The 1,059,952-nt window shown below is 47.5% G+C and overlaps 8 protein-coding genes and 6 long non-coding RNA genes across 34 annotated transcripts; 9 read left to right on the top strand and 5 right to left on the bottom strand.

The window, feature by feature from the left end:
• Positions 1 to 22,416: 22,416 nt before the first annotated feature.
• LOC309519169 lies at positions 22,417 to 37,519 on the top strand. 3 transcript variants are annotated; one of them, XR_014213711.1, is made up of 5 exons: positions 22,417 to 22,926; positions 23,754 to 23,983; positions 25,470 to 25,530; positions 37,101 to 37,229; positions 37,412 to 37,519. It is a non-coding gene; the product is annotated as an uncharacterized lncRNA (long non-coding RNA). The 3 variants fall into 3 exon arrangements; XR_014213712.1 differs by lacking the exon at positions 22,417 to 22,926 and having other exon boundaries at positions 23,319 to 23,983; XR_014213713.1 differs by lacking the exons at positions 22,417 to 22,926; positions 23,754 to 23,983; positions 25,470 to 25,530 and adding an exon at positions 34,591 to 35,236.
• Positions 37,520 to 37,623: 104 nt separating this feature from the next.
• ELFN1 (extracellular leucine rich repeat and fibronectin type III domain containing 1) lies at positions 37,624 to 291,171 on the bottom strand. Of its 7 annotated transcripts, XM_082199719.1 has the most exons (5): positions 271,912 to 272,455; positions 221,986 to 222,131; positions 216,659 to 216,778; positions 139,281 to 139,446; positions 37,624 to 41,008 (listed from the first exon to the last, which is right to left on the bottom strand). In XM_082199719.1, exon 5 carries the CDS (start codon positions 40,537 to 40,539, stop codon positions 38,146 to 38,148), a length of 2,394 nt encoding a protein of 797 aa, XP_082055845.1. In that variant the 5' UTR covers positions 40,540 to 41,008; positions 139,281 to 139,446; positions 216,659 to 216,778; positions 221,986 to 222,131; positions 271,912 to 272,455; the 3' UTR covers positions 37,624 to 38,145. The 7 variants fall into 7 exon arrangements, with proteins under 7 accessions (XP_082055845.1, XP_082055843.1, XP_082055841.1 ...); XM_082199717.1 differs by lacking the exons at positions 221,986 to 222,131; positions 271,912 to 272,455 and adding an exon at positions 290,898 to 291,171; XM_082199715.1 differs by lacking the exons at positions 221,986 to 222,131; positions 271,912 to 272,455 and adding an exon at positions 290,902 to 291,171.
• On the top strand, positions 41,390 to 62,878 carry LOC309519171. Of its 2 annotated transcripts, XR_014213716.1 has the most exons (5): positions 41,390 to 41,935; positions 43,540 to 44,390; positions 52,160 to 52,300; positions 53,686 to 53,793; positions 62,727 to 62,878. It is a non-coding gene; the product is annotated as an uncharacterized lncRNA (long non-coding RNA). The 2 variants fall into 2 exon arrangements; XR_014213717.1 differs by lacking the exon at positions 41,390 to 41,935 and having other exon boundaries at positions 42,880 to 44,390.
• Positions 291,172 to 397,905: 106,734 nt separating the features above from the next.
• On the bottom strand, positions 397,906 to 424,320 carry LOC309519195. Its single transcript, XR_014213743.1, has 3 exons — positions 424,122 to 424,320; positions 411,694 to 411,861; positions 397,906 to 398,480 (listed from the first exon to the last, which is right to left on the bottom strand). It is a non-coding gene; the product is annotated as an uncharacterized lncRNA (long non-coding RNA).
• A 10,364-nt stretch (positions 424,321 to 434,684) lies between these two features.
• PSMG3 (proteasome assembly chaperone 3) lies at positions 434,685 to 439,888 on the top strand. Of its 2 annotated transcripts, none has more exons than XM_082199967.1 (3): positions 434,685 to 434,949; positions 437,283 to 437,513; positions 439,471 to 439,888. In XM_082199967.1, the coding sequence occupies exons 2-3, from the start codon at positions 437,298 to 437,300 to the stop codon at positions 439,621 to 439,623; spliced, it is 369 nt and encodes a 122-aa protein (XP_082056093.1). In that variant the 5' UTR covers positions 434,685 to 434,949; positions 437,283 to 437,297; the 3' UTR covers positions 439,624 to 439,888. The 2 variants fall into 2 exon arrangements, with proteins under 2 accessions (XP_082056093.1, XP_082056094.1); XM_082199968.1 differs by lacking the exon at positions 434,685 to 434,949 and adding an exon at positions 435,662 to 435,765.
• An 8,541-nt stretch (positions 439,889 to 448,429) lies between these two features.
• TMEM184A (transmembrane protein 184A) lies at positions 448,430 to 488,884 on the top strand. Of its 2 annotated transcripts, XM_082199829.1 has the most exons (10): positions 448,430 to 448,526; positions 465,213 to 465,434; positions 476,033 to 476,275; positions 478,765 to 478,930; positions 480,207 to 480,297; positions 480,427 to 480,502; positions 482,000 to 482,091; positions 482,781 to 482,950; positions 485,335 to 485,532; positions 486,517 to 488,884. In XM_082199829.1, exons 3-10 carry the CDS (start codon positions 476,033 to 476,035, stop codon positions 486,759 to 486,761), a joined length of 1,281 nt encoding a protein of 426 aa, XP_082055955.1. In that variant the 5' UTR covers positions 448,430 to 448,526; positions 465,213 to 465,434; the 3' UTR covers positions 486,762 to 488,884. The 2 variants fall into 2 exon arrangements, with proteins under 2 accessions (XP_082055955.1, XP_082055956.1); XM_082199830.1 differs by lacking the exon at positions 448,430 to 448,526 and having other exon boundaries at positions 465,145 to 465,434.
• An 8,414-nt stretch (positions 488,885 to 497,298) lies between these two features.
• On the bottom strand, positions 497,299 to 524,509 carry MAFK (MAF bZIP transcription factor K). Of its 5 annotated transcripts, none has more exons than XM_082199944.1 (3): positions 524,401 to 524,509; positions 502,742 to 502,821; positions 497,299 to 498,964 (listed from the first exon to the last, which is right to left on the bottom strand). In XM_082199944.1, the coding sequence occupies exons 2-3, from the start codon at positions 502,775 to 502,777 to the stop codon at positions 498,530 to 498,532; spliced, it is 471 nt and encodes a 156-aa protein (XP_082056070.1). In that variant the 5' UTR covers positions 502,778 to 502,821; positions 524,401 to 524,509; the 3' UTR covers positions 497,299 to 498,529. The 5 variants fall into 5 exon arrangements, with proteins under 5 accessions (XP_082056070.1, XP_082056073.1, XP_082056069.1 ...); XM_082199947.1 differs by lacking the exon at positions 524,401 to 524,509 and adding an exon at positions 510,704 to 510,758; XM_082199943.1 differs by lacking the exon at positions 524,401 to 524,509 and adding an exon at positions 508,079 to 508,436.
• On the top strand, positions 516,199 to 556,405 carry LOC309518987 (lysosomal alpha-glucosidase-like). Of its 4 annotated transcripts, none has more exons than XM_082199676.1 (20): positions 516,199 to 516,310; positions 528,239 to 528,770; positions 530,947 to 531,092; positions 531,373 to 531,538; positions 533,575 to 533,671; positions 535,484 to 535,603; positions 536,836 to 536,954; positions 538,035 to 538,166; positions 538,818 to 538,928; positions 539,242 to 539,355; positions 541,228 to 541,312; positions 541,532 to 541,649; positions 541,824 to 541,957; positions 543,972 to 544,123; positions 545,054 to 545,202; positions 547,384 to 547,525; positions 549,251 to 549,349; positions 550,664 to 550,828; positions 552,028 to 552,174; positions 554,082 to 556,405. In XM_082199676.1, exons 2-20 carry the CDS (start codon positions 528,249 to 528,251, stop codon positions 554,142 to 554,144), a joined length of 2,781 nt encoding a protein of 926 aa, XP_082055802.1. In that variant the 5' UTR covers positions 516,199 to 516,310; positions 528,239 to 528,248; the 3' UTR covers positions 554,145 to 556,405. The 4 variants fall into 4 exon arrangements, with proteins under 4 accessions (XP_082055802.1, XP_082055805.1, XP_082055804.1 ...); XM_082199679.1 differs by lacking the exon at positions 516,199 to 516,310 and adding an exon at positions 524,252 to 524,370; XM_082199678.1 differs by lacking the exon at positions 516,199 to 516,310 and adding an exon at positions 524,263 to 524,374.
• Positions 551,488 to 557,403, bottom strand: LOC309519157. 2 transcript variants are annotated; one of them, XR_014213697.1, is made up of 4 exons: positions 557,289 to 557,403; positions 556,910 to 557,019; positions 556,474 to 556,571; positions 551,488 to 551,923 (listed from the first exon to the last, which is right to left on the bottom strand). It is a non-coding gene; the product is annotated as an uncharacterized lncRNA (long non-coding RNA). The 2 variants fall into 2 exon arrangements; XR_014213698.1 differs by lacking the exon at positions 557,289 to 557,403 and having other exon boundaries at positions 556,910 to 557,176.
• A 207-nt stretch (positions 557,404 to 557,610) lies between these two features.
• INTS1 (integrator complex subunit 1) lies at positions 557,611 to 644,727 on the top strand. Its single transcript, XM_082199599.1, has 47 exons — positions 557,611 to 557,738; positions 559,804 to 560,067; positions 561,815 to 562,011; positions 562,751 to 562,888; positions 563,643 to 563,802; positions 566,480 to 566,585; positions 569,051 to 569,237; positions 570,308 to 570,453; positions 574,153 to 574,294; positions 574,391 to 574,567; positions 575,966 to 576,074; positions 577,286 to 577,406; positions 581,555 to 581,632; positions 582,270 to 582,427; positions 585,019 to 585,115; positions 585,305 to 585,396; positions 587,216 to 587,276; positions 587,712 to 587,909; positions 590,409 to 590,538; positions 591,443 to 591,622; positions 593,473 to 593,622; positions 594,600 to 594,779; positions 596,706 to 596,810; positions 599,561 to 599,728; positions 600,952 to 601,063; positions 602,489 to 602,650; positions 603,274 to 603,420; positions 605,434 to 605,532; positions 606,352 to 606,476; positions 608,612 to 608,866; positions 611,409 to 611,568; positions 612,766 to 612,906; positions 618,995 to 619,175; positions 619,293 to 619,416; positions 620,715 to 620,845; positions 623,100 to 623,187; positions 624,738 to 624,964; positions 626,760 to 626,883; positions 627,425 to 627,558; positions 630,519 to 630,711; positions 632,681 to 632,808; positions 632,929 to 633,041; positions 634,861 to 634,977; positions 637,559 to 637,629; positions 639,148 to 639,239; positions 640,047 to 640,156; positions 644,037 to 644,727. Exons 1-47 carry the CDS (start codon positions 557,681 to 557,683, stop codon positions 644,150 to 644,152), a joined length of 6,552 nt encoding a protein of 2,183 aa, XP_082055725.1. The 5' UTR covers positions 557,611 to 557,680; the 3' UTR covers positions 644,153 to 644,727.
• LOC309519167 lies at positions 560,367 to 561,203 on the top strand. The gene is made up of 3 exons (XR_014213709.1): positions 560,367 to 560,712; positions 560,754 to 560,774; positions 560,837 to 561,203. It is a non-coding gene; the product is annotated as an uncharacterized lncRNA (long non-coding RNA).
• A 23,810-nt stretch (positions 644,728 to 668,537) lies between the features above and the next one.
• MICALL2 (MICAL like 2) lies at positions 668,538 to 717,541 on the top strand. Of its 2 annotated transcripts, none has more exons than XM_082199710.1 (17): positions 668,538 to 669,285; positions 682,020 to 682,068; positions 692,856 to 692,997; positions 694,727 to 694,905; positions 695,499 to 695,620; positions 698,447 to 699,100; positions 701,230 to 701,498; positions 702,927 to 703,005; positions 703,912 to 704,051; positions 705,830 to 705,982; positions 707,874 to 707,938; positions 709,750 to 709,873; positions 711,100 to 711,190; positions 712,313 to 712,386; positions 713,549 to 713,663; positions 715,950 to 715,996; positions 717,404 to 717,541. In XM_082199710.1, the coding sequence occupies exons 1-17, from the start codon at positions 669,143 to 669,145 to the stop codon at positions 717,481 to 717,483; spliced, it is 2,526 nt and encodes an 841-aa protein (XP_082055836.1). In that variant the 5' UTR covers positions 668,538 to 669,142; the 3' UTR covers positions 717,484 to 717,541. The 2 variants fall into 2 exon arrangements, with proteins under 2 accessions (XP_082055836.1, XP_082055835.1); XM_082199709.1 differs by having other exon boundaries at positions 701,227 to 701,498.
• Positions 717,542 to 718,181: 640 nt separating this feature from the next.
• On the bottom strand, positions 718,182 to 1,031,910 carry LOC309519152. Its single transcript, XR_014213692.1, has 3 exons — positions 1,031,886 to 1,031,910; positions 718,912 to 719,549; positions 718,182 to 718,316 (listed from the first exon to the last, which is right to left on the bottom strand). It is a non-coding gene; the product is annotated as an uncharacterized lncRNA (long non-coding RNA).
• Positions 742,696 to 745,280, top strand: LOC309518661 (tigger transposable element-derived protein 1-like). The gene is made up of 2 exons (XM_082198989.1): positions 742,696 to 742,806; positions 743,315 to 745,280. Exon 2 carries the CDS (start codon positions 743,546 to 743,548, stop codon positions 745,244 to 745,246), a length of 1,701 nt encoding a protein of 566 aa, XP_082055115.1. The 5' UTR covers positions 742,696 to 742,806; positions 743,315 to 743,545; the 3' UTR covers positions 745,247 to 745,280.
• Positions 1,031,911 to 1,059,952: the final 28,042 nt, after the last annotated feature.

The raw sequence follows: 1,059,952 nt of genomic DNA, 5'->3' as shown, positions 1-1,059,952 counted from the left end.
TGATGCTCTTTTGTTTATTTTTAAAATTTACAAATGAGAAGGAAGGAAGGGCAGAGATTTACCATCAAAGGAGGCAATGGATTTACCAGATGCTCTTGCAACTCAGCTTCCTCGGACATGTGAGCCTGGCCTCCTTTAATGGAGTCTCTCTTGAGGCCTCACCAGGCCAAAATCAAAACTTCCTTCTGCTGTGCAGGCCAGTGTAGCAAGAGCTGGATTTTTTTAGGGGGCTTTGTAACCCACGGGTGCTCTACACGCCTTCATTTCCAGGGTGCAGCTGCTGCTTCTCTTCTGCGGCATCACGGCTCTCGCTGTGATAAAGGATGATGGATGGCGGTGCTCAGGCTGATATTACCACACAAAGAGAAGGGCGCCTTGCTCACCAGCACACAGCAAGCCCATCATTTTTCTAGAGGCATCTTATTAGGGTCAGTTATGAAGCCAGCTCGTCCTGTTAACCTGCCAAGGTCTCTCCTGCCTGTCCTATTTGAAAATTCAGAGCAAAACAAAACAAAACATGGCCATCGGCAAAATAATTGGAAGGTTGGCAATAGTTTGTTTACTTAAACATTTCTTCAATATTTTTCTAAAGATTATAATTCTGGTGTTGTTTGCAGTAGCCTATAAAGCAGCAGTAATAAAACACAGTGGATGACAGTGAAAAGTAGCGCTGAAAACAACTGCAGTCGGCAAAGGTAATACATCAAGTTAGTGGCTCCTATTGCATTCTGTCACAGCCAGGCCAAGGCTGTGGGTGGCCATCCCCGTTGCCTAGAGTGGTACATGTGTTTTCTTTCTTTTTAGCTACTGTGGATGTTAATCGGAATATTTTTAAATATCTGCTTTTTAACACTTTTTATCAATAATTTCTGTGTTTTGTATTTTTAGAGGTTTCCTTACAATCAAGCGATATCGGAATTGTTAACATAAGGTTGGAGGCTTCATTCTTCAGCCCAATGCCCCCTGTGCTATGGAACTATGGAAGGCTTGAGCTGGAAGCTGTGGAAGCTGAACCGAGTGTGTTGCAGACAGAAAAATTCTGCTTTCAGGCAAAGGCATGCCAGGATCCTAGTATCCATCCCAAGCCTGGCTGATCAGGGGCAGTTCACAGTCCTGCCAGCACAGACACTTCCTACTGCCTGCCAACCAGAGAGCTGGTGTTGCATGGTGTCATTCCCTCCTGTGGATTGGGCCCTGAAGCCTGATCATCCACAGCCCCAGGTAGCTTAGCTTAGCATCCTGAGACCACAAGGTTCCTGGTTCACCTGCCGTGGCCTATTCTACTTGATGATACGTTAGCTCCGAGCAAATTCATTTGTATTGCAAACCGGTGCTACAATCCTTTGTTTCCAATAAGGGAATCTGGGAAACTTAAGTTGGAGCTACCATTGCTGCTCTACCGTCCTCTTCTGAGATTGGCATGAAGAGCAGTTGCCATCGCAAGCACCACAGCATCGCCTGGAGCGTGGCTCTGGGGAGCCAGTGTAGCAATTTGTTTGGAACAATCGCCAACAGCAAAAGTTTCCTCCCCTCTCTCTCCCTCTTGGCCGCTCTGAGTGGCAGTGTGAAGATGGATTGCCTGGCATTCTGTGCCAGGGGAACACTTCCTGATTCGTATGCACAACGTGGCATCGAGAGCCGCCTTCATCAGTCATGGGGAAAATGAATTGTGACGTCAGCCACGCGCAGCTCCTCGGCCGACACAATGGCAGAGCCTCAGCTGCCTCTAGAAAAATCATTCCGCAGGCTTCTTACTGGAGAAATGAAGTAATTAATAAATTGACAATAAACCCACTATCTTGGCTAAACAGAGGTGGGGGGCAGGCAGGCAAAAAGCTGCCTTGGAAATTGACTGGGCGTGGGGGGAGCCTGCCCATCAGAGAGCAGATTCCCAAAATGTGCATTGATAATAAACCGAATTCAATAAATATAGAAATAGACCTTTTCCAGCTTTATGAGGAAAGCTGCTTGGGGGGGGGCACATCAGTCTATATATATGAATCACGTCCGAACGTTTTATCTAAAGACAAGGTGAGACTTTGAATGGAGGGGGCTCAAAAGGGGGACTCTCCCCGCACACTCCCCACTTCAGATTACTGCCTAGAATCTTGACCAGGATCACTCCATGCTGTAACATTTTGTTGCACACCCTTTTCTTAAAAAGCCATCTTTATCTAGGTGGCGCCGCCACCCCATCCCGCTCTGTTGCGGCTTACGTGTCGCAGAGAAGAAGGTGGGAAGGTACCAGTTATTGCCAGGTTTAAATCTGCTCAGCTCGGTAAGGCAAGTTGAGCCTCACTTCCTGCAGCATCCTCTGTCAGCAAGCAGCAAGAACCTGTGGGGAGGAGGTAACCACAAATTGATCATTTAGGACTGTCACATGTCTATTAGTCGCTTCCATCTCCAGAGGCATCAATTGCTGTAGAGAGTCGATTCAGTTTCTGCTCTGATGTGGTACCTACAGGTAGAGGCACCCTTATTTCTGCTTCCTTCTTGATCCCTTGCTCTGGGTATTTGAAAGACAGTGTCACATTTTGTGTTCCTTCTTAGAATGATCCTCTCCACGAAGGGGGTGGCAAGGGCTGGAAAGCCGTAGCTTCATCGCCAGACAACTAAAGCCTTCTTTTTATTCACCCTTGCATATTTTTTCTATAACGAGAGGAGAGGGGATAGGGAGTAGGATGGGGGACAGATTGCAGAAAGCCTTTAATTCCAGCTTGTTTTGTACTTTTCATCTCTTCTTGGGGTCAGCACTGGGAGCAAATTTAATCCGGCAAAACGGCCAACCTCCTCCCCCCCCCCCATGTTTAGGAAGAAGCTTCCTTTTGTAGCTTCTCTGCTGTGCCTGGACGAGTTTAAGAGCCAGGTTTTTGGCTACAGAAGTACACTCTGCTTATGGAGCTTAATGCCCATTTGCAGAGTCAGGCCACAACATGATTTTGTAGACAGAGAAGCCACCCAAAGTGCTGGCTGATCTGCAAGTTGGGAGCCAGGGCCACAGATTAATTTAAGCCTCAGTTGCTTCCTGGAATCCGTTTGGTGAAAGAGGAGGATAAGGGTCCACAGGAGCAAAGCTGAGCTCCAGAAAAAGCTGCCAGCTCAAATTAAATCCCTGACATGGGCTGCAGCACAGAGAGCAGAAGGTGGCAGATTCCAGGGATCTTTCTGAGTCTTCAAGCTGGAGTGAGTAGGTTTGGAAATAATGAGTTTTTAAGGAGCTGGTCCATTTGAATCTTGGCTTGACTCATAGATCAGTCTGGCCCCTTCCAAACTGCTCAGTCCCTTTCCCAAAGTCGGCAGTCTTTCCTAATGTTGTTTTAAATTGTTCTACACACCCTGTTTGACTAAGTGGCTTCTAGGTTCTTCTGAATAAAGATATAACATACAATACATCTTGCTTCCATTGCTGGACTCCGTTAGAGCTGCTAGAGTCAGCACAAGACATTTTGCTGCCTGAGGCAGGATCGCAAATGAGCCCCGCCCCCCAGACAGAAAATCCTATGTCTGGGTTTCCCAGGGAGTAAAAATATAACAAAGAACTCACAGTTGGCTGTCCTTCTGTGACACTCTGAACCAGCTGCCTTAAGGCAGCTGCCTTCCTTTGCCTAATGACCTGACCGGCCACGACAATCGTATGGCTTGGGCCCAGAATACCTGACCGGGTGCTAAGATCCTCAGGTGAGCTCCTCTCAGTCCCTTCAACATCAGAAGCACAGTTGCTGGTGACATGAGAGGGACCCTTTTCTGTGTTAAAACCGTGTTTATGGAAGACAATCTTACTTGGCTAGGAGTGATCGCCAAAGAAGAATTGTGGAATTCCCTCCCAAGAGAGGTTAGAGACGAACTAAGACCTTCCTCTTCAGACAGGTCTTTGGAAAGTAAGGTGCAGGTGGTGCTGATCGCGGGGCTACTCTCAGAGCAAACTGCATTTTGAATGCTGGTTCTAAATGTACTCTGATGTGTTTTATATAGTGTTTTTAACTAGTTTGCATTTTATAATGTTTTTACAACAGGGGCCAAATGCCCTCGATGGAAAATTTGTATCATTTTCCTGACTTATAATAAAAGAGGATAGGAATGATCCACAAAACTATCAGCCGCTCAGCTTGTTAGACATCTCCTCAAAGTTATAAGCACGGCATCTCCTTCAAAATCTATCAGACTAGTTGCAAAGTAACAACATTATCCACGAGGAACAAGCAGGATTCAGAGGAGGACACAGTTCCATTGATCAGTATTTTGCTCTGAAAAAAAAATATACTAAGAACATTAAGGATAATTCTTATGTGGCCTTTATTGATCGTTCAGCTGCTTTCGACTGTTAATTGGAATAGACTGTGGGAGACATTTCAAATTGCCAGCATTGACCGTAAACCTCTGCTGTTGATCCAAGAACCATACAGCAACACAGAAATAAGAGTCAGAGTAGGTTTAAATGGTGGTATGACTGATGCTTTAAAATGCCACAAGGAGCGAAGCAAGGTTGCATTCTGGCTCCCACTCTCTTTAACTTTTATATTAACGATTTGGTGTCATATTTTGCCAATGCAAACTCCCCCTCTGCAGCAATTAGGAGCAGAAATATCTCAATCTCTATGTAAGCAAACGATTCAGTGCTCCTCTCTCTCTCTCAATTGGGCCGCAAAAATCTGTTGGAGGTATTACTACCTACTATAAACAGAAAAGCCTATCTATAAATTACTCTTAAGAACAAGACGGTGATTTTCAGCGGACACAGTCCTAGGATGGTGTTTGAATCAGCAGGCTGCTGAACAAACTTGCTCATTCAGATACCTGGCTGTACTCTTTAATGAAACCCTCTCTTGGAAGTGTCAAATGGAGGTGGTGAAACAGAAAACCATAGGGGCATTGATGAAGTTCTATTAAGATAAGGAAGGGCAGCTAATAAACCTGGCCTAAAGATATTTGGTAGCAAAGTGCTTACTCAAATGCTCTGCAGCGTTGAAATCTGGAACTCAGATTCAAACTCCATTAAAGTTTTGGAAACTGATCAGATTATTATTTTTCTGGAAGCTCTAACATCAGAAATATCAGCAGCTCCTCTTCGTACAGAATCCGGATGGCCAACAATTAAGGCAAGAGTGGACTGCGCTCAGTTAAAGTATATTTTAAAAAAATGCTACTATGCCTATTGAAAGTTTTCCTGCTCTCTGCTATATGGAATTGGATGATAGTCAACTCTGGAAAGCAGCTTGTCAATATGTTTTAGACTCTTACTCCTCGTATTTTCTAGAACTGAGTTCTGCTTTAACCTTGAATAAGTGTCAGCTAAGGGATTGGCTCTTCTGGCAGAATCCAGAAGGGACCTGCAACTAATTAGAAACACCAGATTTCTCCCTTGGTATCTACTCTTGAGAACAGAGCATTTTAGAGCTAGTTATCTGACCAAGCTTTCACCAGCTTCCTTAAGAAATGCCTTTATTGAATTGTACTTCTTTTTAAATAAGATTTAATTAAAGTTTTTTCATAATAGAAGAAAAGAAACTAATCCAAATAAAAAACTAAAAGGAGAGAAAAAGAAAAGGAAAACCAACGGAAAAATAAAGAAGAAGAGATAAAAATACTTCTAATTTTATGTCTGTCAGTTACTTAAAAGAAATTATTCAAAATATTCACTCTAGAATGATACTCAACTGACCTACTTTCTGTTAGGCAATATTTCCCCAATCTTTTGATCAAAATAGATTAATTCATTTTCCTTTTTACACAAAAAGTCCAAAAGGGGTTCTTCTATTATTATTATTATTATTATTATTATTATTATTATTATTATTACAGCAATAGTTTTTTTCCCAAATGTATCAACTTTGTCTCCAATATCTTCAACAACCATTTTTCCATACTAAACAATAATAAGTCTTTCCATCTTTGTCCACATAAGAGTATCTTTGCTGTGACCGTATATCAAAATAATATTCCATAGTTCCTTACTTACTACGTATTCATTAATTTGCATCCAGTTCCATATCTTCCATTTCCATTTCCTGTTGTATTTGCCATGGTTTTCCATCTTGATTTTGAAAAAAATAATCTCTCCCATTGCGCTTCTTCCATTCTTTTTCCAGGAAAAGTGCCAGAGGTTTGATAGCTTTTTCCTCTAAAGCCACTCCAAATTATACACAGAATCCTTTCTATTGAGTTGCATTTCCAAGTGATGCCTACTGCAGTTTTGGATGACTCCTACAACAAGGTCCTGTACACAGACAGACTTCGTATCTGTGGCAACCTCAGGTGGAAAACATTGTTCATTATCTGTTAGCCTGCCCGGTATATGGAGACCCAAGACATTGCTTTCTAAAACGTTCGTTCACACAAGCAAACAGGCACACCCCAGCAGAAATGGTCCCATTTCTTTTGAGTGACAGTAATAGCTTCATAACATACAGAGTGGTCCTCTATGCACTGCCAAAAATAATAATCATAAAAAGGAGTTAGATAAAATCACTCTAAATTGCTGCAATGATTTGGAGGTTTGATTTGAAATCAAGCTGGATTTGAGTTCATTGGTGTCTTTGTGTCAGGGAGTGGCTGGACAAAGAGGAGTGGTGGGAGGAACCAGTCTGCGAATCCCCAAGAGAAACCCCAGAGGTGGAAGGCTCAGAGGCAGGGGATTGGTGGTGGGACACTGAAGCAAGGTCAGAGAGAGAAGAGTGAAAGGAAGTCCTGGATGCTGAAGGGGCAACAGGACTGAGTGAGCAGGGAGAGCCTGTGACATGGAGCAGTGCAGACTCAGAGACAGAAGCAGAGGAGCTGGATCAAGAGACTGCTGAAGAATCCAGGAAGTTGCCCTCTCTTGCTGTGACAAGCTCCCCTCCTACCTGGTCTCCAAGAATGTGCAGAATAATGAGAAGTTCAGAGGTCAAAGGCACAGTTTGAGATAGCTAGATTGGAGGACCCTTAGAAAGGGTGAAAGGCAGGAACCTTCAGCCCTGGCAACTGCTCCATAGAGGCAATGTGGGAATGTTCAGGGTGGCAGGAGAGGATATATTGCTTATTAATAGCCTTCCTAACTTGCGTTTGCAAGTTCCTTTACTTAGCGGAGTGCATTCCGCTTTTAAACAGCAGAAAACTAGTTGCAAACTTGTGTGAGTTTCTGAAGACAATACGCAATTCAATCTGGCTTGTCCACAGTCTTATTCATAAGCAATAAAAAGAAAGTTTACTCACAATCAGGCAGAGCACAGTGTGATTCATGAAGGCAGGCTTTAGGCTTAAAGTTACAAACGTATAAAAACAGGTTTACCCCATAAGGGAGGTGACCTGAGGGACTGCTTGGCTAGCAGCCAGCAGTTCATTCCAGGAAGTTCGCAGGACAAAAGGAAGATGGAAAAGAGAGGGGGGGCTGCATGGCTTGTCCCTTTACATGCCCACCCACTAGTCACATGCAAGGAAGAATGCTCCAGGCCAGGAGGAACAGGAAGTTTCAACTGGCTGGACCAAACATTCCCTTGCATGTCCACTCTAGGAAAACAAGGAATGCTGTACTTGACTGCTCTCAGTGGATTACATCCCACAGGCAAGACCTACTGGGAAGTGTGCCAAGACCACTAGTTGTATGTTTGTTTCCTTAACTAAAGTGTTAACTTCACTGACAACAGAGATCTGCTTCTTTCCTTGCTGACCTGCATCTGAATCAAGCCCTGACACTCTGGTAACACCTCTCTCCCATCAGGGTTATGGGATCATATTATGGACGTATGATATGTATGCTTTCAGGTGTTACTGTTGCTGCAGGTTTCTCGTGGCTTTGGGCTAGAACAAGAAACTTATATTGATTTATGTTGTTTTTAAGTATTGTAAGCCCCTTTGAATCTCAACTTGGAAGAAAGGCAGAATACTACTACTACTACTAATAATAATAATAATAATAAAGCAACTCCCAGACTTAGAATCATAGAGTTGGAAGAGACCACAAGGGCCATCGAGTCCAACCCCCTGCCAAGCAGGAAACACCATCAGAGCACTCCTGACATATGGTTGTCAAGCCTCTGCTTAAAGACCTCCAAAGAAGGAGACTCCACCACACTCCTTGGCAGCAAATTCCACTGTCAAACAGCTCTTACTGTCAGGAAGTTCTTCCTAATGTTTAGGTGGAATCTTCTTTCTTGTAGTTTGGATCCATTGCTCCGTGTCCGCTTCTCTGGAGCAGCAGAAAACAACCTTTCTCCCTCCTCTATGTGACATCCTTTTACAGTGGTACCCCGCAAGACGAACGCCTCGCGAGACGAAAAACTCGCAAAACGAAAGGTTTTTTCGTTTTCGAGTTGCCTCGCAAGACGAATTTCCCTATGGGCTTGCTTCGCAAAACGAAGCTTGCCCCGGGGACAGCGGGTCTTCTCTTTTGAAGCAAGGGGCTGCGGGGAGATAGCAATCTCCCTGCAGCCCCTTGCTGCAAAAGACGTCCGGGGGAAGGGGGGAAGCGAAGCGCTTCGCTTCCCGCTTCCCCCGGACCTCTTCTGAAGCAAGGGGCTGGGGGGAGATAGCGATCTCCCTGCAGCCCCTTGCTGCAAAAGACGTCGGGGGAAGCGGGGAAGCGAAGCGCTTCGCTTCCCGCTTCCCCCGGACCTCTTCTGAAGCAAGGGGCTGGGGGGAGATAGCGATCTCCCTGCAGCCCCTTGCTGCAAAAGACGTCGGGGGAAGCGGGGAAGCGAAGCGCTTCGCTTCCCCGCTTCCCCCGACGTCTTTTGCAGCAAGGGGCTGCGGGGAGATGGCTTCTCCCGGTGCTCCGAAGCCGGGTGGGGGGGCAGGGGACACCTCCCGTCGCAGCGGGGACACCTTTTGAAGGCAGGCGGGGGGGGAGCAAAGACTTTGGCCCCCCGCCCGCCTTCAGAAGAGGTCCAGGACCTCTTCTGAAGGCTGGCGGGGGGCAAAAGTCTTTGTCCCCCCTGCCTGCCTTCCCAGGGGCTTTTAAATCGCCCCGGACAGCGGAGAAGTCCTCCGCTGTCCGGGGCGATTTTAAAATGCCGCCCGCCAGCATTTTAAGATTGCCCGGACAGCGGAGAAGTCCTCCGCTGTCCCGGGGTTTTTTTAAATGCTGGGGGTGGAAAGAAAAGCCCTTGTCCCCCCCCCAGCCTTCAGAAGAGGTCCGGGGACAGACTGTCCCCGGACCTGGTCTGAAGGCGGTTTCCCTAGGAACGCATTAATTGATTTTCAATGCATTCCTATGGGAAACCGTGCATCGCAAGACGAAAAAACCGCAAGACGAAGAGACTTGCGGAACGAATTAATTTCGTCTTGCGAGGCACCACTGTATATATTTGAACATGGCTATCATATCACCCCTTAACCTCCTCTTCTCCAGGCTAAACATGCCCAGCTCCCTTAGCCGTTCCTCATAAGGCATCGTTTCCAGGCCTTTGACCATTTTGGTTGCCCTCCTCTGGACACGTTCCAGTTTGTCAGTGTCCTTCTTGAATTGTGGTGCCCAGAACTGGACACAGTACTCCAGGTGAGGTCTGACCAGAGCAGAATACAGTGGCACTATTACTTCCCTTGATCTAGATGCTATACTCCTATTGATGCAGCCCAGAATTGCATTGGCTTTTTTAGCTGCCGCGCCACACTGTTGGCTCTTCCCTGTAGTTTTGCTCCTGCAAAATGGAAACCTTTCTTGGTTCCAAGGCAAGCAGGTGAGCTGGCTGCAATTAGCTGGAAAGAAATGGTGGCAACTTGCCTCGCTTTGGTTCTAGGCAAACTGGCCTTTGGTGGGAGATTAGGATTTAATTGAAACAGTACTTAAAAATGCCCAATATTTATATGCAGCTAAAGGCTCCTGGAACAAATTTGTGAGAGGGGCTTTTTTTCTTTCTGATATATATATTAGGAACCCCCCTCCCCAAAAGAAAGCCATCTTAAGTTACTATGTGGATTATGTTGAGCTTGTCATAGCACAAGTATCTAAAAATATACTATGAATATCTTATTTCTCCCTTCTTGAGCAACAGCCTTCTGGGCTAATACAGAGTCAGCTTGAAGTTCCTTCTGTTTTTTTAATGGGGCAGCAGAAGCTTGTTGCAAAATTTATGGAAATCTGCAATTGAGCTCAGTGGCTTTTATGCCATTTTTACATCTTTGTCTGCGGAGATTCCTTCCTGTTAACTCTACTTGCCCAAAGGGAGAGGGTGGGGAATGACGCAACAGCAGCTTCTAGAGGGAGTTTTAAGCCTGAAACAGACTTGTGAACTGAACCAGAATCACCATTAAGCAAAGTGATGTGGTGCCATTTTGTGTGCTGTGAGAAAGAACTGGCACACGGGAGGCAGGATTCATCTGGAAGTTGTGAGCCCCAAGGAAGCCATCGTGTTTGTTCTGTATCTCCTATTGGTTTCAGGGCTTATCCACACCTCCGTTTGCCCGGCCCAGGAAAACCCAATCTTTAGCACTGCATCGGAACAAAGGGCAATAGGCTTTTCTGCAGATTGCTGTTTTTTCTGATCTGTCACCAAAGAGCAAGTTTCTGGGGGGAAACCACAGGGACAAATTCAAAAACCTTTGCACCCATGCCTAGAAAGTGCAGGATGAGCAGAAACCCAATTGGACCCATGCTGTCTAGGCACGGGACAAACAGAAGTGTGGAAGAGCCATTAATTGGGCTTGCTTGGGGAAACTTAAGAGCCTGACTACTGGATCAGACCAAAGACCTATCCGGGCCACAGTCATAGCTTCCCCCAAATGAGGGAGCTGAGAGTTGTTAGGTGGTCCCTCTTTCCCTGATAGAGCTTCAATTCTCAGAGTTCCCCAGGAAGAGGGATTGATGGTTAAACAGCTCTGGAAGTATAGCTCCCAGAATCCTTTGGGAAAGCCAAGACTGTTTGAAGTGGTATCATAGTTCTCTCAATGCATGGTGTGAATCTGGCCATAGGCCTAGCATTCTGTTTTCCACAGTGGCCAAGCAGATCTGGCTTTACAAGCAGGAGGTCCCAGGTTCAGCAGCCAGCACTTCTGAGTAGGTCAGGGAAAGACTCCTGTCTCAAACTCTTGAGTGCTGCTGCCCCAGCTAGATGGACCAAGAACCTGGAAGCTGCCTTATGTGGGTCAATGTCCCTCTGTTCCTGACCCACAAAGGACTGAGGTCCCACCTTAGTTTTCTGCCTCACTTCTTCATTGCCCGGGTGGAGTTTATTAACATCGCTATTTATTCTTGCTATTGTTCCAACCTTTCTTTTTGAGGTTTCTGGCTGATGGATGGATTGAGTCCTCATTAATCTCGCTCTTCATGTTGGTTTTGATTTGCTCTTTCTTCCTTTTCTCCCCTTCTGCCTCTCGTTTGCGTTTGGGGATCCTTCCCGCAGCACCTCCACCCACTACTTCCAGTGTGGTCTAGTGGTTAAGAGCGGTAGATTTGTAATCTGGGGGACCGGGTTCGCGTCTCCGCTCCTCCACCTGCAGCTGCTGGGTGACCTTGGGCCAGTCACACTTCTCTGAAGTCTCTCAGCCCCACTCACCTCACAGAGTGTTTGTTGTGGGGGAGGAAGGGAAAGGAGAATGTTAGCCGCTTTGAGACTCCTTCGGGTAGTGATAAAGCGGGATATCAAATCCAAACTCTCCTCCTCCTCCTCCTCCTCCTCCTCCTTCTTCTTCTTCTTTGCTCCGAGGTCCCACAAACTCCTCCTCTGTACTTCTCCACTGCTGGCGTGCTGCCAAAGCCCACTCGGAGGTCATCTTGATGCAGATGGTAGCTGGGTTTAAATAAGGACTGGGTAATTTTATGACCATTAGCGGCGTTTGCTGCAACGCAGGCTTGGAATAATAAGGGCAATTGCTTCTCATGCTTCAAGGAGCAAGCTGATTGCCTGCAGGGACTGCGAAGGCGACTCCACGCCACCACTCCCCGCTCCCTTCCCCAACTTTGATCAGTTAGCTCAGTTGGATTGGCTGCCAGCATCTCCTGAAGCATCAGCACGCCAGCTGTGCAGAGACCTCTTTCGTTCCAGTGAGGTGCTGCATGCAGGAGACCCCAGAGCTTGCGTCGCATGGAGCAAGTTGGCCCGCTTGTCATGGTGGCTGCTGGTCACGGTGGCCATGTGTTACACCCAGGTCTCTGAATACCAATTGCTGGAGGTCACAATTGGGAGAGGGGCTGTTGTGCTCATGCTCAGCTTTTGGCCTTCCCAGAGGCATCTGGCTGACCGCTATGAACAGACTGCTGAGCAAGATTTTTTAAATTTTTTTTATAAGATATTTATTGAAGTTTCACAAATTATACAGACAAACACAACAATACACACAAACACAAACAAAAAAAGAACAAGTATAATTTCAAACCCTTATTTTCTTATAACTTACTTCTCCGACCTCCTCATACCTCCCCTTTCTGCATTCCAATTTCAATTTTAATTCAGCAAATCCTCACCCTTAAATTTATCTAATTTTTAACCTTTCTTTTCTTTTAACTTAATCCTTACAGCTGTAATCCACTTAATTTCTAAACCAGCGTCATTCTAACATTCATTAATTTTGCAATATTTCTTAAGATAGTTCTTAAATTTCTTCCAATCTTCTTCCGCCGTCTCTTTTCCCTGGTCTCGGATTCTGCCGGTCATTTCTGCCAGCAGACTGCTGAGCAAGATAGTCCTTGCGACTGATCCAGTGGCCAGACTCTTCTGACACTCTTCTCCCATGACCTGTGATTTGCACTAGATCACCACAGGTTTCTGATGTCCCGCACCAAATGCAATTGCAGGTGTATTATTATTATTATTAAGCAACTGCAATTGCATTTGCTGCCATGACTTAGTTGCTAAGCAGTCATGCCACTTCTGTAAAATTCAAGTATTAATTGGTCGCCTTTGACCCGGTTTTTCTGCAGCTCTGCTGGACAGCTTTTGTCCAGTATAGTATAGATCCCTGATTTATACTAGTACAGTGGTACCTCGGGTTACAGACGCTTCAGGTTACAGATGCTTCAGGTTACAGACTCCGCTAACCCAGAAATAGTACCTTGGGTTAAGAACTTTGCTTCAGGATAAGAACAGAAATCGTGCGGCGGCAGCGTGGCAGCAGCGGGAGGCCCCATTAGCTAAAGTGGTGCTTCAGGTTAAGAACAGTTTCAGGTTGAGAACAGACCTCCAGAATGAATTAAGTTCTTAACCCAAGGTACCACTGTAGCTCAGTTGTAGATTTATGTTTGCCTAGGCAGCAGGATGCAATTGCTGATTGGCTCCACCCACTGCACCACCATTCTGCATTACTATTTTGCACCACACATTTAAAACACACGACTTCCACAAAGAATCCTGGGAACTGTAGTGCTGGGAATTATATCTCTCTGGTTGGTAGACTATGTTTCCCAGGATTCTTTAGCCTTACACTTCATGCAGTATTGGATGGGACCCTGGGGGTCATTTAGCCAACCCCCTGCAAAGCAGGACTATGCAGTTGTCCCAAAGGGGGATCGAACCTGCAGCCTTGGTGATACATTATCAGCACCACACTCTCCAGGCTGATATGTTCTTTAACATAGTTGCCTTCGACTGTTGTACTTTTAAATGACAGCTCCACTTTCTGGAATGATTGGGACTTCTTTGTCTCAGAAAGATGGGAAGGGAAGGGGGGGCAGGAAGAAAATAAAATAAAATTTTATTGTCAGATACTTGGGAGCAAGCGGGGTTGATAAATGATCCCCAGATAACATCTTTCTCTGTCTCTCCTGTGTGGATTTAATATAAACCCGCACTTATATTTATGTCATATCCACTCCATTCCAGCTGCCAGGTGGGGATTGAAATAAAATAATTCATTGTGGAGCCAAGTGTCACCATCGTGGGATAAGCTGTGACCTGATCTAAATGCCAGGGGCGCCAGAGCAGCCACTGCCCAGCCTGTGCCCTCCCAGGCATCCGGTTTACAGATTCCTTCTCCCATTAAGCCTCCTGGCTTTGCCGTTTGGCTCTTGGAGGGCAGAGTATCGAGCTGCCACTGTTTGTTAGTTAACAACCCTGAGGTGGTGTTTGGAGAGGATTATAGCTCTAACAAATCACTCGTTAACTACGCTAACTCATTAGAATATGCCACTTACAAAATAGTTCTTAAGCGTGCTAATGACCGATTTTAAGGGATTATTGCCGTGGTAAACCATAATTAAAAGTTTATAACGGTGCTTCCTATTTAATTATACTCCAGCCATGCTGCAGGGAAGGCTGGGCAGGGGTTAGCGCAGGCTCAGCGCCCTCAGCCCAGGTGCCTGCGTTGGGGTGGGCGGCCAGCCAGCCTGCGGCAAGTGATCTGTGCAGGTGAGGATGGCTCTGCCAGCAACGGGGATAGACCAACTGAAATGTCAAATGCAGCATTTTTCACCTGTTGTTGTTTAATTTTAGTTATTGAAAATCAAGCTAGTGCATACCAACCCCCCCAGATCTATAGATTCAGCCCAACACAATCTCACACTCTATACGGCTTGCCTTTGGAAAGATAAAAAGAAAAGGGAAATCAAAATAAAATAAAATGCCGAAAAAGGCAACGGAGGGCTCACAAACAAGGCTTACTGATATACTAAGTAGGTTCAAGTTCGAATTTCAGATTGTCATAAAAGAAATGCCAATCCATGCCAGTTTTCCATTTTGGTGGTATTATTTGTTATAAATAACGATAGAAGAAGAAGAAGAGGAGGAGGAGTTTGGATTTGACATCCCGCCTTTCACTCCCTTTAAGGAGTCTCAAAGCGGCTAACAATCTCCTTTCCCTTCCTCCCCCACAACAAACACTCTGTGGGGTGAGTGGGGCTGAGAGACTTCAGAGAAGTGTGACTGGCCCAAGGTCACCCAGCAGCTGCAGGTGGAGGAGCGGAGACGCGAACCCAGTTCCCCAGATTACGAGACTACCGCTCTTAACCACTACACCACACTGGCTCTCAGTGTAGGATATAAAAGTCATGTAGCTCTGTACTCTTACATGCTTAAAAATGTGTATATTTGTGTGCATTGCAGGGGGCTACTGGTTAGAAGGTGAAACAACTACGGTAGGCTTCAGCTCACTGGTTTTGAAAAGTTAAGAAAGTATTTGCTTTTTGAACCCGTATATAGTGGAGTGTCAGGGCTAGTTCAGCTGCAGAAACGAGCAGTAAAGTTGATTCTTTATTCAAGGAAACAGATTACAAACAGAGAAGCCTACAGGCAAGTCTGGCCCCCCAGTAAAGCAATTGCCAGAACTGACAATCTGTGCCTCCTACTTCCCTCTAAGTCTCCTCCCCAGCCAGTTGTTTTCTCAGTGGTCTTAAACTCTGAGAGGGAGCCCTTGTGCCCTCTGTGTTCCTTGTTCTGCTACATGCAAGACCCTCCAGGCACTTGCAGACAAGGGAGGAGGGGAGCTGAATACCGTAGGACCAGCAGGCTTCTGCGAATCCATTGCAGCCTCAGTCCCCACCTCCTCCTCAGCTGCCTGTCCTGCATCTGCAGTGCTTTCTGCCTCTTCCTCTCTGTCACTCAAGCCTGTTGCTTCTTCAGCATCCCACCACTCTGTCTCTCCTTCCTCCTCTGACCTTTCTTCTGTGCCCCACCACCAGTCCCCTGGCACTGAGCCTTCCTCTTCCGAGGCTTCTCTAGGGGGTTCTCCAGCTGGAGCCCCCCCCATCATCCAGCCATTCCTTGACATGGAGTTATATCTTAACCTTCTTATTTAAGTTAGCCCTTGTTCCTTTCCCCCTGTGGGCAGTCTTGTCAGATTGTCAGCATTTTTCACTTGTGATTTAAGAATGGGACGGGAGGCCTACGGAGACTAGCTCCCTGTAGTCTGACCGAAGAGGCTGGGAACCAAACTGTAGACTTCCTACAAGCCATGCATGCACTCTGCCACCTAAGGTACCCTTTCCCATGACAGGGGAAGCTGCTGCCAGAGGTGGATTTAAGGCAGCGTGGCTGGTTCTGCCACACTGGTTGCCAAGCCTAGAGGGCATCGCTAGGCACTGTGACTATGACAGGGCACTGCTGAAATCTGAAAGACCGAAGTTTGCCCTGCTGCTGGCTGATACTGAGCAGGGGGGGTTGGGCTTGATGCTCACCCCATTCCCACCCCCAATTCTGTGGGGCCTTTGTCTATCTCGCCCAGCCCCATTTCACCTGCAGAACTTCCTGAAGCAATTAAATCTTTAAATACCAATAAATCCCCAGGCCCAGACAGGTTTGCTAGTAATTTTCACAAACAATACAAAGGCATTCTGATTCCAATAGTGTGTGGATTATTTAATGATATATTAGGCAGACCTCCCCCATACCCAGTACTTGGAGACATTCAAAAATTACAAGCTTTCCTAAGCCACCCAGAAACCCAACAGAAGTGGGAAATTATAGACCCATTTTGTTTCTTAACCAGGTCTATAAGCTCTTTTCTTTAGGCCTGGTTAACAGGCCGAAATTGCATGTCCGTGAATATTCCCAACCTCATTGCCACCTGCATTCCTTTAGCTGAAGAGGCTGATTAATGAGGGTCACCAATGAGGGTCACCAGTGAGCGATGACCGCTTGCGCAAAGAGCAAAGGTCAGAGCTGGATTATCCTAGCACAAGTCTGCACAGCCTGCTGCCCACCAAGCCAACTGCTTCTCACCGGTTGTACGTTTTGTTCTGCCATTGCCCCTGCTCCTACAGACAAGGCAGCGGAGAATAAGAAGGGGGCACATTGAGCCAGCCTTCAATGCCTTGGTTGGGTTGGTGGGTCATGAGAGGCGGCCAGGGGGGCAATGGAGGAGCCATGGCCTCTTGCTCGTTGGCTCTCTACCTGGCAAGCAAGCAGGTGGCATCAAGGACAACGCATGAGGAGGAAGAGGCACAGATGGCAGTGGGTGCATTGAACAGGGTAAGATCACTTGTATGAGGCTCATTGAGGATGTCTTATTTATTACTTATCTACTGCATCTTTTCTTTTTTTTGTAAGTATCTTTTCCCAATATCATTCCAATAACAGCCTCATTATAACAATGCCAATTTTACCCAATTAATACAGTTATTAAAACCAATCATTTACAGTGGTGCCCTCGCAAGACAAAAAGAATCCGTTCTGTGATTCTCTTCGTCTAGCGGTTTTTTCGTCTTGCGAAGCAAGCCCATTGAAGGATTAGCGGATTAGTGCTATTAGCGGCTTTTAGCGGCTTTTATTGGGTTATCTGCTGATCGGATGAGCTGACAAGCAGCTTAGAAAAGGGGGGGAGGGAAAAAAAACCAGCAGGAACTCGCAAGACATTGTCGTCTTGCGAAGCAAGCCCATAGGAAATTCGTTTTGCGAAGCACCTCCAAAACGGAAAACTCTTTCGTCTAGCGAGTTTTCTGTCTTGCGAGGCATTCGTCTTGCAGGGCACTACTGTATATGCATAACGTATCTACTGCATTTTTGGTCCCACCTTTCTTCCAAGGAGCTAGATCTCCTCCCCATTTAATCCCCACAACAACCCTGTGAGGTGGGTTAGGCTGAGAGTGAGTGACTGACCCAGGGTCATCCCAGCAAGCTTTAGCAATGGCTGAGTGGAGATTTGAATCCTGGTCTCCCAGGTCGTAGTCAGACACTCCCAACACTACGCCCAAGCCCCCCCCCAAAAAAAACACCCTGGATCAGTGCTGATGTCACCGAATGCCAGTTATTGAGGAGTGAAACTGCAGGAAAAGGTCATTTCCTTTTAAAAATCTTAAAAATCTAAACCACGCTTATTGCGTATTTGCTCAACACCTTGACATATCACCAGTATACTCCGAAAGAGCTTCCAGGGCCTTCCTTGTGACCTTTTGATATGGAGCTCGCTGATTCCAATATGGCATTAATTTCCCTTCTTGTTCCACTGATTCCTTTTTTTGGCATGCACTCTTCCTAAAGACTTTTGCACCAGTATTCATTGTTATGCATCCACTTTCATACTCTCTAAGAGATGGAAGGTCCCCCCTCCCTAGTTTCCCCATTTATAATCCCCACCATGTTTTAAACACTGAGCTGAAATCAAGCCATTCAGTCTACCAAGTTAGCAATTCGTGTCTTTTGGCTTTTCCTGTTTCCACCCACCTTAATTTTCTGGCATTCACAACAAATATGCAGAATCTTGTGAACATTTTTGTATTGTCTTCATGCCCTTGCCAGGGGGGACGGACGAGATCTGTGGGGAGCATGGGGCTGGACTCGAGGAATCTTTAGTCTTATTCCACCAGGAATCTTATGTTCCATTAGAGGGTGATCTTTCTCCCTGGTCCCATTTGATGGGAGGTGGGGTAGAATTTGAGGGAGTGGAGGCCTGAGGGCAGCAGGGAGACCTTTTTCGATTGTTTGTTTAAATGGAAGTTAAGTTGCTCAGACATTTCTGAAGAAAGTTAGAGCAAAGAAACCAGAGGCAGCTCTGGAGCTTTGGTACTCAGCAAGTAGCGCCATTGCTAGGGATGCTTAATCACTGTTGCTAAGCAACCAGAGGAAGGAATGTTGTCACCCCCACTTCAAAGGGGGGGGGGGCTCCCAGAGCAGCTCATCCCTGGCATTTGACCCACAGTCCTTTCTGAAATGCCGAGACTGTTCTGACGCAACAGTGATGGGACCAAATACTGCAGGATCTCCAGCTTTGCACAGGCCTAGGTTATGTTGTCTTGAATCCCAGATAAAAAACAGTTCTGAGAACTGGAAGGCGGTTGTGCTGCTCAGTTATTTGGACCACAAATCCAGAATGGGGATCCCAGCCCCTGAGGGGGATGTGCCGTTGTCTAATTTCCTGACTCCAGACAGACACAAATCCTAGCCTTTGGCTCCCTCGCTGGCATTCAGCATTAATGAATGATCTGTCCTCCTTGTTTCTCTCCTCTTCCACTGTAACACTGTAATTAACTTAATTACCAACAGATTCTCTTTTTTTATGGAACTTAAAATGGAAATTAAATTTTGCACCTAGGTTTACAGACTGCTAACTAGACTCAAACAATCAAGCTAGGCGCCGGGTCCTTGAGAATGTATGATTTGCATATTCATGATGTTAATAGGGTTCAGAAGGTATATTTGCAACTGATGAAAAGGATAAATTAAATCTCATTTGCATATGGAGAGTTGTTTTTAACTGTTCGCATCCCAGCAGTTCTGGCAACATTGATAGGCAAGGCTGATTGGCAGGCAACCCTCTTTCTCCTGCTCAGGAAAAAATGGAGGTTGCGAACATGCTATGCATTCTACTCTACCCTTTCCCAAAGTGAAGTTCCAGGGGTGAATTACAGCCTCAGTTTTCTTCATCTTCTTATGTGCCTAACTAGCTAGAGCAGGGATGGGGAACTGCTTGCAGCCCAGGGGCCAAATTCGCTCACGGGGGAGCTGCTGGGGTCCACATGACAGTGGTGGGTGCTGCCCTCCAGCCGCATAAAAACCAGTGGCTTCTACATAGGCACACAAATCTCTCCACCAGTGTGGTGTAGTGGTTAAGAGCGGTAGACTCGTAATCTGGTGAACCGGGTTCGCGTCTCTGCTCCTCCACCTGCAGCTGCTGGGTGACCTTGGGCCAGTCACACTTCTCTGAAGTCTCCCAGCCCCACTCACCCCATAGAGTGTTTGTTGTGGGGGAGGAAGGGAAAGGAGATTGTGAGCCACTTTTGAGACTCCTTAAAGGTAAAGGGACCCCTGACCATTAGGTCCAGTCGTGGCCGACTCTGGGGTTGCAGCGCTCATCTCGCTTTATTGGCCAAGGGAGCCGGCGTACAGCTTCCGGGTCATATGGCCAGCATGACTAAGCCGCTTCTGGTGAAGCAGAGCAGCGCACACAAACACCAGAGGGCAGGACTTGAACCAACAGACTCAAGAAAGGAGGTACCGCCTAAACATCCAGTGTGATGTAGTGGTTAAGAGTGGTAGACTCGTAATCTGGGGAACCGGGTTCGCGTCTCCGCTCCTCCACATGCAGCTGCTGGGTGACCTTGGGCCAGTCACACTTCTCTGAAGTCTCTCAGCCCCACTCACCTCACAGAGTGTTTGTTGTGGGGGAGGAAGGGAAAGGAGAATGTTAGCCGCTTTGAGACTCCTTAAAGGGAGTGAAAGGCCGGATATCAAATCCAAACTCTTCTTCTTCTCTCTGTCCCCCTCCAAGCAAATGTCACAGACTGGCTGGACACAGAGGAATGGTGGGAGGCACCAGCTAGGGAACCCACCAAGGGATGAAAGCTCGCTGTTTCCCTCGGGCTGAAGCTCATCGGACGAGCTTCATTCATCACACTGATATGATAACATAGCAGCCATTGCAATGCTCTGTGTGGGTCTGCCCTTGCAGTTAACTCGGGGGCTGCAGTTAGTGCAGAATGCTGCAGCACGATTGCTGACAATGAACAAGCCCCCTGTCAGCTTCTGGATCAATTACAAGGGAAGCCCCGCACAGAGCATTGCAGTAACTCTGCCTTTGAAGTTAATAGTGCTTGGACTGCTGCTGTGGTTAAGCTGTATTGATCCAGAAGCAGCCACAGCTATCATGGCAGCTGATGCTGGTAAAAGGTGCTCCAAAGCTGGAATTTCCTCCTCTGAAGCCCCAGTTTGGGTCCAGGCAGCTTTGAGAGGTGAATGTCATTCTAATGCCTCCCTCGCAATTAACACCACCCATGCAAAATGCAACATAAAATCCTTACCTGGCCAGGAACAGTGGAGTTGAAGAGAGCTTGTACAGGTGGCCCTGAAGTAGACAGCTTTTGTAGGGAGGGGCAAATCCTGTTAGGTTTGCTGAAAGCACTTCAAGATGTATACAAATGGACATCTTCCTTAATGTTGTGATTACCCTTTGCAGCCAATCTGTTGGTGCTGATGGGAGATGGTTTTCCTAGTACCTATCACAGTGCAAGGGGCAATTTTCATTGGGGTTGCAGCTGGAGAGAGGAAGGTTAAATATCCCCACCCAACATGCTGTTGCCCCAGTGATGCCTACCCCACAGCAAACTTTTAAAAACCCAAACATGGCTACCAGACATTCCATTGTTCCAGTTTGTGTCCAGACATTGCTTTTGTATCCAGTGTCTGTTTTGGCTTTTGGTGTAGCCACTTGGACGCCATGCAACATGGCGTGGTGCTGATAACACCGAGGCTGCAAGTTTGATCCCTGTATGGGACACCTGCATATTGCATGGGGTTGAAGTAGATCAGGGGTCAGCAAACTTTTTCAGCAGGGGGCCGGTCCACTGTCCCTCAGACCTTGTGGGGGGTCGGACAATATTTTGAAAAGGAAAAAAAAATGAACAAATTCCTATGCCCCACAAATAACCCAGAGTTGCATTTTAAATAAAAGGGCACATGTAAAAACACACTGATTCCTGGACTGTCCGCGGGCCGGATTTAGAAGGCGATTGGGCTGGATCCGACCCCCGGGCCTTAGGTTCTGTGTGAGCGAATTTACTTGCATGGCCCTGCATCAGATAAAGAGGCACATGGACAGACAGAGAGAGAGATACAGAGAGGGGAAAGAGAAGTTTAACCTCTGCAGACCTGGATTAGGAGAGCTGGTGAACTCCGAAGAATGACAAATCACACAACTCAGAGTAACAAACAGTTAAGAAAGCCAAACTAGGAGAAAGTAATTTACCAGGGATTGCTCCCAGAAAATAGGGACTATTGCTGCTAATTAAGGGCAGCTGAAGAGTCTGCATCTCACTGCTTATTGTTAATGGAGAGGGTGGGCTGTTAGTGATTTTGGGGACTGGGAATTGCAGCAAGCAAAGACTCGGGTTTATTAAAGCGACGTGGCTTTGATGTGGCACTTGGAATTAAAGCCGGCATATATAAACAGAATTTTTGTGCCCTGGAGAGGCTAGACCTAAATGTTGCAGGGGGTGGAGGTGGGGGTGGAAGGTGAGTGCATTTATATATTTGTAGAGTTGGAAGGGACCCCATAGGTCATCTAGACCAACCCCTTGCAATTGCAGGAACCACATTTGAAGAATCCCTGACAGATGGCCACACATAACCTCTGCTTTAAAAACTCCAGTGGAGGAGAGACCACCGTCTTCCAAGGGAGCCTATTCCACTATTGAATAGCTCTTACCGTAGGAAAGTTCTCCTTAATGTTTTAGTCAGAATCTCATTTCTTGTAATTTGAGTCCATTGTTTTGGATCCAGCTAGAACTCTGGAACAGCCAATGAAGTTGGAAGATTTAGGGCAGACAAAAGGCGCTCCTTCACATAGCACATTGTTAAAACTATGTGGGAATATGGTCCCACAAGACGTAGTGATGGCCACCAACTTGGGTGGTTTTAAAAGAGGACTAGATAAATTCATGGAAGGTAAGGCTAGCCATGAGGGATACTGTTAGAGATAACTGTGCCTCTAAATACTGCCTGCTGTGAATGGCAGGTGGGGAGAGAGCTATAGCAGACATGTCTTGCCTGTAAGGACAAAATACAGTGGTACCTCTGGCTACATACTTAATTCATTCCGGAGGTCCATTCTTAACCTGTAACTGTTCTTAACCTTAGCTTTAGCTAATGGGGCCTCCCGCTGCCGCCGCCGCACAATTTCTGTTTTCATCCTGAAGCAAAGTTCTTAACCCAAGGTACTATTTATGGGTTAGCGGAGTCTGTAACCTGAAGCGTATGTAACCTGAAGCGTATGTAACCCGAGGTACCACTGTATGTGCTCTATCATGGAGTTATTCCCCCCACCACACCATTTTCCACCACTGATTAAAAACCAATATAGTGCATGCTCTATTGGTTGAAGATGTACTAGAAAAACATAATCACCCTACAGTATGTTATGTAGTTGAAAATGTATCTCGGCAGTTCACACAGATTATCCAGCAGTCTCCAACATTATGCTTTCCCTTTCTTTTCATTTTTTAAAAACCAAACCCACTTCATCATGTGCTGTTCGCTGCATCCATTTAGTCTGAAATGGCCCTCTCCAGCTTCAATTTAAAAGCAAAGAGGGTGATTTGTTGAAGAAACACCGTTGTCCAAGAATGTGTAATCAGCAATTCAACATGAAACTCACAAGGTACGGTCTGTTGTTACATTGCAAACTGAGTGTTCCTGCGCTCATGTCCTGCTTTCTGGGCTTCCCATTTATTTATTTAAAATACTTAATTACCACTATGTCATAGATCGGTAGATAGACAGATAGACAGACAGACAGACAGACAGACAGACAGACAGATATAGATAGATAGATAGATAGATAGATAGATAGATGATAGATGATAGATAGATAGATAGATAGATAGATAGATAGATAGATAGATAGATAGATAGATAAGGTTAATAAAACTTAAGACTGTACAATACAGGCCATATTAAAAAAAGTTAGCATCAGCAAACCATTGTAGAAGGAGTTACAGGTAGGTAGCCATATTGGTCTGCCATGGTCAAACAAAATAAAAAAAATCCTTCCAGTAGCACCTTACTGGGAATGGGTGATTGGCTGATAGGTGTGGTAAACCTGTTGATGACTGTTAACGACTCCAGTTGGTCTTACAGGAAAAAGCTTTCCATGGAGAGACCTGGACTGAATAGAGACACTGGATTCTTATCTCATTATACATGATAAAGCTATTTTTAGCCATCTCACCCCTTGCTTTTCCCTGTAAGACCAATTGTAGTCATACCAATAACAAATAACAAACCTAGTTGGTCTCTAAGGTGCTAGTGGAAGGATTTTTTTTTTTTACATTGTAGAAGGATGCATTCTTAATTGCCTGCATAGGCCTGGTGGAATAGAATGGTTTTCAGCAGGTGTTTAAAAGTTATGTGAATCTCTGCTGGCAGAGAGCTGCAGGGATCGTCTGATGTTCGTCTTAAACAGGGATATTCCATTTGGCTTTGCAGGCTGATCGTTGCTCATCAACTTGTTCCCTTGGTCAAAGAGGCCTGGAACTTTTTAAAAAGCTCTATAAACCACTGGTCCTTCCTGCAACTTAAGGCGATGAAATGCCATCGTGATGACATCCCTGTACAGAGTGATTTGCAAAGAATGTGTGAGAAGATCCCTGCCCCAAGATGCTTCCAATCCAGTAAGAGACACAGGGAGGCAACCAAGGAAGGAGTCTGGAATGGCAGTGAGTAGATTGTTGTGACACATTATCAGACTTAAAATCGCTGTTTACTTTGTTTTTTGTTTTAACTACAGTGGTACCTCAGGTTACAGACGCTTCAGGTTACAGACTCCGCTAACCCAGAAATAGTACCTCGGGTACTATTGCTTCAGGATGAGAACGGAAATTGCGCAGTGGCGGCACGACAGCAGCGGGAGGCCCTATTAGCTAAAGTGGTACCTCAAATTAAGAACGGTTTCAGATTAAGAACGGACCTCCAGAACAAATTAAATTCTTAACCTGAGGTACCACTGTATCTGTATTCTGCTAGCTGAAATTGATTTGCACTGTGTGTGTTTTACACATGCTTTTATTGCTTATTAGCATCCTGATGTTATTTTAATGCAGAGGTAGGGATCCTGTAGACCTACAGACGCTGTTGGACTACAACTCCCATCATTCCTGGCCAGCCCAAGTAATTAACAAAGGAACTAGTTGGACCAGTTCGCCAGGTGGTGACTTATCCATTCTACCTTCACATACACAGGATCACAGGTCTTACAAACTGACCCCCACCCCCAATCTATAACAATATATATCAGGCTTTGGGTTTTTAAACATTCCAATATGTGGGAGTTTGATTTGTATGACAAACTGAGAATGGATGCATCTCATCTGTTGGAAAGGCACATGTTGAAGGAGAGAGCTCTACAGTTATTTGGGCACAGAAGCCAGAAACTAGCCTCATGGGCAGTGGCGTAGCGTGGGGGGTGCCAGGGGTGCCGGCCGCACCGGGCGCAACATCTGGGGGGGGCGCGCTCGCTGCCTCCGGAGTCGCCGAAGAGCCTCGGGCGCAGGCTGTAGCGGAGCTGCATGTCTCGCGGAACCGACGAGCTGTGCGCGCGCCCGGGCTGAAGGCGCCCGGCAGGCAGCGGCTCTCAGCGCTCGCCGCGGAGGACGCGCCAGGCAGCCCCTCCTCACAGCCCCGCCTCCGCCGGTGCTGCTGCAGCTGCTGGGCCGTTGCATTTTCCTAGCCTCTCTGCCCCCCTCCTCCTCCGGGCAAGCGGCGTCGTTTGGGCGGCAGCGCCAGCGGCAACTCGCAGGTTAGGGGTTAGGGGGGGGCGCAAGTTACTTGTCTTGCCCCGGGTTAGGGGGTGCAAATTACTTGCGTTGCCCCGGGTGCTGACAACTCACGCTACGCCGCTGCTCATGGGGAAAGGTTTGATTTTCTGCCCTCTGCCTACCTAGGTACCATCCATCCTTGCATTAACAAGCATGGCTAATTGGATGAAATGGAGATGTCTCAGGTGGGAACCCTATTCAGTTGGAGTTTTGCTTGATGGGGTTGTGTGGCCAGGGGAAAGGATGTTGAACCACAGTGAGGCATTGTGCATATGTGCCTCACCCAGCCCTGTGGCCGAACTCTGTTTCCATTGCCAGGAACGGACGTAGCCAATGACTCAGCCTCCAATGCTCCAGATTGATTAAGGAGTCCTGTTCCCTTCCCCAGCTTGGCAGCGGCTGAAGCTGGGAGGTCCTGGGCACCCATTCAAGCGGCAATAAAAATTGAGGTATTTTGTGTTTGTTTTACTTACAAAATAAACAATTCCCCACATTTGATGAGCAAGCAATTTCATAAATGCCGCAGAGCAAACAGGCCACTGGAGTTTCACCTCGCATGTTTCTGGCTAGTTTCTCTCAGCTGCTGCTTGGGAAGGAAAGGGAACGGCTGATGCAAGATAGCCGGGAGCAGGAAAGGTGCAGAAGCTACAAGAGGGGAAGCAGGTTTGACTCAGGCTTTTGTTTCATGAAGCTATCAATGCACCTGAAGTTGGCTGTTTATTTTGCTCCAAAGACCAGATTGGGCAAATCCCACAATTAGGGTTTCCAGGCCAGGAGCATCTTGGATGTTGAGATTTCAGGGCCGAAATCTGAGGCTGAGGAGTGAGCCCTGGAGATGGAGCTTAATTGGGAGAGGGGAAGAGGGCAGACCTCCTGTCTGCAGAGTCGACACAGTGATTTGCAACTGGCTCCTGCCAGGCTGAAGGTTGCAAACTACGCACGTCTTCTTCTTATTGTGCAGGGCAACGTGGGGGTTATGCTCCAGGAATAGCACGTAAACATATTGGGTGCAATGGCAGGTGTGGCCACCTGTGCATCACTCAGTATGTGGAGAATGCAGGACACTGCCCGCCTCAAAGCTGTGATCCAGCCCATGAGCTCTGCCTCCCCACTTTCTCCCTGCTTTCCACGTTGCAAATGTTAAGTCTCTTGTGCTCACTAGCACAACCCTCTTAAGTTCAGCTGAGGGGAAGCTTTGGTCCCCTTTGGCCTCATCCAAAGAATAGTTAATAAATGGCCAAAGGGGAGAGGTGGATCTCCCACCTGCTAGAAGTTGTTGTTTAGTCGTTTAGTCGTGTCCGACTCTTCGTGGCCCCATGGGCCAGAGCACGCCAGGCACTCCTGTCTTCCACTGCCTCTTGGTCACACTCATGTTGGTAGCTTTGAGAACACTGTCCCACCATCTCGTCCTCTGTCGTCCCCTTCTCCTTGTGCCCTCCATCTTTCCCAACATCAGGGTCTTTTCCAGGGAGTCTTCTCTTCTCATGAGGTGGCCAAAGTATTGGAGCCTCAGCTTCAGGATCTGTCCTTCCAGTGAGCACTCAGGGCTGATTTCCTTCAGAATGGAGAGGTTTGATCTTCTTGCAGTCCATGGGACTCTCAAGAGTCTCCTCCAGCACCATAATCCAAAAGCATCAATTCTTCGGCGATCAGCCTTCTTTATGGTCCAGCTCTCACTTCCATACATCACTACTGGGAAAACCATAGCTTTAACTATACGGGCCTTTGTTGGCAAGGTGATGTCTGCTTTTTTAAGCAGAGACATTTTTTAAGCAGAGACATTGCTAGAAGTGCAACGCTTTATTTCCTCTGCACGTTTTAATGTGTGTCCTCGCCGCCCCCACCGCTGCCCAGTCTTCTGAGCCTTTAATTTTCCCCTCGCCTACCGACTGCATTAACAGCTTCCATAAATGCTCCTTCGATTAAATGCAGTTTCCTTTAACCAAGTGCATTTCACCAAACAGGGCCCCTAAACATTATCATTCCTTTGCCGGCCTTTTGGGGTGAACCGCTGCCCGTCTTCTGCTTGGCCGTCTCCAAGCAGTGCTCTCTCTCTCTCCCCCACCATCTTTCTCCTTAAAATAAAAGCCCATCTGGGCCTGCTCTTGGCAGGAACAAGATGTACCTTGACCTAAAGGGTCCCATCTTTCCCCTGGCATCTGCATGCTTGTTTTTGTGGCTTAACAAGGGAATCTTTAACAGGGCTTTGCTTTTTTTCTTTTTCCTTCCCTTTGAGCTAAATTGGTTCCCTCCTTTCAGCAGTTTCCTCCCCCTCCCCTGCCTCCCTTCCCCGGCTTCCTGCCATTCTGCCCTTAAGGCCGGGTGTTTGTTCCGATCTCCTCTCTTCTGAAAAGGGCAACAGTGTCAGGCGCCGAAAGGGCAGCTCTGCAGTCATGTCTCTTCCCCCTGAGAGAACCTTTCGCACCTTGGGAATGTGAGAAAATATCTCCTGGGAGGGCAGCATCTGGCCTCTAGGTGGTACCCCCAGGTGGACTACCAACTCTTTTTAATGGACCAGCCCGCTGGCCACATGCTAGGGATGCAGAGGCCCAGTTGTTGTTGGGCTTACCCCTGCCCAGCCACCATGGCCAGCAGTCAAGAAGCACTATGGGCTCCACTGAAGCAAACAGTCTAATTGGTCAACGTCTAAAAGCTATTGAGCATCAGAACAACCTGGCCACTATAAGGAAATTCTGCCCTTGGTATGTTCAGTTCCCACCTCTCCATTTTGATTCTCTGGTCCCATATCTGCACAAACTTATTATCCCAAAATACAGACGTGCTTTTACACATGCAAGATTGGATGTTTTGCCATCTGTGGTACTTGAGGGTCGATTCCAAAAGATCCCGCGTGAGAAACGTCTTTGCGCCCTGTGGAGATGGTAGCACCGAAACAGCGGCACACGTCCTCCTGTCTTGCACTCTCTACAAAGACCTGAGGAACAGGATCATCACCCCACTCGTACTAACCATCCCAGGGCGCTCAACCACTGCCACAATGTCCTTTCTTCTATCAGATCAAAATGAGCAGATAACAGCAAAGGTTGCTAGGTTCATAGCAGGGGCAGTCAGAACAAGGGCCACTAACTGACTGCTGATTCAGGACTTTAAATTGTGCTTTTATATCAAATTTCCTTTTCTGTAATGTTTTAGTTGCTATGGCCATTGGCTAATGCAAATAAAGTTTTATCTCTCTCTCAAGGAGGACTGGAGTTGGAGAGCAGCAATATCTGTAAGGCTGAAGGTTCCCCTTTCCTTGCCACAGGCAACCAGGAATCCCATGCCTATGAATGAGTAGGCAGGCCATGAAAGAACAGTAAGCTCCGCATTGCGTGACCGCTCTCATCCAAAGTCCTCCTTCACACAGTGCGTAGCTGAACTGTGGAACTCCCTCCCACAGGAAACAGTGATAGCCACCAACTTGAGTGGCTTTAAAAGAGGAATAGACAAAATCGTGGAGGATAGGTCTCCCCGTGGCTAGCAGCTTTGATGGCTGTGCTCTGCCTCCACGGTTGGGAATTGCAGGAGGGGAGCGCTCTCTTGTGCAGGATGCTGAAGAAGATGGGGCATTGGCCTGATCCTGCAGGGTCTTATTTTGTTCTTAAGCTGCCTGAGAGTTGTTGGGCGGCCCCTTAGTCCCCACACACCCCAGGAGTACAATTTTCAGAGTGGTTTAACAACCCCACTTCCCAGGGAGCTCTTGAAATTGTAGCTCTGGGGGCCTCCTAACATCTCTCTTGGCACCCTTAACAAACTCCACCTCCCATAATTCTTTGGGGGAAGCCATGACAGTTTAAAGTGGTGCCACGGTGCTTTGAAGCTGTGGCGTGAAGTGCTGGGTTGTTCGGAATAACAACAGGATGCCACCCAGGTGTGTGTGGAAATGATGGGCTTGTTTCCCCTGCTCTTATCGGTCCTCCCTCTGGTGAGCTCTCAGAAATGTTAATAGATTCTGAGTTGGGATTCCAAACTGCTGCTGTGCTATAAATAGACCAGCGCACTGCGCCCGGTTTTAAAGGACTCTCATTGATCCATCTTCTCCTGGTCCTGGGCCAGATACCTTCCCTGGGCGAGTCCTTCCACATCCTCCTGGATATTCCTTCTTTTTCCCTTGCCAGTTCCTTGTTCTGGTTCCTAGCCTGGCTTCCTTTTCCCATGGGAATGAGTGAGCCCCTGAAAAGGTATTTAAGCAGCATCGTTTTCACTGACAATTTAGAAATGTGACATCTTGCTCCTCAATCGCAGTCCTGCAAGGACCTCAGACCAGGAACAGTGTGAAGTCCTCTCTCTTAGCCTGATTAAAAGGCCAGGATGCAGCTAGACGGGAAGGCCTTAATCCTTAAACAGGCCTAGAATCTTGGTCCTGGCTTCTGTAAAGGAATATCTCAACTCTAGTTTCCTATGGACTGGCAGCACTGATTGCCCTCGCCTCCTTTTGCATACATTTAGGGACTTTAGGAGTGTGACTGTGGTGTTGACTGGGTCCTGCCCACCTGCAAACACTTTGTAACCTAATGTTAAAGCAATGTACTGTCTTTTCCTTGTAATAAGTCACTTTTCTGAGCGTTTCTTGGTGTGAAGAGTTCTTCATCAGGTAGAAAGGCAAGAGTTTACATGCATTTAAAGAAAGCATGACTGTCTCCATCCTATATTTTGTTTCTCTCATAGAAAGTACACGTTTGGGCCATAAGTGCACTGGATATACATGTGGATTCAGACATAACACACCTGGGGCTCAGAGGCAGATTGCCTCTGAAGATGAATACCATTCTCCACTTTCCTAGAACACAGCCCTTGTTAGACCTGCCTTCTGCTCTGAATGTGCCAATTGCTGTTTTTAACAGCCACCACCACTCCTTGTAGCAGTGAGTTCCATAGGTGCTGCTTCTGTGATGAAGGACAAGGACTGCTGCGCTCTGCTGCCCAGGAGGACTCTCCTGTGTGAGTGTTTGAGGGCCCTGCTCCTTCCTGCCACTTACCACCTGGCCCGGGGCGGGGCCTGAAGCCTCACAAGGACTGCTGCGCTCTGCTGCCCAGGAGGACCACCTGGACGGTGGCGGATAACTCATTCCGAATCTGACCGGACACAGGTTAGAGCTCAACGTCGAGCCTTCCAAGTGGCGATAGCGATGGCGAAGAAGACTTTCTTCGCCGCCTCTATTGCATCTGCAGAAAACAGCAGCAGGAGATTTTTTCAGGTGGTTCACAATTTAGCGGAACCACCTGCGACATCTGGGCCCAGTACGGGCCACATGATCTCCTGCAATGATTTTGCAATGTTTTTTGCAGATAAAATCGCTCAGATTTGGGAAGAAGTAGACTCCACCGTGGGAGCAGGGCCAGGGCGGGAGAGTGCTAGAGTCCTGTCTAGTCAAGTTGCGTGGGATCAATTCCAACCTGTTACCTCTGAGGATGTGGAAAGGCTGCTTGGACGAGTGAAGCCAACCACCTGTCTCCTGGATCCTTGCCCATCCTGGCTTATAAAAGCTAGCCGGGAAGGACTGGGCGATGGGCTTCGTGGGGTGGTGAATGCTTCCCTCCGTGTGGGAGCCTTCCCAGACCCGCTGAAAGAGGCGGTTATTAAACCGCTTCTTAAAAAACCATCTTTAGATGCGGCCACGATGGCCAATTATCGCCCAGTCTCAAATCTTCCATTCTTGGGCAAGGTGATTGAGCGAGTAGTTGCTGAACAACTCCAGGCACGCCTGGAAGAAGCAGACCATTTGGATCCCTTCCAGTCGGGATTTTCCAGTCCTCATCATGGGACTGAAACTGCCTTGGTCGCACTGGTTGATGATCTCCGTCGGGCTAGGGACAAAGGTGAGAGCTGTTTCCTAGTTCTGCTGGATCTCTCAGCGGCGTTTGATACCATCGACCATAACATCCTTCTGGACTGTCTTGAGGGGCTGGGAGCTGGGGGCACTGTCATACAGTGGTTCCGCTCCTTCCTCCTGGGCCGTGTTCAGAACGTGGTGGTGGGGGATGAGTATTCAGACCCCTGGGCTCTCACTTGTGGGGTGCCTCCGGGTTCTGTACTCTCCCCCATGCTTTTCAACATTTACATGCAGCCACTGGGAGAAATCATCAGGGGGTTTGGGCTGGTTGTTCATCAGTATGTGGATGATACCCAGCTCTACCTTTCTTTCAAATCAGAACCAGTGAAGGCGGTGACAGTCCTGTGTGAGTGTCTGGAGGCGGTTGGAGGATGGATGGCGGCTAACAGATTGAGGTTGAATCCTGACAAGACAGAAGTACTGTTTTGGGGGGACAGGAGGTGGGCAGGTGTGGAGAATTCCCTGGTCCTGAATGGTGTAACTGTGCCCCTGAAGGACCAGGTGCGCAGCATGGGAGTCATTTTGGACTCACAGCTGTCCATGGAGGCACAGGTTAAATCTGTATCCAGGGCAGCTGTTTACCAGCTCCATCTGGTACATGGGCTGAGACCCTATCTGCCTGAGGACTGTCTCGCCAGAGTGGTGCATGCTCTGGTTATCTCCCGCTTGGACTACTGCAATGCGCTCTACGTGGGGCTACCTTTGAAGGTGGCCCAGAAACTACAACTAATCCAGAATGCGGCAGCTAGACTGGTGACTGGGAGCGGCCGCCAAGACCATATAATACCGGTCTTGAAAGACCTACATTGGCTCCCAGTATGTTTCCGAGCACAATTCAAAGTGTTGGTGCTGACCTTTAAAGCCCTAAATGGCCTCGGTCCAGTATATCTGAAGGAGCGTCTCTACCCCCATCGTTCTGCCCGGACACTGAGGTCCAGCTCCGAGGGCCTTCTGGCAGTTCCCTCACTGCGAGAGGCCAAGTTACAGGGAACCAGGCAGAGGGCCTTCTCGGTGGTGGCGCCCGCCCTGTGGAACACCCTCCCACCAGATGTCAAAGCGATAAACAACTACCTGACATTCAGAAGACATCTGAAGGCAGCCCTGTTCAGGGAAGTTTTTAATATGTGACATTTTAGTGTATTTTTCATCTTTGTTGGAAGCCGCCCAGAGTGGCTGGGGAAACCCAGCCAGATGGGCGGGGTACAAATAATAAATTATTATTATTATTATTATTATTATTATTATTATTATTATTTATTATCTTGCATATCCTTTTCTCTTTGGGGTGGGGTGGGGGGCACAGGTGAGGCCAGTAGGCACCATTGCATAACTGAGTTGCAGAATGATGAAAGGAGGAGAAGAATTTCGCTATGCCCGTGCCCTTCGCCATTTTAATTTGCCCTACATTGCTTAACTTACATTTCCCCCACCCTCTAAACCAAGAAGCCTCAGACAATTTTATTTAGCCTCTGGTAGTGGTGGGGAGTTTCTGCCATGCGCCCTTTATCTTCAAGTGTTAATCCAGGAAACAAGTTGGCCTGTTATTGACAGTGTGGTGTAGAGCAGGGGGAGGCAACCTAAGGCCCGGGGGCCGGATGCGGCCCAATCGCCTTCTTAATCCGGCCCACGGACAGTCTGGGAATCAGCTTGTTTTTACATGAGTAGAATGTGTGCTTTTATTTAAAATGCATCTCTGGGTTATTTCTGGGGCATAGGAATTCATTGATCCCCCCCCCAGTATAGTCTGACCCACCACATGGTCTGAGGGACGGTGGACCGGCCCAGGGCTGAAAAAGGTTGCTGACCCCTGGTGTGGAGAGATTCCTTGGATTGCTGTTTTCTCTGTGGCACCTAGAGCCACAAATAATTCAAGTGCACAAAAACTTCCCCACTATTATGTACCAGAAGCTGCATTTCCCAGGAAACATGAGCATGCTTTGACCTCCCGTGCCTCTTTTTTTCTTAGAAGACCTGAAGATTGACCCTTCTGTCAACCGGCACTTCATTCCTGAAGCAGGCTGTGTCTGCATCGTGTTTTCAATATTGCCCAGGATTGGTGTCTTGCTCCTAAAACTCAGGATATGAAAGCATGGCTGTCTGTTTGACTTCCATCTGCTTTGCTGTTTCCAGCAATCACAGCCTTCTGTACTTTCCTGCCTTCGTAATTCAACTGAGAATATTCTTTATGAGGCTGGTTTTTAGGTTTTGTGGCGGTGGTGATGACTGCCGTTGCCGAACAAAGAAAGATGGCAAGGGATAACTAGGGTAATTCATAACGACACCTGACCATTTATGTTTTGTTTTAGAGTGAGCCAAGGGTTTCACATACTTTTCTCAGATTTCAGCTACCCTGTAATGTAGGCTAGAACAACTATTGTGTGGAAGTGGAGAGATTGCGGCCAACCGGAGTGTGTGTGTGTCCCCCTACACCCTCGCTGGGGTGGCCCGTCTTGTTTCGCCGCCTGAAGCAAAAGGGGGAGGTGTTGCCAGGTGTGTCACCCCCTCCTGCCACAGCCTCGCTGAATGGTGTCTTGGGAAGGTCTCATGAGATTTCGCAGGGCTTGTCCTATGTCTATCCAGAACCCAGAAGCTGCTGCAGCTGCTTCTCTTTGCTCTTCCACCTGGGGACACACATGTGGTGATGCCCCTTGGAGTCTACCGCCCGAGGCAGCTGCCTCAGTCTGCCTCATGGATGGGCTGGCCCCGCTCCGCTGGTGACCTTGGCACAAGAGCCAAAGCCCAGCTGCCTTTCATGCTTTGATCCAGGCCTCAGTTCTGAGGTAACTGTTAAAGCCGGGGTTTCCAATGTGGGACCCCCCCCACAGGGGAGCAATTTGATTTTTAAGGGGGGGCAATTCGAGAATGAGTTGTTAACAGTGATTTTTTTGCAACTGTCCTTTTGTTCTTTTGCTTTTCTCTTTCATGGATGCCATGTTCTTTGGAAGTTTGTTTAGACCAAGTTAATGAATGGCCTTTCCATGTGAGTAGGAGTTCACTTCACGAATAATAAAAATTATATGTCATGGGGTGGGCATCTTTCGGTGAGCGCCTTTCCCCTTTACTTTACAGTGGTACCTCGGGTTACATACTCTTCAGGTTACATAACGCTTCAGGTTACAGACTCCAGAAATAGGACCTTGGGTTAAGAACTTTGCTTCAGGTTGAGAACAGAAATCGTGCTCCAGCAGCGTGGCGGCAGTGGGAGGCCCCATTAGCTAAAGTGGTGCTTCAGGTTAAGATCAGTTTCAGGTTAAGAACAGACCTCCAGAACAAATTAAGTTCTTAACCTGAGGTACCACTGTATTTCGGAATTTTCCTCTCTATAACTGGAATTGCCTATAAAAAAAGCTCAACAACTTTCGCCTGAACCCCCCAAAAAGGGGTAGCTCACTGCCAGTTTTTTATTCTGTGAGTAGATTGCATTCTCTTGGGAGCTGGCTGTCCCTGGGCTAGACAGACAGTGAGGTAGAACTGAGACTTTGACTAAGAGAGGCTGGGTTCAGCTTCTGGCTTAACCGTGAAGCTCACTGTGTGGCCACCAGCCAGCGACTCACTGAGCCTCACACTTGGGTACACACCAGACATTTACGGCGCATTCTCCCCCCTCCCCTCCCCTCCCCAAGGAATCCTGGGAACTGTAGTTTACCCCCCCCCCTCAAGAGCTGCAGTTCTCAGTGCTCTTAAGAGATTGCAGTTGCCACGATTCTTGGAGATGGAGGAAATGTGCCTTAAATGGTGTGTAGGCAGCCGCTGTTTCACAAGGTGGTTGTGAGGCCACATAGGCTGCCACCAATTTCCTCAGAGAAAGAGCAGATAATAAATACAAAGGAAAGAGAAAGACAGAGGTTAGATGGAGAAGGACGTCTTGACAGCTTTCTAATACCTGAGAGGACGCCAGGAATAAGAGGGAGAGCTATTTCTTGCGTTGCCCTCTGGCAGGCAGCAATGGCCTTGAAAAAGAGTACCCCACTTTGGGCCTGCCAGATGTTGGACTACAAGTCCCATAATCTCCCGCCAACTTTTCTTTTCTTTTCTTTTTAATTGGTGTGTGCCACTTTTGGATAGTTGTCTGAAAAGTGGGATGAAAATACAGTAAATAAACATTTTTTTAAAAAATTAAAAAGCTATATACGCTTCCCACTTATTATAAATGGTGTCCTCTTCTGTGGTGGCCCCTAAACTGTGGCTCTCCTTCCCCACAGAAGTGCGCCTGGCACCTTCATTATGCAGTTTCCGAAGGATGCTGAAGAGGCCGCTCTTTACCCTGGCTTTTGACACACGAGATGCATATTTTCAGGACCCAACTTATTTTTTTGTGATTGTAAGTTGCTTTAAACTCTCTCTCTCTCTCTCTCTCTCTCTCTCTCTCTCTCTCTCGGGGTAACCTGCCCTGGGACCTTAGGAGGAAAGGTGGGTAATTAATAAACAAACAAATAAAAAACCACCCTCCTTCCACACTGGCCATGCTGACAGGAGCTGCAGTCCAATAACACTCAAGGACACCATTTTGCAAGAGTGGGAAGTACACCTGGATTATAGGAGCTGAGCTTTATGACATTCCAAAGCAATAAATGGTGAATGGGATTTACATGAGGAGGAGTCTGACCTTCCATTTGTTTTTAAGAGAAAATGCTGATGGTGGAACAGAAAAAGACTCTTCCAGGTTCTGTGTACTCCATGTGTTGAGTTTGAGGACGTGCTGGAAGGCCTGAGTGGCACATTCAGGAAAATACATGGTACCACACAGTTTGGGAACACACCGTTTGAGAATACCAGGAGGGCTTCTGTGTTTGAATGCTCTCCCTCGTGGCAAAACCTTTCGCCCCGTGGAAAGCTGGCATGATAGCAAAAAGGCGCCTCTCTTTTCTGTGAACAAAGTGTTGGGTTGTTGTTGTGTTTAACGTGGAGGAGCATAAAAGTATATTTCACCCAAACTCTGAATTGGTGCATTCCCTAGAAGACGTGAACTGTGTGTTGTTGCCCAATGGATTGATCAGTTGGTCTTTGGGATTCAACATAGGGTTGGTCACATTTTAGAATACAGTATTCTTCTCAATTTATAAGCATATCTGTGGAGTAGTCAGGAATTCAGGCACACTCTAAGCACCACCAGTCCTGGGCTGTCCCACAACATGCTGTTGAGGTTGCTGGTGGCTATTTTGGAATCAGGGACTCTTGTGCCTCAGGCAAATTGTAGCTGTGACACTGGGGATGTTTGTGCATAGATGCGGCTACCTCACCCCCTTGCAATGAAACAGATAGATATTTACTGCCAGCGCTCCTCTGAATTGGTTCTGTCACGCAGGGTGGCCTTTAGCCATCATTTGGCAACTGGCGTGCCTCACCGTATATAGACGGATCCTATTTTATTGCCAATTTTCCCTGTTGCAAACTGAGCAAGAAACAGTCCGTAAGAAAAAGAATAGGGGCTGCGAACATAATATTGAGATAAGAATCTCAAGTGGGTTCTGCTTTCCATCCCTGGGAAGCAAATCATTGCTAAGGCTGGTGCATTCATTTGGCACACAGAGAGGAATTTGGGTCTTAGCAGTGAGAAAACATTCCCACCTTTGGTGTGCCCCAATTTTCAGAAGCTGGTGTCTATGTGGATAGTGCTGTTAAATGGTTTAGACACTAGGGGGCGCTGGACCCAACTTAGTGGAATCAAGGGATTTCTTGACATTCCCAGAAGCTGATACTATCTACCCAAGCAGGGGGAGAGAAGGTGCTCTCAGGTCCTGCTTGCAGGATTCCCATATGCATCTAGTTTTCCACTATGAGGACAAGATGCAGAAACTGTTGACCTGATCTAGCAATAGGATATTATTATTCTAGTCGCTAGGGAACACTGGACTCAGTTGTACCTGGGTGGGTTTTTCTGTGTGGGTCATGTCATTCTATAGTTTAGTCAGCAGGTGGTGTGGGACTTAGTTTTATCTGGGTGTAGCCAAGAGTTATATTTTGGAGAGAGAGCAGAATCCTTGACCAGCTCCTTTGCTAGTGGACGACCTCTCAGTCTTCTGCGACATGGTGACAGAAGTCACATTTTTAAATCCATCGAATCCTTATTAGACAAGGAAACTGGGCAGATCTGCCTGACCTAGAAGCCTCCTGCTTTAAGAATCATGCAGCCCGGCCTAAGTGGAGGAGGAAGATTTGCTTAGGCATGTCTTGGTGACCCTCAGAAATGAGAGGAGCGCTGCCATTTTCTCAGCACATTTGGATTTGACCAGAACTGAAGTCAGCAAACATCCATGGAACGCAAGACACACCCCACCCTCCCAACAGAGCACCAGAAAAAAAGGCAAGCCAAGGTAGGGTGTTTTTTTTTTCTTTTTTCTAAAATCCATGATTAAAACCTGGTACAAACAGGTGAATATATAGATATATTTCTTTTAGTAGATGTAATATTTTTTTCCCTTTCTCTTTCTCTCTCTCTCATTATACAGCAAACATTTGCAAATATAGAATTTCTTTCTCTCTCTCTGTACAATAGAGCGGTGTCGGTTTTTACAAGGCGACACACAGTACCTTTTCACGAAAGAAATGCACAAATGGGACTTCAGGCGGTTCGTAGTCTAAACTGGAAGACTCCATTTGCAAAAGGCCCAAAAAGAATGATCTTTTTCATGTTTATTTTTTTAATAAAAAAAAACACACCTTCTGCTAACTTTTTCTGATTTACCTTTGTGTGTGTGTGTGTGTGTGTGTGTGTGTGTGTTTCGTTTTTTACTTTTTGGTTACTGAAAGGAAGAAGAAGACAAAACTGTACACAGAGTCCACAAGAAACCACAGATTCATGAGTCATGCGATGCAGTCGTGGTTACTCCAGTATTCCTTTCATTTTGTGCCTCTCTCTCTCTTTCCCTGTTGTTTTTCACTCAATTTTTCTGCTTTTTTTCTGCAAATTCAATTTTTCTGCTTTTTTTATAAAAAGAAAACATTTCTCCCCACTCCACCATTTACCTATTAGTTTTTCAACATTGTAGGTGTTTCCCTCCCTTTCTCTTTTCAGATTTGGTGTGGATCTCACGAATGCGAGACAATATTTTAATACCTCTCTCTCTCTCTTTCTCTGTTACATTATATAGAATAATTATAGATAAGTTATTTATTTTTGTGTGTGTATGTGTGTTTTTAAAGACAAGTCTGGATTAAAAATAGCTGCTGCTGATTTCGTTTGTTTTGTTTTGGTCCAGTATGAAGTCACGAGTTACAGGTTTTGAGGACTCAGGACTTGTGCTGGGCTGACACCCCTTTCCAGTAGTCTAAGATGTCGTGCAGGTCCTCGTCTTTGGCAAACTGGACCTTTTTGCGTAGGGCGTGGCCAGCCGCCATGTACTCCTCCTCGTCTTTGTGGCGCTTGCGGTTCAGTTTGAAGCGCTCCCAGATGCTGTGGGAAGGCTTGCACGTGTACTCTGGGCTGGAGGTGTAGCTCAGGTTGTGGTACTGGGGGGAGAGCTGAGAGTAAGCCAAGTCCCTGGGCCGGGGCCTGGTCAAAGGTTCCAAGATGGAAGGCTTGCGCACGCCCATACTCTCGTGCTGCTGCTCCCCCTGGTGGGACCCTGGGTACGAGTGCCGGTGCTCGCTGTACTGGCGGATCTTCTCGGCCTCGGCCCGCAAGATGGCGGCCGCCGGCGTCACAGTGAGGATGGTGTCTGTGGTTGGAGACGTCTTCTCGATATATTTGGCTTCGGATTTGTGGGCGGAGCCCTCGGAGCGGAAGGATCGGGGGCTCCGGATGGAGCCGCTGGAAGAGGTGCTGGAGCGCTTTGGGGGGCCCTCCATGCTGTGGTGCCTCTGCAGAGGGTGGTTGTAGCTCTCCTTGTAGACCGGGGCCAGGAAGCTGTGTTTGCTGGGGATCTGTTCGGACAGGAGCACCAGCTGAGGCTCGGCCATGGACACCGCCCCCGACTTCACCCCCTGGAAGGAGGTGGACTCCGATTTCAAGGCATCGATGCAGTTGTTGATGATCTGGTTGACCTTGTCCACCTCCTTCGTGATGGTGGAGATCTCCGCCACCGAGCTCTGGCTGTCAGGCTGCAGGGGCAGCTCGCAGTCCCTCCTCTCGGTCTGCTCGCCCGTCCGCACCTCCATGTAGTTGCCCTTCGTGGCCTTGGGGGTCTCGCTCTTGTCGATCAGCTTGTACTGCTCGACTTCCCCCACGGAAGGGAGGTAGGGGATGCGGGTCATCGTCTCGCCGCCCAGCATCTGCCCTTGGGAGAGCTGGGAGATGCTAGTCGCCTCCATCTCCGGCCCATACTTCAGCTCGATGATGGTCTTCTTCATGTTGATGGCAGCCTTCTTGTGCTTCTCCTCCTGCTGGCGCCTCTTCCGGAGGCAGTAGTACACCACCCCAAGGACAATCACCATCCCAAACAGGCAGCCCAGGATCGTCATGATGTAGTGAGTGGCCGTTGAAGGGCTCGGCACGGGCTCTTCCCGGTTATGCTTGTTGAGGTTGATGGTGAGGCAGGTGTAGTTGTACCTGGAGACGCGGTTGGAGGACATCACGCAGTAGGTGTAGTCTTCGTTGGGGCCCAGGTCCGTCAGCGTGATGTCCTCCTTCTTCTTCAGCAGCTTGGTGAGGACGTTGTAGCGGCCGTTCTCGAACTGCGCCAGGGTGTACATCTTGCTGAAGGGCACCGGGATCTGCACGCTCAGGATGGCCGAGTTGTGGGTCAGCTGCTTCACTTTCATGGTGGGGAACAGGCCCGGGTCGATCACGGGGGTGTGCAGCGAGGCCTGGGGCGTGGTGCCGTCCCCAGAGAAGCACTCCTCCTCGGGGCACGGGCTCTCGGGCGGAGCAGTGGTCACCGGGTTCTTCAGCGGGATCAAGTAAGGCGGCATGGTGTAGGGGCCCCCGGTGCAGAGGGAGGACAGCATGCCCAGGGCATTGCGGTACCCGCTCCGGCCTTGGCCCAGAAGGTAGTAGCCAGAGTAGTCTGGCGGCGAGTCACACTGCATGCGGTCGTAGGTGCGGGTCATGTTGGTGAAGCCCTCGAGCCACTGGAGGAAGCCCAAGAGCTCGCAGGAGCAGTAGAAGGGGTTGCTGTAGAGTTCGCAGACAGACAGCTTGGCCAGGCCTCGGAAGGTGCTGCTGTCCAGCCTCTGGATTCTGTTCATCGACAGGTCGATGTTCACGATGTTGAGGCACTCCCCGAAGGCGTTGGGGGTGACGGTCTCGATGAGGTTGGCCTGGAGGTAGAGGTACTCCAGCTTCCCCAGGCCCCGCAGGATCCCCTCCGTCAGGTTCCTCAGGCGGTTGTAGCCCAGCTGCAGCACTTGCAAGTTGTACTGCCCGGAGAAGGCACCGTCCTCGACGTAGGAGATCTCGTTCTTGGTCAGGTTGAGGTATGTGAGATTACTGAAGCGGCTGAGGGAGGAGAACTGCACGCTCTTGATCTTGTTGTCGTTCAGCCTCAGGTCCAGGATGGTGCTGTTGATCTGCTGCGGGATGGACTCGTAGGGCGGCTGGTTCTGGCTGCAGATGGCGAGCCACACAAAGCCCTTCTCGCCCTCGATCAGCCAGCAGTCCGCCTGTGCCTTCCCCACGTACAGGAGGGAGACAGCCGCCACGCAGGTGCACAGGGCTGACGTCGCGGCCCACCGGCGGCCTGCCATTTGGGAGGGCTGGGCGGGGACGAGGGGCCTGCAAGGGGAAAGGGGCGACAGTCTGCCTCACAGCACAAAACCCCGCCTTGCGTTAGTGTTCGCCATTCTCTCCTTGCGCTCCATGGTTTCGGACCATGAAGGGAACATCCAGTCGGAGGAGGTGGGAAGGGGAGTCCTCGTCCGGCGCTGATCTTTCCCAGGGTGCCCCCTTGGGCAAAAAGCTCTAGCAAAGGGCTTTCTGGCAAGCTGTCTCTCCTGCCATCCTATTGGGCTTCCTTGGGGGGGGGGGCAAGGAGGGACCTGGGCGGAAGAGGGGTGGTCCGGCTCAGGCACACACTTCTCTCTCCCTCTCGGCAGGGCGTTTCCCAGTGCTCGTCTTGCCGCCGGCTTCTGCTTTGAGGCTCGGCTCCTTCTCCATCACCCTTCCTTGTCGCAACTGCCTCTGGTAATGCTGCTTCTGCTGGGTTACTTGGGTCTCCTGCCGACAAAGAAGCAGAGAGGGGGGAAGGCAATTAGTGGGATTTGTCAAAGTGAAATGCAACCCCTGTAAAACAGCACACTTCCCCCGCCGGGTAGGAATAATATAGGGACACTGGAAACTGCCTTTGTCAAGCAGTCTAGCTTACTGTTGTCGGCACTGGCTGGCAGCAGCTGTGCAGGGTTTTCCTAGCCTCACCTGGAGATTCTGAGCACTGAACCGCAGGGACCTTTTGTGTGCTAAGCAGACGCCTTACCACCAGACTATATCCCCTTCTCTGGATTTATTTCAGTTGTTCGAAATTATTTCACAAGTGTCCTTTATATATTGGGATGTTGTTGTTTACAACAAGCTGGTGTGAGGCTGAGTGGGGGCTGGTAGCCCTTTGTCCCCAAACACAGTTTTGATCCAGTCCAAGGCCCGCATGTCAGCTCTTCTCAATGAGAAGAAAGGGCCCATTGATGTCAATGGGAGTTTTATAGCCCTCTTCCCTTGCCCCACATAACACTCCCAACCCAGCTCCTATTGGAGACAACAATCACCAAGCCCAAAATTACATCAATCACACCACACCTAGTTTGGCCCTCCATCTCCAGCGTTAATGCAGGACGTCCCCTTTCTCTGTTGATCTGCACATAATTGGTTATTCACTCCAGACCACCTGTCCTCAAAGGCCAAGAATCACGGGCAAAGCTTTCATTTCGTAGTTCAGTGTAACCCACTAGGATTTCAGCGATCTGAAGGAGCTGTGTTTGTGGGGATGAGCTGGCTCTCTGCGTTACAGACAGATGTAAAGTTGGCTTTCCTCTGCTTGCATTTATCTTCCTACCTAGACATTTGTGCCTCCCCCTCTACCTGCACCCAAGTCCATCTCCTGCCTCCCTCTTTGTCAGCTCCTTTTCAGGATCCTCTTTCCCTGTTGCGCAGGTCAGTTTATCAATAAATGAAGGAGCTGCTTGTTACCAAAAGAGAGTAATGACATAGCAGGCCGCGATCCATTACAAATGATAAATGTTTAATCATGCAAAGAGATGAGAGAGGTGGGGGCGCTTTTATTTTTATTATTTGGCTTGCAGGCACCAAATGTTAGAATGAGCCAGAGCTATTCATTATGTGTAAAATAATCAGAGGAGACATCTCTAAGATGGTATAGCAAACATTTATTAATGGTGAAGCCTCCGCTAAATGGCTGGATGTCCATTTCGTATACGTCAGGTGTGGGAAGGAGGCTCTCAGGCCCAGGCTGCTGTCTGGGTTCATTTTCTCTCCCTCTCTCTCTCCCCCCTTCTCTCGCCCTTGTGCATATTCCCAGATCAGCCTCCACACACTTGCATGGCGAACTTGGTTTGAATTGCAGCAGAGTTGGATAATGAGGGGGCCTTTGATTCCAAACCTGAATTTCCAGTCGCTTAGTTCCTCTTACCGGGGTTGGGTGCTCAGAGAGGGGGGCACGCAGAAGGTAGATTGGGATCGGGATGCACTGTGATCCACAAACTCGCAGAGTTTTGTAGAGTGAGGTAATATAAGCCAACTGCAGCCAACTTCTAGCATTCCTCTCTCTCTCTCTCCTAGCTGTTGTTCATTAAATGAGGGGAACTCAACAAAAGCAGGGAGAATATTGAGAGAGAAATGGCGGGCAGCGAAAGCATAAAAAGCTCTCCAGATATACCAAAGAAGTTTCTAGATCTGGGGTGTGGGGAAAGTGAGGTGCAAAGTGGCCAGGAGGCATCAAAGGGTGATGCAAACCTAGGCCAGAGCCCAAGGCTGTGTCCACACCATATATTTAAAGCACATGACTTCCCCCAAAGGAATCCTGGGCTTGTTAAGGTTCTGGGAATTGCAGTTCCCAGCCTTTTGGGGGGAAGTTCTGTACTTTTCACATAATTTAGATGTGCAGTGTGGATGCAGTCCAAGCCAGAGCGATAGCTGTGCCCAGGGATTCTGCCCCGGGCAAAGCCTCCAGAGGGGCGCCATTACCCAGTCTCCCAGCATGACGGAAAGAGTGAATGGCATCTGCCAGCTCAGTCCTTCAGCTTTGTGGGGAAAGGGGAAGAAGGCTCATTTAGAACGAGATGCATGGAGAGTTGGAAAATCTGGAGAGGCTGTGTGGCTGTCCCCAGTGAAGCAGAAGATGGGATCCCCTGTGGGTTTGCAACTGTGTGAGAAAGAAATTCTGGAGGGACAGAGGGAGGGATGAGTAGCTGAGGAAGAGAATCAGTTGGACTAGATGATCCTTGAGGTCCCTTCCAACTCTTTTGATTCTATGGTCCCTTCAGAACCTTGAATGTGTTTAAATAGCTAAGGCTGAGTCATTTTACAGACCACACATGATCTACGCACAGGAAAGTCAGGGAGGTGTGAGCATTCTTCCTGCCAGAGGCAAACTCTGCTCAGCTCGGCTGCATTGAATTGAAGGGGATTTTCTACTTCAGACTCACAAAAAGCATTTCTTCACCCTACATGGAACCGAAAATGGACTACAAAATTATCATTTCCTAAAATGAGTAATCAAACATTTTCCCCCCTGAAAGGAATCTTATTGAAGTCTACTCAGGAGCAAATTTACACATCAAAACTCATTGAAAGGGGTTTGCACAGAACAAAGAAGAGGGGTGAGTGGCAAAAAGCCTCAAGCTGGGGGACACACCAGAAGGTCTTGGCTGATCTTATGGAAATGCAGTCTTTTAATGATCCTGTGACCAAATAAATCCAATTCAAAACCTGACCTCAGATAGACAATTGCTGCACATGGAAGTTCTACTTTTGACAAACCGTTTGCTCTCACTAGAAGAGACGCTCATTTCCCCTTTGGTCATACAGTCATCACACCTCGTAGGACTCCTTTGTAGTCAGATTATATATTGCCTACTTTTTTATGCCCTTGTGTGTGTTGGCGGCAGCAACAAGAGGAGCAGCTAGGATGCTCCAAAGCGTGGCAGTGTCTCACCTGCTGGAGGTACCACCTAAGCAGGTGCCTGATGCCACTAGCCCAGGGCTATGCCTGCCCCAGTCCAGCCTTCTCACCCAAGACAGGGCTAGTCTTGTCAAAGGAGCCGTGCTACATTTATGCCTCTCATGAGCGCGCTTGTCGTTGCTCTCATCTGAACGAAGCTGATCTCTACTGATGTGTGCCATCTTGTGCCGTTTAGCTCATAAAGATCTAACAGGATCACAACCCACAGGTAGCCTAGCTGAAGGCCACTGAGGATAATTACACGTAGCATCTGCTTAAGAGGCAAAGGATCATTAGCTCCCTGGGTGATCCCCCCTGCTGGCTCCCTCCGCCTCAACTTCGGCCTTTTGAAATATCAGAATCCGAGCGAGATGGAATGCCACAGGAGACTCGTTCATGCCCTGCGACACTTTCCCCATTCTGATCAAGGTAGGCAATGTGAGTCATTACGATCTTCTGCTTTTACATTAAACATGCTTGATATGCATACCATTACAGTCATACCTCATGTTACGTCCGCTTCATGTTACGTCCCGTGGCGACCCGGAAGTAGCGGAAAGGGTTACTTCCAGGTTTCACTGCTTACGCATGCGCAGAAGCGCAAAATGACGTCACGTGCATGCACAGAAGCGCCAAATTGCAACCCGCGCATGCGCAGACACGCCGCTGCAGGTTGCACTCCTTTCATGTTGCGAACGGGCCTCTGGAATGGATCCCGTTTGCAACCAGAGGTACCACTGTATTTTATTATTTATTAAATTTGTATGCCGCCCTTCATCCGAAGACCGCAGGGCGGTTCACTACATAAAAATGCAAAATGAGAACGCAAAATACTCAATAAAAACAAGAGCAAAAACAAACCAATCGCCCCCCGCCCACAAACACATTTAGAAGGACACAGAACGTTAATCGGCCAAAGGCCTGGTTGAAGAAGAGCATTTTTGCTTGGCAGCTAAAGAGATGCAATGAAGGCACCAGGCGAGCAGCTCTGGGGAGAGCGTTCCACAAATGGGGAACCGCCCCAGAAAATGTCACTACCCTCCGGACCTCTTGCAGCAGACGCATATACAAAGGGCCTCTGATGATTGCAGGGTCCAGGTTGGTTCATATGTAGAGACGCAGTCCTTGAAGTATTATGGTCCTGAGCTGTTTAAGGCTTTATAGGTCAAAAGCAGCACTTCGAATTGGGCCTGGAAACTAGTTGGCAGTCAGTGCGGCCGGGCCAAGATTGATGTAATATACTCAAACCACCTTGCCCCATTGAACAACCTGCCTCCTTCAAGCAGGCAGAGACCATCCTTTCTCCCAAGGAGGCATTCCTCACCTCCCTGGCCCAGCTACCTGTTCTGCTAGTTTTTTTTTTAACCAAAAGGAACAAGGGTCCAGCACCTTGTCCACATCCTTAAGCCTAACTTAACTGAAACTTGTCCCATGTAACAGGACTAGACAGTGCTCTGGGTACCTCTTGAGAGTCAGCTGCTGTAGCAGTGGAGTCAAGGTCCTGGTAGATGCAAGCAACTTTCTCCTCAAAATGCTTTGCAAACAAGTCACAGCAAACACCCCCGGTTCTACCATCTCTTTTGGGCCAGACTTTATTGATGGCATTTATTTAGCTTATGCCTGGCACGAAGGAGCCGCCACCAATGGCAGGCCTCCATAGAGTTCTTTTGAAATTTGGGGAGGGGGGTCTTGCAGCCCCCAACTCTTTGTGTCAGGGATGTTTTTATTTGGCTCAAGACCCCAATACCTCAAGGATCGCCTCTCCCTATTTGAACTGACCGAGAGCCTGCAATTGCCAGAGCAGCTGCAAACATCTGGAGGGCAACATTTTGGCAAAGGCCGGTCCACACTTTGCAAAAAGAAAAGCCATCTCCAACCAAACTCCTGACACGGATTCTCTCTGGAGGAATTGAGTTTTATCGTTAATAACCTGCCGCTAAAAGGGTAACATCTGTTTTGGGCAAACTGTAATGAGATTTAAACCCCAGGTGGAAGGAGAACTCTGCAGTAATAAATGGCGCTGTATGTCTAAATAGTTTTAATTTTTTCGCTGGCAGAGATGGCTGCGTGTTGTTGTTGCTTTTACCTCAAGGCCCACTTCGCCAGCTTTCTCCTCGCGCCCCCTTTTGTTGTTGTTGCTGCTGCTCCTTAATGATTGCCATTAATTTCCGGCGTGGCAGATGGAGTCTAAATCTAACCTAGTGGCATTTGAAATGAGAACCGTGGTGTGTCGAACGTATGCAAGAGGGTGCGCTGCTGTCTCGGAGCAAGTCTGCTCTGACAAAACCCTTTTAGCTTTCCGAGCGAGATTCCCCTTTGAGGTTTGCGCTTGCCTCTTCCTCTTTGGAAGCAACACTAACAACGCAAGCCCCATACGTGTCTGCTCACAAATATGAATCGAGGAGACATCCATTCCAGGTTGCGACACTTCTCGAAGCAATGCATGGAGCAGAAACGCAGGTCACCTTTGAGATCTGTGGCGCAGTCGGCCCATCAAAAAATGGGCAGTTAGCAAAAAATGCACACTCACGTATGCAGATTAGTGAAAATAACATGCAATTCTGTTAGGGGTAAATTTGAACTGCTGACCTCCTGATCGACAAACCCAAGAAGCTCAGTGATTTAGACCACAGTGCCACTTGCATTCCACATTCGAATCTCCACAACAGGGTGAGCTCCCGTTGCTCTGTCCCAGCTCCTGCCAACCTAGCAGTTCAAAAGCACGCCAGTGCAAGTAGATAAATAGGTACCGCTCTGGCGGGAAGGTAAACAGTGTTTCCGTGCGCTCTGGTTTCCGTCACGGTGTTCCGTTGCACCAGAAGCAGTTTAGTCCTGCTGGCCACATGACCCGGAAAGCTGACTGTGGACAAACGCCTGCTCCCTTGGCCTAAAAGTGAGATGAGCACTGCAACCCCATACTCGCCTTTGACTGGACTTAACCATCCAGGGGTCCTTTACCTTTACCTTTACCTAGGGGTAAAATGCTTGCCAAAATGTGTGTACTAAGCCAAGCTATGTAGAACAATACCTATTTGGGGAGCTATGTGCATGAAAATGCAGGTCAATTTTCTTATAGACAATTGCAAACATGTGGAAATAAGATGAACCAAATTAAGATTGGGAAAATGAGGAACGGAGCTAGACACTTCTAGCCGTCCCCACTTACAAGCCCCATTGAGTCCAACGGGGACTTCTCCCAGGTTAGTGATATGGAATTACAACCCAAAATGACTTTGAGTTATGCATTGGTGTGGGGAAGCTTAGGGCTAAGCAACAAGACCCCCATAGGTGCCAATTCCCTGGGACCCTGGGTGCCCCAGCACCCACAAAATTCCCTAAGAAGGGACCAGAGACACCCACAAATGTTGGTGCCAGGGTCATGCACGCTGCGTGGCACCCACGGCCCTGGGCACTCATGGTCATGGTGCCGAGTTGGCACTCCTGCCCCCCAATTGGTTAGCCCCACTTGTAGGCCATGAAAGCTGGGGACCATTTTCATTACTGGGTGCAGAATATTTTTTGAGAGATGTTTACCAGAGCTCCCTTGTCACTCTGTTAGATTGGAGGCTGCCATCACCCCCAGAAATGCCACTGAGCAAGAAGTGTGTTGGGTTAAAATGTTTGCTGCAGGCGAGACCACCTTTATTTTGGTGGCAGCTGCCCGGTGTCAAGATGCATTTTGGGAAAAAGATGGTGGCTTCCAGCCAAAGAGACCTCTAGCAAGTTTCAACCCATTTGCACCTGAAATTCACAGCCCCCCCCCCCCCAGCTAAAAAGCAAAAGAGAAGAGAACATTTTAACACAAATATGTTGAGGCTGAACTTCCAAAAGTTTAGTCCGGTCCTCATCAAAGACAGTTATTCACATATGCCAGGCACAAGATTTTGTTATGTCTAACTGCTGGAATATGCAGAAAGAGCTCAAAACTGGCATGAGATCAACGCTGAATGTGCGCCCTGTCTGGATGATGCTCTGCTCTGCTCTTATCTCTGCCCAACGAACCTACACTTGCAGGTGGGTGTTTGGGATGCTGCTCTGCAGTAGAGCGTAATTGGCTCACCCAGTTACTTGCAGTGCAAAGGTAGAGGAGCATGATTGCCCTCAGAGGAGGCTTTCCGGTGCTTCTCTGTGCGACCCACTGGACTGGACTTCCCTCCTTCCACGCAGGGAGCTTAGTTGGAATATTTCCTCACTCTGGAACCATAGGGGGCTGGCCTCGGTTGAAGAGAGGTCATTCTGACTCCTAGCCACTCTAAATGAAAAACATCTCAAGTAGAAGAACAAATCGTGCCTCCAATTTAGGGCAGGGGGAACAACAACACCGCTGGGTCAAGGTGACCATGTGCAGAGGGATGGGGCAGCAGGAATCCTGCACATTTCATGGCTGAGACAAAGAGGAAATTTTTGCAGGCTTGTTACAGAAGTGATGAAACCGCCCCCCCCCTTGCAAAAGGAGACGCAGTCCTAGAGTTCTGCCCCCCCCCCCATATTCATGGAGGGGTCCTACGGGCTCTCTCTGTCCCCATTTTTGCCACATGTGGGTGCCCATTCCCATGTGGTTGTTGAGCTGCTAGCAGAGTTACTCTCTAGGATTCAGCTGTTTCCTCAGTATGTTGGCAGATCCACACCAGAGATTTAACCCCCATTTAAAGCATGTGACTTCCCCACAAGAATTTTGGGAACTATAGCTTGCTTAGGGTGCTGGGAATTGTAGCTCCATGAGGGGGAAGCTATCGTTCCCAAGTTTCTTTGGGGGGAGGGATGTGCATGGGTTTTCTTTCGATAGAAACCTCTTGTGCATGAAAACACAGGCATGTGAAATGTCAGTTAGCTTGTAACCTACCATTAAACCTGCTGCACCCGATAAAGTCCATTTCCTGGTGGTGGCAATGCATCAACCCTACAGCAATAAAAACGCGGACATGCTTGGAGCACGCCTAATCTCACTGCTAAGATTGCTGTGCCCTTAAGCAGGGCATCCAGGTTGGCTGGAGGTCCCTTGGGAGAAGAGGTGAGGAGTGAGAAGGTTGGGGGGGGGAGAAATTCAATCCAGTTCATGTTTAAAAGGGAGACCCCCAAATTCTGAGTCAGTTTGCAGGCTGAAACACTGCTATCTTTTTAAATATGTAATGCAGTTTTCTTGCCAAGCAATGCGTAGAAAAACGCATAAACTGGGGGAAAATGTACATAAAAAATCATATCATACAAGAAGGCACTATATTCCCAGCAGGATTGATTGTTAAACCACGCCAACGAATGAAGAATGGCAAGTCAAGCTTATGGAATATGCAGAAATGGTGAAACGGACAGAAAGAATTAGAGACAATGATAATGAAGAATTTAAAAAAGACTGGGAACCCTTTATGTTGTATTTACAGAAATACTGTAAAAATATGGACTCACAAGTAGGGTTTCTTACACTTACAGGTAAGAAAATAAGATCAACTGTTAAGTAAGGACAACATCGAATGAAATTGACTGCAAGATGTAATCATGAAGGAAAATTTGGTATAAAACTGATAAGAAAATAAGAGTATTAAAGTATAAGATTATAAAAATAAGATAATAATTAAGCAGAAGTAGTAAATATTTAAAGAACCAGAAGGGGAAGTTAAGGGAAGTCAAGGGGAGGGTTTTTTTCTTTTTCTTTTATATGACAAATGTCATATTTTGTTGTTTGATTGAATATAAAATTGTAAAAATCCAATAAAATCTTCTTCTTTTTTGAAGAACTCTCAGGATCCTTAACAAACTCCAGCTGCCAGAATTCCATGGGGGAAGCCGTGACTGTTCAAAGTGGTCTCATGGTACTTTAACTGTATTGTGTGAATGGGACTGTAAAAAGGTAAAGGGACCCCTGACCATTAGGTCCAGTCGCGGACGACTCTGGGGTTGCGGTGCTCATCTCGCTTTACTGGCCGAGGGAGCCGGCGTACAGCTTCCGGGTCATGTGGCCAGCATGACTAAGCCGCTTCTGGCGAACCAGAGCAGCGCACGGAAATGCCATTTACCTTCCCACCAGAGTGGTACCTATTTATCTACTTGCACTTTGGCGTGCTTTTGAACTGTTAGGTTGGCAGGAGCAGGGACTGAGCAATGGGAGCTCACCCCGTCACAGGGATTCGAACCACCAACCTTCTGATCAGCAAGTCCTAGGCTCTGTGGTTTAACCCACAGCGCCACCCGCGTCCCTTCTGAATGGGACTGTAGTTGCCCCTATATTGCAGAAGACCAACAAAAGTTTTGCTGGGATAGGAATGCCGCCTAATCCAGAAGCTCTGGGGAGTCTCCTAATGACTCTCAGCACCCTTAATGAACTACAGCTCCCAGAATAATTATTTTGGGTTGGAGGGGAAGCCGTGTCTGTTTAAAGTGTCACCATAAGAGCTTCAAATGTTTGGTGTGGGTGTGGCTGGTGTTTGGTGAAAGACAGGTGCCAAAAAGAACCACACTGTGCTGTGTTGTGCTGCAGGATGTTATCCACAACAAAAAGGAGGCCTCTGCAGTTGCAGCACAACTCCCCATTCAGCTCCCCATTCAAGCCCTTGGCCTGTAGTGGAAAGCAGAACAACTCCTTGAGCCATTCATATCAGCATCTAAACAAAGAATCCCTAAGAGGGACACAAAATTGGTAGCAGTTCATGAGGGGCTGATGAGATATGCAACAATCGTGAAACCTGCAACACAATGTTGCAGCGCGGAGTGGTGATGTTCACCATTCCAGAGCCTCTATTCCAATCTACTAGCTAGTCAGCATTCAGTAGCCACTAAGCATCTTCCATCCTCTTCAGGCTGTTTCTCACATGCACACAAAATCACCCCACCCCCCAAACAACCACACCCCAGCCCAAGAGTCTGGTAACTTTGGGGTTTTCCCCAGGCCTGCATAGATGTCCCTCATATGTATGGGTGGTGCTGTTTTGGCTGTGTAAACATCAGCACTCACAGCCTTAACATAAGAGACAGAATTACGACTAGGCTAATACTGCAGGAAGATCGCTTTTCCCCAGCATAACCAAAAAGTAGAGAAGTCCTGTGAGAGATGAGAGCCAATGTCCATCTTGTCCTGCATTTTGTTCTCACAGTGGCTTGCCAGATTCCTCAAGGAAGCCTACAAGAGGGCAAGCGACCGCAATCTCCCTGGCTTGCCCTCTTCGCTTTGACACCAGGGCACTCTCAAGGGCCTTTTCAGAGAGAAAGAGATCATCCAGGCTCAGCGATCGCTGGGCAAAAACCTCCCTGCGTTCCCAGCCCTTGCTAGCAGTCCCTTTTATAAACGGAGGACTCAAAGACCATGTTGTGCTGTGGGCAGGCTTTGATCCAGCCTGATCTGGGGCTCTTTCCCCATGCGCAGCAACAGGAAAGGGGGGGCAGGGGCTTTGGGGGAAGACCCAGGAGAGGAAAGTGGCACAGAGGTTTCCTCCATCTGCAGGGAGCAGGAAAACCCAGCGCAGGCGAGCTGATGGCCAGAGGAGGGAGAGGGAGGGAGAAAGGAAGAAAAAAAAGGCAACATCTCAGGTGATGTAGATAATCACTTTTAATCTCCTGCTCAAAATAGCCCAAAGTCAAGTAAAGGAGGGATTACAGGGTTTAAGCCACTGGTATTGTCAGTGTGTAACAGACTTAGTCTTCCCCTGAAAGGAGGAGAGAAGCTGCAGCAGACTTGCTCTTAAGAAGGCCCCTTGGCCTCTGAGGTGAAGGCTGCCCTCCCACTTGCTGGAACTAGGGTGGTAAAACAACACATAATTTTGCCACATCTCCAAGTCTCCAGATTTGCCTGGCCTGCTCCACGCAGCAGAGGGCGGGCTTGAATCTCCCGGTGGGAGAGAGTGTCTATACACACACACACACACACACACACACACACACACACACACGTGTGCAGCTTGCAAGTGTCAACCCAGGAGGAGCTGACTGCAAATTATTGCATAGAATCTTTTGGGGAGGGCGTGGGTCTGCCCTCCTTTCCTTTCCCAATTAACCTCCATCTCCAAGATTCAGTCGTGCTTAAGGACATCACTGGGACCCAGATCCTGTGAGATCAATGGGGCCCTCCCCAGCCTCCCTCCCCCCTGGCTATCAGGTTTGGGCCCTGAAATCTTGGGGTCTGGGATGCTCCTGACCTAGCAGTAGTAGTCCATCTGTCTAGTCCTGTCTATTTTGATTGACAGTGGCTGAGGTCTCATCTTTCCTGGCAGGCTGCAGATTTGGTGGGCTACGACAGATCCCAGCAATGCCAGAGTCGGGGTGATGGGAGCTGGAGACCAGCCAAGTTTGGGAAATATAGCCTCGAACAAGAAAACGAACCTCATCCATATTCCACACTGAAGCATGCACAGGTACACGCATCTGCTGTAGTGAGCCTTCACCACCACAAGGGGCGCTGCTGATCCAGCTTTTTCTGCCTCATTGGATAAAGTTCAGGGGAACCGAATCTGATGAAAGGGGAAGCATCAATACACTACAGTTTTAAATGGGTTTCCCTGTTATTCCCTCTCCCTAGGGAACCCTGGGAAATGCAGGTTTGACAAAAAGGTCGAAGATCGCTAAGAACTTCCATTCCCATGCTTCTTAGAGCAGAACCATCGGCTCTCCGGGTCTAGAACTACAACTCCCAGCAGCACCAGCAAGCATGGCCAATGGTCAGGGAAGGTGGGAGTTGTAGTTCATCCCCATCTGGAAGCCCAGAGGTCGCCCCCCCCCCCGATTTAAAGGAAGCCTAACAGTACAACTGGAATAAAATACGATTTGTAGAGTAAATGTCTCCAGAGTAAGTCAAACATGTGAATGTTTTATTTCCTTTACCTTTACTTTCTACATAATGTTGCAGCGTGGGTCGCTGCTGTTTAGGATTCCAGCCACGCCATTCCATCCCCATCCCACTCCACTGGACAGTCAGCCAGCATTCTATGCCCCCTGAGCATGCTCAGTCTTCGTTGACCTGTTTTGGCAGTTTTCTCAAGGTTTTTGTACTTCTGCAAACCTAGGGGTGGTTCGCCAAGCCTGCTGACACCCATCGCTCTTTGTTCATGGATGGCACCATTCTGGCTGCGTAAGCAAAGGGGGGGGGGAGTAGTCCAAAACATCTGAGGGGGCCCCAGCTTGGGCAAAGGGTGCCTTGCGGGGTTTAAAAGGAGGTGATTGGCAGGACTGTTTTGTACAGGGGGCAAAGCGAATGTCCTCTTCACCACAGTGCCAGGAAGTTTGCTCATACCAAAAAATAATGGGGGAGATTTCCCCCTCTCTGTAAGATCCCTCCTACTCCTTATCTGTGTGAGTGGTGTTAGAGAGAGAGAGAGAGAGAGAGAGAGAGAGAGAGAGAGAGAGAGAGATTGGCATTAGACTGGGAAATGGAGCGCAAATGTTAACTTGCTGCCCACAGGCCACTGAGACGCCACCAGCTGGGAACATTTCTCGGCTCTGCAGGAGGAGGCTGGTGATTGATGCACCTCTAAAAATCAAGCCTGTTGCCTCAACCTTTCCTAGGAAGGAAAGGAACACTCAGCTGTGCAAATCCTTCTGCTGGCAGACATGGTCACCTTCCCAGTGTTTTTTTGGCGGGGAAAGGAGAGGGGTTGCCTGCACCTTGTCCTCCTTTGCCCCTGTGCCAAACCGTGTCCCAGATGCATGCCACTGGCTTGTTCCAGTCACCTTCCCAGTAAAATTTGTCCTCTACTTATTTCAACCCCCCCCCCGCCCCCAGTTATGCTTTCTCGTTCCCCAGGTCCCATTGCTTTCGAAAGATAAGCAGATGCAGCCCAGCTGATGCCAGGCAGAGAGCACTGACACTCGCTGTCAGAAAAGACAAAGCTTCGTGGAAACTTGTGATGCGGTGAGTTTGGAGCTGGGGGAGTTTGGAATATGAACGTGGCATGCCCCCGCTTTAATATGAAACCAGCTCCGATCCTTCTGGATTTGGGCCTGGGCTCATATATCCTACATGATTATGGTTTACAACATTAAAACAGAATATTAAAAACAGTGTAACGCATCTTACAACCACAAGAATAAGGTGGGTCTTAAAAATATACGTCTTGTGGATCAATGAAGGTTGCAGATGCACCTTTGTGGGTAGGGAGTTCCACAACTTAGGGGGTACAGTCATACCTCAGGTTACAGCCGCTTCAGGTTGCATTTTTTTGGGTTACGGACCGCCGAAACCTGGAAGTACCAGAACAGGTTACTTCTGGGTTTTGCCAGTCGTGCATGCGCAGAAGCGCCAAATTGCAACCTGCGCGTGTGCAGAGACCTAGATGCGGGTTGCGAATGCTGCGGGTTGCGAACATGCATCCCTCACGGATCACGTTTGCAACCCGAGCATCCATTGTATTGGTGTTTGTTCCACTCTCCTGCTGCTTCCCAGTCCCCCCCCCCATCTCCCCAGAATTGCTCCCCTTATTCTAAACTTAAACGGTGGCAGGATAATGACAGCAAGGTCATTTGTCCCGCCATTTCTTGGGTTCCTAGGCTAACATAACTGCACTGGGCCATGCACACTGAGCACTGGTGAATGAAGTTCTCCGGGGCTCCTGTGAGTCAGGAGCCCTGGAGAACGATGCTTCCCAAGACCCCTGCGCATGGGGCACTGGTGTTATAGCATTCCATGGCGTCACAGAATCCGAAGGGACGTGAGGCTTTGCTTCTACAGCTGGCCTTCAGGTGAGACTGGGAGAAGGGAGAGGTGGCCTCAGGGAGGTTCACAGAGAGTGGGAGCTGGAGCAAGTGGTTTTAATTTTGATGCACTGCTGATGACATCGCTCCTAATAGGATGTGGTTCCTAAACTTGGATCTGGCCTCAGGAAATAGACCACTCAGCTATCTTCCAACTTTGAAGCAAAACCTGCTGGTTTTCTAAGCAGACATTTGAATCAAGTCCAGGGGAATCCGCTCGCTGATAGTGAAAACCACACAAGCTTGGGCAGGAGCAGAACTGTACTATGAAATTCCAGTGGGAAAGGTGAAACACAGGGATTTACGTGTGTAAAAATAAACATTAGATGTATGTCTACTGCATCCTGCATCAGGACAGTTTCGATCCTTGGAGGTTTTTAATCGGAGGTTGGATAGCCATCTGTCATGGCTCTTCTAGTTGAGATTCTTCCATTGCCAGGGGGTTGGACTAGATGACCCTCAGGTTCCCTTCCAACTGCAATGCTATGATTATTCTTAACTTGTACCGGTTCAGCAGATATGCACATATTTGCCTAGGCCTCTCTAGTCATGGGGACAGGCAAACAGCTTGGTAGGATGCTGAAATAATCAGAATGTAAGCAGCAGTCCTGCTAGATAGACCACACCAAGGTGGACCCAGCACACTGTCTTGCAACAGAGGGCAGCCAGAGGGCAGTCCATATGCAGGATGCCCCACTCTTTGACCCTGGCACTCCGAGGTCTGCTACTTCTGCTGATGGGTGTTCCATTTTCCTCTCGCACATTGAGATTTGAGCACAGAGTGTTTGGGGAGCCTATTTTAAGACCTGAGTTTCTGCTCCATGCAAAACCACTGGTGCGAAATGTCCAAGATCCGCTGGAAGTCCATTTCCAAAGAGAGTGCTCTCCTCCTCCTCTTGCAGGGGGAAGGCTGACTCACTCTTTTTAGCAAGAACGACTTTTGTTTTAGAAGCTTTAACTCCTCACCTTGGTTCACAGATTCTCAATCACCAGCTGGGCGAAGGCCCTGCGCACTCTTGCTTTCTGTGAAAAGTAATTCATTTCGAGCTCAGGAACTGTTTCTTACTCAGCTCTTACACATGGTTGTGGTTTTTTTTGGGGGGGGGGACACAAAATAGCAGGGCATCCCACCCAGCAGCGCAGCACCTGCCCACTGCCATTCTGTATGGATGTGCAGTGCTTATAGCTTTTAATGGAATGTTTCCTGTGGGTATACATGTCAGCTGTTGCTCCTGCGTAAAAGCAGTAATGGATGGCTTCTAGACCGGTTGTCTGGCTTCAAGGGTTTTTTGGGGTTTTTTAACTTTTAAAATGTGTGTGTGGGGGGGAGTTGTTTCTAATAGGCTATACCAGAGCACCACTTATTTTTTTAACACTTGGAAGGTTAAACAGTCCTTTCCGGAAGCCATTAACACCCGTTCCCTAAATTCCCAGCTAAAGCTTGAATGTCGACGTTTAATTTGGCCAATCCATTAGATCGGAGGGGAAGGGGGGGGGAGTTTTTCAGCCTGTTGTTCCCTATGAGACCCAGCCAGATCCATTATCCCAAGTTAGACCTTTTAGCTATCTACCTTTGGTATTGCCTGGTCCAAGGTGGGTCACAACAAGAGCGCTATCAGGCAGGAGATTAAGAAAAGCATCGCCACATGCATGTTTGGGTTAAAAGGGGGCCCAGCGTCTGAAAAGTCTGAGGACTGCTGCTCAGTGTGTGAGTAGCTCATCGGGATTTCGTACAGAGGTCTTGGCTAGCCCTGCTTGGAGGATCAGTGCTGGAGATTGAACCTGGACCTCCGGCGTCCAAGTGAGGGCTCTGCCACTAACCTACACTCCTCTCCTGGTTCTGGGAGGGTGGTTCAGTTTCTGCCATAGCTCTCCGCCCCTCCCCATAAACGCCGTCAGTATCAAAACTGGAATAAATTATGCAAACAGAGAGAGAGGGAGGGAGGGATGGAGGGAGAGAAGAATAATGATGCAAAAGAAAATAAATCACTGCCATCTGTATAATTTATGGAGGTTGCTGAATTTTAATGTTTTTAAAGCTCAGAGTATTCACAGCTCTGGAAGCAACGGCATGTTTCATGCATGACAGGGCTACCCAAACTTTTCTCCACAGTGACCCACAAGTCCAAATTTACTCAATACAGTGACCCATTGATTTATTGCTTGTTTTGTAACCGTTACTTAGAATCATAGATTCATAGAGTGTTAGAGTTGGAAGGGACCCTGGGGGCAGTGGCGTAGCGTGGGGGGTGCAGGGGGGGCCGGCCGCACCATCTGGGGGTTAGGGTTAGGGGGCGCAAATCCATGGGTTAAGGGCGCAAATCCACGGGTTAGGGGGCGCAAATTACTTGCCTTGCCCCGGGTGCTGACAACCCACGCTACGCCACTGCCTGGGGGTCATCTAGTCCAGTCCCCTGCAATGCAGGAATTGCAACTAAAGATTCCCTGACAGATGCCCATCTGACCTCTGTTTAGGAACCTGCAATGAAGGAGAGTCCTCCACCTTCTGAGGTTGTCTGTTCCACTGTCAAAGAGCTCTTACCATCATCAGAAAGTTCTTCCTACTGTTTTGTCAAAATTGCCTGCCTTGTAATTTGAATCCATTGATTCGGCTCCTTCCCTTGGGAGCCGAAATCCAGAAGTAACCTGTTCCAGTAATTCTGGGTTTCGGCGGTCTGCAACCTGAAAAAACACAACCTGAAGCATCTATAACGCGAGGTATGACTATACTATGATCTGGACCAGGGGTCAGCAACCTTTTGCAGCTGTGGGCGGGTCCACCGTCCCTCAGACCATGTGGTGGGCCGGACTGTATTTTCAAAAAAATAATGAACAAATTCCTATGCCCCACAAATAACCCAGAGATGCATTTTAAATAAAAGGACATATTCCCGTCATGTAAAAACACGCTGATTCCCAGACAGTCCGTGGGCCGGACTGAGAAGGCGATTGGGCCGCATCCGGCCCCCAGGCCTTAGGTTGCCTAGCCCTGATCTAGACACTGTTTCTGTTGATGCTGCCTATAACAGCATTAACTCCCCCCCCTTTCCTTTTCTTGCTGCTGCACCACATTGTTGACGCATGTTAATCTTGTGGTCCACTAAGACCCAGAGATCCGCTTTGCATGCATTGCTGTCAAGCCAGGTGTTCCCCGTTCTGTATAATGAGGGTCATGCAAGCAAAATTGACTTTACATCCCTATTATTGCAAAATTATTGTTATTATTTTACACAAAATGGTAGATTTTGTTGAAATATTTGTAGCATTTACAAAGTTATAGTTACCTGCAGCCCCTCCAACAATTCTGTGATAAGGTTGCGATGTTGTGTGGACAATTCGCACTGGTGTGCGGTGCTTTTTGTGTAGGAGTTTCGTAGAAAACTCCCTCACTTGAAGCAAGAAATCTTGGGGAAAGACTCCCATTGCCTCCAGTGGAATACCTTTTCTGGAGTTCCATTGCTGCGCTGGGGGGGGGGGCGGTCATCACAGCTGGAGAGTGACCCCTTCGTTTCCACTGTGCTGCCCCACTGCACAGCAATTAGGCTTGAAAGAAGCCTCTCATTGGTTCTAATTGCTGCGGATGGGGGTTGGTTCTGATCTTCATGGAGATTGCAGGTGGAGGAGGCAGTATTAACCTTCGCCTCTCTGTGATCTTCACTCCCCCTCTAGCAATTAGACTCAAGAAAGGCTCCAGTGCTGTTTAATTGCTGCAGTTTCTGCATGTGTGTGTCTGAGAGAGGGGAAATGCGTGTGTTCTGTGTGCAAATGGGTGTACAGTGGTACCTTGGTTCTCAAACTTAATCCGTTCCGGAAGTCCTTTCCAAAACCAAAGCGTTCCAAAACCAAGGTGCACTTTCCCATAGAAAGTAATGCAAAACGGATAAATCCGTTCTAGACTTTTAAAAACAACCCCTAAAACAGCAATTTAACATGAATTTTACTATCTAACAAGACCATTGATCCATAAAAGGAAAGCAGTAATCAATGTACTGTACTATAAAATAAATAAAACAGTATTGTAGATGATAAAAATTAAAATTAAAAAAAATTCTTACTTGATAGTCATAGTTTGGATGGGGGGCTTTTATCCATTTCCACAGTCACAGTCAAACAATCAGTAACTGAACTGGGTTCCACATAGTCACAAAAACAAATTAACCGAAAAAGCCTCAAAAACAAAAACGCAAAATAAATAGCAAAAACAAAAGTGCCAAACTTAATCGGTTCTGGAAGTCTGTTTGACTCCCGAAATGTTTGAAAACCAAGGTGCAGCTTCTGATTGGTGCAGGTGCCCTGGAAACAATAGCCGACAGTCACATTGGACGTTCGGCTTCCAAAAAACATTCAAAAATCGGAACACTTACTTCTGGGTTTTTGGCATTTGAGAACTAAGGCGTTTGAGAACTAAGGTACCACTGTATTGGGATGTACAAGGCTCTGAATGAAGACATGTGGATGAGCAAGAATATGAGCCCCCTCCTCCAGAAGGCCAGGAAATGTGTCCCACTGAAAAAAGATTCCCCAGCCCTCCTATAGAACTGTTCTGTTTGCAGGATTTACTGTTAGACAAGGCCTTGCAGAAGCACCTCCTTCATTGCAATGATCTCTTTAGAATTGCCCATCTGTCAAGTTCCTCTCCTTAATCAAGGAACAGCAGGCAGAGGCGTCACAAGGTTTCTGCAGCTGTATGTCTGTGTGAGAGAGATCAAGTCGAGAGCTGGTGCTCCGAAGTTGAGCCACGTGTGATTTCAAGACCAGTGTGGCCAGCGGTTAGAGCAGGCATAGCCAACGTAATGCCTTCCAGACACTGATGAACTACAACTCCCATCATCCTGGATCACTGAGCATTCTGACAGGGGCTGAAACGGGTCGGGAGTCCAACAACGGAGAGCTCCAAGAAGGCCAATCTTGAGTTAACGTGTTGGGCCAGAACTTGGGAGACCAGGGCTTTACTCTCCACTCAGCCCTAAACATAAGAGGAGCCTGGTGGATCAGGCCCATCCAGTCCAGAATTCTGTTCCCACAGTGGCCAACCAGATGGGAAACCAGCAAACAGGACTTGAACATAAGAGAACCTTGCTCTCCCTTGGTTTCCACCAACTGGTATTCAAAAGCATCGCTGCCTCCAGCCATGGATGTAGAGCAATATTCATTGTGGCCACCATGCAGCCCATGGGGTGACCTTGGGCCAGAATTTAGTGGATCTGCTCACCAAGCGGAAACAAAAGCAAAGCGAGTCTGCCTTGTTCAGAATGCAGGAGCCATACAGCTAAGATGAAGGAATAGCTGTAACATAAGACTTCTAGAGAAGGTCTAAGGGCTCTCAGAGGTCACCCAAGGAGGAGAACTCTGCCCTGTCTTCTGGGAATGTCAATCTACTGCAAGAAGAAAGCAGAATTTAATGGGAAGAGCAGGTGCTGTTTAGTTTTGAGATACTCTGGCTCCACGGACAGCTCTTTGTTCTCTGAAACCATAACATCACTGGTTCGGGGTATTTTTTTAAAAAAAAATCACACACACCCCCTGAATTTGAGCCTAGTGGGTCCTGACAGCTCATCAGTCTTCTGAACTTTGGAAAGAACAATGATTTAATGGCTGGAAGCTAAAGTTAGACACAGCCAGCCTTGAAATCAGGCGCAACCGCATCACGGCGGAGGTAATTAAAATGTTGAAACTCTTTGAAAGCAGAGGCGGGCGACTCGCTGATAGGTTGACACCTCCAAGTCAGGATCAATCATTCTTTGAGTTGATTGGCTTTGGGATAAATCCAGTGGATTGTCAGCACTGAGGAGCTGCTCAAGTAATCCTCTTCTAAAAATTCAGCGAGACAAAAGCCCACTTGGGAGGCCAGTGGAAAGAGCGTTGAGCAGATATTACGTAGTAATATTTGTCTGGAGACGCGCAGATCATTTCTGAGAAATGCCCTTGATCTTTTCGAGGGTTGGTCTCAGGACTGATGAGAGAAAGAACTTCTTCACACAGTGAATAGTTAAACTATGGAACTCATTCCCCCAGGAGGCAGTGATGGCCACCAAGTTGGATGGCTTTAAAATAGGATTGGAGAACTTCGTGGAGAAGGAGAAGGCGACTGATGGCTACCAGCTCTGCTTCCATAGTTGGAGGAAGCATGCTTCTGAAGATCAGTTGCTGAAAGCCAAAGGAGGGGAGAGTTGCTTTTGGGCTCATGTTTCCCACAGTCCTCTCTGGTTGACCACTGTGGGAACAGGGTGCTAGGCTAGGTGGGCCATTGGCCTGATCCAGCAGGCTCTTAGGTCCTTATGGTCTGAAGGCAAATGAGACTAAGCTGGCTGAATACCTGGAAGGCTGACTGGGAACCAATCACCGGGATGTTGCCCTGGGCTCTGTTAATGGAATGGGCTCTGAAATGGTATAGCATCTAGATCAAGGGAAGTAATAGTGCCACTGTATTCTGCTCTGGTCAGACCTCACCTGGAGTACTGTGTCCAGTTCTGGGCACCACAATTCAAGAAGGACACTGACAAACTGGAACGTGTCCAGAGGAGGGCAACCAAAATGGTCAAAGGCCTGGAAACGATGCCTTATGAGGAACGGCTAAGGGAGCTGGGCATGTTTAGCCTGGAGAAGAGGAGGTTAAGGGGTGATATGATAGCCATGTTCAAATATATAAAAGGATGTCACATAGAGGAGGGAGAAAGGTTGTTTTCTGCTGCTCCAGAGAAGCGGACACGGAGCAATGGATCCAAACTACAAGAAAGAAGATTCCACCTAAACATTAGGAAGAACTTCCTGACAGTAAGAGCTGTTTGACAGTGGAATTTGCTGCCAAGGAGTGTGGTGGAGTCTCTGACTTTGGAGGTCTTTAAGCAGAGGCTTGACAACCATATGTCAGGAGTGCTCTGATGGTGTTTCCTGCTTGGCAGGGGGTTGGACTCGATGGCCCTTGTGGTCTCTTCCAACTCTATGGTTCTAAGAAAGGCAGGATAGAAATGTAAGAAGACGAATACATTAGAGCCAGTGAGGTGCAGTGGTTAGAATACTGGACTTGGACCTTGGAGACTGGGATCTGAATCCTCACTTGGCCATGAAGCTCTTGGAGTGACTTTGGGGCAGTCACTGCTGCTCAGCCTAACTTACCTCGCAGGATTGTTGTGGGCATTAAATGAGGAAGGGGAGAACCATGTACACCACCTAGAACTCACTGAAGAAAAAGGTGGGATATAAGTGCAATAAATAAAAATAAAATATCCAACCTCCCATTTCACTTGAGCCAAAATCTAGTGATGCCAACATTAGAATCATTAGCTTATGTTTTGGGAAATTTCCATATCCCTTGAAATTTCCGAGATGTCTAAATCAATGACAAAATGCCCCAAATATGCTTTAAATTCAAGTTGGCCCTGCTGAGATTCCCCCTTCTCTGGTCTGTCACTAAGGTAGATTAGGATGGTAGGGATCAGGGCCTTTTTGGTGGCGGCTCCAGGGTTGTGGGATTTCTTCCCACAATTAGTCCACGTGGGCCTTTCTCTTGTGGCCTTTCAGTGGTCAGAAAGCCCTTAAGTTCCACCAAGATTTGTACTGATTTCACAGCTGGCCCTTCTATATATCAGGGAAGGGCCATAACTTCTACTGAGCACTTATTTGGCATGCAAAAGGTCCCCAGTTCAGGATCCACCATCTCCAGATAGGACTGGGAGTGCTGAAGCGCTGGGGAGCTGCTGCCCGTCAGTATTGACAATACTGAGCTGTATGGCTCAATAGTCTGCACTGGTATAAGTCAACTATATATGCTCCTACCCAATGCTGCTTTATGGCATGCATGTTTTCTATTGCTGTGTTGCTTTTAATATTCTTATGCTAAGCTTCCTTGTGGAGGGTTTGCCCTGAGAGGCGGGGAAGAAATCAAATCCAGTACAAAAAGATAAACAAGCATTTGCCCGATAGCAGGAAGATTCAGTTCTTCTCTGCAAGGCTTCCCAGCTGCTCCCCAGAAATCTGAACCTCCCCAGTTTTCTTTCTTGTTGGCTGACTCAGGCACTGTCTGCTTGGCACTCAAGATGCTGCAGACCCACAACTTTAACGCCTGCTCCCCATTCGTTTTGCCTTCCTCTTCAGCTTTGCCTGGGTCTCCTGCTAGATCTGCCTGACAGAATTTCCTCTATTGCTGATGTTCGGGCTCTGAGTGCTGCTGTCTTATAAACCGCACCAGGAAGGAGGGAGGCAGGAGAACCTGCCAAAATACAATATTGCAGAAACACAAAACATTTTTTGGGGAAACCTGCCTCTATGCACAAGCAGCCCAATGTGGACTAAGTATGCTCAGTAGCTTCATAAAGTTGACAGAGGAGATATAGAAAACTGGGTGGGAGGAATGGAGTGAAGAGGCTAGGACCCTGAACTGCAACATTCAGTGCTGCAACATTCAGCGCTGCAACATTGCCAGTGGGGCTCGAATCTCCATTCTTCTCGGGTTGCTCCAGTCTCTTCACTGATGTTAGTTTTGCTACCTAACTTTGAAAGCTTCTCTGTCTTCCTAATACAGCCATTCTGGAACTCTTGTTAGAAGGAAATCACCAATCTTGTTAATTTATAAAGGAACTGTTTGGATAAGCACTGGAATGAGCTCACTTTGTCACATTAACTCTCCCACTCGCGCTGATGTTAATGAAATAAAGAAATATATGGCAGTTCCTGACTTTTAAACTTCTCCCCCCACTGGATTTGCATAATGGGCCCGGCTGCCCAGGAAAAGGAACGGATCTGTCTGGGGAAATGGTTTCGCTCCTCGATCATCTGGCTTGGGGTGGGAATCGTCGTCAATTGGACGGTGCAGCCTGCTTTGGGTGTTGTTCTTGGTTTTGCTGACGTGACAGCATTTCACCAAATGCTGAATGTTTTGGGTGGGGGTTTTAAAAAAGAAATGTTTAAATTAAGATGCAATCCAGTCTTGTTGGGGAGTGTGTGATGGGGGGGGGGGGAACGGGACAAATTTGTAGGAAAGTTTATGGATCAATAGTGGTTAATGGGAGTATATTTTACCGAGAGAGCACATTTACTGTTCACATTGAAAGCACCAACCTTTGCTGTTTTTTTATGGAGCAAAATTGTGTGCCTCGGAAAATTACAAAAACAGGATTAAGGAAGTGTTTGGGTGTCCACAGCAGGGCAGGTGTACTGGGAGACCCCTGGCTTAAAGCAGAGGGGGACAAGCCTGTGACTCTCCAGGTGTTGCTGAACTCAAGTTCTGATCATTCTTTTGTATCAATGGTGAAACTCTGGCCTCCAGGACAATGTGGTGCAGTGGTTAGAGTGCCGGGAAGACCAGTGTTCAAATCCTCACTTGGTCGCAAACCTCCCTGGGTGACCTTGGGCCAGTCACTGCCGCTTGCTTAACCTACCCTACCACACAAGGTCGTTGTGGGGATTAAATGAGGAGCGCGAGACTCATGTGCACCACCTTGAGCTTCCTTGGAGAAAAGGTGGGATATAAATGCAAGAAATAAATAAATAGATGATAATATTGGTCTCATTCACATTCAGATCCTGCATACCATTTACACACCACTAGGGTTTTTTTTTGCAAGGGGGAGAAATGATTGCTTTCTTTATTTTCCCAGTGAAGGCAATACCCTCTATACCTGGCAATACCCTAAAACAGAGGTTTTTAATCTTTTTGAGTTCATGGCTCCCTAGACCAACTACATTCTTTTTGCGGCCTTTCCTGTTTGGCTCAGGAGCCCAGCCGTGTCACCCCTTGCCTGCAGAGCCAGCAGCCCCTCACCATTTTTTGAACACTCTCCCTTGGGGAGTAGCCTCCTCTCCCCTCCCCTCTCCTTGGGAGTCCTCCAGGCAGCCACAGCTGCTGCCCCTGGTCTCTGAGCTGCCCCCCTCTGACCCAAGGAGAGGTGCCTCCTCACACTGCCCCACAGGGGTCTGGGAGGACCCCCTGGCCAGCCCCCGGGGCATCATTCACCTGCGGAGCTTGCAGCCAGGGCTACTGCAACAAACAGGTGTGCAAGCCTTTGGGAGGCAGATACAGAAGAGGGTATCATAGGAGGGAGGGAAAGAAAGTGGGGCAGAGGCCAGTGTTGCCCACAGCACCCTGACCACCCTTCAACGCACCCCATGGCACACTGGTTGAAAACCACTGCCCTAAAAGGTATTTAGAAGGCGGTCCTGGCAGTATCCTGATACCCTGTCAACGCTGTTTGCCATTTCTAAGGGGAATAATTTTGCGTGGGGTTAAAAGTGGGTCCTAGCCATACCGTCACACCCTGTAGCCTGTAATTTCTGGAAGCACCAGAACAGCAGCTAGGATATAGGAAGTGCATTGGTGTTGAGGAAAAAAGGCAGCTGCATCCACTGGTGGAAAGGTATCTATTAATTTTGCCTGCTGGTGGTGGAGAAGCTGAATCCCGCTTTTATAAGGGGAAAGGGATTAATCCAATAATGGATACTGTGGCAGCAGAGTGGTGATTCATGAGCTTAAGTGTTTTGCTGAATTGTGGCCAAGACGACTGTCCTGGACAGCGATTCCTTACAGATAGCAAGCAGAACTTCTGTGCGACACAGAGATCTGCGTTTCTGGTATCACGTGTGTGTGTGTGTGTGTGTGTGTGTGTGTGTGTGGCTGCCAAGGGCTCTGAAGTGTGATGGGCAACTCAGGAAAGCACCAAGGAGTACGAGTGTGATCTGCAACAAAATGCCGCAGGGCAGCGCTCCTCTTCCGGGCTCCAGATTTACTGCAATAGGAAGGAGCCTTGCAGTCCTGCTAAGAATGCAGGTAAAGTTCCCTGGACAGCTAAGGCCAGTCAAACGCGACTATGGGGTTGCGGTGCTCATCTCGATTTCAGAGCTTTCTGACTGTAACAGCCTTTCAACAGTGGAACAAGCTCCCTCAGGAAGTGGTGGGCTCTCCTTTCCTGGAGGTTTTTAAGCAGTGGTTGGATGGCCATCTGTCATGGATGCTTTAGTTGAGATTCCTCAACTAAAGGTCCCTTCCAACTCTACAATTCTGTGGTTCTTTGGTGGGAGGAATAGATGGGTTTATAATATCTGGTGTGTACGTAGCCTTATTCTCCACAAGCTAGATACAGTGGTACCTCTAGTTACGGACTCAATCCGTTCTGGGGTACCGTTTGCACCCCAGAAAGTCCGCAATTAGAGCGCCACTTCTGCGCACCCACGTGGTGTGATAGAGTGCTTCTGCACATGTGCAAAGCGTGCAGGACGCTTCTGCACACACGCGGCAAAACCCGGAAATATACACTTCTGGGTTTGCCACGTTTGCAAGCTGAAAAGATGCAACATGAACCTAACACAACACGAGTTATGACTATCATTGCTGGAGGCTGCCCAGTCGTATGAATGGGGAAGGAGGCCAAAGATACCTTCCCCCCTCCCTCTACTATGCTGTACAATACCAGAGAACTATCTGCCCCAAACCTGAGTCTTAGAGGGGATGAGGTTGCACAGTTTCAGAAGTGGCAAAGGCGTATCTTCGTAGCATCTTCTCTTTTAAGCTATCAGGGACTTGAACAAGTCAGCTCCCTCTTTTTCTCAGCCCTGCTCCCTGCAGCTTACACATGAACTGGCTCAACACATTTTGCTGCCCGAGGCAAAGGACAAGATGGTGGCAAAAGCCAATCAGACCAGCAACTGAATCTTATTTTGACCCTGGGAAAGGGACACACATCCCCCAGTGCATCTGAGGGAGAGAAGGCTCACTTAGCAGGTCCAGGCCAGACGGCATGGCACATACGCTTGCTTATTCCCCAGGGACAGTTCAAAATATTTTGCTGCCTGAGGCTGATGAGCAAATGGCACTCCACGCAGGGTGAATTGTTCTGAGAGCTGAGGCAGGAAATCCTGCAAGCAGCTCTCCCTTGGGGCAAAAACTCTATAGCAATACATTAAATAGCGATCTGTTGCCCATTTATGATCACCGAAATCGGCCGCCCAAGGTAGCTGCCTCACACCGCCCAATGATAGGGCCAGTCCTGCCAAAATGGAAATTAAAAAACCAAATGCAGGGAACATAAGAACATATAATAAGAGCCCGCTGGATCAGGCCAGTGACCTGATCCTGTTCGCACACTGGCCAACCAGATGCCTGTGGGAAACCAGCAAGCAGGATTGGAGCACAAGAGTTTTCACTGACTGATATTCGGATGCAATTGCTGCCTCCAACTGTCCTTTCCTCCATCAATTTGTCTAACCCTCTTTTAAAGCAACAGACCTGCATGTGATATTTTGGAAGGCTTCCTACTATGGGCCGTAATACGGTGTACTTAGCATAATAGCTAATCTGGCCTTGGCATCTATAGATGATCACCATGCCTGAATTCAAGAAGCCATCCTTTATTTAAAACTGTCTTGCTCACTTTGCATTTATCTATAGGCTCTTGGCTGAGGCTCCTGAAGAGAGAGAGAGAGAGAGAGAGAACGAGAACCGCAGTTCCTTCTGAAGGCCAAGTTTCTAAGCCGGCTGACTCAGCAGAGTCATGCCTGATTGAACCTGTGCCAGGGCAGAGGCTGCACATCAGCCCTGGGCAGAGATGAAACGGACAAGGCAAAACAAGGGATGGCCACCAGACCCCAAATGCGGATGCTGGCCCCGACCTCTGATAAGCAGGCAGCAAGCAAACCTCTGTGCTACCACCTGCGATAGACTTCAGGTGAAAATAGGGGGGAGGGGGGCTTTGAGGAGGGTCAAGGGGAAGGGGAGGGAGGCGGATGGAGGGGAGAAGTTGGTCCTGCCTTGCTGCGTTCTCTCTCTACTGCCTTGATTTAAAGTTCAGGGGAACTATGATGAATAATTAAGAAACAACAACCATCCCCGTAAGCAATGCAATTTCAGCTTCGTTGCTCAGCTCCGGAGGTTGGAGAGGGGAGAAGAGGCTGCAGAAAATGAGCTTGTTAAAAGCCCATCCGGCCTGTCCTCCAGGATATTCCTAGATGAGGCCTCTAGCAAAAGCTCTGTGGTTTGGGGGAAAGGAAGCCATGGCACTGGAGCGGCGCTTGTGGGCAGGCATCATAAATCAGTGTGACACAGCAAAACTCCCTCTAAATACAAGGAGCTTAATATGCCTCGGATTATTATTCAAGATACTAAATCAGTTTGGTAATATTAAAAAAGGCACTTTAATACGGTCATTTTTTAAAAAAACAACAGCACCACCAGACTAACTGCTTCTCAGTTCAATGTCGCCAGAGTCACACAGTACATTGAAAGTGCAGTGAAAGCACTTTAAGCAGCCATGCCTTCCCCCAAAGAATTCTGGGAGCTGTGGTTTGTTAAGGGTGCTGGGAGTGGTTAGGTAAAGGTAAAGGTACCCCTGCCCATACGGGCCAGTCTTGCCAGACTCTAGGGTTGTGCGCTCATCTCACTCAAGAGGCCGGGAGCCAGCGCTGTCCGCAGACACTTCCGGGTCACGTGGCCAGCGTGACAAGCTGCATCTGGCGAGCCAGCGCAGCACACGGAACGCCGTTTACCTTCCCGCTGGTAAGCGGTCCCTATTTATCTACTTGCACCCGGAGGTGCTTTCGAACTGCTAGGTTGGCAGGTGCTGGGACCGAACGACAGGAGCGCACCCCGCCGCGGGGATTCGAACCGCCAACCATGCGATTGGCAAGTCCTAGGCACTGAGGTTTTACCCAGCGCACCACCCGCGTCCTTTGGTGGTTAGGAGTGGTTAGGAGGCCTCTATTCCCCTCCCAGAACTGCAATTCCCAGAGTGGTTTAACAGTCAGTGCGTCCCTATTCACAGGAAACCCCATCGCCAGTAGGGTTGCCAGGTCAGCAGCATCGCAGTCCCTGAGATCAAAATCTAGGGGTGACCCCTGGTGATGTCATGGGGGGAGCCCCTAGTGATATCATGGGGAGATTCCACAGCCATGTCACAGGCTGGGTCCTGGAGATGGAGGTTAATTGGGAGAGGGGAGTAGAGGAGGGCAGGCAGGTGCCCCAGGTGGTCTACTATAATTTGCAGCCAGCTCTTGTCAGGTTGAAAATTGTCAGCTGTGTGCATATATATATATATATATATATATATATATATATATATATATTCATAAGATGACTAGTGTTCTCCCTGTCCAGTTCATTTGCAGGAGTGATGGTGGGGTGGAGCCCATAAGGAAAGGGTGTGCGTCATAATGAGACTCTCCCATTCTTTTTTCTTCCTCCAAATTGCAAAGACGGTGGTGCAAAATGAGATCTTCTCCCATTGCAGGGAGGAGTGGGAGAGGGAGAGATGATTCCTTGGCATTCAGCTTGGCGGGTGAGATAACAGGCACACGCTATCTCAGCAACAATTGCTTTGCTAGTCATAGAGCATTAAGATGATAGATGCTGGTCGTTTACATTCGATAAGGAAGTTATATTCCTGCAAAGAAGTTAGAGGCCCTCGTGGCTTAGTGCTGGGAGGCTGAGTGGAAAGCTGTTAGAAGACCCGCCTGGTCCCCTCACAGAGCTACAATTCCCAGAGCGATTTAAGAGTCAACCCCTCTTCCGTGGAAACTCTGGAGACTGAATGTTCAGTGAGGGGAACTCTTAACAGATTACAGCTCCCAGAATTGTTGGGGGAAACCATGGTTGGTCAAAGTGGTGTTATAGCACTTTAAAAGTAGTGTGTGGATGTGGCTTTGATGAGGTGGTCAATGTGTGCTTGGGACACGGCACTTGGGATCGAAGGGAGCTGGCTTCAGGCATCAGGCCCTTTGGCAGACCAACTCTACATTACAAAGATGTCTGAAAACGTGACATGAAGGCTGTTTAGGGAAGCTTTCAATGTTTAATAGACAATTGTATTTTAATATTCTGTTGGAAGCTGCCCAGAGTGGCTGGGGGAAACCCAGCCACGTGGGCGTGGTATAAATAATAAATTATTATATTATTATTATCAACCCTGCCACCTGGGAATCCCTTGCAGACTATTGCAGTGCCTGGAGACAGACAGTCAAGTCGTGCATGCACAGCAGTGACCATAGCTGTCAACTTTTCCCTTTTCTTGTGAGGAATCCTATTCGGAATAAGGGAATTTCCCTTTAAAAAAGGGAAACGTTGACAGCTATGGCAGTGACCAGAGGAGAAAGGACCACTGGGAGGACTGCAGAGAGAAGAAAGGTGCATCTGCACCAGCATAACCGGATGGCTTCATCTGCCCCAGCTGCAACAAAACATGTCTCTCTCGCATCGGTCTTTGCAGCCGCAACAGGCGCTGCAATCTTCCAACAGCTTGACCTCACGCCCAAAGACTCACTCCTCCATTTTCTGCCAAGACAGACGGGTGCCAACCATGCAACGCCCCCTTCACATCAAGGATCTCCCCGACATCCTGATTTTCTATGCACAGGGAATTTTTGCTCCTCCCTCCCTCCCTCTCCCTCCATCCCTTTCTTCCTTGGAGCGTTCAGTCCCGTCAGCCCCCCCCCCGCCATCTTGCAGCCCAGGCAACCCCAAGGCTCACTTTACTACCGAAAAGAGCATTCGTGAAGCCACCATCTCTCTTGGCTTCAGCCCACTCCAATCTGCAACATAAGGAATAACATGAACATACTGTGCAGGAGCGTCAAGATCTGCATACTCTAAATTGCTAAATATTTATATGTGCTTATCATCAGCACAGAGTTCTGGTGGGAGAGTTTGGACTCTGAATTTTATAAAAAATATGTCACTTCTCTTCCCGAAAAGCTCGTGCGTTGCTTGCAAAAGGCTCCAGGCTCACTCCCAGACAGATCCAGTGAAAAGGATCAGGTAGCAAGTGATGGCGAAGACCCTTCTCTGACCTAGACCTAAGTAGGTAACACTGCGCTCAGTGGGTAACTGGGCTAAAGCCGGCATGAGGCAACATCCTATGGCAGGGGGCAGCAAACTTTTTCAGCAGGGGGCCAGTCCACTGTCCCTCAGACCTTGTGGGGGGCCGGACTATATTTTGCAAAAAAATACTGAATGAATTCCTATGCCCCACAAATACCCCAGAGATGCATTTTAAATAAAAAGGCACATTCTACTTATGTAAAAACACGCTGAGTCCCAGACCATCCGCGGGCCAGATTGAGAAGGCGATTGGGCCGGATCCGGCCCACGGGCCTTAGGCTGCCTACTCATGTCCTATGGTAAGCTCTTTGTTAATACGGAGAGAAGCCTTGTTCTTCAAAGCAAGAGTTTTTAATACTTAGGGGTGGGAAGTGATAATGTATCCCTTGCAAATTCTGTTCTTCGTTGGGGCGACTCAGAAAGGCTGACACTGAGTCCTGGGAAGTCTTCCACTCAAGCACTGAGCAACTGTGACCTGCTTAGCTTCAGCAACACAGGATAGTACAACAGATCCTTTCACCATCTACTAGAATGGGGCTTTCAGGAAAAAATATTTCCAGATTTGGAAACCAGTGTTGGTGGAGTGGGAATCAGAAACACATGTTATTAGCATGGGAGTGGGGCATGATATACCTTCCTATGGCCCATTACCCAAAGGTCCTTTATTATTATTATTAATTGGGGGCAAACCTCACCTCCCTTCTGAAATATGGGGAGGACTTGGCCCCTGTTTTTCTCTAATACTATTCTAGGCTGCACAAACCAAAGTATAGTGTCCCAATCAAGGGAAGTAATGGGACCACTTTATTCCGCCTTGTTCAGATCAGTGTCCTGTGTCCAGTTCTGGGTGCCACAATTTAAGAAGGGTATTGAGCAGCTAGAATGTATGCAGATGAGGGTAACCAAGGTGATAAAGGACCTGGAAGCCAAGCCTGATGAGGAACAGTTGAGGGAGTTAGGTATGTTTAGCCTGGAAAAGAGGAGAGAAAGAGGAGATATGATGGCCATCTTCAAATATCTCAAGGGCTGTCACATGGAAGAGGGAGCAAGCTTGTTTTCTCCTCCTCTGGAGGGTAGGACTCGAACCTGTGGCTTCCAGTTACAAGAAAGGAGATTCCGACTAAACATCAGGAAGAGGTTTTTAAGCGCAGGTTGGCTAGCCATCTGCTTTAGTTGATATTCCTTTCTTGCCAATGAAAAGATGTGCAGAAAGGGAGCACCTAAGAAAGCGGGCAGCAGCCATGGGGCTAGCAATGGATGGTCTGATGAATAATAGAATTGTACAGTTTGAAGGGACCCCGAGGGTCATCTAGTCCAACCCCCTGCAATGCAAAACTCTTTTGCTCAATGCAGGGATCGAACCCACAACCCTGAGATTAAGAGCCTCATGTCCTACCAACTGAGATATCCCACCTTTTACACCCCAGCTTCTTTCTCCGAGGACCTTGAAGTGACAGACGTGGTATTCCTCCTCCCCATTTTATCATCGCAACAACCCTGCAGTACGTGGGTAGCTTAGTACTTCGCAACTCGCTTCCATAAGCACCTTTGGCTTAAATCAGAGGTACTCTCGACTTGCAGGTAGGAGGAGGGAACGGGAAGAGAGATTGTGTACAACACAGCGACTGCCTAAATGGCGAGCAAAAAGCATTTTCACTCCCCAAAATCAGCGACTAAATGCAACGCCTTTTGATGCAAAACATCCCCTGCAGGCATTTAACCAAGTGTTTGTTCAGAAAGCATTTTGTTTTTGTTCAAAAAGCATTTTGGAACCCGGCGAGGCGAGGGTTGTCCAGCGTGCCGCTGGAACCTTTTGTGCGCTCCGCGTCGTGGAAGCTTGTCTAATTATTTCCCCCCTTCGTTTAGGAGTTTTTAATTGAAAAATGTTTAACATCTGTGGCTGCTTCGCAACACCTGTGCTTGACAAGGCTTGCTTTTCATGCACCTGATTGTCTTGGTTTTTCTGCTTAGAGAATGGCAAGATGGGGGCTTTGGAGGTCTTTGACTGCACCACTCGAGCGGCGCATGAATCACGATACTCAGAGGGCATGTAATTAACAGAAAACACAAAAGGAGATGCAAGATTCTTTTAAAAAACTTTTTTTTAAAAAAGGCGGTGTTAGTGGCAATGGCTTGTAGGAAGAAGAGCCCAAAGGCAATTGGAAAATGATGCAAAGACATTTCTCCCTTAAATGCATTAGAGCAACAAACAATTACAAATGGTGCCAGCAAATAATCTGTGTTGGGCTGACAGAGATGGGAGGTGAGGAAAGATCACATATTTGGAAGATGAGTAGCTTGGGCTGCCAGGCCTTATTCTGCAGGAAAGTCTGGGCAGGGTGGAGGGGAAAGAATGTGAGAACTTTTAATTTTTGGGGGGTTTTAATATAAAAAAACCAATGTTACTAGTCCTCATGACTGCGGCATAAGGTAAAAAGGTAAAGGGACCCCTAACCATTAGGTCCAGTCGTGGCCGACTCTGGGGTTGCGGCGCTCATCTCGCTTTATTGGCCGAGGGAGCCGGCATACAGCTTCCGGGTCATGCGGCCAGCATGACTAAGCCGCTTCTGGCGAACCAGAGCAGCGCACGGAAACACCGTTTACCTTCCCACCAGAGCGGTACCTATTGATCTACTTGCACTTTGACGTGCTTTTGAACTGCTAGGTGGGCAGGAGCAGGGACCGAGCAACGGGAGCTCACCCCGTCGCGGGGATTCGAACCGCCGACGTTCTGATCAGCAAGTCCTATGCTCTGTGGTTTAACCCACAGCGCCACCCGCATCCCTTGTGGCATAAGGTAGTTGGTGCCTAAAGCTCAGAGGCCAGAACATGGAGGGAATAATTTTTTTTAGCTGTTAGGAAAGGGACAGGATTTCAGTGTCTCTGCCCCTCCCAAGATGACCACCTGATCAGAAGAACCGTGGCAAACTAGGAAAGCAGCGGTGAAGTCTGGGGAAAATCTGGAAGGCTCTGGCATGAAGGCATGAGCAGACTAGTAAAGGGGCATGGGGTTCAATTCAGTTCGCCCTTAACAGCAATCCTGCTTAGTTTGCGCTTTCTGAAACAATGTGGGGGACTATGGAACTCACTCCCACTGGATGCAATGATAGCCACCAACTTGGGTGGCTTTAAAAGAGGATTAGACAAATTCACGGAGGAGAGGGCTGCCCATGGCTGTTAGCCATGATGTACAACCAGGGGCATTAATGCTTCTGAATCTCAGTTGCTGGAAACTGCAGGCAGGGAGAGGGCCTTTGTGCATGGATCCTGCTTGCTGGATTCCCATTAGGGTATCTGGCTGGCTGCTGCGAGGACAGGATGCTGGACTAAATGGGCCATTGGCCTGATCCAGCGGCAGGCTCTTCTTATGCTCTTATGAAACACAATCTTTCTTTGAAGTCTGCACTTTTGCAATGCGGTTCTCCAGTCAAGGAATGCATAAAAGATATCCATGCATATACCTGATATACTTGGGTAAAGTGTGCATACATTGGAGAAAAGTAACACACACAAATGCATGGCCTTTAGGGGAAATCCCAGAAATGGGATTTGTTAAGAGGAAAGTGCAAAATACAAAAATTCCTTATGTAAGAAACTCACACTAAAATGCTGGACTTAAAATAATAACAATTAATTAACGAACTGATGGCGGAAATGTGGAGAACCAGAGCTGATGCTGTTGTTGTTTTTCAGATTGGGAAAATGAGAAATGGGTAGAGTGTCATCCCCAGAGCAGACAGAAGGGAGGACTGGTTTGGACAGGCTTACCGAAAAGGGGCTTCCTGGAAAGGATTTTCAGTGAGTGGCCACTTCCAGGAAAATGGTTTGCTCCTCACTCAGTTGGCAAAGGGCACCTCGGCTGCCAGGGGCTCCTCTTCTGGCACTTCACAATATCCGTTGCTGTCCACCTCCCCTTCCCAGGTCCAGTCTATAAATTCCTCTCATCTTTCAGAGTACATAAAAAAAGAAATCAATGTAATTATACAGCAAACATTAATTATAGCCGAAAGAGCACTGGAAGGGAATTGATCTGGAGAAGAGCGCTAATCCCCAGTTAGTGGCAAGAAAAAAATCGACAGGAGAGGCAAGAAAGTGAAGTCAGGGCTGCAAGCGTGAGGAGGCACAGGGAGGGCGCAGGTCTGGTGAGGGGGATAAGATGCTTGCAAACATGTGGCCGGCACACCTTTGACTCCATTGCTGATAAAAGTTAGGTGTGGGTGGGTGCATGGCTGGGTGGGTTCAGGGAAACACAGCCAGGTCAGGAGCATCCCAGACTCTCATATTTAAGGGTGGCCCCTATTGATGTCATTAGGCATGGCTGAGCCCTGGAGACGGAGGTTAATTGGGGGAGTTTGGATTTGATATCCTGCTTTATCACTGCCTGAAGGAGTCTCAAAGCGGCTAACAATCTCCTTTCCCTTCCTCCCCCACAACAAACACTCTGTGAGGTGAGTGGGGCTGAGAGACTTCACAGAAGTGTGACTGGCCCAAGGTCACCCAGCAGCTGCATGTGGAGGAGCGGAGACGCGAACCCGGTTCACCAGATTACGAGTCCACTGCTCTTAACCACTACATCACATTGGCTCTGGAAGCATGGAAGACACCATCCAACCATCTTAGGGACTCTACTCCAGATTTGTGTGGGTTTACTCCTGAGCCTTTTCTTCTCCTGAAGGCATCCCACAAACAACGGCCGGGGCAGATGGGACCTGGAATCCAGAACCATCTGGAGGGGATCCTGTTGGCTGCCTCTATGTCTTTGCCATCCTTCAGCAGCTGGGCTGCTGGGCTTGTCCCTCCCTCCTGCTGCCAATCAGCCCCTGTACCTGCTTGACCCCATCCTCTTGCACTCAGGAAGCAACATTGCAGGACACTATCCAACTGTCTTAGAGACTCCACTCTGGATTTGTATAGGCCTTTTTAAAGCCTTTTTCTTCTGGCGGAAATGACTGGCAGAATCCGAGACCAGGGAGAAGAGTTGGTGGAAGAAGATTGGAGGAAATTTAAAACTTATTTACAGAAATATTGTAAAATTTTCGAATGCTGATGACATTGAAATGAATTGAAGGGGTTCTAGCAACAAGGTAAAATGTAAGATGGGAATTGATAATAGATAAACTAACAGGACATGAATTTGCTGAACCAATTTTTAAAAGGGATACAAAAAAGGGAGACGCGAGGAAGTCAGGAAAATAAGTTAACTAAAGATGAGAAATAAAGAAAGAGGGAGTTTTTGTTTTCTTTTATATGTGTTTTTTCTTCTTTTTTGTGTTTAATGTTTGTATTTTTTGTATTTTGTATTTTGTAATTTTGTATTTTTCTGTTTTTGTATTTTTCTGAACTTTTCTATTGATAAAACCTAATAAAATATTATAAAAAAGCCTTTTTCTTCTCCTGAAAATATCCCAAAGGTAGTGAAGGTTTAGGTTCTCCTAGATGGGCTCCCTTCCCAGGTGGGCGAGCCCCATCTGCTCCTCACTTCCCTCTCCAGCAGAGGGACCGCCTTCTTAACCATTGGAACCACTGTTCGTCTCATCTACTCAATCTGCCAGAGTCTGCCTTCACATGAAGGGAAGTCCTTAACTCATGGAAGGTTTGAGACCTATCGGCAACCCTAACCTGGTTTAGCCAGCCAGTCAAAGGTGTTCCCAGGTTGTGGCGGCTGTTTCATGCTGACAGCTTCTAGGAGCCACAGGTGAGAGCTGAGTGGGAACCAAAGGTGGACAGACTACCCCAGAACGAGCATGACATGTCCCCCCACCAGAGGTCCTACCCCTCTCCTAGCATGCAAAAGAAGAGAGCTTGCAGGATTCAGAATGAATGGGCAGCACTTTTAATAACCAGTTGCCGGGCAGCACTTAAGCACGTTTTTAGGAGAGTGTCTGGTTTGCTGTGGATGAGGGGATGAGGGCCATTGAAGCTTTACCTGCCTGTTGATTTGTTCTGTGTGAGAGCTTGCCTGCCTAATATTCTTTGCATCTCGTCTCCGGAGAGTTGATTGCTTTGCATTGGCAACCGCCCGTCTCTAATCATCCTCTCCCCAGACTTCTCAACTCACCAAGCTCACAGGGATATGAGAGTCACGGAGGGCTTTTCTAATTGTCTTCTCCAGAGCTCATCAAACTCTCCAGTCTTTTGAGAGGAGGCCCAGAGCTGGGATTGGCTTCTTGCGGCTGGGAAATTGAGGAGCGCTCCAAGAAGCAAGACCTTTTTTTGAGGGCACAGGAGATTCCATGGATGCATACCTAATTACTGTGCCGAGAGTGAATTTTAGTTATGGGATTTATATCCCACCTTCTCTAAGGAGCTCAAGGCGGCATATATGGCTCTTGCCCCCCTCCTCATTTAATCCCCAGAACAACCCTGGGAGTATGTTAAGCTGAGAGGCGGCGACTGGTCCCCAAGGTCACCCAGTGAGTTTCATGGCAGGGTGGGGATTCAAACTCTGGCCTCCCAGCCCAACACTCTAACTTCCACACCACACTTATCATCCAAATAGTCTTGTTCCCGTCCTCCAATTTTCTAACGTGCTTCATTCAAGAGTGGACATCCACACCTCCTTTGCACGGGACCTTACATTCTGCCACCTTACAGGACTGGCCCACCGTGCAGTTACTCCCAGCAATCCCTTCAGTAGACCCTTTAAAGGAAGTCAGTGATTTTATGCCCATTTTGCAGATGGCATGCCTGAGCCTGAGAGAAGAGTGGCTTGGCAACATTCTGCCTGTCAACAGGACCACTGGGAGGTATGGCCTGGGTGAGAGAGATGAGATATGAGAGAGAGTCTTGGAGGGGAGTGGCGTTCTCTACCTGTGACCTACACCCCTGTAGTCCTATTGGGTGTGACAGGATGACATCAGTGTTTCCGTGCGCTGCTCTGGTTCGCCACATGACCTGGCCACATGACCTGGAAGCTGTCCGCCGGCTCCCTCGGCCAATAAAGCGAGATGAGTGCGGCAACTCCAGAGTTGGCCACAACTGGACTAAATGATCAGGGGTCCCTTTATGGAGGGCTCAAGGGCTGCCCGCAAATTTCCCTCTACCTTCTGCTTTCTGTTCTTCGTACCATTTTTGGCAGGCTCTTAGCTCAGAAAACAGGTGATCCCCCCCATTCAGCATGAGAACTCTGCTGCAGCTGCTGCGGCGGCATCCTAGTGATACACTACTTGGAAATGTGGTGTAACAGCACTGGGGACACTGCAGGGTGTTCTCGCAGTGATACCCCAGGATCCATAGGAAATGTTGTTTCCCAGGGCTCCTGGCGCCTGCATTTGTATTCTTGGGCATAACAGAGGCCTCACCACCATTCTGTTCTTCCTTTCCTTATAGTGATAATAAAGCTGTTTATGGAGAACATAAAAAGATATGGGGGAATATAAACTGACAATGCCTCTTGGTGATGTAGATGTTGTCTCTGGCTGCCTCATAATTGGATGAAGAAAAACTGACTAAGAACTGCCAGGATTTCCTAGACTGTGGACCACAAAGTAAAGACAGTGTTTGGAGAGGGTGTTGGGCTTTGCATATGAAACGTAAAAGAAGCCCTCCTGTTTTGGAGCAAAGCTCTGTCTATTCCACCTTCCTGTTTCATAAAGACACCAATGAAAGGCTTCTGGGAAGCCCGCAAGCGGGCCGTAAAAGCAGCAGCCCTTTTGCCCAGCAAGGAATCTTCCGTGGTAGGCTGCTCCTGAATGTGGGAGTTCTCTGAAAAGAGTGGTGGTTTGTTAAACCGCTCTGGGAACTGGAGCTCTGGGAGGAGGGAACAACTCCCAGCAGCGACTGTCCCATGTAAATCGGGAATGGTGGCAGTGTACGGATGCAAAGATATCTAGCCATCTGCTGAGTCCATTAGCAACTTGTGGAAGAGCAGAAAAGGGTGTCCGCAGAATATTTTGCCTGCGTAGCCACCAGACCAGGAACTCGTAACATCAGAGGGAAAGGAAGCTGAGAGTGTGAGCGAGATGATAATGGGTCCCAGTAGGACTGGAGCATGATTGCTTGCTGTGATACTCCGGTCGGGCCAGTGTAACTCAAGGCTTTTAGTAAATTAAAGACTTCGCTCCCTGGCGAGAGCTGCGATATGGATCTACAAGTCCAAGTCTGCCTGTAGACGGCTTCACCCTGTGCAAAGCAAGTTGCGTTTAATCCTCCCCTTTCGTTCTGGCTGCAGTGATAAAGGGCAACCGTGGTCATTTGAGGCACCAGACAGCACCCAGGAGTGGCAAGGAGAAAGTGGCCACCAGGAGTGGCGACTGGCAATCGGGCGGCTCTTGACACAGTAATCAAGAAGGGCATGTTATGCTGCTAGCTAACGGAAGGGGCCCAAGGATCGCAAGTCACACATCATACAATTGTAGAATTGTAGAATTGGAAGAGACCCTGTGGATTCTAGTACAACCCCCAGCAATGCAGGAATATGCAGCTGCCCTATATGGGAATCGAACCTGCAACCTTGGCATTATCAACACCATTCTCTAACCAGCTGAGCTATCTGGTAACTCCCAGATTGCAGGTGGGAAGAAGCCAGCCCACTTAAGGAAGGGAGATGATGGAAGTCAGTAAGCAAACTGGATCAACGTCAGAATGGCTTGTCTTTGAGGGGCAATATTCTTGATTTAAACATTTGTAAGCTGCTTTCCTGGAGTACGATGGTCAAGAAAGACAAGAGTGATGTATGCTTGGCATACAGAATGCCCCACGTTCAATCCCTGGCGTCTCCAGTTAGGGCTGGGAGAGACGCCGTGCCTGAAACCCTGGACAGCTGTTGCCAACCTTCCCCAACCTGGTGCCCTTTGGACAACAGGCACCATCAGTCTCAGCCACCAAGGGTCGGCTCTTTTGGAAACGAGAGCTTTGAAGCAGGCACTCTAAAACCCCCAGCCGGGTTTTTCTTCTTAGCTTGGCGAGGCTCTGGGATTCTCCCTTCCCAGCACAAAGCCACTGCCGCAAAACTCTCCAGCTGCTAACAGGGGTGTTTGGGGCAGAGCTGGATACTGGGATCCACCTTGTTGTGGAGAGGGGAACATTGCACAATCGGTGTTGTCTGGGGGGGTGAGGTGAGGGAGAGCCGCCCTGCTGCACCATCACATTGCAGCTCTGTGCAACTAGGAAATGCATGTGCGTGTGTGCACACACCAATTTTTCTACCTAATGACAGCTGTCCAGAAAAACGACCTCTCTCCCCACTCCTCCAGTTCTTATCCACCGTGGAACTGACGCTGCTACCGGTGTCGCGTAATACCCATCCCACATTTGTAAGAAATGAATCTTTTAATGTGTCAGCGGCACCAGAACTTTGGAACTCCTTGCCTAGTGACATCAGGCAGGCACCTTCAAGTGCACTCTTTTCGGCTCCTGGTGCAAACATTTTTTGGCTAGGCAAGCCTGCCCAGACACGTCGAATGTCAACGTGTGTTTTAGCTTATTGTTGGTTTTTGATTATTTTAGGAATGTTTTAAGCAGCCGTTCGTAACCATTTCTATTGACTGCAGTATTGCCTTTTGTAAACCGCTTTTACGTTTCTTTTCTTAAACACTTTGAATTGTGCTTTACAATTAGGTAAAGGGTCTCTGACAATTAACAAGCAGGTGGTGGGTGGGGGCCTGGGTGCAGCAGAGACCTTCAGAAGGCCTCTTCCTGCCAGAGCTCTTTGTGGAAGAAGGCATAAACTGCTGGATTACGCCTCTCTTTGCCTCTTCTGTGGTCCAAGAATTTATCTGGAGTGATTTGCTGGGGAAACAAGTCCTTACCCCCTCCAACATTTCTCTGATGAAAATAGGGACGTCCCATTCCATAATGAAAATTATGCTATTTATACCCCACACATCTTCCTGGGTTGCCCCACCCACTCTGGTGGCTTCTAACATATATAGAAAAATAAGACAACATTAAACATTTTTTTTAAAAAAACTTCCCTATACAGGATTGCCTTCGGACGGCTCGGGGGTTGGATAACTCCATACCCTCCAACATTTCTCCCATGAAAATAGGGACATCCTAAGGAATAGAGCGAGATTCCAGGGATCAAATCAGAAACAGGGATGGCTTCTGTAAATCAGGGACGTCCCTGGAAAATAGAGACACTTGGAGGGTCTGCTAGCACTCTTTAATTCTGTGAAATTTAAATTCCAATTCTGCATGCATCCAGACATGTAAATTGACATGCAGATTTTATTCCTGCCTTGCAGGGGGTGGACTAGATGACTCCTGGGGTCCCTTCTAACTCTACAATTCTCTGATTCTGTGATGCTTATGGGCTTTAGACCATGAACCTCAACAGCATCCAGCAATGTCCCTAGGCTTGCTTAAAACACCATACAGTGCAGTTCTAAGCTTCTCTATGCAGAAAGTTCTGATGGGTTCAATGGGGTTAACCACCTGCAAGGTATATGTTGATACAGGATGAGGGCCTTGGTGGATCCATGCCTGATTCAGAGAGATTTTGCCCAGCGCTTTCCACACAGTCCCAAAGCAGACATAAAAACAATACATTCACGGTGCCGACTTTAAAACCTAAGTCGTTCATGAATAAATAACTATCTCTTAGTCCCAGAGCTATAATCTATATTTAATTAAGAAAATGACTAAACAGATGAAGTTTTTAAAAAAGACAAAAAGAAACCAAGAGGAAGAAGCTGTGTATAAGTGGGTAGGGGTAGGGGGGGAAACTAGAATTAACTTTACAAAAAGGAACGCTCAGTTCTCATTATTGCTGAGATTCCAGATCTCTTGCAGCAGAAAAGCCTCAGTGACTCACTTAAGAGCACGTAGGAGGGAAGGCAGGGATCTGCCTTGGACTGAGTCAGCCCATCTCGCTCAGGGTTTTCCACACGGACTGGCAGCAGCATTCTAGGGCTTCAGGCAGGGACATTGCCAGCCCTACCTGCAGATGCCAAGGACTGAACCAGGACATCCCCGCTGCTTTCTGAAACCTAAGAACCGAAGAAAAGCCTGTTAGATCAGCTCAGTGGCCCATCCTGCACCATCCTGGTCTCACAGTGGCCAAGCAGGTGGGAAACTGGCAAGCAGGACAATATCCCTCTCCCCTCCAGCCGTTACCAGGAAATGGTACTTGGAAGCATTGCTGTTTGCAATTGTGTTGGCTGAGTGCACGCCCTCCAGCGTTTCTCCAAGGAAAACAGGGGCATCCTATTCCATCATCATCATCATCATCATCATCATCATCATCATCATCATTATTTCTATCCTGCAGATGTAAAGGAGAAATAGAGTTGAGTGTCATCAGTGTACTGCTGACAACGTACTCCAAACATCCAGATAACCCCACCCAGTGGCTTGGGGGATGCAAAACTCCATACCCTCCAATGAAAACAGAGACGTTTTACCATACCCACAAGTGGTCTAAACCACTGAGCCTCTTGGGCTTGCCGATCAGAAGGTTGGCGGTTCGAATCTCCACGACGGGGTGAGCTCCCGCTGCTCGGTCCCTGCTCCTGCCAACCTAGCAGTTTGAAAGCATGTCAAAGTGCAAGTAGATAAATAGGTACCACTCCGGCGGGAAGGTAAACAGCGTTTCCGTGCGCTGGTCTGGTTCGCCAGAAGAGGCTTAGTCATGTTGGCCACACGACCCGGAAGCTGTATGCCGGCTCCCTCGGCCAATAAAGCGAGATGAGTGCCGCAACCCCAGAATCAGTCACGACTGGACCTAATGGTCAGGGGTCCCTTTACCTTTACCTTTTTACCACACCCACCAACATTTATAGGGGCACCCTAAGCAAAAGCAGGAAATTCTGGGATCAAATCTGAAACTGGGGCAGCTTTTGTAAATCTGGGGCTGTCCCTAGAAAATAGGGCCTGAGAGCAAAGCCATCTTGGCTTGTAGCCTTATCATACATGAATTTGTCCAATCCTTTCTTAAAGCCACTCAGGTTAGTGGCCAGCATTGCTCCTTACAGGAGAGAGTTTAAGTATGCCAGTAGTCCGTGCAATAATTTGCTGCTGGTTCCTGCCAGCTGTATGCACAGTCTTTTTAATACATATATTTTAAGTTAAAGGCACTCTCACTCATCTGAAAATGCAAGCCTTCCCTTTGTCACTTGGAGAGGGTCAGGCAAACCTGGAGACCTCAGCTCAGCTGTGGAGCTTTGGCAACCCTAGCAGTGAGTGCTTCTCTTTTATGGCTGCACGAGCAACGCGACGCCAGCACTTGAACACTGGAAATAGATGGGATTATCGGCAGCGTTTTCTCATCCCTGGAGGTTGACAGGAGGACTCAGCAAGACTGGCTGGGTAGGTGCAGACCCACCAAACCTGTAGACCTCCGGCAGCCTCTTCCCAAACTGGTCTGCGGGTTGGAACTGGCCAGAACAGAGAGCTAAGTGCCATTTCTTTGCAGAGAAAAGCACCTAGCAGCCTTCAACTCCCCTTCCCTCCAGGTATGAGCAGAGCGATTCAGCCACGTTAACACTGTTGAGGTGGAGTCACCGCCCGCACTTCAAATGCTTTCATGCTATAAATAGGCTTCCTTACTTTCTACAGCAAAACAAATGTGATCACAACTAAAAGAGGGGCGAACAATAGCTCTTGCGCCACCACTGAGATTCATTCATTTTTTTTACCCAAAGTAGCTCAGATATGTGTGCGTATACTCCCCCACCTGATTATTCCCAGGCTCCTCCAGCTTCCGGAGTCTCGTGGCTGCAAGTTAGTGATGGGATATTGCGTGGCATGAGTCCAGGAAGTGTGGGTGGACATCCCAGCTGGCCTTGGGCCCTGCTGTTAAGGGTGATTGAAGTGGCAGACGTAAGCACATATGTCTACGTGAGAGAGCTTTTTCCATCCCCACAAATAATCAAGGTGAATGACTACTCTATTTAGCCCTCCCCTTTATTTTTTTCAAAAAGTATTTTGTTGCAGAATATATATTCCAGAGCCTAGGACTTGCCGATCAGAAGGTCGGCGGTTCAAATCCCCGCGATGGGGTAAGCTCCCGTTGCTCGGTCCCAGCTCCTGTTGACCTAGCAGTTCGAAAGCACGTCAAGTGCAAGCAGATAAATAGGTACTGCTCCGGCGGGAAGGTAAATGGTGTTTCCATGCACTGCTCTGGTTCACCAGAAGCAGCTTAGTCATGCTGGCCACATGACCCGGAAGCTGTGCGCCGGCTCTCTTGGCCAATAAAGCGAGATGAGCGCCGCAACCCCAGAGTTGTCTGTGACTGGACCTAACAGTCAGGGGTCCCTTTACCTATATATTCCAGGGCTGTGTTAAATTGCTTTTGAGGACATTTCTGGAAGCATCAAAAGCACCCCACTTGGGGGCAATTTTTCAGCACATACAACATTCACTTAAATGTCCCTCACTTGCCCTTGCTTTCAATTGCCTTCACTTGTAGAGTCTTTCTTGTACTGCATTCTCCCCTGATGACAGCAGCCAACTTACGAGGGGTCTCAGAGCCCCCAAACCTCACCTGCCCTTCAGAGAGGTTGTGGCTCCCTCCATGGAGCTCTTTCTCCCTTCCCTCTTCCCTCAATACCTTTCCCCGGAAGATGTGCACTTTCCTGGCTCAGCAATGGGTTGTAGCCCATAAAAGTGAGAGCTTGAGAGCAGTACATGTGAAAAGGATCTAGGAGTCTTGGTTGACCACAAACTTGACATGAGCCAACAGTGTGACGCGGCAGCTAAAAAAGCCAATGCAATTCTGGGCTGCATCAATAGGAGTATAGCATCTAGATCAAGGGAAGTAATAGTGCCACTGTATTCTGCTCTGGTCAGACCACACCTGGAGTACTGTGTCCAGTTCTGGGCACCACAATTCAAGAAGGACACTGACAAACTAGAACGTGTCCAGAGGAGGGCAACCAAAATGGTCAAAGGCCTGGAAGCGATGCCTTATGAGGAACGGCTAAGGGAGCTGGGCATGTTTAGCCTGGAGAAGAGGAGGTTAAGGGGTGATATGATAGCCATGTTCAAATATATAAAAGGATGTCACATAGAGGAGGGAGAAAGGTTGTTTTCTGCTGCTCCAGAGAAGCGGACACGGAGCAATGGATCCAAACTACAAGAAAGAAGATTCCACCTAAACATTAGGAAGAACTTCCTGACAGTAAGAGCTGTTCGACAGTGGAATTTGCTGCCAAGGAGTGTGGTGGAGTCTCCTGCTTTGGAGGTCTTTAAGCAGAGGCTTGACAACCATATGTCAGGAGTGCTCTGATGGTGTTTCCTGCTTGGCAGGGGGTTGGACTCGATGGCCCTTGTGGTCTCTTCCAACTCTATGATTCTATGATTCTATGAAAAGTGTTCCCAGTTGCTTTCCACTGAAGCAATCCTTCACTTTCTCAGAACCTCTTCTTTCCAAATCTCTACTGGTCCTCTGACTGTTTTATCCTCCCTGTGGCAAGGGAAAAAGCTGCCTCCCACATAGTTGTAAAGCTTAGGGTTGCAAGGTGATGAGCACCACAGACCCTGAGATTTCAGGGCCCAAAGCTGAGACCTCGGGGTGCCCCTGGTGATGTCACAAGGGGCAGACCCCAGGTGATGTCATTAAGCATGACTCATCCTTGGAGATGGAAGTTAATTGGGAGAGGGGAGGAGGGAGCAGAGGAGATCAGGCTTCTCCCACCCCAGAGTCTGCAATAATTTGCAGGTGGTTCATACTGGGATGGAGCTTGGAAGCATAGTTGTTGTTGTTGTTGTTGTTAGGCACTCTTGCCCACCTGCAGGCAGCCAAACCTGGAGACTTCAGGTCAGCCCTAGAGGTCTAGCAACCCTCTGTAGAAATGAGGTTTAGCTGTTTCAAGCCCTTGACAATAATGTTAAGTCATTTATTCATTTCTATACTGTAAGCTCATGTAAAAATATATCCCTGTGGTATGCGAAAATCACAAGATTCTTTGGTGATCTCATTCACCTGTCCATTCCTCACTGAGTGGGCTCATGTGCCTGTGACTCATTCAGAAAGGTGGAAGAAGAAGCAACAACAGGACAAAAATAAGTGGATAGTCACACATTCTGACTCTGGTAGACTCAGCCTGAAAACTGAACATGTCTCTATCCACTGTACCATCTACGGTAATATATTTGTTCCTGGAACAGAAAGCTTTAATTCATTTAAGTAATAGATCAGTCAGCTGAAACTTTAGTTGATTTATCAACAAGGGCCAATTGAAAGTACACATGAAATCACAGAATATAGAGTTGGAAGAGTCACCCAATCCCCTGCAATACACATATTATTTAGTATAGCTATGTGTTAAGACACACACTTTTGTATATGTTGAAGCTGTTTTGGTTCTGATATGTAATTTTCCTAGAGAAGGCAAATAACCTGATAACTAAGAGTTCCTTAACTGAGTGACAACCTACCAGCTGTCCTAATCTGGTTTATCCAGTAGAGGCTGCTCCCTTAGGGTGGAATGGGGTTCCACCCCACTAAGCCAAGTCTGGCCTCAACCAGTGCCCCCTTCCTTCCTTCCTTCCTTCCTTCCTTCCTTCCTTCCTTCCTTCCTTCCTTCCTTCCATTGATTCTTCTCCATATAGTTGAAGGTGGCATACATGCTTCTTCTCACCACAACCCTGTGAGGTAGGTTAGGCTAAGAGGCTGTGACTGGCCCAAGGCATGAGCTTTATAGCTGAGTGAGAATTCGAACTCTGGTCTCCCAGTTCCTAGTCTGACACTTAAGCACGCACTATGCTGCTTTCTCACACTAACATCCAGTCCCTGCCAATCATTTTATTCCTCCTCCTCCTTACTCTCAGTGTTGCCTTTGCAGGGTTCAGCAGGGAGGAGGATGGAGCAAATCCATCATTCATTAGCTCCGCCTATCATTGGTTCTAACTCTGCCTGTCGTTGATTCGGGCTGCTCCTACTGTGGGTCTCACTGCCTTCTGCCCACCTGTCCCAGGGGGCAGCAGTTTCCACAGGGTTTAACCTCATGCCTACAGCAACTGTGACTAGGGATGCATGTTTGCAAACATGCTGGAACATGCCTTAGACGTGTGCCAGAGAGAAGTGACTGGTCACTAGCATCTCACTCTAGGACTGGGGTGCATTTCCAGGGGTGCATTTGGAATCTAAGAAACTGTTGTGGGCATCACGAAATATCCACTTCAGATAATAAAACTAACAGTGATGATTAGGAAGCACTGATTGGCTGGGAACCTGTAGTTAATTATATCAAACAAAGAGCTTGATTATATAATGTATGCACCTCTGAAAAAGTTATAAGACAATGCAGAAGATTATTACATTGGAAGCGTCTGTGATATGATTTTTTAAAATCAAGTATTTTGCTTTGGAATGAAAAGCTCTGTTTGTTGAACTGTTGTATTGTGATTGTTATGTGTGCATTCTTTTTTTATACATTTTTTATAAACTATTTACAACTGCTTTGTAATCATTAAAAACTCTTTGCTAGTTCTTTGTAATACCCATTTCAGAGAATAGAGATTGACAATACTCAGTGCCTCTGCGCCATGTTGGGGGCCTCAGTTAAAGCATGGCATGTAACTGCAGCAAACATAGATAGATAAAATTAGGGTTGCCAGGTCAGGAGCATTCTAAACCTGAGACCTGAGGGCGACCCCTGATTGTATTGCGGGGCAAGCCCTGGAGATGGAAGTCAATTGGGAAAGGGGATCACAGGGCAAGCCCTGGAGATGGAGGTCAATTGGGAGAGGGTATCACAAGGCAAGTCCTGGAGATGGAAGTCAATTGGGAAAGGGGATCACAGGGCAAGCCCTGGAGATGGAGGTCAATTGGGAGAGGGTATCACAAGGCAAGTCCTGGAGATGGAAGTCAATTGGGAAAGGGGATCACAGGGCAAGCCCTGGAGATGGAGGTCAATTGGGAGAGGGGATCACAAGGCAAGTCCTGGAGATGGAAGTCAATTGGGAAAGGGGATCACAGGGCAAGCCCTGGAGATGGAGGTCAATTGGGAGAGGGTATCACAAGGCAAGTCCTGGAGATGGAAGTCAATTGGGAAAGGGGATCACAGGGCAAGCCCTGGAAATGGAGGTCAATTGGGAGAGGGGATCACAAGGCAAGTCCTGGAGATGGAGCTCAATTGGGAGAGGGGATCACAGGGCAAGCCATGGAGATGGAGCTCAATTGGGAGAGGGAATCACAGGACAAGCCCTGGAGATGGAGCTCAATTGGGAGAGGGTATCATAAGGCAAGTCCTGGAGATGGAAGTCAATTGGGATAGGGGATCAAGGCAGGGCAGATCCCACATGCTATACTTTGTTGCCAGCTCCTGCAGGCTGAGGTTTGCAAGCTGCACCCCCAATCTTCTTAATAGCTATATTTTAAGGGCACTCTCTCTCACCTGGAGATTCAAACCCGCCGCCTGCCGCCTGGAGAGGTCCAGGCAGACCTGGAGACGTCAGGTCAGACCTGGAGGTCTGGCAACACTACACACACTTGCACTCATGCAGAGAGCATAAATCAGGCTTCTAATCCTGAAAGAGGCTTCTTTCTTCTCTGGAGCCTTCCGCGTGGCTTGTTGGGCTCGACAGATTTTTCCGCACACCATGCAAGTGTCAAAACAACAGCGGCCAAAGTAAATTTGGAAAGGGCAAGCTCTATTTTCCCCCTCAACGAACCTGATAAATTATAGGCTCCGAGGCATCTCTTTTAATTTCCTTTATTACCAGCGAAAATGAGTGGTAGTCTCCCCGAGAGCCAAAAACTCCCCCACCCGAGGCAGGCTAAATCTAATCTGTCACGGAATGGCACAGACACCCTGGAACCCAAAGAGGCTGCGATACGAGGCTGATCGCTTAAGCTGAACCAAACAGCTCGAACCGGTGGGATCCTGGGGCAGCAGTGGAGCTAATGTGGTTTTATTTTGCCCTCAGGCTAGGAGGATCAGTTTCTCAGCCACCGAGGAACCCAGCCCTCAACGAAACAGAGCTGAAGCGAGAGAAACTGAGGCAGCTGCATGATTTCTGGCACTTTAGTGACTGGTGACTTAAACTGACACGGCCATTACGGGAGAGCAGGTGTGCGGTCCTGGAATTCTGACTGACGGGGACAGATCGCTGCTGTGAAAAATCTCCTCACCCTCCTGGAGATCTGACTGACAACAACCCTGACAGGATGTGACTGTGAGGAACCTGGTACCCACACGCAATCCTGATGGATCTCGACGGGTGCTACTGTAGGGAATGCACCCTCTTGAGTGACACTTATGGCATGTGGCTCAGAGGGCAGTAGTTCAGAGGGCATTCAGTTCTGACAGAAAGGGTACCGTGAAGAGATTTGCCCTCGTGCCTCTTTCCTCCCGTAGAAGTCAAAGGAGAGTGTGTGATTGGAACTGACTCCACCTCTTTCTTAATAGCCCTGCCTTGGATTTGTTTGTGAACAAAGAGATGGAACCAACCCACTGGCTTTTGTATATTTGATTGACACAGCTGACACTTAGAACACACAGTGCAAACACAGGTAATGGTGCCATTCAACAAAGCTGATGGCCGGAGGATTCAAGATGGAGAAAAGGGAGCAATGTTGCTTCACAACATTGCTTAACCTCTGGAGCTTTCTGCTACTTGAAGTGTTGATGGCCACTCATTAGATGACTTTGAAGAGGGACCAGACCGTGGCAGAGGAGGCTGTCAGTGGCTACTAGGCATGATGGCTATTGTTGATCCCATTGGGGATCAACAGTAGGTGAGGGCTTTGGCATTTGTGATCTGTTTGCAGGGTTCCCACAGGCATCTGTCTAGCTCCAAATCACTGTTCTTCAGTCTGGGGTCCCCAGATGTGGGTGGACTACAACTCCCATCATCCTTTACCATTTGGCTAAGCTGGCTGTGGATGATGGGACTTGTAGTCCACCTACATCTTGGTCACAGGATCTGGATCAGGCCAAAGCCCCATCCAGCCCATCTCTTAGAGATGTCCCTTCTGGGAAGCCCTCCAGCAGGACATGAGCACAACAACACTCACCCCACTTGGTATTTGTGGCAACTGGTATTTGGAACCATACCATCTCCAACAATGCAAGTAAAATATAGCTTTCATGGCTAAGAGCACACTCTCCAAATGTCCTGATTTTCCAGGGACAATCCAGAAATTACAAAAGCCATCCCACTTTCTGATTTGATCCCGGAATGTCCCAAGTTTCTCTGTTTCCTACCCTCCATGTCTTGGAGGAGAATTAAAAGTGCTGAGGAGATCAGGAATTCCCCCTGTCCTTTTTGGAAACGGGAGCCTTTGCTCTCTCTGTGGGTGGGTGCAAAAACAGAGTCCTGTTCACACTGAAAATAAAATACCTGCATCAAATGAAGGAAATGGCATACACTGGCATACAAAGCCCATGCTATAATTTTGAAGGAAAATGTAACCAATTGACTTCAAATTCTTTCATTGCAATGCTTCAGCAGTCAGCCAATTTTTTTTTGGAAATGCGGGGAGCATATATTCCTTTATTGTAAATGGAGCCTTATACTGCCTACTCAGAAGTAAATCCCACTGTATTCCATGACGCTTACTCCCAGGTAACTGGGTGAATGCTGTGCAGTCTTACACTGCAATCCTAAGCATTTTTACTTGGAGATAAGTCCCACTAAGTTAATCCCTTCCCTCACTTTTTTTTTTACAACAATCCTGCGAGGTAGGTTCGGTGGAGAGGTTGTAATTGGCTAGAGGTGACCAGTGTAGGTATGCAGAAGAACATCCCTATTTCCACTGGAGAAATGTTGGAGAGTATGTGGTACAGTCGTACCTTGGAGCCCGAACGCCTTGGCTCCCGAACAAATCAGCTCCTTAACGATCGAAACCCAGAAGTGAGTGTTCTGGTTTTTGAACGATTTTTGGAAGCTGAACATTCGGTGTGGCTTCTGCAGCTTCTGACTGGCTGCAGGAGCTTCCTGCAGCCATTCAGAAGCTGTGCTTGGTTTTGGAAGTCAAACGGACTTCCGGAACAGATTCCATATGACTTCCAAGGTATGACTGTAGTCTCATTTCTTTCATTTATGACTCACTTCCTAGGAAACATCCTGAAGCCTTTAACAATGAAGCACATTGAACACATCAATAAAAGCATCAACTATAAAAATGTATATAAAAACAAGCTCAAATTCAATGCAGACTGGGATAAGAATCTCCACTTAATATGTCTAATCCTCTGTGGGTTGTCTAATGGAAAGAGGAAACCTAGAAATAGATCTGGATATAGAAAGAAGATGGAAATAAGAACCAACTAAGAGCGCCATTTTTTATATAATTATAATAATTATAATAATTATAATAATAATAGTAGAGACATCACCTTGCCAACAAAGGTCCGTATAGTTAAAGCTATGGTTTCCCCAGTAGTGATGTATGGAAGTGAGAGCTGGACCATAAAGAAGGCTGATCGCCGAAGAATTGATGCTTTTGAATTATGGTGCTGGAGGAGACTCTTGAGAGTCCCATTGACTGCAAGATCAAACCTATCCATTCTTAAGGAAATCAACCCTGAGTGCTCACTGGAAGGACAGATCCTGAAGCTGAGGCTCCAATACTCTGGCCACCTCATGAGAAGAGAAGACTCCCTGGCAAAGTCCCTGATGTTGGGAAAGATGGAGGGCACAAGGAGAAGGGGACGACAGAGGACGAGATGGTTGGACAGTGTTCTCGAAGCTACCAGCATGAGTTTGACCAAACTGCGGGAGGCAGTGGAAGACAGGAGTGCCTGGTGTGCTCTGGTCCAGGGGGTCACGAAGAGTTGGACATGACTAAACAACAACAAGAACAAAGAGCGCCATTGCATCAAACCAAAGAAGAGAAGACGTGCCTTCTGTATCAGGCCAGTGGCCCATTTAGTCCAGCATCCTGTTCTCACAGTGGCCAACCAGGTGCCTCTTTTGGGAAACCTGCAAACAGGACCAGAGCACAAGAGCAATTCTCTCCACCCTTGTACTTCCCAGCAGATGCCTTCAGAAGCATTAAAGAGCATGGAAGCAGAATATCGCCATCATGGCTAATAGCCATTGATAGCATTATCCTCCCTGACTTTGCTCATACCTTTTTTTTTAAAAACCATCCAAGTTGGTGGTCATCCCAACATATAATCATAGTTGGAAGGGACCCTGAGTGCCATCTAGTCCAACCCCCTGCAATGCAGGAATCTCAAGTAAAGCATCCATGACAGATGGCCATTCAACTTCTCAGCCAAGTCCATTCTGCCTTCGAACAGCTCTTAGTGCCAGAAAGTTCTTTGTGATGCTTAGTCAGACTCTCCTGTCTTATAACTTGAATCCATTGGTTTGGGTCCTGCCCTAGAGAGCTGGGGGAAACAAGCTTGCACCATCTTCCACATGACAGCCCTTCAGATATTTGAAGGTGGCTACCATATCTTCTCTCAATCTCCTGTTCTCCAGGCTAAACATACCCAGCTCCTTCAACCATCCCTGATAAGGCTTGGTTTCCAGAGCCCTGACCATCTTGGTTGCCCTCCTCTGCACATGTTACAGCTTGTCAACATCCTTCTTCAATTGTGGTGCCCAGAACTGGAGACAAGACTCCATATGTGGTCTGACCAAAGCAGAACATCTTGTGGTAGCAGATTCCATAGGTAAACTATGTAAAGGTAAAGGACTCCTAGATGGTTAAGTCCAGTCAAAGATGACCATGGGGTTGTGGCGCTTTCAGTCCAAGGGAGCCAATGTTTGTCCACAGAGAGCTTTTCGGGTCATGTGGCCAGCAGGACTAAACCACTTCTGGCACAACAGAAACCAGAGCACACAAAAACACCATTTATCTTCCCACCACAGTGGTACCTATTTATCTACTTGCACTGGCATGCTTTCAAACTGCTAGGTAGGCAGGAGCTGGGACAGAGCAATGGGAGCTCACCCCGTCGCGGGGATTCGAACTGCTGACCTACTGATGGGCAAGCCCAAGAGGCTCAGTGGTGTAGACCACAGCACCACTCACATCCAGTGAACTATGTGCTGAGTGAAGAAGTACTGAAGAAGAACGTAAGAAGAGCCTGTAGTTAGATCAGGCCAATGGCCCATCTAGTCTACCCCCCTGTGGCCAACCTGATGCCTCTGGGAAGCCCCACAAACATCACATGAATGACACAATGCTCTCCTACTTGCACCATCAGCAATCAGTATTCAGAGGCAGACTGCCATACACAGCAGAAGTAAGTGCATAGCCATCATTGCTTGCAGTGACTGATAGCCTGATCATCAATGTGTGTAAACCCCCTTCTAAAGCCATACAAGTTGAAGGCCATCACTACATCTTCTAGGAGCAAATTCCATAGTATAACGCAGAACTCTATGAAGAAGTCCTTCCTTTCATCTGTCTTGAATTTCCCAACATTTGGCTTCAGTCAATGGCCCCTGGTTCTAGTATTCATTGACAGCCAGTGTGGTGTATTGGTTGGAGTGTCGGACAAGGACCTGGGAGTGACCAGGGTTCAAATCCTCACTTGGCCATGAAGTTCACTGTGTGAACTTGCAAGCCAGCCATTGCCTCTCAGCCTAACCTACCTCACAGGGTTGTTATGTGGATTAAATGAGGAAGAAGAGAACCAGGTAAAGGTAAAGGGACCCCTGACCATTAGGTCCGGTCATGACCGACTCTGGGGTTGCGGCGCTCATCTCGCTTTACTGGCCAAGGGAGCCGGCTACAGCTTCTGGGTCATGTGGTCAGCATGACTAAGCCGCTTCTGGTGAACCAGAGCAGCGCATGGAAATGCCGTTTACCTTCCCGCCGGAGTGGTACCTATTTATCTACTTGCACTTAAGAGTGCTTTCAAACTGCTAGGTTGGCAGGAGCTGGGACCGAGCAACAGGAGCTCACTCCGTCGTGGGGATTCAAACCGCCGACCTTCTGATTGGCAAGTCCTAGGCTCTGTGGTTTAGCCCACAGCGCAACCCGTGTCCCATAGAGAACCATGTACAGAGAAATGGTGGGATATCAAGGAAACAAACAAACAAACAAACAAGAGGGAGGGAGGGAGGGAGGGAGAAGGGGGAAAAACATGACTCCATCCACTTTTTGCACAAGAAAGGTCAGACTCCAGCTGAGAATTAGGTGGGCGTAATCTTGCTGAAACCAACGGGTTTGGAAGTGCCTTGGATCATGGCCCAAGTGTGAATGAGGGAGAGAGGAGGCAGAACTGCGGTGAAAGGAGGAATAAAAAGGGAAATCAATTTTGTAGCGAATGTATTATGCAGGAGTACCATGCCTTTTGCCTCCTGGCATGGCTTAATATCCATAAATCAAAGAGGAAGGAACTCTTTTTAATGTAGGATATGGAGGCCGGTCCTTAGAAAATTGCTCAAGGGGTATTAATAAGGAGAACAAGCTCGGAACGGCTCCAAATGAATTGGCTCCCGGCACCAGGGGATTCTGTGAATGTTCCATTGTAAGCTAAAATACCCTTTGATTGCAAGGAAATTTACAGGGTAGGATGGATTTAATCCCAGGGAACCCAGGACTGAGAGACAAAGATCCTAGCTGAGGCTGGCTTCTGAACTTGTGAGTATGAATCCTCCTACTTCTCTGTAGACCCAAAGTCCTCTTGGCCTCATAACCAACTCCCCGGCTGCTTTGATCACCCTCCCTGAACATCTAAGTAGCACCACCTCAATCTCTCTCCCTCCCTTCATCCCTCCCTCCCTTCAAAGCTTCTTAAAAAAATTCATCCAAAGTGTAAGCACCCACTACAAAAAGTTGCAATGGGGAGTGCTTCTGGTCAGTTTTCCTGCCAGCCAGCCAGCTATCCCCCTTTTCAAGATACTCCATTCCCTTCCACCTCCCCTTTAATTTTCCATTCCCCCACTCACCCACCAACACATGTTCAGAATTCTGTGGCCACTGAGCATGCTTAGCCCTCATGGGGCTGTTTGCGTCCCCACACTTTAAATATTTTTCTACTTCTGCCAGCCTTGAGGTTTGCTCAAATGCACTGAGTTTTGCCCAAACAATTTCCCTCGTTTTTCCCCCTCACGACAATCCTGTGTGGCCGGTTACACTGAGAGAGAATGCCTGTCCCAAGATTGTCCAGTGAGGTGGGGATTTGAACCCAGGTCTCACAGGTTCTAGCCTAACAGCTCCACCATGCTGGGAGGTAGGTGCCCTCTGAGCCTGGCATTTTCCCAAGCCTGGTCCACCCCCCCCCGTCTCCCCTGAGTTGCCTTCCTCTAAGTCCACCCCTGCTCACGTTTCCCCATGCTGATATTTTGATCGCGTGCTGATTTATTTCAATTTGATTGATTAATCAATTAATCAGTTAAACAGATGATTAATCAACCGCAGGACCATTAATCACCAATTGACAGTGCTATTATAATTCTTTGTGGCTGCTATAGAAAAATGAAATATTTAAGATCGAATTATGCCAAAACGGCTTTTCAGTCCACTTCACTTTGAGAGTAGCTTAATGGGTAGAGTTTTCGTTCTAAAGTTTCTGGTTTAGCTTTTTGAAAATGTCAGAGATTTAATAATGTTGTCAGCCCTGGTTGGAGGATGTTCTGAAGTTTGTCAGGGCCTCAGATGCTCCTTCCAATCCTCCCAGCTGCACAGGGACGTAATTTTACATCACCCGGCTTCATCCATTAAAATCCTCCTGCATATTCAAGGAGGCAGAGCAGGCTTCTCTGCAGCTGTCTGACTCGGTTCAGGCGTGCTTTGGACCCCCTCCTCCCCAAATAAATGCGGCTTGAAAACAACCCTTTTTGGAAGCAGCCATTTAAAAACAACTTAGACCTTTGGGATCCCGTAAACATGGATTAGCTGGAAGGCTTCCAACAACCTCCCTCCCACTTCCCTGTTCTTTTCGTTCCCCCCAATATTTCAAGCTGAAATCTGAATTAGAGGATATTTCTGTACAGCTCTGTAGATTTACAATAGAATTTTAGCGAGTTCTGTGTTTTAGATCAAAGTAGCCAAGCCGGAGGCTGGCAAAAGGAGGACACAGATGGAAGGTGGCTTGATGGCTAGCAGGCTGAGTGCAATGAATAAGAAAGTCCTGGGTTCAAATCTCACGCTCCTTAGGCAAGGTGCAGTTCTCAGGGCCTCAGCTTCCCCCATCTGTGAAATGGGAATAAAAAGATGACTGACCGACCTTGCATGGATTAGAAGATGATGCATAGGACAAGCTCTGAGTCCAGATATGACAGTCCCTTCACCCTCATATCAGAGAAATATAATTCAATGGGTTTCTTCCAAGGAAGGCACTGAACTGCACAAAGCATTTAAAGCAGGGGTCAGCAAACTTTTTCAGCAGGAGGCCAGTCCACTGTCTCTCAGGCCTTGTGGGGGGCTGGACTATATATTTTTTGGGGGGGGGTGAACGAATTCCTATGCCCCACAAATAACCCAGAGATGCATTTTAAATAAAAGGACACATTCTACTCGTGTAAAAACACGTTGATTCCCGGACTGCCCGCAGGCCGGATTTAGGCAGCGATTGGGCCGGATCCAGCCCCCAGGCCTTAGTTAGCCTACGCATGATTTAAAGCTTGGCCACAGTACATTATGCATTCAACATTTTAAGACTGGATTACTGCAATGCGCTATTTGTGGGGCTTCACTTGCGCTTGATCTGGAAGCTGTGGTTAGTGCAGAATGCTGCAGCATAATTGCTGACGGCCGTGAGTCCTTCTCAGCAGATCTGCACTGATTGCTGATATGCTACGGAGCCCAGTTCAAGGCGTTACTGTATATAAAGCAATGAGCAAACAGACCAGTTTACCAATGAGATTGCCTTGCCCCAGATCCGCCCATTCGACCTCTGTGTTCTGTAGAACTGGCGTTGATACAGGGGCCACAAAATACCCATGTTGCATTTCAAAGAACTGAATACTTTAGTGTGGCAGGAAATAAACTTCAGAACTTCCTGCCTATTGAGATCAAACAGGTGCCTTCACTGTACTCTTTCTGGCACCTGCTAAAAACATTTTTGTTTCGACAAGCCAACCCAGGTATCTAGAATGTTGATGTGACTTCACAGAACCACAGAATTATAGTTGGAAGGGACCCCCAGGGGTCATCCAGCCCAGCCCCCTAGGCGTGCCATACGTCAGGAAAATCCCTGACATGTCCTGACATGGTGTCAGAGGGGAATTTCCCTGAACTGGCAAAATGTCAGGGAAAACACGGATGGAAAAAGCAGCAGGGGAAAAAGCTCAATTCTGGTGGTTTTCTTAAAAAAAGCGAAACAACTTTGCGGGTGTCAGGAATTTTACTTTTTGAAATATGGCAACCCTATGTAAACCACTTTTAGGGTTTGTAGTTTTGGCGATCAGGGAGTGTGCGAATTTTATGAAATATAGAAACTACAGACACACTTAAAAATAATAATAATAGCCATCACGGTTTTGTAAGCAGGTTGCTCCAGTGCCTTTGGGGCTGTGAGTTGTGCCTCACCGGGTGGATTTTGAGCAGGCAAGGAGATCAAGCAAACCCAGTGCCAAAGAGGGATTCCTGGCACTTAATGCACAGAGAGGAGGACAAATGACCTCCCTGCCCCGTCCCTCGCGAAAGTCTGAAATGATGAAATTATATGCCTTAACCTCAGCGCCAGGCCAAGAAGCAAGAGATTCACAGCACCAAGAGCTGGAAGGAAACGGATCCAACAATATTCTCTACTCAGATAGTTAATATCTTATCTTCCCTGCTTGTTACAGACCAGAATCCGATGTAACTGTCACAGGGAGAGGCACAATTTATTCTGCCTTTCCTTCGGAGAGTGTGTTATCGCCCCATGCTGATAGTTGACAGGCAATAGGAAATGGGCTTTTTCACTCCCCCATCCCTCTGCTTTGTGCAGCGAGATGGAAGTTGGCTAGCTGTGGCTCAAGGTCTAGATGTGAAGGTTGTTGTTAGATGGGGAATGGAGGCCTGGGCTCCGCAGGGGTGAAAGGAGGCTTTGAGGGAACAATCCCTTCTTCTCCGCTCTCCTTAGGTGCTCTCAGACATTATCAACTGGGAAGTATTAAGCCTTGATTAACATTGGTCCAAAATAGCAGTTTTGAAACTCACCCCCACCCCCTGGCGATAGCAGCTAACCTTGGAACTTAAAAAAATCATAATAATTCGGTAAAATGCTAAAGAAGCTCAAGGCTGGTGCAAATATTATTTAGTTGTTGCTTTTCCATCCCACATAGCTCAAGGTGGCAGGCAGAATTCTCCCTGTTCCTCACAACAATCCTGTGAGGTAGGTTGGGCTGAGAGGCAGTGACTGGTCACCGTCTTTTGGTGATCCATTCTCAGGAGGCAAAAGTAAGAGGGGGGAGAACTGGAGTGATTTGGGGAAGCAGGGAGGGAAATGGGGGTGACCATTCTACCAAAGATCTTCAGAAGGTATACATTGTGCCCCCCCCCAATTTATCACCACAACAACCCTGTGGTCAGGTGCAGAGAGGCTTGGTGGTGCAACAGGATGATGATGATGATGATGATGATGATGATGATGATAACAACAACAACAACAATAATAATGTATTATTTATACCCCGCCCACCCCGCTGAGCCACTGGGCGGCTTCCAACAAAATATTAAAACACAATAGTCTGTTAAACATTAAAAGTTTCCTTAAACAGGGCTGCCTTCAGATGTCTTCTAAAAGTCGTTTAGGGTGTGTCGTTTTAGCAGGTGAAACTGAATTTTCGCAAACTGCTTTGTGACTGGTCAGCATTTATCTTGGTAAGTCTATGTTTGTACATAAACTGCTTTTGGAAAACCAAATAATTTTAATTTTACCTTCTGAAAATGTCAGGTAATAATAATAATAATAATAATAATAATAATAATAATAATAATAATATAGTCCCAAGTAACTTGGCAATCATTTCCCATGATTTCTGTGCCATTTCACACACACTTCATTCCACCCAACAAAACTAAATTATATTAATTTAACCAAAATTAAATATTTTGAATTCCCATGTCGTTTTACAACTTTTCAGCACCCCTCCTTTCAACAATCAACCCTCTATCCCAGGGAACTCTGGGAAATGTGGCTGTGTGAGAGGAATAGAGCAGTGTTCCCCAACCTTGGGCCTCCAGCTGTTTTTGGACTACAACTCCCATCATCCCTCGCTAGCAAGACCAGTGGTCAAGGATGATGGGAATTGTAGTCCAAAAACAGCTGGAGGCCCAAGGTTGGGGAACACTGGAATAGAGGCCTCTGCACAACCTTAACAAGCTACACTTCCCAGAATTCCTTGGGGCAAGCCGTGGCTGTTTAATGCGGTATCATAGCACTTTAACTGTCTGCTGCGAATGTGGCCTCTGTCTGGTTCCTTTGTACAAAAAGGGCAATGAACCCTGGGATTTTCTTAATCGCATTTAGCTAATTTCTAATAAAATAAGGAGGGGGAGTAACGGAGAAGCCAGAAATCTCCCTGACCTCTTCCCTTCAGGATCATCTCCTCTCCAGCTCCCTTTCCACCGTCCTCCTGCCTTGCGCCGCTTCCTGCCAATCACCGCCCGGGTTCTCCGTCTTGCCGCTGCCTCTATTCCCTGGGCCGCCTCCCTCCGTACGCGCTGACCCACTTTAACTGTCAGATTTACAGCCGAGCAGTTCACTGGCGGGGAGAAGATGGATTCGCAGAATAAATTTTACAGAGCAAGGGGAGCCAGCCGTAGAGGAATGAGCTGAAACGGTGCGCACTTGTGTCTGAGAGAGAGAGGCACATATGCACACACACAGAGAGAGAGAGAGAAGGAGGATGACATCAGAAGAGAACAAGGAAGCAATAGAGGCTGGGAGACGAAGGGGACATGCAGCTGTCGAGATGCACGGGTAATGGGCAAAAGAGAGAAGGAAAGCGGAGTTGGAGTGCATCACTCCAGAGGCCAGAAAGAAGGAAGGCAGGGGAAAATCTTATCTGCACAGCGATGCCTGCAGCTTCAGGGGAGACATGCAATTGATGGAGGAATTGGTTTTCTCTTTCGGTAGAAACAGGAAGATACAGTGGTACCTCAGGTTAAGTACTTACCGTATTTTTCGCCCTATAGGATGCACTTTCCCCCCTCCAAAAATGAAGGGGAAATGTGTGTGCGTCCTATGGGGTGAATGCAGGCTTCAGGAAGCTATCCGCAAGCCTGGGGAGCCCCTGCTGAGCAGCGCACCCTGGGCTTTGGGCAGATATCCGCAAGCCTTTGGAGCCTGGTGGGAGCTCCCACCGAGCTCCCAAGGCTTGCGGACAGCAGCCTGCAGCCCGAAACCCGGGCAGCACACCCTGGGCTTCGGGCAGCTCTCCACAAGCCTTGGGAGCCCGGCGCGATTTCCCGCCAGGCTCCCAAGGCTTGCGGATAGCAACCTGTTCTGGGGGCTGGGGTCGGGGGAAGCTTGGGCTTCCCTCGCCCCAGCCCCGTGCCTGGGGGGGAAATAATTTTTTTTCTTTATTCCCCCCAAAAAAAACCCTAGGTGCGCCCTATGGGCCGGTGCGCCCCATGGGGCGAAAAATACGGTAATTCGTTCCGAAGGTCCGTACTTAACCTGAAACTGTTCTTAACCTGAAGCTCCACTTTAGCTAACGGGGCCTCCCACTGCCGCCGTGCCGCCGGAGAATGATTTCTGTTCTCATCCTGAAGCAAAGTTCTTAACCTGAAGCACTATTTCTGGGTTAGCGGAGTCTGTAACCTGAAGCGTATGTAACCTGAAGCATATGTAACCCGAGGTACCACTGTAGAAAGTTGGCCCATCTAGCTCAGCAGTGCCAACACTGACTGGCAGCAGCTCTCCAGGGTTTCAGACAGGGGTCTCTCCCAGCCCTAACACAGAAAAGCCGCTGGGGACTGGACAAGGGCCCTTCTGTCTGCAAAGCATATCCTCCACCACAAGGGATACCGGAAGGCATCCATTTCCATTCCAAACCACATTCATCGCATGGAGCGCTGCTTCCATTCTTCTGCAGTTTGGCTTATGACAAAACCTTATTCGTCCCGCCGTCCACTGTGGCAGAATGTCATGCAATCACTTATGCAATTAATGACACACTTGCAGGTACATTATTCCATGCCGTTCATTTTGATGCAAAGGAAACAGAATGGGGAAATAAAACCGTAATAAATTAAATGTTCCAGTTACAGATGGGTAGCCGTGTTGGTCTGCCATAGTCAAAATAAAAAAATTCCTTCCTGTAGCACCTTAAAGACCAACTAAGTTAGTTCTTGGTATAAGCTTTCGTGTGCATGCACACTTCTTCAGATACACTGGGACTTCCATTTCATGCGGCTCAATGTGGTGCCTTCCATGGTTCCAATTACAGATGGGTAGCCGTGTTGGTCTGCCATAGTCAAAATAAAAAAATTCCTTCCTGTAGCACCTTAAAGACCAACTAAGTTAGTTCTTGGTATAAGCTTTCGTGTGCATGCACACTTCTTCAGATACACTGGACCAGTGTATCTGAAGAAGTGTGCATGCACACGAAAGCTTATACCAAGAACTAACTTAGTTGGTCTTTAAATTAAATGTTGTTTGCGGACAGAAAGCAACGGTGAAGAATGATCATAGCATCTGGATTGATTTCCGTTCCAGACATGGGGTGAAGAAGCGAACACGTACAATGTCCACTCCCATTTCTATTGGAATTCTCCAGTATACCTATCTGCTGCTCACTCCCCTTGTGGGTTTTCTGAGCTCTTCTGAGTACGGATATAGCTCCTGGAAAGTTTGAGAGGCAGTATGGTATATTGGTCAGAGACCAGGACCTGGGAGACCGGAGTTCAAATTCCCACTCAGCCATGGAGCTCACTGGGTAACTCACTGTCTCTCAACTGGGTAATTCACTGCTTCTCAACCTGACCTACCTCACAGAGTTGTTGTGAGGATAACATGAGGAGCAGGAAAACAACAACAACAACAATAACAATAATAATTTATTATTTGTACCCCGCCCATCTGGCTGGGTTTCCCCAGCCACTCTGGGCGGCTTCCACAGAAACCAAAAATGCACTAAAATATCACACATTAAAAACTTCCCTGAACAGGGCTGCCTTAAGATGTCTTCTGAATGTCAGGTAGTTGTTTATCGCTATGACATCTGATAGGAGAGTGTTCCACAGGGCAGGCGCCACTACCGAGAAGGCCCTCTGCCTGGTTCCCTGTAGCCTTGCTTCTTGCAATGAGGGAACTGCCAGAAGGCCTTCGGCGCTGGACCTCAGCGTCCGGGCAGAACGATGGGGGTGGAGACGCTCCTTCAGGTATACTGGGCCGAGGCCGTTTAGGGCTTTAAAGGTCAACACCAGCACTTTGAATTGTGCTCGGAAACGTGCTGGGAGCCAATGTAGGTCTTTCAAGACCGGTGTTATGTGGTCTCGGCGGCCACCCCCAGTCACCAGTCTAGCTGCCGCATTTTTGTAGTTTCCGGGTCACCTTCAAAGGCAGCCCCACATAGAGCGCATTGCAGTAGTCCAAGCGGGAGATAACCAGAGCAGCACCACTCTGGTGAGACAGTCTGTGGGCAGGGAGGGTCTCAGCCTGTGTACCAGGTGGAGTTGGTAGACAGCTGCCCTGGACACAGATTTGACCTGTGCCTCCATGGACAGCTGTGAGTCCAAAATGACTCCCAGGCTGCGCACCTGGCCCTTCAGGGGCACAGTTACTCCATTCAGGACCAGGGAGTCCTCCACACCAGCCCACCCCCTGTCCCCCCAAAACAGTACTTCTGTCTTGTCAGGATTCAACCAGGGAGTCCATCCATCCTCCAACAGCCTCCAGGCACTCACACAGGACCTTCACTGCCTTTACTGGTTCTGATTTGAAAGAGAAGTAGAGCTGGGTATCATCTGCATATTGATGAACACCCAACCCAAACCCCTGATGATCTCTCCCAGCGGCTTCATATAGATGTTAAAAAGCATGGGGGAGAGGACGGAACCCTGAGGCACCCCACAAGTGAGGGCCCAGGGGTCTGAACACTCATCCCCCACCACCACTTTCTGAACACGGCCCAGGAGGAAGGAGAGGAACCACTGTATGACAGTGCCCCCAGCTCCCAGCCCCTCAAGATGGTCCAGAAGGATGTTATGGTCAATGGTATCAAAGGCCGCTGAGAGCTCCTTGGAGGAATGGTGGAAGGTAGATACATTAGTACCTTGGCTCCCGAACGCTGCAAACCTGGAAGTCCTTTTTCCGGTTTGCGAATGTTCTTTTGGAACCCGAATGTCTGGCGGGGCTTCCTCAGCTTCTGATTGGCTGCAGGAGCTTCCTGCTTCCTGCAGCCGATCAGAAGCCATGATTTGGTTTTTGAACATTTTGGATGTCGAACAGACTTCCAGAACGGATTCTATTTAACTTTCAAGGTTTGACTGTAAATAAATTGAAATGAGATGAAATATTCAAGCAGATCTACCATGCGTAATTCGCACAGGCTGCAGGAGTGAGATTCTCTTGGACCAGATTTTGGGTTGTACTGGCAAAACGTTTCCCTTTCCCTTTTATTGTGGAGTACCTAATCGCTCAGCCAAAGTGGGTGGGTGGGTGTGCCTGGCATGCTGCACAAAAAAGGCTTTTCATCTCATGTTCACATATCAATTGGTCATTGCTCAATCCACGGATCCAAGGTCAAGGCAACGGGGCTTGAGGTCTCTAAGCCAGGGGTCAGCAAACTGACCGTGCCTCAGGTGTCTCCAGCGCCAATAACATGGCGGGCTGGAGGGGAGGGGAGCGCGTGCACAAACGTTTGCACACACGCTATTTCAGGCGCACTTCTGGGTCGGAGGAGCACCGTAAATAGCTTGTGCGCATGTGCACAGGCCTCCTCCGACCCAGATGTGGACCGGAAATAATGCTTGTGCATGTGCACAATGCTTGCGCATGTGCGCAAGCAATTTCCGATGCTCCTCCGACATGGAAGTGGGCAGCTGCACAGCACAGCGCCGGTAAGAGTGGGCAGCAGCAGCGGGCGGCAGGGGTCGCCGCAAGCCGGATAAACGAGTCCCTTGGGCCTTATCTGGTCCGCGGGCCTTAGTTTGGGGACCCCTGCTCTAAGCCTTGCGAAGAGGCCAGCCAGCCAAGCCTCTCTCCCTGCCCTCTTCATTTCCCTTGGCAAAAAGCATCTGCCCAGTGTTTTGCTACCAACTTCACCAGAGTTTGCTCCTGTCCCTGTAACTGACAACAACAACAACAACAACACCAACGTCTCCTGGCCCCAGAAGGAGTCTCTTCTGCACTGGATGGAAGCTGCAAGATGTGCCTGGGGAACTTGTATTAGCTCAAGGGCTGGCTGCAATCTCCATAGCTGTCAACATTTCCCTTTTTTAAAGGGAAATTCCCTTATTCTGAATAGGATTCCTGCCTGTTTGCTTGCCTGCCTGTGGTGGGTGGGGCCAGAGGCAAAAATGGGTGGGGCAATGAATATCACCCCAAGTCTGTGTACATGGATATCATAGAACTGTAGCGTTGGAAGGGACCCTCAGGATCATCTAGTCCAACCCCCTGCAATCCAGGAATATGCAACTGTCCCAGACGGGAGATCAAACCTGCAACCTTGCTGTTATCAGCATCACGCTCTACCCAACTGAGCTATCCAGGCAGAGGGCTAAATTCCAGTCCCACAAAGTCAAGAGATTTCTACCTGCACACAGCACAGTCTCCAACCTCCATCCAGGCCAGAAAGAAGCATGATCACAGTTCACACAGACATATTTAAGCCCTGAGGCATGTTCAGAAGGAGGGGAGATGCATGGCCTGGGGAGACAGCTGGAGAGGGCCAGTTGGAGAGATCTGGAGGGCCGTATTCAGCCTGCAAGCTGGAGTTTCCTCATCCCTGCATAGTAGTGTAAGACAAGTCCAGAGTACTCCTATGCCAGGAATACTTAAGGCAGTGTTCTTCAACCTTGGATCCCCAGTTGTTCTTGGACTACAATGCCCATCATCCACAGCCAGATGAGCCAGATGTCAGGGATGATGGGTTTTGTAGTCCTACAACATAAGGGGACCCAGTAGCACTGATTTAAGGGATTCTGCCGCCCTAGGTCAGTGGGAAATCTAGTGCACCATCCTGCTCTCACAGTGGCCAAGTAGATAACTGTGAGAAACCCTTAAACAGGATCTGACCACAAGAGCAACTCTCCCTTCCTGTGGTTTCCAGCAACTGATATTCCGAAGCATTGCTGACCCCGAATATGGAGCCATTGATAGCTTTTCTTCCATGAGAATGAAATGCTGTTTCTTAAACATTGGTTTAGATGCTTAGTGCCTGAATGGTGTTCCAGGGAAGGCGCACACTGGGGAGAGAATCATAGGATTTTAAAGTTGGAAGGGACCACATGGATCATCTAGTCCAACCCCCAGCAATGCAGGGGTCTTTTTGCTACAGGTGGGGCTTGAACCCATGACCCTAAGATTAAGAGTCTTGTGCTCTACTGACTGAGCCGTCCCAGAGGCAGAAAATGCCAGGCGTTCAACCCCAGCTCTCCAACACGAGTTGCATGGGATGAACTGGGGGGGGGGGATCCATCCCGATGACGGATGCCTGGCCCTCCCTCGCAGGGCTGTTGTTGTGAGGCCAGGCTCTTTGGAAGAGGAGCGGAACTACGAGTGCAATAAACCCACTTCATCCACCAGCCGCTTTGCAAGTCTGGTCACATCAGCTTCGGCATGCAAATGGGGAATCGCGCTGGATGAGCCACAGTCAAAAACAAACCGAGGTTCTCAAAGGTGCCAAATATGAAAGAGATGAATGAGATGAGAGGATTTGAGAATGCAAATGCTCGCAGAGTGAAAACACCCCATTAGGATCTATGAACAGAGAGCAGAGGAGACTTTGCCAGTGATCTAATTTGCACAGCAAGTGTAGAGCGACACTATATTTAAATCTTAAAGATGAGCAGAGGGTGGTTTTCCCCACCCCCACCCCGCTTTAATTAAATGGATGTGAATTTAAATGGGTTTTGTTTGTAAGCGGCTAGGATGCAGGTCTCATCTGCTGGGTCAACGCCTGAGCTAAGGGGTGCAATTGCACCAAAACCATCTTATGGGCGGGGGGAGGAGAACAGGCAGGAGAGATCCGCTCAGAACCCGCTACTGTTTGTTTCAACATCACGTTAAAGCAATTTTAATGGCAGGCAGCTTGGGGGACCGTCTGCCACTGCATAGTCTGCAGCCAGCCCATCAAATAAAGTGCAGATTGAATTATAATAATATAGTAGGAGATCACTTTATTTGATGGGTTGAATCCGGACTAAGTAAGCGACGCTTCCGGAATCATGGTTGTAGTCCCACCGATTTCATTTTGAACTAAGTGCATCTAATGTAGTCTGGATTTATACCTGTTTATATTTTGCTACCTTGTAGATCAGGGGGTGGGAAATCTCAGCCCCAAGGGCTGAATGCAGTGCCGGATTTACGTATATAAGCTAAACAAGCTATAGTTTAGGGCTCCACTCTCTTGGGGCCCCCCAAAAAAATTTAAAGGGAAAAAATATAAGATAAAAAACAAATAAAATAAAACCTACATACAGTTAGAGCTTAATAATTATTTCACTGTTAATACACTTCTTAATTGTATTTCACTATTAATATACTTCTTAATTGTATTTCAGTTCAACAATTACTTTGATAAAATATTTTGTAATGTGCAAATGGCTTTAGATACCTATTAGGTCCATAAATTACCATATAGCATATATTCAACACAAAAAAAAAACAGTGACAATTTGTTGTTGACAAAGGACAGCTGGACATATATAGAGTCACATTACCTTCAGTAGCTTAAAAGGTAAAGGGACCCCTGACCATTAGGTCCAGTTGTGACCGACTATGGGGTTGTGGCGCTCATCTTGCTTTAATGGCCGAGGGAGCTGGCGTACAGCTTCCAGGTCATGTGGGCAGCATGACTAAGCCGCTTTTGGTGAACCAGAGAATGGAAACGCCGTTTATCTTCCCGCCAGAGCACTACCTATTTATCTACTTGCACTTTGACGTGCTTTTGAACTGCTAGGTTGGCAGGAGCAGGGACCGAGCAACGGGCCTCATCAAACCTAAATCTGACCCTGGCTGAATACAGCACCAAATGCCATGTTATCTGGCCCTCAGGACCCCACCCCCTGGCCCTCACCACCCTCAAATTTCTACCCCAGGCTGGAATGCCTCCTTGAACTGGAATCATGGCTCTTTTCCCTCCTGGAGGGATGAGAGAGTGCCCTGGTGCATGCGGAGAGTCCTCTGGCCTTTGCGCAGCTGAAATATCACCTACTGCAGTCATGCTTAGGGTTGCCAAGTTGACAGCATCCCAGACCCTGAGACTTCAGAGCTCAAACCTAAGACTTAGGGGTGGAGCCTGATGATGTAATGGGTGGACCCTGGTGATGTCATTAAGCACGACACGTTAAGCATTATCTGCGGTGGCTGAGAGCATGTCATTCAAATAAAAAAAACCCCCACAAACTCTGTGCATGTTGCTGGTTGGAAATCAAGATGGAAACCTTCGCTAAAGTGGGAGCTCTCGGGTGCAGTTGATGTGAGGAGACGATTCCTTCTCACCTGTTTAGGGAGCCTGGACAGGGAATATTCAGGATAGCCTACTGCAGCAGGTCTCAACCTGTGGGTCCCCAGATGTTGTTGGACTACAACTCCCATCATCCCTGAGCTCTGGCCTTGCTAGCTAGGGGTGATGGGAGTTGTAGTTCAACAACATCTGGGGACCCACAGGTTGAGAAAGGCTGGCCTACTGGCTTCAGAAGGGTTTCAGTGCTCTCTGGCCAAGCACCTCCTGAGCAGAGGCAGATTACGGGCTGGGCAACCGGTTCCTGCGCACTAGGCGCTGAGCCGAGGGGGGCACTGCAACTATGACACAGTGCATGTGCAGCATGAAAAACAGGGGTGCTGCTGAAATCTGAAAGACCAAAGTCTGCCCCTCTCATGAAAAATCTATTGTACAAAGAGGAGAGCTTAGGCTGGTGGTTTTCAATGAGGACCTCCCTGGAGAGTTTGTGCTATAATTTGCAGGCAGTTCCTGCCAGGCTGAAGCTTGCAGGCTGCATGCACAGTCTCTTTGATAAAATCTCTTTTATTAGAGGCACTCTCGCCCACCTGGAGATTCCAGCTCTCCCTCTGCCCCCCTGGAGGAAGTCAGGCAAACCCGGGGACTTCAGGTCAGCCCTGGAGGTCTGCCAATCCTAGCCTGGTGCACGAGCCGCAGCTTCCAGGCCAGCCACAAGGGAAGATGGACACAGAGGGCCCTGCACCGATCCTACTCTGGCACTGCCAACGGCGGTGGTCAAGCCACGCACTTTTACGAACCTTCGCAAAATTCATCTGTTGGGATTCCCAGCGTTGAGCACGTTGGGGATATTGGCTGCAAGGGGGCTGCTCTCCCTAGTGAGGTGTAAGGGAGCGTTTGCTGGTAGGTGGCAGGATTAAAGTGTTATTCCTTGTAAGCCGTAATCTAAAAGAGCTCACTCTGACTCTCTCGGGCAACCCAGGGTCAGGCGGCTGAGGATCGTGGGAGGAGAATCAGGTCACTAGATATTATGAGGCAGGAGCAAAGGAGTGCTGTTCCTGGCAGAGAGCAGAGGAGTTAGCAGCTAAATTGCAGGAAATGTGCAAATGTTTGCGAGTGTGTGTGTGTGTGTGTGTGTGTGTGTGTGTTCATTTTCTCTAATTAATTTCCATACTGCCCTCCTTAATGAATGGTAGCAGGGCAGCTGACTCATAGAAAACCGATATGAAATGTACAATGCTCCTAATACTTCTGTGCTTTTTTCCCTGATTCACGTTTGACTGACAGACTCTTGGTAGAGAAAACTGTTATTTTCATAAATACGTTGGAGGGTGAGATGCACTTTGTTTTGAAGGGCTTCCGCTCGGATTGTGATTCTCCCACCTGGAAGACTGAGCGGAAACAAGCCAACAAAAACCCCTTTGTTGAAATGTGGCTCTTATCTCGTGGAAAATGCTAAACAAATTAAAACCCTGCGCCCCGGCAATTCTATTTGAGAGCCACCAAAAACAAAAAGAGGATTTCTGACCCCAGCCGAAATCACGTTCATTTGCATAATTTATCCAGTTTGCATAATTTATTCTCCATTTTATTTTACAAGTTGCATAATTTATGATCAGTGGCGGAGCGGTAAATTCCGATTCCCCCTCTCCTCTCCCACGCAATCGGCTGCGATGTGCTCTAGGTGCCTTCCACAGACTTCTCTCTTAGGCATCTCCTGTTAATTTCTAGATTGTATTGATCAGTAGTGTTTTGATTTCAGATTTTATTCACACTCCGCATTTTCATTTTATTTGCATCCCAGCCTTGTGATTTTACGGCTCTTCCCTTTGCAAAACCACTTACAGATCACCCATAGTCCATAGGCAGATTCAATAAATGTTGATGCCCCCTAATTTTGAAGTCGGCGAGAGTCCTCTGATTTGTTAGGAACAGCATGACAGCAATCCTATGCAAATACATCTGGGAATAAAGCGCTATTTGATGCCAGAGGTGCTTGCTTCTGACTGCATTGGGTAAAACACATTGAGGTTTAACAAAGATCTTCGGCTGGCTGAAACCTTGAGCTTTTAATCAGAAATGCAAACAATACTGCAAAGAAGTGCTGCAGTTTAAATTCCTAGAGTGAACAAGGAAGCCCATCAAAGGAAATCGAGAGTTCGTCCATACTTCTGCTTGGCCTGTGCCTAGAAATTTAATTTAATTTAATTAATCATGATTATAATAGAAAGTATGGGTATAATGCTTTTTAGGCATGGGTCCGAGTGGTTTTTCATTTGTCCTGCCACTTTCCCCAAGAAAACTTGTTTATTGCTAAATCGGAACAAACATCAATCCGTAGGAACATCGATGGATGTTTGTTCTGATTCAGCAGTAAAGAGCGGGTTTTCCTGGGGGGAAATGGCAAGTGTGGGGTGTGATATGTAAGTAGCACTCAAGTACAACATTCCTTTTTTATTAAATATTAATTGGGTTTTATAACAAATAAAGATGCAAATCTCATTCATCAAGATATATACAAATGTTCTGCCTCTCGTCCTTCGGACTTCCCTCAACTCCCCCTCTACTGAGTTATTTGGTTTTGTTTATTGTATCCTGCTTTGTATCAAAGTAAATTACTTTATCATTCTCTAAAATGTCTGTTACTCAAGTACAACATTCCCTGTTTTCCTAGAATGGACATGCAAGGGGATGTTTGGTCCAGCCAGTCAAAATTTCCTTTTTCCTCCTGGGCTGGAGCATCCTTCCTTTGCATGTGACTAGAGGTGGGCGTGACCTTACCTGTCCAGGTAACAAAAGGGACAAGGCATGTAGCACTCTCTCTCTTTTTGACTTCCTCCGACGTTGGAGCAGCTTTTAGCTAGAGATGCTCTGCTGGCTTCTAGCCAACAGAGGACACTGGGATTATCCCCATATGGGATAGCTCCACATGTATATAATTTGTAACTAAGTCTGCCTTCAGGGATCCATCTGTGAACTGATGTGAGTAAACTACTTTTATATACTTTACACAAGATTGTGGTGTGCTAATTCTTTTAAGAGGGATATAAGGGAACTTACCAGGAACCTGATAGTGAGAGGCTTACACAAGCCTGCAAGCAGCTACCCGCTGTGTGTTTAAAAGGTGAATGTGAAGCTCTGCTAAGTAAAGGAACTTGCTAGTGCAAGTTAGGAAGGATATTAATAAACAATATATCCTCTCCTGCCTCCCTGAACATTCCCACAGCAAGACAAGCGGAAATGTGGAAGAGTGCTGAAAGGTCAGGAGTTGAACCCGGGATTTCACTCACAGACTACCTGGGCTTCATTCAGTACTGAGCTGTTGCCAGGGCTGATCTGTAAGAGACAAGTCAAGGAGTCCGAGCTGAGACAAGCACACCAGAGACTGGGAGGTTGTTGCTGCTCAACAAAGTCCCAGCCTTTCACAGCTGTGGACCTCCAAAGAAGCTGAATGACAGCAGATTCAGGGCACACTAAGTGCATCTTCACACAGTGCATAGTCGGACTATGGAACTCCTTGCCACAGTCATGGCCGCCAACTTGCCATTTAAAGATTACTGGAGGAGATGGCTAATCAGCGACTCCCAGGCATGGTGGCTACGTTCTTCTTCTGCTGTTAGAGGAGCGGTCTATGGATTCCACTGGATGGGAACCGGTGGGGAGAGTTGCTGTTGATCTCAGGTCCTGCATATGGGCTTCCCACAGGCAAGAACAGGATGGGCCACTGGCCTGATCCAACAGGGCTCATCTTACATTGTTTCTGTCCAGGAGGGCCCAGTGGTCAGCCAAGGTGGGCAAGGCCAGACCAGAGCATGGGAACGCATCACTGCCAGGAAGCTGCCCAACTGCGTTTAAAGGAGCTCATCACTCAGGGCAGCTGCACAAAGACGTTTCCCTGCTCTAACCCCTGGCAGTTTGGCCATGATGATCCTCCTCTGCCTGGCCTGCTGCCCTTACTAAGCCTCTAAGCAAGCTGATATCTGCCTTCCCATTAGTTCTCTTGGAAACATACCTAGTTATTTAAACAAGCAAAGAAAATACTGTACATCATAACAGCATAACCACAGCTGTTGCGTTATTGAGTGACTGTTTTGCAACCCTGCACTGGCTGCATTCACAGCTGGACTTGGGGAGGGTAGTTTAGAGACGTGGCTTCCTCTGTCTCTGTGAATGCTTTGAAAGGGATAACAGTCTAAGAACCCTGCAGGAATTGTTTGCTAATTAGACAACTTCGCTCCCCCAGTTCTGTTTATTTTTAGTCTCAAGTGCATTTCTGGGCAGGTCAGCGGCACTTCCATTGTTCCAGAAAAGCAGCAAGAGACAAACTTCTGGCTTACAATTTGCCTTCTGGGCCCAAAATATGTGAATACTTTTTATAGGGAGATGCAGGTTTGCTTGGCGTCAGGTGTGAACCAGAGATTTTTGGGTGTCAGCAAGGCTGGAAAACCCAAAGCGCTTGTCCCCTTCCCCATGCACACTGACCAACTCAATCTTCCCTGACCCTTCAGTGACCTTCAGATAATGTTGGACATCAGCTGCTATCAGTTCCAGCCAGCAAGGGCCAATGGTCAGGACTGATGCAGGTTGTGGTCCAAAACATTGACAAGTCGGGGAAGCCTGTCAATGGATTTGTCTTGGAGCACCTTCAGAAGTTCTTTCTTGGGTGAAACTGTGTGGGAAATTTCAAGGGTTTCCAATGAGACTCTGGGAATTTCTAACCGAGGTTCTGCGTGTCTCTGGCACAGGAAAAAAGGGGAATGGCAGCACGATTATCGCTTTGTCTTGTTACGTTTGCATGAAGCCGAGACGCAGGCAGAAATTAGGTGCATCCCAAAGGCGCGTTTTGACACACTGGTGCAACAGGGGAAATAAATGCATCCTCAACGCAACTCCCTGCTCTGTGCCTTTGCAGAATGCTGGTTCAGAATGGCAGCGAAGAAGCTGCCTTGCCATAAACTGTGAACGGGAAGCACAGATGTCACAAATCCCTTTTTGAAGAGGTACGGCTGCTCTCCATCTTATGCTGGAGTAGCTTTAAATCCAGTGTTGAGTAGAAAGTCATGTCTTCTTGATGTTATGATAAAAAAAAAAAGTTCCGATCTCTTTCATTATGAATTATTTGCCTTCTGGCTAACTAGTACATTAGGTCACATTTAATCCATCCATTTGCATATCGAGGTTGGCTAAAACAGGCATGGTTCCCACCCACCTCCTGGTCCACCTGTGCGGATTTTTCGGCCCATGGCTCATCAGCATCCCTCTGCCATGCAGTGAACTCCCTGCCATACCTGGCTGTGTCACCTGGGACCCAACCTGAGGCTCTTCTACCCACAAACCAAGGATGTTCGCCAGTGAGCCACGGCAACATCAGGGATCCTGGGGCTTCAAATTAAGACGATGGAGATGAGAGGCCAGGACTTAACTCAGTGGGCTATCTGGGACCGCATAATAGGCAATACGATTCAATCCCGGTCAAGCCCAGGCCAAATCTGGCTGTTTGGCAAGCCCTCTCTTCTCCCTCAGCCAGAATGCAAATCTCTTCACGTTGCCAAGTTAAATAGGCTGTGTACTGGGCTAATGGTCAGCATGCAACCTTCTGTTTCTCCCCGTCTCATGCTAAATAATGACAAGCTGTTCTCATCCAATTACTTCCCCGCCGCATCCAGATGATAGAGGAGCAAAGGTCCACTGAGAGCGTCAAGAGTACAGAGGCTCTTGACCAGCGTCCAGTTCTGGAGGCAGCGATTCCTCCGTGAATAAAGGTTGCAGAGCCTGGGATTTTTTTAGTTCAGAGAAAAGGCGCCGCAACAGAAAGTTACCAAATCATGCTTGGCACGGAAGAAGTGGGGAGCGAAAAGCCCTTCTTCGTCTGTCGTCACTCTAGAAATCGTGGCCGTCCAATGAAGCTGACGTTTGGGGATTCAAGAGGAAGGAACTCTTCATGCAATGCATGAACTATGGAACTCGCTGCCGCTGGAAGCCGTCATGGCCACCAACTTGGATGGTGTTATAAGAATTTTAAGGTCTTAGGTATGTAATAAATGTTCATAAATGTACCAAGCAAACACGTCCATAAATATATAAACCACATGTCTGAAGCAGAACAGGAAAACAGCCATGAAGCCATTTGGCTCCCAAGCTGACCAAATGTTTTCTCTGCAAAGTCAAAGGAAAATGGAAAGGCCTCCCCATTGTCTTTTCCTTCACAAATCCTGTCTTAAGGGCACATTTAAGATATGAATAGGGTGTGAGCCTGTGACCTGGCTCAGGAACATTACAAAAGACTGGCCAAGCTCCCCAGGCAATCCAATCAAGTAAGCATTAACAGGTAACCTGCCAGACAGGAGGTAAACAATGCACTCAGATTTCTGTTGTAGACCGCCCTTTCTGTGATGTAGGTATGATGTTTCTGGGGGTGGTCTTGGACTCCAGGGTGGGCAATTTAAAATGTCTATATAAGGGCGGGCACACCTGGGTTCTGGGTCCTCCTCCTTCTCCTGTGTGTGAAGGGGGCACCCTGTTGCAACAGTTCAATAAAGACCAGGCTTACTAGCTGCTTTGCTTCTCAATATTCTCTGTTATTTTTCTCCGAGCAATGGAGAACCTGCAAAGGACTCTACAAGGGCTCTTGTGCCCCCCATAAGGGAATAAGGGCAGATTTCCATTTATTACAATGGCTTTAGAAAAGGACTGGAAAACTTCATGGAGGAGAGAGCTATCAATGGCTACCAGCCAGGATGGCTCTGCTCTGCTTCCACAGTCAGAAGAGCCATTGGCCTGATCCAGAAGACTCGTCTTACGTCCTTGTGGTGGACAGAGGAGCATGGCAGAGAAAGAGGCATGCCCACTTCTCAGAGATAAACATGAGCAAAACAACCTTGTAATTACTGGTCTCTGCTTTCGGGCAAGAATAGTTCTGTGCATTTGGCCCTGGCGGAGCCTTAGCCCTCTCCTGCATGAAAGAGAAGTTCCTGCTGCAAGAACTGGTCAGAAATGGACCACAGCCTTTCCCCCCCACCAAGGATGAACCATATTGCATTAAGATCTGCTTTGGATATCATCTGTAGGTGCAGAACCCATGGCTGGCTTTTTCATGAGTTTCGGAAAACTGAAAGCAGGCACACACCCCGTGCGGATCAGGGCCACAGCTTTGGGTGAGGAGGGGATGAAACCTTTCCCCCAGAAGTGCTGTACAAAGCAGCTGTTTGCCCTATGGAGGAAATCTTTGCCAAGCTAGCTGAGCAGATTCCACACCTGACTTGCCTTCTCTTGCAATAACCTGGAAGAAAACTCAGTTTCTTGAGACTGGTTCCACTTTTGCCATCTTAAACTGAAAGGGACAATCTCTTTGCTGGAGCAAGAGTGAAAATGTAGGTGCACCTCTGATTTCTTTTCACACTTTACTTGTCTTGCTGCACTGGTAGAAACCGATCTTGCAAAGCAGACTCGCTTTAGACAGTTCCCTGTCTGCACAGTTGAATAACTGGTGCCGTTTGAAAACATAGCAGGCCATCCAGCTGCCTTGGAGAGCTCTCAGCAAAAAAATCCAGTTGGCACAGTTAACCAGCTATTTGTGCCCACTATGCTCCGGCCAATCCCATCTTGGGGAGCCAAAACCCAGACAATGCAGTGGCAGAGCAGCTGATGGCCTCTCTGTAAATTGACAAATATTGGTCGCACAATTTGATACCCAGAGGCTCTAGACGCAGATGGATTGACTCGCCCCAACCCTCACTCACATTTCCCAAGGCAAACAGAATATAGAATTTGGGAATTAGCCATGTAAGCCGGGGGGAGGGGGGAGGGATAGAATCATAGAATTGTAGAGTTGGAAAGGACCCCAGGGGTCATCTAGACCAACCCCCTGCAATGTAGGAGTCCCAGCTAAATGCCAGGTGGGAGTGGCACAGGGCACAGAAGGGCTGCAGCTCAGTGGCAGAGCATCTGTCCTGCAAGCAGATCCCAGATTCCTCTAGATTTCTTGCAGTGCCCTATGTTCCTATGTAAGCCAGCTGCCTGAGATAGACACTTTCATCATAAGAAGAGGGTCAAGTTTCTAGCCCTTATGGATTACGAAGCGATGCTTCAAAACTTATGTGCAATGCCTGGTGGGAAATCTCAGGAGTGTTGCTGAGTGCGATTCCCAGCATCTCGCTTCAGAGCCCTGCGCCTCTCCAAAAAGACCTGTAGCAAACAAAACATTAATTTATTGCGCCACGAGCTTCTGTGATTGAAGATGTTCTCGCCTTCGCTTCGCAAGAGCCTCGGCTGCACGCTAATAGTGAAAACGCTGCCATAAATCCTTTTCTTGGCTTTACAACCTCCAGGTTTGGGAATGGGCCAGGAAGATGAAATTCCAGCTGAGCGGTAAAATTCCGCCCGCCTGGCAGCCTCAACCTCATAGCAGAGACGGCAAAGCGACGCAAAGCTTGCAAACCACAAGCCCCTTGATGCCAAGCGAGGAGGAGGGTCGAGCCAAGCCAGTGTGGCCACATAATTCCGCATTTAGGGAACAGGCAGGCTTAAATCTCCTGCTCATTGTCTCAGCCCACCCCCAGTGCTGTGGAGCAGCCCACCTTCCACTGCCCGACTATTTAAGCCTTGAGCTGCAATGCACACAGGGAATTTGTGTCTGCACAGCAAATTCATCGCTGTCCATATCTGAGTCATTGCCGCAAAACGGAAAGTGGGGGTGGGGTGGGGGAGAGACCCTGTGAAAAGCAGGATTAACACCCCGCCATCAGGGCCGCAGCCACATGCGAGCATACACAAATCAGTTTTAATTGCCAGAGCAGAGTGGCTATTAGGAGATAAAAAATGTGCAAAGTGGCTTCCTCTTTTGGAGGAAAAGAGACAGTATCACGGAAGGCTTTAATGGGCTCTGTTTCTTAGAGATGTGAGAGAGATGAGAATCTGTTGGTGACCCATCAAGCTGAATGCAGATTACTTGTCTGCTGGCAGAAGGCCTGGGCACCCGGGAAATGTTTCTGGCAGATAGCAGGGGCAAAAGTGTCACTGATCCAGGTGGGCCACCAAAGTTAGCTGGTCCAATGTGCTCAGGACTCTCTCTCTCTCTCTCTCTCTCTCTCCCCCCCATCTCCCCTTTCTCTCTTATTTCCTGTCACCCCTTTTCTCCCTCCAGAGCTGGATTAAGACTTTTAGAGGCCCAAAGTACTTAAAAGATGTTGGTGAACTGAAGATATTTTAATTCAAAATATAAACAATAATAAACAGTAAAAGAACATTATATTTTTCAAGACGAAACAAACCCTACGGTAAAATGGAAAAAAATGTTTATTTCTTTACACTTCCTGTTTTTTAAAAAAAATCTCCTGCTTTTTTGAATTGCAATGTCTTTGATTAGATTCTCAGAACTAATCTTATGCCTCTATACTTAGCAGAGATAAGGCATTCAGCCTGCCTCGTTCCATAGTGGTTCTGTGGGGATTTTTTTTAATATACTTCGAATGAGAAAATGAATGCTCAGCTGAGAAATTTGTGATCATTAATGTTAAAAATCCAGCAATGGAAAATTTCTTCGGTGCCTCCCCTTCGCTTGATGCCTGAAGCATGGGCTTATTTCGCTTAATGTTTGACCCAGCCCCCCCCCCGCCACTTCCCCCTCTCTCTCTGCCTATACCCACTCATCCACCCCAGAATTGCCTCTCTCGGAAACTGGGCTCAGACTGCCCTGGGAAGGAGCTGCCTCTGATAGCTCAGTCTGGAGAGCATGACACTCTTAATCTCAGGGTTGGGGGTTCGAGCCCCACTTTGGGCAAAATAATTCCTGCATTGCAGGGGGTTGGACTAGATGACCCCCATGGCCCCTTCCAACCCTACAATTCTATGATTCTGTGAGCTCAGCCTAAGGCAGCTGCCTTGGTTCCTATTAAACAGCTCTTCATTCAGAATCGTGAAGACTAGCTTCTTACTTTATCTATAGGAGAAGGGCGTGCACTCAGCAGGGGAGCATCTGCCTTGCATACGGAACGTGCCAAGTTCAATCCCCGGCCTCTCCAGGCAAGGCTGGGAGAGACCCCTGTCTGAAACCCTGGAGAGCTGCTGCCAGTCAGACCAGCAGGAAGGACCAATGGTCTGACTCAGTATGCAACTTCCAATATTCCTAAAGTAGCCTGGAAGGAAAGAGTCCCACTCATTGCCCCGCCCACTTCCACCTCTGGCCCGCCCACCATGAGGCCTCCATCATCATCATCACCATAATCACCAATATCATTTATTTATATCCTGCCCATCTGGCTAGGTTCCCCCAGCCACTCTGGGCGGCTCCCAACAAAATTATTATTATTAATACAGTCATATCTCAGGTTACAGACACTTCGGGTTGCTTTTTTTGGGTTACGGACTGCTGAAACCCAGAAGTACCAGAACGGGTTACTTCCGGGTTTTGGCAGCCACACATGCACGGAAGTGCTAAATCATGTTTTGCGCATGCACAGAAGTGCCGAATCACAACCTGTGCATGCGCAGATGCGCCGCTGCGGGTTGCGAACATGCATACCTCACAGATCACGTTTGCAAACCAAGCATCCACTGTAATAATAAAGCAATCAAACATTAAAAACTTCCCTAAACAGAGCTGCCTTCAGATGTCTTCTCAATGTGAGATAGTTGTTTATTTCTTTGACATCTGATGGGAGGGCGTTCCACTGGGCGGGCGCCACCACCAAGAAGGCCCTCTGCCTGGTTCCCTGTAACCTCACTTCTCGCAGTGAGGGAGCCGCCTGAAGGCCCTCGAAGTTGGACCTCAGTGTCCGGGCTGAACGATGAGGGTGGAGACGCTCCTTCAGGTATACTGGGCTGAGGCTGTTTAGGGCTTTAAAGGACAGCAACAACACTTTGAATTGTGCTTGGAAACATACTGGGAAGCTCCTCCACCTCAGTCAATAGAGCACGAGCCCCACATTGGGGAAATATTCTGCATTGCAGGGGGTTGGACTAGATGGCCCTTGTGGTCCCTTCCAACTCTACAATTAGCTAATTCTGATTCTATGAATGGTGGCCCCTAGGAAGGTCCAGCGATGGTGAGTGCAGTTCCTGTACCTCCCTTGCCTGTGTGGGATGTAAACACAGGAGCAGTCAATGACAACATTCCTAGGGTGTACATGTTAGAACATGGGGAGGGATGTCTGTCCAGCAAGCAGGTAAACTTCCTGGGGACGGACTTCCTCCACATGTGACCAGAGGTGGGTGTGGCCTCACCTGTGCAGGTAATGACAAAAGCACAGGGCAGGCAGCCATCTTTCTCTCTCTGCCATTTTCCTTCGATGAGGAAACATCTAAAGATGCCCTCTTGGCTCCCAGCCAAGAGAGAAGATAAGGTCTATCTTGCAACAAGATAGATTCTAAGTGTATGTAACTCTTTTTAAGCCTGTCTGCCTTCTGGGATCATATTGTGAACAGATCGTGAGTAAACTCTTTTATACTTTTATAAAGACTGTGTCGTGTCTTGTATTTTAAGAGGGAACAAAAGGAGAAATTACCAGGGTAATTATTATAGAGGTTCTAGCGAACCTGTGCACACGTTACCGTTGCGAACTTAAAGGGGAATAAAAAAATTCCTTCCAGTAGCACCTTAAAGACCAACTAAGTTAGTTCTTGGTATGAGCTTTCGTGTGCATGCACACTTCTTCAGAAAGGGGAATGTTTATAAACTCTGCTGATATTTTGGGAACTTGTTAGCACAAGTTGGATAAGGATATAATTAGTCAATATATCCTCTCCTGCACCCCAGAACATTCCCACAGCCTGTGCTTCCCAAGAGAACTCAACAACAACCAGCCTGAAAGCCAGGATGGATGGAGCAAGCTGCCCTCCTTCCGACCCAGAAATCCTCAGCTCCCTTCCTCTGCTCGACTGTAGTCAAGCAACGAAGGCTCCGCAAAGAGACACGGCACACCGTCAACCAGAGCCGTTTCCTGCCACAAGCCTTCGTGCGGCAGGGCCTGGTTTGCATCCCTCACTCCTCATTTGGCTGGTGCTCCTGAGATGCGCGGAGGAGAGCAGGCCTGGCTGAGAGACGTCAAGAGGATGCCGCCGTCCCAATGATGCGTGCCACCTCCGCTGCATCCGCTATTGAACCTGACACGGCGACACGGCTTTCAGGGAGGAAGCGCAGGAGAGTTGGCGGGGAAAAGTGTCAGGATGTCATCCCTCTGTCACTCCGACACTGTCTCCCCTCCCTGCTCCACAGCTCTCTGCTTCCCCCCTCATTACAAGCCCCTCTTCTTGGCAAGCCAGTCAAGACCTGCACCGTGTTCATTCCCCCCATACAAGAGTGATAGAGAAGCCATCCTGACGGCAGCAGTACCGCAGCCATTACTGAGAATGGAGGATTAATGAGGCGTGCGCCCCCGACCTGCCGCTCCGAGTTTGGCTCTCCTCGCTGAGCATGCCCTGCTGGGGGCTTGCTCTTTAGTAACGGGGGCCCAGGGAGGCACGGAAGTGTTGCCTGCCGGCCTGATCTGATGGGCCTTCTTCCCTCTTTGCAAACAGCAGCGACTCAGAGCAAGCTGGGCTGTTGTAAAGTTATGCATATCCCAAGAAAAAAGCACAGCCAAGAACTCAGGCCAATGTAAGTTTCAGCAGTGGGTGTGGTCCCTACTTGCAAATCAATAGTCAATTGTAACAAAAACAAATCCATTCAAAAGTATGTATTCTGACAAGGATTACAAACTCAAATAGAGATTACAAACTCTAACAGAGATTACAAACTCTATTTCTTTTGAATGGGTCAGTTTTTGTTACAAGTGACTATTGATTTGCGAGTAGGGACCATTCCCACTACTGAAACTTACATTGGCCTGAGTTCTTGGTGTGCTTTTTTCTTGGTAAAATTATGCATGGCACACAGGAAGTTGATACAGAGAAGCCTGCCTCCCTCTCTCACGACACCATCAGTGAAGCTGAATGTTGGAAGATTCGGTACAGGCTAAAGCTGATCTTCACGTAGTGCATGGTTAGACGGCGGAACTCTCTGCCACAGGAGACAGTGAAGGCCACCAACTTGGATGGCTTTGAGTCTATAGCTGGTTAGAGTTTGGTGCTGAAAACGCCAAGGTTGCAGGTCTAATCCTGCATATTCCTGCATTGCAGGGGGTTGGACTAGATGATTGTCAGGGTCCCTTCCAATTCTATGATTCAATGAAAAGAAGACAAATTGATGGAGGAGAAGGCCGTGGATGGCTTGGCCCTTACTCCACATTCGTACTCCACAGCCAGGTTAAGCACGCAGACACAAATAAGGTCACGTGTAGCTTGGACCTAGGAGAGGGGCAGTTGCTCAGTGGTGGTATGGGAATGTTGTAGATACTACGGGAGGATATATTGATTTAATAGTATCCTTCCTGACTCATGCTTGTGAGTCAGCAGCAGAGTGACATCCCCCAATATATAGCAGGAAGCTGGTTGGTAGATTCGTTTGAATCTCTTTACTTAAGCAACCCAATCTGGCTTTGTTCGGATTGGGTTCTGTTCCTGGTAAGTCCCCTTTTATCCCTCCTAAAAAGAACAAAGACACACGAAGCTTCTTTAAAAAGTAACAAGAAGTTTACTCACATTCAGTTCACAGTTGGATCCCTGAAGGCAGGCCTTAGCTTAGAGTTACAGAAGAGGGTTTGAGTTCATCCCATATGGGAATGAGCCCGTGTGCTGCTGGCTGAGAGCCAGCAGACAGCAAAATACATCAAGAGGAAGAAGAGGGAGATGGCTGCATGACTGGCCCTTTTATGGGGTCTCCCACGCCCACCTACCTGGTCACACGCAGGGGGAGGAAGCTCCAGACCAGGAGTGACAGGAATCCTCCTGGCTGGAGTAACACCCTTCTGCATGCCCACTCTGGGCAAGCAGGAAGTGTTGTATTTGACTGCTTGTGTTACATCCCACAGGTCCCAGGTCCCGTCCTCAGCCTCTTCAAGCAGCTCCCTTACTCTTCCTCACTTACTGAGGCATTCGGATGGAACCAGAAGCGCCTGCATCTAACACACTTGCTCCCCCCCCTTTCTCTCTGCCCCTAGTGAATGCTCCTCTCCTCCTCATTTCCTCATATGTGTAAACACACAGAGGAATTACAGCGAAGAAACTAATGCCTTTAGCAAGGTTTATTGACCTCGTTCTCAAGTAGCGTACATTTATGGGGGGGAATAGTATCATTAAATGCAAACAGGCAATCATCGTCGCAATCTCAAAACGGTTAGCTTTTTAGGAACAAATGTGCTTAATGGAAAGTGTTTGGGGGGATTTGTTATTTATTTATTTATTTGCCGTGCCAAAACGTTTAGCGTTCATTTAGCACTGCCAAGCATCTTTAAAATAATGTAATGCAGATTTAGAAACGTTCTTGTTATAAGAAATACAAATTACCTCGGCGTCGCGAGGAAGACTTATCAGGAGGTGACCTGTACCTGCTTTCCAAATATCAACCACCAATGAGAGCTTTCAAGGCCCTCTGGGTCTCCCTTCTTCTGGTTTTGTGGCTTTGAAGCAAACTTTGGCCACATCCACACCATATATTTAAAGCACTGGGATACCACTTTGAGCAGCCATGGCTTCCCCCAGAGAATTCTGGGAGCTGTGGTTCATTGAGGATGCTGAGAGCCGTTATGAGACCTCTTTGTTCTCCTCTCCGAACTTCAATTCATAGAATCATAGAATCATAGAGTTGGAAGAGACCACAAGGGCCATCGAGTCCAACCCCCTGCCAAGCAGGAAACACCATCAGAGCACTCCTGACATATGGTTGTCAAGCCTCTGCTTAAAGACCTCCAAAGAAGGAGACTCCACCACACTCCTCGGCAGCAAATTCCACTGTCAAACAGCTCTTACATGTCATGGACTACCAGAGTGAAGCTTGCGGACCACAGTTTGGGAACTTCTGGTAGGATGTTTGGCATCAGCTACAAAGCAGAGAAGTCACCACTACTTCTCCAGTGTGCTCAGCAATCAAAATATGCTGCATTCTTCCGACATTGATTATAGTTCATCAGTTCATTAGGTTACTTTCTTAAATTTGGAGCATTTTGCTCACATCATCAACAGCATTAACTGAGTAACCTTTCCCACAGCACAAGTGTGGGGCAGTTTTGTACTTTTTAGGGGATAAGCAAACTTTTCCCAGAGTGGTTTAACTACCAAGCTTTCTTCACAAGGAATTCTGGGAATTGTAGCTGTGGGAGGGGGACTAGAAGTCCACTAACAAACTCAGCTCCCAGAATTCTTTGGGGGAAGCCATGGCTGTTCAAAGTGGTATTGTGGTGCTTTCAACGTATGGTGAGGATGTGACTTTGGACTGGACAGCTCTTCAGAAAGAAAAAAGAAAAAGGTAAAGGACCCCTGACAGTTAAGTCCAGTTGCAGACAACTCTGGGGTTGCGGTGCTCATCTTGCTTTACAGGCCAAGAGAGCTGGTGTTTGTCTGCAGACAATTTTTCTGGGTCATGTGGTCGGCATGACTAAGCCGCTTCTGGTGAAACCAGAGCAGCGCACGGAAACGACATCTACCTTCCCGCCGGAGCAGTACCTCTTTATCTACTTGCACTTTTGGGTGTGCTTTCAAACTGCTAGGTTGGCAGGAGCAGGGACCAAGCAACAGGAGCTCATCCGGTCACGGGGATTCGAACCGCCGACCTGATCGGCAAGCCCTAGGCTCTGTGGTTTAACCCACAGCGCCACCTGCGTCCCTTATTTGGCTGTGATAGACAGAGCTAATAGGAATCTGCATATGTTTGGATACTCTTCCACATTAAAGGCACCAGCTAATTCTTCAGAGTGGCCTATATGGAACCTTTCTCTGCAGTATGCTAATTTTCCACATGCAGAGAGGTTGTGTGTCCCCTTTAAAGTGGTTTTTATTTATTTAGAAAAAGTCCATTTCCCCCCACCTCCATCTACTGTCTCTTTCAGCAAGGCGGGAAACCAAGGGGTGTGGCTGTCAAATTTACGACCCATCAGAGGGGAGACTTTGGGTCCCCGTTGCTACTTGATTATCAGGCGGCGCGTGAAGCCGTAAATAAATAAATATTGTCGCCTGCCTTCATCTCGAGGTGCCTTTTAATCTTCCTGCTATATTTTACACAATGCGCCCGACTCCCAGCTGGCTTGCACAATATCTCATTTTAGCATCTGATACAAGGGACTGGATTAAACCCAAGGCCATTGTGCTGGATGTTAATCATCCCAGTCAGGAGGAAAAGAAAAAGATGAACCGCCATCAACTCAGTGCTGCTGCTGCTGCTGCTGCTGCTCAAGACTCAGGCCCCAATCCTCCCCTGCTGGCACTACGCAAAGCTGACTCACCTCTTGGTCTAAGGTGGGCCTTTTCCGGCTCCTTATAGAATCACGGAATTGTAGAGTTGGAAGGGAGACCACTAGGGCCATTTAGTCCAACCTGCTGCGATGCAGGAATCTTTTGCCCAATGTGGGGCTCAAACCCACAACCTTGAGATTACAAGTCTCATGCTCTACAGAGCTGACATGGCATCTCCTCAACCAATACCTGTAGACTAGGGCAGAGGGGACACCCATCCAGGAGCTTCTTTCAGAGGGTGGCATTGCCAATCACCCAGTACCTACCTGTGTAAGGGACGTGGGTGGTGCTGTGGTCTAAACCACTGAGCCTCTTGGGCTTGCTGATTAGAAGGTCAGCGGTTTGAATCCCCACGACGGGGTGAGCTCCCATTGCTCTGTCCCTGCTCTTGCCAACCTAGCAGTTCAAAAGCATGCCAGTGCAAGTAGATAAATAGGTACTGTTGTGGCAGGAAGGTAAACAGTGTTTCTGTGAGCTCTGGTTTCCATCACGGTATTCCATTGTGCCAGTGGCGGTTTAGTCATGCTGGCCACATGACCCAGAAAGCTGTCTGTGGACAAACGCTAGCTCCATTGGCCTGAAAGCAAGATGAGCACTGCAACCCCATAGTCACTTTGGACTAGACTTAACTGTCCAGGGGTCCTTTACCTTTACCTGCCTGCCTATGTGTTACAGGTTCACTTCTGAAGGCTTAAACAAGTCCCTCCATCCTGAGATGTACGGTGGGTAGGCCTAACAGACAGAGCTTTTTCATTGGTGGCACCCAGAACTGGGACGTGGGTGGCACTGTGGATTAAACCACAGAGCCTAGGACTTGCCAATCAGAAGGTCGGCAGTTCGAATCCCCATGATGAGGTGAGCTCCCGTTGCTCGGTCCTTGCTCCTGCCAACCTAGCAGTTTGAAAGCACGTCAAAGTGAAGTAGATAAATAGATACCACTCTGGCGGGAAGGTAAACGGTGTTTCCGTGCGCTGCTCTGGTTCTCCAGAAGCGGCTTAGTCATGCTGGCCACATGACCCGGAAGCTGTACGCCGGCTCCCTGGCCAATAAAGCGAGATGAGCGTGCAACCCCAGAGTCAGCCACGACTGGACCTAATGGTCAGGGGTCCCTTTACCTTTTAAAAGGGGACTGCCTTTCCTGTTAGTCACCTTGGTTATAGGTGACTAGAACTCATGGACATCCAATTAAGCTCTTATCTTCTTATGCTGAAGGCGGGCATAAATAGAAGAATGGATAATATTTTACTACTTCAGCAGTCAAAACGGAGGCCCTGAAAAACGTCTGAAAAATATGTTTGGTTTTTCCAACACTCTGCCAGTGTTTCACCTTCCTGGCCTGCCAAACGTTCCCCCTGGCTTCTCCCAAATCTGCCAGGAGCACATTCAAGAGAGGTCCAAAGCTTTGTGAGCGAAGTTGCTGTATCTATCCGTTACATGGCTGCTGTTCCTGGCATGGGCCCTGACCAGCTCCACATTGTCACTGAGCTGGCAGGAGGGCACTGAGATGATGCCGCTCCCATGCCAACTGCAGCCTTCCCAGCTAATACTATTCCTGGCCACAAGCGCTGCCAACAAGCCTAGATTTTAGCTGCCTCGAGGCAAGAAAGCATAACAAGGCAAGGCCCAACATGGTTCCAAATCAATAGCTTCTGATATGGCAAATGAACGGCCAATGCTTTTTGACAACTTCTTTGGCAGTGGGTGTAAGAAGATCAGAAGAGCGTGCTGGGTCAGGCCTGCTTTCTATCTTCACGAGTGATCAACAGGTTCTCCCACGGCGTGGAGAGATTACTGGCCTGATAACCACTTTAATGCATCAAAAGAGTTCTGCTGGCCAGTGGTCTCTCTTTGTGGGATGTAATCCACTGGGAGCAGTCAAGTACAACATTCCTTGTTTTGCTAGAGTGGTCATGCAGGGGATGTTGGTCCAGCCAGTCGAACTTCCTGTTACACCTGGTCTGGAGCATCCTTCCTTTGCATGTGACTAGTAGGTGGGCGTAAACTTTCCAGACTTGGTAAAAGGCCAAGTCACGTAGCCACCTCCCTTCTTTTTCTTACTGCCTACTTCCTGCTTCACCTGGACTGCACTGCTGGCTACCAGCCAGCAGTCCCTAGGTTATCTCCCATATGGGGTAAACCTGTTTGTACATATTTGTAACTTAAAGCCTTAAGCCTGCCTTCAGAGATCACACTGTGCTCTGCCTGATCACGAGTACAGTGGTACCTCGGGTTACATACGCTTCAGGTTACAGACTCCGCTAACCCAGAAATAGTGCTTCAGGTTAAGAACTTTGCTTCAGGATGAGAACAGAAATCGTGTTCCAGCAGCGCGGCGGCAGCGTGAAGCCCCATTAGCTAAAGTGGTGCTTCAGGTTAAGAACAGTTTCAGGTTAAGTATGGACCTCCGGAGCGAATTAAGTACTTAACCCAAGGTACCACTGTAAAACTACTTTTTGTTACTTATGAATAAGACTGTTGTGTCTTTATTCTTTTAGGAGGGATCAAAGGGGGTCTTACCAGGAATAATAGAACACATCTCAATCTGGGCAAACCAGATTGAATTGCTTATTATCTTCAGAGACTCACACGAGTCTGCAACCAGCTTTCTGCTGTGTAAAGGGAGAATGCACTCTGCTAAGTGCAGATACTTGCTAATGCAAGTTAGGAAGGATAATATTACTCAATATATCCTCTCCTGTTACTCACAACATTTCCACACTCTTGTCCATCATCCTGCCCTCACAGTGACCAACCAAACATCCCAAGGGAAAACCCACAAGTAAAACCCAGGCACTAGAGCAACTCTCTCTTCCCAGGTGTCAACAAAGGTTGTTTATGTACGCCACTACGGTGGCCCATGTTTTGTTAGCCCCAAAATGGAAAACGAGCGAGGTCCCAATCTAAGAAGAATGTCAGCTTAAACTGTTGGAATATGCACAGCTTGTGGACCTAACTCATAGAATAAGAGAACAAGAAGAACATTCATTTAAAGAAGACTGGAAAATGTTTATTGCCTATATGGGGGATAATTGTGTACACTTGAAAACGTCGGCAGCATTAAGATAAATTCAACAGTGTAAATAAGTTTTGACAGAAGAAATAATGGAATACTGAATGGTTTAGTTTATGTAAAATATGCAGGGATTTATGCTATGCAAAATGAACCATGGAAAGAGAAGAATGGAAGTCATGGATATTTTAAGGTTGTCTAAATGAATATTCTAATTTGTACAACAGAAAATTTAATAAAAATTATATATATGCAAGAGAGCAACTCTCCCCTGCTGCGGTTCCCAGGAACTGGTATCCAGTAGCATTATAGCCCCTAGTTATGGATGCAGAGAATAGTCATCATGGCTAGTAGCCATTGATAGCCCTCTCTCCCCATGGATTTTCACTTTTTGAAATATGACAATCCCTATTGGTAGTGGCCATTACTGCCTCCTGTGGGAGTGAGTTCTGTAGTTTAGCTACGTGCTGCAATGCCTCTATAGGCATTGCAAAAGTCCCGGGCCCTAAGGAAGTCATATTATCCTCCACCAGGGCCAGGGCCTTCTCAGTGATGGCTCCAACCTGGTGGAATGCTCTGTCCCATGAGACCAGGGCCCTGCAGGATTTAACTTCCTTCTGCAGGGCCTGTAAGACAGAGCTATTCCGCCTGGCCTTTAATTTGAATTCGGCCTGATCTTTTATTCCCCTTCCTTCCCTCCCTTTCCCCTTTTTATGAAAACTACCCGCTCTGGGATCCCACAACTAATTGTCCCCGGTTTCCTTGCTGGCCCAAATAGGACTAATTTAGCCAGCTACCCCTGGTGATCATCTAATGTTTATTGGATGGATTTCCCCCCTAAATTGATTTTTTTAATTCTGAATTTATTGTTATTCATGTTTTATACGGTATTTTATGCTGTTTTTTGTTGCCTCAATTAAGTGTTTTAAACTTGTTGTTAGCCGCCTTGAGCCCGGTTTTCTGAACCGGGAAGGGCAGGGTATAAATAAATTATTATTATTATTATTATTATTATTATTATTATTATATCACAGAAGCAAAGAATTGCAGAGTTGGAAGGGACCCAAAGGGTTGTCTAGTCTGAGCGCCTGCAATGAAGGAATCCCATCTAAGTGGTGTCAGGGGTAGCTATTGTGGTACGCTTCGGATGTTGTTGGACTACAGTTCCCATCAGCCACAGACAGAAAGGTCAGGGATGATGGGAGTTGTAGTCCAGCAACATCTGGAGGGTCTCACACTGGCTGCGTCATAACTCTGAATGTTCTCCGGTTCTTATAAAACATCCCTCAGTGTGATGCATGTCTACTCGGAAGTGAGCCCTGCCAAGTTCAGCAGGACTTACACTCAAGTACCGTATTTTTTGCTCTATAAGACTCACTTTTTCCCTCCTAAAAAGTAAGGGGAAATGTGTGTGCGTCTTATGGAGCGAATGCAGGCTGCAAAGCTATCCCAGAAACCAGAACAGCAAGAGGGATTGCTGCTTTCACTGCGCAGTGATCACTCTTGCTGTTCTGGCTTCTGAGATTCAGAATATTTTTTCCTTGTTTTTTTTCCCCCCAAAAAAACTAGGTGCGTCTTGTGGTCTGGTGCGTCTTATAGAGCTAAAAAATATGGTAGGTGTTTTTAGGATTGCAGACTCAAGTTAAAGCAGGCAACTTTTGAAATTTCATTCATTATGCCATTTACATTTCTTTATACACCAAAGGGTTCCTAAAGTGGCTAACAAGTAAAACAGCTGAAACAAAAAAGAAGAAAAGAAATCCAATCGTTGCATTAAAACTGTTATAACACCTGACCACAAACAGCAGTAGGTGTTAAAATGATAACCAGAACCGGCAAAACGAAAGGAATAAGGTATCAAAATACCACATCAAGTGCCTTGGAAAATAGAGAGATCTTCTCCTGGCATCAAAAAGAGAAATATTTCCTCACCAGAGGAGCCTACCCTTGGAGGGTCTTTCAGAGCTGGGGTGCCACCACCTCTCAGGTCACACACACCCACCTCCAACATTGGTGAAGAGGTATTTCTATATAAACACATAGAACAAAATATGAGCCTGGTCAATCAGGCCAATGTTCCATCTAGACCAGCATCCTGCTCTCATGGTAATCAACCAGAGGCTTGTAGGAAACATGCCGACGGCCTTGGTCCTGTATACCTGAAGGAGCGTCTCCACCCCCATCGTTCAGCCCGGACACTGAGGTCCAGCTTCAAGGGCCTTCTGGCGGTTCCCTCATTGCAAGAAGTAAGGTTAAAGGGAACCAGGCAGAGGGCCTTCTCGGTGGTGGCACCCGCCCTGTGGAACGCCCTCCCTTCAGATGTGAAGGAAATAAGCAGCTATCTTATCTTTAAAAGACATCTGAAGGCAGCCATTAAGAGCCTCATCGCCCATGAATTTGTCCAATACTATTATAAAGCCACCCAGATTGGCGGCCATCACTGTCTCCTGTAATGTCCAATACAACGTAACACGTGTCCAATATAATAAATCCGGCACAACACATATCCAACACACGTTCTCCATCACCTCCCACTCTTGGGGTATTTTGGGAGCTACAGTCCCTTCTCTTTCACTTGTACTCCCATGCAAAGGGTTTATCTCAGCTCAAGGAATTCTAAATGACTCCATCTGCCAGCAGCAGCAGGCATCCTTGACAGCCTTGCAGGTTATGTTCCACAAGCGAAACATGCAACAAAATGTTGCAGCGTAGGGTGCCCACATTCAGAGTTCCAGGGAGCTATTTACTTTTTTTATTTAAAAACCCATTTCTATACTGCTTAACATATATTAAATACAGTGGTACCTCTGGTTGCGAATGGGATCCGTTCCGGAGCCCCATTCGCAACATGAGCAGAACGCAACCTGCGTCTGCATGTCTGTGTGTGCCATGATTCTGTGCTTCTGCGCATGCACGTGACATCATTTTGAGTGTCTGCGCATGCATGAGCAGCGAAACCCAGAAGTAACCCTTTTCGGTACTTCCAGGTTGCCGTGGGACGCAGCCTGAAAAGATTTAACCTAAAGCAAATGCAGCAAGAAGTATAGCTGTATATCTAAGCTGTATACAGAAAACTTGAGCAACAACAATGTAACGAACAGCAAGTATTATAAAACTACAGTTAACATAAAAACATATTGCATTAATATGCTAATGCCTTCTTCCAGGAAATTGCATTCCATTCCCCCTCCATTCCTGTTAAAAGCCCCTTTTTGCCATCTCCCTCTGGCCCTGGGCTCTGAGAAAGTGCCAAGCGATGGGGGGCGGGGCGGGTGTCCTTCTTCTCAAGGTGGGCAGGAGAATTCCTGCTCTACGGACACCGTTTGCCAGGGTGGCTAGCAATGCTTTTTAAACCCACCCACCTACCCACACCTTTAAAAATGCAAAGGCCTCTCTAGCTGCTCAGGCAAACCCTAGTGCTGGTGCAAGCGGTACGTAGCCACCTCCTGCGCAATGCCTGTCTTTGAGAAGAAGGACCCCGCTAGCCCCCCCGACAACTGGAGAAAGGGGCGCAGGAACTGTAGCCGATGGAGGAACCTAGCTCTAATTGATATCTTATAGCCTTCATTGGCGTTTACTTCATTGACCATCGAGTGGATTTCCTTCTGTTTGCTCGTTCGACCTCAAACGGCGTCAGGGACTCTTGCTCTGAATGATTTCCACCTTCCTTTTCTACTGAAGAAGAGTTTGGATTTGATATCCCGCTTTATCACTACCCTAAGGAGTCTCAAAGCAGCTTACATTCTCCTTTCCCTTCCTCCCTTCCCTTCCCAAACACTCTGTGAGGTGAGTGGGGCTGAGAGACTTCAGAGAAGTGTGACTGGCCCAAGGTCACCCAGCAGCTGCAGGTGGAGGAGCGGGGAAGCGAACCCGGTTCCCCAGATTACGAGACTACCGCTCTTAACCACTACACCACACTGGCTCTCACTAATACTGCAAAAACACACCTCCTTAACATGCACACGCTCCACAGAAATGGGTACACAAATTGCTTTGCAATGTATATATTTGCATATTCATTGATGTGTATTGCTGAGGATGAACCTCTTCACCCTAGCTCTGCAAACTTGAGGTGCATATTTTTAGGACGCACCCTATGTTTGTAATCTTGAGTTGTTTTATGCTGTTTTTTTTAATAATTGTGTCTTAATATTAATGATTTTTTTTAAATTGCTGCAACCAGCTCTGGGAGCTTAGGGTGAATTCTAATAATGATGATGATAATAGTAATAATAATTGCTGCTCTCCTAACCGGTGCCTCACTGGTTCTCATTTTTCTGAAGGGCTTTTCGTTGACTTGGTTATTCATTGCTAGAGGAAGGCTCTATGCACTAGGGCTACAACTCTAACCCAAGTTTTCTCAGAAGTAAATCCTCCTGGATTCAATAAGGCTTACTCCCAAGTAAATGGAGTTGGGACTGCAGTCTCATGCCTCTTCTGACAGTAAATAAAACAAAAAGAAAAAACAGTGAAATTTGTACTGTTCGTTTCACAAGGAAATTAGAGCATTATGTTTCAGCAGAAACATGCATACAATCATTTTCTGGGGGGAAATGTGCATTTATGAAATAACGTGTTGAAATGGCATATGGTGGGAGTATTTCATACCGTCCAGGACACAAAGAATAAGATATCGTCAGGATGCTAAATTGCCCCTCCCTAGTGCCTGTGTGAGGGCAAAGAGACAGGATGACAAGTTTATACCAAACTGTGAAATCAAACTACCTTTATAAACTGAAGTCCTAACCACATTCACATGAGAGCAAGTCCCACTAAATTACCGTATTTTTTGCTCTATAAGACTCACTTTTTCCCTCCTAAAAAGTAAAGGGAAATGTGTGTGCGTCTTATGGAGTGAATGCAGGCTACGCAGCTATCCCAGAAGCCAGAACAGCAAGAGGGATTGCTGCTTTCACTGCACAGCGATCCCTCTTGCTGTTCTGGCTTCTGAGATTCAGAATATTTTTTTTCTTGTTTTCCTCCTCCAAAAACTAGGTGAGTCTTGTGGTCTGGTGCATCTTATAGAGCGAAAAATACGGTAAATGGGACCTACTTCTAAGCAGACATGGTTAGAATTGCAGCAGTGCATAAGCTTTGTGATGGGCCATCAGGCACCTCCTTAAGGGTGCCAGTGTGGTGTAGTGGTTAAGAGTGGTAGTCTCGTAATCTGGGGAACCGGGTTCGCGTTCCCGCTCCTCCACATGCAGCTGCTGGGTGACCTTGGGCTAGTCACACTTCTTTGAAGTCTCTCAGCCCCACTCACCTCACAGAGTGTTTGTTGTGGGGGAGGAAGGGAAAGGAGAATGTTAGCCGCTTTGAGACTCCTTAAAGGGAGCGAAAGGCGGGATATCAAATCCAAACTCATAATGTGCCACAAAACTGTGCTGTTTTTGCTGCTGCAGACTAGCAGGGCATTCAACAGCTTTGAAAGGGAACCTGCAGAAAAGACAACTGATTTATGAATATCTGTTGATGGCTGAGACTGCACATGAGTTGTGCACTGTGAGATACGTATTTGTTAGAAATACATCTATTTCTGCATTTGCAGACAATGAAACAGGGGGAAAGATTTGTGCAAAATAAACCAATTGCAGCAGAATGAAAAGCACCAGATGAAAGTGCAAAGGAATGTTGGAACAGATTGAGGCATGTTCATCCATCCTTAATTGACATACAACCAAACTGACACAAAAAAGGGCTAATGGAGGAAGAGATTTGGCTCCGTTCATGTTTTTTGATGAACCCTTTGACGCAGCTGGGTTGAATGTGCAGGGTGACAGGAAACGAGAGAGCTTCCCATTTCTCATCAAATGCAACCAATTTAATCTTCAGCTCACAACAGTTTGCTGGTGTGACATGTCAACTCACCAAGTGTGTGTTTCGTCTGTCCAACAAAAACTTACAAGGCTTTTTCTTCTGCCACCATCCGTCATTCCAAATTAAGTTGCACGCTTTGCAGCCTGCAAAATTAATGTCATCAACAAGGGCTTGGATCTTCTCAATGGGCACACTTTACTCAATCAGCAGAACTTTGGGTTTTGTGGTTGTGGAATTAGGAGGGGAAGTTGCACAACGGCAAGGCATGCTTGGTCCATGTGGGACGCAGCTTTACGCCTCTCGTTACATGTTGCCAAATATGCAAATGCTGCACCTGGCATGGATTAATTCCTTCCTGATGCTCACGAGGAATCATCAGCTTATGGCCGGCAGCTCTGATTATTCTTATCTGAGCCTGCATAACAGTAACTACACCTTGGGCACCAAATCCCGTGCAGGCCTCTTTACAGTCAAGCTATAGTTAGCCAGCTCTCTGCATCAGTGGAGTCCATATACTGGTTGGGCTGACAGTTACAGGGTTGCCGGGTCAAGAAATCCCCAGATCTTGGGATTTCAGGGACCAAACCTCAGATCTAGGGACAGCTCCTGTTGATGTCATGGGGTGGACCCCAGGAATATCACAGGAGTTGGGCCCTGGAATTTCTATGCAATAATTTGCAGAGATGGAGGTTAATTGGGAGAGGGAAAGAAGGAGAGGAGGAGGGCAGACTGCTCCCCCACTGGATGATCTATGTAATAATTTTCAGGGACGGAGGTTAATTGGGAGGGAGCAGAGGAAGGCACACCCCTCCAGAAAGTCTATGTGATAATTTGAACCTGGGTACTGCTGGGCTGAAGCTTTCAAGCTGCACACATAGTCTTCTTAACTTATATTTTAAAGGTGTTCTCTCACCCACCTAGAGATTCAAGAGCTCCTACTCCCTGGGGGGCACCAGGCAAACACCGAGACTTCAGGCCAGCCCTACGTAGCTTCTGCAACGTGGAAGCCTCCTGTTCCTTCAGACCACCCCCAGGGACCATATTAAGTTTGAGAGGGGTGAGTCTGAATCACTACCAAATCCTGAGCCCCTTCCAAACCTGTGATGCTGTGAGATTAGAATCTATAATAGGAAAGCTGCCAGACCAGTTTCTTAAGGCAACGGCCTTAGCTCACCAATTGGGTGCTGCCATTTACATCAGTAAGAGATTGCCCCGTTCCCAAGGAGACGAATGTGGTAACCCCACCCCCACCTTATCAGAAGCAGTATCACCTTGTAAGGGAGAAGAACAACAGCCAGAGTTTTGGGTGCGAGTCATGGCTGATGCCAGAAGCTAGAGAGATAGAGGCTTGTCTTGCTCTGTGCTAGACCCAAGAGCTGTGATTCAGTGCCTCCCTGGAAACTTAATGGGGAAGCAAAATCTTTTGGGGTGTTCGTGCCGTGAGCCCCTCCATCCTGTGCTCAGGGGCGGTGGACCGCCCCGGGTGTCACCACTGAGGGGGTGACAAAATGCCAGGCAGCACTCACCGCGGGGCCTGCAACGTGCCTAAGCCACACGTCTCTCCTGGGAGTGATGTGGTGGCGTGGATGCCCGCTGGTCCACCTGCTGCCTTCCCCTCAGCTGTAGGGCAGCTGAGTGGGAGGAGGCAGGCAGACTCCTCAGAGGCCCCGCGGAGCATCGTGCCCCAACTGGCCCCACCCCACAGGCGGCTGGCCCCGTCCCTAGGCGCCCGATCTGCCACTGCCTGTGCTCAGGTTGTATATATGTGTAAATAAAACCATATATCCTAAACACACCACCGTCTCCATTGACCTTCATGCCAAGGAAACCAAACTCTGTGTAAAGTGCAGGGACTCTGGAGTCTCTCACTGCTCAGAGATTGGGATATGTTGGAAGCCGCCCTGGGAGAGTTTGAGCATCAAAGGCACACTGCAAATACAGTGGAACCTCAGTTTTTGAACATGATCCGTTCCAGAAGTCCGTTCGAGTTCTGAAACGTTTGAAAAACCAAAAACTGAAAGCGGAAGCCTCAAAACAGAAGCTTCAATACGGAAAACTCAAAACAGAAGCCGTGTTTGAATTCTGAAGTGTGTTTGAAAACCAAGGCACTTACTTCCGGGTTTTCAGTGTTCGAATTCCGAAACGTTCAACTACGACTATGCAGGCGTTTGAAAACTGAGGTACCAATGAATATTTTGAACAAATAAACGGGGGGTGCGGTGGTGCTGTTCTTTTTCCTCAAAGGGAGATGTTGTGAGCAGCTAGCCACTCTTGATTTCTTGGCCCAGCAGGACTGACTGTTTCCTGGCAGAAAAGAGGAGGAGGAGGAGGAGAAGGAGGAGGAGGAGGTGGATGGTGGAGGAAACAGATGAGCCTGGTGCCATTCATCATAATTAACAATTGTGCTATGAGTGAAATGAATCCATTTCTTCTCTTTGCACATGCCTGTCCAAAAAGACAGATCCCAAAACTGCTCCGCTTAATAATTGTCAAAACACACGCCGCCCCCCCACCCCACCCCCGGCACCATTCGTCATGCGGAGACACAGCTCGGATCTCCTGGTTGTCACAAGATCTATTTTACATCCACTGGTAACTCAATGATAGACTCTTGCAGCACTCAATTGAAGGAGCCCTGTGGGAATCTTTCATCTCAATGTCGGTGAGATGCAGGAACATAAACGCAGATAACAAAACTGTCTTTTGTCCTTTCCATCCTGGACTGGCTTGTCTTGACGCTGAAGCCTACAATTCGCCGTCAGGTCCCGCCTTCATCTATAGAAGACGACAGACTTTCTCTGCCGTCTCTTGTCAGTCTGAAGGTGCTACGAAGGAAGCGACTCCTGGGGCCCTGTGAGGTGGGCTGACTGCCCTGCCTTGATAATAGGCCACAAAGTTTCTGCCTCAAAACCCAGTTGAGGAAGCCAATTGATTGCATGAATTTTAATCAATTGATTAAGCCATCACATTTGCATATATTTGCACGAGAGTGAAAACAGCCGTCCTGAAGGGAAAAAACAGGCTTAAGATCAGAGGCAGAGAAGCCATTCTCAGCCCAAGAATTGCATCCTTCCAAGAGCAAACTTGTGGGAGCAGCGTGCTGGTGGGGGAAGGGGCCAGAGGCAAAATTAACATAGCAACAGATGTGACTCTTGCCTTGGTATGGAAGGCTATGTTCCAACCACGCAGAAGTCCGTGGTTTCTACACATTAAACACACACACACCCCTTTGTTGAAGCAAGCAAGAGAGGATCACAGCTCAAGGCCACAGTAAAAAGGTAAAGGGACTCCTGACCATTAGATCCAGTCACAGATGACTCTGGGGTTGCGGTGCTCATCTCGCTTTATTGGCCAAGGGAGCCGGCGTACAGCTTCCAGGTCATGTGGCCAGCATGACTAAGCCGCTTCTGGCGAACCAGAGCAGCACACGGAAACGCTGTTTACTTTCCTGCCGGAGTGGTACCTATTTATCTACTTGCACTTAGATGTGCTTTGACGTGCAGGGACAGAGCAACAGGAGCTCACCCCGTCGCGGGGATTCGAACCACCAACCTTCTGATCGGCAAGTCCTAGGCTCTGTGGTTTAACCCACAGCGCACAGAGGCGTAGCAAGGTGGGGGCAGTGGAGGCGGCTCACCTCGGGTGCCATCCCTGAGGGGGGTGACATCGCCATGGGTGGTGCCCCCCTGGGACGCTCCCTGCCACTGGCACACCCCCTTGGGATACGCACTGACACCGACATACCCCCCTGGGATGCACGCTGGCACACACCCCAGGATATACGCTGCCGCTAGCTCCTCCTCTGCCCATTCCTATGGGCGCCGCATGGTGCGCCCCATCCTTAGCCCCTATGGGTGCACCACCCCAGGTACCTGAGAGGCTTCCTTCGCCACTGCAGATAAATGCACTCAAGGAAGTTCAGGTCCCATGTAGGGCATTGCCTGGGAACAGCCTCAAGGTAGCTCCTTCTTGCACTATTCGCTTGTAGCGCTGGGCGAATCCTCTACATGTTAGTCACTATTTCATGCCCTAAACATCTCCCAAGATTCACTATGTTCTTCTGTATGTTCTGGTTTTATAGTTTATTAATAGTAATAAACAGCCGATGAGTCTCAAGCTCTCATTGAGTTAGGCACTTCCCCCACATATGAAGACAGGTTTCGTTAGAATTAGTGGACAAGACCAAAAGTGGGTCCAATGGTCAAGAAGGAGATTTCTGCATGTGCTGTAGAGGGAAGGGAGGGGCAGATGGGGCTCGTCCACCTGGGAAGATCACCCATCAGGGAGAAGGAGAACTCTGATCCTAACCATCCTCTGCCTTGCAGGGTATCTTTTGGAGAACAAAGGGGCCAAGGAGTAAACCCTACACGAATCCAGAGTGGAATCCCTAAGATGATTGGATGGCACATTGGGCGGCTCTTTCCAGCAACTCCTGCAGCCCAGCTGGTGCCAAGTGTTTTGCTCTGTTTTCCTTTGGACCAAATCAGTGAGGCTGGGGGGGGGGTTGTTGTCTGGGCAGCCCAGGACCTCCATGCACACTGCCCCGGCTTGTGCCCCAGGGAGGTCACTACAGAGCTGCTTACCCAGTAGTTTGACTTCACCCCTGGAAGCACACTCCATTGTCTCTCAAGAGAGATGGATGCCAGCAGCAGCAACAACAGCAACAACTATTATTATTATTATTATTATTATTATTATTATTATTATTATTATTATTACCTGCCCCTCAGCCAGGGCAGGATGCATTAAATACATACATAAAAAACAGTTTAAAGCAAATTAAAATCATAAAAGTTAGCTGGATCTTTAAAATATACACCTTCTGTGTCCAAAGCCAGGATAACAAAAATAAAATAAAATAAAACAAAATAAAATAAAATAATTATTTATACCCTGCCCATCTGGCTGAGTTTCCCCAGCCACTCTGGACGGCTTCCAATCGAGTGTTAAAAACAATACAGCATTAAATATTAAAAACTTCCCTAAACAGGGCTGCCTTCAGATGTCTTTTAAAGATAAGATAACTGCTTATTTCCTTCACATCTGAAGGGAGGGCGTTCCACAGTTTGGGTGCCACTACCAGGAAGGCCCTCTGTCTGGTTTCCTGTAACCTCACTTCTCGCAATGAGGGAACCACCAGAAGACCATCTGCGCTGGACTTCAGTGTCAGGGCTGAACAATGGGGGTGGAGACGCTCCTTCAGGTATACAGGGCCAAGGATAAAGAGGTGCGTCTTCAGCTTCCTCCAGAAGCTGCATAATGAAAGTGCCCAACACACCTCTGTAAGGAGGGAACTTCACATTTAGGGGCCACCACAGAGAATGCCCTCTCTCAGGCTGCCCACCCTGAGCCTCTGACGGAAGAGGAACCACCAAGAGGGCCCCTCTGGCAATCTCAGCACCCAAGAGGGTCTGTAGGGAAGAAGACCACACTTAAGAGATTTGGGGCCTGAGTCATCAGGGCTTTAAACACTAATGTGAGCACCTTGAATTGGGCCAGGAAATATGCAGACAACCAGTGCAGCTGTTTTGAAACAAGGGTTATACAAGCTCTAAATGGAACCCCAGCCAGAATGCTGGTGTTTTAACGATTTTACTGCACACCATCTTGATTGCTTGTATGAAGTGGCTGTTTATAAATGTTCTCATTAAAAAGTTAATACAAATTTGCTTTCTGTCCTTTTTTTCTAGGACAGAGGCAATGGAGATGACGAACAATTGCTTCGGGAACATGGTTGTGGTCTTTGAACCTAGTATTTCCCCCCTCAAAAGACACAGCCCTGAACAAAGCTTCATTGCAATTCAGCCGTTATCCTTCTAAAACCCAAAATGCTCTAGCAAAGCGAAAACTACTCCCTCCTTAAAAAAAAAAAGTACCATCCTTGCATTCCTGAGGAGTAATGGAAATAATCGCTTTATCCAGTGGTGCCACTGCCTAGAGGATTTTGTTTCCACTAAAATGGTCCTCTTTGTCCTTATGAAAAGCATATTTTGAATAACAACGGTACGAAAAAATTGCAGACTGCCAGAAAGAGACGCACTTGACTCTGTACATCCATTCAAAAGTTCTCTCCTTTTCTCTCCCCCCTCCCCCCCTGGCAAAATTCTTCTTTTCCTTTCCGACAGTGGAAGCATGAAACCCCGCACAATGGTCACGAGGAAAGGAGTCATCCCTAGGCCTTAAGACACAACACGTCGCTTTAGCAGGGAACTGCGCTAGAGTGTACGCCAGTCTTAGGGCGCAGAATTATCACGGGCAATATTGCATGGCCCAGAAAAGAGTGGCAAGCTGTTTCCAATGGAAGAGTCATGCATGAGCCTTGCAAGTCAAGCTGGGATTGAAGATTTCACAGCAAAGGTGCCCATGAACTACCACATTTCCTATCCAGTACTTCTCCGTGTATAGTGGTATCTCGGGTTACAAACACTTCAGGTTACAAACTCCGCTAACCCGGAAGTAGTACCTCGGGTTGCAAACTTTGCCCCAGGATGAAAACAGAAATCATGCACCGGCGGCGCGGCAGAAGTCGGAGGCCCCATCAGTGAGAATGGTTTTGGGTTAAGAACGGACCTCCGGAATGAATTAAGTTCGTAAACCGAGGTACCACAGTATAAGACTGGGGGGGGGGTGTTACTGAAAAATAATGTTTAAAACCTTGAGTCGTCTTATACAATGGGTAGTGCCCAGGGGTGACGTGGGATTGGTTGATGCTGCAAGCCAGAGATCAGGGGGCGTCTTATACATGGGGGTGTGTTATACACAGCAAAGTATGGTAAGTTGAAAGGACAACATTTAAAGGACTGCAGTCTCTAAGCCAAGGATGGCAGTGGCTGATGGGAATTGGAGCCCAATAATAATCTGGAAGCCCTAGAGGTTATGGGTTCAGATTTTATTTCAGGGCTATTTCACCCACACAGGTTGACCTCCTGACGCTGGCAAAAGCTAGGAATGACTTGCCTTGTGTGACAGAACTGCCACCTTGCCCTTGGGTTCGTTTAAGGAACATGTTGTACGTATTTTTGCCATTCAGAGCAACAGATCTTCCAGCGGAACACAGATTTCCCAGTACCAACAACAATAACAACAAACCCCAGATCATGCCTCGACGGCTGTCTATATCTCCAGACGTATGTTGAGACGCAAACTGCTGTTTCCATTCCGAACCATTGTCAAAGGCCATTTGTATTCCCCGTTTGGGAAGACAAAACAAACAGACCTCCCAGCGCTGTGTGCGGGTTCCTTTCAACGTGTGTTTTATCAGAAAAAGCTTCTCTCCCTCCCCAGCCTCAGAGCTTTGCGCCTCACGCCTCTCCCCATTGACTTGACTGAAAAGGTCACCTCTTACCTTGGTGCCGGAGACTCTGACATCTGAAAGCAGCCGCCAAATGGATGTTCCCCAGCGGAAGTCATGGATTTCGCCTTCTCATCATCTGTGTGTTGCTGCCAGGCACAATGGACTCAGGGTTTCTGAAGGTCTTGGAAGGACCGGGTCACCAAAGGTGGCCTTTGAACTGCAAAAAAGGAACAGGGACCAAAGAGAGAAGGTTAACATCTGGTCAAGGGAGGGAGGGGGAAAAAGACCTGTGGAAAGAGCAGACCTGACATTTCAAACAGACAGTCGATTCGAAGGACAATGGTCAAGAGTGTACTCCAATGCCAGCAACATCAAAGACCACGTGAATGGTTTTGTCTGGTCAGCTGAACCAGGTGGGGGTAGCTGATGGGTCTCAAACCCTTGGTGAGTTAGAGACTTCCCCCTACATGTGAAGACAGAATCTAGCGGATTAAGCAGATGAGACTAACAGTGGGTCCAATGGTAAAGAAGGCGGTTTCTGCACATGTTGTGTAGAGCAGTGGCGTAGCGTGGGTTGTCAGCACCCGGGGCAAGGCAAGTAATTTGCGCCCCCTAAACCGTGGATTTTAGCAGGGGGCAGAGAGCTGCGAGTGCGAGCGCCCCCCCAGATGTTGCGCCCGGTGCGGCCGGCCCCCCCTGCACCCCCCATGCTACACCACTGGTGTAGAGGGAGGTGAGGGGCAGATGGGGCTCATAAACTTGGGAAGGTAGCCCATCTAAGAGAAGGAAAACTCTGACCCTAAACCTCCACAGCCTTGCGGGGTATCTTGGGGAGAAGCAAAAGGCTAAGGGTAGGCAACCTAATGTCTGGGGGCCGGATGCGGCCCAATCGCCTTCTCAATCCGGCCTGCAGACAGTCTGGGAATCAGCGTGTTTTTACATGAGTAGAATGTGTCCTTTTATTGAAAATGCATCTCTGGGTTATTTGTGGGGCATAGGAATTCATTCATTCCCCCCCACCAAAAAAAGTCCAGCCCACCACATGGTCTAAGGGACGGTGGACAGCTGACCCCTGGAGTAAACCCTACACAAATCTGGAGCCGAGTCCCTAAGGAGGTTGGATGGCGCCTTGTACTCTTCCTACCGGCAACTCCTCCACCAGTCTGGTGCCAAACGTCTTGCTCTGCCTTCCTTTGGACCCCATCAGTGAGGCCAAGAGGGGGGTCTTGTCATCTGGGCAGCCCAGGATCTCCAGACACACTGCCCAGGCTGGCACCCCCGGAAGGTTACTTCGCTGCTGCTAACACAGTGGTTTGACTTCACCCTAGTAGACACACCCCATTGTCTTTCTAGACCAATGTTCCCCAAACAAGGTCTCCAGCTGTTTTTGGACTACGACTCCCATAATCCCTAGCTAGCAGGACCAGTGGTCAAGGGTAATGGGAACTGTAGTCCAAAAACAGCTGGAGATCCAAGTTTGGGAAACACTTCTCTAGACAGACATAAACCAACAACAACTAGGTATACATGTGTATATTAGGTATACATGTATACAGTGCACACAAGTTAGAGTGCACACTGAAACGCTAACGAAATTTTGTGAGGACTCTTGTGAAAAATGTGTGATCTTATGCAGAAGCGTCCACCCCTGGAGTCTACATGTCGATATCATTAGCATTTCCTTTGTTCTGCAATGACAAACTGGGAGGGGGGACCCAGCCCCCTCCTCAAATGCATTTCAAAAGGAAGATATAGCCATTTTGGTATGCAGGTGCCCTTCACATCTGGCGTACTCCGCATGAATTTTGCACTCAGATACCTCCATCTTGGCGTGGCCTTAACCCTCCTGCACATTAGGCAATTTTATTATCTTCAAAATCCATATCTACACATTTCAGATGTATTGGGCAAAAATCCTATTAAGGACAACAAGATTAGAAAAGGCCATTATGATCTAGTGCTGGATGGTTCCACAAAGAGAGCAATATGCAGCCCCCAAGGTGAATGCCAGAGAAGATGGAGAGACCAAAAGAATGGGGGTCAGCACATCAAAGGAGGCAGGTCGGGGGCTGGAGAGACGTTAATGAGTCCGCGAGCAAATATTAACAAAGAGAATGTCGGCTTGAGAACATCTCTCGGGCAGTTGGCAAGGTATCTGGAGGGAGAGTGGCTACAGCATAATCAATCAGATAGATGGGTTCCCCAAGGTTTCATGGGAAAGCAAGAGATGCTCAGGATGAGGTCTGACATCTGTGCTAGAAAGAGAAGGACACATGGCGGCGATTCCTTGGGGAAAACAAGCAGTTCCAATAAACGCCTCCCTTATCTGATGGCTTTTTCTAGAACTTTGTTTGCTTTTTATTTGCCTTGCCCTTGCTTGTCCTCACTGTCCATTCCTCTCGCTTGCCTCCAGTGACTTCTGATTGGCTATGCTGCATGTGATCCTTGATTGGGCTGGACCACCAATGGGGAAGCCCTGAGGGGAAATGGTACTGAAGCCAACTCCTAAATATTTTTGTCCCCTCAAGAGAACTACACCTGGGGGATTGGGGGTCTTGGAGGGAGAGTGTTTTTAGTGCCAGATTTAGGGTGGCGCTGTGGGTTAAACCACAGAGCTTAGGACTTGCCATTCAGAAGGTTGCGGTTCAAATCCCTGCGATGGGGTGAGCTCCCATTGCTCGGTCCCTGCTCGTGCCAACCTAGCAGTTCGAAAGCACAGCAGTGCAAGTAGATAAATAGGTACTGCTTCGGCGGGAAGGTAAATGGCATTTCTGTTCGCTGCTCTGGTTCGCCAGAAGTGGCTTAGTCATGCTGGCCACATGACCTGGAAGCTGTACGCTGGCTCCCTCGGCCAATAAAGCGAGATGAGCGCCACAACCCCAGAGTTGGCCACGACTGGACCTAATGGTCAGGGGTCCCTTTACCTTTACCTTTTTAGGCAGCTGATGGGCTGCAAAACTGGGAAGCTTCATAACTGAGAAGCTTCATTTGGGGGTGCCAATTTTTGGCTTCTCACAGGGTGCCATGTTTTGAAAGATTACCAAAGTACGCCCCTGGTGTTTGAGGTACAGGGGAGGGCTGGAAGAGTGGGAAGTCCAGAGTTCTTCTACGGCTCAGATTTTAACTTGAGCTGGGAAAGAATTCCCAAGGCAAGCTTTGCAAGCCTCCAGAGCCTGTAAAAACGAGCCCAAATTTGGAAAGCTTCACTGGTACCTCTATTAGACATATAAAACCCCTTAAATTGTCAATTAATTGCACGTAACCAACAGATTAGAGCTTAATGGGGCTAATGGGCAGGGAAGAAAAAAATGGAGGGGTCCTGGGATTTTTTAAAAAGCAGGGAGAAGACAAAATGACAGAAGAAACTATAGAGAAGTAATAAAAGACTGACAGGTTAGGTTCCTCTACCCTGAAATAGCATCATCCATAAGGTGGAGGAGAACCTCCAGCCAGTGGTCTTTGGGGTGATGATGGGGGAGCATTCCCCCCTGTTTTAAACTCTGAAATGTTGGAGGTGAATCAAAAACCTTTCATTGCCTAGACTATGCAGAATTAGATAAATAACAGGAAAGATTCGAAACCTGCGGGACCAGAGATTCTTAGAAGACTGGAGTAAATATTTGAACTATTTGAAAAGCAATTGCAATAAACAGATTACGCGAGTAGGACTGCAAGAAGTTCTGTAAGGAGGATTATGTGAAATATTGCAAGGAGAGCTATGATGAGAATTATTAGTTAATGATAATTAAAAGTAATAGAGAAATTAAGAAGTGCAGAATAAGTGATAAAGAACGGAAAATCTTCAGAGGTTGATGGAAGTCTAAAATATTGTATAAGATAAGGAGATATGTTAAATCATTGCTTGAAATGTTATGTTAAAAAATTAATAAAAATGTGTGTGTGTGTGTGTGTGTGTGTGTGTGTGTGTGTGTGTATATATATATATATATATATATATATATATATATATATATATTTCATTGCCAGGGAGCAGAGGAGTCTTTGCCCCGCTTTACTTTTCTGACCCTAAATGTGGCACTGTGTCCTATTTGACAGAGGGCAGTCCTGTGTTTGAAGGGCTGCTCAGCAGACAGAAATACCATCCAGCTCACCAGATTGGGGAAGACTGTGACCAGGTGAGCTGCGCACCTGCTCTCTCTCAATGGTACACCAAAGAAAACCCCCTGTGCTGCAAAACAGAGCCCTCTTTCAATTGTAGCAATCCCTTCTCAAGTGTGCCCCTAACTGCATATATCAGAATATGGGTCATGGGTTCAAGCCCCACATGGGGGGAAAGATTCATGGGTTCAAGCCCCACATGGGGTTGGACTAGATGAACCTTGTTGACCCCTTCCCACTCTACAATTCTATGATTCTATGTGTCTATGATTCATACAATTATATGATTCTTTTAACATTTCTTGGGCCAGTCCATTGGCATCGAACCTGTTTTTAGAAAGATACACAGGGAGCGTGATTTGAGTGTCTGGTCAGGGGTTGGGGATTGTGGATTTCTTAAAGTCTCCCCCCATTCTGTGATGCCTGCATTGCAGTGGATTGGACTAGATGACCCTTTGGCTCCCCTCTCTCTCTACAATGCTTTCTCCCACAATAATCCAAGCACCAGGTGTGAGCCAGACTCAATGCTTTTTTCCTGATGGGATGCAGGGGTACTCATACCCCTAAACATCTTGTGAATCTCTATACTTTTGTCCATTTACTGTACAGTGGTACCTCAGGTTAAGAACTTAATTCATTCTGGAGGTCTGTTCTTAACCAGAAACTGTTTTTAACCTGAAGCACCACTTTAGCTAATGGGGCCTCCTGCTGCTGCAGCGCAGCCGGAGCACAATTTCTGTTCTCATCCTGAAGCAAAGTTCTTAACCTGAGGTACTATTTCTGGGTTAGAGGAGTCTGTAACCTGAAGCGCCTGTAACCCGAGGTACCACTATATTTATTTTCCCCGATTTGAACTATAAAATGGTGATTTTCTTGAGTCAAAATGAGAGTACCCCTAAACTTTTTTTTAGAAAAAAAGCACTGCCCGGATTAATCTGAAAATGTAGTTCAAAAATGGTGTGGATAGAAGCAGAAGCATTTTGGGGAAGGGGTGCTTTAATGGGGTGATCTTTATCGATGGCTTGCCAGCCCTCGGCTAAAATTCATCTGGTGCACGACAGAGAATTTCTGGATTCATATGGCTTCTCTCTCAGCCCCGCCTGACAATAGCCTCAGCCTCATAAGTCTCGAACGGCGGTTGAGAGATGCGCCCGATAAAGATTTTGCTTCTGGAACGCAATTCCGCTGCAGAGGAGGCAGCCGGGATAGATCGCAGCACATTCATCCATCACCGCAGGAGCCCGTGCGGTAATAACAGATGTTAAAAGCTGCCAAACTTCTTTCTGTCACTAAACTAAAGAGACGTATAATCCCCGAAGCACAAAGGGAGCACATCTGATGAGCACAAAGTAATTTTTACATTCACTTTCCCTGAACTTAACCACACTTTGCTAAAAGGTATCACACTGCCGTCTGAACAATAGCGCCGAACCGGGCAATCAGCGCTGAATGAATAATTTGAAAACCAAAGCGCCGTTTTGGATTGAACCAGTTCCCTGACACATTCCGAACTGACTTTCTTCTTTTCTTTTTGGGTCGCTGCTGCTGCTGCTGTTACTAGCAAAGCATCTGCAATTTTTATCTCTTCCATCCTGACAGCTTATATGAAACACCATTTAAAAACACATACCGATAGCGGACTGTCAGGACTTATATCTCCAGTTCCTAACACTGTCATGTTCCCTCTTCAACATTCTGTGGAAGTCTAGATTGACTCAGGCCTGCTCCTATTTTCAGGAGGGGAAAAGGCTAAAGCAAGGGTCAGCAAACTTTTTCAGCAGGGGGCCGGTCTACCGTCCCTCAGACTTTGTGGGGGGCCGGACTATATTTTGAAAAAAAAAAATGAATGAATTCCTGTGTCCCACAAATAACCCAGAGATGCATTTTAAATAAAAGGACACATTCTACTCATGTAAAAACACGCTGATTCCTGGACTGTCTGCAGGCCAGATTTAGAAGGCAATTGGGCCGGATCCAGCCCCCAGGCCTTAGTTTGCCTACCCATGGGCTAAAGAGTCAACCCTACATTGCTACAATGGCCACTCGGATGCTACTAGCCCAGAGATGGAAGGAAGAGATAACCCCGGCCAGAGAAAAATGGCAAATCAAGTTGACAAAGGTAAAGGTACCCCTGCCCGTACGGGCCAGTCGTGACCGACTCTGGGGTTGCGTGCTCATCTTGCTTAAGAGGCCGGGGGCCAGCGCTGTCCGAAGACACTTCCGGGTCACGTGGCCAGCGTGACGAAGCTGCTCTGGCGAGCCAGCACCAGCACAGCACACGGAACGCCGTTTACCTTCCCGCTGGTAAGTGGTACCTATTTATCTACTTGCACTTAAGGGTGCCTTCGAACTGCTAGGTGGGCAGGAGCTGGGACCGAACGGCGGGAGCTCACCCCGCCACGGGGATTCGAACCGCCGACCATACGATCGGCAAGTCCTAGGCACTGAGGTTTTTTACCCACAGCGCCACCCGTGTCCTTCAATCAAGTTGATGGACTATACCAAAATGGCAAAACTAACTGGGAAGCTCAGGAACCAAGAAGACACGGAATTTTAAAAAGAATGGGAAATGTTTATAATGCATATACAAAATCATTGTGAACAGGTCAAAACATCAGCAGGATTTTAAACACACTTGTAATGTAGAGATGCTAGGGACACGGGTGGCGCTGTGGGTAAAACCACAGTGCCTAGGACTTGCCGATCGTATGGTCGGCGGTTCGAATCCCCGCAGCGGGGTGAGCTCCCGCCGTTCGGTCCCAGCTCCTGCCCACCTAGCAGTTCGAAAGCACCCTTAAAAGTGCAAGTAGATAAATAGGTACCGCTTTATAGCGGGAAGGTAAACGGCGTTCCGTGTGTTGCGCTGGTGCTGGCTCGCCAGATGCCGCTTAGTCACGCTGGCCACGTGACCCGGAAGTGTCTCCAGACAGCGCTGGCTCCCGGGCTCTTAAGTGAGATGAGCGCACAACCCTAGAGTCTGTCAAGACTGGCCCGTACGGGCAGGGGTACCTTTAATGTAGAGATAATCTAGGATATGCAGTTGAAATAGAATCGACAGGACCCATGGAAGCGGGGGGGGGGGGAGGTCAGGCAATTCAGAGTACTCTCAATAATTGTTTTTGGAAATGGTTTTGTTGTATGTTTATATTTTGGAAAATCAAATAAAAATTTATTTCAAAAGAAGAAGAAGAAGCAGAGTTTGGATTTGATACCCCACTTTATCACTACCCTAAGGAGTCTCAAAGCGGCCAACATTCTCCTTTCCCTTCCTCCCCCACAGCAAACACTCTGTGAGGTGAGTGGGGCTGAGAGACTTCAGAGAAGTGTGACTGGCCCAAGGTCACCCAGCAGCTGCATGTGGAGGAGCGGGGAAGCGAACCCGGTTCACCAGATTACGAGGCTACCGCTCTTAACCACTACACCACACTGGCTCTCGGTGAGTCAACCCTATTCAGATCCAGAGTGGAGTCCCTAAGGTGGTTGGATGACACCTTGTAGCCTCCTTCCTGCAACTCCTGCAGCTCAGCTGGTGCCAAATGTATTGCTCTGCTTTCCTTTGGACCACATCGGTGAGGCTGAGAAGGGAGTCCTTGTTGTCTGAGAAGCCCAAGTTCTTCTGGAGGAGAAGAGACTTCTCCAGACAGACAGATGCCAACAACAGTTCTATCATGTCTTGCCCCCAAGGAACTCAAGGTGATGCTCATGGTTCTCCCTCTCTCCATTTTATTCTTACAGCATCCACACTACCTAAGCTTTGGCCTGCAGCCTGACATGCTGCAGTCCCACCACAGGTGGTTCATCTCAGTGGGAACTAGACCAAGGATGAGGAACCTGTGGACCTCCAGAGGTCACTGGTCTCCAGTTCCCATCAGTCCCTGCATGGCCAGCGATCAGGGGTGATGAGAAGGATCTGGAGGGCCACAAGTTATCCATCTCTGCATAAGACTGTGATCCAAGGCTATGGAACTGCAGGCATGACCTCTCAGTAACAGACAGACTGGTTTTTCAAAGGCAGCAAGGTAGGTGATCCCAAGTATCCTCTGGCATGAAAAGTCTCCACATTGCTACAGTCACTACACTCTGCTTAGCAATAAATTCAGATGACCACCTTAGGTAATTCAGGTCCCCTTTCCCAGCTTGCAAATAGGGTTTCCACCTGTCCTGTATAATACAGGATTGTCACATATTTCAGTGTAAAATGCTATGTCCTGTACAGTGGTGCCTCGCAAGACGAAAAGAATCCATTCTGTGATTCTCTTCGTCTAGCGGTTTTTTCATCTTGCGAAGCAAGCCCATTGAAGGATTAGCGGATTAGCGCTATTAGCGGCTTTTAGCGGCTTATCTGCTGATAGGATCAGCTGATAAGCGGCTTAGCGGCTTAGAAAAAGGGGGGGGGAAGGAAAAAAAACCCAGCAGGAACTCGCAAGACATTGTCGTCTTGCGAAGCAAGCCCATAGGAAATTCGTTTTGCGAAGCACCTCCAAAACGGAAAACTCTTTCGTCTAGCGAGTTTTCCGTCTTGCGAGGCATTCGTCTTGCGGGGCACCACTGTATTTCAGGTTATCCTGCTTTCTCTCTTTCTCTGTCTCTCTCTGCCAAGTTAGGGGTCCTCTCCAAATGCAAGTGTTGGAAAGGGTGTGTGAAAGGTCATGCATTTAAGTTCTGGGAAGCCAGGCATGGACAGATTTACAAATTTGTGTGTATGTGTTTGTGTGCACATGTGTGACAAATCCCAGAGGGGCCATCCTGTTAGGCTGCAATAGATTGTACAGTCACACCTCGGGTTACAGATGCTTCAGGTTGCATTTTTTTTTGGGTAACGGACCACCAAAACCCAGACGTATGGGTTACTTCCGGGTTTTGGCAGTTGCGCATATGCAGAAGTGCTAAATCGCGCTTTGTGCATGCGCAGAAGCGCCGAATCAGAACCTGCGCATGTGCAGACACGGCACTGCGGGTTGTGAATGCTGCGGGCTGCAAATGTGCCTCCCACATGGATCACGTTTGCAACCCGAGCGTCCACTGTAATGGGTTGGTTTGAAGTCACGTCAAGAACAAATATGAAAAGAAATCGCTCCCCAACTGCCTTTGTCCTGCCCTGTCCTGTATTTTGCCAGAACAAAGGTGGCAACCCTACTTATAAAGCAGGAATAAACACCGGGACCTGGGAGCCCAGGATTTGAATTCCCACTGAGTGGATTTGGATCGGTCAACATCTCTCAGCCTAACTACTTCACAGGGTTGTTAGGGTAAAATGGAGTGGGAGGGAAGTCTGTATGCCTCCTTGAGGTTGGGTTGGAGATGGAACATAGATGTTGTAATAATAATAATAATAATAATAGTAGTAGTAGTAAATAAATAAAAATAGTCTTGAGATAGGGTTGCCAGACCTCCAAGTGTGACCTGAAGTCTCCAGGTTTGCCTGTCCCCCTGCAGGTGGCAGGTGCAGGGCTTGAATTTCCAGGTGGGAGAGTGTCTTTAATATATGGATGTCAGGGAACTGACATTGGAGGGGAAAGCGAAGGGGAGGCTCCCAGATGATGCTGGCGAAGGACCCAGGAGCAGGGGGAGAAACAGCTCAGTAGAGGGGGAAGCCAATCAGCGCAACACCGGGGATAAAGGGGGGCAGACGGGGGAAGTGGAGAGAGGGCTCCAGGACTCTTCACTGGACATCAGTGAGGAGAGCCCAGGTCCTCCGCTACCCACGCCTTCCCTGCGCAGAAGACTCCCGCGCAGTGAGAGGAGGAGGAGACTGGGTGTCAAACAACTTTTATGTTGGAAGAGGTTCAAGAAACGCCCACTGACGGATTCTGCCAGTGACTGAGGCAGCCACCATGAGAAGGGGCTGTGCAGTCAGAAAGGTTTAACAAGGCAAATTAACCGAGAAAGGCACCAGTTTACGCACGAGTAACTCATACCCATTACAATATATTAAGAAAACTTTTTTAAGTTCAATAAAGCAATGAAAAATGAAAAAAGAAAAGTGTGAATGCAGCTTCCAAGCTTCAGTTCAGCAGTTGCCTGCTGCCAATCATAGCATAGATACTTGTGCTGGGGGCTGCACTCCACGGCTGCCCTCTCCTAATTAACCCCCATCTCCAGGGCCTGACCTGTGTCATCACTTGGGGCCACTCTATGACATCATCAAGGGCTGCCCCTAGGTCTCAGGTTTGCGCCCTGAAATCTCAAGGTCTTGGGTGCTCCTGACCTGGTAACCCTACACTGAGCTGCAAATCTCTGAGTTGCACCGCGATATAGGTTGTTAATCTATCACGGGAGAAGTCAAAGGCTTCCAAGTCAGCCTTTCCCACCTCCCTGGCGGCGGAATTTCTCCCTTTCTCCTCCCCACCCCATGTTTCCTGTAACATCAGTCTACTTGGTCCAGAAAGACTGGTGCTTTTTTCTTTCAGCTGACAGAGGCACGGCCATGTGGGCTGAGAACTGCTAAAAATTAAAAACCCCTTGTCGCCGTTCTCCCTCTTGAAAAGGAGAGGCATTTATTCAATGCTCTGGAAATAAGCACTGCAAATAAGCGTCTTGGTGAACGACAGTTGGAATAATAGCCAAGCCCTGTACCACCCAGAGAACAGAGGAACGCGCTGGACTCCTGGGAGCACATTTCTATAATAAAGCCTTCTGTTTCTTCTGTCGCCAGCTTACAGTATCTTCCTTAATGTCTCAGCAAAGCTGAGCGGCTCTCCGGCCCCCTGCAGATAGATTAGCTATCATTACGCTTTAAGGGCATTGGAATTACAAACTTGCAAAGCAATAGATTGGTACTTATAAACCACAGCTGGACAGCTTCAGATTAAGCCTTTTTGGGGAGCGGGGGGAGGAATTAAATGTTGAGATTTCTGGATTGCATGCATGTTTTCAAACGCCAGGCTTGTGCTCCACAGCCAGCCCAGGCTGCTTGCACATACTTCAGTCTCTGTTCTCACAAATTGTTGTTATTGTTGTTGTATTATTTATTGACACCCCACCATTTCCCCAGACTGGGACTCAAGGCAGCTTACACCAATTAAAACGACGCAGATAAAATACAAAAAGCTAAAAAAAAAAAAAGTATAGCAGACAATTGTTTTAAAAGCAATTAAACTCTAATAGACTTAGAACGCATCTAGTAAAATTCAGATAATGAAAACAGCACAGCACTATTTAAAAGCCATTTCCTTTACAAAAGAAAAAGAAAACCAGTCAGTTCGTAAACCAGTCTTCAGCTGATGGTAGAGGAACAGCAAGGAGGGAGCCAGCCTGGCAGGACTGAGAGGAGAGGCGCCTTTGAAGATCTCAGAGCCCAGGCAGGTTATATGGGAGGATACAGTCTTTCTCATTAATGTATTGATGATCTGAATTTTGCTGTATTTATTATGTTCTAAGCCAGCTTGAGCATAGTTTGCTGTGGGAATGATTTAAAAACTGTGACATTTGATTGAATGTTAGATATTAGATATAGATTTTGTCCCAACTGTCCTAATATTAATTGCATGTAACCTTTTAGATAGAAAGCGTCAGTCTCGGTTTTTGTGTGCCTGCGTTTTGTAACTCTCATGCCATCCTCCTACACTGTGCAAACATTGCATGCCACTTCCAGCCTTATCTCACCCTAGAAAGGCAGGTGATGTTTTGTGAAAGAGGGGTGCGTTGAGTTAGCATCTGCTAGGAAATTTACAGATTGCTCTTTGCTGGAAGAAAACTACATGAAAATGATGTATAGATGGTATATAACACCAGTACAGATAGCAAGAATGTACAAAACTGGTTCAAATATATGTTGGAAATGTAAGGAAGAAGAAGGGACTTTTTATCATATGTGGTGGGATTGTAGTGAAATTTTAAAAATCTGGGAAATGATATACAATGAATTGAAGAAAATGCTTCAATTAACATTTGTAAAAAAGCCTGAAACACTTTTGTTAGGGATTGTAGGAAAAGACATGTCAAGGAAATTGAAGAACATATTCATGTATGCGACAACGGCGGCAAGAGTCTTAATAGCACAAGGATGGAATAACGAAGAAATCCTGACAAAAAAACTGTTGCAAGGGAAATTGATGGACTATGTGGAACTGGCAAAATTGACACACAAACTCTGTGATAAGGACAACTGTGACTTTAAAGAAGAATGAGAACCTTTTACAAAGTACTTAAAGAAACAACGAAATGAACTGGCAGGTTTTGAATAAAGAAACACAAATTTATTATTGGTAATATATAGACAGATAATTTAAGGATCTTTACAATTTTATAATATGCAGAGAATAAAATGTGCTGAAAAACCAGAGAGAGGAGCTGAGGGAAGTCCGGGTGGGGGTGGGAGGGGGGGGTTTCTTGGGGAGGGGGGAGGGAAAATTAGAGGGGGTGATGAGGATGATATGTCTTTGATAAATTGTTATGCTGAAATTCTTAATAAAAAATATTCTTAATAATAAAAAAAGAGTTGGCATCTGCTTCAGCTGAGATTCCTGCATTGCAGGGGGTTGGTGCTAGATGAAGCTCAGGACGACTTCCAACTCGACATTTCTATGAAGTGCAGCTTCTGGGTCAAGCGCAAGGGAAGCCCCACATCTTCTAGCTCCCCATGTCAAAGAGGAGGAGGAGCGGGGCTAGGGGGTGGGCCATTGGCAGATGCCCAACTATGCCAGCATCAACACAGCCCTGCCCATTTGCCTGCCCAGCGGGAAGCGCCGAAGCCACAGAGAGCAGGTGCCAAAGGCAACTCATGGAAAAGCCTTAGCAAAACTGAAGGAGGAGAAGTGAAAAAGAAGAAGGGAAGGCACAGTTAGTTCATTCTTAATTGGGCCTTCATTATGTCAGGCGAAAAGGAGCCGAATCTACAGCTCTTCCCTGTCCGTCAAAGCCAAAGCGAGAGAATATTCTGCGTGGATGAGAGATAAATAGCTGGTGGACTTTCTGACACACAGAAGCAGTCAATTAAACGGGAGTTTGCTTAGAAAGTAAACTCTCAACAAAGGCTGCTTCCTTTCCCCCAGACCTTCATCCATTGCACGAGCAAAACCAGGGAGGTCCTGGCAACATCCCTTTTTCTATAATAAAGATCACTACTGGAAGCCCTCTAATATTTATTATTTATTACATTTATTTGCCACTTCCTCTCCATGGGAACTCAAAGCATCTTTCATAAAACCCAATAAAAGTTGTTTGCTTGCTTTAAAAAAGAACATGACTCCCAATCAAATGATATGCTTGTCCAGCTTTTGCAATGCACCTAAAATGTGCATTTTAATGTTTTGAAAAATGCAAGTTTGGGGAAATGGCATACAATAATGCATACAGTTTAAATGCAAAATTTTCATGCATCTTTTTTTAAATGGGACAGAGTTTTTTGATTGAGTGCCAGCCAAAATAAAATGGGGTGGGCTTTGGTTGATGTGCCCATCCCTACCCTCACGCTTGAAGGTTTGTGGGCAAAAGAGAAAAAGCCTGACTGTTAGCTATGGAGGAGAAGAGGGAGGGAGGATAAGGCATGAAGCCAAGCCCAGCCTTCTTCAAACTGGATCCTTCCCAATGCTAATCTCCCATCACATTCCAGCGTTTTGTCACAATGCGAGAAGGAACAAACGGGGCCCTTCTTCCTTCCCTTCTGATCTCACATTCAGAGTCGAGGTTTGCTGGTACCGGACTCAAAGGCGAAGCGGAAATCGCTGCACAGTGACACATCTGTGCCGTTCCACTGTCCATTCTCTTTTCCTTCTCAAAGAGCTGCTGTGTGCATTAAGCAAACAGCTCTGCCTGAATCTCCGTTAGAGGAGAGGAACACTTGGGGGGGTGGCGGGTATGGGAGGGTCAAGAGCAAAAGGGCAAGAGGGAGGTGGGGAAGACGAGCTCAGGTTTGCCGAGTCCAATACTTTGACGAGGATGCTCTTCAAAAGAAAGTAAGGACAGGGCAAATGTACATCGGCCACATTTTGGGGTGCAATTATCTGTATCACCAGGGCAAAGCATCAATGGTCAGAACCACAGGGGATCAGATCAAAGGTCCACGTAGCTCAGCGCTGTGCTTTGGTCTGGCCAGAATTATGCTTCCAGGGAAACCCAGAGCCAGGGCAAAAACAATAGCAGCATCCTTCCATTTTTAGCCTCCACCCGCGGTCCTAATTAAGACAATGGACCAAAAAGCTATAAAACATTAAAGTAAATAATAAATACGCTTTTGCATGGACCCTAATCTCCGAGTGGTGAGAGACTCCAGAGTTGCTTGGGCTTTTCCAAGGTTCGGAAACGGAGACTGCGGCGTCTTTAGGATTTATGCTTTTATTTACACACATGCACAACCTGAGCATAGGGTGGAGGCGCTCACAACAGCAGATCTTGTTCCCTCATAAGGTTTCCAGGCAAGCTCCAAGTCAAAGCTTAGCGCCCAGCAAAAAGCAAATGTTTCTCTGTGTCTGCCCAGCTCCCAATATCAACCCAAACTCACATGCCCCATTCTCTCATGCACAGACCCCCTTGGCCTATTGTTCTCCATCCTAGGTTGATGGGCGAGGTGGGAAAAGGCTCGCACATTTGTCTCTATGGCAACAGAGCATCCTCTTTGGACATGGCAAATGGCAGCACTTCACTGGCCAGCCAAAGCCATTCCCTTAACAAAGGAACTGTTACGGCTTGTACCGTAGCCTCTTCTGATAGATTCTAAGTAGGCCTGGAAGGGGCCCAGGATATTATCCAGACTCATCTCCCTCTCCCTAAAACTCATATCACTACAGCGAAAAAATCAGGGTAAGAAAACACAGGACTCAGCTACATTAGTCAAGAAACAGCGTTTTGAATGCGTTATAAACATGCAGCACCAGTTGGCACCAGAGAGCAAAAAAACATTTCTAAGAGATTTTCCATAGTGTTTTTTTTGTTTTTTGTTATAACAATTTAATTTCTGACTTATTTATAGCATTTTTTCCCCTTGTGTGTAGATCCACCCACAGAGAACAGGACCCATTTAAAACATCAACTGCCAGAAATTAGAAGGCCAGGGCAGAGGTTCTGGGTTCAATTCCTGGCATCTCTAGGGAAGAGACCTCTGCCTCAAACCCAAAGTGCCACTGCCAGTCAGTGTAGACACTGGTCAGCTAGATGGACCAAAGACCTGACTCTTTCTATGTTCTCAGCTGCCCTTCTATAAAGCAGAAGAGCTACTGGTGGATTTCTCCAGGAGGCGAGTTCTACATGCTAGGCACCATCACAGAGAAGGCCTCACTGGCCAAACACCTCCCCCCCAAAAAACCCCCCACAGTGGGGTGCAGGGAAGGTTCTCTGGTGCTGATTTCAACACTCAGGGAGATTGATTCATACAAGAGAAAGCGGTGCTCAAATTGATGACTCCTATACCACATAAGGTGTTTTATTCATTCATCCATTTATCAGCTGCCCAACCGCAACAGCTCTCTGAGTGACGTACAAATAAAAATAGATTAAAAAATGTAATTACAATCCAACAAGACAACCGTGAAAGCAGCAAATCAAACTCTGCAAACAAAACCATTCTGAGGCAGGAGATCTAGCGAGTAAGATATTTCATGGAAACAATCAAAATAAAAGAATTCATTCCAGTAGCACCTTAGAGACCAACTAAGTTAGTTATTGGTATGAGCTTTCGTGTGCACGCATCTGAAGATGTGTGCATGCACACGAAAGCTCATACCAATAACTAACTTAGTTGGTCTCTAAGGTGCTACTGGAAGGAATTTTTTAATTTTGTTTCGACTGTGGCAGACCAACACAGCTACCTCCCTGTAAATGGAAACAATCAGTTTGGTTCATACGGCAGGCCAAAGGGATAACTGATCATGGAGTTAGAACAAAATTATACGTGGCTTGGAGAAAGTGGGTAGAGAAATGTTTTTCTCCTTCTTTCATAAAACTAGACACTCATGGACACCCAACGAGGCTAATAATAATAATAATAATAATTTCTTATTTATACCCTGCCCATCTGGCTGGGTTTCCCCAGCCACTCTGGGCAGCTTCCAACAAAAGATTAAAAATACATTTAGACACCAGTCATTAAAAACTTCCCTAAACAGAGCTGCCTTCAGATGTCTTCTAAACGTGAGATAGTTGTTTCTTTCTTTGACGTCTGACGGGAGGGCGTTCCACAGGGTGGGCGCCATTACTGAGAAGGCCCTCTGCCTGGTTCCCTGAAACTTCACTTCTCACAGTGAGGAAACCACCAGAAGGCCCTTGGAGCTGGACCTCAGTGTCTAGGCTGAATGATGGGGGTGGAGACGCTCCTTTAGGTCTACTGGGTTGAGGCCATTTAGGGCATGGGAAGGCAAACTAAGGCCCGGGGGCCAGATCTGACCCAATTGCCATGGATGGTCTGGGAATCAGCGTGTTTTTACATGAGTAGAATGTGCCTTTTTATTTAAAATGCATCTCTGGGTTATTTGTGGGGCATAGGAATTCGTTCATTTCGCCCCCCCCCAAAAAAAAATATAGTCTGAATGCTCACTGGAAGGACGGATCCTGAAGCTGAGGCTCCAATACTTTGGCCACCTCACGAGAAGAGAAGGCTCCCTGGAAAAGACCCTGGTGTTGGGAAAGATGGAGGGCACAAGGAGAAGGGGACGACAGAGGACGAGATGGTTGGACGGTGTTCTCAAAGCAACGAACATGAGTTTGACCAAACTGCGGGAAGCAGTGGAAGACAGGAGTGCCTGGCGTGCTCTGGTCCAGGGGGTCACGAAGCGTCGGACACGACTGAACAACTAAACATCAACAACAATAAATGTTCACTTCTTTCCTCACCAGAAAGTACACCTACTGCCATTTTGGGGCAGGACGCAAGGCACAGGAAGAAATTATAAGGCTCTTGAACAACCTCTGCCACCTTGGCCCCCATCCAGATGTTTTTGGGTGACAACACCCATCCGGCCCAAGCATCTGGTGGGTGCTGGGTTGGTGAAGGCTGCCCTATGAAGTCCTTTTGACATATGGAAGCTGGTTAAATGCTGCAATGTGTGATTAGCAGATCAGCTTGAAGGGTGGTAGAAGAGGGGGATAGGTTGTAATTTATAAATAGTTTCTGAAAGAGAAATCCTCTTTGCAGAGTTCCCGGCACCCATGTTTGGATCACAAAAGAGCTGCTGCCAAAGCCTCCTGCTGGTAAAATCACTTGAAGAATCCTGAGATAAGGAGAAGGTTTCTCTTTTTCTTTTATTCCCCCCAGAGGGCTGACTAACTATTGTGTAAAAACTATGCAAAGAAAAAGGAAAGGGAGAAATAATAATAACGCCACGTTGTTCACAAAGACCTCTCTGCCTCTTTAGTGAATTTGTTCATCTAACACGGGAGCTGGAAGGCAAGAGATTGATTGACCACATTCCTATGGCACCCCACGAGGCTCAAATTTATGCAAAAGGCCTGTTTCTCCAAAGAACAACCACTTCTTCCTTGTCCTTTTCCTTCATTAAGACCCAAGCCAGCTAGAGGTCCAGAACCTCTGCTGCATTAGGGAAGGGACATAGATCAGTGGTTAGATGATTAAGTTGGATACAGAAGATCCTGGGTTCAATCTTGAACATCTTCATGTAGGCCAGAGAGAGACCTCAGTCCGAAACCATCAATTGCCACAACCAGCATAGACAACACTCAAGTCAATGGACCAATGGTTTAACAATAGGGACAAATGCCAAGTTCTGCACATAGGCAGGAAGAATCAGATGCACAAATATAGGATGGGGAAAGCCTAGCTTGAAAACGAAAAGGATCTAGGCGTCTTAGTAGACCGCCAGCTTAACTTGAGTTAACAGTGTGACGCAGCAGCAAAAAACACAGATGCAATTCTAGGCTGCATCAACAGAAGTTTAGTTCTGGTCTGCCTAGGTCAGACCCCACCTGGAGTCCTATGTCCTGTTCAGCTTGTCCATATCCTTCTTAAGAGGAGGGCAACCAAGATGATCAAGGGCCTGGAAACCAAGCCTTATGAGGAACGGTTGAGAGATTTGGATAAATTTAGCTTGGAGAAGAGGAGACTGAGACGTGATATGGGAGCCAACTTCAAGTACCTGAAGGGCTGTCCCATGGAAGATGGAGCAAACTCCTCTTCTGCGGAGGTTCCTGCTAAACATTAGAAATAACTTTCTGGTGGTAAGCCAGGCATTGCAAACACAGCTCTGTCCCGAAGAGCTTGCCACCATTTCCCAGGCTTACAGCAGCTGCTGCATGAGCCTCAGGGTAGACTACTACTGAACATGGAGTCTTTGTATAGCCATCATGACTAGCAGCCATTGATACTCCTCCTCCTCTACTATTTAATGGCATTGACCAACCCCTGGTTAAATCCCTCTAGGTTAGTGGTACCCTCCCTTGCCACCACATACTGTGTCTGCAAGTTCCATAGAGACGTTCATTTTTAGGGGAGGACATCCTGGAATTAGTTGCAGTCAGGGCTGAGATTCAAAAGGAGAGAGCGAGAGGGGAAGAAGAAGGAACTAGCGCCAGGTAGGTGTTATGGCCAGGAGTTTTAAAAGAGGATTGTACAAATGCGAGGAGGAAAATTACCCCTCTCCAATTCCAGTAGTGTTAATGAGAATTCTCCTCTACAATAAGAAATATATAGCTTTCTACTGATGAATCTCTGGGCTTCTTGAGTTGAGGCTGCCCTTGAGATCTAGCAATCCAGCAGAACATCGGGTGAAACTGATGGGTTTCGACCCAGAAAAAGTCATCAAGCAAAAAAGTGGGATGGGCCAGAGAAACAAATTGGTTTCAGGATGGAACAGGAAGGATCAAGGGGGACCATAAGATATGCAAGTAATATCTCTCTTGGACTGTGGCTATAATTTGACAAAAAAACCCCTCAGTCTATAAAACTTAATATAGCTCCTATTATATTCCTTCCAGATTACGAACCTCGGTGCCACTGACTCATAAGCGGTGCTGAAGATGCCATCGCGTTGCAATCGAGCCTCAAACATGTAATTTGGTTCAGCGCTAGAAGCATAGACCAATTGGCAGAAAATAGTTGGTGTGTTACCAAAAGTATGATTGGAATCGAAAGCACAGAGGTCTCCCAACGAGACATGAAAGCTTAAAAGGAGACCACACGGAGGAAGCAGGGGGTGGAAGTGGGGTCACCCTGTTTTCTGGTCCAAGTCGCTTTTGCATGTGGTCACCCATAAACCCACTTTGTCCTTCTCCCTTCCTCCTTTACTAAATCTGCACAGAAATTCATGGTTGAAAATTTGCTTTTCTCGCACAACCTGTGTTTCTAAATGCATTTTTGAGCTGAGAAATGCATTGAAGAAGTGCAAAATCCAGTGGATAGCTGCCTTCTGATCCACTCATTAGTCTGTGAAGGGCAGATCACAACAAAATTAGTGGAAACTGAGTTCTTCCAGCATTCTTTAATGGAAAAGCAAGTGTGGGAGCTTAAGACCCGACAGTTGAGTGAGCGCTAACAGTCCTGCAGTCTTAGCTGTTGGTGGAGATGGAACCTGGAATAATTTTCATTGAAACATCTGCTCTATAGCCATTTCCCATTGACCTTGAATTTATCAGATATGCGTGAGCTATAGAGGTGTGGCGCTCAGCACCTCTCTTAGTGGGCTGCTGCCAAAATGAATATTATTTATTTATCAATCAATTTCATACAATTTATATGCTGCTTGTGGTTTTTTTTAAAAAAACAACAACCTTGAAGCGGTTGACTAAAAGAGCAGAACAATAAAATTAGTGCTAAAAGCAAATTGCACAACTATTTAAAACATCCCTAAAATTAAAACCAGCAGGCAACTAAAAACACACACATCAGCATCCTAGATATCTGGGTAAAAGGTAAAGGTAAAGGGACCCCTGACCATTAGGTCCATTTGTGGCCGACTCTGGGGTTGCAGCGCTCATCTCGCTTTATTGGCCGAGGGAGCCGGCGTACAGCTTCCGGGTCATGTGGCCAGCACGACTAAGCCCCTTCTGGTGAACCAGAGCAGCGCACGGAAACACCGTTTACCTTCCCGCCGGAGTGGTACCTATTTATCTACTTGTACTTTGACGTGCTTTCGAACTGCTAGGTTGGCAGGAGCAGGGACCGAGCAATGGGAGCTCACCCCATCACGGGGATTCGAACCGCCGACCTTCTGATCGGCAAGCCCTAGGCTCTGTGGTTTAACCCACAGCGCCACCCGCATCCCGTTAGATATCTGGGTGGGCTTGTCTAAACTATTTTTTTTTTTTTAGCAGGCTTGGGGGGAAAGGGCTGTGAAGGTGCCTGCCTAATGTCAACAGGCAGAGAGTTCCAAGGTGTAGCTGCTACCATGCTAGCAGATGGATCTCCTACCAATTTGGAGTGGGTGTTAAGTGGCATTGCTGGAGGTATTTGGAAGTATGCAAGTGGAACATGTATCTGCATGCTTGGCACATTGTTCGGGGTTGTTCAAATCCACAATTTAAATTCCTACAGTCTTCCCTAAGTACCCCATCCCCATTTTAACCTGTATAGAACATATTCATCTTTATGGGTGTGTAGGTCTCATTATTTTATTTATTTATAGATCACGGTGGCCTTTGACTATGGGGGGAATGCCAGTTTAAAGGCAAACGCTACAGACTTCTTAACCCTTACAGCTCATCTCCTCTACTGCTGTCAGGTATCTAGAAGTGGCTGTGTTTCCTTCGGTGTGAAATTTGTGAAAATGCTGCTCATGAACGAGGTCAAACACATCTTTGGAGACATGTACACCATACAGAAATATACACTAGAGAGATGGAGTTCCATATACACACAACAGCAGACCCAGATTTTGCTACTATGGGCTGCTCAAAGCATCCCTCTGGCTGTTAAGACTGAAGCAGGAGAAGAAATGCAGTGGAGAGGACAGGTTACTGACACGGTACCCTCCTGGAATTAATACAGACTCCGACAGTTTATATACTACTTATAGGGAAGAAGAAGAAGAAGAAGAGTTTGGATTTGATACCCCGCCTTTCACTCCCCTTCAGGAGTCTCAAAGCGGCTAACATTCTCCTTTCCCTTCCTCCCCCACAACAAACACTCTGTGAGGTGAGTGGGGCTGAGAGACTTCACAGAAGTGTGACTGGCCCAAGGTCACCCAGCAGCTGCATGTGGAGGAGCGGAGACACGAACCCGGTTTCCCAGATTACGTGACTACCCGCTCTTAACCACTACACCACACTGGCTCTGCCATGTGCCCTCTTTTTCCAGGACATGTCCTCTTTTTCTTTTCTTTTCTTTTCTTGAAGTTTTTTTATTAACATTTTCAACATAACAAAATATCAAAACATATCATATTCATTATTTCCCCCCTTTCCCCCCCACCTCGCCATCAAACCTCCCTTCCCCCGAGACTTCCCTCAGCTCCTCTCTCTGATTTCTCAACACATATTATTCTCTGCATACTGTAAAATTGTATAAATCCTTATATTATCAGTCTACTATGTTAACAATCAATACATTTGTGTAGGTTTATTCAAAACCTGCCAAGGAGTCCAATTCATTTTGTTGTCTTTTAGGACATGTTCTCTTTTTCAAGGGTAAAATTTGAGAAAAATTCCATTTACTATTTGCTTTGAATGGTCGTCATAGCGCTCTCTTTTTTGCGCTTCAAAATATGGCAACCTTAACATCATGGTTTCCAAGTGATGTATGATAAGAAAAAAGCAGTTAGAACTAACCAAATTAACCATGGAAATCTGAAAAGCTTACTTAGAATTCCCAGTGAAATAAAAGAAGAAGGAGGTATTCACCAAGCATCAGACATTCAACAGAGAGGAGCACGTCTAAACTCTGCCAGGAGGGAATTCACAGAATCACAGAATTGTAGAGTTGGAAGGGTCCCTGAGAGCTATCTAGTTCAAAACCCTGCAATTCAGGAACCACTACTAAAGCATCCGTAGCAGGTAGCCATCCAACCTCTGCTTAAAAATCTCCATGAATTCCAGGCTAAATATACCCAACTCCCTCAACCATTCCTCATAAGGCTTGGTTTCCAGACCCTTGAGAGCCAGGGTGGTGTAGTGGTTAAGAGCGGTAGTCTCGTAATCTGGGGAACCGGGTTTGAGTCTCCGCTCCTCCACATGCAGCTGCTGGGTGACCTTGGGCCAGTCACACTTCTCTGAAGTCTCTCAGCCCCACTCACCTCACAGAGTGTTTGTTGTGGGGGAGGAAGGGAAAGGAGAATGTTAGCCGCTTTGAGACTCCTGAAGGGGAGTGAAAGGCGGGATATCAAATCCAAACTCTTCTTCTTCTTCTTCTTCTTGATCAACTTGGATCAAGAATGAGCTCACAGTAGCATGGATATGAGCTACGCATCTGAGCCATGGCTTATCAGGAAGAATGTCTCCACCCAAGACCTCCCATTGTCGGGCAGTGATCTCAAGAACAGAGCCGTCTTTCCCATTGGTGTTAGTGGTTCGTTGCACCAGGGTGCTGGCCTCTCATAGAATCATAGAATCATAGAGTTGGAAGAGACCACAAGGGCCATCGAGTCCAACCCCCTGCCAAGCAGGAAACACCATCAGAGCACTCCTGACATATGGTTGTCAAGGCTCGGCTTAAAGACCTCCAAAGAAGGAGACTCCACCACACTCTTGGGGGTGCCCTAGCGAGTGGGGGAGCTGTGTGGCTTTGCCGGCAGCCTCCCCTTTCCCTGCACGCCTGCCAGCTGCACCCCACCAACTATATGGCGGGTGGGAGTGCAGCTTCCTTCCCAAGCCTCCGCAGGAGCAGATCAATCCTCTGCATCTGCTAAAGATGGTCCTGCTCCCGGTCGTTGTCCTCCTCCTGCTTCCTGGCAAAAGGCAGCGTGCAGCCTACCTGGGCTGCCTTCTCGGGTGCCCTGATGCTGGAGAGTATGTCTGCCAGCACATTTTCCTACTTGATCACCACTGCCACACTGGGGATCGGGGCAGTGGGGGAGACAGAGGACATTTTCCACCGCCCCCTCCCTTGTTTTAGAGTTGCCGGGGGGGGGCACCAGAGGGATCTTTGCACCACGGCGCCAGATATGCTTAAGACGGCCCTGGTCAAGTATCAGGCATTCCTGAATGTATCTTGGATCCAAGTTGTTAAGGGCTTTGTAAATTGATGCAAAGACCTTGAACCTGGCCTGGTAGCAAATGGGCAGCCAGTGCATGGTTGGATTCCAACTCCCATCAGCCCCAGCCAGCTTAGCCAATGGTGAGGGAAGGTGAAAGCTGTAGTCAGGGCACGGCAGTCTTCCCACGGTGTTCCTACTGTGCTGTGATTCCATCAGCGATGGAATCATTGAAGCAATGGTTCTTCAATATCCACTTTGTTGGACTGGTCATGTTGTGCGGATGCCTGATGATCGTTTTCCAAAGCAACTACTCTATTCCGAACTTAAAAATGGAAAGCGTAATGCTGGTGGTCAACAAAAGAGGTTTAAAGACTGTCTCAAGGCAAATATTTTAAAATGTAGTATAAACACCAACAACTGAGAAACACTGGCCTGCAAGCGCTCCAATTGGAGAACAGCCTTTACCAAAGGTGTCGTGGACTTTGAAGACTCTCAAACTCAGGATGCAAGGGAGAAACGTGCTAAGAGGAAGGCACACTTGGCAAATCCACACCGTGATCAACTTCTGCCCAGAAACCAATGTCCCCACTGTGGGGATCCAGAATTGGCCTCCACAGTCACTTATGGACTCATTGTTAAAACCATGTTTATGGAAGACAATCTTACTTGGCTGTGAAAGATCGCCAAAGAAGAAGAAGATGATTTCATCAGCCCTAGATGAACATCTAACACAGAAATCCAATGGAATTGGTGAATTCCGAAGAGCACAGAAGCCAGAATTTGGAGGGTATGTTGAAATTCAGAAAAAGGGAAGGGGGGGAACCCCCCATTTTCCATGCCTAAGTGAGGGAAGTTATGTAAATAAAGGGCAATGAGTGGCACATAATTACATAAAATTGTTACTTAGTAATGGATGTAAATAACCCAAAATATGTAAAGGGGGAAACCGGATGATGAATTAGAACTAATTACTTTAAGCTAATTAAAATAAGAATGGCCGGAATGGAAAATATGTTAATAGCCCTGAACCTGCCATTTCCAAGGGAATTTACATATAAGTAGGAGGAATGCAAATTCGGCTTCAGCGCTTGCCAAAGAGGAGCTGTGAGTTGGAGATTTAACACTCCTTGTTTTCCTAAGGGGGTTTGACTGCAGGAACAGATTAGCGCTGGTAGTGGAGGTGAAATTTCTCATTCTCTGACCAAGTTCCATTTGACAGGAAGTCTTGGATCACAGATGCGAAGTTCCAATAAAACAAACGAACGACAACTAGGCCAAGGGAAGAAAAGAAAAGCCCAAAGCTAGAGAGATTCCGTATGGCTTTCATCCCACGCCAACCTTTCTCAATGAGAGGGCCCTTTGGGTATTTTGGACCATGTGATTCACTGGCTGGGGCTGTTGGGAGTTGTAGTTCAAAGCACCTGTAGGCGCCAGGTTGGGGAAAAGGCTGGCCCAGGATGGTTCTGGCCCATTCAAAAGTTATCAAAGCAGTGTTGGGATACTGCCAGGGAGATAAAGTCCATCATGGCCCCAAGCCGTCTGCCCGACGTCCATCGATCTCCCGTAGTCACGCAGTATGAGCGATTAGCAACACGAGTTTCCTGAAAATACCTTGCCACATTCCAGGGCTCGTGCACACTCTTATCAGCAGATAATGCACAGCCAGAAGTCGCACTCAGGAGAGCATTATTTACAAGCTTTTATTCAGCGTTGATCAGAACAAAAAAAGACATGACTGCCTGTGACAGTGTCTCGGACAGAGAGAGAGAGCGAAACGGAAAGCAATAGCAAACATAAACATCCTGTGAACAGGAAATACGCAGGCTGTGACACAAACATCCTGCTCCCTTTTAAGGTGGAACGGAAATATCCTAACAAGCAGGTGTCGCTGTCACCCAAAACTCAGGCCGGGGACATCTTTTCTGGGCTGGGATGCTCTCCTAGCAATCCCAGATGGGATAGTGACTCTGTTCTGGTTGCGACATCTCAAGCAAGGAGCTGTGGAGCTGGAAAAGGTCTGAAACCAGCAAGAGGGAGGTTGCAGCATGCTTACTATATGGAAAGACTATAACGTTTGGGACTTCTTATTCAAGTGTGTGTGCATGCAGTAAAGGTAAAGGTAAAGGGACCCCTGACCATTAGGTCCAGCCGTGACCGACTCTGGGGTTGCGGCACTCATCTCACTTTATTGGCCGAGGGAGCCAGAGTACAGCTTCCGGGTCATGTGGTCAGCATGACTAAGCCGCTTCTGGCGAACCAGAGCAGTGCACAGAAACGCCGTTTACCTTCCCACCGGAGCGGTACCTATTGATCTACTTGCACTTTGATGTGCTTTTGAACTGCTAGGTTGGCAGGAGCAGGGACCGAGCAATGGGAGCTCACCCCGTCATGGGGATTCGAACTGCCGACCTTCTGATAGGCAAGCCCTAGGCTCTGTGGTTTAACCCACAGCGCCACCTGCATCCCTTGCTTCCAAAATACTAAGTGCATTAACAGGAGATTGAACGGAGGAACCCTTTTTATTGGGACAAGCAGAAGAAACTCATTAAGTTGCAAATAGCTGGAGTTAAGAAAATGCATGTCCTTGTAAACAGACCAGGAGGGGTTGGGGGTTGGAAGCCAATAAAAATGCCCCATGCTGGCATTTGCATTTCAAAAGCTTCTCCCAGCTCAACAAATACCAGGGAATGACACTATTTGCATATTTCCTTTAAATACATCAATTTAGGTTAGGTGAGAAGAACCTCTCTCTCTCTCTCTCTCTCTCTCTCTCTCTGTGTGTGTGTGTGTGTGTGTGTGACTGTAAGAAAAGGAACTGGTGTTGGAAAGGCCAAACACCTGTTTCCTCATTTCCCCAGAGCTCCTGCACGTGCTACTCAGAAAACTGGGGGCAATGGAAACTGGGGGACCCAAATTAGAAAACTGTACGGTGGGAAGGTGTGGTGGTGCATTATGGGACACATTTTCTGCCAGAACTCCAGATGCAACACTTTAGACCAGGCTTCCTCAAACTTGGCCCTCCAGATGTTTTGAGACTACAATTCCCATCATCCCTGACCACTGGTCCTGCTAGCTAGGGATCGTGGGAGTTGTAGGCCAAAAACATCTGGAGGGCTGAGTTTGAGGAAGCCTGCTTTAGACCCCCCCACTCCACCACACCGGCAACTGAAATGTATGCCAGGCACTTGTTTAGATCCAAGAAATTAAAAGAGATGTTTGCTACTGTTGAGAGTGGAGAGCTAGATATGTACCTCCCCTTAGTCTGGAGTAAGTGACTCCTTACATCTTTTCAGAGCCGCCTTTCCTATTGGGCTTACTGGTGCATTGCGCCAGGGCGCTGGCCTCTCAGGGGTGCCTCAGCGAGTGGGGGAGCTGTGCGGCTTTGCCGGCGGCCTCCCCTTTCCCTGCACGCTCGCCAGCTGTGCCCCGTCAACCATATGGTTGGCGGGCATGCAGCTTGCCACCCAAGCCTCCGCAGAGGAGAGCGATCCCCACATAGGCTTGGGAAAAGGTCAACAACTCTGGGAAATGGGGGGGGGTCTCGCCGGTGCTGGAGGGATCTTTGCACCACGGCGCCGGATATGCTTAAGACAGCCTTGCATCCTTTACAACTCTTATCTCCCAAAACAAGAAAGAGGTTTGTAAAACCTGGAGACTAACAGATGTATGATTATGGCACAAGATTTTGTAACTCCACCGTAGATTCTATTTCTTGGTCACACAGTGGTGATTGGCATAACTTAACAACTGACTTACATATATGGTTATTTGGTAGCTGCTATTTAAGACTTCTAAAGCGGGAAGCGAGGCCTTTCACTGGACCAAACAATACTCTCAAGGTTGCAAGGGCAAGCTTTCAAGCTAATTCTAGGCTTGGTCCAATGAAAGCAACAGCCTTGCTGTTTCCCTGCTCTTTCTGGTTCTCAAGGCAGGGACACTCCTGGTTATTTTTAAAATGTTGCCGCCTCTTCCACTTTGGGTGTCTAGCTTGCTCGCAGAACGTTCCTCTTGCTAGCTTGTGGTGGGCTGGAGGTCGCCTTGGCAATGTCAGAAATGCTGCTCTGTTGCAAAACTGGAATAAACTGTCACTCATATATATAAACAGAGGGCTCAAATGGAAAACCAGAGGGAGGGGGAAATAGAATGGAGCGTATTGGAAAGTGGTCGGAAACCATTGCTTGGGAACCAAACTGCATCTCGTTTTCCAGGTAGGACCGGACACACCTGTCAGAAACCCTGGATATTAGAACCTAATTCTGAAATATCAAATTTTGAAAAGGAATTGATAAGAACTCCATTGCATAAAGCATTATGGGAAGATTTTGCAAGCAGGGCATTGTTATTTTTTTAAAGGTAATGTGTTGAAAATATGGCATTGGTACAGAAGACTATGGAGCCTGGTGCCTTCTCCCCTAAAAACCAAGCTTAGATGATTTGAAAGTTGACAAAAGAAAATAGGTTTTAAAAAGGGGGGCAACCCTATTCTTTAGATAATTTTAGAAAACTGAGATAGGACAGCTGAATATTCTAATATTAGATAAGTTTGTCAGCTTAAAGGGTGGTTTTATTTGTGTTTGCTGCAAAAAAGAGCGGTGGGAATTCCTTGAACAAAAAAGAAGCAGCTCTGTCTTCGGACCAGAATACAGTGGTACCTCACAAGACGAACGCCTCGCAAGACGAAAAATCCGCTAGACGAAAGGGTTTTCCGTTTTGGAGGCGCTTCGCAAGACGAATTTCCCTATGGGCTTGCTTCGCAAGACGACAGCCCATAGGGAAATATCTGGGACAGCGGGGAAGCGCAGCGCGTCTTCCCCACTGTCCTCGGACCTCCTCCGAAGCCGGGCAGTGGGGCGGGAACGCCTCCTCCCGCCGCCGCCGGGCTTCGGAACGATGCTCCGAAGCCGGGCGGCGGGGCGGGAACACCTTCTGAAGGCGGGCGGGGGGCGAAAGTCTTTGCTCCCCCCTGCCTGCCTGTCCCGGAGGGCTTTTGAAGGCAGGCGGGGGGGAGCAAAGACTTTCGCCGCCCGCCTTCAGAAGAGGTCCAGGACCTCTTCTGAAGGCTGGCGGGGGGCAAAAGTCTTTGTCCCCCCCTGCCTGCCTTCCCAGGGGCTTTTAAATCGCCCCGGACAGTGGAGAAGTCCTCCGCTGTCCCGGGGCGATTTTAAAATGCCGCCCACCAGCATTTTAAGATCGCCTGGACAGCGGAGAAGTCCTCCGCTGTCCCAGGGTTTTTTAAAATGCTGGGGGTGGGAAGAAAAGCCCTTGTCCCCCCCCCAGCCTTCAGAAGAGGTCCGGGCACAGACTGTCCCCGGACCTGGTCTGAAGGCGGTTTCCCTAGGAACGCATTAATTGATTTTCAATGCATTCCTATGGGAAACCGTGCATCGCAAGACGAAAAACTCGCAAGACGAAGAGACTTGCGGAACGAATTAATTTCGTCTTGCGAGGCACCACTGTACTGGTCCTTAAAGAGTTCCTCTAGCATTCCATCAAAGGGAGTTTAGGAGATATGAGCTGGAAGCAGAGGCTCAAAAGACCCCAATTTACAGCAGCTCATTAAAAGTGTCTCGCTAGGAGCTCTCCATGGTGCTACATGGATCCCTGCAGGATCCTTTTCAGGACCAGAGCAGCCAGGACTCCAGACTGAGGATGGTGGAAAGTAGGCATGGTTGAAACTGCATATATATATGATGGGGGCATTTTTGGTGGTGGTGAAGGAGCTTCATTCCACTTACCAAATTTCCAAAAGAGAAATAACACACATTTCACACAAATGCTCCTGCTCTACATGTATTATCTTTGATGAGGTTACAGCCCTTTTAAAATTTCTGGTCCAATTATAATTTGTAGGTGAAAAGTGGTTTTCCTGTTTTATAAAATGTTTAAAGACTTAATTGTCCCATATGTGATTAAACTGTACAATGATATCTTAGCTGGAGACTCATTGCTGCCAACCTCGAAACCATCGAGAATTGTATTAATTCCCAAACCCTATAAAGACCCCTCATTAGCAGAATCATATCTCCCAATTTCTCTACTCAACCGATTACAAAATTTTCACAACAGCGATGGTTAATGGAATGAAAGCTTTTATCAGGAAATATATTCAGCTGGGTTAAGCTGGGTTTGTCCCAGGGTATAAAATAACAGACCCCATTAGGAAATTATTAAACATTAGCTCACCACTGGTGTCTTTATCATTAGATATATTTAAAGCATTCTACTGTGTGGAACCAAAGTGTTTAATCAGAGTGGTTTTTTAAAAAAGGAATTGGCCCTAAATTTGTCAGACTATTGGAAGCTGTTTATTATATCACACCTACTACAATTAGGATAAATAATACAGATTCACAAAAATGTCAACTTATCAGTGTGACAAAACAAGGTTTCCCATTATCACATTATTTGCTCTGATTATAGAATCCCTGGCAATGAGATTATGCAAAATTCTGACAGGAAAGGGTTAACTACCAATGGAAAGGCGTGTATTCTGGGACTTTATGCTGATGATATTGTTTTACGTACATGAGACCCAGTTAATGCTGGAAGGTTATTAACTATAGTATACAATTGGATACCCTCTTTAATGTTTCTGGACTTAAGGTAGGTTTTCAAAAATCAGAAGTAATGTATTTTCATGCTCTTCCTGCAACTTCAGGAAACTTCCTCCAAAATACTACAAATCCCAAAAGCTAGAAAAAGCTTAAGATAATTTAGGCATGCAGGTTACCCATAATTTAAACAAATTATATCAGACAAATTATAGCAAAGTATGGAAAACAATAAATATGGACATACGATGCTGGAAAAAAGGAAACTTTCTCTTATGGACCAACTGGCTGCAAGTAAAATGATGTTTGCTACAAAATAATAATTTTTATTTCAAATGTTAGCAGTTTGTATCCCGCCGGCCTATATTCACAATTCCAATCAGATAGGCCATTCATTAACAAATCTTTGCTATACCTCCGCCCAACAGTTGGAGGATGGGGACTCACAAATATAAACAGCTATTACAACAGATGTCAGCATTAGAAACCCCATAAACAAATGTCACATGACACAGCGAAACTAAGAGGCAGCCTTTAAAACAACTCCTGAAACAGTTAAGAGCAGAGTGAGGCAAAAGGAAATCCGAAATGCACCAAAGAGATTGTAATGTTGGTGTCGGAAGTGTCTCTTTGGGGAAGGAATTCCAGCATTAGGGGGTTATTGCAGAAAAGGACCTCTCTTTTGGGGACACGTAATGTACCTGTACCATAGAGGTTTCTTGCCCAAGATCCCCTGATAGAATATCTTAAGACCCAAGAAGGCTGGTGTGACCTGGGAAAAGAATATGGTGCTCAGTATACCTGAAGGAGCGTCTCCACCTCCATCATCCAGCCCAGACGCTGAGGTCCAGCGCCGAGGGCCTTCTGGTGGTTCCCTCACTGCGAGAAGCAAAGCTACAGGGAACCAGGCAGAGGGCCTTCTCGGTAGTGGCACCCGCCCTGTGGAATGCCCTCCCACCAGATGTCAAGAAAATAAACAACTTCCTGACATTTAGAAAACACCTGAAGGCAGCCCTGTTCAGGGAAGTTTTTAATGTGTGACATTTTAATGTATTTTTAATCGTTGTTGGAAGCTGCCCAGAGTGGCTGGGGAAACCCAGCCAGATGGGCGGGGTACAAATAATAGTTTATTATTATTACTATTATTATTATCTCTGTCATAGAATCATAGAACTGTCGAGTTGGAAGGGACCACAAGGGTCCCAATCCCCTCCAATGTAGGACTCTTTTGCCCAACGGGGGCTTGAACCCCAGAGGCGTAGCAAGGTCAGGTGGTAGCTGGTGCGGACATTTTTTTTGCCACCCCCACAGATTTCAATTTTTTATGAAGGGTCCCCCAAAGTTGTTCCCCTAAGAAGCAACTTCATTCACCTCAGCCACTGGCCATAGCAACAAGAAAACATTACACTATACACAGAACAAAATAAAAGTTGATTATAAAAACACAGTTTAGAGTCCTGAGCCAAAAGTCAAATAGTGGACCTTAAAAGGTAAAGGGACCCCTGACCATTAGGTCCAGTCGTGGCCGACTCTGGGGTTGTGGCACTCATCTCGCATTATTGGCCGAGGGAGCCAGCGTACAGCTTCCGGGTCATGTGGCCAGCATGACTAAGCCGCTTCTGGAGAACCAGAGCAGCGCACGGAAACGCCGTTTACCTTCCCGCCAGAGCGGTACCTATTTATCTACTTGTACTTTGACGTGCTTTCGAACTGCTAGGTGGGCAGGAGCTGGGACTGAGCAACAGGAGCTCACCCCGTCACAGGGATTCGAACCACCAACCTTCTGATCAGCAAGTCCTAGGCTCTGTGGTTTAACCCACAGCAAAAGTGGACCTTAGGATCCCCCAAAGTTATTAAGCTTTTTTGGGGCAGGGTCCCACCCAGCTGCTGAGCTATCTTTAGGGAGGCTTGCTGCACGGAACCGGATTTCCGTGGAACAGGAGTACACACGCAGGCTGATGGGGGTGCGCAAGCCGCCAGGCGGGTGAGTGCCACAGCACAGAACCGCCTGGTGGGTATTTTGACACCAACCCTGAGAGATGACACCAGGGCATGGTGCACAGCATGTGTGGGTGGTGGTGGTGCACATCCTGTGAGAGTGTGGGGCGCGCCGGGGTGGTGGTGGCCACAATGGCACCCTTTCCCAAAATGGTGCCCGGGGCGGTGCGCCCCCATCGCGCCCCTGTTGAACCCACGACCTGAGATTAAGAGTCGCATACTCTACTGACTGAGCTATCCCAGTCCTAGGAACACAGGAAGCTTTCTTACACAGAGTCTTCCACTGGTCCCTCTAGCTCAGTGTTGTCTACATTGGCTCTCTGGGGTTTCAGCCCAAAAGCAAGAGGGCGTGGTCTGGAGAGGGGGTGTGGCTTGGGAGAGTAATGATAGAGGTCTGGTGGCCACATTCAGCCGTTGGTCCTGAGTTTTCCACCCCCTGCTGGACATGGTCAGAACTTCAGGCAGGTGGATCAATGCAGGATACAACCTTTCCTTCTCAGCGGCACAGAATGCCCTGCAAATACTTTTTAATCCACAGAGCTTTTTACCCCCTTAACAGGATTTCTGTTCAGTTCTCCCTCTCCCTCTCCAGTGATACCTATTTCTTTCTCTGATTTTCTCCCCTTCTTGGTCCTCGATGGGCTTGAATTAAGTGAATGGCCAGTGAGCCTGCTTGCCTCTCCACCTGGGTTTTTTAAAGAAGTGGAACGGCGCCAGCACCAGTGAATCTTTTCACACCTGGCTGGAACCAGGTCAGGCAGATAATATGTTTCTCGAGCACAGCGGCTACTTGTTGGGACACACACAAACATGTACACACACTCACACACACACACACACACACACACACACACACTCACAGATCCTGCTCAGGTATTTAAGTGCTTCAGGCTGAGAGATCGAATGCCAACCAGAGGCATAGGTGGAGAGAGGCAGGAAAGGATACCACCCCCCTAAAAGTAATGTGAGTTTGGAAGGAGAGCTACTCCATGTCCAATGTGACGTCCTCTAGCATCTCTCAGGTGGGCAACATTGCCATTATAAGAGAACTATGGAGGTGTTCACGGTGAGTTCGTTTCCCAGAACAATAGCACTGTATACAACCTCAGTATAGGATGGAGGAGCTCATAGCATTAACCCCCAAACAGATCTTGTCTCATTAGATTTCCAGGGGACCACCAAGTCCCACACAAAGCAAGACATGTCTCTTTCTCTCCAGCTTCCAGCATCCACCCAAACTCTCTTTCACACACAACCGCCCTTTGTCTATGGTTCCCCATCCTACGATGACATGGGCATTCAGCCAGGTGAGGTTGCCTCTATGACAGCATAGTTCATTCTTTTGAGATGCTGATGAGAGCACTTCGCTGGCCAGCTCAGGCCACCACCTTAACAAACCAACTGTTTTGACTGGTTCACTAGGTTGCCTCTCTTACCTTACACCTTCACAGATACAGGATTGCAGGTGTGACCCCCAAACTTATAAGAGGAAAGGCTGAAGTTGTCCACATGTGTCTGGAACATTCAAAGGAAAGCTCCTGTAGCTCCTGTCTTATGCCAAAACAGTAATTACCATTGTGGAACATTTGAGTGTGGGGTCGGGGGATGGGAACAATCCCAGGAAGCTGCCAGCAAAGCTTCAGAACCTTCAGCGGATGAGATGTCAATTTCAAATTATTAGAGAATTAGTCAGCACTGGAGAACTTTCACTGAACCTAGGATCCTTCTCACCCTGACTCCACTAGGTTGGACAACACAATTAAGAGCTCCAGTTGGCCTGGTGAGAGGATGTAAACCAGTAGCTGAACTGAGGCTCTCAGACAGTCTCTGCCAACCTGGTGTCACTGTTCTGCAGTTCCCCGAACCAAACAAAGCAGCAAAGACCAGGATTGGGGGCATGAGGCCATTTTGGTATTGCTGGACTGTGGCTCCTCCCATCAGACTCTGCCAGAGTGGCCCATGGCCAGGGAGAATGGGAACTGTAGTCCAAAACAATTGGAGGGTACTGAGTTGGGAAAGCCTAGTAGGACAGAATTTGTTGCTATTATTTTATTATTATGGCAATTGATTTATTAATCACCTTTTAAACCACTGCCTCAAGGCAAATTACATATTAAGTGATTAAAAGCAGCTGAACACACACACACACACACACACACACACACACTTTAAACAAGACTAAAATCCGAGCAAAGTAGACACCCACAGCAAAGACCCTCTCATGCAGTTGGGAAAGCCTGTAGGAGCAAAAATGTCTTTTTTTTGTTGCCAGAAAGGACAGATATAGGGTGCTGGTTGCATCTTGAGAGCGATGCTATTCCTCAGAACAGGGGCATCCACACAAAAATCCCTGCTCTGAGTTCCTGCAGAGTGAGCTTCTGAGATCTTTGAAAGTTGGAGAAGAAACTCTCCCATAGACCGCAGCAATCCATTGCGTGTATAAGGGATGAGGAGATCTCTTAAGTGACCTGCTCCTGAGCTATATTGGGCCTTATATGTTAGTACCAACACCTTGAACTTGGGCTGTTAGCAAATTAAAAACCAGTGTGAATCTCACAAGCAAGGTATTGTATGCTGGTGGTAGCTTGCCCCCACAAGCAACAAAGCTGTTGTGATCTGCACCAGCTTCAGCCTCCGGACCAGCTCCAAGGGAGACCCCACACAGAGCACATTGCAGTAATCCAGCCATGAGACTACCAACACATGGACAACTGTGGTCACAACAAGGAGAACAGCAGAGTCCAAACCGGAATAGTAGCAAATCAGCACTACCAGCTGTGGGAGGATGGATGACATAAATGCTATCAGGACCAAGATTCTCTTTGTCCTGCTTTTAAAAGTCTGCTGAAGCACCATGTTGAAGCTGGCTCCTTGTCAGCCTCGTGCCTCGTGACAAGAGGGAGAATGGCAAAGTTCAGCCTGAGACATGCTTGATGGAGTGGGCTTTGTAGGACATCGCGGGGGGTGAATGGCAAAGCATAAAACCAAGGGCGGAGAGTGACTTCTCCAAGAATGCAGAAAGAGATGTAGAGGTGACCTTTGGGTTGGTTCTCTCCCCTTCCTCCACCATCGCTGCCAATTCTGCAGTGTTGGATACCTTACTCAGTGCTAGCAAATTACGTAGCTATCTCCACAGGGATCCGCAAGTTTCTATCAGCCAGGAGTCAATGTGGAATCAGAGCCAATCCTTCAGTAACTGAATGGACAATGCAGGGAATCTTGTCAGCATTACTACTGCCTGCTATAGAATTATATAATTTCACACTGATCATATATATTTGTCTGATCCTGGTGAATCAGAAGTCATGGGGGGACAGGCTGAATTCACCAAACAGGTGACCAGGAAACAGAGGGCAATTGATGTCCATAGGAATAGCCCATCCAGTGAGCAGGGAGATGTTTTCATGTCCTGCTTGCAGAGTTTCTGTCATCTGGCTGGCCGTTGGAAGAACAGGATGCCCGCAGGATGCAGGAACACCACTAAATGGTCTTATGGTCTAAATCTAGTAGGGTGCATCCTATGTTCTTAGAACAAGGATCAGAGTAAGATCTGCAAGCAGGAAGGACAAACGTCAGGACAAAGGACAGCTCCTAGGCAGCTGACAGCTTGCTCCTATGAATTCTGGAGCTAAACAAGGTCCTTCTTTCTCCACACTCTCCTGCATGTCACAAACCTTGTGCAAGACTTGAACAAGAAAACAAGGAGGTGGTAAATGAAGTTCAATCTGAGCAAGGCAAGCAAGCTGTTCTTTATGAGTTCTGCGTCCAACGTAGCCATCTAACTTACTAGAAGCCTTCCTAAACATTGCTTCCCAGTGAGCTAGCCAAGTCGCTCTCTAGGGAAAAAGTTCCACAGGGAGAATTCACATAAGACCCTGATCCCCACTGTGATCTCCATCAGCAGCTGCATGGGAGCAGAAACTCTTCTGAAATGCTGGACGTTCAGAGGAGCACATGCAAGATGGAGCTCACCTGGACCGAGGCCACTGAGAAAGGAGTTGAGGGAAGGGAGACCAAACAGCTAAGGGAGAGGAGACCTGAAAATGTACACAGAGACGAAGGCCCTGCAGGTCTTACGGAACTACAACAACCATCATCCCTGTTGGCCGTGGTGGCTGGCGCTGATAAGAGTTGGAGTCAATAGCATGTGCAGGGCCTCGTGTTCCCCACTGCTGACTTAGATAGTTGTGTAAATGAAAGCACTTCTTCATACACCACATAGTTAAACTATGGAACTCCCTCTCACAGAAGGTATGGATGGACATCAACTTGGATGGCTTGAAAAGAAGACTGGACCATTTCATGGAGGAGAGGGCTATTGACAGCTACTAGCCACGATGGCTTGGCTTTGCGTCCATGGTTGGAGGTAGTAATGTTCCTGAGTACCAGTTGCCGGAAACTGCCAGAGAGGAAGAATCCTCTTCTGCTTGGGTCCTTCTTGTGGGTTTTTCGCAGGCACCTGATTGGCCACTGTGAGAACAGGAAACTAGATGGGCCATTGGCCTGATCAGCATGCTCTTCTTGTGTTATTCTGTTCTACTGCTCCTGAAACAAGAGCACTTTCGCCCTATCCTGCCCTGCAATTGTCAAAACATGCCTTGGGGTCATAGAATCATGTAGTTGGAAGGGAGCCTGAGGATCATCTAGTCCAACCCCCTGCAGTGCAGGAATATACAGCTGTCCCATATGGGGATCAAACCTGCAACCTTGGCGTTATCAGCATCATGCTCTAACCAACTGAGCTATCCAGGCTCAGTTTGGGGGTAACTCTCTTTGAGGTCTCCTCTTCCTCCGCCTCTTGCGTTTCCTTCTCCATGTAAGAAGTGGGGCAGTGAGAAAAGGGTCTGTGCATCGGAAGAGTCCATTTTCCTACTGCAGACCAAAAGGCCCGCAGAGTGAGGTTGCAGGAAATGGCACAGAATGCAGAATATTAATTCTCTTCCCAAACCAATCTGTGGAAACGCCTCTCCCTGCCGAATTGTGCTTCTAAATAAATGCAGCTAATTAAGTAATTGCCCAGATTATTAGAACTATTTTTGCTAGTGAAGCTCTCATTGTTGCTAATTTCTTTGGTGTTCAGCTAAGAATCGGCAATGGAGGCTCCGTGATGATCTGAAAATGAGCATAATTGAATTTGAAGTAGGGAAAATGTGGGGGTGAGAAAAAGAGGGTTTTTTTGTTTTTTGAAGAAAGATTGCTTTTTTCAGCTTGGGGGATAGCTGGGGAAGTCTGAAATTAAAATCCTCAATTTTGTCTCAGACAGAGCTGATCTACACATGCAGGCAACTGATGGGATATGACCTTTCCTGGGCAGTAGCACACTGGAGGAAATCATAGGTTTAAACTGCGGTTGACTCTACAGAGTCCAGCTTCCTTCAGCCCCAGCCCACATGGCCAATGATCAGGGATGATGGGAGTTGTAGTCCAATAAGAATAGGAGGACCACAGGTTCCCCTCCCTACTTGGTAAGGATGCTCCTTCATGCTATAAAATCTCATTGTCTTTAGAAAACCAGCATATCAAGGAGAAAACCTGACATGTTCTGTGTGCAGGGAGCTTGTGGGCACAGCCTGGCAGAGTCGGAAGTTCACTGGCTTTCCAGAGAACAGCATTTGTAACCCAAACCATGCCTTTTTTCCTCTAGCAAAAACAGCATATGAACACAGACATCTTCCCTATGCTAGGCCAACAAAATAGATGTTCCTCTACCCCAGTATTGTTTACACGGACTGAGAGCCACTCTGTGGGATATCAGGCCAAGTAAGGTCTGCTTTAGTCTTGCAAATGGAGATGTCTGTGACTGGGCTTCGTATGTTCTTTAGGCAGACCTTATGCTCCACCACTGAGCTACGGTCTCTCCCCTAGCAAAACATCAGGTGTTTAGCAAGCGTATCCCTCTGACTTTCTGAAAACAGAAAATCTTAAATCAGAGACTAGCTGGAAGAAAAGGGGGGGGGGATATAAAGTAACAGAGAAGTCCCAGTGGAGTGTCTCTTCTAAGGCTCTCCTTCAACCGGCTGCTATCAAAGACAGAGACCTCAAAGGTACACACATGTTGTGCCTGTCCTCCCCATTCCCTGAAATCTGTTACGAGCTGCCTGCTCGGATCCACAGCAGAGCATGAACACTCCTGCAGCAGACCTCAAAAATAAACAGTTTACAAGCCTAGTTGCTTCCCCCCCCTGCTGCCTTGGGGAGTGGAAATAACTGCCAACTCAAGCCTTGCGTGGCCTGCTTCTGAAGCTACTCACTGGAATAACCGTCAGCGAAGGCTTTTGGAGCTGCAGAGAAAGTACGCAGACATAATAGCCCACATGAATGCACCGGCAATCCAAAGGCAACAGAATCCAGAGCCAAGGTTTAAGAATCGACATACAGCCTGGAAACTTGGGTACTCTCCAGCTTCTGAGCATTTCTGACAATGCTTGAAGAGACAAAGCAGCAAGCTTGAATTTGGGACATGAGAACTGTAACAGACAATCCACCTCACGACAAGCAAGTAGGCTTGCTAGGTCAGGAGCATACCAGGACCTGATATTTCAGGGTCCAAACCTGAGACCTGGGAGGCGGCCCCATGTGATATCATGAGGGCAGACCTTGGAGATGGAGGTTAATTGGGAGGCGAATGGAGAAAGGCAGCCCCCCCAACCAAGTGTCTATGCTAGAATTTGCAGTAAGCTCCTGATTAGCTGAAGCTTGCAAGCTGCACGCACAGTCTTCTTACTAGATATATATTTATTAAAGGCACTCTCACCCACTTGGAGAGTTAAGCCCTCCACCTGCCACCTGGAGGGAGAAAGGCAGACCTGGGGACTTCAAATCAACCTTGGAGGTCTGGCAACCCTATTCCATGGGAACCTTGCAAGCAGAACCTGGGTGCAACTGCAAGAGCCAGCTGCAAATTCTAAGGGCAGGGAAGTCCTGCCCTCCTCTGCTCCCTTCTCCCCTCTCCCAATTAACCTCCATCTCCAGGGCTCAGTCATGCTTAATGACAACACTGGGGTCCAGCCCTAGATTCCACTAGGCACTGAAATCTTAGCGTTTGGGCATCTGGCTGACCACTGTGAAAACATGATGCTAGACTAGATGAGCCTTTGGCCTGATCCACCAGATCTCTCTTGATGTTCTTAGGCCACTGATCCCTGCAGAATGGTGGTGGCAGCATGTCAGAGGGTTTTCCTGTGGCAGCACCCCATCTGTGTAATGCCATGCCCCAAGAGGTTAGTTCTCCTCTATTTGTGTCCTGTCCCTGTCTGCTTATTACTCAAGGCTTTGATAGTGTTGCTGCTAGATGTGATGAATTCATTGTTAGCTCTGTCTGGCTGTCATCTTCATAACCTTTTCTGGTTTTTTTGAGGCAGCATTAATATCATGACTGTTTTCCCCCTAACCGTTTTAGTGATAGGTTATATTTTTATTAATACCTTGTGGGCAACTTTGAGCAACTCCTTTTTGGAAGTGAAACACTCGATGTCCGGTTTTTCTACCAATACACACACACACAAATAATAATAAGGGACACCTGCCAATATAGCAGGGGTCAGCAACCTTTTTTAGCTGTGGGCAGGTCCACTGACCCTCAGACCATATGGTGGGCCGGACTATATTTTTTTTGGGGGGGGGAATGAACGAATTCCTATGCCCCACAAATAACCCAGAGATGCATTTTAAACAAAAGGACACATTCTACTCATGTAAAAACACGCTGATTCCCAGACCGTCTGCAGGCCAGATTGAGAAAGTGATTGGGCCGCATCCGGCCCACGGGCCTTAGGTTGCCCACCCCTGTTTTAAAGGCTAGCTAAGCTACAGGAATGAGGGGAGTTGCTTTGCAATTTGCCTGAAGTGCTGTGTGCCCACCAGCCCAAACAAGCCCCTCTTTAGAAAAAGTTTCCTGCTGCAAACAGCCACCTAGCGGCATTCGGCAGCAGCGGCCCAAGAGCCACCGTCCTCCTGCTCCTGCGATATGAGTCGCCCTTTAATTAGGGACCTCATTTCCATCACGGAGACTTTCCCCGCGGCGGCCTCACTGCAGGCTTCGCTGCAAGGTGATGGCAAAGTGGGGTTCAGAATCAATTTGCCGCGTGCCACTCTCCAGCATGGCTGCGAGTCAGATCCAATTTCCTGGAGCTGCCCTTCTGCATATTTCATTCACATGGAGATCGGCATAGCTTTAAATACAATGCAGATCCAAGTCAGGCCTTTCCCCCCCAAGTGTGAGCAATGCCTGATAGCAGGACAGGGCCTGGGCAGTAGGGCGCTCTTACTGCCCCATTTCCTGGGTTGTGGTGTTGTTGTTGTTGTTATTATAATAATTGTATTTAGTATATCCCACATTTACCTCCAAGGAGCTCAAGGGGGCATACAATAAAACTGGACTGAGATGCAATGACTGGTTTCCAAGGTCACCAGTGAGATTCATGGCTGAGTCCGGATTTGAACCCTGTTCTCCCAGGTCCTAGTCTGACACCCTAACCACTGTACCCCAGTGGCTCTCTCATGGATGAGGCTCTCAGTAGCTCACCCTTCTAGCTTCTCATTACAGCTGTTTCTCAATCTGCCTTCCCCACACACAGGCGCTGCTGCCGCCAAACAATATATTTTACCCACAGATGACAAAGAGCGTTACAGTAATTTAAAATTCAGACTTAAAAGCAGTTGGAACAAATTACAGTCACGGGGAAAAAGTGAGTCCTGAAAATACACCTCTCCGGTGTCAAAAGTCAGGGTAAAGAGGCACATCTGTGTCAGGGCTGGGTTCAGATGCAGGTCAGCATGAAGAAGATGTAAACTTTTATTCAAGGCAACAACATACATGCAGCAACACTTCCCCATAGGTATTGCTCCTATAGAGCAGCTGTCTGGACTGATGGTCCCTGCCTTCTATACTCCTAAGGCTCCTCCTCTGCCAGATGTTTCCCAAGCAGTCTCAGTCTGCATCTGGGCATCTCTGATCTTTGTTCTGCCCTACGCATCTCCCTGCACATCCTTGGAATCAAGGGGGAAGGGGAGCTTGTCACAGTAGGAGAGGGAGACTCCCTGGATTCTTCTGTATCCTTTTGCCTCTTCTGCTTCAGCCTCTGAGTCTGAGCTGCTGCCTGTCACAGGCTCTCCCTCCTCACTCAACCCTGTTGCCCATTCAGGATCCCACTCTTCTCCCTCTGGCCTCTCCTCAGTGTCCTACCACCAATCCCCGGGCTCTGAGCCATCCTCCCCTGGGGTTTCCCCTACTGGCGTCTCCCACCACTCCTTGTCATCCAGCCAGTCCCTGACAATCTTCAGCATTTGCCAAAAAGCTGTATAGCGAGGGTGCCAGACGCACCTCTGTGGGGAAGGAATTCCACAACTGAGGGGCTGCTGCAGAGAAGGCCCTCTCTTGGTTCACCACTACCCCTGAATTTCTGAAAGAAGTCTAAGTACCAAGAAGGCCCTCTCTTAACACCCAAGAGGGTCTGTAAGGAAGGAAGGGCTTCAAACACTAGCATGAGCACCATAAATTAAACCCGGAAGCAAACTGGAAGCCAATAACAGGGGTCTATGAAGGAGAAGAGGAGCTCATTGGCAGTAGGATGTGAAACTGTCAAGCACAGAAAACTGCCCTGACATCCTGATCTGGGAGTGAGGTCAGGGGCTTTAGCTCTCCATATGCCCCTGTCCTCACCAGAGCGGGCAAGCAATGGTGAGGAAGAGCAATTTGGTCCTCTCTGAGCCTGTTTACACTCCGGAGAGTTAAAACGAGGCAATTTGCTCACATTGGCCAAGCTGGCCGGGGCACTGAAGTCCGACAACATCTGGCTCACACAGCCAGGAGGTGAATTAGAGGAGGAAGTGAATCGATGGAGAGGTGACAGCCCCAGGCAAGATCAGAGACTCTTGGCTTACCTCTCTTTCACATCCCTAGACATCTGCAGTTCTATGATTCCATGACTTCTTGTAAAATAAGAAACAAGTGGAATGTAACATTTCATAGAGATGCATGGTGACTTGCGGATCGGCCAACAGAAATACCCCAGATGTCCTCATTCATGTGGAAAGGGATTGCTACCTTGGGATAACAACCCCGGAGGGTCTTCATCCAATATGTGCCTTCCTGCTTTGGCAGGTTGTGCAAGTGCAAGACACATGTGTAGTGCACAGACCATCTATTTCCAGTATACGATCCTTGAAAATTCACATTCATACAGGCGTTTGGGGGAAGAGGGTATTTTTGTTGTCTCAAAATATATATTTCTAAATGCATTTCTCTTGGAATACACGTTTTAACATGCATTGGGTTGTGGGTTTTGAGCTAGCAACTGGGTCTGAACATTTAGGGAAGGTTGCAATCAGTGGACAACATGGTCCTCCTAACCCACATATATTTCTGGGAGGAGAAGCTCAGAACAGTTTGTATCTGGATTTGTGAAGATCAAATTCTTTGAGCATCCTTAGTGCTGTGCATGAGGTATACTACAACTACTGAGGTCCAGTGCTGAGGGCCTTCTGGCGGTTCCCTCACTGTGAGAAGCCAAGTTACAGGGAACCAGGCAGAGGGCCTTCTCGGTAGTGGCACCCGCCCTGTGGAACGCCCACCCACCAGATGTCAACAAGAAAAACAACTACCAAACTTTTAGAAGACATCTGAAGGCAGCCCTGTTTAGGGAAGCTTTTAATGTTTAATAGGTTACTGTATTAGTGTTCTGTTGGAAGCCGCCCAGAGTGGCTGGGAAAACCCAACCAGATGCGCAGGGTATAAATATATTGTTGTTATTATTATTATTATTATTATTATTATTATTATTATTATTATTACTACTACTACTACTACAGTGATACCTCGGGTTACAGACGCTTCAGGCCACAAACTCCACTAACCCAGAAATAGTACCTCGGGTTAAGAACTTTGCTTCAGGACGAGAACAGAAATCGTGCTCCGGCGGTGCAGCAGCAGCGGGAGGCCCCATTAGCTAAAGTGGTACCTCAGGTTAAAAACAGTTTCAGGTTAAGAATGGACCTACAGAACGAATTCAGTTCTTAACCCGAGGTACCACTGTACTAATAAATCTTCGTGCTCATGGGAGCCCACAAGGCCTGCTGTTGCACTATCTTCCCTGACCACTTGCATCTGCCGTCTCCTCAGGAGTCAGAGTCATCCTGCTGCTGGGCTTGGCCCACCCCATGGTGCAGCCCAAACCCCATTTGATAACAGCCTCTCCTCCCAACTGAGAAAATAAAACCACTGGCAGTTTCTCTCTCTCTCACTTAAGTTTCACGGGAATACCCTGCTGGTTACAAAGAGGCCAAGACTCTGAAGCTGGCAGAGGCAGAGGCCTTGAAAACACACATTTTCTCTTTCTTTTTTCCCCCCTTTTTGACAAAAGACACACTACCTCAGATGACTTAAATTCCCTCCTGGATGTGCAAGGAAGCGGTGCATTTAGCGTACTTGTAAGAGCTGTAAAAATACAGCCACTTGTCGGAGGAATAAACGCCGCTTTTAGCAACCAAGAGCGGCCGAGGCAAGGCTGTGTGTAAGGAGCTCCTCACAGATGCATAGCGCTGGAAGGGAATATGGAGGTCCCCTAGTCAAACTCCTTCATTGGAGGTCCAATGCGGGATTGTAGCTACAGCAGGGGAGGAGGCCACATTCTCTCATGGGGAGCCTGCCAGGGGCCACTTGCCAGAAGTGAGTGGGGCCAGGAGCAGAAGTGGCCCGGCCAAAGGATGTGACTCTTACTGTTGTGCGGAAGGCTACGTTCCAGGCATGGAAAAGGCAGAGGATTCCACCTACCTCCACCTCCGCACAGGCACTGCAGGGGTTTGGACTAGATAACCATTTGGGTCCCTTTCAACTCTGCAATTCTGTGATTTTAAGGGAGAAGCACCATCACTGTTCAAGGACACAGTCCAGGCAGCAGAAGCTCTCAAGGAAGGCTAATGAGGGGTGTGGCGTGATGGTGTGGTGTGGCCTGGGGAAAGGAAAGACCAGAGGGATGAACAGCCAGTGTGGTGTAGTGGTTAAGAGCGGTAGTCACGTAATCTGGGTAACTGGGTTCGCGTCTCCGCTCCTCCACATGCAGCTGCTGGGTGACCTTGGGCCAGTCACACTTCTGTGAAGTCTCTCAGCCCCACTCACCTCACAGAGTGTTTGTTGTGGGGGAGGAAGGGAAAGGAGATTGTTAGCCGCTTTGAGACTCCTGAAGGGGAGTGAAAGGCGGGATATCAAATCCAAACTCTTCTTCTTCTTCTTCAATAGACCAGATTCCTGTCCTTGAACCACATCCACCCAATCCCAGTATTTGCATAAACTAGGGTTACCAGATGTCTCCGTTTCCCGGGGACAGTCCCCAGATTTGTGAACAAGTCCCCGGAAAAATTCCATCCCTGGAATGTCCCCGGATTTCATCTAATGTCCCCTGGAAATGCAGCAGCGGCAGTCTCAGCAGCCCAAAGCAGTTGGCTCTGGCTGGCTTCAGGAGCTGCTCGGAAGTCCCCATATGACGGTGGTGCAGGAGCTCTAAGATGCAGCTTCCGGGCTGCCTCCACCTTCCCTGACCCCAGCAACTAAGCTGCGAAGGGAGGCTTCATGCTGCCTATCGGAGCAGCCTCCCAACTCCTACTTGCGTGAAAGGAGGAGCAGGGATTTTTCAGCTGTGAAGGGAGGCTTCACGCTGCCTATCAGAGCTTGTGTGCAAGCAGGAGGGGGCAGAGATCTCTCTGTTAGGCCAGGGGAAGCCTCCCTTCCCAGCTGAGGGATCCCCACGCCCTCCTGCTTGCACGAAAGTAGGAATGGGATTGGGGCTGCTCCGATGGGAAGGGAGGCATTGCGCTGCTCAAGCCTCGATGCCACGACCGGTCTCAGCCCTCCTTCTCCGCCTTCCATGCCTGACCCACCACGCACCGCTTCCCCACCACCACCGAAGAACCAACAACTCAGGGGCTGCCCAGGCTCATGAAGAAAGGAGATAGAAGCCTCAGAGGAAGGGGAAACGTGGCGGTTGAGGTCAAGGCGGCGACTGCCCCTCTGCAACCACCATCACTGCAGCATCAACGTCCCGAACGTGTAGTATGTATGTATGTATGTATGTATGTATTTATTTACTTATTTAAAGTGTCCCCAGATTCATTGAAAAAAATCTGGCAACCTTAGCATAAACACCTCCAGCAAATGAGAGCTGGCTACCTCCCAAGGCCCCAAACTCCACTGTCAGACAGCTGTTGCCATTAGGAAGTTTCTCCAAATGTTCGGCTGAAATTTGCTTCCCTGTGATTTCCACCCAGCTAGTTCTAAGTCCTGCCCTCCGGAGATTGCGTCTGCCCCATCTTTTGCCTGCCAGCCCCCTTAGAGATCTGAAGGTGGCAGCTCCGTCTCTCCTTAATCTTAACTTCTTCGGGCTAAAACGCACCCAGCCTGAAACAAATCTACCATAACGAGGTAAGCAAGTTATAAGGCAGATCTGACTGCCCGCAAAAGGCATTTGGTTTTTAAAAGGGTCTCCAGCAGAATGACTGCATGTGGGCAGCCTTTTGGCAACAGAGGGTGGAGAGAGCAACAGCTACAAGCTGCAGCTACCCGATAGTAAGGAGGACGGCACCCGGGGCAAACAGAGAGGAGCAGAGCAGAAAGGAAAACAAAAGACCAGAGAGGGAGATGCCAGCAACAGGAGATGGGAAGCAGTTTAAGCCCCAGTGCCTCACACCCAGCTCTTATTAAGGCACCACATGGAAAGAAGCCTCTCAGTGACAGTAGTGGCTGTTGGACCCAATGCAGATACAGGCATCTTTTCCTCAACATCCCCTTTCCATCCCTCACCTTGCCTTTGGTTTGTTGATGGTAACAAAGGGCTCTTGGGCATGTTCTCAGCTGGCACAGGTCCAACAAAGGTGCCCCGCTGCCCCTAATTCCATCCAGGAACCAAGATGGCAATGCAGAACTTCAGGAGACCCCATCACCTGCCCAGTTTTGTGTTTGAACCTTCTAGAGCAGCAGTTCTCAACCTGTGGGTCCCCAGATGTTGTTGGACTACAACTCCCATCATCCCTGAGCTCTGGCCTTGCTAGCTAGGAGTGATGGGAGTTGTAGTTCAACAACATCTGGGGAACCACAGGTTGAGAAAGGCTGTTCTAGAGTGACCAAGTATGTCATAAATTAGATTTCAATCCTTGCATCCTCCCTCCACAAACTGGCAAATGATCCCAGTTGTCTAACAAGCAGCTCGGCTCTGGATGCTTCTTCCCAGGCAAGGCTGTCGATTCACTTCCTCTGGTTCTGCCACTCGCTTTTCTCCCACACATATAGCAGGACCGCGCGCCCCCCCTTCCCCGTCTGTGAATATCATTTATTTTTGCTTGATTCATTCATTCATTCCCTGAATAAAGACATCACGGCGATTATTATTCTTATTATTCCCTCCGTCATCCTGCTCATCACACTATTATATTATTTGCATCGCGAAGCTGGAGGAGGTTTCATGTTGAGGCAGGAAATTTGTGCAAGTTGTTATTACTGCAATCAGACAGAGTGAGAATTGGATTGGTGAGGGGTTGGCAGAGGGCACCTCTCCAAGCGGGACGCCAAGGCTCCGTCCAATCTCAGCAGGGCTGCAGTTACACCAAGCGGGGATCCAGCCCCAAGACATATCCTTCTGGAAAGCATAAGCAGCTGGGCACCTGCGTGAGTCGAGCACATTTTCTGCCTTGGCAAGGAAAAGGAAAGTATTTGCTTTGTTAACGTTTGACGTCCCACAGAAAATGTGCCTTTGCTTTTAATGGGAGGGTTGTTAGAGGGTGGCCGGTGGGGTCCCAATCCCAGTTACACGAGGCCCTGAATCCACTGCCCCTTCCCTCTTTTTCTTCCTTTTTAAACTTTGCTTACAGAGTAGCTGGGCACGCTGGTAAGTTCAGTGCCCAGGTGCTCTGGTAAGCACAGGGTTGGTGTGGATCCAGTGCTGTCCTAAGCATATCAGGCACAGTGGTGCAAAGATCCCTCAGGTGCCCCTCCTTTACCCAGAGTTGACCATTTTTTTAGGGCTGGAGGAGGCGGGCAGCGGCTGGAGGGCGGCTCCTCCGGTGGGGAAGTGGCGGAAGAAGAAGAAGAAGAAGAAGAAGAAGAAGAAGAAGAAGAAGAAGAAGAAGAAGAAGAAGAAGAGGAGTAGTAGTAGTAGTAGTAGTAGTAGTTTGGATTTGATATGCCGTTTTATCACTACCCAAAGGAGTCTCTTTTTTTAAAAAAAAATTTTTATTTAAGAGAAATACACAGATTACGTTCTATTGCAAATATATACATACAAAAAAGACTCCATCAAGAAGAAAAAATAGAAAAGAAAGAAAAAAGAAAAAAAAACAGAAAAGAGAAAAGACAAATAAAACATATACAGTTACATATAACAGGACTTCCGTCCAACTCGGTCTTGGATTTACCCAAAGGAGTCTCAAAGCGGCTAACAATCTCCTTTCCCTTCCTTCCCCACAACAAACACTCTGTGACATGAGTGAGGTTGATAGACTTCAGAGAAGTGTGACTAGCCCAAGGTCACCCAGCAGCTGCATGTGGAGGAGCAGGGAATCAAACCCGGTTCACCAGATTACGAGTCCACTGCTCTTAACCACTACACCACACTGGCTCTCCACGGTGGCCACGGCAGGCGGCACACTGAGCGAGCGGGCCTGCGCTGAGTGAGTGAGAGCGCGTGCGCCGCTCCCGCCAACTGTCAGCTCATTTTTTTTTCCTTTTAGCCTTCTGGCGCCCTGCAGAATCCGGCGCCTGCAGGCTAAAAGGGAAAAAACCAAGCCAATGCTCGTCGGGAGTGGCGCATGCACCCTAGCTCACTCAGTGCGCTAGTTTGGTGTTCCGCCTGGCGCCCTCCAGAACTTGGCACCCTGGTGCCCTGCACCACTAGCCTCAATGGGTAAGACGGGCCTGTGTGGATCCCAGCTATCCACCATCTTAACTTGCCCAGAAGCAAATTTGTGTGAGAAACCAGAGTGCTTTAAGTACCTCAGCAATGCTGCAGCCTTTTAAACACAAGAAGAAATCCTTCTGTCGCCCCTCCATGCCAGTTTAAATGAGCAGCTCTAGAACGCCCAGGGCTGCCAGGGAATGGAAGCTTATAACTATCGTGCCTTCCCCAGAACAATTCTCAGAGTACCGTATTTTTTGCTCTATAAGACTCACTTTTTCCCTCCTAAAAAGTAAGGGTAAATGTGTGCGCGTCTTAAGGAGCGAATGCAGGCTGCGCAGCTATCCCAGAAGCCAGAACCGCAAGAGGGGTCGCTGCTTTCACTGCGCAGCGATCCCTCTTGCTGTTCTGGCTTCTGAGATTCAGAATATTTTTTTTCTTGTTTTCCTCCTCCAAAAACTAGGTGCGTCTTGTGGTCTGGTGCGTCTTATAGAGCGAAAAATACTGTAGTTTAACTCTCAATCCCTCTCCCAAGGGAACTCTTGGAAGTGTAGCTCTGAGAGGGGAAATAGGTATCTCCTAACAACTCTCAGCACCCTTATAAACTCCAGCTCCCAGAATTCTTTGGGGGGAAGCCAGGACTGTTCAAAATGGTCTCATAGTGCTTTCAATGGATGGTGTGGATATAGCCTAATGCCAGCAAGCTAGCCGCTACACCATCCTTTGGTGATCCTTGTAGAACTCTGGCTCAGTGGTTGCCATTTGATTTTGGATTGATATTAGTATGCTGTGTTACTTTTACTGCTGTTAGCCGCTCTGAGCCCGGCTCCGGCTGGGGAGGGCGGGATATAAATAAAAAGTTGTTGTTGTTGTTGTTGTTGTTGTTGTTGTTGTTGTTGTTGTTGTTGTTATACTGCCTCTTAAGGGTGATACCAATGAAACAGGCTGAAACCCAAGAGGCTAATGGGTTTTCTAAAGAAGCTGGCCCACTTGGCTATTATTACAGAATCTCTCTGAGGAGTCCCTCAGCCCCAAAGTCGATTGAGATCATATTTGAATAGTTCCCATCAGCCCCAAGAAGCACGATCAACGCTGTGGGGTTATAGAAGCTGTGGCCCAGAACATCTGGGGAACCCCAGGTGGGCGGAGGCTGGTTTGGTGAAATAAAGTACAAAGAAAAGGGGGCGCGGTGGGAAAATATTTGTAAGTCTGCCTGCAATCGCCTTGGACCAGCAATGGCAATGGAGCAGCAAGCATAAAGGATGATCATCCCTTTAGATCTTCCATTTAGCAGCACTAAACCTCGCCAGAGGCTTATGACATGGAATCGTTTCATGCCTAGATACATCCTGACATTAAAGCCCTTAACGCTGTCATAGAAGCTATTACTACTAGACTCAAAAAATACTAATAAAAAAAATAATAACCCACATCAAGCAACAGTGATAAAATACCGGTTCCCTGCTGGAGCAACACCTGTTCCAGTCAAAGGATATAATGTCATGCTATCACCAAGCAAAATGGCAGCTCCAAATTGAAAGGGGTTGATTCGGACAACCCTGGCCTGTTGCATGAACTCTGGGGCCCCCTCCCTTTTCCATCACGCTCATCTTCAGTCGCTTGTCCTCCACACTCACTCTCCAGCTTGCGAAGAAGCAGCCAAACGAGCCTTTTAGAACAATAGAATCATAGAGTTGGAGGGGACCCAGAGAGTCATCTAGTCCAACCCCTCCCCAACCCCCTCCCCTCATATTTTGCCACAACAGGCATTGTTAGAACTGGGGAGGAAGAAGAAGAAGAAGAAGAAGAAGAAGAAGAAGAAGAAGAAGAAGAAGAAGAGGAGGAGGAGGAGGAGGAGGAGGAGTTTGGATTTGATATCCCGCCTTTCACTCCCCTTCAGGAGTCTCAAAGCGGCTAACAATCTCCTTTCCCTTCCTCCCCCACAACAAACACTCTGTGAGGTGAGTGGGGCTGAGAGACTTCACAGAAGTGTGACCAGCCCAAGGTCACCCAGCAGCTGCATGTGGAGGAGCGGAGACGCGAACCCGGTTTTCCAGATTACGTGACTACCGCTCTTAACCACTACACCACACTGGCACAGGAGAGAGAGAGAGAGAGAGAGAGAGAGAGAGAGAAAGAGAAGGTGATATATGACCAGTGATGGCGAGGAACTGTATATTGCACAAGAAGAAATCAGGATTGACGTTAACTGGCAAAAGAGTTTGGCTGAAATCCAGGGTTCACTCTAAAGGGTGGGTGTCAGAGGGAGCCCCCCTCTGTGCTGAATAGGAGAATCAATCCATTTCAGTTTGTCTCAGTGTCTTATTTTCCAATCATAAGTTCAACTCACCCCATTTCCACATCAGTCTTCAATATTCTTTTTTAAAGAAGTGCTCACAAAAATCCATATGCATTTTCATGCACTGTTCCCCCGATGCACGCACTCATGCGTGCAATTTTGTCTGATGTATGTACATCGCTTTGCAAGCTGTTTCCCATAATATCATTCTTTCCTTTGCATTTCACTTTCACTAATATACCCATGTTTGCACACACTTTCTCCAGAAACACACTTATACATGTGCATTTTTTTGGTCTCAGATTTTGCGTCGCAAACTTTGGAGGAGCGCGTGTTTTGAAGGATAGCTGTGTTTCATTTTGTGGGTTGGTTTTTTTGTGGGTCATTGAATGATTTTCTCTCCTTCCTTTAGTTCTGACCCTCTTCTCTGTTGTTTTTAGAAGGCTACTGAAGGGCCATGAGTTGGCTAAAATTGGGGAGAGTTGTGAATTCTCTAAAGGGACCCCTAGTTGTGCCTCTTCTCTGATCTGAGCATTGCACACACTTATTAAGGAGTAAGTGCCATTGGGCAGGATGGGACTTGTTTCTGGGCCAACAAGTGTGGGAGAGGACCACACATCACCTCTGGACTGTGAGATCAAAGAAGAAAGCCATGTGACTGGGCACATCCTTTGCATGCCCAATGGGTTACAAATCAGAGGGTGAGGTTCTTTTAAGAAATCGATCAGAGTTCCCAAACTGCAGTCTGCAGACCACCAGTGGTCTGTGAAATTCATTCAAGTGGTTCATGGTGTATCTGTGGATTTGTGGTTGAAGGGAGATGGCAGTACATTAATCGTATTAAATATTCATATTGATTTTGATTGTATTCATGCCATACATTTAAAGCACTATGAAAGAGTCATGGCTTCTGGGAGAGAGAGTTGTTAGAAGAGCACTATTCCCTTGCATAGCTGTCAACGTTTCCCTTTTTTAAAGGGAAATTTCCTTATTCTGAATAGGATTCCTCACAAGAAAAGGGAAAAGTTGACAGCTATGTTCTCTTGCCATAGCTGCAATTCCCAGAGTTTCCTGGGAAGAGAGATTTGATTGCCAAACCACTCTGAGAATTGTAGCTACGGGAGAGGAAGAGGGGTCTCGGCACCCTTTACAACCTGCAGTTCCCAGAATCCTGTAAATGACTGTTTAAAGGGGTATCATGCCGCTCGGAATGCGAATGCGGCCTTAATCGCTTCTTGTATTGTATTGTATCATTTTATATTGTGTTCTGTGGGATTCAAATTGTAATACATTAAAATGAAATCCACAAAAGAAGCAATAAAGGACAAGTAAAAAGGAAACAGAATCTAGCCCAGCACATCATGACGGCTACAACAGGCAGAGAAAAGCATTAAGTGGTTTGCCAAGACCCTTGCGGGCGAGGGGGGCAGGAGTTTGGGGACCACGAGATTAGATGTTGAAGGCATGCAGCCAGCTGAAGAGAGGGAGTGGGAGAGAAGAGGCTCAAAGGTCAACCAATGAGGAGCCACAGAGCAGTTTCCAACATTCAAATCTGCCAGGAACCCTAATTCTAGGAACAATCTGCCAGGTTCCATTCAATCTATATGGTCCACCCTGCTGCCCTCACAGTGGCCAACCAGATGCCCCTGTGAGAAACCCCGAGTCCAAGAGCCCTCTCCCTTCCTGTGGTTTCCAGCAACTGGTATTCAGAAGCATTTACTGCCTCTGACCACGGAGGCAGAGCACAGCCTGTGGGATGTGAAACACAAGAGCAGTCAAGTACAACATTCCTAGAGTGAACATGTTTACACATGGGGAGGAATGTTTATCCAGCCAGCAGGTAAACTTCCTGTTTCCTTCTGGGCTGGGACAGACTTCCTCTGCATGTGACTAGAGGTGGGTGTGGCCTCACCTGTGCAGGTACCAACAAAAGCACAGGGCAGGGCAGCCATCTCTCTCTCTTTTTGACTACATGCATCGAAGAAGCAACATCTGCTTAGCCAAAGATGCTCTCTTGGCCTCCAGCCAATCTCCTTGTGAGATAGTTTCCAGGTGTATGTTACTTTTCTAAGCTAAGTCTGCCTTCTGGGATCCAATTGTGAACAGAATGTAAGTGAGTAAACTCTTTTTATACTTTTATAGAAGACTGTGTCGTGTCTTATCTTTTATGAGGGAATAAGGGGGAAATACCAGAACAGTTATTATAGAGGCTTTAGCAAGCCTTAGCAAACGCATCCGCTGTGAGTTTAAAAAGGGGGGTGTTACTCTGCTAAATTGTGAACTTGTTAACACAAGTTGGAAAGGCTATAATCAAACAATATATCCTCTCCTGCATCCCCGAACATTCCCACACAGCCAACGTGGCAAGTAGCCTTCGACAGCCCTCTCCTCCATGAATGTGTCCAAGCCTCCGGCGTGCCAGCCCCTCTTGTCTCCTGAGGAAATACTTCCTTTTATCTGTCCTGACTCTTCCAGCTTTCAGCTTCCTTGGATGTCCACTCTCTGGTTGAGAGCCTCCTGCCCGACAAATCTGCCTGCCATTGGGCCTGAGCTCCTGCCAAATGGAAGACCGCGTCTCAATCACGGCTGCTTTGAAATCGAGAAGTTAAAAAGTCAGGTCACGGAGACGTCTTGTTTACGTGCTGCTGCCGCGTCTTATCCTGCGGCAAATGAGCTTGCCTCAATGGGAGGCCACAGGCTCCTGTGCAGACCACTGGCTTGCTGGTGACACTCCACAGATGCGGCGGCGCTATGAGTCGAAGTGCTTGCCAATGATTAAAAGGAAAGTTTCCCTGCTTTGATTGGGGCTTATAGGGCCTCTGTGAAGTCAGACACTCTCGGCTCTAATGATCTGCCAGCATCTCTCCTGCTGCAGCCACTCCCAGAGGGAAGCAGGGAAGCTCTGCGGAGAGGCGGCCAGATCAGACGGAGGAACACTTCACTGCCATGTTCGGCTGTGCATTTCACCCACAAAACGAGCCTTAACAAACAAGAGAGCGACGCTCCAGTGCAGGCTTGAATTGCCAGATCTCCAGGGCTCACCGGAAGGTTTGCCTGGCCCACTCCAGGCAGCAGAGGGAAGGCTGGGCTCTCCATGAAAGAACATTTTTTCAACTTTAAAATGATAGAGAGAGAGAGAGAGAGAGAGAGAGAGAGAGAGAGAGAGAAGACTGTGCATGAAGTTTGCAAGGTTCAGGCTCGCAGGAGACAGCTGTAACCTATTGCATAGATCATAAGTAGGCAAACTAAGGCCCAGGGTCCGGATCCGGCCCAATCGCCTTCTCAATCTGGCCCGCGGGCACTCCAGGAATCAGTGTGTTTTTACATGAGTAGAATGTGTCCTTTTATTTAAAATGCATCTCTGGGTTATTTGGGGGGCATAGGAATTCGTTCATATATATATATTTTCAAAATATAGTCCGGCCCCCCACGAGGTCTGAGGGACAGTGGACCGGCCCCCTATCAGCAAAAAAGTTTGCTGACCCCGGCATAGACTCTCTGGTGGAGTGGGGAGAGAGGTCTGTTCTCCTCCACTCCCTCCTTCCCTCTCCAAATTGATCTCTGCCTCCAGGTCTCAGCCATGCTTGTCAGTAGAGCATGAGACTCTTAATCTTGGGGACGTGGGTTCAAGCTCCAGGTTTGATGAAAGAATCCTGCATTGCAGGGGGTTGGGCTAGAGATGACCCACATGCTCCCATCCAACTCTACAATTCTATCATTTTACATCATTACCACGGAGCTGCCCTCTGTGACTTCATCAGGGTCTGTTCTGAGGTCTGAGGTTTGGGGCTCTGAAATCTCAGGGTCTGGGGTACCCCTGGCCTGGCCAGCCTTGTGGGGGGTAATGGTTAAAGCGTTGGACTGGGACATGGAAGAACAGGGTTCGAATCCCCACGAAGCCATGAAAATCACTGGGGGACCTTGGAAGCCAGTCACTCACTCGCAGCCTTACCTATCCCCCCAGAGGGTTGTTGTAAGGATAAAGGGGGGAGGAGGAAAGCCGTGCATGCCTCCTTGAGCTCACGGAAGGCTGGACTATAAATGCGAACAAACAAACATGTTCAATACTAATGGGAATGAGCAATGGGAGTTAATTTCCAGATGATTTTGGCTGCTGCCCACGGAGAGAAGGGAATTACATGGCATTCCTCAACTAGCAAGGTTTGTTGGAGGGTCAGAGAGACTTAGTGAGGTCAGACAATCTGCCACTAAGGGGACCATCTGGCATATAGGCATCTCATTTATTTTTTTAAAATACTTTTTATCCTCCTTCTCAGGCAAAAACAAGTCTTCCATAACAGCTTACAAATCATGCTTTTTAAAGTCCTCTGCCTTCAGGCTTACAATGGAAAAAGACACAACATAAAAGGAAAATGGATTTGGAGGGAGGAGGAAATAAGAAAACCCAAGTTCTTAGTTGCAAGTTGTTCTAGTGACCAGTTGGAATGGAAAAGTTGGAGGAGAGGAGGTTCAAAGGTTGCTTATTTCTTGGCTGCAGCCATAGAGTGGCCCTGAATCTGTTCTCGTCTCTGATGCAGCCTGATAGAATGGTTGCTGTCCCATAAGTGGTTTGATGATCAATTCCTCATCACAGGGAACCCTGGAAATTGTTATGTGCCACCTGCTTAGCACACCTTGTTTGAAGGATTTGCACTGGCTGCTGGTTTACTACTGGTGTTGGTGTTCATGGCATTGGTGCTAACATTTAAGTCCCTACACAGCTCAGGACCAGGTTACCTTAAACACCCAGTTTGTAGGAGAGTCTCTGCCGCAAGTTCTAAAGATCTCAGCACACTCTAAAGTACCTCAGAGCAAGGCCTTTAGTGTGGTGGCCCCTGTTCAGAAGAACAGCATCCCTGTCAAGATGCAACTGGCGCCCCCTATCTGCACTTTTTGGAAACAGTTGGAGACATTTTTGTTCCAATAGGTTTTCCCACCTGGGTCTCTACCATGAGTGTCCACTTGCTAGGATTTTAGTCTTGCTTTAAATGTATTTGCTGGTTTTGTGTTTTTAACTGTTTAACTGCTGGTTTACAAGGCAATTAATAAATCAATTGTAATAATAAGAAGAATGTGACTTATGGGCTGCACCTAAGCTGTGTAGGTCTGCATCTCTGCATGTTCTTTCTTTCTTTCTTTCTTTCTTTCTTTCTTTCTTTCTTTCTTTCTTTCTTTCTTTCTTTCTCCCACCCCAACATTTATCTTCATTGTTTTTCATACAATATTCTGTTGTCACTGGCAGCGCTGCAGATCCGCCCACTTGCTCACTAGGGTGAGATTTCGACTCCAGCAGTTACGATGCTCGATTTAAAAATAAAATTCACAGTTTCCTCATCGCCGGCAAGTTCCCGAGGATAATCTCAACACAAAGCCAAGCAGAGGGGCATGATCCCCTGGCGGCTGGCAGCTCCCTGACATGAAAGCCAGGAGGGCCAAGAGTTTGCTTTGACACAGCCAGAGAGAGCAGGGATGTCACAGACCCCTTCAACCTTCACAGGAGGAGAAAATCTGGCCACAGGGCCTGAGATGTCCTGCAGAGAATGACCCTCAGGGTGACATTGTTGGGTCTTACTTCTTAAGCCGACTTTGGAAGGATTTCAGCAGATCTGGTTTAATCGCCACAGTCCCTTCATCTCTCCACACGCCTTTTTGTGCTGCTGGTTTTCCTAAGCTGGCCTGCTGGCCATGTTTATGCAGACAGTCCACCTCCTCTTCGGATCCCGAGGACTCCAGCTTCAATTTTTAAAGTCCATAAATAAAGTCTGGTCCCCATGATTGCACAGGAAGTGGAAGCCCCTCTGGTTCCTCACCAGCTGCGTCCCCTGCAGTTTATTCCACTTCCCCAACAAGTTTCTCCGAACTGTTCATTACCACCTTACATTTGAGTTTTCACGCAATGGAAAAGCCATTTCCGGAAAACGAACAGAATTTAGCACCTCCTTAGTGCCCATTTCCGTGTTCTCGGATTCCAGAAAACACATATGTTTGCAGCCGCCTTTAACCTGGAGGCAGGGATAGGAACCAACTTAAAGGTAAAGGGACCCCTGACCATTAGGTCCAGTCGTGGCCGACTCTGGGGTTGCGGAGCTCATCTCGCTTTACTGGCCGAGGGAGCCAGCATACAGCTTCTGGGTCACATGGCCAGCATGACTAAGCCGCTTCTGGCGAACCAGAGCAGCGCACGGAAACACCGTTTACCTTCCCGCCAGAGTGGTACCTATTTATCTAATTGCACTCTGACGTGCTTTCGAACTTCTAGGTTGGCAGGAGCTGGGACTGAGCAACGGGAGCTCACCCGGTCACGGGGATTCGAACAACCGACCTTCTGATCGGCAAGTCCTAGGCTCTGTGGTTTAACCCATGGTGCCACCCACATCCCTTGGAACCAACTTAGATGGGTTCGAAAGAGATATAGAGAAATGCGAGGAGCAGGAGAAAGCTATGGAGGGCTACCAGCCTCAATGGCTCTGCCCTGCCTCCATGGTGAGAGGTAGCCATATTTCTGAAACCCAGTATCTGGAAGCCTCAGGAGGGAAGAGAGTTGCTCTTGTGCTCAGATCCTGTTTGTGGGTTTCCAACAGGCATCTAGGTTGACCACTGTGAGAACTAGGAGTCTTGGTTGACCACAAACTTGACATGAGCCAACAGTGTGACGCGGCAGCTAAAAAAGCCAATGCAATTCTGGGCTGCATCAATAGGAGTATAGCATCTAGATCAAGGGAAGTAATAGTGCCACTGTGTTCTGCTCTGGTCAGACCTCACCTGGAGTACTGTGTCCAGTTCTGGGCACCACAGTTCAAGAAGGACAGTGACAAACTGGAACGTGTCCAGAGGAGGGCAACCAAAATGGTCAAAGGCCTGGAAACGATGCCTTATGAGGAACGGCTAAGGGAGCTGGGCATGTTTAGCCTGGAGAAGAGGAGGTTAAGGGGTGATATGATAGCCATGTTCAAATATATAAAAGGATGTCACATAGAGGAGGGAGAAAGGTTGTTTTCTGCTGCTCCAGAGAAGCGGACACGGAGCAATGGATCCAAACAACAAGAAAGAAGATTCCACCTAAACATTAGGAAGAACTTCCTGACAGTAAGAGCTGTTCGACAGTGGAATTTGCTGCCAAGGAGTGTGGTGGAGTCTCCTACTTTGGAGGTCTTTAAGCAGAGGCTTGGCAACCCTATGTCAGGAGTGCTCTGATGGTGTTTCCTGCTTGGCAGGGGGTTGGACTCGATGGCCCTTGTGGTCTCTTCCAACTCTACGATTCTATGATTCTATGATTTAACAGGGTGCTGGAGTAGATGGGCAACCCGCCTGATCCAGCACACTCTTCCTAAGTTCTTATGGAAAAATGCAAGGCTAAAGTGATGAGATCTGGGGCGGGATATCAGTGCACTGCCGTTTCTGCAAGGGAACAGAAGCAAGCACCCATGCTCTGAAAGCGTGGGGAGATAGCGAAGTTGTCCAATGGCATCTGTTGCACACCACACTCCCTAGTGTGAATGAAAGTTAATGCAACCCGCTGGTATATTGGTCAAAAAGCCGCAGATCCACAACACTACCGGCAGTGCAGTGTGACTGTAACAGCTGAAAACAGGACAGAAGTGCTGGCATTGTAATCAGGAAAACAACTGCAGTCTTCCTCGTGTCTGAATGCCCCCTTAGTCATAGAACCACAGAAGGCATTGCATCTTCTGCTTTATGGCAGGTGTAAACAGAAGATGAGATGACAGAAGCTTCGGCTCCAGAGAGATGGGAGTCACATGGTCTGGCAGGATGAGGCGCCTGGGGGCTGAGGACAGTAGATGATGAGAAAGAACAAAGAAGGAATGGAGAAAGGAATGTAGGGTCTCATTAGGGAAGAAGAGGGATGGGATTAAATAAATAAAAAATTATTTATACCCCACCCTCCCCAGCCAGGGCCGGGCTCAGGGCAGCTAACACTAAATATGAATTACAATAAATGTAATAGGAATAAACAAAAACAAACCAACCAACAAACAAACTATTCCACTATTGAACAGCTCTCACCCTCAGAAAGTCCTTCCTCATGCTGGGCTGTAACCTGCTGTCTTCTCATTAAAGTCCATTGATTTGGGTCCTACCCTCTGGAGCAGCAGAAAAGAAGCTTACTCCATCTTCTACCTGGAAGCCCTTCAGTTATCTGAAGATTGTGATCATATCCCCTCATCATATCATCACAATACCTTTTTGTTTTAATGACCCTGAACAACTCGGTATCATCAGCAAACATGACCACCGCTTGCTATAATTCTATCCTTTCCTGGCAGAATCCGAGACCAGAGGAAAGAGACGGCGGAAGAAGATTGGAAGAAATTTAAAATCTATCTTAAGAGATATTGTGAAATTAATGAGTGTTAAAATGTTATGATTCTAGAAAGTAAGTGGATTACAGCTGTAAAGATTAGGTTAAAAGAAAAGAAAAGAATACAACTAGATAAAATTAAGGGTGAGGATTTGCTGAATTAAATTTGAAATTGGAATGCAGAAAGGGGAGATATGAGGAGGTCGGTGAAGTAAGTTTTAAGAAAATAAGGTTTTGAAATTATACTTGTTTGTTTTTGCGTTTGTTTGTTTGTAGTGAGTATGTTTATATAATCTGTGAAAATTCAATAAATATTATTATAAAAAATATATATAAAAAAATAATTCTATCCTTTCCACTTTAAAAAATAAATAAACAAGCTTTCGTGATACGAACCCATTCTGCTTGAGGATTCTTGGTGCAAGTTGTTATGTACCAAGCTTGGATCCTAGAACAATAGGCAGGTAGGATCCTAGAATGCAGCAACTGATTGGCCTGCAGGAGAAGACCAATCAGGCTCCAGGAGGGAAGCAGGAGAAGACCAATCAGACGGAACTCCTTGTGTAAATAATGTATATAAAAGTCTGAGGTTGGGGGGGGGAATTCAGTCACTGTTTTACAAGCTGCAATAAAGAGCATGAAATCACTGCAGGACTCCGAGTATATTTCACAACTCAAGGAATTAACTTTCCTCACTCCACCACCCCACCTTCCTAGAATTGCACTAGTTCCCTGAGACAGATGTTGCTGTTGCCCATATAGAGCCAATCTCCACTCCATATGGTCCTGTCTTGCTCAGTGTGCTGCTGCCGCTGCTTCCCAAGGAGATGGCCTTTCTGACAACAAATTGGATTTCCCAGGGTCCTTCAGAGAAGATGCTTAAAAAAAATACAGACATTTCATTTCCCCCAGTATCATCCTTTCTGGGCAACATCCTTCCTGTGCCTAGAGTGGCTGGGCCAAACCAGTCAGATAGGTGGGGTACAATAAATTATTATTATTATTATTATTATTATTATTATTATTATTATTATTATTTCACAGCTCTCAGGTGCCAGATCCAGGTTTGACCTAACAGAGAAAATGATATATGAGTTCTCAGTCATCTTGACTTGTGCAGAAGACTGCGGCAGCAAGAAGAGACATGCCCAGCTCACCAGAAATGAATGTTGCAGGCGCCATGGAGTTAATGATCTGTGATGAAAGGAGAGAAAGGGAAAGTTGCTGATCTCACACCAGGAATCCCTACTGATGGAGTTCCACTGGGTAGTCTCAGACAGGAAGTCTAATGAGGAGCCAGCCGCACACATCCAAACTGCGCACTTGACAAAAGGAGTTCCTGTACCCTTGAAATGACCTTGTGGGGTCCCGACCTTGTAAAATGATGCTCGGGAGGAGGCACAACAGTAGCTGCAGCAGCAAAAAAAGCACTACCTTTAGACTTCAGCTGCTCTCTTAAGTTGGCCAATGTGTGCTGATGTGGCAACTGACTGTTGCCAGCATCTCAGTCTTGGATGTCGGAGGCAATACCGTCAAAAAGAAAACACCATCCCACGGCTGGGAAGATGGGCAGAACTGGGGCATGGCAAGGAGCAACACAAGGATCAGAACTGGAAATGGCTGGTGGGCACCTTGCCCACCGCAAAAACCCAGCTGCACTACATTGGCATAAACCAAATGCCTGATGACATCGTAGTAAGCTTTGACAGGCAATTTATCACAGAATATACTAGTCCAAAGGGATGCGGGTGGCGCTGTGGGTTAAACCACAGAGTCTAGGACTTGCTGATCAGAAGGTCAGCAGTTCGAATCCCCGCAACAGGGTGAGCTCCCGTTGCTCAGTCCCTGCTCCTGCCAACCTAGCAGTTTGAAAGCACGTCAAAGTGCAAGTAGATAAATAGGTACTGCTCCGGCGGGAAGGTAAACGGCGTTTCCGTGCGCTGCTCTGGTTCGCCAGAAGCGGCTTAGTCATGCTGGCCACATGACCCGGAAGCTGTACGCCGGCTCCCTTGGCCAATAAAGTGAGATGAGCGCCGCAACCCCAGAGTTGGTCACGACTGGACCCAATGGTCAGGGGTCCCTTTACCTTTATACTAGTCCAAGTTCTCCACCATCTCTCTATGGGACTATGCATGCTTACAGCAAAATCCAAGGGCTTCAGGAAAACCATCTCTCCAGATGCTTAAGCAGTGATGGAGCTCTGGGCCCATCTCTGCTGTGATGTTGCCTATGAGTCCCTGCTCACAGTAGCATCCAGGGATACAGGGAACCACTGCAACTACATTTCCCATGGCTCCTATGATCCCTCAATGCTGCAGCAATTATACATAGGAGCATCTGATGGTCTGGGAACATATACCATATTTTTCTGTGTATAAGACTAGGGTTTTTTTTTACCAAAAAATTAGGTTTAAAATTGGGGCTCGTCTTATACACGGACAGTGCTGAGGGGTGTTTTCTTCATTTGGAGTCCCCCCCAAAAGGGGGCATCTTATACATGGGAGCATCTTATATAAGGAAAAATGTGGTATGTTTCTGTGTCTCCTCTAAGCTGGAATCCCCTAAGCTGAAGAGCTTAGCTGCGTAACTGAAGCAAGTCTTGTGTCTCCTTTCCTTAAATGGCACACGAGGAAGTGAATGACATGATATGGTTGCAGAACAATTCTGTAAGGCATCCGTAAAAGGCAATTTTCAAAATGCTCAGAACCAGCAAAACATAATCACATTTCTATGTGAATCGAACAACCGCATGGCTAACAACCTAGTCTTATTGTATGTTTTGTACAAAGTAAGTCCCAACGACATCAATGGGGCATCGTCCTGAGAAGGAGTAGAGGAATGGGTCTCCATGAAGGCACAATGGAAAGCTCTATCATTATGATTTTATTTAAATGATTTTTTTTATTAAGTTTTTGTTTAACATCTCAAAATAAACATTTACATAATACCATATATTCCATGACTTCCCTTCTTCCACTTCCCCGGTTCATTTTGTTTATCTATCATTCCTGCATTTTTACTATGTCAATTTTTGTCAGTACTCCAATTTTACATCATTCAATGATTAATTAAACTGCTGAATTTATCTTAATGCTGCCAACGTTTTCAAATGTGTACAGTTATTTTCCATATAATCAGCAATAGATATTCTTCTCGCTCTCTTAGTCTATTCGTTAAACTTGGTAGTTCCGCATATTCTATCAGCTTAAGTTGCCAGCCCTCCTTACTCGGAACCTCTCTCACTTTCCATTTGGGGGCTAACAGAACATGAGCTGTCATTGTTGCGTACCTGGAAACTTCTGACTGCACTATTCCTAACAAAAATGCCTCTGGTCTTTTTGGGAAGGTTGTTTTAGACATTTTTTTTCCATCTCATTATAAATCATTTCCCAGTATTCTGTAACCTTTTTACATGCCCACCACATATGAAAATAAGTTCATTTCTTTACATTTCCAGCACAAATCCAATTCTGCTTTATACATCTTAGCCAATCTACTTAGAGTTAGATGCCATCTATGAATCATTTTCATATGATTTTGTTTCAATGCATAACATGCAGAAATTTTCAAATCATTCACCCAAAGTTTCCCCAAAGATTTAGGCCTTTATTGTGCCCTAAGTCCATTGCCCAGTGTGTCATTGAAGCTTTGACCAGCTCATCCTTTCCCCCATTCCAATAATAATTTATACATTGTAGGCAATGATTTATCTTTATTCTGTATTAACTCTCTTTCATATTGTGAGTTTTGGTCTGAAAAACCATGTTTCTTATCTAATTCAAACATATCATGTAGCTGGTGGTAATGTAACCAATCTGTGACTTGGCTTCTTAAATCTTCCATTGGTTTTAGTCTGGGTTCACTCCCTGTAAAATCCAGCAAGTCTCTATAAATCACCCATTGTCTATCCATATTAATTCTCTTAATGGTAATTGCTTCAATGGGGGATAACAACAGAGGTGCTTTTCTTTCCAACAAATTTTTGTATTTCTCCCAGACTCTATACAAATTTCTCCTAATAATGTGGTTCTTAAACTTTTGTAGATTTTAGCTTTCCCATACCAAAGATATGTATTCCAGCCAAATTTTTTATCATGACCTTCCAAATAAAAAATGTGTGCATTTTCCAATACAATCCATTCCTTTAACCAACACAAACAGGCTGCCTCATAATATAATTGCAGGTCAGGAAGGGCAAAGTCTCTCCCCCCCCGCCAAACGAATTCAGAGATATCTCCCCCCCCCACACACACACACAATGGAAAGCTTTAAGTCACCTCCTACAAGATGTAAAGTGGAACAGTTTGGTGATCTTCTCCAGAGAGCCAGCTCTAGAATGGAAGCACCACAACAGTGAAGGTTGTGCTGATGAGACCATCTATAAATATGGGCCCCCCGAGTAAGACCTCCTTCCGTGAATGGTGTGGTCCAACTGTGACCCATGGCAGACCTCAAAACCAGGTCAAAGAGCATTTTGCTGAACCAGGAGCTCATATTGAACACCCACCAACCTGCATACTGCTTTGTAAAAGCTCAACATTTATTGCTGATCCACTCCACAGTGCTATTTACCCATTGAACTTTTCTGCTTTAGCCATGGAGTTTTACATCTCTCATTCATCACTTATATGGCTTAACAATCTAGTCTAGCCTTACCCTCGGTACAAAACAGATTGGCCTTTCTTTGATGATAAATTGTTTTTCTATTCAACCTAGAGCTCCCATGTCCCTTTGCCCACCATCTAAGCACCCATTAATAAATTTTAGTGGGGAAGACTCGTTACGCGTTGACTTGTTACGATAAATCCTCACACTGGCCTTTGATATTGAATAACTTGACCAGGCTGTTCTGCACTTAGACAGCAGGAACATAGAAATCTGCCTTTGCATAAGTCAGACCATTGCTCTATCTAGCTAATATAAACAGAGATACAGTCATACCTCATGTTACATCCGCTTCATGTTACATTCTTTCAGGTTACATCCTGCGGTGACCCGGAAGTACCGGAAAGGGTTACTTTCGGGTTCCGCCTCTTGCGCATGCGCAGAGGCACAAAATGACATCACACGCATGCACAGAAGTGGCGAATCGCAACCCACACGTGCGCAGACACACCGCTGCAGGTTGCACTCTTTTCATGTTGCGAATGGGCCTCCGGAACGGATCCCGTTCACAACCAGAGGTACCACTGTAAAAAACTTATTTTTGGTGGTGCACTAGGTAAGTTTTTTAAAAAGCCAGCAGAAGCCATTTGGGGGTAACTTTACCTAGCAGTTGGAGGAAATGCTCCCTCAGAGAATAAAGCCCTACCTTCTGGTGGCATAAGATCTGCTTTCAGAAACCAGAGGCCTTTCTCTTGGGCATTGTTGGCCAATTGGTGCAAAAGAAGGATAGAACTTTTTTCATGAATGCTACAGCAGCAGCAATAATACTCATCGCAAAGTATTGGAAAACACAAGATCTACCCACCTTGGAAGAATGGCAGATGAAAGTGATTGACTACATGGAATTGGCAGAAATGACTGGTAGAATTCGAGACCAGGGGGAAGAGATGGTGAAAGAAGATTAGAAGAAATTTAAAGACTATTTACAGAAATATTGCAAAATTAATGAATGTTAGAATGATGTCGGATTGAGGTTAAGTGGTTTCTAGCTGTAATGGTATAAAAGAATATGGAAAAAAATTGGATTTTTAACAGGTAAAAATTTAATGCTACAATATATCTAGATTAAAGATTAGGATAAAATAATGAGGGAAAGGAATTGCTGAACTAATAAACTGAACTGGAATACAAAAAAGGGAGGTATGAGGAGGTATGGGAAACAAATAAATGAAAGGTAAGCGACAAAAAGTTGGAATTGTTTTTAACTGCTTTTTATTTTGTATTTTTTCCTTTTTCCTTTTTCATTTTGTAATATTGTGAAAACTTTAATAAATATTTATTAAAAAACAAACATACATAAGATCTGCTTTCAGTTTAGAAACACAACGTCAGAAGATAAAAATTGGCATTCTCCAAGTCTGAGTTTGTAGGGCATCAGTTGAAGAAGGAGCAAAAAGGGTTTTCTTGTGTCTGTGTGTTTCTTGAAGGCTGATTAGCTGTTTTCCCTGTGTAAAGGTCAGAGGGGGCAGGGTTTCTGTTGAGGCAGGGGATTAGCTGTGGGAGGAGCCACCCATCTTTTAGATTTAGGGGAGCTAGTCTCAAACGTTTGTTGAGGGAGATCTAGGTGTTTTTTTGTGTGAGGGAAGTTATTTGTCCTGTCTTCAAGCTTTTTATGATGGAGGACCTCTGTAGCCAACCCCAACGACACGATCTCAAGATGGAAGGGGAGGGAACAGCTGCAGTCGCCTGCGATTCCTGCGCAATGTTTGCCATCTTGCCAAAGGTTGCAGGCAGCTTTACCTGCAGCAATTGCATGTTGATTGCCCTCTTAAAAGACAAAGTCCAGCAACTGGAGGAACGTGTAGCTACGCTCCAAAGAATTAGAGAGCTGGAGCTCTTCCTGGAAGCAACAGAGCACACCGTCTCCACCAAGGAGGAGACAGGGGACTCCCCTGAGAAGGAGTCTAGTTCACCAACACAGGAGCCAGATATATGGAGAAACATGACTCAAAGAAGTAGGAGGCCCAGGGTTCACTCTGATTGCTTAGAAATACACAATCGCTTTGAGGACCTCTCCCCTAGCATGGAAGACGAAGAGCAGACTCCATTTGAGGATCTCTCCCTCATTACAGTCGATCAGGTATATGAAGACGAGCAGCAAAGTCAGTCCTCAGGGAATGTGCAGGCGACCTTGGAACGGACAGCTCACGGAAGAACCCCGACCAAACCCAAGAGGAGGCGTGTAGTGGTGATAGGGGATTCCCTACTGAGGGGAACAGAAGCAGTGATCTGTGGGCCTGACAAGATGTCTCGGGAAGTGTGCTGTCTCCCCGGGGCTAAGATCCAAGATGTAACTGAACGACTGCAAGGAATCATAAAACCCACTGACAAATACCCCTTCCTCTTGGTTCATGTGGGAACCAACGACACTGCAAGCAATAGCCTCCAGAAGATCAAAAGAGACTACGAGGCTCTCGGCAGGAAATTGAAGCAACTAAATGCACAAATTGTCATCTCATCTGTCCTCCCAGTTGAACGACGTGGCCCAGGGAGAGAGGGGGAAATAGTGGAAGTGAACAGCTGGCTTCGCAAATGGTGTAAACAGGAACGGTTTGGATTCTTAGATCACGGACTGCAGTTTCTTGAAGATGGACTTCTGGCAAGTGATGGGCTGCATCTCACAACGGTTGGGAGAAATGTTTTTGCAAAAAATCTCAGAAACCTCATCAGGAGGGCTTTAAACTGACTAATGTGGGGGAGGGAGACAGTGCTCCTGAAGGTAGGAGTCTATCAATTAATGAAGATGATCATCCAAATGTCATAGACCAAATGGAGCAAACAGCACGCGGACCTAGTGGTGGGAGGAAAAAATCCTTAAATAAGAGACACGGGGGAATGATTAATGGACTTCAATGTCTGTACACTAATGCGCAAAGCATGGGAAATAAACAAGATGAGCTTGAGCTCTTGGTACAGCAAACTAAATATGACATAATAGGCATCACTGAAACCTGGTGGGATAAGTCCCACGATTGGAATGTAATAATGGGGGGATACAATCTATTTCAGAGAAACAGACCAGACAAGAAAGGAGGAGGAGTGGCGTTATATGTCAGGGATGTGTATACCTGTGAAGAGATCCAAGATTTAGATCCTCAAAGCCAAAGTGAGAGCATTTGGGTCAAAATTAAGGGAGAGAAGAATAACAGAGACCTCATTGTGGGAGTTTACTATAGATCCCCAAGCCAAACGGAGGACATAGATGATGCCTTCCTGGAACAGATGGCCAAGCATGCAAAAGGAAGGGAGATAGTAGTAATGGGGGACTTCAATTACCCAGATATTTGTTGGACGTCAAACTCAGCCAAGAGCATAAGGTCAAACAGATTCCTCACTGGCCTTGCAGACAACTTCATTGTCCAGAAAGTGGGAGAAGCAACAAGAGGAACAGCCATTTTAGATCTGGGCTTAACCAATGTTGATGACCTGGTTAGTGGGGTAGAAGTGGAAGGATCATTAGGCGCGAGTGATCATGCTCTTCTGAAGTTTACTATACAGCGGAAAGGAGTAGCCAAGCATACTAGGACTCAATTTCTTGACTTTAAGAAAGCCGACTTCATAAAACTTAGGGAAGTGCTGGGTGAGATCCCATGGACAACAATACTAAAAGGAAAGGGAGTTCATGATGGCTGGGAGTTTGTTAAGAGGGAGATACTAAAAGCACAACGTCAGGCAATACCAATGAGACGGAAACATGGAAGGTGCCTAAAGAAGCCAGGGTGGCTATCTAAAGAACTTTTAACTGAATTAAGATTAAAAAAGGATGTGTACAAAAAATGGAAAAGGGGGGAAACCACCAAAGAAGAATTCAAACAAATAGCCAGCACGTGTAGACACAAAGTCAGAAAAGCTAAAGCACAGAATGAACTCAGGCTTGCTAGAGAGGTTAAAAGCAACAAAAAAGGCTTTTATGGGTATGTTCGTAGCAAAAGGAAGAACAAAGAAACAATGGGGTCACTCAGAGGAGAAGATGGTGAAATGCAAACAGGGGACACAGAAAGGGCTGAACTACTCAATGCCTTCTTTGCCTCAGTCTTCTCCAATAAAGAAAACAATGCCCGACCTGAAGAATTTGGAGCAAATGATTCAGCAAAGGAAACACAGCCCAGAATAACTAAGGAGATAGTACAAGAATATTTGGCTAGTTTAGATGTATTCAAGTCTCCAGGGCCAGATGAACTGCATCCAAGAGTATTAAAAGAACTGGCAGATGTGATCTCAGAACCACTGGCAGTCATCTTTGAGAATTCCTGGAGAACAGGCGAAGTCCCGGCAGACTGGAGGAGGGCAAATGTTGTCCCTATTTTCAAAAAGGGGAAAAGAGAAGACCCAAATAATTACCGCCCAGTCAGTCTGACATCAATACCAGGGAAGATTCTGGAACAGATCATTAAGCAAACAGTCTGTGAGCACCTAGAAAGGAATGCTGTGATCACCAATAGTCAGCATGGATTTCTGAAAAATAAGTCATGTCAGACTAACCTGATCTCGTTTTTTGACAGAATTACAAGCCTGGTAGATGAAGGGAACGCAGTGGATGTAGCCTACCTTGATTTCAGCAAGGCATTTGACAAGGTGCCCCATGATATTCTTGTAAAGAAGCTGGTAAAATGCGGTCTTGACTATGCTACCACTCAGTGGATTTGTAACTGGCTGGCTGACCGAACCCAAAGGGTGCTCATCAATGGTTCCTCATCATCATGGAAAAGAGTGACTAGTGGGGTGCCACAGGGTTCTGTCTTGGGCCCGGTCTTATTCAACATCTTTATCAACGACTTGGATGATGGACTCAAGGGCATCCTGATCAAATTTGCAGATGACACCAAACTGGGAGGGGTGGCTAACACCCCAGAGGACAGGATCACACTTCAAAACGACCTTGACAGATTAGAGAACTGGGCAAAAATAAACAAGATGAATTTTAACAGGGAGAAATGTAAAGTATTGCACTTGGGCAAAAAAAATGAGCGGCACAAATACAAGATGGGGGACACCTGGCTTGAGAGCAGTACATGTGAAAAGGATCTAGGAGTCTTGGTTGACCACAAACTTGACATGAGCCAACAGTGTGACGCGGCAGCTAAAAAAGCCAATGCAATTCTGGGCTGCATCAATAGGAGTATAGCATCTAGATCAAGGGAAGTAATAGTGCCACTGTATTCTGCTCTGGTCAGACCACACCTGGAGTACTGTGTCCAGTTCTGGGCACCACAATTCAAGAAGGACACTGACAAACTGGAACGTGTCCAGAGGAGGGCAACCAAAATGGTCAAAGGCCTGGAAACGATGCCTTATGAGGAACGGCTAAGGGAGCTGGGCATGTTTAGCCTGGAGAAGAGGAGGTTAAGGGGTGATATGATAGCCATGTTCAAATATATAAAAGGATGTCACATAGAGGAGGGAGAAAGGTTGTTTTCTACTGCTCCAGAGAAGCGGACACGGAGCAATGGATCCAAACTACAAGAAAGAAGATTCCACCTAAACATTAGGAAGAACTTCCTGACAGTAAGAGCTGTTCGACAGTGGAATTTGCTGCCAAGGAGTGTGGTGGAGTCTCCTCCTTTGGAGGTCTTGAAGCAGAGGCTTGACAACCATATGTCAGGAGTGCTCTGATGGTGTTTCCTGCTTGGCAGGGGGTTGGACTTGATGGCCCTTGTGGTCTCTTCCAACTCTAGGATTCTATGATTCTATGATTCTATGATTCTAAGTCTCACAGATCATTGCACGTAGCGGGCGCACTTAAGCACATAAGAAGAACATGCTGGATCAGGCCAATGACCATCTAGTGCAGCATCCTGTTCTCACAGTGGCTGACCAGTTGCCATAATGGCAAGTCCCCAAGCAGGACCTGGCCACAAGAGCCCTCTCCTCGCCTGTGGTTTCCAGCAATAGGCGTTGAGAGGCAATCACCGCCTTGGAAGACCTACATTGGCTCCCATTACATTTCCGAGCACAATTCAAAGTGTTGGTGTTGACCTTTAAAGCCCTAAACGGCCTCGGCCCAGTAGACCTGAAGGAGCGTCTCCACCCCCATCGTTCAGCCCAGACACTGAGGTCCAGCTCCGAGGGCCTTCTGGCGGTTCCCTCATTGCGAGAAGCAAAGCTACAGGAAACCAGGCAGAGGGCCTTCTCGGTGGTGGCCCCCACCCTGTGGAACACCCTCCCATCAGATATCAAAGAGATAAACAACTACCTCACATTCAGAAGACATCTGAAGGCAGCCCTGTTCAGGGAAGTTTTTGATGTGTGACATTATTGTATTTTCAATCTTTGCTGGAAACTGCCCAGAGTGGCTGGGGAAACCCAGCAAGATGGGCGGGGTACAAATAATAAATTATTATATTATTATTATTGGATCATGTAGGCAGAGCATAGGCTTCATCATGGCTAGTAGCCATGAGTAGCCTTATGCTTCACAATTTGGTCCAATCCTCTTTTAAAGCTATCTAGGTTGGAGAGCATCACTGCCACCAGAAGCAAACTCCACAGTTTAACTTTTTACTGTATGAAGAAGGAAAACAAAGGATTTATTCCTGTATGCTACAACAGCAGCAAGAGTCTTGATAGCACAAGGATGGAAGAATGAGGAAACCCTGACAAAGGAACAGTGGAAAGAGAAATGGATGAGCTATGCAGAATTGGCTAAACTGACATACAAACTGCGATATAAGGACAACTGTGACTTTAAAGAAGAATGGGAACTTTTTACAAATTACTTAAAAAGACAACAAAATGAATTGGACTCCTTGGCAGGTTTTGAATAAACATACACAAATTTATTGATTGATAACATGGTAGATAGATAATAAAAGGATTTATACAATTTTATAATATGCAGAGAATAACATGTGTTGAGAAATCAGAGAGGAGCTGATGGAAGTTTCGGGGGGGAGGGAGGGTTTGATGGGGAGGTGGGGGAAAAGGGGGGAAATAATGAATATGATATGTTTTTGATATTTTGTTATGTTGAAATTGCTAATAAAAAGCTTTTAAAAAAGAAAGAAATGTTTCCCTTTCTCTGTCCTGAACTTCCCGCATTAAGCTTCACTGGATGTTCTAACAGTTCTAGTGTTTTGAGAGCGGGAGAAAAAAACTTTCCCCTCTCCGCTTTCTCTATGCCATCCTTAATTTCATAAACCTCTATCACGTTTCCCTCTTCTTTGCCTTTTCTCTAAAGGAGAAAGCGCCAAATGTGGCCAACCTTTCCTCCACAGGAATCACTCCGCCCTCTTTGGTTGCCCTCAGGGCCAGATTTAGGGTTGATGAGGCCCTGAGCTACCGAAGGTAGGGGGGGGGCTTTATGTATCCAGCTGTCCTTTGTCAACAACAAATTGTCGCTTTTTTGTGTTTAATATATGTAGGGGTGAGCAAACTTTTTCAGCAGGGGGCCAGTCCACTGTCCCTCAGACCTTGTGGGGGGCCGGACTACATTTTGGAAAAAATTAAAAAGGAACGAATTCCTATGCCCCACAAATAACCAGTGATGCATTTTAAATCACAGCACACATTCTACTCATGTAAAAACAGGCTGATTCCTGGACCGTCCGCGGGCTGGATTTAAAAGGCGATTGGGCCGGCCCCAGCCCCCGGGCCTTAGTTTGCCTAAAAGGCAAAGGACCCCTGACAGTTAAGTCCAGTCGCGAATGACTCTGGGGGTTGCGGCACTCATCTCACTTTACGGCCAAGGGAGCCAGTGTACAACTTCCGGGTCATGTGGCCAGCATGACGAAGCTGCTTCTGGCGAACCAAAGCACCAGAGCACCACACGGAAACGCCGTTTACCTTCCTGCCGGAGCAGTACCTATTTATCTACTTGCACTTTGTTGTGCTTTCAAACTGCTAGGTTGGCAGGAGCAGGGACCGAGCAACGGGAGCTCACCCCATTGGGGGATTCAAATCACCGACCTTCTTACTGGCAAGCCCTAGGCTCTGTGGCTTAGACCACAGCACCGCCCATGTCCCTTAGTTTGCCTACCCATGTGGTATATGGTAATTTATGGACCTAATAGGCAGTGGCGTAGCGTGGGGGGTGCAGGGGGGGGCGGGCGCACCGGGCGCAACATCTGGGGGGGCGCTCGCACTCGCAGCTCTCTGCCCCTACCTGCGCCCCCTACCCCCATGGGTTAGGGGGTGCAAATTACTTGCCTTGCCCCGGGTGCTGACAACCCACGCTATGCCACTGCTAATAGCTATCTAAAGCCATTTTCACATAACAAAATATGTATTTTATCGAAGTACACCCAGGTTTTCCCCCCTTTAATTTTTTTTTGGGGGGGGCTCCCCAAAAGAGAGGGGCCCTAAGCTATAGCTTGTTTAGCTTATACGTAAATCCGGCACTGGTTGTCCTCTGTTCTCTGCCTCTTCCAACCCTATGCTATCCTTTTCGAGGAGAGGCAGCCAGAACGGTACATGGTATCCCAAATGTGGTGGCAGCACCTCACGCCCTCCTAGTTCAAAGCAGAGTCATTGACTCCGAGTGAAACAGGGCATGGGAAATGCTCAGCTGTCTTTGCGGCTGCAGGGTTTTTGCTGAAAGAGGATTCCCTTTCAGCTCTCGGCGCCCACCGAGACCGTTTGCTGACAGCGTGCAGCTCAAATATCATTTGCTTAATTTCTGTCCTGTGTATACACAAGAGAGCTCCTCTTTCAACAAAAGGGCATCGGCGCCCGCAAAAGCCTGAAGAACTTCCAGCCACTAGCTTTGCACAGCGCATGAAATATTGAAGGCACTTGTCAAAATGCCCTAATGTTTTTTTTCTGGGGGGAGGGGGAAGGGGTCTTGTTGCTTCAGCTCCATTTCCCCCCAAGCCTGCCACTGGATCTTTTGAGGATTTCTCTCTGTTGAAGTCGCCTTAGACAACAGGAGCAAAAGGGGTGAGAAAATATGCTGTGTTTCCTGGCAATATCCTCCCCTCCCCGCCTGTTGTTCTTCGGAGAGCATACAGGCACTTGAAATATCATTTTTACTTCTACCTCTAGAATATAAAATAAAACAGATTGATGCCCGCAACTTGCCAACCTCTCTGCATTGCCGGCTAAAAGAATTACATAAATATCCACTGTGTCGGCTCCCACCTCGTACGTCTGGGATTCTGTCATTTTGGATGTCTCACTTAATTTGTGTTACTTGGTCACTAGATTGTATCCTTTCACTCCTGATTTGTTTTGAAGTGTGAAATGAAGAAGTGTTCTAATGTTATTTTCATGCTGACTGGGGATAGATAGATTGGTTCAGGATCCGTATTTTAAAAAGCAAACCAACTATCATGTCTAAGGCAACAGGCAAGAAAAGAATCACCTTGAATCTAGAGTTTCAAAAGACTTGGACGTATTTTGTAGACGCATTCCATAAAAAGGTAAGGAAGGGAGTAAAACCAGGGGCATATCTATGCTGCAAGGTGTACAGCACATCACATGCACAGTTCAGGTGAGACTCTCACATTTCATTGGCAAAAATAAAATCAAGTTTCTAGACCAGGCACCCCCAACCTCAGCCCTCCAGATGTTTTGAGACTACATTTCCCATTGTCCCTGACCACTGGTCCTGTTAGCTAGGGATGATGGGAGTTGTAGTCCCTAAACATCTGGAGGGCCAGGGTTGGGGGTGCCTGTTCTAGACCTTATAACTGAGGGTATTTGTATATAGATGACATCTGGTGAGATTAATTTCCAGTGGTGTGGAAATGAGCTTCAGTGCCTTGCGTAACACCTTGCAGAAGCAGAGTAACTTGTGCACAATATGACATAGTCAATTTTTAAAAAATGCAATCATAAAATGCATATGTTTGGCATTTAAGCCAGGTTGGGATCTATTCATGCAACAGAATGCTATGGTAGAATAGATTTCCAGTGCAATCCTAGGCAAGAATGGGCTGCAAACACCACCACCGCTGAAGTTTTATGTGTAAAAATCTCAAATCTGAAATTCAAACGGAGGGAGCTGAAATTTTACTTGGAAATGAGAAATTGAAATCCTTAGACCTGTTGGCATCTTTTGGTTATTGTGATGAGCATGAAATCTCATGTTGTCAAATACAACACTGCCCTTCCATGAATTCCTTACATTTTAGGGGTTTTCTAAGTTCTTGGGGGGAAATGCTCATTTATGCCTTTAAATTGCCATCACTCCACCTTGCTCACCATTGCTCTTTGGGACTTCAAGTCACCAAATCTGATTCTTCACCATTTTGCCTACTTGGGTCTTGTGATACAGTGATGTCAGGCGTAGCACTGTGACATCATCCTGTTCACCATGTGATCCCTGTCTGGGTGGAAGAGCCCAGGAGACTAATTCACAATCAGGAAGAAAAGGAGAAACATTGGTTGCATTTATTTTAACGTTGTTTCCCCTGCTTTTCTTCCATTAGGGGATCTCAGTGCAACTACTGGGATAGAGATACAATATCAAAAGAGCGCAGTGAAATAACAATTCAATCAGAAAAAAAAATGTAAATAAAGGAGCAATAGCCAGGAAGGCAATGGTGCTGAACAGCGTTGAAGAAAAGGGGGGTTATTTGTAGCATCTAGTTATTTTTAAGAGAAATTTCTACCGCTCTGAAATCAACAGTTTTGACCTGAAAATTGAAACCTCTTAAATATTTGCTGTAGACAGATGGGCAACTATCAGACCCTGTCCAATATTATTATATGCCAACGAGTAAACGATACAAAATGCCACTGCATGTCAGTGATCAAATATGCAACCGTGATTTCGCTCATCATCAGATGTCAAATGCTAGATAGAAAATATTCATTGGGTGTTCTGTGGCAAACGGCTAGTTAACCTGTGCCCCCTTTCAGATGTGCAATTCTCATCAGCCCCAGCGAAGTCGAGAATTTTCAGAGGAGAATTTGAAAGCAGACTCGCGCCAGACATCTAAAGCACATCCAGTACAAACAACGTCCCCTCAAAATCCCCAGAAACTGCTGTTCCTTCCTGACAAATTCCCAGCATCCTTAAACTATGGTTCCCAGGACTCTTTGGGTGGAACCATGTATTTTATTTTATTTTTTATTTTTTATTAAATTTTAGTAATACAGAAAAAGCAAAAGAAATGCACATAAAAAAATAAGGCTACTATTTACATACACATAAATCCTTCCCACCCCCATATCTTCCTACCACCACACCCTTTGACCCCCCCTCCACAACATCTCGACTTCCTTATCTTATAGATTCGATACTATCATTGCAATTTTTAAATTTCAAATTTTGATCTCATTATGACATTCCTCAGCATCTTAAAAAGCAGAGACATCACCTTGCCAACAAAGGTCCGTATAGTTAAAGCTATGGTTTTCCCAGTAGTGATGTAGGGAATTGAGAGCTGGACCATAAAGAAGGCTGATCACAAAGAATTGATGCTTATGAATTATGGTGCTGGAGGAGACTCTTGAGAGTCCCATGGACTGCAAGAAGATCAAACCTATCCATTCTTAAGGAAATCAGCCCTGAGTGCTCACTGGAAGGACAGATCCTGAAGCTGAGGCTCCAATACTTTGGCCACCTCATGAGAAGAGAAGACTCCATGGAAAAGACCCTGTTGTTGGGAAAGATTGAGGGCACAAGGAGAAGGGGTTGACAGAGGATGAGATGGTTGGACAGTGTTCTCAAAGCTACCAGCGTGAGTTTGACCAAACTGTGGGAGGCAGTGGAAGACAGGAGTGCCTGGCGTGCTCTGGTCCATGGGGTCACGAAGAGTCAGACATGACTAAACAAGTAAACGACTAAACATCATCATCAACAACAACAACAACAACAACATGACATTCCTAATTAATATTTTCTACTTTACTCCTTTAACCTAAGCATATCCGCCTATTTGTTCTTGAACAGTGTTCGTCCATGTATTCTTCAAAACATTGCCATTCTAGACTGAGTTTTTGGTTTGTCTGTCTTCTTAAGTATGCAGTTAGCCTTGCCATTTCTATAAATTGACTTAGTTAGTATAGCCAGTCTTCTTTTGTGGGTATTAGTTCGCTCTTCCATTTGCTGGCATATACTATCCTGGCGGCTTGCTCTAGCATATAAGAAAATTCCTTTCTTTTTCTGTGGTATGTCTTTTCCCAATAAGCCTAATAAATATGCCTCTGGTTTCTTTTGTAAAGATGTTTTTAACATTTTTTTTGAGTTCTTCATGAATCATACCCCAGTAGTGGGTGGATCCATGTATTTTAAATGTGTGTTGGATTTGCTTTGGTGTGAACCTGCCCTGGGATAGCAACTTTGACCAAAGCAGAGTAACAATTTTGCTTCCTGTCACAAGGAACACCCTACTAGAGTATTCTTCAAATCCATCTTTTCGGGGGGGAAACACCGACATGTAGAAACATATGCAAAGTTTAAACTTAATTTTCTTTGCGCATCCTTTTTAAAGGAATCGCCAGGGTCCTTCTATGCTGCTGTTGTTGCTTTATTAAAAGATTACGGATTGGCAATCAGCATTGTGGCCTCCCAGCCCCTTTACCTGGGCCTTGATCCTCAGGGAAAGCAGTAATCCCCTGTTGGTGACATCACGGGCCGTTGCCATGGAAACATCACAACCCCGGGCTTTATTAGTTTGCCACGAGATTATAGCAAGGAGGAAATGGGCATGCAAAGACTTGTTGAAAGACAAATATCTCAGGCAATTAGCAAAACCAGCAAGGAAAAATTATGATAATACAGGAGATAGGAACATTAATCCAATTTATAAGTATAATCTACCCCAAAGTACTCCCCAGCGAGAAGGTAGCTCTTTCACAGCCCCTTCATTCTTAAGTAAACTGAAGTTGGGGAATAGCATGCAACAGTGCAGTAATTTGCTTCATTAGACGTTTCATTGGGCAATTTGGAAGTTTATTATAAAACTACAGCTTGAAGGTTTAGGAACTTACAGTCCTGCTTGTCAACTTATATTCAATATTTTAATATTTTGTTGGAAGCCGCCCAGAGTGGCTGGGGAAACCCAGCCAGATGGGCAGGGTATAAATAATAAATTATTATATTATTATTATTAATTTGTGTCTGGAAATCAGAGATGAGGCACATCTCTCTTCCCATGTGTGGAAACTGGTTCCCAACGTTCCATCACACTCCTATGTGACCAAGAGAAAGAACCAAGGATGGTGCTATATACAAAAGTAGCTGGCTTGGAAATCAGTTCCAAGGCATACCTATCTCTTTCTACATGTATGTAAAAACAGGTAGCCAACACTCTGTCACATGCTAATGTGACCAAGAGACAGAAGCCAAGATGGTGCCATATACATATAGTAGCTGGCTTGATTCATCATCGCTGAGCATACCAGTTGGATATTGTGTTTAAAAGAGCAACACTCCTCTATCTCTTCCTACCCCATGCAAAGTATTACGGTAGATGTCTGTCACCAATGGCGATCCTGAGAGTTTGTGGACACCGTGTATTCTACGTGCACAGTGACAGTGTGACCCTCATCCTGGTGGTTTTGCAGAAATGAGAAGTCTTGATCATAGATGAACTGCTCAACCTGTCTGCTGGCACCTCTCTATACCTGCGGCCAGCACTCTTAGCAGGACTAAGGAAAGGAATCTAGTATGGAGCTCCAAAGAAAACTGGGTAGGGCTATGCAAAGTTACAGCAAAGTCCATTCTTGATGGCGCCCATCATTTGCTTCTATATAGGATATTCAGGTTGAGTGCCGCCCTATAAGAGTTTGGACTAGATTTGATATCCCGCTTTATCACTACCCTAAGGAGTCTCAAAGTGGCTAACATTCTCCTTTCCCTTCCTCCCTTCCCTTCCCAAACACTCTGTGAGGTGAGTGGGGCTGAGAGACTTCAGAGAAGTGTGACTGGCCCAAGGTCACCCAGCAGCTGCATGTGGAGGAGCAGAGACGCGAACCCGGTTCCCCAGATTACAAGACTACTGCTCTTAACCACTACACCACACTGGCTCTCCATTTTGGACCCCCCAAAATGGCCCAACGAGAAACCTGACTAATAAAGATTCAGACAGAAGGTGAAACTTGAAGCTCATGCACAGTGGTAGATAGACAGAGTGCAAAGTCAGCAATATACATCATAATGCCCAGTTTCTTAGGATCAGCAAGGCTGCATCCTATGCCTGGGGCTGCTGGGAGCAAGCTCCGTTGAAGTTCCTTCCAACAGCACAGGTTCAACTTCTAAAGCGCATCGGACAATAGCAAAAGATTTGCAATGAGCTGAAATGCAACCTTTCACTTTTAACTAGAAATGGAAAAAAGAACACCTCACAAAGAAATGTTGCTAGTGTGGACAAGGAACCCCGTGGAAAATAAATAAGGGTCCAACCTCTGCTCAATTATATTCCTCTACACTAATCCGTCACAAGTAAACTTGAAAGCCTTGTTATCACCTCATTCACTTGTCAGAGGAAGGAGAATCCCTCCGTTGTCTTGGAGACGGCACCATTGCTCCTGCTCAGAGAAAATCCTGGTGCTATGCTCTCCCCCCCCTCACTATACCACTGGCCATATGTCAGTTCATGCCACAATAAGCTGAACCTTTGACAAAACGTTGCCATACTGAAACCTCTTTCCTCTGCAAGGACTCCTTGCTTGCATTTGAAGGCAATTAGTAATGTGTACCTGGAGCTTCATCCTTCCTCGCAGAGCAAGCAGCGTTGTGGAACGTCTTGTTGACTTGCAGGGATGTTCTGACATTCTGGTGCCACCAAAGGATTTAGACACCGGTCACGGCTGGAAGTCCTGTGCCAAAGAACAGAGAAAAAGAGTTTTAACTAGAGGGGAAAAACCCACTCACACATATACATGTGCTGAAGAGGAACCAAAATGGCCCAGATCTGGAGATGGGGTTGATTTATAGATGTAGTAGAAAAGGTCGCAAAGTTCAAATGGACGTATGCAGGACATGTGGCAAGACACAACTCAGGCTGATGGAATAAAGCAGTATGGAGACCCTGCAATTTCAAAAGACCAAGTAAGTAATCACCTTTATGATGGGTGGGTGATCTAAAACAGGCACCCCCAAACTCGGCCCTCCAGATGTTTTGGGGCTACAATTCCCATCATCCCCGACCACTGGTCCTGTTAGCTAGGGATGATGGAAGTTGTAGTCCCAAGACAACTGGAGGGCCGAGTTTGGAGATGCCTGATCTAAAACTAGCAGCAGGGTTTATGTGGCTCCAAAGAAGCAACAATGAAGAGAACTTGAAGAGGAGTATGTCCAAGGCTGTGATTGGTTAATTTTTATTGAAAGTTTTCAACATAAAATACAATAAATGTCAAACCAATCAAAAGACAAAGAATAATGAAGAACCAAAATAAGAAAAATCAAGGATAGAGAGACAGAAAAGAAAAAGAATAGACAGCGGTGCCTCGGTTTATGAACTTAATCTGTTCTGGAAGTCCGTTCTTAAACCGAAACCGTTCTTAAACTGAGGCGTGCTTTCCCTAATGAGGGCACCCGCCGCTGCTGCCCTTCCACCATTCAGCTTCCGTTCTTAGACCACGGTAAAGTTCACAAACCGGGACGCTACTTCCGGTTTTGCGGAGTTTGTAAACCGAATTGTTCGTAAACAGGACTGTTCTTAAACTGAGGTACCACTGTATACAAAGGCGTTTCCTCACATTTATGGTAATATCATATCCTTTATCCATACACAGAAAGGTAGACCCTCCCAGCTCCTATTTCCTCCCCCAGTCTCCCACCCTGAGAGACCCTTTCTACCCTGCCTTTCATTCAGGAACCACCAGCTTCCAGCTGTATAGCCAAGAGGTGCCTATCTAAGGATGGATGTGAAATGCTATAGTGTAAAAGAAGAATCAAATAAGGAAAGCCAATCAGCCTCAGTTTTAAGGCAGCTGGTGACTGTTTGCTGGGCTGGGAGACAGTTGTATTTGTCCAACAGGGAAACTGAGGCTCTGAGGAGTCTGAAACACTTGTACTAGGAGCAAGGGCAGAGCTATGACAGCACATATAAAACCTGGTTGCACTGCTGGAGCAGAGAAGGGCTGTGTCAAATATTTTGCAAGCTGGTGCTGATTTCTCTGAATGCACAACATTTTCCTTGAGCAGTTATTGCGACCCTGATTTCCTGGGACAACTTATACCCTCCAAGAGCTTTAGCAGGAGAAGAACTGGATTCTGTGTCCACCCTTCTTATCTAAATCCAGTTGGTAAGGTGGGTTGACAACACCATCCCTGACTGGCTGGGCTCTCATAAATACAAGCAGGTGGGGGAATTGCAGAAAAGTACCCGCAAGCCTGGGACGCGGGTGGCGCTGTGGGTTAAACCACAGAGCCTAGGACTTGCCGATCAGAAGGTTGGCGGTTTGAATCCCCGTGACAGGGTGAGCTCCTGTTGCTCGGTGCCTGTTCCTGCCCACCTAGCAGTTCAAAAGCACGTCAAGTGCAAGTAGATAAATAGGTACCGCTCTGGCGGGAAGGTAAACAGTGTTTCCGTGCGCTGCTCTAGTTAGCCAGAAGCGGCTTAGTCATGCTGGCCACATGACCCAGAAGCTGTACGCCGGCTCCCTCGGCCTATAGAGATGAGCGCCACAACCCCAGAGTCGGACACGACTGGACCTAATGGTCAGGGGTCCCTGTACGCTTTACCTTACCAGCTAGCCTACAGGTAAAAACAAACACAAAACAGCCTTCAAAAGACCAAAAGGAAGGAAGTTTTCTTTTGTTTTAACTCTTCCGTAGCCTTCTGCACCAACGACTTCTGCACCAAGAACCAAATAGCGAACGCATTCAGCGCGGCACTCATTTCCATGCGCTGCGCCTCAGCACCTGCTGAGGTCATCTCCTCTCTCGCAGATTCTCGGAGGACCATTTGCCATCCTCTCCCTCACTCGCATTCCTAATTCTGGTCCCTTCCTTGACGGCAGTGCAGCTGACAGCCCACAGCATTGCATTCGCTGCACTGAATAGTCTATTGACGACTTTGTGCCTAATGCCTACAATGAGAAGCAGAGGAAACAAATCTACCGTAATTTTCCATGTTTAGTGCCTTATTACGGTGGCTGCCTCCACTGATTAGTTTGCATTTTTCCTGCGACGCCTTCCTGAGCGCTCCTTCTGCTCCGCATCCTTTATCTTCATCTTCAGCTATCAATGAGCTCCGGCTGGCTGTATCGGCAGACACAGCAGAAGCTTTTGAGAGGGGCTGTGGATAGAGACCGGGCCTTGAAGCTCCAAAGACTTCGCCTCTGCCATGGACTGAGCAGGGGGCTGGAGCTACCATGGCTCTGCCCATTTATCACATGAAAACAAAGAAGTGGAGCAATAGCGATGCAGCAATAAAACTGCCACCACATTTGCAAAGCTAAGCAGGGTCCGGTCTGGTTTCAAATTGGATGGGGGGCCACGTGTTGAGATTCCTGCTTTACAAGGGGTTGAGCTGGATGACCGTCAGGGTTCCTCCCAAAACTACAATTCTGTGATTCTCTGGTTTTATTTCAAGCTGGCCAATCTAAAACTCGAACTCGCAGCCCTGACTGGGAAGCACTGCCCGACCCACCTGCAAAGTGGGGCTCATACCTTGCAAGGTTGGTCTAAGGCAGGGCTCAAACCCACAGGGGCTGGATGTGCCCCCCAACTCTATCTGCTCACCCCCTCTCTAAGTTACACTGCCTTCTAGCCCTGGTTCAGACCTCCCTTGAGTGTTTTTGCCTGCCTGGAATATATCCTTGAACTCTGATGCTGCCCCTTGCTTCCTAGGACAGAGAGGGGAATGTGGGCATGTGTAGAAACTAGCCTGCTGTCCAGAGGCAAATTTTACATTCTTTGCCTGCCCCACCACTGGTATCTGGCCCCCGGACAGTTACTCAGAATGGAATGTGGCCCTTGGCCTGAGAAAAGTCTCATCCCTGCTGCAAGATCCCCCTTTGAATCCTCTGTCTCACCGTATCCCAACCCAGAGCATTCCAGATGTTGTCAAACTCCAACACCCATCATCCCTGACCATTGGGCATGCTAGCTGGTGATGACAGGAGCCGGAACTGAAGAGCCCCAGGATAGGGAAAGACTGCACTATTTGGGTGTATGGAGCATGTATACACTTCTCCCTTTCTAGCTGAGCTCACTGCCTCTCTGTATATTGACACTGTTTACAACTTGGTTTGGGAAAAGCAAGAAGCGGTTGCATTCTCAAATGTTTGGCCTCAGAAATAAATGGAGGAAATAAAATGGTGGCTAGCAGGGGAAACTGTACAACTGAGCTGGTTCGGAGGAGAAGGTAGTATGATTGCCTTAAGGCACACACACACACACCCTTACACCATCAGTTAATAAGTTTCATTTAAAGGCAGAGAAAGAGAAGGAGAGAAACTTCTGCTTACTGATTCGCTGCTTAATTGCAGACTCCACATCCGGGTGGAGGAGCAACTCCCCATCCAAAAGCAATATTGTATCTGGTTCCTGTGGGATCCATTCCACTGCCGACGGATCTCTCCAGGCCTCCTCATTGTCTTAACTTATTACCCAAGCAGAGAATGAATAAACAACTTAACTGAGATCGTTCTCCCTCTCCCCACCCCCCAAATAACATGACTCAGAAGATTGTATTTCTCATCACGAACCTGGTGCCTCCGCTCCCCTTCAAACGCTTTTGGAATTGTTTGCGGCTAATAAGTCCTTCCCCCAGGAAGTTATTGTTCTGTGCGGGGAAATCCTCTTGATGTTCTTTGAGATGTAACGGTACAAGTGTTCAGGCATCATCCCCATTGAAAGTGCATGTGATTGTGCTGGGTGAGTCCTAAGACTATAAGACGTTGCTGCTGGATTAGACCAGTAGCCCATCAAGCCCAGCATCCTGTTCTCCCAGTAGCCAGTGGAAAACCTGAAACAGGACCTGAGTACAAGAGTAATCTCCCCTCGTGTGGTTTCTTACAACCCGTATTCAGAAACATTGCTGTCTCCAACTGTGGAGGCAGACCTTAGCCATCATGGCTGCTAGCCTCAATAGCAAATTCTCCTCCATGAATTTGCTTAATCCTCTTTTAAAGACATCTGGGTTTTTGACCATCAATGCCTCCTGGAGGTGCGAGTTCCATAGTTATGCGCTGCGCAAAAAAGTTGCATCTTGTTCTCTATCATGAATCTCCCCATATTGAGCAGCATCATCATCAATTTTTATTTATACCCCGCCCTTCCTGGTACAAAAACCAGGCTCAGAGCGGCTAACAACAAATTTAAACCACTTTAAAACACTGAATTATAAAAGCATGAAATACAGTATAAAAACATGAACAATAAAAATCAAAAATCAATTAGATAATCCCCAGGGCTAGCTGGCTGAATTGGTCCTACTTGGGCCAGCGAGGAGGTCAGGGGAGAATTAGCTGTGGGGTCTCAGAGCGGGTGATCGTCATAAACAGGGAGGGGGAAGGAAGAGAAGGGAAATAAAAGTACAGGCTGAATTCAAATTAAAGGTCAGGCGGAATAGTTCTGTCTTACAGGCCTGATGGAAGGAGATAAAATCCTGCAGGGCCCTGGTCTCATGGGACAGAGCATTCCACCAGGTCAGAGCCATCACTGAAAAGGCCCTGGCCCTGGTGGAGGATAGTCTGACTTCCTTAGGGCCCGGGACCTCTAAACTATTCATGGACCTCAAGGTCCTCTGCGGGGCAGACCAGGAGAGGCGGTTCCATAGATACGAAGTGATATCAATGAGTTCTAGTGTTAGCAGAAAGGGAGAAATTTGTGGACATCCGATTCAGGCATCTGGTTGGCCACTGTGAGAACAGGATGCTGGACTAGATAGGCCCGTGGCCTGATCCTGCAGGCTGTTTTTGTGTCCCTAATGTTCGTAACAGAGAGAGAGGTGAAGTCTACAGGCAGCAAAATGCCTAGAGATGGCCCTTCACAATGCCACAGATGTCATGGCACCAAGCTTGCTTGCTGCCAAACAGGAGCCACACTCGAAAGACAGAGAAAAGAGACTCACGTAGAATGTGATCCAAGTTGGGTCATTGTCTCCCTCGTACACCCTCTGAAGAGTCAACATCTTCTGGTGCCAGGTATCTGTAATACCACCTCCTTCTGGGGTTGGGCATGGGCCTTGCTAGTTCCATCACCCTCAGAGACAGCAGCCTAGGAAAAGATAGTATTCTGTGGCAGCCCCTAGACTGCAGAATTCCCTTCCCACAAAGGTGTGTCTGGCACCTTTGCCTTCTAGTTTTCCTCAAACGCTGAAGAGCCAGCTCTTTCACACCTGAGTCAAATCATTTATTAGGACCTGCCCTCATTCCTGTAATCTGTTTCACCTGATGTGAATATTGCATTGCTGTAAACTGCCCTGAAGGCTCACAGTGAGGGGATAGGACTCAGCAAAGTGTGCCATCGCCTTTTAAAAAAGAAAAAAAAGGGCATCTTGCAGCTGCTCAAAAATACCCTCAGTTAAAGAGCTCAAAAACTGCCAACTTCCCCCAAGAGAGGCTTCATCTTCTGCTGCTGTTTGTGGTTTGCCTTATTATCATTGGTTTAACATACTGCGGGATGTCATTTCTGGTCCGCAGCTCAGTGACCTTTGCAAGTCTGCCTCCATCCATCAAGGAATTTTCGTAAGTAAATAGCCAAAAGATCCCACTCCACTTTACTCTAGATGTTCAACATTTGTGGAGTGCGGAGGACATATTTTTCCTCCCCTCTTTCTAAATCACACATATCAAAGCAGAAGGCAGCACCTTCTTCCTCTTTGCTTTGTATCTACTAAGGAATACCAAACTTCCTTTTGGGGGGGAATTAAGGTAAAAAGTTGCTAAACACAGCTTGTATCCTTTAATGCAGAGATAAGCAAATTTCTCGCTTGCTGGAGGTACTTATTGCAATCCCAATATCTACCAACCAGAGCTGAATGCAAAAGACATACAGTTCAAAAAGAGCACCTCTGAGCACATCCAGACTTCTTTTTCAGTAAGGGTAAAGGTAAAGGGACCCCTGACCATTAGGTCCAGTCGTGACTGACTCTGGGGTTGCAGTGCTCATCTTGCTTTACTGGCCAAGGGAGCCAGCGTACAGCTTCCGGGTCATGTGGCCAGCATGACTGAGCTGCTTCTGGTGAACCAGAGCAGCACATGGAAACCCCGTTTACCTTCCCACCGGAGAAGTACCTATTTATCTACTTGTACTTTGACATGCTTTCAAACTGCCACTTTTGCAGGAGCAGGGACCGAGCAATGGGAGCTCACCCCGTCGCGGGGATTCGAACCGCCGACCTTCTGATCAGCAAGTCCTAGGCTCTGTGGTTTAACCCACAGCACCACCCACGTCCTGCTCTCACACAAAAAGTCCATTCCGGGTTTTCAAGTGCTGTTGCAATCCACAGGGAAAAGCTTGGGATATGCCCAAACCACGTGTTGAAATCAGTGGGGCATAGAATAAGGGCTTCCTTCTGACTGGATCATGCCCAACACAGCAACCGAAAAATGAAGACTTAATGCCCCACCATCCCAAAACTTATTGAGCAATACAGAATCAAAGAGAGGAACTAACAGCTTGCCATCTTATATACTAATAGCAAATCTTATATACTAATAGCAAACTCATTCAACAGGTGTCAAAATGGCACCATCAACACATGAGAAGAAGGTATTGGGATTTGGGGGGAGGGGAAGAATATACAACAAACATGAATATACAAGAAAACACAACAAACACGGGGAAGAAAGCCTAAGGTTGGGGCAAGAGAGCCACTCAATAGCTCAGTGTGGGCATGAAATGCCTATTGTTTGTGATGGTGATGGGTTGGTGGCAAGGGGTGGAATGGAATGCCCTGGCAAAGGGCATGGCTGGCTAGCTGGCTTCCTGAACAGGAAGACTCTATGCCAGGGGTAGACTACCTAAGGCCCGGGGGCTGGATGCAGCCCAATCGCCTTCTCAATCCGGCCCGTGGACAGTCCAGGAATCAGAGTGTCTTTACATGAGTAGAATGTTTGCTTTTATTTCAAATGCATCTCTAGGTTATTTGTGGGGCATAGGAATTGGTTCATTTTTTTCTTCAAAATATAGTCCAGCCCACCACATGGTCTGAGGGACGTGGACCGGCCCATGGGCCAAAAAAAGGTTGCTGACCCCTGCTCTACACTGAAAGCTTTTCATAAATGGAGCAAAACCAAAACTGGCAGGTTTATCCATCCCTATCAAAAGCCAGGAGTTGTGCAAGTCCAAAGAGGACACAGAAGCACACCAGGGTCAGAAAGTCAGTTGTATATACAAAGGCCCATCTCAACAGGAAGTCCATTATAGTCCTTCCTGTCTTGAAGGACCCAGTGACCAGGCTAGGGGCAGGGGGAGATTCCAGAGTTTGCAGACGCTTCACTGCCAGGAAGACACTCCACATCTTGTGGTGAGCTTCCAGATTGCTGAAAGTTCCCAGTCCTAGCCCAACACCAGTCTGACCACAGATATAAAGTAGAATACTAGCTGAGTTAAGAAAGGTCTAAAATAGTTTTACAATGTTCTCATATATCCCTTAGGAACCCCAAACAGCAAGGGATTTATTGGGCTACTCTGAAGGGCTTGGGTTTCTTTAGAAGAGCTGGAGGACTATGGTGTCCTCAATATTTGCTTTATTTACAAATATCAAAGCTGAGCTGAGAGGATACAAAATGCTCTTAAAAGCAGAAGGCATTGCATCCAGGGCTGCTGTGCCCTGCTTTCTGCTAACACCAGCCAGACCAGCCTTTGTCAACCTGGTGCCTTGCAGAAGTTTGGGGCAGCTCTGTTCTTCTTCTTCATCATCATCACCACCACCACCAAGTAATCATCATCTCCTCTGCTGAACAGGCTCATTGAGGCAGAGTAGCGAGCCCAGGAAAAAATGCACAGAGGTTTGCTGCTCTCGACTATCCAGCATAAAATGCGGAAGATTAAAACAAATGCCGGGGGAAGAAATTATATGCTAAATTTCAGCTTGACGCGATTTGAAATGGCTGAGCCCTTAAGCCCTGGAAGTTAGGATTTTAAGAACACATAATGAGGGCGGGGAAAGGATACTGTAATAAAATGCAAAGTATAGCTTTACAGAGGTATTCTTTAAAATTAAAAAAAAAAGACGAAAGGAGCTGAGCCCGCTAGCGACCGATTTTCAAATATCGGTATCATTACCTTCTGATTACATCCTTCTTTTTATTAGAAATGCAAAATATTAAAAGCATTACAGTGGGAGAGGAACATGAATTTCCCTGCAATTGATGCCTCCCAGCTCATTCTCTTGTTCCTATCTCGTAAGACCAGCCACACAAAATTGAAAATATATGTTGCGGGGGGCAGGGGGCGGGGGGGCGGAGAGAACAGGATCACAGAACCATAGAATTGTGTTGGAAGGGGCCCAGAAGCGAATCTAGTCTAACCTCCTGCAATGCAGGAATCGCAGCTAAAGAATTTGGTAGACCAGCCCCATCCCAGCTTAATGTCAAGAAAGCCTACATTCATTCTGCAACCTGCCAGTATCTAGAGGCCACCCCTCTGGCTCCCCCACCATAGCGCACCCCTCAAAATTGATGGGCTGAGGATGCATCTCTTGGTGCTAAAGGCAGTACGGTGTGGTGGTTAGAGTGCTGAAAGGTGGCATATAAATGTAATAAATAAATAAATGAAAGATGATGATGATGATGATACCCCGCCCATCTGGCCGGGTTTCCCCAGCCACTCTGGGCAGCTTCCAACAAAATATTAAAACCACAATAAAACATGAAACATTAAAAACTTCCCTGAACAGGGCTGCCTTCAGATATCTTCCTAAAAGTCAGATACAGTGGTACCTCTGGTTAAGAACTTAATTCGTCCCGGAGGTCCGTTCTTAACCTGAAACTGTTCCTAACCTGAGGTACCACTTTATCTAATGGGGCCTCCTGCTGCCACCGCACGATTTCTGTTCTCATCCTGAAGCAAAGTTCTTAACCCGAGGTACTACTTCCTGGTTAGTGGAGTCTGTAGCCCTAAGCATCTGTAACTCAAGGTACCACTGTAGATGTTTATTTCCTTGACATCTGGTGGGAGGGAGTTCCACAGGGCAGGTGCCACTACCGAGAAGGCCCTCTGCCTGCTTCCCTGTAACTTTGCTTCTCATAGTGAGTGAACCGCCAGAAGGTCCTTTGAGCTAGACCTCAGTGTCTGGGCTGAACAATGGGGGTAGAGACATTCTTTCAGGTATACTGGGCTGAGGCCGTTTAGGGTTATTAAACCGCTTCTTAAAAAAAAACATCTTTAGATGGCCAATTATCGCCCAGTCTCAAATCTTCCATTCTTCGGCAAGGTGATTGATTGAGTGAGTGGTTGCTGAACAACTACATGCATGCCTGGAAGAAGCGGACCATTTGGATCCCTTCCAGTTGGGTTTCAGGCCTCATCATGGGACTGAAACTGCCTTGGGTCGCACTGGTTGATGATCTCCGGCGGGCTAGGGACAAAGGTGAGAGCTGTTTCCTAGTTCTGCTGGATCTCTCAGCAGCGTTTGATACCATCGACCATAACATCCTTCTGGACCATCTTGAGGGGCTGGGAGCTGGGGGCACTGTCATACAGTGGTTCCACTCCTTCCTCCTGGGCCGTGTTCAGAAAGTGGTGGTGGGGGATGAGTGTTCAGACCCCTGGGCTCTCACTTGTGGGGTGCCTCAGGGTTCTGTCCTCTCCCCCATGCTTTTCAACATTTACATGCAGCCACTGGGAGAGATCATCAGGAGGTTTGGGCTGGGTGTCCATCAATATGCGGATGATACCCAGCTCTACCTCTCTTTCAAATCAGAACCAGTGAAGGCGGTGAAGGTCCTGTGTGAGTGTCTGGAGGTGGTTGGAGGATGGATGGCGGCTAACAGATTGAGGTTGAATCCTGACAAGACAGAAGTACTGTTTTGGGGGGACAGGAGGCGGGCAGGTGGGGAGGATTCCCTGGTCCTGAATGGGGTAACTGTGCCCCTGAAGAGCCAGGTGCGCAGCCTGGGAGTCATTTTGGACTCACAGCTGTCCATGGAGGTGCAGGTCAAATCTGTGTCCAGGGCAGCTGTTTACCAGCTCCATCTGGTACGCAGGCTGAGACCCTATCTGCCTGCAGACTGTCTTGCCAGAGTGGTGCATGCTCTGGTTATCTCCCGCTTGGACTACTGCAATGCGCTCTACGTGGGGCTACCTTTGAAGGTGACCCAGAAACTACAACTAATCCAGAACGCGGCAGCTAGACTGGTGACTGGGAGCGGCTGCTGAGACCATATAACACCAGTCTTGAAAGACCTACATTGGCTCCCAGTACGTTTCCGAGCACAATTCAAAGTGTTGGTGCTGACCTTCAAAGCCCTAAACAGCCTTGGTCCAGTATATCTGAAGGAGCGTCTCCTCCCCCATCGTTCTGCCCGGACACTGAGGTCCAGCTCCGACGGCCTTCTGGTGGTTCCCTCACTGCGAGAGGCCAAGTTACAGGGAACCAGGCAGAGGGCCTTATCGGTAGTGGCGCCCGCCCTGTGGAACACCCTCCCATCAGATGTCAAAGCGATAAACAACTACCTGACATTCAGAAGACATCTGAAGGCAGCCCTGTTCAGGGAAGTTTTTAATATGTGACATTTTAATGTATTTTTCATCTTTGTTGGAAGCCGCCCAGAGTGGCTGGGGAAACCCAGCCAGATGGGCAGGGTACAAATAACAAATAACAAATTATTATTATTATTATTATTATTATTATTATTATTATTAGGTTTCAAAGTCAGCACCAACACATTGAATTGTGCTCGGAAACATACTGGGAGCCAATGTAGGTCTTTCAAGACCGGTGTTATGTGGTCTCTCTGGGAAGAGAACGCCACTAGAATCTTGCCTCTGACTTTCCAAATTGGGGTGGTGTCCTATCAGCATTTGTTAATAACCCCTAAAGCCTGGGGGGGGTGTCGCTTCCATTTGATCGATACAACATTGCGGGTCACGTGTCTGAGCTCACTTGGCTGCCACGGAACAGCGGCCGGCAAATACTGCCGTTTGACAGAATTGCAGATATTCATAATGAAAAAATATTGTTCTAACCAAGAGGGAATTAAAAAACAACAAGAATCCAATCTTGAAGAGCCGGGCAGGAAATGAAATAAACATCTTGGAGATTAGACGGGGGCTGTGCATGTGATGCACCTAATCTCTCTCCCTGCTATGGCAGCGATCTTCTCCATTGTACAATTTCCCTTATTGACTCGGTTCGTTTCCGTAGCATCGAGCGATGGCAATTTTAGTGTGTGCATGTCCCCCACAAACGGTGATGTAGCCTTACAGGGAAACCAGAATATTTTGGGTTCCTTCTCTCTCGGAGTGAGGTCACAGCAGCCAAGTGCAATCTACCTTGATGTTCTCCTGCGTAACGGCACTGCTGTTTTCTTGTGTCATTCCTTCTCAGTTCAGTAGGACACCTTTGGATTGTGGCCTTAATGGAAATCCCTCCACAAATTAATAAAGCACCACAGGGAGCTGTAGTAGTTCAGGGATGGCTGATACCTACAGGCAGCCTGCCAAGCAAAGAGACCTGCCATAGGTTACACAAAGAGTTGGTGGCACAGCCAAGTGCTTCTACCTGCTTCTGCCCCCCCTTATCTTCCTCCTCATACGATCTTTTTTCCACCATTTGGGCTCCTGCCATTATGCATTAGCCTTCCGCTTGCCGACATTTAGCTTGGCTTTCAATCCGTGCCGACGTGCTCCTCGCCCGAGCCAATCTTAAATTGATTTCTTTCCCCCACTCTGAGGGAAGATTTTCGTGAGATACAATATGAAACGCCTTTCTAAAAATAAAAATAAAAAAAATCCATAGACACGATGACAATCTCCCAGGTAAATAACAGCGTCGACAGCATGCTGCCACAATGTAGGACAAGCGCTCCTGATTTCTGATAACTCTGAAAAGATATCCGGGCCCTTGAAATGGGGTTACGCCAGGAGTGGCTGATGATCAAAGCCAAAATGAATTGAATCCTGTTGTTGAATAGTCTCTGGGTGCTCAAATATGTGATGAATCTTTGATTTCCCAGGATATTTCCAGGGCTGTGATGTTTATGATCAGTTAGGCTAAAAAAAAGAAGATGACTTTATTCGATTAAATTGGGTGGCAGATTCCACCCCCCAATAAAGAAATCATCATTTCTAATACAAATGCTTTTAAGAACTGCAGCTGACAAACGCCTTCTTCTCTTTCATAGGAGATGGTGCTAACTATAGCACAGGTGTGCCTAGTCTGAAAACAATGAGGGGATCCTTCTGGGTTTAGAATTATTGTTTGTTATCTCTCTCTCTCTCTCTCTCTCTCTCTCTGTGTGTGTGTGTGTGGTAAGGAAACAAGTGAGGAGAAGATTCTAACACACAAGTGGAGGAAAACTCATTGAATGCAATTGAACACTGACCTTGAGGACTCATCATTGAGTCTACCTAGTGGCCATGAAGGCAGCATAGAAGGCATACTTTGCTGCCTCCATTGTATCCTCATTGTGTTGTCCTGAGGAGCTTTTCTGCTTAGTGTGGGGCCTTTTGGGTCCAGAGGAGGTGACAGAACCAATGATAGTTCACTGTGACTTGTTCTCAAATTGCTTGCATCCACCAGGACCTTGACGCCACTGTTACAGCAGATGAATATCAAGAGGTGTCAAGTCTTGTTATGCTGAACGAGTTCAGTGGCCAGTAGCCATCAATAGCCCTCTCCTCCAGGAATTTGTCCAATCCTCTTTTAATACTGTCAAAACTGGTGGCCATCACAGTTTCCTGTGGGAGGGTGTTCCACAGTCTAACTCTACGCTGCATGAAGGAGGACTTTCTTTTTTCTGTCCTGAATTTTCTGACTTTCCATTTCATTGGATGCCCACAAGCTTCTCCCTCTCTTATAACACTAGTTGAAATGAATTGTTACTCAAACAGCTATTGGCATCAGCAGGTGGCCAGCATCTCAGAAACTGGAGTTCTTGATTAAACATCTTAGGCTTGAGTCCAGGTATCAGATTCCCATTGAATGCCCCAATTGCCATGCACATTCCTTTTATATAACAACAATTAGGAGTGTAGCAGGCTTTCTAGTTAGACTAATCAGAGATGTTGGGAATGCGCCGAAAATCGTTCAAGGAGGACTCCTAGGAATATGAAGTAATGCTAGCGAAACCTTGAAACAGAAGATACTCAGAAGAGGAGGAAATTCTTGCAGCAAGGAAACACACAAATGAGTACAGGGTAGGCATAAATGGGATCCTCACAGTTCCATTAGCAAGAAGCTATCTTACCCATCAATACCTCATTAGTCTGAGGATAGAGGAAACATCAGCACTTGACATATTTGGACAGCTCTATTTGCAGAAACATAACCCACACTTTCAAATGAATTTATTCCGTGTTACCCTGGAAGCAACTGCAAAGCAGCTACTGGATGGGCTTGGCGTGGGGGGTTATGTATTTGTTAAGAATGCTGCCCCACATTGTGATGGCTCCAAGCCTATAGGAAGCCAACCTTCGACCAAACCCTCAGGAGGGATGGTTGACGGGATGGGGGGTGGGTGGGTGTGGAGGACTCCCTGGTCCTGAACGGGGTAACTGTGCCCCTGAAGGACCAGGTACACAGCCTGGGAGTCATTTTGGACCCACAGCTGTCCATGGAGACGCAGGTCAATTCTGTGTCCAGAGCAGCTGTTTACCAGCTCCATCTGGTACGCAGGCTGAGACCCTACCTGCCCGAGGACTGTCTTGCAAGAGTTGTGCATGCTCTAGTTATCCCTCGCTTGGACTACTGGAATGTGCTCTACATGGGGCTACCTTTGAAGATGACCCGGAAACTACAACTAATCCAGAATGCGGCAACTAGACTGGTGACTGGGGGCAGTCGCCGAGACCACATAACACCAGTCTTAAAAGATCTACATTGGCTCCCAGTACGTTTCCGAGTACAATTCAAAGTGTTGGTGCTGACTTTTAAAACCCTAAATGGCCTCGGCCCAGTATACCTGAAGGAGCGTCTCCACCCCCATCGTTCAGCCCGGACACTGAGGTCCAGCGCTGAGGGCCTTCTTGTGGTTCCCTCGCTGCGAGAAGTGAGGTTACAGGGAACCAGGCAGAGGGCCTTATCGGTAGTGGCACCCACCCTGTAGAATGCCCTCCCACCAGATGTCAAGGAAATAAACATCTACTCTGATACCTTGAGTTATAGACACTAGAAGGTTACAGGGAACCAGGCAGAGGGCCTTCTCGGCAGTGGCACCTGCCCTGTGGAACGCCCTCCCATCAGATGGCAAAGCGAAAAACAACTACCAGACTTTTAGAAGACATCTGCAGGCAGCCCTGTTTAGGGAAGCTTTTAATGTTTAACAGACTACTGTGTTTTAATATTTTGTTGGAAGCTGCCCAGAGTGGCTGGGGAAGCCCAGCCAGATGAGTGGGGATATAAATAATAGATGATGATGATGATGATGATGATGATTAAAAGGGCTGGGGAAGTTGAGCCTGCAGAAGAAAAGATCAAGGGGAGATATGCTGGGCTGACCTCAAATAAATGAAGGGCTACCACAGAGAAGATGTATTGGCTTGTTCTATGTTGATCCAGACAGGAGTATAGTGAAAACTGCAGGGGAGAAGACTTCGGCTCAACCACAGGAGAAACTTCTTGATGGTGCAAGTGGTTTGATAGTGGAATAGGCTGCCTCAGGAGGAGATGGGCTCTCCCTCACTGGAGGTCTTGAAGCAGAAGTTGAATGCTAGGAGGGATGCTGTGTAGCACCCTATACTGCAGAACAGGAGATCAGGGGTAGACAATGTGGTTCCCTCCAGATGTTGTTGGACTACAATGCCACCCATGACTTTCAGCCAAGCTGGTTGCCACTCAGTAATATCCAGAAGACACCACATTGGACCAGATGGTCTCCAAGGTCCAGTTCAATTTTATTATCCCCTGCCCTGCCCCAAAGCACATAGTTATAGTGATGGCCACCAATTTAGGTGGTTCCAAAAGAGGACTGGGTAAATTCATGGCGCAATGGCTAGGCTGATTGTTTCCCTGATTTGCTCTGCCTTCCATCCTGCTTCTTCAAAATTCTGGTATAACATGAGGATTTTTCACAATTAGTTCTGGAACCAGAGCACAAGCAATTTGCTTTGGAGTTCAGTGACACCAGTTCATTTGCAGGTGTCACCTTCGCAGTACTGATGTGCCTTGATCAAACACCTGCAAACCAAAACCAAAAACCCCAACGAACAGAAAGTAACTTTGATGTGCTCCATATGTATGGTTGCATGAAAATTCTGTTTGAGGGGGTGGGGATGCTTTACAGATGTTCCTGTGTGTTCCTATTGTGAGGGGATAAAGTCACCCACACAAAAGAATCTGGATATAATTGTAAGTATGGATGGACACATCATGATTTCTTTTCTGCAATGTTTTCATCAGCACAGGGACATTAGTCATTTAGATATGGAGGGGGGAGAGGAGACATAAAGAGGTGAACTGCGGGAACTAAAACCTGCAGCAAAACTATGTCAACAGCACTGGGAACAAAATCTAAAATATGTATTCAGAAGTTGTTGTGTTGTTTTGGTTTTTTAATGCTTTTAAGCTCATATTCACCCTATATACAGAATTGGAACTATTGCAGACACTGCATAATATCCATTCTATATTTGCCAATTGATATTTTAGTGTAACAGCACCTGTTATTGTTTTTATCTTTTTGCAAACTACTTTGAGGATTTTTTAAACAATCAAGTGGTGTATACATTTTGCGAATTGAATAAATAAACACATACATAAAATAAAACCGTCAAGACTTGCTAATGCATCAGCTCCGTTTAGAGGGGGTGGGAATGTAATTCTGGACCATTTCAGAAGCATCTCTACTTTATTCTAGTTTAGAATAAGGAACACTCTTGCCCTCTGGGATCATCAACTCAGATCCATTTTACACAGTCTTAATTAACACCTTTGGTCTGGGAGAGAAAAGCTTTATTTTGCTTCACACCCCAAATTCCTCCTTGCGGTTTCCTAGTCTTCTCCCCCACCCTTTCCTCATCCAACACAATCAAGGAAAGACCTTTTCAGAGCCAGCTGGCCCACCCATTGAATGAATGGTGCATTTGTCCCAGACTTCATCCCCTCAACGAATGCAAAAAAAGCTCTTCTCTGCAGCCACACAGAAGAAGATTCTAATTTCCCTAATGTTCAGAGGCAAATCTCCGAGTACCAAATCCAAACGGTACTCCAGACCAACTCACAACCACTATTGTTATACTTAATGATTCACATCATTAATCCTAAAATGGCAGTTCGCAGAGCAGTATACCTTAGTTTTAACACCAACTGAAAAGCAGGGATTTTTACACTTAATCTTAGCTGAAAGGCTGAGAAGCTATTGAAAACCAACGATTTTTGCATGCCGGGAGAAGTCTAGAAAGCTATAATAAGAGGCTAAAAAGTGAATAGAGTGTCCCCGCACTATATAGAGCTCCTTCACTAGAAGCATAGATATAAGAGCTGGGGCACGTGGCTGGCCAGAAATAGGCATTTTATTGGGGGTAGGATGGCTCGTGCCTTTCTCCTACCATATTGCAGCACTTGTGGAAATTGATGAATGTCTCACCTAAAGAACGTGTCCTAGCCTAGACACCGCATGGAGTGATGACTGGAACTGATGAAAGTTGGAATCCAGGAACATCTGGGAGGCAGCAGGTTTGGTATGCCTGGTACATTGCTTTGGAAAATTTTTATGTGAAAAGGATCTTGGGGTCTTAGTGGACCACAAGCTAAACATGAGTCAACAGTGTGATGCAGCAGCATAGAAAGCTAATGCTATTTTAGGCTGCATCAACAGAAGCCTAGTGTCCAGATCAAGGGAAGTAATAGTACCACTCTATTCTGCCTTGGTCCGACCAAATCTGGAATATTGTGTTCAGTTCTGGGTGCCACAATTTAAGAAGGATGTTGATAAGCTGGAACGTGTTCAGAGGAGGGCAACCAAGATGATCAAGGGTCTGGAAACCAAGCTTCCTGAGGAACAGCTGAGGGAGCTGGGTATGTTTATCCTGAAAAAGAGGAGACTCAGAAGACATAGGATAGCCACCTTCAAATATCTCAAGGATTGTCACATGGAAGAAGGAGCAAGCTTGTTGTTTCCTGCTCTGGAAGATAGGACATGAACCAATGGAGTCAGGTTACAAGAAAGAAGATTCCAACCAAACATCAGGAAGAACTTTTTGGCAGAGCTGTTTGGTTCCCTTTGAACATGGTAGATTCTCCTTCCTTGGAAGTTTTTAAGTATGAGGTCGGATGGCCATCTGTCATGGATGCAATAGTTGAAGAAGAGGAAGAAGAGGAGGAGGAGGAGAGTTTGGATTTGATATCCCACTTTATCACTACCCAAAGGAGTCTCAAAGCAGCTAACATTCTCCTTTCCCTTCCTCCCCCACAACAAACACCAAACACTCTGTGAGGTTAGTGGGGCTGAGAGACTTCAGAGAAGTGTGACTGGCCCAAGGTCACCCAGCAGCTGCATGAGGAGGAGCGGGAAAGCGAACCCGGTTCACCAGATTACAAGTCCATTGCTCTTAACCACTACACCACACTGCATTGCAGAGGGTTGGACTAGATTACCCTTGGGATCCCTTTCAGGTGTACAGTTCTATGATTTTGTGATTCTATGTATATTGTTGACTATCTGGAGTCTACTTTGGAGAGAATTTAAGCTGGGAAGCAGAATTAAAAGAGAGGAGGAGGATCTCTGAGTCAGCGAGTCCATTTCACTCCACTGTGTGTGTTCTCCTACTTCATTTTGAGCCAACGTTTGTTCCAGCAACAAGTTCACTTTTTCCCCTTTCGCTCCTTTAACTCCCAAAAGCAAACAAAGCATGTGCCAATATCTTCAATTATGTGACAACTGGACACGCTGCAAAATCCATTGTCCCTGACCCCGCGGGTCACATTTCAAAAGTGGCTTTAGCGATCGTTCAGTAGCGGCGTTTTGCTTCGGATCACTTGCTGAAATGCCAACACCACTCTCAGACAATTTAACCAACGGGATAGTTAATCCTTTTCTTCATCATCTAATGTGGTCAAGTGATGCCTCCATGGATGTGCATCGTGTAGCTCTGCTGGGATTAAATATCACTTCAGTCGGTATTGATAGTCATCAGACAACACAGCTTGATTGTTTGACTAAGCAAGGCCCAAGTATTGTCTTACGGGTTAATCATTAGCAGTGCCTTGTGCAGCAGAGTATGATAACAAGGCAAGGGGACCGGTGTGAGGTTCACATTAATTCTAGCCAGGAATCTGACCTCTGAATACCAGTTCCTGGGAAACATACGCAGAGAGCTGTCGCTTGATTGTGTCTTGTTTGCGGGTTTCCCAATGGCATCTGGTCATAAGTGTAACTAGGCTCCATGGCATCCTTTGCAATGAACTGTATTGGTGCCCACATCCCTTGTGCCCTTCACTAGAGTCAGGAACTTCCTCTGCAGCCATCAGGGTCAGGTCTGCTCTGTTCAGCCTCCCCTCCTTCTCCATCAGTCTATCTGTCCGCCTTCCTGCCTCCCTCCCTTCTTTTTTCTTCCTCCTGCTACTCTCACCTGCTCTCCCCATTTTCCTTCCCTCTGAAATAAATAAATTAAGGTTTTATATATATATATATATATATATATATATATATATATATATATATTTGCTTTCGTAGATTTTCACGGGTACAGGAATGCAGGTTTTGGTGTCTTCGGGTGTCTTCCCGTGTAAGAGTCGGGGTGTCTGTGCGACGTTTCGACGAGGTCTCACTCGTCATCTTCAGGCTGGTGCTTTCGGCTTCTTGTTACTGGAACAGAGCAGAATCTGGTGTTTGAGTTCCTATAAATACTGTTGAGGGGTGTGGTGTATAGCCTCCAACGTTCTGGGCAGAGAGGAAGTTCCTAGATTAGTGCGCCTCTTCTTCTTTTGTTCCTTAATTACTTGAGGGATATCTTGAGTGATTTCATGAGTGATATTCTGAATACCACTGGGTGGGTCATTAAGTGTAGATTAGTTGCTAAAGCTTTTGTGTCTTGACCTCTTGAGCTTGTGAAGAGTTTTTCTGAGAAGATGGCTGTGCTGCATTTAGTTGTGCTCTGGCTTGGCTTCGTGTATAGGGGCGAGCTGTGGTTTTGTGCCTTGTGCCAGCCAGATCTGTGTAGGGATTGCAGGGGGGTGCAGCATCCGGAGGTGCCACTATAGTTTGGCTACTGGATGGAGCCCCTATACACGAAGCCAAGCCAGAGCACAACTAAATGCAGCACAGCCATCTTCTCAGAAAAACTCTTCACAAGCTCAAGAGGTCAAGACACAAAAGCTTTAGCAACTAATCTACACTTAATGACCCACCCAGTGGTATTCAGAATATCACTCATGAAATCACTCAAGATATCCCTCAAGTAATTAAGGAACAAAAGAAGAAGAGGCACACTAATCTAGGAACTTCCTCTCTGCCCAGAACGTTGGAGGCTATACACCACACCCCTCAACAGTATTTATAGGAACTCAAACACCAGATTCTGCTCTGTTCCAGTAACAAGAAGCCGAAAGCACCAGCCTGAAGATGACGAGTGAGACCTCGTCGAAACGTCGCACAGACACCCCGACTCTTACACGGGAAGACACCCGAAGACACCAAAACCTGCATATATATATATATATATATATATAAAACAAATGTTCATAAATGTACCAAGCAAACACATAAATATGTGAACCACATGTCTGAAGCAGGAGGGCAGTCCTAGAGCCATTTTGGCTCCCAAACTGACCAAATGTTTTCTCTGCAAAGTCAAAGGAAAATGGAAAAGCCTCCCCATTGTCTTTTCATTCGCAAAACCTGTCTTGAGGGTATATCTGTGTATGAATGGGGTGAGCCTGTGGCCTGGCTCAGGAACTGGGTATTTGTTACTACGAAAGACTGGCCAGGCTCCCCAGGGTAATCATTAACAGGTAACCTGCCAGGCGGGAGATAAACAAGGCACTCAGATTTCTGCTGTAGACCGCCCTTTCTGTGATGTAGGTATGATATGTCTGGGGGGTGGTCTTGAGCTACCCCCCTTCTGTGATGTATGTATGATGTTTCTGGGGGTGGTCTTGGACTCCAGGGCAGGCAATTTAAAATGTCTATATAAGGGCAGGCACACCTTTGTTCTGGGTCCTCCTCCTTCTCCTGCGGGTGAGGGGAGCACCCTGTTGCAACAGTTCAATAAGATCAGGCTTACGAGCTGCTTTGCTTCTCAGTATTCTCTGCTTGGCCTCTGTTATTTTCTCCGACTGGTGGAGAACCTGCAAAGGACTCTATAAGGGCTCTTGTGTCCCCCATAAGGGAATAAGGGCAGATTTTCGTTTATTACACCTCTAAGCCCCACTGGGCACTCTGTTCACACTTCTAATAGCCCCATCTGCTGACTGGCGAGGGGCTTCCACAGGCCTTCCACCCATGCCAGCAGCTGGATTCCACAGTCAAGACACCCAGAGGAGCCTGCATGTCTCACCTGGTCACCCAGAGTAGTAGAAGAGTGAGCAGGCTATTAGCCACTGAAAGCCAGAGTGAGGCGGTGCAATTTTTGGCAGGGGCTAACCTGCATCTGGTCAGCCACTGTCTGAACAGGATCATAGAATCACAGAACTGTAGAATTGGAAGGGATCCCAAGGTTCATCTTGTCCAACCCACTGCAATCTCAACATGTGGTCCCCCATCCAGTCTGAAACCACAGCAGACCCTGCTTAGCTTTGCAAATCTCAACTAAAGCTTCCATGCTAGATGGGCATCCAAAGCTCTGCTCAAAAACCCCCACCAAAGGACAGTCCAAGTATGCCCTGAGGGAGACCGTTCCACTGTCAAACAGCTCTTACCATAAGAAAGTTATTCCAGGTGTATAATGCTGGGTTTAGATGGGCTTCATCCATCAGGCTCCACTTATGTTCTTCATTGGACCATAAAATTCAGAGAAGTGCAAATTTCGAAGGAGAGCCGTGGTTTCATTTGCACACTTATTCGGAAACTACAAATTAGCCAGCCGAACTGAATTTCTTTCCCCGTCCATATTGACTCAGATAGCTCTTTCGCTGGTGGAATTTATCCAAGAGAAATCAAATTAAACATCCACCTTGAATACATTCTCCAGGAAACCCAAGGCATTCTGCACAGAATGGAAATGGAGGACGTATCACTTTCCTGCCTCTCCACATGTGGCGCTTCCCAAGTGTGAAATCCACATTTGGATTTGTTACGCAGGTTTCTGATTTTATAGTATTCGGTTCAGAGCCATATCTTGGCATTTGCAGCCGAAAATGCTTTTAACAAAATGCATTGAGCGGGAACAAAACTAGTCTTCAGCTGCTATTGATCTGGAAAAAAAATTCATGAATTTTTACTCCAGTGTAAGGATATAGGCAGAAGCCTTCACAGGCATTTCGGTGAAACAGAGTTCAGGTTGAGATAAGCTCAGAATTGCTTGGTGTCTTGAAACCTAAACTTCAGTAAGAACGAACAGAATTTGATTTTTAAAAAAATAAAATGTATCTTCGACCTTAACTAAATACTTTTGACTACTGAAGATTACAGAATGGCCTTTGAAAGATATCAGAGTGACTCTCTCCACAGCAGAAATGAGAAAAATAACTCCTGAATTTCAACCAAGTATTTCTCTATCCTTTACTTTGAGTATAAAGAAAAAGAAGCTTTGCAAGGTCTGTTTTATAAATGACTATAAAAAAAGGCCAGAAAATATAGATATAATAACTGCCAACGTCAAATTCACTTCCCATTTACATTAGAATTATCCCTAGAGTGTTAAACTGTAGTGCAGATTGCACCCCACTTAACTGGATTGCCAATATCCTTTCTGAATCCACGGCAGACGGCGTCATTTTTTAAAGTATGCCTTTACCATTTTGAATTCATAAGCTGTTGTAATCTGTAAGTCCCTCAAAATTATTTATGACACTCCAAAGGAATGCAAAGCACAACAAAGGAGATGTGGGCTCTGATCTGAGAAAGAGTCTCGTCCAAAAATGATATTGGACTCGGCCAACCTGCCTGATATGCAAGGCAAGAGACTTCCAAAGGGGAAATGCTATCATGCTAAAGGTCCAGTTTTGACTTCACAGGCAATGGCATAAACTAGTGGCATAGCGTGGGTTGCCAGTGCCTGGGACCATGCAGAGGGAGAGAAACGAACCCTGTACACCTGCACATTCAACTGCCTAAAAGCATATTCAACTGCCTAAAAGCACCCGCATCACCCAGGAGATTGCAGCCGCAGAGATAAGAAAACAAGAGTCATTCCATCATTCTGTTGTCTGGAGAGGTCACTTTATGGAAGCCGTTTTCCACGGAGCCCAGCAATGGAAGTGCGCGGCTGTATTGAGGCAGCACCAGGTGTTGAAATTTTGTGTCCCTAAAAAATTTGCACCTGGGGCAACTGCCCCAGAGCTCCCCACACACTACGTCACAACAATGGACCTCCTGATAAAACGGTATCTGCAGGATGCCCTCTCCTGCCAAATGCAGTGATTGGTTCAGTATACAAGGGACAAGGTGATCTTTTAGATATCTTGGGTCCAAGTCATACATGGCTTTGAACACCAATGGTAACACCACAAACCTAGTCTGGTAGTTGGTTGGCAACCCATGCAATTATTTTAGCCGCAGTGTAATATGATGGTGATATTCCATCCTAGTGAGCAGTCAAGCTACCACATTTTGCACCAGCTTCAGCTTCCAGAACAGGCTCAAGGACAGCCCCACATAGAGCACAGAGATGAGATAATTCCCCATAGGCTGGATTTAGTGCCTGATCTGATCCTAGAGACTTTGCTTACTCTAAAACAACAACTTAAGGCGTGGAAGTGGGGCATTTTCATGCCTGAAACAAAGCAAATGTATAACATCATTTCCTCATTATAACAAGCCACACTCCAGCACGGAGTAAGTCACACCATGCATGGGAGACAATTTCTGGGTCATTTATTTTTATTTATAATGCACGTTTTATGCCACCTTTGTACGGAAACTATCAAAACAGTTAAGAGCGTTCAAAGCTGAAATAAAAAGGCAGAACCAAAGCATAACCAGATAAAATTAAAGGGATGTTAGAAGCTTGGCAGAATAAAAATACCTCAACTGCTAACATAAAGGATAAGCAGAGAAGCAGCCGGTCTAAGCTCCCTCGGGGGTACCACTGAAAAGGTCCTGTCAGAGGCCTCACCAGTCACACCAAAGCCTTGTTCACACCATGCATTTAAAGCACTATGCTATCACTTTAAACCAGGGGTCAGCAAACTTTTTCAGCAGGGGGCCGGTCCACTGTCCCTCAGACCTTGTGGGGAGCCGGACCATATTTTGAAAAAATATATATGAATGAATTCCTATGCCCCACAAATAACCCAGAGATGTATTTTAAATAAACAGACACATTTTACAATCATACCTTGAGTTGAATGTGCTTCAGGTTGAGTGCTTTCGGGTTGCGCTCTGTGGCAACCCAGAAGTAACGGAATGCGTTACTTCCAGGTTTCACTGCTCGCACATGCGCAGATGCTCAAAATGGAATTGTGCGCATGCGCGGAAGCAGCAAAATGCAACCCGCAGATGTGCTGTCGCGTCTTACGTTCCATTCAGGATGTGAACAGGGCTCCGGAATGGATCCCGTTTGCATCCCGAGGTACCACTGTACTCATGTAAAAACACGCTGATTCCCGGACTATCCGCTGGCTGGATTTAGAAGGCGATGGGGCCGGATCCAGCCTGCGGGCCTTAGTTTGCCTACCCATGCTTTAAACAGTGATGGTTCCTCCCAGAGGATTCTGGAAGCTCTAGTTTGTTAATGGTGCTGACATCTGTTTGGAGGCCCCCACATTCCCCTCCCAGAATTACAAAAATTTCCAGAGTGCCTTGACAGTCCATCTCTCTTCAAAGGGAACTCTGGAAGTTGTGGCTCTTTGAGGGGAAAAGGGGGTCTTCCAGCAACCCTCAGCGCCCTTTAACAAACAACAGCTCTCAGAATTCTCTGGGGGAAGACATGACTGTTCAAAGGGTTATCATAGCACTTGAGACGTGTGGTGTGAATGTGGTCCAATTGTGGTGACAGAGCAGACTATGGGAGCACCACTCCCTCTTCACACACTTAGCTTGGACTAGGGGAGGGGAAGAATTGCCGTGGCCCCCACAAATGTTTTCATGCCCACATAACACAAGGTAGAGTTACTTCTATTTAAATGATGAAGGTCAGGCCTGTATGGCTGGCTGTGACTGCAGACTATTACTGTGTGTCCAGCCAGTAGCAAGGACCAAAGGACTAACCAGGAGTGGAATACTCTGCCAACAAAGATTCAACAGGCACCTTCCATGCCAACTTTTAAATGCCGGCTGAAAACTTTTCTACTCCCCACCCCCGAGTGTCAGGCTTCAGGGAATCCTATCCCTCCCACGGTGGCGGCCAAGGAGCACATAAACAAGAAGAGTTCTTACCAAGTAATTTATTCCATAATTCACAGAGAGAGATGAAGGAATGTAGTCCCCCTAAGATAATGGTGTGGCTCCAAGTAAAGTCCCACCCCCTACATTTCTCCTATTCTATGTCACCCCTGTGTCAGCTAATCTGAGCTTTCTGCCTCTGAGCTTTCTGTTCTCCTACCCTCAATGCACGCCGGGTCCTGTGAGAGTGTGTGGGGGGGGGTCAGGAATGCTTTCCAAGGACACTGAGTCTGTCAGCTGTCTCTCCCCTGTGCTTCTTCTTCCTGCTGTTCCTCTCCCAATATTTCCCAGCTTCTCCCCTCTGCAGCCTCTGAACTATGGCCTTCTGCAAACCACTGTTTTAAATCTATAATGTCCTTCTGTTCTTGGGAAGGTTCAGGAGATGGGGGGCAGCCCCCACCATTCCTCTTCAGTCTAGTCCCTGACACCCAGGCCTATGCAAGCCAAAACACACACACACACACACACACACACAAGGGTATTGAATTAGATGATTCTCCGGGTCCCTTCCAACTCTACAATTCTACAACTTTTTGATACTATGACATTCTTCCACAAGGGTTGACTGGTGTCTTTAAACAACTTTTTAGTGGTTTTATTGCATTGTTAAGGAATGCAGTTAATGGGTTAATTCTCCATGAGTCAGAGGTGCACTCCCCGGAATGTACCTGCGGGAATCTTGTGACTCTCTTGTCTGTTTCATCGGGCAGATTTGGCAAGTAAGTTTGTGTATAAGTGGGCTCAGGTCACAGCATACTGCGTGGTGGGAGATTTCAGGAACTGTTGAAGGCTATCTGGTGGGACTGGATTTGAGTGAAGACATTTTGAAGAGATCGTTTGAGGAAGCAGTTGGGAAATTGCCAGACTTCAGATCTCAGGGAACTCTTATCAGTTGCAGGAGCTTGCAGGCAACTGAAATAAGGACTTGGGTGTGGACTTTAGCACAGCAAGGACTTTGAAGCAAAGAACCCTCTCTGGGCTCAGAGAAAGAAGGCTACTTTTAACACTGCAAATAGTTTGTGTGCATGTGTAGTGGTGAATGATGTTGTTGGACTTGTACGGATAATTCTGATAAACAGCTGTTTTCTTTGGGGAGCTTAACCATTTGACTGAGCTCCTTGCAGTGCATACTGCAAAAAACAACAACAAAACTGCAAAACAACAACACAAAAATATGTTTTTGTTGCTATAAACAGCTTTGATGTATATTTTTATGATATAGCAGGATAAAAATACTTTTATATAAATAAACTGTGTCCTGTCATGCTTTTCTCAATTTAATTGCCACTGCTACTGTTCGTTCAGGGGTGTGTAAACGTGAAATGCGGTTTTATACTGGTTATTGTTGGTGTCTAGAGGGTCACTTTTGGGGGATCGAAAGGCGGGGTTATGGATATTTCAATCCCTCTGTTCTGTCACGGCCGCTTTGTTCCTTCCAAATGTATCTACCTCCCCACTTCCTCGCAGCCACTCTCGTGGGCCAGCCAGCAAGCTCTCCAACGCGGATGGAAGAGTGGCAGTGGGAGGGGGCAGAGAGGAAATACAACTTCAAAAGGCAAAAGCCAGGTGCTACAATGATGGGATAAGCAGCTTTTGCTGTTGAGAGTCAATTCTGGACGGATGCCCAGGCCAGACAACTGGGAAGCAGCCATTGTGAGACTGAAAAGGGCAACATCCTTATTAAGATGGGAGGCCAAAGTCTACTCTCTGGAGGTCCTTTGATGTTGTGCTCCCCAACTGTTCTTCGTTCCAATTGGCCTGTCCAAATCTCATAATGATGCTTGATGAATGCAAAAAATGAAAGAAAAAAAGAAAAAGGTAACTTGAATTCACTGGGTCTGTCTGAAGCTCAAGGGGCACGTCCAGATCTCCACTCTGCAAATTTCCTTTTGAGTCAATTTAGTGATGACTGTGTCCAAGTAAGCTGCATGTTCTCAGGGGCTGGCCACCTGCACACAGTCCATTTTTAAAGCACTATGAGGCCACTTTGAGCAGTCACGGCTTCCCCCCAAAGAATTCTGGGAGCTGGAGTTTGTTAAGGTGCTGAGAGTGGTTAGGAGACCTCCTTATTCCCCTCTCAGGGAGGGGCTTAACCCTCAGTCCCTCTACCTCACTGCATCTCTGCATGAGATATTGTTCATCCAAGGGCATGGCCAAAACTGTGGTTCACCCAGGGAGTGGACTCTTCGAAGAGTGGGCACCATATTATGCTCAAGAAAATAGCAACTGCAAAGGGTTCACACTTTAGAGTGAGGGAAAGGATACAGGGGAGGTGAAAAAGTTTGATGGCCCCTTAACACCAAAACCATCTCTCTGAACTGATTCGGCGTTCTTCTGAAGTTGCTTTTATTTTTAAGTTGGAGATCTGAACATAGATCACTGAGCATCTTCTCTCATTTGGTCCTAGACCCTTGACTCCAGATAGGTATGGACAAATCAATCAGTTTCCCTTTCTCTCATTTTCTCATTCCCCAATCTTAAATTCAGCTCTCCACCCTTCACCAGAATTTGTGATTTTCTTTTAAAACCACATGAAAATTACTCAGCATCTTGGTGCAAATGTCTCCCAATAAATGCATTTTTGCCTGCAGTACATAATTTTACAATTCCCCCTGATATATGCATTTTGGTACACATTGCATGGTTGGAGAACTGCACTGCAAATTTCAAGGAAGAACAAATTTTGAAAACTGGCCACTTTTTGGTACATGCCTCGGTTTGAGAAGTGTGAATCTGGTCGTTTCTCATTAAAATGCAACCGAAACCTAATCTCCCCCCCCCCCATCCCTTAAGCCTAGCCCAGGGATGGTGAACCTGAACTGCCTCCAAATACTGCTGGCTCCAACAGCAAGTGGATAGCTCAGCTGGTTAGAGCGTGGTGCTGATAATGTCAAGGTTGCAGGTTCGATCCCCGTATGGGACAGCTGAATATTCCTGCATTGCAGTGGGTTAGACTAGATGATCCTCAGGGTCCCTTCCATCGCTATGATTCTTTATCAGCTCCCTTCACTCCAGATGACTGCCTATGCTGACTGGGGCTGATGGGAGCTGGTGTCTAACCACATCTGGAGCGCCACAGGCTCCCTATCTTTGCATTAGCTACTGCACCATGCAAACACATCAATGGGACCAGTTTCCCCATTTGTAACACATGCAGTGAGAAACAAGCTGGGCTCCCTGGTGCCCACAGAGCTATTCTATGGATGACACATACCTATTGCAAGCAATACATGCTAGCTACAGCATGAATGATATTTCCGTATGAAAAACCATCCTTTACATTTAAGTGGCGTACGAGCAAGTTGAAAAGTGAGGGGTGAGTGTGTGTGAAAGACTCCATCGCCGAGACCGCAAATGCATCACATTTAGCTCTAATTCATCCCGAACTAATTAAAATGGAAAAAGTGTATTATACTGCTTCCCCCTAGCAAATTAGATTTATAATGTACCAGAGGGTGCGGTACCCAAAACAACTGGAGGGTACGCACACAGTTTATTATTCTGATGCCGTTTCCATTATTAAAGGAACGGGGGAAATGGTGCAGGATATCATTAATCTCTTTTTCAGAAGCGAAGGGAGTCAAAACGAGTTTGGAATAATGTGGTGGGGGCCAGAAGGTTGGAAGTGGCTAATGTGAGCAAAATTCGGGGGGGGGGGAGGAGAAGGATGTCAGTTTTGTATTTCCATGATTCTCATCCCTTGAGATCCTGTCCTATCTGGTGCAGAGGCTGAGTGGTGGGTGCAAAGGAGTGGAATTGTGATGTGTTGGGAATGGAATGGAATCCCAACAAGACAGAAGTACTGTTTTGGTTGTGGGGGACTCCCTGGTCCTGAATGGGGTAACTGTGCCCCTGAAGGACCAGGTGCGCAGCCTGGGAGTCATTTTGGACTCACAGTTGTCCATGGAGGTGCAGGTCCATTCTGTGTCCAGGGCAGCTGTCTACCAGCTCCATCTGGTGCACAGGCTGAGACCCCACCTGCCCACAGACTGTCTGGCCAGAGTGGTGCACGCTCCGGTTATCTCCCACTTGGACTACTGCGATGTGCTCTACATGGGGCTACCTTTGAAGGTGACTCGGAAACTACAACTAATCCAGAATGCGGCAGCTAGACTGGGGACTGGGAGTGGCTGCCAAAACCACATAACACCGGTCCTGAAATACCTACATTGGCTCCCAGTATGTTTCCGAGCACAATTCAAAGTGTTAGTGCTGACCTTTAAAGCCCTAAACGGCCTCGGCCCAGTAGACCTGAAGAAGCATCTCCACCCCCATCGTTCAGCCCGGACACTGAGGTCCAGCTCCAAGGGCCTTCTGGTGGTTCCCTCCCTGCGAGAAGTGAGGTTACAGGGAACCAGGCAGAGGGCCTTCTCGGTAGTGGCGCCTGCCCTGTGGAATGCCTTCCCACCAGATGTCAAGGAAATAAACAACTATCTGACTTTTAGAAGACAACTGAAGGCAGGCCTGTTTAGGGAAGTTTTTAATGTTTGATGAGTTATTGTATTATTAATATTTTGTTGGAAGCCACCCAGAGTGGCTGGGGAAACCCAGCCAGATGGGCAGGGTATAAATAAATTATTATTATTATTATTATTATTATTATTATTATTATTATTATTATTATTATTATGAAAGGCCCATAGCTCGGTGACAGAGCATCTGTTTGCATCTCCTGTTGGGGTTCTTATTGTCCCCTGCCTGAAACCCTCTAGAGCCACAGCCAGTCAGCCTAGGCAGGCAAGACTGAACTAGATAGACCATTATGTCCAACTTGGTATAAGGCAGCTTCTTATCTGCAGAGGGATAAGCTTTCCAGAGCCAATTATTGCTTATTTGAGGACAACCAAAGAAAGCCCCCCAAAGCAACTTTCAAGTGTCACTGAGAAGACAGCCCCTGCGCTTATTCTCTAAGAGACATGGCACAGAAGGGAAAGTGTCTGGGACGGAGGAAGAAAAAAGCAAGCTCAGATACGAATTGGTGGCTACAGAGACCTTGTAGAGAGCAACAGGAAGGGAAGGAAGTTGGAGAGGACCCAAAACTGGCTGTTCTTTCAGCAGAGCTGGTGGAGACGTCCTGCAACAACCCCCCCCCACACACACACAGACAGACAGACAAATATGAAGAATGAAGGCAATAGACTTGCTCCACTGTTGTTCCCAACTACTGGTATTCAGAGGCATGTTATCACCTCTGATCCTGGAGTTAGCATATAGCCAACATGACTAAGTCGTCATTGAAAGCCTTGCTCTCCACCCATTTCTCTAATCCCCTTTCAAAGCTGTCCAAGCTGGTGGTCATCATGCATCTTGTGCTGGGGAGTTCCACTGTTTCAACTGTGCTCTGTGTAAAGAGCTGTTTCCTTTCTATACCTAGATATTTTCTCTTGCATTTTCCTGGAGCGGAGAAACAGAGATATCTAAGCCACCTGCCTTGGTTCTTAATTTCATTCTGCTTGGTGTGTGTGTGTGTGTGTGTTTAATGCTTCCAGGATGTGTGGAAATTTAGCCTTCATGAAGTCCGGAGAGCATTTATACCAATGAGAAATGAAAGAAAACATCAATAAATCATCCCGTGCCGACAGTCTTCCCAATTTACAGAATAGCTCAGAGCAAAGAGCTAGGTTTGCAGAGCTGAATTATATTTAAAATGTGGGGCGGGGGAGTCTCAATCTGTTTGAAGCACAGTTATTAAAAGTTGCGAGGAAAACATACACTCTCAAGACAACAAGGTGCCTTGGAGGCTAAATGCTAGAGGTGTTCTTCTTAATGCGTAGAGTTTAGCTTTCGTAGGCTTTGTCTGAAAAAACGGCCATCTAACTTACTTGTATGGCTGAGAGACTCTTATCTGAAGGGTGACCTACAAACTCTCCAGGTTTATTTATTTTTAAAATCTGGTCATCATTTCAGAGGCCCGGCTGACAAAATTGTTTACTGCTTTTCTTTCTTCCAATTCAGTGCTAATCCTGTGCAGCAGTAGCGTATTGGACTTGGATGAAAAAACCTGGCTTCGGAGACTCACTCATGGCACAAGAAAAACCAATGATGAATGTGCAGAGGCTACAGAAACCCCCCCAGCAGCACATCACATTCCCTCAACCTCCGTAAAATCTAAACGAAGACCACCTTCCCAGTGGGAAGACCAAGTCTGCCCAGACACTGCAGTCACCGGAGGCCCTCCTTTCAGCAAAATGGGGTCCACTGGATTACAGTCATTCACTTCCTATCTCCTCCAACCGGTGCATCACCAGGCATTGCAACAACAACGGAGATGATGATGAGATATTTATCCCATGTCACTCTTCCGTTGTGATGACTTCATTTCGATGCTGATGCATGATTAATGGTTAAGGCGGCTGTCACGCTGTTTGATGGATTCTAGTAGCGGGGAGTGACATTTGTGTCTTGTATAGCTTCCCGAAAAGCTGAGTTCTTATTAGCATTGAGAGACACGGTTTGGTTTGGCTCTCCAGCTCATCAAAACCAGGATATTCAAGAAGGGAACACCTCAAGGCTCTGGGTATCTTTGGACTACAAAACATTTCATCCCTAACCACTAGCCAAGCAGGTAATAATAATAATAATAATAATAATAATAATAATAATAATAATAATTAATTTATACCCTGCCCATCTGGGTTCTGGGTCCTCCTCCTGCGTGTGAGGGGAGCAAGCTGTTGCAACAGTTCAATAAAGATCAGGCTTACTAGCTGCTTTGCTTCTCAATATTCTCTGGTTGGCCTCTGCTATTTTCTCCGACCGATGGAGAACCTGCAAAGGAATAAGGGCTCTTGTGTCCCCCATAAGGGAAGATTTTCCTTTATTATACTAGCAATAATGGCTCAGTGGGATCACTCTCCAAAAGCTGAGCAAAGCCCTGAAAGGGTGGGGCCTCCTTAATATACATAGCTGTTATCTGTTAAAGCAACACATATTCATTGAGCAAGTGAACAAAGAATTCTGTTACAGAATTACGGTAGCCGTGTTGGTCTGCCATAGTCAAAATAAAAAAATTCCTTCCAGTAGCACCTTAAAGACCAACTAAGTTAGTTCTTGGTATGAGCTTTCGTGTGCATGCACACTTCTTCAGATACACTGAAACAGAAGTTGCCAGATCCTTCTATATAGTGAGAAGGTGGGGAGGGGTATTACTCAGAAGGGTGGTGGGAATGGGAGATTGGCAGATAGCTGAGATGAGCCTGTTGACGACTCTTAACGACTGCAATAGGTCTTACAGGAAAAGGCAAGGGATGAGAAGGTGAAAAATGGCTTAGTCATGTATAATGAGATAAGAATCCAATGTCTTTGTTCAGACCAGGTCTCTCCATGGTTTTAAGTTTGGTAATGAGTTGCAATTCAGCAGCTTCTCTTTCCAGTCTATTTCTGAAATTCCTTTGTAGTAAAACAGCTACTTTGAGATCTTGTATAGAATGTCCTGGGAGATTGAAGTGTTCTCCTACTGGTTTCTCTGTTTTGTGATTCTTGAATTCTGTCTAAGCCTCGCCTTGCTGCACCTGATCTCTTTGCACTCCTTTCTACCTGAGGGGGTTAGGACATTTGAAGGTACATCTCAGAACAGCAAGGCATGTCTCCTTTTCAAATGTAGATGCTTAGGAATGTGTTTACAACCTTGGAAGTAAAGATAAGGCACAAGGCCTCTAGCCTGGCTAGTTAGCTGAGCTTATAGGTCTCTATGTGCATCATTAACATAATGCAGATGCTTTCAGGGATGATCATGGAGGGAGCAGGGTAAAAAATATGATTTAGAGAGTATTGGATATACATGCCAAAGAAGAAGGAAAGGGAGGGGGGCAAGTTAAAGGTGTTGGTGCCCTATATAAGGCCCCTATCTGGCTTAGGAGCAGCTCCCATTGCTCTGTCCCAGCTCCTGCCAACCTAGCAATTCGAAAGCACACCAGTGCAAGTAGATAAATAGGTACCACTGCGGCAGGAAGGTAAACAGCGTTCCCATGCACTCTGGTTTCCGTCACAGTGTACCGTTGCGCCAGAAGCTATTTAGTCATGCTGGCCACATGACCCGGAAAGCTGTCTGTGGACAAACACCGGCTCCCTCGGCCTGAAAAGCGAGATGAGCGCCGCAACCCCATAGTCACCTTTGACTGGGCTTAACCGTCCAGGGGTCCTTTACCTTACCTTACTAGAGAGAATTCCGTGTCCCTCATGCACCCCGTAGGTTTCTGCAATTTGCAGGAGAGCCTCATCTGCAGGTTCCAAGGATCTCAGAAGCCCTCCCTGCAGTTAAATCAGAGCAGGGCTTTTTGAGTGGTGGCCTCTATTCTGTAAATAGTATTCTTGACAAGACGTGACAGGCTCCGCCTCTCAGCACTTTCTGAGAACATTTGAAGGCAGCTTTTATCTGATAGCTTTTCCCAGCTGAATAAATGGGTCTTTACCAGAAGTGCCTATTTGTTAGAGTTTTAGCGTCATCTTAAATGCACATTTGTTGTGCATTTGGTGATTTTAAATATCTTACATGCAGATCACCTTGAGATAGTGGCTTTAAAGGCAACGGGTCTGTTTCTATGCTGCAGAAGGAACTGACAAAAGAAGCCACATGATTTCTTTTGTATATGCATGATAATACGAATATGTTAATACGGCTGGGGGAAGAGATTTCAGAGCACCCCATAAGCAGACATTTGTGGCTGTGTTTCTGGAAGGGTTCCTTCTGAAGCTCAGTGGGATTCGTCATGGGTAAGAAACTTCAGGCTCGCAGCCTCCATCTGTCTGCCTTCCCCCATTGGTAGAGCGAAGATAACAACCTCTCTCTCCCCAACAGAGGTGTCGCCAAGACTTTTTTAATTAATCAGCTAATTAATTAATGCAAAGTGGTTGGAGGCCTCTAGACAGAGCTGGCATTACTCTAAGGCAAGAAGCTCATAGCTTATACCCAATGTCATCATCCCCACACAGCTTACTTTCTGTACACTTTGCAACAACCGCCCTTCCTCCTCCTTAGAGACAGCCAGGAAATTGACCGCAATCACAGAAAATATATCTAAATGCTTCTGGATTTTGGATGAAGACGGGCAGCTATAGACTCTGGGCCAAATCTGGCCATCAAATGCTTCACACATACCCTCTTCTCTGATGAAAATAGGGACATCCTTTCGAATAATAATAATAATTTTATTATTTATACCCTGCCCATCTGACTGGGATGCCCCAGCCACTCTGGGCAGCTTCCAAAATATAAAAAAAACATAAGAAAACATTAAATATTTAAAAGCTTCCCTGTACAGGGCAGCCTTCAGGTGTCTTGTAAAGGTTGTATAGTTTAAGGTTACCAGATTTTTTTCAGTGAATCCGGGGACACTTTTCAACTTCAGTAGGAATGATAGGATTTTGTATGGGGACTCATTTGTAAATCCGGGGACTGTCCCCAGGAAACGGGGACATCTGGTAACCTTAGTATAGTTACTTAGCACCTTGGGCCAGGGGTGGGAAAACTCGTACCCTCCAAAATTTATCAGATAAAAATAGGGGCCTCCTATGCAAACGCGGGACATTCCGGGATCAGATCGGAAACTGGGACGGCTTCTCTAAATCTGGAAAATAGGGACACTTGGAGGGTCTGTCCATGTTTCACCCACTGCCACAGACCTGCTTTTTACCAGGTGAGAGGTAAAAGAGGTTTCAAATGTGCAGAGAAACACAATTTCCTCTCCACCCCCAACACTCATACATTTTTTTTCCTCTTTCACGCTATGCTTCTGCAAAAAAGGCCTTTCCTGAACATACGTGGTTTTCAAAGGTTCTTGCTGCTGGCACAGCCAGTCAGTCTGACACACCACCGCTAACTTCTAAAAGAAAGGGGGGGTGGAGAGAGGAATATTCATTATTTGAATGAATGGCCTCTCTCTCTCTCTCTCTCTCTCTCTCTCTCTCTCTCTCATATCACTGCAAGTTGGAGAGGGAGCCAGCAGCTAAAGAGGAGGAAGAGAAAAGAATAAGGGTGGGGAGGTGGAGACCAAGGAAACAAGAACAGTGATCAATCTGAGGCCAAACACAAGATAACATAGGGCAGGGGTTGGCAAGCTAAGGTCCGTGGGCTGGATGCGGCCCAATTGCCTTCTCAATCCAGTCCACGGACGGTCTGGGAATCAGCGTGTTTTTACATGAGTAGAATGCGTGCTTTTATTAAAATGCATCTCTGGGTTATTTGTGGGGCGTAGGAATTTGTTCATCCCCCCCCCCAAAAAAAATATAGTCCGGCCCACCACATGGTCTGAGGGACGGTGGACCGGCCCAGGGCTGGAAAAGGTTGCTGACTCCTGACATAGGGAGTGCACAGCCATGTGGGTCAAGATGGCAGAATGCTCTCTTCAGCCTCCCCCCCCCCCCCGAGAGAAGAGAGATAGTACAGTGGTGCCCCGCAAGACGAATGCCTCGCAAGATGGAAAACTCTCTAGACAAAAGAGTTTTCCGTTTTGGAGGTGCTTCGCAAAACGAATTTCCTATGGGCTTGCTTCGCAAGACGACAATGTCTTGTGAGTTCCTGCTGGGTTTTTTTTCCCTCCCCCCCTTTTTTCTAAGCCGCTAAGCCACTTATCAGCTGATCCGATCAGCAGATAAGCCGCTAAAAGCCTCTAATAGTGCTAATCCGCTAATCCGTCAATGGGCTTGCTTCGCAAGACGAGAAAAACCGCTAGACGAAGAGAATCACAGAACGGATTCTTTTCGTCTTGCGAGGCACCACTGTATAATAACAAAAAGGAGTGTGATGGCCTGGGATTCGGACTTGGAGGCTGAACCTGAGGAATCCCAGCCTGCACAGGAGTCCCCGCCTCCAGAACCAGCTGAGCCGGGGCTGGGGCCTGAGCCTGAAGGGTCCTCACCTGTGCTGGATCCTCAGGTGCAGGCATCAGCTGAGTCTGCTCTGGCTCCTGAGGTGATGGAGGACCCATTGCCTGCAGGAGCTCCACTCTCAGCTCCGTCAGAGGAAGCTGAAGTTGCCTCTGTTTCCGGTAACCCTCCAGCCTCTCCTGAGCTGCAGAGGCTCAGGGCAGAGAGGCGGAGGGAACTACCGTATTTTTCGCTCTATAACACGCACCCGACCATAACACGCACGTAGTTTTTAGAGGAGGAAAATCCGTAGGCATGCCACCTGTAGGCATTCCCTCCATAACACGCACAGACATTTCCCCTTACTTTTTAGGAGGAAAAAAGTGAGCGTTATGGTGCAAAAAAGACGGTAAGTTCCCACAGGAGGACTGCTCGCCTCCAGGCAAGGAGAGGCGAGTCACCAGCGGATCGGGGCCGCCCTATGCCTCGGGGCAGATAAAAGCCGGCCAGCCCCAGTCCCAAGTTGCGGGAGCAACATTGTTGGTTGCTAGTTCCTGCCTGAACCATGTCCTGCTTTCCTGCCTGATCTCCTGACCCACCCTGGCTCCCTGCTTGCATGCCTGTTCCTGACTTCACCCGACTCCCTGCCCTGCACCCAGCTTCAACTACTACGGAGTGCCTCCACGTTGCTCCTTTGACCATGGACCGGACTTAGACCTCGCTTCTCGGGTAACCCAGGGGACCAGCACAAGGAGGGATAAACCAACCCTCCAAAACCACCCTACACACCTCCAGAAGAAAAATGCTCCTCAGGTGGGTTTAAGTTTATCTCAGTTTCTCTGTATTATTTACAGAGTTTCTGAAAGGGACAGGGATCTCTGAAAGGGACATCCTACAGCCTCAGTTCAAACGCACAAGTAAAGGTGTTTCACAAGAGATTCCCAGCCACATCCAGATCTCCAACGCAGGGAATGTTCTTAACAAGCACCAGATGATTTTACAACAAGGTAGTCAACTAGGGCTGGGCCAGGACATTTGGCAGCTGCAGTCAAGCCGCAAAGTACCCGGAGCTAGCAAGTGTTATTTTAGCACCGCTTATGTTATTCTTTCATTTTCCCAGTTTGCATCAATTTGTGATTAAAAATAATAATACTAATAACTGTAACAATCAGGAATTTTCATCAGCCTTTAAGTGTGATGGAGGAGGCGCTGTCCCTTCCCAGGGTTGAAAATATTGACTCTCCGATTGGTCAGCTTTTCGGCCTTCCACCAAATGCAGCAAAGCATCATGGGCCAGCCCGGTTTCACACACCTGTTCCCTCCCCACCTAACCTTGCTGTGATGGGGGGGGGCTGTTGGGGGTTGCTGAGGAACATCCACCTTCTAAATGCAACCACAGAGGAAGCAAACGTCTCTTAAGCGCCACCATGATGGATTGGGCTCTTTCCCGCCTTCTAATTATTATTGGATTTGCTTCGCACAGCACAGCCTGCCAGCATTAAAAACATTCATAATACATAACTGAGATAATATCAAAGGAGCAGCGGCCCATGGTTTTTTTGAACATCACAGCTGTGCATTACGAGTTTGACTAAGCCGCAAGAAAAATCAAAACTGAAATCACCACGAAGCACGCCAAGCAATAAAAATAAAAGGCACGCCGGGTTGTTGTTGTTTTTTTTTTGTTATGTAAAAAAAAAATGCAGCAGAATTAAATTAATGGTGCCACTCTGATTTGAACAAACATCAATATCAAACAATGTGCAATTGAATTCATGGGTTATCTCACGCAGAGATAGAAAGAAAAATCCCCTACTCCCTTGCTTGATTAGACCAAAGAGATAATCAGTCTATTATCAGTGGCCAACCAGATGTCTATAGAAAGTCCACAAGGTGGACACAAGAGTGCAGCAGCTGTTGATGGACTACAACTCCCATCATCTCTGACTACTGACTGTGTTGACTGGGGCAGATGGGAGCGGAGGTTCAAGCAACTTCTCAAGGGCCACATGTTCCCGTCTCAGGTTTACACCAGTCTTCTTCAACCTCGGGTCCCCAGATGTTGGACTACAACTCCCATCATCTCCAGCCAGCCAAGTCCAATGGTCAGGGGTGATGGGAATTGTAGTCCAACAACATTTGGGGACCGAAGGTTGAAGAGCACTAGGGTAGACAATAAGGTGCTACATCAGGGATGGAGAACATTTGGTTGTCATTTGACTCCAATGCCCATCAACCCCAGTCAGGGATCATGGGAACTGTATTCCAGCAACATTTGGAGGACCACGAGTTCTCGCCCTGCTCCTGAGCTAGATGACTAAGGGTTTGACTCAGTCCAAAGGCAGCTCTCAGTGCTCATCATATCTGTTTAAGCACCTGCACTCACATAGTTGGAAATCCACCAAGATGATACCAAGCCTTGCCACGAGGCAATTGACCCACGTGGGTTGTGGCATGTAGGAATTAGGCCTTAGGAAACAGATATGGGTTCACTCTCAAAGCCCAGGGGATTACTGCTTGGGGTCAGGAATTAAGGGCCTTCAACCAGGTCAGATGCTAATGAGCCCAGGTGCTCTCTTCCCCATTGCGTGTGGTTAGGTGTGACCAGAAGCTTCTGGCTCTTCAGCTGTCTTTGCACTGGTACCTTTGCCAACTGCCTTGCTATTTGCAGATCACTGTAGTCTTGCTAAAATACAACATTGTTTTGTGTTTAGGGTTGTCCGGTCAGTAGTATCCCAGACCCTGAGATTTCAGGGCCCAAACGTGAATCCTAGGGGCAGTCCCTGGTGATGTCATGGGGGCAAGCCCTGGTGATTCTTCCTCTGCGCTCCCTCCCACCACAGAACACTGGAGATGGAAGTTAATTGGGAGAAGGGAGGAGGCAGCAGAGAAGGGCAAACCAGTGCACCCACCCGGCCCTGAGAGTCTATGCAATAATTTGCAGCCAGCTCCCTCTGGGCTGAAGCTTGCAAGCTGCACACATTATCTTCTTAATTAAAATAAATAAATACAGGCACTCTTAAACGTTAAAGACAACCTCTTAATTTGGGTCCTACCTAGACAACATCTAAAGCTCATGTTTCGTACACTCCAGCATCTCCAGACAAAATCGTCAGGTGCTGGGATCTCTGCCCAAGTCCCTGGAGAGTTACTCCCAACCAGAGTAGATAAGACTGGTCCAGTCTGACCCAATGTAAGACACCTTCCTATGTTCAGGTGCAGTGTATCTTTCAACAGGTGGATCAGTGAATGTATTGTGTGGTACCCAACTAAGGTTTGCTCAAAGCAGACCCACTGAAAGTAGTGAGCATGACTATGTAAGTTAGGCCCATTCATTTCAATAGGACTACTCTGAGTAGGGCTTAGTTGCATACAACCCAGTCACTCCTGCTATGGCAGGAAACATGAACTAATTAAGGGCTGATGTAGGAATGCTTTGGCCGTGCAGTGAACAGGAAGTAACTACTGTGTTTTTCGCTCTATAAGACGCAACAGACCACAAGACACACCTAGTTTTTGGAGGAGGAAAACAAGAAAAAAAATATTCTGAATCCCAGAAGCCAGAACAGCAAGAACACTGCGCAGCAAAAGCAGTGATCCCTCTTGCTGTTCTGGCTTCTGGGATAGCTGGGCAGCCTGCATTCGCTCCATAAGATGCACACACATTTCCCCTTACTTTTTAGGAGGGAAAAAGTGAGTCTTATAGAGCAAAAAATACGGTAATTAAAGGGCCAGAAGTGAAGAAGGAGAAGGTAGTTTAAAAGAAAGGAGCAAAAAAGGAAGCCACAAAAAACCCACTGAAATTATTTAACAAGGCTAAGGTAGGCCCATTAATTTCAATAGGTCTACGCTGAGTAAAACTCATCATTTCCTAGTTGACTGCACAAGTAAGGGAGAAAGGACATCGGCCAGAGGAACAACAGCAACTGGAAGCATGTACTGCCTTCCTTCTTCCTCCCAGGAAGAGCTTCTGAGCACAGGTAGGTCATCTTGATTGCAACCAGCAGGCTGCTCACACCAAAAAGAACCCCACTACAACCATCCTAGGATTGCAAAGGAAAGTCCAGCCTCAGATGGACAAATTGCACTTTCTCTGAATTTCTCTCTTTCCCCATCTTAAATGCAGTTTCCTGTGATTCTGCATCAGTTTGCAACTGTGTTTGTTTTCAAGCCCCACATGAAAACCCATCAGCACTTTTTCTCCTAATAGGTACATCCTTTTGCAAGCACCTTTCCCTAATACAATGCATTTGTGTATGCATTTTTTGCCAGTATGTACAATATTATACATGAATTCCTCCTGTGTATGCTTTCCTTTTGCACATCCTTTTTTGTGGGGGCGGAGAGGTGTTGAATTCCTAAGGACAGCTGCATTTCAGTTTGTATACAGTTTCCAGAAAGTGCAGATTAGGCAAATTCACATTAAAATATGACCCAAACTGAATTTATTGCTCATCCTCAGACTGGCCTCAGCTACCAGAGCACCACTGAGCTGAAATTCTTCCATCCAAGCCACCAAAAAGTGGAGATCTGCCTGGCTCCACCCAGATATAGAAGATTGTTTTGACTGCAACCCATCAACTCCATTCGGGCACCATACAAATGATCTTCCTTTGCTTCCCTTCCCATCCACTGCACTAGCCTTGAATATTTTCATTTTGCAAAGTTTGTAAGTCTGACAGCAAGCCCTGCCTCTCATTTCTAGTTGCCTCCAATACAGAACCGAATTTATGATTGGAGGGAGCCATTTTGGGAAGACGATGTCTGCCTGAGAAGTAGGATAAAACCATAATAGGTTTTTTTTAATAAAAAAAGTAAAGGACCACTGGACTGTTAAGTCCACTCAAAGACAACTATGCGGTTGCGGTGCTCATCTCACTTCAGGCTGAGGGAGCCGGCGTTTGTCCACAGACAGCTTTCTGGGTCATGTGGCCAGCAGGACTAAACCACTTCTGGCGCAACAGACACCATGACGGAAGCCAGAGTGCACGGAAACGCCGTTTACCTTCCCGCCAGAGCAGTACCTATTTATCTACTTGCACTGGCGTGCTTTCGAACTCCTAGGTTGGCAGGAGCTGGGACAGAACAATGGGGACTCATCACCGTTGCGGAGATTCGAACCGCCGACCACAGCACCACCCGCATCCCTAAACATGTGTCGTATAGCCCAATCCCTTACAATGCAGGATACACAGCTAATCCCTGACAGACAGCCATCCAACCTCTCTTTAGAAACCTCCAAGGAAGGAGAACCCACCACCTTCAGAGGGAGTCTGTTCCACTGTCAAACAGCTCTTGCCACCAGAAGGTCCTTCCTAATGGTTGGTCGGAATCTTCTGTTCATATTTAAGTCCTTGATTCCATTTTCCTGCCCCCTTTGACCGCACCGTCCAATTTCCAACCACAGGAAAATTTCCTGTCCTCGTTTAAACCAACTCTTACAAAGATTACTTGGGGAAACAGCACATCCTTGAGATCATGGATCTCCTTTTTTAAAAAAATAAAAATGTATTGCTATCTTTTCAGGAAATCCATCTGGAGCTTTTAGGGGGTCCATGGAGCTTTCTATGGTTGCTCCATCAGATTTTACTCTGTCCCTTCCTCTCCCTCTCTCTTTTGCCTACACTTCATGGGCTAAAATGATCTCATCTGCCCAAACTGCTTACAGCTGCTGCTTCCGTGGTGCTGATGATGACTCACCATCTCCCATTCGCACTGACATCTGCCTCCAACTGGGCACTTTGCTGAAGTGTGATCCATCACTAACTGAATGAAGCCTGGGTAGACTGAAGTCTGGTCTTTTACAAATTAAGTTCCTTCTGGCTCCCTTCCTTCTCTCTCTCTCTCTGACACTTTTAAGCACACCTCCATTTCCTCTGTCATTCAAAGGCAATCCAGGTGAGTTGGCTGGGAGGCATTCATGTCCAGGAGACGTCTCAATCCCCTGCTGTTTCACCCACCAAGAAGAAGAAAACAACCGTGAGCATTTCCCTCTGCCCAGAGAGCATAGCTATCAAGCGTCCCTTATTTGGCGGGACAGTCCCTTATCCCAGCGCCATGTCCCGCTGCTGTCCCTTATTGATGATGTCCCTTAAATAAGCTACTGAAGGTAATGGGGCCCTTTCTATGTCCAGCTGTCCTTTGTCAACAACAAATTGTTGCTGTTTTTTGTGCTGAATATATGCTATATGGTAATTTATGGACCTAATAGGTATCTAAAGCCATTTGCATGCAACAAAATATGTATTTTATCAAAGTAATTGTTGATCTCTTATTTTGGCTGCTGATCCCTTATTTTCGAGGCTGCTGGTCCCTTATTTTCAAATCTGTAAGTTGATAGCTATGCCAGAGAGCCAAAATGCTTACCATAGCTCACGGTATATCCTGCTTTGAACCACAAGAACTGCTCTGTAGGAATGTAGCACATGGTTTCATCATAGATTGCCAACTTTTTTGACTGGTTCTCCTCCTGACAGGCCAGTATTATTAGATAATGCTTTCCCTGGTATATTCTTTCTTTGATTCGGGAAACATGCCCGGTGCCGGATTTATGTATAAGCTAAACAACCTATAGGTTAGGGCCCCACTCTCTTGGGAACCCCCAAAAAATGTAAAGGAAAGGAAAAACAGGATGTACATTTCCAAAATATAAGATAAAAAAGAAATAAAATGAAACCTACATACAGCAACAGCGTTTTGTGTTGTGTAGGCGCCTGTTATGTGCAAATGGCTTTAGATACCCGTTAGGTCCATAAATTACCATATAGCATATATTCAACACAAAAGACAGCAACAATTTGTTGTTGACAAAGGACAGCTGGACATAAGACAGCTGGACACAAGAGACTAGGGCCCTGTGGGACTTGACATCTTTCCGCATGGCCTGCAAGACAGAGCTGTTCCACCAGGCCTTTGGCCGAGGCACAGTCTGACCCCCTCCTTCTGTAATCCTCATAGAACTCTAGCCCAATGGTTGCCATTAATTTGATTCTGAATTGATTTTAGAATGTATTTCAATTAATTGATTGTGATTTTATGTAAACTGTGTTACTTTTACTGTTGTTAGCCACTTCGGCTGGGGAGGACGGGCTATAAATAAAATTTTATTATTATTATTATTATTATTATTATTATTTATTATTATTATTATTATATAAAGGGCCCCATTACCTTCAGTAGCTGGGGGCCTCATCAAACCTAAATCCGGCCCTGAATCTGCCCACCATTTTAAAGGCATTAGGCTACTGTTAAAAAGCAGAGGGGTCAGAGCCACTGAAAAAGTTGGGGGATCTGCTTGGCTAAACTTACCGTACATCATTCCATTAGTGAGGCCAAGAGGGGGTTTTTGTCACCTGGGAAGCCCAGGACCTCCCTACAGAGTGGCGTAGCGTGGGTTGTCAGCACCCGGGGCAAGGCAAGTAATTTGTGCCCCCTAACCTGTGGATTTCCGCCCCCTAACCCTAACCCCCAGATGTTGTGCCCGGTGTGGCCGCCCCCCCTGCACCCCCCACGCTATGCCACTGTCCCTACACACTGCCCAGGCTTCCACCCTGGGGAGGAGACTGTGGTGTCGCTCACACTTTCCCCCCAGCGGCACACTCCATTGTCTCTCAAGACAGACGGAAGCCAGCAGCAAGCCAGAGAAGGAAGAAAATAAGACGCTGGTCTTTTTTCCCCTTTTCCTTTTTTGTACTAGGCACTAATTGGTAACACTTCCTTGGAAGATTTTTCTTGCATTTCTAATTAAAAGCTAAAGTCTGCATGTCAGCCGGCTGGAAATCTTACGTTAGAGTTCAAAGCCCATTTACAAGCTGAATTTATTTTACAATCCAACCTGCTGCCCTCCGTACATTTCGGATGGCATCATGTGCAAGTTGTAATCCAGAACGTTAAGAGAGTACCAGGTTTGGGAAGAGTGATCTTTTTCAATGATTTTGTGTGTGTGTGTGTGTGTGTGTGTGTTGGGTGTTATGCTATGTACTGCTACTGTTGGAGGGAAAGGGGAGAAATGATGGATGGATGGAGGGATGGATATGTATTGGATTGAGACGATGTTGCATTTTTGGACTTCCCTTGGGGGCATAGCTATGGGGGCCAACGTGATAAGAACATAAGTAAAGCCTGTTGGATCAGGCCCGTGGCCCATCTAGTGCAGTGCCCTGTACTCACAGTGGCCAGCCAGATACTTATAGGAAGCTAATAATAATAATAATAATAATAATAATAATAATAATAATAATAATTTATTTATATCCCACCCTCCCCAGCCGAAGCCGGGCTCAGAGCAGCTAACACAATTTACATCAATCACAATCAATTAACTGAAATACATTCTAAAATCAATTCATTCTAAAATCAATTCATTCTAAAATCAATTCAAGCAAGGGCACTCTCCCATACCCTCCAATATTTCTCCAATGAAAATAGTGACATCCTAAGGAAAAGTGGGACATTCCGGGATCAAATCAGAAACCAGGACAGCTTCTGTAAATCTGGGAAGTCTCCCTGGAAAATAGGGACACTTGGAGGGTCTGTTCTGTCTCACCCCAGTTCTCCTTTATAGCCATCACTGCCTCCTGATGGAGCAACTTCCATAGCTTAACTAGAGTCCTTCCTTTTATCTGTCCTGAAACTGTCCTGATGGGCTCCTGGCACTTTGAAATTTACCGCTGCACCACTGGTGTGCATAGGATTATAGCCTGATCCTATGTCTGTTTACTCCAAAGCAAGTCCTCCCATGTTCGGTGGGATGCAGCCTGCAGAAAGTATGGCTAGGATTACAGCGTCCGTTGTCTTACCAGCGTGATTCACGTCAAAGCTCCTTTCCAGAGTCCAAAATAAATAATTTGTACAAACAACTCCCCTCCTCCCGTGTGTTCACACAGAGAACAACTCCCTAAACCTGACCTTTCTGAGTTAATCTTTCCTTCAGGGGAGGCCTCAGATCTTGTTCCTCCTAATGATCAAACAGGATTTCTCTAACCAGACATGGGAGAACAAACCCTTATCTGAGGCCTGATCTCCATCCTCTCCAGGGCTCCCTGCCTTGTATTTCAAGGTTTTTCCTCCGCACTTCTCCCTCCCCCATCTCCTTGAAACCAGCCAAATCCACAGTCTAATCTGGAAGAGTCTCAAAGGCATAAAGTAAAGGGAGGGGGGCGGGAATTAAGAAGAGAGAAATAAATCCAACCCTTAATTCAGTCCTGCCTCTGAGTTGCAAAGGGAGAGGTTCAGTTCAGTTCAATTCAAAGAGAGACTTTGGCCACAATCACACCATACATAGAAAGCACTGTGGTACCACTTCAAACCATCACGACTTCCCTCAGAGAAGCCTGGGAGCCGTAGTTTGTTAAGAGTGCTGAGAGAATTGTTAGGAGATGCCCTAGACCAGGGGTCTGCAACCCGCGGCTCCGGAGCCGCATGTGGCTCTTTTACACCTTTGCCGCGGCTCCGGGGCGGATACTAGCGAGGGGAGGAGGTGATTTGTGTGCCCCGACACTCCCCACTGTGGCGGGCGCTGTACTGGCTGTGACGTCGCATGGGGGCGGTGCGTGCATCAGTCACGCACCGTCCCGACATCACCTTCCCACCCGCTGTCAGATCGGAGGGCAGCGGCATGCATGCAGATCTACAACTGCGAGGAGGAAGATGACGTCCCTGTTTTGGACCCCCGGTAGGCCAGCCACGGATAAAGGCATGTTATATTTGTTTTAAATGTCGCAATGATTTTGCGGCTCTCAGTTGTTGTTTTTCTTCAGAAGCGGGGCCAAGTGGCTCTTTTTGTCTTAAAGGTTGCAGACCCCTGCCCTAGACCCATCCCAGAACTACAATTTCCAGAGTAGTTTAGCAATCAATCCCTCTTCGCTGGGAACTCTAGGAATTGTAGCTCTGTGAGGGGAATAGGGGTCCCCTAAAACTCTCAGCACCTATTATTATTATTATTATTATTATTATTATTATTATTATTATTATTATTATTATTATTCCCCGCCCATCTGGCTGGGTTTCCCCAGTCACTCTGGGCAGTTTACAGCATATATAGGTAAAGGTAAAGGGACCCCGGACCATTAGGTCCAGTCATGGCCGACTCTGGGGTTGTGGCGCTCATCTCGCTTTATTGGCCGAGGGAGCCGGCGTATAGCTTCCGGGTCATGTGGCCAGCATGACTAAGCCGCTTTTGGCGAACCAGAGCAGCGCACGGAAATGCCGTTTACCTTCCCGCCAGACCTATTTATCTACTTGCACTTTGACATGCTTTCGAACTGCTAGGTGGGCAGGAGCTGGGACCGACCAACGGGAGCTCACCCTGATGCGGGGATTCGAACCACAGACGTTCCGATCAGCAAGCCCTAGGCTCTGTGGTTTAACCCACCGCACCACCAATACAGCATATATAAAACATAGTAAAATATCAAACATTAACAACTTCCCGATATGGGGTTGCCTTCAGATGTCTTCTAAAAGTTACAGTGTGGTTCTTTATCTCCTTGACATCTGAAGGGAGGGTTTGGAAAATAACAGAATTATTTGGGAGAAGCCATGACTGTTTATAGTGGAATCATAGTGCTACAAGAGTAAGTGTCAATGTGGCCTTCCTTGGACTGGGGAGGGAGAAGTGACTTGCCATAGCTTCTGGTAATAGCAGACCTCAGGAGTGAAAAGTTGCCGTCTGTCCTTTAATTAACCCCATCCTATGAAGGATGGGGAAGAAATCTTCTTGGTTCATATTTGAATGTGAATCCCTAATGCACACTTCTCAAACTGATGCATAACCTGAAATGCAGCAGCACTTCAAAAAATTGCTCTTCCCCAAATTCTGTGATGCTCTGAGCTCCCCTGCCAAAAATTGCATGCCAAAATGTATGAGTGTTAGTGGGAAATGTGCACACACACACACATAAATGCATTATATTTGGGGAAATGGCTTGCAATCGTATACTACTTAGGCAAAAATGCATCTAACGGGGAAATGTGCACTAAAATGTATTTTTAAAATTGTGAGTTTTTTGGCGGGTCAGTCTGGATGATATCCTGGGTCCCCTCCAGGCCTGCTAGAATTTAGCAGAAGAAATGTGATAAAGCAGCCAAACCGATTCCTTTGTTAAGGGAATGGTTTTGGCTGTTCCACCATTTATGTATGGAAGTGAGAGTCCCATGGACTGCAAGAAGATCAAACCTATCCATTCTGAAGGAAATCAGCCCTGAGTGCTCACTGGAAGGACAGATCTTGAAGCTGAGGCTCCAATACTTTGGCCACCTCATGAGAAGAGAAGACTCCCTGGAAAAGACCCTGATGTTGGGAAAGACGGAGGGCACAAGGAGAAGGGAACGACAGAGGACGAGATGGTTGGATGGTGTTCTTGAAGCTACTAGCATGAGTTTGATCAAACTGCGGGAGGCAGTGGAAGACAGGAGTGCCTGGCGTGCTCTGGTCCATGGGGTCACAAAGAGTCGGTTGGACACAACTAAACAACAACAAATTTACATTCCCAAGAAGGTTGTCATAGAAACAAGTGGGTGGGCCCTTTCCCACCTGGCTGCATGCCATGCCATTCTAGGATGGAGAACAATAGATGAAGGGCAGCTGTGTGTATAGAGAGCTCTCTATAGCAGGCGTCAGCAAACTTTTTCAGCAGGGGGCTGGTCCACTGTCCCTCAGGCCTTATGGGGGGGCTGGACTATATTTTTAGGGGTGGGGATGAACAAATTCCTATGCCCCACAAATAACCCAGAGATGCATTTTAAATCAAAGCACACATTCTAGTCATGTAAAAACACGCTGATTCCCGGACCGTCCACGGACCAGATTTAGAAAGTGATTGGGCCGGATCCGGTCCCTGGGCCTTAGTTTCCCTACCCATGTTCTACAGTGGTACCTCGGGTTAAGAACTTAATTCGTTCTTAGCCTGAAACTGTTCTTAACCTGAAGCACGACTTTAGCTAATGGGGCCTCCCGCTGCCACCACACCGCCACTGTGCAATTTCTGTTCTCATCCTGAAGCAAAGTTCTTAACCCGAGGTACTATTTCTGGGTTAGCGGAGTCTGTAACCTAAAGCGTCTGTAATCCGACGTACCACTGTATAGAGTAGGGGCACCCTGTTCGCTTTCCAGTCTGTTTCTATGGCTTTCCAGAATGCAAAATCGCTGGTTTTCAATCACTTCTTAGCCTTTCGGCGAAGATCAAGTGTTTAAAAATCACTGCTTTCCATTTGCTAGTAATGCTAAGGTATACCTCTCTGTGAATTGCCATTTTGGGATTAGTAATGGGAATTGCTAGCATTATTCAGTAAAAATCCAAAGGGGGGAATGTAAACATGGGTCCCATGTTGGTGGTTGTGAGTCAGAGGCAGGTCTGGACACAGGATTTTCCGGGCTTTTAAAGCAGGTGATGTAAACAACATCACCTCCTATATTGTAAGCCTGTTATTAAAGGTGTTCCCAGGTCTTCTGCAGCTTTTATATGCTCAGTCCCTTTAACAATAAAGAAACAGACTGGAGATGGAAGGGATTGAAGTTGGTATCCTCTGCACAGTGGCGTAGCGTGGTTTGTCAGCACCCGGGGCAAAGCAAGTAATTTGCGCCCCCTAACCCGTGGATTTGCACCCCCTAACCCCCAGATGTTGCGCCCGGTGCAGCCAGTCCCCCCTGCACCCCCCACGCTACGCCACTGCCTCTGCATACAAAGGGTAAACTACAATGGTACCTCGGGTTAAGAACTTACCGTATTTTTCGCTCTATACCACACACCCGACCATAACACGCACGTAGTTTTTAGAGGAGGAAAATCTGTAGGCATGCCACCCGTAGGCATTCCCTCCATAACACGCACAGACATTTCCCCTTACTTTTTAGGAGGAAAAAAGTGAGTGTTATGGTGCAAAAAATACGGTAATTTGTTCTGGAGGTCCGTTCTTAACCTGAAACTGTTCTTAACCCGAAGCACCACTTTAGCTAATGGGGCCTCCCGCTGCCGCCGCACTACCACCACGCGATTTCTGTTCTCATCCTGAAGCAAAGTTCTTAACCCGAGATACTATTTCTGGGTTAGCGGAGTCTGTAATCTGAAGCGTCTGTAACCCGAGGTACCACTGTATTGCTAAATTAAGGCCAACACACTGAGCAGCTGGAAATGTATTTCAAATCTTGGCTGTTTTCTGCTTCCTCTAATGCTGCCTCTTGCAGCAAACTTTCCCTCCTGACTTTTAGTGCGTGCATGTTTGTGTTTTATTTAAATTATTTTAAAACACTGTTTCATTTGTCAGCTGCCCAGGGAATATTTACTGATGAGTGGCTGTATACATTTAATAAATATAAGGAATGGAAAAGAGGAGCATTAGCAAACCATCCTTTCCCCAGTGGCTTGCTAAAACCAAGTTATATTTTGGACTTCTTGTGCTTTGGCGTTCTGTTGTGTGTTTTTTTAAAATGGATGAGTTATATATAAATAGGAATAGGCCGAACTTGGGACCAAGAACCTGGACAATTCTCTTTCTAACTAGATTACTGGGGACTAAATGCAGTTGGCCTTTTTAAAAATTGGGGGGAGAGCGAAACCTGAAGCCAAGAATTAATATGGCATCCTCAGAGCCCTTTTCTACTGCACACTTTCTACTGAGTAAACTCCACTGAACACAGCCGTGCTTACTCCAGAGCAAACCCATGCACAGGATTACACCGTTAAAATATCAAGTAGAAATGGAGACCAGAGGCATGAAAATCGGACCCTATAATCAAGAATCTGTTCCTGATAGCAACTCTTAGAGGTCCTTTGGTGGCCAAGCTGAATTGAAATTTGCAGAAGTTCAAAACGGAGCCTTCCCCCTTGTTCTTCTCAAATTCAGTCACTCAGCTTGTGGGTTCAATTAAAATTCACCAGATTTCAAAATCACCAGAGTTCAACATTCAAAGTCTGATGTGCAAATCCCAAATCTACTCATTTTTTTAACTGGAGGACGGAAGAACGTCAATTGATGGGGTTCTATTCTCAAGACATCTCTCAGGTAGTTTTTTTATAGATATTGCTACACAGCGGCAGGGAACATGTGAAAGATTGGCAAAGGCTAACCCTCCGCACTGTAAGGTGACTGTGGCTCAAAGGCCCAAAGACGTGGTCAAACATGGACAGCTTCGTGCCAGGGATTGCAAAATGGGGGCTGCATTGAGATACAGAAGAGACTTGAAGACACCCTCCAATGGCAAAAAGCTGCTTTGAACAAAACCCAGAACTTCTTTTAAATAAAAAAATGGTGGAGAATTCTTAATAGTAGTAGTTGTAGTAATAGGAAAACTGTATTTATATATAACCCTGTCTTCCCCCCCTGACAGGACTCAAGCAGGTTTGCAGATAAAAATAAGAACCACTAAAAACAGGGAGGTTCATTTTTTTATATTAAACATTGATAGAATTTAAACAGCTTAGTTCCCGAATGTTTTGGCTCCTGAACGTCGCAAACCCAGAAGTGACTGTTCACCATCCACATTCAGCTGAGGTGTGGACGGGGCCTTGTGTTTCCCTAAGAGAGACAGTGTGGTGTAGTGGTTAGAGTGTCGGACTGGGACCTGGGAGACCAGGGTTCAAATTCCCACCCAGTGGCGTAGCGTGGGGGGTGCAGGGGGGGCGGCCGCACCGGGCGCAACATCTGGGGGTTAGGGGGCGCAAATCCACGGGTTAGGGGGTGCAAATTACTTGCCTTGCCCCGGGTGCTGACAACCCACGCTACGCCACTGTTCCCACCACCACCACCAAGCTCACTGGGTAACCTTGGGTCGGTCACTGCCTTTCAGCCTAACCTGCCTCACAGGACTGTTGTGGGATTAGATGAGGAGAAGGAAAACCATCTACTCCACCTTGATCTCCTTGGAGAAATGATTGAAATATGCAATCAATATTATGCTGCCTGCATAAGAATATTGCAGAAGTGTTAACTTACTCTGCCTGGTCTGCTGACCTTATTAAACCTTTGAGCATTCACACACATACACACACCAGTCCCACCTACAATCTTCGGAAAGGGCTTAATTATTCCATGCAGAAAACATCACAGCCTTGAATATTTATTTTGACGACTGGTAATAGATTTCCTCGCTGCTGTTTTCCCTTTTTGCAGCCCAGCACCCTCGTCATGCTGTTCCTTTAAGATTTCTTGTTTTATTTAAATAAACAAGCAGGCATTGAAAGGGGGGGGGACTGAGAGAAAAGGGGGTCCACATGTTTTTACTGACTAACCATAAACCATTCTGACAGTGAGGAGGGGAAGATAGCTCTCGGGAATGTTCAGGGGGAGCTACGAAATCCAGATTAAGGGGTTTGATAGAGTCAATCTTTGGATGACACAGTCTTCTGGGGCAATACTTTTCTCCACTTTCCAATTCCAGCTGTGCAACCAGGACTTAGGGGGCAGAAGCCCCAGGTCCCACTGAGTGTGTGCAAACACATCGGAGACATCAGAGACTATACATTTAAACCACATTCCTCCCCACTCCCCAAGAATTTTGAGAACTGTAGTTTGTCCTCGGAACCGTAGTCCTCTTAGAGGTGAACTACAGTTCCCAAGGTTCTTTTAGGGGAAGCCAGGCTCCTTTAAATGTATGGCGTAGGTGCGACCCACGAAATCCAAAGCGACCTGACCGGCCGGCTGCCCAGGACCAATGGATTCGAATCAACCCCGAGTCGTGTAAACGCGCCAACCCTGCCAGAGAGGAGCCGTCCTGCGCTGGTAGCTCTTTTACAACAAGACTAATACGCGTCTCTCCCTTCCAGGCTCCCACCCCTCCCGACCACCAGCTTGCAGCCCAGGGGCTGGAGTGTGTGCTAAGGGGGGGGGTAGGAAGACTACCCCCCCCGCCGCGCGCGCGCGCCTTTCTATCCTCCGCGCCCCCTGGAGTTTAATGAAGATGCAGTCCGCTGCGAGCCCAGATCAATGCCGTGGGCAGCTTCACGCTGCGTTCTTCGATTTAGCGGGCTAATGACATTTCACATTTAAGAGCAAAGAACGGGGGCGAGCGGGGGAGGGAGGTCTGTTTGGCGAGGAAGGGGGGCAGAAGAGCAGGGGGGCCCCCTCCCCGATGTTTTAAAGACAAAGATCGCCTCTTGGCCCATTTGGAGACGCCAAACAGGGGACCCAACTAAAAGCGAACAGAACACACACACACTCTTTAAGGCAAGGTTTTCTGGCCTCCTTGCCACCTCCCGACCCCACTCCAACCGATAAAGAGATCGTTTCCTTTGAGCCAACTACGCCCGGACGCCGGGACTCACCTCCCCCGGGCCCCCAGTCAAGGCTGGCTCCCTTGCTCCTGAGCTTGTGAAGAGCGCCTTGCCCACCGCCAGTCTTCTCATACTCCACCTCTCCTTTAGCCAAGGTGAGAGGTAGTGTCATTCTCCCCCACCCCCCCAAAAAAAAACATTTCCCCATCTGCACCTCCTTCCAGCGTCCCTCTGACACATCTCAGTTTATGCCCCGTACCTATTTGCCTCCGCCTCCCCGTGACCTGGAGGTTTTACAGTTGCAGTGAAAGAGCAAACGCTTGTTTGTTTGTGTAGTGTACACACACACACACACACACACACACACACACACACACACACACACACTTTGCATCCTCATTGAATGTAACCTGTGAAGGCCCCTACACACCCAACACATGTGTACATCTCCTTCTGCCCCCTGGGTTTATAGTAACACATGCACTCCTCACTCCCAAAGAGGACTAACTTCAAAAAAATCTAAGCTGAGCAGAGTATAACTTCAGGGAAGATAGATCAAGAAATTCTTTTTTATTTTTTTAAAGCCTTACTGAAAAATTCAACTTGGCTGCCCTTTCCCTTATCTTTGATGTGTCCTCGTCGCTATTTTAGGAGCTTGACCCCAAACCCTGCCTGTCTCAAAGGTCTCAGCGTTGGAGTGACGTCGATGCGAGATCGTTATGGACCCAGAGCAGATACTCAACTCCGAAAAATCTCCATTATCTGTAACTCTGAGTTATCCAGCTCCAGCTGCGCCTTAGGTTGGGAGGCAGGTGGGAATGGTCATCAGAACATATCCAACACCCTTTTTTTAAAAAAATAATGGTCCCCATCTCTTCTTAAGAAAGCAACTGTGTGTATCTCCTCTTTGGTGAAGCCTTTGGGATTGGCACTCACGTTTATCTGACAAGGCATCCATGATCCAGGCTGGCTGTTATTAGCACATGGGGACACAGGAATAGAGGAAGCAGCCTTCTGCTGAACCAGACCATTGGTCCATCTAGTTCAGTAATGTCTACTCTGACTGGCAGCGGCTGTCCAGGATTTCGAGCAGGGAACATTCCTAGCCCTACCTGGAAAGCCAGTGGGGATTTAAACTTGGACATTTGGCTCTACCTGAACAGCCACCTGTTGGGGACATTCTCACCTGGCGTTCCTTGCTTCCAACTGGGGGGGGGGATTGACTTAGATCAGGGATGAGGAACCTGTGGCCCTCAAGATGATGCTGGACCACATCTCCCATCAACCTTGACCTTGGCCATGATGGCTGGGTCTGATGGGGAGTTCAAGTAGTTCAACAACATCTGGAGGGCCACAAATTCTCCATCGCCAGCTTTAGACCCTTGTGCATAGAATTGTAGAAATGGAAGGGACCACAAGGGACATCTACACCAACCCCCTGCAATGCAGGAATATTTGCTCAGACCAATGACCCAACTGTGTGTGGACTAAGCTATCACATATTTCAGGGATAGCCAGTTCGGTGTCCAGAAAGATGCCAGCCAACATGGTCAGTGGTCTGAAGTTAAGGGAGCTGTAGTCCCCAAAAATATGGAAGGTTCCACATTGGCTGTGCCTGCTGCATTTAAATCCTAAGACAGACATGGCTATATCTGCTCTCTCATAGGCAAATAGGAATCTGTCTTGTTCTGAGTCAGACCCATTGGCCCATCTAGCCCAGAACTGTCTACACTGACTGGCAGCAGCTCTCCAGGGTTTCAGAATGAAGTCCCTCCCTAGATATTGAACCTGAGACCTTCTGCATGCAAGGCAGATGCTGTACGATAGAGTTGTGGCCCTTTCTGCTCCTATCGCCAGAGGCAGGGATCACTCCAGTGTGGACTGAAGGCCATAAGAACATAGGAGGTGATTTTAGGATCAAGTCAATGGCTCATTTAGTGCAGCATTCTGTTCTCACAATGGCCAACCAGATGCCTGTGGAAAATCCGCAAGTAAGACCCAAACTACAAGAGCACTCTCTCACTCCATGGCTTCCAGCAACTGGTCTTCAGAAACATCTCTGCCTCTGACAGTACAAGCAGGGCAGAGACATCATGGCTGGTAGCCATTTAGCCTTCTCCTCTGTGAATTTGTCCAATCCTTTTTTAATGCCATCCATGTTGATGGCCACCCCTGCTTGATCAGAGTCACGGGAACCTCCTTGCACCCCAGAGCCTGGACTGAGTCTCTGAATTTCTAACCTTCATAAATGCCAACTCCAAGATTCAGCTCTACAGGACAAGGGATTGTGCTAAAGCCCAGCTTGCATCATGGTGCATTCCTCCTTTCTAACATTTACTCGGGAGTAAGCTCCCTTCAATACAGCGGCACTTGCTTCGGAGTAAACAATGCAATAAATCCTCTTCCCACTTCCTACACCTCCCAAGGTTCTGGCCAAGGAGAGGAAAGTTAAATGACTGACAACAAGGCAAAATAAATTTAAAAATTGTCCAGCATTTATTCATCCAATGTCCTTTTGGGCCAGCAGCCATCTCTGACCTTATGCCCCCTTTCCCCTCCAAATGTTTTGGACTTCTTTCTATCTATCTATCTATCTATCTATCTATCTATCTATCTATCACATTTACAGCCCCAGGAGCTCAAGACAGCATACATGGTTCTCCCCCCCCCTCATTTAACTCCCACAACAACCTTGTGAGGTAGGTTAGGCTGTTAGGCTGGATGGGAGAGGATTCGAACCCAGGTTTTCCAGGTCCTAATCTGGCCCTCTAACCACTACACCATCCTGGCTCAATTGCCAGGCTGGCTAGAACGGATGAGAATTGGGGGATCAAAACATCCAGAAGGCTAAGCTGCTTCAGAGTAGAAGCTTCTTACAGTTAAAATGATTTCAGCCACGATTCTTACATTATTTTATGCATTTTTTTAAAAAAATATGTAACGCATGGTTTTCTTTCCCCTTCAAGGTGGCGTGCTTGGTCCCCCCCCCCCCCCATTATATCATCACAAGAACCCTGTGGAAGTAGACTAGGCGGACAAGCAGCGGCTGCCCCCCCCCAACATGGTCACCCAGTGATCTTCCTGGCTGGGGCGGGATTCGAACTCTGGTCTCCCAGTCGGACATTCTGAGCAGGAGACCATGCGGGCGCTAGAACTCCCACCGTGGCTGACCATTGGATTCGCTTGCTGGGGGAGGGGGGTTTGGGAGTTGGGATCCAAAACCAGAGCACGAGGTGAGGGGGGCTGTATAGGAGCCTGGCTATATAGTTCCAAACCGCCGCCGCCCCCACTTTCCTCTTTCGATCTCTCACAAAGTTTCTAGGTCGGTGGCCGGACTGGGCAGGAGAGACGGGGAGGGTGGGTGGCCGCTGGCCGCAGGGTCTCCTGCTCCCTTACCTGTCTCTCCCTGTGCGAAGGCAGCCAGCCCAAGTGAGTCGAGCGACCGTTCCTCTGTTCTCCTGGACTGCAGCAGCAGCCGCCGCGCCTTAAGCGCTCTCCTCTCCGCGCCCGTCGATCCTCCGCGGCTGGCTCTCCAGCGCCGCCTGGCCGCCCCCTCGCGGGCATAGGCGACCGGCCAGCGGGAGGGAAAGACGGGTGTCTGGACCCCCAAATCTAAGAGGGAATGAAAGCAAGAAGAGGGCGCCGGAGGTCGAGAGCCGGTGCCGATTTAACCGACGGTCGGGTCGGTTTCTACGCCGCGCCCATCGCCTGGTCTTTGGATCTCTGGAGTTAGAAGCCCTCCCACCGGCGCCGCTCCTCCGCTTCAGCGGAGGCGCTTGTCCCGGGATAGCCTCGATCCTGAGCACGTTGCTTCGCGAGGAAGCCTCGAGGGGACCAGCCGTCTCGGCGGGGCCTTCCTTCTGAGCAGAGACGGCTAAAGCTGGAGCCGTCCAGCCGCAATACTAAATGCTCCGTTCCCTTTATCTTCACGGAGCCCATAGGCGGCGCCGGAGAACGGGCGGGGGGGGGGGCGAAGCGCCCCCACAGCAAAGAGCTCGCTCCTTCACTCCCCCCCCCTCCATTGCTGAACTCCTGTCATAGACAAATCCTGTTATTTTCTTTCAGGGATCTTAACACATGAGGCACAGTTCGCCTAGCTAGAAATATACTTTCTCCCTTCTTTGCCCTCTATTATTATTATTATTATTATTATTATTATTATTATTATTATTATTAACTGGTGCCGCCACTAAGTAAGCCCCGTTGAATTCAGTAGAACTTACTTCCGTGTAAACGCTCATCAGAAGAGACCGCGAAGCTGGGGGGAAACTGGATCCGGCTCCCCTCCCCATATATATATTTTTCGCCCCCACCTCCTCTGAAACATGCCCCCCTCCCTCGTTTAGGTCGAGGGGGAAAGCGCTGGTTTTCCAGGTTCACCTTTCTGGCTTTGCAGCCCCCTCAAAGCTCCAGCAAGAAATCGCTCTCCGCTCCCCCCCCCGGCCCCCGTTAATTCTCGGCGCTCTGTATCCGTAGCACGATCTCAGCGCCTCTCTCGCTCTCTCGGCAAAGCAGCTGGCCAATTCAGCCGGCATACAAAGGAGCTGCCTCGAGTCCAGCGATAGTAAAGGGAGATTTTTATTTTTTTAAGGAAGAGGAGGAGGAGGAGGAGGGGAGAGAGACAGTAATAAAATCCTGGCGCGGACAAAAGGGCAAGGAAGAAGCATTTGCGGTGATCAAAGCCAACCATCTCACCAGGTGTGTAAGAGATCAAGATCAGGGAACATCCGGATTTGTTTGGGGGTGGGGGTGCGTGGAGCGTAGAACTCCTACATCCGAATTATTCTTATTTATACTTATTAAATAGCATGCTATACATGAGATACGATTTGTCGTAGCACTTTTTAAAAAAATTAAACCGCCTTGGATGCCTGGGCAGAAAGGCGGTATAGAAACGAGATGAAATGAATTCATTCATTCATTCATTTCGTTTTATTTCCTTTCGTTTCCACACCGCCTTTCTTCCAAGGCATCCAAGGCCATATTTCGGAGTGGGTGGGAAGGAAGGGGAGCAAGCTAAACGGAGGAGAAATGACGAAGGTGCAAAACCCCCGCCCTCACCTCAGACTGCAAATTCACACCAGCACCAGTACATTGAAATAAGGGGCATGTGAGGAAGCCAAACCTGGTTCCACAGGAGGGCCGCCTGGTGTCTCAGAGAGCAGGCCTAAATGACCTCGGATATCTCGAGTTTTATATTAGCCAGCAGGCTGCAAGCTTTGAAAAGGCACAGAGAACTCCGCCTGAAGAAGAGGCCTGTTTAATCCGGAAGGTGTTTTTATCTGATAGAGATCAACAAAGTAACCACGGTCCCTTCAGTGCATGAAGTGAGGGGCAAGCTAAGCTTCTTTGCGCCGAACGCACCCTAGACCAGACTCTGTTCACACGTGGCCACTGGTTCCAGTTCGCCACCGTATCCCCCGCTCCCCCCTATCCCTGCATTGTCTAGGCGGCCCTTTGGGTCCCTTGGCATTGCAACCAGAGGCAAGAAGCTAAGAGGGTTGGGCTAGATGATCCTGGGGTGTCCCTCCCAACACTACAGCTCTGTGGTTCTTGAGATGCGCGCCGGCAAGCCCCGAGCCCTGGAAGCTGCTCCCTTTTCATTCTAGCTTTAACCGAATTGTCCAATGCTGCACTTTTGCCTTTTGCATCTCATCTCCAACCCCAGGAGTCTTGTCTGCCTGCCAATTTACGATCCCTCCTTATGCATCTGAAGGAGTTGACTCTGGCCCACGACAGCCCAGGCCGTCATAAATATCCTCCTCCAGGCGTCACAGGACTGTTCGGGTTTTTCCTGCGGCAATCAGAGCTCGGCCTTCTCTGGAAGCTGCTCCGTTTTAAAGAGGCGACCTCACACACCGGGAGTCCCCACACGGCATATGGAAATCCAAAGCCATCCCTGATTGAAGGGGAACGGGTGGGGAAAAAGACGGGAGACTTTCCTTCTGCGTGGTTTTTTGTTTTTTTTTTAAACCAATCTGATTGCCAGGCTGTAACAACCGCAGGGAGAACTAATCCATATGAAGCGAGTCTTCAACAGCATCCTCCAGCTTTTCACGCAGCTCAAACCTGGGTATGTTTATTCAGAAGTAACGCTGGGGGCCTAGATCCTGGGAGGAATCGAATCCGATGGGTTTTCATTTCTGAGTAGGATAGGATCGCACTCTGTCCCTATGCCTACTCATCAGGCAGTAAACCAGGACCGTTGATCAGGAAAAGCGTAGGGTGTGTGTGGCTTACTTGCGAGTAAAATTTTTGCTGGTGCAACTTAGAGTCATGAAATCGTAGAGCTGGGAGGGTCATCTAATCCAAGCCCCGGCAATGCCGGCATCGCAGCAAAAGAATCTCTGACAGATGGTCACCCAACTTCTGTTTAAAAACCTTCAGCGAAGGAGAGTCCTCCACCCTCAGAAAGTTCTTAATGTTTAGTAGGAACCTCCTTTCTTGCTACTGGAATCCATTGGTTCGGGTCCTGGGCTCTGGAGAAGCAGAAAACAAGCTTGCTTCGTCTGAAAGCCTTTCAGATATTTGAAGATGGCTATCATATAAGCAATGACAAACCTAGACAGCATCTTAAAAAGCAGAGACATCACCTTGCCAACAAAGGTCCGTATAGTTAAAGCTATGGTTTCCCCAGTAGTGATGTATGGAAGTGAGAGCTGGACCATAAAGAAGGCTGATTGCCGAAGAATGGATGCTTTTGAATTATGGTGCTCTTGAGAGTCCCATGGACTGGACTCTTGAGAGTCCCTGGAAAAGACCCTGATGTTGGGAAAGATGGAGGGCACAAGGAGAAGGGGATGACAGAGGACGAGATAGTTGGGCAGTGTTCTTGAAGCTACCAGCATGAGTTTGACCAAACTGTGGGAGGTAGTGGAAGACAGGAGTGTCTGGCGTGCTCTGGTCCAGGGGGTCACGAAGAGGCGGACACGACTAAACGACTAAACAACAACAACAGCATCATATAAGCTCTCAGCAGGCTGGACACACTCAACTCCCTCAACCGCTCCTCATAAGGCTTGGTTTCCAGACCCTTGATCATCTTGATAGAAAGACCCTTTTGGACACGGTACTCCAGGTGGGGTTTGACATATTAGGGGCCACCCACACGTGCCCATAGGGTCCCTCCCTTGTCACAGGTGACGGAGTGGGTCAGTGGGTTTCTGCAGCCATCAGCAGAAAGCCCTAGATGTCTAAGGTAGCAGCAGGACCCTGGAATGCGGGTTCGGATCCTAGGTACGTTTACTCCGAGGCAACTGGCAGGCACTGCGTTCACGGAGACCCCCCAGGGCAGCCAGACATTCAACTCAGCGGGGTTTCCCCCACTTCCCTTCCAAAGGATGCCTGGGGATTCGGCTGTGTGTGTGTTTTAGGACCACGGCCGTGCGCAGCCCGATCCTAACGCGCGTTTACTCGGAAGTAAGAAGCCAAAGGAGCTTCTAGCTCGTCAGAAATCCTTTAAAATCCCACACGTGGAGGAACGGAGAGAGACGATAGGGAACAGATGTGAAGCTGCCTTATACTGGCTATTGGTCTATCTAGACCCTGGATTGAACCTGGAACCTTCTGAATGCGAAGCAGGTGTTTTCCCACTGGGCTACGGTTCCTTCCCAAAAGAGGAGGCTGTGTGTTCTGAAATTAGCAGGTAACTTGTAAGTTTCAGCCTCGCTGCCCCCCTTTCTCCTCCCTTAGCCCTCTGACCTTCTCTTCCGGTTAGGCAGACTTGGAACAGCGTCGTTTCCTGTCTCACGCCCCATAAACTCTCGGATTTGTGGAGCGTGGTTTTTTGGTTGAGTTTTTATGGGATGTTTCTTGGCTACAGTCGCCACTTTGGGGAAGCAGCAAGGCGAGAGAGGCTGTAAAACTGTCTCAAGGCAAACGAACCTGACAGCATAATATTTTTCTTTCTCCACCTCACTGAAGGATCTCGCGTTTCTCCCAGCGCGGCTGCCTCCCCCCCCCCCCCGTGCGTAATAGGCCTTTGCAAGAAAGAAGACGAAGAGTCAACCCCAAAGAGCTTGCCCCGTTTTCTTGTCGGAAGTGTTCTCGGCGGGTCAAAGAAAACCACTGATAGTTCCCACCTCAATTGTAATCCCATGGTCTTCAACAGGTCTCCTCGTTTAGGAATCGCCTTCTCTTTAATTGGAGAGCCGGAGGTCATTGATCTGGAGTGATTTGATAATCAGTTTGCTGTCTGCGAGGTTTCTTTTCCTGAAACTGCAAACTTGGGAAAGAAGGCCTGGTTCACACGTACATATCCATTACTGGGCAAGAGCGTCAATTGCACGTGTGAATGGGAGCCATCACTGATAAGGCTTTCATAACAGGATTATCTGAAACGCAATGGTGTTTTCTTTTCACACATTCTGCTTCCTGCCACACGTTTTGCACGTGTGAACACTCGCCTTTGTTCAAAAGCAGGCCCACGGCATAAGTCCCAAAATTCACAGACACATACAGAGAGACTGTGACCTGAGTACTTCCCTGCTTACCCACCCCCGCATTGTATCCGGTTTCTGTTTCTGCCCAGTCTTTCCCCTTTAACATGGGGCAAGTTCACACGTGTATGACCATCACTTGATGAATGCAACACACAACCTTCTGCCCCTACATGTGCGAAAGGCTTATTGCTGCTGAACCTTTCCTCGCACCTAGAGCTTTCCAGTAGGGTCGGTTCACACGTTCGAGTGCGCTCGGCCGTACATCGCGTGTCTGCTGCTGAACATATTGTCCGGTCACAGACCGGTTTTATCAATGAGAAGGGCCTTGGGCGAGGGGCAGAGCCTCCGCCCCGCATGCGAGAAGGAAGGTCCTAAGCTCACTCTCTCTCCAGAGAGAGCTGGAAGAGACTCGTGTTTGTCCTTCCTTTCAGAGGATATTTGGGGGATGCGTCGACTTAATTGAAAATGCGCCTGTACCGGCATCAGCTCTTTCGGGTGCCTGGAATAGATGTCATTTATATACAGCGATGGCAACTCCGTTCCCCTTTTGCTTGGAAACATTGGATTCAATTTATATTAATGATCTCTTTATTCACCACTGCAAACTTTTAAATATTTCATGCGATGCAAGCGGGCAGCGAACTGCGTCGAGCGAACAGGGAGGAAGGAGGCGGCCCTCGGCGTCAATGTGGTCGCGGTGGAAGGAGGGGCCCCTGTCGCTACAAGAAAGGCCAAATCGTCAGGACTCGAGGCGGGAGGATTTCGCCCCGAGGTCGTGGCCGTCTGGAGCTGCCGCGCGCTGGGTTTGTTTGACAGCGGGAGCCGGGGACCCAGACGGCGCCTGGGGAGGCTTTTGGCGGCGGAACCAACCCAGCCAAATGGCTCAGCTTTGGAGGAAATGATCGCCCCTTGGACGTGAGCCTTCGGGATCTCGAAAGGCGGGGAAGGGCTGCTGCGTTCCCACGTTCGCCTCCCGTCCCGTGAAGGCTGCAGCCTCCAGTGTATTGTGTGGACAAGCCAACGGATCAGGGATCAGTGGTCTCGTCAGGAGATACCCTTTGGCGGGGGGGGGGGAGAGAGAGAGATTTGGGACCGAAATGAGCAAGACAATAACTCCCACAACTGCTTCAAAACTGACTTGCCAGGTTGAGAAGTGAGGCGAACAGCGTAGTGTAGTGGCTAGAGCGCTGTGCTAGGACTTGGGAGGTAAAGGTAAAGGGACCCCTGTCCATTAGGTCCAGTCGTGGCCGACTCTGGGGTTGCGGCGCTCATCTCGCTTTACTGACCGAGGGAGCCAGCGTACAGCTTCCAGGTCATGTGGCCAGCATGACTAAGCCGCTTCTGGCGAACCAGAGCAGCGCACGGAAACGCCATTTACCTTCCCGCCGGAGTGGTACCTATTTATCTACTTGTACTTTGACGTGCTTTCAAACTGCTAGGTTGGGCAGGAGCAGGGACCGAGCAACGGGAGCTCACCCTGTTGCCGGGATTCGAACCGCCGACCTTCTGATCGGCAAGCCCTAGGCTTGTGGTTTAACCCACAGTGCCACCTGCGTCCCTTAAGACTTGGGAGACCAGGGTTCAAATCCCCACTTGGCCATGGAGCTCGCTGGGCCAGCTGCTGTCTCTCAGCCTAACTTACCTCACAGGGTTGTTGTGAAGATACAATGGAGAGGGGAAGAGCCATGTAGGTCACCTTCTTGGAGGAAATTTCAGTGGGATACATGTGTAGTAATAACAATATACCCATTGCCATCTGGAATAGTCTTCACCATCCCAGTGTGCTCTAGATGTTTTGGACTACAACTCCCATAAGCCTCAGCCACCTGGTTAGGGCTGATGGGAGTTGTAGTCCAAAACATTTAGAGCACACCAGGTTGGTGAAGGCTGGGAGATGGATAGCTGTAAGACTATGAAGCTAGCAATCTAAAATCACATAATTTCCCCCACGCTAAATTGTGAAACTAGCTCCCACAGGAGGCAGTGCTGAACACCAACTTTGATGGCTTTCAAAGAGAATGGGAGAAACTCATGGAGGACAAGGCTATCAGTGGGTACCAACCAGGATGTAGCTTTGTCTCCTTCTTTGGAGGTCTTTAAGCAGAGGCTTGACAGCCATATGTCAGGAGTGCTCTGATGGTGTTTCCTGCTTGGCAGGGGGTTGGACTCGATGGCCCTTGTGGTCTCTTCCAACTCTCTGATTCTATGATTCTCCCTCCCTGGTTAGAGGCAGTAAATCAGGGCTAGGCAACCGAAGGCCCTGGGGCCGTATGCGGCCCAATCGCTTTCTCAATCCAGCCAGCGGACGGTCCAGGAATCAGCGTGTTTTTACATGAGTAGAATGTGTCCTTTTATTTAAAATGCATCTCTGGGTTATTTGTGGGGCATAGGAATTCGTTCATTTTTTTCTTCAAAATATAGTCCGCCCCCCCCCCCCAGTCTTAGGGATGGTGGATTGACCCATGGCTGAAAAAGGTTGCTGACCCCTGCAGTAAATGCTTATGAATATCCAGTGGCGTAGGGTGGGTTGTCAGCACCTGGGGCAAGGCAAGTAATTTGCGCCCCCAACCCGTGGATTTGCGCCCCCAACCCGTGGATTTGCGCCCCCTAACCCGTGGATTTGCGCTCCCTAACCCTAACCCCCAGATGTTGCGCCCGGTGCGGCCGGCCCCCCTGCACCCCCCACGCTACACCACTGTGAATATCAGTTGCTGGAAGCTGCAAAAGGGGAGATTGCTCTTGTGCAATCTCTTGCTTGCGAATTTCCAACATGTTTCTGGTTGGCCACTGTGCAACCAGCAGGCTCTTCCTCCTTCATTGGAGGCTTCTATTATTTGTTGTTGTTGTTGTTAGAATTTATATGCCGCCCTATGCCTGGAGGTCTCAGGGTAGTTCACAGAAAAGATCAACATAAAAACCACAATATATGTAATCAAAATAAAACAACAACCCAATAGCACCCCCCCCAAAAGAAGGAGACACATTTTAAAAGGGCATAGGTTTCTAAGCAGAGGTTGGGTGGCTATCTGTCATGGATGCTATAGCTGAGGTTCCTGTATTGCAGAGTGTTGTACTAGATGATGCCTTCCAATTCTACAATTCTATGATTTTTTTCCTAGAGTGGGAAGTTCTTACCCAGGCATAGGCAACCTTCAGTCCTCCAGATGTTTTGGCCTACAACTCCCATGATCCCTAGCTAACAGGACCAGTGGTCAGGGATTATGGGAATTGTAGTCCAAAACATCTGGAGGACTGAAGGTTGCCTATGCCTGTTCTTACCCATTCTTCTGAGTGGGTCCATAGACTTCTGCCTCACTGATCTGCCAGCATCCTACTTCTCATAATGGCCAATCAGATGCTTCTGATAGAGTATATGCTTATAGACCTCACTCCTCCTCCTCAAGTTTGTTTAATAACCCTCTCCCTCTTCAAGCCAGTGGTTCTCATCACAACCTTCAGCAGGAGAATTTTCAGATGTTTTGGACTACAATTCCCATAATCCCTGACCACTGGTCCTGTTAGCTAAGGATCATGGGAGTTGTAGGCCACAGTTGTGGTGTGGTGTGAGTCTCGAAGGAAATGCTCTTCAGGGGTGTCATGTTCACACATTCAGCTGGTTGTCACCAATGTTGAGATACCAATGCAGTGTAGGCATGGCTGGTTGATCTCAACAGGACTCTACCTCCTGGGTCTCAAACATCAGACTTTTGCAAGCTGGTGCCTTGCAGAAGGTCTGGAGTCCAAATCACATCAGACCCAGCCAGCATGGTCAATGGTCAGGGATGATGGAGCTGGAGGGTACCAACTTGGGGAAACCTCCTCCTCACCTACACCTGTGTCACTGTGTATCATAGGTATGGATCTGGAACTTCCATATCTGGATGCTTAAGGAGACAATCCTATGTTTCTGATTTTACCAACTGGTGGTCAGTCAAAGGTGCTCAAGCTTACCTGAATGGTTCCTCAATCCGAAAAAGCAAACAAGAATTGTATGTTCATTGGATGTGTGTGTGAACAAGTATGATGCCTGAATGTCCAAGGGACCTTTTGGATCAGAAGGTGGTATGGAGGGTGGTACTGCCAGTCTCCAAAGAAAAATTAGGAGCTTAGATGGAACATAGGAATCTACCTTATACCATTCTATGTTATCCCATTCATGTATCTTGCTCAGTATTATCTACACTGACTGGCAGCCTCTCTCAAGGGTTTCGGGCAAGAGTCTTTCTCTCAGTCCTATCTGAAAATGACACGGATTGAACCCGGGGCTTTTGCACACAAAACAGATGCTCCATCATTGAATTATAAAAAGGTAAAGGACCCCTGACCATTAAGTCCAGTCGTGACCAACTCTGAGGTTGCGGCGCTCATCTCGCTTTATTGGCTGAGGGAGCTGGCGTACAGTCATGTGGCCAGCATGACTAAGCCACTTCTGGCGAACCAGAGCAGCGCACGGAAACACCATTTACCTTCCCGCTGGAGTGGTACCTATTTATCTACTTGCACTTTGACGTGCTTTCAAACTGCTAGGTTGGCAGGAGCTGGGTCTGAGCAACGGGAGCTCACCCCGTTGCGGGGATTCGAACCACCAACCTTCTGATCAGCAAGTCCTAGGCTCTGTGGTTTAACCCACAGCGCCACCCGCGTCCCAATATCACTGAATTATAGCCCTTCCCAAATGAATAAAGAGATTTACTTTGGGAGTGGGTGATGGTGGTGTGGTTGGTAAGCATTTCTCAGTGGCCGTGCTAGAAGCACCCATAGAAAGCTGGAGCCTACAGAGGGGAAGGTAACCCCAAATGTCTCAAAACACAGAAGGAAGACTGAAAGGTTATTCTCCCCTCCATGAGAATTAACAGAAGGAGGGTGCCATGCCTACTATTTACTCCAATGAAGTTCCTTCATAGCAAAACTTCCATGGTTCAATAGAAAGCACTTGCACACACTATTGGAAACAGATTGATTGAGGCAGTCCTCCCCAACCTGATGCCCTCCAAATGTCTCAGACTACAACTCCCATCAGCCCCGGCTAGCACTACCAATAGTCAGTGGTGATGGGATTTGGAGTCCAACTGGAGGGCCACAGGTTCCCCATTCCTGCTGAAATGCAGGTCTACAGGTGCTGTCCAAGATTTGAGTGCTGAATGACTCCTTCTTCTGAGATCTGTCGGACACTTTCTTCCACCACCAGATATTGTTGGACTCCAACTCCCAACAGCCCCAGCCAGCACAGCAGATGGTCACCAATGATGAGAGTTGTAGTCTGAAACATGTGGTGAGCACCAGCTTGGAGAAGGTTGGGTTTGGGCTTGGGGATGTGGAGGGGATGTCCTCAGGGGGGGCGCTGTCAGCTATACTTATTTTTGTCCTCAGCAACTTGGGCATCTCCAATGGAAACAAGCGAACTTGGATATGGGAGACCTAAATCCAGTAGAGAATCTGGGTTTCTGGACAGGTCACACACATAGCTGTGTGCACCAGTTGGGACTTGCAGGTGAACGTGTGAACAGGTGGCAGTCCAAAAGATCTGTTCGATGTGATGTCAGGTTTTTAATACTTAACGCTGTACTGTTTTTAACACTTGATTGGGAGCCGCCCAGAGTGGCTGGGGAAACTCAGCCAGATGGGCGGGGTATTATTATTATTATTAATATTAATAATAATAATATATTTTATAATTTATTATTATTTTATAATTTATTATTATTATTTATTACATTTATATACCACCTTTCTTCCATCATGGAACTCAAAGTAACATACATGGATTCCCAAGTGGAAGCCTTGATAGCTCAGTTGATAGAAAGAGCATCAGACTTTTAAATTGTGGTTCAAGTCTTTGTTTGGATGGATTCTGTTTTGGAAAGATCTGTACCTCAATGGCAGAGCATCTGCTTCGCATGAAGAAGGTCCCATGTTCAGTTCCCAATAGCAGATCCAGGGAGGGCTGGGAATGTTCCCTGCTTAAAATCCTGGAGAGCTGCTGCCAGTTAGTGTAGGCAGTCCTGAGCTAGATGGACCATGACTTGGTATTAGGCAGCTTCCTATCCTATCTTCCTAAGTGGTCTCCTGTCCAAGAAGCGTCCAGACCTCAAATCTACATAGCTTCCTCAAGGTGGCAACCCAATGCACCTTCAAACCATATCTGAAGGCAATTGGCTGTAGAAATAACAACAGAAGAACATGAAGCTCAAGCTGGGTGAAGGATTCTGCCTTGGCTCACCATCACATTTCAAACTTGATTAAAATCTCAGCAGTACTTACACAGGCAAAGAGCAGCCCTGAACATATAGTCTATATTGTCTTCTTCAACCTCCCCAGACGCTCTTGGACTACATCTCCCATCTTTCCTGCTCATCTTAGATCAGGGATGATGGGAATTGTGGTCCGGCAATATTTGGGAGCCCAATATTGATGAACACAGAGGTAGACAACATCATAGTGACTTCCATTTGAAAAGCACAGCAATACATAGAAGGCGGCAGAAGTTATGTGAAACTTCTGCCTGACCCATGATGGCTGTTTCTCACATTAATAATAATAATAATAATAATAATAATAATAATAATAATTTACTATTTATACCCCACCCATCTGACTGAGTTTCCCCAGACACTCTGGGCGGCTTCCAATCAAGTGTTAAAAACAATACAGCATTAAATATTAAAAACTTCCCTAAACAGGGCTGCCTTCAGATGTCTTTTAAAGAGAAGATAGCTGCTTATTTCCTTGACATCTGGTGGGAGGGCATTCCACAGGGCAGGCGCCACTACCGAGAAGGCCCTCTGTCTGGTTCCCTGTAACCTCACTTCTCGCAATGAGGGAACCACCAGAAGGCCCTCAGTGCTGGATCTCAGTGTCCGGGCTGAACGATGGGGGTGGAGACGCTCCTTCAGGTATACAGGACATTCACACATTGTTGGAGTCACAGAGATACAAAATCAAATTCACTTGGCCTTTTTCAAATTGCTCCCACCCCTGGTATAAAAATCAGGAATTCAGTAATATACAGAGGTGCAATGAGATCACAGAACAATGATTGCAAAGTGCTGTCCAAATCAGTCCTAGAGCTGATTCACATGTGCATGTCCATCACTGACTGCATCTCCACCCAATGACTTTATACGTGAGTGAGCTGTCATAAAACAAGCACTACATCCAGACTTTCATATGCCCCCAGATCGCTTTAAATTCAATCCTCTCCAGTGGAGTTAGTTCACACATTGAACTGTCAGCCGTCAAGTGTATCCAGCTCCTAAATCGTGAGAGATCTAGTGATGTAACACGCACCTGTGGACTAAATCACGGCTGCCTCCCTCAAATATTTAAGCTTTGCGTCGTTATTCTCGTGGAAGGATTCAAGTTTAGACATAAAATGAACCCTTCATTCAGGGAAAGCTATCAGGATAAATTAAATCATTTGCTGCCCTTCATTGTTGCTGTATCCAAGGCCTTGCTGTGTAAAGACTGTGTGCTCACCTTGTCCAATAGCAGAGCCGGCTCTGAAATGTGTGGCAGCATAACTGTGGTCCACAGTGACCCCAGAGCTAAGAATAGAAAGGCTTCCTAGTGCAACTGGCACATTGTTGTGAAACTGACTGGCATTGGGGTGGGCAGACAGTGGCATTGAAAGTAGTCTCCAGGAAAGCAGGTGACAAGAATACCAGGTGCAAACATTCAGAAGTGGAAGACGGATCCAGCTAGGCAGATCTGGGATCCTGTCCCTCATCTTTTAAAGAACCAAGATTACCTGGAGAAGCTGAAGGAGACTTTAGTACCTCTGCTAGACTCGCTGCCAGAGGCTCACCCCTCTCGCTTCTTGCCCTTCGGGAACAGGGTGAGATGTTGCTAAAAGGTATTCTGATTTCTGACATTCCCAAAGAGAGATCAGTAACCTGTCAGTCAGACTGCCCATGCTCTCCCTCTCTTTCTTTATCTGGCTCATGTAAACAAGATGATCCCTGAAGGAAGGAGCACTTCATGCAGTTACACAAAGAGGAACAGTTGTTACGTTATGGACCCAAAGTCCATATTAGGGTGATACCTTTCTTAGGCCAAGCATAATGTCCTATAATAGTAGGCCAGCTTTCAAGTTGCTCAGAACTCTTCCTCATGCCACTAGATGTTTTTTTTTAAAGTAAATGAGTGAGGGGTGGGGTGGGGTGGAATAAGGCTGTTGGTATTAGCTAAACTATTAGCTAAATAGCCATTGCTCTCTTCCTCTGTCTTAAAAAAAAATTAGTCTGCTGAAGAGTGCTGGGGAACTCAGAAGCTTGCACACTATTATGTAACATTTTGCTTGGCTGCAATATGGATTCATATGGGCTTTTGACTCCTGTGGAGCATGACAGCGTGGAAAAAAGAATCTATTTTGTATTAGGATCATAGGAAGCTGCCTTATCCTTGAGCAGTGGCGTAGCGTGGGTTGTCAGCACCCGGGGCAAGGCAAGTAATTTGCGCCCCCTAACCCGTGGATTTGCGCCCCCTAACCCTAACCCCCAGATGTTGCGCCCGGTGCGGCCGGCCCCCCCTGCACCCCCCACGCTACGCCACTGTCCTTGAGGTCAGATCTTTGGCCTGTCTAGCTCAGTATTGTGGCTCTCTGGGTTTCAAGCAAGAGTCTCTCCCAGCCTAGGACATGGAACATTCTGCATGCCAAGCAGATGCTCTACCTCCAAACTAGGGTGCTGCTTCTGAAAATAAAATTTCCAGTCCTCATGGCTCTGGATACAGGGCTGAATTGCGTGGGAAGCTTCCATGCATCGGGTCAAGCCTACATTGTCTACACTGACTGGCAGCGTCTCTCCAGTGACTCAGACTGGGGTTTCTCGCAGCCCTACCGGAGGATTGAAACTGGAGTCTTCTGCATGCGGCCCTTCCCTCGCCCCCCTTTCCTCCTTCACCCTTCCCTCGCCCCCCTTTTCTCCTTCACTTTTGTCTTCACCCGCATTTAAAGCTTCTAGGGCAGAAACAAACACACAAAAGGGGAGGCAATCGATTCACGTTTTCTCTCCCGCATCTATTTTGGGGGAAAATGGGGCCAGGCTAGAGGCAGAGGCTTGCAACAGACTCACTAGCCCACTGGAAGCCGCTTCCCCCAAACTTTCCACTGCCCTCTTGGTTTCTCGCTCCAGCAGGAAGGAGGAATGGGACCCAAACTAGCCCTGGCTGTACTGTCAGTGGCTCCTAGCCTTGGGCACAGGAGACGGGCTGCGAGATGGGACTCAGCTGACGGAGGACCGAACCTGCCTCGCTCTATCCGGACACTGGACCCACCAGAAGGATCGGTTTAGCGGGATCGCTTGCACTGTACATACAACACACACCCTATAGAGGCAGGGTTGGAGCTGGTGATTTGCAGAATTGTTATATATAGGATGCTTTTGGGATGGGGAAGAGGGTGATCAAAGCGCTTGAGCCAGTCAAAGAGGCAAAGGCCACCCTGATCTGAGGCTTGACTCCGCGTCGCTCTCCCTACGGGGATGAATGTACACCCTTTCCTTTCTACGGAAGGCAGAGGGAAGCGGCTGGACCCTAAATCTGCACAGCGCAGCCCATGAGAATCACGTCTACTCATCTGCGCATAACCTCATCCAGGTCGAATTTCTGGAGCACTGCAGAATGGGACAGAATGACGGGAGCCCGTGTGTGTGTGTGTGTGTGTGTGTGTGTGCTCTCACTACCACTGAGACCATTTCTTAGCTGAGTCACGAATTGCAATCCATAGGCACATGGGAACCTGCTTTGTCAGTATAAAGGCCATCGGCCCATCTAGTTCAGCACTGCCCACTCGGACTGGCAGCAGCATTCCAGAGTTTCAGGCAGGAAGCCTCTTCCTGTCTTCTCTACACACGCTGGGGTTGAACCCGGGAGTTTCTGAAGACCAGGAAAGCACAACTTCTGAGAGGGGCAGTCTGAGTTAGAGAAGGACTCGACAGGATAGCTCAGGCCTGTTTGTTTGGCGAGGACTCTGCATAACCTTTACTCATCCAAGGCACCGATTGCCCCACCAGCTGGGAGCGGCTCCCCAGGGGCTCAGGCGAGGTCCTCTCCGAGGACCACCTGGAGATAGGCTCGAACCTGGAACTTCCTGCATGCCAAGCAGACGCTCTGCCGCCGAGCCACGTCCCTTTCCTGAATTCAGCGAAAGCCTTTGCAGAGGCCATTGACTCTGCATTCTTTGGAGGATGACGGAATCGCTAAGTTCTATGGGATGCAATCTGTGGCACAGCTGAACACATACGAAGCTATCCATCTGTGCAACTGGCGGCCCGCGTGCCTTGCGAGTCCAGGGCGAGTCAACCAGACAGACTCGTAGCCACGGTGTAATAAGCTGCTCTCTCTCTCTCTCTCTCTCCCTCTCCCTCTCCCTCTCCCTCTCCCCATATGTTCTGGGGCGCGAGGGAAAGAGGGCAGCGTTTCCCTCCCTCTCCATTTCCCGTTTCTGCCAGCCTTTTGCAGTCCAGCTGGGGGGTGGGCTTGGGTAGGCCGCCCTGTTGGCTCGACTTCATTCAAATGCAATCAAGGATCTTTGGCAAAAGCTCCGCTGGATGTCGAACAATAGCCGCCTTGATTGGCAAGTTCCTCTGTGTTTATCATTAATTCTGTGGAACTCTACGGCAACATCTGTCATTTTAATTAAAGCTGCAATACAGACACCGGGCTAAGCATCGTACGCCAATGTATAGATATCATATATATGTATTTGGGCAACAACCGAGAACCGACCACACGCAAGACATTTAGAGGGAGACATAAAACGCACCCGGGAGCCACCGGACCCAATCGGGGGCTGACCAGCTGTCCGTGTCTCAACTTTGGACCGTCCATCACCAAGAACCCCTCTCTCCTTCGGCACGATTTCACCGCCCCCAGCAGAATCGATTAGGGGAAAGGGGTAACTTTGCCAAGGACGAGAGAGGATTTTAAAATATCTATCTGTGCTTTTTCTTCTTCTTTTTTTAAACAGGCTATAACTCTCTCCTCTGGCCTCGTTTCAATCAGCTCTGCATATTGCTGGCTCCATGTACGCAGGAGAGGATGTGAAGCCCGTCTCTGGACTGGAAGGAGAGCGGCAGAAGGAGGTCTGCGCGCGCGCGCTTCTTAGCTAGCGGGGCCGTTAGGGCCGGACTTTGGGGCAGATGTCCAGGCCTCCATTCAGCAGACTGGGGAGGGGGGGAGGCGGTGCTCATGCGCAGCAGGGACGGCTCTTGCCACATTTCTAAGCAAGGGAGGAAGTAAGACTTCGAAGCATTTAAAGCGGATGATGGGGGTGAACAAGGCCGTGATCCAGAGTGTAACATGAACTACGGCACCGGGGAATTTAATCAAGACTAGGTGTGTGTCGGGTCGACTGCAAAAAGGAAGCCCATATTTATTCATTTAAATAAATTAAATTTATTTATTTATTTTGTTTTGGGGTTTTTTTTAAGGGCGCGTGAGGAGTGTTGTATGGGAACACCTTGAGCTCACAGCAAGTTGCCAAGGTGAGGGGAATGAGCGGTCCTCTGAGCGGCTGGGAAAGCAGCGATCCTGGGACACAAGCCCGATTCTTGAGCCGCTTCATTCATTCTTACAGGGGGAATGAAGTGGTTTGAGAATGGTTGAAGCTTAAACGGATTGTGGATCGAGGCTGACTGGCCATCTGCGGATGGCGGTTGGAGCGGTGTGGAAATGAATGAATATAGGTCAGTCCGTTAATTTCCACACCGAGTGTCCTTTGGAAGCTTTTTCTAGTGGCTTTAACCCACCCGTATTCGACCCAACTCGGTTCAGTCACCTGGCTTACTCGGCAAGGAGCGCGATTCACACTGGACGTGCTCAGAGACGCACAGACCTGGAGTTACTACATTCCTAAGTAAGATCAGCTTGGAACCTAAACATTCCTGGAGGACAGAGAAAGGAAACGTTTGCGTTCAAAGTCCACGGGCGGAGTGGGGCGGAGAGACAGAGAGAGCGGGGGAGGGAGTCTGTTCATGCCCTCCTATGAGCTTTCCAGAAGTGTCTGGCTATCCATTCTCGGTGACACAACATTGGGGTGGGGGCTTGTTTCTCGTGTTGGATCAGGTTCCGGAGCACAGTCATAGGTGAAGTTAAAGCCTGATGCTAATCAAGGAAAGTCCATTAAAGAATTTTTAAAAATCTAAAGCAAAATACATTGTTACTACTACTACTATTATTATCACCAGTATCATTTTCCTCCATTTATACCCTGTCTTTCTCCAGTCCTGAAACTCAAAACGACGTGCCTGTGGTCTCCTGGCTCCCCCTCATCCAGACACTGCCCAGAACGAGAGCGGCTTAGCTTCAAGGAAGGAGATGGCCTCGTGAGCCTTCAGACCCGGGAAATCTAGCCGATAGGACTCGAGAGCTAAGCTCTGGGAGTGCCTCATTCTCTTGGTCTCTCTCTCTCTCTCTCTCCCTCCACTTTGACAATCAGGGTCATTAATCATTTTCGACAAGTTCTACAGCCACCAGTAAACAGCTTTATCCAAGGCGCAAGTTAACCTGTCAGGGAGATTTCAAGCGACGGTTCGGAGCCAGTCGCCCGGGCAAAGAAACACACATACTTGCGGGGGCCTCCTTCACCCTAGGAACACTTCTTTCTTTAACCACCAGTACCCTTCCGACTTTCTAGGACAGACAACAACCTCAGGACCCCCCCCCCCGCGACCAACCGAGGACGTCTCATCCACCCAGCAATTTTTTGATTCCGGACTGAAACCTGGGTCGAACTGTTCCGTCCGATAGTCCCGATGCCTTTGAGTTGTAGACGAAACCGGCAGTGGTGCCTCGATCTGGCCGGTTCCTTCCCCTTTCCAGAGACACCGGGATTGCAAGGTTAGCTCGGGGGCCAGGACGGCTCGTCGTCCCCCGTCCCCCCCGCAACAGTTGCATTAACTTCCCATTAAGGGACGAGGCTACTTTAGGACTTAGAATGGGGAAACCGGACGCCAAGAGAAGAAGGGTGGGCGTCGAAAGCAAGAGCGAGAAAGGAGAAAAGTGAAATATTTGTACTGTGGGGATTAAAGTGAACTACCTTTAAGAGAAATTGGGAGAGCGGTCGAGAACGGCGGAGTCTTTTATTCGCATCGGCGAGCTGTCCGCTCCCCGCTGGTGCTGAAACCGGCCCACTTCGCGAAGAGTCTCTGCGCGCTTGGGTGCCAGCACCTACAGAGCAGCTCCTCCCTCCATCTCTCCTGGTTCCCTCCGGGGCTGGGTTGGGGAGGAGTGGGGAGCCTTGGTTAAGCTCCCAGCTCGCCCCAGCTGCACCCAGAGCCGCCCTGCACCCCAATGTCCCAACCAGCCCACGGCAAGGCGCAGAAAAGTTTTGGGCGACCCGCAGAGAGTCAGGCGCCACCTTCCCAGCTTGTGTGTCCAAGGAGGCAAGTTTGGACCCAGAAGGAGAGGAGAGGTTGCGGGGGGACCCCGAACCCTTTATTCCACCCCCAACTCATTCTGTCCATGGAGCGTCCAGGAAAGGTCCAGGGTGGGAGTGGGATAGCAGCACAGAAAGGCTTAGCACTGGAAACATCTGTCACGGGATGATTGGGGGGGGGAATCCAGGGCAAGGAACAGAAGTGGCTGGAGGCTGAAGATGGTGTGTGTGCTGTTTGTGCGTGTTTCAATCTGCAAATGAATGCCTAGAGTAGGTGGGTTTGGGCGGCGTTTGCCCCTCAGGCTCAACTGATACAGGAGGCTCACGATCTGGCAGAGAGGAGATCCACGGGGGACCCATCCTGCACCCCCTCCTCTCTGCTTAAGTCAATACTACTCATAATCCTAGCGGTTGACATCTCCCGTTCAGCTATTGCGGCGCCGGTGAAGGTTGGGGGGGGGAGAGAAAGACGAGCTATATATATATCTACACACACACACACACACACACACACACACACACACCTTCCGAGCTGAAGCCGGAGCTTCGCCCCCCGCCAGGCTTACCTACCTGCCTCCGGCATGGAAGGAAGAAGGAAAGGAGCGGCTCTCCAGCCCCGACGCCCTCTTGAAGCACGACTGGGAGGACCCGATGGGCGGCCAGCCTCGCTCGCTCGCTCGCTCTCCGGTGCTGCGCCTCCGCCTCTTTGCTCGCTCGCTCGCTCTCTTGCGCGCTCCCTCTCTCTCTCAGCTCCCCTCCCAAAGCGTCCTCTCCCGGCAGGCAGCCTCTCTCTGTCCCCCTCCTCCTCAGACAAATCCTTTGGCGGCCTGAGAGAGAGAGAGAGAGAGAGAGAGAGAGAGAGAGAGAGAAGGAGCGAGAGCCGCAGCTTCTCCCTTCGGCCGCCCTCACTGCGTCAAGGAGCCGGCAGAGAGCTCGCCACCATCCCGGTCGGAGGCGAAGCGAAGGAGCCCGACCAGTCTGTGGATCCCGGAGCACCGCCTCGCCTTGAAGGATTCCCGGGAGACGCTGAGGGTGGGGCGGGGGGAGATCAGAGCTGGAGGGGGGGCAGTCAGCCTTTCTCTCTTCCTTCCTCCTCTCAGTTCTTCTTCTTTCTCTCTTCTTTTGCTGTTGGAGAGGCCCCAAGGGGGAGGGGACGGCCGCCGCTTACGGAGAGAGTCAGGCAGAGGGAAGAGCGAGCGAGAGATTCCGTCTGGTTGCAAGCCCGACCAAAGGTTTAATGTAGGAGTCCACCGAGTGGGAAGGCGGTGGGGAGGAGGGAGGGGCTGAAGAGAGACTCGTGTGTGTGTGTGTGTGTGTGTGTGTGTGTGTGTGTGAATGGATGGGTGGAAGGGGAGGGGAGGAAGAAGAGGGTGTGTGCAGCTCCTTCGCCGGGGAGATCCAATGGAAGTTAAAGCCTTCGAAGCGTCTCTGAGCTGATTGTTTGGCGAGGAGAACCGAGCCGTCAACGGGAGGCGGCAGCGGAGCCAGCGAACAAATCGCCTTCCACGGGGAAACCCCCCTCCCCCAATCCGCGACCCCCCCGTCCGTCCTTCCTTCCTTCCTTCCTTCCTTCCTTCCTTCCTTCCTTCCTTCCTTCCCCTATTGAATCAGTCACTCCAACAAAGAACCGCTGCAAACTTGGATTATTATATTTTTTAAAAGATTCTTCAGCCAGGCCTTCGATCTCTCTCCAGCTGAATATTGAGGATGTGGGGGAGGAATAGGGAAAAGGAAACAATAGACTGAGGGAGGCAGTGCACGCGCGCACACGCACACACGCGCTTTTAATCGCTTACTTCCTGGGAAAATTTCTTGAAGGAAACTTTACGCACATCTATTTCCATTCATTCAAGTTGGGAGGGGAGCCGGCAGATACAGCGCTGGTCTTTAACAGGGAATAATGCATCCACCCACCCACCCCGCGTACGAAAACATGGCACCTTTGTACCCATCACTCTGCCTCCAGCCCCGCACCCCAAAAAATCCACGCTGCTTCCTCTGTGCCGAAGGTAAAAGCCCACAGCCCCCTAGAGGCCTCTTCAGCGAGTCGGCCGTCGGTCCCCATTAAAGAACCGTCTCTAGCTATTTGTATGCAAATATCTTCCGGTAGCATTTCACTTCTTATAAGTGTGTGTGTGTGTGTGTGAGTGTGTGTGTGTGCGAGAGAGAGAGAGAGAGAGAGAGAGAGAGAGAGAGAGATGCTCAGCAAGAGTGCTACAGAAGCTGAACCACTTCTTGATTCTGAGGGCAAGGATGGGGACCCCTTGTGGTCCTCCAAACGTTCTTAGAGTGCCATCGTCATCCCTGACCACTGGTCTTGCTGCCCGGGGGCTGAGGGGAGCTGGGAGTTCAGTAATACCTAGAGGTGGGTGTTATAGGTTCCCCCACCCGTGGCTTAGAGGGTTCTGATCCCGCCTGTCCGGGCTCCTACTCAGCCCAGCCGCCCTTAGTAAGCTCACAAAACCAAGGGAGTGGTTGTTTAAGTAACACGCTAAGGAAACGCTCTGATTCATCGCTAGGAGCTTCTGCGGACAACGGTTTGCAGGAAGCGGGCAGAGGAGCCGATAGCTCTCGATGGGGGGAGGGGGGCCACAGGAGCAGCTGAGGGGCAGTGGAAGAATCTGGCTGCACGTTATCAAGGTGAGGGCGTGAGATAAAGTTAACTACAATCTGAGCACCATTGAGCAAACACTGGCTATGCCCCTGTATTCTGGCCTGGGTGAGTCAATCGTTTGAATAATACATAGACAAATATAATCGATAGTCTTGCGTAAGCTACATTATTCAATCTGTATATCTTCCCGTCTCTTGTCTTCCATGGGACTCCGTTTATGAGCTGCCCGCCGTTGAAGGCAAAGCACTGGGGTGCACTGACCTATCCAACTGCATGGGAAGTGACCCCCACCTTCTCCTTTATCAGTTCTCCTGATAAACCACTCCGTCCGGTATCTTAAGAACATCTGAAGAGGCCCAAGGCCAAGCAATAAGTTCAGCATCCTGCTTCCCACAGGGCCGGTCTAGATGCCTTGATGCCCTCAGCTGGTATTCAGAAATAAACAGCTAAGAATATAAGAAATGAGATCAGACTGAGAGTCTAGCATCTCGCTTCTCTCAATGGCCAACTAGGTTCTCCAGAAAGCCCACAGGTAGGACATGGAGGGAGTAGCCCTCACCCAAGTGGTACAGCCCTCACTCGGTGATGTCCAACCTTTGAACTGGGAGGTTCAATTTAGCTGTCAGGGCTGTCATAGGCATTGTGTTGACAGACATTCGCTCGCCTGCCCTCCCACATTCCTCTTTCTCCATGAATGCCTCTAACTCCCTGACCTTAAAGCCATCTTGTGGCAGTGAGTTCCACAGATTATCTGTGCTTTTGGAGAAGCCAGTCAGTTTCACTGAAAATAAATGTGATGCCCACCTTTCCTTTCTCTAAACTACCCTCACTCCTTGCCCATTTATTCATCTATTGGCTTTTTCTCAAAGACAATGTGCACTGACCTCTTGGCCATTCTCCTTGCCCTTTCCCTCTCCCTTTATCAGACCCCTGCACCACTGCAGCTGCTTGAGCCTGAGCATAATGAAGTTTATTTGAGCATAGGGCAAAAGGGCCATGGCTTAGTGGAAGAGCATGTTCTTTGCATGTAAATGTTTAATGCCTGGCATGTCTAGGTAGGGATAAGAGGCACACTACCTGAAATCCTAGAGAGAAGCTGCTGCTATTCATAGGAACATGGGAAGAACTTTGTAGTAAGTCAGATCACTGGTTCATCCAGCTCAGTATTGTTTACTTAGTGATGGGTAGAGGCTCTCCAGAATTCTCTTCCACCCATACCTGGAGATGCCAGGGAATGAACCTGGGACCTTCTGCATACAAAGCATGTGGGATGTAATCCACTGAGAGCAGTCAAGTTCAACATTCCTTGTTTTCCTAGAGTGGACATGCAGGGGAATGTTTGGTCCATCCAGTCGAAACTTCCTGTTCCTCCTGGCCTGGAGCATCCTTCCTTGCATGTGACTAGTGGGTGGGCATGTACAAGGGCAAGCCATGCAGACACTCTCTTTCTTTTTAATCTTCCTTTCATCCTGCAAACTTCCCAGACTGCTAGCTGCAGTCACTAGGTCAGCCCACATATAGGACAAACCTGTTTGTGTATGCTTGTAACTTTAAGCCTTAAAAGCCTTTAAGCCTTTCTTTTTATTGCTGATGGATAGGACTGTGGTGCCTTTATTCTTTTAGGAGGGATTCAAGGGGTCTTACCAGGAAAATATTAGAACACAAACTGGACAAGCCAGATTGAATTGCGTATTGGCTTAAGAAACTCACACGAGTCTGCAACTAGTTTTCTGCTGTGCATGAGAAGGGGAATGTAAACTCTGCAAAGTAAAGGCACTTGCTAGCGCAAGTTAGGAAGGACATTAATAAACAATATATCCTTTCCTGCCACCCTGAACATTCCCACAAAGCAGATGTTTTGCCTCTGAGCTACAGGCCTTCTGGTCATGGATTTGTCTGAGATCAGGTGTTCCCTAGAAGTTATTTTCTGCAAATAATACTGCAGTCAGGGTCAACAGTACCAAACTAGCTGGACCAATGATGTGACTAGGTATAAGGCAGCTTCCTACATTTCTGTTCAGCCTGTTGATGTTTACTTTGGGTTCAAGGCAAGCCTTCCATTGAGTTTTCAACACTCCTTCCTCAATTATAGTTTTTGGTAAAGGATGTTAGCTGCCCCCTTCCCTTTTGGCTTGAAAGCCAGTGTGGTGTAGTGGTTAAGAGCGGTAGTCTCGTAATCTGGGGAACCGGGTTCGCATCTCTGCTCCTCCACATGCAGCTGCTGGGTGACCTTGGGCCAGTCACACTTCTCTGAAGTCTCTCAGCCCCACTCACCTCACAGAGTGTTTGTTGTGGGGGAGGAAGGGAAAGGAGAATGTTAGCTGCTTTGAGACTCCTTAAAGGGAGTGAAAGGCAGGATATCAAATCCAAACTCTTTTCTCCTATACTCTACACTGAAATCTTTAGCTAGGCTCCACACTTCTAACAGGGATTGCAAGTGCTAAGTCTCTCTCTCTCTCTCTCTCTCTCTCTCTCTCTCTCTCTCTCTCTCTCTCTCTCTCCTTCCCTCTCTCTCTCTTCAATAACACTGGTGGCCTAGATGTCCTCTGTAGACCCCATCTAAAGCCTACTTTTTAAAAGATTACTTTTTAAAGAAGCTATTTGTAGCCTGGCAGAGGAGCTCAAGAGAGCGGATTCTTGAGTGAGGTTGCAGGGAGGGAGGAAGCGGGGGTGTTGGTGGTGGGGGGCTCAGTGATTTCCCCAAAGGTGTTTCGCCCCCAGCCCTGTTTAGGAGGGATTAAATTTTTAATGCTGTTTGCAGTGTTTTGGATGTTAAATTTAAGAACTGCAATTTGCACACCACAAGGGGAGAGGTTGAAATAGAGCAGGATAAATAGGCAGACTTTTTGAAGGGTGTATTATTATCTCTCCCACCCCCCACCCCCGTTCACTTTCAATCCTTCCTTCCCGGAGGTCAGCTTCGACAAGTTCAGTAAGCTCATTACAACACAGGTGGTGGAAGAAGGTTTCCAACAGATGGTTGTGCTTACAGCAGAATGAGTATTTCAGAACTAAAATCCTGGACAGCTCCTTTAAAGGTAAGGGACCCCTGACCATTAGGTCCAGTCGTGGATGACTCTGGGGTTGTGGCGCTCATCTCGCTTTATTGGCCGAGGGATCCAGAGTACAGCTTCCGGGTCATGTGGCCAGCATGACTAAGCCGCTTCTGGCGAACTAGAGCAGCGCACAGAAACACCGTTTACCTTCCCGCCGGAGTGGTACCTATTTATCTACTTGCACTTTGACATGCTCCTTTAGACCTATTTATTTATTTACATCCCACCTTTTAATCCAAAGTGTTCAAGGTTGGGCACATTGTTCTTCCCTACCTTCCTCATTTAATCCTCACAACAACCCTGTGAGGTAGGTTAGGCCAAGAGGCAGTGACTGGCTTTCAAGGTCACCCAGTGAGAGCTCCATGGCCAAGTGGGAATTTGAACCCTGGTTCCCTAGGTCCTGGCCAAACCCTCTAATCATGACACCACATTGGCTCTGCATTCCACTTTAGCAGGAATGGAGAACTTCTCCAGATGTTTCTGGGCTCCAACTCCCTTCAGCCTTGACCATTCATGCTGGCTGATGGGAGCTGAAGTTCAGGTAACACCTGGAGAGTCACAGATTACCCCATTCTTATCTTAGAATTATTTTAGGTAGCAGAGCTTGGAAATATGTCTGGCAGAGATACTGAAGGTCCACTGCCAGTAAGAGCTTACTGGGAGTGGGGAGTTTGTGGCTCTCTGGATGCTGTTGGATTCCACATCCCATCAGCTCCATGTAGCATGGCCAATGGCCAGAGATGGAGTCTAAGAGCATCTGGAAAGCCACAGGTCCCTCAACTCCTGGAGTCCAGATGGACCAATGGGCTGGCTCTGCACAAAGCAACTTTAAAGATCCCTTGGGCAGCTTTTTGACACATTCAAGTATATGAATCTAAAGTATTTTTTTACTCCATGCTTCAGCCAAAGCACTTCTCTGAGAGCAGCTTATCACAGTTGATAAGAGGATGGCCCTTGCCTTCAGACTAAAAGTCAGAACAGGGGAGGGAGACTTTGTGCTGGCTTTTCCCACCTGCCTTGCCGCACCCTCCAGCTCTAGGAGCCTTCAGAAGGGAGCTGTTTCCAGATCAAGAACTGTGACTTTGTCATTTGGCTTCCCCTCAGCTGCCCCACCTCCAGCCCACGGAAACTCCAGAAGGGATTTGCTGCCATGGGCTTCATTTGTATGGGTATTTCAGTGAGCTGAACAGAGTTTATGAGTGATGGGGTGTGGAGTGTTTGTGTATGAATTCAACAGCGCTAAGTTTACTTTTTGGTTGCTGTTTCGTTAGTGCTGTTAATATTGTTTTATAGGTTATGAATTCTGTAGTACTTTATTAATTCTGTAATATGACTTCTGTTGTAATTGTGATGTTTAGCTTATTTTTGTAGTTTTTCTATGAATAGACTTTTACGGATTGCAATTGTTTTACCAGCAGTTTGTCACTGTTTAATTCGGTTTGTTAATTGTTCTATATCTGTGATGTTCTATTATATATTATTGCCATTAATTTTTTTGTAAGCCGCTTTGCAAGTCATTTGAATGTAAAGCAGGATAGAAGTAAAATAAATCAAACATAGCAGGAAAAGGGACAGAGAGAGAGAGGAAGCTTTAAAAAAAAAAAAAACAGCAGTAAACCTGGGCACCAGTTCTTAATTAAAAAGTTGTTGTACATGTTCTTCCTGGAAAGGAACATTGAAGCATGCTGCCTGTGGCTTCTACATTCATTCTTTGGCTGGTGGACCGGGTTAGGTTGGTTTCATGTGAAGTACGTATTTTTTGCTCTATAAGACTCACTTTTTGCCTCCTAAAAAGTAAGGGGAAATGTGTGTGCGTCTTATGGAGCAAATGCAGGCTGCGCAGCTATCCCAGAAGCCAGAACAGCAAGAGGGATTGCTGCTTTCACTGCGCAGCAATCCCTCTTGCTGTTCTGGCTTCTGAGATTCAGAATATTTTTTTCTTGTTCTCCTCCTCCAAAAACTAGGTGCGTCTTGTGGTCTGGTGTGTCTTATAGAGCGAAAAATACACTATTCGTTTGAAAACCAGACCATTTGATGGCCCTGGCTTTGGGGGAGCCAGAGTAGAGAGCCTTAATGCAGAAGGAGATTTTGCTTCCAAGGCTTGTTTTGCTATTAGACAAGAGTTTCATGCAATAAAGAAAAGTGGGAGGGTGGTTTCTGCGCACCTCTGAATCAGCAGGTTGCATCCCAATAGAAAAGAGCATGAACTCGCATTCATTCAGATGCCGGCATTTATTTCTGAAAGGTAAATCTGCATTGATAAGGTCGGATCGGAATATCCGGCCCAGAAATTTCCCTGTTCTGTATTCTCGCTGCTGTGAAGTAACAAAAGGAATCTCTGTCACTCAGCGGTGGAAATAAAGCTGGGATTAGCCGAGAGAGAATTCCCATGAATAATTTCCCCCCCACCCATTTCCCCGATGGGCTACATATTTTCATTTGGGCTTATTTGTATGGGTTGAGATACAGCCGCAAACACGACTACAGAGAACTTGGAGCCAAGATAAAAAGTGTAGCGCTTAATGGGCATTTGAATTTAAGAATAAAAGGTTTCTTTCCTCTCCATTACTCTTATCATTTTAGGAAAGTAATGATCTGGCATTCTCATGTATATTTTGGAGGCGACTCCAGGAGGCATCAAAATAAATCTTCAGAAATGCATTCAGAGCAGAGTTATGTGTCTTAGAGCATTAATCTCAGCCCTAAAATAAGAGGGACTCAGAATAGTCACTGGGATGTAAACAATGGCTGAGATGCTCCCGCGATTATGTATCCCCCTGTAAACTGGACATACACAACCCACAAAAAAAGACAGCAGGGAAAGGAAGGAAAATAAAACAGAAGAACATCAGAACATAAGCGGAGCATTCTGGATCAGGCCAGTGGCCCATCTAGTCCTCTATTCCAGTATCCTGTTCTCACAGTGTCCAACCAGATGCCTCTATTGAGAAACTAGGAAGCATGATTCAAACACAAGAGCCCTCTCCCCTTCTGCAGTTTCCAACAACTGGTCTTCAGAATAATAATAGTAATAGTAATAGTAATAATAATAAATTTGTATTTATATCCCACCCTCCCCAGCCGAAGCAAGGCTCAGAGCAGCTAACAACAGTAAAAGTAACACAGTTTACATAAAATCACAATCAGTTAATTGAAATACATTCTAAAACCAATTCATTCTAAAATCAGTTCAGAATCAAATTAATGGCAACCATTGGGCCAGAGTTCTATGAGGATTACAGAAGGAGAGAGGGAGTCAGGCTGTGCCCTGGCCAAAGGCCTGGTGGAACAGCTCTGTCTTGCAGGCCCTGCAGGAAGATGTCAAGTCCCGCAGGGCCCTAGTCTCTTGTGACAGAGCGTTCCACCAGATCGGAGCCACGGCTGAAAAAGCCCTGACTCTGATTGAGGCCAGCCTAACCTCCCTGTGGCCCGGGATCTCCAAGATGTTTTTGTTTGAAGACCGTAAGGTCCTCTGTGGGACATACCAGGAGAGGCGGTCCCGTAGGTATGAGGGTCCTAGGCCATATAGGGCTTTAAAGGTTAAAACCAGCACCTTAACCTTGACCTTGTACTCCACCGGGAGCCAGGGCAGCTGGTATAGTACCGGGTGAATGTGATCCCACGGCGAGGACCCCGTAAGGAGTCTCGCTGCAGCATTCTGCACCCGCTGGAGTTTCTGGGTCAGTCTCAAGGGCAGCCCCACATAGAGCGAGTTACAATAATCAAGCCTGGAGGTGACCGTCACGTGGATCACAGTGGCTAGGTCAGGGCAAGAGAGGTAAGGAGACAACTGCTTAGCTTGGCGGAGATGAAAAAATGCCGCCTTTGTTATAGCTATAATCTGCACCTCCATGGAGTGGGAGGTATCAAAGATTATACCCAAACTCTTAACGGACAGTGCTGGCACTAATTGCGCCCCCACAAGATATGAGAGTTTTCCCCCCAATCCCATATCATCCTGACCCAGCCAAAGGACTTCTGCCTTTGAAGGATTTAACTTCAACTGGCTCCCACAGCATTTCTGTCTCCACCTGTTGAGGCAGGGAACAGCCATCATGGCCGACAAGAACTGAGATACATCATGCGCAGTGTTGGTGCATCTCCAAGTGACAGCTGGCAACCCAGATTTTTTACTTATTTACCTTAATAACACAGGCCTTGGAAGGGCATTTCCGCACAGCCCAAGCGAGAACTTGTGACACAGTGATTGGCAGGCAGGGGAGACGCTGCATTTAGGTCAGTTGGACGGAGCAGGCAGTGGGCAGCATCACAGAGTCCTGGCTGGGCATGTGGCAAAAGGCCAGTGGTGAAAAGAAGGGATTAAGTCAATGGTAGAGAAGGGGGCCTGTTGACTTTGTCCATGGAGTTTTCTGGGCAGGGATACTGGAGTGGCTTGCCGGTTCCTCCTCCAGGTGGATCACGTTTGGTCCAAACTCTCCACTATGACCTGTTCATCTTGGGTGGCCCTGCACAGCATAGCTCATAGCTTCTCCGAGTTATTCAAGCCCCTTCGCCACAGCAAGGCAGTGATCCATGAAGGGCATCATCTTAAGACAGCATCTTAAAAAGCAGAGACATCACCTTGCCAACAAAGGTCCGTATAGTTCAAGCTATGGTTTTCCCAGAAGTGATGTATGGAAGTGAGAGCTGGACCATAAAGAAGGCTGATCGCCGAAGAATTGATGCTTTTGAATTCTGGTGCTGGAGGAGACTCTTGAAAGTCCCATGGAGTGTAAGAAGATCCAACATCTCCATTCTTAAGGAAATCAGCCCTGAGTGCTCACTGGAAGGACAGATCCTGAAGCTGAGGCTCCAAGACTTTGGCCACCTCATGAGAAGAGACGACTCCCTGGAAAAGACCCTGATGTTGGGAAAGACAGAGGGCACAAGGAGAAGGGAATGACAGAGGACAAGATGGTTGGACAGTGTTCTCAAAGCCACCAGGATGAGTTTGACCAAACTGTGGGAGGCAGTGGAAGACAGGAGTGCCTGGCGTGCTCTGGTCCATGGGGTCACGAAGAGTCGGACACGACTAAACGACTAAACAACAAGAGAAGGGGGCAGGTTGCAAGGAGAGTGCAGGAAGAGGCAGGAGGCCCCAACCAGATCCAGGGATCCAGTAGCCCCTTGGGCAAGGGGGAAGAAGCAACCGGCTCAAACAGAGCACAACTCAAGTCTTATATCCCAAGAGCAGGTCTTGGCGGTTGTTGGAGCACTGGCATCCTTAATAACATAAGCGGAGCCTGCAGGATCAGGCCAATGGCCCATTCAGCACAGCATCCCATTCTCACAGTGGCCATTTATTTAGAATCATAGAGTTGGAAGGGACCCTGAGGGTCATCTAGTCCAACCCCCTGCGATGCAGAAATCACAGCTAAAACATCCATGGCAGTCCAACCTCTGTATAAAAACCTCAAATAAAGGAGAGTCCAAAACCTCCTGAGAGAGTCTGTTTCACTGTCAAACACGATACGATACGATAATCTTTATTGTCATTGTCCCATAGAGAACAATGAAATTGAAGAAAAAAATCTACATAAGATATTCAAAACCAACAAGCCTGCTATCCCAGCTATCCCAACCTGGTTAGCCCCCTAAAAACTCTGATACCCCATTTTAAAAATACAATACACTCCCATAGAGACTACCTTACACTGCGTTTAAAACCCAAATCACATTTGGATAGAAACTGTTTCTCAGGCGGCTAGTCCTAGTCTTTATAACCCTGTACCTTCTTCCAGAAGGCAGAACCTCTTACTGTCAGAAAGTTCTTCCTGAAGTTTAGTCGGAATCTCCTTTCCTGTAACTTGAAGCCACGGGTTCGAGTCCTACCCTCCAGAGCGGGAGAAAACAAGCTTGTTCCCTCTTCCATATGACAGCCCTTGAGATATTTGAAGATGACGATCATATCTCGTCTCAGTCTCCTCTTTTCCAGGCTAAACATACCAAGCTCCTTCAACCGTTCCTCATCAGGCTTGGCTTCCAAATTTATTTCCTTATTATTTGTTACTCTGATATCCCACCTTTTTCTCCAAGGAGCTCAAGGTGGCAAACATGGTTCTCCCCCTCCTCATTTCATCCTCACTACAACCCTGTGAGGTAGGCTAGGCTGAGAGACAGTGAGTGTTCCAAGGTCACCCTTAGTGAGCTTCATCATGGCCCAGTGGGGATTTGAACCCTGGTCTCTCAACTCCTTAAAGCCATGGTTTTCCCAGTAGTGATGTATGCAAGTGAGAGCTGGACCATAAACAAGGCTGATCATCGAAGAATTGATGCTTTTGAATTATGGTGCTGAAGGAGACTCTTGAGAGTCCCATGGACTGCAAGAAGATCAAACCTCTCCATTCTTAAGGAAATCAGCCCTGAGTGCTCACTGGAAGGACAGATCCTGAAGCTGAAGCTCCAATACTTTGGCCACCTCGTGAGAAGAGAAGACTCCCTGGAAAAGACCCTGATGCTGGGAAAGATGGAGGGCGCAAGGAGAAGGGGACGACAGAGGACGAGATGGTTGGACAGCGTTCTCGAAGCTACCAGTATGAGTTTGACCAAACTGCGGGAGGCAGTGGAAGATGGGAGTGCCTGGCGTGCTCTGGTCCGTGGGGACACGAAGAGGCGGACATGAATAAATGACTAAACAACAATAAGAACTCTCAGTTCCTAGCTCAGCAGTCTAACCATTTGCTCCTCCGTATCCAGAGGGCAAGCAGATAAGGCTATTCCAGAGCAGTGGTGGATCTTGAGGTCTCAAATTTCAGGGGTGCCCAGTGGGACACCAAAATTCAGCACCCCTTCACCTCTCAAGAGCCATTCTGAGTCATTGTTGCAGCGCCCCCTGCAGCACCCCCAAGGCTTTGCGCCCAATGCCCTAAATCCACCTCTATCAAGAGTCAACATGACTGGGACAAATGCATTCAGGCAGACCCTGTTCCTCTGAATTTGTAGTAGTAGTAGTAAAGGTAAAGGGACCCCTGACCATCCAGTCGTGGCCAACTCTGGGGTTGCAGAACTCATCTCGCTTTACTGGCCGAGGGAGCCAGCGTACAGCTTCCGGGTCAGCCACCTATTTATCTACTTGCACTTGGACTTGCTTTCAAACTGCTAGGTGGGCAGGAGCAGGGACCGAGCAATGGGAGCTCACCCCATAGTGAGGATTCAAACCGCTGACCTTCTGATCAGTAAGTCCTAGGCTCTGTGGACTCTCTGTAGACTCTCACCCACAGCGCAACCCTTGTCCCAATTGCTGTTCTGTACTGGTGCTCAAAGAGCATAGACATGCTGAGGGATTCTCTCGGGGACTCTGTGGTTTAACCCACAGCACCACCCAGTAACAATCATAATACAGTTGTACCTTGGTTCTTGAACGGAATCCATTCTGGACGACTTCCGAAAACATTTGAAAACCAAGGCGCAGCTTTTGATTGGCCTCAGGAGTTCCTGCACGCATGGAAACTGCGTCAGATGTTCGGCTTCCAAGAAACTTCCGCAAACTGGAACACTCACGTCTGGGTTTGCAGCGTTCAGGAGTCAAAACATTCAAGTCACAAGGCATTTGAGAACCAATGTACGACAAGAAGAAGAAGAAGAAGAAGAAGGAGGAGGAGGAGGAGGAGGAGGCGGCGGCTTTTGTTTTGCTGGAGAGTATATTGGTTTGCAGTGGGTGGGTGGTTAATTATGAAAATAATGCTAATATTGCAAAAAGTCTGCCCAACAATCTAAGTGACAACTCAACAATGTGGAAGGTACTGTGTCATTAAATCTCAAAAGAAAGGTTTGGACAACAGCCCGGATTGGAGTAGTTTAACAACTTGGGAGTTGCTGCGTCGTTAAACTTGCACAACAGTCTGGATTGGAAGAATGGAATGAAGTCAGGAAAAGCTCTGCTGCTAAATAGACAGTTGAAAAAAATACATATTTACAAATAAAGCTGTATTCGATGGATGAAAGGATATGTGATTTTGGACATGACTGAGAATCGCATAGCCAGGGACGGAGAACTTTAAAGTGTTAAGATTAGAAGGCGGAAAATATGAAAGCAACTGTCAGGGGTTCAGGAGCAGAGACGCAGAGAAGGGAGGAAGCAGAGAGCGAGGGGGAGGAATCCGAAGGGAAAATGAGTGATGATGACGACCCGAGATCTCCAAGCCTAAGCAGTGAGTCAGAGGACTCCCAAAAGGGAGCCCCAGTGAGCAGAGCAAGGGGGGGATCCGGGGGGACACCCCAGGAGGAAGGGAACAGAGGAGATTCAGAGAGTAGCAGCTGGAAGTCGGGACCCACGCTCATAACTGAGAGCGGCAGCAGCTGGAAGTCGGGACCCACGCTCAAGACTGAGAGCAGCAGGGAGGAAGGTAGCCAGGCATCGGGTTCCGGAGGCTGTCAGCAGGAGGGAGGGCACGAGTCAGGGGTGGTCACGCCCTCCTCAGAGAGCGAGGCAACGGTTAAGAGGAAAGTAGAGAGTTGGGCGCGCGCGCCAAGTTCAAATGCAGCGGAAGCTGGAGCAGTAAGCAGCCCGGAGAGTGAGCCAGGTCCCAAAGCCCGCCGCAAGGAGGCAGAAGGATCAGGGGGGTCAGCGTCAGAGGAGAGTAGAAGGGAGGAGGCCCAGGGGGGCAGAAGGACCCAGAGACGTAGGGAGAGGCGAAGGAGGTGGAGCAAGGCTAGGGTATTAAGCTGGTGTGCAAGAGGCGGGGACTCAGACGGGTCTTCGCCGACCTAGGGCAGAAGGTGTAGAGCTGCACGCTGCAGTTCGGAAATGAAACCTGTAACTTAATAAAGACTCTTATAAAGTGAACGCTGGCGGACTTGGTCCTATGTGAGCTGGGACTGGGTGGCAGCTCTGACAGTAAGACCCGTCTCCAAAAAAGCTTCGGACACCTGATATCTCGCAGCGGAGAGAGAGGCAGCTGGAGGAGGGGATCGGTGTTTGGGAGCAAGCTCACGACGTTTAGCAGAGATGACGAAGCAGAGACAGTTGCAGCGCTGCAACAGGCAGTTACCCAATTGAACGCGGAGGTACTGGCATCCAAGAAGAGGGAGGAGGATGCGGCAGCCGCCTACAGAGATCTCCACGCCAGGTTTGAAGCATGGGTTAAACACGGGCAGCCAGGACCCAGACCGGAGGGGGTTGGGTTGGCACGGAGAGCAGGAGGGCTTGTGGCTCACTTCGATGGGAATTTACAACAGTACCCCAATTTTCGAGCAGACGTAATGTGCGCACTGCAACTGCTGGCAAAAGACTTTAGAGATGAGGAAGAGAAAGTGGGGTTCATACTATCCCATTTGCATGGGGATGCTAAAGCGTGGCTACGCAATTTGTGGAGGGATAAAGATCCGGCGCTTCAGAATGCAGATGCCTTTATCAAAGCGATGGATGCGTGTTTTTTGTCTACTATTGATGTGGATCTTGCCCGACGGGAGATTCATGGACTAAAACAAGGGAGGGCAAGCGTCCGGCAGTACCACGCCCGCCTTTTTGCGCTGGTCAGTGCTTTAGAGTGGGACCGGGATTCGCCCCCTGTCAGAGACCTGTTCTGGGAGGGTCTAAGCTCTGCGGTCAAGGATGAAATTGCAAGGGGGGAGAGGCCCCGAAGCACGCAGGAGGTGGTCCAAAGGGCGCTGACTGTGGGGGTGAGGCTGGAAGAACGTCCATGGTGCAGAGATGAAGGACGTGGAGGGCGCGAAGCAGCGAGAAGTCTCTCTTTCGTTCCAAGAGAAGCAGCGCGTGCGCAATCCACACCTCCGCCTGGAGGGGGAGGGGAACCGATGGAGGTGGGAGGTGCAAGGGCTCAGTCAGCAGCCAGAGCCCAAGCACCGACAGCAGTGAAAGCGAAGCCTCCTAGAGGGAACAGGAAGTGTTACATCTGCGAGGATCCAGGCCATTTGGCGAAAGAGTGTCCCCGGAGGCTCCACAAGCACACTGCAGCCTCAGCAATGGTGACTGCAGCAACGCAGCAAGGAGAACCACAGCAGGGAAACGACGATGTCTGGCTGGAGACAGAGGCACTGGGGCCCAGCCAGACGCATCAGTGAAGCAGTCCCCAGCGATCTTGCAACCCACGGACCCCCTCCCACCCAAACCAGTAGTACAGCTCACAGCATCTCTCCAGCTACCCGATGGCGTCACTATCGAAGTGCCGCTTTCTGTGGATTCTGGAAGCAACGCAGACTTTATAGCGCAGGATTTTGTGGAGCAGCACGCTATACAGCTACTGCCTGCCACTCTGCCCCTGCAAGTCGTCACAGTGGATGGCAGAGAGTTGCTAGGGGGGCAGGTGGTGAAGCAAACGCCACCGATGGTGATGCGCCTTGGCAACCACAGGGAAGTCATCAGTTTTAATGTCACCCAACTGTCGGACACGCCCATTGTGTTGGGCATGAGTTGGCTGGACAGGCACAGTCCGACACTGGCTTGGTACCAGAGACAGCTGATCTTCGGCTCCTCTTATTGCGCAGAACACTGCATCCTGCCCAGACAGGAGGGAGAGGAGGAGGAATCACAACTGCAGTTGGGAACGTTGCAAGCAGTCCCCCACAAATACGCAGACTTTCTGGAGGTCTTCTGCGAGAAAGAGGCTGACAAGCTACCACCGCACAGGCAATATGACTGCAAGATTGACCTCCTACCAGGGGCGACGCTGCCGAAAGGGAAGCTGTATTCCATGTCTGAGGACGAATTACAGGAACTCAAACAGTTCATAGATCACAATTTGCAGCGCGGTTTCATCCGGGAGTCCAGGGCAGTAGGGGGCAGTCCTGTTTTCTTCGTGAAGAAGAAAGACACGCCCCAAAAAAGACTGGTGGTGGATTTTCGCCTCTTAAACAAGATGACCAAGCCTTCTGATTTCCCCATGCCCAGGATTGACGACCTACTAGCGACGGTGCGCAAGGGACGCGTGTTCACCAAGTTGGACCTGCGAGGTGCGTACAATCTCATCCGCATGAGGGAGGGCGATGAGTGGAAGACAGCCATGTTCACGCCTCTGGGCACCTACGAATACAGAGTGATGCCGTTTGGATTGCAAAACGGTTCTCACTGTTTCCAAGCTTTCATGCATCATGTGTTGGCGGGACTCCTTTACAAGAAGTGCGTCTGCTTTCTGGATGACATCCTGATATTCTCCGAATCGCAGCAAGCCCATGACCAAGATGTTCGGGAGGTGCTGAAGAGGCTGCAGCAGCATAGACTGTACGCCAAACTGGAGAAGTGCCAGTTCGACACGACGGAGGTGGATTTCTTGGGTTACAAGTTGTCGGACAAGGGGCTAGCCATGGACAGCGCCAAGGTTCGTGCGGTGTTGGATTGGAAGAGCCCGCGCAACCGGAAGGAGGTCCAGCGGTTTGTCGGCTTCGCCAACTTCTATCGCAAGTTTATCAAGGGGTTCGCGATGCAGACGGCGGCCATTACGGACACGCTAAGCTCCAAGAAAAAGAAATTCATCTGGACGGAGCAGGCGGAGCAGTCCTTTCAGGCACTCAAGCGTCTCTTCGCGTCGGAAGAGCAACTGCTGCATATCGACCCCAGCAGACCGATGCGGGTAGAGACAGACGCGTCCGATAGAGCAGTGGGAGCTGTCCTGTTGCAAAGGGACCCACAGGGGGTCTGGAGGCCGGGAGCGTTCTACTCCAGAAAGCTCAGCAAGTCGGAGCAGAACTACACCATCTGGGACAGGGAGTTGCTGGCCATTCATGCAGCTTTCAAGGCGTGGAGGCACTTCCTGATCGGCGCCAAGCACACGGTGCAGGTCTGCACGGATCACAAGAATCTGGAGCACTGGCGCACGGCTCAGTTCCTGAACCAGAGGCAGATACGTTGGGCGGAGTTCTTTGCTGACTTCAATTTCCGAATAGAGTACGTCCCAGGCGACACCAACGTCATGGCGGATGCACTGTCCCGCAAACCGCAATACCTCGAAGAGGCGACGCCAGCGGCAGCCATGCACATCTTCGCGCCAACAGCGTGGGCGTGCGCTTCAGCCACAGTAGACCTGGATGCGGTGCGGCGGGCGTTGCAGGACGACTCCTTCGCGCAGGCGAAGATGGCAGAGGTGCACAAGGGCACGGCGAAGGGCGACGAGTTCCAGATACGAGACGGCTTGCTCTTACGTAAAGGGGCCATCTACGTGCCGGGAGACGAACTTCGCGCCAGGGTACTGCAGCAGCTGCACGACGCACCCACGGCCGGGCACTTTGGCACGGAAAAAACGGTGGAATTAGTCGCAAGGGACTTTTGGTGGCCCAGACTGAGAGGGGAAGTCGCGGACTACGTTGCGAGGTGCGACACCTGCCAGAGGGCCAAACCGGTGCACAAACCACCGGCGGGACTGCTGGAACCGCTGCAAACGCCGTTTGAACCGTGGGAGAGGGTGGCCCTGGACTTTGTTACGGATCTACCCAGCTCGAGAGGCAAGACAGCTGTACTAGTGGTGGTGGACTTGTTCACCAAGATGGCACATTTCATTCCGTGTGCGAAGGTGGCCACGGCGGAACAAACCGCCAAACTGTTCATAGATCACGTGTTCAAAGTGCATGGTCTGCCGCGGTCTATCCTGTCCGACCGCGGGCGCCAGTTCGTCTCGAATTTCTGGCAGAAGCTGATGAGTTTTCTAAATGTCAAGGTCGATCTGGCATCAGCAAGACACCCGCAGACCAACGGGCAAGCAGAGAGGGTCAATGCCATCATGCAGCAGTACCTGAGATGCTATGCCAATCAACAACCTGCGACCTGGGTGGATTACCTGCCGCTCGCCGAGTTCGCTTACAACAACACGAAGCACGTGTCCACAGGGGTGACTCCGTTCTTCGCCAACAATGGGAGGAATCCCAGAACCTTCCCGGGACGGGAGAGAGTGGGGGACGGAGAACCACAGACGGCGGACGCGTTCGCGTCAGAGTTGCAGGCGGTACACGATCAACTCAGACGGCAGCTGGAGCTAGCTAAGCACGCCTACAAGGTGCAAGCTGACAAGCACAGGCGGGTTGGCGAAGAGATCCAAGTGGGAGACTGGGTCTGGTTGGCAGCCCACGCAGTGCCGACCAGGTCACTAGCCAAGAAGAAGTTGGGGCACAAGCAAATTGGGCCGTACCAAGTCGAAGCACAGATCAACCCGGTAGCCTTCCGACTGGCGCTGCCGGAGGGTTCCAGAATGCATCCGGTGTTCCACAGGTCGGTGCTCACTCCCTACAAGGCACCTCACAGATTCCAGGAGCCAGGGACGGCACCGAGTCCGTTCCGGGAGCGGACGGAGACGCGAGGGGTGACGCAGCAAGACCCCATCAACGAGGTCACGGAGATTTTAGACTCCAGATGGGGGGAAGAGGGAGTCGAATACCTCCTAGCCAGAGAGGGCACCCGGGCCAGCGCCAATAGCTGGGTGCCAGACTACGCTTTGGAGGAACCCCTGCTCAAGGACGAGTTTCATGCCCTTTTCCCACACAGACCCATGCCAGCGAGCTTCTTCGACGACTGGCTGTTCACGCCCACACTTTCTTCCAGCACGTTCCATGGCTTCGACTCGGACGGGGAACCCGCACTGAGCACCCGTTCCCCAGAAGGATCGCCGGCGGGTTCGGCGTCAGACACCTCGTATTGGTGGGACGATCGACCGGAGGAGCAATGGCGCCGGAAGTGGCTGGAGATGCCAGGTCGAGCGACCGACGCAGAGACTGACATGGAAGTGTTCGGGGAGGACCTTGGGTTCGAGCACGACGGTACAGAGATGGAAGCGGAACAGGTCAACGTCGGCGACCGCGAGGAGGAAGACTCGGAGGTCTTCAGTTGGCGGCCAACCACGGGGAGCGAACTGTATCCGGCATTCCCTCCCGTGATGATGGAGCACCCAGCACCCACACCTGAAAGCGGGGAGGGGGGAAGGGGGGGCTTCGAGGGGGGGATGGATGTCAGGGGTTCAGGAGCAGAGACGCAGAGAAGGGAGGAAGCAGAGAGCGAGGGGGAGGAATCCGAAGGGAAAATGAGTGATGATGACGACCCGAGATCTCCAAGCCTAAGCAGTGAGTCAGAGGACTCCCAAAAGGGAGCCCCAGTGAGCAGAGCAAGGGGGGGATCCGGGGGGACACCCCAGGAGGAAGGGAACAGAGGAGATTCAGAGAGTAGCAGCTGGAAGTCGGGACCCACGCTCATAACTGAGAGCGGCAGCAGCTGGAAGTCGGGACCCACGCTCAAGACTGAGAGCAGCAGGGAGGAAGGTAGCCAGGCATCGGGTTCCGGAGGCTGTCAGCAGGAGGGAGGGCACGAGTCAGGGGTGGTCACGCCCTCCTCAGAGAGCGAGGCAACGGTTAAGAGGAAAGTAGAGAGTTGGGCGCGCGCGCCAAGTTCAAATGCAACGGAAGCTGGAGCAGTAAGCAGCCCGGAGAGTGAGCCAGGTCCCAAAGCCCGCCGCAAGGAGGCAGAAGGATCAGGGGGGTCAGCGTCAGAGGAGAGTAGAAGGGAGGAGGCCCAGGGGGGCAGAAGGACCCAGAGACGTAGGGAGAGGCGAAGGAGGTGGAGCAAGGCTAGGGTATTAAGCTGGTGTGCAAGAGGCGGGGACTCAGACGGGTCTTCGCCGACCTAGGGCAGAAGGTGTAGAGCTGCACGCTGCAGTTCGGAAATGAAACCTGTAACTTAATAAAGACTCTTATAAAGTGAACGCTGGCGGACTTGGTCCTATGTGAGCTGGGACTGGGTGGCAGCTCTGACAGCAACGAATGAAGATTTGGAGATATGCTTCAGAGGTCCAGACTATGGGTAGCCCGGAAAAATTAATAATTACAATTTGGACTACAGTTTGGTTGTTTTCTTAATTTTAGTTTATTATTTCTAATTGGATTATGATTTGGATATCTTGATTGGCTGTTTTTATTGGAAAATCAATAAAAACGATTTTTTTTAAAAAAAATTATGAACATAATGCTCAATGGGAGTCTAAGGAGCCGGGTACCACACCCCCTCTTTGCATTTCAGATACTTTTTCCTTCTTTAGAAACCGCAAACAGCATCCCGCGCCTACAGAGTTATCCACGAAGACATCTTTCTTCCCCTTTCCCCAAACGCACCAGAAGAGCAGCATCTATCGTAGGGAAGAACATCTTTACAAATCCAAGACAGGGCTGCAAAATAAACAAGTGTTTCTCCACCCGCCTTTCCCAACGCATTCATCTGAAAAGGAGCCTGGACTCCGGAGTGGCCTTTTAGACCTATATTTAGTCAAATCCAAAACAGATGCTGCTAACTGCATTAAAGAGAGGAAGGAATAAAAAAGACAAAACGATTGCTTGGAAGATGCCTCCCCATTAGAGACCGGCTAAGAAGATGTCAGGGGGGGGCGATGCAGGGTGACGGTCGGGATTCGTCAGACTGACAGGTCTTCTCTACAGCTCCAGAAAAGCCACTGTTGACACAGCAGGTTCAGAGAAAGGCCTAACAAGGCGAAAGAGAGAGAAATCAGTTAATAAAACATTTGCTGCCTCACCCAATTATCTGGGAGCGCAGCAGGGAAGGTTTCAGTGCGTCTGTCAGGCCCCCACCTACTTCTGCAGGAAGGCCAAGAGATGCAATTTAGATGTAATCAGGAGAGAGGGGAGACAGAGGGGCTGCCCCCCCTTGTTGGTTCAGCCCAGGGGGTGGGCAACAGCTATTTGGTTCCCCAGGATGAGTACGTGCTTGGGCGTTTGGGGCAATGCACAGGCACCTTCCTGAATGGATAGGCTCGTGCGCTGGCGTTCTTTTGAATTTAGAGAAAAGGGACAAAGAGAAAAAAGGGGGAATGGCAGAGCTTTTTTTTAAAGGGTGCTATTCCCTCTCTTGGGGACACGGGTGGCTCTGTGGGTTAAACCACAGAGCCTAGGACTTGCCAATCAGAAGGTTGGCGGTTCGAATCCCTACGACAGGGTGAGCTCCTGTTGCTCAGTCCCAGCTCCTGCCTACCTAGCAGTTTGAAAGCATGTCAAAGTGCAAGTAGATAAATAGGTACCACTCTGGCGGGAAGGTAAACGGCATTTCCGTGCACTGCTCTGGTTTGCCAGAAGTGGCTTAGTCGTGCTGGCCACATGACCCGGAAGCTGTACGCCAGCTCCCTCGGCTAATAAAGCGAGATGAGCGCCACAACCCCAGAGTCGGCCACGACTGGACCTAATGGTCAGGGGTCCCTTTACCTTTATTCCCTCTCTCAGAGGTTCTTGTGAGGCTCGTTTGACAACCAACCAGAAACCGAATCTTTACAGTCATACCTCATGTTATGTCTGCTTCATGTTACGTTCTTTCAGGATACGTCCCAGAAAGGGTTACTCCCTGGTTTCGCTGCTTGTGCATACGCAGACGCGCAAAATGACGTCACGCGCATGCGCAGAAGCAACAAATCGCAACCCGCGCGTGCGCAGATGCAGGTTGCGTTTTTTTTATGTTGTGAACGGACCTCCGGAATGGATCCCATTCACAACCAGAGGTACCACTGTAGTACCTTAGGCTCTGTCCTGTGGAACTCTCTGCCAATAGAGATTCAGTGGGCAAAGGGGCGTAGCTAGCTGCTCAGGCACCCGGAGTGGGGGGGCGGTGGTGTGAGCCACCCACAGGGGCACCGCGGCAAGCTGCCCACAGAGTCTGCCTGGCAGACGTAAGCCCCACACTGACGCGTGGCTCGGGTGTACTGCAGGCCAGGCCCCGCCGTAAGCGCCGCCCGCCCCCCGGCAGTGTGCCATTTTGTCACCCCCCTCATGGATGACACCCGGGGCGCCCCGCACCCCCCGCACCTCCCTTCCTACGCCCCTGAGTGGGCGCCCTCTGTGCCAATTTATAGACGTCTGGTGAGAACTGTTCTACTCCACCAAGCCTGTGTAGGCAGTTAAGAGTACATCCTTCCACAATGGTCAACTGATGCCTGTTTTGAACTTTTAAAACTAATTTTATTGTATGGTTTTTGTTTTTATTGATGTAAACTGCTTTGATATGTTTTTTATGACACAACTGCATGCACATATTTTAAACAAACAAAATACATTTCCAGAGTTCCTCATGAAGAGGGATTAATCGTTAACCCACTCCAGGAAATGTAGCTGAGGGAAGGGAAATCTCCTCACAACTTTCAGCAACTTCAATAAACTGCGGCTCCGAATATTCTTTTGAGGAAGCCCCAATTGTTAAATCCTGGGAGCTGTAGCTTGCTAGGGGTTCTGAGAGTCATTAGAATACCCTTATTCCCCCCTGCTCAAGCTATAGTTCCCAGAGTGGTTTAATGGCCAACCCCTCTTCATAGGGTACTCTGGTACTATTCATAGGGTACTTCATAGGGTACACATTTTTTGTGATTCTTATTTTTATCTATAAGCCGTCTTGAGTCCTGTCAGGGAAAAAGGTGGGGTATGAATGAATGAATAAACAAACAAACAAACAAACAAACAAATAAATGTTGGGTGGATTTAGATGAGGAGAGGATATTCTATTTATTAATTATCTTTTTTCCTTTCTCTCATTTGTGTAAGAAAGCAAATACCTATTTCAGTGGAGTAATAACGCCATCTGTGTGCAGGTTATCTCTAGAAGCTTTTAGGAGACGCTTACATAACCTTCTAGAACAGTTATGATATCCAAGGAGTCTTAGGCAGACTTGGATTACTTTACTCGCTTCTATGTTTCCTTCTTAAGAAAGAAATTACTCCCAGATTCTTTAAGTATACAAGAAAATAAAAGATTTACTCACTTTAAAAGTATTGCCAGGGTTCAACAGTTACAGGGATGAAAATCAGGCAGGCAATAATCATTAAAAGCTACAAAAGTCCATAGTCCAGTTCAAAGTGGAGTGTGATCCCTGGTGGAGAGCTTACTAGGATCCTACCCCATCACAGGTAAGAAGAAGAGTGTGCAGTGGTGGGAAGAAAGGGGTAGCTTTTGTCTTTTCCACATCACCAGGTTCGGGAATATGACATCATAGCATCCCCTCTAAACAGGTTCTGAAGCTCTATGGTTCCACTGCTTGTTTGTGGCTGTCTAACAATCAAGCATTGTGATTTGGCTGCAGATCCTCTCATCATCATCATCATCATCATCATCATTGTATCTCTAGGGAAGGAATGGGAGCCTCCTAACAGCTCCCAGCCCCCTTAACAAACTGCAGCTCCCACGATTCTCCGGGGGAAGCCCTGGCTGTTTAAAGCACAGTGGTCCCTCTAGTTACGAACTGAATTCATTCCGCACAATTTCCGTTTTCATCCTCGGGCAAAGTTCTCAATTCGAGGTAACTTTTCCAGGTTACTGGAGTTTGCAACCTGAAGCATTTGTAATCTGAGGCATTTGTAACTTGAGGTACCACTGTAAATGTATTATTATTATTATTATTATTATTATTATTATTATTATTACTGTTATTATTATTATTAAATTTTATTTATACCCCGCCCTCCCCAGCCAAGATATAAAACAATTGATTGAAATACAACTTAAAAACAAGATTAAAATACAACATTAAAATGCAGCCTCATTTCAGCAGAAACTCAAAAACTTTTTTGGGGATGAAAATGTCAAGTCTTATCGCTTCTCAGCCTTTTGGCTAAGATCAAGTGAAAATGTCAAGTCTTCACCAAGGCTAACTATCCAGACTGGTCCTACGTGGGCCAGAAAAAAAAGCCAGGGAAGTCCCCAAATAGGAGTTCCATTACAGAAGGCGAAAAGGAAAAAAGAAAGAGGGGGAGGGGATCAAGTTAATTCCAAGCCAAAGGCCAGGTGGAACAACTCTGTCTTACAGGCTCTGCGGAAAGAAATCAGATCCTGCAGGGCCCTGGTGTCATGAGACAGAGCGTTCTACCAGCTGGAGCCAGTGTTGAAAAGACCCTTGCTCTAGTTGAGGCTAATCTGACTTCCTTAGGGCCCGGGACCTCTAGGGTGTTGCCATTTATGGACCTTAAGGTCCTCCATGGGGCATACCAGGAGAGGCGGTCCCGTAGGTACGAGGGTCCTAGGCCGTGAAGGGCTTTAAAGGTCAAAACCAGCACCTTAAATCTCACCCTGTACTCCACTGGGAGCCAGTGCAGCTGGAAAAGCACTGGGTGAATATGCTCCCATGGCAGAGACCCCGTGAGGAGCCTCGCTGCAGCATTCTGCATCCTCTGGAGTTTCTGGGTCAGCTTCAAGGGCAGCCCCGCGTAGAGCGAATTACAGTAGTCAAGCCTGGAGGTGACCGTCACGTGGATCACTGTGGCCAGGTCGGGGCGGGAAAGGTAAGGGACCAACTGCTTGATGCGGCGAAGGTATGGTGTGAATGTGACATAAAACTACACAGACCACTGCTCAGTGGGTCGACAGGGCAAACACCAATGCAACTCTACACTGCGCAACCCTCCACCAATTATTTTAAGCAAAAGTCACACATGCTAAACCAGCCTCTGATTTCTAGTCAACAAGGCGTCTTTTTCTTCTTACGCCGGGAATGTGTTCAAACGGCGCATCTTTGAGATGGAAATAACGAGGCCCTGGAGCCTCCTTTCTTTTCCCCACGCAAGCCAGCAGAACAGATCTATATTGTTTCCTTCACATCTAGAAGAAAATATTTGCTTATAAAGCAGCGTGTGTGTATACAGACCGGCGCTCCTTTTTGTGGAAGCGCTCCAGCCCTCTCCACTAACGTGAGCGCCTGTAGAGTCCTGTCAGCATCCTCGCTACAAGCCACACTCAGCAAAGGGATTCTTCTCAGGGTCTCAGAAAGGTGGGTGAGGGACTTGTTTATCCTCTGGTGCTCATAAGCCAGTGTCAACAATGTCCCTTAAAAGACAAGATGGGAAACTGAACCCACCAGCAGCGTTTGCTCATGAAAAAATCATGGGGAGCAACCTCAGGTCACGTCAAAACAAAGTGAAGCCCACTGACACCGGATCGGCTGGGTTCATTAATAAGTAAAGGAGGAAAGCGTCAATAATTCAATTCATAAACAGCATATTCTTTTATGCTGTGGTGCTATCGGGAGCCCAGACCCTGTGTGGAAGTTGTCAGGGCCTGGGGGACCGTAGCATAAAGTGCAGGGACTTGTCAGGACAACCCCACCTCCAAGGGAGACATCTGCCTAGCCACGCCCCCAAAGACAGACCATAGCCCAGGGGGCGGGAAACATTGTTAACCTGTGGATCTCCCTCCCACAGGAGGGCAGTGATGGTCACCGACTTGGACGGCTTTGAAAGAGATTTAGGCAAATTCAGATATACAGTGGACCCTCTAGTTACATACCGCTCTGGAAACGTAACTTTTGGGTTACGAACGTGGAACCCGTGTATACTTTCGGATTTTGCTGCGCGCGCATGCGCAGAAGAGGCACCTCTGCCTACAGACTTTTCAGGTTGCAGATGGACCCCTAGAATGAATTTAATTCGTATCCGGAGGGTCCACTGTATACATTTCACTGATTTTACAATCCTTTTGATATTTTGAAACTTGACTTCCTTCCCCCTCTTTCTGCAGTTCCTTAAATTTGTTTTCGATATCTTCTGCATATCCAAATTCATTTAACTTACTCATTTATTTATCTTCTTTAAATATATGCTCTTATATAACTGCAGGTTATTACAATAAACCTGCCAGTGTTTTTATCTGTTTACAATTTATCTGTAAATATTCAAGAAACCATTTCCATTCTTTTGTAAAAAATAATAATTGTTACCTTGATTTCTTATTCTTCTGGTAAATTTTGCCACTTCTGCATCTTCCACAAGCTTTTTCTATCCATTCTTCCTTTGCTGGGACTCCTTCTTCTTTCCATTATTGGGCAAGTAACATTCTTGCTGCTGTAATTGCATACATGAATAAGTTTCTATACAATTTAGGTAGTTCTGTCCCTATAATTCCCATAAGAAAGGCTTCTGGGTTTTTTTGCAAACATTATTTTGAACAACTTTTTCATTTAATTGTATAACATTTCTCAGTTAGCCTTAACCTTACTGCAATGTAAAAATGTTTCAAAACGATCGCATTCCTTTACACAGTGCTTTTTTCTGGGGGAGATGTAGGGGTACGCATACCCCTAAACATTTTGTGAATCTAACGGGAGAAGAAACTAATTTTTGTAAATAAAAAAAAAAAGTTTCTTCTCTAGCATGGTGAACTGTATGTTCCATTGCTATTCCAGATGTCCATTTACTGTATTCATTTTCCCCAATTTGTTTTTTTTTTTTTTATAATAATTTTTATTACATTTTTTACAGAAATAACAAAGAGATCAAAAAGTAAGAAGAAAAAAAAAAAGACCAGAAAAAAAGGAAAAAGAAAAACACGACCATTTCGATAACTCATTTCAAATTTCCATTGGACTTCCCCCATCCCTCGCAGAATGCATTTCTTAACAATAAATTTATCAGCAAATTATATCCTTATTTCATATGTTTCTTTCTATTTTCAATTACAGTTTAAATTTAAATCTCTTGATCAATATATACTCTGAGCAATATACCATAATATCGTTTTTACCCATTTAAACCTTAATTCTTTCATAAATCTTATCAAATTTCATAAATAATTAAGTTTTGTTACTGGGGCTAGATTCCCAATCACACGACATCTTATGTTTCATATAACTTATAATACTTTTGCAAATAGTCTTTAAATTTTTTCCAGTCCTCCTCCATTGCTTCTTCTCATTTTCCCCAATTTGAACGATAAAATTGTGATTTTCTTGAGTCAAAACGAGAGTACCCCTAAACAATTTTTTTTAAGGAAAAAAAAGCACTGCCTTTACAGTTACTGATTTGAAGGTGTTTGTGGAAAGTATCCACCAGTCATCAAATGCCTGGATTAGCAGGGCTGTCTTTTCAGCAGAAATTCATTAATGAGAGAGAGAGAAAGAGAAACAGAGAGAGAGAGAGAGAGCTCACCTTGCAAATAATAATAATTAAAAACAACATTTTGGAGCATCGGGAATAATGTTTGGCTGGATCCAAAAGTTGTTTCATTGTTATATATATATTTTCCTTCGCTGGGGTTCTCATTTGTTTAATTGGAAATTTTTTTGTAATCTAGCTTAACTGGAAAATGAAAAAAACGATGACATTTTACAGGCTGTTAGTCTTCTAAGTGGACTGTGCCTTATGGTATTTAAAAACTGTTTTGCAAACAGCCTAGTTATTTTACATTGGGGGGGGGGAAGGTTGCCAAGTTTCACGCGTGTGAGAACAGAACCCCCCCCACTGTACTGCTGAACATTTCTTCTGAATATGCTCCATCGCAGAGATGCCAAATATTTGCCATGCGTCGCTCCTCCAAATTTCCCAGGGTGCAAATTTCTCATCCCTTGCAAATTATATCAGCTGGGAAACTTGGCAGCTTGGATAGGCTGGGTGATGGAACTGGGGGTTAGGGAAGGGTGTTTTTAATTTTTGCTTTATTTGATTCGTTCTTGGCTTCTCGTGACTTTCCACTGCAAAATGAGGAACATATTTAATCAGAGCGGCAGGGAGGTATGCTAGGCTAGGAGGCTGAAGGTTCACTATCTACATACTCATCCCGTGAATAATGAAAAGGGGCATTTCATTGTACAGCTCACCAGACTGGGCCAAGCCTGCCATTTTCTTTTTATTTATTTGGATTTTATGTATTTAATACACCCTTGGGTTGGGCATATTAACCTCAAAGCGGTTTCTAAAAAAGATAAAACAATCAAATAAGGAAATCAATAACAATCAATAAGGAAAATTAACGGCAATAATTTTAAATGTTCGAAATAGATTAAAACTTGCACCAGCTTCCTAAGTATCTGGGTAAGTAAAGGGTAAAGGGACCCCTGACCATTAGGTCCAGTCGTGGCCGACTCTGGGGTTGCAGCACTCATCTCACTTTATTGGCCAGGGGAGCCGGCGTACAGCTTCCAGGTCATGTGGCCAGCATGACTAAGCCGCTTCTGGCGAACCAGAGCAGCGCACGGAAACACCGTTTACCTTCCCACCAGAGTGGTACCTATTTATCTACTTGCACTTTGACATGCTTTCGAACTGCTAGGTGGGCAGGAGCAGGGACTGAGCAACGGGAGCTCACCCTGTTGCGGGGATTCAAACTGCCAACTTCTGATCGGCAAGTCCTAGGCTCTGTGGTTTAACCCACAGCACCACCCGTGTCCCCCAAGTATCTGAGTAGGCTTGTCTAAAGAATTTTTTTTTTGCAAGCCCCGAAAATAGTGCAGTGAAGGTGCCTGCCAGGTGTCAATAGGCAGGGAGTTCCATAGTGTAAATGCTGCTGCATGAATAGACTGATTTCTCAGAAAAGGTACGTTGATCAAAGCAGTCAAGTGGGCATATCTTCTTCTTTGGCAATCACTTGTAGCTGAGTAAGATTGTCTTCCATAAACACGGTCTTAACAGTGAGTCCATAAATGACTGTGGAGGCCAATTCTGGATCCACACGTCCTTCCACAGTGGGGACATTGGGTTCCAGGCAGGAGTTGATCACGGTGTGGATTTGCCAAGCATCCCTTCCTCTTAGCACGTTTCTCCCTTGCGTCCTGAGTTGGAGCGCCTTCAAAGCCCATGACACCTTCGGTAAAGGCTGTTCTCCAACTGGAGCGCACGCAGGCCAGTTTTCCCCAACTGTTGGTATTTATACTACATTTTTAAAGATTTGCCTTGAGAGAAGAAGGAGAGTTTGGATTTGATATCCCGCTTTATCACTCCCCGAAGGAGTCTCAAAGCGGCTAACATTCTCCTTTCCCTTCCTCCCCCACAACAAACACTCTGTGGGGTGAGTGAGGCTGAGAGACTGCAGAGAAGTGTGACTAGCCCAAGGTCACCCAGCAGCTGCATGTGGAGGAGAGGGGAATTGAACCCGGTTCACCAGATTATGAGTCTACCACTCTTAACCACTACACCACACTGGCTCTTTTGTTGAACCTCTTTTGCTGACCAGCAGCATTACGCTTTCCATTTTTAAGTGGGCATATACAGGGCAAGACGACCTTGACATGAAGGGAAAGAAAGCAGACCACTCCGTTGCAGCTTCTCCCTTTCCCTGGGCATTTTTCTCTGGCATTCCATGAACCCCCGTGGAGTCAGGATGGATCCTGAGAGATGCTTCCCAGATCACTTGACTCTCATCTCTTCCTGGGATCTGTGTGTGTGTGGCTGCCCCCTGTGGCAAGTCGCTGAACTTCAGGCTGCAGCTTTTCAGCAAGCTGTATAGGGCAGGGGTCAGCAAATTTTTTCAGGAGGGGGCCGGTCTACTGTCCCTCAGACCTTGTGGGGGGCCGGACCCACCCTCTCCTGAAAGGACCCCTCTCTCCCCAAAAGGACCTGCCAAGGCTGCCACTTATGCCACAGCCGCTGACGCCACCTCGTCTTCTGCAGCATTGTCTCCCAGCTGCTGCCACTTCCTCCTGCTCGGCTCTTGGCCATACATGGCTGCCTCAGTGGGAAGGAAGGGACGTCACCCAGAGGCGTCCATGGCTTCAGATTGGCTGCTGGAGCTTCCTGCAGCCAATCTGAAGCCATGCCAGTGTGGTGGAAGTCAGTTCCCGCACAGCAAGGCCTCTGCACCATGCCAGTTTAGCGCAGGGACTGACAGAGCGGGCCGCAGGGTCCGTGGGCCGGATTTACGAGCCCGGTGAGCCGCATCTGGGTCGTAGTTTGCCGACCCCTGGTATAGAGTTTAGGATTGGACTGTGGTCACGTGACGTCCACACTAAAAGCAGCTACAGTGGTACCTCTGGTTGTGAACGGGATCCGTTCCGGAAGCCTGTTCGCAACATGAAAAGAACGCAACCCGCAGCGGCGTGTCTGTGCACATGCGGGTTGCGATTCACAGCTTCTGCGCATGCGCGTGGTGTCATTTTGCGTGTCTGCGCATGCGTGAGCGGCGAAACCCGGAAGTAACCCTTTCCGGTACTTCCGGGTTGCCACGGGACGTAACCTTAAAGAACGTAACATGAAGCGGACGTAACATGAGGTATGACTGTATTATACCACTTGAACAGTCATGGCTTCCCCCTTGCAAAGAATCGTGGGAACTGTGGTTAAGGGTGCTCTGTGAGGATTCTCCTCTCAGCACCTTTAGCAAACTACACTTTCCAGGGTTCTTCCATTTTCCCCTCCCCACACTTCCTACCCTATAGCTGTGACCCAGGATTGGCCACAGTATGAGAGCTGCTTCCCCAGGCATTTCCCATCATGGGGAAGGGCAAGAGCTCTATGATAGAGCACCTGCATTGCGCACATAACAACATAAGAAGAGCTTGCTGAGTCGGGTCAATGGCCCATCACCAGGTGCCTGTGAGAAACCAGAAAGCAGGCTCTGAGCATGAGGGTCCTCCCCACTCCTGCAGTTTCCTGCCACTGGTATTCAGAAGCACTGCTTCTTCTAACTGTGGAGGCAGGACAGAGTTGCCATGCCTAAAGGTAAAGAGTAAAGGGACCCCTGACCATTAGGTCCAGTCGTGACCAACTCTGGGGTTGCGGTGCTCATCTCGCTTTATTGGCCGAGGGAGCCGGTGTTTGTCTGCAGACTAAGCCACTTCTGGCGAACCAGAGCAGTGCACGGAAACATCGTTTACTATTCCGCCGGAGCGGTACCTATTTATCTACTTGCACTTTGACATGCTTTTGAACTGCTAGGTTGGCAGGAGCAGGGACCGAGCAATGGGAGCTCACCCTGTCGCGGGAATTCGAACCGCCGACCTTCTGATTGGCAAAGCCTTAGGCTCTGTGGTTTACACCACAGCGCCACCCCCGTCCCTTGCCATGCCTAGTAGCCATCAATAGCCTTCTCCTCCATGAACCGGTCCAGCCCCCTTCTTATATTCTTACATTCCCACATGAACAGTCATGTGCACCAGGCAGTGTGCAGCTCACAAATCCTGCTCAGGCAGAGGAGTTTCAGCTGCCGAGCGGTGCTCAGCCCTTCCAGCGCTACGGAAGAGGAGTATAGGAGGCTTCGATCTTCTTTTGCACGGCAAGTTTGACATGCACAAGGCCGTTGGGAGATAGGCACACAAAGCCACCCGAGAAACAAATGGCCGATATAAATCCTGGCTCTCGATGGGGGTAACGGCCGCAGAGATGGCGCCACGTTGCCGAGAAGGACAGAAATGGGCAGTAAAGAAAATGCACAGCCATCTGAGCGGCGTGATCTTGTGCGATACAGTATGGGAATGAAACTGCGACGGAGCTGACGTGTGGCAGGTGGGAGGCTGCAGGAAGCGGGAGATAGCTGTCTCCATGGGCTCAGCAGGGGCCCACGTTAACATTAATAACTCGTTTGTTAAAGAGAAGGGACCGGATCATCACGGTGCAGCAAACTGCTTCTTTATGGCGTCGCTGCCAATTTGTTCCATGCGGCCCATTTTCTCTTTCTCCTCATTCCACCCCCCACCCCCTCAAACGGAAACAAAAGGACAACAGAAGCACCTGAGTCGCTGGAGGGCAGAACTGTAGATCAGGAGCTCTGCTGGGACTGAAAGTGAAGCCTTGGCTTAATGGAACGAGCTGCTTCCTTATTATATGTAATAATTGAACCCTGTCTCCTAGAAGAGAACCAGCAGGAGCTGCAACAAAGTGTTGCAGCGTGAACTGCCTCTGTTCACTGTCACTGGCCTTCTCTGTCAGTCATGCCCTCAACAGGCTGATGAACATCCTCAGGCCCCAGTGGGTTGCTTTGGACTTGTTGCCTCTTCTTCCAGAGCTTATTGTTTCTAGAGTTCATTTGTTTATTTGTTTGTTTCAGTATTCCGGCAAACACTGGAATTGCCTCAACGTGCCTCTTGGCTATTTTGTCATGGGCACAGTGTCTAGAACATTTAGGACCAAGGAAAAACTATTCAGGCTCCCTTGTTGTTTTCTTGCTACTGCCAAGAAGTGTAATGTTGCTACTTATACTAGTACAGTGGTACCTTGTTGTTGAACTTAATCCATTCCGGGAGTCCGTTCAACTCCTGGAATGGTTCAACAACCAAGGCGTGGCTTCTGATTGTCTGCTGGAGCTTCCTGCACTCAATCAGAAGCCGTGTAAGCCGTTTTGGACGTTCGGCTTCTGAAAAACGTTTGCAAACGGGAACACTCACTTCCAGGTTTGCTGCGTTCAGGAGCTGAATTGTTCAGGAGCAAAGCCGTTCAACAGCCAAGGTACCACTGTACTGGGATTTATTTTTGCATGCTGTTGCATTTGCTATTAGGGACGCGGGTGGCCCTGAGGGTTAAATCACAGAGCCTACGGCTTGCCGATCAGAAGGTCAGTGGTTCAAATCCCCGCAATGGGGTGAGCTCCCATTGCTCAGTCCCTGCTCCTGCCAACCTAGCAGTTCGAAAGCACGTCAAAGTGCAAGTAGATAAACAGGTACCGCTCTGGCAGGAAGGTAAACAGTGTTTCCGTGCGCTGCTCTGGTTCGCCAGAAGCAGCTTAGTCATGCTGGCCACATGACCCGGAAGCTGTACGCCGGCTCCCTCGGCCAGGAAAGCAAGATGAGCGCCGCAACCCCAGAGTCATCCACAACTGGACCTAATGGTCAGGGATCCCTTTACCCTTTACATTTGCTATTAGGTAACAATCAGTGCTATTTTTCTAGAAAAAGGTGCCGGAACTCACCATGAACGCCTCCCTTGTTCTCTTATAATGGCAATGTCACCCACCTGAAAGGAGCCGAGTTCTGGGGAAAAAAGCCCTGGCAGCAATTATAATATTATTTCTTACTGCTGTTGATACAAAATTGTTCTTGTGATTACTGATTTTTGCGATGTATTGCTGTTCCCATTGTTGTGAACTGCTTTAAACAAAGTGGGAAGGCCCCTACGAAGCAGGGATGTTGACCTATTGACCCGCTTCTGCTCCTCCCTCTTCAATTCTTGCCTGGTCCGGGAGTCCAGTGGCGCAGAGAGGAGGAGGTGCGGAAACGCTTGACTCTGCACCAGCTTGACCCATCTCTCCCTCTTCCTGCACCTGTACTTCACTCTCCACTCTTGCAGCTTCTCCTGCCTCTGACTCTCGTCTCCTGGCTGTTACAGGTTCCGCCAGATCACTGATCCCTCCTTCCAAATCCGTCTCCAACCCCCCTCACCTGGTGCCCACTCATCTGTGGGATGTGATCCATGAGAGGCAGTCAAGTACAACATTCCTTGTAATGCTATAAAAGACATGCGAGGGGATGTTTGGTCCAGCCAGTTGAAAACTTCCTGTTCCTCCTGGCCAGAGCATCCTTCCTTTTGCATGTGATAGAAGGTGGGCGTGATCTAACCTGTCCAGGTAACAAAAGGATGAGTCACGCAGCACACCTCTCTCTTTTTGATTTCCTTCTTCATTTGACCAGCTTTTAGCTAGGACTGCTCTGCTAGCTCCCAGCTAGCAGAAACACTGGGATTATTCCCCCGTATGGGGTAGATCCACATGTTTATATTTGTATCTAAGTCTGCCTTCAGGAATCCAACTGTGAACTGATGTGAGTAAACTTCTTTTATCTACTTTGAATAAGATTGTTGCCTCCTTATTTCAAGAGGGATTCAATGGAATTTACCAGGGACGTGCAATTCAATCTGAGACAGATTGAATTGTATAATAGTGAGAGGCTCACACGAGCCTGCAACCAGCTGTATGCTGTGCATGTAAAAAGGGGAATGTAACTCTGCTAAGTAAAGGAACTTGCTAGCACAAGTTAGGAAGGATATTAATAAACAGTATATCCTCTCCTGCCATCCTGAACATTCCCACATCATAAGTATCTGGCCCCCTATCCTCTGTGTCCAACCTGACACCAACTACCTTAGAGACTCCACTCTGGATCTGTGTAGCGTTTACTCCCAAAGATGTCCCACAAGGCTGCTGGTATGGATTGCTCCTCAGCGTTTACTCTCAAAGCCTTTATCACAAATGAATATAGCCACAAGGCATGGATTCTTCTTCTTCTTCATTCTATTTCTATACTGCTTCATATTTTAAAGAACAAATCTCAAAGCCGATTAAAACATGTTAAAACATCAGATAAGACTATCCAGAATAAAACTCATTCAAGCTTCAAGGAAAATATTTTCAGATCCTCATCTAAGTGACATTTTGAGTTTTCCTTCTCCTAGATAGGCCACCTTCCCAGGTGGACGAGCACCATCTGCCCCTTGCTTTCCTCTACAGCTCATGCAGAAACCATATTCTTGAGCATTGGACCCACTATTCGTCTCACCTGCTCAACCACTGATGCCTGTCTTTCCACCTGGGCTATTCAATGTTTCTTTTCATAAAGGAGGGTGGGTTTGGAGGAGCATTTCCTGGATGAAGTCACAGGCTTAAGGGAAAACACTTCGAAACCTTTTCAGGTCTTTCCCAGGACATCGGCTCTCCAAAGGGCCTTCTTTGCCTTCTCGCAAATCAACGCTTTCAGTTGTTCTCTTTGGAGAGCCGCGCACAACCTTGAGTTCCAAGCTGCAATGATGATGTTGTCTACGTCACTCCAATCACTGTTGAGGCAACAGAATGCCTGTCGGCAAGGTGAGAGAGAGAGAGAGAGAGAGAGAGAGAGAGAGAGGCACCTCACCCTTTACTTGCCAAACCCGGTCTTTTTGAACTGCAGGTACGCACCACCCCAGGTGGAAGATGATTAGAGCAGAGAACAGGGAGGAGTGTGTGTGTTTTGCAGGAACATATCCTGGAATTTGCCACCAGGAAAGAGAGAAAGAGAATATCACAAAGGGATTTCTCAGGGAGTAGGGAATCAGATTGCCCCAAAGATGGAGGGACGACCCATTGGTGGGGTTCCGGAGCCAGAAGTGGGGTAGGATTGCAGGGAAAGGGCCTGGAGCTTGAACATCATTGAGGGAGGGGTCAATGATGTATATGCAGGGGTGTCTATCAGTTCACTTGCAAGGGGAAAGTATGCAATGGATCTGGGCTGCTTCATCACTGGGCAGGAGGCCACACAGCGGGGAAGGTTATAGGAGAAGTGGCCTAGCAACATGGGACACACACACACACACACACACACACCAGGACAGCAGCAGTCATTATAACATATAGCAAGCACCTTCAGTTTAGGAAGGATCTGGCAGGAAAGACCCAGGAGACTTGAGACCCCAGAGCAGGCAAGACTGAGCTAGCCGGACCCAGAGTCTAACCTGGTCCTAGGCAAATTCTTCTGAGGTCCCTGACCATCAGACACCGACAGCCTCTTAGCATTTCCCAGATACCCTGAACCCTACACTCCACTATCCTCCAGGTCTTCAGCTTCTATTTTAACTCCCCAGTTCCAGAGGCATGGTTAGAAGGTTCGTCCCCTCCTTCCATGTCAGCCGCCAAATCTTCTGCCCCTTCCCATCCCTTTCGTTTCTTGCCCCCTTGCTTGCATGGCAGCTGGGTTCTCTGCAAAGCACACATCCCACCACCTGACACCTTGATTTGCCCAGAGAGTGCCATGCGTATAAATAGGTTTATGCAAATGACATGCAAATTTATGTCCTGAGTCCTTGAAGCACCTAGCAATGCCCCTGCCATGGGTAGCCACAACCTAGACTGAGCCAAAGCACACCATGCATTGGAAGCATATGGAAAGCTCAAGAAACCCTTGGGACTGAAGTTTACCCTCATAGAGCCAGTGTTCGCAGCACCCTCAAAAATCTAAGGTCCCCGGATTCTACATTTATAATATAATTTGTTAATTGCATTGTATTTACATAGAGCAAAGGGAAGCTTAGAGCAATTAGATATATTTTAATTTAGGTAATCTATAGGGGAAGAAATGGAGGCAGTGAGAGATTTTACTTTCTTGGGCTCCATGATCACTGCAGATGGTGACAGCAGTCACGAAATTAAAAGACGCCTGCTTCTTGGGAGAAAAGTGATGACAAACCTAGACAGCATCTTAAAAAGCAGAGACATCACCTTGCCAACAAAGGTCCATATAGTTAAAACTATGGTTTTCCCAGTAGTGATGTATGGAAGTGAGAGCTGGACCATAAAGAAGGCTGATTGCCGAAGAATTGATGCTTTTGAATTATGGTGCTGGAGGAGACTCTTGAGAGTCCCATGGACTGCAAGAAGATCAGACCTATCCATTCTGAAGGAAATCAGCCCTGAGTGCTCACTGGAAGGACAGATCCTGAAGCTGAGACTTCAATACTTCGGCCACCTCATGAGAAGAGAAGACTCCCTGATGCTGGGAAAGATTGAGGGCACAAAGAGAAGGGGACGACGGAGGACGAGATGGTTGGAGAGTGTTCTCAAAGCTACCAACATGAGTTTGACCAAACTGCGGGAGGCAGTGGAAGACAGGAATGCCTGGTGTGCTCTGGCCCATGGGGTCACGAAGAGTCGGACACGACTAAACAACAACAACAACAATCTATGTAATAGGCTGATGTTAGAAAATGAATATGGATTTCAAATTTGATGTTTGTAATGTTTTTTGGTTTTGAAATATATTTTTTTAAAAAAACCCTAAGGTCCCAGGATTCTTTGGGACAAAATCATGTGCTTTGAATGCATGGTGCGTAGGCAGCCTCAGTCTACTGTGGGCAGGTCCACACTAAAGAACATCAGGTGCCCATTTCATGCACATTCCTCCTGCCAAGAATCACGGGAACTGTAACTTCTCCCTACAACTCCCAGCAAACTCAACAAACTACAGTTCCCTGGATTCTTTGGGCAGAGGTCAAGTGTTTTCAATGTGTGCTGGGTGTGCTTGAAATGTATGGCATGGATCCGCCCAGGGTCATGCGAGGACAGAGCAAGCCCCTCAGCTCACACTCAGTTACCCCCATTCAGTGGCGTAGCGTGGGTTGTCAGCACCCGGGGCAAGGCAAGTAATTTGCGCCACCTAACCCATGGATTTGCGCCCCCTAACCCGTGGATTTGTGCCCCCTAACCCCCAGATGTTGCGCCCGGTGTGGCCGGCCTCCCCTGCACCCCCCACGCTACGCCACTGCCCCCATTGACCTGACATTTTCAAATCCACTTATTAGGAGCACCGATTCTTACTTGTAGGCACAAAAGCAGCCTTCGGCTCCTGAGTTGATCGCTGCTTTGGTAACTCCTTTTGCTTTTATTGAGGCTGCATTTCCCCCACAGTACAGCACACTGTGGGACGCGAGGCACTTCTGTGTACAGCAAACACATTCTCTCTAATTCCAGAGAAAGAGAGTCGACGCCGGCTCATTTGGCGTTGTCAGGAAAATTCGATACATCTGCCGGGTGCGCGGAACGCTGTCTAACCAAAGCAAAAAACCAGCAGATTCAACAACCCTGGAAAAAAATAAAATGGTCCCAATAGCTTTCATTCCAAGGTTTGTTCCTGGAAATGCCACTCAACAATGGGCCTGCAGCTGGGGTCTATTGTGGATATATACATATATGGTGGGGCACGGGTGGCGCTGTTGGTTAAACCACAGAGCCTAGGACTTGCTGATCAGAAAGTTGGCGGTTCGAATCCCCGCGATGGGGAGAGCTCCGGTTGCTCAGTCCCTGCTCCTGCCAACCTAGCAGTTCGAAAGCACGTCAAAGTGCAAGTAGATAAATAGGTACCGCTCCGGCGGGAAGATAAACGCGTTTCCGTGCGCTGCTCTGGTTTGCCAGAAGCGGCTTAGTCATGCTGACCACATGACCCGGAAGCTGTACGCCGGCTCCCTCGGCCAGTAAAGCAAGATGAGCGCCGCAACCCCAGAATCGGCCACGACTGGACCTAATGGTCAGGGGTCCCCTTTACCTTTATATATATGGTATATTTTCTCCTAGAATATGGAGGAGGAGATGGAGAAGGGGACAACTCTCCTGCACAATATGGTATTCAAGGCCATTTGGTATTCAATCTGGTATTCAAGGCCATCCGTCCAGTGCAAGCTGCCATTCCCTTTCAGTTGCTCAGGGAGTGCTGATGGCTGCCCTGGCAGGGGCAGAGCAAAATGGTCACTCTCATGGCAGCCCATTCATGATCTCCTCTTGCTGGTGGCTTGGATAGAAGTGGGGCCAATAGATAGATAGATAGATAGATAGATAGATAGATAGATAGATAATTTATTACGGTCAAAAACCAGCTCGCATAGCACAATAAGAACAGCATTCATAAAGATAAAATATACAATCAGAGCAGATTGCAGCAATAGCTCATGAGTTAAAATTGAGATATATACATACACCCATACAACTGAGATTTGGGCTACCATAAAAATTGACCCTGAGGCACCCCAAAGGGTGACGTCAGCATTTCCCTAGTAAGCTATTGTGGGGCCAGGATCTAGGAGCCCCTAGCCCTATGGCTAAGGACAGCTTAATTCGTGCCATACATTTCATGTGCTATGGACCCCACTTTAAACAGCCATGGCTCCCCCACCCCCCACCCCCAAAAAAAAGAATTATGGGAGCTGTAATTTGTGAAGGGGGCTGAGAGTTGTTGTCAATTCCCTTCCCAGAGCTACAATTTCCAAAGTGATTTAACAATGAATTTTTCTTCACAGGGAACTCTGGCAATTTTCGATTTGGAACAGAGACCTCCTAACAGCTCCCAGCTGTTAAGGCACAGCTCCCAGAATTTTTCAAGGGAAGCCATAGCGGTTTAAAGCAGTATCATGGTGATTGAATATATGGAGTTAGTGGGGCTTAGAGATGGGAGAAGAATTTGGTTTTGTTCTCCTTCTCTAACATGACCTCCAGAACCACCTCTTCCTATATCAGCACTTCTCAACCTGTGGGTCCCCAGATGTTGTTGGACTACAACTCCCATCTTCCCCGACCACTGGTCATGCTGGTTAGGAATGATGGGAGTTGTAGTCCAACATCTGGGGACCCACAGGTTGAGAAACACTGTCCTATATGAACCAACCCAGAGCCTGTGATCATTTTCTGAGGCCCATCTTCAGCTGTCTCCTCCATGAGATGTCTAGAGGGTAGTAACAAAAGTATGGGCCTTTTCGGTGGTGGCTCCCCATTTATGGAACGTTCTCCCCAGGGAGGCTCACCTGGTGCCTTCACCATATATCTTTAGGCACCAGGTGGAAACGGTCCTCTTTTCCCAGGCCTTTGGCTGATTAAACAATCGGTGGCCTTTTAAACTGTTTGTGTATGGGGCGGGAGGGAGTCATTGTTTTGTTTGTCATATGTTGTACATTTTGGTGTTTTTATATTGTAGACTGCCCTGTGATCCTTGGCGAGGCGATAGCCTGGGTGATGGGCCATTAAGGGGAACAAAGGAAAGGAACTCTGTGCAAGACGGATAGTTATAAAGGTGATGTGAAAGAGCTGGAAATTTTGTGAACTAGAAGAAAAGCAGCAAGCTGGGGAGAGAGAGGCAGGACAATGCTTGATTTCTGGTTGAATCCAAGGCTGTGGCTATGGAAGAAACAAGACCTTTTTGGGGTGCTAAGGCTGTGTACATAGGTGTGCATGGGATGCGGGTGGTGCTGTGGTCTAAACCACTGAACCTCTTGGGCTTGCCAATCAGAAGTTCGGTGGTTCGAATCCCTGCAATGAAGTGAGCTCCCATTGCTCTGTCCCAGCTCCTGTCAACCTAGCAGTTCGAAAGCACACCACTGCAAGTAGATAAGTAGGTACTGCTCCGACGGGAAGGTAAATGGTGTTTCCATGTGCTCTGGTTTCTGTCATGGTGTCCCATTGCGCCAGAAGCAGCTTAGTCATGCTGGCCACAAGACCTGGAAAGCTGTCTGTGGACAAACGCCGGCTCCCTTGGCCTGAAAGCGAGATGGGTGTTGCAACCCCATAGTCGCCTTTGACTGGACTTAACCATCCAGGGGTCCTTTACTTTTACCTTTGTTATGTCTCCTCCTGCCCAGGGTTTCCCCCCCCACACACACAAGCAATCGGAAACTGCGCCTGCAGGCAACCAACCTCTCCCCTGCCCTTTTCATGCCTCTTCTGGTAATGGGAGACCAGGCGGGGAGGGGAGCTTGTCGCAGCAGGAGGGGGAGACCCCTGTGACTTTTTACCTTTTACATAGGTGTAAATAAACCATATGTCATAGAGACTCCACTGTCCCTCATTTCAAGGGAACTGAACTCTTCGTAAGTGCCTGGAATCTCGCATCGCTCAGAGACTGGGGTAATGTGCAACAGAAATATGTGAAAATAACTCAGGGAGAGAGAAAATCTGTAAAGAAATTATATATCGGGCGGAAATGTGTTTGTTAAAATGCATCTGCCTTTGAGGAGAACATACAAAGATGCACTGTATGAGAACTTGCTTGCAAAACTGCATTTTTTTAAAAAAAAAGTGTGTGTTTAGGAAAAATGCACAGTAAAATGCTGATTTCTTTTAAAAAATTGCAAGCTGATGTGGAAATTTCAATTAAGATTGGAAAAGTGAAAAAAGGAGTAGCGGCTGAAACCACCCAAAGGATGTAAAGTTGCCTGGGGAGGGGATCAGCAAAGTTGACAGAGGAGGCAGATATTTTGCTTTCGGGGGCAGACAAAGGAGGAAGCGAAAAAGAAGCTCAATCGATTTTAATCTTTGGGTCCCTGTGACCTGCTATTGTCAAGGTATCTGCCAGGTAAGAACCTCACTCACTAGTCAGGTAGGGAAATCTCATTGGGATGCAATTAAATGGCTCTTTATCCAATTGCATTGATGGAGTAGAAACAGAGGTTTTTGCAATCAGCTGTCAAGTGGTCTGCAGTTAAAATCCCGACCAGGGATGACAGCAGCAAACTCTTAAAAGCCTCCAAGGTTTCCTTTTATCGACTGGAATTTTTCATTTCACATTATATTATCTTCCAGACTAACTGGCTACAATCAGCACACTAAGGGGGCTGAACGTGAGCATGGGGGATGTGTGTGTGTGTGTGTGGTTGTATGAATCCTAGAACTGTAGAGTTGGAAGGGACCGTGAGGGTCATCTAGTCCAACCCCCTGCAATGCTGGAATGTTTTGCCCAGCATGGGGCTCGAACCCACAACCCGGAGATTAAGAGTCATGTACAGTGGTACCTTGGGTTACAGATGCTTCAGGTTACATACGCTTCAGGTTACAGACTCCTCTAACCCAGAAATAGTACCTCGGGTTAAGAACTTTGCTTCAGCTGCCAAAAATGACAGATAGACTAAGAGAAAAAGACAACAGAGACTTTGAAAAAGATTAAGAACCATTGATATTATATTTGCAGAAACAAAGTCAATAAACTTGATGGCAGGATTTAAACAACCATTCACATTATCAGCATTAGAAAATGTTTAGAAGATAGTGAAATATGATGGTGTATTTACTTTTATTTTTATGTTTTTAGGCGTGGTGTTATGTAATTAATAACTTTTTCTGTTAAGAGATAGCAAAGTGGGTGAAAATAGAAACAAACCAGAAGCGGAAGTTGGGGGAAGCCTTGGAGGGGAGGGAGGGAGGAATATATAGTAAATGTTAAGAAACTGAGATGTATGTAATGAATGAAAAAGAAAAATGAATATTTTTTTTTACTTTTTTTTAAAAAAGAACTTTGCTTCAGGATGAGAACAAAAATCACGTGGCGACGGCGTGGTGGCAGCAGGAGGCCCCATTAGCTAAAGTGGTACCTCAGGTTAAGAACAGTTTCAGGTTAAGAACGGACCTCCAGAACGAATTAAGTTCTTAACCCGAGGTACCACTGTACTACCAACTGAGCCATACACTTTTGAATGTCTGTGATGGACACCAAAAAGACCCATTGCTCACCCCAAATGGAATTCTCTCAGGGACTCTTGTGCCAGCCCCTGCAACTCAACTGACTGGAGGGTTAGAAAATCCCAGTGAAGAGAATTACTACCTTTTTCCAGAAGGCAGCACGCCCTCCCCTCCCAGTACCATGGCGCTGGGCCTTGTGATTTATCATGGCACCCTCGGAGATCGCAGGCTAGAAAAATAATTGCAGCGCAGGCAGGGATAAATTATGCAAAGCAATGAGTTATTTGGAAGCTATGCAAATGGGCATGCACACCTCATTGATCTATCGTTCTTCATGCAGATGTTTCGCCGTAGAGACATTTTAATAAATAAATCAAAGCCGCGTTGCCTTGGTCTTCTTGGCTGGAATGGCAGAGAGAGAAGAGGCACTGGTCCCTACAGGATGAGGCCCGGCTGGCTGGCTGGCTGGCTGGCTGCCAGAACTGGCTCCAGTCCTTCCCAGAAGGAACCCTAGACTTGCCAACCAATTAAACAATTTTTAATTGACAAGTCATTTGCCTGTGAACCAATTAATCGATCGATCAATTCATTTTAAATAAATGTTGCATGCTGTCCAAACGTCTGTCCTTTTCTGAGGCAGCTTCTGAGGTACTCTCTGAGATTGGAGGAAAACCAAGGCATCTTCTACTCCTTTTTTTCATATTACTGCTAAAACACATTAGGATAAAAATGCCTTGAAACAGGTGGTGGTGTAGCCCAGGGCTCAGCAAACTTTTTCAACAGGGGGCCAGTTCACTGTCCCTCAGACCATGGGGGGGGGGCGGACTATATTTTGAAGAAGAAAAAATGAACGAGTTCCTATGCCCCACAAATGACCCAGAGATGCATTTTAAATAAAAGGACACATTCTACTCATGTAAAAACACACTGATTCACGGACCGTCCAAGGGCCAGATTTAGAAGGCGATTGGGCCGGATCCGGCCCCCAGGCCTTAGTTTGCCTCCCCATGATTTACTGTAGCCAGTCAACTGACCCTGGACCCCTTGAATTGGAATAAATAGCAACTAGATGCAAATACACCCCCTTTTGGGGGAAGGTGGTGGAGAGAGTTGTGAGGGGCAGCTAGAAGAATGCTCAGATGATGTGCGATTATTTAGAGCTATTCCAGTCCAAGTTCATGTCTTAGTCAGCCTGGTGGATGACCTTTCCAGGCAGCAAGAGGAGGCGAGTGCAACCTTGCTATGACTTCTGCATCTCTTTGCATCTTTCAGTACCACTGGCCATGGTTTTCTCCCGCTTGGACTACTGCACTCTGCGTGGGGCTACTTTTGAAGGCGATTGGGAAAACTACAACTAATCCAGAATGCGGCAGCTAGACTGGTGACTCGCCGCCAGGACCATATAACACCTCAAAGATCTACATTGGCTCTTGGTAATTTTCCGAGCGCAATTAAAGTCTTGGTGCTGACCTTGAAAGCCCTAAACAGCATCAGTCCTGAATACCTGAAGGAGCACCTCCACCCTCATCATTCAGCCCAGACATTGAGGTCCAGGTTGACAGAATAAACCTGCTGTTCTTGCAACACACACCCTCCATCTTTGGCAGTGTGAAGACCTTGGTGGGGGCTGAGTCTGAATTTGGGGAAGGGCAGCCTTAATTGGCCTTTGGGGCTCCCCTTTTTGGCCTACTACACACAGTTCCATTGGCTTTGGGGGGAGTGGTCCTGGCTCAGTTATGTTCTTTATTGATTGGCATTTACTGTATGCAAACATAGATTTAAATGTATGCAAATATAAAATTTTGGACTCGGGTGGCGTTGTGGTTTAAACCACAGAGCCTAGGGCTTGCCGATCAGAAGGTCGGCGGTTCGAATTCCCATGATGGGGTGAGCTCCCGTTGTTTGGTCCCTGCTCCTGCCCACCTAGCAGTTCAAAAGCACGTCAAAGTGCAAGTAGATAAATAGGTACCGCTCCGGCGGGAAGGTAAATGGCGTTTCCATGCGCTGCCCTGGTTCACCAGAAGCGATTTACTCCTGCTGGCCACATGACCCGGAAGCTGTACGCTGGCTCCCTCAGCCAATAAAGCGAGATGAGCGCCACAACCTCAGAGTCGTCCACGACTGGGCTTAACTGTCAGGGGTCCTTTACCTTTAAATATAAAATTTACTGTATGTAAATGTGCGTATATTGATGATGTAAAAGACAAATGCTGCCTGGAGTATCATTGCGTGATGATCACATTCCAACCACTTTCTATTGCTGCCCAACTCGATGAGTTCTTAGTGTGGGTATTATTTAACAAAATTTATATACCACTTAGAATCATAGAGTTTGCAGGGACCCCGTGTGGGAATGTTGAGGGTGGCAGGGGAGAATATATTGACTATTAATACCCTTCCTAACTTGCGCTAGCAAGTTTCTTCACTTAGCAGAGTGCATTCTCTAGGCAGCAGAAAACTGGTTGCAGACTCGTGTGAGCCTCTTAAGACAATAAGCAATTCTATCTGACTTGCCCAGATTGCGATGTGTTCTATTATTCCCGGTAAGACCCCTTTTGATCCCTCCTAAAAGAATAAAGACACAACAGTCTTATTCATAAGTAACAAAAAGTAGTTTTGCTCACGATCAGGCAGAGCACAGTGTGATCCCTGAAGGCAGACTTTAGGCTTAAAGTTACAAACAGGCTTACCCCATTTGGGAGATAAACTGGGGGAACTGCTGACTGGCAGCCAGCAGTACAGTCCAGGTAAAGCAGGAAGTTTGCAGGACGAAAAAGATCGGAGAGAGGGAGGTGGCTGCGCGACTTGGCAGGTCTGGAAAGGTCACGCCCACCTACTAGTCACATGCAAATGAAGGCTGCTCCAGCCAGGTGTAACAGGGAGTTCGACTGGCTGGACCAACATCCCCTGCATGACCACTCTAGCAAAACAAGGAATGTTGTACTTGACTGCTCCCAGTGGATTACATCCCACACCCTGAGGGTCATCTGGTCCAAATCCCCTGCAGTGCAGGAAGCTCAGCAAAAGCACCCATGACAGACGCCTTGATTGTAAAAAAACACCAAACCAACCTCCAAGTGGTTTACAAAAATATCAATGAAACATGAAAATTGTTATGTGAGGTGGGGGAGAAAACCGGTATTTTAAAATGTATGAAAGGTGATGAAAACCAACAGCAGATAAAAAGAGCTCAAGCACAGGTCAAAGTTAGATATGCACCCACATTTGAGTGCTGGACAGTATGGTGCTGGGTTCATGCATATAGGCCAGGCATAGGCAAACTCCAGCCCTCCAGATGTTTCGGACTACAATTCCCATCATCCCTAGCTAACAGAACCAGTGGTCTGGGATGGTGGGAATTGTAGTCCCAAACATATGGAGGGCCGGAGTTTGCCTATGCCTGATATAGGCGCACAAACTTCGCAAATGATGGTGTGGGCGCAGATCGGCCACCAGAACCTTGGGCACGAATGGTCTTTGGGGAGGGTTGAAGCTCTCAGATGGTCTCAAGGTCTGAGTCTTGTTCCAGCTCTGCATTTTCAGAGGCTTGGTTCCGAGACCCACTCACGAAAGAATGATGGGTTTTGGCATTTCCCTCCGCCTCCTCAGCAGAAATTGAGTGGCGCGTCGTGTCTTCCTGTTCCAAAAACTGCAACTCCAAGCAGAAAGTAGCAACACAATCAGAAATGTTTACTCGGAGAAATTCCAGAGGTTGCAATTAAATGCCTAAGACAGGAATGTTATCGCCTTGGACAACATCTGGTGACAACTTTCAGTTTCCTGTGGGTTCCTTCCTCCCCGCTCCCTCCACCGCAAACCGCCCAAGATCTAAGCAGCATGTGAAGGAAACAATCTTCCGGCCTCAAAGCAAAGTCGCAAGAATAGGATATTCAGCTTAATTAAGAGAAGGTTTGTTTTATGAATCGCTGGAATGGCTGCTTGCATGAGGAGAGCTTCCCATATGGGCCAATCAAAGACTGTAGAGGCAGTAATTAATAAAAATGGGTAATGATGGACCATCTGGCCACTGTGTTTGTTCTCTAGTGCAGGACTGGCTCTGAGTCCTTATTAGATATTCACCCTCTGAGCCACTACAGATGTTTGAGGTGGTAGAGCCCATTGGCTCCTGCAGACAAAAATGAAATTACTCCGGCACCAGAAGGTGATTTAATAGACCAAAGGGAGGGGGTTAGCAGAAATGACAGCACGGGGAGGGGGGGTGGATGTGTCATCGGCCCGAATGCTGGTGTTAATTGGAGCTCGCTGTCGTACTGATCAGACTGGTCAAGGGGAGATCGAAGGAAGAGAAAGGAAGGGTGAGAAGCTGGGACAGAGGGATTTAGCTGTGATTCCTGCAGTGCAGGAAGTTGGACGAGATGCAGCTTTTGGGTCCCTCCAAACTATGATTCTAAGTCCCATAGACCAATGCAGTGGAAGCTGGTTCATTTGGGCAAATGAGGCATGGCCCCACTGCCCTCAGTCTATGCCCAGCCAACTCCCATCTGCCTTCCTTCCTCCAGGGGGCGGCCCTTCCTGTCAGCTTCTTCCTGTTCAATCTCAGTATTGCCATCATAGAACTTAGTAGGGAAGAGGAAGATGGGGACAAACCAGAGAGAGTTAGCTCTTCCTCTCATTCGCTCTGGCGCCACCTGCTGTTGGGCTCCCTAGCTTCCACCCCACCAGTCCAAACCAGAACCAGTCGCAATTGGGTTTTGCATCGTGGATGTCGAGCGAGTGACCTGCCCTCAGTTCTGCGGATTTGCATGCCTTGGCTAGGACTCAAACGAGGAATTCCTGCAGAGGTGGAGCCAGAAGCTTTCCGAGTCAATTTCCCTTTGGCAGAGTCCCTGATCCTGGTTTTCAGAATCCAGGAGGCGAGCAAACTCAGGCCACGCTCTGCAGCTGCCCGTCCACCCATCCATGAGGCTGGCAGAAGTCCTGCCAACACCCCCAGGGGGCCTCCCTATTGCTCACCCAAATTGGCTCCCGCCATATAGACTAAGATGGCATTGGCGTCACCACCCTGGCAGAGCCATTCCACGTGGCTGACGTCAATCGTGGAGATGGGATAAATAACGAGAGAGAGTCCAGATTGGAATGAGCTGGCAAATGTGGACAGTTTCAACACATGTAGGAGAGAGAGATGTCATCTGCCGCTCCTGACCCCAGAGGCTGATACTCAAGAAGAAGCAGAGCCGTCACTGAAGGATCTGGATAACTTCCATCCTGATTAAAGGAATGGGTGACTCATCAGAGAGTTTCTTCCACAAACGACTCCATATATATGAATTCGATTGCCTTACAGTCATGGTAATCAGAGAGCTCTTCCTGACCAGCCTCGGGGAGGCTGTGAAAAATAAATTAAAATGTGTTTGGTACAGACAGCACAGGGGTAGCCGGTGTTCTGCCCTTCAGACGTTGCTGCACCACCAGGTCCCACCACCCCTGACCATTGGCTATGTCGGCTGGGGCTGACAGGTTGGCTGCCCTTGAATTAGTGTTCTTTGTTGGGTGGGGAGCGATTTAGTGCAGATGTTGAGGTGCAATTCTTCAGCTTGCTGAGAGCACTTTTTCATGGGGTTAAAACAGATAAGAGTTAGGGATCTCTAGATCCCCAGACTACCTCTGTACCACTGACCTCTTTGCTGACCGCCATATTGTTGTTTAGACCGATACAACATAGGTTGCATCATATTTACAACTTCCTCCTCCTCACACTTCTTTCTCAGACCTCAAGATGAGAGGTCACCTTGGGCCTATCCTCTGAGATCTTCTTTGGCAATCACTCATAGCGGAGTAAGATTGTCTTCCATGAACAAGGTCTTAACAGTGAGCCTGTAAGTGACTGTGGAGGCCAATTCTGGACCCACACATCCTTCCACAGTGGGGACATAGGTTGGGAGTTGATCACGGTGAGGGTTTGTCGAGTGTACCTTCTTATCACATTTCTCCCTTTCGTCCTGAGTTCAAGCATCTTCAAAAAGGTTGACTTGGACCTATCCTCTAAGATAACAAAGCAGCAAGCATAGCTGTCTTCTCTAGATCAGCTAGTTAGATTAAAATGAGAAGCCCTTTCTATCCAAGCTATGCATTTCCTATAATAAACTACCTTGTTGTTTTCTTACACAGCAAGCATCTCACGAGCCAAACGCCGCACACTTTCTGCATACCAAAGAGCTCCAATAGATTATGGAGCTCAGTTTCAATCGTTAGCATTACACGTCATGTAGAGCTGGGCTCAGGAAGGCTTGCTCCTGGAATATTTGCCTTTGCTCCTGCAGGAAATTCAGTCTCACCATAGCTGGAGCAGCAACCCAAAAGGCGAGAGTTGTAAGTGCTCCTGTCCGGCGGCTCTCAACCAGGGAGAGGAGCACCTCCGCCTTCCATCCCAGAGGACCACACTGCTCTGAAAGGTCACAATGCTTGAGACCATTTTAGTTTAGAGAGAAGGTGAGCGACGTGATAGAAGTTCATCTGGCATCCTGATCAAATTTGCAGATGACACCAAACTGGGAGGGGTGGCTAACACCCCAGAGGACAGGATCACACTTCAAAACGACCTTGACAGATTAGAGAACTGGGCAAAAACAAACAAGATGGATTTTAACAGGGAGAAATGTAAAGTATTGCACTTGGGCAAAAAAAATGAGAGGCACAAATACAAGATGGGGGACACCTGGCTTGAGAGCAGTACATGTGAAAAGGATCTAGGAGTCTTGGTTGGCCACAAACTTGACATGAGCCAACAGTGTGACGCGGCAGCTAAAAAAGCCAATGCAATTCTGGGCTGCATCCATAGGAGTATAGCATCTAGATCAAGGGAAGTAATAGTGCCACTGTATTCTGCTCTGGTCAGACCTCACCTGGAGTACTGTGTCCAGTTCTGGGCACCACAATTCAAGAAGGACACTGACAAACTGGAACGTGTCCAGAGGAGGGCAACCAAAATGGTCAAAGGCCTGGAAACGATGCCTTATGAGGAACGGCTAAGGGAGCTGGGCATGTTTAGCTTGGAGAAGAGGAGGTTAAGGGGTGATATGATAGCCATGTTCAAATATATAAAAGGATGTCACATAGAGGAGGGAGAAAGGTTGTTTTCTGCTGCTCCAGAGAAGCGGACACGGAGCAATGGATCCAAACTACAAGAAAGAAGATTCCACCTAAACATTAGGAAGAACTTCCTGACAGTAAGAGCTGTTCGACAGTGGAATTTGCTGCCAAGGAGTGTGGTGGAGTCTCCTACTTTGGAGGTCTTTAAGCAGAGGCTTGACAACCATATGTCAGGAGTGCTCTGATGGTGTTTCCTGCTTGGCAGGGGGTTGGACTCGATGGCCCTTGTGGTCTCTTCCAACTCTATGATTCTATGATTCTAAGTTTATCAAATTATGCAACACACAAAGAAAGCTTCTCTGTCTCTTGCAACACCAGAACTTCACTGACGTTCAATGAAGCTAAACGCTTGAAGACATTTCTGGCTGAAATGAGAAGATTAAGGACAGATAGAAGAAAGGAATTCTTTTCTGGCTGAAATGAAATTGAGTATGTGAACTGAACTGAGTTCCTCCCATGCTGCATCCATATATGAAAATAATCTGGAGCTCTCGAGAGCTGGAGTTGAGCTGAAGGTGTCTCTAGGTACCTGGGTACACCTCACCTTGCCAAGGACGTTTTACTGCAGACCTCTGGGCCTGGTGGCAGCGGCTTGTCTCATTTCATCTGATCGCTCTCTTTCGAAAGTGTGCTTTCTCTCTGTGGGTATACAGATATACACAGAGGTGTGCCAGCACAAGTCTTTTTAGGAAGCATCCTTGTCCATGTCGAGGAACAGAAACATGCAAAACGCCCATGAGAAATTTTCTCATTTTCTCCACGTTGTGCTAATTTCAAGACCCACACAGGTTTGGACCAGGGTCATCTGAAAGAGCCCCTTCTCCCATACTTCTCCCTAGATGAATTTTTACGAACATAGGAAGAGCCTGGTAGATCAAGCCAATGGGGGCCTACCTGGTCTATCGTTCTGTTCTCACAGGGGCCGACCAGATGCCTGCTCAATATGATAGGATGCCCACCTAAACTCCACAAGACAGAGTCCTCCTCCTCCTCTTCTTTGGCGATCCCTCGTAGCCGAGTAAGATTGTCTTCCAGTTTAAAACACAGTTTTAAAAGTGAATCTGTAAGTGCCTGTGGATGCCGATTCTGGATACACACTTCCTTCCCCTGTGGGGACAGAGGTTTCCAGACGGGAGCTGATCACGGTGAGGGTTTGCCAAGCATCCCTTCCTCTTAGCACGTTTCTCCCTTGCGTCCTGAGTTTGAGCATCTTCAAAGCCCATGACGCCTTTGGTAAAGGCCAGTGTTTCCCAGTTGTCAGTGTTTATACTACATTTTTTTTAGATTTTCCTTGAGAGAGTCTTTGAACCTCTTTTGTTGACCACTGATATAAACTCTAAACTATTATTTAAGCCTGCTTAATGTTCTACATTGCACATGCATGGGAAGTTTCTTTTCAGGGGGAGAATATGGGGATGATTTGTTATAAGTACATTTTTTGGAAATTGAAAAATAAAGTTTGTAAAAAATGGTTGTTGTATTTTTAAAAAATGGATTCATTTCCCTAAATAAGTATACGCTTTTGTAGTTTATAAGAAATCTCAGGCTGAATACCTTCTAACTAAAGGCGTGCTCCAAGCAAGGCTCCATTTCACTAACGTTAACTTCTTCTGCTGCATACTAAGTCTCTATGCTAACAGAAATCACTACAGCCATCCTCGAAATGGGATTTCAGGAGGCTCAGGTGTCGGCTGGTTTTTTTCCTGCTTCTGACTGAAAAAAGAAAAGAAAAAGACAATTAATCAGGGTAAAAGATCTCTCCGTTTCCTGGGATGAAAAAAGCAGAGTCTCATTATAGTGTTTAGACATGAGATTTATTGGCCATTGCAGAGCGTAATTGACGTTTGAAAAGCCAGAGGGGATTCTGAGGCCAGCTAGGAGGGGAAAGGAGCAGAGGGCCTTGGATGAGATGGGGTCAAGGGGCCAGTCAGATTTGTGGTCACCAGAAATGGATGAAAGGGACTGAACCCTGTCCATGCTAGTCCACAAGCAGTATTTTAAAATGAGCCAGCAGCCAGGAGACAAGGGGAAGATTCGACGCCATATATATTGAAAGCATACCCAGTGCACATTTGAAGCATGGGATTTTCTCCAAAAAATCCTGGGAGCTTTAGAAATGGATTAGACAAATTAATGGAGGACAAGTCTGTCAGCAGTTGCTGGGCATGGTGGCTATATACTAGCTCAGGGGTCCCCAAACTAAGGCCCGCGGGCCGGAAAAGGCCCGAGGGACTCGTTTATCCAGCCCGCGGTGCCTCCCACTGCCACCACCCTCTTACTGGCATGGCACTGCGTGGCTGCCCACTTCTGGGTCAGAGGAGCACAGGAAATAGCTTGTGTGTATGCACAAGTGTTATTTCCGGTGCACATCCAGGTCAGAGGAGGCCCGTGCACAAGCTATTTCCGGTGCTCCTCTGACCCAGAAGTGCGCCGGAAATAGCCTGTGTGCACGTGTATGGGCACGCGCTCCCCTGCCCTGCCGCACAATCGGCGCTGGAGACACTGGCCCGAGGCACGGTAAGTTTGCTGACCCCTGTTCTAGCTCCACAGTGGGAGGGCAGTAATGCTTCTGAACACCAGTTTCTGGCAGCCACAGGAGGGGAGAGTGTTATTGGGCTCAAACCCTGGTTGCTGGTTTCCAACAGGCATTCAGTGGGCCACAGTGAGAACAGGGTGCTGGACTGGCTGGGCCATTGGCCTGATCCAGCAAACTCTTAGGTTCTCAAGGCTTAGGTTGGCCGATCAGACCTGAGGCATAGGAGACTCCATCTCTGTGGAGGAGCTGGTCAGCTAGTTAAAAGGTCCTTGCTATGTTTTGTAGACTTTGGCTTCTTAGACTTCGGCTTCTGCAAAGCTGAGGAGATGGAGGTACTGCCATGGACTTGTCCTCTGGGTCAGTGGATGGTGGCAGGGCTGTGTCCTTCAGACAGGAGGGCCCTGTCCATGAGGTTCTTTCCTAAAAGTAGTCTTAATTGAGTTGTAAAGTGAGCTCTGCAGGAAATCAGCCCTGAGTGCTCACTGGCAGGACAGATCCTGAAGCTGAGGCTCCAATACTTTGGCCACCGCATGAGAAGAGAAGACTCTCTGGAAAAGACCCTGATGTTGGGAAAGATGGAGGGCACGAAGAGAAGGGGATGACAGATGACGAGATGGTTGAACAGTGTTCTCGAAGCTACCAGCATGAGTTTGACCAAACTGTGGGAGGCAGTGGAAGACAGGAGTGCCTGGCGTTCTCTGGTCCATGGGGTCATGAAGAGTTGGACACAACTAAACAACTAAACAACAACGACAACAACCTGAGCTCTCTGCATTGTAGGTTATGTCAACTACCAGTCATGGTGGTCATATGGAACCTCCAAGTTCAAAGGTCTAATGTCAATGAACTCTGGCTGCTGGAGAAAAGCAAGGCAAGGGTTATTGCTTTCATGTCCTCCTTTGTAGACTTCCCACAGGCATCTAGTTGGCCAACATGATAAACAAAAGCCTCTGTGCCAATCCAGCAGGTTTCATAAAAAACAAGTGTTATATTTGCTTCCTCACAGATTAATCTGGCTGCCACATTCCTAACTTATTTGCTGTTTCTGAACAGCCTTCAAGGGCAGCCCCATACAGAGCACATTACTGTAGTCCAGCCGAGGATTTATCAAAAAATATTATTCAAACCTTTCTCGTTTCCAGGAGAGGGCATTGGTGGCCACTAAGGCAGAACTTAGTGATGTATGGCAGTGAGAGCTGGACCATAAAGAACGCTGATCACCAAAGAATTGATGGTTTCGAATTATGGTACTGGAGGAGACTCTTGAGAGTCCCATGGACTGCAAGAAGATCAAACCTATCCATTCTGAAGGAAATCAGCCCTGAGTGCTCACTGGAAGGACAGATCCTGAAGCTGAGGCTGCAATACTTTGGCCATTTCATGAGAAGAGAAGACTCCCTGGAAAAGACCGTGGTGTTGGGAAAGATGGAGGGCACAAGGAGAAGGGGATGACAGAGGACGAGATGGTGGGACAGTGTTCTCGAAGCTACCAGCATGAGTTTGACCCAACTGCGGGAGGCAGTGGAAGACAGGGGTCCCTGGCGTGCTCTGTTCCAGGGGGTCACAAAGAGTCGGACATGACTAAACGACTAAACAACGACAAGGCAGAACTGATGTTGGGATAGCTCAGTTGGTAGAGCGTGAGACTCAATCTCTGGGTTGTGGGTTCAAGCCACACGTTGGACAAAAGATTCCTGCGCTGTAGTGGGTTGGAGTAGATGAGATTCACAACCCCTTCCAACTCTACAATCCTATGATAAAACTTGTTCCTGGCTGAAACCTCAATACGTCAACCTGCCAGTGAACATGCCACGAAAAGAATACATCATGCAAATATGACAACAGCTCACACAGACATTCAACTGCTTCTTAAATTCAATCCCCACCCAACTCCAGAAGAAAAAGGCTCCAAACTAGATTTCTTCACAAAGCAAGGACTTTTGACATTAAGTGGCAAAGAAAAATAATCGCAAATGGTGGCTTTTATTAAAAAATAATAATAAAAGGAGGAAGATATTCTAGAAATTCTTCCCAATTATGAGAGAGATAGAAATGTAATAACAGGGTGCCTGAGCGAGGCCGTTATGAGTAAGGAAGGGCGGAGGAACAGCAATGCGTGTTTTTAAAAAGAACAAAAGATATCAAATAAGAAAAAACATAAATATCTCTTAAGTCAATAACACCCAGACTTAGAGCCTGGTACTGTAGTTTGCTGTAATGAGATAATGTTTGCATGCCATAAACGGGCTTATATTATGCCAGAATCAAAATGAAAACAGAGGAGCAGGAAGACAAAGTGAAATATGATAATTTAAGAAAGGGTGCGCAGAATGCTCCATCACTGTCAGAAGAGAAACCTCGAGCCTCGGAAACGGATGCATTCGCAAGGAAGGAGCCTATGCTCTGTGGCTGGCCACTCATGTATTTTTCACTCTGCATAGACTAGACCAACAGTCCCCAAACCTTTATGGGCCAGCACCCCCATGGTCCCATAAACCCATCCCCAGGACCCGCTACAAAGGTAAAGGGGTAAAGGGACCCTTGACCATTAGGTCCAGTCATGACCGACTCTGGGGTTGCGGCACTCATCTTGCTTTATTGGCCGAGGGAGCCGACGTACAGCTTCCAAGTCATGTGGCCAGCATGACTAAGCCACTTCTGGCGAACCAGAGCAGCGCATGGAAATGCTGTTTATCTTCCCGCTGGAGCGGTACCTATTTATCTACTTGCACTTTGACGTGCTTTCGAACTGCTAGGTTGGCAGGAGCTGGAACCGAGCACCGGGAGCTCACCCCATAGCGGGGATTCGAACCGCCGACCTTCTGATCGGCAAGTCCTCGGCTCTGTGGTTTAACCCACAGCGCCACCCACGTCCCTTTGTGCCCGCTATACCACTCTATAAAAAGCATTATTCAGAATAGTGGCTTGCCCGATCCACTAAGGAAGATAATAATGCAATGAAATTCAATACGCTAACAATTAATTGCACGTTTATTCAAAATCCAGTTAAAACTATTTAGTTTAATTCAACAAAACTGATTGTGAAAGAGCAAGCCGGCCATAAATCACACCATTCAAAGTTGGAGTTAACTCTTTATAAGCAAAAACGCGACTTGGCTGAGTGTCTGGTCTAATAAGCACAGCAGCTCATCCCTGGTAGGTCTTGCCCCATTGCTGAGACGGAAGATCCCCACTTCCTCACAGCCGTCTAAGTCCCCTCCTCTCCAAGGCTTCTTCCAAGCAATCAGAGACTGCGCCTGCATGTGGTCTGTCACTGCACCACCCATTTCAGCCCGCTTCTGGTTCTGGGAGACAGTGGGGAGGGGAGCTTGTTGGAGCAGAAGGGAAGATACCCATGACTCTGAACCAGCCTGACTCATCTCTGCCTCTTGGTCTCTCACTCACCAGCTTCAGTTTCTGCCTCCAGTTCTGGACTTCTCTCTGCCACAAACTGTCACGGTCTGATCTATGGGCGATCAAAGTCCCGGCTGAGGACGTCAGGACCGGGGGCAAGATGGCAGGGTGGGAGCAGCAATGAGAGTCCAGAAGCCAGGGGTCCGAGTGTCAGGAAGCAGGGAGTCGTGAAGTCAAGGGTCCGAGGGTTGAGAAGCAAGGAGTCAAGGAGCCAAGGTCTGAAGATCAGGAAGCAAGAAGCCAAATACAGCAAGGCAGGATACTTGTTGCTGTGGCAAAGAGCCAAAGGGAAATGCTGACCTTATACCCCTTCCCAGCTCTTGTCACCAGGTGCAGTGAGTTACCAAGTGGCCTCACCTGTGCGGCCGCGCCTTGCCTCTCCAGAACAAACTTAGGAAGGCCCCAGTCCTGCAAAGCCCTACTGCACGCACTCCTGACACAGACTCTCCCAGCTCAATAAGCCATTACCTTTTCAGCTTCCGACACCTCCTCTTCCCAGGCTTCTCCCTCTGACCACTCATCATTGCCCCACCACCTCTCCTCAGGCTCCGAGCTTCCTTCCCTTGTTCCTCCCGCCATTCCTCTGCAGCCAACAGTTCACGACACTGGTGAACTTAATCCAGCGATGCCAGTTTTTCAAAGTCCGATAGTCATTTAAACCTCCAGTGCCTCCCTGCCACCTCCTTCCTGTTCAAAACAACAACAAAGCTCTGGTTAATCATAGAATCCTAGAGTTGGAAGAGACCACAAGGGCCATCGAGTCCAACCCCCTGCCAAGCAGGAAACACCATCAGAGCACTCCTGACATATGGCTGTCAAGCCTCTGCTTAAAGACCTCCAAAGGAGGAGACTCCACCACACTCCTTGGCAGCAAATTCCACTGTCAAACAGCTCTTACTGTCAGGAAGTTCTTCCAAATGTTTAGGTGGAATCTTCTTTAAATATATTCAATAAACAATCTTCACTGAAATATATTCAATAAACACACAAGATGTAACCGGCTGTACATTTGAAAAAATAATATATATTATTCATTGTATTGAACTGTAGATTTCAACAGAAGTAGCTCATAAAGTTCAAGGAAAAAAGTAGAAGACCCAGTAGATCAGTTCATTCTCTAATTAGTTTATGCATAAGGTCCATACATGTATAAGTGTCTATTCCACCTGTCTGTTCACAGAGTCCAACAAACCACACAAAAGGTTGTTGCAGTTCCACAGAATCCTTTCACAGGGTAAGACAAATTTGCAAATTTGTGAAGCGTTCCATATTTTTATGAAGCCTAGGATGGCAAAACAAGGCTAATATTCCGGAAATCCTTGTCTTAGACTCTGTGAAAGGATTCTGTGGAACTGCAACAACCTTTTGTGTGGATTGTTGGACTCTACGAACAGACAGGTGGAATAGACACTTATACATGTATGGACTTTATGCATAAACTGATTAGAGAATGAACTGATCCACTGGGTCTTCTACTTTTTTCGTTGAACTTTATGAGCTACTTCTGTTGAAAACTACAATTCAATACAATGAATAGTATATATTATTTTTTCAAATGTACAGCCGGTTACGTCTTGTGTGTTTGTTGAACCTTCTTCCTGTTGGCATCAGTTTGTCTCGAGACACAATGGAGTGCACCTCCAGGGATGATCTCAGACTGTGTAATCACCACTCCGGGTGCAAGCCTGGGCAATGCGTGTGGAAGTCCTGGGCTGCCCAGACGACAAGACCGCCCCCCCCCCGGCTTTGCTGATGGGGTCCAAAGGAAAGCAGAGCAAAACATTTGGCACCTGTTTGGCTGCAGGAGTTGCCAGAGGGAGGCGTACAAGGCACCATCCAACGTCCTAGGGTCTGTGTAGGGTTTATTCCTTAGGCTTTTCTTCTTCCGAATACTGCGTATACTGTTGCTATGGCCATTGGCTAATGCGAATTTTATCGATCTATCTCCCGAATACGCCCCTCAAGGCACCAGGTATGGATTTTTCCTCAAGGTTTACTCTTGAAGCCATTTTGTCGGGATTCAAGCTTGCCTTCAGGAGAAACTGACCACTCTCCAGGCACCTGGCTTGAATGACCGGTTGACCTCCCTGTCTGCATTCCCGGCAAGATCCAGGCAAGGTCGCGATCGGCGATCCTCCCCAGTGTGAGAAGAACACACCACTCTTTCCTGCCCCCCCCCCCAGGGGCAGGGGAAAGAGATAGACAGAAACGTATTTACATGCCTTTATTTCTGTCTTTGCAGCGTTACAGAAAACACGTCTGCTCTCTTCAAACTCCAACAGCAGAGAGACAAACTCCACCTACTGTACTTCCTGTACAGCTCATATTACACTGTGAGCTAATTCCGGTGCTTTGCACTGCGAATAGACTGTCCCTCTGTTTCCCACGGAAACAGTCCCAACATTCCCATTATGTTTTGCTTCCAAGCTAGCAGCTCGCGGCCGCATCGCTTCTATATCGTAACAATTTTCTCATGAAAGAGTATAGCCACAAGGTAGCTGAGGTTTAGGATCAGAGGGGCAGTTCAAGGAGTTGTCCGTGACTTGTAGGGTGGGTAGCACAGCACACCCTTCTTTGCCTATGACATGTGGTTTCATTTCTTTCTTTTTTAAAAAAATAAATTTTATTTGGATTTATAGATAGAAATACACATAAATAGAAATATCACATTTCTTTTTTTTCTCCCCAAAACAACAAAATTGATCTAAATACAATAAGAACATAGAGGGAAAAGAGAGAAAAGGAAAAGTAGGACATATAGAACAAGAAATATAGAATGAGAGAGAGAGAGAAGAAATAGACAGATTAAAAAAAAGAGAGATGTGGTTTGATTTCAAACTCCCTGAGCCAAAACAGGTCACCTGATGTCACCGATGCCAGGTGATTGACAGGTGGGTGGCTTGCAAAAAAAACATGTGTTTGGCAGGCAAAATTGCATACAAGCATGCTATATTAAGAGAAATGGGTTCTAAAACGTTGGCAAATTTATGTGAGGATTTTTTTAATTTAAACAAATTGCGAAGCAATGCAGGGATGTGGAGAATCAAGTGCCTCATGCAGTTGATGTGCCTCTTTGATAGTTAAGGTATTTTGCTTTGAGGGACACACCTCATTTGTTGAATTTACACTATTCTGTTTCCGATTTGGAATGGTTTTGTGTGTTTTCTAACTGCCATGCTTTTACCTTTCTTAATATAAGACATTATGTTATTGTAACGCGAGTTGGAACCTTATGGTAAAGGGTGGGCAAGAAATCTAATCTCTCTATATATCTATATTTGCCCTCGTCTGTCATCATGCTGGTTGCATGACCAGAAGATTGCCCAACTTTTTGTTGGCCGGTCTATCCCTAGCGGAAAAAGCACAAGTGGATTTAAGGATGAAGCAACACAGAGAAGAAATCAGGGACTTGATTTTGCTGAACTGCTTAGCAGTGACATGTGTGGAAAGGAGGAAACAGAACAGACGGCAGGGACGTATATTTTTGCAGCGGGAGCAGGAAAAAAAGAAAAGGAAATAAATTAAGACTTAAAGAGCTAGCAAAAACAAAGGGACAGATTTAGTTTGAATTTGCAGGCTCAGCGGCAAGCGGAGTAAATAGGAAGAGAGGATTATTTCACACAAAAAATCCACGGCTGGCATCTGTGACAAAAAAAGTATTATTTGGTTGGAGAAAACGCAGAGAAGCAAAATGAGCTGCAGCTTCATTGATGTTTGGCAACAGCAGGCTAGAACGAGATGCCAGGGACTGGCCCGGGTGCAAACAGCGAATAATACACAAACACGCGTCCCCAAAATCTCACATGCACACCCCACAACCACCATGGACTAGATTAACTGACCAAAGATGGTCAAATAATAATAATGCAATATTTTGCTACAATGACAAGGGGCAGAAAGATGTAGTTTGCAGGATTGTGCCTTCATTCAACATGGTGCTGGACAAAACACAAAAGGAGAGGTCCCTGCTCCGAGGAGCATACAATCAGTACTTTGCTATAGAGGGCAGGAAAGGATTGGGAAACAGAGGTAGGAGTTAACTGCTGCCAGCTGCAGGGGCGTACGAAGGGGGTGTGGTTCGCCCTGGGTGTCACCCTGATGGGGGGTGACAAAATGGCAGGCGGCACTTGTCACAGCGGGGCCTGCAGCACGCATGAGCTATGCATTCCAGCGCCCGCAGGCTCTGCGTTGTCTGCCTGCTGCCTCCCGCTCAGCTGTAGGGCAGCTGAGGCCCCATGGTGCGCCCCACACTTATGGGTGCTGTGCACCCCACCTAATCCCTAGGGAACGGCATGGGGCATGCCACGGCACCCATACAGACAGCATGGGATGCCAAGAGCACCGTTCTGCCCCTATGGGCACCACGCCATGCCCCTATGGGCAGTCTCGCCCCTGGGCAGGCTTCTTCCGTCGCTGATCAGCTGACCAGGTTGCTCTCTGCTGGTAAGTTTGACGTTATAATTGTGAGGTTTAGTCTTTTTTTTTTAGTTGCTGTTTCGTTAAGTTTTTTATAGATTGAAACTGTTTTATTGATCATTTGTTAATTAGTTTATATGATAGATGCTGTATTTGCGATGTGCTGTTATGTTTTATTAAGTTATGCTTATTAATTGGTTGTAAGCTGCTTTGAGGAACGCGGGTGGCTCTGTGGTCTAAACCACTGAGCCTCTTGGGCTTGTCGATCAGGAGGTCGGCGGTTCGAATCCTCGCAACAGGGTGAGCTCCCGTTGCTCGGTCCCTGCTCCTGCCAACCTAGCAGTTCAAAAGCACGCCAAAATTGCAAGTAGATAAATAGTTACCGCTCCGGTGGGAAGGTAAACGGCGTTTCCGTGCGCTGCTCTAGTTTCGGTGTTCTGTTGTGCCAGAAGTGGCTTAGTCATGCTGGCCATATGACCCCAAAAAACCTATCTGTGGACAAATGTTGGCTCCCTCGGCCTGTAAAGCGAGATGAGCGCTGCAACCTCAGAGTCGTCTGTGACTGGACTTAACTGTCAGGGGTCCTTTAGCTTTTTTTAAGCCGCTTTGAGATTCATTTGAATGAACGGCAGCATAGAAATACAAAAAATCAAATCAAACAACAACAACAATATTCTAGAAAATGTCAGAGCCAAGAACTGACATCTTGGCATTGCCATCAAATGATCCTAGGGCAGACTGCTTTCTAAGCAGGGACATCCTTGGATTTGTAAAATACACAACAATACTTGATGGTGGTCACATTCACAAGTTGCCGATTAAGAAAATTTGACCTTTGATCAAAGGATTCAGCCAAGCAAACACACAGCCCCTTCCGCCTCTGGACTTCTCCTTTCGTATCGGTCCACATTTGACCGTGTGACCTCACTGGAGCTGCGCATACAAAAAGCAGCACAGATGTGAGAGCAGCTGAGCCACAGAAACCCAGCGCTGAACTGTGACCAGGTTGCTGCCTCCGGGTAAGCCTACAAGTTGTGAAACGTGAGATCAGCAAAAATAAATAAACGTTTCCAGATCTGTGGGACAAGTGAGTTCCTTTGTACCCTGGAGGTGCATCGGGAATGGCACAGGAGAGGCTTGCAAACTTGCAAATAACCGTATTTTTTGCACCATAACACTCACTTTTTTCCTCCTAGAAAGTAAGGGGAAATGTCTGTGCGTGTTATGGAGCGAATGCCTGCGGGTGGGGGGGGGGATCTGCTGCAGTCGTGAGCAGAGGATCCATGGTTCCACTTCCTTCCCTCCTCCGTGGTTACAAAGCATGGATCCACATGGATCCTCAGGATTTTTGCATTGGGCTACTCCAAACTCACTGTCAGATCACATGTCAGTGGCCACAGCATGAACCACAAAAATCATATATCCACTATTTTGTTTAGAATATTTTTTTTCTTGTTTTCCTCCTCTAAAAACTATGTGCGTGTTATGGTCTGGTGCGTGTTATAGAGCGAAAAATACGGTACTTCAGAAGCTGAAAGCCACAGGAAAGAAGACTTCCTGTGTGCTCAGATCCTGCTTGAAGTTTTCTCACTGGCATCTGGCCTGATCCAGCAGGCTCCCCTTATGTTCTTATGAGGGAGGGAGGAAAGAAAGATGTTGTCCTCTCCTATGATATTAGAACTTCTCAAGAAGTTTTTTGGTATAGATGATGATGATGGGGGTGTTATCTATTCCGTGTTCTGTGTTTGCCTGAGCTTGAGTCTGGACTAGGATTATGATCTTCTGATTTGATACATGTTGTCCAATCACAGTACATTTCGGGATTTTGGCCTCTGCCATTGGCCCTTGAACTCTGACTCGTGATTCGCAGTTTGGAAGATTAGATAGCCAATCACATTGGGAGTGGGAGTGGCCCAGGCTTCCAGAAATGTATATAAGCCAGCGGTTCTCAACCTGTGGGTCCCCAGATGCTGTTGGACTACAACTCCCACCATCCCTGAGCTCCGGCCTTGCTAGCTAGGGGTGATGGGAGTTGTAGTTCAACAACATCTGGGGACCCACAGGTTGAGAAAGGCTGGTTTATATACATTTCTGGAAGCCTGGGCCACTCCCACTCCCAACGTGAGAGATGGATAATGAAACAAGAAAGAAGGCTATAAAATGGATGGAGAATGGAGAGTCATTGGACCTTTGGCAACCCCAAGAAAAAGATACGATCGTAACACGTTCAACTTGGGAACGGATGAAGTTTGAGAACCAAGGTACCACTGTACTTTTAAGAAGACACATATAGGATTGTATCATAAATCAGATTTCCAGTGGCCAGGGGTGTTGCCTCTCCCTATGACTAGCAAAAGCAAAATTATTATTGTCATTGAATTGATTTTTGGTTGCCTAAATAGGTGACTTACAACTGGATTAAAGAAACAGAGTTTAAAATGCAAGCAATGGTCAGCACACTATTAAAACAGCAACTTCAAGAATCACAGCAATAACAGCGATAGTGAAGCATCAGCCATTGTATGAGCCTTGGGTCCCTTCCAGTTCTTACAGATCTATGACATGGGCCATGGTAATGCAGTATAATAATGAAGATTGTGCTCTCAAAAGTTTGATCGCCCATGTGCATAATTTCAGTTTTTTAAAGCACGCGTTTTTCATCTTTGTTAGGGGAACCCATTGAATGGATCACTCTGCATTGTAGACTCCAGCATCTTTTTGCATGTAGAAAAATTCAGTCACAGCAGAATCAAGTACTGACCAGGCTGGATAGGGAAACAAACAATCAAGCTGAGTGTTCTTTTGGGTTTCAGATGGGCATGTATATTTGAAAAGACCCTGTAAAATTGCCCAGTAGCTACTAGCCAACAGCTTCTGGTCCAAATGGCTATAAATTAGACCAGCTGCTGGGGATTATGCGTGGGAGATGGTCATTGTGCTCCTTTTTTGTGAATTTTCCATTGGGACAGGCTGACCACTGTGAGTTGAGGGGGTGGAAATGTTGGACTACATCAGGCATAGGCAATCTTTGGCCCTCCAGATGTTTTGGCCTACAACTCCCATGATCCCTAACTAACAGAACCAGTGGTCAGGGATGATGGGAATTGTAGTCCAAAACATCTGGAGGGCCGAAGGTTGCCTATGCCTAGACTACATAGACCTTGGTCTGAACAGGACTCTGTTCGTAGATAGCTGGAAAGCATAGCATAGCATGATAGCTGATAGATAGATAGATAGATAGATAGATAGATAGATAGATAGATAGATAGAGATAGATGATAGATAGATGATAGATAGATGATAGATAGATAGATAGATAGATAGATAGATAGATAGATGATAGATAGATAGATGATAGATAGATATAGATAGATAGATAGATGATAGATAGATAGATGATAGATAGATATAGATAGATAGATAGATGATAGATAGATAGATAGATAGATAGATAGATAGATAGATAGATAGATAGATGATAGATAGATATAGATAGATAGATATAGAATATTTCTGAAGAAGATGGAATGAATATAATAATTTCTGGTTGTAAAATGTTATTCCTCTGATGTCACAGGAGTTTTAAGAAATGACTAATATAGAAAAGAGAAGAAGTCACTCCCAGAAGGATTTTTAATTCACATTTTGCATTAGAACATGGCAACCACCCCCAAAAAACATTATTTCTAAGAAAATTGCACTATTCAGCTTGAAAAATGGTCTGCGTGCACAAGTATCAGCCAGCTCTATAAATAGCACCAAATTAAATAGAAGGAAGATTGAGTGAATGGACTGGGAAGAGGTCCAAGGAGAGAGAGAGAGAGGGAGATGGATAATGAAACAAGAAAGAAGGCTATAAAATGGATGGAGAATGGAGAGTCATTGGACCTTTGGCAACCCCAAGAAAAAGATACGATCGTAACACGTTCAACTTGGGAGTGGACACGGCCAGCAAAACCAAGGCGGAGCCCAAAATGCAGAGTCTAGGGTTTTGTTTCAGAGTTATATATATAGGAAAGATGTGAAGTTGTGCCAACAATTAAGTGGTCTGTAGTAGAAGAACGTGGGTGGGAGCTCTGCTGGGTCAGACAAAGGGTCCATCAAGCCCAGGCTGTGGGGGACCTACAACAGGACAAGAATTGTGTAGGGCAGAAAGTATAATATCAATACTTTGCAATGGAACGGAAGGAAGAAATGGGGGGGGGGCTGGGGAGACTTTGTTTCTAAAACCTACTTCCAAGGCGTGATTAGAATCTGCTCCCAGCAAAGGCACCATTTTCAAACCACAGGATCAGATTGTGGTTTTGGTTACGGCGAACCCACAGACTTTGGCAGCAGCAAACAGTGGCTTGAGTGCAATTTGCTGGATCGTGGCCACCCCCATCCTGCTGCCCCTCCCCACCCCGAAGGATTTCAACGAAATACCCGTTTTCCGTGAATATTCATGGTCTTCCTCTGGTTCCCATTATGCAGATTATCGTGACTTAGGGTGGCATTATTCAACAGCTCCCGCCTTGCCGTTTGATTTGATGAATTATTAACCCATTAATTCATTATTCCGTATGTGTTAATTTGCTAATGTTTGATTCGGGGGCGGACTCCGCGCTGGCAGAAACACCGAGCGTTAGGACTAGATTCTCCTTAAGGTGTTCTGTGGTGTTTGTTTGTGTATGGGCTAGACAGTCTGCTCTCTGTTATATCTCAAAGGCAACTCATTGGGGCATTGGTGAAATCAGCCCTCATGGAAAGATGATCTCAAGGTAAGTTGACTCAGGGGCAGCCAACGTAGAACACCCTCGGTTGCTGTTGGACTCTAGTTCCCATCATCCTCAGCTAGCATTTCCAGCGGCCAGGGAGGCAGTGGGAGTTGTAGTTCAGTAAGTACACTTGGGCTACCCTAGAGTTAACAGAACAAAGTTCCCCCTGCAAGCACATTGTGATGGCCTGGGAAACCGATTCAGAGGCTGAACCGGAGGAATCCCAGCCTGCACAGGAGTCACCGCCTCCAGGGCCGGCTGAGCTGGGGCAGGGCCTTGAATCTGTACCGGATCCTCAGGAGCAGACACTAGATGAATCCACTCTGGCTCCGGAGGTGATTGAGGACCCATTGCCTGCAGGTGCACCTCTCCCAGCCCTGCCAGGGGAAGGTGAAGCTGCCCCTGGGTCCAGTAACCCTCCAGCCTCTCCTGAGCCGCAGAGGCTCAGGGCAGAGAGGCGGAGGGAACTAGGTTCTCTTAGGAGGAGTGCTCGCCTTAAGGCCAGGAGAGGCGAGGCACCTGTGGGCCGGGACTGCCCTAGGCCCCAGAGGAGATAAAGGCCAGTCAGCCGAGTCCCAGGTTGCGGGAGCAACGATGTTGGAAACCTGTTTCTGCCAGCACCCAGACCTGTTTTTCCGGAGTTCCTGACCATGCCCGGCTTCTTGCTTTGGACCCCGCTTCCCCCTTGGTGGACAGTCTCCAGACCCTTGGCCCAGGACCAGACTTTGACCACGCCTCACTGTACCCCCCCCCCAGGACTAGCACACACATGCATAAGGAGTGGGGAACTTGTGGTCCTCCAGATGTTATACTTTCCAGGTGCCCTAGGGGAAAAAACGGGACATCTCATTTTTTTCATGCAAGATCCTGGCCGCCATTTTGGATGCCTCTCTGTCATGCACTCTTGCCCTGGAAAAAGCACTTTTTCGGGGTGAGAGTTAGGCACAGATCATGGGAGGCGCATCCCAGTTTTGAATTGGAAAAAATTGGACGGTATGAGAAGTATGAGAAGTTGCTGGACTACCACTTCCATCGTCCCTGACTGTTACCCCTGCTGGCTTCTGGGGCTGCTGGTTGCTGGAATCTAACTGCAGTTGGAGGACCATGGTGCGGTGATCACACAGGATCCCCGGACGTTTCACTGTCTATTGATCCCTGTGCCACCACTTTATTTCTCACTGCCACCACCCAGGCCCTACCTGGGACAATACTGAATCCAGTCAGGGTTAAATTGGAACATAAACTTCTGTTTATTTATTGCAGTTTATCAAGCATGTGGTTTCATAAATGGTATCGGTCAATTACAGTCATGGGGTGCCTATCCAGACCTATAACTTCCGCTACCTGCTCTCACTCACTAAACCACCTCTCTGATATTTACTTGTCTTCCTAGCTCCTAACTGTTCCTGACTAAGCTTATTTCACTACACTAACTCAGCCTAACACTGGACTCTATCCCAATTCACTCCCACTCCAACCAACCACCCAACTCCCAACCAACTCCTCCCTTCGCCCCTCACAGAGCTGGTTTTATAGTCCCTCTGACTCCACCCCCGGGTTCTGATTGGGTAACCTGTTTAACTATGTCACCTCCAGGACTCTCGTATGTTAACGTCACATATGGCTTCCCCACCCCTAATGTACCATCTTCTGAAAGCTTCTCTGTAGGGCTAGGGAGTCCCCTGAACAATGAGGTGAGGAGACAGAATACTTTCTTAATTTATGAATTTCCTTACATTACCTTGTGCTCCAAGCCAGTGGCAGAGCTTCATGCTCAGGCACCGGGGGGGGGGCAGAGAGCAGGCAGGGGGACTGCCGAATATCCTGGGGGCGTGGCATGTGTCCTGGGGGTGTGGCGCACCAACCACAGGGGCGTGGCCCCAGTGCAGGCGGGGGGGCAGCCGCGATGGCACCCCAGTGGGATTGCGCTGCTGGGGACAGTGCGCTCCCCCCGCACTCCTCTTCCTCCGCCAGTGCTCCAAGCCTCTTTGGAGGGGGTGAGCCTCCTGCCAGCCCTCTGGCAGCCAACTTGCACGGGAGAAGCCCCTGTCCCTCTGACTTGGGTGGGGGGTAGAGTGACGCAAGTGGAAAGGGTGGGAATCTTCCCCTCTGTTAATTCAACTTCTTGGGTGGCAGCTAACAGACTGAGGTTGAATCCTGACAAGACAGAAGTACTGTTTTTGGTGGACAGGGGACAGGTGGGTGTGGAGGACTCCCTGGTCCTGAAGAGGGTGAGTGTGCCCCTGAAGAACCAAGTGCGCAGCCTGGGGGTCATTTTGGACTCCCTGCTGTCCATGGAGGCACAGGTCAATTCTGTGTCCAGGGCAGCTCCATCTGGTACGCAGGCTGAGACCCTACCTGCCCGCAGACTCTCTCGCCAGAGTGGTGCATGCTCTGGTTATCTCTCACATGGACTTCTGCAATGCGCTCTATGTGGGGCTACCTTTGAAGGTGACCCGGAAACTACAACTAATCCAGAATATGGCAGCTAGACTGGTGACTGGGAGCAGCTGCCAAGACCACATAACACCGGTTGAAAGACCTACATTGGCTCACAGTACATTTTCAAGCACAATTCAAAGTGTTGGTGTTGGCCTTTAATGCCCTAAACAGCCTCGGTCCAGTATAGCTGAAGAAGCGTCTCCACCCCCATTGTTCTTTTTTTAAAAAAAGATATTTATTGAAGGTTTCTTAAAATATAATAAAAAATAAACATACATGTCAGGGGTTCAGAAGCAGAGACGCAGAGAAGGGTGGAAACAGAGAGCGAGGGGGAGGAAGCCGAAGGGAGAATGAGTGATGATGACGACCCGAGATCTCCAAGCCTAAGCAGTGAGTCAGAGGACTCCCAAAAGGGAGCCCCAGTGAGCAGAGCAAGGGGGGGATCCGGGGGGACACCCCAGGAGGAAGGGAACAGAGGAGATTCAGAGAGCAGCAGCTGGAAGTCGGGACCCACGCTCATAACTGAGGGCGGCAGCAGCTGGAAGTCGGGACCCACGCTCAAGACTGAGAGCAGCAGGGAGGAAGGTAGCCAGGCATCGGGTTCCGGAGGCTGTCAGCAGGAGGGAGGGCACGAGTCAGGGGTGGTCACGCCCTCCTCAGAGAGCGAGGCAACGGTTAAGAGGAAAGTAGAGAGTTGGGCGCGCGCGCCAAGTTCAAATGCAGCGGAAGCTGGAGCAGTAAGCAGCCCGGAGAGTGAGCCAGGTCCTAAAGCCCGCCGCAAGGAGGCAGAAGGATCAGGGGGGTCAGCGTCAGAGGAGAGTAGAAGGGAGGAGGCCCAGGGGGGCAGAAGGACCCAGAGACGTAGGGAGAGGCGAAGGAGGTGGAGCAAGGCTAGGGTATTAAGCTGGTGTGCAAGAGGCGGGGACTCAGACGGGTCTTCGCCGACCTAGAGCAGAAGGTGTAGAGCTGCACGCTGCAGTTCGGAAATGAAACCTGTAACTCAATAAAGACTCTTTTAAAGTGGACGCTGTGTGGCGTGGTCCTATGTGAGCTGGGACCTGGTAGCAGCTCTGACAGTAAGACCCGTCTCATCAAAGCTTCAGAAACCTGAAACCTCGCAGCGGGAGCAGAAGCCGCTAGGGGAGGAAGAGGGGTGTCTGTAAGCGAGCTCACAAAGGTTAGCAAGATGACGGAAGAACAGAGGATCTCCGCGCTGCAAGAGGCAGTGACCCAGTTGTCCTCAGAGGTATTGGCTTCCAAGAAACGGGAGGAGGAGACTACAGCCGCCTACAGAGACCTACACGCCAGGTTTGAAATGCTTGTTAAGCAAGGGCAACCGGGACCCAGACCGGAGGGCGTGGGATTGGCACGGAGAGCAGGAGGGCTTGTGGCTCACTTCGATGGGACTTTGCAACAGTACCCTAATTTTAGAGCAGACGTAATGTGCGCACTGCAACTGCTGGCAAAAGACTTTAGAGATGAGGAAGAGAAGGTGGGGTTCATATTGTCCCATTTGCATGGGGATGCCAAAGCCTGGCTGCGCAATTTGTGGAGGGATAAAGATCCGGCGCTTCAGAATGCAGATGCCTTTATCAAAGCGATGGATGCGTGTTTTTTGTCTACTATTGATGTGGATCTTGCCAGACGGGAGATTCATGGACTAAAACAAGGGAGGGCGAGCGTCCGGCAGTATCACGCCCGATTTTTTGCGCTGGTCAGTGCTTTAGAATGGGATCGGGATTCGCCCCCTGTCAGAGACCTCTTCTGGGAGGGTCTAAGTTCAGCGGTTAAGGATGAAATTGCAAGGGGGGAGAGGCCCCGAAGCACGCAGGAGGTGGTCCAAAGGGCGCTGACTGTGGGGGTGAGGCTGGAAGAACGTCCATGGTGCAGAGATGAAGGACGTGGAGGGCGCGAAGCAGCGAGAAGTTTCTCTTTCGTTCCGAGGGAAGCAGCGCGTGCGCAATCCACACCTCCGCCAGGAGGGGGAGGGGAACCGATGGAGGTTGGAGGTGCAAGGGCTCAGTCAGCAGCCAGAGCCCTAGCACCGGCAGCAGTGAAAGCGAAGCCTCCTAGAGGGAACAGGAAGTGTTACATCTGCGAGGATCCAGGCCATTTGGCGAAGGAGTGTCCCCGGAGGCTCCACAAGCACACTGCAGCCTCAGCAATGGTGACTGCAGCAACGCAGCAAGGAGAACCACAGCAGGGAAACGACAATGTCTGGCTGGAGACGGAGGCACTGGGGCCCAGCCAGACGCATCTGTGAAGCAGTCCCCAGCAATCTTGCGACCCACGGATCCCCTCCCACCCAAACCAGTAGTGCAGCTCACAGCATCTCTCCAGCTACCCGACGGCGTCACTATCGAAGTGCCGCTTTCTGTGGATTCTGGAAGCAACGCAGACTTTATAGCGCAGAGCTTTGTGGAGCAGCACGCTATACAGCTATTGCCTGCCACTCTGCCCCTGCAAGTCGTCACAGTGGATGGCAGAGAGTTGCTAGGGGGGCAGGTGGTGAAGCAGACGCCACCGATGGTGATGCGCCTTGGCAACCACAGGGAAGTCATCAGTTTTAATGTCACCCAACTGTCGGACACGCCCATTGTGTTGGGCATGAGTTGGCTGGACAGGCACAGTCCGACACTGGCTTGGTACCAGAGACAACTGATCTTCGGCTCCTCTTATTGCGCAGAACACTGCATCCTGCCCCGACGGGAGGGGGAGGAGGAGGAATCACAACTGCAGTTGGGAACGTTGCAAGCGGTCCCCCACAAATACGCGAGCTTTTTGGAGGTCTTCTGCGAGAAGGAGGCGGACAAGCTACCCCCTCACCGGCCATATGACTGCAAGATTGACCTCCTACCGGGGGCGACGCTGCCGAAGGGGCGGCTATACTCCATGTCTGAAGATGAAATGCAGGAACTCAAACAGTTCATCGAGCATAATCTGGAGCGTGGCTTCATCAGAGAGTCCAAGGCAGTGGGGGGCAGTCCCGTTTTCTTCGTGAAAAAGAAAGACACGCCCCAAAAAAGACTAGTTGTGGACTACCGCCTTTTGAACCAGATGACCAAACCGTCTGATTACCCCATGCCCAGGATTGACGACCTCCTCGCGACGGTGCGCAAGGGACGCGTGTTCACCAAGTTGGACCTGCGAGGGGCGTACAATCTCATCCGCATGCGGGAGGGCGATGAGTGGAAGACGGCCATGTTCACACCGCTGGGCACCTACGAATACAGAGTTATGCCCTTTGGATTACAAAATGGCTCTCACTGTTTTCAAGCTTTTATGCATCACGTGTTGGAGGGACTCCTCTACAAGACATGCGTCTGCTTCCTGGATGACATCCTGATTTTCTCTGACTCGCAGCAAGCTCACGACCGAGACGTGAGGGAGGTGCTCAGCAGGTTGCGACAACATAGACTGTACGCCAAGCTGGAGAAGTGCCAGTTCGACACGACGGAGGTGGATTTCCTGGGATACAAGTTGTCGGACAAGGGGATAGCCATGGACAGCACCAAGGTTCGTGCGGTATTGGATTGGAAAAGCCCGCGCAACCGGAAGGAGGTCCAGCGGTTTGTCGGCTTCGCCAACTTCTATCGCAAGTTTATCAAGGGGTTCGCGATGCAGACGGCAGCAATTACGGACACGCTCAGCTCCAAAAAAAAGAAATTCATCTGGACGGAGCAGGCGGAACAGTCCTTTCAAGCGCTCAAGCATCTCTTCGCATCGGAGAAGCAACTGCTGCATATCGACCCCAGTAAACCGTTGAGGGTAGAGACAGACGCGTCAGACAGAGCCGTGGGAGCTGTCCTGCTGCAGCGAGACCCGCAGGGGGTGTGGCGGCCGGGAGCGTTCTACTCCAGAAAGCTCAGCAAGTCGGAGCAGAACTACACCATCTGGGACAGGGAGTTGCTGGCCATTCATGCAGCTTTCAAGGCGTGGAGGCACTTCCTAATCGGCGCCAAGCACACGGTGCAGGTCTGCACGGACCACAAGAATCTGGAGCACTGGCGCACGGCTCAGTTCCTGAACCAGAGGCAGATACGTTGGGCGGAGTTCTTTGCTGACTTCAATTTCCGAATAGAGTACGTCCCAGGCGACACCAACATCATGGCGGATGCACTGTCCCGAAAACCGCAATACCTAGAAGAGGTGACGCCAGCGGCGGCCATGCACATCTTCGCACCGACGGCGTGGGCGTGTGCCTCAGCTACAGTAGACCTGGATGCGGTGCGACGTGCATTGCGGGACGACTCATTCGCGCAAGACAAGATGGCGGAACTGCTCAGAGGCACGGCTACCACGGACGAGTTCCAGGTGCGGGACGGCTTGCTCCTACGCAAAGGGGCTGTCTATGTACCAGGAGACGACCTTCGCGCCAAGGTACTGCAACAGTTGCACGACGCACCCACGGCCGGTCACTTTGGCACAGAGAAAACGATGGAATTAGTCGCGAGAGACTTCTGGTGGCCCAGGCTGAGAGGAGAGGTCGCGGACTACGTCGCGAGGTGCGACACCTGCCAGAGGGCCAAGCCGGTACACAGACCACCGGCGGGACTGTTAGAACCGCTGCAAACACCGTTTGAACCGTGGGAGAGGGTGGCCCTGGACTTTGTGACGGATTTACCCAACTCGAGAGGCAAGACAGCTGTGCTAGTGGTGGTGGACTTGTTCACCAAAATGGCACATTTCATTCCGTGTGCGAAGGTGGCCACGGCGGAACAAACCGCCAAACTGTTCATAGATCACGTGTTCAAAGTGCATGGCCTGCCACGGTCTATCCTGTCCGACCGCGGACGCCAGTTCATCTCGTCTTTCTGGCAGAAGCTGATGGGTTTTCTAAATGTCAAGGTCAATCTGGCATCAGCAAGACACCCGCAGACCAACGGGCAAGCAGAGAGGGTCAATGCCATCATGCAGCAGTACCTGAGATGCTATGCCAATCAACAGCCTGCGACGTGGGTGGATTACCTGCCGCTAGCCGAGTTCGCTTACAACAACACGAAGCACGTGTCCACAGGAGTGACGCCGTTCTTTGCCAACAATGGGAGGAATCCCAGAACCTTCCCGGGACTGGAGAGAGTGGGGGAAGGAGAACCACAGACGGCGGACGCGTTCGCGTCAGAGCTGCAGGCGGTCCACGATCAACTCAGACGGCAGCTGGAGCTAGCTAAGCACGCCTACAAGGTGCAAGCTGACAAGCACAGGCGGGTTGGCGAAGTGATCCAAGTGGGAGACTGGGTCTGGTTGGCAGCCCACGCAGTGCCGACCAGGTCGATTGCCAAGAAGAAGTTGGGGCACAAGCAGATCGGTCCGTACCAAGTCGAAGCGCAGATCAACCCGGTAGCCTTCCGACTGGCGCTGCCGGAGGGTTCCAGAATGCATCCGGTGTTCCACAGGTCGGTGCTCACTCCCTACAAGGCACCTCACAGGTTCCAGGAGCCAGGGACGGCGCCAAGTTCGCTTCGGGAACGGACGGAGACGCGGGAGGTGAAGCACCAGGACCACATCAACGAGGTCACGGAGATTTTGGACTCCAGATGGGGGGAAGAGGGAGTCGAATACCTCTTAGCCAGAGAGGGCACCCGGGCCAGCGCCAATAGCTGGGTACCAGACTACGCTTTGGAGGAACCCCTGCTCAAGGACGAGTTTCATGCCCTCTTCCCACACAAACCCATGCCAGCGAGCTTCTTCGACGACTGGTTGTTCACACCCACACTTTCTTCCAGCACGTTCCATGGATTCGACTCAGAAGGGGAACCCGCACGGAGCACCCGTTCCCCAGAAGGTTCACCGGCAGGTTCGGCATCAGGCAACTCGTATTGGTGGGACGATCGACCAGAGGAGCGATGGCGCAGGAAGTGGCTGGAGATGCCAGGTCGAGCGACCGACGCAGAGACTGACATGGACGTGTTCGGGGAGGACCTCGGGTTCGAGCACGGCGGTACAGAGATGGAAGAGCAACAAGTCAACGTCGACGACCGCGAGGGGGAAGACTCGGAGGTCTTCAGTTGGCGGCCACCCACGGGGAGCGACCTGTATCCAGCATTCCCTCCCATGATGATGGAGCGCCCAGCACCCACACCTGACAGCGGGGAGGGGGGAAGGGGGGGCTTCGAGGGGGGGATGGATGTCAGGGGTTCAGAAGCAGAGACGCAGAGAAGGGTGGAAACAGAGAGCGAGGGGGAGGAAGCCGAAGGGAGAATGAGTGATGATGACGACCCGAGATCTCCAAGCCTAAGCAGTGAGTCAGAGGACTCCCAAAAGGGAGCCCCAGTGAGCAGAGCAAGGGGGGGATCCGGGGGGACACCCCAGGAGGAAGGGAACAGAGGAGATTCAGAGAGCAGCAGCTGGAAGTCGGGACCCACGCTCATAACTGAGGGCGGCAGCAGCTGGAAGTCGGGACCCACGCTCAAGACTGAGAGCAGCAGGGAGGAAGGTAGCCAGGCATCGGGTTCCGGAGGCTGTCAGCAGGAGGGAGGGCACGAGTCAGGGGTGGTCACGCCCTCCTCAGAGAGCGAGGCAACGGTTAAGAGGAAAGTAGAGAGTTGGGCGCGCGCGCCAAGTTCAAATGCAGCGGAAGCTGGAGCAGTAAGCAGCCCGGAGAGTGAGCCAGGTCCTAAAGCCCGCCGCAAGGAGGCAGAAGGATCAGGGGGGTCAGCGTCAGAGGAGAGTAGAAGGGAGGAGGCCCAGGGGGGCAGAAGGACCCAGAGACGTAGGGAGAGGCGAAGGAGGTGGAGCAAGGCTAGGGTATTAAGCTGGTGTGCAAGAGGCGGGGACTCAGACGGGTCTTCGCCGACCTAGAGCAGAAGGTGTAGAGCTGCACGCTGCAGTTCGGAAATGAAACCTGTAACTCAATAAAGACTCTTTTAAAGTGGACGCTGTGTGGCGTGGTCCTATGTGAGCTGGGACCTGGTAGCAGCTCTGACAATACAGAATAAAAAACAGTTAAAAACACACATTAATTTTCAATAACATAACTTCCATACACTTATTTCCTCGGACCTCCTCATACCTCCCTTCTTTGTATTCCAGTTCAATTTGTTAGTTCAGCAAATCCTTACCATTAAAATTTTACCCATTTGTGAAACCTTTTTTTTCATATCTCTTAAAACATTACAGCTGGAAACCGCTTAGTTTCTATCCAACATCCTTCTAACATTCATTAATTTTACAATGTTTCTGTAAGTAGTCTTTGAATTTCTTCCAATCTTCTTTCACCGACTCTTCTCCCTGTTCTCGGATTCTGCCAGTCATTTCTGCCAATTCCATGTAGTCAATCCACCCCCATTGTTCTACCCGGACACTGAGGTCCAGAGCCGAGGGCCTTCTGGCGGTTCCCTCCCTGCGAGAAGTCAAGTTACAGGGAACCAGGCAGAGGGCCTTCTCGGTGGTGGCACCTGCCCTGTAGAACGCCCTCCTACTAGATGTCAAAGAGAACAACAACCACCAGACTTTTAGATGGCATCTGAAGTCAGCCCTGTTTAGGGATGCTTTTAATGTTTGATGCATTACTGTATTTTAATATTGTGTTGGAAGCTGCCCAGAGTGGCTGGGGAAATTATTATTATTATTCAACTCTAAACCAACATTTGATGATCATCTGGACAAGAAAGCTCTCTGCTTCTTTCCTGCCACCGTTCTTCCTCATTACTATTTTTTAAATGTCATTTGAAAGATTTGTTTTCAAGGAGGAGCCAGCCATTACCTCGGGCTTCAGGGCTGCAGTCAGTGGCAGGCTGAGAAAGCTAGCGGATAGCTCAGCGGCGATGTTGACCCAGTGTGGCGCAGCTGCGGAAAAGGCAAATTCCATGCTACGGATCATTAGGAAAGCAATTGAAAATAAAACTGCTGACATCACAACGCTTTCATACAAATCTGTGGTGGATACTGTGCACAAATGTGGTCACCTCACCTCAGGAAGGATATTGCAGAGTTGGAAAAGGACCAGAAACGGGCAAAGCAAAAAGACCGAGGGGATGGAATGAGGAAAGTTTGCAGCATTTGGGACTTTTAGGCTTAAAGAGAAGGCAAGAGATGTGATGCAGGTGTGCAAAATTATTCATAGTGTTGAGAAAGTGGATGGAGAGTAATCATCCTTACTCTATTGGCTGTGCTAGCCTCTGTGGTCAAAAGAAAGTCCTTCTTCACACAGCACATAGTTACACTATGGAACCCGCACCTCCAGGAGGCAGTGATAGTCACAAATGTGCTGGGCCTGGCAGTAACCCATGAAACACAGCCCAGGACCGGTCCAGAATTCAAAGGTTCCGCTGGGAGTCAGTCTGACAGGGCCGAGGCAGGAAACCAGGCAAGGACAGGGGCAGGATCTCAGGCAGGATCTGGCATACAGCAACGTTGCTCCTGCAACCTGGGGCAGGATCCGACAGCCTTTTATCTTTGTCGGGGTAACAGCCAGTCCTGATCCCCCAGTGACTCACCTCCCTGTTTCGCCAGAAGGCGAGCACTCCTCCTGCGAGTACTCAGGTCTCTCCTTCTCTCAGACCTCAGTCTCTGCAGCTTGGGAGTCGTCAGTGGGTTCCTAGACCCAGGGGTCACCTCAGCCTCTCCTGGCCCAACTGGTAGAGGAGCAGCTGTAAGTGATGGGCCAGCTGGAGGCAATGAGGTCACCCCCGCATCTGGAGCCAGGGCAGACTCCGGCCTCTGACTTGGCCCAGCTGGTGCTTGTTGCAGGGGAACCTGTGCAGCCTGGGACTCTTCAGAATCAGGCCCCAGACTTGGTTCAGATGATGCCTGAGGCAAAGGATCCGGTGCAAACTGAGTGGTTCCGAGTCTGAGCCCGAGCTCCAGGCCATCACAACAAACCTGGATGCCTTTAAAAGAGGATTAAGCAAATTCATGGAGGAGAATTTGCTATTGAGGCTAGCAGCCATGATGGCTGGGTCTGCCTCCACAGTTGGAGACAGCAATGTTTCTGAATACGGGTTGTAAGAAACCACACGAGGGGAGATTACTCTTGTACTCAGGTCCTGTTTCAGGTTTTCCACTGGCCACTGGGAGAACAGGATGCTGGGCTTGATGGGTCACTGGTCTAATCCAGCAGCCACGTCTTATAGTCTTAGGACTCACCCATCACAATCACATGTACATTCAATGGGATTGTTGCCTGAACACTTGTACCGTTACATCTCAAAGAACATCAAAAGGATTTCCCCGCACAGAACAATAACTTCCTGGGGGAAGGACTTATTAGCCGCAAACAATTCCAAAAGCGTTTGAAGGGGAGCGGAGGCACCAGGTTCGTGATGAGTAATACAATCTTCTGAGTCATGTTATTTGGGGGGTGGGGAGAGGGAGAACGATCTCAGTCAAGTACTTTATCCATTCTCTACTTGGGTAATAAGTTAAGACAATGAAGAGGCCTGGAGAGATCCGTCGGCAGTGGAATGGATCCCACGGGAACCAGATACGAAATTGCTTTTGGATGGGGAGTCGATCCTCCACCCGGATGTGGAGTCTGCAATTAAGCAGCGAATCGGTAAGCAAGAATGCTTCTGAATACCAGTGACTGGAAACCACAGGAAGGGGAGAGTAGCGCTTGTGTTAAGCTCCCGCTTCTGTGTTTCCTACAGACACCTGGAGGGGAAAGGGTGATTTAGGGGAGCGTGACTTATTCAGTCGCGCTGGGCATGGAGGGCGCTGATGCAGGCGATGCCACAACTATGATTCAGAATGGGGCACGATAGACGGGGGGGGGGGGCACCAAACGTTGGCATTGCATACAGCGGTGGAGGAAGACGCTTGGGCACCTGGGGCGCTCACCCCATAGGGATGGGGTACACTGCAGGGCCCCTGGAGTCTGCCTGCCTCCTCCCACTCAGCTGCCCTACAGCTGGGGGGGAGGCAGCAGGCGGACCATTTGGGCAGAGCGGAGACTGCGCGTGCCCAAGCTGTCAGGAGTTCAGCCTACACTTGAATAGGACCCTGGCAGAGACACATGCCCGACTGACATGTTCTCTCCCTCCTGGTCAATTGTTCGGGAGCTTCATAAGTGTTCTTCAGCCCGAACATCACAGAGACCGATGCCAACCGACACCAGCACACTTAGGGATCCACAGAGTTTGTGCATCATGTGCGTGACAGACCTCAGCATCTTAGCATTTTGGCTAATCTACTTTATTTACATATAAACACACATGGAGCACTGCAACATGGCTTCCTCTCTCTCTAGCATCAGACAGCAAAGAACAAAGGACAATAATCCCACTTCACAGAACACAGTCACACAAACATCCTGTCTCTGTCACTTCCCACTCTGTGGAGTCAAAACATATACCGTCATGTGAAAGACAACAATCCCATGACTGCAATCACGGAGCAGGAATTCTAACACAAGCTACCCAGGAGAGATGCGTGACTTGGGCGCGCTGCAGGCCCCGCTGTGAGTGCCACCCGGCATTTTGTCACCCCCTTCAGTGGTGACACCTAGGGCAAACGACCCCCACCACACACCCCTTCCTCCTCCACTGATTGCATAGTGTGGCGTTGAAATTTGAGACTCTGCCACTGCTGGTAGGCCACTGTGAGAATAGGATGCTGGACTTGATTTGGCTATTGGTCTGATCCTGCAGACTCGTCTTATGTTATTGGGTTCATTTACACTTCCCACTTCTAGACAAAAGGAGGCCAGTGCTCTGCTAGCTGAGTCCATACATGCCACCTCAGTTTGCCAGGTCAAGACCCACTCTGGGCTCAAGTCTTCCTGACACCAGGTTCTTTTCCTCTTCCAAACACTTCGGAATGACTTTTGATTCATGTTGTATGAAAGATATCCCTCCCTCCCTCTCTGTCTCTCTCCCTGCTTCCTGTTCCACATCCCATAAAAAAAATCTTTTTGCTGAGCTGCCAGTGGCAATAATCAGGCAGAGTGACAGTTTGCCGATGGGACTCTCTAAGATAACAAGTTCCAGCATTGATGATTAACTAGATTCACAAAGTTGATTGGAGGAAAGACAAATATAAGGATATAAATAAAGTATTCCCGTAGATCTCTCACCCCCTGCAGTTGTGAACTTTGAATAATTGGAGGGAATTATGCTGAGTACTAATCAAAAGGAGGTGTTTTTTTAATTTTAATTTGCTAATTACTACTGGGTTTCATCAGTGACAAGCTTTAATCATCTCAAGACATCTTAATTGACCCTTGGGAGTTGTTTACCTGGCATTGGGAGTCTTCAAGGGGGTCACACAGTCAGGAAAATATGACAGTGAGTCAAGTTAAGAAGCTAAAAAAGAAAAGAAAAATAACTTAGCATTTTTTTGGGGGGGGTAGCTTTTAATGTCCCAGTATGCTGGAGGGGACACTGCTTGCCAAAAGTGGCAGGTGTATCATTTCCCTGGTGCTTAGAAATTTGCACTAGGTCCAGAATCCCAGCTTCCTGGAAATCTCATCCTTCATGTTTCTAGTCTATAGCACAGCAATATTTCATTTACCACATTTGCATCCTGCACTTCCTCCAGTTAACTCAGAAGGCTCTGCATTCCTGGCACTACATTCTTCTTGTCCAAGAATGCTGTGGGAAAGCTTAGGCTGAGGGTTGCCATATGTCCTCTTTTTCCAGGACACGTCCTCCTTTTCATGATGGGAATCGCCATAGAGATCCATAGTTGAAAGTTGAAGTCAGCAAATGTGTCCTCTTTTTTTTTTTTTTTTTTTTGCTCTTCAAAATATGGCAACCCTACATGGGCACAACAACTGGCAAACAGACTGGGCATCAGCAGGAGGCATCTGGGGCAGCCTTTGGGAACCCAGGGCCCTGGCAAGGCCCCAGCGCTGGCACACTCCCTTCAGAAATATCCACAGCTGGGTCTGGGAGCTGCCATTTTAATTTCCCACCATACTGTTATAAGAAAAAACTGCTCCTTTTCCCTTATGGGGTATTCCAGAGCCCGTATAGAGTCCTTAAGTGGGTCCCCTATCAGTAGGAGAAAATAACAGAGGCCAAACAGAGAATATTGAGAAGCAAAGCAGCTAATAAGCCTGATCTTTATTCAAGGAACTGTTGCAACAGGGTACCCATTCACCACACACAGGAGGGAGGAGAACCCAGAACAATGGTGTGCAAGCCCTGATATAGACTTTTGAAATTGCCCACCCTGTAGCCAGAGACCACCGCCCCAAAAACATCATACATACATCACAGAAGGAGGCGGTCTACAGCAGAAATCCTGTATGCCAGGATACCTGGTAAGGGTCACTGATTGCATTACCTGGGCAGCCTGGCCATTCATTTATGATGGTTAATACTTTAGTTCCTGAGTCCAGGTCACAGGCTCACCCTATTCATACACAAATATGCCCTTGAGGCAGGATTTGTAAGCAAAAAGAGAGTGGGAAGGCTTTCCCCATTTGCCTCCCTTACTGCAGAGGAATATTTGAGGTCATTGGGAGAGTCAAAATGGCTTCAGGATTGCTCTCCTGTACTATTTCAGACACGTGATTTATATACTTATGTATGTGTTAGTCTTATACATTGACTTACCCACGCGGGTGGCGCTGTGGGTAAAAGCCTCAGCGCCTAGGACTTGCCGATCGAAAGGTCGGCGGTTCGAATCCCTGCGGCGGGGTGCGCTCCCGCTGCTCGGTCCCAGCGCCTGCCAACCTAGCAGTTCGAAAGCACCCCCGGGTGCAAGTAGATAAATAGGTACCGCTTACCAGTGGGAAGGTAAACGGCGTTCCGTGTGCTGCGCTGGCTCGCCAGATGCAGCTTGTCACGCTGGCCACGTGACCCGGAAGTGTCTCCGGACAGCGCTGGCCCCCGGCCTCTTGATTGAGATGGGCGCACAAACCCGAGTCTGTCAAGACTGGCCCGTACGGGCAGGGGTACCTTTACCTTTACTATTTCAGACACGTGATTTATTGATGAACATTTACTTTATATTTGACACCTTAGAATTCTTATAGCAATACCTAGGATGTATCATTCCCCCAGTGCATTGTGGGCCCTGTAAACATTGTCCACCAACCCCCTGCCATTTCCACCACCAAATGAAACCATTAGCAGGTGTCAACCAACATGGGAAGTGGCCCATTAGAAGGTGTTTGGCCAAAGCCTTTCTCAAGCCTGGAACCAATTCCCAGGCGAACACCACAGCATAAGACTCATGTTCATGTTGGAAGATGACCCCAGGAACAACTCTCTCATCCAGGGATCTCCAAAATAGCGCTGGTGGATGCAATGGTGCCCTTGAGATTTTCCCCTGGTACCCATAATGCCTCTGAACTTGCCCTCCCCTCTCTGCCCCTTGGTCTCAAGGTGGTGTGGATGGTTACCTCCAGTGCTATGGTCTAAACCACTGAGCACCTGTAAGACATTGGTGGCACTGTGGGTTAAACCAAAGAGCCTAGGACTTGCCAATCAGAAGGTTGGCAGTTCGAATCCCCACGACGGGGTGAGCTCCCATTGCTTGATTCCTGCTCCATGGAATTTTTGTTGTTGTTTAGTCGTTTAGTCGTGTCTGACTCTTCGTGACCCCATGGACCAGAGCACGCCAGGCACTTCTGTCTTCCACTGCCTCCTGCAGTTTGGTCAAACTCATTTTGGTAGCTTCGAGAACACTGTCCAACCATCTCATCCTCTGTCGTCCCCTTCTCCTTGTGCCCTCCATCTTTCCCAACATCAGGGTCCTTTCCAGGGAGTCTTCTCTTCTCATGAGGTGGCCAAAGTATTGGAGCCTCAGCTCCAGGATCTGTCCTCCCAGTGAGCACTCAGGGCTGATTTTTTTCAGAATGGATTGGTTTGATCTTCTTGCAGTCCATGGGACTCTCAAGAGTCTCCTCCAGCACCACAATTCAAAAGCATCAATTCTTCAGCGATCAGCCTTATTTATGGTCTAGCTCTCACTTCCATACATCACTACTGGGAAAACCATAGCTTTAACTATATGGACCTTTGTCGGCAAGGAAAGCTGATGTGGCTGTGACTCATGGAGGGTCTGGCTCCCACCCGCCCCTTGAAAAGCCCATAGAACTGACACTCTTTCAACTCTATGGTGCTTTTCAAGCCCCAGATTAGTTCTACTGGATCTGCCTTTTCTCCAAGCCCTGTTGCAAAAACAAAGTGGCCGGGACAGCGTGGCAACCGCAGAACATGCTCAAAGATGCAGATGTTCCCTAAAGCCTAAAATGGTTGGTGAACGTTATGTAGCCCCTACTCCAGATGCACTTGAAAACATACAGAGAACCCTCAGATGCTGGGCAGGGGAAATTATTGCAGGACCAAAGGGTCAAACTTCAACACTCTGGAATAATTATCCAAATACATTCATGGCATTCAAGACGGTTCCTTTTTTAAATGTCTGAATTGTTAAAATCTATGCTAGAGCCATGCAAAGGTCTTGTGGCAAAAAGGGGGGGGATATTGACTAACATGAACCAAATTGATGTCCATTAAAAGATAAAATAAAAGGTAAAGGTAAAGGGACCCCTGACCATTAGGTCCAGTTATGGCCGACTCTGGGGTTGCGGCGCTCATCTCGTTTACGGGCCGAGGGAGCCGGCGTACAGCTTCCAGGTCATGTGGCCAGCATGACTAAGCAGCTTCTGGCAAACCAGAGCAGTGCACAGAAACGCCGTTTCCCTTCCCACTGGAGCGGTACCTATTTATCTACTTGCACTTTGGTGTGCTTTTGAACTGCTAGGTTGGCAGGAGCAGGGACCGAGCAACAGGAGCCCACCCTGTCGCAGGGATTCGAATCGCCGACCTTCTGATCAGCAAGTCCTAGGCTCTGTGGTTTTAACCCACAGCGGCACCCATGTCCCTAAAATAAAATGTAGAGATGTGTATTTTAAGAGAAAATGTGTTCAAAATACCTTTTTTTATACCTTTATACTTTTTTATTGAAAAGAAAGCAAATTAATGTGGAAGCAAGATAGAATGGGCTTAGGGTGTGGACACACATGAAAGGTTCAAAGAGAGATGGTTTCTTGCCTAGGACCCAATCCTAACCTATGTCCGCGCTGTGGCCCCCAAACTGGTTTTAAACTGGGTTTCACTGTCTTGATTTTCTCCCGGGAACTATAGTTCTGAGAGTTACATAACTTGATATATCCAATTTATTTTCGCAGAGGGAAAGTGGGGTTATTACAATGTAGATGTTGGAAATTCCAAGTTCCTCGTTCAAATGTAATTGCAGGTTGAAAGGAAGCCACGGGGATTGCAGGAGACGGCTCTCTGCCTCGCCCGATCTAGCTTCAAATCCTTTAAATCTCCTTTTCATTTGACTTGCTCTTCCTTGCTCATCAAGGCAGGCTAACAGAGATCTCCTCACTGGATTTGCTCACTCCTTTTCTGAAGGCAAGGCAACCCAGCCCAAGATCTCTCGGGGATTCCTAGGCCTGCTTTAATAACAGCACACTCATTATAACAAGATCATCCGGGGGAGGGGAGTGGCTCCAACAACGAACTTATCTTTCCAATTAATGTTGCCTTGAAAACATGCAAAACTTTACGGAATAGGAAATATCATACCTGTCAGGGAACTGACATCAGAGGGAAAGGAGGTGATAGGGCTCCCAGAGACGGGGAGAGACTCAACAGCCAAAGCAGGGACCAGCAGGGGGAGCGCGGGGTCTCTGGAGGAGGATCTCAGTAATACTGAGAGAGACGCAGCAACGCAGGCAGGAAGCAGGGGAGAGAAAGGGGTGAGAGACACGTCCAGCGAAAATAGTGGGGAGGTGTCAGAAGCAACTGCAGGGAGACCCATGCTTCGTCGGAAGCTGTCACGTCGTGAGTCCAGGAGACGTGTTTCCGTTAAGGAACTTCTTTGTTGGAGGCGTTTCCGCAAACAGCCACTGTCGGACCCTAATAGTGACTAGAGCAGACATGTCTGAGGAGCTCTGTCACACACAGAGGTTTGTGGGGCCGCACAAACTCTGAAGGGGCACCATTTTAAGCACAAGCAGCTAATCATCCCCTGATAGCAGTCCGACAGTCTCTGTACGCTGCCTGTGCAGGAGAAAGCATCATGAGCGACCCAGCCGGAGCCGGAGTAGCAGGGGGAGGAGCTGATCCAAGCTTGGAAGAAAGATACCGAGCATTGGAGGTCCAACTGGCGCTGCAGACGGCGAGGCTCGAGGAGAGGAGGGCTCAAGATGCAGACAAGAAGGGGAGAACCACTCAGTTCCCCAGAAAGGTACCAGGATTGGTGCAGAAGTTTGGGGGGGACCCCAAGGATTACCATGCCTTTAGGACTGAAATGCAATATGCCCTGAATGTCCAGTTTGATGAGTTCCCTGATGAGGAATCTCGAGTTGCTTTTGTAATTGGGCATCTTGAGAAGGGCGCGCGAGACTGGGTTCGACCCCTGATGGCAACGCACAACGATATCCTAAAGGACACTATGAAATTCTTTCGTGCAATGGATATCATGTTTTCCAGCGACATTGAGGAAGGGGTGGTGCGCAGACAGTTAATGGCTTGCAAGCAGGGAAGCAGATCTGTCCGTGAGTACTGGACTGAATTTACCATGCTGATTCACAGATTGGGGTGGGATTTATCGGCAGCACCCATTCAGATGCTATTTGAAGAAGGTCTTTCTTCAGCTGTGAAAGACGAGCTGGCCAGGAGCCCCAGGGCGGTGTCTATGGATCAGCTGACCAAATCTGCGCTGACCATTGGAGCGCGCCAGGAGGCAAGAGCCTTGGAGAGGCGGGAAGGGAGAGGGGAACGTTGGAAGGAGTTACGCATTCCAGACATTCCTGAGCCAGCTTTCCCGCCGGCAGAGCCGATGGAAATCGGAACAGCCCGCGCGCGCGCAGTTTCAAAGCCCAGTGAGGGGGCGAAGAAGGAGGGAAAGGGAGCCCGGAAATGCTATCTCTGCCAACAGCCAGGCCACTTTGCCAGAGTCTGCCCCCAGAGGAAGGAATGGCAAGGAATGGTGGGAGCTGTTGAGGGGGAAGAGCAGGGAGAAACGGAGCAGGTAAAAGCCAACGCCTGGTTGCCATCAGGGCACTGCAGCCAGGCCAAAGAGCAGTGAAAGTGCCCCTTCCCCAAGTGCCAGTGCCAGAAGCTCCTCGACCTGCTCTAGTGATTGAAGTGTCGCTAGAGCTGCAAAATGGACACCCCCTAAAAATAAAGGCACTGTTGGACTCAGGCAGCTCCTGCAATTTTATGAGCAAGGAGTTTGCTGCTGAACACCAGATACAGACTATCCCTTTAAGCAACCCCCTGCAGGTGACCACGATCGATGGCAGGGAACTGTTGGGAGGAGGAGTCAGCTTGCAGACCATCCCAATGATAATGAGGGTGGCAAGGCACACAGAACTGATAGCGTTTAATGTGGCCACCTTGGGAGGTGCTCCCATTATTTTGGGAATGAGCTGGCTAGCCCTACATGATCCGCTGGTGGGCTGGCATCAAAGAGTGGTTTCCTTCGGTTCCGCACATTGCTTAGAACACTGCAGGGGGGAAAAGGGGTCAGCAGGGGCCCAAGCCACCCTGGCAGGGACTGAAGTAATGGAGAAGGGGAAGGTGCCACCACAGTATGCTGATCTCAGCGACGTGTTCAGCGAGAAGGAAGCTGACCAACTACCTCCGCATAGACCCTTTGATTGCCAGATCAATTTACTCCCCGGAGCACAGCTTCCTGTAGGCAAGTTGTATGCCATGTCAGACAGGGAAATGCAGGAGTTGCGAGCGTTCATTGACAAGAACCTGAAGAGAGGCTTCATCAGAGAGTCCAAGGCAGCGGGGGGTAGCCCAGTGTTTTTTGTGGACAAAAAACACACGGACAAGCCGAGGCTGGTATGTGACTTTCGGGCCTTAAATGCAGTGACCGAGCCGGCGGCTTTTCCTATGCCCAGGATTGATGATATTTTGACCAGGGTGCGGAAGGGAAAGATTTTTACAAAGCTGGACCTAAGGGGGGCGTACAACCTGATACGTATAAGGAAAGGGGATGAATGGAAGACCACCATGTTCACCCCTTTGGGGGCATTTGAATACTTAGTTATGCCTTTTGGATTACAAACAGGCTCCGCGTGTTTTCAAGCTTTCATGAACCACGTACTGGGGCCTTTGCTCTACAAGAATTGCGTGGCCTTCTTAGATGACGTGTTGGTGTATTCGGAGAATGAGGAGCAACATGTGAGAGACGTCAGAGAAGTGTTGAGCAGGCTGCAAGCCAACAGACTGTGGGTGAAACTGGAGAAGTGTCAGTTTCATACCAAGGAGGTGGAATTCCTGGGGTACCGCTTGTCAGATAAGGGGTTGGCCATGGACCCCGGCAAGGTTCAAGCGGTGCTGGAATGGAAAACACCCAAGACCAAGAAGGATGTGCAGAGGTTCCTAGGGTTTGGAAACTTTTATCGTAAGTTCATCCGAAACTTCGCCCACCTGACGGCGCCCATCACGGACTGTCTCAGCAGCAAAAAGAAGTTTGTTTGGACGGGGGAGGCGGAGCGAGCGTTTGAGGAACTGAAAAGGGCCTTCGCCTCTGACGAACAACTTCTACATGTGGATTTACAAAAAAAGCTGAGGGTCGAAACAGACGCGTCGGACAGAGCCATAGGGGCGGTGCTTCTTCTGCAGCCGGGGAAGGAGGGGTCAGAGTGGCGACCGTGTGCCTTCTTTTCGCGAAAGCTGAACAAGTCTGAGAGGAACTACACGGTGTACGACCGGGAACTTCTTGCAATTTATGAGGCCTTCCGGAGATGGAGGCACCTACTAATTGGTGCACAACAGAAGGTGCAAGTGTGCACGGACCATAAGAATCTAGAGTATTGGAGAACTGCGCGAGTGCTCAACCAACGGCAGTTGAGATGGGCCCAGGAGTTCTCCAAATTTAACTTTGAGATTTGTTACGTACCAGGCCCGGAGAACGTTAGGGCGGACGCTCTCTCACGCAAACCTGAATATTTGGAGGGAGAGGGTGCACCCGAAGAGACCCATGTCATTCCCGAGGACCGCTGGGTGTGTGGGGCGGCATTGGTGGGGCAAAGGGAACTGGTAGAGGGAACGGGGCAGGATGAATACGCCCAGGACAAACTCAGGAGTCTTAGGAGGGAGGGAGACAAACCCGGGGGTTTTGAGGAGAGAAATGGGGCGTTGTACTACAAGGGAGCGTTATACATACCTGAAGGGGAATTGAGGGAAAAGGTACTCAAGCAACTGCACGATAACCCCACAGCAGGGCATTTTGGGCAACACAAAACCATGTGGCTGGTTACCAGGGAATTCTGGTGGCCCAAGGTTAGGGAAGATGTACGGGAGTATGTGAGAGGGTGTGACCGATGCCAACGAGCCAAGGGGGAGAGGCGGGCGCCGGCAGGTTTATTAGAACCACTACCCACGCCGGAAAGACCGTGGGAGGCAGTGGCAATAGATTTCATGACTGATCTGCCCAGGTCCAAAGGGAAAACAGCCATTATGGTGGTGGTAGATCTGTTAACCAAGATGGCCCACTTTATAGCCTGCTCACATGCGGTCACAGCAGAAGAAACCGCCAAATTGTTTGTGGAAAATGTGTTTAGGTTGCATGGCGCCCCCTTGAGGGTGGTTTCGGACCGAGGGAAACAATTTACTTCCAGGTTCTGGAGGAAGCTCATGAGCTTACTGCATGTAGAGGTTAATTTCTCTACTGCCCGTCATCCAGAAACCAACGGGCAGGCGGAAAGAGCTAATGGTGTCCTCCAGCAATATTTGAGGTGTTATGTTAATGACAGAGAGAATGATTGGGTGGAGAAGCTGGCGTTGGCAGAATTTGCTTACAACAATGCAGAGAACGTGTCCACGGGGATGAGCCCTTTTTTGGCCAATCACGGGTGTCATCCCCGAGCCTTCCCAGGGGGGGAGGGGGAGAACTGGAGCGTTCCAGCAGCAGAACAGTTCGTTGAAGAAATGGAAGCGATCCATCGCCAACTCCAACTTAATTTAAACCGGGCGAAGGAGGAATATAAGAGGCAGGCAGACAAAACCAGAAGGGAAGGGGAAAGCATTAGGGTGGGAGACCAGGTGTGGCTGTCCACCCAAGGGTTACCATTTAAAGGAGGTTGTAAGAAGTTAAGACCCAAAAGACTGGGCCCATTTGAAGTCACGCAACAGGTCAACCCAGTGGCTTTCAGACTCCGGTTACCGAACCACATGAACCCGCGCCCCCCCCAAAAAATGTATGAATCACAAATAAGGAATCCCTGGCAGGTGGCCATCCAACCTCTGTTTAGAAGCTTCCAAGAAAGGAAAGACCACCATTTTTGAAGGGAGTCCGTCCCACTGTGAACCAGGCAGAGGGCCTTCTCGGTGGTGGCACCTGCCCTGTGGAACGCCCTCCCACCAGATGTCAAGGGAATAAACAACCACAGTGATGCCTATGGTTGCGAACAGGATCCGTTCCGGAGGCCCGTTAGCAACCTGAAAAGAACGCAACCCACATCTGCACACGCATGAGTTGCCATTCACCGCTTCTGCGCATGTGTGTGATGTCATTTTGCGCGTCTGCGCATGCGCGAGCGACAAAATCCAGAAGTAACCCTTTCTGGTACTTCCGGGTCGCCGTGGGATGCAACCGGAAAACGCGCAACCTGAAGCAAACGTAACATAAGGTATGACTGTATCTGACTTTTAGAAGACATCTGAAGGCAGCCCTGGTTAGGGAAGTTTTAAATGTTTGATGTTTTATCGTGTTTTAAATATTCTGTTGGAAGCGGCCCAGAGTGGCTGGGGAAACCCATCCAGATGGGCGGGGTATTAACAACAACAACAACAACAGTTATTATTGCCATTATTGTTATTATAATACACTGTGTATGAAATGTGCATACAACAGATTTATGGGGGTGCAATGATTTGGGGCTGTTGCTCCCCTCGGTCACGGCAGCCATAAGCTACAGCACTAATTCAGGCTTCTTTTTCTCCCTGCGTCCCTTGCTCCAAGGCCTGAATTCCCCACCGTGGAGTTTGCCGAACAAGGCTGTAAGTGGCGAAGATTTCCGTTAAGCAATCCCTTTTCCGTGCTGCAAAATGAAATCGGCTCGGAATGTGTGCGGAGGGAGCCCCCAAGCACCGGGCTGTTATATTTGTGGGACCCCAGGCAGCGCCGCAAATGAGACAGAGCTCGCCAAAACCCAGTCCTGCCGTTTGAAGATTATTCTCTCTGCCCCCCCCCCGCCCCCAACTCACGTTGCTTTCTTTCTTTCCCTTTAAAAACATGAGATTGCAGCAACAGGCAGCTCCCTGCCTCTTGTTTCCACTGCTGTGCTGGAACAATGAAAGAGAACCAATGAGACATAACAAAGAGAGACTAATTTACTGGTGGGCCCAGGAAGATGAAAGAATAGGGGGAGCGGAGAGCCTTTATTGAAGATCTTCTCCGCAAAAGTTCCTGCTGGAATTTACCTCTGTCACCTCCAGTCCATTCTCCTTTCCCCTCTCCTGTGATATTAAATTACTTTTGCCCCTGGAACAAACCACGGGCATTTCGGTTCCTCTTTGAAGTTCATGAATTATCAAGAGGCTTACAGAGCGGCTGGGATGGGTAGGAACTGAGTCTGTCAGGAAGAAGATGATGATGATATTTATTGACTGCATTTAAAGTCCGCCATTGTCTCCAAAGAGCTCATGGCTGCTCCTCGATTCTCACCCCCTGCTCACATAATCCACAACAACCCTGTGAAATCGCCAAGGCTGCAAGACCACGACAGGTTTTCGAAGCCACCCAATGCGCTTCATGGCTGAGTGAGGAATCCAAACCCTAGTTCCCCACGTCCTGTGGGAATGTTGTGGATAGGAGGAGAGGACATGTTGGTTAAATATTATCCTTCCTCACCAGTGGCGTAGCGTGGGTTCTCAGCACCCGGGGCAAGGCAAGTAATTTGCGCCCCCTAACCCGTGGATTTTAGCACTCGAGTCTCTTCCGCGCGCCCCCAGATGTTGCGCCAAGTGCAGCAGGCCCCCCTGCACCCCCCACACTACGCCACTGCTCCCACCACAAGTCTTCAGGACAGCCATCCGAAGGCTGGCGCGGGGAGAAGGTCTCTCCGCCCCACCGCCAGGCTTCGGATCAGCCTTCCGAAGGCTGGTGCGGGGAGAAGGTCTCTCCGCCCCACCGCCAGCCTTCGGTGGAGGTCCGAGGACAGTGGGGTTCCTGCTTCCTCGAGGAGGGCCGGCCAAACGCGCCCCCCCCAATGTTGCGCCCGGTGCAGCCGGCACCCCTGGCACCCCCCACGCTACGCCACTGTTCCTCACTCACGCTAGTGAGCTGGTAGCAGAGCACATTCCCCTGTACAGTGGTACCTCGGGTTAAGTACTTAATTCATTCTGGAGGTCCGTTCTTAACCTGAAACTGTTCTTAACTTGAAGCACCACTTTAGCTAATGGGGCCTCCTGCTGCTGCCACTGCGCTGCCGGAGCCCAATTTCTGTTCTCATCCTGAAGCAAAGTTCTTAACCCAAGTTGCTATTTCTGGGCTAGCGGCGTCTGTAACCTGAAGCATATGTAACCTGAAGCGTATGTAACCCGAGGTACCACTGTATATCGCAGGAAGCTAGTTGGTAGATTCATTTGAATCTCTTGAGTTAAGCTGTCTGGCTTGTCCAGATTGGATTTGTTCCTGGTAAATTCCCCTTTGTTCCCTCTTAAAAATAAAGGCACAACAGTCTTCTCTTAAAAGTAATAAGAAGTTTACTCGCACTCAGTTCACAGTATGATCCTGATGTCTGGCCTTAGCTCGTAGCTGCAGAAGAGAGTGTGGGTTTATCCCGTATGGGGATTGAGCCCATGCGCTGCTGGATGAGAGCCAGCAGACAGCAGAAGCATCGAGATGGAATAAAGCGAAGAAGGAGGGTCAAGAGAGAAGGTGGCTGCATGACCAGCCCTTTTATGGGGTCTCCCAGGGTCACGCCCATCTACCTGGTCACACGCAGAAGGAGGAAGCTCCAGACAGGAAGTCCTCCTGGCTGGAGCAACATTCCTCTGTGTGTCCACTCTGGGCAAACAGGAAATGCTGTACTTGACTGCTTATGTTACGTCCCACACATCCTGATCCACCTTGGCTTTCTTCTTCTTCTTCTTCTTCTTCTTCTTCTTCTTCTTCTTCTTCTTCTTCTTCTCATTATTTACCCGCTGTTCCCCCTTAGGTCTGGTGGGGCGGGTTACAACAATCTAAAACACAATATTGAAAACAGTCCCAAACAACTCACAATCACAGAAAGAAGGTGATATACATTATATCAGGTGTCAGAAGCCAGGGTAAAGAGGCCTGTCCTCGGCATTCATCAAAAGCCGTACAATGAAGGTGCCAGACGCACCTCTGTGGGGAGGGAGTTTTGCAACTTAGGGGCTGCCACAGAGAAGGCCCTGTCCCCAGACCACTGCCACCCTTTGAACCTCTGAAGGTGGAGGAATTACAAAGAGGGCCCCTCTGCCAATTTTAGCCCTTGAAGGGATCTGTAGGGAAGAAAGAGGTCTATCTGGGGCCTGAGTCATTTAGTGCTTTAAACACCAGCATGAGCACATTGAATTGGGCTCAGAAACCAACCAGCAACCCATCTTGTTTCAGAAGCACAACACATGTATTCTATATCCTACTCCATTGCTCCATTTCTTGTTCTAAAAGAAAGAAAGAAACCAGCCATTCTCCTGTGATGTTATATTGTCCTGTCCTCTTGCCCTGTCATCTGTCACTTGACTCACTTACTTGAGCAACCCACATGCCGGCTCCTGAGGTTACTTGATTCCACCTCTGTCACCCCAGTTCCTTGGTGCTATTTGTTGCTGAACAAGGTGGCTGACCTTGAACCTTTGTCCTGGGGTTAATTTTGCAAACAAACCATGCCTTTTCCTCTCTCTTTTTTTTTTTGAGATATACATATATTGTTATGAGTTTGGTGGGGGTCAGTCTGGATGATGCCCTGGGTCCCTTCCAGTTTGTGGGATCCTGTATCTGGGGGGATAGAATGCAGAAGAGCAAACCAGTCCCTTTGTCAAGGTAATGGCTTTGGCTGACTTGTTAAGCACCAGAATTATCATAACCAAAGAAGCAGCTCTGTGTCATATAACAAATGGGTGGAGCTTCTCCTCCCCACCCTCACCTAACTGCTAGGTAGGAGAACATAAGCCAAAGTAGTGTGACAGAGATGAGCTAGAACCAGGCTGGAAGCTGGAGGTACAGAGACATGCCTGCTCTGAGCTGTAACCAAATCTGCGGCTAATGGAGAAGCAAGCTCTTTTGGGGTGATGATGCCGTGAGCCCCTCCATCCTATGCTCAGGTTGTAAAGTGAAGGTAAAGGGACCCCTGGCCATTAGGTCCAGTCATGGCCAATTCTGGGGTTGCGGTGCTCATCTCGCTTTACTGGCCGAGGGAGTTGGCATACAGCTTCCAGGTCATGTGGCCAGCATGACTAAGCCGCTTCTGGCAAACCAGAGCAGCGCATGGAAATGCCGTTTACCTTCCCGCTGGAGCGGTACCTATTTATCTACTTGCACTTGCTTTTGAACTGCTAGGTTGGCAGGAGCAAGGACCGAGCAACAGGAGCTCACCCCGTCGTGGGGATTCAAACCGCCGACCTTCTGATTGGCAAGTCCTAGGCTCTGTGGTTTAACCCACAGTGCCACCTGCGTCCCTGCTCAGGTTGTATATATGTGTAAATAAATCCATGTCTCCCCAAAACACCACAGTCTCTGCTGACTTTCGTTCCAAGGAAGCTAAACTTGGGGCAAGTGCTGGAACCCCTGAAATATTTCATGGCTTCTGGACAGGAGTGGTGTGTCACAATAGGGTGGGGTTTCTGCCATTCTGCCTCTTATTTAACTTTTCTGGATTCACCTTGGCTCTTTGACAAACCTCCAGAGGAGGTAGAAGGGAATTGATTGGTGTTCTAATGAGATAGGCTTAAAAGCTTTCCCCAACAAGTATTTAAAAGTCACTCCGTTGCGATGCCAGAAATAGATACTGCAAATTGTTTAGAGCAACAATGACATCCAGTGGCCGTGTGGTTCGCTCTTTGTAATGGGTCCTGAAAACAGTTCCAACTGGGAGCGAGTCCAGCTTCCTAAGAAACGCGGCCTGCCTGCATGAATGGGCTGAATTCCTCTCATATCTTGCTAAGGAGACACCACAAATTGGACTTTTCCCTATCCATTTCCTCTATGTCATGCATACTTGCATAGACTTCTCTTGTGCCAACATCTATCAACCTTTTTGTGTGTGTGAATGGCTGCTGTTAATAATGCAATTCCCACTCTCAGTGTTTCCCTTCCCTCCAACCTCACTGTCCACAATTCCTTCCTCCATCATACAACTCAGGATAACATGTCAGGCATCTGGTCCACAAAAGCTGGTGCTATATAACCCTTCTCAAGGTGCCACAATATCCTTTGGTCTTTGGGCTACAGCAGCTGATATGGGATTCCCCTCTGGAAGCCAAGAACATAAGAGGAGCCCTGCCGTATCAGGTCCAATGAGCCCAGCATCCTGTTCTCCCGGTGGCTAGCCAGATACCTTTGGGGAAAACCCCAATCAGGATTCGAACACAAGGCCCGTTTGCCCTCCTGGGGTTTCCAGCAGCTGGTGAAGGCAGAGCATGGGCACTGAGGCTGGCAGCCTTCCATATAGCCCTGTCCTCTGTGAATTTGCCCAGTTTTGCTCTCTGGTCCCTTTTCCTCTCTGCTTTCTCACAAGATACCTGAATGCAGCAGAGACTCAATCTCTCCCCTAATTAAAAACAATGACAACGGGAGATAGGAAGCCCTTTAAAACTAATGAGCAACCGGCTGCATCTTTTCAAAGGCTGCAGGTTCCTCTGGGAACAGTGGGTGTCCCAGACTCACAGGGGAAAGGCTGCTGCTCCATTTCCACCCCAGCTGACGATTACCGGGTCAAGCAGAGGTTTCATTGCGGCGCGGAAAAGATTTACATGCTTGGATGTCCTTGCTTCCCCCTCAGGGTGCCGACTGCAAGGAAAGCTTACCTAGCCTTGAATGGGCTTTCCTGCAGAAGGGGAAAGGAATAGTACACAAACCAGCAAGAAGATCGTAGAAGGAATGCAATTGTGTCATCCTCAGAGTGACTGAGAGCCTTGGCCTTGGGGGCTCAGTCTCCAGATCTTATAGCAAGGGGACCTCAGTCCTTGGGTGCCAGTTTACCTGCAAGAACGTCTTACCATGTATATGCCCACTCGGCTGCTTCAGTCGGTGGAGCTGGCACTCTTAAAGGTAAAGGGACCCCTGACCGTTAGGTCCAGTTGCAGACGACTCTGGGGTTGCGGCGCTCATCTTGCTTTACTGGCCGAGGGAGCCGGAGTTTGTCTGCAGACAGCTTCTGGGTCATGTGGCCAGCATGACAAAGCCCCTTCTGGCGAACCAGAGCAGTGCACGGAAACGCTGTTTACCTTCCCACTGGAGTGGTACTGAAATATACTCGGAGTTGAGAGTGGATTTCATGCTCTTTATTCAGCTCATAGAGGAGGAATGGAAGTTCCCCCAGAATGTCTGCTTTATATACATTATTTACACAATGGGCTCCACGTGATTCCGGGATTCTCCTGTAGGCCAATCAGGTTGCGGATTCACTTCCACCTGGAGCTGGATTGGGTTGCTCCTGTGGACCAATCAGACTGCTGCCTTCTGGATCCTATGTTTCTAGGACCAATCAGACTGCTACATTCTGAATCCTATTGAACTCAGTACATAAAAGGTAAAGGTAAAGGGACCCCTGGCCATTAGGTCCAGTCGTGACCAACTCTGGGGTTGCGGCGCTCATCTCGCTTTATTGACCGAGGGAGCCGGCATACAGCTTCTGGGTCATGTGGCCAGCATGACTAAGCCACTTCTGGCAAACCAGAGCAGCGCATGGAAATACCGTTTACCTTCCCGCCGGAGTGGTACCTATTTATCTACTTGCACTTTGACGTGCTTTTGAGCTGCTAGGTTGGGCAGGAGCTGGGACCGAGCAACGGGAGCTCACCCTGTCGTGGGGATTCGAACCGCTGACCTTCTGATCGGCAAGCCCAAGAGGCTTGGTGGTATAGACCACAGCACCACCCACGTCTCACAGATGCCATATAATTGCTGTTCTAGAACAGTGGCTCCCAATTAGGGGCCAAGGGACCCCCACAGAGCAAACCCAGGGGGTCTGCAGTTCCACCCCCTGCCAGGAACTCACTTATCTTGTTAACTGCCTGGTGAAAGCTACAGTGATGATCCTGGGATCACCGAGCCTCTACTAAACATGTGAAAGAGTTGCTGCATGGCAAGTGAGCTGGGACTGGGCAAAAACCTCGGACACCGTTTCTTTGGGCTTTTGCAATTGGAGAGGTCATGAAGAGTCGGACACGACTAAACAACTAAACAACAACAACAATTGGAGAGAGAAAGAGAGAGAGAATGGCTTGCTCCACGGGATAGATTCACATGCTTATCATTTTAAAAAATGTAAGGGGTCCATTCTCCTTTTTAACTGTCTACTTTTTAACTAAAAAGAACTTCTAATTGCTTTCTAATTTTGAATTATGGTGCTGGAGGAGACTCTTGAGAGTCCCACGGACTGCAAGAAGATCAAACCTATCCATTCTGAAGGAAATCAGCCCCGAATTTTCCCTGGAAGGACAGATCCTGAAGCTGAGGCTCCAAGACTTTGGCCACCTCATGAGAAGAGAAGACTCCCTGGAAAAGACCCTGATGCTGGGAAAGATGGAGGGCACAAGGAGAAGGGGATGACAGAGGACACGATGGTTAGACAGTGTTTTCAAAGCTACCAGCATGAGTTTGACTAAGCTGCGGGAGGCAGTGGAAGACAGGAGTGCCTGGCATGCTCTGGTCCATGGGGTCATGAAGAGTCGGACATCACTAAACGACTAAACAACAACAAATTGCTTTCAACAACTCTCAAGTTTGGAGGACTCTCCCACTGCTTGTAGGTAGGGTTTTCAGTGAATCTCAGCTGATAAGTTTGGGATCCATGTCTCATCTTGGAGGTCCAACAGGAGAAATAGATAAGCAAATTGCCAGCAAATTAGCACAACAGCTCATCCTCTAATGATTTAGTTTAGTGCTAGGGCTGGACGATACTTTCATTTCAACATCATCGTCTATCAGCAGCTAAAGAATGGTATATGCTGATCTGTCACGAGGACTGGAATTTATCTCGACTGCTTCTTCCAAGACGCGTGGCCCAGCCCTAAACGGTGACAGAGTCCTGGTGTCTCTTGGGCTCAAGTGCCAGTTGAGGAGCATCAGGGGCTTTGCTGAACTGCTCAGCTGGGGGGTGGAAGAGGCTCCACTGCCTCAGAAAGCATCCTGACCCCCAGCTAAGGGAGCCCCAAGACTTCCTATAGCTGGGGGGTGGGAGCACTTTAATGGAGCCCCAACTGCCTGTTCGCTCAAGCCAGCAGTGGGCTGGGGCTCCGTTAATTGCTTGACTGTGGGGAGCGGCAACCACACACCCCTCAGTGGAGCAGTTTCACAGAGCCCCCAACCCACTGCTGGCTTGTGAGAACTGTTGACGAAATGAGGGCTCTTGTTTTCTGTGGGAAGCTATGTGGCTACATTCAAAAGCTGGTTGTTCCTATTGGGTAATCAGCAAGAATTAATTAATTATTATTATTATTATTATTATTATTATTATTATTATTATTATCCCACCCCTCTGGCTGGGTTTCCCCAGCTACTCTCCGAATATGTAATGCATCTCACTAACTAATCTCTTTAAACCAGGGATGAAATTTGTAGCTCCTGTTGCTCAGTCCCAGCTCCTGCCAACCTAGCAGTTTGAAAGCATGTCAAAGTGCAAGTAGATAAATAGGTACCACTCCGGCGGGAAGGTAAACAGCGTTTCCATGCACTTCTCTGGTTTGCCAGAAGCGGCTTAGTCATGCTGGCCACATGACCCGGAAGCTGTATGCCGGCTCCCTCGGCCAATGAAGCAAGATGAGCACCGCAACCCCAGAGTCAGCCACGACTGGACCTAATGGTCAGGGGTCCCTTTACCTTTACAATCATCTTGTGAAGCTTAGACCACATAACACTGGTCTTGAAAGACCTACATTGGCTCCCAGAACGTTTCCGAGCACAATTCAAAGTGTTGGTCCTGACCTTGAAAGCCCTAAATGGCCTCCGCCCAGAATACCTGAAGGAGCGTCTCCACCCCCATCGCTCAGCCGGGACACTGAGGTCCAGCGCCGAGGGCCTTCTGGTAGTTCCCTCCCTGCGAGAAGCCAAGTTACAGGGAAACAGGCAGAGGGCCTTCTTGGTAGTGGTGCCCACTCTGTGGAACGCCCTTCCATCAGATGTCAAGGAAATAGACATCTTCTAAACGTCTGCTTCTAAAAAAGCAGACATCTGAAGGCAGCCCTGTTTAGGGAAGTTTTTAATGACTGATGTTTTAATTTTTTAAAATCTTTCTTTGGGAGTCGCCAAGAGTGGCTGGGGAAACCCAGCCAGATGGGATGGATATAAATAATAAATTATTATGATTATTACTTAGGTGGACATCCTATCATATTGGGCAACGTGAAGAGCAGAAATGCCAGATACTCATGAAATCATAGTGTTGGAAGGGACCTTAAGGATCATCTAGTTCTGCCCTTTGCACTGCAGTGGCACAAATGCCCAACTCAAGGGCATTTTCACCACCAGCTTAATTAATATGCAGTCCATGCAAACATCCACTGGGTGGTTTTGTCCCTACTATCCCAGCACATACGCATCAAAAAAGAATATATACTTTTTTAAAAAATCCATTGCTTTTCTTACCACACCCAGAAGCCTTCCCCATCCCATCTCACTACTAAAACATTCGGTTTTTTTCTTATTTAAACTGGCTTTTTTTTTTAACGCCCTCCTTTTAGTCTAAGCCCATTATCTCCAGCCTTATCAGTTGCTAATTAAGGAGAACAATTACCTCTGTGCCTCATTTGCACATTCTTTTATGAGCTTTTATCTCAGGATTGTATCCCCTCTAGCCTGGCAAGGATTTTAATTCTCTTAATCTTCCCTGTAGTCACTCAAACTGCCTACATCCTTCCGCCGCTCACCTCTCCATTACAGGGCCCCTAAACTGCTTTGAGCAATCGGCTTCGCAAAGAGAAAAGAAAATGATCTCCGGGGTCTTAAACGCGAGTCAAAAATTGTTGTACTTCCCTCGGATTGCTCTCCGTTTTGACAAATGTTCTTTCGCCAAGCACACTTGCTTAATTCATTAGGCCCATATTGGTGCTCTGCAGCAATCTATTTATTACGTTGCACACCACCCCAATTTCCAAGCAGTGTGAAACTCCAGCCGTTTACCAAGGGTTTGCATTTCCTTTGGAGTGAGGCACAGCAGAGATTGTGGTGTCTTTAGGATATATGGTTTATTGACACATATATGCAACCTGAGCTGACGATGGAGGGGTTCGCAGCATCAACACCCCAAAAGGGTCTTGATTCTCCTATAACATGAGTCGGCAAACTAAGGCCCGGGGGCCGGATCCGGCCCAATCACCTTCTAAATCCGGCCCATGGACTGTCCAGGAATCAGCGTGTTTTTACATAAGTAGAATGTGTGCTTTTATTTCAAATGCACCTCTGGGTTATTTGTGGGGCATAGGAATTCATTCTTTCCCCCAAAAAAATATAGTCTGGCCCCCCACAAGGTCTGAGGGACAGTGGACCGGCCCCCTGCTGAAAAAGTTTGCTGACCCCTGTCCTATAGCCTTGGATTCAAACAGAAATCAAGCATCCCTCTGTCTCTCGGGCTCCCCAACCTGTTCCTTTCCCACTTACAGCTTCTAGCTCACATCACTCAACTCTCTGGCTTTGTGTCAGGAGCCCAGGTTCCCAGGTCAATAACACAGTAAGTGTAGGTAATTAAAAAGGAGGATTTATTGCAAAAACAAGCAGATAGCTCCGGACGGCTCTAACAAAGGCTCCGGCATCATTACTCAAGATGACCCTTCTGAAGACTCCTTCCGGCATTGACAGAAGATATTGAACTTACGACCCTTATGTCTCTTGTTTCGCTTCCTATCTAGCAGCTCTCCCATTCACCGACTCTTTAGACTTAGTGGATCAGCGCCAACCTCGTCATGTTCAGAGAGGCTGCCTCTGGGTTTGTTTGCGCCATTTTGTGCTTCCCACGAGCTTTGACTGTGTTCTAGCCTGCTCTCAGCTACTGCCTTATCTCAGCCTGCCCGTCAAGGTCAGGAAGAGCCGAAGTCTGCAGCTGCCGGCTCTCCCCTGCCTGACTAACATCAAAGCCTCTCTGTTCCTGGCTGCTTTCTGCTGTTGGCTGCAAACCTTTGCTGGGAGCTGGCTCATTCCTGACATTTTGTCTTTCTCACTGCTCACAAATGGGCCCCACCCATTTGTCACCTCGCACAGATCCAATTCCTTTCTTACCTTAATGACCCATTTTCTCACCAGGGAGCTAGCTGGCTATTCCAAGAATTAGAAGGGGCCCACCCACCCCCAAAAGACACTTCATAACAATTTGCAACTTTTGGTGCCTGACCACAGACTCACAGTTGCATTGCGTGGGATGAATGATACTGAAGAAGAGGGAAGGTTTGGAGAAGGAAACTTTGACACAAACTGACCAAGTGTGAAAAAAGGAATGATTCACCCACAAAAGAACTTAAGAAGAGCTTTACTTGTTCAAGCCAATGGCCTATCTTAGACTGGCTGGGTGCAGAAGAATGGGGGTAGGCATGAGTTGGGGAACTCCCAGGGGAAGAAGGCTCAGAGCCAAGGGATGGGTGGTGAGATGACGCTCACTCGCTAGATCATCACCTTGACAGGGTGAGTGGGCTTCCATGTTCCTATGTGTGCTGGTCCAGGGGGGAGGTTACCGTGGGGCGAGGTCCAGGACCTGAGTCGAGGGTCGGCAGACAGTCCTCCACGGGTGAAGCAGGGTCCACTGTTAGGAGCTGGGCAAGGACAGGAACTCTGGGGGAACCGGACTGGGTGCTGGCTGAAACAGCTCATCAACGACGTTGCTCCCGCAACCTGGGACCGGGCTGACTGGCCTTTATCTTCTCTGAGGCCAGGGGTGGTCCCGGTCCCCAGGAGACCCGCCTCTCCTGGCCTTAAGGCGAGCACTCCTCCTGGGAGAAACCAGTTCCCTTCGCCTCTCTGCCCTGAGCCTCTGCAGTTCAGGAGAGGCTGAAGGGTTACTGGGCCCAGGGGGAGACTCACCTGTAGGCACTGAGTCCTCAACCACCTCCGGAGCCAGAGTGGATTTACCTGGTGCCTGTTCCTGAGGATCTGGCACAGGTGCAGGCGCCTCAGAATCAAGGCCCTGCCCCGTTCAGCCGGCCCTGGAGGCGGGGACTCCTGTGCAGGCTGGGATTCCTCCGGTTCAGCCTCTGAATCGGATTTCCAGGCCATCACACTATGACCCCTGTGAGCGAAGCCGTCGGGAGTCTCCCAGAGGGGTCACCCAAGGCGGTAAGCAGGGCCGTCTTTACCCAAATTCTGGTGGGCGCCAAATGTTTACCTACTGCATACCGGTCCCTCTCGATTGGCAGCAGTGAAAACCAATGGAGCAAAAGTCCCCGCCCCCTCCTCCGTCGCTCTGTTATTCCGTCAAATACTCCCGACGAGTCAGGAAACAAAAGCAGTTTTTTCTGCTGCATCGTTGTTACAGGTGAGCAATTCCCTCCCCCTCAACAACTTCGAGTCCCCCCCCCCAAAAAAAGGGGTGTTGGGCGGATCTTTGCACCCCGGCAGAGCGTATGCCAAAGACAGCCCGGGCAGTAAGGCCAAAGGGGAGGAGCTAGACCAAGAATGATCTAAAAAGTTCTAAGTGGAAGATAACAAGCAGATAAGAATCTACCGGCGGTCATGATTTACTCATGCCATCGGAATAGAGCCTTACTGCGAAGACTGTGCATTGGTCAACGTGCACTGATCTACACACACAAAACAAATTCATGCCCAGGCGTCTTCCAAAAACCCATCCCAACCGTGTTTATGGAAGACAATCTTACTCAGCTACGAGTGATCGCCAAAGAAGGAGGAGGTGAGATGACAGTGAGTGGTCCGATGTAGAAGAGGGACAAGACTGAGAAGAGGTAGTGCTGGAAGCTGGAGAGGTAACAGGGTATAGTGAGCAGGAAGAGGCTGTGGCAGAAGGCAGTTCAGACTGAGAAGCAGCAGAGGAGCAGGGCCAGGAGACAGAGATGAGAAAAATCCAGGGACTCTGTCTCCGGTGTTGCTACCAGCTCCCCTCCCCCTTGTTCTCCCAGAAGACGTATGAAGAGTGCGGAGCAAAGAAAGACAAGACAAAGGAGGCTTAAGCTGCTGGGGAAGAAACCAAGGAAGGAGCCTTAGAGAGCGGAGGGAAAGTGGGGAACTTCAGCCCTCACTGGGTGCTTTTTTTCCTTTAAAAAATATGTTTAGGGGTACTCTCATTTTACTACTCATATTGAAATACTGCCCCTCAATGAGGCCAAACTTAGATTCACAAAATGTTTAGGGGTATGCGTACGCCTGCGTCCCCCCAGGAAAAAAAGCACTGGCAAGACCTACTGGGAAGAGTTGTTGTGACCCCTAGAATTGAGCTGTTCTGTTTCTTTGAATAAAGACTTGACTTCACTGACACCATCCTTTTTAAAGGCTCACTCCCCTCTCATGGGAGAAGGTGAATCTTGGCTCTTTCTGGTCGGGTTTCTCATATCCTCCCTCAGGTAGGCCCTTTTGCATATGAGGAAGCTTTGCAAGAGATACCTGAATGGTGGGCAGCTCAGGCGCTTTCTTCACTGTCCTTTCTTCGCCTGTCCTGAGTCTTCCAATGTCCAGCTTCATTGGCTGTCCTTCTGAGTGGACAGAGGGAGGACCGGGCCATCAGTGACCTTTGGCAACAGTGGGCTGTTAGTGTGAGGTTGTCATTTTTCAGAACCTATCCAGGATCTTGAGAAAGGGGGCAGGCAGAAGGTGGTTGGTGGCATTTGATAGACCTGTGGGCAATTTGTGGGCAATTCACAGAAGGTGGCTTAATAACAGCAGCAATGGGGAGAAAATGCTCTAAATAAATTTGGCAGCTTCCTGGGAAGAGGGGTTAACTGCTAAACTGCACTGGGAATTTGTAGCTCTGTAGGGGGGAAGGAGAGGGACGTGGGTGGCGCTGTGGGTTAAACCACAGAGCCTAAGACTTGCCGATCAGAAAGTCGGCGGTTCGAATCCCCGCGACTGGGTGAGCTTCCGTTGCTCGGTCCCTGCTCCTGCCAACCTAGCAGTTCGAAAGCACGTCAAAGTGCAAGTAGACAAATAGGTACCACTCCGGCGGGAAGGGAAACGGCATTTTCGTGCACTGCTCTGGTTCACCAGAAGCGGCTTAGTCATGCTGGACACATGACCTGGAAGCTGTACGCCGGCTCCCTCGGCCAATAAAGCGAGATGAGCGCTGCAAACCCAGAGTCAGCCATGATTGGGCCTAATGGTCAGGGGTCCCTTTACCTTTGGGGGGAAGGAGGGGGGCCTCCTAAGTGCTTTCAGCACCCATCACAAATGACAGTTCCCAGAATCCTTTGGGGGAAGCTATGGCCGTTCAAAGTTCTCCGATGCTGCTTTAAATGTGTGGTGTGACTGTGTCCAGCGAGGCCCTACGGTGGCATCTCAGCTCCTTTGTCCTCTATGATTGTTCGACAGAAGGGTCCCCTCCCTCCAGCTGTGAAGCTGGGCTCTAACAGGATTGGGGAAGGGCATCCATTGAAGGCCACACTCCGAGTTCAGTCTTTACACTGCCAAACCCCCCCCCCCATAAAACTCCCAGTTTGGCTGCGCCATGCATTACATCGCGGATACCATTATCGCTGCGCAACAAGAACGGCTTATTACTCTTAATTAGGTTTGCAAAAGAAAGGATCCTTTCCGCTCGGGCTGGGTGGACACTGCTAAGCCGGCCTGCAAAAGCCGGATAAGCCTCATTAGAGAGCGTCTGGCAGCCGGGGTGATAAGCAAGTTGCGCTTTTCAGAAAGCAAAGCAATTTAGGAAGAATACCAGCCCAGGAGAGAACCAGCTTTCTGAGCCACTGAAACAGAACTTTGGGGCTGTCTTCGGCTGCCCATCACCGTGATGGGCAATTACTGCTATTACAAGTCAACATGAATGAGCCCGTCTTGATCTGAAGGCAGGAGAAAGGCTTCTGTGCTTGCTCTGTGCTCTGCATACTCTTCTGGAAATCAAAGATCAAGGAGCCCTCGCAGAAGCCAAGAACTGGAGCTCTCCCCCCTGTTTAGACCCAACCAAAAGGAAATTTTATTTTATTTTATTTTATTGCTTTCGTATCCCACCTTTTTCTCCAAGTTCCTCAAGGTGGTGGCGTATATGATTCTTCTCCCTCTCCTCATTTAATCCCCACAACAAGCCTGTGTGGTAGGCAAGGCTGAAAGGCAGTGACTGGTCCCCAAGGTCACCCAGTGAGATTCATCATGACCGAGTGAGGATTCGAACGCAGGTCTCCCCGGTCCTAGGCCAACACCCTACCCACTGCACCACACTCTCTTGGCTCTTTGCTGCTTGGCAGCCAGCTCTATGAAACATCTCGTTCTCTATCCTAGCTTGTAGCCTCTCTCTCAGAATACGCAGGAAAGTGTAAACGTGAATGCGAAAATAAAATAATAATGTCTGAGGCTGTCTATGTCTGAAAAGGGATAAATGGGGCAGTGAGTTATTTAATAATTTGTATTTATTCTTTCATGAGTGGTAGACAGGGGTAGAATGGCAGTCAATGGTAGGTGACTGTTCCTTTGCCCTAATCCGAGCCTCGCAGCCAAGACAATTCGTGGGCCTTCTCTGTAGTTCGATATCATAGAATTGTAGAGTTGGAAGGGAACCCCAAGTGCAGTGCAGGAATGTCTACAGAGAGATATCTCCCCATATCAGCAACATTAATCCTCTTATTTGCCTGCCACATTTTGTAAACCCCCAACTAAATCTCTGTCTCCCAGTGGGGTGGGAATCTCCTTTTAAAAATCTCAAAAACATGGCAAGCTTTTGAGTTCTCCAGAGTTCTTCATCAGGCAAGATGTTACCCAAGTTAGGGAGTGGTTCAATGAGGAAAAAGGGCCCCATTACTTTCGGTAGCTTAGGGCCTCATCAAACCTAAATCCGGCCCTGGGTGAACTCCATTGTCTCTTGAGACAGATGGATGCCAACACAAGACAGAGGAATGAAAATATGGTAATATTATCTCCTGCAGATGCAGACTACAGCTAGCTCCTTAAGGAGAAATTCCTTCCTGCAGATACGGAAGGGGTGTTAAGAGTCATCTTTTTATCTGTGAATGTGCAGAAATCTGTGCTGCCCGAGAGCAGACAGAGCCCTCAAGGAGCTTCATTTGTGAGCAGAGTCGAGGGTTAGCCCTGAAGTGGCCATATCTGAATGTGATGGATCTTTGTTCTGATCTGGCTGGCCTCTTCCACAACCAGATCCTTCTTAGACTTAAAGCTCCTTACGTCTAGACTTCTTTCATCACATCGACTGTCACATCAAAATGAACTTTTCTTGGGTTTTTGAAAAAGGGCTTCATGCTAATCAGTCCCCACCGTGCCTTTGCATTCATCGATCAGACTGCAAAAAGGCAGGAGCAAGTTTCTGTCTTGCTCTGCAATTCATAGAACCATAGAGCTGTAGAGCTGGAAGGGACCTTATAGTGCTTTACAGGTAATAGCCAGCCCCTTGAATTGTGCCCAGAAACATGTGGGAAATTGCAGTGAAACATAAGTGCTAGTTAGTACATGAAGGGGTTAAGACCAGAGAGGTCTGTTCCTAGACTCAGCTAAATCACACTCCTTTACCTCCTTGAGGGAAGAAGTGAAGCTGCTTCTCTTCCTTTCTCTCTCTCTTCCAACCATGCAATCAAGAGTAATCTACCTGTGTTCTCCTTGCTGCTGCGTGGAATAACGCATGAACCAGACCTTTGGATTTAGTAAGTAAAGCATTTTTTAAACTTACATAACAGTGTGTAGTCTGCTCATTGCTAGAGGGGTAGAGAGGTAGAACAGCATTTTAAGGCAGGCTAAATGGGATATGAAAGAGTTTAACAACCTATATTCCACGCTATGTTGCTAGTTAACTCTGCTGGGGGCTCTCTCCCACAGGAGTGTGTGTTCAGACCTGTACTTTGATTCTAGACAGTCAATTTATTGTTAATGACCCACACGTGGCTCAGATCTATTTTCCTCCCACATAAAACGGACCAGTAACCAGTGAAGCTGTTTTAATAAGGGGCTAACAAGGTCCCTGTGACCGGTTCCAGTCAGCAGTCTGGCTGCAACACGTTGGGCAGCCCCCAAAAGGGTCTGTTACGGTAGCCCAACCAAGACAGAACTAAAGCATAAGTCACAGAGATCATCTTGAAGCAGCACCAGTGACCCCCCCAAAGGACATCTAGTCTGACCCGCTTCAACGCAGCAATCCTTGACATGGGTCCATCCAACCTCTGTTTAAAAAACCTCCGGTGAAGGAGAGCTGTGACTTTGAAAAACCCTTGGCACATTCACAGATCTTTCCATGTGCGTACCCAGCTCCAGCTGACCCGGTGTGCCTCTGAAGAGCATACATAGCCAAGCAGTTAATATGGGCAATGGCGTGGAGAGGGAGAGAGCCTGTGAAGTTGGCATTCACCCTGTGAATGCTCTATAAATGCTGCTGCCCTGGCCTTTGAGAAGAGAGAGATACTTGATGTTATTTTGGAATAAAGTGGGAGATGTAAATAGCAGTGGCGACCTTCCAGCGTCAAAAATAACCGCCTCCGATCGAGCGCAAGGATAGCCATTCAGAGAGAGGGCCTTTTGCAAAAAGCACCAAAATCCACTAAAAGGTTCCCATCAAAAGAAGGAGCTGGTTCACGGCGGCGACATGGACCCCGTCGCCTCTTCAAGCTCATTTGGAGGAAAAGGGAGGCAGCTAGCATCTCACTGCTCATTTCCACCTCTTCAAATTCGGTCCCCCTGGGGAGAGGTGGGAAGGTTGGGATCATTAAAGTTTCTGCAGCCTCTGACAGGTTGAAAAAGGAGAAGGGAAGCAACTTGGAAAGTCTGAACACAAATCCCTGGTTGATGAGTTTAAAATCCACGGCGCGTCCTTATTTTCTTGCCATCAATTGCCAGGTCGAAAAATCGGATTCGCTTCTTCTGTCACTCTTGTTTAACTCTCGAGGTAGGAGTCAAGACAGCCACCTGACTATCGTTCATCAGTCAGCTGCCCATGGAGTTAAGGACAGGGGTATTGCTAGGAATGGACCCAGAGTATTTCTGGGTGAATTTGGGAGGCGAGAACTGGAGGCAGGATGTGAGATTGGTTACTGAGTAGGCTATTAATCTGGGGAAATAATTTAAGCTGACTTTTATTTTAAATTACCGTTTGGCGGAGTACTAAAAGGAGTAATTAAAAGGGATTTGAAAGAGGATCTCTAGGGGGTAAATGAATTGAATCGAGGTGATCTGGGGCAGGGTGGAAACTAAACCAAGAAGTGACCTGGTGTGATTTAGATGGGGAAATCTGTTGGCTTGGGCTTCTGTGCCATCAAACTGTTCCCACACAGTTTCTCAAAGCTCTTGAAAATCTATATCCAAAAGATGGAACCTCCACACCCAGGGGCAGTCTATCTCTGAGCACTGGATACCGCAGTAAAGCAGCACAAGAAAGACATCACTTTCAGATGCTGCTTTTAGACTTCCAAGCCGTGTTTGCCTGGGCTCCTTCTGGGAGAACACACAAGATGCTGGAGGAGCTTGGCCCTCTGATCTGCTCCAGCTGGGCTGTTCTGGCCTGCCCACGAAAAGGAAATAAACAAAGCCAAGCCCTGTAATAGTCATATAAGCACAGCAACAGCAGCAGCAATGGGTAGTTAAGAGACCTGGCTCATAATTCCTTGGGTAGCCCCTCGATCTTAAAAGTGCAAATGAACTGCCACACGTGATCTGGAGTCGGAATGGGCCGTGTTCCATCTTTCAGCACAACGGCAATTAAGAAGTCATCATGTCCGGAATGCAAATGGGGCGCTAGTATTTGGCCCAGCGGATGCAGGGCCCTGATTGCTTTGGGAGCCCCCGAGCGAATCTCCGCTTGATTCCGGCAGCAGGAGCAGCTTGCTGTGCATCGTAGTGGTGTAAATACCTCAGAATCAACGACTTTGGAGAGGGAGAGTCTCCATCTTTATCGGTATGCCCCAAACAACATTGTTACGCTCTCCGCAAAAAGAAGAAGAAGCAGAGTCATCATTCCACATGTGTTAGCTCCAGAGGTTTTGTTCCTTGCAGTGGAAACGCTGAACTGTTGCAATTTCCCTTCATCTGCAAAACATCGCAGGGAAGCTTTCGACTCAAGAAAGCAGCACGTCATGCTCCCGTGGGATATATCATCACTGGAGCAGTCAAGTGCAACGTATCCTGTTGCCTAGAATGGTGGACACACAAGGGAATGTGGCTCCAGCCAGGAGGACTTCCTGGCATACCTGTTCTGGAGTCTCCTCTCCTTGTGTGTGACCAGGTAGGTGGGCGTGACCCTAGCTGACCCTGTAAAAGGGCTGGCCATGCAGCTGAAATAAATATATATATATAGTGGTACCTTAGGTTACATACGCTTCAGGTTACAGACTCCGCTAACCCAGAAATCGTGCTTCATGAGAAGAGAAGACTCCCTGGAAAGGACCCTGATGTTGGGAAAGATGGAGGGCACAAGGAGAAGGGGATGACAGAGGACGAGATGGTTGGACAGTGTTCTCGAAGCTACCAGCATGAGTTTGACCAAACTGCGGGAGGCAGTGGAAGACAGGAGTGCCTGGCGTGTTCTGGTCCAGGGGGTCACGAAGAGTTGGACACGACTAAACGACTAAACAACAACATCCTACCTACAAATCCATCCAACACATATAATGCAAATAACAAAATAGATCTTCCTGAAACCAACATCAGAGCCACCTGGTGTTACAAAGAGGAGGTTTAATTGAGATTGTAGCTGTCCTCCTATATCTGATTCCCTTTCTCTCTCTCACCTCGCCACTCAGGCCCGGTACACTGAGGACTAGAGTGTTGCTTTCCATCATGCTTGCTTCTCATCTATGAAGAAGACATATCCTTTAGGAAACCTGGGCAGATACATGCAGGATGGCAGACGCTTGCGAACTTGCCTCGTACGAGGGGAAATGATCTGGGACTTGCGAGGCAGTTGTGGTGGGGGGTCCGGCTCTCACCAAAGAATATTAAACTTTTCCATCTTCATCTTAGCAGATGGAGAAAGGAGGCACTGGTAGCGTCGGCGCGAAGCCGGGAAATGAAATTACTGCAATTTAGACAATGCCAGCAAGGGGAAAGAGAAAGCTAAACACAAAAACACATTAAATGGGTTTCTGCGTTCGCCTCTGCAAGTCCGCCGGGACTCTGGCAGACCCAGCTGAGCAGAGGCATTTGCCCTCCGTCTACGTGGGCAAGCATCTGATTTCTTACTGGGAAGAACTTAGCGCTGGTCTCCTGTGGGCTGTTCGACTGAGATTCCCGTGATTGAGTTACTGCTTTCTATCCCTAAGGGCTCCCTTCCCTCCCCCCATCACCTCCATCCTTTGATTCTCTTTTAATGAATCTTTTGATTAAATAAAAATGGCATAAACCTGTTTTTAATATGGAGAAGATCAGGGAGAGGAAGCATAGCTGGGTGGGAAAAGAAGAACTGTAGAGGAAATGAATCCAGCTACGGTGTACTCCATGCAGACCAGATCGGACAGGATTGGGTCCCGTGGGAAAGGTGGAAACCCCCCCATGAGTTTTCAAAAGGGCATTCAGCTTCCAAAGCTCCTCTGGTCGCTGCCTGAGGCCCCGTCTACACTGTACATTTAAAGCCGTTTCATGCCACTTCCAAGAGCCATGACATTCCCGCAAAGATCCTTGGGAGCTGTAGTTTTAAAGGGAACTGTCAGAACCCTTATAGAACTACAAGTCCCAGAGAGGTTTAACAGTCAGCATCTCTTCCTGGGGAACTATGGGAATTGCAGTTCTGCAAGGGGAACAGGGGCCTCCTACCAAACTCTCAGCACCCTTAACAAACTACAGTTCCCAAGATTCTTTGGGGGAAGCAATGATCGTTTAAAGTGGTATGAATCCTCTTTAAATGTATGGTGAAGATGGGGCCTGGCCCACTCCAAGCAGGCTCTGGCAGGCATTGGTATCTCAGCCCATGACCTAGAAGATGGAGGAATGTGACTTTGACAACCTGGGAAGTGTGTGATGAACCAGTTGTCAATGGCATGACAGATGTTTAATCTTTCTTTGCTTGTTTGTTGCGTGTTCACATCTGAGATTTCCAGAGGCGCCAGTCACATTTTGGATGGCCTTTCTTCTGCTGTACAAACACATCCCAGGCTCAGCTTCCAATCTGCAAAAAACAAGGAATTAAATCTCCAAGGCCTGTGGAAGATGCTCCATTGGGGCAAATAGGGCACCACCTCACTAACCTCAGAGATGAGTCCAGCTGGTGAAGGGGCAGTGGTGTCTCTCCCTCCTGCGGTGACAAGCTCCCCTCCGTCTACATGGCAGGCATCTGATTTCTTACTGGGTCTCCCAGAACCAGAAGAGGCATGAAGAATCATAGAATCATAGAGTTGGAAGAGACCACAAGGGCCATCAAGTCCAACCCCCTGCCAAGCAGGAAACACCATCAGAGCACTCCTGACATATGGTTGTCAAGCCTTTGCTTAAAGACCTCCAAAGAAGGAGACTCCACCACACTCCTTGGCAGCAAATTCCACTGTCGAACAGCTCTTACTGTCAGGAAGTTCTTCCTAATGTTTAGGTGGAATCTTCTTTCTTGTTCTTGTTTGCTTGCCCAGTCCAAAAGACAAGTCCTGCTTTGCCGCACTGAAGTTGTGCCTGCCCCATTCCCACATGGCGGGACTCGAGAAGGGATGTTGCTTGTTGGATCAGCCTCTTCACTGTTGTACTCTTGATCCTCGTTTTGCTTATGTCCCGTATCTATTTGAGCACCAAAACTTTCAGCAGAAAACATAACCCGAGTCGGAGTTCTTCATCCTGCAGATGCCCAGCTCTTACAACTCCTGGCAATGTGGAGGTGCTGGGGGGTCTTACTTGCTTTGCTCCTCATCTCAGGAGACTTCAGTTTCGAGTTCTGGGCAGGGTGAAAACCATGATAAGAGGGCTGGGCTAGGAGGTCCTCCCTTTGCCCAACTGTGGCTGCTTTGTTTAGCCTCTCACTGCAGCTGCAGCTATAGCTATAGCATCCATTTCTCATCCAGGCTGGAGATGAGCCGCTTCCCTTTCCCCCCAGAGGACACCTGCCAGAACGACCCCCTCCTGGGACCTTGATCCACCTGACAAAGGCACCACCTGCAGGAGACTCCCTGGGGTACGCTCTGCAAAGGAGGCTGGAATCCCCAAAGGCATTTAAGGACACCCATTCACTTCATTTAAGGACACGCATTCCCCGCCAGAGGGTTCTTCTTCATGCTGCCCCCGTGAGGATTCAAAGGTGCTCTTTACCCCTGAGCTGTCTGCCAGGAGAGAGCCTACACATGGTTCCTCAAAGAGCAGTGGGACTCCCTTGACACTGCTGGAAAGGAAAGGAAAGGGAAAGGAAAGGTGTTTCTGGGAGCAGGGAAAAGCTGGCTCATCGAGGGCATAAGGTCACTGTGGAGGTAACGCTCTGCTGTGCTGAGGCACATCTAGCACCCGGCATGCAACTGTCAGGAAAAAGCAGCAATGCGAAAGCCAGCTGCAGGTGTCTGGAATGCAAAACAGGATGTTGATGTCTGGGACTGTACTATTGGAAAAAAGGGGCAGTCTATTCACTGCACTGAGCACCGGATGTTAGCTCAGAGTGTCATCTGACCTGACCTGGAAGTACAGGGGTGGAGTTTCTTACTCTACTGCTGGAGACTGGAGAGTGCAGACACGTTTCTCTGTACTGCTGGAATGACAGGAATAAAGACATGTAAATAGATTTCTGTCTATCTCTTTACCCCTCCCTGAGGGAAGCAGGGAGGAGGGAGGAGAGTGTGTGTCCCTCTCACGCTGAGTGGGATCGCAGATAGTGACTTCGCCTGTATCCTGCCGGGAGACGCAGACGGGGAGGTCAACAAGGATCTCAAGCCAAATGCCTGGAGAAAAGGCCAGTGACCTCTGACTGCGGCTCCAGAATCCGACAGCAACAATGTGCCAAGGAGCCTTGCGCCCATGCTCCTTGAACTTTTGCCTCTTGGCTAGAAAACAGGGGTTTCCCCCTAACCGTTTCTCCTCTCACAGATTTGGTTACTAGCCATAACGCTTGGCTGGAGCATGAAGAAGAAGAGGAGTTTGGATTTGATAACCCGCTTTATCACTACCCGAAGGAGTCTCAAAGCAGCTAACATTCTCCTTTCTCTTCCTCCCCCACAACAAACACTCTGTGAGGTGAGTGGGGCTGAGAGACTTCAGAGAAGTGTGACTGGCCCAAGGTCACCCAGCAGCTGCATGTGGAGGAGCGGGGAAGCGAACCCAGTTCCACAGATTGCAAGACTACCGCTCTTAACCACTACACCACGCTGGCTCTCCGGGGACGCAGATGTAATCAAGTGTCGGGGAAGATTTTAGGAAAATACCTGCTAACAGGTGTATTCGCTAATGCTGGAAATGTGCTTAGATGGAAATACGTCATGCTCAGAGTGGTTTCACTACTGTTTCCAATTGTTGACTTCTGTTAATAAAAGGAGCCTCTGCAGAACTGGGCGGCAGCTTGCTTGGAGCTGGCTTGCCAGCTTGCTCCTGCGCAGCTCACTGCATCCAACCTTCCATCGTCCTCCGTTATTCCTACAGTTACAACATAAGAGGAGCCTGCTGGATCAGGCCCATGGCCCGCCTAGTCCAGCATCCTATCCTCACCCTGGCCAACCAGATGCCTCAATGGGAAACTCGCAAGCAGCACCTGAGCACAGGAGCAACTCTCTCCTCCTGTGGCTTCCAGCAACTGGGATTTAGAAGTATTTACAGCTTCCGACTCTGGCGGCAGAGCATAGCTGTCATGGCTAGTTGTTGTTGTTGTTTAGTCGTTTAGTCGTGTCCGACTCTTCGTGACCCCATGGACCAGAGAACGCCAGGCACTCCTGTCTTCCACTGCCTCCCGCAGTTTGGTCAGACTCATGTTTGTAGCTTCGAGAACACTGTCCAACCATCTCGTCCTCTGTCGTCCCCTTCTCCTTGTGCCCTCCATCTTTCCCAACATCAGGGTCTTTTCCAGGGAGTCTTTTCTGCTCATGAGGTGGCCAAAGTCTTGGAGCCTCAGCTTCAGGATCTGTCCTTCCAGTGAGCGTTCAAGGCTGATTTCCTTCAGAATGGAGAGGTTTGATCTTCTTGCAGCCCATGGGACTCTCAAGAGTCTCCTCCAGCACCATAATTCAAAAGCAGCAATTCTTCGGCGATCAGCCTTCTTTATGGTCCAGCTCTCACTTCCATACATCACTACTGGGAAAACCATAGCTTTAACTATACGGACCTTTGTTGGTAAGGTGATGTCTCTGCTTTTTAAGATGCTGTCTAGGTTTGCCATCGCCTTTCTCCCAAGAAGCAGGCGTCTTTTAATTTCGTGACTGCTGTCACCATCTGCAGTGATCATGGAGCCCAAGAAAGTAAAATCTCTCACTGCCTCCATTTCTTCCCCTTCTATTTGCCAGGAGGTGATGGGACCAGTGGCCATGATCTTCGTTTTTTTGATGTTGAGCTTCAGACCATATTTTGCGCTCTCCTCTTTCACCCTCATTAAAAGGTTCTTTAATTCCTCCTCACTTTCTGCCATCAAGGTTGTGTCATCTGCTGTCAGGGGATGATTAGCTGCTTGTGCTTAAAATTGTGCCCCTTCAGAGTTTGTGCGACCCCACAAACCTCTGTGTGTGACAGAGCTCCTCAGACATGTCTGCTCTAGTCACTAGTAGAGTCTGACAGTGGCTGTCTGCGGAAGCGCTTCCAGCAAAGAAGTTCCTTAACGGAAACGCGTCTCCTGGACTCACGACGTGGCAGCTTCCGGCGAAGCATGGGTCTCCCTGCAGTCGCTTCTGACACCTCCCCGCTATTTTCGCTCGAAGTGTCTCTCACCCCTTTCTCTCCCCTGCTGCTTCCTGCCTGGGCTGCTGCGTCTCTCTCAGCATTACTGAGCTCCTCCTCCAGAGACCCCGCGCTCCCCCTGCTGGTCCCTGCTTGGGCTGTTGACTCTCTCCCAGTCTCTGGGAGCCTTACCACTTCCCTTTCCTCCGATGTCAGTTCCCTGACATCCACCTCCCCTCCAGGGCCCCCCTCTCCCCCGCCCCTACTCTCTCCTCTGGGCGGTGATGAGCTGAAACCCCTAAAAGAATCCTCTTCATCTTCAGACGTCTCGAACAATTCCCTCCATCGGTCTTCGTTCCGACTCGCTGAATCCTCCTCCACCTCGGAATCAGCGAACCCCTCCAACTCTTCTTCTTCGTCGGTGGTGGCGAAGTATTCCCTCCGGAACCTCGCCACTGGCTGGGGTTTTCTAGGGAATCTCTGATGAAAAGTTTCAATCAAAACCTCGTCATCTACATCCTCTGCCCTGACCCAGGTGTTTTCCGACTCCGGCTCCCCTTCCCACATTACCAAATACTCTACTTGCTCTCCCCTCCACCTGGAATCGAGAATCTCCGCTACATGGTAGCTGTGTTCTTTTTCCTCCATAGCTGGTCCCCTATTGACCCTCCCCTCTCTGTCCCCTATATACGGTGACAGCAATGATCTGTGGAACACTGGGTGCAACTTCATGTGGTTCGGTAACCGGAGTCTGAAAGCCACTGGGTTGACCTGTTGCGTGACTTCAAATGGGCCCAGTCTTTTGGGTCTTAACTTCTTACAACCTCCTTTAAATGGTAACCCTTGGGTGGACAGCCACACCTGGTCCCCCACCCTAATGCTTTCCCCTTCCCTTCTGGTTTTGTCTGCCTGCCTCTTATATTCCTCCTTCGCCCTGTTTAAATTAAGTTGGAGCTGGCGATGGATCGCTTCCATTTCTTCAACGAACTGTTCTGCGGCAGGAACGCTCCAGTTCTCCCCCTCCCCCCCTGGGAAGGCTCGGGGATGACACCCGTGATTGGCCAAAAAAGGGCTCATCCCCGTGGACACGTTCTCTGCATTGTTATAGGCAAATTCTGCCAACGCCAGCTTCTCCACCCAATCATTCTCTCTGTCATTCACATAACACCTCAAATATTGCTGGAGGACACCATTAGCTCTTTCCGCCTGCCCATTGGTTTCTGGATGACGGGCAGTGGAAAAATTCACCTCTACATGCAATAAGCTCATGAGCTTCCTCCAGAACCTGGAAGTAAATTGTTTCCCTCGGTCCGAAACCACCCTCAAGGGGGCACCATGCAACCTAAACACATTTTCCACAAACAATTTAGCGGTTTCTTCTGCTGTGACCGCATGTGAGCAGGCTATAAAGTGGGCCATCTTGGTTAACAGGTCTACCACAACCATGATGGCTGTCTTCCCTTTGGACCTGGGCAGATCAGTCATGAAATCTATTGCCACTGCCTCCCATGGTCTTTCCGGCGTGGGTAGTGGTTCTAATAAACCTGCCGGTGCCCGCCTCTCCCCCTTGGCTCGTTGACATCGGTCACACCCTCTCACATATTCACGCACATCTTCCCTGACCTTGGGCCACCAGAATTCCCTGGTAACCAGCCACATGGTTTTGTGTTGCCCAAAATGCCCTGCTGTGGGGCTATCGTGCAGTTGCTTGAGTACCTTTTCCCTCAATTCCCCTTCAGGTATGTATAACGCTCCCTTGTAGTACAACGCCCCGTTTCTCTCCTCAAAACCCCCGGGTTTGTCTCCCTCCCTCCTGAGACCCCTGAGTTTGTCCTGGGCGTATTCATCCTGCACCGTTCCCTCTACCAGTTCCCTTTGCCCCACCAATACCGCCCCACACACCCAGCGGTCCTCGGGAATGACATGGGTCTCTTCGGGTGCACCCTCTCCCTCCAAATATTCAGGTTTGCGTGAGAGAGCGTCCGCCCTAACGTTCTCCGGGCCTGGTACGTAACAAATCTCAAAGTTAAATTTGGAGAACTCCTGGGCCCATCTCAACTGCCGTTGGTTGAGCACTCGCGCAGTTCTCCAATACTCTAGATTCTTATGGTCCGTGCACACTTGCACCTTCTGTTGTGCACCAATTAGTAGGTGCCTCCATCTCCGGAAGGCCTCATAAATCGCAAGAAGTTCCCGGTCGTACACCGTGTAGTTTCTCTCAGATTTGTTCAGCTTTCGCGAAAAGAAGGCACACGGTCGCCACTCTGACCCCTCCTTCCCCGGCTGCAGAAGAAGCACCGCCCCTATGGCTCTGTCAGAAGCGTCTGTTTCGACCCTCAGCTTTTTTTGTAAATCCACATGTAGAAGTTGTTCGTCAGAGGCGAAGGCCCTTTTCAGTTCCTCAAACGCTCGCTCCGCCTCCCCCGTCCAAACAAACTTCTTTTTGCTGCTGAGACAGTCCGTGATGGGCGCCGTCAGGTGGGCGAAGTTTCGGATGAACCTACGATAAAAGTTTCCAAACCCTAGGAACCTCTGCACATCCTTCTTGGTCTTGGGTGTTTTCCATTCCAGCACCGCTTGAACCTTGCCGGGGTCCATGGCCAACCCCTTGTCTGACAAGCGGTACCCCAGGAATTCCACCTCCTTGGTATGAAACTGACACTTCTCCAGTTTCACCCACAGTCTGTTGGCTTGCAGCCTGCTCAACACTTCTCTGACGTCTCTCACATGTTGCTCCTCATTCTCCGAATACACCAACACGTCATCTAAGAAGGCCACGCAATTCTTGTAGAGCAAAGGCCCAAGTACATGGTTCATAAAGGCTTGAAAACACGCGGAGCCTGTTTGTAATCCAAAAGGCATAACGAGGTATTCAAATGCCCCCAAAGGGGTGAACATGGTGGTCTTCCATTCATCCCCTTTCCTTATACGTATCAGGTTGTACGCCCCCCTTAGGTCCAGCTTTGTAAAAATCTTTCCTTTTCGCACCCTGGTCAAAATATCATCAATCCTGGGCATAGGAAAAGCCGCCGGCTCTGTCACTGCATTTAGGGCCCGAAAGTCACATACCAGCCTCGGCTTGTCCGTGTTTTTTTTATCCACAAAAAACACTGGGCTACCCCCCGCTGCCTTGGACTCTCTGATGAAGCCTCTCTTCAGGTTCTTGTCAATGAACGCTCGCAACTCCTGCATCTCCCTGTCTGACATGGCATACACCTTGCCTACAGGGAGCTGTGCTCCAGGGAGTAAATTGATCTGACAATCAAAGGGCCTATGCGGGGGTAGTTGGTCAGCTTCCTTCTCGCTGAACACGTCGCTGAGATCAGCATACTGTGGTGGCACCTTCCCCTTCTCCATTACTTCCGTCCCTGCTAAGGTGGCTTGGGCCCCTGCTGACCCCTTTTCCCCCCTGCAGTGTTCTAAGCAATGTGCGGAACCGAAGGAAACCACTCTTTGATGCCAGCCCACCAGCGGATCATGTAGGGCTAGCCAGCTCATTCCCAAAATAATGGGAGCGCCTCCCAAGGTGGCCACATTAAACGCTATCAGTTCTGTGTGCCTTGCCACCCTCATTATCATTGGGACGGTCTGCAAGCTGACGCCTCCTCCCAACAGTTCCCTGCCATCGATCGTGGTCACCTGCAGGGGGTTGCTTAAAGGGATAGTCTGTATCTGGTGCTCAGCAGCAAACTCCTTGCTCATGAAATTGCAGGAGCTGCCTGAGTCCAACAGCGCCTTTATTTTTAGGGGGTGTCCATTTTGCAGCTCTAGCGACACTTCAATCACTAGAGCAGGTCGAGGAGCTTCTGGCACTGGCACTTGGGGAAGGGGCACTTTCACTGCTCTTTGGCCTGGCTGCAGTGCCCTGCTGGCAACCAGGCGTTGGCTTTTACCTGCTCCGTTTCTCCCTGCTCTTCCCCCTCAACAGCTCCCACCATCCCTTGCCATTCCTTCCTCTGGGGGCAGACTCTGGCAAAGTGGCCTGGCTGTTGGCAGAGATAGCATTTCCGGGCTCCCTTTCCCTCCTTCTTCGCCCCCTCACTGGGCTTTGAAACTGCGCGCGCGCGGGCTGTTCCGATTTCCATCGGCTCTGCCGGCGGGAAAGCTGGCTCAGGAATGTCTGGAATGCGTAACTCCTTCCAACGTTCCCCTCTCCCTTCCCGCCTCTCCAAGGCTCTTGCCTCCTGGCGCGCTCCAATGGTCAGCGCAGATTTGGTCAGCTGATCCATAGACACCGCCCTGGGGCTCCTGGCCAGCTCGTCTTTCACCGCTGAAGAAAGACCTTCTTCAAATAGCATCTGAATGGGTGCTGCCGATAAATCCCACCCCAATCTGTGAATCAGCATGGTAAATTCAGTCCAGTACTCACGGACAGATCTGCTTCCCTGCTTGCAAGCCATTAGCTGTCTGCGCACCACCCCTTCCTCAATATCGCTGGAAAACATGATATCCATTGCACGAAAGAATTTCATAGTGTCCTTTAGGATATCGTTGTGCGTTGCCATCAGGGGTCGAACCCAGTCTCGCGCCCCCTTCTCAAGATGCCCAATTACGAAAGCAACTCGCGATTCCTCATCAGGGAACTCATCAAACTGCACATTAAGGGCATATTGCATCTCTGTCCTAAAGGCATGGTAATCCTTGGGGTCCCCCCCAAACTTCTGCACCAATCCTGGTACCTTCCTGGGGAACTGAGTGGTTCTCCCCTTTCTGTCTGCATCCTGAGCCCTTCTCTCCTCGAGCCTCGCCGTCTGCAGCGCAAGTTGGACCTCCAGAGCTTGATACCTTTCTTCCAAGCTTGGACCAGCTCCAACCCCTGCGTCTCCGGTTCCGACTGGGTTGCTCATGATGCTTTCTCCTGCACAGGCAGCGTACAAAGACTGTCAGACTGCTGTCAGGGGATGATTAGCTGCTTGTGCTTAAAATTGTGCCCCTTCAGAGTTTGTGCGACCCCACAAACCTCTGTGTGTGACAGAGCTCCTCAGACATGTCTGCTCTAGTCACTAGTAGAGTCTGACAGTGGCTGCCTGCGGAAGCGCTTCCAGCAAAGAAGTTCCTTAACGGAAACGCGTCTCCTGGACTCACGACGTGGCAGCTTCCGGCGAAGCATGGGTCTCCCTGCAGTCGCTTCTGACACCTCCCCGCTATTTTCGCTCGAAGTGTCTCTCACCCCTTTCTCTCCCCTGCTGCTTCCTGCCTGGGCTGCTGCATCTCTCTCAGCATTACTGAGCTCCTCCTCCAGAGACCCCGCGCTCCCCCTGCTGGTCCCTGCTTGGGCTGTTGACTCTCTCCCAGTCTCTGGGAGCCTTACCACTTCCCTTTCCTCCGATGTCAGTTCCCTGACATCTGCATATCTGAGGTTGTTGATATTTCTTCCAGCAATCTTAATTCTGGCTTGGGATTCATCCAGCCCAGCCTTTCGCATGATGAATTCTGCATATAAGTTAAATAAGCAGGGGGACAATATACAGCCTTGTCATACTCCTTTCCCAATTTTGAACCAGTCAGTTGTTCCATATCCAGTTTTAACTGTAGCTTCTTGTCCCACATAGAGATTTCTCAGGAGACAGATGAGGTGATCAGGCACTCCCATTTCTTTAAGAACTTGCCATCATTTGCTGTGGTCGACACAGTCAAAGGCTTTTGCATAGTCAATGAAGCAGAAGTAGATGTCTTTCTGGAACTCTCTAGCTTTCTCCATAATCCAGCGCATGTTTGCAATTTGGTCTCTGGTTCCTCTGCCTCTTCTAAATCCAGCTTGCACTTCTGGGAGTTCTCAGTCCACATACTGCTTGAGCCTGCCTTGTAGAATTTTAAGCATAATCTTGCTAGTGTGTGAAATGAGTGCAATTGTGCGGTAGTTGGAGCATTCTTTGGCACTTCCCTTCTTTGGGATTGGGATGTAGACTGATCTTCTCCAATCCTCTGGCCACTGCTGAGTTTTCCAAATTTGCTGGCATATTGAGTGTAGCACCTTAACAGCATCATCTTTTAAAATTTTAAATAGTTCAGCTGGAATATCATCACTTCCACTGGCCTTGTTATTAGCAGTGCTTTCTAAGGCCCATTTGACTTCACTCTCCAGGATGTCTGGCTCAAGGTCAGCAACCACACTATACCTGGGGTATACGAGACATCCATTTCTTTCTGGTATAGTTCCTCTGTGTATTCTTGCCACTTCTTCTTGATGTCTTCTGCTTCTGTTAGGTCCTTTCCACTTTTGTCTTTTATTATGGAAATCTTTGTACGAAATGTTCCTTTCATATCTCCAATTTTCTTGAACAGATCTCTGGTTTTTCCCATTCTATTGTTTTCCTCTATTTCTCTGCATTGCTCGCTTAAGAAGGCCTTCTTGTCTCTCCTTGCTATTTTTTGGAAATCTGCATTCAATTTCCTGTATCTTTCACTATCTCCCTCGCATTTTGCTTGCCTTCTCTCCCCCGCTATTTGTAAGGCCTTGTTGGACAGCCACTTTGCTTTCTTGCATTTCCTTTTCATTGGGATGGTTTTAGTTGCTGCCTCTTGTATAATGTTACGAGCCTCCATCCATAGTTCTTCAGGCACTCTGTCTACCAAATCTAAATCCTTAAACCTGTTCCTCACTTCCACTGTGTATTCATAAGGGATTTGACTTAGATTGCATCTTAACGGCCCAGTGGTTTTTCCTACTTTCTTCAGTTTAAGCTTGAATTTTGCTATAAGAAGCTGATGATCTGAGCCACAGTCAGCTCCAGGTCTTGTTTTTGCTGACTGTATAGAGCTTCTCCATCTTTGGCTGCAGAGAATATAATCAATCTGATTTCGATGCTGCCCATCTGGTGATGTCCATGTGTAGAGTCGTCTCTTGTGTTGTTGGAAAAGAGTGTTTGTGATGACCAGCTTGTTCTCTTGGCAGAACTCTATTAGCCTTTGCCCTGCTTCGTTTTGATCTCCAAGGCCAAACTTGCCAGTTGTTCCTTTTATATCTTGACTCCCTACTTTAGCATTCCAATCCCCTATAATGAGAAGAACATCCTTCTTTGGTGTCATTTCTATAAGGTGTTGTAAGTCTTCATAGAATTGGTCAATTTCAGTTTCTTCAGCACCAGTGGTTGGTGCATAAACTTGGATTACTGTGATGTTAAAAGGTCTGCCTTGGATTCGTATCGAGATCATTCTATCATTTTTGAGATTGCATCCCAGTACAGCTTTTGCCACTCTTTTGTTGACTATGAGGGCCACTCCATTTCTTTTACGGGATTCTTGCCCACACTAGTAGATGTGATAGTCATCCGAACTGAATTCGCCCATTCCCGTCCATTTTAGTTCACTGATGCCCAGGATGTCAATATTTATTCTTGCCATCTCATTTTATACCACATCCAACTTACCAAGGTTCATGGTTCTTACATTCCAGGTTCCTGTGGAATATTTTTCTTTACAGCATTGGACTTTCCTTTTGCTTCCAGGCATATCCGCAACTGAGCGTCCTTTCGGCTTTGGCCCAGCCGCTTCATCAGCTCTGAATCTACTTGTACTTGTCCTCCACTCTTCCTCAGTAGCATGTTGGACGCCTTCCGACCTGAGGGGCTCATCTTCCAGCGTCATAACTTTTATATGCCTGTTGTCTTTGTCCATGGAGTTTTCTTGGCGGGGATACTGGAGTGGCTTGCCGGTTCCTGTTCCAGGTGGATCACGTTTGGTCAAAACTCTCCACTATGACCTGTCCATCTTGGGTGGCCCTGCACGGCATAGCTCATATCTTCTCTGAGTTATTCAAGCCCCTTCGCCACGGCAAGGCAGTGATCCATGAAGGGGCTAGTCATGGCTAGTAGTAGCCCTCAATAGCCTTCTCCTCCATGAATTTGGAGCCAGCCAAGTTGATGGCCATGCCTGCTCCCAGAGGGAGGGCGTGCCATAGTTTAACTACGCGCCTGTCATGGCTTCCAAATGTGGGAATGTTCAGGGATGCAGGAGAGGATATATTGTTTGATTATAGCCTTTCCAACTTGTGTTAACAAGTTCACAATTTAGCAGACTAACATTCCCCTTTTAAAACTTGCAGCGGATGCGTTTGCACAGGCTCGCTAAAGCCTCTATAATAACTGTTCTGGTATTTCCCCCTTATTCCCTCATAAAAGATAAGACACAACACAGTCTTCTATAAAAGTATAAAAAGAGTTTACCCACACTCTGTTCACAATCGGATCCCAGAAGGCAGACTTAGCTTAGAAAAGTAACATACACCTGGAAACTATCTCATAAGGAGACAGTCCCTTTGTCCTCTCTTCAGCTAAGCAGATGTTGCTTCTTTGATGCATGTAGTCAAAGAGAGAGAGAGATGGCTGCCCTGCCCTGTGCTTTTGTCGTTACCTGCACAGGTGAGGCCACACCCACCTCTAGTCACATGCAGAGGAAGTCTGTCCCAGCCCGGAAGGAAAGAGGAAGTTTACCTGCTGGCTGGACAAACATTCCTCCCCATGTGTAAACATGTTCACTCTAGGAATGTTGTACTTGACTGCTCTTGTGTTTCACATCCCACACAACTCTCTTCTCCTGTGGCATCCAGCACACAAATAGAAGTATTTACAGCTTCCAACTCTGGAAGCATAGCATAGCTGTCTTGGTTAGTAGTAGCCCTTGATAGCCTTCTCCTCCATGAATTTGGAGCCAGCCAAGTTGATGGCCATTCCTGCCCCCAGAGGGAGGGCTTGCCATAGTTTAACTACACGCCTTTTTAATAAAGCCTTTATTTTATTTGTCCCGAACCTTCCAACATTCAGCTTTGTGAGTTGTCCATGAGTTGTCGTGTTCAATGCAGTCACAGTGTGCAGAAAGTGGATGCAGAAATATGTATCTTATGTCTTTTTTCCTTTTTAGAAAAGCTTTTATTTATACTTTTCAGGTTTAGACATTTCGTTACTTTTACAATCAATTTAACATTTCAAAGTTTGACTTCCTTCCCCCTCTTTATGTGGTTCCTTAAATTTATTTTTTAATATCTTCTGCAGATCCAAAGTCATTTAGTTGGCTCATTTAATTATCTGCTTTAAATATATACTCTTATGAAACTGCAGGTTAATACAATAATCCTGCCATTGAAAAGCTTCTGGGGTTTTTCTCCACAAAAATTATTTTGAACATCCTTTTCAATTCATTATATATCATTTCCCAGTAAGCTTTAACCTTACTACAAGACCACCACTTATGATAAAAAGAACCTTCTTTCATATGTATCTTATGCAAAAAAAAAAAAAAATGCATCAAAAAGCATTGAGGCTGTTATTTGAGGCTCAGGTGGTCTCAGTAAGAGTCTGACTTCCAGTTTAACTTTCCAAGCACTGATTCAATTCCAACACTTACTTCCAAGAATTTTGGGTGCCTGGCACCCATGAACTCTGGCACCCACAAACAAGAGAGGACAGAGTGGAACGCTGGAGGGCTGCACTGCTGGGACCTTCCCAGGACCTTATTCATTGTAACTCCCTCCCTCCTTCTTGCAAGGCCCGGACACAGCCCTTCTCAACCTGCTGGACCTTTCCCATGAATGGTCAACAGGCAGCCCCTCCAACTTTCCCCACCTGCTTTCCTTGGGACTCCTCCTTGGGACTTATGAGAATCCCACAGGCAGCTCCAGGTAGGGGACATTACAATAATCCGGACGTGGGGTTTTACCAGGGCATGAACCGTAGCAGCAAAGACGAAGGAGCGGAGAGGCTTCACAGGAAAGGAGGCTGCTTTTCAAAGCCCTGTTTGGTTGGGAGAGAAGAAGAGAGAGAGAGAGGGAAGCATATTTCACGGCGTGCAACCGTGACAGTGTTTTCTGAAGGAGGCCAAACATAAGGGACCATTTCTCACGCCTTGAAAGTTAATGACTGATCCTCGGCGCAGGTTTACAATTTAATTGAAAAATGGCAGGCGGGAACAGGTACGATGATTAATGCCGCCATAAATCATCGGGGCGCCAGCACAGCAGCACCACCCAGGGTCTGCGATGATCTGCAGCCAAGACTAGCCAGTAAACCCAGATGCAGGTGGATTTATAAGGGAGAAAACGAAGGGAGGGAAGATTGCTACAAACACAAGACGCCTTTGCCCTTCCACGGCAAACTCTGCCTGGAACGACTTCTTCATTCTTCTGATTCCTTATTTACACCTTCTCTTGATGGTGGGCGGCTGTTTTTTAATCCCTGCATTTTTGTTTCGTTTGAGAAACCCACACGCAGGATTCCAGCACAAAAGCAGGTCTCCCTCCTGTGGTTTCCAGCTGCTGGCATTCGGAAGCATTGCTGCCTCTGACCATGGCAGCAGAGCTGAGCCATCGTGGCTGGTAGCCATCGATAGCTTTCTCCTCCACGGAAAGCACTCAGGTTGGTGGTCATTAATGGCTGCCTGCAGGAGTGAGTTCCATGCGTAAATAAGTCCTGTATCTGTCCTGAATCTACCAGTGTTCAGCTTCATTGGATTTGAGGCTTCTTCCTGTGGGAATGTTCAGGGATACAGGAAAGGATATATTGTTTGATTATAACCTTTCCAACCTGTGTTAACAAGCTCACAATTTAGCAGAGTAACATCCCCCTTTTTAAACTTACAGCGGAGGCGTTTGCTCAGGTTCGCTAAAGCCTCTATAATAACTGTTTTGTTATTTTCCTCTTGTTCCCTCATAAAAGATCAGACACAACACAGTCTTCTATAAAAGTATAAAAAGAGTTTACTCACATTCTGTTCACAATCGGAAGGCAGACTTAGCTTAGAAAAGTAACATATACCTGGAAACTATCTCACAAGGAGACAGTCCCTCTGTCCTCTCTTGGCTGGAGGCCAAGAGAGCATCTTTGGCTAAGCAGATGTTGCTTCTTCGATGCATGTAGTCAAAAAGAGAGAGATGGCTGCCCTGCCCTGTGCTTTTGTTGTTACCTGCACAGGTGAGGCCACACCCACCTCTAGTCACATGCAGAGGAAGTCTGTCCCAGCCCAAAAGGAAACAGGAAGTTTACCTGCTGGCTGGACAAACATCCCTCCCCATGTGTAAACACGTTCACTTTAGGAATGTTGTACTTGACTGCTCTTGTGTTTCACATCACACACTTCCTAACCTTGAGGTTTCTTCCGTCTATCAAGCAACATATAAACTTTATGAAACAAACAAATGCTAGGGCTGCCATACATCTGGAATTCCATCCACCTGAAATAGCATCAGGGTGGGATTTCTGAATTTTCAAAAAAAAACCCAGGCATATGGCAACACCATGTCGGAAATGTTGAGCTAAAAAATAGCTCAAAAACTTCAATTTTGGGGGAGGTTTTTTTTTAAAAAAAAAAAGCTCAACAATACATCGAAAAGCATTGTACTTTACGGGAAAATGAAAAATGCATAAAGGTAAAGGGACCCCTGACCATTAGGTCCAGTCGTGACCGACTCTGGGGTTGCGGTGCTCATCTCACTTTACTGGCCAAGGGAGCCGGCGTACAGCTTCCGGGTCATGTGGCCAGCAGGACTGAGCCGCTTCTGGCGAACCAGAGCAGCGCACGGAAATGCCGTTTACCTTCCTGCCAGAGCGGTACCTATTTATCTACTTGCACTTTGACGTGCTTTCGAACTGCTAGGTTGGCAGGAGCAGGGACCAAGCAACGGGAGCTCACCCCGTCACGGGGATTCAAACCGCCAACCTTCTGATCGGCAAGTCCTAGGCTCTGTGGTTTAACCCACAGCGCCACCCATGCAGGACAAAACTGTGGGAACTTGCAGGAAGGTCCAGGTTCAATTGCCAATAGGGCTGAGTGAGAAGCTCTTGCTCAAAACCCTGGAGAGCTGCTGCCAGTCAGTGCAGACACTACTAAGCTATATGAACCAATGGTTTGACTCAGCCTGCAACGGGAGGGAACAGGCCTGCAATTAACCCGACACGACACATTGAGCAAAAGATTCCTGCATTGCAATCTGTCCTAGAACCCTGCGATTCTAGGATTCCAGGACAGATTTAACTGCACAGCCCATCTCCAGAACAAGTCATTTAACAGAAATCTTCCGGTTTTTGCTTGGTGGGAATGACCCACCCCACTCCACAAGAACTGAGCAGGGGGGAAACAGGGCATTATACAAAACCGAGCACCAGAGGTGGAAAGGTGATGCATCAGGCAGGAGGAGAAACAGAATGAAATCCACGTTTGGTAACGAAGCCAACTCTAACAGGGACCTCTCCTCTCCGCAGTGATACTTTGCAAATCCGAGCATGAATGAATAACCCAAGCCCAATCAAATTAACCTCTGGCTGAGCGACGCAAGTCGAAAAATTACCCTCAATTCCAAATGAGATTAGAAAGGGGAGTTTATTCCGCCAGCCTCCCATGAATCTGACTCCAGAAGGACAGGTGTCTTTTGCGTGACGTACACAAAGGATTTCCCTAGGGGGGGCAGCTCCATCCCATATCTCACCAGATGGGGCTGAGGATGTCCACGTCTGGTTCCCCACCCCTGGTGTAGACCATACTGAGCTAGATGGACCCAGTAGTCTGACAGCTTCCTGTGTAACTGAGCTCTTTCTTCGGAACAATGAGGACTGGCGCCTTTATTTAAAGAGGCCAATGGCAGGGAATCTACTTTTCTTGCAGAAGGTCCAGGGTCCAATCTCCGTGTTATAAGAAAATCTGCTCCCTTTCTCTTATGGCAGGCATGGCCAAACTTGGCTCGCCAGACATTTTGGGACTACAACTCCCATCATTCCTAGCAACAGGACCAGTGGTCAGGGATGATGGGAATTGTAGTCCCAAAACAACTGGAGGGCCAAGTTTGGCCATGCCTGCCTTATGGGGCATTCCAGAGCCCGTATAGAGTCCTTAAGTGGGTTCCCTGTCGGTAGGAGGAAGTAACAGATGCCAACCAGAGTATATTGAGAAGCAAAGCGGTTAGTAAGCCTGATCTTTATTAAAAGAACTGTTGCAACAGGGTCTCCACTCACCACACGCAGGAGGGAGGAGAACCCAGAACAATAGTGCGCAAGCCCTTCCATAGACTTTTGAAATTGCCCACCCTGTAGTCAGAGACCACCACCCCCAAAACATCATTCATACATACATCACAGAAGGAGGCAGTCTACAGCGGAAATCCTGTCTGCCTGCCAGGATACCTGACAATGGTCACTGATTGCATTACCTGGGCAGCCTGGCCATTTTTTTGTGATGGTTAATACTTTTAGTTCCTGAGTCCAGGTCACAGGCTCAGCCTATTCATACACAAATACACCCTTGAGGCAGGATTTGTAAGCAAAAAGACAGTGGGAAGGCTTTCCCCGTTTGTCTCCCTTACTGCAAAGGAATATTTGGGGTCATTGGGAGAGTCAGAATGGCTTCAGGATTGCTCTCCCATACTATTTCAGACAGGTGGTTTATATACCGTATTTTTCGCTCTATAACACGCACCAGACGATAACACGCACGTAGTTTTTAGAGGAGGAAAACAAGAAAAAATATATTCTAAACGAAATAGTGGATATATGATTTTTGTGGTTCATGCTGTGGCCACAGACATGTGATCTGACAGTGAGTTTGGAGTAGCCCAATGCAAAAATCCTGAGGACCCATGTGGATCCATGCTTTGTAACCACGGAGGAAGGAAGGAAGGGGAACCATGGATCCTCTGCTCACGACTGCAGCAGATCCCCCCCCCGCCACCCGCCACCCGCAGGCACTCGCTCCATAACACGCACAGACATTTCCCCTTACTTTCTAGGAGGAAAAAAGTGAGTGTTATGGTGCAAAAAATACGGTACTTAGGCATGTGTTTATCTTGTACATTGATGAACATTTAATTTATATTTGGGACCTTAGAATTCTTATAGCAGTAATCTCGGATGTATCATTCCACCAGGGCATTGTGGGCCCTGTAAATGTTGTCCACTGACCCCATGCCAGTTCTGCCACCAAATAAAACCATCAGCAGGTGTCAACCAACATGCTCTCCCCATCCTATTCCAGACGCATGGTTCATATATTTAGATATATGTGCATTTGTGAATATTTATTCTATACTTGTGACTCTTATAACATCAGGTACTGCTTGGGTAAAGATTCTTGCCTGAAATCTTGGAGAGCCTCTACTAGTCACAGCAGACAATATTTGGCTCTGTCCATGGCAGCTCCCTATGCCCCAATCTTCCTAAGCTACCTGGAAAAGAGGAGATATCCTGACTTTGTTTCTCTCTGCCTCTTTCTCCCCCTGAGCCTTCTAGGCAGTCTGTAGCTGGCAGGTGCTGGGGCTCACACTTGAAATATACTCGGAGTCACGTAGTGATTTCATGCTCTTTGTTGCAGTTCGTAAAACAGTGACTGAATTTCCCCCCAAACCTCAGGCTTTTATATACATTTTTTACACAATGAGTCCCATCTGATTGGCTGATTCTTCTTCCCTCCTGGAGCGTGATTGGGCTGCTCCTGCAGGCCAATCAGTTGTTGCACTCTAGGATCCTATCGGCCTAATAAGCTGATTAACTTCCTCCTGGGTTCCAATTGGGCTTGTGTGGTGTAGTGGTTAAGAGCAGTAGTCTCGTAATCTGGGGAACCGGGTTCGCTTCCCCGCTCCTCCACATGCAGCTGCTGGGTGACCTTGGGCCAGTCACACTTCTGTGAAGTCTCTCAGCCCCACTCACCTCACAGAGTGTTTGTTGTGGGGGAGGAAGGGAAAGGAGAATGTTAGCCGCTTTGAGACTCCTGAAGGGGAGTGAAAGGCGGGATATCAAATCCAAACTCTTCTTCTTCTTCTGCTCCTGCAAACCAATCAAGTTGCTGCATTCTAGGATCCTACCTGCCAGTTGTTTTAGGATCCAATCTTAGTACAGTGGTACCTCTAGTTGCGGACACAATCCATTCCAGGGTGCCATTTGCACCCAAAAAAGTCCGCAACTAGAGCACCTCTTCTGCGCATGTGTGCAGAGCGACTGAGCACTTCTGTGCATGCATGAAGCGCTCGGAACGCTTCTGTGCATGCGTGTGGGGCGAAACCTGGAAGTACAGTGGTACCTCAGGTTACATACACTTCAGGTTACAGACTCCACTAATCCAGAAATAGTATCTTGGGTTAAGAATTTTGCTTCAGGATGAGAAAAAGAAATTGTGCTCCGGCGGCGCGGCGGCAGCAGGAGGCCCCATTAGCTAAAGTGGTACCTCAGCTTAAGAACAGTTTCAGGTTAAGAACGGACCTTCAGAATGAATTAAGTACTTAACCCGAGGTACCACTGTATACACTTCTGGGTTTGCCATGTTCACAAGCTGAAAAGACGCAACATGAACCTAACGCAACACGAGGTATGACTGCACATAACAACACCATAGCCTTGGGAGCATTTTGTCAGAGGACCTGCAGCCCAGTCACAAACGCATGATTGCTAGACTGTCACAAACAGGGGCAATGGAACCATGGAGTTTCAGAACTCACATATGAGCTCATACCCCCAAAGTTGGTGGCGGGGGAAAAGACAGCTCTCACACTTGTTTTTGGAGAAGAAGGATCAACTGACTTGTTGTGGCTGCAGCGAACTGTTTATCTGCACATCTGCACAAGTTGCAAGAGCAAGCACACAGCTAAGGGTGTGCGAACAACCGAAAAGTCCAAACGGTGGTTGTTTCCAAGTCCTTTTATCAACAGATTCTGCCAGGCAAAGCCGGTTCCATCCCACGGCCTTGGGAAAGAAGATGGGAATGACTCACATTCCAGATGCTTGGAACAATCAAGTCCCCATTATTGCTCATTGTCGTCCCCCGTCAATGACTACACCAGACCAGAGCCTAACGGGAAGAGGACTTTGCATAACAAGAACAGCGTGAGTCACAGCCACATCAGCTTTCTTCTGGATTTCCTGAATGCAAAATGGAATTTCAGTTTATTTAATATTTTGCATTTTTCAGGGCACAGCTCTCGACGCACGTGATTCTCTCACTGCCGGCTTTCAAGGGATCGGCCTGGCTTACAAATCCCTGCAAACTCTGGGCCAATGGGATCAGGGCCCCGAGAGCTGCCACACACCCTCAAAGTGCCCCTATTTTTCAGCGACAGTCCAGGATTTACAGAAGCTGTCCTGGTTTCTGATTTGATCCCAGAATGCTTTTCCTTAAAAAGGTAAAGGACCCCTGACAGTTTAAGTCCAGTTGCAAACGACTCTGGGGTTGTAGCACTCATCTCGCTTTACAGGCCGAGGGAGCTGGCGTTTGTCCACAGACAGTTTTTCTGGGTCATGCGGCCAGCATGACTAAGCTGCTTCTGGTGAACCAGAGCAGCGCATGGAAACGCTGTTTACCTTCCCGCCAGAGCGGTACCTATTTATCTACTTGCACTTTGATGTGCTTTCGAACTGCTAGGTTGGCAGGAGCAGGGACCAAGCAACAGGAACTCACCCCATCGTGGGGATTTGAACTGCCGACCTTCCGATCGGCAAGCCCTAGGCTCTGTGGTTTAACCCACAGCACCACCCGCGTCCCTCTCCTTCCCCCCTACAAAGCTACAAATTCCCGGTGCAGTTTAGCCATCAACCCCTGTTCCCAGGAAGCTGCCAAATTTATTTAGAGAGTTTTCTCCTCGTTGCTGCTGTTATTAAGCCACCCGGAGTCAGAACCTTCTGTGAATTGACCACAAATTGCCCACCGGTCTATCAAATGCCATTAACCACCTTCTGCCTGCCCCTTTTCTCAAGATCCTGGATAGGTCCTGAAAAATGACAGCCTCACACTAACAGCCAACCATTGCCAAAGGTCACTGATGGCCCGGTCCTCCCTCTGTCCACTCAGAAGGACATCCAAGGCTCAGTGGTTTACACCACAGCGCCACCCACATCACTGCTTTTCTTTAGGACACCCCTATTTCCATTGGAGAAATGCTGGAGGGTATGGAGTTGTGCGACCCTCAAGCCAAGGAGAGAAGTGTCTATGCAAGCTTTAGAAGACATCTGAAAGGTTCTGTTTTTAGTGTTCTGTTGGGAGCCGCCCTGTAAAGGGAAGGGGTTTTTTATGTTTAATGTTTTATTATGTTTTCATATATGTTGGAAGCCACCCAGAGTGGCTGAGGCAACCCAGTCTGATGGGTGGGGTAAAAGTAATAAAATTACTATTATTGTGGAATAGGATATCCCTAATTTCGTCAGAGAAATGTTGGAGGGCGAGGGAAGTAACTTCCCAAGTGCCACGAATAAATTCTCCACCCCCATTGTCCTGCCCGGACACTGAGGTCCAGCTCTGAGGGCCTTCTGGCGGTTCCTTCACTGCGAGGAGTGAGGTTACAGGGAACCAGGCAGAGGGCCTTCTCAGTGGTGGCGCCCACCCTGTGGAACGCCCTCCCATCAGATGTCAGGGAAATAAACAACTATCTGACTTTTAGAAGACATCTGAAGGCAGCCCTGTTTAGGGAAGTTTTTACTGTTTGGAGTTTTGTTCTGTTTTTAGTGTTCTGTTGGGAGCCGCCCAGAGTTGCTGGGGAAACCCAGCCAGATGGGCAGGGAATAAATTTGTTTTTGTTGTTGTTGTGCATGGCAGCCCAGATCACCTTGTGGGATGTAAACACAGGAGCAGTCAATGACAACATTCCTAGAGTGTACATGTTACAACATGGGGAGGGATGTCTGTCCAGCAAACAGGTAAACTTCCTGGGGACGGACTTCCTCCGCATGTGACCAGAGGTGGGTGTGGCCTCACCTGTGCAGGTAATGACAAAAGCACAGGGCAGGGAGCCATCTCTCTCTCTGTGTCATCACCTTTCGAAGAAGCAGGATGCCCTCTTGGCTCTCAGCCAAGAGAGGAGAGGCCTATCTTCCTATAAGATAGATTCTAAGTGTATTTTACCTTTTCAAGCCTGTCTGCCGTCTGGGATCATATTGTGAACAGATCGTGAATCTTTTATACTTTTATAAAGACTGTGTTGTGTCTTGTATTTTAAGAGGGAACAAAGGGGAAATTACCAGAGTAATTATTATAGAGGTTCTAGCGAACCTGTGCACACGTTACCGTTGCGAACTTAAAGGGGAATGTCTATAAACTCTGCTGATATTTTGGGAACTTGTTAGCACAAGTTGGATAAGGATATAATTAGTCAATATATCCTCTCCTGCACCCCAGAACATTCCCACACACCTGAAGCCGGATCCTCTTTAATTCCCCAACTTATCCTGCCCCAATTCACTTCAGTTTCCTTTCAATTATTCTGATTCATTACTCTTTTATTTATTTGTCGCATTCATTGAGCCAAGGAGCTCAGGGAGGAAACATGCTTCTCCCCCGCTTCCATTAATCCTGAGAACAACCCTGCGAGGTGGGTTAGGAGACTGTAGCTGTCCCAAGGTCACCCAGTGTCAGGGACTGGGCAGAGGAGGAATGGTGGAGACTGCCTGACCCTGACCCTGACCCTGACCCTGATCCTTCCAGGGCGGAGGAAGAGGAAAACAGTATAGATTCACAACAGGGGTTTGAGGTAGGTCGCAGCTCAGAGGCAGATGAGGGTGAAAGCTGGGAAATCACGGGAGAGCCAGAGCAACACCGGGCTGACACATTGTCATGAGAAAGCATCCCACAGCTTCCATCTCCCAGAACCCGGTGAGCCTTGAAAGTAGGAGAGCAAAGAGCTCAAAGACAGAGAAGAAGAAGAGTTTGGATTTGATATCCCGCTTTATCACTACCCGAAGGAGTCTCAAAGCGGCTAACATTCTCCTTTCCCTTCCTCCCCCACAACAAACACTCTGTGAGGTGAGTGGGGCTGAGAGACTTCAGAGAAGTGTGACTGGCCCAAGGTCACCCAGCAGCTGCATGTGGAGGAGCGGGGAAGCGAACCCGGTTCACTAGATTACAAGTCCACCGCTCACAGAGGGCACATCACAGCACCCATAGAGGAGGTGATGATGATGACGAATGAGGAAGTGGGAGAGACGGAGGGTGGAGATTCACTCAGGACAACACCATTATCCAAGAGCCTGGGTTCCATAACCTCTCTCTGTAAAGAATGAAATAAAAAAGGACTGTAAGAAACTTTTCCTTGTTTTTATACTTTCCTGGGCAACCGGCCGGGAGATGCTGATAGCATCCTGGCACACAGGGAGGATTCTGGCCAGGTGGGGACTTGAACCCTGGTCCCCCAGGTCCTAGTCCACCACTCCAACCACTCTATCGCCCTTCCTCTCACCCGCCCCAAATCATACTTAAATGAGGTCCACTTAAATTACTTTATTTCCCCCCCCCATTCATATTCTTCCCAGTAACCCAGATTATCTCCCCGTTAAATCTCTCTGAGCCTTCTGCATGCATAGCAGACATGCTTTTCCCCTGGCCTGAGCTAAGCAGGTACGTTTCTTTCCACAGGGGGCAAAGATGTGGCAATGCACTGCAGTCTCCCTTACACCCCTCCGGCAATGCTGTCCACCTCTTCCCTCTACACATAGCCTTGGGCAAAAGCAGCTCAGCCACGACTCTCTTGTGCAGCAGAAAAAGTGCTGCTGGATGCACACACACACACACAAAAATTATAAAATAAAAGCAGCCAGAGAAGATGCCTGGCAATTTCAATCTGCCATGGCCATGAGATAACTATTGGTTTAAGAGCATTCCATGCAGGGCAATTCTAGGCACATCCCAAGCAGGGTAAAGTGCAGGCTTTCTCAAACTAAGGGTCTCCAGCTGCTTTTGGACTACAACTCCCATCACCCCTAGCTAGCCAGGACCACTGGTCAAGGATGATGGGAATTGCAGTCCAAAAACATTTGGAGATCCAAGTTTGGGAAACCCTGTTCTAGTGGGACTTGTTGCCAAGTAAGTGAGTATATAGGAATTGGCTTAGCACCTTTCTTTTATGGTGTTATTTAACAACAACAACAACAACAACTTATTTATACCCCGCCCATCTGGCTGGGTTTCTCAGCCACTCTGGGCGGCTTCCAACAAAATATTAAAAATACATTAAAACACCAGTCATTAAAAACTTCCTTAAACAGGGCTGCCTTCAGATGTCTTCTAAAGGTCAGATAGTTGTTTATTTCCTTGGCATTAGATGGGAGGGTGTTCTACAGGGCAGGCACCACTACCGAGAAGACCCTCTGCCTGGTTCCCTGTAACTTCACTTCTTGCAGGGAGGCAACCACCAGAAGGCCCTCGGAGCTGGACCTCAGTGTCCAGGCTGAACGATGGGGGTGGAGACGCTCCTTCAGGTCTACTGGGCTGAGGCTGTTTAGGGCTTTCAAGGTCAGCACCAACACTTTGAATTGTGCTTGGAAACGTGCTGGGAGCCAATGTAGGTCTTTCAAGACCGGTGTTATGTGGTCTCAGCGGCCGCCCCCAGTCACCAGTCTAGCTGCCGCATTCTGGATGAGTTGTAGTTTCCGGGTCACCTTCAAAGGTAGCCCCACGTAGAGCACATTGCAGTAGTCCAAGCGGGAGATAACCAGAGCACGCCCCACTCCGCAGGCAGGGAGGGTCTGATGGAGGGGAGAAGGGAGCTTTAATGAGCTGCCCAGCTACTCTCTCCGTCTGTTCAGTTCCATTGGATGGACCCAGGTTCAAAGAACATAACCTCAGAAGAGTTCTGCAGGGTCAGGCCAGTGACCCATCTGGTCCCACATCCTGTTCTTACAGTGGCCAACCAGAAGCCCCTATCAGAAACCCAGAAGCCGAAGCCGAGCAAGGTCCCTCCTGTGATTTCCAGCAGCTGGTCTTCAGAGACAATTCTGCAGAGATTGCCAGTCTAGCAATCCTGGCTAGGAGCCCTTGATAGCCCTCTCCTGTATGAACTTGTCTAAACTTTAAAAGTCATTCAAGTTGGTGGTTCTCGCTGCCTCCTCTGGGCACTAGTATTAAAATGTAATAAACAAAAATCTGCCCTTATTCCCTTATGGGGGACACAAGAGCCCCTTATAGAGTCCTTTGCAGGTTCTCCATCGGTCGGAGAAAATAACTGAGGCCAACCAGAGAATATTGAGAAGCAAAGCAGCCAGTAAGCCTGATCTTTATTGAACTGTTGCAACAGGGTGATCCCCTCTCACGCAGGAGAAGGAGGAGGACCTAGAACCAAGGTGTGCCTGCCCTTTTATAGACATTTTAAATTCCCTGCCATGGAGCTCAAGACCACCCCTCCATACATCATACATACATCACAGAAGGGGTGTAGCCCAAGACCACCCCCCACAAACATCATACCTACATCACAGAAAAGGCGGTCTACAACAGAAATTTGAGTGTTGTTGTTTTTCCTATCTGGCAGGTTTTCTGACAATGCCTTATCTGATTGCCTTTCCTGGTAGTCTGGCCATTCCTTTGAGATGGTGATCACCCACTTCCTGAGACAAAGGGAAGGTTCCCTCACCCCCTCCCTCCTTGCAGAGAAAACATTTGTTCAGTTTGGGAGTCAAAATGGTTTCAGGGAGTCAAAGTGGTTTCAGGAATGTCTTCCTGTGCTGCTCCAGACATTGGTACATTTATGAACATTTATTATATATATAAGACCTTAATTTTTTTTTATTTCAAAAGATAAGGAAGAAATACCTCTGCCTTCTCAATATCTCCTTCCCATCATCATTTGGGCCAGAGTGAGATCCAGTTGCAAAACTATGCAGTTTGCAACGGTGGAGGGAATCTGGGAATCGCAAAGAGGAGCTGTTGCCCTCAGGTCCTGCTTCCAAGCTTCCCAGAGGCCGCTCTGAACGCAGGATGCTAAACTTGAGGGGTCTGATCCTGCAGCCAGGCCCTTCTTATGATTTTAGGAGCAGGCCCAGGAGACTCTTGCAAGCAGGCTGGGCCTTGGGTGCTTTGGCAAGGGTACCACCCTGCCCTCAGTTGGCACCAGCCCTGCTAAGGCAGTAACACCTTTCGGCACTGGGAATCCTTCATTCCCAAGACCTCTGCTGCTGCTGCTGCTGCTGAGCCCCCGAGGAGCCAGGCCCACTATAAATCCAAATAAGAAATAACTAGATTTCTGCTGCCGACAGAACCAGCATTGAAAACGATAAAGCACGGCGCTTGGAAGCAATAACCTGTAAACTAATAAACTGACCAGACACTTTGATAGCGCAATCCTCCCACAAGCGGCGAGCCTTAATGGCCGCTCCAAAGCTCAAAGCTGATGCTTTGCTACAGGAGGAGAAAATATCTCCACTCCGCAAGGGGTCCCGGGGGCGTGCTCGGCTCAGCTCCACGCCGAAAACGCGGCCTGTATCGATCCCCACCAACGACCTCCGCCTTTCTCCAGAGCTCGTCCGGCTCCCGAAAAGCCACACTCGACTCCTAAAGTGCTTTTTCCTTTTACTGTGTTGTTTTTTCTTTCTGGGGGAGAGAAGGAAAATAAGTGGGGGGGGAGCATCTGTGCACTGAGGAGTGGGGGGGGGGGAGAACCACATACACCTAAATAAATAACGAAGGAGATCTAAAAATGGTTGAGGCAGCAGCAGTTCTTATTTGGGGCATCTTAACAGCAGCACAGCCTTGCAAGCCCCAAAAAGGGCTGCATACATTTCTGGAGCACGGGACGTGTTTATACCTTACAACTCGAACCAAATGCTAATTCTTGATGGGATTGTAGCTCAGGGAAAAAGAATCTGCTTTGCATGCAGAAAGTTCTAGGTACAATCTCTGGGCAAAAGGATCAGGTGGAAGGTAATTCAGTGGTTGTCATGGACAGTGCCGGATTTACGTACAGTGGTACCTCAGGTTACAGACGCTTCAGGTTACATACGCTTCAGGTTACAGACTCCGCTAACCCAGAAATAGTACCTCAGGTTAAGAACTTTGCTTCAGGATGAGAACAGAAATCGCACGGCAGCAGCGGGAGGCCCCATTGGCTAAAGTGGTACCTCGGGTAAGAACAGTTTCGTGTTAAGAACGGACCTCCAGAACGAATTAAGTTTTTCACCCGAGGTACCACTGTATAAGCTAAACAAGCTATAGCTTTGGGCCCCACTCTCTTGGGGGACCCAAAAAAAATTAAAGGAAAAAAATTGTATTTCACTATTAATGTAAAGCTAAAGGGACCCCTGACCATTAGGTCCAGTCGCGGACGACTCTGGGGTTGCGGTGTTCATCTCGCTTTATTGGCCGAGGGAGCCGGCGTACAACTTCTGTGTCATGTGGCCAGCATGACTAAGCCGCTTCTGGCGAACCAGAGCAGCGCACGGAAACACCGCTTACCTTCCCATCGGAGCGGTACCTATTTATCTACTTGCACTTTGAGGTGCTTTCGAACTGCTAGGTTGGCAGGAGCAGGGACCGAGCAACAGGAGCTCACCCCGTCACGGGGATTCGAACCGCCGACCTTCTGATCGGCAAGTCCTAGGCTCTGTGGTTTAACCCACATCGCCACCCGCGTACTTGAGCCAAATTCACACCCCACATTTCAAAGCACTGTGGCACCAGAATAAACAGTCATGGCTTCTTCCCCCAGGAATCCTGGGAAGGGTCTCTTGTTAAGGGTGCTGAGAGCTGTTAGGAGACCCCTATTCCCCTCACGGGAACTACAATTCCCAGAGCCTCCTGGAAAGAGGGATTGACCATTAAACCACCCTGAGAAATTTAGCTTCATGAGGGGAATAGAAGGTCCCTCCTAACTCTCAGCACCCTTAACAAACTACAGCTCCCAGAAGCCTTTGGGGGGGAGCCATGACTGTTTAAAGCAGTCCTGCAGTGTTTTGTATGTCTGGTGTGAGGAGGATTGTCACGAGCAAGCGCTACTCAAACCTCTGACCTTTCCCTCCCTGCAAGAAGTGAGGTTACAGGGAACCAGGCAGAGGGCCTTCTCAGTGGTGGCACCCTCCCTGTGGAACGCCCTCCTGTCGGATGTCAAAGAGATAAAGAACTACGCAACTTTCAGAAGACATGTGAAAGCATCCCTATATAGGGAAGTGTTTAATGTTTGATGTTTTATTACGTTTTTGTGTATGCCGGAAGGTGCCCAGATTGGTTGGGGCAACCTTGTCAGATGGGCGAGGTACAAATAATAAAATTAGTATCAGGGCCATCTTTAGCATATGCGCCGCCGGGGTGCAAAGATCTGCCCAGAGCCCCCAAATTTAGTTAATTTCATGTGCATGGCATTGTTGAGAATGACAAGTGCCATCATAGAATCATAGAATCATAGAGTTGGAAGAGACCACAAGGGCCATCGAGTCCAACCCCCTGCCAAGCAGGAAACACCATCAGAGCACTCCTGACATATGGTTGTCAAGCCTCTGCTTAAAGACCTCCAAAGTAGGAGACTCCACCACACTCCTTGGCAGCAAATTCCACTGTCGAACAGCTCTTACTGTCAGGAAGTTCTCCCTAATGTTTAGGTGGAATCTTCTTTCTTGTAGTTTGGATCCATTGCTCCGTGTCCGCTTCTCTGGAGCAGCAGAAAACAACCTTTCTCCCTCCTCTATGTGACATCCTTTTATATATTTGAACATGACTATCATATCACCCCTTAACCTCCTCTTCTCCAGGCTAAACATGCCCAGCTCCCTTAGCCGTTCCTCATAAGGCATCGTTTCCAGGCCTTTGACCATTTTGGTTGCCCTCCTCTGGACACGTTCCAGTTTGTCAGTGTCCTTCTTGAACTGTGGTGCCCAGAACTGGACACAGAACTCCAGGTGAGGTCTGACCAGAGCAGAATACAGTGGCACTATTACTTCCCTTGATCTAGATGCTATACTCCTATTGATGCAGCCCAGAATTGCATTGGCTTTTTTAGCTGCTGCGTCACACTGTTGGCTCATGTCAAGTTTGTGGTCAACCAAGACTCCTAGATCCTTTTCACATGTACTGCTCTCAAGCCAGATGTCCCCCATCTTGTATTGGTGCCTCTCATTTTTTTTGCCCAAGTGCAGGCTGACAAGCACCGCCGTTGTGAATGACAGGCGCCGCTGCTGGCGCAGCACGTCTTTGGTAAATGAGCCCACAAAGTTGAAAGTCCTTTAGTGAAACAGTAGGTATACATTTCAGTAATACCTAGGTATATATGTATTTTGTTTTTCTAGCTTGATCAAAATTATTTATTGTTTCATAGCAGGTAGATAGTTAAGAGCTTAGGCAGCTTCAACGACGGGCGCCTGATGCCCTCCAGAACTTGGCGCCCGGGTGCCCTGGAACCTTTGCACCCCTGGGTAAAGGCGGCCCTGATTAGAATTATTATTAATAATATTTCCCTCCCGGTTTGCCCTTTGCGTCGATGTTCTTCCGCCTCGGTTACAGGAGGCTCCCTGGGCCCTCTGCCACGTCCTGTGAAGTTTGAAGGTTAGCAGCGTCAAAAATGGAGTGGGACTCTATCTCGGCCGGAGAATAAATTATCCTCAAAGGCTGTTGCCGCTTTTGTTCTCTGTCGGTTTATTGACAGCCAGGCCCATTATCTATGCCAAGCAGGTAGATCTCTGTTGAGGGAAGCAGCAGAGGCTCCTGGTGGTGCAAAGGAAACACAGGACTCAGTGGCGTAGCGTGGGTTGTCAGCACCCGGGGCAAGGCAAGTAATTTGCGCCCCCCTAACCCGTGGATTTGCGCCCCCTAACCCTAACCCCCAGATGTTGCGCCCGGTGCGGCCGGCCCCCTCTGCACCCCCCACGCTACGCCACTGACAGGACTTGCTACACCGTTCAGCAGGGAAGGCGATCCAAGTCTGCGATCCATCTTTCCCACCCGTTTAAGGAAGGAAATGTTATGAAGGCACCTTTCTGTGGGATTCTGCTGCCCTCTAGTGGCGGCAGAGCACAAGGCTCCTCCCCAGCTTCGTCAAAGAATGGAGAGGCAGAACATCATTGTGGAGTGTTTTTTATGTATTCAGTGTTTTTTTATATTGGAAATTTATGTTATGAAGCGCCCTGAGATCCACAGGTATAGGGCCGTGTACAAATTTAATAAATGGAAAATAGAATAAAGCAGTGTCATAGTGCTTTAATTGGACACGGCTTTCCCCCCGCAGAAGCCTGGGAACTACAGTTTGTAGAGGGTGCTGAGAGAGCCTTATTGTGTTTTTAATATTCTGTTGGAAGCTGCCCAAAGTTCCTTGGGCAACCCAGTCAGATGGGTGACTAATAATAATAATAATAGTAGTAGTCAAGAAAGACCCCACTAACTGTTGTTGTTGTTTAGTCATTTAGTCGTGTCCGACTCTTTGTGACCCCCTGGACCAGAGCACGCCAGGCACTCCTGTCTTCCACTGCCTCCCGCAGTTTGGTCAAACTCATCCTGGTAGCTTCGAGAACACTGTCCAACCATCTCGTCCTCTGTCGTCCCCTTCTCCTTGCGCCCTCCATCTTTCCCAACATCAAGGTCTTTTCCAGGGAGTCTTCTCTTCTCATGAGGTAGCCAAAGTCTTGGAGCCTCAGCTTCAGGATCTGTCCTTCCAGTGAGCACTCAGGGCTGATTTCCTTCAGAATGGATAGGTTTGATCTTCTTGCAGTCCATGGGATTCTCAAGAGTCTCCTCTAGCACCATAATCCAAAAGCATCAATTCTTCAAAGATCAGCCTTCTTTATGGTCCAGCTCTCACTTCCATACATCACTAACATCACCATTAACTGTACAGAACTACAATTCCCAGAGTTCCCTGGGAAGGGGGATCCATTCATAGAATCATAGAGTTGAGGATCATCTAGTCGAGGGGTTGTCAACCTGGTTCCTACTGCTCACTAGTGGGCATTTCAGGATTCCAGGTGGGCGTAGGGGGTTCTACGGCACATGTCACTGCAGCATTGGTGGGCGGCAAGGAAATTTTACCATCGAGAAAGATGCATTAGTGGGCTGTAGGTATAAAAAAGGTTGACTACCCCTGATCTAGTCCAAGTCCTTGCGATGCAGGAATATGCAGCTGTCCCATATGGGGATCAAACCTGCAACCTTGGCCAGGGCCGTCTTGTTGTTGTTTAGTCGTTTAGTCGTGTCCGACTCTTCGTGACCCCATGGACCAGAGCACGCCAGGCACTCCTGTCTTCCGCTGCCTCCCGCAGTTTGGTCAGACTCATCCTGGTAGCTTCGAGGACACTGTCCCACCACCTCATCCTCTGTCATCCCCTTCTCCCTGTGCCCTCCATCTTTCCCAACATCAGGGTCTTTTCCAGGGGGTCTTCTCTTCTCATGAGGTGGCCAAAGTCTTGGAGCCTCAGCTTCAGGATCTGTCCTTCCAGTGAGCACTCAGGGGGCCGTCTTAAGTCCCCGTATTTTTTTCACTTCATAAGACGCACCTAGTTTTTAAAGGAGGAAAACCGGGGGGGGGGAATATTCTGAATCAAATGTTGTACTAAACTATTTAAAGCAGCAAAGTGGATGGCCCATGTCTACTTCACTGCTTTAAAGCGAGCCGCGGAGGAGGGACGGACAGGAGCCATGGCTCCCCTGAAATTATTTGAATGCTATGAGAGAGTTTAAAATACAATAATTGTTGGTACTAAAGGGTTAAGAGGTAACAAGTCGCTCTAATCACTGAGCAGCTGGAAGTCATTAAGCATCCAGGAATGTGAGTTAGTTTGTATAAATAGTCAGTTCACCCGTGTGTTTCCTCTCCCCCCCACCTGACTCGCAGACTCAGTTTGTGGCCATGGGCGTGTTTGCTAATATGAGTTAAGTTTAGAGTAAAGTTTTCTTTATGCCGGAGATAAAAACATGTGTGCTTTATCGCCAGGGTTTTTCTTTTGTAAATAAAGTTTTTTTTCCTGAGTTCCAATGTGCTTGCTCCAGGATTCTTCATTGAAAGGTACTGACTCTCCTGCCTTCTTCAACCGCTGCACGAAATTCTCTGCTGAGATAAGATTTATGGCGTTGGAAGCGCACTGGTCGTTTACTTAACATTAAACTAATTAAAGTTTAATGGACAATAATTATTTTTCAAATATATTTTTGAAGACTTCCCATTTTGAGATAAATACTTGTTTTGGTTTATTGTTTATTTTTTCAGACAAGCTATCTACTGTAGTTCCGCATATTCAGCCAATTTTTGAATCCATTCTAGCCTTGAGGGAACTTTGTCACTCTTCCAGTTTGGTTCAATAAGAACTCAAAATCCAAATATTGTGATTATTCTGAATCTCCTGACTTCAGGGAAGTTTTTAATATGTGACATTTTAATGTATTTTTAATCTCTGTTGGAAGATGCCCCAAGTGGCTGGGGAGACCCAGCCAGATGGGCGGGATACAAATAAATTATTATTATTATTATTATTATTATTATTATTATTATTATTATTATTATTCCCCCTATCCCTTCCATGGGTCCTTTTGATTCTATTTTCAATTGCATATTAATACTTCTCCAATTTTTCACCTTCCTAAGTTATCTATAGATTATGTTACATTACAAGTGTCTTTAAAATCCTGCTGGTTTCTGGACCTGCTTACAGTGATTTTGTATATACATTATAAACATTTCCCGTTCTTTTTAAAATTTTCTTCTCTTCTCAATTCCTGAGCTTCCCAGTTAGTTTTGCTATTTCGGCTTGATTTGCCATTCTCTAATCCCCTTTTCAAGCCATCCACTTTGGTAGCTGTTATGTACTGAGTTGAATAGGATCCAAACTGCAGCAGTCTGATTGGTCCTAGAACAATAGGATCCAAAATGCAGCAGTCTGATTGGTCCTAGGAGCCACCCAATCCAGCTCCAGATAGAAGTGAATCCACAACCTGATTGGCCTACAGGAGAATTCCGGAATTAGCCAATCACGTGCAGCCCATTCTGTAAATAATGTATATAAAGCAGATACTGTGAGGGGACTTTCATTCCCTTCTCACCACTATGAGCTGAATAAAGAGCATGAAATCCACTCTCGACTCTGAGTATATTTCAGTAGCCATCGCTGCCTCTTGTGGAAGTGAGTTCCAAAGTTTAACACTGCGCTACGTGAAGAAGTCTTTATCGGTCCTGAATCTTCCGATGTTCAGCTTCCTAGGATCTCCACGAGTTCTTCTCTCGCCATTTTCTCCAAGCCATGAAGTTTGGCAAACTTCTACCATGCCATGAGAGCCAGGCAGCAAGGCCAATGGTGATGGCAGATGGACTCCAAAAAACATCTGGATGACCATAGCTTCCCCACTCCATCAAGATGCAAGCAATAGGCAGGAGGACATTGCAGGCTAGCGCCATTTGGCTCCTGCCTGTGAACTGTTTCTGTCCCAGCAGGTCATTGCAAGAACTACTATATAACCTCAAGAGCTTAGTACCGGTGTCGGCTTGTTTTCCTCCTCCCTCCCCCTCCATTTCTCCTTTGGTGCTGTACCTTTTATATCATAAGCCTGTGGGTAGGATTCTACTTCACTTCAGTCTTCTTAGGAAAACCTTTTTTTCTGACGAAGGGTGGGGTGAAAATGTTTAAATCCTTGATCTAAGTAAATTATTCTTGCTTATACTTAATAAGTAATAATTCCTGCTTATGGGGGGTCTCTCCTTAATTCTCGTGTGTGTGTGTGTGTGTGTGTGTGTGTGTGTGTGACTGTCTTTCTTTATTAGTTGTATCTGGTCTTGTACTGCTTTCATTCATGTTTTCCAAAAGTCTGCAAACAGTTTTTCTCCCTTGAAACGCGGCCTATAAATACTGTAAAGACATTAATAAAGAAATGTATTTGCTCTTTATCCATAACTTTCAGGCGTGTGTGTATGTGGGGAGAAATAAAGACTATTAATCTATAGAAGAATTTTTAGAGGCAGAATTGTCTTCCTTTAAAATCAATGCGGTTTAAAATTACATCTGCTATGCTGGGTTGATTAATCGTTGAAATTAATCAATTTTAAAAAGCTATTTTCACGAACAAAAAAAGGTGTCCCTGATTAATTAGTCAGCAGATCTTTCTTTTTTAAAATAAAAACTCCCTCATGTTTATTTAGCACAACCAAAAAAAAGGAAATACATAATATCAAGATGCAATAAAAATCCAATAAAAATTTAAGCAAAACATTATGCAGATCTAGTCGCAGTGCACTAACCTCCTCTAACCAACTCCCTCCATCCATAGGAATGGCAGGTATGTTTGCATCATTTCGTATTTTTATGTTGTGTAACGCCCTGCTATTTCCGGCTGAAGAGCAGTATGCAAATCACCATCATCACATATACATCCCTGGAATCCCATATGGAAAGGCAAAGGTAAAGGGCCTTTGGTCCAGTCCATTCAAAGGCGACTATGGGGTTGCGGCACTCATCTCGCTTTCAGGCTGAGGGAGCCGGCGTTTGTACACAGACATCTTTCCAGGTCATGTGGCCAGCAGAACCGCTTCTGGCACAACGGGACACCGTGACGGAAACCAGAGCGCAAGGAAACACTGTTTACCTTCCCGCCACAGTGGTATCTATTTATCTACTTGCACTGGTGTGCTTTCGAACTGCTAGGTTGGCAGGAGCTGGGACCGAGCAACGGGAGCCCACCCCGTCGTGGGGATTCGAACCGCCGACCTTCTGATCGGCAAGCCCATGAGGCTCAGTGGTTTAGACCACAGCGCCACCTGCATCCCTATTCCCAGATGGAAAACTTGGCTGGCATGGTGAGAAAGAGGAGAATTAACCCCACAGGTGCTGCTGACACTTTTCTGCTCCAAATTGCCTTCTCCAGTCTTGCTCCCTTTCCTCTGCTCTTCCCCACTAGGTCCAGTTGGAAAAGATTGCAAAGTCCTTGGGGAAGGGACCTGATGCTCTTACATTTCGCAGAGTGCTGCATGCCCTGATGCCTCCACATAAGCAGGAATTATTACTTATTAAGTATAAGCAAAAATAATTTACTTTAATTTAGATCGAGGATTTAAACATTTTTACCCCACCCTTTGTCAGAAAAAAAGGGTTTTCCTAAGAAGACTGAAGCGAAGTAGAATCCTACCCACAGGCTTATGATATAAAAGGCACAGCACCAAAGGAGAAATGGAGGGGGAGGGAGGAGGAAAACAAGCTGACTCCGGTACTAAGCTCTTGAGGTTATATAGTAGTTCTTGCAATGACCTGCTAGGACAGAAACAGTTCACAGCCAGGAGCCAAATGGAGCTAGTCTGCAATGTCCTCCTGCCTATTGGTTGCATCTTGATGGAATGGATCCTGTTTAGGTGACAGCAGAGAGAGGTTTTGGATGCAGCTAGACCAGGGGTAGGCAACGTAAGACCCGTGGCCCAATCGCCTTCTCAATCCGGCCCACGGACAGTCTGTGAATCAGCGTGTTTTTACATGAGTAGAATGCGTCCCTTTATTTAAAATGCATATCTGGGTTACTTGTGGGGCATAGGAATTCGTTCATTATTTTTTTTCAAAATATAGTCTGGCCCCCCACAAGGTCTGAGGGACGGTGGACCGGCCCCCTGCTGAAAAAGGTTGCTGACCCCTGAGCTAGACTCTCTGCAGAGCTAATGGAGGAGGCCTGGCCTGCTCCCCTTCTGATTTGCAGCCCTGTAGAATGGCAGCTTGTGGTTCTTAATATGCAGCCTATCAGTAGAGACTGGGGGTGGGAATTCCCCTTTGTGGTGCTGTGAATCTTCTTCCCACCTTCGCCACTTGGTCGGGCAAATTTTGCAAGGTGGGGGTTTTATGTGGGGGCGGGGAAGGGTAATTTGCATCATTTTAAAAAATCAATTTGCCCAGAAGGTTTTGGTTCTATTGGTGTTTGATTACCTTTTTTCTTTTTCTTATAGCTTTTTCCTATTTTAATCTGCGTTAAATAATTTTTAACGATCATAATCTGCAAGCCGCCTGGAATCCCAGTCTGGGGCAAGGCCGGATTTAGGTTTGATAAGGCCCTAAGCTACTGAAGGTAGCTTTTTATGTCCAGCTGTCCTTTGTCAACAACAAATTGTTGCTGTTTTTTGTGTTGAATATGACGCGGGTGGCGCTGTGGGTTAAACCACAGAGCCTAGGACGTGCTGATCAGAAGGTTGGTGGTTTGAATCCCCGCGATGGAGTGATCTCCCATTGCTCAGTCCCAGCTCCTGCCAACCTAGTAGTTCGAAAGCAGGTCAAAGTGCAAGTAGATAAATAGGTACCACTCCAGTGGGAAGGTAAACGGCGTTTCTGTGCGCTGCTCTGGTTTCGCCAGAAGCGGCTTAGTCATGCTGGCCACATGACCTGGAAGCTGTACTCCCTCAGCCAATAAAGCGAGATGAGCGCTGCAACCCCAGAGTCGTCCGCAACTGGACCTAACGGTCAGTGGTCCCTTTACCTTTACGTGCTGTACAGTAATTTATGGACTTAATAGGTCCATACACACAACGCAAAACACTGTTGCTGTATGTAGGTTTTATTTTATTTTTATCTTATATTTTGGAAATGTACATCCAGGGTTTTTTCCCCCTTTAAATTCTTTTGGGACCCCCAAAAGAGTGGGGCCCTAAGCTATAGCTTGTTTAGCTTATTATAGTAAATCTAGCACTGACTCTGGGGGAAAGGCGAGTGCAAATGAACCGAACACTAATGAGACGCCAGACCACGAGAAAAGCGAAGCGAAGCAAGCCCCGCTCCATGCGTCTTGCACGCTGCGCGGATCGCAGAGGGCGCTTTGGACATGCTCAGAGGCCCCCTCGCCCTCCTCGGCTTCGGCTCCGCCCAGGAGGGGGAGGAGAAAGGCGATCCGAAGAAGAGGAGGAGGAGGCGGCGCCGGAGAAAGAGCGAGGGAGGCGGGTTTCCGCTGCGTAAAGAGAAGCGCGGCGGCGGGAGCGCAGCGGAGGCGGAGCGGACTCGGTCTCGTTTCCCTTCCCGGCTTCCCTCGCCTTCCCAGCCCGGGCTGCGCAGGAGAAGCCTCGCTCTGCGGCCCCGATCGCGGGGACGAGGCCGCGCGGCGCTCCCGGAGCCGAAGAGTCCCGGGGCGCGAGTCTACCGCCTGAGTCCCGGGGCGCGCTCGGCGGCCCCCTCGCCAGCTCTCCAGAGGCGCACGCGTTTGGCTAACCCCCGCCCCCCAAATCCTAGGTAGGTGCAACGGAGAAAGAGCAAATCTGCAAAAACAGTCCGCGGGTCGGCGTTGCAAATGGCTAAAAATCCCAGGCCGTCGTTGTATCATTCTGTAAATCAGTGTTTTTCAACCTTTTTTGGGCAAAGGCACACTTGTTTCTTGGAAAAAATCACGAGGCACACCACCATTAGAAAATGTTTAAAAATTTAACTCTGTGCCTATATTGACTATATATAAAGTAATTCTCTTGAATAGGAATCAAATAAACACAAACACTTAACATCAGTGGTGGGATACAAAAATTTTAGTAACCAGTTCCGACATTCAAGCATGGTTTAATATTTTTTTTCTTTAATGGCAAACAAAAACGTTGCAGACTGTTCTCTGCTCAGCGGGGATCGATCCGCTGATCCCCGCTGAGCCGGCGGATGACTGTGTGCGGAGAGGGAGATGTCAGAGCCCCGCTGCTCTCTATGGGGAATAGGATGAGAGCGGACCGCCTGTCCGTTCTCATCCGATCCCATCCGATCTGATCCCCACCCAGGATGGATGGAAAATAGGATGGACACAGTCCGGCGCCCGCCTAGTGGGCGAAAATGTGACAATATTTTTTAAAAAAATCTTTCGAATTTTTCCCACGGCACACCAGGCAACATCTCGCGGCACACTAGTGTGCTGCGGAACAATGGTTGAAAAACACTGCTGTAAATGTCTAGGAAGGCGCAACATCCTGGAGGAAAAGGGAAGAAGCAGCTCTCCAAAACAGCGCTCCGCCTCCCGACCTGCTGCCTTGAAAACTGCTAGGATTAACTCCGCAAATGCTAAAATTCTAAGTAGGCGGTAAAAAGAAAGAAAGAAAGAAGCAGCAACTCCTTCCAGGTTGCCTTGCAAACTATAAAGGTGGTTGTGAGAAAGCTCTACTCCGGTGTAGCCAGCCCACAAGATCCGGCCTTCTTCCCCCCCCCCCCCCAGTCCCACGTGGAATCATTGCCCGGGCTAGAAGGTCCCAAGTCTGTTCTCTAGGGAAGGCTTTCCTCGGAGATAAGCTGAAAAAGCATTTCTCAGGGTTGTACAGGCCTAGTGGACTTGCCTAATGAAATAGGTTTTTAGCAGGTGCCTTCAGAGAAGGCTGCGATGTCGTGCTCAGTGAGATGTCGTGCTCATCAGCTGCACAGTGTCAATAGACTCTGCCAAAGTGTATGTTGCTGCCATACAAAGATTGGTTTCTTGCAAATGCAGAACGGCTGTTCTGTGGCACAGCGTAACAGTGCCAGGTCTGCAGTTCGAAACTGTCAAGGGTGTAAACTGGCTCCAAGTCACTAAAGGCTTTCTATACTAATAGTCAGTGTTGGAAACTCAGATATATAATAACCTAGGCGCCAAATGGGTCCTTAAACCAGGATTACAGTCACCAAAACGGAATGCCTCCTTGCCATTTTTGAGCAAGATGGCTTGAAAGTTGTATTTTTCAATACGACTTTCCCCCGAAATTCATTCTGATTGTGTAGATAAAATATCACCGATAGAATTCTAGAGGATGTGTTGCTTGAAAATAGTCAAGCTCCAAGGATCCCCAGGTTTGCAGCTCCAGGCGGTGGCAATGTAGTAATAATAATAATAATAATAATAATAATAATAATAATAATAATTTATTATTTATACCCCACCCATCTGGCTGGGTTTCCCCAGCCACTCTGGGCGGCTTCCAACAGAATATTAAAAACATGATAAAACATCAAACATTAAAAGCTTCCCTAAACAGGACTGCCTTCAGATGTCTTCTAAATGTCAGATAGTTGTCTTTCCTTGACATCTGACAGGAGGGCGTTCCACAGGGCAGGCGCCACCACCGAGAAGGCCCTCTGCCTGGTTCCCTGTAAGCTCACTTCTCGCAGGGAGGGAACCGCCAGAAGGCCCTCAGGCTAAACGATGGGGGTGGAGACGCTCCTTCAGGTCTACTGGGCCGAGGCCATTTAGGGCTTTCGAGGTCAGCACCAACACTCTGAATGTCAGGCGCCATCCAGGCACCTGGGCATCTTTGCTTGGTCGCAAGTGGCTGATAGCCAGGTGCAAAAATGTGCCTGGCTAATTTTGAATGCTGCTAATAGTAGCCCCTTGAACCCGGCTCAGTAGCAAGTCAGCAACCAGTGGGGATCTCTGAGCAGAGGTGGTGTAAGCTCAGGGAGCCTCACTCCTGCCAGCAATCTTGCTTCAACATTTTGCACTATCTGCAGCTTCTGGGCCCAGCTCAAGGGAAGCCCCACGTCAGGTGTGCAGTCGGCTGTTTGTTCCCTGCCGGTTGTGATGTCCGAGCAAAATAACGTTCCCTTGTGGGTTTTGTTTTTGCCAGTTGAAAGCTATCGCCATGGCCGCAAGATCCATTGTGGACTCCAAGCAGGCAGAGGAGGAGGTGCAGGGCATCCCGACCGAGGTGGTGTGCACAGCCTTTGCCAACACCATCCTGGTGGTGGTAACCCAGTACGGGAAGATGGGGACCCTGGTCTCGGTGGAGCCGAACGTGGTGGCCGACGGCATCAGCAGCCCTTTGCTCACCACAAAAGTCCTGCTTGGCAAAGACGAGGTTTGTTCATTCTTTCTTCCGCAGTTCGTTTCAGAAAAGTACACGGCCCCTGCCTGCAGGCTTATCAGCCCAAGTAGACACGACACAAAAGGAAAAAAGATTGGGGAGGGAAGAGGAAAAGTGGAGACTTGTTCATTCTTTCTTCTGTAATTCTGTTCAGAAAAGCACACGGTCCCTGCCCGCAGGCTTATCAGCCCAAATAGACACGACACAAAAGGAAAAAAGATTGGGGAAGGAAGAGGAAAACCGGAGCCAAATTCTTGCATACTGTTTAAACCGGCTGTGATGCATTTTCATGACCAGATGGAGATGTCTGGATACCAGTTTAGCAGCTGACATCTCCGCCGGGCAGCCTGGCGTGGCTGCGATGTCGTGCCCATCAGCTGGTCTGTGGGGCAGCACAGCGCCAACAGACACAACTCTTTTGGTGCCCTTCAAATCAGCTGGCTCTCACAACACCCACAGAGGCAAGTCTCTTGCTGCTGCGCTGCCCCGCAGACCATTTGCTTTGTCATCTTGTAAGGAAAAAAAGTGCCTAGGCATATCACTGTGGGGACCGTAACCTCAATTTAAAGTGTCTGTGGTGATCACACAGGATCCCCGGACGTTTAACGGTTTGTTTAATGGTTTGTTTGTTTAACGGCTCGCTTCCCCCCTGCCACCAACCAGTTATTCTCTGGTAAAACACTGAGTCCAGTCAGTTGTTAAAAGTGAACAAAAAAATAAAATAAGTTTATTTTACAAACAGTAACAAGTTTATGGTTTCTCTGATAATATTCCTGTCAGTATCTTAACTTTAGTTTCTTTACCGGCCTATACCTTCCTAATACCTTCTGACTGATTATCTCAACTGTTTGACCGACGCCTCTTAACAAATTCTCTCACTCTCTCACACCAGACTAGCCCAACCCACAGACTTATCTTCTCTGTCTCTTCGGACTGTCTTCTCAACAACTCTAACTAACTAAAAAACCCTCTGTGCTTAAACCTTATACACAGTTAACTCTGCCCCCTGGGTTCCCATCGGTTAGACATTTTACAATTAGTTAACCCTTTCCCTATGAACCCAGTATGATGTCACACACATAGGATGGCAAATGCCACAGTGTCATTTGACTCCTAGAATTTACCACATTTTTCGCTCCATAAGACGCACTTTTTTTCCTCTTAAAATCTAAGGGGAAATGTCTGTGCGTCTTATGGAGCGAATGTGTGGTCCGTGGACAGCCCCGACCTGCTCTTTGGGGCTGGCGGTGAGGGAAAGCCAGCCCCACAAGCTCGGGGAAGAAGAAGAAGAAGAAGAGTTTGGATTTGATATCCCGCTTTATCACTACCCGAAGGAGTCTCAAAGCGGCTAACATTCTCCTTTCCCTTCCTCCCCCACAAGAAACACTCTGTGAGGTGAGTGGGGCTGAGAGACTTCAGAGAAGTGTGACTGGCCCAAGGTCACCCAGCAGCTGCATGTGGAGGAGCGGGGAAGCGAACCCGGTTCACCAGATTACGAGTCCACCGCTCTTAACCACTCCACCACACTGGCTGCTCCCCGACCTGCTTTGTCCCTTCCCCACCTTCCACAGCTCTGTCCCTTCCCCCACCTCCCACAAAAGCCCCCAAGAGCCGCGCTCCCTTCAAAGAGCTGCGTGGAGTGTGTGTGTGGCTCTTGGGGGCTTTTCCCCGAGGAGGGAGAAAGCCAGCCTGTCAGTGACGGGCTGCCCTTCTCCCTCCTCGGGGAAAAGCCTGCAAGCGCCGCACACACGCTCCTTGCGGCACGTGAAAGGGAGCGCTGAGCAGAGCCTGGGATGCATACAGGCTCTGCTCAGCGCTCCCTTTAAATAATATTTTTTTTCTTGAATCCTCCCCCCCCCCAAAAAAAAAGTAGGTGCGCCTTATGGTCAGGTGCACCTTATGGAGCGAAAAATACGGTATATCTCAGTATCTAACATGGGTTGATTTCCAGCCCCTCGTCCACATCTGTGCCAAACATCTGGCGACGTCGGTCTCTCAGGAAGCTGGGAACAAGCCGGTTCTCCTGGCATTGGCCTTGAAGGACAAGAGTGTTGAAGGGATACGGATCCTGAAAGAGGTGATTGGCCGATGCCGGGTGTGGTGAGATCCGACCTGCAGCGTGGAAGACCTCGACTCGCCAGGACTGATTGGCTTTCCTCACTTGAGGTATTTACCTCTTTTCGATGGGACCTGCCTTGGACGTGCCTTTCCTTCAGAGACAATAGTTGTTGTTTTAAAAAATCCAGTATAGCAGACCAAATAAGCAGGACACGAACACTGCAAAAGGTTTGCATTCGACACAGCCGTCTTGCGTTCCTGATCTGCGATGAGCGAGTCGGTTGCAGCGCAATAAATTACCTCCACGAAAATCCGTTTCGAAGCTCGTCTGTTCTTGCTGGGCCTATATGAGAGATTTGTGAGAAAGAAGTCGAAACGGCTTTTATTAATTGTTATTTGCAGTGTACAAAACAGAATCAATGACAGATGACTCAAACAAAATATTGCAAAAATATACATACAGTGGTGCCCCGCAAGACGAATGCCTCGCAAGACGGAAAACTCACTAGGCGAAAGAGTTTTCCGTTTTGGAGGTGCTTCGCAAAACGAATTTCCTATGGGCTTGCTTCGCAAGACGACAATGTCTTGCGAATTCCTGCTGGTTTTTTCCCCTCCCCCCCTTTTTCTAAGCCGCTAAGCCGTTTATCAGCTGATCCGATTAGCAGATAAGCCGCTAATAGCGCTAATCCGCTAATCCGCCAATGGGCTTGCTTCGCAAGACGAAAAAACCGCTAGACGAAGAGAATCACAGAATGGATTCTTTTCGTCTTGCGAGGCACCACTGTACCGCCTTCCGCCCGAAGATCACAGGGCAGTTCACAACATAAAAAAATACAATATGGGGAAACACAAAATAAATAATAAAACAGACCAATAACCCCCATCCCACAAACTCTCTTCCCCCTTAGCTGCCAAAATAGATTGTCCTCTCAAGAAGTCTTTCAGCTCACTTTTCAGGGGGCTATATATGTAAATGTATATGTATATAGTTTTTCAAATTACAGTTTTACAATCGCATATCCAACATACAACAAAAACAAGATTCCAAAGAATATCCTGGCCTTCCTTTTTGTGGGTCCTATTATTAATCATGTCCTCTTGCATCTTTTATAATAATCCAGATCTTTTACATCTCCTTTATATCCAAAATTCACCATTAAACTACAAGTGTTCTTCCAATCCTACTAACACTTTTAACTGTTTACAGTGGTTTTTAAGATTTTTTTTTTAAATTCCCATTCTTTCTTGAAATTTTGGTCTTCCTGGTTTTTTATTCTTCCGGTCATTTTTGCCATTTCAGCATAATCAATCAACTTAATCTGCCATTCTTCTCTGGTTGGGACTTTATCTTCTAATAATTTTTTAATATAATTTTTTATAATTTTTTAGCTGAGAGCCAGATGGGCACTTAAGGCCACAATCCTAAATACACTTAACTGAGAGTAGATTTCCACTGCGTTCAGAAGTATTTGCTTATGAGTCAGTGTGCCTAAGATTGCAATTCCAACCCATCCAGTCGAAATGGATGTTTTTGAAAGTACTTACAAACAGCTGGATTGAAGCCGTCTAATTTTTAATTTTATTCCTTATCAAATATGTGAGTTGCATTTTTGCCACAGCAACTTGAAGCATAAGACGAACACGTTTTTTAAAGTGTTTGTTTTTTTTAGTTGGTATCAAATTCCAGTTATATATTGGGCAGGAAATAGTTTGTAATGTGAAAGGGTGCTGAAGAACGTGGACCGCATCCAGACATTTTTTGAAGCTCTATGATATCACTTTAAACAGTCATGGCTTCCCTCAAAGAGTGCTGGGAGTTTTAGTTTGTTTAGGGTGCTGAGAGGTGCTAAGAGATTCCGTTATTCCCCTCCCAGAGCTACAATTGCCAATGTAGTTTAACAATGAATCACTCTTCCCAGGGAACTCTGGGAATGGTCAGTGGGGGAAATAGGGGTCTTCTAGTAACTCTTTTAACAAAGTGCAACCTCTGTCAGTCAACATTCTGTGGTCTTGGATTGTTTTGGAGTTCTCTCCCTTAAGCATTTTCTTTGGTGCACCTGCAAACTGGATTTCCTCCTTTTCTTCTTCTTTTTTTTGGCATGAGTGGTGATGATTTGGGGACATAAGGAATGGCGCTCACACTCCAGACATTGGAAATAGAGGGAATAATACAGTGGTACCTTGGTTCTCAAACTTATTCCGTTCCAGAAGTCGGTTCCAAAACCAAAGCATTCCAAAACCAAGGCACGCTTTCCCATAGAAAGTAATGCAAAATGGATTAATCCGATCCAGACTTTTAAAAACAACTATCTAACGAGACGATTGATCCATAAAATGAAAGCAATAAACAATGTACTGCAGTCACACAATCAATCAATCAATCAATCAGTAGCTGAACTGGGTTCCAGACAGTCACAAAACAAAAAAGCCGAAAAAACGCAAAATAAATAGCAAAAGCAGACAGACCTCAGTGGAACACTCAAATCAGAAGCATAATACTCAAAACACAGCACGTTCGGCTTCCAAAGAAAGTTTGCAAACCAGAACGTTTACTTCCGGGTTTGCAGTGTTTGGGTTCCAAGTTGTTTGAATACCAAAGTGTTTGAGAACGAAGGTACTACTGTACTGTGTTCTATTATTGTTAAGACGAAGACACCGTTCTCTTACAAGATACTTGGCCAACAGTTACTGTGTTTGATGCTTATTATTATAGTGCAAAGAAACTTATCAGATTGATATCCCTGTTATCCTGGTGTGGGGGCTTAGTAGCATTTTCCAAATAACCGAGCTTTCCTGAATGTTCAGAGCTCCTCTTTCTCCACCAGGTTGATGGATTTGCTGTGGATCTGCTGCCCTCTTGTATTGACTCCCGCAGCGATCGCTATCTGCCGCTTTCTCTGGAGTCACTGAAAACGCTCATAAAGCAGCCCATAAAAACTCCCCGCCCTCCTAAATTTTATTTTTATTTTTGTAATATAAATTTTTATTACTCCAAGTCAATAATAGCATTATTACCTCTGTTGCATTTGTCAAACGGCCAGCTTAACGACAAGCATTAAAATCCATAGAGGTGATGCATAGTATTGATGCAATGTTTAATCTCCCGACGCCTCCAGTAAGTGATTGTTTTGAGTTCATGCAGGCAGACAATGTTTCCTGTTAATTTCATGGTATTGGGGGGGAGAATGCAATCTAATATCTGGCATTTCCTCGCATGTTGTCTTCTCTCTCTAAAATGAATAAGGCCACAATCCAGTACACACTGTCCCATTAAACACAGCATCGCTTTATTTCAGAGTAGACCTGTATACAGTGGTCCCTTGGTTCTCAAACTTAATCCTTTCTGGAAGTCTGTTCCAAAACCAAAGCGTTCCAAAACCAAGGCACACTTTCCCATAGAAAGTAATGCAAAATGCATTGATCCATTCCAGACTTTGAAAAACAACCCCTAAAACAGCAATTTAACATGAGTTTTACTATGTAACGAGACCATGGATCCATAAAATGAAAGCAATAAACAATGTACTGCAGTCACACAGTCAGTCAACAAATTAGTAGCTGAACTGGGTTCCACACACAGACCTCAGCATGGCACTCAAAACAGAGCATGTTCGGCTTCTGAAAAAAGTTTGCAAACCGGAACACTTCTGGGTTTGCAGTGTTTGGGTTCCAAGTTGTTTGAGTACCAAGGCATTTTGAAAACCAAGGTACGACTGTGTAGGATTGTGCTGCCTAGTCCCCAGTTCTTCCAGACACATCCCAGAATAATGCCTCTGTTTAGGGCTTTAAATACTAATGTGAGCATCTTGAAATGGGCCTGGGTGTGAACCGGCAACCTATGCAACTGTTTTGAAACATGGGGTATATGAAATTTGGAAGGAAATTCCAGCTAGCAATTTGGCCGCTGCATTTTGGACCAGTTGAAGTTTCCAAGCTGTCTTCAAGAGCAGCCCCACATAGAGCACATTGCAGTAATCCAGCCTGGAAGCTGCCATGGAGCATGGAATACAGTGGCCAAATAATCTCTGTCCAAAACAGCCGGAAACAGGTATTGCAGTGATAACACTGGATCCAGGAGTAACCCCAAAACACCAACCTGCTCCTTCCAAGAGAGACCAACCTTACCAGTTGCATCTTGCTCCCAGTTAAGTACACAGAGAGTAGCAGCCGGACAGCACAATCCTGATCGTGGCTACTTAGAAGTGAGTCATCCTGAATTCAGTGGAGTTTACTCCCAGGTAGGAGGAGTTTGGATTGCAGCCTTAATGATTACAGTGGGAAACAAAAATTTTGTTGCATTGACGCCTGCAGTTGTTCTAACCTAATTTTGACGTGCTGATTTCATATATGAAGTTGCTTTTGTTCTGTAAGCTCTAGTTTTTTTTGCAATTCATGTTTTTCACTTTTCACCATAATCTTTGTTTTTCACAATACAAGAATTCAATATTTTATTAAACACATAGCCAAAGTAGTTCAATATAAGTATAAATGTAAGTGACTTATATAGCATTGAACATGACATGTGTATCTATGTACAGTTGGAGGTATGCAAAAAAATGTATTCCCTTGGGATACACCGTATTAAAGGTAAAGGGACCCCTGACCATTAGGTCCAGTTGTAACCGACTTTGGGGTTGCGGCGGTCATCTCGCTTTATTGGCCGAGGGAGCCGGCATACAGCTTCCGGGTCATGTGGCCAGCATGACTAAGCCACTTCTGGCGAACCAGAGCAGCGCACGGAAATGCCGTTTACCTTCCCACTGGAGTGGTACCTATTTATCTACTTGCAGTTTGAGGAGCTTTCGAACTGCTAGGTTGGCAGGAGCTGGGGCCAAGCAACAGGAGCTCACCCCGTGGCGGGGATTCGAACCACCGACCTTCTGATCAGCAAGTCCTAGGCTCTGTGGTTTAACCCACAGCGCCACCCGCGTCCTTTCTATACACAGTATACTGGGGAACAATTTTTTTCCCCCATTTTCTGTTGCATGAGATTTTCCCCCGGTGTTATGTTCGGGTGGCTCTCCATCCCAGAAACTGGGCGTGGACTTCTACCCCGTCTCCCCTGCAGCTTGCAATTGCGCGTCGACCGAAGATTAAATCTTGCAACTCGCTTGGAAGACGGAGACGCCATAATCACTGTTGTCACTCTGCCTTCGGAGGCTGCCGAGGGACCCGAAATCTGGCAGCCTCTTTCGGGCAGCTGATGCGTCCAGATGCAGTCAATTAAACGGGTGTTTTATGGCGCCTCTGCAAGTTACAAATTGGACAAGCGATTGCCAGGAAGGAATTATGTGGCACCTAAGCGTCCATCACCGCGCCGCAGCAGCGCCGTAATTCAGGCCGAGACGTGTGCGAGGCATAGAAAAGCAGGCCCATCGATCTGACAGTCTCTGCAAAGCAATCTGTCACCTCGCTGGTTCTCTGGAAGTGGTGACTTTGGGATGCGTTCCAAATGCCGGGAGAACCTTTGAGGTTATGCAGTGATCATGACCGACGGGTGAAGTGGGAGCCTGCTCTGCATCTTGACACAAACGTAAGGGGAGCGTGCCGGATCAGGCCCCTGGCCTATCTAGTCCAGCATGCTGTTCACACGCAAGCAGGATCTGACCACAAGATCAACACACTCCTGGGGCTTTCAGCAAATGGTATTCAGAAACATTACAACCTCCAAGTCTGGGGGCAAGGCAAAGCCATCATGGCTGAGGGGTGTTGATAAGCCCTCTCCTCTATGAATTTGTCTAATAATAATAATAATAATAAATTTATAGCTACTAGCTGAAGAAGCGTCTCCACCCCCATAGTTCTGCCCGGACGCTGAGGTCCAGCGCCGAGGGCCTTTTGGTGGTTCCCTCACTGCGATAAGCCAAGTTATAGGGCACCAGGCAGAGGGCCTTCTCGGTAGTGGCACCTACCCTGTGGAACGCCCTCCCATCAGATGTCAAAGCGATAAAGAACTACCTGACATTCAGAAGACATCTTAAGGCAGCCCTGTTCAGGGAAGTTTTTAACGCGTGACATTTTAGTGTATTTTGGTCTCTGTGGAAGCCGCCCAGAGTGGCTGGGGAAACCCAGCCAGATGGGCGGGGTACAAATAATAAATTATTATTATTATTATAGCTCTTGCTGTATTATAGCATCCAGCTGACCACTGCGAGAACATGATGCTGATCCCTGGGACAGCTCAGTCGGCAGAGTACGAGACTCTGAATCTCATGGGTTCGAGTCCTGCATTGGGCAAAGATTACTCTCATGGTCCCTTCCATCTCTCTGATTCTGTGACTAGATGAATCATTGGCCTGATCTAAAAGGCTCTCATATTCTTCATACAGTGGAACCTCGGTTTTTGAACGTCTCGGCTGCCGAATGTTTTGGAAGCCGAACACCGAAAACCAAGAAGTGAATGCTTCCGTTTTCGAACGTGCCTTGGAAGTCGAACCGACTACATTTGAAAACCGAGGTTCCACTAATCATTACTTCAGAAATCACCGGAGAGGATTTTGAGGAGAAATTTGGGGATCAAATCTGTTGAACAAGGGAAATAGCAAAGTTACACTCAGTAGGCTGTACGTTCTTCTGCTTGGGAAGCTGTCTCGCACTCCAGAGCAAAGCTGTCTCCCTTCAGTGCTGTCCAGTAACGAAGATGTCCCAGTAGCAATGAAATCCATTTAAATTTCACTGGGACATCAGTTCAGATGTCCCCACGATTAAGCACTTCCCAAACAATGAGGACTAGGATTCTTGCTTTTGGCAATGATTTGGATTCTTTGGCATTCAAATACGATGCAGAGATGCAACCCACTTGGATGATGTTTTTATTAGACACCAAGTGCCAGGAGGTAGGTCTACAATAACGCCTTTCCCAAGAAGAGTATCTTGAGAAGGCAGGGTAGAGGGGGTGGGACTGGAACAGCAAGTCTGGCTTCCTGTGAAACATCAAACCAGGAGAAAGGAAGAGGGGAAGGAGCAAAGTGTAATCAGCAACAGAAAACTAAAGGCAGGAGGAAGTACAGTAAATGGCAGTCAGCAGGTTTCTTTCTCTGCTGCCAGTCAGTGCTAGTAATTACTGAGCAAGATGTAATAATGGTCTGACTTGGTACAAAACAGCTCCCTTTGTTCCTAAACTGTTTGCCTTCTCACACAGCCCTGGAACTGGCTGGGCAGGGGTGGGGTTGGGGAGCCAAAGAAGCTGATTTGTGGTAGGCTCAGAATGGACAGAATAAAGCACTTCTTTACATATATATATGGCATTTACACACACACACACACACACACACACACACACACATATATATATATATACACACATATATATGGCATTTCCGAAATTAAAGCTGCGTCCTCTTCAAACTTATCTCACAGGAATGCTACTGCAAACAAACACAGTTCAAATAACTTCTTTTTTAAAAAAATATTTTTATTGAGTTTTCCATTTAACAATCCAATCATATCACATTAATTATTCCAAATTATACCAATACATATCATAAAGTCCAAATATTTTGCCAAATTATAAATTTTTGCTGGAGGTCCCCATGCTTCGAGTTCAGGAAGGGTCCAGTCATCTCATATTTCTGCTGCTTTTAGTGTTCACCAATCCCATCTTTCGATCTTCTTGTTATCCTTTTTCTTCTTAATAGCCTCTGAGATGTTTCCACAGGCGAGTTAAACATTATTATGCTTCTGTGTGAACTTTGTAAGGCTCTCCCAGTTCAAAGAACTTCTTGTCCTGTTATTCACTCACTGAACAAGCCCACTCTTTCTCCTGTAGAAATTATTCTGAATTGCAGTATCTGTAAATCCAAGGCTTTTCAGTGGTTAAAAAGAATTAGTACTATATGTTTAAACCACATTTAAAACACATGGCTTTCTCCCAAGGAATCCTGGGAACTGTAGTTCCACACAGAATTACAATTCCCAACATCCTGAACCGTTCCCAGGAGTCTGGGGGGTAAGTCATATGCTTTCAATGTGCATTGGATGAGCTTTAAATGTACCATGTGGAGCGGCCCCTTGTCAGCTCACAGCTCCAACCAGACCCCTTTTGTGCAACATTGTTCTCAAAGATCAGCTGTGTGCCTTGCCACCTTAGTCAGCCAGTAGGCTATACAGTGGTACCTCAGGTTAAGTACTTAATTCGTTCCGGAGGTCCGTTCTTAACCTGAAACTGTTCTTAACCTGAAGCACCACTTTAGCCAATGGGGCCTCCCGCTGCTGCCGCGCCGCCGGAGCACAATTTCTGTTCTCATCCTGAAGCAAAGTTCTTAACCTGAAGCACTATTTCTGGGTTAGCAGAGTCTGTAACCTGAAGCGTATGTAACCTGAGGGACCACTGTACTAGCAAGAGCGTTGCCTTAAAACTTGATAGACCAGGGTTCAAATCCCCACTCGGCCATTAAGCTCCCTGGCTGACCTTCGGCCCATCACAGGCTACCTCTCAGGGTTGTTGTGCGAGGATAAAACGGTGGAGTTATGTGTGCCACTTTGATCAACTTGGAGGCATGGGAAAAAGAAAAAGAAAACAACAAATAAGCAACCATTGTCTCCTCCTGCCTTCGCCCCGCACTTGACTCGTCCAAGAAATGTGGAAAGAATCGCTACCCCCGTCTTGGCTGGGCTCTCCGTTCCGTGCGCACCTGCGCCAGGTGCGGCTGGGAAGGGAAGCAGGCGGCGCCGCGGAAGGAGCGCCCAGGTGCCGGGCGACGTTTGGGGGCCATCTCCAGGGAGACGCGCAAACAGCAAAGGCCGGCGAGGCTGGGACTGAGCAGGAGGGAGGAGGAGGAGAAGGAGAAGGAGGAGTCTCTGGGGAAAGGAAGCCAGGTGGAGGTACTGCCGAGGGAGGGCTCTCCGGGGCCGGATGGGACGAGAAGAGGAAGCAGCCGCGCTGGGAAAGCGCCGCGCTTCCTGGAGCTGCGCCTCCGCCCGTGCGCTCCTGTTGCGCGCCGGACGCAGGTGAGTAAGGGGGCGCGCGGCCGGGAGGAGGAGGAGGAAGAGACCTTCCTGGCCCGGGGGGGGGGGGCAGGTGGGGCGAGAGCGGCCCTAGAGAGAGAGATCTCGGCAGGACTGGGCAAAAAAGAAAGAAAGAAGCAGACAGGTCCCCAAACGAGGCTGCCCCTCTTTAGCCCAAACTTGGAAACGCGCCGCGCTCCTTGGAGACGTTTGAGAAGTTCCATGGGAAACGGGAAGTTTTCTTTTTGATGAGTAGCTATTTCAACCCAACACTTCTGATTGTTGACGTTTCTGTAGCGGAGCCAGCTGGGGGCGGTGGTTTACTTTGGGGGATTCAGTTACAGCCCACCTGTTTCTCCAAGCGGCGTCCATGGTTCTCTCTTCATGTAATCCTCACAACAACTTTGTGAGGTAGACCGGGTGTCTGTGGCAGGTCCGAGGGTCACCCACTGAGCTCACGGCCAAGTGTGTGCATTTGAACCCTGGGCTTCCAGGCCCCAGTAGTCGGGGACACTAATCAGTAAAACCACCGTGGTTCTCATGTTATTCTTCTCCCTCTCTTTCTGACAACCAGCAGTGTGTAAGACCAGTCTCCCCATCTGCATGGATTTCTATGCCACATGACCTCTCTTAAGTCTCCCCAGCCCTGCTTTCTACTCAAACTGGCTTTCCGATCTAATTTCTCATAGCCTATAGATCTCAGTGGAGGCTGGCCCATTCAGAAGAAGGGGGCATCGCCCCACCAGCCTCAACTCGCCACCTCTGTCTCCTTGTTTACAACCAGTTCAGGGAGTCGCACAAGCTGTCAAACGCCTCTTCCTCCATCTCAATGTTGCCCTTACAGAGGAGGAGGATGGGGATAAAATTAGAATTACTTGGCTCTCTAGTGCCACCTACTGCTGGGCCGCCTTGCCTCCCCCACCCCAGGCCTATGGGGCGCCGGCTGTCACTGGTCCCATCTTTTCCACAAGCAACTAGCTTTATAAGGATTCAGCCATAGAAAGTTTGTTTGTGTTGACGTATGCACTTTCAATCCTATAAACGCTTGGTGTTTTTAGAGTTCTTGGAGAACTTTGGGAGTGTGGCTTTTGTTTTTAGAACAGGAATGGTATACCAACAGCACTACTTTTATTTTATTTTTTAAATGCAACACACAACAGAACTTGAGTATCAAAAGGTGAAATAATTTCTTTATATGTAAGGTTGCTGTAGCATTTGTTCTGGGTGTTAAATACATTGTTTACCTTTGTTATTAAGTTGGTTGGGTTTGCCTGCAAGGAAAAAGCGGGGCATATACAGTGGTACCTCGGGTTAAGTACTTAATTCGTTCCAGAGGTCTATTCTTAACCTGAAACTGTTCTTAACCTGAAGCACCACTTTAGCTAATGGGGCCTCCTGCTGCTGCCGCGCCACTGGAGCACGATTTCTGTTCTTATCCTGAAGCAAAGTTCTTAACCCGAGGTACTATTTCTGGGTTAGCGGAGTCTGTAACCTGAAGCGTCTGTAACCAGAGGTACCACTGTATTTGTTTTTAAAAAAACACAGCAGTGCAAAACTCTTGTTTTGAGAGCAAAGTTAGACACCATAAGAGTAGAAAGAACATCTGAAGAACCTGCTGGGTCCGGCCAACGGCCCGCCTGGTCCAGTATCCTGTTCTCACAGTGGCTAACCAGGTGCCCCTGTAGGAAACCTACAAGCAGAACTCGAACCCAAGACCCCTCTTCCCTCCTGTGGCTTCCAGCAACTGGTATTCAGAAGCTTTGCTGCCTCCGACTGTGGAGACAGGGCAGAGCCATCATGACTAGCAGCCGCTGAGAACCTCATCCTCCATGAATCTGTCTGCTCCTCTTTTAAAGTCATCCATCTTGGCAGCCATCACTGTCTCCTGCCGAAGTGAGTTCCATAGTTTATGCAGTACATGAGGAAGTAAACCACCGGAGTTTAAAAACCAAAGTCTGACACTTGAAGCCCAATCCGACTCAGAAGTAAATCCTCTCTCCCCTGGCAGCTCTCTGAGGCTTAAAGGTAAAGGGACCCCTGACCATTAGGTCCAGTTGTGACTGACTCTGGGGTTGCGGTGCTCATCTCGCTTTATTGGCTGAGGGAGCCGGCATACAGCTTCCGGGTCATGTGGCCAGCATGACTAAGCCGCTTCTGGCAAACCAGAGCAGCACACGGAAACGCCATTTACCTTCCCGCCAGAGCAGTACCTATTTATCTACTTGCACTTTGATGTGCTTTCGAACTGCTAGGTTGGCAGGAGCAGGGACCGAGCAACGGGAGCTCACCCTGTCGCGGGGATTCGAACTGCCGACCTTCTGATCGGCAAGTCCTAGGCTCTGTGGTTTAACCCACAGCGCCACTTGCATCCCAATAGGCTTACTCGTAGGTAAATGTAGTCCTAAATTATGAAGTCCGCCCTCAGTCGTGTTAAATTGAATTCCAGCATTCTGTATGAAGAAATATTTTAGGTTCTGCAGGCAGCTTCCATTTGGGAGGAAGCAATGGCCGTCTTGTATAAAGCTGTGCGAACATAAGGGTTTAAGCGCGGAAAGAGGTAATTAATTTATGTTAAATGATATTTAGGTCCCAGTCCTGATATCTTTCACTGAAGAAAGAAGGGCAGCTCATTAAACACCCTTTAATATGCTAGCCATCTGCTTGTAGTTGATTAATTCACAGATTGAACATGAAGAATATGTTATCTTGATGCAGGTGCCACTTTGAGGCTCTCTAATAAAATTAAGGGTTTTTGGAATAAAATTAAGCAGGTGAATTAAGTTATCCCCTCGAGAAGTGTTTCAGCATTGTCTGAATTGAGTGGCGTATATAAGATGTTTTGAAAAATCCGTGTAAGGGCTTTGGGGGGCTTAATCCAAAGGAAATTGTGTATGCTTTAGGCTGCGCATTCAAGATGTACTTAACTGAAAAGTCAGCCCCATGGGAACCAGCGGCATTTGCTTCTGAGTAAACACATTTTGAGGCTGGATTCCAGTCTCCTTGGTTTCGGTGGTGCTTGGTTCTAAATATATGTTTGTGGACCACAATCCTTCTTGGGTTTACCCAATAGAAAGGCACACTGATTTCAGCTGCTTTGGTTTGAAGATGGCACCATGATGTTCCAAAATGTGGCTTTAAATAAGACTTGGGGGAGAATGCACTTAAACTTTCTGAAGCCTAAGTTATACTCTTGGAGCTGGCATAGCCCAGTGGGACTGTGCTCTGTGTCTTTTATCCTGAGCCTTTAATCACCCCACCCAACCCTCCAAAAAAGAATGTTTTAAAAAACTTTTCTTACAGGGATCCCTGGCATACTGTGAAGTGCACTGCTAATGAGATCCCAGCTACCTTCTGCTCTGAATTCGCTCGGAAAAAACCCTACATTTGCCTCTGTTTGTATAAATTAATCGGTGCAAATCTGTGATAAGGGGCTGTGCCCCAGGTTTTTAAGAGCCCATAAACATTGATCGCCAAAGAATTGATGCTTTTGAATTATGGTGCTGAAGGAGACTCTTGAGAGTCCCATGGACAGCAAGAAGATCAAACCTCTCCATTCTGAAGGAAATCAGCCCTGAGTGCTCACTGGAAGGACAGATCCTGAAGCTGAGGCTCCAATACTTTGGCCACCTCATGAGAAGAGAAGACTCCCTGGAAAAGACCCTGATGTTGGGAAAGATGGAGGGCACAAGGAGAAGGGGATGACAGAGGACGAGATGGTTGGACAGTGTTCTCGAAGCTACCAGCATGAGTCTGACCAAACTGCGGGAGGCAGTGGAAGACAGGAGTGCCTGGCGTGCTCTGGTCCAGGGGGTCACGAAGAGTCGGACACGACTAAAAGACTAAACAACAACAAACATTGGCTTGCCTTCAAGTCCAGGGACGAGAGCTGAGCGATTTCCTCAGCTTCAGCTGAAGGTACAAAGCTGCCTGCTGTTAAGACAGACCATTACTCTGTTGGGCTCAGTATACCATGCTCTGGCTGGCAGCAGCTCTCCTGGATTTCGAGCATACAGAAATGTCTTCCCTGCTGCCTCTGACCTGAACCTTTCAGCTGGCAGTTCCAGGGACTAAGAGCAGATCCACAGCATGCATTTAAAGCATCTTCAGCACACATCAAAGAACGTAAGAATGGGCTGCTGGATCAGGCCAATGGCTCATCAAGTCTAGCATCCGGTTCTCAACAGTGGCCAGCCTGTGGGTAATCTGCAAGCAGGATTTGTGCACAAGAGCCCTCTCCCCTCCTGAATATTCCAGCAACTGGGCTTCAGAAACATTGCTACCTTTCAAGCACAGGGCTTCCCCCAAGGAATCCTGGGTACTGTAGTTTGTTAAGAGAGCTGAGAATTCTAACTCGAGGGAAGCCACAGCTCCCAAGATTCTTTGGGGAAGTTATGTGTTTTGTATGGGCATATGGAGTGGATTTCTTCAAAGCAAGAACTATCATAATAATAATAATAATAATAATAATAATAATAATAATAATAATAATTTATTATTTATACCCCGCCCATCTAGCTGGGTTTCCCCAGCCACTCTGGGCAGCTTCCAACAAAAGATTAAAAGTACATTAAAACATCCGTCATTCAAAACTTCCCTAAACAGGGCTGCCTTCAGATGTCTTCTAAACGTCAGATGGTTGTTTATTTCCTTGACATCTAATGTGAGGCACCACCACTGAGAAGGCCCTCTGCCTGGTTCCTTGTAACTTGGCTTCTCGCAGCAAGGGAACCACCAGAAGGCCCTCGGAGCTGGACCTCAGTGTCCAGGCAGAACGATGGGGGTGGAGACACTCCTTCAGGTATACAGGACCGAGGCCGTTTAGGGCTTTCAAGGTTGGCACCAGCACTTTGAATTGGGCTTGGAAACCTACTGGGAGCCAATGTAAGTCTTTCAGGACCGGTGTTATATGGTCTCGGTGGCCGCTCTCAGTCATTGTTGTTGTTGGGTTCTTCAACCTGGGAAGGTAGTCATCTAGGAGAAGGACAACTCTGATCCTAAACCTGTGCTGCCTTGCAGGACATAATCAGGAGAAGAAAATACTAGGGAGTAAACACTATCCAAATCTGAAGCAGTTTCCCTAAGACAGTTGGATGGCCCCTTGTACAGTGGTACAGATGCTTCAGGTTACAGACTCCGCTAACCCAGAAATAGTACCTTGGGTTAAGAACTTTACCTCAGGATGAGAACAGAAATAGTGCAGCGGCGGCGTGGTGGCAGCAGCAGGAAGCCCAATTAGCTAAAGTGGTGCTTCAGGTTAAGAACAGTTTCAGTTTAAGAACGGACCTACAGAACGAATTAAGTTCTTAACCTGAGGTACCACTGTATGCCTCCTTCTGGCAACGCCTGCAGCCCAGCTGCAGCCAAACTTCTTAATCTGCTTTCCTTTGGACCACATCAGTGAGGCTGAGAGAGGATCTTGTCGTCTGGGCAGCCCTGAACCTCCAAAAACACAGCCCAGGCATGCGCCCCAGGAAGCTGACTTTAGTGCTGCAAATGCAGCAGTTTGACTTCACCCCTGGAGGCGCCCTCCATTGTCTTTCGAGACAGAGATGCCCGCAACATTACTATTACTGCTTATTAACCCGCCCTTCACCCTAAGGCCCCAGGGCGGTGTGCAATTAAAACACAGCATGAATATTGAAACACAATAGTACACAATGCTGAGAAACAGATTAAACAACTTAAAATTGCAAAAATAATGCAGGTCTTAAAAAAGCATACACCTCAAGTGTCAAAATCCTATGGCATGCAAACCTAGGTCCGCTATTATTGCAACAACTCTGCTGGTTACCTAGGCCAGGGTGGATAACCTCTGACCCTCCAGGCGCTACAGAACTATAAGTCCCACCAGCCCCAGCCTGCATAGCCAGGGCTGGTGGGAGTTGTAGTTCAGCTGCACCCAGTGGGCTGCAGGTTCACCAGCACTGATCTAGGCCCCCATCTGGCAAGTGGGAGCAGTTTCTTCCCTACAGGAAGTGTTGGCTGGGTGATCTTGAAAGCCTGTGATGAGATGATTCTGTGCCTCGCAAGCCATCTTGTTCCTGGCAAGCAACTATTTAAAAATAACAACTGGGTGCCTTGTTCTGCATTAATCAGAGGTTGAAGGGCCCGGTCATCTGGCTCTGCCCGCTGTTCCTCTCATGGCTGCATAAGCTTTTTAACCCAAATACTCTTGGTGCACTTCCGCTGGTCAGTGCTGGCTGGGGAAGTTCTTGCTGCTTGTACTGGGAGAAGGTGCGAGATCCTTCTTGTACAGTTCAAGAACGACACTGACAAACTGGAACGTGTCCAGAGGAGGGCAACCAAAATGGTCAAAGGCCTGGAAACGATGCCTTATGAGGAACGGCTAAGGGAGCTGGGCATGTTTAGCCTGGAGAAGAGGAGGTTAAGGGGTGATATGATAGCCATGTTCAAATATATAAAAGGATGTCACATAGAGGAGGGAGAAAGGTTGTTTTCTGCTGCTCCAGAGAAGCGGACACGGAGCAATGGATCCAAACTACAAGAAAGAAGATTCCACCTAAACATTAGGAAGAACCTCCTGACAGTAAGAGCTGTTCGACAGTGGAATTTGCTGCCAAGGAGTGTGGTGGAGTCTCCTACTTTGGAGGTCTTTAAGCAGAGGCTTGACAACCCTATGTCAGGAGTGCTCTGATGGTGTTTCCTGCTTGGCAGGGAGTTGGACTCGATGGCCCTTGTGGTCTCTTCCAACTCTATGATTCTATGATCCCTTTGCCTTTATGTACTCGGATGAAAGCGCTCAGAAGCCCTGGCGGTGGGAGGGCAGGAGCCCTAGAGAACTGACTGGAAGTTTGGCAAGAACCCTCTGGACCTGCCCTGCTCATAGCCTGTTCCTGTCTGATATAGCTCAGAAAGGTTGAGATTCAGTTGACATTCCTGCATTGCAGGGAGTGATAGCTCAGTGATGGCACATCAGTTCTCACTCACTGGATCATCACCTTGTCACCGTGAGTGGGCTCTCCAAAAATTTTTACACATCACTTGGGAAGACAGGTGAACTCATGCCAGTGTACTGGAAGAAGCCAAGATCTCCAGTGTTGAAGCGATGATGCTTCAACATCAACTTCATTGGACTGGTCATGTTGTGCGGATGCCTGATTATTGTCTTCCAAAGCAACTACTCTATTCCAAACTTAAAAATGGAAAGCGTAATCCTGGTGGTCAACAAAAGAGATTTAAAGACTCTCTCAAGGCAAATCTAAAAAAAATGTAGTACAGTCATACCTCGTGTTTGTTTGCTTCAGGTTGAGCATTTTTAGGTTGCGTCCTGCAGCAACCTGGAAGTACCGGAAGGGTTACTTCCAGGTTTCTCCACTTGCGCATGCGCAGACGCTCAAAATGACGTCACGCACATGCTCAGAAGTGTGCAGACGTGTAGCAGACGTGTAGACACGAGTTGCGTTCTGCTCTGGTTGCGAACGGTGCTCTGGAATGGATCCCGTTCGCAACCAGAGGTACCACTGTATAAACACAGACAACTGGGAAACACTGGCCTGCGAGCGCTCCAGTTGGAGAACAACCTTTACCAAAGGTGTCATGGACTTTGAAGACACTCGAACTCAGAACACAAGGGAGAAATGTGCTAAGAGGAAGACATGCTTGGCAAATCCTCACCATGATCAGCTCACGCCTGGAAACCTATGTCCCCCCCTGTGGAAGGATGTGTGGATCCAGAATTGGCCTTCACAGTTGCTTATGGACTCATTGTTAAGATTGTCAAAATAAAAAAAATTCCTTCCAGTAGCACCTTAAAGACCAACTAAGTTAGTTCTTGGTACGAGCTTTTGTGTGCATGCACACTTCTTCAGATAACTACTGGAAGGAATTTTTTTATTTTGACTATGGCAGACCAACACGGCTACCTATCTGTAACTGTTAAGATTGTGTTTATGGAAGACAATCTTACTTGACTAGGAGTGATCGCTGAAGAAAGAGAAGAAGAAGGAGGAGGAGAAGAAGAGCACATCATTTCCATGGGACCAAAAATGTAGTTCGTTGCGTCACTGATGGTGTGTCCTATGGAACACAACAGGCGCAACAGCAGAAAATGCTTTTTGGTGGGTCACTGTCATGCAATGGTCTTTATCACTGTGCTGCCACCAACAAGACTTATCAGGGCATTCCTGCAATCTACCAGGTCTTTAGAAGGACAGGCAGCTGGCTTGCCAGTTAATCAGGTGCAGAGTTCTTCAGGTCTTTACCAGTGTTTGAAATTCACCAGGCCCATTTTGCAGCTGGCTATCGGCTGGTTGTGACTAAGTGAAGATGTCCCAGGGGCACCTGATGTCTCCACCATCTGTAGTCGCATGCCTGGAGATTCTTGGATCTTGACTATTTCCACACACTAGCAGCACATCCTGTAGAATTCTACCCATCATATTTTATCTGCACAATCGGAGTGAATTTCAGAAACCAGAAAGCCAGGTTGAAAAATACACCTTTCGAGCACTCTGGCTGCAAAGTGGCAAGTGGACATTCCATTTTGGTGACTGTAACCCTGGTTTTAGGAACCATTTGACACTTAGCTTACATACAGTGGTGCCCCGCAAGACGAATGCCTCGCGAGACGAAAAACTCGCAAGATGAATTTCCCTATGGGCTTGCTTCGCAAAACGACGCTTGCCCCTGCACCCCGGACCTCTTTTGAAGCAAGGGGCGGCGGGGAGAAGATCGCTTCTCCCCGTTGCCAGCCCCGCAATCTCCGGGGACAGAGGGGAAGGCGCGCGTGCGCCTTCTCCTCTGTCCCCGGACCCCTTTTGAACCAAGGGGCGGCAACGGGGAGAAGCGATCTTCTCCCCTCCGCCCCTTGCTTCAAAAGAAGGGGACAGAGGGGAAGGCGCGCACACGCCTTCCCCTCTGTCCCCGGACCCCTTTTGAACCAAGGGGCGGCAACGGCGAGAAGCGATTCTCCCCGCTGCCCCTTCCCTTGCAGGAACGCATTGATTGATTTTCAATGCATTCCTATGGGAAACCGTGCCTCGCAAGACTAAAAACTCGCAAGAAGGAAAAACTTGCGGAACGAATTAATTTCGTCTTGCGAGGCACCACTGTATCTGAGTTTCTAATGCCGGCCTTTACATACAGTCGTGCCTTAGATCCCAAACACCTTGCAAGTCGAACATTTTGACTACCGAATGCCGCAAACCTGGAAGTGAGTGTTCCGGTTTGTGAACGTTCTTTGGGACCCAAATGTCTGATGTGGCTTCTGCGGCTTCCGATTGGCTGCTGGAGCTTCCTGCAGCCAATCAGAAGCCACGCCTTGGTTTCCGAACATTTTGGAAGTCGAACGGACTTCAGGATCGGATTCCGTTTGACTTCCGAGGTACCACTGTACAGTGGTACATCCGGATGCGAACGGGATCCGTTCTGGAGCCCTGTTCGCATCCTGAAGAGAACGCAACCCACGTTTGCGTGTGTGCTGGTTGCGATTCACTGCTTCTGCGCATGCATGTGAAGTCATTTTGAGCGTCTGCGCATGCGCAAGCGGCAGAACCTGGAAGTAATGCGTTCCATTACAGTGGTACCTCTGGTTACGTACTTAATTCGTTCCGGAGGTCCGTTCTTAACCTGAAACTGTTCTTAACCTGAAGCACCACTTTAGCTCCTGCTGCTGCCGCACCGCCGGAGCACGATTTCTGTTCTCATCCTGAAGCAAAGTTCTTAACCCGAGATACAATTTCTGGGTTAGCGGAGTCTGTAACCTGAAGCGTATGTAACCTGAAGCATATGTAACCCGAGGTACCACTGTACTTCCAGGTTACCACGAAGCGCAACTTGAAAACACTCAACCTGAAGCAACTGTAACCCGAGGTATGACTGTATCAGAAAGCCACCAAATGCAGGGCTCTATCTTTTCTTCTTTTTAAATAGGACTATTTAAATAAAAAAATAATTTACGCTAGCACAGTCATACCTCATGTTACATCTGCTTCATGTTACGTTCTTTCAGGTCACGTCCCGTGGCAACCCGGAAGTACCGGAAAGGGTTACTTCCGGGTTTCGCCGCTCGTGCATGCGCAGAAGCGCAAAATGACATCACGAGCATGCGCAGAGGCCGTGAATCGCAACCCACGCATGTGCAGACGCGCCACTGCGGGTTGCATTCTTTTCATGTTGCGAACGTGCCTCCGGAACGGATCCTGTTCTCAACCAGAGGTACCACCATATACCTGGGAAGTCTCCCATGTTGTGGCCTCATGTTGATAAGGCGGCTTGGCCAAGCAAAGTCAGAGGGAATGATTAACCAGGTTCCTGCTCAGGACTGGGATCTAAAATGTATATGAAGCTTAGCACACTCTTACTGGAAAGCAAACAGAGCTTTAGGGTGTGGTTCCACAGCTTTGCTTATTTACTAGAGTTTTAGGAAGCAGTGGGTGAAAGGCTTGTTTCTGAACTACAATGTCACTGGGTAAGATTCACGGGAATCCAGGCAAAACGCTCTCTTGTTTTTAACAGCATGTTTTCTCCGGCTCTGCGTGTTTACAACAAAACAGGTTTTTCGGAAGGCAGGTTTTTCAACTGGTGGCTCCCCTGTGATGAAAGGTTGCAGCATTTGGGATATTTTTTTTTAGTTTGGAGGGGAAAGTGTGTAAATGGGTGGCATGATAGAAAAGCGTCTGAAATTATACGTGGCGGGTAGAAAGTGGACAGGGTTTTCTTCCTTCCATAACACTAGAACTCGAGGACATGCAATGAAGCTGGAGGTTGGCAGATTACTGACAAGACAGAAGTACTGTTTTTTGGGGAAAGGGAGCGGGCTGGTGTGGAGGACTCCCTGGTCCTGAATGGGGTAACTGTGCCCCTGAAGGACCAGGTGCACAGCCTGGGAGTCATTTTGTCCATGGAGGCACAGGTCAATTCTGTGTCCAGGGCGGCTGTCTACCAGCTCCATCTGGTACGCAGGCTGAGACCCTACCTGCCCGAGGACTGTCTTGCCAGAGTGGTGCATGCTCTAGTTATCTCCCGCTTGGACTACTGCAATGTGCTCTACGTGGGGCTACCTTTGAAGGTGACCCGGAAACTACAACTAATCCAGAATGCGGCAGCTAGACTGGTGACTGGGGGCGGCTGCCGAGACCACATAACACCGGTCTTGAAAGACCTACATTGGCTCCCAGTATGTTTCCGAGCACAATTCAAAGTGTTGGTGTTGACCTTTAAAGCCCTAAATGTCCTCAGCCCAGTATACCTGAAGGAGTGTCTCCACCCCCATCGTTCTGCCCGGACGCTGAGGTCCAGCGCTGAGGGCCTTCTGGCGGTTCCCACATTGCGAGAAGTAAAGCTACAGGGAACCAGGCAGAGGGCCTTCTCGGTAGTGGCGCCCGCCCTGTGGAACGCCCTCCCATCAGATGTCAAGGAAATAAACAACTACCTGACATTCAGAAGACATCTTAAGGCAGCCCTGTTCAGGGAAGTTTTTAATGTGTGACATTTTAGTGTATTTTTGGTCTCTGTGGAAGCTGCCCAGAGTGGCTGGGGAAACCCAGCCAGATGGGCGGGGTACAAATAATAAATTATTATTATTATTATTATTATTATTATTATTATTATTATTCAGGACAGATAAAAGGAAGGACTTTTTCACACAGGGCCTTGTTAAACTGTGGAACTCACTTGTGCAGGAGGCAGCTGCAGCTGCCAACCTAGATGGTTTAAAAAATTAGGAGGAGATGGAGATCAATGGCTGCTAGTCACAATGGCTATGTTCTATATCTCCACTGCAGTCTTGGGCCTGTTTACTCTGAAGTAAGCCCCACTGTGTTCAGTGGGTACCTACTCCTAGGAAAGTGTGCCAAGGAATCAAGCCCAAGGCTCCCATCCACCTCCTTGGCATGTTTCTGAGCATCTGTTACTTCCCTTCAGCGGAGAATTTTTGTTTCTCAGCTTCAGGGACTGTGATGGTACATATTTATACCATCACAGGTCAGCGTGTTCCCAAAAGATTGCACTTGTTGATGTTCTGAAACCTGATACCGAGATGTTGCAAAATGTAAGTCTCGAGATGAAATGCGCTCGATAAAGGACATCTGGCTCACAGCTCCTCTTCCAAGCTGGTTTTGGCCTCTGCAAATGTTAGGAGGATGTGGCAGTCCAGTCCGAGATTCCTTGCAATTGAGCCTTCGGCTTCATTAAAAACTTGAGTAGAACCTCAGCAGCAAAGGACTTACAAATGTCGCTGATCAAATGCTTAGAGGGCTGGATCTGAATGAGATAAAGACCGTTGTGTGGCGGGGGGCAATTGGCATGGTTCAGTGGTAGAGAACAGGATGGATAAAAATCATCATCATCATAATCATCAGATTTTTAAATTTAAATCTGATTTTATTTATTTAAATCTGATTTTTTAAAAATTTAAATCAGATTTTTAAAATAAAATGCTGAGCTGGATAGACAAATGGTCTGGCACAGGGGTTGGTGTTAGGATTTTTATCCATCTGTGCTGCTCCAGCAGTAGCACTCTGTTTTGTGTACATCATGTGAGTGTCTGAGTGAGCGTGAGACAGGAAGTCTGAGTACTGTTGGAAGTTAGTTTCACTTCTGAAAGTGTTGCTGTTGTGTACTGGTGCTCAAAGAGCACAGATGTGCTGATGGATTCTCTATACACAGACTGTAAAATAGTTTTAGAGCTACTGAATCTTTCTTCTGCAATGATATGCCAGAAGACAAGTGTGCTCCTCTCAGGAGAGAGGGGGTCGCTTATCACCGGTCTCTCTGGACTGAGGGAGATTTATAGCCAGAGAGTGAGCACCAGAGAGACACCCCAGAGTCTTCAGAAGTTGGTGGCCTTCCCGGGCGTGTTTCCAACAGGTTTACCTTTCCTGGGCTGGATCAGTCCTGCAGAGCCCCCTCTGTGGGCCAGATAATGAGCGTGCCTGAGCGCATGCACCCGCAATTTCCGGCGTCTGTGCGGGTCAGCACATGTGCAGGTGTGATTTCTGATGCCACAGAAGAGAGTCCCCGCACCGCACCATTCCGGTTAGCAGCGCAGCGCAGGGACTCACCAAGCGGGTTCTGGACACTGGACCACGCGAGTCCAGTATCCCCAGGTTGCGGTTCAGACTGGTGGAGAACAGGATCAGCAGAAGGCATTTTTCCTCTTCCGGAGAACTGGTCTAACCAGCATCCCATATTGACACCAAGCAGGCGCCTTCACCGTCCTCTTTTCAGTGCCTGTTAAAAACATTTCTGTTTCGACCAGCTTACCCAGATGTTTAGAAAGCTGGTGCGAGTTTTTTTATCTGTCTTTAGTCTATTTTTGTTCTAACTTTTGCAAAAGTCTTACATGGTTGTTAACTTTCCTCGTTGTCTCATCTTTTTTTGTAAACCACTGAGGGTTTTTTTTGGAGAACCAGTGTATAAATCTTATGACGTAAAAGTATTCCTACTGTTCCTACAATCCAGCCTCCTGCATATATTTTGGACCACAACTCCCATCTTCCCATGACCATTTTTAATGCTGGCAGTGGCTGATGGGAGTTGTAGTCCAAAACTTCCAGAAGGGCTCCACACTGCATTCCCAGGACTTACTGTAAGTTAGATAGATGATGAATAGAGCTCTGTCTGTTATATGGTAATGCAGATTGCTGCTGTTATGTACTGAAGTTCTCCCTCTGGGCCAGCAGGGGGATACTGTAGATAGTTATGCAAATGAAAGATCGAAAGTGACGTTCAGTGATTGGATAGTTTGTATGCAAATGAAGGATCAAAAGTGACGTTCAGTGATTGGATAGTTTGTATGCAAATGAAGGATCGAAAGTGACGTTCAGTGATTGGATAGTTTTAGAATGTTGCTACAGTTACAATGTTCTGGATCTCTATATAAGCAGGCTGACTGAGCTCCGCAGTTCAGTTCTATTCTGGCCTCTGAATAAACAAGAGCTGTTTGAAGAATCGCTGTGTCGTCTGATATGTTCGCCCACAACTTACCGTATTTTGCGCCCCATAGAGCGCTCCGGCCCATAGGACGCACCTAGTTTTTTTGGGGGGAAATAAAGAAAAAAAAATTATTTCCCCCCCCCCAGGTGCGGGGCTGGAAGAACCAGGTCAGGGAACAGTGGGAAGGCACGCTCTGCCTCCCCGCTGTCCCCCGAGCTTGTGGGGCTAGCGATGGGGAGAAGTGCGCTGATCCCGGGACTGCAGGCAGCTCTGCGCGGCCACCGGGAGCGGGGCGGAGCTTCGCCCCCAGCTCCCGGTGGCCGCGCAGAGCTGCGCTGAGCCAGGGACTGCAGGCAGCTCTGCGCAACCCTCGGAGCGGGTCTCCCGAGGGTTGCGCAGAGCTTCCTAAAGCCTGGAGAGCGAGAGGGGTCAGTGCGCACCGACCCCTCTCGCTCTGCAGGCTTCAGCGAAAGCCTGCATTCGCTCCATAGGACGCACACACATTTCCCCTTCATTTTTGGAAGGGAAAAAGTGCGTCCTATAGGGAGAAAAATACGGTAACAGCTGCTCCTATTATATGGGCGCAGAATGTATTTCTCACTGGGAGTACCAGCAAATAGTGTGCATTGAATTGGTACTGCAGCTTTTTAATTGCTAGACTCTAAATGGGAAATAGACCAATCTTCAGATCACTCAGTCAAAATTAAGTGGGCTTACTTGTCATGGACTGATTGGAGGCAGAGGAATGGTGGAAGGAACCGGCTGGGGAACCCCCAAGAAAAGGTGGCTCCTAATAATAATAATAATAATAATAATAATAATAATAATAATAATTTATTACTTTTACCCCATTCATCTGGCCAGGCCTCCCCAGCCACTCTGGGCTGCTCCCAACAGAATATTAAAAACACGATAAAACATCAGACATTTCGGTATTTATCACCCCTGTTATACAAAAGTCTCCAAATGGGTCCGGACTTCAATGTCTAAAACTCCTGGTAGAGGACAAGGACCCAGAGATCAAGCTAAGGGTGGCCAAATTCTGCCATAAAACTTGGGGAACAAGCTGTACTACCAAAATGATTAAAGTTTTAAATGACAATTTTGGGTTATATTTTAGTGATTAAGAATTATCATACATATTTTTAACTGCTGCTACATCTGTATTGTCCCTGTTATACCGAGTTGCAATTCGATGTATCCCGGTCGTGTTTTATGATATTCCTGATATTGTAAGTGAGCCAGAACTGGTCTGTGACCGTAATAATAAATTCATTCATCAAACATTAAAAATTTCCCTAAACAGGGCTGCCTTGAGATGTCTTCTAAAAGTCAGATACACTGGTACCTCGGGTTACATACGCTTCAGGTTACATATGCTTCAGTTTACAGACTCCGCTAACCTAGAAATAGTACCTCGGGTTAAGAACTTTGCTTCAGGATGAGAACAGAAATCGTGCTCCGGCGGCACGGCGGCAGCAGGAGGCCCCCATTAGCTAAAGTGGTGCTTCAGGTTAAGAATAGTTTCAGGTTAAGAACAGACCTCCAGAACGAATTAAGTACTTAACCTGAGGTACCACTGTAGTGGTTTATTTCCTTGACATCTGATGGGAGGGCGTTCCACAGGGTGGGTGCCACCACCGAGCAGGCCCTCTGCCTAGTTCCCTGTAACTTCGCTTCTTGCAGGGAGGCAACTGCCAGAAGGCCCTCAGTGCTGGACCTCAGAGTCCAGGCTGAACAATGGGGGTGGAGACACTCCTTCAGTACTGCCTGCTCTGACTGGCTGTGACTCTCAAGGGTTCCAGGGAGGAACTCCTCCCAGCCCTGCCTGAAGATGCCCAGGGTGGAAACCTGGGGCCCCTGGCACGCAAGCCGGTCCTTGAACACTGGATTTGTGGCCCTTCTCTTTCCAAGACAGGTTCGCAGAATGGATAAGGAAGAAATTTGGCGTTTCCAAGCACAATTCAAAGTGTTGGTGCTGACCTTTAAAGCCCTAAACGGCCTCAGTCCAGTATACCTGAAGGAGCGTCTCCACCCCCATCATTCTACCCGGACGCTGAGGTCCAGTGCCGAGGGCCTTCTGGCGGTTCCCTCCCTGCAAGAAGTGAGGTTACAGGGAACCAGGCAGAGGGCCTTCTTGGTGGTGGCGCCCGTCCTGTGGAACGCCCTCCCACCAGATGTCAAAGAGAACAACAACTACCAGACTTTTAGAAGACATCTGAAGGCAGCCCTGTTTAGGGAAGCTTTTAGGGACACTGAGGTCCAGAGCTGAGAGCCTTCTGCCGGTTCCCTCATTGCAAAAAGTAAGGTTACAGGGAACCAGGCAGAGGGCCTTCTCGGTAGTGGCGCCTGCCCTGTGGAACGCCCTCCCAGCAGATGTCAAGGCAATAAACAACTATTTTACTTTTAAAAGACAACTGAATGCGGCCCTCTTTAGGGAAGTTTTTAATGTCTGATGCTGTATTGTTTTTAATATTCAGTTGGAAGCCGCCCAGAGTGGCTGGGGAAACCCAGCCAGATGGGCGGGGTATATATAAATTATTATTATTATTATTATTTATTTATTGGAAACAAATCAGGCAGGCGCTGTGCCCCTTGCTGCTTCCTTTCCCATGACATCAGCCTAGTGACTATCTTTGCAGCCCAGTTAATGTTTACTTGCTGGACTCTGCCTGGCGGTACCTGCTTGGCCCCAGGAGCCGTTTTCTCTGCCAGCTACAATTCCCGGGAGGGAACTGGTGTCCAGCTGATCCTTTGCTCACGCCTGCCTCTTCTGCCTCTCTCCTCCTTTAGATGCAGGTGTCCCTCGTGCTGAGCTCTGAGCCGCTGCCCTGTGGGACCACCCAGCCCCCCGGCAGTTGGGGCTGCTCGTCTGCATCCCGAATTCCTCTGCCCAGCGTTCTCCCTGCCTCCCCGTTCTTCGGAGAGCACGAAGAGGAGTATTTTTAGACGCTGGTGTGTTCCTCGGCTGAAGATAACTGAAACTCTTCTCCTGCAAGGGCGTAAAACTGTGGGGTGAGTTGCACGTGTGTTGCAAGGGGGAGAAGGAGGGAGGCTCACCTGAGAAGGTAGCCGAAGTGTGCGTCTGATGGGGGTGGAAGCGGTTGCCGGAAAAACCAGGATGATTTTTTTTCTATTGCTCAATGGTGTGCCTAGGTGGGACCAGGGAAATATTAAGGCATGCTGCTGATCTCCAGAGGAGTTTGAATGGGAGTTTTACCCTGTTATGGGTGCAAGGTTTGATCAGTCTAATTGGTGAATTAATGACTGAAAGCGCATGTTGATTGGTGTCGGCAACCTTTAATGGATGAAGCGGAAAGCTTAGGGCATGTTTGTTCCCAGAGTGTGTTAACTGTGTTACGTACGTGTGTGTATGTGTGAGAGAGAGAGAAAGAGGGAGGGGGAAGACAGAAAATAAGTGGCTTATGAAGTTGGAGCTTCTTTCTGAATCTAAGAAGCACCCGTTTTGAGTGGTCTGTGTTTGTTTATTTCATAAAATTTATATACCGCTTGATTGCAATAAAACCTGACCTAAGCGGTTTACAGAAAGAACGAAACAATAGAATTAGGACAAAAACAGATAAGAACAACTATTTAGAAAAAATAATTAGAATCACCGATAAACCCAAAATGGATTAAAACACACATCAATTTTCCATGTACAGTGGTATCTCTGGTTGCGAAAGGGATCCGTCCCGGAGGCCCGTTCGCAACATGAAAAGAGCGCAACCTGCAGCGGCGCGTCTGCGCATGCGCGGGTCACGATTCACTGCTTCTGCGCATGCACATGACGTCATTTTGCACTTCTGTGTATGCGTGAGTGGCAAAACCCGGAAGTAACCCTTTCTGGTACTTCCGGGTCGCCGCGGGACGTAACCTGAAAGAATGTAACATGAAGCGGACGTAACATGAGGTATGACTGTATCTGGTTTTAGCAGGCATTGAAATGGCGTCTGGCTGATGTTGGTAGGCTGGGAGTCCCAAAGTGTGGGTGCTGACACACTAAAAGATCAATTTCTTCCAGTAATAGAGCAAATTTTGCTTAAAAAGCAGCCTTAACTCAGGGTGCTCCCGGGCCGCTGCCGTTTTCATGCGGGTATCAATCACATACCAGGAAATTCATCTTGGGCAACAAAAGCTGATTTGGAGCTCTCATACAGCAATCCTGCTCCTTAGTTGCAATAAGGAAAGCGATGGCAAAATGCCCTGGGATAGCATTTGTTCCATGCAGTTTCATCTGACCTCCCCAGAATTAAATCGCAACAAATGCTCAGGAAATAGCTGGCATTGTCTGATCTCCTTGCAAAACCATAGGGGTGAATCATCAATGATCAGGTCATCTGGGAGGGATTGAATGGTTACAGGCCCACCAACAGTCTATGAATGAGTTGGCTGTCCAAATTGTTATTGGTCCCGCAGACTTTAATGGATCAGTTCGATTTATTTTTTTTAAAATCAGCTTATCTGATTATCCCTCCAAACTCCCACGCGTGGTTAATTATATTTATATAAGAGTCACAAAGGTGATGGACATCTGGCGCCATCTTAAGAAGTGTGGATGAAGGAGGACTTCTAGGAGTTTCTTGTGTGTAACAACAAAGCTAAGATAGCTCCATGGGTGGAGCATGAGACTCTTAATCTCAAAGGTCATGGGTTCGAGTCTCCACCTTGGGCAAAAGATTTGTGCATTGCTGGGGGTTGGACTAGAGGAGATTCATGGTCCTTTCCATCTCTACAGTTCTGGGGGGAGGGGGACTATGGGGGAAAGGGAGACTTTTCCACCTCAGCCTCCAGACCTTTCCATCTTTTGCGCAGACTCCTTTAAGCAGCTTGCTACGTTCTTGCTTCTCACAAGGAGGCAGAACCAAGAGGCATAAATAGAGAGCAGGACCAGAAAAGAGGCGCCACTCCTGATAAGCAGGAACAGTTGGAGCATCTGAGAATGTCCACACCCTGCCCTGTTTCCATGCTGCTAAACAGGCTTCTGTGCCGGCCCAGTGTTCTTATGCACATTTTGCTGCGAGATCTGCTCCGCAGCCTCTGCTGCGCTCAGTTTCTGCAGCAGGATCCGTTGGTAAATGATTCACTGTTATCGCTCGTTTCTTCTACAGCATGGATAAAAATCAATGATGTTGATAATAATAATAATAATAATAATAATAATAATCAGATTTTTTAAAAAATCAATTTTTAAAAAAATTTAAATCTGATTTTTTAAAACTTAAATCAATTTTTTATTTATTTAAATTGGATTTTTAGAAGAAAATGCTTTGGGAGGAAAAAATCTTTCTAAAGATCATTTTCTACTTAAGTTACATTATAGTCCAAAGGCTATTCACCAATTATACCAGCAGGAATGCCTTTCTGTTAAAAAAAAAAAAAGATTTGCGCAAGTCTTACTGACTAGTGATTTAAATCAAATCCACCCTGCTCTCCAACACATGCAGAAACTGCCTTCCTGACCGTTGGATTCACTATTGGGAGCAAAGCAGCAATAAAATTGCATTGGGAGTGCGGAACTCCAGATCTCAAAGGTTCCTTTCAGCCTGGCCCAGGTTGGGGTGATGGAGAGATTTGGTCCAACAACATCTGGACGGCCACAGGTTCTCCAGCCCATAGTTATTTGAAAACTGCTTTGTGGTTGATTTGCTTCTTATTCTTCAGAAGTATATACAAGAGCTTTATTGTGGCTTGAATATACGTTTGCTGGAGGCCGGATCTGGCCCGCAGGCTGCCCTCTATTGCTTTAGGACAGCCTTCTCCAGATGTTTTGGACTACAACTCCCATCAGCCCTAGCCAGCGGGGCTCTTGGACACTTGTTGCGGTTATTGGAAACGTTGGTGTGTTTCTTCTTTAAAGGAAGAGTCCCAAAATAGAAGCCTTGATAAATGTAAGGAATGACATCTAAAGATGGAACCGTGTCGTCCACCGCCTAAAAATACACATGTATTATTAGTTTGATGCTGGGAACGGGACACCCTGAGAAATCCTGGCTCTGTTGCTTCTGCTGGCAAAAAAATCATTGTCTTTTGGGCTTAGCAAGCTATAACAGGAAGACCACCAAGAACGGGGAAAGGTGCAAAGCCATCAGCCAATAAAGTCCTGCTTCTTAAAGAATTCTATGACGGATTTTGGTTGTCGCCTTCAGGAGAATTTCTGCAATCCAGGGGGCTAGTGGAGAAAGTGAGGCCAGAGACACAAGAGTTGAAAATCTTGCTTTATCTAAAACCAAAGAAGCGAGAGTCACTTCAACTGGTGGTTAGAAGGAGATGCAGTCATGCCTGCCGAACTGCTGAATAACCGAGTTTCCTGTTTAGAAATAGAGGGTTTGGGAATATACGGTGCTGTAATTTGCTGAGTCAGACCCAATGGTCCATCTATTTGTTTATTTTATTAATTAAATTTGTATACCGCCCTTCACCCATAGATCTCGGGAGAGTTCACAACATCACACATGCAATATAAAAAGACAAAGACTGCAATACCGTGAAATCTGTTGCAGCTCTTGAATAGCTTCTGTTGTACACCAGATAGGTTTAGGAAGATATAACATCTTGGTTAAGTAATTATCTCAAACAGAGACAAATAGTGCACTAGATAAATATACATTTAAAATTAGAGGGAATTGGCAGGAATTCAATGGAACTAAGAAGAAGACTGTGAAAGTGTAACAGATATTGACAATTATTTGATGTTTATTTGTTATGGGTGGTTTTGATTTTGTGTTACGTTTTTTTTAAAAAAAGTTCAATAAAGCAATTTAAAAACTAAAAAAAATCAAAAGACAAAGTACATCATAAAAACAAGACACACACAAGCCAATAATGCCCCCCCCCCAAAAAAAACACATTTAAAAGAGGTATAAAATGTTAAAATGGCCTTGGCACTATCCGTGTATAAGACGCCCCCTAATTTTTGACAAAATTTATTAGGGGGAAAACCTTGTCTTATACACAGAAAAATACGGTAATTGTGAGCCAGTGCAGTTGGGGCAGGATCAGGGTAATATGCTGAAAAGGGACGCGGGTGGCGCTGTGGTCTAAACCACTGAGCTTCTTGGGCTTGCTGATCGGGATGTTGGCGGTTCGAATCCCCACGACGGGGTGAGCTCCCGTTGCTCGGTCCCTGCTCCTGCCAACCTAGCAGTTTGAAAGCATGCCAGCGCAAGTAGATAAATAGATACCGCGGGGGGGGGAAGGTAAATGGCATTTTCATGCGCTCTGGTTTGCGTCACGGTGTCCCATTGCACCAGAAGCTGTTTAGTCCTGCTGGCCACATGACTTGGAAAGCAGTCTATGGACAAACACCAGCTTCCTCAGTCTGAAAGCGAGATGAGCGCTGCAACCCCATAGTTGCCTTTGACTGGACTTAACCGTCCAGAGGTCCTTTACCTTTTTTTTACCTTAATATGCTCAAACTGTCTTGCCCCGGTGAGCAAGCTGGCCACCGAATTCTGCACCAGCTGAAGTTTCTGAACCGTCTTCAGAGGCAGCCCTACGTATAACGCATTGCAGTAATCTAACCTAGAGCGTAGACAACAGAGGTCAAGGCTACCTGTCCAAATGGGGCCCAATGGGGCCACCAGCCGAAGCGAATGGAAGGCCCTTTGCACCAGAATCAAAGTTGGAACAGAATGCTGGGGACGACTCGTTTATAATTATATTTTGAAAATGATTCCTGTTCTTATGTCGCTGCGTTGTTTTGTACTTTCTGGATATCCCTGATCATATTATAAAGTAAAGGTAAAGGGACCCCTGACCATTAGGTCCAGTCGTGGCCGACTCTGGGGTTGCAGCGCTCATCTCGCTTTATTGGCCGAGGGAGCCAGCGTACAGCTTCCGAGTCATGTGGCCAGCATGACTAAGCCGCTTCTGGCGAACCAGAGCAGCGCACGGAAACACCATTTACCTTCCCGCCAGAGCGGTACCTATTTATCTACTTGCACTTTGATGTGCTTTCGAACTGCTAGGTTGGCAGGAGCCAGGGACCGAGCAACGGGAGCTCAACCCATCGCAGGGATTCGAACCGCTGACCTTCTGATTGGCAAGTCCTAGGCTCTGTGGTTTAACCCACATGCCACCCGCGTCCCTATTATAAAGTAGTTGTGTTCTATATTATAAACCAAGCACTGCTAGCAGTTGTTTCTTTTTGTTTCCCAATGTATTTCTAATCAATTAAAAAATTAGCGTGGCGCAGGCAAATTTTTATTCTCCAAGTGTGGTACAGGAAAAAAGAGAACCAGTGCCTGAAGGGCTGGACATTTGTGTATTAAACCAAATTGGGGGTGGGAAACCTTTGGAGGTCCTGATGTTTTTGGATGACAGGTCCCCTCAGCCCTGACCTTTGGCCCTGCTGGCTGGGGCTGATGGCAGCTCAATATCCAGCAACATCTGGGGAGGCCAGTTCCCCCAAGCTCTGATTGCGTGTTTGTGTTCTTAAACAAGCAAGCTGTGACTTCTAGGAAAATGACTTCTCCATGTGGAATTGCAAAATAGAATCTGTGTGGTTTAGTGGTGGGGAGTGTTGGGCAGAGACCAGGAAGAAGCAGGTTGTAATCTCTGCTCAATCAGCAAGTTCACTTGGTAACCTTTGGCTAATATCTCTCTCTCTCTCTCTCTCTCTCTCTCTCTCTCTCTCTCTCTCTGTCTCTCTCTCTCTCTCTCACACACACACACACACACACACGGGGGGGAGAGAGAGAGAGAGAGAGCTTAGCTACTTTGCAAGGTTGCTGCTGGAAGTTTGGCTGCAACTCAGCTTGCTGAGACGGTTTGCCTGGCTGGACACTGAGGTCCAGCTCCGAGGGCCTTCTGGCAGTTCCCTCACTGCGAGAAGTGACGCTACAATTCATAGTGTTGGTGCTGACCTTTAAAGCCCTAAACAGCCTCGGCCCAGTAGACCTGAAGGAACGTCTCCACCCCCATCATTCTACCTGGACACTGAGGTCCATCTCCAAAGGCCTTCTGGCAGTTCCCTCCCTGCGAGAAGCGAAGTTACAGGGAACCAGGCAGAGGGCCTTCTCGGTAGTGGTGCCCACCCTGTGGAACGCCCTCCCACCAGATGTCAAGGAGATAAAACAACGATCTGACTTTTAGAAGACATCTGAAGGCAGCCCTGTTTAGGGAAGCTTTTAATGTTTGATGTTTTATTGTGCTTTTAATATTCTGTTGGGAGCTGCCCAGAGTGGCTGGGAAAACCCAGCCAGATGGGCGGCGTATATATTTATTATTATTCTTATTATTCTTATTATTCTTATTATTATTATTATTATTATTATTATTATTTATTATTATTGCAGGGCTGTGTGAAACCTTCAGCTTCCCAGGCCATCCCAGTAAATCTGTGCTGACTTCTTGTTTTTTTGATGTTTAGTGTGATAAATCTTAGGTTGCATTTAGCTGTACAACTTCTTCTGCTCATCACTTACTTCAGCCTTTCTCAACCTGTGGGTCCCCAGATGTTGTTGAACTACAACTCCCATCACCCCTAGCTAGCAAGGCCAGAGCTCAGGGATGATGGGAGTTGTAGTCCAACAACGTCTGGGGACCCACAGGCTGAGAACCACTGACTTGCTTTCTCTGGACCTTGAGGCAAGAGGTCATATTGGAACTATCTTCTGAGAACAAAAGAGCAAGCATGACTTCTTTGTTTCTCCAGCTAGATGGTTAGCTAGCATTTCAGACCCCAGCTAGGGTATTGTGTCCAGTTCTGGGCACCACAGTTTGAGGATATTGATGAGCTGGAAAGGTGTGCAGAGGAGGGCAACCAGGATGATAAAGGGTCTGGAAACCCAGGCCTTATGCGGAACAATTGAGGGAGCTGGGTATGTTTCGCCCGGAGAAGAAAAGAGAGGTGACATGATAGACACCTTCAAATATCTAAAGGGCTTCCACATGGAACAAGCTTCTTCTCTGCTGCTCCAGAAGATAGGACCCAAACCAACAGATTCAAATTATAAGAAAGGAGATTCCAGCTAAACATCAGGAAAAACGTTCTGAGGTTAAGAACAGTTTGACAGTGGAATGGACTCCTCAGAAGGTTATGGACTCTCCTTTGTTGGAGGTTTCTAAGCAGAGGTCTGATGGCCCAACTGTCATGGATGCTTTCGTTGAGATTCCTGCATTGCAGGGGTTTGGATTAGATGACCCTCAGGGTCCCTTCTGACGCTACGATTCTCTGATTCCTGTCAAGAATGTAAAGGTAAAGGTACCCTTGACCATTAGGTCCAGTCGCGAACGATTCTGGGGTTCATCTCGCTTTATTGGCTGAGGGAGCCGGCGTACAGCTTCCGGGTCATGTGGCCAGCATGACTAAGCCGCTTCTGGCGAACCAGAGCAGCGCACGGAAACGCTGTTTACCTTCCCGCCAGAGCAGTACCTATTTATCTACTTGCACTTTGATGTGCTTTCAAACTGCTAGGTTGGCAGGAGCAGGGACCAAACAACAGGAGCTCACCCTGTCGTGGGGATTCAAATTGCTGACCTTCTGATTGGCAAGTCCTAGGCTCTGTGGTTTAGTCAGGGAAATCTGCGCTGGCAAATAGACAGTTGAAAATATATATATACACAAATAAAGCTGTATTCGATGGACAAAAGCATATATGATTTCTGACATGACTGAGAATTGTAGAGCCAGGGACGGAGAACTTTAAAGCATTAAGATCAGAAGGCAGAAAATATGAAAACGAGAAGAGGCAGGAATGAGGATTTGGAGATATGCTTCAGAGGTCCAGACTATGGGGAGCCCAGAAAAAAATAATAATTACACTTTGGACTATAATTGGTCTTTTTTTCTTGTTTTTTCTTATTATTTTTAATTGGATTATGATTTGGATATGTTGATTGGTTGTTTTCATTGGAAAATCAATAAAAATGATTTATTTGTTTTTTTATAAAAGACCATAGCACCACCTGCATCCCTATCAAGAATGTACTTCCTGTTAATTTTTATCGATGCGGAGAAGGCCTTTGACAACATTTCTTGGAAATTTATGAAGAAAACTTGGAAGGGATGGGAGTGGGAAGGGGGTTTGAGAATGGAATAGAGGCAATCTATTCAGAACAAAAAGCTAAGTTGATAGTGAACAATGTGGTGACAGAAGAACTTCATATCGAAAAAGGAACACGCCAGGGGTGCCCCCTATCCCCTCTGTTGTTTATTTCAGTCCTGGAGGTTTTGCTGAATATGATAAGGGAGGATCGGCAGGTACAAGGAATACGGGTCGGAGCGAAACAATATAAACTGAAAGCATTTGCAGATGACTTGGTTTTAACATTACAGGAGCCAGAACCTAGTACAAAAAGAGTTTTGGAATTGATTCAGAAATTTGGTCGGGTGGCGGGTTTTAAGTTGAACAAACAAAAAACTAAGGTGTTAGGGAAAAACTTGACGGTTACTGAAACAGAGGGGTTTCAGAAGGAAACAGAACTAAACATTGTTAAAAAAGTGAAATACCTGGGGGTCAATCTGTCTTCTAAGAATTTGAATCTATTTAAAGATAATTATGAAAAATGTTGGTCAGAAGTCAAAAAAGATTTAGAAATTTGGTCAAGATTGAAACTATCCTTGTTAGGCCGAATTGCAGCTATAAAAATGAACGTTTTGCCAAAAATGTTGTTTTTGTTCCAGGCCTTGCAGATTGTGGACAGAGTGGATTGTTTCGGAAAGTGGCAGAAGGACATTTCTAAATTTGTCTGGCAGGGCAAAAAGCCCCGAATAAAGTTTAAAATACTAACTGACGCAAAGGAGAGAGGGGGGTTTGCCCTGCCGGACTTAAGGTTATACTATGAAGCTGCGGCCTTCTGCTGGATGAAAGATTGGATTTTATTGGAAAACACTGATGTCCTAGATCTGGAAGGCTTTAATAATTCGTTAGGATGGCATGCGTATTTGTGGTATGACAAGGGGAAAACATATGGAATGTTTAAAAACCATATTGTCAGAAAAGCAATATTTATGGTCTGGAAAAAATACAAAGACTTATTGGAAAGTAAAACCCCGAGGTGGATTTCACCAATAGAGGCCAAAGCCCGGAAAACATCCAATATGGAGGCATATTGGCCGAAATATTGGGAAATAATAGAAAACATTGGAGGTAATTGGAGGTTGCAGAGCTTTGAAAAATTAAAGGATAAGGTGCAAAATTGGCTACATTATGCCCAAATTAATGAGGTTTTTAAGCTAGATAAAAAAATAGGATTCCAGGTGGAAAAATCGAAACTTGAGACAGAGCTGTTAGAACCAAAGACCAAGGTAATATCGAGAATGTACAACTTGCTGCTTAAATGGAACACTCAGGATGAGACAGTTAAATCAGCCATGATAAAATGGGCTCAAGACATTGGTTACAATATTATGTCTGAGGACTGGGAAAGGTTATGGACCACCGGTATGAAGTTTACGGCATGTAATGCCTTGAAAGAAAACATTATGAAAATGGTATACAGGTGGTACATGACCCCAGTCAAGCTTGCTAAGATATACCATTTGTCTGATAATAAATGTTGGAAATGCAAGGAGGCTGAAGGGACATTCTTTCACCTCTGGTGGACTTGTCCAAGATTGAAGGCCTTTTGGGAAATGATCTATAACGAGTTAAAAAAGGTGTTTAAGTACACCTTTCCCAAGAAACCCGAGGCCTTCCTTCTGGGCATTGTCGGCCAGAAGGTGTTAAAAAAGGATAGAACTTTTTTTATGTATGCTACAACTGCAGCAAGAATTCTTATCGCCAAGCATTGGAAGACCCAAGATTTGCCCACACTGGAGGAGTGGCAGACGCAATTGATGAACTACATGGAACTGGCCGAGATGACTGCAAGAATCCGAGACCTGGGAGAAGAGGCAATGGAGGAGGACTGGAAAAAATTTAAAGACTATTTGCAAAAGTATTATAAGTTGTATGAAACATAAGACGCCGTATGATTTGGAACGTTAGCCCCAGCAATGAAATTTAATTATTTATGAAATTGATAACACTCATGAAAGAATCAAAGTTTAAACGGGTAAAAAGGATATTATGTTATATCTTTAGAGTAATTGGAGAATAAGAGATTTAAACTTAAATTGCAATTGAAAATATAAAGAAACATACGAAATAAGGGTATAATTTGCTGATAACTTTATTATCAAGAATGCATTATGTGGGAGATGTGGGGAAGTCCAATGGAAATTTGAAGTGAGTTGTCGAAATGGTTATGATTTTCTGTTCTTTTTTCTCTTTTTTTCTTCTGTTCTGTCTTTCCTTTTGTTCTCTTTGTAATTTGGAAAAAATGTAATAAAAAATTATTATAAAAAATAAAAAAAAAAGAATGTACTTCCTGGAATAAATGCAAGCTTTCTTATTTTGTACCAAGTCTCAGTCTGAATACCTTTCAGCTAAAGGTGTGCTCCAGGCAAGGATCCGTTTAACGAAGCTGCGTCTAAACTCTGCCATGTCTGCCATTCTGACCTTGGACAATAAAAGGGTGCAATAAAAGCTGTCATTGCAAAGAGCTGAGAGCAAACACAAAGCCCTCTGTTCCCTGATTCTCCCCCGTGCCTCCTGCCGAGGTGTCATAGGTTACCTTTTTATCTCCCGATAGCTCACCTTTGCTCTCTCTCTGATCTCTGCCAGATGAACAACGCAACGCTCGCCAACGAGTCTTCTCCCCCCGGCAACATGTCTCTTGCCACGCTGAGTGTGGATTTCCTCCCGTCGGCGGTGGGCTCCGGCCCCCTGGTCGTAGGCGATGGCTCCCAGCTGAGGGCCGACCAGAACCACTCCCAAGACAGCCAGCATCTCTTCCTGACCACTTCGGCGGCCAAGGTGATCACTGGCCTCTTTGTGTGGGCTGCCCTTGTCATCACTTGCCACCAGGTAAGTTGGGAGAAGCTGGAGGCCCCAAGGCTCTCGGAAAGACCGTATCCTGCCATAGGGATGTGCCTCGGGCTCCGAGATCTTTAGGGGTGACCCTTTTCTCAGTCCGGCCACCCAGAAGGGCGGGCTTGGTGGAGAGGACCTTCTCAGCGGCTGCTCCCAAACAACTTTGGAACTCCCTCCCAAATAAACTAGGCTGGCTCGCTCCTAGTTGTCCTTCTGCCCAGTGGCGTAGCGTGGGTTGTCAACACCCGGGGCAAGGCAAGTAATTTGCGCCCCCTAACCCGTGGATTTGCGCCCCCTAACCCGTGGATTTGCGCCCCCTAACCCTAACCCCCAGATGTTGCGCCCAGTGCGGCCGGGCCCCCCTGCACCCCCCACGCTACGCCACTGCTTCTGCCAGCAGGTGAAGACCATTTTATTCCTTTGGGAACGGGCTGTTTTTTAAAGAACGGGCTTTTAAATAGTGCTGGGTTGTTATTGAAATACTGGTAATAAAAACATTTCCTTACCTTTTGGCAATTGTCTTGTATGCATATCCCTAAACATTTTGGGAATCTTTGTACTTTTGTCCCATTTGCTGTATTTGTTTCCCCTGATTTGAACTATAAAATGGTGGTTTTCTTGAGTCAAAACGAGAGTACCCAAAAAGTATATTTTTTTAGTTTTTTGTATTTTATCTGTGCTGTTTAAATTTGTGTAAGCTGCTTTGAGTCCCAGTCTGGGGGAAAGGAATAAGAATAAGAATAAGAATAAGAATAAGAATAAGAATAATATAATAACAGGGCTTTTTACAATTCCCCAAGTTCATGCCCTACAGATGATGTTGGACTACAACTCCCAGCATGCCAAGGGAAGACACAAGTCTAAAATAATAAATTTTATTTATACCGTGCCCTTCCCGGCCAGAGCCAGGTTCAGGGTGGCTAACAACAGTAAAATTACAGTAAAAACATAATAGGGGGGGACAATTTAAAATACAGGTTAAAATGCAATTTAAAATCCAGCCTCATTTTAAAAGTAGCCCATAGTTCAAAACCCTAAGGGCAGGGAAACATAAGGGTCAGACTGAGTCTAAACCAAAGGCCAGGCAAAACAGCTCTGTCTTGCTGATGTCATCTGAAGACATCAGAAGATGTCAAGTCCCGCAGGGCCCTAGTCTCTTGGGACAGAGCGTTCCACCAAGTTGGGGCCAGTACTGAAAAGGCCCTGGCCCTAGTTGAGATCAACCTAACCACCTTGCGACCTGGGACCTCCAAAATGGTGACATAATAAACACCACTTAACAGCAACACATCTTTGTGTTAAGTTTTTTGGAAGGTGCCGCAGCAATTAAAGTGGGCTCCTCCTTACCAAGCATGGTTCCTAGGAACAAAGGAAACTGCCTTTCACTGAGTCAGGCCCCTGGTCCATGGAGAACAATATCACTTACACTGACTGGCAGCAGCTTTCCAGGGTTATGGACACGGTTCTCTCCCAGCTCTGCTCGGAGATGCCAGAGACCTGAACCTTGGACGTTCTCCATGCTCCACAAGTGCATTGCAGGCTTTGCATTCCAATGAGCTGTAGGCTGGCGCTTAGAACAAGATTCTAGTCCCCATGTTCTAAAGACGAGGCTGATTAACAAAAGAACATTGGAAATGGCCTTTTGACAAGTCGGGTGATAGGTGTGCCTAGCTCGGTGTTGTCCACACCAGGGATGTCTCTGGAGGTTGCAGACTCCCAACTCCCATCCGTCTCAGATGTTGTGGCTGATGGCTGAGGATAATAATAATAATAATAATAATAATAATAATAATAATAATAATAATAATAATTTATTTATACCCCGCCCTTCCCGATTCAAAAACCGGGTCAGGGCGGCTAACAACAAATTTAAAACACCTTAAAACACTTAATTATAAAACCAGCATAAAATACAGAATAAAAACATGAATAACAATAAAATTCAAAAATCAATTTGTTAATCCCCAGGGCCAGCTAGGTGAATTGGTCCTACTTGGGCCAATGAGGAGGCCAGGGGAGATTTAACTGTGGGGTCTGAATTCATATTAAAGGCCAGGTGGAATAGCTCTGTCTTACAGTCCTGATGGAAGGAGGTTAAATCCTGAAGGGCCCTAGTCTCATGGGACAGAGCATTCCACCAGGTCGGAGCCATCACTGAAAAGGCCCTGGCCCTGGTGGAGGATAGTCTAACTTCCTTAGGGCCCGGGACCTCTAAACTATGGTTATTCATGGACCTCAAGGTCCTCTGCAGGGCAGACCAGGATGGGAGAAGCTTGCTCTCTTGCAGACATGGGCAAAGTTGGCCCTCCAGATGTTTTGGGACTACAACTCCCATGATCCCTAGCTAACAAGACCCAGTGGTCAGGGATGATGGGAATTGTAGTTCCAAAACATCTGGAGGGCCGACTTTGCCTATGCCTGCTTGTGTTTCTCTGGAGTAGATCTCCTGCTTCCCACAGTCTTGCCCGTTTCTTTTCTTCCAGATCTTCTTGCACCTGAAAAGCTACACCATCCCCAACGAGCAGCGCTACATCATCCGCATCCTATTCATCGTGCCCATCTACGCCTTCGACTCGTGGCTCAGCCTTTTGCTGATCGGCAGCCACCAATACTACGTTTATTTCGACTCGGTGCGCGACTGCTACGAAGGTGAGCCGGGTTTGGTGGTTCGGCCCAGGAACGTGGGCGGATCGAGGGCTCGTTCTGCGGCGAGCTGATTTTGCACCACCGCATGCGGCAAAAATGTGCGCCCAGGGCTGTTCGATCCCGAGCGGCCTGCACATTTTGAAACGGCTGGGTTTCTTTTGCAATAAAGTTCAGGAGCAAGGAGTTCATTTCTGTTCCGAGAAACCCTTCTGTGGTGAATTGCACAAGACATTCTGCGTGTGGCTCAGAAGCACTGTGGCTGAGGACAGGCGCATCTTAGAGCATTGGCAGCATCCTTATCTTCTTCGGTGCAAAGCACACCACTTCCTCTCCAGGCCTGAGCTCTGCAAATCCTCCTTTCTCTCAACATAAATTTTCTTTTCCGCAAGCATCCAGCAAAAGTCAACTGTGGACGGCATCAACTGGCTAGTACCAGTGTCGTCGCCAAGATGTGTTTCAGCTCTTTGATGCAACAACTAAGGAAACCTTTCTTTCTGAGGAGCAAGAAAAGGGGGGGGGCCTTGCAAGTTTTATCAGAGTCAAAACCTCTTTTTTGTTGGGGGGGCAGGGAAAGGGAGAAATTCCAAAAGCAGTCCAATGAGGACTGAGTTTGCTTGGTAATGCAGAAGGACAGTGGTGAGGCTCTGAGAGGGTATGCAGTGGCTGGAATGCTAAACGGGGAAGACCTCACGCTGCAACATCTTGTTGCAGGCCACGCGGACCGATTTTTTTTTTGCATTGCCCATGAGTTTCACAGTCTTCAGTCTGCCAATAGAATTGCTTTCGTTTCATCTTTTCAACACCTGCTGAAAATGTTCCTATTCTGTCAGGCTTATGCAGACAATTTAAAATACGTCTTTCCATGATAAGTTAGCTGATCTCTAACTTTTTACAGTAGTACCTCGGGGTAAGTACTTAATTTGTTCCAGGGGTCCGTCCTTAACCTGAAACTGTTCTTAACCTGAAGCGCCACTTTAGCTAATGGGGCCTCCCGCTGCTGCTGCGTCACCGCTACGCAATTTCTGTTCTCATCCTGAAGCAAAGTTCTTAACCCGAGGTATTATTTCTGGGTTAGCGGAGTCTGTAACCTGAAGCGTCTATAACCTGAAGCGTATGTAACCCGAGGTACCACTGTATATGGTTTTTATTGTGTGGCTTTATGTATGGCTGTTGCAAACCACTCTGATATACTTTTCATGAGCAGTGGTAAATATATATATATAGATAAATTGTAGGGTGGATGTTTTTAACTGCCAATCTCGCTCCTTCCATGTTTCAGCCTTCGTAATCTACAGCTTTTTGAGCCTTTGCTTTGAGTACCTCGGAGGGGAGAGCACCATCATGGCTGAAATCAGAGGGAAACCCATTGTGTAAGTTGCCATATAAGGCTGCTAATATGGAAATGTCCACTGCTCCCCATTGGTTAGCAGTGTCCCCCTGCAGCATACCCTTGGCGCTCCTAGCCTGTATTGATGGGGGCTTGTCTTATCTTTTCCTAGGTCTAGCTGCCTCTATGGAACATGCTGTTTACAAGGGATGTCCTATTCGATTGGATTCCTCAGATTCTGCAAGCAGGTGAGGCTCACAGGAGAGGCACTGCCTATCGCTGCAGCTGGACATTTTTCATCTCTGATGAAAATAATACAGTGGAACCTCAGTTTTCAAACTTTTTGTTTTGTTTTGTTAAATCATTTTTATTAATTTTGCAATAAAAAACATCCAATTAACATATCAAATCATAATAATCCAATTAAAATAAAAAACTAAAATAAAAAAGACCAAATTATCATCCAAATTATAATTATTAATTTTTCGGGACTTCCCATAGTCTGGACCTTGAAGCATATCTCCAGATCTTTTAATCCGTTCCGGAAGACCGTTTGGCTTCCGAAAAGTTCAAAAACCGAGGGCCAATGGCCTGGCTGCAAAGACAATGGAAAGAAATAAAGAACACGGCTTGGAAGCCATTTGGCTTCAGAAAATAATTCGAAAACTGGAGCAGTTACTTCTGGGTTTCCAGCGTTCGGGAGCCAAAACATTCCAAAACGGAGGTGTTTGGGAACCGAGGTTTGACTGTACCTTCCAGGGAGCTAGCTGTGTTAGTCTCTTGTGGCAAATGCAAAAAGAGAGAGAAAGAGTGAAAAAAGAACAGCCTTGCCTCATCTTGTAGCAAAGGTTTTAATGATTTTCCTTAGATAGAAAGCATTTATCGTCCCTTGGAAGCTATGTGCAAGCATTGTTGTTGTTCTTGTTTCTACAGATGTGCAAAAAAAAAAAAAAACAACAACCCACAACCCCACACATACTTAGGGGGGAAATTTAAGAGAACTTTAAGAAAAAGGGTGAACAAGAAATAGAAACAAATAGTGCCAGGATACTGGGACCTACAGGCATATGTGGTGGAACTGCCCCAAAGTAAAAAGGTTCTGGACAAAATTAACTTCTGAGATCTCATTGATAACTGAACAAATGTTTCATTCCTCCCTTTTCTCGTTTGAATTTATTTGTGCAATTGGTTTGAGACTTGAATAACAGTAAACCAGTTTCTCATATTTTGATGATTGCCAGCTTTGGGGAGGCTTTTTATCTCAATAACCTGGATTACTAGTATTCCAAAGCTTGGCAGATCACCTTTGGGAGGGAAAATCGCATAAACTAAAGGGCTCCAGGGACCAAAATGCTTGAGGTCTCGTCTTTACTGTTTGGATTCATTTTATTTGAGATACGCAGTGGCTCTGGAGCATCTGGTCCCATGGGTCTATGCGAGAGTTCAGAGTTATATACTGGCAGCTCTCAATTTAAGCTGGGTTATGTTTTGGGGATAGCACCTAAAGCCATAATTTATAGTCAAAACACACTGGGTTCAGTGGTGGGTGGGATTGCCAAAGGTTCCTTTACCCTGGATGCCTGCCACTACCCCCCTTTTTATTTTATTTTAATTTGCCCCACACATAAAGCTGAATGCACACAACTTAAATGCACACAAGTTGCCTCTGGTGGTATGAAGCGTGTGACTGTAACACATTTTCACTGCCTTAATGTGCTTCAGCTGTGATTGTCCAATCTTTCTAGGCAACGCTGCAGTTCTGCATTGTGAAGCCTCTGATGGCTATCATCACCATCATCTTGCAAGCCTTTGGGAAATACAACGACGGCGACTTCAAGTGAGGAGAAGGGAGGGTGTGGGGCAAGGATGGGTGGTTTTTATGGTCTGGGGTTCAACGCCTTGACAGTAAGTGGAAAAGCTCAGGGCAGCTTTCTGGAAAAGGGCAAAAGGCAATTGAAATTCACAAAAATAAAGCGGCTCGAAACCAACACTATATTATTATTTTAATGAAGCAACAAACCATTTTCGCTTGGCTGACCCACCGAAAAATTTAAATGATTAAAAGCTGCTAAACTGCCACGAGAGAGGAATGCAAATGGCTGTGATTTGATTACATTTCACGAAACCATGTGGTTTCACTGCATCCACCATGAATAGTGATTGTGGACCTCTTTGTCCAAAGGAGCCAAGGCTGCTTGAATCTCCTTTCTTGTAACTTGAATCTATATTCCATGTGACAGCCCTTAAAAATTTGAAGAGGGCTATCGTATCTCCTCTTGGTTGTCTCTTCCCAATTCCCTCGACCGTTCCTCATCAGGCTTGGTTTCCAGACCCTTGATCATCTTGGTCGCCTTCTTCTGCACATGTTCCAGCTTGTCAACATCCTTCTTAAATTGTGGAGGGGGTTAAATGAGAAGCAGGATGGCATCAAGCACAGTCCCTTAAGTGCCTTGGAGACAGGAGAGGGATCTAAATGCAATGATTGTCTGACGCTTGGTACCTCCGTGTGTGTTTTATGCTTCCCAGCATTCACAGTGGCTACCTCTACATCACCATTATCTACAACTTCTCCGTCAGCCTGGCTCTCTATGCTCTCTTCCTCTTCTATTTCGCCACCATGGAGCTCCTGCGACCCTTTGAGCCGGTCCTTAAATTCCTCACCATAAAGGCAGTCATCTTTCTCTCTTTTTGGCAAGGTGGGTTTCGGTCTTCCCGTCTCCTTCGGAGGCAGCATCTCCTCTCTTCTGACTGAGCAAGATCTGAGGGGAGAGCTGGTGCTCTGTAAACATTAAGAGGGTTGGGCTGGGACCCAGCAGGTCAGGGTTCGAATCCCCACTTGGCCGTGAAGTGTCTCGAGTGAGCTCTTTGGAGGAAGGGCTGGAATAGGAACAAAGGCTTTTGAGACTTGGCAGCTAAAGCCAAGGACGTACCTGGCAAAGGTTGGCCCCCGCCGTGGGCTCAGACCCAGAGGGCATGACTACCGTGCTACCTCCCTGCCCCAAAATGGAGGAGGAGGAGACCTATTTGTGCCATGTAACATGGAGGCGCCTCTGCCACTATTAAAGTGTGGCCAAACCTCCGTTTTCGAACATAATTCATTCCGTAAGCCCGTTCGGTTCCCGAAACATTCAACAACTGAGGCCCGACTTCTGATTGGTTGCAAGAGCTTCCTGCACTCAAGTGGAAGCCGCGTCGGATGTTTGGCTTCCGAAAAACATTCGAAAACCGGAACACTTACTTCTGGGTTTTCGGTGTTCAGGAGACAAAACGTTCAAAACCGGAGCCATTCGGGTACCAAGGTTTGACTGCGGCACTGGGGGCAGCAGGGACCAGCATTGCACCAGTCTGACTCCAGGGAATTTGTCCTGCCAAAGTGAGAGGTCAATGAAGCTGTGAAGGGGAGGGGAGGGGGTAGCCAGGTTGTTCATTGTCCCTAAGGTAAAGGTAAAGGGACCCCTGACCATTAGGTCCAGTCATGGCCGACTCTGGGGTTGCGGCACTCATCTTGCTTTATTGGACGAGGGAGCCGGCATGCAGGTCATGTGGCCAGCAGGACTATGCCGCTTCTGGCAAACCAGAGCAGCGCACAGAAACGCTGTTTACCTTCCCGCCAGAGCTGTACCTATTTATCTACTTGCACTTTGACATGCTTTCGAACTGCTAGGTTGGCAGGAGCAGGGACTGAGCAACGGGAGCTCACCCCGTCGTGGGGATCCGAACCGCCGACCTTCTGATCGGCAAGTCCTAGGCTCTGTGGTTTAACCCACAGCACCACCCACGTCCCTTTTCATTGTCCCTAGGGGGAGGGGCATTATTGTTTTGATTTAATTAATTACTTGTGTTTTGTATTGTACTTTATTCTGTGAACTACCCTGGAATCTCTTGAAGAAGGGCGGTATATTGAATGAATGAATTAATGAATGAATGTGGGGATAGACTGGCTGAGGCTCAACTGGGCTCTCTGGCACTGCTTGCAACACCTGGAAAAATTCACCCACCCTCGTCTCTGTTTAAAAGTAACGTAAAAAATGATGAGAGACTAATTCATCGTTCGCCTCATCTGCAGATGCCTCCCTTAAATACTTGAAGAAATACAGTCGTACCTTGGTTCTCGAACGCCTTGGTCCTCGAACATTTCAGTACCCAAATGCTGCAAACCCAGAAGTGTTCCGGTTTTTGAACGTTTTTCAGAAGCCGAACATCCGACGCAACTTCCGCTTGAGTGCAGGAAGCTCCTGCAGCCAATCGGAAGCCGCACCTTGGTTTTCGAACAGTTTCAGGAGTCAAACCGCCTTCCAGAATGGATTAAGTTCGAGAACCAATGTACCACTGTATAGGGAGCTGCCTTAAAGTGAGTTAGGTCAAAAGGAAAATGAATTGCTATTGATTTATATTTATATGTAACTTTGTATTAATGTAACATTTTAATACAGTGGTGCCTCGCAAGACGAAATTAATTCGTTCCGCGAGATTTTTCGTCTAGCGAATTTTTCGTCTTGCGAAGCACGGTGTCGGGAAAGTTTTGGAAAAGCTTCAAAAATCACCAAAGTCTTCAAAAACCTCAAAAAAGGCTACCACACCGCGTTCTATGAGTTGCTCCTCGAAGTCAAGTCGCAACTGTATTAACGGTGTTAAGAAAAAGGAAACAAACTTGCAAGACGTTTTCATAGGGAAATTCATCTTGCGAAGCAGCTCAAAAAACACAAAACCCTTTCGTCTAGCGAGTTTTTCGTCTTGCGAGGCATTCGTCTTGCGGGGCACCACTGTATGTATTTTTGCAATATTTTGTTTGAGTCGTCTGTCATTGATTCTGTTTTGTACACTGCTTAGAGCTATTTTCCATATATTAAGCAGTATACAAATGAAATAATAAAATCAAATAATCAAAAATCAAACCTGCACCGAGTGGCAGTCGCTCTCAAGGGGTTTAAGGCAGGTGCAAGGGATGTACCTCACGAGATCCTGGTGACATGCACAACTGCTCCATGGACCTGTGGGAAACCCACATGCGCCAAGAAGACCTGACAAGCCACCTAATGCTTGGGTCGGTGATAAATTGACAAATATTCCCTTTGCACAGGGATGTTGCTGGCTATCCTGGAGAAATGTGGGGTGATCCCAGAGGTTCAGATCATCGATGGGAACACGGTGGGAGCCGGGACGGTAGCAGCCGGCTACCAGAACTTCATAATCTGCATCGAAATGCTGTTTGCCGCCATCGCCCTCCGATACGCTTTCACCTGCCAGGTGTACAGGGAGAAGAAGGAAAGTGCGACATGTGAGTGTTCTCAACAAGGCTGTGTTCCTCTGAAGCTAGCCTTCTGCCACCTGGTTCCATACAGATGTTTGGGGCCTCATCTCCCAAGTTGGCTGGGGCTGATGCAGTCTTAAAACATCTGGACAGCACCAGGGTGAACGAGGTTGCTTTAAGTCAGGGCTTCCCAAACTTGGGCCTCCAGCTGTTTTGGGACTACAGTTTCCATCATCCCTGACCACTGGTCCTGATAGCTAGGGATGATGGGAGTTGTGGTCCAAAAATAGCTGGAGGGCCAAGTTTGCGAAGGCCTGCTTTAAGTGTGCAGGGAGATGGGAGGCGGAACCAGAGGAGCAGAGAGAAACCAAACCTGGAATTGTTTGTTTCTTTCCTCTTACCGTTACACTATAATTCATATGTGTGAAGGATGGATGAATGGTGGTAGTCAAGTAGAGGATGCGCTTGTGTGAAATTCCCCAGTAACAGGGCTCTGCGCCCTGGATTCAGCACCAGATATAAATCTTGTGTATTAACTGTATTTGCATGCTTTTGTTTCTGACGCATAAATGCTTCTTGGGACAGGCTTTTTCGGCCAAGGGGAAAGGAGAGAAAAAATACTTACGGTAACTAAATTGGTCAGGAAATGGGTCCTAGAGAAGGAATATAGACCTGTATTGGCAGGCTGGCACCCCCTTCTTTGACAGAGGTTACCTTGGCCTTGTGATTCCATCTCCTCCTTTCCCTTTATTGAGGAGAAAACCAGTGTCCGGGATGAATGATGGGGGTGGATGCTCCTTCAGGTCTACTGGGCCGAGGGCCGTTTAGGGCTTTAAAGGTCAGCACCAACACCATGAATTGTGCTCGGAAACATCCTGGGAGCCAATGGAGGTCTTTCAGGACCGGTGTTATGTGATCTTGGCAGCCATTCCCAGTCACCAGTCTAGCTGCTGCATTCTGGATTAGTTGTAGGCATGTTTACATGATTACGTGTCCTCCTTTTGCTCCCAGCAAACCTTGCCCCGATGCAGAGCATCTCCAGTGGTCTGAAGGAGACCATGAGCCCCCAGGACATTGTCCAGGATGCCATCCACAACTTCTCCCCAGCGTACCAGCAGTACACACAGCAGTCCATGCAAGAGGCTGGTGAGCCGGGACAGAATGGGCACGTGGAGCCCAAAGCCGATGGCCAACACATCAAGAAGAGCAAGAACATTGAGAAGAGGGTGCTGATAACCTCTGACGACGAGCTATAGGGCACGTCTCCCAGGTGGGAACCATGGTGGGTTTTGTAGGAAAGACCTCCTTGCCACCTTCCAGCTCAGTTGCTGCGGACAGAACCGGATATCAGATGGGCTGGCCGACGTGAGAGAAAATGGAGGTGTCGCCACCAATCCCGTCAATTGGCTATTGCCTCGAGAAGGCTCAAATACTTGGAAAGTTGGTTTCTCAAGCCCTCCCAATTCTTCGTGTTTCCTCGGCCTTTGCGTGAGCCTTTTCCTCCTGCTTTTGGGGATGCGCCGTGAGGGCACAAAATGGCGGCATGTTCCGGAAAGTTCCAAGAGGTTCTGGGAGATGGCTTAGAATACCTCCAGCCTCTCTCCTATTGGCTGAAGCAAAGATAGTGTAGTGGGAACGACTTTTCTCAGTTGGACTCTGAGCGACAGCTCTGGGCCCAAGATGGGAGTGGGCTGGGGACTGGCTTGGAAGAACGGGGAAAGGCCAGGATTGCGAGACCAGAAGTAATGGTTTTGAATGAAAACTGTGCCCCAACAGCAATATAGTCTGGGTTTGGTCCCATGGGAAGGAATGAAACTAACTGAAGCTGCGTTTGAAAGCAATGGATCCAGCTCAGTCACAGTAAATTAATAGGCAGAAATCTGAGGGAGGAGAGGACTTTGAGGTGGCAGCTGCAATGGCTACAGCTGAAAGCAGAGGCAAGTGGGAAGTGAGGAACTCCTTATGGAGCAAATGAAGACTTCAAGGAAGCTTAAAAATTGCTATTCCTAGTCCGTTCTTGGTGCTAAAGGAAAAACCTTTTTTTAAAAAAAATATATATGGTGTGTTGGCTGAACCCAGATCTATCTTGGTTAAAGCCATTTTAGAAAGACTGATCTGTTATGGATCAGGAATTTTGGCCCTGTATCGGATTGGTGGTGGTGGAATTGGAACTGTTTCCTGGAGAGGAAAGCTGAGGACAGTTTGACCACATAGTAGAAAGAATGTAGGCAGAAATCCTTGCTGGGTTTAACACACACACACGTACCCCGTGTGGACTCAGTTCTGACACCCACCATTGTGGAAATTCCACACATATAGGGGGCAACATAAGAACTGCCTATGGCTCTCCCCTTGGAATGTAGAACGTGTAGAAAGGAAGACCAGCCTATGGACCTCTAATCTTGTGTGACTCCCAACTCCCCATCAGCTCCAGAGAGCATGGCCGATAGCTGTAGTTTCCAAGTCACCTTCAAAGGCAGCCCCACGTAGAGAACATTGCAGTAGCCCAAGCAGGAGATAACCAGAGTATGCACCACTCTGGTGAGACAGTGCGTGGGCAGGTAGGGTCTCAGCCAGCATACCAGATGGAGCTGGTAGACAGCCACATTGGATGAGGAACTGGCCATCTTCATGGACAGTTGAGTGTCCAAAATGACCCCCAGGCTGCACACCTGGTCCTTCAGGGACACAGTTACCCCATTCAGGACCAGGGAGTCCCCCACACTTGCCCACCCCTTCCCCCAGAAACAGTTCTTCCATTTTGTTGGGATTCAACCTCAATCTGAAGACCGTCATCCATACTCTAGACACACTTGCACAGGGTGTTCACTGCCTTCAATGGTTCTGATTTAGAGAGGTAGAACTGGTTATCATCTGCATATTGGTGGATACTCAGTCCCAGCTCCCTGGTGATCTCTCTAAGCGGCTTCATAGAGATGTTCAAAAGCATGGGAAGGGGGACAGAGCCCTGAGGCACCCCACAAGTGAGAGCCCAGGGATCCGAACACTCATCCCTCCAACATCACTTTCTGGACACAGCCCAGGAGAAAGGAGCGGAACCACTGTATAACAGTTCACCCAACACCCAACTCCTCTAGATGGTCCAGGAGGAAACCAGGGTCAGTGGTACTAAAAGCCACTGAGAGATCCAGCAGAACCAGGAAACAGCTTTCACCTCTGTCCCTAGCCTGCAGGAGATCATTCAAGATTCTGCTTGAACAGCACAACTTCTCTATGCAGCGATAAAATGTATGTAATGCATTCTTCTTTGGATGTTGCATCTTTTACAGAGAGGTGGCAACTGCTGGGAGTGTAAACTTGTACATTTTAAATTATTTATATAAAAAGGCTTCTAATAAAATGAAGAGGGGGGAAAACATTTCTGTGTGCATTGTCAAATCACTGTTAAGTATTCCCCTAGCAGGCAAACCCATTCTCTGAATAGGAGTCCTCTGTAACCCAGGAAGGCACCACTTGGGACTGGGAGGGCTCAGCAAGCTGCTGGGAAGTCCCAAGGTTTGCAAAAGTACAAAGAAATCTTTGCAGGGAAAAGCTCAAATTGTTCCAACAGAGTCAGAACTTCCTGAGCTCAGGCAAGCAAGACACTTTAGTACAGGCATACTTCGGCTCCTTAACGCCTTGGGAGTCAAAAGTTCCGGCTCCTTATCTAAACGCAGAAGTGAGTATTCGTTTTTGAACATTCTTCTGTAATCTGAATATTAAAATACAGTAATTCATCAAATACAAAAATATTAATATGCCTCCTCACTCACCCTAGTCAGCAAGCAGCACAGCACAGCACAGCATACAGTGGTGCCCCGCAAGACGAATGCCTCGCAAGACGGAAAACCCGCTAGACGAAAGGGTTTTCCGTTTTGGAGGTGCTTCGCAAAACGAATTTCCTATGGGCTTGCTTTGCAAGACGAAAATGTCTTGCGAGTTCCTGCAGGGTTCCCCCCCCCCTTTTCCCCAAGCCGCTTATCAGCTGATCCTAAGCCGCTTATCAGCTGATCCGCTAAGCCGCTTATCAGCTGATCCGCTAAGCCGCTTATCAGCTGATCCGCTAAGCCGCTTATCAGCTGATCCACTAAGCCGCTTATCAGCTGATCCGCTAAGCCCGCTAAGCCGCTAATAGCGCTAATCCGCTAATGGGCTTGCTTCGCAAGACGAAAAAACTGCAAGACGAAGAGACTCGCGGAACGGATTCTTTTCATCTTGCAAAGCACCACTGTATTCCCTTGCAGATTGTTGGAAGCAAGTTGATGATTCGTTAGAATCCTTTAAATTAAGCAATCCTGTCTGGCTTGTCCAGTCTAGATTGTTCCTGGTAAGTTTCCCCTTTATTTCATAATAATAATAATAATAATAATAATAATAATAATAATAATAATAATAAATTTATAATTTATACCCCACCCATCTGGCTCGGTTTCCCCAGCCACTCTGGGCGGCTCCCAACAGAATATTAAAAACACGATAAAACATCAAACATTACAAACTTCTCTAAACAGGGCTGCCTTCAGATGTCTTCTGAAAGTCAGATAGTTATTTCTGTGACATCTGACGGGAGGACGTTCCACAGGACGTGTGCCACCACTGAGAAGGCCCTCTGCCCGGTTCCCTGTAACTTCCTACAGTCAATGAGAAGCTGTGTTTGGGAAGTCGAACGGACTTCTGGAACGTATTCTGTTCGACTACGGAGGTACGACTGTATATGGTTCAGGGATATTCTGGCCAGGCCAAAGAACCAAAGGGGAGTGTGGAGCAGACTCCTAAGGGGTGTTGCGTAGGCAGAGTTCTGAGGGATGGATACAGAAGCTTGGAGGGTTGCATGTGCCCCTCAACTCCTGTTTGAGCCTGATACAAATGCTACTGCATTTCAACTTTTGCTGTCTGCCTCGAGGGCCCCTACGTCTTTCACTTAATGCTGGACACAGAGCAGAGTAACTGATGGATTTTGTGGTCAGGGTTTTAAGCAAGTTGTCACTGTTGCATCTTTTCCTTGGTGCCCTTGACACAACTAGGTAAATGGACGCCTGACCATTAGGTCCAGTCGTGACCGACTCAGGTTGCAGCGCTCATCTCGCTTTATTGGCCGAGGGAGCCGGCGTACAGCTTCCGGGTCATGTGGCCAGCATGACTAAGCCACTTCTGGCGAACCAGAGCAGTGCATGGAAACGCCATTTACCTTCCCACCGGAGTGGTATCTATTTATCTACTTGTACTTTGATGTGCTTTCGAACTGCAGGAGCAGGGACCAAGCAACGGGAGCTCACCCCATCGCGGGGATTCGAACCACCGACCTTCTGATCGGCAAGCCCTAGGCTCAGTGGTTTAACCCACAGCGCCACCCACGTCCCGTTCCCGCCAGAGCGGTACCTATTTATCTACTTGCACTTTGACGTGCTTTCGAACTGTTAGGTTGGCAGGAGCAGGGACAAAGCAATGGGAACTTACCCCGTCACGGGGATTCGAACCGCCGACCCTCTAATCAGCAAGTCCTAGGCTCTGTTGTTTAACCCACACCGCCACCCGCGTCCCTCTTGACACAACTACTAGTCCTCTAATTAAGTGTGCATGACATCTGCCCGGCAGCCTAAGGCAGCTAACAAATTAAAGCCCTTCAGGCTTTTCCCATTAGCTTTCTCCAGCCCTTCTTGTCTCCCCTAGGAAGAGCCCTGTTCGATCAGGCCACAGGCCCATCATCGTCTCCAACAGCTTGTTTCCCAGAGTTGCCAAGAGGAAGCTCACAGGCAGGGCTGGGGTGCAATGGCAATCTCCCCGCCTGCGCTCCGCAGCAGTTGCTGCTCTGAGGCCCACCATGAAGATGATTGCTGGAGAACTTGAAAGCTTGATAAGGAGGGGTAGCGTTTTAATTAGTCCTATGAAAGGCAGGATCGCTGCGGTTTTTGGAGTCCCTCAACAGACTCTGCTACCTGCCGGCTTTTGTTCATTTTGGTTAGACTACGCAAATGCAGAGCGGCGGCTGGACGCCCTCCTTCCATCAACTCCTGCTGCCAAACATTTTGCTCTGCTTTCTTTTGGGGCAACCCAAGACCTCCAGACACACAGCCCAGGCTTGTGCCCTGGGGAGGTCACTTTGGTGCTGCTAACACCGCAGTTTGAGTTCATCCCTGGAGACACACTCCATAATCTTCCTGAGGCAGACTGATGTCAACCCTGTTAGTCATGGGTAGGCAAACTAAGGCCCGGGGGCTGGATCTGGCCCAATTGCCTTCTCAATCCAGCCCTCAGATGGTCCGGGAATCAGCGTGTTTTTACATGAGTAGAATGTGTCCTTTTATTATATAAAAGGATGTCACATAGAGGAGGGAGAAAGGTTGTTTTCTGCTGCTCCAGAGAAGCGGACACGGAGCAATGGATCCAAACTACAAGAAAGAAGATTCCACCTAAACATTAGGGAGAACTTCCTGACAGTAAGAGCTGTTCGACAGTGTAATTTGCTGCCAAGGAGTGTGGTGGAGTCTCCTACTTTGGAGGTCTTTAAGCAGAGGCTTGACAACCATATGTCAGGAGTGCTCTGATGGTGTTTCCTGCTTGGCAGGGGGTTGGACTCGATGGCCCTTGTGGTCTCTTCCAACTCTATGATTCTATGATTCTATTTAAAATGCATCTCTGGGTTATTTGTGGGGCATAGGAATTTGTTCCTCCCCCCCTTTTCAAAATATAGTCAGGCCCCCTGCTGAAAACGTTTGCTGACCCCTGATCTAGGTCTTTCATGTAGCCTTCCTGGGCTCTGTGTAAGCTGTAGGAAGGAAGGAAGGCAGCCTGAGGTCCCAAAGCTTTGAACATACTGATCACAGACCAGGTCAAATCTGAAACCAGAAAATGCTTTATTGGAAAGGTACAAAAAAACAACAAAAACAAACCAAAAACCAGTCATCGCAGCTTAAAATTTACAGCAATAAATTAACATTGTGTTGTAATTTATTTATTTTTTGTCAAGAGAAAAGTAGATTGGACACGCACACACACAGTGAATATGCCTTACGAAACAGGCACCCACATTACTTGATATATCAATAATTTATTTCATAATAAAAAAGCAGCGCACGAAAAATAAATATCGAAATGAAAATAATCAAGTAAAACCACAGAAGATAGAATGAACGGGTGACAAAAAAAAAAAAAGAGAATCTCCTACAATTTTTCAAGGATGAGTGAAAATGGGGGAAGAAAAGCATTATGGTTGGCTATCAGTGGGAAAACACTTCTGTGTTTATGGAGGTAGGGACACAAAACCTTAAATATTGAAACCAAATAGTGGTAAAGCTTAAAAAGACTTGAAAAGGGAGGGGGAAGGGAAGGGCTTCACTTCTTGGCTTTAACCTGAATTCCCTTCCGGTTTCTCACATTAAGAAGCCTCACTGCTGACCGCTCCAGTTACCCATTTCTCAAAAAGTTGCACATCCTTCACTGCAGAATTAAAACAAGCCAGCTTGTTAGCTTTCAAATACTGAAGTGTCATGTGTTATGGCAGCCTTCCCTGACCTGCTGTCCTCCAGATGTTAAGAGGACAACACTGACCATCCCTGGCCATAAAGGGCTGGGGCTAATGGGATCTGGGAATACATGATGCAGATTGAGATGGCAGGCCTGCACCACCTGTGGGGAGGGCAATTTCTTTGATACCCCCCCCATCTGTTTGTTTTTTAAACTCCCCTGTGCATAGTAAGCCAACATGGGAGAAAGGTTTAGCATGGTTTTCTCCCTCATGCGCAAGGTTACTGCAAGTGAGGAGTGTTCAGTGCATTCAAAATCATGATCCACACCCCCTGCCATGGAACCTGGTACAGTCCAAAATGCTACCATCATGGTAGACTACACAACAGCTCCAATACTGAGCAAGCCTTCCAAGAAAGTCAGTTGGTCAGGCCAAACAGCAGCAGGGATCGGAACAGCGCAACTGGCCTTTAGTGGACCGAAATTAGTCCATGGGATGTTTCATTCAGCCCAATCGTCTGGCACTCTTGGACATGCTAGCATTAAGAGAGTTCAGCCCCAGTGGAAAACAAAGCAGACCACAGAACCCCCAATGGCAAGTCATGCCCAATGTGGACATCATGCACAGCAATGGTGTTGTGCATGTTTCCGAGGCTCCTCTGACAGGAGGCTGGATGGGCAAAGATGTGCCAGACCTAGCAGAAAACAGCTGGACTGTTAACCTCACATGAAGGTGAGCTGAAACCGAGGCTGGAAGAGATACCCCAGGAGTCGAATTTGGGGCACCATTAAAGGCAGAATGGACAAATCTGACCACAAACCACTGGGCAGTTCCTTTGGAGGGGACACTGAGCTGGGCATGAGTCGCACCAGCACTCAGAAAAGCCAAAGCATACACTGAACATCTTTTCATGTACGGAGAAACCAAGCTCAGGATGGTGGAAGCTGATGAGCAGAAAACATGAAGGGATGTTTCGTGTTTATAAAAAGTTGGCCTGCAATCCCTTGCTGCATGAATAACACACTTGAAAACACACACACACATCACAGGTGGTGGTTTGCGCACATGGGTTGCATATTAACTCCCATGTTCAAGCGCCTTCCATGTAGGAATTGTCTAAGTAGGCATATGCATGTGGGACATGCTAAGGATACACATTCCTGCAGCGACTGATGGCACAATTTGCTTGGGTCTCGTCTCCTGAACTTCCCATCCTTTTAGTGCACAGACTTTTGAGAGGAAAGTGTTTCCAATGGATATCTCTGGCTGCAGCCACAGGTGTCAAAAAAGTAGGTGAGAAATAAAACTAAACAAAGCTTTCAGATTCCTTCTGTCATATTCCTGACTCGTCAGAGAAAACTATCGGCTCTTCTCTCCTCCCCACTTTCTCTTGTAAGCAGACTTTTTTTAAAAAATAAGAAAACGACAATATACCACACTAAAAAAGACAACAACCCAGACAATATCTTTTACAAAAAAATCTGTACGATAAAATGTATATAATTATGCATTTATTTTACATATATATCTATATATATTTATATATGTTTCTATAAGTGTGTCTCTCAAATATTTCCACATGGTCCTTAAATGATATCCAATATGGATTACCTACCATGGCTATGGTAACAACAGCTTTAATAATGCCTTCGGCCTCTTGATCCTGATCAAATTACAAAGGTACATAGTCCTGGTGTTGGTTGGGTTGTTTGCCCCACAGAAGCTGCTCTTAGTTCTCAAATTAATGGCAGAGATCAGGCTGAGGTCACTCCCTCAGAGATTCACGGCAAATTCTAGATGCTCCATGTGCCTGCAGACCACCTATGGAGGAGAAGGTTTTCCAGCAACTACCCTATGGGGAGAGTAAGCAGCCACTAGCTGGTGGTAAACACACAGCTGCTAAGGGCTAAACCCTAAGGCTGAAGGCTTAATTCTGCTGGCTGCAAACACAGTTTCAGTTAGATTGTTGTTGGAGCGTCTCCTACCAGTTTCTGTTTTTAAATCAGCAATTGCTTGCCTGCACCTCTGGCCAACTTTCCTAGAACTGAGGGAGGCAGGTGATTACAGTGGTGCCCCGCAAGACGAAAAACTCGCTAGACGAAAGGGTTTTGCGGTTTTTGAGCTGCTTCGCAAGATGAATTTCCCTATGAGCTTGCTTCGCAAGATGAAAACGTCTTGCAAGTTTGTCTCCTTTTTCTTAACACCGTTAATACAGTTGAGACTTGATTTCGAGGAGCAACTCATAGAACACGGTGTGGTAGCCTTTTTTGAGGTTTTTGGTGATTTTTGAAGCTTTTCCAAAACTTTTCCGACACCGTGCTTCGCAAGACGAGAAATTCGCTAGACGAAAAAACTTGCGGAACAAATTAATTTCGTCTTGCGAGGCACCACTGTACTCAGTTGCAAAGAAACACTACTCAAGAAAATGTCCGTGTCTCTGTTCTTATTCTGAAAGGAAACCCCATGAAACACATTCAAGGAAACCCAAGAGCTGTACATCTATGGGACTCTAACACTGTACGGTGGTCATTAACTGGGCGCAGCCTGTAGAGAACAACTTGTGGAGTCAACGTAGGAGCTCCTATTGGTGATGCCCTTCGTATGGCAGCATTTGAGCAAGTCTAGTCTTTCGTTATCTCTATGATGAAACAGAGGTTAACACTATCCTCTCGTTTTCAGGCTCCTGGCTAGGACAGTGAGCCTGTGGCCATACATATGTGGTTGAGCACCATTTCCCATCTGCCCCAGCCAACAAGGCTACGAGTGAGGGATTGTGGGAGCTGTAGTCCTGCAACATCTGGAGGGCCACAAATTTCGCACTGCTCAGCTATGAGATAGTCCTGGGTGACGGACAGCCGTTTCCTTCTTGAGAATAAATTCTGGGGCGGGGCAGGGGAAGGTTATGAAGCATCCAGGCATCCTTAAGCCCATAATGGCCAGCCCTATTTGTTTTCCAAAGCTCCAACAGTGCAAATAACCTAAAACCTTTCTCCGCTTTAAGAGCTCGAGAAGCTTGCAGAGATCCAGGGCATTTTCCAAAATAATTTTTTACAGGAAATAAGAGCAATATTGTGTTATTATTTTTTTCTTCCTCAACCTTTGCTGAGGGGGTCAAAAAAGGCATGGGTTAAAACACAAGACATCAGCTTGCCTTCTAGAGGGTAATGTGAGGCCTGGAAAAAAATGAGGTAATCCTAAAAAAAAAGTCACATGTCAAGACTCAGAAAATAAGCCACCAGAACAGTGGGCTGGTAGGAATTTAAGTCTTGAATAGATGACTTGGTTTTTTGTTTTATTTTCCTTGCGGTTGTTGCAAGTGTGCAACGCTGCTAACTCTTATTGAGTGCAGACACAGTAGGTGTTAGCGGCAGCGTTGGTAAAGGACATGCACCCAACTGCCATGGGCGATATACCATCCGTGTTCCTAACTCCACTAAGGGGAGTGTGGTCTGTGCTTGCCACCATCAATGATAATGTCAAGCAGTGGTGTGACAGGCAGAGTATCACTCCTGCAGCAGCAAACGCACACATAGAGTAAGAGTAAAGTTGGCATTGGCTGTTTGGGAACACACACAAGGTTTAAATCACCACCAGCATCTTCACCGGCCCGCCCTGGTTCAAATCCACGTCACAGATTGCCCCACCGGCAATATGCAATGGTTCAGCTCTGTTTTCGAAGTTCTCCAGCCCTGTTATCAATATACAGAGTGGCGCATAATGTGCAAAACAGAGCTTCTTCCCTGTAAAAGGATGCCATCCTCCAAAAGGAGCAAGTCAGGGAGAAATTCCAGGGTAGCTTTTTTATTCTGGTATGCTTACTTGGGGCTTATGTGTCGAGTATCTGGTGGGGAGGCAGCATTCAAAAGGTCCTATCTTACACCAGCAGTCTAAAATGGTGCAGGCCATCTAAAGTGTTGCCACACTGGGCATTTTGGCTCCAAGCCTCAGGGTCCTCCCTCTTTTTATCTGGGAACCTTAAAGGAGTACCTTTTGCTAAGGAAGAGGAAGATTACTTGTCTTGCAGGCACAGCTTAAGTCAACTTGTACAAGGTCCTTTCTTTTCATTTAATCCGAAAACCTGTTGCTTTTCCTTACTTCATTGGATTTTACAAACTCATGTACAAACTTTAACTCCTCTCTTTCCCCACTAAATTCAAAAATCTCTGCTTTCCTCTCCCTCCACTCTTCCACCCCACCTCCCAAGTCCTCTTCTGCCCTCCCCACCACGAACCGATCAGCTCCAATCCTTCCTGTCTCAGATCCACGAAACACATTTCTCCACCCATCCCCTGTCCCAACTTTGCAATTACTTGAGAAAGAAACCTTCCTGCATTTTCAAACCTTCTTGCATTCCTTGGCAACATTTCATCTATGCCCTGGTCTTGAGATTATCTCCAAGGATCTGTTCCCTTGTAGATATTTACATCTACTAGGCAGCTCGTCCAAGAACACTGCTCTTTGTTTTCATCACTCACTCATCTTTGCCATATGTTGTCTTTTGGCATTAAAGAGCACCAAAAAGAGCTCTTGAGAAGTCAGAAAGAGGATATGTTAAGGCTTTGTGTTGATGTCACACTTGTTTCTGTCTCTTACGTGAAACTTTCTTGTCTTCTCCTGCATGCTTCTGCTTTACAGGCCTTTTAGCAGATCCTGTAAGAGAACACCTTGTCAGAGCACAGGCTTCCTGCCGTTAACAGTATCTCTCGCTTTTTTACAGCCCACCCACATCCCCACACTCTTAACACTTTCCCATTTCCTTTTCTCTGCAGCGCTGTTCAGTCTAGATCTAATAGTTATTGTTATGAGAAAGAGAGAGAAAGCAAGAGAGAGAGAATATTGATTTAGAAGTAACAAGACTACATTTTTAAAAAGACATCTGACTCACAGGCACATTGTGGGGAAGTAGCTAGAGAGACGTTTTTGCATTGTAGATACTGCTCTGCTTGCTAAGCCACACGGCAAAGGGGAGGGGAGATAACCACACCAAAGGTGGAAATTCACCTGTGAAGGTGTTTCCATAACTGGAGAGATAAGACATTGTTCTACGACATTCTGATGAACTCTCAGCATAAGCTGCTCCAGAGCCAATTGCCCATTCTGTGACTGACATAAAGCTGACTACGATCGGACATATATTTTTTTTTCCTGAAAGAAGGAAGAGGCTGTTCTTCATTTATTCAACTTGCCTGTCAATTCTGCCAGGCCATCCGTTTCTGAGTGGTTCAGTTTCACTCCAAAATGTTCTGGAGAATACCCTGATGTCTTCTCTCGACTGGGGAGCTGCCTGGGACTTAAAGAGGCTGTGAGGAGGAGTTGTGCAAGACCCCTCGTGCAATACCTACTACTCAATATGGCATTCCCATTTCAGCCAGAAGCAGCTTGACAGAACCTGAAGTGCCCGGCAAGAACAGCCCATTAGTTTCCCCCTTTGCAGAGTCCACTTGCTAGCTTTGGGGAACAAAATGGATTGCTGATCTTTCAGGAAGGCAGGCTCCTAAACCCATCAACGAGATCCTACTCTCCCTTCCAAAAGGGCTGCTAGTTCTGCCACTTTGGACACTAGGAGGCCGCTGAAAACGGCACAGAAACGGACGAGATTTCTGCCGACTTCACGATGGTGATGACGCTGGTGGCGGCCACTTTGGTCGGAGTGATGGGCCCCCGGGCGACGGTGCGGGCAAAGGTCTGCAGCGCCTCGTACTTGGAGCGCAGGGCGTCCAGCTCTAGCTTCATGCTGCTGTTTTCCCGGGCAAGCTTCTCCACTTCCTGCTGCAGCTCCACCCGCTGCCTCTCCAGCTCCTCCTTCTGCGTCACACGCTTGATGCGGCAGCTGGCGGCGTAGCCCCGGTTCTTAAGCGTGCGCCGCCGCTGCTTCAGGCGGATGACCTCCTCTTTTGTGAGACCTCTCAAGTGCTGGTTCAGCTCCCGCACAGACATCGACACGAGTTCATCGTCACTGAGCACCGGGGCGTTCTCTCCCGACTCCTCCTTGACCTGCAGACACCAGTGTCACAAAGGCAACTTATGGATCATAGAATAGGAAGGGGCCACAAGGGCCATCTAGCTCAACCCCCTAATGTGGAGGAATCTGTTGCCCGACATGGGGCTCGAACCCACGACCTTGAGGTTAAGAGTCTTGTGCTCTACCGACTGAGTTATCCCAGGTCTAACCATCGCTCAGCCTTGCTATCCTGTATGCCTTGATAACTTCCTGATTATTTGCTATCATAGCTGGAACTTCCCTTGAAGGCTGTCCAATTAGTTCCAAATACTGCTGCCCCTCTTCTGACCAAGATGAGCTGACAAAACCGTATTATATTTGTTCAGCAACTGCACTGGCTTCCAGTAGGTCTCTGGGCTAAAATCAAGGTGTGGGCTTTGACTTCTTGAAGTCTAAACTGTTTGGGTCCAAAGTATCTCAGGGAATGCCTTCTCTCGTGCGAAGATATACGAGAGCAGGAAGGAGGCACGTTGGGTTTTAGTGGTCAATCTCTGGGTTATTTGCAGCAGATCAGCAAAGGTTCCTGGCCCCAAACAGCGAGTAAAATGGCAAGAAAAGCAACATTCTCTGTCACTGCTTTCCTTATGCTAATCACTTAATTTCTTGGCCTCAGTTTTCCTCACGAGTAATGACTGGAATAGTAACTGGCTGCTTCTGACCACTTCTTTGTGAATCTCTACTACCCAGTTTCAGAGTTCTGCGTCAGAATTCCTCATCTGCAGGAACTCAGATGGAGAATTCTACTTGAAATCTGCAGATGATCCAGTGAGTGGCACTTGGTGCAGAGTAGTTTCTACCCAAGTAAACATTTACACCTGACTCTTCCCTCTGAGTCCAAAGCATCATTCACAAGAATCATTCATCATTTATAAAAAAAACCTGAACCAACATGGTTAAAAGTTATGGTAATGTACTCCTTTTTAAAAAAAGTATTATTTCACAACAATTAGCAGTATAATTCAGTTTTTATAATTCAGATATGTGGCAGTAACTTTTCTTTTTCTGCTGCTGTGATAAAATTAGTGCTTTTAAAAATACCTGACCAGTATTTGATCTGCTTAATTGACCAAATCCTTTCCCCCTCTCACAAGAATCATAGGGTTGAAAGGGACCCCAAAAGACACCTAGTCTAACCCCCTGCAATGCAGAATCACAGCTAAAGAATCCATAACAGGTGGCCATCCAACCTCTGTTCAAAAACCCTCACCTTCGGAGGGAGTCTGTCCCACTGTTGAACAGCTATTTAAATCAGTCAAATGCTCAACTGCAGTATGTAAATAAATTAATATTGGCTATCTGTTTGCTTCTGGGCCCAATTGACAGTGCTGATGTTAACTTTTAAAAGTTCTAAATGCCTTGGGAGCCAAATATCTTATGAACTGAGTCTTCCCACATAGGTTATGATATTCTGCTAAAGCCCTTCTCTAGGTAGCAACAAATGAGAGGATCTTCTCAGCAGTGAACCCATCATGCCCCCCCCCAAGCCCACTTATCACCTATGTTGAGATGATATATGATAGCCATCTTAAGAGCTATCACATGGAAGAGGGAATATGCTTGTTTTCTCCTGCTCTGGAGGGTAGGACTTGAAGCAATGGTTTCAAGTTACAAGAAAAGAGATTCCGACTAAACTTACTGACAGAAAAACCTTCTGACAGCAAGAACTGTTTGACAGTGGAAGAGACTCATATGAGAGGTGCACTCCCCTTCCTTGGAGATTTTTAAGCAGAGGTGGATGGGCAGCTGTCATGGATGCTTTAGCTGAGTTAAGACTAGATGACCCTTGTGTCCCTTCCACTTCTAAGATTCTATGATTCTATACTCAGCCTTATTTTGGGGGCAGCCCCACCCCCCAAAAACCACCCAGGTATTGTGAATTTGATGGATTTTTAAAAAATAAAATGGATTTCCTGTGTAAAGGACCACGTTGATATATTTTAAGAAATGTCAGCGTTTCATGGGCTGAGTGTTCAGCCACTCCAGGTCCCACATTTGGGTTGGACTAATAAAAGTATGCTGCCCTCATAAGGGATTTTGGAATTTTCCCAATGGGCCAATGCTTTTTGCCCACTTCCCACAGCGGCATGAGGACATCCTGCTAGCTGCAGGGCAGGAAGCAGCAGAGTGGCTCCTTCCTTCCTCTCCACAAGCCACGTCAACCTCAGGATGTTGTACCTCAGAAGGGCTTCCCATGTCCCTCTTCCACGAGGAATGGAAAGGGAAATGACTCAGATGATTATGCACGGAAATTCATGGCCATATGAAGACATCCAGGAAATCTGTTACAGGACCTGAGCGTATGAAGCCGTTTAACATGGAATCAGACCGTGAGTCCATCTAGTCTGAGCTGGTTGACAGCAGATCAACTGGGCATCAGGTAGACGTGCTTTCCAGCCCACTAACCAAAATCCTTTTTAACTAGAGATGCAGGGGGTTGAATATGGAAACCTGTGCCTTGCAAAGATGCCCCCTACCACCACACTATGGTCCCCAGCCTGTGAGTGTGGCATGAATTTTCCTGCAAGATTCCATGAACTGCGTAAAACTTCACTTCAGCTCAGGTCTGGATACAGAATACAGTGGTGCCCCGCAAGACGAATGCCTCGCAAGACGGAAAACTCGCTAGACAAAAGAGTTTTCTGTTTTGGAGGTGCTTCGCAAAACGAATCTCCTATGGGCTTGCTTTGCAAGACGAAAATGTCTTGCGAGTTCCTGTGGGTTTCCCCCCTCCCCCCTTTTTCTAAGCCGCTAAGCCGCTTATCAGCTGATCTGATCAGCCGATAAACCGCTAAAAGCCGCTAATAGCGCTAATCCGTCAATGGGCTTGCTTCGCAAGACGAAAAAACTGCTAGACGAAGAGAATCACAGAACGGATTCTTTTCGTCTTGCGAGGCAGCACTGTATTGTCCTCGTCTCCAGCAAGTTAGACATAGGTATCTTTAGTTTCTCTTTTAAAAGTGATGAGGAAAAACTCTCTTCTGAAGGAAAGCTGTATCGCTGCGTTATCAGCAGGCAAAAGAATTTGGCACTGAACAATGTATTTTAAAGAATTACCACTGGGGAAGGTGGTAATTTAGAACAGGGAACCTGTGACGCCCCACAGGATGGAGTTTAGCTCACATCAGTGCCAGGCAGCATAGCCCAATGGTCAGGCACTCTGGAAGTTGCAGTCCAACAATACCTGGAGGTCTACAGGTTCCCCGCTTGTGATTTAGGAGATCTGCCACCATGAAAACGATTTTCATACAGAGCACACACACAGTTTTTTTTAAAAAAATAAAAGCCTTGTGTCCCGCATTCTGTTTAACAAATGCTAGCCAGATGCCTCTGAAACAGCCTTCCCCAACCCAGAGCTCTGCAGATGTTTTGGATTACAGTTCCTCCAACAAGCACAGACAATGGTGTGTTGCAGCCCGGATGGGAGTTGCAACCTGGAATGCAAGGATGGCACTAAGTTAGGGAAGGCTGCTCCGGGAGTTCACAAGCAAGGTATGAAGACAATGGGCACCTGCAGCATCTGGCACACAGAGGTATATTGCCTCTGGCCACGGAGGTTCCAGGAACATGTCTCAGTTTCCCTTAAAAAGCCATCTATGCTTTCTATCAGAATGGGGTGGGGGGAGAGCCTGTGGTCCTCCGGATGTTGCTGGACTACAACTCCCAGCATCCCTGACCATTTGCCATCCTGGCTGGGGCTGATGATAGCTAGAGTCCAGCAACACCTGCAGGGTCGCAAGTTCCACTTCCCCATTTTATGCCACTTTACTTACCTTTAATGTTTTGTTTGGTTTTGGATTAGTCGTCATAACCTGGGTACGGTCACCTGGACAGAACTGCTCAGAAATTGCAACTAGATGGGAAGAGAAAAGGGGGGGGGGGAGAGAGAGAGAGAGAGAGGCAACAGGTTTAGAGAAAGGAAACAGACCCAGAAAAGACATTTTAAATGGGACATTTCCCCCACCACATTCATATGCTGCATTTCGATTCAGAGAACGTCACATATCTTTTATATGTCAAATCTATTTAAGGCAATGCTCCTCCATTATTTTTTGAACTCTTTCCCTTGTCTTTCTGCTCATTTCCGGAACCACGTAAGCCAGCTTGCCAACCACTGAGCCCACAAGAGAGCATACGGATATACAGGCTCCTAAGGTATGTGTGGATGGATGTGTGCCACCAAAAGACCGGGGCCAATTATCCAACAGTGGTATTAGAAAAGGCATAAATTCAAGGAGACCTTATTCGAGACCTCATCCTAGAACCACTTGTGGGGAAACATCATTAGGAGAATGCTGTGCTCTTCCTGGGCTTCCCAATTCGGGCTGGGGTGGATGGGCATTGTAGATGTGTCAGGCTCAGATCCTGCTGTATCAAGAGAAGTGCTAGGCAAAGGGGGGTGGTACACAATCAGCGGTGAAAACAGAATCCCCTAGTTGCTCAGTTTCATTCAGGAGATCTTTAAAGGCCAGAAAGCACCTCCTGATCTGTTGTGGCTTATCGGTATGGCTGGCTTCCCTGTCACTTTTCTCAACACCAGAATGAGTGGGGAAGGGGATGGCACAGGCTCAATCTCTGCCTGATCCCCACCCCACCCCCCGCTTGTAAGTTTAAAACCCTCTGTAGTCTTGCGTCATTCCATAGCAAACACAAATTTAGTCTCATTGATCTGCACTGCCTTCTGTTAGGGGACAATCAGTTTGGGGCTGGGGAAGCTCTTTCTTCTGTACCACTCCTGGAACTCTGTACTTCCTCCCTCTGTTGCCCCACAACCCCAACGTGAAATGAAAACTGCTGCCTTAAAGAGAATAAATGAACAAAACTAGCCTTTTTACAATATAAGACGCAGGATGTGGGGAGGGAGAACTGAAGCAACATCATGCCCTACCCTGGCCATCAGTAGCCATTTCTGCTAGTTGGGGCATTGAGTGGAGCTACTAGAACTTCTAACTCTCAAGTTGTCCCTGATTTCCTCCTCCCTCCCAATCCATTTTCCTCATGTGAAGTGTCTTTTTAGATTACTAAAAAATAAACTAAAATATTAAAACCAATCCCTGCCCTCAGGTCTGCAATCTGTAAGTCACGCTGGGGAACTTTTCCTCAATTGAAGAGCAGGATGCAAATTATTTAAATAAATTAGATAGACAGGTCTATGATTTCAGTCTCGCCTATGTTATTACAGGCAAAGACAGGGATTCCCCATTCTCAGTGATCCTATCAGACATCACAGGCATGCAACCAGAGCTCATTTAAAGAAAGAAGCAGCACTGATTATACAGGGTGAGTCCTTTAATAGAGGTCCCGTGGATACAGAGTACACGTGTTCCATGGGGCCTCTTTTAAAAGACTCACTCTGTATGTGTGTCTAAGAACTTGCATACAGACCCCTGGGTATGTAACACTGGACCTTCCTTGTTGAATAGGCATTCTCTGTGTGTTCATGTTAGGCATGAGAGCCCAACACAGAGCTAGTTGCCAGCATTCACTAGACAAAGAAAGTATCAATATCTCAGATTGTACATATATAGGAACATAGGAAGCTACCTTCTGTCTAGCTCAGTATTGTCTACACTGACAGGCAGCAGCTGTCCAGAGTTTCAGACAGGAGACATTCCTTGCCTTATCTGGAGATGCTGGGGACTGGACCTGGGACCTTTCGCAAGCGCTTCAGCGCTGAGCTATGACCCTTCCCTATTAGAAAACCACTTTATACAGACTCAGGGCCACTGGTCCACATAGCCTAGTGTTGTCTGTCCTAATGGGCAGCAGCTCTCCAATGCTCCCACCTTTTCTAGTCTTGCAACCACAAATCATTTTAGGTACAGTGCCAGGGTTGGATCTGAGTTCCTCTTCCTGCCTGAAAAAGATGCGCTCTGCCTCTAAGGTGCTTTGTGCCTGAAGGCATGAAACCCAAACAAAATCTGGGGTGATGTTTTTGGCTATTAGGCTAGGGAAGGATTGTGGAATAACAAAACCAGAACACCCGATAGGACCGAACACAACAGCGGCTTAATCCACACTCAGAAAGAAATCAGAGTGGCAAGATGGGAGAAGATGAGAAAGCAGCCCGAGTTAGACATCATTTCTGTCCAGGATTTTCATGTAATTACCAAGTTATTGAGGTAGGGAAGAGCTCCTCCATCCCTACCTCCCGTCTCCCACACCACTGTGTCCACAGGCCTACAAAGACTTTAGACCCAATTTTTATCAATTTGCTCATCCTGGATTCCAGCATTTCACGATGCCAATCTGATTCTCTCTCTCTCCCCCCCCCCCCCGGTTTAAGTGAAGGGGTTTCTAAATTTGGAACAGTTCCTTATCTGTTTGTCTGGGCTCCGTTTGTTCAGTAAAGCTAACCTTTTCTTCCCCAATCTCAACAGCTCTAGCCGATTGCTATTTTCTCCGTACAGTTTTTGAAAAACCATGCAATAGTATCTTGGAAATCTGCACAAATTTATTACAATCACAGAATCAGGGTTAGCAGATAGCAGAAACAGGGAATATGTTTTTTCCCCCAATTAAAACACACACACACACACACACACACACACACACAAACTTTTACTTAAGACACCCCACCACCCCACACGAAGGTCACCTAAGAGCTAAGGGATGATAACCTCTGGCCTTAGTCCCCACCCTGCTAAAGATTTCAACAGTGCAAGTAGAAAAGTGAACAAACCTCTGCCCACCACCACCTGTAAGCCTCCCAAATCTCAAGGCAGACAAACAAACCACACAGGAAAAAAATCACAAGACGACAAGACAAGGATGGTGGAACAGGTTGCAAAAGAGAAAGAGAAAAATGCAACGTTCTCCTCACTTTGTGGGGTTCTCTCGCCCTAAGGCTGAGGGAGGGGGTGCCCTTCTGATCTTCCCCGCTGAGTGGAAATGTGGCACACAGCAGCGACGCCTCCTCCCCACTCGCCCTGAGGACGGCTGCCCTTCACTCTCACCTCAGGTACACTTTGCAAACTACACCCCTTCAATCAGCGCAGGAGAGGCAGTCTGCCTGTCTAGACCTCGGCGGCAGAGCCTCCACCTGCATCGCGCAGCACAGATGGATGACACAGTTGGAGCGCCTGTAGGAGAAGGGGGAGAGGGCAATGCAGCTGTGACATCACAGCAGCTTCCTTCTCCCCTGCCAGCCTGGGCCGGGGGAGCGGAGGGTCTGGGCGCTCAGGGCCGTCGAGCCTAGCAAGCACAGGCGGCTTTCAGAAGCTGCAGCACCGGGCGTAAGGAACCTTAGAAGACAGTCTGGACAGTTCTCCCTTCTCCCCTACAAGCTCCCTTCCAGAGAAGGAAAACTTGTCTCCATCCACCTCTACATCGTGTCACACGTTCTAATCATTCATTTTATTAAAAAAAAAGGATACTCAGCCAAAGCATCCCAAGCATGATTCCCTTCCGATAGTTGCCATGGTGACCTTGGGAAAGTAGCCAACCCCGAGACGGTAACCATGGAAACAAGAGAAGCCCAAAAGCAAATCATGACTTGGGGTCATCTCTGTGCAAAGACGCTGGGAGGACAAAGGGAGAGTCAACAAACTCAATTCGTTTCAGGACACTCTTTCCCGCCCCCCTAGAGAAAGTGAAAGGGGGAAGTCCAGCAGGCTGAATGGAGGAATTTGAGCAGGGGCGGGGCGGGGGGGGGGGGGAGCCGGTCTGGCTCAGCCACAAATGCTTCTCCCTTCACTTGTGGTGATCAACACAGTTCAGCTTCACGTGACATGCGCGCAAAATTGAAAACGAGAGAAAGGATTGCTGCTGTGGAAATGAAAACATTCCCTTTCAGGGGCCCTGCACTTCTTGGGGACATAGCGGGTTTGCACCAAGTCAGATCACTGTGTCCGTCTAGCTCTGCACTCTTGGCCCTGACTGGCAGCAGCTCTCCAGGGTTTCAGGTGGGGGTCTCTGCCAGCCCTGCCTGGAGATGCCAGGAACTGAGCATGCAAAGCAGGTGCTCAGCGATGGCCTAGCCTCTCTCCTCCAAAAACTCCCACTGAACTACAGCCATGCTTCTTTAAAGAAACAGACGTGGAATAGTGTGATACAGAAGTTCCCAAAATGGTCCACTGACTACCAGTGATCCGTAAGCTTTATTCAGCTGATCCACTGCATGTCTGCAAAAATGCAGTTTAAAATCACACGTCATCTAGCACAGTGCATTACAATTACTACAGCAGGCAGAAAAATCATTAAGTGGTCCACCAAAACCCTCAGCAATTTCCAAGTAGTCCATACAGGGAAAAGTTTGGAAGTCGCTGGTGTAATACAATAAAGGAAAGTACCTCTGAGTAGATACAGAGTGCCTTCCCCTCACTGCTAAGCAACCACACCTTGCAGTTAAAACAGGGAGGCATCATTTTAGAGTCTGGACACCTGTTAGAAACAAAGAACAGCTCCCAGTAATCCTGGGTAGCAGTGTGAGAATGTAGCCCAAATATTTTAAAACTCTGAAAGTCTGTAGGTGCTTACAGAGGCTCTTCCGCGTCGCTGGTCAACTCTGGGCTGATACATTGAATGTGACCGTATTTGCCAATCCCTGTAGGAACTGGAAAGACGAACAGGACTGACGAAACTAGTAGGCGATGATACAGATCCATTACTAAGGTAGCCAAGGTGTGGGAGGCAAATGAGGACAGAATGAAGAAGATGCAAGGAAAGGGAAGGACTCAACAGGCTGAGGAATTGTGGGATATATTTTAGGAAGTGGAGGGAACTGTTATTTCTACAGCAGCATCAATACAACTCAAGCACCGAGTGCAGTAAGCAGTGTCCTAAGCTTGATGTGAGCCAGGGCTGCCGAGGTACCTAGAATTCATTTCTTCTTGGAATGAGAAGCAGGGGGCAAAGGCAAGGACTGCCTAACAAAAGCGGGTACTGAAGGGCAAGAGACTCGGAGGATCCCACACACAGGGAGGCTGCAAAGGGGTTCTAGGCCTCAGGATCTCCCAGAGAGAAGCAGGCGGCTTTGGAGGGCAGCTGAGAGCGGTTAAAAGCTAGAGGAGCGAAAATCACAGGCAAGCCACATAATGGGAAATGAGAAAAGGTGGGGCGAGGCGGTAGAGAGCTTTGCAGAGAGCTGGAGAGGAGCCCAGCAGCATTACCTTGGATTTGCAGAGCCCTTCCCAAGCCCTTGCTCATTTCTGTGCAGCTCTCCTCTCCCGCCCTCATGTTTGGACTTTGCCGTGCACCATGGAAGCCTCCTTGCCGCTGCCCCGGGCACCTCCCGTGTGGAAGGCAGGTTGTGCAGGCAGGAGAGGCATGAAGGCAGGAACTCCGCAGGGTCTCTCTTTCTCCTCCCGCCAAAGGTTTTCGGTGAGAAAGTCAAGGAAGCAGAGCGGGGATGTGGCGGGAACAAAACAAGCTCAGTTCCCTTCCCTGTGTATGTACACATACACACACACAGCATGCCTTAGGCCATGCATCCCTTTGGTGCCATAGCTATGCAATGAGTCACCAGCTGTTTACAGAGTGGGAGAAAGCTCACATTCCCACAGAACCAGAAACACTTCCTCCTCCTCCTCCCTGCCTCCCCACCCCAACCCCTATAAGGAGAGGCATACACTGGAGTCTTCCTGTACTTGGCAGGGCTCTACCAGAAAAGGGAAGCAGAAAAAAAAGTGAGAGAAAGGGAGGGAGGGAGGGAGGGAGGGAGGGAGAGAAGGCCACATCCCACTAGCAGACACAAAAAGGCTTTTGATCCTGGACCTGGAAATATTCAAAGCACTTCTTTCCTCCCTTCTGCCAGCTGATGGGAAGGCTAACCCGAAGCATGCTCAGAGATGGGAGGAAGGCGCAGGACTGGGAAAGTCCAAGGGCTGAGAGTTGCTGCTCTTCCATCTGCCCACCCAACCAGCTGCTATTTTTGAGAATGCCCTTCGACTTCCTCCCGCCTTCAGGTCACCTGCTGCATCTTTATGTCTCCTGCTTTTGCTGCTGCACCATAATCTCACATTTGGTATGTATGTGTGCATGGGTGGATGGATTGCATGCGGCAGCAGCAGGGATGTGCAGCACTTTAGTTGCATCTCTACAGGGCGGAAATAAGAACCTAAGAAGAGCCTGATGAATCAGGCCAATGGCCTACCTCGTCCAGCTTCTCACAGTGGCCAAACGATGCCTTTGGGAAACCCTCAGCAGAGCCACAACCACAAGAGCCGTCTCCCCTCCTGCAGTTTCCAGCAACTGGTATTGCAAAGCACTGCTGCCTCTGACTGTGGAGGCAGAACAGAGTCACCATGGAGAGCAGCCATTGATAGCCTTCTCCACGAATTTGAAGCCATCTAAGTTGGTGGCCCTCACCGTCTCCTGCAGGAGTGAGTTTTATAGTTTTAACAATGTGCTGGCTGAAAGACTTAAAACTCTCCCAGATCTTCCAACATTCAGCTTCACTGGATGTCTATGATTTCTACTGTTATGAGAACGGGAGAAAAACTTCTATCTATCTATCTATCTATCTATCTATCTCTATCGTCTATCTATCTATCTATCTATCTATCTATCTATCTATCTATCTATCTATCATCTATCTAATTTTATTAACTTCTGGGGGAGATGGGAATCTCAGACCTATCTCTCCCAATTGCATTATACTAAATCTCTCCAAATTGCTCATTTTCATTTCCCCACACTGTCATCCACACTATGGAAAATCCTGACTAGCTGTAGCCCCCAAACACTGGCTTCCACCCATTAGTACCTACTAAGGAAACATCTAATGATCATCCCTGACCACCAAGAGCACAACAGTAAACTGTTATTAATTCCGTTAGTCCTTAATATGTGACATTATTCTACATTGCTCATTATGTTCTCAGAACATCCTCTACGAAGCTAAGCCAAGAGACAGCAACTTATCACAGACGATTCAGGACACTTAATGGCTGTGTGGAAATTTGAACCCGGCTCTCCCACATCCATGCTCAATGCTACGAATTTCCACTTAGCAAGTGTAACTATTGCAAGTCATTACAGTCATGATTGGCCATGAAAACCAAGAGGAGTCAACCAAATGTGACAGCATGCCATGAGCTTTATAACTACTGTCAAAAGTAAATGGTCAAACAAATACAGCATTGCAAGCCTGGAAACATCCAGGATACTTCCCCTAACCCCACTGTCTTGCTCCTCAACCTGATCAAAAGCAGTCATCAGGGATGTAAAAGAGAGAGAGAGAGAGAGAGAGAGAGAGAGAGAGAGAGAGAGCTGTGCACTTCTCTCTGCTACTCTCAACAACCAGGGACCTGCTCCTGGCCACCATATTGACAGACATGTTTGAGGAAAATAGAATGGTCACTATAAGCACACCAGAAAAAGCAAAACATGCTGAAATAGTTACCTGCAGTGGGTAATTTATTATTATTTTTTAAGCTGCAGGCAAGCAGTATTGCAGAAATGCTTCTGGTGCTTTGGGACTGGAGAGCAGAAGATAAGCACAACTCCGACTTCTGCTATCAGGCCAGGGAACGCAGGGCCACTGGGAAGCTTCCTCCCAGGAAGAATATTAAGGCAATGGGGAGACCAACCTGGCCCCACCCTGCCTGAGTAGACATGGCGTTCCAGCCGCTGGATGCCCCAGGGAGCGCAGAAGCAAGCAAGGGCCACTCTGGAGTCTGGTCCCCTCCACTGGCTGAAGGACTAAGAGCCACCCATTGCTATTCAGGAAACACCACCAACAAAGGAAGAACAACCTGGCCCCAGGTAGGTGTAAGTGCTCTCCAAGAGCTCACTTTGAAAAGCTCCTCTCCCTCCAGTCCCTTTCCTTGGTGCCTCCTGCTCTTTCAGTCTAGCCACTTTGGAAGACAGCAATTATCTAAAAAGCGGGATAAGAAATATAGTAAATAAATGAGACAATGCTGGATAATTCCAGGGCAGCTGGCCCGGAAGGAGGCTGGAAAAATTAAAATGTGCCGTGGTGCTTCAGAGGCTCATTCCAGCACATGAAAAGCTGGTGCTGCTTATAAGCACCAATAAATCATTTTGGCCATCCAGTTCTCTCTCTTAGCGGAAGCCAGCTTTTTATCAACAAGTCAACCTGCATGTGTGGTCTGAACGAGGCTGCTGGAGCCACGAACGCCAACTGTTCTCTTCTCCAGTGCAATTATTGCCTCAGCCTGCACGGGTAACTCACTCAAGATTGCCAAGGTACATTCCCTTGCCTGTGAGTAAGGATGAAAAAACTCCTTCAGGCTGCCTTCATTTATTTATTTTATTGTGTTTATTACATTTATATACCACCTTTATATTCCAAGGATCTCAAGGTGGTGGCACACGATTCTCCTCCTCCCCATTTCATCCTCACAACCACCCTGTGAAGTAGGTTAGGGTAAAAAGATGGTGACTGGCCCAAGGTCACCCAGTGAGCTTCACGGCTTAGAGGGGATTCAAACCCTGCTCTCCCAGGTAGTAGTTCAACATTCCAACCATTACGCCACATTGGCTCGCCTCAGCTTCTGATGTTCCTTAGGCTTATACAGGAAAATGCTCCCCCGTTCTATCAATCCATACTTAAAACAGGTTCCCAAGATCCTGCCTAGGGTGGCTAACTTTTTTTTAAAAAAAAAAATGACTCCAGGAAGCAGCCAGAGAAATTTATTAAATTATTATTATCAAAATAATGTATATACCATCTTTCATTTTGAGAAGAAAAATCAAGGCAGTTTTCAAACAAGTAAAAGCCAACAGCAAAATCACAAGTAAAAGCCAACAGCAAAAAAAATACACATTATAAAAATATAGCTACCCATAATCAAAATACACAGTATAAAATTTCATCGACAACATTAAAAATGCATAATTAAAATGTATAATGAGCAAGCCCATTAAATGGTATGACAGTTACAACATTAATTAGAACAGGTAAACTCCTCAATTTTCAAAAGTGGCAAGCATTCACCAACAGAGTCCCTATTCAGCCTATTGGTCCTCATAAATCCAAGGACTGGAACAGCTTCTGCACAGCCTCTCCTGACTCAGAGGTAACAGAGAAATGTCCTGATGATTACTCCAAATGGCTTCATACAGATGTTAAAATAGCACCTTGTGGCACCCCACAGCAAAGCTGCCAGGATGCAGACACATCCTGGCTGCCAATCTGACTAGTGGGCTAAATTGAAGGTGTTCCTACTAAGATAGAATTCCCTATACAGCTCAGAAACCCTGTTACTTCAGAGACCACCTTATCCCTTGTAACTTAAAGCTTTCAAGCTACAAAGTGCGGCTAATAATTATATTTACAATTGACATCCATTTGCTAAAATGGATTCTCTGCCCCCGCCTGAAAATAACACACGGGGAAATTTCCCACCCGACAACAGTGACCACATCACTGCCATTTTCAGGAAGCTAAATCAGGTTGCCCAGCAGTGCCAAATATCACTCTCCTGTGGCAAGAGTACAGCATGCTCAACAAGGTAAGGAGCATAAACTTCCCTCACTGTTGTAAGGTTGACAAATTCAGCTTCTCTGGGTTCAGATTTTGGATTGCCTGGGTAAAAAAAATGTTACACGTTGAGGGTGATAGACCATTCATAATATGGCACCACATACAGAGATTGGATGAATGGCGTTTGACAGATGATGGTGGTTCGCTGCCTTGGTCAGTATGAGCTGACAAATGCTAAGCATTTCTTCTTACCCTGATTTCATTTTTTTCCTCCCACTGAATCTCCAAGGGAGGAAACCTTACTCCGTTAATACAAATGTATTTCTGTATTGCAGTATTTATTTATTTATTTATTTTCATTTATTATTACATTTATATCCCACATTTTCTCCAAAGAGCTCAAGGTGGCACAAGCACTGCTTCCCCTCTTCCATTTTTATCCTCACAACAACCCTCTGAGGTAGGTGAGTCTGAGAGAGCGATTGGCCCAAAGTTACCCAGAGATCTTCAGGGTCAAGTGGGGGTTTGAACCCTGGTCTCCCAAGTCATAGTCCAGCACTCTAACCACTACACCACAATGGCTCTTTGCCATCAAGCTCCACATTGTCCTTAAATGCAGAACTATACCTGCCTCCCCCATCCCACAAAAAAGTATTGTTCTCTTGCCATCTTCAAACCTAAGCCCTCAACTGAAACAAATAGACCCACTGTGTTTAACTAATATTCTGCTTAGGTTGCAATATTTTACACGCTTACCTGGAAGTAAATCCCACTGAAGCCAATGCGACTTACTTCCGTGTAGACAAAAGATCACGATTTAGTCATTATTCTTTCTTTTATCTACATTTCTATGATTCTATGGAAACTTAAGATAGTTATCCCTAAGGTTTTTTATTTTACAGTGGTGCCCTGCAAGACGAATGCCTCGCAAGACGGAAAACTCGCTAGACGAAAGAGTTTTCCGTTTTGGAGGTGCTTCGCAAAACTAATTTCCTATGGGCTTGCTTCGCAAGACGACAATGTCTTGCGAGTTCCTGCTGGTTTTTTTCCTCCCCCCCCCTTTTTCTAAGCCGCTAAGCAGCTTATGAGCTGATCCAATCAGCAGATAAGCTGCTAAAAGCCGCTAATAGCGCTAATCCTTCAATGGGCTTGCTTCGCAAGACGAAAAAACCGCTAGACGAAGAGAATCTCAGAACGGATTCTTTTCGTCTTGCGAGGCACCACTGTACTTTTTATAAAATATCCCAAACTTCAGTATTTTTCTTTAAATGAACACATTAACCAAAGTCCAACAAAAGGAATCACAGGGGCCAGTAAACACTAAGCATGGAGCGTTGCTTGCAGGGAGATGCTTCCACTCTATCCTTCACAATTTTTTTCTCCTGCTCCATCAATCCTCACTCATACACGGTCAGCCCATTACCCACAACAACATAGCAAGGGTGGACATTGGCAATTATCAGAATCATACAGACGGTGAGCATACGCAAAGATTTGCCTTGAACTGCTGGTGGTGGTGGGAAGGAGGAAAAAAAGGGAAACAGGTGAGTCACAGTGTTTACATAGCAGGGAGAATTCACCCACCTGGCCAGGTTCCTGTTTCCCTAGTGATCAGAACCAGCAGCGAAAAACGGGCAGGAGCAAAGCAGGAGGCTGAGAGAGGCTTCTGCCAAACCACGGCTCTCTGGAAGAAGGCTGGATGGGGATCAGAGAGTCTTCCGTGGTCTGGGAAGCAGATGCTGCAGATAGTCTTTGGTTACAAGGGAAACAAATGCAGAGGGAGAGGCATGTCTGTGCTTTGGACAACACAGATTGGCAAAGATCTATGGAAGAGACCTATCAATGGACAGGGATAATGGCAGTGTAATCCACCTGAATATATGAAGCTGCCTTAGACCAGGTCAGGCCATTGATTCGTCAAGCCCACTGGTATTCACACCAGCCTTTGCAAAGCAGGTACACTTTAATTATTTTGGACTACAGGTCCCATCATCCAGCATATTGGCTGGAGCAGGTGGATCAAAATATCTGGAGGCAGCCAGATTGGGGAAGACTGGTCTACTCCAACGGAAAGTGGCCCTCCGGGACCTCCAGCATAGGTATTTCCCATCATCTGCTACTAGAGGTCCTTTTAATGGGAGATGCCATTAATCGGGGACCTTTTGCATTCAAAGCACATATTCTGCTTTTTCAAAAAGGTTGTAACCCTCATTTGCCTGTTTTGCACAGGCGTCTCCAAATTTGAAGCCCAGGTCCTTGCACACTCAAAGCAAGAATTATGCTCCTAAAACTCAACACTTAAGTATTGGCGCTTAGTGTATTCTAGAGAACCCTGGGGTTCCTCAGAAGCTTGTTAGGCATACCTCAGTGAGCTCAATAATGGTGAGCTGATTTCCTGAACGAGCATTATGCTCACTGCAACGCATCTTCTCCTGCAATGCTCAATGACAGGGGAGCATCAAGTGTGGTGGGTTATGAAAGAGCACCCACTGCTCACTCAGGGAAGGGGTTGGGCCCAACCGCAAGTCCATGTAAGTCACGTTTTCAGAACACTGTGACATCCCCAAAATGTGCTATACTATTATTTGGCTCCTTGGTAGATGATCAGATGTGAAAAGAGAATCCAGTGGGGAAAGGGTCTAAGGCAGGGGTCAGCAACCTAAGGCCCATGGCCCACATGGGGGTCGTTTAACCAGCCCATGGACCCCTGCCGCCTGCTTGGGGACCTCCGCCGCTTGCTTGGTTGACTCCCGTGCGTCACGCTAAACCGGGATGAAACAGAGCGGGGACCGTCTTCTGCGATGCTGGGCGGCTTCCCATTGGCTGCAGGAAGCTCCTGCAGCCAATGGGAAGCTGCGTACGCCTCCTTCATGCCGGAAGGAGTGTTTGCATGTTCTCCGGACCACCACAGCATCTGCGGGACCGTGAACCGGCCCAAGCCACAAAAACTTTGCCGACCTCTGGTCTAAGGGAACCTTTTTGAAGGGGAGTTTGTCAATCATACTTCCAAGAGGTGCGGACCAGGCTTTTCAGCTGATGAGTCTGAATCAGTTCACCCACCACCTTGCTCTCCAGGGGATCCCCAATGGAAAAGGCAGAGGGAATACTGGGGCCACCATATGCGGCTCCAACCCAGAGCACTGCCGCTTTAAAGCCTTTGCAACCTCACTTAACATAGATGCTTGACCACCAAAGAGTTCAGCTGCCTTTCCCCAGGAGCTCTCCAGACGCTGAACAACTGCCGCTCCAGGTTTGATGGTCAGCACCTTGCAGACTCACAGCTCAACAAGAACTGGAGAGTGAGTTCAGGCGGCACAAGACAAGTTATCACTACTGCAAACCTCACTAGCATGAAATACAACACACTAAGTGTTCATTTGAAGATGCTGCAAATATCATCAGCATGTGCTGCCACACAGCATTAATAATGCAGTTTCCTAGCCCTTAATCTTTTATAGCTTCCATAAAGTGGAGGGGGCAGCTGTGGTTTCTTCCACCACCATGAAACTCTCAATACAGCCAAGGCTGCAAAACTGAAAATAATGCAATCTCTAGAACCATTGCTCTTATGAAATACCGCTGCTGCCGAGACCCTTTCTAAGTTAATGATCTGAAGCCACTAAACCATTTCACAAAGCCCAGCTCAGCTCTTTGCTTTTCTGATGCAATCCGTTCCAAAACAATTTTATCTGTGACAAAGTCCAGATTTCAGCAACCCCCTTTTTCCACTTGCTCATTTGGTCTCTCTGTAGGTACAAAATAGGGTTAATTATCCCTTGCCTACGGCTCTGCTGATACTGTGCACTGCTATTGGGTAACACGGGTGTCCATCATGTTTAGGAAGTGACTGCAAGAAGGAAGGCTTCGCTGCATTACAGCTTGTACACGGAAGGAAGAAAACACAGCAAGCAGCCCAGCAAGTTGCGGATTTTGCCGGTGCAGAAGCAGCAAGGTAAATGAATTAAATACTAAACCACATCAGGCTGCCTGGGCTAGTGGTTTGAGCAGGGCTGCAGTGTCAAAACAACAGAATCCCATCCACAAAAAGAGGCACAACTTTCCACCTTAAGAGGATGGAATACTCTATTTTCTGCTTCTTTATCTACTTACAAGAACCTTTTATTATAAAAAGAAGCCAGCAAGGAGATTGAAGGGAATCAGAATCGCGCGTGTGAGAGGCAGCCAAATAACAGAGGTCCTCTACGGCCTGCCCTTGGCGTAAGGATTTTTGCTTGCTTAGCTAATTCCTGATTTGCAAAGGTCTCTTTTCTTAGGACGTTCCCCCTAAGATAGTTTCCCCCTTGCTTAGTTTTGAAAGAAGAGGAACAAGCTTTGGAAAACAGGAAGGAGAAAGTCTCGGATTGCTTGAAGTGATTTTGTGTTTGGAAGCATCTCAGTTCTACAGCTGGGAAGGGGGAGTTCCTCTAGCGTCTAACGAACTGGCATTGTTAGCACAGGTTGTGCTTTTTTGTGCATGTGCTTCACGCAGTTACCTTGGTCATTCGTGGAGGATACGTCAATCAACAACAATCAGTGGTTATTTCGATCCTCCATGTTCAGAGGCAGCGTGCCCCGAATGTCAGTTGCTAGGGGTAACAGCGGGAGACGGCTGCTGCCTTTGAGCGCTACTTGTGAGCTCTTGAGGTACATCCAAATGAATGCCACGGGAAGCATTATTCTGGCCTAAACAGATGCCTAGTGTGATCCTGCAGGGTTCTGCTTACATGTAAAGTAAAGTAAAGTAAAGCATGTGTAGCACCATTTTATAGGTGATGGGGCTGAAGTTGAAAGACTCTTGGCTTGTCAAGATAACCCAATGGGTGCCTTTAGAAACCCTTCCCATCCCTCTTCCAGTGTTAGAAACTCAGATATATAAGCTAGGCGCCGAACAGCGCCTTAAACCAAGGTTACAGTTGCCAAAACAGAATGTCTGGTTGCCATTTTTGGGCTGAATGGCTTGAAAGTTATATTTTTCAATACAGTTGTACCTCGGGTTACAGACGGTTCAGGTTACAGACTCCACTAACCCAGAAATAGTACCTCAGGTTAAGAACTTTGCATCAGGATGAGAACAGAAATAATGTGCCAGCGTCGCTGCGGCAGCAGGATGCCCCATTAGCTAAAGTGGTACCTCAGGTTAAGAACAGTTTCAGGTAAAGAACGGACCTCCAGAACGAATTAAGTTCTTAACCGAAGGAACCATTGTACGACTTTTTGGTTCCTGAAATTCATTCTGATTGTGCAGATAAGATGTAATGGATAGAATTCTACAGGTGTGTTGCTAGTGTGTGAAAACAAGTCAAGATCAAATGATCCCCAGGCGTGCACCTCCACATGGTGGAGACGTCAGGCACCATCCTGGCATCTGGCTGAAAGTGGCCAATAGCCAGGTGCAAAATGTGCCTGCTGCTCTTCACAACAGACTTTGGTCTCTTGTCAGGGACTGCTCTCAACCCAGAGGTTGCTTTCCATTTCCCCACCATCTTTCTTAGCGCACAGCCAAGTTTCTAGTCACAGCAGAGTGCCAGACTTATTGGACACTCTATTATCTAAAGCAGAGACGGAGAACCTGTGGATGTCCACGAACATTAGGAAGGCAACCTGGTCTAAATGAAATATGGTGGAATTCACAGAAAGTTCTCCCTCCCCAAACTTCTACTTCTTTCCTAACTTTTTTTTTTAAAAGAGCATTCTCCCCCCCCCCACGGCAGTCTATCCTCCCTCTCATACGAGATACTCCGGCCTGTATTCTGGACTCCACATATCCTATTATGATTCTCAAACAGCAGCTCCATTTTTGAAACTTTGAGACTTTGAAAAGCATGGAGAGCTGTTATTCCCCAAAAACAAAACAAAAACAAAAAAGTTGAAGCCCACTGGGTTTCTGCAAGTCCTTTAGTGGACCTAAAACAACTCTATGCTTAATCGTGTCTACACATGACAAATAATGGTTGCTCTTCTAGCTAGTTCCCTCTCAAAGCCGTAATGGGGATCATAAGCTGACCTGACCAAAAATTACAATGCCAGCCATGTTTACTTCCCATAGGGATGCTTTCCTTTAGGAGCAAGACACAGGGAAAGGGCTCTTTAATCCCCTTCTCTGCCACAAGAGCAGCAACAGATGCTTTGGTTTTGTTCTTCCCTTATCTTACGCATGTTAATTTATCAGGGTGCATAAGCGAAAGTGCACAAGAGGCAAAAACTCTGGCAAAGGCTATGCTCACACTGGAGAGTGGAGAGCCCTGAGCCTGTGTCTTGGCTTGGGAGAAATCAGCAGAGGAGCTTGCAAGGAGTTCTAAGGTCACTAACTGCCCATCCATTGTCTAACCAGTAAGGAAGCAGTATACTGTACCAATATTAAACCAGTGGGCAAGTTATACTGGCCCTCACTGTGCCAGTATTCACTGAATTCTTTGATTTGAATCCCATGAGATTTTTGGAAGTCTCCCTGGTGGCCCTGTGAGAACAGATGATTAAGATACACTCCCTAGTTGAGAATTCCAACTATGAGCTGTCATAAGAAGGTATGACCAATTAAAGCAGTCCACAGTAGTTCACAGATTGCAGAGATTAAATGATTTGAAGAAAGCGAAACTCCCTTTTCTTTTGCAATACCGTATTTTTCGCTCTATAGGACACACTTTTTCCCCTTCAAAAACGCACACACATTTCCCCTTCATTTTTGAAGGGGAAAAAGTGCGTCCTATGGAGCGAAGACGCCATAGCCCCGCGACCCTCTCCCAGCTGGAGAGGTGACGTGCGGCTATGGCAGGAGCCTCTTTAGCCGCGCGCCACCTCTTCAGCTGGGAGAGCATGTGCGGGGCTAAAGAAGCCATAGCCCCGCGACCCTCTCCCAGCTGGAGAAGTGACGTGCGACTATGGCAGCAGCCTCTCCACTGCACCTTTCCGCTGCTCTCTGACCTGCTCTTTGGGGCTGGTGGCAGGCTTCCCCCCGCCAGCCCCAAAGAGCAGGTCAAAAGGAACCTGAAGCCTGGAGAGCAAGCTCTCCAGGCTTCCAAGGTAGCCGCCTGAACGCACCTTAAACGGCACCTTGTTTTAGAGCGGGAAAACAAGAGGGGGAAAATTCTCCCTCTCTCTGCGCAGTGCCTCCTGCCGTTTCGCTGAAGGGGCTCTGGGCAGAGAGGGGGAGAATTTTTTTTTCTTGTTCTCCCCCCTCTAAAACAGGGTGCGTCCTATTGTCCGGTGCGTCCTATGGTGCGAAAGATACGGTGGATTCCACTGCTGCAGAACCCAGTTCAAGCGACTTCCCCCTACCAGTGTCTGTTGCATGCATCCCACAAACTACCCAAGCATCTGCGTATGCCATCAAGACGTATGGAGATTAGATTTTGCTGAATGGACTCACCTGAAGTTAGCTGGCCAGGATGCATGCATGCTACCACTGAAAGTGCAAAGAGCACAATGACTCAGAGGCACCTCATAGCCAGAGTCCCTAAAAGGAGTTAACCTGCCGACTCATTCGGCAAGGCTGAAATTCCTCGAACCCAAAGCCAAACTTCCCCGACCGCAAGCAGAGTACTGGAGCTCATTCTACTCCTAAAGTACAATTACACATTCATCCGTGAAAAACAAAACAACATTTAAACTTACTATAAGAAAGTCCAGAATAGATTTCACACCAACCTACCCACATCGCACAACTGCTCATGCATGTGCAACCTATGCAGCAAGTTGTGAATGTCACAGCTCCTCTGGGACTAAATAAATTCCAATATAACTCCCCCAGCCCTTCACATATTCATCATTCTCAGCCTTCCCATAAGGCAGGTTGGTATGGTTATTCCCCAGAGTACTGAAAGTGAGACTGATGAACTGAATTGATTGGAGGGCTGCGGTGAGACATGAAACCAGGAGTTTCCTTGGTTTTAACAATATTAGACTCGGGGGCATCGGGTAGATTCCACTAGTAGCAAACAAGAATATATAAATTCCTGCTCACACACTCATCAAACAGAAAGGTATCCAGAAATGTAACCATGTTAATTTGTTGCAAAAAGAGTGGTTTTGGATTAGCAATATACTCTCAATTTATGCCAGGGTTACAATCCGCAGAGAACGGGTGAAGCCAAAATCGTGTATAGTCAAAACACACTGGGCGCAATGGAGGGTGGGATTGCCAAAGTTTTCCCCCGTGTGTGTGTGTATATATATGCCAAGTGCTTAAAGTGAAATGCACTTAAATTGTGAGTTACCTGTACAGTGGTACCTCGGGTTAAGTACTTAATTCGTTCCGGAGGTCCGTATTTAACCTGAAACTTAACCTGAAACCTGAAGCACCACTTTAGCTAATGGGGCCTCTTGCTGCTGCCACGCCGCCGGAGCACAATTTCTGTTCTCATCCTGAAGCAAAGTTCTTAACCTGAAGAACTATTTCTGGGTTAGCGGAGTCTGTAACCTGAAGCGTATGTAACCTGAGGTACCACTGTAATTGCAGCACAAATGGCACCTGCAACAAAACGTTGCCATGTGATATGCTCCTTCCTTCACCCCACCAAAGAGGAAACATAGACTCTGATGGATGGGTCTGGGGTTTACCCCTACTCAGCTGTGATGCGCGCGCGCGCGCGCACACACACACACACACACACACACACACACACACCCCATGCATGAACAGTGTCTTTTTGGCTACATAAGCTCAGCTCCAAACATCAGAAATAGAGTAATTTCATAGACCAGAATCCAGTTCATTGTATAAGTTATAAGACTACACGGTGCATATATAAAATATAACCACACGGGCACATGGCTATGAACAAACTAAGTTTTTGTAAACGGTGGGGCCAAGAGGCCATGAAATGCAAACAGGTGCACCACTGCTTACAAACATGTACCTGTGGATGTTCACAACCTGCCAATAGAGGGGAGACATTTCACATGCCACTAAGTGTTGCACTTTTAAGGTGTCAGGAAATCTAATCTATCTAATGCTTTAGATAGGTAGGTCTGCTCTCACAAGCTTCTACACGCGCACACATATATCACACAGGCATAAAACTAGCTATTTGCTTTAAATAACCTAGGTATCACCTCCATGTGCCCTACAGAGACATCTGTAAGTTGGAAGATAATAGGGTTTCTCCCTTTGCCCCCTTTTTATGGTGTCTCTGAACCACAAAATGATTCATGTAAACATGTAGGGGTAGGCAGTGAAAGCGGTGTCTGAGCTGGTGTGACATTTGTGGTTTTACCTAAGAGATCAAGAGCATTATATATGCAGGCTGTCTATGCAGTTCTACAATGTGGTAGTTGTAGTTAATAAGTATTTTATACAGAATATTGTATGTATGGTGTAGCGGTTAGTGTGACAAGCTAGGACCAGGTGGGCATAGGTCAGTTCCCCATTAAGCCAGGAAGCTCCCTGATGACCACGGACCATTCTCTATGCCAAAAATATGCATCGGAAGGGGTGTCAAAGGTCATCCTGTCCAAGCCCCTGCTGGTGCAGTAAAGTCACTGCTACAGCATCCCTGATAGGTGATTGACCACCCAGCCTCTGTGTAAAATCTTGTAATAGAAAGTCTGCCACATTGCAAGCCATCTATTCAACTATCAAACAGCTTGTGTGGCCAAGAAGTTCATCCACATCCTTTGCTTTGTGATCTGTTTGACAGCTTTCCGATATCTTAAGAAGGCTGTCAGATACCTCTTCATAATATCTTCTACTGGCTGAACATTTTACTGTGTTCTTGTTTTGTATTTTGATGTTGTGAACTGCCCTCTGATCTTTGGATGAAGGGCAGTATACAAATATAATTATTATTGTTTTTCTAAACTGCTTTACCCTTTCCTTACAGGACCTTGTCTCAGTGCCCTTCCCAATTTTTGTCACTCTCCTTTTGACAAGCACCAGGGTTGTTGCAAAATTTGGAGGTTCAGAGCGGGGGGCAGGCATGGCTGTGTGTATGTTATCCTTAGCTTCTTCAAGTGCAGTTGGGAGACAAATGAAATAGAACATATTATTACAGTGAATAATATAACAAAGATAAAGTATTGCCTTCTGGCTTCTTGAACTGCTCTGGTGTGTAATAAATACATTTATATAGATACTTTACCGTATGCCAGTTTGAAAAGCAGCAACATTTGGGGAGCATAAAATAGCCTTACAGGCTACAGTGACTATGTGTCCTCCTTCACAGAGGACAGTCCTCTGTATCTGAATCTGAAGAGTCATGTATTTGAAAGTCTGTCCCATTCAGGTACAATGTAAAGAAGAAATCATAAGAAGGAAGACAAAGGAAAGTATTGAAGGTGCCCATTAACATTAAAAGCTGAGCAGCAGAAAGGTCACCTGGCCACATTGTTCTTCACGACAAAATGTATTTCCATTGAAATTATAGTGATTATTTCAATTTCACGAGGCTTTTAACAGCTGCTAATGTAAGCATTCATTAACTTAGAGCAGTTCAATTTTACAATTTATTTGTATTGGTTGCTGCTGTTTAAGTTTGTTGGTTGAATTTGCTGTATTAGCTTCATAAAAGGTAAAGGGTAAATGGACCCCTGACAATTAAGTCCAGTTGTGAACAACTCTGGGGTTGCAGCGCTCATCTCACTTTAAAGGCTGAGGTAGCTGGCATTTGTCCACTTCCGCAGACAGTTTTTTCGGGTCATGTGGCCAGCATGACTAAGCGACTTCTGGAGAAACCAGAGCCGCGCATGGAAACGCCGTTTGCCTTCCCACCAGAGTGGTACCTATTTATCTACTTGCACTTTGACGTGCTTTCAAACTGCTAGGTTGGCAGGAGCTGGGACTGAACAACGAGAGCTCACCCCGTCATGGGGATTCAAACCACAACCTTTCGATCAGCAAGCCCAAGAGGCACAGTGGTTTAACCCACAGCACCACCTCCAATTAGCCTCATAGAATCATATAATTGTAGAGTTGTAAAGGACCACAAAGATCATCTAGTCCAACTCCCCCCTGCAAGGAAGGAATCTTTTGTCCAACAAGGGTCTCAAACCCACAACCCAGAGATTAAGAGTCACATGCTCCACTGACTAAGCTATCCCAACTTTAGTATGTGTGCTTTGTTTATTCATCATCATGAATAAACTGTTTACTTTGTTACTAATCTGCTAGCCACCTGTGAACATAAACCTATGTTGAAGGGGCAGGATAAAAACGCTATATCATTCTAAGGAGGAGGGGTGAGCTCCCCGTGATGGTTAGTTGCAAAGAAGCAAGTGGAGTGAGAGCGAGGCGGGGTGGTGGGCTGAAGGTGACAAGCAGCGCCCCCCCTACTAATGGACCAGCTTCCCCTCCCAAAATAAAATAATAATAATAATAATTTATTATTTATACCCCGCCCATCTGGCTGCGTTTCCCCAGCCACACTGGGCAGCTTCCAACACAATATTAAAATACAATAACCTATTAAACATTAAAGCTTCCCTAAACAGGGCTGCCTTCAGATGTCCTCTAAAAGTCAAACGAACTCTGATCCACACAGGAGCAGGGAAGAGGGGAGAGAGAACTTCATACCTACATAGTCAAAATAAAAAAATTCTTTCCAGTAGCACCTTAAAGACCAACTAAGTTAGTTCTTGGTATGAGCTTTCGTGTGCATGCACACGAAATATCTGAAGAAGTGTGCATGCACACGAAAGCTCATACCAAGAACTAACTTAGTTGGTCTTTAAAGTGCTACTGGAAAGAATTTTTTTATTTTGACTATGGCAGACCAACACGGCTACCTATCTACTACTCATACCTACATAGACAGATATGGCGTGGCAGACTTTATTTTGCCACCACGTGCTTGGCTCCAGCAATGACTCAGCAAATTCCTCCCTTTAGCCTTTTCCCTCTCTCTCTCTCTCTCTGACCCCTCCCTTCCACAAGGCGGCGCATGCGCGAGCCGGCCCAGCGCGCGGCCCAATCCCGGACCTCCCTCCGTCCCCTCAGCGGTCCAACCGAATTCGCCTCTGTTTTCCTTCCCCTCACGAAACAACAAAGCCGCGCCGCCGCCGCCAACCGCCGCTACTCCAGTCAGTCAGTCAGTCGCTCGCTTGCCTTACCTTGGACTAGGCGGGCGGGAGGGCGGGAGCGCGCGCGCGCACCCGCGGCTACTCTCCCCCCCCCCCTTCTACCCGCCGGACAGAGAAGCGTTGACTGGCGAAGGGGCCTCGCAACGGCCGGCCGGGCTCGCGCCTCGCCTCCCCTCAGCGCAGCGGCCTCGCTCTGGCCTCCTCTCCCTGGCGCGCGCGTGCCGCGAGTGAGTGAAAGTCAAGTTCTCCTCCCCGCCCCCATTGGGGACGGGAGGGAGGGAGGGGAGGGGAGGGGAGGCCGGGAGGGAGAACAGCGGCAAGCAACAAGCGCGCGCCGAAGCTCCTCCTCCCTCTCGAGCCGCCCGGCCAATCGGGGCTCGGGCCGTTTTCCGGGGACGGGTTGTCACCCGAGCCTCGCCACGGCAGACGTCAGCGAGCCTGGGGCGGGGCAAGGGAGCCAAAGCCACGCCCTCTCGCTCCTGCTTCTCTCCCTCCTCCTCCTCCTCCTCCCGGCTCTTCCTTCCTCGCTCCCACCCACCCGCCGTACTTGGCGTAGCCCCGCCCACTGAGGAATGTTCATTCATGCGGGGGGAAGGAAGCGCGGGAAAAGCGGGTGAATGGAGCTGGGTGGTCTCTGTCGGCAAAGCGCATGTGTTTCCTGATGGTTTTGTTTCTGTTGAAGCGGAGGGGAGGGGGAAGAAGAGGCTGGTGTTTCGGGGGCGGGGTTAGAAACCACATCAGATACAATATTACCGTAGAATTGTAGAGTTGGAAGGGAATCCAAGCTTCAACCCCACCCCACCCCCTCAATGCAGGGGTCTCAGCTAGGGCATCCATATCAGATGGCCAAAATAATAGTAATTGCCAGGGCTATTGTAGTGCTGCTGTCAATTACAGTGAAAGACCTACACTAGCTCCCAGTACATTTCCGAGCACAATTGAAAGTGTTGGTGCTGACCTTTAAAGCCCTAAACGGCTTCGGTCCAGTATACCTGAAGGAGAGTCTCCACCCCCATCATTCTGCCCAGACACTGAGGTCTAGTGCTGAGGGCCTTCTGGCAGTTCCCTCGCTGCGAGAAGCCAAGTTACAGGGAACCAGGCAGAGGGCCTTCTCGGTAGTGGCACCCGCCCTCCCACTGGATATCAAAGAGAAACTACCAGACTTTTAGAAGACATCTGAAGGCAGCCCTGCTTAGGGGATTTTTTAATGTTTAATAGACTATTGTATTTTAATATTCTGTTGGAAGCCGCCCAGAGTGGCTGGGGAAGCCCAGCCAGATGGGCTGGGTATTAATAATAATAATAATAATAATAATAATAATAATAATAATAATAATAATTACAAATCAGCCTGCTGTTTGCAACATTTTTCTTTGTGTGCACAAGTTATGGTCAAACCGCCACCTGAAGTCCTTTGTCCAGTTCTGGGCATGATAGTTTAAGAAGGATATTGACAAGCTGGAATGTGTGCAGAGGGGGGTGACCAAGATGATAAAGGGCCAGAGAATCAAGCCTTATGAGGAACAGTTGATGCAGTGGGTCAAGGGGAGATATGAGAGCCATCTTCAAATATCTAAAGGGATGTCACATGGAAAATGGAGAAACCTTTTCTGCTGCTTGGGAGGGTGGGATCTAAACAGAAAAGTATGGAGATTCTGACTAAATGCTAGGAAGAACTTTCTGACAGTAAGACTCCCTCGGGAGGTGGTGGACTCTCCTTCCTTGGAGGTTTTTAAGCAGAGCTTGAGTGGCCCTCTGCCATGGATGCTTTCGTTGAGATTCCGGCATTGCAGGGGGTTGGGCTAGATGGCCCTTGGGGTCGTTTCCAGCTCTACAATTCTGTGTAAAATCTGCCAAGTGAGAATAACAATTCATAGATGTAATGAAGGGGTCTCTTATTTGTTCTTTCACAATAGCATTATAGTCTTATGCAACTCTTTTTAGACGTAAACTAGTTCTGTCAGTCTTTTAAGGTTGCTCAGTACCCTTTTCTTTGCGGTATAACAGACACTGCCCCCCCCCCCGTTCATTTATGTTACGTTTGTTTCATTTTATTAAATCAGATTGATTTGGGATGTCTGCATATTTGAATTCTTCCTCTAAAAAAGCTTTTAAAACAATCGTTTTGGATTTTTGCCACAGTAGGAAAGCACGAAAACACTTTCGCTTTCTTTTTCTCTGCAGTGAGATCAAATAAATCAAAGGGGGGGGGGTGATAGAACAACGCCTGAAAAACAGAGACAGAGTATGTTCAAGAGCCCTGATTGGGGGAAAGGTAGCAAGTTCTGCCCTAGAGTGATAGTGCTGAATTTTGCACCTTGCAATAATGGTTTTTCTGTGTGGCCCTGTATGTACTTGGGGGGGGGGATTCTATGAAACTTAAAGCACAGCCAGTGCAGGTCTACTCAGAAGTAACCTTAGGTTACTTGCTTCTGTTGCAAGTAAAGGACACTTACAAATTGTTCTGTTAGTAGGCAGGCTTTTACTTATCATCACCATCATCAATTTTGTTGCTGTTTCCTAAATACCAGGCGGTCTCCAGGCAGTGCACACACACAAAAATAAAAACACATGTTTCAAATAAAAGCTTTTTTTTAAAAAACAGGCAGGAATAATTAACAATTGTTGCGCAACAAAAAACAACTCAACCTCTAAAAAGCAAACAGCATTACTGTTTGCCACAGCTAAGAATGCAGCCCAGGCATATAAGCCATGGAATCCAGCTCATGGTGTTCCTGGGAGCAGACTCAAAAAAATATTCTGCTGAAAACAAATACAAGAGCTTATTCTAGGAGGTTTGCGGTAGTGCCATCCAACAGTTGCAAGACAGAAGGCTTTATTCCTTCCTGCTGTTACTATTATCAAGCGCAAACACATGGAGATGGATTTGTTTTAGCTCTCCCAAGAGGTAAGCCTAGCTGCAGTAAATAAGGAAGCACAGGGTGACTGCAAGGTTGTTTGACATGTGTGTATATGTTGCTTTTTAAAGCTGCTGCCCTCAAGACTGGTAAAACCAAGTAGGGCATTGAGATGCTAACAAGGACATAAGCAGGCCAATGGCCCATCTCATTCCTGGTCAGTCACTGATAGTTTAGATCTTATAAGTGAAATTAATTTCTTTTGTCCTGACATGTAGCACCATGTGTTTACATTGCTTGGCGTTCATGTTTTTACCACCCATTCACTCAGTTTGGAAAAGTCCTTTTGGAGCTTTTTCCTGAACAATTGAATATTGTCAGTGAATGTGACCACCTCATTTCTCACCTGTAACTCTAGATCTTACATAAACAAGTTAAAAACCACACATACCAAAACTGCTTCTTAGGACACTCTACTTAATTTCCTACTTTCTTTGTGTCAGTTACTATAGCAGGAATAGGGAACCTGTACTCCTCCAGAAATTTTGTTGTACTACAACTCCCATCATCCCTGTGCATTGACCACACTGGCTGGGGCTGATGGGAGTTGGAGTCGGATAATGTTTGGAGGTTCACAGGTTTCCCATCCTTGTTTTAAAGCCTAAAAACCACACTTGGAATTAAAGATCTTAAACAGCTTTATAGGCTCATGTTCAGGTTCCACGCTTTTGAAAGATGCTGGCAGTTAGGGAAGCTGTTTAAAAACTGGCAAGATGTGCTCAGTTTTATTGATCCAGTCAACAGTTCAGCAGCTGCACTTTTGGCTGTGTGAACTTTCTGAATAGTCTTCAAAGGCCGTCTCTTGTACAGTGCATCACAGTAGTCTAATGTCAAAGTTACTGGGGTGGTGGTAGATAACATTCTGCGCTTATTTCTTCAGTTCCTGTGGTTGCGAATAAGAGAAATATTGTCACATTGGGTTTCTTCTTCCTTTCTCCTTCCTCATCCAGCACGCAGAAAATGAAGTCCTATCAGAAGCTGACGGCAGACGTCCCCCAGATCACAGAATCCGGAGAGGAGGCCGCTGACGGGAAACCGTTGTGTCATCAGAAGTTGTCCACTTGGTGGCTGGGTGGGGGCCTCCTGACGGTGGCTGCCCTGCTTAGCGGGGTGACCGTCTGGGTTCTCGGGCAGATCTGGTGGGGTCAGCACGGAACGCCACCCCTGACCAAGTGCGTCTCCATCCCAGAAAGCCTCCGCTTTGACTGTTTCCCGGAGAGAAGCACAGTCGTGACGCGGGAGCTGTGCGAGGCCCGGGGATGCTGCTTTGTCGATGGTGACTGGCCTTCAGGCAGCGCGAGGGGGGTACCCTGGTGTTTCTACCCACCTGACTTCCCCAGCTACGCCTTGGGCAGCCTGAATGAGACTGAGCTGGGAGTGCGAGGATTTCTGACCAGGAAGGCAAAGACCTATTACCCAAGAGATGTTGAGAAGCTGCAGCTCAGCGTGGAGTTTGAAACAGATGCCCGGCTGCATGTCAAGGCGAGTCATTTCCTATGGGTTAATTGCTCCCAGAGCTGTCGCTTTCCACTTTTAATCCTACTGAGCCTTCACAAGAGAGCTGGGAATGGGCTGCCAGCCCACGAGGGAGCACGCATTTTGCTTACAGAAGGTCCCTGGCACCCCCAAGGGAAAAGGCTTCTCAGACTCTGGAGAGCAGTTGCCAGCCTCTGTACACTAGGGTTAATAATAATAATAACAATAAATTTTTATTTATATCCTGCCCTCCGCAGCCGAAGCCGGGCTCAGGGCGGCTAACAATAAAATAATACAACATTCTAAAATCATTTCATTATAAAATTAATTCAAATCAAATTGGTTGAGCAACCAGGGGCCCTCCGGATGTTGCCAGGCTCCTGTTATGCCTGACCATTGACCATGATGGCTGGGGCTGGTGGGAGTTGGAGCCCGACAACACCCAGAGAGCAACAAGTTCACCGCTCCTGTGCTAGATTAAATGATAAATCACGATATTCAGTGATATTCAAGTAGTTTACGGTGCACTGAAATGAAAACAGGCAAAGATTTCTCACTAGCTCCAAAAGCGTGAGGCCATACGTTTGATTCTGCATGCTGTCTATTCCAGGGCTGGAGAATCAGTTGTTGGACTCCAGCTCCCATCAGCCCCTCGCAGCATGGCCAGTGGACAGGGATTCTGGGAGTTGTATTCTCAAAACACCTGGGGGTGGGGGTGCACTGGCTCCCCACCCAGATCAGCTGTGCTATTTTCAGCTGGGCAGTACTGGGGCGCAACGAACCCTTCAGGGCAGGGGCCTTGGGGGAGAGGAGAAAGGGCATACTTCAGTGGGGGAGTATCTGCTTGGGGTGTACAAGTTCCCAGGATCGACCCCCAGCTTCTGCAGGTAGGGCTGGGGAAAACCCCTTCCTGAAACCCTAGTCTGTAAGGAGACAAAACTGATGGGCCAGTGATCTGACTTCCCACATACCCTGATGTTCATGCTGGATGTGCATTCGGAAGCGAGAGAGGCAGCGGGAAATGGGAGATTTGTACATGCAGGAAATGCTAGTTTTGCGCAATGAAAAATGCTTTTGAAAGCTAACGGACCGTGGCTGCCTTATCAGGCTGCTGGTCTTCAGTCAGCCTTCATCAGCCTGGTGCTGTTATTATTATTATTATTATTACAGTGGTGCCCCGCAAGACGAATGCCTCGCAAGACGGAAAACCCGCTAGACAAAAGGGTTTTCCGTTTTTGAGCTGCTATGCAAGACGATTTTCCCTATGGGCTTGCTTTGCAAGACGAAAACGTCTTGCGAGTGTTCCGATTTTTTCCCGCTCCCCCCCCCTTTTCTAAGCCGCTAAGCCGCTAATAGCCTTTTAGCTGCTAATCCGCTAAGCCTTTAATAGCACTAATCCGCTAAGCCGCTAATAGGGTTGCTTCGCAAGACGAAAAAACCGCTAGACGAAGAGACTCGCAGAACGGATTAATTTCGTCTTGCGAGGCACCACTGTATCACCATCATCATTATCATTGTTATTATTCATATTCATTAATAATAATAACGGTAATGAATACTTGGTAGTTTCACATTACCCAAAGGACTCCAGACAACTGACAACACATCTTAAAACAAACATAGATACATTAACACAAACACATTACGTTTACAATCAATGCAGTACAGCCGCAACTTAACGCCCAATTTACTTGTGTGATTTCAACCTTGTGCGGTTGAAAGCTGGCTGGTTGAAACTGTGCATATCAATTGTACACAAGGCAGGTGCAGAAAGAGCTTTTAAGCTCTCTGCCTTGCTGGAGGGAGGGGGGCAGTTCCATGGGGGTGGTTCAAGTATACATGTTTTTGTGTATACACTTCATCCCTGCGTTACTCCTGCACAAGATGCGACCGTACTGTACATTCTGTTTTTAATTTATTCAGTGTCGGCTGTCGGAGACTGCCTCTCCCATCCGCCCCACTCAGCACAGCCATGCTGGCAGGGGCTGATGGACATTGTGGTCCAAGGCATTGGGAAGACCTCAGGTTGGCAGAAGCTGTCTTAAGTGGTTGCAACTGGAGACCTTCTTTCGCTCTCACATGCAGCTTTAGGATCCTGGCCTCAGCTTGAGCCCTTGGCACAATTCACAGTGTCTTGCGTCTCCCGTTTACCTGGGTGTGTCTATGTGTCCCCTTTTTGTAGATCACTGATGCCACAAAGCCTCGGTACGAAGTGCCCCTTGATGTTCCTCCAGCAACCAAGAGAGCAGAGAATCCCTTGTACACCATTGAGTTCTCCAAGGAGCCCTTTGGGTTGATAGTGAAGCGGAAATCTTCGGGGACCGTGCTGTAAGAATCCGTCTCTTCCCCTCTAGATTTATGTATTTGTTATTCACTTCTTAAATTCATGTCCCGCTTCCAGGGTCCACTACTTCCACTACTGCTTAAAGCAGGACCTCTCCTGGAAGGAGGGGCCTTCCCTTGGACTTTAGTATCCCACCACATTTTAAAGCTACTCTCTCTGTTCAGCCATGAGGACTAGAAACACATTTGGCAAGGGGAAACATCGGTAAGCAGCCTTTTTCTCGTCACCTGTCCTTCCTAACATCTCTTCCCCTCCCTTCTTTAGGTTGAACACAACAGTGGCTCCTTTGTTCTTTGCTGATCAGTTTCTGCAGATTTCTACAGTCCTTCCATCCACGTTCATTTATGGACTGGGGGAACATCGAAGCAACTTCTTGCATAGTCTGGAGTGGAACACCCTGACCTTCTGGGCCCGAGATGTCCCTCCTACGGTACCTTTTATGCAAGATGGGGGGGGGTCTTAACTATTTTCAGTCATGCTGTAGCTTTATTGCCCCCTCCCTGGTCAAATGTTCTCTCTTCTTTCATTGTTTCCTTACATGTTTGAATGGCCAAAGGTGGATCAGATTCTCCCATGCTTTTTTTAAAAAATGTTGATTAATAACAACTGCTGAGTCCCCAATTCAATTAAGGAACTTGGTTGTGTTAGAGGGGTTAACCTTACCCCCTTCAGGCTGCCTGAGCCAGCATGGTGTAGTGGTTAAGAGCGGTGGACTCGTAATCTGGTGAACCGGGTTCGCATCCCCACTCCTCCACATGCAGCTGCTGGGTGACCTTGTCTCTCAGCCCCACTCACCCCACAGAGTGTTTGTTGTGGGGGAGGAAGGGAAAGGAGAATGTTAGCCGCTTTGAGACTCCCTAGGGTAGTGATAAAGCGGGATATCAAATCCAAACTCCGCCTCTTCTTCTTCTGCCTTCCTATTTAAAATTCCCTCCTCCCCCAAAGTGGCTGTTTGCCCCATGAGCCAATGTTCCCATAAGGCCCCATGTTTGTAATCACCGACACCTGTCAGAACCATCACTCCTCCATAAATGCGACCCAGGGAAAAGGCAAGAAGGTTCTGCTCCATACATATAGTTAACTTGTGGAATTTGCTGCCACAGTCAATGGCCATCAGTTTAGATGGCTTTGTGACCAAGCAAACCCAGGGAGGTCCACCCAATGATTGCCTTCCATCTCCTCCTTGTAGCCTTCCTGGAGGCATCCAGTTGGCCACTGTGGGAAGCAGGATGCTGGACTATCATGTCTGGCTGCCTCTCTAAACCCAAGAAGAGCCTGTTGGATCAGGCCAATGGCCCATCTAGTCCAGCATCCTGTTCTCACAGTGGCCAACCAGATGCATCTATTGGGCTATCTGCAAGCAGGACCCTGAGCCACAGCAGGAGGAGAAGAAGAGGAGTTTGGATTTGATATCCCACTTTATCACTACCCGAAGGAGTCTCAAAGCAGCTAACATTCTCCTTTCCCTTCCTCCCCCACAACAAACACTCTGTGAGGTGAGTGGGGCTGAGAGGCTTCAGAGAAGTGTGACTGGCCCAAGGTCACCCAGCAGCTGCATGTGGAGGAGCGGAGACGCGAACCCGGTTCCCCAGATTACGAGTCCACCGCTCACAGAGGGCACATCACAGTACCCATAGAGGAGGTGATGATGATGACAAATGAGAACTGGAAAACGGAAACCATACCCAGTATAAAGGATTGGCAGGTCAAAATGGTAAACTATGCCGAGCTTGCTAGACTAACAGGTAGAATACGAGACCAAGATGAACAGAAATTTCAAAAAAAATGGAATAAATATTGGAATTATATCGGAACCAATTTGTAGAGGAAACTGGCGGGGTTGGAATAAATCTAACAGTGAGTGATTAACTTTTAAGAATAAAAACAAAATACTTGATTGTGGAATTTATTTGATACTTACCAAAAGGGTGGAGGGGAGTCCAGGGCTCGGCAGAGTCCGAAATATTATGATTTTCTTTTTCTTTTTATGATTTTTTGTATAATTTGGGAAAGGGAAATAATAAATTATGTAAATATGTACTTATATGTATACTGATATGTTTAGCGGTATGTTTATTTGTATATTTTCTTTGTGTAATTTGAATAAAAATGTACTGGGGGGAAAAAAACACTCTGTGAGGTGAGTGGGGCTGAGAGACTTCAAAGAAGTGTGACTGGCCCAAGGTTACCCAGCAGCTGCATGTGGAGGAGCGGGGAAGCGAACCCGGTTCACCAGATTACGAGTCTACCACTCTTAACCACTACACCACACTGGCTACAGTCACTGGGCGAGGGATCTTGGGCTTGGGTTTTGCTTGCAGGTTTCCCACAAAGAGGCATCTGGTCAGCCACCGTGAGAACGGGATGTTGGACGGGACGGGCCATTGGCCCCAATCCAGCAGGGCTCTGCTTGCGTTCTTGTGAAGTGCTGGCTGAAAATGAGTCTTGACTTCTTTTTGTTTTCAGGAGTCCTTCAATCTCTATGGCGTCCACCCCTTTTACCTTGCCATGGAGAGAGACGGAGCTTCCCATGGGGTATTCCTCATGAACAGCAACGCAATGGGTAGGTGTCCCCTTGGCACCTTTTGGGGTGAAATAATTTAGATACTTAAACCAATCTGAACGTTCTGAGCATTGCCCAGGTGGATCTGCTTGAAGGCGATGAATAAAGAGAACCAGGGAGTTTCAGGCTCTTCACTGGAAGCAAAGAGAAAAATGTTTGTAAGCTCACTTCTTTTGAATAACTAGTCAGAGGGTGGTCAAAAGTGGGTTCGTCTTCAGGGGTTTGTATTTTTAAAAAATTCCAGGTGACACATGCTTTTCAGGCAATCAGATGGACTTCAGATGCGCGGGAAGCCGATCTGAGTCAGTGCTTGCGAAGTAAAGGAGGAAAATGGAGTTTTGGAGGTGCAGCAGGGGCTTTTTACGGAGGCAAGAGCCTTCTGTTTCCTGCCGTGAGGCGGGCTCTTTAGCAACCGCTGGGCGGTTTAACCGCATCTTGCAGCTGCTGGCTCTTTGCCTTCATAGCCAGCTGCTTCTCAACCCTCCTTGGCTGTCTGTTGTCTCCGACCTTCTCTCCAAGGGGCTTGGCCTTTTGACTGCATGGAGACCACAGAGTGGCTGGTAGAAAAAGAGAGGGAGAGGCAGGGGGCCTGCATCAGCTGAGAGGGCTACAGGCACCATTTGGGCCAAGTACTTCCAAGACACAGATCGTGTTGGCAAAGCCATGAAGAGTAAGGGAGAAGAGGGACCTTGGTGTGTCCCCGAGGGCTCTTAAGACTAGTGAAGTGGCTCCCAAACTTTTTTGGGCCACTGCCAGCTTGGATCCATAACATCATCCCCAGTGCCTTCCTTCATAATACAGTGGTACCTCGCAAGACGAATGCCTCGCAAGACAAAAAACTCGCTAGACGAAAGGGTTTTTTGTTTTTTGAGCTGCTTCGCAAGACGATTTTCCCTATGGGCTTGCTTCGCAAGACGGAAACGTCTTGCAAGTTTGTTTCCTTTTTCTTAACACCGTTAATACAGTTGCGACTTGACTTCAAGGAGCAACTCATAGAACGTGGTGTGGTAGCCTTTTTTGAGGTTTTTAAAGACTTTGGTATTTTTGAAGCTTTTCCAAAACTTTCCCGACACCGTGCTTCGCAAGACGAAAAATTCGCTAGATGAAAAAACTCGCGGAGCGAATTAATTTCGTCTTGTGAGGCACCACTGTAGTGGTTCGCACAACTCACTAAGGAAGAGAACAACACAATAAATTCAAAACAGTAACACTTAATTGCACATTTATTGAAAAGCCAATTTAAAAATTCAACAGAATTGATGTACTTGATCCAGTGATGCTAGTCCTTTATACCTCCAGCAGTTTCCAGCATTTTAATTTTTTAAAAAATGCCTTTAAAATATCTGTAGGGTTGAAGGATATTGAAAGCCATAAATTCAAATATCAGTTACGGTAAAGATGGTTTCTGTTGGATACCAAGTACAGATCTTCTCTATTCTCCCCGTTTTTGTGGATTTCTCCCAACTTCCTTCTGCCCAACGATCTGCCCATTTGAATTCAACATTTATTTTTCTTCATTCATTCATTTGCTTAAATATTTATTCATCACCTTTTTGCCGAAGCCTAGCAATGCTGAAATTTTTTTAAACGGGCTTTTTTTTCTTTTTCTTTTTGAAAGCAATGGAAATAATCAAACAGAACAAATAACAGATGAAAAGTCTCAGCACTAACATCAGTTGGGTTTTCTGTGGATTGATGTTTGCTCTGGTTCAGCCCTGGTTTTCCCAGAGAAAGCAGTGGGGCAGGTGGAAAACCACACAAGCAGAACTGTGGACAAACCCTAAGTCTTCCTCTCTCCTGTTTGTCGCCTAGAGGTAGTGCTTCAGCCCGCACCTGCCCTCACCTGGAGACCCGTTGGAGGCATTCTGGATTTCTACATTTTCCTAGGCCCAGACCCCAACTTGGTGGTCCAGCAGTACCAGCAGGTGATTGGTGAGTATCTGTGGGCTCCTCCATACGTCCCTTTGTCTATTGTGCTTTGTGCTTTTGATAGTATGTAAACAGTCTGGGTGCAGGCACCCTGCTTTGCTTCCAATCCCACAGCTTCCTGCTGAACTCCTGCAATTTTTCCACACGACAAACGTTCCTGGTTGGCCCTGCTTTCACTATGCTATAATGCTATAGCGCCCCCTCCAGGTAGAAACAATGCTGTAATACTGGGGAAGCATGGCAGAACGACTAATAAAATGGGGGCGATGTGTGGATGGTCAGTGGCACGTGCATACCGGAAATAGTTACAAAAAGAAACGAGAGAGTGTTGAGGAAGCAGTGGGCGTGGAAAGGGGAGTAGAAGAAGGTGATAGTCAATCCACCCACTCCAAAACACAGAAATAAATCATCTTTGACTCTAAGTGCAGTGATTCAGAGCTCAATTTTCCCCAATGTAATGGATTATCCCTGCACTGGGTAAACCCGAATCATGCTGATTGGTGTTGTTTGAGGTTCTTGTCATGTGGACTACAACAGTGTTCATCCATCATGGGTCCCCAGAAGTAGGTGGACTGCAACTTCCATCATGCTTGCCCACCAGGCTAAGCTGGCTGCGGATGATGGGAGTTGTAGCCCACCCACATCTGGGGACCCAAGATTGAAGAATGTCAGGAGTGCGTGCAGGAGCCAGGCCCTGTGACCAGTAGGGCTTTGCAGGGCTGGGGCCTTCCTAAGTTTGTTCTGGAGAGGCAAGGCACACAGGTGAGGCCGACTGGTAACTCACTGCACCTGGTGGCAAGAGCTGGGAAGGGATATAAGGTCAGCATTTCCCTTCGGCTCTTGGCCACAGCAACTCGTTTCCCACCTTGCTGTGTTTGGCTTCTTGCTTCCTGATCCTTGGACCTCGGCTTCTTGACTCCTTGCTTCTCGACCCTCGGACCCTTGGCTTTGTGACTCCCTGCTTCCTGACCCTCGTATCCCTGGCTTCTGGACTCTCGTTCCTGCTCCTACCTCGCCATCTTGTCTCCGATCCCGATGTCCTCAGCCGGGACTTCGATCGCCCATAAACTGGACCATGACAAAGAACACTGGACTACGTGGATTAAATCAGAATGCAAATAACTGCAAATAAGCAGTAAACTCCGACTTGGACGAGTCAAAAAGCACAGAAGGAAGAAGACCGTGGCTCTGGCATAGAGGGGGCAGCACACCTAACACCTGTTTTTTTGTTTTAGGTTTCCCTGCCATGCCTCCCTTTTGGGGATTGGGTTTCCATCTCTGCCGCTGGGGCTATGGAACAAGCAACGAGACCTGGGAGATCGTCAAGGCCATGAGGAATTTTCGGATCCCGCAGGTAAACATCAACCGGGACCCTCCAGAATGAGGAGCTTGCAGATTTAGGTCAGGGGTGTGGCACATGGTGTTTTCCATGCAAAGGGTCTCGGGTTCAAATCCTGAATCTCCCAAGGAGGGCTTGGTTAAGACTTCTGTCTGAAATCCTAGAGGGCTTGGGCCCTGCTTGCGGGTTTCCCCACAGGCATCAGGTTGGCCAGGAACAGGATGATGGACTAGGTGGGCCCCTGAGCTGCTCCATCAGGCTCCTTTTACATTCCTAGGACAGTACACACACCCCTCCCTTCTGCTTTAGCCTCACAATGACCTTGGGAAGTAGGTTAGGTTGAGAGAGAGTGAATCGCCTAAGGTCGCCCAGTGTGTTTAATAGCTAAGGCAGCAATCCTAATTTAACTTAATTTGATAGTAAGTTAATTTAATAGCACCTAATAGACTGAATCATTCAATAAGACTGAATTTAATAGGACATATTTCTGAGTGGAGGGACGCTGGTGGCGCTGTGGGTTAAACCACAGAGCCTAGGACTTCCCGATCAGAAGGTCGGTGGTTCGAATCCCCGCAACGGGGTGAGCTCACATTGCTCAGTCCCTGCTCCTGCCCACCTAGCAGTTCAAAAGCATGAAGTGCAAGTAGATAAATAGGTACCACTCTGGCAGGAAGGTAAACGGCATTTCCGTGCGCTGCTCTGGTTCGCCAGAAGCGGCTTAGTCATGCTGGCCACATGACCCGGAAGCTGTACGCCGGCTCCCTTGGCCAATAAAGCGAGATGAGCACTGCAACCCCAGAGTCGGCCATGACTGGACCTAATGGTCAGGGGTCCCTTTACCTTTACCTTACTTCTGAGTGGACATGGATAGGATTATGCTGTTAGTAGCTTTCTGCAGTTCTGGTCCAACACTCTTTCTTTCTCAACTGAGGTAGCACAGTTGAGTAGAGCATGGTGCTGATAATGCCAGTGTCCCAGGTCCAATCCCTGCATGGGGCAGCTGCATATTCCTGCGTTGCAGGCGGTTGGACTAGATGATCCTCAGATTCCCTTCCAGCTCTACAGTTCTATGATACCTATGCTTTCTGTTTGCAGGCTGCCCAGTGGAATGATATTGACTACATGGATGGCTATCGAGACTTCACCATCGACTCCCAGAAGTTTGGCACTCTCCCCCAGTTGGTGGAAGACCTTCACAAACATGGGCAGCGCTACGTGATGATTCTGGTAACCTCTCTGTGCTTTTCTCACTTCTTTCTTTCTCCAGCAATATAAATGTGCAATTCCAAGGTACGATTTAACTTTTTCAAGCAAGGTAAGTAACATCCTGTTGCTCTGGTGTAGCTTTCATCAAAGGCTGCTGCTATGCTGGGACCCTTTATTTAGAGCTTTGCATTTCCCAAATCCTGTGTGTTTTATTTATTTAGCCATGGCGGCAAAATGCAATCTAGAAGCGAGAATGGAAAAAGCGCTTCCATGTGGCATTAAATATAGCATTCTCTTCCCCCAAAAAACTTGCATTGTCCTTCATCCATGGACAAAATCCTGTTTGCTCAGAAGTACGTTTCAGCAAAGATCCCAGTTCTCCCTACAAATGGCCTTTTACGGTATTTAGTGATGTGTGCTTTCCCCCCGTGCTATAGAGCTTTCCCACCTGACTGACATACAGTTGCAGGAACAATGGGGGGGGGGTGACATTATGGAAACAAGGAGGCAGTGGCCTGAAAATGTTGGGGAACCACTGCTCTAGCCCAGTAGAACATTTGAGTTTCCTGCCTTTCTTGAAGCAGGTAGCCAAAGATCCATTTGGTGCAAGAGGCTGTTTTCACTGCTGTGTGGATCCCTAGCCTGCTTGACCACCTTTTCCTTTCCCCCCAGGACCCAGGAATCAGCAGCACCCAACCTCCAGGCTCTTACTGGCCTTACGATGAAGGCTTGAAGCGTGGAATATTCATCAACAGCACCCAAGGAAAACCTCTGATAGGGAAGGTGAGAGCGAAGGTGGCGTTTTGCCTCTTCAGTTTACTGTTTTGAATTTTATTGTATTGTTATCTTCCTTAGTGTGTTGTACAAAGAGCTATTCTCAGTACAGGGTATTCCCACTGGGGATACTTTTATGGAACCCAAAGGCTGGTGGCAACTACTGGCCTAGATGGTAAACATGAATTAAAAAATAAATATGGGTAAGCCTGGTGGGCTGGATAAGGCGCTAACCTATTGCACCCCATGCAGAAAGTTGATTGGATTCAACTCTGCATGAATTTTATCCATCAGATTTGTGCTGTTGTCCCCCACCCCCTAGGTCTGGCCTGGCTTCACCGCTTTCCCCGACTTCTCTAACCTAAACACTCACCAGTGGTGGCTGGAAAACCTGGACAGATTCCACTCCCTCGTCCCCTTCGATGGCCTTTGGATTGTAAGTTCCTTCTTCAATCTTTTCCGGTTTCTAAACAGAAAAGTTGCAACAGTTGAGTGGGCACTGAAAAGGGGAGGTGATGATTATTAGATTTGGAGTATTAGATTTGTAGTATTAGAATCACAGAACTGTACAGTTGGAAGTCAGCCAAAGGATCATCTACTCTTTTTTTCCAGTTTTTCAAATTTTATTTATACTTTTCAAGTTTATGCATTTCACTAATTTTATACATTTCACTAATTTTACAATCATTTTAACATTTCAAAACTTGCCTTCCTTCCCCCTCTTTCTGCAATTCCTTAAATTGATTTTTAATATCCTTTGCATATCCATATTTACTTAATTTGCTCATTTATTCATCTACTTTAAGTATATACTCTTATCAAACTGCAGGTTAATACAATAATCCTGCCAATGATCTTACCTGCTTACAATTTTTCTGCAAATATTCAATAAACCATTTCCATTCTTTTATTTTAAAAAGTTTTTTATCTTGATTTCTTATTCTTCCGGTAAGTTTTGCCATTTCTGCGTATTCCATAAGGGTGAGCCAGTGGTCTGACTTGGTATAAGGCAACTTCCTAGAGGCAGTGTGGCTTAGTGGTTAGAGTGTCCGACTAGAACTTGGGAGACCGGGGTTCGAATCCCCAGTTGGTTATGAAGCTCACAGGATGACTTTGGGGGCCAGTTGCTGCCTCTTGGCCTAACCTACCTCGCAGGGTTGTTATGCGGATTAAACGAGGAAGGGGGGAAAGAACCGTGTGCGCTACATTGAGCTCCTTGGAGAAAAAAGTGGGATGAAAACACAATAAATATTTGAATAAATGCGCCCCCAAGTCGATCCTGGCAAATGTAATTTCTCCCAAGAGGCGTTTCAATAGTTCCCCCGTGGGCTTCTTGGATGCGGCACCAGAGGGAGGTGGTAAGAGACCTCTTTCTCTTCCCTACTCCTGTTTCCCCCCCAAATTAAGAGTGTCAGCAGCTGCAGCCGGCTGTGTGGGGCAGGAAAAAGGGGTTTGGAGGGCGGGTGAATGGGTGGGAAGGAAGGAAAGGGGGGAGAAAGAGCAGGGGGCAGGCAAGGAGGCTTATGGGGAGATGAGGGAGGGAGGCTTGCGGGTCAGAGCTGCTGCTGCTGGCCTCCAGTCCAAATTCAGATTAGCTCAAAAACAAGCCAAGTTATTTTTCACTTTTGCAGACAAGATGGGGAGTAGCATGGCTTATTTCTGAGTCAACCCTGTTTAAGGTGCTGGGGGTCACCCCTCACTGCTTCGCAACCTATGGTCAGGCCATAACCTTAGGGCTACATTAAAGGTAAAGGTAAAGGTACCCCTGCCTGAACGGGCCAGTCTTGACAGACTCTGGGGTTTGTGCGCCCATCTCACTCAAGAGGCCGGGGGCCAGCGCTGTCCGGAGACACTTCCGGGTCACGTGGCCAGCGTGACAAAGCTGCATCTGGCGAGCCAGCGCAGCACACGGAACGCCGTTTACCTTCCCGCTGGTAAGCGGTACCTATTTATCTACTTGCACCCGGGGGTGCTTTCGAACTGCTAGGTGGGCAGGCGCTGGGACCGAGCAGCGGGAGCGCACCCCGCCGCGGGGATTCGAACCGCCGACCTTTCGATCGGCAAGCCCTAGGCGCTGAGGCTTTTACCCACAGCGCCACCCGCGTCCCTTCTAGGGCTACATTAACATTGAACAAACACAGATATTTGTGCCTTAGAAACACGAAAAAATGTTGCGCTTAAAATGCTCGTGTTGGCTTCAGGGCAAGTCCCATGGTCTGCAACTGACCTGTGCTTGAGGAAAGTTTAATTTTCCGTGGGTAGTGTGTGAACTGGGACATTTTAATTGGCCCCAATCTCTTTGCTTTAGGACATGAATGAACCTTCGAACTTTGTGGATGGCTCCACCGCAGGCTGTTCCCAGGAAGAGCTGGATAAACCCCCATACGTGCCCGGTAAGAGAGGAGATGCTTTAGATCCTGCTGTACATGCCCATGATCCTACAATAGCCTTCTTGAGTGACTGCCTCTGTGTTTGTGTGCAATAGGAAGAGAGAGAGAGAAAGAGAGATGGTCTCCATGGGTCAACCACCCCAGACAGGAGCTCGTACCTGTTTGCCAAGCATACACAATTTGTTGTACTACTTCTAACCAGCCGTTCTCTTTCTCCACCAGCCGTACTGGGAAATTCCCTTTCTGCCAAGACCATCTGTGCCTCCTCTAGGCAGAACGCATCTGTGCACTACAACCTCCATAACCTCTATGGGCTGATGGAAGCCAAGGCTACTGCTAGGTAAGCTCCCATCGCCTTGGTGGATGGGTTTGTCTGGGGCATGAGAGCATCAGTGACAGACAAACAAGACATGTCCGGTTTCCAGGGCCAAAGTTAGCTGACACCTCTTCCCGTTCTCTCAGCTTACAAGCAAACATTTTTGCTAGTCTCCTTTTTCTTTCCCCCCACTTTTAGCGCACTAGTCAAGATCCGAGGGAAGCGGCCTTTTGTCATCTCCCGCTCCTCCTTCCCCAGCCAGGGCAGGTATTCAGGGCACTGGCTTGGTGACAACAGAAGCGAGTGGAAGGACATGGTCTGCTCCATTCCAGGTACGTGCAAGTGGTTTTCTTTTCCAGCTGCAGACACAGCTCTCCAGAAAGACTCACGGAGAGCCTGGCTGTTGGATCCAGGCCCATAGCCCATCTAGTCCAGCACCCTATTCTTGTGGGAATGTTGTGGATATTAGGAGAGGATACATTGTGTCAGGGGTTCAGGGAGAGAGGCACAGAGCAGGCAGGAGACGGACAACGATTGGGAAGAGTCCGAGGACAGCAAGGAGGAGGATGACAAAGACTCCAGGGATTCCATGAGTCTTTCCAGCGAATCAGAGGATTCCCAGAAGGGGGCGCCTGTGGTCAAGACAAGGGGAGGCCCAGGGGGGACGCATCAGGAGCAGGGGGCCAGCAGGGGACCCCAAAGTGGCAGCTGGGAATCAGGACCAGTTTCCCCACCAGAGCGCAGCGAAGGGGGGGGGGGGGAGTTCCAGTGTGTCAGGGGAAACAGCTCCGGCAGCAGAGAAGGAGGAGGGGTCAGAACAAGCCATCCTCCCGGAAGGGGAGGAGGGCAGTGAAGGGAGTAGTGTAACTGTCAAAAGAAAGGTTAGAAGTTGGGCACGCGCGCCAAGTTCAAATGTGCAGGCGCGCGGAAGAACAGAGAGCCCGGAGGAGGAGGAGCCAGGTCCCAAAGCCCGCAGGAGGGAGGGAGAGCAGTCTGGGGATTCAGCGTCAGGGGAATCCAGGAGGGGTGAAACCCCAGCGGGCAGGAAGACCCTGCGGAAAAGGAGAGACAGGAGGAGGTGGAGTAAAGCAAGCATCTTAAACTGGTGCAGGGGAGGGACTGATTCAGAGGGGACTTCAGCGGTCTAAGCATAACAGACGTGGGGCTGCACGCCTCGGCTGTGGAGCGGAAAACGAACTGCAATAAACATCTTTGTATATAAAGTGAACTTGGCGTTGGTCCTTTGTGAGCTGGGACCTGAGGCAGCCCTGACACATTGATTAAACATTATCCTTCCTCACGCTAGTGAGCTGGTAGTAGAGCACATTCTCTGTATAGGAAGCTAGTTGGTAGATTCATTTGAATCTCTTGCGTTAAGCAATCCGGTCTGCCTTCTCCAGATTGGATTGTTCCTGGTAAATTCCCCTTTATTCACTTTTAAAAACAATAAAGACACAACAGCCTTCTCTTTAAAATATTAAGAAGTTTACTTACATGCAGTTCACAGTATGATCCTGGAGGCAGCCTTTGGCTTGTAGTTACAGAAGATAGTAATTAGAGACAGAAATGGAGCCTGGAAAGGAGGGGGTGTGTGGCAGCCATGAGACAGAGATGAGGCAGGCTGCTGAAAAAGCCAGTGAGTCCCAACCTCCTGCTGCAACCAGCTCCCTCCCCCCCGGTCTCCTAGAACAGTGTTTCCCAACCTTGGGTCTCCAGCAGTTTTTGGACTACAACTCCCATCATCCCTAGCTGGCAAGACCCAGCAGTCAGGGATGATGGGAACTGTAGTCCAAAAGCAGCTGGGGACCCAAGTTTGGGCAACACTGTCCTAGAACATGCAGAGAAATGAAAAGAGCAGAGGAAAGAATGTTTGCACACTAATACAGTCTCATATTGCTTGGGGGAAACCCTGGGGGGGGGGGGAGAGACTTAGGCAGTGGTGGGTAGGCAGGGGACCTTCAGTCCTCACCACTGCCTCTTTGGGGCAAGACCTACCGGGAAGAATTGCTGTGATCGTTAGGCCTGCACTGTTTGGGTTTCTTTGAATAACTAACACTGGGTGTTTTTTATGGACCAATCCTAGCTCCGGCTCCTTCCAGACCTGTTTAACCATGCTCCTTCAATTGGACCTGGAAAAAGACTGGAAGCAGTGGAGTTGTTTTAAAACAGGCATAGTGTCCATAGGCAGGTGGCTGCATTCTGTACCAGTCGGGGGTTTCGGACTGTCTCCAAGGCCTGCCCCATAAACAATGCATTGCGGTGATCTAATCTGAAATTCATCCAGGTGTTAATGTCAGTAATCGCCTGGCCACTACTGACTCCTTTCCCCTCTGCCTGAATCCTCAGGGGTGCTCAGCTTCAGCCTCTTTGGGGTCCCGTTGGTTGGGGCAGACATCTGCGGCTTCTCGGGCTCCACTTCGGAGGAGCTTTGCACTCGCTGGATGCAGTTGGGAGCCTTCTACCCCTTTGCACGAAACCACAACACCCAGGATGTGAAGGTGAAGCTGCTGGGGGCAGGGCGGGGACTCACATTAAGTGTTTCTCAAACTTTCGTATAGCTACTGCATTCCCACCCTGCACACCCTTTGAGTTAAAACTTTTTGCTTCTCTTGTTTTCGTTAATAAAAATTCTTCAGAACCAGAACTGGAGGCACACTTTGCCAACATGCAGCACGATTTGTTTTCGGGTAAGACAGTAAGGTCTGCCTGTCTTCCTGAGAGTGCTCCACTGGCACTCTGCATGAGTCTCTGATCTGAGTCTGCTTCCCCAATTGGGAAGCCATGAGCTCATGCAGAGATGCAACAGGGAGCCTCCTTTGAGTGCCGGTAACCAAATCACCCAGTTTGCTTTATGCTGTTAACATTCTTTTGCCCCTTCTTTCTAAAAGTTTGGTCGCACCTGATGCAGAACACAGTTTTCTGAATTGATCCTTAGATAGGACGCAGAGGAGGGCAAAGAAGGCTCTGAATTTAGCTTCCCATCATTGTTGGGTTTGTTTTATTTATTTGATTTCTTCCCTACCCTTCACCATAAGATCCCAGGGCAGGTTGCAACAATGTAAACATACAGTATTTAATTCATTTTTTTTTAAAAAAGTTCAAGCTTCTGCACAATCTGGACTATTTTTGTTTGTTTGTTTTTTTGCATTTATAACCACCCCACCCCCCAAATTTTCTCCAAGGAGCTCAAGGTGGTGCACCTAGTTCTCCCAATCCTCATTCAATCCCCACAACAACCTTGTGAGGTAGGCTAGGATAAAAGGCAGTGGCCAGCCTCCCAGTGAGCTTCATGGCTGAGTGGAGATTGGAACCCTGGTCTCCCGGGTCCTAGGCAAGGACTCTAAACCCTACGTCACACTGCCTCCTTTGCCCTGGTCTTCTGCATGCCACCGTTTAAGCCTATTGTTGTTTTCCACCCTTCTCTTCAGGCCCAGGATCCCCCCGCGTTCAGCCCTGCCGCACGGACTGCCATGAAGACAGCACTAGAGGTCCGCTATGCCCTCTTGCCGTACCTCTACTCCCTCTTCCACCGGGCTCACCTGCAAGGGGACACCGTGGCCCGGCCTCTCTTCTTCGAGTAAGGAATTGTGCCCATTTCCAGGGGGCTTGCAAGCAGGCATGGTTCAGGGCTAAGAGAACGGCGCAGCCTTGCCTTGCCAAAGCCCTCTTCCTGGCGGGTGAGGTGGGGGTATCCACAGAAAGTTCAAGGTCCCTAACAGAATAAGGAACCCATTAAACCAGAGGTGGGGGGGGGGGCTTTCAGCCTGGGACACCCAAGCCACATTAACGCCACACAGCTAAAGCTCTGTGCTACTGCTTTAAAAAGCAATGGCTCCTCCCACAAAGAATTCTGGGAGTCGTAGTTTGCTAAGGGTGCTGTGAGTTGTTAGGAGCCCCTGTTCCCTTCTCAGAACCTCCATTCCCATTGTGGTTTGACACTCCATTAGTCTTCCCAGGAAATTGGGAATTGCAGCTCTTGGAGGTGCCATCATTGCATGTCTTTATGCGCCAGGCAAAAACATTCCTCTTTACCAGGGCCTATGGCTATTAAATGGGGTGCGGGTGGCGCTGTGGGTTAAACCACAGAGCCTAGGACTTGCCGATCAGAAGGTCGGCGGTTTGAATCCCCGTGACAGGGTGAGCTCCCATTGCTCGGTCCCAGCTCCTGCCAACCTAGCAGTTCGAAGGCACGTCAAAGTGCAAGTAGATAAATAGGTACTGCTCCGGCGGGAAGGTAAACGGCATTTCCGTGCACTGCTCTGGTTCGCCAGAAGCGGCTCAGTCATGCTGGCCACATGACCCGGAAGCTGTACGCCGGCTCCCTTGGCCAGTAAAGTGAGATGAGCGCTGCAATCCCAGAGTCGGGTCACGACTGCACCTAATGGTCAGGGGTCCCTTTACCTTAACCTTATGGCTATTAAATAATCTATGGCCTGTGAAAATGTGGGACAGGGGACTGTTATTATAATGATTATTTTATTATTATTGGGCTGTCTGTCAGTATGCTTTTTATTCATTTTTTAGGCTGTCAGTCTGCTTTTCTTTTCTTTTCAAGTTTGTATCATTGACGTTCTGTAATGTGTTTTTAACATTGTACATTAAGATCATTTGATAAAGGACGGTATATAAACTGAATAAATAATAACGGTAATGGTAATAAGGGACTCCTAACAACTCTCAGCCCCCTTAAACAAAACATTTTATTTATTTGTTTATGGTATTTATTACATTTTTATACCACCTTTATATTCCAAGGATCTCAAGGTGGTTTACGCGGTTCTCCTCCTTCACAGCAACTCTCTGGGGTAGGTTAGGCGATGAGATGGTGACTGGCTCCAAGGTCACCCAGGGAGCTTCCTGGATGTGTGTAGGGCAGTGTTTCCCAACCTTTTTTGGGCAAAGGCACACTTGTTTGATGAAAAAAATCTCGCGGCACACCACCATTACAGCCCCGTGACGTCAGCGCGCAGCATCACGCCGGGAGGGACGCACGAAAGTGAAAGTTTTCAATTTTTTTCCCTCCCCCTTGCCGGGGAACCTCCAAGCTTTGGGGTGGGGGGGGAGGAGGCAGCAGAGCGAGGGACTGAGGGACGGCGGCAGCTGAGGCGGCGGCGGCTGTTGTGGTGGTGGCGGCGATAGCGGGCGGAGGAGGGGGTGGCGGCGGGGCCGAGGTGGCCGGCGGCGGCGGGGGAGGCGGCGGCGGGTGGAGCAGGAGGGCAGCCGAGGCCGGTGAGGGAGTAGGGTTGCCCGGGGCTTGAGGAGCCGTCGCCGGGAGTTGCTGCTGCTGTTGTTGCTGCTGCTGCCCGGACATGCCGGCCTCCTCCTCGTCCGCTGTCTCGCGCTCCTCCCTTTTGCACGCGCTGCCCCGCCGCCGCCCCATTGGCTGGGTCCTGTCAGCTGATCCTGTGTTATTTCCTGTGTGTGTGTGTGAGGGGAGAATGGAGAGAGAAACCTCGGCACCACCACCGTGGAGCCGCCCCCGGCTCGACGCGGATCCTCGCCGCCGCCGCCTCTCACCGCCCGACTCGCCCGCCTCCCTCCCACGGCACACAAGCCAACGTCTCACGGCACACTAGTGTGCCGCGGAACACCGGTTGGGAAACACTGGTGTAGGGATTCGAACCCTGCTCTCCCAGGCCCTAGTCCAACATTCCAACCATTACGCAGCCATTACGCTTAACAGGAAGCTATAGCTTTTTAAAGGGGTCTTGTGGTGCTTTTAATGTGTGGTGTCAATGTGTGGTGTTCTCCCTCCTAGGTTCCCGAAGGATGTGGCCACTTACTCCATTGACAGGCAGTTCCTCTGGGGGCGGGGCCTGCTGCTGACTCCGGTGCTGGAGCCTGGCGTGAATTCAGTGATCGGCTACTTTCCCCGAGGCTTGTGGTATGACTATTACACGGTAAGAGCATGCGGCTCGTCAGACCAGCTGTGATGGTCTCATAATTTCTCTGCTTGGGTCGTCTTTGTTGCCCCAGGAAAGGAAACTGGGAAATATTCCTCTGCTGGATCTCACAGCATTAACACCCCAGAAGATCTTGCCTCCCCTTTATTTATTTATTCAATAAAAACTATATACCTCTTGATCGTAGGGGAAATGTCTCAACGCGGTTTACAAAAAAGATAAAACGATAAAATTATCGCTGAAAAAAATTGCAACCATAATTTAAAACATACAAATAGTTAAAACTGCAACAGAATAAACTAAAGCAGGGTTTTCCCAAACTTGGGTCTCCAGGTGTTTTTGGACTACAGTTCCTATCATCCCTGACCACTTGTCCTGCTAGCTAAGGGTGATGGGAGTTGTAGTCCAAAAACAGCTGGAGACCCCAAGTTTGGGAAACCCTGGACTAAAGCAATTCAAAACCTATACGAATTTTCTAAGCATTTGGGTAGGCTTGTCTGAATAAGAATGTACATTTAGCGGGTGCTGAAATAAATGCAGTGAAGGCACCTGCCTGATCTCAATAGGCGGGGAGTTCCAATGAGCCCCTTAGGTTTCCAGGGAAGCCCCAAATTTAGTTTTGGGGTCCGGCACAGAGCAAGACATGCCTCTAGCTTCCAGCACCAGCCCAACACACACATACACACACCTCTCCTATACATAGTCCCTTTCGGTTTGTTCTCTTCTCTAGGATGATTTGGCATCCAGCCAGGTGAGGTGGCAAAAGGCCCAGCCATTTGTCTCTATGGCAACAGAGCAACCCCTTTGGATGTGTTAAATCGCAGTACTTCACTGGCCAGCCAAAACCTTTCCCTTAAGAAAGGAACTGTTACAACTTGTTCTGTAGCCTTTTCTAAGCAGGCCTGGAAGGAACCCAGGGTCTGATCCAGACTGACTCCCCACCCCACTAATTTAGAACAATATAATTACAGACACAAAGACCACCAGCAGTTAACTCTTTTTTTTTTTTTTAAGTGCATCACTGTTCAGCTAATCTTAATAAATGTGCCTACGGATTTATTTCTTTTTGAAAGCAGCAGGGATGAGGCCATCTCTTTCTCTCTCTCCCTGGGAAGGGAATTCCAAAGGTGTGGAGCCACCACTGAGAGAGCCCTTTCCCTCGCTCCCGCCAGCCTAACAGCTCTCGCTGGTGGGTCAACAGGCCGGGTCTCGGAAGCTGATCTCTAAACGCAGGGCAAGGCTCATGGAAGTGTAGGATCTCCTCCAGATTAGGTGGCATCAAACTTTTTAGGGCTCTGAAGGCCAAAACCAGCGACCCAAAACAGACGGCCGTGTGTCTCATAGAGCCCTGACCCAACGTGACATCCTCCAGATCAGGGGTCAGCAAACTTTTTCAGCAGGGGGGCCGGTCCACTGTCCCTCAGACCTTGTGGGGGGCCGGACTATATTTTGAAAAGGAAAAAGAATGAACAAATTCCTATGCCCCACAAATAACCCAGAGATGCATTTTAAACAAAAGGACACATTCTACTCATGTAAAAACATGCTGATTCCCAGACTGTCCGCAGACCGGATTTAGAAGGCAGTTGGGCTGGATCTGGACCCCAGGCCTTAGTTTGCCTACCCATGCTCCAGATGTTTGGGGCGGCTGGGAGGCTGGCAGAGGCTGCTGTAATCTGACCGCTTGAACCTGACAGCTCAGCCTCTCGCTGCCCCCTGCAGGGCTCTTCAGTGAACAGCAGCGGGGAGAACCTGAAGATGGCTGCACCTCTGGACCACATCAACGTGCATGTGCGGGAAGGGACCATCCTGCCAACCCAGGTGAGGCCTGATAGTTTTCATCCTCTTCCACCTGCCCACCGTGTAACTTTTCTTTAAAAAGGGGGTGGGTAGGTAACTCTTGGACCCCCACATATTGCAGGACTGCAAGCCCCATCATCCCCTCCCCCCTGACCCTGCTGGCTGGTGCTAACGGGAGTTGAGGTCCAACGGCACCTGCGTGGTCACATGCTGCCCACCACGGTGCCAAAGACATACAAAAACAGGCTTTGTTGTGGTTTACCTTTCGAACAAGCCAACGCCAAACTGTGATTGCTGGAGCTCATTGTTCAACCACAGCTAGCAGGCCTAGCTCTGGACGGCACAGCAAACTCTGGTTAACTGCTGAATTTGCCTTCCCAGCCACATGGGAGCAGGAGAGGGAAGCAAGGGAGGGGGCTTGGAGACCCGAGGAACTCAGTTCTGTTTGTGCATATTATGCTGTTTGTGCATAATATGCACAGTTCCACTCTGTGCATGTTATGCACAGAGCAAGAAATGCCTCTAGCTTCCAGCATCAGCCCAATGCACACATACACACACACCCCCCTCCTATACACAGTCTCTTTTAGTTTGTTCTCCATCCTAAGATGATGTGGCATCCTGCCAGGTGAGGTGGCAAAAAGGCCCAGCCTTTTCTAAGCAGGCCTGGAAGGAACCCAGGGTATGATCCAGACTGACACCCCTGCCCCCATTTAGAACAATATAATTACAGACACAAAGACCAGTTTAGTGCAATGTGCAGTGAGATCAAAGTGAAAGAAGGCCTTGCATACATTGCATAATACTACATAAATGTTGTTATCAAATAAGTGTTGGACGTTTGTGGCTGTGAATTTATGAACTGAAGCCATATCCACACCATACGTTTAAAGTGCTCTGGTGCCATTTCAGACAGTCACGGTTTCCCCCAAAGAATTCTGGGAGCTGTAGGTTTTTTTTTAAGGGTGCTGAGAACTGTTAGGAGGCCCCAATTCCCCTCTCAGAAAGAGGCAGCCTGCTCCGCTTGCTCGGACGAAGGCAAATATGCAGGCAGGCAGGCAGAGCACCTCCTCAGGCTCCCTCTGCCAAGGCTCTGGGGCTGGGCTGTGGAGCAGGCAGGAGATCCTTCGCCCGAGCAAGCAGGCCGCTTCCTTCCCTTCCTCCTGGTCGCTCCTGCCTCCCTTCCTCCACATCCCAGCCCCTTTTTCAGCCTTTCTCAGTGTTACTTCAGACATTGTGATATATCACAATGTTGAAAACCAGACATCGCCCAGCCCTAATCGGGGCTGCTTTCAGTGAATCTGGATTTCACACACTGATCCGTTTCCCTCTCAGAAACTCGGAGGCAGCACATCGGTGGGCAGTGGGAACGCTCTTCACCTGATTGCGGCCCTGTCGCAGAACGCCAATGCCTGGGGAGACCTTTACTGGGACGATGGCGAGAGCCTGGACACGTTCGCCAAGGGCGACTATTCTTACTTAGTGTTCAACGTCACACAGGTAAGAAGAGCCTCTTTGCCCTGCTGTGGTTTGACCAGCAAGTTACCTACAGTGGTACCTCTGGTTACAAACTTAAATTTGTTCCGGAGGTCCATTCTTAACCTGAAACCATTCTTAACCTGAGGTACCACTTTAGCTAATGGGGCCTCCCGCTGCCGCCGCACGATTTCGGTTCTCATCCTGAGGTAAAGTTCTTAACCCAAGGTACTACTTCTGGGTTAGCGGAGTCTGTAACCTGAGGTGTTTGTAACCCCGAGGTACCACTGTATTTATTCACTTAGAACCTTTTTACCCTGCTCTTCGGCAAAAGGAAGGCTCCCAGAGCGGCTTGCATGCAATAAATTAAAACAAGACAGTCCCTTCCCACAGGTCTACGCTCTAAAAAATCACGGCACACAAGGGGAAAGTGACAAGGAAGATGAGGGTTTAAACGTGGACCACCAGTTTTTAAACCATTGCTCAATAGGGGCAGGAGGTGCCTGCTGGGCTTTTGGCAAAGGAGATGGAGTGAGCCCCACTTCTTATCTCTGCCCCTGAGGCAGCCTGGGGGAAGGTGATGCTTGAGGGCAGTAGTTCTCACAAATTGTGGCATACCACACTGATGTGGCAGGAGAGGGTGCCAAGTGTGGCAGGAAGATTCAAGGACAATCAATGAAAAATTTAAACATCTCACTGTAGTATCAATTCTTATTTTTGCAGAATATAGATAGATATCTTTTCAAAATGAGAGCAAGAGCACCGAGTGATACTGCAAACAATCCTAATTGTGTTTTCCAATATATTTATTCTCACTAAAAAGATGTGGCACAAGCAATTTTTTATTCTGGAAGTGTGGTCCAGAGAAAAAAGTTTGCAAATGACTGCCTTGGGGTGAGGAGTGGGCCTGCCCCAGCAGAACCAGTAGAGCGAGCCTTGCTTCCCACCTCTCTCTTCCGCTGATGTCAACCGACCTTGAGAAGTTGCTTCAAATCTAGCAGATCTCTTCCTGTGGCCTTGTCATACGGGAATCACTTCTTCTCTTCCTTTAGCGACAGCCCCAGAGGATCTGCACACAGACTAATCTTTCCGAAGCAGGGTGGCATGAATGAATCGATCCTATATTAGCAGCGGGGAGGAGAAGAGAGGAGTTGAGTGTGTTTGCTGAAGCAGGGAGGCAGCTGTGACCAGGGAGTTCCCGCTTTTTTCTCTTTTCCTTCCAGAACACATTCACTTCCACCGTCCTGCATTCCAACGCGGGAGCCACGTACGTCACAGTGGATGCGCTGAGTGTTTACGGGGTCCGAGAAGAGCCAAAGACAGTCACTGTCAATGGCAAGGAGAGGCCGTTTACCTACCTGACAAACCAGGTAACCGACAGGCAGCTTGGATGTGCAGCAGGGTCATGTCTGTGTTGGCACCTAGAATCTGGCATGCCCTCCCAAGAAAAGCCCATCACTGCTTGTTTTTCACTGGGCAACTCTATGATTCTACTGCCTTTGTTTTCTAATTTGGTCACTGTACTGTTTTTAGCTTTATTCTAATTTAAAAAAACCCCCAAAAAACACACCACCTTTTTATTTGCAGTTCTAATATGCTAAGAGCAAACTCAGTTCTCCAGGGATAAATCCTTACACAGCCAAAAAAAGAACATCCACCCTCAAGGGGGAGGTATCAGCAAGGTCTGGGGAACTCCAAAGTTTGCAGAAGTAGAATATAGAGTATTTGGGGTGGGGCGACCCAAGTGGAGAAGGGGAAAAAACTGTCCCATGAAGACTGAGCATGTTTGTTTGTTATTTTTACATTTATACCCCTCCCAGAGAACTCATACATAGTTTTCTTCCTTACTTGATTTTCACAACAACCCTGAGGGGGCAGGTTTGGCTGAGAATGAGTGACTGACCCAAGGTCACTGAGGGGGCTACATGGCCAAGTGGGGATTTGAACCCTGCTCTCCCAGGTCTTAGTCCAACACTTTAACCACTACACCATGCTGGCCACAGAATGTTGCGTGTCTGTGGGAGAGGGAAATGACATTGAATAGGACAGGGGCAGCAAGAATATTATTGGCACAGAAATGGAAACAAGAAGAACTACCGACGAAAGAAGAATGGCAGACGAAATTAATGGACTATGCAGAATTAGATAAGATGACAGGAAGGATCCGAAACCTGCAGGACCAGAGATTCTCAGAGCACTGGAGTAAATATTTGAACTATTTGAAAAGCAATTGTAATAAACAGATTACGCTAGTAGGACTGCAAGAAGTTTTGTAAGGAGGATTATGTGAAATATTGCAGAGAAGATTATGAAGAGAGATATTAGTTGAGGACAATTAAAAGTAATAGGGAAATTAAGAAATGTAGATTGTTATAAAGATTGAAAAATCTTCAGATGCAGTTGATGGAAGTCCAAAACATTGTATAAGATAAGAAAATATGTTATATGATTGTTGGAAATGATATGTAATATATATAGATAGATAGATAGAAAGAAAGAATAGGACATGTTTGGCTGTAACCCTAAACAGAAGCACTCTATACTGCAACATTTTCCTGCAGGTTTCAATTAGAATCACAGAATTGTAGATTTGGAAGACACCCTGAGGTCCAACGCAGGAATCTCAGCTAAAGCATCCATGGCAGACGGTCATCCAAGTTCTGCTTAAAAACCTCCAAGGAAGGAGAGTCCAGAGAGTCTGCTCCACCGCTGAACAGCTGTTACTCTCCGAAAGTCCTTCCTGATGTTTAATTGGAATCTCCTTTCTTGTAACTTGAAGCCAACAATTTATTAGATTACCACTGGCAGCTTTTTTAAAAAAATAGTTGCAATAGTTATCCCTCCTGCGCCCATTTTTCTATTAGAAACGCAAACTATTGAAGGGAATAAAGGTAAAGGGACCCCTGACCATTAGGCCCAGTCGTGGACAACTCTGGGGTTGCGGCGCTCATCTGGCCAAGGGACCCGGCGTACAGCTTCCAGGTCATATGGCCAGCATGATTAAGCCACTTCTGGCGAACCAGAGCAGCGCATGGAAACACCGTTTACCTTCCCGCCAAAGTGGTACCTATTTATCTACTTGCACTTTGAGGGGCTTTCGAACTGCTAGGTGGGCAGGAGCAGGGACCGAGCAACGGGAGCTCACTCCGTCGCAGGGATTCGAACCGCCGACCTGATTGGCAAGTCCTAGGCTCTGTGGTTTAACCCACAGCGCCACCCGCGTCCTAATGAAGGGAATAAAGGCCCCAGCTAATCACTGATCTCGCTTCCTTCGTAGGTTCTCACTGTGAGTGACCTGCAGCTCAACCTCAGCCGCGGATTCAGCGTACACTGGATGTGAGACTGGCAGAGTTCCCTCCACCCCAGCCATCTGAATGTACTGTTGCCAGCAGGCGGGTCTGTCGCCTGTCCAGGCCCTCCGGATGGGGGGGCCGCACACCCCCTAGGAGGGTCTCCGCGGCCCCGAGCCTTGCGCTCTCTTCTTCGTGTCTCCTCAGGAAAAGGGACTCCCTACTGCTGCTTCGGCTTTTACTGCATTTCTGCCAAAAAAACAAAACCCAAGCCCCGTCTCAGCTGGGCCCTCGATGGGGCGAGGGTCTCTTGCACGCTGCTGGGCGTCCCGCTGAGCCATCCCGTGCTTTGCTGCTCCCGTCGGAAAAGGGAGACGCCTCCGTCGCCTTCGCTGGGTTAGAGTGCCTAAACTGTATATCTGTGTGTGTGTGAGTTTTGTGCGTGTTTCTAAAGGTAGCCCAGGATCTCTGTGCTGCTGCTGCTGCTGCATCCTTTATCACACTGTCTCTGCCGCTGCATGAGAAGGGACTCTACGCATGCCAAGCGTCCCAAGCCCAGTGCCTGGTGTTCCCGGTTTAAAGGATCCTAGATAGCAAGGCTGAGGGGGGGGGGAGAGGACCTCTTCTTCCTAAGATGCCACATGTTTGTCCAGCATAACCCTACCCTCCAGGGTCCTGATTTGGGGAGGAGAGGATATGCAAGCTAGGGTCTCTGCTGTCTTTTGCTTGGGAGCAGGACCCGAACGTGGAACGAGGGCAGAAAGTGCAGCACCTCTAAGCCAGGCAAAGGTAGGGGAACACGTTCCTCAGCTTTCATCCTCCGTGCCAATGAGAGGGGCAGGTGATGTTCACCGCAGTACCCTTTTGTTTCCACAGAGGGCACTCAAGCTTGGGCAATCTCTTGGGGCACATTCACACCATGCATTTAAAGCATGAGTAGGCAAATTGAGGTCCGGGGGCCAGATGTGGCCCAATCGCCTTCTCAATCCGGCCCACAGACGGTCCGAGAATCAGCATGTTTTTACATGAGTAGAATGTGCCCTTTTATTTAAAATGCATCTCTGGGTTATTTGTGGGGTGTAGGAATTCGTTCATTTCCCCCAAAAAATATAGTCTGGCCCCCCACAAGATCTGAGGGACAGTGGACCGGCCCCCTGCTGAAAAAGTTTCCTGACCCCTGATTTAAAGCAATACGATTCCGCAGCGGTGGCTTATGCCAAAGGATTCTGGGAGTTTGTTCAGGGTTCCGAGAGAGCATTCCACAAATAGGCATTCCCTGTGAAGAGGGATTGATCATTAAACCACTCTGGGAAGTGTAGCTGTGGGAGGGGAATAGGGGTCCCCTCGCAACTCTCAGAAGCCTTAACAAACCACAGCTCCCAGAATCCTCTGGGGGGCAATGGCTATTTACAGTGGTAAATGTGTGGTATGACTGTGCTCCTAAGGCTCAGCCTCAGTTCCGGACATTTTCCGGTTCATAAGAAGTGTCCAGCTGGATTAGGCCACAGGCCCCGTCCAGCATCGTCACTGTGGCCAACCAAATGTTTTTTGGTTAGCCTGTTTAGGCCTGGTGTCTGTGTGCAGGAGCCTGTAGAAACACAATTCCTCCAGGACCTGAGCCCAAGAGAACTCACCCGGAGTTCTGGTACGCAGCACAAGACAGCTTGTTCTCAAACAAACATCGAAAGCCAAAGCCCTATTTTGCCAACATTGCTTTAAACCCACAAAGATCAACGGAGGGTTTTCACTTTGCCATAACCCCGTTTGTTTGATGGCTCACAGGTTCTGCTTGAAGGTGCCTTCCAGCGATAACTGAACCGGGCTCCAAGAGCTGCTCAAGCGATAGATGCCACTGTTGACCTAACCCACAGCCTCACCCAAGGCCGGCCCCTTGGGGTTTTGCCGCTTTAGGTGAGGTTCACTTCTTTCAGTGCTGCGGAGGTTATACCTCTTGCATCACATCCCAACACCTGCTTGTTTCGCCAAGAGGGAATTGGGGCTGGTTATGAACCCGCCTCCTGTTTGAATGTGTCTGCAGTGATTCAGAATGTACCCTTGGGGGGGGGGTCTCAGTTGCACTATTTTTTAATACAGATCCCTCCTTCCCCTTACCTGCAGTTTCGTGAGCAGAGCAGGGAGCTGCCTGCTTTGCTTCTAGCCATTTAGGAAAGTCCGGCAATGCAGAAAAACAAAGTGAGTGGCCCATTCCGATTGTTTAGCTTTTACCCGTTCATTTGGGGCTTTGCATCTGCCATTTCTGTGTGGCTGGCTGTACCCAGATTGACTCTCAATAAAACAAACCTTCAAAGAGTTCAAAGCGATTCACTTCAGTTCATGAATGCTTGCTGGGCATAGTCAAAGAGAACCAAAACGACAAACCTGCAAAGCGTGTCGTAGCAGAAATTCAGGACCCCGGTGAAATGATGCACGTTCCGCTCGCCACTTCTCGAGCAACGCATGAGAGAGCAAACCTGTCCCTGGGCCATACAGAAGTGCAATGTTAAATGCAGCTTGGCCATTCTCGTTTTAAATGCAAACACTGGTAGCTGGGGGTTGCTGGGAATGACAACTGGAATTATGGCTGGTGGTAAAGGTAAAGGGACCCCTGACCATTGGGTCCGGTCATAGCCGACTCTGGGGTTGCGGCGCTCATCTCACTTTACTGGCCGAGGGAGCTGGCGTACAGCTTCCAGGTCATTAGTCCGCCTTTAATAGTCCGCCTATTGGGTAAGCCAGGACAGGTTACATCTGGTATCCCATTCCCACCACCACCAGCTATCAAGGCCAGAAAAAACCTCAGCCCTCTCTTCCTCACCTGCAGAATAGCAATGGCGCAAAGTGTTTTGCGTGACACCCATAAGCTTTGTTTATCTGTGTCTGTTCTGCTGCCTTGCTCAGAATGGTGATGCATCCTGGGCCGGACCACTGGGGCAAATCACGGCATAAAAATACAAGGTGAAAACACAAAATACATAACAAAAACAAGAACAAAAGAAGAACACTTTTTGCCCCCTTTGCTAGCCCTGTCTAGTGCCATTGGCCCATGGATTACAATGGTGGTGGTGTGCGGGTGGAAATCGTTGGGTGGAAATCGTTGGGCTGTTTTTTTTTAATTAAAGAAAATGATGGGCGTAAAGCCGAATAAACATTTTGTTGTTGTTAATTAAAGGAATATCAATAATCAATAAGTCTACCGCTTGGGAGCCCCGTCATCGCAGTTCCCCTTGCCCGCCACCCCGCCGCCGGCCACCAGGGGGCGAAAGACATCGCCACGGTTTCCTCCGCTCGCTTAACTTGAAACGATCCCGAAGCTCTAGGTGGCGCTCCGCGACCTCCTCCGTCAAAGGGGAGAGAAAAGCCTGCGGTTCCCCCTCCCGGCCGCGCGGTGGCGCCAGAGAGACGCGCAGCCCAGAGCCTGGAAGCCGGTTCGCTCCCCTCCCTCGCCTTATTTTTGTTCCGGGTCGAGAAGGGCACGCGCGGCCTCTTCCGCTTCCGCCTTCCTCTCCGTTAACTCCCTCCCTGCCGGCCCTTCGACTGTGTGGGGAAAAAGCGGAGAGGGCGGGAGTGGGTAGGGGGCTCCGCGGGGATGAACCGCCCGAAGCCCGCGGCCGCGCGCCGCCCCAGCGCCGTCGCCAAACCCTCCGGTGGGTAAAAGGGGGTGGGGAAGCGCGTGCACGAGACCCAGGGGGGAGGGCAGCTCCGCTTAAAAACAAAAAAAACCCCTCTTCTCCACCCCCCAGAAAGGAATGACGTAGAATCCTAGAACAGCAGAGCTGGGAGGGGGACCCCCAGGGGTCATCTAGGCTGACCCCCACTGCAACGCAGGAGTAACAGCTCGACGATCCCTGGTAGGTGGCCTGGTCCAGCCTCTGCTTGGAAACCTACGAACCACAGAACTGGAGAATTGGAAGGGGCCCCCTGCAGCCTTTCTCAACCTGTGGGTCCCCAGATGTTGTTGGACTACAACTCCCATCACCCCTAGCTAGCAAGGCCAGAGCTCAGGGATGATGGGGGTTGTAGTCCAACAACATCTGGGGACCCACAGGTTGAGAACCGCTGCCTGGGGTCATCCAGTCCAACCCCCTGCAAGGCAGGAATCTCAGCTGAAGCCTCCATGGCAGATGGCTATCCAACCTCCAAGGGAGGAGAGTCCAGAACCTCCAGAGGGAGCCCGTTCCATTGTTGAGTGGCTGTCGCTGTCAGATGTTTCACTGGAATCTCCTTTCTTGTTACAGTGGTGCCTCACAAGACGAAGTTCTGTGATTCTCTTCGTCTAGCGGTTTTTTCGTCTAGCGAAGCAAGCCCATTGACGGATTAGCGGATTAGCGCTATTAGCGGCTTTTAGCGGCTTATCAGCTTATCAGATCAGCTGATAAGCGGCTTAGCGGCTTAGAAAAGGGGGGGGGGACCGCAGGAACTCGCAAGACATTGTCGTCTTGCGAAGCAAGCCCATAGGAGATTCGTTATGCGAAGCACCTCCAAAACGGAAAACTCTTTCGTCTAGCGAGTTTTCCGTCTTGCGAGGCATTCGTCTTGTGGGGCACCACTGCATTTGAATCCTACCCTCCCTGGCAGGAGAAAACCGGCATGCTCCCTCCTCCATGTGACAGCTCTTAACGTACAATGGTACCTCGGGTTAAGAACTTAATTCGTTCTGGAGGTCTGTTCTTAACCTGAAACTGTTCTTAACCTGAAGCACCACTTTAGCTAATGGGGCCTCCTGCTGCCGCCGCGCCGCTGCTGCATGATTTCTGTTCACATTCTGAAGCAAAGTTCTTAACCCGAGGTGCTATTTCTGGGTTAGCAGAGTCTGTAACCTGAAGCGTCTGTAACCCGAGGTACCACTGTATTTGAAGATGGCTATCCTATCTCCTCTCAGTCTCCTCTTTTCCAGGCTAAACATACCCAGCTCCTTCAACTGCTCCCGGCCCTTGATCATCCTCAGCACGCGTTCCAGCATGTCAATATGCTGCTTAAATTGTGGTGCCTAGAATTGGACACACTCTTCCAAGTGTGGTCTGACTAAGGCAGAACAGAGTGGGACTATTGCTTCCCTTGATCTGGACACTAGGCTTCTGTTGATGCAGCCTAGAATAGCATTAGCTTTTTTATGCTGCTGCATCACACCGTTGACTCACGTGAAGCTTGTGGTCCACTAAGACTCCTGAACAGCCACGGCCAGTCAGTGTCGGCAATACTCAGCTACCTGAGCCAATGGTCCGACTCGGTATAAGAATCATAGAATCATAGAATCATAGAATCATAGAGTTGGAAGAGACCACAAAGGCCATCGAGTCCAACCCCCTGCCAAGCAGGAAACACCATCAGAGCACTCCTGACATATGGTTGTCAAGCCTCTGCTTAAAGACCTCCAAAGAAGGAGACTCCACCACACTCCTTGGCAGCAAATTCCACTGTCAAACAGCTCTTACTGTCAGGAAGTTCTTCCTAATCTTTAGGTGGAATCTTCTTTCTTGTAGTTTGGATCCATTGCTCCGTGTCCGCTTCTCTGGAGCAGCAGAAAACAACCTTTCTCCCTCCTCTATGTGACATCCTTTTATATATTTGAACATGGCTATCATATTAACCCTTAACCTCCTCTTCTCCAGGCTTAGCATGCCCAGCTCCCTTAGCCGTTCCTCATAAAGCAGCTTCCTGTTTTCTCCCTGTCTTTACATTTCTGTGAACTGCTCTCTTTTTCCCGCCTAGGTCACCCGCCTCCGGGAGATTTCATCGCCTTGGGTTCAAAAGGCCAGTCCAATGAATCGAAAGCGGCCGTCACACTGCTCAAGCCCGCTTCGGCCGGGTTGCCCTCCGAGCGGAAGCGGGAGGCTGCCTCCAGTCTTGCCAAGCGCCCCAAACTCTCCTCGACGCCCCCTCTCAGTGCCTTGGGACGCTTGGCGGAGGCAGCCGTGGCTGAGAAGCGGGCCATTTCTCCTTCCATCAAGGAGCCTTCCGTGGTCCCCATTGAAGGTAAAGAGAGAGGGAAAGACCCTTTGCTCCGGAGAAGACAATATACCGTAGTTTTCGCTCCATAACACGCATTTTTTTTCCTCCTAGAAAGTAAGGGGAAATGTCTGTGCGTGTTACGGAGCGAATGCTTCCCTCCTCCATGGTTTCCAGCGGGAGAAGAGCCGCTGAATGGGGAGGAGAGAGGGACAGAGTGCCTGCTTCTTTAAAGGAGCAAAGCGAGAGGGGAGAGGAGCCGCTTACACTCGTGTAAGCGGCTTCTGTCCGGTTGGCTGCTTTAAAGCAAGAAGGTTCTGCTTCTCTCCCTCCTCCCCACTCAGCGGCTCTTCTCCCGCTTTGCTGGAAATAGCAGGAAAGATTTTCAGCTCGCTAAGGGGGGGAGGGAAGGAAGCAGAGCCTGCTTGCTTTAAAGGAGCAAAGCGGGAGAAGAGCCGCTTACACTCGTGTAAGCGGCTCCTGTCCAGTAGGCTCCTTTAAAGCAAGCTGGCTCTTTATATCTCTCTCCTCCCGCTTTGCTGGAAATAGCAGGAAAGATTTTCAGTCTCCTCCCGCTTTGCTTTTCAGCTCGCTAAGGGCGGGGAAGGAGGGAGAGAAGCAGAACCTGCTTGCTTTAAAGGAGCCTACCGGACAGGAGCCGCTTACACTCGTGTAAGTGGCTCCTGTCCGGTAGGCTCCTTTAAAGCAAGCAGGCTCTCTGTCCCTCCAGCAAAGTTTTTCAGCTCGCTAAGGAGAGAGAGAAGCAGAACCTGCTTGCTTTAAAGGAGCCTACCAGTTGCTCTCTGTCCCTCCAGCAAAGTTTTTCAGCTCGCTAAGGGGGGGGGGGAGAGAAACAGAGCCTGCTCCATGCGTGCTCCTTGTCCCTTGAGTCCTTTTCCTTCCCTCCCCACTTAAAACGTGGTTACAAAGCACAGATCCACATGGATCCTCAGGATTTTTGCACTGGGTCACCCCAAATTCACCATCAGATCACATAGCATGTCCATGGCTACAGTTTGCACCAAAAAAATCACGCACCCACTGTTACCTGGGGCTGCAGTGGTGCAAAAACATGGTTACAAACATGGATCCTCGGGATTTTTGCATTGGGCTACCCCAAACTCACTGTCAGATCACATGTCTGTGGCCACAGCATGAACCACAAAAATCATACAGCATGAACCACAAAAATCATACATTCACTGTTTCGTTTAGAATATTTTTTTTCTTGTTTTCCTCCTCTAAAAACTACATGCATGTTATGGTCGGGTGCGCGTTATCGAGCGAAAAATACGGTACGCCCCGAATACTAGTTGCTGGAAACCGCAGGAGGGGAGAGGGCTTTGTGTTCGAATCCTGCTTGAGCGTTTCCTGGAAAGGCATCTGCTTGGCCATGGTAAAAACAGGATGCTGGACTTGATGGGTCATTGGCCTGATCCAGCAAGCTCTTCTTGTGTCCAACAGACATCATTTACATATGCAGATGTTTTGATGCAAAGGTAGATGATGGACTTTGTTGCTCTGATGCAGATTTCAAGCCCTGTGGGCAAATGTGAACCATGGTGCAAGACTTCTGCTCCTTAATATTTTGGCACCCTCACCAAAAAGATTGTCCACCTTTAGGTTATTAAGAGTGTTACCCTTTTTCCAACCCCCCCTAGAAGCCATTTGCCTTGAGCTTTGGTATAACATTTATTTGGATTGCTTAAAAATGACAACTGCCAATAGGCTGAGGGCTCTGAGGAACCCATTTCTTGTCTGGCTCTCTTTGCAGTGGCCCCAGCGGTTTTGCTGGATGAGATCGAGGCTGCGGAAGCCGAAGGCAATGACGACCGCATCGAAGGGGTGTTGTGTGGGGCCGTGAAGCAGCTGAAAATGAACCGGGCAAAGCCCGACACCACCCTGTACTTGAGCCTGATGTACCTGGCAAAAATGAAGCCCAACATCTTTGCCACGGAAGGAGTGATTGAGGTGAGAGCCGGATATGTCTTTGTGCGACAAGATTAGAAATATTGACTAACTTAACTCTAGGGGCATGGTGGGATAGACAAGGGAACATACCTCTTTTGGAGAAACTAATGTAGCACTAAGGAATACAAAGACCAAAGTTGATTTTTAAACCATACGGTGCATGCTTTTTCAATATGCAGGAAATGACAATTTTGCCCCTTTTCCATCAGCTACTCACAGCTCATTCAGAGACAATTGGTTAAAAAAAAGAGTAGAGAAGACCCTTAACTGATAGAATCAACTGTAAGCTATTATACAAACCTGCTTAAGGAGCTGGGCATGTTTAGCCTGGAGAAGAGGAGGTTAAGGGGTGATATGATAGCCATGTTCAAATATATAAAAGGATGTCACATAGAGGAGGGAGAAAGGTTGTTTTCTGCTGCTCCAGAGAAGCGGACACAGAGCAATGGATCCAAACTACAAGAAAGAAGATTCCACCTAAACATTAGGAAGAACTTCCTGACAGTAAGAGCTGTTCGACAGTGGAATTTGCTGCCAAGGAGTGTGGTGGAGTCTCCTACTTTGGAGGTCTTTAAGCAGAGGCTTGACAACCATATGTCAGGAGTGCTCTGATGGTGTTTCCTGCTTGGCAGGGGGTTGGACTCGATGGCCCTTGTGGTCTCTTCCAACTCTATGATTCTATGATTCTATGATTCTAAGGCTCTCTGCTTGTTCTCACTGGGGGAATTTGCTTTTGCAGGCACTGTGCAGTCTCCTCCGCCGAGACGTCTCCATCAACTTCAAAGCCAAAGGGAACAGCCTGGTGTCTGTCTTGGCCTGCAACCTCCTCATGGCGGCATACGAGGAAGACGAGAACTGGCCTGAGATCTTTGTCAAGGTACACCAACTTGGGGCAGTGCTCGTGTGAGAGACCTACTGGAGGCAGGCGGAAGTGTTAAGGCTGTGTGCAAGGACAGGCGCGTCTTCAACACCTGTCACTCGAAAATAATTATCTCTTTTAAAGTGTTTTTATCCCTGCCTTTCAGATGAAAAGGCTCCCAGAGCGGCTTTGTGTTTTAGATATACGCAGTCAAAAGGAAACAAGGCAGGCCCTGGTGGACATGTCACAAAAGGAAAAAGCAATGGGGAGGGAAGAGGAAATCAAGCAAACTCAGCATCAGTTCTTAAAGGGGCCGGCTTGAATCAAAACAATTCAGGGGCCAATTGGAGTGGTGTTGTCACTCCCTCTGCTGCAGCCTGGTGGGATGGCAGCTGCTAGAAAGAGAAGCAAATACAACAGCCATTGAAATATCCTACCCCATTGTGTTTATTAAGCTATGGAGGGTTTATGATTTTGGCTAAAATTAGAGGGAGCCCAGAGTTGCCGCAGCTGCAATTATCAGCTACCATTCATTTCTGCCACACAGATCTGTGCCATCCCAAAAGTTGGAATACCTGTAACACCAGCATCTGATATAAGAGTGGTTGGAAAGTACTGATCTTGTCTGTTTGGGGCACACCCACCCACCCCGCTTAACTGCTTTGATGCCTGTCTCTTGGTTCTCTTCACAGTTGAGCCCAGGGATACAAAAAGGGGACCAGTTCTTTTCGGTGCAGGTGCAGAGAGGAGTTTCTGTTCATCTCCTTTACAGGTTTACATTGAGGATTCTCTGGGAGAGCGTATCTGGGTAGACAGCCCCCACTGCAAGACCTTTGTGGAAAACATCCAGACGGCCTTCAGCACCAAGATGCCTCCCAAAAGCATTTTGCTGCATGGGGAGGTTGGACGCAGCGGAGGAGACCTGAGCGCTGGTAGGGCTCTTACTCAGAGAGTTGCTTGGAAGGTGGTTGTTTGTTTTCAACACCTTTTTCAGTTCATTATATATCATCTCCCAGAAACCCTTCACCTTCTTACATTCCCACCACATATGGTAAAATGTCCCTTCTTTTTCTTTACATTTCCAACTTATTACAGGTTTTATACATTTTCGCTAATTTGACCGGTGTAATATACCATCTATATATCATTTTCATAACATTTTCCTTTAACGCAGTACATGCTGTAAATTTTATATTTCCTTCCATACTGTTACCCAATCATCTAGTTGTATATTATTCTATGCCCCACAAATAACCCAGAGATGCATTTTAAATAAAAGGACACATTCTGCTCATGTAAAAACACGCGGATTCCCGGACTGTCCACGGGCCGGATTGAGAAGGCGATTGGGCCAGATCTGGCCCCCGGGCCTTAGTTTGCCTACCCATGGTTTTACTGCTTTTACGTCCCACCTTTTTCTCCAAGGAGCTCTAGGTGTGGCATGCGTGGCTCTCCCCCTTCTCGTTTAATCCCCACAACAACCCTCTTAGCCTAATGGACAATGACCGGCTCATGGTCACCCAGTGGGCTTTATGGCCAGATGGGGATTTGAACCCTGGTTTCTCAGGTCTTAGTCTGATACAGTGGTGCCTCGCAAGACGAAATTAATTCGTTCCGCAAGTTTTTTCTTCTTGCGAGTTTTTCGTCTTGCGAAGCACGGTTTCCCATAGGAATGCATTGAAAATCAATTAATGCGTTCCTAGGGAAACCGCCTTCAGACCAGGTCTGGGGACAGTCTGTCCCCGGACCTCTTCTGAAGGCTGGGGGGGGGGAACAAGGGCTTTTCTTCCCACCCCCAGCATTTTAAAAAACCCCGGGACAGCGGAGGACTTCTCCGCTGTCCGGGGCGATCTTAAAATGCTGGCGGGCGGCATTTTAAAATCGCCCCGGGACAGCGGAGGACTTCTCCGCTGTCCGGGGCGATTTAAAAGCCTCTGGGAAGGCAGGCAGGGGGGACAAAGACTTTCGCCCCCCGCCAGCCTTCAGAAGAGGTCCTGGACCTCTTCTGAAGGGGGGCGGGGGGCGAAAGTCTTTGCTCCCCCCCCCCGCCTGCCTTCAAAAGCTGTCCGGGACAGCGGAGAAACGCAGCGCGTTTCTCCGCTCTCCCGGGAAGGCAGGCAGGGGGGAGCAAAGACTTTTGCCCCCCGCCGGCCTTCAGAAGAGGTCCAGGACCTCTTCTGAAGGCCGGCAGGGGGCAAAAGTCTTTGCTCCCCCCCCCGCCTGCCTTCAAAAGCCGTCCGGGATAGCGGGAAGCGCTTCCCTGCCATCCCGGACTGCTTTTAAAATGCTGGCAGTGGGGAGCAAAGCCTTTCGGCCCCTGCCAGCCTTCCTGGACCTCTTCTGAAGGCCGGAGGGGAGGGGAGGCTTTGCTCCCCACCGTCAGCATTTATAAGAGGTCTCCGGAGATTTCCCTATGGGCTTTCTTCTTGCGAAGCAAGCCCATAGGGAAATTCGTCTTGCGAAGCAACTCGCAAACGGAAAACCCTTTCGTCTTGCGGGTTTTCCGTCTTGTGAGGCATTCGTCTTGCGGGGCACCACTGTACTTTACCCACTGTGCCACACTGGCCCTCAAATTTGCCAGATGCTCATGTACAACTTGGATAACGTTAATCCTGTATCAGTTTTACAATGTTTACATATCAGCTGATGAGCTGCCGCCTTTGAAACTAAAATGAAGTCCTTGTACAGAACATCAGCCTTTTCATTATCAAATAGGAACAACAAAGCCAGCAGTGGAATTTACTGAAGCTTGCATCCTACTACTTTACCAGTCTCTTCAAATACCTTTTGCCAAAATCAATTTGTTACAGAACAGTTCCACCACATATGATCAGTACAGTCGTGCCCCGCAAGACGAATGCCTCGCAAGACGGAAAACCCGCTAGACGAAAGGGTTTTCCGTTTTTGAGCTGCTTCGCAAGACGATTTTCCCTATGGGCTTGCTTTGCAAGACGAAAACGTCTTGCAAGTGTTCCGATTTTTTTTCACTCCCCCCCCCTTTTTCTAAGCCGCTAATAGCCTTTTAGCCGCTAATCCTTTAATAGCCGCTAAGCCTTTAATAGCCACTAAACCGCTAATAGTGCTAATCCGCTAAGCCGCTAATAGGGTTGCTTCGCAAGATGAAAAAACCGCTAGACGAAGAGACTCGCGGAACGGATTAATTTCGTCTTGCGAGGCACCACTGTACAATCCCTCCAGCATGGTTTGCTTAACATTGTGTTGATGCGGAAAATTAAATGGAACTTCTCAGAAATTGACCCGGTGTGAAATTTTGACAGTGGTGCTTGGCAGGTCCTGGGATCTTAAGATGAGATTAGCAGAGAGATTGTCTGAAAACGAGATAGCGTCATTTTATAGGGCTTATTTCAATAAACCATCATTTAAGGTTAACCACAGTGTACAGTTCAGACGTAGCACTAAACTGTCGTTAACTGTAACTGGAAATGAAAGCTTCTGCACTCCTCGCAGCTCTTCCGGAGAGGAAGGGTGAGAATGAGTCTGTGACGTTTGCTGCTGCTTGTTCCCACTGTGACAAACCACGGTTTCTTGTGGCATCTGAACTTGCCGCCTTTCTCTGTGTTGAAATGTGTGTTCTTGGCTTTCCTTCAGGGAACAGCCCGCATCCCTCTGTGCCTGAAGAGGAGGACAGCCAGAGCGAGCTGCTGATTGCTGAGGACAAGATGAGCCCAGAGCAGGAAGGGCAACTGATGCCCAGGTACGCTCACCCATTGATGGCAAATGCCCTCGCTTCAAACAGCACTGGAGAACTGCAGAATGATTGAAGGAAATGTGGCATGTGAGATTCAGCTGGGCCTTCCTATGTCTTTATTAACCCTATAGCAAGGGAGGACAGACTCCACACTTACAGGACCTTCTTTGTGCTTTATCAGATCCATCCAGGGGAGCCAGGTGCAAAAGCATGGTGTCCTCCGCTGCCGAGCTTTGCTTTGAGTGCCAGAAGTGATCTGCACTCACACTCCTCCCCAGATCCATTCCTGGTCACCCCCTGTGATAGCTTGTGAGTGCTCTCCGCAAGAAATGCCTCTGCTCACTCCGCGATACATATATACGTCCTTTATTTTACATATGTACAAGCAGCACACATAATCATGCGTCCGAATCCTCCGGGTCAGATTCTCGGAGTGACTTACATCCGCCCCTTTTCCAGCAGAAGAGGCGAGGCATTCTCATGTGATGTCTCTGTCCCCTCCTCTTTAACTCCTGAGCAGATGGAACCGGCACTGCCTCGCTGTCCGTGCCAGAGCTTACTGTGCGGTGTTGAAGCTCTGCTCCAGCATCTGAGAGCCTTCCCTCCTCCTGAGTTTCCCTCCTTTCCTCCACTGTCACTTCCTGCCTCCCTTCCTCTACTTGTCTCTCCTCTTCCCTTCGTTCTCCGTCAATACCATGGCAACCCCTAGCTTTAATTTGAAGTGTGGGTGTCCAGGATGGGGGGCAGAGTCAACTTGTTGTTGCTGCTATTGTTAATGAAGTGAAGGCATGAGGCGGGAGTTGGTAATGCAGGTGAGCTGTGCACAGGCAAGCTGCCAGCTAGCTCTGCCGAGGCTCTTTTTATTAGCACAATATGCAAAGCCAGTCAGATACATTTTGGACTGTGCCCGTTACATCTTCCAATCACACGATCGTGGGGTGGTCCAAAATTATTTTGGCACCTGTTTCCACCGCGTCATTTTCCCCTTGCACAATGTATGACGAAGGAGACAAAGGTCACAAGACGGCACGGCAGACCACTGAGAAAGCCAAAGGTTAGATAGAGGGCATGATGTTCAGACAGCTGTGGCATGTCTGTGGGTGGAAGTGTTCTCCACGCCCGGCGATCATTCCTTCAGTTAAACAACCAGGAGTCAAACTCTTTCCAATTTCCTGCAAATCACTCACTCCCAGTAGATCCATATGTGGCTTCTCTCATCCCTGCCTTATAGGCATTGTAGTTCATATAGCTGTAGCCGCAGTGATTGCATATGTCAAAGGCTGGGAAGAAGAAACGACAGGATCAGTTGAAGGACAGAGAAGATGGTGATGAGACTGTTCTGAGGCACAATTAGTGCTAGCATGAGAGACAGCCTTTCTGTGTCTGCTCCCCTATTGGGGGATTCCCTCCCAAGAGAGGTCATCCTGGCTGCCTCTCTGTTATCCTCCTGCTGGCAGATCAAGACCTTCCTCTTCAGACAGACCTTTGGAATCGAAGGTGCAGACAGACGATGCTGATAATAGGGTTGCTCTCAGGAGAAACCACATTTGTAATTGCTGGTTCTCAACGTGCTTTGATGTGTCTCATTTAGTGTTTCCCACTAGTTTGTTTTTTGCATTTTATAATAATGCTTCTTCCAAATAATAATGATGATGGTGATGTTGTTGTCAGCCACCCTGAATCCCAGTTCGGCTGTTTGATAGACCTGAAAGCTATGACCCCAAACCTGTCCTGCTCTGTTAACCTCCTTCTAAAAGCAGCCTATGCTTCATGCCCAACATTTGTTTCTGAGCACAATTCAAAGTGTTGGCGCTGACCTTTAAAGCCCTAAACAGCCTCAGCCCAGTAGACCTGAGGGACCTTCTCCATCCCCATCGCTCAGCCCGGACACTGAGGTCCAGCTCTGAGGGCCTTCTGGTGGCTCCTTCCCTGCGAGAAGTGAGGTTAAAGGGAAGCAGGCAGAGGGCCTTCTGGGTGGTGGCGCCCGCCCTGTGGAACGCCCTCCCATCAGATGTCAAAGAAATAAACAACTACAGTGGTACCTCTGGTTAAGAACTTAATTCGTTCTGGAGGTCTGTTCTTAACCTGAAACTGTTCTTAACCTGAGGTACCACTTTAACTAATGGGGCCTCCCACTGCCACCGCGCCACCGGGGCACAATTTCTGTTCTCATCCTGAAGCAAAGTTCTTAACCCAAGGTACTATTTCTGGGTCAGCGGAGTCTGTAACCTGAAGCGTCTGTAACCTGAAGCGTCTGTAACCTGAAGTGTCTGTAACCCGAGGTACCACTGTACCTGACTTTTAGAAGACACCTGAAGGCAGCCCTGTTTAGGGAAGTTTTTAATGTTTGATGTTTTATTGTGTTTTTAATATTCTGTTGGGAGCCACCCAAAGTGACTGGGGAAACCCCGCCTAGTGGGTGGGGTATAAATAATAAATTCCTATTCTTATACGGCCTTATCCTGTCCCAGGTACGACGACCTGGCCGAGAGCGTGGAGGAATACGTCCTGGACATGCTACGGGACCAGCTCAACAGGCGCCAGCCCATGGACAACGTGTCCCGGAATCTCTTGCGCCTCCTGACTGCCACCTGCGGCTACAAGGAGATTCGACAAATGGCCGTGCAGAGACTGGAGATGTGGCTGCAGAACCCCAAGGTAAGAAGGCTGGGCTTGGTTTGGATTTTTTACAAAGCCTGAAACTCCCCGTTCCCTTACTTGAACTTGGAGCTGGGGCTGGATTCTAGCCAGGACAGGTTTTTGTTTGTTATGGTTTTTGTTTGTTATACAGTGGTGCCTCGCAAGACAAAAAGAATCCGTTCTGTGATTCTCTTCGTCTAGCGGTTTTTTTCGTCTTGCGAAGCAAGCCCATTGACGGATTAGCGGATTAGCGCTATTAGCGGCTTTTAGCGGCTTATCTGCTGATCGGATCAGCTGATAAGCGGCTTAGCGGCTTAGAAAAAGGGGGGGAAGGGGGAAAAAACCAGCAGGAACTCGCAAGACATTGTCGTCTTGCGAAGCAAGCCCATAGGAAATTCGTTTTGCGAAGCACCTCCAAAACGGAAAACTCTTTCGTCTAGCGAGTTTTCCGTCTTGCGAGGCATTCGTCTTGCGGGGCACCACTGTAATGGGATGTTGTGTATGTGTGTGTGTTTATATTGTAAATCGCCCTGTGATCTTCAGACAAAGGGCAGTGAGATTTAATAAATAATCATAATAGTCTGACCTGATATCAGGCAGCCTCCCATCTTCATTTTTTAAATCATTGTTATTGTTTTTGCAAATACGAAGTACAAATAAACACAAACTTATAAGAACATATCTGTATAAATTCTCCGAATCTCGTGACTTTCCCCTCCGTAAAGTCTTATTTTAAGCCTCTACAACTGCATATTCATCCATTCTCCAGTTTTTATATCAAACCAAATATTGTCCATAATATTTTTTACACTACAAGTCAGTCAAAATCCTGCTCTTGTTTCCATCTGCTTACAGTGGCCTCCTAAGTAACTTATAAAATTTCCCCATTCTTTTATAAAGTTTTTATCCTTTTGGTTTCTGAGTTTTCCAGTCAGCTCTGGCATTTCAGCTTGGTTTGCCATTCTTCTCTGGTAGGGACTTTATCTTCCTTCCAACTCCGGGCTAAGCTTCCCATCTTCATTTTATTCGCGGGGCTTCTTTCCTCCCATGCCTGTCCTCATTGCACCTCTCTTCTCCTTCCTTCCCAGCTCACCAGACCTGCCCAGGACTTGCTCATGTCGGTCTGCATGAACTGCAACACCCACAGCTCCGAGGACGTCGAGGTGGTCTCCAACCTGATCAAAATCCGCCTCAAACCCAAAGTGCTTCTCAACCACTATATGCTGTGTGTCAGGTAAGCCCAGGCTGAAGCCAGGCAAAAGGCCCTCTTTCACTAGGCCTGGGGGCCAAATCCGGCCCGCTGGTTGGGTAAAATCGTAGTAAAATAAAGCTCAACAACTTTAACCCTAAAAAAGATCAACAACTTTGGATCTAGTTACAGATAGGTAGCCGTGTTGGTCTGCCATAGTCAAAATAAAAAAATTCCTTCTAGTAGCACCTTAAAGACCAACTAAGTTAGTTCTTGGTATGAGCTTTCGTGTGCATGCACACTTCTTCAGATACACTGAAGATACAGTGTATCTGAAGAAGTGTGCATGCACACGAAAGCTCATACCAAGAACTAACTTAGTTGGTCTTTAAGGTGCTACTGGAAGGAATTTTTTTATTTTAACTTTGGATCTAGCCCTCTTTGAAAAAAGTTTGTGGACACCCCTGCGCTGACACCTGAGTAATAATAAATAATAATAAATTTTATTTAAACCCCGCCCTCCCTGGCCAGAGCCGGGCTCAGGGTGGCTAACACCAGTAAAATTACAATAAAAACATAATAGGGGGTTGGGAATTTAAAATACAGGTTAAAAATACAATTTAAAATGCAGCCTCATTTTAATAGTAGCCCATAGATAGGGAGGGAAACATAAAGGTCAGACTGAGTCCACACCAAAGGCCAGGCGGAACAGCTCTGTCTTGCAGGCCCTGCGGAAAGATGTCAAGTCCTGCAGGCCCTAGTCTCTTGTGACAGAGCGTTCCACCAAGTCGGGGCCAGTACTGAAAAGGCCCTGGCCCTAGTTGAGACCAATCTAACCACCTTGCGACGTGGGACCTCCAAAATGTTGTCATTTGTGAACCTTAATGTCCTCCGCGGGGCAGACCAGGAGAGGCGGTCCTGTAGGTAAAGGGCAAAGGTGGGCCAAATCCTCCTTGTGGGTAGGGCCGGACCGATAACCGGTTTTCAACTTCGTGATATACGGGCTAAACATCGTAATGTACCAATGTATCACAATATCTGAAATAAGGATGGAGCTACGTAGAGGCATTTGCTGGCTTCACTGCTTGACCTCCATTGTGATTCTTGCATTACACACACACACCGTGATTCACAATATATTTCCACGTCAAAAATTATGAAACCGATAGCACATTGCGGACTTCAAACTGGTTTTGGACAATATATCAGTCTATCACCCAGCCAGACTTGCGGGAGAGAGCAGGGGCAGCAGGAGCAAGGTTTGTGCACATCAGTGGTTAGGAAAAGAGACTGGTGGCCTTGAATTGTTGCTAATGGAGATGGGGAAGAGTTTCTCCCCTACATTTGGCAGGTGCCAGGGACAGGTGGAATTCACATTAAGTCCAGCAATCTGTCTAGGAGCCTAGTTACAGTCAACTTGGTTGGTTCTTTGTTCAGATCCTCTGGTGGGAACACCACCCCGTACAAGAATTTTGGTCTGATGTGCTTAAGCCAGTGTTTCCCAACCTTTTTTGGGCAAAGGCACACTTGTTTCATGAAAAAAATCTCGAGGCACACCACCATGCCAGATGGGGAAAGGTCACTTTTTACTTATGTAAAAAAAAAATAAAAAAATAGTAACTTCCAACGAATTCTGTAGGTCTTGTTTCTGAATCATTAAAGCTGCATTTGGGAAGGATTCGTAAGGGCGCACAGCAGCTCAGTCCCACCAACTCCACAGCAGGGTTCTCAGGTTCAGTGAAGGGCTCCCTCAGGGGGGCACATATATACACCTGGGCTCCCGAAAAGCTACCGCAAGAGCCCTTCAGGAGTTCACATAGCGCAGGCCTGAAGGCTGCAGCTTCCCACTTAGCATCCCGCCAGAGGAGGAAACCTCAAGTGGTCGACCTGTTTTTTTCCCCTCCCGCCTCCCTTTTGGAGCGCAGAGTTTTGAAGGCCGGCATCAACTCCGTTTTCCCGGATACTTCCCGCTCGAACCGAGGGCTGGGTGAAGCAAGGGCGGCGCTGCACGTTTTACCTCCACGGCGCAGGGGCTCTAGCTCGCCTTCAGCCACCGCACGACAGCGCTGGCTGCCACTTCGTCCTGCAGCAACAGCTCCAAAACAGCCGCCATGCCCACCTCTCTCCTCTAGCACTACCGCGCGGGCGAGCCTCCGGGGCGGGCGCACAAGGAGCGTGGGCGCCACCCCTCGACGCCGTCCCAAAAGCCGCCAAAAAGCCCTAAAAAAAGAGGAGCAGCAAAAAAAAAACACCACACACGGGGGGCATGTTCTAATTCGCTTCTAACTCCGGGTTAGAGCGCAGCACGTGGAGGATGGGTGGGGAAAGAGAGAGGAGGTGCACTGATAGAACGCCAGGCACGGGGGCCGCCAGGGAGAGCCAGCACGCGCCCCACCCCGGACGCTCGCGGCCACCGCCGTCCCTCCCTCCCAGGGAAGGCGGGATTAGAGCAAGCGCCCGGGCAGCAAGAAGCGCGCGCGCGCGCCGGCCCTGCCCTGGATCCCTCAGAACCGCCAGTCTCTGGGAAAGTGGGCGTGGCTTCAGAACTCTCAGGCAGCAGCGCCCGCCGCCCGGCAAGGCTTCCCATTGGGAGGCGTGAATGCTTTAGTGGGCGGGGATTGGCGCAAATATAGGCAGGGCGGGCTGAGAGGAGGAGCCGCCGCCGAGGAGCAGCGGCACCAGCAGCGTTTCCTCTCTCCCCTCCCCTCCCGTGTCAACAAGCGGGGCGCCTGCGCCGGGGGTTTGCGCGTCAGGCAGGCAGCCAGGCAGGCAGACGGCGAGAGCCCCGCGCTGGGCGGCCTCTCCTCACCGCCGCCCCGCCTCTCGCCGCCCGCCTCGCCCGCCTCCCTCCTACGGCACACCAGGCAACTTCTGGCGGCACACTAGTGTGCCGCGGAACACCGGTTGGGAAACACTGGCTTAAGCAACTGATTAGTGATAATATTAAATTTATGCTAGAATTATTTTTTTGCTTTCATAATGTTTAAAGACTCATTGACTGTTAAAAAGAAAAGCAAATGTGCAAACCACAAAGTGGTTTACAAAGAGAAAATTACCAGTAATAACAAGAACAACTATCTAACACATTAAAAATAAAAATAAGTAAGCAACAAACTAGAAACAGGGTAAGACATGTCAACACATCTGGGTAGGTTTGCCTAGACCAAAAATGTTTTTATCTAGTGTTGAAAAGAGTTCAATGAACGCTCTTGCCTGATGTCAATAGGCAGGCAGTTCCAAAGTGAAAAGTGCTTTCTTACAAATACGGAATGAGTATTATGGGGCACATAATAACGGTTTTACAGGACATCACAAGGACACCAAATTTAAGGACTTGCTTCTGCGTTCCCTTATAGTTGCTAGACAAACAACCATTTGATCATGGAAAAAACTGGATAACCTAAACTTACCCACGTTATATAGAACAATTTGGACTTTAGCAATAGCATTTAAAAATGCATATAGAATCCAGGGTTCTGCAAGGAAAAGGAAAAACCACGATAATTTTACATCACCTGGCAGAACTTTATTACATATGCAGTGGGCAGTTATGGAGATCTGGCAACTTTAATGTATGTAACATGAACTCTGGAACTTCTTATTCTTTGAGGAGGTCTTGACGTGCCTTGACAGGTGCTTTTGTTGAATTCCCACTCCTCTTTTTCCTACATTTTATATAGTATTGTTTTTCTTTTGCGTAAATAAGCTTTCCCCCTGTTTTTAAAAAAACTTCATTTCCTGCAGGGAGCTGCTGAACGCCCACCGGGACAACTTGGGCACGGTGGTCAAATCGGTGGTCTTCAACGAGCTTTCAAATGCCAGAAATCCCAACAACATGCAGATTCTCTACACGGTTTTGCAGCACAGCCCAGAGCTCGCTCCGAAGGTAGGTGGCTGGTTAGCCCAGGGCTGGGGAAGCAGCCTGTGGGACAGATCAGCCCCCTCTTGCCAACGCAGCATCTCCTCCTTGCTCTCTTCCCAGTTCCTGGCGATGGTCTTCCAAGATCTGCTGACCAACAAAGACGACTACCTGCGCGCCTCGCGGGCCTTGCTGCGGGAGATCATCAAGCAGACGAAGCACGAGATCAACTTCCAGGCTTTCTGCCTCGGTCTCATGCAGGAGCGGAAGGAGCCTCAGTACGCTGAGATGGAGTTCAAGGTAGGAGGCCTGCTCAGTTTCCCCCACCAGCTGCTTCTGCAAAAGGCGCCTTGTACGGTGTGTTCCTTCCGTGTTTTTGTTTTTGTTTGTTTCTGTAATTTTTTTTTTGCAATTTTCAATTACTAAAATCCGATAAAAACCACATTTTGTCAATCTCTAATTACAATTCATATGCCAATATATACCAACTATAAAGCCGATTATACGTTTTGTGCGACTTCCTGTGTGCTGGATTTCAAGGTGGAATGTGGGTTTTTTTCCATCCTGCTTCCAAAATCTTAATTAATCCAACTACAGTGGTGCCTCGCAAGACGAAAACAATCCGTTCTGTGAGTCTCTTCGTCTAGCGGTTTTTTCGTCTTGCGAAGCAAGCCCATTGACGGATTAGCGCTATTAGCGGCTTTTAGCGGCTGACCGGCTTAGCAGATAAGCGGCTTAGCGGCTTAGAAAAAGGGGGGAAGGGGGGGAAAACCGCAGGAACTCGCGAGACATTTTCGTCTTGTGAAGCAAGCCCATAGGAAATTCATTTTGCGAATCACCTCCAAAACGGAAAACCCTTTCGTCTAGCGAGTTTTCCGTCTTGCGAGGCATTTGTCTTGCGGGGCACCACTGAACACTCAGTCTTGTTCTTAATCCCTTATCCACAGCTACAGAGCTTTTGACTTCCATTCGTATTATCAGATTTAATGAATCTTATTTCTGTAAAAGAAGTTCTACATCCTATAAATTTCCTGTGTGCGATGTTTACCATATTTTTCGCTCTATTAGACGCACAGGACCATAAGATGCACCTTCCGCAAAAGCCAGGGATAGCTGCACGAAGCCTCCGCAGGGCTCCGTCTAGCTGTTGTGGCTTCTGGGGTAGCCTGTGAAGCCTCCGCAGGGCAGCGGGATGAAGCCAATGGGAAGCTGCGCATGCCTCCTCCGCACTGGAAGGAGCGCCGGAAATAGCATTTCCGCATGCGTGCTTGTACACACACTCTGGCCCACCGCAGTGTCTGCGGGACCGCATACTGGCCCAAGCCACAAAAACTTTGCTGACCCCTGATTTAAACTGTTCCGTCCTGTTGTTGTATTTTTGTATCCCCCTCTCTCCAAGGAAGAAGAGAGAGAGGAACCATGTTTTCCTTTGTCCTGATTTGTATATAATAGTGGTAGCTTAGTACTCACACCTCGAGTCTAGCTCTGCTGTTGTTGACTCTGCTAAGGCAGTGTGCGCTCACGTCCCAAGACATGAGTCACGGAAGCACGTCGGGGAAGAAGACTGATGGATCTCCCGAGCGGCACGCAGAAGGGAGAGACAGGCTGGCATGTATGTGTCGTTTGCCGGGGGGCCTGTCCTGCCTCCCGGCCACCCCCACCCCCATATTCACCATCCTCCCCTCTTACCCCCGGCAGGACCGCTTTGTCATCCACATCACAGACCTGCTGGCCGTCTCCATGATGCTCAGCATAACTGCCCAGGTGAAGGAAGCCGGCCTCGCGTGGGACAAAGGAGAGAAAAAGAGTAAGTGGGTTGCATCTCCTGGCTTAGTCTCTAAAAACAGGGCAAGGAAGAGGGAGCTGGGTAGACATGTAGGATCTGTGGGCCTGCTCTGGAGACGCTGCCCAGAACCGATGTGAAAATAAGCATGTAAATAAATAAAATTATTAATTCCATCACATGTCTGTCATCATAAAATCTGAGCTTTGTTGCCGTGCGTTGTCAGTCCCACAGCCTGTTTCGAGAGCGTTGCCCTCTTTTATCAATTAAAGCTGAAACATTTGCATGCCCAAACTGCACAGACAGCAGCAGTGGTTTCGTTTGCAAGAGTCGGGGGCCGTGTTTTCCAGCGCCAGACCTGCAGCAAAGGATCCCTCTCTTTTCCCAGGGATCATGTGATCCTACAATCTCTTTATCTTTATCTGCATCTGAACACTGTTAACAGGATTACTCCTGCAGGCAAAAAATTGAACTCCAGTTAATTTTTTTAATGTGGTTCTTTTTTGAGGGGGGTGTTATTGGCTTGTTGTTTTCATTTTGATTATATATATTGTGGTTTTACATTTTGATTTTGTTCTGTGAACAAAAGCCCTGAGACCTCCGGGTATAGGGTGGTACATAAATTCCAATTAATAAATATAAATAAAATGAATTTTCTTATTCCCGCCACCCACCCTTCAGATCTGTCTGCCCGGACTTAAGAACAGGGCTTTTGTGTTGAGAGCCACATTTTCCCATTGTAACCTGTTTGGAGCCGCATTTTGGTTGGGGGGCAGGACTGAAACCAGTGGTGGGCAGGGTCACACCAAAAAGAGTGGGGCCACCCTTTCTCTTTTCCTACTACCCTGTTTCCTTTTTATCTCTCTTTTTCTTGCCCCTTCTTCTCCCTCCAGCCATCCCTCCACACCCTTGCATCTCCCTCTCGCTTTCCTGCTTCATCCCAGCCCAGGGAAGGACTTGACCTCTCTTGCCCAGAGGTCTGATCACTTCTGGAAGGCTTTTGAAATCAGGCCAAGAGGTGCATGAAATGAGGCCCCTTGGGCTGCAGATTGCCCACCCCTGGCCTGGAACCTTGGCCCACCTGTTTTAAGTAAGATGGGGAAGATGCTGACTTTTGCCCTTCGCCTTTGCCCCTTCTCCACCATGGCTGTGTGCAAGAGGGCTTCCTGGCTCTGCCGTCCTAGGACCTGATGACGTTCCTTCTGACCCCCTTCTGCCTCTGTCCTTCTCCCCAGACTTGGAGGTCCTGCGTGCCTTCCAGAACCAGATCGCAGCCATCCAGAGGGACGCGGTTTGGTGGCTGCACACGGTGGTTCCCTCCATCACCAAACTGGCTCCCAAAGAATACGTTCACTGGTAAGAAGCTGAGCTGGAGATGATGGCGTTGATGATGCACCGGCCTCTTGCGGGACCCCTCCTGGGTTCCCTCCAAGCACCCTAATTCAGACCAGGATTTGGTCTAGGAGCCAGGAGGCGCTTGAGGGTGGAGAATCAGAATTGCATGGCGCCCTCCCCCCCAGTGGAAATAATGACACATGACACAATGGGCTAAATAAGGCCACAACTTTATTTGTTACAGGTGATGAGAGGTATTGGCTTAGGCATTGGACCTCACCGACTATATCCAACTTCAGCACATCTGCTTGAAGTCCAGGAAGGGTTAACCAGCAGTAGGGGGAGTCCTGCTGATGCACATCAACTAGGAACTCCCCCCAGGGTGACCAATTGGGGGCGTGCCTTAGGCCCTCACCTCCCCAGACTTCGGACAGGGCCATGCTCCCCCAGAATCCTTTACCGGACTACCCTTCAATATGCTGGGCAGGTGATGGCGCTTCCTCTCCTCTTCCATCTACAAAACAATACCAATACCAATGCCTAACCGCCAATACCCAGAAAGTTGTGATGATTTGCTATGAGCCAGGCGAAAACCAAGTGGCTGGTGCCAGTTTGCCAAGTGGGAAAATTCCTACCAGGTCCCTCGACGGCGACCAACCAAGGTCCATAGCAAGGTCAAGGAACGAAAACCTTATAGGGCGGGAGGGTGGGAAAAGCAGGAACAGCTGGCAGGTGGGGAAAGAGGGAGATCCCTGGCCATGTCCTGCTTTAAATAGGACAGGCCACGCCCCCAGAGCCAGCCGATTGGCTGGCCAGGAGGTGATGTGGCCGGGAATCCCCCCAATTGCGCTGGGGGGGGGGCGTGACGCCCGCAACTCCACCTCCTCCGAATGGGGGGTGGGTGGACATGCATGCATTTTCTGATAAGGTAGGAGCTTGCGCCTTCCCTGCCAAGAGATCTTGTGGAAAGATTCAGGACCGATAAAGATTCAGCACATATTAAGCTATGGAAGGAGCTGTTACGGAAAAGGAGCAATGCGGCAGCGAGCTGCAGCTGGCTGGAAAGCAAAACATTGTGGAAATGTTTGGGACTGTACCGTGAGAACAAAGTGGCAGTCTATTCACTGTGCTGAGCACCGGATGTTAGCTCAGAGTGTCATTTGACCTGTACAGGAAGTAGAGGAGGTGGAGTTTGTCTCTCTGCTGTTGGTGTTTGAAGAGTGCAGACGCGTTTCTCTGTAATGCTGCAAAGACAGAAATAAAGGCATGTAAATACATTTCTGTCTATCTCTTTCCCCTCCCTGGGGGAAGGCAGGGAACAGGGAAGAGTGGTGTGTTCTTCTCACGCTTGAGGAGGATCGCCGATAGTGACCTAGCCTGTATCCTGCCGGGAATGCAGACAGGGAGGTCAACCAGGAGATCAAGCCGGGTGCCTGGAGAGTGGCCAGTTCCTCTGATAAGGCTTGAAATCCGACAGGAGCTCCATGCAGGAAGCAGTGACAGGCGCCAACTTGGATGACTTTAAAAGAGGATTAGGCAATTTCGCAGAGGAAAAGGCTACTGATGGCAGCAATGATTCTGAACACCGGTTTCTGGAAACAAAGGAGGGGAGAGTTGCTTTTGTGCTCAAGGCCTGCCTGTGGGTTTTCCCCAGTCATCTGGTTGGCCAGTGTTAAGAACAGCATCCTGGATTAGGTGGGCCACTGGTGTGAGCCAGCAGGTTCTTCTTAGGCTCTTATGACAAGGGGGCCCCAGATCCATGACCTGTGTGACAGCTGGAAGATACAGAGGGGATGGTGTTGGCTCCCAGGGAGAGACGGTACAACTCCCAGCCCACTTACAGGCCATGAATCCCCACAAGGACAGGGAAGCTGCTGTTACAGATAGGTAGCCGTGTTGGTCTGCCATAGTCAAAATAAAGAAATTCCTTCCAGTAGCACCTTAAAGACCAACTAAGTTAGTTCTTGGTATGAGCTTTCGTGTGCATGCACACTATCTGAAGAAGTATCTTGGTATCTGAAGAAGTGTGCATGCACACGAAAGCTCATACCAAGAACTAACTTAGTTGGTCTTTAAGGTGCTACTGGAAGGAATTTCTTTATTTTCAGGGAAGCTGCTGGACATTGATTGATGGATTATATTTCTATGCTGATTTTCATTCAAACATTTTGATGTTGTCAGGGGTTCAGGAGCAGAGGTGAGGGCAAGGGAGGAAACAGAGAGCGAGGGGGAGGAGGCAGAAGAAAGGATGAGTGATGACGACGACCCGAGATCCCCGAGTCTTTCCAGTGAATCAGAAGATTCACAAAAAGGAGCACCAGTGGCCAGGGCAAGGGGGGAGACTAGGGGGACACCCCAGGAAGATAGAGCCAGAGGGGACTCAGAGGGGAGCAGTTGGAAATCGGGACCAGCGTCACCGCCAGAGAGCAGGGAAGAGGAAGGGCGCCAGGGCTCAAGCGCGGGCAGCTCACAACAGGAGGGAGGGCACGAGTCAGGAGTGGCCACACCTTCATCGGGGAGCGAAGTGACGGTTAGACGGAAAGTGGAAGGTTGGGCGCGCGCGCCAAGTTCAAGTGCACAGGAAGGTGGCGCAGTAGGCAGCCCGGAAAGGGAGCCAGGTCCTAAAGCCCGGCGCAAGGAGACAGGAGAGTCAGGGGGGTCAGCGTCAGAAGAATCCCGGAAGGAAGAGACCCAGGGGGGCAGAGGGACCCAGAGGAGAACCGTCAGGCGGAAAAGGTGGAGCAGGGCTAGGATATTAAGTTGGTGCACAAGGGGCGGAGACTCAGACGGAGCTTCGCCGATCTAAGCATAAGACGTAGAGTTGCGCGCAGCAGCTTGAGAATGGAGACTGTAACTCAATAAAGACTTTTATTTAACGATCGCTGGCTAGCGTGATCCTCTGTGAGCTAGGATCTGGAAGCAACCCTGACAGATGTATTCTTAATCTTTGTTGGAAGCCGCCCAGAGTGGCTGGGGAAACCCAGCCAGATGGGCGGGGTACAAATAATAATTTATTATTATTATATTATTATAAATGAGGAAATCCCTGCTTCAAGCAGTAAATAACAACGACATAATAGCATTACAAATACAGCATAACTCTCGTGGAATAATTAGCAAGTCGCCAGAAAAACAATTACAAATCATCAGTGAAACAATTTCAATTATAAGGCGCTATTAACAAAACAACTACTACAAAATAAACTAAATATCACAATTATAACCATGTTTTAGGACTACAGCATTCGTAATCTAGAAAGCAATATTAACGTTGGCAAAATAGCAGCCAAAATTAAACTAAGCGCTGTTCAATTCATACGCACACTCCCCACATCCCCATGACTGATAATCTTTCAATCTGTTCAGCTCATTAAAATGCCCAGGCACATACCATACTTTTCTGTGTATAAGACACCCCCATGTATAAGATGCCCCCTATTTTGGGGGACTCAAATATAAGAAAATGGGGGGAAATGGCACAGAGTTGTTGAGTTGAGCTATTTTTTTGCGGAGAATTGACCTGAATTGTTGAGCCCCCACACTCGTCGCTAAATGCACCTCCCGCCTGTCCCATCGCCGACAGAAGCTGCCAATCACCTGTCCGACTGTCAGTGCTTCAGCCAATCAACACCACCCATTGACGCAGCAACCAATAACACACACAATAGCCGCTGACAGCCTCGGCAGCAACCAATCATACGTCCACCCTATGCACTACCCGTGTATGAGACGCCTCCCACTTTTTAGCATGATTTTTCAAGAAAAAAACAGTCTTATACATGGAAAAGTACGGCAATACCCATGGCAGCGACTCCTTTCTGAAGGTTCCTCGGGCTGGAGGTGGGGTAGCCCCGGGGAAACCAACCCCCACATGATGACAAAGTCTCTCACCCCTACAGTTCTTCCTCTGGAAACAGCTCCCTTATGAAGACTCCTGGGGCTGGACGGTGGGGCAAGGCAGGTAGAAAAAGCCATTGCCTGGTGGACAGCACCATACCTGTCACCCCTCCACTTGAAAGCTTGGTGGGCAGGCAGGGAATCCCTTTGGAGCAACTTTGCTGCTCCTGTGCAGTCCTGAAACATTTCCTCCTGTTCTCGGGCTCCTGAACCTTGACGCTCTCTTCCTGGATCAACTGATTCTGACACATCGCTTTTCCCTATTTTCTAAGCCTCCACAAAGTGCTGTTCACAGAGCAGCCAGAGACCTACTACAAATGGGACAACTGGCCTCCCGAGAGCGACCGCAAGTAAGTCGGGGGCTTGGCTTGGCTTTATTTATTTATTTTTAAAACCCACAAAAGCCCAGGGGAAAAGGTTGTCACTGTTACGCAGAAAGATTATTGGCTAGTGTCAGGGAACTGCCATCGGCCAGAGGTGAGAGATAGAAGGGCAGTTGTGTTACAGGGAGCCTCCAAAAATCTTGCAAAGCAGTTCCTCTTCCGGGGAAAAGCCCCACCTCCAGTGGAGAGGAGGTGCAAGGACCAGAGGATGCTAGCAAGAACCTTAACACTGCGCCTTAGCCAGCCGGAGAGGAGGGAGGCACGCCTTTGCCATCACCCATCATGCACAGTAGTCTGGGGCGCAGGGAGGGGCAGAAAAGGCTGGGGGTGATGAAACTTTTTATGTTGGGGGAGGTACAAAAACAGACCACTCTGCTAGCGATGGAGCCAGACATGAACTTATGACACTCTTCACTGTAAATAGTTTGCACAAAAGTAAAGCCTGTAAAAGACAGGTCGGAGTCCTGCCTGGTTACTCTCGAGCAACAGAACTTGACAGCTAGGTTTGCTGATCACTTTGACTTTGCACCCCATATGGACTGACTCTTTGGAAGCCAGTAGCTCTTTCTCTCTCTCTCTCCCTCCCTCCCTTCCCTCCCACCAGCTTCTACCTCCGCCTCTGCTCTGAAGTGCCGATCCTCGAAGACACACTCATGCGCATCCTCGTGATCGGCCTGTCGCGGGATCTCCCCCTCGGCCCCGCCGACGCCATGGAGCTTGCAGACCATCTGGTGAAACGGGCAGCAGCTGTGCAGGCAGACGGTAGGATTCTGGCAGTGAAGCCTCGGTTTCGCATACCCACCAGTTTTATTTTGCTTATGCATCTCCAGGTGTAGAGTTGGAAGGGACCCGGAGGGTCATTTACGATGTGATAATCTTTATTGTCATTGTCAACGAAATTGAAAAATCCACATAAGACATTCAAAACCCAACAAGCCTGCTATCCCAACCTGGTTAGCCCCCTAAATGGTACCCCATTTCTAAATACAATATACTTCCATACAGACTCCTTACAATGTGTTTAAAACCAAAATCGCATTTGGATAGAAACTGTTTCGCAGACGGCTCGTCCTAGTCTTTATAACCCTGTACCTTCTTCCAGAAGGCAGAAGCTGAAATAGATCATTTCCAGGGTGCACACTTGTCGGGATTCAAGCCTGCCTTCAGGAGAAACTGGTCACTCTCCAGGCACCCGGCTTGAATCACCGATTGACCTCCCTGTCTGCTTTCCCGGCAAGATCCAGGCAGAGGTCGCGATCGGCGATCCTCCTCAGCGTAAGAAGAACACACCACTCTTTCCTGCCCCCCCCCCAGGGGCAGGGGAAAGAGATAGACAGAAACGTATTTACATGCCTTTATTTCTGTCTTTGCAGCGTTATAGAAAAACACGTCTGCTCTCTTCAAACTCCAACAGCAGAGAGAGAAACTCCACCTACTGTACTTCCTGTACAGCTCATATTACACTCTCAGCTAATTCCGGTGCTTCGCACTGTGAAAAGACTGTCCCTCTGTTTCCCACGGAAACAGTCCCAACATTCCCATTATGTTTTGCTTTCAAGCTGCCAGCTCGCGGCCGCATCGCTTCTATATCGTAACATACTCCCCCATATGAAGCAATGTGCGCAGCGAGCAAAGCGTGATCCAGAGAAGAAAACAAACAGTTGTTATACATATAACACTCCCCTGTTGTTTCAGTTCCACCCTTGGAACTACCCGCCACTGGTTTCCCCAGTGTACCTCTCTGGTTGTCTGACTTCCAAGGAATGAGTGTATCTGCATTACCTTGGCTAGGGAATGTAGTGTTACGCTTAGCAACTCTCTGTTGTGTCTTTGTCTCTGACTTAGACACACCTTTAACCTGTCTTGGGTTGTCCACAATAGTAACACATGCTACAGCTGAGTTAGCAAGCTATATCGTAACAACACTATCCTGCACTATCTCTGCAGCTTTCTTATGGCACCTGGAAGCATAGATTTGAGCCAAAGTGGGAAGAGTGTTCTCTCCGCAGTCTTTACAACCCTGGACAGCATTGTTTTCTCCCTGACCGTGCAGCTCCCAAACCACACACACGGACTAGTTCTAGTCTAGTTCTAGGTAGGAACTCAACAAAAGCGTCCATTGTTGTTGGACTCCAGTTCGCATCAGACCCAGCCGGGGTGGAGGAAGGATGTGCAGTGGGTGCGGGGCGTCCCGGGTTTCACCCCGGGGGTGTGTGTGACCAAATGCCGGGCAGCACTCACCGTGGGGCCTGCAGCGTGCCCGAACCATGCATCTCTCCTGGCAGACGCGTGGTGGCTTGGCATCCGCAGGTTCCACACTGCCCAAATGGTCTGCCTGCTGCCTCCCCCCCTCCCCCGGCTGTAGGGCAGCTGAGTGGGAAGAGGCAGGCAGACTCCGGAAGCCTTCTGTGCGGCTTGTGCCACCCTTGGGCACACCGCCCTAGGCACCCACTGGACCCAGCCAGCGCGGCTGTTGGCCAAGGACGATGGGGGGAAATGATAAGCAAGGCCGCAGTTTCCACCTTTCTACTATAAACGGTGTGAGGACTCCAGTTGAAAAGCAGGATGAACACCTGCCAAATAAATCAATCCTGTTTCTTAAAAAAAACACACAAGTTGCCCTTTTGTGTGCGTGTGTAAAGTGAAACCTAAGGGGCTAGCCCTCATGGCAGCAAAGAAGATACAGTCATACCTCTTGTTACGTTTGCTTCAGGTTAAATCTTTTCAGGTTGTGTCCCGTGGTGACCCAGAAGTACTGGAAAGGGTTACTTCCGGGTTTCGCCGCTCAGGCATGCGCAGATGCTCAAAATGAGGTCACGTGCATGCACAGAAGCGGCAAATCGCAACCTGCACAGACGCACAGACATGGATTGCGTCCTGCTCATGTTGCGAATGGGGCTCCGGAATGGATCCTGTTCGCAACCAGAGGTACCACTGTACAAATATGATTAGAGCAGAGTTTGCTCACAACCTCTGAGGCTAAATGGAGTCTAGGTGAGATTTCCAATCGAGGCAGAAGGACTTTTTCACTTATAAACTTCCCTGTGTCTTCCCAATGTATTTGTCTCTATTTCCCCACTCTTACTCATTTATTTTTCTATCCTGCTTTCTTTCTGCAAAGCTCCATGGGGCAGCATTCATGGGCATCATCCTATCTGGGCGACGGACCAAACCCAGGCCAGCTTAGCTGTGCTTTCTGTTACTCCTGTATAACCCAATTTCCTTATCCCCTTCATCGAATCTGCCCCGTTTTCCTTTAGGACTCCACTAGTTTTGAGTCTGCAGTCTTAAGAAATTGAATAGGACGGTTTTGCATCAACACACAGCTAACGATATACTTCTGCTTTCTTTAGATCTTGAAGTCTTGAGAGTAGAGAGGATCCAACTGATCGATGCCGTCTTAAACCTGTGCACTTACCACCACCCAGAGAACATCCAGCTGCCTCCTGGGTAACATTGGCATGCATGCAACTCTTGGGCTAGAGAGAATAACTTAATTTTATTGTGAGCAGAAAACATAAGGAAGGGGGGCAAGAATAGTAAACAGCTATGTCTAGAGCATCTTTGGGCAAGGGAAACAATATTTTATTTTAATTAAACTACAGCAATGCAATATGATTGTTTCTGTTTGCTTTGAAGGTACCAGCCTCCAAATCTGGCCATCTCTACTCTCTACTGGAAAGCTTGGCCTCTTTTGCTCGTTGTTGCCGCATTCAACCCCGAAAACATTGGTGAGTGTAATGAGGACAAAAAGTAGAGCCTGCTGGATCGGGCCCAGGGCTCATCTCGTCCAGCAACCCTATATCCCCTTACCAAACTACAGTGCTCTGAATGGCAGAAAGTCATTCCCTTTTCCTAGGAAGCTCAAGGAATTGTAGCTCTGTGAAGGGAATAGCGAGGAAACTCTCAGCATCCTTAACAAACTACAACTCCCATAATTCTTTGCTGGGGAAGCCATGGCCGTTTAATTGTATACAGTGTGTGTGTGTGTATATATATATCGTATTTTTGCTCTATAGGACGCACCCGACCATAGGACGCACCTTGTTTTAGAGGGGGAGAACAAGAGAAAAAAATCTCCCCCTCTCTGCTCAGCGCCCCTTCAGCGAAGCGTCAGGAGAAACGGAGCCCCTTCCATTTCTCCTCCCGCTTCACTGAAGGGGCGCTGTGCAGAGAGGGGGAGAATTTTTTTTCTTGTTCTCCCCCTCTAAAACAAGGTGCGTTCAAGGTGCGCTCAGTCGCCTTCAGTGAAGGCAACCCGAAGCCTCCGGAGCGCAGCGGTGGAGAGCTTCGGTGCACACCAACCCCTCTCGCTCTCCAAGCTTCAGTGAAGGCAACCCGAAGCCTCCGGAGTGCGGCGGGAGTTCCCGCTGCGCTCTGGAGGCTTCGGGTTCCTTTCAACCTGCTCTTTGGGGCTGGCAGGGGGAAGCCCCGCTTTCCCCCACCGCCAGCCCCAAAGAGCAGGTCAGGGAGCAGCGGAAAGGCTGCGCGTAGCCTTCCCGCTGCTCCCAGAGCTTGTGGGGCTGGCGGGGGAAGCCCGGGTCCCCCCCCCAAGCCCCAGGGACCACACATTCGCTCCATAAGACACACAGACTTTCCCCCTTAGATTTTAAGAGGAAAAAAGTGTGTCTTATGGAGCGCTAAATACGGTATATATATGTGTGTGTGTGTGTGTGTGTGTGTGTGTGTATATTTGTGTGTGTGTGTATGTATATGTGTGTGTGTGTATATATACACACACACACACACACAGTGGTGCCTCGCAAGACGAAAATAATCCGTTCCGTGAGTCTCTTCGTCTAGAAGAAGAAGAAGAAGAGTTTGGATTTGATATCCTGCCTTTCACTCCCTTTAAGGAGTCTCAAAGCAGCTAACATTCTCCTTTCCCTTCCTCCCCCACAACAAACACTCTGTGAGGTGAGTGGGGCTGAGAGACTTCAGAGAAGTGTGACTGGCCCAAGGTCACCCAGCAGCTGCATGTGGAGGAGCGGAGACACGAACCTGGTTCACCAGATTACGAGACTACCGCTCTTAACCACTACACCACACTGGCTCTAGCAGTTTTTTCTTCTTGCGAAGCAACCCTATTAGCGGATTAGCGCCATTAGCGGTTTAGTGGCTATTAAGGGCTTAGCGGCTTAGCGGCTAAAAGGCTATTAGCGGCTTAGAAAAAGGGGGGAAATCGAAAAAAATCGCAAGACTCGCAAGACGTTTTTGTCTTGCGAAGCAAGCCCATAGGAAATTCGTCTTGCGAAGCGCATCGAAAAACGGAAAACCCTTTCGTCTAGCGGGTTTTTCGTCTTGCGAGGCATTCGTCTTGCGGGGCACCACTGTATATAATAGCTGAGGGTGATGGGAATTGTATTCCAACGACTTCTAGAAGGCACCAGTTCAAGGAAGGAACTGACAGCCAAAAATAACACGTGATCTACTGGGGAGAGGTGTGTCATTGGGCAGAGTCCTGCAGAGAGCTGTGTTCAAACCTCTGGCTGTTCTGCATGGTGCCATCTCAATTCTCTCTCTCTCTCCCCCCCCCCACTTGTGTCTTAGGTCTGGCTGCCTGGGACGAGTACCCCACGCTAAAGATGCTCATGGAAATGGCCATGACAAAGTAAGTATGCTAATCCCGCCTATTTTGGGGAGCTGAAGCTTAGTCTGTACATAGGGCAGGATGTGGAGACTGATTCCCGAGTGGGCCAAGCGGATTGTACAATTTCTGGCTGCAGGTGGGTGCTGCGTTACCATTAAAAGAGTGGGGGAACCAGCTGAAGGCTGAAGATTAGCACAGGAGGTATCCTCCTGTCCTGACCACAGATGGAAACTCAAAATGGGAAGGGCTGGGAAGGCAGGGCAGGAGTTTCTGATAGCTCTGACTGAACAGCTTTTAACCTCGAAAGAGGCACTCTTTACAGTGCTCTGTGCTCCTGAGGTTGGTTTTATGTCCTCTTAACACCAGGGCCTTTTGGGTGGTGGTGCCTGCCCTCCTGAATGTGATTCCAGGGAACATTGTTGATCTTCTCCTGTGGTCATATATTCCCCCTCTCAGCAATTACTCCTACCCTCCTTGCACTCTGACGGACGAAGAGACCCGCACGGAAATGATCAGCCGCGAACTTCAGATCTCGCAGCGGGAGAAGCAAGAAATCCTCGCTTTCGAGGGCCACCTGGCGGCAGCGTCAACCAAGCAGACCATCACGGAGAGCAGCAGCCTCCTGCTGTCTCAGCTCACCAGCCTGGATCCCCAGTAAGTGGTCTCTGTTCCCCCAGGGCAGCCTTCTCCAACCCGGCGCCCTCCGTATGATTCGAACTGTGCCGGTTGGGGTGGATGGGAATTGTATTCCAAAGGAGAATGTGACACAAGTTCAGGTCTTTCAAAGTGGGGGGAAATCATGGGATGTACCACAAATGAAGGTGTGGGTGGTGGTGGGGATTCAATAGCCCTCCCTGTGGAATACCCTCCCATCAGACACCTCTTGGAAGACCTCTGAAAGCAGCCTTGTATGGGGAAGTTTTTAATGTTTGGTGATTTATTGTCTTTTTATGTGTTGGAAGCTGCTGTGAGTGGCCGGGGCAACCCAGCCACATGGGCAGGGTATAAACAAAAAAATTGTCATAATACAGTGGACGCTCGGGTTGCGAACGTGATCCGTGTGGGATGCACTTTCACAACCCACAGCGCCGCGTCTGCGCACACGGGGGTTGCGTTTCAGCGCTTCTGTGCATGTGCAAAGCATGATTCGGCACTTCTGCGCATATGCAAAGCGCGATTTAGCGCTTCTGTGCATGTGCGACCTCCGAAACCCGGAAGTAACCCGTTCCGGTACTTCCAGGTTTCGGAGCGTCTGTAACCTGAATAAACACAACCTGAAACATCTGTAACCCGAGGTATGACTGTAATGATTAAAACACTAAAACAAATAAAATTATTCAGTATAATACATAAAACATTGTACGCCTTGGGTGCAGGCTACCTGAAATACCATAGCTCTCTATACAAAGCTGCCTGGGTGCTAAGAGTCTCGAGTGAGCACCTTCTCCTGGTCTCATCAGCATCAGAGGCACGGTTGGCGATATGAGAGAGAGAGAGAGAGCCTTTTCTGCTGATCCCAAATTGTGTGGTTCCCTCCCGAGAGAGGCTAGTCTGGCTCCTTCCTTCTCATCCTTCTGCTGGCCGGCTAAACCTTCCTGTTCAGACCAGCCTTTGGAAACAAAGGTGCTGTTGATGCTGAACCCTGGACTGCTGGCAGGGTTTTCAATTGCTTTTTAAGATATTTCAACTCCTGATTTTAAGTAATTTGTGTTCTGTGCATTTTATAATGGTGTTAGCCACCTTGGATCCCAACTTCGGAAGGAAGGCGGGATACGAATAGATCAAATAAGCGGAAAATGTAGAGAGCCACAGAGTCCCCTCAGGGCAGCTGGCAGCCGGTACTAATACCGTGGTATCTCTGGTTGCGAACGGGATCCATTCCGGAGGCCCGTTCGCAACATGAGCAGAACGCAACCCACGTCTGTGCATGCGTAGGTCGAGATTCGCTGCTTCTACACATGCGCGTGATGTCATTTTGCGCGTCTGCGCATGTGCAAGTGGCAAAGAGTGGTGAAACCCGGAAGTAACCATTTCCGGTACTTCCACGTCGCCATGGGACGCAACCTGAAAACATTCAACCTGAAGTAAACGTAACATGAGGTTGTTGTTGTTTAGTCGTTTAGTCATATCCGACTCTCCGTGACCCCATGGACCAGAGCACGCCAGGCACTCCTGTCTTCCACTGCCTCCCGCAGTTTGGGCAAACTCATGCTGGTAGCTTCGAGAACACTGTCCAACCATCTCGTCCTCTGTCGTCCCCTTCTCCTTGTGCCCTCCTTCTTTCCCAACATCAGGGTCTTTTCCAGGGAGTCTTCTCTTCTCATGAGGTGGCCAAAGTATTGGAGCCTCAGCTTCAGGATCTGTCCTTCCAGTGAGCACTCAGGGCTGATTTCCTTCAGAACGGAGAGGTTTGATCTTCTTGCAGTCCATGGGACTCTCAAGAGTCTCCTTCAGCACCAGAATTCAAAAGCATCCATTCTTCGGCGACCAGCCTTCTTTATGGTCCAGCTCTCACTTCCATACATTACTACTGGGAAAACCATAGCTTTTACTATACGGACCTTTGTTGGCAAGGTGATGTCTCTGCTTTTTAATATGCTGTCTCGGTTTGTCATCGCTTTTCTCCCAAGAAGCAGGCGTCTTTTAATTTCGTGACTGCTGTCACCATCTGCAGTGATCATGGAGCCGAAGAAAGTAAAATCTCTCACTGCCTCCATTTCTTCCCCTTCTATTTGCCAGGAGGTGATGGGATCAGTGGCCATGACCTTAGTTTTTTTGATGTTGAGCTTCAGACCATATTTTGCGCTCTCCTCTTTCACCCTCGTTAAAAGGTTCTTTAATTCCTCCTCACTTTCTGCCATCAAGGTTGTGTCATCTGCATATCTGAGGTTGTTAATATTTCTTCCGGCAATCATAATTTTGGCTTGGGATTCATCCAGCCTAGTGACTGTACTAATATTTTTTTTCTTTGTGCACTGTCGGTCTGACAGCTTTGCCCTAGCCGCTCTGGCCTGTGTGCTGTCCTTTGCCTGTGCTGTCTCGCGTCTGCCTTCCCTCGGGGCAGACAGGCCTTTAGCAGCCTTCAGGGAAGCAGTGGAGGTGTGGGGAGTGTTGGGAGAAAAGCCAAGAGACCCCTTTGTGTTCCCTTCTCAGGGGCCCCCCTCGCCGGCCACCTCAGCCTGTCCTGGACCAGGTGAAAAGCTTCAACCAGTCTCTCCGCTTGGGGCACCTCCTCTGCCGCAGCAGACACCCCGACTTCCTGCTCAACATCATCCAGAGGCAGGTGGGTCACCCCCAGAGCTGGGAAGTGCCATGTGTGTGTGGGGGGGGGGGAATTGAAGGCAGGGGAATCGAAGGCAGCAGAGGGCTGCCGCTTGGTTTCATCATTCTGAATGCGATCCATCGGGAAACGGGGAGCCTTTGGGGTCGCACCAAATGGTTCGACTCAACGTCTGGATGCGCTGAGAATGTTGGAGCAAGGATTGTTCAATTGGAGCAAGACTGAAAGAGGGTTGGGAGGAGATGGAAGGGTGAGGCTGGAAATGGGGCGGCTTTTGTAGAGTGTTGGGAACGGCACACGGTTGCCTCTGCTTGGTGGCGGCCCTCTGTTTGCAGAATTCCTCCACCACCCCAGTTATTTGGTCGATCCCAACAGTTCCGGCTTTCCAACCAGCTTCAAAGACCCATTCATTCATTCATTCATTTCATAAAATGTATACACCGCAGGATATATTTTTTTTTAAAAAAAAACACCTCAAAGCAATTTACACAGAGAAGAAAACAATAAAATTCTCAGTGAAAACTTAAAAACAATTAGAACATTTGAAAAATTAAGACCACGTAAACTAAAAAACAAGATTTAAAGGCATGTCAACATTCTGGGTATCTGGGTAGGCTTGCCTAAGTAAAAAAATGTTTTTTTCAAGCACCTTAAAGAGTGCTGCCTGTTACCAATAGTTCCAAAGTGTAGTAGCCTCCTCACTCAAAAGATGGATTTCTTACAGATGTGGAGCAGGTATTGTGTGGCGCCAGTAGCAGTGCCCGTTCTGCAGCCTGAAGCAGCCGAGCGGGCTTATTTTTTATTTATTTTATTTATTGAATTTATATACTTCCCTATACCCAGAGGTCTCAGGGCTTAGGTGGGCTGAGGCAGTCCCACAGGTAAACCTGACCCTCTTCTTCTTTAGGCGTCTTCGCAATCGATGCCATGGCTGGCAGACCTGGTTCAGTCCAGCGAGGGCTCCTTGGATGTTCTCCCGGTGCAGTGCCTTTGTGAATTCCTTCTGCACGACGCCGCTGACGAATCCGCCTCTGGCGAGGAGGAAGAGGAAGGAGAAAGCAAAGAGCAGCGTGCTAAGAAACGAGAGGTAGGTGCTCTCTATTTGCATCAGCCGCTAGCCATAGCAATAAAGCAAAATAAAATTTAACGAAGACAGAGGTGAAAACCTAACTATACAAAGTGCAGTCTGGAGGTTTAAATTAATAATCAAACAATAGAAAGGGCATAGTAGCAATGGTTGAGCGACCTTTTATGGATAGTAGTAGAGAGGTAAGAAGCTCAGTCCTTGACTCTTTATGCGAGCTAGAAGTACATGAGCTACTGATGCCATCTCCACACGGACACAACCATATTTCCAGCGGGATTTTTTTGAAATCGACCCTCAAGTGAGGGAACTGCCAAAACGCCCTTGGAGCTGGATATCAGGCTGAACGATGGGGGTGGAGATGCTCCTTCAGATACAGTGGTGCCTCGCAAGACAAAAAGAATCCGTTCTGTGATTCTCTTCGTCTAGCGGTTTTTTCGTCTTGCGAAGCAAGCCCATTGACGGATTAGCGCTATTAGCGGCTTTTAGCGGCTTAACTGCTGATCGGATCAGCTGATAAGTGGCTTAGCGGCTTAGAAAAAGGGGGGGAAGGGAAAAAAACCAGCAGGAACTCGCAAGACATTGTCGTCTTGCGAAGCAAGCCCATAGGAAATTTGTTTTGCGAAGCACCTCCAAAACAGAAAACTCTTTCGTCTAGCGAATTTTCCATCTTGCGAGGCATTCGTCTTGCGGGGCACCACTGTATACAGGGCTGAGGCCACATAGAGCTTTAAAGGTCAGCACCAACACTTTGAATTGCACTCAGAAATGTACTGGGAGCCAATGTAGGTCTTTTAGGACCCGTGTTATGCGGTCCCGGTGGCTGCACCCAGTCACCAGTCTGGCAGCAGCATTCTGGATTAGTTGTACTTTCAGAGTCACCTCCAAAGGTAGCCCCACGTAGAACGCATGGCAGTAGTCCAAGCGGGAGATAACTAGAGCATTCCCCACTCTGGCGAGACAGTCTGCAGGCAGGTAGGGTCTCAGCCAGCGTACTGGATAGCGTTGGTAGACAGCCACCATTTGTTAAGGTTGCTGAGGGTTGTTAAGAGAGCCCAATGTTCCTCTCAGAGCTACCATTTCCCCAGAGTTTCCTGTGAAGCGGAATTGATTGCTCAACCACTCTGGGGGTGGTTGCCCTGTGAGGGGTACAGGAGATCTCCTAAACACCCTCAGCACCCTTAGCAAACTGCAGCCCCCATAATTCTCTGGGGGAAGCCAGAGACCACATCACACGACCTACACTGGCTCCCAGTCCATTTCCGAGCGCAATTCAAAGTGTTGGTGCTGACCTTTAAAACCCTAAACGGCCTCGGTCCAGTATACCTGAAGGAGCGTATCCACCCCCATCGTTCTGCCCGGACACTGAGGTCCAGTGCCAAGGGCCTTCTGGTGGTTCTCTCACTGCGAGAGGCCAAGTTACAGGGAACCGGGCAGAGGGCCTTCTCGGTGGTGGCACCTGCCCTGTGGAACGCCCTCCCATCAGATGTCAAAGAGAAAAACAACTACCAGACTTTTAGAAGACATCAGAAGGCAGCCCTGTTTAGGGAAGCTTTTAATGTTTAATAGATTCTTGTTTTTTTTAATATTCTGTTGGAAGCTGCCCAGAGTGGCTGGGGAAACCCAACCAGTTGGGCGGGGTATAAATAATAAATTATTATTATTACTACTACTACTGTTTAAAGGGCCTCAGAGCTCTTCAGATGCACGGTGCGGATGCGGCCTGAGCGGTTCTTTGAACCCCAGCCTCCTTTGCCCTGGCCTTCCCACGTTAGCTGCTACCCCACATCAGCTCTCAGCGGTCCAGTAGCTGGGGAACCGCTGGGAAGAAACAGCGACCTCTTTCTCCACAGAGGCAGCAGAAGCAGAGGCAGCTGCTTGGGCGCCTCCAGGACCTGCTGTTGGGACCCAAGGCCGACGAGCAGACCACGTGCGAAGTCCTCGACTATTTCCTGAGGCGCCTCAGCTCCTCCCAGGTGGCCTCGCGGGTGCTGGCCATGAAGGTAAGGAAGATGGCGAGGACTGTGTCGCCGGGCCTCTCTTGAGCCTCCTGACAACGGGACCGCTTCACGGGAAGACGTTTCTTCAGCTCAAGAAGACAGGCAGCTTATTCCACTGGTAGCTTGGGCATCTGTTGCCCTCTGTACCCATTCGGATGTGGGTTTCAAATAAAAGGATAAGATTCAAATGGCAGTGAGCACAACGAGTGCAGCAAAACATGCCGATATATTATTAAATCCTAAGCTGATGGAGAGTTAAGCAGGGTCTTCAGTCAACTCTCCATTCCAGGTTGTTTATTATTATTATTATTATTATTATTATTATTATTATTATTATTATTATTATATTTTCTAGCTGACATTCCACGGCTTCTGAGCAAATGCAGCCCTCACTAGACTGTTTAGGGTTTGGGGGGTGTTTTACTCCCTTTGTTGGCTTCTTTGAAAGATAGTTTTGCCACCGAGCCTTATGAGGAGTGATTGAGGGAATTGGGTATGTTTAGCCTGGGAAAAGGGGAGGCTGAGAGGAGACAGTAGGACTGTTGTCCTTTTCCCCCCCTCTTTGCTGTCTGATGCTAGAGAGAGAGGGAGCCATGTTGCAGTGCTCCGTGTGTGTTTAGATGTAAATAAAGTAGATTAGCCAAAATGCTGAGTTGCTGAGATCTGTCACGCAAGCTGCAAAGACTGTGGATCCCTACGTGTGCCGGTGTCTGTTGGCATTGGTCACTGTGATGTTCAGGCTGAAGAAAGCTTTTGAAGCTCCCGAATGATCGACCAGGAGGGAGAGAACACGCGTCAGTTGGGCATGTGTCTCTGCCAGGGTCCTACTCGAGTGTAGGGCTGAGCTCCTGACACTGCCATGGACTCTTCAGTTGAGATTTCTGCATTGCAGGGGGCTGGATGACCCTCAGGGTCCCTTCCAACTCTTCAATTCTTAGTGGTCTCTGTATTGTATTGATCTGCCTCTGTCCTTCCTGCAGGGCCTGTCTTTGGTGCTTTCAGAAGGAGGACTCCGTGACAGAGAGGAGAAGGACCACCCTATGGAGGAAGACTCTGGGGACTCAGAGCTCCTGCAGGGCTACCAGTGGCTCCTACGCGACTTGCCCAAACTGCCCTTGTTTGACAGCGTTAGGGCCGCCACTGCTGTTGCTTTGCAGCAGGTAAGATCTCCTGCTCGGGGCGACACGGAAAATGGCTCCATTTCAGTTGCTAATCCGACTTGTTTCTCGGTTTAGTTCAAAATGCTGGCCTTCACCTTGTAAGGAACTGATGGCGAGCTGGTCTTTGACCGTAATAAATGATCTATCTAAGAACTGATGGGCTTGACACCAGGGCACCCTCTGAAGAGCCCCAGTCCACGTGCTACATAGCTAGAAAAGCAGTACTGGGCCCTCTTCCCCCCTCCCCATAAATTTTACTGAAAGTAATCTAAATAAAAATGAAGAAAGAAAGAAAGAAAGAAAGAAAGAAAGAAAGAAAGAAAGAAAGAATACAAAGCCCTCTCTCAAAGGTAGATTTTAATCCTTAATTCTTTTTAAAAGAGTTTTATTTTTATTATTATTATTTTAGTTTTATTAGTTTTTCAATTACAGTCCCATAATAGCCTCATTATAACAATACCGATTTATAGTACAATTATTAATACCAATTGTTCAAATACTGAATTATATAATTTAGATGAGGGGGCATGCTAAATTTGATGGTTTGATTATTTCCTTTATTTCTGCGTTCCAAAATCTTATTAATTTCAATTACATTCGGGTCATGATAATAATCCCTCATACAACAACTGCAATATTAATCACTTCTATTTGTGTCGACCCATTAAATGGTTTATAAAACTGCAAGTGAGGAACTCAAAACTAGATCCTTGTTCTTCCTGTGTGCGGTGGTTATTCTGTCCGCGGTGTTTCTTCCTGTCTTTGAAAGATGTTATGTCTTTCTTTCCCCCGGTTGTTGCTATTATCCCTCATGTCTTGGATGGAGCTATCTTAAGCCTTATTTCACCCAGAAGGGGCTGGACACCCCCCCCCAGCTCTCACCTGGGAGCTTCCAGTTTATCCTCCTAGTCTCCCACCCGGGGAGATCTTCCCTTCCCTGCCTCTTACACAGGTTCCTCATTGACCCAGAGTAGAGGGGACACACACACACACACACACACACCAGAAGCAAAAGAAAGAAAAAAGAAACACAGCCCAACAAGACAATAACAATAATCCACCAACAGCATACAAATCAATATGGCAAACCTGATCCAAAACACCCACCCACCCCACTCACACACGAAAACAAAGACCACCACAGCCAACCACAAATGAACAGCCACACCCCAGGCCAACCCCAACCTCTCTCACCACCAAAGGAACACAAATGAACAGCACGAGCAACGCTGACACCAAACCCTACATACATTAAGCAAAATAGAAACATCACCACCCGACCCCCACCCCATCTTCCACCCCTCCCCACCCCCAATGTCTCAACAAATGAAACTGATTTGTAAAAATGTTACATGGAAACAATATAAGAGACAGTACACATACTTCTGTAAAGCAAAATAAAAAAATTCCTTCCAGTAGCACCTTACAGACCAACTAAGTTAGTTCTTGGTATGAGCTTTCGTGTGCATGCACACTTCTTCAGATACACTGAAACAGAAGTTGCCAGATCCTTCTATATAGTGAGAAGGTGGGGAGGGGTATTACTCAGAAGGGTGGTGGGAATGGGAGATTGGCAGATAGCTGAGATGAGCCTGTTGACGACTCTTAACGACTGCAATAGGTCTTACAGGAAAAGGCAAGGGGTGAGAAGGTGAAAAATGGCTTAGTCATGTATTATGAGATAAGAATCCAATGTCTTTGTTCAGACCAGGTCTCTCCATGGTTTTAAGTTTGGTAATGAGTGCAATTCAGCAGCTTCTCTTTCCAGAACCTATCTGTTCTGTAAAGCAAGAAAATCTTTAATAAAATAAATGAAAAAAGAAAGGAAAGAGAGAGAAATAAAATAAAAAGGGTTTCCCAGTTTTCTGTTAGTCAGTGTTGAGCCCTCTTGAGGCTGAGAAACACAATTCTTTCTGCCATTTCCAGGCCATCCACATGGAGACGGATCCTCAGACGATCAGTGCTTACCTGGTTTACCTTTCCCACCATGCTCCAGTGGAGGAACAGGGGCAGCACAACGATCTCGCGCTGGTGAGAGAGAGAGGCCTTCCGTTTTAAGGGCCGAACACACAGCTCTGTGGTGGTTCCCTCTTCACGTTCTCCTTAGCGGGTTCTTTGGGGACATTTCTGGACTTCAGCTCCCATCACCCCTCACTACTGGCCGCCCTGGGAGGGCTGATGGGAGCTGGAGTTCAAACACATCTGGAGGGCCACAGGTACCTGGCGCCTCTTCTAAGTCCAGTCGTACCTTGGTTCTCGAACGCCTTGCAGCTCTAACGTTTTGGCTCCCGTACGCCGCAAATCCGGATGTAAGTGTCCTGGTTTGGAACGTTCTTTGGAACCCAAACATCGGCCACTGCTTCCGATTGAGTGCAGGAAGCTCCTGCAGCCAATCGGAAGCCGCATCTTGGTTTCCGAATGTTTTCGGGAAGTCGAACGGACTTCCAGGACGGATTAAGTTTGAGAACCAAGGTTCCACCGCAATGGGCTTCCGAAAACCAGCTGCTGGAAGCTGCAGAAGGGGGAGAGAACTCCTGTTCTTGGGTTTTGCTTGCAGGTTTCCCACGGTTGTCTGGTGTGAGGACAGGACTTTGGACTAGGTGTGTTCTGTTAATGCCTGCTTGTTATTAACTGATAACCTGTGGACCTCTTTGGATAGCTGGGTTATTTGAGAGGCAATACCTCTAATTTGGAGGGACGCGGGTGGCGCTGTGGGTTAAACCACAGAGCCTAGGACTTGCCGATCAGAAGCTCGGCAGTTCAAATCCCCACGATGGGGTGAGCTCCCGTTGCTCGGTCCCTGCTCCTGCCAACCTAGCAGTTCGAAAGCACGTCAAAGTGCAAGTAGATAAATAGGTACCTCTCCGGCGGGAAGGTAAACAGTGTTTCTGTGCACTGCTCTGGTTTGCCAGAAGCGGCTTAGTCATGCTGGCCACATGACCCGGAAGCTGTACGCCGGCTCCCTCAGCCAATAAAGCGAGATGAGTGGGCAACCTCAGAGTCGTCTGCGACTGGACCTAATGGTCAAGGGTCCCTTTACCTTTTACCTCTAGTTTGTTGAAAGATATGCTCAACCATTCTTGCAATTAGAGTTAATTAGAGTTAATTGGGTGCTCTCCCTGCTTGCTATTCCATCCTCTCTTAGCGACACAGGATCAGCTTTCCCCATTGCTGGATCCAGTTCCACTCTCTCACCTTGAATACTCTCCCCACACTCACAATCATCTTCGAGGGAAGAAAACCAGTTTTTTGTTGGAACTATAAAAGCAGATTTGTTTTTTAAAAGTCCTCTATTTTAGATTGTTTGGGAACCGGTGAGAGAGCTACATCCTCTGGGTCCCTGTAGCGTTTACTAGCAGGCATAGCGTCACCGTGGGGCGTAAACAAGGAAAGGTTTCCCCAACCAAAGAAGAAAAAATAGAAAGTGCTCCGTTTGTTCAATTTAAGAGCTTCTCTGTGTGGTGACTGCCAGGAGTTCCAGGAACAAAGTCTAGAAGGGAGCTGGCGGTTAATAGAGAGCAGCTGGCGGCCTGCCCAGGATGCGTCACAGAACTTGCCCACGATGTTTCTCATAGCATCGACAAGAAGGTGCTGATAGAATCTCAGTAGGTTGGTAAGTTTAAAAGTAGAGAAGTAGGAAAATTACTTCCTTGGGTAACAATCAATGCTAATTACAGTCCTGTTATCTGCGGAGCTCCGAAGCCTGCTTGCTAAGCCGTCGCCATCTTGGAACTCCCCCTGTTGGACTAAGTGGGCCTTTGGCCTGATCTCACAGCCTCTCATTAATAATAATAATAATAATAATAATAATAATAAAATTTTATTTATATCCCGCCCTCCCCAGCCAAAGCCGGGCTCAGAGCGGCTAACAACAGTAAAATGATACAACATTCTAAAATCATTTCATTATAAAATCAGTTCAAATCAGATTAATGGCAACCATTGGGCTAGAGCTCTGTGAGGATTGCCAAAGGAGGGGGTCAGGCTGTGTCCTGGCCAAAGGCCAGGTGGAACAGCTCTGTCTTGCAGGCCCTGCAGAAAGATGTCAAGTCCCGCAGGGCCCTAGTCTCTTGTGACAGTGTTCCACCAGATCGGGGCCACAGCCGAAAAAGCCCTGGCTCTGGTTGAGGCCAGCCTAACCTCTCTGTGGCCCGGGATCTCCAAGATGTTTTTATTTGAAGACCGTAAGGTCCTCCATGGGGCATACCAGGAGAGGCGGTCCCGTAGGTACAAGGGTCCTAGGCTGTATAGGGCTTTAAAGATAAAAGTTAAAGGTACCCCTGCCCGTACGGGCCAGTCTTGCTAGACTCTAGGGTTGTGCGCTCATCTCACTCTAGAGGCCGGGAGCCAGCACTGTCCACAGACACTTCCGGGTCACGTGGCCAGCGTGACAAGCTGCATCTGGCGAGCCAGCCAGATTAAAGGTTACCGTATTTTTCGCTCTATAAGACGCACCAGACCACAAGACGCACCTAGTTTTTGGAGGAGGAAAACAAGAAGAAAAATATTCTGAATCTCAGAACAGCAAGAGGGATCGCTGCGCAGTGAAAGCAGCAATCCCTCTTGCTGTTCTGGCTTCTGGGATAGCTGTGTAGCCTGCATTCACTCCATAAGACGCACACACATTTCCCCTTACTTTTTAGGAGGGAAAAAGTGAGTCTTATAGAGCAAAAAATACGGTAATTAAGATTAAAGGTTAAAACCAGCACCTTAAACCTGATCCTGTACTAGACCGGGAGACAGTGCAGCTCTCATGCCTTGTTTGCCATTGACTTTCTCAGGACGTGGCCAGGCTGATTGTGGAACGGTCCACCATCATGACCCACCTCTTCTCGAAGCTCTCCTACAGCTCAGAGTCTGACGCCGTGCTGGTGGCCCTGCTCTCCGTCTTCTCCCGCTACATCAAGCGCATGCGCCAGAGCAAAGAGGGCGAGGAGGTCTACAGCTGGGTGAGTGGCCCTTCTCCTTCCCCGCTGAGTCCCTGGAGGAGTGCCTGCCCTGATACTCAGTGACCCCGTGCGTTACGGTCATGGGAGGAATTCCTGCTCAGCGTCCTGCCCGGGACAGAGGCCGGGAGAAGGACAGCGACACGAGTCAGGGCTTTCTTGGTGGCAGCCCCGTGTCTTTGGCATTCCCTCCCAAATGATTTGGTCTGCCTCCACAGGAAAGAATGTATCATTCCGTGTAAGTGTCTACAATTCACGTTCAGGGAATGAGGCTTCCATCCATTGCAGCATTGCAAAACAGTTCATTTGAAAACCAACAGGACACACAGCTAATCTACTTTGTTGTTGTTTTGCAGTAGGGTTCCCTGCGATTAGGAAGTAACTACAAGTTATGATGCCTTCATTGAACTGTGTCATTGTTTTGAGAAATTTATTGTTGTTGTTTACTTTATTTATATGCAACAGGGTTTGATATTATAATGATTGCAATGTTTGTGATTTTTTTAAATGCTGTTGCGATTATTGTGAGCTCAACATTTGTTGTTGGAAAAGCAAGATACAAATGTGTCAAATGAACAAAGAACTGAATACCTTTTTATTTGTGCATGATCCAATTCCACGGTGTTTTATCACTACCGTGTTGGATTCACTGCTTTTTTTTTGGTGGGATTTTTTTTTGTATTTTAAATGTATTTTAATGATCACTGAATTTTCATTATCATTGCCTTAAACCTCTCTGAACGCCATTTTGGAGAAAGGGCTTGAAATAAATCTATCAATTAAATAAATTCACCCTAAAAATTTATTTTGGTTTTCCTCTCCCTTTTGGACAAGCCCTTGCAAGGCAGTTTATGATTTTTTAAAAAGCAATGAAGCAATGAAATAAATTGCATGTATTAGAAACAGGATCCGTTTCTTTTTTTAATGTAAGAGCCAGCAATAAAAGCTTTTTGGAGGTGGTTTATATATATATATATATATATATATATATATATATATATATATATATATATATATGCAGGTTTTGGTGTCTTCGGGTGTCTTCCCGTGTAAGAGTCGGGGTGTCTGACTCTTACACGGGAAGACACCCGAAGACACCAAAACCTGCATTCCTGTACCCGTGGCGAGATTCTTAGGGGTGAGCATTCTGCAAGTGAGCAGCCGCCATTTTTCTCCAAGAGCGGTTGCATTTCATTACCCAATCTTCTCTCTCTGCCTCTCTCTAGTCGGAGTCCCAAGATCAGGTATTCCTCCGCTGGAGCACCGGAGAAACAGCAACGATGCACATCCTGGTCGTCCATGCCATGGTGATTCTGCTGACTCTCGGACCACCTCAAGGTGAATGATGGAGGTCATGTATTTTCCAGTGGATGCTGGATCTGCCTCTCTGCCCAGCCTCCTTTGCCCCAGGCAGGAATTAATTGATCCTTGCCTGATTGAGCCAAATGGAATGGGGGATCTCTCCTTGAATCCCTGCAAAGCTTCTCTAAGATACTCTGTCTTTCTCCTGTGAAAGAAGAGAATCTGTGGAATGAAGCGCCAATTGCAGATTTCAGTTCGGTGCTCCTGGTTTTTCTCCCCCTACATAAATCAATAAAAGGTCCCTAGACCTTATAGGTGCAGAGGCAGGCGAGACCAATGCCCGAGGAAATCTCTGATGCCTTAAGCAGTGGCTACATAGCAGTTTCCAGTGGATCTTCTTTAGCAATCTCTCGTAGCCGAGTAAGATTGTCCTTCATGAAGACGGTCTTAACAGTGAGTCCTTAAGGCCAATTCTGAATCCACATGTCCTTCCACAGTGGAGACATAGGTTTCCGGGCAGGAGTTGATCGCAGTGAGGGTTTGCCAAGCATGTCTTCCTCTTAGCAACATTTCTCCCTTTCGTCCTGAGTTCGAGCAACTTCAAAGCCCACGACACCTTTGGTAAAAGCTGTTCTCCAATTGGAGCACTTGCAGGCCAGTGTTTCCCAGTTGTCAGTGTTTATACTACATTTTTTTTAGATTTGCCTTGAGACAGTCTTTAAACCTCTTTTGTGACCACCAGCATTACGCTTTCCATTTTTAAGTCTAGAATAGAGTAGTTGCTTTGGAAGACGATAATCAGGCATCCACACAACATGACCAGTCCAACGAAGTTGATATTGAAAAATCATTGCTTCGACCCTGGACATCTTTGCTTCTTCCAGTACACTGGCATTAGTTCGCCTGTCTTCCCCAGTGATGCGTAAACTTTTTCGTTGAGACACCGTTGATGGAATCTTTTGAGGAGTTGGAGATGGCGTTTATAAGTGGTCCGTGTTTCATCATAGGACCTGAGCGCCCTGTGTGGCTTCTCGCCTGTTCAATATGACTAGCAGAAGCTGAGTCAATTCTGCCCACTGGCAGAATCCATTTGCATAATGGATATAGAGGAAAAGATGTTATTTTTTTGTGGGGAAGAGACATTTGGGTAAAGTTGAGCAGGATTTTGATGCAGACATATCTCTGGTGTTAATAGGGAGTGGGCTTTGGTGGGGCGGCTTCTGTGACCCTCTCTAAGCTGTTTCTTAAGTTGCGGTAAAAAATCGTTTACCAGCTTGCTGCTCCCCCCAAAAAAACATCTTTTGTTCTGTTACCTCCCCAAAGCCCCCAACAAGCCTGGGAGTGGGGGAGGGGAGTTGTGATCCAGAACATCAGGAGACCAGCAGGTTGACGAAGGCTGGTTTGGGGTGTAGCAAATATGTACGAGGCAAGCAAGATGACTCTCCGAACATTTATTTAAAGCCGGGGGTGGGGACTTTTGCACCCTGCTGGACATCTGGTTCCCCGAGAAGAAGCCCCTCCCCACAGCTTTCCTGGTGGACACATCGGAAGAGGCGCTTCTCCTCCCAGACTGGCTGAAGCTGCGCATGATCCGTTCAGAGGTGCCTCGGTTGGTGGATGCAGGTAGGCCGACCTGCCTGGGGATATGGGAAGAGACGTCATTGGTGGCTTACCTGTTAAGCTATCCTCCATACATGAAGTCACAGGAAGGGCTTGAAATACAGCGGTACCTCGGTTTTCAAATGCAATCCGTTCTGGAAGGCTGAGTTCTGAAACGTTCGGAAACTGGAAGCTGAAGCCTCAAAACAGAAGCCTCTCAATATGGAAAACTCAAAACGGAGGCATTTGCTTCCGGGTTTGCGGCGTTCAAGTTCCGAAACGTTCGACTACGGAGGCGTTCAAAAACCGAGGCGCCACTGTATAAGCAATGAATTATTGAAAGACTTAACGATATCGGGACTTGATAAAAGTGTATGTGTTCTAAAACAACTATTAAAAAGGAGTAACCAAAAAACATCAGGAAAGGAAGGGTGGGAAGTTGAGAAGGAATTCTGTGTTTAAAAAAGCTATTTGATGACAAGAGTTTTGTAATATTTGTGGTCACTTCATTTTAGAGAGAGAGACACCTGTTGTGTTCTCTGTGACACAGTGGGCCACGCACATAAGGCTCTGTGTAATGTGATTTTTGTGGGTTCGCAAGGAACTTGGAGCGAGCCGGTTCTGACTTGGGGGGTGTTTTGTCCCAGCTCTGCAAGACCTGGAGCCTCAGCAGCTGCTGCTGTTTGTCCAGTCCTTTGGCATCCCCGTCTCCAGCATGAGCAAACTCCTGCAGTACCTAGACCAGGCCGTCTCCCACGACCCTCAGACCCTGGAGCAGAATATCATGGACAAAAGTAAGGGAACTCAGGGCTGTGGCAGTGGGTGGGGGGGGGAGGGTCCCCTCAAGCTCCATCTCTTTACTTTTTATATTGGGGGGTGGAATCAGTGATAAAAAAAATTAAGGGTGTGTATCTGAAGAAGTGTGCATGCACACGAAAGCTCATACCAAGAACTAACTTAGTTGGTCTTTAAGGTGCTACTGGAAGGAATTTTTTCATCTTAAAAAAATTAAGTGATACAGGAAAAAGGAGGAAAAGTGAGGGGAAGAAAAAAACAAAGATGTGGATAAGAAAGAAAACTCTTATATTGAATTTTTGGACTACTGTAATGCGCTCTACGTGGGGCTACCTTTGAAGGTGACCCAGAAACTACAACTAATCCAGAATGCGGCAGCTAGACTGGTGACTGGGAGCAGCCGCCGAGACCATATAACACCGGTCTTGAAAGACCTACATTGGCTCCCAGTACGTTTCCGAGCACAATTCAAAGTGTTGGTGCTGACCTTTAAAGCCCTAAACGGCCTCGGTCCAGTATACCTGAAGGAGCGTCTCCACCTCCATCGTTCTACCCAGACACTGAGGTCCATCACCGAGGGCCTTCTGGCGGTTCCCTCACTGCGAGAAGCCAAGTTACAGGGAACCAGGCAGAGGGCTTTCTTGGTGGTGGCGCCCTCCCTGTGGAACGCCCTCCCACCAGATGTCAAAGAGAACAACAACTACCAGACTTTTAGAAGACATCTGAAGGCAGCCCTGTTTCGGGAAGCTTTTAATGTTTGATGTATCACAGTATTTTAATATTCTTTTGGAAGCCGCCCAGAGTGGCTGGGGAAACCCAGCCAGATGGCAGATGGGCGGAGTATAAATTAATAATAATAATAATTATTATTATTATTATTATTATTATTATTATTATTATTATTATTATTACTATTATTATTATTATTATTATTTTGTACAGTGGACGCTCGGGTTGCGAATGTGATCCATGCGGGAAGCACGTTCGCAACTCGCAGCACCGCATGTGCACACAGGCAGGTCGCGATTTGGTGCTTCTGCGCATGCGCAAGCACCAAAACCTGGAAGTAACCAGGTCCGGTACTTCCGGGTTTGATGCGGTGCACAACCCGGAATCGCACAACCCGAAGTGTCTGTAACCCGAGGTATGACTGTACAGTGGTGCCTCGTTAAGTACTTAATTCTTTCCAGAGGTCCGTTCTTATCCTGAAACTGTTCTTAACCTGAAGCACCACTTTAGCTAATGGGGCCTCCTGCTGCCACTGCGCCGCTGGAGCACAATTTCTGTTCTCATCCTGAAGCAAAGTTCTTAACTTGAGGTAATATTTCTGGGTTAGCGGAGTCTGTAACCTGAAGCATATGCAACCTGAAGCGTATGTAACCCGAGGTGCCACTGTATATTGATTTTATTATTGTTCTTATTATTCAGCATCAACCTTCTGGGCATGGGTCATATTATACGGGCAGGTTTGTTTGTGCGTATAATAATCTTCCCAACCTTCTGCCTTCCAGATGTTTTTGGCTTCAACTACCATCATTCCCTGCTTTGTTAGCAAGGGTTGATGGGAGTTGGAGTTCCCAGCGGCATCTAAAAAGCATCACACCCACCAGCTCTTCCTTGCAACATTAAGCAGGGAAGGACATTTTCCCTGTGTTTTAGTTTTCCATGGGGCACGTTCTGTTCCATTCAGACCACACCCACACCATACATTTAAAGTGCTCTGATCGCACTTGGAACAGTCATGGCTTCCCCCAAGGAATTCTGGGACCTGTAGTTTGTTAAGGGTGCTGAACGCTGCCAGCCAGATGTATATGGGAAAGCTTACAAGCAGAACCTGAGCTCAGCAGCCATCTCCCCACTTGCGATTCCCAGCAGCTGATTCTGTCCGCACAAGAAATTCCCTAACTCCACCCATATACAATTAACTCTAGTGCCCCCTAGTGATTGAACTGTATAACAACACTATCCACTGTCCCTGTTTTTTTCCTTTTTGGCGATTTGTTCTCTTTCAGATTACATGGCTCACCTGGTGGAGGTCCAGCACGAGAGAGGAGCAACTGGCGGACAGACATTCCACTCGCTGCTCACCGCTTCTATCCCATCTCGCCGAGGTATTCATTCATTCATTCATTCGTTATGCATGCTCTTACATGCCACTTTCTGTCACAAAGTAACCTCAAAGCTGTTTGCATAAGGTGCTCAAAACAGAATAAACAGAAATCCCAAAATGCAACTTTAAAGTCACAGTGATAAAGCTGTTAGACTCAAGAAGCAATACAAAAAAAGAGACCAAATGTGGTTTGGCAGCGACGGCGTGGGGCAGCAAAAATGTCTTCTCTGTGTGGCGAAATTCCAGCAGTTTATTTCCTCTCTCTCCCCACATTTTTAAAAATTGAATTTTAGTAGCAGCAGGTGGCTTACAGAAATGAAACAAAAAATTGTTTTAAAACAGCCGGTTTTTGCAATTGCCAATAAAGAAATATGGAACTTAACTGAATCGGTAACAAAACACTCCAGGAGGGTGTGGTCTATGATTACAGAAGGCAACTACAACCGGGAAGGGCGGGGTATAAATAAAAAATTATTATTGTTGCTATTATTGCAACCTGATCTCGCAACCAGTGTGCTTTCTGTGCTGATGTAGGCTTTCCAGCAACACTGAGTCTGTTAACTCTCTCCCTCTCCCAGTTCTCCTTCGCCTAACTGTTCACCCCCTGGTTCTTCCCAACTGTTTTCTGAACTATGTCCCTCTGCAAACCATTGTTCCAAATCTATACTGTCCCACTGCTCCTGGGAAGATTCAGGATCCTGATCAGGGGGAGGGGGGGTGCTCCCACCATTCCTGCTCAGTGCCGCCCTCATCCGCACGGTCCCTGACAGGTTCTTGAAAAAGCCTCACTCTCAAGATTTCCCCATTATTTTCTCTTCAGACAGCGATGATTCTCCACGACCCAAAAGCAGCCTCGAGACTCCACAAGGGCAGGGCAGGATCCGTGCTTTGGCCCAGATCCGAGTTCTCGGTCCAGACGATGACTTGGCAGGCATCCTCCTTCAGGTAGGGACCCTGATCCTTACCCTCCCAAACCCCCTGTCAGGAGCTTGTCCTACACTCAAGTAGGACCCTGGCAGAGACACATGCCCGGCTGACATGTTCTCTCCCTCCTGGTCTTTCGTTCGGGAGCTTTCTTCTGCCCGAACATCACAGCGACCGATGCCTACAGACATCGGCACACTTAGGGATCCGCAGAGTTTGTGCATCATGCGTAACAGACCTCAGCAACTCAGCATTTTGGCTAATTACTTTATTTACATATAAACACACACGGAGCACTGCAACATGGCTCCCTCTCTCTCTAGCATCAGACAGCAAAGAGCAAAAGAACAAAGGACAGTAGTCCCACTTCACAGAACACAGCAACACAAACATCCTGTCTCCGTCACTTCCCACTCTGTGGAGTCAAAATATATACCGTCATGTGATAGACAACAATCCCATGACTGCAATCATGGAGCAGGAATTCTAACACCCCCAACCCCACTTTGTTTCTTTGCATGTTCTTCCACTCTGTCCATGTCTCTCTGGCGAAACTGCAGACAGTCTCCGCTACAGAATTATTGTTTTGCTTATTTATTGCAGTTATTAGTCCCTTTTCTTTCACAAAAAGTGAGCCGCAACGACTTCCAAAACAGCACAAAATGTTAAAACCTTAAAATGCATGTGTGCATTTAAGAGACAGGTCTAAGGCTTGCCATACTCTGAAAGGGGCCACAAATATCTAAACCCAGTTTCTGAGCAAACATATTCCTGTCACCATGCCGGTTCTCACACACATACATACATCCCATGATTCCCCATCACTCCATTTTTGTTCCTTCATTGAAACCTTTATTAGCTGTTCTTCAGCCTTGCCTCTCAGAGCGACAGATGCCATAAGGCAGTGAAAGACAACAGGTGATAGATTCTGTAAGACCGCAGTAACAAATGGCAACTGCTGAAAATCTGGTATTAAAAAAACGGGGTGAGGACCAGACCTTCGCAACGGCCCAGGCAGATTTTTTTAAAAAAATTGGAACATTTTTATCTGGCACAAAACGGAGAACAAAGATGGTGCCAGGCAGGCTTCCATGGAAGGGGAGTTCTACAGATGCAAGGCCACTACTGAGAAGGCCCTGTGTATTGTCATTGCCTGCTTAATTGCAGATGGGTATGGAGGGCAGAGGGATGTGGGTGGCTCTGTGGGTTAAACCACAGAGCCTAGGACTTGCCGATCAGAAGGTTGGCGGTTCGAATCCCTGCGATGGGGTGAGCTCCTGTTGCTCGGTCCCTGCTCCTGCCCACCTAGCACTTCGAAAGCACGTCAAAGTGCAAGTGGATAAATAGGTGGGAAGGTAAACGTCGTTTCTGTGCACTGCTCTGGTTCGCCAGAAGCGGCTTAGTCATGCTGGCCACATGACCCGGAAGCTGTACGCCGGCTCCCTCGGCCAGTTAAGCGAGATGAGCGCTGCAACCCCAGAGTCGGTCACAACTGGACTTAATGGTCAGGGGTCCCTTTACCTTTACCTTTATGGGGGGCAAACTTTGGGGCAGCAAATGCCATGGGCAGATGGGGCTTTGGGTTTGATAAAACCTTTTGGGCCCTCCCCATTTCCTTCTCACCACCAGCCCCTTCCCAGTGGGTCCCTTGCCCCGAAAGTCCATGCTTCTTTTTCTCCCCCTCTTTGACCTTTCCCACTGCACCGAGATCTGCAGAAACCCAGGTACAGTGCTGCCCCGCAAGACGAATGGCTCGCAAGACGAAAAACTCGCTAGACGAAAGGGTTTTCCGTTTTTTTAGTCGCTTCGCAAGACGAATTTCCCTATGGGCTTGCTTCGCAAGACGAAACGTCTTGCAAGTTCTTGCGAGTTTGTTTCCTTTTTCTTAAAGTCGCTAAGCCGTTAATAGCCGCTAAGCCATTAATAGCCGCTAAGCCGCTAATAGCCGCTAATAGCCGTGCTTCGCAAGACGAAAAAACCGCAAGACGAAGAGACTCACAGAACGGATTAATTTCGTCTTGCGAGGCACCACTGTATTGCGGCTGGGAGAAAAGGAAGCAAAAATGTAGAAACTTGGAAACCCGTGTTTTTCCTAGTCTGTAAGCAAATGCAGCTCCCTCGCTTTTCTGACGCCTCCTTTTTCGCGCCTTGGGCAGCTCTTTCCGTTGACTCCAGATCCCCGCTGGCAGAACTCGAACCCGCGCCCCCTTTCCTTGGCTCTGCAGCAGGCGCTGGGGCAGGAACTGGCCCGGCTCCGCCAGGGGAACGACGCCACGCCGGGGACCGCGGTGAAACTCCTGCAGGCGGTGGCGGCCCTACTGAACTCTCCCCATGGCGGGGCGCTGGTGATGGCGATGCACCGGAACCACGTTGCGTCTTGTCCGCTTATGCGCCTGCTGTTCCAGTGTCAGGTGAGGACGTCTGTGGGTGGAGGGGCCCAGGTGGTCATCCGAGGCTGCCAGGGTAGCTCAGTTACAAAACAACAACTAACAAACCTGTGGTCGCGTAAAGCATCCTCAATAAACACACGAGACATAACCGGCTGTGTTCTTAGATAAATAAGGTATGCTATTCCACAAAATACATATGGTATGTACAGTTATTTATTGTTTGATATTATTTGGAAGTGAGAGCTGGACCATAAAGAAGGCTGATCGCCGAAGAATGGATGCTTTTGAATTATGGTGCTGGAGGAGACTCTTGAGAGTCCCATGGACTGCAAGAAGATCAAACCTATCCATTCTGAAGGAAATCAGCCCTGGGTGCTCACTGGAAGGACAGAGGCTCCAGTACTTTGGCCACCTCATGAGAAGAGAAGACTCCCTGGAAAAGACCCTGATGTTGGGAAAGATGGAGGGCACAAGGAGAAGGGGACGGCAGAGGACGAGATGGTTGGACAGTGTTCTTGAAGCTACTAGCACGAGTTTGACCAAACTGCTGGAAGCAGTGGAAGACAGGAGTGCCTGGCGTGCTCTGGTCCAGGGGGTCACGAAGAGTCGGACACGACTAAACAACAATAACAACAATATTATTTTTGCTGTAAAATGTGTGAGATCATGTTAATTGTATTTATTTGCATTACTTAGTGCTTTAACTACTGATGAAGCCCAGGACAACGAAACAAGGCCAGTATTCCGGAAATCCTTGTCTGGACTCTGTGAAAGGATTTTGTGGAAGTGTAACAACCTTTCATGTGGATTGTTTGGATTTTATGAATAGACAGGTGGAATAGACACCATTACACGGATGGACCTTGTGCATGAACTGATTAGAGAATGATCTGATCCACTGTGATCTTCTTTGTTCGCTTGTTGAACTTTATGAGTTACTTCTGTTGAAATTTGATACAATGAATAGCATACCTTATTTATCTAAGAACAGAGCCAATTACGTCTCATGTGTTTATTGAGGGTAGCTCAGTTGGCAGAGCATGAGGCTCTTAATCTCAGGGTTGTGTGTTCAAGTCCCACGTTGGGCAAAAGATTCCTGCCTTGCAAGATTGGGGCAGATGACCCCCGTGGTCTGAATTCTGCAATTAGGGCTGGGGAATAATATATGGCTTTCAGCGTCGCGATATATCGCCAGCTAAATAGCACAATATACCGAAATAACATGATGTCAGAAATAAGGATGGCTCTATATAGCAGCATTGGCTGGCTTCACGGTTTTTCCCGCATCGTGATTTTTACATAGTACACACACACACAATAGGGCTGGGGCAATGTCTCAATGCACTGTCAAAAATCGGTTTCATCATGGAAACGGTTTCATAATATTCAACATGGTGATATATTGCGAATCACGATGTGCGTTTGTGTGCTGTTAAAAATCGTGAAGCCAGTCGTTGCTTCTTTCATTATTCCTTCCGTCCCCATTACTCTGCTATAAAATAACAGTTGTAATAATATGTTAAAGGTAAGTTTTAAAAGTCTCCATTTTAGACTCCTGCGTAGTAGCCGTTGTCAGGACATGACCCCGTTCACCTCTACATAGTTCCATCCTTGTTTCAGACATCATTATATATTCGTATATCACAATGTTCAGCCGGTGGTGTATCACAACGTTGAAAGCCAGACATTGCTCAGCCCTAACATACAACATGATTCACGATACATTGCCTGGTCAAAAATTATGAAACCGATCTCGCACTTTATCTTTTAATTTCTCAAAACTCTGCAATTTCAGTTTGTCCCCTTCTTGTTCCAAAATTTCCCAATATTTCGGCCATTTGGCCTCCATATTGAGCTTTCTCACAGCCTTTGCCTCCATTGGTGACAACCACCTTGGGGTTTTATTTTCCAACAAGTCTTTATATTTAATCCAGACATTATATAATGCTTTCCTGACAATATGATTTTTAAAAGTTTTATGAGTTTTAACCTTGTCGTACCACAAGTATGCATGCCACCCAAAAATGTTGTTAAAACCTTCTAAATCCAAAATGTCTGTGTTCTCAAGAAGCAGCCAGTCTTTCAACCAGCAGAAGGCTGCTGATTCATAATAAAGTTTAAAGTCTGGCAGGGCAAATCCCCCCCTTTCCTTTGCATCAGTTAAAATCTTAAATTTTATTCTAGGTTTCTTGCCCTGCCAGACAAATTTCAAAATATCTTTCTACCACTTCTTGACTTCAGACCGGTTTTGGATGATATATCAATATATCGCCCAGCCCTAGCTATTAATCTATGATCTGTGTGGGTAACTGGAGTCTGGCACATACAAAAACCAGGTGGTTGTTATTTCATATTAATTAATCTGTTAATTTCCCGCATGCCACCCTACCAAGCATTGGTGGTGCCAAAGGTGAAGGCTCCAGTTAGCCTTCTGGTAGCCCTGGCTTCAAGACCACCCTGGTGACTTAGCAGGAGGAAATGTAAGCTCCTCTGGTCTGCCGTTCTCTTGCCTTGCCCCTTCGCTTTGTGTTCTGCCTGTAACCCCACCCGTTCCCTTCTCCAGCGTTCCGCCCCCCAGGACACCACCTTCTCCTCGCTGTTTTTCAAAGTCCTCATGCAGATGTTGCAGTGGCTGGAGAATCCAGCTGTGGAGGAAGGGCCTCTGCGGACCCAGCTCAAATCCTTCGCTGTCCAGTATTCCTCCAGACACCGGATCAATGACGGTAAGAGGGGCGGTTTGGGACGCCTGGGGGAGGACTTGCCACTGCAGGCTGCATGGGGCAGAGACCTTCCTTGGGGCTTATGCCACCCTGTAAAACTGACAGGGTCTCACTCAGGGTGGATTTGATTTGAGGCAGAAAGGACATCTATACATACAGACTACTAGCTTCATTCTGGCAAGGAAAATGCATTATCATACTCCACAGCAGGGTGGATTTGATTTACATCAAATCGATTTAAATCACGATTTAAATCGCTAGCCAGTACGACTTGATTTAAATCACTAGTCAGTGAGACTTGAATTAAATCTCTCTTTTTTACAGAAAGACTCATTCTTGCTGGTATAATCTTAATATTTACACCCAGATGAAGGTTTCCTGTTTGGAATAATAAAATTTCAGAGTAATTTTTACAGTTATATCAAAAATTACTGATTTGATTATACTATTAGAAATGCATTGACAGATAATTATGAAATAATGGTGTGGTTTAATAGGTTTACTGTTTATATTTGGACAACTTTTCCGCGGTACTTTATTGGAAGGAGAAAAATGATCATTTCCTCAATAACAATTTAAACAATTTATTTAACTAAAACAATAACATCCTAGCATATGTATCCATGTTTGTTAACAGAGTGGTTAAACATTTTTTTAAAAACAAAAACCTTAGACTGAGTTTTAGCACACATGAAAAACTTGAAACAAATCCTTATAGCCTCTGGACTATAATGTAACTTAAATAGCAAACTATCTTTAGAAATATTTTTCCTCCAAAACTATTTTATTTAAAAAATCCAATTTACCGGTAATTTTTTTTTAAAAAAATCTGATTTAATTTTTTTAAAAAACCCAGTTTAAATTTTAAAAATCTGATTTTTAAAATTTTATTTGTTTTTTTAAATCATTGATTTTTATCCAACCTGGTCTCACTGCTGCTAGCAATCCTTCTGCAGCATCCTGCGCTAACCACACCTTGCATTTCATGGGCATGGGAGGCCCCACACATAACTCAGAACTGGTTCCTCCAACTTGCGCCAGCTCTCCACATTTATCAGGCACAGGCCTTTCCCACCAGCTGTGACCTTGTAACAGAAGGTGGTAGGAATCGAACTCGGGCCTGTCTGTAGTCAAAGTGCCTGCGCAACCACTGAGCCTGGCTCCTGAGCCATCCTTTATTTCCTCTCTTCTCCCTGGCAGTCCGCGGTGGATTCCTGCACCTCGCCGAGGCTCTGGCTTTCCGCCGGGACACCGACGTCATCGGCCCGACAGTCTGCGCCATCATCACCACCTTGAAGTCTGGGGAGAAGTATAACGTGGAGCCTGAGCTGGTCAGCAAAGGTAAGACCTGTCTCCCTTCCTCCTTCCTCCGATCACGGATGAAGCAGCGCCAACTGCTCTCCTGCTCCTCTTCTTCTCCACGGGCAGCTGGGAAATGGGAGTTAGGGGCCAGACGAGGGCTGACTCTTTCCTCCAGCAATTATGCGTCGTTTGGTGCAATTATGTCCTGCCTCTCTTCTCGGTTGGGATTCAAGGCAGCTTCCAGCATTTAGAAACGGCACTACAAAATGCACTATTAGAATACAGTGGTGCCTCGCAAGACCAAAAGAATCCGTTCTGTGATTCTCTTCGTCTAGCGGTTTTTTCGTCTTGCGAAGCAAGCCCATTGACGGATTAGCGGATTAGCGCTTTTAGCGGCTTTTAGCGGCTTATCTGCTGATCGGATCAGCTGATAAGCGGCTTAGCGGCTTAGAAAAAGGGGGAGAAGGGAAAAAAACCAGCAGGAACTCGCAAGACATTGTCGTCTTGCGAAGCAAGCCCATAGGAGATTCGTTTTGCGAAGCACCTCCAAAACGGAAAACTCTTTCGTCTAGCGAGTTTTCCGTCTTGCGAGGCATTCGTCTTGCGGGGCACCACTGTACTATTAGTCTCTTACGCACAGGTTCAGATGTGGGGGTTTGCCCTATATGCAAAACTGTGCATACTTCTTTTTTAAATTTTCAAAGATCTTTATTGAAACTTAACATATATACATAATAGCCAAAATTCCCAATGATTCCCTCACATAAAATATAATATTTAAATTACAACAACTGCATAATTATACACTTAATTATGAAACCCACCACCCTACTTCCCTCCACAGCAATTCGACTTCTTTGTATTTCTTTCTACCTTTTTCCCCTTGCATGCTATAATAAATTATTTTTGTTAAATTCTGATTTTTCCTTCTTTCTTTATTGGTTTTGTTATTGCTTACATTTTTTATTCTAAGCCTATTAACATGTCATTTTTAGAACAATATTTTGACATATAATCTTCGAAATTCTTCCACTCCATTCTTAACTTTTGATTTGATTGATATCTTATAATTGAAATTAGTTTTGCCAATTCTATATTATTATTATTATTTTATAAAAATTTTTATTGGTTTTACAACGTTTTTTAGACAATACAAACAAATAGAAAAAACAAACAAACATGTATAATTTCATAACCTTTTTTCCATAATCCTCCTTTCTCGGACTCCCCCATACCTCCCCTTTCTACATCCCAATTTACCAAATTATTTCAGCAGCTTCTAAGCAGTTTTATCAAATATATATCCTCTTAGTCCTTTCTGTTACTTAATCTTATGTTGCTGTATCCCTTTTTCTCTCAACACCTCGGCATTTTAACATTCCTCAATTTTATAATAGTTCTTAAGATAGATTCTAAATTTCTTCCAGTCCTCTTCCGCCGCCAATTCTATATACTCACTTAATTTACAAATCCACTCTTCCTTTCTTGGTGTGTCCTGAGATTGGGTTAGCAATCACTACCCTAGCAGCTGTTGTTGCATATAAAAAGATTGTTTTTTTCATATGTGGTATGTCTTTACCCACGAACCCTAACAGATAAGCTTCGGGATTTTTTATCAAGGTTTTTTTTAGCATTTTCTTAAGTTCCTTGTGTATTATTCCCCAAAACTTCTTTATTTCCTCGCAACCCCACCACATATGAATTACCGTATTTTTCGCTCTATAGGACGCACCTTTTCCCCTCCAAAAATTAAGGGGAACTGTGTGTGCTTCCTATGGAGCGAATGCAGGCTCCTTGGCTTCAGCGATAGCAACGTGAAGCCTCCGAAGCGCAGAGGGAGAGCTCCCCCCCCCCGCGCTCCGGAGACTTTGCGTTGCTTTCGCTGAAGCTTGGAGAGTGGGAGGGGTTGGTGCGCACCGACCCCTCTCGCCCTCTAGGCTTCAGGTATAGCCGCCTGAAGCCTCTGGAGTGCAGCGGGAGCTCCCGCTGTGCTCCGAAGGCTTCGGGTGCTCTCCCGGCTTCAGCAAAAGCTCCCGCTGCACTCCAGAGGCTTCAGGCGGCTATCCCTGAAGCCTTCAGAGCACAGCGGGAACTCGCACTGCACTCCGAAAGCTTTGGGTTCCTTTTGCTGAAGCCAGGAGAGCAAGACTCCTGGCTTCAGCAGAGAGAGAGAGCTGCGCAGCGTCCCTTCAGCGAATCATAGAATCATAGAGTTGGAAGAGACCACAAGGGCCATCGAGTCCAACTCCTGCGAAGCGGGAGGAGAAATGGAAGGGGCTCCGTTTTTCCTGCCACTTCGCTGAAGGGGCGCTGAGCAGAGAGGGGGAGATTCCCCCCCCCTTGTTCTTCCCCTCTAAAACAAGGTGCGTCCTATGGTCGGGTACGTCCTATAGAGCGAAAAATACGGTATCGTTCCAGGGCGAAACTGTGCATACTTGAGCTGCCCTCTTGGAACCGCCACTGCATGGGCATCCTTACAGCTCTGGGGTGTTCTCATGAGATCTCACAGGGCCGTCTTGAGCTTCTGTGAGATCTCTCGCAAGATCTCGCACGACTGTCTCCAGGCTTGCAGAACAGGTGACCCTAGAGGGCCTTGCCCAGAAAGCAAATTCAAGCGCTTAAAAGCTCTTTTTTGCACCGGGGAAACCTTGCATGCATTTAATTTGTACGATTTCAACCAGCCAGCCTTGCAAGGTTGAAATCACACAAGTTAAGTGTGAGGTGCAATTGTATTGAAAACACTTTTTTTAAAAAAAAAAAAACTTGTTGAAAATGATAGTTAAAATACATCACATTCAGAACCAGCTGCAGGAACACCACAGCAATGCTGTAGAACGGAGCGCGAGAGACAGCGAGGATTTTAGTGTCGCACAGAGCGCCGCTGAAATCGGAGAGCCCAAAGGCCACCATTGCTTGGCCCCCAATGCATGAGGTGCTGAGAGTCAAGGAGTGCGCAGCTACTTCAGGGGACTTCCGGGTTGGCGCCATCGCCGAATGGCGGACTCCCTCCGAGCTCCGGAGGGAGTCGGCTCGGCAGGGGCTGGGTCCTACCGCGCCGGCGACACGGGGACCCTTAAAAACCACGGGCACGGAGCCCGTGGACATGGTGACTCGGCTGGCACCGCTAGCGCCCCCCGACTTGTGAAGGAGCCTTTTTAAAGGCTACGGATCGGGTGCCGGGGAGCGGCGTGGTGCTGTGAGTCCTCCGCTTCCCCTGCCGAGCGCAGCCGCATGCCATTCGACGGAGAGCGCTGGCTTCTTCCTTTGGAAATTTGGACATTTAACAACAGCCCGTGAGTAATTGGGTAACCGGGTATAAAAGGAGAAAAAAAAAGAATTTTTTTTCGGATTCGGCACGAGCGGGGGGGATCTAAAAAGGAAGTCAGTCCCCCCCGATTGTAAACATGTTAAAACAAGGACTGGGAAACCAAGATCGATCCAGAAGTTTATTGTTGACAAAAATTATTAATTCAACGATGGGAAACTACAAGAATTGTGCTGGAGGAGAAGAGTGGAGGGTGAGAGGGAAAAGGCAAACCCCCCCCCCCTGGGAACCGGGGCGATTCGGAGAGCCTGGTGAAGAGAGATGGAGAATTTGACAGCTGTCAAAGTAGCTGTCAAATCTAGAGAATATAAAGAGGACTTTGTTACAAGTATTTTGCTGGTTAATTCTGTTACAATTTGATATAATATGGATATAAACTGTTGGGGGGGAAAAGAAACAACAATTTGACTTTTGGATTAGAGGATACAAAGTTATTGCAATCCCCCTAGAGGGGTTTCGGGACATTACAAGTGTCGTACGTGGAAAACTACTCTGGGATGTGCACAGGTCTTATCTTCTGGGAAAGCTGCAAAACTGAAATACTATTTTGTCTACAGAGGTGTTTACATTACAATAGAATTCTCTATTGAAGCAAGGAAGGAACTGGACGTAAGTTTTTGTTCCTGAATAACAAACCTCTGTAGAGATACTAGATCTCGGAACAAGAATGTTTTAGCAGCTGAACAAGACAAGAAACCTGAGAAAGTAAGAAACAAAAGAACAAAGGACCAACTACGACACGGAAAGAACAACAGGAGGAGCAACAAATGACCAAGGAAAATTAAAGGCCTCTATTAGACTGGATTTTTGAAGTTAAACATTATCAAAACAAACAAATTTAAAGAAAACTGGCAAGATGGATTGAGAAAAATTTGGCTGTGGACTTGAGACCTCCAGGCCGACAACATACAGACAGATGGACATGGGGAATCCAAACCAGGGAAGGGAGGGGGAATCTTAGAATCCAAAGGCTATGTAACCAACTTTTTGAATTTTCCTATATCTTCTATCTTTTATTCTTTATATAACTTTGGTATTTTGATCTAACAAGTTTTTTTTTTTTAAAAAAAGGGGGGAATTCGTGGAAGGAAATGGGGGCAGATCTTGGGGGAAAAAATCTTGTTCTATTTTGTTAAAGATGAGGAGTGATGCTAAGATTGTATAAATTTAAATTGGCTAATGGATATAACTGGGACGCGGGTGGCGCTGTGGGCTAAAGCCTCAACGCCTAGGGCTTGCCGATCGAAAGGTCGGCGGTTCGAATCCCCGCAGCGGGGTGCGCTCCCGCTGTTCGGTCCCAGCGCCTGCCCACCTAGCAGTTCGAAAGCACCTCCGGGTGCAAGTAGATAAATAGGTACCGCTTACCAGCGGGAAGGTAAACAGCGTTCCGTGTGCGGCTCTGGCTCGCCAGATGCAGCTTTGTCACGCTGGCCACGTGACCCGGAAGTGTCTTCGGACAGCGCTGGCCCCCGGCCAATAGATGTGAGATGGGCGCACAAACCCCACAGTCTGTCAAGACTGGCCCGTTCGGGCAGGGGTACCTTTACCTTTACCTTTAATGGGTATAACATATTAGGTTTAAATTGGGAATTAGAGCTTGTGGAACCAACTTAGGGAAAGGGGAATACAGTCGGGAGGGGAAGGAGGGAGTCCTAGAAAGAAGGTTATGAAAATAAGGGTTTAAATTTGTCTCTCTTTTTCTTTCTTTTCTTTATCTTTTCTATTTTTCTTATTCTGTTATTATTGGAAATTTTAATAAATATGATTTTAAAAAAAAGGAGTGCGCAGCTACTTCCTGTCCTCGCTCAGTCCATTTCCTGCCTTCCCTAGCTAGTTCTAGCTAAGATTCTCCTGTGCACCTCCTGCGGTTCCTATTCCTTGTTTTTCTGTTTTCGTTTGCCTCCATCCATGGCACAGCTTCAGGGACAGGTCACGCTCTAGATCAGCATTTCTCAACCTGTGGGTCCCCAGATGTTGTTGAACTACAACTCCCATCACCCCTAGCTAGCAAGGCCAGAGCTCAGGGATGATGGGAGTTGTAGTCCAACAACATCTGGGGACCCACAGGTTGAGAACCGCTGCTCTAGATGCTGCTGGACTCCGACTCCCATCAGCCCCCAGTCAGCAAGGGATGATGGGAGCTGTAGTCCGGCAGAGTCTGGAGAGGTCCTCAGGGTTCCCAGCCTCTGCTCTGAAGGGCATTTAGTGCAAGGGTTTTAATCCAAGTCCTGGGAGACACGACCACCTTTTTCTCTGCCCATGCTTCCGCTCAGTTTCTTTTTTTAAAAAAAAATATTTTTATTAAGCAATTTCAACATAACAAATTATCAAATCATATAATCACATACATTATTTCCCCCCTTTTTCCTGCTCCCCCTTCCACCCCTCCTTCCCTCCCCCACCCACCAGCTCCTCTCTGATTTCTCTGCACATATTATTCTCTGCATGTTATAAAATTATACATATCCTTGCATTGTCTATCTTATCATGTTATCAACCAATAAATTTGTGTATGTTTATTCAAAACCTGCCAAGGAGTCCAGTTCATTTTGTAAAAAGTTCCCATTCTTCCTTAAAGTCACAGTTGTCCTTGTCCCGCAGTTTGTATGTCAATTTAGCCAGTTCTGCATAACTCATCAATTTTTCTTGCCACTGTTCTTTCATTGGGATTTCCTCCTTCTTCCATCCTTGTGCTATCAAGACTCTTGCCGCTGTTGTAGCATACATAAATAAATTGTTTATTTTTCTTGGCTTCCACTCAGTTTCTTAACTGGCTTCTGTCCTTTCCCTCCATTTTGCCAGTCCTTCGAGGCCTGACAGAAACACACTCGCCGTACCTGGAGGAACTGCTGGCTTCCCTCTTCTCGGTTACCATGGAGATGCCATCCGGCTTCCCTGCCACGGGGCCCATTTCTGTGGTGAGCTCGCTGCTGCTCCAGGACAAAGAAGAGACCCCTGTGAAGAAAGAAACCGAGAGCTGCAGGTGGGCTGCTGGCTGGGCAGGTTTGCCCTCTGCCCTCTTTAAGTCCTTGACAGGCTCAGCCGCCTGCCTTTCCTGTCGGTACTTTTCAATGTCTCCTTCCTCCTTTTCTCCCACCAGTGCCGAAACCTGCCAGCTGGGGCCTTCCTCTGGCCTGTTCATCGACTGGCTGGAGATACTGGACCCCGAAGTGATCAGCAACTGCCCAGATCTCCAGCAAAGGCTGCTCTTCTCCTGGAATAAGGTGAGGAGCCATCAAGCCTGGTGTACCTGTGACATCAGGTGGCATCTCCAGCTTCCAAGAGCTGAAATTGCTGAAGAGATCCTAGTGGGGGCTCTTCCTTCCCGTGTCCGGAGCTGCTGCCAGGGGCTGGACTGAGGAGGAATGGTGGGGGCCGCTGCCCCTTCTCCTGAAGCTTCCCAAGGGCAGGAGGGCAGTATAGATTTAGAAAAGCGGTTTGCAGAGGGGCATGATCCAGACGGGAAAAGCTGGGTGTGGCGATCACACAGGGTCCCCGGACATTTAATGGTCTACTGATCCCTGTGCCACCACTGTGCTCACTTCCCCGCTGCCACCAACCAGTTACTCTCAGGTAAAACACTGAGTCCAGACAGTTGTTAAAAGTGAACCAAATAAACAAGTTTATTTTATAAACATTAACAAGTTTATGGTTTCTCAGATAATATTCCTGCCAGTATCTTAACTTTAGTTTCTTTACCGGCCTATACCTTCCTAATACTTTCTGACTGATTATCTCAACTCTTTGACTGACTCCTCTTAATAAATTCTCTCACTCTCTCACATCAGACTAGCCCAACCCACAGACTTATCCTCTCTGTCTCTTCTAACTCCAGACTGTCTTCTCAACCACCCTAACTCTAACTCTAAAAACCCCCTCTGTGCTTAAACCTTATACACAATTAACTCCGCTCCTTGGGTTCCCATTGGTTAGTCATTTTACAGTTAGCTAACCCTTTACTTATGAACCCAGAATGATGTCACACACCTAGGCGGGCAAACGCCACACTGGGAAATACCGGGTGAGGAACAGCTAGAAGAGGAAACACCAGGAGAGAGACAGACGGCAGATTCAGTTCCTTTGGGAAGCATTCCTGACCCCCCTTCGTCTAAGACTAGGCGGGCTCTGAGAGTGATAGAAAGCGCAGAGCTCAGATTCCCTGACGTAGGAATGATGTAGATTTATGGGGACGGAGGGGGTAAACCTTTACTGGGAGCAACACCATTTCTAGAGAGATATGCATCTCGCTGTGATTATTAAAGAAACTAACTGGTAAGAATGCTCCTTTCGTTTGATCTGCTTCTTTACTGCCACCGGGGAAGGGATCCGATTCCCCGAAGCCTGACAGCTGTGCAAGCTTCTTGCCTTTGCCTTCATTGCCCTCTGTGGCTTTGCCTTGTCTTCGTCTCTTTGCCCCAAGTACTCCCTTGTAGCTCAGTAGCCAAGCAGCTGACTTGCAAGCAAAAGATCCCAGCTTCAGCCCCATATCCCTCCATAGTTCCCTTTCCCCTTTCTCTTTCAGGATAATGGCTCTTCCGAATCAGAGCCACCCTCTTTCCGCCCATACCTTTTGGCTCTCCTGACTCACCAGTCCAGCTGGACCACGCTGCACCGCTGCATCAAGATCCTGCTTGGCAAAAGCCGAGAGCACAGGTGGGCCAACCCAGAGCCTCTTCGGGTGGCTTCGCCAATTCGTAAAAAGTGTATCTGTATCGCTGCATCATAAAACGGCATGGCGACGTACAGCATCAAAGCATAAAGCGACAATACAGTGGTACCTCGGGTTAAGTACTTAATTCGTTCCAGAGGTCCGTACTTAACCTGAAACTGCTCTTAACCTGAAGCACCACTTTAGCTAATGGGGCCTCCCGCTGCTGCCGCGCCGCCAGAGGACGATTTCTGTTCTCATCCTGAAGCAAAGGTTTTAACCTGAAGCACTATTTCTGGGTTAGCAGAGTCTGTAACCTGAAGCGTATGTAACCCGAGGTACCACTGCACAGTCATGCCTAATGTTACGTTTGCTTTAGATTACGTTCTTTCAGGTTACATACTGTGTTGACCCGGAAGTACCGGAAAGGGTTACTTCCAAGTTTCGCCGCTTGCGCATCCGCAGAAGCGCTAAATCACGCTTTGCGCATGCGCACAAGTGCCAGAACGCACCACACACCTGCGCAGATACGGCACTTCAGGTTGCGCTCTTTTCATGTTACGAATGGGCCTCCGGAATGGACCCCGTTCGCAACCAGAGGTACCACCGTATAGATAAAAGTGTTTGTCAGGTGTGCAAAGAACCACTGACTCACATGGCCTCATGTGCAATGCCAGAGATGCTTGCAGGGGACTCTGCTGCCGTGATGGGGACACAGTGAGGAGGTGGATACCCCCCCTCGCAAAAGCAGGAGTCAGTTCGGTGTAGGAGATTTTTGCTCTAGCTAGATTCTTGGCCTGCTTTTGCTGAGAGAGGGCTCGTTCCCAGCCATCATGGACTGGCTAGATGCAGAGGAATGGTGGAAGGCACCAGTTGGGGAACCCTCAGGGGAAGAAGGCTCAAAGCCAGGGGAGTGTTGATGGGACACTGAAAAAGAGGGAGCAGACTGGGAGGAGGAGGTCTCGGAAGCTGAAGAGGCGACAGGGCTCAGTGAGCAGAAAGAGGCTGTGTCAGAGAGCAGTCCAGAATCAGAGGCAGAAGCTTCCCTGCCCCTGGTCTCCCAGAACCCGCAGAGATATGAAGAGGGTGGAGCAAAGGCAGAAGGAGTCTCATATTGCTTGGGAAGGACCTTGGGGAAGAGGAGGCTTAGTCAACGGTGGGAAGGCAGGAACCTTCAGTCCTTGCAGCTGCCTCTAAGGATGTGCTAGTCCCGATGGGAAGGTTACCGTTGTCATAGTCAAAGTCCAGTCCTGAGTCACTAGCCTGGAAACAGTTCACAAGGAGCAAGGCGAGGTCCGAAGCAGGAAGCCGGGCAGGGACAGGAACACTGGAAGGTCAGGTCTGGGTTCGGGTAGGAGCAGGTACTCAACGACGGCGTTGCTTCCACAACCTGGGACCGGGCTGACTGGCCTTTATCTTCTCTGAGGCCAGGGGCGGTCCCGGTCCCCAGGAGACCCGCCTCCTCTGGCCTTAAGGCGAGCACTCCTCCTGGGAGAAACCAGTTCCCTTCGCCTCTCTTTCCTGAGCCTCTGCAGTTCAGGAGAGGCTGAAAGGTTACTGGACCCAGGGGGAGACTCACCTGTAGGCACTGAGTCCTCAACCACCTCCGGAGCCAGAGTGGATTCACCTGGTGCCTGCTCCTGAGGATCCGGCACAGGTGCAGGCGCCTCAGAATCAAGGCCCTGCCCCAGTTCAGCCGGCCCTGGAGGCGGGGACTCCTGTGCAGGCTGGGATTCCTCCGGTTCATCCTCTGAATCGGATTCCCAGGCCATCACAAAGGAGCAAGTTCTACCAGGAAGAGTTGAGGTGCTCACTAGGTCTAGCCCTCCTGGGGTTGTCTTGTTTCTTTGAATAAAGAGTTAACTTCACCAAAGCCATGTGACCTGCAGGTCTTGTTTCATGCCGTGCACACAACCTCTTTCCCACCTGGGCATTGAAATGGGCTGGTGGTTCCTGCAGCCACCTTGCAGCTGTGATTCCTTACACCCTGGGGAGAGAGGAGGGGCAGGCAGTTGGGAGGAAACAGATTTCAGATAGAAGAACCTCCCCCCCACCCCTGTTTTAATCTGCCAGGGTGTGTGTGTGAAAGACTATGTATCAGGTGCTGGGGAGAGCAGCTGATGGTTGTCAGATGGAGACAGACACAGCAGAGTGATGGGAGTGGATCCCAGGTTCTGCTCCCTGGTTTTTCCCAAGTTGGTTGTATGCCATTTCCCCCTCCTTTTGATTTATCACACCTGCGTTTATGTCTCCGCTTAGATTTGACCCAACGGCATCCTTGGATTTCCTCTGGGCCTGCATTCACATCCCTCGCATTTGGCAAGGACGGGATCAGAGGATACCTCAGGTAATGAGCTGCTTTCTTTATTGCGCAGCTCGGCAAGGAGAAGGTGGCCTTCCTCCAGGCATGGTTGGACTCCAGCTCCAATCTGCCCTGGGCAGCGTGGTTGGTGGTCAGGGATCATCAGAGCTGAAGTCCAACGAGATCCGGAGGACGCCAAATTCCCTATCCCTGGTGTGAAAGGGGGACACTTTTCAAGTCAACTTGTTGTTGGGCAGTTGGGGCATAAGAAGGAAGGAAGCCTTGCCAGTCCAAAAGGCCATTCTCAGTGATCCTGCACAAATGGATCCAAAGAGCCCTGTGACTAAAACCCAGGGTCCTTGCCTGACTGCAAATGCGAGCCCACAGATGAGCTCCTGAAGGTGGCTTAGTTTAGCAGCAGCAAACCCTTTTTCTTCCTGCTCTGGAGGGTAGGACTCAAACCATTGGCTTCCAGTTCCAACAAACGAGATTCCGGCTAAACACCAGGACAGTAGGAGCTGTTTGACAGTGGAATGGACTCTCAGAAGGTTGTGGACTCACCTTCCTTGGACGTTTCTGAGCAGAGGGTGGATGGCCCTCTGTCATGGATGCTTTAGTTGAGATTCCTGCATTGCAGGGGGTTGGACTAGAGCATAGGTAGGCAAACGAAAGCCCGGGGGCCGGATCCAGCCCAATCACCTTCTAAATCCGGCCCGCGGATGGTCCGGGAATCAGCGTGTTTTTACATGAGTAGAATGTGTCCTTTTATTTAAAATGCATCTCTGGGTTATTTGTGGGGCATAGGAATTTGTTCATTCCCCCCCATAAAAATATAGGCTGGCCCCCCCAAGGTCTGAGGGACAGTGGACCGGTCCCCTGCTGAAAAAGGTTTGCTGACCCCTGGACTAGAGGACCCTTGGACTGCTTTCCGACTTTCCAATTATATATGATTCCACTGTTGTTCCACTGTCAAACAGCTCTTGCAGATCTTAGATGTTGGACTGCAACGCCCAACCAGCCTGTCTAATGGTTGGGTTGATGCTGCTGGAGTCTATGACAACTACTGGAGGGCACCACGTTGGCTACCCCCATTGTAGACCACCTCCACAGGGATGCGGGTGGCGCTGTGGTCCAAACCACTGAGCCTTTTGGGCTTGCCAGTCAGAAGGTCAGCGGTTCGAATCCCTGCGATGGTGTGAGCTCCTGTTGCTCTGTCCCAGCTCCTGCCTACCTAGCAGTTCGAAAGCACACCAGTGTAAGTAGATAAATAGGTACTGCTGCGGCGGGAAGGTAAACGGCGTTTAGTCCTGCTGGCCACATGACCCGGAAAGTTGTCTGTGGACAAACACTGGCTCACTTGACCTGAAAGCGAGATGAGCACCGCAACCCCATAGCCACCTTTGACTGGACTTAACCGTCCAGGGGTCCTTTACCTTTTTACTTTAGACCACCTCCCCAGCCCGCTAGTTGCAGGAAACCCAAATCAGGAGCAACCCCCAACCAATGGCTGTTGCTCTTCTGAGATACCTATTTGTGTTGAGAATTCAAAGTCCTGGATTGCCTTTGTTCCCCTCCGTCTCCAAATTGCATCGCAGAAACGGCGGGAGGAGTTTGTTCTGCGTCTCGAGGCCCCTGAGCTGATCAGTCTGGTGGAGCTGATCCTGGCTGAATCGGAAACCAGGAGCCAGCGCTCCGGAGAGGCCTCCTGCTCCGTCACCCAGTCCCGCCTGCCGCTCCTGCTCAGCTGCTGCCACGGAGATGTCGAAAGCATCAAGAAAGTCACCGAGTACTTGACAGCCTGCATCCAGCAGTGGGGGAGCAGGTGAGGCCTCGCTCGGCTTTGGGAAAAGGCTCACTTCGCCATGCAAGACGGGTGCATCTTTGCTGTTGTTGTTTAGTCGTCTTAGTCGTGTTCGAGTCTCCACGACCCCATCAACCAGAGCATGGCTTGGAAGCTCTCACTTTCTTCTCAAAGCTTCTCCTTTTTTATGTCCATGGAGTTTTCTTGGCAAAATACTGGAGTGGATTGCCAATTCCTTCTCCAGGTGAATCACATTTAGTCTATACAGTGGTGCCCCGCAAGGCGAATGCCTCGCAAGACGGAAAACTCGCTAGACGAAAGAGTTTTCCGTTTTGGAGGTGCTTCGCAAAACGAATCTCCTATGGGCTTGCTTCGCAAGACGACAATGTCTTGCGAGTTCCTGTTGGTTCCCCCCCCTTCTCCCCCTTTTTCTAAGCCGCTAATCCGCTTATCAGCCGATCCGATCAGCAGATAAGCCGATAAAAGAAGCCGCTAATAGCGCTAATCCGCTAATCCTTCAATGGGCTTGCTTCGCAAGACGAAAAAAACCGCTAGACGAAGAGAATCACAGAACGGATTCTTTTCGTCTTGCGAGGCACCACTGTACTCTCGGCTATGACCAATCCATCTTGGGTGGCCCTGCACGGCATAGCTCATAGCTTCTTGGAGTTATTCAAGCCCTTTCGCCATAACAAGGCAGTGATCCACGAAGGGGTGCATCTTGCACACATTTAAAGAGGCTGAAATTGCACAAATTAAACACACGAGAGGTTTTCCCAGCACAAAAAGAGCTTTTGAGTTCTCTACATTGCTTGCCAGGCAAGGACCTCTTGCCACACCGGCTCTGGAAGTCTGGCGATGGTCCTGCAAGATCTGAAAGGAACTTGGACCGCCCTGCAAGATCTCACAAGAGTATCCCAGTCCAGTGCGCGGAGCAGGCCTTGCCCACTAAGCCATGCAGAGAGCTCAAAAGCTATTTTCCTGCTGGGTTTCCCGGCTCTGGGATGCTAGGGATGCTTGAGTATACACATTTCTGTGTCTACATGGAACCCTTGGAACGGAACCCCCTGCATAAGATCTAATTGTATGGGACAGCTTTTGGCAAATGCTGAAGACACACTTTTTTGAAGTACAGTGGTGCCCAGCAAGACGAATGCCTCGCAAGACGGAAAACTCGCTAGACGAAAGAGTTTTCCGTTTTGGAGGTGCTTCGCAAAACGAATTTCCTATGGGCTTGCTTCGCAAGACGAAAATGTCTTGCGAGTTCCTGCGGGGTTTTTTCCCTCCCCCCTTTTTCTAAGCCGATAAGCCGCTAAAAGCCGCTAATAGCGCTAATAGCGCTAATCCTCTAATCCGTCAATGGGCTTGCTTCGCAAGACGAAAAAACCGGTAGACGAAGAGACTCACAGAACAGATTCTTTTCATCTTGCGAGGCACCACTGTATATATTTTTAAGGACCCTCCTTATTTCTCTGATCTTAAGTTGTTTTATGTTGTGCTTTAATTGTTATGCCCCTCCCCCGGGACCTTAGGGGGCTCAAGATTGGAGGAAAATGCTCATAAATCCTTGGCAACCTCAAAAAGTCCCTCTGGGAGAAACACGTTTCTTTACTCTCCACGTGTTTGCAGGGATTTATCTGGTACCCCTGAGGACTAGCAGCTTGCATTTTAAAATAGCTTATTCCGGTGAAGCTGTTGGGTTGGCATTGCCCAGTGATGGCAAAACTGGGGATGTGAAGCAGATACATTTGGTAGACTTGGAAACCCCTCTTTGATGGCTCAGTAATCTCCTGTCTCTTTTTTTTTCCTGTTTCAGCTCAATGGGAAAACATTGCCAAGATCTTCTCCTGCAAATCTATCTTCAGCTGCCTGAGCTCCTGGTGCCAGTCCCCGGGACCCTGCTTTCCACCGAAGGGGCCACCGACAGCAGCACCTGCAAAGTAAGGGCAGGGGGAGAGGAAAAGTGTTGAGAAAAAGCCTGGCCCCTCCATTTTCCTCGAGCCATTCCGGGACAGGCCCCCGCCAGCTACACAGTTCACAAGCCCAGGAAAGCTTCCCTCTGGCAATGAGTTTGAGAAATCCTAGTCGTGATTTCCACTAAGTGATTCATTTGCCTGCCCACTGGGTGGTGATCACCATCTCCACCCCCCCCCAAAGGGTGTCAAATGCTTGACCTTCCAAATGTGACCTGTGCTCTGATTGCCCCCCCCCCAAAAAAAAGCACCCAGTAACCTTCCCCCAGTCCAATGTGAATTGAGGGAGTATTTGAAAATGGGTTGCGGTCTCAAACTTTTCGTCCCTTGCGTTCCATCATCAACCCTAAGGAAATGATCTGGAAACCTGCCATTGACCACCTCCTCTCGGGGAGACTGGAAGTCTCTTTGCAAGTTGTGAGGTTGGAGAAGGTAGATTTAGCACATTCAGTCCATTTCAGGAAGTGTTTGAGCACCCGGCCGATGCTCTCTCTCTCTCTCCCTGCAGCTCGACGCCCTGGTCCACCGCTTCATCACCCTCCTTGCCGACTCCAGCGATTCCAAGACGAGTGGCAGCCGCCTGTGGGATGCCAACATGGCGTGTCGGAAGCTGGCCGTGGCCCACCCCATCCTCCTCCTCAGGTTCTGCTCAGCCTGCGTTGCTTCAGGGACTTGTACATTACCTTTATACCCAGTGCTTTTTTTTTCTAGGGAAGAAAAAGGTACAGGACCTCATCGGGAACAGGCCTTTGTAGAAGTAGTACAGGCGACTCTCCAATTTCACAGGGGTTCTGTTCCGGGCCTCTGCGCACGTAGGCAAAATCACGTATAACGGGGAGCAGCCTGGAGTGACCTAGTGGCTCAAAGAAGAGACCCATCCTAGAGCCCAAAGAGGTCCCATGAGCTCAAAGAGGCCTCCCTGCATGTCAGCTCTGCAGGACACCATGTCCCTCCAGGTGGTGTACGCTGACACCCAGGGAGCCTTCTTCCCCGCGGATCAGCTCTGCAAGCCACCATGTCCTTCTGGCGGGCATGAGCTGACACCCAGGAAGGCTTCTTCCCTGCATGTCAGCTCTGCAAGCCACCATGTCCCTCCAGGTGGTGTACGCTGACACCCAGGGAGCCGTCTTTCCCACGCATCAGCTCTGCAAGCCACCATGTCCTTCTGGCGGGCATGAGCTGACACCCAGGAAGGCTTCTTCCCTGCATGTCAGCTGTGCAAGCCACCATGTCCCTCCAGGTGGTGTACGCTGACACCCAGGGAGCCTTCTTCCCCGCGGATCAGCTCTGCAAGCCACCATGTCCTTCTGGCGGGCATGAGCTGACACCCAGGAAGGCTTCTTCCCTGCATGTCAGCTCTGCAAGCCACCATGTCCCTCCAGGTGGTGTACGCTGACACCCAGGGAGCCGTCTTCCCCACGCATCAGCTCTGCAAGCCACCATGTCCTTCTGGCGGGCATGTGCTGACACCCAGGAAGGCTTCTTCCCTGCATGACAGCTCTGCAAGCCACCGTGTCCCTCCAGCTAGCATATGCTGATACCCAGGGAGGCATCAGCTCTGCAAGCCACCATGTCCCTCCAACCGGCATGCACTGACACCCAAAGAGGCTTCTTCCCCACGGATCAGCTCTGCAAGCCACCATGTCCTTCTGGCGGGCATGCGCTGACACCCAGGGAGGCTTCTTCCCCACGCGTCAGCTCTACAAGCCACCATGTCCCTCCCGGTGGCATGCACTGACACCCAGGGAGGCTTCTTCCCCACGCGTCAGCTCTGCTGGTCCGTGAGTTAGAGGTGCAGCCCTGATTATACGCCCCCCAGGTGCCAAAATGTGAGCTTTCTCCACTCCAAACCACAATCATCCTTCATAACTAACAACAATACGGACAGCAAAGCACTTAGGGCAGTGGTTCTCAACCTGTGGGTCCCCAGATGTTGTTGGACTACAACTCCCATCATCCCTGAGCTCTGGCCTTGCTAGCTGGGGTTAAGGGAGTTGTAGTTCAACAACATCTGGGGACCCACAGGTTGAGAAAGGCTGCCTTAGGGGGAAGCAGTGTAGCTCTGTGGCAGAACACCTCTTTGCATGCGAGAAGGTCCCCAATTCAGTCCTCGGCACCTGCAGGCAGGGGTGGAATTAAGATCACCATCTGAAATCCTGGAGAGCTGCTGCCAATCCAGCGGACATCACGGAGTTGGGCGTGCTAAAGGTTTGACTCAAGGTCTAAGGCAGATTCCTATTTAGATCAGCCCTTTAGTCTGAACGGTGAGGATTGAAAACTTGCTTTGTTTATAGGCTGCAGCACAGCAGCAGAGCACCCGCCTTGTACGGAGTGCGCTGCAGCCATATACAGTGGTACCTCGGGTTACATACGCTTCAGGTTACATACGCTTCAGGTTACAAACTCTGCTAACCCAGAAATAGTACCTCGGGTTAAGAACTTTGCTTCAGGATAAGAAAAGAAATCGTGCTCCGGCGGCACGGAACAGCAGGAGGCCCCATTAGCTAAAGTGGGCTTCAGGTTAAGAACAGTTTCAGGTTAAGAACGGACCTCCGGAACGAGTTAAGTACTTAACCCGAGGTACCACTGTAAACGAGAGCAGGTGAGACCAAGAGTGGGTCAAGAAGGCGGTTTCTGCAAGCGCTGAGGAGGGAAGTGAGAGGCAGATGGGGCTCGTCCGCCTGGGAAGGGAGCCCATCTAGGAGTTGGGAAACTCTGTTTCTAAACCTCCACTTCCTTGTGGGAAGACAGTGCTAAGGAGTAAACCCTGCACAAATCTGGAGTGGAGTCCCTAAGGCCGTTGAGGGGCGCCTTGTACAGCAACTCCTGCAGCCCAGCTGGGGCCAAACGTCTTGCTCTGCTTTCCTTTGGACCCCATCAGTGAGGCTGAGAGGGGGTCTTGTCATCTGGACAGCCCAGGACCCCCTTAGACATTGCCCAGGCTTGCCCCCAAGGGGGCTCACTTTTGTAGGAATGATCACTGGGTGTGGAGCACACTGCCTGCCTGTGGGCAGCCTCAGCTGCCTGCACGCGTGACCTTGGGGTGCGGGGCACACTCCCTCTCACAGATAAAGCCACAGCTGTCTGATCATTTTGCCCTCTGTCTAACCTTTTGCGGTCTCAGTAGCCTGCAGTGTCCTGTCTGTGACCTTTGTGTCTGAGACCTTTGTCTCCTTCGTGCAAGGGGGAAATGACGCGGTGGAAACAGGTGCCAAAGTAGCTTTGTACCACTCCACAGTCTCGGGACTGGAAGATGTGTAAAGGTCACAGCCCAAAATGTACCTGCCTGGGTTTGCATGTTGTGTCAATAAAAGGAGACTCCACAGAGCTGGCTGGCAGCTTGCTTGCAGCTCACCTGTGCTCAGCTCACCTGCATTATCAACTCCTGCCTCATGTCCTTCACTTCAACTTTGGTGCTGCAAATGCAGCAGTTTAACTTCGCCTGCGAAGGTGTACTCCATTGTCTCTTGACACAGGCGGATGCTAACAACAGGCTAAAGGATGGGAAGCCCAAATCCAAAACTCCTTCAGGAAGAGGGATCAAAGAGTAAGTTCTTGCTGCCTGCTGCATAAATGTCCTAAGGCGTCCGCTCTGTCCCCAGGCACCTGCCGATGATCGCGGCCTTGCTGCACGGACGGGTCCACCTCAACTTCCAGGAGTTCCGCCAGCAGAACCACCTCACCTTCTTCCTCCACGTCTTGGGCATCCTGGAGCTCCTGCAGCCGCAGGTCTTCCAGAGCGAACACCAGGAGGCGCTGTGGGACTGCCTCCTCTCCTTCATCCGCTTGCTTCTGGTAGGAGAGGCTTTTCGGGCAGAGAGGGGAGCCATACTCTGGTGGGGGCAGGAGGGGGCTTGCCAAGAAGCTGGGTGCCCTGCAATCTTGTGGCCTTTTGGGGGGTGATGCAGCCATGCACTGTGAACACAGAGCTCCTGGGGTGAGCAGGCTCTAGGCTTGCAAGGTCAGCTTTGCTTTCTGTTGTTATTTCTTTGTTTCAGGGGTTTGGAGAACCTCGGGCCCAGCGGTGAGATGTGGCCCCCTAGGCCTTTCTACCTGGCCCTTGAGATTCCACCCAGGCCCTTCCTAATGCAGTCATACCTCAGGTTGTGTCCACCTCAGGTAGCATTTTTTCGGGTTGTGGACTGCTGAAACCTGGAAGTACCAGAACGGGTTACTTCCGGGTTTCGGGAGTCGTGCGTGCGCAGAAGTACTAAATCACGCTTTGCACATGCGCAGAAGCACCAAATTGCAACCTGCACGTGCACAGGCACAGGTTGCGAATGCTGCAGGTTGCGAATGTGAATCCTGCACAGATCACGTTCACAACCCGAGCGTCCACTGTAATAATAATGATAATAATAATAATGGCCTTCTCAGTGGTGGCACCCACCCTGTGGAATGCCATCCCATCAGATGTCAAGGAAATAAACAACTATCTGACTTTTAGAAGACATCTGAAGGCAGCTCTGTTTAGGGAAGTTTTCAATGTTTGCAGTTTTATTGGATTTTAAATATTCTGTTGAAAGCCGCCCAGAGTGTCTAGGGAAACCTGTTAGCTAGGGATGATGGGAGTTGTAGTCCCAGAACATCTGGAGGGCAGAGTTTGCCTGTGCCTGTTTGATGGATATGTATTTGGTATTGTATCTGATTTACATTTGTAAAATCAAATAAAAATGATTTTGACAATCAAACCTTCAGGGAGGGAGATCCCATTGCGCTGCTGAATGTTTCTTGCTGATGTTGGACTCTCCTTTCTTGTAACTGGAGCAGAAGAAAACAAGCTCGCTTGCCGAGTTCTTCCAAGTGAGATCTTGGAGAGCATTTCTATCCAGCTAAGGCCAATGTGACGTTCCTTTGCTGGTGGTGTTGCTTGAATGGCAATGGGTGGCTCTCGTTCCTTCAGCAAGTGGTTGAGGCCAGACTCCCTCGGGCAACCAGAAGTCGGAATGGCCAGGGTGGGACTAGGCTGGTCTCCCCATTGTCTTAATGTTCTTCCTGGGAGGCTGCCTCGCGGTGGCCCTGGGCTCCCTGGCTTGATAGAAGAATTCAAGGTTCTTCTTCCCATCGACTCCGCCTGTGTGAACCAGCCCTTAGAACACCCTGGGGTACGGGAGAAGGACAAGCCTCCAGGCTGCTTCCAAAATCTCGTCCCCGTACTTATGGCAAAGTATTGGAAAACAGGAAAAGTACCACAAATGTCAGAATGGCAAGTTAAGATTTGTGAGTTTGCCGAGATGGCATAAATGACTGCATCAGTCAGGGGCTGCTCCAGTCAAAAATTCTGTACAGAATGGGAAGACATACATGAAGAAATATGGTGTTAAAGCAGAACTCTTAATAGGTAATTGTTAAGCGTGTAAGGACAAAAGAAGTAATTATAATTTAACAGTTTTCATGTTATTCTATTTTGTTGAAGCAACTAGGGAAAAAATATTATGATGGGAAGATCTCACACAGGTGAAGGGAAGCAGTGGGGAGGAGGGGAGGGTTAAGTTGAATTTGGGAAATAAAATAATATATGGGATAGCAAAGGATATAATAGATTCTTATAGAATAGTAATATATCGTAACCAGAATAGAAGTTCAAAAGGGGAAGTAAATGTATTTTTAGTATTTTCATTATTGTAATAGCTATTATTATTTCTTATCGGTGGAAGGCAGTGTTAATTTAGGCTTCTTTCTTTTGTTGTGTGTATAATTTTCTTAAGTCAATAAAAAAGAAAAGAAAAAAATCTCATCCCTAGTTACCTTTACTTTACTTCAGAGCTACCGGAAGTCTTCGCGCCACTTGGCCGCCTTCATCTCCAAGTTTGTGCAGTTCATCCACAAGTACATAACTTCCAACGCCCAGGCAGCTGTCGCCTTCCTGCAGAAGCATTCGGAGCCCCTTCAGTAAGTCTCTTGCTCTGGGTTTGTCCAGGATGTGGGGCGGTTGGGAGCTCAGAGGAGGGAGATGGGGTAGCCCAGAAGCGATGTGAACACACCCGCGGCCGTTGCTCTCCTTCTCCGCAGCGACCTCTCGTCCGACAACAGCGACCTGGCGATGCTGAAATCTCTCTTGGCCGGCTTGAGCCTGCCCAGCAAGAATGGCGCCGCGGACCGAGGGGCTGACGAGGAAAAGGACGGTGAGTCGTGGGTTTTCCATTTGAGTTTCACCTCTCACATTTGTTTGTTTAAACTTACCGTATTTTTTGCACCATAACACTCACTTTTTTCCTCCTAGAAAGTAAGGGGAAATGTCTGTGCGTGTTATGGAGGGAATGCCTACGGGTGGCGGGGGGGGTGGGATCTGCTGCAGTCGTGAGCAGAGGATCCATGGTTCCCCTTCCTTCCCTCCTCCGTGGCTCACTTTGAAACAGCAAAGCGGGAGAAGAGCCACTGAGTGGGGAGGAGAGAGGGACAGAGAGCCTGCTTGCTTTAAAGGAGCAAAGCAGGAGAGGAGAGGAGAGGAGACTTCTCCCCTTATACCCCTCTTCTTCATTGTTAGCAGCATCCTTCTCCACCCACCCCACGCATGCTTCTTCTCCCCTTAAATCCCTCTTCTGCATTATTAGCAGCATTGTTCTCTACCCACCCAACGTGTGCTCCTTGTCCCTTGAGTGCTTTTCCTGTCCTCCCCACTTAAAACGTGGTTACAAAGCACAGATCCACATGGATCCTCAGGATTTTTGCATTGGGCTATTCCAAACTCACTGTCACATCACATGTCTGTGGCCACAGCATGAACCACAAAAATCATACATCCACTGTTTCGTTTAGAATATTTTTTTTCTTGTTTTCCTCCTCCAAAAACTACATGCGTGTTATGGTCAGGTGCGTGTTATAGAGCGAAAAATACGGTATTTAATGTATTTATATCTCGCCGTTCTCCCAAGCTGGGATTTGAGATAGCTTACAACCTTTAAAGGGACATGGGTGGTGCTGTGGGTTAAACCACAGAGCCTAGGGCTTGCCAATCAGAAGGTCTGCGGTTCAAATCCCCACAACGGGGTGAGCTCCTGTTTCTCAGTCCCAGCTCCTGCCAACCTAGCAGTTCGAAAGCACATCAAAGTGCAAGTAGATAAATAGGTACCGCTCCGGCGGGAAGGTAAACGGCGTTTCCGTGCGCTGCTCTGCTTCGCCAGAAGCGGCTTACTCATGCTGGCCACGTGACCCGGAAGCTGTACGCCGGCTCCCTATGCCAATAAAGCGAGATGAGTGCTGAGCCCCAGATTCGGCCACGACTGGACCTAATGGTCAGGGGTCCCTTTACCTTTACAATGTTTAAAACATCATTACAAAACATGCAATCATAAAAACAATCCAGTTGTAAACAATAGGCAGGTCCCAGGAGTTCAGGGGTAGTTTTAAAAAATAATTTTAGAAGTTGTGTATCCTTGTTTCTCAGTTTGATCCTTTTGCATGGTTTTGTACATTTTCTGGTATTTTATGCATTGTGATTTGTAGTTGTTTTATTGATTATAGATTGGTAATTATTGATAAGTGTAAACTGCTAAATTATTATTTGCTGATGTTTACTGTTGGATTCTAATAGATTATTGAATACATATATTGCTTTATTTTATATAAGTTGCTTATTTTAAAGTTAGGGTGACTTTTTATTTAGGACCTGGTTGTTACTATTAGTGTTTGATGTTTTATTATTATTTTTATGTGTGTTGGAAGCCTCCCAGAGAGGGTGGGACAACCCAGCCAGAAGGGCGGGGTATGAATAAATTATTATTATTATTATTATTATTATTATTATTATTATTATTATTATCCAGCCAGATGGGCGGGGTATGAATAAATTATTATTATTATTATTATTATTACTACTACTACTACTACTACTACTACTACTATTATTACTACTACTACTACTACTACTTCTGGACTCTGAGATCTGCGCACCTAACAGAGCACTAACAAAACCCTCTCCCTCTCTCTTCCGCGCATCTTCAGATGAAGTCCCCGGCGCCAGTTCCTTCCCCCTTGTCAGTGTCTCTCTCTTCACTCCTCTCACTCCAGCCGAAATGGCCCCGTACATGAAGCGACTGTCCAGAGGTCAGGCTGTGGAGGGTAAGTCAAGGCCAATATGGTCTGCATTGACTGGGCCGCAGCTCTGCCCAGGGTTTCAGACAGGGTATTCCTCACGGTGAACATGCTTCTGAAAACGATAACGCATTTTGAAAACACTGATCCAATGCTTGCACAGTGCTGGTACCCAAACGTTGCAGAGGTGGGGGGCAATGTTCAATGGCAGGGGGCATTCAGCAGCAGCAGCAGCAGCATTTTATTTGTATGCCGCCTTTCCATAGTTAAAGCAATAGTCAAGGCGCTTTACAATCTTTGGTTTGGACTCAGTCTGACCCTTATGTTTCCCTCCCCTTATGGTTTTGATCTATGGGCTACTATTAAAATGAGGCTGCATTTTAAATTGTATTTTAACCCGTACAGTGGTACCTTGGGTTACATACGCTTCAGGTTACAGACTTCGCTAACCCAGAAATAGTACCTCGGGTTAAGAACTTTGCTTCAGGATGAGAACAGAAATCGTGCTTCGGCGGCACGCAGCAGCAGGAGGCCCCATTAGCTAAAGTGGTGCTTCAGGTTAAGAACAGTTTCAGGTTAAGAACGGACCCCCAGAATGAATTAAGTACTTACCCCAAGGTACCACTGTATTTTAAATTGTTGTTGTTTTCTTCCCTCCCCTATTACGTTTTTATTGTGATTTTACTGGTTTTAGCTGCCCTGAGCTGCCCTCTGGCCGAGGGAGGGCGGGGTATAAATAAAATATTATTATTATTATTATTATTATTATTATTATTATTGCCAATATAACAAAAGTCATAAACAATAAATAAAACACATCAAAAGGTGCACAACCAAATGGAAAACAATTTCCACATAAATCATAAAATCTAAAACTAAAAGTACAACACTAATATCAATAACAATTTAAAATGACATAGATAAGAAATAAAAACAATTTTAAAAAGGAGCCCTCTTTGTCAAGCAACAGCCGTCCTTTATGGAGCCTGTCAGGCCCCGCCCCAGGCCAGGTGGAGAGAGGCAGGTCAGAGCCCTCCGGCTCCCTTAGGATATACACGTGGCGCTCCTTGCTATGGGGGCCCCCTCAGTGGGGAATCATTTCCCTACAGAAGCCACAGGTGACCTGTGAATCGGTCTAACGCTACTAGGTTTACATCCCAACTCTTGGTGTAATAGCCTGTGAACCAGGAAACTACTGGCTAAATCCTTGCCTCTGCTGTGAATTGCATGGGTGGTCTTAGACAACTTTAACAGGGAGAAATGTAAAGTATTGCACTTGGGCAAAAAAAATGAGAGGCACAAATACAAGATGGGTGACACCTGGCTTGAGAGCAGTACATGTGAAAAGGATCTAGGAGTCTTGGTTGACCACAAACTTGACATGAGCCAACAGTGCGACGCGGCAGCTAAAAAAGCCAATGCAATTCTGGGCTGCATCAATAGGAGTATAGCATCTAGATCAAGGGAAGTAATAGTGCCACTGTATTCTGCTCTGGTCAGACCTCACCTGGAGTACTGTGTCCAGTTCTGGGCACCACAGTTCAAGAAGGACACTGACGAACTGAAACGTGTCCAGAGGAAGGCAACCAAAATGGTCAAAGGCCTGGAAGTGATGCCTTATGAGGAATGGCTAAGGGAGCTGGGCATGTTTAGCCTGGAGAAGAGGAGGTTAAGGGGTGATATGATAGCCATGTTCAAATATATAAAAGGATGTCACATAGAGGAGGGAGAAAGGTTGTTTTCTGCTGCTCCAGAGAAGCGGACACGGAGCAATGGATCCAAACTACAAGAAAGAAGATTCCACCTAAACATTAGGAAGAATTTCCTGACGGTAAGAGCTGTTCGACAGTGGAATTTGCTGCCAAGGAGTGTGGTGGAGTCTCCTACTTTGGAGGTCTTTAAGCAGAGGCTTGACAACCCTATGTCAGGAGTGCTCTGATGGTGTTTCCTGCTTGGCAGGGGGTTGGATTCGATGGCCCTTGTGGTCTCTTCCAACTCTATGATTCTATGATTCTATGAATTACAACAAAACGGTGTGCCTGGAGTGCTTGGAAGAGCTATGTGCTTATTGTTGTTGTGGTGGTGGTGGTTATTTCAATTAATTTATTAATCGCCTCCTAAACTGCCATCTCACGGCGATTTACACATAAAATAACTAAAAACAGTTAAACACACAAAAAACAGGAAATATATTTAAAACACAACTAAAAGCCTAACAAGTGAACACTCCCATTAGAGCCCCATTTATCCAGCCAAGCAAGCCTGTTGGAACTAAAATGTCTCCGGCTGTTCCAGAAAGTGCAGATAGGGGGCGCCTGTGGTATATTGATAGCGATGCTGTTCCACAGAACAGGGGCCACCACACTAAAAGCACTGCTCCGACTTACTGCAGAGAAAGTTTCTGAGATCTTTGGAACTTGCAGAAGAGACTGTCCCGCAGACCACAGCAATCGACTTTGTGTATAAGGGATAAGTTTGATTATGAAGAGCTGTTAGGAAGCAGATTGCGTTCCCTTGAGAGGCTGTCAGCTCCTTCCTCCCCCCCTTTCTTAGGGGTAGGGACACCAGATTGCTCACCCCAGTCTCTTTGTTTCGCCCCACTTCCCAGATATCCTGGAGGTGCTGACCGATATCGACGAGATGTCCAGGCGAAGACCGGAAATCCTTGCCTTCTTTTCCGTATGTTGCCCCCATCCTCGTTCAGTTGTCTGCTTTGTGTCTCTCTTGCTCTGCCCTTGCTCTTGCTCTTCGGTGGAATGTTCATTTCCCCACCCTTTCGGAAAAAGGGTTGACAGAGCTTGTGTCGCCAACTACTTTGGCCATGGGTAGGCAAACTAAGGCCCGGGGGCCGGATCCGGCCCATTCGCCTTCTAAATCCGGCCTGCAGACGGTCCGGGAATCAGTGTGATTTTACATGAATAGAATGTGTCCTTTTATTTAAAATGCATCTCCGAGTTATTTGTGGGGCATAGGAATTGGTTCATTTCTTTTCCTTTTTCCAAAATATAGTCCGGCCCCCCACAAGGTCTCAGGGACAGAGGACCAGCCCCCTGCTGAAAAACTTTGCAGACCCCTGACTTTGGCCAAACTCCTAAGCAGCCTAATCGCCTGTGGCGAGTAAGAATTCCATGCAAGAGGTTAGGTAGCGTTTGCGAAAATGGAAGTCAGTGCTCCGCAAGCAATCCGTACCCTAGGTGGCAGACAAATGGCAGGGAAGCTCCAATGTTGATCTCGATGTGTGGGCAGATTGACCTGGGTATGAGTTTCAGGGTATCCCTTGAGGTACCCTGGCTCCCTTTCATCCCAGCATGCCCTGGGGCTAACAGTAGGTTCCACCTCTTCCTGCTCTGTTTCTGGGCACAAGCCGGCCCTGGCAGTGCCAGTTTTCCCCATGGCCACTGCCAGCCACTGTAGATACTCCAGAGATTTGCCAAAAGGGAACACTCCTGCAGCCAAATTCTTTTACTTCTTGGGGTTGTAGGAGGGGAAGAGAGTCCTGGGCTGGAATGCCCACCTCTCTCCTACAGAAAAACCAACCCTGGAAGTTGCTATCTCTTACTCAGAACCACCAACGGGGTTCTGTAACTATTTATTATTATTATTATTATTATTATTATTATTATTATTATTATTATTAAATTGTTATACAAACAAAACAAAGTATAAAAACATTTCAATTGAATACAAAAAAGAAAAGAAAAGAAACAGAAAAAAAGAAAACAGAGCAAACGCAAAAAGTAAGAACATAAATATAATACAAGGTAACTATAACAGACAGCTCAGAATGTCATTTCTCTACTGAGATGCTGACCCTTCTGGGGTGAATCTCTTTTTATTATACTTTTGGTTTTTTTGACTTCTGTCGACCTCACGGTGGTTCATTTCTTATAACTAAAGCAATTTCTCTGTATTTGAATATATTCCTCATCTTGGTATAAGGAGACATTTTCCTACTTACGGGTTTATTCTAAACACAACCAAATCTTGCTTGTTGAACCTTGACTCGATATTTAGGCATTCCCATTCCTTCTGGACTATTTTATTTGACTTGTTCCTTAAGGCTTCAGTCAACTTAGCAAGCTCAGCTGCTGTAGCCATTTTTCTCTGGTTGGTATATGGTCACGCTTCCAGTACTTGGCTGTTAGTAGGGGTTACTTGCATGGCCCTCCAACGTCCTTTCTCTCTTCCACCGCTCAGACTCACCTGCAAAGACTGATGAGCTCTCCCGAGGAAACCTGCCGGAATCTCGCTTTTTCCCTCGCGCTGCGCTCTATACAGAACAACCCCAGGTGCGGATGGGCAGACCCTGCGTGGAGGGCAGAGCTGATGGGGCCTAGGAACCAACACAGGATGTTTTACTCGAGCCGCTTTGCTCGTAGAGGGCACCCCCTTGAAAACCCCAGGGAGGGGGAACGAATTCCAGACCGTTCCTGAGACATATGACAGAGATCACTCAGTTAGAAACAGAATCAGTACCAGGGCAACGCTGTCCAACAAGGAATGGGTGGCTGTAGATCTCAGGAACCACGTGACTTGGTTGTAAATCTGCAAGAAACAGGAGGCGGTGATGGGTTTGGGTACAGGCCAGCTGCAAAGCCGAACAACTGTAGTGTAAGAACACAAAAAGAGGCCTGGCAGGATCAGGCCCGTGGCCCATCTAGTCCACCATCCTGAACACAAGAGCACTCTCCCCTCCTGTTTTCATGTTGCATCTTTGCATGCCGCTTAGACATCGTTACAAATATTAAGCAGATCAGGCATGCTTTTAAATACAGATAAAGCTCAATTTTACAAGCTGTCGCGACGGCCACTAACAGGGGATGCAACACCTTTGTGGTGGAAGGAGTAGTCTGTTCTTCACCATGGCTGCGCAGAACCTCCCTGCACAACAGCAGTCTACCTCCAAATACCAAATGCGAGGGAACAACAATGGGAGAGTGCTGTTGCCCTTACATCCCACTTGGGGGCTTTCCATATTCCTGCCTTCTGTGCAAACAGGACACTGAACTAAATGGGGCTTTGGCCTGAAACAGCAGCCTTGCTTTCCTGATATTTTCGACCCACCGAAATCCTCTCTCTCCTTTCCACTTTTCCAGCATTGCGGCCGACTTCCTCCCCACGTTCATGTACTGCCTTGGCAGCCGTGACTTTGAGGTTGTTCAGACAGCTCTGAGAAACCTGCCTGAGTACACCCTCCTTTGCCAAGGTAAGAGCAGGCAGTTGCTTCTCCCGATGCTTCAAAACGGCCACCGTGCTTTGCAAGGTGGTTGTAAGAATTGCAGAGCTCAGTGTAAGCGAGCGAGAGACTCTGAACACTCAGAAAATGCCAAGGGGAAGGGGGGAGAGGTTTGCATTTGTGTAAGGCTGGCTCCTCCGATGTAACAGAAGCACAGCTAGGGAAGGGGTGAAGAGCCCTTGACCTTCAAGGAGAGAGGCAGTGTGGAGCAGCGGTTAGAGTCTTGTACTGGGGAGATGCGAGTTCGAATTCCCACTCAGCCATCACACTTCCTGGGCGGCCTTAGGCCAGTCACTGGGTCTTAGCTTAGCGTACCTCACAGGTTTGTTGTGAGGATCAAACAAGAGAGGAGAACCACAGCTAGCTTCTTCGTGCTCCTTGGAGGATGATGGGGTGGGGGTGGGCTTGTCTGGGCAGCCCAGGACTTCCATACACACTGCCCAGGTCATTTAGGTGCTACTAACACAGCTGTTTGGCTTCACCTCTGGAGGCACACTCTGTTGACTCTCGAGACCGATGGTTGTCAACATGGATAATAATAATAATAATAATAATAATAATAATAATAATGTAAATAAATAATAATAATAATGTATTACAGTGGTACCTTGAGTTACAGACACTTCAGGTTAAAGACACTTCAGATTACAGACTCCGCTAACCCAGAAATAGTACCTCGGGTTAAGAACTTTGCTTCAGGATGAGAACAGAAATTGCACAGTGGCAGCATTAGCTAAAGTGGTACCTCAGGTTAAGAACAGTTTCAGGTTAAGAACTGACCTCCGGAACGAATTAAGTACTTAACCCGAGATACCACTGTACTTATACCCTGCCCATCTGGCTGGATTTCCTAACAGAACTAAAAGCGCAATAAAACACCAGACATTAAAAACCTCCCTAAACAGGACTGCCTTAAAAATGTCTTCTAAAAAGTCAGATAGTTGTTTATCTCCTTGACATCTGCTGGGAGGGCCTTCCACAGGGCGGGCGCCACCACCGAGAAGACCCTCTGCCTGGTTCCCCGTAACTTCGCTTCTTGCAGGGAGGGATCCGCCAGAAGGCCCTTGGAGCTGGACCTCAGTGTCTGGGCAGAACGATGGGGGTAGAGACACTCCTGTAATTTTCAATTCAATTCAAACCTTTATTGCATTAGCATACAGCCGTAGCAAAATAAGACAATACAAAAATGCTAGAGACAAGCAACCAAGCAAAATTCAAGGCGATATTGCTGGCGTAATGACATTTAAATTACCCTAAGACAATAATGCAAAGATTTAGTTGCCAGCGCCAAAAATCTAATATGCGGATATATATAAAAAAGGTGTAATAAAAAGAATTAAAACAGGTCCAGGTCTAGGACACACTACCCTGTCAGAGTAGCCCTGAGTTTCAGAGCCTGCACTATGAAGATTGCCACTCCACGTGAAATTTGGGGATTTGCGTCCACAAGAAGCGATTTCAAACAGTCTTCCTTAGACGTAATGGTGGACGGGATCAAGAGGAGGAGCTTAGATCTTATTGGCTCATAGATAGGGCAGTAGAAAAAGAAATGTATGAAGTCCTCTACTTCATTCATTGTGCATGGACATAGACGCTGAGTAATAGGGGTCTTAGAGTAAATCCCCTGGAGGAAGGCCATGGGTATAGAATGGAAACGGGCCATAGTAAAGAGACACTCCTTCAGGTATACTGGGCCAAGGCCGTTTAGGGCTTTCAACGTCAGCACCAACATTTTGAATTGTGCTCGGAAACATACTGGGATAGTTCTTTTCCATTATTTCCAAGATAGGTCCTGCTACTAAACCCCACCTGCCCCGGCCCAGCACCAGAATAGCTTTGCCTCCTTTTAGCCCTCCACCTCTGTGCTCAGTTTCAGCTCCCAGCCTTCCACCCTCCTTCAGAACCCAACTTTTCCAGCTACTTTTCTTTGCTCTGAAAACACAGGTGGCATTTAGTGTGGAAGCCCCAGAGGAGCGGCTCGTTGGCTTTTCCTTCAGAGTCTGTGGGTTCGGCTTGGGCTTCTCAGAGTTTGCGTCCTCTTCTGACAAATGCTTCTCCCGCCCAGTAGTTGGCACGATGGGGCCGTGTGTACGCTTTGGTCAAATGTCAGTAGGCAACCTTTTTCTCTGATCCTGGGCAAATATTGGCAGGCGTTCCCGTTAGGCTGAGGTGATTCTGATCGGTATGGTGGCAGCTCAGCTGAGTCTCTGACATTGCTGATTGAGCTGTGCAGTACGAAAGGGGAAGCTATAATAATAATAATAATAATAATAATAATAATAATAATAATTTATTTATTTATTTATTTATTTATTTATTTATTTATTTATTTATTTATTTATATCCCGCCCTTCCCAGCCAAAGCAGGGCTCAGAGCAGCTAACAACAGTAAAAATAGCACAGTTTACATAAAACCACAAACAATTAATTTTTTTATTTGTATACTGTCTTTCTATCTTCCAATACTCAAGGCGGTTTACAAGCTGAAGAAACAAAAAATGTACATCTTATAACAATCTAATGCAATACAAAAATGTGATAATAAAACATAACTTTAAAATAGGCAACCTACATCAGAAAAGTAACATTCAACAATCATTAGAATAGTATTAAATAATAATAATAACACAAAAGTTAAACAGAAATCCACTCAACAGTTACAATAAATAATTTCTAAACTATAATCTAAACTATAAACTACCATATTTTTTGCACCATAACACTCACTTTTTTCCTCCTAAAAAGTAAGCGGAAATGTCTGTGCGTGTTATGGAGGGAATGCCTACGGGTGGCATGCCTACGGATTTTCCTCCTCTAAAAACTACGTGTGTGTTATGGTCGGGTACGTGTTATAGAGCGAAAAATACGGTAAATATAATGTAAAACAACAGCAAGCCACAAAATACATTCTAAAAACAATTCAGAATCAAATTAATGGCAACCATTGGGCTAGAGTTCTAAGAGGATTACAGAACGAGAGAGGGAGTCAGGCTGTGCCCTGACCAAAGGCCTGGTGGAACAGCTCTGTCTTGCAGGCCCTGCGGAAAGATGTCAAGTCCCGCAAGGCCCTAGTCTCTTGTGACAGAGCGTTCCACCAGATCGGGGCAATGGCCAAAAAAGCCCTGGCTCTGGTTGAGGCCAGCCTAACCTCCCTGTGGCCCGGGACCTCCAAGATGTTTTTATTTGTGGACCGTAAGGTCCTCCGTGGGACATACCAGGTACGAGGGTCCTAGGCCGTATAGGGCTTCAAAGATTAAAACCAGCACCTTAAACCTGATCCTGTACTCCACTGGGAGCCAGTGCAATTGGTATAGCACCGGATGAATCTGATCCCGTGGTGAGGACCCCGTACGTAGTCTCGCCGCAGCATTCTGGGCTGCTGCAAGCAGGACCCCAGCCCAAAAGCCCTCTCTCCCCCTGTGGTTTCCAGCAACTGGTATTCAGAAACATTGCTGCGTATGAACCTAAGTTTCCTTTTCCTGCTTATTTGGCTATAACTTTTGATAGAATACAGATAATTGAACAAACTTCATTGCATTACATTCTTCATTAAATTATCTTTCCATTGATATATAATTTCATGGTATTACTCCAAAAGAAAGTGGTGTTATGAGCCATCAAACCTCAGAAATACACTTTCCCCAAAAGGCTTTCACAATTTTGGCCACTAGTGTAAGTCCTCTCTTCCTAACGCAGGGCTCTGCTTCTGGTTTTTTTGGGGGGTGGGCATGAGGAAGGGTCCTGGGCCAGCCTGCGTCTCCTGTGGCGAACCCACCCGCCTCCTGAATGAATCTGCTGTGCCTCCTTCGTCTCCTCTGCCTGCGCCCATCTCTCTCGTTCTTCTTCGCAGAGCATGCTGCCATTTTGCTCCAGAGGGCCTTCCTGGTGGGGATGTACGGGCAGATGGACACCAGCTCCCAGATCTCGGAAGCCCTGAAGATTTTGCATATGGAAGCCATGATATGAAGAGGGACCACCTGGTGGCTCAGGACTCCGAGAGGACAGAAGGACCTTGGCTGGACCTTGATAGTGAAGAACCCGAGGAGAAGGCACATGCCTGAGTCTGCCTACTGGCGAGGACCAGTCCCTGGTACTTCTTACCAGGCATCTTCCACAAAAAAGGACAAAGGCCACTTTGGCTTAAGGGATGCTGTTACTGCTCCACTCCAGCCATTGATTGAGGTCAGGGATGAGGAACCTGTGGCCATCCCGGTGTTGTCGGACAAAGCTCCCAACATCCCTGGCTGTTGACCATGCCAGCTGGGGCGGATGTAGTCCAACATCTGGAGGGCCAGGTGTTCCCTAGCTCTGATTTAGGCAGAGAGCAAAATGTCTTGGAAGTCCTGATTAGAAGCCATTTTGCCTCTCCAGTGTGGTGAGCACCCCTCTCATTTGGGGCGGCCAAAAAGTGGGGGTATCTGTTGGACTGTTGCTGGGGTGTGGTTTTGCCAAAACACTTTCCAGTGCAGCCAACCAGCTCCACAACAACAACCTGATGATGTTTCATTTTTTAAAAAATTAAAAATAGTTGTTTTCCTGTTGCGCTGCCTTTATTTATGCATCTCCATTTGGTTTCTCTTTCCTTTTTTACGATGGCTTGCTCTTGAAAATGTAACCCAAGGGGTAAATTTGCTTCTGCCTCGTTCAAAAAAACAAAACACAGTTTTCCTTTCTGTTTTTAACCTTTTGAACCTGTTTTTTAACCTTCATTAAAGATGATCTGAGCTTGCACAACGACACCTGGTGATCTCTGGATGAAATTCTCCAGGTTACAGAGATAAATCTGAAACTGCCACATGCCTAGTAGCCATTCCTCTTCTCTGGGAATATGTCTAATCCTCTTTGAAAGCCATCCAGGTTGCTGGCCATTGCTGCCTCCTGTGGCAATGAGTTCCCTAGTTCAACTCTGAGCTCTGCGAAGAAGGGCTTTCTTTTATATGTCCCGGGTTGCTGCTGGTCTCTAGCTCTCATCAGTCCCAGGCAGCAGGGCCAGTGGTCAGAAGTGGCAAGAGCTGTAGTCTAGCAACACACAGAAAGCCACGGTTTTCCTATGGGTGAACCTTAGGAAGTCATGGGAGAAGGTACTTCGTTATCTCTCTCTTCAGTGTTGTTAAGAACTGAGAGATCCACCTGGGCAATAAATAAATAAACCAGGCACCCTTCGTTTAAAGCACATGCCTCTCAGCCCATCTCTCGTCGACCTGTCAAGGACACAAGTCCTTATCCGCTTCCGTAAGGCTTGAGGTGATGCAGCGACGAGCCCGAGACAAACGAAGTGAAGACCCAGGAGACAAAGACCCAGAAGCCAGAGAATTAGTGGTCCTGAGATACTCGGTGACGGCCAGATTGATGGCCCTCCTAAACACCGATGGACAGCAGGAGACAGATCGCTGCTGTCTGGTCTTCTTTGCCTGGGTCATTTCGTCTCAGGGACAGGTTATCCATTCAGTACAGAGGACCGCAGCATGGAAATGGATGCCGACCCAGCGGCCTTCTGCTCCTTTGTTTCACGCTTCCCTTTAACACATCTTGATTAAATCTGGAAGTTCGGCAGGGAGGGGTCGATACCCGCTGGGGCTTCTGGGCTTGGGACGTGTGATGGCCAGGTATCTATGTAAGTAACATCTTGTTCATGCCATGAGGCACAATTAAGGTAAACATATAAAGGTAAAGGACTCAGTCCTGAATGAGGCAGTGATGGTCACCAGGCTAGATGGCTTTTTAAAAAGAGGATTAGACAAATTCACAGAGAAAGCTATCGATGGTTAGTAGCCATGATGGCTATTGCTCTACCCTCCACAGCTAGAAGCAGCAATACTTTGGAATACCAATTGCAGCAATAAGAAGATCAGTTGATTAGTAAAGGTATAGGACCCCTGGACAGTTAAGTCCAGTCAAAGGCGACTATGGGGTGCAGCGCTCATCTCGCTTTACTGCCGAGGGAGCCGGCGTTTGTCCGCAGACAGTTTTTCCGGGTCATGTGGCCAGCATGACTAAGCTGCTTCTGGCGAAACCAGAGCAGCGCACGGAAACACCGTTTACCTTCCCGCGGGAGTGGTACCTATTTATCTACTTGCATGTGATGTGCTTTCGAACTGCTAGGTTGGCAGGAGCAGGGACCGAGGAACGGGAGCTCACCCCGTCACGGGGATCTGAACCGCCGACCTTCTGATCGGCAAGCCCAAGAGGCTCAGTGGTTTAGACCACAGCGCTACCCACATCCCATGCTCAGATGGTACATATGTGTAAATAGCGACTGGGCCAGATCCGGCCCCCGGGCCTTAGTTTGCCTACCCATGGGTTTAGTCATGCTGGCTACATGACCCACAAAACTGTCTGTGGACAAACGCCGGCTCCCTCAGCCTGAAAGCAAGATGAGCGCTGCACCCCATAGTTGCCTTTGACTGGACTTAACTGTCCAGGGGTCCTTTACGTTTACTAATCTACTGATCTTCTTATTGGTGCAATTGGTATTCCAAAGTATTGCTACTTCTGGCTGTGGAAGGTAGAGCAATAGCCACCATGGCTACTTACCATTGATAGCTTTCTCTGTGAATTTGTCTAATCCTCTTTTTAAAAAGCTATCCAAGCTGGTGGCCATCACTGCCTCATGTGCTGCATGAAGAAATTTATCTGTCCTGAATCATCCACCCTTCAGCTTCACTGGATCCCCACAAGTTCTAGCATGAGGAGAGACAGAGAAGAACTTCATCCCCTTTCTCCTTGCCATGCATAATTTTAGACCCTTTTATTGTGTCACCTCTTTACCCTCCAGAAAGTCCCAAATGCTACAACCTTTCTGCATAGAGGAGTCGCTTCTTCCCATTGACCATTTTGGCTTCCCTTTTCCAACTCCTCTTTGAGACGAGGTGACCAGAACTGTGCACAGTAATCCAAATGCGGTCGCACTGCAGATTCGTATAATGGCATTATGATATGGGCAGCTTTGCTTTCCTTTCCTTTCCTAAGGATCCCGGCGTGGGAGGGTCAGTTGAGTTTGGGAGTGGGTGGCAGTTTGAGTGACCCCTGGAGGTGCAGAGAGTATTTGGGATGGAAGCAGACTTGAGCCACCACAGCAGGATCAGTATTATTATTAGTCATATGGCCCAAAGTAACAAATAAGAGAATACAAAGCTGAAACCGTATGCCTCTCAACATTTAAGTGATCATAAAACTCTTGTTTATTAGCTCTGTGTTAATCAATTGCTGCGTTGCACCACGTGCTTCTTGATAGGCTACTTCAGAGGCGAGAAATAACACATTTCATTATACAAAGGCAAGGGAAAAACAGTGCAATAATATCATTTCTGGCATGCACGACCGTCAGCTTATGGAACTCACCGCCACATGAAATGATGGTGGCTGACACTGGTTCAGGTGGCTTTCAAACAGAGGGCAAATCCATAGTGGGCCCATTCTGTCAACAGCAAGCAGATATGGCGACTGAACAGGAGTCCAATGTTCAGAGGCACGCTAATTATAATTATATTATTATTATTATTATTATTATTAAATGTACGGATGATGGGGACAAGTGAAAAGGGGTTAGCATATCCCACCCTGCTTGTGCATTCCAAGATGTGCCAAACAGTGTCCGACCCTATATATTGGGGGGGGGCGCGATGTCACAAACTTGGTGTTTGCTTGCAGTCGACCAGGTAGCGGGAAGGAAGGCTTCTGAATCTGCAGCTTCCTTCCTCCGAAACATCAGGCCAGGCACGTTTCCCATCACAGAGATTGCTGCATTCTCTGGAGTCAAACTAACAGTTCACATCTGACCGCGGCAGCTTCAGCAAACGACTTGAGTGCCCACAACGGGCCTGGAATGAAATCTGAGGCTAATCGCCTAGGTATTTCCCCGGACGGCTTCAGAATGACGAATCTGGCTTGCCTGCCGCTGGATAGTTCCCCACCCGTCCTGCCAACTTCTGACCTTTTACCAGCGTCCGGCCAAGGAGGAAGCGTTGCCGAAGGCTTTGCCCTGATGATGGAAAAGGAGTTGCCAGACCTGCAGTGCTGAACTGGGGTCTCTCCGGGCTGAATTATAACTTGGGAGACCAGGGTTCGAATCCCCGTTCATCCTTGCACCTTGGAAGCTGGCTCACTACCTCTCAACCTGACCTAACTCACAGGGTTGTTGTGGGGATTAAATAGGTAAAGGACCCCTGGATGGTGAAGTCCAGTCAAAGGCGACTCTGGGGTTGCGGCGCTCATCTCGCTTTCAGGCCAAGGGAGCCAGCGTTTGTCCACAGACAGTTTTCCGGGTCATGTGGCCAGCAGGGCTAAACCCATGGGTAGGCAAACTAAGGCCCGGGGGCTGGATCCGACCCAGTCGCCTTCTAAATCCAGCCCACGGACGGTCCGGGAATCAGCGTGTTTTTCCATGAGTAGAATGTGTCCTTTTATTTAAAATGTATCTCTTGGTTTTTTGTGGGGCATAGGAATTCGTTCATCCCCCCCCAAAAAAAAAAATATAGTCCGGCTCACCACAAGGTCTGAGGGACAGTGGACTGGCCCCCTGCTGAAAAGGTTTGCTGACTAAACCGCTTCTGGTGCAACGGGACACCATGATGGAAACCAGAGCGCACGGAAACGCCGTTTACCTTCCCACTGGAGCGGTACCTATTTATCTACTTGCACTGGTGTGCTTTCGAACTGCTAGGTTCGCCACTCTGAGGTCCTGGGAGAAAAAGGTGGGATAGAAAAAGCAATAATAATAATATCAGATTGCCTCATTCCCCCGCAAAGATGCAGATGAGATCCCACATGAATCAAGAAGCTGGGAAACCAAACTCCAAACCCATTAACAGAGCCAATCCCCGCCCCCAAATGTAGGAACACCCCCCCCCGTTCCCCGCGTACACAGAGCGTCAATTGGAGCTTTTTTTATTCAGCTCATGAGTCATTCCCAATAAACTCTGGAGAGCAAAATGGCCATCGCCGCAATCTGCAATCTCTTTATTAGTGTAAAAATAAAAGGAGTAATTTTATTGCTATTACAGCCTGTTTGCCATTATTTGCATAATTGTTAAATGCTAATAAGACAATTAGCAATTATAGCTTAATAATTATGCTGCCGCAATAACTGTCCTATTGTATCATAATGAAATTCTTAATTGTTGCTACGGTTTCCCCCCCCCCCCATTCAGGCTCCGCTTCCTGTGAAGGAGCAAGAGGAGAAAGGAAAGCAGAGGGCCTGAGAGATAAAAAGGGATGTTTCCTTGAAGAAAGGGAATAGAGATATTTGTTAGCAATGTTATTTAAACCAGGAGTGGCTGGGGTGGGGGTGGGAGGTGGGCAGAGCTTGGGCTCGCATGACTTTTGGCGTGGAAAAGCCATGCCCCCCTTGCTTTAATAAATAATCATAATAAAACATTTTTTCCTAGCGTTTATAACTCTGCTTAATAACCAACCCAGATGGCAAGCGCTCTAGCAAAAATGGGGTCATTGAAATACAAGAGGAGGATATCGGCATGCAAGAGGGGGACCCCAAAATCTGAAGGACGGGGAGAAACCTTGGTGGGAGAAAGAGAGAGAACAAAACAGCCCAATGAGGGCTGAAAATGATCTGGTGGGGTATAATGGAGTATTTTGGAATAAAGCATGGCTGGCTGGAAGTGGAAGTGGAAGCTGGACCATAAAGAAGGCTGATTGCCGAAGAATGGATGCTTTTGAATTCTGGTGCTGGAGGAGACTCTTGAGAGTCCCATGGACTGCAAGAAGATCAAACGTATCCATTCTGAAGGAAATCAGCCCTGAGTGCTCACTGGAAGGACAGATCCTGAAGCTGAGGCTCCAAGACTTTGGCCACCTCATGAGAAGAGAAGAATCCCTGGAAAAGACCCTGATGTTGGGAAGGATGGAGAGCACAAGGAGAAGGGGACAACAGAGGACAAGATGGCTGGACAGTGTTCTCGAAGCTACCAGCATGAGTTTGACCAAACTGCGGGAGGCAGTGGAAGACAGGAGTGCCTGGCGTTCTCTGGTCCAGGGGGTCACGAAGAGTCGGACACGACTAAACGACTAAACAACAACAACATGGCTGGCTGGTTCTGCTCTGTCTCCGCAACCAGAGAAACTGATGCTTCCTAATTTCAGTTGCTGGAAACTGCAGGAGGGGAGAGTTGTTCTTGTGGTCTGGTCCTGTTTGTGAGTTTCCTACAGGGGTCAGGTTGTTCACAATAGGTGGGCCGTTGGTCGGATCCAGAAGGCTCATCTTCCAACTCACCTGTGCTTTGAAACACGCCCCAGCCACCCAGCAAGGAAATTTCTTAGAAATACCGTGGTACCTTGGTTCTCAAACGCCTTGGAACTCAAACAACCTGGACCCCAAACACTGCAAACCCGGAAGTAAGAGTTCTGGTTTGCAAATCCTTTTCCAGAAGTCAAACGTGCTCCATTTTGAGTGCTACGCTTCCGATTTGAGTTCCACACTTCCGTTTTGAGTGTTACGCTGAGGTCTGCCTGCTTTTGCTATTTATTTTGCGTTTTTGTTTTTGAGGCTCTTTTTTTTTCTTTTGCGTGGTGCGTTCCTGCCCCTCCCCCAGTGGAAATAAAGACACATGACACAATTATTAAGGTTAATGGGCTAAATAAGGCCACAACTTTATTGGTTACAAGTGATGAGCAGTATTGGCTTATATATATATATATATATATATATATATGCAGGTTTTGGTGTCTTCGGGTGTCTTCCCGTGTAAGAGTCAGGGTGTCTGGGCGACGTTTCGACGAGGTCTCACTCGTCATCTTCAGGCTGGTGCTTTCGGCTTCTTGTTACTGGAACAGAGCAGAATCTGGTGTTTGAGTTCCTATAAATACTGTTGAGGGGTGTGGTGTATAGCCTCCAACGTTCTGGGCAGAGAGGAAGTTCCTAGATTAGTGTGTCTTTTCTTCTTTTGTTCCTTAATTACTTGAGGGATATCTTGAGTGATTTCATGAGTGATATTCTGAATACCACTGGGTGGGTCATTAAGTGTAGATTAGTTGCTAAAGCTTTCGTGTCTTGACCTCTTGAGCTTGTGAAGAGTTTTTCTGAGAAGATGGCTGTGCTGCATTTAGTTGTGCTCTGGCTTGGCTTCGTGTATAGGGGCGAGCTGTGATTTTGTGCCTTGTGCCAGCCCGATCTGTGTAGGGATTGCAGGGGGGTGCAGCATCCGGAGGTGCCACTATAGTTTGGCTACTTGATGGAGTCTGTAATATGTCTGTGGAGAGGGTCTGGGTTTGGGTCTGGTGTGGTTGATTGGTGACGGCGTTCAGTGTGCCTCTGGTTCTGGTGTCGGTTTTTGTGGGGAGGGCTAATTTCCAGATGTCTGGCAGGCGGGACGTGTCGTCACGCTTGTTCATGTTGTGAGGGTGTTTCTCTATCTCGATGGCTTCCATGATTATTCTCTTGTGGTGATGTTCCATGTATATATATTTGCCATATATATTTGCTTTCGTAGATTTTCATGGGTACAGGAATGCAGGTTTTGGTGTCTTCGGGTGTCTTCCCGTGTAAGAGTCGGGGTGTCTGTGCGACGTTTCGACGAGGTCTCACTCGTCATCTTCAGGCTGGTGCTTTCGGCTTCTTGTTACTGGAACAGAGCAGAGTCTGGTGTTTGAGTTCCTATAAATACTGTTGAGGGGTGTGGTGTATAGCCTCCAACGTTCTGGGCAGAGAGGAAGTTCCTAGATTAGTGTGCCTTTTCTTCTTTTGTTCCTTAATTACTTGAGGGATATCTTGGGTGATTTCATGAGTGATATTCTGAGTACCACTGGGTGGGTCATTAAGTGTAGATTAGTTGCTAAAGCTTTCGTGTCTTGACCTCTTGAGCTTGTGAAGAGTTTTTCTGAGAAGATGGCTGTGCTGCATTTAGTTGTGCTCTGGCTTGGCTTCGTGTATAGGGGCGAGCTGTGGTTTTGTGCCTTGTGCCAGCCAGATCTGTGTAGGGATTGCAGGGGGGTGCAGCATCCAGAGGTGCCACTATAGTTTGGCTACTGGATGGAGTCTGTAATATGTCTGTGGAGAGGGTCTGGGTTTGGGTCTGGTGTGGTTGATTGGTGACGGCGTTCTGTGTGCCTCTGGTTCTGGTGTCGGTTTTTGTGGGGAGGGCTAATTTCCAGATGTCTGGCAGGCGGGACGTGTCGTCACGCTTGTTCATGTTGTGAGGGTGTTTCTCTATCTCGATGGCTTCCATGATTATTCTCTTGTGGTGATGTTCCATGTTAAAGAGCAATTTGGAATCTGCAAAATTAATTTCGTGTCCTGCTTTAGCAACTAATCTACACTTTGGAATTTGGAATTTGGAATCTGCAAAATTAATTTCGTGTCCTGCTTTAGCAACTAATCTACACTTAATGACCCACCCAGTGGTATTCAGAATATCACTCATGAAATCACTCAAGATATCCCTCAAGTAATTAAGGAACAAAAGAAGAAAAGGCACACTAATCTAGGAACTTCCTCTCTGCCCAGAACGTTGGAGGCTATACACCACACCCCTCAACAGTATTTATAGGAACTCAAACTCCAGATTCTGCTCTGTTCCAGTAACAAGAAGCCGAAAGCACCAGCCTGAAGATGACGAGTGAGACCTCGTCGAAACGTCGCACAGACACCCCGACTCTTACACGGGAAGACACCCGAAGACACCAAAACCTGCATTCCTATACCCGTGAAAATCTACGAAAGCATATATATATATATATATATATGCTTTCGTAGATTTTCACGGGTACAGGAATGCAGGTTTTGGTGTCTTCGGGTGTCTTCCCGTGTAAGAGTCGGGGTGTCTGTTCCAGTAACAGAGCTCTGTTCCAGTAACAAGAAGCCGAAAGCACCAGCCTGAAGATGACGAGTGAGACCTCGTCGAAACGTCGCACAGACACCCCGACTCTTACACGGGAAGACACCCGAAGACACCAAAACCTGCATATATATATATATATATATATATATTAAAGTTTTTACAATGTTACAAAATGAAAAAGAGAAAAGAAAAAATACAAAATAAAAATAGTTAAAAACAATTGAATCTTTTCATCACTTATCTTTCATTTACTTGTTTCCCGGACCTCCTCATACCTCCCCTTTTTGTATTCCAGTTCAATTTATTAGTTCAGCAATTCCTTTCCCTCCTTATTTTATCCTGATCTTTAATCTTGATATATTGTAACCTAAATTTACCTGTTAAGAATCCAATTTTTTCATATTCTTTTATACCATTACAGCTAGAAACCACTTAACTTCAATCCAACATCCTTCTAACATTCATTAATTTTACAATATTTTTGTAAATAGTCTTTAAATTTCTTCCAGTCTTCTTCCACCGACTCTTCTCCCTGGCCCCGGATTCTGCCAGTCATTTCCGCCAATTCCACATAATCCATCAGTTTCATCTGCCATTGGTCCTAACGGACTATATCCACCTTCAGCCTGTCCGCTTGAAGTCCGGGAAGGGTTAACCACCATTGGGTGAGTCCTGCTGATGCACATCAACTAGGAACTCCCCCGGGGTCACCGATAGGGGGCGTGCCTTAGGCCCTCACCTCCCCAGGCTTCGGACAGGGCCAAGCCTCCCAGAATCCTTCACCAGACTACCCTTCAATATGTCGGGCAGGTTATGGCGCTTCCTCCCCTCTTCCATCTACAGAACTATACCAGTGCCTAACCGCCAGTACCCAGAAAGTTGTGACGATTTGCTACGAGGTAGGCAAAAACCAAGTGGCTGGTGCCAATTTGCCAAGTGGGAAAATTCCTACCAGGCCCCTCAACGGCGACCAGCCAAGGTCCATAGCAAGGTCAAAAAACGAAAACCTTATAGGGCAGGAGGGTGGGAAAAGCAGGAACAGCTGGCAGGCAGCAAAGAGGGAGATCCCCGGCAGGCCACACCCCCAGAGCCAGCCAATTGGCTGGCCATGGGATGATGCGGCCAGAAATCTCCCCCAATTGTGCGGGGCGCGCATGGTAGGGCCGTGAAGCCCTCAACTCCACCTCCTTTGAAGGGTGGAAGTGGCTTTGTGTGACTATGTGGAACCCAGTTCAGCTACCCATTGATTGACTAATTGTGTGACTGCAGTACATTGTTTATTGCTTTCATTTTAGGGATCATTGGTCTCGTTAGATAGTAAAATTCATGTTCAATGGCTCTTTTAGGGGTTGTTTTTAAAAGTCTGGAATGGATCAATCCATTTTGCATTACTTTCTATGGGAAAGCGTGCCTTGGTTTTGGAACGCTTTGGTTTTGGAACGGAATTCCGGAACGGATTAAGTTTGAGAACCAAGGCACCACTGTAATGGGGAAAGGAGGAGGGGGAGAAAGAGGAACAGGAAATTTGGGGCAAAAGATTTGGGGCTAGCCACATCTCTGCTTCAGATCTGTTCCACCCCCACGAGAAAACTGCAAGCGTTGGCAGACCTGCCCTCCTAATATTAATTTACCGACCTCATCAGGGCAGGAGAGGTTAATTGGTTAATATTTGCAGGATGATTAGATGCTAAATTACTCTTATTGTTTATCACTAAACCTACACCAATGGGGGCTTTTAATTGCCGTCAGAAGGGAGCGACTGCATTCCAGTGGCAAGGCTGCCTTGGTTTCATTTGGACTTCAACCTTCAGCTATCTCCAGGGCTCAGCTGGGATTGCCTCTCTGGAGTCATTGGGCAGAAATTCACCTGGAGGCTTGGCTGTGGATTTAAAGCACATGGCTTCCCTCTAGAGAATCCTGTGTTTTACTCCTTGCACAGCTACAGTTCTCAGCACCCTTAAATGGCAGGCCCCAGGATTCTCGGGGGGCGAGGGGATATAATCATGTGCTTTCAATGTACAGGCGTACCTTGGACGTCAAATGGAAGTCCGTTTGACTTCCAAAACTTTCGGAAACCAAAGTGCGGCTTCTGATTGGCTGCAGGAAGCTCCTGCAGCCAATCGGAAGCCCCGTCGGACGTTCGACTTCCAAAAATCGTTCGAAAACCGGAACACTCACTTCCGGGTTTCGATCGTTTGGGAGCTGATTTGTTCGAGAGCCAAGGCGTTTGAGATCCAAGGTACAACTGTACAGGGTGTGTACACAGCCACGGTTTCCGTTTTGAAGATTAAGCCCAAACACCTTATTTGACTTGGCAGAAGATGGTCATTGATAGCAGGGCAGGAGGGATTTGCCTGCTCTTGTCTAAAATGCCTATAGCTGTTACGCAAGAGTAAGGCATAAAGAGAAACTGAGGGGCTACTAGAACATTGCCGAAAAAAGAGGACACCAGTTTGATGGATTGATCTAGTTTATTTACGCCACCTTTCCACAGTGAGCTCTGCCCAAAGTGCCGTGCAACAGACTTCCAGCTATTTTCAAATACAAAATATTGGTGGAGGGAAGCGCGTTAGCCCTGCAGCCATTTTTGCTACTTAAATTTTGCAGCTCAGCATAAACCTGCCATCCTACATAATTTCCTTTATTTGGACATCAGTGAGAAATGCCCAGAAAACTCAAGGGAGTAAAAAAAGGAGAAAGATTTTAAATTTTAAATTCCATTTAAAATGCATATTTAGGACAGTCAAAATCGGGCAGTCAAACCCAAGTGGTTCTCCCTTCTTGAACAAAGAGGCTAGGACTTTTAATGTAGTTAAAGGGGGATTCTCTCTTTTTTGCAAAAAATACAATACATTCATTCCATTGGCATATACAGTAGGCTGCCTTTGGCAACAAACAACAATTTGCGTATTCTAATTTATATGGAAGATGCAAATTTAGAAATAGTGACTATAAATGTGAAAGGAAGTTTGGTCTCATATTGACAAAGGTTTTTTTTAATATGCCGGTCTAACTCAGGAAGTTTCCTTATACTGAGTTAGACCAATATATAAAAAAAGCTTTGTCAGTATGAGACCAAACTTCCTTTCACATTTATTGAGTTGTGGGTCCTTTTTGTTGTTCTTGTGTCTTTTGCCCTTCTTTGAACCAGTTCCAATTTGTCTGCATCCTTCATAAACTGCAGCGATAATTCAAGCATTTAGCCACCCAGCGCATAGGTGCCGACCCCCTGGGGCCCTGGGTGCCCGGGCACCCACAAAATTCCCCGTGAAGCGGCTGGGCACCCACAAATTTCGGTCCAGGGCCTGGCACGCTGTATGGTACACATGGCCTTGGGCCCTCCTGACTCAAAGAACACCTCTTTGGCCTTTCAATAAGTAGGGAGTAGCCTGTTGCAGAGTAAATCAATATAGTCATACCTCAGGTTACAGACCCTTCGGGTTGCGCAATTTCAGGTTGCGCACCGCGCCGAACCTAGAAGTACCGGAACAGAAGCGCTAACTTGTGCTATGCGCAGAAGCGCTGAATCATGGCTCGCGCATGCGCAGACGCGGTGCTGTGCGTTGCAAACGCTGCAGGTTGCGAACGTGCTTCCCGCATAGATCACGTTTGCAACCCGACTGTCCACTGTAAAGTGGTCCCTCAGGTTACAGACGCTTCAGGTTACAGATGCTTCAAGTTACAGACCCCGCTAACCCAGAAATAGTACCTCGGGTTAAGAACTTTGCTTCAGGATGAGAACAGAAATTGCGCGGCAGCAGCAGGAAGCCCCATTAGCTAAAGTGGTGCTTCAGGTTAAGAACAGGTTCAGGTTAAGAACGGACCTCCGGAACGAATTAAGTTCTTAACCGGAGGTACCTCTGTATAGGAAACAGCAGGCAGAGTTTGGCAATGGTTCAGAGTGGAGGTTTAGAGCTTGGCACTAACAGAAGATTTAGGGTGCTAAACAGGCATTTCTCTGTTTTTATCAAAAAGTGTACAAGGTCGCAGGATATGGAATAGAAGGAACGGACAGACTGAGCGCTAGAATCATTGTGGGTGCAAGATTGCAAGAACCTCAAACCAGCTGGAACAGGCCAGGCCAGGGGCCCACCTAGTGTGGAGAGCCAGTGTGGTGTAGTGGTTAAGAGCAGTAGATTCGTAATCTGGGGAACCGGGTTCGCGTCTCCGCTCCTCCACCTTTAGCTGCTGGGTGACCTTGCGCCAGTCACACTTCTTTGAAGTCTCTCAGCCCCACTCACCTCACAGAGAGTTTGTTGTGGGGGAGGAAGGGAAAGGAGAATGTTAGCCGCTTTGAGACTCCTTAAAGGGAGTGAAAGGCGGGATATCAAATCCAAACTCTTCTTCTTCTTCTAGTCCAGCATTCTGTTCTCACAGTGGCTAGCCAGATGCCTGGGGGAAACCTGCAAGCAGGATTCGAACACAAGAGCAACTCTCTCCCCTCCTGTTGTTTCCAGCAACTGGGATCCAGAAGCATTTCTGTCTCCACCTATGGGGGGGGAGGTGTAGATCATAGTCCTCACGGCTAGTAGCCATCAGTAGCTTTCTCTTCCATGAATTTCTCTCATCCTCTTTTAAAGCCATCCATGTTATGTACTGAAGTTCTCACCCTGGAGCAGCAGGGGGATACTGTACATAGTTATGCAAATGAAGGATCGAAAGTGACGTTCAGTTCAGTTCTGGCCTCAGAATAAAGAAGAGCTGTTTGAAGAATCGCTGTGTCGTCTGATATGTTCGCCCACAACCTAACAATCCAAGTTGCTGTCCATCACTGCCTCTTGTGGGAGGGAGTTCCACAGGCTAACTGCGCGAACAAGTCCTTTCTTTTATAGTCCCAAATCCTCAAACTTTCACCTTCAAGTCAACGAGCTCTAGTGTTAAGGGAGACAGAGAAAAACCTTTCTCTCCATGCTTTCGCCACTTTATTATTTTTTTTTGAAATTTTTTTTATTGGTTTTTCACATTTTATATAGACAAATACAAACACAAAAACAGACAAATAAAAAACACAAAAAACATGTATAATTTCAAAAAATCTTATTTTCCTAACCTTACTCCTTGACTTCCCCCCACCCCCTCCCTTGCATCCCTATTCCCAAAATTATATCAGCAAATTGGCAGTTCTTCTCTTATGCATCATAATATTAGTCCTTATATATTAAAAAAAAAGCAAAATAGATTTTTCTAAGTTGGACCCCAGTTCTCTTCCGTCGATTTCCCGAATTATCTTAGATAAAAGTCATATTAGCTAAACCACATAATTTTGAGTGTTGTTAAATACATCCTTCCCTCCCTCCCATCCCCGGTTTGCGCCCCTTCCCAATACGTGTCCAAAATGTCAGTTTTTAGCCTGGGTCCCACACGTCCGAGGCTCTCAAGTCTCTTTCAGTCCCTCTCCGCCGGTCTTGTTGGTAGTCTTTTATGTCGGCCATCAAGTCTCGAAAAAGTTCTGTCAGAGTCAACCCATAATCTCTTCCCATACGCATTTTTGGAAACAGCTGCTGAAGAATTTCCACAAGGCCTGGATCTTCAAAATCATAGTCGAAGTCAGAGTCAGTGTGAGTGTGGAGGCCCCAATTATATTTCTTTATTTTAAAGTCCTGCATTCCATAAATTCCCGGGGCCTCCACTTTCGTCTTTTGCATCTTTCGTAGATTTGTAATAAACTTAATCCAAAAGTCTCCTTGCTTATATTCCACAGGTGTCAGTTCCTGGTTGGTACTTTCCAACTTTACTTTCTCTTTTTCTTGTTTAGTCTCTTGCACTTCTTTAGATATCATTTCAGATTCAGCTGTGGATTCTTTCTCATTCAGGTCCTCACTACATTCAGCAGAACTGCTTGTTCAGGAGTCAAGGTCATAAGTTGTTTACTCATAGCTGAAGTCTGCTCTTGTAGGATTCCCACCAGCTGAAACATTCTTTCGATTTTTCCATCCACAGCCATTGTAGTTTCACAGAATTCCCCCTAGAGGGAATCTGGATACTTAGTGTTCTTTTCTCCAACAATCCTCAAACTTATTGTTGTTACTTTATTTCCAACAATTTTATTCAATTGTAACTCATTTTAATCCAGAGGGATCTTAAGTAAAAGTTTTTCCACTTTAAATTGCCCGTTTGACAGCTTTGACAGCTGTCAAACTCTGCTCCTCTTACACAAGCTCCGAAACAGGGCGCTCCCGGGCCCGGGAGGGGGGGGGTTGTTTACAACAAAAAAAGAGACTTCCGAAACTCCACTCTCCTGCTCAAAATTACTTTTTTACGAAATCTTGGAAGTTACTGTCTTTTTTAACTCACCCCTTATAGGGTGGGCTCTCCAGCTTAGTTCTTATGTCGTTGCTCTAAATCGTCTGCAAAGGGGGGGTGCGGACTTCCTTTTAGCACACCCCCCGGTCGTCTCAAATTCACAGGAAAAGTTTCTGAAAGTCCAATTCCATTTTACTCACGGGTTATTTTTCAGTCCGAATTTCAAGGAAGGAAGTCAGCGCTCTCCAGTCATGGCTCGCGGCTTCACTCGGCGGAGGTAGCGATCGACTCTCAGCGCCGCGCCGCCCCCCGTATCCCCTCCGCAGCCTTTAAAAAGGCTCTTCGTGAATCAGGGGGGGCGTTTAAGGCACCCACCGAGTCTTCAGTCCGCAGGCTTCCGCGCCTATGGTTTTTAAGGGTCCCCGTGTCGCCGGCACGGCAAAGACCCATCCTCCGCTGAGCCGATTCCCTCCGGAGCTCGGAGGGGATCCGCCATTTCCAGATCGCGCCAACCCCGGAAGTCCATGCTTTCGCCACTTTAATGCAAAATTTAATAACCTTTTAAAATGTTGCCTTTTACTTGAATTTTCTCTAAACTAAAAAAAGAGGGGGGGAAAGTCCCAAATGCTGCAGCCTTTATTCTCAGGGCAATCATTCCATCTCCTTTATCATTTGAGTGGCCCTTTTCTGAACCTCCTCCATCTCTGTGATACCCTTTTTGAGGTGAGGCCAGGGCCGGATTTAGGTTTGATGAGGCCCTAAGCTACTTAAGGTAATGGGGCCCTTTCTATGTCCAGCTGTCCTTTGTCAACAACAAATTGTCACTTTTTTGTGTTGAATATATGCTATACGGTAATTTATGGGCCTAATAGGTATCTAAAATCATTTGCCCATGTTGCCATGCAACCATTCCATGCAGAATGTAGGCACCCTATATACAGAAATAAGAAAACCAGTGTTTTTTATCTTATATTTTGGAAATGTACATCCAGGGTTTTTTTTTCCCTTTAATTTTTTGGGGGCCCCCCAAAAGAGTGGGGCCCTAAGCTACAGTTTATTTAGCTTATACGTAATTCTGGCACTGGGTGAGGCCGCAAGAAACACACACAGTATCCCAGTTGCAGTTGTGCAATTGTATAACTCCATTACGATATTGGCAGGAATTAGTTGCACAGAGTTATTCGGATCCTTGGCTGGGGTCCTTTGCAACGGAACGGTCCGTTGCTAAAACCCATCTGGGCTTTAAATGCCTTGCCTTTTGACATGCCTCGCGGGCGCCGCTTAACGCCTAACGCAGTGCAGGCCTAAACAGATGCCGATTCCGTCCTCTTTCGTCCGCCGAGCCCGGCCGCGACTGAAGGAAGCGAAGTTCCACAGTGTAATATATTTCCCATCAGCGGCCGACAACCTATTTATTATCCCGCTTGTAGAGCAACATATGCTAAACCCTTATTACAAGAGATTCCTATAAACGGCGTAAAGGATTAATAATGCATTTATAACACAACTTTGCTTTTTAGTATGAAATGATCTATAAACGCGTAATAAATGTTTTATAATGTTTTTGTAGCCTGTTATAAATGATGGATGGGGGGGAGGCTATAGATGCCGCATCAAATATTAATGGCGCATTGTTTGCGCCGTTGCGCCGCTGCAGTTTGGGAGCCCATTAATAATAAAGCGTGCCGAGACGCGGGAGAGGGAAAAGGAGAAAAGTTGCGGGCGGTGGACGGCAAGCCATTTATAACGCCATCTATAATCCTTACCGTAAAGTAAATGCATTGTCCGGTGACCGCTGATGTAGACGGAGGGAATGTGGTGAATTATTTGTAACGGTGGTTATATATTAATGTATATTATCCATATCGTGCCCATAGAACTGTCATCAATATATTATATGGCATGTATTATTAATAATTCCAGCCCAATTTATGAGCAGCAGCTCTGGCAGAGGGGGAAATAAGCCTTAACTCTCCTGTTTTGCCGCACCGTCACCCGGGAGCGACGTAAGTTTGTTGGGTCTTCCCCGACATTTCCTGCGAATCAACGGCAAGGGTTTCTCTCTCTGAGAAGAAGAAGAGTTTGGACTTGATATACCGCCTTTCACTCCCTTTAAGGAGTCTCAAAGCGGCTCACATTCTCCTTTCCCTTCCTCCCCCACAAGAAACACTCTGTGAGGTGAGTGGGGCTGAGAGACTTCAGAGAAGTGTGACTGGCCCAAGGTTACCCAGCAGCTGCATGTGGAGGAGCGGAGACGCGAACCCGGTTCTCCAGATTACGAGACTACCGCTCTTAACCACTACACCACAGACACACACAGCTCCCGCCAGGATGCCAAATGCCAGTTTGGCATGGAGTAACATGACAAACCTGATACATGACCAGTTAGGGGACATTGCTCATCGCTTAAATGCTGCCAGCACTGTAGATAGTATTTCTCAGCATGAAATAAGAAAGACAGGTCCCTGCCCCAATGAGCATACACTCCAATCTCAGAGCAGCAAGAGACTCCAGGGGTTCCCACATGCACCCAGGGTTGCCCTGGAATGACCGTCAACGGAGACTACAATGTCTTTAGGATACATGGTTTTATTTACACATACTACGTACCATCTGAGCATGGAATGCGGGTGGCGCTGTGGTCTAAACCACTGAGCCTAGGGCTTGCCGATCAGAAGGTCAGCGGTTCGAATCCCCGCGACGGGGTGAGCTCCCATTGATCAGTCCCAGCTCCTGCCCACCTAGCAGTTCGAAAGCACATCAAAGTGCAAGTAGATCAATAGGTACTGCTCCGGCGGGAAGGTAAACGGCGTTTCTATGTGCTGCTCTGGTTTCACCAGAAGCGGTTTAGTCCTGCTGGCCACATGACCTGGAAAAACTGTCTGCAGACAAACGTCGGCTCCCTCAGGCAGTAAAGCAAGATGAGCTCCGCAACCCCAGAGTCGTTTGTGACTGGACGTAACTGTCAGGGGTCCTTTACCTTTACCATCTGAGCATAGGATGGAGAGGCTTGCAGCATTAATGCCCCAACAGATCTTGCTTGCCATTTAACTTTCCAGGCAATCCCCAAGCTCACAGCTTGGGGTCCAATACAGAGCGAGACATGCCTCTCAGTGGCGTAGCATGGGGGGTGCAGGGGGGGCCGGCTGCACCGGGCGCAACATCTGGGGGTTAGGGTTAGGGGGCGCAAATCCACGGGTTAGGGGGTGCAAATTACTTGCCTTGCCCCGGGTGCTGACAACCCACGCTACGCCACTGATGCCTCTTATTCTCCATCTTCCAGCAGCAGCCCAACTCTCAAATACAACTCTTTCAAACTCTGTCCCCCTTGGCCTATTGTTCTCCATCCATCATTGGCTTGTTGTTCTCCCTCTTTGGCCTACTGTTTGTCCGGTGGGGTGGGAAAAGGCTCGCTCCTCTGTCCCTATGGCAACCACTTCAAACATGTAAATGGCAGTACTTAACTGGGCAGCCAGTGCCATTCCCTTAACAAAGGAACAAGTTTAACCAGTTCAGCAGCCTCTTCTCCTAGATTTTGAATCTCACTGGACATGAGATCACAAGCTTGTAAGGGACCCAGGGTATCATCCAGACTGACCCCCCCCAAAAAAAAACCCATAACAATTTAATGCTAGCCTTGGGAGAGGTCTAACTAGCAAAATTAAGGGCTGTGATGGTTTCTATGAGAGAATCTGGAAAGGATGCAAACCACTTCAAATGGTGGTTGGCCATGTGAGAACCCAATGCTGGACTACATGGGGCCTGATCCACCAGGGGTCTTTTTATGTTCTCCTTCGAAATTAACACAAATTTCCATTATATATATATTGCCATTAAGGCAAATGGCAAAATCATGGAAACAGGGCCAGCTGACCTTTAGGGGAAAACAAAAAATGAAAAACAGAGGGGAAATTGATAGACATGCCCATCACTTCTCACTGTAATTATTTGGCACTTGCTAATGCTCACCTGTGGACGCGGGTGGTGCTGTGGGTTAAACCAGAGAGCCTAGGGCTTGCCGATCAGAAGGTCAGTGGTTTGAATCCCCATGATGGGGTGAGCTCCCGTTGCTCAGTCCCAGCTCCTGCCCACCTAGCAGTTTGAAAGCACCTCAAAGTGCAAGTAGATTAATAGGTACTGCTCTGGCGGGAAGGTAAATGGCGTTTCCGTGTGCTGCTCTGGTTCGCCAGAAGCGGCTTAGTCATGCTGGCCACATGACCCGGAAGCTGTACGCCGGCTCCCTTGGCCAGTAAAGCGAGATGAGCGCCGCAACCCCAGAGTCGGTCACCTTTACCTTACTGCTCACCTGAATATATGAACTGCCTCTCCGTTAGAACACAATGTCTTCAAAATTGTCTGTCTGAAGTGATTAAGCTATGATTTCTCATCCATACATGATCCTCTCCATTAGCCAGCAAGGAATGAGCTTGTGTGAACCAGCCCAAAGAAGTGAGTTAGATTTATTACAGTCTTCTTCAACCTCAGGACCTGAGATGTTACTGCATTACAACTGGTTGAGGTATCTGTTAGGTGGATTTGCAGCTCACTGACTGAGCCCATTGTTGTTCAACATCTTTACAAATGGCTTGGATGAAGGTATTGAGGGGGTGCTCATCCAGTTTGCAGATGACACCAAACTGGGAGGGGTAGCCAATGCTGCAGAAGAGAGAACCGGGATTCAAGATGACCTTAACAGATTGGAGAACTGGGCTAAAACTAACAAAATGAATTGCAATCGGGACAAATGTAAGGTTCTGCACTTAGGCAGGAAGAAACAGATGAGGGATACCTGGCCTACTAGCAGTACATGTGAAAAGGATACAGGGGTCTTAGTAGACCACAAGCTTAACACGAGTCAACAGTGTGTGTAGCAGCAAAAAAAGCTAGTGCTATTCTAGGCTGCATCAAGAGAAGTATAGGGTCCAGGTCAAGGGAAATAATAGTACCACTCTATTCTGCCTTAGTCAGCCAACACCTGAAATACTGTGTCCAATTCTGGGTACCACAATTTAAGAAGGATGTTGATAAGCTGGAACGTGTGCAGAGAAGGGGAACTAAGATGATCAAGGGTCTGGAAACCAAGCCTGATAAGGAACAGTTGCTGGGTATGTTTAGCCTGGAAAAGAGGTGACTGAGAGGAGATATGACAGCCATCTTCAAATACTTCAATAGCTGACATATGGAAGGTAGAACAAGCTTTTCTCCTTCTCCAGAGAGGGCAAAACTCAAAATAATGGATTCAAGTTACAACTTCCAACAAAACATTAAAAATACAATAAAACGTCAGACATTAAAAACTTACCTGAACAGGGCTGCCTTCAGGTGTCTTCTAAAAGTCAGGTAGTTGTTTATTTCCTTGACATCTGGTGGGAGGGCATTCCACAGGGTGGGTGCCACTACCAAAAATGCCCTTTGCCTGGTTCCCTGTAACCTCACTTCTCGCAGCGAGGGAACTGCCAGAAGGCCCTCCGAGCTGGACCTCAGTGTCCAGGCAGAACAATGGGGGTGGAGACGCTCCTTCAGAAAGGAGATTCTGACTAAACATCAAGAAGAACTTTCTGACAGTAAGAGCTGTTCAACAGTGGAACAGTCTTCCTTGGGAGATGGCAGATTCTCCATCCCTGGGCTTTTAAGCAGAGGTTGGATAGTCCCCTGTCATGGATGCTTTAGTTGAGATTCCTGCGCTTCAGGGGGTGGGAAGAGATGACTCTTGCGGACTCTTTAACACTACAGTTCTATGATTCCCACTAGCCTCAGACAGCTTGGCCAGGGCTGATGGGAGTTGTAGTCCAGCAACATCCAGGAACCCAAGGTTGAAGAACACTGAAAAAGTGCAAAGATAAGCAGGTAGAAATCTGATGGAACAACAGCCCTCACTGGCTTTCTAGCTGCAAATGCGATCTGGCTAGCATCTCAGAAGGCTGGGAGATGTGCTTTCCTGAACCGGCCCTGCCCTCCCCTAGTCAGGTTCCTGCACGGAATCATGGCCCCCTACTCATTTCACATGTTAACAAAGACTCTTCCACCATTCCATGTTTCACCACAATCCATAGATCATTTCGGAGAGGCGTACGTCGCCTTCTAAAGTCTTCATCTTTCCACGGGGCTGACATGAGATTTGAAAAAATCTCCACTGACATTTAAGCACATGTTTGCTTGGCTGCAATGGGATTAGGTGGCTGTTTCTGCTGGTTGTCGTCTGTGAAGTGGGAGGAATTTTTCAATAAAAACAGAGCTTTTTATTTTTATTTTTTTATTTTTTAGCAGAATAAAACTTTATTTAGAATTCGACAATAACTAAGAGGGGGAAAAACAGCCACAGTGGTTGCTACATCAAGTCATTACAATTAACCAGTTTTAAATATTTTATAAATACTACTAAAGAAATTACATAGCATCACTTTGAACTTAATGAGGTTTTCAGAATACACTTTTATCACTTTATCTTTTTCTTAAGATATCAAAAAGAGAAAGACCAAGAAAGGAAACACAAAAAGAGAGAGAGAAAAAGAAGAGCTTTTTAAAGGTAGGTACGTAGTTCATTTAGCCATTGTTAACAAGCAAATCAAGGATGCGGGTGGTGCTCTGGGTTAAACCACAGAGCCTAGGACTTGCTGATCAGAAGGTTGGCGGTTTGAATCCCCGTGATGGGGTGAGCTCCCGTTGCTCGGCCCCTGCTCCTGCCAACCTAGCAGTTCGAAAGCACATCAAAGTGCAAGTAGATAAATAGGTACCGCTCCGGCGGGAAGGTAAACGGCGTTTCCGTGCGCTGCTCTGGTTCGCCAGAAGCAGCTTAGTCATGCTGGCCACATGACCCGGAAGCTGTACGCCGGCTCCCTCGGCCAATAAAGCGAGATGAGCACTGCAACCCCAGAGTTGGTCACAACTGGACCTAACGGTCAGGGGTCCCTTTACCTTTACCTAACAAGCAAATCAGCCATGCCCGTTGCCCATAACACTGATCAGTGAATCCCTATTTGGGGGCAATGTGGGGTGTGTGGGGGCTGTCCTCAATTTCAGAGAGGATGGTAGGGACTGTCACCTGTTTAGAAGGTGAAGTGCTGTGGCTCAGTGTCAGAAAATCCGCTTTGTAGACAGAAGGTCCCAAAGCAGGGCTGTGCCTGAAACCTTGCAGCGCTGCTACCAGTCAAGAGTAGGCAGTTCTTAGCTAGATGGACCAGGGGGTTTGCCTCAGTAGAAGCTTCCTGTTCTCCGATCTTCCCAACTCCTTTTGTGTTGAAAGTATTGGAAGTGGACTCAGTGCACGTGAGGAGGGTAGGCGTTGCACCTCCTTCCTTGCTACCTGCCCTGGCACACACACACACACACCCTTTCTGTTTGGGTTTTGCCACCCTCAGGAAACCCTTATTTGTTTTGGCAGACCTTTGAGGGGAGTTTGGGGCCTCCTTGGTGAATTAAAACCCAGCAGATTGCTGGGTCCGGGAGGCATCCTCTTAGAGCAGGGGTCAGCAAACCTTTTCAGCAGGGGGCCGGTCCACTGTTCCTCAGACCTTGTGGGGGGCCGGACTATATTTTGGGGAAATAAATGAACGAATGCCCCACAAATAACCCAGAGATGCATTTTAAATAAAAGCACGCATTCTACTCATGTAAAAACACGTTGATTCCCAGACCATCCACAGACCGGATTGAGAAGGCGATAGGGCCGGATACGGCCCCTGGGCCTTAGTTTGCCTATCCATGTATTAGAGAGAATCTTTAGAAAGAACTCTGATGCAAAAACCGCTTATCTCCTTACAAAAATATGTAATTTGTCCCCAAGATCGGCTTCCAAACTTGAGGACTGGTAAGTGGCCAATGAAAAAGCTTTTTTTTTTTTTTTAAGGGATCCAGTGGGGAATTTCCAGGGGGAAATCACAGGCTGCTTAGCTTAGTGTCTGTTCTGGTGAAATGGGTTAGAAAGCATTGCTGTTGTTGTTGATTAAAGATCTCCTTGGTTTGCAAAAGCACATGCCTTGACTCTTTTTTCAGGATTTCTCACAGACCAGTGACATTTGTTATGAAACATTAGTGCTGAGTACAGTATAAGGCTGGAGAAGAAGAGGGGGGAGAGGAAGGGGGACGGGGCAAGGCTTATATTCTTTTATATAGTGTACTTGTGGGGTGGGGTAGTGTCAGTCTTGGTTGAAAAGCATTGCTAAAGATACTATTTTGTAGTTGTTGGCAACCGTCTGTTTTAGGAGATTTCTGCGGGAATCCCCTGGAGACAAGAGCAGTCAAGTTGTGCATCCACAGCAGTGACCAGAGGAGGAATGACCGCTGGGAGGAGCAGAGAGAAGAATCGCCCTGGTGCATTTGCAGCAGCACAACTGGACACTTTCATGTGTCCCAGCTGCAACAAAACATGTCTCTCCCCTGGCTAAAGTCAAACTCTCCAACAGTTTGACTTTAGCTAGGAAGGAGCACTTCTCCATTGTCTCCAGAGGTGCAAAAAACAGAGGATAAGAGCCGAGGCCCTCTTATGGATTAGGAACTGCTTAAGAAGTGGGTGGCGCTGTGGGTTAAACCACAGAGCCTAGGGCTTGCCGATCAGAAGGTCGGCGGTTCGAATCCCCGCGACAGGGTGAGCTCCCGTTGCTCGGTCCCTGCTCCTGCCAACCTAGCAATTCGAAAGCATGTCAAAGTGCAAGTAGATAAATAGGTACCACTCTGGTGGGAAGGTAAACGGCGTTTCCGTGTGCTGCTCTGGTTTGCCAGAAGTGGCTTAGTCATGCTGGCCACATGACCCGGAAGCTGTACGCTGGCTCCCTCGGCCAATAAAGCGAGATGAGCCACGACTGGACCTAATGGTCAGGGGTCCCTTTACCCTTACCTTTAAGAAGCAGGAAGCCATAAGTAAAAATAAATGGACAGCTCCCCCAAGCCGAGTCCTGTGTTTTAAAAATCATAAATGATCTAGATCGTCTTCCTGTTGGACAACAGGATCGGGCTGGACGTCCTATATAGGACTCTAGGAGCTTACTTTTGAGAAAGTGCAATCAGGATCCGACCGCTCGCCCCACCATTGGGAATCCTTTGCAGGGACCCGATCCTCCCAACTGCGCGAAGCGCACCTTACTCCAAAGTAAGCATGCATAGGATCAGGCCAGGACACCCCACTGGACCACTCCGGAGCGCACCGGAGAGTAAGCACGCAGAAGATCGCCGCTGGAGGCCCGACGGGGAGGCGGGGAGGTCCGGGAGGCGGAGTTCTTCTCGTCTCGTCCCGCTCCCCGCCCTCCTGCGCTCCAGGCTCGGCCATTGGCTCCCCGGCTCCCCCCGCCGCCGAAGTTTTCCTTTTCCCTCCCCGCCTCCTCTTTCCCACAGATCCGGAGGCTGGAGTTTCTCCGGCTTTCCCGGCGGAGCCTCCCCGACGCGATCGCTCCTTACGGGGCTCCCTCCGCCCGGCCGGCCGCCCGCTCCTACGGGCGCCTCTGGGGGTACTTTTTGGAGAGGTCGCGCGTCTTGGCGCACGTCGGAAGCGCCGCGGCCGCTTTCCGTTCCACCGATCGGGAGCAGGGCTGGATTTGCGCCGGCGCTGCTCTTCCCGGGCGCCGGATTTGGGGAGGGTCTCTCGCACAGAGTGCCCGCCCCGCGCCCCACAACAATTTGGCACATTTTGGAACGCGCGACGTGGCTGGCCACCAGACGTTGCCCCGCTGCTAGACAAGTGTGCCTGGGATTTCAGACAGTTTTGCCTGCAGCGTTCCCTGCCTCGCCTCCTGCTATGGAAAAAGGAGGGCGCGGGGCGACTTGGGGGGCTGGATAGGGGCGGGGAGAGCTTTAGACGGCGGCGCGCTTCGGAAGACCGCCGGCGTCTCCAACCCTGCGCTGAGCAGCCCAGAAGCCAAGGCGAGGGGCTCTGAACCGCTCTCTCCTCCTTCTCCATCGCTTCCTCGTATTTTCATCGTCCCCCTCCAAGATGGCAGCTATCCAAGCCCTCCAGCAATGGTGCAAGCAACAGTGCCAAGGATACCGGGATGTCAGCATCACCAACATGACCACTTCTTTCCGGGACGGCTTGGCCTTCTGTGCCATCCTTCATCGCCACAGGCCGGATCTCATGTGAGTTCTACAGAGAGAGAGAGCTGGGGAAGGGGTTGTCTTAGGGTCTCACCCCCTTGAAATTAAGGACTTGGTGTGTGTGTGTGCAAAGAACCCTTGCAAAGTGCTGGGGGCGATGAGGGCAGGATGGCAAGTTTCTGGCAGGTAGAGCTTTCAGAGGAGGGTCTGCTGGAATAGTTAAGTGGGACGCGGGTGGCACTGTGGGTTAAACCACAGAGCCTAGGACTTGCCAATCAGAAGGTTGGCGGTTCGAATCCCTGCGACGGGGTGAGCTCCCGTTGTTCGGTCCCTGCTCCTGCCAACCTAGCAGTTCGAAAGCACATCAAAGTGCAAGTAGATAAATAGGTACCACTCTGGTGGGAAGGTAAACGGCGTTTCCGTGCGCTGCTCTGGTTCGCCAGAAGTGGCTTAGTCATGCTGGCCACATGACCCGGAAGCTGTATGCCGGCTCCCTCGGCCAATAAAGCAAGATGAGCGCCGCAACCCCAGAGTCGGCCACGACTGGACCTAATGGTCAGGGGTCCCTTTACCTTCACCTTTACCTCCATGGACAGATGCAGTCTAACCAGAGACTTAAGCCAGCATAGTGCAGTGGTTAGAGTGTTGGACAAAGGCCTGGGAGTGACCAGGGTTCTCTTGGCCGTAAATCACAGAATCATAGAGTTGGAAGGGACCCTGAGGGACATCTAGTCTAACCCCCTGCAATGCAGGAATACTCAGCAGTCCTATACAGGGATCAAACCTGCAACCTTGGCATTATCAACACCACACTCTAACCAACTGAGCTGTATCTTGGAACAGGCACTTACTCTCAACGTGGTCTACTTCACGGGGCTGTTGTGAGGATTAAATGAGGAGGCAGGGAGAACCATGCAAAGGCAGGATATTTAAAGCAAATAACAACAACAACAACAATAATATTGGTGGTGTTGATGGAGGCAACTTCTTCATGTCTCCAAAAGGCAGGATCAGCTGGGGTTTTTGGTCCAAAGTTGTTCCTACGTAAGATGAAATGTCAAAGTGCTTCGATCAGAAAATATGATGCAGGGATATCTCTTTCTAAGTAGTAGTAAATGCTGATTTTGGGGACCACAACTTCCATCACCCCCTGGCCATTTGCCATGCTGGCTGGGGCTGATGGGAGTTGGAGCCCAACAACTTATGGAGGGCAGCAGTTTGCAGGAGGCTGCTTTGGGCAATAGAGTTTCACATTCATTAACCTGCAAACATCCAGGTTGATCCAATAAACTTCCTTATCAATCTGCCTTTGCTCTGAAATCATGTTCCAGTGTCCACCTCTGTTTGTGCCTTCCCTTTTCAAGCGAAGTGGGTGGCGCTTAGTGAGAGAAGCTTTCTTCCTCTGTTATGGGATGCCGTCCCCTGAGGCTCACCTGGCAGCATCACAGCTTTCTTTTAGGCGCCAAGTAAAAAAACACCCACACCTTTTTGTTTGCTCAGCCTTTTGAAAAGTTCTTTTGCACTTTTAAAGTGTGCTTGCCTGCTCCTTCCCCCTCAGTTTCGTCTTGTGTGCTTAAAAACAGACAAACAAACAAACAAACAAACAAACCTGTATCCTGCCCTGGAGTCAATCCGGATGAAAGGAGGTTTTAAAAACATGCTCATTAATTTTGTCCTGACAATCCGTACAACAACCCTTCAAGGTAGGGGTTGTATTTGTGCTGGCTGAAGCCCGCAGGGTGGCTTGCCAATTCAGGACAGAGGTGAGATCTGAACAAGTTTTTTCACCTAAAAGCAAAAGTGATAATACAGAGATGTCATGGCTAGTCACTGCTGATTGCTTTTACCTTCATGGATTTCTGCAATCTTCTTTAAAAGCCATCCACGTTAGTGGCCATTATCACATTTTGCAGTAGGGAACCTCAGAATTTAACTATGGGCTATGTGGATAAATTATTTTTGTCTGTCCTGAACCTTCCAATGTTCAGTTTCTCTGGATATCCTCTAATATTCTGAGAGAGAGAGCAAAACTTTTATCTATCCACTTTCTTCATGCCATGCCTAATTTTTTATAAACTTGTATCTTATCCCCTCTAACTTGCCTTTTCCCTACACAAAAAACTCCCAAATGCTGGTGCCTTTCCTTGTAAGGTTGTTGATCCATCCCCTCCATTATCTGCATTGCCCTTTCTTGAACTTTCTCCAACTCTTCCGTCTCTTTTTTGGGGTGAGGTGACCAGAACCCTACACGGAATTCCAAATGCAGTTGCACCTGAGATTTACATCACGGTGTCACAATACCAGCATTTTTCTTTTCAGCTCTTTCCCCTAATGATCCCTAGTGTGGAATATCAATAATTTTGGTTGCCCTTTTCTGAACCTCTTGAGTATCCTCGATGTCTCAGTCGGTAGAGCACGAGGACCTTAATCTCCGGGTCATGGGTTCAAGCCACACGCTGGGCAAAATATTCTTGCATTTCAGGGGGTAGGACTAGATGACCCTCATGGCCCCTTCTAGCTGATGGTCCAATCAACTGATCGGCAGTCACAGCAAGCCCTGGTGAGATCAGCTGCAATAGGAAGTGCCTGAGTGGGGGCTGCACAGCACAGCTTGCCCCTCCCATTTCAGCAAGTTCACCCCCCCCCCCCGTTTTGCCCTAGATTCACACTAGGGCTGCATGCATTCCCCCAAATCTAAGAAGTTCACCGTTTGTCTCCCGAAGCTTCAAAATTAATTCAAATTGGCAGTTGCCGCCCACAAAAAGCAGAATGGAATTCCAAATAATAAATAACAAAATTCAGCCCCTTCTCTTCCAAGTAAATCCATTGCAGGAGCAAAAGGACTAAGAAGCAAAGAAAAGGAACTGCCTTCTCTTGGGAGTTAAGAAAACTAAGAAGTTTTCCACAGGCCTGTCGGGGGTCCACTATATCACCCTCCACTCCTGCAAAACCAGGGCCAGACAAAGGAATCGCTCACAACCAAACTTTGCCCACCGGATGACACCATCCCTGTTGAAACCCCAAACGCACATGATGAATGAACTCAGAGGTTATGCATGACTGTCTGAGCCACTGTGGCATAATGTGCCCTTGTTCCACTTCCTTCCATGTGGCTGACTCTGACGAAGGAACTGGTGGGAAATGAGAAAGGAGACAGCTGAGGGGTTTCGCTGCATCGCTGCTTCTCCCCAGACCTCTCCTCTGCCTTCAGCACCAACAGGTCAAAGAATCGTAGAAATGTTGAGTTGGAAGTGTAGTAAACAAAAATCTGCCCTTATTCTCTTATGGGGAACGCAAGAGCCTTTTATGGTAAAATCTGGGTGCGGGGCTACTCTGCCACCCAGCTCATCGGACTAAGTCCGCGGGTCCCTGCGGAAGAAAATGAGCTCAGCCGGAGACAGGAGCAAACTGCAGAAGATCCAAGTTTATTGCGCAACAGGTTCAAGGCGAGACTGAACAGCGAGAAAGGGGTGACATGAACTTTTGAAACTTCCCTCCATGTCCCATAATACAGTGCAAAATACATCCTAGTTACATCATGAATACATTAAGAAGAGGTTGGGTTACACAGGATTAACATACGGAGGAGGGAGAGGGAATTATGCAGAGCTGGAGATAAGCACATCCCGAGTACCTGATGAGAAGACAATGGTCCATGTATGCATGGTCTGCCACCTGGCACTGCCCGGAGGAAAGGCTTGGCAGAGTGATTTGACAGGATTAGGGTCCTGACACATTGCTTGAGGGATTATGGAGGACAGGGGAGGTGTCATGAAGTCCTAGAGCAGGGGTCTGCAACCTTTAAGACAAAAAGAGCCACTTGGACCCGTTTCCAAAGGAAAAAAAACCTGGGAGCCGCAAAACCATTGCAACATTTAAAACAAATATATCTCCAGAGCCGCGATCTGACAGCGAGCAGGAAGGTGACGTCGGGACTAACGCACGCACCGCCCCCATGCGACGTCACAGCCAGTACAGCACCCGCCACAGTGGGGAGTGTCGGGGAGCACAATGCGCCTCCTCCCGTCGCTAGTATCTGCCCCGGAGCCGTGGCAAAGGTGTAAAAGAGCCACATGCGGCTCCGGAGCCGCGGGTTGCAGACCCCTGTCCTAGAGAAATCGAGCAAATTGGCACGTTGATTTTCTATGAATTTTATAGATTTTAGTCCCTTTTGACATTGACAATTGGAAATAAATGGATATATTGCAGCGAAGAAGGAGGTGAATAAGACATGCCCCCGCCCCTCCGTATCAAGCCCTTATAGAGTCCTTTGCAGGTTCTCCATCAGTCAGAGAAAAGAACAGAGGCCAACCAGAGAATATTGAGAAGCAAAGCAGCTCGTAAGCCTGATCTTTATTGAACTGTTGCAACAGGGTGCTCCCCTCACACGCAGGAGGACAGAGGAGGAACCCAGAACAAAGGTGTGCCCGCCCTTATATAGACAATTTAAATTGCCTTCCCTGGAGCTCAAGACCACCCCTCCATACATCATACGTGCATCACAGAAGGGGTGTAACCCAAGACCACCCCCCACAAACATCATACCTACATCACAGAAAAGGCGGTCCACAACAGAAATTTGAATGGTGTTGTTTTTCCTATCTGCCAGGTTATCTGATAATGCCTTATCTGATTGCCTTTCCTGGTAGTCTGGTCATACCTTTGAGATGGTGATTTCCCAATTCCTGAGACAATAGGAAGGTTCCTTCATCCCCTCCCTCCTTGCAGAGAAAACATTTGGTCAGTTTGGGAGTCAAAATGGTTTCAGGACTGTCTTCCTGTGCTGATCTATGTACGTGCTTGGTTGGTACATTTATGAACATTTATTATATATATATAAGACCTTAAAATTTTTATTTCAGAAGGTACCCCCAAATGTCATCTAGTCCACCCCCCTGCAATGCAGGAATCTCAGCTAAAGCATCCAGGACAGATGGCCACCCAACCTCTGCTTAAAAACCTCCGAGGAAGGAGAGTTCATAACCTGAGGTTCTGCAGTCAGACATCTCTCACTGTTAAATCCGCAGATGGATTCAATAAGTTTTGCTCTGTTCTTAAGAGCCCATATGATTCCGGACCTTTGCAATGCAGCCTTCCTGGAAAAAAAGCCAGGATTCTTGTCCCATATCCTTTCTCTTGATTGCATCTGTGTTTAAACAGTGTTTATTTCTCAGCAAACAGACGCTAAACTTACCCCTTGGAATGTGGAGGCTAAAGCAAATAGTTTAGATGGAAAGCCTGTCCGCCTGTTATTGTTTTGACTTGCTTTGCTAACAGGTCTGACACATGTTTGGCTGTTTATACATTATCCACATCCTTCTCAGGAAAAGCAGGAGAGAGGGTCGGAGGAGAGAAGTGAAAGAGAATCTGCTCACCCAAGGGCTAGCCCCTGCCTTGGTATTTTTACAATTTGTTAATCACCTTCTAAACCACTGTCCCAAGGTGATTTGCACATAACATAATTAAAAACTGTTAAAAAAAACACAACACGATTAAAATCCCAGTGAAGCATAGTGTATAAGGCCCCTTTATCTATCTGTCGGATCAAAACTGTCTTCAGTTGTTTCTGGAAAGTGCCTGTTGAATCTTGACAGGAATACTCTAGCCGAGTAAGATTGTCTTCCATAAACACGGTTTTAACAGTGAGTCTGCAAGTGACTGTGGAGGCCAGTTCTGGATCCACATGTCCTTCCACAGTGGGGACATAGGTTTCCGGACGGGAGTTGATCACAGTGAGGGTTTGCCAAACGTGGCTTCCTCTTATCACATTTCTTCCTTTCGTCTTGAGTTCCAGCATCTTCAAAGCCCATGACACCTTTGGTAAAGGCCGTTCTCCAATTGGAGCACTTGCAGGCCAGTGTTTCCCAGTTGTCGGTGCTTATACTACATTTTTTTAGATTTGCATTGAGAAGAGTCTTTAACCCTCTTTTGTTGACCACCAGCATTACGCTTTCCATTTTTAAGTTCGGAATAGAGTAGTTGCTTTGGAAGACGATCATCAGGCATCCACACAACATGACCAGTCCAACAAAGTGGATGTTGAAGCATCATCGCTTCGACACTGGAGATCTTTGCTTCTTCTAATTTGCCTGTCTTCCCCAGTGATGTGTAAACTTTTTCGGAGACACCGTTGATGGAATCTTTCGAGGAGTTGGAGATGGCGTTTATAAGTGGTCCGTGTTTCATGAGCATGGGAACTGAGCGCCCCGTGTGGCTTCTCGCCTGTTCAATACGACCAGCAGAAGCTGAGTCAATTCTGCCCACTGGTCTGATTTGCATAATGGATACAGAGGGCAAGATATATATTTTTTGTGGGGAGGAGACTTTTGGGTGAACTTGAGCAGGATTTTGATGCAGACATATCTCTGGTGTTAATAGGGAGTGGGCTTTGGTGGGGCGGCTTCTGTGACCCTCTCTATGCTGTTTCTTAAGTTGCGGTAAAAAATCATTTGCCAGCTTGCTGCTCCCCCCAAAAGCGTATTTTGTTCTTTTACCTCCCGAAAGCCCCAACAAGCACCGGGGGGGGGGGGGATTTGTGGTCCAGAGCAGCAGGAGGGTCCCAGGTTGATGAAGGCACCAGGTTGCTTTGTAAACAAGCATTTTGGTTTCCCTACGAATGTCCCAGTCCTCATAGACTCTGCACTTCGATCGGAAGAAAGCTGTACTTGCAGAGCTGAGGTGATGCTGAGTTTCGGCATGAATGTCGGCCCTTGTGGAAAGTTAACTCCCCAGGCAGGAGAAGTGACCAACACTTTCCAACGCTACACCATTGCGCTGGATTTGTGACACTGCGGAGGGGTTGTTTTGTGCTTGTTGGTGCAGCACTTTGGTTTTTTGGATGTTGAGCAATAGGCCAAATTTCCATAAGCTTCTGCGAAGATATTTAGGATGGTTTGGAGGTCATCCTCTGAGTGTGCGCACACTACGTTGTCATCAGCATACTAAAGCTCTATGACGGAGGTTATGGTAACCTTATTCTTTGCTTTCAGCCTATTCAGCTTAAAGAGCTTTCCATCTGTTCAATATATTATTTCTACAGTGGTGCCCCGCAAGACGAATGCCTCGCAAGACGGAAAACTAGCTAGACGAAAGAGTTTTCCGTTTTGGAGGTGCTTCGCAAAACAAATTTCCTATGGGCTTGCTTCGTAAGACGACAATGTCTTGCGAATTCCTGCTGGGATTTTTCCTTCCCCCCTTTTCTAAGCCGCTTATCAGCTGATCCGATCATCAGATAAGCCGCTAATAGCGCTAATCCGCTAATCCTTCAATGGGCTTGCTTCGCAAGACAAAAAAACCGCTAGACGAAGAGAATCACAGAACGGATTCTTTTCGTCTTGCGAGGCACCACTGTACTCCGGTGGGGAGTTTCCATTTGACAAAGGGTAGGATCATGGCGATGAAAATAATAAATAGAGTTGGGGTGATAACACAACCCTGTTTAACACCTGATGCCACTGTGAATGGTTCACTGAGAGCCTTTGTTATCTGCGATTGCTGCTGTCATATTATCATGGACGAGCTGAAGTCATTGCCTCCAATGTTTGACATGCACACACCGCAAATCTACCTTAAGAGCTGAGTGCTGGGAGCAATTCACAATCTTTTTCCTGATAATCTTTACAGCGACCCTGTAAGGTAGAACAGTATGATTATTCCCATGTAGCGAGGGAGCTACAATTCCCAGATTTCCTTGGGAAGAGGGGATTGGTTGTTGAACCAGTCTGGGAACTGCTATTTCTTCTTTCTTCTTTGGCGATCACTCGTAGCCTAATAATAATAATAATAATAATAATAATAATAATAATAATAATAATAATAATAATTTATTATTTATACCCCGCCCATCTGGCTGGGTTTCCCCAGCCACTCTGGGCGGCCTTCCAAAAGAATATTAAAATACTGTGATACATCAAACATTAAAAGCTTCCCTAAACAGGGCTGCCTTCAGATGTCTTCTAAAAGTCTGGTAGTTGTTGTTCTCTTTGACATCTGGTGGGAGGGCGTTCCACAGGGCGGGTGCCACCACCAAGAAGGCCCTCTGCCTGGTTCCCTGTAACTTGGCCTCTCGCAGTGAGGGAACCGCCAGAAGGCCCTCGGCGCTGGACCTCAGTGTCCGGGTAGAACGATGGGGGTGGAGACGCTCCTTCAGGTATACTGGACCGAGGCCGTTTAGGGCTTTAAAGGTCAGCACCAACACTTTGAATTGTGCTTGGAAACGTACTGGGAGCCAATGTAGGTCTTTCAAGACGGGTGTTATATGGTCTCGGCGGCCGCTCCCAGTCACCAGTCTGGCTGCAGCTGTGTGAGGGCAATAGAGGGGGTCTCCCAGCGACTCTCAGCACCCTATAAAACCGCAGCTCCCAAGATTCTTTGAGGAGCTGAACTGGAAGCTGACCTGAAGCCGATTTGTGAGCGGAGGAAGGAAAAATCTCTTGTGCTGAGGATCCAGAAGTAAAAGTGAGTCTTCACTGAAACCGTAGAGAAGGCAAAGTACTTTCCTGCCTCTGTCCTGAGTCAGCGGCACCCGAGCCAGGAGAGGCGGCTGAGCTCCTCTTTATCTCCATATCTTCATAACCTTCATTGGGGGTTTTTTAATAAGAGGTTGGATGGCCATCTGTCCTATAAGATCGAGTTGAGATTCCTGCATTGCCGGGGGTTGGACTAGATGACCTTTGGGTTCCCTCCCCAGTTCTATGATTCTATGAAACCACAGCTGTTTAAAGTGGCATCACGGCCCTTTATTTATAGTGCCAAGTGGCCTTTGTCTCTTCATTATTTACCCTCCTTTCCCCCTTCTCATGTATCTCTTCCTGCTTCCTGCCAGCCCCTCCCACCTCCCTCAGGCATTTCCTTGAACTTCTCTCCCTCCTGTTCTCTTCCTGGCCAGGGAATCAACTTTCCTTTCAAACTGTGGCAGCGGGAATCCTTTTTTCACTGCCCCTGTGTTGTTCTGAGGATACGGGATTCCCCTCCCTTCTCCCTGCTTTCCCTTCATTTCCACTCCAGTTTCATTACTAATTGCCTCTGTCAATCTAGCCAGTTCAGTATACTCTTAACAGTTTGTCTTGCCATTCCTTTTTTGTTGGCACAAATTCTTTTTTCCAGTTTTTAGCAATTAGGATCCTTGCCGCTCCTGTGGCGTAGAGGAATATTTTCTGATCTTCTCTTGCTATACCTGTGTCCGTTATCGCTGGTGGAAAAAGCTTCTGTATTTTTCATAAAGTTATACTGAAACATTTTTTTAAGCTCATCATATACAGTGGTTCCTCGGGTTAAGTACTTAATTCGTTCCGGAGGTGCGTTCTTAACCTGAAACTGTTCTTAACCTGAAGCACCACTTTAGCTAATGGGGCCTCCTGCTGCTGCCGCACTGCCGGAGCACGAATTCTGTTCTCATCCTGAAGCAAAGTTCTTAACCTGAAGCACTATTTCTCAGTTAGCGGAGTCTGTAACCTGAAGCATATGTAACCTGAAGCGTATGTAACCCGAGGTACCACTGTACTATATTCCAGAAGCTTTTGATTTTTTTCACAGGTCCACCAAACATGTATAAGTGTCCCTTCTGTTTTACCACACCTCCAGCACAGATTTGTTTTTGTCTTATCCATGTTAGCTATTTTGGTAGGCGTTAAGGACCAGCTATATAACATCTTGAATAGATTTCCACTCCAGTTTCATTACTGCACCAGGCAGGTTTGTTTGACTTCCTGCACCTTTAATAGTTGTGTAGAAGTTGGAGGGGGGAATTTTATTCAGTGCTGCTTCTCCCCTTTCCTACAGCTAGACAAGTTTCGCTTGCAAAAATTTCTTTTTTAAAGCAGCTGTGAAATGATAGAGGAGACCGCATGCCCTCAAGGAAATCGCTTGGCTTCTACTGAGTGGGGCTTTTTGCACGACAGGCAGAAATCAGCAGGTCAAGCCTTTCCCAGGATGTTGATATGGTGATGCTGGAAACTTGCCACAGGCATGTGGGGGTCAGAGACTCAGGGTCAGCCTCAGACCCCTTGTCCTTCCTTGCCCTGAGCTGAGATGCAAGTATGGGCAGGATCCTTTGGGGGAGCGGAGGACAACTGAGCAACTGTTTCCAGCTTCTCTTCATCTGCATTGTGTTCATGTACCGGAAAGGATAAACTCACATTCCAGCAAAGGGCAGTTCAGAAAACTGGAGAGCAACAGTAGCAATGTACAAACGTCAAGTAAGATGGACTAGTGAATTCAGTTTGTGCTCTATGTGGGGCTACCTTTGAAGGTGACCTGGAAGCTACAACTAATCCAGAATGCAGCAGCTAGACTGGTGGCTGGGAGCAGCCGCCGAGACCACGTAACACCGGTTTTGAAAGACCTACACTGGCTCCCAGCACATTTTTGAGCAGAATTCAAAGTGTTGGTGCTGACCTTTAACGCCCTAAACGGCCTTGGTCCAGTATACCTGAAGGAGCGTCTCCACCTCCATCGTTCTGCCCGAACACTGGGGTCCAGAGCAGAGGGCCTTCTGGCGGTTCCCTCGCTGCGAGAGGTGAGGTTACAGGGAACCAGGCAGAGGGCCTTCTTGGTAGTGGCACCCGCCCTGTGGAACGCCCTCCCACCAGATGTCAAAGAGAACAACAACTACCAGACTTTTAGAAGACATCTGAAGGCAGCCCTGTTTAGGGAAGCTTTTAATGTTTAATAGACTATCCTATTTTAATATTCTGTTGAAAGCCATCCAGAGTGGCTGGGGAATGGGTGGGGTATAAATAATAAATTATTACAACTCCCATGATCCCTAGCTAGCAGGACCTGTGGTCAGGGACGATGGGAATTGTAGTCTCAAAACATCTGGAGGGCTGTGGTTGAGGAAGCCTGCTCTAACCATTGCACAGCCGGTCAAACTATTGGAAACGTCTTCCTGATTTCTGATTCTTCCGGTCATTTTAGCCATTTCAGCATAGTCCATCAACTTCATCCGCCATTCTTCTCTGGCAGGGACTTTATCTTCTTTCCATCTCTTCTACCTCTCCTTTTATCGCTCTACTGTCCTGCTCTAGTGTCCTTATCTGTGGCTGGACACGCAAGCCGGCAGGGGACTTTCCTCCCGTGCCCAACCTCTGTGTTTGCATGCCGAACTTTGCACCTGCCAGGTGGGTCTTAAGGTTAATGCCCAGGTAGAAATGAAAGAGAAAGCGTGGGCGCTGCCTTCATATTGCAGCAGGATTATAAACTTAAAGCTCCGGTGGTGATGATTTCCTTTCAAGTCTTGAGCCGGAGTAATAAAGAGCAAAGATCAGCGTGGTTTTTTTGGCTGCTTTGCGGCGTCTGCGTTGCCCAACCAGCTATGCCTTCGGAGGAAATGTGTTCTCAAGCTGATTTTTGATGACTCATCAGTCCTGAGTCATGCTTCCCTAAAACCGCCGTGGAAAAGGCCTGCTAGCTCTCCGTGCCCAGTTCTTCTGAGTACAGCGGTACCTTGGTTCTCAAACCTAATCCGTTCCGGAAGTCTGTTCCAAAACCAAAGCGTTCCAAAACCAAGGCGGGCTTTCCCATAGAAAGTAATGCAAAACGGATTAATCGGTTCCAGACTTTTAAAAACAACCCCTAAAGCAGCAATTTAACATACATTGTACTATCTAACAAGACCACTGATCCATAAAATGAAAGCAATAAACCATGTATAGTGGTACCTCTAGTTATGAACTTAATTCATTCCGGAGGTCCGTTCTTACCCTGAAACTGTTCTCAACTAGAGGCGTGTGTTCACTAATGGGGCCTCTTGCTGTTGTTGCGCTGCTGGCACACAATTTCCGTTCTCATCCTGAGGCAAAGTTCTCAACTTGAGGTAACTCTTCCAGGTTAGCGGAGTTTGTAACCTGAGGCGTTTGTAACCTGAAGTGTATGTAACCCAAGGTACCACTGTACTCAAAATGGAAGCGTAACCCTCAAAACAGAGCATGTTCGGCTTCTGAAAAAGGTTCGCAAACCAGAACACTTACTCCCGGGTTTGCAGTGTTTGGGTTCCAAGTTGTATGAGTGCCAAGGCGTTTGAGAACCAAGGTATTCCTGTACAGAGACACCTACCCACTCAGTGGACAATTGGTTGCTTGTGGCTTGGTCTGAGATCAGAGTTGTAGTTCAAGATCTCTGGAGATGCATGGAGTTGGGGATGGCGGTTATAGGATTTGGGGGTGTTCATGTTCCTCAGCAAGTTTGGAAGGTGCTTTTAATAAACGTCTCTACCTGCTTCTCTGGCCACATTTACAAGCATACGTTTAAACCAGCATCATGCCGTTTTAAACAGGCATGGCTTCCCCCCTGCAAAGAATTCTGGGAGCTGTAGTTTGTTAAGGGTGCTGGGAATTCTCAGGAGGCCCCATTTCGTACCCTCCAGTGCATCAAAAGGGAGAAACCAGGACGCCATATTCTGGGGTGTCTTATTCCCTTTTTTTTTTCTAGCGAGAACATGAGGGCCATTTTGGGTGCTGTGATTTCACGCTGCAATCTCTCCCTGAAAAAGTGCTTTTCAGGCATAGCGCCTCAAGATGCACAAGATCGCAGCCACGGGGAAAACGCTGAGGAAATCGTGCAAGATCACGGCGCCCTAAGTGGTGAGCGGAGCTGGCGAGCTGAGGGTTCGATCCTGCTGGGTGCTGCTTTGCCTGCGATAATCCCTGCAGGGATTGAAACTCAGATCCCTGCACCCGGCAGGATCGCATGTTCCACTCTCCAGCTGAATAAAGTTCTCGGTGCCCGGTCTCACTTGTTTGGCTTAAATCTCCCTTCTCTTTGACCTTCTTTTCCAGAAACTTCGATGCTCTGAGCAAAGAAAACATCTACGAAAACAACCAGTTGGTAAGATTTTCCAGTTCTGCTTCCTGCTGTGACGTCATGTTTTCTGTGCCCTCAGGGTGCCTCTCTGCCCCTCCTCTCTGCCCCATGCTTTGGCCCTGGACAGATTAGATCAAAACAAACGGACCATAAATTAAGACAGCGTGCCAAGAAACTTAACCCTTCTTCCATTCTGCCTGCATCTGGCAGCCTTTGGGTCAATTCAAACACTCCTCCATCTGTACCTGTTTAATCGACGTTTGCCACTTTGTACAAAAGGCTTGGCAATGTGCCCTGAATCGAACCAAAGGCTGCCGCTCGTTTGCCATGTTGCCAGAGAAGAAAATCAGGAATTTGTTTGAGCCGTGGGCTAGTGTAGAAAATATCCTTTACTGTTCAGGACATGGAGTGCCGCCCTTTTCTGTCCAGGCTCTGAAAAACCAGTTCTGCAAGATTTCCAATGTGGTCAAGTGCAGCGAGGGAAAAGCTAGACGCGAGGGGTGTCTATTGGCCAATGCACGTGCCGTCACCAACACTCATACACACCCAGATCCTCAAGGCGGTTTTGCAAGTTTATAATTTGTTTGAGGGGGAGAGGTGAAGGATTGAAGAATAAGCGTATCCACATGGATTTGGGGAAATGTGTCTCTGTGAGGCAAGTGGAGAGGCCGGACTAGGACCTGGGAGAACAGGGTTCAAATCCCCACATGGCCATGAAGCATCCTGAGTGACCTTGGGGTTCAGTCACTGCCTTTCAGCCTAACCTACTTCACAGAGATGTTTTCGGATTAAATGAGGAGGTGGAGAACCATGCCTGCTATCTTGAGCTTCTTGAAGAGAAAGGTGGGGTGGACATGCAATAAATAAACAAACAAATAAATATTACATACACACACACACACACCTTTTTCTGAGGACTGTGGAACAGTATAGATGGCTCTCCTTCCTGTTTTATCTTCACAGCAACCCTGTGAGGTAAGTTAGCCATAGACATGCCCAGTAGACTTTTGAAGACAGAGGCAACTCCCATCTCCCAGTGTGGTGTAGTGGTTAAGAGCAGTAGTCTCGTAATCTGGGGAACCGGGTTCGCTTCCCCGCTCCTCCACATGCAGCTGCTGGGTGACCTTGGAGTCACACTTCTCTGAAGTCTCTCAGCCCCACTCACCTCACAGAGTGTTTCTTGTGGGGGAGGAAGGAAAGGAGATGGTTAGCCGCTTTGAGACTCCTGAAGGGGAGTGAAAGGCGGGATATCAAATCCAAACTCTTCTTCTTCTCCTCTTTCGGGGGTGCAATTAGTGCCAGCACCATCCGTTAAGAATTTGGGTGTAATCTTCGACACCTCCCTTTCCATGAAGGTGCAGATGCAGCTACAACAAAGGCGGCATTTTTCCATCTCTGCCAAGCTAAGCAGTTGGCTCCTTACCTCTCTCGCCCTGACCTAGCCACTGTGATCCACATGACGGTCACCTCCAGGCTTGATTATTGTAACTCGCTCTATGTGGGGCTGCCCTTGAGACTGACCCAGAAACTCCAGCGGGTGCAGAATGCTGCAGCAAGACTCCTTACGGGGTCCTCGCCGTGGGATCACATTCACCCGGTGCTATACCAGCTGTACTGGCTCCCGATGGGATACCGGATCAGGCTTAAGGTGCTGGTTTTAACCAGCCCTATATGGCCTAGGACCCTCATACCTACGGGACCGCCTCTTCTGGTATGTCCCACAGAGGACCTTACGGTCTTCAGACAAAAACATATTGGAGGTCCCAGGCCACAGGGAGGTTAGGCTGGCCTCAACCAGAGCCAGGGCTTTTTCGGCTGTGGCCCCGATCTGGTGGAATGCTCTGTCACAAGAGACTAGGGCCCTGTGGGACTTGACATCTCTCTGCAGGGCCTGCAAGACAGAGCTGTTCCACCAGGCCTTTGGCCAGGGCACAGCCTGACCCCCTCCTTTGGTAATTCTTCACAGAACTCTAGCCCAATGGTTGCTATTAATTTGATTTGAACCGATTTTATAATGAATGGATTTTAGAATGCTGTATTACTTTAATGTTGTTAGCCACTCTGAGCCCAGCTTCGTCTGGGAAGGGCGGGATATAAATAAAAATTATTATTATTATTATTATTATTGGCTTCATGACTGAATGGGCAGGGTAGGATTTGAACCTGAGTCACCCCGGTCTCAAACCTTTATTGACATACAAACAAAATTCGGAAAGGTTCGGTGCAATAGAATCACTCAGCAAAATCTGCTTCTAACGATTAAAATACTGTCATACAACATTTGTGAATCCTCACTGCGTGTTGCAGAAACCTGGCTACTGTCTGCAAGATCACCCCAGTCTCCAATCTGACCCTGCTATCCTTGCACCTCGCTGGCTTCTATATTTTATTTTTTTGCAACCTCTCCCTAGACTCTGCCTTCCCATTTGGAAACTGGACCGTGCCCTGCTCATTCGCTTGTGTTTACCGAAAATTGCATTTCTGGATCTCTGCATGCGTGGTGGTGGGGGAGTGAGCTGTTGTCTTGCACAGATGTTTTCCAACAGAGGCACAACATTTGGACCACCCATCCGGCTCTGTGCTGGCTCCAGAAATCTGAATGTGGGCTGGCTGGATGAATGAATGAATGAATGCATTCAGAATGGAATGTGCCTTTTGAAGAAGATGGGCTGCAGATTTTGCGGCTTCTCCAAGGAGAGCTTCCTTGGCCTGAGGCCAGAATCAGTTCAGCACGAGCCTCAGAAGCCTCATCCTCAGCCTGCCCCTGCCAGAGAATATTTCCATGAGGACTAGTGACTTGACCCTCCGCTGAGCGCTGGGATGATGCCACAAAGAGGCCACTTTGACATCCCTTTGCCTCTGGGCTTGTTTTGCCTCCCGATTCCTGAGCCCCAAAACCAGGCTTTAATTCAGCCAAGCATGGGGGTGCTTCATTCCCTTGTGGGAGACTTTTCAGGGGCCTCATGCTTGGACTGGGCTGGGCCAGAATAGGCAGAAAGGCATCTATACAAACAGACTCCATACTTCCTGCTGGCAAGGAAAATACATTATCATACTCCACAGCAGGGTGGATTTGATTTAACTCAAATCGATTTAAATCACGATTTAAGTCACTAGTCAGTAAGGCTTGATTTAAATCACTAGTCAGTAAGGTAAGACTTGATTTAAATCTTTTTTTTTTACAGAAAGACTCATTCTTGCTGGTATAATATTAATATTCACAACCAGATGAAGGTTTCATTTTTTAAATACAGTGGTACCTTGGGTTACATTCACTTCAGGTTACATTCGCTTCAGGTTACAGACTCCGCTAACCCAGAAATAATACCTTGGGTTAAGAACTTTGCTTCAGGATGAGAACAGAAATCGTGCTCCGGCAGCACAGCGGCAGCGGGAGGCCCCATTAGCTAAAGTGGTGCTTCAGGTTAAGAACGGTGCGTCCTATAGGGCGAAAAATACGGTATATACCATATGTGTATGTATGTGTGTATATATATATATATATATATATATATATATATATATATATATATAATTTGCTTTCGTAGATTTTCACGGGTACAGGAATGTAGGTTTTGGTGTCTTCGGGTGTCTTCCCGTGTAAGAGTCGGGGTGTCTGGGCGACGTTTCGACGAGGTCTCACTCGTCATCTTCAGGCTGGTGCTTTCGGCTTCTTGTTACTGGAACAGAGCAGAATCTGGTGTTTGAGTTCCTATAAATACTGTTGAGGGGTGTGGTGTATAGCCTCCAACGTTCTGGGCAGAGAGGAAGTTCCTAGATTAGTGTGCCTTTTCTTCTTTTGTTCCTTAATTACTTGAGGGATATCTTGAGTGATTTCATGAGTGATATTCTGAATACCACTGGGTGGGTCATTAAGTGTAGATTAGTTGCTAAAGCTTTCGTGTCTTGACCTCTTGAGCTTGTGAAGAGTTTTTCTGAGAAGATGGCTGTGCTGCATTTAGTTGTGCTCTGGCTTGGCTTCGTGTATAGGGGCGAGCTGTAATTTTGTGCCTTGTGCCAGCCAGATCTGTGTAGGGATTGCAGGGGGGTGCAGCATCCGGAGGTGCCACTATAGTTTGGCTACTGGATGGAGTCTGTAGTATGTCTGTGGAGAGGGTCTGGGTTTGGGTCTGGTGTGGTTGATTGGTGACGGCGTTCTGTGTGCCTCTGGTTCTGGTGTCGGTTTTTGTGGGGAGGGCTAATTTCCAGATGTCAGGCAGGCGGGACGTGTCGTCACGCTTGTTCATGTTGTGAGGGTGTTTCTCTATCTCGATGGCTTCCATGATTATTCTCTTGTGGTGATGTTCCATGTTAAAGAGCAATTTGGAATCTGCAAAATTAATTTCGTGTCCTGTTTCTTTCATGTGTTGGAAAAGAGAGGAAGTTTTTTCTTCTTTTTTGACGGCATTCTTGTGTTCTGCGATACGTGCATTTATTCGTCTGTTTGTTTGTCCAATGTACGTGGCTGGGCAGACTTTGCAGGGTATTTCATAGACCCCTTGGTTTTCCAGCTGGATTTTGTCTTTTGGGTTTCTGAGGATATTGGCTATTTTTTGGTTGGTGCAGAAGGCTGTTTTGATATTGTGTTTATGGAGGATTTTGCTAATTTTGTCTGTAGTGCCCTTGATATAAGGAAGGAGGGCCATGCCATTGTTTTCTTCTGTGTCTTGGTTTTTGGGGGGTGTTTCTTTTCGCCCTATAGGACGCACCTATATAGACGCATCCCCACGGAAAACATCATATGCGGAGTCGAAGCTAGCCTGACCAAAATCGACCCAGATGAAGCCAATAAAATCAGACTTGAAGTCACCAACATCCTCTGCTCCAGCAAACCACCCAGAAGCAATTTACACAAAGAAGAACAGAAAGCACTCACCAACCTGAGGAAAGACAACAACATAATCATTCTCCCAGCAGACAAAGGCAACGCCACTGTTGTGATGAACACATCGGACTACCAAGCAAAACTATCAAATCTACTCCAAGACCCTACCTACCAACCTATAAAAACAGATCCCACCACCTATCTGGAAAAAACCACCAAATCCAAAATAAAAGCCTCTCCTATCAGTGAAGAAATCCAGCTAAGAATCATCCCCAGAGAAAAATCATCCAGATGCCCCAAACTCTACGGTCTCCCCAAGATACACAAAGAAGGAACACCACTCAGACCAATAGTCAGCTCCATAGGCTCACCTCTACAAAATCTCGCTAAATTTCTCGCTAAGCAACTTCAGCCCTATGCAGAATCCATCGCTTCACACGTTACTAACTCCTTCCAGTTCATAGAAACAATAAAGAAACAATACCTACATCCCGATGACCTACTTGTGAGCTTCGATGTTGTATCTCTCTTCACTCAAGTGCCCATTAATGAAGCCTTGACAGCCATTCAAAACAAATACAACCCCCCCAAATACATCCTGGACCTGACCAACCACTGCCTAACCAACACGTACTTCATCCACAATGGACAAAGATACAAACAGATAGAAGGAGCACCTATGGGATCACCCCTCTCACCGGTCATCGCAAATTTGTACATGGAACACTTTGAAACCAATGCTTTAGACAAGTCAGAACACAAACCCAAACTTTGGCTCAGATATGTTGACGACACCTTTGTAATTTGGCCACACGGGAAAGAAAAACTAGATAGCTTCCTCACACATCTCAACAGCCTACACCCCAAAATACAATTCACTATGGAAATAGAAGACAACAACCAACTCCCCTTTCTTGACGTCCTAATCTACAAAAAACCTGATGGCTCCCTAGGACACACTATCTACCGGAAAAAAACACACACCAACCGCTACTTACATGCACAATCACACCACCACCCTGCACAAATAAACTCCGTAGCCAAGACTCTCATCTCCAGAACCAAACGCCTGGCTGACAAAGACCACTTGACAACTGAGTTACAGAATCTCTCAAATGTGTTAATCGCCAATGGATACCAGAAAAACAGGGTTACGAAGCTAATCCAAAAAGAAACACCCCCCAAAAACCAAGACACAGAAGAAAACAATGGCATGGCCCTCCTTCCTTATATCAAGGGCACTACAGACAAAATCAGCAAAATCCTCCATAAACACAATATCAAAACAGCCTTCTGCACCAACCAAAAAATAGCCAATATCCTCAGAAACCCAAAAGACAAAATCCAGCTGGAAAACCAAGGGGTCTATGAAATACCCTGCAAAGTCTGCCCAGCCACGTACATTGGACAAACAAACAGACGAATAAATGCACGTATCGCAGAACACAAGAATGCCGTCAAAAAAGAAGAAAAAACTTCCTCTCTCTTCCAACACATGAAAGAAACAGGACACGAAATTAATTTTGCAGATTCCAAATTGCTCTTTAACATGGAACATCACCACAAGAGAATAATCATGGAAGCCATCGAGATAGAGAAACACCCTCACAACATGAACAAGCGTGACGACACGTCCCGCCTGCCAGACATCTGGAAATTAGCCCTCCCCACAAAAACCGACACCAGAACCAGAGGCACACAGAACGCCGTCACCAATCAACCGCACCAGACCCAAACCCAGACCCTCTCCACAGACATATTACAGACTCCACCCAGTAGCCAAACTATAGTGGCACCTCCGGATGCTGCACCCCCCTGCAATCCCTACACAGATCTGGCTGGCACAAGGCACAAAACCACAGCTCGCCCCTATACACGAAGCCAAGCCAGAGCACAACTAAATGCAGCACAGCCATCTTCTCAGAAAAACTCTTCACAAGCTCAAGAGGTCAAGACACGAAAGCTTTAGCAACTAATCTACACTTAATGACCCACCCAGTGGTATTCAGAATATCACTCATGAAATCACTCAAGATATCCCTCAAGTAATTAAGGAACAAAAGAAGAAAAGGCACACTAATCTAGGAACTTCCTCTCTGCCCAGAACGTTGGAGGCTATACACCACACCCCTCAACAGTATTTATAGGAACTCAAACACCAGACTCTGCTCTGTTCCAGTAACAAGAAGCCGAAAGCACCAGCCTGAAGATGACGAGTGAGACCTCATCGAAACGTCGCACAGACACCCCGACTCTTACACGGGAAGACACGGGAAGACACCAAAACCTGCATATATATATATATATATACACATATATACACACATACATACACATATGGTATATACCGTATTTTTCGCCCTATAGGACGCACCGGCTCATAGGACGCACCTAGATTTGGGGGGGGGGGAATAAAGGAAATTTTTTTATTTCCCCCTCCCCCAGGCGCGGGGCCCCCAGAACAGGACCCAGAGCGATGCCGAAGCTGCGTGCAGCTTTGGCATGGCTCTGGGAGCTTGCGGGGCTGGAGGAGGGGGAAGCCCCCCGCCAGCCTTCTAACCAAGTCAGGGGACAATGGGAAAGGCGCGCTGCGCCTCCCGCTGTCTCCTGAGTTTGCGGGGCTGGTGAAGGGGAGGAGCAGGCTTCTCCCCCCGCCAGCCTTCTAACCAAGTCGGGGGACAGCGGGAAAGGCGCGCTGCACCTCTCCCGCTGTCTCCCGAGTTTGCGGGTCTGGCGGTGGGGCTCTCCTGAAGCCTGGGGAGCGAGAGGGTTCGGTGTGCACCGACCCCTCTCACTCTCCAGGCTTCAGCGAAAGCCTGCATTTGCCCCATAGGACGCACACACATTTCCCCTTCATTTTTGGAGGGGAAAAGTGCGTCCTATAGGGCGAAAAATACTGTGTATGTATAGATAGATAGATAGGTAGATAGATAGATAGATAGATAGATAGAACATTATTAGCCACACGTTGCCTCTTACTGCTTAAGTTTGTCTATGTTTGCAACACAGGGGATTTTTTTTTTGTTACATGCAATCTGGACCAGCAGATCTCTTCACTGCCTACTTTGGTTTCCTTCATCCTGACACCCTCCAGCTGTTGTTGAACTCCAGCCCCCGTCAGCCCAAGCCAACATCTGGGCTGGGCAGTCCACTTGCAGTATAGCCATTAAGGGACACCTCTCATCCGGCCGCAGCTGACCCTGCTGAACCACAGCAAGACGTGGTTGCCGGGGCTGTGGGAGGTCTCTCTTCTCACCCAAAGTTCTTATTTTCTGCCCCCCAAAGCATGGTGGTCACCCCATTGCCGTAAGCCCTGTATATTTACATTTTGTTCTTTAAAGCAGTTGGGTAAAAGCAAGCTGCTGTATCTGTGACTTGCCATTAAAGCCTCAAAAAGAAAAAGAATGCAATAAGAAATAAACCTTAAAAGATGGTGAAAGAAGAATGGGAATGTTTAAATAATTACCTAGGGGGTAAGGGTTCATCAATAAAGACCTGGTTATGTTTAGAATGATACCGCATAGGGAAATGTTCCCTGATACCAAGATGAGGGATTCTTTGGAATGCAGATAGAGAGAATTGATAAGAATAATGATCTGTTGTGACCTTGATGGAAGTGTGCAACAGACGCTTGTGTTTTGGCTCATTTCCCTCCCCCCTTTTTTTTCCTTTCATTTTTTCCCTTCCTCCTCCTCCTCCTTCTTTCCTTTTCCTTTTTCCTTTCCCATAATAGCTTATGTTTTATGCCACGTACTTTGATATTTTTTGTACAGTGATACCTCTGGTTACGGGATGCAGGTGGCACTGTGGGTTAAACCACAGAACCTAGGACTTGCTGATCAGAAGGTCAGCGGTTCGAATCCCGGCGATGGGGTGAGCTCCCGTTGCTCGGTCCCAGCTCCTGCCAACCTAGCAGTTCGAAAGCATGTCAAAATGCAAGTAGATAAATAGGTACCGTTCCGGCGGGAAGGTAAATGGTGTTTCCGTGCACTGCTCTGGTTCGCCAGAAGCGGCTTAGTCATGCTGGCCACATGACCCGGAAGCTGTACTCCGGCTCCCTCGGCCAGTAAAGCGAGATGAGCGCCACAACCCCAGAGTCGGTCATGACTGGACCTAATGGTCAGGGGTTCCTTTACCTTTACCTACCTCTGGTTATGTACTTAATTCATTCTGGAGGTCCGTTCTTAACCTGAAACTGTTCTTAACCTGAAGCACCAGTTTAGCTAATGGGGCCTCCCGCTGCCACCGGAGCACGAATTCTGTTCCCATCCTGAAGCAAAGGTACTATTTTTGGGTTAGCGGTAACCTGAAGCGTATGTAACCTGAAGCATATGTAACCCAAGGTACCACTGTAGATTTTTTTAGCTTTCCATTATTATTATTAAAGGTTTTTCTTTTGTAATTTTGGTTGTTTATATTTATCTGTATTTGTTTAAAGCAAAAGAAAAGTATAAAAAAGAAAAAAGACAGATCTTGTTCTCTGGGAAAAGGAGGGGAGGGGGAGTCTAGAACAGGCCAAGCGTTAATACGAATCGGGGGGGGGGGGGGAACGCAACCAGGAAGCTGATTTTAAGATCTCTCTGCTCAGCTGTGTAAAACTGTAATGGATTCAAGATGGTGGAGCTTCATGGAAAGTCGCCAGCTTGAGATCCAGGAGGAGTGGGTTTGATTCATTGACAAATAGTTTCTGATCGAATCCCACAAGCCTCTCCACCTCTGCCATTTGCCTTCTCTACCCCTGACAGGCATGTATAAGCATTCCAAATACACAGACCAGTTGCCGTTGCTTCATCAGGCATCCTGGGTCATAAAGATGATAGTTAGCTTTGATGTAGCTATTGTTAGTTTTGTTAATCTAAGGGCCGGGAAGAGAGCTCACAAGGAGATGGTAAATCCTGCCTCTCCTGTTTATGATCTCCAGGGTTTCCTAAAAGCATTCCTCCTTGCTTCCTCATTTATTTTCTCTAGACTACTGTGCATGCTCAAATTAGGTAATGCAAATAAATACTATATCTTAATCTCACACGTTTTTACAGCAAAATTAATGTAAAAAACCACAAACAACTGTACATACCATATGTAATATTACAGGATAGTGGATCTTATAGCATAGTAGTGGTTGCAGTCAGCAGCGACTGTGACAAAGCAGGATTAGATGGACAAGCACAATATTGGTTTGAGTAACAGGTGTGGCAATCTACAGATACAAAATTTCTTTCCTAAAGTGACCCATATGGCACAACAGAAATAAAGCAATCCATTCTCTGGTATGGTATCTGGTGTGCTCTGCTATCTCCATCGAATGAGGTCTCAGGCAGAGACCCCTTGCCAGAGACCCTGGACAGCCCCTCTAAGTTGCTGGAGTGTTTCTAGCCCTCCTGAATCGAGTCTTGCTTTCAACCAGGGTTTCTGAACTTGGATCTCCAGCTGTTTTTGGACTACAACTCCCATCAGCAGGATCAGTGGTCAGGGATGATGGGAACTGTAGTCCAAAAACAGCTGGAGACCGAAGTTTTGGAGCTCTGCTTTAGATCGTCTCCACCCCCATCGTTCAGCCTGGACACTGAGGTCCAGCGCCGAGGGCCTTCTGGCGGTTCCATCACTGTGAGAAGTTACGCAGAGGGCCTTCTCAGTAGTGGCGCCCGCCTTTTGGAACACCCAAAGGAAATAAGGAGCTATCTCATCTTTAAAAGACATCTGAAGGCAGCCCTGTTCAGGGAAGTTTTTAATATTTAACGCTGTACTGTTTTTAACACTTGATTGGGAGCCACCCAGAATGGCTGGGGGAACGATGGGTGGGGTATAAATAATAAATTTTTGTTGTTGTTGTTGTTGTTGTTGTTGTTGTTGTTGTTGTTGTTGTTATCTTGTAGCAAACCATAGTTCAGCTTTGTAAACCGTGGCTTGGCCTTGCCTCTCATTGGTTTGGGATTTCAAAACAAAGCAACAATCAGGTCTCCTTATCTCCTCTGTTTGCGACCGATAGGCTTTCAAAGTGGCCGAAATGGAACTGGGCATCCCGGCCTTGTTGGACGCTGAGGACATGGTCGCTCTCAAAGTGCCCGACAGACTGAGCATCCTCACCTACGTCTCCCAATATTATAACTATTTCCATGGACGGTCGCCAAGTAAGTAACTTTCCTCAACCCCTTCCTTTTCTCCTGCAGAGCTTTTGTCTGAAAAAAGATCCACAGCTGGCATGAACGCTTCAAAAAAACGGTTCTAGCAACTACAGTGGTGCCTCGCAAGACAAAAAGAATCCGTTCTGTGATTCTCTTCGTCTAGCGGTTTTTTCGTCTTGTGAAGCAAGCCCATTGACGGATTAGCGGATTAGCGCTATTAGCGCTATTAGCGGCTTTTAGCGGCTTATCTGCTGATCGGATCAGCTGATAAGCGGCTTAGCGGCTTAGAAAAAGGGGGGGAGGAAAAAACCCCCGCAGGAACTCGCAAGACATTGTCGTCTTGCGAAGCAAGCCCATAGGAAATTCGTTTTGCGAAGCACCTCCAAAATGGAAAACTCTTTCGTCTAGCGAGTTTTCCGTCTTGCGAGGCATTCGTCTTGCGGGGCACCACTGTAGATGGAAGCGACACCTTTCAATCGCTGTGTTAGTTATGGTTGGGTGATAGGAAACCCTTGTTTCCCCTCACAGAACTAGTTTCCAGAGTGGTTTAACCATGGGCCCCTCATCCCAGTGAACTCTGGGAACTGTAGCTCCGTGAGGGGAAACGGGGGTCTCCTTACAACGCTCTGCACCCTCGACAAACTACAACTCCCAGGGTTCTTTGGGGGAAGCCATGATCGTTTAAAGTGGTACCCATTGTGCTTTAAAAGTATGGTGGGGGGAATGTCATATCCATTGCGTCTGAGCTACTTATTCCCCTGACATTCCAGTGAGATCCATTAAGCCAGTCTTCCCCAAACTGGGGTTAATGGGAGTTGCTCTCCAAAACATTTGGAGGTCTACCACAGGGGTCTGCAACCTTTAAGACAAAAAGAGCCACTTGGACCCGTTTCCGAAGGAAAAAAAACGGGGAGCCGCAAAACTCGTCATTATAAAAATAACTTTTTTGTCACTTTTTATTATTTCTTCATTTGACCCCTCAGAATTACTCCTCCTCATAGAAATAAACGTTAAATTAACAAGTTACCTTTTTGTGTGTGTGTGTTCTTCACTCCCCTTCAAAACAGTGACCAGCGTACATGCCCCCTTTCAATGCAGTGACCAGCGTACATGCCCCTTACAATGTAGCGGGCGGGCGGGAAGGTGATGTCGGGACGCTGCGTGACTAACGCACACACCGCCCCCATGTGACGTCACAGCCAGTACAGCGCCCGCCACAGTGGGGAGTGTCGGGGCACACAATGCGCCTCCTCCCCTCGCTAGTATCCGCCCCGGAGCCGCGGCAAAGGTGTAAAAGAGCCACATGCGGCTCCGGAGCCGCGGGTTGCAGACCCCTGGTCTACCAGGTTGACAAAGGAGGTTGTGTTACACTGAAAGACTGCAGTCCCCTGCTTATTAGATGCAATTAGTTTTCTGCTGACGTTTTCTCAATTTAGGGCATTGATTAATAATAATAATAATAATAATAATAATAATAATAATAATAATAATTTATTTATACCCCGCCTTCCCTGGCAAGAGCCAGGCTCATGGCGGCTAACAACAGTAAAATTACAGTAAAAACATAATTGGGGGGGGGGGAAACCAATTTAAAATACAGGTTAAAATGCAATTTAAAATGCAGCCTCATCAAAACCATAAGGGGAGGGAAATATAAGGGTCAGACTAACCACCTTAGGTCAGTCCTGCTTCCTGCTTCCTTCTTGAGACTTTTTTTGTCTTCCTTTCCCAACAGTTGGAGGAATGTCTGGCATAAAACGCTCTTCTTCCGCGCCCAGCGAGGAGCCGACGGGGAAGAAGGTTGTTTCTGAACCGGCGGCCCCCAGCAAGCCCCCGCGACTCCTGCCGCCATCCGAACCCAAGACTGTTCCAGCCTCTCGCAATCTGGTGAAGGAGAACTCCCCAGTGGCAGCGGTATGGACCCGCCATCTTTTGCCCTAGAAGCTAAATGGAGGGGCAGGGGTCCTGTCGACAACAATTGGACGTGATGTGGGTGGCGCTGTAGGTTAAACCACAGAGCCTAGGGCTTGCTGATCAGAAGGTCAGGGGTTCGAATCCCCGCAACGGGGTGAGCTCCCGTTTCTCGGTCCAAGCTCCTGCCAACCTAGCAGTTCAAAAGCACGCCAGTGCAAGTAGATAAATAGGTACTGCTCCGGCGGGAAGGTAAACAGCGTTTCCGTGTGCTGCTCTGGTTTGCCAGAAGCGGCTTAGTCATGCTGGCCACATGACCCGGAAGCTGTACGCTGGCTCCCTCGGCCAATAAAGTGAGATGAGCACCGCAAGCCCAGAGTTGGTCACGACTGGACCTAATGGTCAGGGGTCCCTTTACTTTTACCTAGCCAAGAATGGAGCTTTCACGTCTAGGGGCAGTGTATCTCTGGAAACCAGCGGCTTGTCCACTTCCTGGAGGCACCTGATTGGCTGCGGTGCGAAACGGGAGGCGGGATTAAATGGACCCTTTGAGTCGGGTCTCAGGTTCACTTCTCTCTTGCCTTTTTCTCCCCCAGAGACGTGTCTTAGCAGAGAGAAGCAACATGCGAAGCAGCAACTGTGCCACCTGCGGAAACCACGTCCACCTGGTACAGCGCCTCCTGGTGGAAGGGAAGCTTTATCACAGGAACTGCTTCAGGTACTGTTCAGGTGTGGCATTTGCACCTTGTTTCCACCTTTTCTCTGTTTGGGTTGTTGTTGTTGCTGCTGCTGCTGCTGCTGCTGTGTGTCCCCCCCCACAATAATATTTAGTATTTTTCATACAAAAACATAACAAAAGAGAGAGTAAACAATAATAAAAGGGGGGGGGGAGAAAACGAAAAGAAAAAAGAGAATATGAAACATAAAATACATCAAATCACCACGTAAACTAAAACTTAATTAATTAATTAAAATCCATCTTCATAACCATATTACTTGACTTCCTCTAATCTCTTCCATCTGAATTTCTTAGTAACTATATATATATATAGCAGTTTCCAATGTCATTCTTTCATAAAACCATATCACATTCATAATCATATTTCCAAACTTTTCTTATTGTACATTTTCTTATTTATTTATTTATTTAGTCCTAGGCCTAATGAATTCTTTCAAGTGGTTACATATCTTTAATATTACAATATTTATTCAAATAGTCTTTAAATTTCTTCCAGCCTTCTTGGTGTTCCTCTTCTTTCTGGTCGCGTGCTGCGGCTGTCTTTGGATTGTTTTTTTTAAACAAAATTTTATTACGTTTTCCATTTTTTAAAAAAAATATTCTCAATCGAATATAATTAAAAAAAGAAAGAACAGATACAAGATTCCCTTGCACCCTTAGACCTCCCTGCATCCTTCCATGGCTTCCCCATATAACATTTCCTGGTGCATATTTTATGCCTTCCATTTTTTCCATTTAACATTCATATCTTAAGTCTCTGTTAACTCACAACTGTTATTTAAGCCCTGTTAAAGAGCTCAGCTGTTTACAGTTTTCTTCCAAATACAATATAAATTTCTTCCAGTCTTTATTATAACCTTGGTCTTCCTGAATTCTGATTTTTCCAGTCATTTTCACCATCTCAACATAGTCCATCAGTTTAACTTGCCATTAGAAGACATGTGAAGGCAGCCCTGTTTAGGGAAGCTTTTAATGTTTGGGGCATTACTGTATTTTAATATTTTGTTGGAAGCCGCCCAGAGTGGCTGGGGAAGCCCAAGCAGATGGGCGGGGTATAAATAAATAAATAAATAAATAAATAAATTATTATTATTATTATTATTATTATTATTATTATTATTATTATTATTCCCCTCTGGTTGGGACCTTTTCGTCTTTCCATGTCTGGGCTATGGGTATTCTGTTAGCTGTCATTGCATACGTAAACCGTCTTTTCAGCTCCTTTTGTATTTCTGCACCTATAATAAGAAAGCTTCTGGTTTCTTAACAAACGTTCTTTTAAACATTTTTTTCATTTCATTATACATTGTTTCCCAGAATGTGTTTGGATTGTTGTTGTTGTTAGCATTAGAATTAGCATTGGCATTTATATCCCGCTTTTTTCTCCAAGCTGCTTAAGGGGGTGTACAAGATAGACCCCCATCTCCTTTTATCCCCACAACAACCCTGTGAGATAGGTTAGGCTGAGGGGCAGCGACTGGCCTCCAGGGTCACCCTGAGATCTTCATTCGCGGCCAAGTGGGGATTTGAAAGCTGTGGCACTGGACACAGAAGAAATCTTGTATTGGTTAAAATAGTTGACCATTGGGACTCAGAAGGGACTAGAGACTTGCCTCGTTCATTTTGAGAAGCAAACGTGGAATCTTGTTATCATTTTCCACTTCATAAAACGCATAATCTTAGGGCTGCTACTTTCTGCGTAAGGCGCTCACCCTCTGTCTGCCATTTTTCTATTCTTTCTTTCTTTCTTTCTTTCTTTCTTTCTTTCTTTCTTTCTTTCTTAGAATACTTTATTTAGAATTCAACAATAACGAAGGAAAAACCCACAGTAGTTGCTACATCAATTCATTACAACGAACCAATTTTAACAATATATAAATAATAATAGAAAAATTACACAACATCACTTTTTAACTGGCTGAAGTTTTCATGTTACACTTTTATCTCTTTATCTCTTTCTTAACATATCAAAAAGAGAAAGACCGAGAAAAGAGACGCAAAAAAGAAAATAGAAGAGGAAGAAGAGGGGGGGGGGAGTGAGGGAAAGGGGGAAAAGGAAAATGGATAAACAAAACAAACACATTTGGCTTCTGATTAGACTCATTGTATTATTATTTCTACAATTTTTTTCACATACAGTTCCAAATTATTGTATTTCTTTGTTTTCGTCAGATATCAAAAAACATATTTGTTGTTTTTTTAAAAGTTTTTTATTAGGATTTTCAACATAGCAGTTTATAAAAATACATCATTCTCATTCCCCCCCATTTTCCCCTCCCACCCCCACAGACTTCCCTCAGCTCCTCCCTCTGGTTTCTCAGCACATATTCTTCTCTGCATATTATAAAATTGTAAAGATCCTTAATGAATCTATCAATATGTTACCAGTAAAAAAATTGTGTATGTTTATTCCAAACCTGCCAAGGAGTCCAGTTCATTTTGTTGTTTCTTTAAGTACAGTGGTACCTCGGGTTAAGTACTTAATTCGTTCTGGAGGTCCGTTCTTAACCTGAAACTGTTCTTAACCTGAAGCACCACTTTAGCTAATGGGGCTTCCTGCTGCTGCCGCACCACTGGGGCACATTTTCTGTTCTCATCCCGAACCAAAGTTCTTAACCTGAAGCACTATTTCTGGGTTAGCGGAATGTGTAACCTGAAGCGTATGTAACCTGAAGCGCCTGTAACCCGAGGTAACACTGTACTTTGTAAAAGGTTCCCATTCTTCTTTATTTGTTGTTTTACAAGGATCATTCTATTTCTGCCAGGAGATATTTGTTATTGTATTGCTGCCATTTTTCTCCCCAGGTGCAAAGAGTGCTCTAGCACCCTGCAGTCGGGAAACTACAAAGCTGGGAGCCATGCCGGCACTTTTGTCTGTACCCGGCACGAGCAACCGACGCCACTCCGGGATTCCTTGTCCTCCGGTGCGAGGGGTTTCCCCAGCGAGGATAAACCTCCCGCTCCTGCCTCTGCTGCACAGAACTACTTGAAGGGACTCGAATCCAAGACGCCGTCCGTGAAAATGAGCAGTGCCGTTAAATCAGCAGCTTCTGAGCCACCTGGGAATTACAAAGGCAGCTCTGCGTCCGCAAGCTCAAGTTCGCATTGGTCAGACCTTACCGGGAACAAACCGGATTCTCTAACCGTCTCCAGCACTTCTCCTTCCCCACCGCGCTGGACACCATCGTCCGCCAAAACACAGGAGGCTCGGGAGAAATTTTTCCAGGCCGGATCCGGGGGCTCGGGACTTCCTCCGAGCAAAACAGAGCCGGTTAAAAACCAAGGCTCTCTTCTGAACCCTCCTCGGGTCTCCGGGAGAGCATCAGGGACCGGTCCGGATGTTGGTGAGAAGGACAGAGCACGGAATGTCCTGATGCAGGCTTTGCCAGGGCTCCAGCCTTCCTCCAACAGGACTAGTGGCTTTGGCAGCGATTCGCCCAGCTCAACGGCATCCAACATGTAAGTGTCCCTCCTTTGGCGCCCCTGAGCAGGCAGCAGGTTCCCATCTCTGTGCTAGAAAAGTCACAACCACCCGTAAATTCTGCAGTCCTTTTGTGCTTGGAGGTATACTGCTCCTCGGATGGAGGTTCTAGTTGCCTACACTGGATAATGGGAGGCTCGACCAGGCAATTCTCTTTCAAGCCCCAACCCCTTCTGTTTTTAACATGCAACTAGAAAAACGCGCTGTGGGTTAAAACACAGAGCCTAGGACTTCCTAATCAGAAGGTCGGTGGTTCAAATCCCCACGATGGGGTGAGCTCCCGTTGCTCGGTCCCTGCTCCTGCCAACCTGTGATTTTGGATCCTGTACACTAGCGAGGCAAATGCGTGCATGTTTTACTGCGGTTGTAGAAATTTTAATTTGAACAAATTTCCAGTCTTCTCTACTTCCCTCATGTTAGGTAAGGTAAAGGGACCCCTAAACATTAGGTCCAGTAGCGGATGACTCTGGGGTGCGGCGCTCATCTTGCTTTATTGGCCGAGGGAGCCGGTGTACAACTTCTGGGTCATGTGGCCAGCATGACTAAGCCGCTTCTGGCGAACCAGAGAAGCACACGGAAACGCCGTTTACCTTCCCGCCAGAGTGGTACCTATTTATCTACTTGCACTTTGACGTGCTTTCGAACTGCTAGGTTGGCAGGAGCAGGGACCGAGCAACGGGAGCTCACCCCGTCGTGGGGATTTGAACCACCAACCTTCTGATTGGCAAGTCCTAGGCTCTGTGGTTTAACCCACAGCGCCACCCGCATCCGTTCCCTCATGTTAAAAAAGAATTAAATAAATCACAGGCTAGGTTTGGAAATTTGGGAGGGAAGTTTCAGCTTTGCAATGTACACACTGGAAATTTTAAGAATGCAAGTTTTTTTTCTCTTTTGCCAATTATTTTTATTGATTTTCCATAATCTTTAACAAATGGTCACCAAATTAATATAAATTCAATTCAAATTTAAAAGCTGACTTCCCACCCACCCCCTCTATTTTCCTCCCTCCACAGCTCCCAATAAAACAACTTTTCCAACTATCATTTCAAAATACATCCATCCCCTTTTCCATACGCATCACCTCCCTACACATCACCAATTTCTGCTATGGCTTTTATACATTGTTATAACCTGTCCTCAAAATAGTTGAGTGGAGTAAATTCTCTTCTATCTATCTATAGTAGCCGTTCATCAATTTCCAAACATTTCCTTCTGATACCTCTTGAGTAACACTTTGCCTGAGAAAAACAGATCTTGCTTCCTCCCAGACAAGTTCTTACCCAATGGGACTTAGTGGGCAGCTAGACTGGTAACTGGGAGTGACCACCGAGACCACATAACACCGGTCCTGAAAGACCTACAATGGCTCCTAGTACGTTTCTGAGCACAATTCAAAGTGTTGGTGCTGACCTTGAAAGCCCTAAATGGCTTTGGCCCAGTAGACCTGAAGGAATGTCTCCACTCCCATCGTTCAGCTAGGACACTGATGTCCAGCTCTGAGAGCCTTCTGGCGGTTCCCTCACTGCGAGAAGTGAGGTTACAAGGAACCAGGCAGAGGGCCTTCTCGGTGGTGGCGCCCGCCCTGTGGAATGCCCTCCTATTAGATGTCAGGGATATAAACAACTATCTAACGTTTACGATACAATACGATCATCTTTATTGTCGTTGTCCCATATAGAACAACGAAATTGAAAAAATCTACATTAGACATTCAAAAACCAACAAGCCTGCTATCCCAGCTTGGTTAAACCCCCTAAAAACTCTGATACCCCATAATTAAATACAATATACTCACACAGAGACTACCTTACACTGTGTTTAAAACCAAAATCGCATTTGGATAAAAACTGTTTAGAAGACATCTGAAAGCAGCCCTGTTTAGTTTTTAATGACTGGTGTTTTAATGTATTTTTAATCTTTTGTTGGAAGCCGCCCAGAGTGCTGGGGAAACCCAGCCAAATGGGCGGGGTATAAATAATAAATTATTATTATTATTATTATTATTATTATTATTATTAGCCCTGGGAGGGGTTGGTGGTCAGCTGGATGTTGTCAGTTGTCCATCCCACTGGCCAAAGGGCTAATCTCCTCCTCTTGCCCATAGCAGCAAGCCATCTACCGCCACCTCTGGCACACAGCATATCGAGACGAAAAGCATCTCGGACTGGAAGCCTTCCAGGCCTGTCAGTGTGCCAGCTGCCACGGAAGATCCACGGAAAGGACCCCGGGCGCTTTCACCCACCCTTGAACATTTGCCCAAGGATCTGGGTGGCAAAGCAGGCGTTGGGGTGGCCCCCCAGAGCAGGCTCAAGGATCAGCCCCCCAGCAGACCTGCAGCTGACTTTGGGCATAAACTGGACGTTAAGGTCTCCAAAGGTAAAAAGTGGCCCTTGCTTTATTTACTCATTGCATCGCATTTTTGTCCGTTTATTTATTCATTTCATGAAATCCATACATCGCCTGAAGTGTTATCTGAAGAAGTGTGCATGCACACAAAAGCTCACACCAATAACAAACTTAGTTGGTCTCTAAGGTGCTACTGGACGGAATTTTTTTATTCTATTCTGCCTGTGCTGGCCGCATGGAGGGTCAATGTTCTGTGCAAAAGGTTTATAGCTTAGGGTTACCAGACATCCCCGGTTCCCGGGGGATAGTCCCCGGATTTGCAAATCTGTCCCCGGACCAATTCCATCCCCGGAATGTCCCCAGATTTGCAAATCTGTCCCCGGCAAATGTGGCAGCGGCAGCCTCAGCAGCCCAGAGCCAGCCTGTTAGCGCAGTTGGCTCTGGTTGGCTTCAGGAGCTGCTCACTGCCATGGTGCCCACCATTTTTCCTGTGCCACGGCAGCGAGCAGCTCCTGAAGCCAGCTAGAACCAACTGCACTACCAGGCTGGCCCCTCCTGGGCAACGGCTGTCTGTCCGTGACGCCTAAGCCTCCCCTGATCTGTCAAAACAAAGGGGGAAGGGGGAAGGAGATTGGGGAAGAAGACTTGGGAGTCATGGGCGGGCGGCACGCCGTTGCCCAGTTTTTTCAAAAAACTGCATTTATGTTTCACAGGGTGCGAAAGAAGGGCTTTGCACCTTTATACAATATGCACGTGTGCTTGAGCCCAGGGTCTTTTATAATAAATAATACATTTTTATTTATACCCCGCCCTTCCCGGTTCAAAAACCGGGCTCAGGGCGGCCAACAACAAGTTTAAAACACTTTAAAACACTTAATTATAAAAGCAGCATAAAATACAGTATAAAAACATGAATAACAATAAAATTCAAAAATCAAAAATCAATTAGATAATCCCCAGGGCTAGCTGGCTGAATTGGTCCTACTTGGGCCAGTGAGGAGGTCAGGGGAGAATTAGCTGTGGGGTCTCAGAGCGGGTGATCGTCATAAACAGGGAGGGGGAAGGAAGAGAAGGGAAATAAAAGATCAGACTGAATTCAAATTAAGGGCCAGGCGGAATAGCTCTGTCTTACAGGCCCAACGGAAGGAGGTTAAATCCTGAAGGGCCCTGGTCTCATGGGACAGAGCATTCCACCAGGTCGGAGCCATCACTGAAAAGGCCCTGGCGCTGGTGGAGGGTAGTCTGACTTCCTTGTGCCCGGGACCTCTAAACTATGGTTATTCATGGACCTCAAAGTCCTCTGCGGGGCAGACCAGGAGAGGCCGTCCCGTAGATACGAGGGCCTCACCATCCCCACTACTGACTCCCTGTTGCTAGTCAGATTCATTGAAAAAAATCTGGTAACCATATTATAGCTGCCTTCTTATAGTCTCATTCGTGGATGAATTCTTTCTCCAGCGGGAGCTGCAAGCGTTGCGGAAGAGAAATCAGAAATGCCAGCAGACTGGAGATCTCTGCTGAAGCCGGTGGCAAACAGGTGAGTAGGGCAGGAGAAGAGGGGATTTCGGTTGGGTGGAGAACATAAGGTTGTGTTTGTGGACACACACAACGGCGGACACACACAACAAAAGTGTGCCATAGGCAATATATGGCAAAACAATTGGTTGAGCAAGCAGGATGGAATATTCCAGCAGTCAGGTTTGGAGCTTCAACGTCCCATGGAATAAATTGTTGAAAATTGAGGAAATGTATGCACGACTTAGTCTGCATAAATTGCATGGGTAAAATTCTGCTTTTATTGGCATGGGAAGTTGGTTGAATGAATGAATTTTATTATTACGGTCACAGACCAGTTCTGGCTCACTTACAATATCAGGAAAATCATGAAACACAACAGGAATGCATTGAATTGCGATTGGGTATAGCAGAGACAATACAGATATAGCGGCAGTTAAAAATATATATTAAATCTTCATCACTAAAATATAACCTAAAATTGTCATTTAAAACCTTAATCAGCTTGTTCCCTAAGTTTTATGGCAGATGCACAGAATTTGGCCACCCTTAGCGTGATCTCTAGATCCTTGTCCAGGAGTTTTAGACACTGAAATTCGGAACCATTTGGAGATTTTTGTATAACAGGAGTGATAAATACCAAGCGTATATCTCCTTAGAAATGGCAGCGTAACAAGACATGAGAGACAATTTCTACCTCCATCAAGCCGCAGGGGCAGACTGGTTCCACGTATGGCTTACCCTCGAATCTACCTACCCTGCAATAAGGCAGATGGCAGCACATGGAAAGTTGGTTTGTATTAGAGCAGGGTTTGCATTATTTGTCTAGCGCAGGATGTAAACAGTTCTGTTAAAGGCCCTTTTAGGGTTGCTGGGTTTAGAGGACTCTGGGCTCCTTCTCTCAATGCTTGCTTCCCTCCTTTTGCAGAGTCCCTGGCCACGCTGACCCCAGAACCGCTCACAAGCCTGCAGATGTTCACAAGGCAGCTGTTGACATAACTCCGAGTCCGCGACAGAAAGACAAAAAGCCAGCTTATTCAACAACCTCCCCGTCGAATCAGGAAACTGGTATGATAGCATTGTAAAGGCAGTAAGTGCAGCAGCAGGGCAGTTTGTATTCAATTCGGCATAGAAACTGTGATTTGAACCGCCTCAGCAAGTATCCAGTCCTCATTGAGGCTGTCAAAAAACCTAAAAATGGGGGGTTTGTCCCTGTAGAAAGCCCAGACCACCCCCCAAAAACGTGTCCCTGGGCACTTTGTGCTAATGCAGATTTAAGGAGAATTTGCTGGATCAGTGGCCCATCTGGTCTGCCATCTTGTTCTCACAGTGGCCAACCCAGTGTCTACAGAAAACCCTCAAGCAGGATTCGAACACAAGAGCCCTTTCTCCTCCCGTGGTATTCTCCTAGCCAGTAGCCACTGATAACAATCTCCTCCATGCATTTGCCTAATCCTCTTTCAAAGCCATCCCAGTTAGTGGCAGGGAGTTCCGCAGGTTAACAGTGCACGGCATGAATAAGCATTTTCTTTCATCTGCAGCAATTTCATATCTCACCAGTCACCTGCTAGACAGAACGCTACACTTAGAAATATTGGACCAGTCAGCCAGCAGCATCTAAGGATGCTTAAATTGACCAGCTCCATATTTTAGACATTCAGATTCATAAAAGTGGGAAGAACTGGTTTGCTGCAGTAGTTTTGGGTGATATCAGTGTGTCCGTAGTGGAGAATTTGTGTGGTCGGGGTCTCAGAGGTAACTCTTGGCAGAATTAAGCAGTGTTGTGCCTGTTTTTCTTCCTTCATGTTTCCCCCCTGGTTTTGGGATAGTTATTTTTAAAGAAAAAACAACAACCCTTGTATTCTTGTCTATTTGTTTTAATTCTGTTGTGCTCTTAACTTTTGGAAATCACCCTGAGAAAGCTTTTGAAGGTTGGCGTTTGAGTTCCTCAAAATATGTAAACCTTAGGTTGGATGGACAAATGGGCAAGATTTTTTAGGAGGTGGGATTTCCACACCGGAAGGTGGCTTGAAAAACTAATTGAGGAAACCGTTTTTCAGGATGTCTTCAAAGGAACCCGTTTCCTGCAGGTCTACCACTTGTGTGCATGAGCGTGCGGCAAAATCCCGGAAATATACCATATTTTTCACTCCAAATGACACACTTTTTTCCTCCTAAAAAGTAAGGGGAAATGTCTGTGCGTCTTATGGAGCGAAGGCTTGGTCCCTGGAGCTGAATTGCCCAGGGGCAAAAAGCAGATTGTGCTTTTATTATTATTATTTTTTAGAAAGAGGGAAGGGGTGTTGAAACAAAGCCGCTGAGCAGCTGATCGGCAAACGATTGGGAGGGAGATAAGGGACTCTAGAGATAAAGGAGGCTGCCTGGGAGGGGGGAGGTAAAAGACCATGGATTCTTCAGGATTTTTGCATTGGGTCACCCCAAATTCACCATCAGATCACATAGCATGCCCATGGCTACAGCCTGAACCCAAAAAATCACACACCCACTGTTTCGTGGGGCCACAATGGCGCAAAAACGTGGTTACAAAGCACGGATCCACACGGAATCTCAGGATTTTTGCATTGGGCTACCCCAAACTCACTGTCAAATCACATATCATGTCTGTGGCCACAGCATGAACCACAAAAATCATACATCCACTGTTTTGTTCAGAATTTTTTGTTTTTGTTTTCCTCCTCTAAAAACTAGGTGCGTCTTATGGTCAGGTGCATCTTATGGAGCGAAAAATACGGTACTTATGGGTTTGCCGCTCATGTATCCCAAAGTTTACATAAGTGGAGGGATACGTAAGCGGAGGTACGACTGTATACATTTTTTCATTGCAGCTTTACCAGCTGATCAGCCACCAAAGAAAAAACTGCTGGTGCCTCCCGCGGATATTTCCAGTGGCTGGAGGTCCCCCAAGCAGCAGTGGGAGGATATTGCCACAACCAAGAAGGCCGAGGGGCTGAGCCCCTCCAGGAAGGCCGTTGCGCCTGGTAGGTTTCTGCTTCCTCGCTGGACTGGCTTGTGTGCCGTGCTAAGCCACAGTTTAGCCTCGCTGTGGAGAACCTCTGACCTGCGGTCCAGGACTCCTTTATATGGCCCTTGGTGTCATAGAATTCTACTCAATATTGATCCAGAATAGATTTCAATGTACAGTGGTGCCCCGCAAGACGAATGCCTCGCAAGACGAAAAACTCGCTAGATGAAAGGGTTTTGCGGTTTTTGAGCTGCTTCGCAAGACGAATTTCCCTATGGGCTTGCTTCACAAGACGAAAACCTTCTTGCAAGTTTGTTTCCTTTTTCTTAACACCGTTAATACAGTTGTGACTTGACTTCGAGGAGCAACTCATAGAACGCGGTGTGGTAGCCTTTTTTGAGGTTTTTGGTGATTTTTGAAGCTTTTCCAAAACTTTTCCGACACTGTGCTTCGCAAGACGAAAAATTCGCTAGACGAAAAAACTCGCGGAACGAATTAATTTCGTCTTGCGAGGCACCACTGTATAGTTAGCAGAGAAACCACTTGAACACGTTGCAGGATTCCCCAAAAATAGTCCAGAGGCAATTTAGGGAAGTTTTTAATGTTTGAAGTTTTATTCTGTTTTTAGTGTTCTGTTGGGAGCCGCCCAGAGTGGCTGGGGAAACCCAGCCAGATGGGCAGGGTATACTTAATAAAATTATTATTATTATATTATTAATATTAGTATTTCATCCAGCAGAGCTTTACTGCTACTAAAGGCAAATGAGCATAATAGTCACAAATCCAATACATTCAGGATTGGCACTGTCCGTAAGAAATCCAGACATAACTTAAACTTACAATAACTTATAATAAGTCTAAACCTTAACACTATATACAGAACACCACACCAGAAGGAAAAAAGAGAAAGTGAAAGCCAGGCTCCTTCTGACCTTTTATAGTCAGCATGACCTTGACAGAAAGACAGGACTAATTTAAGCCAGCTGTACTCAGCTTCTCTGAAGGAATAACCCAAACATCAGGAACCTTCTGCTTGTTTCTTTCACACAGAGAGGCTTCCAGAACCCTCTTGAATTAAGTAGAATAGGAAAGATCTCTACACATCAGATCAATACTTTCTGTACTAAGAAATGTAAACTGACGCTTGGGGCCAGTGGAGTCTTTCTCAGCCTTACCAAGAGACTCCAAAGATCGGACCCTCTGCATGCTAACTGAGATACAGTGGTCTCTTGGTTCTCAAACGCCTTGGTTCTCAAACACCGAAAACCCGGAAGTTACGGTTTTCAAACATTTTTCGGAAGCCGAACGTCTGATGCAGCTGTCAGCTATTGTTTCTGGGGAACCTGCACCAATCAGAAGCTGCACCTTGGTTTTCAAACATTTCGGAAGTCAAACAGGCTTCTGGAACAGATTAAGTTTGGCGCTTTTGTTTTTGCTATTTGTTTTGTGTTTTTGAGGCATTTTCGGTTCCTTTGTTTTTGTGACCGTGTGGAACCCAATTCAGCTACTGATGGATTGATTGTGTGACTGCGGAAATGGATAAAAGTCCACCATCCAAATAACTGCTATCATCAGTGCAGGGAATAATTTTTTTAAAATTCATAATAAAATTCATGGTAAATTGCTGTTTTAGGGGTTGTTTTTAAAAGTCTGGAACGGATTCATCCGCTTTGCATTGCTTTCTATGGGAAAGCGTGCCTTGGTTTTGGAACGGTTTGGTTTTGGAACGGACTTCCGGAATGGATTAAGTTTGAGAACCAAGGCACCATTGTACAGCCCTGCAGTTCTGCATTTCCTTACCTGGTCGCAAGCCCTATCGAACGTGGTGGGGCTTGCTTCTGAGTAGACATGAACTGGGTGGTGCTGCCCGTTCATCTAAGAGGCTTTCCTTTTTCCTCTCTTCCCAGTGAGGCCGTCTCCTCCTAGAGTCCTCCAGAAGTCTCCGACCGGTCAAGCGCTGTCTCCCTCAAAGGTATGGCCAGGAGTGAAGAAAGGCAGTTTTGTGCCGGGATGGGGAGACCTCTAGCCCTCATCTAGGAGCAGCGGGACTCAAAATCCCATCCGCACCTGTAATGGGAATTGGGGTTGCTTGTGCGTAAACTGCAAACTGCTCCAAGCTGGTTGTATAGCTAAACCTTTCCCTGGTTTTACAGCCCTTGCAACGCGACTGTCTCAGTCACTGGCAGAATCCGTCAGTGGGCGTCTTCTAAACTTCCTCCAACATAGAAATTCCTTGACTCCAAGTCTCCTCCTAGATTCTCTGCGCGGAAGCCTTCTGCGCTGCGTGGGCGTGCCAAGCGGAGGTCCTGTGCTCTCTCCGCTGATCTCACTGGAAGAGTCTCGGAGCCTCCCCCCGCAGTACTCTCAGCCTCCCCTTTCTCCCTGGTGTCCCCTGGATTTCCTTCCCCAGAGGAAGCTCTCTCTCTCTCCTTGCTAGTTCCCTCCCCTGCATCATTGGAGAGTCTTACCTCTCCTCTTGCCTCTGATGGCAGTTCCCTGACAGCACCTGCCGGCATGGCCAGCGGTCATGGGTGATGGAGTCTACCAGCAGGTCTTCTGCAGGCATCCCATCTCTGATGTTAGGGGTGAAGAGACTCAGATGTGCTCAAGGCCATTGGTGTGGGCCAATATTCCGTTTCTCTCTCTCTCTCTCTCTCTCTCTCTCTATATATATATATATATAATTAGTTTTTTAACGTATCATTTTCAACAATTATTAAACATACTTATATACCGTATTTTTCGCCCTATAGGACGCACTTTTCCCCCTCCAAAAATGAAGGGGAAATCTGGGTGCGTCCTATGGGGCGAATGCAGGCTTTCGCTGAAGCCTGGAGAGGGAGAGGGGTCAGTGCGCACCGACCCCTCTGTCTCTCCAGGCTTCAGGAGAGCCCCAGCGCCAGCCCCGCAAACTCGGGGGACATCGGGAGAGGCGCAGCGCGCCTTTCCCACTGTCCCCCGACTTGGCTAGAAGGTTAGCGGAGGGCTTTCCCCTCCTCCAGCCCCGCAAGCTCCCAGAGCGATGCCAAAGCTGCCAAAGCCCAAGCTTCCCCAGCCCCATGCCTGGGGGGGGGAGGAATAATTTCCCCCCCTTTATTCCCCCCCAAAATCTAGGTGCGTCCTATGGGCCGGTGCGTCCTATAGGGCGAAAAATACGGTAACTTATGCAACTTTTTTGACTTCCATCAATCACATCTGAAAATTTTCCAATCTTTTCACTGAATTTACATTTCTTACTTTCACTATTACATTTAAATATAATAACTAATCTCCCTCTTCTTTGCAATATTTCATATATTTCTCCTTAGAAAACTTCTTGTAGTCCTAATTTGTTGATTACAGTTGCTCTTCAAATAGTTCGTATATTTCTTCCAATCTTCTGTAAATCTCTGGTCCCGCAGGTTTCGAATCCTTCCTGTCATTTTATCCAATTCTGCGTAGTCCATTAATTTTGTCGGCCATTCTTCTTTCGTCGGTACCGCTTCTCAGCCCGAAGTGCCTCACAGGGACGTTGTGCGGAACAGAAGGTGGCGGACTCTCCTTTACTGGAGGTTTTCAAGCACAGGAGAGGCGGCCAACTGCCAGGGATTCTTGAGCTGTGATTCTTGCAGTGGGGTTGGTCTAGATTTCCTTTGGGGGTCCCTTACAGTTCTGCAATTCTGTGAGGATAATGTGGAGGAAGAAAACCGGATGATTGTGCTCTGAGGTCATTCCTTAACGGTAAGGGTTATATTGTCGTATGACGTGCCTGATAAAGTACGGCTGGTTTTTTTCCCATTTCAGCGCCACCCAGACTATATCCCTGAGGAGGAAATCCAGAAGGAAGTCCGGCAGATCGAGAAGGATTTGGACAAGCTGGAGCTCAAAGGGGTGGAGATGGAGAAGCAGCTGAGGAACTGCGAGGGAGGTGAGGCGGGTACAGGTGTCTTCGGGGCAGAGAAGCGACTGCGGTCCCCCCTGCATGATTAGTTACTCTTACTATGGGGTACAGTGGTACCTTGGTTGTGAGTCGAGGAACCGCCACCCGCATAGGATTATAATAAGACAGAAAGAGACATTATTTTTGGTTAATGGGCAAAATAAGGCCACAACTCTATTGGTTACAGCATGTGAGTAGTATTGGCTTAGGCATTGGATGAAACAGCAATACAAGACTCCACGGGAGTCATATCAGGGTTGACAACCAATGGGAGGAGCTTGTTGATGCAAATACAACTGGAAGCTCCCCCATGACGTCACCGGGGGTCGTGCCATGGCCCTAGCCACCCGCAAGGCTTCGGACAGGATCCACGACCGCCGGATTCCTTTAACGGAATACCCAAAAGAGGAGGGGTAGATGATGGCTCATACCCGATCCTCCAGCACAGTACACCTATTCCAATGCCTAACCGCCAATGCCAGAAAGTTGTGACGAGTTGCTACGAGGTAGGCAAAGAAACCGAGAGGCTGTTGCCAGTTTGCCAAATGGATAAAAAAGTCCGACCATGTCCCTTGGGCAACCAAGGCAACCAACCGAAGTCCATAGCAAGGTTAATACGCAGAGGAAACTGACCTAAAGGGAGGGAGGGAAGGAGATCCGATGCAAGCAGGAACAGACTGGGGACAGAGCGCTGCCACGGCTGCTTAAATGCAGCTAACCCCGCCCACCAGCCAGCCCTATTGGCCGGCTGAAGGGCTTGGTCGCGGCAGTGGAGCAAATCAGGAGCAGGGAGCCTGTACAATGCTGTACAATGTTTATTGCTTTCATTTTATGGATCAGTGGTCTCATTTGATAGCAAAATTCATGTTCAGTGGCTGTTTTAGGGGTTGTTTTTAAAAGTCTGGAACGGATTAATCCATTTTGCATTACTCTCCATGGGAAAGCGTGCCTTGGTTTGGGAACGCTTTGGTTTTGGAACGGACTTGCGGAACGGATTAAATTGGATAACCAAGGCACCACTGTATATGAAATGTTGAAGCTTTTCCTTCGGGACGCTGCCCATGGTTTGTTTGGCGGGGTCCGAGATGTCCCCCTTTCAAGCCCCAATTGGCTTAGTTCTAAGATTTCTATATTCCCGGAAGTCAGGGTTTATCAAACCTCTGGCAGCCTCCGAAGCAAAGAGCTCAGAGGTTTCTTTGGTCTTGCGTCTGCAGATGAGAGCGAGGATGCCCTGATGGTGGAATGGTTCAAGCTGATCCACGAGAAGCAGCTGCTGCTGCGGCGGGAGTCTGAGCTGATGCACAAGTAAGTGAAACCGGAGAATTGCAGAATCGTGGAGGGGCACCCAGGGGTCTGTCAGGAGTTCAGACTACACTCAAGTAGGACCCTGGCATGTTCCCTCCCTCCTGGTCTTTCATTCAGGAGCTTCATAAGCTTTCTTCTGCACGAACATCACAGCGACCGATGTCGACAGACACTGGCACACTTAGGGATCTGCAGAGTTTGTGCATCATGCGCGTGACAGACCTCAGCAACTCAGCATTTGGGCTAATCTACTTTATTTACACACGGAGCACTGCAACATGGCTCCCTCTCTCTCTAGCATCAGACAGCAAAGAGAAAATGAACAAAGGACAATAGTCCCACTTCACGGAACACAGCAACACAAACATCCTGTCTCCATCACTTCCCACTCTGTGGAGTCAAAATATACACCGTCATGTGATAGACAACAATCCCATGACTGCAATCATGGAGCAGGAATTCTAACAGGCTCATCCAGTCCAGCCCCCTGCAAAACAGGATCGCAGCTAAGGTCTGGAAAAGTTTGCCCATTTCTCAGCAGGGGCGGGGTATGTGTGTGTGTGATGGGAAAGTGGCTGCAGAGATGGTATTCGGCCTGTCAGCTGATATCCTCCCCTCTGCTGGATTTTTCAAATCCGGCAGATTATTGATGTGTTTATAACTGTATTCACATACTGCTCTTTACTAAAAAAAAAAATGAAAACAGGAAGGACTAGAGTGGCTTAGAACAATTACACATTAAAAACCATGGAATGGAAAGGACAAAAAGAAGTTTAAAGAGCCATTGTGCTGTTAGTGGCTTAAGTGTTGGGCTAGGACCAGGAAGAGACCAGGGTTCAAATCCTCCCATCAGTCATGGAGGGACTCACTTTGGGGGGCAGTCTCTGCCTCTCAGCCTAACCCACCTCACAGAGTTGCTGTGAGGATAAAATGAGGAGGGGGAGAACTTGAGGGGGAGGGGGATGCTAGGTGACGCAGATAGGGTGCAAGAGAGAGTCAAAATGGGAAGGTGGAAAATAGTCATACCATGGGCAAAAACTCCTGATTGTGGCCAAGTTGTTTTGATGCTTTGTATCATTTCTCGCTATACTTCCTCCCCCTCCTTTCTTTGGAAACCGACAGGATGAACCAACAGAAGCTGGAGGAAAAGCAGTGGGACATCGAGAGCGAGCTAAGGAGCCTCATGAGCAAATCTGGTGGGTCCTCCGCCTTTCTCTAGAGACTCTTTTTTAAGAAAATGTTTCCCCCTCCCCTTTCTCTTTGCTCTGATCCAGTGCAGGTGACTCGCGTCTTGTGCTGCTTTCACTTTGTGCAGGTGAAAAATACATACCGGTACATACAGACATACATACATACATACATCTGGATCCACACGTCCTTCCACAGTGGAGACATAGGTTTCCGTACGGGAGTTGATCACGGTGCGGGTTTGCCAAATGTGCCTTCCTCTTAGCACGTTTCTCCCTTGCGTTCTGAGTTCGAGTGTCTTCAAAGCCCACAAGACCTTTGGTAAAGGCTGTTCTCAAACTGGAGTACTCGCAGGCCAGTTTTTCCCAACTGTCGATATTTATTCTACATTTTTTTAGATTTGCCTTGAGACAGTCCTTAAACCTCTTTTATTATTTATTACAACTAATTTATTAACCTCCTTCTAAAGCACCACCTCAAGGCAATTTACACATAAAGTAAAAAAAAAAGAAAAGTTCCAAACACAGCAGCAGCAAATGCATTTAAAGCATGACTGGAACTCTAACAAGCGGACACTCATGGTAGAGATCTACTGGGTGAATAAGGGGCAAGACTATCTGCGGCTTCCTCTGCACTCCCATGTCTTCCTCCATTCCTTCCCTGCTTCATCTCATTCTGTTCCTTTCGCCAATCCTCCGCTGGAAGGCACATTCGTCCTTTCAGTTTTCTTTTCCATTCTCCTGCCGTCACTGTCGCCACTCGAATCCAGGACACGGGGTTGGACTTTCACATGCCTTCCCAGTGTGGTGTAGTGGTTAAGAGCGGTAGACTCGTAATCTGGTGAACCGGGTTCGCTTCCCCGCTCCTCCACATGCAGCTGCTGGGTGACCTTGGGCCAGTCACACTTCTCTGAAGTCTCTCAGCCCCACTCACCTCACAGAGTGTTTGTTGTGGGGGAAGAAGGAAAAGGAGATTGTGAGCCGCCTTGAGACTCCTTCGGGATATCAAATCCAAACTCCTCCTCCTCCTCTTCTTCTTCTTCTTCTTGGCAAGCCCTGCCAGCCACCTCCCCACTACCACTGCCACTGCCCCACTCACAGCTGTGTGGATGTTTCGCGAGCCAATTAATGGTTATGGCCTGTTCCATTTTCCCTTCCCCTTGTTGCTCAGAGTTCTCGAAGACGCCCAGGGAGAAGGCCCGCGAGGAGGAGCTGCTGGCGTTGTACGTGGCCACAGTCAACGACCGGAATAAAATCGTGGAAGACCTGGATGAAGACCGACTCAGGTGCGCAAAGGCCTTTCAGGCAGGGGGTGGGGGAGAAGGCTGTGGCTGTGCATTGCCTTCACTCTGTTGCCTATCCCTCACCATCCTGGAGAAAAAGGACAAGTGAGGTACTGTAGGGTTATGTCCTGGACCCGTTGTTGTTCAACTGTCAGACTTCAGGGAATCGGCTTTCTCCCTGCCCGCTGCCCACCCAGCAGCAGATAAGCAGAACAAAGGAAAAGGAGTCTTCTAACCAGTTAGAACCTTTAATGATCATAGTGAGAGAACAAAGGACCCATCTCCTAGAATGGCGGTGCTCCCAATTAAGGGTACACCCCCTTTATCTACGTCACTCCTACGTCTTGTAATCTGAGTTTGTCCCCTCTGCTTTCTGTTCTGCCACTGACCTTGGGGAGAGCGGATGAATGCTTTCCAGAGACAGTGAATCTGTTAACTCTCTATCTCCCAGTGTCCCTTCTCCTAGCTGTTCCCCATCCAGTATTTCCCAGCTTCTGCCTTCTGAACTACTTGTACCCCGCCCATCTGGCTGGGTTTCCCCAGCCACTCTGGGAGGCTTCCAACAGAATATTAAAATACAGTAGTCTATTAAACACTAAAAGCTTCCCTAAACAGGGCTGCCTTCAGATGTCTTCTAAAAGTCTGGTAGTTGTTGTTCTCTTTGACATCTGGTGGGAGGGCGTTCCACAGGGGGAGCGCCACCACCGAGAAGGCCCTCTGCTTGGTTCCCTGTAACTTGGCTTCTCACAGGGAGGGAACCCCCAGAAGGCCCTTGGCGCTGGACCTCAGTGTCCGGGCAGAACGATGGGGGTGGAGATGTTCCTTCAGGTCTACTTGGCCGAGGCTGTTTAGGGCTTTAAAGGTCAACACCAACACTTTGAATTGTGCTCGGAAACGTACTGGGAGCCAATGTAGGTCTTTCAGGACTGGTGTTATATGGTCTCGGCGGCTGCTCCCAGTCTAGCTGCCGCATTCTGGATTAGTTGTAGAAGAAGACCCCTGGAGGGGCACTTCCAGTCAGTGAAGGCAGACCTGAGCTAGATATGGCCCCAGGGCTCAGTGCAAGGCATCTTGCAGTCCTAAGAAAGATGCCTCCCCACATGTAAGAAGGAAGGATCTGAACTTGGGACCTTTGCCATGCGAAGGTGATGCTCTGCTGCTGAACTCGGACCCCTCCCATCCTCTCCAGTCTTGCCGCTTCAGGGCTCTGTCGGTTCCTCCCTTCCCTGTGTAGGAGTGGAACAGGCTGCAAAGTTGGGCTGCCTGCCTCTTCTTTCCGTTTTTGCCTCCCTGTTCCTGATTTTCCTGTTTCTCAAGAGGAAGCCCCTTCAGGAAAAGGAGGCAGGACTTCTTAATAGAGGGCCCTGCGTTGAGGAAGCCCTCTTTGGCCTCAGCGTTTTCTGAGAACGGCCAACAAGCTCCCACGGTGGGTCTTTACTGGCTCCTTCTGCCAATCGAGGTTCATAGGGTCCGGCTCCTTGGCAAGCCTTTTGGAGTAATTAGGAACCGTCTTCGTTTCTGGCTGCTGTTTCCTTGTCGGTCCAGGTCTTTTCGCTCCAAGCTCTGAAAGGATTCGCTGACTAGGCAGGTAGGGAAGAGGCTACGTTGCCAGCCTGGTATTTCTCTCCCCTGCTGCCCCCCCAACCCCCCCCAAAACTTTTTGTGAATCAAATCAAAACTTTGCTGAGTTAAACCGAAGGGCTTGCTTCAGTTGAAAAAGACTTGCAAATGAGTGTCAGGGAGGAGGCGAGGGTCCCTGCTGGGTCTCTGCTTGAGTCTCTGCTCGCCTCTTTGGACGAATGAGCAGAACAGGAACTCCTGCAGGATGACAACGGGCAGCCTCCTCTGGGAAACAAATCATTGTGTGCCTCCGATAGAAGAATGATCTGATGATTTGCACCACAGAGACATGGCAGAATTAGCCAGTCCCGGCAACAGTTGATTGGAAAGGGGCACAGTTGCTGTAGGGAATCATGCAGAGAGGCGGTAGGCAACCTCCTTGACTTTTCTTTGCCTCCCCCTCGATTAGTTTTTTGAGGAGATTGCTTCCTTGATAGAAACAGGGGAGAGGGAAGGAGCTGGAATGGTAGAATGCGCCCTGCTCCTTTGAAAGGTAGGGTCTGGCTTGGCTGAGATGAGCCAAGGGTCATTCCTGACCTTTAAGAAGCCAAGAGTCCTCATCTACCTAAGTTGCATAGTTCAGTGCGCTGTTCTCCATAGCGTTCCAGCGGCTGAAACATCTGGAGTGCATTCTCCCCCCCCTTCAACTGTCTGTCTTTCCTTCCTCAGGGAAATTGAAGAAGATGAAGTGATAGCGGCCATGATCCAGAAGCTTGGTAAGCCTGATCTTTTTTTGGGGGGGAAAGCCTTGTCCTTGGATAAGACCAGATGTGCTGGGTCAGATCTGGACCACATTCACAACACACATTTAAAGCAATATCAATCAGTCATTTTATCTGCATGCTGCCTTTCCAGAGTTCAAACCAAGCTCAAGGCGCAGCTTACAACATATATACAGTGGTACCTCGGGTTAAGTACTTAATTCGTTCTGGAGGTCCGTTCTTAACCTGAAACTGTTCTTAACCTGAAGCACCACTTTAGCTAATGGAGCCTCCTGCTGCTGCTGCGCCGCCAGAGCACGATTTCTGTTCTCATCCTGAAGCAAAGTTCTTAACCTGAAGCACTATTTCTGGGTTAGCGGAGTCTGTAACCTGAAGCGTATGTAACCTGAAGCGTATGTAACCCGAGGCACCACTGTATATATAGTATCACATAACTACACACAGAGCAAAAGTAGTCATCACCAATAAACAAAGCATCAAAAGTTACACAGCCTGCTTAAACGATCTCCACATAAATCTTGAGATCCAAAAGAATGATGCAAAAACTTCCTGCAACAACTTCCCCGAAGTTGGAACAGTGGACGGACAGTGGACGCTCAGGTTGCGAACGTGATCCATGCAGGAGGCACGTTCGCAACCTGCAGCGCCGCGTCTGCGCACTTGCGATTTGACACTTCTGTGCGGCTTGCGATTTGACACTTCTGTGCATGCGCAAAGCGCGATTTAGCACTTCTGCGGATGCGCGATCACCAAAACCCGGAAGCAACCCGTTCCGATACTTCCGGGTTTCGGCGTTTCCGTAACCCAAAAACGTGCAACCTGAAGCGTCTGTAACCCGAGGTATGACTGTAATCTGTTTGGCAGCCTCAGCTTTTGCAGCTGGAGTCAGTCTAGGAGGAAACAAGACCAATAGAAGCCCAGATAGTGTTCTCCATGTGGTGGTGTTGGACTCCAACTCCCATCAGCCCCCAGCCAGGGATGATGGGAGTTGTAGCATAGATAACAACCTCCCATAGATAACAACCTTCCTGGTCTGAGGAGTCAGGTGATCTTGGGAAAACTGTCCTGAGCCCCTTCCTGCATTTACACTCCGTAATCTATCACACCTCTTGATCGCAACCGCAATCTTGTTCAGTTATGCAAAGGTGCGTACAGTGGTACTTTGGGTTCAGAACTTACTTCGTTCTGGAGGTCCGTTCTTAACTTGAAACAGTTCTTAACCTGAAGCACCACTTTAGCTAATGGGCCTCCCGCTGCCGCTGCACCGCTGCTGCACAATTTCTGTTCTCATCCTGAAGCAAAGTTCTTAACCCGATGTACTATTTCTGGGTTAGGGGAGTCTATAACCTGAAGCGTCTGTAACCCGAGGTACCACTGTATTGTTTTTCTCGCCCTCTGCAGATGTGCCCCGTAACACCCAGGAGAGTGAAAAGAAGAAAACAAAATTCGGCTTATTCCATATGTTGAAGATAAAGAACTAGGCGGAAGAGTGAAGTATCTTTGGAGAGACGGAGAGTCCGTTTGCTGTTGGTGATGGAGTAGCCATTCCGTTTCCGTTTTCTGCTTTAGGAGAGTAAAGGCCATTTGGCCAAAAATAGAAAAGAAAAAAGAAAAGAGGAAGCTGAAGAATCGAACAAGGGGTTTATTCAAAACCTGGAAAGTGGGCAGTCAGGGATGGAGTGTCCCTGGTCCAGATCCTCAAACTGAACAGGCCTTGAAAGCCAACTTGGTGGACTCATTGGCATCATTTGGAGAGCAAATGTGATCATTGGCTGGGGTTTCTCTGTACACTAGTCTGTCTGGAGAATCCCAGTCCAGTCTAGAGCAATTCAGGAACTCTGATTAGGACCAGTTTCTCCCTCCTCTGAACCAAGCGAGTACAGTGGTATCTTGGTTCTCAAACTTAATCCGTTCCAGAAGTCCGTTCCAAAACCAAAGCGTTCCAAAACCAAGGCACGCTTTCCCAGAGAAAGTAATGCAAAACGGATTAATCCGTTCCAGACGTTTAAAAACAACCTCTAAAACAGCAATTTAACATGAATTTTACTACCTAACAAGACTATTGATTCATAAAATGAAAGCAATAAACAATGTACTGCAGTCACACAATCGGTCAATCAATCAATCAGTAGCTGAACTGGGTTCCACACAGTCACAAAACAAAAAAGCTGCAAAAACAAAAAACCCAAATAAATAGCAAAAACAGACAGACCTCAGTGTGGCACTCAAAACAAAAGTGTGGCACTTAATTTGGAAGCGTAACACTCAAAATGGAGCACATTCGGTTTCCAAACTAAGTATGCAAACTGGAGCACTTACCGTATTTTTTGCCCTATAGGACGCACTTTTTCCCCTCCAAAAATGAAGGGGAAATCTGGGTGCGTCCTATGGGGCGAATGCAGGCTTTTGCTGAAGCTTGGAGAGCGAGAGGGGTCGGTGCGCACCAACCCCTCTCACTCTCCAGGCTTCAGGAAGACATCCGCAGCCTAGGCAGCCCTACGGGAGGTCCGGCAGAGATGTCTAGGCTGCGGATAGCAGCCTGCCGCCCGGCGGACAGGGCGTCCTGAAGCAGAGCGCCCCCCTCGCCAGGCAGACATCCGCAGCGTGGGGAGCCTTGACAGAGGTCCCGGCAAGGCTCCCCACGCTGCGGATAGCAGCCTGCCGGCCCGGCAGGGGGGGGCCGCCCTGATGCAGAGCGCCCCTCACGCGGGGCAGACATCGGCCAGCCCCACAAGCTCGGGGGACAGCAGGGAGGCGCAGCGCCGCCATCCCGCTGTTCCGCGGCCTGGTTCTGTTTCCCCGACCTGCTTTTGGGGGGGAAATAAAGGGAAATTTTTTTTCCTTTCTTTCCCCCCCAAAAAAACTAGGTGCGTCCTATGGGACGGAGTGTCCTATGGGGCGAAAAATACGGTACTTCTGGGTTTGGAGTGTTTGAGTTCCAAATTGTTTGAGTACCAAGGTGTTTGAGAACCAAGGTACCACTGTAATTGGGCATGGAGCTGCCAGAAACCTTATGGCTTCCCCAAAGAATTCTGGGAAGTGTAGTTTGTTAAGGGTGCCGAAGGCTCTTAGGAGGCCCCTATTCCCCTCACAGGGCTACAATCAAGAGGATTGGAAAACCACTCGGAGCCAGGTTCACACCACACATTTAAAGCACTATCTTACCTCTTTAAACAGTCGTGGCTTCCCCAAAGGATTATGGGAGCTGTGGGTTTGTTGAGGGGTGCTGAGAGTTCTTGGGAGCCCCCCACCCGCTACATTTCCCAGAGTGGTTCAGCAACGGTCACCATACATTTAAAACACTGTCATAGACCCTTAAATTTTTAATCTTCCCCCAAAGAAATCTGGGCATTGTAGTTTGTTCAGGATGCCGGGAGTCCTTCCCAGAACTACAAGTCCAAGACTTCCCTGGGAAGAGGGAGTCACTCTGGGAATTGTAGCTCTGGGAGGGGCAGTGCCAGATTTACATATAAGCTAAACAAGCTATAGTTTAGGGCCTGCCACTCTCTTGGCCCCCCCCCAAAAAAAATTAAAGGAAAAAAAACCCCTGGATGTACATTACCAAAATATAAGATAAAAAACAAATAAAATAAAACCTACATCCAGCAACAGTGTTTTGTGTTGTGTAGGGTCCTATGATGTAAGTTATGGATCCCGCCTGCTAGCCTGCTATTTCCTAAAATATCACTGGTTTGCTCATTTCTATATATAGGGTGCCTACATTCTGCATGGACTGGTTGCAGGGCAACATGGGGAAATGGCTTGAGATTCCTATTAAGGGTAAGGGTACCATTAGGTCCATAGAATCCTAGAATCATAGAGTTGGAAGAGACCACAAGGGCCATCGAGTCCAACCCCCTGCCAAGCAGGAAACACCATCAGAGCACTCCTGACATATGGTTGTCAAGCCTCTGCTTAAAGACCTCCAAAGTAGGAGATTCCACCACACTCCTTGGCAGCAAATTCCACTGTCGAACAGCTCTTACTGTCAGGAAGTTCTTCCTAATGTTTAGGTGGAATCTTCTTTCTTGTAGTTTGGATCCATTGCTCCGTGTCCGCTTCTCTGGAGCAGCAGAAAACAACCTTTCTCCCTCCTCTATGTGACATCCTTTTATATATTTGAACATGGCTATCATATCACCTCTTAACCTCCTCTTCTCCAGGCTAAACATTCCCAGCTCCCTTAGCCGTCCAGTCGCGGACGACTCTGGGGTTGTGTGCTCATCTTACTCTATAGGGCAAGGGAGCTGGCGTTTGCCCGCAGACAGTTTTTCTGGGTCATGTGGTCAGCATGACTAAGCCGCTTCTGGTGAAACAGAGCAGCGCACGGAAACGCTGTTTACCTTCCCACTGGGGCGGTACCTATTTATCTCCTTGCACTGTGACGTGTTTTCGAACTGCTAGGTTGGCAGGAGCAGGGACCGAGCAATGGGAGCTCACCCCGTCGCGGGGATTCGAACTGCCGACCTTCCAATCAACAAGCCCTAGGCACTGTGGTTTAGACCACAGCGCCACCCGTGTCCCATAAGATACCTATCAGGTCCATAAATTACTATATAGCATATATTCAGCACAAAAAACAGCGACGATTTGTTTTTGACATATAAAAGATACCTATCAGGTCCATAAATTACTATATAGCATATATTCAGCACAAAAAACAGCGACGATTTGTTTTTGACATATAAAAGGCCCCATTACCTTCAGTAGCTTAGGGCCACATCAGACCTAAATCCGGCCCTGGGGAGGGGAATAGAAGCCTCCTGACAACTCTCGGCACCCACAGCAAACCACGCAGTTCCCAGAATTCCTTGAGGCGGGGGAAGCCATGGCTGTTTTAATGCGCTTGTTGGACTAGATGACCTTTGGTGTCCCTTTCAATTCCACAATTCTATGATTCTGTGTGTGGGGAGACCAACTCGCTGCGAACATTTCCTTCTCACCACTAGGTGGCAGCGTAGCTCTCAGCAAGCCGGTTTGCCCAGAGCATCACGGACCACTTGACTTTTCCTTCTTTTCAAAATAAACCTCAGGAAGTTGTATTAAAGACAGAAGGGAGGGGTGGGAAAAACAAATAAGGGAAATGTGTTCTTTTCTTATATGCATATAAAAAAGAATGACAACATCCAAACATGCGCGCCCGTGTAGCTAGCCGGTTGCTCCCGCAATGGGCTTCTTTTTTGCACTTGTTTGTATTAAATCGAGAATGATTTAAACGGTGCCGGTTTATATAACGTGGCTTTGCTTTGGTGGCTCGGGGGAAGAAATGGCCTTTTCCCTCATCGGAATTTCACCTGGTGTTTATACTGGCAGCCAAGGGAGAGGACTTGGGGCAAGTAAATAATATTAATAAAAAAGGGGACAGGCAGATGTTGTTGTTTTTTAAAGTGGGGGACCTTTGATTGTCCGTCTTTCTTTTTAAAAAGTAATTCTGTGGCCAGTTCAGGTACGCTGGTGGGGGTGATGCCCTCATAATCCAGTTAAATATTTTGAATAGGACCACGTACCATTTTTCATGAGAGTGCCAGCTAAGGTTTTCCCTGCCTATTCTTAGCTACAGGATCCTTCTCAAGACCAGGAGTTTGCAGATCTATCCCCCCCCCTTTTTTAGTGAGGTGGGTTGGGAATTGTGCAGAGTTAATTCTCAAAGGCCTATGAAAGGCTCCCATCTCCTTTTGACACCATGCCTTTAAAGTGCTGCGGTACCATTTCAAACAGTCATGGCTCCCCCCGCCCCAGAGAATTCGCCATCAAATTTGTGCGTACAGAAGTTGGGAGGATCATTTCAACCCATTTCTCTGGAAAATATTGTCCCAACAGTTTCTGAAATACTTTATTGTCACTTGTACAACTTGCATACAGTGAGATTACATGAGCACTCCCCCGCTCAGCTCTCTTGGTCTTAATTCCCCTCGTTTACTGACGCACACCCACCAAACCCGAAAGTCAGTTGCCCTGTTGTTATCTTTTCATTCAGCAGCCTAACAGCCTATGGATAGAAGCTGTTCTTTACCCTGTTGGTGCAACTAATCATGCTTCTATATCTTCTGCCAGAAGGCAGGAGATCAAGAAAGTGCCGGCCAGGGTGTGAATCATCCCTGAGAATTTCCCTCATTCTCCTGAGGCAACGTTCTTCTGCAATGTCATCCAGCTTCTCCCCCTGTAAAAAAGGGTTTGGGAGGTTTTTTGTGCTGTAGCTGCAAGGAGGGTCAGAAATTGTTGACTGCCCAACTGCACTTTTGCAACTGGATGGAACCATGGTGGGGTGGGTGGGAGTGGGAATGGTGGACATACCATAAAAACAGACGAGAATATTCAGAAGAGATTCTGCAAAGTGGCCTTATTCTTTGACAGGCATGGGCAACCTCGGCCCTCCAGATGTTTCGGAACTACAACTCCCATGTTCCCTAGCTAACAGGACCAGTGGTCAGGGATGATGGGAATTGTAGTCCCAAAACATCTGGAGGGCCATGGTTGTCTATGCCTGTTCTTTGAGGTAAGACAAGGGAAAATCTGGCATTTTCTCAGAAAAACAACTTTGGGGAAATTTTGACTCGGCAATAATATGATTTATTTGGGACTATTTAATGCCCCACCTCACCGCCGCACACACACACCTTTAAAAAGCTGTGGGAATTGATTGCAAAGTCCTCCAACATTTCTACATTGAAAATAGGGATATCCGGTGCTATTTTTCTAGAAAAAGAGGTTCTGGAGCACACCTCACCATGAATGCCTCCCTTGTTCTCTTATGATGGCAATGGTGCTCACCTGAGAGCTGCTGGAACTGAGTTCTGGTGAGTTCTAGCTGGGGGAAAAAGCCCCGGGGATGTCCAATTCCATACCCTCCAACATTTCTCCAATAAAAATAGAAATGTCCTAAAGAAAAGCATGGAGTTTTCTTGGCAGGGATACTGGAGTGGCTTGCTAGTGGTCACTGGTCCCATCACCTCCTGGCAAATAGAAGGGGAAGAAAAGGAGGCAGTGAGAGATTTTACTTTCTTGGGCTCCATGCTCACTGCGGATGGTGGCAGCAGCCACAAAATTAAAAGACACCTGCTTCTTGGGAGAAAAGTGATGACAAACCTAGACAGCATCTTAAAAAAGCAGAGACATCACCTTGCCAACAAAGGTCCGTATAGTAAAAGCCATGGTTTTCCCAGTAGTGATGTATGGAAGTGAGAGCTGGACCATAAAGAAGGCTGATCACCGAAGAATTGATGCTTTTGAATTTCTGGTGCTGGAGGAGACTCTTGAGAGTCCCATGGGCTGCAAGAAGATCAAACGTATCCATTCTTAAAGAAATCAGCCCTGAGTGCTCACTGGAAGGACAGATCCTGAAGCTGAGGCTCCAATACTTTGGCCACCTCATGAGAACAGAAGACTCCCTGGAAAAGACCCTGATGTTGGGAAAGATGGAGGGCACAAGGAGAAGGGGATGACAGAGGACAAGATGGTTGGACAGTGTTCTCAACGCTACCAACATGAGTGTGACCAAGAGGCAGTGGAAGACAGGAGTGCCTGGCGTGCTCTGGTCCATGTGGTCACGAGTCGGACACGACTAAACGACTAAACAACAACAAAGGAAAAGCAGGACATTTTGAGATCAGATCAGAAACTGGGATGGCTTCTTAAATCTGGGACTGTCCCTGGAAAATAGGGTCTGTGGTCCAGCCAGCCATGTTGGGAGATGGGGTTCCAGCACTGAGATAGACCCAACCAGAAGAGTTAGCAAGGACTATGTGCTTAGGCTTTGGCACATCAAGAGATGACATGGGGCATCATCTATGTGGTTGGCACACAACACAAAGCCTCCAGCCTCCAGGCCTTGCAGGATCAGACCAAGGGCTCATCTAGTCCAGCATCCTGTTCTCACAGTGGCCAACCAGATGCCCACTGTGGAAAGCCTGCCAGCAAGACCTGGGTGCAATAATGCTGTCCACACTTGGGAATCCTAGCAACTTTTATTCAGAGGCATAGCAGAGGAAGAACATTGAACCATCACAGCCATTGATAGTCTTCTCCAGGCTAAGGGTGTTCTCTGCTGTCTCAACCCTGCAATGAAGTAGAGAAGCAACTTGGCCAATGATGCAAAGGTGTTTGTCCTGGCGAGGTTGTGGCAGGAGAAGGCCTTGATCCGCTGCGCGATGTTCCTGGGAAGTTTCGTAGACCCTCCAGACAGCAGCTCAGGACTGATGTGAGTCTGAAACTGACAAGGCTTAACTGGGCGTCTCATCTTGAAACTCCCGATTTCTGGGCCGGTTGGAGGAGCTTACTGGATGCATATCAAAGCCTTCACGCAAATTGTGGCGGCATGATGGAGGTCTAGAGTGAAAGTGATAAGACCCATATCAAGGGAATAACTTAATTAACCGGTCTTGATCAAAGAACTGCATGGATTCAATAGCCCAGTTTCGAGAGCTAAATGAGGACATTTAAAGAAACTCTACTTGACTGCATTATCAATTTTCCTGGCCAAAGAGCTTTGAAGTAGAATTAAGCAGGGACAGAAAATTGTCCCTCCCCCACCCCAGCTCCCTCGGCTGCCAAGTGGCTCTGTGTTTCACTAGCAAAGGGATACTTGAGATCATCAGAGGCACAATTCAATGGGCAAACAGATTTCTTGCGCAGCCTCACCAAGATGGACCACGAAAGCCAGGAGTCTCTTATCATCGTTTGTCACCAAAGAGAACCAATGTTTATAGCAAGCCATCCACCTGGGCACCTGCGAAAGTCATATGTGCTCATCCCAGGCGAGTTGCTAATTGCAAGGGAGCATTGGCACCAATGCTGGAAGGATTCATGGATTCAGAAGGACCAGTCCTTGGCAAATCCACTTAGGAGCAAAAGAAACTCCCTTGTACAAAGACAGACACTTGTTCTGGCAAGCTTAGTACTGCCTGCCTGCCTTGTTTCAGGGCTGCATGGAGATGCCAGAAGTTGAATCTGGGATCTTTGGCAAATGGAGCATGTGGTCTGCCATTGAGCTAGGCAAAGATCTCTGGCTGCAGGACTTGGAAAGATGGGTAACTCGGGTTGCGGCGCTCACCTCCCTTTCAGGCCAAGGGAGCCGGCGTTTGTCCACAGACAGCTTTTTCGGGTCATGTGGCCAGCATGGCTAAACAACTTCTGGTGCAACAGAACACCGTGATGGAAACCAGAGCGCACGGAAACACTGTTTTCCTTCCCGCCATAGCGGTACCTATTTATCTACTTGCACTGGTGTGCTTTCAAACTGCTAGGTTGGCAGGAGCTGGGACCAAGCAACGGGAGTTCACCCCATCGTGGGGATTCGAACTGCCAACCTTCCGATCAGCAAGCCCAAGAAGCTCGGTGGTTTAGACCAGGCTTCCTCAACCTCAGCCCTCCAGATGTTTTTGGACTACAACTCCCATGATCCCTAGCTAGCAGGACCAGTGGTCCGGGATGATGGGAATTGTAGTCTGAAAACATCTGGAGGGCCGAGGTTGAGGAAGCTTGGTTTAGACCACAGAGCCACTCGCGTCCCTACTTGGAAAGAGACTTGCTATGTAAGTAGACCAGCCTTCTTCGGCCTAATGCTATTGACCTGATGTTGTGGAGCTCCAACTGTCACCAGTCCCTGAGGTCAGGGATGATGGGACTTGTAGTCCAAAACGTCAAGAGGGCCCGAAGCTGGGGAAGGTTGGAAGAGGCAGTTCTGAGTTAGCCGGATGAACGATCTGACACGGCTAGAAGCAGCGTCCTTTGCACAAACAGTGGGATCCTATTCCGCTGCTTCCTAAGCTGTATGTTCTTGGACCTATTAATTGCTCGTGAACTTTCTTTTTTTTATAAATTTTTTTTATTGGTTTTACAAAATTTTTTAAAACAAACAAACATATAAAAAGACATACAAACACGTATAGTTTCATAACCTTTTTTCCATAAACCTCTTTTCTCAGACTCCCCCGTACCTCCCCTTTCTGCATCCCAATGTCCAAATTTTTTTAGCAACTTCTAAATATTTCTGTCCAACCTCTGTCGTCTTAATCTTTTCTTTAATCTAGTCTTATATCGCTGTAACCCTTTCTTTCTCAAAACCTCGACATTCTAGCATTCATCAAGTTTATAATAGTCCTTGAGATAAATTTTAAATTTCTTCCATTCTTCTTCCGCCGTCTCTTTTCCCTGATCACGGATTCTGCCAGTCATCTCGGCCAGTGTCATATAGTCCATCACTTTCATCTGCCATTCTTCCAGGGTGGGTAAATCTTGTGTCTTCCAATACTTTGCAATAAGTATTCTTGCTGCTGTTGTTGCATACATAAAAAAAGTTCTATCTTTCTTTGGCACCAGTTGGCCGACAATGCCCAAGAGAAAGGCCTCTGGTTTCTTAAGAAAAGTACATTTGAGTACCTTTTTCATTTCATTATATATCATTTCCCAGAAAGCCTTAATCTTCGGGCATGTCCACCAAAGATGGTAAAAAGTACCTTCAGTTTCTTTTTAATTGCTCGTGAACTTTCCACCATCATCTCAGCAGCTGAGCTTGGGGGTCTAGGTGAGGGGCTCATGTCAGTCAGCTGAAACCAGAGCCAAGCAGAACCAACGGGAATGGAAGTTTGCAAAATCTGCAGGATGCCTTTTCTCCACACAGCACATTGTTAAACGCTCAGCCAGGAGGCAGTGATGGCCGCCAATCTAGATGGCTTTAAAAGAGGATTTGACAAATTCATAGAAGAGAAGAATATCAAGGTCTGCCCGAGTTGCTGGAAACCACAGAAGAGGAGAGTATGCTTTTGCTATATTTATTTATTCATTCATTCTGCGAACCGCCCTGAGACCCCCTGGTATAGGGCGGTATATACATTCAATAAATAATAAATAATAATCTGGTTCACCACTGTGAGGACAGGGTGTTGGGCTGGATGGGTCACTGGCCTGACCCAGCAGGGTGTGATGGCCTAGGACTTGGGCTCAGGCTTGGAACCAGAGGCGTCTCAGTCCACACCGGATCCTTTGCCTCAGGTGGCATCTGGACCTAGATCCTGAAGAGTCCCAGTCTACACAGGTTCCCCTGCAACAAGCACCACCCGTGCCAAGTCAGGGGCCTGAGCCTGCCCTCGCTCCAGATGTGGGGGTGACCTCGTTGCCTTCAGCTGGGCCATCACTTACAGCTGCTCCACTACCGGTTGGGTCAGGGGAGGCTGAGGCGGCCTCTGGGTCTAGTAACCCACCGACGTCTCCTGAGCAGCAGAGACTGAGGTCTGAGAGAAGGAGAGACCTGAGTACTTGCAGGAGGAGTGCTCGCCTTCGGGCGAGACAGGGAGGTGAGTCACCGGGGGATGAGGACCAGCTGTTACCTCGACAAAGATAAAAGGCTGTCGGACCCTGCCCCAGTTTGTGGGAGCAACATTGCGGTATGCTAGAACCTTGCCTGAGACCCTGTGCCTGACCTTGCCTGGTTTCCTGCCTTGTGTCCTGCCTCGGCCCTGTTGGACTCTCTCCTCGCGGAACCCTTGGATTCAGGACCGGACCTGGACTGCATTGCTCAGGTTAACCCCCAGGCCCAGAACACAGGTTCTCCTTATCTTCTTATGTTCTGGCCTAGCCTGCAGTTCTCTCCCTGTGCTGCCCTTTAATCTGACACATCATTCCAAACCATCGTCTGGGTTCCCACAGATGATGTAGACCATGGCTTGGGCTTCGAAACCAGACGCGCAGCCGTACCTCCCGGTCCTTCTGCAACGGTTGAACTTGCAGTTTCCATTGGCGATTTGGAGAGTGAAAGGGTCAGGGGGCAACTCTCCCTCTCTCTCCTCCCCACCCCACCCCCCAAGTTGTATTTTCCTGCTGCCATTCTGAAGGTGATAATATAATTCACGTCGGAAGAGTTAGTGGGCTGAAAATGAATTGGTGGAATCAATCCAGAGGGTATAAATGAATTAGCATGTAAATGAGGACACTTGCTCTACATACTTTCATATCGCCTGCAGCTGTAAATAATTCCAGGGATGGAATCAAACACTGCAAACAACTTCATTTTGATGCTCTACTCCCCCTCCCTCCCATCCTCTCCATCTTCCACTCTGGAGTACTTGCAGCTGCAGGCACTGGATTCTACCTTCCGTGAGGGGGGGGGGGAGGCTGGCAGAGAGATTTGTCTCATGTGGATTAAAGGGGGATCCGTTTCTCACATTTTCCCATATCCCCCTTCCTGCCTGATCACACATATTTTTTACAAAACGGGCCTGCTAATCATTTGGTTTTTTAGTTTTTGTTTCTTTTTTGCATTCCTGCTTAGCACACGTACAGTGGCACCTCTGGTTAAGAACTTAATTCGTTCTGGAGGTCCGTTCTTAACCTGAAACTGTTCTTAACCTGAAGCACCACTTTAGCTAATGGGGTCTCCCACTGCTGCCGAGCCGCCGCCACACAATTTCTGTTCTCATCCTGAAGCAAAGTTCTTAACCCGAGGTAATATTTCTGGGCTAGCGGAGTCTGTAACCTGAAGTGTTGTAATCCAAGGTACCACTGTATTAAGTCATCCAAACGGGTCAGGGGAGTGTCTTGCTAGCAACCCAGTCAGATGGGCGGGGTACAAATAATTAAATTATTATTATTATTATTATTATTATTATTATTATTATTATTATTATTATTATTATTAATATTATTATTATTAGCACCCTAGGCAGTGATCATAATCTCCCCCTGAAGTGTGGAAATCCTTTAGACATAGATGGGCAAGTATCTAAGAACTGCCATTTGCACAGGGTTACAGTATCTGGTGGTTAATTTCTAAAGCAGGAGTGATGAACCTGTGGCCCCACAGATACATATTTTTATTTGTAAAAATATCTTTATACCACGATTTATTTATTTTTTTAAAAAAGAGTGGTGCACAATTTTATGTACATACAATCAGTACTTTTCCCCCCTAGGGGGACACAGGGGTACGCATACCCCTAAACATTTTGTGAATCTATGCTTGGCCTCATTGAGGAGCAGTATTTCAATATGTGTAGGAAAATGAGAGTACCCCGAACCTTTTTTTAAAAAAAGAAAAAAAGCACTGCATAGAATGAAAACAATATAAATATGTTAAAATCAGAAATCAGCTAGCTAGTTTGCTAAGATGCCTTCCTCCTGCCTGCATAGGCCTGATGGAATAGAAAAGTTTTCAGCAGGCATTTAAAAGTTAAAGCAGCACATTCTGAATCTCTCTTGGCAGAGCATTCCCCAAGATGGAGAGGCCGGTTCCTTGTTGTCCTCAAATGAGCCTTGCCGACTCGGGAATGACCAGTGGTGCCTCTGGGGGTTTTCTCAGTGATCAAGCTGAAATAGAAGGGTTCCTACAATTCTGTGGTTCTAAGTTGTTCTGTTTGGCCAACTCCCATAAGCCCCAGCCAGCGTGACCAACAGGAAGGGTGATGGGAGGTGTAGTCTATTAGCATTTAGAGAGCCACACATTGCCCATCCCTGTTATAAAGAGGTGGTGGAATACAAGGTTGCTTATGAGCTACACCCTTTGAATGGCCCATCCGGCCATCTAATCCCAGATAACAAAATTATTGTGCCGATTCTGTGATTGGGGGCAGAGGGGAGACACTTCATAGGCTTACAGATAAAGGTAAAGGGACCCCTGACCATTAGGTCCAGTCGTGGCCGACTCTGGGGTTGCGGCGCTCATCTCGCTTTACTGACCGAGGGAGCCGGCGTAGCTTCTGGGTCATGTGGCCAGCATGACTAAGCCGCTCCGGCGAACCAGAGCAGCACACGGAAACGCCATTTACCTTCCTGCCGGAGCACTACCTATTTATCTACTTGCACTTTGAGGTGCTTTTGAACTGCTAGGTTGGCAGGAGCTGGGACTGAACAACGGGAGCTCACCCCGTTGTGGGGATTCGAACCGCCAACCTTCCGATCAGCAAGTCCTAGGCTCTGTGGTTTAACCCACAGCGCCACCTGTATTACAGGTATAGTCTTCTTTATTATTACACCGTATTATCCTGCGCGGAGCCTTGGCACAAATGTATGCGGTGATGACTATGAGCTTATGAAGGTGCCTTACTCTGAGCCAGGCCATTGAGGAACCCTCTGCATGCCAGGCATAAGAGCAATGATCCCTCTTGTTTATTTGGGCTGTGGGTGCAGTGAGGAAGAATCTGAAGAGACCAGCTTGGAGCAAGAAGACATCTAAAACGTGGTAGCAAGCTGCTTTTATGAGCATCCGGTATCTCTCGCTTGGACTACTGCAATGCGCTCTATGTGGGGCTGCCTTTGAAGGTGACCCGGAAACTACAACTAATCCAGAATGCTGCAGCTACTGGTGACTGGGGGCAGCCCCCGAGACCACATAACACCAATCTTGAAAGACCTACACTGGCTCCCAGTACGTTTCCAAGCACAATTCAAAGTGTTGGTGCTGACCTTGAAAGCCCTAATTGGCCTTGGTCCGGTATACCTGAAGGAGCGTCTCCACCCCCATTGTTCTGCCCAGACACTGAGGTCCAGCACCGAGGGCCTTCTGGCGGTTCCCTCCCTGTGAGAAACCAAGTTACAGGGAACCAGGCAGAGGGCCTTCTTGGTAGTGGCACCCACCCTTTGGAACACCCTCCCACCAGATGTCAAAGAGAACAACAACTACCAGACTTTTAGAAGACATCTGAAGGCAGCCCTGTTTAGGGAAGCTTTTAGTGTTTAATAGACTACTGTATTTTAATATTCTGTTGGAAGCCTCCCAGAGTGGCTGGGGAAACCCAGCCAGATGGGCAGGGTATAAATAAATTATTATTATTATTATTATTATTATTATTATTATTATTATTATTATAACAGCACAGTAGTAGATGGGGAGGAAAAAGAGGCAAGAGCTTCAGGACCCAGGACAGCTCCAAGTTTGCATAGATGTTGTTCCAGCAAGAGATGGAAGTCAAGCAAGCCTTTGTATCCTGAGGCAGGTCCAGTGACTGTCTAAGCCCTACCCCTCTGTTGAGAGCGGACAGGAGCCTGAAGGAGCAGCCCACTGTCCTGAATTCTTACTCTTATTTGACACTCAATAGTCTCTAGCTGTGTCTCTTCAGGGCTGGAGTTGTAGGGAAGACGATGCCTCCTTAATCCATATAGAGAAGCCAGCCAGACTGGCAGTTGAATCTTACATCTGGTAACTGAGGAGTCACTGGTGACTGAAGGCTGCAAAACAAGCCACACAATACCCTCAGTCCTTTCCTCCACCGCCACACTGTTCCTCAGCATCTACAGCCCGAGAAAGCTTCCTCACCTTGTCTAATGGTAGTGCTGGCCCTGGGGAGGGGGAAATATGTTACAATATAGAAGCAATGCAGCCGCGAGCTGGTAGCTTGAAAGCAAAACATAATGGGAATGTTGGGACTGTTCCGTGGGAAACAGAGGGACAGTCTATTCACAGTGCGAAGCACCGGAATTAGCTCAGAGTGTAATATGAGCTGTTCAGGAAGTACAGTAGGTGGAGTTTACTCTCTCGGCTGCTGGAGTTTGAAGAGAGCAGACATGTTTTCTGTAACGCTGCAAAGACAGAAATAAAGGCATGTAAATACGTTTCTGTCTATCTCTTTCCCCAGCCCCTGGGGGGGCAGGAAAGAGTGGTGTGTTCTTCTCACGCTGAGAAGGATCGCCGATCGCGACCTAGCCTGTATCCTGCTGGGGAATGCAGACAGGGAGGTCAACCGGAGATCAAGCCGGGTGCCTGGAGAGTGGCCAGTTTCTCCTGATAAAGGCTTGATTCCCAACAAAATAAACAAACCAAGCAGGAGAGCTTATGGTTTGTTGAACAAGCCTATGGCTTCTTCACGTCGTGTGCAAATGAAACTAGGTATGAGCATTTGCGAGGGGCTCATGTTTCCCTTTTGAGGATGCCCTACCCGACTCAAAGTCCGAGAGCAGATAGGCCCTGACACCCGCTGGAGGTTTGATTCTGAATACTCGCAACCGTCTCCCCTCAACTGCCCTGCCTTTCCGCTCTCCTTCATCTTGGCTTTCTCACTTTGACACTGACGGATTGTTGTCTCGCCTCCTTCATCAGGCTGGCGTTTTGGGTTCCACGCAAACTCGATCTCCCAGGTGGACTGGAATCGCTGATTAAGACAGATTGAGTCGAAGCAAGTCCATTAAATTGTTAATAAAGGATATTACACCCCTGCCTTAATCGCCAGCGAGGCTGACACCTTATAAAAGTACATTAGGGCCTAATCCAATTGCCAGCCCCGCTATCCGAGGCGCCTCCTCCCCACCCCAAATTGAAATTATATCATATTCCTCATTTCTTAAATTAAAAAGCTAAAACCTTTTAGTTTGTTCTCATATGCTTGTGTAAAACTTAATCAGAGGCTTTAACAACGTTATTCACCCCTCCCCAAGATGGGCCATTTCAGCTCTCATTTATTTACAAGGGAGAACTTCCTGGTAGGCGAAGTGATTCAATTTGCGGGCGGATACATCAAGCACTTAAGGATTTCGCTCGGGATTGATTGATTATTTATCGTGTTATCTTGCCTGAAGATGTCTGATATGGCTTTCCTCTTGCTGTCTCTTTTTCCACCTAATGCTCTGCTTCTTCGTAGTTTTCTCCCTGCCAAGAGCTCCGGGGCCTTTTTTCTTCTCTGTGGCAGCAGGAAAAAGCTGTCGGGAAACCCAGCATTCCTCAGCCCGTGTGGGAACGGAGACCCTGGCCTGCCATAGCACATCAGTTTAATGACTGAGCGCATTGGCTGCATCCCTGGCAGTTTGAAGCACAGGGATACTATTCCGTATTTATGTATTGAATTTACAGCCCAATTTTTCCCTGCAAGGAGTGTACGTGTCTCTCCCTTGCTCCTCATTTTGTCCCCAAAACAACCCTGTGAAGGGAGGTCCATTGCAAATCCTGAGGCGCCAGGCGAAAAAGTGTCTCCTCAACAAGGCATTTGGTTGGTTGACATTCTATGACTTCTTAAATGTGTTTGTTTTGCTTTTGTTTTACAGTGGTACCTTGGGTTACATACGCTTCAGGTTACATATGCTTCAGGTTACACACTCCGCTAACCCAGAAATAGTACCTTGGGTTAAGAACTTTGCTTCAGGATGAGAACAGAAATCGGGCTCCGGCGGCGCGGCAGCAGCAGGAGGCCCCATTAGCTAAAGTGGTACCTCAGGTTAATAACAGTTTCAGGTTAAGAGCAGACCTCCAGAACGAATTAAGTATTTAACCCGAGGTACCACTGTATTATGTATTTTGTGCTCTCCTTTTGTGAGATCTTCGGATGAGGGCGGTGTGCAGATTTAATAAATAATAATAATAATAGGTTAGGCCAAGAGGCAGTCACTACTTTCAAGCTCACTTACATGGCTGAGTGTGAGATTCGAACCCTGATCTCCAGGGTACTACTCTGACAATCTAACCACTGCACCAAGCTGTCTCTCAAGATGACCATGAGGAGGTCACTAGGCTGTCTCTTGTAGGGATGGACCTGTGGACTTCTGGGTCTTTGTGGACTCCAGCTCCCATCACCCCTGACCATTGGACATGCTGGCTGAGGGAGATGGAAGTCTGATAGCATTCAGAGGGCCCCAGGTTGGTCATTCCTGCTGTATGTCCAGCCACCTTAAAGCACGGATGAATTCAACACCACATTTAGACTATCTAAGTATTAAATAACACTGCCATAGAACCATACATATTTCTTTGGTGATGTCTCCAGATTTCCCTTCCACACAGACCCCCTTCTCTTCTTTTTCTTTTTAGCTTTGGGGACCCACTCTGTGCTAATAGCCGTTCCATATTTCTAATTAAAGATGCGCTTAAAAAAAAAAAAGCCACAGCAAATGTTGCCAGCTGCAGAGAGACCCGACGATTAATCAAATTCATTCAGCAGAATGCAAGAGAACTGGGAAGAGACCAGCTTCTTCCAACAGAGATGTCAAGCAAAACATTTGGGCACCAGAACTCTGTGGCGCAGTGGAGCCAAATGGATGGTTAATGCCGTTCTGGTTGGGGAAACGGTAGCCAAACTAAATGCGCCAGGCGGAGGTCAAAACGGCAAGCCCGGGCTCGTGGTGGAGGGCCTGTTTGGCATGCACAGGGTCCCGAGTTCAAATCCTGAAATTCCCAGGTAGGGCTGGGAATGACCCTTGCCTGACTCCCAACTCTAGAATTCTATGCTACTGTGCAATGCTAGAGAGATGCTGTCAGTCAGTGCAGACAGCACTGGGATAGATGAACCACTGATCTGATTTGGTGCAAGGCCGATTCCTCTGTTTCTCACATCATTTCCCTCCACCTGTCCCGATTTGACTGGGACAGCCCAGAATTACAGAAGCCGTTATGGCTTCCGATTGGATCCCTGAACGTCCTGTTTCTTGGTCCTGCACTCTATCGTGGGAGTCAGTTGGCCTGTCGACCTGTCAATCCTATGATTTTGGGGAACATCACCAGCTTATCTCTGTTCCATCTTAAAAAGTAGAGCCATAACCTTGCCAACAAAGGTCCATATAGTAAAAGCCATGGTTTTCCCAGTAGTGATGTATGGAAGTGAGAGCTGGACCATAAAGAAGGCTGGTCGCCAAAGAATGGATGCTTTTGAATTGTGGTGCCGGAGGAGACTCTTGAGAGTCCCATGGACTGCAAGAAGATCAAACCGATCCATTCTTAAGGAAATCAGCCCTGAGTGCTCACTGGAAGGACAGATCCTGAAGGCTCCAATACTTTGGCCACCTCATGAGAAGAGAAGACTCCCTGGAAAAGGCCCTGATGTTGGGAAAGATGGAGGGCACAAGGAGAAGGGGACGACAGAGGACGAGATGGTTGGACAGTGTTCTCAAAGCTACCAGCATGAGTTTGACCAAACTGCGGGAGGCAGTGGAAGACAGGAGTGCCTGACGTGCTCTGGTCCATGGGGTCACGAAGAGTCAGACACGACTAAATGACTAAACAACAACATCTCTGTTCCTGGTGAAATGTGGTTGCTTTTCCTGTTTCCTTCCAGAAACACGGAATGCAAACAAAAGCAAATCATCAATATTTATTAATTTGCCATTATACGGGAATGCGAGTGAAAAGAAAATTATCCCCTGGCCTCTGATTTGTTGACGGCTGCTAAAATTGCAATCACAGGCGACGCGACGCGTTAAAAATACCTTCTGTAAAAGAGTGGATTACTAAGGTTTAGCATGCTGCTCAGAACTGACAGAATTTGGGGAGTTGAGAGACGGGAGACAAAAGGCGGCTGGGGGGGGGAATGTTAATAAGAGGCATCCATTTATTGACTTGTGGAGGCCTCTGCACAACATTTGCTATCAATATTTAGCAGTGGCATAAATAGTTGTGCTTTCAGTTCCATAACTCCGACTCCAGTCCATTTTGATTCCTTGCGATTGTAATGGAAAGCGGGGGTGGCAATTGTAAAGACAGGCATAACCTCCCCTCCCCATCTCTTCGTTTTGCATATATTTTGCATACATGCCCACACATAAGGAGCAATCCGACCTGACAGTTATGCCAGGGAGCTGGGTAGACTCTGTTTTCCAAACCTGCTTGACTCAAGAGAGGAAAGATAAACCACGTGACCAGAAAACCAGGAAGCGGCGCTGAAAAGAGAAGCCACACCCCAAACAGTCGTGGGAATGCCCGCCCCCAAGGCCAACCAATCAGGGATTGTAGTGGTGCCCACATGCCAACCAGGCATAGAGCCAATGATGATGATAATTAATATATTGATCGCCTTCCAAACCACTGTCTCAAATTGATATGAGAACCATATTGAAATATCTCACAGAAGATGAAGCAAGCTTGTTTTCTCTTGCTTTGGAAAGTTGGACTCTAGCCAATGTCTTCAAGTTGCATATATTTCCGAGCACAATTCAAAATGTTGGTGCTGACCTTTAAAGCCCTAAACGGCCTCAGCCCAGTAGACCTGAAGGAGCGTCTCCACCCCCATCATTCTGCCTGGACACTGAGGTCCAGCGCCAAGGGCCTTCTGGCAGTTCCCTCTTTGTGAGAAGCCAAGTTACAGGGAACCAGGCAGAGGGCCTTCTTGGTAGTGGTGCCCTTCCTATGGAACAGAGATGTCAAGGAAATAAACAACTATCTGACTTTTAGAAGACATCTGAAGGCAGCCCTGTTTAGGGAAGTTTTTAATGTTTGATCTTCCATTGTGTTTTTAATACTCTGTTGGGAGCCACCCAGAAATTCCAGCTAAAAATCAGGAAGAACTTTCTGACAGAGCTCTTTAATTCAGTTTGCCACATTTCACCATCATTGTGTGTAGATTCTTTGGTGCACCATCCTCCGTCCATTTCTGCAAGTAGCTTTGCCTGACATTCACCATTTTGCATGCACCTTCCCCTAATATATGGCATTTTGTGCACACCATTTACACCATGATACACATTTACGTGTAGTAAGTTTGGTAGACATATTTTGGTTGGGGAACCACACTGCAAAACTCTGGGAAACATACATTTTGAAGGACAGCTGTGTTTTGGTCCGCATTCTTTTGCACAGCCCCGATATCTGAGCTGCGAGAGAGAGACTGCGTTTTGTCAAGGGTTCAGCTTCCTTGGAATGGGGGTCAGTGGAGACTGGTGTGTCTCTCCCATGATGCTTCCATGAAAATGTCAGGGAAAGAACAATATTGTTGATATATTGCCCCAAATTTCAAGTTGTGTACACGTGTAAATAAAACTATATATCTTTATGGATATATGGTTTTGCTTACACATATACACATCACTGGGGAAGACAGGCAAACTAATGCCTGTGTACTGGATGAAGCAAAGATACCAGTGTTGAAGCAATGATTCTTCAACATCAGCTTTGTTGGACTGGTCATGTTGTGTGGATGCCTGATGATTGTCTTCCAAAGCAACTACTGTATTCCAAACTTTAAAATGGAAAGTGTAATGCTGTTGGTCAACAAAAGAGGTTCAAAGACTATATCAAGGCAAATCTTAAAAAATGTAGTATAAACACCGACAACTGGGAAACACTTGCCTGCAAGCACTCCAATTGGAGAACAGCCTTTACCAAAGGTGTCATGGACTTTGAAGACGCTCGAACTCAGGACGCAAGGGAGGAACGTGCTAAGAGGAAGGTACGCTTGGGAAATCCACACCGTGATCAACTCCCGCTTGGAAACCAGTGTCCCCACTGTGGAAGGACGTGTCGGTCCAGAATTGGCCTCCACAGTCACTTACGGACTCTTTGTTAAAACTGTGTTTATGGAACACAATCTTACTCGGCTACGAGTGATCGCCAAAGAAGAATATACAACTTGAAATTTGGGGCAGTGCACCAGCAATATCAGTCTTCCTTGACATTTTCATGGGGAGATCATGGGGCAGTGGAAGCAGGCATGGGCAGAAAGGGTGAGGGAGTAGTGACATTGTCCAATGACATTCGTTGTTGGGCCACATCACTCTCACCTCCGTGGATGGCATTTACAGTGGTACCTTTGTTCCCGAACGGCTCAGCTCCCCAGCAAATTGTTCCCGAACGCTGCAAACCCGGAAGTAAGTGTTCCGGTTTGCGAACGTTTTTTGGAAGCCGAACTTCCGACACAGCTTCTGATTGAGTGCAGGAAGCTTCTGCAGTCAATCGAAAGCCACACCTTGGTTTTCAAACTGTTCCGGGAGGCGAACGGACTCTGGGAACAGATTAAGTTCGAGAACCAAGATACCACTGTACCATGACTTGCTACAGTGCTTGCTACACCAGTTCAATAGGTTTGAGACATCTTCAGCACCCCTAAGGTTTGTTGGCACAGGGCTGAGCCAATGTTGTGATCAGGAAAACTGACACAATATTCACTACGTCTGAACGCACCCCTCAGGACCCGGGGCCTCTGTTTCATTCCCAGCCAGATGGGTGGGGTATAAATAATGAAATCATCATCATTATTATTAATACCATGACTTCACAGCACAATAGAATCACAAAGTTGGAAGGGACACAAGAGTCATCTAGTCCAATTTCCTGTGGGACGCGGGTGGCACTGTGGTCTAAACCACTAGGCCTCTTGGGCTTGCTGATCAGAAGGTCGGTGGTTCGAATCCCCATGACGGGGTGAGCTCCCGTTGCTCAGTCCCAGCTCCTGCCCATCTAGCAGTTCGAAAGCACGTCAAAGTGCAAGTAGATAAATAGGTACCGCTCTGGCGGGAAGGTAAACAACGTTTCCGTGCGCTACTCTGATTCGCCAGAAGCGGCTTAGTCATGCTGGCCACATGACCTGGAAAAACTGTCTGTGGACAAACATCTATAGGCTACCTTGGCCTATAGAGTGAGATGAGTGCACAACCCCCGAGTCATCTGCTACTGGACCTAATGGTCAGGGGTCCCTTTAAAGGTAAAGGGACCCCTGACCATTAGGTCCAGTCATGGCCGACTCTGGGGTTGTGGCGCTCATCCCATTTTATTGGCCGAGGGAGCCGGCGTACAGCTTCCGGTTCAAGTGGCCATCATGACTAAGCCGCTTCTGGCGAACCAGAGAAGCACGGAAACGCCGTTTACCTTCCTGCCGGAGCGGTACTTATTTATCTATTTGCACTTTGATGTGCTTTCAAACTGCTAGGTTGGCAGGAGCTGGGATGGAACAATGGGAGCTCACCCCGTCGCGGGGATTCAAACCGCCGACCTTCTGATCGGCAAGTCCTAGGCTCTGTGGTTTAACCCACAGCACCACCCGTTTCCCTAGTGGTACCTTTACCTATTGCAATGCTTGAGCTCCCTTTCCAACCCTTACCAGCAGGTAAAGGGCCAGCAGTTCTGATGTTGTCTCTAAATATGGAAAGGAGGCACAAAGTTCTCTCTCTCTTTTTGGAGTGGCGCTGGCGACAGAGGAGTTTTGCGCAAAACCATATGCCCGAGCGTCGAAGCAAACCGCAAACAGGCCAGCGACGGCGGCAAGGCTGGTGCGTGGGTGGGGAGGGAAGTGTTCATAAACGAAGCCGCGGAACCCAACAAGGGGGGGCGGGAGCGCTCAGCAAGGTATGCCAGTTGGTATTTTGATTTTTTACAAAAGCAATATTGTGACGGCTCGGCTCACACTTCCTTTGGAGACGCTCGGCGGGTTAACGACATCGTGGAAGATGCACAATTTGAGGAGGAGGCTGGAGGAGTTGGGGAGGGGAGTTTGGCAGAGAAGCCCAAGAAGAATATCCTCAGGGGCAGACATAATTCTCCTGGAAAAGGGGCCACAGCCGGACACCTTTGTTACCTTAATGAACCATATTTAGAGGGCCGTTAGCCAAAACTTGCCTGACTAGTCCAACAATTTGAATCCTTCCTTCGATTTTAACACTTGCTGGATCCAGGAATTATAAGGGCTACTCCTTGCAAAACTCATAGCCGTTTTATTAGGGTTGCCATATTTGAAAATTTGGTAAAGTTGATGAGCATTTTTTGTTTGGTTTTGCACAAAGTTCTTGATCATTTTTGCAAAATCTCAAAAGAAAATGAAGTTTTAAAGCTATTTTTAATTTTAATGAAATTCGCCAAAATCTAGACATCTGACATCAGTTGCCATATGTGGTTTCCGCCCAGACACTACTTCCAACTGCAGTATTCTGACTATATATGGGAGATTCCAGACATATAGCAACCCCTGCTTTCCACTGTGACCAATCCATGCATGATAGGATCTTTCCTCATTGGAGGGTCGCTCCATCCCTTTGAATGATCTGCTTGTCCTTCTATGAGCCATCTCCGACTTTTCAGTATCCTTTTTGAGTTGAGGCGACCAGAACCGTACACAGTATCCCAATTACGACAGCACCGTAGATTTGTATGAAGGCATTGTGATGTCGGCAATTTTATCTTCAACCCCTGTCACTGAACCCACTATTGCTATGATACCAGCTGGCCAGAGTGCTTGCTTCTGCACTCCTCACAGCTGACCTGTATGTTCTTAGGCAAAGATGATTTCACAGAGGCCATGAATGCGTATTCTTCTCCCCCAAAGGAACCTGCAAATGATGGCACCTCCACTTCGGAGAAGGGAACCCACCCCTCGTCCCCTGCAGGGTGGGGACGGAAAGCTGTTGTGAGACCACCAAATCTCCACTTACAGCAATTGTCCTCTCCTGAACAAGCGCCACAGATATCCCTCGCTTGGCTGCATCAGCAGTCAAGCTGATATTCCCTGTATCAGTTTCACTGGAGACCAAACAGCCTTGTATCTGTGTCTTGGGCTTGTTTTCACCTTCACTATATCTTGTAATTATGTCTTTATCTGTGCTCCGTACAAAATTGGTTCGTGTCCAATTATAACCCCCCCAACGCATCTGCGCATGTGTTCACCCGCGCAAGCAAAGACAGCCAGCGCTGTTCCAAACGTTCCCCCTGCGTTTTTCGCCTGAACACCAATTAATGAAATAATAATAATAATGATAATTGCATCCCAAAATTATCAAAGGAGAGGAGCGGGTGGGGTGGGGGAATTGTGAAATTCTCACGGGTGGGGTGCAGGGATTCTGATCCAGTGCAGAAACACAGGGCTCTGCCTTAGGCAAAGTCTGACCATTGGGTCTATCGTTTAGTATTGTCCACACTGACTGGCAGCAGCTGTCCGAGGTTTCAGATGCAGAATGTTTCCCAACTTCACTTGGAGATAACCGGGATTCGAACCTGGGACTTTCTGCGTGCTGAGCAGATGCTCTGCCATTGAGCCACAGTCCTGGGTGCTTGCGTGAGCTGTCTTCCTTCCCCCCTTCTTTTTCTTCTAGCATGCCTTATTCAGCTCTCTTCATGCTCAGTGGAACAATGTGTGTTTCCCCTTGCAAACATTTATCCAATGCTCTGCTATTCCCGCCCCCCACAACCCAGGCTTCCTGATCTTAAAAGCCCCGTGGGAGAAGTCGCCTCTTCACATCATGTCTTGGGCTTTAACTGAAGCCCGGGGGCCCATGAAGGCTGTAGGCTGCTGACTGTTCCGCCCTGGCATTTTGCCCTCCCTCTTGCCACGTCAAACAGCATCTCGAACCTGGCAGTTGGCTAACACCCCAACGTGGCTTGAGAAAAGAGCTGCTAAATCAGCAGGCAGACCTCCTCACACCTCCCTTTTTGTATTCCAGTTCAGATATTTAATTCAGCAAGTCCTTACCCTCTATCATTTATCCTTGCTCAACATCTTAACTTATTATAAATATATGTTTTCCACCATTATCAATCCATATTTACATGTTCTTGTTAATCTTTTTACCAATACCGCTTATTTTCAATCCAACATCCCTTTAACATTCATTAATTTTACAGTATTTCTGCAAGTAGTCTTTAATTTTTTTCCAATTTTCTTCCACCGACTCTTCTCCCTGGTCTTGGATTCAGCCAGTCATTTCTGCCAGTTCCATGTAGTCCATCACCTTCATCTGCCATTCTTCCAGAGTGGGTAGATCTTGTGTCTTCCAATACTTTGCGATGAGTATTCTTGCTGCTGTTGTGGCATACATAAAAAAAGTTCTGTCCTTCTTTGGCACCAATTGGCCAACCATGCCCAGGAGAAAGGCCTCTGGTTTCTTCAGGAAGGTATATTTAAATACCTTTTTCATTTCATTATACATCATCTCCCAGAAAGCCTTTATCCTTGCCGAGTGCCCATTTTGTGCCCCCACCACCTGCCACTGATGTCTGCTTTGGCCAGGGTCCAGCAAATGTGGATGTGGGTCCCTCACATGAGGAGGCAAACTAAGACCCGGGGGCCGGATCTGTCCCAAATGCCTTCTAAATCTGGCCTGTGGACGGTCCGGGAATCAGTGTGTTTTTACAAGCATCTCTGGGTTATTTGTGGGGCATAGGAATTCGTTCATTTCCCCCCCAAAAATATAGTCCGGCCCCCCACAAGGTCTGAAGAACGGTGAACTGGCCCCTGCTGAAAAAGTTTGCTGACCCCCGTGTCCAGTGGCACCAACTTGGGTCAAAGATTTGGGTGCCTGGCCGGTGTGTGCCGTACCGCGACGTGTGGCATCCTGACAGCGCAGTATGGCTTCTTGCGCACGTGTTCCGGTGCTGCAACAGCAACTGGGCGGGGGCCTGCAACTCCACTGCTCGGCCTCTGTGCTGCGGAGGCAGTGCCAGAGGTAAGGCGGCGGCAGGCAGCGGAGGCTGGGCACCCACAGCAAAAACTTCATGGGTGCCTGGGCACCCAGGGCCCACTAGATTTGGCACCAGTGCCACAGAACCATGGGGACCTGCTCTCATCCCAGTGGCTCCCAGCTCAGCCATCCAAACTGCTGGAATCTGTGGGTGCAGAACCTTTACATTGTATTCTGCCTGTGGACTGCCTCGCCAGAGTGGTGCATGCTCTGGTTATCTCCCGCTTGGACTACTGCAATGCGCTCTATGTGGGGCTACCTTTGAAGGTGACCTGGAAACTACAACTAATCCAGAATGCGGCAGCTAGACTGGTGACTGGGAGCGGCCGCCGAGACCACATAACAAAGACCTACATTGGCTCCCAGTATGTTTCCGAGCACAATTCAAAGTGTTGGTGCTGACCTTGAAAGCCCTAAATGGCCTTGGTCCAGTACAGTGGTGCCCTGCAAGACGAATGCCTCGCAAGACGGAAAACTCGCTAGACGAAAGGGTTTTCCGTTTTTTGAGCTGCTTCGCAAGACGAATTTCCCTATGGGCTTGCTTCGCAAGACGAAAACGTCTTGCAAGTTTGTTTCCTTTTTCGTAAAACTGTTAATACCCAGGGTGCGTGGCTTGAAGAGGCGCAGTTGCGACTTGACTTCGAGGAGCAACACATAGCACGCGGTGTGGTAGCCTTTTTTGAGGTTTTTGAGGACTTTGCTGATTTTTGAAGCTTTTCCAAAACCTCTTTTGCAGCCGTTTGGTAAGTTAAACTTTTAAAACTTTTTTTGGGGTTTTTGGATTTTGGGTTGGGGTGTTTGGAATTCAAGGACTTGGTGTTGGGGAGAGGTTTGCAAGAATCTGGGAGCTTGTGTTGTTTTTTTTGAATTTTTATAATTTTCTGTGACCATTGGGGCACTCTGCTGGTTTTTTTAAAAAAAATTCTGGGTTTGAATTTCTGTGTGGTGGGTGGCTGGGGGGAACAGTTGAGGAGGGGTTTTCAAGAATCTGGGAGCTTGTGTGGGTTTTTCTGAATTTTTATGATTTTCTGTGACCATTGGGCCATTTTTTTTTCCAAAAACATTTTCTGAGTTTGAATTTCTGTGTGGTGGGTGGCTGGGGGAACAGTTGGGGAGGGGTTTGCAACAGTTGGGGAGGGGTTTGCAACAGTTGGGGAGGGGTTTGCAACAGTTGGGGAGGGGTTTGCAATTTCTGTGTGGTGGGTGGGTGGCTGGGGGAACAGTTGAGGTTTTTGAAGACTTCTTTTGCAGCCATTTGAGGATTTTGAAGACTTTGGTGATTTGCAGCCATTTCATAAGTTAAACTTTTAAAACTTTTTTTGGGATTTTTGGATTTTGGGTTGGGTGTTTGGAATTCAAGGACTTGGTTCTGGGTTTGAATTCCTATGTGGTGGGTGGCTGGGTGCTTTTGAATTTTTTGGGTGTGAAGCACTGATTTTTATTTTCCCCCCCTGAGTTTACGAAGCTAGGAGCTGTGCTGCCATGGGACCCAAGAAGACTGCTGCTGCAGAGGCTGGCGAGAGGAAGAAGGAGAAGGTGACGCTGGAAATGAAGAAGGAGATCATCCGGAAGCACGACGGTGGAATGTGTGTGACAGACCTCGCCAGGGAGTACGGCAGGAACCCATCGACCATCGGCACCATCCTGAAGATGAGGGAGAAGATCCTTGCGACTGATGCAGCCAAGGGAGTCACCAGGATCGTGAAGAACCACCCAGCTGTTCTGGAGGAGGTCGAGAAGTTGCTGCTCATCTGGTTAGAAGAGAAGCAGCGTGCAGGGGACACAGTGACTGAGGCTGTGATTTGTGAGAAGGCCAAGGCCTTGCACGCAGACCTCGTCCAGGAACAGCCAGGAACCTCAGGCCAGCCAGAAGTCTTCAAGGCAAGCAGGGGCTGGTTTGACTGGTTCAAGACAAGATCTGGAATCCACAGCGTGGTCAGGCATGGAGAGGTTGCCAGTTCTGATGTTCCTGCGGCTGAAGACTTTGCAGTGGAGTTCCTGGAGGCTGTGAAGACGGAGGGCTACGTTCCACAGCAGGTCTTCAACTGCGACGAGACCAGGCTGTTTTGGAAGAGGATGCCCAAAAGGACTTTCATCACTCAGGAGGAGGCCAAGTTGCCTGGCCACAAGCCCATGAAGGACCGTCTGACCCTGCTCTTCTGTGCCAACGCAAGCGGCGACCTGAAGATCAAGCCCCTGCTGGTGTACCACTCGGAGAATCCACGGGCCTTCAAGAAACACAAGGTCGACAAGGAGCGGCTGAGTGTCATGTGGCGATCCAACAGTAAGGCTTGGGTCACACGTGTGCTGTTTGTGGACTGGGTCAATCTTGCTTTTGGCCCTGCTGTCAAACAGTACCTGCTGGACAACAACCTGCCGCTGAAGGCTTTGCTTCTGATGGACAATGCTCCTGCTCATCCTAAAGGCCTTGAGGTGGACTTGTTGGAGGAGTTCAGCTTCATCAACATCATGTTCCTGCCGCCTAACACCACGCCACTGCTCCAGCCGATGGATCAGCCGCTCATCGCCAATTTCAAAAAACTCTACACCAAGGAGCTTTTCAGACGATTCTTCGAGGTGACTGATTGCACCACCATCACCTTGCGGGAATTCTGGAAGGACCACTTCGACATCGTCACCTGCTTGAAGATGATCACCACGGCCTGGAAAGGGATCAGCCAGAGAAATTTGAATTGTGCTTGGCGCAGCCTGTGGCCGGACTGTGTGGCACCAAGTGACTCTGATGCACCAGAGTCAACAGTGGTACAGGACATTGTTGCCTTTGGGAGGACCATGGGCCTGGAGGTCACAGAGGAGGACGTCAGCGAGCTGGTGGAGGAGCACGACCACGAGCTGACCACCCAGGAGCTGGTCGAACTGCAGGCAGAGGCTGCGCAGGAGCAGGCCTCGCTGGAAGAGGAGGAAGCAACTGAGGAACGGCTGTCCTCCAAAGAACTGAGGGACATTTGCATGAAGTGGAAGGATGTGCAGGCTTTTGCAGAGCGGCACCACCCTAACAAGCACGTGGCACATGACCTTGCGAACACTTTTGATACGAGGGTCATGTCGCCTTTCAGGGAGGTGCTGAAAAGGCGGATGAAGCAGCAGACCATGGACAGGTTCTTCAGCAAGAAGCAAAGAGTGGAAGAGGAACCTTCTTCGAGTGGTCCCCCAGAGTCTTAGAAAATGTAATGTACACTTTGTTGACTTTTAAATGTTTTTCCTGTCATGTTTAGAAACTTAATTTATTGTTCCTTCAATTTTTGAAATGCTCTTTATAGTATGTGTGACTTTAAAGAGCACTTAATAAACTCTTGTACCAAATTTGGCTTTGTTTGGACTTTTTTTGACCATAGGAACGCATTAATTGGATTTCAATGCATTCCTATGGGATTTCGTTCTTCGCAAGACGAAAAATTCGCTAGACGAAAAAACTCGCAGAACGAATTAATTTCATCTTGCGAGGCACCACTGTATATCTGAAGGAGCATCTCCACCTCCATCGTTCTACCCAGACACTGAGGTCCAGTGCCGAAGGCCTTCTGCCGGTTCCCTCACTGCGAGAAACCAAGTTACAGGGAAGTTACAGCCCTTGAACAGGGCTTCCTTCAGATGTCTTCTAAAAGTCTGGTAGTTGTTGTTCGCTTTGACATCTGGTGGGAGGGCGTTCCACAGGACGGGCGCCACCACCAAGAAGGCCCTCTGCCTGGTTCCCTGTAACCTCACTTCTCGCAGGGAGGGAACCGCCCCAAACCCCTCCATCCTATGCTCAGGTTGTATATATTATATTATATTATATTATATTATATTATATTATATTATATTATATTATATTATATTATATTATATTATATTATATTATATTATATTATATTATATTATATTATATTATTATATTAACCCCGCACTCCCGAGCCAAGACTGGGCTCAGGGCGGCTAACATCAGGTATAAAAAACAAGTGATTAAAATACAACTTAAAAACAAATTAAAATACTACTTAAAATGCAGCCTCATTTCAGTGGAAGCCCAGATCAAAAAGTGTTTGAGGGGAGAAAACGTCAAATCTTCACCAAGGCCAACTACCCAGACTGGTCCTACATGGGCCAGAAGAAAACCAGGGAAGTCCCCAAATAGGGGTACCATCACAGAAGGAAAAGGAAAGAGGGGGAGAGGATCAAGTTGATTCCAAGCCAAAGGCCAGGTGGAACAACTCTGTCTTACAGGCCCTGCGGAAAGAAATCCAATCCCGCAGGGCCCTAGTCTCATGAGGCAGAGTGTTCCACCAGGCCGGAGTCAGTGCTGAAAAGGCCCTGGCTCTGGTTGAGGCTAATCTGACTTCCTTAGGGCCCGGGACCTCTAGGATGTTTCTATTCGTGGACCTTAAGGTCCTCTGCAGGGCATACCAGGAGAGGCGGTCCCGTAGGTACGACGGTCCTATATAATAGAATCATAGAATTGTAGAGCTGGACATGACCCCAAGGGACCTCGAGTCCAACCTCCCTGCGGTGGAGGAATGTCAGCTAAAGCATCCCTGGCAGATGGCCAGCCAGCCTCTGCAGATCATGAAGAGCAGATGACTGCAGAGGTTGCAGGGTTTCTAGCTGGGGCTATCAGAATAAGGTCCACCATTTGACTGTTGATTCAGGACCCTAAACTATGTTTTATATAACTGACTTGTTCTGTGTATATCGCAATGCTTTTTGTTGCTATGGCCGACGGATGATGGAAATTAAGTTTCATTCATTCATTCTGCTTAAAAACCTCCAAAGAAGGAGATTATTTATATTTGTAAAGAAAGCCATGTCTCCTGAAGACACCACAGTCTCCACTGAAGACTGACTCCAGTCAGGAGTGCCAACTTGGGCGCGCGACTGTGGGTGCCTGGGGCTGTGGGGGCCCTGCAGCATGCATGGCCCTGGCACCGAAATTTGTGGGTGCCTGGCCCCTCCATGGGGAATTTTGTGGATGCTCAGGAACCCAGGGCCCCAGGGAGCAGGCAACTTATGACTCCAGCACAGAAACCTCTGGAGTCTCTCGCCACTTGGAGGCTGGGGCTGGGCGTAGCAAAAGACACCTCTGTATCCCTATCTCTGGGAAGCGATCTTGGTGGTGGTGATCATCTGTTTGTTTTTTTAAAGATATTTATTAAAGTTTCCATTTTTTTGCAAACAAAAGAAAAAACAAACATAAAAATATTAAAAACAATTAAATTTCACACCTTATTTTCTTGTAGCTTATTTCCCCGACCTCCTCCTACCTCCCCTTCTTGTATACCCAGTTTGAATTGTTTGTACAGCAAATCCTTATCTCAACATCTTAGATTATTGTAGCTTTAAGTTCTTGCTTACAAAAGGAAAGTCGTTTTATCATAATTACAGCTTGAAACCACTTAATTTCAATCCAGCATCATTCAACATTCCTTAATTTTACAATATTTTTGTAAATAGTCCTTAAATTTTTTCCAGTCTTCTTCTGCCGACTCTTCTACCTGGTCCCGGATTCTGCCAGTCATTTCTGCAAGTCCCATACAGTCAATCAGCTTCATCTGCCATTCTTCCAAAGTGGGTAGGTCTTGTGTCTTCCAATACTTTGCGATGAGTATTCTTGCTGCTGTTGTAGCATACATAAAGAAAGTTCTATCCTTCTTTGGCACCAATTGGCCGACTATGCCCAGGAGGAAGGCCTCTAGTTTCTTAAGGAAGGTATATTTAAATACCTTTTTCAGTTCATTATATATCATCTCCCAGAAAGCCTTAATCCTTGGGCACGTCCACCAGAGGTGAAAGAATGTACCTTCAGTCTCATTACATTTCCAACACTTATTATCGGGCAAATGATAGATTTTTGCAAGCTTGACTGGAGTCATGTACCACCTATATATCATTTTCATAATATTTTCTCTCAAGGCATTACATGCCGTAAATTTCATTCCGGTGGTCCACAACTGTTCCCAGTCAGCAAACATAATATTATAACCAACGTCTTGTGGGTGGTGGTGATCATCTGGCTGCCTGGCTCACAGACTTCCCAGGGGCATATGGTGTTGGACTTTCGGAGGAAGAGAGGAGAACTAGCCCCGCTGTACATCAGGGAGGGCTGTGTGGAAAGAATCTCTTCCCTTAAATTCCTAGGAGTTTATCTCAGTGAAGACCTTTATTGGAAAATAAATACAACCCAGGTGGTTAAGAAAGCCCAACAGAGACTCCATCTCCTCAGAGTATTGCAAAAGAACGATGTCAATCAACATTTGATGATCTCCTTCTACTGGTCCACAATAGAAAGTGTCCTTTCATACTGCATCATGGTGTGGCACGCTGGTTTGACATAATCTGATAGGAAGTGCCTACAGAGGGTGGTGAATACAGCACAAGATATTATGGGCTGTCCCGTGAATCCGCTGGATGAAATAGCGGAAGAACGTTGCCTCAGGAGAATGAGGAAAATTCTCAGGGATGATTCACACCCTGACCAGCACTTTCTTGATCTCCTGCCCTCGGGCAGAAGATATAGAAGCATGATTAGTCGCACCAACAGGGTAAAGAACAGCTTCTATCCGTGGGCTGTTAGGCTGCTGAATGAAAAGATAACAACAGGGCAACTGACTTTCGGGTTTGGTGGGTGTGCGTCAGTAAACGAGGGGAATTAAGACTAAGAGAGCTGAGTGGGGAGTGCTCGTGTAATCTCACTGTATGCAAGTTGTACAAGTGACAAAGTATTTCAATTTCAATATGATTGGTCACAGTGGAAAGCAAGGTGCTGGACTAAGGCGGAGATTCCCATCCAGAAGACCCAGGGAATCAGTCATGTTTCATCCAAGGGGGTTATTTCTACGTAGAAATAGGCATTGGGAAATCTATCCATTCTGGTTTCTCTCAGTTTCTCATTTTTTGCTGCTTAAGTCTGATCCTATCCATTTCTGCATTAATTTGTGGATTTCTTAAAGGCCCTTGAGGATTGGTCAGTGATTTGGTACAAATTTCTCCTTATGTATTTATCTTTGTGTCGGCGTATGTTATTTTTGAGGGACACGGGTGGCGCGTCTAAACCACTGAGCCCAGGGCTTGCTGATCAGAAGGTCGGCGGTTCGAATCCCCGCGACGGGGCGAGCTTCCGTTGTTTCGTCCTAGCTCCTGCCAACCTAGCAGTTCGAAAGCACCTCAAAGCGCCAGAAGATAAATAGGTACCACTCCAGCGGGAAGGTAAACGGCGTTTCCGTGTGCTGCTCTGGTTCAGCAGAAGGGGCTTAGTCATGCTGGCCACATGACCCGGAAATTTGTCTGCGGACAAACGCCGGCTCCCTCGGCCTATAGAGCGAGATGAGCGCGCAACCCCAGAGTTGTCCACGACAGGACCTAACTGTCAGGGGTCCTCTACCTTTACGTTATTTTCACTCACGTATGCCAGTGTGTGCGTACTTCCCCCTCATAGGCTCATTTTCATACACATTATTTGACTGGAGAACCAGATCATAAAATTTGGAGACGTGTCCTTGTTTCTTTCACCAGCATGTGCCCAGTTATGCCCAGTGCCTCCTTGTGTGCGCATTATTGCGTCCGAGCAGCGTCACAAAATTCGGAGAACCACGAATTTCAAAAGGCAGCTGCGTTCCGGTTTCCATATTGTTTTGAAAAGGACGAAGGAGGTATGTTTGCATTAAAATCCAAACAGAGATCAATTTCTCCATCATTCCTAGGCAGAAGCCCATAGGGCCGACTCTGGAACGAAACCTTTCGCCCTGATTCAGCAGAGCTCTTTCCTTAAACCAGACGTCACTCTTGCCTCCCCTCTCCAGAAGACTAGAAATAGCAAGTCTCTTTCTCTCTTTCACACACACAATCTCAGAGGCAGCACTTCAGCCACAAACAAGAAGAATCAGCCTCCATGTGCCACCTCGACGGGGGGAAATCCTGCGGCCGGCCGTGTGTGAATATTCATGCGCCATCTGTGGATGAAAGCGCCGAGCGGCTGGCTCAGCTGTTTGCGCCCGGGCGAGGCGTCACGCCCCAGGCTGGCTCCCTTCCAGCTCCGAGTGCAGGTAGACCCTCTGCTTCCGTCCGGAGCCTGGCAAATGTCCGCCCTGGGCCCTCTCGTCGGAGGCGTCCCGGTCATGTGACGGGCCCGTCAGCTGACAGAAGAGGATGAGTCAGCTGGCAGCTGTCGGGCCGCCTCGAATAATGACAAAAACAATTAGCAGTCCGAGTGGTAGCCTCTCCTTAATTATCTCCTCCGAGTTTAATTAACTAGCTAAATTATCAGCAGTAATGTAGGCATTAATTATGTCAAATTACAGTGTAAAAATCACTAAGTGTGGAAAATGTCAGTTCAGCTAAGCTCACCTGCCGGGCTGAGCCGGGCTGCTATGACAGGGTGCTGTGGACAGACGTGGAAGGGGGTTTCGTCCTTTTTGGCATAATCTTTCCAATCCCCCCCCCCCCGTTTTTACAGGTACTGAGCGCAGCGACTCCTCAGCCCTATCAAAAGGGCAGAGGTGAGCAATGGGTAGCTGAGTGGGGGGTGTCACAGCAAACAGTTGAAGCGGCCGGGGGGGGGGCTCTTTATTATTCACAGCCTTGGGGGATATTCTGGTCTCGAGCAGGGGAAAAAATAAAAATAAGAGAGCGAGCGAACAGTGGAATATTTTTGGCTGGTGCAGAGGGAAGGAAGCAACGCAGCTCCCCTAACCAGATGGCTTGGCTGCCGAATTATTAAATTATGAATATTAATACAAATCAGACACGGAAGAGGTAATAATTTTGCTGCCCTACAGAAATAATTAACATAATTTTGATAAATTACACGATAAGAGAATCTAAAAATTGAGGTAGATTTATCTTAATTAACATCTTGGACCTGCTCCGAAAGGTAAATTGTTCTGCTGGGGATTACGGAAGGACAAGGAACGGGGGCGTCCCCTTGCCTCGGAGAGCAGAGCCGGCCTTTGCCCCCTCCCCAGTGCTTCGTCGTTAAAGCCATTAAGGCTACAGGCCCAATCTACAGACAATTCTGGAAGCAACTGAGACCCGGGGCCAGTTAAGAAAGCCATTCTCACCCCTCGATTTCTTGCCACCGAAAAAAAAATTGCCTGGCATTTGGTGAATGTCTGAATGGGTATCACTGGAAAACCGTTGTGCACATTGAGTTGTGAATGCGCTCTCTGTGTTGTTTGGTTCAGATATTCAAGTTCACCCTGGTGCCTGTAGCCACTGAACAAGACGTGTGCAGTACCACCACATGTGGATTATTGTGTGCAGTTCTGGTTGCCTCTGTTCAAAAAGGATATTGTTGCAGGCTACACCAATCTCTCAGCAGTCAGGGATTCCAGGGGTTTCAGGTGCTAAACCAGGATTCGGTTTCATGGGAATGAAGGACAGCTCAGAGCATTTCCTATCAGAAGAAGTACAAGTATCACTAACGGGACACAGCACACACGCCTTCAGCCGTCCCGAGAAAACCCTGACTTTATTTCACTTTATACTTTGGTAAAGGTAAAGGTAAAGGGACCCCTGACCGTTAGGTCCAGTCGCGGATGACTCTGGGGTTGCGGCGCTCATCTCGCTTTATTGGCCAAGGGAGCCAGCGTACAGCTTCCTGGTCAGGTGGCCAGCATGACTGAGCCGCTTCTGGAGAACCAGAGCAGCGCACGGAAACGCCATTTACATTCCCGCCAGAGTGGTACCTATTTATCTACTTGCACTTTGATGTGCTTTCGAAATGCTAGGTGGGCAGGAGAGGGCCCGAACAACAGGAGCTCACCTCATCACGGGGATTCGAACCGCCGACCTTCTGATTGGCAAGCCCTAGGCTCTGTGGTTTAACCCACAGCACCACCCGCGTCCCTCTATTCTTTGGTAGATTTGCAAAAAAGAAAGAAAGAAAAAGAAAAACACACACCAATAAATAAGTTTTAGAAAGGGGCAAGATCAGACACGGAGGCACAAAGGATCCAGTGGTGGCCAAACTTGGCCCTCCAGCTGTTTTGGGACTACAACTCCCATCATCCCTAGCTAACAGGACCAGTGGTCAGGGATGATGGGAATTGTAGCTCCAAAACAGCTGGAGGGCCAGGTTTGGCCACCACTGCACAAAGCATTTTTTAAAATTTTTATTAAAACAATCAATACTCGTTGCACCCTGCTCTGCTCTCCCTTTCTTCCCTGCCCTCTGCTTGCCCCTCAGAGCTGGTGGGTCAAGCGAGGCCGGGCCTTGGCAATGGCAGCAGCCTCTTCTTCTCCTTACCCGCTCTCCAGCAGCTGCTGCGAGCTGCCCAAGGCAGGAGTCCGGCAGAGGTGGCCATGGAGAGGCAACAGAATGCTCAGCTGCTGCTAGGGAAGAAGAAGAAGAGTTTGGATTTGATATCCCGCTTTATCACTACCCGAAGGAGTCTCAAAGCGGCTCACATTCTCCTTTCCCTTCCTCCCCCACAACAAACACTCTGTGAGGTGAGTGGGGCTGAGAGACTTCAGAGAAGTGTGACTGGCCCAAGGTCACCCAGCAGCTGCATGTGGAGGAGCGGGGAAGCGAACCCGGTTCACCAGATTACGAGTCCACCGCTCCTAACCACTACACCACACTGGGACAAGTGCTGGCTCCTCTTCATGCCTGACGTGGTGCTGGTGGGGGAAATAGGGACATTCCAGGATCAAATCAGAAGCTGGGGTGGTTTCTGTCATTCTGGGACTCTGCCTGGGAAACAGGGACTCTGGGAGGATATGAGTTTCCTTCATTCCTAATTCCTTATGTCTCCAAGAAGCCGTCAAGCAGGACCGGGGTGCAACAGCACTCTCCCAACGGGATTCCCAGACTCAGAGGAATTTACTGCCTCTGGCCCTGGAGGCAGAATAATAGCGATAGCGGTTCGTGTGGATATTTTTTGGAACGTTGCAAATTGGCTCTTTGGGGCCTTCGAGATGAAGGTTCAGGGCGCCAGAGTGCTGCGTTCAGCTCAAAAAGTTGCCTTCACCTTTCTACGCAGTGTCCCTTGAGATTTAAAAAGGAAGTCGAGACAATGGACTTGATCAGAACTCAGTCGGCAGAGCACAAGCCTCTTAATCTTTGTGGCCCTTTGTGGCTTAGGGCCCTCGTAGTTATGGGACCGCCTCTCCTGGTCTGCCCCGCAGAGGGCCCTAAGATCCATGAATAATCATAGTTTAGAGGTCCCAGGCCCTAAGGAAGTCAGACTATCCTCCACCAGGGCCAGGGCCTTCTCAGTGATGGCTCCGACCTGGTGCAACGCTCTGTCCCATGAGACCAGGGCCCTGCAGGATTTAACTTCCTTCCGCAGGGCCTGGAAGACAGAGCTATTCCACCTGGCTTTCAATCTGAACCTGGCCTGATCTTTTGTTCCCCTTCCTTCCCTCCCCCTCCCTTTTTTGTGAAGATTCCCCACTCTGGGATCTCACAGCTGGTTCTCCCCTGGTCTCCTCGCTGGCCCAAGTGGAACTAATTTAGCCAGCTAGCCCTGGTGATCATCTAATGTTTATTGGATGGATTTCCTCCCTAAATTGATTTTTGATTTTATTGTTATTTACGCTTTATACCATATTTTATTTTATAGGGACGCGGGTGGCTCTGTGGGAGCCTAGGACTTGCCGATCAGAAGGTCAGTGGTTCGAATCCCCATGACGGGGTGAGCTCCCATTGCTTGGTCCCTGCTCCTGCAAACCTAGCAGTTCAAAAGCACGTCAAAGTGCAACTAGATAAATAGGTACTGCTCTTGTGGGAAGGTAAACGGTGTTTCCGTGCGCTGCTCTGGTTCACCAGAAGCGGCTTAGTCCTGCTGGCCACATGACCTGGAAGCTGTACGCCGGCTCCCTCGGCCAATAAAGCGAGATGAGCGCCGCAACCCCAGAGTCGGCCATGACTGGACCTAATGGTCAGGGGTCCCTTTACCTTTACCTTACCATATTTTATGCTGGTTTTTTTTTTTTTTGTAGCATCAATTAACTGTTGTAAAATTTGTTGTTAGCTGCCCTGAGCCCGGTTTCCTGAACCGGGAAGGGTGGGGTATAAATAAAATTTTATTATTATTATTAATCTCAGGGCTGCGGGTTCGAGTCCCATGCCGGGCAAAAGATTCCTGCATTGCAGGAGGCTGGGTAGGCTAGAGGACCTTTGTGGTCTCTTCCGACTCTTGTAGAGTCTGTGATTCTAAGACATCTGCAGCTGGCCAAGGGGGGCCCTCCAGTTGAGCGTTGTGTTCTAGCAACGGCCAGCTGGATGCCTCAAATGGGGAGCCAGAAACCATGACCCAAGAGCAGCTTTCCCCTCCTGTGGCCTCTGGCAACTGGCATTCAGGGTCTCCAACAAAATGCTACCCTGTTGCCGGCATCGAAACAAGATTCAGCTGCTCTTCCGTTGTGCAGCCAGCGTGGCACGAGATGGGGATACAGCTGGCATAGCTATAGGATGGGTGTTGTAGTCTATTTGGTGGGCACCAGCTTGGGGAAGCCCGCTCCCTCCTGACTCCTGGCCAAAGGCAAAAACCCATCATTGCAACCCCTCCTCCTCTGCTTTCTCTCTTGGCAGCCAGATTGGGTGGGAGCAGCTGGAAAAGAGAACTTAGTGCTTGGGCGGATGCGGGGCTGGTGTGAGGCCCCTGGGGGCCGCGCTCCTAATTCGGGAGTCGCCACAAAGGCTCATCCGGTCCGCACCAGAGGACCTGCTTAGCAGTCTGCAAACAGTCTCTGTTGTGTGTGGCGAAGATCAGGTGGCGAAGGGGGAACGGCGCACAGAGTACATGTCTGGGCGGCGCAGAGAGCGGCGCTGGAACAAGGGGAACCCCACTGAGGAATAATTAACGTGGCTCCGTTTCACCAGCTTCTCCCAGCTGGGCTCTGCCGGGACTTGTCCCGGTTCGAACACCTCAAACGCGACCCCCGACGGCAAGCTGTGCAAAGCGGTCCGAGACGCATATTGATAGGTGCTGTGCGCTGCAAGGATAGATATTGTGGGGTGGGGGGGAGAGAGGAAGGGCCTTGGAACTGTGCCCACTGCCCACCCCACCTCCAGAGCCCAGCTGAGCTTTGTTTTATTGGCCTTGTGACGATGCACAAAAGATGACGAGGGTGTTGGGCCAGCTGCCAGATGTTTCAGTCTATGACTCCCATCTGCCCCAGCTGGCATAGTTGCCCCTCTCCATCACCACCTTTCATGACCACGGCCGCACAAGTTTTTCCTCGCACTGCTCCCTGCCCTCTGCCTCAGATGGCGTTTTAGTGGCTCTGCCAGTTTTGAGCGGGAGCCGAGCTTGGCTACCATTCGTGCTTGCCACCTGCCCTCGTCCTTTGCCCACAATGCAATGCCCGGGCCTGCAGATCTATGAAATCTGTGCATTTCACAGACCTGTAGTCTGCCTTTCAAACTCTCTCGGCTCTCGTTCGGAAGCGGAGCCCCCACTTAAAATGTCCATCCAGGGTCCCGATGGGGAATGTCAGTGTGGCCCCCAGTGAGGGCCCTTCTGAGCCCATGGGGCCATTGGTCAGGGTCAATTGGGCCTGTGTAACTCCTCTTAGCAGCAACCAGGACAGAGGTCACCAGATTTTGTGGGGTATCAGCAACCTTGTATGCCTCCAGCCTGCAGAGGGCGGGATTGAGACCTACAGATAAAAGGTATAGGGACCCCTGACCGTTAGGTTCAGTCATGGCCGACTCTGGGGTTGTGGCGCTCATCTCGATTTATTGGCTGAGGGAGCCGGCGTACAGCTTCCAGGTCATGTGGCCAGCATGACTAAGCCGCTTCTGGCGAACCAGAGCAGCGCACGGAAACACTGTTTACTTTCCCGCCAGAGTGGTACCTATTTATCTACTTGCACTTTGATGTGCTTTCGAACTGCTAGGTTGGCAGGAGCAGGGCCTGAGCAACAGGAGCTCACTCCATCGTGTGGAATCGAACCACCAACCTTCTGATCGGCAAGCCCTAGGCTCTGAGGTTTAACCCACAGCGCCACCCGCGTCCCACAGATATTAAGGGGAAAATACATTTTGTGGTTTCCCGCCAGACTCCTAAGTTCCATTTCTCTCTCTCTCCTGCACAAAGCAGCCATGATACAAGCTCCAACCATGAAGACCTAGAATCTGAAGCCATGCTTGTAAATATGAAGAAACTGCAAGTGAATAATGTTTTCCCCACTTTACCAATGGGACCTCTCTCTCTGCGGTTTATTTTGCTCTTTTAAGCAATGCTAGCTCTGTGTGAATGAGACAGAGCAGGTCTTGGTGGGACTTGGTAGCTCCAACTTCCAGGCTTTTAACTTTGCTGTAAACCAAACACCTTTTCACTTTATTATAATTATTTATTTATACCTCGCCCATCTGGCCGGGTTTCCCCAGCCACTCTGGGCGGCTCCCAACAAAATATTAAAAACACAATAAAAGATCAGACATAAAAAACTTCCCTAAACAGGGCTGCTTTCAGAAGCTTTAAGGCAGACTGGATTCTGCGGATCTTTCCCCCCTTTCCTCCCCCTTTAAACAATAATCACACAAACAGTCTTATAAAAGTTAAAAATAACATTTACTCACTCGGAGTAACAGATACAGCAGCTTTGTTCAGGCAGGCTTAAAATGGGAACGTTCTTTCATATGTGGTGGAGTTGTAAAAAGGTAAAAGAGTATTGGGAAATGATCCATAATGAATTGAAAAAAAGTTTTAAAGTTCTTCCCCCCCAAGTCCTTCTGTTGAAGATAATTCAGACTGAAATTCCCAGGTGTCAAAAAAGGTTATTTATGTATGCTACTACTGTGGCCTGTGTTTTCTGAGCCCCAAAATGGAAAACGAGCAAGGTCCCAACTAAAGAAGAATGGCAACTTAAGCTGACCGAATATGCGCAGCTCAGGACAAGAAGAGGACAAGAAGAACATATGTTTAGAGAAGACTGGAAAACATTTGTTGAATATATGGGAAATAATTGTGTACAGCTGAAAACGTTGGCAGCATTAAGATAAATTCAACAGTGTAAATAAGTTTTGATGGATGCAATAACGGAATACTGAATGGTATAGTTTTTGTAAAAGATGCAGGGACTTAAGATATGTAAAATGAACCATGGAAAGAGAGGAAGGGAAGTCACTGATATTTTAAGGATGTAAAAATGAGTATTCTAAATTGTAAAACAGAAAACTTAATTAAAATTATATACAAAAAAAGAAAAGGTAATTCAGTTCCAAAGACATACTTAAGTCTAGCTTAAAATGTAGTCTGAGCATGGCGCTCCTCTAGGAAACTTACAGGAAAACTCTCTGAGCTTCAGTTCCCGCCATGTGCCTATCTAGCAAAACATGAATTGTTGGTTTGATTGCATTTTAGATAACCCCACAAAATGTCCTGATTTATTTCCACTGACTGGCAATAGCTCTCCATGGTTTTTCTTTTTTTGGGGGGGGGGGGGCACATTCAAAGCCCTACATGGAGAAGGCAGGGACAGAACCTCAGACCTCTTGCAAGGAAAGCTGGTGTATTTGGTTCATGCATATGGCTGTTCTCTGTGATGATTTTGCTATTGCACTTTTTTCATTAAAAAATAAAAAATTCTTGTGTTCCGGCAGGTTGCATATATTGCTTTTTATCTTATGATCTGCTTGTTTGAACCCATTTACTTGTTTCAAGGCGACTCTGAGCAGCTTGGCATTTTGAAAACCTCTAAGCGGCGTACAAAAACCGCCACGTAAAATGAAGAAAACAGTGTAATGAAAACCGTGCAGTAAAAACAGTGTTGTAAAAAAGACAGGGAAACAAGAGATTCGGGTCCGATCTTATGGGCCAGGGAAAGCCTGGGCAAGAATATGTTGTCTGAAGCAAATGATTAGATGATGCTTCACATCTGGTGGAGAGAAGGGTATTCCACAAGGCTGTGGCAGGGAGGGAAAAAACCTGTTTTCTGTCACTGCCCTGAAACACTCTGTTAGGGCACAGAGCAATAAGTAACATTTCTGTTATGTACTGAAGTTCTCACCCTGGGCCAGCAGGGGGATACTGTAGATAGTTATGCAAATAAGGGATCGAAAGTGACGTTCAGTGATTGGATAGTTTTAGAAAGTTGTTACAGTAACGTTGTACTGGAGCTCTATATAAGCAGGCTAACTGAACCCTTCAGTTCAGTTCTGTCCTGGCCTGTGAATAAACAAGAGCTGTTTGAAGAATCGCTGTGTCGTCTGATATGTTCACCCACGACTTAACAATTTCCCCTGTTGATTATTCCAAATGATCATAGAATCATAGAATTGTAAGGAGAGGGTACCTTAATGCACATGTGGTGGGATTGTGTGAGGATACGAGAATTCTGGGATATAATATGCAGCAAACTTAAAACAATTTTTAAATTCTCCTTCCAAAAAACTCCCAGAAGCCTTTCTGTTAGGCATCATGTGCACTGAAATACAAAAACTTTTTAGAAACATCTTTATGTACGCAACTACGGCAGCTAGAATCCAAATAGCAAAAAACTGGAAAGGTGACTTAATTCCCAGAAAGCTTGACTGGCAGGTAAAGATGTTAGAATACCTGGAACTTGCAATAATGATTGGGAGAATAAGAGGAAACACAAATCGGAAAGTGAGTAAAGTATGGATAATATTTAAAGAATATATAAAACAATATTGTGAAAATGCAGATGTCCTGACAGGTTTAGATTGAATCTTGAAAAGGAATGCTAGAAACTTAAAAATTTCTTTGTGATATGCATATAACAGGAAGTGCATATAGGCTAAGAATATGTAGAAAGGTGAATCGGAAGTCAAAAGTGTATGTGAAGTTAGAAGATTTGTTGTTCGTGTGTACTTGATGCACTGTTCTTTCTGTTTATGCTGTTTTATGTAAACTGTTTTGCAATAAAACAATTTTCTAAAAAAGAATAACAGAATTGTAGGGTTGGAAGGAGCCACAAGGATCATCTAGTAATATTAATAGTAATCGTAATCATAATAATTTTATTATTTGTACCCCACTCATCTGCGCTGCCCCAACCACTCTGGGTGGCTTCCAACAGATAGGAAAAACGTAACAAAACATCAAGCACAGAAAACTTCCTGAGGCAGGGCTGGCCTCAGAGGTCTTCTAAAAGTTGTTTATCTCCTTGACCAGTTCAGCTCCCTGCAATGCAGGAATCTTTTGCCCAGCATGGAGCTTGAACCCATAACCCTAAAATTAAGGTGCTCATCCTCTACCAACTGAGCTACCAACAGGGTTGCCATATTTCAAACAGTGAAAATCTGGACAGGAAAAGTTGTTGAGCATTTTTTCCCTTCCAAAGCTGTTGAGCTACCAAGGCCAATCTTACAGGTTGGATGGTCTTTCAGGTAAGCCTGGTCTTGAATTATTCAGGGGTTTAAGGTAAAGGGACCCCTGACCATTAGGTCCAGTCGTGGCCAACTCTGGGGTTGCGGCGCTCATCTCGCTTTATTGGCCGAGGGAGCCGGCGTACAGCTTCTGGGTCATGTGGCCAGCATGACTAAGCCACTTCTGGCGAACCAGAGCAGCGCACAGAAACGCCGTTTATCTTCCCACTGGAGTGGTACCTATTTATCTACTTGCACTTTGATGTGCTTTTGAACTGCTAGGTTGGCAGGAGCAGAGACTGAGCAACGGGAGCTCATCCTGTTGCAGGGATTTGAACCGCCGACCTTCTGATCGGTAAGTCCTAGGCTCTGTGGTTTAATCCACAGTGCCACCCGCGTCCCATTCAGGGGTTTACAAATGAGTAATAAGACACTTGCATGTGAGCTGCTGGCAGACAAAAGAAGCGCAAATCACTTCTTTCATTTCTTTCATTAAAGTGTATATACCACCTGAATGTAAGGGAGAAGCAACAACTCAGAACCGTTTAGAAAAAGAAGAATACACACACACACACACACACACACACAGAGAGAGAGAGAGAGAGAGAGAGAGAGAGAGAGAGAGAGAGAGTTAAAACTAGCTGTTAAAAACATTCAAAAAATAAACAACTGAAATCAATGAGAAGCTGAAAACAGTTTAAAAAACACACCAACCTTCTACATATCCTGCTAGGCTTGCCTGAACAGAAATGTTTTTAGGAGGCACTGAAAAGAGTACAGCTGGTGATTTCTTACATACGGGTATTATGCAGTACCTGTAACAGTGCCATTTCCGCAAATCGAAGTAGCGGTGGAGGATTGCACATACGCGGAGTGATAATAAAAGTGTTTTGGGATATACCCAGAATCCTTTGCAGCGCCCGTGACTTCCACGACAAGTGTCGTCGAGGCCTGACCTGCAAAAAAAGAAAAAGGTTTCCTCGAGAGTAGAAGCATTGCAGTTGGCAGCCTTTGGCCAGCAAGCCTTTGGCCCCCGATCCGCCGTGTGGCCGTCCCCCCAGCGCTGGCCTAATTACTTTCTGACACGCTGCAGGAATAGGGAGGGAGATGGCTAAAGCTGGAACAAGGGTACTGACAAGGAAAACATTAATTTCTGGAGTTCTTTTAATTAATTCATCAGGAATCATGCTGTGTGGGATGATTACGTTAAAGTGTTTAATTACAAATTTATATGTAATGATGCACTTTAATTACTTTGGACTGGTACATTATTATTGGGCCCCTTTCCCGAGATTCCTGGCAACAGATCCGGGCTGAAAACAAGGAGCTGCGCCGATGGGGCCGGCGTCCCTGAATTATTTACGGGGCGTTGGGAGAGATCCAGTGGTGATTGATGGTGGAGGGTTGTGTGTGTGGAAGCTCTCCTCTGAAGTGGACGGTCTCGCCTTGGGATCAGCAGCAAAGCGGGAAAGCTTGGATCAAATGTCCTCTTCTAAGGGGAAATGGACGTGCTGGAGCCAACTGAGAGCATATTGGAGCAGGCTTCCCCAAGATGGCACCCCCAAGATGTTCATACTATAATTCCCAACTCGTAGCCCCAAACTTCTGGAGGGCACGAGTTTGGAGAAGGATACATCAGAGGCAACTGAAGCAACTGATTTCAAAGTTCGTATTGCCTAGTGAAGCAAAATACAGTGGCACCTCAGGTTACATACGCTTCAGGTTACAGATGCTTCAGGTTACAGACTCCGCTAACCCAGAAATAGTGCTTCAGGTTAAGAACTTTGCTTCAGGGTGAGAACAGAAATCGTGCTCAGGCAGCGCAGCAGCGGCAGGAGGCCCCATTAGCTAAAGTGGTGCTTCAGGTTAAGAACAGTTTCAGGTTAAGAACGGACCTCTGGAACAAATTAAGTACTTAACCTGAGGTACCACTGTACAGTTAAAATGCTAAGAAAAAGGCAATAATAATAATAATAATTTTCATTAATTAATTTCTGGTTGCAGATTGAGGGGACGCAGAAATAATGCAGCTAATGAAACGATTGCTATGGAGGGTTGTGGGGCAGGGGTCAGTCTGGGTGAATTGAGTGGGTACCTTCCAATCCTGTGATCCTGCACTCGCGAGGCTAGAATCTAAAGGAGCAAGTTGGGACGGATCCCTTGTTAAGGTCACGGCCTGAGCTCCTCAGCCAAGTACCCATCGTTTGCATCTTAAAGAGTGGGCTGTTTCCATGGAGACAAGCAGGAGTGTCTTTTCCCGCCTCACCTGGCTGGATGTCACATTCTAGGATAGCAAACGACAGGCCAAAGGGGGAGGTGTGTGTCTGTATAAGAGACAGCTGTGTGTGAGAGAGTTTTCGGCTGTTGCTGAAAACTGGAGGGACAGAGACATGGTCTTGCTCGTTGCTGCACTTGGGGCTCCCCTGAAACCTGAACGGAAAAGCAAGATCTGTTGGGGTGTTAATGCTGTGAGCAGGGCTGGATTTAGGTTTGATGAGGCCCTAAGCTACTGAAGGTAATGGGGCCCTTTATATGTCCAGCTGTCCTTTGTCAACAACAAATTGTCGCTGGTTTTTTGTGTGTTGGATATATGCTATATGGTAATTTATGAACCAAATAGATATCTTAAGCCATTTGCACATAACAAAATATGTATTTTATCAAAGTAATTGTTGAACTGAAGTACAATTAAGAAAAAGTACAGTGGTACCTCGGGTTACATACGCTTCAGGTTACAGACTTCGCTAACCCAGAAATTAAGGACTTTGCTTCAGGATGAGAAGAGAAATTGTGCTCCGGTGGCGCAGCAGCAGCAGGAGGCCCCATTAGCTAAAGTGGTGCTTCAGGTTAAGAACAGTTGCAGGTTAAGAATGGACCTCCGGAATGAATTAAGTACGTAACCAGAAGTACCACTGTATATTAAAAATGAGCAAACCAGTGATATTTGAGTGAGCAGGCGGGGCCCATTACTTATATCATAGGAGCCTACACAACACAAAACACTGTTGCTGTATGTAGGTTTTATTTTATTTGTTTTTTATCTTATATATTGGAAATGTACATCCAGGTTGTTTTCCCTTTAATTTTTTTGGGTGCCCCCAAGAGAGTGGGGCCCTAAGCTATAGCTTGTTTAGCTTATACAGTGGTACCTCAGGTTAATTACTTAATTCGTTCTGGAGGTCCGTACGTAACCTGAAACTGTTCTTAACCTGAGGTACCACTTTAGCTAATGGGGCCTCCTGCTGCGCCGCCGGAGCACAATTTCTGTTCTCATCCTGAAGCAAAGCTCTTAACTTGAAGCACTATTTCTGGGTTAGCGGAGTCTGTAACCTGAAGCATATGTAACCTGAAGTGTATGTAACCCGAGGTACCACTGTCCGTAAATCTGGCGCTGCATGCATCTCAGCTACGGGTGCTGAAAAGGGCCGTCTGCCTTTGAGCTCTTTGCTCTCCTACTTTCAGTGCTTGCCGGGTTCTGGGAGGGATGGGTCTGGAATGCTTTCTAAAGACACAGTGTCCATCAGCTGTTGCACCTCTGGTGCTTCTGCCTCCTCTTCCTCCTCTCCCATTATTTCCCAGCTCCCCCCCTCATCTGCCTCTGAGCTGTGACCTCCCTCAAACCACTGTCATAAATCTATACTGTCTTCTTCTCTGGAAAGGTCAGGCTGGGAAGTCGTTCTCCACCATTCCTCTTCTGTTTTTTTTTTTTTTAATAAGATATTTATTAAGATTTCCAAAAAAAATTACAAAAGAAAAAGAAAAAAAAGAAAAATACAAAATAAAAATAGTTAAAAAACAGTTCAGTCTTTCCATCACATATTTTTCATTTGCTTATTTCCCGGACCTCTTCACGCCTTCCTTTTCTGTATTCCAATTCCAATTGTTAATCCAGCAAATCCCTCCCCTCTTCATTCATCTTAATCTTCAATTTTTTAATATTATAACATTAATTTTTTTTACCTATTAATAACCATTTTCTCATATTCCCTTATAGCATTACAGCAAAAGACCACTTAGTTTCTATCCAACCTCATTCTAACATTCATTAATTTTACAGTGTTTCTGTAAATAATCTTTGAACTTTTTCCAATCTTCTTCCACCGACTCTTCTCCCTGGTCTCGGATTCTGCCAGTCATTTCTGCCAGTTCCATATAGTCCATCACCTTCATCTGCCATTCTTCCAAGGTGGGTAAATCTTGTGTCTTCCAGTACTTTGCAATGAGTATTCTTGCTGCTGTTGTTCCACCATTCCTCTTCTGACAGTCTTGTTGTCTGGGCATCCCAGGACCTCCATGCGCACTGCCCAGGCTTGCACCCCAGGGAGGTCACTTTGGTGCTGTTTGACTTCACCCCTGGAGGCTCACTCCATTGCCTCTTGAGACAGACAGCAAATGGCCCCAAAACCACAGTCTCCATTGACATGCATTCCACGGAAAGCAAACCCTGGGTGAAAATGCAAGAACGCCTGGAATCTCTCATCACTCAGAGACCATCTTGTGTGCAACAATGTACAATCTTCCATAAAATAACGACAGCAACAAAATCCACAATAGTGCAATATTCACAGTAAACAGTCTTACGCACTGAGCTGTATTAGCGGCTGGGAAAGGGCCGTGGCTCAGACACAGAGCACTTGCGTTCCATGCAAAGGCCCCAGGTTCATTCGCTGCCCCCCACCTGAACCTCTGAAGTCCCACTGTAGATGCAATTCTGAGCAAGATGGACAAATGCTCTTAATATAAGGAAGCTTCCTATTTTCCTGTGTTCCTATATGTCTCTCTTTCTTCTTGGGCATTTCCAGTCAATGGCTGGTGTGAATTACTCATCTTAGAATCATAGAATCATAGAGTTGGAAGAGACCACAAGGGCCATCGAGTCCAACCCCCTTCCAAGCAGGAAACACCATCAGAGCACTCCTGACATATGGTTGTCAAGCCTCTGCTTAAAGACCTCCAAAGAAGGAGACTCCATCGCACTCCTTGGCAGCAAATTCCACTGTCGAACAGCTCTTACTGTCAGGAAGTTCTTCCGAATGTTTAGGTGGAATCTTCTTTCTTGTAGTTTGGATCCATTGCTCCGTGTCTCTCAGAACCACTGGCAGTCATCTTTGAGAATTCCTGGAGAACAGGCGAAGTCCCGGCAGACTGGAGGAGGGCAAATGTTGTCCCTATTTTCAAAAAGGGGAAAAGAGAGGACCCAAATAATTACCGCCCAGTCAGTCTGACATCAATACCAGGGAAGATTCTGGAGCAGATCATTAAGCAAACAGTTTGTGAGCACCTAGAAAGGAATGCTGTGATCACCAATAGTCAGCATGGATTTCTGAAAAATAAGTCATGTCAGACTAACCTGATCTCGTTTTTTGATAGAATTACAAGCCTGGTAGATGAAGGGAACGCAGTGGATGTAGCCTACCTTGATTTCAGCAAGGCATTTGACAAGGTGCCCCATGATATTCTTGTAAAGAAGCTGGTAAAATGCGGTCTTGACTATGCTACCACTCAGTGGATTTGTAACTGGCTGGCTGACCGAACCCAAAGGGTGCTCATCAATGGTTCCTCTTCATCCTGGAGAAGAGTGACTAGTGGGGTGCCACAGGGTTCTGTCTTGGGCCCGGTCTTATTCAACATCTTTATCAACGACTTGGATGATGGACTCAAGGGCATCTTGATCAAATTTGCAGATGACACCAAATTGGGAGGGGTGGCTAACACCCCAGAGGACAGGATCACACTTCAAAACCACCTTGACAGATTAGAGAACTGGGCCAAAACAAACAAGATGAATTTTAACAGGGAGAAATGTAAAGTACTGCACTTGGGCAAAAAAAAATGAGAGGCACAAATACAAGATGGGGGACACCTGGCTTGAGAGCAGTACATGTGAAAAGGATCTAGGAGTCTTGGTTGACCACAAACTTGACATGAGCCAACAGTGTGACGCGGCAGCTAAAAAAGCTAATGCAATTCTGGGCTGCATCAATAGGAGTATAGCATCTAGATCAAGGGAAGTAATAGTGCCACTGTATTCTGCTCTGGTCAGACCTCACCTGGAGTACTGTGTCCAGTTCTGGGAACCACAGTTCAAGAAGGACACTGACAAACTGGAACGTGTCCAGAGGAGGGCAACCAAAATGGTCAAAGGCCTGGAAACGATGCCTTATGAGGAACGGCTAAGGGAGCTGGGCATGTTTAGCCTGGAGAAGAGGAGGTTAAGGGGTGATATGATAGCCATGTTCAAATATATAAAAGGATGTCACATGGAGGAGGGAGAAAGGTTGTTTTCTGCTGCTCCAGAGAAGCGGACACGGAGCAATGGATCCAAACTACAAGAAAGAAGATTCCACCTAAACATTAGGAAGAACTTCCTGACAGTAAGAGCTGTTTGACAGTGGAATTTGCTGCCAAGGAGTGTGGTGGAGTCTCCTACTTTGGAGGTCTTTAAGCAGAGGCTTGACAACCATATGTCAGGAGTGCTCTGATGGTGTTTCCTGCTTGGCAGGGGGTTGGACTCGATGGCCCTTGTGGTCTCTCCCAACTCTATGATTCTATGATTCTATGATTCTTTCTTGTAGTTTGGATCCATTGCTCCGTGTCCACTTCTCTGGAGCAGCAGAAAACAACCTTTCTCCCTCCTCTATGTGACATCCTTTTATATACTTGAACATGGCTATCATATCACCCCTTAACCTCCTCTTCTCCAGGCTAAACATACCCGCTCCCTTAGCCGTTCCTCATAAGGCATCGTTTCCAGGCCTTTGACAATTTTGGTTGCCCTCCTCTGGACACGTTCCAGTTTGTCAGTGTCCTTCTTGAACTGTGGTGCCCAGAACTGGACACAGTACTCCAGGTGAGGTCTGACCAGAGCAGAATACGGCACTATTACTTCCCTTGATCTAGATGCTATACTTGATCTAGATGCAGCCCAGAATTGCATTGGCTTTTTTAGCTGCCGCGTCACACTGTTGGCTCATGTCAAGTTTGTGGTCAACCAAACTTGGGCTCTTTTCATAGAATGACCACTGAGACCATATGGCGCCAGTCCTGAAAGACCTACATTGGCTCCCAGTATGTTTCCGAGCACAATTCAAAGTGTTGGTGCTGACCTTTAAAGCCCTAAATGGCTTCAGCCCAGTATACCTGTAGGAGCGCCTCCACCCCCATCATTCAGCCCGGACACAGAGGTCCAGCTCCAAGGGCCTTCTGGTGGTTGCCTCCCTGTGAGAAGTGAGGTTACAGAGAACCAGGCAGAAGGCCTTCTCAGTGGTGGTGCCTGCCCTGTGGAACACCCTCCCATCAGATGTCAAGAAAATAGACAACTACAGTGGTACCTCTGGATGCGAACGGGATCCGTTCTGAAGCCCCATTCACATTCTGAGCAGAACGCAACCCACATTTGCGCGTCTGCGTGTGCGTGGGTCACAATTCACTGCTTCGGCGCATGTGTGTGACATCATTTTGAGCGTCTGTGCATCTGCGAGTGGCAAAACCTGGAAGTAACCTGTCCTGTTACTTCCGGGTCACCGTGGAACGCAACCTGAAGCATATTTAACTCAAGGTATGACTGTATCTGACATCTGAAGGCAGCCCTGTTTAGGGAAGTTTTTAATGTTTGATGTTTTATTGTGTTTTTAATATCCTGTTGGGAGCCTCCCAGAGTGGCTGGGGAGACCTGTCCAGATGAACGGGGTATAAATAAAAAATTATGATTATGATGATGATGATGACAGAACTGTAGAGTTAGACCACGAGGGTCATCTAGTCCAACCCCCTATTGTGCCCAATGTGGGACTTGAACCCTCAACCCTGAGATTAAGAGTCTCATGCTCTACCAGCTGAGCCATCCCTTTTCAGAGCAGTTTAGCCACCAATCCCTCTTCACAGGGAACTCTGGGGATAGTAGCTCTGTAACGGGAGCAAAGAGGCCTCCGAACACCTCTCAGCACCCTGAACAAACTACAACTCCCAGAATTCTTTGTGGGAGGAAGCCATGACTGTTTACAGTGGTGTCCTAGTGCTCTAAATGTGATGGTGGCCTGGTCCGGCAGTGGCTACGTTTCCAAATGGAAAGCATAATGTTGGTGGTCAACAAAAGAGGTTTAAAGACTGTCTCAAGGCAAATCTTTAAAAATGTAGTATAAACACCAACAATTGGGAAACACTGGCCTGCGAGTGCTCCAATTGGAAAACAGCCCTTACCAAAGGTGTTATGGGCTTTGAAGACACTCGAACTCAGGGCGCAAGGGAGAAATGTGCTAAGAGGAAGGCATGCTTCGCAAACCTTCACCGTGATCAACTCCTGCCCGGAAACCTATGTCCCCACTGTGGAAGGATGTGTGGATCCAGAATTGGCCTCCACAGTCACTTACGGACTCACTATTAAGATCGTGTTTATGGAAGACAATCTTGAGAGCCAGTGTGGTGTAGTGGTTAAGAGCGGTGGACTCGTAATCTGGTGAACCGGGTTCGCTTCCCCGCTCCTCCACATGCAGCTGCTGGGTGACCTTGGGCCAGTCACACTTCTCTGGAGTCTCTCAGCCCCACTCACCTCACAGAGTGTTTCTTGTGGGGGAGGAAGGGAAAGGAGATTGTGAGCCAGTTTGAGACTCCCTAGGGTAGTTATAAAGTTGTTGTTGTTGTTGTTGTTGTTGTTGTTGTTGTTGTTCTTCTTCTTCTTCTTCTTCTTCTTCTTCTTCTTCTTCTTCTTCTTCTTCTTCTTCTTCTTCTTCCTACGAGTGATCGCCGAAGAAGAAGAAGAAAGAAGACGTCTCCAAAGGTAGCTTGGACTGGGCGACACGCCTTAGGTCACCCTGTGAGCAGGGATTTGAACACAGCTCTCTCTCTCTCTAGCCCCTCTCTGGCCCACTGAACCATCTCTTTCTAATCCTGCCCCCCTACACCCTCACCTAGCCCCAAACCAGCCTGTGATTTTGTTTCCAGAAAAGCCACCATGAAAACCAGGCGATGAGGGTGGGGGGGGGGACGACTGTCTGTCTGTCTGTCTGTGGGGGTGGGGTGGGGGACGACTGTCTGTCTGTCTGTCTGCGGGAAGAGACGGGCATCTGCCTGGGAGCCTGCCTGTTCGATCTGGGCGAGAGCAAAACCGCTGCCAGGCGTGCCAATGCCAGATGGTGTTTGCGAGCGCTGCCAGGTCCCAGCTGAACGCTGCCCTCGGAGAGCCTTTGAGAAGTTGCCTCCGCCGCCAGCCCTGCCAACTGCAGTGGCATATGCTTGGCTTTGCCCCTACACCTGTTGGTGGGGAAGATTCACACTCGGCTCTGGCAGCCGTGGAGGAGAGGAAGGAAATACCCAATCTGGAAGTGGGTATTTTTTAAAAAAAGGAAAAGAAAACTGAGAAGAAAGCTGTTAAGGTTCCTACAACTCGAGGGAGGAAGCTGGCTTGCCAGAAGAGAGCGCAGAGGACCCAGCAGAGGACTGCAGCATCGAGCGGCGCTCAGAGGAAGAATACCGGGATTTCCTGGTATGGGATGGGGGAGGCATTTTGGTGCACTTGTGAAATAATTAGGGTTATTTATACCCCGCCTTCGCCCCCAAACTGGGACTCAAGGTGACTTACACAAATTAAAACGACCACAGAGAAAACACAGAAGGCTAAAAACATAGAAAAGGTAATAGATTAATTAAAACTCCGATAGAATTAAAACAATATATTAAAAACAGATCTATTAAAATACAGATAGTAAAAGCAGTACAGCGCTATTTAAAGGCTCTTTCATTAAAAAAGGTCTGTCCTTCTCCCAAACCCTGTTGGATGATGATGATGATGATTACTATATATTTATTTTCCCCCTGATGAGGCTAAAAACAAGAACCACTAAAAACATAGGAAAAAACCATCATTAATTAAACATTGATGGAATTAAAACTATTTACCTACCTATATACAATCTGTTTGATATATATGAGCAATTACAATAAAATCAGCACGACACCAGGAATAACGCTGTCTTCAGCTGTGGGCAGCAAGGAGGGAGCCAGTCTAGCTTCACTAGGGAAGGACTTCCGAAGTTGTCTGGGAGTGGCCACCACCGAGAAGGCTCTGTTCCACGTCCCTACCAAGTGTCCCTGTGGGGGGGGGGGGGCAGAGAGAATAGCCTTCCCCAAACTTGGGCAGGTTTGTATGGGAGAATAGGGTCCTTCAGGTAGCCTGGCCCTTGACTGCACAGAGCCATCCAACCTAAGACAGGTGGATTTTTTGCAGGTGTAATCTGTGACATGTTGTTCAGGCATTCACAATAACAACAACAACAATTTATTATTTATACCCCGCCCATCTGGCTGGGCTTCCCCAGTCACTCTGAAGGCAGCCCTGTTTAGGGAAGTTTTAAATATTTAATTCTGTATTGTTTTTAACACTTGATTGGGAGCCACCCAGAGTGGCTGGGGAAACTCAGCTAGATGGGCGGGGTATAAATAGTAAATTATTATTATTATTATTATTATTATTAGCCACGCCAGGGTGCAAAGATCCACCCAGTACCCCCACCCGGTTGCCCAGTCCCAGGCACACAGGAGCGCGGAGCTGCCCGCCCGCCTCAGGGTCTCGCTTGCTCAGACGCCCACCAACAGGGGGGCTCTTCCCCAGACTCAACTCTCGGGCACTGGCGTACAGAGGAGGGGCGGGGAAAAGTGCACCACACCAGGTACCACCAGGTACCATAACGGCTGTCCCCCCGGGACACGTGCCATGCGCCATGCAACCTTGGGAAATGTGCCACGCCCCTGGGACGCGCACCAGCCATGCCCCCGCCTGTTCTTCGCTCTGGGGGCTGCAGCATATTGCTCCGCCACTGCTCTCAGGACCCAGACTCTCAGCCTGGCAACCCTGAGAGCCCGGCGCCCTTAGCACCCTTAGCACCTATGGGGAAGACGGCCCTGTGTGGCTACCGGCCACAATGGCTTTGCTCTGCTTCCACAGTCAGAGGCAGTAAAGTACCGGTTGCTGGAAAGCACAGGAGGAGAGGGGCAGGTACAGGATCTCAGGCAGGATCTAGCATACAGCAATGTTGCTCCTGCAACCTGGGATGAGGTCCGTCAGCCTTTTATCTTTGTCGGGGTAACGGCCGGTCCTGATCCCCCGGCAACTCACCTCCCTGTTTCACCCGAAGGCGAGCACTCCTCCTGCGAGTACTCAGGTCTCTTCTTCTCTCAGACCTCAGTCTCTGTAGCTCGGGAGACGTCGGTGGGTTACTAGACCCAGGGACCGCCTCAGCCTCCCCTGACCCAACCGGTAGTGGAGCAGCTGTAAGTGATGGCCCAGCTGAAGGCAACGAGGTCATCCCTGCATCTGGAGCCAGGGCAGGCTCCGGCCCCTGACTCGGCCCAGCTGGTGCTTGTTGCAGGGGAACCTGTGCAGACTGGGACTCTTCAGGATCAGGCCCCAGACTTGGTTCAGATGATGCCTGAGGTAAAGGATCCGTTGCGGACTGAGACTCCTCTGGTTCCGAGTCTGAGCCCCAGTCCCAGGTCATCACAGCCCCTATGAGAACAGGACGCTGGAATAGGCGGGCCATTGATTTGATCCATTGGGATAATTCTTATATTTGTTGTTGTTTAGTCATTTAGTCGCGTCCGACTCTTCGTGACCCCATGGACCAGAGCACGCCAGGCACTCCTGTCTTCCACTGCCTCCCCCAGTTTGGTCAAACTCATGCTGGTAGCTTCGAGAACACTGCCCAACCATCTTGTTCTCTGTCGTCCCCTTCTCCTTGTGCCCTCCATCTTTCCCAACATCAGGGTCTTTTCCAGGGAGTCTTCTCTTCTCATGAGGTGGCCAATGTATGGGAGCCTCAGCTTCAGGATCTGTCCTTCCAGTGAGCACTCAGGACTGATTTCCTTCAGAATGGATCGGTTTGATCTTCTTGCAGTCCATGGGACTCTCAAGAGTCTCCTCCAGCACCATAATTCAAAAACATCCATTCTTCAGCGATCAGCCTTCTTTATGGTCCAGCTCTCACTTCCATACATCACAACTGGGAATTGAAAACAATAATAATTGAAAACAAAGACGACAATTCTTATATACTCATAGGAATTCAAAATGGGGTGGAGGCAAAACATTGCTGCAATCCCCTATTTCTCTGAGCAGTGAGAAGTTTCAAAGGTGCACCCAATCTACATTCCCTCTTCTTGGTCGCTGGAGACTTGCTGACATTTTGTGCTATTTCCATTTATTTGCAAACATGCAGGTGGGGGAGGGCAGCAGCACCCACACACTCCACAGGCAGCCAGAGCCTCCCATTGGATCTCTAGGGAGGGGGTAGAAGGACCCCTAAGACGCAGAGCCCTCAGGCATTTTATTTGGGGTGTCATTCCAGGGCAGCAAATGATTAGCTCTCCATTCATTGCGATTGCATTTTGACTCCCGGTGAGGAAGGGAAGCGCATGCCGGATTTTCTGCCTAAGGGGCCAAAAATATCGCAGCTTAACTGGTTTATTATTCATTTATTTACATACTCCCTTATAATTAGCATTTCTAAGTGGTGTTGAGTACTGTGTACCTTGACGGGGGGCCAGGAGTGAGGGTGGGCACAATTTGAATGTCAGGCAGCAAAATATACTGGACCCAAATTCCCTGTCCCCAAAGATGCAGCCCAAGGGCACATTTACAGCACATGACTCCTCTCCCCAAAGAATCCTGGGAACTGTAGTTTGCTAAGGATGCTGGGGACTGAAGCTGTGTGAGGGGGGAAACTGCGATTCCCATGATTCTTTGGGGGAAGTCACATGCTTTCAGTGCACATTGGGGTTACAGGAAATGTATGGTACAGATCTGCAGGTGGCCACAGTCAAAATGGGAAATTGGTTTTTTGTGACCTTCTTGGGCACCTGGATTTCAACAACTTCAGCCAGGAGTGGGGTAGGAGAAAGAGGTCTTGTATCTCCCTTCCAGGTGTTTCCTACAACTCAAAGCAACTGATGTACACATTTCTATTTTATTTTTTTAAAAAACCCCAAACACAAACACAAACCCCAATAACCCCAATATCAAATACAGTGGTACCTTGGGTTAAGAACTTAATTCGTTCTGGAGGTCCGTTCTTAACCTGAACCTGTTCTTAACCTGAAGCACCACTTTAGCTAATGGGGCCTCCTGCTGCCACCGGGCGATTTCTGTTCTCATCCTGAAGCAAAGTTCTTAACCCGAGGTACTATTTCTGGGTTAGCAGTGTCTGTAACCTGAAGCATATGTAACCCGAGGTACCACTGTAATAATAGTAATAACAAGTAAACGGAATAAGTGAAAATTCAGCAAACAGAAAGGAAAAAAAGTCATGCCAAGAATAAACTGAAAAAAACCAGACTGGATCAGCAATAACCAGAAACAGCACACAAACACAATGTCAGATCTCTGTGCATGTTGAAGTTTACTTTAAGTTTAGATCTAAAGCGTTTCGTCAGTTTAATTTATGGAAATGAAATAGCCCGGAAAACAAATCCATCTTATGACTAATTTCCCCTCATCATCACACCCTAATCTGCCAGCGAGAGGCAGGGTGCTTTGTTTTTCTGAAAAATTAGTTCTATGTCCAGCTTAGCAACAGCTTCCTTCTGCATTTTCCTCTCTCACCATAAGAAACGCTAGGAGAGCCTGCAGCTGGATCAGGCCCATAGCCCATCTAGTCCAGCGTCCTGTTAGAATCATAGAATAGAATCATAGAATCATAGAGTTGGAAGAGACCACAAGGGCCATCGAGTCCAACCCCCTGCCAAGCAGGAAACACCATCAGAGCACTCCTGACATATGGTTGTCAAGCCTCTGCTTAAAGACCTCCAAAGTAGGAGACTCCACCACACTCCTTGGCAGCAAATTCCACTGTCGAACAGCCCTTACTGTCAGGAAGTTCTTCCTAATGTTTAGGTGGAATCTTCTTTCTTGTAGTTTGGATCCATTGCTCCGTGTCCGCTTCTCTGGAGCAGCAGAAAACAACCTTTCTCCCTCCTCTATGTGACATCCTTTTATATGTTTGAACATGGCTATCATATCACCCCTTAACCTCCTCTTCTCCAGGCTAAACATGCCCAGCTCCCTTAGCCGTTCCTCATAAGGCATTGTTTCCAGGCCTTTGACCATTTTGGTTGCCCTCCTCTGGACACGTTCCAGTTTGTCAGTGTCCTTCTTGAACTGTGGTGCCCAGAACTGGACACAGTACTCCAGGTGAGGGCTGACCAGAGCAGAATACAGTGGCACTATTACTTCCCTTGATCAAGATGCTATACTCCTATTGATGCAGCCCAGAATTGCATTGGCTTTTTTAGCTGCCGCGTCACACTGTTGGCTCATGTCAAGTTTGTGGTCAACCAAGACTCCTAGATCCTTGACTCCTAGATCCACTGTTCTCACAGTGGCCAACCAGGTGCCTGTGGGAAACCAGGGAGCAGGACTTGAACACAAGTAAGGTAAAGAACGCAGGTGGCGCTGTGGTCTAAACCACTGAGGCTCTTGGGCTTGCTGATCAGAAGGTCAGCGGTTCGAATCCCCACGACGGGGTGAGCTCCCGTTGCTCGGTCCCTGCTCCTGCCAACCTAGCAGTTTGAAAGCACACCAGTGCAAGTAGATAAATAGGTACCGCTCTGGCGGAAGGTAAACGACATTTCCGTGCGCTGCTCTGGTTTCGGTGTTCCATTGCCTCAGAAGTGGCTTAGTCATGCTGGCCACATGACCCGGAAAAACTGTCTGCGGACAAACGCTGGCTCCCTCGGCCTGTAAAGCGAGATGAGCGCTGCAACCCCAGAGTCGTCTGAAACTGGACTTAACTGTCAGGGGTCCTTTGGTAAAAGACCCCTGGATGGTTAAGTCCAGTCAAAGGTGACTATGGGGTTGCGGCACTCATCTCTCTTTCAGGCCAAGGGACTCACATAACTCTCAACTTTTCCCTTTTCTTGTGAGGAATCCTATTCAGAATAAGGGAATTTCCCTTTAAAAAAGGGAAACATTGACAGCTATGCAAGGGAGCCAGCGTTTGTCCACAGACAGCTTTCCGGGTCATGTGGCCAGCAGAACTAAACTGCTTCTGGTGCAACAGAACACCATGACGGAAACCAGAGAGCACAGAAACGCTGTTTACCTTCCCTCCACAGTAGTAGCTATTGATCTACTTGCACTGGCGTGCTTTCGAACTGCTAGGTTGGCAGGAGCTGGAGCAGAGCAACGGGAGCTCACCCCGTCGCGGGGATTCGAACCGCCGACCTTCCAATCGGCAAGCCCAAGAGGCTCAGTGGTTTCCCTCCTGTGAGATTCAGAAGTATTGGTGCCTCTGACTATGGAGGCAGAGTAGAACCATGGATGGAACCCAAGACATCTGAAGGACATCAGGATATGGGAGACTCATGTAGAAAGATCCTGTTATGGGTGGGCAGATATATGTGTGTGTATGTGTGTGTGTTTGTGTGTTTTAAAGTCCCCTTGATACGCCCAGGTGTATCCGACATAGGGCAGTTATTTATAATTCAGAAACAGAAGAGAGACCCCTTCTGGTGGGTTATGAATGAGATGCGAGTCTCTCCCGTTTTCCTGGATTCCAACAACCTAGCTTCCAGCCACAGGAAACTAAAATTAACCAGTGTCTTCTCTCTCTCTCTCTCTCTCTCTCTCTCTCTCTCTCTCTCTCTCTCATTCAATTAATTTTAATTCACCGAGAGCAACTACTCTAGGGGGTAATTGCTTCTCTCCTTGGAAATTGCGTAAACTTCATAAGTGCACATGGCCCTCCTGTTAACACGCTTTAAAGGCAGAGTCCCTCCTTTGAACTCTAGTCCTGCCTCATTTCCATTCTTTCTTTCTTGTTAATAATAATATTTAGCATTTCTAAAGGAGCACTTTGCATCTTCAAAGCACATTTGCAGACATTAAATAATGGAACAGCACAACCCCTTTTGGGTCGCGTGGGGGGGGGCTGGGGGGGGCCTCACCAGCCTCCTTTTGCAGGTGCTTCTAAGGATAGAAAGCGAGAGCGCAGGAGAGAGAACAAAAAGTGCTTTAGAGCTGGGTTTTAATTTGTGAATTCCTGACAGGGTGCAAACCAGAATTCAGTGGCAGTCGGGAGTGGGGAAGGAATGCAGGGGAGTACAGCTCCAATACCTCCCCCCCCCCAGAACAGGAGCAATTTGGTCAAGGTACCTGATGGATTCTCTGGTTTTAGAGGTGATAACGAGGCTTTCAAGTTTTACTATTGTTTTGAAGGAATTGGTTTCCCAAACCCAAAACTGACTGTGCAGGCAGTTTGAAACGGGCACCAAAATTCCTATTTTTCCTTAGCTAAAATCCATTAACTTGAGCTCTGAGTCAATGTATAAACAAAAACCCGGCTGTATAAACAAGTGCTCAGAGCCCTCTCCTTTATCAGTCACGGCAAGGGATGACCTTGGCTGTTCCAGTGGAGTAGGGATGACATGTCTGGGTCTTATCTTACCACACTCTGATGCACAGACCTAGTCTGGGAAGAGCGCCAGAGTGTGTTCTTGGAGTTGGTGACCTCTTGCTCCAAGATAAGAGTACAGGAAGGAATACCCTTTTATGGTCAGAAGTACCGGAGCAGGAACATCTGTGATGTCAACCTGCGTGCACAAGCTGACATGGCTGGATTCCTGGGGAAGGGGGGAGAGGGTGCCTGGAGGATACTGTATTTTTTGCTCTATAAGACTCACTTTTTCCCTCCTAAAAAGTAAAGGGAAATGTGTGTGCGTCTTATGGAGTGAATGCAGGCTGCACAGCTATCACAGAAGCCAGAACAGCAAGAGGGATTGTTGCTTTCAGTGTGCAGCGATCCCTCTTGCTGTTCTGGCTTCTGAGATTCAGAATATTTTTTTTCTTGTTTTCCTCCTCCAAAAACTAGGTGCGTCTTGTGGTCTGGTGCGTCTTATAGAGCGAAAAATACAGTATATATACTGCATGAAATTTCTCATTTCTTTGGACTTGCTGTGGACTGACCACGCAAGTGCCTTTCTGCTGCTCCAGAGAGCAGAAATAAAGAACTCTTTCTCTGAACCAACCCTCGGTGTCATTTGACTTCCTTCCTCCCATCCGGGAGCAACGCAGAGCCCACCAATCGGTAAAGACTAATAAGGCTATGGACTGAGGCTAGCTGACTATTCTGGGACTGATCCCCACAAACTGGACTTTATCCTGGGCACCACTGATCCTTGCTATGTGTTAGTGTGTGTTATAGGGACCACGAGGGTCATCTAGTCCAACCCCTTGCAATACAGGAATCTTTTGTCCATGACCCTGAGATTAAGAGTCTCATTCTCTACCAACTGAGCTGTGGCTATGTGTGCTTTCTTGATGAGCTTTCTAACCCCCTGGCCAAGGGTGTTTTCAAGCAAGGGGATCACAGGCATGCAAGACGTACTGAGGCATTTCACTGTCTTGAATGACGGGTGGACCAGACCAAACATTTATCTGGTCCCACATCCTGCTTCCTGCAAGACACCCCTCCCCCAAAGCAAGGCACAAAGGCAACTTTCCTCTCCCGTAACTGGCATTTACAGGTAGACTGCTTTTGAACATGGAGGTGCCATTTAGCTGGCGCAGTAAATAGCTGTTGATAAACCTCTCTGCCTCTGCTGGAACAAACAGAACCAGTGGGTTATGGTTATGTCTAGATTTAAACTCTATAGGAAGGACAGAGAAGAACGTGGGGGCAGTGATGTCACTCTGCACATCAAAGGGGCCACTGTGTCCAGCAAGAGCTTTTCTGACTGGTGGGCGGACTCTTGTCATCTGTCCAAGAGAGCGTTGCTCTGACACTTTCAGAGACCTGCTGTAACAACTTGGCCATGCACTTCAGGGACACAGTTGCTCCCATTCGGACAGACTGCTTCGTCTAGTTCAGCGCTGTCTACACAGCTGGCGCTCTTTCGAATCCCTACGTGGAGAATCGAGGGACTGGACCTAGACGCTTCTGCTTGCCTTAAGAGAAGGCTGTGTCCAGGCCAGTTCACCTGCTACAGCTCACAAGGTATGTTTTCATTCATGTGCAATGATTGCAGTGTGTGTGCGTGTGTGATTTGTGATACATGGATTTGCATAGCACTTCCGATTATTCCAAAAAATTCTGTATGCCTCGTCTAATTATAATCTGTACATAGGAGGTGAGTGGCGCTGTGGTCTAAACCACTGAGCCTCTTGGGTTTGGTGCTCAGAAGGTTGGCGGTTTGAATACACACAATGGAGTGAGCTCCCATTGCTCTGTCCCAGCTCCTGCCAACCTAGCAGTTCAAAAGCACACCAGTACCAGTAGATAAATAGGTACTGCTGCGGCGGGAAGGTAAACAGCGTTTCCATGAGCTCTGATTTTCATCACGATGTTCCGTTGCACCAGAAGCGGTTTAGTCCTGCTGGCCACATGACCCGAAAAGCTGTCTGTGGACAAACACTGGCTCCCTCGACCTGAAAGTGAGATGAGCGCCGCAACCCCATAGTCGTCTGTGACTAGACATAATTATCAGGAGTCCTTTACCTTTTACTTTTTACCTTTAATCCGTTCAACAGCCCTGTTGTGTAGATTCTGCACTGGAGTAAATAATGTCAGACATCCCTTCCAGCTCTAAAATCCTAGGATTCAGATAGTAGTATTAGCGCCCATATTGCAGATGGGGAGACTGAGGCAAGGAGGAAGAGAGAGAAAGAGACGTACAAGGTCTTTTGGCACATCTTGCAAGAGGCAAAATTTGAACTGGGAGCTGCCATGATTCATAACCCTGGTTTCAAAGTCACTATGCTACATCCCATCTCTGATCTATCTATCTGTTGCCATGATGCCCCGTGAATCCAGCTCTGCCATACTTCTAAGACTTCACTCTATATTCTAGAGACTTATTAGATGTGGCTTTCTGATTAAAAACAAACAAACCCTGGGTTTCTAGGGTCTAAATTTGGAGGATCTGTTGCCCAGATTTTAACTGCAGGGGTGAAAGAAAAAATAATGACTGTTTAGAAGTTTTAAACTGCAGGGTAACAGCGTCTTTTATTTGCTTCTGAGAGCTTTCTCCTGGAGAGAGGTGAGCATGTATGAGATTGTCTGCTATTCACCAAGGAAAAACAGCACCAATAGATGGCGCCCTACTGTTTCTTAAAGTCTAAGAGTTGGGTTTTCCAGAATCCCTTGACAGGATTTTTTTTTTCCTAACCATGCTGCTATATTTTGAAGACTTTGGATTTTCTATTCAAAAAAATCACAGTACATTCCAAGTAGCTTAAATCTCTGCATCTCCCTCCTTTCCAGTGAGCTTGACGAGTTTCAAGGCCACAATTACGGATGACGGCTACTGGGAGCCAACGGGCCACCCATTTTAGCAAGAGTTTTCAGTCCAAGTTCGCCATTCAAGCCAACATCATTTTACCAGTCTTAAGCTAGGCAGCGCTGGAGTCTGCAAAGATTCTGCCAGCTCGTGCAAATCTGGCTTGGCTCCGCCCACAACCCATCAGCCCCCACCCTGGCTCCACCCCAGCGTGCCAGTCTCCTATAGGCTCCGCCCCAATCCACCAGATTTCGCCCCCTCGAATGTTGTGGTGGCATTGAATGATGGCGAACTGTTAACCATCATCATTATATTTTTACCAACACAAGGAAGGGGTGGCCTTCCTTGACCTCAGCCACTAGGGCTTGCCGATCAGAAGGTTGACGGTTCAAATCCCCGCGACGGGGTGAGCTCCTGTTGCTCGGTCCCTGCTCCTGCCAACCTAGCAATTCGAAAACGCGTCAAAGTGCAAGTAGATAAATAGGTACCACTCCGGCAGGAAGGTAAACGGCGTTTCCGTGCGCTGCTCTGGCTTGCCAGAAGCGGCTTAGTCATGCTGGCCACATGACCCGGAAGCTGTACGCTGGCTCCCTCGGCCAGTAAAGCGAGATGAGCGCCGCAACCCCAGAGTCGGCCACAACTGGACCTAATGGTCAGGGGTCCCTTTACCTTTACCAGAATGTCGTAAGCTGTCTCCGAGGCCCTATTCACACCATACATTTAAAGCACTATAACACTTTAAACAGTCATAGCTCCCCACAAAGGATTCTGGGAACTGTAGTTTGTTGAGGGTACTGAAAGTCATCAGGAGACCCTCCTAGAACTACAATTGCTGGAGTGGTTGAGCATTGCCTCATCAGAGGGAACACTGGGAATTGTAGCACTGGGAGCAGAATAGGAGGGTGTCTGAATAACTCTCTGCACTCTTAGGAAACTACAGCTCCCAGAATTATCTGGGGGAAGCCATAACTGTTTAAAGTGGTATCGTAGAGTTTCAAATTTATGTGATGGTGGCCTTACTCTGCCTCGCTTGCTCCCATCCTAAGCTTCATAGTCTTCAGACTGGAATATAGGCTTAATAGTCCTGAATTGAGGGGGGAAATAAATCATTACATCATTTACAATGCAGTCCTGTGCATATCTACTCAAATGTAAGTCCTGTAGGATAAAATGGGGCTTACTCCCAGATATGTGGGTGGAGGCTCACAGTCTTAAATTTTTTTTTATTGACACGCTGGGCATTCTGGGATGGAGATAAATAAGAGATGATTTGCTGGAGCTTGGAGATTGTCATGGAAGAACCACGGGGAGGCAATTATCAGGCAGCCAGACAAGGACTTTAGTCGTTTTCTTTATCTTCCCTATACAAGAGCAGGAAACTCCGGACGACTGCCAGATGCAACTGAAGTTGAGTGCCACCTAGTGACTAAACAATATAATGACATGATCCACACAGGAAGCTCTGCCCGGATACAGTTAAGTCTAGTCCCCTCTAGTGACAGAACGATGCAATTACGCAATCCATACAGGGAATATTTGCTTGCTTACAAGTCTCTACCTCTTTCGGGGTCATCAGGGAGATGCCTGTTCTTCCCTACCAAGAAATCTGCTTTGAGATTCAGAGGAGAAAAGTGGAAGTAAATAAATACAATAAATGGATACACTAGTGCCGACCATTTTAAAACGAATAAATTTAGGATGTGTCAATGAAACACCCACAAGCTAAAAGTGTGTGGATTTTGGGTTTTTTTGCTGCCTTGAATCCACATTAGCTTCCCCCCCCCTTTACTTTCTTTTTTTTTTTTTTTAGAAAAAGGAAAAAAAGTTGATTTAATGCCTCAAGAAAATGCCTGCAATTGCATCTCCGGTTTGGTCAAGAAAACAGCTGCAATCAATCACCCCGTAATTGATCCAGTTTGGCAGAAATCGCTCACCAATCCTTCCTGGAAGACAGTCCGATGAGCCGCTGGCCGTCAAGCCATCGCTGCCCTTTAGCTCTGGGGAATTGTTGCTGTGCAAATCCCGAGCTGTGAGTCTCTCTCTCTCTGTCTGTCTGTCTCTCTCCTGCTTTGGAAAGGACCAATTGCACAAAGCAACACCTCAGGGCTTCAGTCCTTGATGTGGTGCAAAGTGCAGAATTCAACTTCTAGATAATCTTAGCGTTCCATTGTGTTTTATTTTGAAAGCAAGTTGCTAGGCCTCATTCCTGCAGCGGACGTGTTTGTAGAAGAAGAAGAAGAAGAAGAGTTTGGATTTGATATCCCGCCTTTCACTCCCTTTAAGGAGTCTCAAAGCGGCTAACATTCTCCTTTCCCTTCCTCCCCCACAACAAACACTCTGTGGGGTGAGTGGGGCTGAGAGACTTCAGAGAAGTGTGACTGGCCCAAGGTCACCCAGCAGCTGCATGTGGAGGAGCGGGGAAGCGAACCCGGTTCCCCAGATTACAAGTCCACCGCTCTTAACCACTACACCACACTGGCTCTCTTGTAATGGGGTGGGGAAAGCCTACTGCAATCTCAGAAGCCTGGAAGGAGGCTGGACATATTAATTATGTCTGTATCACATTCGTTTTTCCCTCCAGGGAACTCAAGGATTTCTCCCTCTCCCTTTTTTATCCATACAACAACTCTGAGAGGTAGGTTAGGCAGAGAGACAGTGAGTGGTCCAAGGTGAACTTTATGGCTCAGTGGGGACTGGAACCTCAGTCAGTTGGGTCTTAGTCCAGTACTCAAAACACTACGCTACTCATTTGACAACAGGATTCGAACCCTGGTCTCCCAGGTCTTAGTCCAACTCCCTAAACCAGGAATGTCCAAAGTCCGGTCCGGGGGCCAAATCCGGCCCTCTGGTTGATTTAATCTGCCCCCTGCTGTGGGAGTTTATTCACTGGGGGGAAATCCCCCCAAAAGCTCAACAACTCTGGACGGCCCTCACTTCATCAAATCTGGCCCTCTTTGAAAAAAGTTTAGACCCCTGCCCTAAACACCACTTCACACTATATCTGGTGGAAGAAAACCTTAAAGGCAGACCCTAAACACCACCACCACAACAATAACAACAATAAATTTTGTTTATACCCCTCCCTCCCCGGCCAGAGCCGAACTCAGGGCAGCTAACACCAATAAAATCACAGTTAAAACTTAATAGGAGAAAAAGAGGGGGGAAGGGGGGGAACCAATTTAAAATACAGGTTAAAATGCAATTTAAAATCGATCAGGACTGAGCATGCTCAGTGGTCACCGAATAGTGAGTGACCCTTATGTGGGCAGATGGAGGGAATGGAAAACCCCAAAGGGGAAAGGAAATGGGGTAGTTTAGAAGGGGGCCTGGCTGGCTGGAGCACTGTAATTTTTTTCCTTCCAGGTTCCATTTGCTGTGGGGGTGGTGACGGATATAGTAATCTAGGGTTCAGTTTCTGCTAGCCTCTATGACAAGAAGATCCACTCTGAATATCTTTCTTAACCTTCCATTTTAAGCTGTTTTGTTCTCTTCCCTTTTTATCTCAGAATTGGCAACGAACAAGATTAAACAGCTCCGTTTAAACAGGTACAAGTGAGGTTAAATAGTTCTATGCGCTTCTGAAAGAGACGGCAATGCTGTTTTGGTGCCTAGGGCAGAAAACCCCGGTGGCTAAAAATATAACAAAACTCAACAAACTAATATTTTTATAATATACTAGCAGCCTTGCCCCTGGCGTTGCTTTGAAGAAACTGAAGATCAGTGCGCTTTTTAAAGATTCGGTCCACTGTCTTGATGCAAAATGGCATCTGATTGTATCCTAACACAGAGGAAAACCTGCTCCTGGATCTCAGGAACCGTAATTCGAACACAAGAGTAGTATCACCTGTTGCAGTTTCCAGCAAGTGGCGTTCAGAATCATGACTGCCTCTGAGAGGATAGCCACTGAGACATAGCTGTCAACTGTCCCTTATTTGGCGGGAAAGTCCCTTATCCCAGCGCCGTGTCCTGCTGCTGTCCCTTATTGTTGATGGCCCTTAAATTTCCCAGGTTTCAAAGGAAGCAGCTCCTCTCCCTCCCTCCCTGCCGGCCAGGGAGGAGGGAGGCTCCAACTGTGTTGCCTGGCTGCGTTGCTGACCCAATAAGGAGTCTAAGAACGACTGGGGGGTGGAGCTTGCATGCCTTGTGCCGATCAAATCAGCCGCGTTGCCTGGGGACTCGCCTTTGCTCAGTGCTTCCCAGCGGAGAGGTGACGGTGGTTTTCCTTGCTGCATCCCCTTTGCGGGGTTGTTGTGTTGTGGGAACCACCACTTGAGGCTTCATTTGGCTGCTGGCTGGGCTTTCTGCCTTTGGCTCGGAGGGGCTCAGAAGCTGAACATACCTGTGTTCGGAAAATCCCTTATTTTGGCTGCTGATCCCTTATTTTTGAGGCTGCTGGTCCCTTATTTTCAAATCTGTAAGTTGACAGCTATGCACTGAGAGCCTTCTCCTCCATTAATTTGTCCAGAGCTCTTTTAAAGCAATCTAAATTCTTTTCTCTTTTCTCTTCAGAATCTTGGGTTTTATTTTGCTGTTGCCGCCACTGCTGCTTTTGCAAAGGCTCGACAGCCTTTTTCGCCTATTTCGCATCTTTTGCCTCGACCCAACTAGTGGCGTTCCAGGGCACTGCGGAGAGAAAAATGGCAGCCAGCACCCAAAAGCATTTAAATAATAATAATGGTGGGGAATAGAATCGTAAAGTTGGAAGGGACTGCTAGGGTGAACTACCCCCTGCAACACAGGAATCTTTTGCCTCAGGTAGGGCTTTGAAATAGACTCGGAGTTGAGTGTGGATTTCATGCTCTTTATTCAGCTCATAGTAGTGAGGAATGCAAATTCCCCCAAAGTGTCTGCTTTATATACATTATTTACACAATGGGCCCCACGTGATTGGCTAATTCCGGGATTCTCCTGTAGACCAATCAGGTTGCGGATTCACATCCACCTGGAGCTGGATTGGGTGGCTCCTGCGGACCAATCAGACTGCTGCCTTCTTGATCCTATTGTTCTAGGACCAATCAGACTGCTGCATTCTGAATCCTATTGTTCTAGGACCAATCAGACTGATGTATTTTGGATCCTATTCAACTCAGTACATAACAGGCTTGAACCCATGGCCCTGAGATTAAGAGCCTCATGCTCTACTGACTGAGCTATCCCACCTGCCCAGAAAGAATCCTGCAAAAAAAGCCTCCTTTCTCTAAGGATTATGATGACGATGGAGCGGCAAAATAATCTCAAGAAATCTCCTTGAAAAAATGCATTTTGGGAAACTTAGGGTTGCCATATTTCAAGGAGTAAAAATCCAGACACGGAAACTGTGATTTCACCCTTGGAATCCCAGAAAAACCAGAGATACGGCAACCCTAGACCATTCCACCAAGGTTAACCAAGGATCCAGGAAAGACCATGGAACTCAAGCAAAGGGCCAGATGAAACAGGAAGCTCTCTTTTGCTACTTCCTGTCCAGGAGGACCCAATGGCCAGCCTGTGTGGGTCAGCCCAGGGCCTGAAGGTACGTCACTGCAAAGGCTGAAGTTGGTTGTTCTTTGGCTCACCACACGAGGCAGCCGGCGCACAGATCCTTGCAGCTCCTGACAATTAGGCACTGCTAGGAACATCTCATCCATGCTCAGGGAGCGCCCCTCCAACTGATTAGTTGCTGCCATTGGCATCTCATTGTTTCCTAGGACGGTTTTTATTTTCGCTGGTGTCAGCGTTTGCATTGCGAGCGGCTCCTTAGCAACGTCTAAAAGTACAATGACAAAATTAAGAGGACCTGCCCAATTAAAGCCCGTCAGCTGATGACACAACAACACACCCAGAGACGGAGAGAGAGAGAGAGAGGCTTTGTATTTCCAGACGGAAACGGCCTTAGCCAGGCATCTGCATTTGTGGAATTTACTCGCATTAACTTCCTCTCCTGCAGGTCAATAGCTCATATTGTCAGCTCTGTGAAATTGTTCAAACATATATAATATGCTCTCAAAACATTGCTTAATTAAATTCTGGAGAACATTGACACACAAACAAAAAAAAAAGGGAGAGGAGAGATATTAATATCAAGGATTCCAGCATCTAACGGCAGTTTACATAGATCAGAGGGTGCTGGGGTTTTCTCTTTTGCTGCAAAGAGGTTATGAGCACGACAGGTTTGTTAATCTACAAGTTAAGGATGTGATTTAAACGACATGACATGAAGGAGCAGTAAGGAGATTGGGCGTGAAAAGGAAGGGATATTGTACAGGAGGTTAGGGAAATGTGCGAGAGAGATTTGCAGAACATAAAAAATAACATTTATCAATGGAAACGGAAACAAAATAAGCATTGCAATGAACACCACTAGTGCTATGGCGATCCTGAGTTTACTGGCACCAATGAAGTCTTGTGGCCCATTTGAAACCAGTAGGATGGAAATCAGGAGGCCAACAGTAGGTGGCGTCAGAGCGGAAGATAGGCAGAACCAACCTTGCCATCCTCCCTGCGGAGTTCTGCAAGGGGCAACAATGAGACTAAGGCGGAGGAAGTTGACAGGCAGTACCATGCCCTCAGCTACACTAGTCAAAATAGAGCGTTATAAATGTGTTATAACACTCTGACACCAGATGGTGGTGTAGAGCTGAAATAACAACTCAATTATATTTTCAATTGTGAGCTTTACAACAGGGTTTTTTTTCAGAGTGTTTTTATTATAGCTATGCAGATCTAGCTTTGGTTGTAAGAAGATAGGGAGGTGATGACTGGCTATGGGTAGGCTGAGCTTGATGCAGCAGTGCCCTGCTTGCCCCAGTGGGACCCAGTAGCTATAGCTATTGCCCTTTTTTGCTGCTCCACTTGAGGAAAGAGACATCACCTTGCCAACAAAGGTCCGTATAGTTAAAGCTATGGTTTTCCCAGTAGTGATCTATGGAAGTGAGAGCTGGACCATAAAGAAGGCTGGTGGCCGAAGAATTGATGCTTTTGAATTATGGTGCTGGAGGAGACTCTTGAGAGTCCCATGGACTGCAAAAAGATCAAACCTATCCATTCTGAAGGAAATCAGCCCTGAGTGCTCACTGGAAGGACAGGTCCTGAAGCTGAGGCTCCAATACTTTGGCCACCTCATGAGAAGACTCCCTGGAAAAGGCCCTGATGTTGGGCAAGATGGAGGGCACAAGGAGAAGGGGACGACAGAGGATGAGATGGTTGGACAGTGTTCTCGAAGCTACCAGCATGAGTTTGACCACCTGTGGGAGGCAGTGGAAGACAGGAGTGCCTGGCGTGCTCTGGTCCAGGGGGTCACGAAGAGTCGGACACGACTAAACAACAACAAATTCCACTTGAGGGGCCAAATCTGGCAAAGACTGAGCTGGAATGTATGTCAGATTTCCGCCTCTACATAGCTCCATCCTTATTTCAGACATCGTGATATATCGGTATATTGCGATACACGGCTGGTGATAACTCGCAATGTTGCAAACCAGATGTTGTCTGGCTCCACGTTGTCACCCACCCAAGCCAGCTTATGTACCCTTCCTGGCAAGGAGAAAAAAACCAGCCAGCCTGCAGCAAAACACAGCGCTGGCGCAGGGTGTAGCGTGGACAGGGGCACAGGAGGCAGTTGCCTGGGCGCAAAATTCATAGGGGCGCAACATTGCAAAAAAGAGAAAGTACCATATTGTTCGCTCCATAAGACGCACTTTCCCCCTCTTAAAATCTAAGGGGAAATGTCTGTGCGTCTTATGGAGCGAATGTGTGGTCCCTGAGGCTGGGGGGGGGGACCTGGGCTTCCCCCGCCAGCCCCGACCTGCTGTTAGGGGCTGGCAGTGAGGGAAAGCCGGGCTGGGGAAAGCCCCCCCCCCAACAAGCTCCTGAGCAGCTCTGGGGTAGCCCACAAAGCATCTGCAGGGCAGTGGGAAGCCTTCATCCCGCTGCCCTGGGGAGGCTTCGTGGGGAGGCGGGGGAAGGGACAGAGCGAGGCTCTCTCACTTCCCCCACCTCCCGCAAAGCCCCCATGAGCCACATATTTTTTTCCTTGAATTCTCCTCCCAAAAAAGTAGGTGCGCCTTATGGTCAGGTGCACCTTATGGAGTGAAAAATATGGTAATAATAAATTGAAGAATAGTGTGCCTGCCCCCTCACACATAAAATCTCCCAATGTCCACATGGGCGGACTGTGGAGGGGATTTAGGTGACGGATGGTTGCCAGGGATACCTGCTCCCGACCAGTCCCTCATCCTGCTCTCTACTGTGCTTGATGCTCAAGGGGCATCCGAGCTGCCACCCGGGTAGGTCCCCAACCTATTGTCCCTTCGTTCCAGCCTATCGGTGGGCAGTGCCAAGGATACTTGCCTTGTCCTGAGTACTGGCAGTCCATGCTATGCCACTTCTCTGGGGCATGATGCCCTCTCAGTGGTCTTGCTCAGATCTAACTGGACAAGATATGTGGAGGTACAATCCCATGAGAAAGATGAGGCAAAGCAACCCCAGTAGCGCCGGATCGTGTCGTTCTATAGTTTAGTCACTAGGTGGCACTGGACTTGGGTATTGCTGGAAAGTGTCAGGAGTTGGCTGTGTGGGTAGTGTCATTCTGTAGTTTAGTCACTAGGTGGCACTGGACTTATTCCTGGGAAGTCTGGAGTTTCCTGTGTCTGTTCTGATATTGGAGAGCAGCAATGATGCTCTTCCTGACTGCTGCATCTCCTAAACATTTCACGGCATTATTTGATTTTGCACTTAGGTTTTATGGAAGAGTCTTCAGTGACACAGCATTGAAGGGGCAGCCATGTCAATAACAGCAAGTGGCTCCCAGAATCATAGCTGTCAACTTTTCCCTTTTCTCGTGAGGAATCCTATTTGGAATAAGGGAATTTCCCTTAAAAAAAGGGAAAAGTTGACAGCTATGCCAGAATAGCAAGTGGGCAACTAGGTTTTTCCAAGGCCTTAAAGCAGTTGTTAATCATGCCTTGCCGTTATTTGGGGAGTTGTTATTTTTCAATGGAAGACCAAGAGCTGTGTCCAAATATCCCCTTGTTTCAATTTTAAAAAGCTGGGGTTTTTTTCTGGAACAGGAAAACCAATATTTTCTGGAAAAGACATAGACAAGAGCCCTTCCTCCATGATTCAATCTGATTCCCTTGTAAAGCCATCTGAGTCGCTGGCCATCACAATTTGTGATTAGTGTTACCTATATCACCACCCAAGGGGAACAGTTCCCTGTATCCAGCTGATTACATGCTCCACCCCAACCATTCATATGTATCTGTCTAGCTAAACACACACACGCTTACCCTATAGAATCCATACCCTATAGTACTCCATATACTTTATTTACTAATAGTGCTATGTAAGTGTGAATCCTATGTAAGTGTGAAACAGAACCATTCAGGTACAGTAGGGGACCTAAAACATTTAGAACATAGGTAGGCAAACTAAGGCCCGGGGGCTGGATCTGGCCCAATCGCCTTCTCAAAATGGCCCGCTGATGGTCTGGGAATCAGCGTGTTTTTACATGAGTAGAGTGTGTCCTTTTATTTAAAATGCATCCCTGGGTTATTTGTGGGGCATAGGGATTCGTTCATCCCCCCCAACAAATATAGTCCAGCCCCACACAAGGTCTGAGGGACAGTGGACCGGCCCCCTGCTGAAAACGTTTGCTGACCACTGATTTAGAGGAGCAAATCCTAAGCAGTATGAGCTCCCCAAACAGCCCAATGAGATCTCCGCCTGTTCAGTTTCTTTATTTTTAGCTATTGAATTCATATCCCACAGGTTTCTCCAAGGAGCTCAGGCTAGAATAAATGGTTCTCCTTTCCTCCTCATTTAATCCCCACAAGAACCTTGTGAGGCAATGACTGGCCCAAGGTCAACCAGAGAGCTTCATGGTGAGTGATTTGAACTCTGGTCTTCCAGGTCCTAGAATGATACTCTAACTGTTGGGATACTGCCAGGGAGACAAAGTCCATCATGGCCCCAAGCCGTCTGCCGGACGATCCATCGATCTCCCTTAGGCACGATCTCCCGTAGCGACATGAGTTTCTAGAAAATAGCCCAACATCTAGAGCTCATTCACACTCTTATCAGCAGATAATTGACAGCAGAAGTCGCACTCAGGAGAGCATTATTTACAAGCTTTATTCAGCGTTGATCAGAACAGAGAAAGACATGACTGCCTGCGTCAGTGTCTCCAGCAGAGAGAAACGAAAGCAATAGCAAACATAAACATCCTGTGAACAGGACATGCACAGACTCTGACTCACAAAGCCTGCTCCCTTTTAAGGTGGAACGGAAATATCCTAACTCTGGTCTTCCAGGTCTTCCAGGTCCTAGACTGATACTCTAACCACTACACCACCACTGGCCTTCTGACGGACTGCTGTGTAGTGGTGGCAGAAGTGGAGATGGAAAACTGGGGAAAGGGAAGATGGAATGGAATTTCCTAGAAATGGCTAGAACCCTAAGCACACCAACCAGTGACATTTGTGGGGGGTCCTGTTTGTTTAAACCATGGCAACGATTTAACTTCAACCCGTTTTCAATGCCGTAGGATCCAAATCAAAGTCCACTTTTCTTGGGGGGTCAGGATGCCTTTGGGTTCCCATTCTTTTTGTTTAGAACGTGATCCGTGAGTTTGAAGTTCGGGAACAGGCAAGGTAGACCCACTTAGGTTGAGATACAGTCCAAAATGAGACAGCAAACTGTATGAGTCGGGCGATGGGTTGCCAATAAACTTGAGTAAAAGCAAATTTAAGCCTGAGAAATTTATTTTAGCCACCCTCTCCCCACCCACATTTGATATCAATATTGTAGAACTAGCAACAGCAAATAAAGAAATCTGGTTAATTGTTTGGCCTCGGCTAACGTGGTTCTGGGGCCCTCTCTTGTCCACCAGTTATCCCCTAGTCTAAAGATTTAAGAAAATAAAAATAAGAAATTTATTTTAAGCACCCTCTCTCCACCCATATCCGATGTCAACATTGCAGTTCTAGACTGGAAGAGTAAATAAGTAAAGCTGGTTGATTGTTTGGCCTCAGCTAACATGGTTCGAGGGCTCCTTTCTTTCCTTGCTTATCTCCACATCGGAAGATTTATATGTGTGCTCCCTGGGAGCAGCGTTTTTTGCGAATCCCTCCATCTCAGGGAGGAAGGTGTGCTGCGTGCCAAGGCGAGTCTTGCCTCCGCACAATTATCCCCTTATATTACTGGGATGTATTAGCCACTGTTTCAGAAAGTGCTTTGTCTATATTACGCTGTAGATCATAGGGGCCTGCCAAAGCGCCGTAAATAATTCACCGATATGCAGACAAATGGAAGGGACGCGTCTGAAAATGCAGCTAATTTGTGGTATTATTTAAGCAGGGCCTTTCTCCTCTCCTTCCTTCCCAGCTCCCTTAGGCATTAGGGGCAAACTGCTACAATAGCAGTTTTTCCCCCCAAGTGCTAAACCAGGACCCCCGCTTGGATTTGGGAGCAGGAAACCGGGACTGGAGAAGGGTAATGAAGTTCCACCCCAAAAAGTTTCAGTTGCGAGATTATTCACTCTTTCTCTCTCTCTCGTTTGCTGCTGCTTTCTTCTTCTGATGCCTGACATAATTTCTGTCCTTAGTTACCCCTTTCCAAATGAGACATGTGGCTCATCCCAGCCAATCAGGAACCCCGTAGAAAATGCAATGGCACCCCTATGCTAAGTGGCTGCTTGGATTTGGGGCTGTGATTGCATCACTTGTAAGCAAACAACGTCCACTAGGAGCAAGGGCAGCGCTTTCCTGAAGTGGTCACATGGGCAATCCCAGCCAATCAGATATCCTAGGTTTGCCCTGTAGTGATGTATGGAAGTGAGAGCAGGATCATAAAGAAGGCTGATGCTTTTGAAATCTGGTGCTGGAGGAGACTCTTGAGAGTCCCATGGGCTGCAAGAAGATCAAACCGATCCATCCTTAAGGAAATCAGCCCTGAGTGCTCACTGGAAGGACAGATCCTGAAGCTGAGGCTCCAATACTTTGGCCACTGCATGAGAAGAGAAGACTCCCTGGAAAAGACCCTGATGTTGGGAAAGATGGAGGGCACAAGGAGAAGGGGATGACAGAGGACGAGATGGTTGGACAGTGTTCTCGAAGCTACCAGCATGAGTTTGACCAAACTGCGGGAGGCAGTGGAAGACAAGAGTGCCTGGCGTGCTCTGGTCCATGGGGTCACGAAGAGTCGGACACGACTAAACAACAACTAGCCAATCAGAGGTAAAGGTTGGTATCACAATGTCTTGTAATCATTCATATTGAGCTTTGCAATGATGCCACTAAGTCCAGAGAGAGAAAGTGTGCCATAAGAGAGGGCAATGCAAACGAGGCGTTGCCAATTTCTTTTTCTTTCTTTTTTGGACACAGCCAATGAGAGCTGATTGGCTTAGCCCTAGTAGAAACCTTATGCAGATGGAGGCTGATGGAATGATCACTAGCATTGTGAATGCATCTTTTGATAGAATTCCAAGTAGACCTCAGGTCTGGAGCTTTCAAACTGCTCATAGAATCGTAGAATTGAAACAGGGCAGGGTTTTGCCAGACTTTGCCTCCTTACATTTTCAAAGCTATCCTTAACACCTTAAGCCCTTGAATTTTGGTTTGCTTGCTCTTTTAAAAAGCCATATTGCAAAGATGCTGAGTGCTGTCCCCAGCACCAGTCCCTTGCTTGCTCAGGGCAATTGCAGAACTGCAGACCCCACATCTGTGGGCTGACCATCTAGCAAAGTTTCGGACGCATTCCCCCAAAGTCACGAGAGAGAAAAAAATATTATTTTGGTGCGCGTGAAGAGAGTGACCATCTGCTTCAGTTCTCTGAAACGATGATGAAAAATTATTTTTGGAATGTTAGACATTCCCCCCTCCCACACATTCACACGCTTTGCTGTAAGACAGTATGTTTCTGTGATCCGAAATCTCCTCTAGTGGAAATATCTCAAAATCATCTTGCAACCATTAGAGGAGATTTAGCCTTGCTTTTTTAAAAAGCAGAGACATCACCTTGCCGACCAAGGTCCGTATAGTTAAAGCTATGGTTTTCCCAGTAGTGATGTAGGGAAGTGAGAGCTGGACCATAAAGAAGGCTGATCGCTGAAGAATTGATGCTTTTGAATTATGGTGCTGGAGGAGGCTCTTGAGAGTCCCATGGACTGCAAGGAGATCAAACCTCTCCATTCTGAAGGAAATCAGCCCTGAATGCTCACTGGAAGGACAGATCCTGAAGCTGAGGCTCCAATACTTTGGCCACCTTATGAGAAGAGAAGACTCCCTGCAAAAGACCCTGATGTTGGGAAAGATGGAGGGCACAAGGAGAAGGGGATGACAGAGGACGAGATGGTTGGACAGTGTTCTCGAAGCTACCAAACTGTGGGAGGCAGTGGAAGACAGGAGTGCCTGGCTTGCTCTGGTCCATGGGGTCACGAAGAGTCGGACACGACTAAATGACTAAAAAACAACTGCCTTGCCTTTATCCTGCACGAAGCAGGAACTAATCCCAGTTTAACAGATGATGGAACAGTCACTGGAAAGGTGAATTTTCCCCAAGGTCACATAGTGACTCTGATGGGTTATTCCAATGCTGCCAAGGTGGTCCAACTCTTCCTCATTTCCCACACCACCCAATCCAAATTTATCTTCCCCTTCTTTCTCAGCTCAGCCTCATGGTCTGTTGCAAAAGCTTCTGCTGTTGCCTCAAACCTGGGCACATCTGCATTTCACCAAGGAAACTGACCTGGAATGGTGGTTTTGGGGTTGCCAACTGACCAGAAAATGCAACCCTGGCCTGCTGTGGGGCCACTGACAGCAGCTTGATTAGAAGAAATCAGCAGCTGATGCTTTTAAGAGTCGAGAGAGGAGCTTAAGAACTCCTGCTGATGTCTGCCCACGTTGTTATGAACACAGGAGCACTGGGCACTAAAAAACAAAAATATGGCAACCCTAGCTGTTTGAAGGGAATCAGTAAAGCTAGGCATTAGGTTCTTGTGCACTAGGCGAGTCCCCCATTTCCTTGCCTGCTAGATACTTAGGTGAAAACTGATTGTTTTTCCTGTTCTGCTCAATTTGGAGAAAGTTTGGAGAATGTAGAATAATGGTTTTTCCTGAAGACACATTAGGATTGCTCAGAGTCCGGCATCCTGTGCTCACATATTGGCCAGCCAGATGCCTCTGGGAAGCCTGCGAGCAGGATGTAAGAATGCCAGATTATTCCTTTCTGCTTGCGTTGCCTGACCTCCAGGTCCCCTCTCCACCATCCTAGCTTCTTAGAAGATACCTTGGCTTAGTTCCCAAGCTCTGCATCCCTCTTAGATGACTCAGCCAGGCTCCTTCACCGGGGAATGTCCAACAAGACCATGCCTTCTTCCACACTGCCAACCTAGTTTGATGACCAGAAGGCCTGATCCTGTAGCAAAGTTGTGTCAAGAGCATTGAGGTCAGATTCAGGAAACAGTCTTGCACATGCAATGGGCAGGAAGGCACCAACGTCCTCTTTCACATCAAGCAAGAGAAGATATTGGAGGACAGTTTGCAAACCCAGTGCTTTTTTCCTTAAAAAAAAATAAAAATGTTTAGGGTTACTCTCATTTTGACTCGAGAAAATCACCATTTTATAGTTCAAATCCGGGAAAATAAATACAGTAAATCAAGCATGGCCAAACGTGGCCCTCCAGCTGTTTTGGGACTACAATTCCCATCATCCCTGACCACTGGTCCTGTTAGCTAGGGATGATGGGAGTTGTAGTCCCAAAACAGTTGGAGGGCCAAGTTTGGCCATGCTTGCAGTAAATGGACAAAAGTACGAAGATTCACAATATGTTTAGGGGTATGCGTACCCCTGCGTCCTCCCCAGAAAAAAGCACTGTGCAAACCCAGCAGCTCAGACTATTCATGGACAGGGATAACCCCAAGTCTAGGTTACTGTAATGCACTCTTTGTGGGGCTGCCCTTGGCAAGAACATGTGACCCCATTTTTAAAACATCTTCATTGGCTGAACATCTGCTGCTGAGCCAGATTCAAGGCTCTTGTTTTAATTTATGAAGCCGAGAACAACTTAGGGCCAGGGTGCCTCAGGGATTGCCTGAACCCTTCAATCCCAGCTCTGTGGCAGCGTGCCCGGCTGTTAGCCAGAAGGCTGGTGGTTCGAGCCCACCCCGACATGGCTGTCGGCAGGATTCCTGCATTGCGGGGAAGTTGGACTAGATGACCCATGGGATCCCTTCCAACTCCACCATTCTATGATTCTGTGAATTACTGGCAGGGGGGATCCCTGGTCTTTCCCCAAGTTGGCGAGGCTCATTTGACAGCAACAAGAAGCAGAACCTTCAGTGTCGTTGGTCGTGTCCTGGGGAACTCTCTGCCACTGGAGATTCCACGGGCGGCTTCCATTCCAACTTTTAAAGGCCGGCTGAAAACTTTTCTCTTCCGGCAGGCCAATGCGGGCAATCAAGGAGACATCCTTCCACAATGACTGGTGTCTGATTTTAATCTCTCTCTCTCTCTCTCTCTTTTTGGCATGGTTTTTACCGCATAGGTGCATTTGTTGCAAACCCATTTGATACGTTTTATGAAATAGTAGTAGTAGTAGTAGTAGTAGTAATTTATACCCTGCTCATCAGCCGTAGAAATACTTCCCCCCCCATAAAAAACCATAAATAAAGAAGAACAACCCTGATGAATCAGGCCAAACAACCATTTAGCCCAGCATCTAGATCTCACAGTGGGCAACACTGAATAAAATATTGGGAGGGCGGGTCAATCGCAAGACGCGGCACATGCGCACCCAGTGCCCATCAACTTTGCAGGGACCCGACCCCCTCAAATATTTTATTGGGGAGGGGCGCGAAGGGACCTCAGCCCCGAGTAGTTGGCTTCTGTGGTGGCCAACTAGATGCCCCTTTTAGGATGCCCACAAAGAGGGCGTGAGCAGGGCAAAGCTCTTCCCAGTTGCCATCCCTAGCAGCTGCTATTCAGAGGCATATACTGCATGGATGGGGACGTGGGTGGCGCTGTGGGTTAAACCACAGAGCCTAGGGCTTGCCGATCAGAAGGCCGGCGGTTCAAATCCCCGCGACGGGGTGAGCTCCCGTTGCTCGGTCCCAGCTCCTGCCAACTTAGCAGTTCAAAAGGACATCAGAGTGCAAGTAGATCAATAGGTACCACTCCAGCGGGAAGGTAAACGGCATTTCCGGCGCTGGTCTGGTTTCGCCAGAAGTGGCTTAGTCATGCTGGCCACATGACCCGGAAGCTGTACGCCGGCTCCCTCGGCCAATAAAGTGAGATGAGCGCCGCAACCCCAGAGTTGTCTGCAACTGGACTTTACTGTCAGGGGTCCTTTACCTTTACTGCATGGATGAGGAGGTCTGGATGCCCGTGATTTGTAATGGCATTGAGATTGTTATGTATTGAGTTGAATAGGATCCAAAATGCAGCAGTCTGATTGGTCCTAGAACAACAGGATTCAGAATGCAGCAGTCTGATTGGTCCTAGAACAATAGGATCCAGAATGCAGCAGTCTGATTGGTCCTAGAACACTAGGACCCAGAATGCAGCAGTCTGATTGGTCTGCAGGAGCCACCCAATTGAACTCCGGGTGGAAGTGAATCCGCAACCTGATTGGCCTACAGGAGAATCCCAGAATTAGCCAATCACATGGCGCCCATTGTGTAAATAATGTATATAAAGCAGACATTCTGGGGGAACTTCCATTCCTCACTACTCTGAGCTGAATAAAGAGCATGAAATCCACACTTGACTCAGAGATGCTACATTCGCAGCTCATCGGAAATCGTGAGGCCCGCACACACAGGAACCGCAGTAGAAGGGAATGGTGGTTTTCACGAGCTCTTGAAACAACGGCGTTCCAGTCCTCCCAGCTCGTTCCCCACCGTGTGCTAGAAGGCTCCACGTCCTGGTTTTCCAATGCTCCTCTCCACCCCCCCACCTCCTGCAATACCCGCTAGTGTTTTTATGGGCTCCCTATCCAATGTTTTCATCTTCTCTTTATGGGTCCCGGCAGTGACAGTTGCCAAGGGAGTGACTTGCCGTTACTGTGTAAGATGCATGGATCAATTAACTCAGTTGCCGGGTTTCGCTTCTGAATCAATTAACTGGAACTGAAATTAACTAAAAATATCCTTTGCTTATTAACAGACTGAACTAATTGCAATAAAAAAGGTGGGGGGACGGGGTGGGGTGGGAGGGAAGGGAGGAAAGAGAGCGAAATGGGGAGATTTTATTTATCGCAGCCAATCTCGACCCGTATCATTATCTCAAATATTCCTCACTTGCTAAACAAACTAATAACTCTACGAGCATCAAATCATTATGGTGCTGGGGGGTTGGTGGCCTGTTGGATCGATCCCATCAGTGACTCACTGGCCCATAAATGTGGGGGCTCACCCCCTTGCACAAAGCTACATTTGGGTCCTTGTGACAAGGTTGCTCCTCGGCCATGAACTGATCTATGGGTTGTAGGGTGAATTCAGTTCCCCAACAATGGGAGAAAGAATATGGGGTCCTATAATGACACCCACAAACCACATCCAATTTTTGCCAAATAAGTCTTGTTGCTCTGCCTTTCTGGAAACAGTAGCTAAGGCAGGATCACAATAACTAAGGAAGAGGGGAAGCTGCCCTTAAGTCAGACCACCTTGCAGGGTTTCTCAAACTCGGGTCCTCAGCTGTTGTCAGACTACAACTCCCATCATCCCTGAGCACTGGTCCTGCTAGCTACGGATGATGGGAGTTGTAGTCCGACAACGGTTGGGCACTGGGCCATGCAGACTTCCCGTTGCACCGCCCCAATTCAGTGGTAAAACACGGGTTTTCCCAGGCAAAGCTAAGGGACAAAACGCTGCACACAAATACACACACACTCGGATAAGGAGTTTTAAATCTCGGACCTGTGGCTAGAAACACAGGACAAAAGGCAGTCTGGATATGCCCTAGATGAGCATTGTTGACACTGATTGACATATTGTCTCCATGGCTTCTTCTTCTTCTTCTTCTTCTTCATCATCATCATCATCATCATCATTTATTTATTATTTCTACCCCACCTCTCTGGCTGGGTTTCCCCAGCCACTCTGAGCGGCTCCCAACAGAATATCATTATTATTATTATTATTATTATTATTATTATTATTATTATTAATAAAGCAATAAAACATCAGACATTAAAAACTTCCCTAAACAGGGCTACCTTCAGATGTCTTCTAAAAGTCAGATAGTTGTTTATTTCCTTGACATCTGATGGGAGGGCATTCCACAGGGCATTCCACCACCACTAAGAAGGCCCTGCCTGGTTCCCTGTAACTTCACTTTTTGCAGGGAGGGAACCGCCAGAAGGCCCTCGGCGCTGGACCTCAGTGTCTGGGCAGAATGATGGGGGTGGAGACGTTCCTTCAGGTATCGTGGGCTGAAGGAATACCCTGCCATCAGATGTCAAGGAAATAAACAACTATCTGAAGGCAGCCCTATTCAGGGAGGTTTTTAATGTTTGATGTTTTATTGTGATTTTAATATTCTTTTGGGAGCTGCCCAGAGTGCCCAGAAGGGCAGGGTATAAGTAATTAATCATCCTCCTCCTCCTCCTCCTCCTCCTCCTCCTCCTCCTCCTCCTCCTCATTATTATTATTATTATTATTATTATTATTATTATACAGTCATACCTCGGGTTGAAGTAGCTTCAGGTTGAGTGTTTTTGGATTGCGCTCCGCGGCGACCCGGAAGTAACGGAATGCATTACTTCCGGGTTTCACTGCTCGCGCAGACGGTCAAAATGACGTCATGCTCATGCGCGGAAGAGGTGAATCGTGACCCACGCATGCACAGACGCGGGTTGCGTTCGCTTCAGGATGCGAACGGGGCTCCAGAACGGATCCCGTTCACATCCAGAGGTACCACTGTACTTAATATTAAAACAAGTCATAATAACAAACTTCAAACAAAATTCAAAGTTATAATATAACTTTGACCATTGCTACATTGTTATAAAGTTATCATAATAAGCTTAATTATACATTTTCTCCGAAAGGTCCTAAGCACTCTGCCACTTTTCCTCACAGACAAGTTGTTGATCTTGTGGGGGATAGTCTATGACAGTTTTTCTCAACCTGAATGTCTCTGGCTGTACTACAACTGCCATCCTTGCTGATCATCGGGCATGGTGACTGGCGCTGATGGGAATTGTAGTCCAAAACATCTGGGAAACATCAGCTATTACAGGAGCAAGAATGTTACTTGCCCAAAAGTGGAAAGAAGGAGAAGTCATAGGAAAAGAAGCATGGATACCAAAACATGGAATATGCAGAAGTGGCGGAACTTACCAGAAGAATAAGAAAGCAAACTTTCTAGAAAAGAATGGAAATGGTTTGTTGAATATTTACAGATAAATTGTAAACAGATAAGATCATTGGCAGGATTGATGTAATAACCTGCAGTTTTACAAGAGTATATATTTACAGTAGATAAATAAACGAGCAAGTTAAATGAACTTAGGCATGAAGAAGATATTTGAAAAAATTAAGGAACCACAGAAAGAGAGGGAAGAAAGTCGGAATTTGGAAATGTTAAATTGATTGTAAAACTAATGAAATGTGTAAATTTGAAATATACAGTGGTACCTCAGGTTAAGAACTTAATTTGTTCTGGAGGTCCGTTCTTAACCTGAAACTGTTCTTAACCTGAGGTACCACTTTAGCTAATGGGGCCTCCTGCTGCCGACGTGCGATTTCTGTTCTCATCCTGAAGCAAAGTTCTTAACTCAAGGTATTATTTCTGGGTTAGCGGAGTCTGTAACGTGAAGTGTCTGCAACCCGAGGTTCCACTGTATGTATACCGTATTTTTTGCTCCATAAGATTCACTTTTTCCCTCCTAAAAAGTAAGGGGAAATGTGTGTGCATCTTATGGAGCGAATGCAGGCTACGCAGCTATCCCAGAAGCCAGAACAGCAAGAGGGATTGCTGCTTTCGCTGCGCAGCGATCCCTCTTGCTGTTCTGGCTTCTGTGATTCAGAATATTTTTTTTCTTGTTTTCCTCCTCCAAAAACTAGGTGCGTCTTGTGGTCTGGTGCGTCTTATAGAGCGAAAAATACAGTATATAAAATGAAAACAAAGAAGACATCAGGTTGGGGAACGTTGCTTGTTGCTTTCTCTGTAGATGGTTGCATGTGAGTAGGCTTAATAGCTGCACTGGGGGACCGCCAGCTCTTGGACTCATTTCGTGTGACCCTCGGTGCCCACATATTGTGAGCCCACTCTTGTTGCCTGGGCTGCCCCCCTGGGAATCTTCCATTCCCCGAGTGTGCTTATGCGTGAGAGAGAAGCTGAGGAAGGATGGAACAAAGGAAGCTGCCTCATACTGAGAGACTGGTCCATATAGCTCAGTATTGTCTGCCCTGAACCTGGGACCTTCTGCTCGCATGGCGGACTCTTCCACTGAGCTCTGGCACACAGAGGGGAAAAGCTACCGTATTTTTCGCTCTATAGGACGCACTTTCCCCCCTTCAAAAATGAAGGGGAAATGTGTGTGCCTCCTATGGAGCGAAGAAGCCATAGCCCCGTGACCCTCTCCTGGCTGGAGAGGTGGTGCGCGGCTATGGCAGGAGCCTCTTTAGCCGCACACCACTTCTCCAGCCGGGAGAGGGTCGCGGGGGGCTTCTTTTGCTAAACAAGCCCCCCGAGACCCTCTCCCGGCTGGAGAGGTGACGGGCGGTTTTGGCAGGAGCCTCTATAGCCGCGCGTCACCTCTCCAGCCGGGAGAGTGCACGGGGGGCTATGGCAGGAGCCTCTCCGCTGCACTCCTTTCCCTGCTCCCCGACCTGCTCTTTGGGGCTGGTGGTGGGCTTCCCCCTGCCAGCCCCAAAGAGCAGGTCGAAAGGAACCTGAAGCCTGGAGAGCGAGAAGGGTTGGTGCGCACCGACCCCTCTCACTCTCCAGGCTTCCAAGGTAGCCGCCTGAAGGCGACTGAACGCACCTTAAACGGCACCTTGTTTTAGAGGGGGAAAACAAGAAGGGGAAAATTCTCCCCCTCTCTGCGCAGCACCTCCTGCCGCTTCGCTGAAGGGGCGCTGGGCAGAGAGGGGGAGAATTTTTTTTCTTGTTCCCCCCCCTCTAAAACAAGGTGCGTCCTATTGTCCGGTGCGTCCTATAGAGCGAAAAATACGGTATGTTGTAGGTAGCCAAGAAGGTTCAGAAATGGTTGGACTCCCACTCCCATCCTCCATGACTATTGGCCGTGCTAGCTAGGGCTGATGGGAAATGTAGTCCAACAACATCTAGACAGGCACCCCATTCATCACCCCAAGCTGTACAGCCCTCCAGTGCTGAAAACCCCACCCGCTTTTGTCTCTGGCCCCTCCCACCATCTGCTCTGGCTCCATCCATGATTGGTTGACTTTTCCTTCATTGGATCACTCTTCCTTCACAGGGAAAAGACTCCTCTGCCCTGCTTTGTCTCGACTGAATACAAAGAGAGCAGAAGGGGCAGCATGTGTCTGAACATTGCACAAACACCCATCAATAGCTATCAGGAGGAACCCATCAGTAGTTGCCATGGATTCTTGAGGCTGTGACCAGTGTCATGGCTGTTCAGTGTGCATTAAGAAACCTACTTTCCCCTACATCATGAAAGAAAGTGTGTTTCTGGTCCCTCCCGTCATCTACTCAGGCTCCGCCCACCAGGCCAAAGTCTAGACCTGGAGGGTGAATTGTCCACCTCAGATACCCTGAGGTGCATAGCTTGAGCAAAGAGCCTGAAATGGAGGCTGGCAGCTCAAATGCCATAAGAAGAAAATCCTGCCCTATTGACCTGGCCAAAGCAGAAGACCTTGATATGTGCACAAGGCCCAACCAACCTGTAGGCTTTGCATCCACCAGCTCCATAATTTTTTTTAGTCACCATGGAAATTCCGCCTGAAGCAAACGTCTGTGGGGAGCAGTTGACCTCCCAAAACGAAGTACCTGAGGAGTTTTGAGAAGATTCGAAAGATCTCCAAAGGGATTGCTTCACTGTCCACCATTTTCTTGAGCCTGGGAACCGTGCAATGAGAAGCTCCTGGCAGGATTAGACACCCATCAGAATTTAGTCCAGATCTTTGTGCTGAAGGAGCCTGGTGACCTTCTCCCCCCATCCCACCCAGTTCCCCCCTCTTCTTTACATTCTGTTTTTGGGGAGCAGGCCACCCCACAAGGCTGGAAAGAGAGAGGGAGACCTTCATATTTCTTTCGGAGAATCTTCTGCCTCCACCGCGCTGCCACAGCCCACCCCCTCCTGCTGTTGGATCTTACGAGCTGTGTGTGTGTGTTTTGTAATTAAGCAGTTAATTGCACTGGAGTTCTTGATTAGCTTTGGGGGATGGTAATGTTCAGGCAGGATGAGATGTTGTGTACAGTTCAGAATCATTTACAGAAATTGGAGCTAATTTTGCTGTCTGTGCTTATTACTGCATTAATTTAATTTGGGTTGCTTTTAGCTCATTAACACATCTAATTAATTCGTTGACATCACTATTAAGATGTCTCTTTGAAATTGGCGTCTCCAGATAATCAGGATGGAAGAGGCTGACAGATCAGGCGCGAAGCTGACTGGGAAAATGGGGGAAGGATTTTTTTTAATTTTATTTTTTTTTAAAAAAAGAAAAATTAAAAGGAGAGGAAGATGCCAGCTAATGAATTTTCCATCAGAATTGCACGGTTTGTCAGAGGCAGCACGGGGAAGGGAGAGAGGGAATTTGCAAAGCAAGAGGCTAGGAGTGCAATGGAGACTGAAGCGCAGAGGGGGTCTTTAGTTATTTAAAATATATTTATTATAAAAGGAGGCAGACTTGCAAGGGAGTGATAAATATTCTCCAGTGAACGGCCATCATGACCACTCCATAGCCCAGAATTCATACTTTGCTTTCCTGATTTTTAATTTTTTCCCCTTTACCATTCTATTTAATATGTAGTATCATTTTCAGCAGTGTGAATCAATTTCTCAGAGTGCAAGGAAGTCTCTGAATGTGGATGGCAAAGACCACCTTTGTGGTGTGTGGTTTTGTGTTGTGCGATTAAGGGTGAACACGGGCTGGTCTTCTGGAGACTTACACGCCAAAATTTCCTTCCTTTGCTCAACAGCAGGGGATTTGGCCATTTTGGGAGGTGAGGAACAAGCAAATGTGGTCCATCTGCGTCAGAAGGATGGAAAGAACCATGTAGGACAAAAGCCAGGCTGGTGTTCAGCTTCTTCCCTGCCCCAAAGGAAAGTGACCATCAAGGGAGGACAAAGGGAGGACAAAATTAAAGACAGGTTGGTACCAGCCAGATTCTGGAGGAGCAAGACAACGTAAGGCCCTGGGAGCCTTGATCCAGGGACTCAGGCAACAGAGCCCAAATGTTGGAAGTTTCATGACAGATTAAAAGAAACGCCTTCATCACACGGCACATAGTGTGATGGTCCCCTAGGAGGCAGGGAGGGCCAATAGCCTGGATGGTTTTAAAAGAGGATTGGTCAGATTCATGGAGGGCTATCAATAGCTATGAGCAGTGCTGGGTTATGTATAAGCTAAACAAGCTATACTTAGGGCCCCACTCTCTTTAAAGGAAAAAAAACAACCTGGATGTACATTTCCAATATATAAGATAAAAAAACTGTTATGTATTGAGTTGACTAGGATCTGAAAGGCAACAGTCTGATTGGTCATAGAACAATAGGATCCAGAATGCAGCAGTCTGATTGGTCCTAGAACAACAGGATTCAGAATGCAGCAGTCTGATTGGTCCACAGGAGCCACCCAATCCAGCTCCAGGTGGAAGGGAATCCGCAATCTGATTGTCCTACAGGAGAATCCCGGAATTAGCCAATCACATGGGGCCCGTTGTGTAAATAATGTATATAAGGCAGACATTCTGGGGGAACTTCCATTCCTCCTCACCACTGTGAGCTGAATAAAGAGCATGAAATCCACTCTCAACTCCGAGTATATTTCAAAAACAAATAAAATAAAACCTACATACAGCAACAGTGTTTTGTGTTGTGTAGGCTCCTATGATGTAAGTAATGGGCCCAGCCTGCTAGCCTGCTCCCTCAAGTATCACTGGTTTGCTCATTTCTATATATAGGCTGCCTATATTAATTTTTTGGGGGGGCCCCCAAAGAGTGGGGCCCTAAGCTATACCTTGTTTAGCTTACATGTAAATCCGGCACTGACCTCACCCAATGGCAGTTTTATTCCTCCACTTTTAAGAGAAGGGCTGAAGCCATGGGCGTAGCCAAGATTTATTTTATGGGGAGGGCAGGCTTTATGTTGGGGGCGCAGAACCTAGTTATCTGTCATGCAATTGGTCAGTTAGTTAAGTATTTTTATTTGTTTACTTGATTTAGGGGGGCAGCTGCCCCCCCCCCCCGCACCCACCTGGCTACGCTTATGACTGCAGCTCAACTGCAGAGTATCGGAGGTCACAGGTTCAGCCTCTGACATCTCCAGGTATGGTCCAGGAAACTATCCTCTGCAGCTCTAGAAAGCCACTTCCATCAGGGCAAAACAGCCTTATCCAATCTGGTGCCCTCTGTCTTCTCTGAGACTGAAGAGAGGTTAGTGCAAAACATCCAGAGGGAACCAGGCTGGGGAAAGCAATAGCGAGTCACATGAAGACATGATCTGACTCTTAAGTTCAGCAATCTTGTTGTTGTTTAGTCTTTTAGTCGTGTCCGACTCTTCTTGACCCCATAGACCAGAGCATGCCAGGCACTCCTGTCTTCCACTGCCTCCTGCAGCTTGGTCAAACTCATGTTCGTAGCTTTGAGAACACTGTCCAACCATCTTGTCCTCTGTCGTCCCCTTCTCCTTGTGCCCTCCGTCTTTCCCAACATCAGGGTCTTTTCCAAGGAGTCTTCTCTTCTCATGAGGTGGCCAAAGTCTTGGAGCCTCAGCTTCAGGATCTGTCCTGCCAGTGAGCACTCAGGGCTGATTTCCTTAAGAATGGAGAGGTTTGATCTTCTTGCAGTCCATGGGACTCTCCAGAGTCTCCTCCAGCACCATAATTCAAAAGCATCAATTTTTCGGTGATCAGCCTTCTTTATGGTCCAGCTCTCACTTCCATACATCACCACTGGAAAAACCATAGCTTTAACTATACGGACCTTTGTCGGCAAGGTGATGTCTCTGCTTTTTAAGATGCAATCTAGTGCCTGATATTTCAACAGAAACTTTCAAGCTTATGTTTGCATCCATAAGGACTCGAAACTAGATTTTTTTTTTTAAAAAAAGGAAACTGTATCCTGCACCCAGTTCTGCAATTGGCATCCATCTTCTGCACCTGAATACCACTCTTCGCTCTGTATGATCTGTTCCAGCCTTCTTTGTTTGACAGGAAAACCCTCCCCAGGCAGTGAAAGCAAGGTTCCTCTATCCATCTCCCCAACTTCCCCCAGGGGAACTTGTGGGGTGCAACCCTTAAGATGGCCCTGGAACACCCATCGTCGGAAGGAGAGAGAAAAAGGAAAGAAGTTTGTTCGTCCTTTTTATTTAATTTCCTTCGATATTAGGAACTTCGCTCCTTAGTGCTTCATTAAACACTTTAGTTTAATAACAGGTCCCCCCGGGAGATTCCTCACGTGAGCTGCGAGTAAACAGCTGCATCAATTAACCCCATCATCTCTAGGGTGCTATTAGAAGGTGAGATACGCCCGGAAAATGCATATGACTGCAGTTAGGCTTAAAATACTTACGTGTCAATAGTTTTCAGTTATTTGTGTTCTCTCCTATCGATCTTGCTTATGTTTTCCACATTAAACAGCTCCTCTTACTTCATCAATAACTAAATGGCCGCTTAGATTTATTAACTATTTTATTATTACGTCGCCTAAAAACCTTCCACATTTCCTCCCATTCTTGGGCCTCTCAGAATCATCGAATGCTAGTCAGAAGGAAACCCTGAAGGGCATCTAGTCCAGCCTCCAGCAACGCAGGGATCTGAATAAGCACTCATGACTTCTGAGGTCCTGAAATCTATGCCCATCTGAAGGCCGCATACATCATACTATTAGAATGGGAGACGAAAGATGAAGAGGTAAAATCAGTTATGATTAAATGGGCACAAGATGTAGGTCACAACATTATGATGGAAGATTGGGTTAAATTATGGAAAACTGACTTAAAATTTACAGATTGTTCCCTACTGAAGGAGAATTACATGAAGATGATGTACAGATGGTACACAACACCAGTGCAGTTAGGGAAAATGTACAAAACTAGTTCAAATATATGTTGGAAGTGTAAGGAAAAGGAGGGGACATTTTATCATATGTGGTGGGATTGTAAGGTAATTTTAAAAATTTGGGAAATGATATACAATGAATTGAAGAAAATGTTCCATTTAACATTTGTTAAGAAACCCGAGGCATTTTTGTTGGGGATTGTAGGGAAAGACCTGCCAAAAAAGTTGAAAAACATCTTCATGTATGCAACAAGGGCCGTGAGAGTTCTGGTAGCACAAGGATGGAAGACTGAAGAAACCCCAACTAAAGAATCATGGCAACAAAATTTGACGGACTATACAGAACTGGCAAAACTGACATATAAGCTACGGGACAAGGATAACTGTGACTTTAAGGATGAATGGGAACCCTTTACAAAGTATCTGAAGACGCAACAAAGTGAACTGGACTCCTTGGCAGGTTTTGAATAAACATTCACAAACTTTTTATTGATAATAATCAGCTAAATAGTTTGAGGATCTATACAACTTTGTAATGTGCAGAAAACAGCATTATTAGAGAAACCAAAGACTGGAACTGAGGGAAGTCGGGGGGTGGGGTGGGGGTGGGTGGGTTTTGTGTGGGAGGGGGGAGGGAGGGGAAAAGGGGGGGAAACAAGGATGATATGTTTTCTGATAATATGTCTTGTTATAATTTTGAATTAAAAAAAGAAATCTATGCCCATCTAGACAAGACCCGGTTTGAAACTGTGGGGCAGTGGGTTGCCTCCAAGGAAGTCTACAAGAAGCAGAACATGAAGGCAAGAGCCCTCTCCTTCTCAAAAATATTTATTAATAAATAATAATATTTTTTTATTTATACCCTGCCCCTCCCGGTTCAGGAAACCGGGCTCAGGGCGGCTAACAACAAATTTAAAACACTTAATTGATGCAACAAAAGCAGCATAAAATACAGTATAAAACGTGAATAACAATAAATTCAGAATTCAAAAATCAATTTAGGGGGGAAATCCATCCAATAAACATTAGATGATCACCAGGGCTAGCTGGCTAAATTAGTCCTATTTGGGCCAGCGAGGAGACCAGGGAAGAATTAGCTGTGGGATCCCAGAGCGGGTAATCTTCATAAAAAGGGGAGGGAGAGGGAAGGAAGGGGAATAAAATATCAGGCTAAGTTCACATTGAAAGCCAGTCGGAATAGCCCTGTCTAACAGGACCTGCGGAAGGAAGTTAAATCCTGCAGGGCCCTGGTCTCATGGGACAGAGCATTCCACCAGGTTGGAGCCATCACTGAGAAGGCCCTGGCCCTGGTGGATGATAATCTGACTTCCTTAGGGCCGGGACCTCTTAACTATGATTGTTCATGGACCTTAAGGTGCTCTGTGGGGCAGACCAGGAGAGGCGGTCCCGTAAGTCCTTTGGATCTGGTCTTCAGAGATAGATTGCCTAGGAACCTAGAATCATCAAATCATAGAACTGTAGAGTTGCAAGAGACACCAAGGCCCATCTAGTCCAGGCATAGGCAAACTCCAGCCCTCCAGATGTTTGGGACTACAATTCCCATCATCCCTGACCACCGGTCCTGTTAGCTAGGGTTGATGGGAATTGTAGTCCCAACCATCTGGAGGGCCGGAGTTTGCCTATGCCTGATCTAGCCCAACCCCCTGCAATGCAGGAATCTCTGCTTAAATATCTCCCATGAAGGAGAGTCCACCATCTCCCAAGGGAGACTGTTCCACTGCTGAGCAGCTCCTACTCTCAGAAAGGTCTTTCTGATGTTGAGTTGGACTCTCCTTTCTTGTAACTTGATTCGGGTCCTAGCCTTGAGAGCTGGAGAATCTCATAATACAATGGGAAGGGACAATGAGAGTCATGTAGTCCAACGCTCTCCAGTGTAGGAATCTTTTGCCCAAAGTGGGACTCAGACTCAGGACCCTGAGATTAAGAGTCTCATGCTCTACTGACTGAGCCATGAACAATCTTGCTCCATCTTCTGTGTGACAGCCCTTTAAATATTCAAAGAAGGCTATCACATCTCAGACGCCTCATTTCCAGGCTAACCATACCCAACTCCTTCAACTGTTCCTCATCAGGCTTGGTTTCCAGACCCTTGATCATCTTAATTCTGCTTCCGTTCCAGAAATAAACCCTGAGAGACAATCAGGGAACACCGAGTTTGTGCTTGGCATCCATTCCTGATTTCTTGGTTTAGATTCCCTTTGGGAAAGAACTGCCCTCCCCCACAAAAATGGAAGAAAGAAGAACTACCGACGAAAGAAGAATGGAGGATGAAGTTGATGGACTATGCAGAATTAGATAAATTAACAGGAAGGATTTGAAACCTGCGGGATCAGAGATTCTTAGAAGACTGGAGTAAATATATGAACTATTTGAAAAGTAATTGTACTAAACAGATTACGCTAGTAGGACTGCAAGAAGTTTTGTAAAGTGGATTATTTGAAATACGGCAAGAAAGACTATGAAAAGAACTATTAGTTAAGGACAATTAAATGTAATATAGAAATTAAGATATGCAGAATAAGTGATAAAGAACGGAAAATCATCAGAGGTGTTGACAGAAGTCTAAAATATTGTATATGATGAGAAGATATGTTGTATGACTGTTGGAACTGATATGTTAAAAAATCAATAAAAATGTATATATAGTGGTACCTCGGGATGCAAATGGGATCTGTTCTGGAGCCCCATTCGCATCCCGAATGGAACGCAAGATGCGACGGCGCGACTGTGCGTGTGCGGGTCGTGTTTCGCCACTTCCGCGCATACGTGTGATGTCATTTTTAGTGTCTGCGCATGCGCGAGCGGCGAAACCCGGAAGTAACACTCTCCGTTACTTCCAGGTTGCTGCGGAGTGCAACTCGAACGCGCTCAACCCGAAGCACATTCAACTCGAGGTATAGAGTAAAGGTAAAGGGACCCCTGACCATTAGGTCCAGTCATGATTGACTCTGGGGTTGCGGCACTCATCTCGCTTTATTGGCCGAGGGAGCCGGCGTACTTCCGGGTCATGTGGCCAGCATGACTAAGCCGCTTCTGGCGAACCAGAGCAGTGCATGGAAACGCCGTTTACCTTACCACCGGAGCGGTACCTATTTATCTATTTGCACTTTGACGTGCTTTTGAACTGCTAGGTGGGCAGGAGCTGGGACTGAGCAACAGGAGCTCACCCCATCGCGGGGATTCGAACCGCCGACCTTCTGATCGGCAAGTCCTAGGCTCTGTGGTTTAACCCACAGCGCCACCAACATCCCAACTCGAGGTATAACTGTATACAAAAGGAAAGAACTGCCCTCCCCACCCCAACTTGGTGAAGTCATATTTCTGGATCCGAATGCAGGGCTCCTGGCAATCCTGGTGCCTGGCTGCAGAAAGAACAGACGACCAGGGGACACCAAGTTTGTGACTTGCGGAGTGTAGCAGGAACCCCCCCACCCCAATCATTCTGTTTGTACAAACTTCACACACACTCACACTCACACACTACATACGCCACATTTCTGTTATAAATTCATAGAAAATCAACCATACATCGGATTTGCACTGTTCCATTTTTATTTTACTCCATATGACAAGGACTATCAAAGGGGGGTGGCTTGGTTCTGGTCAGCCATAATCCCTTCACCATCCCAGCATATCCACAGGAGCCCTGCCCAGTTGCTATGCCAACCCTGATGATCCCAGACAGAAGACAATCAAGATCACAAAGAACTTGCATGTGGGAGTGGATTCAGCATGGACTGAAACAAAGGACAATGATCAGATCTTCCCTCTGGGGGCAGGAAACTGCCAACTCCCCTTTGTCTCCTGGAAGTGACTCATGGGCAGGGGGAAAGGAGGAACCAGCCAGGTGACAGCACACTCAGGTTACCACCACAACTCCTCCCTCAACCCCTCCTTTCTGTAATGTATGCATGATGTCAACCCCTTCTGTAATGTATGCATGATGTCAACCCCTCCTTTCTGTAATGTATGCATGATGTTTCTGGGGTTGGGCTTGACCTAGAGGAGGGGAATTTCAAAAGTTTTTATAAGGCCTTGCACACCATCTTTCTGGGTCTTTCCTCTCTCCTGCAAGTGAGGGGAACACCCTGTTGCAACAGTTCAATAAAGGCCAAGCCTACAGGCTGCTGTTTTGCTCCAAGTTATCCTGGTTGGTGTCTTTGTTTTTGTCCAAGGGAGCCCTCGGATTTTTCCGGTAACAGGAGGAAGGTGTCTCAAGCGAGGAGGGAGCAGACTCGCACTGGAGGTCGTATCGAAACCTTGCCTGAGCAGACCTCTGCAGCAGCCTCCCACTTCGGTTTAAGTCTGGATTTCTCCATCCTCAACCAAATTGAATTTACAATTTGCTTTTGGGCAATGTGTAAATTGGCACTTCATTGATTATTAATGAAGTGCTAATTGCTCTTTGCAACCAATTTTTATGCAAATGATCCGAGTGCTATTTGCACAATCTTGCCATTTACAGGTTTTCTTTAAAACAAAACAAAAAAACCCACACCCAAAAACTACACGGTTAGGGATACCTTGGCGGTTAAGGTTGCAAAATAAGAAAAGCATCTTATAAGAGATGTGGGGTTGAGGTGGGGAGAAAGGAAGGAGACACCTCCGTGTTTAGCAATTAGTAGCATAATATGAAGGGACGCGGGTGGCGCTGTGGGTAAAAGCCTCAGCGCCTAGGGCTTGCCGATCGAAAGGTCGGCGGTTCGAATCCCCGCAGCGGGGTGCGCTCCCGCTGCTCGGTCCCAGCGCCTGCCAACCTAGCAGTTCGAAAGCACCCCCGGGTGCAAGTAGATAAATAGGGACCGCTTACCAGCGGGAAGGTAAACGGCGTTCCGTGTGCTGCGCTGGCTCGCCAGATGCAGCTTGTCACGCTGGCCACGTGACCCGGAAGTGTCTCCGGACAGCGCTGGCCCCCGGCATATAGATGTGAGATGGGCGCACAAACCCCAGAGTCTGTCAAGACTGGCCCGTTCGGACAGGGGTACCTTTACCTTTACCTTTTAGCATAATATGAAACAACCACACAAACCCCTTTCTTTTTAATGACTGTTTCAGATACAGCTTTGATGGGTTGGTTTGGAAATTAACAGGATCCCCAAACAAAAGTTAATTGGGGGCTGCTGCAATGGAAGGGGTTTTCACTGCCGAGGCGAGGTTATAACTTTTTTCCAGCACAAAGTTCTGTCGTCAGGCTTCGTGACAAATTCTTTCCCCGATAATAAACAGTTTGGATCTGGTGACTTGTGAAACAGGCCATCCTCATTTCACTTTGGGTACCAGCTGGCTTGTTCAGTTTCATTAGTTTATTACATTTTCTAAAAGCCTGTTTCTAATAAGTAAACAAGAACCCTTACTTCGGTTTAAAATGTACAAACATTAAAAGAACATAACAGGAGGAGTGTCCAGTGTTCGTACTACTCTGAGTAGAATCATAGAAATGATAGAATTGTAGCGTTGGAAGGGAGGATCATCAAGTCTATGGGTAGGCAAACTAAGGCCTGGGGGCTGGATCCAGCCCAATTGCCTTCTAAATCCAGCCCACAGACGGTCCGGGAATCAGCGTGTTTTTACATGAGTAGAATGGGTCCTTTTTATTTAAAATGCGTCTCTGGGTTATACTTTGGCCACCTCATGAGAAGAGAAGACTCCCTGGAAAAGACCCTGATGTTGGTAAAGATGGAGGGCACAAGGAGAAGGGGACGGCAGAGGACGAGATGGTTGGACAGTGTTCTCGAAGCTACTAACATAAGTCTGACCAAACTGTGGGAGGCAGTGGAAGACAGGAGTGCCTGGTGTGCTCTGGTCCAGGAGGTCACGAAGAGTCGGATACGACTAAACGACTAAACAACAACAGAATGGGTCCTTTTATTTAAAATGCATCTCTGGGTTATTGGTGGGGCATAGGAATTTGTTCATTTCCCCCTCCCAAAATATAGTCCTGCCCCCAACAAGGTCTGAGGGACAGTGGACCGGCCCCCTGCTGAAAAGGTTTGCTGATCCTTGAATTCTAGTCCAACCCCCTTCAATGCAGGAATATGCAGCTGCCCCTTGCGGGGATCAAACCTGCAACCTTGGCGTTATCAGCGCACACTCTAACCAGCTGAGCTATTCACGTCCATTGAAGTTAATGGGTGTGGGAAGGGCACACCCACACCACATATTGAAAGTGCTACAATGTCATTTTAACAATCATGGCTTCCCTCAAAGTATTCTGGGAACTAGTTTCTCAAAGATGCTTGAATTGCAGCTGGGGGTGGGGGCTCTTAACAACTCTCAGCGCCCAGGATTTATTTATTTATAAAACGAAAATTCGTTTTGTCACAAATAAACATATGTCAAAACGGTTCACAGGGATAAGAACACCGTACAATAAAACCATAAAAAATTAAAAACAGACATAAAATAAATTGATCTTTTTGCAGTCCATGGGACTCTCAAGAGTCTCCTCCAGCACCATAATTCAAAAGCATCAATTCTTCAGCGATCAGCCTTCTTTATGGTCCAGCTCTCACTTCCATACATCACTATTGGGAAAACCATGGCTTTAACTATACGGACCTTTGTTGGCAAGGTGATGTCTCTACTTTTTAAGATGCTGTCTAGGTTTGTCATCACTTTTCTCCCAAGAACCAGGTGTCTTTGAATTTCGTGACTGCTGTCACCATCTGCAGTGATCATGGAGCCCGAGAAAGTAAAATCTCTCACTGCCTCCATTTCCTCCCCTTCTGTTTGCCAGGAGGTGATGGGACCAGTGGCCATGAGCTTCGTTTTTTTGATGTTGAGCTTCAGACCATATTTTGCACTCTCCTCTTTCACCCTCTTTAAGAGGTTCTTTAATTCCTCCTCACTTTCTGCCATCAAGGTTGTGTCATCTGCATATCTGAGGTTGTTGATATTTCTTCTGGCAATCTTAATTCCGGCTAGGGATTCGATTCATCCAGCCCAGTCTTTCGCATGATGAATTCTGCATATAAGTTAAATAAGCAGGGAGACAGTAACAATTCACAGCCTTCTCTATGAATTTGTCCAATCATCTTTTAAAGCCATCCTGGTTGGTGGCTATCACTGTTTCCTGTGGCAGGGAGTTCCACGGTTTAATTCATTGCTGTGTGAAGAAGTATTTTCTTTTATCTGCCCTGAATCCTCCAACATTCAGCTTCATTGGCTGTCCATGAGTTCTTTTCTGTATCCACATTCTCCAAGGCATGCCAAATTTTATGAACGTCTATCGTGTCACCTCTCACCATAGCTGTCAACCGTCCCTTATTTGGCGGGAAACTCCCTTACCCCAGCGCCGTGTCCCGCTGCTGTCCCTTATTGATGATGACCCTTAAATTTCCCGGGTTTCAAAGGAAGCAGCTCCTCTCCCTCCCTCCCTGCCGGCCAGGGAGAAGGGAGGCTCCAACTGTGTTGCTTGGCTGCATTGCTCACCCAATAAGGAGTCTAAGAACGACGGGGGGTGGAGCTTGCATGCCTTGTGCCAATCAAATCGGCCGCGTTGCCTGGGGACTCGCTTTTGCTCAGCGCTTCGCAGCGGAGAGGTGACGGTGGTTTTCCTTGCTGCACCCCTTTGCCGGGTTGCTGCGCTGTGGGAACCACCACTTGAGGCTTCGTTTGGCTGCTGGTTGACTAAAATCTCTTATTTTGGCTGCTGGTCCCTTATTTTTGAGGCTGCTGGTCCCTTATTTTCAAATCTGTAAGTTGACAGCTATGCCTCTCACTAAACCTCTTCCTGAACTAAAATGTCCAACACTCCAACTTTTCTTCACAGGGAAGTTGCCTTTAAATGGGAACTGGATAGCCTTTCTCCTCCATCCCTAGTTAGAATCTAACTGTTAGAGGAATCAATGGCATGTGTTTTAAATCAATTAAAAATGTGCAGCAGATTTTTAAAAAAACAACATCAACAACCCAAACATTATTTTTATTAACAGTATTTTTAAAAACTCCAGATGGCAAGCGCCATTTTAAGAAGGGACACTTTGACTTCTCTCTCATGCGGGAGGGCAAGTCTTTTCCGATACAATACTTGCTTTGACATGCATCCATCGTCTTACAAAGAACGGATGCTTCTCACTTCAGAGGCACTGTTTTCACCCACATACAAAAGTAATTAGATTTAGTTAATGCATTAATCAACTTAGTGATGCACCTAACCTATGTATGTTCAATGAAAGTTACTCCCAGGTAACTGCATTTACCCAGACTCTCCAAATGTCCCTATTTTCTGAGGACAGTCCCAGATTTACAGAAGCTGTCCTGGATTCTAATTTGAGTCCAGAATGTCCCACATTTCCTGTTTTTTCCTGTCGAAAACTTCCTGTTTCCTCCTGGCTGGACCATCCTTCCATTCCACCGCATGTCCACTCTAGGAAAACAAGGAATGTTGTACTTGACTGCTCTCAATGGATTACATCCCACACACAAAAACAAGTGAGTGAGAAGATTTGAGATTTTATTCCAAACAGCAAGCAATAAATACATTACCAAGCAAGCACAGCAATCTGCCACTTGGAAGCCCTCAAGATGCGGCGAAGTGACTCCCCCAGGTAGCCTCAGTTTGCATGGCCCCATGGCCATCAGTCCGTGCACAAGCGTCTCCCAAACTATGCCCAACACCGTCCGATTTAGACGCCTGCTTCTTGGGAGAAAAGCAATGACAAACCTAGACAGCATCTTAAAAAGCAGAGACATCACCTTGCCGACAAATGTCCGTCTAGTTAAAGCTATGGTTTTCCCAGTAGTGATGTATGGAAGTGAGAGCTCGACCATAAAGAAGGCTGATCGCCGAAGAATGGATGCTTTTGAATTCTGGTGCTGGAGGAGACTCTGGAGAGTCCCATGGACTGCAAGAAGATCAAACCTATCCATTCTGCAGGAAATCAGCCCTGAGTGCTCACTGGAAGGACAGATCGTGAAGCTGAGGCTCCAAGACTTTGGCCACCTCATGAGAAGAGAAGACTCCCTAGAAAAGACCCTGATGTTGGGAAAGATGGAGGGCACAAGGAGAAGGGGATGACAGAGGACGAGATGGTTGGACAGTGTTCTCGAAGCTACCAGCATGAGTTTGACCAAACTGGGGGAGGCAGTGGAAGACAGGAGTGCCCGGTGTGCTCTGGTCCATGGGGTCACAAAGAGTCAGACACGACTAAACGACTAAACAACAAAAGATAGCTAGCCCGTGTAGCTTGCCTGACTAGCTATATGCAGTCATACATTACTGGGCTAGTGCAGATCATTCATTAGACACCCTCTCCCAATGCCTCACTTTCTCAAAACAATGTCTGACATCACCATCACTTCCTCACAACAGATTAGGACATTAAAGGCTGATCTCCACCATCAAAGAACTTAACCACAGATAAGCAAAAGGAAGGAAGAGAGGGCAGGAAGGATAACCATGTCAGGTCACTAACTCCTCAAAATATAAATATCTTCCAGATAGATTGCCCAAACAAGAACTGAGCTTGACGGTCTGACTCCAGGAAAGCCGGTTTCCTGTGAATGCATGGAAAGTTTACATGCTTTTCCTTTTCTTTTCTGCCGCTGGGTCCTGTAGTGACACAGGGCTGGGCTACACCAGTGACAGATAATATGCAACCCTGCAGACGTTGCTGGACTCCAACTCCCATCAGCCCCTGACGACGTGACCAGGAATGCTGGGAGTTGGAGTCCAGCAGTATCTGCAGGGCCAACGTTTTCCCCATCAATGGCGTTCCAACTCTGTGTTGCGATGGCTGGCAGGGAGTTGGCCAAAAGGTCAAGGCCAACCAGCAACCACTAACCCAAGAGATATTCTCAGAACTGGTCGGCAAATGAGACTTAATTCAAGAGTGTAGAAGAGACTGCGGAGGAGGAAATTTCATTGCAGGAGGGTGATGGTGGGGGAGGAAGAAACTTATCTGGTGATCAGTCGCCATCTAAAGTGGATGTTATTAGTTGGTGTAATTAGATACCCGACATGGGACATGGATAAAGCCTCGAATTTCACCCTGCACTATCCTGGCTGCCTCCACCATCCACCTCTTGCGGAGAGATTGAATTTACCGTGGGCTCGAACACATTTAAATCCATTTATTGCGAAATTACTTTTCAATAATTATATCACTTGTGCTGACTATGTTGCATAATGAAATTAGCAGGAGAGATATTAGAAGGTATATGAAATTATATGAAATATTGAAATACCTCATCTCCCCCACAATTTCCGACTCTCTTTAGCACAGCCCATAGCTTAACTGGAAAAATGAGCCTGGCTCCTGGATGGGAGTGGAATGCACTGGGTGTCGTTTCATCATAGGGCCTCTTGCTTAAATTAATTATAACGGTTATTGCGGCTTTGCCTTATTAGATTGGCGTTCCCCGCCTCGTCTTCCAGCACACAAAGAGCAGGTTTCCACTGTTTTTTCCTATCCACGTGTCACCCCAAAATTTTCTTTGGCAGGGGGGCACTATTATCCCCTTAAAACCTCTGTAGACGTGTGTGTGTGTGTGTATTCTTTATTTTAAAAATAAAAAGAATTATAAGACAAAAGAAGAAAGAGGAAGAAAAGAACATTTATAAACTTACAAGATTGTTTTTATACTTACCCTAAACTTTTCCTAATACAGTGTTTATACAAATGATCTCCAAGTACACCACAATCATCACAATTATAACAAATAAAAGCCTGATATATCTCGCTTTGCATGTTATGAGTCTATCTCATATACCGTATTAGTTTCACCTTTTAAGTTGAATTACTGAAATGAATTTTTCCACGATATTCTAATTTTCTGAGTTTCACCTGTAATAGTAGATAGCAGCTGACAGTGCAAACTTATGCGTGTTTACTCAGGAGCAAATCCTTCTCAGTTCAATTGGGATTACTTCCCTGGAAGGAAGAATACTACACACCTTAACAGCCAAAGAGAGTTTCAGCCTATAGGTAACTGTCTCTCCTGCTCCCCTTGACACCTGACCACCCAACTTGGATCTGTCCGTGGTTCTGCTTCCTGAACCAATTTCTTGCTCTGCCCTCCCAATCCTCCTGGCCAGGGGTTGGCAAGGTTTACCTCGCCTGGGCCGATTCACTCCAGAGGAGATTCCTCCGTGGGCCAGATTGTGCGCACGCGCTCAGGTGTGCGTCCACAATTTCCAGCATCTGCATCTGCGCAGACGCGATTTTCGGTGCCGTGGAAGCAAGTCACCGCGCCGTGCTGGTTCAGCGCAGTGTGCGGGGACTCGCTGAGCGGGCAACTCGGTTCGGGGGTGGCTCATGGGCTGGTTAAACAACCCCCATGGGCCGCTTGTGGTCCATGGGCCTTAGGTTGCCTACCCCTGCTCCTGGCAGACTCCACCTGACGCAGCTTCTGCATGAGCCCCTGATCTGGATGCGTTGTCCGATGGGAAGTGTCATGACATACAGAGGTGCAACAGGGAGCCTCCTTTAAGGAAATGCTGTTGATTCAATCCCACCTGCTGCAGTACAGCAGCAGGTATTCCTGCTCCGATAGGAAGGAGCCAATGGCAGAGCAGTGAAGCACAAGGGTGCCTTGATGCGAAGATCTGCGGGTGGGGGTCCTTTGGGTGCAAGGGGTGAGGTGGGGTGGGAAGGCATGCCATGATTTGATTGATCAGTTGTTACCAGGTCAATAGCAGATCTCTTATGACCCCACAGTTCCCCCCTGCCTTCCTTATATGAGATAATTTGATATTTTATTTTGTTTTAATCCTTTACTGCCCTTTTATTTTTATTTTATTTTACTGCCCTTTTATTTTTATTTTATCTTATTTTAATCCTATACTGCCCTTTCATCTTGAACTCCTTGGAGTTCAAGATAAAGGGCAGTATATAAATCGAATTAATAATAATAAAGATGGCATACATAATTTTCCTCCTCCCCACTTAATCTTCGCAACAGCCCATTGATGTGGGTTAGCCTATGAGGCAGCATCTGGCCCATGTGAGCTTCATGGCTGAGTGAGGATTTGAACCCTGGACTCCCAGGTCCTAGTCCAACACTCTAACCACTATACCACCTTGCCTCTCAGTCCTATGCTGTACTGGAGACTGCTCACGCCATACATTTAAAGTGGTATGATACCACTTGAAATAGTCATGGCTTCCCCCAAAGAAACATGGGGGCTGTAGTTGGTTGGGGGTGTGGCGAATTGTTAGGAGGTCCCTATTCTTCCTTTCACAGCTGCAATGCCCAGAGTTGTGAAGAGGAAAGACTGTTAAACCACTCTGTGAACTGTAGTTCTGGGAGGGGAACAGGGGCCTCCTGGCACCATCAACAGACCACAGCTCCCAGAATTCTTCTGAGCAAGCCATGATTGCAGCAGCAGACTTTGGGATCTCAAATTTCAATGGTGCCCTGTGCGATGCTACAATCCTGCATCCCCGTCTCTCACGATCCGTTCTACATCATTGTTTTGATGCCCCCTGTAGTGCCCAGTATGACTGCACTGGTCACACTACCCTCTGCATGATAGTATTATAGTAGAGGGACATGGGTGGTGTTGTGGTCTAAACCACTGAGCCTTGGGCTTGCCGATCAAAAGGTTAGCGGTTCGAATCCCCGCAATGGAGTGAGCTCCTGTTGCTCTGTCCCAGCTGCTGCCAACCTAGCAGTTCGAAAGCACACCAGTGCAAATAGATAAATAGGTACTGCTGTGGCAGGAAGGTAAACGTTTCCATGAGCTCTGGTTTCAATCACGGTGTCCTGTTACATCAGAAACGATTTAGTCCTGCTGGCCACACACCTGGAAAGCTGTCTGTGGACAAACGCCGGCTCACTTGGCCTGAAAGCGAGATGAGCGCCACAGCCCCATAGTCGCCTTTGACTGGACCTAACCGTCCAGGGGTCCTTTACCTTTTACCTAGTATCATAGTTCTTTAATTTTATGGGGTGAAATTGGCCTTAGGAGGAGGGAATAGTCATGTCCATGCAGGAATGAGAAACCCTAGTTCAGCGGTTCTCAACCTGTGGGTCCCCAGATGTTGTTGGACTGCAACTCCCATCATCCCTGAGCTCTGGCCTTGCTAGCTGGGGTGATGGGAGTTGTAGTTCAACAACATCTGGGGACCCACAGGTTGAGAAAGGCTGCCCTAGTTGTTCCTGAACTATTTACGAATTGTAGAAAGGCTTAGAAGGGATTCTGTTGGTCTTCACAGAGGGAGCATCCCTGTTCCTTCCTGGCTCCAGCCAGAGAGATCTACTTGCTCATCCATCCCGTAATAGCATTGCCATGGGTGCCAGTTGCTGTAGAAACAGAGTCTGGTGGGACTCAAAGGCTTGGGAGTTTCCATTCAGTTAACGTCACTGGGAGCATTGGTGGTTTGTGACCAGTCTCCCTCATAGGATTTTGGGTTTGCCATCTGAAAAGATTTCCATTTCTCGCACACGGACTCTTTTTCGACCCGTCTCTCCTTCAAACTCCCGTCTTACTACAAGTGTCATTCCAATCCTAATAATGATTTTAACTGTTTACAATGGTCTTGAAGATAAATTATCAATTTTCACCATTCCTTATTAAAATTTTGGTCTTCCTGATTTCTGATCCTTCCGGTCATTTTTGCCATTTTGGCATAATCCATCAGTTTAAACTGTCATTCTTCTTTGGTCAGGACTTTGTCTTCTTTCCATCTCTGGGCCAATAACATATGTGCAGCTGTGGTCACATACATAAATACTCTTTTCTGCTCCCTTGGGATTACCGCAACTAAAATTCCTAAAAGAGAGGCTTTGGTTTTCTTTTAGAAAAAGTTATTTTAAACATTTTTTTCAATTCATTATATATCATTACCTAAAATTCTTTTACTACCTTACATGTCCACCACATATGACAGAAGGTGCCCAGAAGGTTTGGTCCCCAATGACATCTCCAGGGAAGGTTGGGAGATATACCTGCTTGCAAACCTGGAGAGCCATGGCTGTCAGCCGATGTAGAGCAGGCATGGCCAAACTTGGCCCTCCAGCTGTTTGGGGACTACAATTCCTACCACCCCTGACCACTGGTCCTGTTAGCTAGGGATGATGGGAGTTGTAGTCCCAAAACAGCTGGAGGTCCAAGTTTGGCCATGCCTGGTGTAGAGGATACTGAACCAGCTACCAGTGTTTCTCAACCTGTGGGTCCCCAGGTGTTGTTGGACTACAACTCCCATCATTCCTAGCCAGCATGACCAGTTGAAAGCACACCAGTGCGAGTACATAAATAGGTATCACTGCAGCGGGAAGGTAAATGGCATTTATTTGCACTTTGGTTTCTGCCACGGTGTCACGTTGTGCCGGAAGCAGTTTAGTCCTGCTGGCCACAGGACCCGGAAAACTTTCTGTAGAGAAACGGCGACTCCCTTGGCCTGAAAGCGAGATGAGCGCCACAACCCCATAGTCGCCTTTGACTGGACTTAACTATCCAGCGGACCTTTACCTTTACCTTTACCTTTACCTTACCACAAGAGAGGTGCTACCAGGGGAGGACAACGTCAAAACCTCTTGTCCCAAGTCTCGTAGAATCACAGAATTGCAGAGTTGATTGTAGAGTCATTTAGCCCAGCCCTCAGCAATGCAGGAATCTCAACTAAAGCATCTATGACAGATGGCCACCCAACCTCTGCTGAAAGGCCCCCCCCCCAATGAAAGAGAGTCCACAACCTCTCGAGGGAGACCGTTCCACCATTGAACAGCTCTTACCGTCAGAAAGTTCTTCCTGATGTTTAGCTGGAACAGGGGTCAGCAAACTTTTCCAGCAGGGGCCTGGTCCACTGTCCCTCAGACCTTGTGGGGGGCCGGACTATATTTTGGAAAAAAATATGAACGAATTCCTATGCCCCACAAATACCCCAGAGATGCATTTTAAATAAAAGGGCACATTCTACTCATGTAAAAACATGCTGATTCCCGGACCTTCTACAGGCCGGATTAAGAAGGCGATTGGTCTGCATCCGGCCCCCCGGGCCTTAGTTTGCCTACCCATGAGCTGGACCCTCCTTTCTTGTAACTTAAAGCCACGGGTTCGAGTCCTACTCTCCAGAGCAGGAGAAAACAAGCTTGCTACATCTTCCATGGGACAGCCCTTGAGATATTTGAAGATGACTATCCTTTCTCTTTTTGAATTCTGGTGCTGGAGGAGACTCTTGAGAGTCTCATGGACTGCAAGAAGATCAAACCTCTTCATGCTGAAGGAAATCAGCCCTGAGTGCTCACTGGAAGGACAGATCCTGAAGCTGAGGCTCCAAAACTTTGGCCACCTCATGAGAAGACTCCCTGGAAAAGACCCTGATGTTGGGAAAGATGGAGGGCACAAGGAGAAGGGGACGACAGAGGACGAGATGGTTGGACAGTGTTCTCGAAGCTACCAGCATGAGTCTGACCAAACTGGGGGAGGCAGTGGAAGACAGGAGTGCCTGGCATGCTCTGGTCCAGGGGGTCACGAAGAGTCGGACACAACTAAATGACTAAACAACAACAACAACAAATCCTTTCTCTTCTCAGTTTCCTCTTTCCAGGCTAACCATACCCAACTCCCTCAACCATTCCTTATAAGCCTTGGCTTCCAGATCCTTGCTCATCTTGGTCTCCTCTACAAATATCACATCATTGGTGTTTTTTCTTCAAACATGGGGTTGTGAGTGTTGTGCCTGACTTGGTGTAAGTAGCCTTCTGTGTTCCTTTGACCCAGCAGCTCCCAACCACCACCTGTTTCCCACGTCTTGCAGTTCAAAGCAAACCCACCACTGATTTTGGGCTCCCTGAGACACCGCAGAATAAGAGGTACCCGGATTCCTTAAAAATTGAGGTTTGTTTTATTTTTTTAAAAAATATAACGCTGTACAAAATGCAATGGATGTTCCATGTTATTTTTATTAAATACCAAATTGATGACGCCAGGCACTTTATTAAAGTGTCAAAGTGAGTGTTCCTACATTCTAATTACTTCTTCTAACAAGGAGGACAGCTCTCCAGGAGAGGCACACGGCGGCGTGTGGGTGTTTGCACGAGGTGCGCTGCCGTTAAGTAACACCTCTTAAACTATCATTTGCACCTAAAGGCATCTCATTAATATCTCAACTGGCCAGACAGCGCTGCCTCCCCGACTCTGACCCGGGGCGTCGACTGAAGAAACGGCTGCCGGATCCCATCCTTTGCTCCGGCTTCCCTTAGACGTAATGCCTATAAAATTAATAATGACTATTCAACTTAATTGAATTCCTGATTAATGAAGATTCCTCCTGGCTCTGCGTTGGCAGCTGTGCTTTGTAAATGGTGATTAGAGGCAGGGTCGTTACCATTTTGCAAAACGGAGGACCACTTTCACCTCCAATCTGCAAGTCGAGATCCACTTTTGGCCGTTAAATATTGCACCCCTGGTTTTTTGGTTTTTTAAAAACCCTTTATCTACTAATCTCTTGGTCCAGCCAAAATATCCCCCCTCAAGTTTCTGTTTCAAAATTAAGTCCCCAAATGGGACAGAAATATTTCCCTCAAACCATTTCTTATTATGCCAGTACGCTCTTTAGTCCTGTTCGGCTCTAATCCAGTTTGCATCCCCTGTCTGAAACTTCCTCCTTCCTGGATGAATCACATGGGTGAAGCCAGCCAATCAGGAATCACAGTATGAATGGGATGGCGTTGCAATGCTGCTCTCTTTTCCCGTCTCTCCCCAGGTTGAGTATGATGGCTAATGCATTAGAGAAGGCACGTCCAACTCCCAAGAGACTGCGATCTACTCCCACTATATTAAAAAAACTGGAAGTGATCTACTTACTGGGTTGACCAAAGTTGTTGAGTATTTTTGGAGGGAGGCTTGACCCAAAGTTCTTAAGCTTTCGACCAGGATCGACCAGGGACATCCCGCCATCGACCAGTAGATCGCAATCGACCAGTTGGACATGTCAGTGTTTGAAAAAGAAAAGGTTCTGACCTTTTCTACTCCTTTACCTAGTCCTCAGACCTTAGCTGGCACAAAAGAGTCTTTGAGAAAGAGTATTCTTGCAGAACATTGCTGCTTTTATTCTTAAAAAGTCTTCTTCTTATCCAACCACGACTGACAGCTTTTTACGCACACCAAATGCAACCAGCTTTCTACCATCCAACCAACCCACACCCAACACTAACATTGACCACTCTATATATACAGGTACAATTTGGTGAAAGGTTGCATGAGTCATTGTAGGCCACTGCCTCATGCTGACTTAGTTCTTTTAGCATTAAAAAAACAGCGGCCAATTTTTAGCCATGACAGGGCATGCCTGCATTAGAGAAACTGGTGGGAGCAAAGAAGAAAATTATGTGTCTTGGATTAGTCAGATCCGTGTGATCACAACCAGTCAGCTGCTGTTATACACTGTTACCAGCTGCCCCAAAGATGGTTCTGATTATTTGCCCCAAAGTTAGGACTTGCTGATCAGAAGGTCGGCGGTTTGAATCCCCGCGACGGGGTGAGCTCCCATTGTTTGGTCCCTGCTCCCGCCAACCTAGCAGTTCGAAAGCACCTCAAAGTGCAAGTAGATAAATAGGTACCGCTCTGGCGGGAAGGTAAACGGCGTTTCCGTGCGCTGCTCTGGTTCGCCAGAAGCGGCTTAGTCATGCTGGCCACATGACCTGGAAACTGTACACCGGCTCCCTCGGCCAATAAAGCGAGATGAGCGCCGCAACCCCAGAGTCGGCCATGACTGGACCTAATGGTCAGGGGTCCCTTTACTTTTACCTTTACCGACAGCTCCCAAATCAGAATAATTCAACTTAACTTCTTGGTTTAGTCCTATTTGTGTGATCATAACCAACCAGCTGCTCTTATGTACCATCACAAGCTGATCCAAAGATGGCTTTGATTACTTGCCTAGAAGTACCCGTGGCTCCCAAATCTGTATAATTCAGCTCAAATTCTGCATATAAAAAAGCGCCAATGAAGTAACCCACATAATTAGAGGAAATGGGTTCGTATGACCTTATTTTGCTTACCACGATTCTGCAGTTGCACCACATAGATAGCAGATGCAGAGGCCATTGCCCTTAGAACTCCCATAAAAAAGTGAGTTTATAGTCCTTAAGCCTATAGGCTTTAAGCATAGTGACAGCATCTAGTGACTGGGGGTGTGTGGCCTCAGAGAGAGAGAGCCTGTCATGCACCCCCTCAGAACTCTGGAGAAACATAATTTAAGACCAGAACTTTGAATTGGGCCTGGAAACCAACTGGGAGCAGGATTGGAATAATAATAATAATAATAATAATAATAATAATAATAATAATAATAATAATAATAATAAATTTATACCCTGCCCATCTGCCCACTCTGGGCAGCTTCCAACAAAATATTAAAAACACAATAAAACATCAAACATTAAAAACTTCCCCAAACAGGACTGCCTTCAGGTGTCTTCTAAAAGTCAGATAGTTGCTTATTTCCTTGACATCTGATGGAAGGGTGTTCCCCAGGGTGGGCGCCACTACCGAGAAGGCCCTCTGCTTGGTTCCCTGTAACCTCACTTCTCACAGGGAGGGAACCACCAGAAGGCCCTTGGAGCTGGACCTCAGTGTCTGGTCTGAATGGTGGGGGTGGAGACGCTCCTTCAGGTATCCTGGGCCAAGGCCATTTAGGGCTTTCGAAGTCAGCACCAACACATTGAATGGTGCTCGGAAACATACTGGGAGCCAATGCAGGTCTCTCAGGACCGGTGTTATGTGGTCTCGGTGGCCACTCCCAGTCACCAGTCTAGCTGCCACATTCTGGATTAGTTGTAGTTTCCGTGTCACCTTCAAAGGTAGCCTCACGTAGAGCGCCTTGCAGTAGTCCAAGCGGGAGATAACCAGAGCATGATAAAAGATGACAAAAGCTCTGGAAACCAAGGCCCATGAGGAACGGTGGAAGGAGCTGGGTATGTTTAGCCTGGAGAAGAGAAGACAGAGGTGATATGTTCACCATCTTCAAATATCTCCAGGGCTGTCACATGGAAGGTGGGGCAAACTTCTTTTCTGCTGCTCCAGAGGGTAGGGCCTGACCCAATGGATTCAAGTTACAAGGAAGGGGATTCCAACATCAGGAATAACTTTCTGACAGTAAGAGTTGTTTGACAGTGGACAGGCTCCCTCAGAACATGGTGGACTCTTCTTCATCAGAGGGTTTTAAGCAGAGGTTGGATGGCCATCTGTCAAGAATTTTTTGGCTGTGATTCCTGCATTGCAGGGAGTTAGACTAGATAATCCTTGAGGATCCGATCCCAGCAATTCTATAACTCCATCCCAAGCAAGGGTGTCTGTTACAGCTAAACAAGCCCTCCTGCAACTCTATTGTTCTATTACTCTCTCTAATTTTTTTATCCACGGCAAAGCACTAAGCAAACGGCTCTTCATTGAATTATTCTTTCCATCCTGCTTGGAATTCACCTTCCGTACTAAAAGGGGGGAGGGGGGCAATCTTCCGCTTGCAAGAATATTAAAATCTCATCATTCGCTATTCAGTTATTGTTTTCTCATTATAGACGTGTTTATTTTTAAGTCGCTTGCGCAGAATTGGGAGTTTGTTTTAAATACTAAGCATAGTTTGTTGTTATTTTTTCTTAGGCGGAATGAAAAATGCAAAGTTTTTTTGTGTTTTTTTTTTAATAGGACCTTCTTATAGGCATTCAGCGAGAGTGTGCCAAATCCCAGGGATTTTAAATTGCAAAGGTAAGTGGCAAATCAAATCAAATAAATAAAAAATAAACACAAGCTGCAGATGAACTAAATACCAAATGTAATTCTAACAGCAGCTCAGCATAACATCTCACGTACCACAATCTCCTTTGAAGGTCTCATGTCTTTGGAAATGGGTTGGTGTGTTTTTTAATCATTCCTGCCTCTGAATACAATGAGAATTCAGGGTTAGCTGAACTTTTTGTTGTCTACGTTCTGGTTAACGGCTAGGTTAGATTACAGCAATGTGTTGCATGTGGGGCTATCTTTGAAGACGGTTCAGAATCTTCTGCTGGTGCAGAATTGCTCGCCAGGGCAAGATGCTCTGCGCATATAATGCTCTGAGAGCTCTACCTCTCTTTTAAATCAGAACCAGTGAAGGCGGTGAAGGTCCTGTGTGAGTGCCTGGAGGCAGTTGGAGGATGGATGGCGGCTAACAGACTGAGGTTGAATCCTGACAAGACAGAAGTACTGTTCTTGGGGGACAGGGGGCAGGCTGGTGTGGAGGACTCCCTGGTCCTGAATGGGGTAACTGTGCCCCTGAAGGACCAGGTGCGCAACCTGGGAGTCATTTTGGGCTCACAGCTGTCCATGGAGGTGCAGGTCAATTCTATGTCCAGGGCAGTTGTCTACCAGCTCCATCTGGTACGCAGGCTGAGACCCTACCTGCCCGCAGACTGACTCGCCAGAGTGGTGAGTTGATCCTGGTGAGGGTTTGCCAAGCGTGCCTTCCTCTTAGTGTGTTTCTTCCTTGGTCCCGAGTTCGAGCATCTTCAAAGTCCACGACACCTTTGGTAAAGGCTGTTCTCCAATTGGAGCATTCACAGGCTAGTGTTTCCCAGTTGTTGGTGTTTATACTGCATTATACTTCTGCTTTGCACTGAAAGGGGGCCTATGTTGGTCCCTCCCCCCTTTGCCTCTTTGTGGACCAATTACTTTTCAGCCTTTGTTTTTGTTTTTTAAAAAGGGTTCAGAATGGATGTTCACCCAAATGTTGACAAACTCTTGTGCGAGGGACTTACAACAATCACAATTCTTTGAACCACTGCCATGTTACAAAATATTATGCGCCCATTCCCCGTTCCCAAAGACTAGAGAAAAGGCTGAGAGGAGGGAGAGCAGAGCAGATCAAGGATGCAGCAAGGCAAAGTATTTACATTCTTTTCTTCCTGCCAACTTTTGAGATGTGCCAAGATTGTTTTCCTCTTTCTCCCCATCCCACCCAAACAAACCCTTCTTGTTATGTTCGGGCTTTTGGAACAATCCGAAATGGATGCTCTTTGTCCTCAAACATCTCCACATATTAAATTCACAGGGTTTTTTTGTTTTTACTTTCTTCTTTTGTAATTGCAGGGCCAAGGACCATGTTAGCTAATTACTATTAGCCACACAACTGTCAATGTTTTCTTGCAGGATATGGGTATTGCTGACGTCGGGGGAAACACAGCTTTTAATTTACCACTAGCTTTTTGGCATGGAATAGGAACCATTAGTCCATGTATGTAATGATCTGACTCCCATGTAGAGCTGAGTTTAAGGAGGAGTTTGCAAAATAATAGGAATGCGGGTAGCGCTGTGGGTTAAACCACAGAGCCTAAGACTTGCTGATCAGAAGGTCGGCGGTTCGAATCCCCGCAACGGGGTGAGCTCCCGTTGCTCTGTCCCAGCTCCTGGCAACCTAGCAGTTCAAAAGCACATCAAAGTGCAAGTAGATAAATAGGTACAGCTCCGGCGGGAAGGTAAACAGGGTTTCCGTGCGCTGCTCTGGTTCGCCAGAAGCGGGTTAGTCATGCTGGCCACATGACCCGGAAGCTGTACAACGGCTCCCTCTGCCAATAAAGCGAGATGAGCGCCGCAACCCCAGAGTCGGTCACGACTGGACCTAATGGTCGGGGTCCCTTTACCTTGCAAAATAATAACAACAACAACAACAATATTCCCCTGCTCAGAAAGTATTGCTCTGGATAGGCCTTGCTGACTATAACTTGATCTCCAGTTGGCTAGAATGACAGAGGAAACATTGTCCCAATTATAAAAACTCAAATTCATTTGTTCTAAGTGACACTGGGACAAAACCACACAGAACTAGTTACATGACATCGTGACATCCTTGTGTTCAGTATGGGCTCCCTGATAGGCAGGGATCTCTTTGGAAAGGAAAAAGATGTAGTCATACCTTGATTTGTGACTGGGATCTGTTCCGGAGCCCTGGCCGCTAGCCAAAAAGGACACAGGGCAAAGTGCCGCGTCTGCGCACACACGCGGAGCAGTTTGTGCTTCTGTGTATGTGCGAAGTGTGTTTTAGCGCTTCTGCGCATGCAGGAGTGCCAAACCTAGAAGTAACACATTCTGGTACTTCCGGGTTTGCCACGGACATTTGCCGGAATGGGCGCTAGATGAGGCAGACGTTCGCGGAGGTATTACAGTGGTACCTCGGGTTACACACGCTTCAGGTTACATACGCTTCAGGTTACAGACTCCGCTAACCCAGAAATAGTACCTCGGGTTAAGAACTTTGCTTCAGGGTGAGAATAGAAATCGTGCTCTGGTGGCACGGCAGCAGCAGGAGGCCCCATTAGCTAAAGTGGTGCTTCAGGTTAAGAACAGTTTCAGGTTAAGAACGGGCCTCCAGAACGAATTAAGTTCTTAGCCCGAGGTACCACTGTACTATGCTAATCAGAAGCAGAAAATCTTCCTAAAGTAGCAGCAGAGGCTTTTGAAAAAGGTGGAAACTGGCACATCTAAGGAACTGGGGGAAGGCATACATCTTGACCGCATGCCCTGAAAAATTGAAATGTGCAGCGATTCAACGCAGTCCTTCAGCAAATGGTGAACCTGGAAGCCCACGTGATCCTTGTTTTTAGCTGTTATAATTCATGCTGTTTGTTTATTAACTAACATTCTCCAGATGGTGAACCACATTATTTAAAAACCATTTATTAAAAACAAGAGAAAAGGAAAAAATGGACGAGGTGAATCATCATCATAAAAACGCACGGGATAATCTAGGATTGGTGTGAGCGCTGACCAGCAAAGTGAGACCTTTGATTTAACCTGCTCATTTGGGATTTTTTTGCTTATCTGTTTGAAACATGGTATCTCCCTTCAGCACGGAGATCTTGGACTGAAATGAAGTATGCATGTTCAATTATAATACATGTCCTGTAATTCAGGTATGAATAGCAGCTCACTCCACCCTCTACAAAAGGGGCTGAGAACTTCTCCCCTCAGCTCCTAAAGTGGCCCTTCAGATATCTTTATCTGGCCCTTGGCACTCTCCCTGTGATGGAATTCACTGCGATATGATACAGGAGTAAGGCCACATTCCACCATACATTTAAAGCAGCCATATTCTACTTTCAACAGTCATGGCTTCCCCCAAAGAATTATGGGAGCTGTATTTTAAGGGTGCTGAGAGAGACGTGTTGGAAAGCTCCTGTTCCCCTCACACAGCTACAACTTCCGGAATTTCCTGAGAAGAGAATAGATTTTTAAACCAGTCCAGTTTGTTAAAATGTTCCTCCTAGTAGTGACTCCAGAGTCTGGACCTGAGAATCACAGTTCACACAAAGGGTCTCTTTCTCTTTTAAAACTAGAATTTGCGCATGCCCCAAGAGGCTGAGTGTTGGAAGATTCAGAACAGATAAAAGAAACTTCTCCACACGGCAGAAAGTTGAGCTATGGAATTTGTTCCCACAAGAGGAGGTAATGGTTACAGGGAACCGGGCAGAGGGCCTTCTCGGTGGTGGCGCCCACCCTGTGGAACTCCCTCCCACCAGATGTCAAAGAAATAAACAACTATTTGATGTTTAGAAAACATCTGAAAGCAGCCCTGTTTAGGGAAGTTTTTAATTACTGATGTTTTAATGTATTTTTAATCTCCTGTTGGGAGCCGCCCAGAGTGGCTGGGGAAACCCAGTCAGATGGGTGGGGTATAAGTAATAAATTATTATTATTATTATTATTATTATTATTATTATTATTATTATCATCATCATCATCATCATCACCACCACCACCACCATCATCATCATCATCACCAACTTGGATGGCTTCAAAAGAAGATTGGACAAATTCATAGAGAAATCCTATAATTGTTGGAAGATACACCAAAGATACACTCATCTAGTCCAACTGCCTGCAAGGCAGGAATCTCAATACACAGTCCCCCATCCAATCTGAAACCATAGCGGACCCTGCTTAGCTTTTGCAAACATGCCCACAGTTTTATTCCTGCAGCACTACGAGGATGGGGCTACCAATGATGGCCATGTTCTGCAGACTCCACGGTTAGAGGCTATAATGCTTCTGAATACCAGCTGCTGGAAATCCCAGGAGAGGAGAAGGCTTCTGTGCTGGGGTCTTGCTTGCCAATTTCCAGGTATCTGGTTTGCGACTGTAAGAAAGCCACTTCTGCTCTTTGGAGGAGGTGGAGTTGCAGGCTTCACGGCCCCACCACACGTGCGGCTGGGGGGATTCCCGGCCGCATCACCTCCCGGCCAGCCAATCGGCTGGCTCTGGGGGTGTGGCCTGCCTTATTTAAAGCAGGACGCGGTGGGGGATCTCCCTCTTTGCCGCCTGCCAGCTGTTCCTGCTTTTCCCACCCTCCCGCCCTATAAGGTTTTTGTTCCTTGACCTTGCTATGGACCTTGGTTGGTCGCTGCTGAGGGGCCTGGTAGGAATTTTCCCACTTGGTAAATTGGCTCCAGCCACTTGGTTTTCGCCTACCATAGCTGTCAATGTTTCCCTTTTTTTAAGGGAAATTCCGAATAGGATTCCTCGCAAGAAAAGGGAAAAGTTGACAGCTATGTCGCCTACCTCGTAGCAAATTGTCACAACTTTCTGGGTATTGGCGGTTAGGCATTGGTATTGCTCTGTAGATGGAAGAGGGGAGGAAGTGGCATCACCTGCCCCACATATTGAAGGGTAGTCCGGTAAAGGATTCCGGGGGGCGTGGCCCTGTTCGAAGCCAAAGGCACGCCCCCTATCGGTGACCCCAGGGGAATTCCTAGTTGATGTGCATCAGCAGGACTCCCCCTACTGGTGGTTGTGGCTATCACACAGGGTCCCTGGATGTTTCACCATCTATTGATCCCTGTACCACCACTTTCTTTCTCGCTGCCACCATCCGGGCCCTACCTGGGACAATACTGAGTCCAGTGAGGGTTAAATTGAAATGTAAACTTTTATTTATTGCAGTTTAACATGCTTGTGGTTTCATAAACAGTATCGGTCAATTACATTCATGGGGTGCCTATCCAGACCTATAACTTTTGCTACCTGCTCTCATTCACTAAACCACCTCTCAGATATTTACTTGTCTGCCTAGCCCCTAACTGTTCCTGACTCAGCCTACAGTGGTACCTCAGGTTACATACGCTTCAGGTTACATACACTTCAGGTTACAGACTTCGCTAACCCAGAAATAGTGCTTCAGGTTAAGAACTTTGCTTCAGGATGAGAACAGAAATCGTTCTCTGGCGTCGTCGTGGCAGCAGGAGGCCCCTTTAGCTGAAGTGGTGCTTCAGGTTAAGAACAGTTTCAGGTTAAGTACAGACCTCCGGAACGGATTAAGTACTTAACCTGAGGTACCACTGTATTTCGTTACACTAACTCAACTTACCCACAACTCTAGCCAAATTCACTCCCACTCCAACCAACCACCCAACTCCCAATGAACTCTCCCCCAGAGCTGGTTTTATAGTCCCTCTGACTCCACCCCCCTGGGTCCTGATTGGGTAACCTGTTTAACTATTTCACCTCCAGCGCTCTCATATGTTAACGTCACAGTGATTAACCCTTCCTTGACTTGAAGCGGATGGGCTGAAGTCAGATATAGTGGGTGAGGACCAATGCCTAAGCCAATACCGCTCATCACCTGTAACCAATAAAGTTGTGGCCTTATTTAGCCCATTACCCTTAATATTTGGGTCATGTGTCTTTACTTCCCCCTGGGGGGGGGCAGGAACTTGCCATGCAACAGGACGCTGGACTAGATGAGACATTGCCTTGATCCAGCTGCAAGCTCTTCCTGCGCTCCTGTGTGGAGACGAAGGGCGTCCGTCCCTCTCTTGACCAGGAGGTGGAGCACTTCTGCTGCTGCTGCCGCGGCCTCCCCTCTTTCCTAACAAGCCGGTCTGCCTGAACTCAGAATGAATTTTGCTCCCTTTTCATCACTCTCTGAAGTCCAGCTGCTCCTGTCAACACCTTCTTATAGCATGTAATTCATCGCTCAGAGTGACAGCTGGGGCTGTGGGCTCGGGACCAGCTTCCCCCTGCCACTGGCGATGCCCGGAGACGGTGACCGGTCTAAATAAAGGGCTTCCCTCGCTCCTCTTCTCCTCTTGCACCTGCGGCTAAAAGAGCCTCTCTAAAGGATTCTCCTGGAACAAAACAGTTATCTCTCTCTCTCGCTCTCCCTCTCTCCCTCTGGGTAAACTTTATTAGTAGACTTGAAACGCTTCTCCTGAAGTCAAGAGGAATCCACTTTTATTTATTTCCACGGAAGCATCTCCCTAAAGTCAAAATCAGAAACATTTAGGACGGTCAATATGGGAGGAGAGAATGGCATCGTGGAGGCGTTTTGTCAGAGACGCAAATGAGAATTGTACAAAAACTGGGATGGTGAGGAGTAGAGAGGGTGTGTGTGTGTGTGTGTGTGTGTGTGTATTTAGACGGGGGCATAATCCTGGTCTTTAATGATGGGTGGATCTGAACATTTCAGCTTCTCAGAGTTTTTCTCATTTTTACAGCCTTCTGATTCCCAGATTTCCACACCAGTTTGCATTAAAAAAAAAGTCCTCATGGAAATGCACCGATTTCGATGCACTTTTCTCATAATTGACACATTTTTGTATGTTATTCTAGCACATGGGTAGGCAAACTAAGGCCCGGGGGCCGGATCCGGCCCAATCGCCTTCTCAATCCGCCCCATGGACAGTCTGGGAATTAGCGTGTTTTTACATGAGTAGAATGTGTGCTTTTGTTTAAAATGCATCTCTGGGTTATTTGTAGGGCACAGGAATTCGTTCATTATTATTATTTTTTTCAAAATATAGTGCGGACCCCCACAAGGTCTGAGGGACAGTGGACCGCCCCCCTGCTGAAAAAGTTTGCTGACCCCTATAATATATACATTTTTGCAAACCCATTTTCCCCAATATATTGCATTTTCAAACATTATTTTCACTAATATATGCATTTTTAATGCACGCACTACTACCATTGATACAATTTTGTACACACTGCTTATCTGGAGAAGCACGTTGCAAAATTCAGAGAGCTGCGAATTCTGAAGGCTGGCTATGTCTCACAGTTCGTTTCAGAACTGTTTCAGTGGAAACTGCTGAAGTCTCCAGCGGATGTAAGGCAACCAATTTTAGAAGAATAGATTTTGCTGAATTTCTTCATGGCTTTTTTTTTTTTTTTGGTAGATTTCGCAAAAAAAAAGCAAAAAGCTGAGCAACTCTGTCAAAAAATGCTCAACAACTTTAGTGTCTGGACTTTCTCTTTTTGAAACATGGCAGCTCCATACAGATGCAAATTTAGAAATGACGAGTAGCATTTAAATAGAAGTAGAATACATTGCACCATAGTGGGAAGACTCTGTACCGATGATCCACTGTGTGCTGTTTTCCCCCCTTTCCCTTTTCTAATTTACAGGAAAACAGCAACAATCTGTTTATTTATTTGTTCTTTCATAGAATTTATGCACCACTTGGTTGTAAAGAACCTCAAAGCAGGTTACAAAAAAAAGAAGAAAGAAGACGAAACGATAAAATTGCTACTAGGAAAAGTTGGTAACAAACATTTAAGACTTTCGAAAAGTTAAAATAGCAATAGACAAAACCTCACATCAACTTTCTAAATATCTGGATGAGCTTGCCTAAATAAAAATGTTTTTATAGTAGGTGCCAAAAAGAGTACAGTTGAAGGAGCCGGCTTGGTGTCAATAGGCAGGGAGTTCCATAGGGTAGATGCTGCCCCACTAAAAGATTGAGTTCTTACAAATGGGGAACGGATATTATGTTGCACCTGTAACAGCACCATATCCAAATAACAAGAACCATAATAGTAATAGTTTTGAGAGAGAGAGAGAGAGAGAGAGAGAGAGAGAGAGAGAGAGAGAGAGAGAAGCTGAACTCGGTTATTGCATCTTGTCCTTTTTCGCTGCTTGGAAGGACTCACAGTATACCTGGCCTAGATGTTCAAGAAAATGTCTAGAAAATTCAAAACACCCCCATCCTAGCACTACATTCTAGCTTAATCCATTTTTTTCTATTGATGATTTAGTTCTTATTTTGCGATAAACTCTCCCTCCTTCCAATATTTAACAAGCAGAGGCTGCTGTGACTGTAATTTTCTTAAGGCAGGTCTTTGGTTTCTTTTACAAATGGGAGCCTTCCTCCTTTCTCGTAATTTATTCCATATTTCATCCGTTCCTCTTCATCATTTATAATTCCTCTTTATTTTATTACTCTGAATAATTTCCCTCTAGGATTTGTCATAAAATAAATTCTGCACCTTTTTGTCTTCGCATTTCTAAAATCCCAAAATGGAACAGGGCTGTGTGTACTCTGCACTTTAAAATAAACTTTGGCATCTCGACACTCTGGGCTGAGAAAAGTTGGCGTGAGTGAGCTGCATAAATTAATTAAATCTGCATAAATTTGAATCATTTGCCTTTACCTTTCTGCCAGGGAGATTGAATTTCCCCAGACCACAGAAATCCTGCTTAGCCATCCCTCCAACCATGGAGATTGCACAACAAACATTTTGTGTGTGTTTCAGTTACAGATAGGTAGCCGTGTTGGTCTGCCATAGTCAAAATAAAAAATTCCTTCCAGTAGCACCTTAAAGACAAACTAAGTTAGTTCTTGGTATGAGCTTTCGTGTGCATGCAGGTATCTGAAGAAGTGTGCATGCACACGAAAGCTCATACCAAGAACTAACTTAGTTGGTCTTTAAGGTGCTACTGGAAGGAATTTTTTATTTTTATTTTGTGTGTGTGTTTTTTTGCAATCACGAGGACTCGAAACTTTTTTTAAAAAAGACCAAGAGAAATTCTGAATTTGCGTGGAATTATGAAACTCATGGAGGGTTGAATACAGCTCTGCTCTGTGGCCCTTTTTTCCATCCAGAACAGAAATGGGAAAACTTTTTCAGCACTACAGTTGCAAACCTTACGGGTCCTCTGGCAAACCACATGCCAGTATGACACTGGCAGGTGAGTCCACAGTCAAAAGACGGTGGGGGCACAGGTGAGACAAATCCTAATATTTCCAATTGCAAACCACAGTGCATTTTATTCTTATTTTACATAATATTTTTATTTCCACTTCTTGTTCTTCTTGTTCTTCTTCTTCAGCGATCACTCGTAGCTGAGTAAAATTGTCTTCTATAAACACGGTTTTCACAGTGAGTCTGTAAGTGACAGTGGAGGTCAGTTCTGGATCCACACGCCCTTCCACAGTGGGGACATAGGTTTCCAGGTGGGAGTTGATCATGGTGTGGATTTGCCAAGCGTGCCTTCCTCTTAGCACGTTTCTCCCTTGCGTCTTGAGTTTGAGTGTTTTCAAAGCCCATGACACCTTTGGTGAAGGCTATTCTCCAATTGGAGTGCTCGCAGGCCAGTGTTTCCCAATTGTTGGTGTTTATACTACATCTTTTTAGATTTTCCTTGAGACAGTTTTTAAACCTCTTTTGTTGACCACCAGCATTACGCTTTCCATTTTTAAGTTCAGAATAGAGTAGTAGCTTTGGAAGACGATCATCAGGCATCCACACAACATGACCAGTCCAACAAAGTTGATGTTGAAGAATCATTGCTTTGACCCCGGTGATCTTTGCTTCTTCCAGTACACTGGCATGAGTTCGCCTGTCTTCCCAAACGATGCTGGCAAGGTGGGATTTCTGGAAATTAGTAATTGCCAGATCCTGAACCAGATTTGGATGCAGGGTGGGTCAGAATGAGTTCCGATGGGGTCCCATCTGGATTTACAAACTGGGGCCACAACTTTGATGGGGGTTTTCTAAGCACAGCCCTATTTAATGAATATTCGTTCCTCCCCCCCACAGGCAGATCAGATGACATTGGCTATTTAATGAGTATTCGTTCTGATATGTTAGTGGGGATGTCAGACAATGTGATAGCTCAGAAGGCGTTATCATCCCAGCGTATTTCCCATCCCTTATCACAAATGTTGGGGGAAGATGGTTGGTTGGGCAAGATGTCCCAGCCAGCTCAACTGCACAAGCTGGGTTTGGCAGCATGGGACTGAACCACACCTTCTTATTATTTTTTTAAATGATATTTATTAGAAGTTTAAAGATTACAAAAGAAAGAAAAAAGGAAAACAATAAAAAGTTTAACAGAACATACATTACAATACATGAAAAGAAAAACATAAAAAACAATACAACAATACAGCAAAAGGAAACAAAAACACTAAAACACACATCCAATATTCCATATCTTTACCTTTCATTTCCTTGTTTCATCGACCTCCTCACACCTCCCTTTTTTGTATTCTAATTCAATTAACTATTTCAGCAAATTTTTTCTATAATTTATCTTAACGGTCTAACCTTAAATTTTTCCATTTTAGCCCATTATCAATCAGCTTTCACCATTAAATTTTAACCCATTTATAACCCTTTTTTATATTCTCTTAAATCATTACAGCTGGAAACCCCTTAATTGCTATCCAACATCATTCTATCATTCATTCATTTTACAATATTTCTGTAGATAGTCTTTAAATTTCTTCCAATCTTCTTCCACCGACTCTTCTCCCTGCTCCCGGATTCTGCCATGAACCACACCTTCTTAATGCACATTGGCCAACAAGGGTGAGGTCAGGTTAAGAGGGCCCTCTCAGCTCATTTTAAGATGAGCAGATGAAGAAAGACCTGGAGCATCATCAGAAACATAGGAAGAGCCAGGCAGGGGTCTGAAACCAAGGGAAATTGTTAGCTTCTCATGCAGGTCCTTTAGGTAAATAAACAAGAGCTAGCTGGATTAGGCCAATGGTCACAGGGTTGCCATATTCTGAAAATAAAATTATTATTATTATTATTATTATTATTATTATTATTATTATTATTATTATTGCAAAAAAGAGGACACCTTTTGCTGGCAGGCAGGTGGTGTGTTGCAGGAGCACACGTCCTCGCACCAGACACACCATTGGCATGCGGCCTACACATTATTATTATTATTATTATTATTATTATTATTAATTAGCTATACCCCTCCCATCTGGCTGGGTTTCCCCAGCCACTCTGAGTGGCTCGCAACAGAGTATTAAAAACACAATAAAACATCAAGCATGTCTTCAGATGTCATCTAAAAGTCAGATAGTTGTTTATTTCCTTGACATCTGATGGGAGGGCATTCTACAGGGCAGGTGCCACCACCGAAAAGGCCCTCTGCCTGGTTCCCTGTAACCTCACTTCTCGCAGGGAGGGAACTGCCAGAAGGTCCTCGGAGGTGGACCACAGTGTCCGGGCTGAACTGATAACCTTCTATGTTCAACTAAAAACACAATGAACAACAAGAACAAGAACATTAATAAATGACACCCTCCCAACTCTCACCAACCCACTCATCTGGAGCCGGAGACAGAGGAGGTATGCGGGCCTGGAGGCATCTGTCCTCAACGAGCTGCAGACCCTGCTGTGGAACTTCTGGGGCATATATAACACACCCCAAACTTGGCCATTTTGTGTAAAATGCAAAAATCTGCCCGGATAGGCATGCTTGCTCCCCAAAAGAGAACATGCTCAGGAAAACAAGGACATATGGCAACGCTAAAAGCATCCTTTTCTTATGTGGGGCTACCTTTGAAGGTGACACTACAACTAATCCAGAATAAGGCCACTAGACTGGTGACTGGGAGTGGCCATTGAGACCACATAACACCAGTCTTGAAAGATCTACACTGGCTCCCAGTATGTTTCCAAGCACAATTCAAAGTGTTGGTGCTGACCTTGAAAGCCCTAAATGGCCTCGGCCCAGTATGCCTGAAGGAGCATCTCCACCCCCATTGTTCTGCCCGGACGCTGAGGTCCAGCTCTGAGGGCCTTCTGGTGGTTCCCTCCCTGTGAGAAGTGAGGTTACAGGGAACCAGGTAGAGGGCCTTCTTGGTAGTGGCTCCTGCCCTGTAGAACGCCCTCCCATCAGATGTCAAGGAAATAAACAACTATCTAATGTTTAGACGACATCTGAAGGCAGCCCTATATAGGGAAGTTTTCAATATTTAATGCTGTATTGTTTTAACACTACAGGGTTAGGGAAATTCAGCCAGATGGGCGGGGTATAAATAATAAAGTATTATTATTATTATTATTATTATTATTATTATTATTATTATTATCCATAGCCCTCTCCTCCATTGTCCAATCTTCTTTTAAAGCCATCTTAATTGGTGGCCAACACTGTCACTTGTGGCATGGAGTTCCACCGCCTAACCATGGACTATGTACTTCCTTTAATGCAGTGGTGTCCAAACTCTTTTTCAAAGAGAGCCAGATTTGGTGAACTGAAGGGCCGTGAAGGCCAACCGAAGGTCCAAATAAAGTTGCTGACCTTTTTTTAGGATTAAAGTTGTGGAGGTTTTTTACTCCAGGAAATAAACTGCCACAGGGGCTGGATTAAACTGACCAGTAGGCCTGAGTAGGCCTCTGAAATGCACTTTGGACATTCCTGCTTTAATGTGTCCTGAAGCTTCTGCCATTCAGCCTCGAGTTTCGGTGTTACGAGAGAGAGAAACCTTATCTGCCATCTCCACGCCATACAAAATGTTATCAGCTTCTATCAGATCGCCTCTTGCTAAAGAGAAAGTTATGGTCCTTAAAACCGACATCTTTTGGCACTCTGTAGTCATTCTGGTGTGGTTTCCCAGGGAGCGGGGATAGAAAGGAGAACAATAACGTTTTCTCAAAAGGAATTGCTCATCTCATCTCCACGAGTCTCCCTTGGAACTTGGTGCCGCGTCTGGGGAAACGATCTTGATCCCACGAGAGTTGCGTGTGCATATATGTTTGGAAATGGAGCGTTCCTGAAGCGGCAATGATTTGCCCACCCCCTCCTTCCCCCCCCTAACTCCCCCCCCAAAGAAAGCTCCTTGGGGTTTCGGGTCTTTAAAAGATGGGAACTGGTTCTATGCAACAAAATGCGTCCCCTCGGAAAACTCAGGGAGATGGCAGTAAAGCTGCAAATTGTTGTTCAGAGTCGATAAATGTTGACTGAAGTTTCTACATTTTCAAAGCGGTCCCTCGGGGCTGCTTTGCCTTCTCTGTGTGAGGTAGGGCGATGACTCTTTTTAAAAAAGGAAAGAAACCCAGAGACCGGGGAGGACAGAGAAAACAACAACCACCCAACCACCATTTCTAGGACCTTAAAAAAGGTAAAGGTACCCCTGACTGTTGGGACCCAGGTGGCGCTGTGGGTTAAACCACAGAGCCAAGGACTTGCCAATGAGAAGGTCAGTGGTTCGAATCCCCGCGACAGGGTGAGCTCCCGTTGCTCGGTCCCTGCTCCTGCCAGCCTAGCAGTTTGAAAGCAGGTCAAAGTGCAAGTAGATAAATAGGTACCACTCTGGCAGGAAGGTAAACGACATTTCCGTGCGCTGCTCTGGTTCACCAGAAGCGGCTTAGTCATGCTGGCCACATGACCCGGAAGCTGTACGCCAGCTCCCTCAGCCATTAAAGCGAGATGAGCGCCGCAACCCCAGAGTCAGCGACGACTGGACCTAATGGACCTTTACCTTTACCCCTGACCATTAGGTCCAGTCACGGACGACTCTGGGGTTGCGCGCTCATCTCGCTCTATAGGTTGAGGGAGCCGGTGTTACAGCTTCTGGGTCATGTGGCCAGCATGACTAAGTTGCTTCTGGCAAACCAGAACAGCACACGGAAACGCCGTTTACCTTCCCGCCAGAGTGGTACCTATTTATCTACTTGCACTTTGACGTGCTTTCGAACTGCTAGGTTGGCAGGGGCTGGGACTGAGCAACAGGAGCTCACCCCGCCGTGGGGATTCGAACCGCCAACCTTCCAATCGGCAAGCCCTAGGCTCTGTGGTTTAGACCACAGCGCCACCCGCACCCTTTTCTAGGACCTTATTGGAGAGTAAATGAACTCTAGAAATCAGATCAACTTAAATCTGAAGATTGAGAGGAGAGAGGCTATGTTGTACAGTGGCTAGTGCATCGGCCTATAACCAGGTTCAAGTCCCTCCTTAGTCAGGAAGCATGGTCCCCCAGGAAGCTTGCTAGGGGACTTTGTGTCAGTCGCTTCCTCTCAGCCTAACCTGCCTCACAGGGTTCTTGCGAGGATGAAAGTGGAGGCCATACGACTAAACAACAACAACAAATGCTGATCTGAGCATCTTGGAGGTAGGGAAGATGGGATAAACATGGAATAAGCAGTGTGAAAGGTCTGTACAACCACCAAGTGGCTTGTGAGATTCTTTTAGAAATTGTGTGGAGAGAGACCAGACGACTTTCCATCACTGAACTTTTCCCTCCAGAAGTTGGAATATTAGTGCACATTCCGTGGCATCACTTCAAGTGAGATTCTCTATTGTCATTCTGCCTCCCTACCTGCAAACAGTAGTCAAGGTTTCTAGGGAAGGAATGGGCAGGTTGAGTGGGTAAATATTGCAAATTCTGCTTTGTCAGAGAGGGAGTAACACAATATGCAGCCTCATAGCCTTCCTTTTCCGCATCTGGGATTTATTCCAATTAAAGCAGAAGCTGCATTATTATTATATTTTGCAAAACTCTGGCTAATTTACGGTGGTTTTAAAATGCATCCTTTTCCTAATGGCTGCAAGGCTGCCAAAATCTTTGCAACTGCAGAAACAGCTTCACGGGAGAATTTGGATGTAACGGCGACGGGGCTTTTGGAAGATGAATTCGTAGGAGAATCTTCTTCTCACCAAAACATCTTCCTCAACAATCCTGTTTTTGTTTTCTCATATTTGCCTTGGCGCGGCTGCTGTCTGTTTTATGATGTTTTAATTATTGCTGTTTATTTATTGTAATCATATTTTAATTGTTTGTGTAAGCGCCTTGAGTGTCTTGGCAGGGGGGGCAAATTATCAATTAAGTTATTATTAAAAAGTTATTACCATGTGTACCTACTCCAAACCGTGGCTCTCAAGTGCCAGGAATAGGATTTTCAGTCTTCTGCCTCTGTGTTTTCGCTCTTAGCTCAGGGCTGTTCTATGCATTGCACAGAGTAATGGGGGCAGGATGAGGCCCTTCTGGACTGTACCATTTCGGGTTGCAGGGGGAGGCGTCAATTTTTCCAATGCTCACTCGTGTAAGCAGCTTTTTGCATGTATATCAGGGACAGAGCTATGCCAGACCTTTCCTACAAAGATTTTGTGTTTTTGTGTTTTTGTTTTTATAAAAAGGAACATTAATAATGATGACCTCCCCTCCTCCTCAGGATTCTTCCACCTTATTCTGAATAATGAGCAGGTCAGTTCTCTTTCTAAAAACAGATTAAAACACATACCAACTTTTAGACACAAGACCTACCCACCTTGGAAGAATGGCAGATGAAGGTGATAGAGTACATGGAACTGGCAGAAATGACTGGCAGAGTCCGAGATCAGGGAGAAGAGGCGGTGGAAGAAGATTGGAAAAAAATTAAAGACTACTTGCAGAAATACTGTAAAATTAATGAATGTTAAAGGGATGTTGGATTGAAAATAAGTGGTGTTGGTAAAAAGATTAACAACAATATGCAAATATGGACTGATAATGGAGGAAAATATATATATTTATAATAGGTTAAGATGCTGAGTAATGGATAAGTGATAGAGGGTAAGGACTTGCTGAATTAAATATCTGAACTGGAATACAAAAAGGGAGGTGTGAGGAGGTCAAGAAACTAGTAAATGAAGTATAAGATATGAAAGTATTGATTCTTTTTCTTTTCTTTTTTTCTGTTTAAACTGTTTTCTATTTTGTTTTTGCTATGTGTCTTGTTTCTGTATTCTTTGTTTTTATTTTTTTTAAGTTTAAATTTTGAAATTCTTTAAATGTTTGTTAAACTTCAATAAATATTATTAAAAAAACCACATACCAACTTTTTACATATCAGGGTAGGCTTGGTGAAAGAAGAATGCTTTTAGCAGGTGCTCAGAACAGCACAGCGAAGGTGGTTGCTTACTTTGGAACTTGGGGAGTTCCAAAGTGTGGGAATTGCCACATTAAAACGTTGATTTCTTATGGAATGAGTATCATGTGACTTCTGTAACTGTGTCAGTTTCAGAGATCTAAGCGATCAAGTGGGCATATATGGTTTACACCAGGGGTCAGCAGGGGGCCGGTCCACTGTCCCTCAGACCTTGTGGGGGGCCGGACTATATTTTGAAGGGGAAAAAATGAACGAATTCCTGTGTCCCACAAATAACCCAGAGATGCATTTTAAATAAAAGGACACATTCTACTCATGTAAAAACACGCCGATTCCCAGACCGTCCACGGGCCAGATTTAGAAGGCAATTGGGCCGGATCCAGCCCCCGGGCCTTAGTTTGCCTACCCATGGTCTACACATTCGATGGAATGGGGTGTTCAAAGAAGACCAGGCTATTCCAGACTGCAGATTGAAGGAACAATCTTTTTGATCAGCTACTGGAAGACCACCCAGCAGGGACGCTGTAGCAGCCCACTTCCTGCCCGGGGGGAAGGGGGTTGAGCTAGATGTCCTTTGAAGTGCCTCCCAAAATCTACCATCCTCTCCCAACCTTTGCCTTTTTGTGTGCCCACTCCCCTCCCCGTTCTGCGAAAGAGCCGGGAGGAGATGAGTTTTTATACGAAGATCGCAAGCGCCGACAGAATGAAGAAAGCGAAGAGGAGTTCGGAAAGGCAGAAGGGATTTTGAGCAGAAGCAGGTCCGGAGAATGGAGCGACATAAAGATTGATTCACCCTTGCCTCCCTCTTCCCCTCTCTCCTAACTTCCAGCATTCTCCAGGGATGGTTGTCGGCTTTGGGATTTTCCAATATAAAGTGTCATCTTCTGTTCAGTATTATTGCATCGACTACCTCCCGAGACTCACTCCAGAGGTGCTCTCCTCACGGTTCTCTGGGGAAATTTCACAACAGCCCAAGGCTGGGCATGCCCCCTCCCCCCCCCCATCCTACAAAGAGGTGGCATTGCGAGAGAAGGAGGGGAAAGGTGTCAGCTGACCTAGTGCGGAGAAACCTAGTTGGTGCATCTGTGTGACGTTTGGGGGGAGATTGGACCAATTCATGGGGGAGAGGGCTATCAATGGCTGCTAGCCACAATGCCGATGCTCCACAGTTGGAGGGAGAAATGCTTCCTAGAAAATGCAGGAGGGGAGAGTGCTGTCCCTGCGCCCAGATCCTGCTCGCAGGGTTCCCTTTTGGGGTTCTGGTTGGCCACTATGAGAACAGGATACCGGCCTAGACGGGCCATTTGGCCCGCCCAATCCAACAGGCACTTCTTAGGCTCTTACACAATGTTCCTGCAAGCACACAAAGGTGGGAGCTGAAAGTGAGTCCTCACTAGGGCGATGACAATGCTAGACAGCATCTTAAAAAGCATCACCTTGCCGACAAAGGTCCGTCTAGTTAAAGCTATGGTTTTCCCAGTAGTGATGCATGGAAGTGAGAGCTGGACCATAAAGAAGGCTGATCGCCAAAGAATTGATGCTTTTGAATTATGGTGCTGGAGGAGACTCTTGAGAGTCCCATGGACTGCAAGAAGATCAAACCTATCCATTCTGCAGGAAATCAGCCCTGAGTGCTCACTGGAAGGACAGATCCTGAAGCTGAGGCTCCCATACTTTGGCTACCTCATGAGAAGAGAAGACTCCCTGGAAAAGACCCTGATGTTGGGAAAGATGGAGGGCACAAGGAGAAGGGGACGACAGAGGACAAAATGGTTGGACAATGTTCTCAAAGCTACCAGCATGAGTCTGACCAAACTGCGGGAGGCAGTGGAAGACAGGAGTGCCTGGTGTGCTCTGGTTCAGGGGGACACGACTAAACGACTAAACAGCAACAACAACAAAGGGCCAACACCAGCAATATAGGGAGGGCCGGATTGAGGTTTGATGAGGCCCTAAGCTACTGAAGGTAATGGGGCCCTTTATATGTCCAGCTGTCCTTTGTCAACAACAAATTGTCGCTGTTTTTTTGTGTTGAATATATGGTAATTTATGGATCTAATAAGTATCTAAAGCCATTTGCACATGCAGAATGTATGCACCCTAAATATAAAGGTAAAGGAACCCCCGACCGTTAGGTCCAGTCGTGGACAGCTCTGGGGTTGCGGCGCTCATCTCGCTTTATTGGCTGAGGGAGCCGGCGTACAACTGCAAACCAGTGATATTTGAGGGAGCAGGCTAGCGCTAGCAGGCGGGGCCCATTATTTACATCATAGGAGCCTACACAACACAAAACACTGTTGCTGTATGTAGGTTTCATTTTATTTGTTTTTTATCTTATATTTTGGAAATGTACATCCAGGTTCTTTTTCCTTCAATTTTTTTTGGGTCCCCCAAGAGAGTGTGGCCCTAAGCTATAGCTTGTTTAAAAAAGGTAAAGGGACCCCTGATCATTAGGTCCAGTCGTGGCCAACTCTGTGGTTGTGGCGCTCATCTTGCTTTATTGGCCGAAGGAGCCAGCGTACAGCTTCCGGGTCATGTGACCAGCATGACTAAACCACTTCTGGCGAACCAGAGCAGCGCACGGAAACGCTGTTTACCTTCCTGCCGGAGCGGTGCCTATTTATCTACTTGCTCTTTGACGTGCTTTCGAATGGCTAGGTTGGCAGGAGCTGGGACCGAGCAACGGGAATTCACCCTGTCGCGGGGATTCGAACCGCTGACCTTCTGATCGGGAAGCCCTAGGCTCTGTGGTTTAACCCACGTCCCAGTATAGCTTGTTTAGTTTATACATAAATCCGGCACTGGCAGAGTCTAGATGGGAGAGGGTTAGCCTGCAGTGTTCTGATGCAAGCACTGACCTCAGCAAAGGCTGACCCTCGATGTGCCCTGATTTTCAGGGACAGTCCCAGAATTACAGAAGCCATCCCAGTTTCTGATTTGGTCTTGGAATGCCCCGGTTTTGCCCTTTTCTCTCTCCTCCTTGTCTTCAATTAAAAGCGGTGTATTTTTAGGTGCAAAATCAGAGCCCTGTTTATATTAAAAATAAAATTCCTGTACCAAATGAAGGAAACGGTGGATCTGGCATACGAAGCCCTTCCCTGTAATATTGAAGGAAAAGGTCACCAATCTACTTTAAATTCTTTAACTGCAATGCTTCAACAGCAAGCCACTTTTTAGGAAATGTGGGGAGTGTTGATTCCTCTATTATAAATGGAGCCTGGGACTGTATACTCAGAAGGAAGTCCCACTGTGTTCAATGGAGCTTACTCCCAGGTAACTGGGTAAAGACTGTGCAACCATACACTGCACTCCTAAGCATTTTACTCAGAACAAAGTCCCACTGAGTTCAATAGGATTTACTCTCCCGTATGTTCCTGATCATTCTCACAGTTTCTATTATTATTATTATTATTATTATTATTATTATTATTATTATTATTAGTGTTTTTTCAGGTGGTACTCAAGAGTATGCAATACCAGCATGTCTTTTTGCTGTTGTTAAAAAGTTTGTCATTTACTGTAACAAATGTTCTGCAAGCACACAAAGGCGGGAGCTGAAAGTGAGTCCTCACTAGGGCAATGACAAAGCTAGACAGCATCTTAAAAAGCATCACCTTGCCGACAAATGTCCATCTAGTTAAAGCTATGGTTTTCCCAGTAGGGATGCATGGAAGTGAGAGCTGGACCATAAAGAAGGCTGATCGCCGAAGAATTGACGCTTTTGAATTATGGTGCTGGAGGAGACTCTTGAGAGCCCCATGGACTGCAAGAAGATCAAACCTCTCCATTCTGAAGGAAATCAGCCCTGAGTGCTCACTGGAAGGACAGATCCTGAAGCTGAGGCTCCAATACTTTGGCCACCTCATGAGAAGAGAAGACTCCCTAGAAAAGACCCTGATGTTGGGAAAGATGGAGGGCACAAGGAGAAGGGGACGACAGAGGACAAGATGGTTGGACAATGTTCTCAAAGCTACCAACGTGAGTTTGACCAAACTGGGGGAGGCAGTGGAAGACAGAAGTGCTCACAGTTTCTATTATTATTATTATTATTATTATTATTATTATTATTATTAGTGTTTTTTCAGGTGGTACTCAAGAGTATGCAATACCAGAATGCCTTTTTGCTGTTGTTAAAAAGTTTGTCATTTACTGTAACAAATTCAGTACTGGCACTTATTTTTCCAGATAAAAGCACTGATATTATTATTATTATTATTATTATTATTATTATTATTATTATTATTATTATTTACTACTACCACTACTACCCACCTTTTCCCCTGACAGGGACTCTACGCAGCTTACAGCTAAAATTTTATTTAATTCCATTTACCTGTGGAAGGAGTAGTACATGAACCCCTCATACATTTTTTTCTTTACAACAATCCTATGAGGTAAGTTCAGTAGAGAGATTGTAATTGGCTCAAGGTGACCGATGTAGATGTGGATATGACACATATGTCTGTGGTGAGATTGAATACGGGAGGAGCTTCCTGATGTAGTCTAGGATGTCCCTATTATCCTTGGAGAAATGTTGGAGGGGTGTGCAAGGGAAGAGATCAGACTGACTGCTACATGCGATACTGCTTCAGCAACTCTGAGCCTGATGTGGGTGCTGAGCTCTGCCTTAGTAGTGACCTCCAGCTTCACCAAGATTATGGATGCCAGGTCCAGAGCATCCCAGACTTGGAGATTTCAGGGCCCAAAACGGAGACCTTTTGTGATGTCATGAGACAGCCCCTGGAGACGGAGGTTAATTGGGAGAGAGGAACAGAGGAGGGCAGACCGCCTATGCCAGGCATCCCCAAACTCAGCCCCCCAGATGTTTTGGGACTACAATTCCCATCAGCCCTAACCCCTGGTCCTGTTAGCTAGGGATGATGGGAGTTGTAGTCCCAAAACATCTGGAGGGCCAAGTTTCGGGCTGCCTGGCCTGTGCCATAATTTGCATCCAGTTCCTACTGGGCTGAAGCTCACAAGCTGCACGCACAGTCTTCTTAATTATATATATTAAAGGGACTCCCCCATCCCCTGGGAGATTCAAACCTTCCACCTTCTACCTAGAGCAGGCATGGCCAAACTTGGCCCTACAATTTTGGGACTACAATTCCCATCATCCCTGACCACCGGTCTTGTTAGCTAGGGATAATGTAGGTGGAGGGCCAAGTTTGGCCATGCCTGACCTAGAGGGAACCAGGCAAACCGTGAAACATCTGGTCAGACCTGAAGGTCTGGCAACTCTATGCTGTGTACTGAGTTGAATAGGATCCAAAACGCGGCAGTCTGATTGGTCCTAGAACAATAGGATCCGGAATGCAGCAGTCTGATTGGTCCTAGAACAATAGGATTCAGGATGCAGCAGTCTGATTGGTCCTAGAACAATAGGATCAAGAATGCAGCAGTCTGATTGGTCCTCAGGAGCCACCCATTCCAACTCCGGGTGGAAGTGAATCCGCAACCTGATTGGCCTATAGGAGAATCCCAGAATTAGCCAATCATGTGGGGCCCATTGTATAAATAATGTAGATAAAGCAGACATTTCGGGGGAACTTCTATTCCTCACTACTCTGAGCTGAATAAAGAGCATGAAATCCACACTTGACTCCGAGTATATTTCATTAAGATTGGTGGCAGTGTGGAGATGCTGGGGGTGAGGATCCTGCCCACCCTGCTCCTCCTCCAAAGAGACCCTAGAAACGAGGGCTGCAGAGAGCTGAACTCTGGTGCAATGGCCACATCAATCACTTCCATCAATCATGGAAGAAATCCACTTTGTGGTGCAGTTTGATGGGCAGGAGTTGGGAGTGGGCACCGCGCATCCCCCCCCCTTCGCGGTAGGTGCCCCCGTCTCCAACCTTTCCCATAACACCCCCTTTTCTTGCAGGCACAGCCTGGCATGGACAGGGTTAAAGCGGACCCGTCCTCCGTGGCATGCAATTTATGATCTGGCGAATCCGTTTTTAATTATTTTTTGCTGTGACAGAGGTGGAAATATCCAACTTCAAATGGCTGGCTTTATTGATATGCTGCTATTTGTGCCTCTGTGGAGGAACAATCCTGTAAAAGCAATAAATTAGAAAACCCTTTTTCTCATTAGAGAGATAGAGAGATGGACGGGGGGGGGAGTGGGGGGAGAGCCTTCTTCCTTTCTCCGGGAGACCTTGTTCCAAGCTCTCGGAGGAGTCCCCTCCCTCTTGCTGAACTCTGTCTGACAGATATTCCATTTCAACTTGCTATGTAAGTCGTCCACAGACACAAATGGGCGAAAGCTCCGCCCCCTCTGGGTATAACCCTGCCCCCTTCCAAAGCTTCATATTGCTGGGGTGCTTCTGCACTATGATGGGGCTTGATTGGGGAAAGGGTATGGGGCTCCTTTGAGCAGAGCGGTGGGACCTTGGTACTATCATTACTGTGCAGCAGTTAAGAGTACAGTGGTGCCTCGCAAGACGAAATTAATTCGTTCTGCAAGTCTCTTCGTCTTGCAAGTTTTTCGTCTTGCGATGCACAGTTTCCCATAGGAATGCATTGAAAATCAATTAATGCGTTCCTATGGAAACCGCCTTCAGTCCAGGTCCGGGGACAGTCTGTCCCCAACCTCTTCTGAAGGCTGGGGGGGGGACAAGGGCTTTTCTTCCCACCCCCAGCATTTTAAAAAACCCCGGGACAGCGGAGGACTTCTCTGCTGTCCGGGGCGATCTTAAAATGCTGGCGGGCGGCATTTTAAAATCGCCCCGGGACAGCGGAGGACTTCTCCGCTGTCCGGGGCGATTTAAAAGCCCCTGGGAAGGCAGGCAGGGGGGACAAAGACTTTTGCCCCCCGCCAGCCTTCAGAAGAGGTCCAGGACCTCTTCTGAAGGCAGGCGGGGGGCGAAAGTCTTTGCTCCCCCCCCTGCCTTCAAAAGCTGTCCTGGACAGGCTTCGCGGACCTCTCCCGCTGCTTGCGGAGAGTTGCCAGCATGCCGAAGCCTGTGCGCGCTGAGATCAGCGCGCCCAGGCTTCGCGGCCCCACCGCCCGGCTTCGGAGCATCGTTCCGAAGCCGGGCGGCGGCGGGAGGTGTTCCCGCCCCACCGCCCGGCTTCGGAGGAGCCTTCCGAAGCCCGGCGGCGGCGGGAGGAGGTGTCCCCGCCCCGCCGCCAGGCTTCGGAGGAGGTCCGAGGACAGTGGGGAAGACGCGCTGCGCTTCCCCGCTGTCCCGGAGATTTCCCTATGGGCTGTCGTCTTGCAAAGCAAGCCCATAGGGAAATTCGTTTTGCGAAGCGCCTCCAAAACGGAAAACCCTTTCGTCTAGCGGGATTTCTGTCTTGCGAGGCGTTCGTCTTGCGGGGTACCACTGTATGAGAAAAACCTTCTGGATCCCTCCAACGTCCGATTCAGTATGGCATCCTGTTCTCACAGTGACCAACACACACCCATAGAAGCGCACAAACTAGCTTCATTTATTTATTATTGCAATTAAGGTATTAATTGCCTTCGAAACCAAACCACAGCATCTTAAAAAACAGAGACATCACCTTGCCGACAAAGGTCCGTCTACCCAGCAGTGATGTATGGAAGTGAGAGCTGGACCATAAAGAAGGCTGATCACCAAAGAATTGATGCTTTTGAATTCTGGTGCTGGAGGAGACTCTTGAGAGTCCCATGGACAGCAAGAAGATCAAACCTATCCATTCTGAAGGAAATCAGCCCTGAGTGCTCACTGGAAGGACAGATCCTGAAGCTGAGGCTCCAATACTTTGGCCACCTCATGAGAAGAGAAGACTCCCTGGAAAGACCCTGATGCTGGGAAAGATGGAGGGCACAAGGAGAAGGGGACGACAGAGGACGAACCCTTATATCCCGGCTAAGTCGCTGAAATCATCTGCAGGACTATTGATGTGCATTCCCGGAGTTGGCGAGGCTCCTTTGACAACAGCAAGAAGCAGAGGCTAGTCTTGTGGAATAGTCTGCCTAGAGCGATCCAGTAGGCTGCCTTCCTTTTCGACTTTTTAAACACCTTCTGAAAATTATTCCACCAAGTCTATGCAGGCAATTAAGAATGCATCTTTCCACAATGCCTAATTTTTCTACCCTTTTTGGCATGTTTTTATGTGCTTTCCTTGTAAGCCGCTTTGATGTGTTTTTATAAAATAGCAGAATATAAGTTTTTAAACAAGTAAATAAAATAATCTCGGTGTTCCTCCTGTTGTCGCTGCTGCTAGGGCTGCAACCCAGTTATAAATTGTAATAAACTAAGCAGGAGTGTTAGTCAATTAATTGATTGATCCGCCGATTAAGTGTGCATGTGCGCAAAAGCCATCTTCTGAAGGCAAGAATCACGTTTCCTATGCGTTTTGATGGCCTCTGTTTCTTGTAGAATGCAGGCTCTTAGAAAGAAGAAGAAGAAGAAGAGTTTGGATTTGATATCCCGCTTTATCACTACCCGAAGGAGTCTCAAAGTGGCTCACAATCTCCTTTTCCTTCCTCCCCCACAACAAACACTCTGTGAGGTGAGTGAGGCTGAGAGACTTCAGAGAAGTGTGACTGGCCCAAGGTCACCCAGCAGCTGCATGTGGAAGAGTGGGGAAGCGAACCCGGTTCCCCAGATTACGAGTCTACCGCTCTTAACCACTACACCACACTGGCTCTCAGTGTTCCTCATGTGTTCCTCATGTGTAGGTGTTCAAGAAGTGTTCCTCATGTGTAGGGCGAACAGCAGTGCACCAGACGTATAACTTCAGTTCTTAGCATCTTTGGGGGTGGCTGTCAAAGACTGGAGAGCTGCTGCCAGTCAGTGTAGGCTAGGGAGGAAGGGGGAATCTGTGGGATGGGGAGAAGTTTGGCTTGCTTTGTATTTTCATGTCGTTCTACCTACTTCCCTCCTCCTGAAACAAGACACTTAGTCAACTGCAGCTGTTCCTTGAACTGCTCTGAATAATAATAATAATTTATAATAACAATTTATTATTTGTACCCCAGCCACTCTGGGCGGCTTCCACAAAGACCAAAAATACACTAATATGTCATACATTAAAAACTTCCCTGAACAGGGCTGCCTTAAGATGTCTTCGGAATGTCAGGTAGTTGTTTATCTCTTTGACATCTGATGGGAGGGCGTTCCACAGGGCGGGCACCACCACCGAGAAGGCCCTCTGCCTGGTTCCCTGTAACCTTACTTCTTGCAGGGAGGGAACCACCAGAAGGCCCTCGGTGCTGGACCTCAGCGTCCGGGCAGAACGATGGGGGTGGAGACGCTCCTTCAGGTCTTCTGAGCCTTTGAGGCCGTTTAGGGCTTTCCGGGTCAGCACCAACACTTTGAATTGTGCTCGGAAACGTACTGGGAGCCAGTGTAGGTCTTTCAAGACCGGTGTTATGTGGTCTCGGTGGCTGCAATGATGCAATCCAGCTCTCCAACCCAAAAAATGTACACATAGAGCATATTATTAGGGGAAAGATATACAACTCAAAGAATCATAGAAGTGGAAGGGACCATTAGGGTCATCTAGTCCAACCCCCTGCAATGCAGGAATCTTTTGCCCAACGTGAGGCTCGAACCCACAACTCTGAGATTAGGAGTCTCGTGCTCTACCAACAGAGCTATCCCAGCTTCCCCATTTCATTGAGGTGAGTTGCTGGGAGTCTGAGCCCCAGATCTTTTTTTCTGAGGACCAGATTGCATGCCTCTTTCCCCTCCCTCCTGAAAAAAACCCCCAAATTATCCTTCTGTGGGCCTATCTATCGGTTTATAGGCACACTGCAAGGCTCAATGCTGTAAGACACACACACCCAGGTCCACCCTGGTTTTATGCAAATTAATTTATGCAAATGTGTGCCATTGGCCTGTGCTCCAGGTCCCATCAGTGCTGCAGCAATGCCCCGCGGAATGGTTCAATCCACAACTCAATTAAACCGAGATGTCAGGAATATCTGCACCTCGCTCCCATCAATCAAAGAGGAAATACAAAATCTTGAAACAGTACTTTCACCAAATACTGGATCAGAGAGTCTTAATTCTGCAATTTGGGTGGAAAACGGGATTTGAAGGACACTGACATTCCCTCCATTTCAAACCTTGATGCTAAGAGCTGTGCTGGAACCCACCATACTATCATCTATCTGTCTGTCTGTCTGTCTGTCTGTCTGTCTGTCTGTCTATCTATCATCTATCTATCTATCTATCTATCTATCTATCATCTATCTATCTATCTATCTATCTATCTATCTATCTATCTATCTATCATCTATCTATCTATCATCTATCTATCTATCTATCTATCTATCTATCTATCTATCATCTATCATCTATCTATCTATATCTATATGATTTCTTAGTTTACATGTGTTGTCTCTTTTTTCAAGTTGTGTTTACTACAGATCAGTTTCATTTGTTGTGAGACTTGGTGTTACATGCATTGGTAGGTTAGGAAGAAAAGAGAGGGAAAGAGGGGGAGAGGGAATGGTGAGTGGGGTAGGGTGGAAATGCTTCTATTCTTCTACTTAGCGTATGTGTGGGGGTTTGTGTCAGCGTCACTTGTATGAGTTCTCTTACTATTCACTTGTTGTATTTCCTTGGTGGTGAGAGAGGTTGGGTGTAGCGTAGGGTGTGGTTGGTTGTCTTTGGTTGGCTGTAGTGAGAATTGCTTTTGGGTGTGAGTGTGTATTTTTGAATCAGGTTAGCCAGATTGATTCGTTTCCTGTTGGTGGATTCTTCTTGTTGTCTTGTTGGGCTTCCTTTCTCTTTGGCGATCACTCGTAGCTGAGTAAGATTGTCTTCCATAAACACAGTTTTAACAGTGGGTCTATAATAATAATAATAATTTATACCCTGCCCATATAGCTGGGTTTCCCCAGCCACTCTGGGCAGCTCACAACAGAATATTAAAAATAGAATCAAACATTAAAAACTTCCCTAAACAGGGCTGCCTTCAGATGTCTTCTAAAAGTCAGATACTTGTTTATTTTCTTGACATCCGTTGGGAGGGAGTTCCACAGGACAGGCGCTACTACCAAGAAGGCCCTCTGCCTGGTTCCCTGGAGCTTCACTTCTCGCAGGGAGGGAACCACCAGAAGGCCATTGGAGCTGGACCTCAGTATCTGGGCTGAATGATGGGAATGGAGACGCACCTTCAGGTATACTGGGCTGAGGCCATTTAGGGCTTTCAAAGTCAGCACCAAGACTTTGAATTGTGCTAGGTAAGGTACCGGGAGCCAATGTAGGTCTTTCAGGATCTGTGTTTTATGGTCTCGGCAGCCAATCCCAGTCACTAATCTAGCTGCCACATTCTGGATTAGTTGTAGTTTCTGGGTCACCTTCAAAGGCAGCCCCCCGTACAGCAAATTGCAGTAGTCCAAGCGGGAGATAACCAGAGCATGCACCACTCTGGTGAGACAGTCTGCAGGCAGGTAGGGTCTCAGCCTGCGTACCAGATGGAGCTGGTAGGCAGCTGCCCTGGACACAGAATTGACCTGTGCCTCCATGGACAGCTGTGAGTCCAAAATGACTCCCAGGCTGCGCACCTGTTCCTTCAGGGGCACAGTTGCCCCATTCAGGACCAGGAAGTCCTCCACGCCCGCCCCCTGCCCCCCCAAAACAGTACTTCTGTCTTGTCAGGATTCAACCTCAATCTGTTAGCCATAAGAGACTGTAGAGGCCAATTCTGATCCACACGTCCTTCCACAGTAGGGACATAGGTTTCCGGGCAGGAGTTGATCATGGTGAGGGTTTACCTTCCTGTTAGCGTGTTTCTCCCTTTCATCCTGAGTTTGAGCGTCTTCAAAGTCCATGACACCTTTGGTAAAGGCTGTTCTCCAATTGGAGCACTCGCAGGCCAGTGTTTCCCAGTTGTCAGTATTTATACTACATTTTTTTAGATGTGCCTTGATCAAGTCTTTAAACCTCTTTTGTTGACCACCAGCGTTACACTTTCCATTTTTAAGCTCGGAATAGAGTGGTTGCTTTGGAAGAGGATAATCAGGCATCCACACAACATGACCAGTCCAACGAAGTTGATGTTGAAGAATCATCTGATGATCTTTGCTTCTTCCAGTACAAGTTAGCCATATTGATTTGTATGCTGTTGGCAGATTCTTGTTGTTGTCTTGTTGCGCTGTGTATGTGATAAAGGGGAACCATACCAGGGTGAAGACGTCTTCTTTCCATTTGTCCCGTGTCAGTTTCAGTTTATTGGTTAGTTTTTCTAATAGGGCTGTTTCCCATACTATTTGATAGCATCGCTCCATGCTTACTCAAGATCTTGTGTGCATTCACATTGACCTTATCTTCTGTCACATGAACAAAAATAATAAGTGCTCTTGCAGGATTTTAAGCCTAACACACCAGACCACCCTTCTTCCTGGCGATGCTTACTCAATGTGAAACACACACATAGGAAATTGCCAGGCCTGTGCACCAACAGAAGTTGAGTGGATGTCCAGCATCAATGGTTGCCTGGGTGGGTGGAATTTCTCCAGTATCTGGAAAGCCTTTGCTGGGATAGCAGATGTGGTACCCTCCAGAAGTTGTTGAACTATGAGTCCCATCATCCTTGACAATTGGATATATTTGTTTGGTCTTATGGTAGCTGTAGTCCCACAGTATCTAGGTAGCTGAGTCCCAGGGTCCCTGCAAATATACAGCCGTACCTTGGAAGCCGAACAGATCTGTTCTGGAAGCCCATTCGACTTCCAAAACGTTCAGAAACCAAGGCACAGCTTCTGATTGGCTGCAGGAAGCTCCTGCAGCCAATCAGAAGCCGCAGAAACCGCGCTGGACATTTGGCTTCCAAAGAACGTTCGCAAACCGGAACACTCATTTCCGGATTTGCAGTGTTTGGAAGACAAAACATATGAGTGCCAAAGTGTTCGGCTTCCGAGGTATGACTGTACTACAAAAACCATGATGCAGAAAAACTGAGAGAGAGAAAGAACTCCCCACACTCACATGGAAACATCCAGTTAAAGTGAAGAATTTATAATATCAACAGATCATTATTAGAACCTGCCAAAATCCATACCAGCAGATGGAACATCCCTGCTGTGTGTTCTGAGCACAGCTAGAACCAGTCTGTTCGATGTTTGATAGCAGAATTCCAGGAACTTTCTGTGTACCAAAAGGCAGTGGCAGAATACGGATAATGCAGAGAATCTTTTAGGCTGCCTGACACAGGCCCCTGCGTGCGAGAGAAACTGACGATGCAACACACAGAGAGCTAGCTCCTTTGTGGCTAGTGAAACGGGGGAAAAAGTTTTAAAGTCCTGCTGTCTTGTTGCAGGGCGTAATATGAAACCGTAAATCTGCTGGCGACTCGTAAGGGCCCCAGGACTGCCGTGAAACTAAAGTGTTTCTAGTTATCAGAATATGGATTTACTCTGGGTGATTCTCGTAGTCAGGGAGGTGAAAACCTTATCAATTTATATGGCAAGTGCAGAGAACAATCTCCACTGTTTGCTCCACACCTGACCCAAAGAAGAACGCAAACACACTCCTTGTGGTCTGAAGGCTTCTGCACTGGGCAGATCAATGCCTGGTTGGGAGATTGCCTGGAAGCCCTGGGTTCCTTGACAGAAGAACAGGGGGTGTGGCGAGAAATGCAATTCCATTTGCATTTAAAGGCGAATCTACTCAATTCACAGGGACGCGGGTGGCGCTATGAGTTAAACCACAGAGCCTAGGGCTTGCCGATCAGAAGGTTGGCGGTTCGAATCCCCGCGATGGGGTGAGCTCCCGTTGCTCGGTCCCTTCTCCTGCCAACCTAGCAGATTGAAAGCACACCAGTGCAAGCAGGGGCAGGTAAACGGCATTTCCATGCGCTGCTCTGGTTCGCCAGAAGCGGCTTAGTCATGCTGGCCATATGACCTGGAAGCTGTACGCCAGCTCCCTCGGCCAGTAAAGCGAGATGAGCACCGCAACCCCAGAGTCGGCCACGACTGGACCTAATGGTCAGGGGTCCCCTTTACCTTTACTCAATTCGCACTTTCTGAAACAGGACACAAACCCAAACTAGGGCTACCATACGCCTGGAATTTCGTCAGAAATAGTGTCCGGATGGAATTTCCAAAAAACATGTTAATTGTGGGGTGAATTTCCTAAGAAACAGCTCCAAAACTTCAATATTTTTTTGGAGATTTCACACAAAAAAGCTTAACAGCTCTCCCCCCCAAGCACTTTTGTGTCTAGATTTACAGTTTTTGAAATACGGCGTCCCTACCGAAACACAAGTGTCTGTTTACACTTCCCAGAGCTATGAGTGGTTTACCAACCATTCCCCCTTCCCAGGGAACTCTGGGAATTATTGCTGTGTGAGGGAAACAGGGGCCTCCCGACAACTCCTTTCACAGATCCCAGAGTCCTTTGGGGGAAGCCATAACCATGGCCAGCCCTACGATGGGGCAGAGTAAGGCAGTTGCCTCAGGCGGCAGATGCTGAGGTGCAGGAAGGGTATCCCCTACGTCAGCCTGCTGCCCTCAAGTGTCTTTCCACCGCTATTGAAGTCAGATTTAAAGTGTGCGGAGGAGGGCAACCAAGATGATCAAGGTTCTGGAAATCAAGCCTTGTGAGCAATGGTTGAAGGAGCTGGGTACAGTGGTGCCTCGCAAGACGAAATTAATTCATTCCGTGAGTTTTTTCGTCTAGCGAATTTTTCGTCTTGCGAAGCACGGTGTTGGAAAAGTTTTGGAAAAGCTTCAAAAATCACCAAAGTCTTCAAAAACCTCAAAAAAGGCTACCACACCGCGTGCTACGAGTTGCTCCTCGAAGTCAAGTCGCAACTGCACCTCTTCAAGCAATGCACCCTGGGTATTAACGGTTTTACGAAAAAGGAAACAAACTTGCAAGATGTTTTCGTCTTGCGAAGCAAGCCCATAGGGAAATTCGTCTTGCGAAGCAGCTCAAAAACTGCAAAACCCTTTCGTCTAGCGAGCTTTTCGTCTTGCGAGGCATTCGTCTTGCGGGGCACCACTGTATGTTTAGCCTGGAAAAGAGGAGGCTGAGAAGCAATATAATAGCCATCTTCAAATGTCCAGACCTGTCACATGGAGGATGGACCAAGCTTGTTTTCTCCTGCTCCAGAGCGTAGGACTTGAACCAACGGCTTCAAGTTGCAAGACAGGAGATTCTGACTCAACACTGTGAGGGGAGAGACTCCATCAGTCAAGGCCTCCTTCCACCTGCCTTGCCCCACTCTCTAGTCCCTGCTTCTCAATTTGTGTTGTATTATTTTATGTACTGTGGCTTGCCATTGTTTTATTGATTATAGCTTAGAAATTATTTATTGTAACTGTTGAGTGGATTTCTGTTTCACTTTTATATTGAGCCAGTGTGGTCTAGTGCTTAAGAGCGGTGGACTCGTAATCTGGTGAACTGGGTTCGCTTCCCCGCTCCTCCACATGCAGCTGCTGGGTGACCTTGGGCTAGTCACACTTCTCTGAAGTCTCTCAGCCTCACTCACCTCACAGAGTGTTTGTTGTGGGGAAAGAAGGGAAAGGAGATGGTTAGCCGCTTTGAGACTCCTTCGGGTAGTGATAAAGCGGGATATCAAATCCAGACTCCTCTTCTTCTTCTATTATTATTTTATACTATTCTAATGATTGTTGAATGTTGCTTTTTTGATGTAGGTTGCTTATTGTAAAGTTTTGTTTTATTATCACATATTTGTATTGCATTAGATTGTTATAAGATGTACTTTTTTTGTTTCTTCAGCTTGTGAACGGCCTTGAGTATTGTAAGATAGAAAAACGGTATACAAATTAAAAATGATGGTGATGATGAACACCAGCAAGAACTTTCTGGCAGTAAGAGCTGTTCGACCACGGAACAGTTTCCCTTGGGAGGTTGTGGGAGGTTGGAAGTTTTTAAGCAGAGGCTGGGTGGCCATCTGTCACAGATGCTTGAGATTCCTTCATTTTTGGGGACTAGATGACCCTCAAGACCAGGCATGGCCAAACTTGGCCCTCCAGATGTTTTGGAACTACAATTCCCATCATCCCTGACCACTGGCCCTGTTAGCTAGGGGTGATGGGAGTTGTAGTCCCCAAACATATGAAGGGCCAAGTTTGGCCATGCCTGATTTTGAGGGTCATCTAGTCAAGATCCCTTCCAACTCTACACTTCTACAATTCCACGAACTACCAACCAAATTGACTTATGTACGTTCCTTGGGCGAGGGTACCATCTCGTCCTTCGCCTCGGGCAGCAAAACGTCTTGAGCTAGCCCCGGCCGCGACGGTTCAAAGTGGCACCACGGCACATCGAACCTACGGTGCGGGTGTGATTCAGCCCACTTCATCCTCGCAGTTTGGCGGGCCCCTGACCCCGCCTTGAGGAATTTGCCTCCAGAAAGAAGGCTGCCACCACCACCACCACGAATGCTTGGGCCCCCTTCTGACGCCGCCAACGACCTGCTCTTCATTTGCGCTTTCTCCTCGCCTCTCCCTCTCGCCGTCCAGCTCTGCCTGTTTAAATTGGAAATTATTTGCAATACCGACAGTAAATAATAGATGAGAGCCAAGCAGCGGTGTGGAGGGGAGCTCATGTCCCTTCCATAAACCACTCCTTCCTTTAATTAGTGCGAAGCAACCTGGTGAGGATGTGAGTTGTCGTGATGCTGGTAATTAAAATTGAAACTACTGGTGGGAAGAGGGGAGGAAAGGAAGGGGGTGGGTAGGAGAGAGAAAAACTCCACCCTGCATGCATATATATATATGTATATATATATATATATATATATATATATATATATATATATATTCTGTCTTTTGGCACTCTTGTTGGAAGCCGCCAAGCCTCTGGCCCCACTCCGCAGTAAAGAGCGATAATGAAGGTGAGAATTCCCGGAGGGAGGAGGGGCAGCTGCCACCACGACGGCTGAACTTACACCAGACGAAAATGTACGGCCAATTAGAGGTGGCTGCCGCGAAGCCGGGTATCTGAGATTAGTTTGCACCTTGGGAACATGGCAGGAGAGGGACAGGGGAGTGGGCCATCCCCCACACCCCCTTTCCCCCTGGAATGTGGGTGGGGGGAGGTGGTGGTGGTGATGGCAGAGAGAAGCTTTTTCTGCCCCCACCCTGGTTGGAAATGTCAAAGCAACGTCCTCGGATTGGCCTGTGGGGCTGGCTGCTCAAAGGAGGGGCAAACCTGAGGGCTGCCCTGTGGCAGAGCGCGTGCTTGGCATGCAGAAGTTTCCAGGTTCAATCCAGGTAGGACCGGGGTGAGATCCCAGAGAGCTGCTGTCCAGGGCAGGCATTGGCAAACTCGGCCCTCTGGATGTTTTGGGACTACAACTCCCATGATCCCTAGCTAGCAGGACCAGTTGTCAGGGATGATGGGAATTGTAGTCCCAAAACATCTGGGGGGCTGAGTTTGGGGGTGCCCTCCTCTGTTCCTCTCCCCCAATTAACCTCCATCTCCAGGGGCTGTCTCATGACATCACAAAAGGCAGCCCCTACGTCTCAGTTTGCCTATGCCTGGTCTAGGGTTACCAAACCTCCAGGTCTGGCCGGAAGTCTCCAAGGTTGTCATTGCCCCCTTCAGGTGGCAGAGGTGGGGCTTGGACCTTCAGGCAAGAGACAGCACTAATTATTATTATTATTATTATTATTATTATTATTATTATTGAAGGTGGCATGCCATTAGCCTGTGTGCGAAGACAGGCTCTGCTGGATCGAGAGGACGAGATCAATAATGGGGCCAACGGCAAAGAAGGTGGTTTCTACACTTGCTGTAGAGAGAACTGAGGGGCAGATGGGGCTCATCTACCTGGGAAGATAGAAGAGTTTGGATTTGATACCCCACTTTATCACTACCCTAAGGAGTCTCAAGGGACGCAGGTGGCGCTGTGGGTTAAACCACAGAGCCTAGGACTTGCTGATCAGAAGGTCGGCGGTTCGAATCCCCACGATGGATGGGGTGAGCTCCCATTCCTCGGTCCCTGCTCCTGCCAACCTAGCAGTTCGAAAGCACGTCAAAGTGCAAGTAGATAAATAGGTACCGCTCCGACGGGAAGGTAAATGGCGTTTCTGTGCGCTGCTCTGGTTCGCCAGAAGCGGCTTAGTCATGCCGGCCACATGACCCAGAAGCTGTATGTCGGCTCCCTTGGCCAATAAAGCGAGATGAGCGCCGCAGCCCCAGAGTTGGCCACGACTGGACCTAATGGTCAGGGGTCCTTTTACCTTTACCTTTAAGGAGTCTCAAAGCAGCTAACAATCTCCTTTCCCTTCCTCCCCCACAACAAACACTCTGTGAGGTGAGTGAGGCTGAGAGACTTCAGAGAAGTGTGACTAGCCCAAGGTCACCCAGCAGCTGCATGTGGAAGAGCGGGGAAGCGAACCCGGTTCCCCAGATTACGAGTCTACCGCTCTTAACCACTACACCACACTGGCCATCTTGGAGAAGGAAAACTCTGATCCGAAACCTCTGCTGCCTTGCAGGACATCTTCAGGAGAAGAAAAGGCTAAGGCAAATCTGGAGCAGAGTCCCTAAGGCGGTTGGATGGCGCCTTGTACACCTCCTTCTGGCAACTCCTGAAGCCCAGCTGGTGCCAAACATCTTGCTCTGCTTTCCTTTGAACCGCACTAGCAAGGCCGAGAGGGAAGTTGTGTCGTCTGGGCAGCCCAGGACCTCCAGACACGCTGCCCAGGCTTATGGCCCAGGGAGGTCACTTCGGTGCTGCAGACTCAGCAATTTGGCTTCACCCTTGGAGGTGCACTCAAAACAGATGGGGGACAACATTAAGAAGGCCACGCATGCAGCTTGCAAGCTTCAGGCGGGCAACAGACGGCTGCAAATTATAACATAGACACACTGGGGGCAGGCTGCACTCCTCCGCTCCACTCTCCCAATTAACCTCTGTCTCCAAAGCTTCCTCCCATGGCATCACCAGGTTCAGGGTACTCTGGGATGAAGATTGCGCCTCCTTCCATGCCTCTCTTGCTAATCCTTGGGACTATCACCACACCCAACTTGTTGCTGGATCTTTTTGGAAGCCTCTCTCAGCATATGTGCCTGTGTGCCCTTGAACTTGAACTCTGGTGACCCCTCTTCCTTGCCTGGAAGGCTGTCCGTGTCTGTGCAATAAACCAGCCGAGGCGGAATTTGCATTTCTTGTCCCACCCACATTTGCTTCTGGCCCTTCCCAACTCTGCCATGTGGCCCTCAAGAAGCATATGCGGACTTCGGATTGAAGGAGATCCCTCATCCCTGGTCTAGAGCAGGAATTTGCAAGCCAATACCCTCTTAGTAATTACATTCTCATAGACCTCGAAATCGCTGCTTTCTTTTACCAGGAGAGGGAATAAAAGAACCACCTTAAGCTTTCAGAGAGAGAGGGAGAGAGGGAGAAGAGAGGGAAAGTAATTTTATGAGAAGCCAACTTGTAACTAATTTAATGTTTACCCAATAACAAGGACTTCTTGGGGAAAGAAAAAGAAAAAAGCCTTACCTTTCCAGGAGCCGCAGGTAACACTGTCAATTCATAATTGTGCTGATCCCTTATTATCCTCCGCTTTAATAAATAATTTACCTAAATTATTAAAATGAAAATTTCAACATTATTAAAAATTAACCAGGTTAAATGAGCAAACAATAAATACGCCAGCTTTGTCCTGCGTGACAGGGGTCTGCGGGCTTTTTATTGCCTTTTTAACTCAAGCGCAAATAATACACTTTCCGGTCTCCGCGTCTCTCTCCTTCGGAATCGCCTTTAGAGGCCACGGGTGACCCGTAAGACTTGAATCCGTGGCCCTGGGTTGGCTAAGGAGAAAGGCATTTCCGCCTCCTCCTATGCCTGCTGGAAACCCCTCGTTCCTAGATCCAGTTACATCCCTTCCCTTAGATCCAGGCCTGATGAATAGCCGGCTGGACAGGGGTGAGGAAATAATGGTTTTCCAGATGTTCTTGGACTCCAGCTTCCCCCAGTCCCAGCCAGCATGGCCAGTGGTCAGAGATGGTGGAATCTGGTCCATCAGGCTTTGTTGGACCCAGCAGCCTGTACAACTTAGGTCCAGGCTGTCTCAAGGACCGTATTGTCCCATACGAGCCTGCCCAGGCTCTGAGATCTTGGGGGGAGGCCCTTCTCTCCATCCCCCCACCCTCCCAGGCATGCGTGGTGGTGACAAAGGACAGGGCCTTCTTGGTGGCTGCTCCCAGACTCTGGAACTCCCTCCCTAGAGAAGCCAGACTAGCTCCCTCTTTGCTGTCCTTTCATTGGCTGTCTTATTCTGACTCTTTTTCTAAGGGATGGGCTTTTAAATAGAACTGTGCTGTTTATATTATCGGGTGTGTGTATATGTTATTGGGTTGTTTTTATTTTATTAGGTATTTTGTGGTTTTATATCTTGATTTTTTTTCTGTGAACTGTCCTGAGACACCCCGGGTATAGGGTGGTATATAAATTCAAATAATAATAATAATAATAATAATAATAATAATAATAATAATAATAATAATGTATTTTAACAGATTTGTGTTTTTATATTGTTTTGATTCTGTTAAAACTGCTTTTTAACTATTATCTGTTTGTGGCCTTCTGTATCTTACCTGTGCTGTTTTAATTTGGTGTTAGCCACCTGAAGTATTAATAATAATAATAATAATCAGTGGTGTTTTTTCTGGGGGTACTCAAAGCTACACTGTACCAGTTGTTGTTGTTGTTGTTTAGTCATTTAGTCGTGTCCGACTCTTCGTGACCCTCTGGACCAGAGCACGCCAGGCGCTCCTGTCTTCCACTGCCTCCCGCAGTTTGATCAAACTCATGTTTGTAGCTTCGAGAACACTGTCCAACCATCTCGTCCTCTGTCGTCCCCTTCTCCTTCTGCCCTCCATCTTTCCCAACATCAGGGTCTTTTCCAGGGAGTCTTCTCTTCTCATGAGGTGGCCAAAGTATTGGTGCCTCAGCTTCAGGATCTGTCCTTCCAGTGAGCACTCAGGGCTGATTTCCTTCAGAATGGAGAGGTTTGATCTTCTTGCAGTCCATGGGACTCTCAAGAGTCTCCTCCAGCACCAGAATTCAAAAGCATCAATTCTTCGGCAATCAGCCCTCTTTATGGTCCAGCTCTCACTTCCATACATCACAATTACCGCCCAGTCAGTCTGACATCAATACCAGGGAAGATTCTGGAGCAGATCATTAAGCAAACAGTCTGTGAGCACCTAGAAAGGAATGCTGTGATCACCAATAGTCAGCATGGATTTCTGAAAAATAAGTCATGTCAGACTAACCTGATCTCGTTTTTTGACAGAATTACAAGCCTGGTAGATGAAGGGAACGCAGTGGATGTAGCCTACCTTGATTTCAGCAAGGCATTTGACAAGGTGCCCCATGATATTCTTGTAAAGAAGCTGGTAAAATGTGGTCTTGACTATGCTACCACTCAGTGGATTTGTAACTGGCTGACTGACCGAACCCAAAGGGTGCTCATCAATGGTTCCTCTTCATCCTGGAGAAGAGTGACTAGTGGGGTGCCACAGGGTTCTGTCTTGGGCCCGGTCTTATTCAACATCTTTATCAACGACTTGGATGATGGACTCAAGGGCATCCTGATCAAATTTGCAGATGACACCAAACTGGGAGGGGTGGCTAACACCCCAGAGGACAGGATCACACTTCAAAACGACCTTGACAGATTAGAGAACTGGGCAAAAACAAACAAGATGAATTTTAACAGGGAGAAATGTAAAGTATTGCACTTGGGCAAAAAAAATGAGAGGCACAAATACAAGATGGGTGACACCTGGCTTGAGAGCAGTACATGTGAAAAGGATCTAGGAGTCTTGGTTGACCACAAACTTGACATGAGCCAACAGTGTGATGCGGCAGCTAAAAAAGCCAATGCAATTCTGGGCTGCATCAATAGGAGTATAGCATCTAGATCAAGGGAAGTAATAGTGCCACTGTATTCTGCTCTGGTCAGACCACATCTGGAGTACTGTGTCCAGTTCTGGGCACCACAATTCAAGAAGGACACTGACAAACTGGAACGTGTCCAGAGGAGGGCAACCAAAATGGTCAAAGGCCTGGAAATGATGCCTTATGAGGAACGGTTAAGGGAGCTGGGCATGTTTAGCCTGGAGAAGAGGAGGTTAAGGGGTGATATGATAGCCATGTTCAAATATATAAAAGGATGTCACATAGAGGAGGGAGAAAGGTTGTTTTCTGCTGCTCCGGAGAAGCGGACACGGAGCAATGGATCCAAACTACAAGAAAGAAGATTCCACCTAAACATTAGGAAGAACTTCCTGACAGTAAGAGCTGTTCGACAGTGGAATTTGCTGCCAAGGAGTGTGGTGGAGTCTCCTACTTTGGAGGTCTTTAAGCAGAGGCTTGACAACCATATGTCAGGAGTGCTCTGATGGTGTTTCCTGCTTGGCAGGGGGTTGGACTCGATGGCCCTTGTGGTCTCTTCCAACTCTATGATTCTATGATTCTATTGGGAAAACCATAGCTTGAACTATACGGACCTTCACTGTACTAGTACCCAAATGTTAAAAGCGTTGCACTAACTTCATAGTGAGGGGTGAGTGATCTTGTTATTGGGTCCTTCTTGTGGGTTCCCCTCGGGCAACTTGTTGGCCCCTGTGAGATGCTTGACTAGAAGGGCTATGGGCCTGATCCGCAGGCTCTTTTTATGTTCTTATGTCCATGAAGTCTTTTAACAAAAATTGCACTGCTAAACATTTGTGCGCACCTTTGAAAACGGATGCAGAGGGGGCTGAGCAGCCTACGATTTGAAAGCATTCTCCATTTAAAGAGCTGTCATGTCCAAGTTTGAGTAAGAACACAAGAACTTAAGGAGAGCCCGCAGCTGGATCAGGCCAAGGGCAATCGAGTTCAGTATCCTGGTTCTTATCATGGCTGACCAGAGGCCTATAGAAAACCAGCAAGCAGGATTCGAACACAAGAGCCCTTTCTCCTCCTGTGATTTCCAGCAACTGGTATTCACAAGCAGCAGTGCCTCTATCTTTGCAAGCATGGCCCAACCATCATCTTTAAAGGTAAAGGCAAAGGGACCCCTGACCATTAGGTCCAGTTGTGACAGACTCTGGGGTTGCGGCACTCATCTCGCTTTATTGGCCGAGGGAGCCGGCTCACAGCTTCCGGGTCATGTGGCCAGCATGACTAAGCCGCTTCTGGAGAACCAGAGCAGCGCATGGAAACACCATTTACCTTCCCGCCAGAGCAGTACCTATTTATCTACTTGCACTTTGACATGCTTTTGAACTGCTAGGTTGGCAGGAGCAGGGACCGAGCAACGGGAGCTCACCCCGTTGTGGGGATCCGAACTGCCAACCTTCTAATCAGCAAGTCCTAGGCTCTGTGGTTTAACCCACAGCGTCACCCGCGTCCCATCATTTTAGCAACAGTCAATAGTCCTCTTCTCCAGGAATACCATATTGGCCTGAATATAAGCCGCACCCCAAATAAGCCACACCTTTAAAATTGAAGGGGGGGAGACAATACCCGGGCTGCTTCCTGGGGGTGGGGTAGGGTGCGAATATAAGCTGCACTTTAATTGTCAGAATTTTTTTTGGGGGGAGGGAGTGTGGCTGATATTTGGGGCAATATGGTGTATTCAATCAGAGGTTTTTTGTTGAGTTGTGGGTGAGTATGTCAGATGACACAGCTCTTGTTTATTCACAGGCCCAGAACTGGGCTGAAGGGTTCAGCCAACCTGCTTATATAGAGCTCAACTACAAAGCAACAGTAACAACTTTCTGTAACTATCCAATCACTGAACGCCACTATCAATTCCTTATTTGCATATGTGGACCTGAGTGAAAACTATCTACAGTATCCCCATGCTGGCCCAGGGTGAGAACTTCAGTACACAACAGTTTTAGGGTAGCCAACCAGTGCAGCTACACTGGATGACACACTGCGGGGGGGGGGGGCAGTCCATAACAATGCTGAAGAGTGGAGTCTGAGAGGTGCGGGGCCAAGTTTTAGCACCGCACAGGGCCCTGCTGAAAATTGAGAGCCCCACCTCTGCCACTGGTCCAATCCTCTTCTGAAGCTATAGAAGTTGATAGCCCTCCCCAAGTCCCATTGTTTATGCATCGCAGTTCAAAGATAATGAACCTTCCTAGGACCCTTGTACTTATGGGACCGCCTCTCCTGGTATGTCCTGCAGAGGACCTTAAGGTCCATGAATAAGAATAGCTTAAAGGTCCCGGGCCCTAAGGAAGTCAGACTATCCTCCACCAGCACCAGGGCCTTCTAAGTGATGGCTCCGACCTGGTGGACTGCTCTGTCCTACGAGACTAGGGCCCTACAGGACTTGATCTTTTTCTATGGGGCCTGTAAGACTGAGCTATTCCACCTGGCCTTCCACTGAATTAGCCTGATCCTCTATTCCCTTTCCCCCTTCCTCTTCTATGAAGAAAGCCTTTCTAGGACCCCACATTTAAATTATTCCCTGGTCTCCTGGCTGGCCTAGCAGGACCAACTTAGCCAGTTAGCCCTGGTGATCATTTGATGTCTACTGACTGGAGTCGCTCCCGCCCGCAAATAACCCCTAATTTTATTGATATTGATGCTGCATTTTATGTTGTATTTTATACTGTTTTATGCCGTTTTTAAGTCGCATTTTAATCAATGTTTTAGATTTACTGTGAGCCGCCCTGAGCCCAGTTTTTAAACCGGGAAGGGCAGGGTATAAATATTATTATTATTATTATTATTATTATTATTATTATTATTATTAGAAGTGCAGAAGTGGTCAGCCCACTCAAAATGGGTTGCTAAGAAAAATTATTTCCATCAGCTGAAAAGTAAGGATCTTTACAATTTTATAATATGCAGAGAATAACAAATGTTGAAAAAACCAGAGAGAGGAGCTGAGGGAAGTCGGGGGGGGGTCTTTTGGGGGGAGGGGGAGGGGAAAAATGGGGGAGGATGAGGATGACCTATCTTTGATAAATTGTTATGTTGAAATTCCATATATATATATATATATATATATATATATATATATATATATATTTGCTTTCGTAACCCTGGGCAAAAAGACTCTTTAAGGTGGCAGTGCCACAGCTGCATTCTCTTCCATTGTCTCCAGACACCTCGGATGGCACACGGGGTCTCTTGTAACAAGAAGCCGAAAGCACCAGCCTGAAGATGACGAGTGAGACCTCGTCGAAACGTCGCACAGACACCCCGACTCTTACACGGGAAGACACCCAAAGACACCAAAACCAATATATATATATATATATATATCCCTTGTAGGTTGTAGCTTGGGTATGAACAGGTCTACCTTAGTACCATTCCGTTTTAGTGGGATTCTTCCTTCCTTCCTCCCTCCCTCCGTCTCTTTCTCCCCTTCCGTCCTCCACCCCCATGCCCCAATTAGCTTCCCTCCTCCCTGCAATGTATGTGACATTATCAGAGATGCGGCAATTTCGCTTGTAATTAAATTGTTATACTAAGCACCCCACCTCCGATATGTTGGGAGTCTGTGTACCCTCCCAGGCCCCGTTAGTGTTGGACCCCCCCCCCTTGATCCACGAACACCACTCCCATTTGATATCAATAGGATATAGATCCGAGAGCGCAGGGGGTCCCTGAAGAGAACACAGTCTGCCGGTACTTCAGAATACAAACAGCTTCTATTCATACAAAATTCATTAAAGCCTGCTGCTCTTGAAGGGATGCGACGCCGTCATTTCTAATTGAAAGATCTGGTTTCAAAGATGCTTTATCTTCCTCGCTACACCTCTTGCCAGATAATGTGTGTGCGGGAGAGAGCGAGTGCGGGCAAATTTCCCGTTATCTCTAAAAGGGCCTGTTTCCCTACATTATGTTGCCATGGAGGGCTGGTTCACACACGGCGGCGTTCCTCACTTGAGGACCGCAGCGTCAAGTGATGACTTTCATGTGTGAGTGGGTTGCCGTGAATATAATATAATTTAATATCTCGTGTGCAGGCTGAGACCCTACCTGCCCGTGGACCGTCTCGCCAGAGTGGTGCATGCTCTGGTTATCTACTGCTTGGACTACTGCAATGTGCTCTACGTGGGGCTACCTTTGAAGGTGACCCGGAAACTACAACTAATTTGATATTTGAAGATGGTGAACATATCACCTCTGTCTCCTCTTCTCCAGGTTAAACATACCCAGCTCCTTCCACCGTTCCTCATGGGCCTTGGTTTCCAGAGCTTTTGTTATCTGTTATCACGCTTTGGTTATCTCCCGCTTGGACTACTGCAATGTGCTCTACGTGGGGCTACCTTTGAAGGTGACCCGGAAACTGCAACTAATCCAGAATGTGGCAGCTAGACTGGTGACTGGGAGTGGTCACCGAGACCACATAACACCGGTCCTGAAAGACCTACATTGGCTCCCAGTATGTTTCCAAGCAGAATTCAGACTGTTGGTGCTGACCTTGAAAGCCCTAAATGGCTTCAGCCCAGTAGACATGAAGGAGCGTCTCCACCCCTATTGTTCAGCCTGGACACTGAGGTCCAGCCAAGAGGGTCTTCTGTTGGTTCCCTCCCTGTGAGAAGTGAGGTTACAGCGAACCAGACAGAGGGCCTTTTCAGTAGTGGCACCCGCCCTGTGGAACGCCCTCCCATCAGATGTCAAGGAAATAAACAACTACAGTGGTACCTCTGGTTACGTACTTAATTCGTTCTGGAGGTCCGTTCTTAACGTGAAGCACCACTTTAGCTAATGGGGCCTCCTGCTGCTACCACACAATTTCTGTTCTCATCCTGAAGCAAAGTTCTTAACCCGAGCTGCTATTTCTGGGTTAGCAGAGTCTGGAACCTGAGGCGTATGTAACCCAAGGTACCACTGTATCTGACTTTCTGAAGACATCTGAAGACAGCCTTTAGGGAAGTTTTAAATGTTTGATGTTTTATCGTGTTTTTAATATTCTGTTGGAAGCCACACAGAGTGGCTAGGGAAACCCAGCCAGATGGGCGGGGTATAAATAAATAAATAAATATATAAATAAATAAATACAGTGGTGCCTCACAAGACGAAATTAATTCGTTCCGCAAGTTTTTTCTTCTTGCGAGTTTTTCGTCTTGCGAAGCACGGTTTCCCATAGGAATGCATTGAAAATCAATCAATGCGTTCCTATGGAAACCGCCTTCAGACCAGGTCCGGGGACAGTCTGTCCCCCGACCTCTTCTGAAGGCGGGGGGGGGGGACAAGGGCTTTTCTTCCCACCGCCAGCCTTCAGAAGGCTGTTCTGAAGGCTGGCGGTGGGAAGAAAAGCCCTTCTCCCCACCTCCCGCCCCGCAAGCTCCAGGGACAGGAGCGCTTTGCTGCCGATCGCCAGCATTTTAAAAGCCCCCGCTGTCCCGGGGTGATTTTAAAATGCTGGCGGGCGGCAGCGAAGCCTCCGCTGTCCCGGGGTGATTTTAAAATGCTGGCGGGTGGCAGTGAAGGCTTCGCTGCCGCCCGCCAGCATTTTAAGATCGCCCAGGACAGTGGAGAAGTCTCCGCTGTCCCGGGAAGGCAGGCGGGGGGGAGCAAAGACTTTTGCCCCCCGCCGGCCTTCAGAAGAGGTCCAGGACCTCTTCTGAAGGCCGGCAGTGGGCGAAAGTCTTTGCTCCCGACCGCCAGCATTTTAAAAGAGGTCCCCGGAGATTTCCCTATGGGCTTTCTTCTTGCGAAGCAAGCCCATAGGGAAATTCGTCTTGCGGAACGACTCAAAAACGGAAAACTCTTTTGTCTTGCGAGTTTTTCGTTTTGCGAGGCGTTCGTCTTGCGAGGCACCACTGTATTATTAACATGATGTCTGTCTCCATGTAATATCCTGCATCCTTCACTAGCAGATGGCCTGCTCTTGCCCCACTAGGACCCTCTGGCGCTAACATCTGACATGAGGGGCAGACAGTAACCAACTACAAGCGACAGTTACAAATTTCCCATAGTGCCTCAGAGTGCTGAGGCAAAGTGGTCTGGGGCAAAGTGGGAAATCAACATGGCGGCCCTTGCTCCTGCGGGCTGCCATTTTACATCTCCCACAATGCCTTGGAGGCATGCCACATCAGGTGCCCCAGGGCACTATGGGAAGTTTATTTATTCATTCACGTTAAGGCATTTATAAAGCACTTAATGTTTTAAAAACCTCTCAGCGGTGTACAATATAACAGCAATCGATAGCACTAAAACAGAAATGCAACCTGAAACCAATAAAGCAGCAGCATGAAAGGATATATAAAAAAACAAATAAGACAGGCATTTGAAGGATTCGCATGCGTAAAGCAGAAAAAATCTGGGCAAAAATATACATCTTTACAAGACGTCTGATGCCTCTAATGATTGCTGTGTCGTGTATGGCAGAGGGAAGGGCATTTCACAGAACAGGGACACCACACATTGCTATGATGCCCCTTTGGGTTTCTCCCAAAGAATCCTGGGAGCTGTAGTTTGTTAAAGGTGCTGAGAGTTTTTAGGAGACTCCCTCATTTCCCTCCCAGAACTACAATTCCCAGAATTCCCTGTGAAGAAGGCTTGACTGCCAAACTGTTGTAAGCCAAAAATGGCTTATCTTCTGAGTTTACGCCAATAAAACTCAGAGACAGGAGGAGTTAGGAGTCCACTGTTGTTTATTGCTAGGCAATAGGTTACAGTCGGATTGTTTCGCAAAACTGCAACCCTGCCCAAGGGTCAGGGTGGTGGTATTTATAACATTTCAAACAAAGGATTTCAATTTTCACCAGTCATGTACATCATCACCTCATTTCATGTTTAATGCACGTGCGCAATAAGCATTGCTGACTAAGCTTTGATTCTCACCGTGATCTGTTACATGCATGTTTTCTGAATTTTCTGACAGTTAGAGCTGTTTGACTGTGGAACAGACTCCCACAAGGGGTGTTGGACTCTCCTTCCTTGGAGGTTTTCAAACAGAGGTTGGGCGGCCTTCTGTCATGGATGCTTTAGCTGAGATTCCTGCGTTGGACTGAATGACCCTTCATGTACCTTCCAACTCTGTAATTCTATGATTCTAATTTATTGCATTCAGCTGCTTAGAGAGGACTAGATGACTTTTAAGTTCCCTTCCTTGAGTCTAGGAAACACAGAACAGCACTTCTTCCTTTGGGAGACTATATTTGTGTTGGAAGCCATGCAAAGTAGCTGAGGCAACCCAGCCAGGTGGCCAGGGTATAAATAATAAATTATTATTATTATTATTATTATTATTATTATTATTATTATTATTAGAGTTTGGATTTGATATCCCGCCTTTCACTCCCTTTAAGGAGTCTCAAAGCGGCTCACAATCTCCTTTCCCTTCCTCCCCCACAACAAACACTCTGTGAGGTGAGTGGGGCTGAGAGACTTCAGAGAAGTGTGACTGACCCAAGGTCACCCAGCAGCTGCATGTGGAGGAGCGGGGAAGCGAACCCGGTTCCCCAGATTACGAGACTACCGCTCTTAACCACTACACCACACTGGCTCCTCCTCCTCCTCTTCTTCTTCTTCTTCTTCTTCTTCTTCTTCTTCTTCTTCTTCTTCTTCTTTAATATATCCCAACTTTTTCTGAGAGATTCTGTTTGTGTGTACAGTGGTACCTCTGGATGCGAACAAGATCCGTTCCAGAGCCCCGTTTGCATCCTGAAGTGAACGTAACGCACGACTGTGTGTCTGCGCATGTGCAGGTCGCGTTTCGCCGCTTCTGCACATGTGCATGATGTCATTTTGAGCGTCTGTGCATGCACGAGTGGCGAAACCCAAAAGTAACGCGTTCCGTTACTTCCAGGTTACCACAGAGCGCAATCCAAAAATGCTCACCCTGAAGCATATTCATCCCGAGGTATGACTGTAATGTTGTTCATCCTGGCAAACTTTCTTCCCTGTTCAACATTGCTGAGGCAGGGAGAGAGGAGTCTGGCAGATACACGAACCAGCCGAAAGCCACATAAGAAAAAATAAGGGAAGGCTCTCTCTCTCACTCCCCCCCCCCGCCCCGCACACCGCCGCCCCTCCATACTTGGGGACCTCAATGAGTATTGATTTCTCTGTCACATGGCGAGGCCCCTCCGTGGCACGGACAGAGCTGGTATCTGAATTGCTCAGTGCTTTAACCACAATTAAGGCGCTAATGGGGGTCGCCCGCTCGTTTCAAACGCCGGTTGGCAACAAAAATCCTAATGCAGGAATTGCACAAATTGATATTGTCAATAGAATGGATTCGACCTGATAGCGCTAAGCAACGCTGTCTGTGCTCTGTGTTAGGAAAGGGCTAATTTCATCCGGGAGGGAAGGGAACGGTGGAGAAAGAGGGGGGGGGAGTGGGGAGACACACTAGGCCTATTCAAGATTTGCTGGCGAGATTCTGGAAGCATGTTTATTAGGAGGAAACGGGGGGGAGGGGCGAGAATCCCAGAAAATAATTGCATATACATATGAAGGTGACACATACCAGATCAGATCACTGGCTTGCTGTGTTGCTTTGCCTGTGCTGCTTTGCCTGGCTTGGTGGGGAAAGAGCTATCATGGGTCTCTGGCTGGGCTCTGGCATCCAAACATCCTACCTGGAGTCATTTTAGTTCCAGCTGGGGCTCTCCTGGGTTCCCACACAAGGACCCAAAATTGAAAGAACGCATTTGGAAGATAACTGGTGTGGTTTGATAACACTGCCCTCAGCAGTGAGATTGAGATGGAGGAATCCTTCAATTTCTCTCTGTTTTCTTTATTTCCCCAGTACAGTGGTACCTCGGTTTACAGACGCTTCAGGTTACAGGCTCCGCTAACCCAGAAGTAGTACCTCAGATTAAGAACTTTGCTTCAGGATGAGAACAGAAATCGTGCTCTGGCGGCGCGGCAGCAGCAGGAGGCTCCATTAGCTAAAGTGGTGCTTCAGGTTAAGAACAGTTTCAGGTTACGAACGGACCTCCAGAACGAATTAAGTTCTTAACCCGAGGTACCACTGTATTTGGTTTCCAACCTTTACACAACGGTTTGCAATTTTAGAAAAAGTCTGCGCAAAATATTGTCAGCTTCTCGGTGCAAATTTCGCCAACTGCACAGATTGTTTTAATGCAACTTTGCCTTACGTGCTGCGCTGATTTTATTAGTTGCATTTTACTAGGGTGTGTGTGTAAAATTAGAGTTTAATTAGATTTTTTAAAATGACCTTTTATATGTTTTTAGCTGTTTGTATTTTAACTCCGTTGTTTTCATTTGTTCAATCCGCCTTGAGTCCCTTTCTTGGGGAAAAGGTGGGATATAAATAAATTTAACAATAACAATACAATATTATCCCTAATAACAAAATGTTTCTGAAGGCTACTTCCACTAAGATTTGTGCTTTGCTTCTCATCCACTTTAAAAAAAGGCGATTTTGATATTATGTATTTAATTTTTGCTCCAGAAATCGTAGCTCTGGGAGGGGAATAGGGGGGGGTCTCCCAGCAAGTCTTGGCACCCTTAACAAACTACAGCTCCCAGTAGTTCCCTTAACAAACTACAGCTCCCCTCTGGGGGGGGGAGCCACAAGCGTTTAAAATGTTATCATGGTACTTCAGATGTAGGGTGTGAATGCTGAAACATGCATTTAGGGGTTACCAACAAAAGAGTGGAAGATGAAGTTGATAGACTTTGCAGAACTGGCAAAACTGACAGGAAGAGACCAAGCATTCCAAAAGGACTGGAACAAATTTATATTATATTTGAAAGACAACTGTAAGCAATTAACATCATTAGCAGGGTTATCTGAAGATTTGTGAGATGCAGTTGCTACCTATTCAGGTTGCGTAATATCATATTTTGGGTAATGATACACAGTCCTACCTCATGTTACGTTTGCTTCATGTTACGTTCTTTCAGGTTACGTCCCACGGCTACCCAGAAGTAATGGAAAGGGTTACTTCCGGGTTATCCGCTCGCTCATGCGCAGAAGCGCAAAATGACGTCATGCGCATGCGCAGAAGCAGTGAATCGCAACCCACGCGTGTGCAGATGCGCCGCTGCGGGTTGCGCTCTTTTCATGTTGCAAATGGGCCTCCGGAATGGATCCAGTTTGCAACCAGAGGTATCACTTTAACAAGGATAGGAAACGAAGCAAGATGTAAAGATGCAAAGTTTAATTTTGTAAACCATCAGATGGGAGGCAGGGAAGGCGTTAGGCTCAGTCGAGCCAAAGAGATAAAATAAGAGGGTATGATGTTACATAATGTGATTACAGTGGTAACTCGGGTTACATACGCTTCAGGTTACATACGCTTCAGGTTACATATGCTTCAGGTTACAGACTCTGTTAACCCAGAAATATTGCTTCAGGTTAAGGAATTTGCTTCAGTATGAGAACAGAAATTGTGCTCCAGTGGCGCGGTGGCAGTGGGAGGCCCCATTAGCTAAAGTGGTGCTTCAGGTTAAGAACAGTTTCAGGTTAAGAACGGACCTCTGGAACTAATAAAGTTCTTAACACTGTATATGTAAAACCAATAAAAATAATATACCTAAGAAAGAGACATGCATTTGGGGGGCAAGGCTACTGTTGGCTTTTCCCTCCCCCTGTTCCTGCTGTTCAGCAAAGTCTTTTCTCCTCCTGGGCTCTGAACTTTGTTCCCTGGATCTTTCTTCCCAGCTTTGCATCAGTTGCCTCGACTCCTCCATCCCTTCCTGTCCCTCCTCCTCACCTTTTGACTCCCTTCTCCTTCCAGGCGGGCTCCAGAGGCAACCTCCCCTGACGGGGCTCACCCAAGGGAACCGAGGGGTGAGAAACTTTTCCGGGGTCCGTGTGAAAAGAGGAAGTCCGGACCATTAAGGGCAGCCAACGGACAGAGGCTGGGTTCCTAGAGGTGGTCGGCGCGGGAGGCAAGAGGAGAGGGGGAAAGCCCCCTGATGGATGATCAGGCGCTGTCAAAGTTCCAGCCGAGTGGAAAACCTGGGAGGCTGGAGGGAGCAAGTAACCCATGAAAAATCACCTCTTCCTTTTCCTGTTTGTGGCAGGGCAGCGTGTCCAGATCAAAGGCACCTGTCGGCACCACGGCATAAGTTGTCCAATTTACGAGGCACCAGAGCCCCCGTCCCATTAATGGCCAGGGAAATTCCATGCCAAAGGGGGCAGGAGGTGTCAATGGCTCCCTTCTCGCTCCCTATTCCACCGTTACCTAGTTGTTCCCCGCCCCCGAAAGAAATTATTGTTTTTTCCGGAGCTCCCTCCGAAAGGTGGGCCCTGTGACTCAAGAGGGATGAGGGTGAGGTGCGCAGACACCAGGTTTTTAAAAACATGGCAGAAGTCCACCAACACCCAGGTTCCCCAGCCCTGTTAGCATGATCCACCTTAAGGTTGCAGCGGACCAGTCTCAGGCCTGGAGCTGCACATTTATGCAATGAACTAGTGAATGATGAGCGGATCTGTCCATTTTTTAATTCCCTCGGCTTCTTGTTTCTTCAGTTCAGCTTTCCCATTTCCACATCCCTTTGCGATTAAGAGAGAAATACATCCCCACGAAAATTCACCAGCGTTTTAGTGCAAAATCCTCCCAATATATATATAATTCTTCTTTTTGTAAATTGCTTAGAGGTAGGTTTGTTTTTTTCACTTAAGCAGTGTGCAGATTTTGTTAAACGAATAAATAATTGCAATGCAATTTCCCTGGATATAAGATGTTTCGGCACACATTGCTAGGCTGCAGAATGGCATTGCATAATCCGGAGAAATGCAAATTTCAAAGGATGGGTGGCTTTCAATTTGCAAATTGTTTCGGAAAGTCAACGTGAACTTGCAAACGTTCAACCGAATCACTTTTCTCCCCATGCTTAGGCTGTAGGGCTGGGCAAACGGGTCAGATTCAGTTTCTTTCCATTTCTTGTTGTTCCAATCTTATGTCCAGGTCTCCACAGTTCAACATCAACTTTGCAGCATTTGTTGTTGTTGTTAGTCCTCATGAAAATTCAGCAGCGTTTTGGTGCAGATTTCTCCCAGTACCCGCAAGGTGTGACAAGTTATTTTGGCACATCCTGGTGTGCTAAATTTGATGACTTCTTGTTGATTTTTTTGTGGGGGTGGAATCTTTTCTTGTATCCATTCCAAATCTTTTACTGGTTTCATTGGACTACTCCGAATTCTAGTCTTATGGGGGACGAAAGAAGTTGATATATTAAGTGAATGAATACATTGAATGTCCCTGCTGTTCTTTAAAAGTACAGTTGTACCTTGGATCTCAAACGCCTTGGCTCCCGAACGATCGAAACCCGGAAGTGAGTGTTTGGGTTTTCAAACGATTTTCGGAAGCTGAACGTCCGGCGTGGCTTCCAGTTGGCTGCAGGAGGTTCCTGCAGCCAATCAGAAGCCATGCTTTGGTTTCCGAACATTTTGGAAGTGGAACGGACTTCCAGAATGGATTCCATTCGACTTCCAAGGTACGACTGTAGTTGCTGACTGGGGTGAATCGGGATTTGGGCTCTGTGGGGCACAGGGCGAGAGTTTAACACATGAACTCGCTGCAAAGTTGTTATGTTGCAGTCTTGGGGGGGGGGCAGCCTGGTGGGGGAAGAAATAACATCCCACCCCCTATACATTGTGGTTCCGATCCTATCACACACAGAGACACATACATTCCTCCAAAGCACTGTCACCGAGTTGATACATAAGTTCTTCCCAGAGCACAATCTGTCATCGCCCAATGTTTATTGTTCTGTGTGGGTCAGCTAAAAGGAAAGTCCCAAGTGAATTTTCAATTTTAAAGGGTTCCACTTGCACACCTTTTAGCAACTGAGCAGAGATTCTCGCGAGAATTGTGATGCACACCCACACCTGCCCGCAAATATTCAAGGTTCAGTTTGTACACAGAAAGTTCTGGGGGGAAAGGGGAAAGTGGAGGAAGACCCCCAACTGTGCTTTGAATATGTGATAGATTTACCAGATGAGTGACCTGAGGAGGGGCTGCTGGGGGTGGGGGTGGGGCGCGGTTGTTGACTTTCGAGGATGCTTAGGAGTGTGAATAAACATGGGCCAAATCACCCCCAGCCTCTGAGCATGCTTAGCCACCAGTGGAAAGTTTCTCCCTTGCCTGCAAATTCATTATTTAATTTACTGGGCTTTTAAATAAATAAACTGCAGTTCTTCATTTAGAAAGCGTGTCCAAGAAAATCATGCCCAAATGCATAGGAAGATGGTGAGACCTTGAAAAGCAATAGGCATCACACACACACACACACACACACACACACGTAAAGTTAACAAATCTGAACAACAGGAACATGCCACACTATGACAATTTGTTGCTGTTCCCGACCCTCCTGTTCTTTATAACAACATAAGATGAGCTATCTTTGAAGGTGACCTGGAAACTACAACTAATTCAGAATGTGACAGCTAGACTGGTGACTGGGAGCAGCCACCGAGACCACAGAACACTGGTCTTGAAAGACCTACATTGGCTCCCAGTACGTTTCTGAGCACAATTCAAAGTGTTGGTGCTGACCCGGAAAGCCCTAAACGGCCTTGGTCCAGTATATCTGAAGGAGCGTCTCCACCCCCATCGTTCAGCCCAGACACTGAGGTCCAGCTCTGAGGGCCTTCTGGCGGTTCCCTCCCTGCGAGAAGTGAGGCTACAGGGAACCAGGCAGAGGGCCTTCTCGGTGGTGGCACGCACCTTGTGGAATGCCCTCCCATCAGATGTCAAAGAGAACAACAACTACCAGACATCTGAAGGCAGCCCTGTTTAGGGAAGCTTTTCATGTTCAATGCATTACTGTATTTTAATATTTTGTTGGAAGCAACCCGGAGTGGCTGGGGAAGCCCAGCCAGATGGGCAGGGTATAAATAATAATAATAATAATAATAATAATAATAATAATAATAAATCAGGCCAATGGCCCACCTAGCCCTACATCTTAGAATCATAGAATCATAGAGTTGGAAGAGACCCCAAGGGCCATCGAGTCCAACCCCCTGCCAAGCAGGAAACACCATCAGAGCACTCCTGACATATGGTTGTCAAGCCTCTGCTTAAAGACCTCCAAAGTAGGAGACTCCACCACACTCCTTGGCAGCAAATTCCACTGTCCAACAGCTCTTACTGTCAGGAAGTTCTTCCTAATGTTTAGGTGGAATCTTCTTTCTTGTAGTTTGGATCCATTGCTCCGTGTCCGCTTCTCTGGAGCAGCAGAAAACAACCTTTCTCCCTCCTCTATGTGACATCCTTTTATATATTTGAACATGGCTATCATATCACCCCTTAACCTCCTCTTCTCCAGGCTTGTTCTCACAATGGCCAACAGATGCCTGTAGGAAACCAGGGAGCAGGATGTGAGCCCAAGAGTCACTCTCCCCCCATCTCTGGTTTCTAGCAATCTGGTATTCAGAAGCCTTGCTTCCTCTGGGCATGGAGGCAGAGCATAGCCACCATGGCTAAGAGCCATTGATATATTTATAAGTGCAATCAATGTGCACAGCAAAGTACAATTACCTTGCGATTCCCTGCCTACAAGCAGAGGCTGAGCTACCTGCTCCACCACCTGGAGCAGCGCATGTGCTGGACACCCGGAGGCGGGGCTAGCCATCTGCGTGGGCAGGGCTAACTGCCTGCGGGTGCGGGACGAGCATCCCAGGGGGTGGGGCAGTGTTGTCACCCTCCCTCAGGGATGACACCCGGGGCGGCCCGCATCCACCGCACACCCTTCTTCCTCCAGTGCCTCCTATTTGGGGACTTCCTTGGCTTTTTTCTGGCCCACGTAGGACCATTCTGGATAGTTGGCCTTGGTGAAGACTTGACCTTTTCATCCCCCCAAAAGTTTTTGATTTGAGTTCCTACTGAAATGAGGCTGCATTTCAATGTTGTATTTTAATCTTGTTTTTAAGTTGTATTTCCATCAATTGTTTTATATTGGGTGTTAGCCGCCCTGAGCCCTGTCTTGGCTGGGGAGGGCGGGGTATAAAAAAAATTATTATTATTATTATTATTACGAGGGCCTTACAACCAAAACTTTTAACAATTGGATTAAAACAAATTGCGGGGGCCAGTTTTCTTTGGGCAGGGCACATTTTGATATCACAGGGGTGAGCTACGGACACCACCATTTTGTCTTCTCTTGATGGGCAAAGGAATTAAATAGAAAACCCACTTTGTATCTCTTACACGCGGTTTGATAGTTCTCACAGCGTGTGAGAAGCAGCTGAATTTCAGGTGGGTATTTGCAAAGCAAATAACTAGGCCACTCAACTCAAGATTTGAGCTATTTAGGCCTGTAGCTGGAGTCTACCGTTCAACGAAACTCAGGCACGAACCAAGAGTTAGGCAATACATTTCACATCCATCGGCTCACAGCGCAGAGTACGCTTTTCTTATTCTTCTCTCTCTCTCTTTTTCTTAAAGAAAAGAAAAATCCATAAATATCAATCATCATGATGTCCTGGGACCCGGGAAGGGAATTCATTATATGATTGGTTCATTTTTCTTTCCCCCACCTGCACCTTAGCCAAATATATAATGGGAAATCATTCAGGGTTTCTCCTGCTCCAAGCAATGTCTGTAGAACTGCAATCGCTGTTCCGTCATCCTGTGCTTATAAAACGAAAGATTGATCCCCGGTTTTAAGGGAACGAGACGGGAAGAAAAGGTAACTCAAATCACGACAGATCGGGCGGTTTAGCTCCCATGGACAGCAAGGCCCCAGAATGCATTCAAAGGAGAAGAAGAATTTCACAAGTCTGTCTAATGCCGTCCTTCTTTCCTATGTGACGCGTTCCGTCTGATGTGGACACTTGATTCACTGCCCATTAGCCAGCCTCCCGCTCCAAACAATGCTACTTGCGTACGGTTCCTGTCTCCAGGAGGGTGGCCAGGTCAGGAGTATCCCAGACCCTGAGATTTCAGGGTGCAAAAGCCCACAGGCAGCCCCTGGTGATATAACAGGGAGGAAGCCCCTTGGGATGTCACAGGGTAGGCCCTGGAAATGGAGGTTAATTGGGAGAGGAGAGCGGAGGTGGAGAGACCACCTGCAAGCTGCATGCACAATCTTCTTAATATTTATTTATCTTTAACTGAAGGTACCCTCACCCACCTAGATATTCAGTAGAAAGGGGGTTGTTGCACTCATGTCCCAGACCCTCCAAGTATCCCTATTTTCCAGGGGCCGTCCTGGATTTACAGAAGCCACCCTGGCTTCTGATTTGATCCCCGAATGTCCTGCTTTTCCTTAGGACGTCCCTATTTTCAGAAATGTTGGAGGGTAGACTTCTCTATTTTCACTGGAGAAATATTGGAGGGCATGAGGTCCTGATTCCCATCTGGTTGGTCACTGTGAGATGCTAGACTAGGTGAGCCTTTTGTCCAGTCCAGCAGCCAGGCCTTAGTTCTGAGGAGTGCCAGAAATTCTGCCGCCATCCCTGCAGTTGCGTCGCCTGACCTCCACTGAAAGAGAAGGTTGTCTTGATGTGTCTCAGTGCGCAAGGCACACAGAGACATGTTGTGCTGTCTTCACACTGGGACGTACAAAACCACTGCCAACCCCACCTCACCATTATGATAATTCTGTGGGCTATCTTTTCCTGGAACGCTACAAAGGTGGAGGGAAGCCTGGTAGACCTCAACGCAGGTCTGGCATAAGGAGTCACCATTCTTGGCCGCCTGCTGAGGCCCATGTCCTAGTTGACCATCACTGGAGCATCCTGGTCCTGCTGCTGCGAATCAGAGGCACAGCTAGACAATTTTTCGGCTCCGTGGTCCTATGGAAGCCACCACCTCATAGCTTCAGTAGCTTCAACATCTCATGAGCCAGCCCCATGGCGTTTGGGACCCTCCTCCTGAGTGGGGGCCATGGGCCACTGCTGCAAAAGTCCTACCCCAGCAGCACCAGTGCTCCTCGCTTCCTGGGGATACCGGGGGTTGAGACCGTCAGCATCCAAGGGCAGATATTGTACCACTGAGCTACAGCAACTTTGGCACACTTTGTCCTTTCTCTCTGGGAGATGCTGTGGACTGAGACCAGAGGAAAAGGCAAGTCACAGAGCAACGCCGACAGCAGTGAGTGCACTCTGGGATGGGGGTCTTGCTGCTGGGAGGAGAGCCCCCCACCCCCAGAAAAAAAGAACCTGCCTCCATCCATCCCCAAATCTTTCCAGCCTGCCTCGTCGACATAAATCCGCTAGCTTCCTCTACAGCCTGCTTCTGGTGACGGATTTAGGACCGTCTCTCCTTCGTCGGAGCCAGGCCTTCTCTGGGTTCCTGTGTTTCTGGCTCAGTTACGCCGGACAAAGAAGCCCAGGCAGTCAAGGTGGTTGGGGGTGTGTGGAATAACCTCGGCCGTTTTGCTAACTGGGGTTTGATTCTCCCCAGGAAAACAGACCTGGCGAAAGAATTTGCTCCTCACCTCTATTTCGACAGGAGTTCCTCTTGCTGCGGTTTCCCAGGCTTCATCGTGCGCCGGCGTCCATGTTTAGTTCCACTCAAGAGAGCGCCATCCCTCCCTCTGCTCTCCTGCTTGGAGAGGAGCCCGAGACCTACGATGAGAGATGAGATCCCTCTGTATCACCTCAAAGGGAACAAGGAGGGGGGAGACATTCTGGCTGGAACAAAAACCCCTCTTTTCAAGCCATTTCTGCCACCCAAAATACAGTTCTCTGCCCTTTGCGTTCCCAGTTCCAGGGACAGTGGCAAGACAGGGTCTGCTTCCTTGTGGGGAAAGAGTTCTGGAGACGGCTGGATATTTGCGTGATATCTGTTTATTTGCAGCGTTGCCCGCGGATCATCGGGGAGGCACCAAAGACAGACAGTGCTAGTCTTTTAAAGCATCAACAGTCCCCCCAAAAGCAAACACCACCAGCCTCGGACAGCTAGCTGGAAAAAAAACCCCTCATATTTCTTCACGGGCTGCAGAGTTTCAGGCCATCAAACTGTTTCCTTCAGTTCCTACCATCGCAGGTGGGCTGTCTTAGGGGCACGTGAGGAATTTGTTCTTTCTTGAAGTCTTGCAATTTTGGTGGTCTGGATTGCCAGACCTCCAGGTCTGACCTGAAATCTCCAGGTATTATTATTATTATTATTATTATTATTATTATTATTATTCTCATCATCATCATCATCATCAAACCTGAAATCTCCAGGTTTGCCTGGTTCCCTCTAGGTGGCAGGTGGAGGACTTGAGTCTCCAGGTGAGCAACAGCACCTTTGATGATGATGATGATGATGGTGATGGTGATGGTGATGATGATAATAATAATAAAAATTATTATTCTTTTGAATTATGGTACTGGAGGAGACTCTAGAGAGTCCCATGGACTGCAAGAAGATCAAACCTGTCCATTATTAAGGAAATCAACCCCGAGTGCTCACTGGAAGGACAGATCCTGAAGCTGAGGCTCCAATAATTTGGCCACCTCATGAGAAGAGAAGACTCCCTGGAAAAGGCCTGATGTTGGGAAAGATGGAGGGCACAAGGAGAAGGGGACGACAGAAGACGAGATGGTTGGACAGTGTTCTCGAAGCTACCAGCATGAGTTTGACCAAACTGCAGGAGGCAGTGGAAGACAGAAGTGCCTGGCGTGCTTTGGTTCATGGGGTCATGAAGAGTCGGACATGACTAAACGACTAAACAAAAACAACATTAAGAAGGCTGTGTGTGCATGCAGCTTGCAAGTTCGAGCCTGGCTTCCCCCTTCCACTCCCCTTTCCCAATTAACCTCCGTCTCCAGGGCTCACTGCCATGACATCACTGTGGGGTGCCCTGTGACATCACCAGGGCCCTCCTCTCCATGCTTCTCACCTGCCAACCCTACCTGGATCAGGACTCTTAAGTGCAGCAATAGGAAGGGATCTCAGAGGAAGCGCCAAGGCAAGGTGGGGGGGGTCTCCATCTTTGCACTGCAACATTTTTTGGAAGGGAAAGCAAGAGAAGAGGTGGCGAGCTTGCCTGGATTTAGCAGGCAGATTTAATTAAACTGCAATTTAATTATCTACCAGCATCCTTCTTTAATAAAACTCGGGAGGATTTTAATTTCTTTCTTTTCCTTTCTTAAAACAAAAATTAATGAGGAGGCCTGTCTCCAAACAGGACTAATAATGCCAGCAAGTCCAAGCGACGAAAGGGAAGGCGCAGCTTTTGACCCGTGGAGCCAGTGGTGGCTTGCGGCCTACATATGTAAGAGACCAGCCGTTTCCTGACCCAGCAATCTTGTATATTGGAATGTTTCCCCTTCTTGCTGCTTTCAAACACGAGAAATCTATCGGTGCCTTCAAGCCACAATGGCTGCATAAAGTACTGTTTCATGCAAAGCAGAGTTAACCTATGGAACTCCCTCCCACAAGAGGAAGTAATGGCCACCAGCTAGGGTAGCTTTAAAAGAGGATTGGACATAGAGGCTTCTCTTAGGTCCTTATGAGATTTCCAAGCACCTGGAGTTGTGCTATTTGATTCTGCTGTTTGTAGAACTTGAGTGTTGCCACAAACAGGGATGGACAAACCTTCCTAATTGACTCTCCTGCTGTCTCATTTTTTCCAACCATCCGCTCGGCTTGCTACAGTTCCTTTCATTCATTTATTTTAGGAAAGTTCAGAAAAGAATCTTTGCTCATCTCTCTAAATATAAGCATCTCTGGAACTCCAATTTTTGCCTAAAAATACACTTTTTTTAGGGACGTGGGTAGCGCTGTGGGTTAAACCACAGAGCCTAGGACTTGCCAATCAGAAGGTCGGCGGTTCGAATCCCCACAATGGGGTGAGCTCCCGTTGCTCAGTCCCTGCTCCTGCCAACCTAGAGGTTTGAAAGCACGGCAAAGTGCAAGTAGATAAATAGGTACCAGTGGTATAGCGTGGGGGTGCAGGGGGGGCGGCAGCACCGGGCGCAACATCTGGGGGGCGCTCACACTCGCAGCTCTCTGCCCCTACTGGGTTAGGGGGCGCAAATTACTTGCCTTGCCCCGGGTGCTGACAACCCACGCTACGCCACTGATAGGTACCACTCTGTCGGGAAGGTAGGCGGCGTTTCTGTGCACTGCTCTGGTTCGCCAGAAGTGGCTCAGTCATACTGGCCACATGACCCGGAAGCTGTACGCCGGCTCCCTCGGCCAGTAAAGCGAGGTGAGCGCCGCAGCCCCAGAGTCGTCTGCGACTGGACCTAATGGTCAGGGGTCCCTTTACCTTTACCTGCACTTTTTTTGCAAGCACTTATCCCTAATGCACAGTTTTGCATTTGTATTTTTGTGTACATATACACTTTTTGGAACGGCTGCAGCTTCAGTGGCAGAGGATCTGGTCTGCATGCAGAAGGTCCCAGATTTAGGATTGCCATACATCCAGATTTTCTTGGACATATACAGAATACTGCTGTCTCTAGCAGTGTCCAGGTGGAAATCGGGAAAAAAGTTTCAGGAAAATCCAGACATATGGCAGCCCATTTCGGCAGTGCCTTTTTTTGCCAATTTCCCATAAAAATAGCTCAAAAACAACACAAGAAAACCTCAACAACCTATCTGTCCGGATTTTCACTGTTTGAAATATGGCAACCCTACCCAGATTCGATCCCTGGCAACATCTCCATCTTGGTATATAGCATGCCTTCTGTTTAACCTTCCCCACTTGAATAGGTTGACCCAGTCTACAGCCCTTCTTGCAAGCCCAACTTTAGCGCTGCTCTGTGACTCTTAATCTTAGGCTTGTGGGTTCAAGCCCCACGTTGGGCAAAAGATTCCTACAATGCAGGAAGGTTGGACTAAATGGTCCGGTATGATTCTACGATTCTAGAACTGCATCACAAGCGTGAATTTGGAACTTGGTATGAGCTTTCGTGTGCATGCACACTTCTTCAGATACACTGAAACAGAAGTTGCCAGACCCTTCTATACCCCTTGCCTTTTCCTGTAAGACCTATTACAGTCATTAAGAGTCGTCAACAGGCTCATCTCAGCTATCTGCCAATCTCCCATTCCCACCACCCTTCTGAGTAATACCCCTCCCCACCTTCTCACTATATAGAAGGGTCTGGCAACTTCTGTTTCAGTGTATCTGAAGAAGTGTGCATGCACACGAAAGCTCATACCAAGAACTAACTTAGTTGGTCTTTAAGGTGCTACTGGAAGGAATTTTTTTATTGTGAATTTGGAAGAATTTCAAGGGGCGGATTGGCACCAAATAACCTTGAACCAAAAGAATTTTCCCATAATACAACCCAGAAGTTCCTGAGCAAATCTCTTCTCCGCCCTCCTGGTGGCATGGACTATGGGGTTGGGGGTCCTCATTTCTCTGCCACAGAAGACTCCCCTTCCTCCTTCCTTTGTGCTCTCCTGGAACATGTTCTCTGGGATGCCCTCTGAAGGCGCACCTTCCTTTAATGAAGTGTTTACCTTCCTCATCATTACAGAGTGCATTAAACCCAGCGTCAACTTCTCCCTAATTGATGCGGAGACATGATTGTGTCCCGGGGGGGGGGCGGCCTCCTGGTGTCCCCAGGAGAACGGCGATAAAAGAATCGCTGCGGCTAAATGATAGGAAAATAAAAAAACACAGCACAATAACAAAAGGAGCTGGATGAGAAACACGGGGGCGGCTGCCGAGGCTCACAAGGAGGCAAAGTATTTGTTTCCTTTTGACTCCAGAGTCTACGGCCTTAAATCAGAAGTAGGGAATCAGGACTTCCGGGGTTGACGCGATCTGGGAATGGCGGATTCCCTCCGAGCTCCGGAGGGAATCGGCTCAGCAGGAGACGGGTCTTTGCCGTGCCGGCGACACGGGGACCCTTAAAACCGCAGGCGCGGTGCCTGCGGACTGAAGACTCGGCGGGTGCCTTAAGCGCCCCCCCTGATTCGCAAAGAGCCTTTTTAAAGGCTGCGGAGGGGATACGGGGGGTGGCGTGGCACTGAGAGTCCATTGCTACCTCTGCTGAGCGAAGCCGCGAGCCATGACCGGAGAGCGCTGACTTCCTTCCTTGAAATTCGGCTGAAAAAACAACCCGTGAGTAATTTGGACTTGGCTTTTAAGAAATTTATCCACTGAATTTGAGACGATCGGGGGATGTGCTAAAAGGAAGTCCGCACCCCCCACCTCGCAGACGATCTAGAGCAACGAAAAAAGAACTAAGCTGGAGTGCCTACCCTGTAAAGGGTGAGTTTTAAAAAAAGATAGTAACTTCCAAGATTTGGAAATTTTGAGCAGGAGAGAGGAGTGTTGGATGTTTTGTGTTCTGTTGTAAACAACCCCCCCTCCCGGGCCCGAGAGCGTCCTGCTTTGGAGCTGGTTTAAGAAGTGCAGAGTTTGACAGCTGTCAAAGCTGTCAAACGGACTGTTAATAGTGGAAAATTGCTACCTAAGTTACCTCTGGATTAAAAAGAGCTACAATTGATCTAAAATTGTTGGAAATAAAGAAACAATAACAAGATAAAGGATTGTTGGGGAAAAGAATACTAAGTAACCAGATTCCCTCTAGAGGGAATTCTGTGGAACTACAATGGCTGTGGATGGAAAGATACTGAGAGAAATCGAAAGGATGTTTTATTTGGTAGGAATCTTACAGGAACAGACTACGGCTATGAGTGAACAATTGATGACCTTGAATCCTGAAACAAGTAGTTCTGTTCAATGTAATGAGAACCTGGCTGAGAAAGAATCCACAGCTGAGCCGGAAATGATAATCAAAGAAGAGGAGAAGACAAAACAAGAAAGAGGAGAAGTGACGTGGGAAAATACAGAGCAGAAGCTGACGCCTGTGGAATACAAACAAGGAGATTATTGGAGCAAATCTATTATAAATCTACAAAAGATGCAGAAGACGAAAGTGGAGGCCCTGGGAGTCTATGAAATTAAGGAATTTAAAATAAAGAAATATAATTGGGGCCTTCACATAGACTCTGACTTTGATTACCTTCAAGATTCATGCCTTATGGAAACTCTTCAGCAGCTGTTTGCAAATATGGGAAGAGACTTTGGATTGATGGTGAAAGAACTCTTTCGAGATGCGACGACTGGCATAAAGGATTACCAACAAGACCGGCGGAGAGGGACTGAAAGAGACTGGAGGGCCTCGGACGTGAGGAACCCGGGCTAGGAACTGTCATTTTGGACATGCTTTGGGAAGGGACGCAAACCGGGGATGGGAGGGAGGGAAAAAATTAAGTTTTAACAACACTCATGATTATGGGATTTAGATAAAAAGATTATTATTCAAGACAAGATGGGAAATCGATGGAAGGGAATTGAGGTCCAACTTAGAAAAAATTAAATTTGTTTTGTTTTCATAAAAGGACTAATATTAAGACAGGGAAATGCTAATTTGCTGACATAAATTTGGAAATGGGGATGCAAGGGAGGGGGTAGGGGGAAGTCAATGACCAGGGTTAGGAAATGACATTTTCGGGAAAGTATATATGTTTGTTGTTGTTTTTTCTTTGTTTTCTTTGCTTATGTGTTTGCTTGTTTTTTATGTTTTTGTCTTTGTCTATATAAAATGTGAAAACCCAATAAAAATTTTATAAAAAAAAAAAAATCAGAAGTAGGGAATCAGCCAAGGGGCCGCATTTCCTCATTGGCAACCTTCCAGGGGCCGCACCCCAGAGGTGGGCGGGGCTGGAGGCAAAAGTGGGCGGGGTGACAAGGGGGATTCTTACCCACAGAAAGGGGGTGACACTCCAGACATGCAAAAGTTGGAAGGTGTACGCAAAGATGCGTCTGTCTTCCATCCAGGTCAGCAAGGGGCAGTTGGTGGTCCGCTGGGGCAAAATGGGGCAGGAGCAGGCCGGCAGTAAAACACAGCATTCAAGTTGGAGTTAACTCGTTATTAGCAACAACACGATCTGCACAGACTTGGCAGAGTATCGGCCTAATGAGCACCGCAGCTCATCCAAGGTAAGTCTTGTCCCAGGGATCAGTCGCCAAGATTGAAAATCCCCTCCTCCCCAGAGTTTTCAGAGACTGCGCCTGAATAAAGCTGACCTCTCCTCCACCCTTTTATGCCTCTTCTGGTTCTGGGAGACCAGAAAGACGGGGAGCTTTCCACATCAGGAGGAAAAGACACTAGGAACTCTTCACCAGCCAGACGCCTCTCTGCCTCTTGGCCTCCTTGTTCTCCTGCTTCAGCTTCTGTCTCTAATTCTGCACTTCTCTCTGCCACAGACTCCCCCTGCTCACTAAACCCTGTTCCCTCTTTGACTTCCGACACCTCCTCTTCCCAGTCGTCTCCCTCTGACCACTCATTGTCATCCCACCACCACTCCCATGGCTCTGAGCCTTCTTCCCCTGGGCGTTCCCCAGCTGATCCCACCCACTATTCCTCTGCATCCAACCAGTCCACGACACTGCCCCAACAGCCTCACACTGCTCCCAGCTAACTTTCTACCAGCCCACAGGGTGGCCCTAGCTGTTAGCTTCCTCCTCCTCCTCCGTCTCGCCCCCTTGTGGAACTCAGCAGGATAGAGACAAAACTAGAATGAGTAGCCTCTGCCTGTCATTGGTTCTGGCACCACCTACTGTTGGACTCCCGTCCTCCTGCCCTACCACTTTCAATGGGCACCAGCCACCATTGAAAGCAAGGGGAAACAACCTTACCTGTGCGACCTGGGAGTCATTTTGGACTCACAGATGTCCATGGAGGTGCAGATTAATTCTGTGTCCGGGACGGCTGTCTGCCAGTTCCATCTGGTACGCAGGCTGAGACCCTACCTGCCGGCAGACTTTCTCACCAAAGTTGTGCACACTCTGGTTATCTCCCACTTGGACTACTGCAATGCACTCTACATGGGGCTACCTTTGAAAGTGACCTGGAAACTGCAACTAATCCAGAATGCGGCAGCTAGACTGGTGACTGGGAGTGGCTGCCAGGACCATATATCACTGAGAGATCTACATTGGCTCCCAGTACATTCCCAAGCCCAATTCAAAGTGTTGGTGCTGACCTTTAAAGCCCTAAACAGTCTTGGTCCAGTATACCTGAAGGAGCGTCTCCACCCCCATTGTTCTGCCTGGACACTGAGGTCCAGCTCTGAGGGCCTTCTGGCGGTTCCCTCACTGCGAGAAGTTACAGGGAACCAGGCAGAGGGCCTTCTCAGTAGTGGCGCTCGCCCTGTGGAACGCCCTCCCATTAGATGTGAAGGAAATAAGCAGCTATCCTATTTTTAAAAAACATCTGAAGGCAGCCCTGTTTAGGGAGGTTTTTGATATTTAATGCTGTATTGTTTTTAAGACTCAATTGGGAGCCGCCCAGAGTGGCTGGGGAAACTCAGCCAGATGGGCGAGGGATAAATAATAAATTATTAAAGTGGTACCTCAGGTTAAGAACTTAATTCGTTCTGGAGGTCTGTTCTTAACCTGAAACTGTTCTTAACCTGAGGTACCACTTTAGCTAATGGGGTCTCCCGCTGTTGCTGTGCCGCTGGTGCGCGATTTCTGTTCTCATCCTGAAGCAGAGTTCTTAACCCAAGGTACTATTTCTGGGTTAGCGGAGTCTGTAACCTGAAGCGTCTGTAACCTGAAGCATCTGTAACCTGAGGTACCACTGTATTATTACCCAACAGTTGAAGTGGGAATCAAAAGCAGGACGGACCCCCCCCAGCTCTGAATCACAGACCCCAGGAGACCCCAGAGGGCAGCCCCCTATATTTCCTCCCTAGGACTGGGAGACCAGCAACGCCTTCTATTCGCCAAGAGGCTGCCATAGTAGTAGCACTGGGGGGCTAACATAACTGTGACTGCAACTGCAGTAGCAGCCAATGCATTTATTGGAGGCCAAATCTGCTGTCCCTGTGGATCCTGCCACCCGAGGCAGTCGCTTCCCCTTGCCTCATGGGTGGTCTGGTTCTGGACGGACATTGGCGAAGCAAAGGGTTAAGCCGCCCCTCCCCGCCGCTGCTTCTCTGCTCCTGACTGTGGCCTCTGGAGGCCGTCGTTCAATGGAAAGAAACAACAAACCATCTTGGGGAGGGAGAGCGGGAGGGAGCGCAGGCGAGAATACAGGCTCACGAGGATACCGGTGTCCTGTGTAGCTGAGTCCCGGATCCAGGGGGGTCTCTGAGCTCGTGAGACTCCCCCTCGCATTGTTCCACAGTAACACACCTTCTGTCCAGAGACCCCCCGGGCCTGACAGGTTGACATAGCAGGTTAATAAGTGCCCTTCCACTTCTCCTAAAGGCTAATTAAATATTAATCCACGTGGTGAGGTCAGCAAAAATAACAAACAATTGGCAGAGCAAAATTCGTTTAATTAATTCTCCTGTGGAGGGTTTGAAAGTGTCTTTGTCCCCCGACACACGGGGAAATCAGACCTTATTGTTGCTGGGACTTGAGAGACCGCAACCCCAACCCTTCAAAAATCTCTCTCTCTCTCTCTCTCTCTCTCTCTCTCTCTCTCTCTTTCTCTCTCTCCCTTTCCCCAGCTATTCGAGAGCTTATTGTTCTCTCTTTTCCAGGATGCTTTCGAGAGGGAAGAAGATGAGAAGGGGAAGGGAGAGAGAAGAGGGTGCCAGACAGCCAAGGGAAACAAGGCAAGCCAATAAGAACCCAACATCACCCCTCCAAGAATTGACTACCCCCAAGAAGGGACGCGGGTGGCGCTGTGGGTTAAACCACGGAGCCTAGGACTTGCCGATCGGAAGGTCGGTGGTTCGAATCCCCTTGACGGGGTGAGCTCCCGTTGCTTGGTCCCTGCTCCTGTCAACCTAGCAGTTCGAAAGCACCTCAAAGTGCAAGTAGATAAATAGGGACCGCTCTCTGGCGGGAAGGTAAACGGCGTTTCCGTGTGCTGCTCTGGTTCGCCAGAAGCGGCTTCGTCACGCTGGCCACATGACCCGGAAGCTGTCTGCGGACAAGCGCCGGCTCCTGGCCTATAGAGCGAGATGAGCACGCAACCCCAGAGTCGGTCACCACTGGACCTGATGGTCAGGGGTACCTTTACCTTTTAAGAAGGTAGTGGTGGCTGCCATCTTGGATGGCTCGAAAGGGCCTTTGGGCAAATTTGTAGCAGATATGGCAATAGAGAGCTGCTAGTCATCATGGCTGCATCCAACCCCCTGGGATGCAGGAATCGCAGCTAAAGAATCCCTGGCAGAGGGCCATCTAACCTCTGCTTAAGAACTTCCATGGAAGGAGAGTCTACCACCTTCTAAGGGAGTCCATTCGGCTGCTGAGCAGCCATTACTTTCACAAAGGTCTTCCCTGTGTTTAGTCGGAATCTCCTTTCTTGAATACATTGGTTCGGGTTTGACCGTCCATAGCAGGAATGAAAACAAGTTTGCTCTCCTAACTTGTGGACATCCAAAGAAGATAAATGTTGGAAGACTCAGGATGGATAAAAGATAGAAGAAGAGTTTGGATTTGATATCCCGCTTTATCACTACCCTAAGGAGTCTTAAAGCGGCTACCAATCTCCTTTCCCTTCCTCCCCCACAACAAACACTCTGTGAGGTGAGTGGGGCTGAGAGACTTCAGAGACTGGCCCAAGGTCACCCAGCAGCTGCAGGTGGAGGAGCGGAGACGCGAACCCAGTTCACCAGATTACGAGTCTACCGCTCTTAACCCCTACACCACACTGGTACTTCTTCACACAGCACATAGTCAAACCATGCGGCAAAAGAATACGACAGCTAGACTGTTGGCTGGGAGCGGCTGCCGAGACCATAAAACACTGGTCCTGAAAGACCTACATTGCCTCCCAGTACGTTTCCGAGCCCAATTCAAAGTGTTGGTGCTGACCTTGAAAGCCCTAACCGGCCTCGGCCCAGTATACCTGAAGGAGTGTCTCCACCCCCATTGTTCATCCCGGACACTGAGGTCCAGTGCCGAGGGTCTTCTGGCAGTTCCCTCCCTGTGAGAAGTGAAGCTCCGGGGGACCAGGCAGAGGGCCTTCTCGGTAGTAGCACCTGTCCTGTGGAACGCCCTCCCATCAGATGTCAAGGAAATAAATGACTATCTGACTTTTAGAAGACATCTGAAGGCAGCCCTGTTTAGGGAAGTTTTTAATGTTTGATGTTTTCTCGTGTTTTTAATATAGTGGTACCTCTGGTTAAGAACTTAATTCATTCCAGAGGTCCGTTCTTAACCCAAAACTGTTCTTAACCTGAGGCACCACTTTAGCTAACGGGGCCGCCGCCGCGCGATTTCTGTGCTCATCCTGAAGCAAAGTTCTTAACCCAAGGTACTATTTCTGGGTTAGCGGAGTCTGTAACCTGAAGCATCTGTAACCCGAGGTACCACTGTATTCTGTTGGGAGCCTCCCAGGGTGGCTGGGGAAAGCCAGCCAGATCTGTGGGGTGTAAATAAATAAATAAATATTATAATAATTATAATTATTATTATTACTATGGAACTCCCTCCCACAGCAGGCAGAATCGGCCACCAACCTAGATGGCTTCAAAAGAGAATTGGACATAGTTATGGAAGGGCTATCAATGGCTACTAGCCATGAAGGCTACGGTTTCCCTGCAAAGTTGGAGGCATAATGCCTCTGAATGTCAATTTCTGGAAGCCACAGGAGTTAGAGAGCTCTTGTACTTGGATCCTGTTTGGTGGTTTTGTGGGATGTAAACACAGGAGCAGTCAATGACAACATTCCTAGAGTGTACATGTTAGAACATGGGGAGGGATGTCTGTCCAGCAAGCAGGTAAACTTCCTGGGGACGGACTTCCTCCGCATGTGACCAGAGGTGGGTGTGGCCTCACCTGTGCAGGTAATGACAAAAGCACAGGGCAGGCAGCCACTCTCTCTCTCTGCCATCTTCTTTCAATGAGGAAACAATGAGGAAACATCTAAGGATGCCTTCTTGGCTCCCAGCCAAGAGAGGAGATAAGGACTATCTTGCTACAAGATAGATTCTGAATGTATGTAACCTTTTTAAGCTGTCTGCCTTCTGGGATCATATTGTGAACAGAATGTGAGTAAACTCTTTTATACTTTTATAAAGACTGTGTCGTGTCTTGTATTTTAAGAGGGAACAAAAGGGGAAATTACCAGAGTACCGTATTTTTCGCTCTATAACACGCACCCGCACGTAGTTTTTAGAGGAGGAAAATCCGTAGGCATGCCACCCGTAGGCATTTCCTCCATAACACACATAGACATTTCCCCTTACTTTTTAGGAGGAAAAAAGTGAGTGTTATGGTGCAAAAAAATACGGTAATTATTATAGAGGTTCTAGCGAACCTGTGCACACGTTACCATTGCGAACTTAAAGGGGAATGTCTATAAACTCTGCTGATATTTTGGGAACTTGTTAGCACAAGTTGGATAAGGATATAATCCCACAATATATCCTCTCCTGCACCCCAGAACATTCCCACAGGTTTCCCAGAAGAGGCATCTGGCTGGCCACTGTGAGGACACATTGCTGGACTTCATGGACCATGGACCTGCTCCATCAGCCTCTCACGTTCTTATGGTGACCCAAGGTTCCACACATTTGGAGAACGAGGTTGCTACTGCTATCATTCGAGCCCAAATAATGCACACAAAGGAATATTGTGGGCACTGTTGTTATTTTCCCCATCCCAGGAACCCAGGAGACCTGCCAGAACAATCTGAGCTGGGAGAAGAGTCTCAACTGCCGCTGCCCTCGCCGTGTCTTCATTACGGGATTATAAGAGCGAAAGAAAACATTGCTCCCATGTGAGAGCGTCGCAGCAAATCCATAACACATGGCACATTTGCCCTACCAGGCAATAGTGTGGGTCTCTCGTTCCCCATTAAACTGCTCGTCCCCTTCCTCTAGCGCTATTCACAACCAGGCTGATATAAATCTATCCTGGGTGTAGTTGCAGTGTCAATGCAATAATTTCAGGCCTGGTGGTAGCATGTGGGGTGGGCAGATTGGCATACGCTGCCTCTTTAGATGGCCAGGGTTTAAACTTGGAATGAAAATATATTGATAACAAAGGATGCTATGGCACTGAGCAGGACTAGGAAGGACTGCCTGTCTGACACCCGAGAAAGCCTCTGCCAGTCAGTGTAGACTGAACAGAGCTAGATGGGCAGCTTCCTAGGCTCTAAAACCACCCTGCTCTGAATCTCTACCTGGATTTCAGCATTCCGAATTACAGTGGTACCTTGGGTTAAATACTTAATTCGTCCCAGAGGTCCATTCTTAACCTGAAACTGTTCTTAACCTGAAGCACCACTAGCTAATGGGGCCTCCTGCTGCTGCCGTGCCGCCGGAGCACGATTTCTGTTCTCCTCCTGAAGCAAAGTTCTTAACCCGAGGTACTATTTCTGGGTTAGTGGAGTCTGTAACCTGAAGCGTATGTAACCTGTAGCGTATGCAACCCGAAGTACCACTGTATCTGGCCCTGTTTTGGAAGCGACTGGTGCCTTAGCAATTTTTCTAGTGTTCTTCTTTTGTTTTGTACTTCTAAATCTTATGCATGCATATTGTGGTCCTGTTCTGAGTTCCTTCGTGTTTTCACTCCTTGTTATTTTTACTTTTTAAACTAAGAGAAGTGGAGCATTTGTTGTTGTTTAGTCGTTTAGTCTTGTCCGACTCTTCGTGACCCCATGGACCAGAACACGCCAGCCACTCGTGTCTTCCACTGCCTCCCGCAGTTTGGTCAAACTCATGTTTGTAGCTTTGAGAACACTGTCCAGCCATCTCGTCCTCTGTCGTCCCCTTCTCCTTGTGCCCTCCCTCTTTCCTAACATCAGGGTCTTTTTCAGGGAGTCTTCTCTTCCCATGAGGTGGCCAAAGTATTGGAACCTCAGCTTCAGGATCTGTCCTTCCAGTGAGCACTCAGGGCTGATTTCCTTAAGAATGGATCGGTTTGATCTTTTTGCAGTCCATGGGACTCTGAAGAGTCTCCTCCAGCACCAGAATTCAAAAGCATCAATTCTTGGGCAATCAGCCTTCTTTATGGTCCAGCTCTCACTTACATACATCACTAATTGGAGCATAGAGTGGTGCAAAACAAAGGAGCAACAACTGGAATTTGCCACGAATTGTGGCGAGGGGAAAGCGCACCTGCTGACTGTTCAGCCAGCCACGCCCTCCTCTTCATTACTCCATTCCATACACACTCCTAGTTGGACTTGCAATCAATGTTTGCTTAACATTCTTTGGCCACTGAGCATACTCAGTCCTCACTGGGTTCTTTTAAGTAAAACACTTCTTACACTTCTGCAAACTTTGGAGTTCCCCCGAAGCCTGCCGATATCGCCCCCTTGCGCCTGGGTGGCGCAGTTTTGGCTACCTAAGCAACGCCGCCCACTAAATATCTGCGATCACTCACTGCCGGGTTGCTGCTATCAGCTTGCAAGCAATCTCGAAATCAAACCCTCCAGCCCAGAAGAAGAGATTGGAGGAAACTTTCTTCCTGGCTCGGCGCCGGAGAGCTTCCGTGTTAATTTTTTATTTATTTGAAACTGGCACTGGAAGGGTTTTCAAAGTGAGTCTAAAGTAATTAGGCGTTCCTGCTGATGGATTGCACTGAAGGGACATGTGGATTATTTATTACAAAGTCACTTGCTGGAAAGGTTAGAGGCTGAGAAGTAATTATTTTTTCCTTTTCCTTTTTCCTTTTTTTTTTTAAGTGAAGAAATCAGCAGGGGAGAGGCGCTAAAGTGCCTCCGTGGAAAATCCCCCTCCGGTTTAACTTCTTTTCACAGAATCATGCATACACATGCATGCCCAACAGTGTTGCTCCTTAAGGAGAAAGCACCCTTTAGAGAATGGGGCTGGGGGTTGGGGGGGGTGGAATTAAGTCAAATGTGGATTCAGAGGACTTCTTTTCAAAAGGGAACACCCAGCACCCATGATCATTTGGAGAATCATCCATCCTTCTTAATGCGACTGCCATCCAGCCCCTTACATCCAATCCGAAAGAGATTTAGACAGATCCATATTGTCGAGTGGGTATGGAGGCGAGCAGGCACCCAGCCAGCCAGCGCAGCGCTAGTCTGAAAAGCGCCCTTTCTCACAAAACAAACATGTCATCATTAAGGAAGGGAATCACTGTGTGAGTGCCTGGAGGCGGTTGGAGGATGGATGGCGGCTAACAGATTGAGGTTGAATCCTGACAAGACAGAAGTACTGTTTTTGGGGGACAGGGGGCAGGCGGGTGTGGGGGAATCCCTGGTGCTGAATGGGGTAACTGTGCCCCTGAAGGATCAGGTGTGCAGCATGGGTGTCATTTTGGACTCACAGCTGTCCATGGAGGCGCAGGTCCATTCTGTGTCCAGGGCAGCTGTTTACCAGCTCCATCTGATAGGCAGGCTAAGACCCTACCTGCCCGCAGACTGTCTTGCCAGAGTGGTGCATGCTGTGGTTATCTCCCGCTTGGACTACTGCAATGCACTCTACATGGGGCTACCTTTTAAGGTGACCCCGAAACTGCAATTAATCAAGAATGCGGCAGCTAGACTGGTGACTGGGAGTGACCGCCGGGACCACATAACGCATTGGCTCTCAGTACGTTTCTGAGCACAATTCAAAGTGTTGGTGCTGACCTTTAAAGCCCTAAACGGCCTCGGTCCTGTATACCTGAAGGAGTGTATAGCTCATCGTTCAGCCCGGACACTGAGATCCAGCGCAGAGGGCCTTGTGGAGGTTCCCTCACTGTGAGAAGTGAGGTTACAGGGAAGCAGGCAGAGGACCTTCTCGGTGGTGGCCCACCCTGTGGAACGCCCTCCCTTCAGATGTGAAGGAAATAAGCCGCTATCCTATCTTTAAAAGACTTCTGAAGGCAGCCCTGTTTAGGGATGTTTTTAATATTTAATGCTGTATTGTTTTTAACACTTGAACCGCCCAGAGTGGCTGGGTTAACTCAGGTAGATGGGTGGGGTATAAATAATAAATTATTATATTATTAAATAGAAATTCTCATTCTAATGTGCCCATTCAGATGCTCAGAAATAGATGCACAAACTGGAGCAACAGCTCCCCTTCAAAATTCACACACCTCCAGATTTTGTGCTCTTTGTTGAAAAGACATCTGCAAAAGTACACATGATGTTTGGGAAAGTGTGCATTAGCATGAATTTTGTTACTGAAAACAAAATACAAAAATGCACAACATACGGGGAAAGGGCTTGCAAAAATGCACAACGTTAGGGGAAGTTGCTTGCAAAAATGCACATTGGGGGGAATTGCTTGCAAAAATATGTATTTATTAGGGGTGACTACAGGTCCCACAACTGGGTCCAATTAAAAATAAATAAATCAAATCTGTTTCTGAGCTGCTTTGTGCTTTCTCTTCTCTGATCTGTATTTCTGCTCCCAAGTCGGTCTGTAAAATAATAATAATACTAATAATAATTTTTATTTATACCCCGCCCTCCCCAGCCAAGGCCGGGCTCAGAGCGGCTTACAAGCAATAATAAAAACAAATTGAATGATTACAACTTAAAAACAAAATTAAAATACAACATTAAAATATTGAAACATTAAAATATTAAAATGTAGCCTCATCGCAGGAGGAGAAGGAAAGGAAAAAAGAAAGAGAGGGAGGGAATCAAGTTGGCTCCAAGCCAAAGGCCAGGCGGAACAACTCTGTCTTACAGGCCCTGTAAAATAAAGCTCTGGACTCTCCATTCACCATATCGGAGAATCTGAAAGCAGCCATTACTTTCCCTTTTTGAGCCAAAGTGGGTAAAATTTGCAGGCGTGGGAGCCCCTTCAGCGTGAATTAAGCCTGCCAGATTGCAGACAAACAAATTCAGCAACTTTCTGAGGTGGAATTTAAAGGCAGTGAGAAGGATTCACTTTCCTCCATAACCCACACTGATTTCCTAATTTCGAGGTACAGCAGGGTTGGCCTCTTTATCTTTCTTACCTTAAAATAGTTAATATGTGGCTGAGCCAAGCAAATTCCTGCTTTCACTGGTTTTTTTATATAACTTTGCAGCTTCATACTGGCCTTTCTAGTGCCTTACAAGCCTCTGACAGACCTTTCAACACAAGGTTGTCTAGAGCACTGCCTGCAGAGTTCTGAAGAGCTTGGGATTTATTTATTTTTTGTAAAACCACAGCAATATATTATTTTTTATATTTTTTTAAAAAAACCCTTAAATGAAGCTTTTAACTTCTTAAAAAAGAAATCTACTGTTCTACATTCACAAAAAAGAATCTCGACCTCTTCAGTACTCTGTAGGGAATATTTGGGTCTGTTTCGCTTTTCGAAAACTCATAGTCCTGCAAAAACGTAGAAAAAAATAGGGAAAAACAGAGCTACAAACAGGAGGAAAATACAGAGCTTTTGTGGGGGGCTCTCATCCTACTGGGGGATGGAAGAGATATTGACAGTGTGTGCTTCAACACAAAAGATCATTGATTTCCCCCTCGCTAGTCAGCCCCTACACAGAACCACTGCACATTCTTATCATGTGTTAGGCACAATTTATGATCAAAAAAATGTGTATATTGGGGAGAATTGCTGGGAAATGCTGCTAATTTTTTTGTGTGAGGACTTCAAAACATAATTACAGACTGATACAGATACAGTGGACGCTCGGGTTCCGAACATGATCCGTGCGGGAGGCACGTTCGCAACCCGCAGCGCCGTGTCTGTGCACACGCGGGTCGCGATTTGGTGCTTCTGCGCATGCGCAAAGCGCGATTTAGTGCTTCTCCACGAGTGCCGAAACCCAGAAGTAACCCGTTCCAGTACTTCCAGGTTCGGCACGGTGCAAAACCCGTAAACGCGCAACCTGAACCATCTGTAAACCGAGGTATGACTGTATCTGGCAAGCTGAATTTAGGACTGAGAATCTGAGAGAAACCAAAACCGCTTGCTTCATCCATATCAAGACATGAGCCACACCCCAAAAGGCTCCTAAGGGATGCCAGTTCATAGGGGCTGAGCTGTCTGGGGTGGGTGGGTGGGTGGGTGGGTGGGTGGGTGGCAATATCCTATGCTAGAGGGCTGTCCCCCCCACCAATGTTGAGGGGGAGGCCAAATATGGTGCAGATTCAGCGACTCTTACTGTGAAAGGAAGCTGAGCATGAGACAGGAGAAGCCATTGGCCGCTGAAGCCATACCATGCTCGGTCCCACACTTGGCCTCCTCCTGACGATGTGATGTTGTGCGCATGATGTCATGTGCATGGGACGCACATGCGACGCCACACACACGCCACCGGGTCCCCTCAATCTCTGGCATAAGTTGGCACCTCTGACGTTATTCCTGCTACACTGTAAGTTGCACAACTTCAAATGTCTCTCTGCTCTACCGGATAAATTGCACCCCCGGAAAAAAACCCTTTCTCTCAGACCTCACTCATTAATAATAATAATAATAATAATAATAATAATAATAATAATAATTTATTAATAATACTCCACCCATCTGACTGGGTCTCCCCAGCCACTCTGGGCGTCTTCCAACCAAATATCAAAAACAATACAGCGTCAGACATTAAAAAACTTCCCTAAACAGGAAGTTAACTTCCCTAAAATAGTTGTTTATTGCCTCAACATCTGCTGGGAGGGCATTCCACAGGGCAGGCACCACTACCGAGAAAGCCTCTGTCTGGTTCCCTGTAACCTCACTTCTCGCAGCGAGAGAACTATCCAAAAGGCCCTCAGAGCTGGATCTCATTGTCCAGGCTGGATGATGGGGATGGAGATGCTCCTTCAGATATACTGGACTGAGACCGTTTAGGGCTTTCAAGGTCAGCACCAACACATTGAATTGTTCTCAGAAACATACTGGGAGCCAATGAAGATCTTTCAGGACTGGTGTTATATGGGCTCGGCAGCCACTCCCAGTCACCAGTCTAGCTGCCGCATTCTGGATTAATTGCAGTTTCTGAGTCACCTTCACAGGTAGCTGAAGTAGCCCCACGTAGAGCGCATTGCAGTAGTCCAAGCGGGAGATAACCAGAGCATGCACCACTCTGGCGAGACAGTCCGCTGGCAGGTAGGGTCTCATCCTGCGTACCAGATGGAGCTGGTAGACAGCTGCCCTGGACACAGAATTAACCTGCACCTCCATGGACAGCTGTGAGTCCAGAATGACTCCCAGGCTGCACACCTGGTCCTTCAGGGGCACAGTCACCCCATTCAGGGTCAGGGAGTCCTCCACACCAGCCTGCCCCCGTTCCCCAAGAACAGTACTTCTGTCTTGTCAGGATTCAACCTCAATCTCTTAGCCGCCATCCAATAGGAGGTGTACCTAACCAGGGGCAGAGGAAGGGGGTGCGGATCGCCCCGGGTGTCACCACTGAGGGGGGGGTGACAAAATGCTGGGTGGCACTCATCGCGGGGCCTGCAGTGCACCCAAGCCACATGTCTCTCCTGGGAGAAACACAGTCGCTTAGGCGCACACAGGCTCCACACTGCCCAAACAGTCTGCCTGCTGCCTCCCCGCCCCCAGCTGTAGGGCGGCTGAGTGGGAGGAGGCAGGCAGACCCCAGAGGCCCCATGGTGCACCCCACCCCTGTGGGCAGCTCGCGCCATGCCTGGGCACGCCACCCCAACTGCCTGAGCAACTTCCTCCACCACTGTACCTAACAGCTTGTTGCCCTCCATCAAATGTATCCATCGCAAATTTCAACACCTCAGGGTTGTCTTAGGCCAGTGGTGGCCAAACGTGGCCCTCCAGCTATTTTTGGACTACAATTCCCATCATCCCTGACCATCGGTCCTGTCAGCTAGGGATGATGGGAGTTGTAGTCCAAAAAACAGCTGAAGGGCCAACTTTGGCCACCACTGCCTTAGGCAAACAGTTATTTCAGTAGGACCACATTCCCACCATGCATTTAAACCACTAAGATATCACTTTATGGAGTCTTTGCTCCCCCCCCCCAGAATTCTGGGAGCTGTAGTTTGTTAAGGGTTGTGGGATGTGTTAGGAGACTCCCCTCAGTCTCCTCACAGAACTACAATTTCCAGAGTGGTTTAATAGTCAATCCTTCTTCCCAGGGAATTCTGGGATTTATAGCTGTGTGAGGGAAATAGATTCTGATGGGCTTAGCTGCTTTCCCATATGGACTGTATTATTATTATTATTATTATTATTATTATTATTATTAGAATTTATATACCCAGGGGTCTCAGGGCAGTTCACAGAACAATGTGCGCACGATGGTCAATGGTGCCCCTACTGTACTGGAAAATACCCAGAATCCTCAGCGCTAGGCACAACAGGCTTCCCTATCTTCCCATGTGGACCGTTTTAGAATATACCCAGAATCCTCAGCAGCATGGAGGGGTTCTACAGCTGGGAGTCTTGGCAAATCCACACAAAAGGGGGCATTTAAGGGGGAAATGGTTCCTTGAAGGAAGGCGGTTTGCAATTCCCTGAGCTATAACAACGAAGCCCATGGCCGCACTATGAAATTAGGTAGAAGTTACACCAGTGCCTGCTCCCCCCCCCCCGCCTGCTAGTAATGGGAAATCTGAGCCCAGTGGGATTTGCTTGCCTCCAAAAGCTTCCTTCCACCATCCCTCCCCGCTCCTTCCTTCTCTCATAATCTTTGTCTATGATGGGTATTGAATCCAAAGAAGCAAAATCCCTGACCTTGAAGAAGCTTCTGCATGGCAGTAAGTCTTCCTCAGATGAATATGCAAAAGCTCCAATCAGGGAAAGCCTTCACTAGGGAGGGGATAATTGCTGCTAACATGTTAACACAGCGCCGGATCTTTAGGCTTCTAACAGCTTCTTAAAACCGAGCAAGCGCTGAACCAACAAAGACAAGCTGAGGCAGCAAGTCATCGGGGCATTGCTCGCGCACCGGACGCTGGCTCCCTCCAAACGCCGGGCCTGTAATGAATGCAGGAGTCGAGAGAGATGCCGGAACAAGGTCAGACAGAAGCAGGTTTGGGAGCGACGTCTGGGGAAGCTAGGGCAGGACAAGTAATGTTGGGAAGCTCCCAAGTAGGGTTGACTGGTCTCCAGGTTTTCCTGGCCCCCTCCAGGTGGCGGCGACAGGGGTTCAACCACTGGGTGGGCGAGAGTGCCTTTAATTATTATTATTTAATTCAGAAAACTATGCATTCAGCTTGCAAACGTCAACCCGGCAGGAGCCGGCTGCAAATTATTGCATCGACTCTCCAGGGGAGGGGGGGTCTGCCCTCTTCTGCTCCCTCCTCTTTTCTCCCAATTAACCTCCATCTCCAGGCCTCGGTCATGGAGGATGACATCATCAAGGCCCGCCCCCTGTGACATCTCCAGGGGCCACCCCTCAGTCTCGCTGATTAATTAGGAATGGGGGAGAAATCTGATTCAGCTTGCATTGAAAGGGGAATCTGTTTAATCCACCCTTTCCGAAGCAATAGGTGAACTGAATATGCAATGTGTACAGAAAGGCACACACCTGGCGTAAAGCGTTCGTAAAAATGTGTATATTGGTGAAAATTATAGATGAAAATGCTTTATATTCGCAAAATTCATACTAAAATGCTGATGAATTTTCACGGTCGTTTATTCTGGAAAAATAAATTGCAAACGGACATGGAGAAATGAACTTATGCCTGGGAAAATGCGAAAGCTAGAGAAAGCAAAACTGAAAGATTTGCCCCTCCCTAGATTTGAGTCTCTCCTGCAAGTTCCTAAGATCTCAGAAGCCCACTCCGTTGTAACTCAGAGCAGGGTTTTTAGTGTGGCAATCCCTGTTCTGTGGAATAGCATCCCTGTCTGTACTTTCCAGAAACAGCTGGAAACATTTTTCTTCCAGCAGGATCTCCCAGCTGCGTAAATCGGTCTATACCACAAGTGTCCACTTGTTAGAGTTTTAGACTTCTTTTAAATAAAATATGGGAGGGAGCATTATTTATTGATTTTGTATGTTGCTATTTATGTATTTTGGTGTTCTTCTATTGTAAACCGCCCTGTGGCAGTACAGACATTTAATTAAAAAATTAAATATATGCATTTGTTGTATTTGTGTTTCTAACTGTTTTTAACCACCATACACGTGAATTGCTTTGAGGGGGTGGTTTAGAAGGCCATTTACAAATTAATTGCAGTACTACTACTATCTGCACACAGACCTGAGATCTGTAACCCTTTGACATCAGATAGCACCATGTGACCCGGCTTGTAAAAAGCTGCTTATCCCTTCTCGCCGTGACCTCACTTGTCGAAGGGCAGCCGCCCTTTCATCACCCGCTGGAAGGGCTGCCCTCCCAAAAGTTATTCGTCATTATCATCATTATCAGAAGGAGGAGAAGGAGTAAACCCAGCACTTGGGCCACCCAAGTGGAACTTTCCCTTTCATAGCCATGGCCTTTGGGATTTTGCAGGGAGGGAACGGGGAGCATTCGCCCGTCCTAGGAGCCCAAACGTAATGTCTTGCAGATGTTAGGTGGAACAAAGCCACAGAACTGTCAAGGAAAATAGCAAGAGGCCAATAGCACTCTGTGGCCAGCACCTGCCCCTGATGCGTGCTCTCCAGCCGAAGGGAAGAAATTCTTGTGGCGCCGTTTGAAGGCCGTAAAATTTGCTTAGCGCATGCTGCTAACTCCATCGAGGAACCTCAGAACTGTGCTGGTTGGGCTGATGGGAATTGTAGTCTAAAACCATTGGAGGCCAGCAGGGTTGGAGGCTGAGATCCAGCTCACATTCACACCTTACATTTGAAGCAGAATGAGAGTGTCTGGGCTGAACGATGCGGGTGGAGACGCTTCTTCAGATATACTGGGCTGAGGCCGTTTAGGGCTTTCAAGGTCAGCACCAACACATTGAATTGTGCTCAGAAACGTACTGGGAGCCAATGTAGGTCTTTCAAGACCGGTGTTATGTGGTCCCGGCGGCCGCTCCCAGTCACCAGTCTAGCTGACTCATTCTGGATTAGTTGTGGTTTCTGGGTCACCTTCAAATGTAGCCCCACATAGAGCGCATTGCAGGGGATAACTAGAGCGTGCACCACTGTCAGTCTATGGGCAGGTAGGGTCTCAGCCTGCGTACCAGGTAGAGCTGGTGGACAGCTGCCCTGGACACAGAATTGACCTGCTCCTCCATGGACAGCTGTGAGTCCAAAATGACTCCCAGGCTGCACACCTAGTCCTTCAGGGGCACAGTTACGCCATTCAGGACCAGGGACTCCCCCACACCCGCCCGCCCCCTGTCCCCCAAAAACAGTACTTCTGTCTTGTCAGGATCCAACCTCAATCTGTTAGCCGCCATCCACCCTCCAACTTCCTCATGGTATTTTTATTATTGGCATTCTCACCAACCTGGGGGTCTAAGCCCTCCACCTGCTAGCTGGAGGGGGCCATGCAAATCCACAGACTTCAGGTTTGCCAATATTTGCATTTGGGGCTTTGCTGACCACAAAAGCAGCTTCCCCCAATAGTTGGCAAGACCAGAGAATGGGACTGATGGGGCAAATTGGGTTAGAAGTCCAACTGGAGAAGATGGAAAGAGCAGGGCCTGGGGACAGAGTGGCCTGCATGGACCTAGCGCCAAGTCTTGGCCTGTCCAAACATCTGGTGGGCCCATGCCTGGTCAAGGGGCCCACTGACAACAGTCCCCTGGGCTTGCTGTAGTGAAGAGGTAGACTCACCTGAGAGAGGGTGGTCCATGGAGCTAAATAGAACTTCCATATTTAGGACCAGCGTACCTATGAATAATCAAAGCTGGTGAGAAGCTGCAGGAAGGACGGCTGTTGCCTCAGTGTCCTGCTTGTGGGCTTCCTAGAGGCCTCTGCCTGGCCACAGTGTTGTACAAAGGCCCAGTTCCTAAGAACGATGTCAATCAACATTTGATGATCTCCTTCTACCGGTCCACAATAGAAAGTGTCCTTTCATACTGCGTCACGGTGTGGTACGCTGGTTTGACATAATCTGATAGGAAGTGCCTACAGAGGGTGGTGAATACAGCACAAGATATTATGGGCTGTCCCGTGAATCCGCTGGATGAAATAGCGGAAGAACGTGGCCTCAGGAGAGTGAGGAAAATTCTCAGGGATGATTCACACCCTGGCCGGCACTTTCTTGATCTCCTGCTCTCAGGCAGAAGATATAGAAGCATGCTAAGTCGCACCAACAGGGTAAAAAACAGCTTCTACCCATAGGCTGTTAGGCTGCTGAATGAAAAGATAATAATAATAATAATAATAATAATTTATTTATATCCCGCCCTCCCCAGCCGAAGCCGGGCTCAGAGCGGCTAACAATAGTAAAATAATACAACATTCTAAAATCAGTTCATTATAAAATCAGTTCAAATCAAATTAATGGCAACCATTGAGCTAGAGTTCTGTGAGGATTACCAAAGGAGGGGGTCAGACTGTGCCCTGGCCAAAGACCTGGTGGAACAGCTCTGTCTTGCAGGCCCTGCAGAAAGATGTCAAGTCCCACAGGGCCCTGTTCTCTTGTGACAGAGTGTTCCACCAGATCAGGGCCACAGCTGAAAAAGCCCTGGCTTTGGTTGAGGCCAGCCTAACCTCTCTGTGGCCCGGGACCTCCAAGATGTTTTTGTTTGAGGACCGTAAGGTCCTCTGTGGGACATACCAGGAGAGGCGGTCCCGTAGGTACAAAGGTCTTAGGCCGTATAGGGCTTTAAAGGTTAAAACCAGCACCTCACTATTTACAAAAACATTTTAAGTTATATGAATGTTAAGAATTTGCTAAGCCTTCGGGAAAAACACGCTTCAGTATTGAGATTGGTGAATGACGGAAATTAAGTTATGGTTTTGAAAAGTATAAATTGCGGAATTTATAACCAAATGAAAACACAAAAGCATACAAAATAAGGTATTACAGTAATTTGCTGTTTATTTTTATTGTAAAGAAAGCAGGGGATGGAGGACGTGGGGAAGTCCAGTTGATTATGAAAATTGATTTGAAAAAGTGAATTTTTCTTTCTTTTCTTTTTATAACTCTTTTTTCTTTCTGTAAAACTGCTTTTGTTGTGTTATTGATGATGTATTTTACCCTGGAAAAAAAAGCAAATAAAAAAATTATTTAAAAAAAAAATAAAGGTTAAAACCAGCACCTTAAACCTGATCCTGTACTCCAAGATAACAACAGGGCAACTGACTTTTGGGTTTGGTGTGTGTGCGTCAGTAAACGAGGGGAATTAAGACTAAGAGAGCTGAGTGGGGGGTGCTTGTGTAATCTCACTGTATACAAGTTGTACAAGTGACAATAAAGTATTTCAATTTCAATTCAATATTGTATTGTGTGAGCAGGGCCGGCTCACATATGTGGCAAGAGGAGGCAACCGCCTCAGGTGGCAAGATCCACAGGGGCATCAGATCACAATGCGGATCTTTATTCCCCACCCCACCCCTTGTTCCTGTGACTAGCAGGTCTCCTGCTCCCAGGCCTGGTGAGATGCAGTAACTGAAATGACCAGAGAAGAGGACAATGTGGCAAACATATTCCACGCACGCCAGGTGGCTTTGGGAGAGGGTGCTGAGGCCATGTATCTGCAACACAACCGCACACAACCCCTCAGCGCATCTCCCTCGGTGCCACGGATTTCAGCAGCAGACGCCCGTCTCCCCTCTCTCCTGAGCAGAGCTTTCCCAATATTGGCAGATCCTCAGGAAAAAGAGGAGCCAGGCAACGGCGAGGGGAATCGGCTTAGCACCTCGCCCCGTACGAAGGGAGGCGCTTCTCGCGCCCAGCTCGGCGCCTCCATCTGTCCCGTCCTCTCCTCCCCTCTCCTTCCCTGCCAGCCACGATGGCGAGAAAGTCCGCTGGTCGGCTGGCCCTGTCTCTTCCCATCCGCTGAGGACGGAAAGCGCCATTGAGATGCGCCCAGCGCAGCTGTTAGCTGGGCTTTGTCGGGAACCAAACACAGTAACTGTTTAACGATTTAACTGCACTAATGAATATTGGGCCAGTTATTTTCAAGGCCTGTTCAGACTGATTACTTGGAGAGCTGAGTATGTCTACCAATTACCCAGGCAATTAGGCAACTAATTAAACACTTACCCTCAGCTTCATAAACAGGGGAGAGGGAGAGGGAGACAGGGGGAGAGAGAATGCTGGCTCTGTTTTCGGTGAAATATTAGCTGTCAGGAATTGCTGTTTGCACAGCAAATGGAAAGGATGGACAGGCAGGCAACTTGTTCTGCAAAGTGCATCCCTCCTGATTAGGATTTGGCGATCTTCAGGCACCGAGGGCAAGGCATCGGCCTTCTGGTAGCTGGAAAGACCTTTTTCTCTGGACAGGCAGTTCCGTTCCAGATGCATCTGAGTCATTTGTCCTCTCTCTTTCTCCAAGAGCCAGCCGATATTGTCCCCCTTTGTTTTGCAGCATGCAACAGCCAAGGAATGATAGCAAAGTTCTGTAGCACCAAATGTCACCTTTTGATACAGCACCACTAACTGAAACGAGGAACAGTGCAACTCAGAATTGGCTCAGTCTTTATGAGCCTTCAGAAAAAGCTGGCCTATTCTTTTAAGAATTTGATCCCGGCTCTTCATGTGGGTGCTGATAGGGCCACTCACACGTCTATTATTGCACCAGCCCCCTGGGAGTTGTAGTATGGTTTGGTACCATGTGCACAATCAAAGTTCTCCACCTAGTCCCTCCCGTGTGCTACTGGGCAATCGCCTCTCAGTGAAGGGTGCTCAACGAGGTTCTGCCAAGAGACCTTTGGCTAAATGTACCTGCTCTGGTTTCTGATCTGATCTGTCCGAGCTGAGCTGCGAAACAATGTAGTATGACTGGAAAAGAAGTAACAAAATTACCGAAGTCCGTATAGTTAAAGCTATGGTTTTCCCAGTAGTGATGTATGGAAGTGAGAGCTGGACCATAAAGAAGGCTGATCACCGAAGAATTGATGCTTTTGAATTATGGTGCTGGAGGAGACTCTTGAGAGTCCCATGGACTGCAAAAAGATCAAACCGATCCATTCTTAAGGAAATCAGCCCTGAGTGCTCACTGGAAGGACAGATCATGAGGCTGAGGCTCCAATACATTGACCACCTCATGAGAAGAGAAGACTCCCTGGAAAAGACCCTGATGCTGGGAAAGATGGAGGGCACAAGGAGAAGGGGATGACAGAGGACGAGATGGTTGGACAGTGTTTTCGAAGCTACGAACATGAGTCTGACCAAACTGCGGGAGGCAGTGAAAGACAGAGGTGCCTGGCGCACTCTGGTCCAGGGGGTCACGAAGACTCGGACACAACTAAACTAAACAACAACAACAAGGTGCAGGATATTATGTCAATTATCATTATCTCCCAAGACTGGTTGTCATGATTGACGCATACACATGCTCCATGATTCCACGTGATTTTCAAACTTGCAAATGTCCAGGTCTGGATATTGTATTTCTTCATGCTATAATGTTGCCCACCACATCCCATTTTTTAAAAGCACAAATAAAGGTAAAGGTAAAGGTAAAGGTACCCCTGCCCGAACGGGCCAGTCTTGACAGACTCTGGGGTTTGTGCGCCCATCTCACATCTATAGGCCAGGGGCCAGCGCTGTCCAGAGACACTTCCGGGTCACGTGGCCAGCGTGACAACGCTGCTCTGGCGAGCCAGAGCCGCACACGGAACGCCGTTTACCTTCCCGCTGGTAAGCGGTACCTATTTATCTACTTGCACCCGGGGGTGCTTTCGAACTGCTAGGTTGGCAGGCGCTGGGACCGAGCAGCGGGAGCGCACCCCGCCGCGGGGATTCGAACCGCCGACCTTTCAATCGACAAGCCCTAGGCGCTGAGGCTTTTACCCACAGCACCACCCGCGTCCCATAAAAGCACAAATAGCAATGGACAAATCAAAGACCAGGAAACCAGGGGTGCTTCAAAATACGCAGCTCAAGTGGAGACAGCAAATACATAGAGACAAGTGGAACATTCTGGCTGTTTCCACCTGAGAGGTGTTATCAAAATTGTTGGGGTCAAAAAAACAATACCATGTGGTTCAAAAAGCTAAAATTTGGTTAAAATTCCATGGACTGTAAACTTGCTAGTCTCTTGCACCCAGGGGTGCCAACTTGAATAAAATATGGGGGGCAGGTAAGCTCTGTTCTGCATAATCAGTCACATGATACACTGCATGCATACCATTTGAATGGCAATGCCCATTAATTTTGGGGAGCCCTGCCCCCTCAAATATTTTATAAAGGGGGATGAAGGGCCTTGGCTCCTGGGAGTCGGCTCCTGTGCAATGAGTCTTTTGGCACCTTGAAACAAATTTATGATGGCATAAACGTTTGTGGATTCAGGCTCACTTCATCAGATGCATGAAGTGAAATCTTATTTGACAGGTGCATCTAAGGAGGAAATTATAAGATGGGAGTTGAGTGGCCACTGTATGTTAGCCGGGCACACAGGAGCAGATTGGTGGTAATTTGGCAAGCAGCCTGGACAAAGCTGCTCTCCAGTGGCTGCTGGACTCCAACTCCCATCAGCTCCAGCCAGCCTGGCCAACACTCAGGGCAGATGGGTGTTGTAGTCCAACAATATCTGGAGGACATCACTTTCCATGTGACAGCCCTTTAGATATGTGGAAATGGCTGTAATATCTCCTCTCGGTCTCCTCTTTTCCGTGCTAAACATAACCAGTTCCCATGCCCACTCCGAATTTCTCCAGCTGGGTGCTCCATTGCTCAACCATATTTTTGGAGGTCTTTGACCTGTCTAAACTGGTGTGGTCTTCCTTAGGGAATGCCTCTGACTTCTCCATAGCTGATGGATTCTCTGGCCTAATAAAAACCAGTTGTTGTTCCTTCGAGATCCCTGCCGGCCTCATTGGCACAAATCTTGTTGAAGTCAACAGAGCTCTTCTTAGTGACTTCTAAGACATCACCTTGCCAACAAAGATCCGTATGGTTAAAGCTATGGTTTTCCCAGTAGTGATGTATGGAAGTGAGAGCTGGACCATAAAGAAGGCTGATTGCCGAAGAATTGATGCTTTTGAATTATGGTGCTGGAGGAGACTCTTGAGAGTCCCATGGACTGCAAGAAGATCAAACCTAACCATTCTTAAGGAAATCAGCCCTGAGTGCTCACTGGAAGGACAGATCCTGAAGCTGAGACTCCAAAACTTTGGCCACCTCATGAGAAGAGAAGACTCCCTGGAAAAGACCCTGCTGTTGGGAAAGATGGAGGGCACAAGGAGAAGGGGACGACAGAGGACGAGATGGTTGGATAATGTTCTTAAAGCTACCAGCATGAGTTTGACCAAACTGCGGGAGGCAGTGGAAAACAGGAGTGCCTGGTGTGCTCTGGTCCATCAGGTCACGACGAGTCGGACATGACTAAACGACTAAACAACAACAACAAGCTATCACCGATCCTGTTACCACCATGCCCTACAAGCAAAATAAGCTGGCCCACTAATTTTTTGGGGGGTGGAGGCAGCAACGGGTGGATGGCGTCTGTGTCGATGGATGATGCCAGAGAAGGGAAGCGTTTGTTGTGTCTGTGTGGGAAACGGTAGCAAAGGGGCAAGGTAGAGAGGTCTGTTGGGGGTCCTTGGGTTCATTCTATAAAACGAGCTCCCCCAAGTTTCCTCTTTGAATGCCTACTCTGTGTGCGCCACGGCGGAGACAGAAGACTTGTTATGATACCTTCTCCGCACTGAACACTTTACAGTTTTCTCTTTAAATGACCCATTTCTGAGAGCGGAAAACGTCGGCCAATAAGAGGCCAGGCCCCACCATCGATATCCGGAATTTACACACCATTCCTGCTGATCCGTGGCAGCTAATGGACACTCCTGCTGCTCCCGAGGACTGGGAAATGGTTCCAGGTGATCACCACCAGCCCCAGCCAGAGAAACAGCTCCGGGTCTCGGGGGCAATGGAAAGGCACGTGAGAATGAACTCAGCATTTCAGCATTTGATTGATGGAGCAGCTTGATTTATCCAGTGGGGAAAGCATGTCCGCATGTTGGAAGAGACCCTCCGCATTACAGCGAACGCAGCCGCAAAGGCTTCTGGGTCTTCTCCTCACGAAAAGAAAGCAGATGAGGTCGTCAGGCTGTTTCTGGACTGTACCACTTCAAACTGCAGGCGGGGGCTCACATGGCTGCATGAACCCTCCATAGAACAATCACAAAATTCCTTGCAGGAACTTCTTGTAGCAGGAAGGTTAGAACCCATTTTTTGGGTGTCTAGCTTTCCACGTGTGATATATATGCATTATAGGTATATATATACTATGTATAGGTGCTGTGCTCTTTGTGGCGATTAGTTAAACTTGTAAGAGGTCCCCCAGGAGACTTAGTTAATCCTACACCATGTGTGAACAATTTTTGGGATTGTTGTGGAACGCTCTGTCACAAGAGACTAGGGCCCTGCAGGACTTGACATCTTTCCGCAGGGCCTGCAAGACAGAGCTGTTCCACCAGGCGCAGTCTGACCCCCTCTCTCCTTCTGTAATCCCCATAGAACTCTAGCCCAATGGTTGCCATTAATTTGATTTTGAATTGATTTTAGAATGTATTTCAATTAATTGATTGTGATTTTATGTAAACTGTGTTATTTTTACTGTCGTTAGCCGCTGGGGCTTCGGCTGGGGAGGGTGGGATATAAATAAAATTATTATTATTATTATTATTATTATTATTATTATTATTATTATTATTATTATTATTATTTATTCAGATGGGTTCCCAGTTTGAGTCCAAAGTGGTACAGTCCAGAAATCTGCTCTTTGTGAACACAAAGCCACAAATGCTACTCAGATTTGCATTTTTGCATTTTGCTAATGTCTCCATGGCTCAATCATAAAATCGGGAGGGACCCCGAGTCATCTAGTCTAACCCCCTGCAATGCCGGAATCTCAGCTAGAGCATCTATGACAGATGGCCGTCCAACCTCTGCTTAAAAACCGACAAGGAAGGAGAGTCCACAACCTCTTGATGGAGTCTGTTCCACTGTGGAAGGACTCTTACTGGCAGAAAGTTCTTCCTGACATTTAGTCGGAATCCCCTTTCTTAACTTGAATCCATTGGATTGAGTCCTACCCTCTGGAGCAGGAGAAAACAAGCTTGCTCCCTCGTCCGTGTGACAGCCCTTGAGATCTTTGAAGGTAATAATAATAATAAGAATAATAAGAATAATAATAATAATAATAATAATAATGTATTATTTATACCCCGCCCATCTGGCTGTGTTTCCCCAGCCACTCTGGGCGGCTTCCAACCAAAAATTACAAACAATACAGCATCAAACATTAAAAACTTCCCTAAACAGGGCCGCCTTCAGTTGACTTTTAAAAGTAAAATAGTTGCTTATTTCCTTCACATCTGAAGAGACACTTTTTTCTTCCTAAAAAGTAAGGGGAAATGTCTGTGAGTCTTATGGAGCAAATGTGTAGTCCCTGGAGCCGAATTGCCCAGGGGCAAAAAGCAGATCATGTTTTTTTGTTTTTGTTTGTTTTTCAAGAGGGAAGTGGGTATTGAAACAAAGCCACTGATCAGCAAATGATCAGGAGTGAGATAAGGGACACTAGCAATAAAGGAGGCTGCCTGGGAGGGGGGAGGTAAAGACAGCAAACTTGCATGGAGAGGAGACAGGAATACTAAAGCAGTGAGGAGAGAAATTAGAAGAAAAGAAGGAGCAAAAATCTGCTCCAGCTAAGAAAAAGACACGAAGGCAAACAAGAGGGAAGGGAATGTTGAAAGGAAGCAGCTGATCGGTAAGGGATCAGGAGGGAGATAAGGGACTCTAGAGATAAAGGAGGCTGCCTGGGAGGGGGGAGGTAGAAGCCCATGGATCCTCAGGATTTTTGCATTGGGTCACCCCAAATTCACCATCAGATCACATAGCATGTCCATGGCTACAGCCTGCACCAAAGAAACCACGCACCCACTGTTTTGTGGGACCGCAATGGTGCAAAAACGTGGTTACAAAGCACGGATCCACATGGATTCTCAGGATTTTTGCATTGGGCTACCCCAAACTCACCATCAAATCACATGTCTGTGGCCACAGCATGAATTACAAAAATCATACATCCACTGTTTTGTTCAGAATATTTTATTTTTGTTTTCCTCTTCTAAAAACTAGGTGTGTCTTATGGTCAGGTGCGTCTTAAAGGTACCCTGCCCGTACGGGCCAGTCTTGACAGACTCTAGGGTTGTGCGCTCATCTCACTCTAGAGGCCGGGAGCCAGCGCTGTCCACAGACACTTCCGGGTCACGTGGCCAGCGTAACGAAGCTGCTCCGGCGAACCGGCACCAGAGCAGCACACGGAACGCCGTTTACCTTCCCGCTAGAAAGCGGTACCTATTTATCTACTTGCACTTAATTGTGCTTTCGAACTGCTAGGTGGGCAGGAGCTGGGACCGAACGACGGGAGCTCACCCCGCCACGGGGATTCGAACCGCCGACCATGCGATCGGCAAGTCCTAGGCGCTGAGGTTTTACCCACAGCGCCACCCGCCACCATAAGGTGCGTCTTATGGGGTGAAAAATACGGTAGGTGACAGCCAAGATTTCTCCAAACTCCACAGGCCAATGCTTGGCTTCTACTTTCTCTCTGCCTCTTTCCTTGGCGGATCGAAGGATCTGCTTGCCTGCTTCATTGTGGAAATGAAAAGCCATCTGGAAGAGCAAAGGTTAAAAAAAAAAAAGCTAGCAAGAGCTCAGGTTACTGCTGGACTCGAGGGACGATGTGCTCCTCCCCCCCCCCCCAGATTCAGGCTAGCTTCTTTCCAGAAGCAACAGCAAACTTTAAACGCTCAAGACTTTAACTTCTCCCTTAAGTGGATTGAGCTACTTTTAACCTCCTTTCTAAGACAGAGCGGGATCTATAATATACAGAGAGAGGCTGACCCCAAGGGGGGGGGGATAGCGTTTTCTCTGCTAAGCAGAGGGAAAACATGCATATGATGGGATGCTGTGGCAGGAGGGAGAGAGCCAAGCAAGGTTCTATCTCAATCACTCCTTCTATTCCCAAGTGCTCAGAGGTGAGATTCCTTGCTTATGTAGCCAAAACAGTGCCAGCTATCACCAGGAGAAGGTTATCAGCAGGCTTAAAGGTAAAGGTAAAGGGACCCCTGACCGTTAGGTCCAGTCACAAACGACTCTGGGGTTGCGGCGCTCATCTCGATTTACTGGCCGAGGGAGCCGGCGTACAGCTTCCGGGTCATGTGGCCAGCATGACTAAGCCGCTTCTGGCGAACCAGAGCAGCGCACGGAAACACCGTTTACCTTCCCGCCGGAGCGGTACCTATTTATCTACTTGCATTTTGAGCTGCTTTCGAACTGCTAGATGGGCAGGAGCAGGGACCAAGCAAGGGGAGCTCACCCTGTTGCGGGGATCCGAACCGCCGACCTTCTGATCAGCAAGTCCTAGGCTCTGTGGTTTAACCCACAGCGCCACCCGCGTCCCTATCAGCAGGCTTAGGAAACTCCAAAACTTGTAGAAGCACACACACAAAAAACCCTTTAGGGTTTTAATGATGTGGTGGTGGGGGGAAACATATCACAGAAGGAGCTCGGTGAGGTGCATAGAAAAAATGAGGTTGGCTTTTGCTGCCGAGTTCCTCAAGGGACTCTGAGTCCCCTAAAGTCCATGATTGGTCAGAGGAGAATGGATGGAGGCAGGAGGCAGTGAAAGCAAGGCAGATCTTTCTGAACAGAGTCTCCCCCCCCCCTAGCTTGTAAGGAGGAGAGGTCCAAGAACAAAGTGTGCAGGAACCTTTAAAGACTTCTGAAATTGCCCAACCCCATACCCAAAGACCTTAAGAAAGCATCATGCATACATCACAGAAAGAGGCGGTCTACAACAGAAATTTGAAAGTGTGGCTTCTCTCCTTTCTGCTAAAATATCTGATAATGGTTTACTGGTTACATTACCTGGGCAGGCTGGCCATTCTTTTTGAAATACTTTAGTTCTTGAATCCAGGCCTACCCTATTCATAAACAAAATATGCCCTTAAGACAGGATTTGTAAGTGAAAAGAACTATCGGGAAAGGTTTCTCCAAGATATTTCCTCCCGCAGAGGAAATATTTGGGGTTACTAAGAGTTAAGACGGATTCAGGATTGCTGTGCTGTGCTATTTCAGACATGTGGCTCAGTGGTGTAGCGTGGGTTGTCAGCACCCGGGGCAAGGCAAGTAATTTGCGCCCCCTAACCCGTGGATTTGCACCCCCTAACCCTAACCCCCAGATGTTGCGCCCGGTGCGGCCGGCCCCCCTGCACCCCCCACGCTACGCCACTGATGTGGCTTATATACTTATGTACCTGTGTTTACCTCGTGCCTTTATGAACATTTATTCTATATTTGAGACCTTAGAATTCTAATAATAGTAATAGTAGTAGTAGTAGTAGTAGTAGTTGTTGTTGTTGTTATTATTTGTTTATACCCCGCCCATCTGGCTGGGTTTCCCCAGCCACTCTGGGCAGCTTCCAACACAATATTAAAATACAGTAATGCATCAAACATTAAAAGCTTCCCTAAACAGGGCTGCCTTCAGATGTCTGGTAGTTATTGTTCTCTTTGACATCTGGTGGGAGGGCATTCCACAGGGCAGGTGCCACCACCGAGAAGGCCCTCTGCCTGGTTCCCTGTAACTTGGCTTCTCGCAGTGAGGGAACCACCAGAAGGCTCTCAAAGCTGGACCTCAGTGTCCGGGCAGAATGATGGGGGTGGAGAGGCTCCTTCAGGTATACAGGACCGAGGCCATTTAGGGCTTTAAAGGTCAGCACCAACAGAGGAGAGAGAACATAAGAACCTAAGAAGTGCCTCCTGGATCAGGCCAATGGCCTGTCTAGTCCAGCATCCTGTTCTCACAGTGGCCAGCCAGATGCCTTAGCAGGATCTGAGCATGAGAGCACTCTCCTGTGGTTTCCAGTAACAGATATTAGGAAACACTGCTGCATCTGACTGTGGAACCACAACACAGCCATTATGATGGCTAGTATCTGTCAGGGAACTGACATCAGAGCGAGAGGCGAAGGGGAGCCTCACAGATGATGCTGGCGAAGGACCCAGCAGCAGGGGGAGAAACAGCTCAGTGGAGGGGGAAGCTAATCAGCGCAACACCAGGGAGAAAGGGGGGCAGATGGGGGAAGCGGAGAGAGGGCTCCAGGACTCTTCACTGGATATCAGTGAGGAGAGCCCAGGTCCTCCGCTACCCACGCCTTCCCTGCGCAGAAGACTCCCGCGCAGTGAGAGGAGGAGGAGACTGGGTATCAAACAACTTTTATGTTGGAAGAGGTTCAAGAAACGCCCACTGACGGATTCTGCCAGCGACTGAGGCAGCCACGATGAGAAGGGGCTGTGCAGTCAGAAAGGTTCAACAAGGCAAATTAGCCTAGAGAGGCACCAGTTTACGCACGAGTAAGTCATAACTACAGTATCCATCTATAGCCTTCTCTTTCATGAAGAGGAAGAAGAAGAAGAGGAAGAAGAAGAGGAGTTTGGATTTGATATCCCGCTTTATCACCACCCTAAGGAGTCTCAAAGTGGCTAACATTCTCCTTTCCCTTCCTCCCCCACAACAAACACTCTGTGAGGTGAGTGGGGCTGAGAGACTTCAGAGAAGTGTGACTGGCCCAAGGTCACCCAGCAGCTGCATGTGGAGGGAGCAGGGAAGCGAACCCGGTTCCCCAGATTACGAGTCCACCGCTCTTAACCACTACACCACACTGTACACCACATTTATCCAATCCTCTTTTAAAGCCATCCAAGTTGGGTGGCCATCCCAGCCTCCTGCGAGAAGAAGTTTCATAGTTGAACGATGCACTGCGTGAAAAAGTACTTTATGTCCACATAGGCAAGCTACGCAACTCGCTCTATATTTGGAACTCGCTGAAAGGGACAGATTCGCCTTTGAACGGGAACAAAATAAAATTCCTTCCCCAGTGACCACATTTGCATATAATGCCATTCCAATAGTACAGGAAGACTTAGATATAGCTGTGAGCATTAAATGCCCGTTTGCAGATAGTAAACTCAGTCCTTTGCAGCAGAAGCAACTGTGGTTGGAATAGTCTGCGCATGCGCGGGTTCCGATTTGGCGCGTCTGCACATGCACAAAGCGCGATTTAGTGTTTCTGCGCATGTGAAAGTGCCGAAACCCAGAAGTAACCCGTTCCGGTACTTCCGGGTTCAGTGCGGTGCGCAACCCAAAAACACACAACCTGAAGCATCTGTAACCTGAGGTATGACTGTAATTAAAGGCAACCCGCAACATTATGAAATGTGAGAATGAGACATAACAATACTGACAGTAGGATGAAGCCTGAGTACTTGATTCAGAACAATAGAAAAGGAACGGAGGTTGCCAACTGCTTCCTTGGTGTGATCTTCTGCCTTTAACGGCTGTGTGACAAATGGAAAACTTCCCTCCAAACCCCTAACAGGGGTTTGACCTGATTATGTTGTTGTTGTTGTTTAGTCGTTTAGTCGTGTCCTACTGTTTGTGACCCCCTGGACCAGAGCATGCCAGGCCCTCCTGTTTTCCACTGCCTCCCGCAATTTGGTCAGACTCATGCTGGTAGCTTCGAGAGCACTGTCCAACCATCTCGTCCTCTGTCATCCCCTTCTCCTTGTGCCCTCCATCTTTCCCAACATCAGGGTCTTTTCCAGGGAGTCTTCTCTTCTCATGAGGTGGCCAAAGTATTGGAGCCTCAGCTTCAGGATCTGTCCTTCCAGTGAGCACTCAGGGCTGATTTCCTTCAGAATGGAAAGGTTTGATCTTCTTGCAGTCCATGGGACTCTCGTGGTTCTCCTCCAGCACCAGAATTCAAAAGCATCAATTCTTCGGCAATCGGCCTGCTTTATGGTCCAGCTCTCACTTCCATACATCACTACTGGGAAAACCATAGCTTTAACAATAAGGACCTTTGTTGGCAAGGTGATGTCTCTGCTTTTTAAGATGCTGTCTAGGTTTGTCATTGCTTTTCTCCCAAGAACCAGGTGTCTTTTAATTTCGTGACTGCTGTCACCATCTGCAGTGATCATGGAGCCCAAGAAAGTAAAATCTCTCTCTGCCTCCATTTCGTCCCCTTCTATTTGCCAGGAGGTGATGGGACCAGTGGCCATGATCTTCGTTTTTTTGATGTTGAGCTTCAGACCATATTTTGCGCTCTCCTCTTTCACCCTCATTAAAAGGTTTCTTAATTCCTCCTCACTTTCTGCCATCAAGGTTGATTATAGGAAGCTCCCAATTCATCTTGAATTTCACTTTGCGGTGCAATTCCACGGTGACTCAGCTATGGAACAGACTTTCTCAAGGTGGGAGGAGCTTGGATCTCAACCCTTGAAACTTGACGAAACTCACCTTTGAACAGCCCCATCTGTAATGACCCAAGAATGTTGGCCTGGGAGCCTCTGACTCCTTCTTACCTGCTCCCGATCGCTCCATTTCCCCCCTTGATGCCAAAGATATTGTGCCAGCTTTTTCGAAGTGAGGCATGCCAGGAGTTCTTGGCAAGGAGGGAAATCATTCGCCCTCTCCCCCCCACTCGGGAGTCTGGAAAGATCCAATCATTTAAATTAAATGTAAGCATTCAGGAAGACAAAAGGGTCTCTGTCTCCAGCAGGGCAACCGGGCGACATGGCTGATATTTATGCCGGTGCAGGTAGTTTATGAAAACAGAGGCATTCCGTGAGAGGCCCAAGAATCTTCAGCTTAACCAGGAGCCCGAACTGGAAAGATTCAGTCGCTAATTAAATCTAAGTTGGACGCTGTTCCACAGAGGGCAGATTGTAACTATAAGAGGATGTTAATGTGGATTTTAAATATTTATTATAACTGAGGTAGGTTACAAAAACAGACATTCTTCCTTTCAACACTCTATAATGGCAGATTTAGAGGTCTGTCTTTGGCCATGAGTGATATTCCTGCAGCTGTCAGGGGCTGGAGGGCAATTCATCACCCTCCCAGCAAGCAATCTGGCTGGACAGTGAAAGATTAGAGAGTTGATTTATGGAAGTCGAGGAGAGAGGAGGGGGGAATGTTGTTCTATCTGGTGTCTGGGTGCTGATTTTCACACACCTGTTCCTGGCTGGGCTGGACCTGGTAAGTGATTTTGATCCGCCGGGGGGGGGGTCTCTCTCTCTTTCTCTCCCCCTCCCCTTTTCTCTCTCAGTTCTGAAGAGCTGAAGTGTGAAGGTATCTTCCAGGCATGACCAAAGTCCATTTCGGGGGCCTAATCCAGCCCCCCGGTCAGCTTAATCCGGCCCCTGTGGCAGTTTATTCTCTGGGAAATCCTAAAAAAAAGCTCAACATCTTCAATCCTTAAATAAGGTCAACAACTTTGGTTGGCCCTTTGGCTGGCCCTCATGGCCCTTCAGTTCATCAAATCTGGCCCTCATTGAAAAAAGTTTGGACACCACTGCATTAAAGGAAGTACATAGTACATGGTTAGACGGTGGAACTCCCTCCCACATGGGTAAAATCCTAAAAAAAAAAGGTAAACAACTTTGGTCGGCCCTTTAGTCGTCCCTCATGGCCCTTTGCTTCATCAAATCTGGCCCTTTTTGAAAAAAGTTTGGACACCACTTACACACACACAAACTCAAATGACACAGCTTTTGAGAATGCAGAGACATGTTTCCCCACTCCTAGGCTGATAGCACCATCACCCTCCAGCTTCCATTGGTCTTCGCCAAACTCTCAAGAACATAAAGACAAGCCTGCTAGGTCAGGCCAGTGGTCCATCCATTCCTGCATCCTACTCTCACAGTGGCCAACCAGATGCAAGCAGGACCAGATGCACATGAGCAAGTCTTCCCTCCTGTGGTCTCCAGCAACAGGCATTCATAAGTATTACTGCCTCTGACAGTGCAGGCAAAGCCTAGCCACCATGGCTCGTAGGCATCAGTCGCTTTCTCCTCCATGAATTGGTCCAATCTTCTTTTAAAGCTGTCCAAGATGGTGGCCATTGCTGCCTCCTGGGAGAGACTTCCGTGGTTTTCACTGAAGTCCTTTCTTTCACCTGTCTTGAATCCTCTGACATTCAGCTTCATTGGAAATCCACAAGCTCTGGTGTTTTGAGAGGGGGATGAAAAAAAATCACACTTCTTCAGATACACATGTGCATGCACACGAAAGCTCATACCAATAACAAACTTAGTTGGTCTCTAAGGTGCTACTGGAAGGGGATTTTTTTTATTTTGTTTCTTTTTTTATAATGATTTTTATTAATATCCACTTTTGCAATGATTCAAATTATTCACCTCACAAAACTTCTTGCAAACCTACAAACGTAATCTGATCGTCACAATTACTTTTCAAATGGTCTGTAAATTTACCCCAGTCTTCTGTGAATCTCTGGTCCCGCCGGTTTTGAATTCTTCCTGTTAGTTTGTCTAATTCTGCATAGTCCATCAAATTCATCCTCCATTCTTCTTTCGTCGGTAATTCTTCTTGCTTCCATTTTTGTGCCAATAATATTCTTGCTGCCATCATTGCATATAAAAAACAACACAATCCTTTCTATTTATATCATCTCCTACAATGCCCAGTAAAAATGCTTCTGGTTTCTTAATAAATGTATATTTCAACATTTTTTTCATTCCATTATATGTCATTGCCCAGATGTTTTTCACCTTTTTACATTCCCACCACATATGATAAAATGTTCCTTCTTTTTCTTTACAAAAATTTATTTTGTTTCTGTAGGAATGATCGCTGGGTGTGAAGCACACTTCCACCCGCGGGCAGCCTCAGCTGTCTGCATGCGTGACCTTGTGGTGCAGAGCACACTCTCCCCCACAGATAAAGCCACAGACGTCTGAACATCTTGCCCTCTATCTAACCTTTTGCTCTCTTAGTAGTCTGCCGTGCCCTGTCTGTGACTTTTGTCTCTTCTCTATCGAATACACTTTGTGCAAGGGGAAAGTGACACAGTGGAAACAGGTGCCAAAATAACCTGTACCATCCCTTGATCTCGGGATTGGAAGATGTGTAAAGGTCACAGTCCAAAATGTATCTGCCTGGTTTTGCATATTGTGCCAATAAAAGGAGCTTCCGCAGAGCTAGCTGGCAGCTTGCTTGTACACAGCTCACCTGATGATCAACACCTGACTCGTGCCTTCACGTCAGTTTCAACTACGGCAGACCAACACGGCTACCTACCTGTAACTAGACTTTATCTATGCCAGGCATAATTGTATGAACTTTGGCCATGCCACCTCTTGCTATATTGTTACAGTCGAACCTCTACTTACCACTGCCTCTCCTTACAGTCCTTCCAAGTCGCGATCACGGCAAACCCGGAAGTAACTGGCAGGTTTGCCACCATTCACGCATGTGCAGGAGTGGCAATCGCCTTACGCACATGCACAGGAGCGGGCAATCGCCGCCTGCACCTGTGCACGACTGCGCCTCTCCCAGCAACCTGTTTCAACCTCCAGACAGACCTCCAGAACGGATTATGGTCGCAAATAGAGGTTCCACTGTAGTATTATTATTATTAGTAGTAGTAGTAGTAGTATATTTTGACAAAGTAATAATCATACATAAATAAGGATAAAAATGTGCTCCCCGCCACCAAGACCATTCCGTTGTAACTATCCAGCCTCCCCAAATTTCAGCACCTCTTGTGATGGTTTGACCCCTTTCCATTTGTAGAGTACAAATTCTACAAACACCTTCTGTATCTCCTCAGAATCATTTCTCCTGCATATTTCCTGTCTTACCTTAATGGCACATGTTAAATTATCATTAATAGCTATATCCCACACCTCTTTATACCATTCTTTCATTTTATATTCTGCTTGCCCCTTCCACTTCCTAGCTATCATAATTCGTGCAGCTGTCAATAAATTTGTGAGCGAGTCCTTCCTAGCCCGCGAACCTTCCACCCCATTGTAAATTGATAATAAAGCTACCTCTGGACTTTCGGTCAGCTTTAACCCAGTGATTTCTTTTATCTCCTTAAACACCCTTTTCCAGAAAAAAATTGTACATATTTACACCCCCCACCACATGTGAACATAATTCCCGGTTTCCTGGCATCCCCTCCAACATAACACCGAATATTCCTTGTTTATTTGATTTAATCTGACAGGTGCTAAATACCACCTCCAAACTAATTTGTAATAATTTACTTTTATTCTTATTGCTGTATTTTAATGCCCCAGATGCATAAACCTTTCCCCTTAGTTTCAAGAAAGTGGCCTCAAAATGCCACTGGTTTTGTCACGAGTTTCCCAACTCCAGCTACTTAAGAGTTAATGCTCTTCATCTTAACAGGTGCCCCTCTGTGGAAGGGAGTTATAGCAGGTCCCCCCTGACCACGGCATCCTTTGCTAGGGAAATCCATTTTCAAAAGTTGCAGGGCCTGGTAGGGCAAATCTCTCTCCCCTCCCACATCACCCCCATTCATTATTATCCATTTCTTCCTCCCTCCCTCCCCACACACCTGCAAGACGTTCACCTTCTTCTTCCCATCTTCATTTTGAAGAAGACTGTTTGTTTGTTTGTTTGTTTGTTTGTTTGTTTGTTTGTCCCGTTGCTTTGTCCCAATTCCTGCCAACCTAGCAGTTCAAAAGCACGCCAGTACAAGTAGATAAATAGGTACCGCTGTGGCGGGAAGGTAAACGGCGTTTCTGTGCACTCTGGTTTCCATCACGCTATTCCGTTGCGCCAGAAGTGGTTTAGTCCTGCTGGCCACATGAACCGGAAAGCTGTCTGTGGACAAATGCCAGCTTCCTCGGCCTGAAATCGGAGATGAGCGCCGCAACCCCATTGTCACCTTTGACTGGACTTAACTGTCCAGGGCTCCTTTACCTTTTTACCTTGTTTGTTTGTTGGTTGGTTGGTTGGTTGGTTGTTTAATTTCTATACCCCACGTCATGCGAGGATAACAGAACAGTTTATTTACAAGGTAAGATACCCCAAGATACATACTGTAGGAACATGCAGCAACTGCCCGCCCCTCATAAAGATTTCCCCAGTCACCATCGTAATAGTACGGCCTTGGTCCAGTATACCTGAAGGAGAGTCTCCACCTCCATCATTCTGCCCGGACACTGAGGTCCAGCTCCGAGGGCCTTCTGGCGGTTCCCTCCCTGTGAGAAGTGAGATTACAGGGAACCAGGCAGAGGGCCTGCTCGGTGGTGGTGCCTGCCCTATGGAACGCCCTCCCACCAGATGTCAAGGAAATAAACAAATATTTTACTTTTAAAAGACAACTGAAGGTGGCCCTGTTTAGGGAAGTTTTTAATGTCTGATGCTGTATTGTTTTTAATATTCGGTTGGAAGCTGCCCAGATTATTATTATTATTATTATTTATGTAAAACCACACTAACTTAAGTAAAACCACACTAACATAATGTCGAGAGCATATAGCATGTGAAACTTTTCAGAATGCCATATTCGCCAATCGCGAGCTGTGATCGATATCATGTCAACATTCTAAAGCCCCAATGTCACTCCTATGTTTCACAGCACATTCTCCTCAGTTAAAACCATTGCATTCAATCAAACCAGGGTGCTGCGGTTGTTGCCGTGTCGGGCTAGCACCTGTGAGACCCGGGTTCGAATCCCCACTCAGCAACGAAGCTCACTAGGTGGCCTTGGAAGCCAGTCACTGCCTCTCAGCCTGACCTGCCATGTCAGGTCGTTTGAGGGGGCGAACCATGTCTGCCACATTGAGCTCCTTGGGGAATAAGGCAGGATATAAATGCGGTAAATAAACAAACCGTTTTTCAAGCAAAACAAAAAAAAAACATAGCTGAGAAAACTCTCAAAAGTTGGGGGAACCATTGCAAAGCTTTGTTAATCACTATCCACAAATGAGATTTGGTAAAGGTAAAGGTACCCCTCACCATTAGGTCCAGTCATGGCCAACTCTGGGGTTATGGCGCTCATCTCGCTCTATAGGCCGAGGGAGAGAGCGTTTGTCAACAGACAGCTTCCCGGCCATGTGGCCAGCATGACTAAGCCGCTTCTGGTGAACCAGAGCAGTGCACGGAAATGCCGTTTACCTTCCCGCCAGAGCGGTACCTACTTATCTACTTGCACTTTGATGTGCTTTCAAACTGCTAGGTGGACAGGAGCAGGGACCGAGCAACGGGAGCTCACCCCGTCGCAGGGATTTGAACCGCCGACCTTCTGATCGGCAAGTACTCGGCTCAGTGGTTTAACCCACAGCGCCACCCGTGTCCCATTTGAGTTTTGGTAGGTGGGAGAAAAGGGCGAAGGGTTTCAAAGAAGCATTGGACAAATTCATGGTGGAGACTAGCCACGATGGCTGGAGGCAGTAAGTGCTTCTTGGTGTGACTTCTTACAAACCATGGACATGGAGAAGAGCGCCCTCGTGCTCAGGTCCTGCTCGAACATGCGTCTGGTTGGCCCCTATGAGAACAACGTCGAATCAAAGAATCGTAGAATCATGAAGTTGGGAGGGACCCGTGGGTCATCTAGTCCAACCCCCTGGAATGCAGGAATCACAACTAAAGCATCCAAGAAAGATGGCTTTCCAACCCCTGCTTATAAACCTCCAAGGAAGGAGATGATTCCAGTGAAGAGGATGCTGCACTAGATTGGCCATCAACTGGATCCAACAGGCTCTTCCGATGTTCTCATGATGGGAATTGTAGTCCAAGTGATCAATGGTGTTGCCAGCCTGGGGGAAACGGAATTAGCAGATGATGCAAATTTCATTTCCTGCTTAGAGGTTGCAGGGGGGAGTTGGGTCAATCCTAAGGTAAAGGTAAAGGTACCCCTGCCCGTACGGGCCAGTCTTGACAGACTCTAGGGTTGTTCGCTCATCTCACTCTATAGGCCGGGAGCCAGCGCCGTCTGCAGACACTTCCGGGTCACGTGGCCAGCGTGACAAGCTGCATCTGGTGAGCCAGCGCAGCACACGGAACGCCGTTTACCTTCCCGCTGGTAAGCGGTACCTATTTATCTACTTGCACCCGGGGGTGCTTTTGAACTGCTAGGTTGGCAGTCGCTGGGACCAAACGACGGGAGCGCACCCCGCCGCGGGGATTTGAACCGCCGACCATGCGATCGGCAAGTCCAAGCACTGAGGTTTTACCCACAGCGCCAATCCTAGGCCCCAGCAAATCAAAAGCCCTACTCTTAATCCGTTTTTGCTACTGCTGCATGTTTTGGAACTGAATTTATAATTCGTCGGCCAGCTTCTAGGCCAGGGGTCAGCAACCTTTTTCAGCCGTGGGCCAGTCCACCGTCCCTCAGACTATGTGGTGGGCTGGACTATATTTGGGGGTGGGGAATAAACGAATTCCTATGCCCCACAAATAACCCAGAGATGCATTTTAAATCAAAGCACACATTCTACTCATGTAAAAACACCAGGCCGCTCCAACAAATAACCCAGAGATGCATTTAAATACAGCGGTACCTCTGGATGCGAACGGGATCTGTTCCGGAGACCTGATCGCATCCAGAAGTGAACACAACCCACGTCCTCGTGTCTGTATGTGCCAGGTCGCGATTCGCCACTTCTGCGCATGACGTCATTTTGACCGTCTGCACATTCGGGAGCGGCAAAATCTGGAAGTAACGCACTCCGTTACTTCCGGTGTGCCGCAGCGCCACCCGAAAATACTTATCCTGTAGCTACTTCAACCCAAGGTATGACTGTAAAAGGACACATTCTACTCATGTAAAAACACGCTGATTCCCGGAGTGTCCAAAGGCCGGATTGAGAAGGCGATTGGGCCGCAACCGGCCCCCGGGCCTTAGGTTGCCTATCCCTGTTATAGGGAAACCTATAAGTTTGCAGGAGGGGGGGGTGTTAACGGGAACCAGGCGAAAGTGTGAGTTTGGATCGTTGTTGGAGTTTGCCTGGGTTCCTCTTTGCGATGGTCTATCCAGAGAGGCTTCCCGCATGGAGTCGGCTCGTGGGAACTGTTTGGGCTACATCGTAAACCACACCTGAAAGTTGTTTTTCTCACTCTGAGTGTTTAGCTAAGAGTCCGCCTGCTGTTCCAATCCCCCACTGAGCTCGGATGGGACGAAGGGAGTAATCAGGTCTCTTAGCACGTTCTCCTAGGAGGTCTGTCTTCCTCGTTCCAGGAACCCCTGTGTAATCCAGAGCCGGGGGGGGGCATTGATTCCAAACCAATCACTAATACTTACGGGGGGCCCTCATGCAAATACCCCAAACCTTGAATCAATCGCCTCCCCTCCCTTTACCCTCCTACTTAGTGAGCCGAAGTCTTCAGTTCTACTTGAGGAAGCCAAACAAGGCTCCTCTTTTCTCTGGATGCAGGTTGTGACGGGAGGTCAAATCAATCCTATACATTTAAAATATATTCAACACATGCTTAAAGTACGTGATTCCCTCATCCCACCCCAGGAAGAATTCTGGGAGCTGTAGTTTTCCTCCTCGCAAAGCTACCATTTCCAGTAAACTAGAGTTCCCACGATTCTTCAAATATGCTTCACATCTGCTTAAAATGTACGGTATATGGTGGGTTTGCCATAAATTTGCAAAATTCTCTGTAAACCACAGGCCCCAAGGAATGCTGGTCTAGAGGCCTCTGTCTGAAGGAGTGATGGTGTTTCTAAGCCCTGAATCCCCAATTTGGGAGAAAGGTGAGATAGAAATAGAGTCAGTTGCTTCATGTTGAGCATTTTCGGGTTGCGCTCCGTGGTGACCTGGAAGTAACGGAACGCGTTACTTCTGGGTTTCACCACTCACACATGCGCAGACAGTCAAAATGACGTCACCTGCATGCGCAGAAGCAGCGAATCGCAACCCATGTACGTGCAGATGCGCAGACACGGGATGCGAATGGGGCTCCGGAACAGATCCCGTTCGTATCCAGAGGCACCGCTGTACATTTAATAATAATCAGGGTTCTTTTCCCCCAGTCAGAGTTCCAGTACCTCTTTTTCTAGAAAAAAAAACCAGCACTGATGATAATAGTAATAATAGTAATAAATAACTGCATTTCAGCATGCAAATCCAGATGGCAAGATATGGATTTAGCCTTTCAATGGAAGGATCCATGCACTAAAGTTGCCCGGTCAGCGCATTAACCACGCAGCGAATGCAGCTAGAGTCTCCCTACCAAATTATATATTTGCAATTAGCGAACAAATAAGTCTTCAGACAAAAGCTGGAGAGATGGGGAAAATTTTGAGTAAAGACGAACGCTTCTAATTGTCTTTCTGTAGCTCCTCTGTTCAGTGATCCATTGAGTCATGATAAAAGCATTAAATATGGTGATTATGTTCAGTGTTTCTAATGAAGGCAGGCTGCTGGAATGACTTGTCTCGTCTTGAAGAGCAGGTAGAATTGTCTGCCTGCCAAACACGCCCCCCCCCCCAAGTTCAATCCTATGTCAGGTCCAATAGGATGGGATCATGAATTGGAGAAAGATCTACTACATGGGGGCTGGATCCAGCCCAATCACCTTCTCAGTCTGGCCTGCGGATGGTCCGGGAATCAGCAAGCTTTTACATGAATAGAATGTGTGCTTTTATTTAAAATGCATCTCTGGGTTATTTGTGGGGCATAGGAATTCGTTCATTTTTCCCTCATCAAAATCTAGTCCGGCCCCCCATAAGGTCTGAGGGACAGTGGACCGGCCCCCTGCTGAAAAAGTTTGCTAACCCCTGCATAAAACCATGCAGTAAAAAACCCCCCACCAAAACTTGCAAACAAGAATCAATTAGCCATCGTGTAAGGAGTATTTTTAACTGCCTGCCTAGGCCTGGCAGAAGAGAAAAGTTTTCAGCAGGTGTTGAAAAGAATTTTGAAAATCAGGTTTCTGGTCCCCACCCCCTTGAGCTGCTTATAATATGAAGGCAAAAGGCAGAGACAGCCACCTCAAGGTCCCTGCATTGCTCTTCATTATGACCCCGGTCACCTTGTGCCCCCCTCCCTTTCCCACGCCTGGACATCACATGGTGTGGCTAAATTTCACGAGTTTCTTCCATGCTCTGAGTCCTCCGAAGCTGCCTCCCTCGAAGGAACGGGCTGGGCTTCGCGCACAAGAAAACACACACTTCCTTGTCAACATTGTAAAACAACTGACAAAACACAGGCTGTCAACGCATTATGTGGAGCAAGCATCAAAGGGAAGAGGGAGAGCGATTCGGCAAAGTGAGAGCCTCTGCCACACAAAGGAAGCCTCAGCCTTGGCTGAAGCCAGTCCAGTGCTGGATTTACGTTTAAGCTAAACAAGCTATAGCTTAGATCAGGGGTCTGCAACCTTTAAGACAAAAAGAGCCACTTGGACCCGTTTCCGAAGAAAAAAAACTGGGAGCCGCAAAACTCGTCCTTATAAAAATAACTTTTTTGTCACTTTTTAAAAATTATTTCTTTGTTTGACCCCTCAGAATTACTCCTCCTCATAGAAATAAGCGTTAAATTAACAAGTTACCTTTTTGTGTGTGTGTGTTCTTCACTCCCCTTCAAAACAGTGACCAGCGTACATGCCCCCTTTCAATGCAGTGACCAGCGTACATGCCCCTTACAATGTAGCGGGCAGGCGGGAAGGTGACGTCGGGACGGTGCGTGACTAACGCACACACACCGCCCCCATGCGACGTCACAGCCAGTACAGCGCCCGCCACAGAGAGGAGTCTCGGGGCGCACAATGCGCCTCCTCCCCTCGCTAGTATCCATCCCGGAGCCGCGGCAAAGGTGTAAAAGAGCCACATGCAGCTCCGGAGCCGCAGGTTGCAGACCCCTGGCTTAGGGCCCCGCTCTCTTGGCCCCCCAAAAAAAAAATTATAGGGGGGGGGAAACCCGTATGTACATTTCCAAAATATAAGATAAAAAACTAATAAAATAAAACCTACATACAGCAGCAGTGTTTTGTCTTGTGTAGGCTCCTATGATGTAAATAATGGGCCCTGCCTGCTAGCCTGCTCCCTCAAATATCACTGCTTTGCTCCTTTCTATATATAGTGTGCCTACATTCTGCATGTGCAAATGGCTTTAGATACCTATTAGGTCCATTAATTCCCATATAGCATATATTCAACACAAAAAACAGAGACAATTTGTGGTTGACCAAGGACAGCTGGACATAGAAATGGCCCCATTACCTTCAGTAGCTGAGGGCCTCACCAAGCCTAAATCTGGCCCTGCGTGTGTACGAGTGGATGATGCAAGAATTAAAACGAATGCTGAGTCAAAAGTTTCCGGGAGAGAAACTTTGCCTTGGCTGTCTGTGTAAACAGAGAGCTGAAACCGGCTGATAAATTTTGAGGCTTTTTGGCATGTGTATGTATAGGGGCTCCAGTAGTGGGTGGCATGTTCAGACCCCTGCCTTGAAAAATTGACCCAGCATCTAAGCACCCCAACTGTGAAAGTGGAAGCATAAGGGGGTAGGGTTTCAGGGGAGCTGTTATGTACTGAAGCTCACCCTGGGCCAGCAGGGGGATACTGTAGATAGTTATGCAAATGAAGGATCGAAAGTGACGTTCAGTGATTGGATAGTTTTAGAAAGTTGCTACAGTAACGTTGTACTGGAGCTCTATATAAGCAGGCTGGCTGAGCCCTTCAGTCAGTTCTGTTCTGGCCTTTGAATAAACAAGAGCTATTTGAAGAATCGCTGGGTCGTCTGATATGTTCGCCCACATCTTAACAGGAGCCATAATTAACTCCTTCCTTCCTGAAATGGACTATAGGATGGGTTGCAAAGGGAGCACCGTAGAAGAGACACCTGGTTGGCCACTGTGAGAATAGGATGATGGACCAAAAGAGTCACTGGCCTGATCCAGTAGTCCCTTCTTATGTTCTTAATTAGGGGAATAGGGACAAATGGCAGGCAAGGCAGCCGATATTTTGCACCAAAAAAACCCCAAAACAAATACAAACTCCACATCCAGGTAGAATCCAGCAATCCAGAAGGCACATTTGGGAAATGAATTTCAAACGCCTGCAAATGTTCATTTCCGCTCTGTATGGAACTGACATTGTCAAAGCACTGAAGTGTAGACTCATATTATTCATCCCCAACCTGTAAATAGATTTTGCAGGTTTAGATTTTTTTAGACCTGTCCATCTACCGGAAGGATAAATCAGAGAAATTCAATGCAATTTGCCTGCTGTTCCTAGAACGTTCTCTGTCTAATTAAATGCTGGAATCTCACCCAATCTCTTCTTTCACTTTCCTCTCTTTCTTTTCGTTATTTCTCGTTGAAATGCTTTTATACCGCCTCCCAAATCAGGCGTGAGGTAGCCTCCTTTCCCCCCCTCTCTCCCCAAAAGAAACTTATATAAGAATAAGTCCATATGCAGTCAAAACTCTTTTTATGTCTTCCTCCGCTTGTGTCCATTTCTCCCAACATCTGTGGCAAACCCGGAAATAACTGGCGGGTTTGCCGCCAGTCGCGCATGCGCAGGAGCGGTGATCACTGTTCGTGCATGCGCAGAAGCACCTGCACACAATGGTGCCTCTCCCAGAGACCCTCTTTGAACTCTGGATGGACCTCCAGAATGGATTACGGTCGCAGTGGGAGGTTCCACTGTATAGAATAAATGCACCTGAAATTGGGCACTAGCAAACTGGAATCGAACTGCAGGAAAGCCCTGCATACACAAATCCGTTTTTAGGAGGAGCTGAAAGGTCCTCAAGGATTGTGCCTGCCTGCGTTCCGAGGGAAGATGCTTCCACAAAAGGGGAGCCACCACCAGGAAGGCATTACCAGAGGAAGGCAACGATTTATTAGGGCGGAAGGGATAAAGACCAAAGCCCCTAGGTCAAAGTCAAAACCTCACACCTGGCTCTGTACTTGATTGGAAGCCCATGTAATTCCAAGTAGCCCCCCTGCCAAATTTGGCACCAGCTACAGAGCCTAGGACTTGCCGATCAGAAGGTTGGCGGTTCGAATCCCTGCAACGGGGTGAGCTCCCGTTGCTCGGTCCCTGCTCCTGCCAACCTAGCAGTTCGAAAGCACGTGCAAGTAGATAAATAGGTACCGCTCCAGTGGGGAGGTAAACCGCGTTTCCGTGCGCTGCTCTGGTTCGCCAGAAGCGGCTTAGTCATGCTGGCCACATGACCCGGAAGCTGTCTGCAGACAAACACCGGCTCCCTCGGCCAATAAAGTGAGATGAGCGCCACAACCCCAGAGTCGGTCACAACTGGACCCAATGGTCAGGGATCCCCTTACCCTTTACAGCTTCTGGAACAGCCTCAAGGGCAGCCCCACGTAGAGGACATTACAGCAGTACAGCCTTGAGGTTACCAATTGACAAGTCACACCCTTCTTTCCCCTCGATTACCAGAGAGTGTACTTCTGAAGAGCTTGTGGAGTTTCCCCCCAAATTTGCCATATAGTATATAAAGCCCTTAACAGCTTGGGACCAGTTTGCTTGCAGGGTTGCCAGTTCCATATATGCCCACTCAACCACTTCCACCTGCAGAAATGGCCCTCTGGAACTCCCTGCCACTGGACACCAGACAGGCACCATCACTGTCCTCTTTCCAGCACCTGCTTATAACACTTTTGCAGACACGAAGAAGTTAGACATGTTTTAATCCAGTGCATTTTTCTGGGGAGCTGGACGCAGGGATTCACATACCCCTAAACATTTTGTGAATCTAAGTCTAGCCTTATTAAGGGGCAATATGAGTAGGAAAATGAGAGTACCCCTAAACATTATTTTTTAAAAGAAAAAAGCACTGTTTTAATCTGTTTTTCGCTTGCTGTTGATTGTAATTAGCTGTGTATGTTTTTAAAATATCTGTTGTTTGTTAATAATTCTCATGTCTGCGGTGTATTATAAAAAGATACTTTGTACTGGGCATGAACTTTTGTATCACAAGTATCTCTCTCTCTCTCTCTCTCTCTCTCTCTCACACACACACACACACACACACACACACATATATATATATATTTCTGTGTTTGGTTCGCTTTAAACCACATCAAGCTTTTTACGACTGACAAGGGCTGTATACATTTGTTTAAAAAATAATCAGGTTGCATTCCAGCCTCACGTAAGTCAGAGGTTTTGCACACATATGCATGGACCATGTTCCATCCTCTGTACAGGCTAACAAGGTACATGTTCCTATTTGGGGGCACATTCCAGTGATCCGGCCCCCGGGCCTTAGTTTGCCTACCCATGGTTTTATGTTTTAGTGCTGGAACCGCTTTGATGAATTTTTATGGCATGGCAGAATATACAGTGGTGCCTCGCAAGACGAAATTAATTCGTTCCGCAAGTTTTTTCTTCTTGCGAGTTTTTCGTCTTGCGAAGCACGGTTTCCCATAGGAATGCATTGAAAATCAATCAATGCGTTCCTATGGAGACCGTCCGGGGACAGAGGGGAATGACCACGCGCCTTCCCCTCTGTCCCCTCTTTTGAAGCAAGGGGCGGAGGGGAGAAGATCGCTTCTCCCCGTTGCCGCCCCTTGGTTCAAACGGGGTCCGGGGACAGAGGGGAATGGCCGTGCGCCTTCCCCTCTGTCCCCGGAGATTGCGGGGCAAGCTTCGTTTTGCGAAGCAAGCCCATAGGGAAATTCGTCTTGCGAAGCAACTCGAAAACGAAAAAACCTTTCGTCTTGCGAGTTTTTCGTCTCGCGAGGCGTTCGTCTTGCGGGGCACCACTGTATAGATATTTTTTTATAAACGGATAAATAAAACACCATGACTATAAGGTTTTCTATCGAGTCTGTGGTATATATGAATTTGTTCCGTTAACAAAGGAATGATAGCTTTTCTGTTACATTAAGGGTCAATGCATTAATGAATTAATGATAACAATACTATATAATAATATAAATATAATAGCACACTATAAACAATAAATAAATAAATAAATAAATAAATAAATAAGAAAAGACAGGACATGCTGTCCAGGGTGTCTCCTCTCTGCCAAAAAGGGAGAGGCCAGATTCATACCATACACTTTAAGGAGTTGTGGCTTAGCCCAAAGAATTCTGGGAGTTGTAGTTTATTAAGGGCACTGAGAAGCATTAGGATACTCCCTGTCCCCCTCACAGAGCTGCCATTCCCAAAGGTCCCTGGGATTGATGGTTAAGCCAGTCTGGGAAATGTAGTTCTGAAGGGGGAATAGGGGCCTCATAACAACTTTCAACGCCCTTAATGAACTACAGCTCCCAGGATTCTTTGCGGGGAGCTGCAGCTGCTTAAAGTGGTATCATAGTGCTTTAAATGTATGGTGTGGGTGGCATCTCTCAGGTGAGAACAGATGAGAAGGTGAACTGATAGGACCGACTCCAGGTCTGATGGGGTCCTGGGTTCAAGTTTCACTTTGGGAATTCCCCTTCTTATGTTTGTCCCAGTGGACGTATCTGGAGATAGTGATGTGCAGAGAACTTTAATCCTATTTGCCAAATCTATCATCTTTGCACTTTCTGAGAACCAAAATGCAGCCATCCTTTGAAATTTGCACTCACCTGAATTTTGCAATTCAGTTCTCCAAAACAGTGCTTACAAAGATGTATTTATCGAGAGAAAATGTGCCTACAAATGAATGTGTTTCTGCAAGTAGCATACAAATTGCACTGTATTAGGAGAAATGGCTTGCCAAAACGTGTACTTTGGTCAAAACTGTGCTTCTTGGGGAAATCTCACGCTAAAATGCTAAAGAATTTTCGGGAGGATTAAAAATAAAAAAAGGAAATCCAGAAATTTCTGCAGAAATGTGGAGGACCAAATTTAAGATTGGAAAAATTGAGGGAACCAAAGCTGACAGGCTTCCATCCTTGCCTACAGTTGGTGAGGACCAATATGCTGGCTCCAGCTCCATTTTCCTTTCCCACGATGCCCCAGAATGATGCTGTATTGAGGATATTGTGGGAAATTTAAGTGGGAGTGAAGTGAGGCTGCCTGGTTGCCCAGGACAAGGACTGGCACAGCCTGAGCAGCTGCCCAGTGATGCCAGGTGCTGATGGCAGTCCTGCCCATGGACCCATCGTTGTTACTGGAAGCAAAATCCTAGGCCTCAAACAGGGATGGGGAATGTGGTGCCCTCCAAGCATCGCTCAGTTTCAGTTCTGCCAGCCGTGGCCAGCATGACCAATGGTTAGCGATGATGGGAGTCGGAGTTCAACAACACTCAAAGTGTACCACTTTCCCCACCTTTGACCTTTGGCCCAGGATTTTCCTTTCCCAGCACAGAATAATTAACCCTGTCTCCAAGATGCTTTGTGAAAAGATTGCTTTGAGGCTTAGTGTCGGCAGCAGGTCAGGAACTGTGGCACAGAGGCTCCTGCTTCTCAGCCTAACGCAGTAAAGTACATTCAGCATGCCAATGGGGCCGGGAGAAGATAATCAAGGGCATGACGGGAGAGCCAGTGTGTCTCAATGATTAGAGTTGCGGACTGAGACGTGGAAGACCAGGGTTCAAATGCCCGAACTTGGCTATGAAGTTCCTTGGGCTGTTCACTGCTTCTCAGACTAACCTACTTAAATGAGGGGTGGGGAGGGCCATGCCCACCACCCTGAGTTCCTTGGGGATAAAAAGGTAAAGGTAAAAGGACCCCTGAACAGTAGGTCCAGTCGTGGCCGCGCTCATCTCGCTTTATTGGCCGAGGGAGCCGGCATACAGCTTCCAGGTCATGCGGCCAGCATGACTAAGCCGCTTCTGGCGAACCAGAGCAGTGCAAGGAAATGCCGTTTACCTTCCCGCCAGAGTGGTACCTATTTATCTACTTGCACTTGATGTGCTTTCGAACTGCTAGGTTGGCAGGAGCAGGGACTGAGCAACGGGAGCTCACCCCGCCGCGGAGATTCGAACAACCGACCTTCTGATCGGCAAGCCCTAGGCTCTGTGGCTTAACCCACAGCGCCACCCACGTCCCCTTTGGAGATAAAAGTGGAGTATAAATGCAATTTTTAAAAATGAGGTTCTGGACAGCGGCAGCTAATCAGGTTCTGTTTTGTTGCAGAGGAGTGTATGAGCCTGGAGCAGTCTATCTGAGCAGCGGGGACTTGTGGTTTCAGCAGTGGTGCCTTTTAAAGCAAGGATTGCCAAATCAAGAGTCCGCCCAGGATGCAGGAACAATCACGGACAGCGTTGCCAATTGAGTTCCCTTTGCTTGTAGCGTTTCATCTTCAGCTTTGGGAAGCTGCCAGCCAGCCCCGCATTCCAGGCAGCTCATCAATCTCCCTCTTTTATACCAAAAACTCTTGCAGTGATCAGCTTCCCCGCAGACTCCCGAGACAGTGGACAAATTGCCAGATTATTTGTGAATTTTAGTCACCCGACGGGAACTCCGCGCTTAGCCTGCAAATGCGAGATCGTTGACTTCCCAGAACTTCAAAAAAAGCAAACAAGAATAGAAGGGGGGGGAACCAGGGAGCCCTTAACAAGTCAGGTGAATTAAACAGCCGACTCCCTCTGCTAACAGGCAAAGTTGTCAAGGAAGAGATAGATGTCCGCAATCAAAGGAAGCGCTGGAGCTGTCTCTGCAGGATCCCGGATCCCTGTTTCACTGATTTGCGGGAAGAAAACCGAGATTGTTTTGAGAGTCTTGAAAGTGTTGAGCAGTCACAGCTTTTCCCATCGTTTCCTCCCCCCCTTCTCCTTAATCATAAATATATTTATTTGTTTTCCATACCGTGACTGCATTACAAAGGGAACATTGATTGAAGAGTAAATATAAATGACTCCCCGCCCCTTCTGAGCAGTATTTCAGGATTCAGATTGCATTTCTTTAAGCACAATAGTTTCTACAAGGACTAAGAATCTTCTCTTTAACATAATTGTCAATTTCCAATTATAATACCACATTTTTTCTCTATAGCATTTGTTGCTTCCAACCTACAATGACTCCATTAATGAGATCCATCTTTCATTTTTCTTTTTGTCTAACCTTTCTTCAATTGATCCCATTTTTCTTTAAAAAGACCAAACCATTTTATATATACTTGGAACTGATCTTCCAGATTCCTGGCTATTGATAAAACCAATAACATCTTTGTAATGCATTCCCTCTGTCAATAAACCAGAAAACTCCTTGGAGGTGACGTATGGATTGTGCAAAGACCTACCTTCAAATGGTTACACTATCCAGGGGGCAGCCCGTGTCTTCCAGTGCTTCAGAGATCACTGGATCCCGAGTAAGCCAGTTAAACTCAGTTCTGACAAAATCAATGGGAGTTAAGTCATGGATAAGTCATGGACACTGATTTTAATGGAACCACCAACTTGACCTTGTTCCTGTTTTTGTGCTTTGGAAATGACTTATTAAAATGCTGTTGGTATGAGTTGATAAAGTTGCCCGGTCAGTGTTCAGCTCCCTCTCCAGCGTCTCTAGAAGTTAAATCTGCCTGGTCAATCGTTTTACTGGTACAAAGGCATGTAAAATATCTGTGCACAAACATAAAGGCACTATGTCTGCCATCATGCACCCACTGCAGTTGCTGAGGTATCTTTTGAAATACTAACACCATATTTACCATATTCTTCTGTGTATAAGATGAGGTTATTTTATTTTTTAAAAATGCTGAAAATTGGGGGTTGTCTTATATATGGATAGTTGTGAGGTGGGACAGGCGATAGTTGGCTGCCACGAGCAGGAGATTGTCAGCAGTGTGTTTTTTGGTGATTGGTGGGTGCCTAAAGGTCTTCTGGCTATTGGCTGCTGCAGCAATTGGGCGGAAGATCAGCACTTTCTTTCAGCGAGTGTGTAGACGATCGGTGGCTTCGTTGATGTGCATGCGATTGGCTTCAGCCAATCAGAAGCCACGCTTTGGTTTCTGAATGTTTTGGAAGTCAAACATACTTCCAGAACAGATTCCGTTCAGATTCCAAGGTACGACTGTAGAAAGAAACAGCCGTATAAGATATATAGTAACAGAAATTTTCACTGGGGTGTCTTCCCGCTAAACCATGCCAAATGCAACAGCAATATTTGGAAAATGTAATTAAAAAATTATATACAGAGGAAAAAAATATTTAATTTTATTATATATACAGAGTAAAGACATAACAGCAGAGATACTGAAAGGAGGAACAGCCATTTTTGAAGCATATCTGAGCTTCAATTTCTGAGCCCCCTTTTCTTTTTTTATATACGTTTTTTATTAGTTTTTAACATTAATTATCATTCATACAATTCATCTTATACAATAATTTTTGGACTTCCGTCAACACCTCTGATGATTTTCCATTCTTATCACTTACTATGCATTTCTTAATTTCATATTATCTTTAACTAATAATTCTCCTCATTCTCTTTTTTGCAATATTTCAAAAACTTAGAAAACTAGCATAATCTGTTCATCACAATTACTTTTCAAATTGTCCATAAATTTACTCCAGTCTTTTGAGAATCTCTGGTCAGAGATTCCCAGAGTTTCTCAGGCCCCTTTTCAGGCAATTTTGGTGTTTCACATTCAAGGCTTGAACTGGTCTGGCCCAAGTTTGTTTTGAATCCAAAATGAGTGGTGTGACCTTGCTGTTGAATGCGCCACAAACCTGTATAAGTCTACAGATCCTGGTAAGGCTCATTCTTTCCCCATATTGGGTTTCCCTTCTCCCTACCCCCTCCCCACCGCACCGGTGAGTCGCTCCCCCTGGGATAGGCTTAGTTCCCCCTTTCAGATCTCTGTGTCTGTGCACTGAGGAAGGGGGTGATGAAGAGGACACAGGGAAAGGAGAAAGGGGGGGGGAGAAGATTATCCCAGCTCTCTGCACCTGGTTGTCTTCAACCAGAACAGCCACAACATCAGTAAAAAGTCTGCCGACTGGCAAGAAATCAATTTGTTCTAGAGGTGGAAGATTTAAAAGTCTGGTGGAGTCCGGTGGCTGGTGGGAACGGGCAGCCTTTGTTTACCTTTTCACTTTCCCACCATTGAGGTGGGTTTTCAGCAGGGTGAGTCCATCAGAGGAGATCTTCAGCTGTATTTACAAACAGAAGCCGGGGGCTGGCTGGCGTCCACCTCTCGCAGAAGCCAAGCAAAGGCTGCTTCTCCTCTTCCCAGCACCAAGGATGGGAAAGCAGCCGATCAGGCTTGCGCTCGGAGCAGAAGAACTCAGGAGAGGACAGCCCAAAGGCGCCATCTGTTCCTTCGGCTATTCGCTTTGAATGGCAGGGGGTTGCTCAATAGGCAAGTTGCGACGATTTAGGGGCGCAAGAATAATATTTGCAAAATATTGGAAGGCACAATTCAGGCTTGAGGAAACAGCGGCTTAGAGAGAGCTGCTTGAGCTTGTAAAAGGATCAGAATCGGATCTCTCTCTCTCTCTCTCTCTCTCTCTCTGTGTGTGTGTGTGTGTGTGTGTGTGATTCTTATTTGTGTATTTATATCTCACCTTTCTCCCAAGCTGGGATTCAAGGCGGCTTACAACATTTCAAAAACATCATTCTAAACTGCAACGTACAGTGGTACCTCGGGTTAAGAACTTAATTCATTCTTAACCTGAAACTGTTCTTAACCTGAAGCACCACTTTAGCAAATGGGCTTCCTGCTGCCGCAGCGCCACCACCATGCGATTTCTGTTCTCATCCTGAAGCAAAGTTCTCAACCCAAGGTACTATTTCTGGGTTAGCAGACTCTGTAACCTGAAGCGTCTGTAACCTGAAGCGTCTGTAACCCAAGGTACCACTGTAATAAAATCAAACCAGTGAAAAACAATAATGAAAAAGGCAACATAATGCATTTAAAACCAGCAATTAAAACCCAGTTTGCCTTGAAATAAGTCTGTAGGTCAGCGCCATCTGCCAGCACCAACAACTGGGAAACACTGGCCTGCGAGAACTCCAGTTGGAGAACAGCCTTCACCAAAGGTGTCATGGGCTTTGAAGACACTCGAACTCAGGACACAAGGGAGAAACGTGCTAAGAGGAAGGCATATTTGGCGAACCCTCACCATGATCAACATCCGCCCAGAAACCTATGTCCCCACTGTGGAAGGACGTGTGGATCCAGAACTGGCCTCCACAGACACTTACGGACTCATTGTTAAAACCGTGTTTATGGATGACTTGGCTATGAGTGATCCGCACAACATGACCAGTCCAATGAAGTTGATGTTGAAGAATCATTGCTTCAACACTGGTGATCTTTGCTTCTTCCAGTACACTGGCATTAGTTCGCCTGCCTTCCTAAGTGATGCGTAAAAATTTTCAGAGACACTGTTGATGGAATCTTTCGAGGAGTTGGAGATAGCGGTTATAAGTGGTCCATGTTTCACAAGCATACAGTAAGGTCATAGGCGCCAACTCCATGGGGCTTGAGGGGGCCCGAACCCCCTCAAAAATTCGTTTGGGGGGGCTCCGCCCCCCCAATAATCTCCGGTGCCCCTCCAGCAGAGCGCCATCGCCGCCGCTCCTCCCCCAGCCCAAAATGCACAGGGTCGGGCTGCATGCCTCCTGCCCTCCCTCCCGAGCAAAAGCTCCACCCAATTTCCTTCGGAGCTGATTAATAGGCGCAGCACGCTCTCCCCTATTCGCTCACGAGGAGGCGCCGCCACTTTATTTGCATATTCATGAGCTTATTTATTATTCATGAGCTTTCCTGGGGCCCCCCCCCATATTTTTTATAAGTCCGCGTCCCTGAGTAAGGTTGGTAGTACAATAGCTTTGTAAACAAGCATTTTGGTTTCCCTGAGAATGTCCCTGTCCGCAAACACTCTGTGCTTCAATTGGGAGAAAGCCGCAGTCGCAGAGCTCAGGCGATGCTGGATTTCGACATCAATGTTGGCCCTTGTGGAAAGATAACTGCCCCGGTAGGAGAAGTGATCAACACTTTCCAACGTTACGCCATTGAGTTGGATTTGTGGCGCTGAAGAGCTGTTGTTTTGTGCTTGTTGGTGGAGCACTTTGGGTTTTTGGGATGTTGAGTGATAGGCCAAGCTTTTCATAACCTTCTGCCTGGTCTCCATGTCTCCTCCACAGAATTGGCATTCTGCCACAACCTGCTTTGGTTGCACTGTGAGATTTTTTTCTTATATTGCTTTGGACTAGGGTTTGAACCTGGCACCGTTCCAGAGAGAGTGGCCCTGACATTAATTAAAAGCCAGGGGATCACCCGCATCCTTGGAAACCAAACCGGGCCAACCAAAGTGCGAGGGAGCCAGACAAGATCGCCCCCACAGATTTCTCCTTCCCCATAAATCAAATTATTTTACAATCCGTCAGCTTAATTCGTTCAAAATACGCCCCTATCACTCTGCGCATCTCCCTGTGTCTCTCCGCACAGCATTTCCCTCGATGGATTGCCTGCGAGAGGACCGTGAGCCCAGGGGAATTGTTTAACAGTGATTCGCTGGGTCACTGTATTAGAACAGACTCAAGTCTATCAGCCAGATGGTGACTTCAAGGAAGAAGGAAGGAAGGGAGGAGGGGGGTGTTGGAAACCCTGACACACCATTTCAAATAGATTTCACGCAAAACCTCCTGAGGGGAGCCAGTGGGAATCCAGCAATCAGATCTGTTGTGAATTAATATTACAAAATTGCCAATTAGAAAAGGGATGTTGAAAATGTTTGACGGGTTCTGAAGTCTCTTTGTTCAACCTCCCGTTATACTCTCGTGACAGATCCCTCAATATCGGTGACTGATCGCCAGTCTGCTTCTGTGGCTGTTAGCTTCCCTGTGCTGTTTATTTCCGGCAAAAAAAGAGAGAGAGAGAGAGAGAGAGAGAGAGAGAGGAAGAGAGGAAATGCTGCTGCTTTTATACATTTGGCGTTTCTTTACGGCAGTACTTTGGTTCGCAAACTTAATCCGTTCCGGAAGTCCGTTCCAAAACCAAAGCATTCCAAAACCAAGGCGTGCTTTCCCATAGAAAGTAATGCAAAATGGATTAATCCATTCCAGACTTTTAAAAACAACCCCTAAAACAGCAATTTAACATGAATTTTACTATCTAACGAGACCATTGAGCCATAAAATAAAAGCAATAATCAATGTACTGTACTATAAAATAAATAAGACAGTATTGTAGATGTTAAAAATTAAAATAAATTTCCCCCCTTACCTTCACTGATGATAGTCATTGTTTGGATGGGGGGCTTTTATCCATTTCTGCAGTCACACAATCAATCAATCAATCAATCAATCAATATCTGAATTGGGTTCCACACAGTCACAAAAACAAATTAACCGAAATAGCCTCAAAACAAAAACAAAAAATAAATAGCAAAAACAAAAACAGCAAACTTAATCCGTTCTGGAAGTCCTTTTGACTTCCGAAATGTTTGAAAACCAAGGTGCAACTTCTGATTAGTGCAGGCGCCCCGGAAACAATAGCTGACAGCTGCATCAGACGTTCAGCTTCCAAAAAAGTTTGAAAACCAGAACACTTACTTCTGAGTTTTTGGTGTTTGAGAACCAAGGTGTTTGAGAACCAAGGTACCACTGTATTTGGATTTCTGTCCCAGCATGTTGCAAGATCCAATGGCTACAGCTACTGCTTCTAATATTAACCATCTTCATCATGGAAAATCATGAGCTGCTCTGCAGACAGTCATGATGAAACAAGCCCCACCCATGTGCTCACAATTTAAAGTCAATGGCATATATGTGGGTTTGCCCTGGTTAGAATAGTGCTGGCTAGACTACTGCAAAGTGTTGTATGTGGGGCTGGCCTTGAAGACTGCTCTGAAATCCAGTTAGTCCAGAATAGGTTCTGAATTGGACAGGTCATTTAAGAGCATGCCTGAGCTTAAATAACGCCACTGACTGCCAGGCCATCTCCAGTTTAAAGTGTTGATGTTTCTTCTTTTTATCATATGTTGTGGTCTTGTAGTAAGGTTAAAGCTTACTGGGAAATGATATATAATGAAATGAAAAGGATGTTTAAAATAACCTTTGTTAAAGAAAAAAGAAGAAAAGAACAGAAGCTTTTCTTTTGGGAATTATAGGGACAGAACTACCTAAAATGTATAGAAACTTATTCATACAGTGGCAAGAATGTCACTCGCCCCAAAATGGAAAGAAGTAAGAAGTCCCAGCAAAGGAAGAATGGATATAAAAACTTGTGGAATATGAAGAAATGGTGAAACTTACCAGAAGAACAAGAAATCAAGGTAACAATCTTTTTAAATAAAAGAATGGAAATGGTCTATTGAATATTTACAGATAAATTATAAACAGATGGAAACATTGGCAGGATTACTGTAATAACCAGCAGTTTCATAAGAGTATATATTTAAAGAAGATGAATAAATGAGCAAATTAAGTTAATTTGGATATGCAGAAGATATAAAAAACAAATTTAAAGAACTGCAGAAAGAGGGGGAAGGAAGTCAAGTTTTGAAATGTCAAAATGATTGTGAAATTAGTGAAATGTATAAAATTAGTGAAATGTTTAAACTTGAAAAGTATAAATACCAAATCAAAGTGCTCGGGAACGATTGCATTGTATTATTTATTTTATAATCTATGCATTGCTTGATCGTAAAAACAGCAACCTCAAAGTGGTTCACAAAAAGATAAATCAATAAAATTAAGGGGGGGGGAATCACAACCATACTTTAAAAGATGCAAAAGTTAAAATATTAAAACAGATTAAAATTATTCGGTGTGATTCCTCCTCAGAATCCATTGAAATTAATGGATGTGACAAACTCATTTAATGGGCTTGTTGAGTTTAAGCTTGACCCATTTTATGCATTATTTTGAATATATAGGGTTTTTTATTTTGAGTGTATCAAAAATTAGATGAACTTACAAGGTACAAAAAGATATGTTAAATACTCAGAGAAAATGAGGGGAAACTTAAAGCTTACTGTAAAGGATAACAGCAGGCAGTTAAGAGAAAAGTGCAGATTTAGAGCACAGCCAGGTTGATTCAGTCCTTAACATTATCTCCAGTAAACATACGATTCCAAAAAGAGGTGGAACAGTGAAGGGATCAGGTCCACTTCCTGATCTGAGGCAGTATTTTCTGCTGACACTAGAAGAATTCCCAAAGCTTTGTTTTTGTTGTTTTTACAAAAGCAAAACAGCATTAAAACAAATTAAAATAGTGGGATTGATATTGCAGAGCATAGGGCAGAGGGGTGTCGTGCTAGTGGTCAGGGACAGCGGAAAAAAGCAGTTTCCACTGAAAATTGGAAACTGCTCCCAAATAATAGAGGGGAGGGCATCCCAGAGAGGAGGTGCCACCACAAAGAAGTCCCTGCTTCCATTTGCCACCAGACACCACTCAGTGGGGTCAGTGGGTCTCCTGAGGCTTAGACCCTGCGTTTCAGGGGAGGGGTTTTGGAGCATGGGCGGAGCCTATTGAACTCAGCCCCGATTCAAAGCAATGACAGCAGACAGCATCTAATCTCTGAGAATGGGCTGCATCTAAGTCTGCACATTTCATTTTTAATATATATATATATAATTTTTATTGAGTTTCCATTTTGTATTGTCAAAACACATTCATATTTTTCACATTAATAATTGCTCATTTGAGCTGTCAACCTCCCTCCCTCCCACCTCCTGGTTACCTTAATTCTTTTCTATATCATAGAAATTTGTACTTTCCCTTTCAACATTATATTCAATTCCATTGTCAAATTCTAAATAAAAATGTATCAACATTACAAGTCTGCTTAAGTCAGTCCTGCTGGTGTTGTTAATTGCTTGCAATTGTCCTTTAAAGACTGTATGAATTTACTTCAGTCTTTTTGGAACGTTTGATCACACTGGTTTCAGATTTTCCCAGTCAATTTTGCCAATCGGGATGTGTATTCGATCGTCTTCGCCTGCCACTTCTGAATCGTTGGCATATCCTGTTGCTTCCATTTTTTGCACTAATAAAGTTCTTGCTGCCGTAGTTGCATACCTAAACAACAACAAACCTATGGTTACGTGAAACATACTCAATAAACACACAAGACGCAACCGACTGTAAAGGTAAAAGGTAAAGGGACCCCTGACCATTAGGTCCAGTCGTGGCCGACTCTGGGGTTGCGGCGCTCATCTCGCTTTGTTGGCCGAGGGAGCCGGCATACAGCTTCCGGGTCATGTGGCCAGCATGACTAAGCCGCTTCTGGCAAACCAGAGCAGCACACGGAAACGCCGTTTACCTTCCCACCTATTTATCTACTTGCACTTTGAGGTGCTTTCGAACTGCTAGGTTGGCAGGAGCAGGGACCGAGCAACGGGAGCTCACCCCATCGCAGGGATTTGAACCGCCAACTTCTGATCAGTAAGTCCTATTGTAGATTTCAACGGAAGTCTCATAAAGTCCAAAGAAAGATCAGTTCATTCTCTAGTCAGTTCATGCATAAGGTCCACCTGTCTGTTCATAGAGTCCAATAATCCACACAAAAGGTTGTTACAGTTCCACAGAATCCTTTCAGAGTCTAAGACAAGGATTTCTGGAATATTAGCCTTGTTTCGCCATCCTAGGCTTCATCAGTAGAACAGGCTCTAGGTAATGCAAATGAATACAATATCGTAATCTCACACATTTTTACATCAAAATTAATTTTAAAACCATTCCTGCATCTCAGGGGGTCAGACTAGATGATCCATATGGTCCCTTCCAACCCTGCAATCCCATGCTTCTAACTTCTCTCTGTAATGCGAGAGCAGCAATAAAACAGGCTGCCCCCTGCCCTTCTCCTTTCAACCAAATTCGGGCTTCTCCCTGACCCTGAACAAGGAATAAGCAAACATTTTTGCCGAGGGTTATTCTCTGGCATTTTCTGTTTTGTTCTCTCTCTCTCTCTCTCTGCCCCGTTCCCGTCCGGGTCCCTGTGCGTTTCCTTTTACTACCCCTAGTAACAGATGCACGAGGCTCTGTGATGTGTTTACACTGTCTTTTCATAGGCCCCTGGCTCCTCGTAGAGGAGTCAATGGTGGTTCCCATAGAGAGGGGTGGCAGAAGGGCCTATTACTCTGCGCCAGAGAAATGTCAGGCTCCCAAACATCTGGGCAGCACCTGTGTTCCTTGTCCAAGAAGGCTCTAAATAATCGGGGCTGTCAGTCGGAGCGGCTGGGCTCCCGGATGCTCCAGCCCCTCTCCTCGCCAAAACGGACCGTCACAATTGAGATTGGCTCGGGTCATCCAGGTTCATGAGAACCTGTTGTTACAGCACTTCTCACCTTCTGGGCTTACGGTGACCTTTCCAAACGGCACCATCTCTCATCGGCTCAGTCCGTGGATCGCAGCCTTATTTATTTATATTGGGGGGGGATTATAATCCGTTTAATTAAACACACACATAAACAGGCACCTCGAAGCGCCGTACGTAGAGCAAGGGAGCAATTATTGGTGACACACTGATAAACTTAAAAAGCCGTAAGTACAGTGGTACCTAGGGTTAAGTACTTAATTCGTTCCAGAGGTCCGTTCTTAACCTGAAACTGTTCTTAACCTGAAGCACCACTTTAGCTAATGGGGCCTCCCGCTGCCGCCACGCGATTTCTGTTCTCATCCTGAAGCAAAGTTCTTAAACTGAAACACTATTTCTGGGTTAGTGGAGTCTGTAACCTGAAGCGTATGTAACCTGAAGCGTATGTCACCCGAGGCACCACTGTAAATGGCGTATCCAGATAAGCTTGCTGAAATAAAAATGGAAGAGAAAAAATAGTGAGGGTGCTTGCTTAATATCAATAGGCAGAGAGTCCCAAAGCCTGAGTATTTTCTGCATTCCACAAGATCGACTCCTAGCAGATGTCAAATGAACTTTATATGGCATGTGTACAAGCAAAACAAAACAAAATCTTTTAAGCAGATGCCAGAAAGAGCCCAGCAAAAGCACCTGCCTGACATCAATAGGCAAGGAGTTCCAAAGGATAGGTGCCACCATACTAAAAGATGGAATTATTACAACTGGGCAATGGGTATTATGTGACACCCGTAACAGGGCCATTTCTGCAGATCGAAGCTGTCAAGAGACCATAGATTGGGAAAGGCGATCCTTCAACTCAGCTGGTTCCCCAGACATTAGGGGTTTGATATAGTTATTTTTATTGATGGATCGATTTCATTTAAAAAATGTCCACCGCTTGACTGTACAAAAGAAAATCCTCAAAGCCTTTTACAAAAAAGATAAAGCAATAAAATTATCCATGAGAAAAAGTAACAATGATAATTTAAAACTTTCTAAAAGTTAGAATGACGATACGTTAGAAACAGATTAAAAGACTCGCATCAGTTTTCTAAATATCTGGGTAGGATTGTCTAAAAAGAAATAATTTTAGAAGGTACCAAAAAGAGTACAGGGACGCGGGTGACGCTGTGGGTAAAACCTCAGTGCCTAGGACTTGCTGATCGTAAGGTTGGCGGTTCGAATCCCCGCGGTGGGGTGAGCTCCCGTTGCTCGGTCCCTGCTCCTGCCCACCTAGCAGTTCGAAAGCACCCCTAAGTGTAAGTAGATAAATAGGTACGGCTTTATAGCGGGAAGGTAAACGGCGTTTCCATGTGCAGCGCTGGTGCTGGCTCGCCAGATGCAGCTTGTCACGCTGGCCACGTGACCCGGAAGTGTCTTCGGACGGCGCCGGCTCCCGGCCTCTTGAGCGAGATGAGCGCGCAACCCTAGAGTCGGTCACGACTGGCCCGTACGGGCAGGGGTACCTTTACCTTTACCTTAAAAAGAGTACAGTGATGTCAAAAGGCAGGGAGTTGCACAGTGCAGGCGCTGCCAAACTGAACTGATAGTAAAATCTTGAATTTGGCCCGATAGCAAATTGGCAGCAAATCCCTGATTCTTGCGTGGCTCCTGTCTGGGGCTCCAGTGGAAGTCATGGCATTTCCTCCCAAATTCAGGGGTTCACTGAGACTATTGCAGGAAGCCCAGCCATGATGCCATGGCATGCACTAAAGAAGAGGAGGCAAAAATTACAGTTTAAAGCAGGGGTCAGCAACCTTTTTCAGCCATGGGCCAATCCACTGTCCCTCAGACCATGTGGTGGGCCAGACTATATTTTGAAGGGGGGGAAATGAACGAATTCCTATACCCCACAAATAACCTAGAGATGCATTTTTTTTAAAAAGGATACATTCTACTCATGTAAAAACACGCCGATTCCCGGACCTTCCGCCGGCTGGATTGAGAAGGCTATTGGGCCGCACCTGGCCCCCAGGCCTTAGGTTGCCTCCCCCTGGTTTAAAGACTATCTGACTTACCTTTCAAATACCATTTTAGCATGTTTCTTTCCAAAGAGGAAATGCCATTGGGGCATTGGAGGGGGGCAGAAAGGTTGAGTCTGGGCGAAATTATGTAAAATTATAAACACCGTAGAACATTCTTCTTCCCATCACTCAGACTTGGGACTGGGAAATTATTCTTACTGGCAGGCAGGAAAAAAATGAAATAATGGCACAGGGTGAGATTAGTGCCATTAATTGTGCACGCTTGAGTGGTGGCTACAAGCTTGGATGGCTCTGGGAAGGAAGGAGAAGAAGGTGCATCAGCGGCTACTAGGCATGATCACTAATTGAATCTTCATGTACAAGAGCAGTCTATCTTCACTATGCTGAGAATAGGGGGAAAGGATCAGGCTCCCAAGCAACTTGCAGGATTCCCAGAGGCATCAGACTGGCTGCTACTGGAATTTTTTTTTTAAAAAATGCTGTACTTAGAAAGGCATGTGGCCTGCTCCACTTCCTGCATTCTCAATGCACTGTGCCTCAGTTCTCGCCATTGCCCTACCCTTATTGCTTTGACATTTCTGGGGGGATCTGGCAAATGTCTGCAGAGTAAGAGGAAATCATCTGCCCAGACTATACTACAAAGTTATTAGGGCAGCCGTAATACTTGAAATACCACTGCCATCCCCAGCTGAGTTTGGAGGATGGGTCAGCTCTCAGATGAACTGATTACCAGAACCGAATAGGATGACCCCGGAAGCCCCTTAATGTCCTACCCAGTACTTAGCGAGCTGTGATACCCAAGCCCCACCATCAATCTTCCGCCGTGACCCTCCCCGCCCAGGGTTTTCAACAGCTTCTCAAATTCAAGAGCTCCCTCCGGCCTGCCAAGGTCTCTCAAAGGCTGTCCTCGCATCGCGCACAGATCCCGTTAAGCCGCACTTCAGACGCAGGGCCGATCCGCTAATCCGGCACGCCATCTCAATTGAAGGCTTCAGTAAACAAGAGTTCGGAGGATGTTAAATTGAGTTCCATGGTCATTACTTCTAGGAGCCTCTCGAGATGGGAGGTAAGGAAGATAATGATAAAGGTCATTCATAACTTTAAACAAGAAATCAGTTCTGTATCCCCCTGCCAAATCATCAGCTCCTCGAAACATCATCATAACTCTGATCATCATCAATGAGGCCAGGCAGGTGGGCGTAGAGGGGGAAAGAGGTTTTCATCGGATAAAGAAGCACCTTCCATCTATTTCATTAGGTCAGATAATAGAGCTAAGATGTTACAAACTCTGGATTGGTTCTAGAATTTTGGCGTTGATTCCAAACCTCTTATCGGTGTCCCTCTTTCGGTTTGGGTCAAGCGTTGTCTGAGTCCTTCTCCTCCACAAAGTCATGTCATGGCCATATCAGTGCTAGAAATATCAGTGTTTGACTGGCTTGAATCTGTATTAAGTTCTCTGGCCCAGAGATGGAAAGAAGATAAAGTCCCGACCAGAGAAGAATGGCAGGTCAAATTGATGGATTATGCCAAAATGGCTTAAGATGACCGGAAGAATCAGAAATCAGGAAGACCAAGACTTTAATAAGGAACGGGGGAAATTTATAACATACCTTAAAGACCATTGTAAACAGTTAAAAATCGTTAGCAGGATTGGAATATCATTTGTAGTTTAATGGTGGATTTTGGACACAATGGAGAAGTAAAAGATTTGGATGATTATAAAAGATGCAGGAGGAAATTATTAAAAATAGGACCCACAAAGGGGAGGATGGAAGTCCAAGAGATTCACTGGAATCTTGTTTTTGTGTTGTTTGTTGGATATGTGACTGTAAACTTTTAATCTGAAAAACCAAATAAATAAATTAAAAAGAAAGAAAGAATCTGGATTAAGTTTCCTCCTCGTGAGGTTCAAGGACAAATGATGGCCTTGGTCCATCAAGCCATTGATCCATCTGGCCAGGCATTGTCAACTCCTCTAAATGCTGTAGGACTTCAACTCAGGCAGCCCTCAGCTAGCCCTTGGGTCGGTGGCTGCTGTTGCTGAATGCCAGGTCAGCCTGGAGTAAGAGCTCACTCATCCATAATGAGGAGGCCTATCTGGTGTGTATCACTGAGATCTGGGTGGGTGAGGAGGGTCTCACCCAGCTGTGCCCACCTGGGTACTCAGTGCAGCATCAGAGCAGGCTTGAGGGTCAAGAAGAGAGAGCTGCTGTAGTCTATAGAGATTCCATCTCTCTCTCCAGGTTCCCTGACCGGTTGTGGTGGGATCTAGCCAGGGCCTGATTGAGGTTTGATGAGGCCCTAGGCTACTGAAGGTAACGGGGCCCTTTCTATGTCCAGCTGTCCTTTGTCAACAACAAATGGTCACTGTTTTTTGTGTTGAATATATGCTATATGGTAATTTATGGACCTAATAGGTATCTAAAGCCATTTGCCCATGTTGCCATGCAACCAGTCCATGCAGAATGTAGGCACCCTATATATAGAAAGGAGCAAACCACTGATATTTTAGGAAGCAGGCTAGCAGACGGGGCCCATTACTTACATCATAGGAGCCTATACAACACAAAACTTTTTTTCTTTAAATTTTTTGGGGGACCCAAGAGAGTGGGGCCCTAAGCTATAGCTTGTTTAGCTTATACCTAAATCCAGCACTGCGTCTAGCATGTGTTCCTGGGCAATTGGAACAGATTAGGGATTCTGCCCAGCAGTCTCTGTGCCCGAGAAGACAGAGCTGGTCTCGGAGGCAGTGTTGAGGACTCCCAGACTGCAGATTTTAGGGGACTTCAACATCCAAGCCAAGGCAGCTGTCTTTTGGGTGGCTTAGGACTTTATGGCAATAATAATAATAATAATAATAATAATAATAATAGGGCTGTCCCAACATGTTATTGGCCAATGCTTGTGGCAGCTGGATCTTGTTTTCTCAACTGGGCAGGGAGAGGGTGATCTGAAAGTGGGGGACCTTGAAATCATTATATTATATTATATTATATTATATTATATTATATTATATTATATTATATTATATTATATTATATTATATTATATTATATTATATTATATTATATTATATTATATTATATTATATTATATTATATTATATTATATTATATTATATTATATTATATTATATTATATTATATTATATTAATTATATTATATTAATTACATTGCTTACATCTTAGACTGTTTATGGGCATCAGTGGCTTTGTCTGTGTTTTCTTACATGTATGAACTGATGAAACCCTGCGCGTCCTAAAATTTCAGACGCTTCTCGCTTCAGAGGCACTGTTTTAACCCACATACAAAAGTATGTAGAGTTATTTAATGGATTAATTAACTTAACGATGCACCTATCCTATGCGTGTTCAATGAGAGTTAATCCCAGGTAAGTGCATTTACCCAGACTCCCCAAGTGTTCCTTTTTTTCCAGGGACAGTCCTGGATTTAGAGAAGCTGTCCCAGATTCTGATTTGATCCCAGAATGTCCCGCGTTTCCTTAGGACATCCCTATTTTCATTGGAGAAAAGTTGGAGGGTGTGGAGCTGTGCAACCACAGAGCCAAGAAAACCTTTAGAAGACATCTGTATAGGGAAGGTTTGTTTTTAATCCCTGCCTGGAGATGCCAGGACTTGAACCTGGGACCTTATGTGTGCAATTCATGTGCCCTATGGCTAAGCAACTGTCCCTTCCAAAACGTTAGGGAGTTTCCTTATACTAAATCAGATCATTGTTCCATTCAGCTGAGTAGTGTCTACACTGGCTGGCAGCTTTTGTCCAGGGTTTCCCTGTATTTCTTGGAGATGCCATGGACCATTTGCATGCAGGTGTTCCATGCCTTCCCTTAAAAACAATATTTTCTGTGCTTCTACTGGTTACATTTTGTCACACATCAGCTGTTAGACGGAGTAAAGACTGGCATGAATGTTAGCCATTTAGCCCTCTCACAAGACCTGGAATCTTTTTATTTGATTTTAAAAAAATTTAAATTTTATTTTATTTTATTTTATTTTTTGGTAACAAACGGGATGAGGCTTCTTACCAGTTCATTCCTGAGCCAAATCAGATAAGAATAATTATCCTCTCTTGGGATATTAAACTGCACCTCAACAGGACCGGCAGCTGACAGCTGTTTTATTGGCGGAGTCGCCTGGGTCTGGAAATCAAGGATTAATTGTTCATGCGTCTTGATGTCTCCACGAATAACAGCAAAAGAAGGGGCATTGCTATGGAGATCCCGGCTCATTTTTCCACCCCCTGGTGTGGCTCCTACAACCAGTGAATAATTTCTCCGGACAATCAAAGTTCAGTAGCCGGGCTTTGAACCGAGGAAAGGGGGGGTGTTTTTTGAAGTTACATCATTTCCAGAAAAGGAAAACAAGAACCAGGATAGCAGGAAGTCATGAATGAAGCTTCTTTTGAATGAACCCGAGATTTACTTAACGGGGGTGGGGGTTGGGGAAGTGATGAGAACAAGTGTGTTGCATTCTGTGCCAAATCCTGCGCTAGAGGAAAACCAAATGTCAAAACTCAGGGAAAAACAGGCCAGCACCACTCATTTGCATGCTTGTATAATTAATTCGGCTAATAGATTCAGGCTTTTGGAGAAGGTGACATTTATTAAAGAGGGAGAGGGAGTCTTGGATTGACTCTCTAGGAAATGCCACAGTGATTGAAGGCAGAACACACACACACACCCCATCTTTCATTTCAAAAGCAATACAGTGGTGCCTTGGTTCTCAAACTTAATCCGTTCCAAAACCAAAGCGTTCCCAAACCAAGAAGTAGGCTTTCCCGTAGAAAGTAATGCAAAACTGATTAATTCCAGACTTTTAAAAACAACCCCTGAAACAGCAATTTCACATGAATTTTACTATCCAACGAGACCACTGACCCATAAAATGAAAGCAATAAACAATGTACTGCAGTCACACAATCAATCAGTAGCTGAACTGGGTTCCACACAGTCACAAAAACAAAACAGAAAAGCCGCAAAAACAGAAATGCAAAATAAATAGCAAAAGCAGACAGACCTCAGCGTAACACTCAAATCGGAAGCGTAACACTCAAAATGGAGCACGTTTGGCTTCCGTAAAAAGTTCATACACTTACTTCCGGGTTTGCAGTGTTTGGGTTCCAGGTTGTTTGAGTACCAAGGCGTTTGAGAACCAAGGTACCACTGCACAAAGTATAAAAAATGCTTGTGTGGTGGTCATAAGAACATAGGGAAAGCCTTTCTGGATCAGGCCAATGGCGCATTAGTTCAGCATCCTGCTCTCTCAGCAGCCAATCAGATGTCTATGGGAAACCAGAAAGCAGGAATTTTTGTGCACAAAAACAACTCCCGCCCCCCCGTGGATTCCAGCAACTAGGATTCAGAAACATTATTTTCTCCAACTGTGGAGGCACAGCGTAGCCATCACAGCTAATAGTCCTTGGTAGCCTTATTCTCCACGAATTTGCCTAATCCTCTTTTAAAGCCATCCAAGTTGGTGGACATCACAGTGAGTTCCACAGTTTAACTTTTGAGTGTCCTGAGTCTTCCGTGTGGTGAGCCAACGTGGTGTAGTGGTTCAGAGCGATGGACTCGTAATCTGGTGAACCGGGTTCGCTTCCCCACTCCTCCACATGCAGCTGCTGGGTGACCTTGGGCCATGGCTGTCAACGTTTCCCTTTTTTTAAGGGGAATTCCCTTATTCCGAATAGGATTCCTCACAAGAAAAGTTGACAGCTATGCCTTGGGCTTGTCACACGTCTCTGAAGTCTTTCAGCCCCACTCACCTCACAGAGTGTTTGTTGTGGGGGAGGAAGGGAAAGGAGAATGTTAGCCGCTTTGAGACTCCTTTGGGTAGTGATAAAGCGAGATATCAAATCCAAACTCCTCCTCCTCCTCTTCTTCTTCTTCTTCCGACCTTCAACTTCATTGGACGTCCACAAATTCAAGTGTTCCAAGAGGGGAAGGAAAACTTTTCTCCATTTGGACCAGGGAAAGGAGACGGCGGAAGAAGATTGGAAGAAATTTAAGAACTATCTTAAGAAACATTGTAAAATTAATGAGTGTTAGAATGATGCGGCTTTAGAAATTAAATGGATCACAGCTGTAAAGATTAAGTTAAAAGAAAAGAAAGGTTAATAATTACATAGAAGTAAGGGTGAGGATTTGCTGAACTGAATATTTGAAACTGGAATGCAGAAAGGGAAGGTATGAGGGGGTCGGGGAAGTAAGTTTTAAGAAAATAAGGATTTGAAATTATGCTTGTTTTTTTTTCTTGTATGTGTGTTTGTTTGAATTGTTGTGTTTGTTTAAATAATTTGTGAAAATTTAATAAATATTTTATTTTAAAAAAGGAAAACTTTTCTCCATTTGCTCACTCCATTTTCTAAACCTCTGTCAGGTCACCACTTACTCACCAGTCCTCTAGACTAAAAAGTCTGAAATGCTGCAACCTTTCCGCATAGGAGAGTCCGTCCATCCCCTTGAACCTTCTGGTTGAGCTTTGGCCTCGTCTCCTGACCCCATGACCTTTTACCTTTTACCCCTAAGCCCAACCTAGCTCCCAGGGCTGTCGCATGGATAAGTACGGCAGGCGGGGCCGCGTCCATTGCCCTGCGGTTCTGGGAGGCACGTGGGCAGTTCATGTAACAAAAAAATAATTGTAAATGATGGTCCTTTGTTAATCTGGTTGTCTGGATGCACCCACAAAACCACCCTGGGAACCTTTTTAGCTGAAGAGCAGGCTACAATTCTTCATCATCACGTGGTTTCCTTTTAGAAGACATCTGAAGGCAGCCCTGTTTAGGAAAGCTTTTAATGTTTGATGCATCACTGTATTTTAATATTTTGTTGAAAGCCACCCAGACTGACTGGGGAAGCCCAGCCAGATGGGTGGGGTATAAATATTATTATTATTATTATTATTATTATTATTATTATTATTATTATTAGGCTCTTCTTCATTGGAGGTTTTTAGTAGCCACCTGCCAGGGATTCCTCCATTGTGATTCCTAAATTACAGGGAGTTGAACCAGATGAAGCTTGGTGTCAGGCTTCTGGGAATCCTATCCCTCCCACGGTGGCAGCCCAGACACAGATCAGCAAGGAGAGTTCTTACCAAGTATTTTATTCAAAATGCACAGAGAGAGAGACAAAGGAATGCAGAGTCCAAGCAGAGCCCACGCAAAATCCCACCTCCTCTGTCTTTCCTATTCTACGTCACCCCTGTGTCAGCTGATCTGAGCCTTCTGCCTCTAAGCTTTCTGTTCTCCTACTCTCTGCCAGGAGTCCAGGTCCCCAGCCTGATAACACAGTAAGCGTAGGTAATTAAAAAGGAGGATTTATTGCAAAAACACACAGATAGCTCCGGACAGGTCTAACGCAGCCGCCGGCATTATCACTCAAGATGACCCTTCTGAAGACTGCTTCCTGTGTCTACAGAATATATGGAACTTTCGCATCTTATGTCTCTTGTTTTGCTTCCTGTCTAGCAGCCCTCCCATTCACCGACTCCGCAGACTTATTGGATCATCTCCCTCCTCTTCCTTTTCTGAGAGACTCTCGCAGTGTCTATTCCCACCTATTTGAGCTTCCGGAGAGCTTTGACCGTGTTCTAGCCTGCTCTCAGCTACTGCTTTATCAGCCAACTTGTCAAGGTCAGGAAAAGCCACAGTCTGCAGCTGCCGGCTCTCTCCCTGCCTGACTAACATCTAAGCCTCTCTGTTCCTGGCTGTTTTCTGCAGTTGGCTGCAAACCTTTGCTGGGAGCTGGCTCATTCCTGACACTCTCAATGCTCACCTGGTCCTGGGAGAGGGGGATCAGGAATGCTTTCCAAGGACACGGAGTCTATCAGCTTTCTCTCCCCTGATGCTGCTGCTTCCTGCTGTTCCTCTCCCAATATTTCCCAGCTTCTCCCCTCTGCAGCTTCTGAACTATGGCCTTCTGCAAACCACTGCTCTAAATCTACACTGTCCTCCTGTTCTCGGGAAGGTTCAGGAGAAGGGGTGGTGGTCCCCACCATTCCTTGTGCTGGACCCAGGGGTTAATCCGAGCAACGCGGTCCAGGTCCGGTCCCGAATCCAAGGGTTCCACAAAGAGTCAGTCCAACAGGGCCAAGGCAGGACACGAGGCAGGAAACCAGGCAAGGTCAGGCACAGGGTCTTAGGTGGGTTCTAGCAAACAGCAATGTTGCTCCCACAACCTGGGGCAGGGTCCAACAGCCTTTTATCTTTCTCAGGGTAACAGCCGGTCCTGATCCTCCGGTGACTCACCTCCCTGTCTCGCCCGAAGGCGAGCACTCCTCCTGCAAGTACTCAAGTCTCTCCTTCTCTCAGACCTTAGTCTCTGCAGCTCGGGAGATGTCAGTGGGTTACTAGACCCAGGGGCTGCCTCAGCCTCCCCTGTCCCAACCGGTAGTGGAGCAGCTGTAAGTGATGGCCCACCTGAAGGCAATGAGGTCACCCCCGCATCTGGAGCCAGGGCAGGCTCAGGCCCCTGACTCAGCCCAGCTGGTGTTCGTTGCAGGGGAACCTGTGCAGACTGGGACGCTTCAGGATCAGGCCCCAGACGTGGTTCAGATGATGCCTGAAGCAAAGATCAGTGCAGACTGAGTCTCCTCTGGTTCCAAGTTCAAGCCCGAGTCCCAGGTCATCACATTCCTCCTCAGTCCACCCCCTGACACTCGAGGTCTCTTCCGATGCAACAATTCTATGATTCTACGTTCCGTACCCAACTGAGGCCTGCACACAATAAAGAGAATGACTTTGGGGTGAAAGGAATCAAGGGTCAAGCTTCCTTCAAGAAGCCATCCATGTCACATTTCAGGACGCAAAAGTTGTTGAAGTTTTAGGAAACGAAACGCAATGTTCAGAACAGTGAGGCCATTTTCGCCGGTTAAATCCCAGTTCCCGAACATATGGCAACCCTAACGCCCAAGGTACATTTGCACGCGCATGCTTGCCCTCACAGGTGGTCCAATCACTATGGGGTGCGCAGTGTGGACCTGCCAGGCCTGGCAGTGGTGAGGAAGCTGCGACGCCATGTCACAAAAGGTTTGAGAGGGGACTGCTACGCGAGATTCAATAATTACGCGAGTGCCAGCCGGGTGTCCTTCCATGGCAGGGATGGCTTTCTGCTCATCAACGCGACGCTGGTAATGATGATAGATGGAAGGAACCCAGGAAGGCGTGAGATGGATGGCAGAAGCTGATTGCCGGCGTTCTCTATTGATTGAAAGAGCAACGCCCTCCGTTAATGAGGAAGCGGGCAGAAGGGGAGCGGGCGCAACGTTGTCATAATTCATAAAGCGCCAAAGTCGCTTCTCCTTCCGAGAATCCCAATTCGAGGACAATTACAAAGTCTCCAAAGCTGTGGGCTCTGGCCGTGTCGGGAGCGTGTGCATTGTGATGCCCTCGCTACGGGCAAGTTTATAAAGCGATGCCTGGCATGGGGGAAATAGAGAACAGATAGAGAAAAGGTTTTCTCTTCCTCCCTCGTGAACTTGTGGGCATCCAGTGGGGCTGTCCTGAAGATTCAGGGCAGGTGATAGAAAGTCCTTGAACTGTGAAGGCAGGAGGCACCCGTCTTCCGATGTTCCTATTGAAATCAGCCCTTGATGAGGACTAGAAACTTGCTTTGTTTTTAAGGGATGAGCTGTAGCTCAGGGATAGGGCGTCTGCTGTGCATTCAGAAAGCCCCAGGTTCAAGCCCTGGCAGCTCTGGGTAGGGCTGGGGCCGTATCCTGTCTGATAACCTGGAGAACTGCTGTCTGTCAGTGGGGGCAGTACTGAGCCAGCTAGAGTAATGGTCTGACTCAGAATAGGGCAAATTTCTGCATCACCAAATATACTGAGCCTTCCAAGGATCCAACTAGACCAATGGATTAATTGCTGCTGTTATTCGTAACTACTATTTTGTGATTTGCTGCTATTATTATTATTATTATTATTATTATTATTATTATTATTATTATCATCATCATTATCATTATTATTTGTAGCTGCCCATCTGAACTGAACTGGGTTTCCCCAGCCATTCTGGGCAGCTTCCAACAAATATAAAAGCAAAATAAAACATCAAACCTTACGAGTGGTTGTCATTTTTAGGGACCACATTAATTTATGCATTCTTCTCTCCTACTATTTGATGTCGTGGTAAACTGCCCTGTGGCTTTTTTGCATTACATACTAATATTCGTCATTACATATTATTATTATTTCATGCAATTTATATGGCTCTTGATTGTAAGAATAAAGCCTCCGAGTGGTTTGCGAAAAGAATAAAATGTTAAAATTATCAATGGGGAAAAAGTGAAAAACAGCTCTTTAAAACATTCAGGAAATAAATAAAGCCAAGAATAAGCCTTAAACAAAACCAGATTAAAACAACACATTCGACGTGTCTGGACAGACATTCCTAAACAAAAATGATTCCTTACAAATGTGGAATCAGTACAGTGGTACCTCGGGTTACAGACGCCTCAGATTACAGACTGTGGTAACCCAGAAATAGTGCTTCAGGTTAAGAACTTTGCTTCAGGATGAGAACAGAAATTGTGCTCCGGCGGCGTGGCAGCAGCAGGAGGCCCCATTAGCTAAAGTGGTGCTTCAGGTTAAGAACAGTTTCAGGTTAAGTACGGACCTCCGGAACAAATTAAGTACTTAACCCGAGGTACCGCTGTATTGTGTGGCATCTGTAACAGCGCATGTTCTGCAGATCAAAGCTGTTGAGTGGGCCTATTTTGGGTAAAGCGATCTCACAGGTAGGCTATAAATATTCCGAATTAAGGAATAAATTAACGGGTGCCAACTGAAAACATACAAACCATTTCAGGTGCCTCGGGCTACAATTCTACGGCTCCTGGGAGGGGCGGCACCTCCCGCAAAACTCCCGCAATAATTTTATTTTCAATATAAACAGGGCTCTGGTTTTTTTGCACCTACACACACCACTTTTAACTGTTCTGCGAGATGAGGAGGGGAGGAAAAAGGAAAAACGAGACTTTCCAGGATGAAATCTGAAACTGGGATGGCTTTTGTAATTCTGTGACTGTCCCTGGAAAACCAGGACACTTGTGGGGCATGCTATGCCAACCATAGACATTGCCCTACACCAGGGGTCAGCAAACATTTTCAGCCGGGGGCCGGTCCACTGTCCCTCAGACCTTGTGGGGGGCCGGACTATATTTTGAAGGGGGAATAATGAACAAATTCCTGTGCCCCACAAATAACCCAGAGATGCATTTTAAATAAAAGTACACATTCTACTTACGTAAAAACACGCTGAGTCCCAGACCGTGGGTGGGCCGGATTTAGAAGACAATTGGGCCGGATCCGGCCCCCGGGCATTAGGCTGCCTACCCATGTCCTACACAAAGGGACCGGTTGGGCAAGTCTGCCCTCATATCTTTTATCCCTACAGATACAAAGACCCAAGGATCTGGAAGGGACTCGGGGCAGAATGCAAATTGGCACACACAAACTCACATATACCAGGATAGATATTCTGCTTTTTATGTAGGGCACTGCAAAATTGAGGAGGGGGAGAATGGACGACCCATGCAGGCTTTTGGGGACTCGCGGTGTCATGCAGACTAACCCCCCCCCAAAAAAAACCTGATAGCTATACACACAACACACACAAATTCACATATAGCAGGATAGATATTCTGCCTTTTTTTTTTTTAGATTCACAGCTCTTTATTACAGCAGTTAGAACTGCTCCCGGAGTCAGGCTCACTGCAGCCTAGCTGGCCTGCTTTATATAATACTAAGTAACTTGTAACAGTAATATTCTGCTTTTTATATTGGACCCTGCAAATTTGAGGAGGGTGGAAATGGATGGCCCATGCAGGCTTTTAGGGGCTCGTGGTGTCATGCAGACTAACACCCCCCCCAAAAAAATCACTAATAACTACACACACACACACACACAGTGGTACCTCGATTTACAAACTTTATCCATTCCAGAAGTCCGTTCTTAAACCAAAACCGTTCTTAAACCGAGGCGCACTTTCCCTAATGAGGCCTCCTGCTGCCGGTGCCCTTCCACTGTTCAGATTCCGTTCTTAGACCAAGGTAAAGTTCTCAAATCAAGACACTACTTCCGGTTTTGCGGAGTTCGTAAACCGAATAGTTCGTAAACAGGGCTGTTCTTAAACCGAGGTACCACTGCACTGAGAGACATGTACACAGCTTTTTATGTAGAAACTGCTAATTTGAGGAGGGAGAGAATGTCCGGCGCATGCAGATTTTTTAAGTACTCTGGGCATCATGCAGACTAACACACACACATCCAATACTAATAACTGTTTACACAAACACAGAGAAATATATATACCTACACAGAAAGAGAGAGACAGACAGACAAGACAGGCAGCTTTTTAAGTAGGACACAGCAAATTTGAGGAGTGGGAGAATGAATGGCCCATGCAGGTTTTTAAGAACTCTGGGCATCATGCAGACTAACACACACACCCCAAGACTAATAACTAAACACACACAAACACACACAAATATATATACCTACACACACACAGAGAGAGAGAGCTTTTCATGTCAGACACTGCAAATTTGAGGGAGGAGGGCAGTGGATGGCCCAGGCAGATTTTTTTTAATGCGAAGAAAAAAATAAAAATTGAGGTTGATGGAGTCGGGGATGTCATAATAATTGTCAGTTGAGAGCGCATCCTGCCCCGTCGATGTTCTTAGGAGATGAGTGTCACCTCGAGACTATTGTCTGTTCCCTCTCTGTTAAAGTCAAGATAAGGCTGGGATAAATCTCACTGGGCCTTCTGCCCTGTGATATTATTTCATGCCACATCACCTAATAGGTGTATTTTCACACCACCCGCCGCTCCGGCGAGGTTCCGCAGCTCCTAGCAGGCTGACAATCTCACTATATGGAGAATGGAATAGTGACGGCTAATTGATTTTACAGCAGTACCGAAGGACAGACAATGAAACTACCATCAATTTAATCCACTATTTAATGGTTCCAATTTAGCCTCTGTAAATGCTCACTAAACTAATTTCTCTGGGTTCAGCAATCTGAAAAGCTATCATATCTCTAATCTCCTTCAATATATTCATCTGGAAAAGGGAATTTAGCCAATAACGATGTGCGGAGATGATCTGTTAGCACAGTGTAAATGTTTATAACACGGCAATCGAGTTCGTTTATAAGGATATGAAAAGTTTTATTGGGGAGGGCGCTGGAGTGGAACCGCGGGATAATAGGCAGTTACCCAGCAGTCTCCGGGAGATGGGGAGCAGAGCACGCATGCAGAAAAATACTAGGATTTACTTTAATCCCAAATTGTAAGCTCAAATTCGGCCCAGTACATGATGCACCTGGGACTTGATGGCACAAAGGATTCTCTTCCATTCCCCCAGTGACCTGGGCTTTCCAACCAGACCGTGATCAAAACAGTTCCCCCCTCCTTCCCCCCTTTCTCTTCCCCCCATTCCTCTTGCAAAGGCTGGAAAAAAATGAATTTAGTTTCAGCATATTTGTACGTGTGCCTGCCCACACCTGCCCAGTCCTGGAAGAAACCCCCTTCTTCATCGTCTTCTTCTTCTTTTCCTCCTCACATTCCTGTCTTGCTACCCCGCCTCCTCCTGTGGCCATCTAACTTTCAATTGTAGCCTCCTCAGGGCAGGGACCTGTATTTACTCAGGTTATATTATTTTGCAGAATAATGCACATCCTGCACAGCTTATAACAACACACACACACACAAACCTGTGTGATCATCTAAACGGCAGGCTCTGTATTTTTTTATACTTGTTTATTTGTTTCTTTTGTAACATATGAAAATCTTTAATAATTTTTTTTAAAAGAGATATATAAATAAATTGAGGGTTCTTTGGGCCAGCGAACTGCCTTTGCTTGTTATGTAATTCCGTAACATACTGTGCGCTCCGTGATGCAATGACGATCATTTATTTCGACACACACAATCCTGCCACTTTTCTAAGGTCTTTGCGAGAGGCCTGCTTCCGGGTGTCCTTGTTTTCTGAGCTGAGGTGAGCAGCGGCGAGAGATAACAGGCCTTTTGACAGGGCTGCATGATTTGTCTTGATGTCGTAGGGAAATTCGACGGGAGCAGGCGGAAGGCGGAATCTGAGTGCGATGCTTGACGCGTTACAATATTGTTTGCCACATTTGGCCTGAATGTGAGTAAAGCCGCTGATCAATCATGATTTTTAGTTATTGATTAATGATAATTTTATAAAGCCGATGTGAAAGACAAAGCAAAACCTCAAAGCAGTTTATGAAAAAGAAGATAAAACAACACAATTAGCAACAATCATTTAACGTTTTGGGAAGGGTTAAAATAAATGGAAAACAGATGAAAACTCTCATCAGCTTTCTAGATATCTGGATAGGCTTGTCTGAAGAAAAATTAGCAGGTGTTAAAAAGGGTATTTTGAAGGCACTTGACTGGTATCAGTCAGCAGAGAGTTCCAAAGTGTAAGTGTTGCCACATTAGAAAACCGAGTTCTTACAAATGCAGAACCTATTATGTGGCCCCTGAAACGGGGCCAGTTCCTCAGACTGAAACAGCTGAGAGGGCATATATGGAATAAGGCAATCTTATTTGGTAATGTAGTTTTTCAGCTTCATTGTTTGAGAGCTGTATTGTTGTTGTTTAGTCGTTTAGTCGTGTCCGACTCTTCGTGACCCCCTGGACCAGAGCACGCCAGGCACTCTTGTCTTCCACTGCCTCCCGCAGTTTGGTCAAACTCATGCTGGTAGCTTCCAGAACACTGTCCAACCATCTCGTCCTCTGTCATCCCCTTCTCCCTGTGCCCTCCATCTTTCCCAGCATCAGGGTCTTTTCCAGGGTGTCTTCTCTTCTCATGAGGTGGCCAAAGTCTTGGAGCCTCAGCTTCAGGATCTGTCCTTCCAGTGAGCACTCAGGGCTGATTTCCTAAAGAATGGATAGGTTTGATCTTCTTGCAGTCTATGGGACTCTCAAGAGTCTCCTCCAGCACCAGAAATTCAAAATCATCAATTCTTAGGCGATCAACCTTCTTTATGGTCCAGCTCTCACTTCCATACATCACTACTGGGAAAACCATAGCTTTAACTATAGAGTGCTGCATTGGCTTCCAGACCATTTGGGGGCCCAATTCAAAGTGCTGAATTTTGGTCTCTAAAGCCCTTCAGAGCTTGGGGCCAGGATAGGTGGAGAATTTCCATTTCCCCCACACCCTCAGATTATCCTCGCCTCCCTAGACCCTCAGGTCCTTTTTGCCAGCTCTTTATATATATGTGAGAATATATATATATATCCCGCCTTTCACTCCCTTTAAGGAGTCTCAAAGCGGCTAACATTCTCCTTTCCCTTCCTCCCCCACAACAAACACTCTGTGAGGTGAGTGGGGCTGAGAGACTTCAAAGAAGTGTGACTGGCCCAAGGTCACCCAACAGCTGCATGTGGAGGAGAGGGGAATTGAACCTGGTTCACCAGATTACGAGACTACCGCTCTTAACCACTACACCACACTGGCTCTCTTAACCACTCTTAACTCTGGCGCTCTAAACCACTACACCACACTGGCTAGCTCTATATATATATATATATATATATATGCTTTCGTAGATTTTCACGCATATATATATGCTTTCGTAGATTTTCACGGGTACAGGAATGCAGGTTTTGGTGTCTTCGGGTGTCTTCCCGTGTAAGAGTCGGGGTGTCTGTGCGACGTTTCGACGAGGTCTCACTCGTCATCTTCAGGCTGGTGCTTTCGGCTTCTTGTTACTGGAACAGAGCAGAGTCTGGTGTTTGAGTTCCTATAAATACTGTTGAGGGGTGTGGTGTATAGCCTCCAACGTTCTGGGCAGAGAGGAAGTTCCTAGATTAGTGTGCCTTTTCTTCTTTTGTTCCTTAATTACTTGAGGGATATCTTGGGTGATTTCATGAGTGATATTCTGAATATCACTGGGTGGGTCATTAAGTGTAGATTAGTTGCTAAAGCTTTCGTGTCTTGACCTCTTGAGCTTGTGAAGAGTTTTTCTGAGAAGATGGCTGTGCTGCATTTAGTTGTGCTCTGGCTTGGCTTCGTGTATAGGGGCGAGCTGTGGTTTTGTGCCTTGTGCCAGCCAGATCTGTGTAGGGATTGCAGGGGGGTGCAGCATCCGGAGGTGCCACTATAGTTTGGCTACTGGATGGAGTCTGTAATATGTCTGTGGAGAGGGTCTGGGTTTGGGTCTGGTGTGGTTGATTGGTGACGGCGTTCTGTGTGCCTCTGGTTCTGGTGTCGGTTTTTGTGGGGAGGGCTAATTTCCAGATGTCTGGCAGGCGGGACGTGTCGTCACGCTTGTTCATGTTGTGAGGGTGTTTCTCTATCTCGATGGCTTCCATGATTATTCTCTTGTGGTGATGTTCCATGTTAAAGAGCAATTTGGAATCTGCAAAATTAATTTCGTGTCCTGTTTCTTTCATGTGTTGGAAAAGAGAGGAAGTTTTTTCTTCTTTTTTGACGGCATTCTTGTGTTCTGCGATACGTGCATTTATTCGTCTGTTTGTTTGTCCAATGTACGTGGCTGGGCAGACTTTGCAGGGTATTTCATAGACCCCTTGGTTTTCCAGCTGGATTTTGTCTTTTGGGTTTCTGAGGATATTGGCTATTTTTTGGTTGGTGCAGAAGGCTGTTTTGATATTGTGTTTATGGAGGATTTTGCTGATTTTGTCTGTAGTGCCCTTGATATAAGGAAGGAGGGCCATGCCATTGTTTTCTTCTGTGTCTTGGTTTTTGGGGGGTGTTTCTTTTTGGATGCTGCACCCCCCTGCAATCCCTACACAGATCTGGCTGGCACAAGGCACAAAACCACAGCTCGCCCCTATACACGAAGCCAAGCCAGAGCACAACTAAATGCAGCACAGCCATCTTCTCAGAAAAACTCTTCACAAGCTCAAGAGGTCAAGACACGAAAGCTTTAGCAACTAATCTACACTTAATGACCCACCCAGTGATATTCAGAATATCACTCATGAAATCACCCAAGATATCCCTCAAGTAATTAAGGAACAAAAGAAGAAAAGGCACACTAATCTAGGAACTTCCTCTCTGCCCAGAACGTTGGAGGCTATACACCACACCCCTCAACAGTATTTATAGGAACTCAAACACCAGACTCTGCTCTGTTCCAGTAACAAGAAGCCGAAAGCACCAGCCTGAAGATGACGAGTGAGACCTCGTCGAAACGTCGCACAGACACCCCGACTCTTACACGGGAAGACACCCGAAGACACCAAAACCTGCATATATATATATATATATATATATATATATATATATATATATTCTGTTTTACAATTTAAAATACTCATTTTACATCCTTAAGATATGAGTGGCTTCTCTTCTCTTTCCATGGTTCATTTTACATATCACAAATCCCTGCATATTTTACAAAAACTATACCATTCAGTATTCCATCATTTCAGCCATCAAAACTTATTTACACTGTTGAATTTATCTGAATGCCGCCAGCGTTTTCAGCTGTACACAACTATTTCCCATATATTCAATAAACGTTTTCCAATCTTCTTTAAACATATGTTCTTCTTATTCTCTTACTTTATATGTTAAGTCTGCAAATTGTTCATATTGTGTCAACTTAAGTTGCCACTCTTCTTTGGTTGGGACCTCGCTCGTTTTCCATTTCTCAGGTGTAAATAGATGCATTTTCATCATACAGCTGAAATTGCAATTATAGCAAGAACAGATCGTGAATAATATTAATAGTATGATTAATAATATATTAATATATTAATCTCCAGCATTCAGTCCGGACACTGAGGTCCAGCTCCGAGGGCCTTCTGGCAGTTCCCTCCCTGTGAGAAGCGAGGTTACATGGAACCAGGCGGAGGGCCTTCTCGGTGGTGGCGCCCGCCCTGTGGAATGGCCTCCTGCCAGATGTCAAGGAAATAAACAACTATCTGACTTTTAGAAGACATCTGAAGGCAGCCTTATACAGGGAAGTTTTCAATGACTGACTGTTTTTGTTGTTGTTGCTAAAGATTTTATTGATTTTCCATTTTCAAAACAAATATCCAATATTAATACTAAACATTAGTTTTTTACACACATACCCCCCATTGACTTCCCTCAGCTTCCATTTCTGGTTTATTACATCAAATGATACGTTCTTCTGTCTATATACAATACTATGTTATCACAGTGTTATATTCCTTGTTTTATGTAAATAAAATTGTAAATGTTTATTTAAATCCTACCAACGTGTCCATGTTTTTTGGGTGTTTCTGCAAATATATTGTAAAGGTTCCCATTCTTTTTCAAGTCCCTGTTGTCATTTTCTTACAGTTTATATGTTAACTTTGCTAACTCTGCGTAGTTCGTCAATTTTTCTTGCCATTGTTCTTTAGATGGTGTTTCTCCAGTCTTCCAATTTTATGTTATTAGAATTCTTGCTGCTGTTGTAGCATACATAAACAATGTCCATTTTTCTTTCGGCAGCTCTTGTCCTAAAATACCTAACGAAAAGGCTTCCGGTTTTTTAATAAATGTTATTTTAAACATTCTTTTCAGTTTGTTGTATATCATTTCCCGCCTTTTTATAATCTTGCAATCCCAGCGCATATGATAATGACTGTTTTTAATGACTGGTGTTTTAATGTATTTTAAATCTTTTGTTGCAGGCCGCCCAGAGTGGCTGGGGAAACCCAGCCAGATAAGCGGGGTATAAATAATAAATTATTATTATTAAAATTATTATTATATCTTTCAGGCTTTGGCTTCGCTGGACATCCACCAGTCCTAATGTTATGAGAGAGGGAAGGAAACTTTTATCCATCCACTTTCTCCATGCCAAGCAGGATTTTGTAGACTTCAGTTATGTCGCCTCTTTTCTAAGTAAAGGTAAAGGGACCCCTGACCATTAGGTCCAGTCGCGGACGACTCTGGGGTTGCGGCACTCATCTTACTTTACTGGCCAAGGGAGCTGGCATACAGCTTCTGGGTCATGTGGCCAGCAGGACTAAGCCGCTTCTGGAGAACCAGAGCAGCGCATGGAAACGCCGTTTACCTTCCCGCCGGAGTGGTACCTATTTATCTACTTGCACTTTGACGTGCTTTCGAACTGCTAGGTTGGCAGGAGCAGGGACTGAGCAACGGGAGGTCACCCCATCGCGGGGATTCGAACCGCCGACCTTCTGATCGGCAAGTCCTTGGCTCTGTGGTTTAACCCGCAGCACCACCCGCGTCCCACAGCCTCTTCTCTAAACGACCTCAAAAGCTGCAGCCTTTGCTTGTAGGGCAATCGCTGCATCCTCTTGGTCATTTCGAACACCCGTTTCTGTTAATTATTTTGGATTGGATTGTTGTCATTTTGCGGCAGGTGCCGTTGTTTCTTCCTTAGCCTCTGTGGGCATCTCAACTGGAGGGAGGACAGTGGGGTCAACGTTATTTTTAATTAATAAAATCCAGATAAATGTAGCATGTGAATCCAGCTCACAGAAACCAGCCACAAAGTGAAGATGGCATTCACCAGGCTGGCTGCTTGTCCATCAAACGCCTTTTAGTGAGCAGGAAATGTCGGAAGCGTCCACCGCCTTGACTTCCACCATCCAAAGGCAATTCCGCAAATGAGCTCGGGCTTGATGAGTGTTTCTTAATGAATATCTCTGCAGCTACCACAAGGACACCAGCCGTGACTCCGAAGCCAGAGGCTGTGACATTCAGATTGCCTTCCTCCGAGCTTGTCATCCCAGGGTGCGCGTGTCAGGGGTGCCTGGATCGCGGGCGAGGCAGGAGAAAGAGAGAGAGAGAAAGCAAGGGAGTTGTCAAGGAATAATCTCCCTGCAATCGCCTCGGATGAAATTGTACAGTTCAGGGACCGGAAACGTCCAGAAGGACAATTAGAGCTATTTGAACGCTTTCCTCGCTGATGGAAAGATGGGGCTCGGTGGAAGTCGTAAGGAGCTACTTAAGGTGATTCTTAGTGGCAGGGAAGTGCCTGGAAGGCAAGCGATTAGGAACATCTAAATCCCCACAGCAGAGAAGCTGGTGGGAGTGGGAGGCCTCCACAAAGGAGAGGCAGCCCAGGAAATCAGCCCTTTGGTGTCGCTCCTTCTGGGCTGCTACTGGGGGCCGGGGGCCACACCCAGACAGAGGACAGAAAGACCCTGACAGAGAGGCAGGGCAGCGAAGGAGGAGATAGAGGAGGGGAAAGCTCTCAGGTGAGAGCTGGGAAGGTCTGTCATTTTCTGTGGGTGGTCCAGAATGAAGAGCTACCTTTGAGAGAAGAGCTTATATTGGTGCACTATTTTTGTATTTTAGATGCCCTGATTTTCATTGCCCTTATTTTTTAATGCTGTTGCTGCTACAAGAATCTGTATTCTTAGCATTATAATTATATGCATATACGGCGGAATCTTGCTTTTTGAGCATCTCAGAAGCCGAACGATTCGGAAGCCGAACACCAAGAACCCGGGAGTGAATGCTTCCGTCAAATGGCTTCCGAGATGCGTTTCTCCATTTTCTCAATGGCGTTTGCCAACCGCCCACCACACCTCGGTTGTCAAACGTTTCAGAAGTCGAACGGTCATCCGGAACGGATTACGTTCATCAACCGAGGTTGCGCTGTAATTGTTTTGATTTCTTTATGGCATAGATGTCATGTTATATAGTGACGTTTGTATTGTACTCTGTAAACTGCCTTTTGGTTTTCTGACAAAAGCAGCATGTAAATTTTATCATTATTAATAATAATGCCCAGAAGCCTTTCTGCAGGGATGTTCTCTCTAGCCTATTGGTGTCAATGTGTTTCCTTGGCTGGTTGCAATTGGCCCAAAATTCCCTCCATTTTTCCTAGGCAGGTGATGGCTCTCAGGCAGGGATCTACATCTCACAACTCCAGTATGGGAACCTCTGCAGATCCGAATTCCTATGTGTGGCTCATGGATCCATGGGCATCCTAGGACTTTCCCAAAGTTGTAGGAAGAGGCTGGGGGCTGGCTCCTGGAGCTAGAACTGACAGTCCCCTGCCAGCTATGTGTACTGGTACCCTATTGTGATGACCTGGGACTCAGGCTCAGACTTGGAACCAGAGGAGACTCAGTCTGCACTGGATCCTTTGCCTCAGACATCATCTGAACCAAGTCTGGGGCCTGATTCGGAAGAGCCCCAGTCTGCACAGGTTCCCCTGCAACAAGCACCAGCTGGGCCGAGTCAGAGACCGGAGCCTGCCCTGGCTCAAGATGCAGGGATTACCTCGTTGTCTTCAGCTGGGCCATCACTTACAGCTGCTCCTCTACCAGTTGGGTCAGGGGAGGCTGAGGCGGCCCCTGGGTCTAGTAACCCACCAACCTCTCCTGAGCTGCAGAGACTAAGGTCTGAGAGAAGGAGAGACCTGAGTACTTGCAGGAGGAGTGCTCGCCTTTGGGCGAAACAGGGAGGTGAGTCGCCAGGGGATCAGGACCAGCCACTACCCCGACAAAGATAAAAGGCTGGCGGACCCCACCCCAGGTTGTGGGAGCAACATTGCTGTGTGCTAGATCCTGTACCTGTCCTTGCCTGGTTTCCTGCCTTGGCCCTGTCGGACCGACTCCTAGCGGACCCTTCAGATTCTGGACCGGTCCTGGACTGTGTTTCACGGGTTACCCCCAGGCCCAGCACACCTATGTGATAAGGCATCAGGGCTGCAGGAAGGAACCTCTCCTCCAGCCAGGGATGGGGAAGTGGTGTCCCTCCAAATATGGTTGGACTCCAACTCCCATCATCCCCAGGCAGCATGGCCAATGCTCAGAGACAGTGGGCAATGGAGTCCGACAATATTTGGAGAGCCAAAGGTTCTGCACCCCTTCCTTAGGCCCTCACACACAGACATACAAAAACACACACAGACACACACACACGAAGGAATAACTCTCAAGAATAATTGGAGAGCACTCCAAAGACTGAAGACAGGAATGCCTGGCGTGCTCTGGTCCATGGGGTCACGAAGAGTCGGACACGACTAAACAACAAACAACAACTCCAAAGAATGAGCATGCCTTCCCTTCTCTTGATACTTGGATGTAACCCCCACATCCTGTGAAAGGACTAGGGAACCTGTGAGTGTTGTTGGACTACAACTCCCATCATCCCTTGACCACCAGCCATGCTGCCTGGGGCTGATGGGAGCTGGAGTCCAATGATAGGGCACCAGGTTCCCCATCTCTGGGTTAGAACATACTGTTATAGATTTGGAGAGACCCCCCCCCAACCCTAGAAATTAATAAATGGTAAGATTTTGATAATTTGGGATGTTAAGGGAGAACTACAATTACACAGGAATCTCTGGGCTAGTCTATACAAAATGACCTGGCCAAGCTAGGGCCTTTAAGAAACAATACAGGGCCATTGAGAGCCATTGGCAGTGGAAGAGAACTTCTGCTTTTCCTGAGGTGTGAACAGAGACTGGGGGGTTGGAAGGCTGCTAGGGTAACTGGGTGTGAGGTGACAGGAAAAAAAGAGGCTTTTGGCAAGGTATTCTGGGAGGAAGAGAAGGAAGAAGAAAGACTGGGATCCATCTTGGGCAGGCTGGCTGAAGGCTGGCTGGGAGGGATGCCTTGGACTCCAGGACTGCTCTGCTGTGAGGGACAAGGCCCTCTAGAAAGGACCGTGCTGTAAGATCTGAACTCGCTCCTTGCAGACTGAAGGTGCTAATAGGTGAATAAATTCTTAATAATTCTTAAAGTCTCTGTCACGTCTCAATTCTCCATAGAACCACAGTGCCTGGAACCCCATGGATTCTTGTCCCCACTTGACAGAGAGGGAGGGAGACACCCAACTTTTGTAATATGAAGAAGACTCCTGCTGGATGAAGCCTCTCAGGGCTCAAGCAGATGTCTCAAGGAGGCCCACAAGCAAGGTGTGAAGGCCAACCTGTCTCTTGCTGTCTCTCCTCCAGCAACTAAGAACATGGAAAGAGCCCTAAAGGTGGACCAGTCCAAAGGGGGGGGCATCTAGTCCAGCTTCCTGTTCTGACAGCGGCCAACCAGATGTCTCTGAGAAGGCCAAAAGCAGGGAAGTAGTGATAGCTGTCAACCATCCCTTATTTGGCGGGAAACTCCCTTACCTCAGCACTGTGTCCCGCTGCTATTCCTTATTGATGATGTCCCTTAAATTTCCTGGGTTTCAAAGGAAGCAGCTCCTCTCCCTCCCTCCCTGTCGGCCAGGGAGGAGGGAGGCTCCAACTGTGTTGCTTGGCTGCGTTGCTCACCCAATAAGGAGTCTAAGAACGACTGGGGGTGGAGCTTGCATGCCTTGTGCTGATCAAATCGGCCGCGTTGCCTGGGGACTCACCTTTGCTCAGCGCTTCCCAGCGGAGAGGTGACGGTGGTTTTCCTTGCTACATCCCCTTTGCCGGGTTGCTGCGCTGTGGGAACCACCGATTGAGGCTTCGTTTGGCTGCTGGCTGGGCTTTCTGCCTGTGGCTCGGAGGGGCTCAGAAGTTGAACATACCGGTGTTCGGAAAATCCCTTATTTTGGCTGCTGATCCCTTATTTTCGAGGCTGCTGGTCCCTTATTTTTAAATCTGTAAGTTGACAGCTATGGAAGCAGTACAAGAGTCCTCTTCTCTTGTTCTGCCCCTGAACATGGACAATCTGATGCAGGTGGTCCAACCCAGTGATTTCCCCCACCCTAAGGAGACAGGTCTCTGCTGGAGTCCCTCATATTTCTAACCACTCTGTTAATTAGCTCTCACTTGGCAGGCACGAGGCACACTTTTAAATGCTCGGGACAGATTTGACCAAGGTTGCTCAGGGTGAGAAAAATGACAAAATACCAATTTGCTATAGGACAGCTTGCTTGCTTGCTTGCTTTTTTTTTTCCCAGGGTAAATGACACCACAAAAGATGGTTTATGACAGCTGGGAACATATATTTCCCCCCCCCCTCCCTGCCGGCCCCCATCTCACTGCCCCCCAATTGTAAATTATATTTAACATTCCACAGAACTTTATTGCATTCCGTGTTTGGGTTTTATGAAAAAATCTGTATTTAACTTCAAGCCCTGGTAAACATCTTTGCTTATGTTGTTATGTGATTCCTTATTTGAGTATTTCGATTTAATTTCACAGTTCATATACCTTAAAGTTTTGATTTCCAACCCACCCCTTCTTCCCCCTACTCATTCCGAGAGAGGCAGAATGCTGGCCAGGGGCACCTAAGTCTGACAATGAGTCTCCTACATTGAGTCTAACCTTCCACTGGCTGCTGGAAAAACAGAGAAATGCAACAGATCCTCCAGGAATTTGGCCCACCGGCCATAGGCCTTGAGTTTGTTGGTTTATTTAAAAGATTTCTAGGCCACTTTTTGCCAAACCAAAGGTCCCCAAGCCATTTTCACCTGAAAATAATAATAATACAAATGAGGTTCAAAGGATCGCATGGACTAATATTGCCAAAGCAAGGGAAGAAAAGCAATTTATTAATCGTTTTATCAAAAAAGGAACATAAGAAGTACCTGCTTGATCAAGCCAATGGCATTTCTAGTCCAGCATCCCAATCGAAGCATAGAGGGAGGCCGATGTGGAAGCAGGGGGTCCTTAAGGCCACAGCTGGGCACCAGTTCTGGGCACCACAATTTAAGAAGGACATTGACAAGCTGGAAGGTGTGGAGACGAGGGAGACCAAGACGATGAAGGGTCTGGACTCTGGACACCAAGCCTTGTGAGGAACAGTTGAGGGAGCTGGGTATGTTTAGCCTGGATAAGAGGAGACAGAGAGGAGCTATGATGGCCATCTTCAAATATCTCAAGGGCTACCACATGGAAGATGGAGCAAGTTTTTCTCCTGCTCTGGAGGATAGGATCAGAACCAATGGCTTCAAGTAACAAGAAAGGAGATTATGAATAAACATCAAGAGGAACTTTCTGAAGGTAAGAGCCGTTTGACAGTGGAACAATCTCCCTCGGGAGGTGGTGGGCTCTCCTTCCTTGGAAGTTTTTAAGCAGAGCTTGAGTGGCCATCTATCCATGGATGCTTTAGCTGAGATTGCTGCATTGCAGGGGGTTGGAATAGATGACCCTTGGGGTCCCTTCCAACTCTACAATTCTGTGGTGGGCCCGGGGGTAACCCATGAAACGCGGTCCAGGACCGGTCCAGAATCTGAAGGTTCCGCTGGGAGTCAGTCCGACAGGGCCAAGGCAGGACACGAGGCAGGAAACCAGGCAAGGACAGGTACAGGATCTAGCAAACAGCAATTTTGCTCCCACAACCTGGGGCAGAGTCCGACAGGTTTTTATCTTTGTCAGGCTAGCGTCCAGTCCTGATCCCCCGGCAACTCACCTCCCAGTTTCGCCCGAAGGCAAGCACTCCTCCTGCGAATACTCAGGTCTCTCCTTCTCTCAGACCTCAGTCTCTGCAGCTCAGAGATGTCAATGGGTTACTAGACCCAGGGGCCACCTCAGCCTCCCCTGACCCAACTGGTAGTGGAGCAGCTGTTAGTGATGGCCCAGCTGAAGGTCACGAGGTAATCCCTGCATCTGGAGCCAGGGCAGGCTCAGGCCCCTGACTCGGCCCAGCTGGTGCTTGTTGCAGGGGAACCTGTGCAGACTGGGACTCTTCAGGATCAGGCCCCAGACTTGGTTCAAATGATGCCTGGGGCAAAGGATCCGGTGCAGACTGAGTCTCCTCTGGTTCCGAGTCCAAGCCTGAGTCCCAGGCCATCACAAATTCTATGATTCTGCGAGCTGCATGGTTACAAACAGGACTGGCCCAAGTCATTTTGCTGCCTGAGGCAAAAGTCAAGATGGCGTCCCTCCCTGCTCCACATACAATAGCAAATAGGACTAGCATCTTACTGCAACACAGGTGATGGGATGGTGTCTCCCACTGGAGAAGTCTACCTTGCACCAATCTGACACTTCGTAAGATATTTTAAGGCTTCCCGGTCACGCCTGACTATGGCTTTGATCAACCAGCTGCCTGGGAGGTCTCCCTTTGCCTCCCTTCTGCCCCCAACTGCACCATAGCTGCATCTGACTGCCTCCCGGCATGCAAAAGCCGCACTGAACATTAGATCACGTCCCTCTTATTATCCACAGATATGAAATACCCTAGACAAATTAGGATTCACTCATGAAACTGACCTCCTGCCTCTCGAGATAATGGACATGGTGCTTCTGAGATCTCTCCACCCCAACGGATTTCTCCCACTGGATTACAAAATCCGCTCCTCCTTTGGGTGTTTGCGGCAGGCGCACCTGAGAAAAGGGCCTTCCTCCAAGAGGCGGAAGATCTCCATCAATCTGATAAAAGAATAAACATTCCTTATTACCGTTCTGATCCCTGAATGAAATCAACAGGGGCGTATTACAAGCTCGCATTCAAAATGCATTCCCCCCCCGCCCCCCGGCAAAGCTTTTTTTAAAAAAAGAGGAGGGAGAAATATCACACAAGAGCAAATGGAAATTGGCCTTGCCAAATGAATGGGTCGTGCTTTAGCACTCACGTTTGCGCAAAATTTCCATTGACACCAATTCCACTTATTTATTGATTGGTTTTTATGCGCGTGGTGTCATGGCAACTGGGCCGTTATGTAAATTGCACGTGATGTAACATTTACATTCAAACTTCCGTCATCGGCAGCCCGCGAGCTCAAGCGAGGTGCCCCTGCAGGGTTTGTGCTCTCCTCTCGAAGAAAAATAAAAACACGAGCCCAGCTAGCTGATTCTTGCCAGCTATAGGTTTATCCCTGCATTCTCCACCGTAGCACATATCGTACCATCCCCAATCCGTTTGATCTTCACAACTGCCCTGTGAGGTACATTAAAGACCAGGTGTGTGGGATTGATCCAAGACCATCGTGTGAGCTTTGCGTCTGAGGGAGGGTTTGCGTCTCTATTTCCTCGGTTCTAGCCTGGGACACACACCCAGTTTTCGTCAGACTGGTGCCTCCCCTCTATATGTTTTGCACTGCAAAGAATTCTGGGGAGTGTAGTTCAAGGAGCTATATAGCTTGCTGAGGTTGCTGGGAGTTGCTAGGAGGTCCCTATTCCACCCTCCCCAGATCTACAATTCCCAGAATTCCATGGGAAGAGAGATTGGCAAGTACGGCGGTACCTTGGTTCTCAAACTTAATCTGTTCCGGAAGTCCATTCCAAAACCAAAGCGTTCCAAAACCAAGGCGCACTTTCCCATAGAAAAAGCCAGGGAGGCAGATGTCATGGTCAAAACGAGACAGTTGCAAGGTCTGCTTAAAATGTCAGGGGTCAGCAAACTTTTTCAACAGGGGGCCAGTCACTGTCCCTCAGACCTTGTGGGGGGCTGGACTATATTTGCGGGGGGGGGGGGTTAACAAATTCCTGTGCCCCACAAATAACCCAGAGATGCATTTTAAATAAAAGCACACATTCTATTCATGTAAAAACACCAGGCAGGCCCCACAAATAACCCAGAGATGCATTTTAAATAAAAGGGCACATTCTACTCATATAAAAACACGCTGATTCCTGGACCATCTGCGGGCCGGATTGAGAAGGCAATTGGGCCGGATCCAGCCCCCCGGGCCTTAGTTTGCCTACCCATGGCTTAAATGGTTGCCACCCCCCTCCGATGAATAATCAGATGGACAGACTCATTCTGATATGATGAGGAAACAAATGAATGGTTCCTGATTTCCCAGGGAGGTTCCTTCCCCCTGTCTGCAGGGTCCTTCTTTCATGCCATGATGGACAACTTTGGTTTCCAAATGGCACTCAGTTAACCGAACCAAATGGGATCCTGTTAAGATGCCAATCTCCCTTTCCTTTTGTTTTATTGGACTGCCAAGCTCAGGGTGGCACAGGTGCCGTCAGCAGCAGCAAAAAAAGACAGAAAAAGAAGAAGAAACCTCTTTGATTCGCCTTGCATCCCATCCTTTTCCTTTCTTAATTCCAACTCTCCGCCCCCCCCCCTCTTTCTTCCCTAAGGGAGAAAATTTCTGGATTAACCAATTACAACCGTCTGAAATGCATAATAATGAATTCATCAACATTAAAAGTGACACCTCGGAGGATTAGAGCCTTTTAAAAACCTTTTCTTCAAACAAATGAAACCCTTTTAATCTTCCTTTTTTTTAAAAAAAAAAGAACCAAAAAATATATATTAAAAAAACATTGCCCTTACAGTTTATAACAATTTGCTGTCACTTGAGGTCCTGAGTAAATTCTTTGGAAATTTGGTATGCGCTACAGGGAAGGAAGAAGGAGAGAGAGAGAGAGAGAGAGAGAGAGAGAAGAGGAGGCAGGTGATTGGAACTGAAGATGTACAAGCTCTGTCTGCTTTTCCTAAGCACAGATCAATTACAAAGTAGACAAGGCAGTGTCATATATGATTCACAATGTCAATTTCATGCTCGCGGTAACCATTTAAGAAAGTGCCGCCTAGGTTTTTTACATTTGATAAGAAATCAGCTGTGTTTGTGTTTAAAAAAAAGGGGGAAAGACCGATCAGAGAGTGTGACAGCTCAGAAAGATTGCTACGGAGAGCTGGCTGTGTTCTGCCGTGTCTGTCATTGGGCCCATAAGTATTTATTTCAAACGTTGGGGGCTTGTTTACGCTCGGCGTTCTGTGTGTGTGTTTGCGCGCGCCTGTCCCCGCACTCTGAAACCAGGAGGTCGGAAATAAACTGTCAGTCTCTATTTACTGCGGCTAAAGTGGGGAAAGCGAAAGATTTTTCTTCTCTTTTTTGGTTCAATTGCCAGTTAATAGAAAAAAAGGAGAAAAAAATGTACTGGGTTGTGGTTTTTTGTTTTGTTTTTTATTGGCCCCTTCAAAGGGAGATGGGGATTGTTTGATTTGATTTTTTTAAAAGGGAAAACAGGCTGTTTTGGTTTGGGGAGAGTGTGTGTGTGTGTGTGTGTGTGTGAAAATGCACTCAGTCAGCCCCCCATTCTTGTGAATGGGTGGTCTGAGCTATGTACCTACAGGACCGCCTCTCCTGGTAAGCCCCGCGGAGGACCTTAAGGTTTACAAATGACACCATTTTGGAGGTCCCAAGTCGCAAGGTGGTTAGATTGGTCTCAACTAGGGCCAGGGCCTTTTCAGTACTGGCCCCAACTTGGTTGAACGCTCTGTCCCAAGAGACCAGGGCCCTGCGGGACTTGACATCTTTCCACAGGGCCTGCAAGACAGAGCTGTTCCGTCTGGCCTTTGGTTTGGATTCAGTCTGACCCTTATGTTTTCCCTCCCCTTATGGTTTTGATCTGTGAGCTACTTTTAAAATGAGGCTGCATTTTAAATTGCATTTTAACCCGTATTTTAAATTGGGTTTTTTTCCTATTATGATTTTACTGTAATTTTACTGGTGTTAGCCACCCTGAGCCCGGCTCTGGCCGGGGAGGGCAGAGTAGAAATAAAATTTATTGTTACTGTTATTTTTGTTGTTGTTGTTGTTGTTGTTGTTATATCCCGCCTTTCACTTCCCTTAAGGAGTCTCAAAGTGGCCAACCATCTCCTTTCCCTTCCTCCCCTACAGCAAACACTCTGTGAGGTGAGTGAGGCTGAGAGACTTCAGAGAAGTGTGACTGGCCCAAGGTCACCCAGCAGCTGCATGTGGAGGAGCGGGGAAGCGAACCCAGTTCACCAGATTACAAGTCCACTGCTCTTAACCACTACACCACACTGGCTCCAGACAGAAACCAGAGCGCACGGAAACGCCATTTACCTTCCCGCCGCAGCGGTACCTATTTATCTACTTCCACTGGTGTGCTTTCAAACTGGTAGGTTGGCAGAAGCTGGGACAGAGCAACAGGAGCTCACCCCGTCATTGGGATTTGAACTGGCAACCTTCTGATCGGCAAGCCCAAGCGGCTCAGTGGTTTAGACCACAGAGCCACCCGCGTCCCAATTTGCTGTGGAGGTAGAGCACAGCCATCATGGCTACCAGCCGTCAATAGCCTACCACTCCATGAATTTGACTCATCTGCCTTTAGAGCCATTGAGGTTGGTGGCCGTAACTGCCTCCTGTGGCAGAGAGTTCCATAGTTCAACCGTGCGAAGAAGGGTTTTCTTTGATCTGTTCTGAATCTTCCGACATTCGGTTCTTAATTGTTTTAATTTTCTTTTTAATTGCTTGATTGTTTGCCTCCCTCTCAGCTCCTTTGGGAGGAATGGAGGAAAGGGAAATTCAGTCCCTAAATAAACAAACTAATGTGGATGTAGAATCCAGGAGAAGGGGAACCCAGTGCTGACTGGACCACCAGGACAAAAATAATAATAATGGAACAGGAGGTGGGGAATCAATTTCCTCCTCTCTAAAGGGTGGGGAACTGGTTCCCTGGCTAATTACCAGCAGGTTGCACAAATGATGTCAGGGTGGATGGTGTAACCATAGAGAAAGTGTGAAAGGAGGAGGATGCCTTCTCTTCAAGCTGCTTTTTCTTGGGAGCCATGATCTACTCTCCCGAAGCCCAGGAGGAATCATGAGAACATTTAACATGACCAAATTAACCCCTGTGGACAGCACAACGCTTGTTTACAAAGCCGAGATGGAAATTTATGGTGTCACTAAAAAGAACTTCTCACCCAGTGTCCAGAGATGAGGAGGGAGAGACAAAACGATATCTCCCATTGAAAGGAAGTGGGAAAGCTCTTAAGAAATCAATACCGTTATTTAGTCAATAAAGCCACAAAACAACCCCTCTGGGGGATAAACACAGAGAAAATTCACTGCTACCAAACAAGCAGACATGACACTTGCCTTAAATATGTCGTGTGTGTGTGTGTGTGTGTGTGTGTACTTCAAGGAGAGTGTGCAAGTGAGGCACGCACACACACACAAAATTTTAGAGTGATCAGGGTCTGATAGGAAGCGCAGAAACTCTTAAGGTGTATGTAGTTTCCTTGCCAGATCCAATGTTTAATTCCTTATTGGTGGCACGAACACCAAATTCATATGTTTGTTGTTTCTGGAAACAGACAGAATATTGTTGTTGTTGTTGTTGCTATTCTAATTACTGTTCTTGCTGCTGTTATGCTGCACCGTCAATATGCATGGAGGGGGTGAGGCGAGAATAACAAATTGCAAAGGAATAAATAAATAAAATGCAAGTCTCTGCCCCAGGGAGCTTCCAATCAGAATGTTCACAGGGAAGAAGAAATGGGAAGGGAGAACATCAGTACAGTGGTACCTCAGGTTACATACACTTCAGGTTACATACGCTTCAGGTTACAGACTCCGCTAACCCAGAAATATTATCTCGGGTTAAGTACTTTGCTTCAGGATGAGAACAGAAATCGTGCTCTAGCGGCGCGTCAGCAGCAGGAGGCCCCATTAGCTAAAGTGGTGCTTCAGGTTAAGAACAGTTTCAGGTTAAGTACGGACCTCCAGAACGAATTAAGTACTTAACCTGAGGTACCACTGTACTGGAAGGCAGGATGGGGTTTAAGCGCTTGTGGTAAGGCTTGGTCTGAACACAGCAACCTCATATTGGAGGACCCATTGATGGAGCCCATCCTCATAGACTTCTAGAATCGGATGGATTTCTGAATTCTCTAGGGTAGGACAGTCCAATGGGCAGTTCCATGTCAAAGTCCTCTTGCGGCCAGGGCTTTTTTTCAGCCGGAATTCACTAAAACTCAGTTCTGGCACCTCTCAGGTGGATGCCATTGCCATTATAAGAGAACAAGGGAGGTGTTCATGGTGCGTCCCAGCCCCTCTTTTTCTAGAAAAACAGCAATGCTTGTGGCCCGCTTGGACCTCCCTGATCTGCAGGGGTTTCCCCTGATCTGTGGGGATTCGCTGACTGACACGGCAGGCAGTTCTGTTGAGGCTCTTGCTCCCTGTGAAATGTGAGGTACATGGGGCCATTTGTCACAATGACAATGGGATAGCTCAGTCGGTAGAGCACGAGGCTCTTAACCTCTGGGTTGTGGGTTCAAGCCCCACGTTGGGCAAAAGGTTCCTGCATTGCAGGGGGTTGGACTAGATGACCCAACCCCATGGGCCTTTCCAACTCTGCAGTTCTATGTTCCTAAATGGGCTGGCTGTCTCCATGGAGCATGGAAGTCACCTGCGCACTTGGCTGACCTGTGAGCAATGAAACAGGACAGTCGGCACCTTTATTGTATTTTTATGTTGTGAACTGCCCTGAGATCGACAGATGAAGGGTGGTATATTAACTAACTAACTAACTAACTAACTAACTAACTAACTAACTGTGTGTGTGCACGCACACAGGTGGTGCAAATACTGTTTGTTTGTTTGTTTGTTTGTTTGTTTGTTTGTTTGTTTTGTTTTGTTTTGTTTGTTTGTTTGTTTATACCCTGCATTTTCCCTGATGGGACTAATGGCAGCTTACAAATAAAAACATAGTACCAGAGCAGCGCACGGAAACCCCATTTACCTTCCCGCCGGAGTGGTGCCTATTTATCTACTTGCACTTTGACGTGCTTTTGAACTGCTAGGTTGGCAGGAGCTGGGACAGAGCAACGGGAGCTCACCCCGTCGTGGGGATTCGAACCACCGACCTTCTGATCGGCAAGCCCAAGAGGCTCAGTGGTTTAGACCACAGCGCCACCCGCATCCCTTTCCATCTGTACTGCATCATTTTCAGTTATTGCAGCCTGAGAATGCGTCCAAGCTGTCTAGAGAAGTGTGTAGACCAGCTGCCCCCTTGCCCCTTGCTTATCTTGGCCTCTTAGGGCTAGCTGAAGGGGGTTGACTGGGTGGGTCTAGGGTCTGATTTCTCCCTTGTTGGAGGAAGGGAAGATGCTATCTGCCCTGAAAGAGATGGTGGCGTATTGCAACCTTAAGAGGACCTCTCTTGTCCCAGATTTGTCATACAACTATCTGTGGGTGGCTAATATCCCCTTTGGGGACCAGTTGTTTGAGAAGGTGGTGGTGGTCTATCATTTGATGAGCTCATCACTTGATGATTGCCACCTTGTATGATGCTTCCATGTCTGGATGGCCTATCACAGACAGAATCAGCTAAGAGGAGGTTTCTGATCTCTCATAGGCACCGTGCTCTTCAAAGGATCCCATTCACATATTCAGCTGCCAGAGATCAAATGTTGAAGGACTCCCTTGCTAACGTGAACCAACCCTTGAGAATTGGCAGCTGAATCCAAAATAAATGGAGATGTTTTTGGAGATGTGTGACCATAGGTATGTTTTGAGAACCACAGGTGACCTGAAACACAGCCACCCTGTGAAATTTGCACATCTCTGAATTTTGCAATACCATTCTCCAGCCAAGTAATGGGCCCAAAAATGCATATATTGGGGTAATGTTTGCATAAAGGTAAAGGTAAAGGTACCCCTGCCCGAACGGGCCAGTCTTGACAGACTCTGGGGTTTGTGCGCCCATCTCACATCTATTGGCCGGGGGCCAGCGCTGTCCGGGGACACTTCCGGGTCACGTGGCCAGCGTGACAACGCTGCTCTGGCGAGCCAGAGCCGCACACGGAACGCCGTTTACCTTCCCGCTGGTAAGCGGTACCTATTTATCTACTTGCCCCCGGGGGTGCTTTCGAACTGCTAGGTGGGCAGGCGCTGGGACCGAGCAGCGGGAGCGCACCCCGCCGCGGGGATTCGAACCGCCGACCTTTCGATCGGCAAGCCCTAGGCATTGAGGCTTTAGCCCACAGCGCCACCCGCGTCCCTAATGTTTGCATAGGAATGCATATATTAGTAAAAACAACGTGCAAAATTGCATTGTATTAGGGGAAGCATCCTTGCAAAAATGTGTATTTCAGGCAAAATTGCACATTTAAAAGTGCATGGCAGGATAAAAAAAGCACTAGAATGCTGACGAATTTTCACAAGACTTCTTTAAAAATTATTCACAAACTGATGTGGAAATGTGGAGAACTGAGTTTAAGACTGGAAAAATGAGAAACTGAAATTGGCATGTTTTTTGCCCATCCTTAGCCATCCTTGCAAGCAACGAGTCATGCAGCAAAACTATTCCTGGGCTATATCTCTTTAGAGAGATTGCTGATCAGAATACTGGATTGCACCCCTCCTCTATCTGCATGCAGGATTTTTGTTGCCATTTGAGAAGTTCACAGAGGGGAAGAAGCATTTAGTCAGGCTAAATTTCCCCCACTTGCAGTTGAAGGTGGTATAGTCTAAGAACCCAACAGTGATTCCACCATGTCTGGTGCTTGCATAGACTAAACCTCATTCACCTGTGAATGCCATCCATTCACTGTGCTGGTTCTCAGGAAGGGGTGAACATCGGATTAGCTTATTCCCCTTCCTTGTCAGTTTCACAAGTGTTTGATCATGTCCATTCTGGTCAAATTTCTGTGGAGTTTTTTTGTTGTTGTTGTTGCTTTTAACTGCCTCAAAACATTGCATTTGAATCATACATGTTTTAATGTACTTTCCCCTAATATGCACATTTTGAACACATTCTGCAGTCAAGCCAAACTGCTCTGCAAAATCTGGAGAAGTGTGTGGTGTAATTGTCACCTGCGAATAAGCCTGGGAACTGTGTGTTAGGTCAGATCACTTGAAAATTCAAAGGAGCAAAATTCTCCTCCGACCCTCTCTCTTTGGGCGGTTGATATACATGTGTGAACATAGATTTCAGAGCGGGCTTTAGTTTTCCAACCGGCTTCCCTGATGTGGTGAGCACAGCTCTGCGCCCCCATGCGCCTCCATGAGGAACGCATCCACCCAAACCTCCCCCTTGTTTAGTGCTTGATAAGTGTACCTTGGAAATGAGAAGCCATTCCGCCTTTGCTCTCCCTCCTCCTCCCCCACCCGTTTCGCTAATTCAAATGTATATCCGCAATTCATGGCTTATGACTCCTACTAGGTTCTTTCCTGGGATAAATCCGCTGCTTCCTTAAGATTACGCTGAGCAAGAAATCCACAAGCCCAACAGTGAAACAAACCGTTCTTAATCTGCTGGGGATGCCAGATGAGATTAAAAACCGGTCCCCGTTAATCTCTTCTACGGCTGAACGGCAAGCCCATATCGAGCTTCAGTAGGTTCGGCCACTAAGCACTAATTGCAAGTCTTATTAGGCTATGGGTGGAACTTGCGACTCATGTTTGTACGAATGATCCCACCCAGCCATGTCTCCCCAGTTTCCTGAGCAACCCCTTCTCAACATTATTCAACACCTCCTTGCCTAACTTAACCCCCAAGACCATCAAGATGGCTTTGCCCAGCCTCCTCAGAAATGTCACCTACCACCCACGGGACCTTTAGCTGGAGCTTGCTCTCCACCAGCTGAACAGCCTTTATATTGGATGTCATAGCTCCACCCATCCCTCCAAGAGGTCACAAGCAGGGAGTGGCTCCCCTGAGTCTGAGCTCCATCCATCCATCCATCAGCACCCACAGAGTTGAATCCAGTTCTTGGTCAGAGTTGCTCCACAGCTCCAGTAGGACAGGGACTTCACATGCCAACCTTCACAATTTGACTCAACAGGTTAACCCCTCGCAAAAGGTATGTCTCTGGCTGCCTCACTTCATAGCATGTGTGCAGGATCCCTTTGTGACAGTCACAGCCATGCCCCCTTCTGAGATTATACAACCCTCTAAGATCACACAATAATTTTCTAATTATGCCGTTATAATGATTAGGGATGTGTTGCAATGTTCAGTGTATGTTCCCTTGAAGCTACGTCTACTATTATCTGTGCACGTACATGGGCAAATGATTTGGAGTGCTGCAATATCTTCTTTTGGCATGACTCAAGTTGCGTTTTCCTTGAAGTTCCGTTGCACGTAACAGAACTTGCACACCGTTCTCTTGAAATGGAAGGACTTTGGGTTTTCAGTGTTCCTAAATGCTTGGCTTTGGAGCATACAGGACAACTCTCCCCCAGTGTTCTTCCCGTGTGCCTTCTCCATAGTGATCCTAGGAGCCGATCCTCAGTGACTGGCTCACCTCTGTTGTTCTGATTGGCTCCAACCAGCACAATGAGTGAGAGGAGAAGGCCTCTGTGGCTAAAAAAACTCTCCTTTCACGCTGGTTGGGCAGCTCTAAGATGCTGGGGACAGAGTCCCTGCTGAGACCCTGCTGCAGAAATGATGGGTCTTCAATCTCCTGGGACCTTGAACCAGTGCCAGATTTACATATAAGCTAAACAAGCTATAGCTTAGGGCCCCACTCTCTTGGGGGCCCCCAAAAAAATTAAAGGGAAAAAACTGGGTGTACATTTCCAAAACATGAGATAAAAAACAGATAAAATAAAACCTACATCCAGCAACAGTGTTTTGTGTTGTGTTGGCTCCTATGATGTAAGTCATGGGCCCCGCCTGCTAGCCCGCTCCCTAAAATATCACTGGTTTGCTCCTTTCTATATATAGGGTGCCTACATTCTGCATGTGCAAATGGCTTTAGATACCTATTAGGTCCATAAATTACCATATAGCATTTATTCAACACAAGAAACAGCGGCAATTTGTTGTTGACAAAGGGCAGCTGGACATATAAAGGGCCCCATTGCCTTCAGTAGCTTAGGGCCTCATCAAACCTAAATCCAGCCCTGCCTTGAACCAATGCACATGTGTGTGTGTGTGTGTGTGTGTGTGTGCGTGTGTGTGTGGTGTGTCTATGTGTCCCCTTCATCCGTGAGATACCAGGGCAGTGTACTGAATGTGAAAAATCATATCACAGAACATCAAGTCAAATATAGGCAGTAAGTCAGACAATAAATACAATTAAACAAGAGTGAGCATTTTTGAGTGCCATTTAAGAAACAACTCCTGCAGCAGTCTATACAATAACACCTTCAATTACAAGTCAGGGAAAATAGATGAGCTATTAAAACTTTCTTAAAATGCTGCATTGATGAAGCCAGATATTTCCTTTTTTTGGCAGGGAATTTCTTAGGACAGTGAACTCCGCTTGCCTTCGATGAGTCAGAACACAGTGACTTGGGTCTCTTTTATTAAACTTGCTTAATCCTTTTAAAGTTGCATTTTAATGAAACTTTAAAACAAGTGGTTTATCAGATACAGAAGTACCAGTCAGTTACCCTAAGCAATCACTGGAAATAAAATACTTTCAGCATGTTTTGAAGTTTGATCCTATCCACATTTATTTACAAGTAAGCCACACACAAGTTATTTGTCAAATTATTAGCATTATTATTACTACTACAATTTATAACCCATCCTTCACTCTAGGGTCCCAGGGCAGGTTTCAACAAAAAACAACATGCATATGAACACATGATATTACACCTTTTGAAAACAGTTTTAGACAACTTCGAATTACAAAAACAGGCAGGTCCTAAAATATGCACCTCGAGAGTCAAAAGCCAGGGTGAAAAGGTGTGTCTAGTATTCTTGAGAGTCCCATGGACTGCAAGAAGATCAAACCTCTTCATTCTGGTTTTTTTTTAAAATAGTATTTATTAAGGTTTTAAGTTTACAAAAAGGCAAAAGAAAAAACACCAGATTAAACAATGACAAAACAACACATCACAATAAAAAAACAGAAAAATAGAAACAATTAAAAACAAAAGAAAAACCAAATCAAGCCTTCCCATAACTTATCTTTCATTTGCTTGTTTCCCTGACCTCCTCACACCTCCCTTTTTTGTATTCTAAGTCAATTATCCATTTCAGCAAATCCTTTCCCTCTCTTCAAATTTTTTATCCTGAAAATTTATCTTGATCTTAATATAAGTTTACTTTCCCTCTTTTCACCAATTAACAGTCTATTTTTCTTAAATCTTTGATACATTTTTGCTAAAGTCACATAGATTCATACCAACATCATTCTAACATTCATTAATTTTACAATGTTTCTGTAAATAGTCTTTAAATTTCTTCCAATCTTCCTCCAACGACTCTTCTCCCTGGTCTCGGATTCTGCCAGTCATTTCCGCCAGTTCCATATAGTCTATCACCTTCATCTGCCATTCTTCCAGAGTGGGTAGATCTTGTGTCTTCCAATACTTTGCAATTAGTATTCTTGCTGCTGTTGTGGCATACATAAAGAAAGTTCTGTCCTTCTTTGGCACCAATTGGCCGATCATGCCCAGGAGAAAGGCCTCTGGTTTCTTCAGAAAGGTATATTTAAATACCTTTTTCATTTCGTTATAGATCATCTCCCAGAAAGCCTTAATCCTTGGGCATGTCCACCAAAGGTCAAAGAATGTACCTTCTGTCTCTTTACATTTCCAGCATTTATTATCGGGCAAGTGATAAATTTTCGCAAGCTTGACTGGTGTCAAACCTCTTCATTCTAAAGGAAATCAGCCCTGAGTGCTCACTGGAAGGACAGATCGTGAAGCTGAGGCTCCAATACTCTGGCCACCTCATGAGAAGAGAAGACTCCCTGGAAAAGACCCTGATGTTGGGAAAGATGGAGGGCACAAGGAGAAGGGGATGACAGAGGACGAGATGGTTGGATAGTGTTCTTGAAGCTACCAGCATGAGTTTGACCAAACTGCGGGAGGCAGTGGAAGACAGGAGTGCCTGGCATGCTCTGATCCATGGGGTCATGAAGAGTCGGACACGACTAAATGACTAAACAACAAGAAGTATTCACCAAAAGATGTGCAATGAAGGTGCCAGATACTCTTCTACTGCAAAGGATTTCCACAATTTAGGGGCCGCCAGAGGGAATGTCCTCTCCTGCGTCAACGCGCTGGATTCTAGCATCAGTCCAACTCACAAACAGAACTCCAGCTCTTGTCTTAGGTAGGATTCCAAGGCCTAAGATACTTCTTCATGCTGCTCCTCAAGTTACTCTGGTGTAAGGAAAAGAAGATGTATGCTCTGAACATATGCCAAGACAGATGCTCACGACCTGCACTAAGAACTTGGCTCAGAGGACAGCAGAAGGTTCTGTTCAGTTTCCGCAAGCCCAATGCGCCAACGCATGAATTAGTAGGCTGCCTGAGGCGCACTGTGGACCACTGAGAGGATCATGTGGATTTTGTGCAGTAAATAAATAACATTATCTTTTTTAAAATGTGGTGCACACATGCGATGGCTTCTTAGACCGTCTTCAAAAGAAGTCTATAAAATCATGCTTGGAGAAAGTGAATAGTTTTCCTCCCTCTCTCCTAACACTAGACTTCATAGACTTCCGATGAAGATGGATTTTGGTGGGACACCAGAACAAGGTTCGGAAATCTCATCTTCTGCAGTTACTCCCAAGTGATCCAAATGGTGAGTCACGTGCTGGGGCCACGTAGGGAAGGGTTCCAGGATGCTGCATAATGTGTGAATGCTGCATTCAGATGGTATTTCGGCAAAAGCATTATTAGATAGGCACATCTATTGAACTTCCAAAGAGGTCAAATAACCCCACGATAGGAAGACTTTTAATTGACCTTGCCAAGATGTTCCTCCACCACAGAAGGTCCTGAAAGGTTGAATCCAAGGGTTCCCTGCTGAAGTCATAGCTCAACTTAAGATCAAAATCATCGTATCATCATATGATCTATCCTACGATAGATGCCTGCCTATCTAGAGCTGTTAGAAGAGCTACTTGCCTGGGGCCACCCAGCTCAGTGGTTTCCAAATCACTATAGAAGCCCAGCAATAAAAATTTGTCAGTCCCACAACACCTGGGGCAGATCTGTGATATGTAGTTGACAGCAAAATAGCTATCAGGTGGCAGATGGCTGTGCAGAATTTTCTGGAAGTGCTTTTTATTTTCCAGAACAAACTTCAGTGATTGTACACTACCTGGGCCAGTCAATATTCTACTTAGCCAACGAACACAAGAAGGACCTTTGTAGCAGATCAGGCAACTTGTCTGCCTAGCGTAGTATTCTCTGTTGTGACTTGAGATGAAGGAGAATTTTGTTGTGTCCACTTTTAAAGAAAATTGACCTGATACATGGATTGGAACATCCATGTATCCCCCGGATTTGGCACATCTCCGAATTTTGTGAAGCTAGTCCTCGGCTCAGAAAACATACCAAAGATCCATCAATACCTGTATTTTAGGATGAAATGTGTTTATAAAATGCATACGTTGAGACATTTAAGTGTTTCCTTTGTGTTAAGGCCCATATTTAAGCAGTATTTAAATGCAAATTGTGTGTACCAACTTTTTTTTGGGGGGGGGAATCGCAGACTAATGCAGTATCAGGACAGAATTGTTACAGGTTCCACTTTGTTGACAACGACGAGAACAGCTCTTCCTATTTGCGCAGCATTTGGTCCAAGAACTGGTCTGCAAGTCCATGAAGAAGCATGTGAAATGACTCTCCTGGAACCCTGCCACGTGAAAACGAGAACTTTGGCTCATTTGAAATTAGGCAGCCTTGACCATTCATAAAGCAGCCGAAACTCCAGGTTCTTCCAGGGTTTATTTATTAAAGTTATTCTGGTCTAATAACAGCTCTCCCTTCCCAGCAAAACGAAATTCATCTGAAACTTTTATACCCTCTTCAACAAACCAGGATGGCTTCCAACAGTTAAAATAATATATATATAAAGAATTTCCAGAGGAAAGCTGCTATATAGTAAGAGGGGAGGGGGGGATGCCATAATTTGCCAAGGAGATGCCAAATTATGTTTAACTCTTGAAGGGTGTAAAAGATTGCTTAAACAAGGAAACATCATTTGAGCTTGCTTAGCTCCTAGAGGCAAACAAAGGCACTCAGTTCTCTCGGAAGAGATTTTTTATTTATTTCTATTTAAATAAAGTCCATTTCACTCCAACGTATAATAAGATAGAAACACAATAAAAACAACAACAAACTTGAAACGCATCCGTTCTCTCGATTTGACAGCAAAATCAGAAGTTGGGCAGAAGTTTAGCAGAAACATTAAGAGGTCCGTATTTCCCTCATTGGCGTTGCCAAAGAGTGCTGGAGGTTAGTTGCATTGGTATAAATAAATGACAAAAGTCCACCTCACAAAACAAAACAAAATATTTGAATCTTCTAAGCCAGTGGTGTCCAAACTTTTTTCAAAGAGGGCCAGGTTTGATGAAGTGAGGGCCGTGAGGGCTGACCGAAGGGCCAACCTTAGGATTGAAGTTGTTGAGCTTTTTTTTACAATTTTACCCCAGGAAATTTTACCCCAGGATTAGGCCCCCGAGACAGACTTTGGACATGCCTGTTCTAAGCCTTTGGAAACTTTATACTGTGGGTTCTTTCTGTACATTTTTTATACCATAGATATTTGCAAGCCAGGCATGATCTTCCATTCCGAGGTGAACGTTGGAAGATAAATAGCAGCTAAGAGGAAGGACTTCTTTGTGCAACGTATAGTTAAACTGTGGAACTCCCAACCTGAATGGCTGTAAAAGAAGATTGGAGAAGTTCATGCAGGAGAAGGTTAGCAATGACCACTAGCCAGGATGCCTGGCAATGCTTCTGAAGACCAGGTCCTGGAAGACGCAGGAGGGGAGAAGGATCTTGTCCTTGAATCCTGCTCCCTGATTTCTCCCAGGCATCTGGTTGGCCACTGTGAGAACACGATGCTGGACTAGTGGGCCATGGGTCTGATCCAGTAGGGTATTATGTAATTGTGCTATTATACTCTTGTTACTTGCTGAAAGAAGGTGTTTCAGGAGCAGAATCTACCTCTAAAGTGAATCATGTGGATCTCAAAATCTTGGATCTTACACACACACACACACACAGTGCATCTCAGCAAGCTATTGGCCAGAATGAGAGCGAGGGGCTTGCGGTGACATTTCCCCTCCACGATGGAGGCGTTGTGGCGGAGAGAGGGAACTTGCCGTTCCCCCCGCCGCACCGGAACAGCTCAGACAAAGCCCACCAGATGCAAAACCAAAACTCTAATCGCCATACCAGATCCCTGACACATGCTTGCCATTCCGCGCGCTCATCAAGCCCCGGCCGTGCCGTGGCAGCTCTGCCACCCAAAACCCCGCGCCAGGCAGCTGTCAATCCAATGCATGTGCCAAACGGCTTGGCACTTCAGGCCCCAGGAGCTGGCCAGCGCTCCTGCCGATCTCTCTGTCTGAAATTACACGCATGCGTAGACACACACACACACACAGAGGGAGAGAGAGCCATGCACTTGACAAACAAACCTTGCTGTTACCCTGAGCCGGCCCAAAGGCATCGCCATATTGTGGCCCCTTAATGGCCCTTATCCATTACAGCGTTCTTTTGATTTCCTGGGTGCAGGTCTTCCATTCCATCTCCGCCACCTGCCATTCGAGTTCCCATCACCCCCTTGGTGTTTGGTTTTGCTGAGAGCACTCCTACCCTCTGGATAGCTTTCGCCCCTGATCTTATAGCCAAGATCTATATCTTGGCCTGATCTTGCGGCCAAGCCAATATCAACAGATCACCTGGCCGCCGGCCTCTTGGGGAGAGGGCGGAAGGGGCGGAAAGGCGAAAACCAGGCAGCGTTTGGCATCGCCGATAAAGCCGAGGGAAAGGATTATGGGCTCTTTAAGCCTGTTGGTGCCGTTACATTTGCCTCCCCGGGTGCTGACCCATTTGTGTGCCGTATTAGAATTGTAGAAGTAATAAATGAACAGTGGAGGGGGTTTGTAATGATGATTAGGGACTGAAATTGGCTCAGATTTACTGTGTCACTCAGAAACGGAGGGAGATGGGGGGGGAAGCATTCGGAGCGGCCTAATGGATCCATCAACTCGTTTTGGCTGCTCAGTGGGCCGAGCAGGGTCACCAGGCTTTCCGCTGGCAGCACAAAGCACTTCAATTTTGTTAGGAAATGTATCAATTTAACTGACTTGAGCAGCACACTGAAAAACCTAATGAATCTGGACTCAATTTTCCGCCACACTGCTTCTGTGAACTGTCGGAAACAATGTCTGTGGTCGGGGGTGAAGGCTGCCTCGGATAGGCTGCCTGTCCCTCCCTTCCTCCGCCAGGGTTAGCAGAGGAAAGAGGCGGCTCAAGCCTCCCGCAATCGGGTGACAGCTCCGGACCCGCCGCTTGCCACTCTCCTAACAATGATGTCATTAAAGGTAAATTGGCCTCTATTTCAGCAGGATGATAGTGCTAATTGAGTGGGAAAATATAATATAGGGAGCTGTTGTCTCCAGTTAAAGGGAGGAGGGGGACAGATTAAATGGCCTACAATGGTGGGTGTCAGGCATGGCAGATGTTGTGTTCTGCTGATAACGGCACTGACGTATCTCCGGCTTGTCAAGGCCGGGGTTTTCAGAGAGACTTACAGCAAAAGGCAGCAGATGGCCTCCTGGAATGGGAATGAAGTGCTTAACCAGCCTGACTGCTGAAGGCAGCTAGTTTGTAAACAGACAAAGTCGGAGGTGTCTTATTGATCCCTGCTCGCTGCCCATCAGCGCCGCGGAATGAAAGGCGGAGAAGGCAGGCCCCGAGCCGCGGGGCGCAGGTCTTTGCCACCAGGCGAGGGTGTCTCCCCAGAGGGAATTAGCCAGACCCAGTGGGTAGAGTTCAGACCCTCTAAGTGTCCCTATTACAGGGACACTCCCGGATTTACAGAAACCATCCCTGTTTCTGATTTGATCTCAGAATGTCCCACTTTTCCTTAAAGGTAAAGGGACCCCTGACCATTAGGTCCAGTCGTGACCGACTCTGGGGTTGTGGCGCTCATCTCGTTTTACTGGTCGAGGGAGCCGGGGTACAGCTTCCGGGTCATGTGGCCAGCATGACTAAGCCGTTTCTGGCGAACCACAGCAGCGCACAGAAACGCCGTTTACCTTCCCGCCGGAGTGGTACCTATTTATCTACTTGTACTTTGATGGCTTTCGAACTGCTAGGTTGGCAAGAGCAGGGACCGAGCAACGGGAGCTCACCCCGTCACGGGGATTCAAACCGCCGACCTTTTGATTGGCAAGTCCTAGGCTCTGTGGTTTAACCCACAGTGCCACCCGCGTCCCTTGAGACTCCTTAGGGTAGTGATAAAGTGGGATATCAATTCCAAACTCTTCTACCTTCCCAGGTGGATGAGCCCCATCTGCCCATCATCAGAGAAGTGGTGAAGGGTGTGGAATAGGACATCAACAGGGCTTTTTTCCCCAGCTAGAACTCAGTTCTGGCACCTCTCAGGTGGGTGCCATTGCCATTATAAGAGAACAAGGGAGGCGTCGCAGTGAGTTCCAGCACCTCTTTTTCTAGAAAAATAGCACTGGGCATCCCTATTTTCATCAGAGAAATGTTGGAAGGTATGTAAGTTGTGTCATGGATTGTCCCCAAGCCCACAGCAAGGGCTAGCCAAGGCCCACTTTCAGCTGTATTTTTCAAGGACGCAGGCTACAGTCACATCATGCCTTCGAAGTCCTATAGCACCACTTTAGATAGTCGTGGGTTCACCGCTGAAGAATCCTAGGAGCTGTCATTTGTTAAAGGTGCTGAGAGTTGTTAAGAGACCCCTATTCCCCTCACAGAGCTACGGTTCCCAGAGTTCCCTGGGAAAAGGGATTGGTTGTTAAACCACTCTGGAGACTGTAGCTTTAGGGGGGAGATAGGTTGTCTCTTAACAATTCAGCACCCATAATAAGCTACACTTCCCATAATTCTTTGGGGGGAGCCATGGCTGTTGCCTCACAGCAATTTAAACGTATGGTGTTATTGTGGCCACAGATTCCCTCCCCGCATCCCTTTTTGAAAAGGTCAATTTTAATAAAAAGCTTCGTTGTAAGCCGCTTTGGGAAATGTGGAACTAAAGGGCCAGGTGCTAAACGTTTGAACAAATAAATGCACAAGAAGTGGTGAAAACAGTTTTGCTGGTATTATTAACCATACTCAAAAGAAAAGTGGCTTCAAAGAGACCAAATAGTCACACAGAACCATAGAGACGGAAGGGACCCTAAGGGTCATCTAAGCCATGGGTAGGCAACTAAGGCCCGGGGGCCGGATCCAGCCCAATCGCCTTCTCAATCCAGCCCGCAGATGGTCCGGGAATCAGCGTGATTTTACATGGGTAGAATGTGTGCTTTTATTTAAAATGCATATCTGGGTTATTTGTGGGGCATAGGAATTTGTTCATTATTTTTTTTCAAAATATAGTCCAGCCCCCCACTAGGTCTGAGGGACAGTGGACATGCCCCCTGCTGAAAAAGTTTGCTGACCCCTGGTCTAGGCCAACCCCCTGCAATGGAGGAGGAGGGTCACTATTTCTGGAACCATGGTTCACATAGTTTCCCAGCATTCCCTGCCCCCCAGCATCTGCTGCCCCAGGTGGCTGCCTCAGTTTGCCTAATGGTAGAGCCAGGTTTTCACTACTATAATGTAGCAGAGCACATGCATGCTTCTCGTATAGGTGAAAGTCCAAGTCAGGATCTGTACACCAGCCAGGTGGGGAGGAGCTGGGTACCTTTGCTTCCTTCCATAGATTGGTCCAGTTCCTGTAGGAATCATAGCCAAGTGTGATCCAGTCAATACTTCCCAACCAAGGAGGAGACTAGCAACCTGCAAAACCACAAAGAACACAACCGCATCAATGTGGTGCATTGATGTACAGTGGTACCTCGGGTTACATACGCTTCAGGTTACAGACTCCGCTAACCCAGAAACAGTACCTCGGATTAAGAACTTTGCTTCAGGATGAGAACAGAAATCGTGCAGCAGCGGCACAGCGGCAGCAGAAGGAGGCCCCATTAGCTAAAGTGGTGCTTCAGGTTAAGAACAATTTCAGGTTAAGAACGGACCTCCGGAACAAATTAAGTACGTAACCAGAGGTACCACTGTATTTGTTTTATTTAAAACATTTCTGTACCAACTCCCATAGCAAGTCTTTATGTCGTTTACAACCATACACACACCCCACTATTGAAAAATATCTAATACGGGGGCGGGGAATGCAACTGAAAAATGGGGGGGGGAGTTAAAATCATAATAACCTGAGATCCAGGTGTGTTTTTAATGATGTCTCCATGCTATGAATGTGGGTGCTCACCTCAGCTCAGAAGGAAACTGGTTTCATAGTACGGGGGCCACCACCAAACAGACCGTCCCTCTAGAGATGGCTAGTTGTAATTTCAAAAGCTGCGGTATGATGAGGAGGGTTTCATCAGCTATTCTGAACCAGAGCTCCTTCAGTCTTGGGTGCCCTGATGTTGTTGGACTCCAACTTCCATCATCCCTGACAATTGCCTAACCAAGTGGGGATGATGGGAGTTATAGTCTAGAAACATCTGGAGAGCCAAGGCTGAAGAACTCTGGTGCAGACCTCACACTGGAGAGCAACAGGGAGAGAGACGCTCCTTCGGACAACCTGTTCCTAAGTTGTTTGAGGGTTTATCGGTTGACACCGCCATTAAATCTGAGCCTCACCATGAGGTGCCTGTTATTAATAATATTTTACATAATATGAAGTAAGCTTATGAAGGCAACCCCACGGTTCAGACCTATCGGGCTGTCTAAAAGTTAATTGGCTGGAAAGCAAGTTGTAAATACTGGGACTCGACCAATCCATCAATTGCAAGTCACTCTGTCCTGAAACTCTCTTCTGCTCAAGATGCAACCGGAAAACGATGGGTAGGTATTTACTTTACATCATGGAAAGTTCTCTCCCAATGAGTCTTCCAACTGAAAATAAAGTCCATGTAAAAATAATAATAATCACATTTATTTATTTTTAGCAGGGATTGTCCCTTCCCAAATGGAAATCTGTGTCATTCTGCACAATATTTAAGTTAATAATCATGTTTATGGCTCTGGGAAACTGGTGGCTCAGACCTTTTGGAAGGTGTTGACTTTGCAGTATACATATTTATAGCATTATTATTAATATTGTGCCTCCTAATGTTTAATTTAATAGACTCTTCCCTGCATCTACCAGCCACCCTGTCTTTTCTGCCCTGATCTCTCTTCCTCTTCATTCTCCTCTTAGCCTCTGTTCTTCTTTTCTTTTTGCATTTATAACCCCCGCATCACATTCCTGTATTCGTTTGACGAATTGCTGCAGTAATTCAGCTTTTAATCAAGTGTAATTCTTGCCTGCCTGCCTTTCTGTACAAACTTCCTTATTTTGACTCCTCTTATTATACAAAAGCACCATTCCAGGCCTCCCTATATGTCTTCTCGCTGCATCCTCAGAAACAATCCTAATTGAATTTTATTATGGCGTTGCTGGAAACCTGACTTCAAGCTTCATTTCGCGATAGGAATGCCTACAAAATAAATGGACAACGTGAGAAGCACTTTGCTCGATTGGCCCATCTAAGTCACATGGCCCAGTCACATGGGCAGGGTACAAATAATAAAATTATTCTGATTATTGTTCTGATTCCAAAAGCGACAAATTGGGTGTCTCTCTGGGGCCATCCTCTATTGCTCTTCCCCAGCATCTTGCACTTTAAGGTAGGCTGCCCCTTATAGGGAGGTTTCACTTAGCTATCAAATATTAATAGCCATTTTTTAAAAAGAAAAAAACTTTCCTCCATGAATTTGACAAAAACCCTTTCTGTACGCTCATTTAGGCAAAAATACAGTTAAGAAAGCAGTAATTGGACAGATGTCCATCTGAGACTAACTATGTCCAGCTTCTTCTTCTTCTTCTTTTATTCTTTGGCGATACTTGTAGCCGAGTAAGATTGTCTTCCATAAACACATCTGAAGAGTATCTGAAGAAGTGTGCTTGCACACGAAAGCTCATACCAAGAACTAACTTAGTTGGTCTTTAAGGTGCTACTGGAAGGAATTTTTTTATTTTTCCATAAACACAGTTTTAAAAGTGACTGTGGAGGCCAATTCTGGATCCACACGTCCTTCCACAGTGGGGACATTGGTTTCCGGGTGGGAGTTGACCACAGTGAGGGTTTGCCAAGCGTGCCTTCTGCTTAGCACATTTCTCCCTTTCATCCTGAGTTTGAGTGTCTTCAAAGCCCATGACACTTTTGGGAAAGGCTGTTCTCCAACTGGAGCACTCGCAGACCAGTGTTTCTCAGTTGTCGGTGTTTATACTACCTTTTTTTTAGATTTGCCTTGAGAGAGTCTTTGAACCTCTTTTGTTGACCACCGACATTACGCTTGCCGTTTTTAAGCCTACTATGTCCTGCCCATCGCTGTGATTAAAAGCCAAGACCATTATTATCCAGAGTCATTTCAATAGCACCAACCTGATAGGATATCTAACCTTCCATTGGCCGCAGATCATTGTAGAAGATCAAGCAGAATCTCCCAGGCTCAATCTCAGCTTGAAACCATAGAGAGCCACTACTAGTCAGTTGTAGACCAGGCATAGGCAAACTTGGCCCTCCTGATGCTTTGGGACTACAACTCCCATCATCCCTAGCTAACAGGACCAATGGTCAGGGATGATGGGAATTGTAGTCCCAAAACATCTGGAGGGCCATGGTTGCCTATGCCTGGTGTAGATGGTACAGGTCAAGATGGACCAATCTCTGACTTGGTATAAATAGGGTTGCCATATCTTGAAGAGCAAACAAGAGGGCAGCCTGAGCCAAGGAAAGAGGTGTCCGGGGTTGCCACACTCACATGCCTCTTTCCCCAGCTCTGGCTGGCAGCGGCTGCAGTGTTTAGAGCAGGCTAAGTCCAAGCAGCGGCGGAGCAAGCCGATCGGGCGCCTGCGGCAGCTCGCATGCCCTGCACCCAGGGGCGGAGCCAGCCACCTGCGGGGGCGGGGCCAGCCACCACTCAAGCGGAAGCTGCGTTTGGCTTCTGAGGAATGTTCGAAAACCGGAGCATTTACTTTCGGGTTTTCAGCATTCAGGAACCGAAATGTTCAAAAATGGAGCCATTCGAGAACCAAGGTTTGACTGTACACCTTTAGGTGCCTGGCAAAAACGTTCCTTTTAAACCAGGCCTTTGGTTGATTTGATTGACATCCTATGCCCTTTTAAAATGTGGCTGGTTTTTTTTGGGGGGGGGGTTATTGGGTTGTTGTTTTTATTATGAATATATATATAGTGGTTTTTATGTTGATCTGTGAACCACCCTGTGACCTCCAGGTATAGGGCAGTATATAAAGTCAATAAATAAAATAATAATAAGCCAAACTAGCGTAGAATCACAGTGCCCATCATTGCTGAAGACCCGTAACCTGTAACTGCTGCTTCCTGTATTGTCAGATCAAGACCTGGAAGACCGAACAAAACTCACCGGATGATTTTGGGCTAGTCGCTGTCCCTCAGCCTAAACTACTTCACAGGGTTATTGTGAGGACTAAATGAGGTGAGGGGGGGATGCTTCTTAGAGGAAAGGTGGGAGATAAATATACCACTACAGTGGTACCTCTGGTTGTGAACGGGATCCGTTCCGGAGTACTGTTCACAACATGAGCAGAACGCAACCCGCGTCTGCATGTCTGTGCATGCACGGGTCGCGATTCACTGCGCATGCGCGTGATGTCATTTTGTGCATCTGCGCATGCGCGAGAAGCACAACCCGAAAGTAACCCTTTCCGGTACTTCCAGGTCGCCGCAGGACACAACCTGAAAAAACGTATCATGAAGCAAACGCAACACGAGGTATGACTGTGAACCAATCACGACTGTCGAGCTCATTTTCCACCGAAGAAACTAGGCCCTGAGGTCTAAATAAGGGAGCCTGGGCTTAAACGGAAATGCAGACAGACAGGAGCTGGGCACTGGGGAACTGGGGTTTTAGGAGGCAGCCCAGCATTTAAAGTAATCAAGAATGATTCAAATGACAGGTTTGTGTGGTGTTTGCTAATTTACTCGAGATTCATTTCTAGGAACAGCTGGCTGTATCCCAGCAGGAATGGCGTTTGCACACGCCCCCCTGCTGCCAGGCAGACGGGCCTCGGGTACAGCTGTACTTAAAGTTCAGGAGGCTCAGTATCCTTGCCCACTGAAAACCTCGCAAACTTCCCGGGGAAGACTCACCTGCAAGGAAACGCACCTTGCTCGACGCTTCCACATCTTCCCCAAAACTGTCGTCAGTTTTGCAACAGGAGGGAGGCGCTTTTAAGGAGATGCACGTGCTGGAATGGCCACGGGCCAATTAAATCGCGGGTGCAGGGGGAGATAATTACACGGACGCCGCAGAACTGAGTAGGGGGTCGAGTGCCTCCCTCTCTGTGGCTCTCTTGAAAATTAAGGGGTTTGTGTCCCTTTGAGCAAAGCCAGTCTGGTGGCAGAGTTAATCCAATTAAGCCAGACCATGCTTAAACCGAGGGCTGCACGCATTAAAGGGGCCAACGCTCCGCACCAAATTCTGCATCACGAAATGTTCATTCTGTGAGTGGAATCAATTGGAGAAGAATTGCATGCTTTTTGCGGCTGCTCTTGTTCCTGAGGACATCAACTGTGCAGCTTCAAGCATATTGTTCTGCTGCTAAGGGTTTAAGAAATGCAACCGAATTTGGAATACTGTGTCCTGCTCTTGTTGCCTCACCTCAAAAAGGATGTGCTATTTTCTCTAGAAAAGAGGTGCCACCTTGAACTCCTCCCTTGTTCTCTTGTAATGGCAATTGCGCCCATCTGAGAGGTGTCGGAACTGAGTTCCAGCATGTAGTGGCGTAGCGTGGGTTGTCACCACCCGGGGCAAGGCAAGTAATTTGCGCCCCCTAACCCGTGGATTTGCGCCCCCTAACCCTAACCCCCAGATGTTGCGCCCGGTGCAGCCGCCCCCCCTCCGCCCCCCCACGCTATGCCACTGCCAGCATGTCCTGGCTGGGGGACAAAATACCCAGTTATAGATCTGGAAAAGGTTTGGAACAGAGCAACCAAAATCAATGGCATGGAACAATTCTCCTATCAGGAAATGTTGCAGTATTCACATACATATATATATATATATATATATATATATATATATATATATATATGCAGGTTTTGGTGTCTTCGGGTGTCTTTCCGTGTAAGAGTCGGGGTGTCTGTGCGACGTTTCGACGAGGTCTCACTCGTCATCTTCAGGCTGGTGCTTTCGGCTTCTTGTTACTGGAACACATTTTAAGTGATTTTTTAACATATCAGTTCCAACAGTCATACAACATATCTTCACATCCCATACAATATTTTGACTTCCATCAACACCTCGGATGATTTCCCGTTTTTTAACATACTTCTGCATTTCTTAATTTCCTATTACTTTTAATTATCCTTAACTAATAATTCTTTTCATAGTCTTTCATGTAATATTTCAAATAATCTACTTTACAAAACTTCTTGCCGTCCTACAAGTGTGATCTGTTCATCACAGTTACTTTTCAAATAATTCATATACAGTGATACCTCAGGTTAAGTACTTAATGCGTTCCAGAGGTCCGTTCTTAACCTGAAACTGTTCTTAACCTGAAGCACCACTTTAGCTAATGGGGCCTCCTGCTGCCGCCGTGCGATTTCTGTTCTCATCCTGAAGCAAAGTTCTTAACCCGAGGTACTATTTCTGGGTTAGCAGAGTCTCTAACCTGAAGCGTATGTAACCTGAAGCGTCTGTAACCCGAGGTAAGGTAAAGGTAAAGGTATTCCTGCCCGTACGGGCCAGTCGTGACCGACTCTGGGGTTGCGCGCCCATCTCGCTTAAGAGGCCGGGGGCCAGCTCTGTCTGGAGACACTTCCAGGTCACGTGGCCAGCGTGACGAAGCTGCTCTGGCGAGCCGGCACCAGCGCAGCACACGGAAACGCCGTTTACCTTCCCGCTATAAAGCGGTACCTATTTATCTACTTACACTTAGGGGTGCTTTCGAACTGCTAGGTGGGCAGAAGCTGGGACTGAGCGACGGGAGCTCACCCCGCCGTGGGGATTCGAACAGCTGACCATACAATCGGCAAGTCCTAGGTACTGAGGTTTTACCCACAGCGCCACCCGCGTCCCTGTATTTACTCCAGTCTTCTAAGAATCTCTGGTCCTGCAGGTTTCGAATCCTTCCTGTTAATTTATCGTAAATGTTGCAGTATTCAGAACTTTTTAGTTTAGAGAAAAAGTGAGAGGCAAACATGATAGAAGTTTATAAAGGTGGTGCAGTGCATGGCATGGAGAAAGGGATGGAGAAACGGTTTTCTCACTCTCTCATAACACTAGAGGTTGGGGACATCCCACGAAGCTGAATAATGGAAGGTTCCAGACAGATAAAAGAAAGTCCACCTTGATGAGGCGCATAGCTAATCCATGGCGCTTAGCCACCAACTTGGATGGCTTTAAAAGAGGATTAGGCTATGATTTATAATGAATTGGAGAAAATGTTTAAAATGACATTTCCAAAAAACAACAACCCAGAAGCATTTTTGTTAGGGATTGTAGGACAAGACCTGCCAAGGAAAACAAAGAACTTATTCATGTATGCTACAACAGCAGCAAGAGTCTTGATAGCGCAAGGATGGAAGAATGAGGAAACCCCAACAAAAATCAGTGGCAAGAGAAATGGATGAACTATGCAGAACTGGATAAACTGACATACAAACCGCCAGATAAGGACAACTGTGACTTTAAAGCTAGCCGCCCTGAGCCCAACTTCGGCTGGGGAGGGCGGGATATAAATAAAATTTATTATTATTATTATTATTATTATTATTATTATTATTATTATTAAAAGAAGAATGGGAACTTTTTCACAAATTACTTAAAAAGACAACAAAATGAATTGGCCTCCTTGGCAGGTTTTGAATAAACACAGACAAATTTCGTGATTGTTAACATAGTAGACAGATAATATAAGGATTTATACAATTTAACAATATGCAGAGAATAATATGTATTGAGAAATCAGAGAGAGGAGCTGAGGGAAATCTCGGGGGGGCGCGGTTTGATGGGGAGGTGGGGGGAAGGGGGAATAATGAATATGATATGTTTTAATATTTTGTTTAAATTGTTGATATTTTTTTTTAAAAGAGGATTAGACTATTGATGGGTAGGAGCCATGATGGCTAGGCTGCCCCTCCACCTGCAATTCTTCTGAACATTGGTTGCTGGAAGGCATGGAAGGGGAAAGTCCTCTTGTGCTTGGGTCCTGGTTGCTGAAGAAGAAGAAGAAGAAGAAGAAGAAGAAGAAGAAGAAGAGGAGGAGGAGGAGGAGGAGTTTGGATTTGATAACCCACTTTATCACTACCCGAAGGAGTCTCAAAGCAGCTAACCATCTCCTTTCCCTTCCTCCCCCACAACAAACACTCTGTGAGGTGAGTGAGGCTGAGAGTCTTCAGAGAAGTGTGACTGGCCCAAGGTCACCCAGCAGCTGCATGTGGAGGAGCGGAGACGCGAACCCGGTTCACCAGATTACGAGGCTACTGCTCTTAACCACTACACCACACTGGCTCTCAAGATTGTCTTCCATAAACACGATCTTAACAGTGAGTCCATAAATGACTGTGGAGGCCAATTCTGGATCCACACATCCTTCCACAGTGGGGACATAGGTTTCCGGGCAGGAGTTGATCATGGTGAGGGTTTGCGAAGCATGCCTTCCTCTTAGCACATTTCTCCCTTGCGTCCTGAGTTCAAGTGTCTTCAAAGCCCGTAACACCTTTGGTAAAGGCTCTTCTCCAATTGGAGAGCTCACAGGCCAGTGTTCCCCAATTGTTGGTGTTTATACTACATTCTCCTTTCCCTTCCTCCCTCACAACAAACACTCTGTGAGGTGAGTGGGGCTGAGAGACTTCACAGAAGTGTGACTGGCCCAAGGTCACCCAGCAGCTGCATGTGGAGGAGCGGAGACGCGAACCCGCTTCCCCAGATTACGAGTCTACCGCTCTTAACCACTACACCACACTGGCTCTCTGGTTTCCTGCAAACATCTGGTGGGCCACTGTGAGAACAGGATGCTGGACTAGATGGGGCATTGGCCTGATCCAACAGAGCTCTTCTCATGCTGCTAGGAAGCTGGCAGGCTTCTAGTTTGTTCCCAGGCCTTCAGGACTGTGTGCCTCACCTCGACTTTCTTAGCACTCTGCAAGGCCAGCCCTGGCAGTAGGCATAATGAGGCTGTCTCCTCAGGTAGGTGTAGGGAGTGAACCAGCTGTGAGTGCCCCATGGCCTTCCTTGCAGCTCTTAAACTGGAGCACAGGCCTGAGGAGCAGCGAAAGGCCCTGTCCTATTTCCAGCACCTAAGTAGATTTCAGCTGCCAGTCTGGCTGGAAGGTGGTGGTGGAGAGCCGCCATCTTGTCCTTCGCATGTTGCACTTGCGAACCTGCTCTGAAGTTCCTCCTGGTTCCTTTTATAGGGGCTGCTGCGAGGATGGAGCTGAAGACAGCAGGGGAGCACTTGGCTTCCAAGGAGATGGATCAATACTTTCTGTTTCAATTTGGATGGCAAACACATACCAGGAGGAGGTGCTTGATCTGCACTCCTGGTTTCCAGAATGGGTGGCAAACGCTAGGGATTGTGCCATAGAGAGGTCCTCCTGGCCCCCAGAATGGCAGCTTTTGAATGAGAACAGGAAGTGAAGAAGGCTGGTTGCCCCTAGAACCTTATCACCTCTATGGTTTCTCTCCACCAGCCTTGTCTTCCAAGGTGAGTCAGAGGGCTATGGAGCAATTCCTCACCACCATGAAAACCCACGTCCGAGGCCTAACATTTTATAGAAGTTTTTCAGTGGTTGCTGGGTTGTTACAGGAGCCCAGATCAAGATAAAAACCCAAGGTGGATTGATTTATGAAGGGTAGAGACTCTTGCAGGGGCAGGTTCTTTATCCATGATAGGAGGCCAGGCCTCTCTGGGTTTCACAACTCACAAGATTGAAAATTTGTGAATCAAATAATAGCTCCCCTGTCAGTCTTATCCCTCCCCAGATGCTCCATGTAGGCTCCCTGCCTTCTTAAAAAATAAAAATTGAGTACTATATGCATGTTAATCTGTTTTTGCATTTATTTTTCTTCCTTTTTTGAAAGCCTAGAATGGCAAAGTAAGTCAGCCATCTCCAATGTCATTGCAGCTGAGAACGCTATCCCTTTGCCAGTGCTGAAGTAGCAGCTAATCTGCTCAGCTTCTGACCTTATTATTATTATTATACTTATTATTATAAGTATAATACTTATTATTATTATTATTATTATTATTATTATTATTATTATTATTAATCTATTTAAACCCCACCTTTTCCCCTCAAAGGACTCGAAGCTTCTTACAGATAAAAACAAGAACCACTAAAAACACAGGAAAGACAATCATTAAAATACAATCAACTCTTGATAGAATTAAAACTATATACATATATAAAACTTGTTCGAAACATACCAGTAATTACAATAGAAATAGCACGGCACTCTTGGAAATGGGGTGTTTGCCATTTTGTTGTTCGCCTCAGAGAGCAAAACATCTTGGGCTGGACCTGAGTATGATTTTTCGTAATCCAGGAATTGGGCAGAGGGGTATGAGTGACTTTGCAGGCGCTAGCCAATCACCCCTGTGCACAGCCAGCCTGCGCTTATCAATGTGTAGAACTGTTAGTTTCTTTGCGGGCGACGGTTCAGAGCTCGGCCCAGGAGATCTTTTGAAATGAATATGGGGAAGGAACTTGCTTCCAAATGAGCTCTGCTGTTCCACAGATAAATATGTCTGTCTGCGCCCCCCACAAAAAAGCACCAAATCCAGTGGCTGCCTTGGCCTGTCACCTCTCTCCAGTGCCTGATCTGATCTTCCTTTTGTCAGCCTCCGACATCCCCTTTCCAGCTCCATGGGCCAGCCGGGCCCTGCATCCCCTTCTCTGTTTGTACAGTCTGCACACACCAGTGGAGACCCATGAATAATAAGAGCAGCAATAACCTTCAGATTGTTTGTGTCTGCTCCAGTGGGCACTGCATGCGGGTGCTCATTCATTTTGCCGGCACCGAGTTCTTCTTTGCTTAAGGTGGCACAGCAGAGGAAGGGAGATTGGAAAGACTCCCCACGCCTCACTTCTTTCCAAGGTTCAGCTTTGATTTCACACACACACACACACACACACACACACACACACACCTCAAGCCCCAAACTGGCTCCCTTTCTCCTACGGCAATCACCCTTCCAATGCCCGGACAGGGTCAGAACAAAGGCCAATCTAATTCAACCAGTCTGTTCCCCATAGTGGTCAACCAGATGTCTCTGCGAAGACCACAGGCAAAACCCGGGTTTCAAAACAGCTGCCCTGGTTGTCTGTTTCTTTCTATGCCCAATAATAATTTATAATAATAATAATTTATTATTTATACCCTGCCCATCTGGCTGGGTTTCCCCAGCCACTCTGGGCGGCTTCCAACAAAATATTAAAATACAATAGTCTTTTGTTGTTTAGTCGTTTAGTCGTGTCCGATTCTTCGTGACCCCCTGGACCAGAGCACGCCAGGCACTCCTGTCTTCCACTGCCTCTTGGTCACACTCATGTTGGTAGCTTTGAGAACACTGTCCAACCATCTTGTCCTCTGTCATCCCCTTCTCCTTGTGCCCTCCATCTTTCCCAACATCACGGTCTTTTCCAGGGAGTCTTCTCTTCTCATGAGGTGGCCAAAGTATTGGAGCCTCAGCTTCACGATCTGTCCTTCCAGTGAGCACTCAGGGCTGATTTCCTTAAGAATTAATAGTCTATTAAACATTAAAAGCTTCCCTAAACAGGGCTGCCTTCAGATGTCTGGTAGTTGTTTTTCTCTTTGACATCTGGTGGGAGGGCGTTCCACAGGGCAGGTGCCACTACTGAGAAGGCCCTCTGCCTGGTTCCCTGTAACTTCTTGCAGTGAGGGAACCACCAGAAGGCCCTCGGAGCTGGACCTCAGTGTCCGGGCAGAACGAAGGGGGTGGAGACGCTCCTTCAGATATACTGGACCAAGGCCGTTTTCCATTAGTGTTTGGCTCTCCAAATACCTGAAAAAATGCCTCCTCCTTCACAGGCCCCCATGGGTGCTGAGATTGGTGAAGAGGGCCCTCTTGGTATTACCTCAGAAGTTTGGCAGTGTTATAAGAAAAACTGCTCCCTTTCCCTTATGGGGTCTTCCGGAGCCCATATAGAGTCCTTAAGTGGGTTCCCTATTAGTAGAAGAAAACAGGCCAGCCAGAGTATATTGAGAAGCAAAGCAGCTAGTAAGCCTGATCTTTATTAAACTGTTGCAACAGGGTCCTCACTCGCCACACGCAGGAGGGAGGAGAACCCTGAACAATGGTGCACAAGCCATGATATAGACTTTTGAAACTGCCCACCCTGTAGCCAGAGACACCCCCCCCAAAAAAAAAAAAACCTCATACATACATCACAGAAGGAGGTGGTCTACAGCAGAAATCCTGTATGCCAGGATACCTGATAATGATCACTGATTGCTTTACCTGGGCAGCCTCGCTATTCTTCTGTGATGGTTAATACTTTAGTTCCCGAATCCAGGTCACAGGCTCACCCTATTCATACACAAATACGCCCTTAAAACAGGATTTACTAGCAAAAAGACAATGGGAAGGAAGGCTTTCCTCATTACTGCAGAAGAATATTTGAGGTCATTGGGAGAGTCAAAATGGCTTCAGGATTGCTCTCCCATACTGTTTCAGACACATGATTCATATATTTAGATATGTGTGCATTTATGAATATTTATTCTATATTTGAGACCTTAAAAATCTTTTAACAGCAGGGTGGCAGCCCAAAGCAGGGCCTTCTTGGTGGCAGTCCCTAAATTATGGAGCTCCACACAGAAGTGTACCTGCCACCTTTGTTATACAGCTTTTTGCAAATCATTTGAATTTGTATACCACCCTCCATCCCTAGATCTCAGTGCGGTCCATGACATAAAATTATAATATAGAAAGCGCAAAATGAATAATAAAAACAAAAACAAACCAGTAGTTTGGTGGTCCTTTAGGTATTGTGCTCCTGAATGCTGAAGATGCAGCTCTTTGCCCCGGCTTTTGACACTTGAGGCGTGTATTTTTAGGACTCGCCTTACGTCCATGAACTCATTGTTATTCCTCCAGGGTCTCGACCTCTGTTGCAAAGGGGAAAGAACTGCATTAGCCACAGCAGAGCAGCCAGCTTACCACAACACTCCTCCTTTGCAACATCTGTGCTACTGACTCTCAAACTTTGGGATTGTTGAAATATATACAACAAAAAAATTAATAAATGTGAGTCATACGAGAACCAAAATTTTTAAGCAATGTGAACTGGTCCTGGGACCCCTCTGCTACCAGTTCTAGAAGGTGGTTCTCCTGATGCAAAACTCACCCAGGCCTTGGGCTTCTACAAACCATTTTGCCAGACGTGGGAGGAGGGAAAGAAGGTTTGATGGGCACCTTATGTAGGACTGCCATATGTCCAAAATTTCCCAGACATAGCCGGGATTCATCCATCAAAAATGGTGTCCGGGTGGATTTTCGAAAATCCATTAAAATGTCTGGAAAACCCAGGCATATGGCAGTGATCTTCCTAAAACATAGCTTAAAAATTTCATTTTTTTGAAATATGGCAACCCTACACCATGTCCCCCTAGCAACATCCTGCTCCCAGTTGAAACGCCACTGGATTGGTCAGCGCTTGATGACTCAGCGTTTCAGCCCTGTTCGCAACGTCATTTGATTGGTCCATGCTTGATGACTCAGCACTTTGACTCAGCTCGCTCCTTTCTTGTTTATCCTCTTTAGCCACACCTACATACCGCACCTATATATAAGCAGTTTACAAATATACAAAACAAAACATCAACGTTATCAATTAAAAAGCAGTTAAAAGCAGTATTTAAAGATGTTCAAAAGAGGTCTGAAATCAGTAGGAGCTGGGAAGAAATCAAACTCATGTAACAAATGTCTGAACATCATCTGATTGTTCCATATTTTGCGACTCAGCACTTTGGTCCAGTTCACAACATCCCTTGATCGTTCTGCGCTTGATGACTCGAGACTTTGGCCTTCCTCACCCAGAAGTCACATTCATGCCAAACATTTAAAGCAATGTTATACCATCATGGAGGGATGTGGGTGGTGCTGTGGGTTAAACCACAGAGCCTAGGACTTGCTGATCAGAAGGTTGGCGGTTCGAATCCCCGTGACGGGGTGAGCTCCTGTTGCTCGGTCCCAGCTCCTGCCAACCTAGCAGTTCAAAAGCACATCAAAGTGCAAGTAGATAAATAGGTACCGCTCCAGCGGAAAGATAAATGGCATTTTCATGCACTGCTCTGGTTCACCAGAAGCGGCTTAGTCATGCTGGCCACATGACCTGGAAGCTGTACGCCGGCTCCCTCGGCCAATAAAGCGAGATGAGCGCCGCAACCCCAGAGTCGGTCACAACTGGACCTAATGGTCAGGGGTCTCTTTACTTTTAGCATCATGGAGAACCCTGGAAACTGTAGTTCACTAAGAGTTGACCTCCGCAGAGCTACAATTCTCAACACCCTTAGAAAACTACCGTTCCCGGGATTCTCCACAATGGTTAAAGTGGTTTAATACTGCTTTAAAAGCACAGAGTGGGCTGGGCCATACAGCCTTGCTCAATAGCTCAGCTTCTTCACTAACCGATGACTTCAACCTCAAGTGCTAAATTGCTTGTGAGAATAGGCCACCACATAGCTTTGTCATTTATCATGAGATTTTCAAATGTCATAAGCTTTTTTTCCAGCTGGAACTCAGTTCCAATACCTCTCAGGTGGACAGTATTAGCATTATAAGGGAATAAGGGAGGTGTTCGTGGTGAGTTCCGGTACCCATGGGCATAGCCAAGGGGAGGGCAAGGGGCAGCTGCCCCCCTAAATCATGTAAATCAATAAAAATACTTAACTAACTGAGGTTCTGCCCTGCCTAACATGAAGCCTTCCTCCCCAGTAAATCCATGTTGATACCTCTTTTTTTCCTAGAAAAGTATCCCTGGTTGTCACCTTGAGTCCCAATTTGGGGTACAAATACATTCAATGAAACAATAATAGTGGTTACTCATGGAGTTCTTGGGGTGACCTTGAGGCGGGGGTCCAGTCGCTGCCTCTCAACCTAACCTACCTCAGAGGGCTGTTGTGGGGAATAAATGAGGAGCAGGCAGGGGGAGAACCATATACATCACTCTGAGCTCCGTGAAGATATAAACTATATCGTGGGATATAAACGAAATACAGCGGAACCTTGGTTCTCAAACTTAATCCGTTCCAGAAGTCCGTTCAACTCCCAAAACATTTGGAAACCAAGGCGCAGTTTCTGATTGGCACAGGTGGCCCGGAAACAATAGCCGACGGCCGCATCGGACGTTCGGCTTCCGAAAAATGTTCGTAAACCGGAACACTTACTTCCAGGTTTTTGGCACTCGCGAACCAATTTGTTCATCAACTAAGGCATTTGAGAACCAAGGTTCCACTGTAACTAAATAACTGAATGAATGAATGAATTTTCCTCCATTGCCTGCATAATAAGCCTGCCGGCGCAGAAAAGTTTTCAGCGATTTGTTCGTCAACTAAGGCATTCGAGAACCAAGGTTCTACTGTAACTAAATAACTGAATGAATGAATGAATTTTCCTCCATTGCCTGCATAATAAGCCTGCCGGCGCAGAAAAGTTTTCAGCGATTTGTTCGTCAACTAAGGCATTCGAGAACCAAGGTTCCACTGTAACTAAATAACTGAATGAATGAATGAATTTTCCTCCATTGCCTGCATAATAAGCCTGCCGGCACAGAAAAGTTTTCGGCAGGTGTTTGAAGGTTGAAACGGTTGAAACCTATCCACTGACAAAATAATACACTGGGGGGTCTCCAGTGGAGAGAGAACCGTGCCCCCGCCCCCCCCCCCAGCTCTCCTGCGCCATTTGGGCCCGCTCCTATTTTGCTGCTGGAGGAAGAGAGGGGCAACCGAGCGGCCCGGCCGGCCGGCTGGATGGAAAGGCGTAATTGTTCCAATTGCACGTCTTCAAAGATATTAGGTCCGTGTAGCCTCCCCATCAAACTGTGTTTGGAGTAAATAGAGAGCGTTTCGCCAAGTCGAGAGTGCCTTTAATGGAAAAGACAGCTCTTTCCCCTCGTCAGCCGCTTGTCCCCACAGCGGTGTTATTTAAAGTCGGGTTTCAGAAAAAGAAGGGGGGAAGGAAGAGAGGGAAAAGGTTGGCGGTGGGGGGGGGAGAGAAATCAGTAGACAGGTTTGGTTTGGGAGCCTGAGGACAGGAAAAGTTAGAGATATTTATTTGACAGGGTCAAGGTTGCTGGCTTCCTTTTCTCTTTCCCCAGGTCCCATAGGTGTTAGACTGAGAGACATTTAATCGAGGGAGTAGCGGTTTCATATCTATAACAAAAATCAAATAATGCAAGATGATTTACTCCCCCTAGCAACCGGGGAGCTTACCCTTAGCAACCAGCCTAGCCCCAGGCAGCAGTGTAATCAGCTTGAAAATATTTCAATTATTGTGTTGATTTTAGTGGATTTGAGAAGCGCTGTGCGGAGAGACCAGGCACATTCTAGCCACGACCTGGAGAGGAAGATATTGATTTAAACAGGTGTCAGAAAGGAAAAGTGGAGTAAATTTAAATGCAGCCGGAGAACGGAGAGCCGCTGAATGCGGTTCAACGTGGGGGTGACATTTTGCTCATTGCCTTGAATGAAAGTGACTCTCCTGAACGGGGAAATTTCACCTTGAAAATCATCTCCCATCGACACAATCAAGAGAGAGAAGCCGCTCGCCATCTCTTTTCCTTAGGCTGTTGGGGAAAGTGGAGGGTGGCAGAGAGAGGCAGTGGGGAGGGGGTTGGTGGGTTGGTTGGCAGCAGGACTGCTGGCTGTCGGGTCCTGGGATTTGGCTAAAAGGGGCGATAAAAACATCTTTTAAAGTATGCTTGGAAGGGGTTGGTGAGATGGGATGGAGGGAAAGGTCCAGGTGTGCTAGGGAAATGTTGCAGCTAGAGCAGAGCAGGGACGGCCCAAGGCATTTTGGCACAGGGTACACGGTTGAGACTGGGACACGGGTGGTGCTGTGGGTTAAACCACAGAGCCTAGGACTTGCCAATCAGAAGGTTGGCGGTTCGAATCCCCACGACGGAGTGAGCTCCCATTGCTTGGTCCCTGCTCCTGCCAACCTAGCAGTTCGAAAGCACGTCAAAGTGCAAGTAGATAAATAGGTACCGCTCCGGCGGGAAGGTAAACGGTGTTTCCGTGTGCTGCTCTGGTTTGCCAGAAGCAGCTTAGTCATGCTGGCCACATGACCTGGAAGCTGTACGCCGGCTCCCTCGGCCAATAAAGCGAGATGAGCGCCACAACCCCAGAGTCGGTCACGACTGGACCTAATGGTCAGGGGCCCCTTTACCCTTTACACGGCTGAGAAGTGCCCTCACCCCTAAGCATCCTTTGCAGCGATGCAGAAAGGCTCAACACATCCCAGGATCCTGCTTCCAGCAGCAGCTAGCCAGTTGCCTCTGGAAGTTCACAAGCAGAAGCTGATGCTGGTGGTTATGTTGCCATTTGCTGTCCCCTGGCACCTGATGTTTAGAAGAATACAAGCAGGGCACTGCAACCAAATGCTGCAGTGCAGAATTTTCCTGTTCAGGATGCCGGCCACCCAGCTGGGCCCTCCTCCACGGTATTCCATTCCATCTTCCTGCCCTGCTTTTCAGTTCCCCTTCTGCCACCATTAAGTCAGCATTCCATGGCTACTGAGCATGCTCAGTCTTCAATAAGCTGTTTTCTGGGAGAAGGACCTCCCCCTCTGGGTATCTTCCTCCACCACCAACCCCCCCAAAATGTGTACTTCTGCAAAACTTGGGGTTCCCTCGAGTCCACCAATACCTCCTTGTTGTGAGTGGCTGATGCTGTTGGCTGCACAAGCTATGGTACACCTAAACATCAGCCTGAACATCAGAGATAGAGGGAATTTGCCATTTAGCTTTCATGAGCAATAGCCATGGACAGAGCAATCTTCCATGAATTTGCCTGTAAAAACTAGGGTTGCCATATTTCACGTGTGGGGATGAAACAAGCACATGCCCCATTTCATTTGCATTTGTAAATTTGGGTGCCATAGAAAACACTACACGGGTGTTCTGCTCCCTTCACAAAGTTCTGGCACACACATCGGACAATCATCCTCAAATTAAAGTTTACTTGATAGCTTTTGGACGAGAAAACCCATGTTTTGCCACCCGAGCCCTGGATTTTGTTGCTTGTTGTTGTTGTTGTTGTTGAGTCGTGGCTGACTCTTCGTGACCCCATGGACCAGAGCACGCCAGGCACTCCTGTCTTCCACTGCCTCCCGCAATTTGGTCAAACTCATGCTGGTAGCTTCGAGAACACTGTCCAACCATCTCGTCCTCTGTCGTCCCCTTCTCCTTGTGCCCTCCATCTTTCCCAACATCAGGGTCTTTTCCAGGGAGTCTTCTCTTCTCATGAGGTGGCCAAAGTATTGGAGCCTCAGCTTCAGGATCTGTCCTTCCAGTGAGCACTCAGGGCTGATTTCCTTCAGAATGGAGAGGTTTGATCTTCTTGTTGTCCATGGGACTCTCAAGAGTCTCCTCCAGCACCATAATTCAAAAGCATCAATTCTTTGGCGACCAGCCTTCTTTATGGTCCAGCTCTCACTTCCATACATCACTACTGGGAAAACCATGGCTTTAACTATACGGACCTTTGTTGGCAAGGTGATGTCTCTGCTTTTTGAGATGCTGTCTAGGTTTATCATTGCTTTTCTCCCAAGAAGCAGGCGTCTTTTAATTTTGTGACTGCTGTCACCATCTGCAGTGATCATGGAGCCCAAGAACGTAAAATCTCTCACTGCCTCCATTTCTTCCCCTTCTATTTTCCAGGAGGTGATGTTGCTAGGTTTGAGCAAATGAAGGTCTCAGCAGCCCTGAAGAATTTATTTTCGATGTTTCTGAATTCTGGGTGCCACAGGACTCCAGTTGGGAGCCCTGGGGATCAGAGTTCCCTGGCTCCCTGTGCCCCTGAAATGAACTTCAGGCAGATCCAGTTATGGGGCATTTGCATGACTTCCCAGAATTCTCTTAACCCCGGGAAGTCAGGTGACAGCAAAGGGCCAGTCTGGTGCTGCTGTTTAGTAAGAAATCTCCTTGCCTATTCTGCTGAGTGTATTTGCTCAGGAGTGCCTGGATGCTGAATAAGAGGAAGCAAAAAAGAATATTCAGCTTGTGAACATATTCACATCAGTATTAATAATGAGCCGAAAGGCTGGAGCCAATTTGCATATTTTAGTGCACACAGAAGCCCTATGCTATTACCATAATTTGCATTTAAATCTGGTGGAAACCAGAATACAGTGGGTAGGCAGGTTGCCTTCTTGATCTGAGGACATCTTGTGCTATTTCGGTGGGGAGTGGGGCAAAATGTGCAGCCAAATCCTATGAGCCAGCAAGCAAGTGATCTGGATGAGAGCGCAACAGTTTCCGTGCCAAGACAATGTCAATACCACTGTCACAAAATGACTTGGACTAGCATGCTAATACAGTAGCGGCGTGGGTCAATGCTGCTGCTATGGTTGCTAGATTCCCAGAAATGGCGTAAAACTGGCATGCCATGCATATTAGAACAGAAAGGTGTCCCGTTGTAGTTGTGTGGTGCAGCTGAAGGGTGCCAAGCAAATTGCATGAAAGCAACGTGGCCTCTAGGTCAGCTACCCAGATGCGGGTGAGTAGCTAGGATCACAACTAGCCACAAGGAAGCAGCTCACGTGAGGCAAAGTTTCAGATAGCAGATTCAGAGAGGGATCTTCAGTACCTTGGACAGCTCTGAGGTAGAACAAATGTTGCTCCAGCAAAAATCAAATCTCAGGTCAAGCCCTTTCAAACCTCCTAAAGGTATGATCCTACTCTGGTTAAGAGCTGCCGGGTTCTTACACACCACATCAGACCTTTTAGGTGTGCTCTCTGACATCCTAAGGAGAGTGATGGAGCTTCCATGGTTCCACACCGAAGAGGTATGAGTTGCTGGCCTTTGGGTTGGAGTCTAAAGTTGGCTTTTCATTTTCAGGCTGGCCTGTGTGCTCTTCATCCTGTCATGAATCCCATAGAGGTGTCGTGGAGAAGATGGTCCTTTTCGGGTGAGCTGGTGTCGAAAGCACGTCAAAGTGCAAGTAGATAAATAGGTACCTCTCTGGCGGGAAGGTAAATGGCATTTCCGTACGCTGCTCTGGTTCACCAGAAGCGGCTTAGTCATGGTGGCCACATGACCCGGAAACTGTACACCGGCTCCCTCGGCCAATAAAGCGAGATGAGTGCCGCAACCCCAGAGTCGGTCACGACTGGACCTAATGGTCAGGGGTCCCTTTACCTTTTTCTGTGACATGCTAAGGAGAGATCTATCTCCTCACTTTTCTCACTGCTGCTCACACACTTGGAGAGGGCAAGGGAACATCTGGCAAAGGCCAAGAGCAAGAGCTGTTCTGCAGGGTAGTTTATCCTCTGCTGGGGAGTGGGCATCAACCCAAGCCTGACACTGCTGTCCTCTGACACCAATCCTGGCTGGAATATCCTAGGGAAGCAGGCTCACCTGTGACTGCGGCCTGGTCAGAACAGGAGAGAAAGATGAAGAGTGTCAAATCTGTGCTTTTACTGACACTACTTGCACCATTAACAGGCTCACACTCCAGCCCAGTAACCATTACCCCACACTGGGAAATGGAATCCATTCATCTGGATTTCGAGCATGTCTCTGATCCTCTTGGATGCTTTCCCCAAGTTTCAGCTCTTTCTAGACTGCATTATTTACCAAGGAGCCTTGGTGTAATAAGTGCCTCTACGGAGCTTTGTGGAGATGAACGGCATCTTCTCACACATGTGGTCCTGATCAGAGGCTTCCTCACGTGACAAAAGCCTCTGGCTTGTTTCCCGCTAATAGGGTTTGTTGTGACGTGACTGTGGGATATTAAAGTGCAGTCAAACCAACAATTCATGTTTTGCTAGATGGGCACAAGAGAGAAGCCGGAGCTCACAGAGTTTTCCTGTAAACTTACTAGAGAGACAGGGGCGTCTTACCCATAGAGGCTAGTGGCGTGGGGCGCCAGGGCACCACGTTCTGGAAGGTGCCAGGGAAGAGGCGGAGGCTGGACACGGTGCCTCCCAGCATCAGCTCGTCGCCCTCGCTCACCTCCGCCATGCCACGTCGAAGCAGCACCGCACCTGGAGCCTCCATCTGCCGTGGCCACCGTGGCACAAAGCGGCCAGCTGAATTGAGAAGCCCCACGTCCAGCCTCCGCCTCTTCCTTGTCAGAGGAGCCGCCCTCCAGCCGCTGCCCGCCTCCTCCAGCCCCGCTGGCAGCACCGTCCTCCCTAAAAAAAGGCGGACAACTCTGGGAAACGGGGGAGGGGGGCACCAGAGGAAGCTTTGCACCACGGCGCCGGATATGCTTAAGACGGCCCTGTAGAGTGAACTCTGTGAGAGGCACACCCACTGTGCCCTGACAGGGGGATATTCCTATAGCTATAGATATTCCTACTCTTTTCCATCTCTTTCTGCTCTGCCAGCAATGTGACAACATCTGCAAGCTCAGGCACCATTTTAGGCTAGATTTAAGTATGTCTTTGTAACTGAATTACCATTTTGAGCCTGCCTGAACAAAGCTGCTGTTTCTGTTACAGTGGTACCTCGGGTTACAGGCGCTTCAGGTTACAGACGCTTCAGGTTACAGACTCCGCTAACCCAGAAATAGCACCTCGGGTTAAGAACTTTGCTTCAGGATGAGAACAGAAATTGTGCGGCGGCAGCAGGAGGCCCCATTAGCTAAAGTGGTACCTCAGGTTAAGAACAGTTTCAGGTTAAGAACGGACCTCCGGAACGAGGTACCAATGTATTCTTCAACAAGTATTCTGAGTAAATGTTATTTTCATCTTTTACAAGACCGGTTGTGTGATCATTGTTTTAAGAGGGGGGAAACAGCAGGAGAATCCAGTCTGCCTTTAAAACATCCTGGATTACTTAAACTAGACTAAAACTGGCCTAGAAGCTTAGAAGCTTCCCCTTTAATCTGCAAAGGGATGGCATTCTGCTGAACTCACAAACGTGGGGAAGGAAGGATAATATCTAACAAATATAACCTCTCCTAGCATCTAGTCACTTCCCAACAACAATTGGCAAGCGTCTTTTGGAAGAGCTGTTTGGCTGGACGTGTGTTTTTTCAGAAAAAGGAGAGAGCTTGCAAAAGTACTTTCCTCCATATCTGGAGTGTATTAAAACCTTAGTTCTTAGTGGGGGGACAGTTTTATACACAGCATTCCTGATCAACTGAGTGAGGAGGGGACCTCCAGATGGTTTGCCAACTTCGTGTGTGTGTGTGTGTGTGTGTGTGTGTGTGTGTGCATCGCATCTGTGTGTCGGTGACAGTTTGTATACAAAGCACTTAGCACCTGCTTTCCAGTACAATAAGCAAATAGTCTATGGTGTAAGGATGACCCCAGCAGTGGTACGGACTTGATGGGATCGATAGCAGAGGAAAAATAAATGTCACAAGTGCTCAAGGACCTGCCTCCTTCCTGTCAACTCGTGTCTCCGTGATTATACAACCCAATGCTCCTGTGGGTGTAATTATGGGGGGGGGGAAGAGGGCTGTTTTGTCTTCGCCCACCTCTCAACTTTAGAAGTAGGCGATTCTGATTTCTTTCAGTTACCCCATGTGCAGGACATTTTGGCAAAAAAAAACCTTTCAACTCCTGTTCGGCAGCAGCCAATTTGAACATGCTTTCCAAATTACAGAATGGCATGGCCTTCGTGGAATTGCACCGTGTCAACCAGCAAGTTTGTTCAGGCAGCATTTGTGCTGCACACTGAAAGCACTATGATACTACTGTCAACAATCATGGCTCCCCCCCAAAGGATTCTGGGAGCTGTCATTTGTTAAGGGTGCTGGGAGCTGATTAATTCCTGGCATGATTTATCAGTCAATCCCTCTTCATAGGGAACTCTGGGAATTGTAGCTCAGTGAGGGAAATGGAGGGGGTCTCCTAACAACTCTAAGCACCTTTAAAAAAAACTACAGCTCCCAGAATTCTTTGGAGGAAGCTGTGGCATTTTAAATTTGCCATTAAATATCCATAAAGAAATAAACATAATTATAGCAGGTTGAAAACTGCATAAGGTTGAACCTTCTCCTTAAACATCTTGTTCCAAAAAAATACTAAAAAAACCCACCACATTTTTTTCGGAAACCTGCTAGGCAGATTAATCAGTGTGGTTTTTTTTCTAAAAAAAATGTTTAGGGGTACTCTCATTTTCCTACCCATATTGAAATACTGCCCCTCAATGAAGCCAAACTTAGATTCACAAAATGTTTAGGGGCATGCGTACCCCCAGGGGAAAAAAAGGACTGTGTATAATCACAGTTACTAGAGACCAGATTTTTTAAAACCATTCATATACAGTGAGAGGTATAATCCCCCACCCCATTTTTAACTATCATAATCTTTACAGCTGCCTTAAAATTTATTACTATTTCTTGATCCTGTTCTGGAATAGCATCTTTCAGTTAACCAAGTACAGTAGAGATATTTCCAGTTCTAAAGGAATGTGATGTTATGTATTCAGTGGTCTGTGTCTGCCTGAGCTGGAGTCTGGACTAAGGATTCTGAGCTCCTGTGTTCTGATTCGATACATATTGTCCAGTCACAAAACATTTCAGGATTTGGGCCTCTGTCATTGGCCCTTGAACTCTGAGTCGTGATTCGCAGCTTGGAAAGTTTAGACAGCCAATCGCGTTGGGAGTGGGAGTGGCCCAGGCTTTCAGGCATGTATATAAGCAGTTGCTTTGCCCCTGTTTCCCAGTTATGTAGTTCAATAAAGGTTCTTGCTGTTATCGCTGCGTCTTGCCTTGTGGGGACCCACTTACACTTCAGTATCCTGTCAGAAATATTAGCCTGGACAGATTTCCAAAATAACTGTATCTGAGAGCAATTCCAAAGGGTGTGTACATAATTCACTTTCCTCAATCCGCATCTCCAGCATCTGTCTGGTCTGGGGGAAGCCATGACAGTTCAAAGTGGTATCATAGTGCTTAAAATGTGCAGTATAGATGTGGCCCTGGTCTCTTTACAACTGTCACAGATCTTCAAGATTGCCCCTGAGGAACAGCTCATCGGACTCGGTTTAAAGCGCTGTTGTTGTGTGAGAAGAATCGTCTCTTTTCCTTCCATACAAAACAAAGCAGAATTGTGGGGGTCTTCCAGGCTGAATAACCCGCAGTGTGCCAGAGAATCCACACCGCTGGAAGTCTCTTGAGAATCTGCCGTGTCAGCTGACTTGTGCATCTCCCCCCTCTCCCCCCCCCCTTGCCAGCCACCCACCCACCAACCCCACCGCCTCAATTTTCTTCTTATCGTTGGAATTTTCTCCCTCACTTATCAAATGACCAAGGTAAATCACTTCTCTTTCTCTCCCTTTGCTGACAGTTCACACTTCTTTGGGTTCAATTTCAAAAGTGGCATTTTGGAGCTTATCGCTCGCCATTTCTAAATGGGAATATCACTTCTTGTTCAAAAGGCCTGGCGCGTTTCAATACCCTCTCCGAGGAACAAGGAAGCCACGCGATCTTCAGAGAGTTGAGGGCCGCACATTATCTTCAAAGAGGGGAGGGTATTACTCTTCACTGCTAGGGATCTTATCCTGTATAATCAACTCTCTCCTTGACTTCTAAGCCTAATGTGGCTGTTCGTTGGCGGGGATGGGGATGGTTCGTTAAAGCAGTGACTCTCTGATGACGTGCCTTGGAGCCTGGAGGATTCTGGGATTGACTGTCCTTTAAGCCAGCCATGGAAGTCCTGCCTGGAAGTCGCAGCGCCTGCAGGGAGGGTGGGGCTGAGGGCCACGTCACCTCCTGAACAAGATTCCAGGGGCCACCTGCCTGTGGTAAGTGAAGCCAGAGACAACATGGAATACATAGGGTGTGTCATTTTAGGAGGCGAGACTTAATTTTTGCAAATTTCTTCAGCGAGGGGGTCTTTTAAATACGTTTTTAGGTGTGAGGAATTCAAACCTGCTGTTATTTTTTGCAACTGGACAACATTTGGCCAGATAATTCTACATTTAATGAAGAAGCACATAATCTGCTTTCGGAAAACCAAAGGATTTTCATTTTGCCTTCTGAAAATCTCAGGCGATGCTAAATAATATAATTGCAAGTACTTGGCAATCGTTTTTCATTATTTATGTGCTGTTTTTACACACATTTTACTTACCAAGTGAAACTAAATTATATTAATTTAACCCAAATATCCTTTGGTGATAGCCACCTGCTACCTGATCGTTGTCACTGGTGGTGCCAGGGATCAAACTTGTGACTTTCTGTATGCAAAGCAGGTGCCTGACTCCACACCTTCGGACCCTCCCCAAAGCACTGGTCAGTTTCAAAAGCCATTGCATCAAACAGCATGGAGGGATGCGGCCTCTTTGAGGAGCTTGATTCCAAATCCCCCCTTGAGCACACGAAGCCAGTCGTACGGCGATTTGGACCCTGGCCCTTGACTCTCTGCAGTGCCACCGCAGCTCTCTGTGTTCGAGCCAATGGCTGCCACTGTGGTCTGTTTCAAGTTGGTGCAGTTTCACCTCTCGCAGCCAGACCTCTCTGCCAAAATGTAAGCAGATACTCTAGGACAGTTAATTAGAAACATCCTTCGACAAGGCTGCAAGGATCCTTACCTCTGAGGGCATTGGCAACAAGCAGGAACGCTTCCAAGAGCTTAGGACCAAACAATGGTTCGACGCTGATCATAAAGTCATGTCCTAGTTTGCCTACAACCTCTCTCTTTCTCTCTCCCCCTTGCTCTCTCTCTCTCCCTCCCTCCCTCTCTCATTTCATGGTCAGTTTTCTTCCACCGTTGCTGAGTCTTGGCAAGGGGGCAGTTTTCTTTGTGCCCAAAATAGCTGCCAGTTTGCTTGGCTTTGACACACAGCAGTCGCAAGTCCTATTTTCTTTTACAAACTTCCCAACCATGCGTTAAAGAGAGAAATTCGTTTCTCATTATACAGCTCCCAGCCCCGTGAAAAGGACTTCAGCTCTGCCAGGTCTCACGACCACTTCTTAAATATCTCTCTCTCTCTCTCTCTCTCTCTCTCACACACACACACACACACACACACACACACACACACCGCTTTGAAAATCTGGTTCTTGGAACACAAGCACTTTTGGAGTGCAAATGGACCATTCAGCGCTAGAAAAATGTTTATGCAGTTCTCATCTTCCTCACTGGGTGGGTCAGCATATAAAAAGTGATTTCGGCATCCTGGTAGCCAATCATAACACCTCCCTGGCTCAGATAGAGTGAGAGAAGTGCCGTTCCCTTCTGTTAACTCAGCCACATCTGAGCTGTTCCCAACTAATGACTCATTCTCAACCTGAATCCTTCGTCCTTTTTTGGGTGATGGATTTTCCAGCCTATAACTGAGGCCACAGGGTTTAACTCCTGGGGAAGCTTATAGAATCAGAGAATCTTAAAGCTGTAGAGCTGAAAGGGACCTCAAGGAACATCTAGTCCAACCCCCTGCAATGCAGGAATCTGAACTATAGCATCCCTGACAGATGGTCACCCAACCTCTGCCTAAACACCTCCAAGGGAGTCCATTCTACTGCCAGACAGCTCTTACCACCAGAAAGTTCTTCCTAATGTTTATCCAGAATCTCCTTTCTTGTAACTTGAATCTGTTGGTTCAGGTCTTACTCTCTGGAACAGGAGAAAACAAGCTTGCTCCATCTTCCATGTGACAGCTCTTTAGATTTTTGAAGATGGCTATAAAATCACTTCTCAGTCTCCTCTTCTTCTCCTTCGGGTACACTGGGCCAAGGCCGTTTAGGGCTTTAAAGGTCAGCCCCAAGACTTTGAATTGTGCTCAGAAATGTCCTGGGAGCCAATGTAGGTCTTTCAATGTAGGTTATGTGGTCTTGGCGGCTGCTCCCAGTCACCAGTCTAGCTGCCACATTCTGGATTAGTTGCAGTTTCTGGGTCACCTTCAAAGGTACCCCCATGTAGAGTGTGTTGCAGTAGTCCAAGTGAGAGATAACTAGAGCATGCACCACTCTGGCAAGACAGTGTGCGGGCAGGGAGGGTCTCAGCCGGCGTACCAGATGAAGCTGGTAGACAATTGCCCTGGAGACAGAATTGACCTGCACCCCCATGGACAGCTGTGAGTCCAGAATGACTCCCAGGCTGCACACCTGGTCCTTCAGGGGCACAGTTACCCCATTCAGGACCAGGGAGTCCTCCATACCCGCCTGCACCCTGTCCCCCCAAAACAGTACTTCTGTCTTGTCAGGATTCAACCTCAATCTATTAGCCACCATCCAGCCACCTCCAGGGAAGTGCATGAAGGGGTTCGCTGAGAGTCAGGAAGGGATAAAGATCTCAGTTTGAGCTGCTTCCCTTGGGAAGGCCTGTAGACCATCTTCCTTTCATGTAAAGGTAAAGGTACCCCTGCCCGTACGGGCCAGTCGTGTCCGACTCTAGGGTTGTGCGCTCATCTCACTTAAGATGAGTCCAACCCCCTGCTTGGCAGGGGGTTGGACTCGATGGACCTTGTGGTCTCTTTCAACTCTATGATTCTATGATTCTATGATTCTAAGAGGTTGGGAGCCAGCGCTGTCCACAGACACTTCCGGCTCATGTGGCCAGCATGACGAAGCTGCTCTGGCGAGCCGGCACCAGCGCAGCACACGGAAACGCCGTTTACCTTCCCGCTATAAAGCGGTACCTATTTATCTACTTGCACTTAAGGGTGCTTTCAAACTGCTAGGTGGGCAGGAGCTGGGACCGAAAGACGGGAGCTCACCCCGCCGCGGGGATTCGAACCGCCGACCATACGATCTGCAAGTCCTAGGCGCTGAGGTTTTACCCACAGCGCCACCCACGTCCCATAGTCCTTTCATGTAAAGGTAAAGGTAAAGGTACCCCTGCCCGAACGGGCCAGTCTTGACAGACTCTGGGGTTTGTGCGCCCATCTCACATCTATTGGCCGGGGGCCAGCGCTGTCCGGAGACACTTCCGGGTCACGTGGCCAGCGTGACAAAGCTGCATCTGGCGAGCCAGAGCCGCACACGGAACGCCGTTTACCTTCCCGCTGGTAAGCGGTACCTATTTATCTACTTGCCCCCGGGGGTGCTTTCGAACTGCTAGGTTGGCAGGCGCTGGGACCGAGCAGCGGGAGCGCACCCCGCCGCGGGGATTCGAACCGCCGACCTTTCGATCGGCAAGCCCTAGGCTCTGAGGCTTTAGCCCACAGCGCCACCCGCGTCCCATAGTCCTTTCATGTAGAAGGTCCCAATTTCAACCCTTGCAATCTCCAGGTAGGGCTAGGAATGTCCCTCATCAGTAACCCTGGAGAGCCACTGCCACTGCAGACAATATTGAGCTGGATGGACCAGTATAAAGCATCCTTCTATGTCCCCATGAAGCAACAGGTCCCTTTTAAGCTCTAAGCCTGAATCAAGGAAATCAACACCCAACATTGCTCTGGCTCATGGGAGTTGTAGTCCAAATCCTGGTTAGCAAAGACTGGTTCAAACCTTTAGCCACGGGCCTCTAGTCTTCATATACCATACTTTTCCGGGTATAACACGCCCCCATGTATAAGACACCCTCTCTTTTTGAGGACTCCAAATTGAGAAATTGGGGGGAAATTGCCCAGAGTTGTTGAGGTTTTTTTTGGGGGGGGTGCCAAAAATCGCTCACCCATGGGACCAACACAGCCGATCGCACGCACATCAACGAAGCGATCAATCATCTGAGTGCTCGCCAACAGCAAATGCCAATAGCCCGCCTAATTGCCGCAGCAGTCAATAGCCTGCGGAACTTGCCAAAACAGCCAATCAACTGCCAAAACGCCACTGGAAATCTCTGGCTCATGGCAACCACCAATCGCCCATCCAACCTCACCACTATCCGTGTATAAGACGACCCCAAATAACTAGTCTTATACAGAAAAATACGGTAATTTGCTAGTCATTTATCAGATTCAAAAGCCACAAAGAGGGAGGAGAGGAAAGCAAGGCAGGAATGCCATTGGCTCGCTGAAGTGTCTTGCATTCACTGCTTTGGTTGCCAGGCGATGAGCCTGCCCCGCCTCCGTACAGGAAGGCTTCTACTTTGCCTAGCATGATCCAGATCAGATCAGATTTTATAAATTTCATAAGAGCCCTGTTATTCCTCTGTCTTTCTTCATTTGCTCATCCATCCGGCAGAGTGCCCAATCTCTCGCAAAGATCTTTCCTGCGAATTCACCTGAGGCTGATACTCTATAATACATGCCTTTTAGCATATAATCAAATGAAACTATAGACTCCAGGCCCGGCACATTTTAATCTTTCGATCAACTTAATATCTCAAGGAATAACTTTGCAGGCTTTTAGCCCCTGACATTTATTAATCCCCCCATCGTAGAGATTCTCTGACACTTGACCTCGCGGGAAACATATAAGAGAGCAGGCAGAGAGTGCCGAGGCTTACGCCTGCAGCGGAAGAAAGTGGCAGAGTCCTGCCTTGGCAGAGAGGACTGCACCACTTTAAGCTGCAGGTAGAAAAATCAAACTTGGCAATTATAGTGGACGCTCGGGTTGCGAACGTGATCCATGCGGGATGCACGTTCGCAACCCACAGCATTCGCAACCCGCAGTGGCGCATCTGCGCAAGCGCGGGTTGCGGTTCGGTGCTTCTGCGCATCCGCAAAGCTTGATTTAGCACTTCTGCACATGCGCGACAGCCGAATCCTGGAAGTAACCCGTTCCAGTGCTTCTGGGTTTCGCCGGTTTGCAACCCAAAAAAAACGCGACCTGAAGCATCTGTAACCCGGGGTATGACTGTACCTCTTTTACAAAAAACAACAACAACCCAGTCCCTATCTGTACAAACTCTAATGTACCACAAATAGAAAGCAAGGATATGAGCTTATATTAAAGGTAAAGGTAAAGGTACCCCTGCCCGAACGGGCCAGTCTTGACAGACTCTGGGGTTTGTGCGCCCATCTCACATCTATTGGCCGGGAGCCAGCACTGTCCGAAGACACTTCCGGGTCACGTGGCCAGCGTGACAAAGCTGCATCTGGCGAGCCAGAGCCGCACACGGAACGCCGTTTACCTTCCCGCTGGTAAGCGGTACCTATTTATCTACTTGCCCCCGGGGGTGCTTTCGAACTGCTAGGTGGGCAGGCGCTGGGACCGAGCAGCGGGAGCGCACCCCGCCGCGGGGATTCGAACCGCCGACCTTTCGATCGGCAAGCCCTAGGCGCTGAGGCTTTAGCCCACAGCGCCACCCGCGTCCCTGAGCTTATATTAATCCCCAGCAAATTTAGTGATCTCCCAGCACTAACACTATCTCCCAGTCTTCATGTCGTTACATAACCTGCAACATTTCCCTGATGAAATTGGGATGTTTACTATTATATTATTATTCCCTACCCATCTGACTGGCTTGCCCAGGCACTGTGGGCAGTTTCCAACATATATAAAACCCTAACATGAAACATCAAGAAACTTCCCTAAACAGGGATGACTTGTATAGGGTCACATAACGCCACACCTTCCAACATTTCTCTCATGAAAACAGGGATATCCTAAGGGAAAGTGGGACATTCCGGGATCAAATCAGGAACCGGGACAGCTTCTGTAAATCTGGGACAGTCCCTGGAAAATAGAGACACTTGGAGGGTCTGATCCTGGCTGCCTGACTATGCCACACATCTTCAGCCTGGCATACAAAGGGAAAATCTAGCAATCTAGTATTAGAATTAGGAATGCTTATGAAAAAGAAAAAACAGATTCCAGACCTCATTGTGGAGGAAATATTGGAACTTAAGGAAGTTTGAGTAGCAGGATGCTGTGGGATGCCCTTTACCTGGCTTCTACTAGAAGATTCCTGCTGGATCAGACCAAAGGCACAGCACCCACAATGGCCAGTCAGATGCCCCTTCCTCTCAAGTAGGAAATGGGTGCAATAGCCCCTTCTTTAGTCGCCCCCCAGAGGTTTGTTTTTGTTTATTTATCTGCTGTCTACTCAGCTCCATCCTTTGCCATCAGAGTCCTCTTGTGGTCTGGCGGCCTTTGCACTGAGCTAGCAAGGCCATACTAATGATGATGATGATGATGATGATGATGATAATAATAATAATAATAATAATAATAATAATAATAATAATAATTTCTTATTTATACCCCACCCATCTGGCTGGGTTTCCCCGGCCACTCTGGGCGGCTTCCAACAGAACACCAAAATACAATAACCTGTTAAACATTAAAAGCTTCCCTAAGGAGGGCTGCCTTCAGATGTCTTCTAAAAGTCTGGTAGTTGTTTTTCTCTTTGACATCTGGTGACATTGATTGATTGATTGATTGATTGATTGATTGATTGACTGACTGATTGATTGACTGAAAGAATCAAATCCTAGAATTGTAGATATGGAAGGGACCACGAGGGTCATCTAGTCCAAACCCTTTCAGTGCAGGAACCTTTCTGCCCAATGTGGGGTTCGAACCCACGGCCTTGAGGTTAAGAATCTCATGCTCTACCAATCACTTCCACTGGCCTTGTTATTAGCAATGCTTTCTAAGGCCCATTTGACTTCACTCTCCAGGATGTCTGGCTCAAGGTCAGCAACCACACTACCTGGGGTATACGAGACATATATTTCTTTCTGGTATAGTTCCTCTGTGTATTCTTGCCACCTCTTCTTGATGTCTTCTGCTTCTGTTAGGTCCTTTCCTCTTTTGTCTTTTATTATGGAAATCTTTGTACGAAATGTTCCTTTCATATCTCCAATTTTCTTGAACAGATCTCTGGTTTTTCCCATTCTATTGTTTTCCTCTATTTCTTTGCATTGCTCGCTTAAGAAGGCCTTCTTGTCTCTCCTTGCTATTTTTTGGAAATCTGCATTCAATTTCCTGTATCTTTCTCTATCTCCCTCGCATTTTGCTTGCCTTCTCTCCCCCGCTATTTGTAAGGCCTTGTTGGACAGCCACTTTGCTTTCTTGCATTTCCTTTTCATTGGGATGGTTTTAGTTGCTGCCTCTTGTATAATGTTACGAGCCTCCATCCATAGTTCTCCAGGCACTCTGTCCACCAAATCTAAATCCTTAAACCTGTTCCTCACTTCCACTGTGTATTCATAAGGGATTTGACTTAGACTGTATCTTACTGGCCCAGTGGTTTTTCCTACTTTCTTCAGTTTAAGCTTGAATTTTGCTATAAGAAGCTGATGATCTGAGCCACAGTCAGCTCCAGGTCATGTTTTTGCTGACTGTATAGAGCTTCTCCATCTTTGGCTGCAGAGAATATAATCAATCTGATTTCAATGCTGCCCATCTGGTGATGTCCATGTGTAGAGTCGTCTCTTGTGTTGTTGGAAAAGAGTGTTTGTGATGACCAGCTTGTTCTCTTGGCAGAACTCTATTAGCCTTTGCCCTGCTTCGTTTTGAGCTCCAAGGCCAAACTTGCCAGTTGTTCCTTTTCTCTCTTGATTCCCTACTTTAGCATTCCAATCCCCTATAATGAGAAGAACATCCTTCTTTGGTGTCATTTCTATAAGGTGTTGTAAGTCTTCATAGAATTGGTCAATTTTATATGCTTGTTGTCTTTGTCCATGGAGTTTTCTTGGCAGGGATACTGGAGTGGCTTGCCGGTTCCTGCTCCAGGTGGATCACGTTTGGTCAAAACTCTCCACTATGACCTGTCCATCTTGGGTGGCCCTGCATGGCATAGCTCATAGCTTTTCTGAGTTATTCAAGCCCCTTCGCCACGGCAAGGCAGTGATCCATGAAGGGGATGCCTGTCTTAGACCATAACAAAAATATATTTTGATTTCCCAAGCCATGGCACAACTTTTTAGCACCCAGCATTTCTGGAAATGGAAAGCTGAAAAATTCAAGTACCTAGGATGACCCGGCCAGGTGAGGTGGGGAATGACCCACCCGTCTGTCTCTATGGCAACAGAGCAACAGGGGCGCCGACTTATAAAAAATATTGGTGGGCCCATACCGGGGTCCCGGTTCTGCCTGTCACATGAATTCGCCGCTCACTCACCGCCTGTGATCTGCGCGGGGCCAAGCACAGAGCCAGCTGGAACCACAGGACCACCAGGGAGAGTCTGGACTGCGAGCGCTGAAGCAGCGGGGGCGGTGGAGGTGGTGGGGGCAGCGGCGGTGGCTGCTGCTCCTGCCGCCGCCTCTTCTCTAGGAACGGATCCCCGCTGCTCGGGTTCATTCCATGATACATCTTTCATCCGCAAAGGGCATCGGGATTGCAACGGTCTGCAACGACAGGAACAGGCAGCTTTGCTTCAGCAGCACACAGGCAGTTCCCTCCGCACACCTTCCCGCCCCCTCCCGGAGGAGGCGCCCCTCACTCAACGGCACTTTCTGGCCCTCCGCCAGCAAAAAAGGAAAACCTATCCCACGCCGGGTCGCCCCCCGCACGCTGCCCTTCCGTCGCGCGCTCCCTGGCGGCAGGATGGCAGTGGTGCTTTTGCATGCAAGAACCGGCCTGCCCTCCCCAGGCTTCGCGCCGGGAGGCGGCCACCCCCTCCTACCAACGTCACCTTAGCCGAACCCAGAAAAAAAGCCCCGCTCCGGCGGCGGGAACTCCCGTCCCCTCCATTCTCCCCTCACCCCGGTCCCTCGCCGGCGACGAATACGCCGTTCCTCGGCCCCGTGGCTCCATTCCTTTCTAAAGTCCCGCCGCTGGGGGTCTTCCTCTGACTGACCGACCTGCTCCTGGTCACTTTGGGAGGCGCGCACCGGAGTCCCCTGCGCGGTTTTTGGCAAGGTGCCTAATAATTTTCTTAAATTGTTGGGGGGGCAGAGCCCCCCCAAATGAATTTTTGAGGGGGCTCGGGCCCCCTCAGGCCCCATGGAGTTGGCGCCTATGCAGAGCAACCTCTTTGTATATGGGAAAATGCAGTACTTAACTAGCCAGCCAAGGCCATTCCCTTAGCAAAGCAGCCTGCTTGGCTGGTTCTGCAGCCTCTGCTACTAAAATCTCTGCAGGGATGGAATCACTTAGGGTATCATTCATACTGACCCCACCCCAAACATAGAACAATACAGTGGTACCTCGGGTTACATACGCTTCAGGTTACAGACTCCACTAACCCAGAAACAGTACCTCGGGTTAAGAACTTTGCTTCAGGATGAGAACAGAAATTGCGCAGCGGCAGCGGGAGGCCCCATTAGCTAAAGTGGTACCTCAGGTTAAGAAGAGTTTCAGGTTAAGAACGGACCTCCAGAAAAAATTAAGTTCTTAACCCGAGGTACCATTGTCCCACCACCAACATCCTATGATAATCACTTAAATTCAGTGTCCAAGTATCAAGAAAAGCTGGGGTTCTGCAACCTGGAAAAATTATGCAGGTAGAAGAAATGGGGAGGAGCTATGTAGGCACTGGCGGAGGAAAGAGGGTGCGGTGAATGCGGTCTACCCAGCAGTGGCGTAGCGTGGGGGGTGCAGGGGGGGCCGGCCGCACCGGGCGCAACATCTGGGGGTTAGGGTTAGGGGGCACAAATCCACAGGTTAGGGGGCGCAAATTACTTGCCTTGCCCCGGGTGCTGACAACCCACGCTACGCCACTGCTACCCAGGGTGTCATCCCAGGGGGAGGGGTTGAAATTGCCACGCCAAACTCCTGGGACGCTTGCTGCTTGCCGTGGGCAGTGTCCCCCTGAGATGCTTGCCCCGCCCCCTCTGCAGCTGGCCCCACCCCCGGGTGCTGGAGCAGCTAGCTGTGCCTCTGTATGGAGGGCAACAAAGCCCTCCCACCAACCCCCGAAACTCCTGTTCCGCCACCCTGGAGAGCTTGCACCCTTCCACGCACAACACGAGGGCTAGCAACTTGTCGTTTGTTTCCAAGAGACGATTCTCAAGATACAGAATTCTGCACCTTTTCCCTGCATCCGCCACGCGCAGGTTCACAACACAAACACCGCACTGGCAGAGCAGCGTCAAGGAACGTCGTTCTCCCTGCCCTGCCCTCTGTACATTTCGCGGCGTGGATTTACGAAAAGCCGAGAAAAATCCCTTTTAATTTAGGAAAGGGCCCTTTGTGGGAATCCGCCTTGAGAGACAGAGCAGGGTTTGGAGATATCTTTGATGTTCCATCCGTGGAACTCCTCAAATTACGGAGCACAATCACTTTTGAGCCTTAGCGGCGCTGAATAAACTGTCTGTCCAGAGACACAATGAGAAAACACAGACGCCGGAGAGCTCAGTAACAAGGGGGAGACAAATTGTCGGCAGCGCCATGAATATTAAAAGCCACGCTCTAAAAAGATTTTCTATTCTTTTCTTTAAAAAAAAAAAAAGGAACAGGAAGGATGATGCCCATGACTTGCTTACAAGCTGGCACGCTGACTTCTGAGCCTTCATTTTATCAAGAAGGATCATCTTCATTTCGTATATATTTATTTATTTTAAGCCCTTTGAAATGTACAAAATGATGTACAATATATTGACATGCAAGGAGCTTCCTGACCTAATCTAAAGCAATTTGAGAATCCTAAGCACTGTAAGGGATCTTGGGGGATCATCTAGTCAAAGGGCAGGGGTCCTTTTTTAGAGCCCGAGGGCCATATCCCCTCGTAGCAATCATCCAGGGGCCGAGTGCCAGCATGGGATGGGCAGAGACCAAAAGTAAGTGGTCCTGCTCAAAGTTGCGTAGAGCTGCGTTCCAGCCAGGAAACATCAGAAGCTTCTGCCCCTTCCTGTGGACACACACACACAAACACACAAACACACCTCTCTCTGGGCAAGGAAGGGGCATGATCACAGGGAAGGGGCATATTCCAGCCAGGCAAATGCACTCAGGGCCAATGAGGGGCATGGGCTGGGGAGAATTCTAGGGGCCTGATAGAGCGATCAGCCCCTGAGTCTGAGGTTCCCCTCTCCTGATCTCATCCAACCTCTTTGCTCAGTGCAAGATCTAAAATGCAGAATTGCCCAAGGTGTAAAGGTAAAGGTAAAGGGACCCCTGATGATTAGGTCCAGTCGTGGCCGACTCTGGGGTTGCGGCGCTCATCTCGCTTTATTGGCCGGCGTACAGCTTCCGGGTCATGTGGCCAGCATGACTAAGCTGCTTCTGGCGAACCAGAGCAGCGCATGGAAACGCTGTTTACCTTCCCGCCGGAGCGGTACCTATTTATCTACTTGCACTTTGACCTGCTTTCAAACTGCTAGGTTGGCAGGAGCAGGGACCAAGCAATGGGAGCTCACCCCGTCGCAGGGATTCGAACCACCGACCTTCTGATCGGCAAGTCCTAGGTTCTGTGGTTTAACCCACAGCACCACCCACATCCCTTAAATACTTTTAGCAGAGGATGGTTTCGATCCATCGACCTCTGGGTCATGGGCCCAGCACACTTCCTCTGTGCCACTCCCAGCAGTAAATCACACCATACCAGAGTTAACTCTTAATTAGCAAAAACAGGGTCGACACAGCAGTGTCAGGCCTTGGCCCCATGAAGCAGTTGCTGAGGCTGAAGATCCGAGGAACTGGAGACTATGTCTGCAAGTCACGAACCTCTCCTCTGCCCTTTTCATGCCTCTTCTGGTTCTAGGAGACCAGGGGAGAGGGAAGCTTGTCGCAGCAGGATCAGGCCCTCCAAGGGTCCTCCTTCTTCAGGTTTGTGATTTGATCCCAGAATGTCCCACTTTTCCTCCAGACGTCCCTATTTTCATTGCTTTTGTTCTTACTGGTCCCCTCCCCTACAAGCCAACTTTTGGCAGGCAAGGCAACCTACCTGCCAATCACCTGAGAGCATTACATCATCAGGTGATTATCAGGGATATTGCCCCACCCACCTGCCATAGTCCCTTGTGCAGCACTTAGGAACTGCGGGATAATAGCTTTTGCCATAATAATAATAATAATAATAATAATAATAATAATAATAATAATTTATTATTTATACCCCACCCATCTGGATGGGTTTCCCCAGCCACTCTGGGCGGCTTCAACAAAATATAAAAATACAATACAGTGGTACCTCGGGTTACATACGCTTCAGGTTACATACGCTTCAGGTTACAGACTCTGCTAACCCAGAAATAGTACCTCAGGTTAAGAACTTTGCTTCAGGATGAGAACAGAAATCGTGCTCCGGCGGCACAGCAGGAGCAGGAGGCCCCATTGGCTAAAGTGGTGCTTCAGGTTAAGAACAGTTTCAGGTTAAGAACGGACCTCCGGAACGAATTAAGTACTTAACCCGAGGTACCACTGTAGTTGTTGTTCTCTTTGACATCTGGTGGGAGGGCGTTCCACAGGGTGGGTGCCACCACCAAGAAGGCCATCTGCCTGGTTCCCTGTAACTTGACTTCTTGCAGTGAGGGAACCACCAGAAGGCCCTCAGCACTGGACCTCCGTGTCCAGGCACTGTTTTATTATGTTATTATCTATGTTGGAAGCCACCCAGGATGGCCAGTTCGATACCCAGCACTCCCCAAGTCCAAGCTATCTGCAGGAACCAGCTGCCTGACAGAGTTTCTCATGCAGCCAATCTCTACCAACCCCACACCTGATGTCATGCGTGGTTTCAGTGGTGGGGAAAGTAGGTGAGACTGGGGGGAAACAGCCTTCTGGTCCAGATTTGGCCCATGGGGTAGAAGTCTCTCAGGCTTGCTCTAGAGAGAAGGGATGTTCTGTGAATGCACTGTTGGAGCTTTGCGACAGGGGAATGGTCTCCCTCGGGAGGTTGTGGACTCTCCTTCCTTGGAAGTTTTTAAGCAGAGGTTGGATGGCCGTCTGTCATGGATGCTCTAGCTGAGACTCCTGCTTTGCAGAGGGTTGGACTAAATGACCCTCAGGGTCCCTTCCAAAGCTACAATTCTATGATTTGGAGGCTCTGGATCTGAGCTCCATTTTTCAGCTGCAGTTTAAAACTTCTCACAGTGTCAACACAAGCAGATGTGGGTTTTTGTTTGTGTGTTTAGCTTTAGTCTTCTTGTCCCCTTATTTCAAGCAAAGATACCTTTGGAGCATGAGAGACAAGAAAGAGAGAGAGAGTGCAAGTCTTTCACTACACAGCCAGTGACTCACCTGATTAACAGATACGCTTGTTTTCAATCTGTGATTAAAAGCTTCAGTTCATTTATTATTCCAAAAGCTCTCGGCTCTGGCTGACAGATCTCTCCTAAGAGATGGTTGAGTACAGAGGCTTTTAGTGGGTCAGGAGCATACCCAGCCCATCAAGGTCCAAAACCAAGAAAATCCATCCAAAAGTTGGAACCCAAAGTTTCCTTTGAGGGTAAAGGTAGAGGGACCCCTGACCATTAGGTCCAGTAGTGGCCGACTCTGGGGTTGCGGCGCTCATCTCACTTTATTGGCCGAGGGAGCCGGCGTACAGCTTCCGGGTCATGTGGCCAGCATGACTAAGCTGCTTCTGGCGAACCAGAGCAGTGCATGGAAATGCCATTTACCTTCCCACTGGAGTGGTACCTGTTTATCTACTTGCACTTTGACGTGCTTTCGAACTGCTAGTTGGGCAGGAGCTGGGACCGAACAATGGGAGCTCACCCCGTCACGGGGATTTGAACTGCCGACCTTCTGATCGGCAAGTCCTAGGCTCTGTGGTTTAGACCACAGTGCCACCCTCATCATTGAGTAGGACGTCCCTATTTTCATTGGATAAATGCAGGAGGTTATCTTATCCAGTTGGGCTGCATTTGAATATTGAAATCCGCAAGTTATCTGAGCTAAAGTGACTATCGCTTACAGCTGCTGGCCAAAGGAACATGCCAGATTTCTCAGCAGACAGCTTAAAAGATGAAACTGTGCTGAAGTATCGCCACATTGGCTTAGCCGAATTGAAATAATAAAGAGGGTTATTTCTTTATAACAAATATTTGTATACCGTTGAGCCGTTAAAATATATATATATCTCAAAGCAGTTTACAGCAATGGAAACCTAAAACCTTACTGGGAAAACCATGTTTAAAATGGCCTAGAACAGGCATCAAATACATTAACGAGGACTGGGAAAAATTTGTAATATATTTGACAAAACACTGTAAACAGTTAAAAACACTTGCAATGAGAAAAGAATTGTAGGAGAAAATAGTGTTTTATGGACATATGGAAGATAATATGATATGTTGTGAAAATGGTTACTAGTAGACTCCACGAAAGGGAGGGTGGAAGTCTGAGAATTTGAAGAATTCTATATATTTTGATTTTATTTTATATTTCTGTGAATGTAAAACCAAATTGTAAAATCATATATATCACAGGCATGAAATAACCATTGTGGATGGATGTACTCTTAAAGGTAAAGTAAAGGACCCCTGACAGTAAAGTCCAGTCGCAAACAACTCTGGGGTTGCGGCGCTCTTCTCACTTTACTGGCCGAGGGAGCCAGCGTTTGTCCGCAGACAGTTTTTCCAGGTCATGTGGCCAGCATGACTAAGCCACTTCTGGCAAAACCAGAGCAGTGCACGGAAACGCCATTCACCTTCCCACCGGAGTGGTACCTATTTATCTACTTGCACTTCGACGTGTTTTCGAACTGCTAGGTTGGCAGGAGCAGGGACCGAGCAACGGGAGCTCACCCCGTCGCGGGGATTTGAACTGCCGACCTTCCAATCTGCAAGCCCAAGAGGCTCAGTGGTTTAGACCTCAGCACCACCCGTGTTTTTTAATGGCCTGCATAGGTTTGGGCGGAATAGAAAAGTTCCCGGCGGGCATTTAAAAGCTGGCACAGAAGGAGCCTGCAGAATCTCTATTGGCAGAGTGTTCCAGAGAATATTCAGAAGCCGCCTGTCTCTAAATGCCAGAGCGCAAAGGGGGAGAGGACTGTGGACCCAGGATGTTCTTGTGAGCTTCCTGGGGGCATCTGGTTGTGGAAACAGGATGTTGGGCTAAATGGGCCATTGGCCTGATCCAGCCGCAGGCTCCTCTTACGTTCTTATGACTGCCTTGGAAGTGTAACCCCTTGTCCTTCGTTCCCGAACACAAAGGAAAGGAAACTGTTTACAGAAAATAAAAGGCTTGTAAAATGGGGCTCTGAGGGGCTCAGTAAATGATTATGCTAATTAGAGGCAGAGCGCCGAAGCGATGCTCAGGAATTTTGAACTGGAGTTTTTAGTGTGATTACCGATGATATTAAAATTCTATTAGTCTTCACTTAAAAATGTAAAAAAATAAAATAAAAAAGCAGAAGGGGATAACGGGTTTGTACTTTGAGAAATCTACCCTTTCGGCACAGGTAGATTTGAGGGGGTGCAGAGGGTGGAATAACACCTTTGTAAAATAGTGGGGAAAGGGTTTTGCTTGACGACAACGATGTTGAAAGTTATCTGTGCGGTCCCTGGAGAACTGGTGACACCGGAGACCAGAAAACTGATAGGAGGCACAAAAAAAGGCTAATCTTCCCTGGAATTGTTTGGTATTCTCCAAAGCAGGAGTCCTGACTAGGGTCGCCAGGTCAGGAGCACGCCAGACCCTGAGATTCCAGGGCCCAAACCTGAGACCTAGGGGCGGCCCCCCTGGTGATGTCATGGGGCATTCCCCAGTGATGTCACAGGGAAGGCCCTGGAGATGGAGGTTAATTGGGAGAAGAGAACAGGTGCTATAATTTGCAGACAGCTCCTGCTGGGCTTAAGCCAGCAAGCTGCATACACAGTCTTCTTAATAAAATGTTTTTTGTTGTTGTTATTATTATTATTATTAAAGGCACTCATCCCCACCTGGAAATTCCAGCCCTCCCCCTGCCACCTGGAAGGAGTCGGGCAAATCTGGAGACATCAGTAGGGTTGCCATATTCCCAAAAGTTAAAATCAGGACAAAGTTGTTGTTCATTCATTAATCCAGTAGTAGCCAATTTGGCACCAGAAATTCCACAACTGATCGCTGGCCACACAGGCAGAGGCTGGTGGGTAATGTAGTCCAAAAACATTTGGATGATTCCATGCTAAGTACCCCTACTTTAATCTGTTTATCCATCTAAGAATTAAACTTTTTTTAAAAAAAGAAATGCAGAATTTAAGTTGCCGTGATGTGGAATTTCCGTGGTTTAATTTCATTTCTTTCTCCCCTAATTGTTATTTCTTTTTAACCTTCCCGATGCCCGCTTAGTGAAAATAAAGAGGCACTGGGGAAGGAAACTTTCTCTTCCTCTTCTCGCTCTCTCTCTCCCTCTGCCTTGTCCGTGATAAATTCTTAATGAGCACCTGTTACAATGTTAATGAAAGTAAGATCTGTCTGTAAATAAAGAAAATTTAATAACTTAACAAGCTGGATTAAAATTCCCAACCTGTCCTTTTGCTAATCTAACACCAAACACCAAATAGTTGCCATCTAAGCAGGAAAGCCTTTAATGCATTCACCTCCGTGTACTTTTCCAGCGATAATTAATATTTTAAAAATTTATAAAACTGAAACGGCAGGTCTGATTGTAACAAACAAGATATCTGTCTTTAATCTACTACAAAAGGTTTGGTACAAACCCCTTAAATGATACTAAACTGTAAGCCAGCAGGTTCCACAGGGGGCCGGATTGTGTTTAACTTCGTTGGTATTCGCCGTATTCACAGCCTGTATAATTGTGTTTCAAATTGCAGTTGATCGGTAATTCTGTAGCTGAGTGGAAAATAGGAAATGAGAACATTGTTTCATATATATATATATATATATATATATATATATATATATATATATAACCATTAAATAAATAACTTTCAAGGTATGTCCTCTGGACATCGAGGGAATATTAACATTTGACAAATGGACGCTGTTATTTCTGAAAGTAAACTAAAAGTTCTTTAAGGGGAAACAATCAAGAATTTTCTCATACAAAATACAGCGATTTGTGACTTGTTAGAAAAGGGTCACCATCACTCAGAAGCACAGCATGGGCTTTGCATGCTGATGTAAAACAAGTTCGGGGAAGCTTTCGCCCTCGCCAGGTGTTGCTGAACTAAAACTCTGAACATTCTTGCTGAGGCTGATGGGAGTTGTAGTTCAACAACACCTGGCGAGGGCAAAAGCTTCCCTGGTGTGAAAGATTCCAGGACCCATCCCCAGTGCCGGATTTACGTAAAGCTAAACAAGCTATAGCTTAGGGCCCCACTCTCTTGGGGGCCCCAAAAAAATTTAAAGGGGGGAAAACTGGATGTACATTTCCAAAATATAAGATTAAAAAATAAAATAAAACCTACATCCAGCTTGTGTAGGCTCCTGTGATGTAAGTAATGGGCCCCGCCTGCTAGCTTGCTCCCTCAAATATCACTGGTTTGCTCCTTTTTATATATAGGGTGCCTACATTCTGCATGGACGGGTTGCAGGGCAACATGGGCAAATGGCTTTAGATAGGTCAGGGATCAGCAACCTAAGCCCCATGGGCTGGAAGTGGCCTGCAGAGGTCATTTGACTGGCCCACGAGCCGCCCCTGAACTGAGCTGCCTACTCGTGTGCTGGGCTGTGCTAAACTGGCGCAGCACGATGCAGGGACTCGCTTCCGCGGCACCGGAAATTGCGTCTGCACACGCTCAGATGCCGGGTATCGCATCTGTGCACTTGCAGACGCTGAAAATCACGGGCCTGCGCACTCATGCGCACGCGCAATCCGGCCCATGGAGGGATCTCTGCAGGACCGATCCCGCCCAGGCAACACAAACCTTGCTGACCCCTGTATTAGGTCTATAAATTACCATATAGCATATATTTAACACAAAAAACAGCGACAAAAAGTTGTTGACAAAGGACGGCTGGACATATAAAGGGCCCCATTACCTTCGGTAGCTTAGGTAAAGGCAAAGGGACCCCTGACCATTAGTTCCAGTCATGACCGACTCTGGGGTTGCGGCGCTCATCTCGCTTTATTGGCCGAGGGAGCCGGCGTACAGCTTCTGGGTCATGTGGCCAGCATGACTAAGCCGCTTCTGGCGAACCAGAGCAGCGCACGGAAACGCCGTTTACCTTCCCACCGAAGCGGTACCTATTTATCTACTTGCACTTTGACGTGCTTTCGAACTGCTAGGTTGGCAGGAGCAGGGACCGAGCAACGAAGCTCACCCCGTTGCAGGGATTCAAACTGCCGACCTTCTGATCGGCAAGTCCTAGGCTCTGTGGTTTAACCCACAGTGCCACCCGCATCCCTTTTCAGTAGCTTGGGGCCTCATCAAACCTAAATCCGGCCCTGCCCCTCCTCACTATCTCCATTTAAAAGAGTCTCTCATAGCTAAGCTGGAAAAGAGCTTTTACTGAGACCTTGTAGCTCAATGGTAGAGCACATGCTCTGAGTGTCAAAGGCCCCATGCTCAACTGCTGCTATTTCCAGCTAAAGGGATCTCAGGTAGCAGGTGATAGAAAAGAACTCTCTCTACCTAAGTCCTTGGGCCAGTCAAAGTAGACACACAGGTATAGTTGCTTCCTGTGTCTCTAATGGACATCCATCCATGTCTGGGGCAGGAAACCTTTTCTGGCCAGTGGTTCAGATCTTAAGATTTCTGTCCTTGGGTGGCCAAATTTGACAGGTGGGCATAGCCACGATTTTCCGGTGCTGCTGTGCTTCAAAGCCCCACTTGTAGGGACTTTGAGGCATGGTGTGGGGCTGTTTAAAAGCCCTTTTGCAAGCAGCCCCACGCTGCTCCTGAGGTGTGGGAGGGAGAGGTGGCTTCCATTGAACAGAAACTGCTTCTCCCTCCTTGCTCCTGCAAAGGAACCATCAAGAGCTCACCTGAATCTCCCGGTTATCCCTTTCAAGTGTCACCCCCCCTACCCACCTCAGACCCCGCCCATTTATTTATTAAATAATAAAATTGCTGTTGGTGTTGTTTCTGCTGCTATCAAATAAATAAATAAATTCTTTTTGTAAACCCACTTTGAGGTGTTATCCAACTCCGGCATATAAATCTTGTGACATTAAAATAAATGGGCAACAAATCTAATAAATAATAATAACAATGACAACGGCAAGAACCTTATCCCTGGTATTTAACTCTTGCAGACTGGATCACTCAATTACTATCAGATTCTGCACTGGCGGTGATCTGTTCTGGAGCCCAGAGGTGCTGTCTTCCTGATATAAATGACTTCGGAGTAGGCAGCATGGCTTGCTACAGAGATTTAGGGCAGGAGCATGCAAAAAGTCTCCGTTACGAACTGAAAACTTCCTTCGGGAATGTAAAGTCAATGCGATCTCCATCATCTTTTTCTTCGGCGCTCCTCTGAATCCTCGCCAGCCTCCTCTGGGTGACCCTGCAGGGCATCAATGAGCTTTTTCTACTCCTTCTGTCTCTGCCTGTCATTACGAAAAACTGTTCTGCAGACGGCGGGACTATTTTGCAGAGAAGAGGTGCTGCATGGCAAACCGTCTCATCAAGAGGCCGCAGCTCTGTAACCTGCAAAAAGGTTCTTTTAGCGAAATACATTTCCTCAGACCCTTCTCTTTTCAGCTGCCTGCCTTTCTTTGACTGCAAATCCATTTTGGGGACAGGCCACCTCAAACCTTTCGCATCCATCTGTGTTAGGTTTTTTGCGTTTGGTTGCAAAGGGAAAGGAAAGAGTCAGTTTCATACATCACCATGCAACCACTTAGCTCACTCATTTTTCATTGTTTGACCTCACTTTTAATTAGAGGCTAAATTATTAATGCCGTTTGATGGGAGACTAACTACTCGGAAAACGCCGATACTTTTTGGGGCAGCTTCTAGGAGCAACGCGTTCGGGTTTTGCAAATTTCAAATAAAACACAAGTGGCCAAAGGAGGTTTCCCTGCCCCCTCCGAAAACAGAAAAACAATTTACATTTACGGCTCGGGCAAGAACCTCACATCCATCAAGAGTTTGGTTTTGAAACTACGGCAGTGTTAACAACCAACTGATCACGAAAAAATCGGGGGGAAATAAGAAAATTAAAGTTCCCTCTGAGACCAACTCCCTGAAGATCTTTCAAGATCTTCTGTAGCTTTATAAAACAGTTACGAGGTTTTCTAATCATAATCTTTATGATCATTTTATTAAGAAAAGATACCGTATCACTGTTTTCGCCTGGAAGAGAGGTTTCACAGGCTGTTAGCAACAAAACAGCAAAGAACCTCAAAGGAATATTAGTGAGGGGGGAGGCAGGGGAGAGATTTATAATAAATAGCATGACAGATTAGGTTTCCATAGTATACAGAGGAAGCCAGGGCCAACTTGATTCCTCTCCAAAGAGGTTTTCTTGCACCTGGATGATCATGATGATGATAACAACAACAACAACAACAACAACAACAACAACAACAATTTATTTATTTATACCCCACCCATCTGGCTGGCTAGGTTTCTCCAGCCACTCTGGGTGGCTTCCAACAGAATATTAAAATACAATAACCTATTAAACATTAAAAGCTTCCCTGAACAGGGCTGCCTTCAGATGTCTTCTAAAAGTCTGGTAGTTGTTCTTCTCTTTGACATCAGCTGGGAGGGCGTTCCACAGGGCAGGTGCCACTACCGAGAAGGCCCTCTGCCTGGTTCCCTGTAACTCTCGCTGTGAGGGAACCGCCAGAAGGCCCTCGGCGCTGGACCTCAGTGTCCAGGCACAACGATGGGGGTGGAGACGCTCCTTCAGGTATACCTGGATATTTTAAGAACATAGGAGACTACAGCTGGATCAGGCCAATGGCCCACCTAGTCCCGCATTCTGTTCCCACAGTGACCAACCAGACGCCTGGGGGAAACCAGCAAGCAGGATTTGAGCACAAGAGCAATTCTCTCCCCTCTTATGGTTTCCAGCAAGTGGTATTCAAAAGCATGGTGTAGGTAGAACCAGTGGCGTAGCGTGGGGGGTGCCAGGGGTGCCGGCCGCACCGGGTGCAACATTTGGGGGGGCGTGTTTGGCCGGCCCCCCTTGAGGAAGCGGGAACCTCTCCAAGGTGCAGCGCGCCGTCGGTGGAGGAAAAGAGCCGCGCAGCAGCAGCAGCAAAGCCGGGAGGAGGAGGAGGTGGAGCGAGCCTGCAAATTGCTTGCTGGGAATTAAGCGGAAGGCTGCTCCGAAGCCTGGCGGTGGGGCGGAAAGACCTCCTCCCGCCGCCAGGCTTCTCTCCGCCCCACTGCCAGCCTTCGGAAGGCTGCTCCGAAGCCTGGCAGTGGGGCGGAGAGACCTTCTCCCCGCGCCAGCCTTCGGATGGCTGTCCTGAAGACTTGTGGTGGGAGCAGTGGCGTAGCGTGGGGAGTGCAGGGGGGCCTGCCGCACCTGGCGCAACATCTGGGGGGGCGCGGAAGAGACTCGAGTGCTAAAATCCACGGGTTAGGGGGCGCAAATTACTTGTTTTGCCCCGGGTGCTGAGAACCCACGCTACGCCACTGGGTAGAACATAACCATCATGGCCAGTGGCCATTAATAGACCGCCTCCATGAATTGTCCAATCCTCTTTTAAAGCTGGTGGCCATCACTTTTAAAGCTGGTGGAAGGGAGTTCTGTGGATTAACTATGCACTGCGAGAAGAAGTCCTTTCTTATATCTGCTCCGACTCTTCCAATATTCAGCTTCTTTGTATGACCATGAGTTCTAGTGTTAGGAGAAAGAAAGAGAGAAGCTTTCTCTATCTGCTTTCTCCATGCCACGCAGAATTTTATTATCTTCCCAAATGCTGCAAGATTCTCTCATGGACTGTGTTGCTCCACCACCACCACCCCTTTGACCATCTTGGTTGCCCTCCACTGAATATCCTCCAACACCACTATGCCCTCTTTGTGTCTGGATGCTACCAAACATTGGATTGGATTCTGGAACAGACCTGGATGTCCTACAGCAGTCTTCTTCTTTGGCGATCACTTGTAGCCGAGTAAGATTGTCTTCCATGAACACAGTCTTAACAGTGAGTCCATAAATGACTGTGGAGGCCAATTCTGGAGCCACACGTCCTTCCACAGTGGGGTCATAAGTTTCCAGGAAGGAGTTGATCACAGTGAGGGTTTGCCAAGCGTGCCTTCCTCTGAGAGCCAGTGTGGTGTAGTGGTTAAGAGTGGTAGACTCGTAATCTGGTGAACCGGGTTCGTGTCCCCACTCCTCCACATGCAGCTGCTGGGTGACCTTGGGCCAGTCACACTTCTCTGAAGTCTCTCAGCCCCACTCACCTCACAGAGTGTTTGTTGTGGGGGAGGGAGGGAAAGGAGAATGTTAGCCGCTTTGAGACTCCCTAGGGTAGTGATAAAGCGGGATATCAAATCCAAACTCCTCCTCCTCCTCCTCCTCCTCCTCCTCCTCTTCTTCTTCTTCTTCTTCTTCTTCTTCTTCGCAGCATGTTTCTCCCTTTTGACCTTAGTTTGAGCGTCTTCAAAGCCCCTGACACCTTTGGTGAAGGCTGTTCTCCAATTGGAGCGCTCGCAGGCCAGTGTTCCCCATTTGTCGGTGTATATACTACATTTTTTTAGATTTGCCTTGAGACAGTCTTTAAACCTCTTTTGTAGACCAGCATTATGCTCTCCATTTTAAGTTCAAAATAGAGTACAGTGGTACCTCAGGTTAAAAACTTACCGTATTTTTTGTACCATAACACTCACTTTTTTCCTCCTAAAAAGTAAGGGGAAATGTCTGTGTGTGTTATGGAGGGAATGCCTAGGGTGGCATGCCTACGGATTTTCCTCCTCTAAAAATTACGTGTGTGTTATGGTCGGGTGCGTGTTATAGAGCGAAAAATACGGTAATTCGTTCCGGAGGTCTGTTCTTAACCTGAAACTGTTCTTAACCTAAGGTACCACTTTAGCTAATGGGGCCTCCTGCTGCCGCCGGAGCACGATTTCTGTTCTCATCCTGAAGCAAAGTTCTTAACCTGAGGTACTATTTCTGGGTTAGCAGAGTCTGTAATCTGAAGCGTCTGTAACCTGAAACATCTGTAACCCGAAGTACCACTGTAGATGCTTTGCAAAACGATAATCAGGCATCCACACAACATGACAGCAGTAGAAGATATTGTCATCGCATACCTTCATGATAGGTCCATATAGTTAAAGCTATGGTTTTCCTAGTAGTGATGTATGGAAGTGGGAGCTGGACCATAAAGAAGGCTGATCGCCAAAGAATGGATGCTTTTGAATTATGGTGCTGGAGGAGACTCTTGAGAGTCCCATGGACTGCAAGAAGATCAAACCTATCCATTCTTAGAGCCAGTGTGGTGTAGTGGTTAAGCGCGGTAGTCTCATAATCTGGTGAAGCGGGTTCGCGTCTCCGCTCCTCCACCTGCAGCTGCTGGGTGACCTTGGGCCAGTCACACTTCTTTGAAGTCTCTCAGCCCCACTCACCTCACAGAGTGTTTGTTGTGGGGGAGGAAGGGAAAGGAGAATGTTAGCCGCTTTGAGACTCCTGAAGGGGAGTGAAAGGCGGGATATCAAATCCAAACTACTACTACTACTACTACTACTACTACTACTACTATTCTTCTTCTTCTTCTTCTTCTTCTTCTTCTTCTTCTTCTTCTTCTTCTTCTTCTTCTGGAAGTCAGGCCTGAGTGCTCACTGGAAAGACAGATCGTGAAGCTGAGACTCCAATACTTTGGCCACCTCATGAGAAGAGAAGACTCCCTGGAAATGACCCTGATGTTGGGAAAGGGGACGACAGAGGATGAGATGGTTGGACAGTGTTCTCGAAGCTATCAACATGAGTTTCACCAAACTGCGGGAGGCAGTGGAAGACAGGAGTGCCTGGCGTGCTCTGGTCCATGTGGTCACGAAGAGTCGGATACGACTAAATGACTAAACAACAACAACACCTTCATGATGAACTGGAGGCCTCCACCCATGTGTGGCAAGTTCTAGGATGGCCCAAAGGACCATTTGTGAACCCACCAAGCCCACTGACTGTTTCTAAGAAGTGCTGGTTTTAGCCCACTCACTTCAGAGATCCAATCAAAGGGGGCGCAAAGCATGTCAATCTCTGGATTGCTAATTGGGTCCTTCATCAAGGTTTGCATTTGCTTCAGAGCAGCCCAGTAAAACAGGAAGGAAAGCCTCACCAGTGATAACCACAGACTGAAGATTGCAACTGGAACGAAGCAGTCTGTTTATTAGCATACAAAGCTTAATGGTATTATGAAATGTAAAGAAAATAAAACAAATTATGAAAAATAAAACAAATTGCATAGGATGAAATTAAATGGAAATAAAGCAACGTAAAGCAATAGGACATAAATTGCACGAGCTAATTCATGGTTTAATAACGGCATAGACTAATAATTGCATTGACGAAGCAATCAATCAGAGTAAATAAGATTGTTAACATTGTCCCCTCCTTAACTTGCTCCAACACATCTAGTTGTAAAACAGAAGTTCAACGTTTCCTAGCATCTCCATTTAGGGAAAAACAACAACCTTGTGACAAGGCTGGCCCTATCATTGGGCAGAGTGAGGCAGCAACCTCAGGTGGCAGATGCTGAGTGGAGGGTAGCAGCACCAAGGGGCTAGAGGCTATGGCTCAGAATGGCACATAGCCTGTCCCATCATCAGTTTTGAAGCTGTCCTTCAAAATGTCTTGCACTGACCCTGCTGCTTCAGAAGCAATACAGACACCACTTTCTACAACTTTGATTCCACCATCTCCCAAATTGCCTTCAAGTTTAATTAGAGTATACCCCCCAAAACCTTTCAAGGTTCATGTACAGTCATACCTTGGATCTCAAACGCCTTGGCTCCCAAACAAATCAGCTCCCAAACAATCGAAACCCAGAAGTGAGTATTCCAGTTTTCCAACGATTTTTGGAAGCTGAACATCTGGCGTGGCTTCCGATTGGCTGCAGGACGAAGATGGAGTAAGCTTCTTTTCTCCTGGTCTGAAGGGTCGGACCTGAACCAGTGGATTCAAATTACAAGAAAGGAGATTCTGACTAAACATCAGGAAGAACTTTCTGCTAGTCAGAGCTGTTCAACGGTGAAACGGACTTCTTCGGAAGGTGGCAGACTCTCCTTCCTTGGAGGTTTTTAAGCGGAGCTTGGATAGTCATCTGTCATGGATGCTTTACTTGAGATTCCTGTGTTGGTTGGACTCGATGATCCTTGGGGTCCCTTCCAACTCTATGAGCTACAATTCCCAGGATTCCTTGGGGGAAATGATGTGCTTTGAATGTATGGGGCATACACTGCCCTAATCCAACAACATCTGAGGAAGGTTGTCAGGTGGAAGAGGAACCAGCCCCCATGGCGGGGGAACAGATAAGACAAGGAAAAGTCCTTACCATCTGATTTTTAGTCAATATTTACAGAGGGAGGCTTGGGAATGGAGCCTCTTTGAATAATGGCATTGTCCCAAGTAAATATCTACCCCACCTTCTCTCCCATTTCCCCATTCCTCAACAGCACCCACCACCCCTTACTGTTGCTGCTTAAAGCCATCTGTCTTTGAGCTCTTTGCTCTCCTACTTTTAAGACTCGCCGGGTTCTGGGAGATGGAGGGTCTGGAATGCTTTCTAGTGATAACGTGTCAGCCAGCTGCCTCCTCCTCCTCTCCCATTATTTCCCAACTTTCCCCCTCATCTTCCTCTGAGCTGTGACCTCCCTCAAACCACTGTTGTAAATCTATACTGTCTTCTCCTCTGGGAAGGTTAGGCTGGGGAGGCAGTTGTGACGTTAACATATGAGAGTGCTGGAGGTGAAATAGTTAAACAAGTTACCCAATCAGAACCCAGGGGGTGGAGTCAGAGGGACTATAAAACCAGCTCTGGGAGGGGCGAAGGAGGAGTTCATTGGGAGTTGGGTGGTTGGTTGGAGTGGGAGTGAATTGGGATAAAGTCCAGGGGTAGGTTGAGTCAGTGTAGAGAAATTAGCTGCGTCAGGAACAGTTAGGAGCTAGGAAGAGGTGGTTTAGTGACAGTTAGGAGCTATCTGAGAGGTGATTTAGTGACTGAGAGCGGAAGTTATAGGTCTGGATAGGCACCCCATGACTGTAATTGACCGATACCGTTTATGAAACCACACACTTGTTAAGCTGCAATAAATAAACAGAAGTTTATGTTCCAATTTAACCCTGATTGGACTCAGTGTTGTCCCAGGTAGGGCCTGGGTGGTGGCAGCGAGAAATAAAGTGGTGGCACAGGGATCAATAGACGGTGAAACGTCCAGGGATCCTGTGTGATCGCCACAGCAGTCTCCACCACTCCTCCTCTGCCCAGTCCCCGACAGAGGCAGAAGTTCCCCAGCAACAGTTCTGTAGGGCATCAGATGCCAGGAATTGACCCTGAGACATTCTACATGCCAAACAGCTGTTCTACCCCTGAGCTATGGCCCTTTGTGTCTCCCAGAGTGCAGCCAGAGGGCACGCCGAACCAGGAACGTTTCTTGGTTGTCCTCCTTTGGCTGCAATCTTTGGCAACGAGCCCCACTCAAGGCCATGGGACGAACTTCTGAGTCAATGCAGGGAGTGGGGATCAAGCTGGGTTGTTTGAAAGACATTATCAAAAGTCCTTCAGGCTCGCCCTTCTCCACCTCTGGAATCACTCCGGCTAATTCTCTAAGGTCCTGAGTCAAATATTCCATCATTTTAAACGATTATTAAATATCTTTTTGGGAAGGATTATAATTGTGTTCCTGATTATACAACTAATATATCTATCTATCTACCCGGATCACAAATAGCTAGACCATAATGATGATTGAAATATATAATCCCCCCCAAAGATAGTTAGACTAATTTAAACTACCCTCTGCTTAATTAAAGGAAGTCAGAGGATTAGATTTCAGATTTAAGATGCAAGAGGAGGAAAGGGGACTCAAAGTTATGCTGTGCGAGAACTAATTTTATCCCTCTGGAGAGTTTTTAAAGCTCAGAACTAGGAGAAGCCGGGGAAGCAACGAGGGCCAAGCGGAAAGGTCAAAGGTAGGAAAATGGGACTTGGAGGGTGTAGGAACCTAGGAAATGGCATCATGCCAAGTCAGGCATTGGTTCTTGGAGCTCAGTAATGCTTGCACTAACTGGCAGCGACTGTCCATGGTCTCAGGCAGGAAACATTCACAGCTCTGCCTGGTACAGTGTTACCTTCGTTCTCAAACGCTTTGGTACTCAGACAACTTGGAACCCAAACACTGCAAACCCGGAAGAAAGTGTTCCGGTTTGCGAACTTTTCTTTTGGAAGCCAAATGTGTTCAGTTTTGAGTGTTACGCTGAGGTCTTTCTGTTTTTGCTATTTATTTTGCCTTTTTGCGGCTCTTTTTGTTCTGTTTTTTGTGACTGTGTGGAACCCAGTTCAGCTACTGATTGATTGTGTGACTGCAGTAAATTGTTTCTTGCTTTCATTTTATGGATCAATGGTCTTGTTAGATTGTAAAATTCATGTTAAATTCCTGTATTAGGGGTTGTTTTTAAAAGTCTGGAGCAGATGGATCCATTTTGCATTACTTTCTATGGGAAAGCGCGCCTTGGTTTTGGAACGCTTTGGTTTTGGAACGGACTTCCAGAACGGATTAAGTTTGAGAACCAAGGCACCACTGTACTGAAATTGGGACCCTTCTGCCTGCAAAACAACATTTTGGGACTTTTCAGTTTAGACGGTTGGATGGTGTCTTGTACGCCTCCTTCCAGAAATCTCGCTCTGCTTTCTTTGGACCGCATTAGAGAGGCTGAGAGAGGGGTCTTGTTGTCTGGGCAGCCCAAAACTTCCATGCCCATTTCCCAGGCTTAAGTCCCAGAGGGGTCACTTTGGTGCCGCTAATGCAGCGGTTTGACTTCACCCCCGGAGGCGCACTGCATTGACTCTTGAGACAGACAAATGCCAACAAAGTTTAAAGAACAGACGAGTAAGAGGCAACATGATAGAAGCTTTTAGAATTATGCAGGGCTGGATTTAGCAATGATGAGGCCAGGGGCGCCGACTTATAAAAAATATTGGGGGAGCCCGCAAAAGCTCATGAATAATAAATAAGCTCATGAATATGCAGATAAAGTGGCGCCGCCTCCTCGTGAGCGAATAGGGGAGAGCGTGCTGCGCCTATTAATCAGCTCCGAAGGAAATTGGGTGGAGCTTTTGCTCGGGAGGGAGGGCAGGAGGCATGTAGCCCGACCCTGTGCATTTTGGGCTGGGGGAGGGGCGGCGGTGGCGCTCTGCTGGAGGGGCGCCCGAGATTATTGGGGGGGCGGAGCCCCCCAAATGAATTTTTGAGGGGGCTCGGGCCCCCTCAGGCCCCATGGAGTCGGCACCTATGGATGAGGCCCTAAGCTACTGAATGTAATGGGGCCCTTTCTATGTCCAGCTGTCTTCGTCAACAACAAATGGTCGCTGTTTTATGTGTTGAATATTTGCCCTATGGTAATTTATGGACCTAATAAGTATCTAAAGCCATTTGCCCATGTTGCCCTGCAACCAGTCCATGTAGAATGTAGGCACCCTATATATAGAAATAAGCAAACCAGTGATATTTTAGGGAGTGGGCTAGCAGGCGGGGCCCATGACTTACATCGTAGGAGCCTTCACAGCACAAAACACTGTTGCTGTATGTAGGGTTTATTTTAGATTATTTTTTATCTTATATTGTGGAAATGTACATCCAGGTTTTTTTCCCCTTTTTCTTGGGGGGGGGGAGAGTGGGGCCCTAAGCTATATAGCTTGTTTAGCTTATACGTAAATCCAGGCGGATAGAGGGGGGAAGTGGGGGGAGGAGAGAGAGGTGGGAAAATATTGATTGAAAGGCAGGAAGGTAAACGGTGTTTCCGTGTGCTCCTCTTGTTCGCCAGAAGCGGCTTAGTCATGCTGGCCACATGACCCAGAAGCTGTCTGTGGACAAACGCCGGCTCCCTCAACCTATAGAGCGAGATGAGCGCAGCAACCCCAGAGTCATCTGTGACTGGACCTAATGGTCAGGGGTACCTTTAACTTTACCTTTAAACAGGGCTGCCTTCAGATTATGTTCTTATGTTCCACCATGGTCCCTCCCAACCCCAAATTCTGATTAGGATACAGTTGCCATATGTCCGGAATTTCCCGTATATACAGGGATACGGCTGCCTGTAACAACACCTGGGCGGAAATCATTTAAATGTCTGTGAAAATCCGGACCTATGGCAGCCCATGTCGGAAGTGTAGACTTTGGCGAATTTCCTTTAAAATAGCTCAAAAACTTCATTGTTTGTTTGCTTGCTAGCTTGCTTGCTTGCTTTTTTAGATTTTGCAACAACTTTGGGCAAAACTCAACAACTGTCAGAGAGTTTCTCCCTACTCCCAACATATTTCTGTTCTTAGACTTTGCCCTCACGACAGCCTTCTGAGGGAGGCCACAGGGTTGTCCCCCCGCCCCCATTGCATCAATCAAGCCTTGAGTTTTACAGGAAAGCAAAAAAAAAAAAAGAAGGGAGGGGGAAAAGAGGTTGCGAAGATCTGAGATTTCACCTCATTTCCATTTCTTCAGCAGCCCTCGGAACTGCCAATACCATACAGCACCCAAGTGATGTGTTTGTCTTCCTTTCCCACTGACAATAGATCCAATCACACTCCAGATGGGTAAATAGAATTGATCAGGGTCCCCGCTGCCACCTCTCCCCGCCGTTCACCAGGCACCACAAAAATCCTCTTTCCAAGAACCTGGCCTGATTACCGCTTTTGCTTTTAATTTGCCAATTGCGGAGACAGTTTTGTCATTAGAGGTAAATTAATCAAAGGTGGGGGGGAGAGACTAGAGAGGGAGAGTGGTGTTGACACGAACGCACAGCCCAGATCCAAATTAGTTGAATGGTTGGGGCGGGGAGCAAGAGAGATCGCTGGGCAGAGAGCAGACAGGAGGAGAAGGAGAAATACCGTATTTCTTGCTCTATAAGACTCACTTTTTCCCTCCTAAAAAGTAAAGGGAAGTGTGTGTGCGTCTTATGGAGCGAATGCAGGCTGCGCAGCTATCCCAGAAGCCAGAACAGCAAGAGGGATTGCTGCTTTCGCTGCGCAGCGGTCCCACTTGCTATTCTGGCTTCTGAGATTCAGAATATTTTTTTTCTTGTTTTCCTCCTCCAAAAACTAGGTGCATCTTATGGTCTGGTGTGTCTTATAGAGCGAAAAATATGGTAAACTTGAGGACCAGAATCGCTCCCTGGTTTCTGAGTGAGTCTGTGAAAACTTTTAAAGATCTGGTTGAAGCACAGCAAAAGACAGAGGGGTAGTGGACTAGGCATGCCCAAAAAATGCCCTAATGCTTCCAGAGGATTTGTCCTGCCTCTGGCCAACTGGGCACGGGCCTTTTTTCCCTGCACGGTCAACATCTCCTGTTTTGACTTCTTGACCACTCTTGTTACATACCTGTAATGGGTATGAGTTACTCGTGCGTAAACTGCTGCCTCTTTAGGCTTAATTGCCTTGGTTAAACCGTTTTGACTGCACAGCCCATCTCCGTGTGGCTGTCTCAGTCGCTGGCAGAATCTGTCTGTGGGCGTTTCTTAAACCTTTTTCAGCATAAAAGCTGTCTGACTCCCAGTCGCCGCCATCTCTCACTGCGCGGGAGTCTTCTGCGCAGGGAGGGCGTGGGTAGTGGAGGGCCTGTGCTCTCCTCACTAATCTCCAGAGAAGAATCCCGGAGCTCTCCCTCCGCTTCCCCCATTTGCCCCCCTTTATCCCTGGTGTTGCGCTGATTTCCTTCCTCCTCTACCGAGCTGCTTCTCCCCCTGGTGCTGGGTCCTTCACCCACAGAATCTGGGAGCCTTCCCTTCGCCTCTCGCTCTGATGTCAGTTCCCTGACAATACCTGTCAACTGCCCCAGAAAAACAGGAACATCCTGTTTTTTCCCCACAAGAGCACAGTGGCCATTTGGGGCACCTTGCTCTTGTGTTATTTCGGGCCAAGATCTCGCCCTCCAAAAAGCTATTTTCCCCCTCAGGTCTGCAGTCTCATGTGGCACCCCAGAAGCATGCATTTAAGGGCACTGTACCCAAAAAAACCCCACTTTTTCTGGGTCCACAATATCATGCAGGTCATGTGACTTGTGCGGGATTTGGGACAGTGTCCCAGAATTGGAGGGCATGTTCTTGTTGTTGTTGTTGTATTTATTTATATCCCTCCTTTTTCCCTGGCAGGGACTCGACCGCTTACAGATGAAATAAGAACAGCAAAAACACTGGGGGCGGGGGTAATTAAAAGACCATTAAACATTAGTAGAGTTAGAACAGTGTACAATATCTATGAAGACATACTGAAAATTACAATAAAATTTGGAATAAAGGTTTTTTTTATATATGTAACCTGAGCATGGGACGCAGGTGGCACTGTGGGTTAAACCACAGAGGCTAGGGCTTGCTGATCAGAAGGCCGGCAGTTCGAATCCCTGCGATGGGGTGAGCTCCCGTTGCTTGGTCCCTGCTCCTGCCAACCTAGCAGTTCGAAAGCACGTCAAAGTGCAAGTAGATCAATAGGTACTGCTCCAGCGGGAAGGTAAACAGCGTTTCCATGCGCTGCTCTGGTTCGCCAGAAGTGGCTTAGTCATGCTGGCCACATGACCTGGAAGCTGTACGCCGGCTCCCTTGGCCAGTAGAGCGAGATGAGCGCCACAACCCCAGAGTCGGCCACGACTGGACCTAATGGTCAGGGGTCCCTTTACCTAACCTGAGCATAAGATCTGGCTTTTCCATGAGTCAGAACTTTGGATCCACCACAGAGCATGCAGGTCTCTGTGTCTCCAGCTTCCAGCCTGATTCCCTCTTCCTCACATACACTACACAGGCTCTAGGACCCTGTCATAGCCTCGAACCTCCTTCCCACAGCCTGGCACCTTGCTTACCTGGCTTTGAGAGAAGGCAGTGTAAGGGCTGGGGTCAAATTTGTTCTCACACACACCCCACCACCACTACGCACATACGACAAGGCAGTATGTGGGCCACAGGTTCAGGAGAGACCTACATTGGCTCCCAGTATGTTTCGGAACACAATTCAAAGTGTCGGCGCTGACCTTCAAAGCCCTAAACGGTCTCCGCCCAGTATACCTGAAGGAGCCTCTCCACCCTCATCATTCTACCTGGACAATGAGGTCTAGCACCAAGGGCCTTCTGGCAGTTCCCTCACTGCAAGAAGTGAGGTTACAGGGAACCAGGCAGAGGGCCTTCTCGGGGGTGGCACCCGCCCTGTGGAACGCCCTCCCATTAGATGTCAAGGAAATAAACAACTATCTGACTTTTAGAAGACATCTGAAGGCAGCCCTGTTTAGGGAAGTATTAATGTTTGATGTTTTATTGTGTTTTTAATATTCTGTTGGGAGCAGCCCAGACCAGCTGGGAGGGGTATAAATAAGTTGTTGTTGTTGTTGTTATGTCTTGTGGCCCACCTGGTATGGAAATTTGGACTGCCCTGTTTTACATCATGGGATCTTAGGTTGCTTGGAGGAATCTAGCAGGGTCCAGTATTAACACCTTTTCAGATCTGATGAAGCGCAGTTGAACCGTCGTCCTGTACACATATGTAGTTTTGAAGAAAGAAAAATAAAGAAAGTCAGATGGGCTTGAAGAGCTGTTCTCATAATTCTTCCTTGGAGCTGAGCTGCTTCTGCCCTCTCAATTCACTTCTCTTTATGATTTGCAACTTTGCGTTTGAGGAGATCCTGCATCTTGGTTGCATTGGGCCTGTTACTGAAATCCAGCTCACTTTTTCTTCCCTTAGATTTATATTCATGTTTTTATATTATAAGTGTGTATATTTTGCTGGAAACCACCCAGAATGGCTGGGACACCCAAGTCAGATGGGCGGCATATAAGTAATAAAATTATTGTTGTTGTTGTTGTTATCATCATCATCATCATCATCATCATCATCATCATCAATATTCTCTATACTGTGGGGGCAGGAGGACGAGCACCCCAACCCAAAAAAAGGAACTTGCCCACCCACCCCCAATTGCTGCCATTAACAGACACTCTTATTTTTCTTTCCGAGATCTTAACATGCAGGACATACCGTATTTTTCGCTCTATAAGATGCACCAGACCACAAGACGCACCTAGTTTTTGGAGGAGGAAAACAAGGGGGGGGGGAATTCTGAATCTCAGAAGCCAGAACAGCAAGAGGGATCACTGTGCAGTGAAAGCAGCAATCCCTCTTGCTGTTCTGGCTTCTGGGATAGCTGTGCAGCCTGCATTCGCTCCATAAGACACACACACATTTCCCCTTACTTTTTAGGAGGGAAAAAGTGAGTCTTATAGAGCAAAAAATACGGTAACTCTCCCACCTAGAACTATATCTTGCCCCTTTTCTGTACCCATTCCTCTGAAATAAAATTATCTGCTCTACATGTGTAATCAGAGAGGTGGGGGGAAATGGGGGAGAATATCTGGTGGGGGAAATCTTGGTGGGAGGGATGGAGTTTTTTGGGGGTGGGGGTCCAGAAGTTAGCTAAGAAGGAAGCAGGAAGCGGTGGGTTTCTGCCTGAATCAGTCACAGGGAGGAATCTTTTGTCTTTGAAATCTTGTCAGCATTTCAGCGCAAGCTGATAAGGCCAATGTTGTACTCACACTTCTTTAATTAAGTGAATAATTAAAAAGAAGTTGATCATCAATTAGTTAATTAAATAATGGATCCGTTTTACTTTCAGGCACCCCTCCCTCTTTCCCCTCCTCTCTTTTTTTTTTTTTTCCTTTTTGTTGTTGTTAATCACTCGGGCTCCGAATAATGAGCCTCCTATGGGTTGCTAAGCAACCACCTCCTAGTTTAAACAAGAAACAGCCGCCTCCCATCAGTACCAGTCTGAAGGGATGCAGCCGGGGGAAGCCGGGAGCACAAGGGAGCCTTGCCAACCGGCCTGCCATTCCCCTACCCCTTCTCTGTAAACAGTAGGCAAAGCCTTTGGAGATGGAACAGACTGGAAAGCCGTCCTGCCTCACCTGAAGCTTAGTTGTGGTAGAGAGAGGACTGCTGGGCTCAGCACACACACATGTGCAAGACACACTGTTATGTCCTGGGTGCGGTTGGCGCTGTGTAGGATGTCATTCCAGAGAAGCACAGCCAAACCGCAGAATGGGCCAAAAGGTTCAGCTCACAAACAGCCCAACTAACATTACAGTCGTACCTTGGAAGTCGAACAGAATCCATTCTGGAAGTCCATTCGACTTCCAAAACGTTTGGAAACCAAGGCGTGCCTTCTGTCAGACATTGGGGTTCCAAAGAACGTATGCAAAACGGAACACTCACTTCCTGGCTCGCGGCGCTTGGGAGCCAAAACGTTCAACTTGCAAGGTGATTGGAATCCAAAATACGACTGTGTATTTGGGAAGAAAGGGGCGAACTAATACCAGTGTACTAGAAGAAGCAAAGATCACCAGTGTTGAAGCACTGATTCTTCAACATCAACTTCATTGGACTGGTCATGTTGTGTGGATGCCTGATGATCGTCTTCCAAAGGAGACGATCAATAGGAGTATAGCATCTATAGGAGTATAGCATCTAGATCAAGGGAAGTAATAGTGCCACTGTATTCTGCTCTGGTCAGACCTCACCTGGAGTACTGTGTCCAGTTCTGGGCACCACAGTTCAAGAAGGACACTGACAAACTGGAACGTGTCCAGAGGAGGGCAACCAAAATGGTCAAAGGCCTGGAAACGATGCCTTATGAGGAACGGCTAAGGGAGCTGGGCATGTTTAGCCTGGAGAAGAGGAGGTTAAGGGGTGATATGATAGCCATGTTCAAATATATAAAAGGATGTCACATAGAGGAGGGAGAAAGGTGGTTTTCTGCTGCTCCAGAGAAGCGGACACGGAGCAATGGATCCAAACTACAAGAAAGAAGATTCCTCCTAAACATTAGGAAGAACTTCCTGACAGTAAGAGCTGTTCGGCAGTGGAATTTGCTGCCAAGGAGTGTGGTGGAGTCTCCTACTTTGGAGGTCTTTAAGCAGAGGCTTGACAACCATATGTCAGGAGTGCTCTGATGGTGTTTCCTGCTTGGCAGGGGGTTGGACTCGATGGCCCTTGTGGTCTCTTCCAACTCTATGATTCTATGATTCTATGATTCAAAGCAACTACGCTATTCCAACCTTTAAAATGGAAAGCGTAATGCTGGTGGTCAACAAAAGAGGTTTAAAGACTCTCTCAAGGCAAATCTAAAAAAATGTAGTATAAACACCGACAACTGGGAAACACTGGCCTGCGAGCGCTCCAACTGGAGAACAGCCTTTACCAAAGGTGTCATGGGCTTTGAAGACACTCAAACTCAGGACGCAAGGGAGAAACGTGCTAAGAGGAAGGCACGCTTGGCAAACCCTCACCATGATCAACTCCTGCCCGGAAACCTATGTCCCCACTGTGGAAGGACGTGAGGATCCAGAACTGGCCTCCACAGTCACTTACGGACTCACTGTTAAGACCGTGTTCATGGAAGACAATCTTACTCGGCTACGAGTGATCACCAAAGAAAGAAGTGTGTGTGTGGTCACGTTTCTGGCCCATAGGGACGCCTGGGAATGACAATGGGTAGATCACAGCCAGTGTCTTTATACTGTGAGTAGATCACAGTCTCTTGGGAGTCCAACTAGATTTCAATGGGGGGGTGAGAAGAAATTTTCTGCCCCGGGTACCACCTGACCTTGCTACGCCACTGCTGGTTGGCCACTGTGAGAGCAGGATGCTGGACGCGATGGGCCACTGGTCTGATCCAGCTGCAGCCTCTTCTTCTTATGTTCTTAATAAAATATCAGGCGGCGGTGATGGTGTTATTAAGGAAGAGTGATTAAATTCAGCTACATGAAAAGTGTGGCAGGCCAAGCTCTCTGTCATTGTGGTGCCGTTCTTTAAACTTCAGATGCTTTGCTCCTGACAGTTCACAATTCAAGTGTCTCATTTCATCCGGCCTTTTTTTTTTCCCCCCTTTTTAAAATTTCCTCCCAAATTATCTGTTTGACTCCTTGGAATGATTTCCGCCGGTGATGTTTTTGGGGCTCGTCTCCCATCCGCCACTTTCAGAGCCAAAACGGATTTTCGGATCGTCTCCTTAAACCGGATTTGCAAACTGAATATTTCTGTGGGATGGAGACACGATGCCACTCCTGGGTGCGGTGGGAGAGGTTTCTGTCATGTAAAACTCCTTTGAACTCTTCTTTCTCCCTCTCTCTCTCTCTCCCTCTCCCTCTCCCCCCCCCCCCGTCTGTCTTCCTTCAGCCAAGTACAACCACGCCTCTCCCAATTTTCAGATCTAAGAGATGGCCTGCAAGAGTCTGCTTTACATCGAGTCAGGCCAACGGTCCATCTAACTCAGTGCTGTCTGCTCTGACTGACAGCAGCTCTCTAGGATTTCAAATAGCGATTCTTTCCAAGCCCTGCCTGTAGATGCTGGGGACTGAACCTGCAACCTTCTGCATCCAAAACAGATTCTCTACCACTGAGCTATAGCCCTCCTTCCCAGATTGGGCATAAGGCTACTCAATTTCAATTTTAAGCCTGCCTGAAATAAGCTGTTGTACCTGTTCTTCTGCAACACAAGCTCTGAAGGAGTAAATGTTATTTTCACAACACTGTTTGTGTCCTAAGGGTGAGGAAAGGGGGAAATACCAGGAGAATCTAAAGGTAAAGGGACCCCTGATCATTAGGTCCAGTTGTGACCGACTCTGGGGTTGTGGCGCTCATTTTGGGCAATCCTAAACCTCTTAGGTACCTCTGATTCACGTGTTTCAGGAGCCACCCAATTCTTGTGAGTGCAGTATGTTTTCACCATTTTTAATTCTGGATTTTAAAATGCTGTAACACTCCCTGGGACCAGCTAGTGAAGGGCGGGTCTTCTTATGTCCTTTTGATTAATTGATTGACAACTATAACACACCTGAACCCACCAGACTTCAGGGCACGCAGTAACTTTTGTAAGAATAGGCCTAAGTACAGCTTCTCCTATGGGATGTGGGTGGCACTGTGGGTTAAACCACAGAGCCTAGGGCTTGCCGATCAGAAGGTCGGCAGTTCGAATCCCCGCAACGGGGTGAGCTCCCGTTGCTCGGTCCCTGCTCCTGCCAACCTAGCAGTTCGAAAGCATGTCAAAGTGCAAGTAGATAAATAGGTACCGCTCTGGCGGGAAGGTCAACGGCGTTTCCGTGTGCTGCTCTGGTTCTCCAGAAGCGGCTTAGTCATGCTGGCCACATGACCTGGAAGCTGTATGCCAGCTCCCTCGGCCAATAAAGTGAGATGAGCGCTGCAACCCCAGAGTCGGCCACGACTGGACCTAATGATCAGGGGTCCCTTTACCTTTACAGCTTCTCCTAATATACTGAATTTGCAAGTTACACAACTTCCACTGGGGGACCCTGCAAGGTCAACAACCCCCTTGGGAAGTTTCTCCTGATACTGTGCTTTTTGAGTGTTCAAAACAGTAGTATAACTTAACAAAGCACACAGAGAGTAATCTTCGGGGTCCTGGTGGGCAGAAATGGAAAATAAATATGCAAAATGTAATGCCACTGAATAAGCTAAATCCTTGCAGTAATCCTCTAAGATGAATCACTACTACTATTACCTCCATACTGCAGATCGGAAGGCTGAGAGGGAGTAGCTTGCCTCAAGGACATCTAGAGATTTTTTGACACGGTCAAGATTAGAAGCATCTCATGGCCTAAATGGAAAGAAGCAGAAGTCCCAGCAAAGGAAAAATGGATATAAAAACTTATGGAATATGCAGAAATGGTGAAACTTACTGGAAGAATAAGAGATCAAGATAACAAACTTCTTTTTATAAAAGAATGGAAATGGTTTATTGAATATTTACAGACAAATTGTAAACAGATAAGAACATTGGCAGGATTATTGTAATAGCCTGCAGTTTGCTAAAAGTATATATTTAAAGCAGATGAATAAATAAGCAAATTAAGTGAATCTGGATATGCAGAATATATTAAAAATAAACTTATGGAACGACAGAAAGAGGGGGAAGGAAGTCAGATTTTGGAATGTTAAAGTCATTGTAAAATTAGTGAATTGTATAAACCTGAGCAGCATAAATAAAAAATGTATAAAAAAGAAAGAAGCATGGCGTCCTAGGATTTATTATTATTCATTCATTCATTCATTCACTTCCAGAAAACTAGCAGAAGACCACGCAGGTGTTTGGCCATCCAAATGTGTGACTGGCTGCTTAATACATATAGACTATGCAGGGACTCCAGCAGCCTTGGACTACAAGTCTCATCATCCCTGGCCACTGGCCCTGCTAGCTAAGGGAGATGGGAGTTGTAGTCCAAAAACCCTGGATTATTGTGTGCTGATTTCATGCCAATGTAGCCCACCTTGTTTAAGCACCAGTCAATACAGTGGTACCTCGGGTTACAGACGCTTCAGGTTACACGTTATCCCAATGCGCTCTACGTGGGGCTACCTTTGAAGGTGACCTGGAAACTACAACTAATCCAGAATGCAGCAGCTAGACTGCTGACTGAGAGCGGTCGTCGAGACCACATAACACCAGTCTTGAAAGACCTACACTGACGCCCAGTACGTTTCCGAGCACAATTCAAAGTGTTGGTGCTAACCTTGAAAGCCCTAAATGGTCCAGTATACCTGAAGGAGCGTCCCCACCCCCATCGTTCTGCCCGGACACTGAGGTCTAGCGCTGAGGGCCTTCTGGCAGTTCCCTCCCTGCGAGAAGCCAAGTTACAGGGAACAAGGCAGAGGGCCTTCTCGGTAGTGGCACCCGCCCTGTGGAACGCCCTCCCACCAGATGTCAAAGAGAAAAACAACTACCAGACTTTAAGAAGACATCTGAAGGCAGCCCTGTTTAGGAAAGCTTTTAATGTTAAATAGATTATTATATTTTAATATTCTGTTGAAAGGTGGCTAGGGAAGCCCAGCCAGATGGGCGGGGTATAAATAATAAGTTGTTGTTGTTGTTGTTACAGACACTTCAGGTTACAGACTCCGCTAACCCAGAAATAACACCTCGGGTAAAAAACTTTGCTTCAGGAACAGAAATTGCATGGTGGGGTGTGGTGGCAGCGGGAGGCCCCATTAGCTAAAGTGGTGCTTCAGGTTAAGAACAGTTTCAGGTTAAGAACGGACCTCCAGAATGAATTAAGTTCTTAACCCAAGGTACCACTGTACCTGCTTGCTTGGCCTTGCATTTTATTTAGAATGGTTTTGCTAACGGAGACAGCAAAACAATGGCCGAACTATCTGCCTTCCTCCCCCCCCCCAACCCCCCAAAAAATCCCTGTACCCAAATCCAAAGGGAAACTTTGAAATTGTTTCAAAGGACGTGAGCAGGTGAGGGAGGGAGTCCTCACAGAGTAACCGATATCAATTATGAAGCCTGGCTTCTGAGCCTTCTCTAAATGATAGGGAGAATTAGCCAGAGAGAGGAGGAAGCCTGATATTATTTACGCCAGATTAAGGGAACTATCCAATTTGCTGGCCATCGCCTTCTGCGGGGGGTGGGGGGGTGGGCTGGCAGGCTTTTATTATTGTTCTTCTGGTTTTAATATCCTCTAAATGAATTACAGCGGAGCGAGGTAGTTAGTCAATAGTTTGATGCAATTCATTAATTTTTCATTATTTATTATCTTCTTTTTTTGCAGGGCCTTCTTCTCATCCTGTTATTATTAGTGGTAATAGTAGTGGTAGCAATTTGGGGGGGGGACTTGCATACCCCCTTTCATCGGAAGACCACAGAGCAGCTTGCAACATAACAGCAAGCGTCACTTCATGACATCATATCTATGCAACACAGAAGTCAAAAGGATTCTGTCAATGTAATCATGATAACGAATGCTTAGAAAAAATAAATTCTCTTTCCCAGAGAGCTCCTTTCCTCCTTCTCCCCACACCCCTAAAAAAAGGGGGGGAAACAGCACATTGTTTACAGTAAATAAAACCGAAAGGATGATACGAAGGCCCTTTCAGTGTAATATTGTGTATTATTTACTCTTTTGAATCTACCAGGTTCTTTTTGTATTGGGGGGGGGAATGTTGTTCTTCTCTTCCTCCTCCTCCTCTCCTCTCTCTCTTTCCTGCTCACCTGCTCGGCGAATTGCTTGACATAAGCAGAGCTGAAGCAGTACATTTCTTCAAACAATGCTTCCCTTATTCCATTTGTAATGGAATTGGAGGGAGAAAATGTAATTGTGTGTTAAACACAAGGCAGTCATACATGAAGATAAGGAGGGCTGAGTGACTGGCTGTATATGGGAATCCACCGTCAGTCGGGGAGATACCGGAGGTCTATTTGGGAGTTAAATGGCTCGCTTTCCCACCCCGCCTTTCTCTCCCTATGTATGTATGCAATGAAATATATATTATATATTCATGTGTATTGAAACAGGACCATTTATTTACTCCACACACACACACACACACCCCCCACTCCACTGTCATAGGACATTCTGCATGCTGCAGACTGGAGAAGGTGGAAACAATTGGCATTGCTTAAAATTGTCCACAGATTTGGGGAGGGTGGGGTCCCATAGAGGAGGTGGGAAAGGGAAAGCAAGTATTTTATATATATATATATATGTTGTTGAAGGACCACGGAGGGCTGAGGGTCATTGAAGATATGAACTAACAGGGGAGCTTCTTTTTCAAGGAGGGAGGTGAGGGAGGGGAAGGCGTAACCTTCAAAAACATATCCACAGAGGATTCCTTTCGTCCTTCTCAGTTCCTGGTGGTTATTTCTGCCTGTGGCGTTGATAGAGCTGCTTTGAGTCCCACAGAAAAGACACCTTCCTGCACAAGGGTGTGTCGTGTATCTCAGGCTGAAACTTGGAGTCGGTGTGTACCAGGCCAGGCGTGGAAGGACCTGTGGCCTTCCCTCCAGATGTCAACAGACCCCAAACATCTGCCTGACACAACTAGCAAAGTGTGTGGCCAGGGCTGAGGGCCTTCTCAGTAGTGGATCGTCCTCCCATCAGATGTCAAGGAAATAAACAACTACAGTGGTACCTCTGGTTAAGAACTTAATTCATTCCGGAGGTCCGTTCTTAACCTGAAACTGTTCTTAACCTGAGGTACCACTTTAGCTAAGGGGCTTCCCGCTGCTGCCGCGCCGCCAGAGCACGATTTCTGTTCTCATCCTGAAGTAAAGTTATTAACCTGAGGTACTACTTCCAGATTAGCAGAATCTGTACCCTCATTGTGCTTTCTACATATTCTTAACCTTTACGTGTTTCCTGTTATACAGTATCTGTTAAATATCCAGAAAATTTTCTGCATCTATAGTTTTCCTTAATATTCAAGATTCAATCTAGACCTGTCAGGAGATTTGCATTTTCACAATATTGTTTTAGATATTCTTTAAATATTATCCATTCTTTACACGACGCGGGTGGCGCTGTGGGTTAAACCACAGAGCCTAGGACTTGCCAATCAGAAGGTCGGCAGTTCGAATCCCTGCGACAGGGTGAGCTCCTGCCAACTTAGCAGTTCAAAAGCATGTCAAAGTGCAAGTAGATAAATAGGTACCGCTCCAGCGGGAGGGTAAACGGCATTTCCGTGCGCTGCTCTGGTTCGCCAGAAGCGGCTTAGTCATGCTGGCCACATGACCCAGAAGCTGTACGCCGGCTCCCTCAGCCAGTAAAGCGAGATGAGCGCCACAACCCCAGAGTCGGCCACGACTGGACCTAATGGTCAGGGGTCCCTTTACCTTTATTCTTTACACACACACTGGTTTGAGTATCCTCTTATTCTCCCAGTCATTTTCACAAGTTCTAAGAACTTTCGAAAAGTTGTTGTTGTTAGAGTTACAGAAAATGAACAGCAGAGCGAAGGACATCCTGTGACAAGAAAACAGCTTCTGGCACTCAACACACACACACACACACACACACACACACACACACACACAATGATCTGGAGGGGTTTCGGTTAAACTTCACATTCATTTTTAAAAAAATAAATAAAAATAAACTCCTATGGGCTGCAATCATTTATATTACATTTGGTACATAAACATCATTGAATCCAGTGAGACTTGCTCATGAGTAAATATCTAGTCTGGAGTTGTGCAGTAGCCAGGATGACTTGCAGATGGGAGGGGGTAAGTCATCTCACACCACCATCAATAGTGTTTCTAATACAGTATTCTTCTTTCTTTGGGTACCCCTCCTTAACCTGCTGTTTTTACACACTGAAATACTGTAAAAGAAAACAAGAAACAATTAGGCATGTCTGCTAGGTATGTGTGCCAACTCCACAAGTCCCTTTGCTTCAAAAAAACAAAACAAAAAACCACCATTAATTTAATTTAATTTAAAAGATGACTACTTGACCTGTGTTGTAAACATTGCTGTTGTTTGTGTGGTATAAAAAGTAACAGCAACCCACACTCTTTTCAAAAGTGGTTTTGCTGGTTTAAAAGAAAGAAAGAAATACTTGTGTTTTAATTATGCTTATATCAGAGAGCAGGGCTTTGAATCTTCACACGCAGGTACCCCCAAATCACCCCAGGAAACCCACCCTTTCTCATAGTCTTTGTCTCCTTTATCTTCCACACCTGATGATTTTACAGATACGGTAATTTGCTTAGGAAATTCTAAGTGAATCGAGCTGGGAAATATAAAATCTGAGGCTGTGTCAGATAGGGTGGAAATTTCATCCTTTCTGTCCCTCACATGGGAAACCGGAAAACACCCTTTCAGAATTAACTAGGGACCAGGATTACCAAAGCCCCATTCTCCCTGCAACCGCTCGGGTATCCGGTGGGCACCCAGTGAAATTATTTCCAGCCACAAAGTCCAATACAAAGTATTTTTGTGGTAGGGAAGGAGTTTCAGCTTTGCCTCGTGGGCTGTTCCTCCAAGCTGTCTTTGCGGCGCGTAACAGCCTGGAAGAGAATCGGCGAGAGGATCTTTAGAATTCAGTGCAAATTGAATTTCACCGGAATAGCTCGGAGGTGCTGGCAGCCTGCTTCCCCCCCCTTTTTTTTTTTTTTTTTCGTTTTCTAAACAAGTGATCGGACTCTTCCCCTCCCCTCAGCCCCATGAAACAAGTCCCCAGCGCGAAAAGAAATAATATTTTTTTTAAAAAAAGAAGATAACAAGGACGGGTTGTTTTCCAGAGCGAGGTGGAAGCCGCCCACCGCACGGGCAGAATCTCTGCGGTGCGTAATTACGCGCGGCTTGGAGAGCTCTTTTCCCCCCATTACCCGGGCCCTAGCGGTGCCCGCGGCAAGGTGAGGTTCTCCCTCTCCGGCAGGCGCCTCTGCGCGCCTTCACCCCATTCTCCAGCCCCGCCACATCTGGGAACATCATTAAGGAGTCGCCTCTGCAGCTCAGGAAGTTTTCACACTTCACGTTTCATTAAACGCAGGTCTTCTCGGATTCCTTGGGAAAGGGAGAAGCGGGAGAGAAAGGGGAGAGGCGCTGGGCGCGGGTCGGGGAAAGCGCCTGATTTGCAGCTGTTGGGCTTTCAAAGCCAAATAAAACGACCAGTCTGCGGGGGCGCTTCAAGCCGGCCGGGAGGCGGAGGCGGGTTCTCAGCCCTGTGTGACCCTCTCCAGAAAGATGGGCTCCTGGGGAAGATGGGGGTTTGGAGAGCTATAAATCAAAGGCCCCGATGAAATGCGGCTCCCGGATTGTAAACTGGTGGGAAGTATACCAGATCTCCTTGTTTCTCCCGATTCTTCATCGGCATGGATTTAATAAGCAACACATGGACGTTGCAACAATTTGGAGTTCATGGTCGTCACCACTATTTTCCAGTGCTGAGCGTTTGACAGAGAAATATGGCAAACATGTCTCTGCCTGGAGGAGCTTACAATCTAAATTAGCCAGCCCAAGACATTTTGGTACCCGAGGTGGACCACAAAATGGTGCCTTCTTCCCCACCAGGGAAGAAGGGAAGAATGAAGATCTACACCTGGAAGAAGCAGGAAATAAATATCTACACCAGGGTCTGCTGCCCCTGTGAATTCTGCCACCTGAGGCAGTTCCCTCACCTTGCCTCATGGGCCCTGAACATAGGATGCTGCCTTATACTGAGTCCGACTCTTGGGCCATCAAGCTCAGTATTGTCTACACGGACTGGTAGCAGCTCTGCAAGTGCATCTCCCATTCCTACCTGGAGGATACTGGGAATTGAATTTGGAATATTTCAGTGTGCAAAGCCAGGTGCCCTACCTCTGAACTGCGGCCCTTTCTCTGGAGAAGGCAGGGCGAGTAATCGAAGGAAGTAAGACAGAGGCAAAAGTACCAGTGGAAGAATAAGCACAAATGCTGACTATACAGCCAGTGTAGTTGAGTAAATTCCTTTAAGATTTTTTAGAACGCCCTCCTGGCTCCATTCATGGATGTGGGTGGGTGGTCATTTGGCTTCTGTGGGAGGAGAACTGCATGCTCTTCAGAAGGGAGTCCCGCTGAGTTCAGTAGGAAATCTCCAGGAAAGCAGGCAATGAGCAGCTGTCCATCTTCTTTCACATCTACTGAAACCCAAAGGGTTCAAACCCAGAATATTTAAGGTGTGGGGTGGGAGATGAGAAATCCCCAAACCTCTTCAGCACACCAGCCTCCATTCACTTCAATTCCATTCCATTCATGGTTCTGCCGGACTCAAAAGCTTGCTCACTTTTGTGTGATATTTTGGGTGGTCATCGTAAAGAGACTTTTGGGGTTTTCAAAATAACAGGTTTGGTTTAACCCCTAGCCAAGCATGCTAGTTTAACCTGGCCCCAACTTCTCCAGGGCTTGTTTGATGGGTTTCTTTCTTATTTCTTTGGCATGCAGAATATGTGGGATGTGATACGTTAGAAGCAGTCAAGTACAACATTCTTTGTTTTCCTAGAGTGGACATGCAGGGGAATGTTTGGTCCAGCCAGTCGAAAACTTCCTGTTTCCTCCTGGCTGGAACATCCTTCCTTTGCATGTGACTGAATGTGGGCGTGACCTCACCTGTTCAGGTAACAAAAGGAGAAGTCACGCACCACATTCTCTCTCTTTGACTTCCTCCGTCATTAGAGCAGCTTTTTAGCTAGAAATGCCCTGTTGACTTTCAACCAACAGAGGACACTGGGATTAGCCCCATAAGGGATAGATCCACATGTATATATCTGTAACTAAGTCTGACTTCAGGGATCCCACTGTGAACTGATGTGAGTAAACTTCTTTTATATACTTTAAACAAGATTGTGGCGTGTTTATTCCTTTAAGAGGGATATAAGGGAACTTACCAGGAACCTAATAGTGAGAGGCTTACACAAGCCTGCAACCAGCTATCCACTGTGCGTTTAAAAGGGGAATGTAAAACTCTGCTAAGTAAAAGAACTTGCTAGGGCAAGTTAGGAAGGATATTAATAAACAGTATATATACTCTCCTGCCTCCCTGAACATTCCCACAGAAGATTGACAAATAACACCCAGAAA

This window comes from Podarcis vaucheri (assembly GCF_965113315.1).
Source record: "Podarcis vaucheri genome assembly, chromosome: 14".
Taxonomy (NCBI): domain Eukaryota; kingdom Metazoa; phylum Chordata; class Lepidosauria; order Squamata; family Lacertidae; genus Podarcis; species Podarcis vaucheri.
The sequence above is the reverse complement of the archived record's forward strand: the minus strand, read 5'-3'. Positions and strand labels throughout refer to the sequence as shown.

Excerpts from the sequence above, each read along its gene's own strand:
- ELFN1 (XM_082199717.1), bottom strand. The coding sequence starts at position 40,539 with ATGGCAGGCCGCCGGTGGGCCGCGACGTCAGCCCTGTGCACCTGCGTG.
- PSMG3 (XM_082199967.1), top strand. The coding sequence starts at position 437,298 with ATGGCCGCAAGATCCATTGTGGACTCCAAGCAGGCAGAGGAGGAGGTG. Across the intron at positions 437,514-439,470 it reads TCCTGCTTGGCAAAGACGAG|CCCCTCGTCCACATCTGTGC; the intron begins GTTTGTTCATTC and ends GTTGATTTCCAG.
- TMEM184A (XM_082199829.1), top strand. The coding sequence starts at position 476,033 with ATGAACAACGCAACGCTCGCCAACGAGTCTTCTCCCCCCGGCAACATG. Across the intron at positions 476,276-478,764 it reads TTGTCATCACTTGCCACCAG|ATCTTCTTGCACCTGAAAAG; the intron begins GTAAGTTGGGAG and ends CTTTTCTTCCAG. Across the intron at positions 478,931-480,206 it reads GGTGCGCGACTGCTACGAAG|CCTTCGTAATCTACAGCTTT; the intron begins GTGAGCCGGGTT and ends TCCATGTTTCAG.
- MAFK (XM_082199943.1), bottom strand. The coding sequence starts at position 508,145 with ATGAGGGCGGGAGAGGAGAGCTGCACAGAAATGAGCAAGGGCTTGGGA. Across the intron at positions 502,822-508,078 it reads AAGGGCTCTGCAAATCCAAG|TTGCAATTTCTGAGCAGTTC; the intron begins GTAATGCTGCTG and ends CTTCCCATCTAG. Across the intron at positions 498,965-502,741 it reads AACCAAACAAAACATTAAAG|GTCAAGGAGGAGTCGGGAGA; the intron begins GTAAGTAAAGTG and ends TGGTGTCTGCAG.
- LOC309518987 (XM_082199676.1), top strand. The coding sequence starts at position 528,249 with ATGAAGTCCTATCAGAAGCTGACGGCAGACGTCCCCCAGATCACAGAA. Across the intron at positions 538,929-539,241 it reads GAAAACCTCTGATAGGGAAG|GTCTGGCCTGGCTTCACCGC; the intron begins GTGAGAGCGAAG and ends CCCACCCCCTAG. Across the intron at positions 550,829-552,027 it reads TAGTGTTCAACGTCACACAG|AACACATTCACTTCCACCGT; the intron begins GTAAGAAGAGCC and ends TTTTCCTTCCAG.
- INTS1 (XM_082199599.1), top strand. The coding sequence starts at position 557,681 with ATGAACCGCCCGAAGCCCGCGGCCGCGCGCCGCCCCAGCGCCGTCGCC. Across the intron at positions 576,075-577,285 it reads GGACAAAGGAGAGAAAAAGA|ACTTGGAGGTCCTGCGTGCC; the intron begins GTAAGTGGGTTG and ends CCTTCTCCCCAG. Across the intron at positions 633,042-634,860 it reads GGCTGACGAGGAAAAGGACG|ATGAAGTCCCCGGCGCCAGT; the intron begins GTGAGTCGTGGG and ends GCGCATCTTCAG.
- MICALL2 (XM_082199709.1), top strand. The coding sequence starts at position 669,143 with ATGGCAGCTATCCAAGCCCTCCAGCAATGGTGCAAGCAACAGTGCCAA. Across the intron at positions 669,286-682,019 it reads CGCCACAGGCCGGATCTCAT|AAACTTCGATGCTCTGAGCA; the intron begins GTGAGTTCTACA and ends CTTCTTTTCCAG. Across the intron at positions 705,983-707,873 it reads CAGGAAGGCCGTTGCGCCTG|TGAGGCCGTCTCCTCCTAGA; the intron begins GTAGGTTTCTGC and ends CTCTCTTCCCAG.
- LOC309518661 (XM_082198989.1), top strand. The coding sequence starts at position 743,546 with ATGGGACCCAAGAAGACTGCTGCTGCAGAGGCTGGCGAGAGGAAGAAG.